This window comes from Furipterus horrens, unplaced genomic scaffold (assembly GCF_987537825.1).
Source record: "Furipterus horrens unplaced genomic scaffold, mFurHor1.1.pri manual_scaffold_3, whole genome shotgun sequence".
In the NCBI taxonomy this organism is placed as follows: domain Eukaryota; kingdom Metazoa; phylum Chordata; class Mammalia; order Chiroptera; family Furipteridae; genus Furipterus; species Furipterus horrens.
The window spans coordinates 140,493,155-141,374,490 of record NW_028327173.1 but is presented as its reverse complement, the minus strand read 5'-3'; the positions used below and the strand labels follow the sequence as shown (position 1 = coordinate 141,374,490).

The 881,336-nt window shown below is 40.8% G+C and overlaps 4 protein-coding genes, 2 non-coding genes and 3 pseudogenes across 6 annotated transcripts; 4 read left to right on the top strand and 5 right to left on the bottom strand.

The window, feature by feature from the left end:
• Nucleotides 1-58,769: 58,769 nt before the first annotated feature.
• LOC150016221 (large ribosomal subunit protein eL29 pseudogene) lies at nt 58,770-59,204 on the bottom strand (annotated as a pseudogene).
• Nucleotides 59,205-282,524: 223,320 nt separating this feature from the next.
• Nucleotides 282,525-643,388, top strand: RYR3 (ryanodine receptor 3). The gene is made up of 104 exons (XM_090268335.1): nt 282,525-282,608; nt 282,860-282,979; nt 313,243-313,350; nt 347,218-347,292; nt 349,532-349,610; nt 357,341-357,453; nt 358,365-358,464; nt 361,171-361,264; nt 366,564-366,638; nt 368,575-368,731; nt 380,041-380,214; nt 383,912-384,033; nt 396,380-396,548; nt 397,825-397,960; nt 400,056-400,151; nt 401,608-401,726; nt 407,419-407,552; nt 409,523-409,764; nt 419,924-420,116; nt 431,952-432,168; nt 435,116-435,220; nt 436,816-436,919; nt 438,011-438,094; nt 439,633-439,792; nt 441,192-441,339; nt 442,177-442,382; nt 442,969-443,143; nt 450,882-451,090; nt 452,599-452,774; nt 453,685-453,721; nt 455,201-455,364; nt 459,895-460,060; nt 466,774-466,860; nt 467,160-467,386; nt 468,856-469,651; nt 472,466-472,666; nt 475,908-476,010; nt 476,755-476,892; nt 495,130-495,403; nt 496,971-497,085; nt 498,599-498,728; nt 499,897-500,000; nt 501,502-501,637; nt 512,541-512,721; nt 513,891-514,002; nt 517,154-517,274; nt 525,166-525,335; nt 527,814-528,034; nt 534,138-534,228; nt 535,889-536,029; nt 537,167-537,330; nt 539,390-539,468; nt 543,309-543,398; nt 544,317-544,463; nt 544,679-544,741; nt 545,898-545,973; nt 546,084-546,207; nt 549,080-549,195; nt 549,794-549,861; nt 550,809-550,930; nt 554,274-554,323; nt 554,727-554,787; nt 556,524-556,762; nt 558,135-558,216; nt 563,745-563,875; nt 569,659-569,979; nt 576,846-577,086; nt 584,848-584,935; nt 585,042-585,134; nt 589,676-589,690; nt 592,295-592,465; nt 592,779-592,838; nt 594,835-594,966; nt 595,434-595,546; nt 598,387-598,483; nt 600,113-600,219; nt 600,617-600,668; nt 601,620-601,676; nt 602,560-602,659; nt 602,813-602,892; nt 604,361-604,437; nt 606,955-607,028; nt 607,282-607,299; nt 607,701-607,781; nt 608,234-608,322; nt 609,451-609,579; nt 611,567-611,671; nt 613,398-613,479; nt 614,168-615,495; nt 617,599-617,657; nt 618,422-618,590; nt 619,696-619,782; nt 620,834-621,034; nt 624,066-624,196; nt 627,493-627,535; nt 627,999-628,126; nt 628,550-628,610; nt 628,946-629,092; nt 636,628-636,762; nt 638,056-638,212; nt 639,400-639,464; nt 639,900-640,000; nt 642,224-642,275; nt 643,215-643,388. The coding sequence occupies exons 1-104, from the start codon at nt 282,525-282,527 to the stop codon at nt 643,308-643,310; spliced, it is 14,643 nt and encodes a 4,880-aa protein (XP_090124461.1). The 3' UTR covers nt 643,311-643,388.
• LOC150016220 (U6 spliceosomal RNA) lies at nt 521,975-522,081 on the bottom strand. The gene has a single exon (XR_016510147.1). It is a non-coding gene; the product is annotated as a U6 spliceosomal RNA (small nuclear RNA).
• Nucleotides 643,389-644,338: 950 nt separating the features above from the next.
• AVEN (apoptosis and caspase activation inhibitor) lies at nt 644,339-831,176 on the bottom strand. Its single transcript, XM_090268334.1, has 7 exons — nt 831,169-831,176; nt 823,668-824,178; nt 784,116-784,293; nt 654,423-654,493; nt 648,738-648,833; nt 645,653-646,016; nt 644,339-644,870 (listed from the first exon to the last, which is right to left on the bottom strand). Exons 1-7 carry the CDS (start codon nt 831,174-831,176, stop codon nt 644,755-644,757), a joined length of 1,344 nt encoding a protein of 447 aa, XP_090124460.1. The 3' UTR covers nt 644,339-644,754.
• LOC150016218 (lupus La protein homolog pseudogene) lies at nt 772,601-773,850 on the top strand (annotated as a pseudogene).
• LOC150016217 (U6 spliceosomal RNA) lies at nt 781,787-781,898 on the bottom strand. Its single transcript, XR_016510158.1, has one exon. It is a non-coding gene; the product is annotated as a U6 spliceosomal RNA (small nuclear RNA).
• An 8,824-nt stretch (nt 831,177-840,000) lies between the features above and the next one.
• On the top strand, nt 840,001-840,463 carry LOC150016215 (actin-related protein 2/3 complex subunit 3 pseudogene; annotated as a pseudogene).
• A 4,720-nt stretch (nt 840,464-845,183) lies between these two features.
• On the top strand, nt 845,184-846,785 carry CHRM5 (cholinergic receptor muscarinic 5). Its single transcript, XM_090271939.1, has one exon. It carries the CDS (start codon nt 845,184-845,186, stop codon nt 846,783-846,785), a length of 1,602 nt encoding a protein of 533 aa, XP_090128065.1.
• An 11,277-nt stretch (nt 846,786-858,062) lies between these two features.
• On the bottom strand, nt 858,063-870,559 carry EMC7 (ER membrane protein complex subunit 7). The gene is made up of 5 exons (XM_090270376.1): nt 870,244-870,559; nt 866,711-866,830; nt 863,840-863,978; nt 862,439-862,519; nt 858,063-859,789 (listed from the first exon to the last, which is right to left on the bottom strand). Exons 1-5 carry the CDS (start codon nt 870,474-870,476, stop codon nt 859,637-859,639), a joined length of 726 nt encoding a protein of 241 aa, XP_090126502.1. The 5' UTR covers nt 870,477-870,559; the 3' UTR covers nt 858,063-859,636.
• Nucleotides 870,560-881,336: the final 10,777 nt, after the last annotated feature.

Sequence of the window (881,336 nt, the reverse complement as noted above, 5' to 3'; positions counted from 1 at the left end):
ACAAACTAGAGTAATCCAGTTATTACCATCTAATTAATAATAATATCATCATAATAATACACAAATGGTTACATTGCTGTTAAAGGGACTAGCTTATGCAAGACACTTGGGAATGGTGACTAAAATATCTGAGGTGTTTAGGTTTCGCAGAACGTGCTATAGTAACATTATTTCATTTATAAAGGTTTGGGAGAAAAGTTGGAATTCTGATTTATTCCTTAAAATAACTCAAGAAATCTATTCAGTTTCATGTAGCCTAGAATTCTAGGTACAACAGAATCTAGTATTTCCTGGGTTTTGTAAGATTACAGTAATATTACAGAAAGTTTTTTTAATTCAGTGAATCACCTGAATGTAAAACCTTAATCATCATCAATTTCTTCCTTTAATTTATAGATAAAAAATAATTTTTGTTTCTCTAACTTTTTGGAACTATCTTCTCACAATGAAAATTTTGTTCCTTTTTTTCTTACTTCATTCTTTCAGAATGTGGGTTCACATTTTCCTCACCTAAAAGTTAATAATATTCATAGAGAAACTACTGGAATTTTAGATTTAAAGAAAACTTAGTCATCCCATCCCATCTCCCTCCCAAAGCAGGGCTCTTTCCTTCATTATAACCCTCATGAATGGCCATCCAGTCTCATCTTGAAGTTTTGTATGGGAAAGTGTTCTCTGCTCCACAAGGAAACCCCATGGCATTCCAGAGAGCCTTAAATGTAGAGAAAAAAATGTTCCCTTATTCTGAGCCAATTCTATTTCCATTAATATCTTTCCACTGGTGCTTGTTCTTACTTCCAGAGCTGCAATGAGAGAGCTCAACTCCTCTCCTAGCCAACAGTCCTTTGAACACCTGAAAGCCAGTCCTGTTTACTGAGACATCCTCTCATCCTGACTTAAACCACCCCGTCTCTTCAGCAAGCCCTCAGATGAAGTGTCCATCCTCAAACGAAGTGTCCATCCTCAAAGGCCTGCATATCATCTCACTGTTCTCTAGCGTGTCAATGACAATGCAGTACCCACGGCTAAAAACAGCTTCTCAGACAATGCAAAAAGTTGTTCCAGATCACAAATACGGTTCTTGCAACAGTCACTTTAAATCATTAGATAAACACATCTTACATAGCTAGATTCTATCTTACTATCTCTTGATCTACCTTGAGTTTCAGTTTCTTCTTCACCATGTTTTTCTACCTTTGCAATTTTGAAGACCATTCTTAAGGTACTCTTGGTTGCAAGCAACTGAAACTGATTTTGCCTACCTTAACAAAAAAAGAAGCATATCCAATTTCATGAAATTCACGGGCAATTTCATGAAATCGGAGTAAGGGTTGAAAAGCCAAGAGCAGGAAGAATAGGAAACAGCGCCTGCCAGTGGCCTCAGGGGCGGGGCTCCTATGTAGTCTCCATGGGTCCCTTCACTTACTGTGACTTAACTCCGCAGACTCTTAGTCACTGCAGTCCTTCAGTCCTAAACTCTAATTCTTGGAGCTGTCCCTGCTTTAACTAGCCCTGGTCAGGGACATGGTGTTATGTGTATGATACCCATGCATGTATCTGGGGGTCATTTTCAGAGAAAGGAAAACGGAGGTGAACATGACAGATACCCAAAATTACTGTAATTCTAAAGGGAAGTAATATTGAAAGACATTAATGTTTCTTTTTATTTCCCTTTGTTTTTTTGTCCCTTTTGCTTGATTCCCAATAAGGCAGGTATTTTGAAATCGGTGTTCACGATTTCCGGCCAAGACACGCTGTGTCTTCCCTCCACAACTAAGAAGGAATACAACTACCTCAAAACTAGAAACAACCAGAAGTTCCAGAAAATCGAAGTGCATGGAAGTCCAGCAAACAAAGATATAAAGAAGAAATACTCATCCAGACAGGTAGGAGGGGCAGAGCCAGAGCAGAGAGGACTCGGTGTGGTGGTGGCGGCAGCAGCAGCAACAGCAGCAGGCTGGCGGAAAGTGCAGTTACACATTTTAAAAAGTCAGGAGGGACAAATGGGAAGTGGTTCCCAGCTCCTCTCCAGAGCAGTTCACTGTCCCAGCACTGGGGAATATCAAGCCTCATTGCTTCTTACTGTGCAAACCAGTGGGCGTTGAGACGGAGGCAAAAACTGCTGGTCTCTCAGCAGAGTCCACTTGTTTGAAGGGCCTCTGCAGACCTAGAACATCTGCAGACCCACCCACTCTGGGAACGACAGCCAGGGCAGCAGCTAGAGGGGCGCCAGTCCGCTGGAGAAGTGGGAGAAGTGCCTGGAAAAGGGGCAAGTGCTGGGCAAGCGGCATTGTTCCTTCTCAGACCCCTCCCTCACATACAGCGCCACAAGGTGGCGAAACAGGTGGCCCGTTACTGATGAATCCCTAAGGCTCCACCCCTTACAATGTAACAGGAGTCACTCCACCTGGGACACAGAAGCAAACAAACCCAGGAGACTTCCAGCCAAGGTGGAGGCCTAGACTGACACGCTCCATCTCCCTCCACAGCTAAGAAGGACTACAACTACCGCAAAACTAGCAATAACCAGAAGTTCCAGAAAATAAGTGGAAGTCCAACATATGAAGTTATAACAAGTGGTGCTCGTCTGGACAGGTAGGAGGGGCGAAGCTGGGGAGGAGAGGTCAAGCTGTGCTGTCTGCGGCAGCAGCAGTGATGGCGGCAGGACCGCAGTAAGCACAGACACCCATATTTAAGAGGAGGCAAGAAGTGCCTGGGGAGCACCCCCAGCTGCAGACCAGACCCGTCAGCTTCTGATTCCAAAGCCAGGAAAGGCAGATCCCCATTGCCTTGGACTATGAGGCCCGGTGGGGATAGGGACAGAGGAGGAGGCTCCCAGTCTCTCAGTGGAGAGTGAACGGCAGGAATCCATCTTGGACCCCCATCCCCGCAGAAAATGCCACAGTGTGGTGAGATGGGTCACCTGGTTGTGACGAGTACATGGGGCTCCTCCCTCTATAGCGTAGGAAGTGTGATAGCCCTGCCCAGGAAGCAAAGGTAAACACAAAACTGTTCAAGATGGCACAGATCATGATAGAGATCCCAGTGACACAGCTGACCAGATAGCAAATATCTAATCTAACGAAGCAGCAGATAGAAAATCTTTATGAGGCTCAGTTCAGAGCTTTGGTTACAGACCTAACAGCAGATATTAAACAAGACAGGGAAGGAATGAAGGCTAGTTCTGCTGAAATGAATGAAAACACATACAAAACAAGCAGTGAGGAAAGGAAAACTAGGGATCAAATCAACAAATTGGAACATAGGGAAGGAACAGGCAACCAGTACAGAAATAGGGAACGAGAAGTGAGGAAAATGAGGAGAGGCTCAGACAGCTATAAACTGGGCTAATATCCGAATCACAGGGTTGCCAGAAGGTGAAGAAGAAGCACTAGAAGTGGAAACGTTATTTGAAAAAATAATGAAGCAGGACTTCCCTAACGTGGGGAAGGAAATGGAATTACAGGTCCAGGAAGCACAGAGAGTTCCAAAATAACTGGACCCAGGGAGAACCACACCAAGACATATTATAATCAAAATTAAGGATAAAGAGAGAATCTTAAAAGCAGCAAGAGAGAAGAAGAGAATTACGCACAAAGGGGTCCCAGTAAGACTGTCAGCTGATTGCTCAAAAGAAACTCTGCAGGCAAGAAGGGACTGGCAAGAAATATTCAAAGTAATGAAAAGCAAAAACCTACAACCACGATTACTCTATCCATCGAAGCTGTCATTCAGAATAGAAGGGCAGAGTAAGTGCTTCCAGGACAAAGTAAAACTGAAGGAGTTCATCAGATCCAAACCACTGATATATGAAATGTTAAAGGGACTTGTTTAGGAGAAGCAGGATCAAAACTATGAACATTAAAATGAAAACTGTATCACAACAACCAACAACAAAAGCTAGGGAACCGAAGCAAAGACAAACTAAGTAGGCAATGAGAGTGTGAACAGAATTATAGGTATGGGAAACATTATGGGGGGAGGTCAGCAGGGAGGAGGAAGCGGGAAAGGGAGAGAGATGGTACAGGAACTAAGAAGCATAGAAGGAGGGAGTGGAGTAGACAGGAAGAGGTTGAGAAGAACTATATGCACAACCAATGGACATGGACTAAGGTGGGGGGACAACTGGAGGGGGGTCACTGGGTGGAGGGGAACAAAGGGAAAAGAAATTGGGACAACTGTAACAGCATAATAAAGTATATTTTTTTAGAAAAAAGGAATTGGTGTTCACTGCTTCAGGGGAGGTAAGTAACAAGGAAAAAAAGAGAAATAACCTCAGAATATTTCTGGATTTTGTTTTCCTAAATCCTTAAAAGAATTCAGGGACTGTCTTGAAACAGATAAAGAGAAATAAGATTTATAAAAATGAAGAATCTTTAAGAAACATGGAGTAATTATCTCCCCAGAGCTGTTGGGGAAGGAGGGATGTAGGCTTACAGATCTTAGAGGAATGAGGAGCCAGGTCCTCTTTCCTGGCAATGTCTTCAAGACACCAGAGCTGTGTGCGGTACATCTAGGCTGAAGAAACCATTAGAAATATCACCAAAAGATTTCTGTGGACTAAGAAGGACCTCTAGAGATCTGCAACTAAGAGAGCCATGTGAGCAGAAACCCTGGGTACTGCAGTGTAACCTGTGTGGTCAGATGCTTCCTTGACCATAGAGCCCCTTCTTCCAGTGCTGCCCTACAGTGTCAGCCGCCGGCCTTGACATGGCTCTGGGGAGTGGTGTGACCCTAAGAAGGGCTGAGGGTAAGTCTTCTGCCTTCCCAGAAGGAAAGGGCTTGAAACTGAAATAAACATGGTTTGTAAAAAATATATAAGATTTTTAAAAATATACCTGTCTTTGTAGATGGAGATTCTCATCTGCTACATTTGACTGGAAAAGACAGAAGCAAAATGAGAATCAAGTGGTTCTGCTTCCTCTCTGTGTGTGAATTTGACCTCATCTTTTCCCAGTAGCAGAATCCGTACTTCATGTACTGACTATAAGGTTAAAAGCCCTCTTTTAACCTTAGCAATTTTTCTTTCTCAAATTCTCTTCTTATTTATGACCTTACTTTTTTCCTGATGCTGTTCTCCTGGGTCCACGTCATACCTCTATATGTGTAGTCTTAAGCTATAAAGCCTTTCTCCGCTCTCCTGTGCATTTCTTCCTTCTTAGATGTGGTTAGAGGACAAGTTCCCTGTGTGGCCACTTTGGAGCCTTCACCTACTTCTCCATTTTGCTTTGTCATTTGCCCAAGTACTGACTAAGATATCAGAATTTTCTTTATCTTTTTAAAAAGTTAAATGGTTTTATTTATTTTGAAAAGAACACTAACATGAGAGCTATCCTCTTAACAAAATTTTAAGTGTACATTAGAGAATTATTGACTATCAATACAGAAGTTTGTTTTTCTTAACAAATTCTGCATTAGTTAAGATCCTAAAATCTAGCCAACACTGTGGGAATTTGGCAGCTATTAAAATGTTTTACCCCAAAATGAAAAAAAAAGACCAAACCCCAAACACTGAATCTGAGAGTTGACTGTCCTTTCATTTTTGTAGTTGGCAGGGCTGTTACTTCCTGAAGAGAAGTTGAGTGATGTAATGAACAAAGCCCAGGGAGTCGGGTGACCTGGATCTATTCTCGGCTGTGCCACTGACCGTGAGTGACCTTGGGCAAGTGACTTTTTATCTTCCCATCTTGGTGCTCTCCACTGTAAAACTAGAAAAATATCTTGTCACCTACCTAGAGAATAACTTAGGTACGAGAATTATGGAGTAAGAAATAAGATAATGCTTCTGAGAAAACAGTAAGTTAATTTTTTTTCAATTTGCCACAGTTTCCCTTATGACAGTAGGGTATTGTGGAGTTTTAGTTCTTTAAGAAAAAATCATGAAAATTAGAATCAACCCATATTTTCAGAACTTAAAAGAAATCAGAACCAACTTATGACAAATCAGAAAGTGATCTTAACACAAGGCCAGTGTCCCCTATTATGCATGAGATGTTCTATTCGTATTTGTTTGGGGGTTGGTTGGGTAGGAAAGAGTAGATAGAAGATGCTACAGCAGAAACAGAGACGAAAGGAGACAGGGACATTGGCAAATGGAGACAGGACAGACGCCAATTATGTAGATGAATTCTGTTTTCTGCAGGCCTGTGGGCTTTTAAAAAATTATGTGCAAAGCTTTCCAAATATGAGCTAGGCTTAGAAAAATTTCTAAAGTGGCTGTTTTTATTTAAAAAGAGAAAGGATAATCATTTTACTAACTAAAAAAAAAAGCAACTCTTGCTTTTCACTAGATCCATACTAAGAATACTGCACTATATTTATGGTTTATCCTGCTTTCAAAGTTAAAAAAATGTTAAAGCCAAGAATGCTCTCAGTGGCTTACTAGACAAAAGGTGGATTACAAGCCCAGTGGGTAGAGGAAATACTACCCAGATCCCATTTTCAGCCTTACTCTTAAGCAAGCACATTAACTTCTCTGAGTATCTATCCTAGAGGTATAATATCACCTATCCACTGCACAGAGGTACCTACTGACAGACTAGAAACCAAGGGAAGAAGCTTAAATCTCCTGTTTTAAGCACAGGATGGACACAGAGGGAACATACAACTCATGCTCACTGCCTTCTCTTGGAATAGACTTAAAGGGCATTTTTCTCAGACTAGAACATCAAGTTATATGAGCTCCATGGTGTAATGGTGAGAAGTCGGCTTTCTTAATACTCCCAGGACCAAGCCCATACAGATGAGCTTTCAGTGAACAGATCAAAGCAGCAATGCACCCTTTGGAAATGATGACAAACATTTTAGTTTCTGCCTTCTGGGGACTGAATACATTTATCATAGTATCTGCCCAGTTAAAATGTTCACAGAGGAGAAAGATCATTAAATGCTAAGACAGCAACTGTCATTCCAAAATACTTTCCCCATCCTTGCTCAGCAATCTTTGCAACATTGAAGAGCATACACATTGTTCAGTGGTACTTTGAGAAGCTGAGACATTGGAAAGAGCTCTTGGGGAGCATGAGAAAGTACCATTACCATATATGTGCTACTCAGAGGGTTTTCTTTCAACCATAGATGATGCCATTGTTTCAGAAAATTGCACTGGAACTTCACTTGGCAAACCTCAAGGTTTTGGAAACTACGGTTTTCCAAAATTACCATAGTGAATAGATCACTGGGGTTAGCTTCTCCTAATAAGTAGACAGGTTCTCAGCTCTCTCTGCAAAACCCATATTTCCCCTATCTTGTTCCACAGAAGGACAGATACTAGTATGGACAAAAACAAGGCAACCATAGCTAAAGAGCACCCACAACTACTCTGTTAGATGGATTTTTAAATATTCCTCTGCAGGTCATCTCATGTTCTCTGTGCTTCTCTCACAAAAATGCACACTAGAGCACTCCTACTGAGATATTAGTACTAGTACCTTCACAGTAGCAACAAAAAGGTACTTCCTGTCCAACCTTAGAGTCTTTCCTACCCTCCCCAATCAGCTTTCTGGATGCATTTGCTACTTGACTATATCTTAATAACCAATATGAATATTAAAAAGTCCTGCCGTTCTGCATTCCTGTTGCACAGGCCACTCAGAAAGTTCACAGGAACATGTGATGCCTTTACCAGAGACATTCAAACTGCAACCAGAGAAATTCATTAACTTGCCACTGCCTGTTCTCACTCTCCTATATAAGGACTCTTTGAGGTCAACATCTAGAAATTTTGACTGACTGCGTTCTGGACTCAAAGACTAGGAATATAGTTTGTTATAACCATTAACCTTTGTTTTTCTTTTGCATGGAAACCCCCGTATTCAATACCTGATTGCTCATAATATTGTTAAAAAAGAAAGAGGCCTAAAATGGAGTCACTTGTGCTAAGCCCATATCACCAAACCAAGACTGAATACCTAACCTAACTGCAGTTTAAGTCTCTCTCAGTAATGTAGTGTTACCCAGTCAGTATGGAATTATCTGGTTAGCATTAGTGAGGTAATCTCCCTGGTAGACCCCTGCCTCCCTCCGAAAGGAAGGTGAGCTTGCCCGAGATAATTCACTCTGCTAAGAATAACTTCCTTGCCCTGCCTTCTTCAGTCTATAAAAGTCTTCCATTTTGTACAGCACCTCAGAGTTCTTTTCTGTTTGCTAGATGGGGTGCTTTCCAATTAATGAATTATTGAATGAAGCTAATTAGATCTTCAAATTTATTTAGCTGAATGTTTTTTTACACTGTATAGAGTCCTAACTTAGGTGTGTACCTGACTCCCTCCTATACCACTGTCTCCTGAAATGAGACACACCTAGGCACACCTATTTTACTGGACTGACTTAGTCCTAAGACAGAGAGACTGATTCAACAAGATGGGTAATGCATTTAAATTTGTCATTTTCTGCTTCTTATCCTTGTTCCAATCTGTTTGTTTACTCTCCTCCTTTGTAGATTTCTTTTCTTGCTAACTCTAACCCAAATCTCTCTATAGCTACCAGGTTGACCTTTGATACATAAAACTTCCTGGGGGAGAAAAAGGAAGTTTCAGAGGGTAGAATGAGGGGTATCAGACTACACTACTCCAAAATATGCCTCTTTGGCATATGGATTATTTTGAGATAAAGGCCATTGAGAATCAGGAGATGCAGGAAAAGCTCTAAAAAGAGTGCACTACTGTTCCTTTTGTAAAGGAAACATATTTATAAAGGTATTTCCATTCAAAAGCAGAGCTCAATAACTCTTACCAATGGAGAAGAAACTGACTTTAATCTCCATAACACACCTTACTAAATAACCCTTGTTTATCATACTTTTCTGGTCACCTTCCTATAACTTGCCTCCCAACCAAAAGCCCCAAATTCTTTTTGCTTTAGTTTAAGATGGCATTTTAGCCCAAGTTCTCTCTCCCACCCCTTGGAGTTATTCATGTCTGGTTACTCTTATATACGTGTTATACACATGTTAACAAACTTTTGTTTTTCTCCTGTTATTAAAAAAGTCCTGCTTACCTCCAAAACATTTCCCCCAATAGCCTGTGACTCAGAAGACTAAGGTAAAAAAAAAAAAGAAAAGTGTTTAATTTAAAAGATATTGGCCTTAAACAATGATCTATGACTCTAGAAAGAAAAAACAGGCATAGCCCTAACAGGATAGAACACAATACAGGTCAGTTTTGGTTAAGGTAAGAAAATAGATGAATTGGTTTAAAAAAAAAAAAAAAAAAGGATATAAAAAACTAGCTAGCAGCCAAATTCCTGCAGAGGTGAATTGAGGTAAGGTGGCACAAAAGGAAGACCAATGCTTCCCCCTCCCCCAGCCTCATTCATATATTATGGCATTATATATTCAAAACCTAAAGAAATACAGATTACTCCTGGGCATGTTTTACATCTAGCCAGAGAACATAAGAAACCCTAGGTGGGAGGAAATGGTCCACTTCTCAGAATTTTCCCTTTTATATGTTGACAAGGTAAGGAAATTCATAGCCTTCCTTCCCTCTTCCTACTTTCATAATTATCATATTACAGGCACTTAGATGACTGCTTTGTCAGCACATCTACACAGACAGTAAACACAGAATGTTCAAGTCCCTCTCAAGGCCAGCCTGTTGGTACAAGCTCACATTTGCTCCACAAGAATACAATTCCCATGGTTTAGCATCTTTACAAGATCAAGCAAAACAGATTAATGGTTACAACTCTGTCAACACACAGGCTGAGACCTGCTGAGAATAACACTGATTTTTTAAGACAAAGATTGTATATGTCTAAAAATAATGACCTCTGTGGAAACTAAGGCCCAACAAGAGATTCTGGGTAACTCCCAAACATGAGCCTCCAACAGTAGGATCACTGTATATTATTAAATATTTCTGATGAATTTTCACAATTTTACAAGTAAAATTTTAATAAGAAAACCATTAAAGGCAAGATCATTTAAAACACACCTTTGCCTGGGATGACATGTACAAGTTTCAAAGCTTGAACAAAACTGGACACTGAGTCACTGTATGTGAGGCAGGAAAGAAGTGTTTCTGAATCCCCTATTATGAATGTTTACCCTCATCACATCATATCCCAATCTGCTCCCATTCCTCCCATTCCCCTTCCTTTGGAGATGGATTTATCAATTTTATTCCTAGAAAGGGAGGAAGGCCAAGCAAGATATAAGATCCACCCTCAGACAATGATAGTATCCATAGGACCCCATTCCCTTGGTTAAAGCAGGGTTAAGCCTGAAATCATGGACCAATCACAGTTCTTTCCTGAGATTCACTTTGGAGCTAAAGGAGGGAGTTAACCTTAGGTTACAGAGCTGGATGGATATGAATCGAGAGCTCGTGAAGGTACTGAGAGGACAAGGTCTCTGATAGAAAAGAATAAAGACAAAGAGAGAAAAGCAGAAATAGAAGACAAAACTGAAAGAAATAGAAACAAAGAGACAGAAAACTACCAATCAACCAGAAAAGCATCTGAATACCAGGACCCAGCTGGGGGTAGACCAGCTTCCTCACCAAGACATTAGAGTTTGGTCATGACTCAGTTGTGTTAGCCCCAAATGCCCATTTTTGCTTAGGATTCACTCTGCTGGCTTTCCATCCCATACAACAGAATGGACCCAGCCTCATTCATATATAATTGGCAATATACTCTAAACTTCAAACTACCCCCGAAAAGAAGATGAGACTGTTAACCTCTCTAAATGAGAAATTGAACTACACAGATATTCAGTAATCTCTTGCTGTTTTCTGCGTGGGCAAAGAGAAATATATTATTCTTCAAGAAGAAAAACATTGTAAAACAAAAGTTCTTCCATGCTGGCAAGGTAGAGTTTCTTCAATTCCCAGGGATATTTGAAAAAAAAAGCAGTTTTGCTTCTCCTGGGCAGAAGCCAATGCATTAACTAGTGTGTAAAAAAAGAACAATTTACCAAGTCAGTGCACTGAAGAGCCGAGGAAAAAGCAGCAGTCTAGGATAGGCCAAGAGGTACAGAAACTTACTCTAAAGCTGTATCTTTAATATACCTTAATAAAAACTGCTAAGCACTTGTGCAGGCTGGTGAGAGAAATGTCTGTCCAAAGATAGGTGGCTTCAGTCAGTGCCATCTCTCTAAGATGGAGTCCTATGAGGGACCCAAAGACAGCCATCCTCCATTAGCATCAGCCTTAACAACTAAAAAGGGTGGAGAAAGACAATGCGGAAAAAATACACATTTGAGGGACAGAACACTGGCCTTCATTATCCTTGTTGGCAAGTATTACTACTATCAATAAAAATTACCATTCATTTACCACTTATAATGTGCCAGGAATTACTAAGCATTGTAATTACATTATCTCATTTCATCATTACAACTTCCTCTATGAGGCAGATAATATTATCCTGATTTTACAAACAAGAAACTAAAATTCCAGAAGGTAAGTGACTTGCCAAAGCCACTCAGTAAGTAAGTGGTGGGTCCAGAATTTGAACCCATGAGACAGATTTATGAGTTTAACCTTATGATATACTGCTTCCAGTGGGGCCACTATTCCTGAGTTCCTGAAGTCTTTATATTTAAAGTCATTTTATTCATTAATCCCACTATTGGACTACAAGCACAGTTGAGAAAAGGAAACTAGACATCTGTGACTGAGAAGACCTGGGATTTTTATAACACTTTTAAAGCAATATCTTCCACAATGATAAGCTGGTATGCAACTCTCAGTTTTACTCTTTTCCCTCCTGAAAAAAGATTAATAAGTCTAAGATACAAATGATCTTGTAGTAAGCCCTAAGAACAGTTGAGCAAGAGCTGTTGAATCCCAATGATCTGCCCATAAGATGCTACCTAATGTAGATAACACAACACAATTCCCTCTCCCAGGAACTTAGATCCCCCAAGGTGGCATAGCACATGATGACATACCCCATATGCAAACATGGATCATGCTTTAGTACAGCTGGAGCCATTGTGGAAGAAAGTCAGATGCTGAACTACTTGACCTGGTCCTCTTAAAGGCTTGGGTGGGGACATTCATCTCTCCATGACTGAAGTGCCTGTATTGCACAGGTCTGCACCACAGGTCCTGGGCTCTGCATGCAGCCCATCAGGAATGTGTTAGTTCCAATGTCAAACTCTCTAAAAGTCAGCAAGCAGTAACATGGATAATTAAAACAAAGGGTGTGTGTGTGTGTGTGTGTGTGTGTGTGTGTGTGTGTGTGTGTGTGTGCGTGACTATCTCAACTGCAAATGGGGATAAGGAAAATCCCCCAGATCACACTCTGCTGCCAGCTACTTGTCCTTTAGGTAAATGAGGACTTGGCTCTAGCCTCAGAGGACAAGGGCATTGCTTGTTATTTGGGGGGTCAGACTTACATGCCTGAACAGAGTCGGGCTTTGCAGAACTTGAGCTCTGATGGAGGAAGAGAAATGATGGTGGTGGAGGTGATGGTGATGATGATGATGAAAGAAAACGATGATGATGAATGTCACCTATAAATATAAGCACAAAGCAGCAACAGATATCCTATATATACATTTCCAGTTATCATGAAGCAGCTTCCGTTCCCAAACCAACCCCACTAAGGGGCTCCCCCTCTGGACTAAACACATCCAGCTTCAAGACAGAGTGCTGCATCCCTCCTCCCCCCGCCCGAGCTTCTGCCGGTCCACCCTTCCTGTGCCAAGCTGGGAATGAGACTGCACTGTGAGTCAGAGGACTGGAACCTGAGAATTATCGACAGTTTTAAAGTGAGGAGCGTTAGGGTAACCCTGGGGGCCCCATCAATACACTGTGGAACCGCTCGGTTGGGGAGCTGAAGGAACAGACGTAGAAGGGGAGGAAGATAGGTAGCGGGTCAAAACAGATTTGGTGCCTCTGCGAGAGCCCTGAAGCCCAGGGAGGCGGAGCAGGCAGCCTTTGGTTGGGAAGGAGAAGAGGCGGGGCAGGCTGCCAGCGAGAGGGACAAGTCTCTCTTTACCTGACCAGGTGTAGCAGCCCAGCCGCTGCAGCGAGGATGCTGCGAAGAAGGAGTCCACAGCCAGGAGCTACAGCGGCCGCTGCGCCTGCCTCTGTGGAGGCCCCGCCCTGTCCCCGCCCCCAGCCCCGAGGTCCCGCCTCCCTAGCACGCGCTGGCCTGACGAACTGTTTGGGGGAGGTGAGCTGTGAATTGATCGGCAGGGCTGCTGACCAATGGGAACGTGCAGCGGCACCCAGAGCCGGCGGACTGCTGAGCCGCTGGGCCTGCCCTAGGGCGCCGTGAGATATTGGACGACGCAAATCCAGGTTGCTGGATTGGAGGCAGTGGTCGGCAGGCTAGGTCGAAGGTGCACAGCCAATGTCCTCAGGTTCCTTGCATTCGGTGACCTCCAAGAGCTCTTGCTCTGGACTTGTTCTAAGCGTTGGCGGGAAGGGAACGGGTCCGTAACTCCCATGCTTCTCGATGTTCCCATGCCTCTGAGGCCCGGCGAGACTGTGCAACTCCAGTGGTCAGGTCCGCGGCCCCTGCCCCTGTACCCACAAGATAGCCATTCACGATTTGTAAGTGCTAAAAGGAGCCAAAGAGGAAAGCTCAAGAAATAGAATCCGCAGGTAAACCCAACTCTTTATGTTAGTCTCTCACACCCCCCAATTCCACCTCCAAATAGCTCTTTAACCCTATCTGCTGACTACTTGGAGGTAAGAACTAAATTGGTTTGGGCTAAACAATGAGGTAGTGCGTTGGCTATCGAGGAAAGGAAGACTGAGCCCGCTTGTCCTGAGGCCTGGACTTCACAATGGACACTACCTGCTTGCTGGAAAACGGTAGAGTTCAAGATCTTGTTGCCACTATTTCTGTGCTGGTGAATCAATATACACCTTGCTCCAAGGTAAACTGTCATGCCCCAAATGTCAAGTCATCCTGGAATGAATTATCTTAAAAAGTAGCATAAGAGGATTTGAGGCCTTGATGATGCAGTGATTTGGTCTGTGATTTGGGTGGCATTTCTTTCTGTTTCAAGTAGGTAGGCAAGAAAGAGCATTGCCTTTAATCTGTTTTCTGATAAGTGCAAAGTTTATCATGCTGCATCTGAAATTGAAGAAGAGACTATATCCTGAACATATTCTGTTTTCAGATAATAAGTGTGAAACAATTTGGCAAGATATTTTAAAGTGATTTTTTCTCTCAAAAAAATTTTTTTAGAAATAATAGCTTATGGAAATTCTGATTTATTCTTACCTGTAGTATTTTTTATCTATAGTTACCACCTTCAATTCACACATCTATCATAGGTAAATTTTACCTTGTAAATAAGAAAACGGGGCTCAGAACCATCAGTCAAGTAATTGTCCTAGAGTCACATAATTACGAATCAAGTCAATACTAGGCCAACACTTGTGTTTGAAACCCATCATTATGCATTAAAGGAACAAGAAACATTAACACCACTCTTATTTCTTTGAAGTTTTTTGTTTTGTTTTGGGGTTTTGTTTTGTTTGGGGGTTTTGTTGTTATTGTTGTTGATATTTACCTGAAAACTTTGCTAAGGGGACCCAATTCTCACACTGCTGACTTCTTGAAACTGCAGCTTCAGAAGCACTTCCAGGAGTGAAGCAACAGTTCTGATACATGTGTAGAACGATTGCAAGTCAGCTTTGCTTATAGACGGGAGCTGTGATTTGATGTTGATGGAAAGGAAGGAAATTTTTTCAGGACTTCAGTCTAACTGGATTTTAATTGAAGAAGAAATCTTTTAAAGTAAACAAAAAATAATAATATCATGGCCATAGAGTTTAGTCCTAGAAAGAAAAAAGACGATTTAACTCAAAGTCTTATTCCAGCATTGTTTCAAAAGCTTTCTGAAGGGATTCTTTAATCAAACTTGGAAATATGTACTTGGGAGAAATATCTAAGCTTGGGAGGGAGGAGTGTACAGGAGGTAGTTTAAAGAGAAAGAGAAGAAGAAAAATATTTCCCAAAGAGCCTATTATAAAGACAAAATATAAATAAGTTGAAGGTTATAGATCAATACAAAGGTATATACTAATTAACAGGTTAGTGATATAGACATTTAGGATTATATGTGCTCCTCATTTATTAAACAGTTACTAAATGCCTAAGTGCCTGATACTGTATGTTAGATGCTGTACTAGACTCTGGGGATATCCATTTCAATAAAACTGATTTCCTAATCGCCATGAAGCACAACTTGAGGACACACAATATTGATCAGACTTGGAGAGATCACTTTATAAACATAATTGCTAGCCTTTGCAACCCCCCAGGAGGTGTTATCCTCATTTCACAGATAGAAAACAGACTAGAGAGAACAGTAGCTCACTTGAGGTTACATCATTGACTAAAAAATCTTAATCCCAAATCCTTCCGACCTGGAGGCCCACAATTCTGTGTTACCCAGTGCTTGCCTTCCTAAGGCAATCCCCACAGAAATGCACCACTCTCTGAAATATATGATACAATGCCTGAAAATTTTTAAATACTGAATTTGGTCAGTTTGTGAAAGTACTCTACTTTCTGAATGAAAGCAAGAAAATATAAAAGATGGTTTCTGCCTACTTGAGCCTTCATGCCATGCTTACCTGTCCTCTTTTTACACCACATGATGGCAGGGAAAAGGATTTCATGTAACCCCCCATCTATTCCCAAATTCACTTCTTTACCTCTTAGTTCACTTCTAGTGAAACAGGTTAGTGTTGTTAATTTCAATGTGTGGTCAGAAGACCAGCAGGATCCACTTGACCTGGAAGCTTGTTGGAAATGCAGAATCTCAGATCTACTCCCGACCTACTGAATCAGAATCTGCTTTTTTTCCCCAGGCGGTTTCTGTACACTAAAGTTTTAAAAAAACTGTTTATCTTGTGTGAAATGCATTTAAAAACTCCAGCAGCTTACTGCCCAAAGTGGCTTGCTCCTGACTTTGAACTGGAAATGGAAAGTGGGGAGAGAAGAGGAGAGGGGGACATCCGTAAAGCACACATTCATGTATGCTTCTTCCATTACTTCTAACAGCAAGAAACATAAGTGACCACAGATCATTAACTCTCAACTTCTCTCAAAAGATGAAACCATCCCTTTCCTGAAAATAAAAGCTGGGGGTGGGGGGGGAGGAGTGGGGAGAAATGTAAGCCAGGCTCTAGATTCTGATGGATCCTATCACATACCTGAAGCTTCCCAGTCCTACTATTGCAACCTTCTATAGTCAATGAAAGCCACAGATGTCAGAATTTAACCACGAAGTGCTTCCTTTCAAAGAAAGAGATTTAAAAAAAAAAAACAAGTCTTCCCAAAGTTCAGCTCCAGCTCACAAGCTACTTCCTCCTGAAATCTTCCCTTATTCCCTGTCAGAATTCATTTCCAATCCATGTTTCTGTAGTGTGTTGTTTGTATTTCTCTTATCTCCTTGCCCACCATAAAGGACTGCAGACATACTTGTTTCCTCCTCTGGATTGAAAGCATCTCCAGGGAGAAGATTGGCTATTGTTTCCCTTTTCATCCCTAGGATGCCTTGCATATAATGAGTGTTCTGCTTTGTTTAATTGAATCTCTGTCCTTCCCTGAGGTGGATAATTTCCATGTGTGACCTAGAAAATCAAAAGAGGTTCAAAAAAGGAGAGACTCCAGACACAGAGAAAACACAAACATTTCGATGGTTCCATTTGGAAGGACTCCAATCCAGGTAGGGAAAAAGAGATGGGATGCTGCCCGGGACATCATCTGTTGCCTCAGAGTCCCACCTTCCCATTATGTGACCAGTCAGGCACAAGGAGTTTCTTGTATCCAAGAGCTGATGTCAGGGAACAGGCATCTGTAGAACCCATGTGTGGAGAGAAAATGGAGACTAGATACTAAAAGTGAAGGGAAATGTGAAGGGAACATGGTTGGGAGGAGCACTCAAGCAATCCCTCCCTGGGGAATGGCCTTGGCCCTCCCACAGAGAAGGATAGTGCTCTAACAGGATATAACAGTGTAACAGATAATTCTAGAAAGGGCCCAACATTTCATTACCTTCACTAGTTATATCACCCAAATCACCTCAACCAATTGGGACTTCCCTGCCCTCACCTGGAGGATGACAAAGTTATCCCAGAACACCTACCACAGGGTCACCAGTGTAAATTTATACACGCAACATTCTCCAAGACAGATTTTTTTAGATTTTATTTCAACCACAGGACAGTCTATGGGAAGAGAAAGGCTACCCATGGGAAACATTAACCATGAAACCAATGATCATCCCTGTGAAATGTAGGACACCGGAAGCAAACCTAATCTCAAAGATGTTTCCACCTCATTTGCCTTCAGCTGTGTAATCAGCTTTTCCTCTTAACTCCATATAAATACAACTGGCCTGCTGCCACATTCATCCTAATATAGATGCTATTTTGTTGACCAATAGCCACTCATCACCCCAATGTTTCCTGAAAATACTTAATGGCATCAAAATGTTTATCTCTGCAGCACATCTAGGGATCTAAGACACAAAAAGACAAGGCTTTGGGCTGCAACATTGTCCCCTAATGTGGATTCACAGTCTGAGAAAAGATAAACCAAGCCATGGAAAAGTGAGAACTTAAATGAAAGTTGAAAATACTTACTCAAACCAGCAGAATGATACCTCTATAGGTTGAGTGGACTCAGCTTCTTCTAATGCACCATCCATATTATTTATTCCCCAACTCTTTCCGAAGAGGATTTGAAATGCGTCATTCTCCTTGTAATCTTTCAATGTGTAGGTGAACATTGTGAGGCTGGTAAAATGTTTGCAGACAAGGTTTTATTTAACTTGCCTACAGAAGTATTAAAAATAATCTTAAATGCCACCTGAAGCACCATATGGAGAAATTACTCTCACTTTGTTACAACCATAGTTACATTTATGCTGTCAGTTTGTAGAAAAAAAGCAAGAACTTGAGTCTTAAGCTGAAAGCATTAAATCACTCATTTTAATTCCCTGAAAATGCTGAGGTCTGACTCAGCAGGAGAAGTCATATTGACTATAGTTCTCTTGAATATGGGGGAATAGAGTGGTATGATGTGTGAGGGTTTCATGCCAAGAGATATATCCTCAGACACTACAGCAGGGCTTGCAGTCAGTGAAATCCCACTGTGTCGTCGTTAGCTGGCACAACGGGCTTGATATCAGCTTTGTCAAAGAGTCAAAGAGAGTCATAAAAGCCACCAGGATGCACCCCTGAGGGCAGAAGAGAGAGAACAGCAGGATTCCAAGTCACCTGCTTTGTGGCAAATCAGCTAAAGTGATAGGCAGAGAAGAATTACCCCATCTGGTGCAGAACTTCAGATAAATGCAGCATAATCATGTTCCAGGGCATAAACTAGCATAGAGTGGTAGCAGTCAGAGGACTCAGTGCCAAAGACAGCAGGCTCTGCAGAGAACAGCTGCATCCTCAAAGGGAAGAAAAAGCTTTTAAAATGATTTTATTATTATGAAAGTATCACATGATCATTGTAATCTGAAAAATATAAGAAAGTACAAAGGAGAAAATAAAAAACTGATTACAATCTCACTATTCATTTATTTAATCAGCAAATATTTCTTGAGCACCTTCTGGATACCAGGACCCTTCCTAAGCACTGGAGTTGGAAGGGTGGACACAAACCTGCTCTCTTTGAGTTTATATGCACAAAGGCAGACAGACAAATAATTTAATCACACAAAGGAGAGTATCATCACTTACTGGGCTAAGTACCACAAGGAAAAGAATGCAGTCCCCCAAAGCAGAAGATAAGATAAGGGAACCTGTCCCACTTAAGGCGTAGGGGAGGCAGAGTAGTGGTCTGAGAAGGCTTCCTGAGAACATGACTTAAACTGAGATCTGAGAGATGAGCAGGAATTAATTAGTCAAAAAAGAGAGAAAGAACCAACCAGGCAGAAAGGGTAATCTATGCAAAGTTCCCTGGCAGAAGGGAACATGAGGTGTATTAGAGAACCAAGAGAAACCAGTGTGAATAAAATCAGAGTTTGAAGGAGAGGGTGGGATAGGAGACTGGAGAGGCAGGCAGGGTCAGATTGCACAGGGCATTTTGACCTTCATATGAGTCCTTAAAACACTTTATTTATATAACAGGTCTGTTCAGGAAGTATCCAGCTATGTAATATGAAAATAGAGGCATTTATTGAAAAAGATACAAGATACAAGAAGCGTTGTATGTAGAACAATGACGCCTCAGTCTCCTTCAAAGTAGGCACTTCGGGACCTCACACAGTTCTCCCAGTATCTCTTCCACTGTTCAAAACACTGCGAAACCCTTTGTTGGAATCGCCATCAGGTGCCCCGTCGTATTTCACTGAATCTCATCAACAGTTTGAAATCTCTTCCTTTTCGAAGGTGATTTCAGTTTTTGGAAAACCCGCAAGTCCTAGGGTGCCAGATCTGGGCTATAAGGGGGTTGAGTCACCTAGGTGATTTGATGTTTTACAAAAAACTGCAGATGTGATGCATGAGCCGGCATGTTGTCATGATGAAGCTGCCAATCACCAGTTGCCTATAGCTGGCCGTTTTCATCATATTGCATCTCTCGACCAACAAAAATCATTGAGATAGTGCTCCTTATTAATTGTTTGAGCTGAAAGGGCGTACTTGTGATGGACACCTTCCCAATCAAAAACACAGTTAACATGGTCATGATCTTGCTGTGACTTTGCAATGCCTTCTTCAGGCATGGAGAACCAGGAGACTTCCATATGGAACAACTGGGCCTTTGTTTCCAGATCATAGCCAGAGACCCACCATTCATCTCTGGTTATGACCTTCTTGAGGAAATCTGCTTCATTGGTAGCAGTTTGAATCAAGTCATTAGCAACTGCAGCATGATGTTCCTTCTACCCTGGTAGCAGAAGCTGCAGAATGAATTCTGCCACAAGACATTTTATGCCGAGATCCTGCGTCAAAATCTCAGACACAGTAGTTTTTGGAATCCCCAGATCAGTTTCTAGTTCTCACACTGTCAATTGCCAATCTTTGTTCATTGCAGTCCCGGCATGTTCAACATTCTCAGGTGTTCTGCTTGTTGTAGGCCTTCTAGAATGTGAATCACTTTCAAGAGATTCTTGACCATCTTTGAAGAATTTATGCCACACTTTTATTTGCAATGCACTCATTGCATTGTTGAAAGCCTTGTGAATCATCTGAACAGTTTCCACAGAGGAATATTCAAGCTTAACACAACGTTTTATACAGATTTGTTGCTTTACTCACTCATTTTGAATATGACAGCCACATAGTACACATGCTCACTCAGTGGTGTATACTGCCCCTGATGACTAACACAATGAAATTAACATATGCATTTCAGTCCACTGTCCTTGGCTGCCAACTTACATCTATGTCACACAAACCATTCTCATTATATTAACAATGGCTGGACTTTTTCCATAAAGACCTTAGTATGTTCACATATGTGTATGTGTGCATACATATACAACATGTATATATAATATGTATATATATTAATGTATATATTTAGTATCACCATTACCATGATACTGTCAAATTTCTTCAGAAAATATGCACTAATCAATACTCTTAAACTGTATAAATGTCAATTTCACTTTATCCTCAATAACATTCATTATCTATTTTTAACTTCAACATTTGATAAGCAAAATGTATATCATTTAAATTTTCATTTAACAGTACATAAATTTAAATTGCTTATTGTTTCTCCACTTGATTCACAGAGAGCAGAACTTCGCTCACAGTGAAATAAACACAATATTCTTAATGTCAGTCAGAGGCAGCTGGAATAGCCCCTCTGTTGGAGATATCGCTTGCGAAGTTTCAGCCTGGATGCCTAATGTTCCCTCATTACTCATCTTTGAACTAAAGCGTGTAAATGTGAGAGCAGTCCACCAAATTAGTGTTAGCTGTTAGTCTTAGTTCAAATTAATTAATTTCCTCCTGGCCAATCACATAGGGTAGTCCTAGGGGAAAGAGGTAAGACTCATTGAGAAGAGAGGAAAGAGTCAGGTCTGGGCTTGATACGCAATGGGCCAATCTGGAAGAGGTAACGGAATAGTGAGACCCACACCGAGGACTTCCTGAGGAGATGTCATGCCACGTAGAAAGGGGTGACCAGAGAGAGGGCAGGGCAGCAGAGAAAAGAGATTTAAACACAACTGTGACGGCTTCACCATTCTGCCCAGGGAGAGTGGCACTCTTTTGCATGTATCACATGGAAAGACTGACTTGCCTCCCTTTTACCTTAAGTTCCTATGCACAAACAAATCTTGATCTCAGAAGATCAACACTGAGATTGAGGGTGTGTGAGGGCTGCAGGGGCTTATGCAAAAGTCATGTGGCACATCCCTAGGGCTGAAGTCACACAATAAGGCTGGCAAAGGTCACATCTCTGGGCAGGTCTGAGGAGGTGTGGGGGTAGGGCAGGGAGATTTACCTATTTTCATCCACTGAGACCCCAGAATTTTGATAGCAATGGTCAGGTAAGGGGCTCATCTTGAGAACTCACTAGAAGACTGGAGTAGTGTTTAACATGAGAACTTTATGAAACAGTAAGTCAAGAAAGATTGAGAGCACACTACCCATTGAGTTCTCCATACATTTTACTACATAAGCTATATGTTACAAACTACAGATACAATACTAAAGTGTGTTTTCTATACAAATTTCTAGTTCCAGCTAACTAAAGAGGCTGAGTGGCTAATACATGTTCTCTCTTCTGGTCTATGCTGGATTCCTTTTTTGTGTGGCTCATGCTCTGTAAATGACCTTCTGTGGGTCTCAGTTCCCTATTGCAAACCAAGTCCAGCTTCATGGGCATGCAGCCTGTGCAGTCACATAGGGCCCATGTATAGAGGGATCCCACACTTTGTTTAATGCTTTGCTCTCTCTGTCTTGAAAGTCTTAATAATTTTTGAACACTGGACTTGTACTAGGTCCCACAACTTTTGTAGCTGATCCTAGTCATATTCTCTTCCCAAGATTCTTGTTTCCAATATTGAAATGTTTTAGAGGATTCACAGTATAATTATGTGGTTAGGAGAAAATGTTTGGAACAAGACAAACCAGGGTTCACATCTTAGTTCTGCCACTTCTTAACAGTACAAATTTTGACAACATGATCTCTTTAAACCTCATTTGAGCCTACCTATAATTTGATTTTTATGTTGTTAAAAAAAAATTAAAATGTGGCAAAGCACTTAGCACTCTGCTTGGCACAATGCATGAAGATACCATCAGCATGTGATTATACACATTTTACTTTTATTGTTTATATTTTGCTAATTAATGAAGACTTTGCTTCTCCTCGATATAATCAGCAAAATATTTGCCACTAATTACCATAGTAACAGCCTGTTTGATTGTGTGGTCCTTCAGCTCCCCATCCCTCTCTGTCTGCTCAGTCTGCACACCTCGGTATAAGGTCACTGATCACTGAGTTCTTTTGTGCTGTCTTTCTCCCATTCAGCATTTTGCACTCTTTTTGTAACCACAAAAGGGTTGCTTTTATTCTGCAACTTAGGCAGAAAGAATAACTCCAAGATTTGTATTTGGACCAAAAATGGCTTCTGAACTCTCAAATCATTCCACACGTCACCCACTTCACCCCCAACACACATGACAATTCCTATGTAACACCATCAAGCACAGCAGCGCAGTGGCATTACTAGTTAACAATTTCATACCCCAGAATGTATAAGAGTAACACAAAAGATTCATTTAAAACACACATATGCATGTGTGCATGCACACACATAAAGGTAAATGAATAAAAATAGATTAAACTAGATATCAAAATATGGGCAGCCAGAAGTGTTTCAAAGAGAGTGTACTAATGTCTGCAACTCACTTTGAAATGCATAAAAATTAAGGAAGACTGATGGATGATGGGTGGAGGGGTGAACAGATGGATAGATATATGATAAAGCTAATAAGCCAAATCTTTTCTATAGAAACTAGGTGATATTTGAATATTCACTGCATAATTCTTTCTTCTTCTTTGTACATTTTTTTAAAAATTTATAAAATATTGAGGAAGTCTAGTCATTTTTTTTTTGCTTGCATTGTCTTCTAAAAATCAGGAAATATAATGAAATCCAGATTTTTACATTTCTATAAAAATCTAAATTCTGGCAATACTGAACCAATGTGCCAACAAGTGGTTGAGACTGAGTAGGGGCTGCATTTTTAAGGAGCATAAGACCACCAGGTTTCTTCATCCTTAATCATTTCTTGTTCTGTTAGGTCCCCATTTACATTTTCTGTCTGGCCCCCAAAGACATTTTAGTTGCAACACCTGAGTCTTCTTCCCACAATCCCTTTTCCAGTAATTTTTTATGTGACACCTTTAATGTTCTCCTTCAGAAATAGCTATAAGTGTCATGAAATTATATGTGTCTGAAAAATATTTTGCCTGTCTCCATATGTTAATTTTTCTAAAAAGGTAGTCCATAGCTTTTTTATTAAGCTCTCAAAGAGATTTGTGACTCAAAAGTAATTAATAACTAACCAAAGTTAAGGAGTTGTGCTAGTATATTTTGAACAACTCAAATTAAAAGATACCATCTACACATAACCAGTCAGGTACACTGTTACGTTATCCTCAACAGAAAGGTACCTGTGTACCCCTTCCTGAACCAGAATATGTCAGGGTTCTGTGTGTAAGAGCATGAGTGAGTGAGTGAGTGCATGAGTGAATGTGTGTTTAGAAGGGAAGGGGAGCCTCACTTAATCCTGTCTGCAGCGCTGCCTCCTGAAACCCAATGGTTTGGCTGAACTAAGTGGCTGGGTTGGTGAAGAATGGGGTGGTCTGTGTGCTTTATTTTAAAACTGGTTTCTCTTTTCTATCCTAATGGCTTGGACAGAAAGGGCCCAAAAGTCTGAGAGGGGGGAAACCTAAATTATTTCCCTCAGCCTAAACTAAGTATAATGGGCAAAAGGGTTTTGGACAGGTGAGATGTACCTGGCACACCTTCCTCCAAAGAAGCCCTTCTTTTTCCCTAATGTGGGACATTGAAAAATTAATCCTTGCCTTTTGTCATCTAGTGGTTATGGATTGAACGATGCCTTTTAACCCTATTGCCAAATCTGTTGCCACCAGAATACAACAAGGATGCCAGCCTGTTAAACCAAGCACACCATTGTCTGGGAACAGCCAACTGACCTGGAGTCTGCAAGATCCTTCCCCATGTGGGAAGACCACCCTCCCCTCCACACCCCCACTCTTATTAGGGATTTCTGGACCCAAGGGTAGGTAGGATGACGACCATGTTCAGCTTGAAGCAGCTAGAGGAGCATGAGACCTTCACCCAATTTCCTTTATAAGATTATAAAGGGTCTTAAGTCTGAGAGGGGGGATTGTTATTTTTTCTTGTTATAAAAAATTAATTAATTATTTTTTAAAAAAGGAATAATATAGGAAAGGGTGAAGCCAGAGAACTTGTATGCACGACCCATGGACTGGGGGGAGGGGGAGTTTGCTGGGGGAGGCGGGGTGCTGGGCAGAGTGGAGCAAAGGGAGAAAAATTGGAACTATTGTAACAATATAATCAATAAAATAAACTTTAAAAAAAAAGAAGGGAAGGGGAGATGTACTGTAGATGAAGGACCAATGCACATAGAGTTCCCAAATACTCTGTGATCCAAGTACTAGAAGTCTACATTCATGTGCACACATAAGGGCTGGTGATCTCCAGGGAGCTCTGCAATTCATGTGTACACAACTCCAATAGAACAAAGTATTTTGACGAATCCTACCTTGAATATTAACAATTTCAAAACTGTCTCCCTCTCTATGTCAAGTCCTGTCCCTAAGGATGGTTAATAACAATCTTGTTTCCTCTCTAAAAATTGACACCAGAATTGCTTGGTTTGTATAGATAGTGATGGTTTATTATTCTAAGTCATTGCTTGCTCACTTTTTTCTCCCTGTCTTCAAGAATGTAAGAAGATTTGGAAGAAGCCCAAGGGCCCATCAATAGATAATTAGTTTTAAAAAGCTGTGGTACATTTACAAAATTGATCCATAAAAAGGAAGGAAATCCTACTTTTGTGACAACATGAATAGACCTGAAGCGTAGTATGTTGAGTGAAATAAGCCAATCAGAGAAAGACAAATACCATATGATTTCACTTATATGTGAAATCTAATGAACAAAGTAACAAAAAAATAGAAACAGACTCAGATACAGAGAACAGACTGACAGCTGTCAGAGGGGAGGATATATGGAGGCTTGATAAAAAAGGTGAGGGATTAAGAAAAAAAGAGAAGACTCATTGACAGATGGCAGTATGGTGATTACCAGAGGGAAAGGGAGGGAAGGGGAGGGAAGGGGAGAGAGAAATGGTGATGGAAGGAGACCTGACTTGGGGTGGTGAACACACAATACAATATATAGATAATGTATTATAGAATTGTACACCTGAAACATATACATAATTTTATTAACCAATGTTACCCCAATAAATTCAATAAAAAAGAAGTTGTTAAACACAGTTAATCTTTCCTTTTTATACACAATGATTTTTTTTATCAGCTTACCTGATTTTCCATAATTCTGAGTGAACACAAACACAAGGTAGAAATGAATTTTATCTAACTACATGTATTGTACATCTACTATGTTTCATACAATGTGCTTGTCTCTGGAACTAAGAAAATATAACTCAGTCCCTATATTCAAGGAATATTGCGATGACCACTATTGCATTATTGCTCATATAAGTTACAAAGCAAAAAAGTCTAAGATTCTATAGTATCAGAGTCCTGTCCAGGTAGCTCAATTGGTTACAGCATCCTCCATTAGGCCAAGGTTGTAGGTTCAATCCCCGGTCAGTGAATATACAAGAATCAACCAATGAGTGCATCAATAAGTGGAAAAAAAATCAGTGTTTCTTTCTCCCTCTCTTCTCCCTCTACAATCAATAGATAAAAAATTTTAAAGATTCTGTAATATTGCAAATACAGCTTTTTGCCAGGAGTTTTCATATGGATTACCAAAACTTTAATTTTGCCAATCCTGAGGTCTTGCCTTTCAGAACTTTCCCTAATTCCTTTTCTCCAGGGTTGGTCACTCTGAATTTGATCTCATGAAAATCCCTCCCAGCCAACAGTATGCTCAGGCAGCTGTGATCATTCAAGTTTCTCAGAGCCTAGACTTGGTGGTTGTGGATATGTGGGGGAGGAAAGGCACAGAATAAGGGGCATATCCAGGGACAAAGCAAGAATCGGAACCAAGTAGAGGTCTACTGGAGGCATCAGTCAAAGGTCGCATGCAGGGAGGTAGAAAATAGTTAAGGATCAACATCAGGAGGTAAAGTAGAGGTACCTAGGTTGGAGGAAATAAGTAGAAATATAGAGAGATTCTATAAGGCACCTCAGAAATTTCTCATAGGCAAAACAAAACTCTGATGGTCTGTGGCACATTTACATGTAGATCTCTTGTATCAGCAATTCTCTAGGCCTCCAGATGCTCCTCAGTCCATCCTTAATACTCACCATCTCTCCATTGCTGCTTTCTTTGCATATTAAGCTCAGCAATCTTGTCATTGACAATGTTTTGAATAATTCCATCTCATCGTTTCTAGCCTTATTGCATCTAGGCATATCCACAAAAGGCAATGAGTCTGGAATTAGACAAAGGTTTTTCCAAAGTTCTTCCAGTGACTGAACCAAAAGAACTTTGTAAATCCAACATACTGATACAACACTAGTATATCACCCCATCTAAAGTTTATGGTTATATCCCAGACACCGAGGCCATTTGAAATAGGTACCAACTATCGCTGTAAATTCTTCAGTCATGCCCTCCCATTCCATTCATCTACCGACTTGGGAGCTGAGGCCATAGAACACCCACAATCAGATCCATACATAACTACAAGTGACGCAGATCAACACCTGAATCTGCACTCCCCAACATCCTTTACCTACCCCTCCCTAAATCATTTCCCAGACACTCACTCTTAGTAAAGGTTCATTTCTCAGATTTCCTGAGTAAAGCAGAACCAAGAAGATGAACTTAGACAGAATTTTTCAGCCTCACACTATTGACATTTGAGGCCAGAGAAGTCTTGTTTTTGAGGGGAGGGGCTTTGCCATGTGCACTGTAGGATTTAAGGAGCATTCCTGGTCTGTACCCACTAGATGACAGGAGTACCACCCACCACCCAGTTGGAAAACCAAAAATATCTCCAGACATTTTCAAATGTCCTGTGGGGGCAAATTGTGAGTTTTTCAACATTAATTATAGCATTTGATTTTATACCAACTCTTTATAGCTCAGAAAAAACGTTTGAGATAAGTCCACAGAACTGAGACTGAATTCTCTCCACTACATCACAGCTACCACAAAACAAGTGCTGAAAAGCTAATGAGCCAAGGGTCTTTGGATTTTTCTCTTCAATGCGAATCTTGCTTTTAGGGACCATTAAAGTCCTTTCAGATTGCTCTCTTCTTGATTGTCTTACTGCTTTAGTAACTCAGCTTCACCTCAGCTAACCCAGTTCACTCACCAACAGATATCACTCCTACTTATTGGAGTTTTGGATGGATTTCACAACAGGCCTTCTTTAGGACAAGCTGTTCAGCTGAGTTTTTCTCATTTAACACAAAGCATCTAATGCCTGGATACTGGAGTCATGTAAGGAAGAAGACAAAGCTAACAAGTGAGCTGGAACTTACAATTCCCTATGGAAAAGGGAAAACAGGAGCAAGAGCAAGGCATACCTAATGGACATTTGATCTTTCCTTCCATCCAACCTTGTTACAGGGCACTGCTACCTCTAAGCCAGCAGGTGGCTTAGCTTACTCTTACAGTGAAAGGAGAGTGTGTTTATTCCCACAATCTTGACAGGCCAGCTGTTTTACTAACTGTGATCATTAACAAAAAATGGAATTCTTTGTACTATGTCCCAAAGGATTTTTTTTAAAGCAAGTTTACACCTGGAGTGTATAGGACTAAGGTGACCAGATGTCTCTGCTACTCACTGAATTTATTATCTTCCCTAGAATAGTCATCTGGTTCCAGATGCTGGAACAGAGCCTCGGCTTCTTGCCAAAGGGCACCTGCCCTGAATACCCATATCATTCACAATTCTAGAATATGAAAGTGGGAAAGGAGAGGAACTGATGGGAAGATCATTTTCACCCTTAGCATTGCTTTTCTTTTTAAGTTCTATTTTAAGGCCTTGCCTGTTATTGGTTAGGGCCCTATTCTACAGTTAGTTCATTCTGATTATTTAAACTACTGACAGGACAGACACAAGACACTTTATCTTGACCATATGAAATATATTTATATTTAAAAAATGGGAGGGAATGGGACAAAGCTCCATGTTTTGTTTTGTTTTTTCAATAATTTCCCTCAATAAATGAACTGGCTTATCTTTGGCAAATGTAAAAGATTAAGCTAATTCTAAGAGTTCTTGTGATCTGAGTTCTTGGAAGAAATGGCTGGGGTGGTTTATAAATTTTAAAAAGCCCCACATAAACAAATGCCATTTACATAAAGTTAATAGAAAGTTGAAACTTCTTTAAAATAAATTCCTTTTATATTGTGTATGGGATGATTAAAAGGTCCCACCATTGTCAGATGGGTACTAGACTTATCAAGGTTATCACTTTGTAAATTACATAAATGTCTTATCCCGATGTTGTACACCTGAAACTAATACTGTTGGTCAATTGTAATTTTAAAGTAAATATATATATAAAGGTCCCACCATTAAACTTTTACCACTAGACAAGTTTTTAGTTTGACATCGTTGGGATCACTCCCTCTCTCTTTCCCTTCATGCTCATAATAATGTATAAGGGAAGATGCTCTGTTTGATTTTTGAGCTCTCAGGAACCTGGGATCTGCCTAGAGATAAACCTGGTAAAACTGCATCCCTGGCCTATGGCCTGGGGTATTTAACCATGCCAGGAATCAGTGCTCCAGTTGAGCTAGCAAATCCAGTTGAAATTTAGTTCAACTGTCCCAAATCCTTTACAAACCAGATTCTAAAGGTAGCCCCAGTTGGCTAACCTGAAATAAGGTCACTTGGGCAAAAACCTATTAGCCAGAATGATAAACCTAAGAAAAAATTTATACCATAATTTGACTCATTTGGGTGGAGCTGGCTCTATTCTGTGTTATTTTTGTGCTTGGTTTTCTTCTTTTTTTAAAGTGTTTTTTCAGTTATAACTAGAAAGAAAAAATCCTGAATAACTTTAGATCAGTACTCATGGATTGCACCAGGACTTAGATGCTGAATATTTGTTTGGGACTGAGGGAGGGCTAAACTCGTGATGTTAACAATAGCATTTCCTAGTGCCCTCCAGAACCAATGTTCTTATCCAAAGAGCCTGAGAAAATACCCCCTTATTTAAGATTACTATGAGAGCACATAAAAGATATGGTTTTATTCCATACTTAATTGTAAGAAAACACCTTCTCTCTGGTTGGAAATGCCTTCTCAATCTCATAAAGATTTTGACACCAGAAAACAAGAACAAGAAAAAGTAAAGACTCAATCAATTTATAAGAGCAGAGTGATGACGATGCCTATCACTTTATGAAGTTGGAGAGAAAATCCAAGGAAAGGGAGTTGAAGGATACATTTAAAAGAATTGTGTTTTTATAACCTTCACATTTGACCATAGATTATAAAAGATCTTTTGCTCTCATTTACTGAATTTATAGGGGTGACATTGGTTAATAAAATTATATAGGTTTCAGGTATACAGTTCTATAATACAACACATCTTCTGTACATTGTATCATGTGTTCACCACCCCAAGTTAGGTCTTCTTCCATCACCAGCCATCTACCCCCCTTTACCCTGTTCTTCCTCTCCCACCCCTCTTTCCCTTTGGTAATCACCATACGGTGGTCTGTGTCTATGAGTTGTTGGTTTTTTCTTTCTTCCTTTTTAATTTTTTTTTCTTTTCTTTTCATGGCTTTTTTTCTTTTTTGCTTACTCCTTTCACCTTTTCCACCCAGTGTCATAATCCCTTTCCCCTCTGACAGCTGTCAGTCTGTTCTCTGTATCTGAGTCTGTTTCTCTTTTGTTTGTTAGTTTATTTTGTTCATTAGATTCCACATATAAGTGAAATCATATGGAAAAAATAAAAGACCTTATTTTAGTTGTCTGGGGAGGTTAGTCCTTCCTTTGATTTTAGAACCATCCTGGAATATTTTTTCTACTTTTGTATGACCCCATTTGAATTTTTAGGTAAATAGTATGAAATGGAGATCAACCCTCCCAGCCACATTTGCAGTTCTTTCTCTGCACCTCACACGCACTCATTATGTTTTCAGAAGTGTGATTACTTTATGGTTTACTTTAGCCATTTCATCACGTGTTCTACTTTTATATTTCATACTACACAGTGTAGAAAAAATAATTTTCTATAATAAATATATTCAAAGACCTTTAGTTCTTATTTTCTTTGCATTGCATCTGTGAATATGTCCAACACTTTAGAATTTCCATTTAGCTGGAGCTTAATATCAAGCCTCTTATTGCTAGTGCAATATATCTGCCTGACAGTGGCTCTTTGACTCCCCATCTTTCTTGCCTGAATTTGAGCTAGAATTCAACTTAATCATAAATAGCAACATGGTCATTAATTATGGCAAACAGTTGTTGAAAACCTACTATCTGCCAGACACTATACTTATTAGAAGAGACAATACACCATGAGCTTTTGAGCATTCCTGCATGTTCTTGCTGGTGTGCCAAGAATGCAAGGCTCTGACCATTCTTTAGCCAGACCATTTCTCACAGTTGTGTTTGCAGCAAGTAACCTTGAAGGATGAGGTAGTGTCTCCCCCTGGGCAAACAGCAAGCTTGCTGCTGCTTACTAGAAAGTGATAAATCCCTAAATTTATAATCCCTCTCTTGTGAATCAACCCACCGTGTATGCAAGTATTTATCACAGGCCTTGTGTTGTTCCTCATGGGACTTGGGGGACACAGAAAACCGATGCAGCTGAGCATGAAGCTCTGGCTACTGCTTTCGCTGTGAGTAATAAACTTCTTTGTTTCTGTCTCAGGAGTCCCTGTATCTCCTGCCATCATCCTGTGGAAGGCTAACATGTAAATAGGGTAAAATTATAGACCCTGCCTGCACATTTCCTAACAAGGTTTTGTATGTTGATTATCATATTTAATTTTCACAAAGCCCCCATGAAATTTTATCCTCGCTTTTCTGAAGTCATCAGCACTGTACTGATCATACTTTCCTTCATTACAAAGTCTGGACCTCATCATCAATTTCCTTGTCAGCACCCTCAACTCCATATGCTTTCCCTGCAACCAAAAGGTGACAACCACAAAGCTGGACCAGTCCCAGTTAAACTTCCCTACACCTGCACTTTTGAGAGAGAGCACTCCTTCCATCAGCAGTCACTGAGATTCAGAACATCCAGTCTCAGGTGAGCCTCCTGCACCATCTATGACCCTTCTTTGCTTGGCCTAGGATAGCTCTGTGTCCCATTCTCCTCAAATGCTTAAACTCTACTCTTCCCTGAAAGCTCCTTCTCTAACTCCTTGACTCCTATTTCACAAAAAGAATAGAAAATTCCAGAAAATAACTCCATCAACTCCCCTACACACACACTCAGCTAAAGGTGTGTCTTTGAACGTGGCCACTACAACTTCTCTAGAAGCCCAAGATGATAAAGTGAAATCCTTGCCCCCGCCGCCCCCTCCCCCGACTGGCTTTTGGTTTTATTTCTGCTTGTCTATCACTAGTCAAATTATGCTCACATTTCCCTTGCTTTTAAACATTCTCAAGTCTCTGTCCTAAAAACAAATACCTTTTCTCAAGACTCCTCCCCATGGATCTCTTCCCCTATTTCTCTCCTTTTCACAGCCAAGATTATTTCTTCTCACCTCCACTCCTCCTCCAGGCTTCCCATCCACTCATCACAGAAATACTCTGACAAAATTCAGCCAAGATCTCCTAACTGTCCAGTCCAGGGATCTCTCTCTTCTCCACATATCTCAGCCACAGGTACAAAAATTACCAGAACGCAGCAGGAGCAAGGCTGAGTTCTTCTACCCTGGTTGAGGGACACAACCAGTTAGAGGTAACCCCACAGGGAGTAGTCATGAGAATTAACACCCTTCCCTGACTCTTCTCTCTCCCTCTTACCTGCTGCTGGTGCTCCACATTAAGTGGAACCAACTGAAAGCAGAGAAGCCCTATTTATGCAGTCCAAACAAGTCAGCCTCCAGGGCTGGGGTGAGCATGTAGAAAAGGGTGAGAGCTGGCTGAAAGGCAGATAGAGGGCATAGACTACGACCCAGCACAGCACACTGCATGAGAGGGTCTTAATATTATTTTTCAAATCTTTAATAAACAACCTAAAGTCTAGTCTCTGGAGACAAGAAAAGATAGCACATATGGCAATCAAAACATGGCACAGAACCTAAAATTACAGATGAAATAAATGGTTTTAAGTTTTCTCCATTAACACAGGCAAAACCACCCCTTAAATTTCCAAGATGATTTCAAACTATGTAAGTGCAGTACTATTCTTAAATAACCATAAGGTGACAAGTGTTAACTATGGTTGAACTTGACATTGAAAGAAGCTAATGAACTAAGAGGTTACTTATAATAAATGACCTTCAAACAGGATTTGTTGGGTAATGTGTTTATGTAGGGAAGAGAAGAGCAAAAAATATTTTTTTCAGTTTGGAGTTAACTTTCTTGGGTCATTTTTGGATGCTATTTTCATTGTGCACTTGTGTATCCTGGGGTAGTATGTAGCATAACCATCACTGCTGTTTAATTTTCTTAGAAACTTATATATTTATCTTAAAGAGGAAGAGTCAAATATTCCTTGGCTCCATGACTTCCCTTGGCTATACTCTATATTTAATCATTTGATAACCCCCTGCCTCATGATTTCTGCCAAGGGAAGACCACAAATATGAGAGTGAAAAGGACCTTAAAGATTACTGAGTTCAAGGCTTGCTGATGCATCTACCTAACCTAACGATTCAGATCTGGTAATACCGAGCTCACAGTGGGCAGCACTGCCCATATAGTCACTTGATGATCCATGGTCAGGGGCTCGGTCTCTGCTAGGGCCTAGGGACATTCCAGGAACTGGTTTCGAGTGTTGAGTAGTTCTCTGCTACAAAAGGCATGGCCTTGCTCCATAACTCTAATCCTGTGATTCTCCTAATAAGACTTTCCAGACTCTACCATAGATACCCCTAACACTGTTGTCGTTATCAGGTCATATGGCCAAGCAGTAGAGCAGGTCGCACTGCATCCCAGACTTGCTGCTGAACCCTCTTTTGATCTAGGGCTCATTCAGAACTGGCAGCTTCCTGAGCCTCTCCATAAATGGGTTAGAACACTATTTCCAAGTATAGTATATGCACTGCCTCAAAACTCCAAAGAGGCCTATCAAGCACTTTGCATCTTTCTTAGTGGTGGGAGATTCAAGGAGCAACTTCTAAAAGCTTTACCAATGTATGAAGCCCTAAATCTTTGTAGTGCTTATCTCCCTTCTCCTGACAGGTATGTCTCTTACTAGGATATCCAGAGGCCAAGCCACTTCCTGTTCATTGAGTACAGTGAGAATAATGCCATCAATATAGTGGATCATCATGTTTTTGGAATGTCAAGACAACCAAAGTCCTTTTAGACCATATTGTGACAGAAAGCAAGAAAATTAACATAGCCTTGGGGCAAGACAGGGAATATATATTGCTGTCCTTCTCATGTGAATACAAACTGCTTTTAATCCTTTTTCCTGATGAGAATTGAAAAGATCAAATGCTGCGTTTCAAAAGCTGGAGGCTATGTTGATTTGTTCTAGTAAAGACGCCATATTCAGCACAGCAGCTACAATTGGGGCTCTGACTTGTTATGGTTGTCTGCTGTCATCATCCTTGACCAGTCTGAGTTTTTAGGGACCATACCAATGACTCGAACAGGACTCTGATGAGGAAAATCAACCTTGTATTCTTTAAGTTGTTATATAGCAATGCTAATTTCTAAAATGCCACTATAGAATGGTTTTAGGTTCATACCTTTGCCAATGTGTTGGAGAACATTTTTAAAGCCCTCCACTCAATGTTTGGGCAACTACCAAGTATATTTATTTTAATCATACCTCTAACACTTTATTACTCAGAAACCAGGAAAATGAACTAAGAGTCAGTGTCTGAGCCCATTGGTGCTGCTGTGAGAGAGAATTAAATTAGGGCTCTTGATATGCCCAATTCTCATATGGGGGCCACTGTAGCATTTGGCTTTCCAGATCAGATCTTAAATCATCCTCAGAAGAGTTTCATGTTCTCTTTTTCCCCTAATGTTACTCTGAAAAATAGCCATAGGTCTCTTGGGAGCAAGTTGGGGAAATGTTCACTGTATATATACTTGAAGTGATACTGCAGAGTCCTTTCTCAAGGGAACTTGTCCTGCCCTTCAATCAATGAATTCAGGGTTAGAAGAATGGCTCAGATGTGGGAAATAAATAAATATTTATTATTTTCTATTGCAGAGATTGTCATAAACCTTCTGCTCACCTGCTCTTGATCTTTTTCTATTTGAAAGTCAAGTAATACCATTATTGGCTACCCATATAGCTAGATCCTAAGAACATGGTCTACTAGCTATCAGCATAATTGTAACAGTTGGTAATTGTAACCCACCCAACCATCCTTTTGACATTGTTTCTGTAAATGCTGAGTCTGACTAATATATAGCTTGTAAATAAACAGCATGTTTGTATAAGAATCCTAGAAACTAACTCTAAAAGATATAGACTCTGACCTTCAGGCTCCAGGAGATTTTCTGACCTTCAACTATGGAGTCAGGCTGACTAAACCAGGATGATGCACACTGGACCATCACTTGCCTTATCAGAATGGACTGTGCTCATCTGCCTGTAGAGAAATTTTCAACCCCCTCCCTTGATCTCTTTGTTCCGCTTCCCCTCTCCCTCCTTAAAGAAACCTCTGCCTGCACTGAGATGTGAATATGGGCTTTGAGACATGAGTCCCTCATCTTCTCAGGTGACCAGTACTTGAATAAACCTCTTTCCTTTACACCAGCACCTATCTTTCAAGTATCAGCTTTCAAAGCAACAGGCAGCCAGACCTGCATTCAGTTACAAGATCCCTTTGGGTCCAAGCCCCTCACTGCCATTCCAGCTTGGTTGCTTACTGTGATAAACAAGTCACCCTTTCCTCTGTTAGTTACCTGCTGGCACCTAGTCTCTGCCATTCCAAAATCCTGTCCTCCCCATTGTCATTGGGCTCCATTCCATGGCAGCATCTCTTACCATCAACCCTCACCTCCACTGAGAATAGCCATCACTGAGCCCCTCAGTAATGTTGTCAACCCCTGACTATCACATTCCTTATTGCTTTAGTGAAGGAGGTGCCCTCTAGGCCTTTCCAGAAAACATGGTTGGTCTCAAAGTCTCATGCATCTCTAAATCCTCTGACTATTTCCTCAATACTCTGCCAAGGCAATTCCAGTATCTTCACCTAATTTACTGCAGACTATCATCATGTCCAAACTTTACAGAGACAACCCAATAGCATCTGATCAGATTTATTAGCACTGACTCCAAGTGTCCTTGCCAGACATGAAATCCTGAGTCCAAGGAAAGTATTCCTATACCAATAATACTCCCTAATCTGAACTGATACTCCAACCCCCCATCCCAGGCCAAAACTTTCAGGATCCACCTTTATATGTATTCCCCTAGTTCCTACTGATATATATTGATAGTTTGTGGAGCTCCTATGGTGAAAAGCTATTTCCTTCTGGAGCAGGGTCTGAACTTCCCTGCTCAAGCTATGCTGAGACCTGTTTTTCTACTTTTATGACGACCTTGGGAGTCACATGTTAAAGATAAGGGAGCCGCAAAATGGAAGGGGCCTGAGTCCTTCAACTGCCACTTAGAAGAAAGTCACCAGTGATTGGGAATATCTATTTTGGAAGCAAGAAAGAAACTTTTACTCTGTTAAGATATTGAGTAGTTAAGGACTTCTGTTATAGCAGCTGGACTTACCTTAACTAACATAATGCTCTACTTACTTCCATGCCTTAGAACCCAAGACAAACTGACCCAAGGCTCCAGAAAGAGGAGGAAAATTTCCCTTAAAGCTAACTGCTACCTTATATCTTCATATTTCCACTCCAGGATTGACCTCCTCTGACTGAAACTGAGAATTTAAGGTCCCTTCCCATTCTTACCCTCTACTCACAGAGATGTGACCAGGCCCTAGAGCTTCAACAAGATAATTAAACAGTAATCCAGCATTAATACATTTCCCAAAATCTGATCCTTTCCCTTTGTCTTTTCAATAGCTTAGCAGCTCTTTGCTCTAGGAACAACTATCATTTATTTACTGGCCTTCTGCAGGTGATCCATCAAAAGAAGAAAATGAATTAGAATTCTATAATTTCCACTTAATCCTTCTGCAATTACTTTCACCACCCATAATGTTGGCTTCCCTCATTGGCCTATGTTTAAAAACTTACTATAAAACATTATTAGAAAGTGTCTTGTAGAAAAGTTTGTAAGAATGAATTAGGCTACAGGAATCGTCAACTATATTCTCACTTATTTAGTGGGTTAAAGGGAGTGGAGTATTAATATAATATTTTCTTTCATGTCTTAATAGCTGGGCCTTTTGGTCTTTTCTCACAAAGTATAGGAGCCAGAGAGGGAAGACAGAGAAGACTCATAGGAGTGGTTGGAAAGGACTCACCTTCACCTGTCTATAATTCTGCCCATCCCTCCCAGGTGTCAATTCCTCCTGTGAAAGAGTCCTTCTCTTAAGGGTGTTAGGGCCTCTTATCTAGATCTTTACTGCTTTTGTGCCACAACTCTCCTGTTCTGGGATGGAGTTTCCTTTATGTTTCATACTTTATTGCTAGTTTCAGGAAATGTGCCTGCTCTTAGGCAGTTACTCATGGTTGAGATTTTAAATCTAGAACCCTCCAGTCATTACAATATTACTTCCTATATATCCTATGCTGTACTTGACATCCACCCTGGCTGGTTTGGCTCAGTGGATTGAGCGTCGGCCTGCGAGCTAAGTGTCACTGGTTCGATCTTCCAGTCAGGGCACATCAGAGAAGGAAAACTCTGATTCCAAAAAACCTCTGCTGCCTTGCGGCATACCTCTTCAGGGGAAAGGCTAAGGGAGTAAACCCCGACAGAAAATCTGGAGCCGGAGTCCCTAAGGCAGTTTGACGTTGTAGTCAACACCGGCAACTCCTGCGGCGCACCTGAAGCCAAGCTGTATTGACTCCGTCTTTCCCTTGGATCCTTCAGCTGCGAAGAGAGGGGGGGTCTGCTGCATGGGCAACAGCAGACCCTCCATATCACCCTGCCCAGGCTCTGTAGCTTCAGCTTCACTGGAGAGGACACTCCAGCATCATCGCAAGATGTCGATTCAACACGGGAGGAGACAGATAACGTGTCACTCCCAAGTCAGACTGCACAACCATTCTCGGCGGTGCAGATAGACTCTTAAGAATCGACACCATCGTCTCTCGAGACGGACGGCTGCCGACGATGACTTGACATCACCATGATGTAACTACCAATCTGTACTGCAAATATTGAGGGGAAGACTTTGTAAGGTATATGGTTGTCTAACCACTATGCAGTACACCTGAAACTAATACAAAATAAAATTGAACATAACCTGTAATTGAAAAAAATCTAGAATTCTCATCTATATTTAGAGAAATTTGCTTTCCTCCAATTGCCTGCTATTAAATGACTGCTACCAGTTATTTGTCACTTGGGAATATGTTGCAAATGGCTATAAATTAATTTGGTCATGCAAACTCTCAGGGTCTTTTATACAAAGAAATCATAGTCAATAAAAAGTTCAAGGTGCCTGAGGGTTAGCAATTCTCCCCAACCTTACTACCAGATTTTAAAGAAAGCAAATGTCAGGCTGAATTCCAGCACACACACATTTACAAAACAAACATTTATTTGAAAGCAAGTTAATACACCCTGTCCTGTAAATTAGATAAAGTTCTAGCTCTGTTTTTCTAGGTGCTCTTACCACAGCTTGAGTGACGATACTCCACAGACAGGATTCTGTCATCTTCTGGTGAGCAGCAGGGAAAGAGCAATCCTCGGTGGTTGAACACAGGACTAATTTGGAATCAAGCCTCGGGTTCCATACAGAAGGTACAGGCTTTATGCCTCAGTGGTTCTTATACTCCTTGTTCACGTTCATTCATGAGTAAGGAGTAGATTTAATATATTTTGATCAGCCCACAAAATTGCACACTTTCTTTTAACCAGTAAAAGCCAATTCCTAACATTTAAACATGTTCACTAGCCATGAATTCACAGATAAAACTTACCTTTGAAATTCATTTCATTACCCAAACTCCTGGTGTTGATTGGGTGATAGATAAAGGAAGTGCATGTAGTTGTTGCCTGTGAAGTATGTACACACTTTCAGATTAGATGCTAGCTGACTCTCTAGGCCAGCTGTATTCATGATCTGAATACCAGTTGGAGCTGGGCTATAGTTTAACCTAATCTAAAATAGACGGGTAAACACTTGGTATATGCAGAAGTATCTCAAGGATGTTTATAGGCATTGTAATCAGATTTCTTTTCTCTTTATGGAACCCTAGAGTTATCTAGTCTTTCCGTCTCTGCTGCAGGGATGTGAGTTAATGCACTCTGGCTGTTGACAAGAATTGCCTCCCCTCCCCCACATCACCTCTTGCCTTTGAAGCCCCACTGTGAGAAAAGCCAGTGGTTTCCTGCTTGGGGCCTTTTCCTTTGCTCCTCTCTCTTCTTGGAATGCTTTTCCCTTGGCTCCCACTCGCCTAGCCTCGCTCGTTCTCATCCTTTAGTTCTCAACTTAAATGTCACCTCAGCAGAGCACCCCTCCTAGGGACCTCGTCTACTTCAGTTGACCCTTATCCCCAGTTACTTTCTATGACATCCCCTAGAATGTTTCCTGCATATCACCTTCATATCTGTTTTATTTGTTACTTATTGTTTTGTTAATAGTTTAGTGTTTTAATTATTTCTTACTCATCGTCTTGCTTTATTTTAAGAATCAAGAGGTTAGGTAGTGTCTCCTCAGTGACTATAGCAGTACTTGCATGTGGTAGCTGTCCATTAAATATTCGCCGAAAGAACACATGTGGTACCACCCACTGGGCAGGAGAGATGGACCCTGTGACCCTCTTGTATAACACCATTACACATTTCTGCTGACAGCAGCCAGGTGTTTCCTGTTTATTCATTTTAGGTCATAAGGCATCTTTGGGATCTTCAAAAAACAAATATTCCTTTACATATCACTAGATATTTCATTCTTCTCTTCCAACAAACTGTCTTTGCTTTCTGTCAGTGAGAGTAAGATTGCTTAGCCCATCAGTGAGAGTAAGATTGCTCAGCCCATCACTCTGTGGCTTGTACATGTCTTTTCCTACCACTCATCTAACTTTTTGTGCCAACTCTAGAGCTTTGACTCTGAGCTCCAAATTCATCCCTTTTGTCTGCTCTTAAAAAATGAGTATTGGCCCCTTAAACATTTTTCCTTTGCCAAGCATTAAGCTTTGTAAGTAGAGGACACTGGAGACATTGTAGGAAGAAAGGTTGGTTTCCTGGTTCCTGGTTTGTTATGCACAGATTCACTAGAGCCAAGTAACCTTAAAGAAAGCCTACTTATCTCAGAGCTTAGACAAGAGGCACTGGAGAAGTATTACAGTGGGGTAATGTTGGGTTTCTAGTTTTAAATTCTAGCATGAGAATTCAGCTTCTCAGTAGAACTGTCTTGTTTGTGTGACTTGGTGCCAAATCATCTGTTAACAAAATTTCTTCTAACTTGTCAAATCTATTGACATTGTGACACAAAATATGTGTTCCTAGTTCTTCTAAAAATTGCCCCATTTGTAAATAGCTCCGAGAAGCACATTTCACTAAGAGGAATCTCTTGAGAGCCCCGAAGCCATAAGTCTTCCAATAAACACTACAAAAGATATGAGGTAAATCAAAGCTAAATCTCTTTATCAAAAGTAGAACTATAACCAGAAAATCTGTTGTGCATGCTGCCTGTCATCTACTGGACCCAATAAGCAGAGACAGGGACTGAATCTTTATGAACACTTCATTCAGATGGTCGGAGATCTGAGAAGATGATGGGTTTGTACCCTAACAGACCATCTTAAATTCTACTTTAAACTGACCATTTTTATAAGAAGAAAAGTGTAGTTAAGGGGTTTGGAATTCAGGGAAAAGTTAATCAGATAAAAGCTGCAATATTCTTTCATCTGTGAACTAGGCGGTGATCATGTTACAGAGTGGGGGGTCTCCAAAAATCCCCAGAGCCTACAGATTGGGGGATGGGGAAAAGGGAACAGCTTTTAAGATGCCTTTGTATGACTATGGCTGGTAGCTTAGTTTCTCAGTTATGCAAATGGCTTTGGTTCTTCCAAGGCCCCAAGAAGATGGGAGGGAAGATGGAATGGTGAAGAAAGAGCAAGGTTCTGTGAATGGTCAGAACTGGGTACCACACCCACAGTGCCAGAGGATGAAGTCAGTGGTTTAAAAATAGGTGGCAGACATTTTGGCTAGAGGAACACCATTTGGCTTTGAAAGGAAAGGGAGAACCATGCGTGATCCAGTGCAACATGGCACATGTTTTTCTGGACTCTTATATGGAAGCTGATGACATTGTACCCCAGATCCTAAAGGAGAGAGCTGACAGATAAGGGAGGGGGAATTTCTGGGCATGTTTTTGGCTTCTAGCCTTTTGAGGAGCAAGGGAAGTGCTGAGTCCCGTGGGAGAACAGGGCTCTGAGCTGAAGTGCTCACTGCCCTCCCCAGGTTGGAATATTATAAATAAAGACCTGTTTTCCTCAACACTAGTTGTTGGGTTTTACACCAAGGTGCCATGTGAAAGAACCCCCTTTCACTCTGTAACAGTCTTAATCTGTGTCCTGGGTGCTGGTCCTCTCACCCTGGGATACAATGGCTCAGATACCATCTTGACTCTTTGTGTTACCAAGCAAAGCAGGGCTCATTCGTGAGGTGCCTTAGTGTGTGGCCCAACAATTAGTACTGAGAAAAACAGATCTTTATTTACAATCTTTGTTGGGGGTGGGTGGTTCTGGGAGCACTCCTCTTTGGAGCCCTGTTCTCCCATGAGACCCAGCACTTCACTTGCTCCTCAAAAGGCTATAAACCAAAACCAAGTTCAATAGTTCCCCATCCCTTATCTGTCGGCTCTCTCCTTTAGGGTCTGGGGTATGTTGTCTTCAGCCTCTGTATAATAGTCCAGGAAAACATGTGCCATGTTACCCCAATGAGAAATGCTCACAATAAAAATACCAGGATACAGGACTTCTGCAGTAGCCGAGGCATTGTTTATTCACAGGTCTGCAGAGCTGGGTCCATAGCCAGGGGCATGTGCACCAAAGCAGAAAAAGCAAACTGGGTTTATATTAATGTGAGTAGCCTCCCCACCCCCATCTCCCCCTTTTCTCTATTACTGGATACTCAGAAGTTACAATCTAACACGATTAACTAAGGGTAACGGTAATTTAGTGAGGGGTCTGTTTCCAGCTCTCCCTTGCCCTGTGTTTGGGCTTGGTGATAAAGCTGTTCCCAGCTCTCCTTTGAAGAGTTCCAGAGTTTCTGTGCTTGGGTTGACTATCTTCCCCCTTTGATCTTAGAGACATTTGTGATGAGCCGCGGAATGTTCTTTCCTGACATGTATGCTAATATTTTCCCTTGTTTTACTGTGAACTCAGAGACCAACCCCATAATTCAAGATTCAGTTACATTTGTCCTTTGCTGTTAATTATTTTCTACTGGTTTAAGAGTCACCAATTTCTTTGTCCCTTACACCCTGGATCATGGTGAAATGCTCTCCATATGTCCTGAGTTCCGAGAGCCCAGAGAGTCTGGGTCTGCAAGGCAGAGTCCCTGGTGGCTTTGGAGTCAACTAGAGCAGGCATGATCAAAGCAGCAACATGCCAGCTTCCTTACTAGCCTAGGCTGCATGGCCACATCCTGACTACAAACTGCATAGCTGCTTCTTCTCATATGGCTGCTAAAACCTGCTCTTCCATCATGCTCCTCTTCTCAAGCCTGGCTGACTGCTCTTCTTTTTAAATCCTGAAAGTCCCTACACCTTTTGTCCTGAGGTAGTAGCACAGCTACTATCTAGCTATCAGCTTGCCATAGATATGCAAAGTATCTTAAAAGCTGTATTCTCTTCTTCCCCCACCCCCAAACCATGGTCTGTGGGGGCTTTGGGGGATCCCTGCCCCCTACCCCACCCCACCCCTCTCTGTTTCACTTGCAGTCCTCCTGAGGCACAAAGGTAGAACAGCTTATGGTCTCCTGGAGTCAAGGTGGGTCATACCTTTAGTTACTGAAACAATAGTTTTTTTATATACACTGATTACTAAGTTTATACACTATTACCTGAAACTAAAATTTTTCCAATATTTGAGTTCCCTATCAGAATAATTACAAGTAAAATAGCAAGTGCAAAGTGATATATTCATCTATAAACAGATGAAGGGATACACAAAATGTGGCATGTACCTATAATGAAAGATTATTCATCCTTAAAAAGGAGTGAATCAACCTTGAGAGCATTATTCTAAGTAAAATAAGCCAGCAGAAAAAGGATATATATTATGTGATTTCACTTGTATGAAATACCTGGGGTAGTCAGATTCATAGAGACAGAAAGCTGGGAGGAGGAGAGAATGGGGAGTTATTTAGTAGGTACAGTATCCATTTTTGAAAGATGAAAAAGTTCTAGAGATAGATAGTGTTGATGGTTGCACAAAATTATAAATACATTTAATGCCACTGAATTGGATACTTAAAAATGGTTAAAGTAGTAAAGTTTATGTTATGTACATTTTTACTCCAATAAAAACATTTAAAAGTGACATATTCCAAAATGAATACTCAACTGGGCATTTTGCCCTGACTCCTTCCACTTCCAACAAGGCACATACTCACATCATTCTGCCTAAATTTTGTAGGTTTTGTGAACAACATTCTTTTTCCTCTGAAAAACAAAACAAAACATAAAACAGCTCCATAACTCCAGATTATGTTGTTTAATCCAACAGGCAGATTATTTACATACTTTAAGAAAGTGCTGTCCAATAGCAATGTAACAATGTAACACTTGTAATGTGATTGCTACATTGAATCCACTTGGAAAATACAGGATAATCTCTCCTCAAGATCCTTAACTTAATTGCATCTACAAAGTCTCATATGAGGTATGTATTGCAATATTTACAAGTTACTGAGATTAGAATATGGCCATCTTGTGGGAGGGCATTATTCTCAAAGGATAATTATTCTTATCTCAAAGGATAAGTTATTGCTTTACCTTGATTTCTGTACTCTCTCCATGGCATAGAAAGTACCCAATATGCTAAGGAGACAGTTCTTACCAACATGAGGTAGGTAGGAGCAAATGTAGACCCAATTAGAAGGTGTCAAAGCAGCTGAAACATGCAGAAATAATCATAAGGATCAATGGCTTCATATTGAGGTGAACTCTATCTTCCTATATAGAGTTATCCTCACCTCTTCTTACTTATTTTCCCAATTTAGAAATAGATCTCCCCACCTCTGTGTTATTTTTTCCATAAAGAGTCTGGAAATTCCTCTGAATGCTTTTAGAGCAGTGCTTCTCAACCTTGGCTGCATATTGTAATCACTTCAGTAGGGAGGCGAAAGGTGCTTTTCAAAAATGCCAGCACTCTTAAATAAAATCGAAATACCTGGGGCTGGGCCCAGGCACCAATATTTTAAAATATCCCCAGGTGATTCCAATGTATTACTAAGGTTGAGAATCTCTGGTATAAAGGAAATAAATGGATTCCTCTTTCACAGGCCCACAAAGAGTCCTTTACCTTTTTATTTTCTTCACTAAATAATGTTTCACTTTCGTCTGAGTATCCGTGGCAATCAGTGGCCTTGACTGTTTCAGACTTTAGAATGACCAAACTGAGAGGGTGTCGGAGGAGGTCACCACCGACTGGCCTGCAAGCTGGGCCCAGGGGGTCAGCGGCTCCTCACCCCACTCCTGCCCTTGGATGGTGCGCTCTTCCTGCCTCCCCAACACTGGAAGCTGCCCCAGGGATACAGCCTTGGAAGAGTAAGTTGCTGCTCAGACCATCGGGATGGTATATGCTACTGAGCCCACTTAAGGCCTCTATATAAACATTAAAGATTCTGGTGGGCAGTTGTGGAGATCTACTTGCCTTGCACCCACCCAAAACCTCACATGTAAGTTCCCTTGCTTGTCAAACCTGCCTCCTGACAATCTGGAGTGGCCTGCCCTTCTCTCTGGTCTCTCCCTGCCCTCCGTGTATGGGAGCCAGTCTGTGAACTAATGGAGGTCCCTTGGGATTATTTGGTACATTCTCCACCTTCCAATTTTGTCCATATCTAATGCATTGGAGACAAAAGTTTATTGAGTCCATTTTGAACTCTTTGTTGCCTAAGTGAATAATTAATAATGTCTCTTGAACAATTATTAATCAAGTGAGCTGCTATTCAGATTCTCTCTGCTGGAAGAATTATCATGGAATATGCAGAGCATTAGGGTAGCTCTAACTTCTCCCTGGGCACTTTATTTAAAAACCTGGGGAAGTACTTGGATCATCATCCCTCACCTTCCCTTCCTCTTTTATCTTCCTGTCCCTCTGTCACTGCTTATATCAAATGACACCTCCTCATTAGCTCCTTCCTGTCCTAGATGCCATCTTTTTTCTTTGCGCCTCTTAATGGTGTCCTCTTAATGGTGCTTCCTCACTCCTCTTTGCATTACAGTGACTTCATACTTGCTTTTTTCCTTGCTAACACTTAAACTCTTTCAAGGTAGGAATTACATAATAGAGGTAGGAATTGCACAGTCTTTTTGTGTCTATATTTCCTAGTACAGTAGGGCAGAGAGGAGGGACAAAAATTTGTTGGATTGACATTTTCCCTTGTGAGGTTGGTCAATGATGATCTTCCCAGTAGGACGAAACCTTGGCAAGAGGATAGGTTTCCAATTACATAGGAAGTCTCTGGTATATGAGGCTCCAGGCTCATGCTGGCTCAGCAATTTTCTAGACCACAGGTACTCACACCGTTCCTGGAGAGGCAGGTGGATCTTTAGCACCTAATCTCAGATTTACCTCTTATTTCCAGACCGCAGTGCTAATTAATGGTGAAGTATATAGGGTTTAAACTGTCATGTGGTTTTGTTTAAAATTGACTGCAAATGTAGTTCCAAGTTTGTTTTAAATTATATTTTATTGATATGCTATTGCAGTTGTCCTGATTTTTCTCCCTTTGCCCCCACTCCACCCAGCACCCCTACTCCCTCAGGCAATCCCTCCACCATTGTTCATGTCCATGGGTCATGTGTGTAAGTTCTTTGGCTACTCCATTTCCTATATGTACTTTACCTCCCTCCCATCTGGCAACAATCAAAACACTATGTATCCATGATTCTGTCTTTATTCTTCTTGTTTGCTTAGTTTGTTTTAGATTTAATTCTTGATAGACTTATATTTTTTGACATTTTATTGTTCATAGTTTTGATCTTCTTTTTCTTAGATAAGTGCCTTTAACATTTCATATAATAATGGTTTGGTGATGATGAACTCTTTTAGTTTTTTCTTGCCTGGGAAGCTCTTTATCTGCCTTTCGATTCTAAATGATAGCTTTGCTGGATAGAGTAATATTGGCTGTAGGTCCCTGTTTTTCATGACTTTGAGTATTTCTTGACAATCCCTTCTAGTCTGCAAAGTTTCTTTTGAGAAATCAACTGACAGTATTATGGGAACTACTCTGTAGGTAACGAACTTCTTTTCTCTTGCTGCTTTTAAGATTCTTTATCTTTAACTTTTGGCATTTTAATTCCAATGTGTCTTGGAGTGGGCCTCTTTGCAGCTTTCTTGTTTGGGACTATCTGTGCTTCCTGGACTTGCATGTCTGTTTCCTTCTCCAAATTAGGGAAGTTTTCTTTTATTGTTTTTTAAAATAGATTTCCAATGTCTTGCTCTTTCTCTTCTCCCTCTGGCACCCCTATGATGCAAATGGTGGACCTCTTGAAGTTGTCTCAGAGGCTGCTTACATTATTCTCAGTTTTTTTGTTTGTTTGCTTGTTTATTTGGATTCTTTCTTCTTATTATTTTTTTGATTGGTTGGTTTTTGCTTCCTTATGTTCCAAATTATTGATTTGATTCTCAACTTCACCCACTCTAATGTTGTTTCCCCATTAATAGTTCTTTATTTCAATTAGTGTGTCATTTGTTTCTGACTGGATCTTGTTTATGCTGTTGAGGACCTCACCAATTTTCTTGAGCATCCTTATAACCAGTGCTTTGAATTCTGCATCTATGGATTACTTATCTCCATTTAGTTCGGCTCTTTCTGGAATTTTGATCTGTCCTTTCATTTGGGCTTATTTCTTTGTCTCCTCATTTTGGTAGCCTCTCTGTGGTTGTTTTATGTATTAGGTAGAGCAGCTTTGACTTCATGTTTTGGTAGTGCGGCCTAATGTAGTAGGTGTCCTGTAGGATCCAGTGCCATAGCTTCTTCTACCACCCAAGCTGGGTACTCAAGTTATACCCTTTGCGTGGGATGAGCACACCCTCCTCTTGTAGTTGAGGCTTGGTTGCTATTGGCAGATCAATGGGAGGGATTTACCCAGACCAGTCAGCTGCAGGGACTGGCTGTGACCACTGACCACCAACCTTTGCCCTCTGTGGAGGATCAGCTATTCAGGGCAGGATGATGGTGTTCTGTGGTGATCTGTAGCTGTCCGCTCTGTGTGTTGGCCCTGGGGTTTCCCAGGTAGCGCAGGCCAATGTCAGTCCCAACCTGCGTTTTACCCGGAGCCCACTGCCTAAGGTATAAAGCAATCTGAGATGGCTGCTACTTGTGCTGCTGGGCTTAGAGATTCCCAGGCAAAGCCAAGCTATGAGTCTAGGCTGGCTGCTGTTAGTGCTGGGCCTGGGGCTCACTGAGGCCAACTGTTGCCTTAGAAAGTTGTGACCATGAGCCAAGACCAGCCATTCATATGGAAATGCAGCTTGGGTGGGCGGGCCTGTAAGTTGGGTGGGGCAGGGTCTCTGGGGATCTCCAGGGTGGCTCAAATAAGGTTAGCCAGGTTGATGGAGTCTCAGATACGGTACCAGCTTGCCAGCTATATTGGGGGAGGGTTTAGAAAAGGGAAAATGACCTCTGCTTACCTTGATGCCAGACACTGCAGTTTGTCCCTGTATGCCACTGATGGCTTTTAAGCTGCTACCCCAGTGCTGGAGCTCAGAGGGAGTGAGTCTGAGTAGGTGAGTCCATGTCGTCGTCGGCAGCCGTCCGTCTCGAGAGACGATGGTGTAGCTTCTTAAGAGTCTATCTGCACCGCTGAGAATGGCTGTGCAGTCCGACTCGGGAGTGACACGGTATCTGTCTCCTCCCGTGTTAAATCGACATCTTGCAATGACGCTGGAGTGTCCTCTCTAGTGAAGCTGAAGCTACAGAGCCTGGGCAGGGTGATATGGAGGGTCTGTGAGTCCATGTGTGAGTTCTTTAAGATGAACTGCTTGGGACTCCAGCAGTTTCTTCCACCAACTCAATCCCCACTGGTTTTGGCTTCCAAAACTGTGAGGACTTATATTCCTGGCCCTGGAACCCTGGGCTGGGGGGCCTGCTGTGGGGCTGGGACTCCTCACTCCTGAGATATCCGTCCTGAATTTTGTCTACCACATGTGATTGAGGGACCAGCCCTTTCTGTGTCTGCACCCCTCCTACCAGTCTGGATGGATGTGGTTTCTTTAATTCCATAGTTGTCAAATTTCCATTCAACTCAATTTCTGAAGATTTTCAGTGATAGTTGTTCTATATTTTAGTTGTAATTTTTGATGTGGTTGTGCAAAGAGGCAAGCCATATGTGCCTACACTGCCATCTTGACTAGAAGTTAAAGTTCCAGGTTAAATTGGCCCAGAAGGTAGGAGTCTCCTAACCACCTACATTTGCTGCAGGAAAATGCTAGCCAAAAGAAGGATCCATAGGCGGAGAATCCATTTCCTTTACTGCCATATGCTCTTGGAGTTTTTCCACTTGCTTGCTTCCCTATTCCTCACCCCCAGCCCATGTCACCACCCCTGTGTTATAATTCTCTTAAGCCTGTTGAAAGCCACCACCATTGCACCTATTGAAACCAGAAAAGCCAGCATTTTGGGCTGCCTATCACTACCAAAACCAATAAGCAGAGACAGAAATTTAATCTTTATGGGCACTCTATTCAGATGGCCAGCAATATGAGAAGATGGTGGTTTATGTACCCTAACAGATGGTCTTAAATTCCATTTTAAATTGACCCTTTTATAAGGAAAAGAAAAGTGTAAGTATGGTGGTTGGTATTCAGGGAAAAGCTAATCAGATAAAAGCTGCAGCATTCTTTCATCTGTGCCCTGGGTGGCAGTCTTTGCGCCCTGGGTCTTTATCTGTACCCTGGGTGGTGGTCCTCTCACCCTGGAGTACAATGGCTCAGATACCATTTTGATTGCTTGCAGTCCTCCTGAGGCACAGAGGTGGAACAGTTTATGGTCTCCTGGAGTCAAGGTTGGTCATACCTAACAGGTACTGGAACAACAGATTTTTACATGCATTGATTACTAAGCTTATTAGCTATTATGTAAACTAAAATTTTCCAACCCTGAGTCCCCCATCACTATCACTCTTCCGTGCCTTAGCTCAGCGGGGTTCAGGAATCCAGGACCTGAAAAGCCTCAGATTAGATCCAGGTTTCACCAACATTATAACAAACCTCTCAGAAGAAAAATAAATCCCAACTCCAAGCTGAGGGTCAAGTTCTCACAGATTTCTGGCAAGGGGTAAACAATCCCACACTAGGGCAGCTGAGCCCCATGAGGACAGCAGCTGGGAAGCTTCTACCTGCCAAAGTAAGTGGAAGAAGCAGCACCCGCCCAGCCATGGTCCCTGCCACAGAGCTGGTGGTTCTCAAGCTCAGGGACCGTAGAGCCACCAGGATGCAAACACACTGAACTAACTCCCAGAGGGAAAAACTGTGGTTGTTCTTTCAAGCTGGCACCCACACACAATGAATGACGACCATGGCAAAAAGGCAAGGATTTCAAAGGAGCTGATGAATTCTAACTGGTGAGTATATATGGAGTTGGGGAGAAAGACCTGCCATAACCATTTCTACTGGGCTTTTCAAGTGATCAACCTGCAGGGGACAATGTCACCCTTGAAATGAGTTGAATTTCCTCCAAGTCCAATATTACACTAAAAGCTGTAACATGAAAGTGGCATGGCTTAGTGTGAGAACTAGAGCTTTTACATGGGCTCCCCAAGGGCTGTCTTGGGCAAAGCTGCACTCAATAGAGTCACCATTCCAATGATTACTTCAGTTTCCCTGCTACTCTCTGAACTTAACACCTTCATCCACCTGTAGTGACAATGGCCTTAACAGATTCTCAGGCTTTCTCTATAAAACCCCGGTCTCCCTTGTAATACCTTAATAAAACATTTATTCAAGGCATTTTTAATTTTAATAGGAATCATTGAACTAAAGTATAATTAAGGTCCAAAGTAAAATTTGGAATGGAAATGATATTGGATCTCTCTATAGCAACTTTAATGACTTACAGAGGAGAGAGGAAAGTAGGTAATGCATAAGTAACTGATTGCAATTACTGATTCAATAGTTTTATTCATTAATAGACTACTATTAATTTCAAGAGTCTTTTTTACATCTGAAAATAAAAGGCAAGTGTCCTGGAGGAGTTTATGAGTGGCCTATGAGCCCCGGCTCTGCCATTGACTAGCTGGGTAATCTCGGTCAGTTCACTAAACTATGAAATGGGACCATATGAAGCATCTAACACTGTGTCTGCAATGTAGCAAGTGACCATAAGTGGCTATTGATAATTTTGAGCCCCCATTAAGTCAGCATTGATACTTCAGAGAAACTCAGTTACTTCTAACCTTGATGTTGAGTTCTGGGATCTGCTACAAAATTGAGAGTCTTTCAGAACATGATTTATTGCTTATTTCTTGAAGTGTTCCCCCTCTCTTCTTCTCCACATCTCTGTGCATTCATTATGCAGTGCTAGGCTCATAGTAGGAACTCAATAAATGTTGGTTGAACTAAGTCTTAAACCAAACTTTCTAACTCATTCTTAAGAAACACTGTTCCTCAAGAAGATAAGAATTATTAGAACATCACTCACTAAGAGTTCTGACAAAGAAAAGTGATGGAAGCAGTTCCAGGCTTCCAGAGGGACCCCATGGAAAAGAGGAAAGGGCAGGAAGGGCTCAGATCAATGAGAGGACGGGGGCCTGACAGGCTTGGAGAAGGTTAGGAAAAGGGGTATTTCTTACTCTATACATAAGGACCTGAATGGACTAGTTCATAGAACCAAAGAATGTCAGAATGGGTGATCTTAGAATGCACCCAGAAATCAACTTAGGCCCAGAGAAAGCATGTAGCTAGTGTAAAATCAGATAACACAAAGGCTGGAACCAAGGTCTAAGGTTTGACTCCTTATTCAGTGCCTTTTTCAAGACAACACTGAGTTTTTCAAAAAGATATAATAAAGTGCATTTTTTAAAAGGCATTTCAATGCTTTGTTTAGAATAGGAGAGATGAAAGGAATAGACCACTCCTTAGGGTACGGGGTGTAATGTTAATAGATAAGAGTCCTATTTCACATCAGCCTTCTTTATCAAGGAAATTGATCTTTACCATGATAAAAAGGGCAGTCCAAACAGATAATTAAGTTTTCAGATAGGTGAGAAGGTATAAGGAGAGTGCCTAATCCATTTCATTGAATTCAAGTCCCCAGATATAAAGAAATTCCATTTCAAAATACTGAAGGACTTGAGCTGTTATAATCTGCTCCTGGGGGAGGGTATTGTTAGCCACTTTATTTTTATTTAGTTTTTATTTTTTTACATTCTTTATTGTGTTTATTATTTTATTTTTTATTAAATTTATCGAGATAACATTGGTTAATAACATCACATAGATTTCAGGTGTACATTTCTATGATACTGTACAAGACCTGTACATTATACTATGTGCTGTTAGCTGCTTTAAAGGAAGCATTAACTAGTTGCCCAAGGTCAGCAATTAGCATAAGTAGCAGCTATCTCTGATCATTAAATGGGCTAATTACTTCATAGAATCGGAGTTTCGAGCAATGATGAAACAAGCAACCAAACCAACAAAATAAAATTAATCAGAGCAAGTAGAAAGTCCTACATTTCATATTGTTTTTCAACCTGTACAAATACAAAACAGGCTATGTAGAGTAAGAATAATTCATGTTTAACAGGGTTAGGGATTTTGGTTGACACCAAGCTCATATCTTTGTGTGATACAGCTTCCAAAATGGCTAATGAAATTGCCGGAAGCATCAATAAAGCCATAGTGTTCAGAATAAAAGAAGACGAGTGCTACTGTACTTTGCCAGGTGGACCTTATCTGTAGTATTCTGTTTAGCTTAGTGGGTGTCATGGGAAGGGTAAATTAGATAATACAAGATCTAGAAGCCATGTCATGTGACAGCTTGAAAGACTTGGGACTGTTCATTTGGAGAACAGAAGGCTGTTTAATTTTAGAGACTAAAATGTGAAGAAGACAGTCATTTTTCTGTGTGGCTTTATAAGGCAGAACTAAGATTAACTACCAGATAAAGGCAAATTTTATCTACTATAAGAGGAAGGATGTCAGTTGAATACCCACCATGTGCCCTTCATTTTGCTGGGTGCTTTATAATCTTTCAGAAACTGAAGGTTATTTGGGGGGTGGTAAGCTCCCAGTTATTGTAGGAAGTCAAATGTCTAGCTCAGTGCTGCTCACTTAAAGTAGCACTTAACCCTCTTCTGCTTCCCAGGCTCGGAAATGTTATCCAGGCCCTTCTCAAGACAGACTTTTACTTGGAAACAGGTCCTTTGGGTGGCAGAAAAGGTCACCGTGCTTCTGCAATGTGGGTTTCCAACACAGCTTCAAGGGTTCAAATCCCCACTGGATCACTGACTGCGAGTGAGGGGCTCCCAAGCCTGTATTTCCTAGTCTTGTTTAGTGGGCCCATATTTGTCTAGGATGTGTCTATAGAAAGTGCTGGGAGGTTAAGGAGAGCCTAAGTATTCCATGAGCTTATGAGGGATTGTGTGAGCAGAGAAGAGAAAGGTTCAGGAAACTATACTCTGTGTGTACATTCCTTGGTCAGTGCCATTTTCTTCCCACAAACCTGCAGTCCTAGAATCACCCAAATGTGGAAACCATCCAACCTAAAGAGTGCTTCTGGCTGATGTACAGTGCATCAGCCATGGTCCTGACAGGAACCAGAATTCAACTTGGAAGATCCAGTGAAGAGTGTTTAATGAAGGGACCATTACAGAGGTGTGAGCAGGGAATTAGCTAAGGAATCTCAGGCATACCAGGCACACTTCAGCCTCAAGGACATGTACTTGCTGTCTCCCTGCTGGCCACGCTGCTGCCCTTGGTATCCACAGGGCTCTTTCATCTCATTCAGGTCTTGGTTATAATGCCACCGTCCCACATGAGCTTTTCAAATGCTGCTCCTCAGTACTCCCTGCCTCCTCCCCAATCTAACTTTTTTATATCTCATGACATCATCTGATATTTCTATCTTTTAATTATTTATTATCTGCTTCTACTCACTTGAATGTGGGCAGACATTTTTATCTGTTTTGCTATAATCCCAGAGCCTAGAACACTGCCTGCCCTAAGAAAGAGGCTCAGTAAATATTTGTTGAATGAATGAATACTAATGGGATTTATTAGAGCTCATAAAGAGAATTGTCCAGGAGTGACAAGTAATCCATATTCCTTTTTCCGACTTGCTGATCACATTCTCTACTTTGGGGGAGAAGCCTACTTAAAAGTAAAGAACTTTCATTTGGCCACAAGAGGGTAGTGTTGATCAGTTCTTCACTTTTTAAGAGCTTTGTTCTGAGAAGATTCAACCTCTTCCCCTCATTCTCCTGCCCCTGCCACAAAACAAACAAACAAACAAACAAAACCATGGGATAGGGTCATGTCTACAGCCAAAGAAAATGTGCACAATGTCTTTTTACCCCCTCATTAATATCCAAGTGAAATTCAGTTAGAACCTGTATCAAGGATGGTTTTGAAAAAAGAAAAAGTAATCAAGAAGCAAGAGCCTGGGGAATGCATAGGAGGAAGGGACTGCCAAGGAAAGGTGCCTTCACCACTTAGCTTCAATTACCTATAGAAACCTCCACCTGGCCACATGACCTCATGTTTTGTGCCATATCCCTTTCCGCTGCTAACGTCCAGGTGGCTGTATCAGCAAAAGAGTGAACTCTCACAACATGGGGTCTAGACTCATGCTTCCAACTGTTACCCTCCAGATGCTATAGAAAAGAAATACAAATCTCCAAGGACTCATCCCTGAGTACCTACTTTGTATAGACACTGTGCTAGAAACCACATGAGATAAAGCAGAATAAAGGGATCAATCATAAGCCCTACAGTCAAAACACCCAGTAATGACACTACAAGGTAGCAATAGGCAGGGCACTAAGGGAAGCAGGGAACATTCAGGAGAGGGCAAGCGCGGCTGTCTCAGGTCAGGAGGCATCAGAGGGGGCATTATGGCAGAGATGTCATTTGAATTAAGATTTAAATTATAGGTCCACACAAAATGGTGTTTGGCTACATCTTAAATATTTTCTGATTTTACACACTGCTTTTCATATGGCACTTAAATTTTAGGGTAATTTTCTTTTCAAGCGAGAAGAGAAATCATTTGTATACACGAAAGAGGTCAGCTTTAGAGATCATTCCAGTCCCCTAAGATATAACATCAAATAAAAATAAAAGTTTTAGTGATATAAGCAAGCCTTATATTCATCTAGTAGCTCCCCAAATGAATGTCCTTGGTGCCCACCTCAGAATGAGTAGACAATCTAACAAATGAAGACATTTTTTCTTTTTTTCTTTTTTTGGTGTGAAGCAGAGAATGGAAGTCCGTGGGGAGTTTCCCTTATCACGCTTTAAGTGCAGACTTCTAGACATTGCAGGGTGGAAACTGTGAGTGCCTAGCGAGGCCCCAGGACTCACAGACCAAATTCACAGACCAACAGATGAACTCTGGTCAAACATCTTCTTTGTCTGAAAGGGAGACCCTCCAGAAGGAAAGAAAGGGAAGAGGATGAACTGCAGAGGTCACATGTCAGAGTAGCAGTTCTGAGTTGAGGACCGCCACCCACACAGAGCAAAGTCACAGCCCCCTCTCCACTGGAGTGTGGTGTGAAGGCCCCCACATCACTCCCGACTAGGATGGTAGAGCTTTTTCCACAACTAGTGTGAGGAAGGGAAATAAGACCTTCCTCAGCCTCTTTAAAGGTCCCTGATCATTATCATGGGAAGGGCATTTACAGGAAGGTCTGGGTTTGCGTGCTGCATCCTAACAAAGACCATGATCATGAAGACCAGATACCAGAAATGTTTGCAAAGAGATGTCCATTGTTGCACAGGGTGAAGAGACAGCCCAGGATCCAGCAGGAGGAGGTGAACCTCATACTCATAAGTGACTGGGGAATTACTTTCTTCAGGCAAAACTGGGGAGGAAGTTAGAGTGGAGACCCAGGGGGTGAGGGCAGGGCCTAGGTAATAACAAAAGAAACATTGATATAGTGTTTAAGAATTGAAAACAGCACCCTCCGACATTTAAGCCCTCCAATGAAATAAATAGAAAAGAAATGTAAAAAAGAACTTCCAGGTACTATATGTATATGGGGCAGGCCTTTTGGGGTTGTCAGAAGATGCCCAGGAACCCCCCACCCCCACTTCTGAGTGCCATGAACAGTAGCCCTCATTAGGTCCACTACAACAAAAAAGTTCTAGAATTTGAAATAAGACTGGCCATCTCTAATGTGAACACCCAGATAAAATGATTAGGATTGTTTTCTTTTCTAAACATCAAGTGCCCAGAGAGACCAACTCAGACAATAAAAGGTGTGTTTATATTTTTTTGTGTGCACTCAAGAAAATTCCACCCTGAACACCAGTATTTTATGTCTTTAGCTATGTTGAAATGTCATCTGTTGAAGCTTTTCATAAAGTGCCACATGACGCATTTCAGAGCTAGTTACCTTGTTTCAAAATTTAAAAAATAAAACACGTACAGTTCAAGTGATTTTTTTCCCTAAAATTTATAGCCTTCCGTGAAAGAACTAAGAAAATGAATGCACTCTGAACTGTCTTCCCAGCAAAGATTACAGCAGAGATGATCAGGTTCAGAATCTGAATAACAGAAAGGGGCATCATAAGCACAGAAACTGAAAGTGAAATGACACAGTCAGCCTTCATCCTGAACTTCTCAGAAACAACCACTTTCTCCACCCACCAAGTTCTGTATAATTCTGGGGTTGAAAGCAGAAGGAAGGGTTGGGAGAAATCTGGGGCCACCTGATGTTTTCTGGTTGATGGATGTATTTATCCTTATTCCTTAGGCCCTTTACAAGTCACTTGCTTCTACAGAGTCAATGTGGACTAAACTAGGGGGGAGAAACTCAAGATTCTACCACTTACCTGTACCAGAAGATTCTCTCCCATTTAACAATGGTCTTCTCCTGTGGGAAGCAGTAAACGCCACTGCGTGCCTGTCCATGTGCTCACAGAGAGGCCGTTGAGCCAGGTGCCTAAGAGTTTAGACCCCAGTCAGCCGCCTGGGTTTGAATCCAGGCTTTGCCACTTTATAGCTGCATACAGTAAAGCTTGGTACTGAAGGTCATTACTTCCTAACTGTAGAGTTATTTTTTAAAAAGAGAGTAGGAACAGGAGAAGAAGGGATAAAGGAAAATTTCACTTGGGGAAAGGAAGGCTTGCCATGTTGTTTTGAATGTTTCTACCAGAACTGACCCAGGTTTCACTATCTGGGAGGAGTTGTTCTGGGCTTTGAATCTGGTTAAAAAATCAAATCTAAGAATTATGCAATATAATCTGAGGAGCTGATGAGAAGTGCGTTTCTAAGTCATGTAATATCTATGATTTATTTCCTAGATTCTTGGTAACATTTACAATGCTCAACTTTCAAAATTCATAATGGCCCAGCATACAAAGAACCAGGAAAATGTGTAAGACAATCAGTGAAGAGTAACTCTGACATAACCCTGATGTTAAATCCAAACTGCAAGAAGTCTGTCTCTTGGTGGCAATTCAAATTGCAGTTCAAATCACAGTTCAGTTCTGATATCCTCCCCTGGGCTGCTCAAAGACTGCCCTGAGCAAGTGTGACTTAGAGATAAGCCTACAAATGACTCAGAGTTTAGAGGCAAAATGTGAAAGTCTCCATCTCTGGCTCTTTGCTCTTTACCCAGGAATTTTGTCCTGAACTCTGTCCTCCTGTTTTTTAGCTCAGAGAGATGACAGGTTTTCTCCCCCAAATCAGTTGCCCCCTATACATCAAGTTTAGCCGGTCCTCAGGCTGACAGTGGTAAAAATGGGGGAATTACCTCCCCTCCCCCATTCCAAGTGTCAACTCCCCTCCAGAATCTGCCTTTTATTCTCTCCAGTGCCTTCTGATCGCTTATTTGTCTTGTCCAGAGTTTGGAGCTGTTTTCTGCCAGAGGGTCAGATCCACTAAAGCTTATTTAGCCTTTCCATGGAATATCTTTGTAAACATCAGACAGGGGAGAAAAGGGAGAAGTTACACAGACTGCAGGCTCTGGCCAGGGTAGAATAGCTTGTATCAGATTAGAACAATTGTAAAAGCAACTATAAAAACTGGGCAAAATACATAAAACAACTGTTTGAATGCATTGAAGAGTGCAATCAGGAGCTGAGGGAATACAAACCCTGAGCAAAGTAAAGTGTTCTGAGGTGAACTCATTCACCCAAACTTTTCTCAAGGGTGTTTGCCAATTGATGATATGGGGAATGGGGTCTATAGAGCAAGTTGCAGCATTAATTGGCTGATGAAACAGAGGGTGGAGATCAAGACTGTCACAGTGACTATTACTTGAGGGGATAAAATCCAAGAGAAGAGGGAACCATAGAGAAATGAGTTCAACTGTTTGCATGAACTTCCCTGTAAAGGCTGTATATGAGTAGCTCAGGGTTCCAAGAATGTCAGAAAGCAGATGACTCCTAAAGAGCTTAGCAAAGTGAAGTAGCCTGGGGAGTAAATACAGAGTTATAGGGCCATTAAACATGAAGGGGCACTGGTACATTTCCAACAGAAAAATCCTTTTAATATATACAGAAAAAGCATTTAATAAAATTTATACCTGCTAAAATAAAAATAAAAACATTCAGCAAACTCAAAATAAAAGGAAATTCCTTAATCTGATAAAGGGTGTCTATAAGAAACCCACACACTATACTTAATGGTGAAATATTAAGCACTCTCCCCCTAACTTGAGTAACAAGCTAAGGATGCCCATGGTTACCCCTCTAGTCAATATTGTACTAAAAATCTAAGCTAATTCAAGAAAAAATATTAAAAATATAATTATTAAAAAAGAAGAAATACAACCATCAGTATTCAGAGATGGAAATCTAAAAGAATCTATAAACAAGTTATTAGAATATGTGAATTTAGTAATATTAGTGGGTACAAGTTCAATATATATAAACCAACTATATTTCTATGTATTCACAGTAATCAATTAGAAATTAAAATAACAAACATGTCATTTACAATAGAATCAGAAATATAAAAAACCTAGGAATAAATCTGTTGGAAGACGTACAATAATACTCATAGAAAAGTACAGAAAATGAGAAATTTAAAAAGATCAAAATACATGGAGGAAAAAATGTGTTTATGGCTTGGAACCTTAATGAGCCTTCAAATTTACCAATAGATTCTATTAAGAGAGTAAAAAAGGGGAGCCATAAAATAAACTGTAATACTTATATCTGACAAATGACATTAAAAAATAGGAAGCCCTACAAATCAATAGGAAAAAGAATGACAATCTCCCAAATATAGGCACAAGACATGCCACAAAAGAGGATATCCTGATCTTTGTGGAAAAGCTTCAAGAGCCCACCATTATGTAGGATGTTAGCTGTAGAGTTTTTATAGATACTCTTTATCAAGTTGAGTAAGTATTCCCTCTATTTCTACTTTGCTGTGAGTTTTTATCATAAGTCGGTATTGTATTGTCATTATTGTTTATTTTAGCCATAAATTTGCCATAATAGCTCACCATGGTCTTAATTTACATTCCCCTGATGATTTATTATGTTGAGAAATTTTCATTTTCTTCTTTGCTATTTGTATATTCTCTTTGGTGAAATGTTTCTTCGTGTTTTTGCCTATTTTCTACTTGGATTGTTGTTTACTGTTGAATGGGTGGAATTTCTTTACATATTTTAAATACAAATCTTTTGTCAAGGCTGTGATTTGCAAATATTTTCTTCTGTTCTGTAGCTTTTCTTTGTGTTCTCTTAAGAGTTTTCACAGAGAAAAATTTTTTAATTTTACTGTCAATTTATAATTTTTTTTTTTCTTTTATGGATTAATTTTTTATTGTCATGTCCAAAACTCATTACCAAGCTCTAGGTCCCTGAAATTTTCTTCTGTGCTTTCTTCTAAATGTTTTATAGCATTACACTTTACATTTAAATCTATGATCCACCTGGAGTCAATTTCAGTGTAAGGTGTGAGGTTTATGTTGAGGTTTGTTTTCTTGCTTATTGTGTCCAATGACATTTAGTTTTCATATCTCCTAGGCAAATGCTGTTGTAAGTGGAAATTTTTTTTTTACAGATATGGCCTCAGGTTTATTTGTACAAATAGCACAGGAGGACACCAGCCTTATGAAACCCAGAGGTCACACTATTTCTTTCATCCTCATATCCGCAGACAGAGGCTTCTACTCTGGAGTCCTTGTGGGGGTCTGAGCACCCTTTGGGATCCTGAGCCAGAGCTGTAGCCACAGCCACAGCCAGGGCCTTGGTTTGAGCCTTGACCTTGGACTTTGGCTGGCAGAGCCTGAGACCCTTGGCAATGTAAGCACCAGCACGTTTCCCAAGTTGGGAGTGAGCAATGTAGGCAATTTGATTGAGCTTGTGGCTGCCACCCTTTGGGATCCTGGACATGACATCCTTGGAATTTACAAAGGCCTTCATAGCCTTGGCATGTGCACTCATGGCTTTGGCATTGTTGGCCTGCATCTTCTTCAAGCCCTTCTTGTTGTACTTCTTGGAAAGGTACATGTTCCTCAGGGACTTGGAGTCTACCTTCTAAGAGATTTGTATCTTTGTGATTGGGGTTTCTTGGTGCGATTCCCCTGCCATTTTGGGCACTGGTTATGCGTGGTCTGGTTCTTGGACTTGGCCACGACTACCCTTTCAATGCCATAGCCAGAGTAGAAATATATAGGTAAATATATATTTCCTGCCTTCTCAAGTTACTCTGTGAGTCCTTAGTACATACGAGGTCTATCTAGGAGGTATCCAGCCATGTAATATGAAAAATAGAGACATTTATTGAAGAAGATACAAGATACAAGAAACATTGTACATAGGACAATGATGCTTCAATCCCCTTCAAAGTAGGCACCTTGGGACCTCACACAGTTCTCCCAATAGCCATCAGCTGCCCCATCATAGTTTTCTGAATCTCATCAACAGTATGAAATCTCTTCCTTTTCAAAGGTGATTTTAGTTTTGGGGAAAGCCAGAAGTTTCAGGGTGCCAATTCTGGGCTATAGTGGGGCTGAGTCACCTGGGTGATTTGATGTTTCACCAAAAAAAAAAAAAAAATCTACATGAGACATGATGTATGAGCAAGAGCATTGTTGTGATGAAGCTGTCAATCACCAATCGCAGCCATCTGAGTCATCTGAATAGTTTTTGTGTAGGAATGTTCAAGCTTAATGCAAAATTTGATGCATATTTGTTGCTCTACTCACTCAGTCCTTTTGAATGCGACAGCCACACTGTACACATGCTTATTCAATGGCATCTACTGCCCTCACTGACTAGTACAGTGAAGTCATCATTGTTCACATATGCACATTCCAGTCCACTCTCCTTGGCTGCCAGGTTACAGCCACACAGCGCAAACTGTCCTTGTTACATTAACCGTGGCTGGACTTTTTCTGGACAGACCTTGTGTGTATGACTACTTAGTAAAATGTGTTTGGAGCTTTCTATGATATATAACATATTTTGAAGTTGTGAGTCTTCATAGATACAAACTTTTAAAAGTATGGAGCAAGTATTTTATTTCTTTGGTTTATCTCTGCACAGTGTATAATCCATGAATATGAACCATTTGCTGTGAATATGTACCCAAATACTCTTCTTGCTATAGTTTCATTTATGTCATCCTAGCAAATAAAAGAATGATACATATGAAGATGACAAAGGCCTTTTTAGCACCTCAATATTTTAAAATGAGTCTAAAACCAATCAGCCCTTTGGACTTCCCATGTCCCTCCCTACACCAGCAGTACACTTATATGATGCATCAGGGAGCTCTAAGCTTCAGCAGTTTAGGAAACAGAATTGAAAGCTCCTTTTTACTGTTTTGAATTCTGACTCTTTATTCTCAACAGTTTAGTGTTATGGAGAACTGTGACTGTTTTGTGCTAGTACCTGAGGCAATAGAGCAGATCTATGCTAATTTGCATGGCTGTAAAATGCAGTTTTAACCTCCTTGTGAGCAATGCCAAGAGTCTGAAGAGTTTATGTCCTCATGCTATTCTCTACAAATATCACAGTGTGGCAAGACACATTTTTCCAGTGACAGGAAATAACTTTTCTAATTAAGAAAAATTAGTTTTCAGCTATTAGATTTTGTACCAGAAAGATCAACAATGTACATTTATATGTTTAATACTTTGCATTCCTTGTTTTACATGCAAAAAATAAATTTTTTGAGATTTAGAAGAAATTTACTTACTTTGCATTTTGTCTAACTTTTCATAACATTAAGACTATGTTGTCAATCAAGACTAATAGAATAAAATAAAAATGTTCTATATTAAGAAAGAGTTGTTCACAAAGTAACAATAGCGTTATACAATTTGTCATCAAAGTTTACAATACCAGTATAAAAATATAAGTTGCTTTATCACCAAAAAAGAAAAATATTTCTTCTAACTCATCATGATAAAAAAAATCTCATGATATTCCTAATATCTGGGAGATCAAAATAATGACAACATTGGATTCTTGAAAACTATAATATGAGTTTCCTCTGTAAGGCCACATATAATAGACTGTTGTTGAAAACTTTGCTGATGGCCTGCCTTTTATATTAGAGAGATTCATGAAAGAAAGGAAGAAGGAAGGAAGGAAGGAAGGAAGGAAGGAAGGAAGGAAGGAAGGAAGGAAGGAAGGAAGGAGAAAGAAAGAAAGAGAAAGAAAGAAAGAAAGAAAGAAAGAAAGAAAGAAAGAAAGAAAGAAAGAAAGAAAGAAAGAAAGAAAGAAAGAAAGACATTTCACTTAGACAATGTTAGGTTTGGCCTAATGATTTATGTGCAGCACCAAGAATCTTATACACTGTCATTGAGATGTAAATTGGCACAACTATAAAAAATGCTGTGGAATAAACTGCCCCTTTGGCCAAATCACTTTTGGAAAACTGTAAATGACAAAATAGAATACAGTATGTACTCCTCCTACAACCCAGTAATCTCACTATCCAACACACCCTAAAAAAACTCTTGCACAGGTACCCCCATAGAGAATAATGAAAATTTTTACACAACATTGTTAATAATAGAAAAACAGTGAAAGAAGCACACATGTCAATCAAGAGTAGAATGGAGAAATAAGTTGTGATATGCAGAAGAATAAAAAATTTTCAGTTATACTAAACATGGATGAATACCCTGAAGAAAATGTTGATCAATGAGGCAGATCACAAAAGAATGTATGCATTCTAATTTGAGATATATAAAGTTCAAAGTAGATTAAACTAAACAATGTACTTTAAGAGTCCATATACAGATAATAAAGTGCATTAAGAGAAGCCTGGGAATGATAATCACAAAATCCATAACAGCGGTTTAATATTCTGAAGGAGAGAGGGGATAAGATCAGTACAGGGTGCAGGAGATTTCTGGAGTATATGAGTATTTTGTTTCTGGTAGTATGTGAGTGTTGACTAATTATTATTCCTTAAACACTACACATGTGTTTGTATAGAACATTTATTCTATATTCTACAATCAAACATATAGAGGAAAGGCACCTGGGTTTTGATGTCTGAGTTTCCTAGCCCCTTGGTACAACACAGGGAAACGCAGGTGGGTGGGGAGGAAACCAGAGACATGTATTCATATTGGGAGATGTGGGGGATGAAGGAGAGGTGTGCACAGCTAACAGCTGAAAGAAAGAGAAATGGCCTTTCAGAAAAGGCAATTCCTAAATAGACTTTTCTCTTTAGTCCAAGTGTAGTCTAGGACTGTTGAAACCATCACTGTCAATCTGCCAAGATGGGAAGGAAATGGCTCGCATGTTTTTAAGCAGAAGTAGGAAGAGACTCATTTCCAAAAAGGGGCACTTTGTTCTGGAGCTCAGAGTTTTCAAACTGCCAGTGAGGGGATGGGGCTTATATTGGCCATGCACATGTTAGACTTGGCCCACACATGATTATAATTTTTTAGCTAGTTGGTAGCAATTTTGAAAGGATATCTCACATGAAAATCTTGAATTTTAGTTCCTCTTAAACACTCACATTTGTCTTTCCCATTTTTCTTGAATAACAGAAGCTCAGGATCTTGTTACAACACAGAGAGGTGTAGGTGGGTAGGGGAGGAAACCGTAGAAATGTATTCATTTGGGGCATCTCATTAATCTAGAAAAGCAGGCTCAGAAACAGATTTACTTAGTGAAGAAAGAAAAGATATATAATCTTTTTTGTACCTTGATTGTGGTGGAAACATTCATTCATACCTTTTATGAGGTGTTCTACAATTACCTTATTTTTTTATGGGAGTTAAATAAAAGATTAACATATGTTTCCGGTCTCCCATTCAGAAAAGCAAATCTTGTGTTTGCTAGTTTATCTTTTTGCTTTAACTCACGCGCTGTTTATTGATCTAAGAACAGTTCCAGATGACAGGAGGAAGAGGAGAGAAATGAAGGCAAATTGAGCTTCATGGTAAAAAGCAGAGCCAGAGGGAGGGAGAGGAAAAGTGGACTGGGTGGGAAGAGGCTGGGAGGTAGCATGACAGGTGACTCCAATCTGAGGGCCAGGTGCTGAGCAAGAACTTGTGGGGGACAGAATGGAAAACACAAGGGTCACTTCAGTCATGAAATAAGAAAGACCCCCTTAATATTTAAATTTAACTTAGTATTTATGACAGACATGAGTCAAAGACTGGAATTGCTTGCTATTTGGCTGTAGGTGAGGGCAGGAATCTGAATTCTTTTTTGAACCTGATACCAATACTTAGAGAAACACGACAATAAGGGTCTAGGGCTCATGAGTTAGCCCACAGTATAGAATCCAACAGACTTAGACTCTCTAGAGCAAAGGAGAGGACTTTTATTTAAGAGGGAGGGACCTGTGCAGCTTTAGGACTGGGCAGACAATAGAGCAGATCCTAGTGGAAAAGACAGGAAGTGGGCAGAAAGGATGGTGCTGGCAGCAATGTGGGTAATCAGAGCTAAAGCAAAGGCTGAGTGCTCTCTCTTCACTTCTTGCAAGGGTAGGAGACTCTCCTGTTGTAGAGCCAGATGAAAGCAAAGAAACACCGAGTTTCACTGCTGCTGGAGTCATTCAAAGGGCCTCACTATTTGAAAGAGAATATTTGGTTAAATATTTTCCATTTATTTGCCTAACCTGACCAGGCCTTGCTGCTGACTGGGGGGTGGGGGGTGGGGGGAGCTATTTATTTGGAATATAAATAAGTGTCAATTTTTATGATTGCTGGTATGTCAGCCATGCTACTCTAAGTACTGGAAATTAACTATATTAAATTAAACTCATTTAAATTCAATGCAATTTGCATAATACCTATTATTTATATAGTACTTGAATTTTGTCAATTGTGCCAATAGTGTTCTTTCCAGCATCTTTCCTATAGCAAGGATTCCATCCAGGATCCCACACTGCATTTGGTTGTCATGTCTCTTCAGTCTCCTTCTATATAGAAGACTCTTTTGTCTTCTTTTGTCTTTCATGACATTAATATTTAAAAAGTATAAGCCAGTTGTTACATAGAATGTTCTTCATAGTACATAATATATACTCTCTATATAATCTTGATACTAGGAAAAATACCAAGAGAGAATTTAGTGCTCGGGGGACCTGTGAAATTATTTCACAATGCTTAATTTAAAGATGAGAGAACTAGTCTACAAGCTAATTTAAAATTTAAAAGGGTAATTCAGTTGCTAAGTTTTCATTAGACAGTTGGCACATAAAGAAAGGTTCGATGAGGGCTGTAGAATATTCAGGAGGTGCCATGAAACTGAAGGCTGCTTGGACTTGGTCAGAGAGGACACAGAGCATCAGGCTCCTTACGAACAGGGTCCCTCTCAGTGGCAGAGCATACTTTCCAAAGAGGACCATAGTAAGAACTTTTTCTATGACCTGGCCACTCCCTTATCAAGCCCATGTTACTTCCTCCTTGAATTTGGCTGAACTTTTGACAGTTACCATACACAGAATGCAGTGGAAGTGACACCGAATGGCTTCCGAAGCTGTGTGACAGATGGCCACACAGCTTCTCCGCCTGGTTCCCCGGAATTCAGCCTCCATGCAAAGCCTCAAAACTCCAGGCCCACAGGCCCAGCTGAGCTCCCTGGAAGCAGTCAGTGCCAGCTTTCCAGACTCGGGAGCAAGAGATCTTATAGCTTGGTCCTCCAGCCGCCAGTGGAAGAGCCCCAGGCAACATCACAGAGAAGACAGCAGCTATTTCTGCTGAATTTTGCCCAAGTTATAGATTTTTGAGGATAAAAAAAAATATTGTAACTGTTTTACCATCGAAGCTTTGGGTGTGGCTTGCTGGTATATAGTTCTGGGTAACAGCTGTAGGTTATGATGTTGTCTGATCTTCAGGTGTCCCAGGAGGGGGAGGCAAGAAACTAAGAGTGATGTGTTTAGAAGCCCTTTAGATACAAAAACAGCGGCAGTGTCCCAATTCAAGGACACTACAGCTGAAGGGAACTCATGAAAAGAAATTAAACAAAGGGCTTTTTACATTTACCAAACCATATTAGCAAGAAAGAGCAGTCACACCTGAAAGGCTGCAGCTTAAAAACTCTGTCATCCCAGGCTCACTGCACGCCAGGCTCACTGCACGGCTCCAAGGAGCTCTGCGGGGTTCGCCCTTCAACCTCCTGCACTCTGCCCTAGTCCTTCACACTAAAGACCACGTCTCGCCTTCGTCCTGCTTCTCTGCTGTCTCGTGGCTGTCTTCCACACTCCCTGTCTCTCCCCAAGGGCTTACTTCCAGGTAATAGAAACTGGAACCCTGGAAAATGTGACCCCTCAACAGTATAGTCCCAAAGTCAGCCAAGGCTGTCATAGTTATCATTCCTAAGACCAATCCAATGCCACAAGAATCCCTGCGCAAAGAATCCAAGTCTGGAGGCTATCTCAGCAAGATAGATTTCCCAAATATGGGTTAGAATTTTCTCCCATAGGTTGATAGCAACCCCTTGACAGCCATAGAACAATTTTTTGATCTTTTCTAAAATGTATTAGCAACTCTTAATTATAATTGATAAGCTGTAATTAGGGACATATGGTTTTCCCAGAGTTTAAGGCCAATAGCTACAAAATCTTATTAGAACATTTAATTAATGAATTTCCAGTACATTTCACTTATTGTGGGTGGGAAGGGGGACCAGAACAATGATGTAAGGCTTTTCATAGAAATTTGTTAAAAGTTAAGTAAATTACCATTTAAAAAGCCTCATTACAAAAGAAAAGCACTCTTTCAACGCCATCTTGTTCAGCTAAATGAGTAAAAATGCTTCTTGGCACTGTTTTTTAATTGCCATTTCTTTTCCTAGTTTTAAAACAAATTAAGACTTAAAAAGACATTCTAGCTTCCAGTGAAATCAGTTCGTTCTGGACTGGGAAAACTATAATCTTGATTATAAAGTAAGGCTGTCTTGCCTCCAACACCCTGGCTAAGTTGGAAACTCCCTGTCCAGCAGAGGTTTCAAGACCATGGCAGAACAAATTTATCCAGGACACTGTAGTTTGTCTGGAGGGATGGGAGGCAGCTAATCTCTCTAGTGGAGAAGAGTGCAGAATTTCCGTGTCCCATGTCTTTTATTGAGGAGGGGATTTGGAGTTACAAGGTCAAGACTTATGAATCATCAATAAGCTTTCAGACACTTGAGTTACAGTTGACAGTTACCGATTACAGATATCAATATAGAGAACACAGTGACCAGTCTATGTCAGGGTCTGCTAAACATTCTGACACCACACTGGCATTAGGTGCAAGGCTTCATACATTTTTAGCTACAGATTGTTTATAGTTAACTAAGAGATGAGAAAAGTGGAGCAAGCTCTAAAGCATAATATGCATTCTTTAAATCCAGTTCCTATGGGAACCCTCTGAGTGGCCTTCAGTCCTTCCTGCCTTCCTCATAGCCTTCCAGTTTTCCATTGAGACTTAAAGGCCTTCCCAGGGTGGCCTAGCTCACAGCTTAGGCTACAATTCCCCAAACCACAAGAAGCAGTCCCCCACAATAAAGGGCAAATGGAACAAAGATTACTATGGTGAAGAGACAATATCAACTTCTAATTACTTGAACAAAGGATCACATTTCACATAGTTCTCTCCACATTGTTATAACAAACATTATTGTACTAAACTATATCCCCACCACTCTACCAAAATTCCACCAATTCTGCAAAGCAGGATTCACTGGTTTTCAGTAAACCTTTTTGCATTTAGGCTCAGTCTGTTAAAATATTACAATTTCCAGAAAGAGTACTATATCAATTATGATCAGTTATTAAGGTTTTATCTTGGACCTCCGAAATGAACAATTAATTGTTGCCTTGGAAAGCTAAAGCAAATGTCCTGAGTGAAGGAGAATGTGGGACAGATACACTTTGATGTGGAAAGGGGTTGAATAGCTTTTCAGGAGAGCTGCTCTCTGTGACATGACATAGATGCATAAAGTTAAAGATCAGTCTCCTCATCATTTTTCGGGATTGGCCCTTGGCTTCAGTAGAACCAGAGTAAACTAGATTATGATTTCTTAAAAATAATTACCAAGTTAAATGTAATGAAACTTTATGCCCTCCATGTCTTTCCTTGCTATCTGATAGGCCTCTGGTCTTCCTTCCCTGGCAAACACTGGAGTCTTTTCTCAAGGTTTAGCACCTCTGTGAAGTCTTTATAAACCCCGAACCCCTAGAGCAATTAATTATCCCTTCTTCTTTAATCTCACAAAATGATGTATATACCTCCATTACAAATGTATAACCCCTGTTAATACATGAGCTCCTAGAATTTTAACAGCTCCTAAACAGAAGGGTGTTTGAAGGTTAAGAGATGAAAGGAGAATCGTGGTACCTAGAATGACCATGCAATGGGAGTTTTCTCTTCCAAGTCCAATGCAACACATAGGTTATTTTTCCTGCAAAGACTTCAGGAACATTCAGAATAGAGACAGATAGAAAGTAGCAGAAATATGCAAATTGAGAAACTACTCCCAGTTAATGAGTATATATTGGCAAGCATTTTGTCAAGCTTACTTAACAAAGCAAATCTCCTAAAAAATAAAAATTAATGGGGCCCCTGTTAAATAACATCTGAACCTGTACATTTTCAAATCAAAACTGTATTTATTCTCTGAAATTGGCAACAAGTGCCTTGATACAAAGAAGCAGCCGTTTAAGGCCAGATCAGCATGGAGCATGAATTGCTCTCATTAGAATCCCAGTGAGGAGAAAAAGTCTGGAGCTGAAGGGAAATAATTCATCAATTTGTAGTAAGAATGAATAGGAAGTTAATTTGCAAACACCAGGATATAGCATTTTTATTTTTTCTATTTTTATCTATCTCTTTATCAATCTGTCATTTAGCTATACTTATGTTACCTGAATGGTAAATTATAATTCTTATTCATCAGTGTGAGTTCAGGTATTCTTAATCTTGATTAACTTTACAATTATTAGAAATCGTCGTCGTCGGCAGCCGTCCGTCTCGAGAGACGATGGTGTAGCTTCTTAAGAGTCTATCTGCACCGCCGAGAATGGCTGTGCAGTGCAACTCGGGAGTGACACAGTATCTGTCTCCTCCCGTGTTGAATCGACATCTTGCGATGACGCTGGAGTGTCCTCTCCAGTGAAGCTGAAGCTACAGAGCCTGGGCAGGGTGATATGGAGGGTCTGCTGTTGCCCATGCAGCAGACCCCCCTTCTCTTCGCAGCTGAAGGATCCAAGGGAAAGACGGAGTCAATACAGCTTGGCTTCAGGTGCGCCGCAGGAGTTGCCGGTGTTGACTACAACGTCAAACTGCCTTAGGGACTCCGGCTCCGGATTTTCTGTCGGGGTTTACTCCCTTAGCCTTTCCCCTGAAGAGGTATGCCGCAAGGCAGCGGAGGTTTTTTGGAATCAGAGTTTTCCTTCTCTGATTATTAGAAATCATCTCTTAAATATTATCATAGTCATCTGAATCAATTCAACCTACCTCAGAATTGCAGAGATAATCAATAGTCTCGTGCTCAGAATGAGCTCACCAAATAAGCATTTTTCCTTATAAAATTTTCCCTTAACAAGGCATATTTCTGTCTAAGTGTGCTATGTATCTTCCAAAACCCATTGCCCTAGTTCTGTGTTCTTAGTTACCAGTACAGTGACTGACATATAGTAGGCATTCAATAAACATTTGTTGTATAAATAAGTAAAAAAAAAAAAAGCAAACAAACAAAAACCTAAACCATTTCACTTTCACTTGCTACTTTCGACTAAGTCCCCAAAGCAAATTAGTTGAATGTCTGGATGGTAGGTAAACAATCTATCCTGCTATTGATGATAAATGTCATACAATAAAACTATTGGTCCAACAATGATGTCCATTAAAAAAATTATATTTTGCTTGTATTTTCACATCATTATACTAACTGATGTTAAACAATAAATGGGGTTTCTGTAAATTTTAAATGTATTTTTTGCAGAACAGAAAAAACATTTCTAAACCTAAATCAAATTGATTTGGATAGTAGTCTCAAAACCAGAATCTGAATGAGAGCTCTTAGTGTCATCTTTTAATTAAGTTGCTTTAAGCCATAAAATATTATCTTTCCTCATGTACTCCTCCAAAAACAGAAAAGTAGATATTTTCTTTTCTGATAAAGACATGCCAAAGTTGTAATTGCCACTGAAATGGAGAAGACATTGGAAAAATTATTTTAATTAACACTTGGCAGATATGCATGTTTACACATATTTTTGATTAAAGTATTTGGAACTAGACTGAATGTCAACACAATCAGCTCTCATCAATTGTATTGACACATCAAGGTAAAACTGTGACTCTGGGATCAAAGAAAACTAATGAATAGTGACAGTAAAAAATACTTTGATTAATTGGTAAGTTGAGTTATACACAGAAATATTTTCTCAAATTATAGTCAGAGAGGTGATTCATGCAAACAGGATCAGCTTAAAGGACTGAAATGCTAAATATTTGTTTCTTAAATTTAATTAAAAATAGCCTTCTTTATTGCTCAGGAAGGGTCCCAGCCTTTGAGAGACCATACTTTGTTGATCTCACACAATGCTTTTGAGCAATGACCCTAAATAATGCAAAATCTCTTGAGCTAGAAACGGAATGCGCTAGCTTATGGAGAATCTAACTAACTTCAAACCAAGAGGCAGAGGGGCTCAGAAATGACCTGTTGGATGTAAATTGAACTCCTGCCGTCTGCCATACAGTCTGACCTTCAGAGAGAGATTTTAAATATAGTAACTGTGCTAATTAGACTCTTTATTATATAGAATGGAGACTCAGTCAATGAGTTAAGAAAAATAAGGTGAGTCACAAAGATAAATAACCAACCTTTGGGATCTAAGGAAGGTCTACAAATCACATGCTTCTTGCTTTCACTCTTGACTGGTGAAGCCTGTTCTCCTGAGTCTTGCTTTGCTGGGCATATCTATTTCATTGGCCTATTTTCTGATTTATAAATGAGACTAGTTCCTACTTTATATGGCTGTTGTAAGTATTAATTGATAAAAAGCACTTAGAGCAAGGGTGCATTTTTTAAATCCATTCGTTTTTCCTTTTCCTTTAGAGCAAAACTTGCAGAAAAAATTGTCTACTCTGTTTTCAATTTCTCTTCTCAAATGCTATCTTGAAACCTCTTCCATTAAGCTTTTATCCCCCCCCATCAATCTATTGAAGTTGCTGTTGTTGAAGCCATTAATAATTTCCACAATGCCAACCCCACTGGTTGCCCTTCGCTGTCTGCTGGATTTGACACAGTTGACCCTTCCTTCCTCCTTCACTTTGGCTTCCCATTCCTAGTCTTCCTCCTACCTCACTGGGTTCTTATGTTCAGTCTCATATCCTGGTTTTCCTTCATCTACCTGATCTCTCAGTAGTGGTGTGACCAGGGATAGAGGCCTTAGACCTTCTCTCTTCTCTAGGTGATCTCCTTCCCTCTTACATTCAGAGCTTCAAATATACGCCTGAAGGACAGTTATCTCCACTTTTACATCGAACAGGCACCTCAAATTTAACACCTGATTTTCCCCCCATGACCTGCTTCTCCCAGAAATGGCAACTTTGCCCTCCTAGTGACCCCATCATTTCTGAACCCCATTTCCAATCCGTCAGCAAATCCCAACAGTTCTATCTTTAAAACATACGCAGACCTTGCCACCTCTTCTTACAACTTCCATTGTACCTCCTCAGTCCAAGCCACCATCACTTTTCCCAGGAGCACTGCAGTGAGTCCCCATCTCTCCTAGGCCCCCAGCAGTCTTCTCTCAACACAGCAGCCAGAGGGCGCTTGTTAAAAGGAAGTCAGAATATGTCACTCTCTTACTTCCCACACCCAGGGGCGTCCCATTTCACTTTAGAGTAAAAGTACAGTGGCCTATAAACCAGACCCAACACAAACTGTCCCTTCCCTACAGCCTCCTCTCTGCTATCCTCCTTGTTTCCGAACTCCAGTCTGGCCACTGTGGCTGCTCAGGGCCTTGGCACCTGCTATTCCCTCTGCCAATAACAGCTTTCCCACAGATGTTCACATGGCTCACTCCCTGACCTCTGGTACTTATTCAAATGTCACCATCTCCCAGAGACCTTCCTGATCATTGTATTTAAAACTTTACTCTCCTCCAGCCTGCGCACCCCCTCCCTGCCTTTCTGGCCTTATTATTCTCCATGGAATGTCTCACTATTCAACGTACTATTTGTTTCACTTGTTTAAAAAACTGTTTACCTCTACGTAAGAATGGAAGTTTCATAAGCCGTGTTTTATTTTTTGTTTTGTTTTATTTCTGTTTCCAGTGTGTGGAAAAATGCTTGGGATAAAGTATTCAAGAAATTTTCAAACAGTGGTTGGCTTAGAATAAACGGCCCATAAATATCAGTAGTAATTACTGCCTTGCTCTGCATGGATGGGGTCTGCTGCCCTGAGCAGGGGCAGTTCCTGGGGAAATTTAGGTTACCAAAGAACATGGGCTAAGCTAGCTCCTAGAGGGTTTGCCTCTGTGTTTGTGTGCAATGCATTGCTGCCTGTTCAGGTTACTGCTATCACATTTAGCACACCTGGGTTCTACTCCAGAAGGTGAGCAATAGTGTGGTCTGCCCACCGGCTCTGCCCTGTCCCCACTTCCTCACTGGTGCTAGGATATACTCCTGGTTTGGGATGGGGCAGGGGCTATAATGCTCTGAAAAGGTCTGAACAATTGATGAAAACAAAAGAGTCTGAAAGACTCAGCAGGTTGTTAATAGTAGTTTTCTCTGGCAGGGTGGTCTGGGGTGGGGGATAATATTTTTTATTTTGTATATTTTGCTTATCTGAGTTTTCTTTAATGAACGAACAAAAGTTTGAAAACTTTGTTTTGTAAAAATGAGAAGGAAAAATTAGATTTAGAGATTCTCACATCTCAAAAATGCCCAGGATAGGAAGTGCCTCACCCCAGGAATGGGACCTACTTACCTGGGGCAACTATGTCCCTAGGGAAGCAGGGAGCTGCATTTATCCGAACATCAGTGGGTATTAGGTTCACTTGACCACTTCCATTTGTTATAACGCCATGATCACCAGGCCACGTTCTGATAATTTAGTATCCCAGGAAAATAGCCTACAGGGAGAGGGTACACTTCCCAAGCATAAGCATCCATCTTCCTGACAGTTACATTTTCTTCATTAAAAACAAATATGTTAGCTTTGGGGATTTGGTTTTTAGGGTGATGCATTTTGCAGATCCTAGCTGAGAAAAACCTACTCTCAAAGCTATCTCATTCAAAAGTCCTATTTCAGACTCTCATGTTTGCCCTCCTGAGGCCTTGCGTGAACTCGGGCCATGAGTCATTTGGTAGTGAGAAGTGGATCTGAAATTCAGTGAACAACTGTAACCAATTACAGTTGGGGCTCTTGCAGAAGAACAAAGATTTTGTTGAAACTATGGCAGGAATTAGAAAGGAGTTTCCACTGAAAGACGCAAGCATGTCTTATAATGGCAGTGCAATAACTAAATCTCACTTGAGTGGATAGCTGTATGTTAAACATTTATTCCATGCCTGCAGCTACAAATTTTAATCTTCTTGGAGAGTGAATGGCATGATTTATGCTCAGCAATGTCTCCACAACTTTATTTGCCTAAAAGTCTCCTGGGGAGCTCACTTAAATTGAAATCTCATGCCCCACTCTCAGACTCTGCTTATGGTCAGCACCCACAGAGAGTGGCCCTAACTGGACCTCCTTGGCTGCTCTGTTCTGCTTTGGCTAATCCAGCAAGGCTCAGGCCCTCCCCTGATCTGCTTTTCCTCTGTTCTTCTCCCTCACTCATCTCTGGCTCATTTGTCCTGTCGCTTCCCTCTTGCCCCTTGGGCTGACACTTGTTAAGCCTCCTTCGGCACTGAGCTAAAGGCGTCTCTCTCTTGTCCATCCTTACTCCTTGGAGACCAGACCTGATCCTAGGTCCATGCCAGAATGAGAATAGTGATTGGGAGCAAGGCCATACACAAATGCATTCACTTCCAGGGTTCAGAAAAGAAATAAAGGTCTCAGAATATGCATTTTAAAATAAGAACTCCAGGAGGTTATGATATAGTGTGTGTGTTGTATGTGGGAAGAGGTGTTGGGGGATGTCTTTGGATCACATTTTAAGAAATATTTTTAAAGGCAATATGCAGTTTTAAAGCTATAGATCATAATCTACTAGAGGGCGATGATATCAATTTATTGGGTCATTACTAGCATTTAAAAAATAACAAACAGAACAGCCCTGACTGGATGGCTCAGTTGGTTGGAGCATCATCCCGTGCACAAAAAAAAAGTTGTGCATTTGATCTACAGGCAGGGCACATACCTAGGCTGCGCACTTGATTTTCGGTCAGGGCATGTGCAGGACACAATGGATCAATCATTTTCTCTCACATCGATGCTTCTCTCCACCCCACCTACCTCCCTACCCCTTCCTTTCTCTCTAAAATCAATATAAATGTATCCTTCAGTGAGGATAAAAAAATAATAGATTAGACTATATCAGAGAAAATAAAATGTATTTCTCATTATGGGTGATAGTTAAAAACAAACAAACAAACAAACAAAAAAACGAAGGACCCTGGGCTAATGGATAGACTCAGGAATCAGTATAAACATACGTCATTGAATGCTGATTTTGCTTTCCATACTGAAAAACTAGGTGATTTTTCCCTATCTTTCTGTTCAGTGTGTAGTTTGCTATTACTGTGGTGATTTTGATATTGAATCTATCCCATTGCAATTCCCCAACAAACACAGTCTTTCTTATTTTCATTTTAGATTTAATTAGACAAGCTTACAGACCCCTCTTCATTTAAATAGTTATTTTTTCAAAGATTTTATTGTAGCATTTTCAATTTAATTCCTTAATGTAACAGTCTAGAGAAATAGAAATCTACAAGACTAATTTTAACTGTTCATCAAATCATTCAAAAAGAATTTATCAGTGACCAAAATGCCCAGAAAGCCTGCATTTCTGATTTGGCAATGGGGCTGCAGAGGGGGCAGAAAACAGGCAGTGCGTGCTGTTTTATTGGGTAACTGGGGGGATGCCACCTCCAAGTGTCTCCATTCATTCCTTACTATTGAATGTGGCTAAATATATGTATATAGTATAATATAACATAATAGTATTTACTAGATATATAATTACATAATTTTTGTCTAGACAGATAGATATCATTGCTTTATTGTCAGTCTTTTAAATCTAATACTCTGTGGCCTCCTACTTCTAAGCAACCCTGAGGCTCATTGTCCTACACAAGTAAAAGGTTAATACTACATAGAAAAAAGGAGGTCATTTTAACTTAAAATCTAAGAGTTTATTTATTTTATTATATTTTATTTTGCTTAAATGATTCAGTAAATTGAAAAGTCTCAAAAGGAAAGCATTATAGAAAAGAGATTTCTATGTATCAAATCTCCCTTCTTTCACAGGTCAATGTGTTGGTGAAAGAGAGTCGAAGCCTGTAGAAAAGTTTTGTAAAAGTTTACTTGAGCCAAATTTTGAGGACATTTCAGAAGCAAGATCTCAACAGATTGAATTTCCAAAGAATGGCAGATTTGCAGCTTATTTTATACATTTATAATCAAAGGAGAAAATGTAAGGAAGACACATGGAATCTACTGGCAGTAGATAGGGAGGCGGGAGAAAGCAAAGCAGAAAAATGTCTAGGATGGGGTAAAAGGAAAAATGGAGAAACACATATTCTTTTACATTGGTGGGTACAGGATAGTTAGCATTTAACATTTATAGTAAATAAAGATGATATGAAAGCAACAAGAGAATAATGAGCGGTTGTGGTCAGTGCTCTGCTGGTCTTGTACTCTGGTGCCAGCAGTTATACTTTGAGGGGTCTGGAAAAGAAAATTACTCTGATATTTCAAAGGTATGTTAACCTAGATGCGTAAGAATAATGGACAGAGCTCACAGACTGACCTTTGCTAAGGAAGCTATTGACTCAGGATGTGACTACCTGCTACAACCTGCCCAGTTAGGAAATGGAGCAGATCATCCTCTCTGGATACTTTTGGTTGCTGATCTTATCAGTCCTGCCATGTGGCTCCTGGAGGAGCTCATCAGATTTATCCCATAGTCCCTTTTTTGTTCACAGATACCTGGTGTCTTGATCTCAGAGCTGTAAGTAGGAGAAGGCCTATGAGATAAGATGAAGAAGTGATAAGCCTGAACTTTTCAATACCTTCAGGATTGTGAAGAGAATAAAGGAACCAAAGGTAAGTCTGGAGAGATTTTTCTCCTCTTCTGGATCCCAAACCTTGAGTGAATGCAAGTGTAGGAAGATTAAGGTAGGTACTGAGGCACCCACAGTCCTGGGGCTCAGGGCTGCTTTCCTGGGGGGAGCTTGGAGGAGGCTGCAGGCTTCTTGGGGGGCCTTGGCGCACTGCTTGGCTCCCTGTCCAACATGGCATCCAAGTGATGGAGCAGAGCCAACTAACTGGATAGGCGAGCCCGCGGCCATGCTCCTGGTTCCTCGCTGTTAAAGGGTATTTATTACATGTCCAGCCAGCAAGGTAATCAGCTGAACTTGGGTCCCGGACTCAGGACCCCCGCGGTTGCATGCTTCAACCAAGCAGAACAAGGAACTTGACCTAACTGTTATTCCCTTGAGCAGTGACCTTTTCCTTTGAGCAATGGCCTGGGGAGTAGTGGAAAATTTTTGTCTGTACAACCTGTATTTCTGTCCAAGTTCTTGCACCTGCAGGAACAAGAATGCACCTGAAATGCTTTATAAACCCCCCAATCCCTAAGGTTGGGGCTGTCCACCTAAGTCCGGCTTGTGGACAGGTAGGCAGTCGCTGGCCAGCTAATAAAGGCTCTTTAAATTCTAATTTGGTTGTCTCCGGCCATTTGGTTCTTGCACTTGCTCCACAACACTCACTGGCCTCATGTTGCCTACAGAGATGCCTGTGTGCCTGCTGAGGGGATGGAAAGGGCAGGGGCAGCCAGGGCACCAGTAGGATAAAGAGGCTCCTGTGAGAGATGACATCATGAAGGACCAGGTGCCTGGGACCACAGACTCCAGGGAGAGGCACCAGAACATGACCTGAGAGAGCTATATAGAACCAGCCACACCATAGTGATTAGTACTTAAGGGTGCAGACCAGACAAGCCGTACTATCACAGAGAGACCAGCAAGCCCCAGAGGACACTGCAGGGGCCAAGTAAGGTGCCTCGTGCACCTCTTAGGAAAGAGAGGAAGATTAGAGCATCAGCCTGGAAAGCTGAGAATTTACCCAAGAGACTGAGTCATCCAAAATGCACGATTCATAAAAGTCCCACCAGGAAAGTGAACTTTGAATAATCTGATTGCTTAACTAAAAGGAGATTGTTTAAACCCTAAGAGACAGAAACTTTAATTAGCAACTTAATTAGCAAGTTTCTCTGATACCTAGTGAGGATAGAGATTTCTAGAAAATTAACTACATTTTCTCTGTGCATATGAGTATATAGCCTGTGTTATTTAGAACCCTGATACTCTGGCAGAGAAAACACACATGAAACGCCAAGGGAAGTTCTTTCTTTCAGTTTTGCTTTGCTTGCAAATTATGCTTATTCAAGAAGGTGAAGGGCTGGACGGTCCCAGTCTACCTGTCACCCCATGCCCTGTCTATGAGCTTGGGCATCACTGTCAACCCATTAAGTTTATGCCTATGGATACTCCTCTTACTCCACAGCAAATCACTCCCCTGGACCTCTATCTCTTTGCCAACTCCCAGTGACCGTGCGATAAGGACATGTATAATCTTCTGTAACCGAAGTCCAGAGGCTTCAGGCTTGCTCAATTTAGTAGCTTCGCAATGTGACTGAAGCTCTGGTTTGTTCCCTTGCTCTGGCCTGTTATCGTAGAGTCACCTTAATGCTCAGATTGGTAGGAGAAGGCTGAGGCCGCTCCAAGAGTTGCACGCAGTCATAACAATGTCCTGAGGAAGTGAGACCATTTCTTCCTGTGTTTCCCCAAAGCCCTCTGCAGACTTCTCTCATCAGCAAAATGTTGTCGCCAGCCTATTCCTGGGAAGGGTGATGAATTACAAAGGTGACATTAACTTGTCTACACTTGGGTCCAGGGTTTGAGTCCACATGGAACAGGCTGAAAGGGCAGGTGTTAGGGCATGTGGTTCTGGGAGGACAGGAGGACAAGAGCAGAATCAGAAACAGGTGATGCTTCTGCTCAGAGCCTGTCCCTGTCATTTCATCCACAGGGCCCAGTCCAGACTCAGTGGGTGAACAAGGGCAGGAAGGAAGAATTGTGAACAAAGAATACATTATACCACAGTAGTTGAGAAGGGCAGAAGCTTGTTGGAAAAAGCAAGAGGGTGGAGGCTTAACTCTTCAGGACATGAAAGTGCAGTTAAGAGGGTACCAGCAAGCTCTGGTCATCAGGGGCCTCTCTTATTGAACCTGGTCACATTAGTGCTCTGATGAAGTCACAGAGCTGGGCAGGATGCAAGGCTCTGGGAGAGGGCTGTGAGTCAGAGGGATGGTCAGCCCAGCCCAGCCCCTGCCCTGTTTGGAAAGCTTATCTTACAACTGTGAGGCTTGTTCATTTTACCTTTCAGCATTCAGTTCTCTTTTCATCTTCACTGGGGACTGAAGCAATTTTTTTTCTGGTTGATTGCAAGTATAAAAATTTATCAGTTGGACCACAATTAAATTTAATTGGATGCATGAACACCTAAAAAACATTTAACTTGCTTATTAAGTTTTCAGTGATTCTAGTCTTAGTCCATATTATTCCATTCATGCTTCTTTCCTGCAATTATAGCTTTTATTTTGAAATATCATCAGTAAGTCTCTACCATGATCATTAAGTAAATGTTTCCAGCTGTGAAGTCACCTTAACTTGAAAACTGAGGCATCTGAGCTCCTGTATCGTATCTGCAGAGTTGCCAAATATGGGTGCCACTGCTTGTGGAAGGCCTCTCACTTCCTTCTCCTGGCTACAAGGGGAGACCCCCCTAAAATGGAATTTATTTTTTAATTGTGTATTTATTCTTACATGTTTAAACTTCATTCACCTTCCAAGGACTCTCCATTTGATGCAATACACCTATCTAGATGTTTTTCCACTGCTAAAAACAGTTTTGAACTTGTCAATTTTTGAGGCCTTTTAGTGTTTCTGCTGTTTTTTGTTTTACCTCTCCCACATCTGCAAAATGTTTCCCTTTGATGACCTTTTTTCATCCAGGGAGACAAAAAGAAAAAAAAAGCCACTTGGGGTGAGATTGGGTAAAAAAGGGAGGGTGGGGCATGGGGGTCAAGCTGTTTTTGGTCAAAACTGCTGAACACTCAGTGCAGTGTGGGCAGGTGCACTTTCAAGTCACTCATTATGAAAGGAGCAAACTCATGAGTCTTCAAAAAAAACCTCACTGAAGCCAAAGGCACCCTCTCACAACAACGCCAGCTGGCACACTGATACAGATGGACTCCTAGAACACTCACCTAGTTCGGGAAGCCTGTACTACAAGAGACCCACCCTCCAGAAGATAATTCCATTTTTTTGGGGGGGGGGGGCTTGTATTCCTGTCACCACATTTCACCTATCACCTCTCACCTGGACAATTGCACTATATGTCATTACTACACTATGTGCTTTATTTTTTCTTTTAACTTTTTGACGTAATTGTAGATCTTCAGAAGTGTCACGAAAAGTACAAAAAATTTTGGAATACTTTTTACCCAGATTCTTTGAATATAACATTTTATCACAGTTGCTTCTGAGTACACACATACCCCATACATACGTAGCTGGTATATAAATATACATTTACATATATGTGTATGTATATATACATACACATAAATATTTCTGAAGCACTGGACAGTTGCAAATATATATACTTTGACCCCTAAATGCTGCAGTGTGCACTTCTGAAAAAGACAGACATTCTGATATATAACTACAATGTAATTATCAAAACCTGGAATTACACTGGCATAATAGCATTTGTTAATCCATGAACCTTATTCAGATTTTGCCAATTAACCCAATAATATTCTTATAGCTAAAAACAAACCAAACCAAATAACATGCTGCATTTATTTGTCATGTTTATTTAGTTTACTTTAAAATTGCTTCTCAGTATTTCTTTATCTTTCATGGCATTTATATTTTAAAGAGTACAGGCCAGGAATTTTATAGAGTGCCCCTGATTTGGAGTAGATTTGATGCTTTTTCAGTATTTACATCACTCATTTTAAAGCTCCACTCTGGCCAAGAAAATTCCTTCAGTTACTGCCCATTATATGCCCAGCAGCATTCATATTCTCTGGCCTCAAGAATCTGACCCTATTCCTCTCTTCAGTCTAACTTTTTATACACCAGCCAGACTGGACTAAACAGTCAACTATCACCTTCGATTGTTCTTTTTCTAAAATTTTTATTTTTGAATTACACTTGACTTTCAATATTTTATAGTGGTTAGACACTTACATAACTTACAAAGTAAGCTACCACCCCCAGTAACTGACTGTTCTTAAGATGTTCCTTTATACTGGGTCATTCTCTCCAATTTCATTCCACCAATTGATACCTACTCCCCTTCATCTTTTAAGAAAGAAATGCAAATACCACCTGAAACTACCCATATTTTCTCCACAATCATGGAATATCCTCACCCTTTATTGCACTCCTCTTGGCTTTGTTTAGAACTTTATGTTCATTGCCAGCAAAATTAGGATGTGATACAAATCTACGAGTACTTAAAATGAGTAAACAGTAATAACTAGAAGCCACCTTCCCACAGTAAAAGCAATGTATCTCAATCGAATCTCATCCCTTTTTCTGATACGGTTGTAAGACTGAAGACTCAGGTTTGGACCAAGGCATGGGACCAAGTCTTGCAATACAGTTGGGTTAGAGAAATATGAGCTGTCTATTACTATTGACATTCAGATTCCTGGCCTCTAGATCCCTCCTCTCTCTAAACCTGTGGTCACTCATCCACACATGCATGTCCAGTCTTGCTCTGTCTCCAGGCAAGAGGCTATCAAGTGGTTTAGCCCAGGTCACAGTTGTGGCCAGTCCAGTCCTGACTCTATGTTGCTTTTGAAACCAAGTCCTCAGTTGGTGTTCAAGTTCTGATAACTAGATCCAGTACTTACTGACTTTCTATGCCCTATTACTAGTCTCTGTTTCATTTCTGGTCTGCTTTTACCTCCAGGACCATGCTTTGATCTTACTAAATCTTCCCCTGAGAATTGGAGTCCTGCCCATGAACTTGACTAGTGGCTAAGGTTCTTCTAGATCATAGACTATTTTCCTGATACAAAACGTCTCCCTGCATTTCCAGATGCCTGTCCTATCACTCTGCCCTACTTCCACTTTGGAATAAGTCCACTAGATTATACAATCCACACTCTCTGTCTTCCCCAGGTGACTACTTGCTTGTTGTCCAGATACTGGCTGCTGCCGCCTGTTGGACTAGATTCCATCCAGAACGGACATGTGGATCTATCTTCTGATGCTTGACCTCCCCTTTGGCAGGTGCACTTCTGTATCTGGATCCTTTCCAAGTTATCCTAACCTGCCATTCCTGGCCATAGGTCATCATACTATCTCTCATTACTGTGAAGTGTTACCTAATTTAACAACCATGTCTGTAGGCTGATGATTGCTGGATCAATGTCAGTTTGTCAGGAGATCTCTAGAGAATACTACTGAAGAGCTCTGGACTTGACACTGCATTGTTCAACTTTTTTTTTTTTTAATCAAGGACTAAAAGGAAGCTAGAGAAAGAATGTTGATCAAATTTTCAAGTAATCTGTTGTCCAGGGAAATAATGACTATAGATCTTTGATACTTTGAGAATATTCTTAGACTACTATGAAAGGGCAACACAACTAACATAAATATTAAAAATAACAAAATGTAAAGACCTTCATTTAGGCTCTAAATGTAATGTCTCAAGTACAGGAAAGGGAAAGTCTGACTCACAGCGATTTACACTTGACAATTCAACAATACAGAACTGCAAGTGGCTCCTTTCCATGTCATGCTATTTCTCATTCTCTGGGCCTTGATTTGACTTCTGTCTTCCATCTAGAAAGTCCTTCCCATTCCTTTCATCTGTCCAACTCCTCCACATTCTATAAGACAAGACAGTTGCCTCCCTCAGAGGTCTTCTGTAGCCACTGTGTGTCTTTGTATCATTGTTCTAACCACATGATGAGGTAGGTCGATGGCCTGTGTCCACTCTCAAAGGAGGCTGTGAGAACACTGAGACTTGGGCATAGGTCTTCGTCATCATTTGTAAGTAGTGCTTAGCCTAGGGCATGGTACATGGTAAATATTGATTAAGTGAAGGTGCTGGAGCAGGCTTGATCCTCTCAAGAGCTTCTTCTTCTTCTCTGGGTTCACCCCTGGAAGACCTAAAATTGCTTCATGGTACCTTTCTAGGTTCCACCTCTGAAATCTGCTTTTCATTTTTGCCTGCTACTTATCGAAGCTATTTCACTATGTATCTTTGTTTTTATCTCAACCTGCACCTTAAATGTTAACTTTCTAACATCCCCTTGCTTTTTGGCCTGCCTTCACGCAGGACATCTTTTTTTGGTTTTCACCTTATCCTGGGCCCTCAAACTCAGGACAAGGGCCAGCCCTGTCCCTGCCTCTGTCCACATGCCCAGATTTTATTCTTAAGACCTAGCTAGTGAAAGTCATTTGCTTAACTAGACTTCCCTGGACCCCACTCCCTCCCATGACACACCTGTCTCCTGGACAGGATGATCGCTACAGCCACAAGATCTGGGGTTTTAGTTGACTTCAAGTATAATACAAGTCATCAATGTGCCACAGGTGCTACCAAAGCACATGTATAATTCTTTAGTAGGAGTATAACAAACACCATAAGATGAAGTGGCCCCATTACACTTCAGATAGATCAGATCCTTTTTGGGCATCACATTAAGGACAACACAAACATCTTTCTTCCAGGGAGGCAAACCAGAACACAGAAAGATTTTCAGGCTCCTCCTGGAAACCAGACAGCCTAGGGGGAGATGAGCTTAATGTTAGAATGTCTATCATGAAGGAAACGTTTTAGAAATTGTGAGCATAACTTTCTAAGTAAAGATTAAATTAAGTGAAGATTTTGTTTGCTTAATATCAGGAGGAATTTATTCTCAGTGAAAATTGTTCATATGAAAAATTGGCAGTTTTCATGGGAGATATATACATATCTCCATGTATATATGAAGCCATTTCTTAACACTTAATATATTTTATTTAAAATAAAATATTATATATTTCATCTATTTTAAGAAACGACCGTGGATACCAAATATTCTATGGAGTGTGCACTATGAGAGAAGTTGAACTTCATAATATGTGAGGTCCCCTTCTCTTCTAAAATTTCAGTCCTATAACTTTTAAAGCACCCATTTTCTATATACATGTAATTGTCCTATTGGTCCCACTATATTGCAAGCTCCTTGAATATAGGGATGTTTAATCTTTTTCACCTTTGCTACCCTTATAAAGGTATATACACAACATACAGATTCACTCTATAGATGAATCAATGATGGGTAGGTCTACAAGAACCATGTAGACTCTTTCAGAAACTTTTCTGTTATCTTGAGAAAATGCTCAAATTTTTTCCTGAATTAATAAGATTGACATAAACTAACAATTCTACTCCTTGCACTATTAGAAAAAATAGCTAATGTAAGATGCTGAAAAGAAAACTGTGAGGTAAAAATGCAGTAAAAGAGTACTTTATCAATGATCTTTATTTCTGCCTCAAATCCTTGTATTAAAAATTGACTTTTTTAATAGTTTATTTTTACTGTGCTTTTTTCATTACTATTTATGCCTGTTATACAAAGTTTTATAGCAGACATTTCAGGCTCAGATGCATTGTTATCTGAGATTATTTTTTTTACTATGCCACATTCCTTTTAATCAATCTTTACAGAACCATAAAACCTTTTTTTGTGGCATGGGTTGGAATACATTAACCGAATAATACAGCTTAAGTTTCACTACTTTATTTGATGAGATAAATAAAATTCCACTCCCTATTAATTAACAAAAACAGCAGCAGCATAAACAATACTTATCAAAGTTCAAAGCAAGACATTATTCATCTTTTTTTAGAATGATATGAGTTTGCCTTTGCAGTGAATATCTGTTGAATTATCTGTCCCAGCCATCCCCCCACATTTAATCCTATTCACCCTATTCACAGCTACAGCCATAAAGACCTGGGTCACCTGTGACCAAAGCTGGAGTCATCACAGCCACTTCCCCCAGGCTCTCTCCTTGCAACTGTGTCCAGAACCTGCCAAATTTGACCTCACTTCTGTCATATTTCCCAGTGTCTTCCAAATCACATGCATTCACTGTTTTTAAGCATCTTTATAATATATATACACATATTATTAGGTCTATGATGATTGCAGTCTCCTGAAGAGTGTTACTATTGAGTTAATATTAATTTGGCTAATATCTGGGTTGCAAGTAATATTAGAGGTATTTTAAGAAAAAGTAAGAGATTTATATCTAATGAAATTCAAGAACACAAAGAAAATAGGTAGCAACAGTCATAGGAGTAGCACCCTGTTTGTGATTACATGTGTTGCTTGGACAATTATTGAAAGTCAATTATTAAAAATGGTTCTTGGACTTCTGGCCAAAATGGGCCTAGACTGACACACTCCAGCTCCCTCTACAACTAAGAAGGACTACAACTACTGCAAAATTGTAAATAACCAGAAGCTCCAGAAAATAAAGCTACATGGAAGTCCAACGTATGAAGTTACAAACAAGTGGTGCTCATCTGCATGGGTAGGAGGGGCGAAGCCAGAGCAGAGAGGTCAAGCTGTGCTGGGGGTGGCAGCTGCGGCGACGGGTGGCTGAACTGCAGTAAGCACAGCTACCCAACCGTATTTAAGGGGAGGCGAGAAGCATTTGGGGAGCACCCCTGGCTGCAGACCAAACTCGGTCGGCAGCCGTCCATCTCGAGAGACGATGGTGTAGCTTCTTAAGAGTATCTGCACCGCCGAGAATGGTTGTGCAGTCCGACTCGGGAGTGACACAGTATCTGTCTCCTCCCGTGTTGAATCGACATCTTGCGATGACGCTGGAGTGTCCTCTCCAGTGAAGCTGAAGCTACAGAGCCTCGAGAGATGATGGTGTAGCTTCTTAAGAGTCTATCTGCACCGCCGAGAATGGCTGTGCAGTCCGACTCGGGAGTGACACGGTATCTGTCTCCTCCCGTGTTGAATCGACATCTTGCGATGACGCTGGAGTGTCCTCTCCAGTGAAGCTGAAGCTACAGAGCCTGGGCAGGATGATATGGAGGGTCTGCTGTTGCCCATGCAGCAGACCCCCCCTCTCTTCGCAGCTGAAGGATCCAAGGGAAAGACGGAGTCAATACAGCTTGGCTTCAGGTGCGCCGCAGGAGTTGCCAGTGTTGACTACAACGTCAAACTGCCTTAGGGACTCCGGCTCCGGATTTTCTGTCGGGGTTTACTCCCTTAGCCTTTCCCCTGAAGAGGTATGCCGCAAGGCAGCGGAGGTTTTTTGGAGTCAGAGTTTTCCTTCTCTGATGTGCCCTGACTGGAAGATCGAACCAGCGACACTTAGCTCGCAGGCCGACGCTCAATCCACTGAGCCAAACCAGCCAGGGTAAGACCAAACTAGTCAGCTTATAATTCCAACACGGGGAAGGCAGACCCCCATTGCCTCAGACTGTGAGGCCCAGAAGGCATGAGGGTGGAGGAGGAGGCTTCGGTCTTTGAGCAGAGAGTGAATGGCAGGAATCCCTCTTGGACCCCCTCCCCCACACAAAGCGCCACAGTGTGGTGAGATGGGTCACCTGGTAGTGACGAGTGCATGGAGCTCCGCCCCCTATAGCATAGGAGCTGTGACAGCCCCCCCCCCCCCACCGCCAAAAGGAAAGGTAAACAAAAACTGTCAGGGTGGCAGGGATCATGATAGAGATCCCAATCACGCAGCTGACCAGACAGCAAATATATGATCTATTGGACCAGCAGATAGATAATCTTTCTGAGGCTCAGTTCAGAGCTACAGTATAAGACAGCTTATGGAACAAACAGCGGATCTTAAACAAGACGGGGAAGGAATGAAGGCTAGTCCTGCTGAAATGAACAAAAACACATACAAAACAAGTGGTGAGGGAAGAAAAACCAGGGATCAAACCAACAAATCGAAACATAGAGAAGAAACAAACAGTCAATCAGTGCAGAAAGAACAAAAAGTGAGGAAAATGAGACGCTCAGAAACCTATGGGACAGCTATAAGCGGGCCAACATGTGAATCATAGGATTCCCAGAAGGTGAAGAAGAAGAACTAGAAACTGAAAAATTATGTGAAAAAAATAATGAAGCAGAACTTCCCTAACTTGGGGAAGGAAATAGACTTCCAAGTCCAGGAAGCACAGAGAGTTCCAAACAAACTGGACACAGGGAGAACCACACCAAGACACATTATAACCAAAATGTCAAAAATTAAGGATAAAGAAAGAATCTTAAAATCAGCAAGAGAGAAGAAGAAAATTATGTACAAAGGGGTCCCAATAAGACTATAAGCTGATTTCTCAAAGGAGACCCTGCAGGCAAGAAGGGACTGGCAAGAAATATTCAAAGTAATGAAAAGCAAAAAGCTACAACCGCGATTACTCTATCCAGCAAAACTGTCATTCAGAATAGAAGGGCAGAGAAAGTGCTTCCAGGACAAAGTAAAACTGAAGGAGTTTATTAGATCCAAACAACTGTTATATGAGATGTTAAAGGGACTTGTTTAGGAGAAAGAGGATCAAAACTATGAACATTAAAATGAAAACTGTATCACAACAACCAACAACAGAAGCTAGGGAACTGAAACAAAGGCAGACTAAGTGGGCAATGAGAGTGGGAAAAAAATTATAGGTATGGGGAACATATTGGAGGGAGGTCAGTGGAGAGGGGGAAGGGGGAAAGGGAGGGAGATGATGCAGGAATTAAGAAGCACAGTAGGAGGGAATGGAGTAGACAGGAAGACGTTGAGACGAACTATATGCACAACCATTGGGGATGGACTAAGGGGAGGGGGACAACTGGAGGGAGGGGGGTCACTGGGTGGAAGGGAACAAAGGGAAAAGAAATTGGGACAATGGTAACAGCATAATCAATAAAACATATTTTAAAAAATTTAAAAATAAAAAATAAAAATGGTTCTTATCTCCTGGATATTTTCAATAATTGTTGGTCTTCTTTTGTTTTTAGTTTTATTTCAGGTAGATTTATGAAGGTCGACCCAGCTGAGAACATCTGTTTATAAACTCTAATGTTTTAATTGCTGTAAACAGTGACAGACATTCTATCAATCTCAGTATCACAGAATCCTTGTTAATGATGCCTCTTTTGATAGTATATTATAGTGAATATCTCTTAGGTCCTTCAAGATCCCAAGTTGCTTTCTCGATTCTTTACAAGAAATTAAAAAGAAACTATAATTAAGTGTTCATTGTTTCTTCATTTTGTAAAAATGGTGAGGTTTGTATTTGCTGCATATGAAAACGATATTTGCCAGAATATTGAACCCCTATTGGAGTGATAACAGAGGACACAAGCTTTATCACACGCTCAATAGCTCAATGCCACTAGAGGGCGACCTAATCTAATTATGTGCTTGTGTGACTCAGGGAGGTGACTTGGGATGCGAAGTAAACCCCCAGATTGCTGAGAGGGAAATATCACAAACAAGAACATATACTTGAAAAATTAAAATAAGGATACACAGGATCGCAACCTTCCACTCTTTCCTAGTCATCCTTCCTTGTTTCCATAAAACCAGTTTCATTCACTAAGGATATATTTACTGTTTGCAACTTGCTATTTTTATTTCTGGCCTTGGTTATTTTTAATCCCTGCTATTGCCTCCTTGCTGTCTGAGTTAATTATGGGCTTAATTCTTTACATCAAAAGATTACGTAGAAAATAATGTGTTCCAATGTTTGTAATTCACTGCCTCAAATTGAAAGGTGGCCCTGAGTCACTTCTTACACGTAGGGATGCCACCTGTTTTTGCTTTTTGTGTTTTATAAAGGGAGTGTTTTTTTTTTTTTTTTAATTTAAGAATTTATTTATTTATTTTAAGAGAGAGGGAAAAGGAGGGAGGGAGTTAGGGAGGGAAATATCAGTTGCCTCTCCCATGCGCCCAACTGGAAACAGCCTGCAATCCAGGCATGTGCCCTCGCTGAGAATCAAACCAGCAACTCCATGGTTCGCAATCCAGCACTCAATCCACGGAGCCATACTAGCCAGGGGCTCCTGTTCTAAAGATTTATTTAGGCATTTGTTCCATTACCCCCTTTATTCTCCTCCCTACTGTTCCCACAGTAACAGAGTGCTCATGGTCTCCCCCAAGTTCCTAACAGTTTAGTAGAAACCCACTTCCACCTCCTTTGTCCAGTGGTAATGGAAATAGCTTGGCCTTTTACTTTTCTTTTGAAATAATATGTATTCTTTTTAGCTTCTTCCCAGATATTACCTGGCATTGCTAATTTCCACCTTTTCTGTTATCGAGGTGCCCTCTTCTGAAACAAGTAAATGGGTTGATTTCATTTTCACCACCCTCTTGTTCCAGCCCCCTGCATTAGTTTGCCTCTTGCAGAGCCAAGTTCGTCATTGGTGAAGTGGTGGGTGTCTTCTTGTTTACTGTGGTTTTAATTCAAGTACACTCCAGAACCTGCATTCAGTCTGAATTCATGTTGCTTTCTGTTCCTTCAGCAGAACACGAAAGCGGTCCCCATTGCCCACCTCCAGACAAACAGCCTATCATTGCCTGAAATCAGCCCTTTGATTCTCAAATGCAGCTACCCAGCAAGTAAGTCACAGTCCCCTTGCTGCTGAAAGATCTTTTGGGGGCAGGCTGAGGACACAGCCCAGCTTGCAAGGGCCTGTGAGAGGAGGGGCCTTTGAAGTTAGGTGGCTGCTGTCCTTGGTGCACACTGCTCACAGCATTCATCCCTAATAATATCTCATGAAGACAATTTTTCCTGGGAAACAAATCAGACGGTCGCTGCAATCTGTGTAACATGCTTCCCAGCCCTATGTCATACTGCAAATATGTGGGCACTACGGGGTTTGTTTTCCTGGCTCCACACCTGAAAACCAACTCTGCCCCGAGACTTAACCAGCAGCCCCACGACCAAACAAACATGCTGCCCGGTCAGCACCGTGTCCTTTCTGCTCCAGGAGAAGTTCCTGTCCAAACACAAACAGGAGCCTGTTGGATTGAAGGGGATTGTTGCAAACTCATACGTAGCAGGAGATCAACATGGTAGCACCTTTTCTTTAGTGACTGAGTTTCTGTCCTCTTCCTCTTCCTTTTGCTTCTCTTTTCCTTAGTCTTTGGGCTTTTGATTAGAATGAAATAATAAGCAAGCCAGGATCTGTGTTTTCCTTTTTCATTCCCAGTAAACACGGTGGGAAACAATTGGTTTCTATAGTGGTTAGCATATTAAATATTAACTATCCAATAGGAACAGGAAGTCCATTTTCCACCTCTACTCTGCCCAACACAAGAATTATTAGTGTATAATAGTCATAGTAGTTAACATTTTCTTTTTCAGGTCTTTTGCTGTGCCAGGCACCTGTGCTAAGAACTTGGCCTACATTAGATCATTAGTTTTCACTATAACTTTTTCAGATACTATTACTATTATTTCTACTTTACAGATAGAGAAACTGAGGCTGGTAGAGTGTAAGATATTTGCTCAGGATCTCACAGTCAATAAGATGAGCTTTGACTCAGCACCTGTAAGCATACTAGTCTGGACTTCAACACTGTACTAAAATAGGACACATCTATAAGCAGAACACCTTGGCTTTTATATCACCAGTCACTCATCCATAGTTCATCTAAGCTCCCATGCTGTAGAAATAGATGTCGTGTCCTTCCAGTTTCTCTAGCCAAAGGAATCTCCTGGAATAAGTGGCTGCATGGACTGAGGAAAGTCTCCAGGCTGGAGACACCAGTTCTAACTTCTTGAATGGTTATTGGCCCTTTCTCCAGTCTCTTCCCCCAACCACTGGACTCACACAGCAGCTACAATAAGCTGATCGGGGGAGGAGGAGGGTGGATCTCCCAAGCTGCTCAGGTTTTAGCCCTTGAGGTTGACATTAAACTTCTTGAGCTATAAGGCAGATATCTCCTTATTCTAAATTAATACATTTTGCACATTTGAAGATTAACAAAAACTAATTGATACATTGTATAGAGTGTATATTGTGTGTTCATAGCCCTGCTGGGCTCTGTAGAAGATAAAGAAGGAATATGAAACATGGCCTCTGATGAGGATTTGAACCTCAGCAAAAGGGACAGACTCTAAGCTCCATGTCTCTCTAAATTGCTCCTAATTCCCATGGCCAGCCAGTCACCCCCAAGGGCACACTGTACTTCCTGACCCAGCAGAAATATAGTTAGTGATTTATAGCAGCAGTTTTTCAAGCTTAAAAATTATTAAAGACACAGTTTTTGTTTCTGTGTGTTACATCTAACAATATTTATCGTCGTCGGCAGCCGTCCGTCTTGAGAGACGATGGTGTAGCTTCTTAAGAGTCTATCTGCACCGCCGAGAATGGCTGTGCTGTCCGACTTGGGAGTGACATGGTAGTATCTGTCTCCTCCCGTGTTGAATCGACATCTTGCGATGACGCTGAAGCTACAGAGCCTGGGCAGGGTAATATGGAGGGTCTGCTGTTGCCCATGCAGCAGATCCCCCCTCTCTTCGCAGCTGAAGGGTCCAAGGGAAAGACGGAGTCGATACAGCTTGGCTTCAGGTGCGCCGCAGGAGTTGCCGGTGTTGACTACAACGTCAAACCGCCTTAGGGACTCCGGCTCCGGATTTTCTGTCGGGGTTTACTCCCTTAGCCTTTCCCCTGAAGAGGTATGCCGCAAGGCAGCGGAGGTTTTTTGGAGTCAGAGTTTTCCTTCTCTGATGTGCCCTGACTGGAAGATCGAACCAGCGACACTTAGCTCGCAGGCTGACGCTCAATCCACTGAGCCAAACCAGCCAGGAACAATATTTATAATACTCAAAATAAATGCAGATAAATTAAAAAATAGTTATTTGTTAATTTATTTTAAAATAATAATAAATTCATTGCCTTTAACATATTTTATGAACAATAATTTCATTTCCCTAAAATATTAATGAGAAAAATGGCAGTTTTACATTTAAAAGAATATTTTTATTGAATGACAATAAAAGAGAGCATCATTCTCATAACTGCTCCTTCATTCAGTATCTGTTGGGATATGTTGTTTTGATTGAAGTATATGGAGAAAATATAGCTTCACGCAGATATGTAGCTAGAAATGGGGGACCTACCATACCCTGGAAAAGTGTTTCAGGGACCTCTAGGAGTCCTCAAACCACACTTTGAGACCAGTGATCTTTGCATAGAGTTTGGGCACAGGCACCTTGCATGGCTTAATGTAAGCCTACAACCACATGTTGGCACAGATACAGAAGTGTCATTTGACTGTGGGTGTCCAGTTATACATTCTTCCGAGTGATAGGATTTGAGAGGTATGAAAAAGTGCTTCTGCCCAAAGCCTCTCCTCTTCACTGTCTCTTGAGGTGCCATAAACTTGATCATTAGTCTTACTTTGCGTTTAAGACATTGAATGCTTCTATTTAAATGTAAATTTATCAATCACCTTTTAAATAAACCTACATTAAATGGCACAAATATGCAAGACATAGAGCTATAAACATAAATGTGAATAAAACAGAAAAATAGAAAAATTTATTAACAAGTAGTTCTCCGAGAGACTGATGGGAAGGAGAAGAGAGGCTGAACGAGTCTAAAGAAGATATTCTCCAAAGTAGACGTGGCCAGCGTGGCATAGTTTGAGGGACATCTAGAATTCTCATCTGGAAAAAAAAAGTACCACTGAAAATTCATTTTCTGGAGTTGTTCAACTCTCTTTTTTTAAATGAAAGTATGCCTCCCTCTCTCAGCTACTGTCAGAACTATTGGACATTCCCATATGTCATTCAGGATTCCACCAGAGAAACAGTCATTAGGTTCTGTATTTATTTCTATATCTAGAGCTGGATCTAAATCACAATGTCACTGCCAGGCAATTAAGACTCATTGCTGCCCCTTAGGGAGTTAGACCTAAATTTTCAACATTAATTTCCTAAGATCCTGCTAAATCTAGATCTAGGTATATATATCCACATATATACATTATACACACACACATTTATTGAAAGAACTTGACTTACAAGATTGCAAGACTAGGCAAGTCCTAAATTAATATGGCAAGCTGTCTGAACAAGAAAGCTGGAAACCCTAGGGCAGGAGCTGATGTCACAGTCCACAGGCAACATTTTTTCTTCTGCAAGGAAATCTGAGTTTCAATTGATTGAATCAGGACCACTCAGAATATCCAGAATAATCTGTACCTAAAGTCAACTGACTGTAGATCTTAATCACAGCTACGAAATACCTTCACAACAACACCTGGATTAGTGTTTCATGAAATAACTGAGTACAGCTGCCTTGCCAAGTTGCTCATAAAACAGACCAGCACACCACCTTTTTGTGAATTTGTTTGATTTCTTCCTTCTTGAAAACTTTTTAGAAAGTAAAATCTACAAACAACCAAGGATAAAGAAAAAAAAAATCCAGAGCAAGAAGAGAAAGCTGATCAGATGGGAGGGGAATGGTGGATATGGAATAAAAGTGGAGACATTGCCACAGAGATGTACATATATGCATATGGAATTATAGTGGGAAAGACAAAGAACTGGGAGAGAGAGAAAGAGGGAAGAGTGACTGTTCCTGAGTTACACTGCTCCCATCACTAACTTTAAAGCAGGAATTAGGGAAATGATCATTATTCACAACTCTTCATTTTCTTTACTCTGAGCTAAATGGAATAATTATCAGAGTTTGCCATGTAGGGAAATAGAGTTCTGGAACCTCCAGTGACCTGAAACTTGTTAACTTTAGATCCTGGCTGGAGCTGGCCTCCCCTTCCCTACACTCTTTGTTGAGATAGTCTTGGTTCTTCTGAATTTAAACACAGGGAAATGTGTGACCTCTGTCCTCTCTTGGTCAAGGCTTTGGCCCAACAATCAGGCTGTGTGTGAGACATCCTTTAAGGTGGCTGCCAGGGATCCTGTTCTCTGGTAGTCATGAATTGTGTATTATCTCCTCTCCTTGAGTGTGGATTGGACCTAGTGAATCACTCTTAATGGATAGAACATGTTGGAATGTGGCAATGTGATGGGCTGTCACTTCTGAGATTAGGTTTCAAACAATCTTCCATTCCTCTGTCTTTCTCTCTATCTCTCAGTCTTCTTGCTCACTTGATCTAATGAAGCTGACTGCTATGTTGTAAGCTTCCCCATGGAGAAGCTGGGGTGGCAAGGAACTGAAGGCAGCCTCTAGCCAACAGTCAGAGAGGAGCTGAATCCCTCGGTGCACCAATTCACCAAGGACTGAATCCTGTCAATAAACACGTGAGGGATTTTGGATGTGGATCTTTCTCCAATCAGGCCTTGGTATGACCAACCCATGCTAACACCTTGAATGCAGCCGGTGAGACACCCTGAGTCAGAAGACTCAGCTAAGCCATACTCGGATTCCTGACCCAGAGAAACTGGGAGGCAATAAATATTGTTTATATTTAAAAAAATTTTTTTTTATTGATTGATTTTTAGAGACAGAGTGGGAGGGAAAGAGAGAGAAAAACACTGATTTGTTGTTCCACAAATTTATGCATCCATTGGTTGATTCTTCTATGTGCCCTGGCCGGGCATCGAACCTGTGACCTTGTTGTATCAGGATGATGCTCTAACCACCTGAGCTACCCGGCCAGGGTGAAATATTGTTTTAAGTCACTAAGTTTTGGGGTAATTTTTATACAGAAATAGATCACTAATACAGACTGCCGGAATTTAAATCTTACCACTTAGCTACATGACCTCAGGCAGCAAGTCACTTGAATTCTTTGCCTCATGTTAAAATGTAAACAATAACAACACTGTCTGCATAAGGCTATTGTAGAATGAAATGATTTAATATACATACAAAAAATGCATAGTACCTAACACATAGTAAATGCACAGTAAATGTTAGCTTGCTACTGCTGCTACTGCTACTGTTACTAGTATTATATCACCACCATTAAAAGTTTATGGAAGGATCACTGTGTATATCCTTCTAGAGAAACACAATGTCACCACCAAGCAATTAAGACTAATTGCTGCCCTTTAGGGAGCTAACCTTAAATTTTCAACATTAACTTTCCAAACTCCTGGTAGCTTCATGCAATTCTAAATTTGAAATGGCATGTCCACACACACAGGTGGTCCCTGAGAGTCCAGTGCCTCACTGAGCCTAGAATATCCTAAAATATCTTTGAAATATTTGGGAAATGTCCTCCACTGCTATTTTTTTCATATTTGATCTCTTGCATTGTGGTGCACTTTTACCCAAGGATTTTCAGTGCTCAGTCATGGAGTTATCTGCTGAAAAACTGGAGAAGCCCTCTGGCCTCAGGGATTAGCAAACCATCACTTAAACAAAGCTGAGCAGAGCCTGTATCTGCCCTGTCAGTGATCCACTCCAGAATCTTGCAGAGCCTTCTCCTCTGGGGATACTGACTGGAGCAGGAGTAGGGGGATGTCTGCAAAAGAAAAAGACCAAATAGAAGGGTCATTATTGGTGTCATATCTTTTTCCCTGCGTATAAATAAAGGATAATATTTTACACTCTCTACTTTTTAAATCTGCCTTGCTAGGAATGAATGAATGAATGATGGTATCTTTAACACGTCTGTTATAGCAAAAGGAAGCTTCAGGTAAGGAGCTTTGATTAAAGGGAAAACAACAACAAAAACAACACTGCCAAATGGTTACAGATGGAATGTTAAGTACTAGCTGAATAAGCCTTGCAATTTTTGTAGAAATGGGGTTGAACTCAGATCTCAAGGAATTTTTCATTCCTAGAGATCCAAGAATGGCCATAAATGCACCATCTGTTGATCAAGACCAGGAAGCTGTCTCTCAAATGGGTTTAAATCTGTTCTCTTTTGTCCCCTCTCAATTTGTTTTCCATTAGCTTGCAGCATCTTCTGGGATGGGTGTAGCCTTAGAAAAAATCCCCAGAGCTGGTTGATACTGAGGGAGACCAAACAACCTATAAATGCAAGTGCTTTGGATCAACCCATAGGATCTAACTTGACTATCCCAAATTTAAAGTAACTAAGTTTTTTTTTTTTCTCTTCTTTGCTTGAACTGGAAGTATCTAAATGTAGTGCTTTGGTCTGACTTTAAAATCAGATACACTAGGGTACAAACCCAAGTGTAGCTGTAAAACTTTAGGAGGGTTTATTAACCCTTATTCTCAACCTCCTCATCTATAAAATGGTGATAAAAATGCCTACATCAAGGACTGTTAATAATAATGATAATAATAATAATAATAATAATTTATTATTTTTAGAGAGAGGGGAAGGGAGGGAGAAAGAAAGGGAGAGAAATACTGGATGGCACCAAATGGGGACCTGGCCCACAACCCAGACATGTACCCTGACCAGGAATCAAACTGGTGACATTTCGGTTTACAGGCCGGTGCTCAATCACTGAGCCACACCAGCCAGGGTGAGTTATTATTATGATATGAAAGATAATGTTGAAGATGGAAGGTCAGTGCAATGGTGAGAGAGAGATGGAAAGCTGAATCTGCCTCTGGGAGTAGTGGTTTGGGGAGAATGGCCTCACCACCAGCATAAAGCGCTTTGCATATTCCAGGAGAACTGAGGGATTGTGTTCAGCAGCAGCCCCAGCTGTTAGGCCTTCAACATTGACAGCCAGTATCTGGATCAGGGGAACTCTTGAGCCCAATCAGTGTACGCTGCCTCTTGGAAATTGTACCCTGGCTCTCTTCTAATCAAATTCAAATAATCCTATAAGGCTGAACTGAATCTTATTAAGTCAATGGAGACTGTACCAATACAAAGTTTGTGTGCACAATACGTCAAAAAGCCAAAACTCATTCCCTGGCTACTGTGGTTCAGTGGATTGAGTGTCAGCCTGCGAGCCAAGTGTCGCTGGTTTGATTCCCAGTTGGGGCACATGACTAGGTTGCATGTCAGGTCCCCAGCTGGGGGTGCAAGTGAGTGGCAACCACACAGTGATGTTTCTCTCCCTCTTTCTCCTTTCCCCTCTCTCTAAAAATAAACAAATAAAGAAACAAATAAATAAATTATTAGTTTTTTAAAAAGCCAAAACTCAAAATGTCAGAGTTGGTAGTAAGAAAAGGTTTATTGATTGCCGACCCAGAAGATGGGAGGTGTAATAGTGCCTCAAACTGAACTTACTTGTTAGACTAGGTTAAGGGTTTTTAAGAGGTTAGGGGGAACAGCAATGTGGAAGTGCTGGTGGGGCAAGTTTTAATTGGAAGACCTTGGAACTTGACTATTGATGGTAAAGGGGTGCCAAGGCCACATCTTCCTGGACAATAAACTCTTGGCTTCTGAAAGGGCTCCAATGTTACACTTCCAGTTTTGTCCTGGTCCTGTGGTCCCACAGGGGTTGGGGGTGTGGAGGCTTTGGTTCCAGGTACAGCTGGAGATCTAAGTCCTTTCCTCTGCAACATGATTCTGCAGCATGACTTGCAGTGTTGGTCTGTAGTCTCTGACGAACAACTCAGTATCTTCTTAACCAGGATAGGACCATTTTGAGTCGGTTCTCTGGTTACAAGCCCATTGTGACTGCCACCACCAGGAGCAATCTCACCCCTCTGAACCACTTCTGCTCTGCTTGCTGGACACTTAGCAAGTCCTAACTTCCACTGCTGCACACCTTATAGTGTCATATTTATAGCTCCTCTCTGAAACTATGTTGCAGTTCCTTGAGGATAGGAAGTGGGTTTTTACCTTTTTTGAATCACTCCCAGTAGTAGGCAATATAAACTGTGTGCTCCACAAACTGCTCTATGGATCTCTAACCTGTAGAGGTGACTCAGGTATGTCACCAGGGATGAGAGAACTGGGCTCTCAACAAATGTTGGGCTCATCACGACCGTGCTTGCCTACCAGCTTCAGCCAGAAGAGCCTGGTTCCATCTATTTTGCCTTTGCACTTCAGTAGCGATGGTGACAGTAGCGTGTTTATGGAGCATGCTGGTAGACGATGTCCTCATGTATTTCCTTGGGCCCTAGCGTTGTAGAGTATGTGCCAGCTCAGTTTTCAACTGCCTGAGGGCTTTCTCTGACAGCCAGAACAGGCAGTAGTGCCAAAGAATTCACAGCCCTGGGAGCAAACTTTAACACTGACTGGCCAGAGTAAGTATGTAAAGGCTCTAGCTTTCTTGTCCTTCCAGGGTGGACATTCCTCATTAACTCTCATAGCTCCCCAGTGAAATTAGGCTTCTTTTCCCCAAAGTGGTAACTGGCTTGATAACTTACCCCTTATGGATTTCCTTCCCTGCCCTGTCCCATTTGCTCACTAACAGGTATTTCCTGGGATCACCTCCCAAATCCTTGTCTCAGGGTTGGCTTCTAGAAAACCAGACATTAATTTAGCATCCAGTCTAAAAGATTTACAGATATTGACTACTTGTATTCTTCAACCATCTATTAAAATGTTTTAATTTGATTTTTTTATTTAACTTTTGAGGTATCTCCATATTGCTTTCCAGAGTGGCTGCACCAGTCTGCAGTCCCACCAACAGTGCACTTGGATTTACCTTTCTCCACATCCTCGCCAGCACTTGTTGTTTATTGATTTATTGATGATGGCCATTCTGACAGGTGTGAGATGATATCTCATTGTGCTTTTACTTTGCATGTCTATGATGATTAGTGACACTGAGCATCTCTTCATATGTCTATTAGTCATCTGAATGTTCTCTTTGGAGAAGTGCTTATTCAGGTCCTTTGCCCATTTTTTAATTGAGTTGTTAGTTTCCTGGGTGTTGAATTTTGTAAGTACTTTATGAAGTTTGGATATTAACCTCTTATCAGATGTATCTGAGAATATGTTGTCCCATTCAGTGGGTTCTCTTTTAATTTTATTGATGATTTACTTTGCTGTGCAAAAACTTTTAGTTTGATGTAATCCTATTTGTTTATTTTTTCTTTTGTTTCCCTTGCATGGGAAATATATCTGATAAAAAATTGTTTTGAGCAATGTCAGAGATTTTGCTGCCTATGTTTTTTATGGTTTCAGATATAACATTTAAGTCTTTGATCCATTTTGAATTTATTCTTGTGTGTGGTGTAAGAAGGTGGTCCAGTTTCATTTTTCTGCATGTTTCTGTCCAATTTTCCCAACATCACTTATTGAATATTTGGCTTCCTCTGCCAAATATTAATTGACTCTAAAGATGTGGGTTTATTTCTGGGCTCTCTATTCCATTCCATTGATCTACATGTCTGTCTTAATGCCTATTTCAGGCTGTTTTGATTACTATGGTCTTATAGTACAGTTTGATATTAAGTAGTGTGATTCCTCCAACTTTGTTCTGTTTCAGAATCGTTGTTGCTATGCTGGGACTTTTGTGGTTCCATATACATTTTTGAAATATTTGTTTTAGTTCTGTGAAATATGTCACTGAAATCTTCATAAGAATTGTGTTGAATCTATAGATTGCTTTGGGTAATGTGGACATTTTAATGATGTTAATTCTTCCTATCCATGAACACAATATGTGCTTCCAGTTATTTGTATCTTCTTCAGTTTCTTTCTTCAATGTGTTATAATTTTCCATGTACAGGTCTTTTACATCCTTGGTTAGGTTTATTCCTAGGTAATGTATTTTTTTGCAGCAATTTTGAATGAAATTGTTTTATTAATTTCCCTTTTTGTTAGTTTGTTATTGGCATATAAAAATGCAACTGTCATCTAGTGGTTATGGATTCAATGATGCCTTTTAACCCTGTTGCCAAATCTGTTGCCCCCAGAATACAACAAAGATTCCAGCCTGTTAAACCGAGCACAGTGTTGTCCGGGGATAGCCAACTGACCTAGAGTCTGCAAGATCCTTCCCCATGTGTGAAGGCCACCCTCCCCTCCACACCCCCATTCTTATTAGGGATTTCTGGACCCAAGGATAGGTAGGACAATGACCATGTCCAGCTTGAAGCAGCTAGAGGAGCACAAGACCTTTGCCCATTGTCCTTTATAAGATTATAAAGGGTCTTAAGTCTGAGAGAGGGGAATTGTTACAGAGTAGGGCCCCCCAATTAATTAATTAATTAATTAATTAATTAATTTAAAATGCAGCTGATTTTTGGATATTAATTTTGTATCCTGCTACTTTGCTGAATTCATTTTTCAGTTCTAGAGGTTTCTTGGTGGAATCTTTGAGGTTCTATATGTACAATATCATATCACCATCAAATAAAGACAATTTTACTTCTTTCTTTTCAATTTGGATACCTTTTGTTTCTTTTACTTATCTGATACTGTAGGTAGGGCTTCCAGTATGATGTTGAATAAGAGACATGAAAGCAAATATCCTTGTCTTGTTCTCAATCTTAAGGAGAATGCTTTTAGTTTTTGCCCATTGAGTATAATGTTGGCTATGGTTTTGTGATATATGGCCTTTATTATATTGGAGTATGTTTCCTCTATTCCCACTAAGCTGAGAGCTTTTATCATAAATGGGTGCTGGATTTTATCTAATGTTTTTTCTGAATCTATTGATAAGATTATGTGGTTTTTATGCTTCATTTTGTTTATGTGGTGAATCACACTTATTGATTTGTAAGTGTTGTACCAACTTGCATTCCTGAAATAAGTCCCACTTGATCATGGTGCATGATATATTTTTAAGTATATTTTATTGATTATGTTGTTACACTAGTCCCAATTTTTTTCCCTTTGCTCCCCTCCACCCAGTACACCCCTTCCCTACAGGAATCACACCCCCACCCACTTAGTTCATGCCCATGGGTCATGCATATAAGACCTTTGGCTTCATCCTTTCCTATATTATTCTTAACCCGCCCCCCCCCATCTATTTTGTACCAACCAATTATGCATCTTAATCCCTGCACCATTTCCCCACTTTTCTCCCTTCCCACACCCAGCTGATAACCCTCCAAATGATCCCCATACCTATGATTCTGTTCCTATTCTGGTTTGCTTAGCTGCTTTTTTTATTATTATTATTTATTTATTTGTTTGTTTATTTATTTTTAGAGAGAGGGGAAAGGAGAAACAGAGGGAGAGAAACACATCACTGTGTGGTTGCCTCTCACTCGCACCCCCAAATGGGGACCTGAATTGCAACCTAGTCATGTGCTCTGACTGGGAATCGAACCAGCAACACTTCGCTCACAGGCCGATGCTCAATCCACTGAGCCACAGCAGCCAGGGTGTTTAGCTGGATTTTGTTTTTACTTTTTAGATTCAGTTGTGAGTTTGTTGTCATTTAAATGTTCGTAGCTTTGATCTTCTTTTTCTTAAATAAGTCCCTTTGACATTTCGTATAATTAGGGCTTGGTGATGATGAACTCCTTTAGCTTTGCCTTGTCTGGGAAGCACTTCATCTGCCTTTACATTCTAAATGATAGCTTTGCCAGATAGAGTAATCTTGGTTGTAGGTCCTTGCTTTTCATTACTTTGAATACGTCTTGCAAGTCCCTTCTTGCCTGCAAAGTTTCTTTTGAGAAATCAGCTGATAGTCTTATAGGCACCCCTTTGTAGGTAACTCTGCTTTTCTCTTGCAGCTTTTAAGATTCTCTCTTTATCTTTCACTTTTGGCATTTTAATTATGTTGTGTCTTGGTGTGGTTCTCTTTGGGTCTAGCTTGTTTGGGACTCTGTGTGCTTTCTGGACTTGTATATCTATTTCCTTTGTCAAATTTGGGAAGTTTTCCTTCATTATTTTTTCACATAAATTCTCAATTTTCTGCCCTTCCTCTTCTCCTTCTGGTACCCCTATGATTTGGATGTTAGCACATTTAAAGTTGTACCAGAGGGTTCCTAAGACTCTCATTTTTTTTTCAATTATTGTTTCCTCATTCTGTACTGGTTGACTGTTTATGTCTTCTTTACATTCCCAATCATTGCTTTGAACACCGGTTTCCTTCCCTTCACCATTGGTTTTGTGTGGATTTTCCTTCGTTTTATTTAGCATAGCCTTCACTTCTTCCCTTATACTTTTGCCATACTTAAGCATATCTGCCAAGCCTGTGAGCATCTTTATCACCAGTGCTTTGAATTCTATGTCTGTTATGTTGGCTATCTCCTTGTTGCTTAGTTCTCCCACTGGAACCTTGATCGTTCTTTTGGGCCATACTTATCTGTCTCTTCATCTTGACAGGGTCTTGTGTTTGTTTGCTTCTGTATCTTAGGGTAGGGCTGTCACAACTGTTACGTTTTAAGGGGCAGAGTCTTAGGTATTTGCCAGTACAGGTGATCCGTTTCACCACATTGTGATGTTGTGTGTGGGGAGGGGTCTGAGAGGGAACAATGCTGCCTGCTAAGCACTTACCCCTTTCCCAGGCACTTCTCCCACTTCTGTATGGCACTGGCGCCCCTCTAGCTGTTGCCCTGGCCGTCGTTCCCAGAGTGGGTGGGTCTGTGGACGTTCTAGGACAGTGGGGGCCTTTTAAACAAGCAGACTCTGCTGAGAGACCGGCAGTTTCTACCTCCACCCCAACCCCCACTGGTTTTCACAGTCAGAAGCAATGAGGCTTTATTTTTCCCAGTGCTGGAACCATGAGCTCTGCAGCCTGGTCTGGTGTGGTCTGGTCTGGTCTGGTGTCCCTCCTTACTTTTTAAAACATGCGACTGCACTTCCTGCTGGCCTGCTGCTGCCATCACTGCTGCCACTACCACATCGTGTCCTCTCTTCCTGGCTCCACCCCTCCTACCTGTCTGGTTGAGCATTTCTTCTTTATATCTTTGTTTGTTGGACTTCCATGCAGCTCGATTTTCTGGAACTTCCAGTTTTCTCTAGTTCTGAGGTACTGTGTTTCCCCGAAAATAAGACATCCCCTGAAAATAAGACCTAGTGGCAGTCATTGCTACAGCTCCCCCCAAATTCTTGATGGAATTCAGAGTTTGGCTGGTTATGCTGATGTTTGTGATGACATGACTACAGTATATTAATAAATGTTGATTTTTTTGTTCAACAATAAATGTAAATTCTTGTTCATGGAAAAAATAAGACATCCCCTGAAAATCAGATCTAGCGCATCTTTAGAAGCAATAATTAATATAAGACACTGTCTTATTTTTGGAAAAACAGGGTAGTTGTATTCCTTCTTAGTTGTGGAGGGAGATGCAGCATGTTTGTGTAGGCCTCCATCTTGGCCAGAATGCCAAGATGCAGGCCTAGGTGATCTTTTTAATGCATTGCTGTAATCAGTTTGCAAATATTTTGATGAGGATTTTAGCATTTATATTCATCAGGGATATTGGCCTATAGTCTTCTTTCTTTGTAGTGTCTTTATCTGGTTTTGGAATTCGAATAATGCTGATCTCATAAAATGAGTTTGGGAGCCTTCCCTCCTCTTGAATTTTATTAAATCATTTAAGAAGGAGAGGTGTTATTTCTGTTTAGAATGTTTGGTAAAATACACTTTTGAAGCCACCCAGTTGAGGGTTTTTGTTTGTTGGGAGTTTTTGATTACTGCTTTAATTTCACTAGGTATAATCTATTTATTCAGATTCTCTGATTTCCCCTGGTTTAGTTTTGGAAGATAGTATGTTTCTAGGATTTTTCCATTTCACTCAGGTTGTCAAGTTTGTTAACATATAGTTGTTCATAATATTTATTAAATTATATTTTATAGATTATGCTATTATAGTTGTGTTAATTTTCCCCTTTTGCCCCCCTTCACTCAGTAACCGCCACTCCCTCAGGCAATCCCTACACCATTGGTCATGTCCATGGGTCATGCATATAAGTTCTTTGGCTACTCCATTTCCTATACCATACTTTATATCCCCATTGCTATTCTTTACCTATTTGTAATTCTTAATTGCCTCAACTCTTCACCCATTCCCCACATCCCTTTCCCAACTGCCAACAACAAAATGCTCTCTGTCTCTGTTCTTCTTATTTGCTTAGTTTGTTTTTTAGTTTCAATTGTTGATAGATATGTATTTTTTACCATTTTATTGTTCATAGTTTTTATCATCTTCTTTTTCTTAAATAAGTCCCTTTAACATTTTGTGTAGTGATGGTTTGGTGATGATGACCCCTTTAGTTTTTTCTTTTCTGGAGAGCTCTTTAACTGCCCTTCGATTTTAAATAACAGTATTGCTGGGCAGAGCAATCTTGGCTGTAAGTCCGTTTTTCATGACTTTGAATCTTTCTTGCCAATCCCTTCTAGCCTGCAAAGTTTCTTTTGAAAAATCTGCTGACAGTCTTATGGAAACTTCCCTGTAGATAACTAATTGCTTTCACTTGCTGCTTTTAAGATTCACTCTTTATCTTTAAACTTTGGCATTTTAATTATGTTATGTCTTGGAGTGGGCTTCTTTGCATCCTTCTTTTTGATACTCTCTCTGCTTGCTGGACTTGAATGTCTATTTACTTTACCAAATTAGGGAAGTTTTATTTCTTTTTTTTTTTTTCAAATAGATTTTTGACTTTTTGCTCTTTCTCTTCTCCTTCTGACACCCCTGTTATGCAAATGTCAGAATGCTTGAAGTTGTCCCAGAGACTGCTAACATTATCTTAATTGTTGTTGTTGTTGTTTAATTCATTTTTTCTTCTTGTTCTGATTGGTTATTTTTTGATTTATTATATTCCATATCATTGATTTGATTCTCAGCTTAATCCATTCTTCTGTTGTTTCTCGGTAAATAGTTTTTTTAAATTTCAATTAATGTACCCTTTATTTCTGACTGGATCTTTTTTATGTCGCTGAGGTCCTCACTAAGTTCCTTGAGCATCCTTATAACCTGTGTTTTGAATTCTGCATCTGATGGATTGCTTATCTCCATTTCATTTAGCTCTTTTCCTGGAGTTTTGATCTGTTCTTTCATTTGGGCATGTTTCTTTGTCTCCTCATTTTGGTAGCCTCCCTGTGTTTGTTTCTATGTATTAGGTAGAGCTGCTTTGACTCTATGTCTTGGTAGTGTGGCCTAATGTATTAGGTGTCCTGTAGGGTCCAGTGACACAGCTTCTCCTATAATCCAAGCTGGGTACTCAAGGTGCACCCTTCATGTGGGCTAAGTACACCCTCCTCTTCTAGTTGAGACTTGATTGCTTCTGGCAGGTCATTAGGAGAAATTTACGCTGGCCAGTTTTCTGCAAGAACTGGCTGTGACCACTGATCACCAATCTCTGCCCCCTGTAGAGGATCAGCTGTGCAGGGGCAGAGTGGTGGTGCTCCAATGTGGTTTGTAGCTGTCCACTGTTTGTGCCGGCCCTGGGTTTTCCCAGGTGGTGAAGACCAAGGTCAGCCACCACCTGCGTTTTGACCAAAGCAACCCTGCCTGAGCTATAAAGCAATCTGAGATGGCTGCTACTTGTGTTGGGCTTGGAGATGCCCAGGTGAAGCCAAGCTGTGAATCTAGGCTGGCTGCTACTAGTGGTGGTCCTTGGACCACTTAACAAGAAGTACAGGGGTTGGGGGGCCAGTAACTGAGGCTGGCTATTGCTTATTTGATAGGATTTGGGAAGTTGTGAAGCAGGAGCCAAGGCCAGCCATTCATATGGAAAAGGCTCTGTTAACAGCTTGGGTGCACCCATAAGTTTGGTGAGAAGGAGTCTCAGGGGATCTCCAGGATGGAGCAAATTGTGTTAGCCAGGTTGATGCAGTCTTAGATAGGGCACCCACCTGTTGGCTTTGTGGCTCTTTGAGGGTAAGACTCAGAAAAGAGTCAAAGGTCTCTGCCTGATTTTCTGTCTGAGATAAAGCTGTCCTCCAGCTCTTGCTTTAATGCCAGGCACTTCAATTTCTCCCTGTATGCCACTGGTGCCTTTTAAGTTGCTATCCCAATGTTGGAGTTCAGAGAATGAGTCTGAATAAGTCCATGTGTGGGTTCTTTAAGAAGAACTACTTGGGACTTTAGATGTTTCTTCCACCAGCCTAGTTCTCATTGGTTTTTGCAGCAAGAAATTATGGGGGAACCCTAGCCTGGGGGGCCTGGTTTGGAGCTGAGACTCCTTGCTCCTGAGATAGCCCTCCTGAATTTTTATCTACCACATGTGGATGTGAGACCAGCCCATTTCATGTCTCTGGCCCTCCTACCAGTCTGGCTGGATGTGGTTTCTTTAATTTTGTAGTTGTCAGACTTCCATTCTACTTGATTTCTGATGGTCCTGAGTAATGGTTGTTCTATAATTTATTTGTAATTTTGATGTGGTTGTGCAAGGAGGAAAGCTGTAATTACCCATGCCATCATCTTGACCAGAAGTTCACTTGATTTTTTATTTTACAAATAAAGAAATTGAAGAAAGGAAAGGTTAGGTGTCATACCTGAGTTCACAAAACTAATATGTGTTGATGCCAGAATCCAAAGCATAGGTTTACATAATGAAGAGACTCTGAAATTTGCTGATCCAAGTAGATACCTTGCCTGTTACATAACAATCACAGCTTCCTCTATAAGTGCTTGGCAAAGCTCATTTTCTTTCATTAACTCCTGAATCTTGTCTTTGCTTTAAGTATTTTTAAGTCTATATGATCTTAGTCTATGGTTTGAAGGTAACTCTTCACTGGAGGCATTACTTCTTTTTATTATACACCAAAGTTTGTTATGGAAGCCAAAGCTGGGGTAGTAGAACAAGGAGAAGCAGTGTGTCCTTATATCTTGGCTCATTATTTTGGCTGGTTCCTTTGCCAGTGTTACTGGAGGAAGAAGGCCTCATTCTAGTAATTGTTCCTCCAGTGATGATAAGACCAATAATGGAGATAGAGAGATGTTGGGAGAAAGGAGAAGCTAGTTGGTGTGGAAAAGGAGTTAGTGGGAGGACTTTTATTATGGGATGGACTTTTTTCAGATATGTTGTGTTTGAAGAAATAGTGATACACACAATTGGAAATATTCAGCACACAGTTAGAAAAAGTTTGAAACTTGGAAGAGATGATAATAAATATCTGGGCATGGAGGTGGTTGTGACTGAAGTCATGGAAGATGATAATATGAATTTATAGGGAGTGAAGGTTCAAGGATTGAGCCTTGGGGAACACCAATTTCTAATGTCAGGATGAAGGACAGGAGCCATCAAAGGAGGCATAGAGGTAGAATGCAAGCCGGATCAGTGCCATATGGACTCCAAGGATAGAGAGCAGTTCCAAGAAATTGTAACTAATCAACAGGGCCCAATACTGAAAGAAGGGTCAAATTGGAGAATGAAGACCAAAATTAAAATGTAGTGTTTAGGAGGTCTCTCTTAACCTTTGAGCTCAGAGGTTAGAATATTAAGATAGAAACTAAGAAGAGAATGATACAGAAAATGTGAAAAGTAATATGTAAATCATGCAATTTAGTAAATCAATCCTTTGCTTTTGTGAAAGGTATTCTAGACCCACCCCAGTGAATGGGCTTCACCAATCCTCAAACCTCCTCAACACACTGTTTTAATGTATAAGTATTTAAGTGAAAAATACTTAATATTAACCTCAATTTTAACTTTATGCATTTGTTTTGTTTGTCATTATTTGTTTTAAAAACTAGTAAATAATCCCACAGGGAACCAGTACTCTAGCTAGCTACTAGAGAATTCTCACTAATGTATAGTTTGTGTTTAAATAATTAGACCAAACCAAATTCACTTAACATCATGACTTTAGAGAAGACAAAAATAATTGTATTTGATTATTAAGAAGACATTCCAGGATCTTTTTGTACCTTTGGGCCATTACCCTCAATTCCATTACAAAGAAGGCAGAAAAAATAAATACTACACAAGGAGCCAGGAGATCTGGGCTCTAGTCCCAGCTTTCGTCAATTCAGCAGTTCCTCTCAGAGAACCTCAGTTTCCTCATCTTAGAACATGGAGGCAGACTTTATTGATGATTTCCAAACCAGTGCTGGTCTCTGATGATATTTTCATTTTCTTTGCAGCAAAGGAAGGAAGAAAGGAGAAAGAAGGAGAGAGAAAGAGAGAAAAAGAAATTACTGAGTTATTCATAAAGTCCGACTTATTTATTTTTAATTCTAAGATATTTCCTTTTTACTGTTATACTAAAACGTTCTTCCTTTTATAAAACATTTGTCATAATTATTGGCAGTTAGATTTTTCATCCACTTAAATAGCAACATAACTAACTGAAAAGATAATGGAACTGCTGAAAATTTTCTCTAGAATTTCACTAGTCTATGGACCCACTGGACTAGAATAATTATTTTCTCTTCAATTCTAGATTGAATCTGGTGAGTAGAATTTCAAATGTCTGGCTTTTATTTGGATCTTGGAAAAGAGCAACAGGAGTCACCGAGCAGCACTGCCTGTCTCCCGAACTCTTATTAGAGTCCGGGAGTGTCCTGTCACACTTGTCAGCAACAGTGACACATTGGGAAGGAATTTGAAAAGCAGAGCTTGAATTCCAGACACTGGAGTTCTGAATGCCAAAAGAAAAAGGTACATCCTTATACAGACAAAAAATAAAAAAATAAAAATTCATTCTGTTAAATTCTTTGAATTACTTTATTTTACTTTAAAAATTTTTAAATTGAATTTATTGAGGTGACATTGGTTAATAAAATTACATAGGTTTCAGATGTACAATTCAATAAGAAATTATCTGTATACTGTATTGTGTGTTCACAACTCCAAGTCAAGTGTCCTTCTGTTACCTTTTGTCTCCCTTTAACCCTCTTCTACCCACGCCATTCCTTTGATAATCACCATACTGTTGTCTGTGTCTATGAGTATTTTTTTCTTTGTTTAATCCTTTCACTTTTTTCACCCACCAATTCCCTTCCCCTCTGACATCTGTCATTCTGTTCTCTATATCTATGAGTCTGTTTCTGTTTTGTAGTTAGTTTATTTTGTTCATTAGATCATACACATCAGTGAAATCATATGGTACTTTCTTTCTCTGGCTTATTTCACTTAGCATAATAATCTCCAGGCTCACCCCTGCTATCAAAAAGAGTAAGACTTCCTTCTTTTTTTTTTTTTATAGCCAAATAGTATTCCATAGTGTAAATGTACCACAGTTTTTTTTTTTTTAATCCACTCATCTACTGATGGACACTTGGGCTGCTTCCAAATCTTGGCTATTGTAAGTATTGCTACATTGAACATAGGGGTGCATATATCCTTTTGAATTAGTATTTTGGGTTTCTTCGGATATACGTATTCCAAGAATTGGTATTACTGGGTCATAAGGCAGATCCATTTTTAATTTTTTGAGGAGACTTCATACTGCTTTCCACAGCAGCTGTACTAATCTGCATTTCCACCAACAATGCATGAGGGTTCTCTTTTCTGCAGAACTTCACCAACACTTGTTTTTTGATTTATTGATAACAGCCATTCTGACAGGTGTGAAGTGATATCTCATTGTGGTTTTTATTTGCATTTCTCTGATGATTAGTGACATTGAACATCTTTCTATATGTTTAGTGGCCATCTGCATGTCCTCCTTGGAGAAGTATCTATTCAAATACTTTGCTGATTTTTTATTTGGATTGTCTGGTTTTTTGTTGTTGAGTTGTATGAGTTCTTTCTACATTTCTTATATTAACCCCTTACCAGATGTATCACTGGTAAATATGTTCTCTTTCAGTGGGTTGTATTTTCATTTTGTTGATGTCTTCCTTTGCTGTGCAAAAGCTTTTTAGTTTGATGTAGTCCCATTTGTTTAGTTTTTCTTTTGTTTCCCTTGACAGAGAAATATATCAGAAAAAAATATTGTAGTGAGAAATGTCCAAGATTTTACAGCCTATGTTTTCCTCTAGGGTTATAATTTTGAGTCTAGCATTTAAGTCTTCAATCCATTTTGAGTTTATTCTTGTGTATGGTGTAAAAGGGTAGTTTAGCTTCATTTTTTTTTATTTTTTCATGTATCTGTTCAGTTTTCCCAAACCACTTATTGAATAGATTATATTCACCCCATTTTATGCTCTTGCCTTCTTTGTCAAATATTAATTGACCATAAAAGTCAATTATTTCTGGGCTTTCTATTTTGCTCTATTGATCTATGTCTGTTTTTATGCCAGTACCATGCTATTTTTATTAATATGGCCTTGTAGTACAGTTTGATATCAGGTAGCATGATTCCTTCAACTTTGCTCTTCTTTCTCAAGATTTCCGAGGCTATTCAAGATCTTTTGTGGTTTCATATAAAATTTTGGAATATTTGTTATAGTTCTATGAAAAATGTCATTGGTCTCTTGATAGAAATTGCATTGAATCTAGAGATTGATTTGTGTAGTAGGGACATTTTAATGATGTTACTTCTTCCTGTCCATGAACATAGTATATGCTTCCACCTATTTGGATCTTCTTCAATTTCTTTCTTTGGTGCCTTATAATTTTCAGAGTACAGATCTTTTACATCCTAGGTTAGAGTTACTCCTAGGTATTTTTTAAAATTCAATTGTAAATGGTATTGCAACAACTGACACCAAAGTAATTTACAGTATTGTAAGAAAGTATTACAAACTATTATTTGCCAACAAATTGGACTACTTTGACAAAATGGATAAATACAATTGTCCAAAATTGAGTAAGGAAGAATCAGAAGATCTGAATAGATAGATTACAACTAGTGAAATTGAAGCAGTAGTCAAATAATTCCCAACAAACAAAAGTATGGGACCAGATGGCCTCACAGTTATATTTTATCAAATATTTTAAGAAGAATTAACACCAACCTTTCTCAAAGTATTCCAAAAAATCCAAGAAAGAGAAGGCTCCCAAACTTATTTTACGAGGCCATCATTATCCTAATTCCAAAACCAGATAAAGACACTACAAAGAAAGAAAATTATAGAAGAATATCCCTGATTAACATGGATGCTAAATCCTCAACAAAATATTATTGAACTGGATCCAGCAATACATTGAAAAGATCATACACCATGATCAAGTGGGATTTATTCTGGGGATGAAAGGCTAGTACTATATCTGTAAATCAATAAATGTGATTCACCACACAAGCAAAATGAAGAATAAAAGCCACATAATCTTATCAATAGATGCAGAAAAAAACAGATACAATCCAGCACCCATTTATGATTAAAAACCTCTCAGCAGAGCGGAAATAGAGGAAACATATCCCAATGGAATAAAGGCCATATATCACAAGCCGATGCCCAACATTATACTCAATAGGCAAAAACTAAAAGCATTCTCCTTAAGATTGGGAACAAGACAGGGATGTCTGCTTTCACCTCTTTTTCAATATAGTACTTGAAGTCCTAGCTACAGCATCAGACAAATAGAAGAAACAAAAGGTATTCAAACTGGAATGGAAGGAGTAAAACTGTCATTATTTGCAGATGACATGATGTTGTATAGAGAGAACCCTAAAAATTTCACCAAAAAACTGTTAGAACTGATAAATGAATTTGGTCAAGTAGTAGGATACAAAATAAATAGCCAGATTGGTTGCATTTTTATACACCAATAATGATTCAATCTTTGAATAATTTTAAAGAAAATTTCACTAGCTCAAAGATACTGGAAATAGGATCTCCTCAGAATAGACTATAGAAACAAATTCAACCCATTGCCTGTATCAAACAGTTGCAATATCTGTGGCTTTTATGAAAGAAATAAAACAAATACAATCAGAAAAAAAAATTTTTTTTCTGCATCTATTCCTTCCCTAATGAAGAAAGGAACTAAAGCCAATGCTTGTTGGTATGGCTTTCAGTTCTTGGGACCAAAGATATACATCAGCATAGTAGCTTTACTCTAGAGACAGAATAAATTTATTTACCTATATTTTTACTTACTGAAATGTAGGTCTTACCCTGACACCTGAAAGAAAAACTCCATTTGTCTCCTTCCTGCTGTGTCCCCACCTATTTCGGCAGGAGCTATTAGAACTGTAGCAGGTTAGAGCAAATTGTTGCTAGCAGCAGCTTTAATAAATCTGTGCCACTGAAATGCAGGAAGAATTAATATGCAGAAATTAGAAATCAAAGGCATTGAGTTTAGTGTGAGATTTACATGATTAAGTATAGTTTCATAAACTGTTAGATTTCAATTTCAAAAGCCATAGGGAAAACCTAAGGGGGGTCGGTGCTGACAGTCCCGCCTTCCAGAAGAAGCCACAGATTTCAATAAACCATAGCAACATAATACATTTCTCAGTGAGTGTACAGACACAATAGAGCTCAGACAAAAACTCCCTAGCAAACAAACATTGAAAGCAGCACTGGTGTTCACCATTAACGTACATGCATGAGATCTGCCGAGAATGTTTTGCTTATTGGGGCAGTAAATTGTTTCCTGAAATCAAAGACATTGTGTCTTTGTATGTGTGTGTGAGTAAAGGCCTCATGAAAAGTCAAATGAGAATGGAACTTTAAGAGACCTGAATGGCAGGCATTGGAAACCAATACAAAGAAGGACAGGGGGACAGATCTGCAAGAGATATCTCAGAATATTATACAACATTTTCACAAGACACTCTGCTAAGCATTTTACAGCTACTAGTTCATTTATCATTACCTTGAGAAGTAGGTATTTTTTACCCCCAATTTCCAAAAGATGAAATGGGTTCTGAGAGTTTAAATCACTTGCTCAGGGTTGTATAATCTTTAACTTATAGTCTTACCCAGGACTCAAACCCTTGTCTGCCTCAAGTCAAAGATTTTGCTACACAGTAGCCACAGTATAAGTTTGAGGTTAAATAGAGATTGACGAGAGGCAAATACAAACGAGCTTAATCTATTGCTTTAACATACTGTTCCAGCTGGGGATGTCCTGAAGCTACATCAGTTCAATGGATGAGACATACTGGGAGGATCCACTTCCCAGGCTCTGCAGCTGAGCCCAGTTTGCCTCCATCTCTGCTAAGACACAAAGTCAAAAACACTCTGGGACAGAGTCCCCCTTTTGAGTGGTTTAGTTTCAGGAGTCTTTCACCTTGTTATGTAGTCTTCTAATTTTTAAGTTATCAGAAAAAAGAAAAGATATTTCCATTTGTTCAATTGCAAAAGGTACCCTTAACTGTGAATCCTTGCCTGTATGAAACAGTTGCAATGTCTATGGCTTTTATGTGAAAAATAAAACAAATACCACCAGAAAACAAAAAAGGATTTTTTTTTTCTGCATCTATCCCTTTCCTAATGAAAAGGGATTAAAGCTAAGGCTCTTTGGTATGGCTTTCAAATTCTTTGGACCAAAGGGATACATCAACACAGTAGCTTATTGCAAACATTTTGGAAACTAATGCTAAACATTTCTTAACATCAGCAAAAAAAGACTTCTGTAAGTATGAACGTCATCTTTCCCACTGGCACCAAATCAAAGGCAAGATGTCCTTTTAGAAATAATTTCTGTTCATGGGCTTAACTGGTTACAATACCTTCTTGTCTTACCTCCAGTGAAAGAACTTCACAATTTAAACACTTGAAAAAGCACAGAAAGGTGTTTTTTTTCTCTTTGCTAATAGAAAAAAAAAATAAATCTTCAGTAAATATATGGATAGCACTTATGTATATGGTGATGTATCAAAAAGATGAAAACTTGCAGAGTCAGCCCTCTTATCTTTACCATTATTCTGTCATTGCCTTTATACTTTACCCAGGAAGGACCTGAATCAAGGCAGACCAAAGCCATGAGCACAATTAACTGGAGAAATCTATTTGCAGCAAATGAATGACTCCTGTAGTTGGGAGGTGAGGCTGAAATGAATGGATATTGAAGACAGATTCAATATTGTATAGAATTTAATGTAACTCCAATAACTTGGTGAAGGCTATCTTTATCAACTGTGGCCTCTTAGCTTCTGCGCAGGTCTCAGTTGGTCACCAGACTCAGGCCTGCCTTCCCTATGGTTAAACCAACAAAGATTTATAGGGCTCTTGTACAGAGTGAAGGGGCCAGGGTCTTTGGCCACCATATAGAGTGAAGCTAACAGGCCCTCCTGGAACTGAATCCACAACCTTGGCTCCATTAACACCTCTTGGGCAATTGGCCACCATGAGTAATAAAGTGTAGCAAATGAGATACTGAATTATAAGACTATGGCCATTTTTCATCCATATTTTAATGCTGTAGCAATCTCGCTGGTAAAACGTATGTAAGAGGTTCTGTTATGTGAGAAGATCCTCAGGACCAATATTTCATTTGAGAATCTGTCAGAGGGGGAAATAAATACATACATTTTATTTCAATAATCAGGCTTCAGATTTTGTCAGGCCTGTAAAAATTATATATGTAAAGGTATAGCAGTGCTGAAAAGATAAAAATGAAAAAATTCTAACTTGGCCCGGCAAGCCTAGGATTGCTGCTATGTGTTTTCTGTGTGCTTTCCTGCTGCTGTTGATATTGGCTACACAGCAGTACCCCCACATTCAAATGCTGCCAACTTACTCACGAATCCCAAAGCTATTTTATTACTCTATGGGCACCTCACTGAATGGCCAGTGTGTGCACTCACCAGTAATGGCTGATGGCTTTCTCCAGGAGTCTAAAACCTGAGAGGTTTGTGTTTTTCTGATGAGACTACAGTAGCTGTCATGTCCTCTAAGGCCTAAGGTCCAAGTCTTCTGGCTCTCTACAAATAGGAATTGGTTTTGGGAGACATTCAGTTTTGAATCTGACATTTTCCACTTTGCTGCCCTAGAAACAAGATGGTGTAGTGAAAAGTATTAGATTTGGAATCAGACAATCCAAGTATGAATGCCAGCTCTGCCACTTACTAGATGTATAAATTTAGACAAGTAACTTAATCCTAGTTTATTCTCTCCCAGACTTGATGGGAGGACTAACATCAAAACATATATCAGACCCCAATGTTTCAAATAAATCTATCTCTCTACTTATGTGCCTACCTACCTACTTATCTTACCCTAGTTTTCTTTCTTACCACTTTTTCTTTCAACTACTCCTGAGGAGAAGGCTGTTGGCTCTCACATTCAATGTTATATCCACAGACCCAAATAAATTAAATCATAAGATGGTGAAGTAATTTGAGCATCTTTATTGGTGAATTTTTTGAAAAGCTTATAAAATGGAAGAGCATTTCACATAGAGGTAAATGTGCTACTTTTCCCAAACTATAGGCTGAAACTATAGGCTGAGCACCAGAATAAATCCTAGACTGGGTAATTACACAGCTCACTTTTGAGCACACTGAAGGAATGCATTGATCACCAAGAATCCAAGTGGATGCATTACTGGTGTTCCTGCCCTCCTCTCCCACTTCCTTACATGGTGAGGTTATTTAACTGATAAAGCTGATGGTATCTTACCTCGTGTATCTTGATTTAAGTAGAGGGTTTTTTTTTTTAAAGGTATTTGTAGTCTCATAAAAAAAGAAATTTGGACTGCAAAGTGATATATTTAGGTAGTATATTTACCTCTTAAATAATCAAAACAAAAAATATGAAAGTTAACCTAAGAAGGTGTGCCAAAAGTATGTCATAACATAGTCTAGTTATAATTAGCACTTTGGATGGGATAATCTAGATTCAAAAAATCTTAAAAGACCACGTATAGACAAAACTAATAAATTATAATAGGAAGACATGCTTTTAGAAGCTCCTACTTAAGTACTTGAATATGACCCAAATGAGGAAGACTTGACTTTAGTGGGTCATGTGGGAGAGGAATAAAACCAACCCTAGAAATTCTAGTTAAATGCAAACGTGTCATTGGTGCTACTCCATAGCCAATCTAATCGTAGGCTGCAGGTACAGGCTGTAAAACAAGGAGGAGAGCACTGCAATTTAGGAGGAAGATGACAAACTGAAATGCTTATAATAAGGCCAATGAAGAGGATGTGGGGTGCTGAAGACCATGCTGCAGGGGCTGGTGAGGGGAAGAGGAATCTTCAGCCAAGAGTAGAGAAGACCAAGATGGTGGATCACAGAGGTGAGCATGACAGGCGCCCTGCAATATGTGGAGGGCCTCAATGTGCAGAGAGAGGGTTTGCCTCATTCTAGGCAGGCTTCCAAAGAGAAACAAGGGCCAAAGTGCAGACTCTAGAAGGAAGCCGTTGGGTAAAATATAAGAAAAAAAAAAAAAAAACATTTTTTTTCACATTCCTGATGTCCAGTAGAAAATGTGGGACTGGAGTTCAGGAAAGAGGTCTCAAGGCAGAACCGAGAGAGAAAGAGAAGGGAAGGGAAGGGGAGGGGAGGGGAGGGGAGAGAAGGGAAGGGGAGGGAAGGGAAGGAAAGGGAAAAGAAGGGAAGGGAAGGGAAGGGAAGGGAAGGGAAGGGAAGGGAAGGGAAGGGAAGGGAAGGGAAGGGAAGGGAAGGGAAGGGAAGAGGAGGTCTTCCACAAGGAAATTGTGAAATTGGTTGGGGTTTCCAGTGTCCTCCGCTACCATCAGCCCAGAATTGTCACCCATGCGCCTTCTGGGTTTCTCTTTATCCATGGTCTCCATCTCTTTTGAGTACCCCTTCTTTTGAATGCCTCTCTTGCCCTATAGCTTCCTGCCCAGCAGACAGAAGGGGGCACCCTGTACCCTCAGCTCTAGCAAGGACCAATTCCATAGCCTTCAAACCCAGGAAAAGGACCTAAGGCCGGATGGGATGTCAGCAGCCCAAGGACGTGGAAAGGGTCCCACTGTATTTACTCCCCTTTCTCTCTTTTAGTGTCCTCAGAGCTGGCATGCTAAAATGCATATTACGTTTAGATGAGGGGTAAGCAGAGAGAAAGGCTTCTGATGCCACCTCACCTCTGAACTGCAGATGGAATAGGTAGCCCCAGAAGCCTCCTCCTAAGGTACAGAGAAAAGTTTCTCTGTCCAGCAACAATGGACAATCAAGGGCTTTGGTGAAATGTACTGATTGGATATTGAAGGGGAAGGGACTCTCTTAAGGTGCAGAGAGGGTTATCTAGGGAGTAGTAAACTTTGTTATGAATGAACAGACATCCTCACCGCACCCTTTTCTCTTTGCCTCTCAGAAAACCCAGGCACACACCTCTCCGCCTTCCAAGGCACTCCAGGTTGGAACAAGGCATTAGAGCTCAACACACACACACACACACACACACACACACACACACACACACACACACTCACACACACACTCACACACACACACACACATACACGCGAGAGCAAAGTGGGCAAAGCTAGAGGGTTAGTGCCCAGTCTTGGTGCGCTGGAGCTAAGCAACTAGCCTTTGTTTGTGGATAGGAGCAGGGTAGGGGGCACCCTCTCGTTGCCGCGGCCTGCGCACCTCCACTGAGTGCGCTGAGCGGTGCGGTGCGGTGCGGTATGGGGAGGGGCAGTCCATCGGCCGGGTCCTGGTTCTCCGCGCCGCCCCGCCCGCACCGCGCACCTGGCGCTGCGCTCTCTGTGGGGCCCGCGGCCGCCGTTGCGCTCTTAGCTGGGTCGAGAGGTGAGAGGGGTAGGCGGGCTGCTTGGTTGGCGTTGGCGCTCTGCAGTGCAGTGGAGTGTAAGCCCAGCTCCCTATATGGTCGGGGATTAGGTCGGCGCTGCTGAGCTGAGCCAAGAGCCGGAGGAGGAGGAGGAAGAGGAGGAGGAGGAGGAAGAGGAGGAGGAAAAGGAGGAGGAGGAGAGAAGAGCGCAGCAGCAGCCAGCGCACGCCGAGCGGCTGCCAGGGAAAGCAGAGGCGCTGGAGGCTGGGGCAGCTCCGACGCCTCGGGAGCCATGGCCGAAGGGGGAGAAGGCGGCGAGGACGAGATCCAGTTCCTGCGGACTGTGAGTCTCCGCGGTGGGGCCAGGCGGCGGGCAGGTGGGGAGGAGCGCAGAGACGGGTGAGGAGAGGCTGCGCTACGCCGCGGTGCCCGATGCCCTGCGCGTTCTCCGAACCCGTGGGCTGCAGAGGTGGACCCGCCACCCACCCGCGGGGTCGCGAGCGGCTGTGTGGGAAGGGGCTCCACCTGCCCGCCCCTTTTTCCCCTACTGCCATCCCCATCCCAGACCTCCACTTCCACCCCTACCTCTCTCCTGGCAACTTGCTACTTGATCTGAAACCTTTGATGCCCAAACTTCGAGTCAGGGCTCTTTCGTGGTTGCCCTTACCATGAAGACCCGAAGTGGACGATCTCGCCTCAGAGTCGGCCTGCTCTGTCACCCCCAACACTGCACCCCAACTCCCTGCCTCGGAGGCGCCCCCGCACACTGGGGAACCTCCAGAGGCACCTGCGGGGCAGGGGCGAGCCTGGGGAGCCGAGCTAGAGAAGCGGGCTTAGGCGCTTGGTTCCGGTGGCGTGGAAGGAAATTCACCCAGCGCTGCCCCACGCACGTTAAGCCCCAAGTCCGCAACTGCTGCTGGAACGTTACTTGACTGCTTGAGGTGAGGAGCCGTGGCTTCTGCTGCTGGCTTCTTCAAGCCCTTCAGGACAGGGAAACCCCAGTTCGTGGATCCGCGTCACTCAGGTCCCCTGCCTGGCACCCGAGGGCGCTGCTCTGCCCCAGATTTTAGGGGAAGTGGAAGGGGTAGGGGAGAGGGTGGTGTCTGTTGTAGTCACATCGACCTTACCCTTTGGGAGTTAATGAAAAGCCTTTGGAGGTGGGCGACAACCAGGATGAGTGGGAGGCATAGGGGTGCACTTCAGCTCTGATTTCAGCCAGGTGACCTTGAGCAAATCGCATAATCCACCCTTCTTAGTTTCAATTTCCTCATGTGTAAAATGGAGAAAATATAACCAGCGTTTCAGGATGATAAGGATTAAATGAGATAGTGAATGTCATAATGTTTTGTAAACTGTAAATTGCTCTATAAGTGTTAGAATCTTTTATATGTGCTGTCTGGTTCTCAGAAATCAGAATGAAATTCTTCCTCTTTCTCTTCCTCTCTTTTTTTTATGTACCCTTCTGACCCGGTCGGTCTCTGAAGATCATAATTTAGCACTCATCCATCTTTTGGACCATTCCATCTTTCTCTTGAAGTGCTTCCTTACAATTCCCTGTAGTTTCTCTTCCAAACATGGTTCCTCTGTCCGGGCTTGCACTCAAGTCTCCTTTGGTAGATAGAGTAGGACCCACCACCGTTTTGATACCATGGAATTGGCCATCTGATCTGTAGACCCAGACCTGGACCCCATCCTCCTCTCTCACAGTGCACACAGTTGCCACTGTTTACAGCCCTTTTGTTGTAAAGCTGCCTGTTCTCCCCAAAGCCCTGTGTGGCATTCCTAGGCTTCCTTTCTAACAGGTGTGTTGGATGCATGGCAGCTCAGATACTCCCTGCCTTGTGCCCTACTCAGTCATTCATTTCTCCTGCTTATTATTAGTAATCTAGGCATTATTGATTGAAAAAAAAAAAAAAAAACCCCTTCTGCTGGACAGGGTTAGCATTGAATAGATGACCCAGAGGGTCAAGGTAAAATCCTGGTTTTCTGGAGATCCCAATCCTACGTGTCTCTTTTGGCTTCTGTGGCCACCTCCCTGACTTTTCTTCTCCACGGGGCTGTGTGACTGGTTTTAAGCATACTTGTAACCAAGGCTTCCTGTAGAGCAGTGGTTCTTACACTTTTTGTGTCTTGGGCATCCTGCTCCAGAGATCAGAGTGGGTGGGCTCCTTTTAAAGCCCATCCATGGCCCCCTGTGGGGTTCAAGGACCAATGTTAAGAACCCCTGTTAACAGGTGTACTGCATATCAGTTATGACTTCCAGGGAAAGCTGGAAGTACCCATGGGGCTAGTGACTCCAAATGTGAGATTTCTGATTCTTTTTCTTCTAGTAATCACCTTAAGTATTTTTTTGGTGTGTCCCTCAGTAACCCTGGAAAGCAGCTTAACTTCTTCATCTTTGGCTTATTGGAGAGAAATAGACTTATTGGGAGAAAATAGATGATGAAACTGAGGCATGGAAAATCAAGTGACTTGGCCATGGCTGCCCAACAAGTTACTGATAACTGTCATTAATTACATAGTGTTAAATCAGATTCCCACTAAAGCCTAGCATTGAGCATTACTCCAGAGGTTATCATCATAAAAAGTACTGAAATGAAAACTGCTGCTTTCTGACTTCTGACACTCTCCCTCAGTATCCATGAACAAAACCCAATGATTTCTTTGAACCCAATCACCATACGTTTTGATATGCAAAAAAGTTGTCTTTATCTTGCTGCTTTTCGGGAAGGACAGGGCTGTGCTAGCAGAGAAATTTTATGACCTTTGAATGTGCCTGGGTTTGAGAAGGTATTTCAGTGTGAGCTCCCACACTTACCTTTACCTTAGGGGTTCTTTCTTTCCCAGAACAATATCTTCTAAAGCATTTTGCTCGTATGTTAGTCACGTAATGCCTCCTCACCCTCTGGACCAGAAGAAGGTGGTTGATATGGTGTTGGAATGGAATCCTACCTTTGCAACCATGAACTTTACAGGATTGCCATTCCAGAGAGCCCAGGATTTTAAACCTATTTTCTAAAACTAGACCATAGAACAGCATCATGTCAAGGATTCCCATCAAATTGGTAGCTATGGTGTTCTTTTTTATTATGATAGTGACAAAAATGAAAGCAGCTAGAACTATCGAGGACATGGAATGGGCCAGAATTACTGCAGTGATAACTATAAAGTAAGTGTGTGTAGTGAGGCTTTAGACACTTGCTGGATGGTGATAGTCATCTTGGCAAAGCCCACCTTCTCCTAGGGGGCAGGCTCTGCACAAGGGGTCTGGAAGTAGAAGCAGATCATCACCTTAACTAAATGGTCCTGTACTCCAAACCTTAAATGGATTCCTCCCTACAGGGTAAAACTACACATCCTCTTCTGGTCTGTTGAAATCACTGGCAGTCATTTAAGTCAATGAGAGAGAGTCAGCCAGACAGATAGACCCAAGAATTTTCTTTAGGGCTAAAATTTTCCCTCCCACAGCTGCTGGCAGTGGCATCCACCTCGCTTGCAATTGCTCTTGCTGACGTAACCAGTGTCACTGACGTGGCTCTGGAGCTGCTCAGAAGCAGATAAACCTGCCAGCCGCTGATCTGAAAGCAAGAAGTTACGGTGAGAAGAGTGACAATTACTCTATCTCCAGACAGTTGGTGGAGCTGGCGCCGCATCACGCTTTGAGAGTGCCAGGCAGAAGATTTTTCTCCCCCAGTTTTTTTCCCTTAGACTATAGTAACCATTTAAAAAGAATGAAAGAAAAGCCTCCAAGCCGCAGCTTACTGTTTTTAAAATACCATGCCTTCTCCTTGCAAACCCCTCTCCACTACAAAGTTAATTGAAACAGAACTCAGAGTGAGGTAGATGTTTGTTTCTATTAATTTCCTATTAAAGATCGCTCACAGATGCCTAATTTAGCCCTCCTGGAGAAAGTTGTCCTCCTTCATCTAAATTGCAGCTCTCAAGGGACAAGAGAAGGCCCTTGGGCTGAGAATCAAGACCACTCCTATCGGTTTGGGTTCCTCCCTACAGCGTGACCAGGACAAATCCCTGCATTTGAGCTGCGGTACTAATGTGAGCTCACGTCCTTCCAGAGCATGTTGTCCCAGGTTGGGGTGACAGTGAACTTTCACTTGGTGGTTTCCAGATTACAGCTTGCTTCTTCACTCAGCAGAGTCTGTTTACATAACAGCTGCGTGATGACAGTGTCATGTATTTGGTAGCTGCTTCTCAAGGAGGCAGGGGGAGGAGGTGGATATGAGTGCCTTCTTCCTTCAGGCACAGTGGCTCAGGGTGACACTGAGCAGTAATGGAGGGCATGCTGGAAAGCAGGCCCCATACACCCAGGGGCATGTTTTTGGAGAGCCATCCTGGGCTGTCCTGATGAAATAGGTTTGATGGTTAAAGTGAGAAAACTCACACTGTTCCCACACCCTGAGCCTCCCGACACCACTTCCCATCCTTCTCAGACTCTGTCTTCCTTGCCTTCAGAGAACTCATCTTATTAAAGAGCTCTATCAGAGTGGCTGGGCACCCAATATCCCCTGCTTTCCAGGGACATTTTCTGGTGGATGTGAGAAGAAAGCTAAACCTTAGAAATTAACTTCTGTCAGAAAGGCCACATCAGCACTGGGGGGTGATGGGTGGCTCAGACCTCCCAGGCGTTGATTGCCCATGGCCACGGTTGCCCTAGGGGGTTTTAAGCTTCTGAGCTACCCGGGAAGGTGAAGGCAGTGATGGTGACTGTGAACTCGGAAATATTTAGCGTGTTGTAGGCCAGTGTGAAAGCAGTGAGACCATGAACAAGTCTGCAGTTGAAGTAGGTATGCCTGATGTCTGTGAATTTTTTTTTAAATGCTAATGTGACTGTTAAGCAGAACGAGGACACTTCAGGGAAATATTTTTTTTAAAAACAATTCTTTATTTTCCAATATTGATTTAGAGGGGAGAATATTTCTCAGGCTTCTTAGGGTTGGTCTGAAGATTAAAAATGTTGAAGAAGAAAGGGTGAGAGGATTTTATCTAGAAAGCGAAATACTCTGATGATTATTTTTGAAGGACTTATATTTAAATGGGTTTATTATGTCTGTGTTTATTGCCTCTTTTGCTTTTTTGTGATCATTTGTTTTATTTGTTCCTTGGAAGGACATTTTATATCATAATTTAATTTTTCCTTTTTCTTAATACTTAAAAAGATTTTAGTTTAGAAGTTACTGGTTTCCTCATCTCTATTTGACTTGGCATCCTCCTAAGTGATTTGTATCAATGTCTATATAGGTCTCAGAGGTCTCATGTCTCCAGAAACCAATACTTCTTAGCTCATTTTCCATAATTCCACATCCATACAAATCCTCCTAAATTAGCTGTCTTTAAGGTACCCATAATATAAGATTAATCTAGTAGGAGTGGAATTATATAATTAAAAATTGAACTCAAAGGGAGGAATTCTTATTTCTAGCCTTAGTTCACTGTGACCATGAACGAATCACTTTAAAAAAATTGAGGTTTCACTTGCCCCACTGTATGGAGACAGAGCCTGCTTTTACAGCTTCACAGAAGTGTGGTGAGAGGCAGTAGTAGTTTCAATAATACTCCAAAATGAGAAAAGCGGGTGTGTTTTGTGGGGTTTTATCTTTATGTTTCTCCTGCACTAGGAAGCAGCCCTACTGGCGACTGGGTCTTGGTAGAAACACTATGTTCTCTGACATCTCACAGTCGTTAGTTCGTCTCCAATGTTGATCCAGCCCCAGTATATCTGTCTCAGAAATTACTTGACTAAAGCAATTGCCAAGTTTTCTCAAGCAATTTGACTAAAAGACTTGATTGAGAAGGCAAGTCAGTTGGTGCAATAGCCTTCAAGAGGCCAGGTAGGCCCCCAGGAGTCCAGGCACCGGAGCAGTCAGGTTTTTTTTTTTTTTTTTTGGCTTCTTAGAAAATAACCAAAGCAATTATTTCCCATAGGGCCACCTTTTCTTATTGAATCCCATATCTCTTCCTTTCAGAGCCATCCCTCCCAAAGCCTCCCCCCTTTTCTTTTATGAGCCCATTCTTCCTCTCCCCTAGAGAATTGGGACAGCTTCCCTATGCACCAGCACTGCTCTCCCTCCCAGGGATTTTGAGGCCTCAGTCTTTGAAAAAAAGTTCCTGTTGGCCCTCAGCAGGATGAGGCAGATGCTTTGGTGGTGGGAGCCCAGCCAATGCTGAGGCTGCAGGGCACCACTTCTCCCCAGGGAGCCAGGTCCTGTCTTTGTCTTCAGGGCTTCGAACTGGCTTCCTCTTGTTTGTAAGTCAGTGGGGTGTTTTAGGGACAAAGACATTTCCAGCCACTGCAGTTTCCCTTGCTCCAGTGAGTTTTGCCGTCATAGTGCACCTCTTCAATTCAGAGCAAGGGAAGAAAAAGTGCTGGCACCTTAGCCCTGATCCTGCTACTAAGATGGGCCTCGTGAGCTGCCAACATTATTATTTTTTCTCCTAATGTCATTTCTGATTCCTGATTGTTAGAAAACAAAGTTCAGATCAGCTCTGAGACTGGTGATGCAGTGTTCAAAAATAAAAGAGCTATGCCTCCTCTCCTCACATGCTCTTCCTGCATGTCCAGCTCAGAGCACATTGCTGACTCTGCAGGGATACATTGGGCTCTTGTCCTTTTAGGTGGGATACAGCCTTACAGGTAGGAGACACTGAGGCACCAGACCCAGTTTTCCTGTGTTCTTTTTTCTTTTTTTTTTCTTTTCCTTTTTCATTCACCTTCCACTTTCATAGACAGAGAATTCCTCATTGATTTCAGGTCCTGTCTACTGAAGGAGGTTTTATTGTTTTTGGAGTCAATGCCCCAGAAGAAGCCATCCCATGAGCCATCCTTTTGGGGTGACAGCTGCTTGCTGCTGCTGACATTAAGAGTGTAAAAGGGGGCAGAAGAGAGTTCTGGAGACAGAGTTCCTGATGCCTGTGCAGAATCTTACTGTCGACCAACAGTTTCTCTACCAAGTTCAGTTTATTATTTAATGCTATAGGACCAACCAGGGGGTACTGATTGAAAAAGATGGTGAAGGGATTAGTCAAAGAACATACAAGAAGGACCCATGGACATAGACAATGGTGTGGAGATTGACTATAGAAGTGGGGGTTGGGCTGGGGGGGAAAGTGGAGGGCGGATTAGGACAGCTATAACAGTATAAACAATAAAAAAATCTGGGTTGGTATCGGTGTCAATATCACCCATATACAGAGGCTATCTTTCTCAGTGGTCTTCCTTTGGGGTAAGGCACTGATGCAAGAAATTCCTTCTATCAAAATACTGAAATGCAAAATTGTTAGCTCAGCTGGTACCATCAATGATTACCATCATTAACAACCAAGCAGAATCAGTTCCTGAGGGAATAGGAAGTTAATTGGTGAAAGATACGAGCACTTGGGAGTCCTGTTGAGATGGGGAAAAACTAAGTGAGCTCTGCACTGGTTCTTGGAGAACCCAGGGTGGGCAGAAGAAGCACCAGGGCAAAGCAGTCTGGGCTCTGGGGGTGAAGCCACAGAGATTCCATATTTATCTACTTATGACCTTTGATTAAGGAGAGGAAACTTGGAGCTATGTGAGAGAAAGTGGTCAACCTCATCGTAGACACTGGGGAGAGCACTACTTGTAAATAGGACGAGTGCTCATAAATACTTTTAGATAATTCAGAATCAGAGACAACAATTAGAATAAGAAAGTTTCATGTTTTTATAAGATGAGGTGATTCTGTATCAACATGAGAACTAAGGTACAGGCTTCCCGAAGTAGAAACCTGTAAGAGCAACAAAACTCCACTATCAGTTATCATATTTGTGGATGTGTTACTCATCATATCCCAAGCAAATGATCCAGGGTCCCTGACACCAACTTAGCACAGTTCCTACAGCAAAAAAAGAGAGAATGCCAAGAAGAGCTGCATTATCTCTCAACACAGGGAATAGGAAAGGATCTTACTGGAAAGTATAGGCTTCTTAGCAAACCAGTGACAGGGCCCTACATTTCCTCCCTGATTATTTCCCAGTTGAGTTCTCTAATGCGCCTGAGCAGGAGAGCTAGTCACTGGACCACAGGAAGAAATGGAAAGTTCTACATCAATGGCACCTAAATGTCCACAATGTAAAAAGTATTGATTGGAACTGCTGTACCTTAAGCCATGGAGAGATCCACACTGTAAGTAATACTGGGGCAGTGAGAGAGATCTCATTGACTACCACTCCACATTGAACCAAGAGCTGAGTCCAAGAGGTCAAGTCAAAATAGGGCAGCTGCTCCTCGAGGAGCGAACGTGAGACCCTCATAAACCCTTCACATCTGTCACTCAGGACACATGGCTGTTGTTCTTAACTTTAACAGTCGTTCACCTGCAAGTTATCCTCTCTCCTGTCCAGGCTGGCTGGAAAACAGGAGACCAAGAGTTAGTCATAGTGATGTCTTAAACAAATCTTATTTTTTTGCAGGCGGCCTTTTAGGAAGAAAAGCATAACAAGGGGATATACCAGTCAAGTGGGTAAAACTTGGAGCTAGAGTGTTTGCTTTATTTGATGGCATTTCTATTGCCAGATACCTGTAGACTTGTCTGTTCCTCTCTGGGTTTTAGTTCATCCATTTATAAATCATATAATGATCATCATATCTCAGACATGCCTCAAAAATAGTAGTGAAAGGACTCTGAGCCTTTTCCAGGAGAACTGGGTGTGTAAGTATGGAGGGAGTAGCTTAGAATAAAAGTTTAGTTTCCCAATTGACTGAAAAGGTTCCTATCAATCTGAATGGACTCCAAACTCCTAGGTACCTATACATCAGAGAGCTTACAAACTGAAACACTTTGGGGGCCAAGCAGGTAACTAAATGTTTAAATACGTTTTTTTTTTTTTCTCCTGCCAAAGAGAAGTGGGCTTGGTCTACACATTCAAATAAAATTCTTAAACACTGCCGACCAAGCAAGATGCATCTGCAGCAGAATTCTGAGCTGCCTGCCAATTTGCAGCCTTGGATGAAGTCTCAGATTCTGTGTGAGAGAGTGCACTCCCTAGAATGCATGAATATTTTTTAGGTAGGATCAGGCTCATAATACACATCAAGGTCCTTGGATGAAAATGTCAACCTAAATGACAATGTATCATTAATCACAGTGTATACAAGAGAGATAGGCAGGCTGACAGATGAATAGGTTTAATAAATGATTGACTTTGTCATCAAAATGAACTCAGATTACACTAGCTTTTAAACACCATTTAAAATTATCATATGCATATAGATACTATGAAATTTAAAGTAAGAAGACTTTCTATTCAACATTTATTGATCAACTTCTCTATCCCTGGGCCTGGAGTTACCAAGAGTATTGTAATAGGTGAATAAGACATCTTAACATTCGAATCCTCCACTGGCTGAGCGTCAAGAGGAACCTCAGTCTTGTTTTGAGGTAGCGAGGACATCAGTCATTTTAGATGAATTTATAACAATTAAAATTTTTCATACTTCTATGGCACAAAAGTTGTCTTAGTATAAAATGTGTGACCTTGGGAACATTTCTTAACTTCTGTGCCTGTTTCCTCATGTGTTAAATGAGAGTAATAATATTGCCTGCCTCCAAGGTTTGTTGTGAGGATTAAATGAGTTAATCCATATAAAAGTGCTTGGAAGAGTGCCCAACATATAGTAAGTCCTCAATAAATATGTATTAGCTATTAATATTCTCTCAACAAACAGTGTAAACATTAACATTAGTCACACTGGCTACTCCAAATGTCATTGCACGTTCATTTTATAGTTGAAAAATACAAAGGGACAATACCCTGTGATTAACCCATGGTCTTGATTCCTGAAATTCTGCTTAGTTGTGATGAGACCAGGCTTGTGAGTGGCAATGAGTCTGGTATGGACGTAGCCTCATGAGCACAGATTGATAGATCAGTTCTCAGAGGGCCTGCTTTACAAAGCATCATGATGCAAATGCTAATTGACTTTTCCTCCAGCAATTTTTGATTACTCACATTAATGGATGGGCAATGTGATTCAGAGAATCCTATACACAAGAAACTCATTGTCCTTGGTCTGGGAGACATTTTTTTTCAACCCATGTTTTAAATATGGAAATTTGCCTTACTGGGAATTCACTGTATCTTCAGCAACACAAGGTTGTCCCACTATAAAGCTCTGTCTATGTACCATCTCTGGTCTGTTCTCATGTCTGTGGATATGAAGCATGAATCTAAAGTAAAGCTTGATCCTTTTTTCCTACTTTAGTGCCCTGTCCTCTCAGGGTCCTGCTGTAGACATGGCCCCAGCCTCTGATTCTTCCCACCTCCTCTCTGATTTTCATGGAATTAATTGGAATAGTGTTGGTTATTTACTCTCTATTGAGAATATTCCCTTTTCTGAATGAGAGTAAATGTTTATCCAGTTAAAATACTCTGCTTCTTGAAGAGTGGCGGGCATTTAAAGCATCTAGGCACATGGGCTGGCTAATGGAACCTTGTTTTTAATTAAGTTGCATCACTCTAATTGGCTCTTCATTTTCACTCATAAAGCTAGTTTCAATCCTGAAAGCTTATTGGGTTAAGTAGATGGGAAATTTCATTTAAAAAGTTAAAGCAAGATTTTCCTAAATGATAGAGAATGGGTGGGCTTTTGATTTCTTTTCTTTGTTTTGGGGGTTGGGGAGGGGGCCTAAACAACAGAAATTTATTTATTTATTTATTTATTTATTTATTTATTTGTATTTTATTCTTGTTTATTCTATTACCATTGTCCCAATTTTTCCCTGTTTGCCCTCCTCCATCAGCCCCATCCCCGACTCCCACAGTCTATCACCACCCCACTGTTCATGTCCATGCGTCATTCATACATGTTCTTTGACTAATCCCTTTCCCTTCTTTCCACCATTCCCACTGCCCCCTTTCCTCTGACAGCTGTCAGTCAGTTCCCTGGTGAGAGAGAGAGAGAGACAGAGAGAGACAGAGAGACAGAGAGAGAGATTTCTTTTGGTGCTAAACCTGGTGTTTCATTAATAAGCAATACATTTCACCATTTTAGTTATGGATAGAGAACTAAACTACATGGTTGAGCTATTTCATCTATTTTAGCCTCAGTTTCTTAATCTATACAGTAGTGAAAATCATAAGGAATTCACAGGGAGGGGGGATCAGGATAAAACAATCAGACCCTCCCAACATTGTCCAGAGCAAAGCCCTATTTCACAACTATTAACTGCCCCTGTCCCCTCAACATCTGATCATGTCTGGCACTAAGGATCCTCTGAAAGCATACTCTATAAAGAATAAAATGCTGTAGAGATGTCACACATGCATCTCAAAACCTGGGCAACAGTGTTCTGATTACATATGTATACAGCTCACTATCCTAATCAAATAAAATTCAGATCAAAGTTATTCTGACATATTTTGTACACAAATATTATTATATTGGCTCATAATCAAGCATAATTGTATACAATCCACATAAATGACTGTAATTAATATAAATTTTGCCTAGCCGGACTAATTTTTTTCCATTGAATGTCCTGGTTCTTTCCTATTGTCAATCTTGAAATTGACAATTTCTTTGGTACCACATATTATTTTCAGATCACCATTATTATTGTCATCAGTGTTAATACCACTGTCACATATATTCTCTGTTAAGAAAGTAGTTAAGAACTTCAGGTAAAACAGACCTGGGTGTGAATTCTGGATTCATCATTCACAAGCTATTTACAAGTGGTGAGACCCAGACTGTTTTCTCATCTCTAAAACGGGCATGTTAACAACTGTGCATGTGACTGTTGAAATAACTAAATGTGGTAATGTTTGTAGAGCTGTAATGCACACAGTGACTGATTCATACCATGCATATTTTCTCTTCCATGCTACAATACACGATGTGATATAATACACATTTTTTTTCTTTTTGTCATTGTTATTCTATTACAATTGTCCCAATTTTTCCCCATTTTCCCTCTTCTACCCATCCCAGCCCCTGCTCCCATGGTCAGTCCCCACACCATTGTCCATGTCCATGGGTCATTTATCCATGTTCTTGGACTAGTCCCTTCTCCTTCTTCACACAATTATCCCCACCCCCTCTGATCCCTGTCAGTCCACTCCATGTTTCCATGCCAGTGGTTCTATTTTTGTTAGTTTATTTTGTTCATTGAATTCCTCTTATAGGTGAGATCATATGGTATTTGTCTTTCACTGACTGGCTTGTTTCACTTAGCATAGAACTTATTCCCTAGTAGCTGGGGATTCCCTTTACCAGACCCCCAGAACCCATACTCAGCCCAAGCTTCTATGAGCTACCTAGGATCCTGAAGCAGCTGCTTTTCAGTGATATGGGAACTGTCTTGGAGGGAGGAGAGTAGAAAATATACTTGAAGTGTTTATTTACTATAATTTCTTAATTAGCTAATTGGAAAAAGAAATCTAAATAGTTCTCCCACCTGCTCTCTAGAAGAACTTAGTCAAATGGAAACTTTGGTTGTGCATGTGTTCGTGCTTGATTTTTTGAACCCATGAAGGTTGCAATCTCAAATCATGCTTTTAATGAAAACAGGAACCCGTGCCTGACTCCCAGCTGCTGGGTAGGAGATGACAAGTATGTTGACGGATCCTGGGCTTTGCTCTGGTCTCTGGTTATGCTAAGTGCATGTCATCATGTTCATGTCCTGGTGAGGCTTCCAGAACACATGATAAAAGGCAACTATCTCATAAAGCTAGAAGAGGCTCCCAGAACTAGTCTAAACTCTCAAAATCAAATAAAAATTAAAAAATAGGTTTATTGGGGTCTTAGAGTAAAGAAAGATTTAGGGTTAACCTCTCTCTGGCCCCATGCTAGGTATAGTACATCCTTGGGGAGGACATGATCCTCTTGCCCCAGACTTTTCTCTTATCATATGACAAAGTGCACGGAATTCCTGATATTTAGGGTACTCTTTTGGATTACAGCATTATCTCCAAGGCAAATGTGTTGTCTGGGGGTGAGGGAGTGGATTTAAATGTGCTATACTTCATTTTAGAGTGTTAGATTATCTAGGAATAAAACCTTGATCTGGTAATGTGGCATTTGGGGTTGAAAGATAAGGAATGAACACTAGGGCACTGGTAGGTTCAGTTCTATAGTAGCTTACCCTAGATCTCCTAGAGAAATAGGAGCAAGAGAGGCTACATTAAAAAAAGAAAAGGCACCTAAAGGATAAGCAGCAAAAAGGCCAAGCATCACTGATTTCATAATTTTTACCTCAGTCTTATTTTGTAGATGCCAGTATCTTAGATGAAACTCAATAGAGTTTTCTATTAATAAAGGAGTGATTCTAATGTTAAATATCTTCTTCACTGCCTACCTTTCTTCACCTTCAGCACATATCAACATCTAACATACTATATGTTTTATTTACTTATTCTGTTTGTGTCTCTTCTACCAGTCAAGAGACAGAATTTTGTCCATTTTTTCTTTGCTGTATTCTCAGTACTAAGAATGCTGCTTGGCACATAGTAGGTCTCTATAAATACTTGAATGAATGAATAAATCCTCACATGTTGGCCTTCCAGTCCACATCCCTACCTCGCTGAGTTATCTCTGCCTCAGTTCCCCTGTCTGTGCCCTTATGGTTGGTGAGACTGAGGTAAGTGAAGTATGTGTTACCATGAAGATAAAAACCAGCCATATTATGGTGTCATCCAGACTTGAGATATGGGGACTAATGTCTCAGTTTATAACCTCAATGATCTATATGAAGTTAGTTTGTGAAAATTGTAATGAGAATAGCTCTACATCACATATATGTGAGCCTAACTCTCAGGACTAACCACATTATGTGACATTTTAGGTTCCTATGGAAATATAAAATGGATATGGGACAATTCTATGTATATGAAGCATACAAGTATGTCTGCTGTATACATTGATATCAGTTGGATGACTATATTTTTATAGTTTTTGTGTTTCTACATGTTTGAAAACTGATGCTTATTTGAGAAGTGTTTTTTTTTTTTTTTTTATGTCAGTTTACTTTGGAAAAGGTTTCTGTGTGCTTTTTAAATCTCTTACCTCTACCATACACAAACCAGAAACCACTCTATATGGCCCTTTTATTTCCATGGGATTCTTAAGTGTTAGAAACAGCAGACACCAGCATCATCCACTGGCATGTGAGCATGCAGGTTTTGAGGAAAACTTAGCCATCATTTATAGCTACAGATGGAGGGAATCCATGTTATTAATAGTTTATTATTGAATAATCCAGGATTGATTTTTGGTTGGCTTTGAAATGTACTTTACTACCTTCATGTTGCTTAGCTTGTTTCTACTTATATATTATCTCTGTTTCTTCCTAGTCCTACCCCTTCTTTAGGACCTACAGGTTCTTTTGAAACTCCAATATGAGTCAAATGAGAAGTGTTTTTTTATTTTTTTCAATGTCTACTGACCTAAATAAGAACTGATACCTTTATAAAGGATCATAAGACATTTGTGATTTTTACATTTCTGATTTATTCTTACATTATGGAGCTAGGTAAAAACCTTGGCAATCCTCTGTTAATTTTTGTGTAGGGAAGCTGATATGCTATGTGTTATTTGTCCACCCATCTATCCATCCACCCATCCATCCAACTGGCAAGCATTTGTTGAATACTTACTACATGAAAGACATGTGTTAGGGACTGGAAATTTAAGGGTGAGCAAAATACATAATCCTATTTTCATGGATCTTAAACTATAGTAGGAGATTTAGACATCTAAAGAACTAACAGTAAAGTAGGACAAAGAATGTGATAAACAAATATAAAAGTTATTTATTCTAGAAGGAATAATTTTAAGTAGGGAGTAGGGGGAAATTTGAAGAGAGGGAATATTTGAACGGGGCGAATTCTGTAAGGTGTTGGTCAATGGAAAATGGGCTTAAAAGTATATTTCATGCAAAAGGATCATTTACAAAGTAAAACGTAGAGGTATTAAAGGATATGACACATTCAGGGAACTATAAAGACAAAGGTATAGGGGGTACATAGAACACTTTTGGGAGATGAAATTAGAAAACTATTTGGGGAGCAAATCAAGATGATTTTTTTTTAAATATGCTTTATTGATTATGCTGTTACCATTGTCCCAATTTCTTTTCCCTTTGTTCCCTCCACCCTGTGACCCCCCCACCCTCCAGTTGTCCCCTCCCTTATTCCATGCCCATTAGTTGTGCATATAGTTCTTCTCAACGTCTTCCTGTCTATTCCACTCCCTCCTCCTATGCTTCTTAATTCCTATACGACCTCCCTCCCTTTACCCCCTTCCCCCTCCCTGCTGACCTCCCCCCATAATGTTTCCCATACCTATAATTCTTTTCCTACTCTCGTTGCCTACTTAGTTTGCCTTTGTTTCAGTTCCCTAGCTTCTGTTGTTGGTTGTTGTGATACAGTTTTCATTTTAATGTTCATAGTTTTGATCCTCTTTCTCCTAAACAAGTCCCTTTAGCATCTCATATAACAGTGGTTTGGATCTGATGAACTCCTTCAGTTTTACTTTGTCCTGGAAGCATATTCTCTTCCATTTTATTCTGAATGATAGCTTCTCTGGATAGAGTAGTCGTGGTTGTAAGTTTTTGTTTTTCATTACTTTGAATATTTCTTGCCAGTCCCTTCTTGCCTGCAGAGTTTCTTTCGAGAAACCATCTGATAGTCTTATTGAGACCCCTTTGAGCGTAATTCTCTTCTTCTCTCTTGTTGCTTTTAAGATTCTCTCTTTATTCTTAATTTTTGACCTTTTGATTATAATGTGTCTTGGTGTGGTTCTCCCTGGTCCAATTTTTTTTGGAAATCCCTGTGCTTCCTAGACCTGTAAGTCTATTTCTTCCCTCAAGTTAAGGAAGTTCTGTTTCTTTATTTTTTACATAATTTTTATATTTCTAGTCTTCTTCTTCACCTTCTGGCAACCCTATGATTCAGATGTTGAACCGCTTATAGCTGTCCCATATGTTTCTGAACCTCTCCTCATTTTCCTCAATTTTTATTTCCTCTTTCTGCACTGGGTGACTGTTTGTTCCTTCCCTATGTTCCCAACTTGTTGATTTGATCCATGATTTTCCTTCCCTCACCACTAGTTTCATATATGTTTTTGTTTATTTCAGCAGGACTAGCCTTCATTCCTTTCCTGTCTTAAGATCTTCTGTTAGGTCTGTAAACATTCTTATAACCAGAGCTCTGAACTGTGCCCCAGAAAGATTTTCTATCTGCTGCTTCATTAGATTAGATATTTGCTGTCTGGTCAGCTGCATCACTGGGATCTCTATCATGATCTGTGCCATCCTAACACTTTTGTGTTTACCTTCGCTTCCTGGGTGGGGTTGTCACACCTCCTACACTACAGGGTGTGGAGCCCCGTGCAGTTGTCACAACTGGGCAACCCTTCTCATCACACTGTGGTGTTTTCTGTGGAGTTGGGGGTCCAAGATGGATTCCTACCATTCACTCTCCACTGAGAGACCAAGAGCCTCCTCCTTCGACCCCACCCCCTCCGGGTCTCACCGTCCAAGGCAATGGGGGTCTGCCTTCCCTGGCTTTGGAATCGCAAGCTGACAGGTCTGCAGCCAGGGGTGCTCCCCAGGATCTTCTCACTTCCCCTTAAATATGGGTGTCTGTGCTTACCACTGTCCAGCCACCGTCACCTCTGCTGCAGCCACCAGCATGGCTTGACCTCTCCGCCCTGGCTTCACCCCTCCTACCCGTCCAGACGAGCACCACTTCTTTATAACTTCATACGTTGGACTTCCATTTATTTTCTGGAACTTCTGGTTATTTCTGGTTTTGCAGAAATACAGGAATACAACTGTATTCCTTAGTTGTGGAGGGAGACAGAAAGTGTCAGACTAGGCCTCCATCTTGGCCAAAGTCTCCTGTGTGTATCTGCCTCTCTGTCTTAGGCAGAGATGTCACTCCTGTGACATTGTAAGGAGCAGAGCCTTAGGCATTCATCAGTACAGGGCGACCTGTTTCACCACGTTGTATGTGGGGGAGGGGTCTGAGAAGGAACAATGCCACTTGCCCAGCACTCGCCCCTTTTTCAGGCACTTCTCCCACTACCGTATGGGACTGGTGCTTCTCTAGCTGTTGCCCTGGCTGTCATTCTCAGAGTGGATGTGTCTGCGGACATTCTAGGATTGCAGGGGGCCCTTTGAAAAAGCGGACTCTGCTGAGAGACTGGCAATTTATGCCTCTGTCCCAACCCTGACTGGTTTACACAGTCAAAAGCAGTGAGGCTTTATTCTCCCCAGTGCTGAGACTGTGAGCTTTGTGGACTGGTGAGGAGCTGGGAACACTCCCCAGGTGTCCCTCCTGACTTTTTAAAATGTGTAACTGTGCTTTCCGCTGGCATGCCGCTGTCGCCGCTGCCACCACTGCCACCACCACAGCATGTCCTCTCTGTCGCGGCTCCGCCCCTCCTACCTGTCTGGATGAGTATTTCTTCTTTATATCTTTGTTTGTTGGACTTCCATGCAGTTTGATTTTCTGGAATTTCTGGTTGTTCCTTGTTTTGAGGTAGTTGTATTCCTTCTTAGTTGTGAAGGGAGATGCAGCATGTCTATCTATGCCTCCATCTTGGCTGGAAGTCAGGATGATTCTTTATGTAACTCAGTAACATATACAATTAATTCTGAAGGTTTCAAAAAGATATGCTTATGTTAATTCAGTACGCATGGTTTTGCTAAAGTAGAATATATAGGTATAGATTATGTAAGGGTGATTTTTTTTTAATGGTTTCTTTAATTCACAGTTGGATAGCTAATGCTTTGAGAGCCTAGTTGGCCCTTTAAGGACAAATACAGATCACTTGAGCAAGTGCATCTGTAAAGACTTGACTTGATAGGTCTGAGACCATTAACAAGAGAGAACCTCCACTGTTAGGGAACTGTCCTTGCTCCTGGAATGGAAATGAAAGAGTCATCTCACGTTGCACCTGAACTACTTCTTCATGGAATGAGAACTACTCTATAGCTCTAGAAGATGATTCACGTTGGCTCCAGCGAAGGGGTTTAAGATGATAGAAAAAAAGTAGGTACTTCAAGCATATCTAAAAAATAGAAAGTGATTAGTACTGAATGGCTGTAGCCTCATTAGAGGCCTTATTGAGGACTCTTGCTGTTAAAAGTTAAGTACAGTATCAGCAGTGTCATCATATCTCAGACTATTAAACTTTGGCTCCCGCACTCCTGCCTGAGGCCATCCCTAGTCCATGGAGCCCACGAGCCCACTATGCCCCTAGGAGTGGTAGGTTGCAACCCTTTCTCAAATAGACTTTATATATTCTGGATTTTGCCCTTTAATGAACTATGATTTGGTCATATCTAATAGTGGGGAAAAATAGGAGATCAAAATTCAAAATACATTCAGATTGCTAAAAATTTTGCTAAAAGTTGGGTGAGAAACATGACTGCAAAGTAATTGTTAAGTATTGTTGTCTGGACTAAATAATCTGGTACTTGATTATATTGTGCAAACATTGTTTCATGGTAAATAAATCTTTTCTTCACAAAATGGAATCACCTCCTGGATGCAAGGTCTTCTTTGTTTAGTCAGTTTGATTTTTTACAGTTTCTATCAGTGCATATACAATGGCTCAGTGATTTCTTGAATGATTACTTTTTAAGTTATATTTTATTGTTCATGCTATTACAGTTGTTCTAGTTTTTCCCCTTTTGACCCCCTCCGTCTAGCCCCCTGACTCCCTCATGCAGTCCCCACATCGTTGTCCATGTCCATGCACATGGGTCATGCATATATGTTCTTTGGCTACTCCATTCCCTATGCTGTACTTCATATCCCCATAACTAGTCTGTAACCACCAATTTGTACTTCGTAATCCCTTCACCTTTTTTACCTATCCCCCTGCCACTCTCCCATCTGGAACTGTCTATTTTGTTTTTTAGATTCAATTCTTGATGGATATGTATTTATTGTCTCTTCTTCTTCTCCTTCTCCTTCTCCATCTCCATCTCCATCTCCATCTCCATCTCCTTCTCCTTCTCCTCCTCCTTCTTCTTCTTCTTCTCCTCCTCCTCCTCCTCCTCCTCTTCCTTCTTCTTCTTCTTCTCCTTTTCCTTCTCCTTCATCTTCATCTTCATCTTTGTCTTCTTCTTCACCTTCATCTTCATCTTTGTCTTCGTCTTCATATTCTCCTTCTTTTTCAATAAGACTCTTTAACATTTCATATAATACTAGTTTGGTGATGATGAACTTCTTTAGCTTTTTCTTGTCTGGGAAGTTCTTTATCTGTCCTTTGATTCTAAATGATAGCTTTGCTGGGTAGACTAATCTTGGTTGTAGGTCCTTGCTTTATATTACTTTGAATATTTCTTTCCAATCCCTTCTAGACTGCAAAGTTTCTTTTGAGAAATCAGCTGACAGTTTATTATTTTTGTTCAATGTTTCTGCCAGATTTATTGCTTAGACTAGGTATTTAGCAAGTATTACTTTGGAGCATCCAAATGCATGTTTTTTTCTAGTTGCTTATAAAAAGGGACTCCATATTCAGAAATTGCAAGTTCCATTCTGGGTTAGACAGTGTAAACTTCTAGTGAAAATGACTCTTGTACTATGATGTTTAAAAGGGGTGTGCGTGTGCATTTATCTGAGACTCATTCGGGAGCTTTGAGTTTTTATTGTTGTTTCTGGTGTGTCCTCAGTGACCAACACAACACAGCCTATGTCATGTGCTGAATAAACATTTATAGAACAACCTCATAAAACAAAATGGAGAAAATGTAAGTTTATTTGAAATCTGATACCTCATGTTCCAACTAAACTCTACCTCTAGGTTCACCTATGAGAAATCATTGATTCCCTTGTGTGGGCTGTTACCACAGCTCCACTCACAAATATCCTTATCTTTCTGGAGTGCTTTTAAAGCTTACCAATGTTCCCTTGTAGACGTGCCTAAGAAAGCCATTCATCATAGTTTCTTTCTTTCACCTAGCTTTCAGTTGTCCCTTCTCAGATCCCTTTCTTCAGGTCTAAGGTCCTGCAATACATCTTCAGATGAGCCCTTTCTCTATTACTAACCTACATGGGATCATTAAGGTTAATGCCTCAGATAATACTCTTTGTTTTCAAGAGCTTCATTCTAGTTTTGAGAACATTACATCTATGCAGTGATGAGTGCTCGTATATCCCAAGTTTTAGTTAAGACTGATCTGTTGCCTTCTTTTCCAGAAGTTACAACTGGTACAATTATTCTCTTACTTAGACTTTGGGTTGTGGAGCTAATACTGCCACTCAAATGCCTGAATCATTTTGTACCATTTTAATAAACCCAGATACATATTCATTCATATGCATCTAAACCTGTAAGACTACTTTCTTTTTCTTCCTCCAAATGTATATGCATTCTCTCTTCCTTTGTTTCTTGTTCACTTATTATATTGTGTTATTTTCTCTCAGTTTTTCCTTGTTATCAGCTGCTTCTCTCTTTCTTCATTTCTAGCTCTATTTTTCCCAGTCTTTCCCTGAAAACAAACAGAAGTACAAGTAAAGTTTAACCCTGGAATAATAATGTAGGTCATCAGGGCTTCAGTTAAAGGAGATGTAATGTCAGAGCAGCAGCAGCAGCTATTTCCTGCTTATTGACCTTCTGTTGTTGTCTACCAAGTCTGGTCTGCAAGCCTGAGCACTGTCTGCTGCCTCCCCCTCATTCCCAAGCCCATTTCCTCCCCTTGACTTAGAGAAGGTTTTTGGAGAATGTGTCAAGCACATGGGCTGGTGAATTTTTGTCTCTCCCTTATATGTAGGTAAGAGCTGGTATGTAGTTCTAAGCTTGGTTTCCATAGTGGGTCAGTATCAAATATTTAACTGTCTCCCAAGAAACTAAACATTTTATGTCCCCAGGGAACTTACTGAGGGACATGTGTGATGCTAGTAAAAGCTCCAAAAGATTTATATAAAAACTAGAAAGTCAGGCTTCAGGTTTACTGGGAGAAATTACTTCTAGGGTTTTAAACTTCATTAAACTCTTTGACAAGTGAAGAATTGATGGTGACAAAAGGAAACTGGAACATATCCTTTCTGAAAGGATATTTGTATCATGTTCACTCATTTATGTGTGTGACAGGCATTCTACTCTGGTGCATTTTGGTCAGATGTAGTGAAGCACATGTTATATACTAGAAGTTGGAGCCAGGCTACTAAGTCTTTAATCTCCAGTTCTCAAAATTCTCATTGTTTTTTAAAGTATCAGACCATTTTGCAATTACATTATATGTTTCTTACAATTTGAAAAATGGTAGTCTATTTTTTATTCAATGCCTGACCTCGTATCTGGTTTCTTCCCAGTATAAGCAACCCACAAGATAGTACCCAATTGCAGGAAACTCCAGAGTTTGTTGCACAGAGATGTTTGAGGTTATGTAATGCCAAGAATGAGCTAGTTAGCAGAATCTAGGAAATGGAGCCAAAAATTGGGAGTTAGGAAGGTATCAGTTACTAAATCAAGATGGCAGTGCAAATGGTCAAAAGGAAGTGATCTGGAGTCTAAATACAAAGACACTGAGGGTCCTTCAGGGCCATCTTCTTATGTGAACTTGAGGCATTCTGGGTCTAAGTGAAGGTGTTCAGTTTTTATTTGTGTTACATTATATGGAGGCACCATCCTGACCAATTCATCTCATAAATAATGTCTCAAGGTTATTCTTGTCGATTTCATTTCAGGGTAACTTTGTCCCAAAATTATTGGGGTACTACCCTTTATGGGCTATTATCTCCCATTCACCAGTCAAACCTACCTATATACTCCTTCCTCATGCCTTCTATTCATTCCCATAAATAAGCTGACACTAAATAAAGTGAAAAGAGGAGTTTCTTTGTTTTTGTTTTCTCTGTCCTTATATCTCCCTTTATGAAATAGTCTCATAGGAACAGTGGCCAGAATGCCATCTTTGCTACCCAGCTTGCTCTTACTGGTTGACTGTACCCTCCCAAACACGTACTAGAGGGTGCTGCTCATAGTCTGGCTCCTCTGTGCTCTAACTCTTCCTACTCTTCCTTCTGGAGTCTACCTGTCTAGCATTCCTTCACATTGTGGTTCTGTTTGCAATCTTGTTACTATTTCTGTGAATTAATTTGAGCTATGGTATTAAAAATTGACAAATAGAGATTAAGGAATCAAGGCTGGAGGTAATTAAAACCTTATGGATTTCCAGCCAAGATGGAGGTCTAGACAGACACGCTGGGTCTCCCTCAACAACTAAGAAGGAATACAACTACCTCAAAACCAGAGACAAATAGAAGTTCCAGAAAATCAAGCTGCATGGAAATCCAACAAACAAAGATATAAATAAGAAATACTCATCCAGACAGGTAGAAGAGGTGGAGCCTGGGCAGAGAAGGATGCGGTGTGGTGGCAGCGGCAGTGGCAGCAGCAGCAGGCCAGTGGAAAGCAGTCACATGTTTTAAATAGTGGGGAGGGACACCTGGAGAGTGTTCCCAGCTCCTGATCAGACCATGCAACTCAGGGTCCCAGCATCAGGAAAAATCAAGCTTTATTGCTTCTGACTGTGCAAAGCAGTGGGGGTTGGGGTGGAGGCAGAAACTTCCAGTCTCTCTGCAGAATCTGCTTGTTTAAAGGCCCCCCCACGGTCCTAGAATATCCACAGACCCACCCAGTCTGGGAACAATGGCCAGGGAAACAGCTAGAGAGGTGCCAGTCCCATACAAAAGTGGGAGAAGTGTCTAGAAAAGGGGCAAATGGTGAGCAGCATTGTTCCCTCTCTGACCCATCCCCCACATACAGCACCACAACGTGGGTGAAATGGGTCACCCGAGCTGACACATACCTAAGGCTCCGCCCCTCACAATGTAACAGGAGCGACAGCTCTACCTAAGACACAGAGGTAAACAAACACAGGAGCCTGTCAAGATGAGGAGACAGAGAAGTATGGCCCAAAAGGGGGAATGGATCATGGTTCCGGTGGGAGAACTAAGTGACGAGGAGACAGCCAACCTAACAGATGCAGAACTCAAAACACTGGTGATAAAGATGCTCACAGGCTTGACAGATATGCTTGAGTATGGCAAATGCATAAAGGAAGAAATGAAGGCTATGCTAAATGAAACAAAGGAAAATCCACACAAAACCCATGGGGAAGGGAAGAAAACTGGGTTCACATCAATGATTTGGAACATAAGGAAGAATAAAACAGTCAACCAGTTCAGAATGAGGAAACAGGAATTGAAAAAAATGAGGATAGGCTTAGGATCCTCTGGGACAACTTTAAACATGCCAACATCTGTGTCATAGGGGTGCTGAAAGGAGAAGAGGAATAGCAAGAAATTGAGGGCTTATGTGAAAAAATAATGAAGGAAAACTTCCCAAATTTGGTGAAGGAAATAGACATACAAGTCCATGAAGCACAGAAAGTCCCAAACAAGCTAGACCAAAAGAGAACCACACCAAGTTGCATCAAAATTAAAATGCCAAAGGTGAAAGATAAAGAGAGAATTTTAAAAGCAACAAGAGAAAAGCAAGGATTTACCTACAAAAGGGTGCCTATAAGACTTTTAGCTGATTTATCAAAAGAAACTTTTCAGGCAAAAAGGGACTGGAAAGTATTCAATGTGATAAATATCTACAACCAAGATTACTCTATCCAGCAAAGCTATCATTTAGAATGGAAGGGCAGATAAAGTGCTTCCCAGACAAGGTTAAATGTTAAAGGGACTTATTTAAGAAAAAGATCAAAACTATGAACACTAAAATGACAACACACTCACAACTATCAACAACTTTATCTAAAAAATAAAAACAAAATCCAACTAAGAAAACCAGAATAGGAACAGAATCATAGGTATAGGGATCATTTGGAAGGTTATCAGCTGGGAGGGGGAAGGGGGAGACACGGGAAAAAGATGCAGGGATGAAGAAGCATAATTGGTCGGTACAAAATAGATAGGGAGAAGTTAAGAATAATATAGGAAAGGGTGAAGCCAAAGAACTTATATGCACAACCCATGGACATGAACTAAGGGGGTTGGAATTCTTGAACAAGTTAGGTACTGGGCAGAGGGGAGTAAAGGGAAAAAGAAATTGGGACTACTGTAACAACATAATCAATAAAATATACTTTAAAAAAAGTTGACCAAAATGGTACCTAGATAGTTTTATTTTAAAATCACTCTCCACTGCTTTGATTCATATAAATGGATTACTCACTGGAATTCTAGGCATACTAGCAGCAGAAGTACATAGAATGAAACTACAGTAAGAAGAGCTACTCACAGCCACCTTAGTCCCAGGTTATCAGTCCCCTTCATGTTTCTTGTGGACATAGCTGCACTAAGCGAAACTTTGAATAAAAACCAGACTCTCTTTTAAAATATGCCCACCCATTTAGCATTTGGGTGATAGTCTTAGCTCTGTCACTAGCTTCTCAAACTTGGGCTGTTGCTTATTTATCTCTAAAATGAATGGAGCTGAGTAATTTTTAAGTTCAGTTTCAGGTCTAATATCATCTTTCAATAATAGTAATAGTTATGAAGAACTGCTATGCTCTAGTAAGCATTTTATTTATTCAGGTATTTACCAAATATTTTTTAAGTTCCTACTCATTATCAGGCATTGCAGTGAGCACTAGGGATATGATAGAGAGCGTGATATGTAGAGCTCCTGACCTCACAAAGCTTACATTACAGTGAAGCATGTAAATAATGAGTAAATATAATTTCATATACTGCTAAAGTCTAAGGAGAAAAATCATACAGAATTAAGGGATGGGGAATGACAGTTTGCAGAGGTCTTGTGGTTATTTAAGGTAAAATGGTAAGATTACATTTTAGTTAAGTTCTGAATGGTACGAGATAGAAGTCAGAGAGAACATAAGAGAAAAAAGAGAGAGAACGGGTCGGAGACCATACAGCTGGAGAGGCTAGTGTGGAATGAATAAGGGGAAGGTGAAGTTAGAGGTAAATAGTCATCAGACCTAACAGGTTCTTGGAAGTCAAGGTAATATATCAAGTGGGGGTACTATTTTACATGCTTTATATATTATCTTGCTTAACTCTTATATCAAGCTTATGATGTAGATAGGTATTGTTATTATCTCATAAGAAAACTAAGGCTCAAAGAGATTAAGCAACTTGGCCATGTTCACACAGTCTGAATGTGCCAGAGTGAGGTGGTGTGGCTCCAGGGACTCTACTCTTGACTACTGTGTTCTACTACTCTTTTTAACAAGTAGGGAGTTGGGATGTTGCTCTTATAAGCTGTTGGGAGGTTTTAAGAAGGGAGTGACATGTTTAAGAACTCTGACTTCCATGTAGTAGGAAAGGAGTGGAAGCTGGGAGACCAGCTGGAAGGTGACTGTAGTGGTCCAGTGAGGTGGCAGGGGTTTAGGCCAAAAGTTTGCTGGGACACCAAGCTGTGTCAAAGGCCGGTCCATGTGATTATGTGCTTGTGCCTCTTTGTGCTTACTATGTCTTCTGGTTGTGTCTTTCTTTGGGGTGGAGGAGAGTACATTTGATGGATCTAATGCATACAGAGTCATCAGTGCTCTATAAATGCAGAGGACCCCATCTCTGCTTACTCAGGAGCCGAGCTCACAAGTGACGGAGCCTTTTCTGCAGTTTTATGAGCAGAGTTGAAAGAATCTATTTTAAGGGTTGATGATCAGGGTTTTCAGCATCTTCATCCTATTGTACGTTTTTTAATACATGAGAGCTAACAAGTTTTTTCAAGACAAATATATTTTGGACCTTTTGGAAGAATAATCTTTTTAAGATTGATTCATTCTCTTTCAAATATTAATGTAAAGATGTTGATGCCTAAGACTTTAGGGTACACACACATAGTTAAGAAGGCAAAAGAACCTGTCCTTAAATTTATTCTGCCTATTCTCTTATAGCTGTTTAATTTGCTGATATTCTTATAAAGTAGATCACTAGATAATTCCACATTTTAAGAAGATGCACTGAAGCATAGTCCAGTTTAATTAAGTAATTTTGGTAGCAAATTAGAAATAGACTTTTAGCTAGAAAATAAATAGACTTTTAATAGTTTAACTAAAATAGACTTTTAGTTTCCTTGTTTCACTTAATGACAATGCTTCTAGCCATTCTGCTGTGACAAAAATAATACACATGTAATATATATATTTTGTATAATAATGATATAATTCTTTTAACAAATATATAATTATATAATTCTACTGTGACAAAAACATATACATATATTTTTACACATTAAGTGCTGAAAATAAGTGAAATAATTTTTTAAGAATGATGACTACATACAAAACAAATCTAGGGAAGTTTGCTAACAACAGTATTTCTCTAAAGGATATACTTTTTGAGGAATAAAAATGATCCCAGAAGGAGGGTCTGAGAAGAAATAGCAAATAGTAGGGAAAATAAAACTAAAACAAATAAGAATGATAAACAACTTTATATAAAATAGTAATAATAAGTAAGTTTGGGGGTTAAAAATATATGTTCAAAATTGTGGACAATAAGAGCATATAAATGAGCAAGGAAGTGATTGATGAAAAAGAATTCTTAAGTCATTTTATTGTTGTATAAAGGTAAAGATAATTAATTTTAGACTTTAAGTTAAATATACAAGTTTAAATTTCTAAATTAGCTTGTAAAAAATCAGTGGTTGGCCAACTTTTTCTGTAATGGAACAGATAATAAATATCACTATTTACCCTTGCAGTTCTCTCACAGCTACTCAATGGTGCCATGATAGCACAAAAGCAGCCGTGGACAATATGAAAACGAGTGCTGTGGTTGTTTTCCAATAAAAGTTTATTTATAAAAGCAGTCAGGGAAGTTTTGGCCACAGCTCTTGGTTGCAGACCTCTGCCTTAAAGGCTGCTATTAAAAAATCAGAAGAGTTGGAATAAATGAAATAATCATCTAACTTCAGAACTTAGGGGGAAAAAACAAAAACAGAATAAACCTAGAGAAAGGAAAAAGAAGAAAATGATAAAGAGCAGAAATAAGTAAAAATAAAGACCCATAAAACAAAAACAAAATCTGCTTTTTTTAACAGACTGCTTTAGCCCAGGTGCTCCAGAAGGCAGAAGCTGAGGGAAAGACTAAGGTGTCTAATACAACAGACCCCCCCTTAACCTGAGGTTTCGCTTTCCACAGTTTCAGGTACTCGTAGTCGATCACAGTCTGAATATATTAAATAGAAAATTCCAGAAATAAGCAATTCATAAGTTTTGAATTCCATGCCATTCTGAGTAGCATGATGAAATCTCTTGCTGTCCCAGTCCATCTCCCCTGGGATGTGATGTGGGTCATCCCTTTGTCAAGCATATCCGTGCTGTATCTGCTACCCACCTAGGAGTCACCAAGTAGCATCTCAGTTATCAGATTGGTTATCAGAGAGAGAGAAAGAGAGAAGAGAGAAAGAGACCTCATTTACATAATTTTATTACAGTGTATTGTTATAATTGATCCATTTTATTATTGGGTATTGTTAATCTCTTACTCTAACTGGTAAATTAAACTTTTTCATAGGTATGTATGTATAGGAAAAAACATAGTGTATATGGGGTTCAGTACTATACATCATTTCAGGCACCCACTGGGGTCTTGGAACATATCCCCTGTGGATAAGTGGGGACTACTCTACTTTTATTTGGGAAGTAAAGCGTAGGGCTGTGGGAATTGGCACAAAGAGTAGCAAAAAGCACAGTGAACTCTCAACAGCACAGTATGTTGTTAGTCATCACATTCTTTCAGCAGTGTGATCTTTCATGTGGGCCTGACAGTGGAGGGGTAATCCAGAATAGGTGGGCTTCCTGCAACAGAGAAAAAGAACAATACAGTACATAAGGTTTGTGTTGCAGTGCAAAGCTAGTAGTGCTTCTCAAAGTCTGAAAAGACTGATATAAATAGGAAAAGGCCTGAGGAAACAATATTAAGAGTATTGTTGTTAAATCTCTGGTGCATCAGAGATTTAAAAGATAATGAAATATTATGAACCACTTTATGCCAAATAATTTTGAAAACTTATGTGTTAGATCAAATTTCTAAAGAAGTATATAAAATTACCAAACTGATTTAAGAAGAAACAAGAAATTGGGATGCTCCTATAAACAATTAAATAAAATGAATCAACACATTTAAAAAGTTTCCTCTGAAAACGTAAGGTTTAGGTAATTTTAAATAGGCAAATTCTTCAACAACGGCAAAAGGTCAAGCAACTGGTCTCTTACAAAGTCCTTTAAAGGAGTGTAAAGAGAAGAAACCCTCCTAAATTAATGTAAGAAGCCAGTACAACCCTGTTTTTGCCAGTACACTTTTTAGAGCAAAATTAGTCAATGATTATTTAAGAAAGGAAAATTACCAAGTTAAGTTTTGAAAATAGATACAAAATCCTAAACAAAATATCATCAGACTGAATTTATTAATAGGTGAAAAAGTTAATACATCATGACTGTCAATTGGTGCAGACACTTTGGAAAACATGGTGAAGTTGAACATACGCATACCCTGGGGCCCAGCAGTTTTCTTAGATATAGGCTCTAAACTCATGTACATATATACTTTCACATGTTCAAGTATGTTAATGGTGTTTAACAACTAGAAATCACCCATCAACAAGAGAATGAGGAAAAGGTGTACATTAATTATCTACAGTGACCTGCAACAATATGGGTAAATCTTGTAAATGTAATAGTGAAAAAGGCAAGTTCTCAAAAACTACAAACATTTAGTTTTTCTTACAAACAAGCGAAACCAAAAAAAAAAGATCATTTATAGATACATACGCATGTAGTAAAACTAGAAAAGAAAGTAAAAGACTAAAAAACCTGCAAATTAAGGATATCTGCTACCTCTGGCAGATGGAAGACAGGGCTTCCTAAGGTTTGTGATAATCTGTTTCTTATTCTTATGCTGGTGGTGGGAATACAAGAGTTGTTGTTATAGCATATATAACATTTCACACACACACACACACACACACACACCAGTAAAACAGGCATTTTCTGGGAGGAGTAGGGACTACTACACACAAACACAGAGGAGTGAAACTGCATGCTGATTCAGGACTGGGGAAGTGAGCTGTGCTCAGCTTCCGCAGGTGATGAGGGGGTGGCCAGAGGGCAGACTGGGAGGGCGGACGGGATTCTGAAGTGCCTTGTATGAGGTTTGCGTTTTGGAAGGAAGACCTCTGACCATATTTTGGAGAGGAGATGAAACAGTAAGACCAGTTATAAGCCTTCAGGTTTAGTTCAGGCAAAAGACGACAGACGTGCAACCCAAAGTAGTGGCAGCTGGGATAGAGAAGAGAGGAGGGATTTGAGGGATATCTCAGAGGCGACTTGGACAGGATTGGCACTGCTGCTGGTTATGGGGGATGAGGAAATCAAGAGTCAAAGGTGACCTCCAAGGTCCCAGGCAGCATAGTCAGCGGAGTAAAAGTGCCATTACCTGAGCAGTAGAACTCCAGAGGAGGGACGTTTTGTGGCCCCAAAGAGAAGAGGAAAGGAAGACGACAGATGGAGCGTGAAGTGAACACGAGGTACTTTCCTCCAGGGTTGGCTTGTCAAAGGGCATTTGGTCACTGCCCTTCCTAGAAACCTGTTTTAACACTACCCCGTGCTTCTTCTGGAAAGACAAACAGTGCTTACCCTTCCTCGGTTCCTCCTGATCTAGAAGTCCCTGTGAACCATTGTATGAAGGACCACAGCTCTCACATTACTGTGGCTAAACCATTACACAAGTCCCGGGTTGGGAGAACTTACCTTCCAAATGGTGTCTGAGCAGTGTCTTGCCTGTGCATGTTTGTGGGCAGGGGCTCCAGGAAGCCCTCTGGTCACTGTCTGCCATGCTGACAGAATGGCTATCCCACAGATTCCTTTGTTTCTTCAGGCTTCGGGAGCTTGTTCCAGAATTCTAAAATCACTTAATTAAAAAGAAAATATTCTTGTCCGGAGAATCAGAAGGTCTGGTGTATTTGTTTGCTAGGGCTGCCATAATAAAATTCCACAGCCTGGGGGGCTTAAACAACAGAAATTTATTTCTCACACTTCTGGACACTGAGCATCTGGGAGCAAGGTGTCAGTGGGGTTGGTTCCTCTTGAGGTCTCTCTCTTTGGCTGTGTCCTCACGTGGCTTTTATTTCATGTGCACCCATTCCTGGAGTCTCTTCCTCTGCTTAGAAGGACACTAGTCCCATTGGATGAGGCCCCACCTTTATGACCTCATTTAACCTTAATTATATCTTGAAGACTCTATCTCCAAATACAGTCATATGGGGGGGTTAGGGCTTCAACATATAAATCCGGAGAGAGGACATCATTCAGTTTGTGATACCTGAGTTCTAATCAAGGCACCAGAGGTACAATCTTGAGTGAGTGACTTTTCCTGCACTCTTATTCTCATCTGAAAATAAGATGTAAGGGCTAGAACAATGATTCTGAAACATGAGCACATACCTGAATGGCTTGCTGAACCAGATTGCTGAGCCCCATTCTCAGAGTTTCTGATTTGTGGACTGCAGTGTGAGAATTTGCATTTGAGCAAGTTTTCAGGCATTACTGCTGGCTAGTGTAGGGACCACGCTTTGACAACATTTTAGCATTTATGTTCTATAATGATTCTGTGGGAAGGTAATATCTTGCAGCCTTTCTCAGCTGGGGTTCCTCATCTGAATCACACAACCTGGATTAATCTGAGTGGCTGTTTGCTCAGTTCTCCTAAGGATGGTACAAAACCAGTTTGTACCAATCTAGATGCATAGGAGGGAACTCATTCATCACAGAGAGGGGATGACTCAGGGCATTAAAGTGTAATGTTCTTGTGGAACCCCTGTTGAAAAGACTGATAGGAAAGGCCCCGAATGCAGAGGGGACTCTATTGACAAACATTACTTCTTTCAAGGAGGTGTCCATAGCCTGTAGGAAAGCAGAAATGCTATTGTACCTGGTACCTGTCACTGTCTTTTCTCCAAAAGCATTTTTTTAATTATAAAAAAAGTTAGAGCTCAAAGAGATAATAAGTCATTTCTAGACCAGAGTTACACTTTTTCAGAGAAGGTAACTGAGGTTCAAGGATGACCTACCCAAAGCCACACAGCAAATTAGCAGCAGGGTCAGAACCAGAATTCATGTCTAATGACCCACATGGCCAGTCCAGGTGCTCTATACCTACTTAGCATGCTAAACAAATGATTCAGTGGGAGAAGGAGGAGGATCACTATGAGAATGGACAGGCGGGATTTAGGTTCTCTGGTGAGCAGCAGGGCCGGCCCCTGTAGCTATGGTGGGCTGGGTTATTTTAGCACGTAAGAAGGCGGTCTATGTTACATAAGCTCTCCTGCTGGGAGCCTTCTCTGACTTCTGGCCCCTGCCATCTGCAAATCTGCATAGTGTGGGGTTTAGGAAACTGACAATTTGTTGCATGGCCTCAAAACTCAAATTAGGAATAAAACAAGATGATGAAAGTTTGTCTTTATTGGGGGTATTTAATAGTATCATCATAGTGTAAGTAAAGAGAATCTGTTTCCTTAGGTCCTCTGAAAGTTCTGAATTCTTTAAAAGCATGCAGTGGCCCTGGCCATTGTGGCTTAGTTGATTGGATTATCATGCTGTAAACTGAAAGGTTGCAGGTTCGATTCCTAGTCATGGCACATGCCTAGGTTGTGGGTTTTGTCCCCAGTCAGAGTATGTATGGAAGACAACCAATCGATGTTTCTCTCTCTCTCTCTCTCTCTCTCTCTCTCTCTCTCTCTCTCGTCCCCAGGTGAGGATAAATAAATAAATAAATAAATGCATGGGGTGTCTTCTTGCCACCCCCTTCCTTTGCCAAGCTCCCAGTTTCCCTAACCTACCCTTCCGTATCAAATGCAAAATGAAAAACAAAAAAACAAAAAAACAAAAAATACTCTTCATCTTTCATTCACTTCCTCTTTTGCAGTCTAACACCTCCCTTTGTGCTTTGCTCTGTACTGAGTTCTTCATAGTACTTCCTGCTGAATCACACAAGAGAATTTATTTTGGGTTATTTTGTCACGATTTTGCACTCCCCACCTCTTCCATTTGACTTCCCAGATGCTCTCACCTCACAGTCTTTTGAATGTTCCATCCCTTTCTATCTTAAGAGTGATTTGTGATCATCCTTGCTTATTTATCACTGTTTCAGGAAAGAGATTGTTCCTATCAGTGGAAAAACACGTTGTTTTCTTTAGATTATTTTCTGTCTACACATCTTGATAATTTCAGAATACTTTGCCATTTATTATCATACTCAGTCCCCCTCATTATCTTTAAAATATGTTTTATTGATTATGCTATTACAGTGGTCCCAATTTCCCTTCCCTCTGTTCCCCTCCACCCAGTGGCCCCCCTCCCTTCAGGTGTCCCCCCCTTTTAGTCCATGTCCATTGGTTGTGCATCTAGTTCTTCTCAACCTCTTCCTGTCTATTCCATTCCCTCCTACTACGCTTCTTAATTCCTATACCATCTCCCTCCCTCTCCCCCTTCCCCCTCCCTGCTGACCTCCCCCCAGTATGTTTCCCATACCTATAATTCTTTTTCCCCTCTTGTTGCCTATTTAGTTTGCCTTTGTTTCAATTCCCTAGCTTCTGTTGTTGGTTCTTGTGATGCAGTGTTCATTTTAATATTCATAGTTTTGATCATCCTTCTTCTAAACCAGTCCCTTTAACACCTCATATAATAGTGGTTTGGATCTAATGAACTCTTTCAGTTTTATTTTGTCCTGGAAGCACTTTCTCTGCCCTTCTATTCTGAATGACAGTTTTGCTGGATAGAATATTCGTGGTTTTAGGTTTTTGATTTTCATTACTTTGAATACTTCTTGCCAGTCTCTTCTTGCTGCAGGGTTTCCCTTGAGAAGTCAGCTGATAGTCTAAGTGGGACTCCTTTGTACATGATTCTTTTCTTCTCTCTTGCTGCTTTTAAGATTCTCTCTTTATTTTTAATTTTTGACAGTTTGATTATAATGTGTCTTGGAGTGGTTCTCCCTGGGTCCAGTTTTCTTGGAACTCTCTGTGCTTCCTGGACCCATAAGTCTATTTCCTTTCCCATGTTGGGGAAGTTCTGCTTCATTATTTTTTTACATAATTTTTCAATTTCTAGTTCTTCTTCTTCACCCTCTGGCAATTCTATAATCCGAATGTTCGATCTCTTATTGCTGTCCTAGAGGTTTCTGATCCTCTCCTCACTTTCTTTCCTTTTTGTTTCCTCTTTCCACACTGGTTGACTGTTTGTTCCTTCCCTATGTTCTGGTTTGTTGATTTGATCGCTGGATTTTATTTCCTCACCACTTGTCTCGTATATGTTTTTGTTCTTTTCAGTATCAATGGCTTTCTTTCCTTTCCTGTCCTGTTCCAAATCTTTTGTTAATTCTGTAATCCACCTTATAACAATAGCTCTGAACTGAGCCTCTGAAAGGTTTCTTATTTGTTCGTCTGTCATGTTCTTCATCTGCTACCTGGTGAGCTGCGCCACCGGGATTTCAATCGTTGTCTCCTTCATTTTGACAGATTTGTGTTTTGCTTTGCATCTTGGACAGGCTGTGGAGGGCGGAGCCCTGTGTACTGTCACTACCAAGCCACTGGCCGCAATCCCGACCTTTTTCACCGTGCTGTGGTGCTTTGTGTGGGGGCGGGGGTCCAAGATGGCTTCCTGCCATTATTCTCCGCTGGGAGACCAGGATCCGTACTCCTACCCTCTGGGCCTCACCGTATGATGCAATGGGGGGGCTGCCTTTCCCCACGTTGGGGTCGCGAGCTGGCAGGGCTTGACTGTAGCCAGGATTGTTCCCCTGGCATTTCTTGCAGTCCTGCTGCTATTCCCAAGGCTACCGCGGATAGCTCAGCCTGGCCTTTCCGTCCTGCTTCCTATTTCACCCCTCCTACCCGTCCAGGCGAGCACTGCTGGTTTATAACTTCATACGTTGGGCTTCCATGTAGTTTTATTTTCTGGAATTTCTGGTTATCTTTTGTTTTGAGGTAGTTGTATTTTTTTCTAGTTGTAGAGGGAGACCGAGCATGTCTGTCTAAGCCTCCATTTTGCCCGGCCCTCTTGTTTTGATTCCATCTTTCAGAAGAAGGAAGTTAAGAGCAAAGTGAGAGGTGTCCCATCCCAGGCATGGAAGCAGGCTTTCTCTTTGGTTTCTGATTACCTGGCTCAGTTGCACATAGTTTGGCTACTTAGTGGTTCAGAAAGATGTCTGGGATATTTGCTTTTTTCCTATACAGTAGTAATTCTTGCTTTCTTGTGCCTGCGGAGCAGTGATTAGTGTAATGGAGAAAGGTTAAGAAGATTTCCACAGATGGCAGCTTCTAGGAGCTTATTTTAAGATTCAGATATTTCTCTGCTGGAGGAAGAGAATGGAAATGCTTTCACAAGTGGAAATTCAAAAATGTACATTCACTTGCTGGGATTTTTTGTTGTTGCTTTTAACAAAGCAGCTTTACTGCAGAGTAATGAGAGGCTACCTGTCTGCATCAGCCAAAGAATGAAAACTCTTTTCCCTCATTGAAGGTGAGGGTTCAGTCCACCTTTGGAAACCTGCACCAAAAAAGGAAATGTCCCCATTGACTTCATTAAACAGCATGTGCCTTGTACCCAGATCTGCTGAATGGTTGAACAAATGTGTTTTGGTAACATTGAGTTGAGCAATGAAAACTCATTTCTTTCTAGAAAATATTTCCCAGGATTGACCACTTGACAATTTAAGGTTAACCTTAGGAAAAATAGGCCCCACCCTGATGGTATCCACACTGGCAAGTGTTTCCTAATAAAGCTTTCAGTTCTCTATTTGCTTGTTTTATATATTAATTCTTAGCAGATGAATACTTTTTTTTTTTCAAAACAAGTTTTTTAAATAGCCAGTTTGTATAGAAAAAAAAAGGTGTTTATTTTCTCAAGCAGAGTTTATTTGCTTGTTTGTTTTTTCCTGGGTGATTCTGAAGACCACAGCCTTCATGATGTTTCTCAAACGTTTCCATTCAATTCTAACTTCAAAGGCTGGTTATTGGTGAAAGACTTTTTTTCTCAATTACAAATTGGTTTTTTTTTTTTTATTGTTGACACTATTACAGCTGTTCACTTCTAATGAGTATAATAATATAGACATTTTGAAGATGGTTTCTTTAGGTAATAAAATCTACATTCAGTTCATTCTACTTTCAATCAGATTATCAAATCTCCAGGCATTAGAAAGCAGAAGTGACACAAATAGGAGATGTGACTTAATGCAGAAAACAGGATCCCAAAACATGAAGGTCATATTTAATGAGTATAACTGAAAAGTCTTGAGGTTGGGCCTAATTATGCATATTGGATGGCAGAAATCCTGATGCTATCGCTTATTTTCAGAATTTTATTGTTAAAATCCACCTTCCCAATTCTTCCTGCATTTTTCTGATAGAAAAGAGGAGTTCAAAGCTGACAAAATGACTTCCCTACTTTTATACAGCCAATAAATAGCATAACCAGAAACAGATTCATGTTTCGTGGTTTCTAACTCATTGTTTTTTTGCAAGTTCAGTATGAAGTAAACTTGTGATGTAGTGGCCAAAAAATATATGTGAACTCAGGGAAAAGAAGAACAGAACAGAGTGTAAGCCTGCCTACTCTGAATAATCAACTTACACATTCAATAAATACCTACTGTACACCATGCATTGTAATAGTTATTTAGGATGTCATTGAACAGCTGTAAATTTTAAGCAGCAGTTATAAATTTGGGAGAGGGGAAATATCATAAAACTCCTTCTAATATAAAAGCTGTTGAGGTAAACAATCCCTGTGTCCAGTCAGCCTCCGGATAACCACCAGGCAGGGATTCAATAGAGCATTTCTGCAGTGAGTGGATGCTGAGTGACATGGCCTCTAAGGTTCGTTATAGCTCAAGAATCCTATGTTTCCTTGAGAGCCTTCTATAAATGCTTTTATAAACAGTATTAGATAAGAATTGAGCACAAGAGAAGGTAGTGTGTGACCTAGGACTAAGGAGAAGGTCTCAGACTTCGTTCTGTGCCATTCACGGACCCACCCTGGGCCCTGGCAGATCTTGAAAGAGAAAAGTGCATTGTTCGCCCCGGCATTACAGCACCTCACTGCATCAGGCCACATGGTCTTCAAGAATAAATATGTAGACATTTTTTAATATTGGAAAAATTTCAAGTTACAAAATTAATATGCTCTGTTGATACATTATAGAAATCCATACACAAAAATGAGAATTCTTTATCATACCATCCATCCCTCTATAAAGCACTTGGGAGTGCTCTCGATATGTTAACATGGCATTTTTATAAAAATACAATTATGTTTACTTCATTTACAACTATTTTAATTATTTCAGCAATTTTTTTCATGTTAGTATATTTAATTTTAAAAGGCTATGTAGCATTCCATTGGATGGGTGTATCATAATTTTAAACTATCCTTTACATTTTTTTCTATTTCTAAAACAGAACCACACCAACTTTTAAAGGATACTGACCTTTCTGTTTTTCAGATAAAGGTGACAGGTGATTCTGAGACTATAGAAGATATACAAAGCTGGTTTTGTGTGTGTGTTGGGGTGAGAGAGACATAGCTGATGCGGGTCGTAAAATTTTATTTAAAAAAGGGGAATTGTAATTTCTCTACAGATGGCACCATGATATTCTGTTGTTCATATGTACTGATTTCAGTGGTTTCAAAACGGTGCTACTGAATGAATAGGGGAAATGTACTTCTCTTAATTTTGTACCTGAATCCTCACCTGGCTGGTAGCCAAGGCTCTCCTGTGACCCTCTCTCTCCTTGTGAGACACTGGAAGAAGCAAGTCAACCAGCACAATCATGTTGCTTTATTTGTACACATCCTAAAAAATAGCACATTAGAATACAAATTAGTGTTGTTGATTTTGTTAATTAACAGCCTTTATTTTTTACAATAATTTTCCATTTATTAAAAAAGTGAGCAGATAATACAGAGTTCCCATATTACTCCCTCTCCCTGCCCCCAGCTCACCTATTATTAATATCTTATATTAGTATCATCCATTTTTTATAATTAATAAACTGATATTGATACACTATTATTAACTAATGTCTGTAGTTCATTCAAATTTCTTCAGTTTTCAACTAACGTCCTTTTTCTGTTCCAGGATCCCATCCAGGATACCACATGACATTTAGTTGTCATGTCCTCTTAAGCTCCTTTGGGCTGTGACAGTTTCTCAGACTTTCCTTGTTTTTGATGACCTTGACTGTTTTGAGGCATACTCATCACTTATACTGTAGAATGTCCCTCTATTGGAATTTTTCTAATGTTTTCTCATGATCAGGTTGGGGTTCTGCAGTTTGGGGAGGAAAATCACAGAGGCAACGTGCCGTTTTTATCACATTATACCAAAGGTACCTACTATTACTATGATTTATCACTCTCAGTGCTGACCTTGATCACCTGGCTGATGCAGTGTTTGTCAGGTTTCTCTGCACTAAATTGCTTTTTACCCCTTTTCCCACACTGTCCTCTTTGGAGGGAAGTCGCTGTGCCTAGGAGTGAGGAGTTATTCCCCACTTCCTTAAGAGTAAAACATCTACATAAATTATTTGAAAGTCTTCTGCATGGGAAATTTGTCTCTTCTCCCCCTTTATTAATGTATCCAATCATTTATTTATATCTGTATGGAACCATGGATATTTCTTTTATACTTTGAGTTATAACCCACTGTCACTTCATGTTGTTGCTTAGGTTGTTCCAGCTCTGGCCATTGGGAGCCCTTTCTGTTGGCTCCTGTATCACTCTGATACACTACAACTTTTTTTTAAAGCACTTCCCTCTTTTGTAGCACTTGAACATACTCTATGTTCATCTTGCATATTCCCTGCCTCAGTCCTACAATCAGCCATTTCTCCTTTTATTGAAGAATGGTTTTAGAAACCAAGTTCCAGGTGCTAAGTGTATTTGTTGCTACTGGCATTTTACTTATTTTAGGGTTTTTCAACTGACAAATATACCTGTGTATACTAACCTTTATATGCATATATATGTTTGTAAATATTCTGTAAAAAATAATCTGTATCTCCATTAAGTTAAACATGAGTGCTTATTGATGTCTCCAAATCTAATACATTACCACATGGATCATTCTAGTCTCCCTTGCTTATCTGTAATTTCCACTCCCACTATGAGCAACCTGTTTCCCACTATCTGCCATCTATTAACTTAATTGTTCAGTTCCAGTCTACATATATAGCAGCATCAGAATTGTTAACCCACACCTCTGTGGGAAGTAACTAAGTCCACTGGAGTACAGTGCTATGTGCAGGTCATTCTGCCTTTAGTCTTACGGACTGCATATATTTCCAGAATGACTTAGGTTAGTATTTTCCCCCTCCCTCAGTAAAGTTGTTTCACCTATTTGTAATATAATTAGAGCCTCGTGTCATTATCTTCATTCTTTTCTGTGATTTTCTGATCTCCTAAATGATTTTTTTAAGATTTGTCTGAATTAAGGTTTTTGTGCTATAAAGTTCAATGAGTTTTGAAAGATACCCATGTATGAGCATTATAGTATCACACAGAATAGTTCATCACCCTGCAAGTCCCCTGTGCTTCATCCCCCTCCTCCTTCCCCTCAAACCTTAGCAATCACTGGTCTTTTCTCTTTATCTGTAGTTTTACCTTTTCCAGAAGGTCATATGCTTAGAATCATATAGTAGGTAACCTTTTCACACTGGATTCTCTTGCTTAGCAATATGTACTTAAGATTCCTCCACATCTTTTTGTGGCTTGGTAGCTCATTTATTTTTTACTAAATTATATTTTATTGGGCGAATGTAACACAGTTTGTTTATACATTTGTTTATTGAAGGCCATCTTGGTTATTTCAAACTTTGACAATTATGACTGAAGCTGTTATGAATAATATTCATGCGTAGGTTTTTGTGTAGACATAAGGTTTCAACTCATTTGGGTAAATACCTAGGAACATCAATGCTGGATTGTATGGTAAGACTATGTTTACTTTGTGAGAAATGACCAAACTATCTTCCAAATTTTGCGTTTCTGGCAGCAGTGAGTGAGACTTCATGTTGCTCAGCATCCTTGAAGCATTTGGTATGTCAGTTTTCTTGATTTAGCCATTCTAATGACAAATGATGTTGAGCATCTTTTCATATGCCTTTTGCCATCTGTATATCTTCCTTAGGTGACTATTTAGTTCCTTTATCCATTTAAATTGTTTGTTTGTTGTTAATTGCTTGTTAAAGTTGTTTGTTTTCTTATTGTTGAACTTAGTGGGTTTTTTTTAAAGTTATATATATTTTTAATTATTTGTTTGTTTGTTTTTAGAGAGAGGGGAAAGGAGAAAGAGAGGGAGAGAAACATCACTGTGTGGTTGCCTCTCACTTGCGCCCCCTAGTCATGTGCCCTGACTGGGAATCGAACCAGCGACACTTGGCTCACAGGCCGAAGCTCATTCCACTGACAAACAGCAGCCAGGTCTTGAGTTCTTTTAATATTTTAGATACAGGTCCTTTACCAGATTTTTGTTTTGTAAATATTTTCTCCTATTCTATAGCTTACACTTCATTCTCTTAATGGTGTCTTTTATATTTTGTTAATGATATTATAATTTTCTTTCCTCTCAAAGATTAGCTTTAGCAATCTATAGATTGAACACAATTCCTATCAAAATATCAAAGGCATATTTCACAGAACTGAAACAAATACTCCACAAATTTATATGGAATCACAAAAGACCCTGAAAAACCAGTCATCTTGAGAAGAACAAAGTTGGTAGAATCATGCTATCTGATATCAAACTATATTATAAGCCATAGTAATTAAAAGAACATGGTACTGGCATAAAAACTGACATGTAAGTCAATGGAACAAACTAGAGAGCCCAGAAATAAACCCATTCCTATAAGCTGATTAATATTTGACAAGGGAGGCAAGAACATACAATGAGGTAAAGACAGTCTATTTAGTAAAGGGTGTTGGGAAAATTAGACAGATACATGGAAAAAAATGAAACTAAACCACTTTCTTACACCATATACAAGGATAAATTCAAAATGGAGTAAATACTTAAATGTAAGACTTGAAATCATGAAAATCCTAAAAGAAAACATAGGCAGTAAAATCTCAGGCATTTCTCTTAGTAATATTTTTTCTGTTGTATCTCCTCAGGCAAGGCAAACAAAAGAAAAAATAAACCTGAGACTACAGCAAACTAATAAGTTTTTGCACAGCAAAGGAAACCATCAACAAAATGAAAACAACACACTGAATGAAAGAACATATTTGCCAATGATACATCTAATAAGGGGTTAATATCCAAAATTTATAAAGGACTTATGCAACTCACACACACACACACACACACACACACACACACACAATCCAATTAAAAAATTGGCAAAGAATCTGAATAGACACTTCTCTAAAGAGGACATACAGATGGCCAATAGGCATATGAAAAGATGCTCAACTTCACTACTCATCAGAGAAATGCAAATTAAAACCACAATGAGATATTACCTCACACCTGTCAGAATGGCTACCATCAATAAATCAGTAAACAACAATGCTGGCAAAGATGTGGAGAAAGGGAAACCCTTGTGCACTGTTGGTGGGAATGCAGACTGGTGCAGCCACTGTGGAAAACAGTACAGAGGTTCCTCAAAAAATTAAAAATGAAACTGCCTTATGACCCAGAGATTTCACTTTTGGGGATATATCTGAAGGAACCCCAAACACTAATTTGAAAGACTAGAAGCACCCCTATGTTCATTGCAGCATTCTTTTCAATAGCCACGCTATGGAAGCAACCCAAGTGCCCATCAACAAGCAAGTGGATTAAAAAAGTGGTGGTACATATATACAATAGAATATTTCTCAGCTGTAAAAAATAATGTAATCTTACCATCTGTGACAGCATGGATGAACCTAGAGGGTACTATTCTAAGGGAGGTAAGCCGGTCAGAGAAAGACAAATACCATACTATTTCACTTATATGTGAAATCTAAAGAACAATATAAACGAACAAACAAAACAGAAACAGACTTATAGATACAGAGAACAGACTGATGGTTGCCAGAGGGGAGGGGCTTTGGGGGGCTTGGTGAAAAATATGAAGAGACCGAGAAGTACAGACTGGTAGTTATGAAACAGTCAGGGGGGTGTAAAGTATAGCATAGGAAATACAGTCAATAATATTGTAATAATTATGTATGGTGACAGTTGGGTACTGGAAATATCAGGGGGAACACTTTGTAAAGTATATGTTTGTCTAACTACTTTGCTGTACACCTGAAACTAATATAAAGTAATACTGAATGTAAACTATGATGGAAAAAGTACAAAATAATAGCTTTAGGATTGAAGCCTTTCGGCGGTAGCCAAGATCAGTTTTTCTGATACAGCCAGTGCTTTCTTCTGCCCTACATATCTTGATAACCCCTCATCTAGATTCTTACTCCTCTGCCAAGCCCACCACACTTTGAAGCCCCTCCTTGTTGACTTAAATAGATTGAAACAATGGGGAGGTAGGTGAATGAAAACCTGTGAGATTTGGTGCTTAGTTCTGGCTTTGCTCATTATTAGCTGCTTGTGACTTTAAAAACACAGTAGTATTTCTCTCAGTTTGGATCTCATACTCTTTAAGCTAATAGTTTATGAGATGTTATTCACAAGCAAAAGCTTTAGTGTCTAAGTATTTGATTACTTTCACTGAGGATCAAAGTTGCCCATTACAATTAGCTTTTTTTAAAAAAAGATTTTATTTTTTTACTTTTAAAGAGAGGGGAAGGGAGGAAGAAAGAGAAGGAGAGAAACATCAATGTGTGGTTGCCTCTTGTGCACCTCCAACTGGGGACCTGGCCCACAACCCAGGCATGTGCCCTGACTGGGAATTGAACTCACAAAGCTTTGGTTCGCAGACCAGCACTCAATCCACTGAGCCACACCAGCCAAGGCTACAAGTATCTTTTAACGCAGAAGCCTATCCCCACTTCTGTTCACTCATGGGCTACTGTAATTATATATTTTAACCCGAAGCCTATTCCCACTTCTGTTCACTCATGGTGGTCATATAGAGTCTATATTAAAGTTGTAACTGGACCATTTCTAGAAAACATGTATAGGCAATTTCAAATGCCTCACTTATATTAGGACTATGTGGACCCATTTGCTCTTCTCTTAGTACATTGTATTTATATAGCCTTTGAAATCTTTTCTAGACCTAACATGAGGTCTCCTTTGGAAAATGCTTCCTAAGATGGAGAAACCTACTCTGTGAGGTCGTCTTCTGACATTTGTTATGCCAAATAGAAGTTTAGTGCAGCAAACCCAGTATTGTTTCATCTTCATTCCTCTAAGGTATATTGAATGTATTTTTTGTTTAGTTTGAATTTCAATGGGAAAAGCTTAAAATGGCTGTTAAGAAAATAGTAATGTATGGTCAACTCTGATTTTTGCCTTGATATGATATTTCTAAATTATTCTATTTGTGAAGGAAAGCAAGTGAACGATTTTAAGGAGGATATTGATGTGATCTGATCTCTTTTCTGAAGAGATTACTCTTGATGGTGTATACAGAATGGACTTTAGGGGGACAAGAGTGGAAACAGGAAAACACCTGAGGGAATAATTGTGATAGGTAAAGCTAGAAAATAGTTTGGACTGAGGGACAGCAGTGGAGTTGGAGAGAAGACATCAAAATTGAAGTGTATTTGGGAGGTAGAGCTAAGTAGATTTGATGACAGATTGAACTTGACTGGGAAATAAGACAACTACTCTACTGTTTTACTCAACACTGTTCCCAGTTTAAGCACAGGTTATGCTGGTGGGGAATTACCCACTCTTTAATACCAGGGATTAGATTCACAAATCATGACAGTTCTTAGCTCTAAAGTTCTAGATTTCTGTGATTCTATGAAATACTCCCGCAGAGCAGTTTTCCCCCATGGAATGGCTAATGTTGATCTTGGTATTTTTTCCTGTCAGGGCCAGGGCAGAAACTTCCGAAGAAGGCATTTTCTATAAGAACAACACATCCCATCCTTATAATGTCTATGTAAAAGAGTTCTTTCCTGGTAGGGGAGATTTAGCTTCTAAAAAAGAAAAATATTTTTCTAACTATATAGCTCTGCAAAACTGAAAGCTGTAAGTCCTCCCTTTTGAACAGGTCTTTGAAGAGCAGATTGGACATCCATTCATCTGAAGCCTGCCCAGAATCAAAGAAAAGGTTGAGATGACCTCCTGAGGTCACTTTTGTGACTGTGGCAAATGGTGTAGGTTCTATAGCAAAAGAAGCTGGTGAACACAAAGTGTAATGAGTCATGTCCCAAGATAAATGTTTAACCTCCCATTTTCTCAGATACAGGTGGCCTTGATGAGAGTCCCCTAGAGATGCATTCAATCTTGCAGCTGTTAAATTTAGCTGCTCAGAAGCACCTGCTAAGAAATCTCTTGAAAGATGCCCATTTGTTAGTGTTTCATCTACACAGTTGTATTGCTTTTTAGAATCTGGTCTGCCCCACTCCCACTGCTGAAATAGTTTTGTCTCCTATTTGCTTTACTTCCTGCACCCTGCACACATTAAGTGTAAACATTTTGACTGATGCCACACATGAAGCCTTGAACCTTCCCATGGGGAACTATCAAGTCTTCAAATCCTGTAAATGAGATCATCTTTACAAAAGAGAAACTGCTAAGTATCAAGTATCACTTCATAATGCAGCTCTTGACTTTTTATTGTTCAAGAATGCTAGGCCTTTCATCTGCTTTGCAGACCTGCTCAAGACTTGATTTAATCAGCTTTTTGAGCGTGTAGGGAAGTTGTAGTATAGGAGTGGAGGTCAGGACTAGTTTCTCACTAACTCACTTGTACACTTTATAAAATAAGGGAATATAGTTTATCAAGGCTGATCTGGAGGCATATCCTTTTCTGTGATCCTCAATTTCCTTAGCAATTCACAAGTAAACTAGTCAGGTTGCATTGTCCAGTCTATGTTAGAACTACCTTTCAGCAGTATTCACCATTCACCATGTACCCTGACAGCCAAGATTGGGTCAGTTGCTCTGGGTAGGCTTGTCATTCTTATCTCTTTCAAATGGAGCATGGGATTAGGGAAGATAATGATTTCAATATGAATTTGTGAGGGTTTCTTACTTGCAGTAATTTAATGGCAGAGAGAATAAAACGTATGCTTCTAATAATAGCTAATATTTATTTAGCACCATACAATACCCCATTTAACAGCCTACTACCAGCCCTATGAGGTGTATGTGTTTGTTTTTTAATCCTCACCTGAGGATATGTTTATTGATTTTAGAGAGAGAGGAAGAGAGAGAAACATCAATGTGGGGAGGAATATTGATCGATTGCCTCAATTGCCTCCCGTATGCACCCTGTCAGGGGATCAAACCTGCAACCTTTTGATATATGGGATGATTTGCAACAAACTGAGCCATCTCGCCAAGGAAGAGGTATATATTATTATCCCCACTGAACAGATGAGGAAACTAAGATGTTTGTGCAGGCTCACATTGCTGTAAGCATTAGAGATGGGTTTGCTACTACTATGGATACCATAAGACAATCCAAGACATGATGTTTATCTCCATGCTTCTTTTCTGCCATATTTCCTAAAGAACCAGCCTTTAATCCAGTCATAAGACATCCAAAGTGTCTAGGTCTTTCAGGCTGGTGTTGCTTCTATTGGCACTGGCTCTGTGCAGGCCCTTTGTCACTTGAGCTTCCAGAGGAAATGGCTGCCTTTCACCCTTGGTGTTCTGGGCTGGGCAGGACTAATTCCAGTGGTACTTAACCTGTGGTGCAAAGGAAGAGAGCTTGGTATCTTCCAGTCCCTACACTATCCACATCCCTACCACACCACTTAGCTCAGTTTAAGGACTTTATATTTTTATTCTTTAAAATCTCTCATTGATTTATTTAAAAAATTTAGGTGCCCACTTCATGCAGAATCCTGTTGTAGATAGAAACTGTGAGGGGAACAAAAGAATAAGACTTTTAGGTAGGACAGCAGAGCTGTCATTGAATTTGGGAGATAGATGAAGACTGTGAGTATTGTTCTGCAATTCATGCCTAGAGTGAGGGTCAATGGATCTAAATAAATCAGCATGGTTTATTGGAAAGAGCTCAGAATTTGAAGTGAGCAGGCCTGTGTTATAGTCTCATTTCTACCTCTTACTAGCTACCTTTGGCAAGTTACGCAATATCAACTAAACCCAAATCCTTTATCTCTAAGGCAGAGTAATTACCATTTCCATTATTACAGCATTGTCATAAAGGTACAAATAAAATGGTTTGACATGCCTTGCAATTTGCTATCAAAATTTCAGTTTTTATTTGTACTATTATTGTTACTGTTATAAATAACTGAGAAAAACAAAGTAGGTGGGGCTGGATCCACAGGGAAACGACCCCTTGGTGACTGGCTGCCACTTTGGAAGCAGGCTTAAAAGTTCGAATTTGAATTTGTGAACCTTTCTGATTGGACAGATGCAATGGCACAAATGGAAGAAACAGTGATCATTAAGGACATATCAGCAAAATAAAATTATGTATGGGAAAAGGTTAAGTTGCTAATCTTTCTGAATCTTGGTTTCTTCCTCAATAAAATGGAAATGATTATATACACATCATATGTTTATTTCAAGGATTAAATGAGATTAAAATAGACATACAAAACTCCTTAGCATAATCCTTAGCACAGCATAACCAGGCAAGAAGTTAGTTCAGTGACTATTGAGAAGCAGCCTAGTGTTGAGATTGGGAAGCCCCGCCACTTGCTATGATCAGTTACTCAAGTTTTCTTCCTTCTCTTGCCTCATCTGTATGTGACAGTGACTGGCACATAATAATTATCCAATAAATGATACATATTATTAAAAATAAGTTTATATAATGAGACAGTAGTGGAGTGAAAGCCCATGAAGGCTAAATATTTAGACAAATAGGACCAAATGGGAATTTGCCCCTGTGTTTTTTCCATTAGTCAGGACCAGTTGTCAAGGTTGGCAAGATGTTAGGGCCTGCTTCTCACCATTATAATATTCAGCAGAGCTGGGGACAAAGGACCTAGGAAAGACAGGTGGGCATGGAATTGCCACAGGTGAACTACTAATAGGTAAAGGTGAGAAGCACAAGTAGAAGCAAAAGTCGGCTGGACTTATTGCCCAAAATTATGCATGGAGAAGGAGAGATCAGCTCATTTTATTCACTGGAAAGAATATAACCAAATACAATATTAGCTTTATGGGCTTATGGATTCATTAACTTCAGTAAGCATCATGGGCTGTCAAACAACAAAAGCTCTTAACTCCAAAACAATAATTAGAATAATGGATTGTTATGGTAAGTCACAGTTCATCAAAAATAATTTACAAAAGCTATTATTATAAGTTTATTCAAGGAGTCCTTAGTTGTATTTATTATATAAGAAACACTAGGCTGTTTCTTCAGGCTTACTATTAGCAAGTCTGAGAATGTTTTTGTTAAAATCTGGGGATTTGGTGATTTCTGAAATTTAATTCTATGCAGCAGGCCACTGGAATCAACTGAATAAATGATAAAAATATTAACACTCTGTAAACCTAATCTGCTTTTAAGGGCTGTCATCTTAGATTAGACTATCAGCTCTAGCTCAGACTTGACTGAAGGGAGATTCACTTTGAAAGTGAATTTAATAATAGCAACATATGCTTGCTTTGTAACACCATATGCCGATATCTGTGACTGTCCCTCCACACTGGCAGAGCTCTCCTTCTACATCAGCAGGATCAGGGATTCTAGGCCCAGACTAAGCTCCTGAGGTCCTGGGCTGAGGGCAGGGGTTAGGCAGGGCTAACCACAATACATGCATCAAAGCGACCTCAGAGACTCCTGGGAGTGGGATAGAAATTAGCAGCCAGGCAGCCCTTCTGAAAAGGCTCCCAGGAGAAGACCAAGAGGTGGGATGGAGGCCGGGGTCCTAGGCTCAGATCAAGAGAATATATAAATGTGGATGGGAAGTGAAGGGGGAAGAGGTTCCTGGAGTGGCTGGGATGAAGTATCAGATACATCTTAGGTGATACAACCCTCCACTCAAGCTCAGACATCTGGAAAGCAAAAGTTTCTTCCAAGTCTTAAAAAAGTTATTCACTAGGACATGATTGAGGTTTGCTCTCCAGGGACCAATGCAGCATTTCACTTCCCTCTAATCTGGCTTATAGTAAGCATCTTATAAATGATAGATAGTAATCATTTATTTTTTTAAGTATATTTTATTGATTATATTGTTAGATAGTAATCATTTATAACATGGAAAAAAAGGACTTAGAGGACCAGAGTTCAAAAAGTCATTGATAAGTAGATCATTTAACCTGGGTGCTTCTTTGGAAAGCAATGATTCCTTGTGACTCATGACTCATTCTCTGACTCTCCTGGAAGTGTCTTTTGTAAGTGGAAAGGTGCTGTGCTGTCCTTCCCTCCTGAGCTCTGCCGGTTCCTGTCTGTTTGCTGCCTCTCACTGTGTGCCCTGGTACTGGCCAAGGGGTGTGTGGGCAGCAAATAGGTGTCTAAACATTTGAAAGGGGGCCTAGTCCTCCTTTTCTGCCACTTATCAGACCTAGATTATTTAGGTTCGCTGGACTTCTCTAAAATGACTTCAGCTGTGTTCTTGAATGATCTGAGAAAGAGTTTCTAAAAACAAACAAACATGCAAAGAAAAATCCTGCCCCTATGGGACTTATTGTTTTGGAAAAATGAATTGCCATGTTGGACCAGAAAAAAGGTTCAGCCATGTAGATAAGAGCACGACCTTTGACACACTGATCATTCACTGCATGTCACTTTCATCAGTCAGACCCCTGAGACCATCCTATATTTCAGAACTTCTCTGATGTTCATAAACCTTCAAGTTTCAAACTCAGAATCTAGTTCTCCAGGCTACCCCATCTAGATTTCCCAGTTTGCTGCCTGTTTGTCTTTTATGTTATTTTATAATGCCTATTTAAAATGAGCAATAATCTTTCTAAGTATGCTGGATATTTTAGAATTTATTTATGAATATTTTATTAAATAATCTCCCTTTTCATTAATTTTTAAAAACAAACACACAGTATATCCTCCATCTCCTGTCTTACTATTGAACCTGATCATGTTTTGGGTCTCTTAGAAGTATTTTACATGAATGATGAGATTGTATTGGACCAGATGGGAAAACTTCACTAGAAGGAGGACTGTGTTCAAGCTCTTTTTACAACAATATAGCCAATAAGTGATGTTTGAAATTGCCAGGGGCAAAAGACTGTATTACTGCTGCTTATCTGGGGGACTGGGGGACTCTCTTTCCTTCTGATCATTTTTTTCTATGCTGGCAGATTTGAGTAATGAAAAGTATGGAGTCAAGTTGGGTCCAGGTCTTGGCTGAGTGACCACAGGCAACTTACAAATTTTCTCTGAGCCTTGCTTTCCTCCTTGATAAATGAGGACAATAATGCTGACTTGTTGGACTTGTCCAGATTCCCCACAGTGGATCAAGCTAGTAGGCCCCCAAAAAATCCAAGTGTGGCCCTTGCGCTGAACACCTACTGGTTGGGGCACTACTAGCCACCTGTGGTTTTAGTCTCTAGCAGTAATAAGGGAAACATGTCTAGGGTTTGTTCCTTGGCAAAGTCTCTTGGCCTTTATTTGGCTTACTTGACATTTGTTTGACAGGGTGTCTAGCTGACCCAAAAAGAGAAAGATTTAGACAAGGTCAAAATGCATCAAATTCAGTCCTGTCTCCACAAATAAAGGTCTTTGTTGTGCTAATGTGAAAAAGGTCTGCAGAAACAATGGCTTGACATGATTCAGGCCAGGAACAAGAAGGAACAGATGCCCTTAATGCCAGCCCAAGTCTAATATTCTCAAGAGTTTTGACTTAATTTCCTTGTAATGGCTATTGAAACAAGGGTAACTAAAAAAAAAAAAAAAAAATCTGGCAAAACAGGAATTGTTTTAACTTAATTTTAACACTTTGTTAAATTTTGCTTCTCTCACAGTCCTGAGCCCCTTCGCAGTAATTAAATATGAGTGGATGAGGCTCACTCACAACCCTTTGGCCAAAAAAACGAAGCACTGGCTTCTCCCAAGGGATGATGACTGTTCTTCTACCAAAGAGGAGTGATAATCCTAGCTCACATGGCTGAGTACTGAACTATGTGCCAGATGCTATTCTAAGCACTTTTCAGGGCCTTAGGATATTCTAAGCGTGCTTAAGAATATTCTAAGTACCATTCTAAGCACTATTTCAGATGCTTAGAGTATATGAGGTACTTCTCAGTTTTTCCTCAGAGCTACCCTAGAAGTTATGATACATACTCTTTACTTTCCAAATTCACCTTGATTGCTTTTACCACTTCCAACAGCTACACCCCAGTCCAGGCCACCATCCCTTCTTGCTTCGGGACTATGGCAGTCTTATAACTGTTGCTTCCATCTTTACCCACTTTGTCTCTTCTACTCATAGCAACCAGCATGATGCTTTTGAAACATAAATCAGATCATATCAAATCATTTTCCTACTCTTTAAAAAAAGGCACAACAAACAAAAGCCTCCACTCATTTTCCAACATACTTCCCCTCATATTGCTTGAACAGTCTTCAAAGTGTCTGCAGGATCAACCTTTACTGTCCCACTCACAACTGTGCTCACTTGGCTTTAGCCATAGTGGTTTCTCAACCACCCCAGACATGGGTCTGCCTCAAAGTCTTTGTACTTCCTGTTCCCAGTGCTTGGGAAATGATGCTCTTCCCTGATATCTTCCTCCTCCTCCTCTCTCTATTCATTGACGTCTCTACTCAAATTTAGTCTCTTCAGAGAGACTTTCTCTCAACTTCTATCAAAAATGTCACCTCTGTCCCTCCCTATCCCCTTACTTTGTTGTATTTTATTTATGGCATTCATCACTATGAATTGAATCTATTTTCAAAAACTGATTATCTGTCTCCCTGTCTGTAGAAAGTAAACTTCCTGAGGGCAGGGACTTTGTTTTGTTCATTATTGTATCCCAACACTTAAAACAATACTTGCCACATGGTAGTATTTTGTATAAGTAAATTTTGAGATGTTATTTAAATACAACAAAATACACCCATTTAAATGAACAGTTTGATGAGTTTTGACAAATGTACAAACCCATGTAACCACTACTACAATCATGAGCTAGAACAGTTTCCCAAAAGGTTTCTTCCTGCCCCTTTACAGTAAATCCCTGCTCACTGTCCACTCCTTAGCTCTAGTCAATTATCGATCTGCTTCCTGTCATTATAGATTAGGCTTGTCTTTTCTAGAATTTCATATAAATAGAATCTTACAGTATTTACTCTTTTGTGCCTGGCCTCTTTTCTAAGCATTATAGATATATATTTAATACATGGATTTAATATATAGATTCACCTTTGTTACTACAGTAGTTTGTTCCTTTTATTACTGAGTAGTATTGCATTATATGGATGCACTGCAGTTTATCAGTTAACCAGTTGATACTTGGTTGTTTACAGTCTTTGGCTATGTTAAGTAAATCTGCTATGAACATTTAAGTACAAGTCTTCTTGATGGTAAATACCTACGCATGGCTTAACATATATTTGAATGAATTTTGCAAATGGGACATTGGAGCTTTAGAGAGGATGAATGATCTCCCAAGTACACACAGCCAGTAAGTGGTGAATCTGGGGATTGCCCCTGGTGGGTTTGACTCCAAAGTGCCTGAGATTTGAATCTTTCCTTGAAAGTTTCTATAATCCAAGGCAGCTAAGGAGTCTCATGCATGCTTCAAAGTGACTCCCTGCACTTGGACAGAACAGTAGACTGGGGTTGAGCAGAGGTTGTTTACCTACTTTCCTCCTTGGTTTCCTTCTTTTTCACTTCTTCCTCTTCTTGCTCTTCTTCCTTAGCATTATCCTCTGAGCACAGAGCAGTTGAACTGAGGGAGAAGCTGCAGTAGCAGCTCTTGTTCTAATAACTGAAGCATCTGGCATGTGTCCTGCGAGCTGGAAGCTTCTCAACTGCACACAGTGGGTCCCACATTGCTCATGGACTGGATGCAAGTCATTTTCTGGGCTGGTGTAGCTTTGCTACTACTGCACCTTCCATGTAGCTGGTGAGAAATAGACTCTAGATCTGAGTTCTCCTCTTTGGTAAAGACACCTTCATCTTCCTCTCCTGAGAATCGCCACTGGGTGCTTGCTGAACATGTGACACGGAATTATTACAAAGGACAGACTCCCTCAACCATCTATAATCAAACTGGAAGAATGATGAGTGAATATACAGCAGTGCAGTTTTTTCAGAAACATTATAGCAATAAAACTACTTGTCCTCACACAGCTTTCTCCAGTCTAGCAGTATGGGGAGGGAATTACATGCTGGTGTCAATAGGTGAGGATAAGGAAGAATGAATTTCAAGGATATTCCCTACTATACTTTTTAAGGAGTAGCCAGAGCAGGGAAAAGTAAAATAAACTGCCAGGATTGCAGGTACCTCGGTCTCAGGCAGCATTATAAATGTAAAATATTGGCTAAATAAGCAGCACAAGATTTGCTTCACTATGACGTTAACAGCTCTCCAGCCTGGAGGAGCCCCTTTGTTTTATGGTTTTTCCCTCTGGAGTAGGAGGGGCTTGACCAGTGTGCTGATGGTACCCAGTTCCTAATGTGTGAGGAATAACCTAGTGGTGTGTTAAAAACACAGATTTCCAGAACTTACTCCCAGGGATTTGGAGCTAATCAGATTGGAATGGAGCCCAGGAATCTGCATTTCAGAAATTCCGAGATGATTTAGTTGCTTGTGGTGAAGGAACCACACTTAGACAAACAGTGACCTAAGGCCCAGCATCTTCCTCTGTGAACAGGGTTCAGTGGGAACCCCTTGCAAGTAACTGACTGGAGGCGAGCTCTGCTCTTGGAGGAAGAACAGTGACTGGGCTGAGCCCCCTGGCCACTGGCCATCTATCCACAGTCAGTCTGACCCTCTTCGGAATGTCCTGATGGTGTCCCATGGGAGGCGAATCTGACAGGTTAATGCCGTGTTATTTATAACACATCGCTCCTGCCTCCTGCACTGTGTCACCTCTTTTATTTATTTATTTTTGTACCAAATGCTCTGCAGCTCTCGTAAATAAGTACTCCCTGTTGGCTCGTTTTATTGCATTTATTGTTTGGTATTTTTGTCTTCTGTTCTCTTTTGCCTCACTGTGTTCCAAAATGAGCAGCCTGACATTGTTCCCTCTCCTCTACAACATAGAAGTGTTGGGAGAATTAAATTAGATAATGCATGTAAACCATTGAGAACAGGGCCTGGCACATAATCTTGCAATAAATATTAGTTATCATCATCATCATTTCATAAATATAAGCTTGCACATTTGTATAAATACATACATATGTTTCAACCTTCTGTTTGAAAGCCTTTATGGATCCCAGTGTTCTACCTAATGGCGCCCAACTCCTAGCTAGGCAGCCAAGGCTGACCTATCTTCCTCATCAGTCTTAGCTTTATCTTTTATTCACACAGTGTTTTAAGTGAGCTGAATTGCTCAATGTTCCTTCCCATGCTTTTCAATATGTCTTCTTCCACTAGACTTCATGCTTAGAAAACCCTTCCCTGAAACATCATACACCATGACCATCTTCCATGCCCAAGAGAAATCACTCAAGTCATCTCTCCTGCAGTTCCCTCAGCCTTCCTGGACAGTATTAATAGTTCTCTCCTGTAGACTCTCAAGGGGTTACCTGTATAATTTATCTGACTTCCCTTATGCCACCTACACTTTCCACTTTGTGATGGAATCCACTGAGCTTGGGTCTTTTCTCCCCAATTAGAGAATAAGCGTAGTGACTTTAGGATATATTTAGTGAATTATAAACTTCTTTGTATCCTCACCCTGTCCTAACTGCCCCTCCCCCTCCCTACACAGTGACCTGCATATGGAGGCATCTCCATGACCATTGATTGAATATATAAATAAAAATACAATGAACATCAAAAGGTGCCCGGTGTATCAATCAGCTTTAGGCAGTGGGAGAAAGCAAGCAGCTCCTGTAGCTCCTACCTCCTTTTTCACCTCTCTTCCTCTTTTGCAAGAGACTTCCTCACTCAGTGTGGCCTTGGCTCCAAGTTCTCTCTTATTCTCTTTCCCTTAGTCCAATTAAACATCTTGGTTCTGTTATTGTTGGCTTGCTTATATTGGATAACTGAGGTTGATAGTGGCTCAAGAGCTTTCTTTTGCATTTTAGCTGCTACAGATTTCTAATGCTCACGTTTGGGTTGAAGGGGTCCTTTGACCAGTGGATTCTAGCTTGTGGCATGAGGCCTCCTGGGGTATGGCAGGAGTTACTACAGTGGGTTTTCAAATTCATATGTGTATTAAGGAGTGTGTGCTGGCTAAAAGAGAAATATACTCTGTTGTGATATATGTATTGCTATTTTTTTCAAATATATGTTGGCATTACCATGATGAGTAAAATGAAATTATTTAAAGGAATTACCAAACACAGTATGTCCTTTTTGTCAATTTGCATGTTCCCATTCATGGAATGTCAACTTAAAAATGACTCTTATGGGCTGAGCCCAAGAAGTTTTTGTTAAGAGTGGCTATCACACTTGTGTCTAGACTGCGCTATCCATTGTAGTAAGCCACAGGTGCTGCCAAGCACTTGAAAATATGTCTGGTGCATCTGAGGAATGCAATTTTAAATTTTATTTAATTTTAGTTAAGTTAAATTTAATAACTTATACTGGATATAAGAATCTACTTTTTCAAATTAAATTTTATAAAAGTATTTCTGGTGAAAATTCAGCATCTGAATTGAGGTGTGTGGTAAGTGGGAAAAATACAACAGATTTCAAAGATTTAGTATAAAAGTATATAACATCTACTTTTTATATTGATTACGTACTAAAATGACAATATTTTGGATATATTGTGTTAAACAAAATGTCATTAAAATCAATTTCACTTGCCTCTTTCTACTTTTTAAAACATGTAGCTACTAGAAAGTTTATATTTCTTTTTTTTATTTTGAAAATTATTTTTTTTGGTGGGGTCTTTTTTACTCATTTATTCTATTACAGTTGTTCCAATTTTTCCCCCTTTGCACTCCTCCATCCCGTGCCATTCCCCACTCCCACAGTCCATCCCTATCCCATTGTCCATGTCCATGGGTCATTCTTACATATTCTTTGACTACTCCCTTCTGTAGCTCACATTATATTTCTTTTGGACAGTGCAGTACTAAACCATGTCTCTCAGTGGCTAACTGATTCTTTACAGCATAAATCTGTTCCCTCTCTTTATTCTCTGTTTCAAATTGGGCAAAGAGCAGCTATGATTGCATTAAAACAAGCGATTAAGCAAAACTGCTGCCTTCCATGCACTCCTTATGAACACCCCTTTGCAGGATCCCTCTGATCCTCATCTGTACCTTTTTTCTAAATTCTCATTTTTGCCAAATCACAATTTCTGTTACAGCTTGTAAAATCGTAGGTGCAAGAGTGGGAGAAAAGCAAGACAGAGTAACAATGAGAGACTTCAAATATTTGGGCTCATATAGGTACACTCATTCATCTGTAAAGAGGAGTGTCCGATAATGCATGGATATGCTTTGGTGTAAAAGCCGTCTCCTAGGGTATAGAAGTAGTGACAATATGAACAGAGTTCTGTCCAACAAGGAAGACCCAGACTGATGATGAGCTAGAGAAAAAAGGCGTTCTAGAAGAAAGTGATTCTGTCCGTGGAGTTCATCAGAATAAAATTAAAGAAGACTAGGCAGAGAACCCCAGACTTGAGCAAAGCAGGCTTCAGAAATGTCAGAAAAAGCAGATGTGCTTCCATGGCATCCAATTCTAACAGGGAAGAGGGCTCAGTAATGTTAGGTCTCAGAGGGTAACTCAAGCACTTGCAAATGCTCTCAGCTAGGAAAGAAAGAAAACACATTGATATATATGCAATTGCGTTATGAGTGCTTAGGGAGCTTCCTCCAGAGCTCAGAGGCAGAGGACAGGAAGGACCTGTAAGCAATAGGAGTGACAAACCCGCAGCAATGTGTGAGAACAGTACCCTGAGGCTGAAGATTCTGATTGGCTGATGCTGGTCAAAGACAATGGTAACACTAAGAGCCATTTTTCATTAGGTTGGTGCAGAAAGGGGAACAAGAAGGAACAGTCTGGATAGACCTTGGCCTTGGGGTCACAGTGCTTATTCTTGTCTTTATATTGGGAGAATGAACATTAATTAATAACAGACAATTAATTAATAACAGGCAAATGGCTTCTGGGATGGTAGGTGTATTGTACCCCATGGGACCAAGAAGCAGTCAGTAATATCATAGAATTTCTGACAGAATCTTTAGGCTAAAAGAAAAGTGCTCAGGACTGGGGGAAAAGGTGTGAGCTTCCAGATTTAAAAAAAGAAGAAAGTAAATAATCCAGTATAGTGAGTTGTGTCGAGTCCAGGCAATACTCTAGTATAGATTATGAAGAAGGTGGTTTGTGAAAATTAGAAAAACTATCAGTGGTCACTAGGAGCCAATTTAGGTTCCCCCATATAAGTCATTTCAGAGTAGTTGATCTCAATTTGTTAAGACTGGGATAGTGTTTTAAATATGTATCTGCAGTTCCTAAGACACTTAATTGGGTCTCTCATGAAAATGTTGGGAACCAAACTGAGAAATGTAAACTGAATGATGCCAGCATTGTGCTTGGTAACTAATGCCCATAATTAAAGGAGACTGATAACTTATTACTTACTAAAATTCAAACAGTTTTATCAATAAATTAGGGAAAGTTAAAAAAAAAAAGACATGCTTTTCAATTTGCAGATGGTACAAAGCTTTCAGAAACAGATAATATATTGGATGACAGAATGCAAAAAAAGGTCTTGACAGAGAAGACAGGTTTTATTTTCATAGGAAGGAATTAATGTGGAACTCTGTACTTAGTTTCAAAAAAATTAAGAGAACCAGCCACCATGGTACTTGTGATCAAGACTTAGGGCTTTTAAATGAACAGTAAATGCAACATGAGTCAACAATGTAGTGTGTCTTATGAAGAACTAATGTGAACTTGCGCTACATTGAGATAGACAAAGGTAAATTGGAGAGGGGAGTTACTAGGAAAATGACCGGGATGTTGAGGTGCTGGAACACTAAGAGCTACAAGGAAAGAAGCATTGTACCCATGGGACTCTGGAGACTGGAAACACAGCAAGTGGCTTTACTCAAAATATGAAAGAATTTTGTCCTATGTGATAGACTATCTATCCATGGCCCAATGGGTAATAATTAGACCAATTGGTAGAAAATAAGAGAGATGAATGTTAGCCTATCAGAAGGAAGAATTTTCTAACAGCTCAGATGGAATGGAGTATCACACAGGGAAACAAGTCACCCTGTCTCGAAAGGAATGCAAGGACATCTGGATGACCTTGGGTGTCTCTGATATCAGAGAAGTCATTCTAGCACTTGGAGCATAACATTGTATTCATTCATTCATTTAAATGCTACCAAAGACATTGCAGTTGATTTAAGAACTGTGAAAAATAAATAAGAAAACATTATTTTTATTTTTTTAAGTAAATTATTTCTCAATAGCCAGAGGCTATGATACCTCCTAGTGGTTATGTCATCAAATTAGAATATATGCAGTTTATTACCAGATGTTAAATTCTGCCACATTGCATTTCTGAAAAATGTTCAGAAAGCATAAAGAAAATAAATAAGCAAGAAATAGCTATAGAGACCTTGTCTTTTTCCCCTCTCACTCCTCCTTTTTCTCACTGTCTTCCTTTTTCATTTCTACCCCCCTACTCCTTCCCTTTTCCCACTGAATAGTCTTTTCCTGACTATTGTCTTCAGATATTTTAGATACAATTTACCATAATTCATTTTTGTCAGTTAATTAATTAACTTATTTTGGTCTCAAAGATTAAAAGAATTTTCTAAGTTTAATGTGTACCACATGATGATTTAATACATGTATGTACTGTGAAATGATTACCATAATACAGTGAGTTATCACCTCCATTCCCTTACATAATTACCATTTTGTATGTGTGTATGTGGTGATAACATTTAAGATCTAATCTCTTAACAATTATCAAGTATAAAATACAATATTGTTAACTATAATCACCGTACCATGTATTACAACCCCAGAATGTACTCTCATCTTATAGCTGGAAGGGTGTATCCTTTGACCAACATCTCCCTATTATCGACCAACACCCCCTAGCTCCTGATAACTGCCATTCTACCCTTTGTTCCTATGTGTTTGGATTTTTAGATTCCGTAGGTAAAAGAGATAATACAGCACCTCGTCTGACTTCATTTAGCATAATGTCCTCAAGGTCCATGCTGTTTTGCAAAAAACAGTATTTTCTTCTTTTTTATGGCTAAATAATATTGCATTATATGTATATCATATATGTTATATATATTGCACATGTTTTATCTATTGGTTCGCTAATGGACACTTAGGTTGTTTCCATGTCTTGGCTATTGTAAATAATGCTGCAGTAACATGGGAGTACAGATAGCTCTTCAAGATAGTGATTCATTTTCTTCAGTTATATACACAGAAGTGGGATTTCTGGATCACATGGTAGTTCTATTTTTAATTTTTTGAGGAAACTTTATACTGTTTTCCATAGTGACTATATCAGTTTACATTCCCACCAACAATGCACAAGGGTTTTCTTTTCTCTACAACCTCTCTAGCATTTGTTATTCCTTGCCTTTTTTCTAATAGACATTCTAATAAGTGTGAGATTATATCTCATTATGGTTTTGATTTGCATTTCCCTGATAATTAGTGATGTTGATGTTTTCACATTCCTGTTGTCCATTTGCATGTCTTCTTCGAAAAAAAAAAAAGTCTATTCAAGTCCTCTCCCCATATTTTAACTGGATTATTATTAATTTTTGCTATTGAGTTGTATGAGTTCCTTATGTATTTTAAATATTAGCCCTTTATCAGATAGATGGTTTGAAATATTTTCTCCCATTTCATAGTCTACGTTTTCATTTTACTGATTGTTTCTTTTGCTGTGCAGGAGCTTTTTAGCTTGATATAATCCCACTTATTGATTTTTTCTTTGGTGGAATGTGCTTTGATGCTATATCCAAAACATCATTGCCAAAACTTATCAAGGAGCTTTTTCCCTGTGTTTTCTTCTAGGAGGTTTACGGTTTCAGAGCTAGCATTTAAGTCTTTAATGCATTGCTGGTTAATTCTTGAAAGTGATGTAAGGTAGGGACATCATTTTATTCTTTTGCATGTGAATATACAGTTTTCCTGACACAATTTATTGACAAGACTACCTTTTCCCTGTTGTATGTTCTTGGCTCACTTGTCACATACTAGTTGATCACACATGTATGAATTTTTTTTTCTCGGCTCTCTATTCTGTTCCATTGACTTACTGTGTGTTTTCTATAGCTTTGTAGTATAGTTTGAAACCAGAAGTTGTGATGCTTCTGGATTGTTCTTCTTTTTAGGATTGCTTTTGCTATTTGGGGGTCTTTTTTTTTTTCATACAAATTTTAGGATTGTTTTTAGTATTTCTGTGAAAAATGCCATGGTAATCTGGATATGGATTGCATTGAATCTATATATGGCTTTGGGTACTATGAATATTTTTAGTAATATTAATTCTTCTGCTCCATGAACATGGATGTCTTTCCATTTATTTGTGTCTTTTACTTTCATCAATGTCCTACAGTTTTCAGTACATAGATTCTACCTCCTTGGTTAAATTTATTTTAAGTATTTTATTTTTTTAATGATATTGTGTATGTGGTTGTTTTCTTCTGTTTCAGAAAGTTTGTTATTAGTATATAGAAACATGACTGAGTTTGTTATGTTGATTTTGTATTCTGTAACCTTACTGAATTTATTAGTTTTAACAGTTTGTTGATATGCTTCAGAATTTTCTATGTATAAGCTCATATCATCTTCAAACAGAGACAATTTTACTTCTTCCTTTCCAATTTGGATGCCTTATATTTCTTTTTCTTGCCTAATTTCTCTGGCTATGGCTTCCAGTACTATGTTGAATAGGAGTTGTGAGAGTTGCCACACTTGTCATGTTGCTGGTCTTAGCAGGAAAGCTTTCAAACTTTCGCTATTGAGTATGATGTTAGCTGTAGGTTTGTGGTATATAGTACATGCCTTCTTTATCCAATTTGTTGAGTGTTTATCAAGAAAGGAGGTTGAAGTTTGTGAAATGCTTTTTTGCACTTATTGAGATCATATGATTTTTCTTTTATGCTACTAAAATGCTATATCACATTTCTTGAGTTGCGTATGTTGAACCATCTTTGCATCCAAAGGGTAAATCCCACTTGATTATGGTGTATGAGCCTTTTAATGGCTATTGAATTTGGCTTGATAGTATTTTGTTGAGAATTTTTGCATCTTATTCATCAGGGATATTGGCCTATAGTTTTCTTTTCTTATAGTGTCCTTATCTGGCTTTGGTATCAAGGTAATGCTAGCCTCAAAAAAAAAATAAATGAATTTTGGAGTCTTCATTTTCTTGTCATTGTTAAAAAAAGTTTTCTGGAATCCTTGGGTGGGCAGGTTTTGTGCCTGAGGCCATCAGGTGGGCAGGCATGATGTCTGGGTCCATGAGGGCAGTCCTGGGGTCTGGGGTCACTGGGGCAGACCTAGCATTATAATCTTCAGTGATGGACCTGGGACCTCGGTCCTTATGGGTATATCTGGATATTGAGTCCACAGGGGCCAAACAGGTGCTGGGAACCACTAGGGTGTCCTGGCATTTAAGTCTTTAGGGGCTAATCTGGTAACAGGACAGGCTGAGAGCTTGTTTTCATGGGAGCTTAGGTTTGAGGGTGGCGAGGCTGCCAGGGATTTGTAGCCTGAGTGGTTGACTTGGTACTGGGCCCAGCTGGAGCCTGAGTTCTTGTGTACTCATCTAGAGCCTAGGTTCACAGGAGGTGGTTGGGAGCCTGGGGTCACAGGAGCCACCCGGATCATGGAACTGGCCAGTACTTGGATGTGCTAGGGCCTGGGTTTGAGAGAGCATGCTGCAATCTTCTGGGGAAGACTGGTGTTGGGTCAGCAGAAAAATTGGGAGCTCACTTCAGTCTCCTGCAGAGAAGGTGTCTGTTCATACTGCCTGGTCTCAGAACGGTGGTGATGGAGGTGATGTGAGTTCATCTTTCCTACCCTCCTCAGTGTGTCTTTTTTTCACCCAGAATTCTTAGAACTTGTGAAGATGTTTTCATACATGGGTAGTTGTTTAAATTGATGTTTCTGGGAGGGGACAGGTGCTAGGAATTTCTATACTGCCATTTTTCTGATGTTATCTCCGTTGGTTTAACTTAAATGGTGGGGAAGTCTGATTGAAGTAATGAAAAAATCTGAACTATAGAACATTCAATCATAAGTAGAGCATTTCCAGTCACAAGAACATGTACACAAAGTTATCCTGTGCCAAGAAGGAAGAGAAATGAGGTTCTAGAATTCTACCCTGGTCTTGGCCTAATGAGGATCATTTCTAATGAGCACAGCTGTTGTTTGGGTAGTAAGGTAGCCAGGAAATTAAGTTAAAAAGTGGGACAACTGTAATAGCGTAAACAATAAACTATTTTTAATAAAAGTTTAACAATGCTTATGTACACTATGATTTAAAAACAAAACAACTAAGCTTTTTCTTCATACATAAATACAGTATCATGAAATTCTGAACCGCTTCCTGTATTCCTAAAACTACACCCAGTAGCAGAGTTGATTGATTGGTGACCACACATTTCCCTAAGTCCCCAGACACTGGATGTTGCAAGAGACCTCCCAGGTCAGCCTCACCATTTTGCAGATATGAGAATCAGGGCCCACCAAGAAAACTGACTTATATAAAGTTGTGTGACTTCTCTGCTACAAATGATCTTTTACATCAAAAGCTATCCTTCACCTCACTTATGTGACACATATTTTCCATAAAGAAAGAATGTATTATTAGCAGTGTAGGTACAGAAGGGCAATAAGAGATTTAAAGTGAACTCTAGTTTTATTTATATCTCATTATTCTGTCAATAAATTACAAAAACCCTTTAACTTTCCTCAGTCTGCCTAATTATCCCCTTTGGAAAAACCAGCCTAGCTTCCAATTCACAAAAGTCAATTACAAAAAGATGTAAGGGCCCAGTGTAAGGAACAAACAAACCTCTGTTGCATTTGAATTACTTCTGCTCATCCAAATATGTAAGTTGAACTAGACTCTGGGTCATGGCCTGGTTTCGCAGCTTGAAAATGGGAGTCTTGTCTTGTTCCTGTAGTCGCTCTTTCCCTCTCTCTTTTTCACAAGCTTGTTCCCTCTTACGAGGCCTAACCATCCTTTCAGAAAGGCAGCAGAGCTCAGCTTTCAGCAGCCCCACACTGGTCTGGATAGTACATCTCTTGCCTTTGCCTTTGGGGCCTTGCTGAAGCCATGTAAGCTGCAACTACAGGGAGTGGTGAGATGGATAAATGCACCTCCCAGTCCATGTTAGTGGTGTTCAGTTAGCTGATCCTGTTCAATGTACAGTAGTCCCTCTCTATATCGCGGTTCACTTATCGCGGCCTCACTGTATCGCGGGATTTTAAAAAGTATTATATTTAATTATTTATTGTGGATTTTTTGCTATATCGTGGGATTTTGCAGTACTGTATATATATGTTGTTAAAGTTATATAGGTTCAAGTGTGTAGGATATGTTTAAGAACATAAATAGTGTTTATAAAAGTGTGGAAAAAGTTAATAAGGGACTGGGAACAGTTAATAAGGGACTGGGAACAGTTTATAAGTGTGTGGGAAGGGTTTATAAAGCCTTAAAGTATATATAAATACTAAATAAACATAAGGTTCCTGCTTCGTGGATTTTCACCTATCGTGGGGGGGTCTAGAACATAATACCCGTGGTAAGCGAGGGGATACTGTGCAGTGGTTGAACCATCCCAATGAGGTGCGTCACTTCCAAGAGAAAGGCAGAGGGTGGTTTCCCGCTCCCCCTCACTGGCAGTCTCCACAGCAGTGTTTCCTCAGCAGGGGGGACAATGGGAGAAAGCCTCTATCTGGTGTGGGGTCGAGTGCCTTGGGATCTGAGAAGCAAGCCTTCAGGTCCAAACTTACAACAAGGTCTAGAAGAGGGATTAAAATCTGAAGGAACACAGTATCCTGAAAGCTTTCCCTTCCTCAATCCACCACAAAATAATGGCTTTTTCAGTCATCATCAGGGGCATTTCTCAAGGCTTAAGCGAGCTCTTATTTTGCGCCAGCGCTGTCAGAAGGCTGGACCTGGAGCCACCATTCCCTGCTCGGTCAGAACATGCATTGCTAGGTGCCGGATACTACTTGACACATTCGAATTGTATAAAGTTACTTAATCCTTAAAACAACTCTATAACCCCCAGTTTGCAGAGAAAGAAACTGAATCATTACAAAGTTAAATCATTTCCTGAAGGTCACACACCTAGAAAGTGGCCAAACCAGGCAGGCTGGTCCAGAATGAAGTCTTAACCACAGTGCTCTGCTGTCCCAGCATAGACCTTATTTTCTCCTTCCTTCCTCCTTCAAGCACTCTCCTTACTTTCTAGCCCAACCCAACCTTCTATTGTCCCCAGGTGCCACTGGCATTCTTCCACCTGGGGGCCTTTGTCCAGTTTCTTGTCTTTGGATGCCTTTGGCCCCCTTCCTGTTAGTTAAAACCTCATCTTCTTGCATGGCTGAGCTCTCCTACTGCCAGCCTCTTCCATGAAGCCTACCTGTCTCCTTCCAGCTATAGTAATGTCCTCACTTCTGTGCTCAAGGAACACTTTTATCATAAAATCCTGTCACTTCCATGGCAAATATCAGTTTATCTATTTCTCCATCTATCCATCTATCTATCTATCAGTCAATCATCTATCACCTTCATCATCATTTGTCTAACTACTCTGTCACCTACTGCTCAGGTCCCCCCTGCCCTAGATTGTAAAGAAAGAAATCCTGTTTCTTTTTCTTTTTTTTTCTTACATTTCTATTTATTTTCAGAGAGAGGGGAAGGGAGGGAGAATGAGAGGGAGAGAAACATCAATGTGTGGTTGCCTCTTGCATGCCCCTAACTGGGGCCCTGGCCTGCAACTCAGGCATGTGCCCTGACTGGGAATTGAACCAGCAACCCTTTTGTTCACAGGCCAGCACTCAATCCATTGAGCCACATCAGCCAGGGTGAAATCCTGTTTGATTTTCCTTACCACTGGATACCCAGTACCTATAAAAAAGCTTGGATGAAGAAGTAAACAAATGAATAGATTTTGTACGTTTCCTTTAGTAACTGTCACATTCAGCCTTACGTTTTAGTTCTCTTTGTGAAATGTTTCTCTGCCAAACTTAATTATCAACCCCTTGAGCTCTAAGGCTTAGACATGGACAGTACCTTCTTCAACTCAAAGTCCTTTCCATACCCAGTATAATGTACCTAGGACAGAGGAAGTGCTCATCGATGTATGTCTATTCACTTGAGGAGAAGGAAACTCATGACACTACCAGCCATCATACTGCCACTTATTTGAATATTTTAAACAAGTGTTTGAAAATACATAGTTTTCCCCTGTAGGATTCTTGGTACCATGGCAACCAAATTGGTTTGATTGTAAGTATGTCTTAGTTGCTGGAGGCTTTTCCTTCTACCTGCTGCTATAAAAACCATACACTGAGACATTTTTTAAAGAAGGACATTGTTCCCATCTGAGCAGACTTGAGTAGGAAGAGCCCTTCACTCTGTACCCCATGACACAGTTTCTACCTGTTCTGCAGCACCTCCACCTCTCACCCTGCTATTGATGAGGTATTTTGAGGCCTTTAAAGAATTATGATATCAGAAAATCAACAGTGATCATTCCTTCAGTGTTCTCATTGGCTCAGAACTCCAAAGTCCAGAACTCTAATTCCAGATGTGCTGGAAAATCAACTGTCAAGCTGTGATTCTCCCAGACTGGACACAGCTGGCCATCAAGAGTGCTCTCAGTTCTTGGCTATGGTTCTCAGCTTTTACGTAGGAAATCACTCTTGTGGCACAGATGCAAAGTAAATTTATTGGCATTGTGACATGTACCCATTTTTCCATTTTCCAGATGGGCATTTTATGGGAGTTGTCATGCCAGGATGTTGGCAGCTTTGGTGCAAGACATTCAAGGCTGTGAGCCAGGATGGAGGATGTCAAGTAAAACATCCAGAGGAACCACAGGGAAGACAGTAACCAAGCCAAAGTCAGGTTTAAGGCAACTTAAGACAGGCAGGGAAGACAAACATAAGACACTGGAAATGAAGAGAACTCGTAATCGGAGCAGTAACTGTTAGAGATGGCTGTAACCACACTGTCCACCATCTACATTCTAGGGAGATTAGTCCCTAGACCATAAGCACCACAAGGCAGAGATTTGAGTCTGTTTTGTCTCCTACCTTATTCCTGGTTCCAAGAACAGTTCCTGGCACAAAGAGGGTGATCATTAGGTATTTGGCCAATGAATAAGTGAGCCCAAGAGAGCTATATGTTATTTAATACTTACTTTGTAACTTATATTTAGCAAAAGCATCCACACAATTATCTTGTGTGATCCTGAGGAGCTCTTTGAGGGAACAGGCAGGGTTTAAAGGGGCTGAGGGATGGAGGGTAGCTCAGCTGCAAAACAGCATTGTAGGCCCTTTGGCATCAGCCCAGAGCCATTTGGAGTTAGTTGCCTCTCAGCAAACAAGACATCAGGGACCAGCAGAGCTGGGAGCTAAGGACACACTGACATCCAGCAGGAGGACCCTTTCTGGGAACCACTGTCTCTCCAGGTGGAATGGCACAGGATGGGAAATGCAGTTAACTCCTGACATTTTGCAATCTTTGACTAGCACAACCTGGGTTCCAGACTGGTGTGCATGAGTCCAGGGCTGGCTGGGAGGCAGGAGTTTGCAAAGGGCCGAGAAGCTGAGCCAGCAATGATGGTTGGCTCTGCTGGAGCCCTCCTGAGCAGCAGCCAGTTTATCGGGCATTTCTGCCAAGAAGCTGAGGCCTGGAGGGCTTCAGTTGAAGCTTACTCACCCTAGCCAACGAGGCATTTGTTTCCTGAAACTGCTCTGCAAATGATATCTGACACTCACTGATGCTCACCTTGTTCCAGGCACTGTGCTAACTGCTCTGCATGGGTGATTCCAGTCAGTGCTCACAGCAGTGCTGGGAAAGAGGTACCACTGCTTTCCCCAGGAAATGAGGAGACTCAGGCTTTGATAGTGTCACTGCCCAGCCCACACAGCTTTGTCAGCTCTTCCCTGGATATGAAGTTTAAAGAGCTTGCAAGAGCCCAGCCTTGCACTGTGTGTCTCCTGCTTCTCCCCATCCCCTGGTGACTCTGGCGATACCTCGAGTGTGCCTTTTCTTTCCCGCCTGCTCCTCTCACTATGTCTTTGCCGGCCTCACACCTGCAAGGCCCTCTCCTCCCACAATTTAAAGCTCTGCTCAAGTTTCAACTCCTTAGCAGCCTTCCTGAGTACTGTGTTAAAGTTTGCCTTCTCCTAAATGATAAGATGTTTAACTTAGTGCATAACAGTAAGCATCCTTGCATTGCTCATTGTCTCTGTGTTTACTTTGGTACCCAATCTGGGTTGCCCACCCTTTGCAGACAGGGACACTGTCTCAAGTCTGCTGAGGCTGCCAAAACAAAATACCAGAAACTGGGTGGCTTAAAAAAAAAGACATTTTTTTTCTTACAGTTCTGGAGGCTGGAAGTTGAACGTCAGGGTATCAGCATGGTTAGTTTCTGGTGAGAGCCCTCTTCTTGACTTGCAGAAAGCCAAGTGCAGAAAGCTGAATCTGTTCTCAAGTGATGGGGAGGTAGGAGGAGAGAGAGAGAAAGTTTGAGGACAGAGGAGCTCTCTGACACTTCTCCCTATAAGGGTACTAATCCATCATGATAACCCCACCCTCATGAACTCATCTAATCCTTCTTACCTCCCAAAGGCCCCGCCTCCTAGTACTAATACCATCACATTGAAGGTTAGGGCTTTAACGTGATTTCTGGGAGACACCGTTGTGAATAGCAGACAACATCTCATACTTACCATATAACTCTCTGCTGTTGCTCCTCCCTATCAGTGAATTTACTGAATGACCCACTCACTTTGAGTTAGTTTACAGGAATCATAGGTTTATGCTTATCAAGTCTTCTTCCTGTTCTCTCTTAAATTCACCAATAAACATCCACAAGTAGCTGACCTGGAGTGTCCTTGTTCATCAATTTGTCTTAGGAATACATCTCCATATGGTATTCTTAGAGTCCTAACTTGTTTTTGCCTTCTTTTTCTGCCATCTGTATAGAAATGCCAGAAAGAATCCAGATCATGTGATGTATTTATTCCTACTTCACCAACAAGTTATTTAACTTTTTGGATCATTATTTCTATGTCAATAAATTGTACTGAATAATATCTATTTCACAAGGTTGTTGCAAGGTCTAACTGAAATAATTCATGCGAAACATCGGCTATAGTAGATGATCTATCTGTTTTTATGAAGTATAACAGTGTTGGTGGTACACCACTGAGTGGAATTTTAATATGTACATTTCTAGGTGTTTTTCAGATACTGATGCAACAGCTGCTTGCTGTTTTGTTTGGTTTTGCTTTTTATCCAGGGTAGGTTTCCAGGGGGTGACTTGCTTTTCACATTCTGATGTGTTTTAAATTGCATACAGTTTTAGAAAAAGGCAGCATCATGCTTAGTTCTGCTGCAGACCCACAACAATTAAATTGGATGCCCTTGAATAGCTCCAAAATGATTAAACTGAGGGCTGTCGGAAGTAGCAGACACGGATGAGAAAAAGGCAGTACGCCTCCTAATTTGTCTCACAGTTACCGTGGTTACGTGAAGATGCAGTTGGTCCCCAGGGCTGGCACAGAGTGAAACAGGGAACTGTGTTGTTCAGGACTGTGCAGCCAGCCCTGTGAGCTACATGGGGCTACACCAGCAACGGGCTGACACTCGGAGCAGAGCACATCCCCAAGTGCCCTAATGGCTTAATTTATAAGCAGCTAACATGGTATATGGGACTGAAAACATAACGTTTCCTTTTAAAGTAGCTAAGAGTTCTGACACTGCAACCTTTAAAACGCAATATACATCTCAGGGGGATTAAGGCAACAGCTATTTAAACCTTAGCAAGGGATTTGGTCTTACACTGTATCTGTTCTAGGTCCGAATACAAAGTGTTTTTGACCTGACTCATGCCTTGGCTGCAACAGCTGGCAATATTTATAATATTTTATAACAGCACAAGACACAAAATGGGAGTTAAAACCCATTTTTAATATATTGCAGGAGGAATAGAGAATAAGAGACTGAAAACTATAAAGAGTAATTGAAATTTACAAATAATTAAGGAAAAGAAATCTTATTTTGCCCAGTGGTTTAAACCACAATGCCTTGAATCAGGGCTTCTGTCAGAAAACAAACTTGGCTGGTTTAATTTGTTATCTTTATTTGCTCTGTCGGATCTCCAGTGGAGCAGCTAATCGGTAGTGAAATATCGATAAGATAGGTAACTACAGAGAGGAAAGTGAGTAACACAGAAAAAGAAATTTAAAAAGAAAAATAAAGTTCATTTCAGATGCTGAAGACTCACCTAGTATTAACTGTGGCTGCCTCCCCAGCTGACTGACGTGTAACTAGTTCTAAACTCATCTCTTATTACCTAGCAGCCTAACAAAGGGAAGTGGAAAATATCCACACTTAGTGACATCAAGAAAGATTTCTCTGCAGATCAAACATGGTCCTTTGGGACCACTTAAAGTTGTGTCTGGTAGTCTGAATTGAATTTCATTGTTTCCTTTTTTTAAAACCATAGCAAATTTGTGCTTGGAAAAGTAATAAAAAGGTAATGTTATAATTGAGAGCAGGTGAAGTATATTGCACTAAACAACGCACAGAAGTGTAATTGTGAGAGCACGTGTTGGTGCATTTTGGAAGCCTCCAGAACCCACCAGACCGTCAGCAGCTGCAGTCGGCAGCCCCATGGTCATGGCCCCAGGTGAGCTTCACCCAGTTGAAAACAGAGCTGCAACTTGAATCCCTTTGTTTCTTAAAAAAAAAGTGCTGTTATCTATTTTTTAAAACTATCTTGGATATTTATTATAATCATTATATTATTCTTTTTTATTCAAGCAAGAGATATCTTATTAAACATGTGTTGAAAGCAAATAATGTCTGCTGGAGAAGATCCAGCCTTTGAAGTTGAAGTTGGATTGAGTGCTGGGGTTTTTACTTACTGGCTCAATAAATATGGATAAGTTGCAGAATTTCTTTAAATCTCAGTTCTTTCCTTTGTAAAATGGAATGGTAATACCTACTTCTAGGTCTTGTTTTTCAGTGAGATAATGTATATATTGTCAAATGAATTTTTGAGTCCCCCTAAATTCATATGTTGAAACCTGACCCTTAATGTGATGATGTTAGGAGGTGGGGCCTTTGAGTGGTGATTAGCACCTGATGATGGAACCATCAACAATGACTTGGCGCTCTTATAAAAGAGATCCCAGAGTACTCCCTTGCCCCACTTCTGCCGTGTGATGTGGCAACAAGAAGAGCACCATCTTTGAACCAGGCTCTCACCAGATGCTTCCTCTGCTAGCACCTTGATTTTGGACATCCCAGCCTCCAGACCTGTGAGAAATAAATTTCTCTTGTTTATAAGCCCCCCAATCCATTAAATTCTGTTACAGCAGTTCAAAGGGACTAAGATAGTTGACAAAAGCATTTAGAGCACTGCTTGTCCATAATAAGCCTGTGAGAAATAGCAATCATTGTTATTGCCGCTGTTATTGTTATTAAGTCCTCACGGGTCTGAAGATGGAGTAAAGCTTGATTCTTTAGCTGGCAAAATAGTAAGTCTAGCCATCTGAACTCAGAGATGGAGAGTATATGGGAAAGGAAGTTGTCACAGTCCTCAAAGAAACCTTAAAACTCCTCACAAAAGGGAAATCCAGCCAGAAAAAGATGTAGGAGGGAATAATGGGAGGAGAGAGGCAAAGTCCTGGGTGAAGCTGTATAGGGAAGTTTCAAGGCTTCCGACTTTCCAACTCCAACATGGGAGCCTCTCAGGAACTGCTTTTTCAACCCACTGCAGTGGGATTAACAATGATAAAGAGCTCTGCTCAGGGGCAAGCAGGGGAGGTTGGAGAGCAAGCCCAGATGCAAGGCAAACGTTTTTTCAAAGTATATTTTATTGATAATGTTGTTACAGTAGTTCCAATTCTTTTCCTTTTTGCTCCCCTCCACCCAGTACCTCCCTTCCCTCCAGCAATCCCCTCCCCACTTAGTTCATGTCCATGGGTCGTGCATATAAGTTTTTTTGCTTCACCCTTTCTTATATTATTCTTAACTCCCCCCTGTCTATTTTGTACCAACCAATTATGCTTCTTCATCCCTGCATCTTTCCCTCATGTCTCCCCCTTCCCCCTCCCAGCTGATAACCCTCCAAATGATCCCCATACCTATGATTCTGTTCTTATTCTGGTTTGCTTAGTTGGATTTTGATTTTATTTTTTAGATAAAGTTGTTGATAGTCATGAGTTTGTTGTCATTTTAATGTTCATAGTTTTGTTCCTCTTTTTCTTAAGTAAGTCCCTTTGACATTTCATATAATAATGGCTTGATGATGATGAACTCCTTTAGCTTTACATTGTCTGGGAAGCACTTTATCTGCCCTTCCAGTCTAAAGGATAGCTTTGCTGGAAAGAGTAATCTTGGTTGTAAGTCCTTGCTTTTCATCACTCTCAATACTTCTTGCCAGTCGCTTGTTGCCTGCAAAGTTTCTTTTGAGAAGTCAGCTAATAGTTATAGGCACCCCTTTGTAGGTAACTCTCTGCTTTTCTCTTGCGGCTTTTAAGATTCTCTCTTTATCTTTCACCTTTGGCATTTTAATTATGATGTGTCTTGGTGTGGTCCTCTTTGGGTCTAGCTTGTTTGGGACTCTCTGTGCTTCCTGGACTTGGATGTCTATTGCCTTTGCCAAATTTGGAGAGTTTCCCTCCATTATTTTTTCACATAAGCTTTCAATTTTTTGCTCTTCCTCTTCTCCTTCTGGCTCCCCTATGGTTTGGATGTTGGCACGTTTCAAGTTGGCACAGAGGTTCCTAAGCCTCTCCTCATTTTTTTTCAATTATTGTTTCCTCATTCTGTACTGCTTGACTGCTTTTTCTTCTTTATGTTGCAAATCATTGATCTGAACCCGTTTCCTTCCCTTCACCATTGGTTTTGTGTGGATTTTCCTTCATTTCATTTAGCACAGCCTTCACTTCTTTCCTTATGCATTTGCCATACTTAAGTATATCTGTCAAGCCTGTGAGCATCTTCATCATCAATATTTTTAACTCTATGTCTGTTAGGTGACTATCTCCTCATCTGTGAGGTTGGCTATCTCCTTGTCACTTAGTTCTCCCACTGGAACCTTGATCTGTTCCCCCTTTTTGACCATACTTCTCTGTCTCTTCATCTTGACAGGCTCCTGCATTTGTTTGCCTCTGTGTCTTAGGTGGAGCTGTTGCACCTGTGACATTGTAATGGGCAGAGCCTTAGGTATTCATCAGTACAGGGTGACCCATTTCATCACATTGTGGCACTATATGTGGGGGAGGGGTCTGAAAGGGAACAATGACGCTTGCCCAGCACTCACCCCCCTTCCAGGCAACTCTCCCAATTCCATATGGGCCTGGTGCCTCTCTAGCTGTTGTCCTGGTGGTTGTTCCCAGTGTGGGTATGTCTGAGGACGCTCCAGGACCATGGGGGCCCTTTAAAAAAGTGGACTCTGCTGAGAAACTGGCAGTTTCTGCCTCCACCCCAACCCCCACTGGTTTGCACAGTCAGAAGCAATGAGGCTCTATTTTTCCTGGCACTGGGACCATGAGCTACCCAGTCTGGAGTGGTTCTGGGAGCACTCCCCAGGTGTCCCTTCTTACTTTTTTAAACATGTGATTGCATTTTCCACCAGCCTGCCATTGCTGCTGCTGTGGCCACCACTGCATTGCATCATCTCCACCTTAAGTCCGCCCCTCCTACCTGTCTGGATGAGTATTTATTCTTTATATCTTTGTTGGATTTCCATACAGCTCTATTTTCTGGGACTTCTGCTTGTCTATAGTTTTGAAGTAGTTGTATTCCTTCTTAGTTATGGAGGGAGATGCAGCGTGTTTGTCTATGCCTGCAGCCTGGCTGGAAGTCCAAGGCAAACATTTTTTATTGAGATTTAAAAGGCACAGATCTTGGGTGTAGAATTTAATGAATTTTTACAATTGTCTACACCTTGGTAACTATTGCCCTGTTTAGGACATAGAACATTTCTGTTTGTATTTTGCCACTTTTCAAGAAACTCCCCCCTCCAGAGACAACCACGTCTTAATTTCTAGTATCATAGTTTGACTGGATCTTGTGTTTCATATAAATGGAATCATACCATGTGTACTTTTTTGTGTCCGGTCCCTTTAGTGAAACCTTATGTTTTTAAGATCACCCATGACATTGGGTATATTAGAAGTTGGTTCCTTTTTATTGCTGAGTAGTATTGCCTTGTGTGACTATCTCACAATTTGTTCATTCTATGATGGACATTTGAGTTTCCGGATTGGGGCTGTCATAAATAAGGATAATTCATAAGTCTTTCTGTGTGTATATGTTTTATTTTTCATGGGACAACCCTTCAAAGTTATCTTAAATTGAGGCAAGAGAGCATGCCTTTGTATCCCTTTGACCAGTCACTGGATGAGAGCTACTCCTGGAGACAGATTGTAACTCTGACCAAGGCAGATCCCTTTGCGGGGGAAATGTCTATAGAGAGTCAGTTATGAGTCACAACAGCCAACACCTGCAGCTGGGGAATGAGGGTCTTGGTCTGAGTGAGGAAACTGGGTGGTGCATCACAGCATCTACTACACCCTAAGAAATGTTTTCTGCTCCAACATTTTTTTCTCCTGTTTTCTTCATGAAATTTTATGGTTCTTTTACATTTATGTCTATAATCCATCTCGAATTTATTTCTGTGTGTGGAGTGAGTTAGGGGTTGAGGTTTGTTTTTTATATACAGATACCCAGTTTTTCTGGCACCATTTGTTGAAAAGTCTTTCCTTTCCCTATTGAATTTCTTGGTGCCTTTGTTGAAAATCAATTGACCATATATGTGTGGGCTATTTTTGGATAGTTTATTCTGTTCCATCGATTTATTTATCCTTACATGAGGCAATATTTCTAAAGAAATCTAGCAGAAACAGTGTAACCTTTTTTGATCAGGAAGGTAATTTGGGAGCTTAGGGAAGCAAGGAAAGTTACATGGATCATGAAGATTCATTTAGTTGGATGCAGACAGTAATGGGTCCTAACAATTAAAATCTGAAGTAGATTGCATGGCACGTTCTCAGAAGTGGCTACACTATGCCATAGTTACAGACTAATTTTGCAGTCTTAGTGGCTTAACTTGCCCTGGCTGGTTTGGCTCAGTGGATTGAGCGTCGGCCTGCGAGCTAAGTGTCGCTGGTTTGATCTTCCAGTCAGGGCACATCAGAGAAGGAAAACTCTGATTCCAAAAAACCTCCGCTGCCTTGCGGCATACCTCTTCAGGGGAAAGGCTAAGGGAGTAAACCCCGACAGAAAATCCGGAGCCGGAGTCCCTAAGGCGGTTTGACGTTGTAGTCAACACCGGCAACTCCTGCGGCGCACCTGAAGCCAAGCTGTATTGACTCCGTCTTTCCCTTGGACCCTTCAGCTGCGAAGAGAGGGGGGGTCTGCTGCATGGGCAACAGCAGACCCTCCATATCACCCTGCCCAGGCTCTGTAGCTTCAGCTTCACTGGAGAGGACACTCCAGCGTCATCGCAAGATGTCGATTCAACACGGGAGGAGACAGATACTGTGTCACTCCCGAGTTGGACTGCACAGCCATTCTCGGCGGTGCAGATAGACTCTTAAGAAGCTACACCATCGTCTCTCGAGACGGACGGCTGCCGACGAGTGGCTTAACTCCGTAGACGTTTCTCTCTTCCTCAGAGCACAACCTGGTGTGAGTTGAGCGGCTCTCCTGGGCAGCTGTTCTCCAAACAGTGACTGGGGCACTGCAGCAGCTTCCATGTTATAACTTTGCCATCTGGGACCTGTGCCTGCCAAGGCTCTGTGGATGGGGAGGAGGGAGGTGAAGGGCTGCACAGGACATCTTTAAGTGTCCGACTTAGATATGTTCACATCATTTCCACTCATAGCCAAAACCCAGTCAGTTGACCAACCTTAAGTGCAAGGGAGACTGGGAAATACCGTCTTTTTAAAAAACGATCATTTTCTCTTCCACAGGTGAACTTGGGAAGAGGTGGGACTCAGGACTGAGGGCAAGGTAGAGTTCGATAGCTTTTATTGTGGGAGGTTTTATAGCAGAACTATTAAATGTATGAGCTCTAGAGCTAGATTACTCTGGGTTCAAACTTCTCTCTGCTCCTTACTACATGGGTGACCTTGAGCATGTCCCATATATTTCCTAATATCCCAAAATCATTATCTGTAAAATGCAATGTATAACAACTCATCTTAAGATCTTAAGGAGTTGCAGTGAGAATTTCAAGAATTTGTATAGATATAGCATAGTGATTGGCATAGAATAAGCATTTAGTGAATAGTATCAGTAATTATTATTATGTAGGCATTGCTTGAAAGAGTTGAGATCCAGGGGAGCCAGCCCAGTCCATCCCAGCTTCTTCCCCTCTGTTCAGTACTTTCTTCCACAAATCATGGGAACTCTTGGAGGGACCAGAGCATCAGAACTGAAACAGCTCTGAGCCTCACACCACTTTACATTTATAAGAGTTGTTATCTGAGAGAAATATTAAGTAGTCAGAGGCCATACACAGCAGAATTTTTAAAGGATTTCTGGTCCCAAGCACCTTGGATTTTACTTATTTTGAGGCTCTTTCTACATCTTTGACAGAGGCTAATGTGGTTGGTGCTAAGATGGTTTGCAGTGAGAGCCAAGGAAACCCAAGTTGTTTGAAGGAGAAGCAAATGAGGAGAGAGGACCTAGTGTTTCTTTATGGGATAAACTAGACAGATGCTTGCACTCTGAATATTTGGCTTTTCAGAAGTTAATATTAGGACAGGAAGTAGATTGAAAATATATTTTAATATTACATTTATTACAATTGAAAGCCTTGTCTAGATTACTAAAAATGTTCTCTTTTCCTCCTGAGTGATGATGGGTAAATTATTCTTCTGGATGTCGATCTTCATACCCATATAAAATGGAGATGGTAAAAGACAGCAAACTTTGATAGTCTTCTGGTCAAGAAAAAAAATGAGGACAAACAGTTCTGAGTACTGCTTGGTAATTACATAAAAGTGAAGAAAGTGCTTGCCTAGTACATTTAACAACACTGGTTTTCAAGAATTTGAAAGGCTGCTGATGTAACATTCTGAAGTAAGGATGGAAGGGACACTTGGTTAATGACTAGCCATGTGGCTCTTGCTTTTATAGTTTCGAAGGAGTAAAATTGAAGGTCTGTGCTGGGGTGACTGGGACAGGATAGACTCTGAAAAAGAGCCTGGTTTGATGTCTAGGGGAAAAATGCATTTTGTTAGCAAAGTCCACTTGATTTTGACTTGAATTGTCCTGCCACCCTCCATTAATCACTCTTCAGTTTGTTTGTTTGTTTTTTTACCCAATTGGGAGCAGACGATGAAATTTTTAATTCAGGGAGAGTGGGACTGAGATTGTCACTGAATTCTGCTCCGATCTCTATATTGGTGACTTCTCTCCTCAAGGACCTTCTATAAGGAGCACCCAGCATCCCTGCTTTAGTAAAGGAACTGACCAGAGAGCCTGATCTTGAGGCAAGAGGTAGAACTCAGGATGTGGAGCCTTAAATAAGTGCCTATCACTCACACCAAAGATATCCTTACAACATTCTATTTTAAGGCATTTTCTGGCAGGGAACATTTATGTCTGAGTGACTTCTAAAGTCCTTTTAGCCATGGGAAGGCTGAACTAGAGATGGCTTAGCCATTAACTACTAGGGTGATAAGCACTCTACAATTTTCTAGGGAGAGAGCTAAAGATAGCAAATTCCACGTGCTATACTTATCAGAATACCAGGGGGGACAGCTCATGTTACTTGGGCTTCAACCATCGTGCACAATACAGCCAGTCATAGTTATATGTGATGTCAAGCCATTCCCTGCATACTGTTTCACAGCTGGTAGAGGCTGTATGGTGCTCCTCGGGCATGCAGGACCATCCTTTGGAGCTCAGGAAGCAACACATGTACCCTTAAGCCCAGTCTTCTACAGAGATCCAAAATTGTCTTTAGCCTACAAAGCTCTCCCAGTTCTGCCAAATTTGGTTAGTATCATGACTATGAAGCCTTTATAACTCACTGTTTGTTAGAGCCAGTATTTTTACAAAGAAGTGGTTTATTCATGGTTTATCAAATCTGTGCTATTCACTCATGATTTTGAATCTTAGGATGTATGTCTGAGGCTTCATCACCTTGTAAGGATCAATTACCTTCTAAATTATTTAAACCCCCCCATTTTCCCTCCCCTGCCTTCAGTTTATCAGACCAGTCTTCATAAAGCTCCTGAACCTTCAAAGCATTCCCAATCCCCATATCAACAGAGCCTCTCTGCTGCCCAAAGGGGTTTAGCTTCCTCAGCTCACCGTCCTGTGCTTCCACAAACATTTCCAGCCTCTTCCTATTAATCTTAGACTCCTGGACAAAAAAAATGGTCTCAGATATGCCTGAGACTCAGATATTATACATAAGGAGGCAGATGTACAGTAGTGAAGTGACTTGCTCAAGGTTTTACTGGCAATTAGCAACAGAACTCCTGGAACAATGGAAGCTCCATGAGCTCAGGGATTTTTTTTTTTTTTAAATACACATAGCATCCCAAACAGCCTCAGGAGACTGGGATCCTCACTTTGGCCTTGCTGTCTATCCTAGTACCTGTAACACAGGCTCATGATGTGAAAAGGCTGAATTCTCACATCCTCCTTGAGGACTTAGGTCTAATTCAATGGCTACAACCTCCGCTGACCTGTACTAAGGGATTACAAAATACACCCATCTCTTTATGTGTGTGTGTGTGTGTGTGTGTGATTAAGATGCTGGCCCTCTCCTCACCAAGGGACTGTCCAAGTATTGGTGAAGAGAGGGACTTCTGGGTAAAACAGACATACATGGTAAATCTTCAACTCTCCAGTTTTGTGCCTTTAGTTCTTTTCTTCTGGAAGGAAGTATAATGTTGAATCCATATAAAGTGTTAGCCACTATGTAATTTTAACTTTTCTAGTAGCCACATTAAAAAGAAATATTATTTTATTTAATCCAGTATATTCAAAATATTATCACCTCAACATGTAATCCATGTAAAATGTATTAATGATAATTTACTTTTTGTTTTGCAGTAAGTCTTCAAAATCTGGTGTGTCTTTTACACTTCATATACATCTTTATCTGGATAGCCACATTTCAATTGCTCGATAGGTAAATTTGGATAGTGAATATTGTATCAGATACAACAGTTCTTAACTCTACCCAGAAATTTAATGTAATTTAATCTAATGCTACATATGCTATCGTTGAGTCTGTTTCTGAGATCTAAATGAAAGAGATAAAAAGAGAGAGAGAGAGTGATCCCTAACTGCTCAATGTAATGTTTTAAACTTAGCCCATTTTTCATCTCCTCTTAATTTAGCAAACTCTTTCACAAAATAACTATGGTTTTAAAGACATGAATTTGAAAACCATGCAATATTTTTGATGTCCTGAAAACACTTCTCAACCTCACCTTGGGATAGGCTGGAATCTGACTATAATTACAGAGGAAGACTCATATGGACGTGGTAAATTGACTGGCTCTGGAAAGATAAGATACCTAAATACAGCCTTAAGGAATTCCCAATCAATGCAGAATGGATTTCATCAGAGAAGAGGAACTATCTCTGCTACCTAGAAAGGCTCCGCAGTTGGAGATTGTGGTCCTCAGAATTATCTAGATGTCATCATTTCAACTTCCAGGTCCCATTTATTTTTTTCAATAAATAACCAAAGAAATCTGGGAAGTCTATGAATTCAACCTACACAGTAAATCATCCCCCACCAGCAGCAAATTTTTTTTTTTCTTGTTTGTAATCTGATATCTTTTTATAGAAACATACTGGCTCTCCATATAGCTTGAGCATTAAATGGAGAAAAGCCTATGTTTTCTTTCTTTAGTTTCTTAGTGCTGTAAAAAGCATTTAACCCACTCTAATGCTTGTCCTTTGCATACCTAGCACAGGAGTTAAATTAGCTAGTACTTGGTCCTCCATAGTTGTAACTTCAGTAGGCATTTTATTCCAGGCAACCACAGGTGATGATTTAAGTGACAATTTTGACACTATATGTTTTATTTAACTACAGCTTTATTCTCCAATGTTAGTTTCATCTTCATTGCCTTTAAACCTGATGCAGGTCAGAGATCTGATTCCAAAATCTCATCCTTGAGAGTTTCCTGTTTGTAACAATGTCTGGTATGATTACTGGGTCATTCATGTATCAGTTGCAACTCAATGTGTTTTACTCAAAAAGGAATTTAATGTAATGGAAATCTTTTAAAAAGGACTCTAAAATATTTGAGCTACTCAATAGAGAAGTAGAAGCTAATTATATGTAACATGGTATAATTTTGAGATAAGCAGATTTCCACAAGCTCAGGGATTTTTACTTTTATTTTTCCTGTTGTGTCATCAGTGCCGAGAACATTCAGAATTTCAATAAATATGTATTGAATCAATCCATGAAGGAACTCGGCCTGGACCACCAGTCGTTACAATGTCAGGTCACCCTCTGGCCACCTCCCTGCCCCCCCGCCCCCCATGTACAAACCTCAGCCCCAGCCTAATTGTCCTCCAGGTGTTTGCCTGCAGCATTTTTCATACCCTAAGGGTTTCTCTCAGCCTAATTCTTCCTTCAAGGCTCCATTCAATCCTACCAGTCCTTGACATCTTTCCTGACAGCCCTAGGTTTCAGGTCTCTAGCTCAGTTGGCCTCCTGTGGCATCGGCAGTCTCCATGTCTCGCTTATCGCAGGCTGCCGCGTGACGCTTGCCTCCCGTGAGCACGGCCAGCTGCTGGCCCCGGCGCACCCTCTGTCCTGCAGGAGCTCTTTGTGGTGGCGGTGAGCATGGCAATGCCACAGACTGTGATGTCGACTTCCATTCAGGCTCCTCTCACCCTCATCCCGTCCTCTGTGCAATCCTGTCAGTCTCTGTTATTTCACTTAGTTATATGCCTGCCTTCATCTATCTCGTGTTTTGAGTGCTGGGCAGCGCTAAGTATGGAGATTATTTCCAGAACCCATGGAGCATACTGTAGCACAGGAATCAGGGGAGTTCAGAAAGGGGAGGAGGGACATCAAAATGAGAATAAAATTTGAGTACTTTTAAAAAATGACTGAAAGTTGACTAAAGAAGAGCGAAAACATTACTGGCAGATGTATCCTAGGAGGACAGTGTTGTAGGGAACTGCAAGTAGCTTGGTGTGGCCAGAGGAAGGCTGCATACGGGAACATGGAGGGGATGAAGCAAACGTATGGGCAGCAGCCAGATCCTACAGGACTCATCTGCTGGAGTATTTGAACTTGATTGTACAGTTGTTGCAATTTAGTTCTTACTCTCAGAAACAACAACAACAAAATTTTCACAGAAAGGTGATAATTACATATATTATGGTTCATACTTCAATTGAATACTATTCAAGAGAATGAAGTAAGTCTATATATAAATATATATTTAAATAATATAATTGTCAACATAAATTAGGTCAAAATTTATACGTATATGTATACAATATATACACACAGAAATGTTTTGTGATACATAAGATTAATAGAGCTCTCGGTCTGGATTGAAAGAAACGTTGACATGTCATTGTATATCCTTTGGTAATTAAAAATTTAAACTTGGCTAAAAAAAATCTTAGTTAAAAGATAAGCAGATATTTACACCTAGAATCATGTTGCACTGAGGTTTTAAAATAAGATTTTAAATTACAAAGTGACGTGATCACAATTTCAGAAAGATTATAGGACAAATGCCATATGATTTCACTTATATGTGGAATTTAAAGAACAAAATAAAAGAACAAACAAAACTGAAACAGGCTTATAGATACAGAGAACAGATGGATGGTTGCCAGAGGAGAGGGATTTGGGGTCTGGGTGAAAAAGGTGAAGGGATTAAGAAGTGCAAATTGGTATTTACAAAACAGTCACAGGGAGGTCAAGTACAGCATAAGGAATACAGTCAATAATATTGTAATAACTATGTATGGGGCCAGGCGGATATTGGAAATGTTGGAGGGAACATTTTATAAACTATATGATTGTTTAACCACTATGCTGTACACCTGAAATTAATACAAAATAATACTGAGTGTAAACTATAATTGAAAAAAATTTTTAAAAGATAGACAGGTGGTGGGGAAAGCAGTTGAAAGAAGCACCTAATGGAGGCAGGCGACGAGGTGGTTGTTGGACACTCTTGCAGGAATCTCAGAAGTGGTAGGGTTGTAGCAGTGGGGGTCAAGTTCAAGTGGGATAGAAACCAGAAATATGAGTATGTCAGAGCTCCTGGACATACATGGGAGGAGCAGGGAAGAGTGTAGCATGACTGCAAGGTTTGTATTGTTGTAGTAACTTGTTATCTGGTGGTGCTGTCGCTAGACAGGGAACATAGTAAGAACAGCACCCCCACCAAAGGCTGCAGTTTTGAGATATGCCACAGTGAGGTGCCTCTGTTAGGCAATTAATATTCTTTGACTAAGAGGACCGATGGACCTTGTTGGTGTCTCCCAAGAATTTCTTTCTGTATTTCACACCCAAGAACATGGGTTAACATCCAGCATTTTCATGGAGTTCATAGCACCTAAGTCTTACCTTTCCAACTATAAAAGTCCAGTTTGTCTCTGGTTAGTGGGACCACAGAGGCAGAAAAAACAAAACATTAGCCCTGAGCACTCTGCTCCTGTTGATAGGGAGTTAGTTCTGTCTCCTAGGTGTTAAATCTAGTTCTTGCTTTGGGAATCTTGCCACTGTGGATGCATAAGATACAGTTTTTGAATCCAGAGTAAAGAAAGATGGCTTGACTGCTTGTATTCTTTTTAAAACCTTCAGACAGCCCAGCAACTTAGATCATCTGCCTTTCTATAGGCACGTGAAAGGGTAAAGAAAGGGGTAATCAGCTTACTAAATAGTGCAAATAGTGCAGGCCATAGGCATCAGCGGCAGGGGTGGGGGTTGGTGGGTGGGGTTTGCCTGAATTATCTGGTTAACTCATTTGCTCCTCTGACTGTAGTTCGATTTTCTGGACATAAATTGAGTACTTCAAATTTGTTTTGACTAATAATTTTTAAAGCTTGATTGGGAGTAGTGTGGAACATCCAAGTTTATATCATAAGCGTCTAAAGGTGAAGAGCAACTATGGAAGAAATAGTAAAATATGATTGTAATACATTAGCCCTGATTTCTTTTTCTCCACACTTGAATGGTCCCCACAAGGTATAGAAAGAAGAAAGTGGAACTCTTTTCTAGGAAATTGGATGTAAGACCAGTTACTCTGCTGTTTTCTTATTCCCCAACTTTTCCAACTATATTAAGGGTGTTTCTTTACTGGATTTGTACAGCATTTGCCATTTCCCTTAGAGAAGTGACATGCTGCATGATTAGTTAGTAAGTGTTTATTGATTACTTCAGGGCCTCTTGGCAGAATTGAATTAGAGGCAGGTGCTATCCCTTTGTGCTCAATGGTAATTTTTGTTTTGTTTTGTTGTAGAAGATGGAGAAATATGTTCCTTTGGTTAACAACAGGGACAGTGGAAATTTTCTTTTTCATCCTTGTAAATGACAGGATACTTAAGCTCAACTGATTATTTTTAGCTAAGTGATGAGCAGTATGATTCAAGTCATTTTGTTCTGTAGCTGCCTTCACTACGAGGAGACCCTGAAATTAATTAACAAGTGCCTAGTTATCTCCCTACATTAAAAAACAAAATACCTCAGAGTGTATTTAAAATCTGAATGGCAAATCCAAATACTCATCTTCTAGGTTATTACTGAATTGGGGCAGCAATGACTTGATTCTACATCAAGAATTTTCAAGAAATGTGCTGACACCAGTGCCCTCATTCCTCTAAAAAATCTACTTTTGTAAAATAGAAAAACATTTCTTCTCTTTAAATCTTTATTGAACCTATTGGGGTAACATTGGTTAATAAAATCACATAGGTTTCAGATGTATAATTCTGTAACACATCATCTGTACATTGTATGGTGTGTTCACCACCCAAGGCATCTCCTTCCATTGCCATTTATCCCCCCTTTGCCCTCTTCTGCCTCCCACCTCCTGCCTTTCTTCTGGTAATCACCACACTGTTGCCTGTGTCTGTGAGGTTTTTTCTTTCTCTGATTAATCCCCTCACCTTTTTCAGTCAGCATCCCAAATTCGCTCCTGACAGCTGTCAGTTTGTGCTCTGTATCTATGAGTCTGTTTCTCTTTTATTTGTTAGTTTATTTTGTTCATTAGATTCCACATGTAAATGAAATCATATGGTATTTGTCTTTCTCTGACTGGCTTATTTCACTTAGCATGATGTTCTCCAGGTTTATCCATGCTGTTGCAAGGGGTAAATTTTTCTTCCTTTTTTATAGACAAGTTGTGTTCCATTGTGTGAATGTACCACAGCTTTTTTATCCACTCATCTGCTGATGGGCACTTCGGGTGCTTCCAAATCTTGGCTGTTGTAAATAACACTGTAATGAACATAAGGATACATGTATTCTTTTGAATTAGTGTTGTGGGTTTCTTCAGATATAGTTCCAGAAGTGAGATCACTGGGTCTTAAGTCAGATCCATTTTTAATTTTTTGAGGAAACTTCATACTGTTTTCCACAGTGGCTACACCAATCTGTAGTCCCATTAACAGTGCAGTAGGGTTTCCTTTCTCTCCATTCTTGCCAGCACTTGTTGTTTGTTGATTTATTAATGATGGCCATTCTGACAGGTGTGATGTGATATCTCATTGTGGTTTTAATTTGCATCTCTCTGATAATTAGTGATGTTGAGCATCTTTTCACATATCTGTTGATCATCCATATGTCCTCTTCAGAGAAGTTTCTATCCAGGTTCTTTGCCCATTTTTAATTGGATTTTTTTTTTTTTTTTTTTTTATGTTGAGTTGTTTAAGTTCTTTGTAAGTTTTGGATATTAACCCTCTATCAGATGTATCCTTGGCAAATATGTTCTTCCCTCCAGTGGTTGCCTTTCGTTTTGCTGATCCTTTACTTCTGCTATGCAAAACCTTTTTAGCTTAAGGTAGTCTCATTTGTTTACTTTTGTTTTGTTTCCCTTGCCTGAGGATAGATATATATGTATATATATGTATATATATATATATATATATCAGAAAAAAATGTGCTGTGAGAAATGTCCAAGATTTTACTGCCTACACTTCCGTCTAGGATTTTTATGTGTCCAAGTCTTACATTTAAGTCCTTAATGCATTTTAAGTTTATTCTTGTATATGGTATAAGACGGTGGTCTACTTTCATTTTTTGCACACATCAGCCCAAATTTCCCAAAACCATTTATTGAATAGACTATCTTTACTCTATTGTATGTTCTTCATTTTTTTTTTGTCAAATATTAATTGACTATAAAGTATGGGTTTATTTCTGGGCTTTCTTTTCAGTTTCATTATGTCTGTTTTTATACCAGTACCATGCTGTTTTAATTACTATGGCCTCATAGTATAGTTTGATATGAGGTAGCATGATTCCTCCAACTACTTTTTTCAAGATTGCTGTTGCTATTTGGGATTTTTCAGGAAAGGAAAATTATGGATTTAAAACTCTGAATCTTTAGAAAAATCTTTTTACCTCCTATGTCAGTTTTTCTGAAGCTGGTAGCATTTAATTTTATTCATACAGCCTGAAATTCTTTCCCTTCCATCATCACCCCCTTGCTTGCTCTATATCTTTCTAAAGATGTGAATTAAGTCTCAGAACTCCTAAGTTGGAAGCAGTTTCTTTAACTAACCTGCCTTTCATTCCTGATGCCTTAATTTTATCAAAATTATAACCAATTCCATTTCTATAACAACTTTAGTGTCAGACAGCCCATTTTCTTGGAGAAAAATATTTATATGAATGTATAATATTAATATTGAATATGACCATATCCCAAATTGATAAAATTGCCATAAACTGGTACATTCAAATCTAATTGAACTCATGCCAGCATGGACTGAAATGGTAATTAATGAGAAATAATGGGCAGGATCTCAATGCTTCTGAAACAGTTCTTTGTCAGTTTTTTTAAAACCATTTAAACCATTTTTAGATGTACATTTTGTATTATTAAATATATTCACATTGTTGTTCAACTATCTTCAGAACTTTTTTATCTTGCAAAATAGAAATTTGAGGCCCATTAAACAACAATCCTCATTTCCTTCTTTCTTAGTCTCTGGCAACCACTATTCTATTTTCTGTTTCTCTGAATTTGATTACTCTATATACCTTATGTCAGTGGAATCATACAGTATTATCTTTGTTACTGGTTTATTTTACTTATTATAATGCCTCATAATTTATTCATATATTAGCATGTGTCAGAATTTTTTCCTTTTTAAAGATTGAATATTCCATTACATGTATATACCATGTTTTGTCCATCTTTTTATCCATTGATGGACACTTGGTTGCTTCCTCCTTTTGGTTATTGTGAATAATGCTGCTATGAACATGAATGTACAGCTAACTCTTTGAGACCCTGCTTTCAATTCTTTTGGGTATATATCCAGAAGTGGAATGGTTGGATCATATGATAATTCTATTTTTAATTTTTTTGAGGAGCCATGTATTTTTCCATGGCAACCCTACCATTTTACATTCCCACCAACACTGCATAAGAGCTCTAATTTCTCCAACACTTATTTTCTGTTTATTTTTTAAATAATAGTCATCCTAATGGGATGAAGTGCCTGTAAGCTTTTTATTGATTGATTCTTAAATAGGAGTAGCTAGGGATCACCTGATAGTTAAAGATAGTCTAAAAAGTAAACAAAGATGATGAGACAGGAAAAATTGCTTCATAGAAAACAGAAATTAGTCAAATGAAAATGTGACTAGATACTGCATCCATAAAAGAAGATGCTCAAGAAAGGAATGAACAACAAAATATTGAAAATATGATTGCTGAAATTTTCAAAGTATTGAAAGTGTAGAAGATAATATTGAAACAAATCTTTTTTACCAAATAAAATATAGATACAGTGATGGAAAATATGACAGAAAGATAGTAAGAGAGAATAAATTCAGGGGGTCCAGAAAGAGAGAATAAAGAAAAGAGATAAAAGAAAATTATCAAAGAACTATGTAATTTCCTAAATTTAAAGGGCCAGACTAAAAGCATTCACTAAATGTCAAGCACAAATGAATAAAACATTATCTACAGAAAAAACACTTTTTGAAAGTTCTGAATACCTAGGATAGAGGGAAGTTTTTATGAACATCTGAATGAAGAAAACATATATAAAAGCAGGCCACGCACAAAAGAACAAGAATCATAGCAACAAGGGATGAAATATTTTAATAGTGTTAAAACTCCAATTTTTTTCTATTTCTTTAAGTATATTTTATTGATTCTGCTGTTAGAGTTGTCCCAATTTCTTTGCCCTTTGCCCTCCTCTACCCAGTACTCCTCTTCCCTCCAACAATCCTACCCCCTTAGTTCATGTCCATGGGTCGTGCATATAAGTTCTTTGGCTTCACCCTTTCCTGTATTATTCTTAACTCTCCTCTGTCTATTTTGTACCTACGAATTATGCTTCTTAATCCCGGTACCATTTACCCCTTTCTTCTCCTTCCCCATGCCAGCTAATAACCCTCCAAATGATCCCCTTACCTATTATTCTGTTCCTGTTCTGGTTTGCTTAGTTGGATTTTGTTTTTATTTCTTAGATTCAGTCATTGATAGTTGTGAGTTTGTTGTCATTTTAATGTTCATAGTTTTGATCCTCTTCTTCTTAAATAAGTCCCTTTGAGATTTTATATAATAATGGCTTGGTGATGATGAACTCCTTTAACTGTACCTTGTCTGAGAAGCGCTTTATCTGCCCTTCCATTCTAACTGATAGCTTTGCTGGACAGAGTAATCTTGGTTGAAGGTCTTTGCATTTCATTATTTTGAATACTTCTTGCCAGTCCCTTCTTGCCTGCAAAGTTTCTTTTGAGAAATCAGTTGATAGTCTTATAGGAACCCCTTTGTGGAGTAACTTTCTTTTTTTCTCTTGCTGCTTTTAAGATTCTCTCTTTATGTTTAACCTTTGGCATTTTAATTATGATGTGTCTTGGTGTGGTCCTTTTTGGATCTAGCTTGTTTGGGATTCACTATGCTTCCTGTACTTGTATGTCTAGTTGCTTCATCAAATTTGGGAAGTTTTCCTTCATTATTTTTTCACACAGGCTTTCAATTTCTTGCTCTTTCTCTTCTCCTCTGGCACCCCTGTGATTTGGATGTTGGCATGTTTAAAGTTGGCCCAGAGGTTCCTAAGCCTCTCCTCATTTTTTCAATTCTTGTTTCCTCATTCTGTACTGGTTTACTATTTATATCTTCCTTATGTTGAACATCATTGATCTGAACCCCAGTTTCCTTCCTTCACCATTGGTTTTGTGTGGATTTTCCTTCATTTCACTTAGCATAACATTCACTTCTTCCTTTCTGCATTTACTGTACTCAAGCATATTTGTCAAGTCTGTAAGTACCTTTATCACCGCTGTTTTGAACTCTGTGTCTGTTAGGTTGGCTATCTCCTCATTGCTTAGTTCTCCCACTGGAACCTTGATCCATTCCCTCTTTTGGGCCATACTTCTCTGTCTTCTCAACTTAACATGTTCCTCTGTTTGCCTCTGTGCCTTAAGTAGAGCTGTAGCACCTGTTATATTTTAAGGAGCAGAGCCCTAGGTATGTGTCATTGCAGGGCGACCCTTTTCACCATGTTGTGGTGCTTTATGTGGTGGAGGGGGAACAATGCTGTTTTTTCAGCACTCACCCCTTTTCCAGGAACTTCTCCTACTTCCTGTATGGGACTGGCACCTCTCTAGCTGTTGTCCTGGTTGTGGTTCCCAGACTGGGTGGGTCTGCAGATATTCTAGGACTGTGGGGGCCTCTAAACAAATAGACTGATGATAGAACAGCAGTTTCTACCTCCACCCCAACCTCCACTGGTTTTCATAGTTAGAAGCAATGAGGCTTTATTTTCTCTGGTGCTGGAACCATGAGCTGTGTGGTCTGGTCTGGTGCTGGGAGGGCTCCCCAGGTGTCCCTCCCTACTTTTTTAAATGTGCGACTGCACTTTCTACTAGCCTGCCACTGCTGCTGCTGCTGCTGCCACCACTACACTGCTTCCTCTCCACCCCAGCTTTGTCTCTCTTACCTGTCTAGCTGACTATTTCTTCTTTATATCTTTGTTTGTTAGACTTCCACACAGCTCAGTTTTCTGGGACTTCTGGTTGTCTCAAATTTTTAGGTAGTTGTAGTCCTTCTTAGTTGTGAAGGGAGATGCAGCATGTATACCTACGCCTCCATCTTGGCCAGAAGTCCAAAACTCCAAAATTTTGAGTGAAAATATTCCTCTGTCCAGAAAAACTATTAAGCAAGCAGAGTAGACTACAGTTATTTTCAGGTATATTCTAAGGAGGCAGGGGCAAGAAAAAAGAAGATGGAATTCTGGAAATAATAACTCAACACAGAAATATATGAAAGAGAATCCTAGGATGACAATTGGGGTATACTGACTAATGGGTAGCAATTAGTCATGATTGCAGCAGAAGAAAAGATTATTTTAATAGGGAGGTATCAGAGAATAAGGATAGCAGGAGAAAGATTCTACAGACACATTACTACCTTTGATTCTTTAGATAATATAAGTATGTGGAACAAGAAAATATTGCAAGAGGGAAAACAAAGGCAACTAGAAACTCCAGGAAAAATACAAGATGTCCAGATAGGAGGTATGATTATGCTGTACAATTTCTCTCCAAAGTGAACAATATTTATGGAATCATCATTAGTGATTTCAACTTTTAGAGTTAAATTATAGACAAAGCACAGAAGACATTCATGGCCACAGAACCCATGTAAAAGATATCAATCTTATATAGGAAGCATAAATATGAACAACAGAAGTTCAGAATTAAATGTTGGGAAGGAGAAATGAAGGGGAAGATAAGGGCACTCATAACTCATTTATTCACAGAATGGGGAATTAACCCAGTATTACCTGGACTAGATAGAAGAAGAAATAAAGGCAAGTGTGATATCTACTTACAAAGAAAAAGAATAAAGAAGTTAAAAGTAATAATTAATAAATAATATCTAAAGTTAATAAATTTAGAAGTAATTGCATAAGCATGATTATATAATGAAATGGAGATAATCAGTAGAAAAGTTTAAAACAAACATTTAAAAGTGGTTGCTTTTGTGGAATAACAGCAGCTATGATATGTTATAAGGACTGTAACATTTTGTTTTAACTCATTTCTTGAATATTTGATTTTAAAAATGTGTATAGATTAAGAGTTTTTAACAGATATATTTTAAAAGTAAAATTATTCCAGTATATCAAATAATGGAATGAAATAATAATTTATGATATCTATAAACTTGGAAAATATTTGTCAAATGTTGAAAAATTATGAAAACAGATGTACAATATGATCATGACTTTGTAAAGTATATATACATATGGACAGAGATCAAAAGTAATATGCAGATAAAATAGGTATTTTGTGTGAAATTTTGAATGATTCCCTCTGTAAATTTTTATTTAATATTTTTACATTGCTTTTTCAAGGACACAGCTTAGTATTTATGGGTTATTATTTTGTGCAGCTGTTTTACCTTTCAAGAATATTTATAAAAATGTAATGTGACAGTGAATTACATGAGAAAAATAGCGTCTCATAAATATACTTCCCTAGCACTAAGGTAGGTCACTTTGGCTATAAAAGTTACAATGAAGAGGGCCTTTTATTTAGGGTATGCTGATCAGCTTCCAATTTCTCTCATTTCAGATATGTAAATTATTGCTGAAAATGTTGTTTATGTTTGTGGTAAATTGATTTTATGTCACTAGATGACTTGGCTTCATTACTGGAAATTTACACTTTTATTCCAAGCAGAATCTTGCTGTTGAGAGACAGGAGAAGAGATGGACTTAGTTTTCAATATGCTTTTCAAATGAAAGCAATCATTAAGTACAGCTTATTTGTATTATCTGTTTGAGAATTACAAAAGAGTTTTTGGTTGGTCTGTTATCTGTATTGGCTCCAATACCTGTACACTTGGGTGTTACTAAATCTCACCTGAGCTGCTTAACACTGACTTTTCCAAACCATTCAACACCAAGCTGCTACAGAAGAGAATTTCTATAAAATATCCTACTAAGTTGTTTATTTTTATTTGTTGATCTTATGGTACTAAAACTAGGGAGAAATTTTGGCCCATTTGTTTCACAATTTCTCACTTACAGAGGTGGGTGGTAGCTGTGGTGAAAAGAATTAACAGAGCAGGCCTGAGGCCTTCTTTAGGAGGGTCTTCTTGTAAGGCTGGCCCTTGGTTGGCATTTGGGAATTTGGCATCTCACTCTTTCTCTGATACGTAAGGGTGGTCCACTCTGCCTAGACTGTACAATGTGATTATGCTGAACACTGACTTAGTCTGGGAATCTATAGTAGTGGTACGTGCTAGGCAGAGGGTACCTATGTCACCATACCTCAATAAAAAATTTGGGTGCCAAATCTCTAATGGGCACCCTAGGCAGAAACATTACACATGTTATTGCACTTTTAATTTCTTGATAAAGGAACACACTCACCCACAGAGGAGGGAGAGGGCATAAGGAAGTCTAATATTAATTTCTCTGCCTGTGTCTTTTTCTGTTATGGTCCAGCTGTGTGTCTTTACTATGTGGCTGTAACAAATGATGGCCAAGAATTCTACAAGCGAAGTCCCACGAATCCTTCTGGAGAAACTCCAAATGGGGGGGGGAGGGGTGATCTTTGGAACATATGAAACAGTAGGTATTAGATTAATCATGCACCTTTTCCCTCATCCCTCCAAACCACCCAGACCGCTCCACCCACAATCCCCACTAAACACACATGAGATCAAGGATTAGAGTAGCTCTCAAACACAGACATCATTTTCTAAAACAGGACTAAAAGTTCAACCATTCTGAATCAGTGTACCTTTACTGAGGTTTCACTTTCCATGAAGCCAACTAATTTTACTTTTGAATAATTTTCAGATTTCATGTTTTTAGGTGCAGTTTTAAAAGCAATTAAGTTTTTGAGGGCTGGATCAAACAATTGACAAATCATTAGATGAATAAAATAATAGTGTGTTGAGTTTTTATTTTAACTCCCAAGTGAATTAAATAGTCATTTCAGTTTTTTTTAGGGTGTTTTTGCCCAATTCAATAATTCACAATGATTTGAAGAGGATGTAGGCTCTTTCCCGATATTCCAGCCCCATTTGTCTTCTCTCTGCAAGCTGTCTCCTTAAACATCAGGGTTTGTATCCTCTGTGTGGGATACTGTTCCACCCACTCTCTATCTTGCTCATTCCTCCCTATCCTTTAGTCTTTAGCTAAAAGCTGCTTCCTAAGAGAACTCTTCTCCAAGGTGTAGAGAGATTGTCTTATATACTCTGGTTGTGTTCTATGCTTTGTCTTCATAGCGTCTGTCAATAAAATCCTTACTTGTTTGATGTCTGTGTCTCTAATTAGAGTATAAATTTAATGAGAAAAGGATGGTGTCGTGTTAACTCTTGCACCCCTAGAAACTAGCACAGGATCAGGCAAATGGTGAACCTTCAAAAACAAGATCTGTGTTGAATAAAGGAACAAAGAGACTGTATTGTCACAGTGGTAAACATTTTTGGTCTTATTACATGAGTCAGTGTCTCAGGTTGGACTCACTCACAAGAATATCTTGAAATAAGGTTGGAGTGCAAGTAGTATCTTTAGAAGGTGATTCTTGCAAGCATTGGTAGGAAAGAGAGGAAATGAGGTGGTGAAGGGAAGGAAGCCAACCCAGGGTAAGTAGCAGGTCACCTCTGTGGAAATGGAACTCAAACCTGCTTGGGGCATTGGAGACTTATGTAGAACATGCCTCAGAGTTGTTTTAACTGAGGGGTGAGGATTTGGGTATTTTTTTCACTAGTTCCTTTCTGTCTTGTTTGAAGGCTACTCCCTGGATCATTAACTCCCTGATACTTCCAGTATGTTCCATTTGAGAGCTAGTGGACTCCTGTGGCTAATGAAACTCCATAGGTAGAGTAGAAAATGGTTGTAATAGCAAGACCTCAGCTTCTGCTGGGAAGTATTGAGGGGATATGAGTGGGTCACCATCAGCATCTACTATAGTCTAGAAACCCAACTAGATGAAATTGAAGCAAGGAGAATTTATAATTGAGTCATATGTTGAAAATGAAAGGAAAGAAGTTTACATGTATATATGCAGTTGTGATTGCTCCGCATATTTTAGGACTGTGCAGGGGCAGTGAGTTGCAGGAGCAGCTGGCACACTACAGACAAATAGTGTGGCAACAGAGTTGGACACTAAAAACAAGCTCTTCTAAGGCCCTGGACGAGTGGCTGGTACCACCTCACCTCTGTCACATGGGCTCATCTCTATCAAGAAGGGTGTTATGACAGCATTTGTCTTTGAGTGTTTTTTGTTTTTTAATTGCCTGAAGATTTTTAGGAACAAATTCTGCTAAGTGTAAGTTTACAGGTAGAATCTAAGAGCTGATCTGACTTAAACAAGGGACTGAAACATCCCAAAACTGAAAGAAAACTGTGGAGTGTTGTCCCATAGTAATTGCTTGTTTTCAGAACCTCAGTATAAATATCAAGTGAACTTTTGCCTTACCTCCAGAACTTCCGCTCAGCGGGTGGTTTTATTTCTACAACAAAGTTGTTCTAACGACAACAGGAGCCTACATAACACTCATGATAATGCAACATTCTCTAATTCATTTCTGGAAAAGGAAAGAGAAGGAACCACATATAAAAGTGGGGTGGGGATAGGAAAAAATTGTTTATAGTGAGAGAAGCAGTTATATATTCTGTGAACTTTAATAATGAGCCCACTTGAACCCATTATGGTTGAGGAGCAAGATGAACAAAATTCAAAACTTGGGGTGATTGATAGGACTCAGGATTATGAATCCTCCATTATGGATTTTAGGCTTGTCACGTTGCCAGTTTGGGAAGTTCTCAGAGCTTCTGTTGGACACTGTGTAGGAGGATGAGTTTGAATTCCAAAGCAGGCAAACTCCCTGTCTTGGATCTTGGGGCAACAACATGGCTCTTCCTATTGGCTTTCCTGACCTATGCCAGGGAAAGAAAATATGCAGCTACTGAGCAAGGACCATGTGCCAGGTACAACGTTAGGTGTTCTCACTGTGGTATCTCATAATGCATTAGCATTCCCATGAAATAAAATGCTGCAATCCTTTTTACCAATGAGGAACCTGAAACACAAAGAAATTAAGCCGTAGTCCCAAGGTCAGCCAACTTGTAAGTGGCAGGTCCCGAAGTTTGTGCCTTTGCCGACTCCATGTGGCTCACATTACCTCTCCATTCTCCCACAACCTTAAGAAATTAGTCGAAGTATTATTATTCTCATTTTCCACATTGGAGAATGTGGAAGGCCACATACTTAACACTACATGATAGTGTCTCCTTCCAGAGAAGAACAGCCCTTTGTGTTAGCATGGTGACAACCCTACTATGGGCTGAGACAGACAGAGGGCAAGGAAGCAAAGCATTGCAAGATACATAAACTTTACACTTGACTTTAATGTTGTTTAAAATATTTTCTGAAGAGCTCAAAAGAGAGCTGGGGAGTCAGAATATCAGAGCATGTAGTAATCTGGGTCCGGTGGTCAAAGAGAGAGAGAAAAACTATTCACTCCCCGCCCCCCAACTTCCATGTAGTTTAGGTTGGCCCTGAGTACAAGTCTTTTGCTTCTAAGCCTGGGGGCAGAGAGAAGGCTATGAGACACCCATTTTTTAAACATCTTGTTGAGTTTTTTTCCATCTTGTTGAATCACACGTTGTCACTTTGGCTGCTCAGCTGACTTCCTCATCAGTATCTCTTTGGGGTGTTATTCTGTGAAGAGAACTGTAATTTCAGTGAAAGAATCTTTCCCTTCCTTGCATGAGGTTCTTGGCTGAAGCCACAAACTAATTTGATTCTGTAATTATGCCATATAGAAAAGCTTATCTTTGAATCTCTGGAACTTCTACTAACCAAAGACATGCTGATTCTGGTTTTTACCAGAATGTAGCAAACCAGTTAGGGTAATAAGAACAGGGAGGAAAATTGAATTTGAAAGCCAATTCTGAGAGATAAATAGAAATAAATTTTGAATTTGAAAGGGAGGAACAACCAGGCTGTTATAGAGTCTGCTAGTCATGACAATTTTTTTAAAATACTGATGCTTGGGTCTCAGAGGTTCTGACTTAATTGGTACGATATGGGGTATAGCTTTGGCATTGAGATTTTATAAGCTTCCCAGAGTTTGAGAAATACTGGACTAGAAAATTACATGTTCTCCAAGGATTGTGATGCCAAGGTAATTTTTAGAGAAAAAACAATAAATTTTGCTCAAACACACAATGAAGGTAGCTTTAAAGTCTTATTGTGAAAAACTAGTGTCCACCGTCATAACTGTGCACACATCACAGTGTGACTTTTCGTATTGGTCTCAAATGTGGGGCTCTAGCCAGAGCTGGTACTTCTGGCCTGGGAATGATTATGACTCATTTTTTTAAACTTTATTTTTATTGTTGATACTATTACAGATGTTCCCCATCTGACAAGCTGTCAGTCTGTTCCATGTATCTATTCATGCCTCTTGTTTTTATTTGTCAGTTTATTTTGTTCATTGGATTTCACATGTAAGTGAAATCATATGATATTTGTCTTTCTCTGACTGGCTTATTGCACTTAGCATAATAATCTCCAGGTCCATGCATGCTTTGCAAAAGGTAAGAGTTCTGTCTTTTGTATGGCTGCATAGTATTACATTGTATAAATAAATGTATCACAGTTTTTTAAACCACTCATCTATTGATGGGCACATGGGCTGTTCCAGATCTTGACTATTGTAAATAACACTGTTGTGAACATAAGAAGGAATATATTCTTTAGAATTGGTATTTGGGGATTATTAGAATATATTTCCAGAAGTGGAATCTTTGGGTCAGAAGGAAGTTCCATTTTTAATTTTTTTGAGGAAATTCCATGCTATTTTCCACAGCAGCTGCACCAATCAGCGTTCCCACCAACAGTGCACTAGGGTTCCCTTTTCTCCACATCCTCACCAGCATTTGTTGTTTGTGGGTTTATTGATGATAGACATTCTGACAGGTTTGAGATGGCACCTCATTGTGGTTTTAATTTGCATTATTCTGATTAGTGATGTTAAGCATTTTGTCATGTCTGTTGACCATTTGTATGCCTCCTTTGGAGAAGTGTCTATTCAGGCCTTTTGCCCATTTTTTATTTATTTATTTTTTTCCCCAATAGAACTTATTTATTCATCCTGTTTACATTTTATTCTGTGGTTTAAGCAATTATTATTGTGTTCTTATGATACATTAGAGACTGTGTTAGCACTTTACATGCTATTTCATTCAGTCCTTAATACAACCTGGAGTTATTATAATCTCCATTTTATTAATGAGAAACTAAGATCCAGAGAAATTAAGTTGCTTGTCCAAGGCTTTCAGAATAGAAAATTAAAGGCCTAGTGTTGTGAAAACCAAGGTAGGCTCTTTTTGTCTGGCAATCAGAAGAATATGTGAGGTAAAGTTGGGATGTCTGACATATCCTTCTTTTTTTATATATATATTTTTTAATTATATTTTATTGATTATACTATTACAGTTGTCCCAATTATTTCCTCTTTGCCCCCCTCCATGCAGCAGTCCCCACTCTGTCAAGCAATCCCCACACCATTGTTCATGTCCAAGGGTCATCCATATAAGTCCTTCAGCTACTCCATTTTCTATACTGTACTTTGCATCCCCATGGCTATTCAATAGGTAATTATTTATACTTCTTTTTTAAAAAAAAATATGCTTTATTGATTATGCTGTTATAGTTGTCCCAATTTCTTTTCCCTTTGTTCCCCTTCACCCAGTGACCCCTCTTCTTCCAGTCCCCCCTTCTTAGTCCATGCCCATTGGCTGTGCATATAGTTCTTTTCAACCTCTTCCTATCTACTCCACTCCCTCCTACTGTGCTTCTTAATGCCTGTACCATCTCCCTCCCATTACCCCTTTACCCCTCCCCACTGAACTCCCCCCAAAATGTTCCCCATACCTATAATTCTTTTCCCACTCTTGTCACCTACTTAGTTTGCCTTTGTTTTAATTCCCTAGCTTCTGTTGTTGGTGTTGTGATACACTTTTCATTTTAATGTTCATAGTTTTGATCCTCTTTCTCCTAAACAAGTCCCTTTAACATCTCATATAACAGTGGTTTGGATCTAATGAACTCCTTCAGTTTTACTTTGTCCTGGAAGCACTTTCTCTGCCCTTCTATTCTGAATGACAGTTTCGCTGGATAGAGTAGTCATGATTATAAGTTTTTGCTTTTCATTACTTTGAATATTTCTTGCCAGTCCCTTCTTGCCTGCAGAGTTTCTTTTGAGGAATCAGTTGATAGGCTTATAGGCACCCCTTTATATGTAATTCTCTTCTTCTCTCTTGCTGCTTTTCAGATTCTCTCTTTATCTTTAATTTTTGACATTTTGATTATACTGTAATGTGTCTTGGTGTGATTCTCCCTCAGTCCAGTTTTTTTTGGAACTCTGTGCTTCCTGGACCTGTAAGTCTATTTCCTTCCCCAAGTTAGGGAAGTTCTGCTTCATTATTTTTTCACATAATTTTTCAGTTTCTAGTTCTTCTTCACCTCTGGCAACCCTATGATTTGGATGTTGGCTCGCTTATAGCTGTCCCATAGGTTTCGGAGCCTCTCCTCATTTCCCTCACTTTTTGTTTCCTCTTTCTGCACTGGTTGACTATTTGTTCCTTCCCTATGTTCTGATTTGTTGATTTGATTCCTGTTTTTCTTTCCCTCACCACCAGTTTCATTGTGTTTTCATTCATTTCAGCAGGACTAGCCTTAATTCCTCTGTCTTGTTTAAGATCTGCTGTTAGGTCTCTAAGCATTCGTATAACCAAAGCTCTGAACTGTGCCTCAGAAAGATTTCCTATCTGCTGCTTCATTAGATTAGATATTTGCTGTCTGGTCAGCTGCGTCACTGGGATCTCTATTATGATCTGTGCCATCCTGACAGTTTTGTGTTTACCTTTGCTTCCTGGGCAGGGCTGTCACACGTCCTATGCTATAGGGGGTAGAGCCCTGTGTACTCGTCACAACCGGATGACCCTTCACTCCACACTTTGCATTTTCTGTGGGGGTGGGGGGTCCAAGATGGATTGCTGCCATTCACTCTCCGCTGAGAGACCAGGAGCCTCCTCCTCCATCCCCACCCACTTTGGCCCTCACAGTCTGAGGCAATGGAGGTCTGCCTTCCCCAGCATTGGAATCGTGAGCTGACAGATTTGATCTGCAGCCAGGGGTGCTCCTCGGGTGCATCTCGCCTCCCCTTAAATACAGGTGTCTGTGCTTACTGCCATCCCGCCGCCGTAGCCACAGCTGCTGCCAACACAGCTTGACCTCTCTTCCCTGGCTTTGTCCCTTCTACCCATCCGGACGAGCACCACTTCTTTATAACTTCATATGTTGGACTTCCATGTAGCTTTATTTTCTGGAACTTCTGGTTATTTCTGGTTTTGCAGTAGTTGTATTCCTTCTTAGTTGTGAAGGGAGATGGAGTGTGTCAGTATAGGCCTCCATCTTGGCCAGAAGTCCATTTGTTCTTCCTGGTAGTTCCTGGAGCACTGCTCTATGTGTGATAGTTTCTTTAAAAGTGAAACAATTATGGAATCCACCCAGGCCCCTTTAATCTCAATGACTGCTATATAGTGCAATGCACAAAAGGGGTTCAATGCTGGGCATTTCTGCATGTTGGGCTATGCTCTCAGATGACTCGCAGGCAACCAGAGAGACAGGCCAAGCATAAAATTTGAGCTGGTGACCGAATCCAGGCCAGACCCATGACTGACAGGCTGCCAGCAACATGGGCATGAGCTCTCCTAAGTGCTTCCTCTGTAGCTGGAGTCCTGTGTTTGTCAGACATCCTAGAAAACATATCTGGCTGCTTTGTGCACTGAGCAATGTGGACATGGTTCACTCCAAGGATCCTGCTTGTTAAATCTTGTCTGGTTAGCTAAGTGATTTATCTTGAGGACTGCTTGCCATGAAACTGAGTTCTTATCTGTCCTGCCATGCCTGTCCCCTGTGGATGTCTGGTCTGAGTGAGTGCGTGAGGAGCTCCATCTACCTTCATTGTTGTTTTGAGTTTATGACTTTTCTCTAGTGCTTGAAGGGATGTAGATGCTGTCGAAGTGATCTCATATTCAGTTGTTGGCCCACTTGAATAATTCTGAAAGCTGCACTTATACTTGCTCAGAAAGGTATACCTCACTGCAGGAGTTCTGCGCATACCTTTTTGGGACTACACTCATTTAAATTAAAAGTTGGAAAATACATCCAGGCTGGATAGGTGGGGAATGGAGTGCCTTGTAACTCCTGCTGTGTTCTGTGGCTTCCTGGCACATGAATGGCATGTTTGACCCATGTCCAGTGGGGGTGGTCATGGATTTCACCCCAAGGGCCTTCTTCTGGTCTCTGCCCACCTGAAAGCCACTTTACATGTCTTTGGTCAAGCTGTGGGGCTTTACCAGAAGCTCTGCAACTTCTCATCTTCTCAACGACTCTCTTTCTAGAACAGGGATCTCAAGCTGTATTGTCACGTGATCAGACAGATGACACAGGAGTGAAGCAGGCCAGTGGGAGACACACTAGGAGTCCTATGATCTGTGGTAAACTGTCTCATCTACAGGGAACACCTGCTGCTTTGCTCCAGCCAGTTGTTACTGAGAAGGAACTAAAAACTAAAGCATTTCAAGAGCCTGATAAGTATGGCTCAGTTGGTTAGAGCGTCGTTCCATTACCAACAGGTTTCAGGTTCAATTCCTGGTCAGAGTAAATACCTAGGTTGCAGGTTTGGTCTCCGGTCCGGGCATGTATGATCCCTACTTCAGGCATGTATGAGAAGCAACCAGTCAATGCTCTCTTGCATCAGTGTTTCTATTTCTCCCCTCTCTCTCTAAAAAGCAATGAAAAATATCCTTGGGTGAAGATAAAGAAGACAAAAAAGAGTTTTGAGAGGAACTGTAAATATAAAATATTATATAAAAATCTCTTGCTTTTATATTTTGACACTGAAAAGTTATGTGGGCCAGACATGATCCAGACTGCCATTTTTGATCTCTTAGAAGCAACCTCCTTCCATGCCTTTGGGTCTTTGTAGCCCTCAGCCCCACCTTTCCTTCTCCCTGCCCCTCAGTACTACACATTCGCATGTATGAGGGAGCTGGCCCTGACCGCAGGGCCCCTGGGATCAGTGAGGTAACAGATGACCTAGGTCTAGAGTCGTAGGGAGATTTTTGCCTTTCACACCTAGATCTCTCATTCCATAGGAAAGAATACTCAGAGTCACCTTTCTCTTTCAATACCCTTCATGGACTTTGAAACCCAGAAAAGGAATTTAAGAAATGGCCAGATCACAGAAACCAACCTCTTCCTTTCCTTGGTCAAGAAACTAAGCCAGATATATTTTATTAATACTGTTATAATAAGGTAAGAAATAATATCTGCAGTAAAATTGAAACTTATATGTATCCTAGAGAAGGGAACATAATACATGTGATTTTTATAATATATCAAAATCCTGGTATATCAAATATAGTATCTATGTAATTATATAATCTATTTCAACTCTTTCTCTAGTAGTCCATCAAGACAAATATTCAATTTCAGGCTCTTTTAAAGAATGATCCTTTACAAATTTAAAGTAGCTTTTAATAAAATATATGACAGACACACAATATTTACAGAAACTATTGAGGGAACTACCTTTGTTGAAAATATTTTTTTCAGAGTTGTACAGATCATGTAATGTCAGTGGTCAAAACCAAGTTGATAGGTTTTGTTATTAGAAAATATCGACGTAGCCACTCAGCCACAGCATCTATACTTCAGTGTAGCAGCAGTGAAAGGAACTGGAGACTTTATTAAATCTTCATTCTCAAGAAAATAAGTCCTAAACTCTGTGAACGGTATTTGTCAGTCTCACAATCAGAAAAATGGGGATCAGAGTCACAGGGGAACCCTTGACCTGGTCAAATGGCTCTGAGGAGAGTGAGGCCTGGCTGAAAGGGGCTCACTTACATGGGAGGATGTTGGGTCTCTGGTAGATAGGATACCTGGGTGTCAATGGGGACTGTCACCTGCCGTAACATGCTAAGAATGGACTTCCCAGATCATGCTGTTTCTTGGTTCTCTAGGCTTAAGGGTTAGTTTTCCCATCTGTGGCACCAGGTATAAATCCAGAATCATGAGACATCATAGGAGAGAGCACAGGCTTTAGAATCCATCATACCTGGGGCAAAATCCTGGTGTCACCTTTGACGAGTGACCTCTTTTTCTAAGTCTTTATTTCTTCACCTGAGAACTAGAGCTACATTGTGGTGAGACTTACATGACATAATTTGTATTTGCTTATTAGTCAGTTTTAGGGCAACATTTATAGTACTATTAAGGACTGCGTTTTTACAATTTAATAAATTAGTAGATCCAGAACTGATCCTTCTTTCCATGTATTCAGAAAGATACCTTGAATTGTTTGAGCCACAGCTGCTTTGTCCCTTCCCTACCCCACGGGCAGGGAGGAAAGTGACATAGCAGCTGATAGTAAAGTAAACCTGAAAGATATATCTATATTATTATGGTTATAGCTGTAGCTATGGAGAGATACATGCATACACATGTACAACCAAATCCTAACTCTTCCTTTTTAATAAACTTCTAAAATTGAAGGACAAACAGAAAAGTGCACATATCGTAACAGTACAATGGGTTACCACAAAGTCCATCCACTACCCAGGTGAAGAAATTGAATATTATCAAGAATCACTAAAGCACCTCCCACTTCACCTCTGCCATGCAAGGAAAACTCTAACCTGGCTTGTAACCCCATGGGTAAGTTTCCGATGTTTTGAACTTTAAGTGGAATTGTGTTTGTATTGTTTTGTGTCTGAATTCTTCCACTCAAGAGTTATATTTGTGAGACCCAAGCACATTAATATGTGTCCAACATTAAGGTAACCAGACACAAACTGGGACCACCCTAGTTTATGTTATTGTCATGTAATTATTGGTAGCACATCTTTTCACTCTTGAAAATGTCCTTATTTAGATAATAAATGGAATGACCAATGCTACCTACCTACCACCTTCTTCCCACTCACCGTATAGGATGCCCTTTGTCATTTCTTTTCCTTTAAAGCTCGCCTGCATGGAACAGACAATCAGTGGGACCTGCCGCTCTTTGTAGTCATGCACTAGGGGAAAGCAGGTAAAGACCTGAGTAATTTCCTGCTCAGAGGTCTGTGAGATATGCAGAGGGCTGAGTTCTAGCACTAATTTGAACTTCCTTCATAGGGACCATCTTCCTCCATGGGGAGCTTTGCAGAATCGGGTAAGGGAAAGGGGCAATTTTGTAATGTAGTGGAGTAAGGGTGCTTGAATTTTTAGTCTTAAAACAAAAGTTGGCTTCCATTGGGGATTGGTATTGCTCATGTTACCATCATTTTTTCCCTCGCTTCCCCTTAACTCATAATTCAAAACATTAAAGTTATGACTTGAATAGGAAAAATACTCTCTGGAACTTCTTTTGTCAATTTTTAGTATTTTTTTATTTTTTAACATCTGCTGTCTAAACTACAGTTTGGGTCAATCATGACTGCCTAAAGGCAAGGCACCCTGGGTGAGTACATTTTTTAATAAACAATTTGCAAGGCCAGCAGCATGTCTTCACCACCATTGTGATCTGGTCTCCCTGAAACCACTGTTGGTTCTGTGAGAGAGATTTTCCTTTTACCAGGACATAGGCATTAGCAACCCTGGGCTGAGTATGAACTAGGACTCGCCCTTGTGCTGCAGGAGAATGTGTCCCTGGGGAATCTTACTTAGCAATGTCTTCTGCTTCGTTATCATGAGGTCTTAACAAAGGTACTGATTTTTTCTGACAACCATTCTGAAGGGTAATAGAGTTCAGAAACCACAGGATGTCTCCCTTCAGATGATGGCAGCCCTAACTTACATTTTTAACTCACTTAAAAGATTACTTATTTAAACTAAAAAACAAACACGTAAACAACAAAACATTTCACCCATTTCTTCTCCTCTGCACCTCTGGCAACCACCAATTTGTCCTCTGTGTTTTTTTAAATAGATTCTGCCTATAAGAGAGATCATATGGTATTTGTCTTTCTCTGTCTGACTTATTTCACTTAGCATAATTCCCTCAAGGTTCATTCATGCTGTCACAAATGACAAAATTTCATTTTTTATGGTTGAATAATATTCTATTGTGGTGTACATATATGTGTGTGTGTGTGCATTGGATTGGCCAAAAAGTTTGCTTAGTTTTTTCTGTATGATGGCTCCAGTAGTGCTTAGTTGTCTTTAATGTCATTCAAAACAATTTTGTTAGGTTGTATTGTGATAGCTGCTATATCAGCGTGCATTAAAAAAGCACTTATCAAAATTGGTGAATTTTGGCCCAGGCATTTTAATATTGAAGATGGAAGAAGAGAATGCAACATTTTTGGCTTATTATGCTTTATTATTTCAAGAAAGGTAAAAACTCAACTGAAATGAAAAAAAAATTGTGCAATGTATGAAGAAGGTGCTGTGACTGACTGAACCTGCCAAAAGTGGTTTGCGAAGTTTCTTGGTACTATTGACATTTTGCCCAAATGATTCTTTGCTGTGGGGCTCTTTTATGCATTAGAAGATGTTTAGCAGCACTCCTGGCCTCTACCCACTAGAAGCCAATAGCAGGAGATAGCTGACATATTCAAAATATCCAAATCCATAAACTTATTGGTGAAAATTAAAAATAGGTATTTTATTTTACGGAAAAAGCTAAATGGACTTTTTGGCCAACCCAATGTATATGATGTGTATATATGGTGCCAGGTGCATACTTGAATTATTGGGGGAATCACTATGTAAATTATATAATTATCTAACCACTATGCTATGCACCTGAAACTAATATAAAGTAAATATAAACTATAATAGAAAAATTAGAAAATTAAAATATATATTATAATTTCCTTTATTAATTTATGCATCAGTAGAGCACTTTTAACTTCTCAAAGCTCATTCAAAAAATTATGACTTTTATCCTTGCAGTAATAGCCTTAGTTAGGATGGGTGTAACTTTCTCATTGTCTCAGGTGTCTGATTTCATAATTACACCATATATATTGCATGAATTTAAGCCACTTGGGAAACTTCTGCAACAAGTCTTCTAACAATTGTATTCAGCTCTGTCCCTCTCTCCAGCTGAATGCTATATGGCCATTAAAATTATTATGTAGAAATTCTAGAATTTCTAACCTGTAGGATAATTTTTACATGGTAAAATGTTCACAATATTTTATTTGAGGAAATGAGTTACAAAATAGCATCTTTAGTGTGATGCCATGTGAGAAAAAAAGATCGTCATATTTCTTTAAGACTAAGAAATATTCTTCCTTAAGATGAAGACATTTTTTTTATAGGAAAAAAATACATCTTATAATGTGTGCCACACTTGATAAGGTTCTTATATGGATGGTAAATTTTTTATATTTGACTAGTATCTTGGAATTAATTATTATGATCTCTCTCTCACCCTCTTTCAAATCTGTATCTAAATAATTTGAATGATATCCACCAAAATGTTAACAGTGATTATCTCTGGGTGGAGGACTGTGGGGATTTAATTTTCTTTTTATTTGTATCCTTTGCATTTTTTAAATTTTCTAAATGAATTCATATTAATTTCAACAAGAACTACTTAAAAAGAGAATATACAAGACCCAAGGACCCCTTAATCAGGGCAGTACCCTCTGCCAGAAAAAGAAAGATATGATTCTTGCTCATGACTATTATAAAGTCGTGGATGGAGAAGAGAAGGATCTACACATATCTTCTGCAGAAATGGTTAAAGGTATTTAGAGAGAGGTTCATTCCAGGGAATGGAAATGGAAATCAGCCTAAGTGTTGTATTTCAAAAACATTTTCTTGGTAATAGCTATTTCTGTGCAATGTAAGAATATCAGATAGATAAAACACTAATGAATTTATACTTGATCTGCGGTTGATTTGTTCACAAGTGCCTTCCTAACAGAACAGGGAGACTGTAACAGTTTCCATTTTATAGACCAATGAAGTGTTCTGATTAGTAAATGACAATGGAATTTAGATGTTCTAATTTGATTTTTTACTCCCCAAGTGTTAAAGGTACAAGGAAGGCTTTCATAAACCTATTGCATATGAAAAACATTAACCAGGTGCCTGGTGATTCTGTCATAATTGTCTGGACAAATGTCCTTTATTTATCAGCTTAACCCAGACCTCTACTTTAGAGCCTGATTTGCAATGAAAATATAGACAGGCTGCTTTTTTTTGTTAATACTAGGCTGAATATTAAACAGTTCTGCTAGACTTAGGCCACCAGATTCAATGATGATCCGTTCAGTGTAAACCCTGCACAGACTGAGAGCATGTCAGCCAGAACTGCCCTTAGGCAGGAGCTCCAAGGACCACTCTGCAAGGACTCAGAAGATGTCGTCGGCAGCCGTCCGTCTCAAGAGACGATGGTGTAGCTTCTTAAGAGTCTATCTGCATCGCTGAGAATGGTTGTGCAGTCCGACTCGGGAGTGACACGGTATCTGTCTCCTCCCGTGTTGAATCGACATCTTGCGATGACGCTGGAGTGTCCTCTCCAGTGAAGCTGAAGCTACAGAGCCTCGAGAGACGATGGTGTAGCTTCTTAAGAGTCTATCTGCACCGCCGAGAATGGCTGTGCAGTCCGACTCGGGAGTGACACGGTATCTGTCTCCTCCCGTGTTGAATCGACATCTTGCGATGACGCTGGAGTGTCCTCTCCAGTGAAGCTGAAGCTACAGAGCCTCGAGAGACGATGGTGTAGCTTCTTAAGAGTCTATCTGCACCGCCGAGAATGGCTGTGCAGTCCGACTCGGGAGTGACACGGTATCTGTCTCCTCCCGTGTTGAATCGACATCTTGCGATGACGCTGGAGTGTCCTCTCCAGTGAAGCTGAAGCTACAGAGCCTGGGCAGGGTGATATGGAGGGTCTGCTGTTGCCCATGCAGCAGACCCCCCCTCTCTTCGCAGCTGAAGGGTCCAAGGGAAAGACGGAGTCAATACAGCTTGGCTTCAGGTGCGCCGCAGGAGTTGCCGGTGTTGACTACAATGTCAAACCGCCTTAGGGACTCTGGCTCCGGATTTTCTGTCGGGGTTTACTCCCTTAGCCTTTCCCCTGAAGAGGTATGCCGCAAGGCAGCGGAGGTTTTTTGGAGTCAGAGTTTTCCTTCTCTGATGTGCCCTAACTTGAAGATCGAACCAGCGACACTTAGCTCGCAGGCCGACGCTCAATCCACTGAGCCAAACCAGCCAGGGTTCAGAAGATGTACTACTGGGATATCAAGTTTGTGTTTTGTCAGCTCTCAGTAGGACTTGGTGCTATCTGTCATTATGAAATCGTATGTCTGGTAGGGCCAACACTAATTAGGCTGACCCTGGTGTCAACTGCAGAGATGTGGGCAGTTGTGAGCTTGCCACAGATGGGTGTGGTGTGCAGTGCCAAGCTCAGTCATGACTCTGCCAAGAGTGGCCAAGCCCACCATCAAATGACTAGAGACAGAATTATTTAACGGTATTTTGTTCTGGTATTTATTTTAGTCTGTGTCTTTATTATGAAGCAGTGTAGAAGTGAATGAGTGGCTGGCACAGCGGATTTGAACATGAGAAATATTGAAGACTTTGTTTCTGAACCAGAACTCTATAAGGAGGTTTGAAACCCACTAACTGAAGAGAGATCTGTTTAGCATGTCTTTAACTGTTTATATTGGTCTTTACTTTCTAACCATGCATAGATAGCAGATTAAACCAGTTTGTGATAATGCTTTTTTTAACCTTTGAGCCAATATCTATAGTTAAATTGATAAAGTACTTGGGTTTGTGAAGATAAGCAAATCTAAACTCTAAATAAGATCTATTCTTAAAGCCATGAAGCTAACTGAAAATTATACTGAAAAATGCTGAGATCTGATTTTTTTTTTCTGTTGGTGGAAGTCAGATGTTTTTAGTAATCAAACAGATCGATTGAAATACTTTAAAAGTATCAATAGTATAGTTTATTCGGTGATATATATGCCTGGTGCATATTAAATATAAACATTCTTAGTATATAACTATATACACTTATATACAAAAAATGAAGATGTGAGTCTTTCAATACCAATAGATTTGATGAAATCTCTGAAGATTCTCCTAGGTCAAATTGTAAATTTCACTATAAAATACCAATTCTGTAACAAAACTCAGTAAATATGTATGATGCACTGACCTAAATTAATGTAATTTTAGAAAACATAAAATGAATCATTTTTCTTTTTCATTGAAGTTAGTTATAATTTTGTCTCCCATCTGCTTCATAGCTAGTAATTATACTCAGGTATTTCTCTGTCCATGCCACACACTCTGAACTTAAATGGTTAATGAGTGTAATCTCTCTGTGCATAATCCTGTCCATTGTTTTCTCCAATTTCTTCCAAAGATTTTTACTCCTATTGGATCTTGCTGAATTGGTCCTTAAGGTAAATCTTGGATGGTTTCCAAATTACAGGCAGGAAGAGAGACTCTTAGCCAGCCATAATTGTAGAGAAGTTGTAAAAAATAAATGCAATTGCCAAAAAGCATGTGGAATATCTTGTCAGCTCTCAGATAAACAGTTGTTTCATATGGATATTTCTCACACATAATAGCAGGCCACATGTTCCATACCTTTCAGAGTGTTTGCATCTCCCTTTCAGGGGTGATGGGGAGGTAAAATGACATTCACTTGCATCTGGGGTGGTGCCTTTCATTAGTAGAAATGAGGACAGGGTGTAAAATCAAAATATTGCTTGCATTGTTGTTTTTCAGCTTATGCTGTTGACTATAAATGAAACATATTGATGATCTTAAAAGGAAAAGCACTCACTTTTATTAAACTTATGTGCTTATTTAATCTTCACAACAGTTCTACATGGTAAATAGTCATCCTGCTTAACCAATTAAAACAATGGGCCTCAGATCTGCTAAGTAACTTGGCCAAGGTCACACAGATTGGGGGGGCGGGGGCGGGGGGGGGGGTGGGCTCTGATCTGAAACTAAGTTTATCTGATTTTGAAACTCCGGTTGGTTGGACTAGACCATTCTCTTTAACCAGCTGGTTGATTGTTCATGGCTAATTCATTTAGCACAATTAACATATCAACAGAATAGGTACCTACTTATGATTTTAAGTGAAGAATGACTATTTACTAGTGGTCATTACTTTTAACTGTCAAAATTGGAAAACACTAAGCTTGAGTCACTGTTAAAAGTATACTAATCAAGCAAATTATCAGAAAGAAGCTGAAGAGTATTAATCACTATTACAAGTCTTAAGGCAAATGAAAAATAGTTAAAAGTTCATAATAAATAATAAATAAGACTGACACTAATTAAATGATTTTTGAAAACTGTAGACTAATTTTTGTTCTGTCAGATAAAACATATGCCTTTAATCAATACACATAATCTTTACATTTAAAAATTTTTCTTTTGTTTTGTTTTGGTATCAGACATCAAGTATCCTGGGGAAACATGGAAGCAGAATGAAAAGGGCATGAATCCTTAAGTCAGGTGACTTGAGTTTAAGTCCTGGTCCTGTAAATAGCTGTGTGACCTTGGGAGAATGGCAACCTTGGGGAGCCTCAATTGTCTCATCTGGGAGATAGGGATGTTAACACTTCTAGGTCACCCCAGTGAGGTAATGTTTATGGAAATATTGTAAATATATAGTGCATTCTGTGACTCAGGTGATGATTTTTGAGGGTCAAACACACAAAAGAAAATGTTGGTCTTCTTGGGTGGGTATTTTTAGTGTAGGAGGTGCCTTAGTGATCTCAGCAAGCAGCCATGGCCAGCCTTCATTCTTTAAGGCTGCGGTCCTGGCATCAGGCATTGGCTCTAAACCTCTCTCCTGACACATTGCATTAAGTATGTGGCTTGGAGCTTACCCAGGTAAGATGTTACCTTATAAATCGTCTTGTGTTCACTCTCTAGGGATGTTCCCTAGGCCTTTCCACTGAGTTATTTGACTAAGATGCCAGGCCAGAGGTAAAATTCTAGGACCATGGGAGGTTTATCTTGGTTTTCAGAGTAGAAAGATATGGGGTTGAACAGATCTTAAGAACCATGAAATCTCTCTGATGTGCTTATGTATTCTTTTAGCCTGTATATATTATGTGTTCAATAAATAGTTTCTCCAACAGAAAGCATAATGGTCAGTTCATTTGATAGACATACCTCTCTGATACAAGCAAGACCTGTAGGTAGTAGTGATGTATCTTAATGATGCTCATTCAGTTACAGGTGTCAGAAACCCAACTCAAATGAGCTTGCAAAGAGGGAAACTTATTTGCTGATGTATTGTGAATAGATGGTCACAGCAGTGGTGTTGACTTCACACCCAGGTGATATGAAGATCAGGTGATGTCATCAGGACTCTGCTCTGCTTCCCTTGATTGGCTCTGCTGTTCTCTGCTCCGTTTTCAGGCAGGTTCTCTCTATAGAATATATCCTGGATATGTAACTAACTAGCTGTGTGACATTGGGCAAATGGCAACCTTCAGAAGCCTTGGTTGTCTCACTGAGAAGATGGGATCGATAAGTTACCTGGAGAAAAGAATGTGTTCTTCTCTTCTCCATCATCCATATTAATTATGAAAAGTGCCTTTAATAGCCCTGTTTAGGTCATGTGCCCACCCTTGAACTAAGCAGTGGACCTGGAGGGATGTGTTATTCTGGCAGTTCAATCAGCTTACCCCTGTGCCTGGGAAGGGGGGAGGAGTGGAAGGAGTATCAGATTGGTTCATTAGAGCACTCTCTGTACTTTGGCATGGATATATGGAACCAGGAGTCCTATTGGATGCCAGAGAAATGCTTTCTTCTCATTACCACTTTCTCTGATTAGACAGGTGATTAGGGAGAAAGACGATGCAAGGAATGCATCAACTGACAACAGATGGGCCAGCTCCCTTTGGCCAGGGTGTTCCAGGTCTGCTCTCAGGATTCCTCCAACTGCTTTTTCTCCCCCTCTAATCTCACCCCACTTCCATAAAACTTCTGCCTGTAATGTGTTCACATTAGCCTGACAGTGAAAGTGTTGACCAAATGAGATTCAATTGCCTCTCAAGAACATTTACACTGGAGATTTTTTTCTAAGATACACTTTTAAGAGCCAAGGAGTAAAGAATTACTATGAAACAATGGATCGGAGGTCTTTATTTGGGGGTCAGGCAACCCTGTCCTGCAAATCCTCAAATAATAATACAGTGTAGGCAGCCACCTAGCCTGCTTTAGACTATAGTCTCTAGCCCTATGTTGTGAAGAATCAGTTTGGACATAGCTGAAAGCTAAGAGTAGAGAACCACCTCAGGCCTGTCCATTGATCCCTTCAACAAATGTTTCTTGAATTCCAAACATGTGCCAGGTTCGAGTCTAGGTTCTGAGGATACATCAACAAGCAAAGCAAAGCTCCTGCCCTGATGAAATATTCGTTTTAGGGCAGGAGAAAGAATGACAGTAAGTAAGCAAGAGAAGTAAAACAGAGTAACAGCAATAGGCTGTGAATTGGGAAAAGAAAAGAACCTCACTGTACAAAGACCTGATAGAAGAGAGAGAGTGAGCCTTAGAGGTATCCGCGGAGAGAGTTTCAAGCAGAAAGAACAAGACGTGCATGGTCCTGAGCTGGCCTGTGCTTGGCGTGACACAGAAACAGCAGTTGGGATAGTAGGAGCAAGACTGGAGGCCACGATAAGGATGTTGGCTTGTACTCTGAGGGAGATAGGAAAGCACTGGAGGGGTGACATGCAGTTTCACCGAGATACCAAGATGTGAGCTGGGTAACTTTGATTTTGTGTCATTAGATGAAGCTTCATATTAGGTGAGTAGAAACCTTGATTCACAGTAGTGGAAGAGATGAGTGAAGAAAAAATGGTGTGGTCTATGGAAAATAGGAGGGTAAAACCTGGGCAAAGGTATTGACTCCCAGTGTGGCCACTGGGTTCCAGGTTAACCACATGTTGTGTGTCCAGTTACCAGCTAGGTACGCACTGAGCACTTCCTGCAGCAGGTGCATTCTGTTCTTTCCCTTTTCCCTCAGAGGAGTCAAATCTAGTAGTGTTATTCTGTACAGCATTGCTTGGAGTAGGGTTTCCAGATTTAGGGGGGGGAAAGGACACCCAGTTAAACTGGAGTTTTAGATAAATAATAACTTTTAAGTGTAAATATGTCCAAATGCAACATACCATTTTACATTTTATCTGGTAACCCTAGTGGACAGAATACAAAGTTGTAACATTTCTGGTCTGAGCCTCAGTTCCTGCTCCTGTAGAATGGAAAAATGGATCTTTAATATTTATAGTCATCTACTTATTAGAGTTATCTAGAAACATGCTCCTCACAATCTCAACAGAAATCCACACTCTGTGCATGTGTCAGATGAGGGTCATAAAACAACCTGAACATCACTTTTTCATAATGCAACAGGGGTTTACTTTTTGATGGCTAAGCAGTGGCCTTTCTGTCTGTGAGCACTGACAGGCAGAGAGTTTCAAGTTCTCCAGTTCTCTTGGCTCATGGCCTGGGTGACTGCATTCTGCTTAGCAATGTAGGGCAGGCTTTCTTATCCCACAACACTGCCTAGAGTCTCCTCCCTGTGCAGCTCTCACCTCTCTGGCACTCTGTCCGGTGAACACAGCTGCCTTGGTCTCCAGATTTCTAGCTCTATCTCCTTCACTCAGGCTCCCCTTGGACATTCCCTCCCCAAACCCCAGACTGGAACTCCCATAGGCAGAAAGCGGGAGCAGTTGTAGGGGTTACCGGCCTTCAATGCCTCATGTCCAGTGTCTTGAAAACTTTTCATTTCATATACAGCATCTTCTTCCCTTTTTGCTTATTTTTTAGGTTGGAGTATAAATCTGGTCCTTTTATTCCATGGTGGCCAGAGGTATACAAGAGACTGTATTTTAGGAATTTCTCACTCCTGGGCTTCTAGCTAGCTGTGCCTTTAAAAAATATCTTGCCCTCACTGGTGCTACTCAGTGGACTGAGTATCGACCTGTGAACCAAAAGGTCACTGGTTCAATTCCCAGTCAGGACACATGCCTGGGTTGCGGGCCAGGTCCCCAGTTGGGGTTGTACAAGAGGCAACTGATCAAGATTAATGTATCTCTTGCTCATCAATGTTTCTCTCCCTCTCTTTCTCCCTCCTCTCCCACCTCTCTCTAAAAATAAATAAATAAATAAATAAATCTTTTTAAAAAATCTTGATTCCCTCCAAGAGGTGGGTCTTAATTTAGCTTTATATTGTAGACTAAGAAGGCCTAGATTGGAGGAGGATTGTTACCTGAGAGACTCCTGAAAGAATCAGGGTCCAGTGATCCTGGGATTCAAATGATATCCAAAGCAGGTATAAACTCCCAAAATGTAGAGGTCAAATAAAAAGACCGTTACCTTTCTTTCACTGTTTTATTTTGAATATAGAAAAATTGTACATCCCCCTGCATAAACACAATCTGGGGCTTCATGTACAGTGATAAATGATATTTAAAGGAACTGTTTGCAGCAAGAGGCTCATGCCATGAGGCCGCCTGGGAAATACACGTCACAGCACTGATTAAGCAGATATTTGGCCTGATCTGCTAGCTCATCAGACTTGGTGGCATTATTACTCCTCATGTATTTTTAAATAACTGAACATGATGCTTTTCTTCTTTGGAACACTTGCCAGGGCCCAGGCTCCATAACTTGGAATCACCCAAGATGAATTGAAATGAGCGGGCAAGTAACCTCCATCGTGGAAATTAATTATTCACTACCTGTCAAGATGTTGGAAATGATTTGCTACAGGTTTAGACAAACTTTTTGTCACTAAAGTTCATCCTCATTATTCAAACACAGGACCAGCCATCCATCCATAATGGATTCAAGAAATAAAGACTTGGCGGGTGAAGAAAGCCAACTACTCAGAAAGCAGTGAGCAGTCTGTGTGTTCCTGGTTGCCTTACATTCATCTAATTGTCAGAGAGAGTTGGAATTGAGATGTAAAGATCTCTTAGAGAAGTTTCTTCTGGGCTGTAAATTCTTTCAGCTCCCCTCCCCCGATACACAGCGCAGCAGAGGGCGGAAGGCCCAGCTGGATACCATTGCCACCATCCAGCTGTGGCTCAGAAGCTGATCCCCTGCTGGCACCCACTTCTCAGCCCCCCTGTGCCTCGGTTTTTCTAGTTCTGGCTGTCTGAGAGTCTGCTTCCCTAGTGCTGAAGTTGTCTTGCTGAGCCCCTGAGAAAAGTTATGAGTTGTCCCAATTAAATGTAAATAATACATTGTTCTCTTCTCTGCACAACTTGCAGCCATCACCTTGGCATCTTTAGGTGTTAGGTGACACCAGACAATTGTACTTTCTGCCTTTAAGAGGTATGAAGACAAACATTTGCAGTTACAAGGACTGAAGCAAATGAATCCCTATATTCAAATGTATACAGTGAGAGGGGTTCACATGGCCACATATGGAAATGAGAAGGAGTAAGGTACAAGTTTGGGTTAGATTGGGTCCATGCAGGGTGATTAAGCAGCACCACCTACTTCCAGGGCATGCTTGGTCTTCGAAATTATTATTTTTTAGTTATTATCTAATCTGGCATAGATGCCAAAATCTGAATCATAAAACCTAGCACAGCATCCACTTTCCCTCAAGAGTGAATTTTCCTTACTGCCAACACACAGAAGACCATGCTTTCTGAGAGGCCATGTCTTTGTGAGCAAATTGTGTTTCTGAGCAGGTCTTTTCCTCTTGGTCACACAGCAATGGCTCCTCCTACCTGTACCATGTGGGTGACATCCCCTCGGCAATAAACGTAGGGCAATGGGGAAACTGTCAGATGCTTTGCAGATGTCTGGCCTGTCTTCCCTACCTTATGGATGTTTTCTGTAGTAATTAGCTCCGTGAAGACATTACAGGGCCAAATTAACCCCCACAAAAGAATTTGTCACAGGTGTCTGTCAAGGAACCTCATATTACTGTGACTGTGCTATCAAATTTATGTTTCTAGTGTGTCTGTTGCACCTGTTGTTGCCATTCTCAAGGATCCTTAGGAAAGAGTTTCTAAGTTACTGAGAATAACTACTCAGGCATATAGTTTCTAAAATAACCATGGAAACGAAATAGACCCAATTCCCTTTTAGACACAGTTGGAATGAATAGTTTCTGGTGAAGGAATGCCGCTTTTCCATTCAATAACCTCTTTGGCCTGAGACTGGGAAGGCCACGGGTTGTTCTGGGCACTGACTTGCTAGTGACCTCTTCTAAGTGCCAGAGGTCTGTCCCTGAGCTGGAGAGGGGCTTTGATGCCACTCCTCCCAGCAGAGCAAGCTAACAGCGGAAACCCCGACTCTCTTTAAGGCCCTGGGAGAAGCAGCAGGCGGTGGCGTGTGAGTTTCCCTTAAATAACTTGGTTGTCACCAGCAGGATCCCATTGCAGTCACCCTAACAAACCATCTATATTTGTTGGCAGAGGTCTCCCTGACATCTGGGGAAAGGAGAGGAAAGCCCCATGGTTTCCCTTCAGGGCCTAGAGTTTGTCACCAGGGCTCAGGAGGATGGGACGGGCCTTTTCCTGCACTGCTGCAGATACACGGGTTTGGTTATAACTGCAGCTGAGCGAGCATGGGGCTGAATCGAGCTCCTGCTCCACAGTTGCCTTTTCAGAGCTGTCCTCCCATTGCGTGTTTCACACCCTCCCACTCTGGCAGCTCCTGTTTGCAAACAGATCTGCTTGTTAAATGGAGAAAACCAAGTTTGCAGGCATTTGTGTCAGGGAAAGCCAGTATTCCTGGAGCAGGCAGCAGGGGTTGAATCTCAATCAAGAGAAAAAGATTCTGTTTCAGAAAATAAGTTTCCCTAGGCTGATTTGTCCATCTTTTTATTTACTATACTCTTTTTGAGGATAGGAATGGTCTGCCCATCTCTGGGTCTGAAGGGCAAGTATACCATCTTGATAATTATCATTTTTAATACAGAGAATGTTTTTCATAGATAAAACGACTCTTCTTTTGAAGAAAAAAATGAGGTGTTCGTGCAACCATTTGGCAGTGGTGGTGGTAATGATAATGGGTGTTATGCACTGTAAGAAAAGGAAGGTAATGCGTTTCCCAGGAAATGTGGTAACAACACATTTGTATTCTCCTGAAACTCTTCTTGTTAATTTAGATGACTCAAACGATTTATGTCTCAGGCAAGAGTTCATCGGATTTTAGCAACCTTCTCACAGGATGAACATTAGAAAGAGATGCTATCTATGGCAAGTGTGGTTTCCAAACAGATGAAAGAACTTTGAAACTGAAGTAGAGAACTGTTAATTCCTTGGGGAAGAGCCATGCTGTTTGATAGATGGGATAGTCTTCTCTTAAAAATAATAATTACAGTGAAGTATGTTAAGTGCTGTAATAGAGAAGTGTTCTGGTGCTTAGGAGCAGAGAGGGTAGTGAGACAGGGAATGGTCCCTGCAAGCCAGGGAGTGAGGAAGGTTTCAAGGAGGAATCACCACTTGAACTAGAGTTTAAAGGACAAGTAGAAACAGAACAGGTGGATAAAATGGGAAGAGCATACTTCAGGTCACGAGAAAAGCATAAAGGAAGACAGTAAGACATGAAAGAGATGGGCAAAATGGATTCTACCAAGAGCTCAGTGTAGCCAGAGGTGGGAGCAAGTGAGAGAGTACAACCCTGCAATGACGGGAAGCTGGACTTTATCCTATAGAACATATCCTAAAGAATAAGCTAGGCTATAGTGATATGGCACTGAAAGTTTTTGAGCAGGAGGTGGCATCAGATTTGTATTTTAAGACAATTATCTGGGAGCAATACATGTAACTGTTTCACTGGGAAAGGCAGAGACTGAAGCCCTGCGGCATAAGGCCATTGTCAAGAGACACGAGAGCCTTAAATGCAGACACTGCAACTAGGCATGAAGACAAAGCAATGCATTCACAAAATATTTAGATGATGTAGAAAACAAGATTTGGAACTTGAGGTCCTTTGAGGAATCAGGGCCATCTGCTAGCCTGGTCAGAGCAGAAGCCAGAATGCAGTGAGGTAGGAAAGGACTGGAGGTATGGAAGAGGCAGCCAGGAGGATGGATAACTCCTTATTACCAAAAGCTTGGAGGTGCAGGGAAAGGCAGAAATGTGACGGCCTTGAGAGGGAGGACGTGGGGGTGGTGCTCAGCCATCCTGCTGTGTGTGCTTCATGCTGAGGGAAGCTTAAGCTTTTGGTGGGCAGGAGAAAGTGGGAGAAGTAGGTAAAGGAAAAAAGTCAGATTTGAAAAAGCCACTGTGCCAAGCTGAGGTTCCAGAAGCCCGCAGTTTTATCTCTTGTGGTAACAGGGGCACAACAGACTTTAAACTTTTCAGCTTGCAACAGGCATCTCAGAGGTGTCAGTCCCGTTTCTGCTTGCTGTGCGTTTTCCTGGAAGGGGCTGGAAATCCAGTCCAAGTAGGAAGATTAGTACTGGTTATCAGAGGTAGACTCAGCACCACGAAGCGATCAGTCAGATATTAGACTCTGCTGTCTCCAGTTGTAAACACTGAGCTCCTGTCCTCCCTCTCTTTTTAAAAAATTGATGCACCTTTGGACTTTAGTTTGAAAAGACTTCAGGAAATAAAGTATCTTTCTGGTGAAAGGCTCTTACGTGATCACATTTGCTGGGCTTCATTTTTTTAATCTACAAAACTTAGACATTAGATCTGATTGTTGCTAAGACTCCCTTTTCATCCCAAAATTCCAGAATTCAGCTAGTTCTCCGCTGAGTTGTTGCCTGTTTACAGGACATGAAGCAGAAGGGGAGAGACAGGGTGTGTGCTCACCGGTGAGGGAGCCGGTGTCGCGGGCCTGCACGTGCACACGGTCCCCAGTCGCTTCACCAGGCAGCTGCAGTGCAAGGATGTTTTGCCTGCGTAAGCAGCGTGTGCTTCAGCTCAGAATATATGCCAAGCACACTTGAGAAATTTCGCATTTTTGCAGCTGAAGTACAACACAGCTGGCCTCCTAAATGATTTAAAGTCTTCCTCCCCACCAGCAGAATTAAAAATGAAGAGGCTGTGATGGTGCCTCTAAAGGAACAGAGATGCAACCTATAATTATGAATTTATCAGCACAATAGGTGACTTTCCAGAGCAATCCTTAATGTGTTACCCTAATCACACTTTGTCCTTTGGAGAATCCAGCCTTGTTCTCAAAAATTTGAGTTGCATGGAGGGTGGAATAGGGGAAATGGATGTGTTACCCAACATGACTGAAAAAGAAAATTTGATGGGTTTTCTCCCCACCTGCAGCTGAGCAACTCAGAGACAGAAGAATCAGAGTGACAGGGGGATGGGTATTCAGATGGCCTGGAATTGTCAACCCCAGGGTCCTGTGTATATGCCCCCCATGAAACTTTATACAGTCTTGTGCGTAATGTCACTCGTATGAGTATTTAAGTTTGGCTAATATTTTTACAATGGCACATAAGAGCAAGGCAAATCTGTTGTATTTCTTGCAGGCCATTCTTTTCAGAGCTGAGGTACCATTGTATCACTTCTTATTTGTTCTTGTAACACCCTGATAAGGTAGAGTTTATTGTCCTCATTTTGCACAAGAAGAAGTTAAAGCACAAAACAGTCCATTTCAGCAAAGCAGGTCAGGGACAGATGGAGCACGAGAATCAGGTCTCTAAATATGCAGCATTTTCCAATCCTTTCCTTTAGAAAGAAGACAGAAATTAAGTTTTTTTTAATTGAACCAATGTTTGAGTTGTTCACTTAGTTCTTTGCCTACCTTATGAGAAAGGATTTTGCTTGCTTTTGATGAAATATGCCCAGATAGAAAAAATATTCTGGATCAGCATCCACCATTGGTAAAGGGGAGTCCCACCAGGCCCATTGCCTGTTGTTACAAATGGAAAGCTGCCATCTTAGGAGCATTTGTAAACACCTGCATGATGCCAAGCAGTGTGCCAGAGACTGAGGACACACAAGGAGCAAAAGATATGGCCCTCACAGAGCTCACAGTCTCATGGGAGAGAGAAGCAAGTAAACAGATGATTCAAATTATATGAAAAATGCTGTGATGGCAGCAGGGCAAGGTGTCATGAGAACAGAAAGGTGTCTAACCTTTCTTGGGAGAGGTGCTTAGTTACCGTTTCAAGGCTATTCTAAGTGAGACCTAAATAGGTTGGCCAGGTCTGAGGAGATTGAGAGGAGGCATTCACTCGTTATTCATTCAATCCAGAACACAGGTTTGGAGGTAAGAAAAACCCTAGTGGGTTGGAGGAGAAACTTGAATTCAAATTTTAGAGTTGAGAGGAGTGTCGATGAAAGTGGACAAAGGCAGAGAGCAGATATAATAAGACTTTGTAGACTGTGTCAGGTATTTGGGAGGGCCTTAGGCATGGGAGTTTATCCAATGGGGGCTGTTTTTAACTAGTCACTTGGGAGCTGATGATAGGTTGGAAGGAGATAAGACTAAAGCAGATCTCAGTTTGGCATTTGTTCACACTCCAGATTAAAAGTCTAAGCCTGGTCTAGGAAAATGGCATTGAGAATGCAGGTAACCTGGATGATTTGGGAAAGATTTAGTGGGGCCTGGTGATAAGTGCATGTGGAAGAAAAGGCAAAGGAGGCTTCAAGGATGATGTCTGGCTTCCGATTCCAAAACCCAGGAGGTGGTGGTGGCTTTGAGGGAGGAGACCATGGGCTCACTGTCAGACACCTTTAACTCTAAATTATCTGTGAGAAACTCAAGATGCCCAGGAGGCAGTGGATATATGGACCAAAGCATGTTTGAAAGATCTAAGCTGGTGATCAAGATCTGAGTCTTTGCCCAAGAACCAAAGCCTTTGGAGGGGATGGGATTGGCCAGACAGCAGTGGAGAGTATAGTGATCCATACCATATAAGGGAGGGGAGAGAGAGAAGGCAGGCAGCAGAGACTGGAAAGGAGCCTCAGAAGCAGTCACAAAGGACAAATATATGGTTTCACTTATATGAAATGGCTAGAATAAGCAAGCCCGTGGAGACAGAAAGTAGATTAGTGGTGGCCAGGAGCTGAGGTGAGGGTAGAATGGGGACTGACCACTCATGGATCTGACATTTCTTTTTGAGGTGCTTTAAGATTAGGTAGTCATGAAAACTGCACAGTTTCTGTGAACTTACTAAAACCACTGAACTGTACACTTGAAAAGGGCGACTTTGTGGTAGGTGAACTACATGTCAGTGAAGTTGTCCTTTAAAAAAGGAGCTTCAGTAAATCAAGCACTTTAATTAGGAGAGACGAGGGGTTAATGTGGGCACAGGGATACTGTAAATTGGTTTCAATTTGCACCTGCCTTTCTAAGTCCTTCAGTAATCAGGCTGAGCCCATGACATCTCACAGAATTGCTAGTGCCTACAAGTTTATGCTTACAAGTCAATAAATTAAATTAAAAACAATGGACCAACATGAGAAGGGCATCTCATTTCAAAACCACAAGACTGTGAAGAGTATTTTCCTTGTTATAAGAAGCACAAAATAGCCACAATATAAAAGAACTCAGAGGCATCCAAGGCTTTGAATTACCATCATTTTTTTATCACTCCTGAGTGAACAGCATTATCTTTTTTATTTTTTGTTTAACCACAGAATAAACAGAACCAATTCTTGCAAAAATGGCAATTTACAGTCTTTCGACTTAAGTCAAGAGTGTTTTCTTTGATATTGTTTTTGTGGGCTTGTGTTTTCTTTGATATTGCTTTTGTGGGCTTGGCCTCAGCCCTTCATTGCCTGAGGACCCCAGCTGAGCTGTGTCTCCTTGTTGCTGCCATTCTCCAGAGCTTTGCTGGGAGTGAAAATGGATAAATTGAAATGGAAGCCACACCAGGAGAATCCATCCTGGCCAGTAGTGAGAGTAAGCACAAGGGCAGCAGATTTGGAAGAGCCAGGCTCATAAATCCATCTTCATAATTAGTCAAGTTCAAGTTTCTGGCCCTTAAAATAATCAATTATTAGTACTGTTTTTTTAGGGTAACTTTTCAAATATCTATATGCATTCATTAAAATTGGGAATGCAGAGGCTTAGAGGAGTGAATAACAGTCCCAGGTTCACACATGAGACTAAGGGAACCAGATTTGAAGCCTAGGGCTTCAGTCTTTCTGAGGGCCTTGCTCTCTCTTTTTTTGCTGTGGCATCAGCTGCAACATGGGCTCAGCCCTCTGGTGTGAGAAAGGAGGAACATTTGAGTGAGGACTTACAGGCTGGACTTGTTGAAGTCACATCCTTCTGAAATGAGTACCTTAAAAAGCTCTGTGAAGTTCTGAAGAAATGTGGCATGACCTTTGGGGAAACTTCTCAGGTAGTCCACTGGGGACTCAATCATGACAGAGTCCAGCTTGTTTCTCTTTGGGATGCCTCTGAAGACCAGCAGGGCACCTGCTGCTGTGTCAGGTGGTGCCTCCCTGAGACAAGACTGAGGACCCCAGTCATTTCCAAGTGGTGAATAGGGGCCCAGGTGACCATGATTTAGCAATGGCTCAGGCTTCCCGTTGGCTTATCGAAAATGAGGAACTCTGAAGAATTAGAATGAGATTTTTATAAGCATGTGTAATTCTCCATTCTGAGGAGAATCCAGTAGCAGGATCTCATTCTTAGGACCAGAGTGGCACAGGGGAGGTAGAAATTCAATAAACACTCTTTAGTGGTGGTTCCTGTCCAATCAGGCCAGGGGTAGTGAGTAGACTTTAACTTGTAAGTAGTCAAATGTTTACTTTAAAACTGGCTATTAGGGATGTGAAATGAGTTTCCCAAATGAAATAATGATATACATGGAAGTTGTAGATACATGATGAAAAGGTGGAAATCTTAGGAATGTAATGATCAGGCAGTTTAAAAGGGGAGGAAAAAAGGTAACTGGGAAGAGGTCTTGCTTAATCTAACCCTCTTTCCAGCAGAAAGAATGTTGTACTTTTGGGACAACATCATTCCTGTTGTTGGCATTCTCAAACCTGAAGAACTGAATGCTCACTTTGAATTATGTTCGTGTAGGGCTAATTAGTCTCTAAGCATGCTGACCAATATACATGGGAGTTTATCAATCAGAGTATCGGTTTGCTCATTTTTAATTTAGAAACATGTCTTTCCGGTGACTGGAAAACCTCCTATTTGTATTAATTCCATCTGTTAGGTAGAATTTCATAGTAACTCAATTACCAGATGTAGTTAGAAGTGGAACAAAGAAAATGGGTGGATTTTAAAGGAGGTTTAATTTAGTCACATACAATGTGGAAGCTCTTCTGCTTGGGAACAGACATATTTAGTGACAAAAATAATCAGGTTACCTATTTGGAGTGGGCGGTGGTGGATGATTCCTAACATTTTTGTTCTTCACCTTCAGATTTTGTTTCCCTCCGTTGCATGCAACTTGAGTCCATCTTTATAATTGAACAATTCTAGTTCACATGGAATACATTTTCTATAAACTGCTTCTTGCTTACCTTCTCAGAAAACTTCCTCGGGTTCCAAACTGGGTGGATTTCTTATAGCCCCACAGGTGTGGCTGATTCTCTACAGCTTTTCTGACTTTGACTTTTTTTAAATGATAAACATAATGCTTCTTTAGTTTCCTCCAGATTTGGATCTGGATCTGGATCAGGCCTCAGCCCATAGGACACAGCTCGGCTGCCCCTGGGTTGTCAGTGCCCTGACCTTTTTATATTCTCTCCCAAGTCTTAGAACTTAGCTTGTCTGCTCAGACATTCTTTTAAATTTATTTTTCAGTTACAGTTTACATTCAATATTTTTTGTATTAGTTTCAAATGTACAGCATAGTGGTTAGATGATCACATACTTTACAGGGTGGTCCCCCTGATGTTCCAGAAACCCCCTGGCCCCATACATAGTTATTATGATATTATTGATATTCCCTATGCTGTACTTTATATCCCTGTGACTCTTCTGTAACTACCAATTCGTACTTCTTAATTCCTCACCTTTTTAACAAAGCCACCCCCTCCCCTGACTTTAACTGTTTTATATTTTCCTTAATACTTGGTATTCATACTGAAATTTGGTGTCCATTGAAGGACATTGAGGAAGCACTGAGGAGTGACTAGTCCTTGAGAATTTGGGGGATCATAATCTTCATTTCCCAGATGAGTGCTGGACTTACTGTCTTGCCTACGTATTAAATAGCCTCTTATGTAATACTAGTCCCTGCAGGAAGAAATGAAGTGGCACACTGCTGTTTTCAACAAAGTAACAGCCTACTACAGCAGTCCTCAACCTTTTCATGGAAGACAATTTTTCCATGGACCAGAGTGGGGGGATCGCTTTATAGCCTGCCACTAGATGCAGCTTGTCACTTGCCACTCACTGATAGGGTTTTGGGTCTGCAAGCAATTGATTTATTATGGTCTCTGTTGCTGTCAACCCTGTCTGTTAATGATAACCTGCCTTTGCAGCCATTCCCTGGTGCTAGCATTACCGCCTTAGCTCTGCCTCAGATCATCAGACATTAGAATCTCATAAGAAGTGCGCAACCTAGATCCCTCACACACAAAGTTCACAGTAGGGTTCGAGCTCCTATGAGAATTTAATGCCACCACTGATCTGACAGGAGGCAGAGCTCAGGCAGTAATGCAAGCAATGGAGAGCAACTGTAAATACAGACGAAGCTTCACTTGCCCGCCCGCCACTCACCTCTTGCTTTGAGGCCTGATACCTGTCCGGTCCATGGCCTGGGGCTTGGGGACCCCTGATCTAGTAGAATATAGACATGCAAATAAGCAATTGGAATATTATGGTTGCTCTTACAAAGGTATCAATAAATAGAGGCAACGGTCCATGGGTAAGGAGCCTCCAAAATCTGGGGAAGGCTTCATGGAAGGCTAGATTGATTAGACATTTGCTAGATGATAGAAGTTGGGGGTAGGGTGAGGATGGGAGTGAGTCCTTTACCAGCACATAGCAGACCATGGGCAAAGAGAGAGGTATGAGGGAGCCTGGCATGTTCTGACACTCTTCACTATCCCTGAAGCATAAAGTTATAGAAAGTGGACTTGGACAGGTAAGTAAAAACCCAATCAGGAAAGGCTTGTATCTCCTCTAAGACAGCTTAAATATTAGCTTGTAGGTTGTAAGAAGTCACTGAAAGTATTTTAAATGGCATATTTTGAAGGCATCTAGTTCTAGGTTCATTTGCATACATTGTCATTCTTACCTAGCACAAGGCCAAGTTTGACATAAATCAGGAGACAAGAAGGTTGCATTTATTCCCTCTGGCAGTAGTAGAGGCAGCTCTGCACATTAGTATTTTTTTGTTTGTTTTTGTTTCTCCTTGAGGTGGGGGGGGAGGGGCGTTTTTATCATGGTAACATAGGTATAGCGCAGAGTTTGCCATTTTAACTATTTTTAAGTGTACAGTTCAGTGACGTAAGTACTTTCACCATAGGCACTATCAATTTCCAAAACAAACTCTTCATCCTCCCAACTAGAGAGTCTAACCATTAAGCAATAACTTCCTGTTAACAACCACCCCCCCCCCAAATGCCCTGGTAACCTCCAATCTACTTCCTGTGTCTATGAATATGCCTACCCTAGATGCTCATATAAGTAGAATCATACAGTAGTTGTTCTTTTATGTCTGGATTGTTTTACTTAGTAGAACTTTTCCAAGGTTCATCGTGAATCAGAATTTCATTTCTTTTTATAACTGAATAACATCTCATTGTATGTACAAAACACATTATATGTTTATCCATTCATCTGTAGATAGAAGCTTGGGTTGTTTCTACCTTTAGCTATTGTGAATAAAGCTGCGGTGAACATTGGCCTACACATACCTATTTGAATCTTTGCTTTCAGTTTTTTTGCATATGTACCTACAAGTGGAATTTCTGGGTCATGTGATAATCCTAGGGTTAACTTTGCAAGTAACCACCTAAATGTTTTCCACAGTAGCTACACAATTTGACATTCCCACTGGCAACATGTGAGAGTTCTAATTTCTTCACCTCCTTGCCAGCACTTATTTCCCTTTTCTGTTGTAATTTTGTTTTACTGTTTTCGCTATCCTAAGTGGGTGTGAAGTACAGTTTCATTGTGGGTATGTGCCCACTGGTTTGGGATATGCAAAAATGTTTTCTAGTGAGTAATACCAAGCTTTGAAGATATTTTTGTTCATGAGGCTCCTTAAGATAAGTGTTCCTGTTTTTGCCATAGGAAATGATATTTGAATATAGACTTGTGTTTCTAAGTTAAGGCTTGTAGTTGGAGCATTCTTTTAGCTTTTAGATAATTCTTTGCTATGAAAAACCCTCTAATGCATTCAGGATCAATTTGCTAAAACTGAAGATCCTAGCTGCTGCAGTATGCTTAGCTATATAACTGCCAGTCTCCTTGCCTTGGTTCAGACCCTCTTTGTCTCTGGGCTGGGCTAGGGCAGAGGCCTGCCAGCTGCTCTGCCTGTGTGTGGTCTCCTTTCATTCTACTTCTGTGAGCGCAAGCATCAGAATCAGACCCTGGTCTGAGTCCTAGCTCTTCCACTACTAGCTGTGACACCTTGGACAAGTCATTTAATCTCACTGAACCCCGTGTCCTTGTAATGCATGAGCTCTTGGTACTTTGCTTGGCATGTAGAGCATGTCAATAATTGTTAATTTTGGGCCTGTTATGTGACCTGCACTCTTACCTTTCTAAAAATCTGATTATAGAACTCCTCTGCTTGAATTACTTTGGATTTCTACTTTCTCCAAACAAAGTTCAAACTGTTTGGCAGTCTATAAAAGGCCCTTCACATCCTTGATTGCTAGCCTTGTCTACTGCCTCCCTCCTTCACCTCAGCCCTCTGAGCCACTGACCAATACAGACTAGCACATTCATGTGGCCAGAGCTTAGTGCATGCTCTTCGCTCTGCCTTTTTGAACCTCATATAAATAATGTATCTTTGACTCTCAAGCCTAGAGAAAGACCTCTTCTCTGTGAAGCCCTACCTGGCATGCTGGCTGGGTCATGGCTCATTTATCTCTGTTACAATGATGGTCTGTTGTCCATGGGTGCTTTTGCATTGCACTCTTCTCTTTGAGTTATCTCACTTATTATATCCTATTATATCACGCACACTGGAGGGATTTGTTCAAGATGATCAAGCTATAAATATGGAAATTACTTTACCAAGTCATTTACAGAAACCAGCCCGACTCTTTTCCCATGTTTTCTAGCTTGACGAGGTTTGCCAGACTTGTAGGTAGGGTTTCCGTGTCTTTAGACTTACCTGTCTTTTCATGTGGTCCTATAGTCATCAGAACAGATTCCTTAAAGGTGAACCATGGATAGATCCTATTTGCTGCTGTTGCTCTTGGGTGTGTTTATTTATTCAACAACTTTATCGAACACCCAGTTTGTCTAAGTCACTTAATAGTCCCCCTAAGGGAGACATAGATTTGCATAAGACGTTTCAGTTAATGAGCCTTCTGAAGATAAATCTTCTTGCTCACCCTGTGACTTTGAGAATGTAAAAGCCAAGAGAAAGTGTAGTTTCTATGATTTTCTTCAGAATCTTGGGAAATTCTGACTCCTCATGGCATCACTGTATTTCAAAACTAGTTCATCCTTCGTGGTGGGTAGATGGGACCACTGGTAGTTCTGACTCAGCTCTTCAATTTCTGGTGAAATCTGAAACTAGAGAGACAAGAAAAATCCTGCTGTTTGTAAGTCAAGAGGGAGATCACAGTAGGTAACAATTCAGAAATGAATGCTCAACAATATAACCCTGTGTCGTCTCCAGTCTCCAATGAGTTCTCTAATGCCGACTTCTATCTGAAGTTCTACTAGGTTGAGACTCATAATTTTGTCACTTTTTATATTTAAAGAACATGTGTGGATATAGTCTTTTATTCTTTATAACCTCCCGTCCTGACTCTCTGGTCTTATAATAAGCTACAATGCCAATAGCATTCTTTTGACAAGACATAATAAGAGGGAGGAGGAAGTGTGAGTCAGAAGAAGAGTTCTAGCAGAAAGCAGAGGCTAAGCATTCTTTTCAAAACTAGACATAGAACTTAGTTCTTCACTTCTTGATAGGTAAGACAAAAGAGAATAATAAAGCAAATATCAAGAACTGAATTAATATTTAGAAATGCTATGATTTCAAAGTCTTGGAATTGCTTAGTTGAAAGTTGTCTTTGTTCTTAAGAAAATTGGCAATTGCAGGCATCTGCTGTGGTCCTTCATGGGCTTAGCCTTGCTTCCAGCTTTGAGGTTGGGTCCAGCCTTGGAAGTACAGATGGGCCTTTGTTTCTGAGTATAAAGATAGCAGGCTACAGGCACTCACTATTCCGTGTTTTTTATCTAGTCATTAAAAAATATATTGCCTCTGAAAGTGGCACCTTGCCATCTGTTTAGTGGTAAGAGTATAATATTTTTGTACTAAAGGCAGTTAAGTAGGAACAAAAGCTATACAAGAGTTACATGGTTTATTAACTGCTTTTATATGCATCCAATTGTATTCAACCCTCTCAATAGCCCTCTAAATGTTTTATTATCATCCATGCTTAACAAGAATAAAACAGACCCATAGAGGTTAGGTAAATTAGCAGCTCACTGGGGGCAGAGCCGGGGTTGGAAACCAGGTCCTGGGATTCTCAGGCCTCATTTTTTCCATTCCATTCCAACATCTGCCACAATTATTTGCTGGGTCCCATAGTTACTGGCTAGATAGTGCCTCTGATGAATGAATGCAAGGGTCTAAAGGAGAATATGCAGCAAAGCACTGAAGTGAGTGTGTAAGTACAATACATGGGTATGTGAGTTAGTGGCTATTCATTATAACAATTCAATAAAGTCAATTTTTAATCTTCTGTTCTTTCTTGAATTTATTCCCTGTCTCATTTTACAGAGCAGATGCCATAAGATATTTATGAATAGGATCACAAAGGATCCAAACTGTGATTATTGATAATTAGTAATAGAGAACTCTGCTCATAGCTAAAATTTGTGTGTTTATGAGTGTTCTCTTCAGTTCATGTTTATGATTAGTATTCTTGAAATATATATTTTGGGGTGATGACAAAAAACCCTAGATTTTATTTTCTGAAACTGGGTATTGTATGATAATACATCACTAAAAGTTTATTCACGGATCTCTCTAACATGAATATTTATCCATATGGACAGAGCTCATCTCACTTCTCTAAGCAGGACCAGTCACCATCAAAGGTATCACAATGAAAGCCAGAGGTAGAAAGGGAGTAGGCCCAGATTCACTAATATAAAGATGAAACTGGAGCCTGACGTTAAAGAAGTGTCATAGCTGCATATTCCTTCCCCTGTTCCTGCTAGGAAGTCTTACTCTGGATAGGCACTCTGATTCAAAGAAGCAGCAAGAGTGAAGAAGAAAGTTACTTACAAAGACATTCCCATAAGAATGTCAGCTGACTTCTCAAAAGAAATTTTGCAGGCAAGAAGTATTCAAAGTGATGAAAAACAAGGACCTACAACCAAGATTGTTCTATCCAGTAAAACTGTCATTTAGAATGAAAGGGCAGATAATGTGCTTCCCAGACAAGGTAAAGTTAAAGGAGTTCATTATCACCAAGCCCTTATTATATGAAGTGTTAAAGAGACCTACTTAAGAAAAACAAGACCAAAACTATGAACATTAAAATGACAACAAACCCACAACTATCAACAACATAATCTAAAAAATAAAATAAAAAACAAACAACCAGAATAGGAACAGAATCATAGGTATGAGAATCATTTGGAGGATTATAAACTGGGAGGGGAAAGGGGAAGAAACAAGGAAATGATGCAGGGATTAAGAAGCGTAATTGGTAGGTAGAAAATAGACAGAGGGGTGTTAAGATTACTATAGGAAGGGTGAAGCCAAAGAACTTATATGCATGACCCATGGACATGAACTAAGGGCAGGGATTCCTGGAGGGAAGGGGAGTCTCAGGCAGCGTGGGGCAAAGGGGAAAAAAATGGGACAACTGTAGTAGCATAATCAATAAAATATTGTTGTAAAACAAAAAAGGAAAATAGCAAAGAGCAGGTGTCAAGTAGGCTGAAAATGCTGTCTTGTTGAAGCCTTCTGAAATCTACTCTCCTTCCAGCCAAAAAGACCTCTCTGACCTCAGCTTCTGCCCCTTGTCTATCCCAGCTGTCAGGTATAAGAAGCTGCCATATATAGTTCATTATCTTTGTAGAGTGAGTGCCTTCAGGAAAAGGTTCAGGTCTTTGTCCTTGGCTTACAATAGTAGAAGGCCACTCTGATACTTCTGAAGAATCTGGAATTTTTAGGTAAAACCTATTGTTTGTCATACAGGTAGAACTATGGTACATTTCCTTCTTTCTCTACATTTTGTCTCCATCTCTTCTGTTGCAATAGAGTGAATAAGCTTAGGACATATCAAATAACATAGTGACAGTTAATATGCAAGCACTTGGTAATTAATAGTGATAGGCACTCTCTCAGGTTTGTTTAACAAGCTCTGCTCCAAGAAGAGTTTAACTTTCAATTTCCTTTATGAAATTTATCTTTGTGTGTGCAGATATTAAGATATGTACTTTAGAGATTTTAATAATCCTTACTTAAATTATTTCAGATAAACAAAGTCCTCTATACTGTTGACCAAACAACAAAAACAAAATACCTCAGACCCATGATTCTAGGTCTTCCCTGATCCATTTAGGGCAAAATAAAATGCCCGTGTAGAAGCAAAACCTTAACCTAAGTTCTTCAGTGCTTTTTTCCTCCTCTTCTTGAAGAGAAAGATGAGTGGAAAAATTTCTCTGGTCCATTTCAGTTCTAAGATAATTCAATTCCTTATACCCCCTTTTCTTTTTTTTTTGCAATCACATAGTCAGGTCCAGTTAATTAAGACAATATTTTCTGTGACTTGATTTTTAAAGTGAATAATAAATAACAAAATAATGAATTATAGTTTAGGGGAAACATTTTAATGAAAAAAATGTCAAAGTGTGTGGGGTGCTACGTTAAGATTTTCATTAAAATTTTTTGAGATATAATTTACTTATATAACATTGTATTAATTTCCTGCATACAGCATAAAGATCTGATATACGCATATATTGCAAAATGATCACCACAATAAGACTAATTAACTTCCATTACCACATATAATTACAAATTTTTATCTCTTTTGATCAGAACTTTTAAGATCTATTCTCTTAGCAACTTTCAAATATCTAATACAGTGTTATTAACTATAGTCACCATGCTGTCATTACATCCCCATGACAATTATTTTATAACTGGAGGTTTGTATCCTTTGTCCAGCTTCTCCTGTACTGCCCAACACCCACCCCCAACTCTGGAGACCACTAATATTTTACCTATATCTGAGTTTGTGTCTTTTGTTTGTATTTCACTTAGCATAATGCCCTCATGTTGTTGCAAACGGCAAAATTTCCTTCTTTTTTTTATGATTGAATATTCCATTGTGTGTGTATCATATTTTTTACCTATTCATTTATTGATAGCTACTTAGATTGTTTCCATATCTTGGATATTGTAAATAATGCAGCAATGAATGAGGTGTGGATCTCTTTTTGAGTTAGTGTTTTCATTTTCTTTGGATAAATCCCCAGTGAATTGTTGGATTATATGGTAGTTCTATTTTTAGTTTTTTGAGGAAACCCCATCTTGCTTACCATAGACACTGCACCAATTTACATTCCCACCAACAGTACACAAGGATTCTCTTTTCTCCATATCTTTGCCAACACTGATTTCTTTTTGATAATAGCCATTTTAACAGGATGAGGTGGTATCTTGTTTGCATATGAGTTCCTTACATAACTTAGATATTAACCCCTTGTAAGATATATGACTTGTAAATTTTTTCTCTCATTGAGTAGATTGCCTTTTCATTTTGTTGAATGTTAGCTTTGTTATGAAGCTTTTTAGCATGATGTAGTTTCACTTGTTTATTTTTGTTTTTTGTTGCCTTTGCTTTTGATGTCAAATGCAAATAATTATTACCAAGACCCATGTCAAGGAGTTTAAGCCTATTTTATTTTCTAGGAGTTTTATGGTTTCAAGTCTCATGTTCAAGTCTTTAATCCATTTTGAATTTATGTTTGTGTAAAGTGTAAGATAGCGATCCAGTTTCATTCTTTTTGCACGTAGCTGTCCAATTTTTTCAACAACATTTATTTAAAATATTGTCCTTTCTCCATTGTATATTCTTAGCACCTTTGTCATAAATTAATTGACCATATATGTATAGGTTTACTTCTGAGCTCTCTATTCTGTTCAGTTGATCTTTGTGGGTTTTCTTAAAATGACTGTACCATACTGTTTTGATTACTATAGCCTTATAGTATAGTGTGAAATCAGTGAGCAGGATATCTTTAGCTTTGTTCTTTTTTCTCAAAATTGCTTAGGCAACTTGAGGTCTTTTGTGGTTCCATACAAGTTTTAGGGTAGTTTGTTCTATTTCTGTGAAAAGTGCATTTTGCTAGGGGTTGCATCGAATCTATAGATTGCTTTGGGTAATATGGAAATTTTAACAATACTAATTTTTCCAATCTATGAGTATGGATTATCTTTCCACTTACTTTGTTGTTTTCAGTTCCTTCAATATCTTACAGTTTTCAGTGTACAGGTCTCTCACCTCCTTGGTTAAATTTATTCCTACATAAAAAGTAGTTAGTCCTCTGGGAGGGACTCAGCTATCTCCTGGGGTGTCCAGACTCAGTCAGGCCCAGCCAGTCTAGCTTCCTTTTCTTTTGTTAACTCCTAGCTGCCTATGCTAACCCAATGAGTATCCTGCATCAGTAAAGTGTAGGAGTCGCTAAGGATATTGTGTAGTTCAAAAGAGATTTAATTTTTTCTTATGAACTACCTTCCTTTCAACAATAAACTTATCCTCTTTTGAAGAAAGTTTGAAAAAATCAGATGATAAGTTGAAAGTGCATAGTGCTGCAGGATGCTTCTCTTCCTTTGGGAAGCTGACCCTGATTACCAGATCTGAGCTTTTAGTGTGTGTGTGTGTGTGTGTGTGTGTGTGTGTGTGTGTGTTAATTGGTGTTCTTTCACAGTTGTCCCAATTTTCCCTCCCACCACCTCTCCCTCTCCCTTTCCCCATCCTCCCCTGCCCCCACAGTCAATCCTCACGCTGTTGTCCATGTCCATGGGTCATTTATACTAGTTCCTTGACTAGACTCTTCCTCATCTTTTCCCCCTCCCCCACCTCCTCCATCCCTTCTGGTCTCTGTCCCGTGTTTCCATGCCTCTGGTTCTATTTTGCTTGTTTGTTTTGTTCTTCAGATCTGAGCTTTTAATGGTGTTCTAATTTACTGTTTAAAACCTGCCATTGTTGCTAATGTTTCATTGTGCTTTTAATGAAGAACTTTGAAGAGAAGGAAAAGTCCTTAGAATTCTGAATGCTTCCCCACACTCCTCTGCATCCCCTCTCAAAACACCATTTTAAGGTACTTCTTTGCACACTTTGCTTAAATAGATTCATTGAGAACTTCTTGAACATCTGTAGAAAAATCACAAAACTCCATTGAATTATTTAGGAAGCTACTTGAAGTCAAAGGGTAGTTCTGACTGTAGGCTCTTAGAAAAGTGGAGCTCTGTTAAATACTGAATGACATAAACAAGATTTCTTTTCAAAAGATGAGTCATTATTAGTGTTTCTTGATGAAAGAGAAATAGCAATGGAATAAAGGTGTTTCTTTGATTTTCTGCGATGCCTCTGTTGCCAGTGGAAGTGGGGTTCTTGCGGTGTCATAAGGAAAGCATTCCAAGAGGTCCATGTATGGAGATCGCAACACAGCAAAATTTATTTGGGTGAAAATAGAAGGTTGCCCCGGGTTTCCAATGTCTCAGATCCATCCATCCCCCATGGAAAAAAGCCTGATCTTGCCTTCATCAGGCCCAGAAATAGGACTAGTGTCCAGATGTTTCGCACCATTGGCTTCAGTCCACGCCTCTGTCCTCATCCGCGGAGCTTAGTCTGTTCCCAGGTGGTGCTGTGATCAGGCCCACGTAGTCTGCCACGTGCCCCAGGAAGCTGCTAGGGCCACACAGCTGCTGCAGAGAGAACACACGAATGAACGGGGGCAAGCACATGTGACCAGGCAAGGAAGAGAGGGGCCTTTGTCTTTTTAGGCTCAGTCTTCGGATGGACCAGGCACTTATTCAAAATAACTAACTCCCCGAGGTTTCCTGGACTTCTGATGTGTCCACCCTCTAACCAATCCATTCTCTAGATCCTCTAGGGCTTCATGTCCCCTATCCAATCTGATCCTTTTCCCAGGATAGACTGACAGGCCTCTTTGGTTGCTGCTTTGGCTCCTTCTGCGCACATGCTTATCTCCCCTTTTGTTGTTCTATCCCTTCCCCCAGTGATCTGTGGAGAATGGACAGGTGGTTCCCTGGGGAGCATGTGAAGCTTTAACTTCCTAGGGAAGCGGACTTATGCTCCCTAGTTGATTATGCTTAATAATGTCCAACTTCCTTTGCCCCTTCCTTTATTAATATCTAACTACCTATGCTAACACCTCCAGACAAAGGTTCTCTAAAGCACACAAGGCCTTCTGGCTGGGTATTCCTGGCCTTGGTCTAAAATGTTATGGGCATGTGTGTAGGTGAATGAATGAGATTTCCAGCTAACATCAGGAAAAACTGGGGAAGAGGAGTGCATATTGTTTGTTTTGTAAGATATGAGTACTAACTCGTAAACTCATAAACTGCTGGCAGCCTCAGAAGAGAGTGTGAATTGCTTTCTTACCTCTCAGTTTTATTAGTCACCTTCTCTATCTCTGCCCCGAAAAATAATGAGACTCAGGGGTCCAAAAAAGAGTGGGTCAAAGTGCAATGCCCTAAATAAAAAATGTTGACAATATCGTGAATAAGTCAGAATATGAGGTAACTGGTACTCTCACATATTGCTGATGGAACTATAAATTGGCACCACCATGTAAGTTTCTATTCAACCCAGCATTTCTACTTCGGTATCTCTAGCAGGAGGTAAGTATAAGAGTGTCCAATGACAAATAGCAAAGGTATTTCTGTACCTGTGTTAAAGGAAATGAGCTACATCTGTCACAGCTCAACACAGAAGATCATTGAGTTGGGGCTGTGTATGTGGGGGGGCTGACATATATATATATTTTATGAGATACCATATAGTTTCTGTTGCTGCATTTATGTACAATTATCCACAGATATGAGTGTATGTATATGTGTATGTAGGTATGTCTGGAAGGAAACAAACCTAATATTTATCTTTGGAAAGAAATAGAGGAGACAGGAATGGAGGATGATCATAGAGGATTTAGCTTTTTCTGAAATACCAAGAAGACTTAAGTGTGTGTTTATGATTATTAATTTAATTTAAGTATAAAACTAAATGAAGAGCATTGCCCCTCTTGTGAAGGGACAGGCCAGTTTCTGGGGCTCAGGGAGGTTTTTGCATCATCACATGATCTGCAGCGTATTTCAGATAATAGAAAACTTGACCTTTTGGAGCTAGGGATTATTTCTACCACTATATCAGTGGGTTACCCTCACTCATGGTGCTTTCCCTGGCCTTACTTCTGATTTGTCTACTTGTAAAATGCTAATGTATAACAACTGGCTTTTTTTAAACTTACAAGTGCCTCACAAATATTAATTATACACTTTCAGATTGAGAGTAAGTTCAAGTTCTCTCATGGCTGAATGAGTTTTTTATAGAAAGCCAGGATGAGCATCATGAGTAGGAGCTTATGAGGATCATAAATGTAAAAAGATGGATAATAAAACAGGAAAAAGGCCACAGGTCTGCTTTAAGATGAAAGGAAGAACAACTTGATATCTAGGGAGCACAAAGGATATTATTGAACTACATAGGCTTAGTTTTGAACACAATACATTGACATTTAACCTGCCAGCCTTAACTCTGTAGCTGGATCATCTGCTCGAGAAAAATTGCTGTTTTAACACTTTTTCTTCTCTCCAGGCTGTGGAAGTTCTTGTCACCTCAGATTCCCACTCCTGAGCTTTGCAAAACTGTTGCGTTTAAGTAGGATTTTCAGGTGATTCTGGAGCTGGTCTTGAGGTAGAGTCAACCATCTTATCCATCCATTTTTGACCATGGAAACCGCTTGTATTCCGCTAGATGTGAAGCTGTTCTCAGTCCCATTAATTCTGCATTGAATTAATTGATCTTTCAATGTCTGGCTTACATGAAGTGAGGTTAGAAATATCAATTGACTCCAACTCTTTGGCCTAAATTAGTCTAGTCTTACAGCCTGGAAACAATCAAGCAAATAGTAGACTATGGATTATATTTTCAGGAGAAATCTCTTCTTCTGCTTGCTTGAAATACACCAGTTGTTTGTTTGTTTATTGATTGTTTTACAGTCACAGCTCTAGATGTTTGCCTTGCAGATCACCTCCAATGTCTTGGTGGTTGTGGTGCTTCTAGTTCTCATCAGCTGCAAAAGTTTTGTGCCATCAGCATTTAAAGATTTCAAAGTATACTTACTCCCTCCAGAAGGTTTTAGAACTCAGTTGAATCCATTTATTCCTTTCCATATTCCACATTTCTAAATCTATCTCTTCTCTATAATACAGAACAACAATGACCAGTTTTGTGCCAGCGTTTTTGAAAATAGGGTTTTGTGTGGAATCTTGGCAATTTTGTGAACTGTTTCATGCATATAAAAACATATCATAGCTATATGTAAGGTACAAAGAATAAAGATAAAATGAACTCTCATGTACTTACTCTTCACCTAAAGCAATAAGACATTATCAATATCTGGATGTCTTTCCCTAATTGCGTCTCTCCTCCCCAGAGGTAACCTCTGACCAAAGCTTCATATTTGTTACTCTCTTGCTTCTATTTAAGGTTTGCTACATATAAATGTATCTCTAAGTACTACTAAGCAATATCAAATATTGAGTGAGCCAACTTAAAATGTCAGCCACAGTGGACTGTTTCTGAGCTACACCTTTTTGTTGGTGTATGCACTTAAATTGGACCCAAAACCATGTCATCTTACTGTAACTTTAAAAGTGTGTTGTTGTGTAACAGGGCAAGTCTCCCTATTCTTCTTCTTTCAACCATCTTTGCTATTCTTGCTCCTTTTATCTTCCATGTAATTTTTTGAATTAACATGTCAACTTAAACACACACACTGGATATTTTTGTTGCATTGTGCTGGATTTTTAGATTAATTTCAGAAAAACTGACCCCTGAATTATCTTTTTTATCTTGGATCATGGGCTATTTATTCTGGTCTTCTGTAATTCCAATAAAGGTTACGATTTTCTCCTGGAATTGCTAGATTTTAAAATATAACTAAAAGCATGGAATCAATAGCACATTACCATTTATGTCAGGTAAATATATATGCATATAAAACTGTAATCTATTCTTTACAAGAATTCATATAAACAAAAAGATATGCATCAAACATTAGAATGCTGTTCTATGGGTTTTGTGGAATGGAAGTAGAAAAGAAAGGGGATGGACCAGTATTGATTTATAGTTCAAGAGGTGAAGAGTATTATTATCTTCAAGTTTAAAATGTTAAAAATTTAAATAAGTCCTGTAATCTTTTGTTAATATATCTCCCTGGTTTATTTATTGCTACTGTGCTTGTTATTTAAATCAGGTCATATTTTAAACTTTGTTTTGTAATTCTTTACTGCTAGGATATAATTTGTTTTGTTTTGTTTTTTTTGCTTTTTTTTGGTGTTGATCTTAGAACCATCCAACCTGTAAAATTCTTAATATTTCTATTTGTCTTTGGATTCATTTGGAATTTCTATGCAAGAAATTATGTAGACTGAAAATAATGACAGGTTTTTTTTCTTTTGTCCAATTGCACAACACAATTTTGAACAGTACTTCAAAAGTGATAGTGGATATACTTCACTTTTTTTGATCTTTAAAAAGATTTCTTCCAATGTTTTATTGTTGAATATGACTTAAGCAAGTTCCCTTTACTTCTTTTTTTTCTTCTTGTTGGGTGTGTGTGTGTGTTTGTGTGTGTGTGTGTGTGTGAGAGAGAGAGAATGGGTATGCCAGTGCTTTTTTTTCCACCTCTAGGGATCATCGTATGTTTTTCTACTTTATCCCATTAATGTGATTAGTGAAACATTAGAAAGCATATTTAGGTACTCAATCTTAAAATCCCTAGAATATGTTCAATTAGATCATGATATAGTATGTTTTTCTTACTTTATTGGATTCAGATTGCCATTATTTTGTTGTTTTTTAAATTTATACTAATGAATGAGAGTAGTCTTTGATTTCCCCTATTCTCCTTAAGTGCTATTAATCTCATAAAATGAGTTAGGGAAATTCCCTATTTATAATCTTTATTCAAAATGCTTTAACGTTTAATCAACTACAACCATAAAATGGCCATGTGATCATGGACAAGTTACTCAATCTCATTAAGCATTTACTTTCCATATAAATAAAGTGAGGGCTGTTAATGGTACTAGTGCCATGGGGTTATTTGGAACATTAATTGAAATAATCCATATGAAGCATTTAGCTCATTGGCTGACATGCAGAAAGCAAGCACACAGAAGATCATAGATATGGTTGTATTATCATTCATTAGTCTCTTCTCATCCATAACATATGTGCTTGCTCTTTCCTTATTGTAATAGGTTGCCTTTTGTGTGTTGTAATTACAAAAGTGAGGCTATCTGAAACCACTAAGTGTGCTAGGATTAATTCCTTTCCACTGCTGTTACAATAACCGAGCATAAGAGGGCAGGTCCGCGGGAACTTGCTCCTTGGCTTAAAACTCTCTCGGTCTGGTTTGATGTCAGAGCAACTAGCAACAGGTAACTCAAAACAAAGTCCCTTTAAAGTCTCAAATTATAACTCTTCTTTTTCAACTAACTGAGTCCAGCATCATGAAAAGTATTATGGGAAATACAGATGAGACTTAGTGTGTAGAGCGTCGCCTTGAACCTATTTAAACAAGGAAGCACATAGGTGAACACATGAGCCTCACAGCTTCATCTGAGCTATGGCCCCACAGATGTTTAATGATGAACTGATCCAGTGGCAGTTGTGCCCCCCCGGGGGCCTTTGGCAATGTCTAGGGATGTTTCTGGTTGTTACAACGGGGATATTGGTGGTGCTACTGGCTACTGAGCACCATACAATGCACAGGGCAGCCCTGATAACAAAGAATTGCCTGATCCAAAATGTCAATAGTGCTACCTTTAGAACCTGTATGTATCAATGTGACTCTCCCAGGTTTCTTCTTCAAAATTCTAAAATTCTGGGTTTCACCCCTAGATAATTTTTCAACAAAGTACAGCTCTAAATCCTGGATTTTTAAACATGCTGATGAGTCTGGTATGGGTGGTCCTGGAAGTTCACCTTAAGAAATACTGAAATAGACACAGCGAGAGCATTTGAATAAATACATTTAACCATGTACTTAGAGGGCAAAAGAGAGAATGATAGGTCAGGAACAAGAGTGTTGCCCTGAGAAACAGCCAGATTCATTGGCTTTTTTCTGTTGTAGTAGTAGCAATGACTTCTCAAGTCACTTGGCCTTGTGTAGCCATGGGTTCTTACCCTGGTTACAGGCACAGCACAGCTGAATGGTTTCTGTCATTATCGGGTACTTTGTGTTCAGCCAGCAACATCTTCAGGGTCACTTCAGTGGTGAGGATCTGCCATCTCTCCAGGTAGGCTGAAACAGGGCTGAGTGCTATGGATGAAATTTATGGTACTGTTCACAGAAATCCATTTATTGCCATCCTGGTTGCAGTTGGGGTTAAGAATACCTAGAGGAAATTTTGCATTGCTTTATTTTCTATTTGCCAAATTGTTCTGGCTTTCTCACTACCCATTTCAGCAACAGCATTAATTAATGTCAGTTGACCAAAAACCCATTTGTAGAGACCATCTTTTTATAAAAAGGCGCTTTTTAACCAATACTTACATAGCACTATTTTTCAGAAATTGTTCCAAGTAATATGTTAGATGATTTAAATTTCACAATAATCTGACGATTAGGTGCTATTACTGTTAGGATGGCTGATGAGGGGACTGTGAAAGAATTCACAAAAAGAAGAAAATGCAGCGAGCAAAGTTTTATTTTTATTTTCCCAAGAGAGGGAAAGGGCTGGGTGTGGAGAAATGCACCAGCAGTGAACAGTTGGGGCCCTGAGCTTTTATTGGACAATAAAGGGGGAGGGGTGTGAGCTGAGCAGTCATGGCAATTAGTTATAAATCCGAAGGTTTCAGGCTGATTGTGCAGGCTTCAGTTTGTTCTGCTGTTATCTTTTGGGCACTCTGGTCTGGCATGTCCTATTTATATAATTTTTAAAACACCTGCACGGGGGTTGCTTCTAGTGATCTCTCCAGTCCTGGGAATAGAGGCTCAGAGGAACAACAGTTAATTATGCCTGACAGACCCAAGGAAAGAGAGAACTAGCACTGGTAAAGAGGGCCAGAAAGGGGCTTTTTTGTCCTTTTAATCACTATTTATATTTTTAAGTGAGGAAACTGGGGCAGAGGGGGATAAGTAATGTTCCCCTTGTCACACAGCTAGCACAAGCAGGGACTCAAACCCGGACATTCTCATTCGGTGATCATAGAATTAAATTTACAAAATGCCCATACCCTAGAAGTTCATTGTTTGAAAGACCTGCTTTTAAGTGAATGTTATGCTTTATACATTGGGATTTTTAATTCTACTTTATTTCTGCAAATGTCCTAAGGGCCTTAATGCTATTGAATATGAAATACCTGCCCTAGATCCTTTTATTGTCACCACATTGGATACCACAGAGAGCCTTTTGCTGGACACTGAATTATTACTTTCTTGAGAGTAGGAGAGAAAGGAGAAATTAATTGTACAGAAAAAAAGAAGTTTTCAGACATATCGTTGGAATATCATTCAGCAAATTTTTGTTTTGGGGACTTTCCATAACAACTTCCAAGCTTCGTTTTTTCTACCACTCAGCTGGGTCATAGGCCTGTAGGATTAACCAGAGAGAGGTCAAAGCAGTGACGGGGGTTAGTGTCAGTGAGTGACTCCAAGTATTTCCCCACTAAACAGAAAATTTTTGAATTCTAAACTAAGCATTGTCTGTCACCTATACATTTGAGTTTGAAAGTTGACTCTAAGGATATAATAATCAATCTAATAAATTACCTTTATTATTTTCCAACTAAAAGTGGAAACATAGCTAAAAGATGGTTGTGAAAACAATATTCAGCTAAGCAGTTGACATTTCCACTGGAATGAGTTACATTGTTTTGTGCCATTTCCTATTTATAGTCTCTGGGAAACAAGTTAGCAGTTTTCATGCAACTTACCTTTGAGTATTTGTGTCATTTTTTGTTGTTTATTTTGCTTAATATTAGGTAGTTTAAAATTTTAATGTACTTAATGCCTTCTTACTTTGCTTATAAATGCATTTAAAAGTTTTAAAGAAGAATTATATTTGAGGATTTCAATGTGAAATGGTTTTCTGTGATGCTTCTGGCAGAACTAAATAGGGGAGTGAGTTTGCAATGAAGTGACATTCAAGAATGGTAATGAAAACAATTAGCTGACAAAAAAACAACAAACAATTAGCATAGCACCATGAGTTATAACTACATGACTGTATCAGCAATGTGAACATGGCTTGGAAATGTCACATTTTGTTATTTCCTTTCCTCAAGCCAAATAGGCTTCAGACAGAAATTTCTGCCATAGCAGTACTTCATTTATCTGGAGGTCACTTATTCAGTACCTGTGAACATCTAAGATGTAAGTGGTAATCTAATAGTAAGCAAAGACCTCTGAACAGACAAAATATATGTCACAAAGCCAAAACACCGAGTGCATGTGTTTATTCATCAAAAAGGGCTGTAATTAAAGTGTATTTGCTCTTAGGTTAGAATAGTTGTTTATTAGTAATTAGGATTTCCAGGCCACAGCGCATTAGAAGGTGGGAGAAAGGGGGGAATTACAAACGTCATCAACAAAAGCAGAACATTTCTAGTTGACACCTAGAAAATGAACCAACCCCTGGAAGTCAGAAAAATTCACAGGGCAGTGCTCTGGAGTGTGCAGATGGGCTACCAGACATATTAAGGACATTTAATTAACTTGATTACAATGGGCCTAAGTTATAAACAGTGGGCTAAATTATGTTCAATATAGGCTGTTTAATAAAGGAAAATTTTATAAGTCACTTAAAAAGAAATTAACCCACATTTTTCTGAGAAATTAGCAAACAGCCCCTAATAATGTGACAATATCATATCAAAAATGTTGCTTACTTAAGATGGTAAAGACAGTCCTGATCTTGTTCAGGGCAGTAATTGTCAGATTGTGAAGTTCTTTATTATTTTACAAGACACAGGGACCCCAGAGCCTCGAAATGACAGCGCGGACACAAAATGAACATGCCCACCTTGCTCACCTATTCAGGAATCCACTGGGTACACTTCGGCCACATTTACAAGGGAGGGGGCTGTTTATTGCATTTGCCCTCCAATACCCTCTTGTTTTCTGCCTTCATCTCGCTCCTGCTGCCTTTGGTGATTTCAGCCTCTGTGTTGACAGTTTTTCTGGGGTTCCACGGAAGACAGCCCGAAAGCCTGCCCCGTTCCAGCAGCACAGCTCCTGGGGAAGGCCGCCGCAGCATGAGACTGTTACCTCACAGCCTGTAGATTCGATTGGCATGGTAATTGCAAGGAGCCCCATGTGCCTGAAATGAATTTGAGGGATTTGTGGTTAGCATTTTTTGAAATTAAAATTTTAGTCAAGAACACCAAGTTGGGTTCCACACTAATAAAATTTTGGCGGGATTTTGTTCTACATCATGGGCTGCTAATGGCCTCTCTGCTCAAAGTTGGGACCAGGTGGCTATCACAGACCAGTAGTGACAGGCAAGTGACATAATTATTTGGCTCCATGAGAGGGAAAGTTGTTAGAACAGGAAGTTTTCTTAGCACCAGCTCCTCCATTGAAGCCAATTTGCATTTTAATTTGCTTTGTGAAAAAATAGAAGGTTTAAAAGTATTTATTTTGCTAACTTCAATTTTAGAGCAATAGACAAAAAGTGCCTTATTATGCTGGGTTCAATGGGAAATAGCCAGGGTCCCTACTCCAAGGTCACATTTGTTCGGTGGTTATTTTGTTTTGGTTTTGTTTTTAATTGATTTTGGAGAGAGGGAGAGGGAGGAAGTAAAGGGCGTAGAGAGAGAGAGAAACATTGATTTGTTGTTCCACTTATCTGTGCATTCATTGGTTACTTCTTGGTGGAAGATTGAACTCACAACCTTGGCATATCACGACAGTGCTCTAACCAACTGTGCTACCCAGCCAGGGCTTCTCTGTGTCTGCTTATCAAGCACTGGCCATGTGCATATCACAGTGGTGGAGGCAGAGGGAAAGGAAAGACAGAACCTTCCTGCCCTTGTGGAGCTAACATTCTAGACCAGAAGAGACAACTGAGCCAGAAAGCACATCAATAAGTACGGATTGGGACTTGCAGCAGGTACCCTGATATATATATTAACAGTAGTGTGAGAGACAGTAAGGGTGGAGAGCTGTCTCAGAAATTACCTTTGAGATGTAGACCTGAGCAGTGAGCCAGCCACATGCAAACACTAGCAGAAGAGCATTGAAGGCAGAGAGAACAGTTAAGTTCAGAAGCCCTCAGAGGAAAGGGCTTGTCACATTCAAGAATCTGTGACTGGGTCTAGTCCTGGTGAACTAGAGAGAGAATGAAGGCAGCTGAGGTAGAGATGAAGGTAGTGGATGGCTCTTGCCAGGCCTTGTAGGACACAGTAAGGTGTTCGTATTTATCCAAAGAAAAACTGGCCTCTCTTGAGGTGCTTTTTGCAGAGGAGTGGGAGGTTGTGAAAAGATTCCATTTGACTGCTTAGCCAACCAACCAGGCAGGAGAGAAGAATGAGGCAGGAGGATGAGTTCAGAAGCTGTCAAAGTGGTCAGAGCCGAGGTGGTGGCAACTTGTGCTCGAGAGTCAGCAGTGAGAATGCCAGGAGAAGAGAGATGGGATATATTTTAAAGGTGGCAGTGCTGGGAGCAGCTGAGGGACTGGATATTGGAGGGGGAGAGGGGAAAGGATAGGATCAAGAATAAATCTTAGGTTTGAACAACTGGGTGAATGGTGGTATTTGCAGTATTGAGGAAGATAGAAGAGGAAATTAAAAGATCTGTTTTGGGGCATAGTCAACATGCCTATTAGCCATCAAAGTAGAGACATACATCTTATTTTTCCTGATTGAGGCCCCCTTTGGGAATGTGGCAGAGGGTAGGCCTTAGGTTTAGTAATATCCTTACATTGTGGAGAACCTGCCTCTAAGTTTTTCAGTCTCAAATAGTGAATGTCAATTCCTGTCTCTCCTTTTCTCATTTTGCCACCAAAATAAACACACACACACACATGCACACACAGGCACGCATGCATGTACATGAAAGCCCTTTTGAAACTCAAAGAAGAAATTAAAGGGAAGAATTCAATGAGTATTGTTTTGACAAAAATTAAAACAATTGGTCCTTATTTTGTATTGCAATACTTTATACATCTTTTATATAAAGGGAAATTGATGTAATTTTTTTGTACTGTCATAAATAACAGTAGAAAGTGTTTCATTCTAGATAATAAAGGTGAACCTTAAGATTCTGAAGGCCCTAGGCCACTGAGGCACCTTGGCAGATGTTACAGACTTGCTTCCCTTAAGCCTTTACATCAATTCTCAAGAGCAGCTTCGGTGTCACTGTCCGGAGTAGAGTCCTGAGGACAGTGGGAGCAATTTCTTAAGGATATTCCCACCCTTAATATGCATTTTCTGCCTGAGAGAGTTTTAGGATGGAAACTAAGAAGCTGTAGAAAATGCCCTTAATTACAATTGGCCTCACTAACTTCTGTTTTCCTGATTCTCTTGATCAAATCAGTGTTCCCATGAGGACCAGGCAAAAGAGATTGGGGTAAAAGGTTTTCTTTTAAAATTGAAGAAATAGGAAAGCTGAGCTTTTCCCTCCCAGATATGGAAGCTTTAGAATAAACACCAACATCTCTTAATATGGGTGAAAATCGGTATTGAAATAGGCTTAATATATAAAGTACCACAGACCAAGTGACTTAAAGAAAGAAATGTATTTTCTCACAGTTTGGAGGTTAGAAGTCTGAGAGCAAGGTGTGAGCAGGGTTGCCTTCTTCTGAGGCCTCTCTCCTTGGCTTATAGATGGCTGTCTTCAGCCAGAGTCTTCACATGGCCTTCCCCTCTATGCTGGTCTGTGTCCTAACCTGTTCTTAGAGGGAAACAAGTCATAATGGGTTGGGGGCCAACCTAATGACCACATTTAACTCTAATCACCTCTTTAAAAAACCCCATCTCCAAATACAGTCACATCCAGAAGTACAGGGAGTTAGGGCTTCAACATGTACATTTGGGAGAACACAATTAAGTGCATAACAATATTTCAATGTTATTTAAACCCCTCCTACCATAAAACTCATTCTAGTGTAGAAATTTTCAGCATTTCTTTTAGTACCTCTGTATTGTTAAGCATTGTTGGTTCCCCATATCTGTCCTGCCCATCCCGTACTAGTGAACATGTCTGATCTGCAGGTCTCCACTCCTGTTCTCCCACCAGTCCATCTCCCACACAACATCTAGAGTGATCTAAAATACAAATCTCACTGTGACTGTCCTATTTGGCATCCTTCAGTGGTTTTTCGTTTTCTAAGAGATAAAATCTAAACTCCAATGGTATTTTATATTCAAATCACCCAGCCACCCACCTCCCACCCCTGCTTACTTTCCTTGCTCTGCCTAGATTTGCCCCCTCAATGGCAATCAGCAACTGTTGATGCTGCTCAGAGACTTCAGGCTCTGCCTCTCCTCTGCCAGGAGCACTCTCCCCTTTCACATGCACGTTGGAGAAGGCAGGTTTTACAGTGCCTTCACAGCTCTGCTCACTGCCTCCTGCACAGACATCAACAAATGCAGTTGATGATAGACTCTTGTATGCAACCATATTGTGCTTCTTACCCAGTACCACAATTCTTTACTTGCATTTCTAACTTTGAATAGAATGAGAGAAATGAGGTCAAGAACTGTGTTAACTTTGTGTTCTAGTGTTTAGCCTGACATAATAAGTGCTTAATAAATAAGAATAAATAGTGTGTTAACATTAGAGAATTGGAGACAGCTTAGATTTCACTTAGTGTCAATGAAGGTAATCCATTGTTCATTGCTTAGAACTTGGTTTTAATGACTTTAAATTTCCATACTCTCCTTAGCTTCACACAGAGAATCCTTTGACTTCATCCAGTCACTGTCCGTTAGACTGACTAGACGATAATGATGATAACTGGGTACAAAATGACCTGTGTTCTTCAGAAAAACTGGAACTGAATATCCTGTTAATAGTAGGTCAAATGCACAGTCTTTGCCTGAAACAACTTCCCTCTCACTCCCATAACTTTTTACAAAATGCTTTCCTCCTAAAATTATGGGGCTCTTAAGACTCCTTAAGAGGCCAAGGTTCTATTTTGCTGTGCTCTCTTGTTGGTGCAGGCAATCTACTTGTGTTCCCTGTGGGCTGGATATGAGAATGCTAGGCTTATTCATGAAAAAGATTCCTGTAATGCTTCATTGTCCAGTATGGTAGCCACTGGTCATATGTAGTGATATAAATTTAAATTAATTAAAATTAAAAATTTTGTTCCTCACGCTAATCACATTTCAAGTACTCAGTAGCCACATTAAACCATATTAAACAGCATAGATTATAGGACATTTTAATCATCATAGAAAGTTCTATTATTTCACAAGGCTCTAAAGCTTAGGTCATAGCTTTTAGTTGTAATATGTACAATTTAGAATGCACTAAAATGCATGTGTTAAAATCTTTTAAACCTCAATTTGAGTATGTATAAATGGAGACTCAGTGAATTAAGTAGTTTTCCCCAAATCCCAAATTAGAAAGTGGTGGAACTAAGATAATAAAAATATATTATTTTTTAAAATTACTAATTTAATACATATAAAATAGTCCTGCACTATAGTTTCAAATTGCATGTCTTTGACAGTGAAGTTAAATAGTGCAAAGCTAGACCTGGGAAGAGGTTATGTGTCCTACTAATTTGGTTTCATGATTCTGCTGCCTACCTTGTCTTGGTTCCATTGTTAAGGCTGAGTCTTCCATTTAGGGACTCCCAAGACTGTGGACAACTCCTCTCAGGAACGCAGAAGTCTGCTCACCTGCTAACAAGAGAAGAATGTGGAGGCATTTTTCCATCCTGACATCTCGTTTAGGTCCAAATCATGTTTAATTGGGACTAAGAGTAGGATAAGACTAAACAGAAGACCCTTTATTCTGAAGCTACCCAATCTACCATTGAAAAGATGCACTGGTTGAACAAGACAGACTCAAGGAAGCCAATCTTTTATTCATGGTTTTATGTGAATTATATAAACCCTGACCAGAGGAGACTGTTAGACGTCCTAGAAAATGTAATAAGTGTTTCTAAAGAAGGAAACAAAGAAAAAGCTTTGAAATTGAAACTTGAAGGTGGCTGAACACTAATGAAACAAGGAAATACACATAAAATATCAATCACAGGCGAGAGTCTCTACAAATAGTAACAAAATAACGAGCGGCCTTATGCTGATAGAGCAAAGGTGAGGTTTATTCAGAAATCAGTTCTTTCTGTAGTCTTACTCTTTCAGTGTAGTTGGGCTCCTGAAGAAAATCAGAGAGTAAGGGAACCGAGGCTACAGGAATCTGCTTGTGACCTCATTAGGTGATACATGATGACAGGTGATAGTATTTTTTTCATGTAGTCAGCTCCTGAGGACAAATGACTTTGTCTTGGTGGCCCATTCTGATTGATTGGAAGTGGCTGTCTGGAGTGTGAAAAGAGAATGTGGTGATGGATTATCCACACCTTTCAGAGGTTCAGAAAGGGAGGTGGTGGTACAAATGTCAGGTATTTGTGACTCAAGGGTCTCAGAGGTATGTCCTGGGGAAAGTTTCAGTGCTCAGAATATTTGGTGTACAGGGTAATTTGTTACCTATTGCTGCATAACAAATTACCCCCAAAGTTAGGGGCATAAGCAACAAATATATGTGCTCTCTTAGTTTCTGTGGGTCAAAAATCTGAATGCAGCTTTTCTAGGTCCTCTGATACAAGGTCTCTCACAGGCTGAATTAAGGTGTTACCAGGGGCCATAGTCATCTTGGTGTTCATCTCAATTTGACTGGGGGAGGAGCCTCTTCTAAGCAGACTCACCTGGCTGTTAAGAGCCTCAGATTCTTGCTGGCTGTTGGCCAGAGTTACAGTTTCTGACCACACGGACCTCTCCATGTGGCAGCTGTCATTCACCAGAGACTGCAAAAGTAGACACACAACATGGAAGCCACAGTCTCTTTGTAACCTAATTTTGGAAGTGATATCACCTCATTATTTTCTGTATTCTTTCATCCAAAGGATGTCACTAGCTCTAGCCAAATTCAAGGGGCAGGGATTAAATGAGGGTGTGAAGCCCAGGGTTTGGGAATCACTGGAGGTCATTTGAGAGGCTGTTTATGAATCAGGATATTAAATACATTAAAGAAATAAATTTATGTTCTCAGTAATACATTTTAAAATGTAGCAGGGCTATTTATAGTTCCATACTGAATATAAAAATAACACAAATGCCATAATAAATGTGGAAGAATTCTGGTAGTTCTATAAAGTTTAATCAGATTGCTTTTTGTGATAAAATTAAGAGCATGGATTTTTTAAAAATTTATTTCCTTTTTTATTTTTCAATTACAGTTTACACTCTATACTATACTGTATTAGTTTCAGGTGTACAACAAAGCAGCCAGAAAACCATGTACTTTACAGAGCTGTCCCCCCAACGCTTCAAGTACCCACCAAGCCCCATACATAATTATCACAATATTATTAACTATATTTCCTATACTTTAATCTACATCTCTATGGCTTATCTGTAACTACTAATTTGTAGTGCTTAATCCTTTCACCTTTTTCACCCAGCTCCCAAACCCCTCCCTTATGGCAGCTGTCAGTCTGTTCTCTATAAGTCTGTTTCTATTTTATTTGTTTATTATTTAGATTCCACATATAAGTAAAATCATATGTTATTTGTCTTTCTCTGTCTCACTTATTCACTTAGCATAATACCTTCTAGATCTATCCATGCTGTCACAAAAGATAAAATTTCATTCTTCTTTATGGCATAGTAGTATTCTATTGTGTAAATGTACCACAGTTTTTTAATCTACTCATCTGTCGATGTGCACTTGGGTTGCTTCCATATCTTGGCTGTTGTATATAATGCTGCAATGAACATGGGGATGCATATATTGTTTCAGATTAATGTCTTGAGTTTCTTTGGATATATTCCTAGAAGTGGAACTGCTGGGTCATAAGGTAACTTCATTCTTAATTTTCTGAGGAACCTCCACATTGTTTCCCATAGTGGTTGCACCAATCTACATTCTCACCAGCAATTGTTGTTTGTTGGGAAAATTAGATATGTGCAAAAATAAATGAAACTAGACCACCTTGTTACACCATATACAAGAATATACTCAAAATGAGTTAAAGACTTAAATATAAGACTCAAAACCATAAAAATCCTGGAAAAAAACATAGGGAGTAAAATCTCAGACATTTCTCTTAACAATATTTTTTCTGATATATCTCTTTGGGCAAGGGAAGCAAGAGAAAAAATAAACAAATTGGAATACATCAAAGTAAAAAGGTTTTTCACAGCAAAGGAAAGCATAAACAAAATGAAGAGACAGCCTACTGAATGGGAGAAGATATTTGCCAAAATTTATAAAGAATTTACAAAACTTAATACACACAAAAAAATAATGCAATTAAAAAATGGGCAAAGGACCTGAATAGACACTTTTCCAAAGAGGACATACAGATGGCCAATAGATATATGCAAAAATGCTCAACATCACTAATCATCAGAGAAATGCAAATTACAACCACAATAAGATACCACCTCACATCTATCAGAATGGCTATCATCAAGAGCATGGATGTTTGGCAAAGTGTGTGGGAGGTCAACAACTTTGGAGCATGGATCTCTTTGCTCCAGAGACTGGGTGTCCATGCTAGCATAAAAGGAAGGCATTGAGCCAGAGAGAAACACATAAATACTGAAACTTTTGCAGGATGGGAACACAGGGTAATCAGGGAAGTGGAATAGGTTCTGGATTAGTTGGGGAAATAACCAAAAGAAAATTCAAACCTATTTTTAATGTGTAGAGGCAGTCCTCCCTTCCCCCACTAGAGGGGAAAGAATCCCCAAGTTTTCTCTCTCTCACCTCAATCCACTCATCCTGACCCTTACTGAGACTGAAGCATTGAGACCTAGAAGGAATATGAGGCTGCATAAAGCTAGTTCTGGTGACTCCTTAGCAGGAACACTTTAAATGTAAGTATGCCAGGGCATCAATCACCCAACATGGCCTCACCTAAGCAGAGGCCTGGGCTCAGGCTGATCAAGAATCTAAGATTCTGCAATGCTCTTCTGCACAATGAAAACATCCAGCTAAATACTTAGATCTTGAGTTTATGGGCTAAGAGTCTGATGGTGAGTTTATAACACATAATTGATTCCTGAGGCTAGGAGGCAAAGAGGAGAGGGACTGGATGCCACCAGGCTCCAAGCCGTGCATGTGTTACGTAAAGGCCCTCCATCCCTGTCTTCCTCTCAGGCTGTCAGAGTCAGGTGTTTCCCCAGAGCAGTTTACACAGCCCAGAGCACTGAGAGGAAACTATTTGGAGCAGTGGCATTGTTTATTACTGAACAGAGCTCTGGCAATTCCTGGTCCTTTAGTTCATTTGTTTGAATACAATGTCAGTTTATGGACTAGTATGTAACCTTTATTCAGACACCAGAGCCTACAGGATCCTTATCTTTGCAGAAGCACTCACTCCTGGGCAGGCCCAGTTCACATGCACATGTATATTCCAGAAAAGAAAAGGCTTCCAGCATACATGCTCTGAACCACAGGAAACAGATTGGTACTGTATATCTCCTTGTCTGGTAGCTTCTCACTACTCCAAGGCAGGAGGCATATATAGCGATTCTCCAGCTTACAAGTTCCAGCGCCTGTTCCCATACCCTTTGAAGTTTGCAGTGATCTCTGAAACAAGCAGAAAAAAAAAAAAAAAAAAGCCCTGTGGCCCTTGCTGGAGACTTGTTGAGGTGACTGAAGAAACCCAAAGTTGGAAGAAGAAAAGAAATAAAAATGAGTTTTTTCTCTTGATCTATTCCAGCAGACCTAAATTCTTATTTTATTTCTCCCACTGGGTGGATCAGGGTAGATGACTTATACTTTGAGCCTTATTAGTTTTCTCACCTGACTAGTGCATGTGAGGTTGTTAGTATTTCGTCAAGTTCTGTTTATATAGTGCCTCACACAGACTTGGCGTATAACAGGTACTCAGTAAACTGTGGCTTCATCTTTTTCCTGGCAGTTAGCAATGGCTGGCGGTCATTACCTCTATTCAAACCTGCATTCTATTCTGCTCCTCTCAATTCCTTCCCACCCCCATAAACCTTCAGGGTAGTAACAGTTCCTATTTGTCTAGTAGAGGCTCAAATATAGAAATTGAATGAAAGAGAGTGCCCACTGGCTGCATAGCTCTGTTAGAAGTTGTCAGGACTGTCAGGAGAAAGTAGCCCAAGCTAAAAAACAAAACCAAACTGGGGAAAATGCACTGCACATCAGATTATGAGACAGACAAGCAGGTTACATTACCTCGAGGATTTTAATGCATCTGTGGCATCTCCATGGCTTGCCAGGATTTGGCTGAGTGGAAGGGAGTCCAGATTTAGAGGCCAGACAGGAGTTAGAGGTTATAGAGCAAGGACAGTAGGGCCCCAGGCAAATTGGAAGACTAAAAAATAAAATTGAAGACTAAGAACTTGGCTTATTACTTTTCATAGTGCTAGCACTGTTTCACAGCTTATAGAATGCATCTCCATGCATGATTATACACCCCTCACAATATCTTTGGCTGAGGTAATATTAACTTCACCTTCTAAGTAAGCCTCACAGCAGTAAGGGCTTACCCAAAGCCGTGCAGCCAGTGAGTAATCTAATCAGTGCTCAAACCAGGGACTTTGGAATTTCATTTTGGTTCTTTTTCTATTAAATCATGATCACAGACTTAATCTAACTGTCTAGGGCAATGCAAGTCTGGTTGAAGGACAGGAAAGGGCCTTTGTACTCCAACAACCAACTAGAACTTGAGAGTGGGGTGAAAGCTTATGGGCAAGGGCATGTTTATTTGCCTCTCCCCCAGAATTAGAATTGGCTTCAAAGAATGCAAAAGATCCAACCTTTATTTGGAGTAAATGGCTCACTTGGTTATGGGGTATGGTGCAGCTGAATGGAACTGAAACAGTTGTTTCTGGTTGTTTGAGTCAGTTCTGGGTGGGTATCAACACCCAAGGTGTTGCAGGACAGAAACAAGGCTTTTTTCCTTTAACTTCCAACTTACCAAAGCAGGACTGATGTGGTAGTTTTAGGTCAGTAATCTACTGGGGGAATTATATATTGTTTAGGCTTCAAGTAGGATCTGTTTTGAGAAAAGCTACCAAAAAATAAAATAAAATAAAATAAGAACACTAGCCAATTTTTCTTCTAAATCATGATTGTAACTTTGGAGACATCAATGATCTATCTGTAAATATCAGAGTATTCTGTTGTTATAAGGAGACATAGACCATTGACTGTTGTATATTCATAAAGGGCTTCTCCAATAAAATAATACTGAAATGAACAAAACACCATTATCAATTGAGTGCTTGTCATGTGCTAGTACTATTTCAGGGGTTTTATATTTATCAACTCATTTCATTGCAAACAATGCACAAAGAAATTATTATTTCCATATCTCAACTGAAAAAAAATGAGGCAAGAAGCTAATAAAATCGCCAAAGGCCACATGTCTATATTCAGAGATAAGATTCCAACCCAGCCAGTCTGATTTCAGAGCCTGGTCCCTTCACCACTCCACAGTAATGGATTTCATATAAAAACTGAAGTAGCAGAATCAATCAATGCACAAGACAAACTTTAAAAACATCTTAATGCTTTCACCATGATTACATAAAAACCTACAGCAATACATTAGTGCCAATGGAGGTTTTACCTGTTGAATTGTAACTTGTCACATAAAGTCTCTGGAGTCACAAAGCCAACAGCACTCTGGCTTTGTCTTCTTTCTTCTCTTCTCTTCTTGCTGCTATTGAAACTAGAATTTTCTACTAAGCGTCAGTGACTTGAATAGTAGATTATAGCTTCAAAGGTTAATAAAGTGAAGCAACAAGTTCTATCACTAAGTTCTAAATATATGAAGACCTTTATTAAAACATCCATTTATCAACTTAAATTGAAGAAGGTTGAGAAGGTTAAGTGCATCTTAAAGCAAGATTTGGCAAGATTTGTAGGGGGAAAAAAACTTAACTACTATTTAGATGGTTTTTAGGCATTCTATATCCATTTATCTGTGATCACGGCCGAGATGCAGCTGATTACACAAGGTTTTTTCAGCTATGCTAGTAGTTACCTTTAGCAATTTGGGGGCCTTTTATGTGTTCCTTCTCTAGAACAATCTCTCCATAAAGCATCTGACATTGCAAGTGGTGGAAAGAGACAACATCTGCTTCCATGACTGCCTGGGTGAGAAAGTCCTGCATGTTAACTGCTTGCCCATAAAAAAGCTGAAATCTAAAGTAGGACATATGACAATTCTGTAGATGTAATGCGAAAATAACCAACTGGTATAGTATAGAATAGCAACTTAGCCTCCCTAAAAATGTACATCTGTATGCAAATGTCATCTGCCTTTATATCACAGACCCTGTTATGTTTGGAAAATGCGTGGGTGGTGTTGCATTGTCCTTGTGTTTCTTCAATAATCACCACAGATTTTAGTTCATGACTTTTCATAGAAAGGAAAAGAAATGAGGATGTTGTTGCTAAAGGAAGTACTCACTCCAAAGGGGCAAACACATGGTTAACTTGGACGCAAAGGAGCACAGCAAATGATTAACCTTTGACTCATTTGGAGAGGGACAGTGGCCAGACATAGCCTCTCTTTTCCATTGGATCCTTTCCAAGGGTCTACAGGTAAAAGAGGGACCCATTTGGAATTAATTGTTGCTGGGATCTTGCCACACTGAGGATTAGACGATTTTGACTTATTGCCCCTGAAAATTGGCAATAAGTCAAAATCTGACCATGCGTAGTGGGAATCTGACCTAAGGCTGGAGGACCTCCCTGATCTGTTCCTTCAGTTCTTTCTGAGGCTGGAGTTCACTGTAAAAAGTGGAGGTACTGGAGCACTGAAAACATGGCTCCTGGCATCAGGGAGTTTCCAGCAAGGAGAAGACTGAAGGCTAAGAAGCAAGGAATTACACTGGGGCCAAGCGCCCCCAATCAAAACACAGGCACACATCAGAGATGTTGTAGGTTCAGTTCCAGATCAGCACAAGAAAGCGAGTACTGCAGTCAAGTGAGCTGTAATCTTTTTGCTGTCGGAGAGTCTTGCCTTTAATTTTAAAAAAAACATGACATCAGTGAAGCGCAATAAAGCATGGCGTAATCTAACGGAGTATACCTGTAATTGACCAGAGAAGGCAGCTGAGGCACTTGCTTGTAAGACTTTGTTTAAACCAGCTTGTTACTCCATTGCATATCACACTGACCTGTTTTTTTCACCTACTTTGCTATCCAATGGCCTGGCCTAAAAACTAAAAACCAGAAATCAAACTGTGACTATACTGGTGTAACATGATGATTTTAAACTTAAGACTCTGAGCCAACTAAGCTCAGTCATTCATTCATTAGGCATTTACTAGGCACCTTATCTGTGCAAGGCCTTATTCTAGGCACCCAGATGAGTCACATGTAGTCCCCATGTTCCATGATCTTACAGCCAGCAGAGGCAGGCAGACAGATAATACTGCATGGAGTACTATGGAAAAATATCAGGGGCCTTTCCAGATTAGGTGAAGTGTGTGATGAAGAGTGTGATAGAGATAGGCAGTTGAGGCTAGAACAGCCTGTGCAGATGTGAGAGAAAAGCATGACCCTCCAGGTAGTAGCTCCCTGCAGCTGAAGATTAGTGTTGGGGTGAAGACTAGTGTGCAAGGGGTAGGAACTGAGGCTGTGGAGGTGAGGACAGAAGTCAGATGAGGAGGAACAACTTGAACTCTCTCCACAAAATCTGAGTTATGGGCAAACCACTAGAAAGCTTTAAGCACTGGAGTGAGATGCTCAACTTTGTCTTCAGCGGATATCACTCTGTCAGGAGCATGGGGGTTGATGGAGAGGAGTGAAACAGAAGTCTATCTCGGAAAGGAAGCTATTGTAGTAATTCTAGGGGCCTAGACTAAGGCAAGGGCAATAGTAATGGGGCAGAGGGGGAAAGTAAGGGGAATTCTAACTGCATATGTGAGAAGGGGGAGCTGTGGATGACTTCCAGACTACTGCCATGGGTATGTGGGTGAGTGAGATACCTGTCACCCACACAGGGAGTGGAGAAGGAACAAGTCTGGGAAAAGGATGATAATGGATAATGAGATGAGTTTGGGATGAACTGAGTCACAGTGTGTGGTGGACAACCTAATGGAAAAGACCAAGCAGCCTTCATTCTAACATAGAGATCTGGTGCTCAGATGAGAGAGACTGAAGAGTAGTCAGAAAAGGAGGTGTGAGTTGAAACCTGTCGTTTGGATGGAGTCACTAGGTGAATCGTCTGAATAGAGCAGGGGCCTGAGGACAGAACCCGAGGAACTCCCAACTCTCAAGGCTGGAAGAGGCTGAAGGAGAGGTGAGAAGATGAGAAGACAACTGGGAGATCAGTGCATTGCCTTAGAAGACAAAAGGGAAGAAAGGCCGTTTTCATAAAAATGAAGGGATCTGTAGTGTCATCGCCACATGAAATGGTCAAGAAAGAGGAGGTTGCTGACAGCCGAAAGTAAAAGCAATTGGCTGCAGGAGCAGAGATAATATTATTGAACAAATGGATAAGGCATTGTCACATTGTCACAAGGACAGACTTCAGGATCCTGGTTTTTGGATATTGGTCCTAGAAAACAGAATTGGGCAAAACAGTCTACCTTGTTTTAACAAAGAGCAGCAAGAATACTTTGCTACCTATTTATTTCCACATAATGCCATACTAAACAGAATAGAGGGAGAATTGAACAGTTTATGCAATCATGGGGCATGAGTCTCAAGACTCTAAAGTTGAGTAAATTGACCAAAAATAATCTTTTTAATGGCTATTTTTATAGAATGTGTTCTCAAAAAAGTCCAATCACAAGATACTTTAAAAGTCCCAGAGAAGATAGTTCTGTTTTTTGTTCGTGAATAACTGTAATCCGATCTTGATAATTCGTGGTACTGTTTAACCCTCACTTTCAGTAAGTCTTCCTCCTCTCTCATGTCAGTCTCTTCAGATATATTTTTAGGGCTATCCTGTCTTGTTCTGACCTCAGTGGATAACAGATGGTTACTGTCTTCCATATATCAATCCTTCCCATACTTGCAGGTGAATAATAAATTTTCATTCTGCTTGGAATTCCCCAGGCTGAATAACTAATAAAGCCTAAAGAATTGATCTTGCAGAATGCCAAGAGGATTAACTAGTCAATGGACACTGACTGTAACCAGAGCAGGCAAGCATGTGACAGAGGAAGTTTTTAATCAGAAAGAGAAATATGCTAAATAGTAATACATCTTTCCATTGGTTTTATGTTTTCAGTTGGTTTTATGTATCGTTTGGTGCTTGGCGTGTGACTTTCTTGACATTTGTATGGATGTCAAGGGGCTTGAAGTTGTATTCTCATTTGCTATAACATTGAGAAACAATTGGATGTTTATCTTTTATTTAAGAAGAGGAAGCTGCCCCTTCAATTAAAGCCTCCTAGCTGGAGCAGCCCTGTCCTCACCCCCACTAGCTCCCCCACCAATAAGGTGAGAAACTAAAAAACTGCTTCACTAAGTGGTAGTGGTGAGTGTCTGTTACACAAGCTACTGAAATGCTTTCTTCACAAAAGGGGTTTAGTATAGTGAGAAGAATTTAGGTTTTAGAGTCACATTGAACTGGATTTAAATCGCCACTTACTAGCTTTGGTATATTTTTGTATTCTCAGGACCTAGTAGTGCATGGTATATCGTCGTTGTCGGCAGCCATCCGTCTCGAGAGACAATGGCGTAGCTTCTTGAGAGTCTATCTGCACCGCCGAGAATGGCTGTGCAGTCCGACTCGGGAGTGACAATCCCTGCCGCACTTGTTACAGGTGAAGGCAGAAGGCTGTTGTTGCTGCTGTAGATGCTGCTTCCGCCTCGATCTTTTCGGGACTGCCTCCTCGTTGCGCGCAGCCTCTGCGCGTGACGTACCTTGCCTGACCGCGAGCCTCCAGGCTAGGCGGTCGTCTGCTTGAACTTCCCATGTGTTGAGATTGATGGAGCATTGTGTCATGTCCTTTTTGCAGATGTCTTTGAACCGCAGTTTTGGGCGCCCTGTCATCCTCTTGCCTTCTGCTAGCTCGCCGTAGAGGAGGTCTTTGGGAATATGGCCTGCATCCATTCTTTTGACATGGCCGAGCCACCTGAGGCGTCTCTCACTAAGAACTGCATGCAGACTGCTCATGTTGGCTAGCTTCAGCACCTCGGTGTTGGGGACCTTATCCTGCCAGGCGACATGCAGGACGCGTCGCAGGCACCTCATGTGGAAGCTGTTGAGTTTCCTTTCGTGCCTTGCGTAGGTGGCCCACGTCTCGCTGCCATAGAGGAGAGTGCTGAGTACGCAGGCTTGGTAGATGCGCAGTCTGGTTTTCTCAGTGAGGCTGGAATTGTTCCACGCTCGCCGGTTCAGTCTGGCCATAACTGTGGCTGCCCTGGCGATTCTCCGGTTGACCTCCAAGTCGACTGACAGAGAGCTCGAGATGGTGGACCCGAGGTAAGTGAAGTCGTTGACAACCTCCAGGGTGTATCCGTCGATGGTGATGCATGGGGGAGTCCCCGTGCCTTGAGCCATAACGTTCGTCTTCGTCAGGTTGATGGCTAGTCCGAACTCCTTACATGTGTGGGAAAGGCAAGTGACTAGCTGCTGGAGTCCCTCTTCGGAGTGTGATGTCAAGGCTGTGTCGTCGGCGAAGAGCATCTCACGGATGAGCACCTCTTTGACTTTGGTCTTGGCTCGTAGACGGGCCAGGTTGTAGAGCTTGCCATCGGATCTGGCGTGAATGAAGACACCCTCGCTGCAGTCCTTAAAGGCGTATTGGAGGAGCATGGAGAAGAAGATTCCGAACAGCGTAGGCGCGAGGACGCAGCCCTGCTTTACTCCGCTGCTGACTGGGAAGGCCTCAGAGGTTGCACCGTTGTAGGACACCGTGCTGTGCATGTTGTCGTGAAAGGACATGACCACAGCAAGAGATGTGGTGGACAGCCAATCTTCCGTAGCAAGCTGAAGAGTCCGCTTCGACTGACCAGATCAAACGCCTTCGTGAGGGCGATAAAGGCGAGGTAGAGTGGTTTATGCTGCTCGTGACACTTCTCCTGCAGCTGGCGTAGGGAGATCATGTCCACTGTTGATCGGCCAGCTCTGAAGCCACACTGGGACTCTGGGTAGACGTGAGAAGCAAGGGTCTGCAGGCGGGCAAGAGCGACCCGGGCGAATACTTTGCCGACGACGCTGAGGAGAGAGATGCCCCGGTAGTTGTTGCAGTCGCTGCAGTCTCCTTTGTTCTTGTACATGGTGATAATGTTGGCATCTCTCATATCCTGGGGGATGGTATATAATAGGCAATTAATGAATACTTAATAAGTTAATGAATAATGGGTGAACCAAAAAAATAACCTACTGACTCCTTGCAGTTACTTAACATATCTGAGCGTAGCCTAAGTAGTATTTGGGCAGGTTTTTCTGTTTTGTGTGTATGTGTGTGGGGCGGGGGGTATTTTATGGAATTCATGCTGGATTTTTGTTTCAAATTCTCATTTCTGTTCTTTTATCTTGTTAGGGAGTCTTTAAGCCAAGCTGTTATTATTTTTCTCTTTTTTTTTTCCTGAAGTCCTGGACAATTGTACTTCCAATGTCTTGATTTTTACAATATCTACAAATGTGAGAAGGCAAATAGGAAAGGAGCTGAGTGGACTTTGATTTTTGTTTTAATTTATATTCTTCATTTTATTAAAGGAGTCTAAATGCCTAGCAATTATATCACTATGAGATCTCTGTAAAAAAAAATTTCCTTCTCAATTTAGAAGTTTTTCCAATTCAAAGGATCCATCTTCTGGCCAATGAGGAGTATAATCTATTAATCTTAATAGTGACTCAAAGCAATAAACATTTTATGGCTTAACCAAAGACACAAGAGACATTTCATAAGAAGGCAAAGAATGAAGTCCTTATAAGATCCAAAAAGTTCATTCAGAGTTAGTGTAAGAAAGATGAGGGGGCTGTTTTTAAAAGTTGTTTTAAAACACAGGGACTCAAAGATGAATTATTGCCATTTGCAACAACATGGATGGATCTTGAGAATATCAAACCAAATCTTTAATGGAGTTGCATTTGCCTAATAAACTAGTTTCACCAGTATTATCTCTTGCTAATTTAAATTTAGAAAGAGACAAAAATTGTTTGTTTGTTTTTTACCAGACCCACAGAGAGAGATCTTAGGAGGCTGAAGAAGATAAGAAAAGCTTACCTATTTGTCTACTCGATTGTTAGATACCCAGGATCTCTTAGCTGCAGTTGTCTTAGTAAAAGCAGTTTTCCAGTTTGGAAGTTCTCTTGGCTGGCTCACCAAAACTGTCAGAGATGGGAGAGTTAATTTTATTATAAGTCCTATAGGTGGACTCACAATAAAATGATAAAATTGACACAAGACTAGATTAACAGGAGAGCAACCACTTAAATATCTGCACATGGGAGAATCATAATAAGATGCTTACATTATAAAATGAGGCTCAAAGAAATTATCAAACCAGGCAGCCTTTAATACTTTTTAGACAAAGAAACAATCAATTTGTAACAAATTGACAGGGCAAAAAATGGTAGTGCTCATTAAAAAGAATCTAAGCAAAGTTTGGGCTTGGGAAGTAAATTAGTAAAGGCATTAGAAGATTTGATTTTACCAGCTTTTTGACTCTGAATTTTTTAACTCTTGTGACAATTTTGTCTCTTAATCCTCAGGCATGGGGTGGGCATCTATCATGGAGATTTATTTCCTGCTTTAGGGGGACAGAGAAGAGTCAGAGAGCTCCTCCAGCTCCTGCTGCTTCTTAAATGATTTTAATTCCAAATAATCACTATGCCCTTGTGGGATATTTTGAGGAAGCCAGCCCTGGACACCAACAGTGGGCATACTCATAACTAACTTGATGAGATTTTTGAGGATTTTATGAAATATAAAGCGCTTAAAGCGGTGCCTGGTGCGATCTCCTTATATCTGAGTTGCCTGCTGGCAGCCAATTTCCCTTGTGCTGTTTACTCATTGTGTTTGATGAGAGCAGCCTTGCTGAACTGAAATCCTTAAGTGCTGGAAGTTGCTGCACACAATAGCTGACTTTTAACCCCATGTGAGACTCTGAGAACTAAACCCTGAGTTCTGCCATAGGGGGGTGTGTTGAGGGGTTTTCCTGTCAGTAGAAGCAGGCTTGGCCTGGCTATCAAGGGTCCTCTGTCTCTTCATGAGGCATGTCTTATGATCCCTGGCAGTGTCTGGTTTGGGTACTCTGTCTGGTCTACAGCTTTTCACTTAGATTTGACCCACCATTCTGATCCACTGTTCTCCCAACCTTCATTCTTTTCATTCAACAAGCATTTGTTACATGTTTGACATATGGCTTTAGGGATATAACACAAATCTTTGCCTTTTAAACAGAAGAATTCTGGTAAAAGGGATTTACTTAAGAAATCTAAGAATTACAATATAGAGGGGGGAGTTCTCTAATAGAAATATATACATGGAAGCCCTTCCTGGAACAGAAAAGGTGTCAGGAAGGAAAGAGACATAGCTCAAGCGTCCCTCCCTGCATTTTTGTCTCTGTCTTAGATTCTCATTTATATCATCATTTCTGAAAACTACAAGCCAGCTTGAGTCCATGTGTTCAACAAGACAGTCATCTAGTTAGAATGGGAGCTCCAGAAGGGGGATCCTGATCCTGACTTGTTCACCACTGTATGCCAGGCCATAAGACAGAATCTGGCCCGTCAGCAGGCATGCAAATCTTTATTAAATAAATGTATGACTTATTTCTGAATGGAGCTGGAAGAAATGGATGATTTATTTTTTAAAGAAACTAATCCTGGACAGTTTATAAAGCTTTATGTACCATTAAGTTATAAAAACACTTCTTTTGCCTTTAAGTGACCTGGTTTTAAAGACTTACCCATCTAAATGTCAGCCCATACAATTAACTCACAATCTATTAACTTCATCAAGCATCATTTTTTAAAAAGGCACAGTATCCCCTAGCTATTAGATTTTGTGTGGAAATCATCAGATGCTTTGTTCTTGCTTTTGTTTCAAATTTTACTTGTCAGTAAATTGTAGTGATTATGCACATACACAGAGTATTTGAGTGTGTCCTACATGTTAGGTATTTTAATTTTGTTTACTTTTTCTACAAATTTTAAAGGAGAAAATTCCAGGAAGTACCCTGTCTGAGGCACTGCCCTATATAAATAAAAAATACATACTTACTTTATTGTTTAGAAAGAAAAGTAGATGGTACTGTGTCTTACTCCCCCAAACATAGGTATTGTTAGAAGATAAGTCTAAAAGTGGGACACAGGTGAATTGCATGGCCCAGGGGAGGAGTTATGTCTTAACATAGAAGCCAAAGGTCCCAGAACCATTGATAAAAAGTAAAGGAAATTGATTTTAAAATGAGGCGTATATCTTATAACCTAAAAATAGAGGTATCCTTGCACAATTTGTCAAGGTGTCTCAGTGGTGCTGCAGTACAGTCAGAATTGGATGCTCTTTGTGTCTTTCTGGGGTCACAGTGCTTAGATTGCATCAAGATGGAGATACAGTGCAAACGCATCAGCATTTATGATAAGAAACTGGGAAATTGAAGTGTCGTGGTCAAATTTCCTTTACAAAATAGGTTCAGAGCAATGTTAGGTCCAGCGCCCAAAATTTTCCTGCCATAAGTTTATTATCGATCCTTGCTGCCTCTGAGGTTAGAAATAGAATGTTGTGATTTGCTTTAGTATTCTGGGTGTTTTCCCATTTATTCTTCACCCTGGCTGATACGTCTAAAGGGGAAAGAAGCAAAAGGCGTATGTGCATGCACCTAGCTGCGGTAACTCACCTGGTGTGTTCTTGTCGGATGGGAAAGAAGTATTCAACGTGACAACATTACAATTTTGTAGAAAACCTTTATGTGGGAGCTGGAAGAAATGGACTATTTTTTAAAGAAAAAAAATCACATGATACCTGAAATCCCTTAGTACCAATCATATCACTCTTTCCATCCTATGAGAATACAAAAATTTAACAGCCATTACTTCTAGGAGGACATGACATAGGCTACTGCATTGTTCCATGTCAGCTATCAGCATGTTCTGTATGATGGAATTAACTGCATATGTAAACCCTAGTGCCTGCTTGTCTCTCTAATCAATTTAAGGAAAGGCTCTCCCCTGCAAGTTCCAAAGGGAACCAGACACGGGGGAGGCTGAGTAGATTTGATAATCAAGCTCCAAACTCTGCCTTCTTGGCTATGGGGACAGTTATAAAGAGGGAACAGAGCACTGCTTCTGGTTGCTGGACCAGAAAGAGTGCTGTAGGCTGTGTGCACCTCTTTTGTTTGTCGGTCCCAGCACAGCAAACTGCTGAGTCTGAGGACTGTTTGGTCACTTCCCATAAGGAAATAAAAGAGTATAATGAATTCGTGTTTGTGGTCATTGTATTTAATAGGAAACAAAATGACTAGTCTGTTATTCCATGACTACTTGAGTGCCTACTATGTACCAGACACTTTTTTAGGTATTGGGGTTATAGTGATGAGCAAAACAGTACCCATCAGGGTTATGTTTTAATGGAAGGAAGAGATAAGAAAAAAATAAGTATATATTCTTAGGTGGCAAATATTGGTTGGGGAAAAAAGGCAAGCGAGGAAGTACAGAGTGAGAATGGGGTTGTAACTTTCTATGGGTATATCAGGGAAGGCCTCTTTAATAAGGTGACACTGAGCAGACCCCTAAAGGAAAGGTATCTGGCAGGTATCTGGCAGAAGAGTATTCTGGGCAAAACGTTTAAGGAAGGGTTATGCTTCAAAGATTTGAGCTTCTAGAAGAAGCCAGTGCAGCAGAAACTAAGCAAACAAAAGAAAATTAGAAGAGAGATTGTAGGAGGGTGGGCATTGGGGACCTCATAGACCACAGTAAGAATTCTGCCTTTTTCCTGAGTAAGACAGAAAGCCATTGGACAGTTCTGAGTAGTGGAGAGATATGATTTCAGTTAGATTTTAAACGCCCTTCCCCCCGAACATCCCCGTCAGGTATGCTGTAGGTAAGAAATGTGAGTGGGAAACAAGTTCAGAGGTGATTGCAACATTAACAACAAGAGATGATTGCATGAGCCAGTGATGATGGTGAAGAGGATGCAAGGTGGTCCAATCAGATGCATTTTAATATAGAATGCACAGGATTTATTGTGGATCTGAGGTGAGAAGAAAGGATCAATATAACTCTAAGATGTTTTAACTTAAAAAAAATTTTTTTTTCATGAGCAAACTGAAGAGTGGAGTTACCGTGCCTTAAGATAGAGAAGTGTACTAGGAAGAGATGATCAGTAGTCAAATGTTGGGCATGTTAAACTTGAGATGTCTATTAGACACCCACCTAGAGATGTTAAATCAGCAATTGGAGATAGTGCATCTGGAGTTCAGAGAAGTTGGTAAAAATTTTGAAATTATGCAAAAGGTACAAATTTGGGAGTCATCATTATCACATAGTTTTCAAAGCCATGAAATCAAATGAGGTCACCAGGAAGGCAGTGCAGGTAATGAAGGGAACGAATAGTCCTGAAGCACCGTTACAACATCAGAGAGGGGAAGGTAAGGATACACCAGCCAAGGACTCTGAGAAGGAGCTGCAACTATATAGAAGGAAAAAGCAAGCAAAAGAAAGTGTACCTGTAAGCTAAATGACTCAAGTATTTAAAGAAGAAAGTGATAAACTATATCAACTTTGTCTCTTGGGATTCTGCACTTTCTATTTTACTGAATTTTGCAGCAATCAATGAATAGTAAAGAACAAGAAATGGGAGCCATCCCTAATTTTTGATAGATTCAAAAGCAATAAGGATTTCTAAAGGTTTCATCACACTAACACACAAGTGGACAACAGCAACAGCAAAACCCTAGAGATGTCCCAGGGACCAACATAATGCCAGTATCTGAGAACTGGACATTCGCCTACTTAGCCTCCCTTCAGTCCATAACCTTTGGCTTCATTATTTTTCAAATTAAGAATATTTGTATGTTCCATGGGCCATTGTGGAAGCAAACAGGGTAGCATAGATTCCTTTATATAATCCTGACTATTACCAGGTTGGCATCCGACACTGTGAGTAAGAAAGTATAAAAGGGGGTTTTATTATACAATTTGATGCATAAGTATTTTTGTTAATTTTATTAGTTGTTTTTAAAATATACAGTTATATCGTTAAATTTACAAATATTGCTCCTTTGCTTCTCTGAAGATTCACAGAGAAATGAGAGGCTCCTGCCCTCCAGGAGCTCAGAATCTAAGGAAGCAAATAGTCAAAATGATTGACATTTTGAACCTAAAAGTAGACCATCAATGTTATTAATCCTTGTAAAAAAAACTGTGGACAATCTCATCATCCTAAAAGCCCACTTATTTTTTAAGAGATCCTTCTGAGTAAAGCATTAGAATGAGCTCTCTCACCCATGTCTTTGCTATATACTACATATAATTTAGTATAAGTTCCCTAAAATCATGCCTGATGTTCCAGATGAGTGGCTGAGACACATCTTCCTTTTTAAAGCAATAAGTGGCTATGGATTTTCCTCTGCAGCAATCTGCACTTAACTGTGGACCATGAAATCTGCTGGCCTGCACTCTGTTCCACGTGCTTCCTGCTCACGAGCTTCTTGGTACCAGTGAGGTGCAGATCTAACTATAGGGCTGTCATCAGCTGCCTAATGTTCTACCTTAAATAGGACTGTCAGCCATTTTGTTTTGTTCCAAAGAACTCCTTGCAAATGACCCAGGGAGAAGAGGGAGAATAGGGAGAATCAAGGTGCCCCCAGCTACCAACTCAGTGATGGAAAACATTGGTTGTTCTGGCCAGAGTGTAAGAAAGAAGCAACAGGGGAAGAAGAAACAAGCTCCATTCATTTTCAACTTAAAAGTTATATAGCTAGAAGAGGACTATAGAAAAACTTGACTTTGTCAGAGATGGCCTGTGATAGTAATATGAAATCTAAGCAAAGAGAGCCAAAGGCTGTATATTCTTATTCAGGGACAATCACTCAACACCACCACAAGCTGAGTCTATGACAGGAATAGCTGGAGCTTGTGTACTGAACAGCTTGGAGGGTTGCTGACATATGATATACCTTGGATTTTAATAATTTTTCCCCCTCTGCTACAAGTTTTAGGATGATGTTTACTCCTTCCAGAGTTGTCATCATTGGGCACAACAAAGTGTTGTTTTATGAGATTTTTAGCTCCCTGGCTGTTCTCTCTGGCATTGTGCTCTGTGATTTGGTTACTTTTCAGTGTTGTATGGCCATGTGAGAGGGCTGGGAGCTATCTATTTTTATCAGCACCCTCACCATATTGTAGAGTCAGGAAGATGTGAATTCAGACTTATTGCGAAGGTCAGTCTCTTGGTAAGAGAGCCAGTTTGGCACCATGGTAAAGAGGACCGGCTACTGATTGAGATAGTCCTAGGTTCAAGGTCAGCATCTATTACTTACGTGCTCTGTGGTGCTAGCCAAGCTAATTAAACTCTCTGTGCCTCAACCTCTTTATCTCCATGTACAGAGTGTTTTTATTAGTGCCTGTCTTATAAGGTGATTGTAAAGACTACACTGAAATGTTGTAATATGGTGGGACATAATGACTTCATTAAATATTCATTCATTACAATTGCCTAATTCCTCTGAACTTTGGTTTCCTCATTCTTAAGATGGTTGTGTTGTTTTGAATATTAAGTTAAATAAATCTCAGCAGAGTGCCCAGTATAGAATGATCAGTTGATATTATTATCCATGATAGACACCAACATCTCATTATTGCTTATTCCTCTTTATTTTTTTAATGTCAATATCTGTTCTCTTTTTTTTTATTCAGTTCTGACTCATCAGTGAAACAGTGACCCTTTCTACAATAACTATTGTTTTATTCTAAGAGTGGAGAAATCTCTTCTTTTAATCTGATTGCATGTCCCAATCATTGAACATGCATTTACCAAACACATTAATGCCCCAGCTTGGATGAGGAAGCAGTTTTCTTCTCTAAGAGACTGTAGTTAACTGGGATTACAAGGTAAAAAGACATCCATTCAATAACTTACAACTGGGTACATAAGGCACCATGCTAGTGAGTATCCTGATAGGTGTAAATATGAAGCAGATGTGGGCCCTGCCTTTAAGGGTTTCAAAGGCAGCTGAGAGGAGTAGGAGAGAGAGCATGGATATACATGGCCTGTACTGGATACCAGGCTCTACTCCTTGCCACCATGAGACCTTAGACAAGTTATTTAACTGCTCTGTATAAGGGTTCCTCATTTGTCAAGTGGAGATAACAGCAGTACCGACATAATAGTCTTAATTCGAAGCTTAAATGGGTTATTGTGCATAAAGTACAATGCCTGTCATATAGTCAGAGATCAGTAAATGTTGGCCATTTCAAATTATATAATATAGTGAAGATAAGGCATGCAAGTAAATAACCGTAATGCAAGAGTCTGGTGATATTGCTTTGAAAGTTCAGAGAGAAGAGAGATTACTTGGGCTTCATGAAAGAATATGGGATTTGAGCTAAGCTTGAGAGAATAGGTAATATATGAACATGGGAAAATAGGACAAATCAGTGCAGCTTTAGAATTAGAGACAGCATGAGTAAGGGCATAGAGGTAGAGAAGGCCAAGGAGTTTATAGGGAAGAAGTTGGGAAAATAGGTTGGAAAGTAAAGGTCCTCAGATGCTAGTTTAAGCAGGTTTTGTTGTTGTTGTTATGTGGGTAGTGGAGAGAGTGCCATTATGGATTTTCATCAGGAAAACGATAAGGTCAGAGCTATGCCTCTGGTGTTGTAATAGCTTTGTCTTGGTCTCTAGATCTCCAGTTTCTTCCTCTTGTGGCCCATTTGCTGTTGGCTGAAGTGGGGAAGACTTAGAGACAGGACATGATCTTTGAGGCTGGGTTTCCAGGAGGTTGGATGTGTCATTAACAAACATAAGGAGCGGAGCATAGACGCAGACTGAAAAGGAAGCCTTTTGGTTCACTGGGACATATTGAGGTGTTTATAAGTCCATGGATGTAGTTAGGAATAGGTGAAGTTTTGAAACCTCAAAATGCCACTAGGTTGGAGGTAAAGATGGCATAACAACTCCTGGGAGTAACACTGGAAGCCTGAAGAATGGATGAGCTTGCTAAGGGGAAATGACAAGGACCTACTCTTGGGTGATTCCTATATTTACAGGTGGCAGGAGAAAGAGACCAAGGGAAGCCTCCATCAGAAAGGTAGGAAAACAGGGAGAACAGAGTTGAGTAAAAGATTAGAGGGGTTCCAAGAGGGAACATTTTGTGGAGGCTGGGCAAGACTGACTTGGGTGACAAAATATGGTAATGTGAATAGAGAAAAGATAAGGCTAAAGGTAGAGGGGAGAACTCAACTGGGTGGGGGCACTTTAAAATTCAGTCAGGAACCTCTGTGCTTACTTGATAGAAAGCAGAAAAACCTTGTGATCTTACAGATACTATTTCCTGGTACTAAAGAGATTGGTCTCACTCACCTTAAAGATGAAGGTTAGGTCTAAAGGTCTTACCACTACTGATTATGGTGCCTTCTGGCCTATCACTTTCTTCTCTTTAGTTATTTGATATTGACTGAGTTGAATCTGCTGTGAGTCCTACAAAAAAGGAAAATGTTATTGTCTTGTTCTAGTGAAATCAGAGTTCAGACAAGGTAAAAATGTAATCCAAAAAAATCCCATAAATTCTTAGGGGAGCAAAACCCAAGAGTTGGGTTATTTTCTCCAAGATATTTATCATTATTCAGAAAAAGGCAAGAACCATACGATCTCACTCATGTGCATATAAAACAGAAATCAACAAATACACGAGGCAAACAAACAAAAACTCATAGACACAGACAACAGATTGGTGGTTACCTGAGGGAAAATGCAGGTGGAAGGAAGTAAAAGAGGGTAAAGAGGGTCAAATATATGATGATGGAAGGAGACTTGACTTTGGGTGGTGAACATAATGCAGTGCACAGATGATATATTATAGACTTGTACACTTGAAACCTACATAATCTTATGAACAAATGTCACCTCAATAAGTTTAATTAAAACTTTTGAAAATCTTTCATTCTCCTTCCCAGGGTAAAGAAAATAATGGAGATGGTGGTGCCCTTTAGGAACTGGTAGTCTTGATGAAGGAGAGCAAGAGTAGTGAAAGTAAGAGAACAAGAAGGCAAGAAAGAAAAGGGTGGGTTCACAGAGTAAGATAAGCTAGTTTTGAATTTTAGAATTAGAATTATTATAGGTAATGACAACAAATGTTCATGATAGTGTGTTACTAAAACAGAGTAGAAATATTTAGGTCAAGGTGTGTGTTTTGAATAGATTGTCCACATAAACCTTGAAGTTACTTGAAATAATGGCTGAAGTGGAATGCAGAAAGGCCATCTGCTGGTCTTTCAGCTATCGGCTCCATTGCTACAGTACTTACAGATCTCGTCTTATAAAACCTGGTGTGCTCTGCATTATCCTAGCAAAATGCTTCATCATTGGAAGGTGGTCAATAAATCGGTGTTGAATACACACCAAAAACTTTATCAGATTTTCTGATTGTCATTGAATGTCAGAAAAGTGGTAACTGGGCCATTGGTCAATTGCCAAAGAAGATGTGAAGATTGGCTATCACCTCCTGCAAAATGTAAGTTTTTGGACTTGAGTAAATGAGTAGTGGTCTAAGTGTGGGACTGGGGGATACGGGGAGGACAGAAGCTTCTGGAAGAATTTGCAACCTCCATCTAAAGGGGCTTCTTTGGAAATGGTATTCTCTGGAATTTCCAGGCTTGATTTAAAGCAAAGGCAGAAATCAAGATAGCTAACAGAAGAAGAGGAAGTATACATTGATACAAGAATGAGTAAACTAGATAGGGCCGGTAACTGGAGAGGCTTGTGCCCTGTGCTTTGATAGAGAGGGAGAGAATTACTGAGATCCGTTGAATTATCTCATCTCATGATTCCAAGTGGAACTTGGGCACAAAGGTTTGTGGAGTTAATAGCTGCTGTCTAGAGCAAAGGCAGGTGCAGGCTGCCACTCCAGGTGGTGTCTGTAGCCAGGTCAGCACTGAGCATACAATTCCAGACAGCAGGTGGAAAACAGTGAAAGTGGCTTTGAGTCCCACCCTGAGTGACGACCTAGGAAAACGCTTGTGCTGGACTGCTCTTCAGCAAATGGTTACTGAGCCAGGGCAGGTTCGTTTGGTGCACGGTTAGATGATTGGCAGCCTAGGTTACGAGTATGTGAATTACAGGACAGGTAAATGTCGGAAGACAAATAGAGACTTGAGTCAGCTAGTGCAAGGTCAAGCCAAGGAATTTTGTGCTCCTTTGGGTGGAAGGGACGTGGGGAATGAGATCATGGAAAGATATCCTCAAAGACAGTACTGAAGAGAAAACTTCAACTTTTACCACGTCATGAAAAGTCTGGTCCATAATCACACTCCTGTGATTTCCAAACGCCTTCTTTTTTACTGGTGAATTGTGTGTAGGTGGTAGATATTTAATATTTCTCAATAGGGGGTCCTCTTGACATTTTGGACAGAAAAATTATATATTTCAAAGACTGCCTCTTGCAATACAGACTATCTATCTCACACGGCCCCGGCATCACAATATGCAGAGCACCCCTCGATCGTTCTGACAACTGAGAGCGCTGCACGTTGCCCGTGCCCTTTAGGAGAACGGGAAGTCCTCTGGTTGCCTAGGGGTCTGGGAGAGAGACTCCACCTGGGGAAAAACTTCATTCTGTTTGCAGATTTCACTGAGCCCATGTTTTGAAAGAAGTGATGTTCTGGGGTTTTCTTCGGTCTCAATTCAAATGAAGACCATGAATTCTGACTTCACTAGAATCAGAGGCTCTTGAATTTATTATTGACTCAATGTAATAATGAACAGTCACTTTTCAGTACTTTTTTCTTCCTCTTAATCTTTCTTTTCACATGTCCGTGATTTATGGCTTCTTTCATATCCCCGTAGCCCCTGACCAATCTCTGGGCACCAGCAGACACCTTTGTTAGAATCTGGTGCTATTGAATCTCTTCATCTTCCCACCAGGTGGAAGGATTTTATATTTCCATATGACTAGGTAGAATGCAGACATCACTGAGAAACCCTTGTTTCTATTTAATCTGCCTGGACAAGCATTAACACCACAGGATGTGGGGTCGAAGCAGGGGAACAGCAGCGTTAAAGAGAAAGAGGAAGCTCCAGCTGGCTCTTCTCTGATTACTCCTTTAACTTAACCACACCTGAAATCTTTCTGAGGTTTAAAGCCCAAGGTCAAGTGGGGTGGATAGAGGGCTTGGAAAGACTGGAGGAGCAAGAACAAAGGAGTTGGTAAGGAAAGTGTTTTCCTCCCAGCCTCAGGCAGGGCTGTGCATAGGAAAGCACATTAGTGTACATGGAGATCTGCCGTTTCTGACAAGAGGAATGTCATTCAAACAAGGTCTCTGAAATTTTAAGAGGCTGCTTTTGAGAATGATGCATAGAAAAGAGGTCCCCTCCTTGGGAATTCAGAATGACTCCTCTACTTGACCTTCAATTCCTTCTTTCAATCTGAACCTTCAAGTAGTCTTTCAATCTTTCTTGCCAATAGGCCTAAAACATCTCCTGTTACCCTCCAGTTTCCTTCTGTCAGATCTGGCAGATATGTTACCCACTACATGCACCCCCTCCCCCAACAAAGCATGATTCTTGCCTCCTCCGCAGCCCCCGACACAAAACAGATTTTCTCTCCCTGAATCCCACTTCCCTCTGATCTCTGCTATAGTCTCTGTTCCCTCAATCACATCTTATTGTTTTATTCCATATTAGGAGAGATTGCTTAGATTTGCTTTCATGGCGACTCAAGTGTTGAAATTATCTGCTCACCTGCGGTGTGTGCACTGTAGCCATCTCAGAAGGGGGGCCTATGCTGTATATGTATGTAGTACATCCACTCTGTATACTTGCTCCCAGTGACCCCAAATCAGAATATACATATACATCAGGGGAGGTACTCAGTTATGCCATGTGAATATAGGCATGTGAATAAAAGTTTCCTTTTTTAGTATTCAAAAGCACGTGCCTCTCAGCATACCTGAGAAAGATTCAGCAAGGTGACTTGGGGGCCTGGTTCTGCATGGAGAGGTAGTCCTGAGCCACTTTCATTTGTATGTCTGTTTTTATGGCAGGAAGATGAAGTGGTTCTCCAGTGCATTGCGAATGTTCACAAGGAGCAAAGGAAGTTCTGCCTGGCGGCCGAGGGACTTGGCAATCGCCTGTGCTTCTTGGAACCCACTTCAGAAGCCAAGGTGAGATTGATTACCTGTCGGCCACCTTCCCCTGTGGCTTCCCAAGCAGTCGTTTAGGGGATGGGGCTGCTGGCAGATGGTGATGAGGATGGTGAAGATATGTAAAAGATACTTTTATTTATTTATATTTTTTAAAGTTTCAGGTGTACAACATTATAATTCAACATCCATATATACTACAAAGGGATCACCCGTAAAAGTAAACTATAGTTACTATCTATCACCATGCAGTTGACCCTCTTCACTTCTTCCGCCCACCCCTTTCCCTCTGATAACCACCATTCTGTTCCCTGTGAGTTTGTTTTTGTTTTATTTGTTCATTTTTTTAAAAAATACATTAATTTTTAAAATGGGAAGTAGATCAGATTTAAAACATAACTCTCCCCCGCCTAAGAAATGTTTTAGTGGGAACCAAGAGCATGGCCAGGAGTTAGAGGTGCCTGTTTGCCAGTGTTCACCAGAACATAGGGGAGGCCTTGAGGCCACTGTCCGCCTTTGTGGAGGAGGTTCTTTGAAGATTCCCAGAACCTTTTCTTGATGTTAACTCCTAGAAATCTTGAGTTTGTGTTCTTAACTGCCAGCTGCCATTGATTGCTACAGGGATTCATGGGTGCTTGGGCCTATGTTTCGCAGCAAACACACTGTTTTGAGTTGTGACTGTGCTGAGATTGTTGTACCTCGCTGCCTGTTGTGACTTGGGAACAGAGAGGAAATTTTGCTCTGGTCCCTGCCTGTGCAATGATGTGTAATGTCATGTCTCTTCAGTCAAACTTTTCTTCCTTCATTTTTGAACTGTTTCTGCTTTTTAATCTGTATGTCAAGTGGATCTGTGTGCTTGGCATTCTCAAAGTACTTTGCAGTCTTGGAAAAATGTTTATATTGGTCGGGGTTCTCCAGAGAAACAGAACCAAGAGAATCTCTTCCTCTCTCTAGATAGGTCGATGAGTGAGTGGGTGGGTAGATGGATAGATTAGGAAGGTAGGTAGGTAGGTGGGTAGGCAGGTAGGTAGTTTAAGGAATTGGTTCATGCAACTATGGGACTGGCAAGTCTGAAATCAGTTAGGTCAGCTCAGCTGGAAAGCTCAGGCAGAAGCTAAGGCTGTCTTGAGGCAGAATTTTCTTCCCTTAGTTTATATCATTAAGGCCTTCTGATTGGGTGAGGCCCATCCATGTTTTCAAAATAATCACCTTTAAAATCACCTTTATAACCACATCTACAAAATATCTTCACATCTAACCTAGATTGATGTTTGATTAAATAACTGAGTACTGCAGCCTCATCAAGTTGACACAAAGCTAACCACACTCCATGCTCAGTTTCTCACAGCACCTTTTTTTTTTAAATCAGCCAGGTTACATTTTCCAGTAGGACCAGCTGATTGGCATGTCATTTCTCCACATGAACATATTCAACACAAATGCACATGCAGATATTGACCCAATCCTAGAACACCAGATGGGCACTGTGATAGCCACATCTCCAAGAAAGCCCTCTCCTCTCCATCCCTCTCCCTCTCATGTAGGTCACTGATCCACATGAACAGTTATCTGTCAGCAGCACATAAGGCAAGTACTGTTAGGACAGAGTCATATTATAATTAATGGCAGAGCAAAGAGACAGGGAAGATTTTTTATCTTTTTAAAGGTCTTAGACTTGATTTCCCTGAGGCCTTTTTTCATTTGCTTTTGTTCTTAGCTAGATTTTTTTTTTTTTTTTTCATTCCCAGAAGTCTGGAAAACAGGAGGATCAATAGATTGGAAGTCAAGAAGTTAATTCTCAACCATTAGCTAGTCATGTGGCCATGGGCAAGTCACTCAGCCTTGTTTCAGTATTCTCATCTGCCAGAATGAGGCGCAGTCTATGCAGTGGAGAGAATGTTGGTCTGAATTAGAAACCAGCACTACCATTTTCTAGTCATTCCCGGAGTGGAGCATGGAAAAGAGGCTTGGGCACAGGCTCTAGAGCCAGACTGTCAGAGTTTGAATCCTGTCTCCACCGCTCAGCAGTTAAGCCAGGACCTTAAGCAAGGTACCTCACCTTTCTGAGCTTAGTTTCCTCATCAGCTTAATGGGAATTTAATAGTAACTGCCTAATAAGGTTGTTTTTAAGATTAAATGAGTTTATACATGTGAAGTGCGTAGCACATGTAAGTTGCCTAGCACATTGTAAACTCTATATAACCATTAGATACTATGATTTAATCTTACCTAAACCAGATAACCTAAAAACAGATTTAAAACAACTATATATCACAACCTAAAAATGCTTTGTATTCCCCAGGTATAAAAATAATGATTCATGGTTCTTAAAAAATATCATGTATGTGGTGTTCTTGGTTTACTTCTGGAGTAAATGTCCAGGGTAGAAGTAATGGTGTCAGGAGCATGAACAATAGTGAACTGCTTTCCTAAAAGGACATACCAGTTGTTATGGTTCCATGCCCAATATCATTGCATGAGTGTTTGCCTCTTTTACATGCAGTAATTAATGAGGGAGTTCACCATGAGAGCTTCTCACAGAGAATCAGGGTCAAATTTGTAGAAAGACTGGAGTAAGTAGCTATTCAGAAATTTCTGTCACCATGCCTGCTACATGAACCCATTTTCTATGGCTTCTGTCTTTCCTGCAATCAGCGACAGCTATCCATACATTCCTTCTGGCAGGTCTCCTTTCACCCAATACTCTATCATCCAATTTCACAGCTAGCTGGACCATTGTTAGGTTCTTGGAAGCTAAGGTAAGCTCACTTTATGCAATGAAGTGAGAGAAAGTGTATTCCCAAGCTTGGCACTGGGCATGAGGCACAGACATTAAACACCACTCTTATCAGAGCCAACCAGTGACCTTGAGCTTTCCTAGTCAAGGGTATTTAAAGCTAAATGAAACTCAGAGAAAACTGAGATGCACTCTAAGGAGAAGAAAGACCACAGAGTAAGAAGAGATGAGATACGTTTCTCAAAGTATATTTTTAGTGTACAAGCCCTGGGAAAAGGAGGTCCTATTGAAACAAGAAGTGACAGAGTAGAAGAATAAAAAGCAAAAGTGTAATAATATCAACACTTGCTACTGACATGGAGGCTATTTAGCACATTGGAGAGCTCTTGTGACTTTGATTCCTGTATGCTATTCCACCCTTCTTTGAAGGTCTCCTGAAACTGCAGATATTAATTGATGGAAGCACCACCATTCTGGATCCCTTTCAATTAAGCACAGCTCCAGGAATTAAATGGCATCTCGTTTTATAGGAAAGATTCAAATTATAACCAGAAAACATGGAGAAGAAACATTGCTTCTTTATTTTATTTATAATAGCAGCAAATTTGTTTGTTTGTTTTGTTTTGTTTTTTAATTCTCACCCAAAGACAGTTTTTTATTGCTTTCAGAGATAGAGGAAGGGAGAGAGTAAGGGAGAAATAGAAACATCGATGCAAGAGAGAAGCATCAATCGGTTGCCTCCTGTATGCACCCCAACCAGAGATTGAACCCACAACCTAGGTATGTGCCCTGACCAGGAATCGAACCTGCAACCCTTCAGCTATGAGATGATGTTGAAACTGACTGAGCCACACAACCCAGGGCATAATAGCAGCAAATGTTTACTTACTGTCATTTTTAAGTAGAGCATTTATTCCCAGGAACCAGAATTTACTATCTTTCCTGTGGTCTTTAGAGTGTGTGAGCATGTGCATGTGTGTGCATCTTCTGTTTTGTATCTGCAGTGTTCAGTGTTCACCAAGGGGTCTTGTTTGGCTCAACTTGACATCTAGACTCAAAAGACTTTCATAGATCAGTTGGCACCAGTCTGCTCAGTAGGACAGGAGCCACAGCTTGCCTGCTGGGAAGTGTCAGGCACTCCCGTAAAAATCCTTGCAGTTGTACGGGGCTGATTTCTGAATCTCCCACTCCAGATGACAGCTCAGGTACAAGGAGACAAGGTCTACATGAGGCAGGTGTAAAAGCCTCATGTACCACAGCAGCCAGTGTATCTTGTAACAACTCCACAGTCATAGCTTTGGGGCTTCCCACAAAAGACCATACCAGCTACAAGCATCTTCACACTTAAGGAATCACAAAGACATGGTTTTATCTGAGGTGTTGGTAGTTGTCCCAGTCCAGATGCAGGATACCAGTCAGGGATCATTTTCACTGTAAGTAATGTTCCCCAGCAACTTAACTCACGTTTCAATTTTGTAAGACTGTCCCAAGCACAAAACTAGACAGCTAACTGAAGATCAGATTCTCATGAAGGAGAAGAGAATTTCATAAGCCATATACCACAGAAATCTTTATCATTAACAATTATTTAACCACTGTGGCCTTGTCAGATTTGGGGGGAACACCAACACCTTCCCAAATCCTTATTATGAACTACCATCTTTAATTATAGATGATCATCAAAATGTAAGAAGACTATGAGAACTTTCTATTTAAAATCAGATTCAAAAAAACAAGATTTATTTGTTTCATTGATTTTAATGATGATGAAACCGAAATTGACAAAGTGGAACAGCTTATCTGGTGCCCTTGAAAAACCCAAGGCAGTCTGAAGTCTTTGGGCTCTGGGCATCTCAGAATGGAGTTCCACCTGTTGGAGAACACTTTGTCTGTCCTCCTGATTGTGGTTTATTCAAAATAAACTCAGTTTCAAATCCGATTTCCAAACTGAAAACTTTCAGGAAAAATTTTACTCCTGTTGTTCTCACTTCCTCTATTGAAAATGAAGAACAGTCCACTAGGGTTTCCGCAAAGTTGTATAGCCTCTCAAGCCCCATGATTCAACATCTGTGATTCTGCAAACATCATTATGTAGGTGACATCAATTAAGATAGAATTCTAGGCTAAAAATAACTTATATTCTATTATTTTTATCTTACTCTCAGAAATAAATTTACTGTTTATTCCTGAAGAATTAAGCCTGTGCAAGTTTGCAGTGACAGAGGCCCAACCTGAGGTTGTACACTCTGAACTCTGGATTGATATTTTTATGTGTATTATTTTCCATGGACTTGAGATCTTATGAAAGGTCAAACTAGTATAAAACCATTTTCAAAAACATCCCTTGTCATGTAATATAAATAGACTTGCAAGCTGAAATTTTCAACTACTTTTTTTTACATTTATCAGGCATCATATGCTATATGCCATGCTCTCATGTAATCTTTACAATCCCATAGAGCAAACACCCTTTTTGTTTACAGAAAAGAACAAGAAGTTAGACAGTTAAGTGACTTTCTGAAGATTACTCATTCCAAACTCAAATCTTTATCCAATTTCTATAATACTCAGCAATAAAAGTTTCATGGATCCAACTTAAGGATAAAGAAGACATTTTTCCCTGTGGCTAGATTTTAAGGATACCTGCCTGGATCTTCATGCCCCCTCACACAACCTTCCTGCACCTGTCCTCTGAATGCTTCACATTTCAAAGCTAGAAATAATATATTTTGCTTAATTCAAACAAACCTCTAAAATGCAAATGCTCTGAGAGAGCACATGAAGTAGTGTTGAAATTTTATAGCTAATTTTTCCTGTAAAAATGAAATTATCATATATAATGAAAATAAGCTTATAAAAGGGGATAAGCAGATTATTAACTGCCTCTGTACTGGAATATAGGCACAGAAATACTGTAAGTGAGGAAGTCTGAGCATCTACTGCATTGAATTATGACGGATTACCTGTCTTTACACCGGTCTTCCACCATTCTGGGAACACTGGAGTCAAAGACTGTGCAGTGCAGCAGTTAAGAAACATGACCGTGAAGCTAGACTCCCTGGGCTGGTAATCCTAACTCCACTGCTTAATACCATTTTGACAGGTGGAAATGGCTTCCCTTTCTTTGCCTTAGTTTCCTTATCTTTAAAATTATACTCGTCTCATAGGATTGTTATGAAGATTCAGTTACAAGGGTTCCTATTTGTACAGTTGACCCTTGCACAACATTAAGGGTGCTGACGGCCCCCAATTCTGCAGTTGAAAATTCATGCATAGCCTTACTGACAACATAATAGTCAATTAACACATATTTTGTATATTATATATTATATTCTCAAAGGGCCCTGGCTGGTTTGGCTCAGTGGATTGAGCGTCGGCCTGCGAGCTAAGTGTCGCTGGTTCGATCTTCCAGTCAGGGCACATCAGAGAAGGAAAACTCTGACTCCAAAAAACCTCCGCTGCCTTGCGGCATACCTCTTCAGGGGAAAGGCTAGGGGAGTAAACCCCAACAGAAAATCCGGAGCCGGAGTCCCTAAGGCGGTTTGACGTTGTAGTCAACACCGGCAACTCCTGCGGCGCACCTGAAGCCAAGCTGTATTGACTCCGTCTTTCCCTTGGACCCTTCAGCTGCGAAGAGAGGGGGGGTCTGCTGCATGGGCAACAGCAGACCCTCCATATCACCCTGCCCAGGCTCTGTAGCTTCAGCTTCACTGGAGAGGACACTCCAGCGTCATCGCAAGATGTCAATTCAACACGGGAGGAGACAGATACCGTGTCACTCCCGAGTTGGACTGCACAGCCATTCTCGGCGGTGCAGATAGACTCTTAAGAAGCTACACCATCGTCTCTCGAGACGGACGGCTGCCGATACGATTATATTCTTAAAGTAAGGTTGAGAAAAGCAAATGTTAAAATCATAAGTTTTATCTATGAGTTTTTTCAAAGTGTTGCAGATCTCCAAAAAGCCTTCCAATATGTTTATTGAGAAAAATACGCATCTAAGTGGATCCAGTTCAAACCTGTGTTATTCAAATGTCAAATGAAAAGTGCTTAAGACAGTGCCTGACACACCCAAAGTACTAGTAAAGCAATAACTTTATTATCCCCAGCAGAGGGCCAGACACATACTAGGTCCTGTTGCTTAACTCAGTTAAGTTTTCCATGTACTGAATCAATTAATTAAATAATTTAAAGGCCTGGATTTGAGGATCAGGAGGACATTTGTGACCTTTACAAGTGAAATATTAAGGAGAATTAGAGAGACTAAGTTAGATGAAAAGGGTTAAGCCATGAGTGAATGGTTTAAAAAAACAAAAGAGTGGGATATAGATTTTTGTTATTGGTTTATAATTTAATTTTAATATGATCAGAAGACATACTCTGAATGATTTAAATCATTTGCTGTTTATTGGGCTTGTTTTATGGTGCAGCATAGTGAATGTTTAATGTGTACTTAAAAAACCCTGTGCATTCTTTAGTTGTTGAATGTAGTATTTTATGAATATGAAGATGGTTGATAGTGGTGTTCAAATCTTATATATCCTTACTGATTATATTGTACCTCTTTGCTTTATCAATTACTGAAGGAGAGGTGTTCAATTCTTATTGTCTCCCATTAGCTCGATCAGTTTTGTTTCATGTATTTTAAAGCTCTGTTTTAAGTTCATATATACTCAGGCACTTTTTGATTGTTTTCTTAATGAATTGACACTTTTATCATAATCAAATGTTTATCTTTGATCATATAATATACATTAACTGATATTAATATAGTCAGCCACAAGCTTTCTTATATTCACTGTTTGTGTGGTATCTTTTATCATATTTTTGTTTTCAACTTGTTTTTATCTTGATATTTAATGTATATTCCTTTTAAATAGCATGTAGTTAGGTGTTGATTTTCCTCCTCATTTTAAACCTCTGCTATTTTATTAAAACATTCAGTTCATTTAAATTTATTATAATAAATCATACTCTGGGTTTTAGTCCATATCTTTGCTATTTGTTTTGGTTTTTCTCTCTCTGGCTTTTGTTGCTCTGTTTCTCCCTTTCTGTCTTCTTTAAGGTAAGTAAATAATTTTTTAAGTATATTTTATTGATTATGTTGTTACAGTAGTTCCAATTTTTCCCCCTTTGCTCCCCTCTGCCCAGTACTCCCCTTCCCTCCAGCAATCCCACCCCCCGTTAGTTCATGTCCATGGATCATGCATATAAGTTCTTTGACTTCATCCTTTCCTATATTATTCTTAACTTACCCCTGTCTATTTTGTACCAACTGATTATGCTTCTTAATCCCTGCATCTTTTCCCCATTTCTCCCCTTGCCCCATCCCAGGTGATAACCCTCCAGATGATCCCCATACCTATGATTCTGTTCCTATTCTGGTTTGCTTAGTTGGATTTGGTTTTTTGTTTTTTTAGATTCAGTTGTTGATAGTTGTGAGTTTGTTGTCATTTTAGTGTTCATAGTTTTGATACTCTTTTTCTTAAGTAAGTCCCTTTGACATTTCATATAATAACGGCTTGGTGATGATGAGCTCCTTTAGCTTCACCTTGTCTGGGAGCACTTCATCTGCCTTTCCATTCCAAATGATAGCCTTGCTGGATAGAGTAATCCTGGTTGCAGGTTGCCATTCATCACATTGAATACTGCTTGCCAGTCCCTTCCTGCCTGCAAAGTGTCCTCTGAAAAATCAGCTGATAGTACTATAGGCACCTCCTTGTAGGCAATTCTCCGCCTCTCTCTTGCTGCCCCCAGGACTCCCTCTTTATCTTTCACCTTTGGCATCTCAATCATGATGTGTCCTGGTGTGGTCCCCTCTGGGTCCAGCTCGCCCAGGACCCTCGGTGCTTCCTGGAACTGTATGTCCAACTCCTTCTCAAAATTTGGGAAGTTTTCCTCATTACTTTCAATTCTTGCTTCCTCATTCTGCACTGGTTGACTGTTTTTTTCTTCCTTATGTTTCCAGTCGTTGATTTGAACCCTGGTTTTCTTCCCTTCACCATTGGTTTTGTGTGGATATTCCTTCATTTCACTTAGCATAGCCTTCACTTCTTCTCTTGTGTGTCTGCTATACTCAAGCATATCTGTCAAGCCTGTGAACATCTTTATCACCAGTGTTTTGAATTCTGCATCTGTTAGGTTGTCTATCTCCTAATCTGTTAGGTCAGCTATCTCCTTGTCGCTTAGTTCTCCCACTGGAACCTTTATCCATTCCCCCATTTGGGCCATTCTTCTCTGTCTCTTCATTCTGACAGGCTCCTGTGTTTGTTTGCTTCTACATACCAGGTAGAGCTGTCCCTCCTGTTACATTGTAAGGGGTAGAGCCTTAGGGATTCATCAGTACAGGGCAAGCTGTTTCACCACGTTGTGGCACTGTATGTGGGGAGGGTTCTGAGAGGGAACAATGATGCCTGCCCAGCACTTGCCCCTTTTCCAGGCACCTCTCCCACTTCTGTATGGGACTTGTGCCTCTCTAGCTGTTGCCCTGGCCATCATACCCAGTGTGGGTGAGTCTACGGATGTTCTAGGACTGTGGGGGCCCTTTAAATAGCGGACTCTGCTGAGAGACTGGCAGTTTCTGCCTCTACCCCAACCTCCACTTGACTGCACAGTCAAGCAGTGTGGCTTGATTTTCCCCGGTGCTGGAACCATGGACTGTGAGATCCAGTGAGGAACTGGGAAAGCTCCCCAAGTGTCCCTCCTGACTTTTTAAAATGTGTGACTGCTCTTCCTGCCACCACCACACCGCTTCCTCTCTGCCCCTCCTACTACCTGTCTGGATGAGTATTTCTCCTTTATATCTTTGTTTGCTGGACTTCCATGCAGCTTGATTTTCTGGAACCTCTGGTTGTTTCTAGTTTTTTTTTTTTTTAATAATTTATTTATTTGTTGTTTTATTTATTTATTTAGAGAGAGAGGAGAGAGGGAGAGAAACATCACTGTGTGGTTACCTGTCACTTGCGCCCACAACTGGGGACCTGATGTGCAACCTAGTCATGTGCCCTGACTGGGAATCGAACCAGCAACACTTGACTCGCAGGCCGATGCTCAACCCACTGAGCCACAGCAGCCAGGGCTGGTTGTTTCTAGTTTTGAGGCAGTTGTATTCCTTCTTAGTTGTGGAGGGAGAGGCAGCACATCTGTCTATGCCTCCATCTTGGCCAGAGGTTGGTAAATCAAGAATTTTTAAGTATTCTATTTTATCTTCTTTATTGGCTTTTTAGTTCTGCCTCTTTGTATTATTTTTAGAAATTTCTTTAGAGGTTCTAATATGAATTTTTAATTCATCACAATCTCCTTTGAATTAATATTATACCATTTTCCTTATATTTTTTGTGCTATTGTTGTCATATATGTTTTATAATGTGTAGTACTTTCTTAGTATTTTTTCAAAGACTTATTTGTTTTCTTAAAAATTAATAAAAGAAAAAAAGTGTTTTATAATGTCCACATAATTACCATTTTTAAGTGTTCTTCATTCTTTCCTCCAGATCCAGATCATCATGTGATAGCATTGTCCTTTAGCCTGAGGCAGGTGTGCTGGAGACAAACCCCAGCTTTTGTTCCACTGAGAATGTCTTTATTTTTTGCCTATTTTTGAAGGATTTTTTTTCTGTGGATATAAATCCTGGTTTGACTTTTTTTTTTCCTTCAGCACTTTATAGATGGCATTTTGTTGTCTTTTGGCTTCCTTTTTTTGTTGTTGTTAATGAAAAATTAGCTATCATATTATCGTTCCTCTGGATGGGTTTTTTTCTTTATCTTTGAATATTAGAAGTTGTAGTTTTGCTTTGAGGATAATTTTTTTTGTATTTATCCTGACTGATGTTGCTGAATTTTATGGATCTCTTGGTTTTGATATTTTTTTAAATCAAGTTTGGAACTTTGGGAACCATTATTTCTTAAAATACTTGGTGTGCCACATTTACTCTCTCCTGTAACCTCAATTATTTATAAATTAAACTGTTTTACATTGTTCCATAGGTCACTAAAACTGTTCATATCTTTCTAAACTATTTTTCTTTCTATTCTTCAGTTTGAATAATTCCTATTGACTTATTTTGTTTACTGACATTTTAAATGTAAATGTGCTATTTATTCCCTCCAGTAAATCATATGTTATATTTTTAAATTATAAAATTTCCAGTAATTTATTTCTTAAGATTTTACATATTCTCCTCAAATTCTTATTCTCTTCTCCATTATCCCCATTTTTTCTGATAAATTTATTAACGTACTTATACTAATTCTTAGGTTGTTCGTGAGTCTGCTTTTAATGACTGGTTTCTCTCAATTATAAATCACATTTTCCTATTAATTTGAATATATAGTAGTTGTATACTGAAACTTGTAGATAATATTTTGTAATTATTCTGATTTCTTTTATATTCCCTTGAAGATTATTGTATTTTGTTCTAGCAGTCAGTTAAATTACTTGATCTTGCAGAAGTTTGGTCTATTTTACTTTTCCTTTAGTTCAAAGGTATTATCATTGGTGTAGGGGTGTACCTTTCTGGGTTTTAGTGATAATCCTGAAGTGTTCCCTAACCCCATCTAGTTAGTGAGTTTTGCACACCAATTTCTGACATCTTGGAACTGGTAGCTACTGAAACTTTTGCTTGTTTTTAGCATTGCAGTTGTTTATTTCCCTTAGATACTTAAAATATTGTCTGTTTACAGTAGGTGAGTTAGCCAAAAATGTGAGGGCAATTTGTATGCTGATTTGTGAGTTTATTATTTATGGTGATTCCCTTCTTTCCACCATTCTCCTCTAATTTCCAGACATTTTGACAGCCCCAAACTCAGACTTCTGACTGCACAGCAGGGTATTATTATTATTATTATTATTATTATTATTATTATTATTATTATTATTATATCTATCCCCCATGGACTCCATGAAGAGAGCTCAGGAGAAAATTTAATTAAATGTGGATATCACCTGGTTAGCTTCCCATTCTTCAAGAGTCATATTCCCTTGAGCTTTTAGATTGTTCTCCGGGGCCATCATTTATTTTGAAAATTTCGTCTGGAGTTGATAATTGTTATTGTCAGGAGAGTTTTTCTATTGTGAGCTTCTCCATCAATACCTGAAACAGAACCTCATCAGTGTTTGCCATTCTTTAAAGGAACTGAGTGTTAAAAGGAAGAAGAGAAAATGGTATTGAAGCAGAATCTAGGTTATAAAGAAGGCGTTTCCATGATGAGAGACACAAGCGTCTTTCTAGGCAGAGAAGAAGGAGGATGTAGAGAAGGAGATGTTGAGGTTGTAAGAGACACAGTTAGGAGGTTAAATTGAGTACAGCTTTGGTTTATGCAAAAGAAAAGAGAAGAGGTAAAGGCACAAATTTTTAAATAGCAAGAATGGGAGCTGAATAAGAACAGGGGCTTATTGTCTGAGGAAAACATTAATTTATGGAAGCTGTATAGGTTCCTCATATGCAGATAGATGATGAATAGACTGGGATTAAATTTAATTTAGGTATAGTTAATGGAATGCATAGGATAGTGATGGGATTAAGGGAGGAGGAGTCAAGTGTGACTCTAGAGTTATGGGCTTTAGCTGCCTATAGATGGTATAGTATTTAGAGAAATATGATACACTGAAGAAGATGATGCTTATAAACTGAACTTTGTACATACTCAATTCAAAAGGCCTGGAAGAGAGGTTGAGATGAAGGAGTTGTTGGCTTAAAAGTAGTAAATCAGCTATGAGAGTGAGTAGAAAAAAATGTGGATTAAGAAGAGAGGATGGCCTGGAAGATGTTAATATTTTAAAATGCATGAAGAAAGAGAATCCTGAGAGATCAAAGGGAAAATGAGCATGTGTAATATCATAGATGCCACAGAAACCAAGGAGCATGTCAAGAAGGAGCATAGTAATAGGGTAGAATTCCACTGGAGGTCAAGTCATAGGATGGAATGTCTATTAGATGTAGTGACATGGAGGCCAATGGCAGCCTTGATGAGAGCCCTTTCATTGGGGTGATGAAGGCAGAAGCCACTTTAGTAGAGGTGAAGAGTAAGAGGAAAGTAAGAATAAAGACAACCATTTGAGACATCTCTGAAAGAAAGAAAGGGACAGCTGGAGAGGGTCTGAGGATGGAAGAATTTTTGTGATAGGAAAAATGTAAGTATGTTTAAATGCTGATGAGAAAGTACAAGTGAAGAAGGAGAAGAAAGAGATGCAAGGGATGGTTTAGTGTGCAGATTGCTGACAGAGTGGAAAGGATAACTATCGAGAACAGAGATGAGGAATTGACCTTAAGTAAAGGATGAACTCATATTCTATTCAATGGGAAGGAGGAAGGCCAGGATGGAGGTAGATCTGTAGGTTTTGTGCAGAAGGTTTCAGAGAGTGATCTGCCTAGAGAAGAGTAGTAGGATTGCTGAGCAGTGTAGGGACCCAGCACTGAGGGCCAGCTGCGGTTGATAACCATGAATTTTTAGTGCTACCGATTTTCTGCAGCAGCCCTCAGCAGTCCCAGCATATCATGAAAAAAGTGAATAGTTAAATTCAGCCAAAGTCAACATGTTTCCAGGTGAGTGTAATAAAGAACAAAAGGGCAAGAGAACTTAGAAGATTGAACCATGAAATCTTAGAATTAAAGCTGAATGGGGGGGAGAACTAAAGATTGGACGGGAGCCCTAACCTAGTGCTCAGTGGTTGGAGTCTCATCTCATACACCAAAATGTTGTGAGTTCGATCCCTGGTCAAGGCACATAGGAGAGTCAGCCAATCTCTCTCTCTCTCTCTCTCTCTCACTTACCCCCCGCCACCTCCACCTCTCTCTCTCTCTCTCTGCCTCCCTCTCTCCTTTCCTCTCTCTCTGAAATCAATTTTAAAAAACATATCCTCAAGCGAGTGTTTAAAAAAATTAGGAGGGAACTGGTAATGCAAAGGAATATGGATGTAAATAGTGATAAGTAATTGAGTGAGCAAGTTAGAAGGTGAGTTGATAGTAGAGGGTGTCAATCAGAGGTGTCAGAGGGGAGCATTTTGGCTGAAAACAGGCCCCAGGTGTATGATCATGATAGAGGGTGACTGAACTGCAGTACAGAACATCATTGATGAAGAGGAAGCAAAATAACTGAGAGGCCATAATATGTGATAGATTATTCTTATAGCACATTACTTTCCTAGGGCTCCTGTAACAATCCCCACAAACCAAGTGGCTTAAAACAACAGAAATTTATTCTTGTACAGTTCTGCAGATTAGAACCTGAAATAAAGGTGCTGGCAGAGCCATGCTCCTTCTGAAGCCTCTTTAGGGAGATCTCCCCTTGTCCATTCATTCCAGTTGCCGGTGGCTTCAGGTGTTCTGTGGCTTGTGGCAGCATAGCCCCAATCTCTGCCTCTGTCTTCACATGGCCTTTTCTGTGTGTCTGTCTTCACGTGGTGCTTTCCTTTTCTTATAAGGACGTCGGTCATGTTAGGTTAGGCTCCACCCTAATGACCTCATCTTAACTTGACTACATCTCTAAAAACCCTGTTTCCAAATAAGGTCACACTCAAGGTTACTAGGGTTAGGACTTCAACATATATTTTTGTGGGGGACACAATTCACAAGTAACAATGTCATTGTTCAATCGCCCAGAGCAGGAATGAAAAGGAGCCAGAGGTTTCAGTGAAGATTGGAAAGATCACAGAAATAAACAGCAAAAGAAGAGGGAGTGAAAGGTGATGTTGCCAAGTGTAGAAAACGTCAAGAGTTAATTTATGAAAGAGTGATGATCTAGAAATAGTCCTGCCCTGACTGGTGTGACTCAGTGAGTTGGGCATTGTCCTCCAAAATGAAAGGTTTGATTCCAGGTCAGGGCACATGCCTCAGTGGCAGACGGATCCCCGATAGCGGGTGTGTGAGAAGCAAACCAATCAATGTTTCTCACATTGATGTTTCTCTCCCTCTCCTTCTCCTTCCCTTCCCCTTTATCTAAGGATAGATAAATAAAATCTTTTAAAAACAAAAAAAGAAATAGTCCTGGGTGGGAGTGGGACACAGACCCCATCTCCTAATCCCAAATTACCTGAGGCATGAGAGACTGAGCAGCTGTAATTGTGAGATTCCCCAAGCCAGTGGGGTCCTTTGGGATGAGCCAGATTTCGTCTGATCAGGCAACTTGCCAGGGGAAGACAGGGGTGGATGATGGAGTGTGTTGATCGTGGAGTAGCTATTCCAGAAGATTTGAGATGGGGAGGGGATGGGTCAGGAGATTGGAGAGTGAAAGCATTAGAAAATGAGAATACGAAAGAGGAGAAATAATACAGCAGAGAATTCACACACTGTCAGTTGTCTAAAGGAAACAAAGGGACCAGCTTTTGTGGGTTTAGCCCTCCAGTCTTCCGGAAAATGGGGACCATGTAGAGACACACAGGAAGTGGAGGCTGGGCAGTCATTCTGTTAGGCCAGTCAGTTTTTTGTTTTGTTTTGTTTTTTCCTGTTAGCTGCCAAAGTACCTGTTTACAAGTTCAACTCTTGTTGTCCAACATGTGGGGGGTAAACAGAAGTGGCTGGAGTGTTCTGCACAGTTCTGCATGCACGGTGGCTTGGCGTTCAGTGGTGCCCTCTGGGACCAGGGCAGGCTCTCTACATTGAGCGGCTACTGTACATCGAGCTACTGTTCAACCTGGGCCAGGGACTATTTACTGTTTTGTGCAAACAGGACAAAAAGATTCATTTCATGTTGGTGTAGATGTGAATTCATCAAGCTGAAGGGTTGGAGAACAATCCTAATTATGCTCAGATTCTGATAAACAAGGCTTCATCTCTCAGTTCTTCCGAAATAACATCTGAACTCCCCCTCCCCCGGAAGTTTTATTCCTATTTCTATATCCACATTGAGCCCAGTGCTCTTATATTTTACAGTCCAAAGGTGAGGAGGGAAACGGATTTCCAAAGAAATAGCATAAAAGTCAAGTGCAACACATGTCAAGTTTATTAACACACTTGTCATTTGCTGGATCTCAGGACCTAGTTAAAAAGAAAAAATAAAGTCTAACCTTTTAACCCTGAGATTTCTCCTCACCTATGTTGTCCTCCTTCCTACTCAGGTTATTAATACTCTTGTGATAACTTACCTGCCTGAGGCAATACCAGTTCCCTCATTTTATTTAAAGACAGTCTGTACCTTAGTGGTGGGAAACTTCACAAAGAATTTATTCAGTGCGTAAAGTGGCACCATCACTTACTGTCCATCTGGCATTTGCTTTTTCACAGCAGGCAAGTGGCCCCAGGTGAATTATGAGCAAGTATTTTTCATACCCCCACTCCTCTGCCACACTTAGTACTTTGCTCTTCAGACTTAAGAGCTGCTATTTTGGTCCCAATGAGGAGTATTTTTTCTTCCTCCGCCAACTTCTGAACATACTAATTAGATCACAAACTTGTCTTTTTTCTTTCTTTCTGAGAAATGTCTCTTTTCCAGTTGTTGCTTTTCCCATGGGGAATAAACAAAAATAAAAACAAAAACACTGCATTGCCTTTGTGTTAGAACTGGAGCCTTGAGAACCCAAGCCATGTGAGATGTATCATTTTTTTCCTTCATAGGTATTTTAAAACTTGAGGCTGAATCTTAAGTCATAGTTATGACTTTTGTGTGGTCTTTTGAAGTTATGCAAATAGTCATAATTCACAGACCAACTATTATTTATAAAGAACACTGGGTAGTGATTCTGGAGATCTGGTTTTGCTCTCCCTCCAACTTGCTATAAAATGTTTTGCTAAATAACATCTCAGGTCCGATTGCCTGTCTGCCACCTAAGAAGAGCTTTATAAAGGAAATGTTTAAAGTTGTTTTAAAAATTAAATTTTTCAGACATTTAAGTCGACAACTTGTATTTTTCCTTTTCAGCAGTTTATTCAGTCATTTTACTCTTTTTAAATAGAGATGTTAACAAACTAAATGAACTGAAACATTTTATGAATCACTCGCATGCTTGCTCTTAATTTCCTGTCATACAGCAAGTAAGTGATTTTAAATAATTCAAAACACTGTGGAGAATTAATTTATTTTTTCATCCAAATTATTTCAGAGAATAATTACAAAGTGTTCCTGATGCAGTCATTCCAAAATTTAGCAACCAATACAAGAAAGTTGTTTGCAAGCCTCCCTCAAACAGCTGTTCTTCATCTATGGAGTGGTGGACAAAATTTTTAAAAACTTGCCCTAATGGTCCATTTCTTACTGGAGTCCTTTCATCAAGGATTTTTGCTTCAAGCCCTGCTTTAGCACTGCCCTGTATATCCCAAGATATTTCTACTTCAAAATAGAATAGGTTATCAAGTGTTCAGGGTGGGTGGTTCAGGCGCTCTGCTGCCTCAGAGCACAGAGGGTGGAATAATTGATCTCTCCCTCACCTCTTCTAGCCCAAGAGCAGTCACTTGAGATTTGAAATGTGAATTTTTACCCTGATTAGCTGTGGAATCTAGGTCCAAACAATTCCACTTCTGTTGACTAAATATAGAGAATTTTTATAATTTAATGCAAGCTCTGAGGCTGAGTAAATATGGAAGGTCTAATATTATCGGTCAGCAAAACTTCTAGTAAACAGCATTAAGGATATTACTTTTTGGTGAAAAATGCAGCCAAGAAAGATAAGAACTTTTGATGTTCATGAGAAAGTGTCCACAGTGTCCTCTGATCACCTTCCAAGTTGAAAACTTAGTGCTATGGTTTTGATCACTACCCAATTTCCCAGGTAAATTATGTCAAGAATGCTGTATCCTGAAAGATCATAAGCGTGGCCAGCACTGGAGGATCTGGCCCAGGATCCACCCAGAGGGCAGAGGTTCTCAAACCTGAGTGAGCATATCTTTCACTCCCCATCCTTGTCTTGAATGGGGACTAAAATCAGCTTTTATTTTTTGAAACAACCTGCTGCATGATACTTATATAGGTAGTACTCAGACCACACTTTCAAAAATTGTGGCAGGGCTGACTTTGTAGTCATGGGCCTTACACACCTGTTTTTAATCTAAGTATTGACAAAGTAGCTAGCCAACTTAGGTGTGCAGAAGTCATCACAAAATGAAACAATGCTATGGCCTTGATTTCATCAGCATCACATTCACTTACCTACAACCTACCATGGAAAGTTTTCAATTGCTGTAGTAATGAATGATTTTGCTTCTTTCCCAAAATGGGAAAGTTAAATAGGAAGCCAAGCAATGGTTTTCCTCTCCATCTTGTTCACTGAGAACTTAAAGGCAGATGCTGTTGGAGAGCAACTGGCAAATTTGAAGCATTAATTTTCACAGTGTCTGACAGACTTTGCTAAGGTCACCATGAGCAAGGACTTACATTTTTGAGGTGTGACATTACTCCCTCAGTTTTTATCGATATGTTCATTCTCTTTTATGGTACCAAGTTAACCATTATGTCCTGGATGTAACTCCTGGTTCTCCAGGAGGGGAAAATAAAGAAAAGGTCATAATCTGTCCTCATTGTGGATGGAGACCCTCAGTAACCCAGGTTCCTTAGCAGAGCTGAGGAAAGGAACTCACATGAAGACCGAGTCATGTGAACTGGAATGGTTAGGCAGAAGCAGTATTTGACGTAGTATTTCCTGACCAGCATCACCAGATGCTGAGTAATGGGTTGGGTTCAAATAGAGACTGAGCCTCCTAATGCTTTTCTTGTGTTGATGAGAGCTGGCTCATGCCGAGTGAAAGGTATCAGGGACTTCAGCGCGGAAGGACTTAAAGAGAATGAGATCCAATAGAACTCCACAGGTCAATGAGCATTTTGATGATTGTCCATCCTCCATACCTAGAATGCTTCCTGGTAAGGGTGGTGCTATTGAAGAAGATATAGCCAGACAAGGTGATAGGTCTCTATTACCACTCCATTGACACAATGCTTATTATTAAGTGAACGCTTCTAACTCGTGCAGGTACTGACGGGCAGTGCTAAATCCCTGCTTTATGTACATGTTTTAAAATATCTGTGATGAGAACCACATGCCCCCTTGCAAATGGGGGCACATAATACTAATGCTTGCATGTAGTACTAATTCTTGCAAATGTAAACATCTAGTTGTAGGAGTTTAGCTCAGATACTATGAGGAAGTTGAAGGGATGGGGTCTAGTTTTCTATGAGTGTATAGGAGGACTTTTTCCATATTGCAGAAAAATATTTATAGCTGTTATTTATTTCCACAAGGACTTTTAAAACTGGAAATTTAGTGAACATCTATTCATATATTCCTGCCAAACCCTTTTCAATCCAGAACTTACAGTCATATGCTTATTTCTATTGAAGCAAAAATTCTATTGGGGGAGGGGGCAAAAAATAAAACCAGCATTTCCACAACAGAATTTGGATTCAGTCTGAGAGTGGGAAGGAAGCACTGGGAACAAAATTCAAACCATTCGGAAGCCAAGCTGTTGTCCTTGCCCTTCGTTGTTCTGAGTGCTGCGCCCACTTTCAATCCTGAGTGAGTGAGCATCATGGGGCTGATGCTACTGTCAAGAAGGACCCAGCCCACCGGAGGTTCTTCCAAGAAGTGTTGCTGATGACAGTTGCACCTCAGGGACAGCACTGCCATTAGGTGCCCCGTGTCTCAGTTCTCTGTCAGCCTTCGTTCCAGCCTGGCATTTTCTCAGCTCTCGTGGGTGCCTCCTGATACCTTCCTCTATCTTCCCCTTCCTGTTGTGCAATGGAAAGGCCCTGAGGCATGTTCTCCCGCCCCACAGCTGCTGGATGCTGCCGCCTGGTGATAGAGAGAAGCCCCATCGTGGTTTCCAAATTCTTTACAACCACATCATCAGTCCAAAAGGAGGAGAGTGTAAGCAAAACAGAAAGAAGTATGTGGGAGGTGCATGCTGGTCAGGGTTCTCTTTACCAAAACTGAAGAAAACCAAGATTTAGACTACAATATAACCGGTTAGTTGAGACAACACTCAGCTTTAACCTCAACTCTTGATACTTCTGCCCAGCACATCTCCTCTGACTCCACCGTCCTGAATCGTGTACTCTTCCTCTGGCGGATGCTGCACTTCTTTCTACCTTACCCATGGAATGAGGAAAATGCATGCTGGTGTCATCTCCTTTCTCACCCGCTGCCTTTATTCTTTCCTGTTCTCAGCTGTTCTCTGACACGGAAAATCTTCAGAATAACAGCCTCACAGTTTCTCAGGGCAGTTCCCATTGAAAATGGTGGGGAGGGAGTGTTTTAGGGTCCCATTAGTGATCCACAGAGTTGGTTGTATTACCTGTGCCACTCATTAAGCTCAAGTTTTGTTTATGGTCATATTTTTAGGATCATGAGAAGAATCATTGTTTCAGCTTTCTCTGCCCATAAACAGGAGGTATTATTTGCTGCCTCTCTGTACAGCTTGTTTCTCCAGGTACAAGTGTTGCAAGTTTCCACTTTTTGGCGCCTTTGTTATTTAACAAGCTGACCATGCCAGGCAGGGAGAGACACTTGGCTCAATCAAGAACCAAGTCAGCCCTGGCTGCTATGGCTCAGTGGACTGAGCATCAGCCTGCGATCCAAGTGTTGCTGGTTCGATTCCCAGTCAGGGTACATGACTAGGTTGCACGCCAGGTCCCCAGTTGGGGGTGCGAGTGAGAGGCAACCACACAGTGATGTTTCTCTTCCTCTCTTTCTCCTTGCTCCTCTCTCTAAAAATAAAATAAGTAAGCAAACAAATAAATAAATTATTTTTTTAAAAAAAGAACCAAATCAACCATCCAGCCTGTCAGTTACGCTTTTCCCCAGCAGGCAGTTTGACAAGCCAGCTGCCCAGCATTTTATCTTAGACACTTTGGCTGCCCCTTCTTCCTTATTTTAAAGAACACAAGCTTCACAGCACTAATTTTTGCCTGGCTCTTGGTAACATTTTTCTTAGCTTGCCAGAAATAACTGATGTGTGGCAGAATATAGGTGTCCAGGGTACCTCAGTGTCATTTTTGGTTGGGGCCATATGAGGCAAGATCATAAAAAACAACAATCATGTGTATTTTAAATGATTGGGCTACTCGTTTGAAAGAAATTCTTATATTTTGATGAGCTCGCTAACACAAGATCTAGAGTAAGAATCAGTTGCTCTCCAGGAACTTGATTTTTCTTGTTGGGTCCAGTTGGAATGTCTTTCAAAGCAGGGTCAGCGACTTCCTGGAGAACACCTGGACTACTTGTTTAAGGTGCCCACCTGGAGAAGAGTCCCGGGAATCTGAAATGGTAGCAGTCTTGCCCAGGAGGTTCTTGGGCCCACCATGCTTCTGCATCAGTGCTTCCAGACACGCTTGTAAGAGAAATCTCTGAGCAGCATTAAAAGGACAATTAATGTTGCAAATGTTGCTCTCAGTTGAATTAATACGCATTCTCCCTAAAAGAGGCTAAACGTAATGGTTCTTTCTGTCAATCAGTGTCAGTTAAACAGCCAATATCTGGGCATTTGAGGGATGGGGTAAAGAAGCAGCGATTGTGGGTGTTTCTAGTTCTTTAAAACTTTGGGGTGGCTTTTCTCTCTCAAGAGAAATGTGGCCTGTACTTTGGATTTCCTGCTTCTAGGTGGCAGTGGTGCCTCCCTTCCGTAGAAAATGTCTCAGCAGTTGTTCTTAAGTAAATATTTAATTCCTAGTAGAAACTTTTTATATTAAAAATATCAACACCTTTCTATAACTTGATAACTTTCTCCCTTTTCCTTGCATATAATCTACTTCCTTCATTCCTTTCCTTCTGAATACTGGTCTTGTCTTGAAGTGAACCTCACTCAGGCCAGCAAGGCATCAGACACTATCATCGCTCTGTTCCCAGATGTGAATGTTTCTGCTTAGTAAGTCTCTTTGCACTGCCGTAGTGATTTTCCACGGGGGAGCTCACTGATCCCTAGAATGAAGAATGACCCAGAGACTGCTTGAGGCTGAGAGCATCGCATTCCTCAGGCATTGGGAGGAACCTTTTTTATTTTATTTTTTTTAAATATATTGACATCTTCCTCTTCTCGTCCCAAAGAAGAATATTTTCCAACTATAAGTTTCAATTCTGTGTACCTTACTTACCTATAATGGTTTTTGTTAGCAAAGTCCAAGCAGAAATTGGAACTCAACTGTTTTGAATAGTTTCTGTATGTGTTTTCAGAAAGACCCTCTATCTTTTACCATAGCAAAATATTTAAACGATAGAAACCTTAGGCAAGATTTTACATATTAACCTTGTTCCATGGCAACAGCTCTTAACACAAATAGGGAAAATCTCTTTTCTCAAAATGTTTAAAATCTGGATATGCACGTATTTAAAAATTTACACATGTATGTCCTTGGAGGAAATGTGCCCCATAAGGCCCAAAGCTGAGTTGCCTTTTGGAAGAGAAAGCTTACATGGTAAGTCAGTCTCAGATGTTAGAAATGCATAAAAGGATGGAAATGATCTTACCTGCTAGAAATCTCAATTTTTATGAAGCTCTGGAACCCTGATAGTCCCACTAATTTCAGTCTGTAGTCTCTGCATTCCCAGTGGTCATTCCAAAATAGAGACTCTTTTTGAAATAGGAACCTAATATAAGTTCTTTAAGTTTTAATTAAAGTATAAGAGTTGGGAGAGAGGGTAGCCTAGTGGAATTAGAATTTGGTGGTCTTGGTGTAGGGATGGGAACTTTCTTTTCAGGAATGTTGACACAGCATGACTCAGAAAGAATTGTGTTTGGGATTCAGGATTTAGATCTTGTTCACAGCACATATTGTAAAGAAGTGCTTTAACCTTTCTGGGTCTCAGTTTTCTCATCTGTAAAATGGCTTTAATCTCTTCCCTGCAAGGGGTAAGGGTTAAATAAGGTACTATTTACAAAGCCTTTAGCATAATACCTGGTATAGTTATATAAATAAGTAAGTAGAGACATTTAAAATGTGTATGTGGATTCTATTCTTGTTTTTTCACTTGCCCGTAGAAGTTTTACCTAATTCCTTTGTGTTTCAGTTGACCCACTTCTAAAATGGTTGTTAAGCTATCAATTTTTGTAGAAATCCAGACACTTGGCAACAGCTTAAGATTTAAACATTCACTATGTAACTTTATCATAATCTATCAACAAGTTAGCAGAAGTGGCAAAGGTTAGTTTAAAAAACACTTAACTGCATAAATGCTTAAATAAAACCTGGTTGGGTTGGGATTTGGGTATCAGTTTGGTTAATGACTTGCTCAGCTCCTAAGGTATAAACACAATACAAATAATTATGTATTATCAATAATAGATAGGAAGTCTGTAAATGAGCTCCCGTCTGCTGGAGATGGATGAGGTAATGTCTGTAAAGTGCTTAAAGCTCCTGAAATACAAATTACACATGCCACCTCTGGCTATCCTGAGGAAAGTGGGTCTTAGCCAACACCACACTGTACCCAAGGGGGAGAGAATGATTTTCTGCCCCTAGGGGCTTGGGAAGTCTTCTCATCCATGGTGTCTGTGTAGGACTACATCGAGCCATTATAGGGAGATAATGATCGGCTCTGTCTGAGGCAGTATAGTGAAATGGAAGGAACACAAAGCATGTAGAAGCCAGGCCACTGGAGACCTGTTACCAGCAAGCACAGTGCCCTTGGAGAATCAGGTTCTCTTTATAAACCCCACTTGAAATCTAGAGCCATATGTATTCCCAGATGAGGCAGGCTTGAGCAGCATAAATAGAGCACAGAGGAGGGACAATTGAGAGAGCATTCCTTAATGAAATTCAGATGTTTCAAGGCTTATTCCTGAATAGGGGTGTCCTGTTGGTGAGAACTGGCTGGTCAAGCATCCCCAGCTTTGCCCCCTGAGTTTTTCTGCTGTCCTGTGGTCCTCCTCTTCAGCCGCCCCTACTATCTTTGTATTGGCCACAGGGGAGCACTCTGCTCTCCTAATGTTCTGGATCACTTGTAGACACAGATTTTGTTCTCGCTTTACATAATCCAACCAAAACAGGCTAGAACTTCCAAAAACTTATTTTGGTTAAACTTTATGAAGAACACATGAAAAGTAAAGATGGAACGCCAACGTATTCTTACATTCTGGCTCAAATTTTCTGATTCTTAAACAATTAACATACTCACTGCTCCTGTCCCTGTTTATATGGAACCCCAGAGGAAAGAATCACTTGCCCAAGTCCCTTACTTTCTTCCCTCACACTTGTCACTAACTGGATGCTTCTGTAATATCTTCCAAAGAACAACCCACAGGCTACGTTGACTCTCCCTAATGTGGATCCAAGATGAGATGAACTTCTCCCAGCTACTTCAGCTCTGCTTCCTCAGTTCTGGCTTCCTTTCTCACAGTCACTGCTTCTCCCCACTGGCTGACATTACAAGTTACTTCACTTTGCAGTAAGACTCTGCAGCCTACCATAGCAGTGGAGCTGAGTCTGTGTAAACCCACCCACCCATAAGTATGATACAATATCAGTGGCATTTATCTACCTGCTCAGTCCTGGGACTGGATTGGGAGGTATAGGCAGAAAAATCAGTAAGCAAGAGTAATTATCCACTACCTTCTCCTTCCTTTAGTTAGTCCCTTTACTGGCTCATAATACTTCCAATACGTGACCTTTTTCTTTGGGGAGTTGGGTGAGAAAGCAAAGAAAAGTAAGGAAAGAGGTTCTGTAAAGCCCATAACTTAATAATGCTGCTTCAACTAATGGAATTTTTTTTCCATTACTTTCTAATGGTTTCTTTCTTACTGTATTCTTTTCCATTGCCATCTATCCCCCCATCCCCTCTTCCATCTCCACTCACCCCTCCCCACCTCGCAATCACCACAGCGTTGTCCATTTCCAGGAGTCCTTTCTCCTTTTTGCTCAGTCTGATCCCTTCACCCCCCCAACTTCTCTCTCTCCCTGAGTTCTCAGCCTGCTTTCTATCTATACACAAAAGGGAAGAATACACACAAAAAATGAAAAAAATAATTCTTCCATTGTGTTCATTCATTAAATAAAAATTTGAGTTCTTACTGTGTGCCAGGAACTCCTTGCCTACATAAACCCTCTTCGGGTCAAGCTCTAGCCTAGCCCGAGCGTTACTAATCACAACATCATTGAGGAGGCTTTGGGTCTTGCAGGATGTGTAATTCATACCCCTAAAATTAGCGCTGAATATACTCCTTTGCCTTGTTTCATAAAATCTCATGTACAAGGGCTGTCTCTTCAAGGTTAAAAATTCCTTAAAAGATAGAGTACATGTCTTACTTTTTTGTTTCCTTCAGCAGCTAGTACAGTACTGAATGCATATCATTATGCTCTCTATGAACACTGGCTGGCTGCTTGATGGACATGGGAAAGGGCAGCTCTGGTTGCTTGGGCTCTAGGAATTCTCCTTTTGTGGAGAATATGTGTCATTTCCTCAAGTTCCTCTGCTTCTCCTAGCTAGGCCTACCTCACTGACATTTGCAGGGATGCCCATACATAGTCACAGCAATTTCTCCGCCCTCCCATTATCATTTGGTGTACCAATGGGAGATTCCAGTGGGCAATTTGCCAAGAGTGATTATGGTCTCTGTAGTCTTTCAGATGTTTGCTGTGGCTTGTTCTTGCTGAATCCTATCTTTTTGTATTTTGTACCATCCAATAAAAACAGTTTCTTCTTCCACTCCTCCCTCATCATCTCCTGCATGCAATTAATCACCAGCTCTGATCTTGCCTAACTTCTCAAGACAATTCAGATTCATTCCCTTATCTTCATTTCCACTGCCATTACTTTAATTCATGTCATTGTCACCTCATAACTAGGTTATTGCAACAACCTCCTAATTTGTTTTTCTATCTTAGTCTACCTCCTTCACAATGGACCTGCAATGATCTTTCAAAGATGCAAATTTGATTACATCATTTCACTTAATGGTGCTCCATTGTTCTGAAGATAAAGTCCAAGCCTCTTGACAAGGGGACTCAAGACCCTTCTCAGTCTAAAACCTCCTTTTTCCTCAGCTTCATATCTCACCTTCCTTTGCTTCCTTCCCCCATACCCATCATCCTCCCACTCCCCTTTCCTCTACCCTACCATGTTCAACTCTGTTTGCTTCTCTACCTGCATCCTTACTTACTTCTGGACATTTTGAAACATACTTTGGAAATTGTCCATTTTCTTCCCCAACACTCCACTAGACCACACAGCCTTGAAGGGCAGAGGTTTTGCCTTATCCTTACACACAATAAGAACTTATATAAATGAACATTTGAGTTATTGATGTTTTGATTTTACAGCTCTGTGTGGGATAAAATCTGACATTTATGAGTACTAATTATGCACCAGACTCTGTTCTAAGTTCTTTAACCATAAAAATGTAGTTCATTGTGAAAAGTGGGTACTATCACATCTTTATTTTACACATAAGGAAACTAAGGTACAGAGAGACGACATTGCCTGCCTAACATCATTCAGCTAATAAGTAGTTGAACAGAGCTAGGACCTCAGGTAGTACTACACTAGAGTGTTTACTCTTAACCAATATGCCCTATATTGCTTTTAATTCAAAGCCATTAATGCACTTACAGGGTGTATTATTGAGGCATGTTTGGGTGAAAGCCAGATTGATTAACAGAGAAGTGGGAGGAGACCTATCATAATGAGAGAAGAAGGGTCTCTTGAAGAACAAGCAGGAGAGTTGGGGAAGAGACTCATCTAGGCAGGTGAGTGCTCAGTGCATTTGGTCTGCAACCACGGCCACCATCAGCCATGGTTCTTGGATAGTCTTCTGGGACACAGAGCCTATTCAAGAAGATTCTAATTTTGCACTTAATGTTCTCTATATTGGGGATACCAAAAGTAGAATAAGGCATACATTTTTCAAGATATCTACAATCTAGTGAAACAGACTGCACTGCATACGGAACTATATAAGCCAAAATAGACTGTAGTAATAGAGGAATGTCAATCCCCCTTCTCGTAATTACCTCACCTCATCATTTCTTAGACTTAAGCAGTACAGTGCCTAGTGCTCATTGTAGGATGCCAGGTAGAAAAATGCTAAATGAATCCACTAATAGGGGTATCAGATTCCCATCACCTTGGATCTAGTAAGTCCAATAAAAATAATTTTATTATGATGAGGAAGATGTTACATAGATTTATGGAACATGAAGTGTCCTTAGGCCTCTTTTTCCCCAGTATTTTTTATGCAGTGGGGCTAAATGAATACCTAGTTCCTGGCTTACCCCAGGCCCTGGTTTTCAAGGTTTTCTGTAGGGCATTTGGAAACACAGTGCTTCTGTAGGCTAACAACAGGTCTGGGGAGAGTGATGAGCTCTTTCAGAACAGATGTCAGCAGAGCGCTTCTCTTCGTGCTAAGAATCATCAAGCACATGCCTCATGCCTCCCAGGCAGAGTGACTGAGGCACAAGCTCCAGAGCACACAGACAATGAGCTGGCCTCCTAGGGGACTCTCCAACTGCAGATAGCTTTGCTGGACTGGTGGCCTTTGCTCATTCTCGGGGAATGTGGAGAGAGGAGCTCAGGCTGGTGTGGAGTTTAATTAAAGATGGCAGCTGGAGTAGCAGGTCAGATGGCTCTGTGCTTTGCACTGCATTCATGTCACAAGTTGCTAGCTACACTTTGTTATTCTCCAGATATCTCTTTTGCTTTGTTCCTTGCCATACCACTGCCCATGTGTTGTTCTCCATGCCACTGGAGCAATAAGACCTTATCCCTGAGCATAGAGCACACACTAGAGGTAGAAAAACTGCCCTGGCCCAGTGGCTCAGTTGGTTGGAGCATCGTCCCATACAGCAAAAGGCTGCGGGTTCAAATTCTAGTCAGAGCACATACCTAGGTTGAGGGTTTGATCCCTAGTGATGGCACATGCAAGAGGGAACTGATTGATATTTTTCTCTCACATTGGTGTCTGTCAGTCTCTTTCTCTCTCTCTCCTCTCTCTCTCTCCCCTCTCTCTCTCTCTCTCTCTCTCTCTCTCTCTCTCTCTCTCTCTCTCTCTCTCTCTCTCTCTCTCTCTCTCTCTCTCTCTCTCTGAAAACAATAAACATATCCTCAAGTGAGGATTTTTTTTGAAAACCTGTAAGGAAACTATGTAACTCAGTGGCAGATATATGCCCTCATATAAGATGTTTCCTCCCCATGCTCACTCTCTCCTGTTTAAATGTACCTTTCATGCCAGTAATGAAATCATGACTATCTTGGGATTTTTAGTATCTGGAAGGGAAAAGAAAAATACAATTGGAGCATGCCCAGTGTCTCTCTTGTCAGTTGTCCTCTATCAGGATAGATGAAGGCATTGTCAGGGGAGAGCTCCTGTCTTCTGTCCAAGCAAACCAGGCATAGGGAAGAGAGAAAGCTGACTTAGAATCACACAGTCTCATCGTAAAGGCAGAATGTGGGGCACTCAGAACTGTGAAAGTTTCTGTCTTCAAGAGAATGGGCTAAACAGGGTTCTTGTAAAAGTGAGTATAAATGTTGAGATCATTCAGTTAGCCAAAAGGCACCCCATAACTAAAGACACTCCTGAATAGGAAATCTCCTAATCCCATGCTCTAGTGTAGTGGAGGAGGAAAAGGAAACACTCAAACCAGGCTTCTTTGGCTTCCTATTTTGGTGACGTGAGATCCAGGAAGTCTAGGAAGTGGTAGAAACACGTCTATAAAATCTTCTAAGCTGGTATCCTATTTTGGGAGGCTGAGTTGGATGATATATGTTTATGGCATAAAGTCTTTAGAGAAAAGCTTTATCCTTTTATTGCATGCTACTTGGAATGATGCTTATATGTGTTCTAAAAAGACACTTCCCTCCCAGAAGTGAAGCTCCACTCTGCATCACCAGCTGTCTGCTCACTCAAGTCCCATACAAATGAGTTAATTACCAGTAGCAAGAACAGACTTTGAAAAAAAAGCAAGAAATATGGAAAATGAAGGCTATTGTCTGCTCATGTTACAGTTTCTCCTTGGTTACATCATTTTCATAAAAAGAACTGGGCAGTTTCCTGTAATTCCAAAATTCTAGGAAGACTAGGTTTTTAGAATCTCTTAACTGTTGAGACCCTGGGTAGAAAAGTTATTTAAGCAGAAAAGTACATTATCCATGGGCCAGTAGCTAGCCTTTGGAATAGGATTATCTGTTCTTGGCTTGGTGGGGGTCGGGTGTGTGTCTTAAAACTTCAATGAAGAAAAGTAGTAGGCAGGTCATTAAAGTGGGACATTATTTTTTTTTTGATGGCATTAAGGTTGGGGAGGGTAATGAAGAATGTACAAACACTTGGAAATTAAAGGGAACTTAAAGATTGCCAATTCCATGATCTATATTTTAAAAATGAAAATGTTGGCATCAAAGAGGTTATCTGTGCCTTAGCAGCAGGCTTGCTTTAACTTTTAAATTGGAGCTCCATGGAAACAGCTTTACCTGTCTCAGAGTGCCAGACACAGCAATGGGTGACTTCTGGTCCTCATTCCTTACTCTTATTATTTTCACAGTGTCAATGTTCTGCCACTATCATAATGAAACAGAGGCTTGGTATGCAAGATAATTATAAGCTGTACTCCCAAAGAAAATGCACAAAACTGGATTGTAAACTCCTTCAGAGCAATAATTTTGTTTCTTGTGTCTTTTTATTTTTCTCAATACCAACCACTGTGCTTTACAAAAATACAATGCTTAAAGATTTGCTGATTGAAAATATTCTAGTTGTGAAAAATATCTTTTAATATTTTCATCAGTGGCAGGAAGCATAGCATTAAGTGTAGAGACTTGAGAGACAGACTGACTGCCTGTAGTTGAATCCAACTCAGCCAGGTATAAGCCATTACCTTGGGCAGGTGACCTAACTTCTCTGTGCCTTAGTTTCCTTTACTGAAAACTGGAATGTCAATCGTCCTACCAGATAGGAGGGTTGTGACGGTTAAGTGAAGTAATATATGCAAAGCACTTAGTGCCTGGCAGAGAAAGTACTCAATGAGCATTAGCTATTATTAGTCAGTATGCAGAGAAGGCTCTTTTTAACTGTCGTTGATAAATGTTCCAGAACAGATATGAATATCATGACATTACCTGAGCACATAATAAATTAGAATGAATTGTTGTAGGGGGTCATCAACTCTTATAATTCTGGACATTTCTTTGTTCAGAAATGTATTTATATAGCTGCTAATCCCCTCTATTGCTCCTCTTTACACTGTGGCATCAGGCTTTATTTAACAAATAAATGGATTTCCTAATTTGCTCACCATTGTCTAGAGCCACATTCTGGTCTTTCCATTGACCTCTTACAAATTACTGGTCATGAGTTCCTTTGGTCCCACCGAGACATCAGTATAGATCTGCCTATCCTTCCTGCCTCCTCTGCAGAAACGCTATATGTGTGTTCTTCCCCCATGCATGCCACCAGCCTCAGTCAAATTGATCCTGACATCTCAGCCACTGTTCCCTTGCAACTGGGGATTTCCTTTTCCTCGTCCTTTAGAATCCAGCATGAAACCCATCTTAACTTGAATAAGAGAAATCCACCTTTTATAGTCTTATTCATCCATAATCCAACTGTCACTTTGACTCATGGGCTCTTTGTCCTTGAGCTGTTGCTGCATGACTGATGCCTAACTGACATGAGTAGGTATCCTCATTCTGGCTTTATTTCCACAGTTTGTTCCTCCAGATCTCTGTGTCTGCAGTTTTGTGCTGGAGCAGTCCCTCTCAGTCAGAGCCCTGCAGGAAATGCTTGCCAACACAGGTGAAAATGGCGGCGAAGGGGTGAGTACCTGAATTATGTCCTAGGTGGGGACCAAGACACACCATAGCCCAAAAGTACAGACTTCATTTTGTTCCTTGAACTTTGACCTGGTAAACCTTAGAATCCTTGAGATGATCCATAGAGAGACAGTAAATCCTTCTCCCTGAGTTTAGTTCTTCTCATTTAGCAACTGTAATCCTCCTTCCTTTGGATTAACCAACTTCCACCAAAAAATGGAAGGGACCACCATTAATGCTGCCTGAGCAGAGCATAAGATATTGAATCTACTGCCTTCCCTGTTCTATAACCCACCAGGAAATATGGAGAGGCTGAGAGAGCCTTGAAACGTAGGGTGCCTATTAAGCAGGTTCTTTTTTCCCTTGGGAAAGTCTTCTCAAAGGTTTATGACTGCCCCAGTGCAGCACAACCTGGTTACAGCAATTTGGAAAAGATTTCCTGTGGAATTCAAAGTCTTTGACATGTGCCCAGAACTCCATAATGAGCAGTTTCATTCATGATGAGCAAATACAGAGCTGTCTTAAGTGTCTCTTACTTGAGTCTGTAAAATGGTCTCTGAGTATTAAACTGAGGGATGATGTGCCATATTTCCTGTGTCAGAAGGTCCTTGACCAGAGGTCTCAGAATATTTTTGACCTTTTCTTAATAACCCATAGCTATTTATATCCATTTATCATCAAGTATTTTAATTCTATGGCCTGAATATTTCACATACAAACACCTCTTTCCATCCCTTTTCAATACCACATTCAATGACTATCCTCTATCTTCTGGGTTCCTTCAATAGCCTATTAACTGCTTTGGTTCCTTCTGTACTTACCCCTCAGCACCACCACCAATTTTTTTTCCACTCGGCTATTCATAGTGTTCTTTCTCAAATGCAGATCTAATCATTATACTTCCCTGTTTTAAAATCCTTTGTTATTCATTACCTTGACAAAAAAATCCAAATACTCAACTGGACATAAAGCCCTTCAGGATTTGGTGAGCACGGCTCACCCTTCCCACCCCATCTCCCTCTATATCCCCCCAGCCACTCGGGGTTCCAGTCACATTGAATTGCTTTCACTTCCTCAAGCACAACAGTTCCCTCTTGCCTGTGAGCATGTGTGTCAGCAAGTCCCCCATTTAGAACAGCTTTTTACTCCTCCCTTCCCATAGGCAATCTCTACTTCTCCTTCAAGGAGCCAGTTTAGATGTTAGATCTATTGAGAAGCATTTGCTGACCCTGCAAGTTTGGCATGGGTGCCCTTGCTTGAGCAAAAGTCAATAAATAGTTCTTATCATTCTATATTATAATTGTAAGTCTAATTTTCTGCATCCTATACCAGAGAGTAAATTGCATGTAGGTTAAAAACTATTTGCTAACCCTAGCACAGATTATTCTTACTTGACTCTAATGAACTCCTATATAATAAAGAAGTATTTAATTTATGATAGAAGAGACAGTAACTGGAGGCTCAAGAGAACCAATATTTCCATATAGGCCATCTTCCAGCTCTTAATGTGATCACACTCAAGTCTTCTAATCTCCTGAAGCCAGTGTGTTCTCATCTATAAAATTTGAATATTTAATTAGTTTTCTAGGGTCCTTAACACTGGAGTTTGTGATTCTTCACTGTTTTGATTTAGAATGAAATGTTTTCATCAGCCACCTAAAAATAGCTTTGTTTTCTTCCTTAATCAACACAGGTGACTTTTTGTTCCTTTGATGGTCACTGAAGTCTGTGTTTACTTCCCGCTTGCGTTGGCCTCAGTACCCCATGCTTTCCTCCATAGGCACACACCCTCAAGCATTTCCAGTTCAGTGGAACAATTTTATTTTTAATTGCTCACTCTTCTTCAAGACTAGTAACTCATCATTTAAGATGAATTTTGTGAGGGAGACCTGATTGGTTTGGAACATCACCACTTTCACTGTCAACCACAATCAGCTAGACCCTGTCTATTTATGGCCCTAGAACAGAAACTGGGAAGATAGAAGATATAGTAACTGGAGAATTGTCTCTTGGGCATTCTGTTTTGTTGAAAAACTACATTTCAAAGACTTTTTTTTCTTTATCATTTAGCTTGAGTGGTTCAAGGAGTCCTGTAGATGACAAAGTAAATTCAACAGTTCTGGTTATAACTCTTGCTCTTCCTTGTTGCCAAGAACTTAAATAATAGTATAACATGGTTTGTCTTAGAAAGAATAAATAATAATTTATTTTCCAAGTAGAAGGCAAAGACTATCTTAACATGATTGAACACTTAGCTTTGGAACATACAAATAAGACCTCTCTTAATTATCAGCCATGTTATAGCAGAAGTTTGCTCAATATAGCTATACAAGTATATTTCAAGGGTTATCTTTAATATATAATATGTAAAAACCAATACATTAAATCTTACTAGGGGATTAATTCTCTTTGAAGACTCAAGTCCAAAACAAATGATCTATGACATTTTTATTATTAAATATTTATTAGATAACAACAATAATCATTGTGTTGGGTCTGACTGAAATTTACCATATGTCTTCTTGCCTTTTTGCGTTATTTTACCAAGCAAAGAAAAAAGAGATATCCAAAGTTACTTTTCATCTTGATGTTATTATTGTTGTTGTTGTTGTTATTTACCAGATATCTTAGAACTAGAAGGAAGGAGCTTGAAAAGAGAGCTAGAATAAGATGGAACAGGGTACTTTTTTTTAATTATTGAAATATGGAGAAAGCTAAGATGGCTAGGTAAACACAGCTTGCCTCCTCACACAACCACATCAAAATTACAACTCAACTACAGAAAAACCATTATTCAGAACTGCCAGTAATTGAGCTGAATGAAAGATCCTACAACTACAGAATTAAAAAAGAAACCACATTGAGACTGGAAGGAGGAACAGAGATGCAGAATGGGCTGGCCCACACCCATGTATGGCAGGTAAAAATTGGGAAGAATATCTCAGGAGCAGGGATCACAACCCCACAAAAGAGCCCCCACAAAAGAGCCCCCAGAGTTCCAGAGCCAGGAATATAAGTCCCCATAACTTCTGGCTGTAAAAACCATTGGGGATTGAAGATGCAGAGGACAAAAACTGCTAGATTCCCAGGCAGTTCCTCTTAAAGGGCTGTGCATAGACTTACTCAGACTCACTCCCTCTGAGGTCCAGTTCCAGAGCAGCAGCTTGAAGGCATCAGTGGCATACAGGAAGGAACCGAAATATCTAGCATGAGGGCAAGAGCTGGGGGACAACTTTTTCCCAGACAGAACTGCTGGCAGAGGCCGTTGTTCTTTTTCTGAGCCCTCCTCCCACAGAGTCACAGAACTGGCAGGCAAGTGCCATATGAGATTCTATCAACATGGCTCAAACCGTTTGCCATGCCCTGGTGATTCCCTGAGGCTACACCCCACCCTTTGGATCCACCCAACCTGTTTCCAGCAGTTTTTCCATAGGAATGGTTTGCCTTAGCTTATGCTTCAGGTATTTCTAAATCCTCTTAAATGAGCAGCATCTGGCCCCAGCAAGCCCCATACCTTTGCTAAGTGGCCCCAGGCCCAGCACTAGCAGCAACTGGCCTTGATTCACAGCTTGGCCTCACGCGGGCACCTCCAAGCCCAGCACAAGTAATAGTCACCTGAAGATTGATCTGTAGTTTATGCCAGGTGGCCTTGGACAGAATACAGGTGGTGGCTGACCTTGATCTGCACCTCCCAGGAAGCCCTAAAGTCTGCACACTCAGTGGACAGCTACAGACCACATCAGAGCATCGCCACCAAACCACCTCCACACATAACACACTCAAAGGGCAGACTCAGTGGGCACCAGACCCTGCTGAAGTTAAGTCCTGTTCTGTGGAGTGGGCCCCAGCACAGCTGATTCTCCACAGTGGTTGGAGGTTGGTGGTCAGAGGTCACACCCAGTCCTTGCAGCTAATTGGCCCAGGTAAATCCCTCCCATTGACCTCCCAACAGCAATCAAAACTCAACTACAACAGGAGGCTGTACTCAGCCCACACAGAGGGTGAACCTCAAGTACTGAGCTTGGGTGATAGGGGAGGCTGTGCCACTGAACCCTATAGGACACCCACTGCATTAGTCTACTCTATAAAGCCAGGGATCATAGAAGCTCTATCTAATACATAGAAACAAACACAGGAAGGCTGCCAAAATGAGGAACCAAAGAAACATGGAACAAACAAACCAAAACAGAAAAACAGGACAAAACTCCAGAAAAACAACTAAACATAATGGAGACAAGCAATCTACTAGCTGCAGAGTTCAAAACACTGGTTATAAGGATGCTCATTGAACTTAGGGAAGCAAATGAACTAAGAATATAAAAGGACATGGAAACCACAAAAAAAGAACCAGTGAGAAATAAAGAATACACTAACTGAAATGAGGAACAATTTACAGGAAGTCAACAGTAGAATGCATGAAGCTGAGAATCAAATCAGCTATCTGGAACATAAGAAAGCAAAAAAAAAAAAAAAGAAAGAAAAAGAAAACAATGAGAACAGTGAGAAGAAAAAAATGCAAAAAATTAGGATAGTATTAGGAGCCTCTGGGACAACTGCAAGCATACCAACACTCACATTAGGGGGATACTGGAGTGAGAAGAATAAGAGCAAGAAGTTGAAAACCTATTTGAGAAAATAATAACAGAAAACTTCCCTAACTTGGTGAAGGAAATAGACATACAAGTCCAGGAAGCCCACAGAGTCCCAAACAAGAAGAACCCAAAGAGGTTCACATTATAGTTAAAATACCAAAAGTTAAAGACAAAGAGAGAAGCTTAAAAGAACAAGAGAAAAGCAATTAGTTACCTACAAAGGATTTCCCATAAGACTGTCAGCTAATTTCTCAAAAGGAAACTTTGCAGGGTAGAAGCGATTGACAAGAAATATTCAAAGTCATGAAAAGCAGGGATGTATAACCAAGACTACTCTACCCAGCAAAGCTGTCATTTAGAATCAAAGGACAGATAAAGAGCTTCCCAGAAAAGAAAAAGCTAAAGGAGTTCATCATCACTAAACCATTATTATATGAAATGTTAAAGGGACTTATTTATGAAAAAGAAGATTAAAAATATGAACAATAAAATGGCAATCAATACATATCTATTAACAATTGAATCTAAAAAACAAAATAAACAAGCAGAACAGAAACAGAATCATAGATACGGAGAACATTTTAATGGAGAAAGGATTAAGAAGTACAAATTGGTAGTTACAGAATAGTCATGGGGATGTAAAGTACAGCACAGGGAACAGAGTAGCCAAAGAACATATTTGCATGACCCATGGGCATGGACAACGGTGTGGGGAATGCCTGAGGGAGTGGATGGGGAGAAAAGGGGATAATTGGGACTACTGTAATAGCATAAATAGTAAAACATAATTAAAAAATAAAATAGAATAATTGACATTTTATTACTCATTGGAGGCTGCACTAATTAGTTACCTAAACAGCAGTTTCAGTAACTCTAACCCTCTTGGAACTCTCACAGTCTACCCAGGCTCTTTTATCTTTATGATGAGAAATAATGTTTTTATGTAACCTCTTGAGTCTGATTGTTTTGCTTTTCTGAAGTGAATGCTGTGCACGTTTATTATTAGAAATTAACTTGATTTTAGGTGATTATATTTAACAGGGAAGAAAAAAAGGGAAAATAAATAAGGATATGAGTTAACATGACAGACTATAATGATTCTCTGGGGAGCCTGAGGATGTTTCAGTGGGGTGACACCTCCTTTGTATGCCAGTCCATTCTGTTTGGAAATAGGTATATACTGCATTTAAACAGATATTATGCTCACGAATGTCATGATTGCCTCCATAAACTGGTCCTTGTTTGGTGTGTCTATGCACTGCTGTGCAGCAACTGAACATTTCAAAATATGATTTCAGTTATTTGTTTATTCATGTGATGAGTGTACAGAAGTACTTTGGCAATGATTTGCAATTCTGCAGGAATTCCTCTTGCTAACAAAGAAAACAAAGATGTCCAGCTCCATTTAACAACAAGAGTTTATTATTGAAATGTCCTTAGCTACAGCCAATAGCATGGGAGCCCCAGCTTTATGTTGAAAAGGAGAATAAATGATGATGAGGACCTGGGAACAGAGAACATTTGGTGCCCCTCAGATTACACCCTAGTTAAACTTGTCCTTGGGTCACTTTACCTCTGATTAAATTGTATCAGATTTTATTCTGGGGAAAATTGCCAGCAGATAGATACTCAGCAACATGGCCAATTAAATGTCTGGAGTTTGCGGTACAACCCCTACTTGCAAATATTATTTTCACATATTTGATTGATTGGACCTACAGTATATGACATCCCCAGCCATCTTCAGCAAGACATGGGGCTAAATGAGATGTGACCATCTCCCTCTGAGTCCTCAGTCCCTATCATCCTATAGAAATGACTTTGAATTCAGAGCAAGCAGCATTTGTAGCAAGGAAAGGTCATTCTTTGAGTCAGGCTGATATGTTTTCAGTCTAGCCTATAATGGACCAGGTGACCTCTGAGGCAAATTATTTCTCCTTTCTGTGTACCTTACTTTTCACATCTTTAAAATGCAACCTACTCACAGGATTGAGTGAGAATTAAATAAGTTCTTGCAAGTGCCTTCAGGTATGTGGAAATAAATATTAGTTCCTCTTTTTTTCTCTGGTCCATTTCAACCTATCACAGATCCTTCAGACATATTTATATTCCAAGGAAGGAGCCTTCCATGCTATATGACCAAGTACATCTTATATCTTGGGCTATTATAATACAAATGGGTTTTGACATGAATGGACATAATGCTTCTCAAAAAAAAAGGGCCTTGATTTCCAAAATTACCCACTGTCCTCCTTCTGATAAAGGCTCTGGTTTTCTCTAAAAGATGACTTAGTTATTGGAAGACTTTTACCATTAAAAAAAAGACATGAAACATACCTATAAAAATAACTGTAATTAATGTTATGGTTGCCACATTTACGTTACACTTTCTATAACACAGAAGAGTACATCGCATTATGAAGACATGATTTTAGATGCTAAAATATCTAGAATTTAATACACCTTGATTGGGAAATGTGACTTGGGAAGATATTTCTCCAAGTATCTTTCTCACAGATGTACTCATTGAGAGGTGGTTCTTTAATTCCCTAAATTGTTTATGTGAAAGTTCCATTAGCCCTAAAAAGGAGCTTTAGGCTCCTTTCATTTCCCCTTGCCTTTAGAGTGACAATACTACACACAGCACAGTTGTTAGAGAAATGTACATGTGTGGTATGGCCCACTTCTCATGCCCGGGGATGATGTGCTCATGCTTTCCGAGAAGCTAGGAGGTTGTCTCCGGGCACCATGGGACCCTGTAAACACCCAATGTGGCATGACCTCACATTATGCTGTACTCATGTAAAGGTCCTTAAAGGACATGTCACAAGATACTTACTTTGCAGCCAAGTTTAGGACATTCACCCATTTTATCAAGTCACAGATAATTAAGCCATGAAAATGTGATATCATTTTTTTAAATTGCTAAAGATGCATCTACCCTGACATTTTTATGTAATGAAAAATCAGAATAGATGCTGATGAGGTGAATTCGAAGCCTTGTCTAAAGTTTGAACTCCAGCTGTGCTTATATTTAGAGATCTTCCAGTAACCTCATCCAGAATGAAGAAGGGTAATAGGATTCCTACCTCTTTATTCCTGGGGCCCTGAGCTCCCACTATCACTTCTATTACAAAAGAGAAGGAATATCCCCATCATCCAGATTTAGCCTCTTAATCTGAGGTGTTTGTCTTGCTGTCATAGATGTCAGAAAAGAGCCCGAATGAGAATTTATTTTGGTATGTGTGGCGAGGGCACAAGACCAATGAAGGAATTATGTACATAATTCTAAATAAACTTCATCCCCACTGACATTTTTTAAAAACTATATTTTTTTAAAGAGAGAAATCATTGAGTGAGTGATATATAATAATAAGCATCATTTACAACTTTAGAAGAAGACATAGAATTTCCTTTGGAGAAAAACTAGAGTTGCTTCTGCATGTACCATGATGTAAATCCCAGGACCTACCCATATGAGCCCTAACACCAGGGTAACCAGGATGCACCAAAATAACCCCATTAGTCATTCAAGTCTGAACTTCTTTTGCACTGGTTAGTAAGAAGCCACTGTATCAAGCTCTCCAGATGTCTCCTGATGCCCCCAATTAGGTCTTCCCCACCCCAGTGCCAACACACAGCAGGTTGTTTGTTCAACCTGGCATTACTACCCCAGCCTACTGCCTAGTCTGTGAGAGTTGGATACCATGATATTCAATTCTCAACATGCTTGATCTGACCCCCTTTTTCTTTTAAAAGGGAGAGAAATAGCATTCTGATTTTGGATGCTTTCATTTCTTTTTTTTAAATCTATGACTGGTCATCCATACCTGTTACAAAAAAAAAAAAAAAAACTTTGTATTTTTATATACCAACCAGATCTACCTGGCGAAATTGCTCTCACATGTAAAAGCATAAGGGGGTTATATGTTGAAAACTATTCTTTAAAATCTGCCCTGTGTTCAAGTTCACCTTACAGATTTGCTCATGGGAGGCAGCCTGTGTGGTGACAAAATTTAGAGTCAGGAGTTTCAGTTTAGTCCTCACACGGCCACCAACTGGAAGTTTAACTGCGGGCAAAGGTCTTCCCTCCTCTGGGCTTTGGGTTCACTGTCTCTAAAGACCACATCACTGAGATGCAGAAGTACTTTCTTCTGTCTGTGAATGTTGCAATGTATCAAGTTAAATGAAAAAGTGTCACCACCTCGTTTCCTCTGGAGTGTCCCATAACTGTAGCCTATCACCAATGAGCAGTGGGAATGATAGCCAGTTCGTATTAGCCATTATTCTTGAGATCCTGACTTGCATAATGTTAGGTAAAAGGAATCAACATGTTTACTTTCTTTCTGCTTTGGTGTAGACAAAGAGAATGTTCTGAATTCCATCTAGGACAGCAACCCTAAAGCACTAAGTGATGACTATATAATTTAAGCATTGGTGCAACATTGAATCTCCTGTAAATTTTCTTGTGGAAAAATGTGGGATGTATTCTGTAGTACTGACAGAATTTCTTTCTTCAAAGTGTCAGACATGCTTTTCAGAAATTAAATAATAATGAGAGGCCTCCAAACTAAGGTTTTTTAATGTGTTTTTTCATAGACCAAATTGTCATTAAACATGTGTCCCTTCTCTTTCCTCCCTTCCCCTCCTTACCATTCTTTCTCGTGTTACACTATGATTTTGGAATTTTATGCTGAGGAAATGGGTTTTAATGTTTCTCTGATAAGCTGATACTTAATGAAAATGTATGCAAATAACTCACTGTTGAACTGGCTTTTTGATAACATGATATCTAATTAATATCTAATATGCCATCTAAAAGACCATACTTTGTGGTAAGAAAGCCCTTCTTTGGTATAAGAAAACTTTAATTGATTGTTTACAGTATTTCTAAGAAAAAGAAATCCCAAATTACCTGATGTAGGTATTGACCATTTCTTTTGAGTAGATTTTCTTGCATAAATGTAATTATGAAAAAGTGCTACAGACAAATTTAGACTACAGCATATCGCTTGCTGGCTAGTTTCTTGATGACACCAGCACTTTACTGCGGGGGTGAGGGGGGAGCAGAGAGTAAAACAAATCTTTGCATCTAACGCTACTGCTAGTTTCTAGTTAAAATAAAATAATCACCAAGTAGAAAATCCACCCCCTTTATCCCCTTTATTCTCATTGGGTTTTTTCTCTGTATTGTCAGTAGATTCCTCAAATTACTTAAAAGCTTTCAGCAAGACCTGCACCCACTAAAATATCCAATTACTGTTTTGTTTTTGATTTTGTTAGATCAGTGACCTCTCCGAATGGGTATGTTATTCACTCCTTTAATATACATGTACTTTGCATGGACAATTGGCTTCAGCTGTATTTGTAATGAACTGGGCCTTTCTATTGTGAGTGTTCAGGGCAATTTCCATTCTTTGTGCCTCTGCAATTTAACAGAACACCACACACTTCAATCTTGTGGAACTGGAGGTGGCTGCACACTTTGAAACTTGTTGCCAAGAAGCTTATGTTAAGCCACATTCTGCAATTAGGAGAATGACTTGCCTGTGGATTCTTTTTTGTTTTTCCTTCAAGACATTGAAAATTGTTTTTAAGTTTCTTTTTTTTTTTCCCTCTGAATATGTCTAGATGGCCAATGGCCATAGGTTTCGACTTGGAAAGGTGACAAGTGTGCAGCTTTGCCTAATCCAAGCTCCTCAGTGCCTCACACCTTTCCCAGAGCTATTATGCAACTCCAGCTCTGCTCTTCCAAAGGCTGGAATTCATAATAAAAATGGAAAAAGCTAGTTTGATATGCCCCCTTTCTCACACGACATCTCCAAAGTGAGCCAGCGGAAGAATTAAATGTTAATTCAACAGTTAAGCCTAACCATTAAGTTTAACTAGCTTTTTACATTTCTTCATATCCCAAGTAGAAGCATTTTTAAGTGAAAGAACCCACAGAATTAATTTTTAAAGCTCCAGACTTGATCAAATATCCACTCGCCCTTTCTGAATATAGTGCTTCAGCTGTAGTGGAGTTGCCTTGGCATTGGTGACGTTCTTTTCGTTCGGAAGCCAGTGCCTCATATTCAAAGTCAATATGCCTGTGTGATCCTGGTGGTGTTTGGCAAGTGTGACAACATAGAGCTTTGCTAATGTTACCCAAGCCCTGGAGTGCTTTTCATTCTTGCTGTGGACATTTGAATGCTCTGTTAGTAGAGTCTTGTCAGTCATCTTAGAAAGCCTGAGCTTCTTCCCAATGGCTGAACTAACAGTGGTTTCTTGTTTGTTTGTTTGTTTGTTTTTTACACTTTAATTGCAAAAAAAATTGTAAACATTTTTATTAAAGTGTCTTAAAATAGTGAGAAGAGTTTGGGATGTCTAAGCTTCCTCCAGTATGTACTAAGTAGGCAAACAGTTCTATTCTTGGGGAAGGGATGTTCTGGTGAGAGATTATGCTGGAATTTTTAAGAATAACTTTATTTGGAGGCAGGGCAGAGAGGAGTTGTAAAACTGGATCTCAGCTGCACTTTTAGGAATATGTTTTAATCCTAAATTGTAAGATATTTGAATTTGGTGGAAATCTTTTGTTTTAAGAAAAATGCTAAATGAAGCCCATTGAGAATTCAAGGAATTCTGTTTATTTATTATAATTTCCTTTTGATTGTATAATTTACTCTTAATAGTTACCAGAGTTTGAATTACATATTTGTAAGGAATATTGAACAAACTGGAAAAAAATGCCAACTTATTTCCATCTCATCAAACTTTAATGAAAGCACCAATGTGGATATTCTGCTAAAGAAAAATTAAGTTGGTGCCAAAGGAACTCTGATCTCATCTGGCATTTCCACCTTCGTTGGAGTAAAATCCTGAGGCCAGTTCCCCAGCCTATAGTAAACATTCTCTGGTTTTAGAATGGAAGGATCTGAAGTGACCAAGTGGTATCAATGGATAGAGAACAAGAATAAGAACAAGAATATTACGGGGCTGTGGAGCCAGAAGACCTCTTGCTCTGCAGAGGGTGAAACAGCCACCTGTAGAGGAGGAGGAGGAAGCTGAAGGCAGCTGGTGTCTCCTGTGGCTGATTTTTTTTTTTCAGTTTCACTTAACTTTCCATATAATAGAGATTTTCACCCTTTTCCATGGCACACATAGACTAATTACTAAAACTCTGCCACACACCAAAAAATATATTTTTTTGCCAATCTGACAAAAAATAGATATAATTTTGATTCATTCACACTGGACAACTATGTCGTATTGACTGTTGTCATTTTTTTATTTGACACTAAGGGAAAAGAGGTCAGTTCCCCTGACTAAAGAGTCAGGTATTGAATGTTTTAAAATTTTTTGCAGCACACCGGTTGAAAATCGCTGCCATGTAATATTAGTTTCAAGTGTACGGCATAGTGGTTAGACATCTTTGTAACTTATAAGATGACCCACTCCCCCACTGCTCTAGTACCTGTCTGATTCTATGGGCTGGTGCTGGGTGGGAGAGGGGAAGGTGCTGAGCCTTGGTCCTCAGTCCTGAGATGTTGCTCTGGTGGGAGGAAAGAAAGTGCTGGACTAGTGGAAGCTGGACATTCAGGCCTGGGCACTGCCACACTCTGGGCCTTGCTCTGCCCATCTGCAAAATGTGGGTTCTGAATTACATTAGAAGCTCCAGAACATCTTGGGATACTGTTTCAGGACTCTGCCCAGGCTCTGTAGCTTCAGCGTCATCGCAAGATGTCGATTCAACACGGGAGGAGACAGATACCGTGTCACTCCCGAGTCGGACTGCACAGCCATTCTCGGCGGTGCAGATAGACTCTTAAGAAGCTACACCATCGTCTCTCGAGACGGACGGCTGCCGACGACGACGACGACGACTGTTTCAGGACCACTGTCTGTCCTTGAGAAATGGTTCGAAAGTCATCATGGAAATGAGGAAAATAAAGACAATGTAGGAGTCGTTTCATTAAGCTAACTATAAATGGAAAGGTCTGTCTTTTTTATTTTCTGTGATTAAGTCTTTTTTAGTATAGTATAACAGTCATAAATTTGAGGGGTTTTCTTTGAAAATTATAGTGACAATAAAGCTAACAGCTTCCTTCCTTCCTTCCTTTCGTCCTCTTTCTTTTTCTTTCTTTCTTCCATGGCCTTTGGGCAAAATGTAAAATTGGTAACTACGTTGATGATCCGTTTTGCTCCCATTGTTGACATTGCACCAGTTTGGGAACTTGTTACAGTGAGGCTTATTCTTGTGTTCAGCTTGTGGGCTCCATGTTCTAAGTAGTTTACGCAAACACTAGACACATGGTTTGACTTAAAAGCTGTTGCTTTACAAAAAAATATATTTTTAATGAAACTCAGATACTAATTAGTGCCCTGGTTGGTTGTAATTATTCACACCTTTACTGGGAGAAGCACTCTGAGATTATAGGCACCCGTGGTGCCTCCTGTTTTTGTTACAGGGAAGAAAGGGAACCAGCACGTTAATGAGAATCACCTGCTGCCCTCTCATAAATGATGAGATGCTGGGTTCCCTGCCCCCATTTCTCTGCTGCTTCCTGGCTTTTCTGGTGGAGGGTGGTGGGCAGGAGAGGCAGGATTGTGTTCTAAAGGAGTTAAGAGCTTTTCTGATGTCAGTGCAGCCAACACCACACAGGCTTCTGCTGAAGAACAGTCTTTAGGAATTTGCTTGAGAAGGTTTTCCTGGCCTGTGGGTGGGGGTGGGGGTGGGGGTGGGGCTCGTGATGGAAACCCATGGCAGAAGCGCTCCTGAAAATACCTGTTTTCATGTCTTTGGTGAGATATTAGAAGGTAAGTTGAATGCATTGCTTTTATAAATTATGTGTATGTCTTTCAAATAGTTTATTTTCTCAAGTTTATGGCTTGATATTAAAAATTTTCAGAATTGCTGCTGGGGTACAGAAATCTCCAGATTTTTATCTTATCAGTGCATACAGGTCCTGAATTGTAATTACTGGGACACCTTCAGTCAGTCAAGCAGAGAGCTGTGGTACTGATTCTCTAAAGCTTAATGCAGCACTTTGCACTTGAAGTTGGGGACACAGTGGCAGAGGAGAGAGAAGCAGCTACTTTGTCCCTAAGTCTGCAGATCTGTCTCCCCCTGTCCAACCCTGGAAGCCTGACTGTACGTGTCCTGCCCTCGTGGGGATTTTCTCATGCCAGCTTGGTAAAGAACTGTTTGCAAGCCCTGATCCAATTTTAGGATTTACACAAATGTTGCGAATAATGACCTGTTTTAATATCTCAAATTCATATTCTTTCTCTAAGCCTTTAAATAGATCCAAACACATATTTTTATACCTGTTTAATCTAGAGATTCCAATAGTGGGGGAAATGGAGGGTGAATATTTAACCAGATGCTAGCATTTCAGAATCTCTGCTCAGGGTTGTAAAATTTGTGGTGGCATTGACTCCCTGTTCTATTCCAGCAGCCCACCCAGGTAGGCATCACCTGGGGAACGGTCTAAGCAGTAGGAGCCACAATTCTCGGACCCCAGACAATCAACCCTGGTCACTGGGAGAATGAGAAACTGCTGTTTCCCAGTTCTTTGTTCCTTTGAGGCAGCCACTTGGATGTGCAGGGCAACAGGCATGTACACATCCATGAATTATTAGCTACACTGATTTCAGTCAAAGTCAGGGGATGAAACAATAGGACTCTAGTATTTCCACACTCTCTCCAGAATGCAATCTCAAGTTACCCTCTGTATATACAGTTCCAATTCTTGTCTCATAACCGGTCTTTCCTATGGCACAAATCCCTTTTAAACTCGTCACTGTGTCTCTCCCACAGGTGGAGTTACCTAGGCCATGATTGCTTCACCTCCAACCTTGTTTACTTCACTTGCAATCTTTTATTAGATTCAGCTGTTCCCAAGGCAACCAGGAGTGATAATTTAACGTGCTGTTCCTGCTGATAAGTCCAATTCCAACTGATTTTTTCTTTCACCTAACTTTTCTGTGTTGGCAGGAATGCAAAATGCTCCTCAGCTCTGCCATTCCTTCCCCTGTCTGTCTGTCTGTCCATAAGGACTCATCAACTGTGCACTTTATAAAAAATACATTAACTTCATTTTCATCTTATTAATAAACCCTGGCATTTTTCTTTCTTGTGAATAAAAAATCTCACTCAGTGTTTCCTGACACTTAACACTTGTCTTCCCAAATGTATCCCCCTGTATAAAAGGCCTCTGTGCCCTTTTAAGGTAACAGATTCCCTTCAGTCAACAGCTATATTGTACTGTGCTCTCCTCTAATTATGGAGTGCCTACAGTGTGTGATTTCTGCCCCCTGGATTTATGGCAGCTTCTTAGTGTGTTAAGGAAAATCTTCCTTGATTCTTCAGGCTGCATAAACAGTTATAGATGCATATTGATTACTTACAGTGATAAGTTATCAGGAATTTTTATAGTTTCCCTGGCCCAACTCATCTGTCTTTCCCTTTGTCATACTGTGGGCTCTCTTAGATAACATGTTTGCTTCTTCAAGTTTATGAGGATCATTGACAGTCAGCAGCAGTATCTCCCACTGTAAGGAGCAGAGGTCAACTGCAATGCATTTTTTGTTTGTTTTTCAGTTTTATTGAGATAAAAATGACATGCAACACTATATAACTTTAAGGTGTACAGCATAATGACATGATGTACATATATTGTAATATGATTCCTACAATATGTTTAAATATTCACCACCTCATATAGTTACAAAAAATGCTTTTCCTTGCAATGAGAATTTTTAGGATTTACTGTCTTAGCAACTTCCTTTTCCTCAGTTTTTTTTCTTTTTTAAGTATATTTTATTGATTATGTTGTTACGCTAGTCCCAAAATTTTTCCCCCTTTGCTCCCCTCTACCTAGTACCGCCCTTTCCTCCATCAATTCCATCCCCCTTAGTTCATGTCCATGAGTCATGCATACAAGTTCTTTGGCTTCACCCTTTCCTATATTATTATTAACTTCCCCCTGTCTATTTTGTACCGATCAATTATGCTTCTTTATCCCTGCACCATTTCCCCATTTCTCCCCCTTCCCCCTCCCAAGCTGATAACTCTCCAAATGATCCCCATACCTGTGATTCTGTTCCTATTCTGGTTTGCTTAGCTGGATTTTGTTTTTATTTTTATTTTCAGTTGTTGATAGTTTGAGTTTGTTTTCATTGTAATGTTCATGGTTTTGATCTTCTTTTTCTTAAATAACTCCCTTGAACATTTCATGTAACAATGGCTTGGTGATGATGAACTCCTTTAGCTTTACCTTGTGTGGGAAGCACTTCATCTTCCCATCCATTGTAAATGATAGCTTTGCTGGATAGAGTAATCTTGGTTGTAGGTCCTTCCTTTTCATCACCTTCAATACTTCTTGCCAGTCCCTTCTTGCCTGCAAAGTTTCTTTTGAGAAATCAGCTGAGAGTCTTAAAGGCCTTTGTAGGTAACTCTCTGTTTTTCTCTTGCTGCTTTTAAGATCCTTTCTTTACCATTAACCTTTGGCATTTTAATGATGATGCATGTTGGTGTGGTCCTCTTTCGGTCTAGCTTGTTTGGGACTCTCTGTGCTTCCTGGATTTGTATCTCTAGTTCCTTTGCCAAATTAGGGAAGTTTTCCTTCATTATTTTCTCACATAAGTTTTCAATTTCTTGCTCTTCTTCTTCTTCTCCTTCTGGCACTCCTATGATTCAGATATTGGCACATTTAAAGTTGTCCCAGAGGTTCCTAAGACTCTCCTCATTTTTTTCAATTTTTGTTTCCTCATTCTGTACTGGTTAACTTTTTTCTTCCTTATGTTCCAAATCATCGATTTGAACCCCGGTTTCCTTCTCTTCACCATTGGTTTTGTGTGTATTTTCCTTCATTTCATTTAGCATAGCCTCCACTTCTTCCCTTATGTGTTTGCCATACTTAAGCATATCTGTTAAGCCTGTGAGCATCTTTATCACCAATGTTTTGAACTCTTCATCTGTTAGGTTGGCTATCTCCTTGTCGCTTAGTTCTCCCACTGGAACCTTGATCTGTTCCCCCTTTTGGGCCATAATTTTCTGTCTCCTCATCTTGACAGACTCCTGTGTTTGTTTGCCTCTGTGTCTTAGGTAGAGCGGTCGCTCCTGTTACATTGTAAGGGACAGAGCCTTAGGTATCCATCAGTACAGGGAGGCCTGTTTCACGACTTTGTGGTGCTGTATGTGGAGAGGGGTCTGAGAGGGAACAATGCCACTTGCTCAGCACTTGGTCCCTTTCTAGGTACTTCTCCCACTTCCGTATGGGACTGGCGCCTCTCCAGCTGTTGCCCTGGCCATCGTTCCCAGAGTGGGTGGGTCTATGAACATTCTAGGACTGTGGGGTCCTTTTAAACAAGTGGACTCTGCTGAGAGACTGGCAGTTCCTTCCTCCGCCCCAACCCCCACTAGTTTGCACGTCAGAAGCAATGAGGACTTATTTTCCTTGGCACTGGAGCCATGAGCTGCGTGGTCTGATCTGGGGCTGGGAGCACTCCCCAGGTGTCCCTCCCCACTTTTTAAAACACGTGACTGTGCTTTCCTCTGACCTGCTGCTGCTGCCACCATGCTGTGTCCTCTCCACCCCAGCTCCGCCCCTCCTACCTGTCTGGATGAGTATTTCTTCTTTATATCTTTCTTTGTTGGACTTCAGTTCAATTTTCTGTAACTTCTGGTTGTCTCTAGTTCTGAGGTAGTTGTATTCCTTCTTAGTTGTAGAGGGAGATGCATTGTATCTGTCTTTGTGGTTTCCCTCTTAGCAACTTTCTAATATGCTATACAGCTGTGTGACCTATAGTCATTGTGTTGTACATTACATCCCCATACTTATTTATAACTGGAAGTTGATACCTTTTTATAACCTTCACCCAATTCCCCCATTCCCTGTACCTCCCATGGTAGGTACACAAATATGATATCTTTTACTATGGGTTTGGGTTTCATTTCAATTCCACAAATAAGTAATATTATACAGTATTTTTTTGACTTATTTCACTTAGCATAATGACCTCAAGACATGTTAGTTTTGTTGCAAATGGAAGGATTTCCTTTTTTGTGGCTGAAGAGTATTCCATTGTACAGCTAAACCACATTTTGTTTATTCATCTGTTGACAGATTTTTTTTCTATGTCTTGGTTATTATAAATGATGCTGCAATGAACATGGGGGTTCAGGTCTCTTTTTTTTTTTTTTTCTGAATAGAGATTCAAGGATAGCAGCTATCCTTTGGTCATTTATTGCCTTGTATTAGTTTTATTTTATTTATTTTTTTAAACATGTTTTATTGATTATGCTGTTACAGTTGTCTCAATTTCCCTTCCCTCTGCGCCCCTCCACCCGGTGGCCCCCCTCCCTCCAGTTGTCCCCCCCTTTTAGTCCATGTCCATTGGTTGTGCATATAGTTCTTCTCAACTTCTTCCTGTCTATTCCATTCCCTCCTACTATGCTTCTTAATTCCTATACCATCTCCCTCCCTCTTCCCCTTCTCCCTCCCTGATGACCTCCCCCTAGTATGTTCCCCATACTATAGTTCTTTTTCTACTCTCGTTGCCTATTTAGTTTGCCTTTGTTTTGATTCCCTAGCTTCTGTTGTTGGTTGTTGTAATGCAATTTTCATTTTAATGTTCATAGTTTTGATCCTCCTTCTTCTAAACCAGTCCCTTTAACATCTCATATAATAGTGGTTTGGATCTAATGAACTCCTTCAGTTTTATTTTGTCCTGGAAACACTTTCTCTGCCCTTCTATTCTGAATGACAGTTTTGCTGGATACAATATTCGAGGCTGTAGGTTTTTGATTTTTATTACTTTGAATAGTTCTTGCCAGTCCCTTCTTGCCTGCAGAGTCTCCCTTGAGAAGTCAGCTGATAGTCTAAGTGGGACTCCTTTGTACATGATTCTTTTCTTCTCTCTTGCTGCTTTTAAGATTCTCTCTTTATCTTTAACTTTTGACAATTTGATTATAATGTGCCTTGGGGTGGTTCTCCCTGGGTCCAGTTTTTCTGGAACTCTCTGTGCTTCCTGGACCTGTAAGTCTATTTCCTTTCCCAAGTTGGGGAAGTTCTGCTTCATTATTTTTTTACATAATTTTTCAATTTCTAGTTCTTCTTTGCCCTCTGGCAATCCTATAATCCGAATGTTCGATCTCTTATAGCTGTCCCAGAGGTTTCTGATCCTCTCCTCACTTTCCTTACTTTTTGTTTCCTCTTTCTGCACTGGTTGACTGTTTGTTCCTTCTCTATGTTCCGGTTTGTTGATTTGATCTCTCGATTTTATTTCCTCACCACTTGTCTCATATGTGTTTTTGTTCTTTTCAGTATCAATGGCTTTCTTTCCTTTCCTGTCCTGTTCCAAATATTTTGTTAATTCTGTAAGCCACCTTATAACAATAGCTCTGAACTGAGCCTCTGAAAGGTTTCTTATTTGTTCGTCTGTCAGGTTCTTCATCTGCTGCCTGGTAAGCTGCATCACCAGAATTTCAATCGTTGTCTCCTTCATTTGACAGATTTGTGTTTTGTTTTGCTTCCTGGGAAGGCTGTGGGGGGCGGAGCCCCATGTAGTCATCACTACCTAGTGACCGGCAGGAATCCCGACCTTTTTCGCCGCGCTGTGAAGCTTTGTGTGGGGACAGGGGTCCAAGATGGATTCCTGCTGTTATTCTCCACTGGGAGACCAGGATCCATCCTCCTGTCTTCTGGGCCTCACCGTCTGATGCAATGGGGGGGGCTGCTTTTCCCCGCATTGGGGTTGTGAGCTGCCAGAGCTTGACTGCAGCCAGGATTGCTCCCCCTGCCACTCTTCCCACTGCTACTGCAAACAGTACAGCCTGACTTTTCCATTCCGGTTCCGATTTCACCCCTCCTACCCATCCAGGCAAGCGCCGTTGGTTTATAACTTCATACGTTGGCCTTCCATGTAGTTTTATTTTCTGAAATTTCTGGTTATCTTTTGTTTTGAGGTAGCTGTATTCCTTTCTAGTTGTAGAGGGAGATTGAGCATGTCTGTCTAAGCCTCCATCTTGGCCGGAAGTCCCAGATCTCTTTTTGACACAGTATTTTCATTTCCTTTGGATGAATACCCAGAAGTAGAATTGTTGACTCATATGATGGTTCTATTTTTAATTTTTTGAGCAATCTCCACACCTTTTCCCATCATGGCTTTACCAATTTACATTCCCATCAACAGTGCAGAAGGGTTCCCTTTTCTCCACATCTTCTCCAGCCTTTGTTACCTTTTATCTTTTTGAAAGTGGCAATTCTAACAGGCCTGAGGGGATATCTTATTGTGGTTTAGATTTGCATTTCCCTAACAATTGCTGATGTTGAACATTTTTTCAATGACTTCTCAGCCACTTTTTTGTCTTCTTTGGACAAAGGGTTTAGTCAGGTCCTTTATCCATTTTTATTTTCATTACATGGGATTCTTTTGCTATTGAGTTATCTGAGTTCTTTATACATTTTGCATATTTAACCCCTTACCATATATGTGATTTCCAAGTATCTTCTCCCATTCATTTTGTTGATGGTTTCTTTTGCTATGCAGAGCTTTTACATTTGATGTACTCCCATGTTTATTTTTGATTTGGTTGCTTTTGCTTTAGGTATCACATCCAAAATATTATTGCCAAGACCCATGTCAAGGGGCTTTTTCCCTGTGTTTCCTTCTAACAGTTTTATGACTTCAGGTCTTATGTTCAAGTCTTTAATTCATTTTGAGTTAATTTTTGTGAATGTTATAAGACTCCATTCTTTTATATGTAAATATTCAATTTTCCCAGCACCATTTGTTGAAGAAACTATCTTTTCTCCATTGGGTATTATTCTTGGTTCTCTTGTCAAATATTAGTTGATGTATATGCATGGGTTTACTTCTGGGCTCTCAATTCCTTCCATTGATCTATGTGTATGCTTTTATGCCAGTACTGTACTGTTTTGATGACTATAGCTCTATAATATAGTTTGAAATCAGGAAGTGTGATGCCTCCAGCTTTATTCTTTATTTCCCTCAGAATTGCTTAGGTCATCTTGGTCTTTTGTAGTTCAATACAAATTTTAAGAGTTTTGTTTGTTTGTTTGTTTTACTTCTTTAAAAAAATGCCTTTGTAATGTTGGTAGGGATTGCATTGACTATAAATCTTTGGGGGGAGTATGGAGATTTTAACAATATTAATTCTTCCAATCTATAAGCACAGGATATTCATTTATTTGTTTCTACTTCAATTTATTTTACCAATGTCTTATATTTTTCAGTATAAAGATTTTTCACCTACTTGGCTAAATATATTCCTAACTGTTTTATTGTTTTTTATGCTATTGTAAGTAAGATTGTTTTCTTTTCTTTTTCAAATAGTTTGTTATTTGCAATGTTTTTTTCAGTACCAAGTTGTCACGTTATATTCATGGTAACTACCAACTCCACTGGGAAATGATTTTTTTTTTTTTCCGATCATTGAAGGAAGCAAGGATCAGCATAACTGAAACTTAGTTTTGTTTACTTTTTGGTTGTTTTTTTCTAATTGTGAACCATATTCAGTATTTCTGAGCCTCTCTCCTCCTCCTCACACAGATAGCAGGTGCTAATTTTAATGTGCCTTCTTCTCTTTACCCATAAAGGTTGCTCTGGTTTCTTGAAACTCAAGGGAAGTTGGGTTTTATTGTCAGTCCCAGTAGGTTATCCTCCCAATGTCAGTATGATTAATTTACTTCCTGCACAATGGGGAGAAAATAGATCAGATGGTGCTTGTTCTATCCAGGTCCCGGTTTCCATTCACAGATCAGCAGAGGAAACATTGTTTTTAAACTTTCATTTTTCTCTTTGACAGAAGTTAGTTGGTTGCAGGAACACTGAGACCTAAGGGAGGCCTCTAAAGAGTAGGCTTTTGAAAGCAGCTATGTGAATTGCACTGCCCAAGAGTTAAGTGATCTAAACAACTCTGAAAGACACTCACCTTGCAGGCAGAGAGAACAGTAGAATTTTGTAAGAATGCAGAAGTGTACCATTAAGAGCTGGGGATACAGAAACCAGAGTGAGAACAGAAAATTAGAAGTGACTGATGTGGGAGGGGTGACCAAGCAGTCAGAGAAGAAAAGTGAAAGTCCCTTCCCTCTAACCTACTGTTTTTTGCCATCAACTCCACCTCTTTCCAAGGCCCTGTAGAGTCCAGACCAATGAGACAGTCCAGACTGTGGCTGAGGCAGCCGACCTTGGACACCATAAAGATGGGTGGACTGTGATGGGCTTGGGACTCTTTCTCTGTCAAGTTTAAATTGTCTAGAGCCCTTACCACTGAGATTTTACAGAAGAAAGTCATGTCTTTCTACCTGTCACATGTATGGCAGCAGAACTAAAAGAGAAACAGGGTCCAACGTTAGTCCTAGAACTACCAAGGGCAAGGGGAAGATCCTTTGTCTGTTCTTTACCTCAGTGGGTTACTGGAGAAATAGTTAAAGGAAAAGTCACTCTCTGGCCCACAACAGACATGGTTCTGAGAAAAGAGAAATACTTGCTGACTCTAAGCATCGTACCAAGTACTTGGAGAAAGGGTCCACTGTGGCTGGGGAAGTCCTGAAGGGTGGCTCCCAAGCCTGGCTGTGCAGCTGAACTACCTGGGAGCTCAGGCTCCATCACAGACATACCAAATGAGGATCTTAGGGAAACAGCCCAGCCTTTGGGCTATAGTTTGTTTTCATTTTTAAAGGTGCACCAGTGATCCTGATGGCTAGCTGGGATTGAGAACCACTTCTCTAGAATCAGTCCATTAGAGGTTTGAAGAATCATGTCATTGCCCTCTGAGCAGCATACGGTCCATGGACAGGTAGGAAGTATTAGGAGTAACTGTTCTCCTATCCATCCACAGGCCCACACATGCACAGAACTCTGAGAATCAGCCTCTTCACCCAAGACCACTTCATATACTTCAAGGAAATATCAGGCATTTATTTATTTGTTTGTCTTTCTTGGAAATATAAACTTGGCCCTGAGCTTATTGTGTGGACATATAGAGAAAAAGGATGAATTGATTACTATCCAACAAGATCATGATTGGGAACAAAACAAAGGGGGTTAGAGGATTGAAAGAAAGCGAAATTGTGTTGATAAAGGACATCCAGGAGAGAAAAAAATAAGTTGAGGAGTACAGGAGAGAAGAAGGAGTGTCAAACAAAAAATGTAATCAAGCTCGTTTTTTCCCTTATAGCCCACATGGGTAGACTTGTTTGTACACAGTAGGACTCAGGAATGATTTTATGATTAAAAAGAAAAAAGTACTCCTATGTTATTATCCCCAGAATGAACAATGAATATTTTAAATCCTCATCCAAGGATATGTTTATTGATTTGAGAGAGAGAGAGAGAGAGAAAGAGAAACAGCAATCAGTTGCCTCCCATATGCACCCCTATCAGGGACCAAATCCACAACCTAGGTATGTGCCCTGACTGGGGAATGACTCCTTCTATGGGGCAATGCTTCAACCAATTGAGCCACCTGGCCAGGGCAGCAGTGGATTTTTTTCCTAGAGATAATAGATTAGAGACAGTGTCTGATTTTTTTCAGGTCAAGATATTCTGAACTTTCAGATGTTAAACACTTTGTAGGAAGTACTCATTATATTTTTACCTTGGGTGAAAGGAAATGATTGGGCAGAGTTCTTAGTCTTGACCCTGTGTGGCCACTGATCCACCATTTCACCAGAGGCCTGATGAGTATGGGTGGTTCAAATAAAAACTAGAGCAGTGACTGGAAAACAAATCTGGCTGACAGGTTCCTGTTATGTAAAGAATGAACTTGGCAATGTCAATTTCTTAGAAATCTGGGAGAAAGAGGGGAAATTAATTCAGAGAAGAAAATAATTGCTTTTACCGCTTTCCAAAGTATACTTGTCATCAAGCTGAATGTCACTAATACCCTGACAAATATCTCCTGCCAATTTGCTCTTTCCAGAGAGGCCATAATAAACACATGTTAGAGCTGCCATCCTGGCTGTGTGGTTTCCCTGTGACATCTATGTTCAAAGAAAAGCACAGATGTGTCTAGAATGACCCCTTGTTCAATTTGGAGGCATCGCAACAGCCACCTTTGTACCCTCAGTGGAGAATGTTTATCCTCTTGTTTCAGAATCAGTATTTGAAAAAATCCCAGGCCAAATGGAAACCTCCAAAAGTTACTTAACTCATCCCCTAAACACCACAGATGGGGAAAGAGGGGAAGGAAAGTGGGTGCACATGTCTACCATTTTCCTAGATCAGAAACTCTTTATTTTTAAAGACTTGACAGACAGGAGATTCCTCGGTTGTCCTCAGTCATGCATTCAGGGTTTAAGTCTGCACCATCCAGGGACTCTTCCTTCTCCTCAAGAGCTTTAAGGGCTCACAGGGAATAATGAACTTGGAGTCACCTCTGCTATCCCTAATTCATCTGAACCATCTCTAGATTTTACTTACCCCATGGGCCAAATCTGTGCAAAAGAGAAGCCATCCCTTTTGGGCCTGTAACTCTTCCTCTTTTTAGTTTTGATCATCTAGAGCCCAAAAGGAAAGTGGACATCCTCCTGGGAGGTAATTTCTTCGTGCTGCTCAGGTTCTTGCTAAAGATGATGCTTATGACTCATAACTTCCAGTTTCCTAAATCAGGCTCTGGCCTTTTATCCTTTTGTCCTGACCTCCTTCCATATGGCTTTGAAATTTATGACATAAACAAAAATAAGATTTCTAGGATCTTCTCATTGGGATAAAATAATTCGGAGTGCTTTCAAGAAAGTGAGTTGGCTGAATTCAATGAATGATAAACCCTACGAATGGTAAATTTGGCCCTCAGTGGTAGGTGGATGGATTATTTAATCTTGCTTATTTTCCCTTGTTAATAATGAAAGACAGGAGAAGAGCCTGTCTCTGAATGCAGCTTTTAGAGCATTCCATCCTTTGGTCCTGTGATGGGCAGTGATGGGGAGTGGGAGGTGTGACTCCCTAGAGTCAAGGTCACCCTGCTGACCTTGCAGCAAGAGCACAGCAGCAGAGGGAACACTGCCATGATTGTCATAAGCCCTCTGCCCACCAGACTTAGTCTTTTCTCTTTGGGGTCCTATTGTGCCTTGCAGCCTCTGACATGCGGGTCTTTCTTTGCAGTAAGGCAGCTGGGGAGACTTCCATGACCACTGAAACTGGGGAAGTGGGCCATCAGCTGCCACACGTTCCACTCCTTTTCTGAGCTTCATTAAAATTCTATTTCATAATTTTAGTTTTTAACAATACCCCAAGAGGCCCATGAAGGCTGCCGAGAACGTGGCCTCATTTCAAGTGCGTTTGTCTTAAGGGTCTGGCCTTTCCTGGTTGAGCTGCCCCACACTCCCTGGAAGGGTTTCTTACAGAGGAAACTCCTTCAGGGTGTTTCATCCTGATGGTATGACTTTCTGTAGCCAATGGCTCAGGAACCTCTGAATAAGAGTTTTAGATCCATATTAACCACCCCATTGCATGTAGAAAATCAAGGTGTCAAATTTAAAAAAAAAACAAAAAAACAACGTTATACTTGGATAGTGTTTTTAGGCTCCAGGGAAAGCTGGACTTGGCAATTACCTGGCTGAAGAGTTGGGTATTTGATCCAGAAAAGGTGGTGAAGACAGGGGTTTGGTGTCCTCCATTGGGTTTTTCAGGATTTCACACATAGTAAGGTCATTGGGGTGGCTAGAATGTGCTTATTGAATTTCTTTTGTCATAGTCCCTTGTTCTGACTCCAAATCACAAGTCATACTAGTCTGTGCCTGTCCTCCTGCCCCCAGACTACACTTCCTAAATTCCAGTGTGCTTCTGTAATCATTGTTAAAGAGGCAAAATTGTCCGCATGGCCAAGAGTTTACAATCCAAGGCCTGTTTGGAAAATGTCCCATCAGTTCCTTCCGTGCCATTTGAGCTGGAGAGTCCCATCAGTTTACCCTTCTGAGAAAAGTGGGGTGACTGGGTGTGGGGTCTTCGGAGTTTGGCCAGAGGGGTGATGTCCTGTAGCAGCAGGGAAAGGAGGATGTGGAACCTGACAGTTGAGGAGGCAGCCTTGGGAAGCATGGAATAGTTTAGAAACTGACTCTCCAGGAACAGGAACGGGGTCCCAGGCGAAGGGTCCACTAAGGGCAGTCAGGAGAGCCAGGGCATTTGGGATCCAAGCAGGAGTGGCTCCCAGTGCCAAGTGACTTTTCCCTACGGAGTCTGGAGCTGGGCCTGAGGGAGCTAGGAGAGCATCAGAGGTATCTTGGACAAAAGCTGTGGGGTTACACTCTGGAGTCAGCACCTGAAAGCAAGCATACTAAATATGCCTTGTCGGCCATCTTTCAGGCAGGTGAAGTCATTTACTGAGGAACCTAGCATATTAATCACACCTTGAGCAACTGAAGTTTTAACCAATAGACAAAACCCTTTCATGGCACTCCATTTCCTTAAATGCATGCTGCATGTTGTTGCCCTCTACACACAGATACTTTTTGTTAAAAGAATCAGATGGCAATAGTGTTACAGAAAAATTCAGAAAAGGAAAAATCCAATGGTTCGGCAACCAACTAAAGGGCTATATTCATTTTTATAGGTTTTCTTATCACTCTTGCATAAATAAAATTAAAGGCATTTTAGCATTCTGCCCTTTTTACAGTGGTGTATCATAAACACTTTGTGTTTCCATTAGCCCCTATAGTTGTTGTTTTTAATGTTGCAGAATAGAACATCCTGAAGAAGCCCATGATTTACTAGATAATATTTTTCTTTTGGATATTTAGGTTTTTTTCCAGGTTTCTTGTTTGTCCCCAACATAATGCTCTTATTACAACAGTATGCACACTTTTGTGTGTGTGTGTGTGTGTGCTTCTCTTGAATTATTCCTGTAAGTAGAATTACTACAGCAAAGAAGATGAACTTCTTACAGCTCTTTTATATATTCTGATATTTCTTCGCAAAAGAGTTTTACTCAGTGTCACCTTATATTGGAACACACTGGCTAAATTGCAACTCCGACAGTGTTGGGGTTTTTCCCTTGTTTTTGCAAATTCAGTTGATGTAAAATGATACATCAAAGTTGCTTTAATTGTCATTTCTTTCATTACTAGAGGAGATAGTCTCTTCCATATGTTTTAATTTTATTCCTGATATGAATCACTTACTCATATCCTTTGCCTGTTGCTTCCTTTGATGCTTTTTTCTCTACGTTTCAATATGTTACTCCTTTTGTTAAAGTGATACAAAGAATTTCTGTAGTCTATTAAATGTTGGTGTTTCCATTGTTTTTAAGTGTCGTAATCTTGGTACAATCTGTCTTGTTTTCAAGTTCATCTGTACTTCAAAGCATGGATAAGGATTAGATCTGTAAAGGAATGTTGACTATTTATTGCATGCTAGTTGTTTTAGAATTTAACTTTAAAATGAAATATTTAACTGTATTATCCATTCAGAACCTATCTTATATTTCCTGTGGATCTTACTGAATTCTTTTCTGATTTGCTATCTTGATATCATAGAGAGGTTTGTTTAATAATCTTGCCTTCCCCCCATTGTACTAAAAGTCTGCTTTATTGTATGCTACATTTTAGGTTTGATTATGGGCTGCCTGTATTGTGCCACAGTCTTCTTTTTAACCATTACCAGAATGAATTTTGTTTCTTACTGTTTATATTTCCAGATTAATTTTATAGCAATTTTGTTCAATTCTAATATACCATATTGGAATTTTTTATTAAAACTGCATTAAATCTGTAAATTGAATTTCGGAGAACAAGCATTTGCCAATGTTACTAGTATTCTCATTCTATAGCAGTGAGACTGCCACCAAATCACATTTCATTTTATAGAATAAAGGTTTGTGGTTTTGTTCTAAAGATATAGCTTGGATTCATTTTAAAGGTTTAGCTCATGATTTAAGTAAATTCCCCAAAATGTACTATCTTTAGCAATTGTGAAGAGAATCTTCCATTACGTTTTCTAATTGAAAATACAGGGTTACTTTTGTTTCTATTTGGTATTATTGGTGTGTTTTTGGTTTGGTTTGGTTTGGTTTTTTTATATGACATCATTATTATTTAGTTGTCACTTGTGTCAAAGTAAACCTCCTGGGCAATATAAAGAGCCTCCAGCATGTTCAGGAAATGTTATCCTGCGACTTCCTAGAAGGGCTTCTTTCTTACTCTGATAACCTAAAGACTGGAACAGCAGGCGGTTCGGGAGGGAAAGGAAAATGAAAGCACAAATGCACATCCAGAAACTGATGTCATGCTCCTCCACCAGCCCTCCCATGGAGGTGGCCCCCACAGCTTTCATTGGTTGTGATAAATTCAGCAAGGAGCCTTCCTAGAGCCTGGGACCCCCAAAGTGGCATTTGGGGCTTCAGATTATAAAAGAAAGCAGTTTAGAGATCGAACGGCCTTGAAACATTCATGTGTGCCTGGAGAGAAGCAGAGTTCTCCCTCCTCTTTGTTGCTAGATCAGGTTTATCTTACTAGGAGGCAGTGTCCTCCGGGAACCACTAGAAGATATGTCAGTGACGGAATTAATTTTGAAATGACTGGTGAAATTATTGCAATAATGATCTAGTGGGACATTTTTCCTCTGGACCTGGCATCAGGGCCCTTCCCCAGCTTTGCCCCGCCCCACCCCCATCCTGTGAGGCAGTACGAAATATTCTCCTCCTGCCAGTGACTGCAGCCAAGGTCACTGGTGGCAGAGATAAGGCTGCCCTCCCAATGAGGTCTCATGGTCTTGACAGCCACATCCTCCTTTTGAACACACCCAGGCAGTCTTCCTTCCTGGGATATAACTTCGGAATTAGCATCAAATAGTAGAAAGAGTAGAATTTGTAGTTAGATCCAAATTCAAATCCAGGCTCACAAGATGACCATGGGACAGTGTCTCTTTTCTCATTTGTAAAAAGAAGACAAAAGGACCACTTCCTCCAGTTATTATTTATTCATTCAGGAAAAATGAATATGAAAGTGAGTGCCTCCTATTTGCCAGGCACTGTTAGAAGTGATGTTGATGTGGCAGAGAACACAACAAAAACTCATGCCGCGTATGTCCATGGATAGGAAGGGTAAATACACATCCGAAATAACTTGAATTCATATCTGCTAATAAAAAATGCCATGAGAAAAAATATAAAGCAGAAGGATGTGATGGAGTAAGGTTGATTGTTCTTTTAGAAAGAGCGATGAGAGAAGACTTCTCTAATGAGACTTCTGAGCACAGAACAAAAAATAGGGTGGGAATGTGCCATGGGAATATTGGAGGAAGAGCATCCCAGGCGAAGGGAAGCACATGTGCAAAGGCCCTGCAGTGGAGTGTGCATGTGTGATGAATAGAGGAAGACCTACATGGTGGGAGCAGAGGAGAGATGGGGAGCGTGCGTGGTAGGTGATGAAGTCACAAAGGTGGAGGGAACCAGATCAAATAGGGTCACAAGGACAACCAGGGGACCAGATCAAGCCTATGGTCTGTTTATGCATAGAACCTCTAGGTAAAAATGGTGTTTATAGTTAGAAAAAGTTGTCTAAAATAAATAAGACTATTAAGAAAGATCATATACATCTTTCCAAATCTAAAATGTTTACAATCTAATCTGGTTTTTTTATGTTCCTCTTTTCCATTTTATTTTTTAATTAAGCTTATTGGGATGACATTGGTTAATAAGATTATATAGGTTTCAAGTGTACAATTTATGACACATTATCTGTATATTGCATTGTGTGCTCACTACCCAAAGTTAAATCATCTTCTGTCAGCATATATTTGACCCCATTTACCCTTTCCTATCCCCAACCCCTTCCCTCTGGTAACCACCATACTGTTGTCTGAGTCTATGAGTTAGTTTGCTTTTCTTATTTGTTCAGTTGTTGCTTTGTTTTATATCCCACGTACGAGTGAATTCATATGGATCTTGACTTTTTCTGTCTGACTTAGCATGAATATTCTCAAGCTCTGTCCATTTTGTCACAAATGGTAGTATTTCCTCCTTATGACTGAGTAGTATTCCATTGTATATATGTACCACATGTTCTTTATGCACTCATTTATTGAATGACACTTTGGTTGTTTGCATGTCTTGGCCACCAGGAATAATGCTGCAATGAACATAGGGGTGCATATATCTTTGCCAATAAGTATTTTCAAATTCCTCAGAATAGGGGATGCTGGGTCATATGGTAACTCTTAATTTTTTGAGCAACCTCCATACTGTTTCCATAGAGGCTGTACCACTTTACATTCCCACCAGCAGTGAATGAGGGTTCCTTTTTCTCCACAACCCCTCTAATACTTGTTGTTACTCGTCTTGTTGCTAATAGCCATTCTAACAGGTGTGAGGTAGTATCTCATTGTAGTTTTGATTTGCATTTCCCTAGTAGCTAATGGGGTTGAGATTCTTTTCATATTTCTGTTGACCATTTCTGTGTCTTCTTGGGTGCCAGAAACATACAATGGAGAAAAGAAAACCTCTGCAATAAATGGCACCAGGAAAATTGGAAAGCCACATGCAAAAGAATGAAACTACGCTACAGTTTGTCCCCATGTGCAAAAATTAACCCAGAATGGATTATAAACCTGATACTATCTGGTATTTTACCAAGAAAATTTTCCAACTCCTGATTCAGGGCCTTAGAGACCATGGTGAGAATGTTATACTCTCAAATGTGAAGGAAGCTGTGGGAGACTGGGGGTTGAGCAAGAAAGTAATGTGTTGTGATTGATGATCTTAAAAGGATTCTCTGACTGCCATATTAAATCAGAATATAAAAGGGGGAGGGCAGAGGTGGAAGCAGAGTTAGGAGCCATGATTATGGTTTAGGTGAGATAGGGCAGTAGGTTGGACTAGACTGAGAGCAGTGGGTTGTTGAGTATTTGAATACAGAATACACTCTGAGGTGGCACCAGAGGGGCTTTGGACTGACTGTGGAGTATTGAGAGAGAGAAAGGAATAAAAGATGACTCCAAGATCTTTGATCTCCACATCTCCTTATGTTGTTGTGGAAACCGAGTGAGAGAGTCATCTTTTCTACCCCTAGGGTTTAACATCTCCAGTTCTCCCACCATGCTGCAGTCAGAGTTATCTCCCTAAGGTACAGTTTTGATTGTGACACTCTCCTTTCAAAAACCTACACCAGTGACCCCCTAGCTCTGGAACAGTCAGTCATAGCCTTCCGTAACCTGACCTCCCTGCATCTGTGTCCTGACTTGTTCCAGCTGTTTTCATTTCATTGACACCAACACTAATCAGTGAAATAAATGCCTGCTAGTTCCCAAGTATACTTCATACTTTTCCACTTCCAGGCCTTCACCCATGTGACTTCCTCTTTCTTACCATTGTTACATGTCAACAGTTCTATCAAATGTTATGGTCTACCTTTTCAATAAAGCCATTCCTTAATACCCTCTTTACCCTCCTGGTCTATTCTGATGCTGTGTCTCTTCAGTTCTTTTACAAGACATGTTTCTACTTATAACATGATTTTTTTAATACGCAAGTCTTATCTCCCCTACCAGACTATACAGAAGGAGACATATGGTCAAGTTCCTTGTCTTTGTTAAATCCCAACCCTGTACTTGGAACCTGTACAGCTTTAAGTAAATTACTTCATGTCTTTAAGCCTCAGTTTGTGTTGCTGTTAAATGGAGATAATTACCATAGTTACTTCCCAGCACTAATTAAGATAAAATGAGTTGATTCATGTACAACACTTAATGTAATTCCGTGCCTGCCATATAATTAGAGCTCATTTAATTCCAGCTATATGAATTCACTTTCATTGAGGAGCTGAAGCAATATCTTTGCATCCTAGTTTCCTGGTGCTTTGTACACTAGTTTTGTACACAGTAGGCTAATGAATATACTGTGAAAAGTGGAGAGAAATTAGCTCAAGTTCTGCAGTTAATGCTGAGTTCAGTTCCCTCCACCACCACAGCCAACTGTATGACATATGGCAAGACACCCTCTGAGAGCTTCAGGTCCCTCACATTTGAAATGGGGAAACCGTTTCTCCCTTGAAGGGTTATGAGAATGAGCTATGATGGTACATAAGCACCTGATACACAGTGTGTGCCAAACAGCAGCTCTCATGAGGATGATGATGATCAAAGCTTCTGTAGAGAAAACTCCTCCACCCTTCTAGCATCGAAGGCTGGTCATTCCTTAAAGCAGTGGTTCTCAAATCGTGGTCACTGGGCCAGCAGCATCAGTGTCATGTGCCCTGGGACCCGTGAGTTTTCAGGCTCCACCCCAGGCCTGGTAAGACAGACACTGGAATGGAGTCAGCAACCTGTGTTCTAACCAGCAGGCATACACCGGCGTCTAAGAAACACTGCCGTAGCAGGAGGAGGAGGCAGGAGGTGAAGACACCTCCAGGGCTATGATGTCTCATTCAATCCCAGTTGTCACCATAAGAGAGGACACAGGGGCCAGGAAATGCTTCCAGCAGTGCCAGAGAAGGGGAGGAGCACAAGCTCTTTAGTGCCACCTTTTGGGGTCAGTGACTCTTGACTCAGGATTACTCACTGAATTGATAGAAATGAAGGTGAACTGGAGGAAGGTGTGACCCATGGTCAACACTAGGAAATACCATTTTGTCTCCTGTTCACTTTGAGACCTGGGGCTAGTCTGGGAGCATGCACTCACAGCCAAAGTCATCATGAGCTGTTCATTACTAGTGATAATACAGATGTACAGTGAAAAGATCAGCTGGATTGACAAAATGTGAATATTATTCAGCATGACTAATTTTAATGTAAGCTGTTAACACATTTGTATTGTAAATACAGGAACTAAAGTTAGATCAAATGATTTCAAGCAATTTGGAAATATTATGAAGAACATTTAATCCTCCATAGTATTAAAATCTGGAGAGCACTGAAATATCCCCATAACCACAGTTATAAATAGTCATACACACACACAGAGTTATATGTAGTTATTGGCTTTTTAAAAACATGATACCACGTTTATCCTTTCTCTTTTCTTAGGTTTGTTGTATGACATGAAAAATCATCTCTTTGGCAGAGTGATTCTGTTAATCCAAATGGAGTTGAAATAAAATTACTCCAGGCTTTATTATCCAAACCTCTGCCTTCTCCCTACACCATCAGCTCTCCCTCTGTTGCTCAAGGCTCCAATGGAGGGTGAACACAGGAGACGAGCAGAACCTCAGAGCAGCCCCTTTGGCTGCGGGTCTGTAGCTCTGAATAAAATGTGCTGCATAAAAGATGCCCTTGGCATATAGAAGGAAAAGGGAAAATGTTTTAATTTCTCTGGATGATTAATTTTAATCACTGGCTTTGAATTCTCTTTTTGAGTGTATTTGGGGATGGAGGCCTATGTGCAAATATCTTTTCCTAAAAGGGGTGTGTGATCAAAATAATTTGACTGTCTCTGAGGTCTGGTTAGCATGACAGGGAGAGATTTAGATAAAAGGTTGAAAATATGGATGCCAGAAAATTCTAGAATTTTCTGTAGATTCAGTTTTCCATGTTATCTACTCACCTATAACTAGAGTAAATAATAGTTTTGTCTGATATCATGCATTATTCAGTTGAGATAGTTTTATGTGAATCAGACTAATGGAAAAGTAGGAAGCATACACCAGTGGCTTTATGGTGGGCTGCCTCTTCTCTCGCACCCAGCTCTCCTCTGGTTGGGCTGCCGCTGAGTGAAGTCAGAGCGGACCTACCTGGTGAGGCAGTGAAGGAGCCTGGAGGTCTCTCAACTGAAGGATCTATTTCTGCATAACTTGCCTTTTAAAGTCTCGTTGTCCACACTTTATCATTGGTGAGATTTGGGTAAATAGGACCCATTTAAGTGCATGGGCAGAAGGCACAAGAGCCTTGAAGGGAAAAGACCACAAGGCACAGAATGTGACCATTCACCTGCCCCCAAGCCACCTTTTCTATCTCTAGGCTGTAGTTACATCACATTTATTTCTCTCTCTCTCACTCTGAATGCTTCTGAGAAGTTTCAAAGGAAGGTAAGCAGTACCTATCTCATCTCCATGCTGCTCTGGTAGAACAGCTCTGGGTTTCTGCTGAACCCGGCAGGGGCCATTTTGGAGAAGAGGTTTGGCCCCACACACCCTCTCCCAAGGATGTTGCATGACTGGGTCGCAAGTCTTCCCCTGCCCGTAGGCTGGCCGCTCTCTTCTAGAATGAATTCCTTTGAATTCTTTGGGACCTTTGCAATGTGTCTTTCCTTTGTAGTTTGTCTTGTAGAATTCTTGTGCTGCTTTGCCTTGAGAGAGGCCACGGCCTGGCCTGCACTGACATTTTTCCTCCTCCTTCCCCACAGGCAGCACAAGGGGGTGGCCACAGGACTCTGCTTTATGGCCACGCGATTCTCCTGCGGCACTCTTTTAGCGAAATGGTAAGTACACCTGGTGTCTGCTTTCACCATTCAGTGAGGAGGGGAAAGGTTGAGGTTGAGGTGAAGGTACAGGAAACCAGCAAGTGTCGAGGTCAAGTTATTATTGGGTGTCAAATGGGATACAGATAACTGTAGCACATTATTGTCTTGGCACTTCCTTCTTATAACTTACCTCAATTTGCAATTATGTATTTGTATTTGCATAATGTCCAACCACCCTCTACCCTACTCCATGAGGAAAAGGACCATGTCTTTCTTATTTAACTAAACCAAATCCCATCAAGTACAGTACCTTGGCACACTAGACTCTCAATAAAGATTAGTTGAATTGATCAAATAAACTATGGGATAACTGACATCTTGAGTACACAAGGATAACTAGCATAGAAGAAAAGTCAATCAAAGATTTTTGTGACATTTTTCCTCTTTAGTAGCTGAAGGAAATGGGTTGATATCCACTGTCTTTAGTCCTGGAAGAATTTGAAGGTATTACGTTAATCCAGAGGCATGAGAAAGCTGATCAGGGTATAACTAATTAGGAATCTAGGACCAGAATTAACTCAAATGGTGATAACTTATGTAACTTGACATTTTTTCAAGTTTTAAATAAATTTGAAAAGTACATATATACTGCAGATCTTTGGCAGGGAGTATGAAGGAGAAGTATTGTGATCTCAATCAACTATAATATGTGCCAATTCCAATAACATTTACTCCCAGTCCCTACATGTATCATTTTCACTTGCTATCAGAGTAAGAACATTTGTCTTCTTTCTCTGGCCCTAATGGAAAACGGTTACATTCATTCAAGACTTCACTTTCACACATTTACACCTGCAGCATACTGCAAAGTTCATCTCAAAGCTTGAACTGTCAAATTGGCAGCGGGAGCAGCAGCTGCCTCTTAAATAATTTATTTATTGCAGTGTTTCTTTTCCTGAGCACTGGTAAGAAGTTGACCTTTACAGCTTTAACATTCTCCTGTTGTAGTCCTTTATGGCAAAGGACAGAGAATGAAATATGACCAAGTGGAAGGTTACCCAAGCAGGAGATGAGACATTTAGAGAGCGGGGAAACATACCCAGACAATCTCTAGAACTGAGAGGTGGTCATTGATCTTTCAGAATCTAGTGCTTATCCATAAGGGTAAATAAAATCTTACTACCTTTCTTTTTCTACCTACATACAATAAACAACACCTCAAACAGCATATTTTCCTGGCCTTGAAAACTCAGGCTAACATTATGGTGGCGATATGAAGGCTTGTGTTATTTATCATTGAACTTACTGCCTTCCCAAAAAATCCCACGCTCAGTTACCATAAACTCTCTACCTCTCCTTTTAGGAGCAGCTCTGAGAATAAAGTCTATGAGGTATGACTGTGTGCAGTGCAATGATTCCTCATTGTACTGTCGCAAAGAACTAGGAGTGGAAACCAGAAAGCACACTCCAAGTGCATATCTGCCTCCCCGTCTACTTCTAAGGTCAACCACTCTGCCTGCCATTGATGGAGACAGGGAACAGGCCAGAGCTTTTTTTCCTTTATTAAGTGATTTTAAAAATCAGTGTTAAGTTTCACATACACGGGTATTTTTATAATTGGATAAAATATATAGACATTTTCTGAGAAGTTTTAAAGCTCACAGAAATTTTGAAAAAAAAAATGTAAATAAATAGAAGTAGGGGAGTCACATGGTTCCATGGTTTCTGCCACTGTCCTAAGGAGACTTCTGTTATCAGTTTGGTGTAATTTCTTTTAACCTGGTTGCTAGGCATTTAAAGTTTGTATACATGCTAACTATACAAATACTGTATACTATTTTGTATTTGTTCCATGCTAATACACAATCTTGATAGAAACAATTCATGCTAACAATATTCCATGAAATGAAGTACCGAAGTTTATCAATCCTTCTATTATTGTTGGTCATTTATGTTGCAGTTAGATTGTTCCCAATTTAAAAATTTCTTTGTCTTTGAACTAAAACCTATTTAATATTTCTAACTTATTTCTATAACATATAGTCTCATAAGTTAAGCCACTGGGTCATCACGTAAGAACATCTTTAAAGTTTTATGTACATTATAAAAGTATATTTCAAAAGCATTATAAGAATGAAAGCGATAAGCCCTTACACAGTAGCTCAATGTTGACGTTGGCAACTGGGAGCCAAGTATGGTAGATGCCAAGACCTGACAGAAGAGTCTGACTTCACTCGCATCTGCTTTTGTTTCACAGTATCTAACATGTTTGACAACATCAAGATCCCAGACAGATAAACTAGCCTTTGATGTAGGTCTACAAGAACATGCCACAGGTAAGTCCACATTCCCAGATCCCCTGCTTGAGAAGGATGATGAGTGTTATTCACTTGGAATTCCAAACCAACTAACCAGTGGAATCAAGAAATAGATCTGATAAAATTTCAGAGAGTGATGAAGAATGTGTGATGAAAACATAGGAACCAAGAATAAGAGACTATAGTGCTTTTAAGCACAGTCTGCCATTCTCAAAGAAAAAAAAATTTTTTTAGGGTTTAGGACTGAAAATAAGTGGTGAAACTATTCCTGATAAGACCCAATGGTAATGAGTAACTGCTAAAAAACACAGAACAATAAGAGCTTCAGTAATGAAATATAGTGTCTAGATCACAAGCATAGTCCCATTTTATTCTACTGTGAACCAGCTATTTCTAAAGCAATGTTTTCCAATGTTAGTCAATGACATCCACCCTCATGATTTTTACCATTTTAATGCATCACCTTTATTATCACTTACTTTATGCCTTTCTTTAATTTACTTACTTTTGTACTTAAAATTTTAGAGACAAAAGTTATATCATTGCTATAAGTAGAAAACTGGTATTGCTTGCCAGAAAATTAAATCTAACGAAAATAAAGCCATGCCATTAAATAATTGAAGTGCTGTCAAATATTAGAAAGATATTAATGAAATAGAAGCTCCAAACTTAAAACTTTTTCTGATTGAATTAGAAGTCTTAAAGGAGTAATGAAAAGAAAAAGTTATCACTATATGATTTAATGTTCTTTACCACCAGTACTATACATCATATTTATTTTTTAATTTAGCCAAAAATATTGACAGTCAAGATAACTATTGTTACTTATTTATATTATGTTTATAGTTATATCATTTTTATAGTTATAGTATCAAAGAAGGGTCTGGTTTTCTGTAAGTTATTCCAAAAACCAATGGAGCAGTGGATCGAAGTTGAAAGCAAGTATATTTTACCTCCATGAAGGAAACCACTTTGTAATACCTGCAATTTTCCAGCAGAGAAACAGCTGGCCTTGGGACGTAGGGTGCTCCCTGTGGGTAGAATATTCTTGGGCCATCTGATCATCTGTCAAGGGCATTACATATGGAATTTCTGTTCAAATTAGAGGTTGAGCTTTGTACCAATTAGGATTCTTAGTTGAAGACAGCAGAAACTGATTCAGGTTAATGCAAGCAAGATGCGAATTTACTGGGTAGAACCTGCTCTAAAGCTGAAGCCCAAGCTTGGAAAAGGGGCAGGAACCGAGAGAGGCCAGGGAAGAGAAAACAACCTGGGTCACACTGCAGGAAGTCTTCTTTGATACAGTCCTTAACATCTTAACATCATAACATTTTCCCCAAAAGAGGAGGAGATTTCATTGTTGCATAGCTAAAGAACAAAAGTCACGTGGATGTTCTAAAACTGTCAGTTGTATGTTGTTACAGATGATGTAGAGGGAAAAAAATCTAGAGTTTAAACCATGTGCACCTGTTGTTTCTGCATCACACACAGTGGTGTCGAAGAACTGCCCGGGGATAAACCCTTTCCTCCTCTTCCTTTGTACAAACTGGAAAAGTGGGTCTGCCTTAGCACATAATGGTTTTTTTCCCTAAAATAAGATTATATTTGAATTTGATTTCAGGTTGCTTTTTTTTCAGCTAAAGTGTTATTCTTAAAATATACTTTCCTCTAAGGTGTTGTCAACATCTTCTGAAAAATATCTAATGAGTGAAATACCACATTCTCTGAATGTAAATTGGCCTCTAATATAAACCAGCTGTCACTCTTGGAGCACATAATCAGAAAAGTTACATGAGGTCATTCTATTTACATCAATAAAATGACTTTAGACTTTTTGAGAGCTGAGAAGAAATTGACCACTTTCTAGTCATGTGTTCAGGAAACCTATTTTATTTAAATATTAGAGATTCCAATAAAAATAGAGGGACATTGCATCAGACATTACTCTTTCCAGCACTCTTTTCTAAATTCCTAGAATCAGGTGTAGTGTAAATTCTGCCGACAGATGAACACATGAACCAACTCACATTCAAGTTGGCTGATCAGAAGCTGACATGAGTAGAAGACAGGTGGAAAACGGCTGACCAGGTGTTCATGAAAAGCTAGGCCCTTATTTTACCTCTCTCACCTGAACCCATTTTATACTCTCCTTGAAGAAGGCCAGCTTGGTATCTGTGAGGGAGAAGGAAAATGCATGTACAGCTCAGATAAGTTTCACTATTGCCTAGGGGAGTCTTCTCACTTCAGGAGGAGATTCACTCAGAATTCAACAAAGTACTATTCTACTTTCTACCAGGTCATTCTGTGGATGCACCTTTGGCTCAGGAACCTCTTCTGAGTTGAAAAAATAGTAAATGCTCAATAGCTAAGTTGAATCTCTAGGAGAATGTGAGAAGTTTGAAGGCATTTTCTTGAACAGTTCTGGAATTCCTCCTACATAGAGGATATTAAATGGTTTTAGTGACTGACTGAAAAGAACTGGTGATGGCCCTGGTCAGATAGCTCAGTTAGTTGGAGCATTGTCCTGTACACCAAAGGTTTGCAGATTTGATACCCAGCCAGGGCACATACCTAGGTTGCAGGTTCGATCCCCTGTCAGGGCACCAGGCACATACGGGAGGCAACTGATCGATATCTGTCTGTCTCTGTCTCTGTCTCTCTCCCCCTCCCTCTCCCCCTCCTTCTCTCTCCATCTCTCCCTATCTCTCCCTCCCTCCCTCTCTTCCTAAAGTCAGTGAACATGTCCTCAGTTAAGGATTTAAAAAAAAAAAAAAAAACTGCTGATCATTTCCCCCTTGGTTTAGGTTACTGAGTTCTCTCTTTTCTCCTTTTAAAGGTTTTTGTTGTTTTATTTATAGCTTTTACATGTAGCTTTAAAATGAAACTGAGGAAGAAATAAATATGAAAAAACAGTGCTTTAAGTGTTTTCTTTTATGTATTTTAGGGTCACCAACTGGCCCATATCCTTTTGAATCTGGCAATGGCCCTGACCACTGAGCTGTTCCCAGGAGAGCGCAGGAGAACAAGTAGACTCTTCCCCCACGGGCCTGTTTAAGACCCACTTTATCCCAAACACCCTTGGCGGTCCAGAGTACATAATGGATATAAATATCATTTTCCCCTGAAAATGTAGAGGTTAACCTACCTTTTGTCATGAAATTTTAAATTTAATAAAAACAATCATAAATACTTAAAGTAATACCTGTAGTTTAAAGAAGTAGAGTCCTTTTATGCTTATTGAAAACATCAGTCTCCTGCCCCAGCCCTCCCTCTTCTGGGTCCCTGCCTCTCTCTGGGGTACCAACTTTCAGTTCCTCTAATATTGTTTACCACTTGTTTATGACTAATATAGTATACTATTTAGTTATTCTTTCAAGGTTATCTACTGATGGTTCCAAATGAATAATAAAAAATAACTATGTTCCACTTTTTCCTGTCTTGTTCTCACCCTCCCAACATATTTACATGTAACTACCAAATCAGTATTAACTGCTTCTATTGATACAACCATAACTTTCATTTGCAAATGATACTCATCATATACTATGCTCAGTTCACTTTGTTGTAGCATTTTTTAATTTTCCAGTAGTTAATAATTGCCTTATTGTTTTATTTTCTGTGGGCCAGTCATTTATTCATTTCTATACTAATCCATAGAACTGAAATTCTCCCCTGATTAGATTCAGTCACATTAGCTGTTCTCAGTTTTATCTTCTTAGAAACAATCGCCATCGTCCAGAAAACTCTTTGCCTCCCTCCTAGATTCCATGCTTTCTGGATCTCATGTTTTCTCCCTTCTTGGTTTACCACCTCACTTTCATGGGACTCATTATCCAGTAGCTATTACTGAAAAGATTCATGGGAGGTAAATTATCATCTGAAAGTTTAATTTCATCTTCACAAGTAATTCACAGTTTTCAACATTGGAAATTTTCTTTTTCATAACATCCCAAAGGTTTTAACCTATTTTCTCCTAGTTTATGATCTGGCACTTTGTTGATTTCTGATCCTTTGTGTATGACCTGTTTATATTTTCTGAGAGCTATTTAGAGATTCTCTTTTACCCTGATGTCTGAAATTTCACACTGATATGTTTTGACCTGGATCCTTCCTGTTCTAAGTCTCACAGGAACGGACCCTGGTGGAGGTCTCTCTTCACCATTGTGCTAGGCACTTTGTAGACCTTTTCAATCCGAAAATGCTTGTCTTTCAGCTTTGGGAGCATTTTTATATCATTTCTTTGTTAATTTTCCCCCGTTTCCCTGTTCTTCTTCCTGGAAATTCTCTTGGTTGGTCTTCTAATTTCCTTTTCACTCCTATTTGTTTTTATTTGTTCTTTCTGGGAGAAATGTTCAAGTTGATCCTATAATCCTTTCTTTCTCTCTTTCAGAATCGGAGTTTTCTTTTTCTCTGATGGGATCCTCCATGGATACATTTATTGCTGCTTCATTAATGTGCTTTTTATTATCTCTCTGAGTTTATTAATTATAAGATTTTTTTAAAGTTTACTTTGGCTCTCTATAATTTTTGTTTTCTCCAAGTCCCTTTTCCCGCTTTTTGTTTTGTTCCTGCCAGTCATGTTAGACCTTCCTCACATGCCCAGAGATCCTTCGTCTTCATTCAGGTGTAGATCAAGGCAGTGAAAGCTGACTGGAAGCTCTGAGTGTGACTTGACCTCTCTTAGACCTCAGTTTAGATAATCCAGTCAGATGGGACCTAGACATTTCACTGGAGGTGCCCAACAGCAGTATTTTTTTTTAAGGTTTATTTTATTGATTCTGCTCTTACAGTTGTCCTAATCCCCCCTTTTCCTCCTCTGCCCAGTACCCCCCTTCCCTCCAACAGTCCCCCCACCTTAATTCATGTCCATGGGTGCATGTAAGTTCTTTGGCTTCACCCTTTCCTATACTTTTCTTAACATCCCCCTGTCTCTTTTGTTCCTACCAATTATGCTTCTTAATCCCTACACGATTTTCCCATTCTCCACCACCATCACCCCAGCTGGTTACCCTCAAAATAATCTCCATACCTATGATTCTGTTCCTGTTCCTGGTGGTTTGTTTAGTTTGTTTTTGGGTTTTTTTTTTTAGATTCAGTTGTTGTTAGTTGTGAGTTTGTTGTCATTTTACTGTTCATAGTTTTGATCATTTGTTTTTTTCTTAAATAAGTCCCTTTAACATTTTATATAATAAGGGCTTGGTGATGATGAATTCCTTTAGTTTTACATTGTCTGGGAACACTTTATCTTTTCTTCCATTCTAAATGATAGCTTTACTGGATAGAGTAATCTTGGTCGTAGGTCCTTGCTTTTCATCGCTTTGAATACTTCTTGCCAGACTCTTCTTGCCTGCAAAGTTTTTTTTTTTTTTTTTTTGAGAAATCAGCTGATAATCTTATTGGAACTCCTTTGTAGGTAACTCTCTTCTTTTCTCTTGCTGCCTTTAAGATTCCCTCTTTAACTTTAACCTTTGGCATTTTAATGATGATGATGTGTCATGGTGTGGTCCTCTTTGAGTACAACTTGTTTGCCACTCTCTGTGCTTCCTGGACTTGTATGTGTATTTTCTTCACCAAATCTGGGAAGTTTTCCTTCATTATTTTCTCACATAAGCTTTCAAATTTGCTCTTCCTCTTCTCCTTCTGGCACCCCTATGATTCAGATGCTGATACTATTGGAAATGTCCCAGAGTCTTCTTAAATTCTCCTCATTTTTAAAAAAATTTTGTTTCTTCATTTTGTTCTGGTTGAATGTTTATTTCTTCTTTAAGTTCAAAATCATTTATTTGAATCCTGGTTTTCTTCCCATCACTGTTGGCCCCCTGTATGTTTTTATTTATTTCACTTTGTATAACCTTCACTTCATCCTTTATCTTGTGGCCATACTCAATCATTTCTCTAAGTATTCTTATTACCAGTGTTTTGAACTCTGCATTTAACAGGTTAGCTGTCTCCTTTTCACTTAGTTCTTTTTCAGGAATTTTGATCTGTTCTTTCATTGGGGCCATACTTCCCTGTCTCAACTTGACAGCCTCCTGTGTCTGCCTCTGTGTATTAGGTAGAGCTGCCACACCTGTTATGTTGTAAGAGGTGGAGCCTTAGGTATTCATCAGTGCTGGACAACCAGTTTTATCACCTTGCAGTGCTGTATGTGGGGGAGGAGTCAGAGAGGGAACAATGTCACTTGCACAGGACTCGCTCCTTTTCTAGTCACTTCACCTGCTTCCTGTTTCCTGTAAGGGACTCCTGCCCCTCTAGCTGCTGCCCTGGTAGTGGGTCCCAGAGTGGGTGGGTTTGCATATGTTCTAGGTCTGGGAGGCCTCTAAACAGACTTTTCTGAGACAGGAAGTTTCTTCTGCTGCCCCAAGCCCCACTGGTTTTCACAGTAAGAAGCGATGAGGCCTTATTTTCCTGGCACTGGAACTATGAGTTGTGTGGTCTGGCCTGGGGCTGGGATTGCTTCGCAGGTATCCCTCCCAACTTTTAGAATGTGTGACTGATCATTCCATATGCATCTTTTCCACCCTGCTTCCCCAGCTCCACCCCTCCTACCTGTCTGGATGAGTATTACTTCGTTATATCTTTGTTGGACTTCCATACAGTTCGAATTTCTGGCAGTTCTGGCTGTTTTCTTTGTTTTGAGGTAGTTATAATCCTTGCAGTTGTTCAAGGAGGCACAGTTTGTTTACCTATGCCTCCATCTTGGCCAGAAGCCAACAGTATCTTTTATCTTGGGTAATTGGCTTCCTTAAAGAGTAATCCTCCAATTTGGGGTTGAGGAGGAGTTTAGTACTGCAGCTGGCATTTATGGAAGCTGAGGGATGGAGACAAAGAGAAGAGAGCTGAAGTTACTAATCAGGACATATAATTTTAGTTATTTTCTCTCTTCAATATTCTTTACTTCCTTGTTTGACAGTGCCTGGTATTGCAAAACCAGACCTCTGATGGTTTGTCATTCAGTGGATTTAACTTATTCTTAGGGTGGAGGAGGAAGACTTACCTGTCTAGCTGTGCAGGACAAAAATAGGTGCAGGGGGTTAAACATTCCTTTAAAACTTTCAACCCCATCTGCTGTCATTGCCTTCACAAGTAACTGTTACCTCCAGTTCCAGAGACTTTATGGGTAATATGCAACAGGAATGGCTTTATTTCTTGAGACTGGCTTCTCACCCATTTTCTTACCCAGAGGCTTGAATTTTAACTTTCTCTTAGCTAAAACCATCTATCTTCTTTCCTTTTTTCAAAATGTCAATTTATCTTTATTGCTGTCAACTTTGCACCTGCTATCTTAAGTTCTTATAGATTTAGGGCTTTGGAAAATCTCTCATCATTTTCAGTAGAAATAATGATATTTTAGTAGAATTCATGGAGGGGTGGGGACAAAGATAAAAGTCTGTAAGTGGTCAGTAGTCCAATAAAGTCAATTCTTAAAACAAAGATTTGTAAGCACCTATGAAGGGAGCATTTTTCTATATGTATTAAAAACACTAAGCCTTTTATAGTTGCTGGCCTCTAGTTCTCTTCCCAACACTGCCTTTCTGTCTCTAAAGAAAATGAAAATCATAGACATAAGCAAAATCAGATGTGGGCCTAACTGGAATGCTTATAGATAAATAGAAATTGAGGTCTGGAGTGAGTGAGTGTGGGGGGGGGGGGGGCATTACTATTATCAGAAGCAAACAGAATGAGGGGCAGAATTAGAGACAATGACTTCCATTAAGAAATTACTAACTCGAGGAGTCTTTATGTAGGAGAAGCCTGTTGGTGGACCATACATCCTGCTTCCAAACAGAGGTCCGAGGGAGAGAAAGTTCGAATTGGAGATGACCTTATCCTCGTCAGCGTGTCCTCTGAAAGATACCTTGTAAGTACCTCTTAACACAGGCATCTTTCATTTTCAGAACATTTTCTTTTAGGATCAGTTGGTAAAGGAAAACAGAGTCACAACAGGTTGCATAGAATAAGATAGATGACTTTACATAGTATACTTAAGATGTGATTAAATCCTCTCCCCTGCCATGTTGTCATGGGGCCTGGAATTTAACTGAGTTATCCTTTCAGAATAAGGTACTGTACCCACCAAACTGCTAAAAATGCCCCAGGCACTTCCAGAAAAAGCCAGCTATTTACACATTAGCTGCTATTACTGTGAATGTATCTCTTGCTTAGCTCTTGTCCAGTGAAGAACAAGCCTAAATGAATGGGATGTAGGAAAATAAGCTTCTGTTGGCGAAAGAAAAAGAATTTAAAGTATTTCAGCATGTGAGATATCATAGTGGTTGGAAGATGCAGGTAAGATTTTTCACCTGGGGATAGGTCCTGGGCTAGCATCACTGACATCAAGCCCTCATGCATGTGTGTGGAATACCTGAAAATCAGAGAAGTGTCAGAGATAAGTTTTGAAGCTTCTTATTGCCAATCCTGCCGGTAGATTTACATTGTTTAGTACAAAGACTGGAGTAATTGTTCCCATTTATGAGTTCTGTGTCCTACCAAAAATAAACATTTTATAAATTCCTGTGGAATCAAGGAGCCAGCTGAAGGGGTGAAGTCAGCCCTTGTCTGTCACCTCTGTACCTGAAGCTTCCTATTCTCTGAATAATATGTCCCACTTTGAAGCTGCTTCTAGATTGGATGAAGAAATCTTTACAGTGATGTATAAAGAGCCAGCTGACACTAAGGCTGTTTAATTCAATCCTTAAAATTTTAGGGGAGCTGCTTCTGTCAGGACTGGCCAGGTGATTTAAAGTTGTCTCATTTTTGTTTCTGCCACAGCATCTCTCAATATCAAATGCTAACATTCAAGTGGATGCCTCCTTTATGCAAACACTCTGGAATGTACATCCTACGTGCTCAGGAAGTGGCATCAAAGAAGGTGTGCTTTTCATAGGCTTGCAGCCCTCGGTCTGCCAGTCTGTCTTGTGCTGTATGTATTGACATTTTCTGCCGCTTCCCAGCCCCCATATGAATGCCTTGATGCACAGTTAGCATGATTCTGTTCGCTTGGCTTCCTTTCTCTGATATGAGATGTCATAGTGGTTGGAAGATGCAGGTGAGATTTTGCACCTGGGGATAGGTACTGGGCAAGCATCACTGACATCAAGCCCTTGTGCATGTGTGTGGAATACCTGGTCTGGATTATTTTCTGTCCTGATTTCTGATCACATGAGCATTCCTAGAGTTATTTTTAATCCTTTGCAGTCCACTGTTATTTTAGCACTATATGCATTTAGGACTTGGATATGCACTTTTCCTCACCTACTGACTTCACTTTTATATACGGTTATAGTGTACAGACCTCAGCAACTTCAATTTTAGAGGAGATTATTTGCCAGGAATGTGATGTTGTTAATATTTTTTCCCAAACTGCATCTCCATACAGGTGGGAGAAGGACTTTCTTTGTAATAAGAGTACGTTTGGACATTTGTTTTGACTTATATTTATGGAAGGCCATTTAAAAATAATCCCTTAGAAGTAAGATCATCAAAGTTTGTTCAACATATCCTATTTCTTAGATCCAGGCAGTCAATCCACCTTTCAGGTTATGTAATAAAAATACTGGCCTTATCTTGCTCATGGGTAATATCACAGCTGAGCAGAATAATAAAATATCGGTGACCTGTAGGTCATCACATTACATTCTAGCACCTAGAGCAAGATCAAAATTTTTAAAAATATTCATATCACAGGCTTTAACCCTGTTTTTAATCCTGAGCCTAGTGGTTTCAAACTAGGGATGCCCTCCTATGAAAAAATGTTTGAAAATGGCAAACTGAAAGTGTCAAGGTGATACCCCAGTTTCAGAAGGCATTATAGCTAAACTGAATGACCAGGAAACAACAGACTTTTCACTCTTTCATCAACTTGTGGAATGTTAGCTGCTTATGTTATGCCAAAATCAACCCACTACCCTATGTCAACTGTTAATCATTCTCTTTCTGTGAGGAATCAAGACTCTGGGTTTAAATCTTGTCCAGGGAAGTTTTGCCTGACTATTCGCCATAAATTTTTCATTGTCACTAAAGGAATAAAATTGTTTCCCGGTCCCAAGAGAGGGCTTGTGGAGACTGATTAAGAAGTGTTTGCAAGTCACATCAGAAAGGTCCTTCTAGAAGTGTTGAGTGCCCTTGTAATAAAACGTGGGTAGCTCATCACATGAGCTGCCTAGCCCTGTAGACAATGGCCTTTCAGCATCCACGGGTGAGAAACCCTCCGCAGCCCTTGAGAGTGTAAGTGACTCTCATCATGACCCTTCTTTCCTGACTGTTGCTCTGTATATTTCAATTAAGAAACGCTGTGCTGTGCCGGCACTTGGCACTTTTCTCTGTGTGGATAGAATACTGATTGGAGCAGCCTGAGGACTGTAAGTGATGAGCTCCAAATGGGGCATGGCCTCACCATCATGACACAATGGGGAGTTGATGCAAGAATGTGATCGTGGATGATTTTCATTTTCTAAATAAATTGGCTCTTAAGAATTCCCCTACAGTATGTCATAAATTATCTTAATGCAAAAAAAAAAAAAAAGATGTAACTGACAATATTAGTACAATAACAGAGAGGAAAATTGGAAAAAGACTTCTGAAGTTTAGAGGAACTTTAAGAAAAACTTACCTTGCGAGGATGAAAAAAAAAAAAAAATGGGGATATCAGACTGTCCCTGCACAAGATGCACTGGTAACACTTTTCTCCTCTGGCATGACTTCTCATTCCTGCTGCTTCCATCCAACACCCAGAATAGTTTTACAGCCCCTACAGTGACCTAATTATGTGATTTTTTAAAAAATCCTAATACAGACATTGAGCATACAAAGTCCATTATATCTCCTGATATAATGGCCTGAGAACAGAATGGCCTGGAGAATTTTTTAATTCAGTGGGATAAAAAAATGTCCATTTCTTTGTGCAAGTAAAGCTCAGACTGGGGCCCCTTTCCTACTACTATGTGCTTAGAATTAAGGCTAAGAATTTATTTGAAGACAAATTTGGTCATCATGTGCTTGAATCTCATTGTTTCCTATCCACCTCTGAACTCCATGGCCATGCAGATTTCTTCACTTATTCTGAAAGCTAAGAGTTTATTGGTGGTGACATCTGTGCTTTTCAACTCTGGAATAACATTTTACGAGCCCCCTTCCCAGCACCACCTTTCTTCCCCATGACTTCATCTGATTTGGATTTTGCCACAAAAAATACACAATGAGATCTAAGAGCTCATCCAGGAATTTCAATTCGAACATATTTACATCACAAGCAGTTGGAAAATCCTTATCTCCTTAACAACAGCAACTTATTTTCCTTTTGGTTCTTAATGATCTGAATCGACACTATTTTCACCTTACTTTTTGATGTTGGACTTGCTCATCACTTAAACCTGTTTGACTTTCAATGTTAGAATTGTTTTGACATTCTTGTCTTTTCTGCCTGAGGCCTGAATTCATGGAATCTGTAATTTCCCAAATGCTTCTCTCTTGGTGTTTTTCATAACTGACTCAGAACTGCAGAAATTTACCCTTGAAACATGATATTCTCTTTATTAAACTTGTCATCAGTTCATAGTTGAATATAATTCTCTCATAGGTTACCTACTGGGTGGGCATGTAGTACGTCTTTTCCATGGTCATGATGAGTGTTTGACAATACCGTCTACAGACCAGAACGATTCCCAACACAGGTAAGCCAGTAGCTTCCTCCTTCTCCTACCTGTCTCATCTCAGATAACTCACACTGAAGAGTTTGAATTTGGATGTTGCCGCAGATGAATTCTGTAACTGGTGGTCAATATCAAACCCCACTTCAGCCATGGGTAGCAGTTGTAAACCGGAATGGAAGGACACTAGACTTGACTCACAGATATATACAAACTCTGTCCAGAAGGTATCCAGCCATGTAATATGAAATATAGAGACATTTATTGATGGAGATACAAGATACCAGAAACGTTGTACATAAGACAATGATGCCTCAATCCCCTTCAAACTATATACCTTGGGACCTCACACAGTTCTAATCACCATCAACTGCCCTGTCATATTTTCCTGAATCTCATTGACAATCTGAAATATCTTCTCCTTCAAATGTGATTTTTAGTTTTGAGAAAAGCCAGAAGTTGCAGGACACCAAATCTAAGCTGTAGGAGGGCTGAGTCACCTGGTCGATTTGATATTTCACCAAAAATCACTTCATGAGATGTGATGCATGAGCTGGTACATTGTTATGATGAAGCTGCCAATCACCAGTTGCCCATAGCTGCAGCCTTCTGAACCATCCAAATAGTTTCCATGGAGGAATGTTGAAGCTTAATGCAAAATTCAATGCAGATTTGTTGCTCTGCTCGGTCATTTCAGATGCAACAGCCACGAAGTACACGCACTCACTGAATGGCATCTACTGCCCCTACTGACTAATACATAGAAGTTGTCATTGTTCACAAGTGTGCATGCCAGTCCACTCACCTTGGCTGCCAGGTTATATCAATGTTGCACAAGCTGTTCTAGTTATATTGACAATAGCTGGATTTTTTCTGGACAGGCCTCATATATACATTTACTGCTTCTTTGGCAAGCAGATCTACAATGCTCTCTAACCCCTTCATTTTCTTTGGTTGCTCGTGTCTCTAGGGAGTTTCTAGTAGCATTAATTGTAGCCTAAATCACCCCTTTGGTAATAGATATCAAGCTAATGACTCTAATGGGTCTGTGCACTTACATAAATTATCCACCATGCTCTTCACAAGCAGATCATCACTATTATTCCCCTTTCACGTGCTAAGTAACTAAGGTGGAGTTTAGTGATTTCATTTCACTTCTTACCAAACAGGATTGGAAGAATCGAGTGTCAGCATCCAGCAAGAGTTGAAATTAGCGGGGGATGGTGCCACGGGCAACATTTAGAGGGTGCTGCTGAGGGTGATGCTTTCTCTGCTCCTCTGGTTGACCCATCAATGAATGTTTTTCAGAAATTCAAACCCAAAGAGCACAGATATTAATACAGGTCTTAAATTCATACTGAAGGGTGATTTAGACTGAATTTGGGACAACATCGAGTCTGATATCCTGGCAGTAAAACATTCTTTGTTTCTGCATCATGCCTAAGGGAACCTTATTAAGTGTCTATTTTACTTTATTAGAATCACGGGACCACATCCACACAACGTAGAAGCCATCTAGGTCAGGTTCCTACCCAAAGGATGCACACTGACTGATCTTAGAAGGGAGCCTAGAAGCCAGAGCTACAGACCGTCCATCCAGGGCTTGTTTCTTATTTGATGCATGAAAGGACCCCCATGAGCAATGAACTGGAACATATTACTGTACATCTTAGAAACCATCCATTGGCAATATGTATTCCTTCTTGTTCTGTTTCTCTTCCTACTTGTTCTGTCCTCTGAATATCCCTTCATGGGAGCCAGACATGCAACAGGAACCGGAGCAGTGTCTAGGACATGCGCAGCACAGATGGCAAATGCCTGATTAATTCACTCTCCACTTCCCTGGCACTGGTCCAATGGTGAGGCAAACATGATTTCCCTTAGAATTGCTCTAAATAATGCCATGTGATCCTATTCACTTGCAATTTTCTTTACCTTTTCTTTAAACAGTGAATTATGCAATAGCCCACATACTGTCTCTTTAATATTTTATTCTTCTGCATCAGGGGAAAGTGTGCAGGTGGATAAAGAACTGAAATGTTGTGGGTGAGTTTTCCAGAGTTACACCTAAGGTGGAATACATCAGAACTCACTAGTTCTTTCTTCTCAATCCTGTTCTTCTCTTAAGAATAGGAATTTGGGGAAAGTGAAATAATAACCTTGTAAATGGCCTTTTTACCCATCCCACTCACCCCCTACACACACACACCACCACCACCCCATTATTAAATATAGAGCCACATTAGAGATAGCCTGTGCAGAAACTAGACTGCTTGGAGAGCTGTGCCATTTGGTGGGCACTTCAGTTGGGTGGCTCAACAAGATCATGACTAAAATCAAAGGCTGGACAGGTATTTGAAAGGAGGTGCTGGGAAGAGTGAAACAGATGGAAATGAATTCCCAAGTGGGCATGCACACCACCATTGAGATGAGAGTGAAGGTGGCCTTCCTCGGGCTGAGGGTTCTATGGGATCTAAATTGTATTTTGAAAGAAGTTCACAGATGAAAATGAGAAAGCTTAATCTGTTCCTCAGTAAGGAAGTATGAAGGGTTGAGACTGGGGTGAGGAAGTAGCTCTTAATCATATGGGAACCTGAGTTTTAGGGTCAGCTGGTGTTTTAATCAAAGCAGAACGCCTTGGCCTTAGGTAAGGTGAGCGGTAAGCCTCACGGTTGTCTTGTCATCAGGCAGATTCTCAGAACCGGCCGGCATGGCCGAGGGTTCTGAGTCTGGGAGAGCACAGAGGAACAGGGAACAGAGAACACACTAAAAATTAAACAACAACAATCAAAAAAACATACAAGTGATTCCACTTAATAGGGCTGACTTTCGGGTGGAAATAATTTGGATTCCCTCTGAACTGAAGCCTGAGAGCAGCAAGGCTGCACAGAGAGGCGGACAGTCCCGGGGAGCAAGCCCCAAACCCACCCAGCTTTCTGAGCTCTGATCCTTGGCTCCACCTCTGGCTTGCCAAGCACCCTGGGGTAAGCCACTTAAAGCTGTCGAAGTCAAGGCTAAGCTGTCAGCCAAGCTTTCAAAAGCACCTCAGCTCACCACCCACTCTACTCCTCTCCTTGGGAAATCATTTTAGAGAAAAAGAACAGGTTGTTTTAACCTCTGTAACCTTGAAAGAAGAAATGGAACAAGCTGCTTGCATTGCCTAGGTGGGAAGGAATAACCTTCCAGAATTCTTCAGATTCAGAGAGTGAGGGTTCTCTAATCATGCCACCAAGAATGAGCCGCTCTATCCTCTCCTCCTTAAAGAAACCTCCAGCCCCCAATTAGGAAGGAGAAGCATTAGTGAAAATCTCAGCACGTTTTCTTGTGTGGCTAGCAGGCAAGTGCAGAATTATTACTATTCTAGGCCTGGTACAGAGACACCTGGGGAGTTGAAGCAATAAAGTAATGTAGGATTTATTTCCTGTTACTTATTACATATTTCCTGATAATGTGTACATTTGAGAAAGATTTAGAGTGTCTTCTATCATCCCACCACCCAGAAGTAACCATGATTAATATAATTTTCGTTGTATTTCTGTACTATTAACTGTATTTTCCATGCATGTTTATAAACATCTATACTTAAACAAAATTTGGGTTAATTTACCATACATATTATTTTTTACATCCAGAAGCATCTTTGGACACATCGATTGCCATAAAAACAAACAAACATTAAATTCTCACAATTGTTCTGTGATTCAAGTATCCTAATTAGACTTTACAGATGAGAAAACTCATGTACAGAGTTGAAAGAACTTGATCAAGGCCATACAGCTAACAGATTCGAACTTAGGTCTGCCTGGCTCCCAAGCCCCATATTTTAACTATAAGTATACAACTATTTTAGAGGAAAAAATAATTAGGCATTTCCTCTTCACCTCTATTGATTACCTACTGTCTCAAAAACCTAGATTAAGTTTTTCAGGGTGCTGAGTGATTCAGTTGTGATATATATACAAATTCTCTGATAGAGAAAGGATTTAACTTAGTGAATTTAAATGCAGTTAAATGATCATTCTTAACCTACAGTCACGAGATCCTCAAAAACTGTCTGGGTTTAGTATATGATGTAATCCAAGGACAACTAAAATAGTTCACTTAATTCCTCATAATCTGTGATTTAGGTAGGTCAGCCCCTGTCATACAGTTTGAAAAGCAGACTTTGCTAATCATCAGATACACATCAGGCAAACCAAAAACAAGGGAAATTTTACAGACTACCTGACCAGTAACTCCTCAAAACTGTCAAAGTCATGGAAAACAAGGAAAGACTAAGAAATTGTATCACACTAGAGGAAACAGGGGACACGTGACAGGTAAATGCATTGCGGTGTGTTGGATTGCATCCTGGAACAGGAAGAAAATTAATGGAGAAACTGGTGAAATCCCCATGAAGTTTTGAGCTTAGCTAGTGATGATGTACCAGGGCTGGTTCCTTAGTTTTGAAACAGTACCATTGTAGTGTCAGATGATACCATTAGGGGAAAGCACGTAAAACTATACATGAACTCTCTGTACTACCTTTGCAATAAATCTAAAATTATCCCAAAATAAACATTTTATTTAAAAAAGCACATTAAAAGCTTATCTTATTTCAGGAAAGGAGACAAGAGTGCAGTAATAAAATCATGAACGCTATAGCCATTGAGATAAAGTTTTGTTCTGAGTTTCCTAGAATGGTAGAAATGAATTCACACTGTACTGCATATTTGTTTTTAAGGTGAAAAAACATTTTAAAGGGTGTAAAACATCAAGGCACTTAACCTGAAAGAACTGGAGCATTCGGTATTTTGTCTGATCATGTGACTTGGATGTTTGGATTCCTGATATGGAAATACAGACGATTCTTTTCATTGTACACCTGATGATTCATGAGTGTCCTTGAGATATATATAGATAGATATAGATATAGATATAGATATATGGCAAGCAATTCCCTCATCTTTAGCACTTTTTCTTCTCATAAGAAAGAGACTAACAAAATGTGCCTCTCTTTGACTCTTCTTTATTTTTTTTTTCAAGTTACTTTATTTTTTCAATTGAATTTATTGAGGGGACTCTTGGTTGTAATGCAGACTGTGGAGAGCAGTATGGAGTTTCCTCAAAAAATTAAATATGGAACTGCTGTTTGACCCAGTGATCCCACTTCTGGCAATACATCCTAGGAATCCTGAAATATTACTTCTAAAGAATATATGCACTCCCTTTTGACTATTGTTTTGCTGACTTAGAAAAACAGTGAGCAGCCTCCTCAGGGAGCTGTCCCCTGTCCGGTGCTGATCAGTGTCAGACAGGAACTAATCTCCAACTCTGCTCACAGGAGGATATTCTATGAAGCTGGGGGAGCTGGGACACGAGCCAGATCTCTGTGGAGAGTGGAACCCCTTCGGATTAGGTAATGGAGGGTCAGGGTGGTGCTCTTTTCAAGATAGATTTCTGTTCCAGTACATTCCATTCTCTTAAATACTGTTTCATTTGGTCCATATCACCTGGCAAACTCTCAAAAGTTCTTGGCCCACAGCTAAATCTGAAATTTCTGTAATTTTGTTTTTAAAGAACAACAATCACACACACACACACACACACACACACACACACACACACGCATGGTTTCCAAGACCTACATTTTAAATACAAAGCCAGCCAGCTCCTGCTGACCTTGCAGCGTATGGGTTACAAAAGGCAAGCTCAGTCGTGACCATTGAAAAGTCATCAGTGCTCTTCTCCCATTTGTTCTCTTAAGCAAATTCTCTAAAATCCACATTAAGTCTCCTTCTTCTCAGTAGCTCTGTTGGCTCCAATGGAAATTTATCTTTAAGTGACAGAGTGGTGGTTATGATGGCATGAGATAGGGAAGACTAGAACATCATTGAAAACATACTGTGAAGGAACAGTATTTACCAGAACTTGTCAGAAACAGTCCTATATCTGGATGGAAGGAACAGGAGACTGAGACTTTGGAGTTATATGCTTGAGCAAAAACTTGTGGTCTCTTAGACTACTAAACAGGTATCCAGTTAAGCTCTGGACCTTTATTTTGCTGAGAGGGACTGTGAGGTAGGCCAGAGCTAAACTGCATAGGCTAAGAGAGGAGGGTCAAACATTGCCAGCTTGGTTTTCCTTCACTAACTCTCTCTAACTCTCTGCTCATTCTCCCCCTGAGCATATGTTCAAAGTAACAATCTCTCTTTTGAAGCATTCTCAAAACAATCCATTAGAGATCAGAAGAAAATATTACAACTTCTCTTACACACACACATTCAAATATTTTTACTTAGAGCTCTGGAGACTGCTGGTTTAAGGAATACTGGTTTTAAGGGGCACCTACTTGTTATCTGTCTTGGGGCATTTACATTCTTCTTCCAGCCCTGTTAAAAGTTATACTCTTGTTCTTAGGATGTTAGTTCATGATTCTTACTTAATGGACTTTTATAAAAAGTCAAAGTAAGTATGTATATAGAGTTCTAGTAATGGCTGTTTGGTTATTTCCCCAGAATTTTAAACATGAAGAATTTAAGCCTTTTAATGATGTACTTTGGATACACTGGTTGCTCCAAAGAGTTGGGTAAAGAGAAGAGTCACTTTAAATTTTGGCACATGTATCTATCTCTACAACATTTTCTTCTAACTTAAAAAATAAGTGGATTACAAATTATTCAGTGGATAATTTCTCCCTGACACTTACTGTAATTTTTGTTGAATGCCAAACTTCTGATGTAGGACCATAAAAAGGTTGACATTCAACATGGGATCTTTCTTAACACAATCATCTCATCTTGTTTATTTTTTGCCCATAGGATTTATTGCTTTCTAATATATCACAATTTTAATTTATTTATTAGGCTTATTTATTATCTCCCCCTCTCTGGCAAGTATAAGCTACACAAATATTTTCACTGTTTCTCTTAAAGATAAGGCTTTTTGTGGTAGAAAAGCATTTGAGTTCAGATGGCACATTTGGAAGGGCTTTGCTTTTCCAAAAACAAGTTTCCCTTAAAAGGCAAGCTTCCTGTTCTTTTTTTTTTCTATTTTCATTTTTGCACTAATATACTTCAGTAGAGTGAAGGAAAAACTGGAAGCTTGGACCTTTCAGTTAAAGTGAACTCTTGCCCTGCCTCCAGGATCATATTTCTTGTTGATGTTCTTAAGGGAGGTCACAAGAGAGCATCATGAAATCCTAGAGCAAACCAGAAGACTAGTGCTTTGTCCCTTGTTGGAATGAACCCTGGAAGGGACTGTGAGTCTGCTGGCATGTATATGAAAGCACAGGATAAATATTGAGAATTACTTATTTTTGTGTAAGTGCCATTTGTCATGTTTCATCTGCCCAGCTGGAGTGGTAGTAACATCAGATGGGGCCAGGCTTTCCGGCTGCGGCATCTCACCACAGGCCACTACCTGGCCTTGACAGAGGACCAAGGCCTTATCCTGCAAGACCGGGGAAAGTCAGACACCAAGTCCACAGCCTTCTCCTTCAGGGCATCAAAGGTAAGGTCTGATGAAGTGGACTTCGACCTTGTTCTAAAAGCAAAAGCTCTGAAACCTTCAGGTAGAGAACTATGACTGAAAAGAAAGTGGGGTGGAATAAGATGGAATTGGAAATTAAACCTATGGTAATCACTTCCTTCTTGTATCTTTTGAATTGAGCTCATAGAGCAATGTGTACCTTAGGTGAAAGTTGACATCTTAAGAAAGAGAGACTTTAAAAGAGAGTGAAAAACCTGAGAAAACAAAAGGATCACAGGATGGACATTGTTGCTTAGAGGTTAATGGAAATTATTGTTGTTTAATACTTAATTCTGACCCTGGCTGGTTTGGCTCAGTGGATTGAGCGTCGGCCTGCGAGCTAAGTGTCGCTGGTTCGATCTTCCAGTCAGGGCACATCAGAGAAGGAAAACTCTGACTCCAAAAAACCTCCGCTGCCTTGCGGCATACCTCTTCAGGGGAAAGGCTAAGGGAGTAAACCCCGACAGAAAATCCGGAGCCGGAGTCCCTAAGGCGGTTTGACGTTGTAGTCAACACCGGCAACTCCTGCGGCGCACCTGAAGCCAAGCTGTATTGACTCCGTCTTTCCCTTGGACCCTTCAGCTGCGAAGAGAGGGGGGGTCTGCTGCATGGGCAACAGCAGACCCTCCATATCACCCTGCCCAGGCTCTGTAGCTTCGGCTTCACTGGAGAGGACACTCCAGCGTCATCGCAAGATGTCGATTCAACACGGGAGGAGACAGATACCGTGTCACTCCCGAGTCGGACTGCACAGCCATTCTCGGCGATGCAGATAGACTCTTAAGAAGCTACACCATCGTCTCTCGAGACGGACGGCTGCCGCCGCCGAATACTTAATTCTAAGTATTTTTAATACTTTTAAGTCATATGCTTTACCTATAAAGCAATGGTAATGGGGAGGTATAGTTTCAGGGGTACATTTGTTTGAATCAAGGAAATGGTTTCTTTCAGAAAGATTCAGAGAAGGCATAATTCTGGGCATGACATCTTCTCATCATATTTTGTATTATACGATTATTCGTACCTTCCTCGTCCTTTTCCCAGGTCATCTTCTCTATCCGGATCTCTTAGCTCTTGTCTGTTCATCCCCAGCCTCATTAAGAGTGGATCTTGTGTTTGTTAGGTTAATTTGCCATGTGACATGTATTTAGACAACTATTTTTTTAACCTCTTATCTTGAATGTTCAGCTAAGTTTTGATTCCTTATAACTTAGAGCTGCATCTAGTTGGATGTTCAGAACTGCAGGCTGAGCTAACTTTTTTGTTTGTTTGTTTATGCTATTACAGTTGTCCCAATTCCTGCCCCCCCACCTTCTCCCCCTCTCCACCCAGCCCTCCCCCGACTTCCATAGTCATTCCCCACACCATTGTCTACATCCATGGGTCCTTCTATATGTTCTTTGACTAATCCACTCACCTTCTTTCAGAGTGTCCCCATCTCCCTCCTCCCCTCTTACAGCTGTCATTGTGGTTTTAAATTGCATCACTCTGGTGGCTAATGATGTTGCGGATCCTTTCATATGTCTGTGGGCCATCTGTATGTCCTCCTTGGAGAACTGTCTGTTCAGGTCCTTTGCCCATTTTTTAATTGCATTGTTTGTCTTTTTGGTGTGAGTCATATGAGTTCTTTGTATATTTTAGAGATTAAACCCTTGTCCAATATATCATTGGTAAATATGTTCTCCCATACAGTCAGTTCCCTTTTCATTTTGATGATGGTTTCTTTAGCCATTCAGAAGCTTTTTAATTTGATGTAGTCACATTGTTTATTTTTTCCTTTATTTCCCTTGCACTAGGAGATACATTGGCAAAAATATTGCTACATGGGATATCTTAAATTTTACTGCCTATGTTTTCCACTAGAATTTTTATGGTGTCACCCTTAACATGCCCAATCTCATCTGAGCTAACTTCTGATGGACAGTTGAATGCCCTGTTGCTTTGATTGTTCTGGAAAGATCATCCAAGCATAAGAAAGGCTCTACACAGATGTATGCAGGGTTATCAGGGAGTCTTCTCTTCATAAGAGCAGTGCTCAATATCTCCTTGGAGAGAGCTTCATCTCTAGTTTCATTCTTCATTGCTCTTTTCCCAAATAGATCTTGATCTGTATTCTCAATGTGATTTCAGTAAAAGTTTGTTGATGATTCTGTTAGCATAGGACTCAGTGTGAAGCTGACAGCCCAGTTTTCTATGGGACATCTCTGCTTTTTAATGAGTCAGAAGAGGACAGTGTTTCAGCACTACCCTTTTGTGAGAAGGGAGCTCAGACTCCTCTTCCCTCCCTTTCTATAGTCCTATAGTCCTTTTATGCAGCAAATCTCTTTGGCATATAGGTTTTTCTCCCCAAAGTTGCCTTGTATTATTAGAGTTAGGCTTTTCCCATACCATATTTCAAACCCTAAAAAATGTGAGCTTCCTACCCTAAATTCCCTTCAGACATCACCTACATTTTCTGCTTCTTATTCCATGGCTTGATGGTTCCTTGACTTCATTCTGGTTTTCTGAGCACATCCATTTCATGCTACGCTCACTTTTTTTTTTTTAAGATTCCCAGCACAAGAGGGATTTTAAAGTCAAATTTATATCTACATAGTAAAAGATTTGGGCCTCCAGAAAGTGGTTTAGGGAATAGCAAATTGCTACAAGAATCAGTGAAATAAAGCCCTGGGGAAATCCTAAGAACAGAGACAAACAAGATCACACATCCTTCCCTAAGAGACAACTTGGACATGGAGTGTCAGGGGTAAGAGCTGGTTTGGTGTATGGGTGGGGGGAGGGGAGATGGAAAACAAAAAATGACTCATCATGGCTGATGACCAAATAAATACCTTTCTAAGAATGGTAGCTTAGCTTTTTTTCTTATTTGAACGCTCTATACCAGTCTCCTTAGCCCACACTAGATGTGCTGACACTGAGATCTTTACCACTTCAGAAAAGGGCTCCTTTTATGACCACAGATGTATCAGGTGTCCTTCCAGGAAGCTGGAAAGCTCCTGCTCCAAAGGGACTCTTCTATTCCACTTGTTTCTTGGCTCAGCCTGTGGAGCATGGCTCAGTGCTATGCTCTGGTCTCTGGGGAAATCCAGAACAGCTCAGAGCACCATAAACAGTTCTCATAACACTCCTTCCTCTTGTCACCACTTCCAGCCTGTGAGCACATTTTACCCTGAAAAGGCTTATTGCCTGCTGTCCCAAGTCCCTCTGTTTCCATGCAGATAGAAAGAAGCAGCTGATGGCTGAATGTCATTGGGATGCCATGGGGGCTTCCAGAATAGCAGAGCTGGGTGTAAAAGTCACCTGGGAGTCACATCAGCCTGTGCACTTGGCAGTATGGTTGCATTTTACTGAAGTTACTATGTTAGAGATTTTAAGTAACTCTCGTGCAACAGTATGTGCAACAGTATGCGGCCCAACTACCTTCATTCCAGTTTGGGAGGAACTGTAAGTAAAATGGCCTCAGCTCTGTGGCAGGTCAAGATAGGGCTGTGCTCCCACAGAAGACTGGGCCTTCCTTGGGACTTGTGTGAGCAGGGCATCTGGCATCTGAACTGTGAGGCTGCACAAAGAGAATGTTTGGGGAGCACACAGTTCTGCCATGCACAACCCAAAGAGCTCTTGGGGAAGAACACTAAAGTTGCCTTGATTTCTCTGGGTCTCCAGCTCCCTCTTTAGTAAATGTGTTCTTACTTCACATGCTGCAGGCTCTCCTCCAAAAGGGGGTTCTCCAGAGTGCTTCCGCTCACTGGCGAATAGTGATGTCCCCCATCAGAAAGAAATCGTGACTCTATTTCTGATCAGTGTGAGGACATTGTGCCATCTTGCCATTCTTGTCTGTTCCAGGTATTACATGATAGAGCAGAGGGCAGATAATGAGATAGTGCGTCAGGTTCTGGGGAGAGGGGGCACTCAGTAGACAAGCTGAGAGGAAGAGATAGTGTGTGTTTTCACTTTATTTAATGGGGTTGGGTGGGGTATTCTTCTGGTCCTCCCTGTATGCTGGAGAACCTATAAGGCAGAACAGAGACTGCTAGCAGAGCACTGTTTGGGCTCATGTGTTCAGGGAGGACACTACAGTAGCTGAGCTGTAAGTCATTTGACAACGATGCACTTCCCACTCCATGTTTCCTGTCAGGTTGCATTAGGCTGTGACAGCTATGACTATTAAATCGGGGGCCTTGGAATGGCTGCAAGTGTGTGTGAACGTCCTTAGCAAGCTGCCCATACGAGGAAGATAGCAGGTGCCCCTGTGAATCTTGAACAGGGATGTGACTGAGCCTTAATGAGAAGTGATCAAGGCCAAGCCACTGCTACAGTCATTGGTGTGGCCTGGCTCACATGGAATGAAACTGAGGTCTTTGAGCAAGCTCCATGGCATACAGTGTAGAATAATGAGCAGAATATGATTCTCGTCAGAGTTATTTCTGCAATTGGAAAGGGTGCAGTAGAAGATAGAGCATGATCTCCAGGTCACCTAGATCTGGCCTTGGCACTCATCTACTCTGTGTAAGACCTTGATGTTTATCGAGTTGTACCTCATTATAGTTTGTCATAAAAGATTAAGATCTGACCCCTGCCTGACCCTCTCTTCATATCTATTGCCACTCCACATTGCCTTAAGTTCTAGCATACTAAATATTTGCAATCTTCAAACATTGTTTTTTCTGAACACTAAACCTATACCTAAAACGCCTTTTACCCCTCCACACACACCTTCATTAATGAACTCATCCTTCCACATGAGTGTCAAGTGCCTTTTACAGGAGGAAAGCTCTTCCATTGTCCTTTAGTAGGCCCTGTTCATGATTCCATTACAACCATCACTAGCTCAGTCAGGAGCCCCTGGATGACAAGGACCGTGCATACTTTACCCTTAGTTCAAACCTCAGCAGCTAGCACAGTGGGTAGCACGTAGTACTTTTGAAAATTGCTTGCAGAAAGGATATAAACATGTGATTACACACTAAAATACACAGTGAAATCAATTTTATTTTAGTCCCCATCTTCATAAAATTATTCTGTCATGGTGTAATCATTTTTGGGTCACAACATTCCTCCTGTAAACATTCAAGGAGAGAGATTTATTATTTTGAACATCTAAGTCACATTCCTATGAATTTGATTTCACATAATCTTCCCATGGTCTTGACATTGCAAGGCCATTCCCCAAGGACTGTCAGATAATGCAGTTTGACATTGATTCTGGCATGGCAATACTGTCTATTAGATGTCATGTCTCAACATCAGTTTACAACACTGAATTCATTTTAGAGAAGGGTAAATTAATATTCAAGCAAGCCTTATAACATGTAGCCATATATTTTATAGCTATACTTAATGGCTGTGCCACAAGTCTTGAATAAATGATTGAGATAGAATCTCAAATTCACCTATTTTATTGCATAAGGACATAGAGCTATAACTGTTCCCTGTTAGAGAAAAAAATTCCTTGGTGTATAAAAACATGAAATTCTATTTAGTCAACATTTACCAAGTATCTACTATGTACTAAGCACTATGTTCTTGGCCAGACATGACTTCCTTACCTGCCTTTTGAAAACAGCCCACTGCTCTCTGCTGGGTGTGCAAAGCATTCCTACAGACCGTATCCTCATGTGCCCTTTATCTCAGAGGCCCGAAACAAGATCACAGTTGGGCTCATGGTGCATCCCCCTCTGACAAGGTTGTGCTGAAGTAGTGCCCTTTTTGCCAGGCTCCTGGCATGCTCTATTTTCTCACTAGGTTTTCAGTTGGGGAAAGAGAGAGTATGGGACAAAGGAGGAAGGAGGAGAGGAGAAAGTATACCTTAAGGTTCAAACATCTAGAGACCACATCACTTCCTGAAGTTTTATTTTAAGTAAGTCTACAAAGAATTTTTAAAATATGAATTGATGCTTTCCCAAGTTTTTATTGCTTTAAGTGGACCAAATAAGCGGTCAAGGAAAATCATGGGCTTTGAAGTAGGAGAAACATGGCTTTGAACTTTGGCTCTGCTGTTTACTGTTCAGCATTAATGTCTTTTATTATTTTTAAAATGGGTGTGAAGAACTATGTCTGGAAGGATTGTTGTGAAGATCTGATGAGACTAGGAAGATGACCTGGGAGTCTGTTTCCCTGTGCATGGAATGTCAGTAGTCCTGCCTACCTGAAGGTGACTGTAGGGATTAATTGTCAAAGATGGAGGAAAGATCCCAGCACAGTGACTTCCACTCAGATCTCGCACCTTCCCTGGTGAGGCAGGTGAATTCACCTCTTCTTCATGCTGTAAAAAGTGGAGGCCCTTGTCAGCCACCCAGCTGCGGCTTTGCAGCCAGCCAGGCTCCAGCAATGTCCTTCTAAGGCCATTTTAAGACCTCATATTCAAGGTCAGAAATTCAGAAAGGGGCTGTAGTGGTGGGGAAAATGAACCCAAAGGTGATTTCTCAAGTTTCTCCAGAGACACCTGGGAAGAAGTGGGCTAACCAGGGCTTCCTGATGACTTACTCCAGCAGCCATGAATGGGGCCCATCTTCCCATATCTACTTTTCTTCTGAAACATGCTTACAGTTTGTTAGAAAAGAACTTTGGTGTCCTCTATGGACATGGTTTAATTGTATCAAATAACAACAAATTTAACTCTGATTAATAAACATGAATTAAAACATGCTCTGTTCAAGATATACTAATGCCATAGCTGACAACTCACTTGTTTGTAGCATTGTTTCATTCCAATCCGTCATTCACACTGCTGCTGGAATGATTATTCTAAGATGCAACCCTTGTGTTATCCCCCTGCTTAAAATTCTCAGTAGATTTTATTGCCTGCACCAGCTTTTCCAAAGAGGTGTTCCAAACAATAATTCTATGAAAAAAAATTTAATGCTGCATTAAACAGCTCAACAGGTTGTTTTGGTTCTTTCTGTCATTTGCTTTGTCTTGTAAGACTCACAGATTCCATATTATACTATCCTAATGTCCCCTGTGACTCATAAAAGGAGATACCTTACTTGTCCAAAGTCCTCTTCTACAGAAAGTTTGTTAACATTGAGAAACATGATTATAGGATAAAGTTTAGTCCTGTTCAGGTCCCTTTCAGGGCTTCTGCTACTCTCCTTCCCTCACTATGTGACTCCCCATCTCCTAGAATACCATCCCCTCCATATTCCCCTTCTCTCTGCTCTCTCCTAGCTGAGTTCATATCAGGTGTCAATCTTGAATAGAATCATCCCAGCAGTGTGAGTTGTTCTCTCTTCCAAACTCCTTTTTTGCCTTGAATATAAACCACATCACCTTATTGTCATTAGGAGTTTTTATGTATGACTCCTAAAGTTTATACAAACCGAAGACGACTCTGGCCAGGCAGCTTGGTTGGTTGGAGCATCATCCCATACACCAAAGAGTCGTGGGTTTGATCCCCAGTCAGGGCACATACCTAGGTTGTGAGTTTGATCTGGTCAGGGCATGTATGAGCGGCAACAGATTGATGTTTCTCTCTCTCTTTCTCTCCCCTTCCCACTTATCTCTCTCTAAAATCAGTAAACATATCCTTAGGTGAAGATTTAAAAAACCCAGAGCCATTTTTCATAAAATAATAGTGTATATTTTCAACTTCTTCTTTATCATAGCCTTCCAATAACTAAAACATTAGTACAATTGATACATAACTACGATAAGGGTAACCATTCAAAAAATTATGTTCAACTGAAAAATGGGCTTTGGACTTTATATATTTGAATTCTGTTTCATTACTTGCTAGAAAATTACTCAAACTCTGCAATTCTCAGTTTTATCATCTATAAAGTAGGAGAGATAAAAAACAGTAGGGCTATTGAAATGTTTAGAGAAAGTGTTCTTAAAGTGTCATATATATATATATATATATATATATATATATATATATATATATATATATTTATCATTTTGTGGGTCCTAAGTAAATTCACATGATGATATTGTCATTGTGAAGTGCTTAGCAAAATAACTTCACTCAAAGTAGGCACTAGACATTCATTCCAGTTCTCTTTCTTGTCCTAAAAAGCATAAACCAATCTGGAGAGCAGCAACTTAATCATCTACACCAAGTATTTACGTGATAATCATGATGTGCTCACAAGCATTTCCTTAATAAGCTGTCATGGAATATGAGGATAATGGTTACTATTACCTTTCAGTACATATTAGGACAAGTAACCTGTTCCTTCCTGGAATCAGCTCATTATCTAACACAGGAAAGGTTGTACAGATAGAAACAAACTGATGTCCACACACCAAGAAAACAAAAAAATCATTTGCAATCTATTTTAAGCAAGCATTGTTTTGAATACAAAGACAAGCAAATCCCAGTCTTGCCTTTGGAGAGTTTTCAGCCTGGCAAGGGACAAGAAGTGGACCAGCAAAGGACTCATATTGCAGAAGATGATAAAGAGCCTTGAGGGAGGTGAAGCAAAGTTCCATAAGATCAGAGAAAATCCAAAGGTGATCTGGGAAAAGCTTGATGGATAAGATGTAAATATGCAAAGATGAGTCAGGGGAATTCCAAAGAGAAAGTATCATGTCGATAAAGACCTAGAGGAGGGGAACACTTGACATGTAAAAACCATATAGTCCAGTCTGATAAAAGCATATGGTATGTAAGTAGTTAAGAATGAGAACTGTGTTCTGTAGCAACTGGGGAGACACTGAAAAGGAGTGATTGGATTAGCCCTATCCTTCGGGAAGGTTCCATTTCCAGGAGTAGACTGGGTACATCTGGAGCCATATTTAAGTGAAAACGGAGTGGGAAGCATTAGTTCATGCTCAAGTCAGAAGGAGATCCCCAACCTGCTGTCAGCCAAGCCAGGTTTGTCTCTATCATGGACCACGCTCATTTTCTTAATGACATAATCGTTGTTCAGGTTTGGACAGAGTTGACTTTAGTGTTGGTTTGTCTCTGCATTAGATTTGTTGTTGTTGCTCCTATTTTACATCAGAAGTAGCCTCTGCAGTGACTGTCATAGAATTGTGAGAGTTGATGCTATTTTCTAAAAGTGAAGACACAGAGACACTCCATTCTATAAAAAAAGATAATACATTTATTTCAGAGACCATAGAAAAATAAATCCTAGAATTTTTTCCTTTGGCAAAGTCATATTTATATAAATGAAAAGTGAAAAAAATTAAATGACCATCGTTATTGATAGTTTGGGAGCATACAGTATTTTAGCTGTGAGCTCTTTGTGATCAGTGTAATTATTTACATTTATCTATTGTGTCATTTTTATTTTGCCACACTGCCTGTGGTTACAGAACAGTCTGGAGATGAAAACTTTGACATATTTAAGTCTATTACTGGCCTGAGTGCCTACAGAATTATGGGTATTTCTGAAGTGAAAATCGAGTATTCATTGTTTTTTAGAATAAACACACTCTTGACCAGTTGCCTATAAAGAAATCCTAATATGTCAAATTTTATTTTCCCATTGGCTTCTTAAAATCAGAAATAAGTTCCTTTGAAAATGTTTATTTTGAGAAAGAAGTCGTATTTAACAATCTAGCCAATGTTTCAACATGCATTTAAAATAAGAATTTCTTGTGAAGTGTTAACATTGCTCAAAATGATCATATAAATATGTGCAAAATAACTAATTTTACTTTTATGAATGAAGGAAAGAAATAAGAGCTGAAATGAGAAATATATTTGAAAGAAAAATATTCATATATACATATATATTTATTCCTTTAATATGTGTTTATTAAGTAATTGATAGGTGCTGGATTCCCTGGACTGGGAATCCAAAATTAATTTAAATCTGGCCCATTCCCTTGATTCTTTTATAGCCTGGCAAATGGAGAGTGTCATGTAAACAAGCACATTCACAATTAGAGTTGTTAATTGCTCAATAGAGGAACGAGACTGTGCTGGGGAAATACAGGCAGAGACTCACTATGAAGGGGGCATCTGAGCAGGGATTGAAGGGTCAGTAGGAGTTTAGAGCAGTGGGAAAGAGCACAGTCTCTGGAGCTGGACTTACTGGTTTATTATTTTTAGGATTTTACTTATTTATTTTTGTAAAGGAGAAGGGACAGAGAGCAACATCAATGTGTGGTTGCCTCTCACACCCCCAACTGGGGACATGGCCCACAGCCCAGGCATGTGCCCTGACTGGGAATTGAACCAGTGACCCTTTAGTTCACAGGTGGGCACTCAATCCACTGAGCCACATCAGCCAGGGCTGGACTTCCTGGTTTATATCTTGGCTCTTTCACTCCTGATTGAGTGACCTTGAGGAAATCATGTACCTGTATTGTCACCTCTGTAAAAAAAAAAATGAGATATATTTGTAGCTACACCAGAGGTTGCTATGAAGAGTTAATATATATAAACAAGTTAGGGCACTGCCTTCCCCATGGTAAGAGCTCAGTACATGTGCTGCTCTTGTTCTATCATTAAGAATGAGAGTAGAGTTGCCACAAGCAGAGGAAACAGCACACCACATATTCTTATTCTGTGGGGGAGAAAAAATTAAAATGCTGCCTAGCTCATAGCTTCTACCAATGAGCAGTTTAACACAGGTGCAGAGAAGAAACGGAAATAGAGTAGAAGAATGCAGGTCCTGATTGATGAAGAAGGTCAGAGTTAACATGCACAGGTGCACTTCCTGACTCATTCTGTGACAGACACCTCAAGTTGTCACCAGGGTGCACCTAGTTCACAGTAACCCCTTTTTTCATGCTGGATAATAAGTTTAGTGGAATAATGTCAATGGTAGAATGAAACCCATGACTGTGATACACAGCTGAGGAGGCCATAAGAGATGAACATGACAACTGTGCATTAGACTTAAGGCACAGTAGCCCCCTACCTGCTCAAAGAGCCTGCTTTCTCTGCTGACTTCTATAAAAGATGTCTTTGAAGCTATATTTAAAGTCCCTAAAGCATTTATATAAGATAGCCATTAAAATTATGAAAGATACAAAACTTGCTGAAAATAAGTTAGTTGACCAATCAAGAGTTAATTATTAAGGTAAATCAAAATGAAAAAAAATTAGAAAATATAATGGAGAATTATATAAAATCAGAACCAAAGAGATACCTACCAGCTGTCTCCTTTTCCCATAGACTTAAATAATCACTAAAGTAGCCAGAACTTGAAATCCATTGATTTTACAATTAACAGCCTTTGTGAAATCCTGGCTTGGACAGACACATCATGATTATTTTGGTAATCAGTTCCCTGGCTTACAAGTTCAGCACGAGTGATTTGTTTTATATATTACATTTCAATTTAATCAGACATACCTGCGTTTGTGTCTTTTCATTTTCTGTGAAATAGGAAATCAAGGAGAAATTGGATTCCAATCACAAAAGAGATATAGAAGGCATGGGACTTCCAGAAATCAAGTACGGAGATTCTGTCTGCTTTGTCCAGCACGTAGCTAGTGGTCTGTGGGTGACCTACAAAGCACAAGATGCCAAGACGTCCCGCCTTGGACCTCTGAAAAGAAAGGTGAGGGGTCAGAAGGCTCTCCAGCATCGTTTTACATGGAGACCGAAGCAACAGGGCAAGAGAGGTGATTGTGAGAAGTAGGTGGGCATGATGTATATTTAGTTACTATCCTGCAACAGATCGTACAGCCTAATTTCATTACTTTGACCTCATATTCAGTGCAAAATAAATAAATAGATGGCAAATATATGAGGAGGGGGTAGAATTTCTTCAGTGGATGCTAAAGCCTGCACTAAATGACTTTTGGTGGGATGCTGTTTGAAGATTAACCACATCATTGCTCCCTCCATTTAAGTAGATAATTGAGTTACTGTGCAGTTTTCATAATATAGAAACTAATAGAATCCCTACAGAGAAAAAACAGATTGCATGATAAAAAGCCCACAGGAATCAGCAGGCAGAAAAATGAGGTAGTATAGAATGATGCTGTCTCCACAAAGAATGTATCCAGAGGTGAGTGGTCTGTCACAGCCTGTTAATGGAAAACTGGCTTGGATACACACAGCATCTTTTTACCAGAAAGTCAATTGCCATGAGAGTGTTTCTTTTGATGGGAACCAGAAAATAGATGCCAAGGGCATGATGGATTTTTTCCATGGAAAACCCTTGCAGAACACAGGCTTCTGTGTCAAGGAGTCCCAGCTGAAGTTCTGGGAGGCGTTGTACAGTGTAGTTCAGGTACACCAGCCTAAGGTGGAGATGATGACAAGTTTCCCAGAATTATGGTGACTGTAAGAAAGGAGGTTGGGGGCAGACCATAAGGTAATAGCTTACTTTTGTGTAAAGCAAAATATACCAGGAAAATATCCAGGAAGGGGAAACTAAAATTATGAAGAGGGGATAGAAAATAGAATAAATAAGAGGCCACACTGACTAGCTTGTATGAGCCCACCCTTTCCTCTGTGACCAATTATAAAGGCTGGATAAAAGACAAGAAAATCAGATGAACCATCTGAAGGTTTCAATTACCAGAGCACCCAGGACATGAGAGCTAGAGCTCCCAGATAGAATGTAAATGCGCTGAGGGGAGCCCCGCCTTTGTTACCACTTTTCCTTGGCGTATATGCTGAATTGCAGCACCAAGTGGTGGGGCCATGTGCTAGCTTTGCTGAGCTGGAGAGACAAAGTAGAGATCAGGTCTGCCAAGAGTCCTGTGACTTGAGGGGCTAAGATTTCCAGAATGGAGGGAACCGTAGAAACGTGAACCTGAAATTCTACCTGCAGTCTCCTCTAGGATGTTAAGCTGACCATGGATGGGGTGTAAAGCTAAGATAGCAAACAGAAAGTGGCAGCCATGAGAGGAAGAGGAAAGCAGAGACGCGGACAACAGGACAGTACTAGGGAGACAGAGCCTGGGGCTTAGGGTTCCTCAAGTTGGAATGACCCTGGAAAATACGGTGCTTTCAATTAAATCCCAAAAGGGCTCTGCCCAGGAATAAGGACTATACCCTAGGAATAAGGGCAGATTTAAAATAAATGCCACCAATGCATCATCTACCCTACCAACCTAACAACAGAAGAGTAAATCCTCTAGAGAGTATGACAATATTATATAGAGCCTCCACAATGGTTCACACCTACTAAAGTAATGATGACATTTAAGGAGAGTGGAATTTGTGGAACTTTGCTATAACTCTGGCTGGGAGGGGACATACTCAAAGGACCCTGTCAACTAGGAGAGAGCCCAGTTTGTGGTGTTGAATTATTGTGCCTGTCCCTGTCTTTCTCTTGCAGAGCCATAGTCCCTAGGTCCACTTAACTGCCGAAATGTGCATGTTAATTTCGGAGGTGCTTTCTAACACTATCTCTAAATGGTGTTGTGATGCTCAGCCCTTGGCAAGGTTGCCCTGCTCCATTTCATGAGGAGCAGGTTACGTTCCCCTCTAAAAGTACAAGGGAGGTCCAAATCTGTGTTAAGCATTTTATGAAACAAACCCAGCAGGAACCCAGGGAAACCAATAGAGAGGAGACACAGTGAAAACCTTAGTGAATGGTAACTCGTCTTAAAGAAAGTACCCTCTTCCCCATTCGTATCTCAGACTTGTGCTCTCTGCTATTGGGTTATGGGATTCCCCTAAGATAAAAGGACCTTAGGAACTGGGCTGCAGAGATCAGTGGGGAAACACAAAAACAATATTCTAACAGCTGCGTTTCCCCATTCCCCCATTTCTTGTTTGACTGGTCTGTTTGAATGTGTTATGTGAACAATCAAAGCCTAAGGATTTTGGACTTTAGGGACCAGAAAGCTGAAAATGAGGCCAAGTTGAGCCTCCTCATAATGTTTTGTCAAATCTAAATGCAACATTGTTAACCAGTTGCTGGGAAGTTCTAGCAAAGCCCTGTTTTGAAATGGTAACTCCAATGGTAAGAGCGTCCTTTGCTGGCACTTAAACTACAATATGTAAGGTGGGATGCGAATTCTTTTGTCGAAAATGAACATAAATTTTGCATACCAGTATTCTACTTCCTGTGTGTTTTTAGTGTATGAGGACATATCTTCAGAAGAAAACTAATAGGGAAGATATTTTAACATAGAAAGGAAATTAAATTGTTTCTTTGTGCTAAGATTGAGAAAAGCCAAAAATTCTTACTCTAAAGGTATTTTCTAAAGCCATGTGTTCTACTTACTTGACATATAGATGGACAGACCACCACCACCTCCAATCACCCAGGACCTAGAAATGGTCTCCCATCACTGACTCAAGTCAAGAAGAGACCATGTCAGAAACTTGAATCAAGACTTGACCCTGATTTGATTTAGAGTCAAACCATCTCAGTGAATATCTGCACATACTTGACCTTTTTAAGGGGAAAACTGCTGACCTCCATGCCAAAAGAGGGCTTGTCCCACCAAAAATTGTATCATGGGGATCAAGAAGTATGCTTCGCTTCTAGATAACAGATCTGCGATCAGTAATACAGTACACTGCCCCTTATGACAAACATTCATTGAGTACCTCATATTCTAGGAAACGTACTAAATGATTTACACGTAAATCATTAATCTTCCAAACAACCCTTTAAGATAAGTCTATTTGCAGACAGTGAAGCTGAAGCGGAGAGAGGTTAAGTAACTTGCCTAAGGCCACACAGCTGGGAAGTGCATAGCAGGGTTAGAACTCAGATTGCTGATACTAGAGCCTATACTTTCAAGCCTTCTCTCTAGCCTCCCTGAGAAGCAAGCTACCATCTTATGCTGCTTCGCCAGTTCAACAGTGAGCTAACCCAGTGTAGCTATCCTTAGGCGAGAAATCCCAGCCTGATCCCAGCAGAGGGTTTTGCTTTAGTGTGTCTTTCTTTTTCTTCAATTTACCTCTGAAGGAAAAGTCTCTAACAAAGGACTTTTTCTATGGCCAAGAGTAAGATTTTGTGTTCACTTTAAGAGAAAAATCTATTAGAAAGCATGTTTTCACCCTTTCAAATTGGCCATAGAGGCCTAAGGAATTTATTGTAATTCATACCACGGTGGCCCATAAAATTTTATTTTCATCGAAGCATCATGTCTCAGGAATGATTCATATGTCAGTACTAGGGCACATGGGCAAAATAACTTTGTTAATGTGTCATTTTCAAAATAGACCCAGGGGAACTTGGTTGGGGAGAAAGAGTACAAGGGTGGAGGGAACCCTGCAAGAAATGTTGACTGCCCAGCTGTGGAGTCATGTGTAACCTGGCTCCCGTGTGCTTTGCTCTGTAGGTCATACTCCATCAGGAAGGCCACATGGATGACGGATTGACACTGCAGAGATGCCAGCGTGAGGAGTCCCAGGCGGCTCGCATCATCCGGAACACAACAGCCTTATTCAGCCAGTTTGTAAGGTGAGTTGAGTTCCTTCCCTTTCTCTCTCTTTTTCTGCTGGACAGACTTCCAATCTCACCTGCCCATCTTCTTTTCATACTGTAAGTGTTTTTAGGAAATAATTAAGCACTAGCAAATAGTTTTACCACAGAGAGCTTGGGACTGAAATATATTTCCCACGTAGATAACCTCCTACCAGCCTCTGTCTTTGCCCAACAGACACCCAAGTCCCCCTGGTTATTCAGGTTGGTGTCATGAATACCCAAGGTCATCCCATGAAAATTAAATGAAAGAGCTACAGTGCTCTGAGTCCCTTTTGTATTAGTGGGTGAAAAGGAGAGGAGAGAAAAGACACAGATCCATTTCCTCTCTGCCACTTAGAAAGGCTTTCCACAGCATTCAGAATCATTATTATGGTTTGCATCACAGTAAATTAGCATTGGAAGTTTGGAGGTACCCAACTATGGGACTCAAATGGGAAAAGTAACTGAACTGCCTGCTTGGATCATAATTCTCCAGACCTAACAAAGCTGCCAAAATAGAACTCTGTGAATTGTGTTCACCAACTACCATGAGGCACAGATTCTGTTGGAAACAGTGCAGTGTTCCAAGCCATCCTTCTCTTGTAGGAAAATATCTCTAAAGCTAAGAGGATTTAGAGTTTATGTGTGAATTTGCATAAAATGAGAAAAAAGTTTTATGCTTTTACTTTTCTTCCTGTTGAAACAATGTGATCCAAGGAATGTGCGTGAGGTTATAAGCTAAGCTGCTGTTACAGTTCAGGATAAATGTTATTTCTCTTTAAGGTATTATTATAGGATATGTCAGGTAGCCTTGCTCTAAAAATCACCCAGAGAACAGTCTAGGATTTTATACCAGGTTTATTGAAGGAAGGGAAGGAGGGAAGGGGTTAGAGGTAAGAAAAAACTCCCAGACCAACTCGTGAGCAGTATGAGCAAGGAAGGGGGATAGAGAAAGAAAGGGAATGAAGAGAGAGTGGAGAACTGCCGGTCATCCAAAGGGGCATGTAGGAATCGCCTGCCTGAGCTGCTGCAGGCACTGTCTCCACACTTTGCCAGACACACATCTCAGTTAGGGTGAGTTTATCCATTGACAAATTCAGCAGGTTGTTTACATCTCCCTGCTTTCCCCCCACCAGGCCAGTCAATATATCATGCTAGGTCAATCAACATTTATCCTGAGAACTAGCAAAGTCCATTTTTATTTCCTATGGGAGGAGCTAGGACCAGGTTAATTTGCATACATCAAAAGTCCAGGTGGACAGTCCAGCTGCCACTATGTTCTGACAGGGTAGACGGGTGTTTCAACAAAAACAGTCTGGCTACTGGGGCTCAGGTTCCTTCCATCTTGCTACTTGGAGATCTCCTGCAGGTTTTTATTATTTTTTGACAGTTTTTTCTTTAATGTTTTTATTTATTGATTTTAAGTTGTAAATTTTTTTGCTTTTTTATATTCTCACTACTTGTTTTATATATGTTATTTTATGTCATTGTTGTTTTATTACTGCTCTCCTCTGCCCTACCCAACCCCCACTCTCCCACAGTCAATCCCTACTGTGTTTTAAAGGGTGTCCATGGACCAGCACAGCAGTATCACCTGGGAATGTGTTAAAAATAGAAATTCTCAGGTTTCACCCAGATTTATAAATGAAATACCTGAGAGTGGTACCCACAAAATCATGTTTTAATAGACTCTCTAGCTGATACTGATGCAACCTCAAGTTCACAAACCACTGCCCTGTCTTAACCTTGGCCACATGTTAGGTTCATCTGAGGCGCTTTACCCTGATCTCAGGTGGCACTTCAAACCAGTTGTGTCAGAATCTCTGTGGTGAAATCCAAACACCAGAGTATTTTCTTTTTGGATTTTTTTAAATGTATTTTTTAGTTATAGTTGACATACAATATTATATTAATTTCAGGGGTATAATGTAGTGATTATATATTTGTATACTTTACAAAGTGATCACCCCAATAAGTTTAGTAACCATCTGACATAGTTATTACAATAGTATTGATTATATTCCTTGTGCTGTATTTGACATTCCTGTGAATTTTTTATAACTGGCAATTTTTACCTTTTAATTCCTTTCACCGTTTTTATCCATCTCCCCAACCTCTTCCCATCTGGTAACTACCAGTATTTTTCTCTTTATTTATGAGTTTGCTTCTGTTTTGTTTATTCATCTTTTTTAGATTTTACATATAAGTGAAATCATACAGTACTTGTCCTTCTCTGACTGGCTTATTTAACTTAGCATAATATCCCCTAGGTCCTTCCATGTTGTCACAAATGGCAAAATTTCATTTTTTATGGCTGAATAATATTTCATTGTGTATATGTACCACTTCTTTATCCATTCATCTATCAATAGACACTTAGCTTGTTTCCATCTCTTCGCTATTGTAAATAATACTGCAATGAACATAGGAGTGCCTATATCTTTTTGAATTAACAAACACCTGCTTTTAATTAAACCTCCCCCGCTGATTCTAATATTCAGTCTCAGTTGACAACTACTGTCCTGGTATGTTTTCTTCATCTACGTGATCAAAAGTTGCTTACTAGCGCCATCTCTAAGGTCTCTTCCTGCAAAAGAGGGAAGACAGAGAAAGTGGAGGGCAAGTGACTTCTTTTTTTAACAGATATGATCCAAAAGTAGATTACTTTATTTTGAAGTCTGTTACCTGATGTTTAATCACATGGCCACACTTAGCTGCAGGAAGGCTGAGAAATATGATCCCTGGTTGATAGGCTATGTACCCAGAAAAACTCTGGGTCCTCTTTCTGAATTGGAAAAAGGAAAGTAGGTATTAGAGGCATTCCTGCAGGTCATCCATCCTTTGCTTTTAGCTTGCCACTGATTTCCTGTGATCACTGAGAAAAATACAGTATTTCCTCCTTTCTATGCCAAACTACATTCAGGCATGCACCCCTTCTTCAAAGAAAGGATATAAGAATGAATGGCTTTGTAGAGCAAAAAAGATAGCTACACAGAAACATGTGTTTTTCTGGTAGTCTGAACTATTAGCAGACCCATCACATTAGAAGTAGACCATTTTATTTATCTGGTCCCCAATTCTCTTAACTTCTGCCCCTGTATCTTTCTTAGAAGTTAGTGGCTCCTGCCTCGCACATGTACAAAATATAATAATTCAAAATGGATCAAAGACCTAATTGTAAGACCTAAAACTATAAAACCTGGAAAAGAAAACATAGGCTTAAATTTTCATAACCTTTACTTGGGCGGTGATTTCTTCAACAAAATAAAAAATAAATAAATTGGATTTTATCAAAGTTAAAAATGTTTTGCCCTGGCCAGGTGGCTCAATTGGTTGGAGCATTGCCCCGTACACCAAAAGGTTGTGCGTTCAGTCCCCCGTCAGGGTATATACATAGGTTGCAGGTTCGATCCCTGGTCAGGAGGCCTATGAGAAACACCAATCGATGTTTCTCTGTCTCTCTCTCTCTCTTTCACTTTCTGTCTGTCTGTCTGTCTCTCTCTTCCTCCCTCTCTCCTTCTCTCTCCTTACCTCTCCCCACCTCCATCTCCCTCGTCTCCTTCCCCCCTCCCTCTCCCTCTCTCTTTCCCTCTCTAAAATCAATAATAATAATTTTAAAAATCCTTGGGTGAACATTTTAAAAAAGAAACACATTAAACACTTTTTTTGCTAGGAAGGATACTATCAAGAAAGTGAAAATAAAAACCCCACATAATGAGAAAGAATATTTGCAAATAATATATGTGATAAGGGACTTGTATATAGAATAAAGAACTCTCACAACTCAACATTAAGAAGACAAATAGACCAATTTAAAAATGAGCCAGGAATCTGAATAGCCATTCTCCAAAGAAGATGTACAAATGGCCGATAAGCATATGAAAAGATGTTCTACATCATTAGCCATCAGGAAAATGCAAATCAAAACTATAGAGAGATAACAACACTTTATTCTAAGTAGAATGCTATAATCAGAAAGACTGTTAATAAGAAGTGTGGGACAGGATGTGGAGAAAACAGAGCCTTCATACACTGCTGGTGAGAATGTAAAATGTCACAGCCACTTTGGAATATAGTCTGGAAATTCCTCAAAATGTTAAACAGAGTTACATATGACCCAATAATTTCACTCCTATATATGCCCAAGAGATAGGAAGCATATGTCCATGCAAAAACTTGTACACAGATGTTCAAAGCAGCATTAGTCATAATATCCAAAACATAGAAACAACCTAAACATTCAGCTGATAAATAGAGAAATAAAATGTGCTATATCCTTACAATGAAATATGATTTGTCCATAAAAAAAGATATACCATACAACAGGAATGAACCTTGAAAACATTATGCTAAGTGCAAGAAGCTAGTCACAAATGACCACATATTCTTTGATTCCATTTATATGAAATGTCCAGAAAAAACAAGTCTGTAGAAGTAGGAAGTAGATTTGTGGCTGTCTAGGGGTTGTCATCGGGGACAAGGGGAGTGAGTACTAATGGGTATGGGACGTGGGGGTAGTTGATGAAAACATTCTAAAATGGATTGAGGTGATGACTGCACAACCCTAAATATACCAAAGACCATTAAACCATTAAATTGCATCTTTAAACAGATGACGGTATGATATGTGAATTATATGTCAATAAAACTGTTATCTTAAAAAAGTAAGTGGGAGCTAAATGCCTGACAATGAAAAATGTATTTTTAAACATTTTATTGGGTTATAATTTACATATCATAAAATTCATTCTTTTGAGCGTGTACAAGCAGTAAATTTTAATAAATTTACAGAACTCTACAACCATCACCACAATTCAGTTTTAAACATTTCCATCACCCCAGAATGACTCCTTCAGTTTATTGCAGTTTATACCAGTTGCCACCCTCAGCCTTAGGCAACCATTGGTCTACTTTCTGTCTCAACTTAATAAATTAAATTGATAAATTAAATCATACAATATATGGTCTTTTCAATTGGGCCTTTTTATTTAGCATTGCATTTTTAGGGTTCATCTCTGTTCTGTTATAGTTCATGATGGTGTTTTCTTTCTTTGTACTGGTGAAGAGTATTCTTTTAAGTGTACCAAATATAGCTATAAATATAGACAGACATATACACACATAAATGTATATGTGCTTATATATATGATTGTGTGTATATATACAGTAGAAATGTATGTATTTATCTCCATAGAGACAGACAGATACACTTTGCATTCTTTTTTATTCATCAATTGAGGAATATTTGGGTTGTTTATATTTTTGGTTATTATCACTAATGCTTTAATGGATATTAGTGTAAAGTTTTTGGATATATGTTTTCATTTCTCTTGGGTAAATTCCTAGAAGTGGAATTGCTGAGTCATATATAAATTTGTTTAACCTTTTAATATCTTTGTGGTAGAACATGTAATCATTTTTAAGTGTGAAGTTTAGTGACATCAAGTGCATTCAAGTTATTGTGCAACCATCACCGTTATCCATGTCCAGAACTCTTACATCATCTCAAACTGAACTCTATACCAATTAAACAATAGCTCCCCATTCTCCCTTCCCTTCCGCCCCTGGTAACCACCATTCTACTTTGTATTTCTATAAATTTAACCATTCTTAAGTACCTCATTTAAGTGGAATCAGGCAGCATTTGCCTTTTTTGGTCTGGCTTACTTAACAAAAATGTCTTTAAGGTTCATATTGTAGCATTTGTCAAAATTGTATTCCTTTTTAGGGTTGAATATTATTATATTGTATACAAACACCACCCCATTTTGTTTATCTATTCATCCGTCAGTGGGCATTTGAGGATGTTTAACTTTAAGAAACTGAAAATTTGTTTTCCAAAGTGGATACACTATTTTATATTCCATTCAGAAATGTATAAAGTTTCATTTTCTCTGCATCTTTGCCTATAGTCGTTATTGTCTGGCTTTCTGATAGTAGTCATTCTAGTGGATATGAAGTGGTGTGTCATTGTGGTTTTAACTTGCATTTCCAAAATGACTAATGATTTTGAACATCTTTTGATGTGCTTATCAGCCATTCATATATCTTTTCTAGTAAAATGCAGTCAAGTCTTTTGCCTATTTTTCAGGTGGGTTGTTTGTCTTCACATTGAGGTTTGAGAGTTCCGTGTATCTTCTGGGTATTTTTATAGATCTATGAATTTTAAATATTTTCTCCTACTTTGTGGCTTTTTTTCTTATTTTAGTAATGGGTTTTTATTAAGCATAAAAGTTTTAATTTTGATGAAGTCTAATTTAACTTTGTTTTTGTTTATGGATCATGCTTTCGGTGTCATATCTAAAAATTCTTTGCCTAACCCAAAACCACCAAGATTTTCTCCTATTTTTTTGTGAAAGTTTTTAAATGTTATCTCTTATATTTAGGTCTGTGATCCGTTTTGTATCAATTTTTGTGTATGTGTGAGATAAGGACTTAAATTCATCCTTTGAATGTGGATCATGTGGATACCTGATTGTACCTGCACAGCTTACTCACAGATTGTCCTTTCCACATCAAATTGCCTTAGTACCTTTGTCAAAAGTCAAGTGACCATAAATGTAAATGTTTATTTCTGGACCCTCGGTTCTATTCCATCTATATACCTGTTATTGTGCCAAGTCAGCACTGTCTTGATTAATGTAGCGTTATAGTAGTAAATATTAAAATCAGGTAGGTGAGTCCTCCAATTTTGTACTTTTCAAAATTATTTTGGCTCTTCTAGGTCTTTTGCATTCCCATATAAATTTTAGGGTAAATTGGTCAATTTCTGAAAAAAGCCTGCTGAGGTTTTGATACTGCATTTAAATCTATAAATAAGTTTTAGGAGAATTTTTATCTTAATAACAATGAGTCTTCCAATCCATAAGCATAGAATGTCTCTCCATTAATTTATTATTCTTGAATTCCTTTCAGGAAGATAGTATAGTTTTCAGTGTATAAGTCTTACACTTCTTTTGAAAACTTTATTCCTAAATATTTTTAATGCCAATACAAATGGAATTTTTTTTTTATTTTATTTCAGGTTATTTATTGCTGGCATATATAAATACTAGTATATAAAAATTGAGGTTTTTAAATAATCAGATATTCTGTGACTTAATGAATTTTTAAAATTAGTTCTAATGTGGGTTGTTTTTTTTTGTTTTGTTTTATATTTTGGGGTATTTTTGGCATAGATACTTGAGAATTTTCTACATGTAGGATCATGTCATAGTTGAATAGAGATTTTATTTTTTCCTTTCCAGAATGAATATTCTTTTCTTTCTTCCTTCCTTTTTTCTTTCTTTCTATAATTTTACTGCCTTGAATATCCACTACAATGTGGAATTAAAGTGGAGAGAACAGAAATCCTTGTCTCGTTCCTAATCTTAGTAAGAAATATTCTATCTTTGACCATTAAGTATGGTTAGCTGTGGGGTTTGTGGAGATGGCCTTCCTCAGGCTGAGAAAGTTTCCTTCTATTGCTGGTTTTTTGAGAATTTTGTTTTGTTTTGTTTTTTATCTTGGTTGAATGGTAGATTTTGTCAAATTATTTTTGTCTATTGATATCATGTTGTTTTGTCCTTTAATAATATAGTTTATTATATTAATTGATTGAGGATAGGGTATTGAAATACCTGTTATTATTGAGTTGTCTACTTCTTCCTTAATTCTGTTCATTTTTGCTTCACATATTTTGAGTTCTGTTGTTGAGTGCTTATGATTATAATAGGTATATTTTTCTGATAAATCGACTTTTTTTTTTTTACCTTTAATTCTTTTATTTCTGTTTTCACTATGCCAAGCTACTTCTTCATGACTAAAACACATTACAATGGACTGAAAAAATTTAAAAGCATATTGATTTTTCAGTTTCTTACTGATCTTCGTTCATGGAAATAGTCATTAGTATTAAGCACATTTTCTAGGATGGGATACAATCATTTGTAGGTAAAGACTTTGGCATTTAGGATATTAAACATTTGTGCATTTAATTATCAAAATATAATAAACTTGTGTCACTGACATTATATTGGTCATAACCTTTTCCACAGTGTGCAGTGTTTGAGTCTGGAAAGGAGCAGCGCACAATCGTATTTCACAATGACCTCTTTTTAAAGTTGTCTTGGTATCCATTTTGGATGTTCGGGTTAGTGGGTGAAAAACAACTGAATTACACTATATTTGTAAGCTAACTGGGAAAATTTTATTTGTAGTAGCAGCTAAGAAGGCAGCTCTTTATGGAGAGTGAGAAAAGGAAGTAGGGGAAGCCTGAGCTAATAGCTTTCACATGGGAAATAATTTTAATAGTTCAAAATCTTTCACAGAATCTTAATAGAAAGAAGGCAATATCAGCATGTGACAGATAGGAAAATAACTCTCAATAAGAATCTTGCCTAATAATTTACACTTTGGAAGAGTATAATTTCTAGTTGCAGAAGTAAATCTTCCAAGTATATACAATAAGGTACAGGTGAACCAAATGTAAGTGGTGCTAGATGATCCTTCACTTTTTGTTTTTGAAAATGAGAACATTATAATGACCAGTCAGTCCTTCATAAAAATGCCCCTTAAACCGTAACTCCAAAGTACCACGACTCATGAGAGACTATCACATTCTTTCCTGATAACAGAATTGTAAATTCTGCTTTGAAAAAATGAGTATTTTATTCTTCCTGGCTGATAAATTGACTCTTATAAGTATAAAATTTCTCCCTTTTCCCTCTATGAACATTCTTTGTCTTAAAGTATGACTTTTAGAGCCACTCCAAATGTCTTATATGCAGATTATGGTTACTGTTGGGATGATATATCTTCTCCAATTCTTTTTACTTTCAACCTAATTGTGTCTTTTTTTTCCATCACCATTTATCCCCCCATACTGTCTTCCATCTCCACCCACCCCACCCCCACAGTCACCACACTGTTGTTCATGTCCATGAGTTCCTTATCTTTTATTTTTCATTTATACTCAATGCAAAAGTAGAGATAGACTCATAGATAGGGAGCAGACTGACAGCTCTGGGGTGGGATTGAGTACATTGGATTTTTAATGTAGCTTCAAAGTCTTCCTTTTATTGGTGTGATCTATTTATAGATAATGTAATTATTCAGCTGGTTGGATTTATGTCTGCCATTTGTTATGTGATCTTTGTCTGATGTCCTTTTTGTTCCTCTTCTCCTCCTTTATTGCTTTCTTTTGTATTAAATATTTTCTAGTGTAACATTTTAATTCCTTTATTTAGCTTTTAAACTACTTTTTAAAGTTATATTCTTAGTGGTTGCTCTAGGGAACTCAGTATGTATTTAACTTGAAACAAATTAATATAAACTTGACAAGTAAAACAAAGCAACTTAGCTCCAATATTGTTCTATTCTTCCCCTGTTCCTTTGTGATAATTTTTCATGTTTATCACAGCTCCCTGTCTTATAATTCTAGCAATACAGTTTTATAATTATTGTTGTATGCAAGCCTGATACCCATGTGGGTTGGATAACATGTTAAACTTCAGGCAGTTTTAAGTCTGTCCAAGATTTTACTTTCTGTCTGCACAAAGAAGGCTGATGTTCATCCAGAAGAGAATAGATAGCTAGGCCCCTCTCTGGTCCTTCCTAAGCATGTGGGTGGCTTTGCACAGGGTCTGCGCTGGTGTTATAATTTCTTTTCTATAAAGCTGGGCCGAGGCAAGTGAACAGCCTCAGGCTGAAACACCATTGACTCCCCTGTTCTTACCAAGATTCCTTTAAAAAAAATACATGCTTTTCAATTTGTTTTATGCCTTGGTCAGTTTCCAGAGTTCTACAGGGTTATTTTGGATGATTTTGTTCAATCTTATCATTATATTGTAGGCGTCCCACCCTCAATGGGGAAAATTCTTGATTCTCCGGCCACAGACCATTTCAGAAAAAGGACGACTAATGAAAAAGAACCAATGTGGCAGGGGTAGGGGCTGCAAAAGCCATAGTACTTGAATTTTGCAAGAGCTGGCAGGTGAAGAAAAAATATAATTTGGAACTACATTCTCTCACCTCCCTTCTCTTTTGAGGAACCAGCAGTACATGCTGTGTACAAATGGAAACCAGAGGGAAGGGTGGCCACTTGGAAGAGCAAATTAAAGTTAAATGAATAGGGAAGGAACAAGAAGGAGCAACAAAGAAAAGACTCAAGTTCATTTGTGCTGTCTCATCGTCCTCTGTACTGTCGCTGGGAGCTGCCCAACAGGACAGATGAGCAGTGAGAGAGATGGGCGTGTCTCAGAAATCCTGCTAAAGAGGCAACAGCTGTCCAGCTGACCTGTGGGTTTACACTGAGGAGGGAAACAATATATAAATGTGTGTTGGTAATGGTGTGGTAGATGTTCATAATCACCTGAGATCTTACTTGAATTTATAAGAGAAATCCTTGGCAAAGAGTAATAATGTAGTGTACAGTCGAAAAAGTTGGGATGAGATACGGGCCCATGTAGTTAGTTCTGCACTGAGGTGTCATCTTGTCCCTGTCTCTCTGGGTCTCCTCCCCAGAGTTCTAGAGTAGAATGTGAGCACCATTAGGCCATTCAGAGGTCGTATCTATTTTCACCACTGTCCCCAGTGCCAGGCATGTTGTATGTGTTGCATTTTGAAGGAAGGGAGAGATCTACCTCAGTCTAGTGGAGGACTGTTGTACTAATGTTTGGTCAAGGAGCAAGATGAAGTGATCAGCAATGAAAACCACAGAAGAAAAAATTAGACTCAGAAGGAGCTGGCTATCACAGAGTGTGCCTGTCCTATTTTCCAGGAGTAAAATTGAGGAACAAGCAGCTAGGAGGTACTCAAGCCTGATTGGTTAATGGCAGTGATTATGACCTGGGTTTTCCAGCCCCCTGTGCAGTTGCCCTTTAAGGCTAACAAATGTCACCATTTCATTTTTTCTTATCACTTAAAGAAACTCTGCTTACTTAACCTGGCATCAGTGTCTCTAGTAAACTCAAAATGTTAGAGGAAAAAAGAGAAAAATAAACTCTTTAACTGGACCCAAAATGTTAAGGGAAATATACTCATCCCTTCACTGACTCTAGAATTGGGAAGTCATTTCTGATTGGGTTTTGTAATCTCAAACCTTCACCTCATGTCCTCATGACATTCCTCTTCCCCACTGTCTTTGTCCAGTATCTCAAACTGTCATTAGTGAACACTTCCTGAACACCTGCCATGGGCCAGAGTACACACAGGCGAGAAGTACCTCTAGTGTTCTGCCTTCATTGTATGCACTTGACAGTTTTTACACAAATTTAAAATTATTGTCACCTTATAAGCTGAGTATTTTCAAGGCTTGTTTAGTCTTTGCTTTAGGCCCAGAGAACAATCTTTTCTTCTCATGTGTCCAGTTTCATGAATAACCAGATACACTGTAAAGGGGACTCATTAGAAATTAACTCAAGGAAAAGACAACATTATTTACACAATCAATTCTCAGTCCCTCAGGGCCAGTGATGCAGTTCCCTAGGGACTGGGTCCATTTCCCCTACCTCCCCTTTCCCTTTACTCTCAGAAAGGCTCATTAGTGTAACCCTCAAGGGGATGAGAAAATGAAGGCTCACTTCACCATTTGTGGAGGTTTGTGATCTCTTGTGTTGACAAGATTAATTATAAGACTTTGAAAATTATGACAGAGTCAGAGAGACAGACACGTTCAGGATAAGGAGGAACACAACAAGAGTGAGAAGGAACTTGTGTGGGGAGCAAAGGAGGGAGGCATTGGGGCAGAGAGGAAGGATGTGGAGAGATGGGGGGATGCAGAGAAAGAGACAAGGGTGGAGATACAGAGGGAGGGCCCACAAAGGAAGTCAGAGGAGAAAGAAACAAACACTGAGATCGGAGACATTAATGAATGGGTGGGGGAAGCAGGGGTGTGCATATACACCCATAGGAACCTGAAGAGCAAAACATACGCAGATACAGTAAAAAGACACATGGAGAGAGACAGAGGGAAGACAAAGATATAGACGGGGCAGGAGACCAGTGGTGGAAACCCTCCTAGCCTTATGCTTAACCTGTTCCAAAAAGAACATGTAATCATGTAAAAGAAGGATGGGTTAATAAGTTTATTATTCTAAAATATGTTTTTATTCAAAAAGGAAAGCATGTGGCAGACAGCCAGGGGCCATTTCACTTTATTTATGAAATGGCTTTAAAATGGAATCAGAACATTGTCTTCTTTTGCTCTGTTAGTTGGCAAATGTCAAACCATGCAGCAACTACCTTAGGAGACAGTACCTTGTGCCCAGTGAGGGGCACATGGAAACCAGGACCTGGCGGTTGCTTGTCAGAATCCCTACTGAAGGGCAAGTGCCTGAGCCATGTCCATCTTGGGTTTTTTTAGTGGGAACAATCGCACAGCTGCCCCCATCACCCTGCCGATAGGAGAGGTCCTGCAGACCTTGCAGGACTTGATCGCCTACTTCCAGCCCCCGGAGGAGGAGATGCAGCATGAAGACAAGCAGAACAAGCTCCGCTCACTCAAAAACAGACAGAATCTTTTCAAGGAAGAGGTAAGTCCAAATAATTAAACACTGAGACTCTCCTTGTGTCCACAGCTAACACACCCTTGTGACTGCAATTAGCTTTGTCTCCATGCATGCACATGTTTATGAAGTAGACATAGAGCACAAGAAAGAGAGGACACTGGGAAGAAAAGGATTCATTGGAAGCTGACCTTCCCTGCCAGCCACCCCTGGCTTACACTACGGTGAACATGGTAGCAACATACATTGGCACATGCAAACCAGATTATATTTTACAACCTCAGTACCACATGTATATCCAAAATTTATTCTCAAGAAACCTCAGCTATTAGACCCCAGCACTGCCTGTGATTCCTAAATTTTGGAAGATATCAGAATTACCTAGGAAACCTATTTGAAAAATGCAAATGCCCAGGTTCCACATCAGAAGTGGCTGAGGAGCTGGTCTGAGAGATACATGATGCTAGGTCTTAGATAGAACTTGAGTATCTGAGTCACTGGAATGGGACCGGGATACGAGAAAAACACCGACCTGGAACTTAAGGGGCCCTAGTTTGGCTCCATCCCTGGCTGTGTATGACCTGAGACAAGTCACATGCCTTCTCTGAAACTGGACGTGGTGATTTGGCACTAACAGGCCATGGTCATACTCCTGTGGCATCCTGCAGTCCCTCGTTCCTGGGGACATGGAATACAGACGCCCCACTGCTCAGTCAGCCCAGTGACCTAAGCAGACTGGTTCTGGGACTCTGTGTTGCACACTGCTGGGACTACATCTCCTTACAAACAGCGAGGCACGGATGTTTTAACCGGGTGGCATAGTATTGTAATTTCAATAGAACAGTAGTTAAAAATGCTTTTGGTGTTATTGTCTTTAGATTCAACTTTGTGTAGCTGAGAGAAATTTCTTGAAGTTATTTGAATTTTAAGAGAAAAATAGGCAGCATATCCAGGGCTGTTTCTGGGCAAGTCAGAGTCATTTTACTCCAGGCACCAACCAGGCATAAGTGAGACTCGTTCACGCTCCCTCGTTCTCAATGTGCCCTCGTTTGGGTGAAACACATGGGGCAGAGGAGACTGCTGACTCACTCCAAAAATGAAGGCTCTTTCAGTCTCTGAGACATAAAAATGCGTATTTTGTTTTTAGGAAGAAAAAAACAAAATCCAAGCTGGCACCATGAAGGTCTCTTTGCATATTAGTGTTATTAGCCTCAAAGGTTGCTTGGTATGGGAGGGGAAAGAACAAAAGGCGTCCACTTTCTTCATCAGGAATTTTTGCTTTTTCACCCACTTGCCTTCACAGGGAATGTTGTCCCTTGTGTTAAATTGCATTGATCGCTTAAACATCTACAACAGCGTAGCACACTTCGCAGGGATCGCAAGGGAAGAGAGCGGCATGGCCTGGAAGGAAATTCTGAACCTCCTGTACAAACTGCTGGGTAAGTGCACTCACAGCCCTCTCCCTGGGAGGATTCCCAAGGGTGGTCTCTGGGATTTCCACATGACCAACCAAGATGGGCATCTAGCCTCATTTCTCGGAAGCCTTTTGTTAATCATATGATTCTAACTCAGACAATCATTCTGTTAACTGGTAGCTTATTGTACTTTGCAAATGACAGCAAGAAGTCAGCAGATAGTGACCATTTTGCCAAAAACTACCTGTGAAACCTTTGGCAGTCACTTAACACTCTCTGAACCTCAACTGCTCATCTTTAGCACAAGGGAACAAGACTAGGCCATGTTCTAGACTTCTGACACCTGCACTTTTAGGATGGTTACTCTCTTAAACTCTGTATGCTTTCATTGCTCACTTACTGGTCAAGCATGATTCCTGCTTCCTTGACCCATTCCTTATTTCATTTTTGTGGGAAAAAAAAGAGTACGGATGCTTCGGCACCCAGCCTTTCTTCTCACGGCACTGAATGTGTGGTCGTGTCTGGTGCCTGCTGTATCCTGAGCCCCTACATGGGTCCAGACTGCCAGGCCATGGGAGGAAGACAGCAGAAAACTTACTGGCCTCTGCAAGGAGGTGGCCACCAGTAGTTGCTCAGGCGTGGTGACAAGGCAGCTTTTTAGGGCTTTGTGCTGAAGCATATGGCCCATTAGAGGAAGTCCATAGGAAGTTGGGAGTGAGCCTCCCAGAGAAGCCAGGTTAGCTCCATTCTCGATGTCAAAGATCAGGCTGATTGGACTGCCACGATACTGTGTGGCCTTATAAAGTATCTTCAAACTCTAATATTTCGTAATGGTACAGCTCGAACTCAGTAATAATTATTACAACCATAATAGCTAACATTTACTGAGCTCTGTGAGCCAAGCAGTGGAATATCTCTTTTTGATCCTCAGAGCAACACTTTGAGGTGTAAGTACTGTAATTATCCCCATTTTACTGATGAAGGAACTGATGCTCTGAAACACTCAAGGTCACAGGTTCCAAGTGGTGGAACTGGGGCTTGAGCCCAGGCAGACCGACTCCTTGAGCTTCAGCTGACCTGAAAAGCAGGTTGGAGGTTATGAGCTCAGAACCAATTCTGCCCTCCACTAATTGCAGAGGTGCAAAGCAGCGGTCCTGTGGCAGGCCTTTCCTTAACCAAGCACCTTACAAGCATCTGTGAAACCCCAGTCTTTGAAAATCAGCAGCATCAAAAGCAAGCTACTTGGGCCTAATCGATTTACACAGAATTGTTCCAGAGTTACATCTGCAGTTGACTTATGGAGGGAAGGTTGCTTCTTATCTAGAGCTGGTGAAAATCTAATGACAGTTTATTCACTCCCTCCCTTAGTAATATCATCTACCATTGCTTCTCAAATGTGAGCAGGCACCAAAATTGGGTAGAGGACTGATTAAAACACAGATGCTGGGCCCCATCCCTGGAACTTTGGATTCAGTAGATCTGGGATAAAGCCAGAGAATTTGCATTTCTAACAAGTTCTCAAGTGACAGTGACTGTCTGGTCCAAAAACCACACTTGGGGAACTGCTGCCCTATATTGGTGTGTTCTATATATTTAAGGGTTTCATGTTTAATCATTACTTACCTAGTAATTTAACCAAATTATCCAGCGATGTTCACTTGGTGCCTACTTTTAGCACTGAAAAATAGCAAACATCTAGCTAGGTTTAAGGAAACACTGTGAGGAACTGAGTTTTTAAGCCAATAACCAAGCAGGTACTTTTTTTTTTTTTTTAACTTATTACCATCTGAAGTAATTTTATTAAGTTATGTGTTGATTGTCTCTTTCTCCTGCTTCCTGAATGCAGGAACTCTGCTGTCATGTTCCCACTGCTCTATTTCCAACAACTAGACAGGTTCCTGGTACATGAGAGATTCTCTGGAGGTATTTGAGTGAATGCTAGATTTATACTCTTCTAAATATAGAAACAGGGTTGACTTAAAGGGCTAGTGAGGGGAAGATGGTCATTCATTCCTTTTAGTTGCTAAGTAGCTGAAGTATATTTAAGAGTTTCCCAAGTTCTTATGCCCATCATTGCACCCTTTAACCTGCACATGATCAAACATTTCTTTGTTCACAGCTGCCCTCATCCGTGGAAACAGAAAAAATTGTGCTCAATTCTCCAATAACCTTGATTGGCTAATCAGCAAATTGGACAGACTAGAATCTTCCTCAGGTAAGAACTGACAGGAAACCAATGGAGAAGGTGGCCTTTCCTTTCTGTAAAAAAGAAAACAATGTTGACTCTTTGGACAATTCTTTGTTCCACTGGATTGCAAACAATCAGATAATTACTTCAACAACAACAATAAAAAGCTAAATCTTCCTAACACCCCTTTTTCTTTATTTAACAATTCCAACCCAATTTTAACAGTCTCCCCTTTTGTTTCACTTTTCATTCTGTGCCTTCATTTTCATCCCCTGGATCCTCTAATCACCCCCACCCAGGCTCCTGATTTCAATCTGACTGCTACTGGGACTCTCTCTCTCTGCTTTTCTAAATTCTTTCTGGACATGGTCCTCCTAACAACTTTGGTTAGAAGCAGGACTGAAAAATGACTGTGCAATAAGAGGAAATGATGATACTCCCACCCCCTGAGTCACTCTTGACATCATATCCCGAGCCCTTCCTGACTCACAGAGAATTTGAGCCAAGAGAGTAGTCATTGTTGGTAAGTGACCAAGTGACCATGCCATGAGGCTCAGCAGTTGGCTTCCTTGGAGATGAGTGAACATGACAGGCATGGGCCCTCTCTGGGAAGCTGACAGGGTTTTTGCTTTCTTCATTGCCTAGAGGTGACAGGAGCTTGGACAAGACAGGCCAAGGGAAAGCTCCCCCAGGACTGTCCACCTACACATGTCTTCCTAAGCCTCTGTTTTCTTCAGTATCTCCTCCCATGGGCCAGACTACATTTCAGGGTAATTTCTAAAAACCTTGCAGAAAATGCAGAGTGAAGAGGAATTTTCTTAATAAAACCAATGAAGATGCTGGCTAACTTCTTCCCTTGCATTTTTGTCACAGTGTTGCCAGACTGTAGGGGCACCAGTTATTTTTCCTTAAGCCTTCACTTAATACAGAAAACCATCCAGTGTGCCAAGAAAAGAGGGAAAAGTCAAATAGTGGTTTTTAGTGAGCTTAAATTTGTCTCATACGCCAGAACACCCAAAATAAAAATAATTTCTGGGGTGATTCCTAGATAAACTCTTATTTGAGGAACACTTCAAATATTGTCTAAATTACCTGAATGACATTTAGAATTTATACTAACCTGGGCATCTTCTTTTCTATTTTTAAATTAAGTGTTGCTTGGTTTGATCAAATTAATAATTTCATTTTATAGCTTCTTTTCTATATTTTGACACAGAAGGATTGTATCTTTGCCCAGGGTAAAGGGAAATGCAGTTAGTGCTGAATAAAACTCACTTCTGATTACAGACTGGTTGGCCCTCAGAGGTTCCTGAAGTCTGCGGGAGAGGACTGCATCTTCCTTCTGTCTGGAAACATTTAATAGATTCAGCGAATTGATGATATTCTGTTCCCTCAGGATGGTCTTTTCATTCTCAGGTTTCAAAATTATGGCCAGTTCGGCAGGTTAATAAATGTCCAAATGATTTTTGTGGCCTTCACATAGGTATCTTGGAAGTTTTGCACTGCATCCTGACTGAAAGCCCAGAAGCCTTAAATCTGATAGCAGAGGGCCACATCAAGTCCATCATCTCCCTGTTGGATAAGCATGGGCGGAACCACAAGGTGGGTTGGTGATTAGCTTTACCTGGCTTTTCCTCCCTGCCACTGAATAACCATTGTGTGTTATTGAGAGTGTGTTGTCTGCTCTCCTTCCTGGCTTTGATTTTAAACAAACAAAAACAAACAAACAAAAACTTGGGAAACAGGTTCTGAAAGGCCCCTCCTGGCCTGGGAGATTCTACAAGCCGACAGTCAGTCATATTGGGCCTTGGGTGGTCATCCTTCATTTCCAACAACTTCCCAAGTCCTGCTCACCATCATTAGCCCTTAACACACAGCACACTGTGTGAGGCACTTGGCTAGAGTCCATACAAGGCCAGCTGCAGGACTCGCTCCCACCCCTGGGATCTAAGAGCTTAGCACTGTGACAGCTAATACAAGCTGTGTGAAGATTTACAACAGTTAGATAAAACAATGTAGAGAGTCCTGTTATTAAATGAAATTAGCTTTACCGTGAGGCAAACCAAGTGAAGTAAATGAATCTGCATGAGCCAGTAAGAGGACGAAAGCTGTGGGTCTCTCCCTTTGATACAAAACAGCTGTGTGACTTTGGATCTCAGTTATTTCATCTGTAAAATGGAGGCACTTCACATACTAAGGTGGAATGCTGTATCCATTTTTTTTGAGGCTCTTTAAGTTCTAACATCTATTTTCGTGGAATTATATTTCTAAAGAGACAATGATCTTTGGGGAAAGCCTATTAAAATATATTTATCCCAACCCTGCAACATCTGCCCCTCATACATGAAGGTTGCTGCACTCACTAATTAAACATGTACTCCAAGGTTGGTGGAGTGTATTTCAAGAGCATATGGCGTGACTGGACATGAGGGACAGCAGCTGGGATCCTGTAGAGGGGGGCATACTCAGCTTGATTACTGGCCTCTTTTGCTTGCCATCATTTGGGGGCACTACACATTTGAAATACGTCTTAGGGTGCCCAGGAGAACGCGGCTCTGCAGCATTGCTTAGATGATATGTATCACCCTTAGGAAAAAAAAAAAAAAAAAAAAACCATGGTCCTTAGCATCTGCGAAATTGCTTGGCAAAGAATAGAAAGAAATATGTGGGATCTGTAATTGCTTTCCCAAATGCGGTAAATCAAAAGCAAGCATGGGGCTCCAACTTCAGTCCAGCTTCTCAATGTTCCAACACGTTTCTTCTGTCTGCAAAGTGTAATGAGAGTACTTGATAAGTACCCGAGTAACACATGGTGTGAGCCATGAGCTGCATGTAGATGTCAAGAGGAACCCTTTGACAGGAAAGCTGCTGTCATGTAATTGTTCCTGGGGCTTCTTTATGATAGCACCACATAATGCCCTTAATAAAAACCTGTTTATTAGGACATCTTTTAGCCAAAAGCCACAAGGCATTTAATGGATGTCCCTTGGCAGAAATGACTATTTGCCCATTTCACAGTAGAGAGAACTGAGGCCTAATAAGCTGAAGTACTTTGATAGGAATCAAGACCTCACCTTCATGTTACCCAAGTACATGAACAGAGTAGTCTTTAATCTTTTAGAGCCAAGGTACTGTTTAAGAAATTCTGGCAATGTTGTCAAAGTTCAGACAATGTGGTCTTGGTACTTAGAGAGTCTCCTCAAGATGTGTCCTTTTTATCTTTGGATAGATTTTTGGGATGAAGCCTGGCTTGCCATGAATTTAGTTCCACTCTTAGAGATTATTCAGTTGGATAACTTATGTTTTCTAAGAGAAGCTGGTCTCAGATTATCAGGAGGGGTATTTGTGGTAACTTTGCAAAGAATGTGCAGAGTGCAGGCCAGACGGCCATTGCAACACTTCATCTTCACTTGGAAAAAGCGAAGTAAATGTTTTCCTATCCAAGCAGCTCTGTTTTCTCCAGTTGTAAGTGTCTCTGCCCCTTCACTTAATTTTCCGTGAAGACAATGACTGAATATATACAGAAATTTAGAGCCACACCGCACCTCCCAACTCCTCCAACAGCAACAGTAATAATGAGGATGGTGATAGCTAACATTTATTTTGCCTTTGACAAATGCCAGGTACTGTTCTCAGTGTTCAAATGCATTTTCTTTAGTGTTCAGTATTAGGCCATGAAGTAGCATTATTAATATTTTCACTTGACAGAGGCAGTAACAAGGCTGGGACAGGGGCTTTGAGGTGTTAAGCAACTTGTCAGAGGACACAGGGCTAATTAATGACAGACTAGAACCAGAATTTAGGTCTCCCAAATCCAAGTTTAATATTCCTTCCAAGTTTCTCAAGCTGCAGTCTATGAACATGGCCCACATGTTCTATGAGAATGTTTCATTTTCTGTCCTTATTTTTATGGTTATCTAAATACAAAACTGTAGTGAAGAATTCACAATGAGAAGGCATTTTCATATGTTAAGTTAGTGTTTCTAAGACTGACGTTTGAGGGTCCATGAAGGTGTTCTTCAGAGTCATGACATTTTTATTTTTAAAAAGGTTTATCTGTCTCATGGGTTTGAGAAACCCCTTCTATACCATGCCCCCTGCAATCACATGCTTAGAATGGAGAGTATCTTCAGTGGCAGGATTAGACCTCCCCTTTCTCTCTCAGAGTTTTCAGTCGCTACCTCTATCCCTGCCATGGAAAGCATCGCAGCTCATCTAAAGCAGGATTGAGTTCGAGATAAACAAGTTAGAGGGAAATAACAAAACCTTTGTGGTGAAAGAAACAGGAGTGGAGCACACTGCCCACTCCCCACGTTCTGAATGTACTCTGCCCCTTGACTCCTCCTGCTTTCCCCGGAACCCATCAAAATTCTATCTGCCCTTCAAAACTTAGTCCAAACGCCACTTCCTCTATGAAGCTTTTTCTTATTCTAGTTGGACATGGTCTCCTCTCCTTGATCCTTATACACCTTGCACTTTGTTCCCTGGTGGTTCCATTCTGCCTTCTATTGTAGTTTTGTTTACACATATATTTCTCTCACAGATGCTAAGTTCCTTCACAGCAGGGATCACCTTTGTAATCCCCGTAGTGCCAAGCGCATACGTTACAAATGGCAGGCATTTAATACACGATTGTTAAAGGTATAAGACATGAGTAAAAGGAATGAATCACTCCCGTCTTACCTTGAATGGTAGAAGCTCACATACGTGTACAGGCCTTGTCTCAGTCCCAGGCCAGCCCATGGGAGTGCTCCATTCAGTATGGTCATTCAAAGACACAGGATCCTTCCATCTAGCAGCTCCCCATCGCCCGAGACAGGGATTCACAAACTGTAATGTGCTTACTCAGAGAAGGAAAACTCTGACTCCAAAAAACCTCCGCTGCCTTGCGGCATACCTCTTCAGGGGAAAGGCTAAGGGAGTAAACCCCGACAGAAAATCCGGAGCCGGAGTCCCTAAGGCGGTTTGACGTTGTTGTCAACACCGGCAACTCCTGCGGCGCACCTGAAGCCAAGCTGTATTGACTCCGTCTTTCCCTTGGACCCTTCAGCTGCGAAGAGAGGGGGGGTCTGCTGCATGGGCAACAGCAGACCCTCCATATCACCCTGCCCAGGCTCTGTAGCTTCAGCTTCACTGGAGAGGACACTCCAGCGTCATCGCAAGATGTCGATTTAACACGGGAGGAGACAGATACCGTGTCACTCCCGAGTCGGACTGCACAGCCATTCTGGGCGGTGCAGATAGACTCTTAAGAAGCTACACCATCATCTCTCGAGACGGACGGCTGCCGACGGCTGCCGACGAATGTGCTTACAAATCTTCTAGGAATGGTATTAAAATGAAGTCTCTAATCTGGTAAATCCAGGGACATCTGTATTTCAGCCAAGCTCCTAGGTGGATCACAGTCTTAGGCCTTTGGGTTTTATAATCCTTCCTTGGATTTCTACAACCAGCTGGAAAGAGAGTGCACAGAGAACTGTAGGTTTTTAGAGGGCAAGACATCACTGTAAGTGAGGTGCCCACTTTTCATTGGCTGGAACTCAGTCACATGACCTCATATAACTACAAGAAAGACCGGGAAATATAGTCTCTTATGTGCCCAGGATGAGTAATTGCCACCACAAGTCACACATCCCAGAGGTCACTGAGATGTTATTCCTCCATCAGAAAGTACAGATGACCTATAGGCACGGTGCCTGTGTGTTCCCCATGGTGGACTGGCCCTCTCTACACTCCTTTCACTTTCAAGAGAACCCATTTAAACTTTTCTAGAAAAGGAAGTGTTTCTCCACTCCCCATTTTATCCAAAGATATGCCTTCTGAAACACAGCCTAAGCAATGCCACGGTTCTTTATGGCACCATTTATTTGTATATGGGACGCTGTTAGGCTGTACTTTTCACAGAGCCCTTTTTCTCTTTTCTGTTCTATTGTACAAAAATTAAACTCAGCTTTCCCTCAGGCTGTGAGAGGCAAAACAAATGAAAATGGGTGATAGGCCAGATGATAAGTTTAATTTCCTGGCCATCTATGGCTCCTAGAATGAGAAATTATTTTCCAGATTTGCAGTTCCACAACCCATACATTTCATGGAGAGGTGATTGGAAGAGTCCATAAAACCGCCTTTGGGATCCTGTTCTGCTTGTCCCATAAAGGTGCTTTGAAATTATCTGTAACAAAGTTGACATTCGAGGAATCCGGTAGAAAACTGGTTTGGGAGAACTATGGATACAAATTTTACCAGCAACCTGAAGCCATCCAACCCCACAAAGCACTGAGTGTTTGGAGGCCACTTTGGAAGACCGAATGCGGCTGGCCACCTGCCTCCTTGTCGGCACAGCTGCCACACTCTTGGCGGTTACTGATCACTGCTGTTCACACAGCCCTTTCAGTAGGGGAGTGGCAGGGGCAGGGCCTCGCCCAGCACAGTGTGCTCTGCCAGGGCAGGAACGCAGAATTTGGAATGAGAGAGGATGATGCACAAGGAGTCAGGGTGGGTGAGGGCAGCACATGGTGGAGAAGACCAGGGGCTGTGCCCATTTCTAGGGCAGCTGACAAAGCAAAGGGACAGAAGCTGGTAGCTGGTCTCACAGACTCAGGGGCCACCTGTGCTCTTGCAAGTTTGACGTCATTCTAGAGGAGAGAAGTAGAGCAGGTGAAATGCTTTTGAATACAGATTTCTAGGACTATAAGGGTATCTTGAGGAGATTTGATCATGTCACAGTGAGAGATCCATGAACCAGAACCTGCCCTACTATCACCTCTACCTGACCCACAAGAGGACTCCAAGCCTGCTTTGTGTGAGGGATCTTAACCGCATGGGAATCTGAGTGCCTTTCATGAAAAGCTGTATGGGTGTCTACTGACCGTGGTGCAGAGGAGAGCATGGGCTTCAGCCTGTGGCCAACAAAGGGCGTTCCAGCCCATGCCCCTACTCATCCCCTACTCACACCTCACCTCGCCCTAGTCCTGGCTTGGGATGGGATATAACCTAGGCAGTATATCCTCAGAGCCCAGACTCTAACCCACTGTAACAGACCTAACCGCAAATGTGCAGCCTGTAGGAAAGTGCACAAGACCAGGGCAGAAGGGCTGGGAGGCAGCCCAGTCTCATTTCCCACGAGGCAAAAGGCTCTGGAGCATTATTCATTTTTGCCTGGTGGTAGAGATGAGGCTTCCTTGTCTCTGAACAGGTCATTGTTCCACCTGTTACCCAGTCTCCGCCCACAGCAAGCCTATTTCTCTCCTGTGTCCTGGCAGTCATCCTAAGGCTTGGTGGGTGTGTCTTCCCGCAGGTTCTGGACGTGCTGTGCTCCCTCTGTCTCTGCAATGGGGTCGCAGTGAGAACCAACCAGAACCTGATCTGTGACAACTTGCTGCCCCGGAGAAACTTGCTCCTGCAGACACGGCTAATTAATGATGTGACAAGGTAAGGCCACCATCATTACTCCAAAAGGGGTGTCTTGTCTCCAAACAGGGAAGGAAGAGGACTGACCTGATCTCCAAAGCCACCCACCCACCCCACCACCATTTCCATGATGATTCCAGCACATAAGATGAAAGCAGGCAAATGGGTACTTTTTCAGGGCCTTGTATTACAGCCCCTTTAGCCGAGTTTCTCAGCCCTTTCTCCTGAAGAGCCCAAGGGCGATGCAGATGTACCACCCAAGGGCTGAAGAATTTGGCCAGAAGTGATCTACTGCATTTTACTTTAAACATCAATACAGCTCTATCTTGTACCCTTTTATTTTGATATACCAACTTCTTTTCTAAAAATTTCTTATAGATCAGATGTCCCATGTGGATACTATAACTAACTGTATCCTCTGGCATATGGCCATTTCCCCCGGACTCTCTGTAAAGATCAGGGTGGAAAGTATGGGCCCACGTAAAACCCTAGGCAGCCAGTCCATACATGTGGCCACATGAGAGTCATGTGAACTCAGAGCCTGGACCAGGCAGGCCTAGTTCTGTAGTAACTCTCCACGATGGCCCACTTGCTAATCTATATACAATGGTGAGAGGAGAACCTCCCCGCTGAAGTATCAAGCAGTCAGCAGACCCGGGCCATCCATACAAACTGTTTTTCTCCTTGGTACCAGGCTGGTTTCTCCCTGCCCATGCAAAATGGAACATTGGCCCAGCCCAGAAAAATGCCCAAGAGTTTTGTCCCAAGCTCTTAGCCATTTTGCTAGATACATTGAAACCTTTAGCCCTTAACAAGATTGCCTAAGAGTGACTTCTTCCTCCATGCCTTTTCCTGAATTTTTTTTCAGCTTTATTAAAGTATAATTGACCAGCAATATGGTAAGATGTTTAAAGTGTACAAAGTCCTGGCTGCTGTGGCTCAGTGGATTGAGTGTTGGCCTGCGAGACAAGTGTCGCAGGTTCGATTCCCAGTCAGGGCACGTGACTAGGTTGCACATCAGGTCCCCAGGTGGGGGCGCAAGTGAGAGATAACCACATAGTGATGTTTCTCTCCCTCTCTTTCTCCTTTTCCCTCTCTCAAAAAAATAAATAAATAAATTATAAAAAACAAAATAAACAATAAAGTGTACAAAGTGATGATTCAATATACATACAGATTGTGAAAGGATTCTCCCCCTAGAGTTAACACATCCATCACCTTTCTTTTTTTTTTTTTTTTTGATGAGAACATTTAAGTTCTCTCTTAGCAAATTTTAGGTATGCAATACAATGCCATCAGCTATTGTCACCATGTTATACATTAGATTCTCAGACCTTATTTATCTTATAACTAAAATTTTGTACCCTTTTACCACCTCTTCCTATTCCCCCTGCTCCCCATCTCCCACAGCCCAAGCCCTGGCAACCACTTTTCCATTGTGTTTTAATGAGTTCAACTTTTTTTTTATTCCACATGTAAGTAATGTTATGCAGTATTTGTCTTCTCTGTATGTTTTCTACTGTGACTTCTTAATGCTTTCAAAAGGCCATTGTTATTAATAATGCCGGGGTGACAAAGCTGCTGTTATGAAAATAGGGGTGATTCAACCAATTCAGCAGAAGATAGAACAAGTCATTTCTTTCACTTACAACAAGAAATGAGGGTTTGTAATCATGCAGCTCTGTGTGACATCTTCAACATCTTTCCCTGTGGCTGACGTCAATCAGTATTGGTGACCTTGAATGGAACGTTTAAAGAGAGCAAGGGCCTCTGTATTTTGTAATGGAATTAATGTTGTCCTGACACCTTCCTAATAAGGTGTTGATCAAGTGTTGGAGGCTCAAACTTTTTCTACTTTAGAACAATGCAAAAACCACAAAACTGCTCCTGCCTTTGGTGCAATTGGGCCAGTGCCGCCTCTGGTCTGGTTCAGTTTGCTTTCTCAGTTTTTAAGAGTCAGTAAATGCCACCTGTTCCATGTTTAATTTCAGTATTCGGCCAAACATCTTCCTGGGTGTCGCTGAAGGTTCAGCACAGTACAAAAAGTGGTACTTCGAGCTCATTATCGACCAAGTGGACCCCTTCCTGACAGCGGAACCCACACACCTGCGGGTGGGTTGGGCCTCTTCCTCAGGCTATGCTCCATACCCCGGAGGCGGAGAAGGATGGGGAGGCAATGGTGTCGGGGATGACCTGTATTCCTATGGCTTTGATGGACTTCACCTTTGGTCAGGTGAGTACCTTGCCAAAGTTTAGGCCCCTTATCTCTTAATGAGGGTGATTCAGGCTTGAATTGTTTGAGCTGAAATGGTCACTTTCTGTATAAATGATACAGACCTGAGTATAAACTAGTTAGAAGTTTAGGTAGGAAGAGCATTAGGTTTGAAATGAGACCCTCCTGCTTTTGAACCATGACTCTGGCACTTCCAGCTGCATGATCTACTACACATCACTTCACTTTTCACAAGCTCAGCATCTATATCTATACAATACTACTTACAGAGGATTTTAGGGTTATTTGGGCAGACGGGGAAGGAGAAAGAGACTCAGCATCTGTTTACTGCGCCGTGAGCTACCTACCCTTTGTACATGTTTTCTTTTGTTTTATTCTTACAATGACCCCTTAAGAAAGATAATATTGACTTCATGTTACAGGTGTGGAAACTGAGGCACAACAATATTTAAGTAATTTATTCACAGTCTCACTGGGAAGGATCCAGATCTGACTACGAGTCCATGATCTTGTCAGTGCAGCATGTTGCTTCATAATACACTTAATAAAACATCTGGCTCTGTGCCTGACACATAGTAGAGGCTGATCTGTTAAAAAGAATCTGAAGCTTCCTTTCTTCTTTTTTTTTAGTGACAGAAGGAGGGAGGGAAGGAGAGAGAGAGAAACTTCAATTTGCTGTTTCACTTATTTATGCATTCATTGGTTGATTCCTGTGTGTGCCCTAGTTGGAGATCAAACCCAAACTGTATTATATCAGGACAACACTCCACCAACCGAGCTACCTGGCCAGGGCCAAAGCTTCCTCTTTTACAGATGCACATTGTTTTCGCCAAGCATGTCCACAGCCCGTGCCTGTGCAGGAATGGGTCGGCTTCTGTCGGAGTGAACATGCAAGAACACTCGTGCCTTCATACCAGAACAAGTGCTCTACTTCTGCTGTCCGTTGTCCACAGCGTGTGTTATCTGCACTCAAAACCTGCAGTCGTGTCCCTTATGGAAACCTCTTACATAAGCATTGTGCTGCGTGCCTCTTACATAAGGAACCGTGGCACACATTCTACCTGAAATCCAGTAGGAGGGAAAAGTCTGACTCTGAGTGCAAACCTGCCTGTTTTGTTTTGTACCTGGGACCCCATCATATCCTTCTTCCCTTGACTTTCAGGCTGGAACCATTAACTCAGGTCCTGATGAAATGCTTCTTGCCGCTGGTCTTTATTTTCAATTAGCCATTATGGGTTGTGGGTGTGTGTGCTGTTTTATGTTCATTTTAAACAATTTTTAATTTGTAGGAATGGTGTAAACTTATTTATATACTTATTTTTCCTGGGTTATTTGTGGGAAGAAAAAGGAAGCCTTTTCTCTGTCCATGTTTTCCATGTCTGAGGGACAACGTGGGACAGACAAAAGGAGATGCAAAACAGCAGGATGGGATAGAGTGAGTGAAAGTCTTGTCCTGTTGTTCACTTATGCTCCCAACCTAACCTTCCCTAGATCCATCTTCATGGGGAGAGGGGTGGGTCTTCCCTTCTTGGTTGTCAGTGCCCCAGTATGGAGCCACCCAGTGTGGGGCTGCATCGTAGTAGCATTTAGCTTAGGTTAGCATCGGATGTCATAAGGTTCTCAGGAGGCTGTCTCTGGGGAAGCAATTTGAGAAGAAAATCATTGTGCTCACACACATCCACAGTTCCTGAGTTTAGTAGAATTGAATCTATGAAGAAATGAAGTGGATGGACTTGAGAAAATTATTATCCCACTGCTTTCTGATGGCTGCTCATCTCCCACCATCTCATGACCACAGTTCAAGAGTATTTTCTAGATCCCAGTCTACACCAGAGGAGAACACTGCATGGGGATTGGTTAAGGAAATATGAAACACACCTACACCCTCGGATAAAGAAAATTGGATCCTCTTTGCAAAGGGAAATAACCATACTCAAAGAAAAAAAATTGTTCAGTCTTTTCCAGACTTCACAGCACTGCACAGGACGCTAGTATATCCCTTTGTAAAATTTGCACAATGAACACGTCAATCCATCGGGAAGCAGAGAACCCACTCATTGTGTGTCCAGAGAGGGCTACTGTCTGTGCACTGAGGACCTGAACATCTGCCTAATTGTGTGTCATTCCAGGAGTAGACAGTGCTCCCCTCATCCCTCTCGTCCTGCTTCCTCTGAAGACCAGGAAGGTGAAGGTGCCCGCGCTGGTTATCACCAGCAGTGCCTCTTATGACTGGAGGCAGGGGAAGGAGGCTTGGGACAGCTTTCCAGAAGCTGTGATGGCTCTCTGAACACTACCCACACTTAGTAATAGAGGTACATTTAGGGGGCTTCACCTCTCAGTCTTCAGTGCCTGAGGAGATGTGGGGAAACTAGTGCCCCGAAGATTTATAATTTTCATGCTGACTGAAATGCAAAGCTTCCTTGGGTCTTGGCATTATTCTGAACTGTCCAACTGGTACAGGGAGCATGCATCTCCCAGAAGGCACCGCAGGTAGGTACATCAGCATGTGCACCAACTGATGAAGTAAGGTTTCATTAATGACTCCCACCAGGGCAGCAGTGAATTTCAGACTCTCTGATGAAAAGGTAATGGTCTGATGAAGAAATAAAATGGAAATGACACTCCAGCTTACCTGCTATAGGAAGGAATGGAGAGTGGCGAGGGAGAAACATTGGACAATTTTTCTCCTTTTCCTTGAGATACAAATGCACAGGTTCATTAACTTGAAACTTACACGTGTGCATAAATTAAGCCACTGCCCTGGGCTGGTCTTTAATGTGCTTACTAAAGCACAGTAGAGGTGCTGCAGTCGTTGGAAGGGAGCGCAGTGCCTCCCATGCTTTGTCATTGGAAAGAGTCAAGAAGAAACAGCATGGCTTTGGACTTATGCCCGGGTTTGAATCTCAGTGCCTCCAATGACTGGGTTTTTTTCCTTTTTTTTTTTTTAAATTTAACCTCTCAGAGACTTGATTTCCTCAGATTAAACGAAGATGTGCTATATGGCTCTTGTGGAAGTTAAATTCAATAAGTGACATGAAGTTCTTGACACACACTAGATACCCAGTAAATATGATTTTTTCCTTCCCTCATTGTCTGTGAAGTCCACTGTACTCAAAAAGACCAAGTCCAGAGTCCTGGGGACTTTACTCAAGACCCAAAAAGTAGCCCTGTCCCAAGGGGATAAAGAACCCAAGTCCCATGCTGAATGGAAAAGGAAGTTTCACAGTGACATCCTGACATTATCAATGAGCTTTTTCTCTCTGGTGGGAGGGCAGCCTTAATAGGTTCATTGCACCACAGAAGCCTGTGAATTCACCTTCAAGCATCCACTATACAAATATCTCCCTTCTCAGCCCTGCCCAACCCTCTCTTACAGCACCCTGGGTCAGCTCAGCTGCTGTGGTTTTCCTTTGCAAGGGATGGCTCTTTTCTGGTCATGGCATCGCTTTCCCTCTCCTGGCATGGCCTTCATGTAGTCTTTCCGATCTACATTTGGAGGAGAGTTGAGCTCAGGGCAACCTAGAGTACGTTACTGGCTAGGGAGCAGTTCCACAGGAGGAAATGACACCTGCCCTTCCCTTCTAACAACTTTTTTCCTTGCAAAATTGGAAGGCACAGAGGAATTTACCTTCCCAAGAGATAAGTGATAACAGAAAGTGAATGAATGGAGTAAAATTGTGCCTCCTGATTTAGTACGATTTCTGACTCATCAAGATAATTTGTCTCTACAGTCATTTATGTAAGAGGGTCTTTACCTATCTCCCTACAGAGATGAGTTACAGAGTACTTGTTTGTGTATCAAAACACATCCCACTGTGACTGAGACCTTTCCAGCCCCAGTGCCATGTGGAGAGGATCCGAGGTCTGTAGAACACCAACACTTTTACACATTTGGATCCTCTCTCTTTCCAAATGCCTGAGTGTTTGTGTTTATGTCATAATGCCAAGCTCTGCAGTGCCTGGGGTGATAGAAATGCTGAGCATCAGTGTTTCCAGTTGCCTACATTACTCATCAGAATAGACTAAATCCTGCAGTAATATATCCTTAGGTTAATTGGCAGATGTGCAGCTGATGATAAAGTGGCCCTTTCCCTTTTCTTAAAATGCTAGGTTAGGAATGGCCTTTCTGACCTTCCTGGGACTTCTAGGTGGACCTGAACCAATCAGTCAGGGGTTTCTTCGGACCAGCAGAGGCCAGGGGACCTCCCCACCTATCTCAGTGGGTGGTCCCTAGGGTTACTCAGAGTTCCTAATATCTGGAAAAGTAGTTGAGACAACTTAGTAACACTCTCTGCAAAAACTTGGTTTTTTCTTGCTAACACGTTTTTTGTCCATTACTCTATACAATGTTAAACATATTAAACATATTTGAAAGTGACTATTTTTCAGCACTATTATTCAGTAGACTTAATAATTTCAAGAACTCAATACAGTGACTTTTTAAGTATATTTTATTGATTATATTGTACAGTGATTTTTTAATCACTTTTTGCACTCATTCCTCAATGTTACTTTTCTCCATATTGTTATTTCTTCCTAATGTCATGACAAACATAATATATTCCTACAATGTTTGTTAAGCTCATCTACTGTTAGCCTAGTAATTAAAGTTTCTGGAGTAACAAAAACAATAATAATAGCATTTGTCGTGGGTTGCCATACATCAGGCACTCTTCTAATCACTCTACATGGAATAATTTATTCAAAATTCACAACAACCTTATGACATTAGTATTTTCATTTGACAGATGAGAAAAATTGAGTTCACAAAGGTAAGTGACTTGCCCAAGGTCACACAGTTAGTATGTGACAGAACCAAGACTCAGAGCCAAGGACTCTTGTTCTAGACATATCCCTTAACCACTACACACTACTTCCTCTCTGTTGTATATAGCATACTAATCATTCATTTCATCAAAAGCATAGGAATAATATAGTACCTTACAAACAATTCTTGACAGCATTGTGTGGACACCACTGTACCCATTTTACAGATGTAGAAGCTGATTTCTTTTTTTGGTAAAATCACAGGTCCAGGTTCATATAGCAGGTAGACTAGAGATTTGAATTCAGACTTAGTCCTCTGTGTCTCTGAGACTATTCCCTACCCCCACCCCATGCCACCTCATTATGGAGCAATTGGAAGGACATACACCTTGTTTAAATGTGGGGTACAGGACCCTTCCAAATCATTTGGAGCCTTGAAAGCCCTCCCAAGGGTAGCAATTGCTTCTCCTAGATGAGAGTGGATTTATAAAAGAGTACACAAAAGCAATCTCATAATTTCATCATTTTCTAGTTTCAAAATCTTCACGCTATTCACGTTTTTAAACTAGGTATACTTTATCAGATGACCTTTTATAACATGAGTATTATATGAAATGGACATTTTGTTCAAATAGACGTCCCATTACATTGCTCTAAGTACTTACTAAGTATATGCCTTCTATCCACTGATGAGCAACAGTCTCCCTTTAGGTTCTAGATAATGTTGGTCCCAACTCTGTATTCTTCGTTGTGTTTTAAATATAGGCTCAGACTATGATTTCAGTTTGTCTGTAGCTGATCTTAGCACATATTCTGACAGCAACTCTCCTTGGCATCCAGTCTCCAGTCCCTTAGAATAAGGAGGTAAAAGGCAATGTCGTTTCCACAAGGACATAATCGCTCATCCCTGTGGTGGTTTTAAACAGAGAAAGTAAGCTGGGCAGAGAAGATTCTCCCAGCCGTTGTTCCTCAGAAAGGCGCTGGCAACTGTGGTGTGCTAAAGGGTAAATAAAGCTCGAAGCTCAGCCTCTGGTGGCATCAAAGCAATGCTTAGATGAAGAGCATCCCCTGTGAAAGTTCCTCTTGATCTTCACTGGCCACGGCTCAGAGGGGCATAGAAGCCAACAGTGCACTCTGGGGGTGTGGGAAGAGGGTACCCTCGAATCACAGTTCAACACAGTTTTGTCCTAGTTGATATGATCTCAGAAAGGTAAAGGTCCTTCTAATTTGTATTTTTATCCAGTTAGAATCTGGGTACTGTTAAAGGTAGTTGTCCAACCTGGTGTTTCAATTAGTTTTTGCTTTTCCCGGACTCACAGAAATCTCTTGGGCTTTGTTCACATGACTGCAGTAATATTTTCCAGTAGCTAAACTGATTGAAAAAGAAACAATTGAAGCAGAAACATTGGGTTTTTTTAATGGGAAAATAAGGAATCTTAAGAATGAGACAATATCGCAAGGTTTGCTGAGTTTTAATGTCACAGATTCCTTTCATGACAGACTTGAATATGATAAGGAAGCAGAGATTCTGGGACCTGGATCTCTAACCTCCATAAGAGACTCTAAAAGTGTTTAATCTCCTCAAACAGAAATAGGAAAGGGGTCAAACCTACACACTTTTTCAGTTTGGCTTAGATTTGTTCTGGTTTAAATAATGTTGACTCGAGGGCCTACCATGAGGAGCTTGCTCCTCATTCTTAGTAATGAAATGAGGTATAAAGTTGCAGAAACAGTCTGAGGCCATCCATGCTCATTTGCCAATATGCCCTGAATTTGTTATGAGCTGGTGTGGGGCAGGGAGTCCATGTTCTAGGTTCCAGTTCAGCTTTGTCCCCACCACATCTCCTCTGGCCCTCACTACTACCCACATCCCAGCCTCACCAAACTAGAGCCACTCTGCAAATACAGCAAGTCCTCCAATTCTGTTACATTGTTGATGAGAAAAAAAATGACTCTCAGCTGGGGCCACTGTCTATGTGGAGTTTGCATGTTCTTCCCATGTCTGTGTGGGTTTTCTCCATGTATTCCTGTTTCCTTCCATATCCCAAAGATCAGTATAAAGGAGGTGACTTCTAGAGGTAGAGGATATCAAGTTGGCTTGGAGCAGCAGATGAGTTGACTTGAAGAATGAAAGGTTCACTCGATAAATGAGATGAATTTCACCATAGGCTAGTTGATATAAACAAGAGTTAAGTTCCTACAGCATATTTCTGGTCACAAAAAATTATCAAACTTCTAGGTAAACACTCCTAAAATATTAAACATTGCAATAAATGTGAGCTATACACACACATAAGAAAGATTAATGAAAACAAGATCATGATTTTCCAACCCATTTATTCCAGTTCAGGGTTGCAGGTGGCCAGAGACTAATTATCCAGCAGCTCGGGACACAGGTGGTGCCCACCCTGGACAGGACGCCCGTCCAGCTGAGGCTACACACACCCACACTCGCTCAGACTGGGGCAGTTTAGACACTGATGTTAGGGAAAATTGGTTTCTTTACATGTCATTTCATTAAAGTCCCCATTTCCAAGAAGCTGCCAACCATGGTAAGTCAGGACTCACTGTCTGCCACATACTCCTTTTCCATAAGCCATTCATTTGGTCTGGAATGCCCTCTTCTTTCTCCTTTATCTAGTGAACCTTTCGTTCTTCAAGTCAACTTGATATCCTCTGCCTCTACAATTCATCTCCTTTATCCCAATGCTGCCACAGAATTGTAATTCTTTATTTGAATGTTTATTTCACACTGGACCATGGGCTTCCTAAGGGCAGGAACTGGGCATTCTGTCTATGATCCCCAGACCCCAGAGCTGTGTCTGGCCTCATTCCTGTTTGTGGAAGGTTGGGGCATATACACCATGGTTTTGTCAATCACCTAAAATAACCGGGGGCGGGGGGCACCTAATTTTTTTTTATTAATGAGTGTATAGTAGTTTTACTGTTTTAAAATCTACTACATAGTTTAGAATCTATTACTTAAATAGCAATGACCACTAATATACAGTAATCACAATAAAACATTAAATAATCAAAAGTTTAAATAGTTCTAAGCTGAGAATAGAAATATTACATAACATAGATACATGTATAAAATTTATAAACTCCCATACACATCACAAGGGGATTTTTAAAATGTGCCCTTTCATGATATATTCTAAAATCATTAAAACTCAGTTTTTAATTACTGTTTTATTATAAATGTTTGTAATCTGATAAGTAATATAAACAAGTTATTAAACCTATAATATCTCAGTTTGGGTGAAAAGTATATATTTGAAAGAATAGGAGCATTTTTTATTACATTTTTCCCCTTATTTATACTTTTTTATATCTATGATGAACATTTATAATGAACATGTATTACTGCTGTAATCAAAAACAACATAAATTTCATAAATTTTTCTGCCACTTCTTTGCAGTCTTCCCAATAGAACTATAACCCTATTGGGAGATGGGGGGAGTGGTTAGGATTATTTACTTTTAGAACTTTCAGGATGGGGTGACAGAAAAGTGAGAGGTGATTATCTCACTAGGTTAGGTCAGGAAATGACAAGTCATCTTATGAAAAATATATGCAACAACACAAAAGAAGTCACCAATACAGAGTACAAGTGACAATGTTTCTTTGCCTATCTGAGGTAGTAAAATCCTTTAAAACAAATAAACTCTGTTGCACAGTGTGATGGCTAGGTGACCCTGCTGTTCCTGACTTTGACAGTTCCTGCATCCAGCACTAACGTGGCCATATCTACCTCTGTGAGGGTTTTCAAGGCTCCTAACAATTTAGAAGAGTCCTACACCACACTTAAAGGTGTTTATCCTTCCAATTACTCTGTAATAAGAGAGCATGTGGGTGAGGGTGGGGAGAGGTCTTGAAGTCACAGAGAGATGAGTTCAAATCCCAAGTCTTTACCTGCTACATGACCATGGACCTGTGATTTTACTTGAGGCTCAGCTTTTACATCTGTAAAATGGGTATAGTGATACCCACATGATACTATCAAGAATTATTTGTAAGGCACTATTATTATTCCTGTGCTTGAGATGAAATGAATGACTGATATGCTATGTATCACTCAATAGGCAGTAGCAGTGTGTGGCAGTTAAGGGATATGTCTAGAACCAGACTCCCTGGGCTTGAGTCTTGGTTCTGTCACTTATAACTGTGTGACTTTGGGCAAGTCATTTACCTATGTGGGCTCAATTTTCCTCATCTGTCAAATGAAAATGTCATGAGGTTCTTGTGGGTTTTGAATAAATTATTTTATGTAGAGTGGTCAGAAGAGTTCCTGATGTATGATAACCCACGACAAAGCTATTATTGTTTTTTTGTTACTTCAGAAACTTTAGTGACTAGATTAACAGTGGATAAGCTTGCCAGAACATTGTTTAGAAGAAATATTGAATTGGCCAAAAAGTTTATTTAGTTTTTTCCGGAAAATAAAAGACACATTTTTCATTTTCACCAATAACTTTATTGATTTGAATATTTTGTGTGTATCAGCTATCTCCTGCATGGTATAATGTCAATTGTTCTCACTTAATTCCTCAATTTGATCTCTATCAACTTCAACTGGTCTACCCAACCATGGAGCATTGTCCAGAGAGAAATCTCCAGCATGAAACTTCGGAAACCACTTTTGACACATGCGATCAGTCACAGCACCTTCTCCATACACTGCACAAATCTTCCTTTGTGTTTCATTTGCATTTTTACCTTTATTGAAATAATAAAGAATAATATGACAAAAATGTTGCATATTTTCTTTCATCTTCAATATTAAAATGGCTACACAAAAATTAACCAGTTTTGATAAGTTTTTTTAATACATGCTGATATCACAGCTGTCACAATACAATCTAACCAAATTGTCTCAAATGAAGTTAAAGACAACTAAGCACTACTAGAGCCATCTTACGGAAAAAAACAAATGAACTTTTTGAGCAACCCAATAGAAGAGAGCAAGGACATTTATGAACACACACACACACACACACCACCCCCACCCCCACTCAAAGACCACACACACCACCTCCCCCTCCCCCCCGCTCAACGACCCACATCCAGCAGAGACAGTTTGTTTATTATTTCAGACATCAGACCAAAATCTGAGCACACATTGAGCAGGTTGAATTTTTGTGGGTTCTCATCCCTGGCAGCCTGAGAGTTTCCTCTGAGACTAATACCATCTCACACCACCCACTCACCAGCTAGGAAAGTCATTTCTTATTGCTCACCTCAATCCATTTCAGAAAGCAAGGTTGTATTTCAGATGCAATAGCATGTCCAGACCAGCATGTCCTCATACCTCCCACCTCCCAGTGGTGGCCTGTGAGTGTCTCTTCTGGAGTCCCACATGCCTTTTTCCTGTTCTTCACTCACCAGGCCGCATTCCCAGAGCTGTGGCCTCTATCAACCAGCACCTCCTGAAATCAGATGACGTGGTGAGCTGTTGCCTGGACCTCGGAGTGCCCAGCATCTCTTTCCGTATCAATGGGCAGCCTGTGCAGGGGATGTTTGAGAATTTCAGCACAGATGGGCTCTTCTTCCCTGTGGTGAGCTTTTCAGCAGGTGTCAAGTAAGTTATGGCCATGATCTCATGAAGAGTAGCTGTTACCCAACCTCGCACCACTCCTGTGAGCTGGGCAGCATGGTGATCTCCTTTAGGGTTTTGGTACAATAAGCCAAACTCCCACAAGACGGGGAGAACAGTGCAAAACCATTCACTCCATACGTACTTGTTGAACATATGCCTCCTGCCAGGGGTTATATAATCTCCTCAGATAAATAGTTAGATGAGTAAGATAAATCCTGTGTAAAAAAAATTGCTTTAATAATTATAATAACAATTATTATTATTATTATTTAATAATTATAAGAAGTATTACATGCTTATTCTAAAAAACAGAAAGTTACAATTATAAATAAGGTAATAAATATACCCATGATCCCATCATTTAACTATAATCTGTATTAATATTTTGGAGTATTTTCTTCAAGTCTTTTATTCTACAAATATAAGTATATATTTTTCACTGACATCCCATTAAATGTGAAGATTTTTGTCTTGATTATTTTTCACTCCAGAATAAGTAATGAGCCTTTTCCTGAGTCATCAAGTGTCCTCCTCCAAATGATTTATAGGGCCATATAATATCCTTTTATTTGGCTCTCCCATAATATAGCCATTACTTTGTTGTTGGACTTTCATGCTGATCCCATTTTGTTATAAATTATTGTGAACATCCTTGAGCATAACTTTGTCTGCATTTCTGTTTAATTCCTCATAGAGGCTGGCCAAAAGGTATGAACTTATTGAAGTCCAAGTTTATAATTATGTGGCCAAACAGATTTTTTAAAAGATTGTTTGAATAGTTCAGAATTCATTATCAATAATTTTGAAATCTAAAAGGCTCTGAGAAACATAAATTTTTTGTGATTTATTTCATCACAAATTCTGACCTGAACTTATTTTGTGGCAAAACTGTCAACAGAGATGGGGTTGTTTTTAGTCTTTCATTTATTACGCATCTTTTGAATATTTACATGTTTAACTAGAGAAATAGTAATATGTCTTTTTGTGTATGTTTTATTGATTTATTGATTATCCGGTTACAGTTGTTCCAATTTCTTTTCCCTTTGCTCCCCTCCACCCAGCAACCCCCCTCTTAGTCCATGTCCATGGGTCTTGCATAAAGCTCTTCTCAACATCCCCCTTTCCTTTCTGTACCCTCCTACTATGCTTAATTCCTGCAACATTTCCCTCCCTCTTCCTCCTTTCCCCTCCCAGATGACCTCTTCCCACATGCTCCCCATACCTTTGATTCTGTCCCCACTCTAGTTGTCTGCTTAGTTTGCCTTTGTTTCCATTTCCTAGCTTCTGTTGTTGGTAGTTGTGATACTTCTTTCATTTTAATGTTCATAGTTTTGATCTTTTTTTCTTAAGTCCCTTTAATATTTCATATAATAATGGCTTGGTGTTGATGAACTCCTTCAGCTTTACCTTGTCTGGGAAGCACTTTCTCTGCCTTTCCATTCTAAGTGATAGCTTTGCTGGATAGAGTAATCTTGGTTGTAGGTCCTTGCTTTTCATCACCTTGAATATTTTCCTGCCAGTTCCTTCATGCCTGTAAAGTTACTTTTGAGAAATCAGCTGACAGTCTTATAGGTACCCCTTTGTAGGTAAGTCTTCCCTTCTCTCTTGCTGCTTTTAAGATTCTCTCTTTATCATTAACTTTTGGCATTTTTATTATGATGTGTCTTGGTGTGGTCCTTCTTGGGTCTAGCTTGTTTAGGATTCTCTGTGCTTCCTGGACTTGTATGTCTATTTCCTTCCCTAAATTAGGGAAGTTGTCCTTCATTATTTTTTCACATAATTTTTCAATTTCTTGCTCTCCCTCTTCACCTCTGGCAACCCTATGATTCAGATGTTGGCACATTTATAGCTATCCCAGAGATTTCTAAGCCTCTCCTCACTTTTTGAAATTCTTGTTTCCTCCTTCTGTACTGGTTGACTGTTTTCTTCTTCCTTATGTTTCAATTTGTTGATTTGAACCCTGGTTTCCTTCTCTTCACCACTTGTTTCATATTGATTTTCCTTCTTTTCAGTGGGGATAGCCTTCATTCTTTCCTTGTCCTGTGTAACTTTTGCTGTCAAGTCTGTGAGCATCTTTATCACCAATGCCTTAAACTGTGCATCTGTTAAGCTCAATCTCCTCATCTGTTAGGCATGCTATCTGCTTGATGCTTAGCTGTGTCACAGGAACCTTGATCTCCCCCCCCCCTTTCTAGGCCATACTTCTCTGTCTCCTCCACATGACAACTTTCTGTGATTGCCTCTGTGATTTGGGTGGGACTGTCACACCTCTTACATTGTAGGGGGCGGAGCCTTAGGTATTCGTTAGTGCTGGTGACCATTTCACTGCATTTTGGTGCTGTATTTTGGGGAGGGATCTGAGAAGGAAAAGTGCCATTTGTCACCGCCTTTCCAGGCACTTCTCCCTCTTCCCGTACTAAGCAAGCTGCCTCTTTTTTGAGACTAGTAGCTTCTTCCTCCACCCCAGCCCCCACTTGCTTTCACAGTCAGAAGCAATGCAGCTCTATTTCCCCCAGTGCTGGAACCGTGAGCTACACGGTCTGGTTTGGGGCTGGGATTGCTTCTCGAGTTTAAACTGTGTGACTGTGTTTTTCCCCACAGCAACTGCTAGCCACACCCTCCCACTGCGCTCCCACCAGCCATGCCACCTCTAGTCATGCTGCCACCAAGCACCGCCCACAGCTGCTGCTCTGCTCCTCTTTCTCTCTGTCCTGGCTCTGCCCCTCCTACCTTTCTGGCTTATTATTTCTTTTTTATTTCTTTGTTGAATTTCCCTGTCGTTTCGATTTTCTGTGTTTTTTTAGTTTTAAAGAGGTTGTAAATTTGTTCTTAGTTGTGAGGAGATGCAGCACATGTATTTACACCTCACTCTTAGAAATAGTAATATACTTGATTATGGGATACAGCCTCCACCTGGCTGGAGGATCTTTTTAATATATATTACATGTACCTTCTTTCTTTTATAAATCTAAAGAATTCTGAAGTCTGAAGCACAACTTCAAAAATTTCAGATGAAGGATTTGGATCTGTGGTATCATTTAAAGCAAAGTATGGGCAGACCCAACTGATTGGCTCCTCATGAACTTTTCCTGCTATTGGTTATTTTTCATCTTTGCTAATTTCAGGAAATTGTACCTTAAAGTCTTAGTTTTTTATGTAATTGCTGATGTGGTTGAGCTTTCTTATGCTTACTGTTTTTGTGTATTATTTTAACCCAATGTCTTTGTTAATTTTGTATTTTCTATCTTTCTGCTATTAACTTTTTGGCAATTTTTCCTATATTACAGCTGTTAAACTATTGTTTCATAGTTTTCAAATATTTTTCCCAGTTTGTAATTTACTTTTGGACATTAAATTTTCTCTACTGTTCTTTGGTTTTCCCTTTTATGAAAGTAATGTAAGGCAAAGGAAATAGCAAGACCCCATAATCATACCACCCAGCGATAATCATATTACCTTTTTTATTTATACATATCAATATTTTTACATTAAATTGGACTCATACTATGTATGCTGGTTTTCTACGTACTTTGTGAACTACTGTGTTCTTTGCTCTGCCCCTTTCTTTGTTCTTTTGGATGTTGTATTAATGATCTAAGTCTGACAATATATTTTCACATCTGTGAGGCAATATCCCATTATCCTACTCTTCTTTCCCAAAATTTTCTTAGCCATCCTTGCTCCCTGCCTGTTGAGATCACAGTGGATTGACTGGGAACTAGAGTCAACACAGTTATGGTTATTCTGGTTTTCAGGGAAGCCATTGGAAAGGGCCATGAGAGGAAGAGAGTTGTGGAGAGCAGAGCTTAGAGTTGGGACCAAAAAAAACTATTTCAGAGACGCAGGCACCCAAGCGATGGGATTTCCAGAGACACCACTGTGATAGGCCTCAGCACCTCACACAGACCAATAAACCAAGGCATGTTCCCGTATTTTCTAATAGAGGATAAACATTATGTTCTGTTTCAACTACACATATTATTCAGGAATAAAGAATTATTTTTTGGAAATGATATCCAACCTATAGAATTTGACAAAGATGTGCAAATATGCATAGTATGCGGTAATGTATGTTTGCAAACATACTTAGTGACACAGAATACATGTACATACTCATAAACCCACACATGCACATTTATAAGCGTGTTCATATAGATGGATATAATGTACTGAAATTAAACATCATTGCTGGCAATTCTTGTAAGAAATGGAGAACCACTATAGTAAAACTTTACTAGGTTTGTGAATCCACTCATTACAGATTCTGGCCTGAGAATTGTATGTTAACCCCAGGGACTATATTCTCAAAAAGTTGAGAGTTCTTTACCTGTGCTTCGCTGTGTAGATGACATTCCCATGAGAATTTCATCGTAATTCTCCCTTTATAAATGCGGTGTAACAGATCATTCCTCATTGGTATTCATTAGGAGCATGAAGAGAACAAGGACCACTATTGACAGACACAGGCACAAAGAAAATTGGCTGGACAAAGACCCTCTGGCAGTTGGGGGGGAAACCAGTGTAAGCCCCGTTGTATGTCTTCCCCACTCCATTCCCCAAGAATAAAGGGAATGAATAGAAATCTAAACATAAGAGCCTTTGGGTCATCTGCCTATTGACTTGGTGCCTTCTTCTGGAGAAAGCACTCACTTGCAGCAGTCCATTCGGGACCACATTTGCCTGGGTAATTAATGGCCTGGTTGCCAAGTGTCGACGTCCTTCCCTTCTTTGTTTTCACCATATCCCGCTCGCTGAGTTTTACTTCTCATCTAAGAGAAGTACTTAGCTAGATGTCAGACCTCTCCAGAGGGGTCTTTTCCAGTCTGCTGACTGATAGACTTTTTGAGTACAATATTCTGAGTTTGGAGAATAATAGTACACCCAATCTTGCATGTTGTGTAATGATTTTTAATCATTGATTCATCCATCTAATCTCCCTCAAAGCTATGAGATAGGACTTTTAAGTGTGTGATGTGGTGGAGGGGAGGTGAAGAGTAGGGATTTTTTTAATCTCTTGGCAGAGAACTTCAGCTAGCAGGTGAAGAAACAGGTGACTGATGGGGATCCACATGTACAAGATCTTTCTAGCATCTTGTTTCTCAGTCAGCAGATCATGTGGCCTTCTCAGTGCATGAGAGAAAGAGAAGCAAAGTTCCAAGATGAGAAAAATGAGATGTCTCACCTATTTATAAGGCACAACTGCTGAGGCAATTTAAGAAACTGAACAGTCGAATGTGTTGACTTGAAAAGTTAACACCTTCGATATGAGAGCTTCTTTGCTTATTGCAACTGAACAAGCTAAAGAGTGTCTCCAGGGACTTGATGTCTCTCAAGCCTTCTTTCTGTCAGGGAACCATCACCTCTGAGATATTCCTGTCTTTGGGTCTCAAAACATGGTATGACCTGAGGCAAGATGGAATCACAGTTGGCCCACCACATGGTGTCATCAGTCAGGGTCAGTGCTGGTCCTATGTCGGTTTATTTTCACTTACAGCAAATGGGATCCACTGGTAAAGGATGACTGGTCCTGAAACCCCTCTCCTGCTTTAGTTCAGTTGTGCAAAGAGCTAGAAAGAGAAACCAGATTTTAATTCCAAGTTAAAGTATCTTATTGAAAATAAATGCACTCAATAATAAAATTGAAAATAAATTATTATTTTTACCCAATATAGTAAAATATTTGCCTGGTATATAGTATCTCTCCCAGAGAGGTGTAAGGTTATACTCATTGAGAAAGAATCTTCTCCCATCATAGAAGTATTTAGAAATTTCCTCACTTCTCACTTCTGTGTAGCTTCTAAACTAGGTTTCTTTTTTACAGCCCCATTTCCACCTGTTTAATATTCTTTACTGAGGTTGTAGTCTTGCCTTGGTGACCCACATTATTTTATAATTATGAATTTGGTTGTTAGTAACACCTGATTAGGATGTCCCTGCCAGCAGTCATTGAAGAGCAAAAACCTTTTCCAATTAGATATACCCACAGTGAAGTCTAAGGCAGCATGAGTAATTACCAACAAAGTCCACAAATCAATATGTACTCTCTTCTAACTATTATGAATATGCTTTCTTACTTTTCTTCTCAGTGTGATTTATGGCCGATATGATTCCTGTAGCAGGGCTTCAACGTAACAGCACTATTCATTAGAGGACAGAATTTGGGATGAGGCATATGTACCTTGGAGCCCACCCAAATGTCTGAGATACTTAGATGCCAGGAAGCTCCTATTAAAAGGTGATCTCACCCTGAAAAATGGCATTATGGCATGAACCACCTGGAGAGCATTAAACAGAAGCTGAGCATATAGTGAAATTCAGGTGCTACATTTTGTTTTGCAAAAAATTGATGAATCAGTCACTGTGGCAGAATATATGTTATAACTATAAACTCCCCATAGATTATTTTATCATCTCACACAACTCTTTCACCAATCCTTGCTAATTTATAAAAACAACAATATCCAATGATGGTTGGTGTTTGCTGTTGCTGTTTGTTTTTCATTGGAATCCACCAGACTTGGCTAAAAGTCAGGTAACCAACAGCTTAGCTATTTCCAGCTTGCTGTGGTCAATGCTGTAGAAGTTATTGCTGAGATAAATATATTTCTGTGAAGAACATGATGAGCACTGGCTGGCTTGCCCTAGGCTTTCATCAGATACTGGCCAGAAAGAAATATGAATGTGGTAACATACATAACTCAGATTCCTCTCCCATCTAAAGATGCAATTATGAATCATGACTTATGAGTTGAATTCAGGTCAGCAAAAGGTTGCAGATTCATTTTTCACTTAACCACACACTGGCTGTACCCTTTTGTTCTTTGGGACACCAACTCAACTTTCTGGGAGGGACTCAGTAGCAGATAAGAGTAAGGAAATATTTAGCAACTAAGACTAAAGTGACTTCACGTGTTTGCTAGTAATCTATGAGAAAGGAAACCAAGTCCTTTCTGAGCACAGTAAAGCTTTGATTTTTTTACTGTATTTTATATTTGTTTGTCAGTCTTTCAAATCTGGAAATGTACAATAGGCATTCTCATCTCTTCTGCAAACTGACAAGCAAAAATGCGTTGATCTCAAAAGATGAAAATGCTACTCAGGATTTTTCAATACAATTTGCTCTGTTTTCAAATGAGTCAAGTAGATAGAAAATTCCTCTGCACATCTCAAAACTTCAGTGCTCCCAGGTGGCTTGTACAGAAGCTATTGCTCGTTCTGTGGTGGAGGAATCGCAGGACACAATTGCTTACTGTCATCACTTTAGGAAGGAAAAAACCTTCTCTGAGAGCTGATGGAATGTCTGTGTGATAGGAAGGACTCCAGAAGATGATACGAGTGCTCTAGTGGAAGAGATTAAATTGATTAATGAAGTTAATTTTTAGAATCCATTAATGTAGAGAAAAATCTGAGGATAAAAAAAAAGACTAAATTTAATTAAGAATTCTATTCTAAAATTATCTTTTTTTTAAACTTTGACCTTTTTTGTGATGCTGGGAGAGTCTCTGGAACCCAAGGAGCAGGGAAGAATACACCCAGAGAAGAGAGACTATAATATTCTATTTAGAAATTGCTCATTTATTAATGAGGCAAAGGAACTCAAAGATAAAAACATTAGGTGCCAAATAACAGATTTATTGGGAGGAGTAGACTAGGTAGGTGTAACTTTGTCATTTCTCCTTCAACCCCTCCAAATCCATGCTCTGAATTTCTGGAGTTCTGTAGTCTTACTACTCTTTTTAAAAGCAAGAACAGTCTTGTCAGTAATTTATAAGTTTCATGTGCTTGAAGATAAAAACTCCAGATTTACACCCAGTTGGCGCTTGAGCCCTCCCCCACTTGGCCCTGAGTTTGAGTCCAGCTCCTCACCCACTAGCCTGTCTCAGACCCTCCAGTGTTGAGCCCAGGGGCCAGATGACTGGGGAAAGGGCACATCCTATGGAGTGGGTGCAGCTGTCACGTGGCACCAGCCCTTCATGTGGCAGTTATACAGAGGCTGCCTCTGTCTCTTCTGGGGTCCTTCTGTAGTTTTCTTGAAGAACCTCAGACTGGTAGCCTCTGACTGCAACTCCATGGACACACGCTTTGCCCCTTGTGCTGGCTGCTCCCTCTGGCTGGCCCCAAACCGCCCTCCACATTTTCCCAGGCCTCCCACCTCCCCGGCCCCTGGGTTTCTGATCTCTACTCAGTCATTTGCCTTTCTGGAGATGGCTGACAGCTGGCTCATTGCTGGATTCTCTATCTGACCTTCCAGGAGCATAGTCCTTGGCTCCTCTCTCTCCCTCTTTTCCATGAGGGTCTCTCTCCCTCTCCTCTCTTCCCCTCTCCTCTCCCTCGGCCCTGTCACCAGGTATGTGTGTCCCTCACTAAACCTCAGGGGTGACTCATGAAGTCTCTGGAGAGTCCTTGAAGCCCTCATTCTTCCGTTGCAGATGGGAAGGAGCCACTCCCCTTTCCCCTGACAGTTCTCGCCACATGAATTCTTGACCTTTCTCATCCCTGTGGAGGTTCACAGTGGGCTAAAGCTAATGGAACTGGTTTCCCGATATTTTGGGAGCTTCTCCTTAGTTGATCCAGCCCCTCACTTCAGGTTGTGAAGAAACTGGCATTCGCTGAATTATCTGCCTTTGGGACCTTTGCTAAAACTCTGAGACAGTGTAGATTTCAGATCTTTCATCCCTTTCCTTGGGTTGTTCCCTTCATGCCTATATGCTACCCCTAGTTCTTTCCTTTGACCTTGTCAGTCTGGATCTCCTTGGGAGAGTGAGGAGGACCCCCAACAGTGGTGGTGGTGGTGGTGGTGTGCTGGAACCCATCCCACAGCCCCTGGGCAGCTCCTCGTGGGCAGCGAGGAAGGAGCCGCAGATGGCAGGCGTGCCTGGCACCTGCTCCTGTCCAGTCTCACCTGCTGGGGGGCAGGGCTCCTCTCTGACAGGGCTTTGAAAGCCACCCAGGACTGTTGTTCTACCCACTAAAGCGCAGCGTAATGACCATCTGAAGACAATGCTTCAGCAAGCAGTAGACACTGATTACTGGCTATGGTAATTTTTCCTTTGACAGTTGGTGTGGCCACTGGAGGAGATAAACTTAAGGTTCATCTTATTCTCCTCTTAATAACTGGTTATACAAACAAATCATTGTTCTCCTTAAGTGCTACATGGAATCCCACCTTTCTTGATTTGTTATCTGTCCAGAAGAGAACAGCAGATTTGAAAACGTAAGAGAAATTTTAAAACTAAACAGAACTGCTAAGAGAGATCATGAATAATTAAGTCTATCTAGAAGTCCTCTTAGGAGGTCATTACTTGTTCTTGGAATCCATATGTGAGTGAGGAACAAAGAATATACTTGTTGTATAAGCCCCCAGTGCGGCTTCTCAGAGGAGAGAAATGCAAAAAAGTCCCACACTCATTCATGGCTCAAAAAGATCCAATTTTAACCCACAGTTTCACCCTGTCAGTAACACAATCTGTTGGGTTGCAGTTGAATTGCAAAGTTCTCAACAAATGGTTTCAAGGCTTAGTCATTATTTCCTGAAGGTTCACTAAATTAGTAACATTGGAGGCTAATGACTCAATTTTGTTTAATGTCATTGTTCATATTCTTAGTATACATGGATCATGCCCTATTGCATAATATGTAATGTAGGAACATTTGCAGAAGATAATTGTGGTTCTAATTCTATATCGTTGTTGTTTAGTACTTTAAAATAGGAAAGTGGGAGGCTTGATATTTCTGTAATTAATTTTAAAGCAACATTTTATAAAATGCTGTTTGGATAAAGAGTTTGTATTGGAAAGGGAAAATACCTTAATGTCTCTCACTTCGGGAAATTTTTATTTTCCATTTTCATAATCAGGCTCTTTCCACTGTCACAACTGCTCCGCCAGCACTGAGACTCCTCTTGTAAGGCTGCCCTGCCAGAATCATTCAGTTCGAGAAAGTGAGGTCTGGTGGAGAGTGTTGCTGGATCTGTAGCAATCCTTCCTCTGCATACCTCATCTCACTTCACACGCACACCCACTCCATCAGCAGTTCCTGACATTACCAACCCCCCTCCCCAAAGTGGGATATGGCTGCTTCCTTCCCTGTTGGCCATCTTCACCTTGGCCCAACCCACCCTCATCTCTCACTGTGACTAGATGGGTGTAAGGTGTCTGTAATTGCCTCCTAATTGGTCTCCACATCTGTCTGTGTAGAGCAACTTGAAAATCTTTTATTTCTTCATAAAATCCCTCAGAAGCTTCCCACCTGGAAGAAAATCTCAACTCTTCACCATGGCTCATAGATCCTGCCTGGTCTAGCTCTACCCCCTCCCACCTTCTCTCCTGCCCCTGGGGTGCTCTGTGTTCTCAGCACACCACCTCCACCCAAGTTCTGTCTACCTCAGGGCCTTGGCACATGTGCACATGTTGTTTCTCTGCCTGGAATGCTCTTCCTCCAGATTTTGAACTCATTGGCTTCTCCTTGTCCCTTGAGGTTAACTCATATGTCTCCTCTTCAGAGAGGTTTTCCTTGACTCCAATCTAGGAGCAATTTTACATCTCCCTCTTTCTTCGCTCTTTGGATATCTTTCAGTCAGAAGTTAGGACTAATTGTCTAGTTGGATGCCGACTATATGCTCTGTTCAGTGCTGAATACTTAGTGCAGAGAACACTGCACATCATATGGGCTTAGTAAACAGTGGTTAAATGGAGGGAGCGAATGTTGTGTGCAGGTGCTATGTGTATGTATTGGTAATTCCCGTGTGGAATTATTGTTGACTCTGCAGGCCTACATACCTTGCTATGTATGTTTTAATTACTTAAAACTTCAGTTGTATTTCCTCATCAATTTGATGTGGTTGCAGTTGATTTGGAAAAGCTGTATTTCTAGTTACTAACCTAAGAGCATGTGAGTATCATTTTGCAATACAGTAGTTCACTTCCACCCTCTTCTTGCAGGGGGAGCTTTGGGGTCCAACTGTAACTCTAACCTAACCTATAGATCTGGAGCTGAAATTCAGCCGGAATGCTGAATTAAAATATTGAAAGACTTCAGTGCATTGTAATTAGTGCCTGCCATACCTATGAGTCCCCAAGTGTCCCTGTCCCCTTCCTTCAGAGGTTCCTCCAGACACTGGTGAAGAGGGCCAGGGTATCAGGGTTGGAGGCCAGCAGGGAGTTGGTGTCCCTGAGAAAAGCACTGGACCCTACTAAGCGAACACTTTGTTCCCAGCTGGCCCCCTGTGGTGGTGGCCAACTGCTGATGCTTCCTCAGAGTCGACCTCATATGGTTGCTTTGGAGAACTGCATCCTCTTCAGTGTATCATTTCTATTAATGTCATCAGGCACGTATACCATTTGTGTCTACTACTTTGCTGTTACTAAATTTTTTGCCTGCATCTTAAAATAGGAGTTTTCTATTTTCCTCAGATAGTTATTTTGTGCACATGACTAATCTCCCTCAGATTAAAAGATTTCAAGTTCTCATGTTCCACTTCCAATGTTATTTTTAAAGAATAATATCACCATCACTGTTATTCTTTTAATACTCTAGTAATAATGTATAGTAATGATTTACCTACTAGAGTAAGGATGTTTTTTAAATCTAGTGATATTAATATTTAAAAACTTAGCTGATGTGGTCAACTGAGGGTCACACTCCGACCTCCCTCCACTGCTTTGTTTCATATGTTCAGATGTTTGCTTTGCTAGATCTAAATTCAGTCACTTCCCAACAAAATAATTTGGGGGTAGGAGGGACTGATCTTAAATTTTTACCTATTTGGTCTGGGATATTTTTTAACCTCTCTCTTCCTGATCTCTCCAAATGATACAGGGTACGTTTCCTGATGGGTGGACGTCATGGAGAGTTTAAGTTTCTGCCTCCTGCCGGTTATGCCCCTTGCTATGAAGCCTTACTCCCAAAAGAAAAGATGAGATTGGAGCCTGTCAAAGAATACAAACGTGATACTGCAGGCATTAGAGATCTGTTGGGAACCACCCAGTTCCTCTCCCAAGCCTCCTTCATCCCATGCCCCATAGACACCAGCCAGGTAAGTTCAAGCTGCCAACAGCAGGCAACCCATATGGATGAAGTAATGGGGTTACATCCTTTCTCTGTTGTCTTTGAACAATTCTTTTCATACTTTTTTGTAGAATTGTCATGTAATGTGAACAGCTGTTATTCTTCATGTTTCTGCCATATATGTAGATTGAGCTCTGTAAGTATTTATCCACCAATGACCAAGTTCAGCACTAGGTACATACAAGGCACTGTACTAGGCTTTGTGAAAACATAGGCAGAAATATTTCAGTATTCTCTGGGAATCTACAACCAAGTTGAAGAGGTAAAAAACTAATGTATAAAATCTAAATGGAACAAATACAAAATGAAGAGTGTGCACCAGTAAATGGTGGAGACACCCTTTCAGCTGCATGGTTCTAGAAGTCTGTGTAAAGGGGATAGAATTCAATCAGGGCCTTCGATAAGCTTAAATGGGGAGGGCTGTCTAGGGGTGAAGTAACAGGGACGGGGTAAACAAGGGCCTAGAAATGAAAACACAAAATAGGGACAAGTGGTAATGAACATTCTCACGTGACTGGAAGAGGAGCATGTAGGAGAATAGTTGGAACTAAAACTGAAAGTAATGGCACCGAGGGGAGGGCTTTGAAAGTGACAGTGGACAGTTTCCCCTTCTAGGGTCTGTATTTTGAGAGAGGCACATTCACATGGTTATGATGAGGATCATAAATAGCTTTCAGTATTTTCTACATCAGTGCTACTCAAATCATTATTATAGATGTTAGAGAAAGTAAATGAAAAGAGACCTTGTCTCGGAGGTGCTTGGGTTGATAGTTTGTTTGCATATAGTTCTTTTGGTATGTAGAAGGTCTCAAGCATGTATTTCCCATAATATTCATATGACCCTGTTCTATTCAGTCATGTGCGCATGTTCCTGAGTTTCCTTCTTGTGTCCTATAGCTGGTGACCATGAAGTTCCATAGAATAGAAACTACAGCATTTCTCTGCTGGCTTCACAGAGCCTGGAGAGCACTTGGAGTTGAGAATGCTGATGGTAAACTGGGGAGAGTCTGTGAGCCAGGGTGACCCAGAGACTTCATCACCTGGTTCCTGTGTATTCTAGACAGGAAGCTTCTCCATGGACACAAGGCTGCTGGTGCCCAGGCAGGGAGGGAACATGAACAGGAGCACAAGTCCCGCTTCTCTGTGCTGCTGCTCTCGCTGAGTTATCAGAAAGGGGTGTGTTACTCAGAAAAGGCTCCTTGGAAGAAATGGGGCCTCAAAAAGAGTTCAGAAGAATGAGGGGAAGTTTTAACAAGAGAGGAAAAGAGGGCTTGACCAAAGAGGGAGAGAAGAACTTCTAAACATGCAGAATTGAGCATTTGGCAATCAAAGCACAGAGATCATCCACAAGCCAGAGAATGGTGCTGTGAGGCCCCCAAGTGGAAGGTGTGTGGACCCTGGATCTCGGGAAATGTTTCTGGAAATAAAACAAAAGGGAAGTTCTCATTGGAAAGGCACAATTTATTATCTTGAATGAGACCTTGTAATTTTTTAGACTACATTCTGTGAAATTATTGTCAAAGGAGAAGTTAGATACCAGATACTCGCGCAGAGTCAACTCCATTCTCCCTGGGGCACATTAACCAATTTGCAGGTTAAATATCACTAAGCAGAGCCCTGTGGTTACACACACACAGTGCTCGAACCACCCCCAGGGATTGGGGTGAATTCTTGCTAAACTGATCTAACAAGATTCTAGCTGAAGGCAGGCCGGAGTGATCTGCTATCATCTGGGAGATGGGAGATGAGGAAATTTGATCAGATATAGAAAGTGATCAAATATCAAGGGTAATGGATTCTCACCAGTTTAGCATGATTCTTGCTAAAACTGGGGTCTTGAGGTCAACGATGGAGCCTAGTCAAAAAAGGACTCAGAAGCACCTCTCTAGAGTTTGGTCAAGGAGAGAGTCTCTATTTGTCATGTGGCATGGAGAGGTGCGCATGCGCACATGTGTGTGTGTACATATGTGTATCATGGGGCATATTAATAAGGTAAACATTGCATATGCAAGAGCACAGGACTGTGGAACACGTGACCTTTTGGAAAAATTTCAAGAAGTTCGGAGAGGATGTGTTTGAGAGGAATGATGAGAGCTGAAGAAAGACAGTGTATGCTTGGTTAGGACATATAGTCTGTATCTCAGGAGTGCTGAGGAACACTTAGAGACACTCAGGAGGAGTGTGTTTTAATGTGGTTTAAATTTGAGGACTCATCACTCTGGCCACAGTGTGGGGTGTAGATTGGCGGGGTTCTGGAAAGACCAACTGTGAGGCTGTTACAATGGTCCAGGGAGGAAACAATGAGATTGAGTGACGTAGAGGAGGGGACCCTTCAGAAAGATGCATAGTAGATAAACATAACATATTTCATGACTGATTAGGTAGGCCCATAGGGGGTGCAGGTAATGCCAAGGGGGAAGGCTCCAGGATGACTTTCAGGCTTAAAGCAATGATGGGGCCATTTAACAGAAAGAGAAAATAAAAACAGAGAAAAAGGATTTAAAGGAAAGATAATGAACTCATCTTTGAATAACATATCGAGTTCACTTTAGCAGAAAAATCCTGCAGGCGGTTGGAACAATGGGTCTGAACTTCAGTAGAGACCACGGTTGGCTATGTACTTACGTGGGAGTACCCATCTCTGGGGAGGTGAGATCTTCCAAAAAGAGAGCATGGAGAGAGGGAAGATAAGGCCCAGGGAAGCAATTCCCAGGTGGCACCAGTATCTGCAAAGAAGACTGAGAAGAGATGGTCTGAGAGGAGGCCAGGAGAGGAAGGAATCTCTGGAAACCACTCCTCCTGGGTGATGTGTAGTGAATTCATCTAGGACCCCTGATCTATATAGATTTTATGATCGATTTCAGTACAATCAGCTCTTGTAGTTCTGACTTCCTGCTTGTTCCTCTTCCTTTTAGGTGGTTTTGCCACCTCACCTAGAGAAGATCCGAGACAGACTGGCTGAAAATATCCACGAGCTTTGGGGAATGAACAAAATAGAGCTTGGCTGGACTTTTGGCAAGGTATGGGTTCCAGTGACCAGGCCAAGATGGGACTGGATTGCCTCGTTAACTGGAAGGCTTCTTCAAAGACTTGAGTGAGGAAGGGAACCTTCTGAGCCCAAACTCTCTCCTTAACTACCACCCATCTAATGGCCACTGTGTTCAGCGGCAGGCTTGTTCAGTTGCTGGTTTAGTGTGGTCAGGCATGCAGAGACCAGCTCTGCACAGACAGAACCAGGAGCCTACTTCCTCTTTTACTCCCAGTCACTGCTTTCCTTTACTCGGGGAATACTGAGTGTGGTCGATCCTCAGCACCCCTTAGAGGACCCTCTCATCTCCCTTTCCTTTCAGAAAAACTGTCCTTTCTGCCTGGGTGGTAAAAAGAGGCTGATTCATTGCCTTGAATCAGAATTTGTTTAATATGGTTTTCAAATGTATCACTGAGGTTAAGGGACACTCAGAGGAGGTTAAGGAATCTTTTTCACTAGAAAACAGTTTTCAAAAAGGCTGCAAATTGACTTCGTTCTGTGATTTGTGTAAGGTCCTGTTCGAAGGCAGAAGGCTAGTTGAGTTCTGAATCTTCCTATGACCCTGACACTCTCAGATTACGCATGGGCCGGCTTAGTCACTGATAGGGTTCCTGCACTCTAGCACGTATGCATTGACATAGCTACCGTGAAATATTCTCCTTAAATCTGACCGCCTCTCTGTTGTATGCTCTTATCACACCTCAGACCTCGCCTTTAGAGAACTAAGCACAATTGCAATTTTACCTTTATTTCTATATTTAATTTATTATTGCTCCCTGCCCCATTACACTGTATCTGCTTCATGACCCTGGGGCTACCCCAGCTCACTATTGAACTCCTAATGACTAGCTCAATGCCTACCACAGAGTAGACACTCAACAGATATTTGTTGAATGAATGAATGAATTAGTAGCCACAAGCCATATGTGGCTACTGAGCACTTGAAATGTGACTAGTCTGAATTGAGATATGGTGTAACTATAAAATACACACCAGACTTTGAAGACTTACTAGAAAAATAATATAAAATATCTAATTATTTCTTATATTAATTACTATTAAAATGATTAATAAGTTGGGTATATTGGGTTAAATAAAATACATTATTCAAATTAATTTTAGCTGTTTCTTTTTGCTTTTCTAATATGGCTACCAGAAAATCTGAAGTTACCAGTGTGGTTCACATTTGTGGCTGACTTTATATTGCTCCTGGACAGCACTGGTCTAGATTTGGTAATCCCATATGTTCTGAAGAATGCTACCTACCATTCAGTAGCATTATGGTTCCATGAAGTTGGCCAGGCAGGAGCATGGCTACCATGTATAAAATTGCTTCTCTGGAAAAGTATGTTCTGAATGCAAACACCTGACTAGAAACAAATCCACAGAGCAAAAGCCACTGGCAGCTTGGGGACTGTGTGTATCTTTTACTAGAGAGAAGATCATCTATTTGTCTATCAGCAAAGAGCCGTCTTTGTCTTGCCGGATATAGATTGTCTGGGCCATGTTTCATAGTGCGTCCTTCTCTGTTTTCCAAGGCGGTGCCAGCTGTCAGACTTAAATTATATTCTTTATGTTGTCGTCTAGCTACGGGATGACAATAAAAGACAACACCCCTGCCTGGTGGAGTTTTCAAAGCTGCCCGAAACTGAAAAGAATTATAACCTACAAATGTCAACTGAAACCTTAAAGTGAGTGTTTAATTGAATTGAATTTGAACTAAACAGTGAGTGAATGATTTAATGCCTTATAACTAAACTTCAAAGATATGCCACTTGCCTGGAAAACATAATGCATTCTGATAAGTTAGAGGGTGATTATTCAGGCCACAAAAGGATTTAGCATAGTGAATAACACCTCCACCATTGTTATTTAGCATATATATTTCTTTAGAGGCCATTTGCTATTTGCCAGAGAGAGGGAAAATGTAGGCAGAAAAAAAAGAGAGAAGAGAAACAGAATCAAAGGACTAACTGCTTCTTGCAGTTCAGGTTATATCAAGAAAAAAGCTAAGGTATTTCTAAAAACAAGTGGGAAACCATGCTTTAATTCACTAAAATTCATTTTAAAAACAACTTTTAGTTTCTCTGTGATCCCAGCCATGATTAAAAGCCTGATTCAGACTTTAATTGTTTTAGCCCAAGTTGGTATCTCCCATCTTGAATTTCTTCTGCACTCGTTACCTGTTCTCTGTGTGTTGTATTTTGGTTCCTAGTTGTCAGGGCAGAACACTTTAACACTGTGGTTTTGGTGGCATACCAATGCTCAGTCATGTGCCTTGTCTCGAGGCTCGCATGGGATGCCTTCAGTCACCCTGCTGCTTCTTGAGGGTGCAGCTCTGGTACCTCACAGTGTCTGGCACTGTACAGGGAGAACACAAAAAATACCCACTGACTTGTGGCGTTGCTATTAAGATCCTATCTGTGCCCTGAAATTAGAGAAGCGGTGTTCAATCCTAATGCAAATCTGTAAACTCATGGGCCAAGCTGACCAGGCACCTATTTTTATAAGTAAAGTCTTACTGTAATAAAGCCAAGCTCATTGGTTTGCATATTATCTGTGGCTGCTTTCACGCTTTACAATGGCAGAGTTGAATATTTGTAATGGACATGTAACCCACAGAGCCTACATGTTTACTATCTGTCCCTGTACAGAAAAACTTCTAGTAACTCCCTGATCTAAAGAATGACAATTGTCTACTTTTGTCAGCTCAGATGTGTAGGGTTCTTGCTGTCCTTTACCTTGCAATTGACCCTAGTCTTTCCCCTCTGTTACGTCACAGAACCCTCCTGGCCTTGGGGTGCCACATTGCTCATGTTAATCCAGTTGCTGAAGAGAACCTCAAGAAGGTCAAACTGTCCAAAAAGTAGGTGATTTTTTTTTTTAATGATGCAATACTTTAATGCTTTAGTATGAATTTTTTAAACTGGGAGGATGGGAGGCCCATACACAAAGACAGATGATAGCCCCAGCTCCTCCCATTTCTTAGGCTGCACTGACACCCCCAGACAGAAGCCTGCTGAAGCACAAGTGATTCTAGCCTTTCCCTCTTTTTGCTCTTTCTGCCTGGATCTACACTCCTATTGTTAGCTTTGAGCCAAGCGATGCAGCGCTCGGTGCTGTCTTTGGTCAGTAAAAACAGCAGTGACCCAGTCTTATAAATCCTTTGTGGCAATGGGTGTCTCTGCCCAGATTTCATTTGGGCCCCTAAATATGCGTGTGTGCTACTCTTCCTGTCACCTGCACATTCAGCTACATGCTCACACATTCAGATACGTGCCCAGTGGCACATCCCCTGCTCTTGTCTGCTCCCCCTCACGTGCCAGACTTGGATGATCACACAGGGGTCATAGTAGTTATGAGCCAAGGCAGTTCCAGCATGAATCAAATGCTTCTCTTCCCCTTCCTCCCTGTTAGATTCCCAAGCTCCACTTTTGAGAGGCTGAGAGCAGCACATCAGAGAGGCAGCCGCTGGAGGGGCGGCCTGCTGGCCAAGGCGGCTGCGGTCAGTGCTCAACAATTCCTGCATGTTGACTCTGCCCAAGATCAGGTGTCCTGAGGTGGACAAGGGGCAGTACCTTATGTCCACAATAGACCCTGAGTCTCACTCTGCTTAGAGGTCCCTGCATAGTGTAAGCCTTGGCCTACAAGTCATCACATCTAGGTTCTGGCCCTGGTCTGCACATTCAGTGGCTCTGAAGCCATGGGTGCCCCTGGACTCACATTCCCACATGGCCATGGTCAGCTGCTCTTCTGAGAGTCACTCCACCTTGTGCCCTTGCCCTCTCCATTCACACATGCATCTACCTGGACTTGTACTGAGCTTTTTCCCACCTTCACATTTTTTTCAAATTAAAGACATTAGAGGCTGTGACTCCTGGACTGAACACCTAACCACTAAGGTTGCGTCAAGCTCACAAATTCTCTGATGCCAATCTCTTTAATTCCCCAAGTAAAGGTTTGACTTTCTAAGATGCAGCAATCATTATCTGCTGATTTATAAGAAACCATTTGGCTCAAGGTCCTGTCTTTGCCAGTACGGTTGGAACCTTTTGTGTTTTAAAGTAGGATGAAGCAGGTTCTGGTAATGGGACAGCCTGCCAAAGGTGCCCATTATTTGTAAGGCATTTAAGTTTCCTTAGAAATAGGATAGATATGCACTGATCATTCACTTTCTCCAACAGTCTCTTTTGAATCTGTGACACACATTGGCAAAAAGGATGGTAGAGGAGGGGCTTCATCTATTAAGTTGAAATAGAACCAGGCTATCCATTCTGCCACAGGGTAGAGACTCTGACTGTTGTCTTATTTTCATAGTTTTTTCACCATGTGCTATTGATCTAAAATCTGGAATGGGAGATTTATACAGGTCTGTTCATATAATTTTTTTCCATTTACTTATAGCTACATGATGTCCAATGGCTATAAGCCAGCCCCTTTGGATTTGTCTGATGTGAAGCTATTACCTCCTCAGGAAATTTTAGTGGATAAGCTTGCAGAAAATGCACATAATGTCTGGGCAAAAGACAGAATAAAACAAGGATGGACCTATGGCATTCAACAGGTGAGAAGTGCTGGGTCAGGCCCTCTCAACAGGTGAGAAGTGCTGGGTCAGGCCTGCTGGGAAAGCTAGGAGATTTTATCATCTATCAACATGCCATTTTTCTTTGGTGGGTGTTAGATTGGAAGATGGAGGTTGTCCTTACACTCTGTCCCTCCTGCCTCAGCTCTTCCATTATTTATAGAACCTTGGGACTGGACAACATTCCTAATGGTCACATTGACATTAACTCCAGGCACAGTTTCAATTTTGTAGAAATGGATAGGCTTGCCTTTCTTTTGTTTGTCTGGCTCAGTTGTGAGCGTGTTGCCCTGTGTATGTGCTCACTGGCTGCACCTGCTCTCATTCCCGCCCCATCTGGCTGCATGTCTTAAGCCCAGTTGAGCTTTCATGCCACTCTCCAAGGCCAGGGTAAGGCTCTCACAAATAAACATCACAGCTCAGCAGTATTTCTGGAATGGTGTCAGGTATCTACCACTGAGCGTGGGAAGGAGGGGCACTAGCCCAAGAGAGGGACAAGAAACCTGTGCCCCCTTTCTTCATTCAGTTCATCAGGCCAAGATTCCTGGGCAGCCAAGATTCTTAGCTTGTACAGGAGGCAGCCTAGGAGCCAGGGTGCATCAAGGAATTAGGAAGAGTTTAGAGCCCGAGTTCAGCCCCAAACCATCTGGCACATCTCTCTTCTTGAAAAGCTTCATTCATCTTGGTGAATACTAGGGTTAGTGTCAGGGAAGTTCAGGGGTAGCTGTGTGCACACATTTTCATTCATACCTGAACCTCTGAACCTATACAAGTGTAGAAGCCAAGAAAACCACAACTAAGGAAACCATTGTAGGGAGGGAGTTAGGGGGTTCAAACAGCATGTCGGGCATGTTTATTTATAATGACTTAGCACTGCAATTGTCATTGTCTTCTTAGTTCTCCCTAAGGAACTGAGGACTCTTAATGTAAATGTGTGCCTACTGCAATAAAATGAACCACTGTGGTCCTGCCACCTTCTCTGATGTTCCTCTATGCACATAGATATTTCTCTTTTAAGAGATTGTTGGGAGAAGGCTCTAATAGTTTAAATCATGGCATGATAACTCCACAGGGGATAGTTACATAAATCCCCATCTGCCTTGCCTTGAGAACAGAGCTTTCCAACCATTTCATGACACTCCATTTTATTCATAGCCTGGCATTATTAAAATGTGTTTCTTTCATGCCAGCTTTGAACATTAGTAAAATTTTTCCATTCATACTCATTTAATCCTGAAGAGAAGATGTAAAGATGTACATTGCTAAATATCACGGCACTGGAGGAAGAGCTAGTAGACTCATTTGAGAAAGCCAGAAGGGCAAGCTATTTGTAAAGACAGAATGTATTTACTCCAAACCTCTCTTCTCTGGCTTTACACAGGATTTGAAGAACAAAAGAAATCCCCGTCTGGTGCCATATGCATTACTGGATGAGCGTACCAAGAAGTCAAACAGGGACAGCCTTCGTGAAGCTGTTCGGACATTTATTGGTTATGGTTATACCATTGAGCCATCAGACCAAGAACTAGGTAAAGACTGGAGATGGCCGGTTCTGACCCCAGCTTACTAAACATGTCCTTTTCTGGGGAAGTGCTAACTTGCTAACTTTGAGTAGGTCTAACTTATACTAAACTAAATGGTGTATTTTAAGAAGTGGGGGATGAGTGGGGAGAACCATGTTTGGTAATAAAACATTGTCCCATTGACAGATGTGTCAATGATGAACATGTCTGTGACCCAGTCCCACAGGGAATACGTTATCCTCCAGAGTAGCTGGGCTTTTCAGGTTATTTGGTCACAAAACCTTCATTTCTTTCATTTTCCAAATATATCAGCTTCCTTTTGGACCAGGTAATCTCATCCCTAAATGAAATTCTAACACTGATTAAAATCACCAGCTTATAATTTATGACCATGTTATTGTCATCCCATATATCAGGGTGTGTCAGGCCACCAGGGCAGTTTTACAAGTGGGTAAGAGGATAGATTTAAGGTAAGACAGACCTGAATTCAGATCCTTGCTCTCCTTCATTTATTGGCTCTGTGACCTGGAACAGATGACTTATTAACTTCTCTGGGCCTCAATTCTTCCTCTGTAAACTGACCTAGTAGGATTGCTGCTAGGAAAAACTGAGATATAATCTCTAAAGGATCTATAAAGTAATTGCTCAGTAAATGGTAGCTTGTATTGCTATTATGATATGATGCAAATAATGATTATTATGGACAGAATATTATATTAGTTGGAGGGCTATCATCAGTCTTTGCTGTTTTCAAATTCTTTTAGGGAATGCTACCCAATTAATGAAGTTCTGTGTTCTCTCTTTTCCTTTTGCACCCTCAACTCCCTTTTCTTCTCATGGTAGCTGACCCAGCTATGGAGAAAGTCAGCATAGACAAGATCCGATTTTTCCGGGTAGAGCAGTCTTATGCAGTGAGATCTGGAAAGTGGTATTTTGAGTTTGAGGTGGTGACCGGAGGAGACATGCGTGTTGGCTGGGCCCGGCCAGGCTGTCGGCCTGATGTCGAGCTGGGGGCCGATGACCAAGCCTTTGTGTTTGAAGGCAGCAAGGTGAGTGAACAGTGTCCATACATTCTCAGTCCAAGGTTTTTATTTCTCCAAACATTTCCCCAGAAGCTGGAAGTAGTGAATGTTTGGATCTCTGACTTCAAAATGAGTGGCCACCACCACTGGCTAACTTAAACCATTGAATGATTATTACCTAGTGATTATCACTTTGCTCTTTGCTCTGGTGAAGGGGAGGACTGTACACCCAAGTCCCTTCTACAGTCACCTGCATATCTGCCCTTGTCCCTGAACTCATTGCCTCTACTCCCGAGGAGGTTCACAGAACACTGTGCAGACAGTATATAGGAAAGTCCTACCACTTTGCCCTAGAGAAAGTCCTGCTCATTGTCATAGCTGCCTAGGTATTGAGAGACTTGGACCACCTTTTCTGATGAGCTTTATGTATCTCAGTTTCATTCATCTGTAAAGTCACTCCTCCCTGTGACTTGTCCTTGGTAGAGAGGTAAGTGCCTTATAGAAACCAGGTTCTACTACCAGTTAGAAGAAATTGCTCCTTTGCATTTCTCTAGCTGCATGGGGGCTGCTTCTAGGACCTCGTTTCTCTAAGCTCTGGGATCTTATTTCCTAGGGCCAGCGTTGGCATCAAGGGAGTGGGTATTTCGGACGTACCTGGCAGCCAGGAGATGTGGTTGGATGTATGATTAACCTGGATGATGCTTCAATGATCTTCACACTGAATGGGGAGCTTCTGATCACCAACAAAGGCTCAGAACTTGCCTTCGCAGATTACGAGATTGAGAATGGTAAATCAACCACCTTTCCCTTCATGCCAACTCCCTGAGTTGTAGGAAAATCCAGGGAGAACTGGGCGAGCTTGTCTACCACCTTATTAAGAGTGTACTGTCCTTCGAATATTTGAAACCCTGGTGGTGAAAACTCTGGTGGCAAAAGCCCATATACTATCATTATTGAAGAAATCACAATAAATAATAGTGGTAATTGATATGTACAGCATAAATATAAGTTCTGAATTTTCAGGTAGATTGATTAAGACGCTTTCCTCTAAATCTCTGGCCTGCACCTTCACAGTTTAAATTTCCTCAGGTTTCCTAGTATTACAAAGGAAATGCTTGTTGCATGTGGACTGATGTCCCTGGCAGAATTAAAAAGTCAGTGAATTAAAGAATTATCTTTTTATTCTGATTTAAATTGTCTGCTTGGGTGTGTAATTGAACTTGATGCTTTGATGAAAGCCATTGAAACACAAAAGTTCGACTTAGCTATTCCCTTGAATGAAATAAAATTTATTTTTCAATTCAACCATGCTGTGAAACCCCACCACAGTGGCATTTATTAATGGCCATGAATAGACTGCAATCAAGGCAGTTCTTTAGATACACAAAGAAGCGATTGGTGCTTCTTATTCCTGTCGACAGAACTGCCTACGTACAAAGGTTGTTGGCATATAGGTAAAGGAGCACTGGGCTGAGAGTTAGCTGCCTTGCTCCTGAAAAGCTCTGTGGCCCCCAGAGAGTCTCGGCTTGACTTCTCTGGGCTTCACTTTCTTCAGCTGCAATACATCAGAGAATAAGAGGATAGACTACAAAGTTCCAACCTCTTTGCCAGATATAAATTCTATGGCAGTGACTTACTACATGCTGTGCACACACCACTGTGCTTGGAGCTTTGCTGCTTCATTACAGATGAGGAGGAGGCAGAGTGGCTGAGCGGGGAAAGAGGCTGCTCTTGGTCGGGAGGCCTGGGCTCTCCTCCTGCCTCTGCCCCACCCCCACGTATGACATCTTGGGTTGACTTGATTTAACATCTTTGCATCTTATCCTCCTCCCTTAAAATGATTAGGGCTCCTTGATAGCTCTAAATCTCTGAGACTTTACAAAAAGAAACAGTCCCCACCTAGAAAGCTAAGAAAGATAGAGCTGCATAGGCAAGAGCAGCAGAAATAGGTGAAACTGCATATATAATAATGTAAATATTTCTTATTTACAGAATGCCTTTAGCCTTATAAGTCACTTCCATACTTTTTACAGATACATATTATCTGCAACACTCATATCCAACTGTACTGTTAAAGAGCTTTAAAGATTTTTTTAAGAGTCACTGATTTGGAGACATAGAAAGATTACAAGTCAAGGTATTTTCCTAGAAAGACAGGATGGCAAAAGCAAGATGGGGTCATACTTTAATGCCTTCTGAGAGGTCTAGAAATCAGAGTTCTAAAGAAAGAATCCATTTTTTGCCAACAGATAGAAAGGCTTGTGGGCTGGTTCAGACACAGGGGAAGAATCGTGTAGGTAGACACGAGGGCAGTGTAGACAAGACCTCTTCTGACACTGCTCTTAGGAAACAGATATTTACCCAGCACCCTCCACAGCCAGCATCTCTCCTTGAGGCCAGGAAGAAAATGAAACACTAAAAGATTCAGGCTCATCCCCGAGGGAAGGAGCTCCCTGGGATAGAAGGAGTCCAAAGACAGGCGACTCTTCCCTGGATGTCCTGTGCATGAACTGGGGGCAGAGGGATACCTATCTGTGAGGCTTTGACTCAACATAAGGAGGAGATAAGAATCTTGTCTGTTGTGCAGAGTTAGAACTTTGTAGAGTCCAAAACCTTGCTGCTCAAAGTGTGGTTCACTTGTTAGAAATGCAGACTCTCGGGACCCACCGGGCCTACTGAATCAGACACTGCATTCAGACAAGAGACCTGGCTTGTGTACATGTTAAAGGATGAGAAGCAGTGGTCTACAATACACAGACCTTCAAGTAGTACATGTATTAAGGAGTTCATTTTCTAGCTGTAAAAATAAATAAGATGAGCTCTTCTGGGGATGGTGTGTACAGGCAATCACGGTGATCCCATGTTTGACATACCATCCATTGGAGACTGTCCTGCAATACAGCCTCTAACAAAACTAAGCTGTCCTGATCCCCTGGTAATAGAATTGTTTGCCTTCATACCAAGAAGTCTGGGAAATACCAAAACATGCATGTGGTGTGTGCTCAGGCCGACTTCTCAGAGTTCATGCTGTGAGACCTAAAGTTCTAATGCGGTTGTCTAAAATGAAAAAAACACCACAGGGTCTGTGGTAAATCCGTGTGTTCTAAATGTGTCTGTGACAGAATCAAGTGTGCTTTCCTTACTGAGGAGCAGAAGATTGTTGTGGGAGTGCTGAAGGCGCAAGCCCAGAGTCAGAAAGCTGAATTTTTTTTAATGAAGCTTTTTTGAGTTAATACAAATAAGCTTAAAATATGATAAAATAATAACACAAAGCCATTGGTTAGAAATGGCAAATGGTGAATACAGAATGAAAATTTTGTAAGACTGGAATTGGCACTGAATGTTCAATAGTCTGAGATGACTGCCTCTCCGGGGAACGGCGCTCCCCTCAGGGGTTGTGACTAGAGGATTGCCGTGCTGTTGGGAGGCTGCGGGAAAGGTCAGACAGGTTGGAAGATTTGTGTGTTGAGTTTATGGAAGATGAAGCTGGAAAGGTAAAACAAGGGGCAGATTACAGCCTCAAATACCAAGACTGAGTCTTTTCATTCAAGATACTTTCATTGTCTAATCTGAACCAAGCATGCTTGGACTTCCTTCTCTAAGACATGGAGGGATGTTGTAGGGTTTAAGTAGAGGAATACTATAAAATTGAGGGCTATTTTAGGATAATTCTGCTTTTAGAGATCATCTGTTAATAGTGAAAGAGATAGCTCATAGACCTTTTTGTGTACAGGGATGTGACTTGACCTTCAGAATAACAAAATCTAATACTAGGAAGTTGTTTTATAATAGAATTGTGCTGTATCATGTTAACACATTATACTGTAGTAGCATATGGCACTTTAATAACACAGAGACAAGATAATGGAAAGGCTCTTTCAGTCTGTGATGGCTCAGGAAGAGTAGTTAAAAGGGAGTCTGCATGCCATTCTTTGATAGCAATGGCCCAGAGGCCTGGAATAACAACATAGCGTCTCTCTGTTTGCTATATACAAGTGGAAAGAGGCAGCAGTGCTTGCTTTGAGCTGTTAGGGAAAGCAGCTGTTGAAAACAAAACGTTTTGTACATCATCACCCACATAAAGCAAAATCCCTTACGTGTTTGTGTTCTGGTCGTCAGCCTCCCAGCCTTGATTCAGGCCATTATCCCAGTAGGAGTTGTGTTGTGGGAAGTTTTTACTCCTTTGAGAGAAGGAATAGGAACAGACATTAAAATTCCTGGCTGTTTTTTCATGGGGTTATTTATAAGTTATCTCCATCTTCTTCTTCATTGTAGATAATGTGCTGTTATCTGCCTCATTAGAATTTTTCTAATCATTGCTCCCGACCCTGATCCTTGACCTGGACCAGTTCAGCTCTTAATGTTGTCACCTAAAGGCATCTGGAAGCTCAGAAGCTTCCATGGTGAAACCTTTGCCATTAGCCTTCTCTTTTATTCCATTTAAAGGGAAGGAAAATAAAATCCTGAACATCCTGCCAGACCTCAGAATGTGACGTCTGGAAGAGGCATGAGTGCCAGTCTCCTGTTCTGTCTCTGAGCCAGGTGCTCCCTTGGGGGACATCCTGCTCCTACTACAGCTTCAGAGTTTGCAGGGGCAGCTCCTCGACTGTGCCTGCCATTAGCCTGTCGGAGTCTAACAGCTCCCCCAGCTCTGATGGCAGTGCTTCCATAGGAAGCAGATGAACTTCACTTGCCAGAAGTGTCGCTGCCATCTGCACGCATACACGTTGGTACCAATGGTTCCCCTGTCAGTCCTTCTGCTAATGTGTGCTATACTTCCAAAAGTGGCTGTGGCAGGGGAAATGTGCCTTTTGTTTCCTGTGTTTTCTGCAAGGCTTGTGACAAACTCAGCACTGTCCCTGAACTCCATCTTCAGAAGGCTTAGTGGGAAATGAAAATCACAGGGTAAAGCACGTGCTGTTGGATTGAGGCTCACAGAAACATGCCAGAGATGGTCTGAGCAATCATCTAACCACTTCTCTCCAAGATCTGCTTTTCCATTACTGGTGGTGATTTGCTCTCTTTTCTTTCTTCAGTTTGAAATGGATTAAAAATGGCTCCACAGTTTGGCTTTTCCAGAGGACTGGTTTCTTTCCAAGCTCCTTAATTATAAAAAGATGACCTCCTGGCCATTCCCCTTCCTAATCACAAAATCAGCATGAAGCCTTGTGATACAAAGTTTATCAGACCCTGGGGTTGTCTACAGGGTTTAAATGCACTTGTTCTTGCCCTTCCCTTCCTGGAACAAGAGACCCTATGCATATCTTGGTTCAAGGTAATGCAGTTTGCACATTTTCTTCTCAGACCTCTTCAAAGAGGAAGGGGGCATTTCTGTCCCCCTTTAGTTTTCTTACTGCTCCAATCTCATTTGCAGCTGTGGGTTAATTGGGTTGTGTGCAAGTGTTTATGAGAGTCCATGCTCATAGTACTGCCATGTGGCCTTACCAAATGGAACTCCTTTATCCAGGTCAACTCCAGGGAGCCTGTGGCCAGTTGTGACAGTCAGCCCTTTTCCTCTAAGCAACCTGGAGTCTTCAGTCCTAGGTCTTGTGGTCATGGATCTCACGCTGCCTGAGCTAGAGGCAGACTGATCAATTGCATGACATGTAGGAAAATCACTAGAAAAGTGAAGAAAGAGTTAGTCACAAGTCAAGTCAGTGTGCATAAGAATTTGAAATCAGGCACCCTAGTTTCACTTCCCATTGTTTGCTCTGGCCTACTCCTCAGGCTGCCTTGTTCATGTGCTGGCTCTGCAGCTTACTAGGTAACAGACCTTGAGCAGATCATTCAACCTGCTAAGTCTCAGTTTCCTCATCTGTAAAATCAGAATAATAATGAGCTAAATCTATAGAGCTGTAAGCCCAGTGCTTAGAAAGTTATTGATAAATGCTAACTATTGTTCCCCCTTATCTATCATGCCAAATTATAAAGTTACATGAAGTGTTAGTGCCTCCAGTAAAGAAATTTTAGATATGGAGAGATAACTAGGCAGAGCCTCTCTGCGAGGCAGAGGGAGCTGATCAGATGTACCAGTTGTCAAGTATTCTGCCCCGGGAGAAAGTGCCAGTGCCTCGGAAGGACTTCTCTTTGCTCTCTGTCCTTTTTACTTTTCTCTTTTCTGACTTAAGGTCTGGATTTAGCTTCTTGCTGCTGCTTTACAGAGCTGCCCCTGCTGTGCCCATGAGCCCCCGCCCACTGCTTTCGCCTGCATGACTCCTTTGCCACACCTTTTCTCATGCAATGTGGCGCTCTCGCCTGTAATGATGGCTTCTGCCCTGTAGTGACCATACTTGTCTCTGTAATGAGTGCAGCCCCCTGGGAATAACTGCTGTTTAAATTTGGGGCATCATCCTCTGTAACATTCACTCCATCTTTTGCACACTGACTGGCAGCTGGACTATGAGTCAGAGGGTGTGGGATCTTGTCCTGTTTCATCACTAGCCCTTCTCATGACCTTGGTCAAGTTTGTTAGCTCCTCAAGTCTTCAGTTTCATCCCCAGTAGAGTGCTGTTTCTTCTGCTGATAGCTTAGGAATGATGAGTTTCTTAGAAAAAAGGCCCCATGCTAGTATTATCTTTTCTTCCTTCTGCATGTATCTTACATAGTTAGTGTGACTGTTATTCATAGGAAGTTATTCATATGACCTGACTTATTCAGAAGTCCTCATCCATGCTTCTTCCCACTCGGGCTTTTACACTTGTTGCTATTCCACCATTCAAGTTAATAGAAAAGAAAGGAGAAGAGAGATTTTCTTAAGACATCCTATCTCCTCTCACATCAGGCTGAAGCACTTTATGATCATGGCTCCAAGAAAATAATTATTGTAGTGGTAGTTTCCTTGTTGGACCACTAACCACCACCATGCCCATCAAAGACCAAAATACTGTCTTGGGAGTAGGAATGTTTATAGCATAACATTGACAATATGTAAGAACGTATTTTATTTGTCATTTCTATATCTATAAGCTCCATGGAATCAGGACAGTTTTCTCTCCTTCCTTCACATCTTATAGCACATAGCAGCCCTCTGTCCCAATGGGAACTCAAGAAACTTGTCAATGAGCAATCCTTGTTTCACACTGGAGTCATATTTCCAAAGGTCCCTCATTCATAAAAATCTCTGTCCATAGAAAGAAGATGGTTTCATTTATCAGATTCCCTCGTGTAAAAATGCCAGAAGTAGAGCAGTGCTCAGTAAGTTGCGTGAGTGGGTGCTTGTCTGATTGACCTTCTATCCACCTTCCCACGGGCCATGACCATGGCCACCAGTGGCCCTGAGGACAATCTCAGTATAGACATCACCCTCATTCTGCTAGGATTGCATTAAAGCTCTATGTAGAAATCACACTAAACAGTATTACTGGGAATAGTGTCCCAAATGACTTCATCATTTCTGAAAGCAACCAATTTAGCTTGTGAGGGACTTACTTTCCACTTACTTCACTTATTTATGTACAACCTTGGTGGCTTAGATAACAGTAGATAAGCACTTGTGCTAGGAGGACACATTTTGGCCCTGGTCTCTATGATCTAAATGGTCCTGCTCTTACTATTGAATGTGAGTTCTACCAAAATTAGCTTTTCAATGTCCCCTTAAGTAAACATTCCTGTCCTAGAAGTGACACCAGTTATTTTTATGGGGGCTCCAGCCCCTGGGTTAGCCACCAGCCTCAGAGCCCTCCTCCCGTTCCGAGCACGAGCACGCTCAGCTGCCTGCCTCCCGCATCCTCCCAAATCCGAGATAATTAGTGCTTTCCCAGCCCTGCTGATTTGTTGGTCCACAATTACAATTTATAAATAGCCCACAGAGAAGAATACCAAACAATTTGAACTTCTGCCTTGGTCTGTTCTGCCTGGCAGCTTTTTTGTAAGATGATGCGAGCTTGGAGAGACAAGAACTGTTAGGGGAAGAGAGTTTTCTAGCTCCTGCTCAGATCTCTTGCCTTCCTGCTAAGGTGGGAGCCGTAACAGTAGGCTAGGAGATGGGGGTTTAAACAGTATTTCATAAACAAGCAGAATCATAATGTTAACATGTAAAATTTCTCAGAATCATACTATTGAAATGGGAAAAACCATTAGAGGTCTTATTTCTCTGAGAAAATGCTGAGACCTAGAAAACTTAGGTATTTGCACCAAGTCATTCTTTAGTTTTCTTGTGCTGTTCTGTTTGGGGCAGTATTTAAAATCCCAGGGCCCAATAGCAGTTTTAGATAAGGCATAGATAAAAAAATTCTTTCTCTATTATTGGTTTTATAGCTTATATTTATTTACAGCTTAAGAATAATCTTGGCTGGATGACTGTTTTTTCCCCAAATGATTTCAAATCAAACTACTTTCCCATACTCCAAGGGCAGCAATGATCTCCATGCCTGATGTTGAGTTTACGTGCCTGGAAGAAAGACAAAGAATGGTGTCCCACCGTTGTGACTGGGACTCAGAGCAGTTAAGGAAAAATGTTTGGCTTCCTTGCAGCTTCCTGGGATGGTGCTGCAGGTTCAGGCAGGGCTCTCTCCCCCCATTCTACAGGCTTTGTGCCCATCTGCTCCCTGGGCCTGTCTCAGATCGGCCGCATGAATCTCGGGATGGATGCCAGTACCTTCAAGTTTTATACGATGTGCGGCCTCCAAGAGGGCTTTGAGCCTTTTGCTGTCAACATGAACCGAGATGTTGCGATGTGGTTCAGCAAGCGCCTCCCGACGTTTGTCAATGTGCCAAAGGATCATCCACATATAGAGGTAACGTTACACTTTGTGGGCAGCCGTGGCAGGGCAGGTGGGCCAAGGCACTAAGCTCCTGCTAATGATCCTGTCACAGGGCAGCTGCTTACCGAAGTCTATGCCCTGGCTGCCTACCAGCCCTCTCCTTGCTGGCCCTTGGAGCTAGAGTTGCAGATGCCTTAATTCGGGCAGCTCTGTGGCATCTTACTAATGCAGCCTCCTTGCAGATCAGTCCCCAAGTTTTGGGACCCTTATGTTTTCTCCAGACATTCCTATACTGCTGTTGTCATAGCAGTACAGTACTCAGAGACCTTATGTGTCGTTTTCCTAAAAATGTTTAGTACATATATTTAAGATGTCCTGGACATGACTCTTCTGTGCTCATAAGATGATGTCTTTTAGGCCCTATTTAATTTGTACAGACCCTTTCCAGCATCTTAAGCTGAGATGTAATACATAGTTGAGTATGATGCTACCATCTGGTAAGGGAAGCTGAGTGGAGCCAAAGATTGTAAGGAGCCTGGTTTGAATTCTGATTCCACATCTACTTACCTACCATGGTTGTTTCAGGAGATGGGGGGTAGGAGCTGGGGTGCTCCTACCTGACTCTAAGTTCCCTTAACTCACCTTCCAATCTAAATTCAAGCACCAACTCTTAATTGCCGCACTTTTCCCAAGTCTTACACAATGCAGAATTTTATTTCTCAGATTCCTACCTGACAATTGCTTTAGAAAGATGGCTCACTGATGGAATCTAAAGACCCTCCACTAAGAAAAATCTACAACCCACACAAAAATATTTAAGCACACCCATAGACCCCAGGATAAAAACCAGTCTCTAGAATGCAGGGAGAAATGCTTGGATCATGAGAATATTATTACAAGCCCCATTTTAATTTCCCCTCCTCCATATACACACATTGTTAAAAATCCAGTTTTGATCTTTCTTCCTCCAACCCCTTTCCCAGCAATGCTTGTGCCCTATGCTGGGAATTTCTTTATATTTAGAGGGACCTCAGGGAGCCTCGGTATTCAGGCCTAGACTATGGCAGAGATGGGAAATGCACTGTCAGGATACAGGACCCTCCAAGGGAGCTATGATTTTTCTTCTTGAAATTTGGGCTTTCCAGTACCCTCTCCCTTAGATATGCTCATGCCCACTGACAGTAGAAATCCTTAGGCAGATTCTCTTTAGCCACTTGCCCCTTGACCTAGAAGGTCAGCCTCAGTGGATGCAATGCTGCATTAGCCAAATACTGCGCCCTTGTGTTGCACCTGTTCTCCATGCCTAACCTTGCAGAAAACCCAGTGGGAGTGTTTTTAAGTCTTCCTCTTCACCCAGAAGAGCCATTATTTTCTATAGGGCAGGGTCCAAGTAATGTTGAGAGTAGTGGTTTGGTCATCACTGGTGACTACTTTTATAGTTTGCAGAAAGCCTTGACAAAGGTATTAGTAATGAGGAAAGAGGGACAGGGTCAAGGTCATGCTCTTGAGTGTGTCAGATAAAGGACCCATGGTATTTCTAGGTCGTGAGGATTGACAGCACCATGGACAGTCCTCCATGCCTCAAGGTGACCCACAAGACATTTGGCACCCAAAATAGCAATTCCAGCATGATCTACTGCCGCCTGAGCATGCCTGTGGAGTGCCACTCGTCCTTCAGCCACAGCCCCTGTCTGGACGGTGATGCTTTCCAGAAAAGGTGAGGGCGAGACCTCCAGCTCGCAGTGGGGCTCATTGTGTCTGTTGTAAAGTTGGCTTTCCATCTGTCTATTTCTTATTCTTCCTTCGCACAAGTAGAACTCTGTGGGTAGGGGTCTCTCTACTTTCAGTCATGTAAAGAAATGTGGAATTGTGTGTGTATCCACATGTGCATACAAATGCATGTGTGTGCACATGCATGCAATGCATAATTAAGGGACCAATTAAGCTACACAGAGTCACATATAGAGGAAACGTGTCTGTTCTTCTTAAGCCCTGAGTCCTTGGCCTCTGTGTAACCTAAATGAGTATATTTTTGGAGTTAAAAGAGAGGGTGCAGTTGTTGTTGCCATTGTGTGAAACAGTTGTTGTTGACTTTGTGTGTAATTAGAAACTTCTGGAGGAAAATGCTGCCTTTGTATAACTGTGGCCAATGTTCAGCCCAGAAACTGCATGGCTCATGAGTAATGTGACTTCTTCCTTCCTGATAAGGAAGATATTTCTTGCTGTGTTTCTTTCGTTTAATGTCTATATTTAATTGTGTCTGTGTATCTGCCTGTTTGGAGCTGTCTCTACAGGTTTCCTCTAGAGTTTCACTATCTACCAAGCTTTAAACAAGCACAGCTACTTGAGAGAACAGGAGAATGTATTCAGAGGTATCCCTAATAATGTACTAGAATCTTTTCAAGATTCCCAACCCCTGGGCTGAGGGACAAGGGTTGGAAACCACAGCCCTGGCTTGTGGTAGCAGGTTACAAATGAACAAGCCCCAAGACCAGTTGGGATCACTTGTGTGTAGAAAATAGTTTCATAAACTAACCTTCATCATTAAAAGTAGATCAATTACCTGTCAGCATCGTGGAATTCTCTCTACAGCTGAATAACTAAAACATGGATTATCTTCCCTCCAGGAAACAGATGCAAGAAATATTCTCTCAAACAACAACAGTAAGTAAATGTGCTCAGTTATGGTTTTAATTATTTGAGTTTTTGCTGTGCCTGGTAATATGTGCCTTACAGCTAAGATCTGTCTAGAGATCCTCTGTAATTGCCAATTACGCTGTCTTTTAATATCTGTCTTGATGCTTCCAAAACACATCTATGGCATTTCTCAGATGGGGTAAGAAAAGACAGTTATTCAGTACAAAGCAGAAGTTCTACCTGTAGCATCTAATTGAGCATGATTATGTACTTGTTGCCTATTTCCCACGAGGGACCCAGCACTGCCTGTCTAATTGAAATGAATATCAGTGGGGGCGGTGGGGGTCTTAATTTAATCATTTTGTTTGCTCTTGTATGTAAACTTCTATGAATCAACTCTCCCATCTCTCAGAGCAGTGCCAGGAATAATGTTGAAAGAAAACAAATGAGAAGGAGCCAGGGAACCAGCCCGCAAAATGAAGGCCGAGTTTGGCCCCTTTTCTGTCGCTAGAAAACAGTCAAAAAGCAGCCCTCCTTAATTTTCTTTCTGTCACTCTCATTTCCTTTTACCACCTGACCCCAAAACAAAATTTTTTTTGAAAGAAATGCACATCATCCCTTCTATTACATTAGCCTACCATCCTGAGCTCATAGGTTAACTGCCATCAGGAATAGGATCCTTGCTGCCATGGTCACAGATGTAGAATGTGCAGGGAACTGTGCCAGGCACATTGCCTCCCCACTTAATTCCCACAGCAGCCCCATGAGATGGACACGGTTATGTACCCTGAGACACAGAGAGGACAAATAACTTGTCCAAGGTCACATGGTTAATAGCTGCCACTGCCAAGATTCAAGCCCAGGTTCGACTGACTCACCCTTTTATGACAGATAACAAATAGAAGGAACTTCATTAAGAATAAATGTGCTCTGTTTCATATAGAGCATGAGGAAGCAGTCACCTTTAAGCTCCTGTTATTACTATAACATAGGGATATACCTCCCAAGTTGTTATGACATCTGCCAAGAATGGCTATAATTCTCCACACTGTGTCGATGAGCCTGATAACATTAAAAGCTTTCTTTCTTAGCATCTTTTTCAAGACTTTCAAAAAAATATCCCAGCCTTCCCTGTAGAAGTAGAACCTGTAGCAGGAGTTCTCTAAGCCTCGGCTGTTCCCACTCTCAGGGCAAAGACAGTGCCCAGGAGAGGATTATGGTTCTGTGCTGGCCATGCGGAGTGGCTGCCGTGCATTTTCTCAGCAGCATCTTTCTGGGCAAAGGGTGGTAGACGAAGTGCTTGATTCTCTAACTGCTACAACACAATGAAAAAGATAAAAATAAGGAAGCCATTCTTCAGTCAGCCCACATCTAGAGTGCAGTGCACCTCCAGAACCATGTGTGCTTTTTAAGAAAAAGGGCCAAGTGGGCTGCAGCTTTATTTCTGCCTCCTGAGCACACTCCTCCTAATAGGGGGCCACTCACTTGTCTGTGGTCTCTCTCCAGCAGTGCTACTACGCAATCCGCATCTTTGCTGGACAGGACCCCTCCTGTGTCTGGGTCGGATGGGTGACTCCAGACTATCACTTATACAGTGAAAAGTTTGACCTGAACAAAAACTGTACAGTGACTGTTACTCTGGGGGATGAAAGAGGCCGGGTCCATGAAAGGTAAGGGGGCTCCTAACTCCCTCCCCAGCAGTCTACTTCCCTCTAACCCCTTTGCCCCCAAAGAAGGAGGCATCGAGCATCTATTGATATTAAAAAGGGAAAATGAAGCTCGAGCTTAAAATCTTTAAGTAAAATGGGCGGGTATAAGTACTATGGCAGGAAGTACACATATGTTATTAGTGAAAATAGTGGGTAATTTCCTCATGGAAAAAACAAACAAATACGACCAGGGATAGGAGATAGAAATGGACACCTGGAAGGTCTGGGCTCCATTTCAGACTCTTCTACATGATTTCTGGGCACGCCCCAGTGTCTACAACATTAGAACAACAAGATAGGGAAAAATTCCTGTGTGATTGACAGAACTGACTTTAGAAGAAATAAAATGATGTGTTGCATCACACTGCAACTGATCAAGTCAGAACTCCTCCTCCCAAGAGTTTGTCATGGCTGAGAGCACCAAGAACACAAAAGAGATACTGCAAGTGCATCCATAATGACCACTGAATAGAAATTAGGGGTCTTTAGGCACACCCAGTCCACTGGCACTGCCACCAGAGGAAAAAAATAAATCCTTGGCCAGCTGTGGCCCAGAAGTGACCCCAGGAGACTATGTCTTATTTCCATCCAAGAATGAATAGTCTTTCCCCATGCAGACAGGAATAGAGATATAATCAGCTGTTTTTCAAGTCAGGAATGCTTTGGCAATCAGTGCTCTTTAAGATGCTACTGGCTCATTGAAAACTAGTGGCCAGCAGTCAGGTGCAATTGCTATGTCAGGAGGACCACTGTGGGCAGTTGGTTAATGGCCCTGACTCTGAAAGCAAACTGCCTGTATTTTCCACTGGGCTCCGGGACTTACTGGAGGTGTGGCTTTGGACCAGTCACTAACCTCCCTGGAACTATCTATAGGATAGATCCAATCCTATAGAGTATTTTGAAGATTGAATGAGATAATGCATAGAAAAATGCCTAGAACAGTGCCACAGCTCATGCTCGCAATAAACATTAACTGCTGTTGTTACTGTTGCTGAATGGCTATCATGTTATAAGACGTGGAGTAGATGCTATCAGCAACATCTGGTTCAGATTGGAGAGAAAATATACAAAAGGAGTTGGTAATTCAGACTTTCCTCTTCAACCAAAAAATCAAAAGACAGATGTGCTCATCCCAGTGGGTTTATTGCTCCAGTTTGCTCGCTATGACTTGCTGGACATGATTTATTGGAGCCTCCATGACAGCATTTATTGTGAAAATTAACACATTAGCACCTAGAATAAGACCCAGTATATAGTAGGTGCTCAGTAATTTTTACTTCTTTGTCTCACAGAACAAGAAATAAATATAGGGTTGATCTTCAGAGGTTTTCAGGTATTTCAAATTTGGGCCCTTTAAGATATGACCAAAGCAGGGCCCTTCACCCCTCACTGCTTCAATACATTATTAATTGAATTCTATAGTAGTCATCAATGTACTTACTGTTCTAATCTCTAAAAAACAGTAATAACATGGCTGCAGTTTAACCTTTATGGAAATCTAATAGTGGCTCTAACTCTCAGAAAGGAGCGATTTTCACCAGCCTTGCATGAGAGCATTCACACTGAGGAACCAGCCCTGTGTGGTGCATGCCCCGAAAGAAAGGAGGAGAGGCCCTTATCCTTGATTTCCACTCTCTCTTTGTGGGGGGTGGGGGAGTAGATTTCTAGAGCTGGAAGGAATTTTGGAGAATTCCAGTCAAACCCTTGGCTTTCCAAGGTCAAAACAAATTGGCCTTAGGATATTTAAAGAAGCTTTCCTACTATGAGGTATAGATTCACTAATTTAACTTGAGAAAAATCACTTTGTGTTACTTCAGGTGACCAGGTTCCTCCAATGGTATACCTCCAGACTGGGCTTACAAGGAGACCCAATAGGCTGCCCCTGCCCACAGCCACTCTGAGGGCTCAGGAATCACCTTTGCCACCATGCCACTTCTCTAAAGCCCACCCAGGATTTGAAATCTTACAATTAAGGGACCAGGCTTTATAGCTTCAATGGCTTTTTGGTTATTATGGTTGACTTTTAAATCTAAATAATGGTGCCTACAATAGAGATGTCATTTTGCAGGTTGGTAGACAGCTAGCTGAGAAAAGTACCCAAGCTATTGTGAATAAAGAGTGCAGAACTTCAGGGAGCTGGGAAGAGCAGGTACTGTAGGTCAGGGAGATGGGAGGACACCACACACCAACTTGACCTACTTTTCAGTCTTCCCAGGCCCAGACCTGCCATCCTAAGAAACATGGCCCTGAGTCTCCAAGTATCTTATAGATTTTTTTGCCCTGACACTGGGCTAGGACTCTGAACAGAGAATTTTGTTACTGCCTCTAATACCAGATGCCTATATAAATCTGCCTGTGGAAGTCACCCAACTTCTGCTTCCATTTCCATCTCTTTGCCACCATCCCCATTCTGTAGTTCAGAACAGTGGACTGACATTGAGCTGGGAACAGTTCCTCAAATGTTAGGCTCTGTGGACCATAGTAGCCTGATAGATTACCACATCCCTAAACAAGTGGATTGTGCCTGAGGAGCCTGGGTTGAAGCTAAATGAATTCACTTAAGAAAAAGAGTGAGACAGACCAGACTTCTGGCCAAGATGGAGGCCTATACTGACACTCTCCGTCTCCCTCCACAACTAAGAAGGAATACAATTACCGCAAAACCAGAAACAACCAGAAGTTCCAGAAAATAAAGCTACATGGAAGTCCAACCTATGAAGTTATAAAGAAGTGGTGCTCATCTGGATTGGTAGGAAGGGTGAAGCCAGGGTGGAGAGGTCAAGCTGTGCTGGCGGCGGTGGCAGCTGCAGCAACGCAACGGGATGGCGGTAAGCACAGACACCCGTACTTAAGGGGAGGTGAGAAGTGCCTGGGGAGCACCCCCAGCTGCAGACAAGACCTGTCAGCTCACGATTCCAACACCTGGGAAGGCAGACCCCCATTGCCTTGGACTGCAAGGGCTAGAGGGCCTAGGGATGGAGGAGGAGGATCCCGGTCTCTCAGCAGAGAGTGAACAGCAGGAATCCATCTTGGACCCCCGCCCCCACACAAAATGCCACAGTGTGATGAGAAGGGTCTGCCCTCTATAGCATAGGAGGTATGACAGCCCCGCCCAGGAAGCAAAGGTAAACACAAAACTGTCAGGATGGCACAGATCATGATAGAGATCCCACTGACGCAGCTGACCAGACAGCAAATATCTAATCTAATGTCTCAGCAGATAGGAAATCTTTCTGAGGCACAGTTCAGAGCTTTGGTTATATGAATGCTTACAGACCTAACAGCAGATCTTAAACAAGACAGAGAAGGAACGAAGGCTAGTCCTGCTGAAATGAATGAAAACACATACGAAGCTAATGGTAAGGGAAAGAAAACCAGAGATCAAATCAACAAATCGGAACATAAGGAAGGGACAAACAGTCAACCAGTGCAGAGAAAGGAAATGAAAGTGAGGAAAATAAGGAGAGGCTCAGAAACCTATGGGACAGCTCTAAGCGGGCCAACATTTGAATCATAGGGTTGCCAGAAGGCGAAGAAGAAGAACTAGAAATTGAAAAATTATGTGAAAAAATAATGAAGCAGAACTTCCCTAACTTGGGGAAAGAAATAGATTTATAGGTCCAAGAAGCACAGAGAGTTCAAAAAAACTGGACCCAAGGAGAACCACACCAAGACACATTATAATCAAAATGTCAGAAATTAAGGATCAAGAGAGAATCTTAAAAGCAGCAAGAGAGAATAAGGGAATTACATACAAAGGGGTCCCAGTGAGACTATCAACCAATTTCTCAAAAGAAACTCTGTAGGCAAGAAGGAACTTGCAAGAAATATTCAAAGTAATGAAAAGCAAAAACCTATAACCACGATAACTATCCAGCAAAGCTATCATTCAGAATAGAAGGGCAGAGAAAGTGCTTTCAGGACAAAGTAAAACTGAAGGAGTTCATCAGATCCAAGCCACTGTTATATGAAATGTTAAAGGGACTTGTTAGGAGGAGGATCAAAACTATGAACATTAAAATGAAAACTGTATCACAACAACCAACAACAGAAGCTAGGGAACTGAAGCAAAGACAAACTAAGTAGGCAACAAGAGTGGAAAAAGAGTTATAGGTATGGGGAACATTATGGGGCAAGGTCAGCAGGGAGGAGGAAGGGGGGAAAGGGAGGGAGATGGTACAGGAATTAAGAAGCATAGTAGGAGGGAATGGAGTATACAGGAAGAGGTTGAGAGGAACTATATGCACAACCAATGGGCATAGACTAAAGGGGAGGGGACAACTGGAGCGAGGGGGTCACTGGGTGGAGGGGAACAAAGGGAAAAGAAATTGGGACAACTGTAACAAGATAATCAATAAAGCATATTTTTAAAAAATTTAAAAAAGAAAGTTATTAGGGGTAGACTGGAAAGCCTGGGGCAGTTTATCCCTGAGTCCTGACTGCAAACTACCCCAGTCACAACTCTGTGCCTTTTATCTTTTTGGCTCCTAGTGTGAAGCGCAGCAACTGCTACATGGTCTGGGGTGGGGACATTGTGGCCACTTCCCAGCGGTCAAGTCGCAGCAACGTGGACCTGGAGATCGGCTGCCTTGTGGATCTGGCAATGGGCATGTTATCCTTCTCAGCCAATGGGAGAGAACTTGGCACCTGTTACCAGGTAAGGACGGCTTCTGGGACTGCTTCTCATTCTCTCCATACTCAGCATCCCCATCATGAAGTGTGCAGGTGATGAGCCCATGTGACCCACAAGATATCTTGAGGAAAAAAAGAGCAAAGTGGCTTTATTTTGTCCAGAAAGGGGCCAAAATGGGACAGGGAGGTAACTATCATATTTATCGGTTGATCAGATATGCTGGTCATCTTTCTAGCAGACAAGAAGGTTTTTCTTTGGTGATTGGCTCTAAGACATTTTTTGTTTATTCCATAAATATTTCTTGTTCAACTTTTATGTTACCTCTGTCATACAAGATGAAAAATTTAAGAGGTGAACAAGGATGTTCCTTGCTTTAAGAAACGTCTATGATCAAATATAGACCCATACAAACTGATTGATTTGCCAGAGAGAATTCCCTTTGAAAAAAGTGAGTCTTATTCCCTATGTATTCCTCACCAGGGTCCTTTTAAAATACATAGTTATAAATAATGTGTTTTCCTATTACATTGACTGTGAATTCTGGTAGAATTACTCAGGAAAACCATCAGTTGTATACATGTAGGTTTAGTTGTCATTAGTACAAGAAGCCTGTAGTCAGTAATATTGTAGTAACTATGTGTGGTGCAGGTGGGTACTGGAAATATCAGGGGGGAACACTTTATAAAGTATATGACTGTCTAACCACTGTGCTATACAGTCTAAACTTAATACAAAATCATATTGAATGTAAACCATAATGGAAAAGTAAAAAATTTTTAAATGGACAAAAAAATACAGATAGGGACAAAAATTAAATTACAAGATAATGGGAAAAGAAGTACAAGAAACCTGATTTCCTTTAAGCAGAGTTTTCATCCCTAATGGCCATGTGATGGAAATGCCACATATTATATTCTCCTTTTGAAGTTTTGTGATGAACATTGACTTTGAGAAATACTTTAGAAATAAACCTGACTAACCAAGCATTTCTCATTCTATTTAACCAAAAAGAGCTCTTTTTTTTTGTTTGTTTGTTTGTTTGTTTTTGTCTTTAACATTTAGTAGTATTCCATAAGCCTGGAGTTCACAGAGTACATCTGGGGAAGGCTAAGATAAGGAGTTAAATTTCTATATTAAACCTTCTTGACATTCCAAGGGTAGAATGGAGAGTTTCGTGTATGTGTGGACAGAGATTCAACTTCAGAGAAGGGAGAGCTTGCCTCCATTGAGAGTGGTCAGGAAAGGGTTTATTTTGAAGAAACCTTGTTTTTGAAGCAAAAAAAAAAAAAAAAAATCCCTGTGGTAAGAGGGGAATGGACTAGGTTGAAAGAATGACACAGGAAGCATCATGGAAATAGGACAGTGTAAGATATTTTTGAAGAACAATGGACAGACTAGTATAAGGCCTTATGGTTAGTGGTTGAGAAATTCATTTAGAAAGGAGGGAGGTAATGATCAGAAATGACCTCCTGAAGGTGGCTGACCTAGGACCATGACATGCGGTGTTTAAGCTTAGCTAACTACCACTGATAAAACACATCTTACTGCTATGAAAATGGGTAAAACCCTAGATTCCAGAATCAGCCCAGGTTACAGACTCCAGGCTGAAAGCCTTTTGGCAGCTGTTTTTCTGGCTTGTGGTTGAAGAGATGTCATCTGGAGTGGGGAGATAGAGTAGCTTCCTCAAATATAAAATGATTGGTGACTAAGAACAGATGGACCCACATCCCTTTTGGGGGTTCATGGACAGCCTGCTGGTGTGGAGGCAGCTGCCCCCTCACTAGTACCTCCTGCAGCATGTAAGACTCTGCACCCACTTCTGTTCCTTGAAGGAAGTGGAATCATCAACCCACACAGCAGGCTGGGTCCAGCAGCTGGGGCCTAACCAGGCTTATTCTTCTGGGACTTTCTTAGGATTCCACCCTCCTCACAGTCCCTTGAGAAAAATGCTTACGTACTTTACTCTGTCCAGAATCCATTAGCTTTTTCCCATTAACTTTTGAAATGAGTTTGACTATAGGGTCCTCCCTGAACTGCAGAGAGCTCTGAAGCTTCTAATAATATTTAAGACTAGCTGGGCTTTGGAGATCCCTAAATAAATAAATAGCCAACAGCATTCAAAGCTGCAATGACTAGCCTTCCTCAAGAAAGAGCCCGTGATATTGAGATGTTAGAACAAAGAGCGAAACACTGGCTGTTTTTAATCCCATCTTTTGCAGTAGTTTCCTGGGTGACGTTGGAGTGGGCACTGGTCTTCTCTGAGCTGTGTGTTGGCACCTACCCCCTCCCCCCCAGGATTCCTGCCTTTACTTCATGCATACAAATCCTGGTTTCTCGCTTAGTGGTCCCAGTCCCGCCTCCAGCCCTAAAGAGTGTTGCTGTGAGGGGGGAGAGCCCAGGCTCTGCGCAGGGGTCCTGGGGAGGCTCACACCCAGCCAGCCCCCTTCTCATTGCAGGCGAGACACTAATGAGCCTGGCCGGCCATGTATCTGGTCCCCCTGGCCGTTGGATAATTGTTATTCTGAAGCTGTAGCCATTTTCATTTTTCAATTATCTTGAAAGGAGCAGGGCAACAGTATTTATGCTGGCTTTCTACTTAGAGAGGACCAATAACCAAAATAATGAGAGAAGGATCCTTTCAAACAGTATTTTTAGAGCTCCCCATTAGAGACTGCTAGGCAATTTGAAAACCTTTTTCTGTCCCACTTAATGTAATCATGGGAGAGATGAGAAATAAAATGCATGTTCAAGAGATACTATTCCTCGGTTATTGACACCCCAGCCACACTGCTCTGAGAACTGAGCCAGACTGACAACAGGAGTTAGCTTTCCATTCAAGCCAGTTCCTATGCCCTCCCTGACCTTCACACATGATTAGAAATAAAATGCCTGTCATTACAAGGACAAAATAGATCACCCAGTGATAAAAGGAACCTTAAACACAAAGGGGAAAATGTCAGTGGTACTCCGTGGCAGACCTGAATCTGAACCCGCTGTCCATGCCATTCAAATGTAAGTGCCCCATTCAGAGTGGAAGCCCCTTGAGGGCAGAGGCCAGGCCTCCTGTTCACTGCCATGTCCCCTGTACATAAAACAGTACCTGGCACCTAGTGAGTGCTTGCTAAATATTTGTTGCCAAACTGCCCAACTCAGCTGGAAAGCCACTGTTATTAGTTGTTTAATTGCTGCCTAACAAGTTACCACAAAATTAGCTTTAAACAGCATGCATTTATTATTCCACAGTTCTGTAGGTTTGACTGGACTCTCTGCTTGGGTTCTCACAAGGCCAAAATCATTGTGTCTGCAGGGCTGGGCTGGCTTTCTCTGGAAGTTCTGGGAGGAATCCATTCCAAGTTCACTCGTGTTGTTGGCAGGGTCCAGTTGTGGTTGTAGGCTGGGGTTCTGAGGTCCCTGTTTCCTTGCTGGCTATTAGTTAGGGCCACTTTCTTCTCCCAGAGGTGCCCACATTCCTTCTCATGTGGCCCCTTCCATCTTCAAAGCCCCAAGGACATGTCAGGTTCTTGTCAAGCTTCCAGGCTCTCTGACTTTGCCTTCTGCCCCCAGCAGGTGAAAACACCTGGTTTTAAAGGGCTCATGTGACTAGATTAGACCCACGAGGATAATCTCTCCAGCTCTGCGTTAACTGGTTAGTAGCCTTACTTGTCTCTGCAGAATCCCTCCTGACATGCACCATCACAAAAATAACCCCAGAGGTCATGAGAGTCAGCTAGGATTCTGCTTATCACACCCCCAGTTGCCACTTTTACTTTTCTATACACCCACCATGAGCCCACACTGTGTTGTAGTCTTATTTCAGCAATTGAAGAAAAATTTCCACTGTCCTTTGTCATAGGAGTGTAGTCTGCAAGGTAGAAACCAGCATGTCCCAGGGCATCCTTAAGGTTTTCAGAGAACCTCCTTTCTACAGGGGTGGTGTGAGGAAGTTCCTGGCATTTGGCTGGATGGTTTGTGAAGTTTGCAGGGAGCAGTTTGCAAGGTGGCATGTTTTTAGGTCTCTGGTCCTGTAGCTCCCTGTACTGTATGATGGTGTATGATAGTGTATAATAGTGCTCAACATAGGGAACCTGCAGCTGAGTGCATTTCTATCTCCCAAGAAGCACAAACTCATGAGCTTTTTGCTGGTCCTGGTGAAGTTTTCTCAGTTACTAGATTTCTGCTTGCTTCAGGTTGCAATGGCTTGAGGGTTGTACATTGTTCTTGATGTCACATGATGGGTATTTGAGGAATCTGGGGCCAACCCAGGGATGAGTCTTGCTTTATGGCCAAGGTCACACCAGCATCAGATCAGAATGTCCTAGTCCTGTCTCTCGCCACTGAGTCTGGCACGAAGCAGGTGTATGATAGGCACTAAATAATTATTTGTTAAATGTCCTTCACAAAGCTCCTTTCAGACCTAGGAAGTCAGTTCTTGCAGTCCTATCCCTACATTTTGTTTTTACAGGCATTTATTCCTTCATATTTCCTATGGGTACCTGAGGCACTGGGTGGAAAGCCAATATTTATACCGGTATACCACTACCAGTGGATTGAGCGTCAGCCTGCGAGCTAAGTGTCGCTGGTTCGATCTTCCAGTCAGGGCACATCAGAGAAGGAAAACTCTGATTCCAAAAAACCTCCGCTGCCTTGCGGCATACCTCTTCAGGGGAAAGGCTAAGGGAGTAAACCCCGACAGAAAATCCAGAGCCGGAGGCCCTAAGGCGGTTTGACGTTGTAGTCAACACCGGCAACTCCTGCGGCGCACCTGAACCCAAGCTGTATCGACTCCGTCTTTCCCTTGGATCCTTCAGCTGCGAAGAGAGGGGGGGTCTGCTGCATGGGCAACAGCAGACCCTCCATATTACCCTGCCCAGGCTCTGTAGCTTCAGCGTCATCACAAGATGTCGATTCAACACGGGAGGAGACAGATACCATGTCACTCCCGAGTCGGACTGCACAGCCATTCTCGGCGGTGCAGATAGACTCTTGAGAAGCTACACCATCGTCTCTCGAGACGGACGGCTGCCGACGACGACGAGTGCACTGGAATGACCATGTGCTGGCACAAGGCTAGGATTTAATCCATCTGGCCTGTTTCATCATAATCAAATAATAGCACTGACCATGCAATCTTGTAAGTGACAACCATTTGAAAAATGTGTTTTTATAAATCTTATGTCTAACTGTACTGAGGAAGTTCATATGTAAGGGAAGCCTGTAACAAATATCCTGACAAAAAGAAACTCACTGGGTCCATTTTCTGTGACCCTATAGCAGACTACCCTTAACTTCATGACTTAAAGCAGTATCCAGTAACAGTCTCACAGGTTCCATGGGTAAGCAGTCAGGACACAGCTCAGCTAGAACCTCTGCTCAAGAGCTCACAAGGCTGCTTTCTTTTCTGGACCTCAGTTCTTTCCAAAGCTCATGTGGTTGTTGACCATCTCAGTTTCTTGCATTTGTAGAACTGAGGCTCCATTTCCTGCTGACTGCAGCCGGAGGCCAGCCACTGTCCATGCCACAAGACCCCCTTGAAATTCCTTGTCACGTGGTCCTCTCCCAACACAGCAGTTTACTTCTTTCCCTCCAGTCTGCTGAGATGGAGTCTGATAAAGGTGACACAGTTCTTTCACTTCTGCCAGAAACAACACACAGTTTCTAGTGGAGGGGACTAGATAAAGGGGTAACTAACTGGGTGTGTCCACAACACCCACCATCCCCTACCTGGGTCTGCCAGAAGAGTTGAAAGAATTTCCTAATGTCTGAGTGTTCTTAAAGGCAAAGGACTTCAGTTGGTGGGATTAAGAGTCCCATTTCTTCCTCCATGGTCTGATCAAAGTGAGCAAATGCTAAGTGGAGCCCCAATGTCATAAATGAATCCATGTGCCTCATCTAAGTGGCAGCTAAAAGACTGTCGATGAATCCACGCATTCAATGCAAGAACTGCATCAGAGAGAGAAGTCCAGAAAAACTGAATGAAAGGAGAGGTTTTGAGAGAGGAGACAGGCTCTGGAGGCAGCCCCTTCCTCTTATTCCAGGCAAAGCAGCAGTTCTTAAGTGAGGGTGCCTTTCTCGTCCAGGGACATCTGGCAGTCTTGGATGACATTTTTGGTTATCATGTTTGCGGTGGGGTGGGGAGCACTACTGACATTGAGAAGGAAGAGGCCAGGGATGCTGAAGATATCCTACGATGCACAAGACAGCCCTGACAACAAAGACTTTCCCAGCCCAAAATATCAATAGTCCCAAGACTGAGAAACCCTGCTGTAAGACTCCCTGGATTGCCTGACCAATGTCCACTTGCCTTCAGAGATGACCACAGCGCCCTCAACTGTCACCTTCGCTGGGCAGGTATCTCTGTGCTCTCTGAAGAGCCACAACATCTAACTGTTCAGTGACCAAGAGCAGGCATTCATTGCCTTTGGTGGCAACTTAGTAGCTCCTACCTATGACATCCTCCTGAGCACCGGAGAAAGCTGTTGGAGAGAGAAAATGAAAGGACATGAGATTGTTCAGCCCAAGTAGAGAGACTGAGAGAGTGCTTAAGGTAGGAAGCAGAGATGATAATTACCGATAGGCACCAGGTCTCTGAGAATTTCGGAGCAGGGCCGAATGACCAGTCAGTGAACTCGCCCCTTCCAGCTGAAGTTAGAATGTGGGAATGATTGAAACACCCAGTGGCTCAGCCATCTATGGTTTTCTAATTCTGCACAAACCTCTCCATTTGTTCTGGTTTCCAGGTGGAGCCCAACACCAAAGTATTCCCAGCAGTCTTCCTGCAGCCTACAAGCACTTCTCTGTTTCAGTTTGAACTCGGAAAGCTGAAGGTAATTATCTGTCCCCTCCTGGAATGGCTATGACAAGAGAAGGCACATTGACCATTAGGCCTCTGTCACTTCTTGCTCCTCATACTCCCTTCTCATTCTCTCCTTCTCCCACTTCTACTGGGTGCTGAAAGAATTGAAGCCCAAAACCCATTATGCAAGGTCTTAAGCCCTAAGAGGTCCCTGCATGTGTTTGTTTCTCTTTAATTTACACTAACCCTGTTAGTTATTGCGGGCCAGCCACTGAGAATCTCTGTGTTGCACGTGTGTTCTCCTCTCTGGTGCCTCTCCACCTTGCCCAGAATGCGATGCCCCTGTCAGCAGCCATATTTAAGAGTGAAGAGAAGAACCCAGTCCCGCAGTGTCCGCCTCGGCTGGATGTACAAACCATCCAACCCGTGCTCTGGAGCCGCATGCCCATCAGCTTCCTGAAGGTGGAGACGGAGCGGGTGAGCGAGCGCCATGGCTGGGTGGTGCAGTGCCTGGAGCCCCTGCAGATGATGGCACTCCACATCCCGGAAGAGAACAGGTAGTGGAGGGTCCCACAGAGGACGGGGCAGGCCCGGGGGGTATTGAGGCAGGGCCAGCAAGCCCAGAAGGGAAGGAGGAGCACCCTCATTGGCCAAGGGCCCTGCTCAGTCCCAAGATGACTGTTGATTTCCCCAAAGTCTCGATTTCTCTTCTTTCCCTTCTCAGCTTTTGTGATTCACTCAGAAACAGCAGGATATTCACGATGCTGCGCCCACCGTCACTATAGCTCCTAGTGCCTGCGTTCAGGGACATTTCCATGCACTTAATTAAAAATCTTAGTGTGACCCTGAAATACATGTTTATTGATGGCAAGGAGGATGAGAATGAGGTATGCCTAGCTTGCTTAGAGAACAAAAAGTCAGGCTCCTTGCCTCTTCTCATTAAGAGGCACTCTTGGATGATGGCCTGTGTTCAATCCCAACACTGCCACTTTCTGGCTATGTGGCCTCAATTAAGCTACTGATGCACTCCAGGCCTCAGTCTCCTCGTGGATACAGTGAGATAAATACCCACCCAAAGAATGGCCAGGAGGAAAAATGATATTGTGTAGGTAAAAAGCATAGTACAGTTTCTGTGCATAGTAAGAATTAAATAAGTTGTATTTCGTGGATATTATTACCCCTTGGTTTCTTGGACTAAAAAATTAATAGAGAGGCTAGAGGTATTTGAGACCTGGCTGACTACCAACTGGACATTCCACTAGGTCATGGGCAGCAGCCAGACAGACTAGTGCAGTGAAGGAGCAGAAAAGACCAGCAGTCCACCCATGTACGCCTATTGCGAAGGATCCTCAGATCCATGGTGAGGAGCAAATCAGAGTGGAAAATCTAAGCAAAGATCAGAGCCCATGCCCTGGGTCCCCACAAAGCAGGGAACAACACACAGGCAAGCACACCTCTACTGTCAGGAAGAAGGAAGGGAGTTGGTTATGGCAGCTCATCTGAAGGTGGACAGTGTCTCCCCTCTGGACAGTGCTTGTTTCAGGGGAGGCAAAGCCCCATGGATGATGGCAATTGGAGATTATACAGATGATGTAGATGGTAGATTGATGGAGAGTTTCAACTGCATCTTCTGAGAAGAAACAGGGAATCCCCTTGGACCTACAAGTGAGAGGACCAAGTCACCTCTGTCTTGTACCTGAATGTTCTTCAGCACTGATATTTTGATTTTTTTCCCTCATAAGGAAGACTTTACTATTTGGTAAGCAAGTGTCCTTTTTAAGTCTTACAGACTTTGGAGATGCTTGTATTTAGAAATGGTGGATAATCAGGACCGGGATGTGAACCAGAACTGGGAGACTGATGATAACCCATCAGAGAAAGCATGGCAGAGACACCTTCATCCTTCTGCCCCCTCTGCCTTCATCGGGGTGGGTGAAATCCCTGGGGATTCAGAGGGCAAGAACTCTGCTGTATTCTGGCACCGTTTTCTCCCAGCGGAATGGCTGACTCCTTGTCTCATTCTCAGGTGTGTGGATATCCTGGAGCTCTGTGAGCAGGAGGACCTGCTGCAGTTCCATTACCACACGCTGAGACTCTACAGTGCCGTGTGTGCCCTGGGAAACAGCCGAGTAGCCTACGCCCTGTGCAGCCATGTGGACCTCTCCCAGCTCTTCTATGCCATTGATAACAAGTACCTCCCCGGCCTCCTTCGGTCTGGTTTCTATGACCTGCTCATCAGCATCCACTTGGCCAATGCTAAGGAGAGAAAGCTGATGATGAAGAATGAGTACATCATCCCCATTACCAGCACCACCAGGAAGATCCGCCTGTACCCAGATGAGTCGAAGAGGCACGGACTGCCTGGGGTGGGCCTGAGAACGTGCCTCAAGCCGGGCTTCCAGTTCTCCACCCCTTGCTTTGTCATGACCAGTGAGGAGCACCAGAAGCAGAGCCCCGAGATTCCCTTGGAGATTCTCAAAACAAAGGCGCTGAGCATGCTGAGAGAGGCTGTGCGATGCAGTGGGGCTCACATCCGAGACCCTGTTGGGGGGTCTGTGGCATTCCAGTTCGTGCCTGTGCTGAAGCTCATCGGAACCCTGCTGGTCATGGGGGTGTTTGACGATGATGACGTCCGGCAGATCCTCCTCCTTATCGATCCGTCTGTGTTTGCGGAGCACGGTGGGGAGAAAGAAGAGGGAGCAGAGAAGGAGGAAGTGAGTCAGGTGGAGGAAAAGGCAGTGGAGGCTGGGGAAAAGGCCATCAAGGAGCCTCCAGTCAAAGGCTTGTTACAGACCCGATTGCCGGAGTCTGTCAAGCTGCAGGTAACTTGGGGCATCAAAGGTCCTACCCTTGGAAAGAGTGTGGGAGGGAGACAATACAGCCCAGTGCTGGTGAGGCTGGGACTGTGGATACTGGCCTAAACCTGGGGGTAACAGAGTTGCTCAGAGCGCCCACCAGCTGTGCTGATTTCTCTCTTGGAATGTACTCTCTCAGCCTCCCCAAGCCAAAGTGAGAATACCAGCCCTCATCAATAAGGCACACGCTTTAGAATTATCCTCCTGGGATACTGGCCTAAACCTGGGGGTAACAGAGTTGCTCAGAGCGCCCACCAGCTGTGCTGATTTCTCTCTTGGAATGTACTCTCTCAGCCTCCCCAAGCCAAAGTGAGAATACCAGCCCTCATCAATAAGGCACACGCTTTAGAATTATCCTCCTGGTATGAGTGATGGACTTGCCCTGATCTTACCTCTTACCCTTTGGGGCTAAAGGACATATTTGTGAGATTCTGTCTATAGAGAAGGGGAGGAGACTTTGCCTTGGAGACGACCAAAGGAATTGGTACCTAGGGTGACCACACTCATCACCAGCTCTCGCTTGTAGAGCAGGCCTACAAGCAGGCTCTGATCACCAAGCTACTGGGGACCTGCTCCACCAGCAAATACTAGACATTGCTGTATGAGCTGAGGAAAAGGGTCAGGGTAACTTAGAGCTGTCCTCTTGGCATCCCCTAGCAAACCTCAGTGTTTCCTAAAACATAGTCTTGCCAGAGGTAAGCTAGTGTCAGTAATGAACTGATGGCCATACCTTTTGTCTTCTGGGAACAACTGAGGAAAGATGGACAAAGATGAGGGAGTAGAACAGCCTGCCCCACAGACTGACCCCAGCTCAGGCATCCCTGGATTTCACTTCCTCTCCACCAAAGCCTTAGATTTTCAATTTGTAAAATGTGGATGATCATGTACTAAAACATAGGATTAAAATGTGTTTTTGTAAAATAAAATATGAAATATGTTTTACCATAAAATGTATTACAGTCAAGTAATCTGTAGATGAAGCTCTCCTATCCAATGTGATGGGATTGGTAGGTGGTCAGTCAAAATGTTGAATATAGAGGAGAAGCATAACACATTTTATATATACAGTATTTCCTCACTTATCGTGGGGATTATGTTCTAGACCCCCCCCTGCGATACGTGAAAATCCACGAAGTAGGAACCTTACATTATCTTAGTATTTATATATTTTAAGGCTTTATAAACCCTTCCCACACACTTATAAACTGTTCCCGGTCCCTTATTAACCTTTCCCACTCCCTTATTAACCTTTTCCACACTTTTATAAACACTACTTATGTTCTTAAACATATTCTACACTCTTAAACCTACGTAACTGTAACAACATACATATACAGTACTGCAAAATCCTGTGATATAGTGAAAAATCCATAATAAATAATTAAATATAATATTTTTTTAAATCCCATGATACAGTGAGGCCATGATAAGTGAACTGCGATATAGAGAGGGACTACTGTATATCATAATTTTTTATTAAAATATATAAATATGCTAGTCTGACATAAGGCCAAGCCCTTTCCCTTACTGTGAGTCTCTGAGTGGCACACAGTCTCTAGTGCATAGATGACACCTGTCATATACCATCTACAGTTGCCAGTTTGGGTACTGCATGTGGATCTAGAGATAATTGGAAAGCTTAGTGCAGAATGCTTCTAGATTTTTATTAATTCCCTTTAATTTTTTTGTAGTTATCTAACACCCAATTTTTAGCATTTTTGTAAAAACTTACCTTTTACAGATACCTTTAGTCATTCAACTACTTTCTTCCTATTTCATTGGTTCATGTAATTTTTAATTAAATGCTGTAGTGACATCACAGGTGTGACTGACACAAGCTTCAGATCCTAGTTCGCCAGGCAGAGCACAGGTGTGCAGGCATGCCAGAGACCGCGCAGCCAGGTGAGAGCTTCCACGACCCAGACAAACTAAAGAGGGTCCATTAATCTCAGGAAGGGTTAAGTGGGGGTGGGTTAATAGAACTTCTGCTTCAATAAACATATCAGGTGCCCTGGCTAGTGTGACTCAGTGGATTGAGTGCCATCCTGCAAACCAAAGGGTTGCAGTTCAATTCCCAGTCAGGGCACATGCCTGGGTTGTGGGCCAGGTCCCCAGTTGGGGGCACACAAGAGGCAACCACACGTTGATGTTTCTCTCCCTCTCTTTCTCCCTCCCTTCCCCTCTCTCTAAAAATAAATAAATACAATCTTAAAAAAAATATCTTGAACACAGGGTTTAAAGGAGATAAAGTATAGCAAGTGCCTAGGCAGGGTGTCTGGCAAAGTGAGTGCTCAGTAAGTTATGGTTATTGTTTCTCTTATTAGTATAAGTTGTAATAATGAAAAGATTAATAACTCTAACAATCCTAAAGAACTAAGCATGAGAAACAGAACTTATAAACAAAAACAACAAGAGATCCAGAAGATGTGAGGAAGGAGCCAGGGCTCCCAGCGCAGTTCAGTGGTGCTTTCTATAGTAAGCTTAGGGCCTGAGGATAACACTCCTTGGCAGATGTTTTCTCTCTCGCTCCGCAGACAGATGTGCTCTGTCTTTAGTGAGCTTATTTCCACCGTTCTCCCGTCCTGAATGGTGAAGAGCTGGGCTCTGAAGTCAGGCCAACTTGGAATCAACAGCTCTATGCTTACTGTGTGACATTGGAGAGGTTACTTAAATCACCGAAGTCACAGCGTTACCATGTATAAAATGGGGATGCTAGGAACTTCCTCAATTGCCATAAAGCATTATTACATTAGCATATATACATATACACTTTTGTTGCAGATGTGTGAGCTCCTCAGCTATTTCTGTGACTGTGAACTGCAGCACCGAGTGGAAGCCATTGTGGCCTTTGGCAACATTTATGTCTCCAAGCTCCAGGCAAATCAGAAGTTCCGCTACAATGAGCTCATGCAGGCCCTGAACATGTCTGCAGCTCTGACAGCTCGGAAGACCAAGGAGTTTCGCTCACCTCCACAGGAGCAGGTGAACACCCCTTTCTGAGCCTCCATCCCATTCCTATGGAAGACCTTGAACCCTGTGGGGACAGGGCACCTGAAACCTTTATGTGCTGACAGTCACAAGAGCTGTAGGTGATTAAAAGCCCCAGCACAACACCAGGAAACAGGCCTAGTCTGGCAACTGAGACCTGCCAGTGATCTTTAGGGTGGGAAAACGACCCTTCCAAAACTACGTATGGAGCAGGGCTTCCTCCCTCCCCTCACATCTATGTCCGTATCACTAAGTCAAAGACCAGATCTCTGTCAGTATCAATTTTCACCCCAGCAAAGATCCACCCCTTAAAAAATTTCTGTTCGGTCATGCCAGAAATCACTGCTATCTATCAGTGGTCAACAGAACGTGGTCAATGTTTCCAAGCTTATGAGAGCGGGTGCACCATCCTCGTGGGCTTAGCTGGTGATCCTGGCTGCCACCCTTTCTTTGCCTATTCTGCCTCCTTGCCTCCTCTTCTGCACCCCCAGGGCTGGCCATCACGTCCTCCTTTAGCCTTCTCAACAATCCACCGAACAATCATGTCAGACTCATTTCAGAAACCTGTAACTCAGGAAGTCCTTCCCTAATGTGTTAGACCACTGATTCTTGAGCAGACATCAGAATCCCAAGACTTAATAAAACACAGATGGCTGGCCCACCTCTAGGGTTTCCAGTTCAGCAGGTCTAGTGTGAGGCTCAATCATTTGCATTTTTAGCAAGTTTGCAAGTAATGTTGATGCTGCTGGTCTAGAATTGAAAAGAAATGAGGAATACTAACTGCCGTCAAACTCTGCTATCCCATCTGCCACCCATCCCAGAGTATTCATTTCCAGAAGGAATCTACCCATAAAACTGTCTAAATAAGAATTTAATATCAGCAGAGGATATGGAGGATTTAGATCAATTTTAGGGGAGGGCAATGCAAAATCACTTGGAAAATAGAACGTATAAGAATTAACATTTTAAAGCAGTAATATGACTGATTACTTCCTCCTTTTGTAATGTTTGAGGAGAAAATAGAGGTTTTCAACCCAATATCCTTACAGTATTCAACGAAATGAATACTTCAGGATGTAACTAAAAGCAAAAATAGGCAAAACTAAGGTTAGTCCAATGATTGTTGGCAAATTAGCCAAACATAGTCAGCAAGCCTTTCACTTTCAGAAGAGCTTCATTAAAGGTCATGACCTCTAGTAGGAAATTCAGCTCCCACCCTGTTGGTTTTATGTGCTTTGGGTTTTTTTTTTGGATTTATGCCCTCCAGGCTGGCAGGCCACTGCTTCTTACATGTTTCACTAAAGGGGAGACTTGTCAATAAGAAATTAATTTTCTAATTTTGAAACCAGATCTTCAGATCTTGTTTTTATTTAATAAACAGCCCACTGATATATGTTGTTGATATAATTATCATAAATTAATATTATAGAACAACCACAAAAATTGCTTTTACAACCTGTTTTATAAATATTATTTTACTACAAACTACACTGCTACCTTCTTCCAAAAACTTGTTTTCAGTGGAAGCTTTGACTAAGAATCTAACAATATTAAATAAGGTTTGTGCTTTAATAAAAGAGGTTGTAAATTTTTTCACCTAGAAACCTAAACAGAAGGGTGAAAAAAAAGCCTTTTTGTTGTTTGAATTACTCTGCCTAAGGCAAGAGAATAAACAAGATTACCTCTAGTTACTGCTCCAGTCCCTCCAGATATTCACTAGCCTGGAGTCATGGGTCTGTGAGAAGAATTCAGACACCTAGGAATCTGAGTGGGGTATGAATGACAGCTTTATTTCCACCAACTTTTTATTAATCTCTGATAGCATTTTTTAAAATTATTAAGGTAGGCAACAAAGCAAGGACCTGACTTTGTCACCCACATAAATTGCATATTTTTTCATATCATTTTACAATCGTTTTAACACCTTGAAATATCACTTACATTCATTACATACTTCATGATCACAGTGGATATAAAACTTGATACCAGATGCTTTTGTCTAATGAGTTAATAAATATATGTTACTATATCACAAGTTTGTTTTTATTATCTTAATAACTAGATTTCAATATAATTGTTTCTCTTTGTAATTCTATACATTTTATTTCATGTATTTAAAATATCGATCTGAGAAGAAATCCATGGGTTTCATTAGACTGTCAGAGTGGTTCATGACACAGAGTTAACAATCCCTGAGACAAAACTAGAATGAAAAAGATGACAAATTGACTGTAAAACATAAAACTTACATGTCAAAAAAAAAAGCACATAAACAAAATTAAAAGCTCACTAAAAACTAGAAAATATATTTGGAATATATGTCATGAGACTTACTACTCTAGAGATGTGCAAAGTGCTTGTCAATTTTTTATATTTTTTTCAATTAATTTTTAAAACAATAATTACTCAACAGAAAAATGGAAGAACGTGGATGGGATATTTATAAATATGAAATAAAAATAGTCCTTATGTGTGGGCAAACAAAGTTCAGTCCCACCAATTAAATGCAAACAAAAGCAACAGTGATATGGCATTTCACCCATTAAACTGGAAAATACTTGAAAATGTGCTCTCATTTCTGTAATGAAGATGCCAAAGAAATATACACTCTTGTATAAATCTGATAATAATACAAATTTTTGTGCGCTTCCTAGAGGGCAATAGAGCAATTCATATCAAAAGCCATTAAATGTACAAACCTTTTGATCTGATCACTTTGCTCTTAGAAGTTTATCCTAAGAAAATGGTCAGAGATGTGAACAAAAATTATGTAAAAGAAAATTAAAATTAACTTTGTAATGATAATGAAAATAACATATAACAGGTCATTAATTTTACATAAATTGTTATTCATATGAAAATGCAGTGCAGTTATTAAAAATCAGGTTAAGGAAATCAAATGCTCAAGATAAATTGTTAAGCAGGAAAAACATGAGTTTCAAAGAGTTTATCTGGAGTATAATCTCAATCTGCATACATAAAGCTGGAAGATAGTAACTGAAATATTAACAGATCTCAGTAAATTTTCTTAGGTATTATCCAAATTTTGTGCAATTAAAAACTACTTTTATAATCAGAAAAATGCAAGCTACTTTTGAATGTTGACTATTTTTACAAAAAAAAATTTTTTTGAGTTAAATAAAATTTGTAGGCAATGTTAGGTGTCTAAGGCAGGATCTGAATTCTTTGAACCAACACTGAGAACCAACTAGCCATTCTTCTTTGTCCCTCAAAGATTAACATGCTTCTCAACTTTCAACTGGGAGAGAACTGCCCTTGCCCAGACGAGATCCGGGAGGAGCTGTATGACTTCCACGAGGACCTTCTCTCTCACTGTGGTGAGCTTCCAGAATGCAGCTTTATTGAGGACAAGTCTGTTCCCAAGTCCTTCATTAGAAGCTAGTAAGGGGAGGGAAGAGAGGAAGTTATTTTTCTATTTATTCAAGAAATGGTTCTATCGGAACTACTTGGGTCAGAGAGGATAAAGGAAATAATCCTGGCATAACTCATGACTGAAATTCCTTCTGCCTGGAAGAGACTTTGCTGAGATATGAGAAGAGACTGGGCCTCTGAAGAAGGAAGGGAAATCATTGATCCTGACATAAACCTCGCCCAGCTCACTTCAACTGAGATAGTTAGGGCTGGGACGTTGCTCCCAGTTGAGCCAAGATTCTGATCCCCTTTGCTTCTTAGCTTTTGCAGTGATACAGTGTTGTAGCTTCTGCCCTTAAGGATTCTAACACGTCTGCTGATTTTAAGTGGCTCTTATCTTAGTCCTTGTGCTGCTTATACATCAGTGGATTAAGTAATATATTGACTTGATGGTCTTTCCATTTGAAACAACTCAATGGTAACTCCTTCTTTCTCAAGACTCTACAGTGCTCTAAGGGTACAGGTTACAAGAGTTAAGTCTTTTGATTGAAATTACTTGATGTTCCTGTACACAAGAAATCATCTTTTTTAAAAACTTGCAAAAAGATATTATATAGGTAAACAAAGTTCCATAGGTTCTTATGTTCTCTCAACCGTATGATGGTGTCATCTAGTGTTCAAGATTTCCACTCTGTTCTGTGCCCTTCTAGGGGTCCCCCTGGAGGAAGAGGAGGAGGAGGAAGAGGTCACCTCCTGGGCTGGCAGACTCCGTGCCTTGGTGCAGAAAATCAGAGGCCCTTCCAAGCCAGAAAAGGAGCAGCCAGCAGTGGAGGAACAGAAGTGCCCTAGTAAGTGATGGTGCCTTCGAATTACAGTACTGCAAATGCGCAGGCTCTTCTAAGAGTTAATGAAGGGAATTAGCTTTCTAACAAATACCTAGGGTAGAAATGGGCTGCTTAGCTTCAAAGAAAGCATCTGGGCATCTGTCATAATCGGTGGTAGTGATTGTTGTATATTTTACATTATGTTTTTCTTCTGATTTAATTTACTTTCAGTCTTTTGAAACCTGACAGGTCTATTGCTTGCTGGGTCTGCTCTTGTTGTATCTCTAGTTAAAAATGCCTAGACATGTATTTCTGTTTTTTGTTTTATGTTTCCACATCTTCCTCTTCTAACCATTGTTGTTTCTGTCACTTCTGCTTGTGGTTCCTTAGCATCGAAAATTGCCTCGGTGAGGAAACAAAATAATAATGAAAAGGGAGTAAGGGAAATAGGCTGTGGAGTTTGAGGGAGGTTGTTTTTGTTTTTCACTACAGTTTTCACAATTTAACATCCTAGAGGACTTTGACCTTCTATTCTTGCAATGATGCCAAACCTTGTCCAAATTCATTTCTCTAATCCTTCTAGTATAGGTGACTCCTACCATGTGACCCATGTTAAAACAAGATCATAATTTCTTCTGCAAGGCAGTTTACTGCCTATAAAGCATTACCATTTCAAAAGGAACATTATCTGCATATTATATATATACTCAGTCTGCTATTTAGTATCAGATTCTGCAAATTTTTATTTGTCTAAAGAAGAAGGAATTTCCCAGGTTTAATATAGTTGCCTGTTCTTTTCCATCTTAGAATATACTTCCAAATCATGGACTAGAGCAATAGCCTCTCAAGATATGATTGGTTTGTCTGAAAACACTATTTTGGGGATCATACGTCTTACTGCCCTTTGTACTGACCTTCCATCTTTGTCAGAATCTCTCTGAAAGGAAGAACCCTCACTATTTATCAGCACAAGTGTGGAAGCCTCTGCAAAACGGTATGGGGTACCTGGCAGCAGTTGCCCAAGCAACCCTTGATCAGTCCCATCTGTTACCACAGAAAGAGCATGGTGGGCATTTGGTGAGAATGTGCCAGCAGGATTCTAAAGGCACAAAGAAGTGAGTTTAGACTCCTTTTGTGGTTCCTGCCAAAGCAGAACTAAAAATAGACTGAGCTGACCCGCATTACCTGCTGAGTGTCTATTTTGAAAGTGTATGTTTCCTGCTAATAAAATAAGTCACGACTAGGTGTCCTCCAAGGTGATGGGTTCATGTTAGGGAAATGGATCCTGCTGGATGAAATCACCTGGTTCTGTGAAGTCTTTCCGACTCTAAGAACAGTGCCCCGGCTTCAGGGGTTGTAATCTTAAGCATGGCTTCCTCGGGCCTCAGGCAGAAAGACTGTGTTCCATCTGTTTGGGTAGAACATGCAAACCTGAGAGGCCACCCCAGGATGAGACTCCATCTTCACCCCATACTTCTTCCCTCCCATAGCAGAATTATGAAAGGTATGAGCTTTGTGTCATAAGTCTCCTATCCTGGAGTCCCAGGAATAGAAATAGAAAGTGATCAAGTGTGTCTGGTTGTCAGCATGTGGGTCCCTGACAAAGGTTCCCAATACATAAAGCCCCTCACTCAGATCTGACATTTTAAGGAAAATTATTAGGAAGGTTTGACTGTCACACCCCCAACATTGTTTTTAACTTGTTTGAATGGAGACAATGTTTCTGAATATGTAGCCAGTTGCAGTAAAGGGGTCAAAATTCTTTCAAATTTTGGTAACTTTGTCCATGTTATTGCTTATCTGATTAGAAGAACATGCTAGCGCGAATTGACAACTTACCAAATACTTCCCATAGACAGCCCTCCATGGCTTTGGGTTCTGCATAGTTAATGTTGTTGCTCACGTACCTATGTAGTTTGGCCTAAGATGGTTGTGTTTGTACTGAACTATTCCCTAAATAATGCACTTTAACAACTATTTATATGACATATACATCATATTAGGTATTATAAATAATCTAGGGTGATTTAAAGTATATGGGAAGATGTGCACTGGTTATATGCAAATGCTACACCATTTTATGTAAGGGACTTGGGCTTCCAAGGAGTTTGGTGACGGCAGGGGCAGTCCTGGACCAACCCCTTGCAGACACCGAGGGATGACTGATTATTAGTTTATGCTGTTCGTTGTTTGTTTGTTTTTTAAACTCTTCCATTGTGTGGTTGATGAAAATAGAACTCAGAAGAATTAAGGGATACTTCCATTTGTTTTTTCCACCCTAACTTGGTTCCAGAAAATTTCCCAGGTGACTGAATGAGTAACTAAAATGAGTAAAGCTATGACTTGATTCAGGTTTTCTGCCTCTGATTCCACCCTTGTTCCACTGCCTCATGACACTTGCCAAAGAATTGACTGTCTCCCTATGAGGAAGGCCCCAAGTGACTATTACACATAGAAGGGCTTTCTAAAGCCATCATCTTTTTATCTTGCGTACTGCATCTGTGAGGTAACTCACTGCTTGCCTCATTGTTATATGTAGGGAATATGAACCCAACAGAAGCCAAAATTTTGCATCCAAAAAGTCAACCAAGCCAAGGATCAGACTCAGAGTTTTGGGGGTGGGTAGCACGATTTCTCATTTATGAGAAGTTGGTGTTGGCTGTGCCCTGCAGGGAAACCTCCGCCGTTCTAGGCCACAAGAAGCTACAGTGTCCTGAAGCCCCAGAGAATCCTGTGCGCTGGCTCTGTGTTGCCACGTTTGCCTAAACTAACTCCAAGTCATATTGAAGATGAAAGCTGTTACAGTCTTATCAACAGATCATATGAAAATTATGAGAGAAAATCTCATAGCAGCAGCCCACCATACTGAGTTACACTTTGTTTTCATATCCCAAACCAGTCAATGTCCTAGAAAATCTTTGCCTGTTAGTTCGAGGCCTGTGTTTCTCCTGCACTAGAGTTTAAGCAGGGTTTCCCTGGATATGAATATGTAGCCACTGAGTTATTCCTCCAGAAGCATCATCTGTTCCAGGACCAGGCACAAAGTAGGTCCTCAGTAAGCATTAGATTTTCCCCTCCGCTGACAATCAGTCTGGGTCACCCCAGACCTAGGTCAGACTCCTGGTCAACAGAACGGTAAGACAGTAAATTTGTGTTGTTTTGTCACTAAGTTTGTGCTGTCTGTCGTCGTCGTCGTCGGCAGCCGTCCGTCTCGAGAGACGATGGTGTAGCTTCTTAAGAGTCTATCTGCACCGCTGAGAATGGCTGTGCAGTTCGACTCAGGAGTGACATGGTATCTGTCTCCTCCCGTGTTGAATCGACATCTTGTGATGACGCTGAAGCTACAGAGCCTGGGCAGGGTAATATGGAGGGTCTGCTGTTGCCCATGCAGCAGACCCCCCCTCTCTTCGCAGCTGAAGGGTCCAAGGGAAAGACGGCGTCAATACAGCTTGGCTTCAGGTGCGCCGCAGGAGTTGCCGGTGTTGACTACAACGTCAAACCGCCTTAGGGACTCCGGCTCCGGATTTTCTGTCGGGGTTTACTCCCTTAGCCTTTCCCCTGAAGAGGTATGCCGCAAGGCAGCGGAGGTTTTTTTTTTTTTGGAGTCAGAGTTTTCCTTCTCTGATGTACCCTGACTGGAAGATCGAACCAGCGACACTTAGCTCGCAGGCCGACGCTCAATCCACTGAGCTAAACCAGCCAGGCCTGTGCTGTCTGTCACAGCAGCAATAAAGAACTGATACGGGTGGGAACAGCCAGAAGTGCACACTTGCTGTCAGACACCTCATTACGGTAGAGTTGGCATATCTTGGCAACCAATTAGAAATGTGAGGAAGAGGAGGGTATTACAGATGGTCTTTATGGGTCCTTGTGAGATGGAAGATTGCATTAACAGACATAGAGGGGAGGGGAAGAGCCTTAATTTTATTTAGCTCCTTAAAAGTTGCATGAGGATTTTTCACACCTCTTTCATTTTGCCTGGAGAGCCCTGCATGGCTGACAACACAGGCATCATTAGTCCCAGCGTGGAGATGAGGAAATGGAGAATCCAAGGCATTAGGAAAAGCAATGAGCCCTCACAGATGGCAAAGCCAGGATCAGAAGTCATTCTGATGATGCACTGGCTCCCAGTCCAGTGCTTCTCAGCAGTACATGCATAACAGGTATTCTGCATCTGTTGAATCAGTCTGCATCAGGCCTGCCCTTGGTAGCTGGTGTTCAGTGATGGAGAAGAGAGCTTGGTTGTCAAGGGAAAGAAAATCTAATGTTCACTGAGCACCTGCTTTGTGCCAAGTACTGTGCTAAATGCTTCACATCCCCTCATCAGATTTTATCCTCCAGCAAACAGCCAGAGACAGTGACAGCCAGGTTCCTATTTTGCACACCAGGCAACTAAGCCTGAGAGAAGCAAAATAATTTGGACAAGGTTCTTGCAACAAGTAAGCAAGAGACCAAGACTGAAATCCTGCTCCATGTCCAGGGCCCCTGCTCTGTGCAGGGGTGGCTGGAAGGGAGGCTGCAGGGGCAAGGGGTAGAGGATAGGGAAGCATAGATTCTGAGGACCCGTGGCCCCTAGCTTACCCTGTACTCAGTTTACTCTCCATACTGAATAGACATCAAAACTAAAATGAAAGCAGTTCGATTATTTCCCCCACATCAGTGCCCTGAGTCTTCTGCTGTCCCATCTCTGCGCAGCTTCATTTCAGGGACTTCCCTCCCTAGCATATGGGCAGCATCATCTGTTCTCTCTCTGCTCTTTTCCCCATTGTCTCCAGTGGTCATTTAATGGCCTGAACACTTTTGATAGAGTGATTATGAGGCTGGCTGACTGATTTCAAAAGCAACAGGCTAATTATCTCTGTATGATAAATGAGAGCCCAGGGGCCACAGAGGTAGCCTGATGGCATCAGCAGCTTCCGTGGCAGTCTGCAGTGCTGCTTCTGACCCAAGCGGGGGGTGGGGGCGGGGGTGGCTGTCCAGTGGTGGGAGAAACAGTCCTTTTGCTTCCACACTTGTCTCCATCATCCCAGGTGGGGAGGCTCCAGCTCAGGTAGAAAACCAGTAAGGGAAATTTAGAAACAGATTCAGCAGAAATTTTCAACTGCTACGCACTGTCCACACAGCCTGCCCTGAGAGCTAAGGTCAAGGGCAGCCAGGCCAGGCAGACTGGAGACTTGGGGTGGGTTCCCGCCAGTTGTGTATCAAGGCAGGAGGCTCTGTCTCCGGGGCTCCTTCAGGCCATCCAGTTACAGGAATCTCGGAGGTTTGTTTGTTTATTAAGTTGAAGTGTTTCTTTGCCTAATTAAAAAATAAAGTGAGGATTAGTGTAATAATGACCATCACTGTTGAGGAATCTCTGTCCCTGCTGAGTCTTTTTCTGTTCTTTCAAGGTGGTGGTGAGGGTGAGACAGTAAGTAATTCAGGTGCAGTGTTTAGCACAGGGCCTGCTGGCTCGGGAGCTCTTGGTAAACATCAGCTACTATAAGTGTAAGAAGAAATAGAATGTTCTAGCCAGCAGCTTGAACTTTTACCCTTATTCCCCAGCCAGTGAAGCCAGTAGAGAAGGAAAAAAGTGTACACATCCCAAAATTAAACATAGAGCTGGGATGGATGAGGGCTAGGTGGTTCGTTCAGCTGCTTGCTGCAGCACCTAAGACCAGCCCTGAATCGCCACATGCCTCTGGGGTCCAACAGCCAGTGCCTGGTCAATGGGCCCTGGGGACATGTAGTCAACAGAGCAGTTCTTTCCTGTCATCCCGGAACAGTGCTCTTTGTCTTCGCAGGCTTTTTCTTTCAGGTTTTCAGAGATGTGGGACCTTGTTCTCAGTGTTTCCAACAACATCCGTGTTCTAGAGGAATAAGGCAAAAAGTGGCACCTACTGCCCAGCCTGCGCCAGGAAAGCACAGAGAAAGTAACATGATGAATTTTCCAAGTCCCCTTGGAGTTGAGGGATTTAACTTCCTATCCTGACCTCCTGTGCTAATAAGTAGTATCCGGCCACTTTATAATGCAGAACAGATGATGCTCTAGGGCACAGAGCGCAGTGCACAAGAGACCTCCTCGGCAAATCTTCCCGATGAAATCAGCAGGCTATCGTACATTGTGACCCCTGACATAGGAAGGGCTCTTCCTCAGCTGCAGGTCTGGACAGTCACCGGAAAGGCCATCAGCTGCCACATAAAATGATTAGTGGTGTGCAGTGATGCTTCAATGGGGGCCAGTTACTCACCGTGGTCAGTAATCACTAATTTTAAGATTCTTCACAGTCTCAGGTTTTACTGTTAATAAAAGCAAGCTGGGTAATATCAAGATAAAGCCAGTTGGCATTGAAATGTGGTGGTAAAATTCTTGGTGCTGATCAGTTTAACCCAACAAGCCTTAGGGATACATTTGCTATTTTAATAAATGAGTATAACCTTTTCAAAAGCTCAATGGGTCAGAGACAGAAATCTAGAATATTAAGCTACAAGTGACTTGACTTCATGGAAGTGCATAGACACAGAGAAATAAAACAACTTTACCAAAGTCACACAGCCAGAGCTATGCCATCCTTGCATTTATTTTCTTCAACTTGAATTTTATATTGCTCACTTCATTTTATTGGTGAAGAAATTGAGGCTCTGGAAAGTGAATAATCTGCCCAGTTCAGAGTCAGTTCTGAAAACAGCCAAAGCTTTATAATTATCAGGATTTGTTTCTGAATCCATTTCATAGTTGATTATAAGAGAACATCTAGACAGTATAATATAAATTTAAAGCATTACTAATTTTTTGGAATTTTATGAACCTGTTCAAGCAGGCAGCTCAGAGATGGTTTAGATTCCAGCAGTCAAGTTTGGAATGCTAGCTCTGTCACTTACTAGGCATGAGGTTGGGCAAGGATTCTATAAAATAATGCTCAGTTTAATGTCCTAGTACTTAGAAGGTTGTATATCTCTCAACTTCTGAAGTACATATCCAAAGTATAGGTCATAAGAACTTCATCTCCACATATATCATAGCAGGTACTTTCAGCAAAAAAGAAAAAACCCAACTTAGGTAGAACAGCTGAGAAGATTGAGGTGTACCTGGAAGTTAAGAGACGAAGCCAGCACCGGGCTGAGTTCATCCCATGGCTCTGCTCACACTCTCCCACGTGTTCCAGCTTCGCATTCCAGCTGGGGCCAGATGGTGGCTACAGTTCTGGGCCTCATGCCCAGTAGAGACACTGTCCAAGGGAAAAGCAAGAAAGTTCTTCCAGCCCTGGCTGGGTGGCTCAGTTGATTGGAGCACTGTCCTGATACCTCAAGGCCCAGGTTCCATCCCCAGTCAGGCACATACAGGAAACAACCAGTGAATCCATAAATAAGTGGAAAAAGCAATTGATGTTTCTTTTTCTCTCTCTCCCCCACCCTCCTCATCTCTCTCTCTCTCTCTCCCCACCTCCCCTTCACTCTCTCTCATCAATAACTAAAAAGAAAGAAAGTATTCTGAGATCACCACTGTTGGGAGAATCTGGTCACAAGTTCTTTTATGAACCTATGAGCATAACTAGAAAATAAAATGCTGACTTAAATCAATATACAGAGCCCACCTTTGGAGTAGGGTTGCATCAGCTTTCACTGAGGATCATGGGCCCTAAGATAGAGAGGCACATATCTCTACAAAATCTGGGTTCTGTTAAGAAGGAAGAAGGGACAAATGAATGCTGGCTATGAGGTCAGGAATATTCATTATGCCGTGATGGTTATCATTGTTAGCATATTTTGGGTACTCAATGGTTAGTGTTGAAATGTCAGCAATTCTAGCCCTTAATGTTCAAAGGGAGAGAAGAGGCCAAAATGTGTCTGGGAAACTAGGGACTGTACTGTCTGTGCCCTGTCTACATGATCTAATTCACCACAGCAGTTCTGCAGTAGGTGCCTATGTCCAATGTTCTTCTGGTTGGACAGAGGCTGGGCCAGATCCAGGCAGACTTCCATTGTGTCTGCACTGTGCTACTCACTCCGGCTGCCTCAGCAGCAACAGAACTGGGTCTCTCTCAGGTCCCAGCTTCTGTGGGTACTCTCATAGCAGCTTGCTCACTGACACCCCCCCAGGCTGACGTGCAGCTTTGGGAAAAGAGTCAAATAGCCTCGATCCAGAACTTTCTATCAGTGGGAGTGTATTAGTTTCCTATTGCTGCTGTAACAAATTACCACAAATTTAGTGGCTTTAAAACAATACAAATTTATTAGCACCTAGTTCTGGAGATCACAAGTCTAAAATGGGTTAGTAGCACTATATTCCTTCTGGAGGCTGTAGGAGAGAATCCATTTCTTCCTCTTCCCAGCTTCTAAAGGCCTCCTGAATTCTTTGACTGCAGTCCCTTACAGCAATGGTATCAGTCGAACCCCTGCTTCTGTCATTGCATGTCTTTCTCTGACCCTGACCTGCCTGCCTCCCTCTAATAAGGCCCCTGTGATTCTATTTAGCCCACCCAGATAATTCAGGATAATGTCTCCAACAAATGCAAGGCACCTTTTGTTATAAAGAAAGCAGAGGTCAAAATCCACTTGTTCTTTCACTTGAAAATGATCTACCACCTGCTAATGCCTCCAGAGTATTTACAGCATAGCACAAGCTGAATTTTTAATCACCTAGAATTTAAAAATCAGTGTACATAATTTAGAGGCACGTAATCGTTTTTCTTTTCCAATTGTTAGTGTGAGCTCCCTCTCTTCAATGTAATCAAAAGACATTTTCTTCTAAACTGACCTAGGTTTAAGAACATACTCATAGAAATGTAACACCAGCATAGGTTTGGAACTGAAAACTATAGGAATTTGCTTTGCCAGAGGCTGAGACCTGCTCTTTGATAATAAGCATGCACTTCATTGCATGATGGCCACTTGGACTCTGAACTAAATTTAGAGATGGAAAAAAAAAAGCTTATTTCCAGACCTCTGCAGCCAAAAATTTAAACCTATACCATGAGAATAAATGACTTTTCTTATTGTAGTTGACATTGCAGAACTGGTAATTGAACCATTTGAAAAAAGAGTTTACCAAGTATTGTGGGTGACACTAGAGAATTTTCTTACTAGGTTCACAGAATGGAGAGCTTAGGGGTCTGAGGTCCAACAGCAGGTCACAAAATGGCAAGTGGGAGAAAGTAAATAGCAATACTGCCTGGGCTCCCAAACCAAGCACTAAGGCCAGCCTCTAATTTAAAGACTCTACTCCTTTCTTCTTGTGTGCAATATCTGACTAATCCAGAAATTATGTCATAAAGTAGCTATTTTCTTTTAAAGTATCTTTCAGGCATCAACTCTTCCTAAACAATACAATGCATTAGAAATATTTCCATTCTGAATTAGACTGAACAGTCATTTTAAGTACAGTTTCTAGATCATATATTTGATGTAATTGCCTAAGTGTGATTCTCTCTAATGACACTAATTGCAAAAGTGGAGTGAGCTAGAATGTTAATAATAATTTCATAAATGAAGCCATTTGTAATTGTCAAGCAAACCACATGCACATGACTAGCTTCCCTAAGGCATTCCGCTTCATAGGATTTATTTTATATCTCAGCAGAAAAAAAGCATTTGGTTACGCATATTTCTTTCTTTCTTTGTCCTTTTTGAAAAGAACACTAAAGCTTTTTTAAAATCCCATGAGTCAAACCACCCAGTGCACTTGACAAGGCCTTCTTGAAACAGGTAAATCAGTGGGTAAAAACTCTAGAGTTGCAACAGACTGGAAGCAATTTCATCACATGTGGTGGAGGTTCTGAGTAGAGTGTTTAGGTGCATGTGTGCATGTGTGTGAGAGAGAGAGGGAGAGATGGAACGGTGGTGGGGGGAGAGCTGGGGCCATACATTATGGCAAACAGGAGAGTCTAGCTCTCTGCCGCACCCTTCCCTTTCTCCTGGAGTCTGTCTCCTTGTAGGAGCTGTGTTTCCTAAGAATACCCAAGTATTTTTTAAATCATTAATGGACAGCATTTCCAAAGAGGAACTTAGAAAAGCAACAGAAATGAAATCATTATTTAGTTATACTGTTCTTTATGTATCTATCTCTCTTTGGTTAAGAAAGAGGTTCAAATTTATTTCAAGAATTGACTCCCTTTGCGTTGAAATTCCTGCCAGAATGGTCATTGTTCCCCCATTGATACCAGAAAAAAAAAAAAAATCACTACAAGGACTGCTTGTATGAGCCATCTCTTCAAGGAAAATGGTATTCCAAGCTCATCATAGCAAAAAGTAGTCTTTTCCATTAGCTCACTTCCTCTGTCCCTTGAAAGGCCCCTCTTAACTTCATGGCAAAGCTTTTTCTTCCCTGCTTCTAGTAATGCAGACCTAGTCTAGAAATATAAAGAACTTCAGATAAATGACCCATTAGGAAAAAAAAGAGAACAAAACCTTATCAATTCTTTTCTCTAATTTCTTTTGAATGTAGGTATTTACTATAGATGTTGTACCTTCTAGTGAATTATCTTATTTCCTAAGACAGTTTTACCCTTTTTTTTTTTTTTTTTTTTTTGTATTTTATCTCTTATTAAATGCTCCACATGTATGTATGTAGTCTCCCCAACTCAGCCACCGTGGGTAATAATTGTGTCTGGAAATAGTTTCATGTAGGGTACTTAACTCTGTACTTCACAGAAAACACCTTTTTGATTCATAAGCTAATTTAGAAGGCATGTAACTGAAGGTTATCCTAACATAAGCAGGAAGAAACCCATGAATAAGATGTGTCCTGAGGCCTGGATGCACTGGCTCCAGAGCAGAGCCTTCCGTAGTTGACAGCACTGGTTTCTCCCATGAATGAGAGTTAAGGCATTGCTAAGGGTCAGCTAATGTCCTAAGCGGAGATCTAAGTGTCCCCTGCAGCCTGCAGCATACCTTTTCTCTGTGTGCCCCGTTGCACTGGCTGCAAAGCAGGCTGAAGAAGGCCACGCGGCCTCTGTGTAGAAGATACCACACTCCCAGCTTGCTCTGAAGATCACTGATCTTAAACCAGATTGAAAAGAGAGGCATTTAGGGCCCTGAAGGCTATTGGAAAAGCCCTTTAGTGATGAATGGTGACTGGGGCCCTTGCTGACTGCCAGGATTCAGTTTTCTAAATAATGATTCTTTAATCCTCTCTGTATTTCTCAGTGTGAGAGGTCTTCCTCGTCATATGCTCACACTTACTTAGTCCACCTCCCATCCAGAAACAAACATGGAAAGCTTCCTAAGCTTCTGCTTTCAAGGCTCGGGTCTCCACTACTTGATCAGAGCCACACAGTCTAACAGAACAGGGTTTGGTCTTAAGTGGGGGGAAAGCTTTGCCTTTCAGTCTTGGCCATCACCTCAGCAGGACCCTTTTACATAGATCAGTGTTTCCCACACTTTTTGGTCTAAAGACCCCTTTACACTCTTCAAAATTTCTGAAGACCTCGGAAAGCTTTCGTTTATGTGGCTTATACCTATCAATGTTACTGAATTCAATTTTAAAACTAAGAAATTTTTTAATAATTGTTTATTTATAAATAATAAAGACTCATTACATGTAGCATAATACCATACTTTCATAAAAACAACTAAATTTTTAATACAAAAAAGGGTAAGAAGAGTGACATTGCTTTTGCATTTCGTAAATCTCTTCTGTCTGACTTACTAGGAGATATCCAAATTCTTATATCTGATTCAAAGAATAGGAAGTAAAATTGGTCTCAAACATATATATAGTTAAAGGAATATTTTAATAGCTTTTTTAGATAATTTTGGAAATTCTTCTTTAATACTACATACAAACTCAGCAAGCACATTCTTCTCCTTTCTCCTTGATCCAAAAATGTCCTATATACACAATGTCACCTCAATGTCTTTGGAATTCTTATGGAATTATCATGCCTAGGTGAATTCTCCATGCATGTGTATTAAACTTTGATTTTTCTCCTGTTTAAAAAAATTCAACAAGTAATAGTTTCTCAAAAGTTCATTGTCATGGGGAGTCTAAAACCATATTAAAGAAACTTTTGTACTAGTTTACATAAAAATTCATTGGTCTGTCTTGCGTGTTGAGTGAACATTTTACCCATGAATGTTTTTTAATAGCACGCATTGGTCATGGGGAAATTGTTGGTTCACCAAGTTATGCAGAGCTTCCAAATGTTAACATATTTTATTTAAAATGTTTTAAAATCACATTTGTTAATAACAATTTAATAAGAAGTCTTTATTAGGAAGCTGTCTTAAGTCACAGGGGCAAATAAGCTTTTTTCCAAAATTCTAGTTTTCACTTGAAAGCTCAGACTGTGTTATATCAACAAATACTACCAGTGGTTGTCCTTGAAGTGATAGAATTACTTCTTTCATTTTTTAGAAAATGCATGTTAGTTACCAAAGTCTGATTAACCATAGTTTTTCTGTGGTTCTTATAATTAAAAATAATATTTCATGAAACAAGCAGCTACTTGACCCCCCAGCTCAGTCACACAGTGCTCTTCCTCAAGGAAATCACTGCCCTTTCACATGCAGAAGTGTACAGGCATGCATCCCATTTTGTTACACAGGATGTTAAAAAGGTATATACTGAAAATTTTATTATTAAGTTAATAATATTTATATTTCATTGAAAACATTCTTCTGTGAAACTGGGCATTTTCCTGGCAGTACGGCAGTAAAGAATAGAGTTTGGTGCTATTGAATTCCCGCTAAGACACAAGCAGTTTTACCCACCGTTGCTTTTGCACCATCCAAGCAGCTATCAGTGCAGTGAAAAGGCAAATAATGTCTTCCAATTATTCTGAAAGTATGTTTGGCCTTGCAAACTGCCAAAAGGGTCTTGATTACCCTCAAGGGTCTGTGGACCACTTTTTATAACTACTGTATAGATAGTATCAGAGTTAATATTTATAAAGCCCACAATATGTGCCTGACATGGTTATATGCATTAATTATTTTAATCCTCACATATACAGATATATGAAGAGCCTACTATATTCTAAACCCTGGCTGGTTTGGCTCAGTGGATTGAGCGTCGGCCTGCGAGCTAAGTGTTGTTGGTTCGATCTTCCTGTCAGGGCACATCAGAGAAGGAAAACTCTGATTCCAAAAAACCTCCGCTGCCTTGCGGCATACCTCTTCAGGGGAAAGCTAAGGGAGTAAACCCCGACAGAAAATCTGGAGCCGGAGTCCCTAAGGCGGTTTGACGTTGTAGTCAACACCGGCAACTCCTGCGGCGCACCTGAAGCCAAGCTGTATTGACTCCGTCTTTCTCTTGGATCCTTCAGCTGCGAAGAGAAGGGGGGGGTCTGCTGCATGGGCAACAGCAGACCCTCCATATCACCCTGCCCAGGCTCTGTAGCTTCAGCTTCACTGGAGAGGACACTCCAGCGTCATCGCAAGATGTCGATTCAACACGGGAGGAGACAGATACCGTGTCACTCCCGAGTCGGACTGCACAGCCATTCTCGGCAGTGCAGATAGACTCTTAAGAAGCTACACCATCGTCTCTTGAGGCTCTGTAGCTTCAGCTTCACTGGAGAGGACACTCCAGCGTCATCGCAAGATGTCGATTCAACACGGGAGGAGACAGATACCGTGTCACTCCCGAGTCGGACTGCACAACCATTCTCAGCGGTGCAGATAGACTCTTAAGAAGATACACCATCGTTTCTCGAGACGGACGGCTGCCGACTATATTCTAGGACAGGGGTCCTTTTTAACCTCTTGACCCTGGTGCATTCCTGCTGTTCTGCTGCTAGATCATGGGAGCTAACTTAAACGGGGGGAATGTTTAGTAGCACGGCTGCCGGAGGGGGTGTAAAGCTCCCTTTTCTCAGTTTCAGAGGTGTCTGGACCATTAGAAATGTGCTGATTCAGTCTAGATTTGCTGGTGGGTGCTAGTTTGCTAGCATGTGTCAAGCTACAAAATCCACTGCTTTTCGGGCCTCTTGGGAATATTTCCTCACTTCCCCATAGTTTTCTTCTCATTTATTTCTTTCTATTCTTTCTCTCATATTTGGAAGGAGTGGCCTCAAATACCATGCCTTCCACTGAATTACACCTGTCCATTAATACACAACAAGGATGAGTCTTGCTCTTTCTGTTGTGAATTTGGGGTCACATTTTGTTTTTAACTGAGCTTCAGCTTGGTCCCACTCATGTTTATTCATCTCATTCTCTTATTCTTACCTTGAGTACTAGCCTGGGCAAAGAATCCGTGGGTGATTTCTGCTCCATCCTTTAAAGTTAAAGGGCTGTTTCTTTTCCTATCTGTCCTCAAGTGAGATGTTTTGCTGTAGATGTGCCATTTTCTAGGCTATAAATATTGATTTGGATTTTTTAAGTCATTGTGAAGCTAAGAGCTCACCCAGGTTCAGGGAAAGCTAATATTTATTTGGTTTCATTATGACTCTGTAAAATGCCCTGTTGAAAAGAGGAAGGACTTTGAGCTGCTTAACAATTCTGCTTGTTGCTTTTCCAGTGTGGCAGGGACTGTGACTGTGTGCATTATCTCTGCTGAGAATCTGCTTGTTAGTGGTGAGAACTGTCATTCTTTCAGCCCAAAATATAGGCTAAAAGCAGGAATTGTACTTACAGGACTAGAAACACTTACGTTGGATCCAAGGGCATTCATGTTTTTGCCTTGCTTTCACTCCTTACTGTGAATAGTAACAGGAGAAAGGAACGTCTGTATTGTCTACTGAGGACACAAGTTCCAAAGAGGAGCCTAGGCTAGTCCGTAAATCACTTTTCCCCCCAGAGTGTTCAGATATTATCTAACCTAACAGCTATTAGTCAGCAATCCCTGCCTAGTGAGGTCTCTTAGGAACATCTTTTAACTGTGCTTCTCTCTGCCTTCAGTATCCTGTCGGAACGTAAAACACCCACGGGGTTGATAGACACAGCATTAAGTTACATTAATCCTTTATATCTAGATCTCTTCAGAAACTCTATCTTTATCTCCTCATGATGAGCCAAGACTGGATGTAGAGCAGACGTCTGCCATATAGAGTGTATGGAGGTAGAAAACTAAACTACTGGAGATGGCACAGGCTATTGAAACATTCCTGTAAGTTTATTCCCAGTCCTTTCACTGACGGACTGCGTGCCCTTCATCAGCCCTGAGCTCTGCCTTTAGCACCAGGCCTCAATCAGGATCTTGCAGCCATTCATGCCTTGCAGAAATGTGCTAGGCAGAGCCAGACTTGGAGGCAAAAACAGTCTAGGAGGAGCATTTCTCACCTCTGTCAAGGGCACCTTTTGGAAGAGTGTATGGATGGCATGGGGAGGGGTGAGCAGTGCCCTCTCAGTCATTCTGCTCTGTCCTCCTGCTGAGGTCGCCCTCACGTCTCTGGTCATCCTCCTACACCAATGCCAATTAGCACTTTTCAGGGCCATTTAGTCCAACCTCTGAACATCCCACAGCTGGTCCAGTTCCTGCTTCAGCAACCTTCCCTTTACTTATACAATCAGTCATATTTCTGTGTACCAGTATGAGCCCTGAGAAATTCTGAATTCAGAGCCATACCAGTTTCTGTCTCGGTGCCTGTGAACGTGGTTCATGGTGCAGCGGCAGCTGACTCCTGCAGATCCAGGTAGCACAGTTCAGGACATGATGGTCAGGTGTCCAACTGCAAAGCCTTTAGACCTCACAGTGTTCATAATCCACTTCACTCCATCCCCTAATGTATTTGTACGTTTATATCACCTTTTACAATGTAAAAATAACTCGTACAATTCTCAACTCAATGGCATGGCCTAATCAGTTCATGGTATGTAGTGCCTTTTAAATATCCAGAGACAGTACATATGATTGATAGAGAAATTCCAGAGGCAACAACAATGTCTTCTCATGCCTTAACCCACCCAGAATTGTTCGCTCTCTGTTCTATCTCATGGCACTTGCACATACCCCGATTTTACTATTTATTACATGGTGTTATAAAGTAATGATAAAGTATTGTTTTTATAAAATGAAAATTAAATTTCTGGCTTATGAGCACTCTGAAGGCAAGAACAGCATCTTATTTAGTCTTGCATTTCTAGCATCTATCCAAACATCATTTAATCAAAATAGAATATTTAACACCCTCAATTCAAAATTGAGATATTCTTTTCTTGCAGTTTGGCTCACATATGTGTCTTTGACAACATATGCTACTTCTCTGCATTCTCTACCCCATCCTTAAAAAATTTTTAATTAACTTCATTGTGATGACATTGGTTAATAAAATCAAATAGACTTTAAGTGTACAATTCTATGACACATCATCTGTGTATTGCATTGTGTGCCCACCACCCAAAGTCAGATCTTCTTCCATCACCATATATTTGACCCCCGTACCTTTTACTACCCTCCCAACGCCCTTCTCTCTAGTAACCACCATACTGTTGTCTGTCTCTATGAAGTTTTTGTTTGCTTTTCTTATTTGTTCATTCATTGCTTTCAGTTTTATATCCCACATGAGTGAATTCATGTGGATCTTGACTTTTTCTGTCTGACTTAGCTTGATACTCTCAAATCTATCCATGTTGTCACAAATGGCAGTATTTCGCCTTTTTTATGACTGAGTAGTATTCCATTGTATCGTCGTCGTCGTCGGCAGCCGTCCGTCTCGAGAGACGATGGTGTAGCTTCTTAAGAGTCTATCTGCACCGCCGAGAATGGCTGTGCAGTCCGACTCGGGAGTGACACGGTATCTGTCTCCTCCCGTGTTGAATCGACATCTTGCGATGACGCTGGAGTGTCCTCTCCAGTGGAGCTGAAGCTACAGAGCCTGGGCAGGGTGATATGGAGGGTCTGCTGTTGCCCATGCAGCAGACCCCCCCTCTCTTCGCAGCTGAAGGATCCAAGGGAAAGACGGAGTCAATACAGCTTGGCTTCAGGTGCGCCGCAGGAGTTGCCGGTGTTGACTACAACGTCAAACTGCCTTAGGGACTCCGGCTCCGGATTTTCTGTCGGGGTTTACTCCCTTAGCCTTTCCCCTGAAGAGGTATGCCGCAAGGCAGCGGAGGTTTTTTGGAATCAGAGTTTTCCTTCTCTGATGTGCCCTGACTGGAAGATCGAACCAGCGACACTTAGCTCGCAGGCCGACGCTCAATCCACTGAGCCAAACCAGCCAGGGTTAATTCCATTGTATAATGTACCACTTATTCTTTATTCAATCATCTATCGAAGGACACTTAGTTGTTTCCATGTCTTGGCCACCATGAATAATGCTACAATGAATATAGGGGTGCATATATATCTTTTCAAATAACTGTTTTCAATTTGGGGGGTAGATAACCCAGAAGAGGGCTTGCTGAATCATATGATAACTCTATTCTTAATTTTTTTAGGAAACTTTATACTGTTTTTCATAGCAGCTGTACCAGTTTTTCCAGCAGGGAATGAGGGTTCCTTTTTCTCCACAACCCCTCCAACACTTGTTAATACTTACCTTGTTGATAACAGCCATTCTAACAGGCGTGAAGTGGTATCTTATTCTAGTTTTGATTTGCATTTCCCCAATAGCTAGTGAGGTTGAGCATCTTTTCATTTGTATGGTGTTTTTTGTTTGTTTGTTTGTTTTTTTGGAGAAGTGTCTGTTCAGGTCCTCTGCCCATTTTTTAATTGGGTTGTTGGTTGTATGAGTCTTTATATATTGTGGATATTAACCCCTTGTTGGAGCAATTGTTTGCAAATATCTTCTCCAATTGGGTTGGTTACCTTTTTGTTTTGTTGATGGTTTCTTTTGCTGTGCAGAAGCTTTTTAGTTTAATAAAATCTCATTCATTTATTTTTGCCTTTACTTCCCTTGCCTTTAGGATGAAACATAAAATCTTCTTTAAGACCAAGGTCCACAAGTTTAGTACCAATAATTTCTTCTATGTAATTTATTATTTCAGGTCTTATTTTTAGGTTTTTGATCCATTCTGAGTTAATTTTTTTACATGGGGACAAACAATAGTCTAGTTTCATTCTTTTTCATATGACTTCCCGATGTTATCACACCATTTATTGAAGAGGCTTTTCTCCATTGTAAGTTTTTGGCTTATTTCTGGGCTCTCAGTTCTGTTCCATTTGTCTGTGTGTCTGTTTTTCCACTCATACCATGCTATTTTTATTATTGTCACTTTGTAGTATAATTTGAAGTCAGGGAATGTGATTCCTCAGGCTTTGTTCTGAAAAAAAAAAAAAAAAAAGAATTTTTTTAATCTTGTCTAGCTGGTGATGATTATGATTGCGTGACGTAGTTGAGGTATGCAGCTCTCCCGGTGCCAGGACAGCCACAGTACTGGTCCTTGCTGTTGTCCTTCTAGCAACACTGAAGGAACTCATCTCACAGACAATGATCCGCTGGGCCCAGGAGGACCATATTCAGGATGCAGACCTAGTCCGGATGATGTTCAACCTCCTCCGGAGGCAATACGACAGCATAGGGGAGCTGCTGCAGGCCCTGCGGAAGACCTACACCATCAGCCAGGCCTCCGTGAGTGACACCATCAACCTGCTGGCTGCTCTGGGCCAGATTCGCTGCCTCCTCAGCGTCAGGATGGGCAAGGAAGAAGAACTGCTCATGATCAATGGGCTGGGGTAGGTCATTCATGGGGAAGTGCAAATCTATCATGAGAGCAACACATGAGAGAACTGGTTTACCTTACTGTATGGATGTCCCAGTGTCAAATCATATACAGTCTCTGGGTGCTGCCTCCTCCGGGCACTCCTTGTAGAATTACATCATTGTCACATCAGTCACCTTTGATAATCCGAGAGGCCAGGCTGCCTGCTAATCAGAGGGAAGAAATGTTGACAGAAGAAGTAGAGAGGAGTCTTGGAGAAAAACAGTTATTTTGCATGAATCTGATGAAAATAGCCTCAGGGAAGCAATGAAAGCATTTAGAGGAAGGAACAGTGTGTCCAACCCAACAAGAGAGACACCTTTGGAGCACCTCTACTTTTGACTGGAAAACTTCTGAGACTTCCCTCTGAAAAATTGCTACCTGCCCCTTCCTTTTCTCAGCTCTTTCCTACTATCATTTTTCTCAGTTCTGAGACACCTTTTCCCATAATGATAGTTGGTGTCTCTTCCTTACAAGCCATGTTGTCAAAAAGGTAGCATTTTAGACATTGAAAAGATTTCCTTTAATTGGATAACACAGCACTTCCATTTTACAGATGAGAAAGCCAAGGCCCAAAAAGGTTCACTGTCCAGCCCACAGTTTCACTTGGTTAAAATCAAGAACTAGAGCTGCAGCCTTCCCATATCTGAAACATTCCATCGCGCCTCCCTTGAGCTGGCAAACCAAAGGAGCATCTATCAGCAAGGCCCAGAACAGGGACTGTAAGGATACCGGGGTAGGGGTGGGGGATCCATGCATTCCTCAAATTCATTTCCAAAGGAGAATTTCACAGCAGAAATGAAAAGCCTTTTATGGAAAGAGGAAAAAGGCTACCTAATTAACCTCTCCCACAGCCCTTGCTGTAGACCTAGCCACAGTAAAACCTGGTGGTGTCTGCTCTTAGCAGCTGCAACACTGGGGGGCAGGCAGAGTGCCTGCCCTGCCAGCCCTCACACCGCCAAGGCTCCAGCCGCTCCTGTCCTCACATTTGTGTGCAGCTCTATTTTGTGAACTTGTATTGAATGACTGGAAAACATAATTTCTTTTACATTTTGTTGTTGATCATTTCATTGGGTTTTGAGGACCACTGTCCTCATTGTTACCTAATATACACTTGTCTTAAGAAAAGGGCACAGCCCTATCATTAAGAAAACTAAAATATAGAGACATAAGGACAGGAATAGACAAAAATAAAAGACCCTACGTATGTGGAGGAAGAGAAAGTCAGTGATTTGGGCTGCCTTTAAACTATTATAAGTACAAAGACCAAGGGGCAACTGTTTAATATGTCATTAGAAGGGAGTGCTTCAGAGAGAGAAAGCAAGTGCTTAGCAGAAATAAAAGAGCACAGAATATTCCTATCAGCTAAAAAAGTACTTTGTTTCTGTTCCAACTGACCTTGTGCCTTCTTATTATCTTCTCAGCCTGTCTTTATACTGTTTCACCCTTAGTGTGCATGTGCCTGTATGTATGCTCATCCCCGCATGTCTGGAACATTGAAGGAAGCCCGAGCTCACGTCTTTGTTTGATCCTTACCCTAGAGACATAATGAACAACAAGGTGTTTTACCAGCACCCCAACCTCATGCGAGTCCTCGGCATGCACGAGACGGTGATGGAGGTGATGGTGAACGTGCTGGGTGCAGAGAAATCTCAGGTAATGCTACCAGGAGAACTGAGCCATATCTTGACGCCTGGGCAGGAACACAGGAAGTGACTTGTTTGTGACCACATGTCTGGTGTCCATTGCCCCAGTTGCTCTTGCCAGAGAGAGGGAGGAGAGACGTACACAGTGCAGGGAAGAAGCCAGCAGGCGGGACGATGCTGCTGAATGGCACCCAGCTGGTGTGAGAGCTTCAGCTCTGGGAGCTCAGGGGCTTTTCTCACTCGTTCCACTGGGTGGTTTGGCTGTTACATTTACCGTATTTGGCAGCCCTGCTTCCGCCCAGATGGAATTCCTCTGGTGTGTTTTGTGCTGTGTCAGGAGAAGGCTGTTTGAAAGGAGAATGAGATCTTATCACAATCCTGAGAGTGTCCCCACAGGAGTGAGCAGATTTCATCTGTCAGCCAGGCTCCTGGTGGTGCCCTGGTCAGCCCCCTACAAGGTGCCTGCTGTCGCAGGAGCTCCTGCAGGCAAGGGGAAGGGAGAGGTTAGGGCCCAACTCATCTGGAGTCCTCCTCAGAGTCAGACAGCTTCTAAAGGCAGTGGATGGAATATGTTTTCATATGTTGGAAATTTTAGATGTCAGGGTCCTAGGAAAGCAGTTCTACCAGTATTGAGAAGTAGGGGTGAGAAGAAAGAACAGACACCAAGCTCACTCTCCTCCTCTCTTGCTTCTGTCCAATCGCTCGGGAAAGTGGACCCTCTCCAGAAGATCCCCAGGTAAATGGCCAGATGCCTCAGCAAGCAGGTAGACCGCAGGTTTCAGAATGTGACTTCCCCGAGCACCGTCCATGAGTCTAACAGGGGCTCTCAAGGGCTCCCTAGGATCCTGAGCATTATTGGATCAAAGATAAGACATGGGCCAGGCCCTGGAGAGGCTAGTTATTTTGATCAGCAGAGAAGTCACAGTCAACAGTGATACAAGACAACATCTCGGTGCTCAGCTGTGTGAATCGGATGGCAAGTGCTGCAGGAGCCCATAGGGGAGACAAGCAGAAGTCGCTGGGGAAGGCTTGTGCTCTGAGAAGGGGCTGCTTTCGAGGCTTCCACCACTGGAGGAGCCAGTTTTCACCCGGAGGACTCGGGTTTGATCTAGTGCTGGGCCTCGTCTGTCTATGATCACCCATCTCCCTTCTGAAATTTCCCATCAGCATCCCGTCCACCCCCTTCCTTGTTAGAAACCATGCTCTGGTATGGGATCATGTAATTTCACATGGCACCTGAGGATGACTGGGGTTCTTGTTTTATGTCTGTTTCCTTCGAAGGAGAGATATTTCAGGAGCTGTAACCAGTTGGCAGTATTTTTGGAAGCCTCTCCTTAGCTGTGTATGTACTGCATCTCTCCTAAGAATAAGGCTTGGAACAAGCTGGAAGTAAGGAGAAAATTTGTTTTTCCAAACTGTTCACAGCTTGCCAGACTTCAACCTAAGACTCTCTGAAGTCAAGCCTTTCCAGGAAGACCTCATAATGGATTCTTTTCCTTGACACTTCTTACTTCTCCCTGCAGATTGCTTTTCCAAAGATGGTCGCTAGCTGTTGCCGCTTCCTTTGCTATTTCTGCCGAATTAGCCGGCAGAATCAGAAGGCCATGTTTGAGCATCTGAGTTACCTGCTGGAGAATAGCAGTGTTGGCCTAGGTATGTCCTGTTATAACTTCCATATTTGGGCTCAGAGGTCACACTCCCCCTGCTGACCACTTAATTGGGAGGTAAAAGGAAAGAAACCCCATGAATTCTACAGGACTTTTTTTCAATACAGAAAGGCCCCTGTCTGGTCTAAAATCAGGTAAAATAATGACACCATGTCTCTGCTCTCCAACCTAAGCAGAGATGTTGCTCCCAGCCAGCAGTGGTGGCAGATATGTGTTGGCATTAGTCACACAGTTTCACCTCATCTCTCTTGGGGCTAGGTTTATAAAATGCTGCCTGAAATTGCAGATATAATCTGGGGCACACTCAGCTGACCGCAGAGCAGTGCTCATGAGACCAAGGTCACGGATCCAGGCCCTTCTTGGCAGGCCGGCTGCAGACTGTATGCCTGTCCCATCGGCCAACCAGCCAGTGCTCTCCTTAGCTGTGGGGTGGACCAGCCAAGAGCAATGTGGATAAACAGTGTAAATCTATCACCATCACAAGAAAAGTAATACAACACACACACCTTACTAATTGTTCTGAATGGAAACCAAATAAATCTGTGGCAGATGCAGATACACGCATCCCTGCACGTGAAATCTGAAAGCTCAGGTTTCTCCTGTATATTAAATGTAACCTTAGGCTACCAGCCTTTTGCGTGAAATGCCACCTGAAGTTTTTCTTAATTCTAGCCGAAGGACCAGACAAAGGGAAATCAAAGACAGCATTGGTGACCTGATAAGTATATGAGCTAATGCTGTTTGAGGCTATTTTTAAATTCTAGGTGGTGGCCTAGGAGAGGCCAAGTCATTTGAGCTTAGTTGTTCGAATGACATCTGAGTCTTTAAAGTGATCATCAAAAGGGGGCCCCAGGAAGTCTCATGGTAGAAAAGCACTTGAAAATACCTGGTCCCAGCTGATCCTGTGAACTGATATTCTAATTTAATGCACATTCACAATTAGTAATAAGCGTGTATGGTGAGTTGGGGGAGGGGAGAGGATAGCAAATAGAGCTGTTCTTAAATGAGATGGGTAGTCCCCTCAGAGAACCCAACGAGAACCAGCTTTCATGTGTTTGCTGCCCTCACCTGGCCAGTTGTGTGCACTGCAGTCTCAGCTCAGCGAGGGGTGGTCTGTTGGTCCCTTTCTCGCTCCTTCTTTCCTCCTTCCTCAGCCTCCCCATCGATGAGGGGATCCACTCCGCTAGATGTGGCAGCTTCCTCCGTGATGGACAACAACGAGTTAGCACTGGGCTTAGAGGAACCAGACCTCGAGAAGGTAACTGGCCCTGAGAAGGCAACGTGCTTGCTCTTTCCTGCCTATAGCGCCGCCAAGGCAAGCAAGTGCAGGCCGAGGATCTGTGGCCTGGAGCAGGGACTTAGGAAAACCTGTGGCGGGGATGATGAGGTTTTCTGTCCCCTTTCAAAGTGGTTCCAGCAGCTCAGCACAGAGCACAGACTTAGCTTAAACCAGCGTTAGGAAATTTCCCAAGTTTGGTTCCTGGGAGAGAAAGAGAATGGGCCAGTAAATGCTGCAGTTTCTTCCTTCTATTGATCACAACAGAAATTATGCCCCTTAAGAACAACAATAACACACACATGCACAAACACGGGCACTTATCATATTTTAGTGGCCAGTGAGATGTCTGATACCTGTAATCCTGAAAATTCTACCTAATTCCTGCCTTTAGTGATGTTTTTCCTGACCTTTTAAAGGCCAAATCAAATCTAAGCTCCAAGCAGAATAGAATCCTTACTGGTTTAAGAAGGAAAGAGTATGACGATAGTTTCTTACTGAGTTTTGACTTATATTCATTATTCTTGCAAAAGGACTTGGAGTATTTGACATCAACAAACACATGATTCATTTGACAAACATTTATTGAGCACGTAAATATGTGCCAGACCCCAAGGACTTTCTCTTTTTTATTAAATTTTGGGGGGTGACATTGGTTAAAGACCTTAGGGATTAAAAACTAAAAAGGACACCATTCCTGACTATGTGGATTTCACAGCACAGGGGATTCTTCTCCCTGCATACATCAAATATCAAAGGTTAAATTAGAATAACAACTACATTTCAAGAAAATGTCTTACCTGCCAGGCTTTCACCTGACACCTCCTAAAAGTAGGCAGATTCTTCTAATATTCTACATGATCACAGAGCTGAAATCTTATGATAAATGTCTGGTAACCTGGAAGCAAAGAAGGGCCCACTGAGAGTCAGCCAGTGACTGGATTTTTGGTCTTAAAATACCATGGCCAGCCTAGACCCACAGCTGTCTTCCCCAAATGCACCCTACGTAGGCCTATTTTTATTTTAGTTTAGTATTTTAATCCTCACACAAGATATGTTTACTGATTTTAGAGAGGGAAGAAGGGATAGAGAGAGAGAGAGAAACATTGATGTGAGAAACATTGATTGTTTGCCTCCGTATGTGCCACGACCAGGGATCGAACCCACAACTAACCGAGCCACCTGGCCAAGGCAGAAGGCCTATTTTTAAATGGCAGCTCCCTCTCGCCAGAACTGGGAAAACCATAGAATTGACAGCACATGGTGTATTCATATATACAGTGATCATCAGTTTTATTGATTGCTTGGAAACAAAAATGAATTGGAAGTTCTGGCTTCAAATCTACTAAATTACTTACTTTAAAAGTTTTGGGCTCTTTCTAGCTTTTAGGGAAATGAAACCCTTCAGGTCCCAGAATTTCACTGTCCTTACAGGTATCTTGTAAAAGCCTTGGGCACTTAACTCTTGTACTGTTGTTGGCAGGTGGTGACTTACTTGGCAGGCTGTGGCCTACAGAGCTGCCCCATGCTTCTGGCCAAAGGATACCCCGATGTTGGCTGGAACCCCATTGAAGGGGAGCGCTACTTGTCCTTCCTGAGGTTTGCAGTCTTTGTGAACGGTGAGTCCCAAGTGTTCTATGCCTTTCAGACCTAGGATGGCACAGTCATCGGTACATACAAGGGAAAGAAGATCCTTTGCATTGCTTTCTATTCTACAGGTAGATGGCAGCTGGTAGAAAAATCTCAGAGAATCATGCCAGAAAAGGATCAAGAGAATAATTCAATGGGCAGAGTGATAAGATCTAGTGCCAGAGTCAGCAAGAAACTCACAGTATGGGCTTATCAGCTCTCTGTACCTCCTCTCCTATCACTAAAAGAGGGGGCTTGTTAACATCTTCTTACCTTTTTCACCGAGTTAAATGTAGAGATGCCTCCTGATTCTTAGATGATTGGATGGAGGGATGGATGGATGGAAGGTGAGTGAATGAATTAATGAAAATCAAGAATAACCGAATAACTGTAAAAGATAGCTAAACTCCCTGGAGAAACAAATTGCTATAGCAACCATAAATATTATTCTTCTTAATGCAAGTCATCTCCCATTTACAGTGAATTCCTACTCTACAAAAATTCTGTAGTTGCCCTAGTATAGGGGCTGAATTTGCATAAAATAAGTGAACTGTTTGCTTTCTTGAAAATGTACCTTGTCTCCCAAGATTCTGTTATAATACTAATTTATTTGTATTTACATTATAGTTATGATTGCTCTTTCTCCTTCCAGTTTGGTGTTCCAGGCTAATAAATCCAGCTGGGCTAGTTAAGTGATCACTAAAAGGAACTGCAGCTAATAAATAGTATAAAAGTTCTTCTAAGTATGATAATTTATCACAAAGTATATGGGCATGATATGATCATTATATTCCCATGTGCCTTTCTTGTTGTCTCTCTTCACCCCCATCCCACGTGCTTACCTTCCTACACTGTAATATACTCTATTCTTATTATTTGAGTGATTTATTTTTTCTTGGTTTTTCCCTTTTCCTGCTTGAGTCACAGGCTTGGAGATGTTTGTATTTTGTTCCCCTGGATCTCATCCAGCCAGATTCTTAATCATCTGTCTTTTGCCTCTCTCTCTGTACTCTTCACTCTCTCTATCTGTTCATCACCAGCATTGGTAAATTCCATTTTCTTTGAGACCAGTTTCAGGGTAGCCTCTAATAGTCTGTTCTACTTCCTAGCCAAGTGATCACATGCCCACAATTAATGCAGAGTTACTCTCGTAATAAAAAGAACTTTTTAAAAGTAGATTTTTGATAATTCATAAAGCTCACCAAATTGTGAAAATAGGATGATTTTATTCATCTCGGCCACCTTGGCAATCAAGATCAAGAGTCATTTAGCAGGACTGTCTTCATAGATTAAGAAAGTGAAGGAACCTATTGGCCATGCTTCTATCTAGATTGCTTCTACTGGTTACATAAGACCACATTAAACTAAAATCTAGACCAAAATGTGAATCTATCCCCTATGCTTTTAGGTTGTTTTATGCCATTTTAACATAGTCTCTACCATGCTATTTCATAAGACAACTAGCTCTAGAAAGTTAGCGAATCAGTAGAAAGATACATGCATTTTTATTTCATGTTTATTCTGTCTCTGTAATATAAAGACTACATTTGGTTTAGGCAAAGGATTTTAGCTTCTGCTTTCAAAGAATTTACAATCTAGGAAGGGGAGTATGCATGAAGGGAGGTCACTATAATAAAGCGGAGTAGGCAGGGACAGAGGGCTGGAGGGCTTCGTTAGGCGTAACTCACATCCTGTTGAGAAAATCAGAAAAGGCCTCATGGAGGAGGTGATGTTAGAGATGAGCTTTAAAGGATCAAATTTCCAGACACAGAGATGCAGAAGAGGTGATCCGGTCAGGGAACAGCACGAACAGTGGCCGGAAGGCTAGAGCATGCTGTGCTCAGGAAACACAGCAATCTGCTGGTCTAGAGGACAGATGGATACGTACGTGACTCTAATAAAAAATAAGGTTTAAAAGCCGGGGGGCAGCTACCATGGGGAAACCAAATTGCCAGCCTGGAAAGTTTAGTTTTGATTCATAGTGCAGAGAACTGGGAGATCTTTTTAATAAAAGAAAGACTGATGGGAACCACTGAGAATTTCTATGCCCAGGTTAAGAAAACAAGTTTCTGCATTACAATGGTGGTGGTAGGAATGTAATGTAGAAGGTACATTTGAAAAAAAATCACAGCATTAGAATGTACAGAACTGCATGGTAGTGATGATTTGGTGGCTGGGCCTGGGTATATTGAAAGGAAGAGACTGAAGTCACAATGAAGCTTAGCAATTTAAGGGTGGGGAGGGAAAAAAAAGACATGAGAAGAGAAATTGTTTGACGTGGACAATAATGAGCTTGTTTGGTTCAGGCCATGTTGATTTTGCAGATGCCCCTCATTGGGCTTAGAGAATAGAGATTAATCAACCAACAGTTTGGGACTGGGTAGACATGCAGATCATCTGTAGTTAAAATAGTAGGGGTAGACTGTCACAGGGAAGAGCATGAAAAAGAGAGAGATGGAGAGTATGAGAAAGAAAAGGTTAGGCTCTTGCTGAACACGTGACTGAGCGCAGCAGAGTGATACGGAAGAGTTTGGGCTGGAGAATGGAGTATCTTGGGTTCAAATATAGCTCTATTGCTTACAAGCTTTGTGAATTCAGGCAAGTTATTAAAACTTTCTTAGCCCCAGTTTTTTAATGCACTATATAAGAGAGATAATAATAGTATATATCTCACAGAGTTGTTGTGAGGCTTAAATGAAATAATCATGAATGAAATAATCACAGTAAACCTTGATTAGCACTATGCCAGAAACATAGCCTGCAGTCATGTTAATTGTCATTGTTCATAATTTTTACAAAAGTATTAGGGCATTAGAAGTGGGAAGACTCTGATAAATAGATCCCTCAAGATCTCAAAGCCTTTTATATGTCTTTATGTCTAAGAAGTGATTGAAAATAATTTTTTGGCCATGTTTGTCACCTCTGTTCAGCAGTGAAAGATAAAAGTGTGATGGGTGATTATGGTAGATAATGGGAATGGTCATGGTGGTTGATGATGCTGGGAGTAGGGGTGGCGGTAGTGGATGACAATGGTGGGTAGTGGTAGGCAGTGATAGATGGGGGTGGTGGACAATGGTGAGGGGTAATGGGGTGGTGATAGTGAGTAGTGGTTAGCGATTATATTGATGGTGGGATATGATGGTTGAGTCATGATCACAGATGGTGGGATATGACAGTTGGGTGGCAGGTGGTCATAGTGGGTTGTTGAGGTGACCGTGGTAGGTAGTAGTGAGTGATGATGGCGTTGATGATAGTAGATCATGAGGATGGTAGTAGTGATGATAACAGGTTAAACTTACTGAGCATTAACCACACGCCAGCCACTGTTCAGAGTACTTTTAAGTGGGTTAACTTACATAATACAAAACCTCAATGAAATTGACACACTTATCTTTCTCATTTTATAGGGAAAGTACCTTGCCCAGAATCAAACAGCTTGTAGGATGTAAAGCTAGGATTTTAACTGGAGAAGCTTGGCTCCCAGGGCCAAACATTAGTCAGAACATTATGCAGTATTGTCTTGGGAGCACTGTCTGTCTAGCAAATAAGGAGGAACAGAATTTTTTTTTCCTTGAGCTTGTCAAAAACTGCGGCGTTATTAAATTACTGTTTGGTGTTAATGCTTTTTTAAACACACTTTTAAAAGCCAAATCAAAAGCTCTTGCTCTATCAAAATAACAGAATTGGAAATTTATTTCTAACATCATTTTACTAGTCTTTCTTAATGTTTGTTTTAAATCTCCTTAAACAAGATTTGTCTTTAAAAGAACTTCTTGAAATATATAATTTTCTCCACTTTATTTTTATTAGCTTGCTGGAAGCCTTGGGGTATGTTTAGCTCGGAAAGTAATGAAGTTCAGAAGCTTCTATTTACTCTGCTGTTGCAAATTCTATAATCAGTTTGCAAGTCTGATTAATCCCTTCCTAATATACATTTCAAGAAGTAAAAGATTACTTACCAGTCCACAAGAGGAAGGGAATACTTCTGCACTTCCTTTGAGTCCTTGGAGTGTTTCAGTGATCGCTTCCCCAGGCTACAAACTTGATTGTGGAAAACACAGTATCTCCTAGCGGAATTTCTCTAAGCAACTTGAGAATCCATCATAGGACATATGAAGTATATATGAGAATCTGTGAGAAGTGATAAGAGATATGCTCTAGAAGTTCTACTCTGATGTCAGTTACAAATTAAAGCAGGAAACAGAACAAACCTAAGTTGAATTATCAGGACCGTAGATGGAATAATTACTAAAAATTGTCATCAACCACACCTACCTATAAGTGACACACATGTGACTGTTGGCATGCCAGAAATGATGGTTCTTACTGGAATCCGATGTAAGGGATCTAGGAATGCCTGGGTAAGGAGGCAAGTGTTGAATAACATCTTGAAGAAAGAAATGGGCATAATTTAACAGAGTAGTATGGATCAAGCCTACTGATGAGTTTCTGAGCTGGGAGCTTCTTTTTGGGAGCTTCTTTTTGGGTCAAGAGAACAAAGAAGCTGATTAGCTTTGAAGGGCATAGTTTGTATAGATGCATAAAAGAATTAACTGGTTCATTTCTGTTCATGTATTCATGTTTTCAGAGTCAGAAAGGATATAATAACCATTTTTCAGTGTGATTGGTACTGAAGACTGGGGATGGTTAGGATTAAAATATAAGATGTTGTTCTTATTCTCAAATTTACAATACAGTTGGAAAGATTAGTCAAACTTTCAGAAAAATTAACCAATAGTAAAAGATTTCAATAAAGTTGGAGACGATTATGAATACTAGTGTTGTACTCAGGAGACACTTAGGGCAGCAAGGGCACCAAGAGGAGAAGGCAGAATGTGAGATACATTTGAGATGTGGCCAGTGTGGGGAGGATGCTTCACATCTGTGTTACACCTTCTCACTGATGAAAAGGCGTGTGCAGTCTCCTCTTCCCTGCCTTCTTCACTCTGCCCCTGGACCTCTTGGATCTCTATGCCTGGGAACATGAAGGAAATCAGTCAGTGGGTCAGGTAAAGGTTTATGGAGACAAAGACAAGGAAATGGGACTCGATCTGTAAAATCTCAAAGTGAAACAGCACCAAAGCCAGGAATAAATAGTCAAAACAGCACAACTAACAGAAAATAAACTACTGTAGTCCCTCTCTATATCGCGATTCACTTATCACAGCCTCACTGTATCGCAGGATTTTTAAAAACATTATATTTAATTATTTATCGTGGACTTTTTGCTATATCTTGGGATTTTGCAGTAATTATACATATGTTGTTAAAGTTACGTAGGTTTAGGAGTATAGAATAAATGTAAGATTCCTATTTCGTGGGGGGCGGGGGGGGGGGTCTAGAACATAATACACGTGATGAGTGAGGGAATACTGTACTCAAAGAAGCCAATGGCAAACCAATGCCCAGAGCACCAAAATCAGGAAATATGCCCCTGGGGGAAAGGATGTTTGGCCTTACTATTTTCATGCTCAGTGAGCTGTTCACCAGTTCTTCCCCACAGCTCCCTGTCAGGTCCCAGTGGCAGTGCTGGCTGAGCCACTGGGCAGTGAGCTCAAACGTCCAAAACCCATGTGTGTAAGAATCCTATATCAGTCATTTTATTGGTCAGATGGTAAATGAAGTCTGATACCTAAGTAAAATGGTGACTTTTAGCTGAAATAGTAAAGCTGCTTCATCAGCACTGTTCACACAAAATGGCAGTGTTATATGAGCCTGGTGCTCATCACAGATTGATTTTCATCAACTCAATAATGCCCATATTTAACAGGTGGCTTCCATTCTGTCAGAGCATACCTCCCAAGACACTTCCATAGCTCCCAAGTTTTATTTCACATATTTCAGGAAAAAATCCACGGGGACCCGATATTCTAGACACATGGGCAAAATTGTAGCATGATATTGGGATTAAATACTTGTCTCCAGAATTCCTAGGTTACTGTGCCAGTTTGCCCTGCAAGATTTTCATTTAGTCACTTGACTTTAAATTCCACATCCATGGGGATCATCCCCCAAGTGTACATTTCCATCCTTTTCCTCTTTCCTGAGCCCCAGACTTGTGTCCAGGGCCTACTTGATATTTCCACTTGACAGTTGAACAAGCATCTGAAGTTTTATACATCTTGTGACTGAATTTATAATTACCTACCCCAAACCTGTTCATCTCATAGATTCCTCATCTTCGCAGATATTCTAATCAAATCTTAGGTGGCATCCTTGATTGAACCTTTTCCCTTTTTTCCAAATTCAACCCATCGAAAATTCTGTTGATTCAATGTCTAAAGATATCTGAAATCCACAGCTTCTTTCCATTTCTGCTGGCCACATCCTGCTCCAAGCTAGCATTATTTTTCACCTGGATCACTACAAGTTGCATAGGAACTGGTTTCCCCACTTCTGCTCTCATCGCTATATCAGTCAGCCTCTGGTACACAACAGATAACTTTGTAATCTCACTGATGTATGATATTAAGCATGGGTTTTTTGCTCACATATCTGCAAGTTGGCTGGGAAGCTCTGCTGCAGGTCTGTGCATCTGCTGTCTCGTTCTACTGTCCAGGCCTAACTCTCTTATTCACTACTTGCCCACTGTTCCCAGATCAGCAAGTGGCATGTAATACAGGCACAGTGAATGGTTGGATTAATAACCAAATATTCAAATAACCCCTGGTTTTCTCTGTTCTATCACAGTACTTTATTGACACATCTTCAACTTCCTTCCCAGACACTAAGGAGGTGATTTTATGTCTTAACCACTTTCACTAACTTGTTTATACAAGTTGTCTACCACCATATTAAAGTTTGCGCTTACCCAAAAAAAAAAAAAAAAAAAAAAAAAAGTCCTGGTCATCAACTCTGCCCTGTGATCCTCTAAATTAACTAAATGAGAGTATCTTTAGACTCCTTCATGCTAGGCCCCAGTGCTCTCCCTTATTGCACTGGGACTTAACTGAGGGTATGTTCATTTCCTTAGGACTAATTGAAATCTGAAATCAGGAAAACTCTGACTCCAAAAAACCTCCGCTGCCTTGCGGCATACCTCTTCAGGGGAAAGGCTAGGGGAGTAAACCCCAACAGAAAATCCGGAGCCGGAGTCCCTAAGGCGGTTTGACGTTGTAGTCAACACCGGCAACTCCTGCGGCGCACCTGAAGCCAAGCTGTATTGACTCCGTCTTTCCCTTGGACCCTTCAGCTGCGAAGAGAGGGGGGGTCTGCTGCATGGGCAACAGCAGACCCTCCATATCACCCCGCCCAGGCTCTGTAGCTTCAGCTTCACTGGAGAGGACACTCCAGCGTCATCGCAAGATGTCGATTCAACACGGGAGGAGACAGATACCGTGTCACTCCCGAGTCGGACTGCACAGCCATTCTCGGCGATACAGATAGACTCTTAAGAAGCTACACCATCGTTTCTCGAGACGGACGGCTGCCGACGACGGAATTGAAATCTGAGAAATCAGGCTCTTGTAAACAGAGGCTAAATGGGTCTGGGAATGCAATGATGCATAGTCACCCCTGGCTTTCCCTCCAGTCATTTTAACCCTCCATCTTGAATTGCAATAGAATCTATTCATTTATTCAAAAAATATTTTTGAATACTTGTTATATGCCACATATTAACAAGATGCTTGAACATGTGGAGTTATATAATTCAGACATAATGCTCTACTCTTATTAAATATACAGTCTAGTGAGAAAAACTGACACAAACAGCACATTTAATTAATTATACTTGTGTTCAATGCTTTGAGAGGACCGGGTCCTCTAGGGCTTCCAAGTTCAAGTTTGTTCTGAAGGATGAAATGGAGTTACCCAGATTAAGGGTTCGTGTCAAGAGAATGAGAAGGAAAAGAGCATTTCAGGTAAAGAACCTTAAGCAAGGATGGTAGTGAGAATGCAGGGTAAGAAAAGCTATCAGCTGATGGTAATATTGCATCCCTAGTAATCATCCTTGTGGTGAGAGTGATTGCTTCAGGGTAAAATGAGCAATCAGTCCATTTCCATCCAACTTCTCAAGAATGTGGAAAAGAAGATAGTAATGTGAAGACAGTTTGAGAGTCTTTGAAGAAAGTCATTATGAACATTCACACTGTTGTGAAGCTCTATACATTTTGGAACTCGAGCAAAAACATTGTTGTAAGCCCTTGGGCAAAACTAATCCACCTCAGATCTCTCTCCCTTGAAAAATGCCCTCAGGGTCAATATTCAGCTTCCCTGCAGTGGATTTGATTGACATTCCAGCCTGAGGAGGTAAAGATAATTAAGAAAAGAATGTTCTCTCTCTTTTCTAATTATGCCTTTCTCTGTACCTTGTGAAGCCTTTGGAAATTCTTTTTCCATGGTCCCCTCTAATTAGCAGCACTGGTTGCACTTTAGTTCCTCCTCTTACAGGGTGCCCTCTGCATCCCCCACAATTCAGTAATCAAGGAACAGCTTCTAGAGCCAACCTAATTAGCTTAGATCTGAACCTGAGATTCAGATAAAATGAGGCTAAAGTGGTGAATGAATTTCAACAGCAAACAGTGTTTTCCAAATTCTGTTGCATATTGTGGTCCATGTCCCATCAGACTCCATGATGCTCATGACTGTGGGAAGGGCTAAGTGGAATTCTGGTAAAGACTGGCTGACCCACAAGGGTTTCCATTCTGACAACTAAAAGGATCAGAGTACAATATTTAAATAAACTTATTAACAGGGGGATTTTCCCTCTTATTTTAACACTGAAAATTTCAGTTTTAGCTTCATTATTCTTAAAATGAAAAATGACAACTGGGAGAGTTGATATATGTGTTACTTGATAATTTGGGGGACCAAAGACAATTGGAAGCAGTGAACTATGAGTTTATCTGTGGCTAAGAATATTTGCTTTCAAGTATGTTGAGTTTCCTGGTGCTCTTTTATAAGCATCCCTCCTATGATTAAACTCTACCAGATATAGACATTAGATTCAACTAACAGGAAAGCATGACCTCAGGGCTCCGCATCATCACTGTACCTGAGCTTTTGTACAAATTGCACAATGTCCTCAATCTCTCCTTGGTTTCTGTCTTTGTTGGTTCTTTCCGCTGTACCATTATTGTGATTCTTTTACCTTTCTAGCATCTCCTGAGAACTTTCCTCACATGGATTCCGGTTTAATAAAAACAAATTCCTTTCTTGATGTTCTACATTAGGTCAAACTTGAAGAAAAACTTCTTTATAAAAATTTTAGCCTCTTGAAGGATTGAACTATAAAGCAGCAAATGCATACCGATGGGCTGTTTTTAATGAAACTTTTTCTGAATCAAGTCACACAATTCTAAAACTTAAAGAGATCTATGTTTACAATCTTGATTTTACTTGAAATGCAAATGGTTGAATGATTTTTATTTTTTTTTAAAAAGGGTGTCAGCAAGCCAACCTCTGGACCAGAAAGGATTGCAGCAGGGACATAGAGTAGGCTTTCTAGTGCTGTGATACACATCAAATATGCACAGGTATGAAGGGTGCACATGGTGAGGAACTGAGGCCTCCTGCCAACATCCACGTGAGCGAGCGCGGAAGCCAATACTCCATGCCCAGGCAAGGCCTCAGAAGACGGCAGCCCTGGCCCACATCTTGGCTGGTAGCTCACAGAAGAACTCAGGCCACCCCACTTAGTCACTCCAGTATTCCCGACCTATAGTCACTGTAAGATAGTATTTCAGCCTGCTAAGGTTTGAGGTAACTTTTATCCAAGAGTAAGTAATTAATACAACAGCACATCAGGGTGCAAACGCTATGATAGAGCTCAATTCTCCAAGAAATATCTAATGATTTTGTAGAAGAGTTTTTCTTCAGGCTTCACCCAATGCACAACTTCAAAAAGTCTTGTCTTTGAGTTTTGGCGAAGTTGTTTGAACAGCTATCAAACTGCTTTTGCCTCTTAAGTATTGGACCTGAGAAACATTGGCTGTCCCTCTCCACGTGTGACAGTTCCACTGCTTAGTCACTTCTTCAGGAAGTGAGACCCTGTCTTAGGCATCTATAGTTCTTCCAAAAAAAAAAAAAAAAAAAGCCAGCAGAATATAAGTCTTCAACCTTTAGCTTCTTATAGAGCTCTTTTAAGTATCAATATAACCAAGACAACTTTACCAGGTAGATTTTTACCATGGAAAACGTTTCAGGAATGCTTGAGAGGTCTAGCCACATGAACTTGGTTGTTCTGGGGAGGGTGTTAGACTGTGAGACCAGCTCAGAAGCTAACACGGCACTTCTCCACAGGTTAACTGAGGCACATCAGTTGCAGTTACCATTTTACCTCCTCTCAGAGAAGGAAGGAAATAGCTTTTATGTGTCCCTCACAGAGTTAACAAATATATGAAGTTCTGTACAGACTGGGTACTGTATTTCTTGGCCTCTGAGCACCTAAAGATGGTGAAATAGTCTGAACAGCACAAAATCCTGAACTTAAAAGTAGGATTCTGTTCTATATTGGTTAACTGTAATACTTCAGATAAACAGCTTCTGACCTAATCTTTCAATTCTCACCTTTATTTCTGTATTACCACTTAACCTTAAGAGTGAGCCCTAGCTGGTGTGGCTCAATGGATTGAAGACTGGCCTGCAGGCTAAAAGGTTGCAGGTTCAATTCCCAATCAGGGCACATGTCTGGGTTGCGGGCCAAGTTCCCAGTTAAGGGTGTACGAGAGGCAACTGGTTGATGTTCCTCTCACCCATCAATGCTTCTCTCCCTCCTTTCGCCTCTCTCTAAAAATAAATAAATAAAATAATTTTTTTTATTTATTTTTAATTTTTTTTTAAAAGAGTGAGTGGCAGGCTCAGTCAAATACTGTTCTCCCAGCCTCATCAAGTAGAAATAAATTCTGGGGCTCTCCTTTCCAATGAGAAGGAAATAATGCCTCTTTTCTACAGGTGAAAGTGTGGAAGAAAATGCTACTGTCGTGGTCAAGCTGCTCATCAGACGCCCAGAGTGCTTTGGCCCAGCCCTGCGGGGTGAAGGAGGGAATGGCTTGTTGGCCGCCATGCAAGGTGCCATTAGGATCGCAGAGAACCCAGCCCTCGACCTCCCCTCACAGGGATACAAGAGAGAAGTGTAAGTGAATGGAATCACCTTTGGTACAGATATAGTTGGTGAGCTCCCAAGTATTGTCAATACGTGAATTATTGAAGACATGTCAATAACTTCCCATGGTGGAGAAAGCATAGGTTCTTTACTGTGACAACATTTTAAGTCACTTTGTCGAGCACATTGTTGTTCTCACTCTCTGTCGCCTTCGCCCGCTTCCATTTTTCTTACTCCACTCAGACCAGCTGGCGAATGGAGAAGTCTGGCAAGCTCTTTTAGCCAACACTGTCCTCTCCCCCGTACCCCCACACAACACCACCACAGGAGGAAGCTGAAGAGAGGCTAAAAGGCCAGAACCACCAAGGTTACGGTCATTGTCTAACTCCAGAATGTTCCCTTCAGTATTTTAAACCTTGGTGTCTCATCTCATACCTCACTTTGAATACTTCCTCTTCTGAAAGAATTTTGATTTGATTCTTTGGGTAAAGAAGAGAACTGCAGAATGTGAAAAGTGACAGTATCACTAATCTTGGTATTTAAAGGTTAAGGAGATGGTGCGTTGGCAGATTGCCTTGTGATTTTCCTTTCATTATGTCTTATGCCCATTTCCCTTTCTTTAGTCACAGCCTCTAGAATAGACCCCAGAATCTAGAGAATGACTATAACTCAGCAGAGATGACTCTCCAGCTAGTTGCCTTTTTTTTTTTTTTTCCGGCCATTTGTTCTGGCAGGTGACTTAGTAGAGCTAGAAAAAACCTAAAACATAAGCTATCCCAACTTTCTCATGTTATGTAAGAAAAAACTGAGGCCCAGGGTTTTATAGCTTGTTAGCAACAGAACAAGACCATGGATGTAGCCCTCCTGACTCCTTCTCCAGTGTACATTAAAGGGGAACGAATCATTGGTAGGACCTGTGGAGATTACGGTTCCTCTCCATGAGTGTACATGGTCTGAGCAATCAGCTAATGTCAGTACACGTGCCATAAAGTTCATGGGCCCTGAGGGATGTCATGGACACGTATTTGGGTCCTTTGAACTTGGTGACTAAAGCCACCTGGTTGACTTCTGGCGGGAGGAAAGGTGTCCAAGGGAAAGGATGCATGATGCCCGGGATGAGCAGATATTTCCATATCATGCAGGTCATGGCCATACCTGCCAGGCTTTCTCACACCTCCTTGTGTTGGCTCTTCCCTCAGCAGCACAGAGGACAGTGAAGATGAAGAAGAGATCGTGCACATGAGCAATGCAATTATGTCATTTTATTCAGCTCTTATAGATCTGCTGGGCCGCTGTGCTCCTGAAATGCATGTAAGTACCCGAGTTCTCAGAGAGCAACTCTGAGGGGCTTGATCCAAGAGCACCGTAGATTTGCTGGATATAATTTCTTCTTCTCTCTCTGGCATTTGCTGACACACTTTTCTCTCAGTTCCTTTTAGCTAACATGAAAAGTAGTTTCCACCTCTGGTACCTGATTCTGCAGCTTTCTAAAGAACATACACACATTCCTCATCTGCTGTATGTTCCGACTCCTGGTCACCCTATGGATGAGTGATGTCCACAATGTCCTGTCCTCAGCAGCCCTCCTCAGCTCCTGTAGACTCATGCCTATGGCTTCTTTTAGGGAGTCAACCCATCTCATGTCTGGTCTCCCTCTTTTCCTCTGCCTTCTATTTTTCCCCCACACCATTGTCTTTTTCCAAAGAACCCTGCCTTCTCCTGATGTGCTCAAAGTGGGACTAAAGATGGATCCTCAGCAAACCCCTGTGTGGTGTGATTTCTCCGTGACACTAGCTGGGCATATCCTCCACATATCCAGGCTCAAAAGCCCCCAAAAGTATGGCCATATGCCTCAATTTGGTCAAAATGTGACCAACTTGATTCTTTTTTCTATGATATTCTTTTTTTCTTTTTTCTTTTTCAATTACAGTTAATGTTCAATATTATTTTGTATGAGTTTCAGGTGTATAGCATAGAGGTTAGACAATCATATACTTTACAAAGTGCTCCCATTGAAACTTCCAGTACCCACGTGGCACTAGACAGTTATTATCCTATTATTGACTATATCCCCTGCACTGTACTTTACATCCCTGTGACTGTTTTGTGGCTCTCAATCTGCACTTCTCAATCCCTCCACCTTCCTCACCCATCCCTCTAACCCCCTCCCCTCTGGCAACCACCATACTGTTTTCTGTATCTATGAGTCTGTTTGTGTTTTCCAACTTGATTCTTGATTGTGGACATCAGGCTACTCACATAGAAAATCTTTTTTTCTGATGACCATGGTTTTAGGCACCAAGAAAGTAGTCTCTTCCTATGGTTCATGTTTTTTCCCAGAGGTAAGCTTTCCAGACATGCCAAAAAGGATGGTTCGATTTATATGGGATGTCTTTCAGACTTCCAGTTTTGACCTTAAAAGTTGTGGTTTCCTTCTTCCTTTTTTTACCTCTGCTGGGGCCTGAGAGAAAGTGACCTTATTTCATATAATGTCTCACATTGTGAGAGAGGAAACACTGCTTTTTTACATGATAACAGAAAAGATAACCTTTTAAAAAAATTTTTAACTTGATAACTCTTTGAAAGAACTGCTTGATTTACTCATTCAAGGCTCTGACACCAACTGGCCTCTCTCTACAGTGCTCACCGCATTGGAATTATAACAGAGCATCTCCCAAAAACACAAAGCAGATTAGGTTAATATAAACAGTGGTATCTGGTATTGAGATTGTGTATTTGGTCACTGCCAAGTTAACAGTGAATGTGTTATATATTTAATGCTAATGAAAACAGCACCCATTAAAGTAGTGGCTTTCAATTGCTTCTCAGCCTTTTGCCTAAGATCAAGTGTAAAGTAGTGGCTTTCAAACTTTTTGATCAAAACAATTTGTTTTGACCATAGTAAGAAATATGATTTATATTGCCACCTAGTATGCATATATTATAGAAACAAAATTTATCCTTACTACAGATATTGCACTGTAATTTCTTCTGTGCCCTAGTAATCTATTTCATGCTCTTTAAGGCTGGTCACAACCCACTAACTTTATTTTACAACCTGCTAATTGGTCCTAACCTGTAGTTTAGGGCACTGCATTAAAGCATCCACTCTTATCTTTCTTCCAGTATGTCATGGATCTTGCCTAATACACAATCTAACCTGTTTGCAAATCCATCAACAAGTGTTTAGGAAAACTACTCCAACATGGAAAAATCTAAATAAAAAATATGTGGTTAGTAGAAAGTCTAAATCTTGATAAGGGAGACTGATCAGAATCCTTGGAATTATATTTCCTACTGTGATAAACCAGCCTTACCTACATGGGCTCATCTTTCTATTTGTGTCTTAAACAAATAAAAGAAACCTGAAAGGGAGCCAGGGAAATACTAGGGTGTTCTGTAGTCTTCAGGGTGGGGATGTCCATTTCCCTGCTCACCTATCATCACTTCAGAAAACAAGTTACAGTTTGCTTATTCTCAGGAAGATAGCAGCGTGGGATGTCTAAGCCATTAGAGTCCCATATGGGAAGGAGTTTCTTCCTTCCTTACTGCTCCTCTGGTCTGACACTTTACACACACACACACACACACACACACACACACCAGCCCCCTTCTCAGATCCCCTCCCCCAGGCCCTGCTCTGTGAGTGGTGGTAGGAGGGGAGATGCCATCATGACTGACAGCTAGCCCTCTACCCACAGGAATGAGAGGTCGCAGCTAGAGTGAGTGCACAGCATTCTTTCCCTGGGGCCCTTGGGGCATCTGAGCATCATAGCCCAGCATGCCCTGCAGCTGACCTGGAGTCAGTTCAATCCTGAGCCCCTGGCAGTTCAGTTCTCTGCTGAGTCCTGTGCCCAGAAGTATGCTTGTTGCCCCCACGTGCAGAAGGTTGTGCACCTGTACACACTGATAGGCCCATTCATGGCTATATGCATCATATCATCCACCGCAGAATAACTCCACTGAGATTCTCAGTTTCCCTAGGACATTCTCTACACCACTCTTGCCTACCTCCAGTCCCAACATTAATCATTCTTTTAGGAAGCTAAAGTTTATAAGTCTTTCTACATTTAGTGACATTCTAGATTCTGGAATTGTGGCCCCACTGTCAAAACTGTTGACATGGCCACTGAGACTTCCCTGTATTGCAGTCAAGCCAGGAATTACCAACAGGCTCCACATTTACTGCTGAGACTTGACACCATAACTACATGACCACTATAATCACAGCAAAGAAATCAAGTGACTTCCTTGGACAGCTGTTCCCTCAGTAGCACCTCTTCTAGGAAATCAAGAGAAAGCTCCTCTCTTTCCCCATGGTCATAAGTGTCTGTCACAGTTAGGGACATTTAGAACTGTCCCCAACCCTTAAAGAGAACCATTTCACTGCAAGAGGCTTGGAGGTGGGGTGGAACAGGGGTGTGGGAGCTTCCTTTATCTTTTCTCCAACCCTGCATTGCAGCTTATCCAGACAGGAAAAGGGGAAGCCATCCGGATCAGGTCAATCCTGCGCTCCCTTGTCCCCACCGAGGACTTGGTTGGGATCATCAGCATCCCCTTGAAACTGCCCTCCCTGAACAAAGGTAAGAGAAGCAGCTAAGGGCTGAGTGCTGCCAGTCCCCACGGGGGGCATTCTCTCAGGGTCAGGACTCTGTCCACCCACCAGTGCCAGTGCAGTCCTCCTTCCAAGTGCCCACTTGTGGGACGGGAAGTCTTACTCTTTTTCTAGTGGTGAATTCTCTCCTCCTGGCTCCAGCTGGCCGCTCTCTCCTCTGCTCCCCAGTGTCAGAGACTCCTGTACCCTATGCCCCGTAGATACGGACAGTCCAGACATCACAGTCCCCCAAACACTCTCACCCTCTGGAAGGAGGCTGATGGAATGGCACCAAGGAGAGCTCTCAGCATGGCCTTCCTTCTTCGCCTCTGTGTCCCCCAGATGGTGCCGCCATCTGGGGCAACAACAGGGCCTGACACAGGCTCCATTCGACCACAGTCCTATGTGCCTCACGGCCATGGCTCATAAACACATTTTCATTGACGCTACTTGTGACATTCGGCAATGATCAGTGTTAACCTGGAACAACTTATACTCCCCCAGGAGCACTCAGTTTCTCTGCCTCACTCCACCTGCTGTCAAGACAGTTTTGTCCAGGCAGGTGGCAGAATTGAAAAAATAGCATGACTCTGACTGCCAGTGTTTCCCAAACTAGTGTTCTGCAGAACAGTTTTGTAGAAGGTATTAACTGGTGTACAGGGGTCTGTAATCAAGTAAGTTTGGGAAATGCTATGGATTGTATCACATTTCTTCTAGCTGTATTGAAATATAATTGATATATAACATTATGTTTAAGGTGCACAATGTGATGATTTATTTCACTTATATATTGCAAAATGTTTAACACAATAAGGTTAGTTAACACATCCTTCACATCACATAATTACCATTTTTTGTTGTTCTTTTGGTGAGAACAATTAAGTTCTACTCTCATAGCAACTTCAAATATACAATACAGTATTAACCGTAGTCACCATGTTGTACATTAGATCCCCAGAACTTCAATTCATCTTATAACTGAAAGTTTTTAACTTGGACCAACATCTCCATATATCCCTGACCTTCCCCAGTCCCTGGTAACTATCAGTGTACTATGTTTTTGTAAGTTCAATATTTTTAGAGTCCACATATAAGTGAGATCATACGGTATTTGCCTGCTCTGAGTTATGTCACTTTGCTCTCAAAATACATTTATATTGTTGCAAATGACAGGATTTCCTTATTTTTTATGGCTCAATATTCCATTATGTGTGTGTCACATTTTCTTTATTCATCCATCAACAAAAACTTAGATTGTTTGCATGATTTAGCTATTGTAAATACTGCCACAATGGTCATAGGGATGCAAATATCACTTCATGATAATAATTTTATTTCCTTTAATATGTACCCAGAAGTGAGATCATGCGATAGTTCTATTTTTAATTTTTTGAGGAACTCCCCTACTGCTTTCCACACTGGCACTGCCAATCTGCATTCCCACCAGCAGTGCACAAGGTTTCCGTTCTCCACATTCTCATAGCATTTGTTATCCCCTGTCTTTGTGGTAATGGCCATTTATAATAGGTATAAGATGATACCTCATGGTTTTGATTTACATTTCCCTGATGATTAGTGATGTTGAGCACCTTTTGGTATACCCGTGGGACATTTTTGTGTCTTCTTTGGAAAAATGTCCGTTCAGGTCTTTTGCCCATTTTTAATTGGATTATTTGCTTTTTTGCTATTGCATTATATGAGTTCCTTATATTTTTTGGATATTAACTCTTTGTCAGATATGCAGCATGCAAATGTTTTCTTCTATTACATAGGCTGCCTTTTCATTTTGTTGATTATTTCTATACAGAAGGGTTTTTTTAATTATTTTGATGGAGTGCCACCTGTCAATTTTTGCTTTTATTATTTGTACTTTTGATGTTGTAGCCAAAAAATCATCACCAAGATCAATGTCAGGAAGCGTAAACCTATGTTTTCCTCTAGGAGATTTGTTTCAGGTCTTGTTTCCTTAATCCATTTTTAGTTAATTTTTGTGAATGGTGTAAGATAAGGGTTAATTTTATTATTTTCATGTGAATATCAGTTTTGCCAACACCATTTATTCAAGAAACTATCCTTTCTCCATTGAGTATTCTTGGTTGCCTTGTCAAATATTTCTTGACTGTATATGTACAGCTTTATTTCTGGGCTCTCAATTCTGTCCCATTGATCTATGTGTCTGTTTTTATACCAATAATATACTGTTTTAATTGCTCTAACTTTATAATATAGTTTGAAATCAGGAAGTGTGGTGCCTCCAGCTTTGTTCTTTCTCAAGATTGCTCTGGCTATTCAGTGTCTTTCATCATACCATATGAATTTTAGGATTGTTTTTTCTATTTTTGTGACACTGGAACTTTGTACAGATTGCATTGAATCTATAGATTGCTTTGGGTATTATGGACATTTAAATAACATATTAACTCTTTAGGTCCCAGATATCTCTCTATTTATTCATGCCTTCTTCAATTTCTTTCATCAGTGTCTAGTTTTAGTGTATAAATATTTCACTTTCTTGGTTAAATTTATTTTTAGATATTGTGATGCTTTTGTAAATATGATTGCTTTCTTTATTTCATTTTCATATAGTTCATTGCTAGAGTGTAGAAGCACAACTGCTTTTCAATGTTGATTTTGTATTCTGAGACTTTGCTGAATTTGCTTACTTGTTCTAACAATTTTTGGTGGAGACAAGAGCATGTCATCATCAGAAAAATATTACTTTTTCCTTTTAAATTTGGTTGCCTTTTATTTCTTTTTCTTGCTTAACTGTACTGACTAGGATTTCCAGTACTGTGTTGAATAGGAATGGTAATAGTGAGCACCCTTATATTGACCTTGATTTTAGAGGAAAACTTTCAATTTTTCAACATTGAGAATATTACTTGTGGGTTTCTCTATATAGCCTTTATTATGGTGAAGTATATTTCTTCTGTACCTAATTTATTGACAGTTTTTATCATGAAAAGATGTTGAATTTTGTCAAATGCTTTTTTGTAACCATTTAAATGATCATATGAGTTTTGTCTTTCATTCTACTGATGATGATTTTCCTCAGCTGTTGTTTGTTTGGGAAAGTATTTTATTGCCTCTATTTCTGAATGAAAACTTTGTTAGTTCAAGTATTCTTTGTTGGTACTTTTTCTCTTTCATATTTTTAATGCATAATCCCACTCTCTCCTGGCCAGCAGCTTTCTGCTGAGAAACGTGCTGATGGTCTTATACGGGGGTTCCCTTGTATGAGATATTTTTTTCTTCCTGCTTTTAAAATTATTTCTTTGTTTTTTATTTTAGACAGTTTTATTATAATGTATCTTAGAGAAGATCATTTAGGATTGAAATTTTGGGTTGACCTATTACCTTCAGGAACTTGGATATCCATGTATCTATCTCCCCAGGTTTGAGAAGTCCTCAGTGATTATTTCTTTAGATTCTATCTCTTTTCCCTCTCTTCCACTCTGGGATTCCAATGATGTGTAGGTTGTTTCTCTCTTTTTTGTTTTTTTAATTTATTTTTATTGTTTTTCTATTAAGTTGTCCACTTTTACCCCCATTGCTCCCCCCAAGCCCACCCCTTCTCCCACAGTCAATCCCCACCCCATTGTGCATGTCCATGGGTTATTTATACTATTATAGCTCCTTTACTAAACCCTTCCCCTACTTACCCCCTCCTTTCTCTCCCCTCTCCCCCTGATAACTGTTACTCTGTTCCTTGTTTACATGTCTCTGGTTCAATTTTGTTCATTTGTTTGTGTTGTTCATTAGTTTCCTGTATTAGGTGATATCATACGGTATTTTTCTTTCGTTGCCTGCTTATTTTGCTAAGCATAATTCTCTCTAGTTCCATCCATGTTATTGCAAATGGCAGGAGTTCCTTCTTTCTTTCTGCTGCATAGTATTCCATTGTGTAAATGTACCACAGTTTTTTAATCCACTCATCCATAGATGGGCACTTAGGCTGTTTCCAGTACTTGGCTATTGTAAATAGCACTGCTATGAACATAGAGGTGCATAAGTCCTTTTGAATTGGGGTTTCAGGATTCTTCGGGTATAATTCTAGCAGTGGAATTGCTGCAGGTTCAAAAGGCAGTTCCATTTTTAGTTTTTTGAGGTAATTCCATACTGTTTTCCACAGTGGCTGCACCAGTCTGCATTCCCACCAACAGTGCACAAGGGTTCCCCTTTCCCCACATCCTAGCCAACGCTTGTTGTTTGTTGATTTATTGATGATGGCCATTCTGACTGGTGTGAGGTGGTATCTCATTGTGGTTTTTATTTGGATCTCTCTGATGGCTAATGATATTGAGCATTCTTTCATATGCCTATGGACCTGTTTGTTCATGTCCTTTGCCCATTATTTAATTGGGTTGTCTGTCTTCTTGGTGTTGAGTCATATAAGTTCTTTATATATTTTGGAGATCAATCCTTGTCTGAGGTATCATTGGCAAATATGTTTTCCCATATAGTTGGTTCCCTTTTCACCTTGCTGACATTTTCTTTTGCTGAGCAGAAACTCTTTAGTTTGATGTTGTCCCATTTGTTTATTCTTTCGTTATTTCTCTTGCCTTAGATGTATCGGTGAAAATATTGCTACATGGGATATCTGAAATTTTCCTACTTATGTTTTCCTCTAGAACTTTTATAGTGTCATGGCTTACATTTAAGTCTTCGATCCATCTTGAGTTTATTTTTAAAAATATGGAACACTTCACAAATTTGCATGTCATCCTTGTGCAAAGGCCATGCTAATCTTCTCTATATCATTACAATTTTAGTATATGTGCTGCCAAAGTGAGTATGGTTGTTTATCTTAATGGTGTCACATTAGTCCCATAGTCTGTGTTCATTCCTTTTTATTTTTTTTTTTATTTTTGTTCCTCTTACTGGATAATTTCAAATGATCTTCTTTGAGTTTACTGATTTTTCTGATTGTTCCAGTGTGCTGTTGAAATGTTCTATAGAATTCTTCCATTCAGTCATTATATTCTTCAGTTTCAAAATTTCTGTTTTTACAGTTTCATATTTTCTCTTTGTTGAACTTGTCATCTTGTTCTCATATTGTTTTCCTGGTTTCAATAAATTGTTTTTCAGTGTTCTCTTGTAGCTCTCCGAGCATCTTTAAAATAATTATTGGGCATTGTCAGGCAATTCATGTATCTTCACTTTTTTAGGGTCAGTTACTAGAAGTTTACTGTGTCCCTATTGTGGCCTCATGCTGCTTCCTTGCTTTCTGTGATACTGGTGGCCTTGCATAGGTATATGCACATTTGAAGAATCAGTCATCTTTTCCAGACTTTATGGATTGACTTTGGCAAGGAAACACCTTCTCCTGTGGGTGTGGCATGTTGGAATGTGCTATGACCCCAAGTCTAGTGAAGCAAGGTGCCAAGTGCAGGGGTGTGTAGCAACTTTGGCCCTGGGGAAAGGGGTGATATCACCTCAGGGCCACTGGGTTCCACAACACTGACTACTGTGTGGTCCTTGGCAAGAACTACCAGGAGTCCTCAGTAACTGCAAGAGCTGTTCAGGTCCTTAGCAGGTTTCCAGGTCTAGTGACGAGGGACCAGGGCAGGCAGTGGTGGTGGTCAGAGCCAGTGGTATATACAGACTCAGCTGCAGGGACCAGTTACAGGTGCTTGTATGGCGGCACAGGCCAGTTGCATACACACACATAGTGGCAATGGCCACAGCCAGCAGCAAGGACAAGGGCCACCTATAGGCCCAGTAGCAGCTGTGGAAATCCTGGCTGTCAGCATGCATTCCTATGGCTTCAGAGTCTCACCACAGGTGCACAGCAGCAGAGGCCAGTGACAAGACTCTGGCCAGTGGTGTACTCTGACCAAAGGTGCTAGCTAGAGGTGAGCCCAGCAGTGCAGGCCATGGATAGGAGACAGGGCTGGAGCTGGCCCCACAAGCAGTGATGGGGTCCCTGGCTGTTGGTGTGCACGCCCATGGCTGCAGGGCCTCACCACACATGTACAGCAATAAAGGCGGGCAGTGGGAGTCCGTTCCTGCCTGCACATGTGGTGATGCTCTCCGCTGCAGGGGTCTAAGCCAGCATCTTGAACTTACGAAGCTGCAGAGGCTGCCAGTGCAAACCCTGAGTTTCAGCAGTAAGGGAGGTGGGAATGGAGAGACACTCAGGCATCTGGGCATCTGCAAACATGAAAAAGCTACAAAATTTGCCAGGGTTTTGTGATGGCTGTGCTGGCTGTAGGTTTCTTTAGTGGCAAAGCTGCTGAGATTCTCTGTAGAGCAGGTCACTGGGAACCACGCTGGCTCCTGCTGCATGGCTGACAGAGGTAGCCCCTGCCCTTCTTTCTTATTTGCAGCCATCTCCAGACATCTCAGCTTCACCAGTCTCTGGTGGGATGAGGGCAAAGTGGGTCCCTCTTGTGGTGCCCAAAAGTCTGGAGGAGATTACCACTCACCCCGCTCTCCCTTTTCCAGCGGGGGATGGAACTCCTTCTAGCTGAGGACTTCCCTCGTGACACTGAGCAGTGCCAGCCGGGACATGGGGTGATGCAGTCAAAATAAAGCTGTTCTTCCTTCCCTTTTTGTAAGGTGTTTTGTTCTGCTGTGTTACTGAAGTTTCTTAAGTGGACTCCCAGTACTATTTTTTGTTCATGGGTAGCTGTTTAATTCTTTATCTTTGAGACTGGGACCTCCTATTCCTCAATCTTGGTGACATCACTCTCGAAAATATCACATTTTTATAAAACTTCATCAAGCACATAGGATTATAGAGCCTCTGAGAAAACCTATGATAAAGAAAATAATGTTGAACTCAGTGTTTCCTAAATTTTTTTGAGCACAAAACATTTACTGATACATCATAAAAATAATGTTCCTTAGCACACCAGGTGTGTCCGAGAGGTTAATCCAGCCTTGGCCGTTCGGGTCCAGCTCTCCCTAGTGCTCAGGAGAGAAACGGCAGGCAGCTTCCCGTGGGGAAAGTCCCTCCCCTCCTGGCTTGCCCCAGCAACCTAGGACCATCACTGAATAGCACTAAATCTTAGCAGCTCTTAGGGTGCTTATGAAGTACAGTATTTAAGTATGCCATGACTATCGATTTATCACTTAGGGGCTGTCTTTCCTAGTTTATTTATGTTAACAAAATAGCAGGAGGAAGATTGTTTTTCTTTTTCCATCCTATTTCAAAAGGATTCTCCAAGTAAAGCAATTTTTATTTTCTTCATGGTATTCCCCACTTCATCTCTAAGTGTGTTCACTCAGATAAGGCTAGAATTATTGCATGATCTGATCTAAATTTCACCTAAGTCCAATAATGATTTTAAAATACTGGAAGATTTCCTCCGTTTTGTGCTGTTTCTCATGTAATAGCTATAGACACAACACACTTTTATATTTACTCTGCCTTATATTTTCTCCCTCCCTTTCTTATGTTATCAATCAACAAAGCAGTAGAGCAAGCCCTGATTCCTGGCATTTGCCCATTTCTGTGGTGTAAATGCTCTCACCATGACCAATTTCAAGCTACCAACATAATGTCACTGAGCACAGAGTTGGCACAAAGCACACCATTGTATTGTATTTCCAACATACAAAGACAATAGATGTAAACAATCTCAAGATAATCATTAGGAGGTAATGAATTTTGAGCATTTATCACATTTTTAAATATAATTTACTTAATTGTAAATTTTATTTTTTAATAATGAGCATATCTAACAACTGACAGAATTCCTAAAATTTTAACAACTGGCTCTTCCAAGCCAGTCTAAGCTAGATTCAGCGCAATATTATATTATTTCCAAAATTCCTGTTGCTGGTTAGGAGAACAAGCCATAGTCAAACTCTGTGTTGCCTTTGAGACTATGGAGTTAGAAAAGGGAAAATGACAGTCTCTATGTGTCTTTCAGATGGGTCTGTCAGCGAACCAGACATGGCAGCCAGCTTCTGCCCTGACCACAAGGCGCCCATGGTGCTGTTCTTGGACCGTGTTTATGGTATTAAGGATCAAACTTTTCTGCTCCATTTGCTGGAGGTTGGATTTTTACCTGACTTAAGAGCCTCTGCCTCTCTAGATACAGTAAGTAACTAAGATAAGAAAATATTTTCCCCATCACTGTAAATTAGTAACATTGGATTTAGAGGTGACTCTTTATCTATTCACTGATTACATACTAGTAGCTTGCTTTAAAGAATAAGAAAACAGAGGCGCCAAGAAATGGGAGATCTTAATTTATCGGGCCAGAGACTTAGTTGTATGTAAACTTGACCTCAAATATTCAGCCAGTTCCCACTATTCCAAAGTTTCTCAACATCTATACTATCCGTTGCAGGGGCAGGGGCCATCCTGTGACTTAGAGGATGTTTAGCAGCATCCTGGCCTCTACCCACAACCACCCCCAAACCAATTCTAGACTTCGCCAGCATTTCCTGTGGGACAGACATCACCCTCACGTGAGAAGTATGGCTCTATCACTTATGAAAAAGGCTGGCTGGCAATATCTTTCCCACTCTCACTCCCAACATTTAATACACTGAAGCTCATGGCACAACAAGGTCAGGACAAGAGGCCAAGGGCAAATCCAAGTTTGGAAGTCAAGTGTGAGGCATAGTAATCCAACATCAACAGACATCAGGACAGGAGGCCCAGGCCCCAGTTAAAGAGCACGGATGACTGAGGCCCCGAGTCAGGACTGAGCAGAAACACCATGCACTAGGAGTAGGGAGTCCAAGGACAAAAGACTAATTAAATCGGCTTAAGTCTAAGAACATTTTGCCAGTTCAGGGTTGTTTTCATTTTGTTTTTTTTTAGAGCTGGAAGCATGTCTTCTTGATTGATCATAAAGTTTCTCAAAGGCTCCACCTGGTGTCCAGCAGAGATAGCAGTCCTAAATTCTGGGATTGGTGTCAGGTAGCCAATGCCTTAACTGGATCCCATTTGAATGGGTTACCTGGAAATATGCAATCCCCAGTCTGAATGAGAGCTCCATCCCTATCTCTGGCTTGGGACCAAGGGAAGGTATATCTATGAAGGTGTTAGGGGTATGTGATCCTTTTTGGATAACTAAAACAATGCTCCCACAGCCTTTGTTTTCAGCTTTTCAATAAATTCCTTGGTTTAAAATATAATAACTCTTTAACTTGTGTGATGTCCCTAAGGTTCTTGAACCAAGCATTCAGTTTTTTATAGATAACATTAATAGTAAATGCTATTCTAGCATTTGGTGTCCAAAATCACATGTTTGTCTTAGCACCATCTACAAAAGAAGTTTTATATTCAGCTCCTCCGCACACACTTTCATGCATTCGCTTCTGAAAACTTTTAAGTCACTGTAATAAAAGCTCAGTCCGTCCTCATTTTAATAACTCTGTTAAAGTGATAAATGTGAAGGATTCAATATAATTACTCAAGCTTCTTAGAAGACAAGGTTTTGATAATATAGAAGAACACCCAGGAATGTGTACAGTTCAAAGAGAAGTTTATCAGATCATAAGTTACAGTTATAATTATGGCAATGACCACAGAAAATAATGATAATATTTCATCTCTGTGTATCTTGATTTTTTTTAAAGTTTTGCAGTTTTCAGAGATGATGGTTAAATATGCTTTGGCTGCCCTGGTTGGGTGGCTAGGTTAGTTGGAGCATCATCCTATACATCAAAAGGTTGTGGGTTCAATCCCCACTCAGGACAGATACCTAGGTTGCATGTTCGGTCCCTGGTCAGGGCGCATACAGGAGGCAACCGATCAATGTTTTTCTCTTATATTGATATTTCTCTCCTTCTTTCTTCATTCCTCTCTCTCTCCAAAAAATCAATAAATATATCCTCAGGTAAAGGTTAAATAAATAAATAAAATGCTTTGGCTAAATTCAGTATCCCTAAGTGAGCCTTCCCTGAATCTGGCCTGTCTAAATAAACAGGAGAGAACATTGTGAGTGAGAATCACAGCAGGTTTAGAGACACTTGTTCCCATGTAAAATGAGATCTGCCCCCATGTCACTTATTAGATTGTGAACTGTTCTTAATGCTCATAAATTCAGCGATGGGAGTCAGAGCTCCTCCACTTTCTGCAAAGCCAGTGAGTTTGGGAGCTTGCTCAGCCTTTACTCATTCACTAATTTCAGAATCGCAGGAAGACAGTTTGTGCATCTCCCTACAATGAAAAAAAAAAAAAAAAAAAAAAACACTAAAATGGGAATAATAATGTAGTTGAACTTTACAAACATCAAGGATGTTGGACTAGACTGGCCATCATGTGATTTTAATAGTTTAGAAATCTTTGAGGGGAATGGATGTTTGTGGATCATTTAAAATGAGTTAGGATCAGCCAGCCTGTGCTTTTCTCCCACTTATTTTTTAACAGGATTTTTTTTTAATTTATAATGCAAAAGAGCATTCATTATGCTTCTGAGAAGGTACAAAGTTGTTCACTTTGTTCCTGTGAAACACGGATATGTGTGAGCTTCCCTGCCCCGCTGATGGGCACTCAGTACACGGTGTAAACTTTGCTCTCTTTCCCAGGGAAATTGACCAGTGTCCCCACGCCCTTTCCTAGGTTTCCCTGAGCACCACAGAGGCTGCACTGGCACTAAATCGGTACATATGTTCTGCTATGCTTCCGCTCCTCACAAGATGTGCCCCTCTCTTTGCCGGAACAGAGCACTACACCTCTTTGATCGATTCTACACTCCAGACAATATACAGGCTTTCCAAGGGACGTTCCCTCACCAAAGCTCAGAGGGACACCATAGAAGAATGTTTGCTTGCCATTTGCGAGTAAGTGCGCCCCCACCCCATTTTTCACTGTGTGCCTGTATCCACGTCAGCTGCATTTGATTGTGTAATCAATCTAAAAACTGGTGAATCTGGTCTAAGGAAGCTTCCAGGCCTTCCATACACCAGCCCTCCCCCAAAGATCTCCTCTGAAAATGTGCTGGGACCAGACCCCTCTGCGGCAGGCTCTTTCCGATCCCTCCAGTAGGGTTGGGAGTACAGCTCAGCCTCTAGCCCTCAGGATTGGTGAACCAGGAGAGGAGACTGTCTTTCAGGCCTGAAGTATTACAATTAAGAACTAATGTTTTAGTCCCTAAGACAGAGCCAGAGCAGGGTTTTCCCCTCTAAATGAGTGGACCTTTAGCACAGAGGCCAGACTCTACAAGTGTGAATCAAAGCAGCCCATCTCTAGCCCTCAGAGACTGGGAGCAAAGAGAAGGCATCTCCAGTCCCAGTGGGGAAGTAATGGCAATAGTTTTCACCACCGCAGCTAGGCATCAGAGCCACCAAGGACAGAGGATAAAGTCACTCCCAGAGCCTTGGCTCCCCAGGGAACTCGTCAGGTCGGGTGGGGTCAAAGGAGGAAGGGCTCTTCCTTTAGCAGGTTGCAGCACCTGGTCCAGGACCAGGGACTCCTGCTTGAAGCCAGTTTTTCACCTCAGCTTCGTGTTAGGATCACCTGGGGAAATACTAGGTGAATACCCTGGTGCCCAGGTCATACTTCTGTCCCCAACATCCAGCCTCTAGGGATGAGACCAAGACCTCTAGCTTTTGAAGTTGCCAGCTGATTCCATAATGCAGCCAAGATTGAGACAGAGACAGGACCAACAGACCAGCTGGGTGTGGTCATCATTCTTATTGAATAAGCTGTTTCCTAATCACACAAGATGACTATGTATTGAGGGGCTAGGGCTACCTAGGGAGGAAAAAAAGTTGACTGGTGCTTTTAGAACATCAAACTAAAAGGTAATCTCACACTTAATATTTCAAATATAAGAATGATCCTTACATTTAAAGTGCTTTATTAAAAATTAAGCTTTACCTGTTGTCTTTCTATCTTCTAATGCCTATAGGCTTCAACTATTGAGTTGGCCAAAAAGTTCACTCGGTTTCTTCCATAAAATAAATTTTTCATTTTCACAAATAAATTTATTTATTTGCATATTTTGAGTATGTTGGCTCTCTCCCACATGGTAGAACGTTGATTATTCTCAATTAATGTCTTGATTTGATTGCTATCAACTTCTACTGTGAAGCATTGTCCAGTGAGAAATCTCCAGCATGAAACTTTGCAAACCACTTTTGACATATTCAATCAGTCACAGGACCTTCTCCATACACTGCACAAATCATTTTTGTGTGTTTCAGTTGCATTTTTACCTTTCTTGAAATAATAAAGCATAATATGCCAAAAATGTATATTTTCTTCTATCTTCAATATATAAATGGCTATACAAAAGTTCACCAATTTTGATGTGTGTTTTTTTAATGAACACTAGTATGACAGCTGTCACAATACAATCTAACAAAATTGTTTCAATTGAAGTTAAAGACAACTAAGCACTGAACTTTTTGGCCAACCGAGTATTTCAGGGGACAAGCTATACTGTTGTACAGTACTGTTTGCCTGGGATGTGCAGTAGAGGACAGAGGATGGAGGGTGGGAGAGGGCCTCCACCAAAGCCCCATAAAAGGGGTTTCTCTCTGAGCTTCTCCACCAAAGTCAGGGCCTGTCCATTTATTCCAACATTATTATAACTGGCAGAGAATTAAGTTCATTCAAATTTTTTGGTGTTGAAAGAGAGACAGAGCTGGGGAGAAATGCTTATCAGCATCCAGGAATCAATAGAGTGCCCGGATTTCCACTCTGCCACTTCAGAAAGAAGAGTGATGGCCCCATTACTTGTATAAATGGGTCTCCGCTTTTCTTCTCAATGGTGGCAAGGGAATAAAGAATAAGTTTACACACAAAGAAATTCTATCACTATTGATTCTGTAATTGGCTGGTGACCACCTCGTAGCAGCTGCAAATCTTGTTCTGCCTTTTGCTAGATCTGAGCTCAGCAGGTGTCTTAGGAACGAGACCAACCGACAGCCCTGACTCCCAGGATAAGCTGTTTCTCAGTACTAAAGTCCTGTAGGTGGGACTGATATTAGCTGCAAATGCTTTTAAAGAATCAGACCTTGGGGAAATTAGAAGTTACATCCAAGTAAAAATTTAGCTGACAGCCCTATTACTATACTTGGCGGAGCTTCCACACTACTCCTCTTGGTCCATATGAGCTCCACATAAACCGAAAAGCTGGTACTTAACTATGTCATTATGTATTTTTTAACAAGTCAGGAGTCAAAAGAGTTAGAGATTTATTTCGTGCCTTGATTTTATTCGTTAGTCCATCTTAGGTGATATTACCAATAAGCTAAACAAGAATGTGAAAAGCTGAGTAATTTTACATGATAATTACTGGAGGCAGCAACAAGGCCATTTACTTAGAGTCTATTTTGACTGACCCTTTTCACTGCAGGGCTTTTTATTCCAAGAGCAGCTCTAGGGAAAGTAGTGAAACAGGCGAGTTTCATTGTCCATCTCTATTGGTGTCCATCCTCCTTGCTGTGGATGTGTCCAAGGCTTTCCTTCCCAGCATTCAACACTTGACCATCAAAGTTATTAACTTTGCCTCCACAGTTCCTTGGGCATCTGAGGAAGGAATTCATGGGTTCATGAACTGAACTTACATGCCAGATTGTGTGTACTGGGTACACGTACTTTTCTCTGGAGAAAATCCAGAGGTTCCTCTAGGCTTTTAAAAAGTTTGGCCAGGACTTCTGGTCAAGATGGAGATGTAGGTATACACGCTTCATCTCCTCGCACAACCAGAGAAAGAATTACAACCAGATCTCAAAAACACATAATCAGAACTGTCAGAAAAGTGAGCTATATGGAAGTCTGACAACCAAGGACTTAAAGAAGCCACATTCATCCAGACAGGTAGGAGGGGTGGAGTCACGGAGTTGAGGGATGGAGAGGAGGTGTGGCTCAGACAAGCAGCAGCAGAATGGACGGCCCCACAATCACATGTGGTGGATAAAAATCAGGAGGGACACCTGGGGAGCCAGCGATCCAAGCCCCAAGCCAGATCAAACAGCCCAGCTTCCAGCACCAGGAAGATAACCTCCCATTTCCTTGAGCTGTAAAAACCAAAAGGGTTACGGTGGCAGAAGAACTGCTGGGTTTTTGCCACTTAAAGGGCCTGCATGGTCTTAGAACATACGTAAACCCCAGGGCAGCAACTGGAAGGGCACCAATCGCATGTGAGAAGTGGGTGAAGTGACTGAAAACAAGGCAAATGCCAGGCACGTTGCCAGAAGCCAGACAGCAGCATTGTCCCCTCTCTGAGACCCACCACCACACACAGAGCCACAAAGTGGTGAAGTCAGTAGCCCTAGCCTGGCAATTGCCTAAGGCTCCACCACACACAATTTACAGGTGCCTTTGCTACATAGACCATGCTACTAAGTTAGGGAGTCAAAGCAGCTCTACCTAATACACAGAAACAAACACAGGGAGACTGGAAAATTGAGGAGACAAATATTGCCCAAATGAAAGAACAGAAAAAGAACTAAATAGAGATAACCAACCTATCTGATGCAGAGTTCAAAACACTGGTGATAAGGATGCTCAGAGAACTCAAAAGAGTATGGCAAAAAAAATAAAGAAATGAAGGTTGCATAAAGTAAAGAAAAATCTACAGGGAACCAACAGTGAAGGGAAGGAAGCTGGGATTCAGATCGGTGATTTGGAACAAAAGGAAGAAGTAAACATTTAACCAGAACAGAAGAAACAAAAAGGCAAAAAAATGAAGAGAGGATTAGGAACCTCTGGGACAACTTTAAAATATCAACATCTGAATCATAGGGGTGTCAGAAGGAAAAGAGGAAGAGCAAGAAATTGAAAACATATATGAAAAAAATAATGAAAGAAAACTTCCCTAATTTGGCAAAGGAAATAGACATACAAGTCCAGGAAGCACAGAGAGTCCAAGCAAGTTGGATCCAAAGAGGACCACACCAAGACACATCATAATTAAAATGCCAAGGGTGAAAGATAAAGAAAGAATCTTAAAAGCAGCAAAAGAAAAGCAGCATTAACTACAAAGGAGTTCCCATAAGACTATCATTGGATTTCTCAAAAGGAACTTTGCAGGCTTGACAGGACTAGCAAGAAGTATTCAAAGTAATGAAAAGCAAGGACCCAAAACCTAGGTTATCCAGCAAAGCTATCATTTAGAATGGAAGGGCAAATAAAGTGCTTCCCAGACAAGGTAAAGCTAAAGGAGTTCATCATCACCAAGCCATTATTACATGAAATGTTCTTATTTAAGAAAAAGAAGATCAAAACTATGAACATTAAAATGACAACAAACTCACAACTATCAACAACTGAATCTAAAAAACAAAAATAAACTAAGCAAACAACCAGAGCAGGAACAGAATCATAGGAAAATGGCTTCATGAAGAAATCTGAACCCAAATCTGGTTGGCTGACTTTTCTAAAAGTTACAGGAAAGATCTGCAAAATGTTTTCTGTCCTGAAACTATACTGTTAATTGGAAAGGACGCTGTATTCTGAAACCTGCAAAATTTTCTGGACTCTTGCAAGAGTTATTTCCAACACTTGTAAACAAACAACATTCATGCTCCAACTTGACATTCCAGAGTTAATTTTGTCCCCATTTAAATGAATAAATCGAATGTATGTGTCAAAAAAAAAAGTTTGGCCATCTAATTTGTGACGAGATAGATGGACCTAGAGAGTACTACACTAAGTGAAATAAGCCAAACAGAGAAAGAAAAATACCATATGATTTCACCTATTTTTGGAAACTAAAAAACAAAATAAATGAACAAACAAAACAGAAACAAACTCATAGATACAGAGAATAAACTAATAATTGCCAGAGGGGAGGTTAGTTGCTGGGGACTGAGCGAAAAAGGTGAAGGGGTTAAGAAATACAAATCAGCAGTTACAGGAGGCTTGAGGCTGTAAAGTACAGCACAGGGAATATGGTCAATGATATTACGGCACCAGATGGTTACTAGACTTAGGGTGATCATCGTATAAGTTATATAAATGCCCTATCACTGTTATATGCTATAATACTGTATGTCAACTATAACTGAAAAGTAATTTTTTTAATCTAAAAAAAAGGTTAAAAAGTTTGTCAATCTAAACATAAAGGCTAAATCAATGTAGCTTATCTCTCCTTTGTCTATCTCAGAATTTACTGCCCCCAATACCAAGGCCATGAACTCTTTGATAATTGGATCAATCACGCTCTAATTAGGTAGTGCATTTGCCCTTTAAAGGAGTGTTTTTGAGGATGGAAACTTAACCCAGAGAAATAATTCCAATAATGAGAATTTCAAGGATTATACAGTAACTCAGGGGGCCTTAAAATTCCCTTCAGATCATAGCAACAGGAGGCTTCAGATAGCTTCTGCCTTTGCGGAGTTCAAGGCAATTTGCAGTCCTTAGAAGATTGACAGCTGCCACAGGAAAGGGAGGGGTGGAGAATGGTGGAAAATGGGGAAGGGACTAGTCAAAGAACATTTATGAACGACTCGTGGACATGGACAACAGCGTGAGGATTAACTGTGGAAGCAGGGAGTGGGCTGGGTGGAGAAGGGCAAAGGCGGAAAAAATTGGGACAACTGGAATAGAATAAACAAGAATAAAAAAGTTAAAAAATAGTAAATTATATTTCTTAAAAAGAATAAAAGCCCCCTCTTTCTATATTCTTTGCACTCAGTCAGTGGCTATACTTTGTGCATAGACTCTAGAACATCATGTCAAATGGTGATTGAAATTTAACCTCAGGTACCTCGATTCATTAGCCACATGTCCGCCTTTCTGTATTTTAACTATACTCAGTTTTTACAGTGTTTTATCGTGGACTGTGCTTTCACCCACAATTTTGTGTTTTCAGAGCTCGTGGTTTTGAGGCTGAGCTTTCATAAATGGTTATTGCTGAATGTTTCTTTTGATCTTTATTATTGTCTTTATTTTTTTACTCCGTTCTCCTGTTTTCCTTACTCCACTGCGCAGTCACCTGAGGCCTTCCATGTTACAGCAGCTCCTGCGACGCCTTGTTTTTGATGTGCCCCAGCTCAACGAATACTGCAAAATGCCCCTGAAGGTAAAGCTCTCTTGTTACTGAAAAACAGGCCGTGGCACAGGATGATTGCCTTGTAAAACATGATGTCTTCACAATTTGGGGAGCAAAGTGCACATTAAATGGGTTCTATCTACTCCTTTAAGTTGAGAGCTAACAAGATGCAACCCACATAATCAGCCCCTTCCTGAGTGTGTATGGGTGAAAGAGAGTAGATCTTCTGGATGCATGAGGTGCCCCAGCGAGCTGTGTTGGCCTTCTACCCACCGCTGGTTACTTCCCAGAGGTTAATTAGGGGACCTGGGTTTGTGCTTTCCTGCCTTAATTAGCTTTTCAGAATGTCTGCAATCTCAAAAACCTTTGAAGGTCTGTGATTATTCATTTAAGTACAAAATCTAAAATGTCCCTTCTCTCTTCCAGACTGTTTTGTGATGTTATTCTTCTTTTGTAACAGATCCCACCTCCCCCTTTTTTCTTATTTTTTTTGAATTTTTCTTTACTAATGAAAAGGAAGACCAGAGAGACCTCTCCACCCCCCTGACACCTCTCTCTCCTCATTTCTGATTTTCTAATCAATTACAAACATTTTATAACTAGCACTGTGAGCCCTGTGGCCTGGGGTGTGGCACCACAATCAGCCCCCATACAAGAGGGCAGTTTTTTATCCTTTACCTTTGCGGCAATATTATCATATTCAAAAGTGTCAGCCCATGCCAAAATTCTGCCTAGTGATTTTAACAGAATTGTTCCTTCTTTTCAGAATTAGTCCGGGCAAGGATTTCAAGAAGCATTTTACTGGGATAAACAGAATTCCCAGGAGCCTATAGTTCAATCTCTTTCTCCCCACCAGGCAGAGAACAGCTTGTATGTTGTCAGAGATTCCACCTCCCTGCAAGGGCTCATTCGACTCTCTAACCCTGACCACTCCGTTCTAATCTCAAAAAGTACCATAGCTGAGAACCACAGTTCTCACAGTTCAACTTGACATTGCTTCCTCAGCAGGCCTGTGCTGTCAGCTGGATTCTGGCTCCCAAAGAGGCATCATGAATAGCCCTCAATGAGCTCACTTCTACCTCCTAGTTCAGGGATTTTTCTTGGCGGATGTGGATCCCACTTGCTGGGATGGGAACATTGGCAGTGTGCTTCTGCCCTCTGCTGGCTCTATATGGAACTACTGTAACAGTTTGGCCATCGGAAGACTGCAGTGAAAGGGAAGGAAGCCATGGGCACTGATTCACCTAGAAAAAATCCTCAGATCCACAACGTGCTCCCCAACACCCCCTCCCCATGTCAGCATCACCCAGCGTCTTCCAGATTTATAAGCAAAGGTCTCAGAAGAAATTCTTCCTACCCACAACTGGCTGGAACAACACACAGAGGCTACCTTCAGAGAGTAGAATTTTCTCATTTGGAATGGAGATAGTTATCCATTTTTTAGTAAGTGCTAAAGGCACAGCAGGAGGCATGAGAATTAATTAGACAGATTCAGTTCCAGCTGGAGCCCGTCAGACATGAAGCAGACCATTCCTGGTGGTGTCTGGGGGCCTCTGTAGATAACTCGGCTGTTGCAGAGGTTGGGCTCCCCTGATGGCTGCTGGCTGTTTTCTTCTCCCCTGCATGTTATTGGTGCCTGTGGATCCCCTCTACCCCTCACCACCACGCGATCCTGTTCCGGACCCTCCAGCTTCTGACGAATCACTACGAACAGTGCTGGAAGTACTACTGTCTGCCTTCAGGGTGGGGGAGCTACGGTCTCGCTGTGGAGGAAGAACTGCACCTGACGGAGAAGCTCTTCTGGGGGATTTTTGACTCCCTCTCCCATAAGGTAAGGGCAATGCTTCTCGAACAGAAAAGGGAGCCCTCAGCGACCCAGGTTGCTACAAACCACAAGCATGTCATATACATTCATCCTCATCTGCACTCCCTGAAACAGGAACTGCCCTAACATGAGCAAAGTCTCAGAGCAACAGAGTGACTAGTCAGACACACAAAGCTAATACAGGGGAGAGAAGCTACCAGAGTCAATGCAAAAATATTTCCTGGTTTCAGTCTTGTTGACTGACGCCACCACCATTCCTGGCTTGCAACGTCATGTGGCCCCTGTTAGCCAGTCTTTACAGGTTCAGAAGTTGTGACATCCGCTCTGAGGTTAGGATGTGGAATTTCCAGGACACTTGAAGCCACAGCGGGACAGGTCCTCCCAGCCACTCGTTTGAGGAGGCTGAGGGAGAACTGAGGGCCTCGGAACCCAGAGCCTTCCTGCACCATCTGATTGAAATGCAGCTCCAATACTCAGACTTGCTTCCACGTCCCTGATCCAGTTTATCTAGATGTTTGAGGTCATCGGCCTTAAAAGTAGAACACAAGTAGGTCTGGTTTTCTTACAGAAATCTGGAACATGCACTTACATCTTCTTTATGCCTTTATTCCTATGGTCTATAAAAGGAGATCAAAAGCTGATCCTAACCCCATGTTATTTGACTGAAACACTTTCCTGGCAGGGTTCAAGAGAGAATGCACGTGCTATTGAGTGGTCTGCTGGTTGTATCAATGTGTGACCATATCAGCTACTGAAGAGCCTGGCACAGTTTCTTATGCCCTCTCCATTTACAGGCTGGGTCAGTTACTGCAAGCCTCTGTGGCCAGTTCATAGGCATTTCTGGCCTAACAATCACCACTTTAACCCTTTGACATTCCTAAAATTCACTATGTAGGAGATACTGATTTAAACCTTGATGTAACGTTTTTCGACTTAAAGCAAATGGTGAACTGAGAGCTTTACTGGCTGTCATGTCGTCCTCCAAGGATCCCTCGGTTTCCACTGTATGTCTTATTAGAGGACTTCCGTGTTGCCACGTTGGTTAACCCGAACAAATGAATGCATTACTAATTGGTGGATGTGTCTGCCTGGTGGCCACGGTTCTGGTTTCCGTACTAACATGGCCTTTGGTTTTCCTCACAGAAGTATGACCCAGATCTTTTCCGAATGGCCCTGCCTTGTCTCAGTGCCATAGCCGGGGCGTTGCCACCAGATTACTTAGACATCAGAATCTCAGCCACGCTGGAGAAACAGATCTCCATGGATACAGAGGGCAACTTTGACCCCAAGCCTATCAGCACCATGAAGTGAGTCCAGAATCATCTCTAAGCTGGTTCTACACTTTGCCCAGTGGCCAGTGTTTCTCTCTCAGAAGGTAGCAAGAACTTTAAGAGTCTCTTCCTTCCCTCCTGCCAACACTGTTGGTCATTTCTCTTGCCACTACAAGTCACATGAGGCACTGGGTTTTGTTTGCGGTTCCTGAAAGATTCATCCAGCCATACCTGATTATACAGTATACTGTATTATAATATTCTGGACTTTTGTTTCAGAGGGTGGTTTTAGTTTATTTATGATACAAGATGGGTGCTCTCCACAAATAAATGTCATCTGAGGCATTGCAAGAACCACCATGACAAATGAGGCAATTAATTTATTAATGAGTTTTTTTGACAAAATCGTCACTCTTTGGGAATTAGGCCTGTACAGTTCCAGTAGTGTCGTACATCAAAACCACTCCATAAATAACACTCAGCAGAGCCCCGGTAAGGCCTCCGGCATGACGACAGGGCAGCGCAGATTCTTACCTGAGAGACCAGCCCTGCTCTCTGCTGTGCCAAGGGTGCTAAAACTTTGGAACAAGCCTATAGCCGCACCTTTAATTTCTCCCTCTGATGCTCCAGCACCTCTCACTGGAGATGGTTACGCCATGGACAAAACATACACTTGAACTTGGCTGGTGGCAGTTATGCCCCAGCCATGATCATGTGTCATGAGGTGTGCGGTGTTCACCTCCAGGTACGTGTTAAAAGAAGAGCCCTGAAATTTTTTTAGCATGAGCAGGGAAGGTGAGACCTCCTATTTGAGCCCCTCGGACTGGTGTTTTGTGGCCATAGTTCTCAAATGACAGCCACGGCCTGAGCCCTTTCCTGGGGCTGTCAGCTGCGATAACGTATAAAATTCACCTCCGGGGACGTTAAGTGCACAGTCCATCAGACAGAGCCTTAAGCTGAGTGGATGGTGAGAAACAGAATCGAACCTGCTGTAAGAAAGGGGTAAGGGACCAAAGAGAAGGCAGGTGTGTCCTCCGGACACCTTCACCCTATGAAAATATTAGTGTGCTGAAGGATGACAACTGGAATAATAACATGGATGCTTTTATAAACATTATGAGACAACATTACACTCTAGCAATTGTGTGCTAATGAGCAATTCCATGTTAATTTGAGAGTTCTCATTTCTTCACATATACTTTGACATCAGTATGGTTCTTCAAGTAATGTGAGTAAGAGAGACTAACTTTGGCTAACTTGAGCAGGAAAGGACCTTATTGCAAGAATAAGGAGTGATTATCAAAACCTAGCAAAAGGCTGACTAACCCACCCTCAGCAAGGACAGAAACCAAGACAAAGTAGCCAAATGGACAATCTTCAGGCGTCCCTGTTGGATAAATCCCCTTGAAGAGTTTGCTGCCCTGGTCTCACCTGACTCAATATTTACATTCCCATAAAAATGAGTCTGAATGGCCTAGTCAGATGCCCATTCTCAAACAGTTCACATAAGATTGTGTGCAAGGCAAGATTTGTTCCTCAAAGGAAAAGGGAGGTGCTATAACCAACAGAAGGGACAAAAGCTGTTAGACTACTATACTTTCAAAATTCTAGTATTTAAGTATGAGTCACTGAACCCAAAAAAAGTAGACAACCACTATTTTTGTAGCATTTGGTCCTCTAGCTACCCATTCCTGCCATTCCCAAAGTGCAGCCATGAGGCCAGTGTCTTTGAATGAAGAGATTCTCACTATGTAACTAGACAGGTTTGACTCAGGAGCCATAGTGATTCTTCAGGGGCCAAGAGGACCCAGAACAGCTGGAGGGAGGCCACCCATACAGCAGAGCCTTCTGTGGAAAGGTCCTCTGATTGGACCTGGGTGGGTCTGTGATTGAGTGGATAGGCCACGCCTTATGCTCAGGAAGTTCCCTGTGTCTGGTGTCCAGCTTCAGCTTTGGGTAAGACGATGGATCACATCCATCTTCTGAGGGCTGATTGTTGCTTCTGGCCATCTTTTCAGCACATCTGGCTGAGGTGCTTGGGGAGATTGTAATTTGTTTTTCCTTTTTTTTTTTTCTTTTCCCCTTCTCCTTTTAGTTTCTCCTTACCTGAAAAATTGGAATACATCGTCACCAAGTATGCTGAGCATTCACATGATAAATGGGCCTGTGTAAAGGTAGGGATTATCTTCCACCTGACAATTGTCACGGGGAAAGTCAGCCCAAGAACATTAAAGGGTCCAATCCTAGAAATCTACCTGATCTAAGAGACTTGCCATCCAAGAGCATTAATTATTTCTGAGCAGGATCAGTGGAGTTTAGAGAAATAATTGAAGGTGCTGCTTTTTTTATTTCTCCAGAAAATTATTCATTCTGTGTGTGTTCACTTCTTTTCCAACATTGCATTTCCTGGAGTTTGCACCCAAGTGTGTGCTTGTGTGTGTCTGATGTGATTACTTAATACAGGGTGGGAGGCTTTATTACATTTTTCCTTTATTTTGGGGGGGTGGGGGTGGGGAATGAAATTGAAAGCCTTAACCTCGCACTTTGCTCGGAAACGGGATTTTATCCTAGGGAGGAGGGAGCACATCCTCCTGTGGCAGGCAGCGGCAGGAGTCCCAGACACTCCCTATTAATAAGCCTGTCCATCTGGTGTTTAAATTCCTCAGCACATGAGGTCAGGCTGCTTAATAAGTTTAATTGCTCTGTCAGCCCTTTAATGCTGGCAAGCAGCGTGGAAGGAATGTGCCAAAGACGTCCAGGATTCCTGTCGGCGGCCAGTTAAAGACTGGGGCCAGCGCTCAGCTGCAGCTTCAGAATGGAACTGCGGACCAAGTCCACAGCAAGGACACAGCAGCCACCTGCACACAGTGCTCTCTGGAGAGGGGACACCGGGGACCACTGGCTGAGCATCTGCATTGGTCTAGGCTCAGCTCTTCTTCCATGTCCCTGTTGAGGGCAGATGATCACAACAATCATTGTAACTGTAGAATAGGCTAATGCTTCCCAATTCAAGAGCAGGGCTTGGCAAAACTTTCCTGTAAGGCACCAGAGAGTAGACACTGTAGGCTCTGTGGCCAGGCAGTCTCCGTTGCAGCCCCTCCTCGCTGCCATTGTAGCACAGAGGCAGCGACAGTGCGTAACTGAGAGTGTGTGCCTGTGTTCCTGTAAAACCGCATTTATAAAACAGATGGTCAGCGGATTTGGCCCGAGGGCTGCAGTCGGCTGAACCTTGCTCAAGAGCACCTGTATTTTCTCAGCACTCTTTACATATGCCGTGTGGCCAGCCTGTGAAACAGGGAGAAGCACCACCCCGTTCATGCATAGCAATGGCCAGTCCATCACTAAGCCATGTGGATTCACCTCCTTAGTCTCTCTTGAATCAAATAGCTCTCTCTACCCCAACCCCACAGCTTTAGTTCAAGGTACTGGCCTCTTCGGCCAGAGGATTGTGATAATCTCCTAAGCAGTCTGCCCATGAGCCTGTTCTCCCGTCTGTTTGTCACACTGCAGGCAAGTGATAGTTTCAGCACACTAAACCTGGTCCTGGCCTCCCACTGTTCTCCATTACAGTCCCTTCTCCTTGTTAAGATTCCTTAATAGTTTCTAACTATTTTTAGTACAAAGGTCAAAATCTTTAGTATGGCCTGATAGGCACTGCCTAATCTGGCCTCTGCTACTGTCTCTAGCCTCACCTCTCCGTTCACCCTCTGCGCTCCAGACACACCCTCTTCTCCCCCTGACAACCCCTACCCCCCATATACACACTACAGGTGCCTGAGTCCCTCCTCTGTCTGAGCCAGGTGCCCATCTGCACTCAGACACGTGCACACACCAGTCATCAGCTCATCCCTCAAATATCCGTCCATGGGTGAATTCCTCAGACAACTCTTTCCCAGATTTCTCAGCTATGGGACCTCTTAGCACCTTGCTCTTTTCCATCACAGTATTTTTTGCAGCAGCTTACATAGTAATATTTACAACAGTTATACATTTGTACCAATCATCAACTATACCTTTACTGGTGTAGTATCTGATTACTCTCTCTCTCTTCCACTGGCCTGTACACTTCATGTTTTTAAGGAAACGTGTTTGCTCACCATTGCCAAGTGGGCATCAATTATCTTATAAGACAAAGAACATTTCCCCTGTCCTCAAGAAATCTACAGTCTTACAGAAACCAGACTGGTGATTGCCAGAGGGGAGCGAGAGTGGGGGACTGGGTGAAAGGGATGAAGGGATTGAGAAGTACAAATTGGTAGTTACAGAATAGTCAGGGGGATGTAAAGTACAGCTCAGAGACCATAGTCAATAACGTTGTAACAACTATGAATGCTACCAGGTGGGTACTGGAACTATCAGAGGGAACACTAAAGTCTATGATTGATTGTCTAATCACTGTGCTGTACACCTGAATCCAATACACAATAACGCTGGAAGTAAACTGTAATTGAAATATTTTTTAAATAAGTTACTTGAAAATAAAGGAGCCCTACAGTCCTGTGGGAGAAGCAGACGAAGCCAGCAATAGTGGCACAGGTCACTCAGTGCTGGGATGGGCATGAGCACAGGGTTCGAGGGCCTAGAAGCAGCCCCTAACCCGACAGTGGGGACTGGGGCACTTCCTCGAGCTGGTGACATCTGCATCTGCGGTACGTGATCAGGGATGGGGGGCAGTAGGGGCAGATCCAGGGGAGCACAGGAGAATGCGGTGGCTTTCAGGAAGCACAGAGCAAGGCGGCAGGACTGTGGTGAGGTACATCCAGGCAGGTCAGCGGGGCCTTCGCTGGAGCTTCAGAGGCCAGAGAGAGTTTGCATTTCACCATGATGGCAGCTGGGCACCAGACACTTGTAAGATAGTGGAGTGCCCTGATCGGGGTGATTCTATAAATACCATCTGGCTGTGGTGTAGAGAAAATGGAGTCAGTGAGACGTGGCAAGACCAGTGGCAGGGAGACTGAGTAGGCAGCTGCTCCAGCATCCGAGGCAGAGCTGGTGTGGCCTGAACTAAACCACTGGTGGGGAAAAGGGGAGCTGAACCCATGGGAGAAGGTGTGGAGGAGAAGGGACATCAAGGAAGTGTCCCACATTTCTGGCTCAGGAAGTGAGTGTAAGCTGGTGCCATTCACTGAGGTTCAGGGAACCCAAGGCGGAGGTCACTTGGAGAAGTAAAATGGACATCCTGTGTCAGACATGCTGGTGGTGCCTGTGCCAACATCCAAGCAGAGCTTCCAAAGGTTTGGAAATTAGGACGGAGATCTGGGCTGGACACACTGATTTGAGATTAGTCCTCTTATGGACTGTGGGCTTCAATTAGATCACTCAGGGAGAGTGAGCCCTGAGACGGGACAGACACTTGAGAAACAAGCACATTAGCAAGTGAGCAGAGGCAGCAACTGAACAAAAGCAGCCAGGAGCCTTCAAGTTGTGAGGTTATCTATGCAAATCAGGGACTCTTACCTATCCCTGTATCCGCAATGCCTGGGACAGAGTCAGGCACCTCCAGTAGCAGACATTCAAACAATGTTTGTTGAATGACTCTTGAAGTTCTTAAACTGCGGTGCCTCTAGGAAACATGGATTGCCACGATTTTGCTGTGGGGTTGGCGGACGGGGAACGCAGTGGTCAGTGGGTCCTGTCCTCACATGCCTTCAGCCTTGACTTCTGTCCTCGCCTGAATGTGACACACTGGCCTGAGAAGCACTGTTCTCAGGTCCCTTGAAACATGCTTCTGTCTGTAGGGAGCCTGAACCACAAGCGAGTAAGTGAAGGGGACAGCAATTAAAACAAGAAGAAAGAAAGGAGCAGAGTTCACACTCCAGGGGCAGGAAGCCTGACAGCCTTGATGGATCAGTTACACATTTGGGCATGGGGGTGCAGGATGGAGGGGGGAGAATTTCCAAGCTCTGTCATATTCCATTGTCCCATTAGTTCAGTGAAAATAGAAGCTGGGATTGGGGTCACATAACAGGGTTCTTTGGGTGCTAAGCATATTTGACCTGAGAACATTTCTACAGAGTCAGAATGGATGGAAATACGGAATTTCCCTGGATGAAAATGTGAAGACCCATCCATTGATAAGGCCTTTCAAGACACTAACGGAGAAGGTAAGAAGCCGACCTCAGGTAACACTGAGTGGCTGGTTGTCCTGCCTTGGGAATTGTATCAGATTGTCAGAGTTCAGGGCACATCCACCCCCCAGTTCCTTAGAGACTTTCTAGGACCCCGTCAACTCCTCGGGAGCTCCCCAGTGGGCACCATCCCAGGATGTTGCCAGGAGCCCAGCCTCACAGTCTGCTCTGCGGCTCTGAGAGCCCTTTGGAGAAGGAAGCACAGGTCAGCACTTAGCTGCAGGGCCAGCATGCATTTGCACTTTGCCACTGAAATCAGAAGGACTTTTGTTAGGTTGTTGAGGTGAGGAGAAGGGTGAGTTGCCAGAGAGAATTCAAAGAGCAGTAAGTTCCAATTGTAGAAGTAGCGAGTCCCCAAGGAAATATGGGTAGGTCCCTTGGGTGTTTTCCATTACGAAACATAGTTGAACCCCACTCTGAATTCCTGTCTTGCGATCCGTGCTTCTTTGTAAGCTTTAGGTCTGGTGTCAGACACAAAGGATGGCACAAGTACTCTTGTGTGCATATTGACATCAATAAAATTGTGCATAGCTCTAAAGAGAATTCTAAAGCTTAAGAAATTCTGTTTCCCAGGCTCAAAGGAGAGCTTTGTGTGGATGTCTTTCCACGAGTCCCTGCATAAACAGCTACGAGAACAAGAAAAGTCACTCTCTGTTCTCGCTCCGCTTTACCCGCGGACTGTGGGTGATGCCTGGTTCATTCTGTCTGGAGGCAGGAGACTCTGGGGTCTCGTATTTAAAAACATCAGAAAGACTGATGGCGTGTTTCGGGTGGGATGCTGCAGAGGGGAATCAGACCCAGTGAGAGGAAGCTGGAACCAATGAGCACCCCATCCGTTGTGTGATGCGTGCTGGGCATGCTCTGCAAAGCTCTTCTGCTTGAATTTCCTTCCAGGAGAAAGAAATTTATCGCTGGCCAGCCAGAGAGTCCCTGAAAACCATGCTGGCTATGGGCTGGACTGTGGAGAGGACCAAAGAAGGAGAAGCCCTAGTTCAACAACGGGAAAACGAGAAGCTTCGAAGCGTGTCCCAGGCCAGCCAGGTATGACAGAGGCGAACGCTGGGCCAGTCTAAGTCACGGAGAGTCTGGGAAACCTCTCCCTGCTGCCCCCGGGGATTCTGAGGCCAGGACCACCCACCGTGAGCCCTGGGGGCCTCTTGGGATACATCTTTGACAGCTGATGTCGGGATTACCGTAAGAATAAGGAAAATAACGATAGCCCGATAGCCCCGGTGACTCTGCCTTTGCTTCCCCAGGGCAACAGCTACAGCCCCGCCCCTCTGGACCTGTCCAACGTGGCGCTCTCCCGAGAGCTCCAGGTCAGTGCGGATCGCTCCAGATCAGGATAACTTGCTTTCTAAACCCCCTCAAGGGTGGAAAATATTACCCTTCAAAGAGGTGTGTGTGTGTTTGTTAAGATCAAGGAGAAGGGAAAGAATGCCTAGAACATTTCACCACTAAAATATAAAAATTAGAAAGGGCCATGCTAGGCAGAGGCCACACAGGGAAGGTCTCATCAGAATTAACCAATCATCTAAGAAAGATGGTTTTGCACTTCTACTAGGGACATCGTAACGGGTGATCACTCAATAAAAGGAGGAACAAACAAATTACTGCATCAAAACCCAAAACAGAACTAGTAACAGCTAGAAGAAAATCTGTGAAAGACCCCCAGGTGGGAGGTGCTTTCCTGCTCCTAGTGGGTCCCCCCAACCATGTCCTGTAGTGGATTCACTTGAGTTCCCCATTGGTGCAGACAAGCCATTGTTGTAGGATTTAGAAATGTACAACCAAGAAGATGAAGTTAAGAGTCCTCAGCAGCACCCCACCCCACCCCCCACCATTCCCTCCAGCTCACACTGGTGGTCCTGAGAGGCCACAGCCAGGCCCGGTCACTCCTGGCAGAGCCCATCAGACCAGCCCTTTGGACTTTAGAGAAAGTTTCTTTCCAAAGTATGCCATTCCATTTGGGTCACTGTTTTATGAACCTTATAAAGTGAAATTCTGTGTGAGGAATCTTATTTGCAGTTGTTTACCCCAAGACGTGACTATTTTTAGCTTACTAAACTAAAGGCTTTCAGGGATTCTAGACTTTTCCTTCACCCCACTTCCAGCTCCCTAATCCCAGGTCAGGAGTAAGATACTTGAGCTCCCGTGATAAATGGAGTGCCGCCAGAATGCACTTCTAAATGGAAATGCGTGCTTCTCGTAAATGCATCCAACCACCAGAATCGTAAGTTAAAAGGGAAGGGCAGAATCCGAAGTCATTTTCTGTGTGTGCAGGAAGATATAAAACCACTGAGGTGCGTAAGCACAGACTAATTAATAATGATGGGAGACCCTCAGCCAGTGCCTGCCTGCCTTGCCCTCAGCGTTTGGTGGAGCTTTGCCCACCAGGCTGCTTGGAGGAGCCTGGCTGACAGGAGCCCCGTTGTTCATGCTTTCTCTCTGACACTCCTCTCTCTGGCGCCGCAGGGGATGGTGGAGGTCATCGCTGAGAACTACCACAACATCTGGGCCAAGAAGAAGAAGCTGGAGCTCGAGAGCAAAGGTAGGCCTGGTTCACAGCATCCCCACGGAAGCTGAGCTGGGGAGCCAGTGGGTTTCCCCAGAATCGCAAAGAGCCAAATATGTTGTCAACTCTCACTTTACTGTCCCCAGGTGGTGGCAGTCACCCTCTTTTGGTACCATATGACACCTTGACCGCCAAGGAAAAGTTTAGGGACCGAGAGAAGGCACAGGACCTGTTTAAATTTCTCCAAGTGAATGGCATCGTAGTTTCTAGGTAAGTTCATCTTCCAGGCGACCTCAGTGTGGGTAGTCGGGCTTGTAGGGGTGGCCTCTCCCTCTCCAGGGATTTAGTCCCCTGCCTACAACATGGATCAGAGCAAGGATACCAGGTGAGTCTCCTGAAATAAGAAAAGTTTGATTTTGCAGGATGAGGCCCTCTTTTCTGACAAACAGAGCCAGACAATATCAATTTTAAAAATCAATTACAGCACAATATAAATGAACGAGCAAAACAGAAACAGACTTATACCTTCAGAGAACAGACTGAAGGTGGCAGAGGGGAGGACGGTTGGGGGACTGGGTGAAAAAGCTGAAGGGATTGAGACGTACAGATTGGTGGTTACAAAACAGTCATGGGATATAACACACAGTGTTGGGAATACAGTCAATAACGTGGTGATAACTATGTGTGGTGCCAGGTGGGGACTGGAAACATCAGGGGGAACACTTTGTAGAGTATATGATTGTCTGACCTCTATGCTGTACACCTGAAACTCATACAAAATAATATGGAATGTAAACTGTAACTGAAAAAAAGTTAATAAAGGATAAATCAGTAACAGCAAAGAGCTACGACAAATTATACATACATACCTTAAACATTTCATTTTAACTTAAAACACGTAAACATGCATTTATTCACAAATCTTGTGCTATAGACCAGGCCTTTCTTTGTATGCTGTCCTGCCGATTGGCGTTACAAACCACATTCATAACGCATCCTCACCGCTTTGCAGTCGTGGCTTTATGAAGAGCAGTGAGAATTAAGGCACATTCAAAACCATGGAAGGGCAGCCTTCTTCTAGGTGTTTGTTTTTGTTTGTTTGTTTATTTGTTTTTCTGTTTTTTGTATTTCCTCCCATGTCTTTTAGAATTTTCTCGCCTATACCTACTTCAAAAACTATATAGAAATTTGCTATTGCAGGTCTTTGCAAAATACACGACTTAGTTCTCATAGAATCAACAGGTCTCTCGATACCTTAGTTTTGTTGTTTTATATGCTATTTCATTTACGAAATAACAGCAGCAAGCCTAACTGGTATAAACAGCCTCTGAACAAAGGAGCTGATTCTTGTGAAGATGCAAATGCACTGGGGACAGTGAATGAACCGTGCGCTCCTAAGACATTTCATCTCACACTTGTGTTTGTCTGCATTATCTCGGTGAAGGTTTTACATGAGAATGGTCTTGGCTGCTTAAGCCTTAAAAGTAGAACCTGTCTTTCCACTGGGCAAATGCCGTTGGTGGGCTGTGCTGTGTTGGGCCCTGCGTGCTGAGTCGTTTGTGGAATAAAAAACAAGCTAGTGCTTTTAATCCAATATAGACATTCATCCTAAAAGAAAGGTTTGCTGAGCCAGCTGCTGCGTCTTTCAGTTTCCTACAGAATTTTTGCCACCGAATAGCAGAAACGCAAATAAAAACTTATACGGATATTTCTATGGTATATCATACGAAAAAATAACAAAACTTATTTGCCATCTTGTCAAGTAGGAAAGGTCAGACAGTGGGAGACAGCCTCCAGGGAAGCATTTGAGAACAACTCCCATCATTTAAGTCCTGTTCTTAGCCCCAAGATGAATGTATACTGTGATTTACTGATAAATAACTAGCTCACAGGAATGAAAAGTTCCTCTTTACTATAACTAAAAAGAAAATCAAGGAAAGAGGAAGGAAAGGAGAAAGATAATTGAATTTAGCAAACATGTCTTGGTGGCCATTCACCATCTGCCAGAGCCTGTGGTGGGCACTTGGATGTACAGGTGAGGACGCGAGATCCCTGTCACCAAGAACTCCCAGCTTCCTGCTGCCCACACCTCTGACCTGCTGCATCCTCAGCTTCCCCATCACTCAGTGACAGCCCATTCTTCCTGGTGCTCAAGCCAAAAACCTGGGCTCTTTTTCTCTCAACCCACATCCAATCCTTCAAGAAATTCTGATGGTTCTACCTTTAACATAACTAGAATCTGACCACTTCTCATCACCACCACCATGCTCTTGCCATGATTTCTGAAAGAGCCTCCTATCTGGGCTCCCTGTTTCAACCCTTGTCCCCACAGCCAACTTCAAACCTAATAACTAGAGCAATTCTGTTACAGTATGTCATATCATGTCGTTCCTCTATGCAAAACTTTCAATAGCTTCCCATCTCAGAGCAAAAGCAAATTTCAAAGGATGGGGCATGGGGCCCTAATTACTTACTCCACTACCCTCCCACATACCCTCCCGGCTGCCTGCTCACTTCCATGCTATCCACACTGGCCTCTGCCATAGTCCTTCAACTCAAGCACACATGCTTCTGCCTCAGGACCTTTGCACCTCTGCTCCCTCTGCCTGGAAAGCTCTTTCCCCTGATGTTCATAGCTCATTCTCTCCCCTCCCTTGAGACTTTACTCCAATATCCTCCTTCCAATGACAGTAGCATTGATTATTCTATTTAATACTGCAGTCTGCTCACCCCTCTTCAGACACACTGGGGCCCCTTCATCCTGCTTTAGTTTTCCCTTTTGCCACAAAACTCATTAACTTTTATCATTCCATATAAGGTATATCTTGTTTTAAGTATTGTTTGTATCTGTCTATAGCTAGTATATAAGTTCCATGGTGGCAGGGATTCTTGCTTGCTTCTCTGATTTATCCCCAGCTCAATATTTGTTCAATAAATGATGAAGACCTTTCTGTAAAAATCTTTCAGAATTATTGTAGTACAGGTTCCATGTGCAAAGGGAAACCAGTTAAAGGAGTCGGGTCACTAAGCCAGAAGAATGAGTCACATTTGGAACACAAAGTCAGTATAGGTAGGACTGTGGATGCACCCGAGTCACCAAGTCATCTCTGTTGCTTCCTGGGGTTGCCCGTTTCCAACACAGAGGCGTGAAGGGCCTGGAGCTGGATGCCTCCTCCATGGAAAAGAGGTTTGCCTATAAATTTTTGAGGAAGATCCTGAAATATGTTGATTCTGCTCAAGAGTTCATTGCCCATTTGGGTAAGTATCATTGCAAAATGTCATAGATGCATATGCTTCTCCTAATACCTCCTAATACCTCATAAAGAATTTTGTATTTGTTTATCAAGGGATGAGGACTTCCCACTATGGCTGTTCATGATTCATTTAGGCACATGGTTCTGGGGAGGAACTCCCCTCACACACACACCCAGGCACTCCCCCAGCACACACTCAAAAAATCAGTTTCCCTATTGGGTTTGACTGAACCATGTGTCATTTTCCGTATAACTCATCCTATTTTAACTTTCCCTTTGTTTTGCTTTGAGACCATGGGCATATGACCTACTGTCTCTGAAGCTCCTTTCTCATCACATAGGTGGAGAAAAGGAAAAAAAAAATTAATTAAAAAAATAAAGTGGAGAAAAGGGTAGGAAACAGCTTAGAGAATTGACACAAGAAATAACTGACCAGCACAACTAGAACATACTGTGTAAAACAGAAGACACTTTGTAAAATCAAAATGGCCTTTTCCTGGCCTTTAGAAGAGCTGCTCTGTTTCTAAAATGCTGTGACTGTTCGGTTTTTGTTGTTTAACTCTGGCCAGCTGGCCAACTTTGTGTCACTTCTGTCCTTGTAGAAGCCCTTGTCAGCAGTGGGAAAACTGAAAGGTCTCCCCATGACCAGGAGATCAAATTCTTTGCCAAAGTAAGTGACTCTCTGTACTTCACCAAATTACTTTCTTCTTAGGATCTGTACAGTTTTGGGTACAAGTTAAGTTGACGCAAGAAAGATGTCCAGAACTCCAGTGGCTTCAGTGAGACAGACATGTATTTCTCTCCTGTGACACATTCTCGAGGCAGGGGGTGGTCCAAGGAGATGGGCAGTCTGCTCTGCTCCACACCGTCACCCAGGGTTCCAGGTGCTTCTCTGATGCCCCACCATCTCCTGAGGTGTGGTCCGTGTTCGTGCGGTCTGGACAGGCTCACCTGTACCACACCTGTGGGAAAGGGGGAGAGGAGAGGGGAGGGCAGGCTACTTCTGTTTTAAAGTTCTACCCCAGTGACTAGAGTGTAGTTGTTTTAGCCTCACCCAGCTACAAGGGAGACCGGATAGCGCACTCTCTGCTTTGTGCCCAGCTGCAACACAGGGACTTCTGTGGCTAAGAGGAGGAAGGCGAGAGGGAATCTGGGTGCCAGGGAGCAGTCCCTGCCATACAGGTCCCCTCAGAGGATTGACGGCACAGGCGGCCTTGGCGTAGCCACGCTCCGACATGCAGTGACAGAATGTGTGACGCTGGTCTTGCCAGTGCAGGCCCCAGGTGTACCTGTGTGATGCCACGCCCAGGAAGCCGCGTCTCAGTGCAGATGCCCACAGGGCTCCCCTGAGAATGAGGACTTAGGGCTGTGCTCATATTTCACTGGGCCCTTCGTTGGTGGCCCTCTCCTTTCCCATATCCCCATGATTCTGGTTTCAGGCGTAAAGGAGGAAATGGGTCAGAAAGTGAGAATCACTGGGTGGCGTTTCCTGGAAATCCCAGGGCCAGTGATTTCAGAGAGGCTTTTTGCTCACTGAGAAAGAACTTTTTCAAAGGAACCAAAGGAAGGGCTTCCTTTGACTGGCTTCCTGGAAGTTAATTTCTGGTGGTTTTCCAGGTTCTCCTCCCGCTGGTTGACCAGTACTTCACCAACCACCGCCTCTACTTCCTGTCGTCCCCTCTGAAGCCCCTCAGCAGCGGCGGGTATGCCTCCCATAAGGAGAAAGAGATGGTGGCCAGGTGAGTCTGCAAAGGAAAGAGGAGGTCACGGTGCTGATGTGAATTATATAAAACTCCAGATTCCTGTAGACTAAAATTAGTCTTTTGGAGAAATGAACTATATCCTAACGATCGGTAGCTTAGAGGTTTTGGTTATTACTTTGGTTTTGAACGTAATTTTATTCATACTTATCTTTGTGTTACTATCTTGGCAGCCAAGAAAAGTGCACTGTTTGGGGGTTTCAGTAGGACTGGGGAGAAATTTATATATCAGGTCAACTTCCATGCTGAAATAACATTTAGAGAACGGAGAAGGTAATTCTGAAGCTTAGGAAAAGCAAACACACAACATTGAAAAGAAACAGATGAACAGTGTTTTCAGTCCCATTCCTATCAGGCTTTTTAAGGTTAAAATTTAAAAACAGAATCAAGTCTTACAAGTTCTGGTGTGGACGATCTGAGATTTGAAACCTAGAGCAACATAATTCAAGTGAAGTTCTTAATAGGAAAAAGTTATTCATCAGAAGCACCAGCCCCCTTTACATCTCACTGGGCAGAATGTGTGGACTCCTCAGCAGAGATAAGAACAAAAGGGATGCTATGATCAGGCTAAGAGGTGGATTCCACCACACCTCAGGGTCTCTCTGTATTTGGTTTATGAATGACAAGGAAGGGGTTCAACTTCTAAATGGCAAAGCATTAAGGACTGTAATGAAAGCAGGTTATCAACGCCTTCCCTAGCATTCACCAGTGGTGCACAGTGTACAGAATACGTAATAAAGGTCCAACTATAAGGTGTCACCAGCTTTGGGAAGATATTCAATTCAATCTTAGGATTTAGCTAATATTTATTAAACACAACATGGCTCAGCAGTAAGCTTAACTGTTCATATGTAAGAGTTGTGGCCCACTTGTGCATCGTTATCACAATGCTCTAAATTCTAGGAAGACTGGTGTTATGATCTCCATTTTGCAGATGAGGAGATTGGGGTTTGGTCAGGTGGACATCGGCACCTGAACTGCCCCAGGGAGTAAATTAAGGCAAAAATGAAAGCCTAGTCCTGTCTATCCAGACCGAGTGTTGTTTTCCTACACAATAATTACTTCATATCATTTGTCGAGAAAGGGGGAACCCATGCTATCAAAATGAGATACACTTGGAATCAGTTGCTGGCTAATGATTTCCTAAATATTTTCAGGATGCACCCATGTATTTTGTAAAAAGTTAGGGAATTGGAGGCAAAGTGAGATATTCAGATAATCCAACAGAGGGCAGGTGTGTGTTTCCTTCACTTTTTTTTTTTTTTTAGACTATTAATTCATGGAAATGTAACATTTGTTCAGCCAGGCACCATGTGTCACGGGTGAAATACAACCTGGAGCTGATCAGCCTTGCAAATAGCTTTCAGATCCATCAGTGGCTTGCTGCCCTCCATGCAGGCAGTGGTGTCTACACTGAATGTGTTCACATTTCCAGACCCCATGGGTTTGCATCCTTTGCCTTGCCCCAAATCATCTACATTAGATGCTGTTCACCAGTGCTTTCCAGACTCTCTCTCTCCTGGGATCCCTTTAATTTATCACCTTCAAAATCTGATGGGACTCTGGGCTAAGGACAATGCTTCTACTTGAATCATGGGCCCCCGAGGGGACAAGAAGGAGCCTGTGGAAATGTCGTTGGCCTTGGCATGCCTGAAAAAGCATGTCTGACAGCAAGAGGAACCACGTTAGTGTTAGGATCACACAGCTGAACCATCTGCCTTAGCTAGAAAACTGCTATTTTGTATTTATACAGAGCATGCATTTATTTCACCTGCAATAAGTGAGTTTATCAGCCCTAAATCTAAAAACTATGGGTAGTGTGAATACTCTCTAGTTACAGACAAGGAAACTAACGCACTGAGCCATGAAGTGGCTTCACCAACAGCCCAGCTACTGAGTGCAGAGCCACAGAACTCACATTCCTCCTGGCTCTCCCCTCCCCCACCTCCATTAGTTATCAGATACAGAGCCCAAGAAAAAACCCAAACACCGGAAGAGGAGAAAAAGAAGCATCCATATTTAATTTCATGCTAGCTGGCTCCCAAATGCCTATTAACTTATTCTGAGTTCTCTTAAGCTCCAGGTCAGGGGTTCCAACTTACTTCCATGGCAAAAAACAAATGACTACCTAGGAGGGACTTTGGCCATAATTTCTAGGAGACAGCCCAGGAGGGCCCAGGGTAGTCATTGAAAATCACTGAGAGGTGAGCAAGTTTTCACCCCCACCAACACTCAGGACATATTTCTCCTCCATCCGAGCTGTCCCCTGAAAACATTTCTGCCCTGTGTGGTGCTCGAAGCCCATGACAAGCCATGAAAGAGAGATTGGGCAGCCCAGCCTGTCCTTGGAGTCCCCTGGCCTATACCAAGCGTTTTTATTCAACCTTCCCTCTTTCTGTTCCACCAGGAAGGACTGCTATCTGAAGGGGTTGCCAGGTTCTTGTCTAGCTGTGCTACTGTCCAGTAAGGTCAGCGTTCGGAGGGACCTCCTCCCAAAAACGTGGACAGCGCAGGTGAAATGGCGGCCCGGTGCCCTACGCAGGGCCCGTCAGCAGCACGTTCAGAAGCATTTATGGGCTCTTTTCTAACTGCACAAGGCCCTCTCTTAGGCACTGTGGGAAGTGAAACAGTAGGACACAGATGGACCTCCAAGGGCTTCCAGAGCAGAAAATGCGGGTGGAAAGCATGGAGTAGGGGTAGAAACCACAAAAGCACAACAGATGGCCTTTCCTAGCCTCCCAGGACACAGCTGGGACAGCAAGCCAGCCAGGCCCATCGCTGAATGGGAAATGATAAAGAAAAGCAATTTCTTACATTTCTGGCTCAACGCACTGTTGCCCATACCTGAACCATTAACTTTCTTCCAGCCCCACCTTCTTGCCCGTCTCCCAGCAAGGACCTCTCACCCTAGTGAAGGCTGCAAAACAGTTTGCCATCCATTGCAACAATGGGAAAATTATGCTTTCACCCAGAATCCCCGTTTATTCCTGAATGTCATACGAATGAGCATTTTAGTACATGGTACTCTATAGCAAGGATGGTTTGCAACAACAGGCTCACTGCAAAATACTGTAACTGTTCCAGAAGGATTGTATTCTGTAAGGTTGGAGCTGTCTGCGAGGTACCTTTCATGATTCTCCAGCAAGACTATGAGAACCATGTGTTTTCCTAATGTGGTCCAGAGGCTTGTTGGAGAAGAACACAGTGCATCTGCCCAGAGTGCCATTTAGTGCTGTTTGCTTGACAGTGTGGGGGCCGGAGGAGGCACAAATCAACCCTTGAGTCTGTGTGTCTCTCCAACTCATATTCTTTTCTGCTTCAGCCTGTTCTGCAAACTTGCTGCTCTTGTTCGGCACAGGATTTCCCTCTTTGGTGAGTGAAAGGAGGTATTGCTAAAGGCTGCACTCCTCCCTGTCATTATCCTGAACTCGCATTGTGCCTTTGTGTGTGTGTCTCCCACAGAACACCTGAGCCTGAGGACTAAGGTGTCACCTAAATTTGCCATAGAAAATTGGTTAGAAGTATGATAAATGACTTCTCTATCCCTCTAACAGCTCAGATTTTCCACACCAGTGGATGTTTGAAGCTCTGCCTCCAACATCCATCACAAGGCGGATGTGGCAGGCCAGAGACAAATGCACTGTCCCCGAACACAGGCCTGGCGTGCTGTGTGTCCGTGGTTCATTATGTTGGGCTGTGGCTTATGCACATTGGTAAGACTGCGTATGAAAGGCTGAATGGTTCAGGGAGTCACGGGTGATATTTCTGATTCTAGGGAGTGATTCTACGACAATGGTGAGCTGTCTTCACATCTTAGCTCAGACACTTGACACGAGGTAAGTCTGCCCAGTTTTTTCCAATAGTTCCTCAAGACTCCCTCTCTCACCTATGATTGTATCGGAGAGAGAGGGGAGACAGGGAAAAGACAAATCTCTCCCTGACGTTAGCACTTCTCTGTTTCCCAGTTCACGTGAAGGGCCTCTGCCAGGACATATGCTGAGTGCTAAAAACTGAGCATTTGACCCTTCTTGTCTTTTCTTACTGATATGTTCACCTTCAGAAGATAAAATATATAATGTGGTAAAGCGCCACTTTGGGCCTCATTCTCCATGAAAAAAAGCAAGAGCTGCCTGATGGGTGGCAAGGCCTAAGCCTCCTGGGAGAGGGGAACCATAGCACTCTGCCGTGGCCCAGGAAGGGCATGCAGGGAGATATAATTACCAAAGGGTCAGAGACAGAGTGTGAGCCATGACCTGAGGGTCTGGTAGGAAAGATGGCTGAACAGGAAAGGAAGATATATATGTGCATATACAAAAAAGAGACAAGCAGTGAAAACCAACCAACAGGGAGCTTTCTTGAGCATACTCATGTCGAAGTTGAGAAGACGACATCAATCCCAAATGCAGAAGAGAGGCAGCAACCTGAAAGAGTGGCCAGAAGATGAAAATCCACTATAAACAAAGAATGGTCACATGTGCACACAAAAAGTTAAGAGTAATTGGGATTTTCAGGTTTTTGAGAGAAACAATCATTGTGGCGGTATTAGGACAACACAGAATTTGCATTAGACCAATGCCTCCCAGGGGACTGTAATCCCTTGCAGTTGAGGCGAAGGAACTTTTCTCTCAGCAACCTTGAGAAAGAGTCCACTTTTTAAAAAAGTGTAGGGCAGTGTGTTTGGTCATCATACCTGAGGAAGCTTGTGACAAGACTCTTAGGAAGGTGGTGGGTAGCTCATGAATGCTTGCAGGATAGGAGCAAGCCTCACTGACTTTATTTCCTTGTTTTTATTTTTCTGGTCAGTTGGATGATCATGAAAATGTTGTAGATATAAAGCAACTATCCTTAGCAAGCCTGTCATAATCTTGTGAATAAGATGTAAAAATACAGACAATAATAGATGACTTATAGGCTTTGTTACAATTCTAAGTTCTATAAAATTATTTTTGTGGGAAAACTTCAGCTATCCATAGCTAATCTTCATGGCTATATGGTTTGTCAGTGAACTAAGTTGTCTGTTTTCCAAGGGGCTGGCTGTCCCTCTCTCTTCCCTTTCTCCAAGCGAGGACATCCCTGCAAGCTGATAGAAATCTAAGTTCCAGTTGACTTATTTCTCTGTTTTCTCTCTCTAAGTGGTTCTGCATCATAAGAGAGCTAATATTTCTCACTAAGCCTTGTTAAAGTTGCTTACCTCATGGTGAGCTGCAAGAAAAACTCCCCTCACCCTCCTTTAAATTATACATTTGAGGATGTAGCCAGCCGTGACATGATACATACAGCAGGTGACCAACATCAGTTTCATTCTAAAACATCCTCTATGTTTCCTGAAGAGTTGAACACAAATTCCCTCAAACTGAGCACACTATCCCGTTGCTAGCCCCCTTTAGGACTGTGTGGTCCAGGTTTCTCCTGGACGCTGACTGCCCCCTACAATTCTCCTGACACATGTCATCAGGACATGTCAGAAGTGTCAAATGTCTGCCGGGCTCACATTGCAAGTCACCAGTTTCAAGAAGGTGGTTGGCCGAAGGTTGGGATTATGCTTCTGGTTTTGAGTGCTGTTTGCTTACAGGACTGTCATGAAGTCAGGCTCAGAGCTGGTGAAGGCGGGGTTACGAGCCTTCTTTGAAAATGCCGCGGAAGACTTGGAGAAGACTTCGGAAAACCTGAAGCTCGGGAAGTTTACCCATTCCAGAACGCAGATTAAAGGCGTGTCTCAAAATATCAACTATACCACCGTGGCGCTGCTCCCCATCCTGACGTCCATCTTCGAGCACGTCGCTCAGCATCAGTTTGGTGTGGATTTGCTCTGTGAGTCAGACTGCTGTGTGTCTCGGATCCTTACGCACATGGCCACGTGGCCACAGACAGGAAGTGTGTGGCTCAGTCGCTGAGGCTGACCTTGGGGGAAGAGTGGAGAAATAATCATTCCACACTTTCTTTCTTCTTAGATTTAAAAATCAAGTAATAGACTCTTGGAGGGGAATAAATCCCGAAATTTGAGTACATAATATTTCATCTTTTCCCACTATCATTCAGGATCACAATTTTTCACTCACTAGTTTAGCTCCCAGCCTTTGGGCTCCTGCTTAATTTGAACAGGTTATCTGAGTAATCCAGCAGGAGACAGAGGTTCGCTCCCAGGGTTTTTCAGACAGCAGTTTTTCTATTAAGAAGCCCTAATTTATTCACTAAATACCAGGACTAAGGAAAGCTGCTAAGATTTCCTTATCTGAGCCTTCAGAAGACCACAGTCAGTTGGTTTTATTTTAGTTTGCATTCAGTACCGTGTACAGACCCCTCGTGCACATATTCTGCCCCCACGCTTCACTGTCACACTTTAAATGTTGGTGCATGATGTCATTTAATTTAACCAGTCATCAGTAGCTACGGCTGTGTCTTCCATATCCCTGAACAACTGTGAATCAGTTATTTCCCTGGGGCTGGGAGCACTGGAGGCAGAACATCTAAACTCACCCTCTTGTTAAAAAATAAAAAATTAGTTCTCATTGTCCTTTATTAGTCCCAACCTTGTTACTAGTCCCAGCCTTGTTACGAGTTCCAGACGTTAACAAGGGTGCGTAGCCTGCAGATAAACTTTGTGAGGTCCTATGTGGAACATGCCCTCTTTTTTTAGGAAATGTGACAAAATCATGATCTGATCAAATGGCCTTTGAAATACTTCCCTCGGAGAACTTGGGACAGGGGAACATGAGGGATTTTGCTCTATTTGCTCTATCTCTGAAGAGGTAGGGGCATTGTACATATCTTCTAGGAAATGAACAAAAGGCTCATTGAAACTTCAGATTTCTCTCATTCTTCTTTTCAAAGCAAGGAAATGTTCCTTTGGATCAAATTTGACTGAAGTGTCTCCCTCTATTGGAAAAAAAAAAAAAGTCATACGGAAGGATTCATTGGTCAAATGATTCCTGTGATCAAAGCCCCGCAGAGGAACTGGGTAGCTCAGTGGAGGGTTTTCCTATCAACGTTTTCTCTCCCAGTTCAGTCACCAGCATCTGGGTAGAGAGGGGCTATGTTGGCGGTGGAGGGGAGGAGGAGAGAAAGATCTCTTTGGCTCTCAGTGACGCCAACACATTTTTTTGCTGGTAGACCTTTCTGTGTGCAAGAGATGGAGAGCTGTGATTGATGCACAGCAGTAACAGCTCTCTCTTGTTCTTTTCAGTGGGTGACGTGCAGATTTCATGCTACCACATATTGTGCAGCCTCTACTCCCTTGGGACGGGAAGGAACATCTATGTTGAAAGGTAATTAGTGAACAGAACACATTCAGGCTCAAAAACATGTTAGCACCTTGCCAATGCAACAAAATTAAAATGCTCACTGAAATGGGATGGTGGTTTTGAGCCCAGGTTGTGAAAGGTGTGTGGCAATGCTGAGAAGTGTAATAATGCTATTAAGATTTATGACTTGGGTGGAGAGAACCGGTGAACGTATCGGCTGGAGGAACAGTATGGCCAAGCTAAAACATCTTGTGCTAGTGACCAAAAAATGTCAAAGAAAAGCCCATTTCTGCACAATCACAGCTTCCCCGCAGCTTCCAGAGTACCTGGGGTTAAAGCTTGTTGAGAAGCTCAGGGGATATGAAGCAGTTGCTTTAGTGTGGGATGAGTTTCTGTGTGATACAGTCCTGGAGCCTGACCATTGTCTGCTGTCAAATTAGCTATAGTTTTAAATAAGGCCACACTTGGGTAGCAGAGGTGCTATTCAATAATATTGAATCCGAATAAACTGTTTTTCAGAGGTGCTTGGGTTTCAGCTTGGCTTTCTAATCTGCCTGGAGCCACAGAGGCCTTTTGTGACCCCCGCTTTTCACTATCAAATACCAGTGTTGTGTTTTTCTGTTTAAATGTGTGGGGAAGATCGTTATTTTGATTATGATTTTCATTTCTTATAATTGCACAGCTTTCCTTATTTTACTTAAAATATGGATACTTTCATCATTTAGGATTAGGAACTGGGCAAACCAAAATTTTAAGCATATTTTATACCAAATCAACAGAATTAATTTAAAATGTTGCATTTGATGGAAGTTGGTCAAGATTCCCTTAGGTAAAGAGTATTTAATTCACTTTCTCCATTAAACATTTGTGAATATTTTCTCAATGTCTTATATTCTCAATTTCCTGTGTGTATATATACATGTACCTATATGTGTACAGTTTTTTGAAGAGCTTATGCATTATTCTCTTGGAAAAAAAAAGGTCAAAGAAAGGTCAACTCTGAAATGTCAGACCAGAAAAAGCTTGCTCTTCACATGACTTTTTATACTTTATTCATATATTCATTCCAGTTTTATTAAGTATTGTGAATATTGGTGCTTGCATTTTATACTCTGTGTGGGTAGCAGTGAAACTGGTAGAAGCATCTAGATCAGGGCTGCTCCTATTGTCTTATTGTTAATGATTTAAAATCCTACGGCTGTCATGCTGCCGCTATTAATGATTTTTGTTTGTTTTCTTTTGTATTGTGAAAGTAAGACATACTTTAGAGGTTTGTTTCTCCCTTCCTTCCCTGCCCCCTTTCACCCAATGTTTATGATCAAACATTGTATGCTTTCTAACCCTCTGAGATTGCTTGTTGGTACTATGCCCTGCCCCCACTTTCTGCCACTCTGCTGTGTTGTTTTCTCTCCTTAGTATCCTCTGGAATATACATGAAGGAATTTTCAAAATTGTAAAGCCCCAGATATGTGCAGAGCATAAGTATTATTGCTGTGATCACTTTGTCCCCCTGTGTACCTGACATAGACCTTTGAGAAACAAGATCCTGATCTATGGAAATAAAATTGAAAGAATGAATTAGGACGTAACAAAAGTTGAGATACAAATTGAACCCTCTTCAGCCTGTCAACCATTGACCAAGTACTACGTATGAAAAATATTGTACTAGATCAATAATAACTAAGGGGTAAAGAAAAAATGAGTTTCCATATCCAGTGATAAATTCTTCAAGTAGATCGTTTGGTTGCTATGGAACTGTTAGGTAGCCTTTGCTCTGATTGGTCCACAACCACACTGCCCCCTGGGAGGTGCTAATGACCAGAGAAGCATTATAGCAGCAGACCTTGGCCCAGTTCAGTCTCTCTGGGGCCTAGAGGCCAGGGTCATTTACTCTGGTATGTTACAGCCAGGAGCATTAATTGGTAGACTTCTGAGCCTTAATTTTATAGAAGTTTTAACAGAGAGGCCAGGAGAACTGTTGTTTATATCCCTCTTGGCCAGTGGCTAATTAGCATCATTGTGTGCTCCAGACTAGAAAATGCCCTGTCAAGAGCTTGTAGAGACTCGGATTTCTGAGTAATTAATATCAGGGAGAACAGGGACATGTGTGCCTCGAGTCAGTGCAGCACTGGAAAACTGTCTTTTGTCCCAAGGATCACCTTTGTATGAGATTAACTTTCTAGAAATCCACTTTCATGAGATCATGACTTTAATTTTGGTAAGAGAAAAAGAGAATAATGGGTCAATTTAGCTCCAAGACAACACAGGACCTGCTGCTTCCCAGGTTCACCTCCCTGGGCCAACTAAACTTCGCTCTTAGATTTGATATTCCTTGTCCCCTTTGCCTGGGATTTTTTTTTTTCTTCTTCAACGCTCTCCCTGTGGCATTTTCTTCCCCATCACAATTTAGCTCTGTATTTTCTCCTCCTCCTCAAAAGGCAAGACTAAGGAGAAGAAATACAGTATTTCTCATTGACCACTGTGGTTTGTACAAACAGTGAGACTATAGCCTGAGAAAAAAAAAAACCTGTTGTAGATCCTCTTTGATGTTGACAGGTCATCACCTCACTGAGGGTGTTGGTCAGTCAGGTCTGAAGCTAAAATGATGCCCCTCTTCTTACACTTTTCCACCACCTTGAGCTTAGCCAATGGGGGGAGATAACTGGGAAGAAAAGGTGGTGAGAAGGAATGCGCGTTGGGGAACAAGGGGACGGGCCTGTGGCCTGCTCAGAGGGGAAGCAGCCTTTGCCAAAGCTTCCTAGAGAGTAAGCTTGGTCTCTATAGTCCCCACATCCCAGTCTGTGCCCTTCCACAACTGAGGCAGCCTCAAAGGGGACCTCTAGCATTAGTGCATGGGGCCCAGAGACCTTACTGTGTCCAAGGGCCACACTGTGCCCCAGAGCAGATCTGGATTGGGACAGAGGGGAGTGAAGAGGTGAGCAGCCAAACTTCAACGGAAGGACAAGGCTGCTCCATTAGCTAAGAAGTAAATTGCCTAACTGAGGACATTCTTGCTTGCTGGAGGCTGATATTTTTTTTCTTTCTTTTTTTTTTTTAATTGTTGTTCAATTATAGCTGCCCCTGGAGGCCGATTTTAAAGTTATCTGCTCAAATGCTTCAGAGCCAAATGAGTCACCATCAGCAAGTCCCCTAACAGCTGACCTAAGAAGATAAGGAATAAAGCACATATATTAATTGTCCTTTAAAGTAATTAAAAGGTCACTTTTTAATAAGTTTAATAACTTGACTAAAAATTGTGTGGGGGTTCCAAGGAATAGACAGCTTTCTACCAACTCACTCCTCTACCCTCTACCTCCTTTCTCCCTCTAGCCCAGCAGATTCCTCTAGCATCTCAAGCAGAACAGTTCTGTATACAGAAGTCCCCCCCTTTTATGTGGGGGATACATTCTCAGACCCCCAATGGATGCCCAAACCACAGATAGTACCAGACCCTATATATACCATGTGTTTTCCTATACATATGTACCTACGATAAATTTTAATTTGTAAATTAGTCACAGTAAGAGATTAAGAACAACAATTATAAAATAGAACAATTATAACAATATGCTATAATGCAAGTTATATGACTGTGGCATTATTAAGAAAAACAAGGGTCACTTGAACACAAGTTCTGCAACACCGTGGCAGCCCATCTGATAACCAGGGACTACTAAGTGACTAACAGGCAGGGAGCGTCTACAGCGTGGAGATGCTGGACAAGGGGATGATTCACAACCCAGGAGAGAGGGAGCAGGATGGTGCAAGATTTCCTCATGCTGCTCAGAACAGCAAGCAATTTAAGATCTGTGAATTTTTATTTCTGGAATTTTTCATGTAATAACTTCAGACTGTAGGTAACTGAAACCTTAGAGATATGTTATTTTATCACATTGCTTCAGGTTTCTGTCCTTCCTCTGCATTCAGTGAGAAAGGACTTTCACCACCTGGAGACAAAGGCTGAAACTGTCCAGCTTACTCCTCAGGAGGCATGGACTCCCCTAGTCACCACACCATCACACAGAAAGTGCTTGTTAGGCACGCCCAGAGACCCTACAGTTTTGACATTCTGGCATTTTCTTGGGGCTGCCAGATGTTTTGGCTGTTGTCATAGTGAAGGGCAGGTGAAAGTCTTGGGTGCAAGTTTTGATGGGAGCTGAAGAGAACCTGAGGGCTGAATGCTTCTGTGTTTCCACACTAGTCGGGTGAACATTTGCTCTTGGCTGCAAGTGTGCCCTCTCTTGCTAGCAGTTTTCTCCATGGAAGTTCTGTAACATCCCCCACAAAGGCATCCTGCCACCCCCAGTGTCCAGTGATAGTGTTTGTGGGCTCCATATACACAGTATCAGTGCTCAGTTTGAGTTGATCGGTCACAAGCAAGATGAGCTTGCACACTGTACATCCTTCTGTTTCTTAATTATAGACCTATTGTCTACATTTTCCACTACTGATTCTGGTATTGGGGTCTAACAAAGGACTCACAGTATTGATTTTTTGAAGAAATTTTTCTCCTTCTTTGGGAACTGATATCACATGTATAACTCATGGGACAGGTGCGTGGTCTGTCCATGACTGAATGCCAATGAGTGGTGATGAGAAGATATTTATGGGTGAAAAACAGATGGCTCTGGTCTCTGGTTCATCCAAAAGCAACAGATGACAGCCCCCATACAGGGCTCTCAGGCCAGCACTGTCACTGCATGGTCTCACTAGCAGAAAGGACCTGCTGGGTGAGACAGTACAACTCCAAGGCTAAGCCCAGGTCTGCGAGGGGGAAGCACTATTTCAGTACCAGCTCCATGTTGACCAGCCAGTGGCGGGTTCCTGTCACTTACGCTTGGGGACTTGGTCATTTCACAAGCAAGCACAAGTCCTCTCAGTTGGAGAACAAGAAATCTGAACTAGGAAGCCCAGGCACTGTATATTTGTTTGGTTGCTTGTTTCAGAAAAAGACTTAAAACCCAGAGCTTAATGCATGGTGGACATTCAAGCATTTGTGAAAATGAGAGATAGAGGGAATAGGGGTCAGAGGTCTTTCCTCCAAATCTAACATTATGTTTTAGAACATATTCTTTCTATTATAAGGCAGGTATTTTATTTTGTGTCTAATTAGTGATTTTGGCCTGTTAACTACTGTTCCCACTGGTGAACACAGGCTCCATCCACAGGAGGAAATAGACACAGAGAAATTACATGGAAGATTTCAAAACATTTTGAGAACAAGAGGGATCAGATGCAATGTAGATGTCAGTAAAACTAGCTCTCGGATATGCTGGGGGAAAAGAACAAAGCTACATAGTGTATTATATCACCTTAGCCAGATAATAGCTAGGTTCCAAGTAGTGAGACCATTGCAAACTATTGATTAGTGTCCAGCAAAGGATGGGGGAGGAAGAAGTGCACACAGCCTTGCTGAGCCCAGGGCCCAGGGATGTCCGGCGGAGTAATCTGGGGGGAAGCAGCCTGCAACACACTGGGAAGGGGCCTGATCTGCCAACACATGGGGCCAGCACATGAGCGGCAGCACCTCTAAATGGATTTCTTGTTTCTAGACAACGTCCCACCCTTGGAGAGTGTCTGGCTTCCCTGGCAGCTGCCATCCCAGTGGCGTTCCTGGAGCCCACCCTTAACCGCTACAACCAGCTCTCGGTCTTCAACACCAAAACCCCCAGGGAGAGATCTAGTAAGTATCTTCCCACAGAGGTCATCAAGCCATGTTCTGAGAGGAGAGCAGCAGGGAAGGAAGGCCACACAGGCAGGGAGCAGCGGTCCTCCCGCTCTGCTGCCTCATGTGGTCCAAGCGGGCCAGGACCTCAAGTCTGTTTCCATATCACTGGGAAACGGGCAGGGCAGGTCCTTTGTGATCATTAATCTTTGGTTTCTTCCTCTATAAAATGAGGACACAGCATAGTTGATTCCTAAATCTCTTCCATCCTAAAACCCCAGGTTCTCTCACCTACTCTGGATCTTAACTTCTCCTCCTGCACCTGGAGATATGATGGCTCATTCAGTTTCTCTCCAGAGTGTCAGCAGAAGGGGCACATCTGCACTCATTACCTCATGATGCTCTTTGAGCCCCAAGAGACACTGTGCTTTCAAGGATGATGACCACGTGCTCTCCATCCGTGTGGAAAATAAAGCACAAGAAAACACCAGAGGGAAATGGCATTATACAAGAAACAAAATTTAACCAGAGCATTGATGCACTGAGTTCTATGACAGCAGTCCTAGGACTTAGAAATGTTTTATTGCAACATGGCTACACCCACTCATTTACATGTTGTCTGAGGCTGCACTTGTGTTATGTTGGGGAGGAAAAATAATCTTCCCTCTATCCTGCAATTTTCTTGGCTAAAACTCCCCTGTGAAAAAGACAGATTAAAGGAGAAAAATGAAGCTCTTTCAATCACATACATACATGTGCACCCAGGAGCCCCACAAAGGTGTGAGACTGGAAAGGTAGCCAGAGGACTGAGCCTTGAATACCAGCCTCAGCTAAGGGAAGGGGTCAAGGTTTGGGGCTTCAAGGAGAAGAAGGCGATTCACAGGAAGGTGAGAAGAGGAAGTGTTTGTGACCCAAGTTGCCCTGCCATTCAAATGTGTCTCAGATAAAAAAGTTATGTTTGGTAATAGGTCTCCTCCTGGTAGGCTGCCTCTCTAACGTCATTTCCTTTATAAATATAGAGTTCTTTGACAAAAGGGTAGCTGCTACTTTTTTTTCAGAGCTTCTTTGTGCAGTTTCTTAAAAATGATAAGCTCAAAATAATCCCGAAGCCAAAGAGGCAGGTTTGCAGGGCCACAGTCAGCCCCCTTCCACTCCAGCAGCAGAGTTGTGTCGTGGCAGTGAAGACCATCTGGCCTGTCGTGCCTAAAGTATTTGCTCTCTGGCCCTTTTCAGAAGGGTTTTCCACCCCCTCTTCTAGGAGGACTTAGACCTAGAATGCAAGGCAGGTTGTAAACCCACTCCTGGAGAGGGGAAGGGAGAGTCCCACATGTGGATCGATTGTGATTCTGCTGAAGGACTATGGGATAGAGGAGCTTCAAGCAGGAACCTTGAATCCACTAGAAAGAACTACAGTGATTTGATGGAGCAAAAATTACCACACAATGAGCCTAATCAATCTTAACAAAAAGAAAAAAACCATAGTAAACCGTTTCAAACCAGAACCATCCTGTTCAGGACCATTGATACACCAGTAGCGACTGGGCAGCATAACGATTCCACTTAGTTCGGGCCCCCTTTGCAAACTGCTGTGACATCCCAAGGGAGAGAGTTCTGAGAGAGTAGGATTCATGCTCCATTCTTCGTTGTCCCCAGTCTTTCCATCTAAGAATGCAGAGTGCTAAGCCATGGTGGATTTATTCCCATTTGCTTTTGCTACTTCAGATAAAAGAAATACCTTGGCCCCAGAAATGATCACCAGGAATAATGTAGACAAGGCCACTCTGTAAAATTCTTTTCTTGAGAGAAATTACAATGGAGAGTACTGTTCTCAGGGCTAGTTAAGGGGGAAACATTGCTGAGATGCCTCCACTTTCCAAAGTTGCATATGAAATCTTTTAAATCCCCAACACCCTCAGCTTCATCTCACCCTTTCTCTCCTTTCTGGGACTAGCAAAAGTATATTTCCAACCTTGTTTCTTTCCCACCCTCTCATGATTCTAAATGAGTCACGTCTTGCAGCCAATTGGGAGCTGAGCGACTGAGCAGGCTTTGGTAACACTGAGAAAGGGCTGTGACATCGGTAGACAAATGCCAGCCCAAGTGTTGCTCCCAACTCCAAAGGGACAGGGCCCAGTCATGTGTGCAGGATATTTATACATTCATTCTGCTCCAACTGTGATTCAAGAAATAGTGCCTATTTGTCTCTGTATCACTAGTGTGTAGAGTTGAACCTTGGGAAGGAGAGAGACCTACTCTGCTCTTGGGCTCATAGCAGCAGGCAAATGGAGAACTTGACAATGACAGATACAGGGAACCCTAGATCGGCTTTGGGAGGAAGGGGAATGGCTCTTTCCCATTTTTCTCCTTCTCAAGAGCTATTTGAAAAATGTTCCTTCTTATTTTACATATCTTACATGGATTTAATAAGACATGTTCATAAATAAAAAATAAGTACCCATTGTTGCATACTCCACCCTGAAGAAAAGAGACAAGGTTGTGATAAGAGATGACACAGTCCTTCATCAGTGACATGCTGTGGGACTCAGTCTCCACATCCCCTGAGCCCATGTTTTTCATCACTTAAGGAATCAAAGAGTGAATGCTTGGTCACATGTATGGCTCTTGAAAAGTAGAGTGCACATGAATATGTAATCTGGGGTAACTTGGTTTGCCTGGAGCCAGAGAATGACTGATGACTTAAGAGACTCTAAGGAGATAGACTTCATTCATTATATGAAGTGGATGGCCAAAGAGATCAAGAAGTGTCAGGAACGTAAAGAGTGACAAATGATGTGTCTTTGATTTAGAAATACAATATGAACTGCTCTATCAAGCCTTCAGTCAATTGGACATCTCTATTAATTTCTACTTAGCATTTTGCCAGAAGTTACTCATATTAGTAACTCTTCTATCCTATAAGATCCTAGCACATTTTCTGACTCATCCAAAAATTATTAAGGTATGCCTAGAAAAGGTTTAATACCAGTATGTGCCAGTTATTCAAAACTAGGTAAAATCTTTGGTTATGTGTGGCAGTGGTCTAGTAAGCAGAATATTAGATCGGCCAAGCATCCTAGTCACCAGCCAGTTTCCTTTGCGCACCCGAATTGGGATAATCAGCCAGAGAGGAAGGAGGTCCCGCTCCCATGTAAGCTCTGCCTCCGCTGCACAGGAGCACTGCTCCCAGAGGCTCTCTTCCCGAGGGAGGAACTGGTTGGTAAAGAAAATGCAACTTTAGAATTTAACTCAGTGGTTCTCAAACTCGAGTGTACATCAGAATGACTCGGAAGGCTCCTTGGAATCAAGATTGCTGAGTCCTACTCCTAGAGATTCTAATTCAGTAGGTCCAGAGTCAGAAGGTCCTGTCACTACTCTGCTGCTGCTGCTGGGGGGAGGACTTTGCTCTGAACAGTGATTTTCAACCCATGTGCTGCAAGAGGCACACGGGAGTGCTGCAAGAATTTTTAAAACATGCAATGCCTGACTATTTAGTCAGGGGCACTGACTTCTTTCCCTTAGATTGTAATTTTTTTTTTTTTTTTAATGACAACAGCCAACACAGCAATAGCTATCTGGCATGAATGAATCAAAGTTATACCTATTTTTTTGTCAGACCAACAAAAATATATATATTTTTGGTGTGCTACAGAGTTTTGGTAATTAGTTTGTGTGCCATGAGATGAAAAATGTTGAAAATTGCTGACCTAGAAAATGAAAGAGCAGTGTGTTCTGATGACTGCCTCCCCAACAATCTCGTGTCTGATTCTGATAAGACCCAACTGAGGCTTTTCTGCAGGTAGATAACTCGGCAGCATTCATTCGATGGTTTTATTATGTGGCATTTCAAGTACAAAGCACCATCTGAATGGCAAATGTTTCCTCTACTCAAGGACCAATTACATATAAATAACTTTTAAAGGTCATTATAACGATTCCAGTGCAGAAAACTCAAGCAACTGTTTTTCTTAGGTAGGAAAAAAAAGTGTGCATGATGATGTATCGTCTATGTGTCATTTAAACACACACACACACACACATACACACACACTCCTGAGCCTTCTCATAGTTTACAGCACACAGTGGTGAACTTCAGTTGCATCTGTGGTGGTTGGCACTGTGCTGTGTGCAGATTTGGAAGGTAGAAAGTTTGACTTCTCTGTCTTAACCTATTTATTCTGATGCTATTTCTGTAACAGTATTTTGTGGATGAGAGTCTCCGCAGGCCCCCCTATTGATGTCACCTTTGATCGCTGTTGCCCTGCTACAACGTACAGGCTAGACATGTTGTCTGGAAGTGATCTGCACTGGCAGCGGACCACGTCTGCCCTGTGCCTCTCCCTTCCACTGTGACTCAAGGGAGTTCAGTGTTCTTTGGCTTTCGAACTTTGAATCCTTTTGAATGGTCTGGATTTTAAATGACATTGGTCCAATCCTGTCCTCCAAGGAACAGAAATCTTTGGCCTTCTCCTCACCCAAAGGCCATAGTAATTACAACAGAAAGTCATCACCAGGGAAAGCATGTTAGGACTCACGGGCCTGCTCCACAGCAGGGCGCTCCTTTGGATCCATCACTTTGCCACCTGCCACCCAGTAGAACCACCTGTCCCAGCAACAGATTCATTATCCCCAGCATATCCAGGATTATCCTGTAGCTCTGCTCTGGGCAGTACAATCGTGAGAGAAATCAAGACAGTCCCTTCCAGCTGGCCAGTATTTCTGAAGGCCAAAGAATTTGCTGTGGCCTCTTATTCATTAGCTCTTCAATTCCTATGGACCTAAAATCAAGAGCAGACTTCCAGCCACTGTTAGCACCAATGGCAAAGGGCCTGCAGGCATAACCCCCTTCACTAAACATAAACTTTTATTTGAAGTCTTCTGCTTTGTCTTCTGGAATTCATGGGAACTTTGCATTTTACTTCTAGTATAAAAAATAATTTCCTCAAATCTTCTAGTGGAGCTGATGCTCTTGGAAAGCGCCCCCCCTTTTCCTGTGGCTTCTCAGACTCTTAGCCCCTGTAGTGCCTGACACTTCAGCCCCAGTGCTGAGAAGTGTGGCCTTTGGGTGGCATGTTCCCGTGCCCCCAAGCCTAAGTGGGGGGAATGGACATAAACAGATGCACCCACATCGCTTGGGGCTTGTGTTTCTTTCTCAACCAGCCCATGTTCCTCTGCTCAGAGCCCTTTATCTTCTCACCTGTCAGGAACCTCAAGATGCTTCTGGTCTCTCCTCCCAGCTTGGGAGAAAGAGTGTCCTTTTCCTTAAGGAGAACAGGTCAGCTAGCCCCTGGCTTCCTCTGTTTGCTATTCTTGTACCTGACGACCTTTAATGTTGAACCCTGTTGCCACTCCATCCTGTCTGTCCTTGTTCAGTAAAGTGACCTCAGTCACTCAGTGTGAGGAAAAGACAGCTAACTCACTATTCCTTGCACGTAAGCCTGCAGAAACAAAAAAGGCTTAAGTGATTGACAAGAAGTCTAGGCACAGGTCACTTCAGGTCACCAGTAACTTCTGCCGTAAGTGCAGAAATCAACACATATGCAATGCTTTTTCCCAAAAAATTTCAACTGGATGGAATGTACTGCTGTCTCTGGTCCAGCTGAGAGAACATGTGACAGGTTTTCCTTTTCCTTTTCTAAACAGTACAGATGTGATCCAGGTGATTAAACCGCAAGTCTCTGCGAGGTTCTAGGGGGAAAACTCATGTGAAAGACCAAAGGAAGGGTGGGACAGAGAGAGAAAAGGTTGCACCACTGTGTTTCTGAATTACTGTCCCTTTGTTCTTTCTGTACCCTCTCGGTCAGTTCTGGGGATGCCGGACACAGTGGAAGAGATGTGCCCTGACATCCCCCAGCTGGAAGGCCTCATGAAAGAAATCAACGACCTGGCTGAGTCAGGGGCCCGGTACACAGAGATGCCCCATGTCATTGAGGTGATCTTGCCCATGCTCTGCAACTACCTGTCCTACTGGTGGGAGCAGGGGCCTGAGCACCTGCCCCGCAGCACAGGGCCCTGGTGCACCAAAGTCACCTCAGAACACCTCAGTATCATCCTGGGCAACATTCTGAAAATCATCAACAACAACCTGGGCATCGATGAGGCCTCCTGGATGAAGCGCATTGCAGGTACCATAAATGCCTTTTCTCCCCAGCCCTGAACTCAGGGACCAAGGTGCCTAGATTCTCTTTCCATCTCTTAGTTACCTAACTACCCCGCTTAGTTACTTAAGAGTAAAAAGAATAGACTTATTTCCCTATAGGGCTTCTTGGAGCAAATGCTCCTGCCCCACTCCCCAACTAATCCAGGCCCCTCAAACCTTCAGGAAGTCTTTCTTGATAAATACTACCTGACTCAGATGATCATTGCTTTATTTGCTTATGGTACTTAAGAATCCCATTTGCTCTTACAGTAATAATTGTCCATACTTTCCTGGTAAGTGATCCTCGTTGTTCTCCACGTGTATGAAACTCACTCCCATCTGGGCTGTACTGTAAGTTCCTAGCATTTGTATTTCACTTTATGCTTTCTTAGACACATTCTAATTTAGGTTCACAATAGCATCACTTTGTTTTGGGGTGGTTTGTTGGGAGGGGTGTTTTGTGTTCCTCTGGAACTCCTTGCATGCAGCAAGCTCTTGATATATGTTGTGAGCTGATTTCTCTTTCTGAAGCTACTTCAAAAAAGGAAAGACTTGGAAAATGAATAACCATACTATCCAAAGTCAAGAAACCATGAATATTTAGTGTTCTCTCTGTCACAGTAGAGTCTGAGGAGATAGAACCTAAGGCAGACTTCCAGTCAAGATGGAGGTATAGGTAGACACACTATGCCTCCTCACACAACCATAAGAAGGATCACAACTAACCTCAAAACAAAAAACAAATAGAACTGCCAGAAAATTGAACTGTATGGTGGTCTAACAACCAAGGATTCAAAGAAGAAATTCTCATCCAAATGGGTAGGAGGGGCAGAGACAGGGAGCCAGGGCACAGAGGACATGATGTGGTGACAGCAGTGGGTAATGGAAGGTGCAGTCCCACAATTACATATGGTGGATAAACATCAGGAGGGATACCTTGGGAACAAGCGATCCTGCAAGCGATCCCAGCCCCAGGTCAGACCACACAGCCCAGGGTTCCAGTGCCAGGAAAATAAAGCCTCATAACATCTGGCTATAAAAAAAGTGGGGGTTGGGGCAATGGGAGAAACTTCCTGTCTCTCAGGAGAGTCCATTTAAAGGGCCCACATGGTCCTAGAACATACACAAACCCACCCATTCTGGGAACCACCACGAGGGCAACAGCCAGAAGGGTGCCAGTCACATACAGGAAGGGGATGAAGTGACTGGAAATGGAGCGAGTTCCAAGCAAGCCTCCAGCAGCCACACAGCAGCATTGTCCCCTCTTTGACCCCTCCCAACACACAGAGCCACAAATCAGGGAAGCAGGTTGTCCTGCCCTGGTGATTACCTAAAGCTCCACCCCATACAACTTAACAGGTGCACTAAGAGAGGGACGTCTACCTAATACACAGAAACAAACACAGGGAGGCTGGCAAATTGAGGAGACAAAGAAATATGGCCCAAATGAAAGAACAGAACAAAACCCCAGAAAAGAACTAAATGAGACAGAGATAGCCAACCTGTCAGATGAAGATCTCAAAACACTGGTGACAAGGATGCTCAGAGAACTCATTGAGTATGGCAACAACATAAGGGACAAAATGAAGGCTACACTAAGTGAAATAAAGGAAAATCCACAGGGAACCAACAGTGAAGGGAAGGAGGCTAGGATTCAAATCAATGATTTGGAAACATAAGGAAGAAATAAACATTCGACCAGAACAGAATGAAAAAAAAAAAAATTCAAAAAAAAATGAGAGAATAAGAAGACTCTGGGATATCTCAAAAAAAAAAAAAATGCCTACATCCAAATCATAGGGATGCCAGAAGGAGAAGAGGAAGAGCAAGAAACTGAAAACTTATTTGAAAAAATAATGAAAGAAAACTTCCCTAATTTGGTGAAGGAAATAGGCATACAAGTCCAGGAAGCACAGTCCCAAACAAGTTGGATCCAAAGAGGGCCACACCAAGACACATCATAATTAAAATGCTAAAGGTTAAAGATCAAAAGAGAATCTTAAAAGCAGCAAGAGACAAGCAGAAAGTTACCTACAAAGGAGTTCTCAAGACTGTCAGCAGATTTCTCAAAAGAAACTTTGCATGCAAGAAGGGACTAGCAAGAAGTATTCAATGTGATGAAAAGCAAAGACCTACAACCAAGATAACTATCCACCAAAGCTATCATTTAGAATGGAAGAGTAGATCGAGTGCTTCCCAAATGAGGTAAAGCTAAAGGAACTCATCATCATCAAGCCCTTGTTATATGAAATGTTAAAAGGACTTACTTAAGAAAAAGAAGATCAAAACTATGAACATTAAAATGACAACAAACTCACAACTATCAACAGCTGAGTCTAAAAAGCAAAAACAAATTAAGCAAATAACTAGAACAGGAACAGAATCATAGATGTGGAGATCATTTGGAGGGTTATCAGCTAGGAGGGGAAGGGGGAGCATGGGGGAAAAGATACAGGGATTAAGAGGCATAAATGGTAGGAACAAAGTAGGAGGATGTTAAGAATAGTATAGGAAATAGAGTAGCCAAAGGACTTATATGCATAACCCATGGACATGAACTAAAGGGGGGAATTGTGGAGGGAAGGGGGGGTACTGGGTGGGGGGGGGGAAGGGGGGAAAATTGGGACAACTATAATAGCATAATCAACAAAATATACTTTAGACTTCCGGCCAAGATGGAGGTATAGGCAGACATGCTGTGTCTCCCTCCACAACTAAGGAAGAATACAACTACCTCAAAACTAGAAACAACCAGAAGTTCCAGAAAATCAAACTATATGGAAGTCCAGCAAACAAAGATATAAGGAAGAAATACTCATCCAGACAGGTAGGAGGGGCGGAGCCAGAGCAGAGAGGACTCGGTGTGGTGGTGGCAGCAGCGGTAACAGCAGCAGCAGCAGGGGCAGCAGCAGCGGCAACAGCAGCAGGCCAGCGGAAAGCACAATTACATGTTTTAAAAAGTCAGGAGGGACACCTGGGGAGCATCCTCAGCCCCTCACCAGACCTCGAAGCTCACTGTCCCAGCACCAGAGAAAATCAAGGCTCATTGCTTTTGACTGTGCAAACCAGTGGGGGTTGTGACAGAGGCAGAAACTGCTGATCTCTCAGCAGAGTTCGCTTGTTTAAAGGGCCCCCACGGACCTAGAACACCCACAGATCCACCCACTCTGGGAATGACAGCCAGAGCAGCAGCTAGAGGGGTGCCAGTCCAGTTCGGAAGTGAGAGAAGTGCCTGGAAAAGGGGCAAGTGCTGAGCAAGCAGCATTGTTCCTTCTCAGACCCCTCACCCGCATACAGCTCCACAACGTGGCGAAACAGGTCACCCGTTACTGATGAATCCCTAAGGCTCTGCCCCTTACAACGTAACAGGAGCAACACCTCTCCCTGGGACACGGAAGCAAACAAACACAGGAGACTTCCGGCCAAGATGGAGGCCTAGACTGACACGCTCCATCTCCCTCCACAACTAAGAAGGAATACAACTACCACAAAACCAGCAATAACCAGAAGTTCCAGAAAATAAATGGAAGTCCAGCATATGAAGTTATAAAGAAGTGGTGCTCGTCTGGACAGGTAGGAGGGGCGAAGCCGGGGAGAAGAATTCAAGCTGTGCTGTCCATGGTGGCAGCAGCAGCAACGGAAGCAGGACATCGGTAAGCACAGACACCCGTATCTAGGGGGAGGCAAGAAGCACCTGGGGAGCACCCCTGCCTGCAGACCAGACCCATCAGCTTGCAGTCCCAAAGCCGGGAAAGGCAGACCTTCATTGCCTTGGACTGTGAGGCCAGGAAGGAGTAGGGATGGAGAAGGAGGCTCTTGGTCTCTCAGCAGAGCGTGAACAGCAGGAAACCATCTTAGACCCCCACCCCCACAGAAAATGCCATAGCATGGTGAGATGGGTCGCCCTGCTGTGTTGAGTACACAGGGCTCTGCCCCGTATAGCATAGGAGGTGTGACAGCCCTACCCAGGAAGCAGAGGTAAACACAAAACTGTCAGGATGGCACAGATCATGATAGAGATCCCACTGATGCAGCTGACCAGACAGCAAATATCTAATCTAACAAAGCAGTAGATAGGAAATCTTTCTGAGGCTCAGTTCAGAGCTTTGCTTATAAAAATGCTTACAGACCTAACAGCAGATCTTAAGATGGGGAAGGAATGAAGGCTAGTCGTGCTGAAAGGAACAAAAACACATTTGAAACTAGTGGTGAGGGAAATAAAACCAGGGATCAAATCAACAAATCGGAACATAGGGAAGGGACAAACAGTCAACCAGTGCAGAAAGAGGAAACGAGAAGTGAGGAAAATGAGGAGAGGCTCAGAAAGTTATCGGACAGGTATAAGCGGGCCAACATCTGAATCATAAGGCTGCCAGAAGGTGAAGAAGAACTAGAAATTGAAAAATTATGTGAAAAGATAATGAAGCAGAACTTCCCTAATTTGAGGAAGGAAATAGACTTACAGGTCCAAGAAGCACAGAGAGGTCCAAAAAAACTGGACCCAGGAAGAACCACACCAAGACACATTATCATCAAAATGTCAAAAATTAAGGATAAAGAGAGAATCTTAAAAGCAAGAGAGAAGAGAATTACATACAAAGGCGTACCAATAAGACTCTCAGCTGATTTCTCAAAAGAAACTCTGCAGGCAAGAAGGGACTGGCAAGAAATATTCAAAGTAATGAAAAGCAAAAACCTACAACCACGATTACTCTATCTAGCAAAGCTGTCATTTAGAATAGAAGGGCAGAGAAAGTGCTTCCAGGACAAAGTAAAACTGAAGGAGTTCATCAGATCCAAACCACTGTTATATGAAATGTTAAAGGGACTTGTTTAGGAGAAGGAGGATCAAAACTATGAACATTAAAATGAAAACTGTATCACAACAACCAACAACAGAAGCTAGGGAACTGAAACAAAGGCAAACTATGTAGGCAATGAGAGTGGGAAAAGAATTATAGGTATGGGGAACTTATTGAGGGGAGGTCAGTGAGGAGGGGGAAGAGGGGAAAGAGAAGGCAATGGTACAGGAATTAAGAAGCATAGTAGGAGGGAGTGGAGTAGATAGGAAGATGTTGAGAACTATATGCACAACCAATGGACATGGACTAACGGGGGGGGGGACAACTGGAGGGAGGGGGGTCACTGGGTGGAGGTGAACAAAGGGAAAAGAAATTGGGACAACTGTAATAGCATAAACAATAAAGCATATTAAAATAAATATAAATAGATAAATAAATAAAATATACTTTAAAAAACAGGGGAGAAAACCTAAGGCAAAGTATTCGGTGGACCTACAGTTTAGATAGAGACCTCCGCCATAACAGCTTCACCCATGTAATCTTCTGGACCGTTCCGGAGTCACAGGGAGTTCAGCCCAACTCAAAGTGTCTTCCTTCCTGGACAAGTTAGTAGACATTCCTCTGCAAGACAAAGGAAGAAAAGTTCCCACCTCCTTTCTCAGAAATGAATTGAGATCAAAATTATAAATATTTGGGTGTTTGTGGCTGCTAGATAGTATAGATAGGCTTCTAAGAGCATGAATAAATAAAGTTGGTCCTCCCTTTGTTACCCTTTAGCCCATGAATATTGTTAGCCCCAAGGCAATTTGTTGAGGAGCTCTAGTTTGTAAATCTGAATTAAAAGAAGAAAGGAGATAAATGATCAGCTCCTTTCACTCCCTAGAGGTGCAGAGAGGAAAGATGTCACAGTGCAAGAGAGGCACTGATGCAACCTGCACTTAACCTTTTATTCCACAGGTGAATTAATTCTACAGTTAGGCCATTTAATTCATGATACCTAAACAAAAACAATTTTAATAGTAATCCCAAGTCACCGACATTCGGAACAGCCAGTCTGATTACAGGGCTGTGAAATTGAATTATTGTGGCACTAAGTTTTGTTGTCTTGACTAATGCATCTCAGCAGAGAGCTCACTTCACCTCTTTCTAAAACAGTCTTTTTAGGCAAAATGAGATTTTTTTTAAGTGCTGGAAAGTAGGCTGTTTCCAATTAAAATGCCCTAAACTAAAGAAACTTTGAAATATACCATGAATGTTGTCAGTGGTTCATGACTCTTATTATTATAATTTCACTTTTTAAATAATCACTCTGATTCTGATCTTTATTATGGATTGAACAAATAGGATATTCTATTTAAGAAATGGGGTAAGATATAAAGGTTTTATCTTTCTCTTTATGAGGGTCAGAATTAGAGTCCCAACTCCCACTGATTGCTTGTTTCTGCTCTTTGAGGTCTGACAGCCACCCCATCTTCTCTCTCAGTTTGTTACAGCTGATGATAGTTTGTCTGCCTTTCTCAGGGCCCAGAGAGTCCTCAAGTGTTGGGGGCTAAGAACTGTGTGGGTGAGCTAATGTATTTTTAACAATAGGATTTTCTATAAAATAACCAGAAAGCATAGTATTCAATGTGCCTACTCTTTGCTTGGCCCAGTGCTGGTTATTATGAACAGAAGGCTTCCTTCAAGGAGTTTATAATCTAGCTGGTGAGCCAAAACCAACATGCACATGCTATGAAATGAAACAAGATAGTAGTTATGAAGAACTAGGAGGTGTGGCTAACTCCACACGTGCAGGAGGAGCTCAGGGATGGCTGGGGCTCCCCATGGCCTGCAGGAGTAGAAAGGCAACAGGACCTTCTCCTTAGCTTCACCCCTCCCCCCATCTGTGGCTTCATGTGAGGGAAGTGCCAAGTACAGGGTTAAAGGAGAGAACAAGGTACAACCTCAGTGGATGGACTTTCACAGCCTCGCCTCTCAGTGTCCCATCTTTCCTTTTGTCAATTGTTATAATATGTGAAATGAGGGGGAGGTCCTTTGTTTGCAAATGCAGTGTACGCCCAGCCAATCATCAGCAAAGCCAGGCCTGACCTGCTAAGAAGCCATTTCATCCCAACTCTGGAGAAGCTGAAGAAAAAGGCTGTCAAGACTGTGCAGGAGGAGGAGCAGCTAAAAGCCGACAGCAAAGGGGACACCCAGGAGGCGGAGCTCCTAATCCTGGATGAGTTTGCTGTCCTCTGCAGAGACCTCTACGCCTTCTACCCCATGCTGATCCGCTATGTGGATAACAACAGGTATGGAGGAGGCTTGGGGAATCATGTCCACAGGACGGAAAGATGGGCTTGGGCTGGGTTACAAGTGAGAGAGATCACAGCTGCCACCTCCAGCCCCCTCCCCCAATAAGCCCTAGTGTGGGATCTCCAAACAGTGCTTTCCTTGACTAGAGATTCTATGTGGCCAGTGGCATGGACACCCCTTCCATCCTCATATACCGTTGGTGAGAGGCAGTTCGTCAGATGAGGGCATCAGCGACCTACTTCTGCCCTTACGCTGCTCCCACATTCATTCAACAGATATTACTGAGTGTTCCAGGATCAGGGAGCAGGATGAACAAAAAGAACAAAGATGTCTGGTTTAGGGAGCTTTCCTTCTGTCAGGGGAGTGGGGTGTGCAAACAAAAAAAATAAGTATTTAGCCCTGGCTAGTGTGACTCAGTAGATTGAGCACCACCCTAAAAAACACAAGGTCGCTGGTTTTATTTCCAGCGAGGGCACATGCCTGGGTTGAGGGCTGGGTCCCCAGTTGGGAGTGAACAAGAGGCAACCAATTGATGTTTCGCCTGAACATCAGTATTTTTCTCTCTCTCTCTTTCTCCCTCCTTTCCCCCCTTTCTGAAAATAACTAAATAAAATCTTTAAAAAATAAGTATTTATATACTTATATGTACTTCCATACTTATTATTTAATTATACACTTATAAAAGTAAATTGTACAAAGCTGGGTAAGGGGAAGTAGGAGTGCCAGGGTGTGGAGTTGCAGTTGTAAATAGAATTTTACTGAGAAAGCAACATTTGAGGAAAGACCTATGGAATGAAGCTAAGAACCATGCAGGTCTGGGCAAGGGTATTCAGGAAGAGGGGGTGCCTGGTGCAAGCCCTGAGGAAGGGGTGTGTAGTGGAGTGTTGAAGAGATCACAGTAGGCCGGTGGAGCTGGGGACAAGGGAGGGATGCAGAGAGCACAGAAGTCCGAGAGGCAACAGGGCAGGGCCTTGGAGGCTTTCACTCTGAGTGAGATGAAAAGTTGGTGGAGGTTTGGAGCCAATCTGTGTTGTGAACTGATTCACTCTTTGAACACTGTGGTGAGGGATAAAGGCAAAAATCAAAGTGAGGAGGCCAGGTGGGAAGGTCACAATAATCCAGTCAAGAGCTGATCATGGAAAGTTGTGGGAGAGGGTTGGGGAGGGAAGTGGAATGGGGACCAACTGCTGAATGGAATTGGAGTTTCCTTTAAGAGTCTTGAAAATGTTTCAGAAGTAGTTGACCAACATTGGGCATGTACTAAATGTCAGTAATGGCCGATATTCTGTTCTATGTATTTTACCACAATTAAAAAGAAAAGTTGATATTGGCTGGGGCCAGCATGGGAATAATGAAGGTTGACAGAAGATGACAGATGGTGATGGGGAGAAGGTGCTTGGAGATGTGAGGAGTAAGTAGGAGGTATAGGGCAGTGGCCAGGGAGAAATGGGAGAGTAGATGGACCAGGGAAGTGCAGTGGAGTTGCCAGACAGCATTAAGTGGCCCACTTGAGATTTAAGATCATAAATTTAAAGTAAGACCCATCAGCAGGTTGTCCTTCTTCTCCAACCAGTTCAGCTGCCAGGCTTAGGCCCAGAGCAGGAAGAGAGATGGATTTAACCAGGGCTGAGATTTTGCAGAGTGAGTATTACAAAGAAAAAATGGGTTAGGGAGTTGAAGGTGTATGTAAGAGAATAATTATGAAGATTGACTACAGAATTTAAGCTGAATGATGAGGGAAATGAGGACATGGGAGAGTAATGACCATGAACAGGATGGCAAAGATATTTTTTATTATACCACACTCTCTTAAAGCTTAAAGGCCTAAAATATAAATTTTGGAAAGCTTGGTTTTAAAATACCTCATAGATAATGAAAGGACCCAGGAATATTTGAGGGAACATTGCTAACATTTGCACAGTATGCTGTTCTGTCATGGGCAGGAAATAGGCCTGAATATGCCCATTTATTTTGTAAGGTAAATTGTACTTACTATTGAAAATAATTTAAGATTACTTATATTTAGCATTTCAAAATAAACACCTTACCCAGTGTGTGTGTGTGTGTGTGTGTGTGTGTGTACATATAATCCCTTACCTATCTTTGGTAAATTTGACTCACTTTCTCAAATGAAATCCTGCGCTGATAGTCATCATTTTAGTCATTTCCGATTACCATAATTATATTAACAGTTTAGAAAATGGATTTGTCAGAGTTTGAGGTGAAAACAAAAATGAAAGGAGAGTAAGCCTGCTCCAAGAATAGCTGTTTAATGTCATTTGTCACTATTGACAACCAAGACTCGAGATAGAGTGCGTTCCACCGCCACAGTGTTTGACAGTGCTAAAAATGGCAATGTCAGAGAGTCTTTGAGATCATCATTAATTCATTCACCCCCACTTTTCAGCCCGTTCTTCCCTGAACACCAGGGAGCATTATGGCCATCTGAGCTTTGCTTAGCAATGCTTCCTTCCTGTGTGCGTGCCATGACCTTCTTCAAGTCCTTTCTTCACCCAAAAGAATTAGCTGGCTTGGGATTATGGGACTGTGGAGTTGGCAGAAATAATCTGAAGTCATTTCATCTTCTCTCTTACTGGGAGAATAAGTACCCCTTTTCTTTTTTCTAGCAGTGCCTGTCATGCCTCTGATTATTTATCCACCATGGTTATAGACACAGGCACAGCCTTCTGTTGGGTGCAACTCCCATTTCCGTCTCAGACAGTTTACACCATTCTGAGCTCAGTGGTAACTCCTCATCAGCTCTGCTCTTGCTTTTCAGAGTCACATAGAATTATGTCGATCTCTCTTGTGGCAGCTCTTTAAATATTAAAGGACGCTGTCTTCTGTCCTCCTCTCTGTTTTCCTCGTTATATTAAACCTTAGTCCTTCCTTCAGCCTTGTCATAGCAGTGTTTCAAGTTTCTTCACCATCTGGAACACTCTCCTGAAGAAAATCTTCTGCTGGTCAGTGCTCAGCCTGAAGCTGACCCAGAATGAGCAGGAATTCCTGGTGTGGTGTGGTGTGTGGTGTGGTCAGAGCAGGGCACATCAGCTCTCTGTTTCCTCATCCAGGAGATAGTAAGTCACCATAAGTTCAAGAATATCTCTCTACAAGAGGCACTGGCTTCTCACCCTCCTATCCAGAAATCAGAAACAATCGGAATATGGAAATAAACCACTTTAAGTAGTGTGATTTTGGAGCAAACCCATCTCAACCTGTTGAAGGGAACCCTGTGCAGTGACTGCTTAAGGCTGTGTCTTCTACCGGAGGCTTAGGAACAAGGCTGAGAGAAGCTCTTAGCTCTAAGTCAGACAACCTGACCATGAATATAGGAGCATGGCTTTACTTTCTTTCAAAAGCTGATAACTTATCATTTTGACAATAGAAGTCAAACTCTCCTACTCTTGCCATCATTCAAGATTTTTATTATTGAGTTTCTGTTCTCCATTAATATGCTCAGTAATTTCATCCACTTGGGTTGCTTGACCATCACCCCCACTAATCACTACCACTGAACCCAGCCTTCTTCCCACCTACAGCCTTGTGTTTTCCTGCTGTTCTTTGGCAGCATGCAGTGCAGATGATAAGAGATTCAGGAATCAGTTATGTGCCTCCAGAAGGAGCAAGTGTCTGAATATTAAGAGAAATCCTGAATTCTATGGAAAACTGAGAGCAGGGGAAGATGACTTGATACATCATGTAGCCATAGAAAGGCTATTGGCAAATAGATGTGAGGGTATGATCTTCTAGTCTCCTGCAAATACCATTTTAATCTGGCTTGAGAGAGGTGCAGAGAGTTTGTGTACCTGGGGGAAGACATTTAGTGAAATATTCCTCATGCACACCCACCACTCTGAACCTGACAAAAGGATTTCACTATAAATAAAGAATAAGAATTTGCCTCTTAGAAGAAGAGTGATGGTCTTAGCCAGGTATTTCAGTTGGTTGGAGTGTCATCCTGATATGCCAGGGTTGTGAGCTCGATCCCTGGTCAGGGAACATGCAAAAGTCACCAGTGAATGCATGGGCAGGTGGAATGGCAAATTGATGTTTCTCTGTCTCTCAAATCGATAACTAAAAAATAAATTTTAAGTCTTTAAGAAGAAAAGAATGATGAAAATGAAATTCATTCAGCTGAAACTGCTTTCCCATATAAAGGGAAAGGGATCAAAATCTTCTTCATTCCCCTGGGGGATAGTTTACCCACAGTTGTTTTCAGTGCTTCTGCTACTCACGCTCCCCATAGCTGGGCTTTTCCTTGGTGGGTAGGATATGACCCCTCACCTTTTCCCACCCAGGGCATAATGCAAACTTATTGCATTGGCCAAAAAGTTTGTTTAGTTTTTTCCATGTGATGGCTCTAGTAGTGCTTAGTTGTCTTTAACTTCATTCCAAACGGTTTTGTTAGAATGTATTGTGACAGCTGTCATATTGTGAGAAACGCTCACAATAAAAACTGGGACACAGGACTTGAGCAGTAAAGCGAGGCCTTTATTCACGAGTCTGCAGAGCCGGGCGCACCCTCACAGCCAGGAGAATGTGCGCGCCAAGTAGACAAAGGAAACTGGTTTTATAGTCTTAGCTTCCCCACCCTGAAATTGCCACCCTAAAGTGGTTATCTTCTCCACCCTAAAATTGTCACCCTAAAGTGATTATCTTTTCCATCCTAAAATTGCCACCCTAAAGTGGTTATCTTCTCCACCCTGAAATTGCCACCCTAAAGTGATTATCTTTTCCAACCTAAAATTGCCACCCTAAAGTGAGAGCGATTAGCTTCCCCGCCCTAACGCAATTAGCTCCCCCTCCCCTCTCCTTCTTCCCCGTTTCTCCATTACTGGTTACTCCGGAGTTACAATCTAACACGGTTACCTAAATGCCCCTTCTGTGGTTTGTAGATATGCCAGTGCTGTCAGCTCCCTTCTCAGAGACCCTCTAATTACATTTTCCCTTAAGACCCTTTAATTACATTTGCCCTTTGTTACTAATGACTTTTCACTGGTTTGGGAGTCACTATGTCCTTGTTTCTAACAATATCAGTGTGCATTTTTTAAACAACTTATTAAAATTGGTGAATTTTTGTGTAGCCATCTTAATATTGGAGATGGAAGAAAATATGCAACATTTTTGGCATATTTTGCTTAATTATTTCAAGAAAGGTAAAAACACAAAAAAGATTTCTGCAGTGTATGGGGAAGGTGCCATGACTGATCCAATATGTCAAAGTGGTCTGTGAAGGTTCATGCTGGAGATTTCTTGCTGGATGATGCTCCACAGCCAGGTAGACCAGTTGAAGCTGACAGCAATCAAATTGAAACATTAATTGAGAACAATCAACATTATACCATACAGGAGACAGCCGACATACTCAAAATATCCAAATCAATAAAGTTATTGGTGACAGTGAAAAACATGTCTATTATTTTATGGAAAAAACTGAATGGACTTTTTGGCCAACCCAATATAAAGCTCCTTTAAACCCAAACACTCAAGAATGAACAGCTGCCAGTTCTACTCAAACTTGACACCTGACCCTGAAAGAGCGCTCCTGAAAAATTAATATAAAAAAATTTAAAAGCATTACCAATGTCAAACCTCAAGTTTGGATTGCATTTGGCATCCAGTAATGAATCCCTGATTATATATAGTTGCTTAAGCAAATGAGAAGTTAAATCTCACACATAAAAGTAGTCCAAAGATATCCAATCCAGGACTAGTGTGGTTGCTCCCCATTAGAGAGCTCACTCCTTTGTCTTTCCATTCCTAACATTGGTTTTCATCTTCAAAGTTACTTTGATGGCGCAAAATGCCAATTAGAATCATATTATCATTCCAGACAGGAAGCAGGAAGGCAAAAAGGCACCTTCAGCTACCTGATCCCTTTGCAGAAAACTTTTCCAGAAGGCCCATCCAACAACTTCCACTGCCATCTCATTGATCAGAACTCAGTTATGTAGCGCTCCCTCCAGGGAAGCTGGGTAATGTGATCTTCAACAGGGTCAATGCCACCCTGAATAAAATGGAGTTTTGTTCCTAAGGAAGAGAAGGGAATGAGCAAACAACCAGTACCGTCTGCTGAGAGAGACTCTGGGTCCCTCGGAGTGGATGAAGAAACTACTCAGACACTCTTCATCTGAGGAAGGAAGGGTAGGGGTTTTCTCTAGTGGAAAATCACCCCTGTTTCTTTATTAGCCAGGGTTTTTATCCACTTTCCACATTCGTAAGTAATTAAGGAGAATATGCAGCACTTCCCCAAATGGTAGGGAGTGAAAGGGAAGTACAGATCAATACAGGGTTGAAACATCCAGGTATTTGACCCAAGGTCAAAAGCACTTCCTCTTACTTAATCGTTGTGTTCTTCACATTTTACTGACAAGGATTTGAGGCTTTTCAGAGAAAAACAGAGCAGGTTCCCTTTTCCTTAAAAGCCACTTTGGATTTCTATTCTATCTTTAAAATTCCTCCAAGGGTGGGATTCAGAGCAGGCCTGGGAGACAACCTGCTGGCTAAGGGCCCAGCTGGGGGCAGCTCCACACAGCAGTCAGAGCCTCTTAAACCAAGCCTGTCTGCTTCCCACATCTCCCCATGTCTGTCTGTCCCCCACAGTCTGCCACATACAGGAGAGACTCGTTGAAAAAGAAAACAAGATTAGATAAGCACATCCATGAGACTGGAACTCAGAGCAGTAAGGAATTCGGGAGATGAGAGAGGGATCCAAAAGTGGTCTTGGCCTCCTGAGTCTTCAGTTTTCTTCTTAGCCTGGTGTGTGCTATCTGTGAATGGGCAGGAGGTCAGGCAGCTCGGGGCAGTCCAGTCTCTCGTCCCAGGGCCTAGGGAGCTGACTTTGGGTAGCTATTACCCTGCATGCGCCAAGTGACATTGGGTTTTTCAGACCATCCATGAAAGCCAAAGTTTTCTTTAAGAAAGGCAATAGACAATTTAACTTCTCTGTAACTATACAGATATTTGAAAATGCCAATTCACCCAGCCCTTCCAAAATATAACTTAATTCAAATGTGTAAGATACTTAGGGGCAAGAGAACTTTTAGAAATTGACTGAATTCTACTGCAGTTTAACCTTCTGGCTGCCATTGTGGAGTTTCTTAACCAAGTCTATTGTTTATTTTTTAAAGAAATGAATAATGCCTATTTATAGGGAATTTCCAAATCCTTTCATAGGGCATAGGTGATGTGTGGTCTCTGACCATGAACTTCAGGCAACAGTGTAAAACCTGTTGTCTTGTATTTTCTCCCCTTAAAACTGGCTTTGAATGGAAAAGGGATGAGGCCTATTTGTATAGTGCTCAGCATTTCAGAGGCTTAACAATGACAAGTGTCAATGACAAGATTAGATGTCACAATAACCAAGACTTTTCTTGTTTTGCCTACCTTATGTATTAAAGGACATTTGTCCCAAAACTTAAAAGAGTGTAACCTTAACCACATCTTCAGTTTAAAGAAAAAAATACTATCTTTGACAGTTTTGAAAAGTTGATTTCTGACATTTGTTTGCTAAGGTAATCCTTGAATTCTTTGGTAAATGGAAATGATTATTGTAGGTGCTTCGTAAAATATCTACAACAATTACATGCCTATATCTAAGCATGGAAGGAGTGTATCGATCTTTAGTCTCTCTGATGATAGCCTTCTTATGGGAATACAGCTTTACCTGGTAAATGTGTGCATCCAATGTCCAATGAATGTGACTGTTTTAATCAGTATTGAATTTCATATGCATATCTGTTTATTTTTTAATTCAGATCTAACTGGCTCAAAAGCCCCGATGCTGATTCTGACCAGCTTTTCCGCATGGTGGCAGAGGTCTTCATCCTTTGGTGCAAATCTCACGTAAGGACATATGTGGGCCCTGGACTTAGAGGTGGCCGTGAAAGACACAGATCTTGGAGAACAGTCTTGTAATGTTTGCTCTTTTATCCCCCACCCCCCAACTTAGAACTTCAAGAGGGAAGAGCAAAATTTTGTGATTCAGAATGAAATTAATAATTTGGCATTTTTAACTGGAGACAGCAAAAGCAAGATGTCAAAAGTAAGTCCTTAGAAATCAATTCTGAAGACTCTTCAACTTTGACCTAAGCTATGTATGTATCTTTGATGTGTAAAGGGATTAGTTCTGTACTGCATTTAGTTCAAACCAACAGTCTTTACCTACCATTGTTTCTTTGAGAACGAACCAGAAGAAACTGCTCTCAAATAAGCATGGTCATCGCATTTTACAAATAAATACCTGCTTGTATGTCAAGAAGTTTTATGTTTCAAGACTTGCCTAAGGCATTCAAGTGGTCTCAAAAACAAGCCTGCTGTCAGTAGTTTTAAAATAGAACTACTTCCTGTGTAGTGAAGCTGCAAAAATAGAGGTGCCTAGAGTCACCTTTTGATTAAGAAATTACCTTACTTTGAAGAGTTCATTAGCACATATTCTTCCTGTATACTTGTTGCCCTCCTATCTAGATCATCTGATAGCTGCTTCATTTCAGCTTTGCTGACCTCTTAATGCCTTCTGTTTATTTTCCAAGTGAGTTGTATTCAGAATCCCATTTATCCCTCTCCCTGCAGGAAATGTTTGAAAGAGGGCATACCAGACATCTGTCGGGGGTGGGGGGGTGGGGGGGGGAGTAACCTATAGAGAAGACTGTAGCAGGAATACAGAAGGGGGACCTGGCTTCCCAGCTCCTTCTAGGTCAGCTCTGCATGGTGAGCCTTTGCTGATTTGATTGGAGAAAATTCTGAGACACACTACTTCAGGTGTATACACAAAAGCAAAGCTTACTAAATGTGATCTTTGTTACCAGCTGTTATGGCTTTCCCTTGAGAAGTATGCCTCAATGAGGGCTGACTGTACATGTCACATATAAGTGACATGCAGTACCTGAGATGCGCATCTCTCTCATTGCTGGTACAGTGCTGCCTTTGAGGAACATGAAGGTGGATGTATGAGGGCCCCTCAAAAGTGAAGATCTGTTCTGGAAGGGTGACAATCATGGGTTTGTAGTGAAGTTCTTGGGGCATCTGTCTGAGTAACCATTTGAGACGGAAGACCTATGGATGTGGAGCTGCAGAAAAGGGCCTGGTATGATACCAAAAATCAGCACTCAGATATTCACATGTGGCTAGCTCTGATCAGCTCAGTCACTCTGAACTTCCCAGCGCTTCTATCCTTTAGCTGTGTTGATACCAACACTTCTTCTGGCACCCAAAAATTGACTCTTGAAGTTTAGAATCTGATATACACTGCTCTGTAAAATTGTGCACATACAAAGTGAAGTGATCAGGAGTATATAGTCACATTCAAGAGAAATCTTAGTTGCAAAGGAACCTTACTTATGGTGGATCCTTTTGAGCTTTATATAACTTTTAATTTTCCAAAATTTATTTTGCATTCAACTTTTAGCAAACACATCTGCTGCTCATGTCAGGTATACAAGATGGGATATTTTAAACTCTGGATCTCTGGACATTTATCTTAAGTTCCCTCTGAAGGGTCTCTTACAGCCATCGCAGACTCTCCTTTGACCCTGCCCACCTAAATAAATCCTGGGCAGATTCCATGCTATCTTCAACTTGGAGTAGATCCGCTGGCTCAGTACTAAACCAGCTAGAATTCATTGCCATTGTCAGCGATGGCAGCAAAGCAATGGAAATGACTCTGTACAAGGATTCATATCCCAGAGGAGCAGAAATGGCAAAGACATCTCAACCCTCTGGTGATGAGTGGATACTAAGGGTCCTTGTGTTTACACACAGAAGGAGATGAGGTGACAAAGAATGACATTTCAAAACTAACCTACTAACAAACCAACCTGCAATTATGTTCATTCACATCACTGAATGAGGAAAAGTGTATGTTTGCCTTGTCAGAGGATGGTCATATTCAGAACCTTTGCATCTCCCATTGATAAGGTTAGTCTAGGAGAGCAAACACTTTTATTTTATTTCCATTGACATGCATTCCAGTTTTTTCTGAGCCACATGGGATAAGGTCAAAGTTATAGAGTAATGGATGTGAGGACACTCCCTAGATATTAAATAATATTCGCCGTGCTCTTCGGGGTAACAAATATTCATATTGTTCCTGTTGCATCAGTTGAGACACAAAATGTAATAGTAAATAAGACTAGAGACTGAAAGAAAGCTAAGTCCTACTCTTGGCCCAACTGTTGACTGGAGGTGTGGCCTCACATCATTCACTTATGTCCTCTGGGCCCTGATGTACCAATCTGTACAGTGAGTTTACTACCTGACTACCCCCAGCTCTACTAGGATGTTTTGCTTAAAAGTCCATTTCAGGCCCTGACCAAGTAGCTCAGTTGATAAGAGCATCCTCCCAATTCACCAAGGTTGCGATTTGATCTCCAGTCAGGGCACATACAAGAATCAACCAATGAATGCATAAATAAGTGGAGGAACAAATTAATCTTTCTCCCTCCCTCCCTCTCTCCCTCTCTCTCTCTCTCTCTCTCTCTCTCTCTCTCTCTCTCTCTCTCTCTCTCTCTCTCTCTCTCTCAAATCAATAAAGAAACAAAAGTCAGTTTCAAATTGCATCTCTAGCAAAAAACACTACTACATAAATGCAGTGCATTATTTCAGACAGGGAAATACCATGCCTTCGAAAGCACAACTCATAGCTATTTCTGCTGTGTTTTGGATGTGCAATTGTATATTGAGGAACCACAGAGGGGATAGTCTTTCTTATTATCAGTTGAATTCTCATTGCTGTTGCCTCACTGAAACCAGAAATTCTCCCTACCACGTGATCTGAATGGTCACTAGTCACCTGCGCTTGCCTTTATCTCCACTTTTAATTGAGTTCTGGTGTGTAAATGTAATTGTCACAGTGCACACGGCAACCATTGCAGAGATGTGTGCTGGGCCGCTGCATTGTCCGCACACACACTGCACTTGCCATTGCGAATGGAAAGGGAGCAGAGAAAAATATACAGTGGGCCACAAGGCTCATACTCAGTTAAACTGAGATCTGTTCAAAAACGTGTGATTTTTCTGGAGGCTAAAGCAGATTTTTTTTTTTTTTTTGAGAGCTCATTATATATTTTGTTTATATAACACCAATTTGCAAATATATGTTAAACAAAACATAAGTAAGCCGAGCAAGTGTTTTGTTTTTTTGTTTTGTTTTTTGTTTTGCTTTGTTTTTAAACTTGTTTTCTGAAAAAAATGGGAGCCGCTTCGTCAGAGGGCAATGGTAAGTTAGAATGCAGTTAGCCCAAGAAATGCCAGTTCCTTGACCAAGATTACAAATAACATAAGAGTTGTGATGCAGGAAATATTAGAGGCCTTGTTGTTTAAAGCCACTCCACCCCGTGAGTGATTTCAGTGTACTGAAAAAGGACAGGGAGGAGTTTAGAAGATGTCTTTGAGTTTTTTAAGGATACTCAGAATAGTGTATGTGAATTTCTTCTACTCCAGTATCCCCTACTGCATGCTCACTTGCTCTCTCTTGCTCTCTCTCTCTCTCTCTCTGTCACACACACACACTCTCTCTCTCTTTCTCATTATCTTCAGCCTTCCACTTTTTTTAATTTTTATTTTTAGTCCTTTTGCTCTTGTACTTCTGCAGACTGAGTGCTGCCTCTCAACCTCCCTCTCCCTCTCCCTTTCCTTGAGCCCTCTCTCTGCCCGCTCTCCCTCTTCACCTCCTTCATCCATTAAAAGTCTATGTTTTGTTTTGTTTTTTCTGAAGTTCACATATAAAATCATCTGTTTAATCTTAAACTACTAGGGGAAATGAAACAACTATGAAGACACAGGAATTCATAAATTTCTGTTTAAGAAACAAAAAACTTTTAGGCGCCTTTTTAAAAGTTTTTCCAGTATTAGCAAAACACATTGAATCATCTTAGCAGTATGTGAAGATAAGAACAAAATTAGAATCTGTAGGGCATAGGAGCCTTTGACCTCAGGGGTGACCCTGAACCACCTAAGGGATTCCCAGAGTCCTTTTGGTTTAGCAGACTTCTTGGCATAGGCACACCCATCACCACTCAGCTCAACTCTGCCCTCTCTCTTTGTTCTTTTTTTTTTAATGTGTTTTTCAATTATAGTTGACATAAAATATTAGTTTTAGGTATACAACATAGTAATTAGACATTTACCTATTTTTGTAACCACAGTTCTGCTAGAGGTGATAATGTAGTGTGTGAAAGGAAGAAAGAAAATTGGGGTCTTTGGTTAAATGACAGATTGTCTACAGCCTACCCAGGTGAAAGGAGAGAGGAGAGAGGGGAAAGACTTTGGATTTAAAGAGTTCATATGAAGACCACCTGGGTCTAAGTGTCACATACTCTGGAAGGCTGATCTCTGAGATGACTTTGGCCCTGGGGTGCTTTGCTTCGTCTGAGTGTAAATCCTTATGACCAAATTAACTGCCATCCTAATCTCCCCTTCACTCCACATGCCATGTTCAGCTGGCTTCCAGAATGGTTGCGTTTCTTTTGTGTTGGCCCAGGAACTAGGGCTAAGAAGTTATGACTAACGTGGTGCCTTATGACTTGGACCCCTGCTTTTACTGACTGACTCTTCTCCTTGTTTCTTTTCTTTTGTCTTTCCACACAGGCCATGCAAGTAAAGGTACAGGTCAAATGCATGACGTGTCTTTTCTGTTCTAGTCTTAGAGGTGCCAGGCTCTGGCCACCCTCTGCACTGTGATCACCATGGGGGTGGTACAGAATGGATTTTCTCACCTGGAGGTCCCCCAGGCCTGCTCCAGGGAAGACAACTGCCTGTCAAAGAGTGAATGTAGGCCTACCCACCCTTGGAATGGGGAAGCCAGGGAAGCCAGCCAAGCCTCGCCCTATCCGAGGTCTCCTTGCTATCTCTGCTCCCTTCCACAGCTGCCCACTCTGCAGCCAGCACACTACAGGGAGAGGGACACCGACAGGGCTTGAGAACCTGGGGGACACTCCTCTGCCGTGCTGTGCAGGGCCAGACTCCTGTTTGCCCTTCACACTGTGCATTTCTGCCTCTTGTGCAAGGTTCCCATGATTCAAAGGGAGTTTTCTAAGGACTAAACTCCAGGATTTGAAATCAGCAGATAACCATGAGTTTTTGCATAAAATGTGCATATGAGACAATTTTCCAGTGACCCATATAGGTTGTTACTTGGAAATATTTCTCTATTTCTTCATTAATGTGTGTCTGCTGCCATTGTCCCAAGCACTCTGCCCTGAGGTGTAGGGCAGAGGAAAGGGTCGTGCAGGAGCCAGGTCACATGCAGTTCTCTGGTAGAAAAGGAAAATGGACCCTTGCACAGATAGCCTTGGGTCTAGATGTTGGCTCAGATGCTTACTTGTTTTTTGACCTTGGAAAATTACTTTTTCTGAGCATCATGTTCACATTTATAAAATTGATATTTTTCTATCTCAGAATTTTTTGGGAGGATTAGAAATGTTTTACTTTAGCAGCAGGCACATTGGAGTCACACCATATATGCAGCATTGGATCATAAACTACTGGGATTGGCAAGATTAAATGGAGAGTGAGCAAGAAATCATCTAAATTGTGTACCAAATTTATATAGTTACATTTTGCATATTTATAGGATTGTAAACAGCATGTTACTAGTTGCCTTTTACATTTATATGATGTACAGGATATCTCTTAGTTTCTATACATGAAACTGGGTTGTATCCTTCATGAATGGTTTGCGGCATTTTGAAGGGTAATTCAGACTATAAATGAGTTTTGTCTTACCCACAACCTTTAGAATTCTACACCTGAGGTAGAACATGTAAGGAACCTTGCAAACACTCAGGACATGGGTTAGAACTCTAGTGGTCTTTGTTTCTGCTGTGTTCTAGAACCCAAGAAGCCACTGCCTCTTAGCCTCTTTTCTTCCTCCGGCTCAGACTTCTCTCTGTCCCCTCCCACAGCTGTCCTGGGTCTGACCTGCTGTTTTGGAGCACCTGGCACTAGGTGGCCCTGCAACCAGTAGAATTCTCTGTCAGTGTTTGGCCAAACTGGGTTTTGCTAGTCACAGGCTTTGCTGTGGTTTCTGTGATATAACCACCTGGATAAAAGAAATCATATCCATTTTACGAGTACCTATTAATAATTATGAACCTCTTTCACATTCACGTTTTGGAAAGTGATTTAAAGAGCTCGTTCCAAGGCAGTGTTAATTCTGACCCTCCTCTTCTCTCAGAAAGACAATCCTTTATAAAATGAATCCTGCTCCAGCCCGGGGTCCCAGGTCTTAGACACCAGTTGCAGAGGCGGCACCTGGCCTCCACCCCACTTCCAAAACCCTGTGGCTCACTGTAAGTTGCAGCACTGCCACCTCATTTCTGCAGACAGCCCAGGGGCACCTCATGAAGCAGAGCTTTGGCGAGCACCAGCTCACTCTCCTTCATTGTCCCTGACTTAAGTTTCTGGCTACCTATCCCTCCCACACTTCCAGCAGGTGCCCAGTTAGCTGAGGCAACGTCCTGCTTGTGAGGCACCACGTGGGAAGCTTTGCTCTTTCAGAGTCTGACATGAAAACTCTGGTCACTGCAGTGCCTTGTCTCCTCAAACACTCCCCACCACCACCACCACCACGTGTTGTAGGCGCTGAGGGCTCCTGGTTGGCTGCCTCAGCCCAGCGCACTGGACTGTTCTCTTCCTGCCTCATTGGACTAACTCCCTGTAACGGATGAGAAAGTGTGAGCCAAAGAGGGGCGGACTTGGGGCGTCCTGGTCTCTCCTAACTTCCCCCAGCCAGATCCCAAAGCTGCCCTTCTTGGGGATTTGCCTTTTCCGGGGGGAATTTGCACTGCCTCGAGGTAAAGGTGGAGAGAGGCAATGCCGTGCTCCAAAACACCAGCTTCGGCCTGGAAACGGAACTGTTCTGTGGTCACCCCAGCATCCGCATTCTCACTTCTTTTCTGGAGTCATTTTTGCCAGTTTGGAAATCATTTTTTAAAAACACCAGTTAATGTGTTCATTCAGTCTAGAAGTGAGTGAGCAAAGATTGGAGGTATCCGGGGGTGTGTGTCTGGTCACGTGGTTCTGTGGGCATGTGCACAAGGAGAGGGCGCAGGGATGTTTATGGCCACCTGGTTGTCTTTGTTGAACACACTTCTTTTACTGTCCTTTGAAATGTACTAAAGCCTGAACTGTATGATAGGGCCCCGAGGTGAGGCAGTTCCCTCTGAATCACTGAGCCCTTCTGTTTATGTCAACTTCATCTCCTAGTCTGGAGGACAGGACCAGGAACGGAAAAAGATCAAGCGCAGGGGAGACCTGTATTCCATCCAGACCTCCCTCATCGTGGCTGCGCTCAAGAAAATGCTGCCTATTGGTTTGAACATGTGCACCCCAGGCGATCAGGAGCTGATCTCCCTCGCAAAATCGCGATACAGCTTTGTAAGTTGCCCATGGGCTTCGGCTGAGCACGTAAGGCAGGTGGAGGTGATCGGTGCTCAGTCCTCCCCTGGGTAAAGGGTAGGAGCAGATGAACAGAAATCAAGGTGCACAGAGGCAACACACCCTCCTCTAGAAGTTGGTTTGGGAATTATTGTGCTTCCTTCGGAACAAGCCTCTGTTATTTCTCTTTTGTTTGTTCTTACAATAAAGACCCCAGCGCAATCTCTTTTTGGCTGTCCACACATCCCTGCACCCCTACTTTCCATTTCTGTAGTGACCTCTAGGAATAAAATTTTAATTTCTCTTTCCACAGAGGGACACAGATGAAGAGGTGAAGGAACATCTGCGGAATAACTTGCACCTTCAGGAAAAGGTGATGCCACAGGAAGACGATGAGAACTCATTACCGGCTTCCTTCTGGCCGCAGGGTGCCGTCCTCCTGCTTAATTTACTCATGATTTCCTAAAAACAGCTTTGGAGTATTTGTATTAACTTGTGGGACTAGCTCTTTGCACTTAATCTTTGGTTTTTTAGCTCTTAATTTTTGTTATTTTCTTCGCCGTTACAAAGAGGATGCAAAGAGGTATCCGGGAAGACCTGTCTTCCCACTTCCCCCTGTGTGAACTAACATCCAGCCCCAGTAGGGGGCTAGATCAGGCCTCAGAATGTACAGTCTGTGATGCTTGTTAAACAGTGAAACAGGACGCCTGGGGAAAGCCTTAGCACCTCCGGCTCCAGACATGTGAAAACAAAACAATTCTGTGTCTGAGTTGGTACAATCAAAAATAAGACAAATTTTGATTTTAAAGACTATTTGATATTTTTCCAGGCCTGCGGTTCTGAACAGCTTTTTCCTCAGATATGTTATCCCCTAAGATGGCGGACTAGGCTGACACAGACTCTTCCTTTTATTCTAAACATGCAGAAATGATAGAAAAAAACATACTGCCAAAAAAAGCAGTAAAAAGAAATCCCAAGTGCCAGAAAGAAAGAAGACACACAAAATCATAGTACTGAGAAGTTGATGCAGTTCGGAAAACCTGTAGAGTTCTCTGTACCAGACATTAATTTTAGGGGCTCGGTTTCTAATAACCTTAAAGGAGATAGCTGTGGGACCTAATTACTCATGTTGCGCATACATTCAGAGCAAGAAACTTACGTAAAATTAGCCTTGAACCAATGAAACACATGAATCTGCTGAAACCACTTAGAGAATCTCCACCCCCTAGAATATGGCTGAGATGGCAATAAATAGAACTCCTGAAGACAAACTCTCTTTAAAAAGTACCAGGTGTGAAAGGAAATCCACCACTAGTAGAGAGCCAGAAAATGAAAGAGAATAATGTAAGCCTAAGGGACCGCTGAAAGGAATTTAAAATAACTATGGTTAAAATATTTAAAGAGATAAAGGTAGCAATATGTCAGGGTAGACCTGCTCTGAGAAATTGCCAATTCCCCAGGCAATTCCCCATACTGACTCAACGCCCCGTGGGAACAAGGGAAACGGCAGTGGAGGGGGTAGGGGTAGCTCTCGGTCCTCCTCGTGGGCCGGTAGGAGCAAGGGAATAAGGGAAAGGTAGCTCTCGGTCCTCCTCGTGGGCCCATAGGAATCGCCACCGACACTTTTTCAGGCACCTTTTTTTATACACCTTTCGGTAAGGGGGAGTTTGCTTATTGACATATTCAGTAGGTCATTTACATCTCATTGCTTTCCCCCTCCCACACCAGCTTAGTTAACATATCAGGCTAAGTCTATTAGCATTTCCTCTGGGAAAGTTTCAGTCCATCAACATATCTCTTGGGAATGGCTAAATCCATTAGCATTTCCTCTGGGAAAGTTTCAGTGCATCAACATATCTTTTGGGAAATGCTAAGTCCAGGGCCAGGTTAATTACCAAAGTCCAAAGTGCAGGTGTCCATGATCTGACACAATAGAATTCATAAATCAAGACTTGGACATTATGTTTTGTTAAAGAAGAAGATGTTATTGAAAAAGACCTCATAGTGATTGCAAAAATTAAAAAACAGTCATTGAAATTAAAAATCCAATTTATGCATGAAAGAAAACAGCCTGGATGTAGCTCAAAATAAAATTTATGAATTGGAAGACTGCTTTAAGGAATTAGAATGAAGCACAGAGAAAGAAAGGGGTAGACAATATGACAGAAGAGTTAGGGGACACGTGGGCTAGAATGAGAGATTCCTGCATAGCATCTACAGTATTCCAGAAGAAAGAAACAGAAAATCTAAGAGAGAGGCAATAATAGAAAGAATAGAGTCTTGATTACTATGGACTCATGCTGGGAGTGAAAGGCTGTTTCAGTACAGGAGGTATTGGAGATTGCTCGTGTGTGTGCTTCAATTACCAGTCTGACGACCCAGCTGTGAAGTGGCAACTGAACCTCTACAAGGATGTTTTGAAGAGTGAAGAACCTTCTGATCCAGAAAAAACAGTGGAGCGTGTGCAGAGAATTTCAGCAGCTGTCTTCCACCTGGAGCAGGTAAGAAGCATCTGCCTTGAGTACTGAGGAAGCAAGACTATCTCAGAGAATACAAAGCTCCTGTCTACACTCAGCTCTTAGTTAAGAGTGCCCCTGTAAGACAAAACAAGAAGCAAGGATCATCGCAGCTCACACCCTTGTGTCCTCTTGGTGCTTCGTGGTAGCAAACTCTTCAATTCTTTACCCTCCCAGTGTTTTACAACTTTTTGCCATTAGCTCAAATGACCTGTTGAAGTCTCCTATACATTTGTAAAGCTTCTGTTAAGCAGTGTACAGCCAAACACAATTGGGAGAAAAAAGCAAACCTAAAACCTCCACAAATTGAATCATCAACTAATGGCTACGTTTTGCTGACTACAGTTGAGAAATCAAAATGTTTGCAGGGTTGAGAAGTGTGCACTGCAGGTAACCACCTTCTGCCACCCTTCATCCTAAGCTCACCTACTACCCATGTGATTTCTTCTCAGGTGGAGCAGCCTTTGAGGTCCAAGAAGGCAGTCTGGCACAAACTGTTGTCTAAGCAGCGGAAACGGGCAGTGGTGGCCTGTTTCAGGATGGCCCCTCTCTACAACCTGCCCAGGCAAGTATTCTGTCATTTCCCTCAGGATTATGAGACAGTGATGGGAATTAAGGTATCCTCCCATCGCTGTGCTCTCTTCTGGCCCCAAAAACTCATGATCCAAGAGATAGAAATTGGAGTCCTTCACCCATGAAGTTATTGCAGTCTGCATATAGTATCATGGCCTGCCAAGGCAATCCAGGTAAGCATAAAAACTGAAACCATGTGAGATTCCCTAGTACACCATGCCTGCCTCAGCTCACTATTTTGCTCCGTGGAGTCAGTCACGTAAACATATGGAAGCTCTCTAGTTTTACCTACGTGGGATTCTTAATGAGGATGTAAAGGCATCCTGGAAAAAAAAGGAACTGTTTCCTCAATTATTTTACTCTAAATGCCACCAAAAGATCAAACAATATTTCTCTGCTCAGGCACTTGGATGGCACCAAAATGACTATGTTTCCTCAGCAGGTACAGATATGTAACTTGAGAATCCTTTGCACAGTATTTGCCTTCAAGATGAAGAAAGGGCACTGTCCCAAGAAGCTAGTCATGGACATGATGCCTTTATCTGAGTGTTTAGTCCATACTCTAAAGTCCAAAATACATGAAGGCTTTTCTGGAATGTGTGTGAACCCACATGCTAAGTATCAGTACAGATTTGGCTGGCACTGAGCACTGAGACTCACTGTCATTGGTGATGTGGCAACAGTCCATCCTCAGAGTAACTTCAGAATTGGTGAGTTCACGTCTATGATCAATAAACAAAGCTGGTAACTGAGTATCAGCCTCTGCTTTATCAACTTTCAAATCAATAGAAACAGCCTCACCTGGTCAGGAAAAATAAACTCACTTGGACAAGTACATTCTGAATCACATAAAAGTAAATGTAGGTTTTGTGTTGCTTTGTTTTGTTTTGTTTTGTTTTTGAATATCAGTGAAAGGACTATTCCATACCTGATATTTTGCTTTCACCAAATTGTGCACCTTGGCCATCATTTGTCCAGAGTGACCTGTAGCCCTGTCCTGAGCCAACTGTCCAACTGAGCTTCTTTAGTTAGGGTCTTTGAAGATGGCGGAGAATCATGTCCTCTGAGACAAACATGCTTCTCTCAAGAACACAGACTAGTGTCTTTGAAAGGGGATCAGGCACCACAGAATCAGGTAAAATTCATTACTAAAAAGCTGAAAAATGAAGTCAAGCCGTTATGGGCAAAAAAGGCTGCTGAAATCCTGGCCAAAAAAAAAAAAAATGGAATTCATAGCCCAGTAGAAAAAGCAAAAATATAGGATTTCTGTCTGTTTTCCAGAAGTGGTAAAACAACAGAAAGCATTCACGTTCCCCTCTGGTAGAGAGTCGTGCCTCATGTGGTATTAATTCAGCGTCCAGAGTACTCAGTTCTATGTACATGTCTCCAGGACCAACTAGGCAGAATTTTCATCTCTCAAGAACAAGCCTTTTTTCTTTCCTAAATCCACTGAACCTGTTAGTACCACCCTTTCATATTTCGATTGATCCTTCAGCAACACTACACTTGTGTCACTATGTCCTTAATGAAACATGGGTTATCCCCACCCCTAACCCGGTTATTTTGGGGGGTTGTCTGGATTTCCTCCCAGCATGGAGGACAGTAAGATTTTGTAACAGCAACAACAAAAACCATCTAAGGAGCTAATGGTGGAGACCATGCCTCTTCTCCATGTTGTGATCATGTAAACTGCATGGAATCTTCCAAATTAAAGGGCTAAAGGGACTGATTATATTATGTGGAAACTGTTTCTCTGATGTTAGTTTTTAAAAGAAAACCTGTATGCTTTTCCCCAGAAACAAAATTAACAATTTCTTCCTGAGCACCTTTCAACGGGTTTGGCTGGAAAAGGTTAATGAAAAATCTCAATATGACAGGCTTATACCCATTTTAATGGTAATGTAACCTGTGGAGGGACCTGCTCATTCTCTGCACATTCCTCCTTTCCTGATCATGATTTAACATTACCATAAAAATACAAATTTGTACAATTTTTAAAAAATAACTCTGATTGGTCAGATTTTAAAGAAAGATACCAAGGGCTGTGTTCTAACAGAAAGCCTGACCAGGTCTTGATGGCTCTGGTCTTGACCTTCATCTTTCTTTTCTCTCCTCCTCACCTCACTACTGTCCTAACATTTGATAACCAATTAACTGCTATTCACTGGCTAGTTTTCCCAGAAGTCATCCTGGCTTCTAGGGACCCAGTGGCTTGTGCCAGTTAGTCAGTGTTTGCAGACCCCAGGGCCACAGCTAGATCTGTGAGGCGCACACGAGTTACGCTAAAGACCGCAGCTCACCCAAGCCTTGACTTCCTACGTAAAAGCTGGAGCACCTTGCAGGCCCTGCAAAGCAGCCAAGCTTTGCTGTGTTCAGTGTATCTGAGACTAACCCACTCACCATCAGCATGATTTAGACTGGATTACCTGGAGAGGGAATCTGCCAAAAGGAATAATCAAATTGCCGTATTTAACAAATACCTCTGGACTGTTCCTTGGACTGATGAATTCTTTCTCATTAGAGGGTAATGTGATAAGGACCTTGTGAGACCAGCGCAGGATTATGGTGACCTCCAGGTCTTCCTCAAACCGTTGTTAGTTCACTCAGAAGGTGACCCAGACAGCCAGGAAGCACTATGTTAGAGGCTTCTGGGTTTTGTTTGTTTGTTTGTTTGTTTGTTTTAATGTTTATGGTGTGCTACAGGCTACCCTGACCAATCAGAAGATAAGAATTGTACAAAAGTCTGTTCTGCTTACTAACTGTTATCCGCCCAAACTAAAATAAGGTGTCCCATGGATCCCTCTTGACCTCACTTTCACCCCTTCCGCTCAGGCACCGCTCTATTAACCTCTTCCTCCATGGCTATCAGAGATTTTGGATAGAAACAGAGGAATGTTCCTTTGAAGAGAGACTAGTACAGGATTTGGCTGTAAGTACAGACTCAACTGGGAGCAGATATGAGTGTGAATGTATTTGATTTTTATATTCGTGTGTGCATTATAACAGAAGTTCACCAAAATCGAGTGTGTAAATTTGAAAGAAACTAACAGTATAAATTGTCAGGGGAAGCCCTGCTACTGGTCACTAAGAACCAGAGGATGAATTTCACTTGGAGGTGCTAGTAACTGTTATCATCCTCATCGTCTGTATTAACAACTAATATTTCTCGGGATGTACAACCACGCCATGGAAAGTTGACACTAAGTTCAGTTTTGAGCACCAATGGTTGCGGGAGGCCACTCCACCCTAGTCCAGCCCTGTATTTGTGGTCAGTAGCTCAGCTTTTGGAAAGGCACATCTAAATCCCCTTTCTGCATCTCACAGTTCTGTATCTGTCCCTCAGATTTGTCACACCCCATTTCTCTCTAATGGACTTCATGCTGTAAAACTTCTTACAATTACATGCAGGGGAGAAAGCTGGACATAGCAGGCCACAGAGCTTCATCCTGGTTCAGGAAGAAAATAAACCCTCCTGTCCTCTGGCCATCCCATGGTTAATTTTTATTTTTCTACTTTTGCTTTTCCTTATTTCTCTCTCTCTCATTTTTCTTTTTCTTTTATCTCTTAGTCTGTTAGTCTTGCCCTGTATTCCCCATATTCACCATTTCTCACATTTCTTTCTCTTTTTATCCTTCCCCATCTCCATTTCTTTTCCTCTGCCCATCTTTTTTTCCCCTTGAATCCTTTCTCCCCTACTTTTCTCCCATTTGTCTTTATGGCCCTCATTGTTTTAATATGCGCCTGTCAGTGAGAAAGACAGTTCCTTGGTTCCCCAGTCTCTTGATTAGTGTGAAGCTGACAATGAGCATCATTTCAGACATTCACTTCTTCTGAACCATTCCCACACCCTGTGCACATCTCACCAATTTACTAGATATGGTCCACCCTGCCGGCTGTGCTAGAAAACTCGCTTTTACCTCTGGCACCAGCTGCCATGTCCCTTTCTGTAAAGGGAGATCGAGAAAAGCCTCGATAAGAGGAAAAACAGTAAGGCTGGCAACTCCAGGATGCTATCTCCCAGGAACAAGGTTTTTAGAATCAGGAGTGAGGTTAGAAAAGAGAACTATTTTTCTGGGTTGAGTCTAGAATAGTATTAGCCCCCCAAGTGGCCCCAGAGCTTTGTACCTCTTGCCCCATCCCTATCTCTAGCGCAGTTCTCCAAGAGAAATGTCAGGTGTGGGCCAAGAGACCCAGGCTTTCGGGTGACTCTCCAGGGCTTCCCTCCTGAACGCGGGTGCCCAGAGCTTGCATGAGAGTTCTGCTGATTGGGGTCTGGAGCTCCTACCCTCTGGTCAGGCTTTGGCTTTTCCTTTCATTTTGTTTTACCCCCAAATTGGAATGTTTCTTTGATTGGCTGAAAAAATAGATACATTTTTATGCCAAACCTTGCATCCTTAGGGCTTCTGTCCTCAAATAAATATATGAAACAGTGATTTCTCTTTGTGCTTTTACTCTGATGCACTCTGTGCCTTGCGCTTTACTTTCTTTCTGTTCGCATGCAGTTGTGTGGCATGTGCTGAAATCTGTGCCTAAAACCTCTCTGCATTGGTTTCCGTAGAAATCTCCCAAGGTGGAGGAGCAGGAGGAAGAGGAGACAGAAAGACAACCAGACCCACTTCATCAGATCATTCTCCATTTTAGCCGCAACGCTCTCACCGAGAGGAGGTCAGCACCGTCAAAGTGCCCTGCTTCCCCCAGGTCCCGGGCGTGGCTGTCGCTGATGGCAGAGCCTGCCAAGGGGAGGCCAGATGGCAGTGGCTGTCCTTGCTGCCTTAATGCTGGCCATCAAGAAACAGTTGGGGAACGCCCTAAGCCACAGCCCTCTCCTCGTAACACCAGACACTGGCCCGTAGATTAAGCAGCCTGAAACTGGAACTTTCATCTCTGAATTCCATGTCAAGCCAGGGCTGATTCAAATTTTCAGGGTGTTTCTAAGAATCCGGGTGGGTGGGGGTTTCCTAATTAATTCACTGGTACATATCATGGAAGATGTATGTGGCTCTCAGTCTTTTCTGCCGGGCCTGGAAGGCAGCCTGCTAAATAATTCCTTTATTCTCTCCAGCAAATTGGAAGATGACCCTTTGTACACCTCCTATTCCAGCATGATGGCCAAGGTATGCCTGCATTTTCTGCCTTTGGTCTCAGTTGTCTGTCTTCCCTTGGACCTCTTCAGGCCCCAGAAACTGTCCAGTTGAGCAGCAGGCCCGGGACTCAGTCATGACTTGAACTCCAGGCATTGCACAATTCATGTGCCACCTGGGGACATTAGTAAACCACTCTACCCTCCTCCTGAGAAAACCATGATGCTCTGAAGAAGTGGTGGGTAACGCTGGCTAGATTCACAGGCAGTTCCAAGCCAGCTCAACAGGGCTTAGACATACAGACTGGCCTTGCATTTTCTGCCAACGTTCAGAACACATCCAACCATTCAAACACACCTGTAGGTGAAGGCAGTTCAGTACATTGGAAATGGAGGGAGATCCTAGTGTTCAAAAGAGGCAGCATGACCAGAGATGATGTTTCTATGTCACATAGAGGGGTGCTGAGTGGTTGAGGGAACCGCTCCTTCTCCAATGGAAAACTTTCATGTCAGACAGAAAGGGGGATATGTTGGGGTACAAAGCTCCTGTTCCTTCACCAGCTACACCACAAGGTCATGGTAGAAGAGGCACTTCGAGATTTACCTCCCAGGTGTCTCTGGTCTTCCTGCCAAGCCCCCAGTTCTGGTTCAGAAAGGGACCGCTCCCTGCACTCCTGTCTCTCGGTTTACACCTGAACTTTCCTAGATAGAAGAGTTCAGGTTTAAACCAGACAGGCCCTCATCAATTGTGTGATCTCGGTGTTCCCATTCCTCATTTCTGAACCTCTTGGCAACTGCAAAGATGGCGTTTAGAGTAGAATGCTGCCCTGCAGTGGTCAGAATGTTCCTGGCTTTCCGAAGTGCTAAGGTCCTGGGTGCCTGTGAACTGCACCCTGTTCCCTGCTGCACAGTGGGACAGCCTTGTTTATTATTTCACCTTTAACTAGATTGTCTGTCTCCTCCTTTCCCTGTTCATGGAATCCAGAGTTGTCAGAATGGGGAGGATGAAGAAGAAGAGGAAGACAAGGAAAAAACATTTGAAGTAAGTTTTCACTAAGATTGAAGACAGGGCCACCCTCCAAAGCCATTCAGTGAGACTTCAGAGGTGGGTGCTGGCATTAGCCACGTGGCTCACCCACTGTGGGTACCTGAGAGCAAACACACAAGTCTGCCTCATTAGCTGTGGCTCTGTTGTCTGTCTGTCTGTCTGTCTGTCTGCCTGACAAAAGGTAGCAGGTGGCCAGTCAGCAAACCACCCACTAGGTTTGTTCTTCTGGGAAACTGTATACTTGTCCCAAGTGTGGTAGTCACAGGGGCCATAGAAGGACAAATTCACACACCCAGAAATGGAAGTTCAAAGCAATGGAGACACTGGGATGGCTTTTGCCCTACTAATCTGTAAATGCATTAATCGCAATTTTTATTTTGAGACAGTGCAGGCCCCTAAATCTCCCAAGATAAAAACTACGTTAATTGACTTGTACTCTTTTATAGACAAAGGATACAGCAGTAAAAATAAATGAAAGCCTTGACAGTCTAGTATCCCATAGCTGGTCGAATCTCTGAACTGCAGTCTGAGCATTCCAGATAAGAGGGTGTTTTACAGTCGCGCAGGTATATTCCAGCTGACCCGTCAGCAGGCCTCCTGGTATGACAGAACAGTGAAAACAAACACATTGTAATCTGGGCTCACTTGCTATAATCCTAGTATAAAAGAGGAATGGACTGTGTTGCCTCTGATATAGAATGTGGAAAATTAATCATGAAAATATGAGTGAATCGTGGGTGGACAGTCTTGGAAAGCTGAGTAACATCTGAAAACAAACCTCCAACATCTTCTCTGATGGGCTGCTTTCCTTAGGCAAGCAGAGATTGTCTCTCTCCACTTACCTCACCACAGCGAATTGCCTGTGCACTTTTTCCAGGAAAAAGAGATGGAAAAGCAGAAAACCCTGTACCAACAAGCTCGGCTGCACGAGCGCGGAGCTGCAGAGATGGTCCTTCAGATGATCAGTGCCAGCAAAGGTGGTTTCCGTGGTTTCTGGATGGGCCCCTGTGACTCCCGCAAAGGCCTCACACTGTACAATGAAGTCACGATTGAAGAACCCTGATAAAGCCCAGCAGGCGTGATTTACCCTCTCTTTCCTGGGTGACTCAATTGAATCTTCACCATGACAGGTGAGATGAGCGCCATGGTGGTTGAGACTCTGAAGCTGGGGATCGCCATTCTGAATGGAGGCAACACGGGTGTGCAGCAGGTAATGGGGACTCTCCGGAGGTGGCGCAGACTTCCTGGGGCCTTCCCATTTGGTAGCTGTCACACTTCAGGGAAGAAGTACTGGCTCTGCTACAGAGGGGACCTACCTTTGCTGGTGTTTGTCCTTAAAGGCCAATTATATCAGAGTAGCTGGGAACACAAAACCTGGCTGGGTGTTGACAGACAAATGTATACTTAATCAAGAGGGTTTATGCAGGGTTAAAAGAGAAAAACATTTTGTTTTTCATCATTAGATGATTTTTTTTTTCTTTTTTTGTACAATTATGCTCTAGGGGAAGTTTTCTAAGCCTTAAATTTTTTACTCCAACCTTTTCATTTAATTAGCTGCCTTATTGTGGGCAAGGAGCCTGATCAGTTAAGTGTTCATGATCCCACCCACCTGTTGTTCATTTATTCATTCATTCATTCAACAACTGTTTAATGATTGCTGGCAAAGCCCTGAAGCCAGGTTCTGTTCTCTGGGTAGAGGATGTAGCAGTGTGTAATGCAGACCAAACAAACAAACAAAAACCCTGCCACCATGCAGCAGCTAAGGACACAGAAGCATAGAACTGAGTCCTGGCACATGGATTCATTCAGCAGTCTGAATGAGAACTGGCTGCAGCAGACCAGGATGCACCTCTGTCTCCTGGGCACTCGGGCTCTGCCTAAAAGCATCTGTATGCAGAGGAAAATGACATTTCAAATCCTATTGGCAATCATGAGGCTTATATCCCAGGGCTTTTGAGAATCTCCAAACTCATAACTACCATTATTGAATATAATTTTCCCAAGCCTTTATTCATCCCAAACAAATTTCTCATGAATTACCATTTACTAAGACACCCCTCACTGTCTGTTCTCTTCCATCACCAACCCCCATCCGTTGATTTGTCTTGAAGGGCCTTTTTTAAAAAAAAGAAAAGAAAATTTTTACTGTGCCAGACAAAGCTCCTGCCTTCCCAGTAACAGAGAACAAAGAAAACCAAGTCTGATTGTGAAAGAGATACTAAGCTCTCAGTGAGGCTCATTACTGGCTAAGCTCCTTGCTTCGGTGCATCAAACTCATTGCATGAGCTGTTCAGACTATACCTCAGCCATCATGAACGTTACCAAATCATGGACTTGGTGCTTGTTCCCAATAGGAGAGACTTCAGACAGTAAATCTAGGAACATGAAAGATCTACTATGCTGCCCTAGCAGAAACATCAGCAGACTTTTATAAAATAAAATGTGTCCACCCTAAATGATTCAGGTTCTGTAAGTAGAGGGCGGGGCTCAGACACATGGCAGGGTGAAGTCCACAGGTGGTCCTGGTGCTCACCCAGGGTTCCAGTCCCCGACCCGGGATCTGACTCAGTGTGCCCACTTGGCTAGGACTGTGCCACTTCTCCATTACAATTAGGAGGGTCAGAACTTGCGGCATAGTTTCCATTGTTTTTCCTTTTAAAAATGTGTCTCCCTTGCAGAAAATGTTAGATTACCTAAAGGAGAAAAAGGATGCTGGATTCTTTCAAAGCCTTTCTGGTCTTATGCAGTCTTGCAGGTAAATATGGGAAAACCACCCACAGCATTTTTTAAACTCTTCACTATTGATGGGAAGGGGGCATGGGATGGGGAGCGCCACCAAACACAGTGACTTATCATGGAATTATTGAGATGTCACCTACTTCAGAAAGGGAAGAGGATGGATGGGCATTCTCCCTCCAGCTTTCAGGATGATTTTCAAATAGTATTCAGAGAGGAAATCTAATCTTTGTTAGAATGCAAGCATGGCATACACATGTGCACACACACACAGCTGTGTTTGGCTTTTTAATCACCCTCACCTCCTTTTCTGTTGTTATGTTGTTATCCTCAGAACTGAGTGTGAGTTTCTCCTAAACATATATGCCCATAAAAGTCAAACCAGAAAAGAAGGGAAAGAAGAATTCCTCACTATGACTCAAGGCTATGTTTTCATTAGGCATATTATTCATCTTTAGTCTTAACTGGTCTTTGAGGCTTAATAGATACTTGGTAGTTACATATTTTGACATAGGTACACCCTAACATGGGAATATTTTGACATAGCCTAAAAGAAAGCATTAAACTTTGTTTTTATTATCAAGTTGTGTAAGCCTCCCCTCATGACTGAACCCTCTGACAAGTGAACAATTCATGACCAAAAGTCAGATTACCATACTTGCTCATTTCAGAAATGAGCCTGAAATCTAATAAAAAAGTGTCAGCTTATTCTCTGATATTTACATATATTTTGAACAGTCTGCAACTCATTTAAAAGGAATTCAAAAGAATTTAAAAGAATTGGTGGCTCATTTGCCATCAATTAATATTCTTTAAAATGGAACTAGGTTTTTCCACTTCAGAATTGGGGGGATGAACACTTTCTTTTGGTGGACCTCATAATTTTACTAACCTTATTGGATTGGGTAGGTATTGTACCCTGGGACTGGAAGGAATATATCTGAGCTGCAATACAATCCCTTCCTTCTTACCTTCATTCCTCCCCCACACCCCTGCCACTGATAGCCAATTTGTTTATTATCTCTCTTAGCAAAAAAAAAAAAAAAAAAGTGTAATACTGCCAGACCTGACTCACTGAGGGTAAAATTGTACACATGGACTCCAGATGGCAAAAATCAAGGCAGCTCAGTTCCGTATTGCTCATAAAATTCTCAATTAAATCCCTAAGCGTTCTCTTGGTGCTAGGCAATACCTAATATTGCTAAACTCGTTTATAACGATGGCTTGGAAGGACAGGTGACCCATGTAAGCCAACTGAGTCATAACAAAAGTTTTAGTGTATTTTAGTAGTCTTATGCTGATTATAAAAATAATACATATTTGTAAAACATTTAAGCATTAGAGAAATTGAAACATTTGAAATGGGCGTTTTGCAGTAGATTAAGGGTCGGAAATGTCTGTTGCATAGATTGTCTCCTGAATCAGAACTGCTGCTTCAAATGTGTCCTCTTTCATATTATCCTCCCTTGACAGCAAAACCAAAATAAAGGGAGAGTTTTGTGTTATTGACCAGACCCTTTTTACAGCAGGATCTGGGAAGAGCCAACAAGATGTCAGTAGGAACTTTCACTGTTTGTTCTTTTAAATTCATCTAAATTGCAGAATGTCTGTGACTCCCTAAAAGGGGAAAAGAGGTGCTGAGTTTTTTTCCTAATGTCTTTCCAAGCTGATGGTCATTTCCTTTGCCCAGTGGTAAAAGGAAGGTTTTGCAGAATCTTAACAGATGCAGCCATAAGCTTCCCTAAGAGCTCTATTCTTATGAGGCTTCTGTTCTTTGAAACATTCCAGACTGGGAGCTACAGTGCATTGGAGAAATAGAAGGCGCTCTAGTTAGAAATTATACGATCATGCAGTGTCCTCATTATTAAGCTTTGAGGTCATACGAGGGTTCCTGACTAAGCGGAATTGGATGATGGCTGTTACTGGAATGAATGGGGAAAGTGGGGACAAAAATGAAAGTCAACTTGTCAAAAGTTCAGGAACACCATTGCCTCTAGCAAGCTTAATCTCACCTATTATTTGGCTCCTAAATGACACAAGAATCCTAAAAGGGTATGACCCTTCAAAATCTGGAAATGTGTAGCTCTCTCCATCAGTATTCATCCTAAGCACTAAAAGCCACAATTCCCTGTGATTCTCAGAGAAAGCAGGCAAACGTGGGAGGTGAATATTAATTAATGCAGTTTAAAGTAAACTTTCCCTTGAAAAACTTAGAAACAAATGGTTCCTTCTTTATTAGGAAAGCCTCTCTAAATCTTCATCCATAAGAAAGGACTCAAACTGGACAAACAATGACAGCCACCATAAATGTTTCTGCCCCTCTCCACAGATATGACAAGGTCTGTGAGCTCTAGGCATCTCTGGGCAACACTGCCTGGCACAAAACCTTTTAGACTCTGAAACACACTGTGACGTGTTAGTGCATTTACGATACTACAAGGACAGGATATTCTTAGTCAATAGGCACAGTGGCATTAGAAATCCATTTTCCCAGTGCGCACAGCCCTGAACCTTGTTTTCTTTTGTCCCTTACAAGTGTCCTTGATTTGAATGCATTTGAGAGGCAGAATAAAGCCGAAGGCCTGGGGATGGTTACTGAGGAAGGAACACGTAAGTAACTAATGAATGTGAAGGCCGCTCTCCTCCCAACAAAAGGTCTTAACTATTTCTGGTTAGAGCCCCTGCTCGCTGCTTCTTAATCTTCAAGGACATGCTCCATGTCAGCAAAATATTTCCATCAGCAACTTTGATAAAGCCATCATCCAGGCTGGACGTGTTCAAAGAGCCAGTCTTAGCTAAAGACAGTTTAGAGTGGTGTTTATGGTTTTCTTACTTGTATTCTCTGTTTTTCTCTTATCACCAGTCATTGTTCGTGAGCGTGGTAAGTCTGAGTTTCTGGCCTGAGTTCCTACCACGTGTGAGTCCTAAGGGATCCGATTCAATTGTCTCGGCTCCGACACCTTTTAGGCTTGGCGGTTGCATGTCGAGTTTCACTCAGCAGTTTGATGTTTAATTAAAGAAGAGTCTTCCACCTGGAAAGCATGGGTTACTGCCACTAGCCTGTTGCTTTCCTTACAAATGCACCCTGCAGCTAAATATTTTAGCTTTGTTGGTCATTGTGTTGTGTGGCCTCAGTTCCGGGTTAATCCGGTAGGTCAGCATTTATCCAGTTTCCCTTCCAAACCAGTCTGGCACAGCTTCTTTAGCATTGTTGCAGTCATTTGCATTGGAAGGTGTTCTATGTTTAGAAACAAATGCTCACCAGTGTCCTCTGTTTTCAAGGTGAAAAAGTACTCCAGAATGACGAGTTCACACGAGATCTCTTTAGATTCCTACAGTTACTTTGTGAAGGACATAACAGTGGTAAGTGGAGAGATGAATTTGTCAAGGCAAAACAGCAGTCAGCTGCAAGCTATGATTGAGTTTGGGAAGCCATTTTCAGCACAACCAGTTGCTAACTTAAGGACAACACTTAATTCATTCTTAAATAAACCCTTTGTAAAATGACCTTCAGTTCATGGCTAAAGTTATTTAGTGCCACCCAGGCTAAGCCACTTCCAGAATCTTCAGATGATGAAACTAAACACCAAGCCCTTTCTGTCAAGTCCCTCAAGAATCATTAGGTCCAGTTTCTGGTATGACCGGGGTAGAAGGGCCCAGGTCAGAACTCTGTCCTGGAGGGTCCACCAAGACCCAAACAGGATGCCCTCGTAAGCTTTTTCACATTGTGTGCCTCTCTGAGTTTAGCTGAGAGAGCACGACTGGATCCCTAGGCGTGAGCGGGGCGGGCTCTGACCCAGCCCTGGTGTTGTCAGACTTTCAGAACTTCCTGCGAACTCAGATGGGTAACACCACCACCGTGAATATCATCATCAGCACCGTGGACTACCTTCTGCGTCTTCAGGTGAGTAGACCTCAAATGGTGGTCTGTCTCAGATGTACTTCCAAAAGATAAAGATGGTTGCACAGAGTCCAGGGGGCCCGGGACATAGTCAAGCCCCAGTAAGAGAGGTATTGTAATCTATGTCCACACACTTACAGGGAGTCCAAATGCAGGAAGTCCCCAACGTCATCAATAGGTTCTGTGATTTTAAGTGTGAAATGACATATAATGAAACCAGTATTGCCAAAGACTAACTGATACAAGCAAGAGTTAAGTCCCTACAGCACCTCATCAATATTATAACCAAATGACATTGAACAAAACAACGTTATTGAAGGACCTGCTGTGCCTAAAATATGTACTTGAGTGTTTGAAGACTGAAATGGGGGAGGTAATTTAAAACTGAACCATTTATTATGAAATGCTGGTGTGTCTTAGTTTTGCCAGTGAAAATCTAGCCACAATGCCCCAGAGCGATAAAATAACCTGTGAATGAGAAGAAGATTCTTCACTAGGAAAATGTTATAAAAAGTGGGGCTAAGAAATTGAGAAGTCACTTGGATTCATTCTTTGAAGAAAAATCCAAATAATATTAAAAAAAAAAAAACCCTACACATACACAGAAAAGATTCTCTTTTCTCTGTCGATTCTTCATCCACTTCTGCCACTGAGCAGTGTGTGACATGGAGTGATCTAGCTAACTTCCCTGTGTTCCAGATTTCTCATCTATGAAATGGGTAGGACATGTCTCATAGGGTGGTAGTAAAGACTGAGAGGTTTAATGTATGTAATAAGCTCAGAATGATGTCTGGCACTTACAGTGTTAGTTTTTATGTTGTATTATGATTATTTGGATGAAAATCATTATTGTCTTTATCTTTAGTGTACATTTTTCCTTGTGAATAAATTGTCTTATAGTCACCCAGGTCCAGCTGTCCTCTCTCCTATCTGTTCTTTCCTGCGGAGGGCCATCTTTCCTTCAAAGATGCTAGGGGTCAGCTATCCTGTGCCTCCTCACAGAGTCCCAGCTCCTGTCATACCAAAGAGGTCATAGAGGTGTAGGATTCTCTTGTACTCTTTCTGAGCATTGACTTTAGCTACACGGACTGATGCCTGAAAAACACTAAACTCTTATTTGTTTGTTCTTAGGAATCAATCAGTGATTTCTACTGGTATTATTCAGGGAAGGACATCATTGATGAATCTGGACAACACAATTTTTCCAAAGCTCTGGTGGTCACAAAGCAGATTTTCAATTCTCTTACAGAATACATCCAGGTACGTGCTACAGAATGCATGCTCAAAACCAAAGAGAACACTTTTAACATTCCCAAGTTCTATATTTCCTACAGAATATTTGGATGCATATATGACTGTGCATCTAGTCCTATTGCTGACAACATTTCTTATCTGTAAATAGGAGCCAATAGTACCTACAGCCTGTGAGGCTGTGGTTTATGGCCCCTACTGTGACCTGTTCATACTGTGGTCACCCTTGCATTTATCTACTCACATTTTCCTTTCCCTCCTAGACTGAAAACTTTTTGCAGACAAAAAACTTATTTAATTTAAAATTCTTCATTTCTAGCATAATGTCTAGCATGTCATAGGTGTTAAGTAAATGTGGACAGTGGAATAGAGAAATGATTACTAGACTGAAGGAATAAAGGCATAAATGATGTTACTTGGAGCCTTGAGGTTAAAAACAATTCACAAGATCCTACGAATTTGTCAGAAATGACTCTTATGGAAAAGGTAACTTCAGAGGTACATAAGCCATGTACATTGGCAGGTACACCTGTAAGTGAAGTTCAGGTTGAATGTCTAGATCTTGCAGCGTTCTTATGTTCACAGCATTCTCTGCTCATTGCCTACAGCAGTCTTGCTACCATGAAAAGAAATAGAGGATGTACTCAGGTATAATTTGCTATAAAATCAATAGCCATATCACAGTCTTCAGGGATGTTACATAAAATTTGTAAAGAGCCGTGGGAGGAGCCCACTGGCACAGGCAGGTTATATTTGCTTACTAAGATAAACACAAAACTAAGACTTATCAACTTGAAAAGGAGGATTTTAAGAGAGAAATTGATCCTTGTTGCCCAAGGGTTGTTAAGAAGATGGAGAGAGAAACCTAGAAACAGGTGGCTCATCTAAAGTGTCACAAAATGTGAAATACCTGTGAAAATTATTTGAACAGATTTGACAAGCATCTGATTTGCTCTCTGCAGAACGCACCCTAATCTTCAGAATTTCCCATGCAGGACTTAAGCCAAAAGTAAAGGAGAAGCTTTGTGAGTCTCTTTCCACAAAGAATTTTTTTCCAAAAAGCTTCTAGAGATTTCTAGGGATCAAGAACCAAATGAACATGCACAGTGATGTTTAAACAAGGTTACGTGATTTAGGGGAAGCAGGCAGTATTTCTCCTCCTCACCTTTTCCTGGGGAATTCTGCCAACACACTTCTAGAACATGAGGTAGTATCACTGCTCTTTTAGGAAATTCCTAACTGAAGAGTGATTTGAGAATGATTAAAGGGTAGAGAAAAATAAACTATAATAAAGTTGAGGATAGGAAATATTGCTTCAGTAATGACCTGCAAAAATAGGAAAGGTTATTATTAACATGGAAAATGCAAACTGGTAATTGTCATCCCTCTGTGTTTGGCTTTCAGAAAAGATAGTTAGAGATGGTATTTTACCTAAAATTCAGGTTAATGGTAAGAAAATCCTAGATGTAATTGAACACCAAGGATATTATTGTTTTTGTTTGTTTTTACTTGCGTAGACAGCCATGTGATCATAGCATTCTCCATGTAACTGCCAGATAACCACAGGAGAGCTAGGGCCTGGTTTTCACTTTGGGCTCTGTGAAGACCTTGGCTACGCAGAACCCCTCATGAGCCAAGGTGTACGTGAAAGTAGGCAGAGGTGCCCTTCCGTCCTGTTTCAACGAGAGCATTTAACTCTTTTAAGTAATGTTCCTCAGTGTAAGATTTTATTTGAAGAACATAGTCTAAAGCTGAAAGAAAATCTATGGAAATCACTGGAGGGTGAAATTCCTAGTGGCTTTTGCTAGACACAGGATTCTGTGATGGGGGGTGGGGTGGGGGAGTGTTACTCTCTTGGGGAACTATTGAGCATGAAATATATGACTTTCGGGAGGAGCTATCTGATCACACAAGTTGGTGTCACATGCCCTTCCTAGGGCGAGGTTCAGAGCAGCTGGTGATGCTTAAGTGAAGCAGGATGTCCTCCTCTCCGTAGGGCCCGTGCGTCGGGAACCAACAGAGCCTGGCCCACAGCAGGCTGTGGGACGCAGTGGTCGGCTTCCTCCATGTATTTGCTAACATGCAGATGAAACTCTCACAGGTACTGCGGCCTGTCCCCAGCGAGCTGCCGGTATACAATGCTAAGTCAGTCCTCACCCCTTGGGATTCCTGTTGTGAATGTGGCTGCTTGATAAATGAATGAAAATGCTGTGCCTATGACGTCTCACTTTTAAAACCGTGGGTCTAAATGGGAGACAGGCATGAATGCCCCCGACAGGCTTTTGCATGGACGCAGCTTCCTTCCTGGTGTCCCCACCAACCCACCCTTCTCACAACTGCCTCCGTACTTGCTTTTTATGGTGCTCATCCCTTTGCTTCCTCGTCACTGCTTTGTCAGTTTATAACAATCTACCGGCCCTGCATGTCTGCATGTCTTTCTAATTCACACATCCCTTCTCTCTCACCTCCCTCCCCATCTGTGCCGTTCCTTCTCACTCCCCATCTCTCTGGCAATATGAACCAGACTCGCTCAGAGCACTTGTTATGAACCAATAAGTGTAGTGTATGTAGTAGTAGATCATCTCTCTCCATGGCAACACATGAGGGAGAACTTCAGGATGTTTCAGGCTAATTAGAATAGCATTTGCAGCATTGATTTAAATATTGTGTACCTAAAATGTTCAAGGCTGTCACATCCGCCTCCTCTCTTCTGGAATGTGCTATTTAACCCTTTCATTTTTCCCCTTTTGACTCTGGCCTTATGGGAGGAGAGAGTTCTTGGGAGGGCTGCTAATTCGGCAATGCTATGTCAGCCGACTGAGTCCTGTGTCAACCCAGCTGGGGCAGCACATGGAGAGGCTCCAGAGACAGGAGTCTGGGCCTGCCACCTCCTTGCTGGTGTCTTTTAGAAAGTCACTTCCCTTTTCCGTTTTTTTCAATTCATCATCTGTAAAATACTGGGAGTTAGAATAGAGGGCCTCTGAGGTCACTTCCAGCTCTGGTTTTCCACACGTCTATTTTATACAGAGCTACGACACATGCCGAAAGGTGGCAATCCCTCTGAAATTTAAAGAGCTAGATGAAGAAAACTGTCTTTACAGAGAGAGTCTATAAAACAAGTGTGGCCCAGATGCATTCTTAATCTCACCCTCAGATTGCCCCACTCAGATCTTCCAAGGATTGTTTTCCTTCAGTGATGTAGCGTATAAAACACAGTGCTAACTTGACAATGCCCCATCTGCAATGCTGAAATTAAAACCAAACAGACTAGTATCAAAACCATCCAGAGGTGGAGACTCAATTATATTTAACATTTTAAGGGACCAGTGGCACCCAGATCACCACCAGCTAGACTCAGGAGAACCCACATTAATCCAGAACCTAAATTAATCCATTAAAAAAGAAAAGGAGAGCTCATGTAGTGATTTAATCTCAATAAATTAATGGGATTTCAGTAATAGTCCCCAAAACCTCATTTGTATTTATCCATATAAAAAACAACAACATAAAAAACTAGATATACCTAACAGCTCTTTGGTGAATTGGGTTGTTTCGTAGTTTTGCACAGCACGTGGTATATCTGCCACACTGTGCTAATGAAAGGAACACTGTAAAATAATGCTATTGGCCGAGCCCTGCTACAGCAAGCTTCCTGATGCTACAAACAGTGGATGGTAGGACGTCTGCATCCTCAGTAAGAAGGGAGCTTATTCCCGAGATTGACGCAGCCCTCACCTAACATTTCCAGAGCAGGCTCTTCTTGCTCACTGCCCTGCACTTTGCTGAGGGATCAGATAGCTCAGGGGTATCTCCTGTTTCTGTTCTAGGATTCCAGTCAGATCGAGCTGCTGAAGGAACTCTTGGATCTCCTTCAGGACATGGTGGTGATGCTTCTGTCCCTCCTGGAAGGTTGGGCTGTTTGGTATAACTAGGCATTCACACAACTGTAATTGGTCCGAGTGCTAACCATACTAATCACACAGGTTATCCTCCTGGCAGGTCATTCATGCCATATGACATTGATTAGAAAGACAAATTTTCAGTAACAGCAACAGCAACAAAAAAAAAAAAAAAAAAAAAAAAAAAATGAGTGAGGGGCACATGGTCTGAAGGACAAAGCCTGAAACCAACTCATTTTATGTCAGTAGGAAAGCCAGAATGAACTGGGGAAAACCTCTAAGCTTTGCTCTTCCCTATCCTCTCCCTCTCCCCATTGCTTTTCAGTACATCTGGCTGCCAGTGTGTATGCCAGCCATCTAGTTGGTCACCCTCCTAGGTCTAAGGGGATAAGAGGGGCACCACTTATTCCTATGTGTCCCCAATAATCTGATAACAAAACTGATTCCCGGGCCCCAGGCCAGATAAGAAGGCACTGGGGTAGCCGTCGCCTTCTGACCTCTGTTTCTATGCCCCTTGGCTCCTAGTGGTGTAGTCTTTATGGCTTGCTGCTCCCTCCTGCCCATTTCCAAATCATCACAGTCAGAAAAGAGCTGACTGATTTGGCACCTGAGTCTTCTAAAAATAGCTACCTGACCAGTTACACAATGACTTAGATTTATTGATATATGTGTATGTCTTTTTTGAACCTGCCTCACAGGGAATGTGGTAAATGGAACTATTGGCAAGCAGATGGTTGACACACTGGTAGAGTCATCTACCAATGTAGAAATGATCTTGAAATTCTTTGACATGTTCTTGAAACTTAAAGACTTAACCAGCTCAGACACCTTCAAAGAATATGACCCAGATGGTAAAGGGATTATCTCCAAAAAAGAATTCCAGAAGGCCATGGAAGGGCAGAAACAGTACACCCAGTCAGAGACTGACTTTCTCCTTTCATGTGCAGAAGCTGATGAGAATGACATGTTTAATTACATTGATTTTGTAGACCGGTTCCATGAGCCAGCCAAGGACATAGGGTTTAATGTGGCAGTGTTGCTGACAAATCTGTCGGAGCACATGCCAAATGATTCTCGCCTTAGGTGTCTGTTGGACCCAGCGGAAAGTGTGCTGAGTTACTTTGAACCATACCTAGGACGCATTGAGATTATGGGTGGGGCCAAAAAAATTGAGCGTGTTTATTTTGATATCAGCGAATCTAGTCGAACTCAATGGGAAAAGCCCCAAGTGAAGGAATCTAAGCGACAGTTCATCTTTGATGTTGTCAATGAAGGTGGAGAGCAGGAAAAGATGGAACTGTTTGTAAACTTCTGTGAGGATACCATCTTTGAAATGCAGTTAGCATCTCAGATCTCTGAATCTGACTCAGCTGACAGGCCAGAAGAGGAAGAAGAAGACGAAGATTCTTCTTACACGTTAGAAATTGAGGCTGAAGAGGAGGATGACAAGTCTTTTGAGCCTGCCTCTGCATTTGCCATGGCCTGTGCCTCACTGAAGAGAAATGCTGCCAACTTTCTAAAGAGGGCAAACCTGAAGAACCTCAGGAAGCAGTACAGGAAGGTGAAAAAGATGGCTGTGAGGGAGCTGGTAAATGTGTTCTTCTCTTTCTTCTGGATGTTGTTCGTGGGGCTGTTCCGGTTGTTCTTCACCATATTGGGAGGAATCATTCAGGTCCTCTGGAACACAGTGTTTGGAGGGGGCCTGGTAGAAGGGGCAAAGAACATCAGGGTGACCAAGATCCTGGGGGACATGCCTGACCCAACCCAGTTTGGTATCCATGATGACGCTATGGAGGCTGAGAGGGCAGAAGTAACGGAGCCGGGTGTCACCACTGAACTAGTAAACTTCATAAAGGGGGAGCAGGGAGATATGGATATTATGTCAGACCTTTTTGGATTCCACTCAAAGAAAGAAGGTGGCTTAAAGCATGGGCCCGAAGTGGGTTTGGGTGACCTCTCTGAGATTGTTGGCAAAGATGAACCCCCTACACTAGAGAGTACTGTACAGAAGAAAAGGAAAGCACAGGTAAGCATACTTTGTTTCCTTTATCTTTCTTTATGCCCAGAAAAAGACTTGCCACTATATTTTGCAATCAGTACTGACACCAATTCCTTAAGAGCCAACACTGTACTACAGACCAGCTCTCCTGTGACCACCCTGATCTTATAATTCCAGCTCCGCCATGTCTGGGGAGAGCGAGACTTAAATGGTGTCTCAGTGTCAAATTGCTGAGTAGTCTTCAGTTTACATCACAGAGTTCAAACGTGACGGTCTGGGACACTCACCTTGCTTCCACACTTTTATTAGAAAGTTAGTTCTCAAGATGGACGGGATCACTCAGTGAACAGGAAGCACAGAAAGCCAGGTACAGCATAAGAGCAGATTTTTCTTGTGAGATAATAATTCTTCAGTGTTCCAAAAGGCCCAGATGATATCATATAATTTAGCACAGCATCCCAGTGAGTTTTATCATGATGGGAACACTTTTATTCTTGTGAAATTTGAACTCAAAGAGAATGAGGTAACAGTAATTCAGAGCTCCTCGGTCACAGAAGTGGGCCCTTGGTCACGGGTATTTCCCTCTGTTGCCGCATCTAACTCACAGCATCATTCTAGCACTAGAGAGAGTATGGAGAGCCTTGACTGGTGTGGCTCAGTGGATTGAGTGCTGGCCTGCAAACCAAAAGGTCACTGGTTCTATTCCCAGTGAGGGCACATGCCTGTGTTGTGGGGCCAGGTCCCCAGCTAGGGGCATTTGAGAGGCAACTGATTAATGTATCTCTTGCACATTGATGTTTCTCTTCCTCTTTTTCTCTCACCCTTCCCCTCTCTCTAAAAAGTAAATAAATAAAAATATTCAAAATAAAGAGAGAAAGAGAGAAAGAGAGTATGGAGATAAGTGTGAAGAGATCAGAACCCAAAGACAACTTTTATTTATTCATACATTAATATCTATTAACTAGTTAATATGTTGTTGTCACTATTTTGGCTTCTGAGAATACAGTGGTGAATGAGAAATGCATTGTCCCTATAATTTAGTGAAAAAGAGATATTAGACAAGTCAGTATACATGTGAAGAATGTTAGGAAGGAAACTGGAAATGTATAGGAGGGAACTCTCACCTGGCTTGCAGAGTCAGGGAAGGAGGCAGCAGAATCATAAACATTCTTACTGTATTAATTTATTTACTCTGTTTTGCTCCCTGATGTAGCCCCAGGGCATAAACAGGGTTTGATACATAATAGGGACTCATTCAAGGCCTGCTACATGCCAGGCTGTGCTCTGAGGATATGAGAACTCAGTTAACAGGAAAGACAGCATTTTTGCTTAAATGGAGCTTAACTTCTAATGGAAGAAGACAACAAATAATTACCATTTGTGACACACACTAAAATAAATGAACAAGGATATGTGTTACAGAGTGAATGTGGACTATAAATAGGATGGTCAACGAGGTTTCTGAAAAGGTGTTTTCTGAACCAAGTCCTGAAGGCTCTCAGGTGTCTGTAAAGCAGTCACACTCCACACAGAGGATATGCTGGTGTGAAGGTCTCAGGAAGGGTTTGGAATGGAAATGAGGTCTGGGGGTTTGGGTGTAGGAAGTAACAAATCATGTGGTGCAAGATGAGGATGGAGGAAGAGACCTTGATCACATTGGCCTTGTAGACCTTGGTAAGGAGCTTGAATTTTCTTCTCAGTGCGGCAATCATTGGTCAGAGGGATTGGGGCATTGGTAAGAGGACTGAAGACAAGGCAAGTATCCTGTCCAATGGAAGCAGGTTCTGGATTGGACCTGGTATTATCGGTGTCCCATTTCTCCCTGACGCCATGGGGCAGTGGGAGCACTGCCTTTGGGCTCTGACCGTGTCCTAACACAAGTTTCTCTGGGGTGAATAATAACAGGGCACTGGAGTTTTGGGGCTTGAAATCTTTGTCTTGCTATCTCTCCAGAGTAGCTTGTTATGTAGCAGGACACTTACATTCCGTGATCCAGAGAAAAGCAGAGGCATGAAGAAAGCAAGCCACCAATACTTCTGACCGAGGAGATGAAAATGGCCAGCGATGTGGCTCATCACCAGGAACTCATTGATTTGGGGGAAATCTTGACTGATTGTTATCTTTGTCTAGGCAGCAGAGATGAAAGCAGCCCATGAAGCGGAAGGGAAAGTAGAACCTGAGAAAGCAGAGTAAGTTCTTGGTAGCTTCAAGTGCTCAAAATCCTGTAGTAGATAATTCTTAATAGCATCTACTATTCTATTGCTATGGTAAATAGAAAACTTGATTTCTAGTACTACAAAGAATAGATACTTTGCAAACTCTGGATATATTTCTTTTAACCCTAGATATACAATAAACACATTTTATTAATATTGTTAACTTTATAATCTCACTAGTAGATTATAATTTCTCTGATGGGAATTCACCTTAATAGCTTGTCTTATATGTGTGTTATGTGGGGACCTAACTGCTCTTAGATCACCTGGCCAGACAAATTACCAAACACCCACATCTTGTAACTTTATAGAATGTCGATGATGATAGCTAATACAGTCAATACCTATTACATGCCAGGCCCTTTGCTAAGGTCTTTTACACAATATCTCACTTAATTCCTACCTCAGACTTGGAGAATAGGTACTATTGCTAATTCAGTAAAGTCTTAAAAAATAAAGAAAAAAAGTAAAGTTCTTTTCTGAAGGGAAAACGTTGTTAGGCCAAATTTCAGAAGACTACAAACTTATACTTATCACTATTGTACACCTATGACCACAGCTCATTAAAGGGGGCACCAGTCATTAAGTGTAAAGTTGACCTTCAGGCACTGTGGGGATAAATACCTGAGGTTCTCGCCCACAAGGAGTAATTACAAGATTTCTCTTTAATTCAGTTTTCCAGTCTGGGCCAGGACTCCCTCTGTCCTCTGTGCTGAGTGGGTTTCTTGTTCCTGCAGTGTGGAAGATGGGGAAAAGGAGGATCCAGCCACAGAAGAGCAAATCAAGGCCCTGTGGGCAGAAGCAACAAAAAAGAAGAAGCGACGGCGTGGCCAGAAAGTCGAGAAGCCTGAAGCCTTCATGGCTAATTTCTTTAAGGGACTGGAAATCTATCAGACCAAACTCCTGGTAAGCGCTCCAGCCCTGGCCTCACTTCTGGTGTAGGAGTTGCCCATGCCAACCTCAGAGAAACGACCACTGATTTCGTTTCACCATTTGGCTAATTATGCTTCTTCACTCCCTCATTCCTCTTCTTTTCCCCTTCTCATTTATCCACCTGTTCCTTTTGTGTTGGAGGAAAAGAGAAAGAGGATAACCTGGAAAAAGCCAAGTGTTCCAGCTCCCCTGCCCAGCAGTGGCTTCTCTCTCTGACCTGTGCTCTCTTGCAGAGAGAATTCCTCTTTCTAGCTGGTCCTATGTGTGTGTTATGTGGGGACTTAGCCGCTCATAGTCCAAAGTTCAGAGGTAGTTGGAGGATTTGGGATGCAGAAAGAATACTCCTATGTAGGTTAAGTTCTCACACTAGTCCTCAAAAGCTGTTATTTCATATGCAGTCATCCCTCAGCATAGTTTGTGATATTCTCTCTCAGACAAATTGCCCACTAAGGTGCAGATGCTGGTGGCCAGGACACCTTCCCCAGCACAGTCAGTGAGAGCCCCCTCTGCAGAGAGATTGAGAGCTTTCCCCATTCAGCTACCAACCCAGGCCTCCAGTGCTGATTTTTTCAGGGAGATGGAAGTGAGAGTGGAAATGGCACCCCCTGAGAGGGGAGAGGCAGGGGCCCTGGGGCTGGGACTTACAAAGGGACAAGGGCCTGAGGCCACAGTCTGGCTGCATGCAGGGTGGGAGCCACAGAGAGGTTTTTTGTGAGATTCAATCACTCATAATGTCAGAATAGACTACTTTCTGCTTGAAGTGCTCAACACACACATGCACAACTTCATCGCAGCATTTGAGTCTGCAGGTGGCATGTCTGGCATTTGGTTCCCTGAGAGATAAGCTGGAGCAGGGTTCCTTTGAACATCATTCTAAGAATTTTTTTTTTAATCACCATTTCTGGTTTCTCGCCCAAATAAGCCCTGAGAAGGCCAGAATTGTCCTAGAAGGCTGGTTACAAAAGAGTAGGACTGGTCCTGCATAAACTTCTAAGCAGAAGAGATCTTGTGTGTGAGAGAAGGGAGTTCTCTTTCTCTTGCAGAGCTCTTTGACTTCTGTCTGTCCTTTCCTTTTCAGCATTACCTGGCCAGGAATTTCTACAACCTGAGGTTCCTTGCTCTGTTTGTAGCCTTTGCTATCAACTTCATCCTGCTCTTTTACAAGGTGATACTTCCTTCATCTGCTAAATATACTTTATTTTTAAAAATAGAAATTAGAGCTAATATTCTAATATCTAGAGAAATTTCTATGACATGGGCTTCTAAAAAGGATACTATTTTTAGCACTAGGAAGAATGGAGACACTGCTTGTAAGGGAAACCAATTAGGACACTATTTCAATAGTTAAGGATTGTCCTATTTGTCACTTAGTAAGTTCTTTAAATATTTGTTAGGATTCTACTATGTCCTTAACCCTCTATTAGCAACCATGAGACATTTCAAAAAGAGTAATAAAATTCTTTTGAGGAATAAGGTAAGAGAGCCATTATAATTGGCCCATATGTTAGAACCATTATGAAGGAAGAATGAACAGGAGTTGGTTTTTGGATATGGGAAAAGAGAAATGAAGATTTTAGACATTGGTAAGTGGGTCTTATATACTGTAGGCACATAATGTTTATGGAATGAAATAATAAATGATAGGTACTGGATTTTTTACATAGTCTTCAATTGGCTATTTCATCTTGCCTCCCTTCCTATTGAGACCCACCAATCTAATTTGTATAAAGCATGCTTTATTCACATCCACCTTCCACTCCTTGAACTACTGGCTCTCTATTGCCTGGAGAAGAAAAATGGAAGTTTACAGAAGGGTGTGGCAAGACTTGGTCTTAAACATCCTGAAGTGGAAGTGACTGCAGACAGCACCCAGGTGGAGACAGCACAAACGGCTGGAGTTGCAGGATGAAGCCTCGAAGTGCAGATTTGGGAGTCAGCTGTGAGAGAGTGTCAGTTGAAGGAATGAATGCCAATGGCATCTAAGAAAGAATGGAAAAGGTGCAGCCTGTTTGTGTCTTAACCTCTGCCCAGGCCACAGCACACCAGAGATTACTTCCTGAGGCACAGAAATTACAGCACATATAGTAAAACTTCCCTAGCTTTTAAAATATTTCTGCTTTTTCTCAGAAGATACATCTTGCCTCTTTAAAGCGTATTTGCCTAGTGGCAGAGGCTCTTTCTGATGTTTGTAAGGGTGTGTGTTTGTCTTGGGCCAGGTCACGGAAGAACCTTTAGAGGAAGAGACAGAGGATGTGGCAAACCTGTGGCACTCCTTCAATGAGGAGGAAGAGGAAGAAGCAATGGTATTCTTTGTCCTGCAGGAGAGCACTGGGTACATGGCACCAACGCTGCGGGCCCTGGCCATCATCCACACCATCATCTCTTTAGTCTGCGTGGTGGGCTATTACTGCCTGAAGGTGAGTTGCTGTCCACTCTGAATCTAATCTGACTCTTCAGGGAGGAAGCATTATTTCTGAACCCAGACAGTCCTATGTTCTCTCTGCTAATAGACTAAGGTTTGTGGGACAGCAGCCTGAGTATCACCCAGGAGCTGGTTAGACCTATATAATCTTGAGCCCTGGCCCAGGCCTCTTAAATCAGAATCTGATTTCACATGATCCCCAGGTGATCAGTGTCTGCACTCTAGTTTGAGAAGCCTTGCTCTGTGCGTCCCATCTCAGGCACCATTTGTTGAATTTCATAAAATTAGAATCATCAGCCTAAGTCACACATGGAGCTGGTAATGAGTTTCTTCTAATCTTTGAATTTATGTTGGAGTTTTTATAAAATGTTCTTGACCTTTCAAAAATTATTAGGTTTTAACCATTCACAGTATCAGAAGAAAAGTTATTTATGCATTAGTTTCAGCTAGTTTATTGCTGCATAAAAAATCACCCCAAAACTTAGTGGCTTAAAGTGACCACATTGTATCTGTCTCTGTGGCCTGGCTGGGCACACGTGAGCAGTCCCTGTGCTCCATATGAAAGGTGGCTGCATCAGCAGCCACCTGCGAGCTCAGCTGGGCCAGACTGTCCACGCTGGCAGACGCGCATGCCTGGCATAGTGCAGAGGTAACAGCTGGCAGGGTGGGCTCACTGAATAGCTGGGTGTCTCCATGTAGACTCAGCACATCACCCTTCCCATGTGGCCTCTCCACATTCTCTCTGTAGCCAGGTAGCTGGACTTCTTGCATATGGTGTCTTGGAGTTTCCAAAAAGAGCACAAAAGTGAGAGCTACTAGCTCTTCTTAAGGCCCAGGCCCATAACTGCCACACGGCGTTCTTACTGCATTCTGTTGATTAAAGCAAGTCCCAGGACTGGCCCAGGTTCATCGTTGCTTGGGGGCGAGGGCTAAACAAAGGCATGAATACTAGGAGGCCTGGTTCGCTGGGCTGTCTTCAGACACTCCTACATTTACGTCAGTCTTCAGCCATTCTATATTTGGTGTTCTAAGTCTAGTTCTTTTCCTCTGTACTACATTTTTTCTCAATACATTTTTTCTTACTTCACTTTAGTAGGAAGTCTCCTTGGCTCTTAAACAAGCCAGCTCCTCCCAGGGAACAATCCAGGAAATAGATTTCACTCCTTGTGACCCTCACTTTCCCAGTGAACTGTGGTACCATGTAGGAAGTTCAGTTACCCTGCTGGTGAGACCACCTACCCTAAACCACACTGAGGACCCCATTGTAACAATAAAAACACAGATTCTGGAGACGGGCTGCCTGGCTTGGATTCATGGCTCTGACACTTAACCTTGCTTTTCCTCTGTTTCCTCATCTGTAAAAATGAGGTACTGGGAGGATTAAATGAATTAATATGTGGAAAAGTACTCAGAATATCAGACATAGGAACACTCAAGTGTTAGCTATTATTCTGCAGGTCCCCATCCTAGAGCTCGTCTTGTTGGAGAGGATGCAGGTACACTGCTGACCTAGAGAAAATGAAAGAGAACTATCCAGGAAATACAAATGTGCAAGTCCTACTTACAAAGTTATACAAACTCCTAGAAGATTGAAGGGGAATGCTTTGAATCCCAGAGATCAGTACGGCTCTAAAACTTTATATTATTGTTATTCAGAGTCATTTCAAAATACAGCAGAAATTAGTCAGTGTAGCTTTATCTTGATCTTTGTTTCCCCTCCCACCTCATCCATTAACTGACAGCGATCCTTGATTCTTCACAATGCCTATTATTAGCCTTTGCCGTCTTCCTCTCATTAGTCTTTGATTCCCTCAGTATCGTTTGTTTTTAAAGAAAAAAAAAGAGGTAACTCTTTACAAATCATGATCTAAGTTTTGTCTCTTTGTCTTGGAAATAAAGGGCAGTGTGAGGCATATGGATATCATTAGCTTTGAGAAAATTTTTGGAAGAAACTGTTTGGAGATCAAGGTCTTAAGGATGTTGCTAAGTAACCAGTGACCTCTCAGCTGAATGAGAAACCCTGGTTCTGTCTGAATTACACATTTCTGACTATTCTGACTTTCTGGAATTTCAATAGTATCCTCTGACATCACCAATTCTTTGCCCATTTGAAGTGTGAGTGTGTCCAGTGATTCTGGGGTGAGTGGATAATTTCCCCATCCTGTGTATACTCTTTTGGTCGTAGGTCTTTTTATTTTTATTTATTGATTTTTAGAGAGAGAGAGGTAGTGAGAGAGGAGTGGGGAGAGAAACATTGGTTTTGTTGTTTCACTTATTTATGCATTCGTTGGTTGATTCTTCTTATATGTGCCCTGACCAGGGATCAAACCTGCAACTGTGGCATATCAGAATGATGCTCTAACCAAATGAGCAAACCAGCCAGGGATGGTGGTCTTTGTAGCCATGCCACCATATCTAGTCTAAAATCAGACTTAGAACTATAATACAATGGGGATGATAGTTGAGAACAAATAAGTGTACTCCTACCTGGCAGGAACTCTTCTGGGAATCTCAGGAAGAAAACCTTCATACAGAAAGACTATGTACAGAGCCCAGTGAGTCCTCTCATTCTATCAAACCATGTTTCATTAACCAAAGCCATGAGATGACTATGACCCTAGACACTGAAGGAGGTTGGAACATTTCATGGTATTCCTGTGGCTGACCAGTCAATTCTAGAATAGTTTATCATCCTTTCTTAGTTCTTAGGAGTCTTACGAGACCTAACTCATTCAGCCCAGAGACTCATCTATACGTGGTCTTCTCTCTAGGATAGGTCAAGGAGTTCAGTGTGCATTACTATCAGATGTTTAACCCAAACCTTAAAGGGAGGCCTAAGTCAAATCAGCTTTTGGAAAAGAAGGTGTATTAGCCAAAGGAGTGGGGGGAGATTTTACTTTGGACGCACAATTAGGCCACCTAAGAATTCCACTGAAAGGTGGAAGGCCGATGTGCAAGAAATGCTTGGGAGAGGGCGCTTTAATTAGAAAGCCTTCTCTGAGAGACCAGTGTCTTCCCACTGCTAGGTCCCCTTGGTGGTGTTCAAAAGAGAGAAGGAAATTGCCAGGAAGCTGGAGTTTGATGGTCTGTATATCACTGAACAGCCATCTGAAGATGACATCAAGGGGCAATGGGACCGCTTGGTAATCAATACACCGTAAGTACCCACCCCCTACCACCCAAGGTAATCAAGCCTTGTAATCCTTAGTGTCCTCTTCAGTAATAGAGGGGTGGGAATACCACCTCCTCAGTCTGGGAATATTAATGCTTGGCCCAGTGCCTGGCTCATGGTGTGCATCAGGCTATCAGTCATTCCCTTTCCCTAACTGTTCAAAAATGGCCATCATCATTAGTGAAGGTAATGCTCTAATGCCAGTGTATTCACTATTGTGACAGGGAGAGTTGTAAGAAAAATAAATATTCTGAAAGAAAAGTAAAGAAATAGGGTTAGATAGGTAAACAAAGGTTGATGATGTTGAAACACTCAGCTGTGACAGGTAAGATATGCACATCTGGAAACAACTCTGACCTCTAGAAGGAAACTGCCCCTTACAACGGCGGTCAGACAAACTGAGAGGCAGCTCTACAAAGGTACAACTGAGCTTTTTAAATAGTCTCTAGAAAGGGAACTCTTTCTCTTCAGGGGAAAAAAATGAGCATGCAAATCAAAGCCTGTCCCTGCCATTCTCTTCTAATAAAGGAAGAGGGATCAAGCTTTGTTTCTGACCCTTTGTCTTTACGGTACAGAAATTTTGGATGCTACTACATAATTTAATTCTTTGGTAAGCTTTCTGAAATTATTAGTAATGCCAGTGTCTACGGCACAAGATGATACAGCCTAAGAGGACCAGTAAAAAGGCAGTTTAGGTTCGAGAAATTTATCCTACAAAGATAATGAGACAAGAACACTAAAATGTCCCTACAAAGATATCTGCTAAAACTTTTTATTTGAAGTGGCTTAAATGTCCGTAAGTAGAAGATGCATAAATAAATAGATGTTTAAGAAATTTCTGATAAATGGACCTTCAATTTTTTTTACAATAACGGCATCACAGTACATGTACTACTTTGTAACCTGTTTTTTCAGTTAACTATATATCATGGAGAGCTTTCTTTTAAAATATTTTTATCTTGTTGAATATACATATAGAAGATATAAAATGTATATGTATATTTAAAGTATAGTAGTAAATTGAACTACAAAGGTTTAAAAATGGAACATTCCAGAGGGCTTCAAAGTCCCAGATGTCATGATGTTCCTTGATCCTATCTCCCTGGCCCCCCACTAGCTAACTAGTCTCCTGACTTCAGAGATACTCATTTTTTGCTTTATAGTTTTACCACTTAGATGTGTCCTTAGATATTGTTTCATTTTGACAGCTTTTGAACTGTACATAAATGAAATGATACTGTACATTGTACTGTCGTTTGAATCACTTGTTCAGTGTTGTGTTTTGAATCACTTGTTCAGTGTTGTGTTTGAGAATCACCTGTACTGATGTGTGCAGCCATAGTTTGTCACTTTTAAAACTGAACGGTTTCAAAACATTTTAAAAACACATATATATTATCACATATTTATCTACTTTCCTGACAGTGGATATTTCCAGTGTTTGCCATTTCTGGCCATTACAAACAGTGCCACAGTGAATATTTCTGTAACTCGTGCACAAGTAAAAGAGTTTCTCTAGAATAGGGCCCCAGGAGAAAATTTTGCCAAATAGTAGGATATGCAAATACCTGTCCCAGTTTGCCTTCCAACCAGCATCATACAGGAGTTCCTGCTCCTCTGCCTTCTTGCCAGTGCTTGTTGTCGCCACATAGTTTTGCTAATCTGGTAGGTAGCAATGGCATCTCATTGTGAATTTCCCTGATTTCTAAAGAGGTTGAGCATCTTATATTATTGTTCCTGACCATTTATATATAGATGTTATTTATTTATGCACTTCTCTTCTGAAGTTTCTTTTGTCTATCCCATACTTCAAGGAACATTACCAAGTAAAAACGTTTTCTACCTTCAAGGAGATTACTATATACCTAGTCAGGGGATAAAAAATACTCAGACCAAAGTAAGATCAGCCGCGAAAGAGTCTCATCCAGAGCCTTTGGTCAGTGGCCCTTCACCGCTTGTGGAATTTTCCACTTCCAACAAAATGCGACCAAGGCTGGGTTGTATGTTATGGACCATTTTTCTAAAGGATTTAAGAGAAAGGAGATAGCAGTGTAGACAGAGGAAGCCTGGCTTGATCTTCCTTTGTTTTAATTCAGGCTCTAAATGCAATCCATTAAAAAAAATCAAATCGCAGAAAAATGCACAAAGAAGAAAGTCAACATAATTGTTTCCATTCCCCATTGGCCGTTTACTCTATAAACCCAGCATTTGTTCTTGTTTTCAAGTGGCATTTGGATATTTAAGACAAACTGCTTTAACTTTTTTTAATTTTTAAAGATGGTCATCCTGTTGGGGAGAGGTGGTATTTGCTCAGGGTTATTTTTCTGAGAGGCTCGTGCATAGAGAGAGGCCACCGCTCCTCACCACCAACCTGAGTGCTTTCTAGAATAGGAGACTGTGTGTTCCAGGTCCAATAAGAATGACTCAAATAAAGGAAAACAGAAGTATAAAAAGCACATCCCAAGGGCCAGTAGTTCCTTGGCCATATCTAGCCTTACAAGGAAATGTCCCAGGAAGGATCTATCATTCTGTAGAATAGAGGAACAAAATATTTTAAATGGTTTCTGCCAACATACCTGCAAGTGACAGTTCTTTCTTGACTTTAACCATAGAAAACTATTTGCAGTGGAGCTAGTAGAAGCTACCAGGCAGAAGAAAGAAGTTCCCCCTGGGGGGTTAGGGATAGGATGTTTTAGGAAACCACCTCCAAAGAAAAAAGAGACCTAATTCCCTGAAGAGAGCAGACCCCACAGGAGTTATAAGGGAATGGAGAAGAGAGTGGAAGAGCACTCTGGTTAAGCAAAACCCTATAGACATGAACTAAAGGTGGTTCCCAGACTGGAAACTTTTATGTAGTTGGGGCCTGTCTACACTTTGTCCCATGGAATCCCCAGTGCCTACCCCAGCTACTGACATAAACTAGGTACTCGGTGAATGCAGGTTAAATGCACACATTTCCTAACAGCGTCCTGTTTCTACTGAATACTGGGGTCACTAAACATTTATCTGCTTCTGTCTAACCCTGTCATCAGAATTCCTGGCTCTTAAGCATAATTTTAAGTAGAAAATGCAGAGTGGCTTTCCAGGTGTTTCAGAAGTCAGTGCACAGCACTGAAACCATAAATCAGTCCTGTGGTGACTGTGAACTTCAATCAAGTCTGAATTCTTCGATGAGCGACAAACACCACAGGGACCACAGAGCCAGCCCCTCAAACTGCCAAGTCTCTTGATGTGCTTTGCCTTGATGTTAAGAACCTCCCTTTTTCATTTTCTTTTTTCAGATCTTTTCCTAATAACTACTGGGACAAGTTTGTAAAGAGAAAGGTATGCCTTGTCAGTGGGGGTGAGTTCCATGACCACCAAAGAAATGTAATAGGTTTTGAGCTCTACGTATACAAACATGAATATGATGTTACTTTTTATGATGGTTTCTCAAAAAGAGTAAGTCACAGACGGGGTCTAAATGAACATGTGTAGGTTTTTGGCTTCAATCCTATACTCATCAGCCTTACACAGCTTAGCAGAGTCATTGTTTTCTGCATACTAGGTTCTTCCTCCCCTTCAAGAAAACATCAGCTTGAAAAGCAATTTTCGTTTAATTGCCTTTATCATTTCTGTTTCCTTTGGAGGGTATGTTTTCCTTTGTTTTCCTGTTGCATTTTGAATCATGTCTTTATCAGCCCCGGGGAAGAGCCCAGCATACAGCTGTCCTCTGAAGACACTGGGCTCAAGAAAACATGGATGGTGATGTGTGGCCCGAGCTCATGCTGTCATCCTTTTGCTTTAGGTGATAAACAAGTATGGTGACCTCTACGGAGCGGAACGCATTGCTGAACTCCTGGGTTTGGACAAAAATGCCCTTGACTTTAGCCCGGTAGAAAAGACCAAAGCGGAGGCAGCCTCTCTGGTGTCATGGTACAGAGCTTAGCAGTTAAAATCCAAAGTCTGGCTAAAGTAGATCCTTTGGTTTCTCCAGCCCTTTTTAACGTGCTAAAGGCAAAAAATCTCAATCAGATATTTGTTCTCTCAGGCTCTGGTCTGGCTTAAGTGTTTCCTCTAGATTCTAACATACTGGGAGAGCAGTGCTTTAAAAAACTGAAGAACCTATCAGGCTTTTATGCCTGATAGAGCTGAAAGAGAAAGGCTAATTAAAATTTCAGGACGGGTGATGCTACCATTCTCAGTCTCACCAGGAACACATACAACTTAATAAATAAAGCTCAGAGCTGTATTTAGGTTATTAAACCTGAGAGGAAAATAAAAACTTAATTTTCCCCCTTATTAAAGTTAACATAAGCCTGACATTCACATGTTTTTTAATTATTTGTTCCCCTTTAGGCTAAGTTCCATCGACATGAAGTACCATATCTGGAAGCTGGGAGTTGTTTTTACTGACAATGTAAGTGTGGCATCTGGGAAAACAAGATTCTGTACCCCGGGTTCAGGGATGTCATTAGATGCCACAAGGAAAAAAATGAGGGAGCTTGCCCAGAAAGATTCTGGGATTGCTTCAAAGACAGAGAGCTTCAAAGGTGCTGGGGACATGTCTCTCTTGTGCGAGAGTGTAAGACAGATGGGGTTTCACTTGGCGATTCCTAGGCCATTCCCCAGCACCTCAGCATCTAAAAACCCTGTATCCTCACTCTGTCCCCAAAGACGAGAAAAATCAGTTCAATTAGCACATCGGGAGGCATGAATGCTTGAAAGACTGACAAATTTCTTCCATTTCCACAGTCCTTTCTCTACCTTGCCTGGTATACAACCATGTCAGTCCTGGGCCACTACAACAACTTCTTCTTTGCTGCTCATCTGCTGGATATCGCCATGGGCTTCAAGACACTGAGGACCATTCTCTCATCTGTAACTCATAACGGCAAACAGGTAGTGGGTTTATACCAATACAGAACTAAATGGACCTATGTATGGAAAATAAAATAACCAAAACAGGTAGTATAACTAACGTATGGCAGGAAGATCATCATAGTCTATAACACAACTTTCTCGGCGAAACACTTTAACTGATGGTGATTGTTTTTATAAAATTGCAGTCAATTAAAAATAAAATTGTAGCCATCATTTAAGAGGCCTAAGACCTTGATTCAGAAAACCCTAACATTTGGATCAAGCAGGGAAGAGGGAAAGAGGGAGCTGACTGACCATCACTTTGGAGTCCTTTTGTAGAGCTACCCCTTCCTCCATGGATCTGATAGACTTACTGGGGGTTAGCAAGTGGTCATATGTAATTAGAAAACTCCCCAGGTACTTCTGATATAAGCTTCCAACTAAGAACCAATGATTTAGACATATATATACATACACATACACACATAAAAACAGCTATACATATATGTGTATATATTCATATATGTGTATATGTGTTTGGCCCTTGGCTGGTTTGGCTCAGTGGATTGAGCGTCGGCCTGCGAGCTAAGTGTCGCTGGTTCGATCTTCCAGTCAGGGCACATCAGAGAAGGAAAACTCTGACTCCAAAAAACCTCCGCTGCCTTGCGGCATACCTCTTCAGGGGAAAGGCTAAGGGAGTAAACCCCGACAGAAAATCCGGAGCCGGAGTCCCTAAGGCGGTTTGACGTTGTAGTCAACACCGGCAACTCCTGCGGCGCACCTGAAGCCAAGCTGTATTGACTCCGTCTTTCCCTTGGACCCTTCAGCTGCGAAGAGAGGGGGGGTCTGCTGCATGGGCAACAGCAGACCCTCCATATCACCCCGCCCAGGCTCTGTAGCTTCAGCTTCACTGGAGAGGACACTCCAGCGTCATCGCAAGATGTCGATTCAACACGGGAAGAGACAGATACCGTGTCACTCCCGAGTCGGACTGCACAGCCATTCTCGGCGGTGCAGATAGACTCTTAAGAAGCTACACCGACTTCCGGCCAAGATGGAGGCTTAGACGGACGCGCTAGGTCTCCCTCTACAACTAGAGAGGAATACAACTACTTCAAAACAAAGGATAACTAGAAATTCCAGAAAATAAAACTACACGGAAGCCCAACATATGAAGTTATAAACCAGCGGCGCTCTCTGGGCAGGTAGGACGAGAGAAAGGGGGCGGAGCTGTTTGCGGTCGCACCTGGGACAGCGACGGGGAGAACAACCCCGGCTGCAGTCGAACCCCCGGCAGCTCGCGACCCCAACACTGGGGAAAGCAGCCACCACATCGCCTTGAACAGTGAGGCCCAGGGGGGCGGGAGGACGGATCCCGGTCTCCTAGCGGAATAACTGTGTGAATCCATCTTGGACCCCCGCCCCCAAAGAAAGCGCCACAGGGCTGCGAAATAGGTCGCGGACAGGCGCCGGTCGCTGGATTGTGACGCGTACACAGGCACTGCCCCCGACAGCCGGCCCAAGAAAACAAAACGCATCTGTCAAAATGAGGCAGACAACTATAGAAATCCCGGTGGCACAGCTCACCAGGCAACAGATGGAGAACCTGACAGATGAACAGATAAGAAACCTGTCAGATGATCAGTTCTGGGCCATTGTTATCAGGTGGCTTACAGAATTCACAAAAGATTTGGAAAAAGATGAGAAAGAAGCAAAAAACACTCATAACGAAAGGAACAAAACCACATACGAGACAGATGGTGAGGAAATAAAATCCAGAGTTCATTTCAACAAACCGGAATATGGAGAAGGAACAAGCAGTCAAACAATGCAGCAAGAGGAAATGGGAAGCAACGATGAGAGGATCAGAAACCTCTGGGACAGCTATAAAAGGCCCAACATAAGAATCATTGGTTTGCCAGAGAGCGAGGAAGATGAACTAGAACTTGAAAAATTGAGTGAAAATATAGTAAAGGAGAACTTCCCAGACTTGGGGAAGGAAATAGACTTACAGGTCCAGGAAGCACAGAGAGTTCCAAAAAAACTGGACCCAGGGAGAACCACTCCAAGACACATTATAATCAAAATGTCAAAAATTAAAGATAAAGAGAGAATCTTAAAAGCAGCAAGAGAGAAGAAAAGAATTATGTACAAAGGGGTCCCAATTAGACTATCAGCTGACTTCTCAAGGGAGACCCTGCAGGCAAGAAGGGACTGGCAAGAAATATTCAAAGTAATGAAAATCCAAAACCTACAACCACGAATACTCTATCCAGCGAAATTGTCATTCAGAATAGAAGGACAGAGAAAGTGTTTCCAGGACAAAATAAAACTGAAAGAGTTCATTAGATCCAAACCACTGTTATATGAGATGTTAAAGGGACTGGTTTAGAAAAAGGAGGATCAAGACAATGAAATCTAAAATGAAAACTGCATCGCAAGAAACAACAGAAGCTAGGGAATTGAAACAAAGGCAAACTAAACAGGCAACGAGACTGGAAAAAGAACTATAGGTACGGGGAACATATTGGGGGGAGGTCAACAGGGAGGGGGAATGGGGAGAGGGAGGGAGATGATATAGGCATTAAGGATCATGGTAGGAGGGAATGGAATAGACAGAGAGAGGTTGAGAAGAGCTGTATGCACAACTAATGGACATGATCTAAAAGGGGGGGACAACTGGAGGGAGGGGGGCCACCGGGTGGAGGGGAGCAGAGGGAAGGGAAATTGGCACAAATATAATATTATAATCAATAAAACACATTAAAAAAATTATTTTAAAGAAAAAAAAAAAAAAAGCTACACCATCGTCTCTCGAGATGGACGGCTGCCGACGACGACGTATATGTGTTTACACATAGAAAGCTGAAAGTTGATATAGTACAGTAAGAGGTAAAAGATAGTTATATATCTATATAGCCATTGCCATATCCAGTCTGTCTTCTACAGTATTCTCACGGTGAGTCCTTTAATCAAAATCCTCTAATGGCTCCTGCTGTCAACAAATTCAAACACTTTAGCATTTCATTCTCCATGAAGTGCAATTCCACGAATGAGACATGTCCCCTCACATCTCTAAACCTTTGTATGGTAGAAAAGAAGAAAGTTAGAATGTGCCCAGCTCAGTACAGACATTATAGAAAACAGTATGGAGGCTCCTCACAAAATTAACTACAGCGCTACTGTATGACAACAGTAATCCCACTTTGGGGTATATACCCAAAGGAAATGAAATCAGTATCTTGAAGAGAAAGCTACACTCCAATGTTCACTGCTGCATTATTCACAATAGCCAAGATATGGAAACAACCTATGTCCATCAATGGAAGAACATATAAAGAAAACATAGACACGCTGTGTCTCCCTCCACAACTAAGAAGGAATACAACTACCTCAAAACTAGAAACAACCAGAAGTTCCAGAAAATCAAACTGCATGGAAGTCCAACAAACAAAGATATAAAGAAGAAATACGCAGAAGAAATACTCATCCAGACAGGTAGGAGGAGCAGAGCCGGGGCAGAGAGGACTCGGTGTGGTGGCAGCAGCGGCGGCGGCAGCAGGCCGGTGGAAAGCACAGTTACACAGTTTAAAAAGTCAGCAGGGACACTGGGAGAGCATTCCCAGCTCCTCACAAGACTGTACAGCTCACGGTCCCAGCACCAGGGAAAAATCAACCCTCATTGCTTGTGACTGTGCAAACCAGTGGGGGTAGGGGTGGAGGCAGAAACTGCCGGTCTCTCAGCAGAGTCCACTTGTTTAAAGGGCCCTCATGGTCCTAGAATGTTTTCAGAACCACCCACTCTGGAAACAACAGCCAGGGTGACAGTTAGAGGGGCACCAGTCCCATACAAAAGTGGGAGAAGTGCCTGGAAAAGGGGCAAGTGCTGGGCAAGAAGCATTGTTTCCTCTCAGACCCCTCCCCCACATACAGCACCACAACGTGGTGAAACAGGTCACCCTGTACTGATGAATCCCTAAGGCTCTGCCCCTTACAACGTAACAGGAGTGATAGCTCTACCTAAGATACAGAGGCAAACAAACACAGGAGCCTATTAAGATGAGGAGACAGAGAAGTATGGCCCGAAAGAGGGAACAGATCACGGTTCCAGTGGGAGATATAAGTGACGAGGGGATAGCCAACCTAACAGATGAGGACATAGCCAACCTAACAGATGCAGAATTCCAAACACTGGTGATAAAGATGCTCACAGGCTTGACATATATGCTTGAATACGGCAAACACATAAGAGAAGAAGGCTATGCTAAATGAAACGAAGGAAAATCCACACAAAACCAATGGTGAAGAGAAGAAAACCGGGGTTCAAATCAATGATTTGGAACATAAGAATAAAACAGTCAACCAGTGCAGAATGAGGAAACATAAATTGAAAAAAACAATGAGGAGAGGCATGGGAACCTCTGGGACAACTTTGAACGGGCCAACATCCAAATCATGGGGGTGCCAGAAGGAGAAGAGGAAGAGCAAGAAATTGAAAACTTATGTGAAAAAGTAATGGAGGAAAACTTCCCAAATTTGCCGAAGGAAATAGACATACAAGTCCAGGAAGCATGGAGAGTCCCGGGCGAGCTGGACTCAGAGGGGACCACACCAAGACACATCATGATTAAAATGCCAAAGATGAAAGATAAAGGGAGAATCCTAAAAGCAGCAAGAGAGAAGTGGAGAGTTGCCTACAAAGGGGTGCCTATAAGACTATCAGCTGATTTCTCAAAAGACACTTTGCAGGCAAGAAGGGACTGGCAAGAAGTATTCAATGTGATGAAAAGCAAGATTCCTCTATCCAGGAAAGCTATCATTTAGAATGGAAGGGCAGATGAAGTGCTTCCCAGACAAGGTAAAGCCAGAAGATTTCATCATCACCAAGCCATTATTATATGAAATGTCAAAGGGACTTACTTAAGGGAAAAAAGATCAAAACTATGAACTCTACAATGATGACAAACTCGCAACTATCAACAACTGAATCTAAAAAGTAAAAAGAAAATCCAACTAAGTAAACCAGAATAGGAACAGAATCATAGGTATGGGATCATTTGGAGGCTTATCATCAGGGAGGGGGGAGAGGGAGAAATGGGGAAATGGTGCAGGGATTACGAAGCATAATCGGTTGGTACAAATTAGACAGGGGGAAGTTAAGAATAATATAGGAAAGGGTGAAGCCAAAGAACTTATATGCACAACCCATGGACATGAACTAAGGGGGGTGGGATTGCTGGAGGAAAGGGCGGTACTGGGCAGAGGGGAGCAAAAGAGAAAAAAGATTGAAACTACTGTAACAACATAATAAAATATACTTAAAAAAAACAAACCAATGAAAAATAAATAAAATCTTTTGGAGGAAAAAAGTGTATCTACATACATACAAGGAAGTATTATTCTGCCATAAAAAGGAAATACTGCCCTTTGTAACAACATGGATGGACTTTGAGGGCATTATATTAAGTGAAATAAGGCAGACACAGAAAGACAAAGAGTAGAAGAGGGGTTGCCGGAGGCTGGGGGGTCCAGGAAATGGGGAGATGTTGGTCAAAGGGTATGAACTTCCAGCTGTAAGTGGAATAAGTTCCAGGGATCTAATACAAAGCGTGGTTATTATAGTTAAGAATTCTGTATCATAGGCTTGAAATTTTCTGAGAGTATAGCTTTAGTGTTCTCACCACACTCACACAGAAATAACTGTATGAGGTGATGGATATGTTAGTAACTTGATTTTTGTCATCATTTTACAATGCATACAGATATTAAAGCATCAGGTTGTACACCTTAAAAAATATATGAAGATTCCAACCTGAAAAAAAAATCAAGTTGGCCTTTTTCTAAAATGAAAGGTGCTAGATCATCGGGTATTATCAGGATATTAGTTCATTAGGTATCTCTTCCAGGCTTCTGGTAGTAGCAACAGTCTGTTTCTTGTTTGGGTTGGTGGTAAAAAGAATTGAGGAAAGCTAGAGAAAGAAATTTGCTACCTCATACAAGAGGCTGAAGCTTAGAAGGTAATAACAGAATCTATGATATAGATGTTGGCTTAAAGGACGTTGAATGTTTCATTTTCCTGGGAGGAAGGGCACTGTGTATTTTCACTTGCATAACTTGGGAAATTTTATCCCATAAAGGCAATGCTTCCCAGTGTGATCTGTGGAATGCCAGTTCTGTATGTTCTTTTAGAATTATTTTCTTCCCCTTTACTCAAATACTGAAACTTCAGTTTTTATTGATTTGGATTGATGACATTAAGATTGTAACTTGAATGGAAAGTTTCAACAATGAATTTTTTATATGGCCTTGCTGAATAAACTCTGCCAAGAGCTTGTGGCATGGGCCAGGCTCACAACTACTTTGTAAGGTAGATGTTAGCCTCACTTGGCAGATAAGAGAATTGAACCTCACAGAGGCTAAGTGTCTCACCCAAGACCACACAGCTCTTAAGTGGCAGAACTAGCTTATTTCTTCCTTGGTGCAAAGCGCAGGTTCTTTCTGTTTTTCAAAAACCAGCTTTTTCTGTGAGGTCTGCTATCTGAGGTTAGTTACTATTCATTGTCTAAGAAGTCGCTGAATATGTCTCCTCTGCTACTTATCTTAGCCCACATACCCACCCCCTTATGTGTAGCTCCTTGAGGGTAGAAATTTTGTTACTCATCTTCAGTTTCTGCTCAGTGCCTAGTCCTTTGAATGGGCCAGATGGAAAGGTCCTATGTGCTCATTGATAGTACCTCCTAAAGCTAGTAAATTAACATGCCCTATGACCCTGCAAAGGTCCTAAGCAGATATCTTGGTAATGAAAAATGTCACTTAACCATCATAAATAATTCTTCTAGTAACTAGTTCGTGGTTATTTATAAAGTAGTGTCATGTAAGGGCACCTACCAGTCCGAAGAACCTTTTGTTCCTTTAGAAGCAGCACTCGAGTAGAAGCTGCATCGCAAAACTTCAGGTCACTGCTCTCTCTGTAGAAACAAGGGAACCCTCCTTCGCTATCCAATCCTGAAAGTCCTTTGCAATTTACATAGGCCCAGGTTTACACCCCAGGCACTAGTCTGCTCTACTGCAGTAATGAAATACAGACTCGGTGTCTTACACAACAGACATTTCCCCTTGGAGGCTGGAAGTCCAAGATCAAGGTGTGGGTGGGTGTGGCTTCCTGAGACCTCCCTCTGCAACTCTCACCTGGCTGCCCTCTTGCTCCTGTTCCACTTGATCGCCCCTCTGTGTAACTATCTCCTCTCTCCCTCCCTCTCCACTCCCCTCCCCCCTTCTTATCCAGTTAGATTGGAGTAGGGCCCACTCCAACAGCCTCTATTTAATGTAATTACCTCTTTAAAGGCCCTATCTCCAAAGTCCCGTCCTAAGGTACTGGAGGTAAAGACTTTAACCTGTGAATGTAGGGGGGACACAATTTAGTCCATAGCACCCCATCATTACTCTTTTCTTCTCTTTATCTTCGATCTTCCCCCTTTCTCCCCGGCTCAGCCTCACCTCTCCTCGCTGTGTCCTTGGAGTCCCCTGTGGACATTTCAAGGTGAAGACCCACCTCCTTTTCTTTCCCCTCCCAGCTGGTTTTGACTGTGGGACTCCTGGCCGTGGTGGTTTATCTCTATACCGTGGTGGCGTTCAACTTCTTCCGCAAGTTCTACAACAAGAGTGAGGATGACGACGAGCCCGACATGAAATGTGATGACATGATGACGGTGAGAGCCCAGTTGGAGCTAACTGGTCCCCCGTCCTTGTTGAGAAAGGAGGGCTGTGGGTGATCTTGGGAACTAAGAGCAGTGGAGTTACAGAGCAGAAAGGAGAACATAAATGCCTTATCCAAAGGCGAAAGTGTCCTAGGGAGATGGAAATGGGTTTCATGGGCACTTACCTAAGGTTAGGTGGAAATACAAGCACACCACAGAGCACATCATTGGTCACCATTCATCTCTACTTGTTTGTAGCAAACATGTGACTACTTATATGTAAGTGTGAATGGACCTGTATCTAGATACATGCAAGACAAGCTTTGATTCTTTGTCTTTGAGAGCTCGATCCAAGCCCCACAGATCTGGAGTTCAGTTTATTTCAACAAGTCAGCAGGGCTTCTTTCAGCCACCAGAGTCTGAAAAACGTGACAGTGGTAGGATCCAGTCAGGGGCATTCCCAGCAGGAGAGCCCCATGTGGGAAAGGGGGGCACAGCTCAGGGGGCGTAAGCACAGCAGCAGTAGCATCCACAAGTTTACAGTGACCGGAGTCAAGGGTGGGAGACAGTGAACTTCCCAGCCTGTCATCATTTCTCTAGAAAGTGGGTAAGACTCCTTGGTTAAAAACTTTCCAGTGCCTTCTTGGGCAGCACCCTCACAAAACAGTGACACTACAGTTGCCAGAGCACCAATGTGACCAGCAGCTGTCTCCCTGGTTTTTGATTTACCAAGTGGAAGACTTCCTTTTCCTCTGGACCTAACCCATCCAGGCAGGAGAGATGGAGGGCACCCTGCCCCGTGAGCTGGTGCCCAGATCCCTGCACTGGGCCACACACGTAGCACAGAAGGAGAGCAAGTCTGTTCTTTAAGATGCTACAGGAATCCCTGCCCTACCAGCTGTAAGGCAAATGCAGGAGAACTAGAAGGGGCCTCTTCCCAGAGGCTAGTGCCTGGTCTGACCCCTGAAAATTAAATGAGGGAAAACTAGGTCTTTTAACTTATATATGCCTTAAACAAATTCTCTTGTATGTATCAAAGTTCGACACTTTTTAAAAATATAAGCCAAAAATATTGTTTAAAGGCTATATGTAACAACAGTCTTTCCTTTTGGTAGACACTGAACCCACCAGAGGGCAGAGTGAAGAGCATGTAGCAGCAGGGCTGCTGGTATCACTGAAGAGCCCTCCCTGGGCTCAGGGCTGGACGCTGTGTGCTCATTGAAGGAATGATCTGACAGCCATCTTGCTAAACACGAACAAAACTCTGCAGCTTTTACCTGAATTGACATTATTTTTCTTGTTTAGTGTTACTTATTCCACATGTACGTGGGGGTGAGAGCTGGAGGTGGCATTGGCGATGAAATTGAAGACCCTGCTGGTGATCCTTATGAAATGTACCGCATTGTCTTCGACATTACCTTTTTCTTCTTTGTCATTGTCATCTTGCTGGCCATCATTCAAGGTATGGCTGCTAGTTAAGTATGAGCAGGGCTTAATCTAGTTCTCTTTACCTTCCTACAGGAACAGCCTATTTCATATAAAGAGATGTGTACATTCATTTATTTGTTAATTCAACATTTGTTGAGCACCTACTCTCTATGAGGACTTGCCTATACATAAAGCTGAAGATCCCTCCAGGCACTGATAAAGGCTTACCTCATTTTATTGTGCTTCACAAATGTTGCATTTTTTCACAAATTGAAGTCAAGGCCTTCTACTGGCACAAAGATTGCAGCACGCTTTATTGAGTCTTGCTCTACTGCGGTGATCTGGAACCAAACCCACAATACCTCTGAGGTCTGCCTGTACAAGAAGCAGAGCACCCCCTTCCTGCCATTCCCCACTCAAACCTATTTGTTCTGCTTCCCAGAGACCCCCTGTGTGTAGTCTTTCCCCACAGCCTCCTGATTCCTGTCCACCTCATTTTCTTCCCAGGCAATGGGGTGGGGAAGGAGCACAAAGAGGAGCTATGAGAGTGTGACAGATTTTCTCTTCTTTGGAGGCAGGGGTACTGATATTTAGTCAATAGCTTGTCAGGAATTAGAGGAATGTGATTCATTTGAGTCATGGTGAGTTATGCCACCTGTAAGACGAGTTGAGGGCTAAGTAAAGCAATTAACTGGAATAGGTCTTTCAAGGAACAAGTCGGGAATGAAATAATACAAGAAATACATGTAAAATAAATAGAAACAAATACAAAAATAAGATGAAACAAAAGAAATGAGAGCCATGGTGGTGGTAGGGGTGGTCAAAGATGTTGGTGTGGAGGAGATAATCCCAGAAAGAGAAACAGACAAATCAATGCTTAAGGTGCCAGGAGAAAAGGGCGAGCCCAACAGGAAGACAGAAAATGAATGGCTGAGCAAAACAGAAGGGGAGGGACTAGAGGAAAGGAAATGTTTCTAGGAGGAGTGAGTTGTTAGCAACACATATTGCAGAAAGGTTGAGTTAGAGGAACAATGAGAAATGGTTAGCCAGGATGCAGCATTTGAAAGGCAAGGTTTTGGTTTTTGTTTTTTCTGATTTTGTTTTTACTGAATAGTTCAGCTTGATGACTTCCTTTTTTACAAAACAAAATGGCCTCTGCCATTCCCTCTACCCTGAACCACTGAGCAGATTATTTAAAGCACTTTATATGTAAAATTCCAGGTCTTATTATTGATGCTTTTGGGGAGCTAAGAGACCAGCAGGAACAAGTACGAGAAGATATGGAGGTAATGTTCTCCTAACTACTCATTCCAACTTTATATTTGTATCTCACAGCAAGTGAAATTTATAAACAATAGGTTCTGCTATTACTTAGGGCAGCCCTAGGCAAAATTACCAATAAAAATGGTTTCCCATTCCTGCCCTCTTCTGCGTGCCTGTCACACAGCTCTGGGCATTTAGGGCCCCCCTGCATTCCGCACTACTCCATACCCATCCCAGTCTGCTGCCCCCGCGTGTCCCATGCTTGGGCAGGAGCAAGGATCCTCAGCTAGCTAGGAGCCAGGTGTGTGGCTCTGTGGAGCAGATGACTCAGAGCCTGAAGCATTTGAGAGAGAAATAGTTTTCAGTGTCTCAGTTCAAGCAGATATCAACCCCCCTTTTTCCACCTGCCTGTAATGTCACGCTTACTAATGCCTCTGCTGCCCCTGTTATTTTTCCAGACTAAATGTTTCATCTGTGGGATTGGCAACGACTACTTCGACACAACCCCTCATGGTTTTGAAACACATACATTACAAGAGCACAACTTAGCCAACTACTTGTGAGTATTCGTGGTCAATGGGGTGACGGGCAAGAGGAAGGAGTGGTAAAGTCAACAGTTATGTCATTTACTTCAGTGCCATTTGCTCCTATTTCAATGAAAAACAGACGATTAGGAAAGAACTTTCCAGAAGTCCCCGTAAGCCCATATCTTTGTCCACACACTCTGCCCCTCCCGTGTGTTCATAGACGTGTTGTGGATGGTTCCTGCTCTGAGCAAAGGTCAGTCCCTCGACCTGCGATTAGATGCCATCCCGTCTGAAGGTCACAGAACTCCAGCAATTTTTCTTTCTTTCCTGGAATTTTCCTATCATGAGAAAAATTTTTAAATCCTAAACAAAGACAAAAGTCTGTGGCCCCACTTTAATCTACAGCTATCACCCTGCCTCTTTCTCCCCTTCCAGCGAAACTTAACCATGCAGTCTGCAGTTTCTCTGTTCCTGTTTCCTTTGCGCCCACCCCCCGCCAGGGCTCCTCCCCACCACCTCGCATATGCTGTGGTCAAGGCGGCCAATGACTGCACGTTGCTGGATTCCGGGTGGTTTTCACTCCTCACCGCATTGGTCCTCTCCTAGTAATCCACAGGCCCTGAGAGGGCAGGGGACTGGGGACAGGTTTTCACCCTGCTCTGTCCCAGCCCCTACGGCCTGGCACCCAGTAGGCCCATAATAAATAGTTCACTTTTTCTCAGGGAAAGCATTCGCTCCAGAACAAGCAGTTCAGTGCCTATTATGTGCCATGGACTGCCTGTGAAACTTAAAACTTACAGAATGTATAGAAAATATATATTACCTGAAATTCAGATTTGATAAATGATAATTTGAAAGAAAAAAAAACTGCTCAGCTCTGCTCCTTGGCCTAGCCCTTGCCCTCTGTGTCTACATTGTATTTAAAAAAGCCTAATCTTTTTTCTAAGATGGAACAAGCATAGTATCTGGTAAAGGTGTTATTGTCAAAGAGAAGTAGCAAAAAGTATCTTAAGACAAAAACACTCCTTTTTAAAAAATAACTTTGGCATGCCCTTCCTCAAGTCTGAGTAGTCAATATTGTTCATGCTCAGTAAGAGGGTGTGCATATTAACGGGGTGATGGAGGTGGGTGTCCCTCTAGAAAAGGCAAACACATGGCAACCTTTTATGTCAGGACCAGTGAATAGAGAGGCGTGAAAGGGTATTATGCTGCCTGGGTCGGGGCCCTCTTCTCTGCCTTCCCCTAGCCCTCTGTATCATAACAGTCTATTTTTAAATCTCTGGTCCCCTCTAGCAATGAGCTTGGGGGAAAGACCAAATCTTATTCATGTTTGAATGCCCCCTCCCCCATGGTGCTTTCTCAAATAAGTATGCTAGGAAAGGAATAATGTCCTATGTGCCTGAGTCTCAAACAAGGTAAGATACTGGCCATGCCTTGTTTCTTACTCTGATTAAAGAAAAGGGGGGAAGGAAACTAATATATTTATAGCCTGTACTGTGGGTCACAATCTGAAGCTATAAACTAAGGATACCCTGAGAGAACTCAAAACTTGGGGCTCAGGCTCTCCCAACCCTCAGAAGAGTCTAAATTCTCCTTTTTCTTACCAACAGCTACACAGTCCTTTTTCCTAAAGGGCATGAGACCAGTTTCTCTGGAAGCTGCCTCTGAGGGCATGTAATGTGAGCTGCAAGCACCGCCTCCTAGGACACGCGTGTGTTCCAGACAGACAGACTCAAACCTTAGACACGTCACAGTTAGCACGTGAAACCACACTGGAGTTTCTAGAATAAACACACAACTGGGTTTCTGGAAGAATCAGAGCAACTGAAATACCAAAAATTCCTTATCCTCTAGACAAACATATAATTTCAATTCTACATTCTTATAAGGTGATATACTGACCTACTAAAAATTATAGTAAGAGTTTGGGTTACCATTTTATTCTTTAGATTAGGATATTTTTTAACAAAATGCTTCCTCACAGGTGATCTTAGCTCAAGGTCTGGGGATGGTAAAAAGGGATCTCTCCTCATGAAAAGGCTAATTTTGAGAGTAACCTTATATTATTATTAGAAAATGATGGTTTGTATCATTATGCCACAGTTCTCCAGTTCAGAAAGGCCTAGTAGACAGTGTGAGCCTAAAAACATATTTGAGCCCCCTCTCCAGTTCCTTTGATCAAGAAATGAAATTAGGTTTCCTAACTAAGTATCTAATACTGTCTTTTTCTCATTATACCTTTTCCCTCATTCCAGGTTCTTCCTAATGTATTTGATTAACAAAGATGAAACTGAGCACACGGGTCAGGTAAGAAAACAAAAGTCTCTAATTAAGAATCACTCCCCCCACCCCCATTAGAGGTTCCTTTTCCTAAGTCCCAAGACTCGGTTAAGCACTGGCTGCAGGAAAGAGACAGATGATCCCATCAGTCTCTTCCACGCTTTCCCCACTGCTCTCTGCATTATTCCACCATCCCTTTGTGACTTAAGAAGCCAAAATTCTAAGGCAACTCCAGTGTATTCCAAAAGACCTCCAAGTTATCCTTCCCAACCAACACTTACATTTTCTAAACCTTTGCTGTTACTGCTTCAGAGTGAAATAGCTGGAGGCTGAGGGAGCATGAGAGAGAAAAAGACAATGAGCTGAATGGGTGGCGATTAACAAAGAGCAGGAGAATCAGAGTAAAATGCCACAAGAGACGTCATAAGAAAGATAACCTGATGTGTGGGCAACACGGGGGAAGAGGAGAGGTGGTGTGAGAGTATGAAGGAAGGTACATGTCAAAGGGGTTCTGTGACTAAGTATGAAAAAGACATGTAAAGACAGAACACAGGAGGAAAAAGGTTATCAAATATTTAAACATCACTGGATTTGCAGGACATCTTCACAGCTCAAACTTTTAAGAGGCTGGGAGGAGGCATTTGGTTTCCAGATCTGGCTTTAGCTGCCCAGGCATCTAAGCCAGTCCCCAATGCTCCCTCATCTTGCATTTTTCTACCAATTACAAATGACGTGGAATCAGGCTATTGTAAGTATTTTTAGTGGTGATCACTGAGTTGGTTTCAGTGATTTGGAGGAAACTTATTGCTCCCCAAAGGGGCTGGGACTAGAACAAGAAAGAGTATGCCAGTTGGGCCTCATATAAATCCACATCAATATTCCTAAAGGTAGAGACGCACAGAGCAAAACCAGAATTTTAGCTTACTGTGGTTTAAAAAGAAGTACCTTTTTCCCCCATTATTTCAGGAATCTTATGTCTGGAAAATGTATCAAGAAAGGTGTTGGGATTTCTTCCCAGCTGGAGACTGCTTCCGGAAACAATATGAAGATCAGCTTGGATAAATCTGAATGAAAGAAACTCCACAATTCTAGACTGTCAAGTTAAAGTGAAATTAAAATCCTTCTTTTACACTTCTGTGACATTTTTGAAAGGTGACATTTTCTAAATGCCTCCCTTACAACAAGAAAATCTTTGTTTAAAAAAAAAAAAAATCTGTGTAAAAACAAACCCAGAAAGAAGCCACCAGAGGGGAAAACAATCTGTGATATTTGGGATTGATTTGGCTTTTGTGCCTAATGGACATACTCCAGGGGAGATGAGCTTTCAAACTGTTAAATCAAGGACTCTAGTTGAATGCCCTCAAGTTGTTCAGGTCTAATGTGACTTGTTTGTTGGGATGGCAGCATCGAGAAAAGAACTAGAAGTATGAAGTCTTAAATGCATAATACATGAAATTTAAAACACTTGAGTGTCACATGACAGTATCCACTAGTGACTCATGATCTGAACTACAAAATAATCATTTTAACTGCACTAATTTTTTCCATGGTACTTGCTAGTGAATGTATCCAGAATCAGCTTGAAAAGCTTTAAGCAGTTAAAGAAATAGAAAAAAACAACACTTTGTCGACACTGAACTATCGATTAAGTGCCTTAAAACCTCTTTAGATATAGCTATGCAAGTTTTTTATGTTTATGTTCCAGGTGGACAGTTCCATTAAATAGTTGTGTTGATCTTTTGTCTTTAAGAAACTGCACTTGAAGATTATTCATATTTTTTTTCAGTAACAGCTTGTCAACTGCTGTTATTAGAAGAAAAGTACTGTACTGAAAACTCAGAAAAATCTCAATCTTACGCCAAATTGCGTAATGCTTTATGGTCCCTTGTAAGTAGTGGAGCTGCTATGTTTAGGTGAATCTCTTTAAATAAAATGAAGTGCCCACTGCAATAAAGAAATACATGCCAATCCGTGGTTTGGCCTCTTGTAATGCACCACTTCTGGATGATTCTCCCACCACATTGTGACTGTTGGGGAAAGGGATATGAGACAAACGGCCTAAAACCCCACACAAGAAAGAAGAAAACTCCTTAGACCAGCACGTGTTTATTCTGGTCACATGCACACCTTGTTGCCTGCTCTGTTTCCTCCAGCAGCAGCGGCAGCAGCAGGGCTTGCCATGCTATAATATAACCATTGAGAGGAAGAAGGCTGGAAACGGTGCTATAAAGTCTCCTGCCCTTAATGAGTCTTAGATTACTAAGCCAGGGAAAAATGCAATGAGTCTCTTAGATGTATTATTTTGGATGTTGTCAAACGGAGAGGTAGGTGTTGACTTCGGTGAGCCTGAGGGAACGCACCGACTTGGGCAGGCTTGTAAACCAGGTTCTTCAGGGACAGCCTGGGCCCATCCTTACCTACAAGAAAACCAAAATTACCTACAAGGCAACCAAAATTGGCTTCAGGCACTTTTTGCATTTTCTTTCTCTTTTTCTTGTTTCTTTTGTTAGGAAATCATGCTGTCCAGCCAGTCTTCAAGCTCTTCCTCAGTAACATTTTTTGACATGCTCGGTTGCTCAGATTCCATGTTCTTTTCTTCTGTCACAGGTGGTTTTTCAAGAACTGGGGAAATGAGAGCAATGTGGACAACTTTATGTTAGTCCCAGGATTGAAGCTCCCCTGGGGTTTGTTCCGTAATATAACTCAGCCATAATTATTACTTAGAGCAAGGGGAAACATTCTATTATTATTCCTATTCCCTAAGAAGATCCAATAATAGCTCAACAAATTAATAAATAGCGTGGAAATATGTTCCTCTATTCTTAAGTTGAATTTCACAGTTCACTAGTTTTTTAGAAAGGCCAATAGCTGGTTTTCATTTTACTATTGTAGCAATCCAGAAAAGTCATTAAAGGTTCTCAAAAAGTAGTATATGGCTAGGGCAGTTGCTCTCTGCCTCTCCATATCGGATGGGCCACCTTCTCGCAGAACATGCACAAATGGGGAAGTGTTCTTTTGTAAAAAATAAGCTCCAAATAGCAAGCAAGACGCAGGAAGCACTGGTAAAATGGCACGTTCAGACACTCAGTTACAGGTCTGCTGCCACACACCCGAGGGCTGCGAGGACCTTAATGCCTTTTCATAGCACAAGTTCAGCTCGCAGCCCCAGGTTTTTGTAATATTGCAGTCAGGCAGGGAGCAGCTTCTGGAAGCCAGTATATCGAGTGAGAGGAAGGTCAGCGCGGGGGAAGTGGAGATGTGAGCACAGAAATAGATGTTAGCGGGCAACGCCAGATCGATGCCAGACACCAAAGGAGATGTCAACGGATGTGATGCGAGTGGGGCTGTTCTCCCAAGAACACTAGAATCGCGAGGATGAGTAGGGAATAAAATGAAAACCATACCTTTTTCTTCTTGGGCCAGCACCTCCCCATCTTTCTCGGATTCCAGGTCCTGGGGTTTCTGTTCTGGTAAGATGTTATCTCCCGTTTTTACAGGTGCATCTAAGCTCAGCAGCAGCTCTAATTCTTCTTCCAAATGGTCTGCAGCTGACTGCAGTGGGGAGGCAGGTCTCTGGGAACCCTTGGAAGGGCCCAGTCTTGGGCTATCTTTACCTGCGTCCGTGGGGCAGCCGGCAGCAGCAGATTTCAGCTCAGACACAGACGCCTTTCCTCCAGGCCCCAATGGCCCTTTTAACGGCATGCCCAGTCCCTTGCCTTCATCATTTCTCTTTGGTTTCGCCTGAGGAAGCTCTAAAGGAAGGGCCGTCTGAAAAAGAAGCGTAAGTGAGTTGAAAATGAGAGTCCTGCCACATCTGCTTACACAGAAACAGAAGCTAAGGAAGACATTAAATTCTGTGGAGTAGGAAACAGTTCAGACAGGAAATTTTCCAAGCCTCCACCCACCCCCAACTGACAACCCCCCTGACTGACTTGGGGTATATGGAGGACACCTCACTGAGACGTAACAGGGCTGCACTTCCCACTCCACCCACCTCCACTCCGTGCTGAGAGTTGGAATCTAAAGGGCCATGTCTTCTATCTGGCCTGAGAAACGACAGCACCACAGGTCTACGTGAATGTGTACTTAAGGTCTACGTGAATGTGTACTTAAATCTGTGATGAGATTTAACCTCTGTAAAAGGCACTGAGAGGCAACTAGCAAACCTGATCTGTGAACTGTACAAAAGCACTAAATAAAGGCAAAGGGACAAATTCACGGAGAAGAGAGGACTGGCTGACTCTTAGTATTGAGTAAAAAATGCCAGATGTGAAAGAAAACACACTATTTGACTGCATTTGTAAAAAGCCCAAAACAGGCAAAAGTGACCTTTAGTATTAGAAGTCAGGATAATGGTTTTAGGGAAATAGGGACTCAGAGTAGTGGCGGAGGATAGCTTCTGGAGCCCATGGTTATAAACACATACTATCCGTGCATGCACTTCTGTATCCATGTTATAATCTAATAAAAGGCAAAAACTCCCCTGGTGCCTAATGCAGAGCTAAGGCTGAGAAGCACTGCTCTGGAGGGAGGCATGGGGTGAGCGCGGCATCAGAGTGGGTAGGTCTGGAATAAAGTTCAACTACTATTGGCCACATTGTTCCCTATTTGTACAGCTAAGCCTCTGAGCAGATCCGATTTGCTAATGACTCTTCAGGGCTTTTAAGACAGTATGATTGTACACACAAGCTTAGATGTCCATCCCTCATTGTCAGTGTGCAGCCGAAGCTAGGATGTGGTCCTCTAATCCTGAAATCATTTAGGCTTCAGGTGTCTGGCACTGGTTTTGTTTACTTCCCTGGGGGTTGGAGGGTGGGGGGTGGGCCCTAATGTGCATACACAGTTGTGAATAACTGCTGTGCATCATGGCACAGAGGACAGGAGAAGGATTTTAAAACCATTTAGTCAGGTTTTCACAGTTACTGCAGTTATTGCATACTTTTACTTTAAGGCCTGCCACCAACACATCCTTCCCTTTCTAATTCTTACGACGCTTCCTGCTTCTCTCCTGCGTCCTGGCTCCCCATCACCTTCAGCTCAGCGGTTCCTCACCATGTTCTGTTAACCACTCCTCACTGTGTGGGACCAAACCAAGCACGTGAGAACCCTGAACACCCGGACGCCCAGCGGGAAAAGGAGCACTCTCTCGGTCATGGAGGCAACCCCAAACGCCCCCCACATTCCTAAAGAAGCCTCGGGGGGATTCCCCATTGGAGCCAAATGCCACCCTCTCTACTTCCCTGCCCTGCCCCTACCTGTCCTCCAGCCCTGAATTCTACTTGCTGCCCTAAACTAGTGACCAGTAAGTGCAATAAAAACAGCCTCACATTCAACTGCAGAACAAAGTCGATCCTTTTAGCTGCTGGGATTATATTTAAAATTAGCACTGCCCAGGGTTTCACTTAAAAATTCAATCAAGCCACAATTAAATTTTGAAGTTCCTTATAGTACAGCCCTTGGGCCTTTTCCTCTCAATCGCCAGCTTACATGGATATCTCCCAAATTTCTATTTCTGGCCCTTAATTCTGAACTATAAATTTCTGTATCAATTTGACTAATATTTTCAATTTGATATCTCAGAAGCAGAACCCCATAATGTCCAAACCTCACCCTTGCTGGTACCACCGACCACTGCGTCACACAACTGAGAAACCTAGAATAATTCTTTGCCTGCTCTCTCCTCACTTTAGTCATCCACCAAGGCTTCTTAATTTGTCTTTTGAAGGACCTCTTAGAAAAGTCCAATTCTGTGCCACCTCTACCATCATCACCCCTGTCTCAGCTGCAGCATTACTCACCTGGACCCGTGCGACAGCCTCCTAATCTGCACCCCCTCGTCTCCTCTCCTCCTGTGAGTGCAGTGTTACCAGCGAACGCCCACCCCCACCCCACAGTCCTCTCCTCATCCTCAGCAGCAGGTTCGCGCTCTTGTTCTTGTTAGTGGCAGTGCTGTTCTCGCAGGTCGGATCGGGTCACTCTTCTCTAAATTCCAGCTCAAATGTTCTTCTGCATTGGATCTCAGCTTGTCTGTCATTTCTTCAGAAAACCCATTCCTCATTGCACCGAAGTAGATCTTAGAGCACAATGCACTTTCCTTCAAAGCAGTTATCACAGTTTGTACATTTATATGATGATTTGATTCATACCTGTCTTTCCCAAGAGATTGAGCTCCACAAGGGCAGGAGCCACGTCTGTCTACTCAAACATTCTATTCTTAGTACCTAACATAAATATTTTGAGAAGAATACCAGCCAGACTTTATACTTTTTACATTTCATTCAACTCCATTACATTTGATTCTTGAAAATGTTTCAATTGTTTTTTAAAAACTTTTGGAAAATTAAGTCATTCTCCCTTAAAAGTTTACAAAATGCTACCTGATACCAAACCCTCAGTTTCATGAAAGGAAAAGCCAAGTCTGAGACATCTCACCCTTTCTCTTCTCCTGCCCTAATGCACACCACCTGAGGATGCCGTCAGGGTTCTTACCTGGACCAGTTCAGCAGCAACATTGAGTCGGAGTGAGAGAGGCAGTTCTTGAAGGGCTTGTACCAATGATTCACAGTCCACATAAAATGCTGAATTCTGTAAATAAACAAACATATCCATATGATATATATTTCTGGTGATGGTTACATGTGACCTTTTAGAAATACAAAAGATGAAAGTAACTATAAATAAATTTTCCCTGGATTTACATTCAGTGGGCACTAAGATCATAAATCACACTTGATACGATTAAAGTCTATCATGTCCACGTTAAAATGAGCAAAACCAACCCAAACCTTCCTCAGCCACAGCTCACGCTGCAAAGTGGCAGGGTAGTGACCACCCCCGCCGCCAAGAATGCCTGGTTACCTGCAAACTGGGCACTGTGGACTTACTGGAGACTGGAAGAAAAATGAGCATTCAATGAAATCTAAGTGGACACCTCCCTCAAAGTCAGATGGCTGACCTTTGGGGTGGGCGGAAAGAGCTGTCTGGATAGTGAGAGGGGGTGGAGACACACAGCCCAAGCAGCCCATGAGGGACCTGCTAACAAGGAAGTAGAGGGTGGAAACGTACCTGTAGCAGGCAACACGCTGTGTAAGGCCAACACTAAAAGCTCATTTCACTTCCCATTCATAGTCAAGTCATATCCATGCAATGACTTCCCAAATTGACAGCATTTGAAAATACATTCCAGATCATCACATGGCTTAATAGTAGTTGAACAGCTGCTTCTCGGTGCCCTGACCACCCCAGGGAAGGAAAAACTAAAAGGCGGTTACAGTGACCTCACATTAGAGGCAAACTTCACTGATCACCTCACCTACCAAGAACAGTCACAGGCCCAGAATGCCATCTTAATCTATAATCACTGACTAACTACAAGTTAGAAGAAAATCCAGGGCTCATCTAGTCTAATCTCGAGTCCACTACAGGAATGTCTCAGGTAGGTGAGTTTATGACTGGAGACAGAGAGTCAGTCATTCCTGGTGTGCTCCAGAAGAGCCCCGAAACTAAATCCAGACCCCTGCTCACCCCCCCCCATTCCCACAACAGCAGTACATAGGGATGAAAAGAAACAAGGTGGCTTTCCCACTGCCCTGCCGAAATTTTCCGAAGGTGGCTAGCTCTTAGGTAAGGAATGTTGGCAGCACCAATTGCGGCCCCTTGTCCTGGGAAAAAGGAACTTACAGTTACATCTTAAAAATGTACTTAGGGCCCTGGCTGGTGTGGCTCAGTGGATTGAGTGCCAGCCTGCAGACCAAGGGGTTGCTGTTCGATTCCCAGTCAGGGCACATGCCTGGGTCATGGGCTGAGTCACCAGTTGGAGGAGTGCGGCGGGGGGGGGCAGCCACACATTGATGTTTCTCTCCCTTTCTCCCCCTCCCTTCCCCTCTCTCTAGACATAAATAAATAAATAAGTGAATGAATGAATGAATGAATGAATGAAGTACTTAGGGAACAGGATGGAAAGTAACAAAGCCCTGATAAGAAATTGAGAAATTCAGTAGGTGTCCAGCCCTTCCTCAGTACCTCATGTGCTGTCAGCAAGACCAGCGTGGCCGAGTCTCTGCCTGCAAGTTCGGAGAAACTCTCAACCCACTAGTAAGGTGTCACCTTGAGCGCTTAATACATGGGTAAGTCACCAAATTACAAACCGGAAATCACACCCTCCCCATGGCCAAGCTGTCCGCAAAGTCACACAGGTAGACCCCCTTCATCCAGCCTCTAAAGGAGCAAGAACCTGCCCTCTACAACCTGTTGCTCACTTAGCTCTCCAGAAAAGAACTGTTGGGTCGTGCTGGGGTCTGGCTAAAAGTATGCAGACTTCCTCTGTCCTCTTCTACATCCTGTGCAAGATGACCACAAGGTATATCAGAAACAATGAGGTGTTTGTGAGACTGACCCCACGGACACAGGGGGGATAGCAAGGCTGTGCCTGTGAGCCATGTTCTGAACAATGGACATGTGGCTGTGTTTGCTACTAGAATGTCTCCTCCTGCACATTTCTAATTTCCACCCATCATCCAAGCCCCAGCAAACACTGCTCCATCTCCATGATGTTGTCAGGATACTTGGAGCCACCACGGTTATTGCTCCTCGTCTCCTTGCAGGAGTCCCAGAGCCCAGAACCTGCCATCAAATGCCATTTTGTAAGACCTTCCTTTCTTCATCACCACTTTTCCCCCTAAAGGGATAAAGCTGAAGACGTCAGATAAAAAGTGAGCTGAAGTGAATTGGGTGTAATAGTAAAGCAAGAATTTTAAAATAGATTTTATTGGAATAATAACCATGAATTAGCTTTTTGCTACTGGTTTTTGAATAACTGAGGGGTTATTTTTGCCTGGAGAGCCCAGGCCCCATATCCACTTGACCAACTTTGATGGCCACTTGTAGCTGGAGTACATATCCTGGTCTGCGATGCCAGGGCACCCTGAGGCCTTCTCTCCCATAGGCGCTGACACTGGCAGAGGGGAGCCAGCCTTCACTGTTAGAACAAAGTCCCCCTCACCGCTTCCCTGCCACCAGTGTGTACTGAGAATCTGTAATCCTGAAGGTCCCTCTTATCCAGGAACCTTATTAGGCTCTGAGTCTCAGAGTCTGTGTAAAGGTACACTATTCCGTGAGAAAAGGACCTGCCAGAAACTCCACTTTGCTGCTTTAAAAAGGTCTAGAACTGCTTTCCTTTTGTCCTTCCTTTTTGAGAAGCGGTCACCGCAGTCTTTCCTCAGACCATTGAACCTTGCTTGGCAGCTATCGCACTGGCTGTATTTATTCGGGACTTAGGGACCACATGTACACTCGACAGAAGTGCCCAAATCAGGCCACACTTTTTAAAAAGGTGGGGAACTTTTCAAGATGTGAATTCTCAGGCCTCACTCAGAACCGGGCTCTGAGAATGGACCTGGGAGCCTACACCTTTAAAATTCAGGCATTCTGGAACCACGGCGTCTCACCCAGCACTCAACAGTTGCTCAAGGAGCTCTGTGAGTAAGTCACTGGTCAACAAAAATGAAAAATGAAATGAAAAAGGTGATTTTTTTTTTAAACAGATCTTTTTTTCACCTAAAGAAGTGTCCCTTCCACCCTTTCGCTCCACAAGTCCCCATACTATCCAAAGGAAAGATGTGAAAATCCCACTCATGGACCTAAGGGCCAATTCCCCTATAGTGTAACACGTGCCAACCGCCAGGCTACGTCTCCGCCACCCTGCATGGGAACCGCAAAAAAATGAAGGCAAGTCAACATGATGGCACTGGGTCCCTCCCCATAAGGATGTCCTTGGAGGATCTAACACGTCCCACTATCAAATTCCTATATTTTCCCCTTTCTCTTCATTGTCTTGTGCCACTGGTTGCACTGAGGGCAGAGGGGGCATGAAGGAAAATATATACACTTGCCTGTGTGTGTGTTGCACAAATACACACACATAAACTCCAGTCTTTTCCTCTCTCAAGTATACAAGCAGAAAGAAGATTTAAGTGGGACAGAAAACAGTTCTGATGCAGAAATGATAGTCAGTGTTTACTGTGCCCCACCAATACCTCAACTCAAAATGTTCAAAATTAAACTTGCCTTCTTTCTACTCTTCTTTTGCTCCACTAATGACATCACCACTCACCTAGTCTGGATGTATAACTACAAATCTTGCTTGTCCTTGTGTCTCATATTTGGTCAGTGACACACACTACCTCGTCCTCTCTTGAAGTCCCATCCATCTGTAACCCTTTTCCATCCTCACTGCCTCACGCTGTCGGGCCCCATCCCTTCCCATCACCCAACACAGTATCCTCCCTAAGTGCTTTCCCTGCCTCCACCTCTGATCCCTTCAGTTCCTCCTTCCCAGTTGCTGAGGTCAAATCTAGCCATTTCTATTTTCTTGCTACACTAAACTTCTGTCAACAAATAACCGTAGTCATATGAGCTAGGTTTGAGTGTTTCCTACATGTCAGGAACTATGCTGAAAGGCTTTTATTTATTATTGAATTTAATCCTCATTAAAGTTACATTTTATTATTAGTTCCATCTTACAGATGAGAAAACAAGAGAAGGAAAGGAATTTCCCCGGATTGCAGAATAAGGATTCACACTCAGGTTTGTCTCTCACATGCTAAACTGCCCGCAGGAGACCATGAAGACCAAACTGCTGGTACTAACTAGCCCAGACCTTGAAGACTCCTCCTCCAGGAAAACTACACTCCAGCACACTCCCCAGCAGAGCACAGCCTGGCCTTCCACATCACCTCTGCGCCTCCTGTTGTTCTCCTCAGCAGACCCGGCCAGAATCAGACTCGTCCACAAAGGCCCATTCACATAACACCTTCCCCGTGGTTCTGCTCTCACGCACTTCCAGCCACAACGCAACAGCTGTCTCCCACAGAATTATGTTAATTCACTTATTACACCACTTATTGCATGTTGCATTCTTTTTCACTTACTACATAAACGTTTACTGGTCATCTAATATACATCAGCCACAAAGGTAGGGCACTTAGGGCGATGAACAAGCATGGTCTCTGTCTTATTCACCTTTGAACAAGCTGCATCTAATAAAATGTCTAGTAAATAACAAGTGCTCAGTGTTTTGATGTCAACATGGTTCAAAAGGAGTTGAAATGTGAGCTGTTTGGTTTTGCCATAATCGTCAATGATCTCGGTTTGTATGTTTTCAGCTTGACTTAGAATTCTAAACTATATCTCAGGTATATGCACAAAGAGTCTCAAGCAAAGGCAAATATTTTTAATTCCCAACTTCCTATGTATTATAATATATACTCTTTGCAAAGAGACAGGCAGTCCTTTTATAAGTAACTTCCATCTCCTCAGTTTGTATAAGACAGTGTTCATCCCAAACACTAAACACCACCAGCCCAGAGATAAAATGAGCCACCTACAGTGTGTTTACTGAGCTAGTACGGGAATGGGGAGGAGGGTGCCTTACCTTTGGGCTTTGGGTCTGCTGCTCAGCCACCTGTGTGAGGCTGACAGATTGCCTAATCACTGTACCAGAGAGAATGCTCAGCCCTGGAATCAGGGAGATACAACAAACCACCAGTAATTCTCTGTGTACTTTAAAGGGGTGAAAAATACCTGTTATCTCTCATATGGAAAGAATCAGTGAAATTGTGCTTGAAGTTATCAAAACTCCTTTGGAAGAAAATATGGCATGAACACAAAGCAAATAAAATAACTGGGCTTTATAGATTCACTGAAAGACATCTATGATATTTGTTCTTATTTTATAGCTTTATTCTCCTAATTCTAGAAAAAGAGTTATTTAAAGTTATAAAGTAAAGGGTTTTCTCAACACCAAAAACAGTGTGGAGGGAAAAAAGTAATTTTCAACCCTAAGGGGAATTTTTCACACAATGGAAAAGAAGGAAACCCGGATGGCAAAGTAATCGACTCAAATCATTATTATAAATTTTCTACCTTGCAACCTAGTCTGTGTGAGCAATCCACACAGGTGAGCAAGTATGAAGGTGAATTCAAGCTTCAAGGACCTATAAAATTTAAGCTCCCTGAAAATTATATGAGCAATTTAGGTAACTGAGACTAAATTGTACATGAATTACTAAACTCTTTTCTACATAAAGACTACCTTAACAACATTACCAGAAGTGTTAATCTTCAGCTTTGAGCAGAGCCAGCCAATCCACTCACATTCAAGACAAACCATCTTACCTGCTTCGGACATGAGGCTTCAACATCCCAGTCTTTCTCCTCAGCAAACCGGAACTGTGAGAAGGAGTCCCCTAGAAACAGAAAAAACAGACAACTTTATGCAAAAGCCAAAGGAAAGCATTCAGTTCTCTAAACTCCCCTTGCAGAATAAAAGTGCCATTTCTAAAGAGCTAAGCATCCTGAACTCAGTGTTACCCTTCAGTGGAAGGATCTGGCTGCCACATCATTAATTACACAGCAATCTGTGCATGGTGGACATCGGAAAATGTCGACAATGCATTTATTGTTCCATTCAGTTTTCAGGCCAGCAGACATGACCATCTATCTACCCATATTTAGCATATTTTCATCTCATCTGCTTAAGGTATGCAAGGAAACTTGTAGTTATGATTTTGGGGTAGACATAGCAGAAAAGGAGGGAGAAGAACAGAACTGAAGGAAAGTAGCCCTAGATTGATCCACAACACTTAAAATATCTCTTTGAGGTGAGGTTATGAACCTCAACCATCACTCCAAAAATCACCTGCTTAGAATGTAAAACTCAATGTGAATTAGATGAGTTAAGGTGAATCATGGTACACTACTGCGTTCTTGGAATAAAGGAAAATGAACCTATAAGATTAACATAAGCAATCATGAAAGACAATGCTGTTTAGCAAGCTCTGACATAGGCTTATTTTGTAAATGTGAACTTATCTGATTATTTGCATGAAAAACTGCTAATTTATAAGTGAAGAATTATTTCTCTGCCTAGCTTTCAGGATCCACCAGATTGTGGTCCTACCTCATTAACCCACATTTACTTCTAACTTCTTCAAACTTTCTGCTCTAGAGTCAGCCTTTTTCATATTCCAAACATATTTCATATTTCATACTATCCTCATTTCTTTTTTAATCCTTCCCTCTTGTCTGGAAGATACACACACATATATCCATTTATATTCTATCTACACTTTGAAACACAGGCACAGCCCACTTCCTCCTCCTGTGATACCTCTCCAGTGGTTTAAACATAAATTTGCTCTTTACTTCTACATTAAAAAGGGGGAAATGTGAAGAACTCAAAATTAAACAAAGATAAATTTAAAAGTAAAACTTAGACCAATCCCACCAATTCCAAAACATGTGGATCACAACATTAACATTTGACAGATCAAATTCAAGGCAAAAAGTACCAAGAACAACACTCCTTATCATGAAAAAGGGTAAAATCACTACTCTCAGTCATTGGTAAATCAATCTGATCCCTCAAAAACTATAAGAATCTGAATAATATAATTAATAAGGTATTGTATATGAATGTGGATATATGTGTATGTGTACATGTATGTATTGTGATTATACGAGGTCTGTTATTAATATAACAAGAATGGTTTGCGCAACACTGATGTAACCTGGCAGCCAAGGAGAGTGGACTGGAATGGGCATGTGTGAACAATGATGACTTCACTGTACTGGTCAGTGGGAGTGGTAGACATCACTGAGTGAGCATGTGTGCTGTGTGGCCGTAGCATTCAAAATGACTGAGCAAGTAGAGCAATGAATCTGCATCAGATTTTGTGTTAAGCTTGAACATTTCTCCATGAAAACTATTCAGATGATTCAAAAGGCTTCTGGGAATGATGCAATGAGTGTAACACAAATAAAAGTGTGGCACAAGCACTTTAAAGATGTTCTGAAAGGTCTGCAACAGCAGAACACCTGAGAATGTTGAACATGTACAGGCTGAAACCAATAAAGATCGGTGACTGCCAGTGCAAGAACTAGAAGCTGATCTGAGGATTCTAAAAGCTAACATGTCTGAGAGTTTGACACAGGATCTTGGCATGAAACACATCATGGCAAAGTTCGTTCCATAGCTTCTGCTACCAGAGCAGAATGAACATCGTGCTGCAGTTGTTAATGACTTGATTCAAACTGCTACCAATGAGCCACATTTCCTCAAGAAGGTCATAACTTTGAAGGAGACAGAGGAGTCATTGTCCTATATACGATGTTTCTTGTATTCTTGTGTTTTCTTCAATAAATATCACTATTTTTCATATTACATGGCTGGATACTTTCTAGACAGCCCTTGTATGTGTATACTTTATAAATATTTGTGGAACATTAATTTTTAAAAAGTATTATAAAAAGGCCATAAAAGTCAATAAATGCTAAAATGTAACAATCTTACAAACCATATTCACTGGTGATAAACATTTGTATCATATATTGGCAAAGAGCTGGCATCTGTTACTTACAAAGACTTTTGCAGATCAATCAGAATAAAGCCACCAAACAGAAAAAGGGGTGAGAATGAGAAATATGAGTGGCTAATATATATATGAAATAAAGAAGAAATGAATAAATTAAAAGTTAATCTGGCTACCTGATATCAAACTACAACAAGGCTATAGTTAATAAAAACAGCATGGTACTGGCATAAAAAGACACATAGATCAATGAAATGGAATTAGAGAGCCCAAAAATAAATCAATTAGTACATGACAAAGGAGTAAATGGGTAAAGACAGTCAATTCAATATATGGTACAAAAAACAAAATTAGACTACCATTTTTTTAATCCTCACACGAGGATATATTCATTGATTTTAGTGAGGGGGCAACGAAAGAAACATTGATGTGAGAGGGAAACATTGACTGGCTGCCTCTGTATGCACCCTCACTGGGGATCAAACTTACAACCTAGGTATCTGCCCTGACTGGGGATCAAACCCACAACCTAGGTATCTGCCCTGACTGGGGATCAAACCCACAACCTTTTGATGTATGGGATGATGTTTCAACCAACTGAGCCACCCAGCCAGGGCTAGACTACCTTCTTACACCATATACAAAAATAAATTCAAAATGAATTAAAGACTTAAATATAAGACTTATAAAACTCCTAGAAAAAAACACAGGCAGTAAAATCTCTGACATTTGTCTTAGTAGTATTTTTTTCTGATATAGCTCTTCAGGCAAAGGAAACAAATGAAAAAATAATGGGACCACATCAAACTAAAAAGTGTCTGAACAACAAAGGTAGCCATCAACAAAAAGGAAAGACAGCCTACTTCAATGGGAGAAGATACTCATCAGTGACACATCTGATAAAGGGTTAATATCCAAAATTTATAAAGAACTCAAACTACTCAACACCAAAAAACAATCCAATTTAAAGATGGGCATACAGATGGCCAATAAATATATCAAAAGATGATCAATGTCACTAAGCATCAGAGATGCAAATAAAAAAAAAAAACCACAATAGCCAAGTGCTGGAAACAACGTAAGTGCCCATCTGTAGATGAGTGGATCAAAAAACTGTGGTACATTTACACAATGAAGTACTATGTAGCAGAAAGAAAGAAGGAACTCCTGCCATTTGTGACAACATGGTTCTGGAACTAGAGAGAATTATGCTTAGTGAAATAAGCCAGGCAACAAAAGAAAAATACCTTATGCTGTCACCTATTACAGGAAACTAATGAACAACATAAACAAATGAGCAAAATTTAATCAGAGTAAACAAGGAGTAGACTAACAGTAACAAGGGGGGAGGTGGGAGGGAGAGAAGGGGGGTAAGAAGGGGAAGGGTCTAGTCAAAGAACATGTATAAATGACCCACGAACATGGACAACTGAGTGGGGACTGAATGTGGGGGAAGGGAGGGACAGGGTGCAAGGAAGCAAGAGGGGGGAAAAAAGTGGGACAACTGTAATGGAAAAACAAACGAAAAAATTTTAGTGGGGGAAAATATGAAAATATGAAGAATGGAAATGCTAGTTCAGTGAATATTAGAAGGACAAGGATTTTCCTTCACACTATATTTTTTCTCCCTATCTGATCCCTCCAGAGTTTGGCATTCTAAAGAAGTAAGTAATGACATAAGTTTCTTTGCATAAAACTAATAAGACCAGTTATTAATAGAGGTTTCTTTTTGACCAAGACTTTGACTGGAATGTCATGCCTAAAGGAGACATGCTTGGGCTCTGGTTGTTACCAAAAAGCCCTGAGGAACTGGGAATGACTTTCGAAGGTAATAAAAGCTCACGAGATAAAACGCCTGGTACCGTGGTTGGTTGTGCGGTCTACAGCAATCTTTCCAGGAAAGGAATGAAGGTTGTCCTCCTGAAAGATGGCTAGAAGGGACCTTAAGGCACAATAGAAAACCAGAAGTATTTGGAAAAGACAGGTGTGTACAGGCAAGGCGGAAAGCCAGGTATGTGGCCCAGCTTCTGTGCCCTGAAGGGCAGACTGAAGGTCACCCTAAATGTTCCTTGCGTAAGTTCCAGCAAAGCAGAACTAAAGATCATAAGTGATCATTTGCTGCTCTTGTTGTGTTTATGCAAATGAACAGGATAAATTAAAAATGGACTCAATGCAGTCCCTTTAATGACAAGGAGGGTAATCTTGGGGAGAAAAATCATTATTCAAGGAAAATCACAATGATCAGTGGTAGACTATGAAGTAGTGCAGTTAGCCGTCTTTAAAGTTTCTTTTCATTTAAAATGCTTTCACTTGAAAGTTAAACTATGTCTGTGGTATCATCAAAGATATTTAATTTACAGGCAAAAAGAATGTCAAATGCCTTGCAACTGGGTGTCTTTCCAATTAGACAGTCTTACGGATTTAGAGACTTGTTTGTGGGTTATGTTACATAAATTAACATGTGTTTTCTGTTTTCAAAGGGCATAAGCCTATGACCGCATTACCCGAGTGATTGTCTGCACATATAGGCCTCACTTAATCCTCTCTGCAGCGCTGCCTCCTGAGACTCAACGGTTTGGCTGAACTAAGTGGCTGGGTTGGTGAAGAATGGGGTGGTCTGTGGGCTTCACTTTTAAAACTGGTTCCTCTTTTCTATCCTATTGGCTTGGACCAAAAGGGCCCAGAGGTCTGAGAGGGGGGTAACCTAAAACATTCCCCTCAGCCCAGGCTAAGTGTAGTGGGCAAAAGGGTTTTGGACAGGTGAGATGTGCCTGACACACCTTCCTCCAAAGAAGCCCCTCTTTTTTTTCCTTTCCCTAATGTGAGACATTGAAAAATTAATCCCTGCCTTTTGTCATCTAGTGCTTATGGATTGAATGATGTCTTTTAACCCTTTTGCCAAATCTGTTGCCCCCAGAATACAACAAGGATGCCAGCCTGTTTAACCAAGCACGTCATTGTCCAGGGACAGCCAACTGACCTGGAGTCTGCACGATCCTTCCCCATGTGGGAAGGCCACCCTCCCCTCCACACCCCCACTCTTCTTAGGGATTTCTGGACCCAAGGGTAGGTAGGACGACGACCATGTCCAGCTTGAAGCAGTTAGAGGAGCTTGAGACCTTCACCCATTGTTCTTTATAAGATTACAAAGGGTCTTAATATCTGAGAGGGAGGGATAGTTAATTTTTACTGTTAAAATAATTAATCATTTATTTATTTAAAAAATAAAAATAAGAATATATGAAAGGGTGAAGACGGAGAGCTTGTATGTACGAACCATGGGCATGGCTTTGGTGGGGGGTTGCTGGGGGAGGTGGGGTGCTGGGTCGAGGGGAGCAAAGAGGAAAAAACTGAAATTATTGTAACAATATAACCAATAAAATATAATTAAAAAAAAAACACAATGAGATGTCATCTCACACCTGTCAGAATGGCTTCCAACAACAAATCAACAAACAACAAGGGCTGGTGAGGATGTGGAGAAAGGGGAACCCTGGTGCACTGTTGGTGGGAATGCAGACCGGTGCAGCTACTGTGGATAACAGTATGAATTTTCTCAAAGAATTAAAAATGGAACTCCCTTTGGACCCAGCGATTGCACTTCAGGGTATATGTCTGAAGAAACCCAAAATACAAATTTGAAAGAGTATGTGTACCTCTACGTTCACTGCAGTGTTATTTACAAGAGCCAAACTATGGAAGCAATAGATGAATGGATAAAAAAGTTGTGGTACATAGATACAATGGAATATCACTCAGCCATAAAAAAGAAGGCTATCTTACCATTTGCATCAACATGAATGGGCCTAGAAGGTATTATGCTAAATGAAATAAGTCCGACAGAGAAAAACAAATATGTACCATATAATTTCACTTATATGTGGAATCTAAAGAACAAAATAAATGAACAAAATAGAAACAGACTCCTAGAGGCAGAGAACAGACTGATGGTTGTCAGAAGGAAGGAGCATTGGGGGACTGGGTGAAAAAAATAAAGAGATTAAGAAGTACAAATTGGTAGTTACAAAATAGGGAACATAGGGAATCCCGTCGTCCGCAGCCGTCCGTCTCGAGAGACGATGGTGTAGCTTCTTAAGAGTCTATCTGCACCGCCGAGAATGGCTGTGCAGTCCGACTCGGGAGTGACACGGTATCTGTCTCCTCCCGTGTTGAATCGACATCTTGCGATGATGCTGGAGTGTCCTCTCCAGTGAAGCTGAAGCTACAGAGCCTGGGCACGGTGATATGGAGGGTCTGCTGTTGCCCATGCAGCAGACACCCCCTCTCTTCGCAGCTGAAGGGTCCAAGGGAAAGACGGAGTCAATACAGCTTGGCTTCAGGTGCGCCGCAGGAGTTGCCGGTGTTGACTACAACGTCGAACCGCCTTAGGGACTCCGGCTCCGGATTTTCTGTCAGGGTTTACTCCCTTAGCCTTTCCCCTGAAGAGGTATGCCGCAAGGCAGCGGAGGTTTTTTGGAGTCAGAGTTTTCCTTCTCTGATGTGCCCTGACTGGAAGATCGAACCAGCGACACTTAGCTTGCAGGCCGACGCTCAATCCACTGAGCCAAACTGTTACAGAAACAGGGGAGTCCAAAAAACCCCAGAGTTTGCAGCTGGGGGATGGGGAGAAGGAAGCAGCTTTTCAGAATGCCTCCACATGCCTGAGGCTGGTGGCTAGTGTCTTTTTTTAATGCAAAATGGCTTTAATGCATCCAAAGCCTCAGGTAGATGGGAGGAGTCTTGAACCAGGGGATGGTATGGAGAAAGCACACAGAACCTGCGTAAGGTTCTGTGAATGGTCAGAACTGGTTACCGCACCCACTACATCAGAGGATGTAGTAAGGGATTTAAAAATAAGCGGCAGACATTTTAGGCGGTCTGACTGTGCGGATTTAACTAAGGTTAAGGCGGACTGTGCGAATTGGACTAAGGCTGAGGCTGACTGTGCGGATTACAAAAGGACTAACTATACAGTTTACAAGGAGGCTGAGAATCCATGAGGTTCTGGATTAAAAGCTGGTGGACCCCATAACACAGACGAGGTCTCCCCAATCAGGATTGAATGATTGGCAGCTACTGGTAAAGCTGAACTGTGTTTGGAAAGTAGGGAAAGGGTTTCTCTGACTTTTCTAAAACTAGCCTGGTTTGGTAGGGGGGAGGCAAGGATATGTGTTTATGGGTGTTTTAAAGAACATAAGACTTAACAACAGAAATCCGCAAATAACTAAATCTATATAACTGTTAAATAAACTATTCTTTTTCTTTTCACTAAACTCTGGTATTGAGAGTTATAATTTTGGCGGCGGGCAATCGGGCCCCTAACTAAAGAGCCCGCGGGTTTGTTTTCAACTGGAGCAGCCCAGGGGTTCTGTAACAAAACCAGCCAGGGGGAAATATAGGGAATATAGTTGCTAATATTGTAATAACTATGTATGGTACCTGGTGGGTATTGGAAATATCAAGGGGGGATCACTTTGTAAACTTATAATTCTCTCACAAGTATACTGTACACCTGAAGCTAATACAAAATAATGTTGAATATAAACTGTGATTTAAAAAATTAAGTATTTTAAAAAGAAAAATTTAAATGACAATAAAATCAGGGGTATTCTTAAAAAGAAAAAATCAATCTGGTAGAGTGTTAAAACCTAACCAAATAGCTGAATACGTTATTCAGTGTTATTTTTGGCATTCCTGAACTTCTATATTATAAATGATCCTGTGATTGCACAAATTACTATAATAGATAATCAGCACAAGATAACAGTCATGCAAACTAGGCATGCTATATATAGTTAATATCTGGATATTTACTTTCAAATACAGGTAAGATTCCAACAATGACTAAATAGCTTGTTACAAACTAATCCTCTTGCCGAGAACTAGAAACACTAGTCCAAATATAAAAAAAAATTTTTAACTACCTGAAGACATTAGAGCAGCAGTCCCCAACCTCCAGGCTATGGGCTGTTACCTGTCAGGTCTGGGCCTATTAGAAATGGAGCTGCACAGCAGGAGGTAAGCTTGAATCACACCAAAACCACCCCTCCCACCCCACCCCCATCCATGGAAAACTGCCTTCCACGAAACTGGCCCCTGGTACCAAAAGTGTTGGGGACTGCTGCATTAGAGGACTATGACAGCAGTGAGAGAGTGTGAGGACTAACGTCAACAGAAAGAAGAGAAGAGCAAGGAGGTGAGTCTAACATTTAGAACTCCTTTTCCCTTCGAGGCATTTCTTAATTTCCAAAGGGGTGGGGAGGGCTGAGAGACTGGAAAACAGCATAAAATAACTGCCAGGGAGGCTGTGAAGCTGCAGAGACCTCTGCTAGTCTTACGGCACTGGGTGAACAAAAACTGGAGTCCAGGGCCCATGAAAAGAGGGCTTTCATGTGGGACCCCTGATGGCTAGCTCTTAGATAGGGGCGAAGTAGGACTAGGCCAGCCCTCACAAAGTCTGAGGTAAAGCTGTGAATCAGCTCAATCTCTGATTCTGCCTATAAGAAAAAGTCCTTTTTGCAGGAAAATGACATTATCAATAGCCTAAAATTATCTATACTTTTTATACAGTGTCCAAAATTCATTAAAAACCAGCAAGTGTATCAGGAGACAAAACCAAGATAACAAAAGACTAAGAGAAAGAAAAATATAAATTAAAAAAATAAACAATATCCATAGAAGGTAAGATATTGGAGTTATCAATCAGACTTGGACTTCGCAATGTAAAAAATTCAAGATCAGGAAAAGCGATAAAATCACATGAAGTCATCTTTGATTCATATAAAATATACACATAAAAACACAAAGAAAAAAATCTTTAAGGAAAATGAATCATCTAAAACACATTTTGTATACAGTTATCAGACTTCAAAACAAATGCAACTTAAAAATCCTAATAAGCATAAAGTTGCTAATTTTGAAAAATAAGCTTGTTAAAATAACTACGGAGGAACGTCAACCCCTAATAGTAACCATGTAAAAGACTTATTTCTTCACTAAACCTTAGACTTGGGGGATTTGTTTGCTGATCATGAGTAATCCCAGAAATTGAAGCATTTCACACTGCTTGAGATATTCTTTCAGAATATTTTCAGAAGCATACTTAATATTGCATACTTAAGTACAGTATACTTAAGCATACTTAAGGTGTGTTCGGACTTGTTGAAATGCTGGATCCTAGAATCAAGAGTGCTTCTGGAAAACATGCCACCAACATTCTTCTTCCTGAATTACATCATGACATGCACAAGAACGATGGCGGTATTACCAGATGCGCTACTACCGCATCTTGCACATCAGCTATGAGGTTGTGCAGAAACGATTGGAGACATTCTTTAAGATAGCACAGAATATTAACAGGGCATTCCATTCTGCTCCTGCTCTGTTCCTTTGCTGAGCATTCCTGGTCTCTCACACTAATGGCGAATTCGACAGAAGTATGGAATGGAAACCAGTGAACAATGAAATGACAGCCAGCTGTTACCGACAATGAACCAACGGTGAAGTGAGAGTGTCTCAGGAGTCATAAACACTCAAGAGTTTTGGTCACACTCACCAGCTGAATGTTCAGAAAGTAATTAGAGCACAGTGGATGGAACAGAACTATGAATCATAAAAGGGGTACAGCACTTCCTTCCTTCTTCTTCAGCCAAAGACTAATCCCATGACTTAAGACACTGTGGACTGCCTTGTTGTGTACTTACACAACATCCTCAAACAAGACGGAGGAGCAGTGGGTGCCTGTTAGGTAGGCTGCTTGAACAACAACAATCCCATCATATTCTACTTTGCAGGTAGGAATACCAAAGTAGCAGGCCTACTAAATTCAATGATTGCTTGTTAAGAATATAATTTATTCACCAGAATATGCTTTTTTTAAAAAAAGAAGCTGATATACCTTGAGCGTTCACATTTTTCTTACAGAATAAAAACTGTCATATAATGCTATTCCAGCCACAATGCTGTGGCTTGTGTGCATGCAATGAAATCTGAGATAAATATTGAAACAATTTTGTCATACCTTGAAAGTCAATTACATTGCTCTAATGTCATGCTTCTAGAACCAAAATTAATGATAGAATTTTTTTCAGTCAACTAATTGTGTGAAGCAGCAAAATGTTAGAAAATTAAATATATGGGATGGCAGCAATTTTAAGAACGCTTCTGAAAATAATCTGAAATAATGTTGCAAGCAGTGTAAAATGCATCAATTTCTAGGATTACTCACGATCAGCAAACAAACCCTCAAGTCTATAGTTTAATTGTTTAATGAAGAAATAAGTCTTTCACCTGGTTACTATTAGAGAAGACAAGTTAACTGCTAAGCATCACCAGCAGCACTCTACTCTGGCAAAGCCAGCCAAACATTCTGCACCTCCACCCACCTCAGCTGAACAGCGCCATTTATTTAGTGTCTCAAATATACAGCAGTGCGCAGTGACTGCGGGAACAAACTAACAGAAAATAGTGGTGAGAAATGAGAATGGCTGTAAATAACCAAAATTAAATCTGGTGACTAAGAACTTTCATAAAAAAATTTTTACAATAAAATGTAATAATTTTATTAAAATTTCAGATATTTTCTTGTATTTTGGATGTCCAATCTATAACAGTAATACTTTGCTTTATTTTCAGCTAAATATAATTTAACAGTTGACCATTTGGCCAGTGTGTATTTGGTGTGCCTTAAATTTTCAGTTAGTGACATTCTATGAGGCCATTTTAAAAACAAGGTATCTTTAGCCCTGGCCAGGTGGCTCAGTTGGTTGGAGCATCAGCCCATCCATCCATCAACAGGTTGAGGGTTAGATCCTGGGTCGGGATACATAGGGGAGGCAACCATTCTGTGTTTTTCTCTCTCCCCCTCCCCACCCTAAAAATCAATAAAAACATATCCTTGGGTAAGAACTGAAAATAATAATAATAATAATAATAATAATAAATAAAAATAAGGTAGCTCTATATGTACTGACATTAATAGATACCCATTATTCAACTGTTACATGAAAAAAATCAAGCTTTAGTAGTGTGAATAAGCTAAATAAAGATACACACACAATTTAAATCCCAAAAATACGAACATATGCATAGAAATAAGCTGAGATAATTATATGTCTCTCAGAGGGCGGGAACTAAGGGAGACTTTTTCCTTTCTGCACAATACCTGCTGCTCTTGTACTGTACTTTGTAAACAACAAGTGCCTATTACTTTTGGAACTGAGCCAACCAGAAGTAAAGAAATCTAGAGAAAAGCTAAGTTGCCCGAGGGCAGGGACCTTCTCAGAGAGCAAATCCTCCATAGATCTCAAAGCTGGAACACAGGTGCTATTCATGCAAGTCTCTCTTTATACAATAATGAAGAACTTTAGATTTAGAGAGGCTCAACGGCCTGAGCAAGGCCACATAGCCAGTTAGTGTCTAGACACCAAGACCTCTCAGCTCCAAGCATTTCTTATTATATATATAACTAATAAAGCTTTTTCTATTTCCACTAGGCTCAGAAGCTATCTCAATTCCCTAGAACTAAAGCAGATACTCAATAAGTATTTTATGACATTTGGTATACTAATATTTTATATGTTGACAATGTTTGAAAATATGAAAATCTGAAGTCAAAAATAGAGAATTCTTCCTTTCAGGAAAAGAATCACTTGGAATTCTTTTAAATAACTACTGTAGTACTTTAAAAAAAATCAGTGTTTCTATAGAATTCTAGGTATTCTAATTATGATAGCACCGGAAAAATAAATATAGCAACACTGACATGGTATTTATAATAGCCAGGATCCTTACTCTGCCTAACTTCTTAAACTGGTCTAACACCTATCTTATGATCAATGGCGCAGTGGGCACTAAACTTTTAGCATTCTGCAGTACTATACTTTGTAAAAGCTTAGTCACAGATGACACATCTTTGCATTTTAAGTATGCCCTTTCAGCCCCATTAGCAAAAAAGAGCTTTCTGCCAGGCAAAAGTACTTAACATGATAAAAAATGTTCCAGTGAAAGTTCAGGTGGGGTTACAAGAAATTATGTGGGCAAAGAAAAACCAGCAAAGACTTCCAGTTTCAGCAATTCAGATTTTAGGTATATGTGAAGAGTGTGTATGAAAAATGAAAAATGTGCCCAAACCTAACAATAACCAGTTCCGATAATTTGGTAGTGGCAATTCCCGGAACTGATGTCTGTTTTGCTCTTTTTCTCATAAAACTGGCCCAGACTTTTGTGGTGCATTCTTTTGGAAACCAACTCTAGAAAGCAAGAGGAATGTATCGCTAGTTCTGGAGGAGTACTTCATTTTAAGCTCCATTTTGCTGGCTTTTCTTTGTCATGATCACCTTCCTTTATTTCCCCCAAAGCCCTTAGAATATGCCCTCAACCAGGACACCATGGCTCTGGGAAAACACAAACAAACTTTATAGAATGACAAATTCACAATATTCATTTAAAAAGAATATGCCCCAAAAGTCACCACAATGGCTGTTATAGAAAATGAAACATACCCTTGCTTCTCTCCAAATTTGATTATTCTCATCTATGAGAGATAGCACAGTTAGAAGGTCAAGGTGGATCCTAAGCCCAGAGGCTGACATACATCACTTCAGAGGTGATCATAATTCAGCCTATGGAATGTAAAAAATCCTTGCCACCCCCAACTTCTAGCCTCAATGGATGAGCCTTTCTAGATGATGTCAAGCACTCCAATATTTTTCCTAAAACAAAGCAACAGCTAATGTTTTGTCTTTGTGAGGAAGACTATACAAGCCACTATAGTAATTAATTTAAAAAGTCAGGTTGAGCGAAAGAACAAGAGGAATTAAGAAAAATCTCTTCCTGCTCAACAGTGACTTATAAATAGCTTTCTCACCAGGTGTGGGGTCCCCAAAGCCCCTGAGCATCAAATATCCACATTGAATACTACATAATGGATGTGCATATCTTCCCAATGTCCCTAAAAAGTTGCCTCCCCATCTGCAAGGTTTATGTAGAAGGAAAAGTCAACTACACTCAGGTACCATGAAAGGGTTCTAGGCTTTATGATAGAAGGATGATGCTGACGTTCTAGAATTTAGAATCTAGCTGTTTTCCTCAAAACAGTTGACTATTCTGTGTTAACCCTGTATCACGCTAGGCAATCTAGCACAATTTCCAGATCAATAATTTCCAGAAGTATCAAACTCTCGCACAGAACTCAAGATGAGAATACTGCAAATAATTAGACAAGGGTGACGACATAGGAGAACATAAATATCAATCCTCACATGGACAATGAAGCCCTAAGACTGAGAACTGGTCTGGAAGTAAAAGAGCATGTGGGTTAGGATTAAGTCTGGCTACATGAAACAAAGAGCTGAAAAACTGCGGCTTAAACAAGATAAAAGGTTATATCTCTGTCAATCAAGAACATCAAGACTTAGGCGGTCAGAGGCGGGGATGGTGGCCCAGGCTCCCTCCAGGGCACTGGCCTGCCATCCCTATGGAGTCCTGATCCAGAGCTCCTGCTGCCCCACCAGAACTTCAGACAGCAAGATGGAAGAAAGAGTTGCGGAAAAAGAACAAAAGGCACGCACCATCTATCTGCTAAGTTTTCCCAGAAACTATTATAGAACATTTATGCTCATTTCTCTTCTGGCCAGAGCGGTATCATATCATTTTATCAAGTCACAAGGAACGCAAGATAATCAATTTCTTCCCACGTGGCCATGTGCCCTGACAAGAATCAGGAGTCTAAGGAGAAAAAGGATAATAAATATGGTTGGGGAAGCAACTACTCTAAGACAAATTATCAGAATGCCCTTCTCAGGAGGTAGGTAGTTAATAAGGGTCAGCTTTGAGTGTGATTGTGTTCACTGAAGTATGAGTTGTCTCCAATTATTTCAATGAAATACTTGCAACATTCAAAATTCTCAAATTATAATTAAAATTACTTTTAGAGAATATATGCCTTCCAGCTTTTTTTCCACTTCTGAAGAGGCAATTGTGGGATAAAATTCTAGTTTCCAGCAAAAAGCAAGACCTTTTTACCAAATAAATGCTGCTGACTACTTTTCTCAGGGAAAAGAGGCATAATGTGAAGTTAAACAATATGACTGTAGAAGTAACAACTTATTTATTTTAATTAATACTTGTTTCATTCTCTCATACATTTTTCAGCACAGTTATGTGCCAAACCTTATTGGGTGCTAATAACATAAATAGAGAAGAGACCCTCCCTGTCCACCTTGCTTTCAGATCCTGAGTTGAACAGGAAAAGAGAGGACTATAAGAAACAGAAAACTGTTAATTTTTTAAATTTATTTTAAACTCCCTTCTCCAAAGCTTTAGAAGGGTTTGTACATTATCCCTTTCTTGTTTTACACATACCTACACACATAATGACACACTCATGGTGTTAATTTATTTTAAAAAGATTTAGCCCACTATTTAATAGTTCATTTATATTTCATTTTTAACCTATTTGATACCTAAAATGTTGACTTTGCTGGTTATCTCAGTTAGTGAAAACCGTCATACAATCAAAGGTTCCAAGTCGAATACCTGAAGTAGACTGCGCTCTAAACCCATCGCAATCTTGCACTGATTTACAATTCACTTCCAGAGGCAGATGAGCAAGAAGAGCTAGATCAATGCCAAACTGCCATGATCTGGAAAATAGCCTGGTATCTGCTTCAGTGCAGTTGCTTCAGTGCAGTCGTACAGAAAGCACAGTCCCACAAGTACACTAACACTGTCTTTTCCTAAGATCACTGTGAAATTCAGATCTTGGGTCCCACCTCAGTCAAACCTTGCCTGAATGTTGTGGCCTGTCATCCATTCCTCCTCATCATTTCGTTTTCTTTCCTACACTGAATATCTTTTTGAAAACCAATGTATTCCTATTACTATTTATCTCCTCAAATATGGTATTTTCTAGCTTAGCCTGCCCAATTTTTCTTCTTGCAATTAAAAGTTCTACATAAAGGTTAATGTTAAATAATTAAAATCCCCAAACGTTGTAATCCCATGATTTAAAAAAAAAAAATGGTTTGAAGAGTGCCCTCCAATTTAGAGGATACTGTGGGGTTTGCTAGAGAAAATGTCTGAACCCCTTTTGATCATGAACATGAGAATGCTTTCAATTTGTTGTTTACTGGCTAAATGTATGCCAGATTCTCATAAATTAAAGAATTAAGAAGTCTTACCTATTGTCTTATCTTTGATATCTCTGATTATGTTCTTACTGCATCTTAGCTCAGTTCACTGAAACTATCTCTCTGATACGAATTCACATCTTCTTAACATAAAATGCAAATTCATATCCACACCTTTAGCTGCTGGCAGCACTTCTTTCAGCTTCTACTCTCATTCCTAAGATCCTATAAAGCCTCCCTTTCAAAACCACATGAAGATTTTCCTAATATTCTTCATAAAATCTCCAACTGAGCAGTGCCAGCATGCATTAGCAGTAAGTACCTAAGCTGAAGAGAGGAAACCATTAGCCTGTAGAATTTTACTGAGGTCTACTCCTGCAGGAAACATAGAACACGTGGCAGTGAGCTTTGGTCAACTTCTTCATATCCCGGAGCCTTGTTTTTCTTTGTAAAACTCCCTTAATTCCAGTTTTTGAGCTTCCCTGGAATGAGTCTGGTAGGGCAGCATGTCCCCACAGAAACCACATGAGGCCTCAAGACAGAAGGGAGGTTGGCCATTCACAGAGCAGAAAGGCCAGTATGGCCCAAGGGGCGAAGAGGCAAGATGTGCCTGATGGGGAGGCTGGGTCATATTCTTTATGTGCCTCAGCATTCTACATCCAGTTATCACGCCTCACTGCTAGACCCCACACTCCACAGTAATAACCAGGCTTAGTGAAACTCAGTTAGGGCTAGTTCTTACCCGTTAAATACATTTTGCATGAGTACCCAAACACACACTAAGTATGATGATCCCTAAGCTGTTTACACATTAAACAAACAAACAACAACAACAAAAAAAAATACAAAACAGTAAAAAAATTAAAAATGAACTGCACAGGGGAGGGAGCTGTCAAATTGTCACTTTTTAAAACAAAGATGATATAAGATTCAAAAGTTCTCTGCATATGGTAATGGTTGTTCTAAAAACATTACCGTTTCTATATGCCATCACCCAAGCCTTTCTTGAGAACCTGGAATCCAAATATGAAGCTAAGGAATTTGGGAAGCTATCCTGACAGGTAAATTAGCTCAGGGAAAGATCTCGTGGGACCTCTAAGGAAAGTTTGGGCACAGAAAATTCTCTGTGCTTAAGAACATGCCACTTCAAATAGTCAATGGTAGAAGAAAGAGGAAATGTAGTGAATGACAGAATGAAATTGGGGAGAAGTATATAACTCACCTAATAACATGATCACTCCCTGCTGCCTAGTTCTAAATTAGCAGAGGTCATGTTCAGCCTCTCAGTTGTGTTCCTACTCAGAGTTGCCTCCAGATTCAAGCCTCGGTGTGTGGAGTTGGCTACTGAACCCCATCTTGTAGATTTTAGCTATTTAAGACCACGGTTATTTTGAACTGTTCCTAACCCAATCCCTAAATATGAACCTTGGCCTATGTTTTGACCACATTTAACTTCCAGCCTTCCCAGGTCTGCCTTTTCATTTTGGCATCCATTTCATGGCCATTTTCTCCTTCATGCAGGTGGGCTAGTACATGTTTGATGATAGTTTGTGTGTTTAATGCTTCAATGAAGCACAACGAAGCAGAATTAAGAACAACACATTCAGAAGCCTGGGTATTTGTTATTACTCAACACATTTGGATGGGCACTTTTGGGTCCTGGCATTATTCACATGAATGATACCACACTAGCTGCCTTATATTTGATAAATCTATTTGAGAAAGTCAGTAACAAGGATGTTGATTTTCATTATTTAAAGCTGCCTTAGAGTATGATTGGCTTTCTTTTACCTAAAATTTCCATTTCATATCTAAAATAAAGAGAATGGTAAATTTTAAGAAAATCTGAGATACAATAATTTGTTGCTTTTACCAAAGAATTCATAAGCAGATTCATTTAGATACTGAGAGTCCATGACATTTAAAACGTGATTGAGTTTCCAAAAGTGTTACTTAAAACTTTTCAGAATACATTTATTGTTAAATGGTGGAAATATCAGTGGATCATCTATACAGAAATATCTATTGTTCAAATGCTCATCTCAAGTTTTCTGGTTTGATGAGCATGTTTTCATTTTATTATATTCTCAAAAGAAATATGTTGCTTATCATATTGTCAAAAGTTGTAACATTTTTTCAAGATTTCAAAGCTCCAAGTAGAATTTGTACAAGTGAATGATCAGAGGAATATCTCTAAATATTGGTATATCACGTTCCGGCCTAGATGGAGGCTTAGACGGACACGCTCGGTCTCCCTCTACAACTAGAGAGGAATACAATTACCTCAAAACAAAAGATAACTAGAAATTCCAGAAAATAAAACTACACAGAAGCCCAACGTACGAAGTTATAAACCAACGGCGCCTGTCGGGCAGGTAAGAAGAGCGAAAGTGGGCGGTGGCACCAGGGACAGCGGCAGGGGGAGCAGTCCTGGCTGCAGTCGACCCACAGAAGCTCCTGACCCCAACACTGGGAAAAGCAGCCACCGCATCGCCTCGGACGGTGAGGCCCAGGGGGCAGGAGGACGGACCCGAGTCTCCCAGCGGAGAATAACGGCAGGAATCCATCTTGGACCCCCGCCCCCACACAAAGCGCCACAGTGCTGCGAAATAGGTTGCGGGTAGGCGCCGGTTGCTGGGTTGTGACGACAAAGCACCACAGCGCGGCGAAAAAGGTTGCTGGACCACCGCCGGACGCTGGGTTGTGACGACAAAGGGCCACAGCACGGCAAAAAAGGTTGCAGATCGCCACCGGTCGCTGGGTTGTGACGAGTACACAGGCACTGCCCCCTATAGCCGGCCCAAGAAAGCAAAACGCATCTGTCAAAATGAGGCAGACAACTATAGAAATCCCGGTGACACAGCTCACCAGGCCACAGATGAAGAATCTGACAGATGAACAAATAAGAAACCTGTCAGAGGCTCAGTTCAGGGCCATTGTTATCAGGTGGCTTACAGAATTAACAAAAGATCTGGAAAAAGATGAGAAAGAATCGAAAAACACTCATACTGAAAGGAACAAAACCACATACGAGACAGATGGTGAGGAAAAAAAATCCAGAGTTCATTTCAACAAACCAGAATATGGAGAAGGAACAAGCAGTCAACCAATGCAGCGAGAGGAAATGGGAAGCAACGATGAGAGGATCAGAAACCTCTGGGACAGCTATAAAAGGCCCAACATAAGAATCATTGGTTTGCCAGAGAGCGAGGAAGATGAACTAGAACTTGAAAAATTGAGTGAAAATATAATAAAGGAGAACTTCCCAGACTTGGGGAAGGAAATAGACTTACGGGTCCAGGAAGCACAGAGAGTTCCAAAAAAACTGGACCCAGGGAGAACCACTCCAAGACACATTATAATCAAAATGTTAAAAGTTAAAGATAAAGAGAGAATCTTAAAAGCAGCAAGAGAGAAGAAAAGAATCATGTACAAAAGGGTCCCAATTAGACTATCAGCTGACTTCTCAAAGGAAACCATGCAGGCAAGAAGGGACTGGCAAGAAATATTCAAAGTAATGAAAATCCAAAACCTACAGCCACAAATACTCTATCCAGCAAAGCTGTCACTCAGGATAGAAGGGCAGAGAAAGTGCTTCCAGGACAAAATAAAACTGAAAGAGTTCATCAGATCCAAACCACTGTTATATGAGATGTTAAAAGGACTGGTTTAGAAAAAGGAGGATCAAAACTATGAACACTAAAAGGAAAACTGCATCACAAGAAACAACAACAGAAGCTGGGGAATTGAAACAAAGGCAAACTAAATAGGCAACGAGAGTGGAAAAAGAACTATAGGTATGCGGAACATACTGGGGGGAGGTCAGCAGGGAGGGGGAAGGGGGAGAGGGAGGGAGATGATATACGAATTAAGGATCATGGTAGGAGGGAATGGAATAGACAGAGAGAGGCTGAGAAGAACTATATGCACAACCAATGGACATGGTCTAAAAGGGGGGGACAACTGCAGGGAGGGGAGCCACCGGGTGGAGGGGAGCAGAGGGAAGGGAAATTGGGACAACTGTAACAGTATAATCAATAAAACATACTTTAAATAAATAAATAAATATTGGTGTATCTCTCATGCTTTAAGGATAGGGTAAGTGTAATAAATATTAGGTTTGCTTTTGCTATTTAAAAGGAAGCTTCAAAATCTTTTGCCAATATATGAGAAACTTTGGCTAGGCAAGGTGCCAGTGGAATCTGTTTACCAAATTTCATCTGACAAGTTTTACCAATTGTTATTGATAATTAACCAGCTTGGTTCAGTTTCATGTTTACTGTGTTTCCAGGAGATGCTATTAGGTAGAATTCAGAAAGTTAAGGGCCTTTTTTTAAATCACTGCAAATTTAGCCCTATCTGAGGTTTTCTGAGTATGAATTAAATAGTATTATTTCTTTTTTTAGCTTTGGTATATACCTCTAAAGTATAAGGCCTCTTTTTAATACTATAACAATAACATGTAAAAATGGCAGTAATTAAAAATAATAAATTAATATTATCAAGTATGCAGATAATATTTAAATATCTCCATAAAATGTTTTGGGTTTCTCTTGCAGGAGAGGAGGATTGTTTTTATAGTTGGTATATTCAAATAATGATCCAAATAAATGCCCCACAATGCATTTAGTTGATGTGTTCCATAAATCTCTTTAGTATTCATAGTCCATTTGTTGAGAAAACCAGATCTTTAAACCTATCAATTTTTTCACTTTCTGGATTTTGCTGACTTTTTTTCCCCCATACACTAGTGGTTAGAACTAGAGGTTTGATCAGATTAAAATTCTATTTCTTTTGGATGAATGCTTTTTAAATTAAGAGAATATCAGTGAAAATTTAGAAGGACAGAATCTAATTTTAGATAAAGGTGTAATGTTGGCTTTTAGAGTTATCTGGAGAGAAGGAAATTATCCCAGACCCACTGTTTGCCTAAAATTTTTCGGAAATGAGTGGATCCTAAAAGTGATTATCAGTAATATCATTTATAAGTAAAATTAAAATAAGCTTAAATTATAATAGAGAAAAGTTTTTTAAAAGATTAAGTGATTGATGATGATGCACAACCTGTATGATCATCAATAATGGCATCATATAAAATCCAGGATGGTAACTGACAAGCTTTTGCAGATGAGAACAGGTTAGATCATGATCGCCCAGGGAAATGGTTGTATACTCGCATCCAGTTTTGAACCCATTTTGTTTTCCAAGGAAAAGGGGTAGAAAGTGGAAGAGATGAGAGTCACTTTGCAAACCACGTTCCCATCTTGGTATAACAATTTAGAAATATATACAAAGGGAAGCAGATTCATGTCCAGGGTAAATCCAAAAGAACTGTGTTTTGGGAAATTTCAAAAAATGGTACATAATTAAACTGAGATTTCTAAAAGGGGAATTATAAGACATCTGAGGTTCTTCAGCCCATTCTCTGGGCTGGTTGTTCTGTGGGGCTTATGGAACAGCACGACTCTTGCCCCTGCAGAGTCCTCATGCTGAAGGAAAAGAAAGGGAGCTCACACCCACTGTACACAGGTCCCCATCCCCATACACAGCGAATGTCTCCAAGTCTGGTCCATTCAGTTCCTCTGCTGAATATGGCACCTAGACCATCACCTTTTCTCTAATCCAGAGCTTCCAGCATCAAGGGAGGGGGACTGAGACTCCTGCTATTCCATGTACCTGTTTCCAATGAGGTACAAATCACTGGTCTGTGTTCACAAGTTACATTTTAGTGAATGATACAAATTAACTTATTTATTTATAGCTGTCATTGTGAAGATGTAATAGTGCTAAAATTGCCTCTAAGTTAGAATTATAATTGAAATGTAAAGTGGTATTTTGTTACAAAATAAAATTTCAATTTTTATGACCCCTTTTCAGGAGAGGATGCTAAGTTTTCTCTTTTCTGGTGGAAAATGAGGAAAAAATAGCTATTCGAAATGTCAATGTTTCTAAACCCAATATATACTGAAAACTGTTTAAAAATAATAAATTCTGGCATTGCTTTCTTTTGGCTTCTGTTCTGGAGAGGTCCATCTTCCTGCCAAATGGAACGTCCATTCTTTTTTAACAGTTGTGACATTCAAAAGCCGATAATTCTATTTATAGTTGTGAAGTACTTTGAGGTAACTCACTGTCTCTAGAGAAAGACTGAATTATGTAGTTTACATATACTTTATTATTTCTAACTATTTTTTTTCATAATTTGTATAATTACCATGGTAGCTCTTCCCTTTTCTTACCATGGGTTGGTTGCCTGGCCTGTGGTCAGCTAACAGCATGAAGACCATAGCAAACTGGCTTCGCAGTGCTGCACGTAAGAAATGAATACTCATAAACTACACAAGATACATACTAGCCACTTATGTGAAGGGAAAATGCCATAAAATGGATACCAAATAAAATGGCAGAGATCAGCATTACGCAGAGGGCCATCGATGTAGAGAGATCTCATATGCAGACTTTCTAAAGTTCTCAAAGCAGCTCTGCTCCTCAAAGACTACGAACTGTGTGTGTCACGAAAGGCCACGTGATCCTGCACAAGCAAGATCCACGATGACACGTTTGCTCTGACCCAAGACTATGAACCAAAGCACAGAGCTCGCTCTCAGCTGCTCCTGCAACCCAGTCCCAGGCAAGAATCCACAGGGTGCACGGTAAACTTCCAGCCTTGAGGAGCTCTTTCATAGACACTGACGTCAGCACCTGGCAGCTGATGACATATAAAAGGCTTTTCTGAAGTAAGAGTGTCAGATCCAATGATCACATAATGTTAACACTGCTGACAACGGATACAGTAACTGGATATAAAAGGGAATTCACAAAGTATATGTACATCGAAGACTTCAAGATCCACTTTTTTATAATATGTTTTAAAGAAACAACAAAGGTTTACCTGACAGATTCAATGACACTATACTATGTCACTGAATATTCAATGTCACTGTGAAAGGTGAAGGGCTGGGCTTTCTCAAATATAATCAGGAGTGCCAAGCAGGAAAATTAGATCAGCCCGAAAGATACCAAATCAGATTCTCAGACCTAATTCTCAAAGAAAGGGGGAAAAGAGAAGAAAGAAGTGAAGTGAGCCACTGGAGCATAATGGGATTTTAATTTAGGGATCGTTGTTTTGATAAAGTATAATTAACCCTTGTGCTTTTCTGGTTGGTTGTTTAAAGGATCAGAGTTTGCATCCAGGCCCCACTATATACATAGTAACTGTATCTTTTTTCTTTTTAAGATTTTACTAATTTATTTTTAGAGAGAGGAGAAGGGAGGGTGAAAAAGGGAGCGAAACATCAATGTCTGGTTGCCTCTCACTCATCCCCAACTGGGAACCTGGCCCACAACCCAGGTATGTGCATGACTGGGAACTGAACCAGCAGACCCTTCGATCTGCAGGCCAACAGTCAATCCACTGAGCCACACCAGCCAGGGCAGTAACTGTGACTCTTAACAAAAGTTGCTTGAACTTTCTGTCAAATGGGGATAATAATAGTTCCTAGCTTTGCAGGATTATGAGGATTAAGTGAGCTATGCACATAAATTGTTTTAACATACTTACTGGAAGGTAGCAAATGCTTAGTGATATTTAGTTGCTGTTAACATAATCACCAAGCAAACAGTAAGTAGAAATTATGATGCTGCTCCATCCTGAGATATTTTATGTCCTTAAGGAATCAAGTCATGCCTAGGCTCTCCCCCCAAAAAAGGTCACTTAATTCATCTAAGACTCAGGCAGAGTTCCCTGTGCCAATTTTGGAAAGAAATCATAGCAAAGGAAAATGAAATGGAAAGAGTGATCCCCATGCATTATGAATGATTTTTGAAAACTCACATGTGCTCTTTACTGTAATAAATTTCTACGGTAACCTCGAATGAGAATGAATAGAAAGATTATGGTTAGAAATTCTACCTGAGTAATTAATTGCCTTCAAAGACCACCAATCTGTTGTCAAACATCAAGTGTTAACCTCGATTCTGAGAACCACAGAAAGAACTGCCATTGTTCTAAGGCATTCAAAATACTTTTCAGAGTTTGATGTTTAAAAAATTCCATTATTAATTGCTCCTTTATCATAAATAAAAAGAAAAATATATAAATACTGAATATTAAATTTCTTTAACTTAGAAATAATTTTACACCAAATAGCAGTATATAATTTATCATCACAAAAAAATTATTCTGGAGTTATAGGAAAAAGATAATCTCAAAATTCACACCCATCAATGTATCAGATGTTCCAATGACCAAATCAGCCTCATGTTCACCTTGTTCACCTGTATAACTCATTAACATTAACAAAACCAAATTTGCCTCACAAGTATATATATAATTTTAATGGTACTTAATTATTTGGCTCTGATTTGCTGAGGGTGAGAAAAACCTCACATAATATAAGGTAACCAAATCTGAATTTAGTTTACTTCTTATTTAGAAAATACTTAATATATATGAAAACTAAAATATCTTCTGAAATAACATATCTAATCTTCCTTTAATAGAAAAACCTTAAGTAGAGAATATTTTTAAAAACTTACCTCAATCACTTCCAACTACCTCTTCTCAAGCTATAATATCAAGGAGTTAACACGAGTCAAAATTCAGTGGAAGGCTGGTTACAGGTAAATAAATTTTAAAAATCAGTAATTTTCCACATACTCGTCGGCGGCGGCGGCAGCCATCCGTCTCGAGAGACGATGGTGTAGCTTCTTAAGAGTCTATCTGCACCGCCGAGAATGGCTGTGCAGTCCGACTCGGGAGTGACACGGTATCTGTCTCCTCCCGTGTTGAATCGACATCTTGCGATGACGCTGGAGTGTCCTCTCCAGTGAAGCTGAAGCTACAGAGCCTGGGCACGGTGATATGGAGGGTCTGCTGTTGCCCATGCAGCAGACACCCCCTCTCTTCGCAGCTGAAGGGTCCAAGGGAAAGACGGAGTCAATACAGCTTGGCTTCAGGTGCGCCGCAGGAGTTGCCGGTGTTGACTACAACGTCAAACCGCCTTAGGGACTCCGGCTCCGGATTTTCTGTCGGGGTTTACTCCCTTAGCCTTTCCCCTGAAGAGGTATGCCGCAAGGCAGCGGAGGTTTTTTGGAGTCAGAGTTTTCCTTCTCTGATGTACCCTGACTGGAAGGTCGAACCAGCGACACTTAGCTCGCAGGCCGACGCTCAATCCACTGAGCCAAACCAGCCAGTACTATTGCAATAATCATATATAAGTAACAAAATAGGAACCGGATATCCATATTTAATTATTTTAAAGCACTTAAGACGAGAAATTGAAAGCACTAATAATGAAAGCCAAATTAAAGGAAAAGGCATTAGTAAGATTAGGGGAACAAAAAGAACAAGGCATGTAAAGTTATAACTCAGAAACTTATAACTAAGCTACTGAGGTGTTCCCACAAAGACATTCAAACACTACACTACCTAGAAGGATTGTTGATTTCATTTAGTAACTTGAACACAGTATTTGTACCTCCATTATCTGCTAGATAGGTTTTTCTCCTTGTCTCCTTTCCACATACTATCAATAAACAATTATACAATGTTGGGGGGTGGGTGGGAAAAACCCCTTCGTGGCAGCAACAAAAACTTAAAAATGTTGAAATCTATATGAATAAAGCTATAAAAATAAAAAAATATTCTCATTCATTTAACAAAACTGTACTAAGAATAAGACTGTATTAAGTGTTGAAAGTATAAAATGATGTAGGCCATTGTCGGCCTTGACGAGTTCAGTTACATAAATAAGCAATTGCAGAACATACAATGATAAGACGAAACATATTAGGGGTGCACTGTGTGTATGTGGGGGTGGGGGAGGTTCAGGGGATAATTAATTCGGATGAAGGCTCCTGTTAGAGGTGATGCCAGACCCATAGGGTGACAAGGAATTGGCCAGGCAAAAAACTAGGAGATTGTAATGAAAGGTAGAGCCAAAATCAGAAAGTAAGAAAGTGCCTGCAGTTTGGTGTTACTAGAGCATAAAATTTGAGGAAGGAGTAATGAAAGATTTAAAAAAAAAGGAAAAATATAACATTCCTGGATGAAATCTCAACTGTAACAATATCAGTTCTCCCCAAATAAATATTTATATATAATGCAATTCCAACCACAATCATAATTTTGCATAGGGGGCAATTTATCAACTATTCTGTGTTTCCCTTGCAGGAGTAAATGCATAAGAATAAACAAGAGTTTTCTGAAATATTTTAAATAACAAGGAAGAACAAGTCTTAGCTACCAAATCAAAATGCCAGACTATAAAGTTAGAAGCATTAAACAGTATAGTCCTGGCAGAGGAATAGGAAAACGGAGTATACACTTCAGAAAGAAACCCAGGCATACAACTTTATATGTGATGAAGACGATGTTTCAAATTAGTGGGAAAAGATCATCATAGTCAATGGGTGGGTCTATTTGCTATCCATATAGAAGAAAACTTACTTAGGTTTTCATATTTTTTGCTACAGACATACTCACACAACTTCAGATAAATTTAAAATATAAATGTACAAACTGAAACTACAAAAGTACTAACACAAACCAGAAGGGAATAGTTTTATCTTAGAATGGGATACGACTTTTCAAAGCAAGACTTAATTAATACTTAGAAAATCAATAAAGGAAAAGATTAACAGATTTTAGTACCTAAAATTGAAAAGTTTTGTTAACCAAAAGACACTACAAAAGTTAGAAAAAGACAGACTTGACTTTCTAAAAAGCAACATAATAATAAAAAAGACTATTATCCTTAATATACCAAAAGTACCTATCAAGAGCACCAGGGAAGACACTCCATAGAATAGACCTGAGGACAAAAGGAAAGAATAGACAAAACACAGGAAAGTATGCTCAAACTTACTAGGTGTCAGAAAACTCAAATTTAAACAATCATAGGAGACCACTCCATTTATTTTTACCATGAAACACAAAAACTTTAAAGAATGATAAAGGGTTTTTAAAACCATAGAAAGATGTAGCATTAATACTTGTTAATGGAAACCATACATTGAAACAGTCTTTAATTTTTTTCAATTACAGTTTACATTCAATATTATTTTGTATTAGTTTCAGGTGTATAACAGTGGTACAGCCTTTTCTCGAAGATAATTGGGCAAATCTTTTAGAACTCATGTAAGCATTGATTATAAAAATGAAAAACTAGAAACATTCTAAATATTCATTAATAGGAAAATAGTTGAGTAACTCACAGCACATTCCTAAAATAGAATACTACACAGCTATCAAAAAGAATAAGATACATCTATACAAACAGAGGATGTAACTCAAAGAGCACACTAAGAACACCATAATATTGGGGTTCCCATGACCATCCCCACATTCAGAGATTTGCCAGGAGGCTTATCAGACTCAACATATGGTTATACTTCTGGCTCTGATTTATTAGAGCAAAAGAATATGGAACAAAATCAGGTAAGGGAAAAGGTACATGAGGCAAAGTCCAGAGGCACAAGCTGCCAAGAGTCCTCTCCAGTGGAGTCGCACAAATTCGTCCAGCAACAGGGATATGACAACACATGAAAAACGCTGTCCACCAGGAAGGCTCATTAGAGACTTGGTACCCAAGGTTCTTACTGGAGGCTGATCCTGTTCCAAAAGTCCAAATACCCAGAAGGAAAGCTGGTGTCCAGCATAAACTATATTGTTTGCACAATTTAGGTACAGCGAGCCACTCTTATCAGTTCCAGGAGTGGTGACAATTCTCCCAAACACCAAATTCCCAGACTCTAGCCAAGGGCCAACCTGGGAAGCAGGTATCTCAGGGTTGCTATGTTAACCCTTTTCTGTACAACCATGAAGACTAAAGATACACACAGTCACAGACGCAGGTGATTTCCTGGTGAGTAAAATGAAGTCCTGCTCCCTTGGAGCTTACATTCTATCTACACAAGATAAGTAAATAATGTGTCAAGTGGTGGGAAGTGCTGTGCAGAAAAACAAAGCAGAGAAAGAAAAACAGGACCAGGAGGAAAGGCGGGAGGACTGTATTATGGTGTGGTCAGGGGAGTTCCCTCTGATGCGGAACAGTCTGCAGAGACTGAAGGAAGCAAGGAAGGGACCATGCAGATTTCTGAGCCTTGAGATGTATGATGCTTAGCATATCTGAGGAGAAGCAGAGTCCAGAGTAGCTAAAGCTATGTATGGGTCATATCCATCCCTCACTGGATTGTGCAAAGACCTAAAAACAATGTGTAAATGTACTTTATAAAACAAAGTGGCATTTTTAAAAGATATTATCTATAGAAAATGCTTTTGAATTTCTACTTTTTTTCCTATTTCAGTAACACAAGTATGATACATTCTTACAGCTTCAAGAAAAATTATTCTTCAATTTACATACATGAGAATATACCTTCAGAACATATTTAATTATCATATTTTACATTTCAAACATTTTCCAGATTTATAAATAAAAGCACCAATAACCTATTAACTAAACTACAAAAACAGGCATCTTTTGACTATTGCACTACAACGACTTCAAAGGCGAATGTAACAAATCCAAAAACTTGAAGACCCCACTTTCCAAATAAGTCAGTAGAATGAAACCTTTCCAACGAATACCAAAATCATTTCTGTTAGTGTCTGACAGATTTGTGGCATTTACTGTCCTCTCCATCATTGACTGTGAAGTCTGTTTGGGTTTTATCATTTGTTTTAGCACACACTATGGGCTCATCTAAGGACTCAAACAATATCTGGCTCTTAAGAAATCCATGTTGTCCCTCGGATGTGTCTTTTCACATACCAAATGTAAATCTTAACTGATCTGTTTCTCTCCCTCTTCCTCACCTAATGGGTGTAAAATATGTTTCCGCATGAAAAAAAAAAAAAAAAAAAACTAGCATCCAATTTGCCTCTCATCCCATTAGGTTCTCCTCATTTTTATTTTTGAAAGACACTATAGTATTATTCTAATAAGCTGTGATTTAAATGGGCAAATGATATGCAGAGTACTTTGAATTTTAAAGTCTGTTTTGCCCTGCTGTCAAATACTAAAGCAAAGAATGTGCAAGCTGTGGTTTTAATCTTGTTCAGGTCATGTCCTTTAAGACTTAAAAAGTAGCAGACCTCTGATCAAGATGGCAGCATAAGTAAACACAGCTCACCTTCTTGTATAACTACGTCAAAATTACAACTAAATTATAAAACAACCATCACCAAAAACTGCCAGAAATCGAGTTGAATGGAAGCGGGACAACTACAGAATTAAAGAAACCATCCATCCAGACTGGTAGGAGAGGCAGAGACACAGAATGGGCTGGTTCCACATCCATGAGTGTTGGGTAAAAATTCAGAAGAGATATCTTGGGAGCAAGGAGTCCCAGCCCTACACCAGCCCCCCAGCCCAGGGTTCCAGTGCCAGGAAAATAAATCCCCATAACTTCTGTCTGCAAAAACCAGCAGAGTTTGAGTCGGTGGAAGAAACTGTGGAGTCCCAAGCAGTTTCTTTTAAAGACACCACACATGAACTTAGACTCACTCCCTCTGAGCTCCAGCATGGGGGTAGCAGCTTGAAAGGCACCTGTGGCATACTGGGAGAAAGTGAAGGGTCTGGCATCAAGGCAAGAGTTAGGGGACAGCTTTCTCCTAGACAGAAAGGCCATTATCTCTTTTCTGAACCCTTCCCCCACAGAGAAGGAAGGCAGACTGGTGCCATATCTGAGGCTACATCACTCTGGCCAACACTGTTTTCCCTGCCCTGGAGATCCCCTAAAGCTCCATCCAACTCAATTTACAGCTGTTAACAGGGGCTTTTCCACATGAATTGCTGGTCTTGGCTCAAGTTTGACAACTTCCTAAATCCTTTCAAACAAACAACAGATGGCCTCTGAGAGCCCCCAAGCCTGTGTCTCTTGTTCAGTTGCCCCAGGCACTGCACTAGCAGCTGACAGACCTGAGTAAATCCCCCCCATTGATCTGCCAAAAGAAACCAAAGCTAAACTACAGGAGGAGGGTGTACTGAGCCCACACAAAGGGCGCACCTCAAGTAACTTACTTGGATGATAGGGGAGGCTATACTACTAGACCCTACAGGACACCTACTATATTTGGCCACACTACCAAGACACAGAGTCAAAGCAACTCTACCTAATACATAGAAACAAACACAGGGAAGTTGCCAAAATGAAGAGACAAAGGAACATGGCCCAAATGAAAGAACAGATCAAAACTTCAGAAAAAGAACTAAACAAAATGGTGATAAACAATCTATGTATTAGATGCAGAACTCAAAACACTGGTTATAAGGATGCTCAAGGAACTTAGCGAAGACCTCAATACAATAAAAAAGATCCAGTCAGAAACAAAGGATACACTAATTGAAATAAAGAACAATTTTCAGGGAAACCACAGCAGAGTGAATGAAGTTGAGCATCAAATCAATGATTTGGAACATAAGGAAGCAAAAAACAAGCAATCAGAACAACAAGAAGAAAAAATAAACCAAAATAAAAAAACAAGAATAGTATAAGCAGCCTCTGGGACAACTTCAAGTGTTCCAACATTCGCATCATAGGGGTGCCAGAAGAAGAAGAGAAAAAGCAGGAAATCAGAAATCTATTTGAAAAAAATAATAGAAGGAAACTTCCCCAATTTGGTGAAGGAAATAGACATATATGTCCAGGAAACACAGAGAGTCCCAAACAAGATGGATGCAAAGAGGCCCGCTCCAAGACACGTTATAATTAAAATGCCAAAGGTTAAAGCCAAAGAAAGAATCTTAAAAGCAAAAGAGAAAAAAAAGCAGTTTCAGTAGTCCCTCTCTATATTATTGCGGTTCACGTATCGTGGCCTAACGGTATTGCGGGATTTTAAAAAATATTATATTTAATTATCACGGATTGTTCGCTATATCACAGGACTTTGTGGTACCGTATACGTATGTTGTTACAGTTACATAGGTTTAAGAGTATAGAATATGACTTCCGGCCAAGATGGAGGCGTAGACAGACACGCTGTGTCTCCCTCCACAACTAAGAAGGAATACAACTACCTAAAAACTAGAAACAACCAGAAGTTCCAGAAAATCAAAGTGTATGGAAGTCCAGCAAACAAAGATATAAAGAAGAAATACTCATCCAGAGAGGTAGGAGGGGCGGAGCCGTGGAAGAGAGGACACTGTGTGGTGGTGGCAGCAGCAGCAGCAGGCCGGCAGAAAGCGCAGTCACACATTTTTAAAAAGTCAGGAGGGACACCTGTGGAGCGTTCCCAGCTCCTCACCGGACCTCGCAGCTCATGGTCCCAGCACCAAGGAAAATCAAGCCTCATTGCTCCTGACTGTACAGACCAGTCAGGGCTAGGGTGGAGGCAGAAACTGCAGGTCTCAGCAGAGTCCACTTGTTTAAAGAGCCCCCATGGTCCTAGAACGTCCGCAGACCCACCCACTCTGGGAACAATGGCCAGGGCAGCAGCTAGAGGGGCGTCAGTCTGGTGCAGAAGTGGGAGAGGTGCTTGGAAAAGGGGCAAGTGCTGGGAAGGTGGCATTGTTCCCTCTAGGACCCCTCCCCCCCATACAGCGTCACAACGTGGTGAAACAGGTCACCCTGTACTGACGAATCCCTAAGGCTCTGCCCCTTACAATGTAACAGGAGCAACAACTCTACCTGGGACATGGAGGCAAACAAACACCGGAGTCTGTCAGAATGAGGAGACAGAGAAGTATGGCTCAAAAGGGGGAACAGATCAAGGTTCCAGTGAGAGAACTAAGCGACAAGAAGATAGCCAACCTCACAGATGAGGACATAGACAACCTAACAGACACAGAATTCAAAACACTGGTGATAAAGATGCTCACAGGCTTGACAGATATGCTTGAGTATGGCAAATGCATAAGAGAAGGGAAGGCTATGCTAAGTGAAACGAAGGAAAATCCGCACAAAACCAATGGTGAAGGGAAGGAAACCGGGGTTCAAATCAATAATTTGGAACATAAGGAAGAAAAAAACAGTCAACCAGTGCAGAATGAGGAAGCAAGAATTGAAAAAAATGAGGAAAACTTCCCAAATTTTGAGAAGGAGATAGACATACAGGTCCGGGAAGCATGGAGGGTCCTGGGCGAGCTGGACCGAGAGGGGATCACACCAGGATGCATCATGATTGAGATGCCAAAGGTGAAAGATAAAGACAGAGTCCTGGGGCCAGCAAGAGAGAGGCAGAGAGTTGCCTACAGGGGGGTGCCTATTGGACTATCAGCCAATTTCTCAGAGGACACTTTGCAGGCAGGAAGGGACTGGCAAGCAGTATTCAAATGTGATGAAAAGCAACCTACAACCAAGATTACTTTATCCAGCAAAGCTATCATTTGGAATGGAAGTGCTTCCCAGACAAGGCGAAGCTAAAGGAGTTCATCATCACCAAGCCATTATTATATGGAACGTCAAAGAAAAAGAAGATCAAAACTATGAACACTAAAATGACAACAAACTCACAACTATCAACAACTGAATCTAAAAAATAAAAACAAAATCCAACTAAGCAAACCAGAACAGGAACAGAATCATAAGTATGGGGATCATTTGGAGGGTTATCAGCTGGGAGGGGGGAGGGGGAGAAATGGGGAAATGGTGCAGGGATTAAGAACCATAATTGGTTGGTACAAAATAGGGGGATGTTAAGAATAATATAGGAAAGGGTGAAGCCAAAGAACTTATATGCATGACCCATGGACATGGGTGGGATTGCTGGAGGGAAGTGGGGTACTGGACAGATGGGAGCAAAGGGGAAAAAATTGGAACTATTGTAACAACATAATCAATAAAATATACTTTTAAAAAAGTGTAGCATATGTTTAAGAACATAAGTAGTGTTTATTAAAGTGTGGAAAAGGTTAATAAGGGACTGGGAACAGTTTATAAGTGTGTGGGAAGGGTTTATAAAGCCTTAAAATATATATAAATACTAAAATAAATGTAAGGTTCCTAATTCACAGATTTTCACCTACCGCGGGGGGGTGGGGGCGGTCTAGAATGTAATACCCATAATAAGTGAGGGAATACTGTAATTACCTACAGGGGAGTTCCCATAAGATTGTTAGCTGATTTCTCAGAAGAAACTTTGCAGGTAGAAGGGATTGGCAAATATTCAAAGTGATGAAAAGTGAGGACCTACATCCAAGATTGCTCTACACAGCAAAGTATCATTTAGAATTGAAGGACAGATAAAATGCTTCCCAAACAAGAAAAAACTAAAGGAGTTCATTATTACCAAACCATTATTATATGAAATGTTAAAGGGACCTATTTAAGAAAAAGAAGATCAAAACTATGAACAATAAAATGGCAATAAACACATACCTGCCAACAATTGAATGTAAAGAACAAACTAAGCAATTAAGAACAGAGACAGAATCATGGATACAGAGAATATTTTGATGTTGCCAGATGGGAGGGGTGGGTGTGTGGGGGAATGGGTGAAGAGGTGAGGGGGTTAAGAAGTACAAATAGGTAGTTACAGAAAAGCCATGGGGATGTAAAGTACAGTATAGGAAAGGGAGTAGCCAAAGAATTTATATGTGTGATCCATGGGCATGAACAATGGTGGGGGGGATTGCCTGAGGGATTGGGGGTTCTGGGAGGAGGAGAGCAAAGGGGGAAAAATTGGGATAACTGTAATAGCATAATCAATAAAATATAATTTTTTTAAAGTAGTATTTGAATGGTCTTGGACAGAAGAGAATGCTTGGGCCAGAAGGGACGAAGGAGAAGAATAGGCCATTTTAAATTACGGGAAGAAATCCTATATTGTCAGAACACAGGCAGACAAGAACGCTAAGAGGAAGGAGTCCAATGTGCTGAAAGCTTTAGCTCTAAGTATGATAGATTCGAAAGGTAGGTGGGAACCAGGTCCAGGTAGCAGGTGGTAAAATGGCTAAATAAAGAGTATGCCCTTAATTCAGTAGATGTTTTGGGACCACTGAGGGATAACAGTGGTAAAAAGTAATCTTTTCTCACCCTTGCCCCAAAAACACAGTAAAGAAGTTCACATAATACAATAGGGGACTTTTCAAATGTAGTTCTTTGGACTGATCACATCACCCAGGTTGCAATTTTCCCTACTGATTCAGCTAACATCTAACATCAGAACTAGAAACAGCTGTAGGGCCCCAAGCACTACACTACTATGTGGAATCTATGTTACGCATCTGTGGACATGGGTCCCTCTTGAAAATACATTAATTCAAAAGTGTTTATATTTATTTGCTTCAGTAAAAGACTTTTCTAGTCTTAAATTGCAAGCTAGAGTACAAAATTGATAAGATTTCTAACTTACAGAGAAACTATTTTCTTAGTAAATGCCTCTTTTCAAAAGAGGATTCCCAGAGTGCAACCAAGTCATCCTTCTAGGTTATAAAGCTGAGAATTTTACAAGTACACAGAATAGAGAATCTAATTGCCAGCAATTCTGCTAAAATCCACAACGAGAATGCCAAGGTCACAATTACTGCATGTATCCTTGTCCTAGCATCTATGTCTGTAGTTAAGTACCTTCTTCCCCCACTCCACCCCCTTCTTCTTTCCGCTAAGCCCTCTATGCAACTGTAATTGCTCTGTGGAAATGAGTCCTTGAAATCCTTTGGGATCTAGAAGGTCACCTCTCCCACGAAGCGACATTGTGTCTAAATGTCTTCAACTGTGAGATTACAACTCTAATGTGGAAAAGTGGATATAGAGGCTCAGAAAAACAATTTTTAAAAAAAATTTAAACACAAAAAATCTGATTGCATAGCCAGGCAACTCAATTAAAATATCATTTTGGTGTCCTATATCTCTTCAATCACAATATAATTTCCTTAAGGTCTAACACTTGACATTCAGCTATAGGTTACAAGTTTAAATCGGGTTCTTCTTCTAATTCCTAATTGTTCAGTTTCATAAACAACAACACCAATCAACTAATAATTACCAGTGACTAGCTCATCATTTCTCCCTTAGCAGTAATGAGTTATCTCTCCTCCCTTTGCCACAGAGTCACTGGGTTGGGGCTAGAAAGAAGGAAGAAGCGGTGAGATGAATCTATCTGAGTGTTGTCCCTCTAACTATATTTCAAAAGCAAGTAGAAATCACATAAGCGTAAGTTACTTGTCGGTATTTTTGGTGCCTTTCCTGCCCTCTACTGAGAGCCTTGCTTCCTAAATTTTCCCACTTCACTTTTTTTCTTTAATAACAGATTTATTGAGCTGTATATAATTCATATACCATACAAGTCACCCACTTAAACTGTATGTTTCAATGGTTTTAGTACAGATGCTCTTTGGCTTACGATGGGGTTGCTTCTGGGTAGCATCCATCATTAACTGAAAATACTGTAAAACAAAAATGCATGTAATACACCTAACTTACATGCATGTAATACATTTAACATCATAGCTTAAGCCTACCCTACCTTTAACGAGGTCAAAACTCTCTCAGTAGCCTGTGATTGGGCAAAATCATCTGATGCAAAGTCTACTTCACAATAAAGAAATTATTATGCATATCACTTTTGCACCCATTGTGCAACCATTACCACAATCAATTTTGGAACATTTCATCACCCCAGAAGGAACCCTGTACCCGTCAGCAGTCACTGCCCATTTCCTCCCAACCCTCTAAGCCATAGGTAACCACTAATCTACTTTTTGTCTCTATGAATTTGCCTTGCCCTGAGATTTCTTACAAATTAAATCAAACAATATGTGGTCTTTTGTGACTGGCTTCTTTCACTTAGCATGTCTTCAAGCTTCATCCAAGTTATAACATGTATCAGTACTTCACATATTTATTGCTGAATATTCCACTGTATAAATACAACTAGTCATCAGTTAATACCTCTTTATATTCTTTGAACCTACACTGTACTTGCTTTTATACTTTAAGTAAAATAATCAATATATGCCTTAATCTTAGGTCTTATCTTTAGCAGTCTCTCCCATAGTTTGATGATCAGTTTTCCCCTGCCAACCTCCCAGAACTGCTAAAGCAACTCACCTATTGGAGTAATTTTAGATCTGAATCCCCTTCCTTATGAAACAGTCCTTCTCCTATTACCAAAGAGGAAATGCCAGATACCCCTTTTTCACTTCACTTGCCCTAAGACAAGGGCACATAAACAAGGCCATGGTGATCGTTAATACTCATTGTAGTATCTGAGTGAACAATTAATGACAAGAGTAAGGGATCATAGCAAAGGAAGTAAACTAGATTCTGGGTGATGAGCACACAATTAAATATACAGATGTCATTATTATAATTTTGAAGACCTGAATATTATATAATGTTAATAACCAATGTTACCCCCAATACATTTAACAAAAATAATTTTTAGAAACTTTTCATATACAAAGAAAAACTAAGGTACCATGCAGAATTCATAATCAGTGTTGAGCAGTAGCAACTATAACCACTATAACCAATTTCTAAAAGGACAGAGTGGTGTCCAGTATTGATAACATTGGTGAGGATGTACTAGCTGCAGTGTCCCTGTGCACAGCAACAGCAGCAGCAGCAAGCCCTCTCTTGATCAGCTCTGCAATGTAATTTGAGGCCCTGTTCCTGGCCCTCTAGCCCCTGAGCCTGGTCCTCAGGACCTTTCAGAGAGGCTGTGAGCCACACAATAAATTCCTTTTCTCAAATTAGCTTAAGTCAGTTTCTGTTGCTTACAATTAAGACCCTGATTGATACAATATTGTGGTTTATGTAATTTTACATATTTTTGGCATTATATAAATCTCATTAACTATGTTCTCTCAAAGCAAAGATGGGATCCTATGTAAGGAGATATGGTCAGAAAAAAAATACATGTAATATTAACACTTCACATTGTACAGATCTTCATTAACTCTAAAAGAATGAAAAACAGCCAGCATGATTCATATAAAAGAACATGTAATTCAAAGTCCAAAAAAACCCTGCTTTTCTTTAATTACTTGCTGTGAAAACTCGGAAAACTTACTTAAACTCTCTGGGCCTCAATTATCTCATCTGAAAAAAAAGACAGTAATAATACTCATTCTATAGGGCTATTTCCAGGATGAGATATATATATATATATCACCTAGCCCAGTGTCTGACATTTATTAGATGCTGAACTTTTATAATCTTACCCTCATAATCTGCCCATCCCTTCAATGTCAAGTTCAAACTAATCTCCTCCAGAAATTCTTTCTTCCAAACTAGGGAAAAGGAAAGTAAAATTCATTCCTGGACCCAATCCAACCAAATGCACTGACCACAGAGAAACAACAACATCCCTTACGTTTAGTGTGCTACTTAGCACACTCTCTCCCCTATTTTTTCTAGTATACTGTCTTTCTTATACGTCTAGATTTTCTAAGTACCTGTGATACATGAATTACTGTCTATATATCCATGAAGGCATATGTTTATATGAAGTTGTTAAAACTGATGTTATTAATGCAACTCCCCTAACAAAAATAAACTGAATAAGGTCAAACTTAAAGCCACTCAGCTACCTAAGAATAGGTCCAAGTCCACCTGCCTTCTTTATCAGAGTTGGTGTGAAATGCACGTGTGTTGAGAAGCGTGGGTGGCCGAGGGGCAGGGAAGGGAAGGCTTAAAAAGATGTGGAACATGCACCAAAGCAGGTAGAAGCCCTCTGCGCTAATAGATCACATAGAATATTAGAGACATCAGGGGGGCTTTAGAGATTATTGAATTCAACTGTCTCATTTTACAAACTTAAAATAATGAGGCCCAAATTGGATAACTGACTTTCCAATGTCAAACAACTAGGTAATGGCAGCAAGAATAAGGACCAAGTTCTTCCAGTTGATGGTCCAATGGCCCACAGCTTTTTCCACCAAACCATGAATGAAAGGAAAACTCATTGTGGATTTGGAATGTCTCTCCAACTTGGCATCTGGACCACCACATATCACCAGGATATGACCCTGCCTGCCCAACTCCAGTTCTCTGCTGACACCTACTAGGCACTAAATTAACTCTCCTTACAAGCTGAGACTTCAAATGATGGACTGGAGGCCATCGCTTCCTCCGTGCTCAGAGGCTGCTAGTCTCAAGGGCAGCCACCTTGCCATGCTCTGGAAATTTTAAGGGGTATCTCAGAGGAAAGCCTGGGGTACCAAAATCAGTTATTTTGCTTCCCAACTGGATTATGCTTTTTAAATGAGATGTTGTTTCTTAAGAGACATTGTCAACCCTCTGGTTCCATGTTTTTCACACATTAAAAAAAATCTTGCTAGGTCAGCTCATCAAGAAGGAAGGCAATGTTCTAAAAGTCCTCATGATATTTCTGTTAGCTGCCCTGTAGGCACAAATGTCATGTGCCTGTCACTTTCATCCCCTCACCTCACCTCACCATCTCAACAACTGCACATGAGTTAATATCCTGCAGTCCATAAGAATCAAACAGAGAGCAAAGGCTGTTTCCCTGAAGTCCTAATAACCATCGAAATAATTAAGCTCTAGAAACATCCCTGCTGCACTGTCCTAACCACAAAACAGCCAACACCCAAATAAACATAAGATGGAACAAAGACAAAAACATTAAATAAATAAAAGGTGAAAGTGCTAGAAGAAAACATGGATAAATCTTCTTTCTTTTTAAAGATTTTATTTATTTATTTTCAGAGAGAGGGGAAGGGAAGGAGAAAGAGAGGGAGAGAAACATCGATTGGTTGCCTCTCGTATGCCCCTACCCAGGGCCTGCAGTCCTGACTAGGATTCGAACAAGCCACTTTTTGGTTCACAGGCCAGTGCTCAATCCACTGAACCACACCAGCCAGAGCAACATGGGTAAATTTTGTATTTTTAAATCTTGGGGATGAGGAAGACCTTTATAAATACAATACAAAATTCATATAACTCCATTAAATATAAAGTGTGTATATAGCCAAAAACTATGAAGTCAAAACACAAATGACATGTAGGAGGAATATTTGCAACCAAAAGATAAAAGACTACTCTTCATCTACTACAATGTATACTTCACAAATCAATTTTTAAAAATATTTGTGAAAAATAAAATATACATAACAAAATTTACCATTTTAATCATTTTGAAGTGTACAGTTCAGTAGTAGCAAGTACATTCACATTGTTATATGACCACCACCACCATCCATCTCCAGAACTTTTTCGCCTTCCCACATTAAACCTCTTTAACCATTAAACAAAACACCCAGCCACCTCTTCCCCCAGCCCCTGGCAACCACTATGCTAGTTTCTGTCTCTCTGAATTCAACTACTCTAGGAACTTCATACATGGAATCATGTAGTACATGGGCTTTTTTGTGACTGGCTTATTTCATTTAGCATAACGTCCTCAAGGCTCATGCATGCTGTAGTATGCGTCAGGATTTGGTTCCTTTTTAAGGCTGAATAATATTCCATTGCCACATATTGTTTATCCGTTCACCCATTGCTGAGTGTTGCTGTTTTCACCTTTTGGCTACTGTATATAAATCAATGTTTTAAAAAGACATATAATCCAGTTAATGAACAAAACTACAGAAGGTCTGGGTCTTGTTTCACGCAGGGGACTGCTGCTGGGGAAAGGAGAAACCACCAAGACCACAGCGGTCACGTGGGCCTGGAGTGACCAAACTGGAGACTTGAAACATGACCAGTTTCCCTCACATCCTCCTTGCTGAGCTCTAAAGCTGCTTCAGAAAGTAAAGGGGTTTTATACATTTTTCATACCCCCTGCAGCAGCCTTCCGCAGCTCTGAGCTGCCTGCTTGGGTTGCCCCTCAAGTTATCTCCCTCAGTTCTAGTTACTGTTTGGGTGCTTGAGTGTGTTAGTGATCCTGTTACAAAGGTGCACAGATTCAGCATGGCCAGCCCTGACTTCTATTTTTCCCTTAAGCCCTGTTATTTTAGTATGTGATTTTGCAGAAACCCAGATTTCTCGGGAAGCCTGATAGCAGAAACATCTTTCCTTCCATACCCAGGAACAAAGAAGACATTTTGCACCTACCACCTTAGAAACAGGAAGAAAGCTAGGTAAAAGGCTAACAATTCAGAGAATAAGACAAAAGTAAAATGTGCAGGGAAAGAAAAGGAAAAAAGAAAAGAAATGAAGAAAGAAAAGAAAAGGAAAGGAAAGAAAAAAAGAGAAAAGGGAAGGAAGGAAGGAAGGAAGGAAGGAAGGAAGGAAGGAAGGAAGGAAGGAAGGATGGAAGGAAGGAAGGAAGGAAGGAAGGAAGGAAGGAAGGAAGGAAGGAAGAGAAAAAAACATAAGAGCTCTCATGTGAATGAACGACTTGCCTATTTGTGATTATAAACTGATTTATACTATGCTGATGCACTAATAGTAATAAGAATAAACACTGATGTTACTGGTTCAAGGTTTGAACAAGAAAGCAGGAGTCTTTTCTTCCTGTTAACAATAATTCTTGCTGTAAGATACAAAACTGTCGTACACAAAGATGAGATCTTCTTAATTGCAGGCACTGGCAGCACACTGTTACTTGGAATTAGTGATTTAGTTTTGGAAGAAAAAGAATTTTGATTACATGCTAAGTGTCAGCTATATTTCTACCCCCACCTCATATTCCACCAGTTAAAAATCATCTATGTATTTGAGTTTTCAAATGTTTAAAATCAAAACAATTTTAGAATGACTAAATTACTAAAACCACCAAGTACATAAAATTATTAATACCACAACTTTTTCTTCAATCATTAAAAACATTTGCTTCATAAGCAAGGTACTGCCTTTTTCAGTTCAGTCTGTCTTAGGGGTCCCCTGGCATCTGTGAAAGGCACATATTCCTCTCCTTTCTCGAAGGTCGGTCCCCAGGGAGCTGGAGGCCGTGCTAAAAACAGACAAGGCGGGCAGCTGTGAGGTGGCTGTGAACTTTGCCAGACAATTGTTAAGCTATCTACTTAGAAATCATCGGCAGGAAATAACAAAATAGGAATGAAAATAATACAAAGCCAACACATTTACCGCAGACCTGACACCTGCATGGCACTGTCCCTGGTGAGTAGGAACACTGGCCACAGAGGCAAACAGTGGGCAGAAGTCACTGGGGCCTGATGACAGGTCCACCAGCATTCGTGTGCACTCAGTTAGCCTGGGCTGGCATGATGCCGGGCATAGGCCCCCTCTTTCACTGAGCACTCCCGCCATGTCTGCTCTAGGAGCTCAAAAGTGACAGGGAGAGAGACTGCAGCTCACACAACGCCCCGCTCACCCGAGGGAGCCCTGCTGATTATGCCAGATCATCTGTCTAATGGGACACGCTGGTGAGGCTGGATAACAGGCACATTCTTAAGTCCAGCTGATGGAAAAAGCAGCTCTAACCAAGAGGCAGAAGACACACTAGTCACTGCTGACTAGTTGTCACCTCAGCTCTCCATTTGCCCACTTCTGGGCAGATATCAAGATCATAAATATTCCCTATTAGAATGCTTTGAGCTCTTTGGAAGAAAAGCAGCTTTAAACCAATGAATCATTGTAACTCAACACTGAATTAGAAGAGAAAAGCTAAAATAGTGAGAACAGTTCCAAAACCTAAACTGCACTGAATCCAATTTATTAAAATCTTCTCTCATAAATATTTATAATTATTAAATAAATGTTACTTCTTCTTCTCGGGACAAACTGCAGCACCTCCACTTTCTGTCATCATGAGCAGTACTGAAACCACCTCTGTGCCAACGGCCCACGGGTCAAGCAAACTACATGAGTAAAACTTGTTCCACCAACAAGCTGGCACCATGAAGGCTGCAGACAAAGGCCGGAGCTGGATGCCCCTTGAGGAGCAAAGGAAGAGAACACCCACAACACGCACAACATCAACAGCATCCCAAGCGACTCCCATCCGGGCTCTCATTGATTTCCTTTACTTTCTGATGAGATGCATTTAAATGATAGACCATCTTACACAGCCTTTCACATGGCACTAGACACGTTTCATTCAAAATGACTTTTAGAAATACTGCAATGTCTGGAAGAAGAGGTATATGTTTTATTCAGTACAGCAAGGCGAAATGGGAGAATAACTCTTTGTTAAAAGCATAAATTACATTTGAAATCTAAGGCACTCCCAGGGCAAGGGTTTTAAAGTAAGAATTCTCTGAACCATAAACTGAGACAGTTAAAAAGCTAAAAACAAGAACAACACAGAACTCTGAAAATAAACGCATGTATTATGTAAACACTGACAAGTCACTGTGTGATCATCTAATTGGCAATATGAAAAGATGGAAATCTAATTTGTTATCAATTACACACACCATTGCAGTAACAATTAAGAATCATCTTAGCAAACCTCCTGTTATTTACAGGCTGACAACTAGCTAGTCACTTACGTGGTTTCTTTGTTTCTTCTCAGTTAAACATCTAGAGAAAGACGTTACCTGAATGTACAAATGAACTTTCAGAGAGAGAGGAGATGAAATGCAAGTAGGTTAATTATTTTTATGTTGGACCTCCCAATAACTGAATCTGATGAAGGGAAAAGGAAGGAACTCTAGCCTCCAAGAAAAATTGGTGTTGCCTACAGACTCCCTGCATTATGTAAATTACCTGTGGATCTTTGGAGCAGGCATGAGGTAACAGGATGTTATTTAAGCTCTCCTAACTTTTGCATATATAAATAACATTTAATACTATCTATCTACTTCATAGATCTATTGTTAAGCTTTAAGTGCAAGATCACATGCATGTCTTTTAGAAGAGGTGTAATAAACACAGTGCTCCCTATATGCTCTCCCTGTCTCCCTGTTCACCACTTGTCTTTACAAAGATAACAAACACATCAGAGTTAGAAGGAAGCCTACTTCACAGGGTAGTTTTTGCTTAATATTAAAAAGTATCAGTTATGGAACAGTAGTCATTAGAAATTAAATTTATGAAATGTGTAGTTTTTAAAATATTCATAAGAAAGTGTTATTTAAATATGGGAATCTAAATGAGGTTCCTCACAAAATTATTATTTATAATGTTAAAGACAATTCTTGGTATAAGGGCAAAAGTATAATATAAAACATCACCAACTACAGATTTCCATCAACATGAAATCTAATCCTTCTTCAAAGAGGGCACCTTAGTTGAAGTTCTGCGGGCTTGAAATACTTAGCTGTTCTAATCTTAGCTCTCTCGTGGTCTCTATTAGGGATAAGCTTGCTTTCACTGCTAATTGAACAAATCAATCATCACAACTAGACTGGTGACAAATGACATTTGTGTGCACTACATTCCCATGGTGGCAAAAGGGGAAAACTGAGTATCTCTAGACCAGTAACTAAAATCCATATTTGGCGAAAAATTTCTAAAATTCATTAGTGAAAATGTATCAAACATTTACAGACTGGGATATATTGTTTAAAGATTATCGTGTAAAAGACATAACAGAAAAAAGATTTTAGGACTTCTGGCCAAGATGAAGGCCTAGACTGACACTCTCCGTCTCCCTCCACAACTAAGAAAGAATACAATTACCGCGAAACCAGAAGTAACCAGAAGTTCCAGAAAATAAAGCTACATGGAAGCCCAACGTATAAAGTTATAAATAAGTGGTGCTCGTCCAAGACGGGCAGGAGGGGCGAAGCCAGGGCTGAGAGGTCAAGCTGTGCTGGCAGCGGCAGCAGTGGCGAGGGCAGCGGGACGGCGGTAAGCACAGACACCCATATTTAAGGGGAGGCGAGACGCGCCTGGGGAGCACCCCTGGCTGCAGACCAAACCCGTCAGCTCACGATTCCAACGTCGGGAAGGTCAGACCCCCATTGCCTCAGACTGAGGCCCAGAGGGCGTGGGGATGGAGGAGGCGGCTCCTGGTCTCTCAGCAGAGTGAACAGCAGGAATCCATCTTGGACCCCTGCCCACACACAAAGCACCACAGCGTGGTAAGAAGAGTCACCTGGTAGTGACTAGTGCACAAGGCTCCACCCCCTATAGCGCAGGAGGTATGACAGCCCCACCCAAGAAGGAAAGGTAAACAAAAACTGTCAGGATGGCAGGGATCATGATGGAGATCCGAATCACACAGCCGACCAGACAGCAAATATATGATTTATCGGACCAGCAGGTAGATAATCTTTCTGAGGTTCAGTTCAGAGCTACAGTTATAAGACAGCTTACAGAATTAACAGCGGATCTTAAACAAGACGGGGAAGAAATGAAGGCTAGACCTGCTGAAATGAACAAAAACACATACGAAACAAGTGGTGAGGGAAGGAAAACCAGGGATCAAATCAACAAATCGGAACATAGGGAAGGAACAAAGAGTCAACCAGTGCAGAAAGAGGAAACGAAAAGTGAGGAAAATGAGGAGAGGCTCAGAAACCTATGGGACAGCTATAAGCGAGCCAACATCCAAATCGTAGGGTTGCCAGAAGATGAAGAACTAGAAATTGAAAAATTATGTGAAAAAAAATAAAGCAGAATTTCCCTAACTTGGGGAAGGAAATAGACTTACAGGTCAAGGAAGCACAGAGAGTTCAAAATAAAGTGGACCCAGAAAGAACCACACCAAGACACATTATCATCAAAATGTCAAAAATTAAGGATAAAGAGAGAACCTTAAAAGCAGAAAGAGAGAAGAAGAGAATTATGTACAAAGGGGTCCCAATAAGACTATCAGCTGATTTCTCAAAGGAGACTCTGCAGGCAAAAGGGGACTGGCAAGAAATATTCAAAGTAATGAAAATCAAAAACCTACAACCACGATTACTCTATCCAGTGAAGCTGTCATTCAGAATAGAAGGGCAGAGAAAGTGCTTCCAGGACAAAGTAAAACTGAAGGAGTTCATCAGATCCAAACCACTGTTACATGAGATGTTAAGGGACTTGTTTAGGAGAAAGAGGATCAAAACTATGAACATTAAAATGAAAACTGTATCACAGCAACCAACAACAGAAGCTAGGGAATCGAAGCAAAGGCAAACTAAGTAGGCAACAGAGTGGGAAAAGAATTATAGGTATGGGGAACATATTGGTGAGAGGTCAGCGGGGAGGGGGAAAGGGGGAAAGGGAGGGAGATGGTGCAGGAATTAAGAAGCATAGTAGGAGGGAGTGGAGTAGACAGGAAGATGTTGAGAAGAACTATATACACAACCAATGGGCATGGACTAAGCAGGGTGGGGGGACAACTGGAGGGAGAGGGGTCACTGGGTGGCGGGGAACAAAGGGAAAAGAAATTAGGACAACTGTAACAGCATAATCAATAAGACATATTTTTAAAAATAGAAAAAAGATTTTAAAAAGTCTTTAACAGATACAGTAGCTATGGCTACTTTTAAACAAAGGTTGAAACCAAATGTTCAACTTTTAAACTGATTTGGTTTTCAAGAGAGTAGAAATATACAAACATTTCCAAACAGAATAACACTAATTCCCAAATAGTCACTGCTGCAATTGTTCTGTTAATGAAGAAGATAACAGACACAACCAAAACATCATTAATTTGGACTGTACAGCACATTACGGAACATCGAGGGATTTAAGCAGATTTACATTCCTAATTATGTTTTGCTTCACCTAATATTAAAATTACCTTGCAGTAAAAATTTTTTTTTAAATTGCCTTGCAGTATTTCCTAAGTCTCATGCTCGGGTGACTAGCAATATCCTGAGTGGCAAACACAGCAAAACTGAAATGAGATCTCACATGATGGTAACTCTCTCATATACAAATTATTTAAGTCATTAAAGTTTATATAGTTCCTGTCAAATTGAAAATCAGCCTACTAAGTCATAATAAAATGATCAAGAAAATAATTAGTCACAGTATTTTGAGTGCTTTCTCCCATAAAATCAGAAACAAGGCAAGAATGTCCTCTCCCAGCACTTCTAGAACACCAGCGAGGACCTGCACGCATGAAAACGCACCCCTGCTCCCGGTAAGGACATCATGACGTCCAAGGGCACCAGACAGAAACTCAGATCTCAGACATCATCATGAAGAGTGCCGGCAGTGGTACATATGTAACTAAATATAAAAGACCATTTTTCCTCTACTCTCTAGATTTAAACTGATGTTTAAAGAAAAAATAATAACATTGTAAGGTAGAGTCCATAGCATATGTGGAAGTAAACAATCATACAAACAGTGGGGAGGAGGTTAATGAAATTATACTTACATTTGAGTAGTGGGAAGGAAATGACAGTTCTCCCTAAGTTAACATGAAATTTAATGAAATTCCCAAGATAGCAATGAGCTCTTTTATAGTCATTCTTCACAAAATTCAAACGTAAAAATAAGCACACAAGAACAGCCAGGAACTCAATGAAAAGGAAGAACTATCAGAAATATTAAAAAGCCCCTTGTTTGAAACATGTGTAGCACATGCATACAGTAATGGTAACGGAATAGAAGGCCCAGAAATAGACCCATATCTCGCATATGCTAGAGATATATCTCAAACTACTGAGACAAAGACAATCTTTTTAATAAATAGGATTGATATAACTGGATAACTATTTGGAGAAAGATAAAATTAGGTCCATTCTTCTATACAGAAGAACAAACTCCAAATGTATTATAGAGCTAAATGTAAAATTAAAAACTCAACAAGTACTAGAAGGAAATATAGGTGGATTTCTCTTTAACAAGAGTATAAGGAAAAGCATTCTACCTAAGATTTAAAATCTAGATGTGAAAAATATTGAGACTTTGGCTAAAAATTAAAACTTTTGCATAAGCAAATTCAAAAGACAAACTATAAGGAAATATTTGCAACAGACAACAGAGAAAAGGGGTAAATAACTCTAATATGCAAAGAGCTTTTTAAATGGCAGAACAAGAACCAAAATCCTACAGAAAATGTCAAAAAAAAAAAAAACATGAAAAGACGATTCACAAAAACATATAAAAATGGCCCTTAAAATATTAAAAGATATTCAAGTTGACACACAATAAGAGAAATGCAAATTTGAACCAATATGAAATTTTTCAGCTATCATGCAGGCAAACATTGAGAAGCTTAATATATAGTCCGCTGGCAAGGTTATGGGGAGACAAAAATTCACTGATGAGAATGCAAAATAAGACCACCTCTATGGAGAAAAACTGACATTATCTAATAACTAATTATATATGCATTGCCCTTTGACCCAGCAATCCTACTTCTAGGGATGTATCCTGAAGATAACCCTCCAACAGTGGGACAGTACAGTTATTCATTGTAGTGCCATTTATAATTGAAAACAACTCGAAAGACACCTAAATGTCCAACAGAAGACCAGCAAAATAAACTATTTTATATCCACACAAAGTACTAAGTAGCTATTAAAAAGAGCAAAGATCTCTATGGAGTGACGGCAAGTGATCGCCATGAGATAGTTAGTTGAATGTAAAGTAAGCAAAGTAAAAAGAGAGTACACATAACAGGCTACCTTTAAAAAAATAACATGTGTATTGAGCTGTAATTCACATACTGTACAACTCACCACTTCAGGTGTACGATTCAATGGATTTTAGTACCTTCAGAGTTGCGCAGCCATTATTACAATTTTAGAACATTTTCATCTCCCAGAAGAAACCCTTTACCCATTAGGTCCTCAACAGTCCTCAACTTCCCTAGCCCTAGGCAGTCATGTATCTACAATCAGTCTATAGATTTGCCTATTCTGGACCCAGTATGTGAGAAGGGGACGACAATAAGAAAGCATAAACATGCCTGCTCTCACAAAATGAAACGTAAGAAGGATAAACTAGAAAACAGTGACAGAGTTGGCTACAGGGGTTGGGGGAAGAAGAGTGGGAGGAATATAGGAGGAAGTGCAACCTTCCCTTTGGGAAAAATGGCCAATTCCAAGGTTGGGACAGAGCAGGTACAAGATGAGTTTGGAACATCTTGAATGCCAGAAAGTAAGGAAATATCCCAAAAATAATGAGGTATGTTACAAGTATAGAAGAACAGCTAGCTAAATGGGCTTCCAACTGACCAAATCTGGGATAATTTAAGATGTGCTCTAAGTAAAAAATACACATCAGACTTCAAATGTTTAGTACCCCTCCCCCCCCAAAAGTATGTAAAATATCTCAATAATTTTACATTGATTACACAGTGAAATGATAATATTTTGGATATATTTAGTTAAATAAAATATATTAATATTAATTGCATTTTTCTTTCTACTTGTTTGTAATATGGCTACTAGAAAATTAAAAATTACATGTGTGGCTCCTGTTACTGAATAGTGCTATCAATTAAAAGATATTTTAAAAACAGATTAACTTTTTTAATGAGCTAAACTTTAGTATCTAGAGCTACATTTGGGTGATAAAATTATTTTTTAAAACACAAAGTAATTACTACAAACTCAGGATAGTGATGACTAAGAGAGGGAAGAACCTGACTGCGAATGGGCTGGAACATAAGGAAGACCCTGAGGTTTCACTTCTTGACCCAGGTTGTGACTGCAAAGGTATTTGCCTTTATTTGGCTACAAATGTGTTTTATGTAGTTTTCTGTACCTGTGTTTTACTTCACAATAAAATCATGCAACAAAAACAGAAATAAGATATTTCATTTTAAGCTTTCTGGTGTAAAAGCAGATTCTTAAATGTATGTAAGAAAAGCAAAGCAAACACTATTAGGAGCCCTGGAAAAGATTAATTAATTTTTAAAAACTCCTTCATGGTTCTTTTAAATGACCGTATCATTTCCATTCACTTAGATCCTACTATGTACTTCTAATATCAAACTGACGATAAAAATCTAGGAACCTTTTTTCCTAAATCTTATTTATTAAATAATGTAGAAACACAAGTTGAAGATCACTATAATTTGTGTCAAAGAAAAACACAGCATTTTATAAAGTTAATGAAGCATGTTCTATCTTCTCAGTCTCTTATATCACAGCATCTTTGTTACAGTCAAACTTCTTATGAATTATATGGCTTTGAATGACTAAGAATTTCCTCAATGTGGAGAAAATTACCTTTCTAATGGAGGTCAGCGCTGTTGGCTTCTCTTCATCAAACATATAACATAGCTCACGCTTTTGTTTGTGTTTTTAAGAAAAAAGATCCATATTAGTATCCTGCTGACATCAAGTTCCTTAGGAAAATAAATTCCAGACTCTACTGCAAACTTCAATAATGTCTAAAAACATTAGGTAATGATAATATTATATAGCACAAAGAAATATAGTAAGGTAATTGTAAATTTAGAAAGACAAAGTTAGTATTTCTCAAACAGTAGCTATGCAACTTTGGTGTGTTTAAGGCCACCCAAGAAGCTTGTTTAACTAGAAATTCCCAGGCCTACCCAAAAGTAGTTAAATGATATTCTTTAGGGTGGAGTGAACATTTATAATGTCTTCCCCCAATCTCAGGGGAATATCACTTGCACTTAGAAGACAAGAAGGGTATGGGAACAGACTAGGAACGCTGAGACCTAGTGGTGACACCTTACAATCTGGGGCTCAGAGTAAGATCACAGAAGGAAAAGACAGGCATGCAGGAGGCACCTTCCACCTGTGGGGTGTGGGGCTCAACATTCTTTCTTCAACTGATAAAGAATTTTACTGAGCATATTTAGGTCTTAAGTCCCATTCTCTCGACTACTACAAAGTACAAATAGAATAATTCCAGGCAACCTCTAAGGAGCTTCTCGTCTAACAGGACACGGATTTACAATGAATATAGGTCAGTAACACTTCCACAAAATACATTTAAACTTCCTCTCTGATTACAATCTCAGGTCTCTTTGGCATCTTCCCAACTTGCCTGCTCTGTAAGAGCACTTCCTGACCTCTTAGTCCTCCCCTAGGCCTCTGACCCCAGAACTAAATGACTGGTCAGTTTGCTCTCACTAATTAGCACCCCTCATTACCTTGTACACTGGCCCAGCAAAACCCTAACCCTGGATTCATGATACATCTGCTTCTATATGCAACATGGTACTTAAAGACAATCATGACATGCAGATTTGTCCTATATTTTTTAAAATTGTAAATACACATAATGTAAAATTTACCACCCAAATCATTTTTAAATAAAGTTAGTTCAGTAGTGTTAGGCATATTCACATTGTTATGCAACCAGTCCTCAGGAAACTGCAACTGTGTAGACATTAAACAATTCCCCATCTCCCAGACAACCCACCACCCTCATGTCCTGTCCCCGGCAACCACCACTCTGCTTGGTGTTTCTCTGACCTGCATTACTCTAGGGAACCCTGTATGATCGGGACCACACGGTATTTCTCTCTTCACGCCTGGCTTCCTTCTCTTGGTCCTATTATTTTTTTCATCAATGCCTTATGGTATTCCTTTTTATAGCAATGAATGATTCTATCTTAACCCCACTATTTTTAAAAGGCCATGGTTCCTTTCTGATCAAAGTAATCCATCTTTGAAGCAAAATACTTGAAAAACAGAAAGAATTCCTACTACCTAAAGATAATTAACATTAGTGGTGTTATGGTCTTAATAAGGTTCTCACAGTTATTAACTTTCTATGTGTTTGTGTATATACGGATACAAAGTTTTTTAACAAACTGGTATTAAAACATACACCCTCGGTTTTTCCTTCCTAGTTTTATCAGTCCTATTATGACCTTTGTCCTCCTCCCTGTCCGATTCCCTTCATGTTCTAGGTTCACACCTGCAATGGCCATTAACTGCTTGCTCTTCCAGCCTTTAGACTTGTACCTCTAAGCTCTAAGCCACTTTGCAAATCTCATTGTTATTCTTTGCTTAAAACCCAAGTGTATGTAGAAAATAGTGTAAGACCTTGAGGGCACCACAGAGGACACTGTTATCTGCTCCCTGCCTTCTGCATCAGCCTGGACCCCTCCACCACCACCTACCTGCCACTTTTACACTCCAGTAACAAACACGACCCGCCTTCACCCTCCAATGTACTGGGATGTGGTTCTCCTCTGTGCCCTGGCTCTTGTTGTTCCCTGTCTCTGGAATAACTGTCCCCTGTTCTTCTTCATCTACCTCAATCTTATAAATTTTAAAATTAACCACCATCGCCCTTCATCATACTGTTTCAGAAAAAAGTCCTTTTGCCCACCCAGCCTGAATGAGTGGCCCTGTCTGAGACCGCGCAGCCTGGACATTGCTCTGCTACTGGACTCACCCTGGCTTCCCAGTGACTCACTTGTGTGTATGTCCATCTGACTCACTAGACTGTGAGCCGGAGGACAAGGCCTACAAACCATTCATTTTTGGACCTCTAGCACAGTGGGCACATAAAAGATAATAAATGCTTGATGATTAAATTCTAAATATACTTCCTCATTTCTCAATTTTCAATAGCTAAATTTATGTTTGCCTTTGATAATTTTTTTACCCTCACCCAAGGATATGGTTTTAGTGAAGAGAGAAAGAGAAACATGGATGTGAGCAAGAAATATTGATCAGTTGCCTCCCAGATGCACCCGACCAGAGATTAAACCTGCAACCTAGGTATATACCCTGACTGGGAATTGAACCCACAGTCTTTTGATGTATGGCACGACACTCCAACCAACTGAACCATCAGTTCAGGGTTACTCTTGATAATTTTTGGATGCTTTCTACGAAGTCTAGCTTCAACCACTTGTTGCAACCATAATTCTTCCCACTGAATTTTAGTTTTAAGAAAGTGACACCCTACATTAAGGTTTTTATTGTCTTTAGGCTACTGACAAAAGAGGCAAAGTAATTAGGTCTAATCTCCCTAGAGATTCATTTCAAGTCAAGGAACATGTACAGACCATCTATTTCGAGCCAAGCTGGACTCAGTGCAGGCACACTGTCATCTCTGTTAGCACCCCCTGACGTCGGGCCATCAGAGAGCCCTTTGATGGGGTGCACAGGTTAAAAGGGAGAACAGCTGTTCAGTTTTTAATAACATCTTTTCTAATTATAAAAGAAAAAACACGAACTTTTTATCAAAAATTTCCATAAAATATTTACCTAAACCTAAAAATACCTTTTATTTAAACATACTGAGATAACACATCATTTTATTTTAATCCAATAATCTTATGTTTATAATTTTACCCAAATTGTATACATTTTAAGTATAACATTTAAAATCAATATTGAGTCATAAATGTATCCAAAGTTACCATGTAGTCTTCTACGACCCAAACCTAAGGGCTGTATACTATTATTCCCTCTTAGGGTTACCACACAACTTAACTATTCCAACATTGACTGAAATTTAGATGGTTTCCCATTTTTCATTAAAAATGATGATTGAATGAACTTCTTTATACATACATTTTTATCTGATCCTCTACTTCTTTATGAGAGATTCAGAATAGAAAAGGAACTAGCAGGGAGAAAAAAACATTTTTATATATCTGGAAAATATTGCTATCATGTTTTCCCTAAATGTTCTGTCAATTTTACATTGCTATTACCAGTATAATCACAGTGCCTCTCCCACTATACCTTTATCAATTATACCTTTATCAACATTGAAATTATCTTCTAGTTTACATTTATTAATTTGATGGGAAAAGAGTAATTTGTTTTTAAACATTTTAATCTGTACTCCTTTGGTAAGTTTATGGAAACATTTAATCCTACTGTTTAACATCTCTATTCATACAGTCATAGTTTTTCATTTTGACTCTGGAAGCCTAATCAGGACTCTCACTGAATTCGCTTGTCTAATAGCATCTATCCTCTTCTCTCACCCTCCTTATCATGTTCTGCATTTATAGTTATTATTACTGAATACTTAAAAACCTACAAAGTACAACTGCATCAAAAAATACCTATGAATAAAGTTAATAAATTAAAAGATCTGTACTCAGAAAATTATAAGACACTAAAGAAACAAACTGAAGAAAATACAAATAAATGAAAACGGAAACATATACAGTGCTCATGGATTGGAAGAATTAATATCATTAAAATGTCCATACTACCCAAAGCAATCAATACATTCAAAGCAATTCTTATGAAAATACGAATGGTGTATTTCTCAGAACTAGAACAAATAATCCAAAACTTTATATGGAACCACAAAAGACCCCAAATAGTGATAGCAATATTGAGAAAGAAAAACAAAGTTGGAGGAATCATGCTACCTGATATCAACTTATACTACAAGGATATAGTAATCAGCACAGCATGGTACTGGCATAAAAACAAATATACAGATCAATGGAAAAGAATAGAGAGTCCAGAAATAAACTCATGCCTTTATGGCCAATTAACATTTGACAAAGGAGGCAAGAACATACAACAGGATAAAAACAGTCTATTCAATACATGGTGTTAGGAAGATGGAAGATACATGCAAAAAATAAAACTAGACCACCGTCTTGCACCATATACAAAAATAAACTCAAATGGATTAAAGGCTTAAATATAAGACTTGAAACCATGAAACTAGAAGAAAACATAAGCAATAAAATCTCAAACATTTTTCTTCCCAATATTTTTTCTGATATATCTTCTTGGGCAAGGAAAACAAAACAAACAAATGAGACTACATCAAATTAAAAAGGTTTTGCACAGCAAAGGAAACTGTCAACAAAATGAAAAGACAACCTACTGAATGGGGGAAGATATTCACCAATGATACATCTGATAAGGGGTTTAATATCCAAAATTTATAAAGAACTCATAGAACTCAACACCAAAAAACAAACAAACAAAAAAAGAACAATCCAATTAAAAAATGGGCACAGGACCTTACTAGACTCTTCTCCAAAGTGTACATACAGATAGCCAATAAACATATGAAATGATTCTCAACATCACTAAGCATCTGAGAAATACAAATTAAAACCACAATGAGATAATCACATCACACCTGTCAGAATTGCTATTGTTGATAAATCAACAAATAAGTATTGGCAAGGATATGGATGGAGAAAAGGGAACTGTAGGTAGGAATGAGGATGGTGCAGCCTCTGTGGAAAACAGTATGAAGGATCCTCAAAAAATTAAAAATAAAACTGCCTTATAACCCAGAAATTCCACTTCTAGGTATATGTCTAAAGAAACGCAAAACACTAATGTGAAAGAATATATATACCCCTATATGTTCATTACAGTGTTATTTACAATAGCCAAACTATGGAAGAAACCCAAGTACCCATTAATAAATGAGTGGATAAAAATGTTTTAGTACATAGATACAATGGAATATTACTCAGCCATAACCAAGAAGGAATTCTTACCATTTGAGAGAACATGGATGGACCTAGCAGGTATTATGCTTTCTCAGCAGAGGACAAATACTATATTATTTCACTTATATGTAAAATCTAAAGAACAAAATAAATTTTAAAAAAAGAAAAGAAACAGACTCATAGATGCAGAGAACAGACTGATGGTTGTCAGAGGGGAAAGGGGTTGGGGAGGTAGGAGGAAAAAACAAAGGAATTAAGAAGTAAAAATTGATAGTTACAGAATAGTCACAGGGCTGTTAATTACAACACAGGGAATATAATCAATAATATGGTAATAACTATGTATGGTTGCAGGTGGGTATTTAAAATATTAGGGGGAACACTTTGTAAAGTACTATATGACTGTCTATGCGCAATGTTGTGCACCTGAAACTAATATGAAATAATACTGAATGTAAACTATAATTGAAAAAATTTTACAAACCCTACAAAGTGGTAACTGCAAGCTCTGAGATAGTCCCCACTCCTGACCAATTATCCTTATCAAAGTGATTATGGAGTCCATTGTCCACATGTCTATACCCTTCCACTATTTATCACTCTCTGGACTAAGTCTTAAAACAAACAAACAAACAAAAAAGACCAGAGCATCCTACTTTGTATTTATACTACTTTTGAAGTTGCTAGTTATAATTTTAAGAATATGCTAGCATCAGCACTTTCCCTTGTTGCCACCTTTTTAAGAGCCCGGGCCTCACACACATTAATGAAGGGAAAATTTGTCCTTTCTAGACAGGACCTTCATTACAGGAAATTTGGCTTTGGAAATCAGTCTGCCCTGTTTATGTCTTATATTTAGGAAGCATGAATTTCTCTGGCATCACAACTCATCTTCACCTCTTGAAGGCATAACTAGCCTCCCCTAGTAACTCAACCTCTTTCAGATGGACCTTTCTTTTAGGACATTTTAAGAAAAATGTTGCTTTTACTTCTCATACCTCAACAACAATGACAAACAAATCCTAATCTATGGGATTATTTTATCAGGACGTACCTAATCAGCCTAGGATTACTTATGGTTAACAAATCTGGAATCTTTAAACTTATGGAATATAACCCCTTGAAAAATATGTCATATAAATTATATAAACAATTATAATAAATTATTAGTTATCAGCAAATTATTAATAAAGCCTGATATGGGGTAAGACCTGATTCTTGTGGATCTGGTTACCAACCTAACCCTCTGTGTTATCTCAAGACCTAAACAGCTTATTTCATGAAATGCATTTTTTGCTTTATTCCTGACACTTTAATGTTTCCCTTTTTTTTTTTTTTTTTTTTTTGTCCTGCAAACAAAGCTCAAAGCTTTGTTAGAAATGAATAAGTAATGTTGAATTTATATCTGCTTTACAGGTATTCTACTCAGCATCATAAATATGTCTAATAAATATTAATTTAAAGTAAATCTTATGCTGAGTTAACCCAAGAGCACATATTTTAAGAATGTAAATTGTGTTTTAAATTTAGAAAGTTTTTACAAGATTAAGACAAACTACATTTGCAAAGGATAAGGTAAAAAGAATGGTAATGAACTTGGTAATTACCATTCTTTGTTCCATTTCAATGAAACAATTCTATTAGGCAGAAAAAAATAATTGGTAAGGTAAGATTTAGTCAAACATTGTTTTAACAACTGAAGGAGTACTTGGGAATTTATTCTACCCTGAAACATGTGTTTAACTTCCATAATGTTAATGATAATTATATGCAACCTTACAATATAATAGTTAAGCAAATGCATTAATGAAGAATAATCACAGTCACTTCATCTAGGCATATTAATTGATTTATTCTGTGACTTCTAAATTCTAAGATGTGCAATTGTGAGAGCGTTCAATGTTACAAATGTAGAGTAGATTGGGAAACTTATTTGGTAAAAGACCAAATAGTAAATATATTTGGCTTTGTGGGTCGCATAGCCTCTGCTACTACTACTCAACTGACTGTTACAGTACAAAAGTACTTGCCCTCGCTGGTGTGGCTCAGTGGATTGAGTGCCGGCCTGCAAAACAAAGGGTTGCCAGTTTGATGCCCAGTCAGGGCACATGCCTGGGTTGCGGGCCAAGTCCCCAGTTGGGAGTGCGTGAGAGGCAGCCACACATTGATGTTTCCCTCCCTCTCTTAAAAATCTTTTTTTTTTTAAGTACTCATAGACAATGAGTCAATAAATAGATGTGGCAGTTTTCCCAATAAAACTTTATTTACAAAAGCAGGCAATTGCCCAGACTTGGCCCTCAGGTGGTAATTTGGAGACAGTAATATAGAGAATCTCCATCTTCCCTGACCTGTCACTAAAAGCCTAAAGCATACAGGACATTCAGAGAACCAGGAGCTCGGTCTGGCCCTGTCCTCCAAAAAGTAACAAAAACCTGCTCAACGCCTAAAACTAATACAAAATAATATTGAATGTAAAACTTGAAAAATTGAAAAATAAAAAATAAAAAATAAACCTGCTCAATATAATAAAGCAGCACATAGTAAGCATAAATAATTTGAAGTCGTGTAGGATTTAGACAAGTGGAAAGAGGGGTGAAGCAGGGAGCGCTTCCAGGTTGGGGAAAACAGCCAAGTGAAAATGCAGGAAAGTTTTAAAGTGCCCAGGAAAGTGTGTCACAAACTTTGAGAGAAATGTGGGACAAATGTGCAAGTTTGGGGGAGATGAACAGATCTACCTAGGCTAGACTACCAGGCAAGGTTCCAGGCCACTGGCTCTAATGCAGCTCAAGAGCACTGCTGCCCAGCAGAACTGCCCACCATGATGGAAATGCATCTGACTGCCCAGGATCCAGTCGGCAGACTCAGGTCTCTTCAACACTTGGTCAAAATGGAAGCTCTGTCCATTCAATAATGCAGCAGTACCACTATTAAATATGTTCTGCAAATCTCACAATAAGCCACTACAATAAGGCAAGAACAACTTGGTTACTGAGTATTGTCAATTCAAAGGTTAGTCTCTACATAAGAAAACTTGGAAGCGCTGACATCTTACAGCTCTTATTATGACGGAAATTTAACAGAAATGTTTCTAAATCTGACAACAGAAACAAAACCAGAAAGACAGTGCTATTGAGTTGGCAGGGAAGGTGGCCCTGAAAGAACCCACCGTAAGGAGTACTGGGGCCTGCAAACCTAGGCTGAAGAATGCATTTTGAAGACTAACAAACAGTACAGGAATTGAAGTTGAAATGGGATAAAGTAAAACAGGCAGAGCACTTGCCAAGAAGCAACTGACTGGGGGAGAAAAAAGGTATTCTTGGTGGGTTTTAGAACCAGCAAGGTGGAGAATGGGATGCCTGAACCCAGAATACTCAATTATGTCTGGCCTATAAAGTGTGCATGTTTTATTACCTATGCACCAGAGTCTTAGTTTGATTTCCACCTAGGCCTTTATGTGGACTGCTAGTCACTAAGGCACAGTCACCCAGGAAGTCTTGATGGCATTCTGCCATCATTTTGATTTCATAATTCCAGTTATTTCATGTGACTGGACCACATCTCTTAGCTTTAGACTGTCTTTAAACAGACAGGACTGGGACAAACCTCTGGTCAAAAGAAGAAAAGAAAATCACTGTGTTGTTGTCAGCCTTGTGAGCTACCAAAGAAAAGAAGGCTGGTTTTCAAGGCTGCTAAATTTACAAATGCTTCAAGAATGTATCAGGTTTTTAATTATTTAAAACAAGCCATGAAACTAAAGCAAGAATTCTCTACCACCGTTACAAAATTAGAATCTGTTTCAGCAAGCCAGCTAAACGTGCACACAAAATAGAAAAGGCATTACTGTGATGAACTACTTTTTACCACCCTTTTCAAAGATAGATCAAAATACCCTCTAACAAATGTCATTTAATATCACTGCTCAAGATTAGCAGGTGATAAATGGGAAATACAGTGTCCCTAAATACACAGTGAAGAAGATATGTGAAGTTTAATCTTCCCATGTCTAAAAGGGGAAATTTATTCCGAACAAACAGGAGCATAAGGCATTAAACTACTAAGGAACTGAATTAAAATTAGATGATTATAGACTGATGAAAATAAGTATACTCAGTTATGACTGGCATATCTGCTGCTAATAAAAAGAAAGAAACCTAATTCTTCCTTCCTAAGTGCTACAAATCAATGGTCTGTTTGAGACCTACCAAAGGAGTCCTATAAATGCACCAGCATCTTGAGGAACACAGTAGGAAATTGTCCTGATATGACACAGTAAGTCTCCAAGACAATACAAAAAATAACAAATATCTTCTATCATTTTCATAATAATCTTCTGCTACCTTCTGTAGCCCAATGTCTGTGGTTTCCTAATCATTTAGGAGTAAACAGAACTATGTGCTTGACTTCAGAATATTTTCATGGGGAATATAGACCTGATTCAGTATAGCATCTTGACATCCAACCACTCAAGACAAGGAAGTAAACCATGACAATAGTACTATTTTGGATCGATCTGCACAAAAGAACCACTTTTGTAATAGCTAAAAACAGCTTATTAACTAAATACTAATTTCAAGTTCACTTTAAGCCAAGTAAAAGTCAGGCCCTAGACATAAGACTTTCTACAAAAGAATGTTAGCATGAATCAAATATGCATAAATTATAATCCATAACTCTTTTCTCAAAGACTTTGAGCAAAATACTCCCTCTTCCTTTCACGTGAAACAGCCTATAAATAGTTTCTTGGTAATGTAAAATACTATGATAACAGTCACTGTGAATCCAAAATTAAGATGATCATATTAAGTATGAAATTCTGAATGAAAAGTAATAGGTTATAATTTAAGAAATACTAAAAGCTGAGCATGATAATCAAGATAAACATAATTTTGAGAGAGTGCAGATCAATCTAAGAAGCAGCAACAAACAAGTAGAGTCACAAAAATGGGGAGATAAGGAAACAACCCCCCATCAAAAAGAAAGGAGGGATCCCCAGAAAGAGTGCTAAATAAAATAGAGGAAAGCAAACTATCAGACATGGAATTCAAAACATGGATTATAGAGAAGCTTAATGAGCTCAGCGAGCTCAAAGACAACTACAAAGAACTCCAAGGAAACCACAAGAAACTCCAGGGAAACTACAAGGAACTTACTGAGAATTACACCAGCATGAAAAAGGACATAGAAGCTACAATAAAAGCCAGGAGGAAATGAAGAATACAATTTATGAATTGAAGAACACAGCAGAAGGAATTAAAAGCAGGCTAGAGGAAGCAGAAGATGAGATCAGTGAGATGGAGGACAACATAGAAGAAAATTCCCAGACAGTGCAACAAAACGAAAAAAGACTGAAAGAATGAAGAGTTTTTAAGAGAGCTGCAGGACAACATGAAACATAATAATATCCGTATCACAGAAATACCAGAAGGAGAAGAAGAGGAGCAAGGGATAGAAAACCTGACTGAAAAACTAATGACAGAAAACTTCCCTAACCTGATGAGAGAAAAAGTCACGCAAGTCAAGGAAGCAGAAAGGGTCCCAGTGAAGATCAACCCCAACCGTCTCACTTCAAGATACATCATAATTAAAATGGCAACATTCAAAGACAAAGAGAGGATCCTAAAAGCAGCAAGATAGAAACAACTAATAACATACAAGGGAGCTCCAATAAGGCTATCATCAGATTTCTCAGAACAAACACTACAAGCCAGAAGGGAATGACAAAAAATATTCCAAGCAATGAAAAACAAAGGCGTATGATCAAGAATACTCTATCCAGCAAGACTCTCATTCAAAATGGAAGGTGAAATAAGGAGTTTCCGAAACAAAAGAAGACTAAAAGATACATCTCCACCTAACCAGCATTGCAAGACATGCTAAAGGGTCTGCTTTAAGAAGATGAAGAAACAGAGAGAGAGAGAGAGAAACACAAGTATAAAGGAGGAAAATGATAAAGAATAAGTACCTATCGATAATAAACTTAAATGTAAATAGATTAAATGCACCAATCAAAAGACATAGGGTAGTTGAATGGATTAGAAAGCATGATCCACATACATGCTGTCTACAAAAGACCCACCTCAGAACAAAAGATCTACACAAGACTGAAAATGAAGGGATAGAAAAAAATCTTTCAAGCAAATGGACCTGATAAAAAAGCTGTGGTAGCAATACTTGTATCAGACAAAACAGACTTCACAGAAAAGGCCATAAAAAGAGACAAAGAAGGACATTTCATAATACTTAAGGGAAAAATCCATCAAGAAGATATAACCCTCGTAAACATATATGCACCCAACATAGGAGCACCCAAATATGTAAGGAAATTTTTGAAAGACTTCAGGAAGGATATACACAGCAACATACTCATAGTAGGGAACCTTAACACCCCATTCTCAACAATGGACAGATCTTCGAAGAAAACAAACACCAAAGATATTGAGGCACTGAAAAACACTCTAGATCAAATGAATTTAGTTGATATAGAACTTTTCACCCCAAAGAAGAAAAATATACATTCTTTTCAAGTGCACATGGAACATTTTCAAAGATAGACCACATGGTAGGACACAAAACAAGCCTCAATTAATTCAAGAAAATTGAAATTATATCAAGTATCTTCTCAGATCATAATGGCTTGAAACTGGAAATCAACCTCAAGGAAAAAACTCAAAGACATTCAAACTCATGGAGAATGAATAACATGCTATTAAATAATGAATGGGTTAACAATGACATCAAAGAAGCAATAAAAAAGTTTCTGGAAACAAATGATAATGAACACACAACTCAAAACCTGTGGGACACAGCAAAAGCAGTCCTGAGAGGAAAGTTCATAGCAATACAGGCCTACCTAAAAAGGATAGAAGAATCTCCAATAAAAATTCTAACCCTACAGCTACCAAGAACTAGAGGAAAAACAACAAACAAAGCCGAGGGTGAGTAGAAGGAAGAAAATCATCAAGATCAGAGCAGAATTAATGACAAAGAAACTAAACAAACAATTCAAAAGATCAATAAAACCAAGAACTGGTTCTTTGAAAAGATAAACAAAATTGACAAGTCTTTAACCAGGCTCATCAAGAAAAAAAGAGAGAGAACCCAAATAAATAAAATCAGAAATGAAAGAGGAGAAATCACAACTGATACCACAGAAATACAAAGGATTGTAAGAAATTATTATGAACAACTGATATCACAAGAAATTTGACAACCTAGATGAAATGGACACTTTTCTAGAAACATATAATCTTCCAAACTGAATCAAAAAGAAGCAAAAAGCCTGAACAGACCAATAACAACTAGTGAAACTGAAGCAGTAATCAAAAAACTCCCAGCACACAAAAGCCCTGAACGAGATGGCTTCACAGGTAAATTTTACAAAACATTTAGGGAAGAACTAACTTCTATCCTGACTATTCCAAAAAATCCAAGAAGAGGGGAAGACTCCCAAACTCTTTCTATGAAGCCAGTATTACTCTAATTCCAAAACCAGGTCAAGACACAACAAAGACTAACAGTGACAAGGGGGGAGGGGAGAGGGAGAGAAGGGGGTAAGAAGGGGAAGGGTCTAGTCGAAGAACATGTATAAATAACCCAGGGACATGGACAACTGGGTGGGGACTAACTGTGGGAGAAGGGGTGGGCAGGGAGCAGGGAAGCAATAGGGGGAAAAGTGGGACAACTGTAATAGAAAAACAAAAATTTTTAGTGGGGGAAAATATGAGAGCAAAATAAATTAATAAATGAGCCAGAAAATCCCCCCTCCCCCCCACAAAAAAGCCTCACATGTAGGAAAGTGAACAGAAGAAAATGTAAAGTATGGAAATGCAATTTTAGAGAATATTAGAAGGAAAGGATTTTCCTTCACACTGTATATAATTCTCCCTACCTGATCCCTCCAGTATTTGGCATTCTAAAGAAGTAAGTAATAACAAAGTTCTTTGCATAAAACTAATAAGACCAGTTGTTAATAGAGGTTTTGTTCACCATGACTTTGACTGGAATGTCATGCCTAAAGGAGAGATGTTTGGGCTCTGGTTGTTACCAAAAAGCCCTGAGGAACTGGGATTGACTTTCGAAGGTAATAAAAGCCCACGAGAAAAAAGCCCTGGTATCTTGGTTAGTTGTGTGGTCCATGGCAATCTTTCCAGGGAAGAAATAAAGGTTGTTTTCCTGAAAGGTGGCTAGAAGGGACCTTAAGGCACAATAGAAAACCAGAAGGACTTGGTAAAGACAGGTGTTTAAAGGCAAGGCAGAATGGCAGATATGTGGCTCAGCTTCTGCATCCTGAAGGGCAGACTGAAGGTCACCCTAAAAGTTCCTTGTGTAAGTTCCAGCAAAGCAGAACTAAAGATCATAAGTGATCATTTGCTGCTCTTGTTGTGTTTATGCAAACGAACAGTCTAAATTAAAACTGGACTTAATGCAGTGCCTTTAAAGACAAGGAGGGTAATCTTAAGGAGAAAAATCGCTATTCAAGAAAAATCACAAGGCTCAGTGGTAGACTATAAACTAATGCAGCTGTCTTTAAAGTTTATTTTCATTTAAAATTTGTTTTCATTTGAAAGTTAAAGTAGGTCTGTGACATCATCAAAGATGCTTAATTTACAGGCAAGAAGAATGTCAAATGCCTTGCAACCGGATGTCTTTCCAATAAGACAGTCTTGCAGAGTTAGAGACTGGTTTGTGGGTTATGTTGTTTAAATTAACATGTGTTTTCTGTTTTCATAGGGCATAAGCCTATGATCTCATTACCTGAGTGACTGCACAGATAGGCCTCACTTAATCCTGTCTGCATCGCTGCCTCCTGAGACTCAATGGTTTGGCTGAACTAAGTGGCTGGGTTGGTGAAGAATGGAGTGGTCTGTGGGCTTCACTTTAAAACTGGTTTCTCTTTTCTATCCTAATGGCTTGGATAGAAAGGGCCCAGAGGTCTGAGAGAGGGGAAACCTAAAATATTCCCCTCAGCTCAAACTAAATATAGTGGGCAAAAAGGGTTTTGGACAGGTGTGACGTGCCTTGCACACCTTCCTCCAAAAAAGCCTTTTTTTTCCCTAATGTGGGACATTGAAAAATTAATCCCTGCCTTTTGTCTTCTAATGGGGTTATGGATTGAATGATGCCTTTTAACCTTGTTTCCAAATCTGTTGCCCTCAGAATACAACAAGGATGACAGCCTGTTAAACCAAGCACGCCGTTGTCCGGGGACAGCCGACTAACTGGGAGCCTGCAAGATCCTTCCCCATATGGAAATGCCACACTCGCTCCACACCCCAACTCTTATTAGGGATTTCTAAACCCAAGAGTAGGTAGGACGATGACCATGTCCAGCTTGAAGCAGCTAGAGGAGCACAAGACTTTTGCCCATTGTCCTTTATAAGATCATAAAGGGTCTTAAGTCTGAGAGGAGGGAATTGTTATTTTTTATTGTTATTAAAAGTTAATTAATTTTTTTTTTAAAGAATAGTATGGGAAAGGGTGAACCCAAGGAACTTATATGTATGACCCATAGACATGAACTCGTGGGGGAAGGGGTGTACTGTGTGGAGGGGAGCAAAGGGAAAAAAATTGGAACCGTTATAACAACATAATCAACAAAATATACTTTAAAAAAAAATAAAGATCATTTCATTCATGATTTTTAACCCTTTGAGTGCCAATGTCACTGAGAGAGACGCTGACAAATTTTCCCTAAAGTGCCAGTGTCGCACCCAGTGACTTTTTTTAATGGCTATAAATGTAAATAACAATGGAATAATTCATATTTTATGTTTTGTTCTCTTTTTTTCTACCTCAGGTTATATATTGATGTAAGTTTTTCTCATGTTGATCCAAATTCCGAATTACACATGGCAATCAAAGGGTTAAACATCCCCTTTTCTCCCTGGGCAGATCCTTTTACTTTCACACACTACCTACTCCCTACAGAAAAATAGGAAATACAATTTTGTGTAGGTACACTTCCTTCAGAATGACTGCCAACAACAGGAATGGTATAAACAATGAGTACATTATCTATAGTCTGAATCATAAACCATTATCCCTCTTCACTTAAAAAAGGCAGCTTTCAAAAATTGAAATTCCATTATAGGTTCTTTTGTACAGGTTTATTTTTAAGTTATTTCAGTCAGCACATAACCATCAAATAAAGGGATCTTTTAAAAGCTTTTTATAAATGTATTTATTTGCAGAAAAACTATACTGGATATTTTCACTAAATTCGATAAAATAAACCTGTTTCAACTTCTAGCCAAGATGGAGGCCTAGACAGACATGCCGCGTCTCCCTCCACAACTAAGAAGGAATACACCTACCTCAAAACTAGAGACAACCATAAGTTCCAGAAAATCAAGCTGCATGGAGCTCCAACAAACAAAGATATAAAGAAGAAATATTCATCCAGACAGGTAGGATGGGCAGAGCCAGGGCAGAGAAGAAGCAGTGTGGTGGTGGCAGCAGCAGTGGCAGCTGCAGGCCAGAGGAGAGTGCAGTCACACATTTTAAAAAGTTGGGAGGGACACCTGGGGAGTGTTACCAGCACCAGACAAAACCATGCAGCTCACAGTTCCAGTGCCAGGGAAAACAAAGCCTCATTGTTTCTGACTGTGCAAACCAGTGGGGGTTGAGGCGGAGGCAGAAACTGCCGATCTCTCAGCAGAGTCCACTTGTTTAAAGGGCCTCCATAATCCTCAAATGTCTGCGGACCCACCCACTCTGGGAACGATGGCCAGGGCAACAGCTAGAGGTGCCAGTCCCATACAGAAGTGGGAGAAGTGCCTGGAAAAGGGGCAAGTGCTGAACAAGCAGCATTGCTCCCTCTCAGAACGCTCCCCCACATATAGTGCCACAACATGGTAAAACGGGTCACCCATATTGATACATACCTAAGACTCCACCCCTTACAACATTAACAGGAGCAACAGCTCTACCTAAGACACAGAGGCAAACAAACAGAGGAGCCTGTCAAGATGAGGAGACAGATAAGTAAGGCCCCAAAGGGGGAACGGATCAAGGTTTCAATTGGAGAACTAAGTGATGAAAAGATAGCCACCTAACAGATGAGGAGATAGCCAACCTAACAGATGCAGAATTCAAACACAGGTGATGAAGATGCTCACAGGCTTGACAGATATGCTTGAGTATGGCACATGCAAAAGGGAAGAAGTGAAGGCTATGCTAAGTTAAACGAAGGAAAATCCACACAAAACCAATGGTGAAGGGAAGGAAACTGGGGTTCAAATCAATGATTTGGAACAAAAGGAAGAAAAAAACAGTCAACCAGTACAGAATGAGGAAACAAGAATTGAAAAAAATGAGGAGAGGCTTAGGAACCTCTGGGACAACTTTAAATGTGCCAATATCTGAATCATAGGGGTGCCAGAAGGAGAAGAGGAAGAACAAGAAATCGAAAGCTTACATGAAAAAATAATGAAGAAAAACTTCCCAAATTTGGCAAAGGAAAGAGACATACAAGTCCAGGAAGCACAGAAGTCCCAAACAAGCTAGATCCAAGGAGGACCACACCAAGACACATCATAATTAAAACGGCAAAGGTGAAAGATAAAGAGAGAATTTTAAAAGCAGCAAGAGAAAAGCAGAGAGTTACATACAAAGGGGTGCGTATAAGACGATCAGCTGATTTCTCAAAAGAAACTTTGCAGGCAAGAAGGGACTGGCAAGAAGTATTCAATGTGATGAAAAGCAAGGACCCACAACCAAGATTACTCTATCCAGCAAAGCTATCATTTAGAATGGAAGGGCAGATGAAGTGCTTCCCAGACAAGGTAAAGCAAAAGGAGTTATTATCACCACGTCATTATTATATGAAATGTTAAAAGGACTTATTTAAGAAAAAGAAGATCAAAACTATGAATGAACACTAAGATGACAACAAACTCACAACTATCAACAACTGAATCTAAAAAGTAAAAACAAAATCCAACTAAGCAAACCAGAATAGGAACAGAATCATAGGTATGGAGGTCATTTGGAGGGTTATCAGCTGGGAGGGAAAAAGGGGAGAAATGGGGAAATGGTGCAGGGATTAAGAAGCATAATCGGTTGGTACAGAATAAACAGGGGGAAGTTAAGAATAATATAGGAAAGGGTGAAGCCAAAGAACTTATATGCACAACCCATGGACATGAACTAAGGGGGGTGGGATTGCTGGGAGAAGGGGGCTAGTGGGCAGTGGAGAGCAAAGGGGGCAAAATTGGGACTCCTCTAACAACTTAATAAAATATATTTTAAAAAAAGAAAATATATATATAGAACAATCAACCTGAATAACCAACCAAAGACTAGCTGAACAGAAGTCTTATAACCAAGGATTTACAGAAGAAGCCACATTGAGACAGGGAGGAAGGACAGCGATGAGTAAAAGGCTGGCCCCGTTCCCTCGGGCAGCTGCTGAGATCCCGGAGAGATATCTCAGTGACAAAGGTTTCCCCTGAGGAACATGAGCTCTGCAGCCCAGAGCAGCAGAGCCAGAAAGAGGCATCCACATAACATCTGGCTGTGAAATTCCATGGAAGTTCTGTATAATAGGGAGAGACAGGGGTCTGCCAGAGACACAGGTGCCAGGGCACAAGACCTCATTCACAGCCACTCACTCTGACCTCTGGAAAAGGGAGAGCAGAGCAGTTGTACGAAGAGAGACTGAGGTTTATGGCTCTGGGGAGAGACTGAATGGACAACCACCAGGGTCCCTGTATTGAATCATTCTCCTGCACCACAGACACCATCTTTCTTGAGTGGAGGAATAATTCTAGCCTCTGGACTCCCTGTTGCTCCACCCTGCAGAGCTCACACCCTGCTGAGGAGTCAGCTGGCTGGCCAGAGGTGTAGAGATCTGGACATGCTCAATGGGTGTCAGTGACTGAGCTATGTGGCTTGGGGTGGGGACCATGTCTCCCTCCTTCCCCCAAGCCTGACTGGTACCTCCCCCTCATGGGGAGATCCATGAGCCCCACCCTGAGCTCAGGCTCCTGACAAAATTTGGAACAGACTAAGTTGTGTGGCTCTGGGACAAGAGCCATCTTTCCCCTCACATGCCTAACCAACTGTAGAGCCCTCCCTTCACATGGCCAAATCTTGGTCTGCTTGGGCTTGATAAACCACTGCCCTCATCCTGACAACTTCCTTAGACCTCCACTACAACACAAAGGTCGACGGGCACCCAGCAGGTGACAGCTAGACTGGTATACCCTGGAATTTTGGTGAGTTGCCTCGGACCAAGTACTGGCACCGAGATTTAACCTGTAACCCCTACTTGGTTCATTGAGAACCTTCTTCATGCAACTCAAGTAACTGCAAGGGGCTCTTTTAGTGACTGAGCCTAACAGGCAGCTGGAGGCAGATCTCACAGTGTCTTGCGCTAAATAACATGTTACTAAAACAATGAACAGGTTAACAATGTAAAGAAGAAATCCAAAGATATCTTGACACAACTGAAAAGGAGAACACAACAACCCAAAATGTATGGGACACAGAGAAAGCAGTCCTAAGAGGGCAATTTATAGCATTACAGGCCTACCTCAAGAAACAAGACAAATTTCAAATGAAAATCTAAATTTACACTTAAAGAAACTAGAAAAAGGACAGCAAATGAAGCCCAAAGTGAACAGAAGGAAGTAAATAATAAAAATCAGATCAAAAGTAAATGAAATAGAGTCTAAAAAAAACAGTAAATGATCAATGAACCAAGAGCTGGTTCTTTGAAAAGAAAAACAGGATTGAAAAACCTTTAATCAGACTTATCAAGAAAAAAAAAAGAGAAGACCCAAATAAATAAAATCAGAAATGAAAGAGGAATATCAACAACTGACACCACAGAATTACAAAGGATTGTAAGAAAATATTACAAACAACTATGTTCTAACAAATTGAACAATATGGACAAAATGTAAAAATTCCTAGAAACATACAATTTTCTAAAACCAAATCAGGAAGAATCAGAAAATCTGAACAGAGCTATTACAACTAATGAAATTGAAGCAGTAATCAAAAAACTCCCAACAAATAAAAGCCCTGGACCAGATGGCTTCACAGGTGAATTTTACCATACATTCAAAGAACTAACACCTTCCTTCTCAAACTATTCCAAAAAATTCAAGAGAAAGGAAGACTTCCAAGTTTATTTTATGAGGCCAACATTATCCTAACTCCAAAACCAGATAAAAGCATTACAAAGAAAGAAAATTATAAGCTGATATCCCTGATGAACATAGATGCTAAAATCCCTAACAAAATATTAGCAAATTGGATACAGAAATACATTACAGAGGTCATACACTATGATCAAGTGGGATTTATTCCAAGGATGCAAGGTTGATATGATATCTGCAAATCAATAAATGTGATATAGCACATAAACAAAATAAAAGATAAAAATCACATGATCATATCAATAGATGCAGTAAAAGCATCTGATGATATCCAGCACTCATTTATGATAAAAATTCTCAGCAAACTGGGAATAGAGGGAACATAACTCAATATAATAAAGGCCATGTATGACAAAACCACAGCCAACATCATACTTAATGGGCAAAATCTATAAGCATTTCTCTTAAGATCAGAGATCATCACTCTTATTCACCATAGCACTGGAAGTCCTAGCCACAGCAATCAGACAAGAAGAAATAAAAGAAATCCGAATTGGAAAAGAGTCACTATTTGCAGACGACATAGTACTGTATAAAGAGAACCCTAAAGATTCCACCAAAAAGATCTACTAGAACTGATAAATGAATTCAGTAAAGATGAAGAATACAAAATAAATATCCCCGAAATTGGTTAATTTTTATACACTAATAATTAACTAAAGCCCTGGCTGGTTTGGCTCAGTGGATTGAGCGTCGGCCTGCGAGCTAAGTGTCGCTGGTTCGATCTTCCAGTCAGGGTACATCAGAGAAGGAAAACTCTGACTCCAAAAAACCTCCGCTGCCTTGCGGCATACCTCTTCAGGGGAAAGGCTAAGGGAGTAAACCCCGACAGAAAATCCGGAGCCAGAGTCCCTAAGGCGGTTTGACGTTGTAGTCAACACCGGCAACTCCTGCGGCGCACCTGAAGCCAAGCTGTATTGACTCCGTCTTTCCCTTGGATCCTTCAGCTGCGAAGAGAGGGGGGGTCTGCTGCATGGGCAACAGCAGACCCTCCATATCACCCTGCCCAGGCTCTGTAGCTTCAGCTTCACTGGAGAGGACACTCCAGCGTCATCGCAAGATGTCGATTCAACACGGGAGGAGACAGATACCGTGTCACTCCTGAGTCGGACTGCACAACCATTCTCGGCGGTGCAGATAGACTCTTAAGAAGCTACACCATCGTCTCTCGAGACGGATGGCTGCCGACGACGAATAATTAACTATCATAAAGGGAAACTAAGAAAACAACCCCATTTACAACTGCATCAAAAATAATAATAATAAAGTACCTAGGAATAAATGTAATCAAGACTGTAAAAGAACTGTACTAGGAAAAAACTAAAACACTAAAGAAAGGAACTAAAAGACACAAGTGGAAGCATATACCATGTTTGTGGATAGGAAGAATTAACATCATTAAAATGTCCATACTACCTCAAGCAATCTATAGATTCAATGCATTTCCTATCAAGATACCAATGGCATATTTCACAGAACTAGATCAAATATTCCAAAAATTTATATGGAACCACAAAAGACTCTAAATAGCCAAAAAAATCTTGAAAGAAAAAAAAAGGAACAACGTTGGAGGAATCCCACTACCTGATATCAAACTATACTATGAGGCCATAGTAATGAAAACAGCCTGGTATTGGCATAAAAACAGACATAGAGAGCAATGGAACAGAATAAGAGAGCTCAGAAATAAACCATGCCTTTATGCTCAACAGTTAACAAAGGAGAGAAGAACATATAATGGGGTGAAGACAGTCTGTTAAATAAATGATGTTGGAAAAATTGGACAGATACTGCAAAAAAAATGAAATTACACCACTTTCTTACACCATGCACAAGAATAAACTCAAAATGAATTAAAGACTTAAATGTTACACTCAAAACCATAAAACTCGTAAAGAAAACATAATAAAACTTCAGACATTTCTCATAGCGATATTTTTTTTCTAATATATCTCCTTAGGCAAACAAAAGAAAAACAAACAAATGGGACTACATCAAACTAAAAACTTTTTGCATAGCAAAGGAATCCATCAACAAAATGAAGAGACAACCCACTTAATGAAAGAACATATTTGCCAATGATACATCTAATAAGAAATTAATATCCAAAATTTATAGAGAACTCATAGGCAAAGACAACAGTGTGATGACTACAAGCGGAAAAGAGGGGTTGGGGTATACAGAACAGGGTAAAGGGGGGATAAATGGTCATGAAGAGACTTGACTTCAGATGGTGAACACACAATACAATATACAGATGTATATTATAGAATTGTACACTTGAAGTCTGTATCATTTTATTAACCAATGCCCACCCCATTAAGTTCAATAAAAAATTTTTTAAAAGAAAGCAACATCCTAAATTAATTAATTTAAGCCACCCAGTTCATGGTGCTTTGTCATAGCAGTCCAACCATACTAAATGAGATAAGACCAATTTATTAATTTTTTCTTTTATACTTTGTTTACTTTGAATCTCATCTAAAAAAACACTCGCCCAACTGAGTATCTCAAATATTTTCTCCTGTTTTTGTTTACAAGTGTCAGCCAACAGTTCTTGGTGCCAATTCTACACCAACTTAGGAATCATCAATTTGGGGTGCACTTAAGAAGGAAATTTCATTCAGTGCAAAATAGCTCAGTTGTGATACAGTATGGCTGTGAAAACAGCACAGATATAAACCACTCAATTGTGATACGGCAGGGCTGTGAGGCAGCCCAGGGGCCAGGTGGCCCTGGGTCAGGCCCCTTTCTAGCTAGGCAGCTCTGCTCTGGTCCTCCATGGTCTGGTCTGGTCTGCTCTGCTCCATGCAGGTCTGCTTGGCACTGCGCTGCTCTAGTGAGACACCCTTGGTGTTTCAGCTCAGAGAGGAAGACGCAGGCTTCAGCCTTTGGTGGAAGGGGAAAGCGTACTCCCAGAGTTAAAGGGGAGCTGGCTTATATGAATAGAAGTCCTCACCACTGGTCCCTGATTGGTCTGGCCTCATGTAAATGAGGACTCTAAATACTCATAGTTTGGTCCTAAAGGCACTGTCCTGATTGGTCAGAATAGAGTCATGTTAAGTTTGTTGGAGCTCACAGCTCCAATTGGACAGGGAACTCTTCAATCCTATTGGCTGAAAACAGGATCCCAGGAACTCCTTTAAAATTTAGGACTGGTTCAGATGGCAGAAACACAGTGCAAGCAGGCAGTTCAGGGCAGGCTTCTCCCTGAAGTGCAGTTTGTGTGAGAGGCCCCTGTGTAAAAATGGCTGTGAGGCCGTTTTTTAAAAATTTCAGCCCAGTAGCCACCAGGAACCCTCCTTAGTAGATGTCTTCTTTCTTAGGCTTAACACAAGTTTTGTAGTAGCTCTTACTTTCAGGTCTATGACCCATTGTTTTAATTTATTCAACTGTACAAAGATTTCTTTAAACAGGCCATTTCCTGGGAGAAAATACTTTCACACATGAAACAAAAATTAACATCTCTCTCTAGAATACACAACAAGCTCCTACAAATTTGAACCACTTGCTACACATTTATACAGAAACTCTTAGCAGTAATTTATTAATCAACATGCCATACTGTTCAGTTTTTTTAACTGATAATGCGTAAATTATATTTTCAGAGTAAATGTTAAGGTAGCTCTAGATGTCTAACCATAAACCACATCTCCCGCCAGGCCCACATGGTCGGTTGTGCCACTTTCCTTTAATGGCCTTGCCCTCTCCCAGCAGCCTTTCACTCCTCCCTCTTCTGTACTCAGGTATCACTGAATGTACAACGGGGTCAATAAAATTCATCAAATTTAATAATCAATTAAGATTCATGAATTGCCGTGTAAAATGGCACCATTTTAGGAGATAGGATCAGAGGCTAGAAATCAGTACCAATTGTTATTCATGAAGTAACATGTACAACTGAATAAAATATGCTAAAAACCAAGCTCCCTACAGAGGTAAACTCTAAAGGAACATTACAGAGAGAAAGAGAGTAGTTCACTGTCACAATGGGAAGGTGCAAAGTGCACTAGAAAGAATTTTAAGCTAGGAAACAGTAGATCTGAATTCTAGTCTAAATCATACCATAAACTAGCTGTTGATTGGAATATGCAAAATCCCTAGTCTCCAGCTTTCTCATGCTTAAAAGTACGATGAAATCATTGTTAAAAGTTTGGAAACCTCTAAAAGTCTATGATTCTATTCACCCTTCCCACAGAAAGGGGAAAAGGGGAAGTGCTACAGCGAGCTGAAAATAATAATTTGGACTTGTGCAAGGTAAATCAGCATCTCAGCTTCCTTTTAACAACCTTGAAAAACCATTAAGGAAATTACTGCATCTTTTCAAAATCAAGTAACACCAAATATTTCAACAAAATAACTTCCTTTTTACCCTGACTGGTGTGGTTCAGTGGATCAGGGAACATGCCTGGGTTGCAGGCCAGGCCCCATGAGAGGCAACCAATCAATGTTTCTCTAGCACATCAGTGTTTCTCTTCCTCTCTTTCTCCCTCCCTTCTGCTCTCTCTAAAAAAGTAAAATCTTTTAAAAAATAACTTCCTTTTATCAATATCTCCCCTTCTTATCAATCAACCTTACAATTACTCCCTACATTCTGAAAGTGTAAGTATAATGTTAGGAATTACTGACTGGCAGAACAGCTCATCCCCAGTGCCACATGTGTCCCTAAAGTAGACTTTAGTCATACTTATGAAACTGGGGAGCAGGATGCACACATGACATCCAGTTCAAATGTCTATGCAGTCTGTGAGACTCATCTCTCTTGGCCGACCATAGGGATTCGACCTCATTTGGATCATACATCCTTCCTGTGACCTACAATAAAACTCTGTGTTCAGTAATTTCTAATCTTTCTACAGTTTTTTCTGCAAGCTGCTCTAAGAAAAAATAATGCCACAAATATTTCAGAAATGCTGCACGCTACCTCATTCCTGAGCAATTCACAATGAACATGAAAACATTAAAAGCTTTGAGAAGCCCTAGAGGGTATAGAAATCTGATTTAAATTGTTTCTTGACATAAGTAACTACAAAACCTTTTCTTCATAGGATATCTATTAACACCCTATAACATTAGTGCTCCAAGGAAGCTATTTTGGAAAGTATTTGCTTAAACATAATATGATGATATTTAATTCACATACTGCTAAACTAAAACTAATTTGTTTTTTGTTGTTTCGCTTTTTGCTTCAGACATTCTATGACTCAAAAATCACTTACTGAAACTGATCTGTTTTTGTTATTTTTTGCTTCTGACGCTCCATATTACTCAAAAATCATTTACTAATTTCTAAATGTTAAATCAATTTTCCAACATTCAATTGTTCAAGGTTAAACAGAAAAACAGTATAGCTTTCCTCTTGACACAGGCATCTGAAAACTATCAACCAAAGAATATGGTCAAGTGTGATAAAAAACCATCACCAGCTCTCTGATCTGAGTAAGTAAATCACTGTCACCCTGTCACAGCAGAACTGATATCAGTACTTGCTTGGTTGTTTAGTTTTAGTTTTGGTAACTGCACAGTTTACATTAAAAAGCAAAACAATTTTCAAACAAAAGGTAATTAAAATACAGTCCAAGTGATAATAATTTAAACCACCCACAGAAGAAGGGAAATTTAAAAACTGAAAATGGCTAAGTCTTAAGATACACCCTATAAAAGGAGAAAACCTATTTAAAAAAAACACAAAACAGACTTACAGGACAAGAGGCTAATACAGAACATTCATATTGAAAATATAAACACTTAAATTAAGATTGACTTAGAGTCACACATAATGGGGCAATAGTTGCAAAAAGTAGAACACTTTTTGTTAGGTATCTAAATACCTCAGTTTTTCAGCATTTGCTCTCTTGATACTAACTGTTTTTCTTCCTTCATGTCAAAGAAAAAGAAAATAAAGGAAGAGCCTACCCTAAATCATCATCATCAAAAACACTTGATCCTAATAGATTTGCTAACAAAACGGAGTTAGTCAAGTCTTTTTAACCCACTCCAGGGATTTTGTGACACAAATCATTATGGCACTTGAAGACTCACTGTCAAATCTTGATAAAAATCACAATAAAAAATACTGAACTTGCCCAGGCTGGTGTGGCTCAGCAGATTGAGTGCTGGCCTGTGAACTAAAGGGTCGATGGTTCGATTCCCAGTCAGGGCACATGCCTGGGTTGCGGGCCAGGTCCCCAGTTGGGGGCGCACAGGAGGCAACCAAACATTGATGGTTCTCTGTCTGTCTCTGTCTTCTGTCTGTCTCTGTCTCTCTCTCCGCCTTCCCCTCTCTCTGGGAATAAATAAATTAAATATTTTTTTAAAAAATACTGAAGTTGAGCCCTGGCTGTTGTGGCTCAGTGGATTGAGCATCAGCCTGCGAGCCAAGTGTCACTGGTTCGATTCCCAGTCAGGGCACATGACTAGGTTGCACATCAGGTCCCCAGTTGGGGGCACAAGTGAGAGGCAACCACATAGTGATGTTTCTCTCCCTCTCTTTCTCCTTTCCCCTCTTTCTAAAAATAAAATAAACAAACAAATAAAAAAATTATTTTAAAAATAAAATAAAAAAATACTGAACTTGTCCTCGTTAAATAAACTCGAAGTTACTATACCCAGTTACAGCTACTACTAAATACAGAGAAGAAAAAGCACTGAATATTAGCTTTCATGTCAAATTCTATGATTGTAAAATTGTGCGATCACATATTTCTTTACATTAATGTCTGTTCTTTCTGTTGTCAATTCCCTTTACCATCGTCCTTCAGGCTCCCATTCAAAACGTACCACTTTCAGGGAGTCCTCATTTCCCTACTAAATGCCTATGGTACTAAGTGTTTAAAGATGACATTGTACTTTGTGACATACTGCTTTAGGAAGATGTTCTTTACCTTCAAGTATGTGCATGAATTCTTCTCAACTAGATTATGCTGAGGATTTTTTTATAATGCAGAGCTGCTCAAATGTTTCCACCAAAGCACTTCTTTTGTTAGAAGATCTATCATAAAATAAAAATTTATTTGAAGTCTTCTGTTTAACCTTTAAAATTCATTTGAAATGTAAGATTCTACACCACAGTCTATATTTTTTTTAACATAAAAATAGGAATGTTTTCGTGTTGGTGAGGATGTGGAAAAATTGCAACCCTGTGCACTGATGATAGAATTGTAAAATGTTGTGACTACTAAAGAAAACAGCACACAGGTTCCTCAAATAATTAAAAGTAGAACTACAACAGAATCCAGAAATCTCACCTCTGGGTATATATCCAAAAGAGCTGAAATCAAGAACTCCAAAAGATATTAGCACTCCCATGTTCACAGCAGTGCCATTCGCAATAGTCAAGAGATGGGAGCAACCCAAATGTCTACTGACAGATGAATGGATGAATAAAATGTGACATATACATACAGTAAATATTATTCAGCCTTAAGAAGAAAGGAAACTTTACCACATGCTACAAATGGATGAACCTTATGGACACTGTGTCAAGTGAAATAAGCTACTTGCAAAGAAACAGATACTGCATAATTCCAATTATATGAGGTATCTAAAGTAGTCAAATTCATAGAAACAGATAGTAAAATGGTGGTTTCCAGGGGCTAGAGGAAGGGGAAAAGGGGAGTTGATGTTTAATGAATATAAAGTTTCAGACCTGCAAGATGAAAAAGTTCTAGAGATCTGTTTCACAACAATGTGATTATACTCAACACTACTGAATTATACACTGAAAAATGATTACGATGATAATTTTTATGTTGTGAGTTTTTAGCACAATTTTTTAAAAAGAATGTATTTATTTATTTTTAGAAAGAGGGGAAGGGAGAAAGGAAGAGAAAGAAACATCAATGTGTGGTTGCCTCTCGTGCGCCCCCATCTGGAGACCTGGCCCGCAATCCAGGCATGTACCTTGACTGGGAATCAAACCGGTAACCCTTTGGTTCACAGGCCAGCACTCAATTCACTGAGCCACACCAGCCTGGACTTATTACAATGTCTTTAAATGTTTTTAATCACTTTATTTGCTCCAAATCTTCAAGGAAAACTGATGTCACCATATTTACTCAACACAAACAGACACCTGCTGAATGAAGTTGCCTGAAAATCCCAGGCAGCCCTTAATGTGGCTCACAGGACACAACCTGCTACTGCTCTCACATCCTCTGCTCAGGTCAACGATTATCAAGCAACTACACTGTGGTAACTGCAAGGGAATGTAAAGATTAATTAGGCTGTGACCCCCCACCCCTGAGCAGATCAGAGAGACCCATCATATCTTGCTCAGTGCCAAGGACCTGTTACCTGTGCAATGAATTGACCAGATCTGCAGTTCTTCTCAATTACCTGCTACTGTCTATGGGAAAAGTGGGATTTCTGTGGACTGCAGTTTCTCTAGACGAAGCTATAACCGGAAGCACAATGAACAATACCCACATGTAGAATTACAGTCAATATAAATTTTAAAACATTCAATTAACCAAAAGTTCTTTTGTTAAAATAGAAGCACTTGAAGAAAAATGACAGAAAGGCTCTTCCACTAAAGCAGATCTATAGAGAATCCCTAAGGCACTTATTAGCCTAGCAAAGCAGGGACAGACTCTCCACAGCAACAAGAGCAGGCAAAGGCTGTCCAATGATATAGAAATATGCAACCCAATATAAGAGGAAATACTTGGCCGAGATAATGCTAAACAATTGTATTAGTACAAATTCCAATGTTTTCTCTATAAGACCAACTGAATTTGGTTCTGGGCAATGTCTTGTAATGACAGCACATGCAGCTGTCCTCAGAACAGTAATCATCCATGTTACTTTCTGGAAGTCTTCTTGTATACTGCAATGTCAATTTTGTCATAAATCCTAGTACCCTATCTCTAGGTGTCACTGCCAGAGACACTTAGTCTTTGAGAACAAGCTCTCTTTCCTTAATAATGGGATATCAGTGAGTTATGTTACCACAGAAACAGCTTTACCTCCAAGGGAATCCGATAAAACAGACATTATGGGAAAAGCTGCTTCTGTCCATCCTCAGCATCCCATGTTAGGCCCTCATCATTTCTGGATTACTGCGAAAGCCTTTCTGCTCTCCCTGCCTCTTGTCGCGCATGCCTCAAACCCATCCTAGTTTACAGTCTTTCTAAATTCCAAAACTTATCATGGCTCTTTCCTGCTTAATACTTTCTGTGGTTCATAAAGCCACTGGGATGTCTGACATGCCGTAAGAGGCTCTTTACCATTTAGTCCTTGCATGACAGTTTTTGAAAACCTTTGTTCTTAAATCACTTCAAACTTACAGAAATGTTGCAAAAATAGTAGAAAGAATTCCTGATCCTTTTTATCCAGATTCACCATTTACTAACCCTAGGACACAACCTCAGTGAGAGCAGGAACCTATATTTTAGTCATAGTGCCTGGCCCACAGTTGATATTCAATAAATTCATGGAAGAAATTAAGTGAATGAAGTAGAAATTAATAAAGGGCACAATTAGGGTTAGATAAAGTGGACTGACTACAAATGCCACCTCCACTCCCCCCTGAACTCTCACTCAAGTAACTGTTAAAGACTGTTTTTTCAAACCTCACCCCAGGATATGTTTATTGATGTGAGAGAGAAATATCAATGGGCTGTCTTCTGAATACATCCCAACCAGGAACTGAACCTGCAACCTTTTGTTGTGTGGAACGATGCTCTAACGAACTGAGCCACCCAGCCAAGGCTAAATACAACTTTTAAGCCTCAAACCTGAGGAACAAAGAGAAGAGGCAACAGCAACCAAAAACAGGAGGTAATTGACCTGGCAGCCCTAGTCATGTGAATCTTAGAAGGGAAGCCCCAAAGGGAGGCACAGGTATCTCTGAATGTGTGGATGCAGGGATGGCCTCAGAGCAAAAGGATGACTGAAAAAATCGTACAGCAGTTAAGATTCCCCATATCTCCTGCCCAACACAACACAATCATATAACCAACCCTCCCTCCAAAGCTAGCTGAAAAACTTCTCTAGAGAAATTCGTTCAACTGATAACGAGCAACTACTCTGTCCCAGGCTCAGTCTAGATGCCCCAAATCTCTGAGGAAACAAAGCTAAGGCCTTGCCCCTCAGCCCCCCAGCCTGGGAGCTTCTGCTCTGGAGGGGAAAAGTAAGCAAGCAAACCTGTGACAGATCTGATGTGACTATGGAGCAAGGGCACAGGGCATGCAGTGTGGCTCTTGCTACAGAGCAGAAATCTGAAAGAAAGAAGTGAGTCATGCAGGTATTCAAAGAACATTCCCAACAGACGGGGGCGGGTGCAAGACCTTGAGGCGGAAGCGCACTCCGTGGGCGAACGACACGGCAGCTGACACAGTGAAGGTGCAGGGGCAGACACGGTCTGAGACGGAGCGAGGGGCCAGGTGACAGAAGGGTCCGCTGGAAGCAATGATTCCCTTCCCCGACTGCACACTGGAATCATGTGAACAGCTTCCCAACACTTACATGAGTCCCATCCCAGAGTTTCTGGTCTGAATTTTGATCGGTATGAGGGGTGGCTGGTTGTAGTGATAAAATCTCTGCAGGTTGTTCTAATGTACAGATGAAGTTCGAGCAACAGAATTCAAAGACCTCTGGACTCTGGGGCACGAGGCATAACTGGGGGATGAAGTGGAGGGGCTCCAAGGAAAATGGGAAGACTGAGGTACAGGTGACAAACTCAAGATCTGCCTGCCAGCCTCTTTTCCCATCTAACTCCAGGCACCACTGCAGGAAATACTGGTGGCCAGACACCTATGTGTCAGTTGGAGACTGATATGGGCAAAAAACAGATTGCTCTCAATGTGAGGAAGGGAAAAGCCCAACAGCTGGGGTGCTCCACGTTTTCGAAAACTGAGCACTGTAACCCAACTGATGGAACGGGAAATGTGGAAAAACATCCTGAGAGGGTGAGAGAAAAACGTAAGAGAAACAGAAATATCTGTGCTATGTAGATGCACTCGGGGACTACTAAATTAAATAAGTAATTTAACCACAAAGTATAATTGCTTAGATTCCTTTCAAAACAATCATTTGGAACAAAAATGATAGCTATGCTATGTCTGTAAGGATGGAAAATGTTGCAATAATGAGTCTCTACTAGGTAGAAAATACATGAACAATTCCAACCATTTTAAATATTTTTCATTTTTGAGAATGACAAAAAATTTTTAAACTATACGGCTAGACATACTCAAGTTTATATACAATCAGATATTAACATGAGATCACATGCTATTTCTAAAAATATCCAATATACTTATAAGAATATCAAATACTGTCTCTCAATTACCTATATCAGCTGTCTCAGTTGCTGTACAAACTGACATAAAGAATCAAGCATCACTAAACTAATAATTTATTTTGTATATTTAAAAAGTAAATTTTAAATTTCTAAAGAACATCAATATTTTGAAAATGCAGGAGGCCTGACGATAAAGAGAGTAACAATACTTTTAAGTAACCTTTTAGTATCTTTCAATGAATAGCTAGAGGTACTAAAAATGTAAGAAAAAATGTCCACTGTACTCGTGGACACTGCCGCAGGAGCTACAGACCCCAAGAATGCATCTAGAATAAAGCACAGTTTCTGAGGGTTGTTTGAATGTAACAATTTGACTCATTTTGGTAAGCATTTATTGATGTCCTGCTATACAACAAGTATCCTGCTAGGTCCTGGATGAAAGACCCCTGCCCTCAAGGAATTCCAAAGCTAGAAGGGGGACGGACACCCAAACAGTCATTACAACCATTGTGAGGTCTCTCAGGTCCCAGGTAGAGAGGGGACACAAAACGGAAGGACTGATTGACTGCGCTCAGGCATCAGGGGAAGTTTCAGGGCTGAATGAGAATCAGGGAGAGTTTCAAAGAAAGAGGAAAGGTGAATTAGGAAGAGAAAAATCATAAAGCAACAGCAAAAGGCAGAGTGTGTGGCATGTTCAGAAAATCATCATTAACAGAAGGGAGAATTTGTGAAAGAAGGCAGGAGACGCTAGCAAAGTCATGTAGTGTTCCTGTCTTCAGCACCAAAGCTTTGGGAAGCCTCTGTGTGGAAAGGATGTAAAAACTGTTTGGTCTCCTGGGCTTCACATGCATCAAACTATTCCTAAAACAGTTTCTTAACAGTTACTACTTCAACCACATCTATTTAATATTCCTTGCCATTGTTACCTAAGCCAAAAATCAAATAAAGACTAAGCAAGCCTGCAAACTGCTGCATTATTTCTCTTTTTCCTCTGCGTGAGGTCTCTCATCTCATAATTCTTGAGCCCACACTCTTCCTGTTTCCTTGAAGGCAAGAGACACTTTGCCCAAATGGCTCCATATATACATGAAACAAATTTCCTTCCCAATCTAAGTGAGACACAGATTCTCAAAAAGCAGCACAGCACCAATCTCCCTTAGCACATTTTCTCTACATAACCTCAATAATTCTACAGCCACTGTGCACGTTTCCTAATTCCCTCTCTGCATGCATCTAGTTTGGACCTTTGTCAAAATGATGCTACTGATTTTATGTCCACCATGTCCCCAGTTTGTGGTGAGCATGACATTGGTCTTTGGGGCTCCAGGAATAAGGAGTGGAAATACAAACAAACCAAAGTGACCTATGGCTTTAATTATTTATATTATATATCCTCTCCTACTTGCTTTCAGACTTTGATCTACAGGTTATTACCCCTTTTTCTTTCATTTCAATCTTGTCCTTTATGGTTAAGGAGAAACCGTTCAGGAAAAACCATGATAGCATAGGAGGAAAATTTCACAGACCTGACTTCAAAGCAAAAATGTATCTTAACTGAGAAGGATGCTTCTATTCTTCAGAGAAATCACTCTCCGTTCCAACTATAAAGCTGCGTAAGACCGATGCCAAACTTTAATTTCCTAAATACCTACCACATACAATTCACCATCTCCATCGAAGTAAACACAGCTCTAGAGCTCAAAAATCCATTCAATTTCAATAGCAAGATCTCTGGATAACCCAGGGTTTATGTGGCTGCAGTAACAAAAGATGGATTTTAGAACCAAATTCTGTCTGTCCGGCCTAGCTTTAGAAAGGACAGTGTGTACCAAGGTGGCTATATAGATAACAGCCTCTCACAAACAAGTGGAGGGGGCTGAATAGTATCTTCAATTAGAAAAATAAGTCAGTTCTATTTTCCGCATCAAAAGAGGAAAATATTCACTCTAGGTTTCAGGGGAAGAGAGGAGGGGGGCTGGAAGAGGCAAAGCACTGAAAAGACAGCAGAACACCTTGCAACCTACTCCCTGAACTATTAGAAGACAACTACTCAATTGATCCTGTTTTGCCTGTCTGCAGAGATTCCTATCATATCTGTTGGTTAGAGGGAAATGAGAAATTAAGTCCATTCACTGTAATTTCAATATTTCTTCTCTTTCTGCATCAGACATCAATAGACTCAATGGTAAAATATTATAATAAATCTTTGAAAAGACATGAAACTGCATTAATGATGAAATAGTATTAACTTTAAAAAATGGCTCCCCAAGCAGCATAAATGAAATAATAGAGATTAAACACTCAATTGGTTTTTGCATGCCAACTCAATGTCACCTCATTTTCTGAGTTGGCTGAACTGGATGTGAAAACGGAACTGTCCAACTGTGGAAAACAATATAGACCAAAATCTGTCAATCAGCCATGTTAGTGCCTAACATAGCACTATAAGAAGACAGCCACAGCCCTGGCCAGGTAGCTCAGTTGGCTGGAGAATCATCCCATACACACACACACACACAAAAAAAAAGTTGCAGGTTCAATTCCCAGTCAGGGAACATACCCGCGTTGTGGGTTGGATCCCTGGTCAGGGCATGTACGGGAGACAACCAACTGATATTTCTCTCTCACATCAATATCTGTCTGTCTATCTGTCTGTTTCTGTCTCTCCTTCTCTCATGACTAAATATATCCTGGGATGAGGATTTAAAAAACGGAAGACAACTACATACACATAGAAACACCAAGCTTGGCATGACCCTTGTCCACAAGGAGCCTAAGAGGAAAACAAAACAAAACACCTCAAGAATACACAGATTCCTTGGTATCCCAGTGTTACTAAACAAGATTTTTCCATCTACTTGTAGTCTCACAAACTCGACTCTTAACTGAGATGAATAACGTCTGAGTTATCAGTGTCAACATTTCCCAGTCATTAGATTTTCTACCTAGACAAACCCCTGAAAGCACCACTAAAACTTATCAAGTAGCTATCTTTCCTACAGCTTTGAACTGGAAAGAGTATAAGACATCTTGAACAGTGACTTCCAAGAATTCAATACAAAAGTAACACCCTTCCTGCCTTGACCGATGTGGCTCAGTGGATTGGGCATCGTTCCGCAAAGTGAGGGGTTACCAGTTCAATTCCTGGTCAGGGGTATATGTCCAGTTGCAGGTTTGGCTCCCTCTTTCTCCCTCCCTTCCCCACTCTCTAAAAATAAATATATAAAATCTCTTTCTCCCTCCCTTCCCTTCTCTAAAAATAAAATCTTATAAAAAACAGTAATACTCTTACTTTTCAGGTGCCAGAGAAGATATTAATTATTTAACATTTCAGTATTATCTTCTTAATTTTTTTAAGAGCACCTACTGCCTTGCCTATCAGAGAATCCTATGGAGATCTATGCTAATCAGCATTGTAAGTACTCTATTAGGTTTCTCTTTTTGCTTAAGCTTTTGCCTTAGTAACACAAAGGAACTACTGAGTATACTTGGGCATAGGATTAAATTTTTTTTAAGTCCAGACAGCAACCAAATTGTGAATGAGAAGGAAAATGTAAATTAACTTCTTGGTTTGAGCATATAATTACATTCTTTGTTAGAAATGTAAGCAAACAAGAATCTCATTAAATATCTGGTGCCCTATTTGCTCCTAATACTTATAAAATCTGAAGGTGTAATCCACAATGTACAAGCTTAAACCCATGGAGGCCTGCAGAGCATGATAATATCCTAGGCCAAAAAGCATCTGATCTAACCTTTGCCTCCAATGCTAAACTAGTCATAAAGAGTGAAAATAACCTCATTTAAAAGAGCATCATACATTTTAGAATTCTGAGAGTAAAATGAGCAATGAAGCACAAGTAATAAAAGGAGGATAAGAAATATGGGGCAGAATATAGCATTCCGTTAAATTACACATATTACCTGCCTTTTCAAAACCACGCATTGTAGTTCAATCTCCCTCCCAATCTGTAAATGATGTCACCTATTCTTTGGCAACCAAAGAGACAGAGGAGTGGCCACTACTGTCCTAAACAATCAGTGATGTAACTTAAGTCACTGTAAGAGAAGCTAAAAATAGCAATAAATAACAAAAACAGTTGAGACGTGTTCCATTTATTCATCATCTTCAAATATAAAGTTTTTTCTAAAAATTAAATTTGAGATAACAGAAAAAAATCTATCTTTAAATTACCATTTATTGAGTAGGCTTAATTTAATTAAAAAATTCTACTTTAAGGCTTTCTTAAATGGAAAATGCTGAGCATAATATAACCTTTTGTGATGACCCTGATCAAGCATTATAAAGTGACACTCTTGGGCTACTGATACCTGTAGGGCTGCTTGTCTCCACAGCAATGAACGTTTTTAGTTATTGCTTTTGACGTGTCTAGTTTCCGTCTGCTCCCCTGACACCAGTTCGCTGCTGTGGCTCCTCGCTAGTGTCAACATGCGTGCCCTGCCCTGCCCTGCCCTGCCCTGCTCCAATCTGCCTCATTTCTCTGCTCCTGCTATTCCCTCAACCCAAACACCCTTCTCCAACCTACTCAGCTCACCTTTGCCAACAGCGCCTCACCCAGCTTTCTGATCCCTGGCGGTCTGATAGATAAAAACATGTATTTCAGTTTAATTTTATTTGCATTTCTCTTGTCATGAGCGGGCTGAGCATCTTTTCATATGTTTCAGAGCCATTTGCATTTCATTTTATGTGAACAGTCTGCTCAAGGCCTTTGCCCCTTTTTAATAAGATTGTTAAAAGTCATCCTATACATTGAAAATCAGTTCTCTGTGACATAAGTTAGGATCCTCCCCACCAACCCCACCTCCATGCACATAATCATTTATTTGTCTTGGCATTTGTTACGGTTGCTGTCATGCGGGCATTGTTAAGTGCTATTTAATCAAATTTAACAGTCTTTTCTTCCACGATTTCTGGATTTTGTGTGATATTTAGAACAACCTTCCCCATTCTGACATTAGAAAAAAAATTGTCAGTGATTTGTTCTAATACTTTTATGAGTTTTTTAGTTTATATTAAAGTTTTTGACCCATACATACTTTATCCTGCTATATGGCAGAAGGTTTGGATTCCACTTTTTTTCCCAGATGGTCCCACTGGGACCAACATCACTGATTCACAAATCCATCTTTTCCCCCATGATTTGGAATGCTTTGGAGTTTTTTGGTTTGGGGCTTTTTGCTTATGTCCTGATTTCCCGGAGCTTAGGATTTCTGAGATGAAGACATTCAGATAAACTAGAATTAAAAGCAGTTTAGACTTAAGGCATTGCCTTACACCTTCTTAAAATATAAGAATTTACTCTATCAGGGTAGGTATTCCTATGTGACCAGCACATAGTAACTGCTTAATAAATGTTCTTTGAATAAATAATGATTTACATTTTTTAGGACCAAGTAAAGATTTAAATTCTCTTAGGGTCTGGAGAACAGCTGCATCACTGTTGATAAACTATGTATATATCCCAAAGGGTAATTTTGCCAAGCCTCCCTGTCTACCCAGCCCTTTCTTCTTTCACAAAAGTCCTGAATTCAGTCTAGTCAGTATCTGCCAACCTCACTAGATTCAACAAACATTTAATCACAATGCACCTAATTATATTTACAAGCACTATGGAAAATGATTTGGAAATCTGTTAGAAATGGAACATATATCAATCCCATGATCCAGTATTTCTACCCCTATTTACCCAAGAGAAACAAAAACATATGGCCACAAAAAGAGTTGTGTATAAATGTTCATAGAAGTTTTATTCATAATAGCCCAAAGCTGGAACTAAAACAAATGTCTGTGAATTGATAAACAAATGGTGCTATAATCATATGATAGAATACTCTCCAGCAATAAAAAGAAATAAACTAAATGCAACAACATGGGTGAATCTCAAAATCATTATATCATGTGAAAAAGCCAGACACAGAAAAACACATAGTGTATAATTTCATTTATATGCCATCCAGGAACAGCTAACTAATCATGATGATAGATATCAAACCACAGTTCCCTGCAGAGCGGGGAAGAGAGGAGGAAAAGCCTTTCTAAGTGATGGTAGCATTCGGCAATTTTCCAAGTGCTGTTCCTGAACAGCAGCACCTGGGAACTGTTAGAAATGGACACTCTCAAGTCCCAGCCCCAAACCTACTGAATCTGAAACTCTGGGTGCAGCAGTCTGTGTGCTTTAACAAGCCATCCGGGGGTCTCTTCCGCACGATACATCTTGTTTTAGAAATGATTAAACAAGCATATGCAATTGTCAGAGCTCATCAAAATGTTGGCTTAGGATTTGGGCATTTTATAAATAAGTTATACATAAATTTTTTTAATTTGGATATAATTCTTTAAATATTATCTTTAACCCAAATCTATCTCCTCCTCCTGTTTTCCTTACCTTGAAAAATAGCAAAATAATCCACCTAGAAACTTGAATGAAAAAACTCCCTCTTCCAATCTTTCCCCTCCTTTGCTCTCTGCAGTAATCACCACATCCGGTAAATTTACCTCTGAAACATCTCTGCTCTTCGGTTTTACCCTCCATTTCTAACCCTTCTAATCCCTGGTCTCTATTTCAACAGACACCTTCACTTTTGACCTGGTTAGTAGACCAGCATGCCTCTCCTCTCTCCTTATCCAATGCATTCTCTAAATTGCCAGAGCTATTTCTCTATGTCAGCTCAACATCATCCTGCTTTTTAAAGACCATGGCTCCCTTCCATCTATCTAGAGCATGAAGTCTCCTTGGTAAGGCACCAAAACCCTTTAGCAACCTGATCACAATGCAACACATCCAGTCTCATCTCAAGCCATGGGCCCTCTCAGACCTTACACAGCACCAACACCAGTGCAGTCAAGATTCTTCCTAGTAGGCCAAGCATGTTCTTGCCTTCAGTCCTTTGTTCAAGCTGCTTCTCATCTCTCAAATGCCATCTCTCCCACTTCCCTGCCTTGTGTAACCCCAGCAACCCATTAAAATCCAGCTGAAACATCACCTCTTTTGTAAAAGTTCTCCATCATCATACCCCAGGCAGCATTAATTGCTTTTTCTGTGTGTTTACATTTCTCTACTTCAGAGAATGTGTATCTGTCTATGCCTAACTTTTTAATGCACATTTCATCTTTAATTCTAGCAGTTTTAGGTAATCTCATATCACTCCCCTACTCATGACCTTTCACTTGGTTCCTATTACCTACTAAAGTTCAAATTCCTTACCAGGAAGTTCAGTAGAGTCCATCTTCAGGCCCTTCCATATCTCTAATCCGAGTCTCATCACCCCCTATACTTCAGTCCCAGCAACAGCCCTCAAAGCACCAAGCCCCCAAGGGGCTTGGATATTTTGAGTATGTTGACTATCTCCTGCATGGTAGAACACTGATTGTTCTCAATTTCTTGATGTGATCACTATCAACTTCAGCTGGTCTACCTGACCCAACTGGGGAGCACTGTCCCATGGGAAGCCGGGATGCTTGGTGGTGGCAAATGTAGCTCAGCCCCAGATTTGGAAAACCACTGGGAGCGTGGTGGCACACAGGACCAATTCCACGCACCGGTTTTCCCGTGGGGAACCAGGCCTGCATTTCTATAACAGCTTAGAAGCTTGCTTTCTGCTAAAGGACTGCCTCATCCTGGGCTGAGAACAACAGATGTTCAGCATGTAACCTTGAAACAGTTTCTTAGGGCCTATTCTGGGCTGACTTTCAAGAAAAAGATGTGGCTAGACGAGTTATCCTTATCATCCATGCATGTGTAATATTCTTTTCTCTGTTATATAAAAATAATAATCATATAAGGCAATAATAGGCACAATAATTCATAATTTTCTTGGGTATAATCTGCCTACATAATTAATAAAAGTCTGTTCAGGCAGGGGCAAACTGTGCTTTCTCCTCTAGAAAGTGGCCAGTTTTGTCCCCTCTTCTCCACAGGATTCTTGCAGTCCATGTGCATTTATTCATTTCATCTGCAACGCGGTGGACCCTGCTGGTCGGAGGTCCATGACACCATCCAGCGAGAAATCTCCAGCTCAAAACTTCACAAACCACTTCTGACACATTCCATCAGTCACAACACCTTCTCCATACACTGCACAATTTTTTTTTGCCTTTCAGTTGCATTTTTACCTTTCTTGAATAAAGCATAATATTCCGAAAATGTTGCGTATTTTCTTCTGTCTCCCATATTAAAATGGCTACACAAAAACTCACAAATTTTGATTTTTTTTTTTAACACATGCTGATATGACAGCTGTCACAATCTAACAAGATTATTTCGAATGAAGTTAAAAACAACTAAGCGCTACTAGAGCCATCTTATGGAAAAAAACAAACAAACTTTTTGGCCAGCCCAATAGAAATAGGCAACTAAGAAGATCAGAGGCAGGTAAAGTGAGTCACAGCAGGGAGAAGGGGCTGAGCTGCTCTTCCCCCGCAAATGCCGAAGAAATGGGTAAAGCGTGGTGTCTGACTTTCAGAAGCTCAATTTTGTGGAGATTGGATAGACATAAACATATTTCCACAATCCAGACTATGTGTGACAGAAGAATGCTATTAGATGAGAAAGGACACACATCAAACAGACAAAGAAACTCATACTTAAATTACAGACATGTCATTGTGAGATTTAATCAAGGGTCAAAGGGCTCACTATGTACAAGACTCTGCTGAACACCACCAGTGCAGTAGTGTATTAACTGCTAAATTCCTTCAAATTATTTGCCCTTGGGCAAGTCATTTAACCCTTCAGCGCCTCTATTTCCTTATTATAAAAGAAGAGAACTCACCCTGACCAGTGTGGCTCAGTTGTTTGGGCATGGCAAGGCAGAAGGTCACAGGTTCAATCCCCGGTCAGCGCACATGCCTCAGTTGTGGGTTTGGTCCCCAGTTGGGACACATGTGAGAGGCAACTGATGGATGTTTCTCTCCCACACTGATGTTTCTCTCCCTCATTTTCTCCCTGCCTCCCCTCTCTCTAAAGATAAATAAATAAAATATATTTTTTAAAAAGAAGATAAAAGGACAAAAAGAAATCCCCTTTCAGTGCTAGTTCTCGCTCTTTCTTTGAGTCTGTCAGGCATAATTAACTGTTGTTTCTCTGAGCCTCTACTCTCAGGACTGGGAAGATAACTAAAAGCATCCCCTGTGCAGGTGTTTTAAAACTTATGCAAACAGGATATGCCAGACCAGAGCACTTGGACCCTGATCCCAAAGATACCAGCGAAACAAACTGAAGCCTGCATTATCAACCCAAAACCTCCTGATTTACAACGAATTTTCATGACTACCCAACTACAACCCCTTTTTGATTCAATAAAAACTCACAGCCCCTACCCCTCTGGGTTGGTGCATTTCTCCACACTGAGCCCTTCCCCGCTCTTAGCAAAGCAAAAATAAAACTTTGTTCTCTGCATTTTCTCCTCTTTGTGACTCTTTCACAGCCTGCATCACCAGCCACCCTAACAGAAGAGAACTTTATCAGACATGAAGGTTTCTTTCAGCAATAAAATATTTACAAACAAAAGCAGAATTCTGGACACTGAATATATGGACTTTTTCAACAGCGGAGAAAGGGAATGATTTTCGGGTTTTCAGCTATACTAGAAAATGAAATCAATAGATGAATGGAACTTTTATATGTCACATCAGTGAATATGACACTGAATTTAAAATCCTGAAAACTGCAGCTTATAACGGAACAGCTGACACACCCTAAACCACAGTTGTAAATGCACTGCCATGATCGGGTTGTTATGGCAACTAGAACACAAGGGTTAAAAAGAAGGGAGTGTGTGTGTGTGTAGCAGGTTTGGTTGCCACTCCCCTTGGGACAACTATAATAGAACAACAATAAAAATAAATAAATATTTAAAATGTTATCTACGTAATCTCAAACCACATTCTTCCTTTAGCAGACAACAAGCCTTTTATTAGCATTTTGAGATGAACAAGAAAAATAAAATGGGCTTCTTAAAATTAACTACTGAAGGAAGTCAAGAAGCACATAGACAACTCAGTTTAATATACATCCTCTAGAAAACTTCCCTTGTCTCTCCAGGCAAAACAATCTATTTCCTCCTGCTCGCAATCCCCATCTGATCTCCTGTCCTACAGCTACTTGAGTAACTATCACACTGAGGACAATATTGTTCATTCATATGCTTGTCTACCCCTCTCCCTGTCAGCTGCTTGGGAACAGTTTCTCATTAGTCATCTTTATACATCCAGTGCCTAGAACAATGCAGATATTTTAGGTCCCAAATTGTTTAACTGAAGACTAACAATCCTATCAACTGATAAATATGAACTCTCTACAGAACAATATAACAATTTTTAACTTAAAAATTTCTTGTAAAACATTTATTTTTTTATTCATAAGAACTTCTCTTATAAGAAAAATTAAGAAGTAACTAGTATGTCTCATGGAAAGAACTATAAGCTGGGATTCCAATTCTTCGGGTTCTACCATTCTAAAACTTGGCAAATGCTTAGCATTCTCATGTAAGAAAATGTACCATCTGAGACAGAAAACCCCTTCCTGCCTATAAGTCAAAAAAAAATTTTTTTAATTAAAGAATTTGGACATGTCAAAAAGCATTCATAGAGAAGATTTTAAAGAAATTTTTCTTAACCAGGTTTAGGAGCACGGGCCATGGAGTAGGGCACCTTATTTATTCCGGTAGTGGTATTTTTGGTTTTTTTTTTTTTTCAAGCCACACCCCATACGGAGAGATTGATTTATCAATTACTTCCCCAACTCCCTGGAATACCTGCAAGGGGAGAAGTTATGATGAGTATGTGTTGCATGTAAATAGTAGAGACAAGAAAAAGAAAACAAAGTGAATTTAAAAACCATCTCTTAAAGCACAGAAAAAGACCTGCTTCCAAGGATAACATACAGAAGTATATTGATTTTCAATATAATGACTGTACAGTATTCTTGCACCTGCCTCAAGTATTTGAGAAGGTAAGAATTATCAGATCCACAGCTCATCTTGCTCAATATTCTCTCTCTTGATCTTTCCCTTCCCAACACTGCTCCTCACCCAGTTTTCCCAATTCCAGCAAATGGCATCCCATCCACAGCTACCTCAGACTCTTCTGAGTCACTCTAACACGTCAGTCTCCCTCACACCCAGACACCCAATTCATCAGCAAGTTCTACCTTTATACCTCGAAAATATTCCTTTAATCCATTTCTTTCCTTTTCTATAATTACCTTAGTCTAAGGAACTGTTACGGACTAAATGTGTGCCCCCTAAAATTCATACGAGGGGGATCCCAAAAAAGTTTATTTATAAAAAATTGTTTATTTATTCCCACATGTTTACACTTTGGTCACCTTCAGAGTACTCTCCATTTGATGCAGTACACCTTTCGAGATGTTTTTCCACTGCTCAGAATGGTTTTTGAACTCCTCAATTTTGATGCCTTTTAGTGCTTCTGCCATTTCTTTGTTTGTTTCACCTCTTCCAAATGGGCAAAACAATTTTCATCCAGGGGGGAAAAAGTAACTCAGGGCAAGATCAGGTGAATAGGGAGTGTGGGGTACAAGGGGTCATGCCAATTTTGGTCAAAAACTGCTGAAGGCTCAGCATGGCATGGGCAGGTGCACTCGTAAATCACCCACCGTGAAATGGGCAACAGGCTGAAAGTGCTGTAAAACAACAACATTCAATGAAGCAGAACATAGCCTTTCACAACAACGCCAGCTGATACACTGATACCGACAAGGTCCTAGAACACTCATCTAGAGGGGTAAGCCTGTACTACAAGAGGCCTGCCCTCCAGAAGATAATTCTAGTTTTTCTGAGGGGGTTCCCCCTTCGTAGGCTGAATCCCAGTGGGATGATATTAGGAGGTGGGGCCTTTGGGAAGTAGGTAATTACAGTCAGACGAGGTCATGAGAGTGGAGCCTCTATGGTGGGATTAATTAGTGTCCTTTTAAGAAGAGGAAGAGACACAGAGCTGCCTCTCTCTGCTATGTGAAGATACAGCAAGGAGTCATCTGCAAGGCAAGAGAGAGCCCTCACCGGAACCCAACCATACTGGCACCCTGAACTCAGACTCCCAGGCTCCAGGACTGTGAGATACAAATGCCTGCTGATTAAGCCCCCCAGTCTGTGGACTAAGATAGGAACCATCATATTTCACTTAGATAATCACAATAATCTCAGTGGTCTTCCAACTTCTTAATTTCTTACCATGCCACATAGGACTCAAGTCTTTTAAAAACAGAAAATTGTGTTTAAGGCATGCCCCTGCTTAAACCCTTCCTACAACTTCCCCCTGATTATAATGCATATCATCACATAGTTATAATCAAGATTATTTTCACTTATTCATGCTCACACTAAATGCATCTACCATTTTTCACTCACAGAGCTCTACCTTAAGATTCAGCTCTAATGGTTTTATATATTACCACCTAATCTTAGGGTTTCTTCTTACCTCCACCTTCCAAATAATTTATTAAAATGTTAAATGAAAAATGTCTCTTACTAGAGGATTCCCAAAGCTCCTCCAATCCCAAGAGCTGATGTCTATCTCTTCCCATAGCTCTCTTGCTGTCTCAGCTAATTGCCTATTCACTTAACTAAGGTCCCCAAGATTATTTACATATTTAGCTATTGGTTAAAGTTTTTTTTAAAAGACCTTGCTTACCTAAATATTAAAAGGCCTTTCCAAGTGGGAGGCCACAATTATTTATTTGAGATCAGTAAGAATAGCTCCCCAGGATGCACTGACTCAGGCAAAAGCCCCAACAGTGTTCAGATTAGGAGACAAAGGCAATGGGCATTTACAAGAAAGGGAAGGGGACAAATACATCAATAGAAGGAAGGCATTTCTATTGGTGCAGATACATACGACAGTGATGTTAATTCTAAACAATGTTTTTAATTTTCGGTCCAGTAGTCATCAGTACAGTTCATAATATCTGCTTCCTTGTTATCTTAACAAAAGGTTCTTGGGGCAAAATGTTGCTTTTCTCCCAATCCAAAGGTAATTCTGCCCTGTTTTAACACATTGTGCAGTGGGGAATTTAAATGCCTTTTAGAAATGACGAGAATTCTCGCCACCTGTATGCAATGTGTTAACATTCCAAAGATTTGAGGCATTTTAAAGCTCCATTTTTAAAGTGGCTCTGTGAATTAACTTTTTGACAATTACAAGGTATAATCTTTGTTGAGATATTTCTTTAAATCTATAATATATCCCAATAGCTTCTATTCATCCATACAGTTATTTATTTCTGAAACCAAGTTACCTTTTCTTCAATAATTGTTTACCTAAGTATTGAAGAACTATATGCTTTTAAAAACAGATCTACTATCCAGAAGGTCGCTAACCTGTTATTTTCAGAATTCCCACTGGAACTTTTATTACAGATAAAAGACTAAGAAACTTCCCAGTTTTCTATATCGTCACTGTGTATGTGGAAATATTTTGTTTAATGCTTTCCCAAGTTTACCCTTAATTCTTTTTTCTTTTTATCCTCACCCAAGGACTTTTTTTTCATTGCTTTTATAGAGAGGAAGAGAGAAAGAGGAACATCGACGTGAGAAACATCATCTGGGGTGCCTTCTCACACGCACCCCAACTGGGGATCAAACCCACAACCCAGGCATGTGCCCTGACCAGAAGTCGAACCAGCGACCCTTCTGTCCATGGGACAACACTCCAACCAACTGAAACACCCTGGCCAGGGCACCCTTAACTTCTTTTAAAATTCAAAATTGCAATTTAGTTTAAAACACTGATCCATATAAACTTTCTTATGAAACCATGCAATCATTAAGTTGATGATAATTGAGTCAAAATTTTGGCCTTTCTAATATGGAACAGACAGCACTAGAGATAAGAATTACAGTTATACGACCTGCATGAAAAAAGAACACAAAAACCTGTTGTGTAAAATGGGCTAAGTTACTTCTGAAGTCCCCTGCAGTACTAAAATTAAATTAAGGTCCATAATAATAATGACAACTGCTGCCACTGACCACGTGCCCTCCCTGCGCCAGGTGCTTCTTATGGATCACTCAGAGTAAGTCCAAAAGCACATTACTGTGAGACACGTCTCCATTTAAACACCCTGACACACGAGAAATGCAAATGGGACAGACCATTTCTAAAAAAGACATCTCTAATATAAAGCAAAATGGAAATGAAAGGTCCCAAATTATGTGCTTCCTGTGCTCCCTGGGACTGGGAGAGGCTGACTGCTGCACAAACTGCTTCCCTAAAGATCAGGCCTGGAGCTGCTGAAAAGGGCATCTGAAAGCACAAACCAGAGCGCAGCCAAGTAACCCTATCTGCCCCGACGGTGGCTCCTTGCCAGCCTGATGTAGATGCAGAGTCAGGCTCACCAAGAAAGCCGAAGTGCCCCCGCTATCGATGAAAAGCTATAGAAAAGTTCAAGAGTGTAAGTGAAGCTTTGATAAACCTGGAAGTCTAGAGGGCCCGGGTAGTTGGGAACTAAAAGTCTATGAGGTGGCCATGCCTATCAGGCAGCTCTTCGACCATGTGCTCACACTTTAGTGTCCTCACTAGATTGCAAGGTTCTTAGAAGCAGAGACCTTATCTTTTTAAAAAATTTATCCTCAGAACATAACATAGTCTAGGACCTGGAACATAAGAAGTACTTAATAAATATTTAATGAGAAATATTAGTAACCAGTCTCACAGGGAACATATCTATTCCACTCAGTAGGGCGTGCCTGTAAATCAGAGCTTTCTAACATGTGGGCTGGAGACCTCTAGTGGTGTCTGCCCCTCACTGCGGGACAGCAACGCTGGGGAGGACAAATGGAAAGGGTCAACCACCAGCACACAGGATAAGGCCTAAGATGAGTGAGACAAGTGAGTGCTGTGCTAGAGTAATGATGAACTAAGGAAGTTTAAAAATAAAACATAAAACAAGTACAAGTAAGAAGATAAAAACGCAATTGGTTTACCCGACTGTGATAGATAGAAAGAAAGCAATTGTTTCTTAATAATTAGTTTTATTTAAAAAGTACAATGAATCTAGTTCATAATCCCCCCATAGCACCACGCTTAGTTTAAATGTTTTTAAACATAAACGACTAGTATTCTAAAATATATTGCACCAACTTCCAGTCAAGATGGCGGCATAGGTAAACAGCACTATTCAGGGGACTGTAAAAGGATAAATTAAAGCAATTTTGGAAAGGAAAGAAAATCACCCCTTTATAAATTCTAAGCACAGAAACTAGAAAGGAAACAGTCCTTTTACATTAAATTCACTGTCTTTTTCTCAAAGATAGTCAACCGTAATGGTCCACTGCCAGGTATCTGTGACCTCAGAAAAACTGCAGATCTCATTCCCATAGAGCGTTGGTGATGCTGGAGAGGCACCACTCTCAAAACTATAGTCCAAGTCTCACACTTAAGGGCATGCCTGTCTGATCTTTTTCTCAGGAGGGAGTCTTACCACAGTTTAAAGTCTATAACTAGGTTGGGTCAACTCAAGCAAGTTGCTCCCCTTCTCTATATCTCAATTTCCTCCTTTATAAAATATGAGTTGGCCAAAAAGTTTGCTCATTTTTTTCCAAACAATGGCTCTAGTAGCACTTAGTTGTCTTTAAATTCATTCAAAACAATTTTGTTAAGACTATATTGTGATAGCTGTCATATCAGCGTGCAGTTAAAAAAAAATCAAAACGGGTAAATTTTTGTGTAGCCATTTTAATATTGAAGATGGGAGAAAGTATGCAACATTTTTGGCATATTATGCTTTATTATTTCAAGAAAGGTAAAAACGCAACTGAAACGCAAGAAAAAATTTTGTGCAGTGTATGGAGAAGGTGCTGTGACTGATTGAACAGGTCAAAAGTGTTTTGCGAAGTTTCATGCTAGAGATTTCTCACTGGACAATGCTCCACTGTCAGGTCAGGTAGACCAGTTGAGGTTGACAGTGATCAAATTGAGACATTAACTGAGAGCAATCAATGTTCTACCATGCGGGAGAGAGCCAACATACTCAAAATATCCAAATCAATAGCTATTGGTAAAAATGAAAAATGTGTCTTTCATTTTATGGGGAAAAAAACCATCTGGATGTTTTTGCAAACCCAATAAAAGTGACTATCTATGGTGCCAGGTGGGGGTAATGGAAATATTGAGGCAAACACTTAATAAAGTATCTGGTTGTCTAACCACTATCCTGTACACATGAAACTAACAGAAAATACTATTGAATGTAAACAGTAATTGAAAAATAAAAATTTTTAAATAAAATAGAAATGATAACAGTCTCTGCCTCAAAGCTATGAAAAGTAGATGCATTAAACATTCAAAAAACCTAGAGTAGTGTCAGGCACCTAGTAAGGAATCAAATATTTGTCAATTATTACAATTAATGAGTGCAAATGATCTAGAATGACCCAAGTAGGACAACAAAGATTTGACATCTTTAACTAGAAACAAACAAGCTTTTTTTCCCATGCAATTTATTTATTTTTACAACTTAATTCCAAAGGCTTAACTTGGTATAACAGCTTTATTAGTTCAAATCAAGATATCATGACTTCCGGCCAAGATGGAGGCTTAGACGGACACGCTAGGTCTCCCTCTACAACTAGAGAGGAATACAACTACTTCAAAACAAAGGATAACTAGAAATTCCAGAAAATAAAACTACACGGAAGCCCAACATATGAGGTTATAAACCAGCGGTGCCATTTGGGCAGGTAAGAGTTAAAGAGGGCAGCGCTGTTTGCGGTCGCACCTGGAGCGGCGGGGCAGCGAAAAATCCCGGCTGCAGTCAAGCCCCTGGCAGTGCGCGACCCCAGCGCTGGGGAAAGCAGCCACCGCATCGCCTTGAACAGTGAGGCCCAGGGGGGCGGGAGGACGGATCCCGGTCTCCTAGCGGAATAACTGTGTGAATCCATCTTGGACCCCCGCCCCCAAAGAAAGCGCCACAGGGCTGCGAAATAGGTCGCGGACAGGCGCCGGTCGCTGAATTGTGACGCGTACACAGGCACTGCCCCCTACAGCCGGCCCAAGAAAACAAAACACATCTGTCAAAATGAGGCAGACAACTATAGAAATCCCGGTGGCACAGCTCACCAGGCAACAGATAGAGAACCTGACAGATGAACAGATAAGAAACCTGTCAGAGGCTCAGTTCTGGGCCATTGTTATCAGGTGGCTTACAGAATTCACAAAAGAGCAGGAAAAAGATAAGAAAGAAGCGAAAAACATTCATAAGGAAAGGAACAAAACCACATACGAGACAGATGGTGAGGAAAAAAAATCCAGAGTTCATTTCAACAAACCGGAATATGGAGAAGGAACAAGCAGTCAACCAATGCAGAGAGAGGAAATGGGAAGCAACAATGAGAGGATCAGAAACCTCTGGGACAGCTATAAAAGGCCCAACATAAGAATCATTGGTTTGCCAGAGAGTGAGGAAGATGAACTAGAACTTGAAAAATTGAGTGAAAATATAATAAAGGAGAACTTCCCAGACTTGGGGAAGGGAATAGACTTGCAGGTCCAGGAAGCAAGGAGAGTTCCCAAGAGACTGGACCCAGGGAGAACCACTCCAAGACACATTATAATCAAAATGTCAAAAATTAAAGATAAAGAGAGAATCTTAAAAGCAGCAAGAGAGAAGAAAAGAATTATGTACAAAGGGGTCCCAATTAGACTATCAGCTGACTTCTCAAGGGAGACCCTACAGGCAAGAAGGGACTGGCAAGAAATATTCAAAGTAATGAAAATCCAAAACCTACAACCACGAATACTCTATCCAGCGAAATTGTCATTCAGAATAGAAGGACAGAGAAAGTGTTTCCAGGACAAAATGAAACTGAAAGAGTTCATTAGATCCAAACCACTGTTATATGAGATGTTAAAGGGACTGGTTTAAAAAACAGAAGCTAGGGAGATGAAACAAAGGCAAACTAAACAGGCAACAAGAGTGGAAAAGGAACTGTGGGTACGGGAAGCATATTGGGGGGAGGTCAACAGGGAGGGGGAGTGGGGAGAGGGAGGGAGATGATATAGGAATTGGGGATCATGGTAGGAGGGAATGGAATAGATGGAGAGAGGTTGGGAGGAACTGTATGCACAACTAATGGACATAATCTAAAAGGGGGGGACAACTGGAGGGAGGGGGGCCACCGGGTGGAGGGGAGCAGAGGGAAGGGAAATTGGCACAAATGTAATATTTTAATCAATAAAACACATTAAATCAAAAAAAAAAAAAAAAAAGACATCATGTAGTCTAGCCCATCAAGTATACTTATTTTAGGAAGAGCTTTCATGATGCTACAATACTCTTAAAATGCAGCATTTTTTCTGCTATATTAACTGAAAAATACTCATACTTGAGATTATGAATATTTAAAATGCCAAAAAAAGTAGTTGCCACAGAAGAAATCTTTATTGAAAAATCCTATTCACTTAAGAACTGAATAACATAAAGAGGAGACAGACTATTTTTTCTTTTTTCTTTATAAAAGCAGTTACTTTGCGAAGTCTCAAAAAAAGCTATGAGCATACTTCTGGATAGGACCAAATATTCTTGCAAAAAAGAACTTTGTAGGGGAAAAAAAATCACTTACCATATATAAAGCTCTTTAAAAATCTATAAGACCTATGAAACTTCTGAAGTTGTTTGATCAACTTTATAGTGGAAATGGGAGAGTTTAGATTAAACATGAGAATAATGGCAGTTGAAACATCTGAACAAAAAAAAAAAAAAAACTGTGTTTTACTACACGCATCAAAGAGGACATAAAATCCATTTACCTGAGACTTTCCCTCCTGCTCACATGGGGTTTTGGAATGGGGAGAATAAGCCAGCCACCCTACCAGCTACTAGATCTTCTAGACTGCTGAACAATACTATTCACAGAGACAATGCCTTCCTTCAAAACATAAAGTCCATCCTACAGAAAATAAAAATACAGCAAGTATAGCTTTCTAAAAACAAGATCCAGATCAGGAATACCAAGGACAAAGTCTTGGGAAAAGTCATTCTCACAATGGCAGGGATCAGCTAGTTCTAGTTTGGAACTCTACAGATTACCACTTTAGTCGATGTTTTTCCATTAATTCAGCTTAGAGCTCGTGCACTGAGAGATGATGATTTGAAATGAGTAGGGACTTGCACCCAAAATACACTGACTATCTATTAGTCTAGTTCCCTCTATAACCACTCTGTCACCAACCACACAATGGTCTCCTGTAGAACCTGCACATTTGCAAGGTACCCACCTCATGTTGAGGAGAAAAATTACAAAGAAAACTTTTTTTAAAAAAAAGCATTTTAGCTCACCTTTTTTTATTCAGCTTATCTGTATATAATGGTCATAGCAACTCTTTACTGAGCTCTCAATAAACCACATGTATAGGTAATAAACACATACTTCTACTTTTTGTTCAGCAAAAGTTAAGCGACAGGGCATAATGTGAGAACAAAGTTACCAATCATGCCATAACATCATGACATACGACAGGAAACACAATGTGAACACCTTTGGAGACCAGTATCTATACCCCTCCACAGAAATGGGAGCATGGTCCGCAGTACTGGCTTTGAGCCTAGGTTTAATTTCCATCCGTGCCCCTCTAATTGCTCTCCATATTTCACCTTCGCATTCTATTCATCTAGCCACGTTGGAAGATGGAGGGCGCAGGTGAGATATACAGAGAGAATATGCATGAAAATGAATTTCAACAGTGGAGGGAGCAGCACACAAGTTATTTCAGGACCTCATTCTAACACATTCTTGGGAAAGTTAAGTAGACAGTCAAATGCTTTGCTTTTTCAGAAAGAATCTGGGAGTTCAAATCTTAGAGGAAATAGAAATTCAGAGAGAAAAGAGAACCTGATATTATTGGAAAAATATATAATTTATACAATATATAGATATTATATAATCACGAGTAATTATACATATTACAGTCACTGGTCCTTGTGAGCACAATGGCCCCATTTGATTTTTACTTCTCTCTCCTTAGAGCTTCACAGAATTCTAAGTCACATTTAAATGTAAGTGGCTTCATAATCATTGTTTTAAAACTTGGAGAATTTACGACAGCAACATTCTATTGTTTTTGATGAGGCAAACAAGAAAGATGGTCTTTTCAAGCAATAAAGTAGAACTGGCCCTGGAATGTATTTGATTGTATTTGCCCAGCCCAAAAGGGTGCCTCAATAGCATGGGGCCAAGTCATGACCCACATATTCCTGAACAAGTGAAGAAACACTTATAGAAAGCAATGAACCTAACCAATGACCAATTATTACCATATAAAAACGGCATTCCTTTTCAGTATCATGAATAATTTTGAGTGGAAAAAGTTCAGGAAAACATTCTAAAGATATGTTCTCTTATGTAGATATTCATGTTATAAGTGTGTGTCGAAAACCATTATAAAACTTAATTTTATTTCTCTCTCATATGTGATCATCTAAATCAATGTTTAAAATCTTAAGGCCTAATAACTAATTCTAAAGTGTGGGCCATGTCTAGATTCTAATTTAAAAAAACAAAAACCTATGTAAAGAGAGTTTCTGAGTCATGAGATATGTGACCCCAAAGAATTATTAACAATTAACCCATTGTTAATTAATGTTGATTTTAATTATTGTTATTGTTAGGTGTGATAATGGCACAATGGTCATGTGGGAAAAGTGTTCATACTTTAAAAATATACATAATAAAGTATGAGGGGTGAAATAAGATTTGCTTTAAAATATTTCAGCTAAAGGCCCTGACTGCTGTGGCTCAGTGGATTGAGCGTCGGCCTGCGAGTCAAGTGTCGCTGGTTCGATTCCCAGTCAGGGCACATAACTAGGTTGCACGTCAGGTCCCCAGTTGGGAGCGCAAGTGAGAGGCAACCACACAGTGATGTTTCTCTCCCTCTCTTTCTCCTTTCCCCTCTCTCTAAAAATAAATAAATAAATAAAAATAAAATAAAATAAAAGCCTTTAAAAAAAATATTTCAGCTAAGAAACAAAAACCTAAATTGAAGCTAAATGTAGCAAAATCTTGGTAATTACAGAATCTGGGTAATGGGTTTATAGGAGTTCATATATTTTATTTCCATAGTTTTGTATATATTTTATATTCTTCATGATTTTTAAAACATTTATAAGCATTCTATTGTCCAGAAAAACTCCTAAAAGGACTCTATGAACAACTAGAAAAAAACATCTTTTGATATTCAAAAAAATGAAATACAAAAATTATGAAGTTGACATTTTTAGATCTAGTCTTTTATACAGCTCTCAGAATCCCACCTAATTTAAGAAGATTTTAAAATGAATACCCTACTAAAATTTTATACCAAGTGATGATTCATAATGCTTTATTACAAAGCAACAAAGGGCATGTGACCAAAAGATATAAAAACAGGTGTATCTTTCACAAAAAGCAGCCTGTCCCCTGCTACAAATCTTTAAAACTCACAATATGCTTTTCTACCTCAAAGACTTTTTAAAAATTATTTTTCTTCTTTAGGGGAGGAAAGAGCTCAGCAAAATTTCTGCAAATAATGCACAGGTTAAATACAAAGTCCTTTCTTCCAGACAAAAGGACTAACGGGGGAAAAAGGAACATTTTCAAAAGCATTTTGGAACCTTATTCCAGCTAAGTCTGTGCTCAGCTCTCCTCTTCCTCCCAAGACAAGGCACTTAACTGTCTGCCAAAACAACTCCAGCCCATTCCACCTGATCACATTCCAAAGCTGCAGCTTTTCCTGGATTCACTTCTCAATGACAAGCTGCTCAGACAGCACCTATCGAACCAAATGTGATCATCTGCTCCTTCCTTGCTTCCTTTCAGGGCATACTGCTGCCCATCAGGGGACGTAATTAATGGGTTGATTATGTATGAAAGCGTCATCCCATCAGTGTGCTGTCGGGTTTGAAGAGCTCATATCAGCTCTTCATTCATGCCAAGTATACTCCTGTCCAGAGATACGATAAGGCTGTACTTCCTTTTGGATTTTTCCCTCTCTATTCAAAAACAGTGTACCAGAACTACGCCTTACAGAAACATGAGGACCGAAGAAGAAATCCCTTCCTCCTCTACAGGAAGGAAATAAATGGACTGAAAAGTTGGTAAAGGAAAAAAGAAGAAATGTGAGAGAGAACATCCATGTTTCCAGTCAAGTTCTTAAGCAACTTGATTTGAGTGTGTGTAATTCTGAAATATGGACAGAACTTTTCCAGGAAGCAAAACGTCTATAGAAAGAACCAGGATTTCTCATTGATGAAACACTCAATGAATTTTTAGTAAGTTCTGAACACTCAAGTTGTCTGTGGCCAGATCAACTGCTGTTATCAGATCAAGGCTAAACTCAACCTCTCTACTATAATCCTAACCAAATGGAATCTTCATCTGCTGCACGCTGTCCTAACTAAAGCTGCAGGACTACCAGGAATACAGATACAGAGACACTGCAAGAAAGACACAGTGGCAAAGAAAACACGAAAGGGAAGTAGAGAAGGCACTTCAGGTATTAAAGCTCACTATTTTCAGCCAGAGTTCAAATTACTGAGCATCAAAGGAACCACTGCTACCAGGTAAGATTTAATTTTGTACAATTAATTTATATCTTGACTAGGAAACTAACCCTGCTGATGCTGTGAATGAGCCAGGAGATTTCAATTTCATGCAATCCTCCGTTAAGCTTTGTGCAGACTTAAGCCTTCTGAGGTAAAGTCTTGTTTTTTACTAATGCTATGTAACTAGATGATAAAAGACTAAAATAATCCCATTCAGTTTTCACTGGATTTGTCCCATCTTTGTCTTCATTTTTTAAATCCCAATTTTGTGTCATTGAATAGCTTGAAAAAATGCATGGAGAGAGCCCTGAATGGGGCACAAGAGCCATTCACAGATGCTATTAACAGAACATACTCAAATGAAATTTGCTTCCCAGGGCACTTGGTAAAACAAGAAAAAATTAATGCATTTTTATATGACTTCTATTAATGCCAAAGAACAAAGCTCAATGACTGATTTTTATCATGACAAAAAAAAAAAAGCTGTGATGTCACTCTCATTCACACTAAAGAAAAATAATCTCTAGTAAACTAGGTAGAATCCTTAAGTAGAATGGGGTTAATTTACCCTGAAGATATTAGGTATATTTTTATAAGAGATGAAGTAAGCACATTTTTCTGATTTAACAACAGAACAAAAAGGTGTCTGGTATTTTAACAGCTTTATTTCAGATTAATGGTCCAAACTGTAAAATGCAAAGAACTACTAAAGCCTTCAAATAATTTTAAAGGGTACAGTGCCTTTTAGAAATTCCCTAGAAATCACCCTTTAAAGAGACTTCAACACACACACACACACACACACACACACACACACACACACACAGAGGATTTTCAGAGTTTTAATTTCCTACATAGATTTTTAGCCAACATTCAACCATATTAGTTTCCATATAACTTCAATAGGAAAAGTTCAAAGCTTAATCTTTTCATAAAGAAGCCCTAAGCAAATAATATATTTCTATTATCTTAGAAGACAGGAGATAAGGGAAACAAAAGCAAATCATACCTAACTATAGAGATAGGACAAAACAAGGAAATGTATCAGAAGAAATTATTCAGTATTTATGTAAAAAACAGTAACGTGAAATTATTCTCTTCCATTTCATGGAATTCTTTCCTTTTCTCAAATTTTCATAGAGTGAATTACATGATCCCGTCATTCTTTTCAAGGCAATCTATTAATAACCTTAAATATCATAAGTCTTTTGCATCTGAATTCATTACAGAAATTCACCCATCATTTTCCAGTACCAAAGGGAAGCAGCAATTTAAATACAAGCAGTGACAGTGGAATGTACCAATCTGTTGCAGAGAAAAATGTTTATTTATTAAGAAATTTCAAAATAGTTACTATGTATTACCAGCCCTCACTAAAAGTAAAGTATTCCTTTTTACTTACATTGAGATTTACGTGAACCCTTATGAATTCCTTTCATCTTTCCCCACTTATTATGATATATATTCTGTAAACTGACATGCTTTGTAAGTGAAAAATATTAATCAATACTTCACCTCATAATGGAAGAATTAATTAACTTGGGCAAAAATATGAGGTTAATAATATTATGCTCAATTTGTTTCCAATGAATAGAACAGACAGGGGTATAAAATTATATTTCTGAAGTTTTCTGAATTTTATTTATTCATTGTAATGTACACAGAGACTCATGTCCCACCACTTTGGGGACTTTGCTTCTACAACTTATTTCCTAATGACAATGGATAGGCAAACTGATATGACTCTCCTCCCCTTTGGTTTTGGTCAACCTCAGTCCTAAAGAGTCTTCATTTTCTTTCCTATCTAAATCAAGGTTTTTCTCTATAATAGTCTATTCTGAATAATGATTATTGAAGTTTTAAAATAACTTTAAAAACACTACAGTTATGTGGAATAGTCTGCATTTTCCTCTTCATTTTGGTAAAAAATAAAAATATTAACTAACGCTTATCAACTAGATAACTTTTTAATGATGTGTTAAGAAGCTGAAAATTGCTTAAAATCTCATGTGTACAAATGGGTAAGGAATTTTACGCTAGTATCTGAAGATTTGATTGATTTATGGGAGTTTTTCCCTATGTTAATAGATTTAGCAATGTAAAAATTTTTTAATGTTTTTGGCAAGTAGTCAATGATTTCCTAATTGTTTTTATAATTTAAAATGAATTGTATGCATATCTTATATAAAAGTATTACATTATAAAAGTGACAGGATTGTGTATCATTGGGTTCTTCACAGAAATGGAGCAAATATTTTGGCTACCTTATCCTTTCAATGATATTTATTACTATATCCTTAAGATTCTACACATTTTAAATCATCCAAAAGCTATAAACTTTTTATTTAAACCATGAAAATAAAAGTAGGTATTCAAGTCAGAATAAACTATTTCCATTTAGTGTCCCTGTTGACTTCTTTTAGATTCATGTGCTCTCTTTGTCTGAACAGAGTTTGTATATAAAATTAGATATATACCCAAAATTCATATTTAAGTATTAACATTTAATTTAAAATGACTGACACACTACATAATACTTTTAAATTCAATAAAGAAATATTTACTGATATCTGCATTACTATGATTTTCAAATTTTCCTTAAAGTTTTGAAAGACTTTCTTTTATTCCAGTATAATGGAAAAGTTTTTCAAGCTTAATTCAACAGGATCTGTCAACCAGCTGGTATATTTGTTCCTTATTATGGTTATTTTTGTTTGTGAATTAACCAGTTTTAAATTAGAATGATGGTTTATCATGGAGATTCATCTCCTCTCCAGCTTCTTCCCACTAAGAATAATCTTCGGTTGGTGACCTCACAATGGGTAGCTGGGGAAGTGGCTGTGATAGCAAACAGATGATTATATCCTTTCAGTGTGAACTAGCTGCAAAAGAGATGTGAGCCCTATCATTTCAAGTCATATCACAGGGACACTAGAGAGATGTGTGACAGGCACTGAATTAGAGAAAGATGCTTTCATTGCAGTTGACACTTCTACAGCGCCCACTATTAAAGATAAAAGTACCATTTCACAGTTTTCTTCATTAATAATTTAAAAGAGGCAGTAAACATCACATTAATAAAATTCACAGATGATGATAAAATGGGAGTGAGGATCGTACCAGCAAGCTACCAGACAATAACAGAAGAGAAACCTAGAGAACTAAGGAATAGGTGCAAAGTATCACCTTGGTTCAAACAGTACCATGGATGCTACTCAGGAAACAGAAAATCATCCACACGCTGGAAATGGGGAAGAACCTCTCTGAGTAAGAAAGAGACTCCTAAACAGAGTACGAAGTTGATCCCATTACATGGATCAATTAGTATGTGGCACATAAAACATTATAAAATTGGGGCAGGGAGAAAGCTGGTGAACATCCTTTAAGAAAATATGAATTTATAAAAGAGGAGGAATCTCTTTAATAAGCAAAATTACTGTGTTCAACAAATGTCTTCAACCAAAATTTTCAAAAAATAACAAATAATTTGGGAGTGAGAGTGCAACAAAGGAGACAAAATTAAAGCTCCTCTTACAAACATACATGATGTGCACTGTCTCTCCTCTTTTTATCATCTTTATGCAGCTCTAGCTGCAAAGGACAAGAACTACTGAGCCTTCCACAGAGAGCACAGGTGCAGCTTATCCTTTGATTAGTTGCAATAGCCTCAATTCACAACATTGGTCATTTGTGTTTTAGCCTCTTAGGCTCACAACCTACACAGATGATTATAAAAAAAGAATAATAACTCCATGAATAACTACAAGCCAAGCTGAAGTCTTGTTACCTAATTACACAGTTTGCTTGAAACAATGATATGGGAAAGAATTCTTAAAGCATTTTTCCAGTCTTATGTACTGGTTAAATACTACCACTTTATTTTTCAACAGTTGTTTGAAGATCCAGCCAAACCCCATTTTTTCACATGGAATTAGAGGTATCAGTGAAATAACTCAAGAATGCAGACGAATCAGAAAACATAACCACTTCTATAGAACCACAGTTTGAGGCCATACTTTGTCATCAGTATCCATGGGCTTCCTGTTCATTGATTATCATTAAATGAATGTATAATGTGCTCTTCGGGTAGCAAAGGTCAAAGACAGTTTCCAGTTCAGTTATCCCAGTATCTCCAGCTGTCTACTGAATTTTCTTGGTGCAATAATGTAAATAATGTAAATACGCTGGGGGGTACTTAATCTAAATCTACAGGCTTAGTCCATAACATGGGCTACCCCAATATTTTATCCATCTTGAGCTGCATGTCTTCCTTCACATGTGTTGCAAGGACACAGTCCCTGAATGCAGTCATTCCTGGGTAACCTGTAGCAGGACCTACAGAAGAGTTTTTCATGCATAGGAACTTCCATAGCACTTTGATCACACCTCCTTTATGACACCTTGTTAAACTGCATTAGAAACCTATTTATACACTTATCTTATCTACCAACCTCCACATCCTCATGGGTGAGGGCCTCAAGAATGAGGACCACACCTCATTAATTGTCTATTCCCCAGGTAAACTCAGGACTAGTTAACCAACAGATGTGTCATATGAATGTGAAAATGCACCTTAAGACATTCTCAAGTGCAACCCCACCAATAAGCAGAAGAATCGTCGGCAGCCATCCGTCTCGAGAGACGATGGTGTAGCTTCTTAAGAGTCTATCTGCACCGCCGAGAATGGCTGTGCAGTCCGACTCGGGAGTGACACGGTATCTGTCTCCTCCCGTGTTGAATCGACATCTTGCGATGACACTGGAGTGTCCTCTCCAGTGGAGCTGAAGCTACAGAGCCTGGGCAGGGTGATATGGAGGGTCTGCTGTTGCCCATGCAGCAGACCCCCCCCTCTCTTCGCAGCTGAAGGGTCCAAGGGAAAGACGGAGTCAATACAGCTTGGTTTCAGGTGCGCCGCAGGAGTTGCCGGTGTTGACTACAACGTCGAACCGCCTTAGGGACTCCGGCTCCGGATTTTCTGTCGGGGTTTACTCCCTTAGCCTTTCCCCTGAAGAGGTATGCCGCAAGGCAGCGGAGGTTTTTTGGAGTCAGAGTTTTCCTTCTCTGATGTGCCCTGACTGGAAGATCGAACCAGCGACACTTAGCTCGCAGGCCGAAGCAGAAGAATAGTGATACTAAAATAGACCTCAGCTTCAATTCACTAGTAATGAACAAACAGAACAAGTGCAGAAAAGTTCCAATGTGGAGAATGTTCTGGGGCAGTCATACTGAAATATGGCTACAAAGATATCAAATCTGTTAAGTATGTTATATAACATTATGAAGTGTACAAATACAGATAGCATATTTATCCCTTATTTGCTGTATTTGACATGGGAAATCACATTTGCCATAACATTATGATCTAGAACTTCATCAATAGTCCAAAAGGATCTAAATCAGCCCTATTAAAAAGTGATTACAGGAGAATTTGGATAAGCATTTTGCAAGAGAAATTGAAGTGTTACTACAATCAGCTTCCTACTCAAAACTGAGAGTGGGTAAGTGAGACTTAAAAATCTTACAGTTATTCTTTGCCCTCTCCCTCTCTGTGTGAGGAATGAATCTCTGCAGGTCGGTAAGTCAAATCTCCTTTCTGAGTTTCAGAGCCACGGTGTCAGATTTATCCTTTAAATCTATGCCAACAGTGGTGACCTCTTTCAAAACAAGGACAAAGACTAAAGCTCATGCTATACCTCATCCTCTGATAGAAATTCAGGTAAGAAGAGAATTGAAGCAGGGCCAGCATTCACTCTAGAATTCACCAGCATGTGTTTTGGGATGGAGTCCACTACGGTCTTTAGAGATGCTCAGGGCATGTGCATAGATGAGTATATTAAGTCCCCACAGAAATCTAGGATTTAATGTTGGTGTGCACAATTCAAGGTTTTTTGACATCCCATCATTTTTTTTAGCAGTATACATTCTTTCAAACAAGAACTTAGATAAAACATCAAGATATGTAGAGCATATAAAAGCAGATCTACCCTGGCTGGGCTGAAATGGAAAGCATAGAGCCTGGTTACCTAGAAGGTCCCCTGCTCACCCCATCTCTCCTCGCTCTCCCCTGCCCACACTTCTTGTTCTGGCTCCTAAGGCATATATTTGTTGTAACTGTTCGGTCACCTAGAGGACACACAAAGGTATTCTTTTGCATTTTAACATATACATTTGATTCCATATAGACACTATCAAATAATCTAAAATTCCTGGAACGAGTTATGTGAAGCAACAGTTTTTGCTGGTCCTAGAGGGCACAGGTTACAAAACAGTATGGTGTAGACATGCAAAGTATTACTCAATTATTCTGTTGTCTCAATAATGATCAAGCAACCAAGACAGAACTCAAATAAATTACAAGTTGGTAAACAAGGACTAAACACCTATAATTTGCATTAGAATATCCCAGAAGTAAGTAAAATTAACAAAATCTCAAAAATTACATCATTTGCAATCAAAAAGGCAAGGAAATTAAACAGTGAGAATTTGTTATAATGAGTCAGAATTCAGTATAAGAAATCAACAGAATTCAATTGTGAAAATACCACAAAACTTCCCTTTTCATATTTTTTCACCTATAACATTATGCCAAACATTTTAGTTGTCTTCAGTTAATTCCAGGTTTGTGGACTCTAACTTGACTTTGACAGTGAGATAGAGCTTAAGTATTTAAACTACAAACCACATAGAATTAAGTTTTACATCTAGCAGAATATACTGAAGAAAAGCAAGCTTGTTTTTCAAGAGGAAATATCATTTCTGCCTCCCAAAAAACATGTTTCACATATGTGATATAATTGTTATAATTTATTATATAATATTATTATGATTATGTAATAAGTTATTCATTTCCATTCATTGATCATATCCAGCATTATTTCCTGTGTACTAAGAAAGTCTCATATCTATTATTGCAAAATCTCAAATGATTCCTATTTTGAACCCAATCTCTCAAATGAGCAATGTATTTTCCCCCTAAAATGCTTTAAAATCTTTTGAACTATAATCTGAGATTCTATTTACTTTAAACTATTTTATTATGAATTATTTCAAACATGACAAACACCCATGTACAATACCACCTAGCTTTAGCAAATAACAATTTTTGCTACTTTTGCATCAGGTACTTTTTCATCATCTCTCCATAAATAGGTCTGGGAAGAAAAACTCCAGAAGGCAATACCTGAGATAAGCGTGTTTTAGGAGCTAGTTATAATTTATATCTTAATCAAGAGAGGGGCCTTTTGTAACCATAATATACAACTATCTCCATTACAAATACTTTAAATAAACATAAATACCAAGATAAGAGACAAAGATTTAATGAATACATTTATTGTACATTTCCTATCTCAGACGCCCAGCTGAACTTTGGAAACAAATGTCCTAGACAAATGTCCTAGAATCACACAAGCTAGTTTCTTTTCTCTTCCCCCGTGTCAGCTTCCTGTGATGTAGTGACATCCTGGATAGAAGGAAAATAATCAACATTACAGGGTCCCTTGGGAAGGAAACCAATTCTCAACAGTGATTTCTTATAGAGAAAAGAGATGCCTAAACTTGTGGTCACAAAGACACAAACGAGTTATAGCAAGGTTAATATCTTGGCGCGCGTGCACGCGTGCGTGCATGCGTGTGTGTGTGTGTTCTTGCCTCAAGTCAGTACCAAAGAAGTTGAAATGTACATCTCCTCACTCTGACAGTCAGAAAATCCACCATTCCCTTTTAAACACAAAATAAACAAAAACCACAACAATAAACACAGCTGGCCTTCTCACAGTGAGACAGAGAAGCTTGCCTTCAGGTTAACAATTGAGAGTAAGCTGCAATCCTCTCATCTTGAAATATAGCATTTCTCATTCATTGCTACCATAGAAAGATCACCTGATCAACACTTCAACAAATGCTGAAGATGGGACAGAGTCAAGCAAACCCTCCTCCACATTACCCTTGCCTTTATTCACAAGGACATAAAACACTGCACATCACAATAAATTCCAATTTCATACATTCACATTCTGTCTCGTTAGGAGGCTAGGATGGCAAACTTAAAGTCAGGCTGCTGTATGCCAACCCAACGGCTTCGCCTCACACCATTCATGTGTTCTCTCTCCCTCAAGGGCACTTTGAAAATATGCATGGATGGTCCATACATATTTTTCTTTTCATTACATCCCTATATCTACGTCTGTGAAACTCTGAACCTTAAAACTCTATTTCCACAAAGAGAGAATCACAGGTTCTCCATTATACTCTAAAATACGATCTTCCAAAAATATGATCTTCGGGTAAGTTAATTCCCCCAGTTAAAGCAGCAAGGTTTATAACGGAAAGATCATTTCAAAATTCACTCCCCCTGTATAAAACCACAAATAAACTGGTCCAGAAAAACATGGGGATCAGAGCAGACAATGAGAGAGCCTCTCTCTGTAGGCAGAGAACCACTGCAGATTGACCATCTAAACAAAGTGGTACTCTTGCATTATATTTCCTGAGCACCCTTTGAATCTGTTGTGGTACTATAGTGTGGTACTCTACTATGGTACGTATATGTGGACAGAGGAGGTCTCTCAAAGGATTCTAAAAAAGGGAAAAGAAGTACCTTTAAAAATTGTAAAAAAACTACCAAATGAAAGTTAAATTGGTTCCTGAAGGGTCTGATAAAAATATAAATCAGCCTCAGTTTTTGCTCTTTCAATGGTTCCCACGCCCAAGAAACATTAGAAAAATATAAATTACAAACATGGAAACCAGTGAGTAATAACCTGAATCCCAAGTCTAACAAAAACAAATGAAGAAAATAGACAGAAGAAAGAGATATGTGTCCATGTCGGGCACAAATAGAGGTATTAGAACAAGATCGATCAAAAACAGATGATAGATAGGACCTTTCGGCTTCTGTGCTACTCCAGGCTTCTTTCTCATCTTATATGAATCTGTTTAGGAAAGAATATTTCTAATTTTTAATTCTGAAATGATCTCTACTTCCTTTCTATATACCAATCTGCTAATAGTTTACCCCAAAGGAATCAACTCAAATTCCTCTCCAAAATAAAAGCTGGAATTCAGTGGGGTGTCTACTGGTATGATCTAGAGACCACACTGTCTATGAACCTACAGAAAAGATACTTATCTGAGCAATTCATCGCCAAGAAATATTTATACAGCCTTAGGTTAAACCCCAACTTATGTAAGTCTCAGTTAGCCCATCTGAAAAGTTAAAGATATGAACCAAATGATATCTGAGATTTTTGTGTTTCAAAGTGTACATTCTAGGATGCTCCTTGAAGAATGAGGGAAAAGACACCAAAAATTCAAAATACACCAACTTCACTCAACTAAGAGTAGTTTGGCACCCTTGGGAATCTTAATGGGCACTTGCAAAGGAGCAATAGGGACCTTATGTGGTCGAGAAAAAAGCAATTAATATGTGGCTGTATATTTTTCTAAGCCAGCTGCTGGTTATTGAAATAGGGGCAATGACTGAAGACTGCTATTTGAAGAAACCATTCAAGTGAACACTAACTTGTTCTAGCTATGAATTCATTATGCAATGATAGTTCTTAATCCTCTGTTTTCTCGGTTTCAAAACAAGAAACAACTCACTTTCTCATTATGATTTTAAGTTTTAAAGAAAAAGGCATAAGAATAACAAGGGAGAAGATTTAAGGTATTCTATCTTATTAAATGATTCCACTGTAAACTACTATGACTCACCGCAACCAGGTCCTGTGGTGATTAGGTACAAGAAAATCAAATACATAGAGCTGAAGACACATTATTTTAAAGTTACATCAGGAGCAGCAAATTTTTATTTAGAAATTACACTGTATAGCTGACAGACATGTGCACTTCTACACAACCCAGATATTATTAATAATATCTTTCTTAGCAGCATACCTTTCAAATACTCAAATACCAGTGCACTGGGAATGTCTTAATTTGACAAGACCTCGCTGAGCAGCCTGCTCTAAAATGATTTCACTTTACTTATATAAGGGTGCCCTAGTATAGTCCCAGTCCTGAACACTCCAAACAGACTGCTTCTCGGGCAACACTCCCTCCGATTTCTCCAGTTGAGGCCTACTGGCCATATACAGTATGAGCATAAAGTATGAATATTAAATATACATGTGTGGGTTTCCTGGGAAAGATAGCTTGAGAGCAATCAATGCATAAATGAATGCATAAAAGCCTTGGCACAAAAATAGGTAGTCAAGTACCTAAATGGGAAAGAAAAGGGAGCACCACAGAGGAAAAAAGAGGTGGAGATCTAAAGATAAAACTTGCCCCAAATTTGGTCCATTTATCATTATCAGCTGTACAACAGAGAGCCCCCAAATTACTTCCTGCCCTAAGGATAGGTATAGACAAGTACCTTAGCTAAATACCAAATCCCATTTACACCATATACAAATTAAAGCATTACCAGCTTGCAATACCATTCTGACTTGAAAAAATATAGCTCTTATATATAGTTAAAACTAGCCTACCCTAAAAATGACATCACTCCAGCCTCCAATCAAAACTAAAAAAGATTAACCTAGGATTCAGAAACACTTTGCAAATAAGTATTCTCTCACTTTAAAATAGGGATCATCAACCCTGGTAGCATGGCTCAGTTGTTGGAGCATCATCCCATACACCAAAAGATTGCAGGTTCGATTCCTGGTCATGGCACATACCTGGGTTGTGGGTTTGATCCCCAGTTAAGGCATGAACAGGAGGCAGCCAATCAATGTTTCTCACATAAGTGTTTCTCTCTCTCTCCTTCTCTCTCTCTGTCTCTCTTCCCCACCACCCTTCCTCTTTCTCTAAAATTAATAAACATATCCTCAGGTGAGAAATAAAATTTAAAAAATTAAGGATGATTAAGCTGCAAAAATGTCCAATGGTCCACTTAAGTTAAACTGAATTTATGTATGAATATTACAATCACAACTTTTTCCAAGACTCCTCCAAGCCCTGGCAGCAATCTTTTTTGATTTTCTCTCAAAATCATGGGAAGAGAATATCTAAGTAAGAAATCTTTGCGGTTATATGGAAAATATTAACCATGGTGATACCTTATCAATTCTCCTAACATGAAGCTTATGAATTTCATTTGCACATACAGCATACACAGTTTAACACATAATTGCCTTTTTACTTGAGTTAATAATTATCAGCAGTGAAGAAAAACTTATTTCCATATTAGAGTTCCTGAGTAACTGTCATAATAACACAAGTCAGAGAGTTGAAATAAATCCATATTTTGTTTTCCATATTTTTCAGTGTAAGTGAAACAAGTACAAGTAAGAAATGTTCCCATTGTCATAGCCAGGTCAAAAGGCACCAAACTATCCAACAGAGATAATTTTTTCAAAGTAGACAAAAGTTTGTTTTGTTTTGTTTTGTTTCTACTATAGGGGGTGGGGGTGCAATGACTATTCCAAGCCATTTTAATGGCTTATTTTCTATATAATACACACAAAGAGCCTATTAGTGCACAACCAACTGTAAGCATTCTGTAGAAGGCAACAGTTCAGTGTAAAGAATAGTAGTGGATTTTGGAATCCGACAAATAGGGAATCATACTACAGTTCTATCACATAGTAATTATGTGACATTAGGCAAGCCATCTAACTTCCTTGAGTTTAATTTACCTCATCTATAAAATGGTCCAATACTGACCCTGCAGAGTTATCTTGATTACATAAAATACTGTACATAATGTACCAAATAACCAGCCAGGTGCTCTATAAATAAGAACTATTTTAACACATTTACTTATGCCTACACCTCAACTACCCCCTCCAACCAAAATTAAGGTAGGTATTGCTGTTCAGCCTACTACAGAAGTTGGCTCCAATACATATCACAACAATGGTGCCTCCTCCATTGCAAATCCCTGCAAGACCACTCCCTCTCCCAACCCACATCCCTCCTCACCCAAACCCTACTCTAATGACTCCAAGAATTAAAAATGCTGTCCTCTGCAAAAAAAAGAAGGGGAGAGGGAGAAAATATTTCTGACAATAGCTCATTACTAAAAATCTCTTCTGGAACAAAGCAATAATATATGGTTAAGGGGCCTGATCTCAGTACAGTAGTCAAAATCAATTTGACTGCTATTAAACCACCACTGCAAAATCTTGATCGTATATTTTTTTAAGACCTTACAATTTATCTATTTATTTATTTATTTATTTAATTATTTTAAAGATTTTATTTTATTTTTTGAGAGGGAAAGGGAGGGAGAAAGAGGGGGAGAGAAACATCAATGTGTGGTTGCCTCTTATGTGCCCCCTACTGGGGACCTGGCCCACAACCCAAGTATTTGCCCTAACAGGGAATCAAACCAGTGACCCTCTGGTTCTCCAGCCAGTGCTCAGCACACTGAGCCACACCAACCAGGACATTATAATTTTTTTAAATGCTAGAAATCCTTCCCTATATCTGACACTGTAATACTATTACACTAGATTTCCACTTACTAAATCAAAATATCTGAACAAAATACATTTAGATTATGGAGCTGCTGAGAACAGCAGTAAGGCATAGTTACATCATGCTTTTCCCCTTAGGAATCTAAAAACACATTAACCACATTCTCTCTCTGGACCAGCCCCTATGTGGATAACACCCCTGGGACAATAATGGCTACACTAGAACTATCCCAAACTTCAGCCAAATAGTTGGTATGTGCTGGGATGACCGCTGACTCGCTGAAACATGCCTCTTCTCTTCATCTGTCAACTCCTGTGGGGTAATTTTTAGAAGACCGCAATCCTGATTCCACAGACACCATAACTGTCTCTTACATAAAGAAACACATTAGAAAAAAAAGCTGTAAGACTTTCGGCCAAGATGGAGACCTAGACAGACATGCTGTGTCTCCCTCCACAACTAAGAAGGAATACAACTACCTGAAAATTAGAGACAACCAGAAGTTCCAGAAAATCAAGCTGCATGGAAGTCCAACAAACAAAGATATAAAGAAGAAATACTCATCCAGACAGGCAGGAGGGGTGGAGACTGGGCAGAGAGGGCTCAGTGTAGTGCTGGCAGCAGCGGCAGGCTGGTGGAAGGCGCAGTCACACATTTTAAAAGTCGGGAGAAACACCTGGGAACATTCTCAGCCCCAGAAAAGACCACACAGCTCACGGTCCCAGTGCTGGGGAAAACAGAGCCTCATTGCTTTGACTGTGCAAACCAGTGGGGGTTGGGGTGGAGGAAGAAACTGCTGCTCTTTCAGCAGAATCCACTTGTTTAAAGGGCCCCCACGGTCCTAGAACATCCACAGACCCACCCACTCTGGGAACGACAGCTAGGACAACAGCTAGAGAGGCGCCAGGCCCATACAAAGTGGGAGTGGTGTCTGGCAAAGGAGTGAGTGCTGAGCAAGAGGCATTGTTCCCTCTCAGACCCCTCCCCCACAAACAGTGCCACAACGTGGTGAAACCGGTCACCCAGTACTGATGAATACCTAAGGCTCCACCCCTTACAACGTTAACCGGAGCGACAGCTCTACCTAAGACACAGAGGTAAATAAACACAGGAGCCTGTCAAGATGAGGAGACAGATAAGTATGGCCCAAAAGGGGGAATGGATCTCCAGTGGGAGAACTAAGCGATGAGGAGATAGCCAACCTCACAGATGAAGAGTTCAAGACACTGGTGACAAAGATGCTCACAGGCTTGACAGATATGCTTAAGTATGGCAAATGCATAAGGGAAGAAATAAAGGCTATGCTAAGTGAAACAAAGGAAAATCCACACAAAACCAATGGTGAAGGGAAGGAAACTGGGGTTCAAATCAATGATTTGGAACATAAGAAAAAAAACAGTCAATCAGTACAGAATGAGCAAACAAGAATTGAAAAAAATGAGGAGAGGCTTAGGAACCTCTGGGACAACTTGAAACATGCCAACATCCAAACCATAGGGGTACCAAAAGGAAAAGAGGAAAAGCAAAAAATTGAAACCTTATGTGAGAAAATAATGAATGAAAACTCTCCAAATGTGGCAAAGGAAATAGATATACAAGTTCAGGAAGCACAGAGAGTCCCAAACAAGCTAGACCCAAAGAGGACAACACCAAGACACATCATCATTAAAACGCCAAAGGTGAAAGATAAAGAGAGAATCTTAAAAGCAGCAAGAGAAAAAGAAGAGAATTACCTACAAAAGGGTGCCTATAAGACTGTCAGCTGATTTCTCAAAAGACACTTTGCAGGCAAGAAGAAACTGGTAAGAAGTATTCAATGTGATGAAAAGCAAGGACCTACAACCAAGATTACTCTATCCAGCAAAGCTATCAGTTAGAATGGAAGGGCAGATAAAGTGCTTTCCAGACAAGGTAAAGCTAAAGGGGTTCATCATCACCATGCTATTATTATATGAAATGTCAAAAGGACTTACCTAAGAAAAAGATCAAAATTATGAACATTAAAATGACAAACTCACAACTATCATTAACTGAATATAAAAAATAAAAACAAAATTCCACTAAGCAAACCAGAATAGGAACGGTATCATAGGTATGGGGATCATTTGGAGGGTTATCAGCTGGGATGGGGAAGGGAGAGAAATGGGAAAATGGTGCAGGGATTAAGAAGCATAATTGGTACAAAATAGACAGGGGGAAGTTAAGAATAATAAAGGAAAGGGTGAAGTCAAAGAACCTATATGCATGACCCATGGACATGAACTAAGGGGGGGTGGGATTGCTGGAGGGAAGTGGGGTTCTGGGCAGAGGGGAACAAAGGGAAAAAATTGGGCTACTGTAACAACATAATCAATAAAATATACTTAAAAAAAAGAAGCACAACACTACAGATTTTCTGACCAATGGACTACAGACATGTGATACAAGTCATTTGGAATGTAGCTAATAATATCAATATATGCATATACGGAAACAAGTAATAGACTGACATTGACCAGAGGGAAGGGGGGTGGGGGAGAAGAGGGGAAAGAACGGGACGGGTCTAGTCAAGGAACTAGTGTAAATGACACATGGACATGGACAACAGAGTGGGGACTGACTGTGGGAGTGGGAAGTGGTGTGGGAGTGGGGGAAGCAGCACATGGGAGAGCGATGGGGGAAAAATTGAGACAACTGTAATAGAACAATAATAAAAAAAGATATAAAAAACTCAGAAAAAATAAAATCAATATATGTATATAGGTAAGCATATATATGTCTATGCACACATATATATACACATATATATACTTGTACATATATATATGCAGGGATGGGCAAAAGCAGGTTCAATTTGTATTATTATTTAGTTATTTTTCTCTACAAACAGCTGTAAACCTACTTTTGCCAACCCCTGTATATATAGCTTCTTACTTGGTAGCCACAAAAACTAAGAGATAAAATAAGCATTTTGTAACTGATTCATGAGGGATAAATTAAAATCAATTACTGATGTTTTACCTTGTTTCTCAAATGTACAGTCATTAACCCCATTCAGTTAATGTAAATAATTCCACTCTTCAAAAAAACTGAAAGAAGAATCAATAACACAAGAACAGCACCATTAGCACCATTTATAATATAGAGAGCTCTGCAGTAAAGCTTAAACAAAAAGGTCAAGTATTTAGTCAACACAATTTGACTTTTTTTCTTTTTAAATTATTTTTCAATTACAGTTGTCATAAAATGTATTCATTTCAGGTGTATAACCCCATGATTAGACATTTATATAACTTATGAAGTGATCACCTAATAAATTTGGTACCCAGGTGATACCACAGTTATTACAATATTATTGACTATATTCCCTATACTGTACTTTACAACACCATGACTATTCTTTAACTACCAGTTTGTACTTCTTAATCCCTTCACCTTTTTCACCCATTCCCCTAATCCTCTTTCCCCTCTAGCAACCACTGGTCCACTTCACTGTCTGTCTATGAGTGTTTCTGTTCTGCTTATGCATTTATTTTGTTTTTTAGATTCCACATATAAGTGAAATCATCTGACATTTGTCCTTCTCTGACTGGCTTATTTTGCTCAGCACAATACCCTCTAGGTCCACCCATAGTGTTTCAGATGGTAAGATTTCATTCTTTTCAATGGCTGAGTCATAATCAATTGTATAGTTGTAATATGCACCACTTCTTTATCCATTCATCCACAATTTGACCTTTCATCTGATGAATTCTCTGACTCATTCTGAGAGAACTGGTTTCCCTGAGCCTTTAAGAAGAATCAAAGAATTTGCATCACCTCAAAATACTTCCCCCAAGGTACTTATTACTCATCGTCATTATTTTAACATATGCCCACAAATTCCTCAATACCCTTCCCTCTAGTAGGTCAAGCTTAATTCCCATCCCTATGAGTGTGAACAGGTAATTGGAAGTAACTTTACAATGGAGAAACCTGACAGATACCATCTTAACCAGGTGATCAAAGTTAACATTATCAGTAATGTCATGTTGGTATCAAGTGTCCACTGATAAGATCAAACAAGAAAGGCATCTCAGTGGTGTTCTCCCCCAAAATCCATAGCCTCAGACCAATCATGAGAAAATATCAGAAAAAGCCAAATTGAGGAACATCCTACAAAATACCTAACCACTCACTATCCTTCAACAGTGTCAAGATCAGAAAAGACTGAGAAACTGTCACAAATTAAAGGACAGTAGGATGTATCCTAATTTGGACAGAAAAAGGACACTCTAGGTGAAGGGTATATGGGAATTCTCTGTATCTTTTCAACTCTTCAGAAAAATCTTAAAAGTATTAGAAAATAAAAAGTTTAAAATAATAAATACTGGGCCACACTGTCACTCAGTGTTAACTGGATACACATGCAAGATATTCTGCAACTGAACAGCTTTTCTCACTTGTTTAAAATGAAAATGGTGATAGTGAAAACAATGGCTCCATAGGGACCAGAACCTGTCATCAAACAAGTATTATTTTGGTGACTAATCTGGCATGAGACAGATTTTAAAGGAACAGATCAAACTGGACAACAGCTAGCTACCTCTGGAGATAATAAAATTCAACATGTTAAACTGCCTAAGAGTTTTTAATAGAAGCATTAAGAAAATCAAAGACGAATCTCATGGACATAAATGAAGATAAAGCTAAAAACCAGAAGCTCTCCATGCAAACCTCTCACTCATGAATATAAAAGGTCTTTCTAATGACTAATAAATATTTTTTAAATATGCAAAAACAGATCCATTTATGTGAAAGGCTTCCCACTTGGTACAACCCTTGGTGAAATAGAAGAAAGATGAGAAGATAAAGGGCAAGTACAAAACCTCCAAATGAGAAAAAAAACATTACACAAAGCATTTAAGGGCTCCATATCTGCAGTGTCTGATAGTACTGAATTTGCAAAAAGTTCCGAAAAACACCTGCCCAAAAGCATAAACACACATGCCTTCTAATACTCTTCAAGGAAGATCACTTTACAAAAACAAAAAGAATGAAGAAGCAAAAGAAACTGTAAGCTAAATTAAGAGCTAATGAAGAAAAACAATTACTGGAGATGCTGAAATGAAAACTCTAGAAGAGAAGCTTGGATGTTTACTGAAATTTGGGGGTGACTTAGATGATCAGACCTGTAGAGAAGATCCACACTTCCTTTTCTCAAATCATGGGAGAATAAAATGGATAGATCTGATCAGAAAAACAAAAGAGGAAATGATTCTATTTAAAGAAAAAGCTAGAGAAGCACTAGAGGCGGAGGAGGAAGCCAGCAACGGCAACCTACAATTAAGGAATACAGAAGAGATGTAGGCCGGCCCAGGAGAGGTAGAAAGGGCAGCACTGAAAAAATCCCCAAGGACCCACAAGAATCCCTTCACAAATGGAAATCAAAAAGGTCACAGACAAAAAGGAAAAGGAATTAAAGCTGCCAGGGCTGGGTCTGTTAAGGGAAAAGTACCGTTTCAGGGCAGGAGAAAGAAAGGCAATACTGACGATGCTCACAATGAAAATGGTGCAGCTGGGCCAGTAGTAACAGACGAAGAACCTGCCTCAGGACAACAGAAAGCACAAACGGTGCAGGGCGCCCATAGTTTAGCAAACACATGTCTATCTATTTTATCTCAGGGAATTTTGAAAAAAAAAGAAGGAAAAGCAAATTAGGCCCCTTCAATGTCCAGCTTCAAGATAGGAAAGACTTTTGTGTGGTTTAACCTATTTTTTGTTGTTACCCAAATAAAGAGTTTTTAATGAAGAGCTCTGTTTGTGTTATTGTAAATGCTTCAATGTCAAAAGAAGGTTCTGCCATTAAATCGTCTTTATAATATGAGAATATACCAGTAAAACTAATAAAATATTTACCACTTAAAGAGAGAAAAATATGAACTGATTCAATGAGGGCACTACAACTATCCTGCTGCTTCATTGGAAAAAAAGGTCCAGAGTTTAATTTAAAAGTAGAAGCTGCTAGACTGACATGCTTTCTTCTCCCTTTCAGTTTAATTTCTGGCAAACGTACACAAGCCTCCCCCCCCACCAAAAAAAAAGCCATTATATTAAAATCTCCCTCCCAAAAGTAACTTTTCATAAAATTACATTGAAGAAGATAAATAAAATTATGCACAGACAACTCTGCTGACCAAACCAGTCTAATTATTTCATATTTATTTGTTCCGCTTAAACAGAGCTTACAGACTTTTTTTTACATAATTATGTTCAATATTGCTCCAGTGCATTCTGCTCATGCTGTAAACATTTTTCTAACTCTGGTCATCTGTGATATCTTGAAAGAAACAGATAAAGCATATGGCATTAATTCAATGGCTCATCATTTAAAATAAAAGTAGGGGGTGGAAAAATTGCTTTAAAATCTAATATTTTATGCCTGTATGTTAAGTGAGAGCATGACACCATTCTCAAAGCTTGTGAAATGTAACTTAGAATTGCAAGAACACTGTTTAAAAAGAAAAGATGAAGGCATAATTATGTTTCAGAAGTTTACAGAAAGAGTCCTAAAAAAGACATCTGAAGACACCCAGTCCTACCAGGAGAAGTATGACTTCAAACAAACTAGCCCCCTTTCCACATCACCCACTTAGAAGCACACGCCGGCACTGCCCGTGGCCAGAACCTCAAGCGGAGCAGGCCACAGCTGCACGGGGAGGGCGCTGGAGGGTGCTGTGAGGACCACCTCTCCAAAAATGTTTCCCATGGTCTGCAATGGTAACTAAAATTCTATCATTTTTAGATTTTTTTCCTTGTATGAAGATATGTAAATAAATAATATATTGCATATACTCATACACAATTTAAAGAATTATTAAATAGACATAAGTAACCCACAGCCAGATCAAGAATTAGAATACTTCCAATATCACAGAAGTCTCTCCATCCCCCCTCAGCATTGCACTCTGCCGCTCCCAAATTGTTACCCCTCACCTCTCCACTAGGTGACCACAACCCTGATTTTTTAAATAATCACTTCCTTTATTTTCATCTTACCATTTAAGTAGGACTCTCTAAATAGCATAGTTTACTTTTTTCTAGAGTTTGAACTTTACATAAAATAGAATTCCACTGACGAATTGTGTGCGTATGCAGGGTTCTTTTTTTACTTCACATTATGTTTGAGAGGTTCATCTACTTATCTATGTATTTATTCCACCGATAATGGGCATTTGAGTTGCTTCCATCTGTGGCTCTTCTGAAACACTGCTATGAACATTTGTGCACATGTCTCTGGTGCACATGTGCTAGAATTTCCTAGGGTGCCTTCCAAGGGTGGAAGTGCTGGGTCCTCAACTTTACTGGAAAATGACAAACTATTTTCCAAAGTGAACATACCAATATACATATACACCAACAATGTGTACAGTAGAAATTTACTCTTTAAATGTATTATTGCTCTGCAAAGATTCACTTTTACAACAGAAATCCTACTAAGAGGAAAACAACACACTGAGCTAGATGTATTTTCAACAAACGGTCTGCCTTCAAAATGGCATTTAAGAATTGGACCAGAAGTGTATGCTCAGCATAGCTAATTCTGGAATAAAAAATAATGTATTAAGAACAGTTCAAAGCACAGAGCCTTGCCTGAGGAACCACGTCTGAATAACACATTGCAGTAACATGGTCATCCTTCACGGCACGTGGCAGACACGGAGAATGGGGAGGAAAACAGGTGAGCAACGACAGAGGGCAAAGTGGGAGAAATAGGAAAAGGCTTTATTTTATGATTTAATCTAAAACTGCTGACTTCTAAATGCTCAACGACTCAGACCACCACCACTGGTTATTCAATAAATACTTAATAATCAGTTACATTATACCCAAGAAGAATTTTTAATTTCTCAGAAAAATGAGAATATATAAATTCTATTGGCCACCATTGCTAAATTCTGTTGGCAACCATTGTTATATGTCTAACATTCAAGGAAAAAATTGTACTTTATTTGACTTTACTAAATACAGTTAATTAAGCTTTCAACAAAATAATTCGGGTAAATTCTGAATCTAGGCACCATGGTTATATTTAAAATAGAACTAAAATCAATGGGAAATTTCAGATAAGATGCCGACATATCAAATCAAGCACTTCTTTCTATTCTTGCATTTCCTATTGAGAGAAACAGTATTGCATGAGGTTGGACAGACACAACAGAACAGCATTCAAGTCCAGATCTGTTCAGTGTAGAGGCCTGTGCTCCTTATATTAAACAACACTGACACAGGAAAGACTGTAACGTCATAGCTGAACTTAAAGTCTAATATTAACAATCAAAATGCTCAATACTGATTAAGTCACTTCTAACTTTGGTTACTTTTGTACTTCTTTAAAAAAATTATATACTAATAAAGAAAAATAGAAAACTGAATCCAAAATGTTATATACTCTTTAAAAGACTGAAATGCAAAGTAGAGTAATTATGCCATCTTACTTCACTAATATTTATAAAGTGGATATGAAAGTTTCAGTTATCAAGGTATGAAAGTTTCAGTTATCAAGGTATGTAAGTTCCAGAGATCTACTGACATTGTGCCTATAGTTAACAATACCATATTATATACTTAAAATTTGCTACAAAGGTAGATTTTATTCTATGTGGTCTTATCACACATGCGCACACACACAAAATAATGACAAAGGTGGCAGGAGAAAGCTCTGGGAGGTGATGGATATGCTATGGCCTCAATAGTGGTGTAGGTATACTTATCCCAAAACTCATCAATTTGTACAACCTTGAACCTCTTGCATGTCAATCATACCTCAATAAGGTGTTTTTTAAAAATAAAATGATAGTGAAAATAATATAGCAACCAATGAAATTTAACAAACTTCAGAAAACAAAATTTGAACTTTTAATAAAACATCTTCATGATCTTGAAGGAAAAATAGATTTCTCAAACAAGACATAAAACAGCATAAACCATAAGATACAAAGATGAAGTCAATTACATTAAAATGTAAAACAATGCACCAAAAGTCACCATCACAAAGTAAAAGTAAATCTCATATGAGAAAAAATTTGTAATTATAAACATCAAAAGGTAAGTATCAAGAATACATTAAAAGTATCTGTAAGTCAGTAAGAAACAAATCAAATGGTCAAAGAATGTGTGCAGACAGTTCAGAGAAGAAACCAAGAACAGCAAAGAAAAATGCTCAGCCAACTCCCACAGGCCAAGTTCCCCACACAGCTCAGAGCCAGTCACGTTTGTACACTAAGATGTATCATTACTAACACCTACAAACTGGCCCTCACCAAACTTCAACTACAAGCATTGGACTTTACAGCCACCACTTCCTACCTTTCCAACTCACGCCCCTGCAAGGAGGTCAGCAGCCCCTCTATGCGCACCCACACAGCAGAAAGTGAATGAGGGAAAGAACACCTGCTCTCACCTCAAATTCTGAACACTGACCTCCAGGGGCCCTCTGTTACCACCCAGCAGCCATGCCATCCTCTCCTACTTCGTGCACTCTCCCATTCCTTGGACAACTATTTCTTACCTTCTATTTCTCCTTCTCCCTGGCCCTCATGCCCAGCTTTCTTTTTTTCACTAAAAAAAGAGAAGCAATTAGAAGAGAACTTCCTCAAGTCCCAATCACATTCACCCTCCTACCATATCATTCTGCCTTTTCTCTGACTACAGGTGAAAATCCGTCCAAACGCCGAGCAATGGGCAATCCCTCTACCTGTACAATAAACTCCAACACTTCATGTGTACCTCAGAATATAAAACCAGCAATTCTCACTTCACCCCCAATTATTTTTTCCATCTTTTCTGGATCTATCAACAAGTAAGCACGCAGCTACTTCTGCCATCTTTAAAAAATATGCTTTAACCCACTTTCCCCACGAGTCCACATGACTCTCCTTCCCTTTATAATAAAACTTAAAATGAAGTCATTTGTGCTTACACTCTCAAATGTCTCTCCTCCAATATTCCTTTTAAATCCAATAAAAAATTTATCCCAGCACTCCAGCAAAACTGCTCCAGTCAAGATCACTAGTAGCCTCATGTTGTTTAACTGTCAATTCCTGGTTGTCATTAGCTGCATTTGACACAGACCCCTCTCTCCCTCCAGAAACACTGGAAGATGCCCTGGTCTCCTGGCTTTCCCTTCTGCCCTTAATGCTCAAGCTCCTGCCCCGGTTCCTTCTCATCTCCTAACCTCCAGACACCGTGGTGCCCAGGACTCAGTACTTTTCTGGCTAATAACTGCCTTGGTCACCTCATGCATTCTTATGACTTTTAAATATCACCTCTAGGATGGCATCGCTCAACTGTGTACCTCCACTCCAGACCTGGATCCTGAACCCCAGATGCATTTATCCAATCATCCACTTGATACTTCGTGGTGCACACTAAGCTGGGTCTCTTCCATTTGCTAGTCAAGTCACCCTCCAACTTTCTCCTCCTTGTTCTGCCCTAGGGGCTGATCTACATGGTGACAGTCACAAGCTTCCCCTGCCTTCTGGCCTCCAGTAGGCTAAGCTATGGGAAGCCCTGGCAGGAGAATGGAGGAGAAAGAGTTCAAGACCAGAGTATTTACTCCCGTCTCTCTCCCTGTGGAGTCACTGTCACTGGCTAGATCTCCTGGCCACATGCGATGCATCCTCTCAACGTAGACTGCTCTCCAGGATCTCTCCTTCAGAGTTCTACTAACTAGGGGTGGTAGCATCTCTGCTGTTACCTGCCCTCCCCACACTGTACTATCACAGTGCTTTCCCTACACCTTTGTAAATTATTCCTTTGTTGAAACTTTCCTTCTAATTTTATTGAGTGTGCCATCTATTTCTACAGAACTCTGACGGATGCAGATGTCTAACTGGCATCTCAATTTTAACATGTGTAAAACCAAGCACCTCCAATAGTTTTATCCATCTCAAATAATGGCTGTGTAGGCCAAAAACCTGGTCTCACACCTGTACATAGTTTTATTTTATTCCCCACACTGGCAAGGCCTATATGTAGTTCCCTCACAATAGATCCAGAACTTAACCATGTCTCACCACCCCTATTGCTACCACCCTGGTCACAGCCACCATCAACGTTTGTCTGGATTGTTGTAATAGCCCAACTGGTCTACCTGCTCCCTCCCTTGCCTGTCTTCAGGTTACTCCAACACAGCAGTCAGAGTGATCCTGTTAAAATATGAATTACATAGCTATATTACTCTTCTCTTTAAAACCCTCCAGTGGCTGCTCATCTCAGAGACTCTAAGCCTTTGAACTTGCTATTCCCTTTGCCGATAACACTCTTCCCACAGATCCTCAATGTCTGCTCCCTCACCTTCCTCAAGTCCTAATTCAAAATGTCATCTTCTCAGTAAGACCCTCTTCTGTCCACCCTTTCTAAAACTGTAACTGCCCCTCCCCACTTTATTTGTATCCTGAGCAATTATCACCACTTAAGATCTTACGTACTTTTCTTTATTATGTCCACCAACCTCTAGAATGTTAACTCCATGTCACAGGTGATTTTTTTTTTTGTCCATTCTGTGCACTGCCATATACTCAGCTTCTAAATTAGTACCCGGAAAGAGTGGGCACTCAAATAATTGTTAAACAAACCATAACTAGATATCATTTAGTTAAAAAGACTAAGAGTGCTACATATTGGCAGACAGTGAACAACTAGGAATTACGGCTCAGCTCCACTTTAGAGAGCAATCAGGAAATCTCTAGAAAGTTTGTGAGGTGCACATCTAACAAACTAGCAATATTTTTTCCTGGGTTGTGTGTTTATTTTTACAAACAAGGACAGTATACTAAAAATAAGAATCAGTCCAAGAAGTATGGTCAGCCTATCTAGAGGATACTCTTAATATTTTATGAAGACAGAGCAAAACTCCACCTCTCAAAAATAAACCAATATGGCTCCACTCCAGCATATATGAAGAAAGCATGGCAGCTCTTTCTCAGGCTTATGCTATGTGAAAAGAAAATAATAAATCAGTACAGAGTGGGGAAGAACTGTAAGCACATACCAAAAGATGTGACAATTGTGATCTACCAAGAAACCAATCACAGATAAACAAGCCACTTAAGAAGTCAGTAAGCATGGTGCTGGGAGAACTGGATAGGGACCTGCAAAAAAATGAAACTAGACCACCAACTTACACCACACACGAGAATAAACTCAAGATGGATCAAAGACTTAAATGTAAGCCGTGACACCATAAAAGTCCTAGAGGAAAACATAGGCAAGAAAATATCAGATATCTCACGTAACAATCTCTTCACGGATACATCTCCTAAAGCAAGAGAAATAAAGGAAAAAATAAATAAATGGGATTACATCAAACTGAAGAGTTTCTGCTCAGCAAAAGAAAACATCAGCAAAATGAAAAGGAAACCAACCATATGGGAAAACATATTTGCCAATGACATCACAGACAGGGGACTGATTTCCAAAATATATAAAGAGCTGATACGACTCAACATCAAGAAAACAAACAACCCAATTAAAAAATGGGCAAGGGACCTGAACAAACACTTCTCCGAAGAGGACATACAGAAGGTCCATAGACACATGAAAAAATGCTCAACATCATTAGCCATCAGGGAGATGCAAATAAAAACCACAATGAGATACCACCTTACACCAGTCAGAATGGCCATCATCAACAAATCAACAAGCAACAAGTGCTGGCGAGGATGTGGAGAAACGGGAACCCTACTGCACTGTTGGTGGGAATGCAGACTGGTGCAGCCACTATGGAGAACAGTATGGAATTACCTCAAAAGATTAAAAATGGAACTGCCTTTTGAACCAGCGACTCCACTACTAGGATTATACCCGAAGAATCTTGAAACACCAATTCAAAAGAACTTATGCACTCCTATGTTCATAGCAGCACTGTTTACAATAGCTAAGTGCTGGAAACAACCTAAGTGCCCATCTGTAGATGAGTGGATCAAAAAACTGTGGTACATTTACACAATGGAATACTATGTAGCAGAAAGAAAGAAGGAACTCCTACCATTTGCAACAACATGGATGGAACTAGAGAGAATTATGCTTAGTGAAATAAGCCAGGCAAAGAAAGAAAAATACCATATGATATCACCTAATACAGGAAACTAAAGAACAACACAAACAAAGGAACTAAATAGAACAAAGAGCAGAATAGAAGTCAATAGGGGGGAGGGGAGAGGGAGAGAAGGGGGATAAGTAAGGGAAGGGTTTAATTAAAGAGCCTGTATAAAAGACTCATGGACATAGACAACGGGGAGGGATATGATTGCGGGAGAGGGGGTGGGCTGGGTGGGGGAGAGAAATTGGGGGAAAAGGGGATAACTGTAATTGAAAAACCAAAATAAAAAAAAAATAAAAAAAAAATAAAAAAAAAAAAAAAGAAGTCAGTAAGCAAAGAGACTAATACACACACACACACACATACACACACATAAACACACACATACCTCTAAGACCCAAATCATGCCAGGATGCCAGGTTTTAAGTTATAAATAAATGCTAAAGTAACCAAAATCATAAGCCAATGTGCACAACTGCTGGGTTAGGCTAGAATTCTGAATACCGTTCAAATATTTATGAAGTATCTTTTCTTCAATTGCAGTTGACATTCAAAAATATGGAGCACTTCACAAATTTGCCTGTCATCCTTGTGCAGGGGCCATGCTAATCTTCTCTTTCCTATATCGTTCCAATTTTAGTGTATCTGCTGCTGAAATGAGCACTATGCAGTATCTTTTATTGCCAGATGCTGTCATAGTAGCTGACTACATAATTGATTCTATTAAGTCCACATGATAATCTTATTGCATTACTTCAATTTTCCCCAATAATCTTTTAGCAGAACAACTCATAAAAATTGAAGCTAACCAGCATACATTTTACATTTCTCCAACCTTGAATAAAAGTGCTTTTAAACCCATAATTGGCCAAAATGCAGGTAACAAGAGAAAAGTATTCATCTGACTAGCAAAAAGATGAGTCACCAGTCCTTGAATAGTCAGTCGGATGCCATCAGCAAACCTCTACTTAAGGTGGTTACACTGTATGTCCCATAAAAACAATGACACTAGACTGAATCTGCTCTTCTGATTCACATTCTAATACTCACTTCACTTCCTTCTTTCTTTCCAACTATTAAACTGGGAGAGAATTCATCACTTCATGAGTCTTAGTCTGGTATGGGCACTCAAAAATATAGGCAGATAGAAAAAAGGAAGAACTCAAAAGCAAGGTAAAAGGTGGGGGAAAAGGGAATTCAAAACTGAAAATACTATTTTCATTTTATTTCACTGCTTCTCACATCTTAATCCTTTAATTTTTTTTTAACATGGCAATTTTTTTTTTATTGAGGTTATTGTAGATTCACATGCAGTCGTAAGAAATAATACAGAGAAATCTCATAAGCTTGGCCCAGTACCCACCAAGGATAACATTTTGTAAAACTAGAGTGTACTATCACAAGCAGGATATGGACATACTGACACTGACAGAATCCACCAATTTTATTCAGACTTCCCCAGGTTTATTTGCACTCACTCGTGTTTGGGAGTGTGTTTAAGTTATACACAGTTTTATCATTTGCCTGGGTTTGTGTACCCTCCCACCACCGTCGGCGGCGGCGGCGGCAGCCGTCCGCCTCGAGAGACGATGGTGTAGCTTCTTAAGAGTCTATCTGCACCGCCGAGAATGGTTGTGCAGTTCGACTCGGGAGTGACACGGTATCTGTCTCCTCCCGTATTGAATCGACATCTTGTGATGACGCTGGAGTGTCCTCTCCAGTGAAGCTGAAGCTACAGAGCCTGGGCAGGGTGATATGGACGGTCTGCTGTTGCCCATGCAGCAGACCCCCCCTCTCTTCACAGCTGAAGGGTCCAAGGGAAAGACTGAGTCAATACAGCTTGGCTTCAGGTGCGCCGCAGGAGTTGCCGGTGTTGACTACAACGTCAAACCGCCTTAGGGACTCCGGCTCCGGATTTTCTGTCGGGGTTTACTCCCTTAGCCTTTCCCCTGAAGAGGTATGCCGCAAGGCAGCGGAGGTTTTTTGGAGTCAGAGTTTTCCTTCTCTGATGTGCCCTGACTGGAAGATCGAACCAGCGACACTTAGCTCGCAGGCCGATGCTCAATCCACTGAGCCAAACCAGCCAGGGGTCCTCCCACCACCACAATCAAGATAATAATTAGTACCAGCACCACAGGATCCATTATGTTGGCCTTTTTAACCACAGTCACCTCCCATCCTCCCATCCCTAACCCCTGAAAACCACGAATTTGTTCTAATTCACCCTTCAAATTCTTATGTCTCCCCAATAGGAAGTAGCCACCTACACAACCAACCCTGCCCCATTATTTCCTATAACCAACTACTCTCCAATTTCACATTGCGGCACATCACTCAAGGTGAAGTCAATCTTAAAAACACAGCTGGTCATGGAAGGAATGAGCTTTCACCCTACTGAAAGAGAAGTCAAAGCAAAAAAGAAAAGTTCTGGTATTCAGATGCATATGTCTCTAATATGTGCATACCTACTAATATACAGATTCCTGGCTATAAAATTAGAGAAAAAACATATATTCTAGAAACTCTACAAAGATTTTTATAAAGATAAGTACCAATTCCTCTGAAATCAAAGAAAATGGTGCTGTTTCTCAGAATGCCCACATGAGAGGGGCATAGTTCATCATTTTTCTTATCTGTAAAGACTTTTATCCATTTCAACCAGGACTGAAGACATTTATATCAGTACATGAAAAACCTGACTTCCACTTAAAGACATACCATTTTTCCTTGCAAAGCATTAGACTCACTGTCCTTTACTTGAATTTAAAACCCAAAGGGCAAATGATGAATTGCTAGTTACTAAGATGCAATTGAAAAAGGAACATAAATGTCTATGCAACTTTCACGGCACAACCAGTATGTGAGCAATTGGAATTCATACCTGCAGAGCTGAGAAGAACACTGAAATCTGTCCCCCGCTGTGATTCTCCACTTTCATTATCGACCTCTTTTTCAGTATCTTGATATCGATCCCAGTTAGAGACTATCTTTCTTTTAGAATAATTTCCCTGTTCCTCATTCTCTTCTCCATAGATCTCTGCATCACCATCATCTTCAACCTGAAATCATTAGAGACAAATCAACAGTCAATGTAAATCTTGACCTAAGTAGTCTTAGTAGTAAAATACGTAAAGCAAAACAAAAAAATAGTGTACAGGTATCACATGAGAAAGCACATTTACAGGCCAAGCTCTCTGAGGATATTAAATAATATTTCAAAATAACCCCATTACACCAGACTCTACTTTCAGGGTAAATTTTCATTTAGCTTTGGAAAGACAATCTGGGGAGTTCCTATCTAAAAATTTGTGTAACTGATTCTCTAAAGTCTACCCCAGTGTATCCTATTTCAATAGTTGTTTCCTTCTATGGAAATAATCAAGGCTGTTAAAGAGTCTTAAACTCAAAGGATTTTAGGATAGAAATCAACCCTTTCAATTTATAGACTTTATACACACTCCATAAATATGTTATATTGTAAGCTTTAAATGGGAACCCTGCTCAGATGCATTCTAGAAAAGTTTCCCATCTTAGGCATTAAAAGGTTGAGAGTGCCTGCAAGAAAATGCAGAATGTGAGAAATTACCAAAAATAAAGGGCCTAGTTTCATCAACAAATAATCTGCAAGGAAAAAGATGGTGGAGGAGGAATAAGAAACCTGCAGAATAAAAGGTTTAATGAACATACCGAGTTGCGATATCGGGAACTTATTTGCACTATGATTCAAACAATATAATTCGAGGAAATCACCTATGAGACAATTGGAGGAAGGTGAACAATGGCTACATATTTGATTATATTAAGAATATAATTTTATTTATTTATTGTTTGGTATGATATAAGCATTGTGTTCTTTTTTATGTTTTTATCTTTCAGAAATAAATAGTGGACCATTCATGAATGAAAAGATATGATGTAGGATTTGCTTCAAAATAAAGGGTGGAGAGGAATGGTGGGTAGCGATGAAATAAAGTATGCATGATTGACAATTGCTGAAGCTGGATGATGGGCACATGAAAATTCATTATATTATTCTATCTATTTTTGTATGTGTTTAATATTTTCCATATAAAATTTTTTTAAAGAGATGCATGTAGAATCTAACGACAGTTCAAAAACGTGTCCTAAAAATTATAAAATCTTTATCAAGAAAAATGCTTGTAAAATATACTAGAACAACACATCTGTACAAGATAGGTTTTATATACTTTTTAAAAATAAGTTTTTATTAACACAGAAACAGGACACGTGCATTGCAAAACAAATCAGGAGGGAGAAACAAGCAAAAAATAAACATGAAAATCCCATCTTCCCAACATCACCTGAAAGTACCACTACTAACACCTATTGCATACACTTCCAGATTTTTTTCTATCTATATATTTATATATACTTTTTTTGGTAAGCACATTTTTCTCATCAATATACTCCACCTCTCCATTTAAGTAAATTTTATTTCTTTGACATCCAGACTACTTCCAAATTTCCCTGGTCCCAAAAATGTCCTTTGCAGCTGGTCTGTCCAAGCTAGTATCCTATTCAAGGCCATGCATTGTATCAAATTGTCCCTTAAATTTCTTTGAAAATAGCACAATCTCTATTTTTATAGCATTGATTTAGTGAAGAGACTAGTACAGGTAGAGTGCAGAAGGGCTCATCTGCCTGATTGCTTGTTTACACATTAGTTTACAGGAAATATCAGATTTCAAAATTCTAAAAAATCTAAATGCTCCATGGAGTCAAGTTAAATACTTCTTAGCTAAAATGCATCATAGATGTTGCTCTGAACTTTGTTACATGACATCAAATGACAGATGATAAAAGGCTAAGCCAACATAAGTGATTCTAAGATTAACCAATGAGTTCGAGTGATGAAGACTGATCCACCCATTATGTGTTCCCCCTTGCATCTAGGAATTTCTCTGGGTGGCCTTCTTTCGGTCCACTACAAATTTCTAGTTCCCCATCAACTACTCACCTAACAGATTTAACGCTACTCAGTAATCCTTACCTGAATCAAATTTCATAAGTTTTCATGAAATGCCACAGTAATTGACCTTTCGGTATCACTCTCAGCCCTCAAATACCAACACAAGACTCCTCGGCAGCACAAAAACAAAAATGGCAATCTACATTATAATCTGGGCATTCCAAAGACTGCCTGAACCCTGGACGTCTCCTGCCACTACCAAAAACTTCTCAAACAGAAAAGATGCTAGCAGATGAAAGGCATGTAAGTGAGTGAGATCCACTATAAAATAACAAATACCAGGAACATTCTAAAGAAAATAGCTTTGCAACTAACGAGAATGTGGGGGTTAGAACTAGAGCTGAGAATACTAGAAAGGTTTTATCTGGGAAAATCCAATATTCTTTTGTTGACCCACTGGGTAATCAGAATTTAGAGAGACGTCCCCAGTTGGTGCAAAATGTCTGAACATAGCAATAACACATGGCAAAAAGGTAAACCTGGGCAAACTCATTAGCTTGATGTGAAAGAGGGCTATGATCTGAAACACCCAAGGAACTATTAACTCAAAACAGGCACTGACATGGGAGACAGGAGACCTAGACAGAATTAATGGCCCTACCATCATCATCATTAATATTTACAGTGTTTATAATAGACTAGGCTTCACACAGCTGAATGACTCACTAATCCCCAACTAGAAATATCACTAAACAAGGATCTCATTACCCCCACCAACTGTAGAAACAAGGACAGTTGTCATTAGCATCCATCACAAGAGAGTAGTAAAAAGTAATGACATTTAGAAGGCATTTGATGTAACTTAGAGAAATATGTATCTTAAAAACTCCTAAACATTTTATGTTTGGTTCATTTTGCAAAGATCTGAGACCAAATAAAATATGCAAAGTCTCAAGATGAAGAGAAAGAACAGAACAAATAAGAAAATATTGATGAAAGCAATATGAAAACTATAAATACAGAGGTGGGCAAAAGGAGGTTTACAGTTGTTTGTATAGAAAAAAATGTAACACAAGAATAAACTCTTTCACATACTCACAACTGAAAACCTCCTTTTGCCCACCTATATACAGACAGCATTATTGTATTAATATTCCAAACTTTGTCCTAGAGGAAGGACATCTCTAAAATCAGAGAAGGAAAACTCTGACTCCAAAAAACCTCCGCTGCCTTGCGGCATACCTCTTCAGGGGAAAGGCTAAGGGAGTAAACCCCGACAGAAAATCCGGAGCCGGAGTCCCTAAGGCGGTTTGACATTGTAGTCAACACCGGCAACTCCTGCGGCGCACCTGAAGCCAAGCTGTATTGACTTTGTCTTTCCCTTGGACCCTTCAGCTGCGAAGAGAGGGGGGGGTCTGCTGCATGGGCAACAGCAGACCCTCCATATCACCCTGCCCAGGCTCTGTAGCTTCAGTTTCACTTGAGAGGACACTCCAGCGTCATCGCAAGATGTCGACTCAACACGGGAGGAGACAGATACCGGTTATAAGCTCATTCGATTGGCGAAGGAAACGAGCGCCAGGGGTCTCCTCTGACGGTGGGAGAGGTCATCGCACCTCACTGGACAGCTACCGTCTCGCCATGGCTCGCCTGCCCCACTGGGTACGTGGGGATCAGAGAGGCACCTCTCGAAAAGTGGGCCACAAAACACCTGCACCAGTTAATTCCAAGAAAACAAGAAAGAAGCCTCCGGCTCGTCGCCTCGCTAGCTGGAACATCAGGACCATGTGCCCCGGACTTACTGCAGACCTTCCGTGGATCAAGGGTGCCAGGAAAACCGCTGTCATCGATAGGGAACTGGCACGACTAAACATCGACATTGCGGCTCTACAGGAGACCCGGTTGGCCGACAACGGAACTATCAGAGAAACCAACTACACCTTCTACTGGCAAGGGAAGTCTCCGGACCAACCAAGACAGCACGGTGTTGGGTTCGCTGTGAAGAACACGCTTGTTAACTCCATAGAGCCACCCACAGGAGGCACAGAGAGATTACTTACCCTCCGATTGTCAACAACTTTCGGCCCAGTCAGCATTCTTAGCGCGTATGCCCCTACCCTCTGCGCCACCACCGAAGAGAAAGAACAGTTCTACCATGCACTGGACGAAGCGTTATCCAAGATTCCCAGAAGTAACGCTATCTCCTTGGAGACTTCAACGCAAGAGTAGGAGCCGACCACATGGCCTGGCCCACCTGCCTCGGAAACTTTGGGAGAGGAAAGATCAATGAGAATGGTCAGCGACTGCTTGAGCTTTTGTGTCACCACGGCCTGTGCGTGACAAACACATTCTTCAAGTGCAAAGAGATCCACCAGGTGTCATGGAGGCACCCCCGCTCCCGCCATTGGCACCAGCTTGACCTCGTCATCACCAGAAGAACGGATATTGGCAGCACCCTCCTCACCCGCAGCTACCACAGTGCAGACTGCGACACGGACCATGCCCTCGTGGTAAGCAAGGTGCACATAATGCCGAAGAGGTTGCACCACTCCAAGATGAAGGGTCGCCCACGCATCAACACCAGTTGTGCCAGCAACCCAGTTAAGACCCAGCAATTCATCAACAAGATGGAAGATGCACTCGGCGAGGGAGTGGCGGCAGATGACATTATCGAATCCAATTGGCCACGTCTCCGCGACGCCATATACAACTCCGCCATTATTGCTTATGGGAAGAAAGAGCGGAAGAACGCTGACTGGTACGAGGCTCACTGGGAAGAAATGGAACCCGTGATCGAGGCTAAGAGGAAGGCCCTACTGGCTTACAAGGTCACGCCCACTCCCAGTACACTTCAAGCTCTACGGGCTGCCAGGAACAAAGTCCAGAAGACCGCCCGCCACTGTGCCAACACCTATTGGCTAAACCTGTGCAGAAGCATTCAGGAAGCCGCCGATATAGGCAACGCACGAGGAATGTATGAGGGTATCAAGAAGGCAACAGGCCCAATCCCCTCCAAGATCGCCCCCCTTAAGTCCAAGACAGGTGAGGTCATCACTGACCAGGAACAGCAAATGCGGCGGTGGACCGAGCACTACCTCGAGCTGTACGCGACGAAGAACACCGTAACAGACACTGCTCTTAAAGCCATCCCAGACCTACCAGTCATGGAGGAGCTAGACACCCCACCTACTGCGGCAGAGCTCGGCAAAGCCATCGACCGCCTCGCTTGCGGGAAAGCACCAGGAAGCGACGGAATCCCTCCAGAAATCCTAAAGAGCGGGAAACCAGTCCTGCTACAGCCGCTCCACCATCTACTCTGTCTCTGCTGGAAGGAGGGTTACATCCCCCAGGATATGAGAGACGCCAACATTATCACCATGTACAAGAACAAAGGAGACCGCAGCGACTGCAACAACTACCGGGGCATCTCTCTCCTCAGCGTCGTCGGCAAAGTATTCGCCCGGGTCGCTCTTGCCCGCCTGCAGACCCTTGCTTCCCGCGTCTACCCAGAGTCCCAGTGTGGCTTCAGAGCTGGCCGATCAACAGTGGACATGATCTTCTCCCTACGCCAGCTGCAGGAGAAGTGTCACGAGCAGCATAAACCACTCTACCTCGCCTTTATTGACCTCACGAAGGCGTTTGATCTGGTCAGTCGAAGTGGACTCTTCAGCTTGCTACGGAAGATTGGCTGTCCACCACATCTGCTTGCTGTGGTCATGTCCTTTCACGACAACATGCACAGCACGGTGTCCTACAACGGCACAACCTCTGAGGCCTTCCCAGTCAGCAGCGGAGTAAAGCAGGGCTGCGTCCTCGCGCCTACGCTGTTCGGAATCTTCTTCTCCATGCTCCTCCAATACGCCTTTAAGGACTGCAGCGAGGGTGTCTTCATTCACACCAGATCCGATGGCAAGCTCTACAACCTGGCCCGTCTACGAGCCAAGACCAAAGTCAAAGAGGTGCTCATCCGTGAGATGCTCTTCGCCGACGATGCAGCTTTGACATCACACTCCGAAGAGGGACTCCAGCAGCTAGTCACTTGCCTTTCCCACGCATGCAAGGAGTTCGGACTAGCCATCAGCCTGACGAAGACGAATGTTATGGCTCAAGGCACGGGGACTCCCCCATGCATCACCATCGACGGATACACCCTGGAGGTTGTCAACGACTTCACTTACCTCGGGTCCACCATCTCGAGCTCTCTGTCAGTCGACTTGGAGGTCAACCGGAGAATCGCCAGGGCAGCCACAGTTATGGCCAGACTGAACCGGTGAGCGTGGAACAATTCCAGCCTCACTGAGAAAACCAGACTGCGCATCTACCAAGCCTGCATACTCAGCACTCTCCTCTATGGCAGCGAGACGTGGACCACCTACGCAAGGCACGAAAGGAAACTCAACAGCTTCCACATGAGGTGCCTGCGACGCGTCCTGCATGTCGCCTGGCAGGATAAGGTCCCCAACACCGAGGTGCTGAAGTGAGCCAATATGAACAGTTTGCATGCAGTTCTTAGCGAGAGACGCCTCAGGTGGCTCGGCCATGTCAAAAGAATGGATGCAGGCCGTATCCCCAAAGACCTCCTCTACGGCGAGCTAGCAGAAGGCAAGAGGATGACAGGGCGCCCAAAACTGCGGTTCAAAGACATCTGCAAAAAGGACATGACACAATGCTCCATCAATCTCCACACATGGGAAGTTCAAGCAGACGACCGCCTAGCCTGGAGGCTCGCGGTCAGGCAAGGTACGTCACGCGCAGAGGCTGCGCGCAACGAGGAGGCGGTCCAGAAAAGATCGAGGCGGAAGCAGCGTCAACAGCAGCAACAATGGCCATCTGCCTTCACCTGTACCAAGTGCGGCAGGGATTGTCACTCCCGAATCGGACTGCACAGCCATTCTCGGCGGTGCAGATAGACTCTCAGGAAGCTACGCCATCGTCTCTCGAGACGGACGGCTGCCGACGACGACGATGTCTGGTATATACTAAAAAGTATAAGACATTGATGAAAGAAATTAAAGAAAACACAAATGAAAAGATATTCTGTGCTCATGTACTGGAAGAGTTAATATAGTTTAAATGTCCATACTACCCAAAGAAATCTACAGATTCAATGATATCCCTATCAAAATTCCAAAGGCATTTTCACAGAAATAGAACAAACTGTTTACAAACAGAACAAATTTTTATGGAACCACAAAAGACCCCAAAGAGCCAAAGCAATTTTGAGAAAGAAAATATCAAATTATATTACAAAGCTCTAGTAATCAAAACAGTATGATATTGGCATAAAAACAGACACATAAATCAATGAACCGGAATAAAGAGCCCAGACATAAACACACACATACATGGCCAACTAACTTAGGACAAAGGAACCAAGAACAGTCTTTCAATAAATGGTGCTACAAAAACTGACAGCAGACTTTTGGTCAAGATGGAAGCATAGGTAGAGATGCTTCACATCCCCGCACAACCACAAAAAGAATTACAACTAAATCTCAAAACAAGTAACATCCAGAACTGTCAGAAAATCAGATTGTATGAAAGTCCAACAATCAAGGATTTAAAGAAGACAAGATCACCCAGGCAGGTAGGGGAGTTGGAGAAGCTGAGACTGAGTGGAGAGGTGAGGAGACACAAGGTGGTGCAGAAAGGCGGTGGCAGAGGCAGAACAGGCACAGGCGGCCCCACAATCACATGGGGTGGATAAAAATCTGGAGAAATACCTAGGGAGCGAGCGATCCCAGCCCCAGGCCTGACTGCGCAGTCCAGGGTGCCAATGCAGGGAAGATAAATCCCCATTAACTTCTAGCTATAAAAACCAGTAGGGGTTGGGGCAGCAGAAGAAAGTGCCAAATGTTCAGGAAACTTCATTTAAAAAGCCACCACACAAACCCACCCACTCTGGAATCTCTGGGATTCAATAACAGGGCAACAGCTGAAAGGGTGCCAGTCACACACAGAAACTAGGTGAAGTGACTTGGATTCAGGGCAAGTACCAGGCAAAACCCCAGAAGCCAGGCAGCAGCACTGCCCCTCTCCAAGCTCTCCCCAACCCAACACAGAGTTACAAAGTGGTGAAGTGGGTTGTCCCACCCTGACAATTACTAAGGCTCCACCCTACACAATTTACAGGTGCCTTTTACAGGGAGTCAAAGAAGCTCTACCTAATATACAGAAACAAACACACGGAGGCTGCCAAATTGAAGAGGCAAAGAAATATGGCCCAAATGAAAGCACAGAACAAAATCCCAGAAAAAGCACTAAACGAAATGGAGATAGACAACCTATCAGACGCAGAGTTCAAAACAATGGTGATAGGATGCTCAGAGAACTCATTGAGTACAGCAACAACATAAGGAAAGAAATGAAGGTTACACTAAATGAAAAAAAAAAAAATCCACAGGAAACAAACAGCAAAGAGAAGAAAGCCAGGATTCAAATCAAAGATTTGGAACATAAGGAAGAGATAAACATTCAACCAGAACAGAAAGAAGAAACAAGAATTAAAAAAAAAAGAAAGAAAGAAAAGAAAAGTATAAGACGACTCTGGGACATCTCCAAAAGTGCTGATATCCAAATCATAGGGATGCCAGAAGGAGAAGAGGAAGAACAAGAAACTGAAAACTTATTTGAAAATATAATGAAGGAAAACTTCCCTAATCTGGTGAGGAAAATAGACATACAAATCCAGGAAGCACAAAGAGTCCCAAACAAGCTACACCCAAAGAGGACCACACCAAGACACATCGTAATTAAAATACCAAAGGTGAAAGATAAAGAGAGAATCTTAAAAGCAGCAAGAGAAAAGGAGAGTTACCTACACAGGGGTGCCTATAAGACTATCAGCTGATTTCTCAAAAGAAACTTTGCAGGCAAGAAGAAACTGGCAAGAAGTATTCAATGTGATGAAAAGCAAGGACTTACAACCAAGATTACTCTATCCGGCAAAGCTATCATTTAAAATGGAAAGGCAGATAAAGTGCTTCCCAGACAAGGTAAAGCTAAAGAAGTTCATCACCACCCAGCCATTGTTTATGAAATGTTAAAGGGACTTATTTAAGGAAAACAAGATCAAAACTATGAACATTAAAATGACAACAAACTCACAACTATCAACCACTGAATTTAAAAAATAAAAACAAAATCCAACTAAGCAAACCAGAACAGGAACAGAATCATAGGATGGAGGTCATTTGGAGGGTTATCAGCTGGGAGGGGGAAGGGGGATAAATGGTGAAATGGTGCAAGGATTAAGAAGCATAACTGATTGGTACAAAATAGACACGGGAAAGTTAAGAATAATATAGGAAAGGGTGAAGCCAAAGAACTTATATGCACAAGTTATAAACTAAGAGGGGTGGGATTGCTGGCGGGAAGGGGGGTACTGGGAAGAGGGGAGCAAAAGGAAAAGATATTGGGACAACTGTAATAACATAATAAAATATACTTTAAAAAATAAATAATAAACACATCCCAGCAATAAAGCCCACAGTATACGAAGCAAAAACTGACAGAATTGAAGGGAGAAATAGTATAAACTATAACAGTTGGAGACTTTGACTCCCCACTTTCAATAATGGATAAGACAACTAGACAAAAGGTACCATTTGCACAACAGAACTGATAAAAAGATTTATTCACTGAGGCTGTGGTCCTATTTAATATACAACAATAATGAACATTAACTTACAACCTGCTTAATTTAACTCACCAGCCTATGAAAACTATGTTTGGGCAATATTCTCTTTAAAATACCCTCTCTTTTCTTTAAAAAAAAAGCAAAAGTCGGCCAAGAGAATATTTAAAAGATTATCTTTATCATGAAGAGTCCTCAAATAAGCCAGTAAAACGTCCAAAGTTACTAATCATACGTAACGTCGAGACAACAGATCCTATGTAAAGCCTTTTGCACTCAGGAACCTAGTTTGTGAAGGTTCTACTTTCCTCTGGAGTAAAGGGGTGCTTTGACCTTAATAAGAAGTCTGAAAACAATCAATCACACATTTTTCAACAACCTCCTATGTTCCTCACAAAATGCAATCATGCCATAGAAGGGAACAAGTGGGACAGAAAGATATGAGAGAGAACACATCTCAGGAAACCCACCAACAGAAAGTCATTGGAAACTAACTTCAGTTAATGTCAAATATATCCAACCAAGAATGTTACGTTTGTAATTAGAAAATTATATTAATGCACCCAACTTTAAAATTTTTAAACATTAGCAAGCTTTAAAATATATTATTAATTGTCCCATTACTTTTACATTTATAAACCATTTTTATCTTACATAATCATTTGGGCCATAAGCAGCAACTGTTGCTTCTCTATTTAAAAATTACCTTAACAACAGAGAAGTTCATAAACCGTTATAATTAAAGAGTTCAATCACAGCTCTTGGTATCAGGAAAATATTCTAACAAAAAACAACTCTATATATTATTTCAAGAAGCTAAATTTCCATTAAAAATTAATAAAAAATATATATATACTATTACAGAGTATACAGGTATACATAGTATACAGGATGGTTCCATTTGTTGTTGTGTATTAAATAAAATAGACATTAGAGCATGGTTATATTTGAAAAAAACAGTATATGCAATATATGGCATATATCTAAAATACCTATTGAACCTAGAACAATGTACGTTGGCTCCAAAATACTGTGGCCATTAAGAATGCAGAAAAAGTGATGCAGACAACCTCATGCAAGAATTCAGGCTTAACCAGGTCCAAAACTACCAAATTAATCAACCTTATGAGGAAAATTCTAATACAAACTAGACTGATGTCAATAAACTTTTGTAGTAAAAAAAGGAACCATAATTAAGACAATTTGATTCTTGGTGTGGTTATGATCTAAAAGACTGTGCTTTGCTTTGCTGATCTTTTGACTATAGAGACACACACACAATAACTAGAGATGCAACTAAGAGGCCTTCAAGTAAAAACTTCCCTTTGTTAAATAATTTAACTGAAGGGTTTTAGATACACAAAAATAATCAGCCTTTATAGGAAGGCTGCATGTGTGACTGGGAGCATTCCTGGGTAAGCTTAGTGTACAAAACCTACTCTCCCCTCCCCGACCAGAGCACTGACAGTTTATTCTTTCTCCTATGGGGCATGTGATAGTTCAGGTGCACCTCCCTCTGTTCCATCCTCACTGGGCTAGCACTGCTTAGGCTTAATGCTGGAAGTGGCCAGATTTTCTTCTGACTCTATCTCAGTTCAATTTTCACCTCTCTTAGCCACCAGCATAGGACTGGTTTACTTGGTGACTTAGGTTTTAATGCCATCACCTTTCACTTTCCAGAAAAATCACAGACTCCTAAATAGTTAATTATCTGGCCAACTTTAAGACTCTCCGCAAACCCTCAAGTTACCAGAGAAAGAGAACTTAATTAACAGGCAAAGAATTATGAAACTCTAGCCCTAGCTGGGTGGCTCCATTGGCTGGAGCGTCGTCCCATGCACAAAAGGCTAGAGCTTCACTCCCTGCTCAGGGCACATACCTAGGTTGTGGGTTTGATACCCAGTCAGGGTTTATTCAGGAGGCAACCAACTGATGTTGCCCTCTCATATCGATGTGTCTGAGTCTGTCTGTCTGTCTCTCTCTCTCTTTCCCTCCCTTCCTCTCCCCCTTTCCTCTCTCTCTAAAAGCAATAAAAACATATCCTCAGGTGAGGATTTAAAAAAAATTACAGAACTAAAAGGAACCGGGGTAGTCCTGGTCCCCCTTCAGCCCTCATGCAGAATTGCTGTGTGTAGAAATCACACAGGGCCAGTCTACCCTACACCTGTGTTCTTCACCCTAACTGACCACGCAGCTTCCTTCATAAGCACAAACTTCCAATTTCTTAATCATTATCATTGTTTGTTCTAAATTTCTTAAATTCCCCCACGACTTTCTTTAATGGTTATAATCAAAATGGGCTCAATAGATGTGACTTGGCCTGGGCTGCCTCCTCCTCCCTACCACAAATTTTGAAAATACAGTCACTTTTATAGTTCATTCTCAAGACACACTTCTTTCTTTAAATATAACTCCAAGTGGCACTTAGATTTCCTCTTGTCTATCCTACAATACATCCGAAGAGGACTATACAACGGCCAACGTTCCTTCAACAAGCCTTTCTTGAGCAGTTACTGAGTGCCAGGCACCAGGTCAGGCAGTAGGGACACAAAAAGAGACAGGACAAGGTCCTGGCCTTCAGAGCCCACAGAGAAGTGAACACATACTTAAAGTAGTGTGGTATGTGCTATGATAAAGCATTCATAAGGTATCACGGGAGCACAGAAAAAGCAGCAGCAACGAGGGAGTCTTCAGGACATGCCTGTGGGCCAGGGAGGCAGAGGAGGAAGGCCTTCAGGTTGAGGGAACAGTATAATTCAGCTCCAGCTGTGGACACGTAGCCTGAGATTAGTCTAGTGAAGAAAACTGCCACTATCTCCTGCTGGAAAGTTGTTCCCAAGGTCAGAAAGAATTAGCAAAGCACATGCTTCTAACCAAGGGATAACAGCTGTTCAGAACAAAACCCAGGGAGGTCAATAATGAAAAAGTTTGAAAAAAGAAAAACATGTACAAGGATTCTGGGAAGATGGTGGCAATAGTGGCATAGTATTTAAACCCTCCCACCCCAGACCCCTGCATGAACACTGCACAGAACATGTAAGATTACAAAATCAAAAATCTGTGGAAAATATCCACAAAACCCAGATGGCAAGGATCTCCACCGAGCCCCAAATATGAGCAGGCAGGAACAAGCCACCGACAGCCACGAGATCTGCATGGCACCAGCACAATGAGAGGAGGCAGAGGAAAGCATCGCAGCCTCAGAGAGACCCGAGCACCCCAAAATAAATAAACAACAGGTACTCACTAGAAACTTTCTAGTTTGGCAGCCCACTGGGAACAGCAGCTAAAAATGTTGGATCTCAGGCTTTCCGATAGCTGGTGACTCCAAGTTCACAGAAAAGACTGAAGGGGCTGAGTGAGTCTGAGCCCTGTGAAGTCCCAAAAGTAACTGGGCAAAGCTCCTCTGCAGGACAAAACTCCACCCCAAAGAGAAACTGCTTGGGGTAGAATCCAAATGGGGCAGAACAGGGAAATAAAAAGAAAAAGGGAAAGTGAGGGCCAGGTGCAGCGAGGGGAATAGTAGTAGGCAAGGACATCCCAGATTTGAGAAGGTCCACATTTTTGCACTTCGAACTAACAGCAAACGGTGCTCCAGAGCCATGGAATCTGCAAAGCTATCCGTAAGAGTGTTCCTCCGTTAAAAGTTTGGGAAAACTGATTTCACATGAAAATCAGGAACAACAAAGGATCAAGGTCAAATCCCATACTGTACTGTTATAAGGACAAAGATATTATAAGAATAGGAGCATTTTTATAATACATTTCACAAAGCATCAAAAACTTTTATTAAAATACAATTCCACTGTTCAATACAATTTCACTGTTCTAAGTATATAGCCACAAATTCCACCCTGTCTCCAGGGGGAAATGATTAAAAAAAAAAAAAAAAACAGCTGTCCAGTCTCCATCTTGCTCAGAGACATCAGCCCATGGGGAAAAAAAGAGATAGGGGTGGGAGGAAAGAGAGATGGAAAGAATCTGAGAACATAAAAGAAAAGGTAAATCAACCCACAAAACAGTTGTTCGATGACCCAGCTCACAGGGCTATTCACTCCATCCCTTTCCTTCTTCAAGTTCTTATCTCTTTCTCACAGTCATTACTTTGCATCAGAGAGTTTCATAAAAACGAGAGGAATGAAAAAGATAATTACCAATTGTTAGCAGAATCAAGAACATAGGATCGCATGACTCTCCTCTCCATTCCCAGCTCCTCAGAGTCTCTTTACCTTTTTTTCAAACAATACACCCAGATCTGATGGCAACTACCAGGTGGGCATAAAACTGGAGGAAATTTTCTATTTATTAGCTTCTTTGTCAGAATAAAATTCAGAGTACTATCAGATCAGTACAACAGATTTTTTTAAACTTATGTAAAAAATGTATTAAAGATAGCCACTGAGATGGCCTCTGAGGAGTATTTATTGATCTTGTATGGTCAGTTATCTCCTTCCTGTGACTTCATTCTTGGCATGTGGCAGTCTCTTCACGCTCACAAGTGTCCTCCCTTTCATTCAAACTACACTTTGGTCAAATGTATCACTGCAATATTTATCTCCTAAACTGCAAAATGTAACCTGAGTCTTTCACACTCTGTCCTTAGTTAGGCCTGACCTAATTTTATAGCATAAAGGGTTACTATTGGGTTGGCCCAAAGTCCTTTAAGCTTTTTCATAAAACAACACATCTCTAATTTTCGCCAATAACTTTCCTGATTTGAATATTTTGAGTATGTTAGCTATCTCTCGCTATTGGCTTCTAGTGGGCAGAGGCCAAGGGTGCTGCTAAACATCTTCCAATGCATAACACAGCCTCAGAGCAAAGAATTATGTGCCCAAAATGTCAATAGTACCAAGAAACTTCACAAACCACTTTTGACAGAGTCGATCGGTCACAGCACCTTCTCCATACACTGCACTAATCTTTTGCCTTTCAGTTGCATTTTTACCTTTCTTAAAATAATAAAGCATTAATACACCGAGAATGTTGTGTATCTTCTTCCATCTTCAACATTAAAATGGCTACACAAAAATTCCCCAATCTTGATAAGTTTTTAAAAAATGCATGCTGATATGATAGCTGTCACAATACAACCTAACAGAATTGTTTCAAATGAAGTTAAAGACAACCAAGCACTACTAGAGCCATCAAAGGGAAAAACTAGATGAACTTTCTGGCCAACCCAATATATAAAAAATTCCCTACTCTGGTGAGCTGTTTGCTCTATTTTGTAACAGCATAGGTAATTTGACAAAGACAAAAGGTTTGTTTCTTCTTTACATCCAAGTCAAACCATTGACTTCTAAATCATTTCTTGGGCTTATAAAAATATGATTTTCCATGTGTCTTTTCACCCGCTATGAACCCACCCTCCCCAGATTCACCCACTCAGTCCACTTGTTAACAATTCATCAGAAAGCCTAGAACAGAGTTCTCAGCTTTCCCTACAAAATGAGACAGCAAAGTAACAACCAGCACGTGCCATTTTTAACAGCATGGAGACCTTGTCTTGTTCCAATAAAGTTAAAATTTTGTCAAAGATATCCTTTATCATCAGCTATTCTGAAACATTTATCACTTAAGATTTTTCATGTACTGTTCCTTTTCCCATGTAGCTAACAATTCTAGTAAGATGCCAATGTCAAGGTGATTTTAGGAAGCCTCATTCAGAGATTCCAAAAGGACTGAAAACTCTGCTGCCCAGCAACTATTTATTCTAGCAACACTTGGAGGAAATGCAATGTCACATACAGCTCTTTTGTAGGCTATCATACTTTACCCAATGCACCGAGCAGGTTCCGTAAACCATAAGTCATCTGCTCTTTTCCATGCCTCGAAAAAAAGGTTTTACTGCTAGATAGCATCTTTTTCTACCTTTAGAAGAGCCCTTCTTACCAATACTTTTACAATCTTGCTCCATGATATTAATCCATGGAGGCAAATTGGAAATTTGCTTGAAACAATACTCTCTCTTAAAGCATCCTTGTAGATATCTGGCTTAAGCCCCATAGTTTTAGAGATGAAATGAGGTTCAAAAAAGAACTTGACCAAGGTCTCTACAACAGAGGAAGGTTGAAATTCTGCCTCAAATACAATCCAGTGTTTTTACAAATAAATCTCTTCAATGAGCAAAAGCTTAGTAAATAAATCATTTCTCTAATGTTTTAAGTCTCTTAGTTTCTAAAGCCTTTGTGAAGGTTTTACTCAAAACTTCTGGCTACCAGTAGAGAAAATAATGAGACTGTTAAGGGGCAGAAGAGATGTAGCAAGCCAGGACTGATGATTCAGGAATCATCTTCTGAGCTGCAAATCTGCCATTCTCCAGAGCACTGTCTCAACCCACTAAGATTTTGCTTCCTGGCAACTGCAGTCAGTTTGACTCGAATAAAGTCTTATAAGACTTAAAAAAAAGTATCATCTTCTGATGTGTGCAATAACCTTCCTTACATCGATGACACTATACTGCATTCTCTCAAAACTCATGCTCAATTATCTTATTTAACTTCAAGGAAGCCCTGGAAGACAGGCATATCTTCCTTACATGTAATCATTTATATACACACACACTTGTGAAATGCACTGAAACAGTCCATCTACCCACTCCAAAAATTTACCAAGCACACAAGACAACAAATCTGACCCCAAAACATATTCACTGCAACCCATTCATAATAATCATTGAAAATAGCAAGGTTCACTGTATAGGGACATGGCTCAATAGTAAGAAGTCACTAAGAGAAGAAACAAATATGACCAGAAATTGGGGGGAGAGGGACACACATAATCAATGACAATAAAGAAAAATACACAATTAAACAAGGGAGTTAATGAGCATTTTTGCAAAACGTCAAAAGTACCACAGAGCAAACAAAACCAGAAGATGATATCATCCCAAGACAAACTGGCAAAATGTGAAAAAAAGGAAACTATACTAAACAGGCGTTAAGTATTAATCTACTCTTGTTAATTATAAGATTAAGGCCACCATCTGGTAGAACAGGCGTCTCACCCCTCAGGTGGACTGCAGGTCTCACTGCGCTTTCATTACTGTCTGGTAGAAGTCACAGCTGCACAGCTGGAAACACATGTGCCCTCACAAAGCTCCACCCATTACATCATTAAGGGGCTCGGCTACATTCTCACTCTCCTTAGGGAAAAAAGCTGTAAATTCAAGGAGGTCAAATTTCAGATGCTACAAGGTAATACCTTCGCATCACTCTTTATTTGTTCTTTTTGACAAGGGCCATACTCAAGCCCTTGAAGGTAAAAGCTGCCTAACTTGCCATTCCACATTACAGAACAAAGGGGCCAGAACTCTCTTCCTTTTAAGGACTGACCTCAGGTGGGACAGCCCCAAGACACACACTGACCAAATAATGAAGACTAACTCACTACACCAATCGTCTGAAAAGTCTTTCTTTGTCCATGTATTTTACCAATACTTGTGAAGCAATGTGACGCATCCTCCCACCTTCTCTAGCTTTCTACCGTGTAAGCTCCTCTTCGAATTTATCCTCCTTTTTCAGTTCTTCCCTGATGAACAGAATTGTGCAAAATGCATCCTACTTCTTTTGTGGGCTGGCTCAGTGTTTTGTATGTTGAAATCGTTTCTCTTCGAGAACACTTAACCAGAACATGAATGTGAAGAGAAAGGAACACAAGCACCGACAGCTCTCCTGTCTGTCCCTGAAAGTCCTTAAAAATCAAGGAACTACTGCAAAAATCATATTTAGAGACTTCAAGTGCAAATATTTTGTAACAGATGGAATAAGACAACCTTGTTTGCAACAAAGACAAGTGCATGCATTAAACCTGAAACCCACTTTTGCCACAAAACGTGTGACATGTGAGGGGCGCTCAGATGGCACACCTTTCTTTTCTGGATGAACTGCAATCTCTTGCTCCTCAGCCAACAACCGGATGACATTGTGGCTGCATATTAGCAAAAATGTCGCCTTCCTTTCAAGCCACACTATTTTAACCAAAATTGAGAAATAAGAAAAGGAAAATGCAGTTTTCAGAGGCAGAGTGATTTGAGTGAGAATTTCTCCCATAAAAGGACAGAATGCTATAATCTGCATTTCTCTGCAGCAGCCTTTTTCAAGTATGACCTTTAGGAAGCTCTTCCATCACTGGGGAGGAAAAAAACTTTAATTAAAAGAAAGGGCAGCAAAGATGCCTAAGGAAGGGAGAACGCTTTTTACCTTGCATTAGGATTTTCTCAAAGCTCCCAATCCACAAGGACAAAATGCAAATCCCACGATCAGGATTACACAGAGCACACAAGCTGAGGAACCTCAGGCTGGGCCACAGCACAGCAAGCCTAAATAATTGCCTGTTGGTAAAATTCCCTTGGAGGTGAAAATCTAACATTATGTGTGCTTAATCTTTTCTAGAAGTGCGAGGCTCTCTCTGCCTCATAGAAATTTAAAGCAACATTTTATTCCACCTTCTCTAGATCCCAACAGTGTTCAAATACTCTTTAGTGGAAGAAGCACAAATTAAACCCTAATATTGCTTCCCTCCAATAAGAGAGCCTGTGAATTTATTGGGTTGGCCAAAAAGTTCGTATAGTTTTTCCTGTACAATGATTCTAGTAGTGCTTAGTTACCTTTAACTTCATACAAAACAGTTTTGCTAGATTGTATTGTGACAGCTGTCACATCAACATATTTTTTATTGTTTTTCTATTACAATTGTCCCACTTTTTCCTCCACTGCTACCCCCCAACCCAGTCCACCCCTTCTCCCACAGTCAATCCCCACCCCATTGTCCATGTTCATGGTTATTTATGTTAGTTCCTTTACTAAACCCTTCCCCTACTTACCCCCTTCCCTCCCCCCCCATAACTGTTATGCACTCTGTTCCTTGTTCAATTTTGTCCATTTGTTTGTGTTTTTCATTAGTCTCCTGTATAGGGTAATATCATATGGTATTTTTCTTTCATTGCTTGGCTTATTTTGCTAAGCATAATTCTCTCTAGTTCCATCCATGTTGTCGCAAATGGCAGGAGTTCCTTCTTTCTTTCTGCTGCATAGTATTCCATTGTGTAAATGTACCACAGTTTTTTAATCCACTCATCTACAGATGGGCACTTACGCTGTCTCTAGTACTTGGCTATTGTAAACAGCGCTATATACATAGGGGTGCATAGGTTCTTTTGAATTGGTGTTTCAGGATTCTTTGGGTATAATCCTAGCAGTGGAATCGCTGGTTCAAAAGGCAGTTCCATTTTTAGTTTTTTGAGGAAATTCCATACTGTGTTCCATAGTGGCTGCACCAGTCTGCATTCCCACCAACAGTGCACTACGGTTCTCTTTTTGTCCACATCCTCGCCAGCACTTGTTTGTTGATTTGTCAATTTGTCGATGATGGCCATTCTGACTGGTGTAAAAAAACTTACCAAATGGTGAATTTTTGTGCAGCCATTCTAATACTGAAGATGGAAGATATACATTTTCAGAATATTATGCTTTATTATTTCAAGAAAGGTAAAAATGCAACTAAAATGCAACAAAATATTTGTGCAGTGTATGGAGAAGGTGTTGTGACTGATTGAACATGTCAAAACTGCCTTGTGAAGTTTCTTGGTACTATTGACATTTGGGGCAAATAAATCTTTGCTGTGGGGCTGTCTAATGCATTGGAAGATGTTTAGCAGCAGCGATGGCCTCTACCTACTAGAAGCCAACAGCGGGAGAGAGCTGACATACTCAAAATATCCAAGTCCATAAAGTTATTGGTGAAAATGAGAAATCTTTTATTTTACAAAAAAAAAAAAAACAAACCACAGACTTTTTGGCCAACACAATGAATAACAGTGGTTCATTCCTTTTCATTGTCAAGTTGAAGTCCATGATATAGATCAGCAATTTTTCAACCTTTTTCATCTTATGGCACACAAACTGATTACTAAAATTCTGCAGCCACCTAAATAATATATTTTTTGCTGGTCTGACCAAAAAAAGGTATACTTTTGATTCATTCACGCCACACAGCTATTGCTGTATTGACTGTTGTCATTTTTTTATTTGACAGTCTAAGTGAAAAGAGGTCAGTGTTCCTGACTAATGAATCAGGTATAGCATACTTAAAAATTCTTGTGGCACACCAGTTGAAAATCCCTGGTATAGATATACCTAAGTTTGTGTATCCATTCACCAATTAAAGAATCTTTGGTTTTTAGCAATTATGAAAAGAAGCCACTATACGCATTCACATGGACAAATTTTTATTTCTTTGGGTAAATACATACCTAAGAGTGGAACTCCTGAGTCATATAAGTGTATATTTAACTTGATAAGAAACTGCCAAGATTTGGTATTGTCAGGTTTTCTAAGCCATTCTGATAGACATACGGTGGTTTTTCATTGTGGTTTTAATTTGGATTTTCTTAATAACAAATGATGTGCAGCATCTTAGACCATTTGCCATCAATGTATCTTCTTGGGTGAATTATCTGTTTAAATCTTTACCCCGTTTTTTTAATGGACTACTTACTTTATTGTTGAGTTCTGAGACTTCTATATATTTTCTACTTACAAATCCTTTTTGAATATGTGATTTGAAAATATATTCTCCTAGCCTGTAGCTTCTCTCCCTTTTTTTTTTAATAGCTTCATTCCTCAGAATGAAGAAATCTTCCATATTCCCTCAGTGTGGTTATCTTCTTATGTTCTCAACAGTGTCTTTCCCAGAGCAATAGTTTGTTATTGTAATTAAATCCAAATTTTTAAATATTTATTTATTTACTTATTTGCAGATTATGCTTTTGGTACTCTAAGAAATTTTGCCTAGCCCATGGTCACAACCGTTTTCCCCTATGTTTTTATCTAAATGAAGAGCAGCTAAGCTTCCACTCCTTTCAACAATAACTGCTTTAATGTCTGTCCGGGCCTGCCATTTATTGATTGCCTTTTGCTTCAATTAGTCACATTCTGATATATTGTGAAATTTAGGATCTGAATAAAATTCTGAATGTGAAGTTACTTAGACTGTTAAAAACAAAGTTATTTTAACTCTGTTAAAAATCCTCTGGTAGTCATTTTGATTTCATATATTTGTTCCATTTTGAGCAAGCAATTGGGTTAGGTTCAGACACTAAGCTGTTTCCTCTTGAGAGAGAGAGAGAGAGAGAGAGAGAGAAGAGAAAGAAAAAGAGAAGAGAAGAGAAGAAAAAGGAGAATTTTCCCACAACTCTTTGGACCTGCAGTGGCCACCTTCTACCCAGTGCCCTGGCCAGAGAGACAAGATTTTTAGAGATATTTCAGCTGCTGACACCAGCTACCCTGGCTCGCCAAGGAGGCTGCCCCTCACCCTGCCCCCTGTAATTCAAAAAAGAGGGACACTCCCATACTTTCCAGCTTTCCTCTTCCTGACTTTCTGGCCAGAAAGATGGGATTTCTCTAGCACTTTAGCTACCTCTGCACCAGAGCTGCAGCTGTGCTGGAGCCTCTGGCTCCAGGCCAAAAAGAAAAGAAAAACAATGAGAAACGCACACCACTGGTCCCCTACACAGGTAGACCACTTCTCTAGGTTTTTACTCCCTTCTCAGTTTGCCATCATTTCTTTACTCCTCTTGAGTCCTCGAATGATCAATGTGTCCACAGTTTACAGTTGCAATCAGCAGGAGAAATAGGCTGTCGAGGGCTGCCTTCATCTGGTCGGTTCCACCCAGTAATTTCCCCAGCGCTTGCTGAGGCCGCATCCCTCTTGACCACTTCACATCAGGAGAGCATCTGCACACCTGAGCCCACCTCACCTTCCGCTTGATGACACTGCCTGGCAGAGAAAGCTCCATCACTGATTCCTATAAAACAATGACGTTCAGACCACGTTTTTTATCCTCCTCTTAGGGGTCACTATTTATTTCATACCCTTGAAAAGGAGAAGGGAAAGAACAACACAGCTACCTGACCTTCGTAAGCCTCCATCTTTTGCCTGCCCTCCCAATCACACCAGGCTCCGAGGCCCTGAGGGTGGTTAACCATTCGCTGTAAGGAGCTGCTCATCAGGTTTGGCAATAGAGGCTAAGAAACTAATCTACACGTGTTCAGGCTGTTAAAGGCATCAAAGAAAGAAATCGTGTTAGAAATTCTGAAAAAGCAATTTCAACGTATTCTGGCTCTTTTCGCTGATGGCAAAATGAAGGACTGTATCCAGGGAGGAGCCCTGAGAGTGGGTTTGTTTCAGAGGTACAGCAAAACCTATCCCCCCTTTACCTCCTGTTGTTGTTACAGGAAAAGCATAAACCTGCTAACAGAAGATGAATCTTTCCAGAATGCTGAAAGTAACACCAGACTTTAACACAGAATCCATTATGCAGTGACAGAAACAGCTACTGAGGCCTGTACTCTGCCAGGCTCTGTTTACTGTGGTGGACTACAGCAGTGAATGAGACCAACCCCCTGCCTTGGGGAGCTTATGTTCTACTGGGGGAGTCAAACAACAAACAAATGAATAAGCAAGCACGTAATGTTTATATAAATACATAACACAGTACTTTCGGGTAGTGACAAAGACTACAAAAATAAAGAAGTGTAAGGAGCTGGAAAATAATAAGGGCACTGTTTTATACAGGCCGGTCAGGGAAACTGCTTCAAAGATCACAAGTAAGCAGAGGAGCAGACAGGACAAGGGAGCAAGCCCTGCCAGGCTCTAGCAGTAGGAAGCAGAATGTTCCAGGCACCACATGCACAGGCCCTCAGGAGAGAACAATCCTGCCACATTCAAGAATCAGAAATAAAGCAAGTGTTACAGCTACACTGGACTGAACCTGGAGGTAAGAGCAGAGTAATGCGGCCTAAGAGGCAAGCAGCCATCAGAGCAGGAAGGACCTGACAGGGCATGGTAAGGATTTAGATTGTATCCCAAATGATGGGAAGGCAGACCTATATAGATGTAAAAATGCAATATTTAATCTCATGATCTTTCTCATTCTCCATCCCAAACAAAAAAAAATTACTTTCAAATTCAGAGCTAAACCTAATGTTCAAATCCACTTCAAATTCAGTCTTAACAGATCAAGAAGTCAAAACAAAGTCAGATGACAAATTTAAAGATGAATAAAGCATAATCCATTCCAAAAATACCATTATATATTTATTTCATAAGTAATAATTTCAAATGCCCAGTTATTCCTTTTCTACTAGAAAAGAGAATTGAAAGACTACATTTAGCTTTTTAACTTGTGTTTTTATTATAAGTCTTCACAGCACACCAAATCCTCAGGTAACCATAATCCAGCTTCAACATTTATGAATTATTTTCCAGTCTTTGTTTTTAATCTGTCATCCCCTGCTTTCCTCAAACACACATGCACATACCTATCACTTCACCCATGGTATTTCATTATGCATTTCTCTTATTAAAAACTTCTTTAAATATAAACATGATGCTTTTATCATATCTAACAAAAGAAAAAATCCCTTAATATTATCTAATACCTAGTCTATGTTCAAATTTCCTCCAAATGTCTCAAATCCTTCCTTTTATATTTGGTTTGTAAGAACCAGGATCTGAACAAAGCCAAATGTTGTACATGGTTAGTATGTCTCCCTAAATTTCCTTTAATCTGTATTTGTCCTATAGAATTTTCCCACTTTCTGGATTTGATTTCTTGCTTCTTTGTAGTGCCCTTTGACTTGTTCTTCTACCCCACTACTTCCTGAAACTAGTAACTGGATCTAGTGGTTTGATTACACAGCAGTTTAGCATCCCTTGGGGATTATTGTTTATCTATTAGTTCTTTAGGAGCTGAAAATGGCAGTTTTCTAATTCTATCATTTCTTCTGCATTTACTAGATGCAATTTGTCTATTTTTTTTAACTTTCATCATCATCTATTTGATTATCCTGAAGTACAGTTCATCCAGGAAAGGATAATTACTAAATCCTTTCCCTTAATTGATCAGTGTTCGGAAATGTACATTGTTACCTAAGAAGCCTCCACAGGTAACCAATGGGGCAGAGGTGTGTTAGTATCATTAAAAATTCATATTTAATGTATCTCAATTCATTGCATTTATTATTCTTATTGATGCTCAACCAGTCCTATCTAGCAGGAGCTCCATTAACCTTTAACAGTGTCCTTGTTTTCTGCCCCACGACTGGAAAGTCTTTTCTCCAATATGCCTAGTTCCTTTTAGTGGGAAATAGTATTTAGAAACTATTCAGAGTGCTAAGAATGTTCAGTGCAATTGGATAGTCTTTGCTTCCAGCCTTCTCAGTGGAAAATACATACCTAAAAAGACAAAAGTAAATCTAAATGCATACAAATATTTCCATTCAAATTAAGATTACAGGGTTTTTACTTAACTACTTCAATTTTTATATTAGATCTCTTTTCTATACTCTGAAAAATCTGAGTTGCTAACATTAACATAACTATTTCCTTTAACCTGCAATATATATGTATAAATGTCAACATAATGCTATCAATATCACTACTAACAATAAGAATACTAAATACAATTTTAAATTTCTCTTAAGTACTTATGTTCTTAGGAGTTATCCAACGAGGAATACACAGTCAAAATATCATTTTAGAATCACTCAAAATAATTCTTCTCTAAGCCACACTTGATAGATTTATTTAGGGTTGTTTTCTTTTCAATTTACCATTCAGCTTTAAAATGAGGATTTGCTCCCCACCCTCTACCCCCCGCCTTGCCCCATGTCACTACATGTAAGCAGCAGGTCAATGACATTCTCAATGTTTGCAATGGCAGACACAATGACCCTGGCACGCTGTTTGGTGCTGATCATCAAAACACAGGATCCAGTATAAAACATAGCCCTGTATCCTTAGAAAAATGGCTGATTCTAGGACTGGGACCAAAAATACACAAGATGAGGCTGAAGCAGCTAATATCTAACAGTACCAGAAAGCAGAAAGTCACACACACACACACACACACACGTGAAGGTATGTCAAAGGAGCACAGGAGATATGTGAAAGAGCTCCCAATGGCCAAAGCTGGAACAATTTGAAGAACAAAATTAATAAAGTACTATTGTATTATAGCCCACAGTATAAAATAATTATCCATGAGTACATACTAGCACAGATGATTAAGTAAATGGGGTAGAGAAATCGCCCATGCAAAAGAATTCCAAATATTTAACATAGATACTCCACCCTCAAGGAGACAGCTGTGCAGAGTACAGTATGGCAAGGAGATGGGATTAACTTTCCAGTGAAGAAACCTGACAAACACCAGCTCAGGCAGGTGAGCAAAGTCAGCAGCAACAGTAACAAGTCACGTGGATAGTCTGTACTCTTGATGTGATGTAATGATGGTATTTTTACCTCCCAAAACCTGTTACCTCAGTCTAATCATGAAACAAACATCAGACAAACATAATATTGGAACAGAGGGATAGTTAATAATAATGTATTAATATTGGTTCATTAATTGTAACACATGTACCATACTAATATGAGATACTAATAATAGGAGGAACTGGGTATAGGATACATAGGAACGCTCTGTACTATTCTCTCCATTTCTCTGTAAAGCTGAAACTATTCTTAAAAGTTCTAAAATATATTTTTTTAAACTACATCTGCAGGATACATTTTCTGAGACCATGTACCAACAAAACCAATCACCTTATCCCATTGCTATGACTTGTTTCAGTTGATACAACACTGATAATCAGATTCTGGTCAAGTAAGCAATTGAGATTGTATTGATTGGTCTTTGACATTTTCTGAACAAGCACTATCCATAAGTCTACCTAAATCTTAAGTGTATGGACAAGTTTATAAAATATTTGTTAGTCATGTTTACCTCTTTAAATAAGTTCACAACAGCAATATCAAACACAGTGGTACCTCGCTACTTGTCAGCTTCAGAACTCGTCAAACCTGGTACTCATCGCATTTTAATGAGAAAATGTTTGGGCACTTGGCACTTGCTCACCTCTCATCACACTTGCTAGAACTTGTATGAGTCAGGATGCCACCCCACAAGAGAAAACAATCATTGCTTGCTCGCCATTTGTCAGAACGAATTAACGATGAGTACTAAGGTACCACTGTAATTACTATTATGGGTGAAATGGAGCTGGTGTTAAGAAAAAAGCAAACACTACACAGATTTTAAGTTTGAACTGAACAAAGGTATGAATGCTGTACCCCAACGCCTAAAATGATCCAGCAGTATGAAATGATGGCCCAGATGTAGATTAAAGACAGGCATGACAAAACATATTTAGCTCAAATATTGGGGAGGTAACATTTTAGGGGAAAAAACTATGTTTATTATTGACCATAGACTAGATGAGATTCTCATTTTTCAACACAGTGCTTGGGTTTAAATGCCTGGGACACTCACAGAACATGATTCCATCAGAAAAAAAAAAAGAGGCTGAAGATAAGAACTCCATTCTTTTTCAATACAAAGTTTTCTTATACCTTATTAAATATACCACTTTCTGCCTGTGATGGGCAGAATGGCAGCCCCCAAAGATGTCCATGTCCTCATCCCTGAACCTGGGCATATGTTAGGTTACACAGCAAAGGGGAATTAAGGTTGCTAATCAGCTGGCCTTAACATAGGGAGAGAACCCTGAATTATCCAGGTGGGCCCAATTTAACTACAAGAATCCTTACACGTGGAAGAGGGAGACAGAGGAAAGAGAAAGAGAAAGATGTTGTAACAGAAGTCAAGTCAGAGAGATACTATGTTGCTGGCTTTGAAGACAAAGGAGTCAAGAGTCACAGAATGGGCACCTCTGGAAGCCAGGAGCCAAGGAAACAAATCCCCCCTGGAGCCTCTCTGGAGCCAAGCCCTGCTGATACTTGATTTCAGCCCAGTGAGTCCCACCTTAAGATGCCAAAACTATAACATATAAATTTGTATTGTGTTAAGCCATTAAATTTGTGGCAATTTCTTACAGCAACAAAACATGAATAAACTGCTTATAGAATTCTCCTGCTTTGAGCAGAAGAGCCCTTCTAACCCATCATCAGGTGGCATTTTTACCACATGCCATTTAAAGAAAAAGGAAAAAGTGTTATTCATATGTGTGAAGTAAACAGTCATAAGTAATAAGAAAATTTTTAAATCAGGAACTAAACACACTGATATATGTAAGCTACAGCAAGAAGCAGGCAGGTCTATCCATTTCAGTCACGTAACAGTCAGATACCTTTTGCGTTAAAACTTCCCTTTGGTTTCTTTTTTTTTTCTTTTTTTTAATATTCTTTTGATTTTTTTAAAAAATTTATGTTTATTTTATTTTTAGAGAAAGGGGAAAGGAGAAAGAGATGGAGAGAAACATCACTGTGTGGTTGCCTCTCACTCGCGCCCCCAACTGGGGACCTGACGTGCAGCCTAATCATGTGCCCTGACTGGGAATCGAACCAGCGACACTTGGCTCGCAGGCCGATGTTCAATCCACTGAGCCACAGCAGTCAGGGGTTCCCTTTGGTTTCTTAGTCTACTTCATCTGAAGTCCTCACATTAAACCACTGTTTAAAAAATATTTATTTGTGGTTAGGAAGTGAGCCATATGTATTAGTCACCATGAAATATCACAACAAAATGCCAGAGACTGAGTGGCTGAAACAATATAAACTTGCTTCTCACAGTTCTGGAGACTGGAAAGCCTAAGATCAAGGTGCCAGGAGATTCAGTGTCTAGAGATGACCTCTTCCCGGCCTGTAGACAGCTGCCCTCTCGCTGTATCCTCACACTGTCAACAAGATAGAGCACTCTGGTCTCTCTTTCTCTTCTTTTAAGAGCACCAGCATCATCAGGCTCCATCCACCCTTATGACTTCATTTAACGTTAATTACTTCTTTAAGGCCCTATCTCCAAACACAGTCACCTGGGGGTTAGGGCTTCAACAGATAAATTTGGAGGACACAAACATTCAGTTATAACATCTGTAACATCATTTGTAATCATTATTTATGTAAGAAAACGAAAAATCTGGGAATATAAAAAGCTTCCAAATAGCATCTTAATATGCAACATATACTCATTAATTTATTAATATATATGTGAAGCTATAGAGAAGGACATGAGCCAATTGTATGTGTTTATGCAACATATACAGTCATTTCCTGCACTTAAAATGAAAAAGGTGCCTCTTTAAATTGTTCTTTAAAAAAAAATGTATATTTAAAGATATACCAGCTTTGGAAGTGGGGAGGTACAGGTGGCTTTGGCACCCAAAAGTGACTAATACATAAACTGCAGCTATAAACACAGTTTCTACAACCCAGAAAAGGAAGTAGTGGACACAAAACTCAATATAGCAGAAGAGGCTAATAATCCAAATGAAAAGAACAACTCCCAAAGTTTGCAATTTAGTCCACAAAATATATTGTTAGATATAACTTCTACCTTACTACAAGCCATTAATGCTCAGTAACAAATGAAATTTCACAAATATAATCATACATACCACATGGGGAGTTTATACTACATGTCCATCTCTAAATTTGGGACAGCTATAGCAAACAAGTATCAATTCATTCTCATTCTCTATTTCTCACTTATAAGACATTTAAATGTAAAAAGCCTTTAAGAGACTATTCAGTATTAGAATGTCATTGTTATATTTTATAATCAATTAAATTGTCCTCATAGATTAAAAAATTAAATATGACATTCATATGTACTCTGAGCCAACATTTTCATCTAAAAATACCCATGTTGTAACAGAACCCCTGGGCTGCTCCGATTGAAAAAGAACCCACGGGCTGTTTAGTTAGGGGCCCGATTGCCCGCCGCCAGAATCATAACTCTGAATACCAGAGTTCGGTGAAAAGAAAAAGAATTGTTTATTTACACATAGTCCTGCCTCCCCCTCCCAGACCTGGCCAGTCTTAGGAAAGTCAGAAACACCGTTTCCCCTCTTCCTAGGCACAGTTCAGCTTTACCAGTAGCTGCCAATCACTCAATTCTGATTGGGGAGGTCCTTTCTGTGCTGTGGTGCCCTCCAGCTCTCAATGCAGGACCGCCTGGATTCTCAGCCTCCTTGTAAACTGCCTTCTTCCTGCAAATCGCATGGATCTCCTCTCCTTCTCAAAGCAGCCTGGCAAGAGCCTCTTCTTAAAGCAGCCTGGAGATCCCTTCTCCAAGCCAGATGGAGGGAGCCCACAAGAGCCAGAGAGTGAGGGCGTGAGGGCCAGAGAGAGCCTGAGAGAGAGAGCCTCCTAGAGCCAGAGCCAGCCCAAAATGCCCACAGCTCCTTCTCTCTTCCTCCCTGCCTCCTCTCTCTCCCTGCGTCCTCTCACGCAGTGGGTGTTGCAAAAAGTTCTGACCATTCACAGAACCCTACCTAGGCTCTGTCTGCTTCTTCCTACCAGCCCACAGTCCAAGATCCCTCCCATCTTCCTGAGTCTTGGAAGTAAAGCGGATCTTTGCAACAATGTATCCAGCCACTAGCTCCAGGCATGCAAGGGCATCCTGAAAGCTGCTTCCTGCTCTCTATCTCCCAGCTGCAAATTCTGGGGTTTGTTTTTGGACTCCCCTGTTTCTGTAACAATGTTATGGATAAAATATTAAATAGCATATTAAACTCACAGAGTTGCTAATTATCCTTGCCTGAATTACCCTTGGCTGTGCCATACACACTGATGATCAGTCAGAGATAATGCCCAACATCCAAAAAGTAAGAAACCCAATCAACAAAAGATGATTTTCTTCTGTAACTTGCTTCTCTGATTCCTACTCTTTTCTTCCCAATGAGTAAGGCTGTACTTGTCTAACAAAATAAGGGGTGGAGAAACAGGAGAGAATACTGACAGTACATCGTTCCTCAGACTTTCCAGTACGATTTGAAATATTATCAACAATTTGGGAAGCAGTCAAAATTGAGTAGTAAAGAATTATAATCACTATCAAGATATTGTTGCTGTTGTTTTAACCTACTCAGCTAAGGTTTGAACACAATCAGTTTTGTGTGTGTTCCCTGGTTGTTCCCTCGATGGCTCAAGTACAAAAACAATGTTATATACTTCCATTTGGAAAAATGTTGGACTGCTTACCCCACCTGCTGTTCACTGATAAAACTGTGCTTTGGTGGCTGATTTCATCTCATACACACTTCTGTGAGCAGATGGTGCCTCGGCGTGGCCTGAAATGTTCTTTGCATTGTTGTTTTGGAGCTGAACAAGGGCCTTGGAGTTAATACACCTAGCTCAACCTTCATTAGACAGATGGCTTGATGGTCCTTTATCTGAACAGACCAAAAAGCAGAGAGATATTTGCTTTAATTCTACTATTCGCTTTTCTGTTAAATTTTTTTTTAATTATATTTTATTGATCATGCTATTACAACTGTCCCTATTTTCCCCGTTGCCCCCCTACACCCAGCATACCCCTACCCCCTCCAGCAATCCCCCCACTTTTGTTCATGTCCATGGGTCTTGCATATAAGTTTTTGGCTACTCTATTTTCTATACTGTACTCTACATCCCCATGGCTAATCTGTAACTACCTATTTGTGCTTCTTAATCCCCTCACCTCTTCACCCATTCCCCCACACTCCCCTCCCATCTGGTAACCATCAAAACCCTCTCGGTATCCGTGATTCTGTCCCTCTTCTTCTTGTTTGCTTAGCTTGTTTTTTAGATTTAATTGTTGATAGATAATGTACTTATTGCCATTTCATTGTTCACAGTTTTCACCTTCTTTTTCTTCAATATGGTAAGTCCCTTTTGACACTTCATACAATAATAGTTTGATGATAATGAACTCCTTGTTTTTTTCTTTCTGGGAAGCCCTTTACCTGCCCTTCAATTCTAACTGATAGCTTTGCTGGATAAACCAATCTGGGCTGTAGGTCCTGACTTTTCATGATTTTGAATATTTCTTGCCAACCCCTCCTAGCCTAGAGAGTTTCTTTTGAGAAATCAGCTGACTGTCTTATGGGCATTCCCCTGTAGGTAGCTAACTGCTTTTATCTTGATGTATTTAAGATTCACTCTTATCTTTAACCTTTGGCATTTTAATTGTGATGTGTCTTGGAGTGGGCCTCTTTGCATCCATCTTGTTTGGGACTCTCTGTGCTTCCTGGATTTGCATATCTATTTCCTCCACCAAATTAGGGATGTTTTCTTTCATTATTTTTTCAAATAGACTTCCAATTTCTTGCTCTTCCTCTTCTCCTCTGGCACCCCTATGATGCAGATGTTGGAATCCTTGAAGTTGTCCCAGAGGCTGCTTACACTATCCTTGTTTTTTTGGATTCTTTTTTCTTCTTGTTCTGACTGGTTGTTTTTGCTTCACTATGTTCCAAATCATTTATGTGATTCCTGGCTTCATCCACTCTACAATTGTTTCCCTGTAAATTGTTCTTTATTTCAGTTAGTGTTTCCTTCATGTCTGACTGGATCTTTCTTATGCTGTTGAGGTCCTCACTAAGTTCCTTGAGCATCCTTGTAACCAGCGTTTTGAACTCTCCATATGATAGATTGCTTATACCCATTTCATGTAGCTCTTTTTCTGTAGTTTTGATCTGTTCTTTTGTTTGGGCCATGCTTCTTTGTCTCCTCATTTTGGCAGCTTCCCTGTGTTTGTTTCTATGTATTAGGTAGAGCTGCTATGACTCCCCGTCTTGGTAGTGTGACCTAATGTAGTAGGTGTCCTGTAGGGTCCAGTGGCATAGCCTCCCCTATCACCCAAACTGGGTACTCAGTGTGCACCCTTCATGTGGGCTGAGTACACCCTCCTCTTGTAGTTGAGCCTTGATTGCTGTTGTCAAGTTAATGGGAGCAATTTACCCAGGCCAGTCAACTGCAAGGACTGTGACCACTGACCACCAACCTCCACCCTCCATGGAGGAACAGCTGTGCAGGGGCAGTGCGGTGGTGCTCCAATGTGGTCTATAGCTGTCCACTGGGTGCACTAGCCCTGAGGTTTCCCAGGTGGTGCAGGCCAAGGTCAGCACACACCCATGTTTTACCCAAGGCCACCCTGCCTGAGCTATGAAGCAATCTGAGATGGCTGCTACTTGTGCTGGGCTAGGAGATTCCCAGGTGAAGCCAAGCTGTGAAAAGAGGCTGGCTGCTGCTAGTGCTGGGCCTGGGGCCACCTAGCAAGAGGTTTGGGGGATGAGAGCTCACTGAGGCCGATTGTTGCTTGTTTGATAGGACTTAGGAAGTTGTGAAGCATGAGCCAAAACTAGCCATTCTTAAGGAAAAGTCATGGTTAACAGTTTGGGCAGCCGCATAAGTTGGGTGGGATAAGTTTCAGGGGATCTTCAGCTACAGGTAAAACAGTGTTAGCCAGGCTGATGGAGTCTCAGGTGTGGCATCAGCCTGCCAGCTCTGTGGCTCTGTGTAGGGTGGGCTCAGAAAAGAGACAATGGCCTCTGCCTGCCTTTCTGTCCTCCAGCTCCTGCCTTGATGCCAGACACTTCAGTTCCTTTCCATACGGCACTGATGCCTTTCAAACTACTACCTGTGCTGGAGTTCAGAGGGAGTGAGTCTGAGTAAATCTGTGTGTGGGTTCTTTAAAGGGAACTGCTTGGGGCTCCAGCACTTTCTTCCACCAACTCAATCCCTGCTGGTTTTCACAGATAGAAGTTATAGGGACTTATCTTCCTGACACTGGAACCTGGGCTAGGGGTGGGACTCCTTGTTCCCGAGATATCCCTCCTCAATTTTTATCCACCATGTGTGTATGTGGGACCAGCCCATTCCCCATCCCCACCCCTCCTACCAGTCTGGATGGATGTGGTTTCTTTAATTCTGTAGTTGTCAGACTTCCATTCAACTTGATTTCTGATGGTTCTGAGTGATGACTATTGTTATATTTTAGCTGTAATTTTGACATGGTTGTGCGAGGAGGTGAGCCGTGTTTACTCATGCCACCATCTTGACCAGAAGTTTCCACTTCTCGTTTTTAAAATAATCCTTTAAGCAGAACCTTACATGGATGGACCTTGAGAATATCATGCTAAATGAAATAAGTCACAAAGATAAAGTCAAGAACCATATGATATCACTCATATGTGGGATATAAAACTGAAAGTAACAAATGAACAAAAACAAACAAAAACTCATAAACACAAACAACAGTCTCGTGGTTACCAGAGGGACAGGGTGTAGTAGGTGAGTGGTAAAGAATAAAGGGGGTCAAATATGTGGTGAAAGGAGACTTGACTTTGGGTGGTGGGCACACAATGCAATATACAAACGATGTATCATAGAACTGTACACTTAAAACCTATATAATTTGATTAGCCAATGTCACCCCAATAAATTTTATTTTTTAAGAAGGGAGAGATGCATCACCATCACAGTCATTTTTAAGCAATTCACACTTCCAGAATGTATACTTACAGAGCACATCTCAATTGGACACTTAATTTTTTTAATCCACTAGGATGATTTAATTGATTATAAACTATAATGATGGCATTCTAAAACTGAGTAATCTTTTAAAGGCTTTTCACATTTATATGTTGTATAAGAGATAGAACGAGAATGAATTCATAGTCGTTTGTTATAAATGTCCTAAATCCAGAAAGAAAAAAGAAATTGAGAAGGGAAGGCAAGTGGAATGCAAAAATTTCCCCATCTTTTTAATGTCACATATCTCAGCAGCCCACTTAGAACTTATGTTTAAGGAACTAGAATTTAGCGAGTCAAGTGTGGTGAAGCCACACACTTAGATGTTCAGATACCAGGCAGAAACCTCAATTCCTAAGTTATGTGGTGGAAACCTTAAATTCCCATCTCCATATGTTAGTACTACACCCATTGCTATCTCAAAGCATAATAAGATACATATGAAATAAACTAGAAAATCTGAAGTCAACAGATCAAAAGGATGAACTACAATTCAATATACCCTAACTATTTGCTATAATAGAAAGGAAAAGAAATATGCTTGATAGAAAAGAATGGAAAATACACAATTGTTCTAGGAGGGGAAAAAAAACAATTAGTTGTTTTGTTCATTCATAAACAAATAATTAAATCTCATCCTAGAAGTCAGAGACCTCAAGTTCAAGTATCAATCCCACCACCAACTACTTGGCTGTACCCTTAAAAAGGCCTAAATCCACCCAGTTACTATTTCTTCATCTGTAAAACTACACTTAATACTGCCTGCCTCTTTCATAGGGAGGTTCTGATAATCATTTAAATGTGAGGACTTCTTTCAGGTCCTACCTTAAAGAAGTAATTTTAGTTAATTTAAATTTTATTCTTTAATTGGTTTCCTCAACATGAGTAATGCTCATGGTAACAAAATAAAAATTGAAATAGTACAGGAAGTATAAGAAAAAAGTTTCCTCATCCTTCTTATCTCCAATGGTAGCCACTACATGTTTCCTATATAACTTTCCAGAAATATCCGATGCCTATAGATGAAATCTTCTTTTCATACAAATGGAATGATACACTAGCTTTTCTTAGGTATTTCCATCAATGTTGGACATTTTCCACATCTACCCAGTCTTTGACAGCTGCAAGGTATTCCTCTGCCTAGACCTACCATAATTTTTTACTTAACCAGTCCTTCTTAATATTTAGGAAGTTGTTTCCAGGTTCTCCTTATTTTAAACAACATGGCAATGAACAATCATCTATGACCAAGCATCTACTTATATTTGCTAACTTGTTCGGTACAATAAATGGCTAAGTATAGAATTGCTGGGCCACAGGCTAAATTTTGATATTAAATTGCCTCATTTATTGGTTGTATCAACCCCCACCAAGAGAAGAGTATCTAAGTTCAGCCAATACGGAATATGATCAACACTTTTTAAAAGACGTAAGTTTAAAGGTTTTTTTCTGTACATAGTTCCATTAGGAAATTTATTGACAAGAAAATGAACATGAATATTTAAATGTTTGTAAGCAACCTAATTTATGTTTCCACCATATATTTTGAAGCAATAAAGAACCTACAATTTCCATTTATCAAAAGAAACAAAAATAATAATAATAATGTTTAAATTAAGGCGCAAAACACTCCAGAAAATAAGTACTGGTTGCCACAAATTGTATAACATTAGCTATCATGAAAATGAAGGGCCTTCATGTCATTACTGTTATTACCCAAGAATTTACCAATACGCTAAAAATTTAAATGTCTAATTACTTGTCTACGTTTCCCATAGTTTTAAGGTGTTCCTATGATGCTAATATCTTTTACTAGCATGATGTATGTAACAATAAAAAAAATTATGCATGAGGAAAAAAAACTGAGGCACAAGAAATGCTCTGTCGTGAATTAGTCCTGACCTAATTTTACAGTATTAAGGGTACTATCTGGCTGGCCAGAAAATTTGTTTAGGTTTTTTATTTTGTAAAATAAGGCACATTTCTCATATTCACCAATAAATTTACTGATTTGGACATTCTGAGTATGTCAGCTATCTCCTGCTATTGGCTTCTAGTGGATAGAGGCCACGGGTGCTGCTAAACATCTTCCAATGCATAGGACAGCCCCACAGCAAAGAATTCTTTGGCCAAAATATCAATAGTACTAAGAAACTTTGCAAACCACTTCTGACATGCTCAGTCACAGAACCTTCTCCATACACTGCATAAATCTTATTTTGCATTTCAGTTGCCTTTTTACCTTTCTTGAAATAATAAAGCATAATACACCAAAAATGTTATTTTTCTTCCACCTTCAATATTAAAAGGGCTGCAAAAAAATTCACCAATTTTGATAAGTTTTCTTAAATGCATGCTAATATGACAGCTTTCACAATACAATATAACAAAACTGTTTCAAATGAAGTTAAAGACAACTAAGCACTACTAGAGCCATCGTATGGAAAAAATGTAATGAACTTTTTGGCCATCCCAGTACTATAAAGCTGGTGTACTTTAATTTTTCTGTGCTAGGCTATATATATATATATCCAATTCCATTATTCCATATGTTGAATAAACACAGCATATTTTTAATAAATAAATTCTAGTTTAAATTTAACAAAAATCTACTCTTGCCTCTTCATCACTAATAGTTTAAGAAACAGTTAAGAAAAAAACAAAAATACTAAAATTACCTATGAATTAACATTTCAAATATCCTAATAAAAAATACAGAATTATATAATCAGCTTTTTAAAAAATTCTATTTAATAATTGACAAAAAAGTTAAAGGTAAAAAGTGGCAAAGGATCCAAAGTATAGACAAGATAACCGAGCTTGAATAATATATAAAACAAATGACTTTGAAACAGATAAAGAGAATAGTGAAAAGGGATTCTATAGATATAAGACCTCTGGATACTGTAATTCCTGTTTCAATCTCACAGCTTAAAAAAATCTGTTGTTTGCATCAAATCAGAAAGTTTAATAGACTTAGAACTAGAAGAATATAAAATCCAATGTGAATTAAAGCTCTATATAAATCAGGCCCTTGGAGAGCAATAACTTTTTAGTTACTGAGCTTTCATGGATTTTGAAAAGCTAATCTTAAAGCAATTTTCTTTTGGGACACTTAAGTACAGTCAGCTTCTAACCAAAAATGCTTCAGTCTTTCTTTAAAAAAGGGGGTGGGGTGGGGGAATATAATCTAGAGGTTGTCATTTAGTTTGAGCTTTAATAGGTTCTTAATCTCTATCTGTCTGATACATAAGGTGACTATCTTCAGCAACAATACGGGCAAGTGACTTAGAAACCTACCAGCAATTTTGATTTGACATCTTCTTCCAGGTTCATAGTAAACTTGAAATCAAAGTCAGAGACTTCCCTTTAACTGAGTCAAACAGTAGCAATGAAAATATCAAATGTCAAATCCTCAGGCAAAAAACTTATAGTATTGTTTGCAGAGCAAAAGTTTGGTCAAGAAAATGTGCCTCCAAGTTCTACTCTTGTTAATGGAACTATAAACAGCTACCTTTTTTTTATTAGACATAAATTATTAAAACATGATTAAAAGCAGGTGCCATATAAACATGGAGCAAAAAGGCAAAAAGATCTGCTCACATCCACAGTAACTGAATATATTACCTTATAGCCTTACAACCATATTGAAACATCAGGAGAAAACAGGTACATAAAAGGCATCACTCAACAGTCCTCCACACATCCCTTTTTCAAATCTCAAAATCATTCCAGAGGCAGTGTAGGGTAGTAGTTGAAAGAAAAAGTTCTGGAGCCAAAATGCCTGGTTGAATCCAGGCTTTGCAATTTGCTGGCTGAGCGATAAAAAGATAAATTATTTAACCTCTCCTGTCAGTTGCTTATCTGTGCCTCAGTTTTCTCATACCAAGTGCTCAATAATGGGAGTTACTATCATTACTACAAGTAGGAAAAAAGGGGGAAAAAATTCCAAGGAAAGCCAATAGGCCTTCACTTTCTCTTTGCTAACAGCTCATCAAAAAGATGAATATAATACCAACATACCCTAGTACTTGGGATTTTTTTTTAAGTTATTGATTGCATCAAGCACATCATGCTTCTAGTGGGGATTCAATAAAGATAATCATAAAGAGCCTCATGATATGCTCACCCACACTCTGTAGGCTCAGAGTTCATGCCATCAACAGAAGGACTGACTTAAGAGCAAGAAACTCGCAGATGCCATGTACTCAATTAAGTCTCCTTGGAGTATTATGTATCTAGAAGTTGTTTTATCTAGTTTGATTTTGTCTTGTTTTCCATTTATAAGCCACGTACATGTTGTGGTATAAAGCAGAAAGGAAAGGCTGTAAACAGTATTAAATTCCAGAGTTAGGCAACTGGTCCTTACACAGCTAAAACTCTATTATGAATTTTTCTCTTTCTGAGCATTTCAATTAATCTCGATTCATGATTGGGTTATGAGAACAAGGAGGCCTCAGGCAGGGTAATCAATCTTGTTCCATTTAATCTTTAGGTACCAATAATGTTATTCTTAGCAAACCTAAATATGAACAGTACTTCAGAATCTGAAAATGGAAGGGGCCTTAGAGGTCACCAACCCAAAGCTAAATGAAGGAATAATGTTTCCCACATCTCTTCCTCCATCTTTGCCTGAAAATATGACGGTGGTGGTAACAGCAGTAGAAGTGGCTGCTGCCACTGTTACTTATGCCCCAGGCGCTGGGCCACGCATTCACATGCACTGACACACTGAATCAAACTGTGAAATGAGGAAATCCTAAAAGAAAATAAAGATGGAATTTTAAAGACCATTCCAAAACAGATAAAAGCCTAAAACTGTAATACGGTTACAATATTATCATAAATCAAAAAATATATATTATTCATCCTCTAAATGACAGACCATCATTTTACTCAACTTAGTTCAACAGAGGTGAATGAAACAGAAGCACCTTCATTCACTCACTTTAACAAGCTAAAGACACTTGTTATTAAAGGTCTGTGCGCCAGACACTTTACTAAGTAGCAAAAGTACCATTACTACAATTACTATTAAAACATGATCCCTGTAGCCGAGGAGTGTCTACTTTGTTCTCAGTAAAGCAGTGACTGGGTCACAAAAATGTAAGAGACAAAATGTAGTGGACTCAAGGGCAGCAGGTGTAAATCCCAGCTCTGCCTCTAGCTATGACAGCTTAGACAAGTCAGTTAACCTGTAAAACTCAAGATGTTACATATATACATTTATATAAGATAAAGTTGTTATAAAGTTGTTTAAACAGTTTTAAGTTGCTTTGAAAGTAAAGTTGTTATAGTTACTTACACATATGTAAATAATGTTGTTACAAAGGTAGAGCATGATATACAGTGCACACTAGTTGGTCTGAGTTTCCTTTACTTCCTGATAAGCTGACCCTGAGAATTCCTTCATACCTCACTCAAATCTTACTTATTACCTACCTTGATCCCAACAAGGTTAAGTATGTTACACTTGAAATCTTAATTTTTATAATTTTTTTCCAACTCTGTATTTCTGCATACAACTACTATCTTCAGGGACATTTTACCTACTGTGCCCTTAAGATATTTTAAGTATTTCAGTTATAGGAAATTTTGCCTCAATTAAAAAAAAATGTTTTAACCTATCCACATGAGATTTCAAACCATAAAGGCAGTTTTGTACTATAAATGTTAAAATAACAGAAAAACAGCTTATAAAAAGAGTAACCTAACTACTTTTGCTGGAAGATCAGCGGAGTAAGAGTTTGCCCATATCATTCCCTGCTGCGATCTCTAAGAAATTTCCTTATGACCAAGACTGATTGATCATATTGCTATTAAAATTAGGACCTGATTACTGAAATATTTGCTGATTGAAAATTCAAAAGGACGATGGCCAGTGACCTGATTCCTACATATATATAAGAGAACTATATGTACTATTAAAAAGAGAGAGAACTATGCATCGGATCCCACCCCCAAGTACCGAGTCCAGTCCATCAGAGGCATTCTTTCATTCAGTAAACATTTATTATGCACCTACTGTGTGCCAGCGATTGCACAGTGAACACAACAGACAACAACAACAAAAATCCTTTCTCTCCTAATAACAGGAATGTCTCCCCGTAATCTAAGGCTGCCCAAGTCTTAACTCCTGGAGACCAAGCCCTGTCCTCACTCCCACCCCACAAGGGTCAATCACACTGACACTCCACTAGAACCCCACGGGCCCCTGAGGCTTGCAGCCCTGACACACAGCCTCGTCCCCTGGGTTCTTAACCACTGCGGCCCGGGATCCCTGGGGCACAGCAGGGAAGCCTTCGGACCTGACAGCTGGGTTCCGTCCCGCTGGGAGGAGGCGAGGGGCGCACACTTAGGCCCACCACGTGCCTGCCTGCCCACGCGCCCGCCAGCCTCGGCCTGTCCCGCGCAGGCGCCACCAGCGCCCAGCCCGCGCGCGCACGCGCGCGCCCCACCGCCGTAAGCCACTCTAGGATCTTGACTGGGAGCCTGGACCCCACCAGCCCCAATTTCGCGCAGTCCGGACCTTCCCAACCATCGCTTCTTACCAGCGCTCTGGCCCCGGTGCCGCGGCCTCGCAGCTCCCGGTGGCCGCCTCGCTGGGCACCTCTTCCTCGGCCTCCGCGACTTCCGCGGAAGCCGCGACCACGGCCCCGGTGGCCGCCTCCGTCCCCTCCGCCTCCTCTCGCCACCGCTGCTGTGGCTCCTGCCCGCTCACGGCCTCGGTCCCCTCCGGGCCGGTCACGGCCGGACCGGCGACCGTGGCCGCCTCGAGCTCCTCGGTCCGCCTGCATCTGACCGCTGCCGGCGGTGCTGAGCGAGCAAGCGCCAGGCCACCGCGGAGACGCCCTTGCCCCACCGGAAGCGGGTCGCACGGAGCACAACACAAGCGACTGGGCTGGGCGGCTGCAAGCGCAGGGTGCGGAGCCAGGGATGGAGGCCGGCGGCGGGGGCGGGGTGGCCCGGGTCCTGGCTGGCTGGGGAAGGCTGGGGGCGCCGATGGAAGGCCCGGCCACTGGGAGCCCGCAGTGAGGGACAGGGGTGGGGCTGGGGGTGGGGCTGTAGTAGGTAAAGGACAGGTTATAAAACAGTTTGTATAATATAAACTCGTGTGTGCTTTTTTGGAAGACTAGAAAATACAACTGTGGGTGTATTTGCATAAAACATCTTTAAAAATGTATTCCAAAATGTTAACTGATTGTGTAGTGAGACAGCGAGTTAATTTTCTGTTTAATCTGATTATTAAGAATGAATATAATTTTTAAAAACTAGACTGAACTCGGTATTCAAGAGGAGGTATGGAGGAAAGGCAGGGTGGGTTTCGAGAGGTGGGTGTGGACTGCAGCGAGTATCCGGAGTGGAGAAAACAGTACAAAACTTGTAGGTGGATCCAATGGGCTGAGGTCCCCAAGAGGATTTTTGTAGAAATCACTGCTTGGCTCCCTGTTATTGAGCATGTGAACCTTAAATTCACCTCACAGCCCGGTTATCCTTTTGCAGATGAGGAAACAGCCCTAGAGAAGTTACCTCGCCTTAGGTCCCGCAGCACAGTAGTGGTGGAAGTAGCATTCCAACTCACTGCAGTCCGTTCATGTGTTTCGCTTATTCAGTAGAAAGTTCTTGAGACTCATCCATGTTTTATGATTTAATGTTTTGCTTCTTCTTATGCCTAAGTGGTAGTCCATTTTATGGATCAGTCTATTTTTACCCAAGGGGAAGAAGGGCAATTGGTTAACTTTGTATTACAGAAACCACAGGACAAGAATAAAAACAAGGACTTAAAATGTCCATCATCCAGTCAGCATTGCAAAAGAAGTGTGTTCTTCCTTCCTACTCTTTTCTGGCCCTTCACCCATATATATACACGTGTTTAATACTACTTATTGCTTCAGGTGTCTACTAGATTTTTTTTTAAGCCATTATCTCTACCCTCAAGTAGCTCACTTCCCACAAGAAAGATACTCCTGTAAACATTATTGCAATCGTGTACTGAGTACAGTGAGGGGTTCAAGGTGAAGGCCCAAGGGAAGAAAATTTAAAACTATGCCTATGTGAGTCTGTTGCCCAAGGCTTCATGAAAAATAGACCCTTAAGGTAGGGCCTGAGGGTTGAGCAGGCGTTTCATAACTGGAAGTAGGGGAGCTTTCCAGGCAAAGGGAACCACTGAGAAAGGTGTGTAAACTGGAGAGATGCCCAGCCTTAAACGTGGTAATACAGCAATTTCCAAGCACCAAAGGCCTTTGTAAGTCCTTTCCACATAGTACTTCATTTAAATCTTACAGAAGCCCTATATAAGGCCGCACTGGTGTCTATTTTATAGATGAAGTATCTAGGAGATAATAACTAACAATATTGCACAGCTAGTAATGGAATGACTGGATCCCAGAGCAGTCTAGCTTCAGAGTCTTGCTCTGAATCACTATACTCAAAAAAGTATTATATGGAGAATTCAAATTCTATCTGGAAGCAGAGCCATTTGGAAACCACTAGAATAATCTAGGTCACAAACAGAGTCTGAATTAAGTTGAGAACCAAGGAGGCAGATAAAAGGACAGAGGAGATGAAAGAATTAGTAGCTATTCATGTCCAGTTGTAAGTGGAAAGGTCATGGGACGAGAAGTTAGGGTTGAGGCCCGGGTTTCTGGCTTGAGTGACCACATAGTTAATGCCATTAGTCAAGAGAAGGAATGCAGAATCAGGGGAGAGGATGTTGTCAGGATAATAGTATTTTTTTTAACATTGTATTCTGCACTTTTCTGTGTTGCTTTTTGTATTAACATTTTAGTCAGTAGATGCTTCTCACACTTATTTCTTCAATTTTTCTTATTCTTTTTCCTCTCCACTGTTCTCCAGCCTTTCCCTTTTTATTTATTTCTCCAGGCCTGTAGGCCCTATTCCACCACCACCCCTGTTTCCCCTTGTCTTGACTTACAAAATGAGGGTTCACTGTGGCATTCAGGATTAAGTTGTTCATCCCCATGTTCACCTTAACTTCAGTAATTCCACCTCTAGAGAAACACTAAACAACAGGAAGATGGGAAGAGTAGAAAGAATTGTATCCTTTTCTCTACACACCAGAGGTGCTAACAGGAGATACACAGATATGAACAGTATTTTTAAGAACCCAGTGGACAACCTGGCCCCCCAACCCTTGTGTGGCCAGAAAAGATAATGGTTTGGTACAATACATTGATTGTCTCTTCCTATTTCTACGGTCAATGACATACAGTTGATAACTTGAAATGGGCCACGAAGGGAACTGTTACACCACAGAAATGGGCAAGTTTCTGCAAATCAGGGCTTTGTTGGCCTTGGGGCAGAAACAGATTGTTAAATTTCCCAGCACACCACTGACTTGGGCTCTCACCATGGTGAGCATCCATATAGTAATCTCATGCCAGATATTAGCATAAACCAAGAGTTTCTCAACTTTGGCACATTTATGGCTAGATGATTCTTGTGGTGGTAGCTTGTCCTGTGCATTAATGCTTAAGAGGATCACAGCCTCTACCGTTCAGTAGTCTCCCCTTACCCACAGGGGAAATGTTCCAGACCCCCAGTGAATGCCTGAAACTGCCGATAGTACTGACCCCTATATGTACTATTTTTTCCTGTACAAACATATCTATGATAAGTTAGCAATAAAAATAAAACAACTGTGACAAAATACCATATTGTATTATACTCACCTTTTCACATAAAAGAAGTATTTTACAACTTCTTTGGCATATTCAAATTGTCAGCATCACTATTGAGCTTGGGGGCATTATTAAGTAAAAAAGGGGTTACTTGAACACAAGCTCTGCGATACTATGACAGTCAATCTGATAACTCAGACAGCTGTTAAGTGACTGAGGTGCTGGTAGCCGACACAGTGAAGGCACCTGAACAAGGATGATCAATGTCCTGGGTGGGAAGGACCAGGATGATGAGCGATTTCATCACTCTACTCAGAATGACATGAAAGTTAAAACTCATGAACTGTTTATTCCTGGAATTTTCCATTTAACGTTTTCAGACTGTGGTTGATAGTGGTTAACTGAAACCACAAAAAGCAGAACCACAGAGAAGGGGACTACTCTAGTTGCTACCCACTAGGAACCCTACCACCTAGTTGTGACAAAAATGTCTTCAGACATTGCCAGTTGTCCCCTGAGCAACAAAATCATCCTGAAAGAGAACCGCTAGCACAAACGGATTTAACTATGAAACTGTCCCTCAAGAAGCCTCTAAAGCTGAAGGTATTTTTTTTTTAATTTTATTTAAAGTATATTTTATTGATTATGCTATTATAGTTGTCCCATATTTTTCACCCTTTACCCCCCTCTGCCTGGTACCCCCTTCCCTCCAGCAATCCCACAACTTAGTTCATGTCTATGGGTCTTGCATATAAATTCTTCAGCTTCTTCATTTCTTATGCTATTGTTATCATCCCCCCCCCACCGCCATCTCTTTTGTACCTACCAATTATGCCTCTTAATCCCTGCATCTTCTCCCCCATCCCAATCCCAGCTGATAACCCTCCAAATGATCTCCACATCTGTTCCTGTTCTGGTTGTTTACTTAATTTGGTGGGGTTTTTTTTGTTTTTTGTTTTTTTTAGATTCAGTGGCTGATAGTTGTGAATTTGTTGCCTTTTTAATGTACATGATTTTGATCTTCTTTTCTTAAATAAGTCCCTTTAGCATTTTATGTAATAATGGCTTAGTGATGATGAACTTTTTTAGTTTTACCTTGTCTGGGAAGCACTCTATCTGCCCTTCCCTTCTAAATGATAGCTTTGCTGGAGAGAGTAATCCTGGTTGTAGAACCTTGCATTTCCATCACTTTGAATACTTCTTGCAAGGCCCTTCTTGCCTGCAAAATTACTTTTGAGAAATCAGCAGATAGTCTTACGGGAACTCCTTTGTAGGTAACTCTGCTTTTCTCTTGCTGCTTTTAAGATTCTCTCTTTATCTTTAACCTTTGGCATTTTTTTAAGTGTATTTTATTGATTATGTTTTCACAGTAGTTCCAATTCTTGTGCCCTTTGCTACCCTCCGCCCAGTACCCCCCTTCCCTCCAGCAATCCAACCACCCCTTAATTCACATCCATGGGTCATGCATATAAGTTCTTTGGCTTCACCCTTTCCTATATTATTAACTTCTCACTGTCTATTTTGTACCTATTGATTATGCTTCTTAATCCCTGCACCATATCCCCATTTCTCTCCCTCCCACCTCCCAGCTGATAACCCTCCAAATGATCCCCATACCTGATTCTGTTCCTATTCTGGTTTGCTTAGTTGGATTTTGTTTTTATTTTTTAGATTCAGTGGTTCATAGTTGTGAGTTTGTTGTCATTTTAGTGTTCATAGTTTTGATCTTTTTCTTAAGTCCCTTTGATATTTCATATATAATGGCTTAGTGATGATGAACTCCTTTAGCTTCACCTTGTCTGGGAAGCACTTCATCTGCCCTTCCATTCCAAATGATAGCCTTGCTAGATAGAGTAATCCTGGTTGCAGGTTGCGTTTCATCACATTGAATACTGCTTGCCAGTCCCTTCCTGCCTGCAAAGTGTCCTCTGAGAAATCAGCTGACAGTCCTATAGGCACCACCACCCCCCGCAGGCAGCTCTCCACCTCTCTCTTGCTGCCCCCAGTACTCTCACCTTTGACATCTCAATCATGATGTGTCCTGGTGTGGTCCACTCTGGGTCCAGCTCCTCCGGGACCCTCCATGCTTCCCAGACTGTATGTCCACCTCCTTCGCAAAATTTGGGAAGATTTCCCCATATTTTTCAATTCTTGTTTCCTCCTTCTGCACTGGTTGACTGTTTTTTTAGTTCTTTATGTTCCAAATCATTGCTTGAACCCCAGTTTCCTTCCCTTCACCATTGGTTTTGTGTGGATTTTCCTTCATTTCACTTAGCATGGCCTTCACTTCTTCTCTTATGCATCTGCCATACTCAAGCATATCTGTCAAGCCTGTGAGCATCTTTATCACCAGCGTTTGGAATTCTGTGTCTGTTAGGTTGTCTATCTCCCCATCACTTAGTTCTTCCACTGGAACCTTGATCCATTCCCCCTTTTGGGCCATACTTCTCTGTCTCCTCATTCTGACAGGTTCCTGTGTTTGTTTGCCTCCACATCCCAGGTAGAGCTGTCACTCCTGTTACATTGTAAGGGGCATTGACTTAGGGATTCATCAGTACAAGGCGACCTGTTTCACCACGTTGTGGCGTTGTATGTGGGGGATGGGTCCGAGAGGGAACAATGCTGCCTGCCCAGCACTTGCCCCTTTTCCAGGCACTTCTCCCACTTCCGCACTGGACTGGCGCCCCTCTCGCTGCTGCCCTGGCCGTCATTCCCAGAGTGGGTGGGTCTGCAGATGTTCTAGGACTGTGGGGGCCCTTTAAACAAGTGGACTCTGCTGAGAGACTGGCAGTTTCTGCCTTCACCCCACCCCCACTGGTCTGCACAGTCAGAAGCAATGAGGCTTGATCTTCCCCAGTGCTGGGACCGTGAGTTGCGAGGTCTGGTGAGGAGCTGGGAAAGCTCCCCAGGTGTCCCTCCTGACTTTTTAAAACATGTGACTGCGCTTTCCACTGGCCTGCTGCTGCCACCACCACACCACGTCCTCTCTGCCCCGGCTGCGCCCCTCCTACCTCTCTGGATGAGCATTTCTTCTTTATGTCTTTGTTTGCTGGACTTTCATGCAGTTTGATTTTCTGGAACTTATGGTTGTTTCTAGTTTTGAGGTAGTTGTATTCCTTCTTAGTTGTGGAGGGAGACGCAGTGTGTCTGTCTACGCCTCCATCTTGGCCAGAAGTCCTTGATTAGTCAACCTTTGGCATTTTAATTATGATGTGTCTTGGTTTGGCCCTCTTTGGGTCTAACTTGTTTGGGATTCTCTGTGCTTCTTGGACTTATATGTCTATTTCCTTTACCAAATTAGGGAATTTTTCTTCATTATTTTTTCAAATAAGTTTTCCATTTCTTGCTCTTTCTCTTTTCCTTCTGGCATCCCTATGATTCAGATGTTGGCACTTTTGGAGATGCTCCAGAGTCTTATACATTTCTCATTTTTTAAATTCTTTTTCTTCTTTCTGTTCTGGTTGAATGTTTATTTCCTCCTTATGTTCCAAATTGTTGATTTGAATCCCAGCTTCCTTCCCTTCACAGTTCGTCCCCTGTGGGTAGTTTTTTATTTCACTTAATGTAACCTTCATTTATTCCCTTATGTTGTTGCCACACTCAATGAGTTCTCTGAGCATCCTTGTTCCATTTAGTTCTTTTTCTGGGGTTTTCTTCTATTCTTTTATTTGGACCATATTTCTTTGCTTCCTCAATTTGGCAATCTCCCTGTGTTTGTTTCTGTGTATTAGGTAGAGCTACTTTGACTCCCTGTCTTAATGCAGCTGTTAAGTTGTATGAGGCAGAGCCTTAGGTAATTGCCAGGGTGGGGCAACCCGATTTACCACTTTGTGGCTCTGTGCAAGGGGAGGGGTCAGAGAGGAGGCAATGCCACTGCCTGGCTTCTGGAGGTTTGCCTGGCACTTGCCCCATTTCCAGTCACTTCACCCACTTCCAGTATGTGACTGATACCCTTCCAGCTGATGCTCTGGTGGTGAATCCTGGAGTGGGTGGGTTTGCATTCATTCTAAGTCTTTGTGGGCCCTTTAAACAGACTCTGCTGAATTTTCTTTCCCCACCCCCAGCGCCAGTGGTTTTTACAGTCAGAGGTTATGGGGCTTTATCTTCCTGGCTCTGGAACCCTGGGCTGTGCGCTCAAGCCTGGGGCTGGGATCACTCCCTCCCAAAGTATCCCTCCCAATTTTTATCACCACGTGTGAATGTGGGATCGACCGTTCTGACACCACCACCTCTCCACCACAACTCCACATCTGTGCTCCTCATACCCGATGGATGAATGTGGCTTCTTTAAATCCTTGGTTGTCGGACTTCCAAACAGTTCAATTTTCTGGCAGTTCTGGGTGTTACTTGTTTTGAAGTTAGTTGTAATTTTTCTTGTGGTTGCGCAAGGAGGTGAAGCATATCTACCTACACCGTCATCTTTACCATAAGTCTGAAAGGTATTATTATGCTTGTTTTACAGGTAGTCTTGTTTGCAGATAGTGAGAGCTAACATTTAACATCTACTTTGTGACTGGCACTATTCTAAGCACTTTATTCATACTAACTCATTTAATCTTCATAATATTTCTATGAGGTAACTACTATTATTATTCCTATTTTACAGATAAGAAAACTGAGTCACAATGGAGATAAGTAATTAGCTCAAACTAATGAGTGACAGAACTGGGATTCACACCCAGACACTCTGGTTTCAGAATCTGTGTCCTTAAGTCTATGCCACAGATGCCATCAGAAGTCCAAGGACTACATTAGTCTCCCCTCCCCCATCTATTAAGTCAAGGATTTTGTTTTTGTTTTTGTTTTTTTCAATTCAACCAGTAGTGTTCCAGATGTGGAGGATTCTGTGGTCTGGTGCTAGCACTGCCTAATTGGAGGACACCGTTAGTGGAAGTTCTTTTAACTAGGATGTTAAGTATGCTTTCCTCATTTGCTTCTGGTCAACATAGAAAAGATGTCTGTCATCAGTATGAAAATGCCATGCAAGTCCCTCCTGTGTTGCAAGAAGCCAGAGACCTTTTGATTTGATAAATACCAAAGGAAATGAAGGTTTTCTGGTATTGCTTTACTTGATAGCCCTGATTTTAAACATATGCCATTGCATGAATAAAAAGTTCCATTTTCCCTTAGGTAGTGTTCGTTAGATAGCAAAACAAAGTGCTGAATTACTATACTTTCTACACTTACATATACAACCTAATGTATTTTTTTAAGGAAACCCATTCTTTAAGGTAATAGTTCTCAAAATGTGGACTAGTAACATAGTAGCTATGTTATGGGAACTTGTAGAAATGCAAATTCTCAGGCCTCACCCCCACCTCAGAAACTCGGGGTGAAGCCCCACAATCAGTGGTTTAACAAACCCTCCTGGCAATTCTCATGCTGCTCACGTTTGAGACTCACTGTCTCAGGGTACTTTTTGAGCCTTCAAACATCACAAGAAGATTTCATAATCTTAGGCTAAGGCCACGGATCTTATCAGCTCTGTTTGATGAAAGTAGATGTTAAAATAGGTCTTTAAAAAAAAGGCACTGTCCCCTAGCAAATATAATTTTTGTGTAACAAATTCATCTTCCTGATTCTTCTCTTCACAGGCAGGCAGATTTTCTACAGTTTAGTCAATTTCTGATACTTGAAATATGAACAAGGCAAACTGGAAAATCCTGCTATGGTTTGTCAAAAAGATGTCTTTTCATTCCCATGTTTCTGAACGGCTGCATCCACTGTGGAAGGGTGTTCATGGGGTTCAGAGCAGGACTTGGGCAGAAGCTCTTTCATCAGGCCAGAATTCCCAGCCAAGAACCTGGTAAAGATGATGGCCAGTGAACTGCCTGACAGGTCACAAAGGTGCTTTGGCCTCCAGATCTGGGGTCAGGGACAGAGAACTCCTGAAAATGACAGAGCAAACTCCTAAGATACAGAATTCACAACTTGATCCCTTCTCTCTGCTTCCATCGTCACTCTCAACTGCTGACCTTGCTTTCGATTTCACAGAGATTGGAAGCAATCAGAAAAGAATGTCCACCATTGCCATTACCACAACCCACAGCGTACCTGTATCTGTACCCATATATTCTGCCTTCTGTCCTGTTACTGCAGAGGGCTCTCCGCTCTGGTGCAAAGCCAATGCCTCCATTGTTTCATAGGTCCTATCCCTGCTCACCTCCTTGAGGACATCTCTGCAGCAACTGCCCCTACCTGTCAGTTTGTACCTTCTAATGGATCATTCACATTAGCATACAAACATGCTATATTTCCACTTTTCTTTTAAAAAAAATTATTTATCCCGCATCCCAATCAAGTTTCTGCCCCATTTCTCTACTCCCTTTTATAGCAGAGCTCCTCGGAAGAGTCATCTATATAGTACTGTCTCCAATTCTCCCATTCGCTCTTTAATCCACACCACAGGGCCCTCATGCCTTCCCCTGCACCAAAACGGCCTAAGGTTCACTGTGATCTCCCCATAACAAAGACCAATAGTCAGGTCTCCATCCTAATCATTCTTGTTTTATCAGCCCCATTTGATACAGTTGATCACTCCCTCCTCCTTGAAGAATTCTCTTATTGTTGCTCCCAGAAAAACATGCTGTCCTTAGGAATTCAAATATGAATATATAATCCATATCATTAAGTCTGTTGGGAAGACTTAGATAAAATAGTGAAGAGCTTCTGGACTTCCAAACTGTCACATAAACCTATTTGTGGCAGTACTTTCCAGACTATTTCATGTCATGGTGCATGTAGAACACGATATTTTCCCAGTACTCAGAGAAAACAAGGCATACTGATCCCAATAGTAGACTCCAGGCCTGAGGGGGCACCGTGCATGCACTGAGTGCCTCCAGGTTATGCCCTCACATAAAGCAATCCCACCTCTGTTTTCCTTTCCTGCAATAAAAATAAAATTGTTTGATGTCAGTAACAAACTTCCCTGTCACTTAAATGCAGGGTAAAGGATTAGCTTAATTCTTATATCCTCTTTTTCTTAGAACAGTAAAAGATTAACACCTTCATATCAAGAACTGTGTGTCTCTTTTATACACCCCACAGCATATAGCACAGTGGTGAACACATGACATGTTTTTAAAACATGTCACATTGGCCCTGGCTGGGTAGCTCAGTTTGTTAGAGTCATCCTGATATGCCAAGTTTGTGAGTTCAGTCCCTGGTTAGGACACATACAAGAATCAACCAGTGAATGCATAAATGGGTGGAACAACAAAAAATCAATTTCTCTCTCTCTCTCTCTTCCTCTCTCTAAAATCAGTTTAATTTTTTTAAGTACAATAAATGTCACATTAAGATTCTCCAGATATTATTGCTTCAGCAACATTGAGAACTCATTTCTAATCACAACATACCTGTGGACAGCATTTCTACTCTATCAATCAAAAAAGGTTAGATATACTTCCAGCCAAGATGGAGGCGTAGACAGACATGCTGCGTTTCTCTCCACAACTAAAAAGGAATACAACTACCTCAAAACTAGAGACAACCAGAAGTTCCAGAAAATCAAGCTGCGTGGAAGTCTGACAAACAAAGATATAAAGAAGAAATACTCACCGAGACATGTAGGAGGGGTGGAGCTGGGGCAGAGAGGATGCAATGTGGTGGTGGCAGCAGCGGCAGGGGCAGCAGTGGCAGGCCAGCGGAAAGCGCAGTGACATTTTAAAAAGTCAGGAGGGACACCTGGGGAGCTTTCCTAGCTCTTCACCAGATCACACAGCTCAGTCCCAGCACCAGGGGAAATCAAGCCTCATTGTTTCTGACTGTGCAAACCAGTGGGGTTTGGGGCTGAGGCAGAAACTGCCGGTCTCTCAGCAGAGTCCACTTGTTTAAAGGGCCCCCACGGTCCTAAAACATCCATAGACCCATCCACTCTGGGAACAACTGCCATGGCAACAGCTAGAGAGGCACCAGCCCATACAGAAGTGGGAGAAGTGCCTGGAAAAGGGGCCAGTGTTGGGCATGCGGCATTGTTCCCTCTCAGACATCTCCCCCACATACAGCGCCACAACGTGGTGAAATGGGTTGCCTTCTACTGATGAATCCCTAAGACTCCACCCCTTACAACGTAACAGGAGTGACAACTGTACCTAAGACACAGAGGCAAATAAACACAGGAGCCCGTCAAGATGAGGAGACAGAGAAGTATGTCCTAAAAGAGGGAACGAGTCAAGGTTCTAGTGGGAGAACTAAGCGATGAGGAGATAGCCAACCTAACAGGTGAGGAGATAGACAACCTAACAGATGTAGAATTCCAAACACTGGTGATAAAGATGCTCACAGGCTTGACAGTTATGCTTGAGTATGGCAAATGCATAAGAGAAGTGAAGGCTATGCTAAGTGAAACAAAGAAAAATCCACACAAAACCAATGATGAAGGGAAGGAAACTGGGGTTCAAATCAATGATTTGGAACATAAGAAAAAAAAAACAGTCAACCAGTACAGAATGAGGAAACAAGAATTTTAAAAAAATGAGGAGAGGCTTAGGAACCTCTGGGACAACTTTAAACGTTCCAACATCTGAATCATGGGGATGCCTGAAGGAGAAGAGGAAGAGCAAGAAATGGAAAACTTATGTGAAAAAATAATGGAGGAAAACTTCTGAAATTTTGCAAAGGAAATAGACATACAAGTCTAGGAAGCACGGAGAGTCCCGGGCCAACTGGACCCAGAGGGGACCACAGCAAGATACATCATGATTAAAATGCCAAAGGTGAAAGATAAAGAGAGAATCCTAAAAGCAGCAAGAGAGAAGCGGAGAGCTGCCTACAAAGGGTGCCTATAAGACTATTGGCTGATTTCTCAAAAGACACTTTGCAGGCAAGAAGGGACTGGTAAGCAGTATTCAATGTGATGAAAAGCAAGGACCTATAACCAAGATTACTCTATCCAACAAAGCTATCATTTACAATGGGAGGGCAGATGACGTGCTTTCCAGACAAGGTAAAGCTGAAAGAGTTCATCATCACTAAGCCATTATTATATGAAATGTCAAAGGGACTTACTTAAGAAAAAGCAGATCAAAACTATGAACACTAAAATGACAGCAAACTCACAACTATGAACAACTGAATCGATTATAAAGAATAAAAACAAAATCAAACTAAGCAAACCAGAATTGGAACAGAATCATAGGTATGGGGATCATTTGGAGGAGTGGGGAGGGGGAGAAATGGGGAAATGGTACAGGGATTAAGAAGCATAACTGGTTGGTACAAACTAGACAGGGGGAAGTTAAGAATAATATAGGAAAGGGTGAAGCCGAAGAACTTATATGCACGACCCATGGACATAAACTAAGGGGGGTAGGATTGCTGGAGGGAAGGGGACTACTGGGCAGAGGGTAGCAAAGGGGGAAAAGATGGAACTACTGTAACAGCATAATCAATAAAATAAACTTTTTTTAAAAAAAAGGTTAGATAGTCCTTACTTTAAAACAGAAACCCAAAAAAGGCAAGTCTAGAACCTCCCTTATTCACACATTGCTTCATGGGTATTTCTTTCTGATATCAAATCTGATGTTACCACATGAGTTTAAACTATTTTCTCATTTTTTGTCTTTTTAAAATTGAGATATAACATTGTATAAGATGTACAATAAACCTAATTTCTGTTGATTTGTCCCTGAAAAGGAAGGATAGAAAAGAGTAGTGAAGAGACATTTAGGCATAAAGTTCCTCAAAGTACTTCAGAAAAGTAAGGTCTAAATCATGCAAAGCCTCAGAAGTCATGGTGGCCACTCCACAAGGAAGGGGATTCACTTGGTACCATGCTACCCTTTTTTGGTTAATGTGTTGTTTTGCTTCATTTGTAATTTATTGACAACAAAGAAACAAAAGTAATCTATCAAGGTTGGGAACAGGGAGACTTTTATTATTCTGGGATTCTTTGTCCTCTGTTCAATGGCAGGAAATAAACCTGGGGTGATTATTTGCTCTCTGCTCATGCTAACATCCTATAAGTAAACATACTTTCAACAATGGGAACTTTTAAAGTATGAGTAACCAAATAAGAACTCAGAAAGACTCTCATCTCCCAGATAACTACTGACATTGCGTTGCCCAAAAAGTCCGTTTATAGTTTTTTCCATAAAAGACACACTTTTCATTTTCACCAATAACTTTGATTGGGATAGTTTGAGTATGTTGGCTATCTCCTGCTATTTGGCTTCTAGTGGGTAGAGGCCAGGAGTGATGCTAAACGTCTTCCAATGAATTAGACAGCCAGCCCTACAGCAAAAAGTTATTTGGCCAAAATGTCAGTAGTACCAAAAAACTTTACAAACCACTTCTGACCTGTCCAGTCAGTCACAGCACCTTCTCCATACACTGAACAAATCATTTTTTTGCGTTCCAGTTGCATTTTACCCTTTCTTGAAATAATAAAGCATAATATGCCAAAAATTTGCATATTTTCTTCCACCTTCAGTATTTAAATGGCTGCACAAAAATTCACCAATTTTGATAAGATTTTTTTTTGATGCATGCTGATATCACAGCTGTCACAACACAATCTAACAGAATTGTTTTGAATGAAATTAATGACAACTAAGCACTACTAGAGCCATCTTATAGAAAAAACTAAATGAACTTTTTGGCCAACCCAATATTTCATTAGCCTTTGAAACACGACCCCAATCCCCACAAAAAGAAAAAAAAAAGTTACCTTCCATTAACACAATCTTTTTTTCTCAAAAACCTTTTAATGATTCAAAAAGTTTATTGTGGAGGACTATCATGCTTGACACTCAGTTTTCACACTCAACTATCACTCATAAAAAGAGATCAATCCTTCAGCCATGGAACCTACCTCACGTCCCAAATGTCTTTATCTGTAGAAAGATCTGTTCATTTCCAGCAGCTCGGGAATCAGGAAAAATTATGCTTTCAAAAATAAGGCAGGAAAAATGCAAAGAATAAGGGTAGCAAAGCTGGAGAGAAAATATGTATTAATTTTAAGTAGGAGAAAGAAAATGTACTCAAATGTCCTTGGATAACAGAAAGGGATCCAAATGTTACTGCACATTTTAGCTGGAAAATTCTAGTTTCAGCAGCAACTTTTGTAAGCTTTAGTTCCTCTTTTCTAGGAAGTTCAGAAATTATCCTCCTGGCCTTGTTTTTTAAAAGTATGACTCGTGGTCCCGCAGCATGGAGCACACCTGGGAGGTTTTGAGAAATGTGGAATTGCAAGCCCCACCTTTCTGCAGTTTAACAAAATCTACCACATAATTCATTACCAAGTTACATTTTGTGAAGCACTGATCCATCATTTGTAAGCGCTCCCAGGTGATGCCAATACTGCCCATCTATCAACTGCAGCTTGAGCAGCCTGGCTGCACATAAGAATTCCCTTACGAATTTCAAAATCATGTGATGTGCGTGTCTCTCCCACGCTGATTCTGAGTTAACAGGTCTGGGGTGAGACCCAGACATCAGTGCTTCTCTAAAGCTCCTGGTGATTCTAATGAGCCACCTATGTGTGATATGATCCATTTACCTAAACCAATCCTACATTTTATAATTAAAACCCCAAACTGACACTGGAATAGGACTTGGTTGTTTCCCTACACTATTGCATTAGAGGATTTCAAAACAAACTCTGTAAGGCAGACAGAGCAGATATTGTTATACCATTTAACAGATGAGAAAACTGAGGACTCACAAATCGGCTGACAGCAGCCTTCACTGTGCTAACTTTCAGAGCAGCTAAATTAATGCTATTTCCCTAGCTGAGAACAGAGGAAAGTGGATATCTAAAATTAATACAACGGCTGATGTTTTCCATTGTGAGTCTATAGGAAAAGCCTGAAAGCATCTTAAAGGATAAAGCATCAATTCCAATTTCTTAATTTTACATATGAGAACACTGAGGCCCAGAGATGTATCTCAAATCACAAGATTTTAGCCAAAATGAGAACTCAGATCTCCATACTCCCAGTTCATGTTTCCTACTAGTGCCTTTCCCAAGAGTGACCCATGGATTCCATAGGCTACTAACAGATGTTCCTCTGAAAAGGGTTAGACACACTACGCCACCTCTGGGTTAACCAAAGTAAATAGTGTCCTTGACTGCAGTGCCTCTCAGCCCTCACTGGGCTAAGGTGTCTTCTGTATATCTGAGAGCTTTATGTATAATATATGGCATTTTCTCAACTTAGACCATGGAACCATTTTTTTTCAATCAGGCATCTTGAAGTAGTCCTATTTGAATGAGCAGACTTTGAGGAAGACTGTGTTAGCTTTGGCACTTTCCAAGGTTATTCTGCTTCACTGGCTCGGAACAATTTGCTCTACCCCTACAGGGAGAACAGCTACACACACTAAAGGGAAAAATATCATTGGTACCATGATGTATCTCAAACAGCCAGCTGAAGGTAGCAAAAGTATTGCCTCGTTGTTTAATCCCACTTTTTCCCGTTCCCATGACAGGAAGTTGTTTTGATGTCTTTCTTGCCAGATTGCTTGCTACTCCGTAATGAATATTCCCCTGTGTCAGGCACTTAAGAGAAACACTTACCGTGAATTACCTCATTTAATCCTTAAAACATGCCTATGAGGTGAGGACTCTTATAATCTCCCCTTTAAAAGTTTAAACGTCTGAAATCTAGAGAGGTTAAGTAATATGCCAAAAGTCATAGTTCAAAACTATGTTTTCAACCTGAAGTTGCCAAATGCCAGATCCAGTTGTATAATTATGAGATGATGTTGCCACTATAAATGAGCTGCTTTTCCATTTATCAAAGTGTTATTCTGTTTATCAGCAAGAGAAAGACAGAAAGAGAAAGAAATTTTTTATATATATTTAAAGATTTTATTTATTGTACTTTTTAGAGAGAGGAGAAGGGAGGGAGAAAGAGAGGGAAAGAAACATCAATGTGTGGTTGCCTCTTACACACCCCCAACCAGGGACCCGGCCCACAACTGAGGCACATGTCCTGACTAGGATCTGAACCAGCGACCTTTGGTTTGCAGGCCAGCGTTCAATCCACTGAGCCACACCAGCCAGGATGAAAGAAATTTTTAAAGTATTGGTTCATGCAATTGCTGGGGCTAGCAAATCTGAAATGTGCAGTGCAGGTCAGGGGGCTAGAAATTCCAACCGGAGACAGTGTCATAGCCCTGAGGCCAGGGGCAAAATTCTGACTCCCGCCTAGCCTGCCCCTGCCATCGGACAGCAAGCACTGCACTCAAACCCCATCCTCCGTATCTGGGCTGAAACTTGGGGGTGGCCACCAAGATGCCAGTTTACCACTCTTTTCTCATGGACCCCAACATCAAACTCATTGTAAACATGGCACTATTGCCTATCAGACTTCAAGTCTGATGTCTTCTTCAAAAACTATACAAGTAACAATAAAGCTGATAGCACCTTGGTATGTATTATTCTCCACATTCCTGAGTGTCTAAAGAAACTCCAAAAGTGCAATTCCAAAACGCAAGGTGAGAAAGAAATGTATACACTGGCAATCACTAATTTTTCCATTTCTAGAGAGCCCAGTTTTCCCCTTAACACAATTTATGCCAACCCTGCAAACAAACAGGAAGACATGTGATGACGGCCCATTTACAGCTGCTAAGAGCAAGAGACTGGACTGAGACTCTGTGAGCAAGTTTTTGACCTTCAAAATGATAAACCTAGCAAGTGATGGACTTGCTTTGCGAAGAGACAATTCACGTACAAGAGTCTTTCAGGACCTTGACAGTAAAAGGAGCCTGGGCAGACACTGTTTCCACAGCCGTGGTCGGCATTTTACAGCAAGATGTACACAGTTCTTTGCCTTTATTTCTTAAATTTTTATACAGAAAAGGAAAGAGAACATGTCTTTACTTGAAAAGTTCATTATCAAGAATTTGGGCCCTAGCCACCAGTTAGCTCAGTTGGTTAGAGCATTTTCCTGAAATACCAGGGTTGTGGGTTTGAACCCCAGTCAGGACACGTACAAGAATCAACCAATGAATGCATCAATAAGTGGAACAGCAAATCGATATTGCGATCTCTCTCTCTCTCTCTCTCTCTTTCTTTCTCTCTCTCTCAAATTAAGGAAGGGCCCTGGCTACTGTGGCTCAGTGGATTGAGCACCAGCCTGCGAACCAAAAAATCTCTAGTTTGACTCCCAATCAGGGCACATGCCCAGATTGTGGGCCAGGGCCCCAGGTGGGGGCATGCAAGGGGCAACTGACCAACATGTCTTTCCTACATTGATGTTTCTCTCCCTTTCTTTCTCCCTCCCTTCCCCCTTCTCTAAAATAAATAAAATAAAAAATAAATTAAATTAAGGAAGGAAGGAAAGGAGGGAGGGAGGGAGGGAGGGAGGGGGAAAGGAAGGAAGAAATTGGTAAAAATGAGTTTTCAAAAGGTAATTTGAATTTTTCCACAGTATTAAGCTAATGCTTCATAATAATAAAAAAGCTTCTAATATAAAAAAAAATTCCTTCCTCTTTGAAGGACCTCAGTGTTTTCCCTTATGACCTTGATCGGATTGGATGAGGCTCACCCATGTTATGAAGGCTAATCTCCTTCCCTTGAAGTCTACTGATTTAAATTTATTCACATATAAAAAATACTTTCACAGCAACATTTAGATTGCTGTTTGACCAAGCAACTGGGTACCGTAGCCTAATCAAGATGACACATAAAATTAACCATCACTTTATGTAAAATACAAACTCATAGAAATGTAGGTATCTTAGATTCCATAGTTCAATTCCTTATTTTTGCAAATAAAGAATCAGGTCATAGAAGATAAGCACTCAGTTTACACACATGCATTCACAGGAGGGTGTGCATATCTGACTTCCCAAATCTTTCATAAATTGCTCTCTAAGACTAAGTGGAAAATTAAATCCTTTCAAAACACCAATTACAGTATTCCCTCACTTATCACGGGTGTTACATTCTAGACACCACCACCCCCACAACAGGTAAAAATCTGCGAAGTAGGAACCTTACATTTATTTTAGTATTTTTATATATTTTAAGGCTTTATAAACCCTTCCCACACACTTATAAACCATTCCCAATCCCTTATTAACCATTCCCACTCCCTCATTAACCTTTTCCACACTTTTATAAACACTACTTATGTTCTTAAACATATTCTATATTCTTAAACCTATGTAACTTTAACAACATACGTATACAGTACCGCAAAATCCCATGATATAGCAAAACACAGCAATAAGTGAACCGCGATACAGAGAGGAACTACTGTATTTCTATTTTGAAGACTTGATTAGACTCAGCAAGCAGTTAGTTCATTTTATTATGTCTCCCCAGATCACTGCCCCTAACACGCCGGGGCCACCTTCAGAGCAGATGGGGAATCTGGAAACAGCTGACACCATTCTCCCAGAAAGGAGACTTTGCTCTTGGCCCTCCTGCATCCCACTAGTCTCATCTCTCACTTCTCAGGCTTCCTAGTACTTGATGCCTCCTTTTGCCTCTGGGCTTACAAACAAGCTCTTCCCTGCTGGGGCTGAAACACTGTTCCAATTCCACCCCACCCCTTTTGCTTAGCTAAATCCCATTCCTGTTTCAAGTCTTGGCTTAGACACTTTTTCCTCAGGGCATGCTTCCCCCACCCTCACTCAACTGGGTTAGATGCGCTTCACATGTGCCCCTATGGTTTGCAGTACCAACCCCCAGATATTTATCTATATCCCCACTAGGGTCTTGGTCCACAGTATCCTCAGCATGAGAGTCTGTTAGATAATAGACAGCCAATAAATACTGATGGATGGAAGGAAGGAAGAAAAGAAGGAAGGTAGGAAGGGAGGGAGGAGAGGGAGGGAGGGGAAAAGAAAATTCTGTAGGCCCTTTCTTGCACAATACAGCATAGATATGACAACTTAAAGATAGTTTGTGTCCAGATAATCATAGGTATAAAGTAACTTCGGTCTTTTCAGATTCTGTTAAGTCTATGTCTAGTGAACTGGCATTCTTGGGATTTACTTTGCCAGCTTTTGGACGTTGATAATACCAAGGAGTTATTGTTATAAAGTAAGAGGAGACTGGACCAGTGTGGTAGCAGCAGGAAAGGAAAGGGACAGTAAGAGAAACATTTCATAGGTAAATTGGACTGCATTAGTTGGGATGTGAAAGAGAAGGTTACAAGATGAGGAAGACGGGAGAATCTGGTTTCTGTTCCAAGACAATTGTTTTCAATACCATATTGAATTTGAGATTTAGAAAAAAATTAAAAATAGTTTAAAATATTGCATTATAAAACAAAGAAAATTCATAGCCCTTCACAAATTTGTCATCTTTGTATCAATTACTGTTATCAAAAAAGTGTCAAAACAGACCAGCAGGCAGAGCAGGTATTGCCACACAGCACGCTTTAAGGGTCATCAAAGAGTCTTCTCTCTTCACTATCATCATGTCAAAGTCCCTGAAACTTTGTAATGGTATTTTCATGTCATCAAATATATATTATATATTATATCTGTCTGAAAGGAAAGATAAGAAATGATGACTGGTTGCCTCTGGAAAAGAGGGGAGTAGGACCTTGGAGGTCAGAGATGGGATGGAGACCTATCTTTTTTCATTTTCCATTTTGTACCCATCAAAGCTTTATACCATGTACATAAATTTTTAAACTAGAAAAGAAAATTTCCTTTTTATTTTTAAAAGTTGGAATTTGTCAATGGGAAATTGAATAAATATATTATAGTATATCAATTAAGTGAAATAATGGGCAGCATTAAAATGCAAAAAAGTAGTTTTGATCTAAAAGATGTACTGATACAAAAGAAGTCCATGATGATTTGTTAAGTAAAAAACAAAAATTCAGAATGCAAACATTAAAAACTCACCCACTTAAAAATAAGTGTATTTAAATGTTGGTTAGTATATGCATAGGTAAAAGCTGTCAAAATATACACTAAACTGTTAGCATTGATTACTTCTGCAAGACCAAACTAGAGGAGACTTTGTTTTCTGTTATACATTTTGACAGTGCTTCAACTTCTACAAGGGGCATATTACTTTATAATCAGATTTAGAAATATATATATTTAGGTTATGAACACACAGTACAATATACAGATGATGTATTATGGAACTGTATACCTGAAACCTATATAATTTTACTAACCAATGTCACCCCACTAAATTCAATAAATTTTTTAAATTATGTGAATATAAAAATAAATAAAGTATAGCATAGGGAATAGAGTCAATAATACTGTAATAATTATATATGGTGTTAAGTGGGCACTAGATTTATCAGGATGATCACTTTGTAAGTTCTAATCACTATATTGTACACTTGAAACTAACATAATATTGTATGCCAACTATAATTGAACTTCTAAAATTATTTTCAAAAATAAAAATAAAAAATAAATAAATTTAAAAAGGAAAATATGTGTTTTCAAAATTTCGCCCTGGCTGGTTTGCCTCAGTGGATTGAATGCCAGATTTTGAACCAAAGTGTCGCCAGTTCGATTCCCAGTCAGGGCACATGCCTGGGTTGCAGGCCACGTCCCCAGCTGGGGGCACACGAGAGGCAACCACACATTGTAGTTTCTTTCCTTCTCTTTCTCTCCCTTCTCCTCTCTCTAAAAGTAAATAAATGGAATCTTTGAAAAAATAAATAAATGAATAAATAAATAAATAAATAAATAAATAAATAAATTTTCTATAACGTTGCAAATAGCCCAAGGGAGGGTCATCTTTAGCAGCTGAGGCAAATTTCAAACCCTCTAAGTGAAAACCAGTACCCACTGGGAGTTTGTGCATTAAGTCAGGGTGAAGTTTTATAATACAGTCTTGGCTCAGAACCACGCCTCAATAATGTTTAATAATTGAATTCATAATTAAACTCAGTAATGTTAATAATTGGGCTATATAATTGATACTACTTGCCTTTTTCTCCAGTGCTTGACAAAGTACTTATCACCAGGAGCTTAAAAACTGTGCCCTTAAGGCCATTGCAGTCTACAGTAAGGAACACTATCAGTTGCTTTCCCCTCCTTACTACTCCCAACAATCCAATTCTCTTTTCTTTTCCTTTGCTCATCTACCCAGACCTTTTTAAAACTGCTTTTTGGAGCCACAAGAGGGCAGCAGCCTCATGTACAAAAAAGGCGCTCAGGCACTATAAATCATAAAAAGCAAAGGGATGATGCCCTTATAAAAATATTATCTAATGGCAATGGGGGAAAAAAAACACAATAAAAAATATTTTTAAATGTTATAAAAACTTTGGAGATTCCAGCCTCTTTCCCCAAATGTGTGTGGGACCACATTTAATATTTTGTTAGAAATTATAAACAGTGAGAGGAAAAGAAATTCATGCTGGTGCATAAAGATAATGTATTTTCCTCTCTTCCAGATGCTGTTCCAGAAGAGGTGTTAGATTTAAAAAAGAACAGTACAGAACCTGACTTACTCCTAATGCAAATTTTCACACCAGAATGGAAGGAGAATCTTACCACAATGCAACCACTATCAATGGCACCCCAGTAAATCACCAGGCTTGGGGACACCATGGGTTGTGGGAAGTCATCACTATTGCAGCTGTGACTGCTGTGGTAAGCCTGATCACTATTGTGGGCAATGTCTTGGTTATGATCTCCTTCCAAGTCAATAGTCAGCTGAAGACGGTTAACAACTATTACCTGCTCAGCTTAGCCTGTGCAGATCTCATCATTGGCATCTTCTCTATGAACCTCTATACTACCTACATCCTCATGGGACGCTGGGCTCTTGGAAGCTTGGCTTGTGACCTTTGGCTTGCCCTGGACTATGTGGCCAGCAACGCTTCCGTCATGAACCTTCTGGTGATCAGTTTTGACCGTTACTTTTCTATCACAAGACCCCTGACATATCGGGCCAAGCGTACCCCAAAGAGGGCTGGCATGATGATTGGCTTGGCCTGGCTGATCTCCTTTATCCTCTGGGCCCCAGCGATCCTCTGCTGGCAGTACTTGGTTGGGGAGAGAACAGTACCTCCTGATGAGTGCCAGATCCAGTTCCTCTCTGAGCCCACCATAACTTTTGGCACAGCCATCGCTGCCTTCTACATTCCTGTTTCTGTAATGACAATTCTCTACTGCCGAATCTACCGGGAAACAGAGAAGCGGACCAAGGACCTTGCTGACCTGCAGGGCTCTGACTCTATAGCTGAAACTGAGAAGAGAAAGCCAGCTCACGAGGCTCTGCTCAGGTCCTGCTTCAGCTGCCCTCGACCCACACTGGCCCAGAGGGGAAGGAACCAAGCTTTCTGGTCATCCTCCCGCAGGAGCATCTCAGCTACTGGGAAGCCATCCCAAGCCACTGGCACAAGCACTGAGTGGGACAAAGCTGAGCAGCTCACTACGTGTAGCAGCTACCCCTCCTCAGAGGACGAGGACAAGTCCACCACGGACCCTGTCTTCCAGGCGGTCTACAAGAGTCAGGCCAAGGAAAGCACAAGGGAACAACAATTCAGTACTGAAGAGACCGACGAAACTTTTGTAAAAGGTCAAACTGAAAAAAATGACTATGACACCCCAAAATATTCCCTGTCTCCAGCAGCTGCTCATAGACCCAAGAGTCAGAAATGTGTGGCCTATAAGTTCCAATTGGTGGTGAAAGCTGATGGGACCCAGGAGACCAACAACAGCTGCCACAAGGTGAAAATCATGCCCTGCTCCTCCCCACCATCCAAGGACCCTTCAACCAAAGGCCTGGATCCCAACCTCAGCCATCAAATGACCAAACGGAAGAGAATGGTCCTTGTCAAAGAGAGGAAAGCAGCCCAGACCTTGAGTGCCATTCTCCTGGCCTTCATCATCACATGGACCCCTTATAACATCATGGTCCTGGTTTCCACCTTCTGTGACAAGTGTGTCCCAGTCACCCTGTGGCACTTGGGCTACTGGTTGTGCTACGTCAATAGCACTGTCAACCCTATTTGCTATGCCCTCTGCAACAGAACCTTCAGGAAAACCTTTAAGATGCTGCTTCTCTGCCAATGGAAAAAGAAAAAAGTGGAAGAGAGGTTGTACTGGCAGGGAAACAGTAAGCTCCCCTGAAAAGCTAACAGCTCCCCTCAAAAGAATGACTGTCATCTGCTTCCTCTGAGGATGGGCAAGCTGATTCTTGTTTATTGTCAAAAAATACATTTGTCATTTTAAGTCCTTGAGGATGCTGTCAAGGCTTGAGGTCTGTCACCAAAAGAAAGGAGTCCCCCTGCCACAATTGCTGCCATATTGAATTATTCTTGCCTATGACTAAGGCTGCCTGATGCTGCTGCAGTTTGCCATTAAAGTAACTAGACAGACTTGTAGCCCTTCATAGGAGAGGCACGCTGGAGCACAATAAACAATGACTGAGGGAACTTTTGTCTGGCCTTCTGTGGGAACAGCAGGGACCAGTTGGAAACCTCTCCCTTGTGGAAACCTGTCATAGACTTTTGTACAATATGTATGTGTCCTATGAAGTTGTCTTGTGCCGGTGAGAACCTGGAGAATGTAAGTTAGTGTTGCCTATTAACAAGAGTGTTATTCAACTGGCTTGTAAGCCGTTCTTTATAAATGGATCAGTATTTATTTACAAAGTATTTATTACACAGCTAGTATGTGTTCTGCGCTGTGGTATGTTTTTCTGTCCCTACACTTGAGTGAAGCTCTTGCTCTTCCCTTACCCAACCAATGCCAATTCCTGGTACCCACTGAAATCATGTTAGTCCCATTCCTTCCTTTCAGAATTCTGGGTCTGGAAGAACACTGGAAGGACACGCAGTCCTAGAGAGGTGCCTCTTTTCTGCTAACAAATATGATCAAGTCTCCACAGTCAGTGATTTTAGGTTTTACCAGTGGGAATATTTTCCTTTTTTTCTAAACAAAAATTGTGCATTCTATTTTGTGTCCATTTAAACCCATTTATTCATGTTCAGTCCTTAGGAAAACTAGTTATAATACAGCTCTTCACTGAGTAAAGATCTTCAGGCTATTTCATCAGGGTTCTCTTACATTGTTTTCAGAGGTCTTACTTTCTAATCTCTTTGCAAGGTAAACCTGAGACAAAATGTGGAAAACAAATTTGATTTCACTCCAGTTCACACTCAGGCACAAGCAGGCCACTGTGGAGCCTCCAGCCAAAAGTGGAGGCACAGCAGGGGAAAGATTTTATTTTATTTTTTTATAGGCCTTCAGTCATGGTTCAGAAATGACTTACTTATTCATTCCTCTCCAAATTCATGGTCAAAAAGGATAAGTCCAAAAAGTACAGTTGAGGTCCCATGAAGCTGGCTATGGTTATTAAGAATGAAAGCCTCATCTTTAAAAGCAAAATGTAGGTCACAATAATATATGAAAATAAAGCAGTTATATCAACATAACATACATTAGAGTACCAGGATTATTACAAACCAAATTACCAAATTTAATTGAAATTTCTGTGTACATAAACAATCTGACTCTAGGATGTTTTTGATCATTCTGAAAATAAACCCATGTACAAGAAATTGAAACTATAAAATAGTGCATACAATTAATGAAAGATCCACAAGGAAAGCAGCAGCATAGTACTCAAGGAGGAACTTAAAGATGAAGCACTACTGCCAAATAGAAGCTCTTTATTTAACCTGTTGATTATAGCTGCATTGTGTTTTAAAATCTCTACTTCACTGTACTTAATTTAGGCCAGTTCTTTCTCAGCCTCATTTGCTAAGATGTAAAAATAGCTGGTTTAGTTGTCCTGGGAATATGCATGTTGTTGAGTGTAGGACAGTTTCACCCTGCCACTGAAGAGCAAATCAGCCACTAACAAAAAGCCCCAAGAACGCTTCAGGGCAGTAGAAACCCAGGCTGCTCCTCCAGCCCTATAGACTCAAGGCTGAGATATAACATCTTGGGAGCAACGTAGCTGCTGAGGCTTTGTGAAGAACAGGTTGACACCTGCCAAGAATTTGGTAGAGAATATTAGTTAATTGGCTCAGTCCTCCAGGACAGAGGCTCCCAGGACTATGTGATGCCAACAAATAGGGTGTGACTTCGTGAGAAAACCTACTCCACCAGCTTTAGATAAATAGGTGGGTTTCTTCGTTTAAGGCTTTGGTTCCTGAGAAAAATGAAAATCCCTCCAAGAGAGTAATAGTACTTTGAGCCCACATTGGCCATTCACTGTTCAGACAGGATAGAAATAAGCTAATTCAACACAGAACTTGAGGCGGGGTGGGGGAGGGGCGTTGGAGGTACAATTTTCACACTTTTCACACTCTTCACACTCCACAGTTGTCTAGGACTTAGCCTTTTTATTCATCACATGTGAAATTAATTGAGATCTATTCTTCCTTATCATTAGTTTTTGGAGACAGCCAGTTGTGCAGATTCCTATGCCCTTTGACATAGACAAAATTTTTTGTTAAATGCCCAAACTACCAGGGGAAACTAGCATAGGGCCTCTGGTAGGGTCCTCAGAATGAAAAGATCCAAATGTAAACTGCAGGGACCTGGCTGGTAGGTGGGACATGGGCTAACTTCAGATCTTGGACCTACTATGTCCCCAGTTTCCCAGGCTCTGTCTACGGTAAACTATGTACAGCTTTGTTTGGCTAGTTACCTATTGAATGCTGTTACGTTGCTGGTACTGTGTTTCTCCTTATCTGTGAATCTGATTGATGGCTTGTTGATGAATCTCTTTTCACAACAATTTTTGGTTAAAGTATTTTGTCAGTATCCCGCCTCTGCTTTGCTGCTTTGATGAATGTTCTTTGAGGGAGATGCTGATGTTCGGCACTTTGTAACTATGAAATCTGTACCTAATGTCTGGATGGGAATATCCGGTTGTCTACTATAAACACTGGAATTACAGCAAAGGGGACTGGGCTGCTTTTCTGTGTTGTACAAGCATCATTCTGGAAATTAAAGAAATTTAACCACACAGAAGTCCAATGCAAAGTATTTAAATAAGAAAATGGCTTCAGGTTAGCTCCATAGATCCATTTAGAGATCCCACAGATATTTGCATTGGCCTGGCCTTTTAAGTACGGAGAGATTGACACACAATATAGATACACATTCTTCTTGCTACCTTTGTGATTTCCCCCCTTTCCCCTCAGCTACCAATGACCAAGTTAAGATGAAATAACGATGATAAGATTCCTCTGACTAAATGAGTCCCTTTCTCTCCAGGACAAGGGAGGTGGGGCAGACCTCAAACCACAGCTCGTGAGCTGGCACAGACCCTGCAGCAAAACAGCAGCAGCATTTCCTTTCCAACAGCTCAGAAGGCTAGAGCCTTAGTCATTTCACTGTGATACAAATTTCCATCTCCCCCATGCCATTTCAGCAGTACAGTCTGAGATTACTCAAACCCTTAGCCATTAAGAACTTCAGATTGTGAGTGGGAGGGGGAAGGGAAATACATGTTTCAAGTATCAAGGAAGGAATCAGAAAGAAATTAAAAAACAAAACTTTTTTTCAAAATAATTTTAAACTTAGAGAAAAGCTGCAATAGTAGTATAAAAACTTCCTATATCCTTCACCCACATTCCCCAATTGTTAACATTTTGCCACATTTGAACACTGTGTGTGTGTTTGTGTGTATCCACACATATTTCTCCACAGCCATTTGGAATAAGTTACAGACATTGTGTCCATTGACCTCTAAATACTTCAGTGGGTATTTCTAAAGAACAAGGAGAGTGCCTAAGCCAGCTGGTGTAGCTCAGTTGGTTGGGCGTCACACTGCAAACCAGAAAGTTACGGGTTTGATATCCAGTCAGGACACACGCCTGGGCTGCAGGTTCAGTCCCAGTCAGGGTGTGTATGGAAGGCAGCCAATCATTGTTTCTCACACTGATGTTTCTCTCCCTCTCTCCCTTCCCTCTAAAACCAAGTCAAAACAAAAATAATTTTAAAAAACATGGAGATTATCTTACATTACCACAATACAAATATTAAAATCAGGAAATTTAACATTGCTACAATATTATGTAATACATAATTATGTAATACAGTCCATACTTAAATTTCACCTGTTGTCCAAATCACGTATAAGAATTTCTTTTCCAGTTCAGGATCTAATCCAGAATCACACTTACATGTAGTTGTAATGTCTCTTTAGACAACTTTATTCTGGAAGAGGTCTTCAGCTTTCCTCAATCCAAGTTTTAAAAATAATATCCATCATTCACGGGTTTTTCCGATTTTCTTCTCATTAGAGTCAGTTGAATTTGTTTTGATTTGAGCTGGTGTATCACACATGTGATATTGTGTCCTCGAAGTATCATGTCAGGTAGATGTGATGCTTATCCCATTTTTGGTGACATTAACATTGATCACTTGGTTTAAGTGTTCCCTCCACCCATGCCCAGGTTTCTCCACTATAAACTTACTATTTTCCCTCTGTGATTAGTAATCTCGAGAAAGAGATTTTGAGCCTATATAAATTTCCTATGGGTCACGGGGTTTTCACCCAATAATTATAGTATCTATTTATTATTCTTAACCAAGTTATTACTATGCTGATTGTCAATTGGTTGGCATTCTACTGTGGGAATGTCTTTTCTTCCTTTCTGATTTATTTAATTATGTACTTATCATTATGGACTCATTAACTCTTAGTAATTGGTTAAAATCCATTATTGTCATTATTTCAATGCTCAAATTGTCACAAATTTAAGCAGTGAGAGCTTCAAAATGACTCCTGTGACCCTTTGACATATCCTAAACATTTTTTGAGCACTCCCTTACTCTCTGGTACAACAGAAAGTTCCAGGCCCATCTTCACTCTCTTCCCCAGCCCAAGAATCAGTCATTTATTCAAGGACCCCTTGTTTCATTAGGTCGAGAGTAGTACCTAACTCAGATCTGGACTCAGTATATTTCATTGCTATTAGGCCCTTTCAGTGAATGAAAGTAGGAAATATGTACATATGAATACTTACTAAAAAACAATGAATTCATATTGACATCTGCAATTCCAATCCTATACCACAGGATTTTTCCTTTTTTCATATTTGTATCTCACTTCTCCAATAGTGAGAATCATAATTTCCTCATTTGCTCAATCCTTTAAGAGTTTCAGAATTGTAACACCCATATCACTATAAAAAGCTAACCTTTTAGTAAAGTTCCAATATTTGTTTGCAGCTCTTTTTGAATTAAGATTGCAGAGATAGAGTCAAACTGCTATGTTCAAGAATTGCTTCTGTCAATGAGGATACAAGTAGAATGAATTGAACAACTCTGGAAACATTAAATAATAATAAGCAAAAGACTGACACTCAAATAAATATTCACATTAAAATCAAAGAGGGCACATCCAGCTGGGAAAATTATCCTCCCAATGAACTGCACTGTCGCCCATCTCCCTTGATGAATTAATGTGTGGGAGGAGGGGAGGCGACCACCTTAAGTTTGTCTGTGATAATGCACAAAAAGCCAAGACCCAGTTCTGCTCACTGGCCTTGACCACCATCCTGACTTACCCACATTAGTGTGCCTTATGGCAATCTATTTGTCCAAAAAGTCTTAATCTTCATATTTGATATGGCCCTCAAATAAGCCTACCATCAGATGTCCCCATGAATGCTCATATACTCCTAATGAGAACAGTTCTCCAGAGTTTTCAGTCCTTGGCAATGATTTTCTAGTTATCCTGCATAAATGCATCCCCAGTGGTGTCCCAGTAGAAACATGGGCACTCTTACCTTCAATAAACAGTAGCTGATACTCATCTCCCTCATCCCCAATACCACTAGCTGGGCAACTGGTGCTTATTTTTAGTAGTTCTGCATATATCCAAAAACAAGTTTACAGACCAGCCACTTTCAATCAAAATCCATGAAGCTTTGCCATGATTTTCTAACTATGGCCCCATTTTCCTATTGTACAATACAGTGAACTGTAGTAGAAAACACCACAGGCTGGAAGACAGCAAAGAGAAAAAGGTAGCAGATTTCAACTGGGATTTGGAGGACCACTCTTCTCCCTGAAAAACTAGACTGCCATGGAAAATCTTTTGACAGGTCCTTTGTACCCAGAAGTAGGGCCTTTCCAGGAGGACAAGAAACAAAAAACTATACTAGGTTCTGTTTTATAGTAACTATTCTATAACACAGTGATTAATAAAATAATACATATTTGCTTGGAAAACTTGGAAAATAAATAAGCAAATAAAAATTACCAGTAATTCTACCACACAGCAATAACCTCTGCTAAATATCTCAGGATCTGTCCTTGTAATCTTTTTTTTTTTTTTTTCTAAGTACAAACATACACTTTTTAGAACACGCAGAACTGGTAAATACTGTTTGGCAATCCTCATGTTCACATGTTGCAGACTGGTCACTCAGGCTCTTCAAAAGCAGAAAGTCATAAGGCTTCAATTAAAGGGGAGCTCCTATCCATAACTAAATATAGATTAGAGAGAGGTTATTTCCGTCCTTTTTCATCTCTATTAGACACACCCAATAAAGCTTAGTCAACAGGGATTATTGCCCTCTTCAATTCTGAACTACAGAAGAACCTTTCATTACCTGGAGAGATTTTTTAAAAAAGACTTATAAAGTCTATTTTTTTTTTCCTTAAAAAAAAAATGCTTTATTGATTATGCTGTTACAGTTGACCCAATTTCTTTTCCCTTTGTTCCCCTCGACCTAGTGATCTCCCTCCCTCCAGTTGTCCCCCCTCTTAGTCCATGCCCATTGGTTGTGCATATAGTTCTTCTCAACATCTTCCTGTCTACTCCACTCCCTACTACTATGCTTAATTCCTGTACCATCTCCCTCCCTTTCCCCACTTTCCCCTTCCCGCTGACCTCCCCTGAAATGTTCCCTATACCTATAATTCTTTTCCCACGCTTGTTGCCTACTTAGTCTGCCTTTGTTTTGGTTCTCTAGTTTCTGTTGTTGGTTGTTGTGATACAGTTTTCATTTTAATGTTCATAGCTTTGATCCTCTTTCTCCTAAACAAGTCCCAGTGGTTTGGATCTGATGAACTCCTTCAGTTTTACTTTGTCCTGGAAGCACTTTCTCTGCCCTTCTATTCTGAATGACAGCTTTATTGGATAGAGTAGTTGTGGTTGTAGGTTTTTGTTTTTCATTACTTTGAATATTTCTTGCCAGTCCCTTCTTGCCTGCAGAATTTCTTTTGAGAAATCAGCTGAGAGTCTTATTGGGACCCCTCTATCTGTAATTCTCTTCTCTCTTGCTTTTAAGATTCTCTCTTTATTAATTTTTGACATTTTGATTATAATATGTCTTGATGTAGTTCTCCCTGGGTCCAGTTTTTTTTGGAACTCTCTGTGCTTCCTGGACCCGTAAGTCTATTTCCTTCCCCAAGTTAGGGAAGTTCTGCTTTATTATTTTTTCACATAATTTTTCAATTTCTAGTTCTTCTTCTTCACCTTCTGGCAACGCTATGACTCAGATGTTGGCCTGCTCATAGCTGTTTAATAGGTTTCTGAGCCTCTCCTCATTTTCCTCACTTTTCATTTTCTTTCTGCACTGGTTGACTGTTTGTTCCTTCCCTATATTCCAACTTGTTGATTTGGTCCCTGGTTTTCTTTTCCTCACCACTTGTTTCGTATGTGTTTTCATTCATTTCAGCAGGACTAGCCTTCATTTGTTCCCCACCTTGTTTAAGATCTTCTGTTAGGTCTAAAAGCATTTGTATAACCAAAGCTCTGAACTGTGCCTTAGAAAGATTTGCTATCTGCTGATCCATTAGATATTTGCTGGCTTGTCAGCTGCATCACTGAGTATCATGATCTGTGCCATCCTGACAGTTTAGTGTTTATCTTTGCTTCCTGGGCGGAGCTGTCACATCTCCTATGCTACAGGGGGCAGAGCCCTGTGCACTGGTCACTACTGGGTGACCCTTATCACCACGCCATGGCGTTTTGTGTGGGGGTGGGGGTCCAAGATGGATTCCTACCGTTCACTCTCCTCTGAGACCAGGAACCTCCTCCTCTGTCCCCACCCCCTCCGGCCTTCACAGTCTGAGGCAATGGGGTTCTGCCTTTCCCGGTGTTGGAATTGCGAGCTGATGGGTCTGGTCTGCAGCCGGTGGTGCTCCCCAGGTGCTTCTCACCTCCCCTTAAATATGGGTTTCTGTGCTTACTGCCGTCCTGCCACTGTCACTGCTGCTGCTGCCACCAGCACAGTTTGACCTCTCCACCCCAGCTTCGCCCCTCCTACCCGTCCAGACAAGCACTTCTTTATAACTTCATATGTTGGATTTCCACGTAGCTTTATTTTCTGGAACTTCTGGTTATTCCTGGTTTTGTGGTAGTCGTATTCCTTCTTAGTTGTGGAGGGAGAAGTCTAAAGTCTAATTTCTAAAATAACTCTTATTTGTTTCTTAGGTCTGCCATAACACAGTACCATACACTGGTTTAGAAAAACAGATGTTTATTACTTTATTTTCCTCGAGGCCACAAGTCCAATATCCAAGTGTCAGTAGGGCCACGCTTTCTCTGAAGGCACCAAGAAGGATCTGTTTCAGGCCTCACCCCTAGCTCCTGGTAGCCTTGGGCATTTCTTCATTTGCAGATATGTAGTTATCTTCTCCCTGTGTCTCTTCATGTTATCTGCCCCCCACCCATGCATGTCTGTAGCCGAGTTCAAATTTCCTTTTATAATGACACCAGTCATATTAGATTATGTTACCCTAATAATCTCATTTTAACTTGATTACCTCTACAAACACCCCTTTTCTAAGTACGGTCACATGCTGAGGTACTGGGGGTTAGGACTCTTAATATATTTTGGAGGACACAATTCAACCCATAATAATAACCAAGGAAGGAAAAAATTTGTTTTATAGATGAATAAATTGTAGACCATTGGTAGGCAATATCAAATGGGAAAGACTTCAGAGCCACTACTGAGGAGATATGTAGAGGCAATGCCATCCCAGAGACCTGGCTGGACAAGGCAGTCTTGACTGGCATGGGGCAGTTACCTTGTATTTCTCAAAGTACGTGTTTGCCTATTCTTTCCTGGCCTGAGGAAATACAGGAAACTAAAGGAATGGAACCAGATTTTTAAAGTTCTTCGATATTTGAAAGGAGCACCTCTGGAGGCTTTAGTCCCCACATCTGGAGCCTAGCTTGAGCTAAACTCTCTGAGAAGGCAACTCGAAAATTCCTCAAAGGAGTTTCCTCCCTAAATTCCCAGTGTCACTTCTCTGGGGCCCTGAGGGTTTAACTCTTTATTGTCAGAGTTTATATTTTCCACTCCCCTCCCCCATAGTCCAGGGCTAGAATGGTTCCATTTCTTAATCTTCATGCGAAATTTTCATGATCATTTAATTCTAAATATTTTCTAATTTTTTACAATTTAGAAATGTTTTAAAATAGCCAAATATATGTCACAGGTACACATTAAAGGTGAGAAGAGCCCTGACTGGTGTGGCTCAGTAAACTGAGTGCTGGCCTGTAAACCAAAGGGTCGCTGGTTTGATTCCCGGTCAGGGCCAGGTCCCCAGTTGGGGTGCATGAGAGGCAGCCACAAACTGATGTTTCTCTCCCTCTCCTTTCCTTCCCCTCTCTAAAAATAAATAAATAATTATTTTTAAAGTGAGAACAAATGACTTACATTCATATATATGGAAAATTGATTTCAAAATTACCTAAGGAAATAGATATTAATCTTTAGTAATTATTAGGTTATTGAATTTTAGTGGAATTAAAGGCCTTGTCAAAAGTTTCCTGTTGGAAATGTTCTTCACAGCTAATTTTTATGGCTCTACTCATTCTTCTTATTTACTGCTTGACCTTCTTAATTTACTCCTCCCTCTTCTCAGGTTTGTCAGTCTGACTGCCTGGCTGCCTGGCTGGCTCAATCCTACCAGGCTGTAGCCATTGTGAAAGGCTTCAGTTCTCCTATGCTCCCAAAATAAAGTCAGTTGTGTTACTGTGAAAAAAAAAAAAGATAGGATAAATATTTAGTGGTATTTGGGGGGAACTGTTTTCTAATAAAGTTCTTTAATATTTTATCATCTTTCTTTCAAGAATATTAAAGTGATATTTATAGTTTATAGGCAACATCTAAATTTTGCCACGCCTATCTTCAAGTTCCCTTGAATAATACACTTTTATCAATTGGATATTCTCATATACCTTACAAATTAAAAAATAATGATGACAACAATCACACTTAAAGTGCTAAAGGAACACAGTACAACTAGGTCCTGTCTCAACAAACTCCTTGAACTGAAGGACTCAGCCACTAGCTTCTACTGTGTTTCCTAAAATTAGAGCTCAGCAGAATTTTTGTTGGGTTTAAATACAAAATGGTTCATAGATGATTGTAAGCATGCAAAACTATATCTATATATGACCTGGAAGGCAATAAACAAAGGTGAAAATATTAAATTTTTAAAATATATTTAATAATATTTTTAATACTTTACTTAGTCGAACACTTAAGAAACCTCAAATTTCCTGAAAGTTTGAGTGACTATTTCAATGAAAAAACTCCCCTTTATCATTATTTACATTCTTCATTGGGATCTTTAAACCTTTCCACTACTGAAAAGTTGCTAAATATTTGCTTCTTCCCTCCTGTCAAAGTAAACTTAAGGGGAAAATAAGACAACTTACTGCTCTGGGAAGGTTAGGTAAAATCCTGAATCTTCAAAATGTTAATGAGACTTGGGATGAATCCCAAGGCTTTGACTCCTAAAAAAGTGCTTAAAAACCTGGGTGCTATGAATGTATCCTGGGCACTCGGGACTTCCTGGCAAGAACGGACAACCAAGATTTGTTCTGCACAAAGTCCCTACTCAGGTTTAATTTAGTAGATTTAAAATATTTTAAAACATGAAGCTTACATTTCAGAGAGATACCACATGTAAACTGAATCAAAGAAATAATATTTTGTCTCCAAATGAGGAACAGTGAAAGACCCAAGGAAGAAAGAACAAAGAGCAAGTTGGCACTGATCATTGATTGTATGATTCTTAAGGGTAGGTTAAAAGTATAGTGGAATTTTAGATCTGAAAAGGAATTTACAGGTCTAATCCAAATCCTCAATTTACAGATGAGGAAACTTGAGGCCCATTTATTTATTCATTGAACAAACATTTATTGTGTGTCTACATGCTCAATGCTGGAAATACAATGAACAAGACATGATGCAAAGAGGGAAAGTGACTTGCCTAAAGTCAAAAAGCAAGTTAGCAGGTAAATAGGACTCTTTGTAGTAAATCCCTATTTTCTAACAACATACAATCATTTCTGCACCTGTAAGCACATTAAGCATTTGATGAAGGTTCTATGTAAAGATAATTAAGATTTTCATATGCAATTGATGTAATAACATTCTGCAAGGGATATATATATATATAAAATATTCAGATAGTGTTAGAATCAATGTAAAATAGCCACACATAATTTCTTAATTAACACTTGAAATGGTAATTTCCTTGGAAGTGCTTTCTAATTTCTTTGTCATTAAGTATTTCATATACAAATTTTGACAATCCAGATTTTGAAATTTTTCAACGTGACTTTTGGTCATACAACTATGACTCTTTACTATATTCTGTCTCCTTTAAATTATAACTTTCACTTAACTAGTGTTCTAATATTTTATTTTCAATAAATTATTCTATTTTAAAAGACCTACTTCTCACATTAACCAGTTTACCCACCTTAATCATTCATAATATAACCAGTTTGGTAATTTTAGTGTTATAATATAGAGACACAGTTCCTCCTTTATATAACTAATACAAATGTCCTGCACTGACACTTATTTAAAAGAAAACTTACGCAACTCATTTCAAAATGAACAATGGCACCTATTACAAAAGGGAAAATAAGTTTGTAGCCAAACTTTTTTGTTGTCGTTTTTTGCTGACTTAGTGACCTGAAGAAAAGCAATAGGGGAGTTCTTTAACATAGAAAAGGATAGGAGCCCTCTACTTAAAGCAACCCATAAAAAAAGGTGAGATTTCTGTAACTTATTTAAATAAAGTTTTTGAGACACTCCTCACTGGAAAGTAGTACTTTATATTCCAGCAACTCTCAAGAATCAATGATGGGAGAGAAGAGACTGTAAAAAGCTACCTGTGCTATACCACCAATATTATCATGAAGCACTGTCCTCAGACGCTAGAAGGCTCTCCTAGTGCGGCATTTCCTTCCCCTAGCCATTGACTCCCTATTATTGTTTGTGCTCCCTCTCTTCATGGTAAGTGCTGTTAAGGACAGGGACTGATACTATCCATCTCTGTTGAATCTTTCCTTGAATCACAGCACATAGCCAATACTCAATAACAAATACAGATGGTAACCAGAATTTAAAAGTTGATAACATCCGTTCTAATTCATATATCCATACTCTGAAACTAACTATAATAATAAAAATTGAAAGTACATCAGAAACATGTGGTTCTACCTAAATCATCAGGGTATGTTAAATGGCAAGGCAGGGCTGAGCATTCTGAACTATCTGGCTATATAAAAATCCATGGTTCATGCTCCTGTAAAAATACCATATACTTCTTTTTAGACAAAAAAGATCAAGTTCAAGCCTCAGAAAATGAAAAATATTAGAAAACTTTTAGGAATAAAGGAAACATTAAGTGGGAAAAAAAGACAAGATAATTTTATCTCTGGGTTAAAACATTTTAATATACATAATGTATAGTACTTCATATAATTTATTAATGTCATTTACTATAGGACACTGTTATTAATTCAGTGACATCAATATTGACCTCACACAAAAGAAGATGAAAGCTAGGTTTTCTGGTGTACCAAGTTCAAAACATGTACTGAAGAGTTATCACACACAACAGTTACAAGAGATCAACTTTAAGGATGACTCAAGTTTACAGTAGTTGCTTCACACGGTTTTCCCTCAAGACTTGAATGCCACCCAGTGCTGCCGTGTTTGTGCAAATGCCAGCTCTGGACTGCCCAACTACCTCCTTTTGCCAGCCCCACTTTTGCCTGTTTTGCTGCTGCCGCTACTAGACTTGCCAGATGATTTTGAAGAGAAGAGTCTTGTCATGAACTCAGAAACATCAGGCAATTCATGGTTGGAATTCAGCATATTCATTGACTGCTCCATTTCCTGCAGGAAGACAAAGCATAATGACATGAAAGGCTTAGGGATCCTTCGGGTCACTGAACAACTAATACTTCCATTAAGGAAGAAGGAGAGGCGTAGAACAAGTAAAAGACACTGGTTCCAAGGAACGATGCAATGCCATACCCAACAGCACCATGTTTCATACCTACTTTACACCACACATCACTAAGCATTTTGATCCTTACTAAATGTCCAATAAATGCTTGCCTAGGGTTTGATTCAGCTTACATTTTTATAAAAGGCATTTCCGCTGATAATGGACGTATGTGATCATATTCCTGCCATCTTATTGTATGTTTTCTGATTTAAATGCTTTCTTATTGTTTTGATGAGTGTTTTCTTTTTTAACTCATGCTTTCTTTAGAAGCATATAACCAGAATATCAAACTTTTATTATCTATCAAGACATCGGAGTGATTTGGAAGATAACAGCAGTTTTCCCAGGACCTGATTCCTAAAGCCCTGAGTAATAAATCTGCTGTATGACTTGGGTGACCTCAATTCCAGCATCAAAAGCAAGCAACACAAATGTTACAAACAAGTTACTTGCAGGACAGGATAAGGATCTGGCACTTTTATTTTGAGGTTTTGTCCTCCCCCTTATTGAACCAACGATCCATAAGGTACTGTGCCACTTTCGACAATATTAATGTAATGTCTGCTTCATTTGAATTTTACGTGACATTCCAAAAGTGAACTCAAAATTATGTTAGTTCAGACCTATAAAAAAAAAAAAAAAGCAAATACTATGTTAGCTATCACTTAAAATTGAACACCATTTCAGAATTAGTTTGGGCTTTCTCCTCAAAAGTAGAATTTATACATAGGTTTTCAAGGAGAAAGTGAAATAAGTCCAGGAAAAGAAACATAAAATATGAACCAAATATGAAAATATACCCTAATCAAGAATTAAACGTATATGGTAATAGGTCTTTAGTCCTTGCAAAAATATCAACTAATTTTTTTTTAAGATTGTATTTCTTTTTAGAGAGAGGGGAATGGAGGGAGAGGAGAGAAACATCAATGTGCCAAAGAAACATCCTTCGGTTGCCTCTTGCATACCCTCAACCGGGACCTGGCCTGCAACTTAAGCATGTGCCCTGATTGGGAATAGAACTGGTGACCGTTTGGTTTGCAGTACGACACCCATGGCACTGAGCCACACCGGTCAGGGCTCAACTCTATTTTTTAAATTCTGAAGCTCTTGAACAAACTTTTTATATTGCTTACCATGTACAAAACACTTTGCAAGTAATGAACTTTTAATTTAATGTGACTTCTGATACTGCCTTCTATGTATGCTACAGAGAGTTAATTGACTTAAAACATAAAAGAATTATATAGGACATATATTTTCTGGACAACACTGAAGCAGAGATGCCAAAATTTAGTAATAAAATATTATGAAACATCACAGAGCTTTCTTTTTCCATGAAGCTTTTTCTGCCATTCCAACTTGGAATAAATGCCTCACTTGCTACAGAACGTTATCACCTACTATTCTCAGCAAACATTTTAATTTATTTTATGTTTATCTTATTTTCCTATTTAAAAGACACACATACACACACACTTCTGATGGCAAGAACTTTTTATAAATCCATTCTATTTCCTACATTTAACTGGATTATGAGCTTGTTGATGACAAGGGTGATATAATTCATTTGCATATTCCCCAATACTCAGAACTTAGAAATCAATTAGTAAATGTTTTTCAGCAATGAATAAGATGTCAACACATTAATACATTCATTGTGATAGAAAAACTTGGAACTAAGAAGATATTTATTGATGTGGAAGAATGGACAATGGTTTAAAAAAAAACAAACCTGTAGATTTTATATGGAAGCCAATATTTAAAAGAGACAAAGCGTGGCTCTAGCTTTGAAGCATCCTACTTGGCAACTCCTCTCCCGCTTGCCAAACCAGTACAGTTCTGTGGTACAAAGTCTGAAAGCTACTATTCTATCTTTTCCCTTGGTCTATTCAAATTTTTTTCATGTGTCTGAACACATAACTGTGTACTCTGAACAGTTTTATAAAGTAAAAATAGATTATAGGAAACTATCATTTTGCAAAATATTTGGGTTAGGTATATCAGGATTATTAAGCATTTCAACTATTTAACAAGTGAGGCACAAAGAGTCTAGTACTAAGTAGAATGCTTTAGCCATGAGAAGAGTCCCAGGCCTTTATCAAGCAGAACCAACTAAATTTACCTGTTCCAATGGAAATGACTAACAAAGTGCCAGGAACATAACACTGTATTAATACAATCTCTAGATAAATTTGGCTTGGAAACCAGGATGAAATTGAAAGACCCTAGCCACCCAGCCGCAGTGGGTGAACCAGGCATCAGAATATGGTTCACCCATGGATGTGGCTCAGTGAACTGAGCACTGGCCTGTGAACTGGAAGATTGTAGGTTCAATTCCCAGTCAGGACACATGCCTGGATTGTGGGCCAGGTCCCCAGCTGGGGGAGCACGAGAGGCAATCAATCAATGTTTCTCTCACATGTTGATGTTTCTCTCCCTCTTTTTCTCTCCCTCTAAAAATAAATAAAAATAAAATCTTTGAAAGTTAAAAAAAGAATATGGTTCAAATACCCACAGCTGGGCAATCATCTTACCCGTCTCATGTCAGGATCACTTGTGTTGACCACTTTGGGCAGAAGTACAAATATCAACAATGGAAGAACCATCATCATAACCTGTGGGGGAAAACATTCAGAAAATGTTTCTTTCCACTTAACAGTACGACAAAATCTGCTCCTAACAACCAGTGATAAAATTGAAGATTTAAATGTTGTATACAGAATAAAACTAGCAGCAGCAACTTCAATTCTACTGAACCAGCCCTGCTGATAGCAGAGTGCTCCTCAATGTCTGACTGTTGCAGAATATAAAAGCCTTATCTATATGTGTTTGGACTTTATCAACACCGCACTTTGTATTTGTGCCACCTACCATTCTGCAGTTTATAGTTTTATTTAGCATGAATAATTTGCAAACAGAACTATCTATTCACTCTCTTCAGTCTGTAGTCTGGCATGGGGATTGGTGATTCTCAGAGCCAGCTGGGCTGCTCTTTCCAGATGACTTTGTGGTTCTTGGAGAAAACAGTATATTGCGCCTCTCATTAATGTACATCCTCTACAGCCTCCAATATAACACTAGCCAACTACTTTAGCAGATAAGTTCAAAAGATGACCTAGAAGCTTATAACACTGGATATGCTTTCAAGGAATTTCAAAAAAATGAGAAAATGGAAGATATTTCTCATTAAGTTTTGAAGTCTTGTTGCTGATTTCTCCCATCCACTCTACCCTACTGCTTCTTTATCCCTGAGAGGAGATTCTAGGTACTAATTTATTGCTCTTCAAAGGATCTACAGCCCCAAACATTCCTATATGTGATCCAAATAGCTATCAGGAAGGAATACGAACAAAACTTAGACAATTTTAATATAATAATTCAACTTGCAAAAGCAGCAAAAAAAAAAGTCAAATTGTTTCTAAAGAATGTATTCTATTAGTATTTTTTTTAATGAGTGGAAAGCATCACATCAGTTTCATAATAACACCAAATATTTAAATTACCACAGAATAAGTTCTCTGCTCACTATACATGTCAAAAAGGAGAAAAAAACCCTTACTATGACGTCAGTAAAGGGCTGGTTAATAAATGATAGCACATTCATCAATGGACTAAAACGCAGGCAGTACAAAAGAGATCCCTTATTTTATCACATACTTACTCTATTTGAATTTTAAAACATTTCACCATAAATAAGTATTTATCCAATTTCTGTTGCACAGTTCAACATCAAATCTACCATGCAATTCTCACTGTATCATTTTCATTATATATTCCCAAGCCACTATTTTCCTGAAATCCACAAATTATTCACAATTATCCTTTCATCCAGCAATCTGACGTCAGCTTTCTATCTCACAGGGTTTAAAAGTTTTCAACTGCCTCAAAGCAAATTAGAGATTAGTAAAACTACTTCATTATAGCCTGATACATACCATTGGGTTCATGAGAAAGTCTGTCCAGCCCCATGATTCCCTTTTAATAAAGTAAGAAGGTGGACCCGAAGATTTCATTTGGAGAGGATAGGGAAGTCTAACCACTTCTGATGTTTTGATGTAATTCACATATCTTGCTCTGATAAAAAAACATGAAAAAAAGTATCAGTAATTCTATTAAAAGCATTATTAGTTAAAAAAAACTGCCTATAACACACTAGAAATGCCTTATAATTACCTTTAGCTTTTCTCAAGTACTTAGGTATCTAAACTTTTGATCTTCAAAATCTGATCAAAGTAGCTTTACCTTTATGTCTAAAATATTTAGCAAAATGTAGAGAAAGAACACAGGACTTAGAATCAAGCTACATATTTAAAAGAACTAGCTATACATATTTATCTAGCATTTCTGAGGTTTTACATTCTGCCAAAATGTCAGAAATGGAAATCCCACATATATTTGAAACTAACTTACCAAGTATGTTTATAAAACACTGGTCAATAATAATAGGATCTTATCTGAATTCCACTTTGTTCTCTACTCTGTCCCACCCCCAATTATTAATTATTGTTTTTTTACCTATGCTTCAGGCATCCAATCATCAGGAATGGATCTGAGAATATGAATCCCACTGCTGCAACCAGTCCTTAAATGCTAAAGCAGGAAGTACCCTTTACCCAAGGTAAAAAAGCAAATAAAACTTTATATTTAGAAAAATATTTCTATTTGCTTAGATTACAAATTCAAAATTCAAACAGAGTAAAGATAAATAAAAATATATCATCTTTCAATAGACAAATATCCCCCTTTAACAACTCTCATTCTCTCCAGTATTCAGTTGGCAATTAAAAAAAAAAACTTTAACGTGTCTATAATGTATACTGTAATCAACATATCCACCCCATCTCCAACCTTGCAATTCAAAATGTATGAAAGTCATGATAAATCCTTTAAGTTTTAGATTTCTATACTAGAATTTTACATGTATTTTTTTTTTTTTTTAAATCTGTCTCTAAAAAGACAGGAGAAAGTCAATACTAAATAAGGTTCATGTACTTTGAAGCAATTCATTTATTCCATCAAAGGTTATTTATAAACATATTTGTAAGGTATTAGCTTCAATTCAAGCTTCACCATTGCTCTAAATAGCCGACATCAAGAAATATGATTAGAATTTGAACAAAGTAGAATCATCTATGAACTGAACTTCAAAAAGAATGTACTTTGAGTGACATCATGGTATTTGTCTCATGATAACATTAAGAACTTAAATGATTGCAGAATCACCGTCTCTGTTCATTATACATGCTAAAAGAGGAGGAAGAAAATCTTACATATCCATGAGTAGGAGCTGGTTATAAAAATGATGGGAAATCCATCAATGGACTAATATGCAGGTGATGTAGAGGATAAGATAGCTCTATGTGTCACTCTATTTGAATTATAGCACACTTACATATTATACTTTAAAAACTTCTAATAAAAAGATAAAGCAAAGAGAGAAGGAAAAAATTTTAAGAGTAAACAGTAACTCAACTGTAAATATTGTGGCACTAGGTGAACATATCTCTTATGATGTCTGCTCAATTTGGGTTATCTACAAATCAACCTGAATAGGCTTGGCACATACTAAAAAGGTTAGAAAAACACAGCTCCTTCAACCCCACAATTATTTTTGCCATTGGATTACTTGTGCTTTATTACAGCAACATGGTATCATTTTGTGGTAGCACAAACAAAGAAGAGACATTACTATTTAAAATTTTCATATTTGTTAATTGTACCTCAATAAAGCTAGAAAAAATAAATATATAAAATTGCGTCATATTATTTCCTGGTGAGATTACAACAGAAAAGAATACTATTGGCAGCAGATAATAACAAAATTAATAAATAAATTGGGGATTATAACAGAAGGCTGCATCTGAACACTGTGGGTATCTATACAACTGATTCCAACTGCAAATGTGTTAATAGTATTCCATATTCAGAGCCTGAATTAGTCCAAAATTCTTTTCACCTCAAATTCAAATCACATGTTCACCTACTTATTCTGAAATTTTTTCCTAGTCTGCCAGGCTCTAATGATGTACTTTTACTTTTCTTATCATGATCCTTACTTACTTCGACATAAACTCCAAAATGTAAGCTATTATTTTCCCAAGAAATATTAAATATTCCACAAAGAAAGAACTATGAAAGTTTCTAGATCATACTTCAAATAGGTACTAAGGGGTGTTATCAAACTATCCTGATGAAAAACAGGTAATAAATAACATTTCCAATTTAAAAAGTTAAATTATTTCCAACTTTAATCACATATCAATTATAACTTTCACAGTGCTTTTTAAAAAAAATCCTCACCAGAGACTATGCTTATCAATTTCAGAGAGTGGGTGGGGATTGGGAGAGAGGGGAGGGAGAGAGACACACACACACATTGATTTAAGAGAGAAACATTGATCCACTGTCTCCTGTATGTGCCCCAACTGAGGAACAAACCCATAACCTAGGTATGTGTCCTGACTGGGGATGGAACCTGCAACCTTTTGGTGACAATGCTCCAATCAACTGAGCCACCTGGCCAGGACCACAGTGTTTTAGCTTGAATAGTAAGTAATCTTACCTCTTCGCTATATAATCATATAAGGAGCTTTAAAATAAATTTTAAACCAGAGCAGAATGAAGTTCAACTTTACAGTACTATCAATCCTCAGAATAAAACAATATAAAGATGTTTAGGATGTTTTAAGGAATACCTATATTTTAAATAAGAAAATTTTCAACCTTAACTGTAGATTCTAAATATAATATACAATGAGGTATTCAGTAGCTCAGACTTCAGCAAAAATTAAATCAGTTGCTCTCACCTCATTTTTCCTTTTGAAGTAATATCCACTCTGATGGGCTCAAACCTGTAAGCAGGAGATATAACTTCCACCACATAAGATCCAGAGGGTATATCATGAACCACAAAACTCCCATCTGTCCTGGAAAAATGAAAATCATATCTAGTTACTACTGATCAATAGTGTATCCTTTTCTTTAGTACATCTGTTAATCCCCAAATCAATTCCCCCAAGAATGACATTCAGAGCAATTAGAAAAGACAAAACAAAACAAAACTAGCAAGAGTTGTCTCATGCTTCAGATTCCGTAATTACACTGAATGGGTTCTGAAAATACCCCAGACAGCTCACAGTAGCAGAGAACCCTGACACAGAAAGTACTTCTGTTCCCTCTGTGGAACAGAGATAACAGGTGACAGAAGCACAGTTCCTATTCGGACGCCATGTCTTTATTCAAGGAAAACTATCAATATACATTACATTATTACTACAATATTAGTGTTTCCAATTCTGCCAACCCCCTCCAATAATTTCTAAATTAAAATGGCTTTTTTAAATAGTTTTAATTTGTTCTTTACCGTTCTTGCTTTCCTGATTTGTTCTAAACTTCCTGGGCTTAGAACACCATCCCTTTAAGAGCTGATAATTTCATGTTCACAGCTCAAAATTAATGTTTTGATAATGAGAAAGTGCCATTCTGAGGAAAAATAAGTTTCTGTTTCAGGAAAACAAATGATTGATTCTAAAGGGACCAACTTTATCACAGAATTCCCAGTATCATAATAATTTAAAAATAATGTTTATTAGGCTCTTTCACTGTTAAAGGAATAATTGATTCCTGCCACATCCACAACATTTAGTGCAATAGTAAGAGGAGAAGATATTCCTTGCTACTTCAAAGCACACACTAAACTAAAACAGAACTGAAATGTAAACATCAAGTAAATTTCATTCCTGAGCTAGAGGTCTTCTGTTTGCCCCTGAGACCCACTCTCTCCCACTCTTCTGTCTGTGCTCTGGTGAAGGGAAGAAAACGAGCTTAGCATATTTTTCCCCAAATTTCCTCCTTGAGAGGCCACTTCTGACTGGCTGTGTCAAGGCACACAGTTGCTCTTAAGACAGTCCTTGCTTCCCTTTTAGCTTCCAGTATTACTTCCCTTCCTCGCTTCAGCCTTAGAGTTGGTAATAGCCTTGAGGTCGTAAACTACAGGGTGCTATGCAATCTGGTTGTTCCCCAACACCATGACTACACTGTTTAATCCTTTCACTGAACTTTCCTCGAATTATCTAATTTGAGTGTATCTTCTGTTTCTTGAGGGGACCCTAACTAAATGAATTGCAAAATATTTTTCAAGGTCCAGAACAAATACAGAATTAAGCTAATGACTGTATCACACAAATAATAGCAGAACAAAGTGCCTATAGAAAATGCAAATAGAGTTTTCATCCTAAGGTAAATATTTTACTTTAGAAAAATGACATACAAACTTTATAATGAAATTTTAAAACTACGCTTTAAATGTGTACTCAACAATATAAGGCCTTGTTGGATCATAATTTGAGAGAGCAATTACATAAAAGCATTTTTTAAGATAAGTGGGAAAATAGAAATGGACTGGGAATTATTAGATGATGTTACAGCATTATTAATTTTGTTGAATCAATAATGGTATTGCATTACTTTTTAAGACTTTACCTTCTAGAGACACATGTTTTTACAAGGGAAATCATATCTTTAGGATATTTAAATAGTCTAAAAAAAAAAATGAGGTGTAAAGGAGACATGAAACAAAACAGTAGACTGTGATTGGTACCTAAGGATTCACTAAGCTATTCTGTTTATTTTAGTTTATGTCTATAAATTTCCATAATAAAAAGTTCATAAAGGTACAGTACATAATCTTCCTATGTCAAAAATTGAAAACTACCTAAATGTCCAAAAACAGAAGACTGATTAAATAAATTATGGTTTACATACATAAAATGAGAAGTGATAAAAATGAGAAGTGGCATGAGGAGTCTGAGGCCAAACTCCCTTCATCTCCATTAACCAAGCCCCAAGCAACTTCCAACAGGCATTAAATAGAAATCAAAATTGCATGCTAGTTATGCATAACAGGTACAAAACAAATTGCCTATCCCTCTTCCAACAAGTTTGCCAGAGTAAACTCTTCATATTAATTCTTAATCAACGTTCCCACATGCAAATGGAAAAACATGAAATGTATCAGGAACTGCTCACAAAATATTAAGCAAAAAAAAAAGGCTAGAAAAGATAAAATAAAATGTCAAGAGTTGTTACCTCTCCTTTATTATATTTTCTTGAATACACATATTACTTAGATACTATTTTTAAATAAAAATAAGTGCTTTTAAAAAGAATTGTATACTGCAGAATAAAAGGGCAAATGGTCAAGTAAGGCTAATTTTCCAAAATTTAATGAAAGCTTTATCATTAAAGCATCATTAATTATGTTAAACCTAAAGAATGCTCTAATGTAAGGTCTTTAGTAACAACAGCATTAAAATAACAGTTGTGAGCTTCTTGTCATTACTTATAAATCTGAGGTTGAAATCCTCAAAGACAACTGGATAATCTGAATATTTGCCAATCAAATTTAGAACTAAACGTCAACATTTAAGTGGTCTGGTTTTTAGATACCGCTTGCTGGTGCACAAACCCACCAGAGTAATGTAACACTTGTTCCCTAAATATTTTTTCAGCTCGTGGTTTCACTTTCGAAGCAGTGATTGACAGATTTAAACATCACACTTGTCTAGAGTCCTGAAAAGGAGGCTGCGACAAAATGCGAGTGCTAATAAATTCAACATATCTTTTAATATAGGTTGAAATCCCACTTCTAATACCTGGTGAGGACAGAAGCGTGTAAGCAATGCAATGAAGCCCTAGTCCCACATAAATGCCAAGTGTGATGTTGCAAATCCCTCGATGAATTGAAGTGTAAAAAAGAACAACAATCCCACCTCCACGCGAAAAAGGTGCTTTCATTAGGGACTCCAGGGCTTATTAATTTAGAAGCAGCATTAGCCTCCCAGTTTAAGTCATCACCAGAAACCCTTTGGGCTTTCAGAATTCCCATTTGCCTAAGGATGTTTCTACGCAACATCAAGCTACAAAAAGACTGAAATGAATGTAAAAAAAAATACACAAAAAATTGAAAAACCCGGCCAGATTCTGGGAAACCAGATGAGAGGCAAAAGAAAGACTTCAGCAAGAGGCAAATAAGGGGTCCAGCTGTCCCCAGGGCCTAGAAGTGGTTGTCCCCATAGAGGGCCAAAATGGAGTTGAAGGTAACCGACCTCACGGCTCCGGCCCTGGGGCAAGCACCTGCCACCCTCATTTCTGAGGTACGAGACTGGAAAGGAGAAAGCTTCCGACTGCCTCCCAAGGTCTCCCGGCAAAGACCGCTAGCGGCGCCCGCCCCCTCACCCTCCGACAGCGACGATGGCAGGTCTTGACACTTAGCTCTCCTGGGGGGACTTCCCCTCCGGCTTCCATCCCACCGCTCTCCCGCGGCCCTCGGGATGCTCACTTAAGGAAGCCGACGTGCTCTTCTCCGTCTACCAGCACTCGGGCCGCCGAGATCCAGTCTTGAGGCTTCACTCCTGGAACAACCGCACGCCCCTCAATCTTGAAGCGATCTCCCATGCCGACCCCAATCCCACCCGACCCGTCGGCAGAAGCCCCGGGGACCTCCGAGCTCTGGGCTTTCCCTGCTAGCAGCAGCAACAGTACAGAGATGACGCCCCACGGAGCGGCCGCCATGACAGCAGCTCTCAGCGGTCGGGCCGACAGCCCCAGAAGCCCTTCCAGTCTCCCAGGTGCCGCCACCGCCTCCAGTGACGTCATCCTTGCGCGCCCGGTTCTGGCGCAAGCGGCGGCCTCAAACCGGAAGATACGAATCCTTGGCCAATTGACTTGCGAGGCGGAAATAAGACGGATGTAGCTCGCGCTCGGAGTTGGAAGGTGGGTCTGAGGAGCAAGCCAACTGAAACGGGCCACCCACAAAACCAGTGTGTTGCTGTGGCAACCACCGAGGTCGAGGACTTGAAGGGAGTAAAAGACAAGACTGAAAGGACCAGGGTCTCCAGTAGCCTCTGCAAGTGACACTAAGGCTTCATTAGACTTAGATCCAGAAGAAAACGTGTAAAAGTAGATTCCCTAAGACGAATGAGATGAAAAGGCTCCCGTTTTTGTGTTCAAAGAAGAAAATGTCTCTGCAGAGAAAATAGCTGGAAAAAACATGTAAACTATTTACGAAGCGTTGCCTCTGGCGAAAAGGGGAAGAGTTGGGGAACGTTTATCTGATACTACACCATTCCTCCTATTTTGAATGCTTTATGGTGAGCATAGCAACAACGGTGTTGATGGTGGGGCTCAGCCGAGATTTCAGAGATCTCCAATCCTTTCATTTTCTTGATGCTAAAAAGGGAAATGATTTGCCCAAGGCTCCTACTGGCCTAAACATTGTCCTCTCTACTACAAATCTCTAATCAAGATTATCAAGGGAAATGCATGTTTTGCCCTGTGCAGTCTTAGTCTCTCACGAGAAAATAACAAACTTTGAGAGAAAGAGATACAAGAGCCAAGTATTCTGAGCCCCAGGCTGGGGGTGTCGGGAAGAGGGTAGGTACTCTTATTTTCCCGAGCATCAGCAACTGCTTCTTAGGGGTACATTGCCTAAGTCTTTTGAAGATACCCATTTCTTCTCATTTGATCTTTGGAAGGAGCAGGTCTGCTGTAAACAGATTATCATGTCTGTAACCATTCCCACCACCAACAATCGTCATAACTATGCTCAAGTATGAAATAAAATTTCACTTTTCTAAAATGATACAAAACTTACAAATAGGCTGAAATAAAAATAGCTTCAACTCAAAATTTTATGATTTTCTTGCACATATTTTTGGTGACCCTGCTTTGCTGGTGTCTTACACACATGTTTAGCCAGACTAATAATCAGTGTTGGTCTCAACACCCAAAGCAGAAGCTGAGAAGTTTACTTTTTATGTGGGGCAAAGGGTGGAAAGGGACCCGCAGCAAACAGCAACTGAACTTCCTATATTCCCATATCCGCCTTTCTTTTTCTCCCTACTTTATTGTCAGACTAATACCAAACTATCCAACGTTTTGAACCCCTCAAATGCCAGACTTATACCTCTACAGTCATTAGATGGAGGAGAGAAGCCTAAGCAATGTTTTCAGGTAGTGTGAAGTTTTATTATATATTTTTTTCCAGGTAGATCACAGGAATTGCATAGATATTGGATGCCAAATTATATGAGTTATTCCAGAACGTAGCTCTTGGACTTGTGCCTTATAAAAGAAACCGTAATTGTAATGAAATATGTTAGATTTTGTACTTGACTTGCTAGGTCTGCCCAACCAAATCCACTTTCTGCTCTTCACTGCTTTGTGCCCTGGAAAGCTGGACCTTGAACAATTGCAAAAACTTGTTTCCTTTGTCCTCTGGTGCTTCTAGTTGAGTTAAGGCAATAGGAGGTATAAACAGGACATCCCTTTCTGTCTTACCACTACCCATACTTCTAAAAAAAGTTTAATGGAGGGATAATTTACAATTACCCCTTGAAGTCTCCCATCTACTTCCTGCCAAGACCCTGACCCATATAGATTTCAGGTAGACCTATTTATCTTAATTATGGAAAATACTGTTAAAGTGAGAGGTGACCAGCTTAATATCTAAGCCCTTTGCTTTTCACTCTCTTCCTTTCTTTGCTGCCAGGTTCTTGGCTTCTTCCAATCACGGCCACAAGGGGTTGAACCAGGATAGGAACACATATAACACTGAAAAAACAACACAGAGGTTCACTCTAGGTATTTTACAGATAATATTTATTTTTTTATGATTTCCCTGATTTTTACAATGTTTTCATAAACATAAATTATAAAATACAGAGTTATTCTTAAAAATAAAGAGAGGGCCCTGGCCAGGTAGCCCAGTTGGTTAGAGTGTCCTCCTAATACGCCAAGGTTGAGGGTTCGATCTCTGATCAGCACACATACAAGAAGCAACCAATGAATGCATGAATAAGTGGTAGAACAAACATCTCTTTCTCTCCCTCTCCCTCTCCCTAATCAATAAATAAAAAATAACGGGAGAAGCTAAAATTGATTTAAAATATATATAATAGAATTTACTTCGAACTCTTAAAATTTGAATCAGCCTAAAAACAATTGTAAAGTTTTCATGATCACTTAAAACATTTGGGGCGTGATTAGGTCATGAGGGTAGAGCCATCATGAATGGGATTAGTGGGTCTTACAAGAGACCCCACAGAGATCTCTAGCCCCTTCCACCATATGAGGATGCAGAGAAGATGGGCCATCTGTGAACCAGGAAGCAGGCCACGACAGAATGAAACCCCCGGTGTGCCTTGATCTTAGCGTTGCCAGTCTCCAAAACTGTGTGAAATAAGTTTCTCATAGTTTATAAGCTCACCAGTTTGTATTATTTTGTTATAGCAGTCCAAAGGAACTAAGACAACTAGTGATGTTCAGTATTTTTTCATGTGCTTATTAGCCATTTGCATATTTTCTTTGGAGAAATGTCCATTCAAGTCCTTTGCTCATTTTTTAAGAGTTGTTTGGAGGTTGTTGTTAGGTTATATATATTCTTTATATATTCTAAATTTAACTCCTTGTAACATATATAATTTGCAAATATTTTTCTCACATTGTATGGGCTGTCTTTTCACTCTGTTGATAGTGTCCTTTGATGAAAAAGTTTTTACATTTTGATGTGATCCAATATGTCTACTTTTACTTTGTTGCCTGTATTTTTGGTGTCATATCCAAGAAATCATTATCAATCCAATGTCACAAAGCTTTTCCTTGTATTTTCTTCTAAGAGGTTTATAGTTTTCTTACTATCTTTTTATGAGCACCTTTTCCACATTTGTTGGAAGGTTGCTCTGCTTCTTGTGGGATCTGAACTACTAATTTTTTTACGGGTAGAGTTATTGATCAAGGATTTTTTTCTCAATTATTTCACTTACGGAGATGTGCTCTTTATTAGAATGCAGAGTACTACCTAGGTATAGATTCTTCTAAAACTGACAGTGCTTCTCAATTTTCCCATGCACACATATCACTTGAGGATTTTGTAAAAATGTCCTTTGTGATTAGGATATTCTGTATAGAGTCTAAGGTTCTGCATTTCTAACAAATACATTTGTGCTGCTAGCACATGGACTATACTTTGAGTAGGGATGTGGGAGTGGGTAGGAGATCTGTGATCATCAAAGTATGACTCTCTGTTCATGGGTCAACTATGAGGACCCTCCAGTTCAGACACTAAAATACAAGCTCTTTCTTTAGTTTTTATGATCACAGACAAGCAGTTCCATAAAGTTTCATATAATACTAAATGCTATATTTTGTGAATTATTATACTAAGAACTATTAAAATTTGGTATTTTTGAGCTACATTAGCAGAGTATTAGAGTTTACCACAGGACCTTACATCAGTTTAGGAGGCCCTAGGCATTTTTGCCTTTGTAGACCCCTTCCTACACACACACACATACACACACACATTCAATTCTATTTTATGACTGCATTAGTATAAAGACAAATATTATCCAGGCAGATTCATTATTGTATATTCATTATTGTTTATATAAGTTGGTCTTGGTTTACTGAAGACTCTAAATGAGAATTTCATGAAAAGGGCTGGCGGCCGTACAGTACTTGGCAGTTTGCTGAGCTCCCACAATTAACGAGCAGAGGCAGATAGTTAGAGTTCCTACCACTTTCAGACAGGATGCTGTCTGGAACACTGCATCAGCAGTATTGTGAGCTGGTCATAATTTTCAGTTGCTGCTCTTCCTACTCTTAATTATGAGTCCCTGTTAATGCACTTTATCTGTTAATTTATGTGAGAGTCAACCCTATAAAACTTAGTGATACAAATGAACATATTTTTGCCTATAACTTTCCAAAAACAGACTTTAAGACACATATTATTGTAGTTCAAATGTCATTCAGTCTCTTAATACTAAAGTAGAGATATAATTTCCAACAGTGTTTTTTAGTTGTCAGAATATCTCTATAAGTTCATATTCTTCTTTTATAAAATACATTAAAAAGTGACTCATACATAGGTTTTCTTTTCTGTACTTTGTTTTACATATGAATAATCAACTTGAATGTTGAAGATGTCATCAGTAAGTTTAGTAGAACCTGATGCTAACGAGGTAGTGGCAATATATCGTGAGTAGGCTAAAAGTGACAAAAAGAGATCATAATAGTTTCAGGAAAGGTGATCCATTATAGAAGGGCAAAGTCTGGAAGCATCAAGGAAGAGAGAGGAGAATGCTTGTCCTTCATTCTGGCCCCAGAAAATTATATCAGAGAAGGGACTGTCTCTTGGATGCATAGCTGACTTTTGCCATAACTTATAATTGAACTGCAAATTTTCTTTAATGCTGGTAGGAAGTGTCATGTCCATCTGAAATTAGTGTCTCAAAGCTTCTTTCACCCGGGCCAGACTATCTGAATGGTCACAGTAGTAACTAACATTTGTCTGGCTTATCCTCTAAAATTTGAACCTTGTATCTCAAAGTAGCTACAGCCAGGAAATATCTCTTCCCAACAATAATCTGAGTTGTTATCTTAGCTTCTGCCTGCACTTGATTCTCATTGTATCCAGAGCATTGAAAGTTAACATTGATGGCCAGTGAACCACTGGTTAGTGATGCATTTGCTGTTTTTCTCTTGGGATCCAGATCAAGTTCTGGTCTGTGAGAAAGAATGGGGAGAAGGAAATGTATGCCTTGAAAAAAAAGTATTAGAACCAGAGTGCTTTGGCAGTGAGGACACAAATGATCTTTTTCTTTTGAGCTTCAAAAAAAGCAAATGAATCACAGGAAGCTGAGGTACATTATATTTCTCATTTAGAAGAGATCTACTGGTGATAATCACCAGGTTTTTAGAAGGTTCTGAACAACTCACAGAGAAAGTAGGCAATGTTTAAAACTCTTAATCTGGTTGCTACATCTAATATCATGCTATGGAAATGAATGTAAAATAGAACACTTAAAATGCTTTGACAGCCCTGGCTGGTGCAGCTCAGTGCCTTGAGTGCTGGCCTGCAAACCAAGGGGTTGCTGGTTCAATTCCCAGTGAGGGCACATGCCTGGGTTGCAGGCCAGGTCCCTAGCTGGGGGTGCACAAGAGGCAAACACACATTGATGTTTCTTTCCCTCTCTTTCTCCTTCCCTTCCCCTCTCTCTAAAAATAAATAAAATCTTTTAAAAAATAAAAATAAAACCTAAAAACAAAAAGGAATGCTAATTGCTTACAAAAAATGCTTTGACAAAATGTAAGATCACATTCATTTTTTTAATCATTTGGGCTTCTATGTTTAAACAAATCTCTATATAGAATTACTAAAACTGAATTAAAAAATGAATTGTGATTATAGTCTAAGTCATAAAATTCTAAGTTCACCTATATGGAAAATAGTGATGACCCACTAGGGAACACACACAGCTTACATCAAACAGTGTGACGTCCTGTGAACCTCCGGAAAACAGTAATAAGGGAGTCACTTTCTTGAGTAAAGATTTTGGCTCAGCTGAATAAAAGTTCTGATAAAGGGTTAGAACTAGGACCAACCTATGGAAGCTCTAGAGAAACAGATTTCGGCTTATTATATGGAGATTCCCATGAAGGGAATTCAAGGAACATATGGCTGCACATAACTTTCATCTTGGGATTTTGTGATTCTTTATTTGGAGTCCGAACAGTTGTTGTTTTAAACTCCTTGAGATCTTATTAATAGTGGTTACAAGAGATACAACCATCATTTCTCACATGCCAAGTGAAAAAGACTCAATATACACAAAACAGAGTGGAAGCTATTATCATTAATAAACAATCTTTCAACAGGATAAACATGAGATAATCAGTTCTATTACATTAGGTCATACCACAGATGTTGCCAATTGATAATTATTCTATCAATTTAGACAGGATGATGGTTTGGAATGTACGCATTGTAATTTAGTCACTCCAAATTTCCTGTAAGGTCCTACGAAAATTTACAAACCTGAGAATTATCATCCCTAAAAAACCCTCCTACCATTCTCAGACCTCAGTGACTCTTAAATGTCTTGTGTATCAGAATCACCTGGGAAGCTTATTAAACATCAGATGCCGGGTCGCCACCCACAGTGATTCTGACTCAGTGGGTCTGGGATGGGGCCCTGCATAGTCCTGTGTTTACAAACTCCCAGGTGATTCTAATACACCAAGTTTGACAGCTACTGACCTATCGCAGGAGGAAGCACTTTTTACATAAGTAGCCTAGTAAAACTCTTAGAAAACAAAGTATAACCTAAGTGCTTAGCTTTATTTTTAAGCATAATGCTTCCTGTGTGGCTACTATCAGCAAATTTCCAGAAGTAGAAATGTTATGTCCATATATCAGGATACTAACAAATTACTCTCCAGCTCCAACTCAACACTTAAAACAGTGTATGGGGTTAAGAATATATACATAGGCTTTGGAGTCAAATCAGAGTTTGAATCTGGGCTGTGTATTTTACTAACAGTGAGACCTTGGCCCCAGTGGCTTTACTTTGCTAAGCTTCAATTTCCTCCTCTGGAAAAAGCAGGAATTAAGAGTACTTACCTCACAGGGTTGTTATGAAGATTAAGTAAGATAATGTAATGAGGCATGCAGCACAGTCACAAGGCATGTGAAAAGCACTCAATAAATATAAGTATTATTATGGTGACTAATCACTAGATTATTTCAGTTTGACCTTGTTATGATTAATACAGAATTAGAAATAGGATCAATTTCATAAGCTTTCTGTGACCATATATTTGTTCGAGAGGGCAAAATATATGTTTCTGTTATACACACTATAATAAAATGTTTTATCTATTTTAAAGTAATTTTATCTAGTCCCTTACATTCTTCATTTGTTTATATCACTTAGAAATAAACTCCCCTATAATTATGCAGGGAGTTCATTTTACAGAAAGATATTAATGGCCTGAAAAGGACATGAGAAATATTCGAAGTCACACAAGAGAAATAACTATGGAAATCCAAGATTTGGGGGACTGATTTTACATCCCTGACCAAACTTCTCCCTTAAAACCAGCATGTTTTTCTAAGACAAAAAATAAATTAGTCTTACAGTGGTGAAAGGAATATGTCCTGATACCAGATGAAAAAGCAGTAACAGTAATTGGCAAACAGCATTAATCATTGTTCTTTTAGCTGGATTGCTCTGACCCATTAAATTAAAATGAATATGAACAATTTTCAGATTAAGAATCTTCAGCATCTCTATTTCCAATAGAGCAATTAAATTCCCTTATCCCAGGCTTATTCAACTCTGGTTCTCAGAGGTCCCGTATTTGTTTCTATGAGAACAAATTTTCTCTTCCCAAACACTTTATGGTTTTGCATTGGTAGGTGGTAGGCGGTGAGGCAAGGTAGAAAAAGGCCCAAAGGCTGGCAGTGAAATCCCCGAACAGAGTTGGATAGTGCTGACAACAGAGTCAGTGAGAGAGCCTTCTGTTCACATTCATCTCTGGGAACAGTCAGAAAGAAACCATTATGGTGGGGGCATCGACCTTCATAGCAGATCTACTAGTAGGGATCCTGATGAGCTGCAGGAGGTCCCCTGGGTTTTATCATAACTATCAGTGCACATCTATCAAACAGTGAAACTGTAAAGGGTACTGTGCTGGGTGTTTTACTGTAACAATTAATGTCTATTTGTTACATTCATTCTGCAACAAAATATGCAGTCTTACAATTAATGATCCATGTGTAAAGCAGCGAATCCCAGTAGCAGGAACACAGGGTTTGCAGATGTGCTCATTGCCAGCATGGCAGGGTCCTGTTACAGGAGCTCTGTTACTGAATGAATCTTCCCTTTACACAAAAACAGGTGCCAGTTGGTGGCTACAGCCAACAAGAATGGGAGACTGATAAGTACAGGTATCTGGGTCTTATCTGAATATTCTGATTGAGTAAAAGCACTCAGTAGCCCTTTGTTCCTTTGTTTACTCATTTATTCAACAAATTTGTATTGAACATTTCTCACTTAGGATGCCCGGTACTGGGAGCTGGGGATACAATGGTGAGTTAAACAAACTGATCCTACCTAAGAAGCTACTGACAAATAGGTCAAATACAGTATAGCCAATTATACTTCTGTACTACGCGATGCGGGAGTGCAGAGTGCCCTCAGAGCACAAAGGTGACACATCTGACATTAACAAAAATTAGAAGTGAAGAATAAGCTAAGCCTCAAAGATTCAAGAGTTATTTTAGTAGGAGGTGGGGAGGGTTGTTGGAGGGAAAAGGCAGAGAGGGAGGAAGGGAGGAGTGTTCTTGGCAGAAAGCACAGCAAGTTTCAAAGCCTGGAATTGAAATTGCAGGGTGCGTCAGACAAAGTGACTGAAGAATACACTGGCAACCAGGGTGTGCATGTGTGTGTGATGTCAAGATGAGATGAGGCGGGAGAGGAAAGCAAAGCCAAGAACATGAAAGGCCCCGTGAGCCAAGGTTCTTTATCCTGAGGTAAAACACCGCTACTGAAATGTTTTAAATCAGGAAACTACTTGATTTTCTTGTAAGCTGGAAAGATCCCTCCAGCTATTTGTTACAAAAGATAAAGGAGAAAACAATAATTTTGTTAAACTCTTGCCTCATACAACCAAATAGGTTCGTGAAATTTTACCATCCGATATATTACCCTATAGTATTTCCTAAATTTATTAAAACCGTATTAAAGTGCAAGGAAGGTCCAATTAGGTCACTAGCAGCAATAAATTGATGTCATTAAATCTGACAGATTCTGAGCCAAACTGAAAACAGTTGGTTGGGCTTTTATGTTTCTGTTATTGGTGTGAGTACTTTCACCTCTTACCTTTCTAAAGCCTATCTAATCCCAACCAACTGTAAAATAGGAAGAACACAGCAGTTCGGCCTATGTCAGTAATAAAACTATTCTAATTAGAAGACAAAGATAAAGAAACTCTACCCAGAGTAAGCTTATAAAGTATTTGAACAAATTTGGTATTTGATCTATACCAGCAATTTTCTACCAGTGTGCTCCAAGAATTTTTAAAACATGCAATACCTGACCTCTTTTCCCTTAGACTGTCAAATTAAAATAATGACAACAACCAACACAACAATAGCCATCTCATGTGAATGAATCAAAATTATACCTTTTTTTTCTTTTTTTGCCCTGACCAGGTGGCTCAGTTAGTTGGAGTGTCATCCATACACCAAAAGATTGTGGGTTTGATCCTGGCCAGGGTGCATGCAGGAGGCAACTGATCAATGTTTCTCTCCCATATCGATGTTTCTCTCTCTCCTCCCTCTCTAAAAATCAATACACATATTTTTTAAAAATTTAAATTATACCTATTTTCTTGTTAGATTGGCAAGAAATATACCTTTTGGTGTGCCACAGAATTTTAGTAATTAGTTTATGTGTGCCATGAAATAAGAAAGTTTGAAAATTGCTGATCTATATTATCTGAAGTTGCTGTTTGAGTACAGAGAACTTATTTCCCAGATTCTTGCACACTAAAATAATCAACCTTATCCAACCACACCCACCAAAAAAAGAAAAACATAAACAAAAACAACACATACAACCACACTCCTCCCTGCACATGCTTTATGCCACTGATTTCACCTTTTTTCATGGGTGTACCTCCTCAAAAGCCCACAAAACTTTGCACACAGCAGGTAGTTATACATAATCTTTTCAATAAAGATATGGTTTTAAATCTGTGTTTACATGCATAGCAACCTGCTGCCCAAAACACACATGAAAATGTAACTCACAGTTTCTATTCTCTCAAACTTTTGTGTTGAAACAGAGGGGAAAGAGAAGTAGTAGGAACTTCTGAAAAGATCAGCCCAAGAGATGTCATCCTCAACATGGACAAAGGGCTGTCAAAGGGACCCTAATTGTGCTGACTGTGTGCCCCTCTTATTGTAAAAACTTGATATTTAAAATATTTGAAATTATAATTGCTATCCTTGAAGGGTGAATGACTCCTGGGCTTTCAAAATGGTCTGTGGTACTCCCCGCCTATGCAGCCACCCTCTGTTTTTCTGAAAGAACAGATCATGTGGTGAGACTCACGTGGAAAACCTAAGACACAGGCAAGAGAGGCCTGTCTGACTTAAGCATGAGATGGCTCTAGTCTTAATTTTCAGTCTGCCATATTACTAACATCTCATTCATGTTAGTAACATTTCTTTTGTTAAAATCTCAGTTGAAAACAAAAATAACAACTACAGGCAGAAAACTACAGGCTTCTTTTAGAAAGTCTTCAGAAATCATTGTTTTATTTTTTTCTGTGCCTTGCTCTAACAGTCCAATCAAGAAATCTTGATTTGTAGCATTTTCCAATTTATGTGGTATAAATACATCCACTATGACCAATTACAGCTATCAGGCCATGCCAGGGAAGGCGGAGTTGGGGTGTGCACAGATGGCTTTCCCAGAAGTGGGTACAAGTTGGTTCTAGCATACCAATGCCTATGACCAGAGGTGAGCCGTACCCGACAACTCTAGCCAGCTTAGGATCCTGTCCCGGTGGAGTAGATAG

What these genes read in the sequence shown, in the direction of transcription:
- RYR3 (XM_090268335.1), top strand. Translation starts at nt 282,525, where the DNA reads ATGGCGACTCAAGTGTTGAAATTATCTGCTCACCTGCGGTGTGTGCAC. An exon ending in CTAATTAATGATGTGACAAG is followed by an intron (nt 407,553 to 409,522) that starts GTAAGGCCACCA and finishes GTTTAATTTCAG; the next exon opens with TATTCGGCCAAACATCTTCC. An exon ending in GCTGTGCTCCTGAAATGCAT is followed by an intron (nt 514,003 to 517,153) that starts GTAAGTACCCGA and finishes CCTGCATTGCAG; the next exon opens with CTTATCCAGACAGGAAAAGG.
- AVEN (XM_090268334.1), bottom strand. An exon ending in AAGCCTCATGTCCGAAGCAG is followed by an intron (nt 648,834 to 654,422) that starts GTAAGATGGTTT and finishes GTTTATTTACAG; the next exon opens with AATTCAGCATTTTATGTGGA. An exon ending in TTGCTGCTGAACTGGTCCAG is followed by an intron (nt 646,017 to 648,737) that starts GTAAGAACCCTG and finishes CTTCTTTTTCAG; the next exon opens with ACGGCCCTTCCTTTAGAGCT.
- CHRM5 (XM_090271939.1), top strand. Translation starts at nt 845,184, where the DNA reads ATGGAAGGAGAATCTTACCACAATGCAACCACTATCAATGGCACCCCA.
- EMC7 (XM_090270376.1), bottom strand. Translation starts at nt 870,476, where the DNA reads ATGGCGGCCGCTCCGTGGGGCGTCATCTCTGTACTGTTGCTGCTGCTA. An exon ending in ACTTTCTCATGAACCCAATG is followed by an intron (nt 862,520 to 863,839) that starts GTATGTATCAGG and finishes TTTCCCCCACAG; the next exon opens with GTTATGATGATGGTTCTTCC. An exon ending in GTGATCCTGACATGAGACGG is followed by an intron (nt 859,790 to 862,438) that starts GTAAGATGATTG and finishes GTCTTCCTGCAG; the next exon opens with GAAATGGAGCAGTCAATGAA.